General features: G+C 51.1%; 59 protein-coding genes, 7 long non-coding RNA genes and 4 other non-coding genes across 155 annotated transcripts in view; 30 read left to right on the top strand and 40 right to left on the bottom strand.

Moving 5' to 3' along the window:
- Positions 1 to 7,299, top strand: part of DPH1 (diphthamide biosynthesis 1) — a 17,198-nt gene extending 9,899 nt beyond the window's left edge. For both annotated transcript variants that reach the window (XM_064395118.1, XM_064395116.1), the window contains 9 exons: positions 405 to 526; positions 2,169 to 2,323; positions 2,935 to 3,056; positions 4,254 to 4,322; positions 5,032 to 5,188; positions 6,041 to 6,141; positions 6,371 to 6,449; positions 6,745 to 6,867; positions 7,162 to 7,299. In XM_064395118.1, coding sequence (XP_064251188.1) covers positions 405 to 526; positions 2,169 to 2,323; positions 2,935 to 3,056; positions 4,254 to 4,322; positions 5,032 to 5,188; positions 6,041 to 6,141; positions 6,371 to 6,449; positions 6,745 to 6,867; positions 7,162 to 7,236 — 1,003 coding nt within the window. In that variant the 3' untranslated portion in view covers positions 7,237 to 7,299. The remainder of the gene's footprint in view (positions 1 to 404; positions 527 to 2,168; positions 2,324 to 2,934; positions 3,057 to 4,253; positions 4,323 to 5,031; positions 5,189 to 6,040; positions 6,142 to 6,370; positions 6,450 to 6,744; positions 6,868 to 7,161) is intronic.
- A 271-nt stretch (positions 7,300 to 7,570) lies between these two features.
- OVCA2 (OVCA2 serine hydrolase domain containing) lies at positions 7,571 to 8,300 on the top strand. Its single transcript, XM_064395121.1, has one exon. The coding sequence runs from the start codon at positions 7,571 to 7,573 to the stop codon at positions 8,249 to 8,251; it is 681 nt and encodes a 226-aa protein (XP_064251191.1). The 3' UTR covers positions 8,252 to 8,300.
- A 1,413-nt stretch (positions 8,301 to 9,713) lies between these two features.
- LOC135283948 (collagen, type I, alpha 1b-like) lies at positions 9,714 to 13,554 on the bottom strand. The gene has a single exon (XM_064395119.1). The coding sequence runs from the start codon at positions 13,496 to 13,498 to the stop codon at positions 12,467 to 12,469; it is 1,032 nt and encodes a 343-aa protein (XP_064251189.1). The 5' UTR covers positions 13,499 to 13,554; the 3' UTR covers positions 9,714 to 12,466.
- A 5,703-nt stretch (positions 13,555 to 19,257) lies between these two features.
- On the top strand, positions 19,258 to 25,124 carry HIC1 (HIC ZBTB transcriptional repressor 1). Its single transcript, XM_064395112.1, has 2 exons — positions 19,258 to 21,008; positions 21,683 to 25,124. The coding sequence occupies exons 1-2, from the start codon at positions 20,957 to 20,959 to the stop codon at positions 23,626 to 23,628; spliced, it is 1,998 nt and encodes a 665-aa protein (XP_064251182.1). The 5' UTR covers positions 19,258 to 20,956; the 3' UTR covers positions 23,629 to 25,124.
- Positions 25,125 to 25,413: 289 nt separating this feature from the next.
- SMG6 (SMG6 nonsense mediated mRNA decay factor) lies at positions 25,414 to 132,586 on the bottom strand. Of its 5 annotated transcripts, none has more exons than XM_064394800.1 (19): positions 132,444 to 132,586; positions 127,294 to 129,034; positions 125,267 to 125,459; positions 124,535 to 124,645; positions 123,747 to 123,853; positions 123,034 to 123,112; positions 122,216 to 122,326; positions 121,459 to 121,671; positions 106,987 to 107,048; positions 103,308 to 103,453; positions 79,625 to 79,741; positions 78,939 to 79,107; positions 70,547 to 70,748; positions 42,623 to 42,799; positions 39,564 to 39,710; positions 32,651 to 32,804; positions 29,267 to 29,478; positions 28,934 to 29,015; positions 25,414 to 27,425 (listed from the first exon to the last, which is right to left on the bottom strand). In XM_064394800.1, the coding sequence occupies exons 1-19, from the start codon at positions 132,583 to 132,585 to the stop codon at positions 27,295 to 27,297; spliced, it is 4,296 nt and encodes a 1,431-aa protein (XP_064250870.1). In that variant the 5' UTR covers position 132,586; the 3' UTR covers positions 25,414 to 27,294. The 5 variants fall into 5 exon arrangements, with proteins under 5 accessions (XP_064250870.1, XP_064250871.1, XP_064250872.1 ...); XM_064394801.1 differs by lacking the exon at positions 132,444 to 132,586 and adding an exon at positions 129,840 to 129,963 and having other exon boundaries at positions 39,564 to 39,713; XM_064394802.1 differs by lacking the exon at positions 132,444 to 132,586 and adding an exon at positions 129,840 to 129,963.
- SRR (serine racemase) lies at positions 130,009 to 132,076 on the top strand. Its single transcript, XM_064394808.1, has 7 exons — positions 130,009 to 130,185; positions 130,364 to 130,499; positions 130,667 to 130,770; positions 130,843 to 130,962; positions 131,054 to 131,128; positions 131,335 to 131,544; positions 131,805 to 132,076. The coding sequence occupies exons 1-7, from the start codon at positions 130,015 to 130,017 to the stop codon at positions 132,000 to 132,002; spliced, it is 1,014 nt and encodes a 337-aa protein (XP_064250878.1). The 5' UTR covers positions 130,009 to 130,014; the 3' UTR covers positions 132,003 to 132,076.
- Positions 132,444 to 139,874, bottom strand: TSR1 (TSR1 ribosome maturation factor). Its single transcript, XM_064394806.1, has 15 exons — positions 138,217 to 139,874; positions 138,039 to 138,142; positions 137,532 to 137,748; positions 137,317 to 137,451; positions 136,587 to 137,014; positions 136,170 to 136,329; positions 135,710 to 135,873; positions 135,232 to 135,431; positions 134,660 to 134,822; positions 134,328 to 134,438; positions 133,902 to 134,034; positions 133,442 to 133,558; positions 133,035 to 133,175; positions 132,857 to 132,931; positions 132,444 to 132,760 (listed from the first exon to the last, which is right to left on the bottom strand). The coding sequence occupies exons 1-15, from the start codon at positions 138,320 to 138,322 to the stop codon at positions 132,582 to 132,584; spliced, it is 2,433 nt and encodes an 810-aa protein (XP_064250876.1). The 5' UTR covers positions 138,323 to 139,874; the 3' UTR covers positions 132,444 to 132,581.
- On the bottom strand, positions 133,762 to 133,854 carry LOC135283959 (small nucleolar RNA SNORD91 family). The gene has a single exon (XR_010349541.1). It is a non-coding gene; the product is annotated as a small nucleolar RNA SNORD91 family (small nucleolar RNA).
- LOC135283960 (small nucleolar RNA SNORD91 family) lies at positions 135,081 to 135,171 on the bottom strand. Its single transcript, XR_010349542.1, has one exon. It is a non-coding gene; the product is annotated as a small nucleolar RNA SNORD91 family (small nucleolar RNA).
- Positions 139,875 to 140,026: 152 nt separating the features above from the next.
- On the bottom strand, positions 140,027 to 147,464 carry POLDIP2 (DNA polymerase delta interacting protein 2). The gene is made up of 11 exons (XM_064394807.1): positions 147,261 to 147,464; positions 146,846 to 146,927; positions 146,175 to 146,272; positions 145,336 to 145,432; positions 144,817 to 144,892; positions 144,134 to 144,241; positions 143,775 to 143,911; positions 142,778 to 142,804; positions 142,473 to 142,598; positions 141,981 to 142,060; positions 140,027 to 140,507 (listed from the first exon to the last, which is right to left on the bottom strand). The coding sequence occupies exons 1-11, from the start codon at positions 147,437 to 147,439 to the stop codon at positions 140,393 to 140,395; spliced, it is 1,125 nt and encodes a 374-aa protein (XP_064250877.1). The 5' UTR covers positions 147,440 to 147,464; the 3' UTR covers positions 140,027 to 140,392.
- A 51-nt stretch (positions 147,465 to 147,515) lies between these two features.
- On the top strand, positions 147,516 to 149,869 carry TMEM199 (transmembrane protein 199). Of its 2 annotated transcripts, XM_064394810.1 has the most exons (6): positions 147,522 to 147,743; positions 147,820 to 147,893; positions 147,971 to 148,060; positions 148,959 to 148,995; positions 149,280 to 149,392; positions 149,476 to 149,711. In XM_064394810.1, the coding sequence occupies exons 1-6, from the start codon at positions 147,572 to 147,574 to the stop codon at positions 149,569 to 149,571; spliced, it is 582 nt and encodes a 193-aa protein (XP_064250880.1). In that variant the 5' UTR covers positions 147,522 to 147,571; the 3' UTR covers positions 149,572 to 149,711. The 2 variants fall into 2 exon arrangements, with proteins under 2 accessions (XP_064250879.1, XP_064250880.1); XM_064394809.1 differs by lacking the exon at positions 149,280 to 149,392 and having other exon boundaries at positions 147,516 to 147,743; positions 149,476 to 149,869.
- Positions 149,870 to 149,947: 78 nt separating this feature from the next.
- SEBOX (SEBOX homeobox) lies at positions 149,948 to 151,185 on the bottom strand. Its single transcript, XM_064395033.1, has 2 exons — positions 150,901 to 151,185; positions 149,948 to 150,788 (listed from the first exon to the last, which is right to left on the bottom strand). Exons 1-2 carry the CDS (start codon positions 151,183 to 151,185, stop codon positions 150,540 to 150,542), a joined length of 534 nt encoding a protein of 177 aa, XP_064251103.1. The 3' UTR covers positions 149,948 to 150,539.
- A 1,114-nt stretch (positions 151,186 to 152,299) lies between these two features.
- KIF12 (kinesin family member 12) lies at positions 152,300 to 156,391 on the top strand. The gene is made up of 14 exons (XM_064394906.1): positions 152,300 to 152,547; positions 152,688 to 152,763; positions 152,882 to 153,016; positions 153,518 to 153,653; positions 153,886 to 153,977; positions 154,204 to 154,339; positions 154,430 to 154,548; positions 154,660 to 154,764; positions 154,853 to 155,112; positions 155,288 to 155,459; positions 155,539 to 155,622; positions 155,698 to 155,819; positions 155,924 to 156,060; positions 156,192 to 156,391. Exons 1-14 carry the CDS (start codon positions 152,516 to 152,518, stop codon positions 156,254 to 156,256), a joined length of 1,671 nt encoding a protein of 556 aa, XP_064250976.1. The 5' UTR covers positions 152,300 to 152,515; the 3' UTR covers positions 156,257 to 156,391.
- Positions 156,392 to 156,417: 26 nt separating this feature from the next.
- VTN (vitronectin) lies at positions 156,418 to 161,882 on the bottom strand. Of its 2 annotated transcripts, none has more exons than XM_064394916.1 (10): positions 161,788 to 161,882; positions 161,611 to 161,712; positions 159,842 to 159,984; positions 159,278 to 159,397; positions 158,511 to 158,807; positions 158,265 to 158,404; positions 157,854 to 158,010; positions 157,596 to 157,745; positions 156,779 to 157,051; positions 156,418 to 156,597 (listed from the first exon to the last, which is right to left on the bottom strand). In XM_064394916.1, the coding sequence occupies exons 3-10, from the start codon at positions 159,900 to 159,902 to the stop codon at positions 156,482 to 156,484; spliced, it is 1,314 nt and encodes a 437-aa protein (XP_064250986.1). In that variant the 5' UTR covers positions 159,903 to 159,984; positions 161,611 to 161,712; positions 161,788 to 161,882; the 3' UTR covers positions 156,418 to 156,481. The 2 variants fall into 2 exon arrangements, with proteins under 2 accessions (XP_064250986.1, XP_064250987.1); XM_064394917.1 differs by having other exon boundaries at positions 161,799 to 161,817.
- Positions 161,883 to 162,876: 994 nt separating this feature from the next.
- Positions 162,877 to 173,339, top strand: SARM1 (sterile alpha and TIR motif containing 1). 2 transcript variants are annotated; one of them, XM_064394908.1, is made up of 9 exons: positions 162,877 to 163,478; positions 165,939 to 166,557; positions 167,611 to 167,823; positions 167,949 to 168,040; positions 169,055 to 169,290; positions 169,384 to 169,477; positions 170,260 to 170,449; positions 170,588 to 170,660; positions 171,146 to 173,339. In XM_064394908.1, the coding sequence occupies exons 1-8, from the start codon at positions 163,069 to 163,071 to the stop codon at positions 170,630 to 170,632; spliced, it is 1,899 nt and encodes a 632-aa protein (XP_064250978.1). In that variant the 5' UTR covers positions 162,877 to 163,068; the 3' UTR covers positions 170,633 to 170,660; positions 171,146 to 173,339. The 2 variants fall into 2 exon arrangements, with proteins under 2 accessions (XP_064250978.1, XP_064250977.1); XM_064394907.1 differs by having other exon boundaries at positions 162,879 to 163,478; positions 170,539 to 170,660.
- An 880-nt stretch (positions 173,340 to 174,219) lies between these two features.
- On the bottom strand, positions 174,220 to 179,349 carry SLC46A1 (solute carrier family 46 member 1). The gene is made up of 5 exons (XM_064394918.1): positions 178,793 to 179,349; positions 177,607 to 178,459; positions 177,164 to 177,247; positions 176,077 to 176,233; positions 174,220 to 175,543 (listed from the first exon to the last, which is right to left on the bottom strand). The coding sequence occupies exons 1-5, from the start codon at positions 179,024 to 179,026 to the stop codon at positions 175,468 to 175,470; spliced, it is 1,404 nt and encodes a 467-aa protein (XP_064250988.1). The 5' UTR covers positions 179,027 to 179,349; the 3' UTR covers positions 174,220 to 175,467.
- A 2,911-nt stretch (positions 179,350 to 182,260) lies between these two features.
- Positions 182,261 to 195,061, top strand: SLC13A2 (solute carrier family 13 member 2). Its single transcript, XM_064394912.1, has 12 exons — positions 182,261 to 182,409; positions 185,407 to 185,535; positions 185,867 to 186,003; positions 187,148 to 187,380; positions 188,281 to 188,458; positions 188,675 to 188,797; positions 189,741 to 189,962; positions 190,065 to 190,162; positions 191,118 to 191,239; positions 192,389 to 192,550; positions 193,390 to 193,527; positions 194,273 to 195,061. The coding sequence occupies exons 1-12, from the start codon at positions 182,308 to 182,310 to the stop codon at positions 194,402 to 194,404; spliced, it is 1,776 nt and encodes a 591-aa protein (XP_064250982.1). The 5' UTR covers positions 182,261 to 182,307; the 3' UTR covers positions 194,405 to 195,061.
- Positions 195,062 to 197,861: 2,800 nt separating this feature from the next.
- Positions 197,862 to 202,798, bottom strand: LOC135283822 (uncharacterized). The gene is made up of 3 exons (XR_010349439.1): positions 202,667 to 202,798; positions 200,412 to 200,479; positions 197,862 to 198,127 (listed from the first exon to the last, which is right to left on the bottom strand). It is a non-coding gene; the product is annotated as an uncharacterized LOC135283822 (long non-coding RNA).
- Positions 202,799 to 226,062: 23,264 nt separating this feature from the next.
- On the top strand, positions 226,063 to 247,496 carry FOXN1 (forkhead box N1). The gene is made up of 9 exons (XM_064394911.1): positions 226,063 to 226,151; positions 228,359 to 228,504; positions 231,125 to 231,625; positions 233,827 to 233,937; positions 237,767 to 237,894; positions 238,659 to 238,755; positions 243,373 to 243,580; positions 244,271 to 244,798; positions 246,891 to 247,496. The coding sequence occupies exons 2-9, from the start codon at positions 228,385 to 228,387 to the stop codon at positions 247,166 to 247,168; spliced, it is 1,971 nt and encodes a 656-aa protein (XP_064250981.1). The 5' UTR covers positions 226,063 to 226,151; positions 228,359 to 228,384; the 3' UTR covers positions 247,169 to 247,496.
- Positions 247,497 to 256,236: 8,740 nt separating this feature from the next.
- UNC119 (unc-119 lipid binding chaperone) lies at positions 256,237 to 274,954 on the bottom strand. Its single transcript, XM_064394926.1, has 5 exons — positions 274,766 to 274,954; positions 265,232 to 265,345; positions 264,240 to 264,342; positions 263,364 to 263,536; positions 256,237 to 261,971 (listed from the first exon to the last, which is right to left on the bottom strand). Exons 1-5 carry the CDS (start codon positions 274,881 to 274,883, stop codon positions 261,859 to 261,861), a joined length of 621 nt encoding a protein of 206 aa, XP_064250996.1. The 5' UTR covers positions 274,884 to 274,954; the 3' UTR covers positions 256,237 to 261,858.
- Positions 274,955 to 275,450: 496 nt separating this feature from the next.
- On the bottom strand, positions 275,451 to 279,424 carry PIGS (phosphatidylinositol glycan anchor biosynthesis class S). Its single transcript, XM_064394913.1, has 12 exons — positions 279,283 to 279,424; positions 279,043 to 279,182; positions 278,861 to 278,972; positions 278,338 to 278,427; positions 278,105 to 278,196; positions 277,792 to 277,990; positions 277,398 to 277,540; positions 277,191 to 277,305; positions 276,883 to 277,028; positions 276,672 to 276,772; positions 276,125 to 276,335; positions 275,451 to 276,043 (listed from the first exon to the last, which is right to left on the bottom strand). Exons 1-12 carry the CDS (start codon positions 279,320 to 279,322, stop codon positions 275,768 to 275,770), a joined length of 1,665 nt encoding a protein of 554 aa, XP_064250983.1. The 5' UTR covers positions 279,323 to 279,424; the 3' UTR covers positions 275,451 to 275,767.
- Positions 279,425 to 279,790: 366 nt separating this feature from the next.
- ALDOC (aldolase, fructose-bisphosphate C) lies at positions 279,791 to 283,627 on the bottom strand. The gene is made up of 9 exons (XM_064394919.1): positions 283,469 to 283,627; positions 282,420 to 282,542; positions 282,125 to 282,336; positions 281,978 to 282,032; positions 281,723 to 281,883; positions 281,172 to 281,255; positions 280,915 to 281,089; positions 280,635 to 280,834; positions 279,791 to 280,264 (listed from the first exon to the last, which is right to left on the bottom strand). The coding sequence occupies exons 2-9, from the start codon at positions 282,529 to 282,531 to the stop codon at positions 280,169 to 280,171; spliced, it is 1,095 nt and encodes a 364-aa protein (XP_064250989.1). The 5' UTR covers positions 282,532 to 282,542; positions 283,469 to 283,627; the 3' UTR covers positions 279,791 to 280,168.
- Positions 283,628 to 285,470: 1,843 nt separating this feature from the next.
- On the bottom strand, positions 285,471 to 295,770 carry SPAG5 (sperm associated antigen 5). The gene is made up of 27 exons (XM_064394903.1): positions 295,744 to 295,770; positions 295,559 to 295,648; positions 295,398 to 295,486; positions 295,218 to 295,328; positions 294,117 to 295,137; positions 293,890 to 293,991; positions 291,620 to 293,706; positions 291,344 to 291,536; positions 290,734 to 290,826; positions 290,494 to 290,628; positions 290,095 to 290,214; positions 289,768 to 289,860; positions 289,487 to 289,621; positions 289,270 to 289,363; positions 289,095 to 289,188; positions 288,927 to 289,008; positions 288,350 to 288,483; positions 287,891 to 288,056; positions 287,551 to 287,740; positions 287,367 to 287,438; positions 287,101 to 287,224; positions 286,722 to 286,833; positions 286,440 to 286,520; positions 286,212 to 286,355; positions 285,988 to 286,062; positions 285,727 to 285,807; positions 285,471 to 285,648 (listed from the first exon to the last, which is right to left on the bottom strand). Exons 3-27 carry the CDS (start codon positions 295,451 to 295,453, stop codon positions 285,541 to 285,543), a joined length of 5,703 nt encoding a protein of 1,900 aa, XP_064250973.1. The 5' UTR covers positions 295,454 to 295,486; positions 295,559 to 295,648; positions 295,744 to 295,770; the 3' UTR covers positions 285,471 to 285,540.
- A 3,051-nt stretch (positions 295,771 to 298,821) lies between these two features.
- Positions 298,822 to 312,564, bottom strand: BLTP2 (bridge-like lipid transfer protein family member 2). Of its 2 annotated transcripts, XM_064394901.1 has the most exons (39): positions 312,407 to 312,564; positions 311,595 to 311,724; positions 311,283 to 311,329; positions 310,843 to 311,005; positions 310,645 to 310,763; positions 310,239 to 310,299; positions 309,850 to 310,048; positions 309,565 to 309,688; positions 309,071 to 309,195; positions 308,918 to 308,985; positions 308,676 to 308,824; positions 308,319 to 308,437; positions 307,964 to 308,127; positions 307,573 to 307,837; positions 307,258 to 307,463; positions 306,007 to 307,102; positions 305,595 to 305,786; positions 305,314 to 305,516; positions 305,118 to 305,236; positions 304,823 to 305,043; positions 304,518 to 304,708; positions 304,333 to 304,432; positions 304,057 to 304,259; positions 303,473 to 303,767; positions 303,197 to 303,354; positions 302,900 to 303,106; positions 302,694 to 302,793; positions 302,322 to 302,504; positions 302,027 to 302,148; positions 301,794 to 301,949; positions 301,599 to 301,720; positions 301,143 to 301,323; positions 300,980 to 301,066; positions 300,778 to 300,888; positions 300,557 to 300,692; positions 300,216 to 300,340; positions 299,767 to 299,868; positions 299,552 to 299,686; positions 298,822 to 299,377 (listed from the first exon to the last, which is right to left on the bottom strand). In XM_064394901.1, exons 1-39 carry the CDS (start codon positions 312,475 to 312,477, stop codon positions 299,195 to 299,197), a joined length of 6,738 nt encoding a protein of 2,245 aa, XP_064250971.1. In that variant the 5' UTR covers positions 312,478 to 312,564; the 3' UTR covers positions 298,822 to 299,194. The 2 variants fall into 2 exon arrangements, with proteins under 2 accessions (XP_064250971.1, XP_064250972.1); XM_064394902.1 differs by lacking the exons at positions 311,283 to 311,329; positions 311,595 to 311,724; positions 312,407 to 312,564 and adding an exon at positions 311,135 to 311,268.
- A 1,079-nt stretch (positions 312,565 to 313,643) lies between these two features.
- SDF2 (stromal cell derived factor 2) lies at positions 313,644 to 315,507 on the bottom strand. The gene is made up of 3 exons (XM_064394925.1): positions 315,230 to 315,507; positions 314,957 to 315,153; positions 313,644 to 314,497 (listed from the first exon to the last, which is right to left on the bottom strand). The coding sequence occupies exons 1-3, from the start codon at positions 315,498 to 315,500 to the stop codon at positions 314,210 to 314,212; spliced, it is 756 nt and encodes a 251-aa protein (XP_064250995.1). The 5' UTR covers positions 315,501 to 315,507; the 3' UTR covers positions 313,644 to 314,209.
- Positions 315,508 to 315,512: 5 nt separating this feature from the next.
- On the top strand, positions 315,513 to 342,029 carry SUPT6H (SPT6 homolog, histone chaperone and transcription elongation factor). Of its 2 annotated transcripts, none has more exons than XM_064394904.1 (37): positions 315,513 to 315,651; positions 320,817 to 320,948; positions 321,401 to 321,553; positions 321,722 to 321,792; positions 322,312 to 322,507; positions 323,174 to 323,258; positions 323,678 to 323,951; positions 325,133 to 325,234; positions 325,480 to 325,593; positions 326,077 to 326,166; positions 326,637 to 326,779; positions 327,024 to 327,175; positions 327,650 to 327,748; positions 327,917 to 328,046; positions 328,147 to 328,297; positions 328,686 to 328,840; positions 329,293 to 329,488; positions 329,695 to 329,834; positions 329,913 to 330,030; positions 330,127 to 330,203; positions 330,332 to 330,467; positions 330,847 to 330,984; positions 331,919 to 332,086; positions 332,765 to 332,892; positions 333,897 to 334,104; positions 334,542 to 334,689; positions 334,924 to 335,066; positions 335,793 to 335,933; positions 337,004 to 337,199; positions 337,323 to 337,561; positions 337,786 to 337,899; positions 338,013 to 338,137; positions 338,607 to 338,719; positions 339,105 to 339,182; positions 339,270 to 339,436; positions 340,581 to 340,762; positions 340,919 to 342,029. In XM_064394904.1, exons 2-37 carry the CDS (start codon positions 320,840 to 320,842, stop codon positions 341,103 to 341,105), a joined length of 5,166 nt encoding a protein of 1,721 aa, XP_064250974.1. In that variant the 5' UTR covers positions 315,513 to 315,651; positions 320,817 to 320,839; the 3' UTR covers positions 341,106 to 342,029. The 2 variants fall into 2 exon arrangements, with proteins under 2 accessions (XP_064250974.1, XP_064250975.1); XM_064394905.1 differs by lacking the exon at positions 315,513 to 315,651 and adding an exon at positions 316,954 to 316,978.
- Positions 342,030 to 343,691: 1,662 nt separating this feature from the next.
- Positions 343,692 to 345,791, bottom strand: PROCA1 (protein interacting with cyclin A1). The gene is made up of 4 exons (XM_064394920.1): positions 345,413 to 345,791; positions 344,564 to 344,696; positions 344,325 to 344,459; positions 343,692 to 344,247 (listed from the first exon to the last, which is right to left on the bottom strand). Exons 1-4 carry the CDS (start codon positions 345,591 to 345,593, stop codon positions 343,764 to 343,766), a joined length of 933 nt encoding a protein of 310 aa, XP_064250990.1. The 5' UTR covers positions 345,594 to 345,791; the 3' UTR covers positions 343,692 to 343,763.
- An 832-nt stretch (positions 345,792 to 346,623) lies between these two features.
- On the top strand, positions 346,624 to 348,138 carry LOC135283821 (adenine phosphoribosyltransferase-like). Of its 2 annotated transcripts, XM_064394928.1 has the most exons (6): positions 346,634 to 346,932; positions 347,044 to 347,193; positions 347,296 to 347,389; positions 347,472 to 347,618; positions 347,697 to 347,792; positions 347,866 to 348,138. In XM_064394928.1, exons 2-6 carry the CDS (start codon positions 347,071 to 347,073, stop codon positions 347,991 to 347,993), a joined length of 588 nt encoding a protein of 195 aa, XP_064250998.1. In that variant the 5' UTR covers positions 346,634 to 346,932; positions 347,044 to 347,070; the 3' UTR covers positions 347,994 to 348,138. The 2 variants fall into 2 exon arrangements, with proteins under 2 accessions (XP_064250999.1, XP_064250998.1); XM_064394929.1 differs by lacking the exon at positions 347,697 to 347,792 and having other exon boundaries at positions 346,624 to 346,932.
- Positions 348,139 to 348,229: 91 nt separating this feature from the next.
- On the bottom strand, positions 348,230 to 351,114 carry RAB34 (RAB34, member RAS oncogene family). 3 transcript variants are annotated; one of them, XM_064394923.1, is made up of 10 exons: positions 351,045 to 351,114; positions 350,266 to 350,370; positions 350,092 to 350,183; positions 349,706 to 349,771; positions 349,447 to 349,548; positions 349,178 to 349,378; positions 348,986 to 349,067; positions 348,821 to 348,911; positions 348,617 to 348,727; positions 348,230 to 348,540 (listed from the first exon to the last, which is right to left on the bottom strand). In XM_064394923.1, the coding sequence occupies exons 2-10, from the start codon at positions 350,317 to 350,319 to the stop codon at positions 348,473 to 348,475; spliced, it is 867 nt and encodes a 288-aa protein (XP_064250993.1). In that variant the 5' UTR covers positions 350,320 to 350,370; positions 351,045 to 351,114; the 3' UTR covers positions 348,230 to 348,472. The 3 variants fall into 3 exon arrangements, with proteins under 3 accessions (XP_064250993.1, XP_064250994.1, XP_064250991.1); XM_064394924.1 differs by lacking the exon at positions 351,045 to 351,114 and having other exon boundaries at positions 349,178 to 349,229; positions 349,314 to 349,378; positions 350,266 to 350,745; XM_064394921.1 differs by lacking the exon at positions 351,045 to 351,114 and having other exon boundaries at positions 350,266 to 350,754.
- A 259-nt stretch (positions 351,115 to 351,373) lies between these two features.
- RPL23A (ribosomal protein L23a) lies at positions 351,374 to 353,441 on the top strand. Its single transcript, XM_064394927.1, has 5 exons — positions 351,374 to 351,529; positions 351,951 to 352,131; positions 352,365 to 352,541; positions 352,909 to 352,978; positions 353,380 to 353,441. Exons 1-5 carry the CDS (start codon positions 351,406 to 351,408, stop codon positions 353,392 to 353,394), a joined length of 567 nt encoding a protein of 188 aa, XP_064250997.1. The 5' UTR covers positions 351,374 to 351,405; the 3' UTR covers positions 353,395 to 353,441.
- LOC135283953 (small nucleolar RNA Z17) lies at positions 352,224 to 352,294 on the top strand. Its single transcript, XR_010349535.1, has one exon. It is a non-coding gene; the product is annotated as a small nucleolar RNA Z17 (small nucleolar RNA).
- On the top strand, positions 352,772 to 352,838 carry LOC135283965 (small nucleolar RNA SNORD42). Its single transcript, XR_010349547.1, has one exon. It is a non-coding gene; the product is annotated as a small nucleolar RNA SNORD42 (small nucleolar RNA).
- A 2,628-nt stretch (positions 353,442 to 356,069) lies between the features above and the next one.
- TLCD1 (TLC domain containing 1) lies at positions 356,070 to 359,004 on the bottom strand. The gene is made up of 4 exons (XM_064394914.1): positions 357,893 to 359,004; positions 357,667 to 357,749; positions 357,253 to 357,335; positions 356,070 to 356,832 (listed from the first exon to the last, which is right to left on the bottom strand). The coding sequence occupies exons 1-4, from the start codon at positions 358,876 to 358,878 to the stop codon at positions 356,437 to 356,439; spliced, it is 1,548 nt and encodes a 515-aa protein (XP_064250984.1). The 5' UTR covers positions 358,879 to 359,004; the 3' UTR covers positions 356,070 to 356,436.
- A 159-nt stretch (positions 359,005 to 359,163) lies between these two features.
- On the top strand, positions 359,164 to 370,034 carry NEK8 (NIMA related kinase 8). 2 transcript variants are annotated; one of them, XM_064394909.1, is made up of 15 exons: positions 359,164 to 359,348; positions 359,606 to 359,811; positions 360,735 to 360,967; positions 361,606 to 361,737; positions 361,923 to 362,131; positions 362,531 to 362,610; positions 362,880 to 363,061; positions 363,258 to 363,408; positions 364,764 to 364,840; positions 365,989 to 366,106; positions 366,344 to 366,494; positions 366,607 to 366,770; positions 366,975 to 367,133; positions 367,233 to 367,391; positions 368,956 to 370,034. In XM_064394909.1, exons 1-15 carry the CDS (start codon positions 359,302 to 359,304, stop codon positions 368,982 to 368,984), a joined length of 2,097 nt encoding a protein of 698 aa, XP_064250979.1. In that variant the 5' UTR covers positions 359,164 to 359,301; the 3' UTR covers positions 368,985 to 370,034. The 2 variants fall into 2 exon arrangements, with proteins under 2 accessions (XP_064250979.1, XP_064250980.1); XM_064394910.1 differs by lacking the exon at positions 359,164 to 359,348 and adding an exon at positions 359,471 to 359,489.
- A 3,779-nt stretch (positions 370,035 to 373,813) lies between these two features.
- TRAF4 (TNF receptor associated factor 4) lies at positions 373,814 to 379,367 on the top strand. Its single transcript, XM_064394915.1, has 7 exons — positions 373,814 to 374,008; positions 376,590 to 376,641; positions 376,934 to 377,038; positions 377,113 to 377,274; positions 377,583 to 377,744; positions 377,818 to 377,973; positions 378,336 to 379,367. Exons 1-7 carry the CDS (start codon positions 373,866 to 373,868, stop codon positions 378,966 to 378,968), a joined length of 1,413 nt encoding a protein of 470 aa, XP_064250985.1. The 5' UTR covers positions 373,814 to 373,865; the 3' UTR covers positions 378,969 to 379,367.
- Positions 379,368 to 385,533: 6,166 nt separating this feature from the next.
- Positions 385,534 to 421,729, bottom strand: FAM222B (family with sequence similarity 222 member B). 7 transcript variants are annotated; one of them, XM_064394363.1, is made up of 3 exons: positions 421,608 to 421,702; positions 395,790 to 395,917; positions 385,534 to 389,739 (listed from the first exon to the last, which is right to left on the bottom strand). In XM_064394363.1, exons 2-3 carry the CDS (start codon positions 395,869 to 395,871, stop codon positions 388,178 to 388,180), a joined length of 1,644 nt encoding a protein of 547 aa, XP_064250433.1. In that variant the 5' UTR covers positions 395,872 to 395,917; positions 421,608 to 421,702; the 3' UTR covers positions 385,534 to 388,177. The 7 variants fall into 7 exon arrangements, with proteins under 7 accessions (XP_064250433.1, XP_064250435.1, XP_064250438.1 ...); XM_064394365.1 differs by lacking the exon at positions 421,608 to 421,702 and adding an exon at positions 410,571 to 410,697; XM_064394368.1 differs by lacking the exon at positions 421,608 to 421,702 and adding an exon at positions 405,288 to 405,305.
- LOC135283491 (uncharacterized) lies at positions 405,424 to 407,030 on the top strand. Of its 2 annotated transcripts, none has more exons than XR_010349232.1 (3): positions 405,424 to 406,439; positions 406,535 to 406,568; positions 406,737 to 407,030. It is a non-coding gene; the product is annotated as an uncharacterized LOC135283491 (long non-coding RNA). The 2 variants fall into 2 exon arrangements; XR_010349231.1 differs by having other exon boundaries at positions 406,508 to 406,568.
- A 46-nt stretch (positions 421,730 to 421,775) lies between the features above and the next one.
- Positions 421,776 to 424,644, top strand: LOC135283637 (uncharacterized). 2 transcript variants are annotated; one of them, XR_010349322.1, is made up of 2 exons: positions 421,776 to 421,822; positions 422,740 to 424,644. It is a non-coding gene; the product is annotated as an uncharacterized LOC135283637 (long non-coding RNA). The 2 variants fall into 2 exon arrangements; XR_010349321.1 differs by lacking the exon at positions 421,776 to 421,822 and adding an exon at positions 421,871 to 421,915.
- Positions 423,209 to 428,455, bottom strand: ERAL1 (Era like 12S mitochondrial rRNA chaperone 1). The gene is made up of 11 exons (XM_064394643.1): positions 428,322 to 428,455; positions 427,872 to 428,147; positions 427,653 to 427,780; positions 427,501 to 427,578; positions 427,320 to 427,366; positions 426,905 to 426,966; positions 426,394 to 426,506; positions 425,630 to 425,998; positions 425,071 to 425,220; positions 424,745 to 424,825; positions 423,209 to 424,511 (listed from the first exon to the last, which is right to left on the bottom strand). Exons 1-11 carry the CDS (start codon positions 428,416 to 428,418, stop codon positions 424,389 to 424,391), a joined length of 1,524 nt encoding a protein of 507 aa, XP_064250713.1. The 5' UTR covers positions 428,419 to 428,455; the 3' UTR covers positions 423,209 to 424,388.
- A 5,354-nt stretch (positions 428,456 to 433,809) lies between these two features.
- On the bottom strand, positions 433,810 to 456,226 carry FLOT2 (flotillin 2). Of its 9 annotated transcripts, none has more exons than XM_064394853.1 (13): positions 456,070 to 456,226; positions 455,877 to 455,995; positions 455,168 to 455,291; positions 444,443 to 444,524; positions 442,378 to 442,468; positions 436,640 to 436,763; positions 436,111 to 436,229; positions 435,586 to 435,699; positions 435,374 to 435,493; positions 434,792 to 435,006; positions 434,494 to 434,677; positions 434,192 to 434,341; positions 433,810 to 434,014 (listed from the first exon to the last, which is right to left on the bottom strand). In XM_064394853.1, the coding sequence occupies exons 1-13, from the start codon at positions 456,194 to 456,196 to the stop codon at positions 433,976 to 433,978; spliced, it is 1,608 nt and encodes a 535-aa protein (XP_064250923.1). In that variant the 5' UTR covers positions 456,197 to 456,226; the 3' UTR covers positions 433,810 to 433,975. The 9 variants fall into 9 exon arrangements, with proteins under 9 accessions (XP_064250923.1, XP_064250922.1, XP_064250928.1 ...); XM_064394852.1 differs by lacking the exon at positions 442,378 to 442,468 and adding an exon at positions 440,566 to 440,656; XM_064394858.1 differs by lacking the exons at positions 455,168 to 455,291; positions 455,877 to 455,995; positions 456,070 to 456,226 and adding exons at positions 440,566 to 440,656; positions 448,105 to 448,235; positions 448,732 to 450,378.
- Positions 456,227 to 457,167: 941 nt separating this feature from the next.
- Positions 457,168 to 488,899, bottom strand: PHF12 (PHD finger protein 12). The gene is made up of 15 exons (XM_064394849.1): positions 488,523 to 488,899; positions 488,022 to 488,203; positions 473,897 to 473,969; positions 471,979 to 472,366; positions 471,320 to 471,440; positions 470,233 to 470,365; positions 469,370 to 469,534; positions 468,621 to 468,782; positions 466,724 to 467,540; positions 464,603 to 464,725; positions 463,502 to 463,645; positions 461,522 to 461,620; positions 460,888 to 460,970; positions 458,931 to 459,069; positions 457,168 to 458,331 (listed from the first exon to the last, which is right to left on the bottom strand). Exons 1-15 carry the CDS (start codon positions 488,586 to 488,588, stop codon positions 457,997 to 457,999), a joined length of 3,030 nt encoding a protein of 1,009 aa, XP_064250919.1. The 5' UTR covers positions 488,589 to 488,899; the 3' UTR covers positions 457,168 to 457,996.
- Positions 488,900 to 489,521: 622 nt separating this feature from the next.
- On the bottom strand, positions 489,522 to 504,567 carry SEZ6 (seizure related 6 homolog). 2 transcript variants are annotated; one of them, XM_064394956.1, is made up of 17 exons: positions 504,232 to 504,567; positions 496,207 to 496,776; positions 496,001 to 496,134; positions 494,943 to 495,135; positions 494,449 to 494,634; positions 494,206 to 494,374; positions 493,515 to 493,681; positions 493,237 to 493,431; positions 492,923 to 493,061; positions 492,650 to 492,846; positions 492,379 to 492,573; positions 492,108 to 492,299; positions 491,831 to 492,028; positions 491,696 to 491,734; positions 491,470 to 491,590; positions 491,290 to 491,392; positions 489,522 to 490,450 (listed from the first exon to the last, which is right to left on the bottom strand). In XM_064394956.1, the coding sequence occupies exons 1-17, from the start codon at positions 504,296 to 504,298 to the stop codon at positions 490,418 to 490,420; spliced, it is 2,898 nt and encodes a 965-aa protein (XP_064251026.1). In that variant the 5' UTR covers positions 504,299 to 504,567; the 3' UTR covers positions 489,522 to 490,417. The 2 variants fall into 2 exon arrangements, with proteins under 2 accessions (XP_064251026.1, XP_064251027.1); XM_064394957.1 differs by having other exon boundaries at positions 489,522 to 490,434; positions 504,232 to 504,564.
- Positions 504,568 to 504,823: 256 nt separating this feature from the next.
- PIPOX (pipecolic acid and sarcosine oxidase) lies at positions 504,824 to 510,948 on the top strand. Its single transcript, XM_064394958.1, has 8 exons — positions 504,824 to 507,964; positions 508,271 to 508,419; positions 508,843 to 509,044; positions 509,362 to 509,544; positions 509,607 to 509,759; positions 509,827 to 509,985; positions 510,094 to 510,169; positions 510,264 to 510,948. Exons 1-8 carry the CDS (start codon positions 507,839 to 507,841, stop codon positions 510,392 to 510,394), a joined length of 1,179 nt encoding a protein of 392 aa, XP_064251028.1. The 5' UTR covers positions 504,824 to 507,838; the 3' UTR covers positions 510,395 to 510,948.
- A 432-nt stretch (positions 510,949 to 511,380) lies between these two features.
- MYO18A (myosin XVIIIA) lies at positions 511,381 to 548,192 on the bottom strand. Of its 9 annotated transcripts, none has more exons than XM_064394948.1 (44): positions 548,122 to 548,192; positions 542,428 to 543,509; positions 534,804 to 534,944; positions 534,292 to 534,348; positions 533,659 to 533,746; positions 533,421 to 533,530; positions 533,166 to 533,342; positions 532,849 to 533,059; positions 532,480 to 532,622; positions 531,701 to 531,801; positions 531,549 to 531,612; positions 531,295 to 531,439; positions 529,857 to 529,868; positions 529,214 to 529,390; positions 529,045 to 529,135; positions 528,775 to 528,967; positions 528,280 to 528,366; positions 527,555 to 527,696; positions 527,187 to 527,346; positions 526,927 to 527,113; positions 526,591 to 526,825; positions 525,661 to 525,770; positions 525,507 to 525,572; positions 525,134 to 525,262; positions 524,539 to 524,682; positions 523,439 to 523,528; positions 523,234 to 523,353; positions 523,044 to 523,155; positions 522,814 to 522,941; positions 522,555 to 522,709; positions 521,296 to 521,419; positions 521,019 to 521,219; positions 520,613 to 520,723; positions 520,188 to 520,292; positions 519,930 to 520,076; positions 519,726 to 519,839; positions 519,466 to 519,582; positions 519,280 to 519,363; positions 518,933 to 519,070; positions 518,089 to 518,274; positions 517,867 to 518,006; positions 516,757 to 516,801; positions 515,113 to 515,235; positions 511,381 to 512,001 (listed from the first exon to the last, which is right to left on the bottom strand). In XM_064394948.1, the coding sequence occupies exons 2-44, from the start codon at positions 543,433 to 543,435 to the stop codon at positions 511,863 to 511,865; spliced, it is 6,357 nt and encodes a 2,118-aa protein (XP_064251018.1). In that variant the 5' UTR covers positions 543,436 to 543,509; positions 548,122 to 548,192; the 3' UTR covers positions 511,381 to 511,862. The 9 variants fall into 9 exon arrangements, with proteins under 9 accessions (XP_064251018.1, XP_064251021.1, XP_064251017.1 ...); XM_064394951.1 differs by having other exon boundaries at positions 534,909 to 534,944; XM_064394947.1 differs by having other exon boundaries at positions 529,045 to 529,390.
- On the bottom strand, positions 512,008 to 514,408 carry LOC135283680 (serine/arginine repetitive matrix protein 1-like; the record flags this gene model as incomplete). The annotated part of the gene is made up of 1 exon (XM_064394719.1): positions 512,008 to 514,408. A coding segment is annotated over one exon (1,356 nt), but the record flags the coding sequence as incomplete, so codon positions are not given.
- On the bottom strand, positions 534,951 to 539,176 carry LOC135283839 (neurofilament heavy polypeptide-like). The gene is made up of 6 exons (XM_064394959.1): positions 538,728 to 539,176; positions 537,818 to 537,883; positions 536,925 to 536,983; positions 535,892 to 536,548; positions 535,647 to 535,709; positions 534,951 to 535,443 (listed from the first exon to the last, which is right to left on the bottom strand). Exons 2-6 carry the CDS (start codon positions 537,852 to 537,854, stop codon positions 535,177 to 535,179), a joined length of 1,083 nt encoding a protein of 360 aa, XP_064251029.1. The 5' UTR covers positions 537,855 to 537,883; positions 538,728 to 539,176; the 3' UTR covers positions 534,951 to 535,176.
- A 3,845-nt stretch (positions 548,193 to 552,037) lies between the features above and the next one.
- CRYBA1 (crystallin beta A1) lies at positions 552,038 to 556,513 on the top strand. The gene is given in 7 exon segments (XM_064394540.1): positions 552,038 to 552,055; positions 552,057 to 552,069; positions 552,796 to 552,860; positions 553,758 to 553,876; positions 555,422 to 555,563; positions 555,945 to 556,087; positions 556,206 to 556,513. Coding segments are annotated over 7 exon segments (648 nt in total). The 3' UTR covers positions 556,354 to 556,513.
- A 4,247-nt stretch (positions 556,514 to 560,760) lies between these two features.
- NUFIP2 (nuclear FMR1 interacting protein 2) lies at positions 560,761 to 579,675 on the bottom strand. 3 transcript variants are annotated; one of them, XM_064395075.1, is made up of 5 exons: positions 579,399 to 579,675; positions 574,848 to 576,560; positions 567,291 to 567,323; positions 566,656 to 566,710; positions 560,761 to 566,351 (listed from the first exon to the last, which is right to left on the bottom strand). In XM_064395075.1, the coding sequence occupies exons 1-4, from the start codon at positions 579,580 to 579,582 to the stop codon at positions 566,658 to 566,660; spliced, it is 1,983 nt and encodes a 660-aa protein (XP_064251145.1). In that variant the 5' UTR covers positions 579,583 to 579,675; the 3' UTR covers positions 560,761 to 566,351; positions 566,656 to 566,657. The 3 variants fall into 3 exon arrangements, with proteins under 3 accessions (XP_064251145.1, XP_064251146.1, XP_064251144.1); XM_064395076.1 differs by having other exon boundaries at positions 560,761 to 566,036; XM_064395074.1 differs by having other exon boundaries at positions 560,761 to 566,710.
- Positions 579,676 to 583,381: 3,706 nt separating this feature from the next.
- LOC135283921 (uncharacterized) lies at positions 583,382 to 598,578 on the bottom strand. Of its 6 annotated transcripts, none has more exons than XR_010349514.1 (5): positions 598,019 to 598,578; positions 593,670 to 594,022; positions 592,702 to 593,022; positions 591,691 to 592,200; positions 583,382 to 584,142 (listed from the first exon to the last, which is right to left on the bottom strand). It is a non-coding gene; the product is annotated as an uncharacterized LOC135283921 (long non-coding RNA). The 6 variants fall into 6 exon arrangements; XR_010349515.1 differs by having other exon boundaries at positions 592,702 to 592,903; XR_010349512.1 differs by having other exon boundaries at positions 589,756 to 592,200; positions 592,702 to 594,022.
- On the top strand, positions 593,359 to 595,686 carry LOC135283922 (uncharacterized). Its single transcript, XR_010349517.1, has 2 exons — positions 593,359 to 593,442; positions 593,523 to 595,686. It is a non-coding gene; the product is annotated as an uncharacterized LOC135283922 (long non-coding RNA).
- Positions 598,579 to 599,731: 1,153 nt separating the features above from the next.
- On the top strand, positions 599,732 to 669,479 carry TAOK1 (TAO kinase 1). Its single transcript, XM_064395069.1, has 20 exons — positions 599,732 to 600,087; positions 628,780 to 629,006; positions 633,031 to 633,102; positions 635,951 to 636,052; positions 636,852 to 636,897; positions 637,798 to 637,894; positions 638,679 to 638,792; positions 639,556 to 639,647; positions 642,112 to 642,205; positions 642,850 to 642,931; positions 644,796 to 644,963; positions 645,830 to 646,033; positions 647,158 to 647,292; positions 647,876 to 648,112; positions 648,873 to 649,001; positions 650,553 to 650,756; positions 651,232 to 651,471; positions 655,427 to 655,639; positions 656,724 to 656,906; positions 660,330 to 669,479. Exons 2-20 carry the CDS (start codon positions 628,875 to 628,877, stop codon positions 660,789 to 660,791), a joined length of 3,006 nt encoding a protein of 1,001 aa, XP_064251139.1. The 5' UTR covers positions 599,732 to 600,087; positions 628,780 to 628,874; the 3' UTR covers positions 660,792 to 669,479.
- Positions 668,229 to 672,319, bottom strand: ABHD15 (abhydrolase domain containing 15). The gene is made up of 2 exons (XM_064395078.1): positions 671,225 to 672,319; positions 668,229 to 669,996 (listed from the first exon to the last, which is right to left on the bottom strand). The coding sequence occupies exons 1-2, from the start codon at positions 672,310 to 672,312 to the stop codon at positions 669,519 to 669,521; spliced, it is 1,566 nt and encodes a 521-aa protein (XP_064251148.1). The 5' UTR covers positions 672,313 to 672,319; the 3' UTR covers positions 668,229 to 669,518.
- A 16-nt stretch (positions 672,320 to 672,335) lies between these two features.
- On the bottom strand, positions 672,336 to 680,961 carry GIT1 (GIT ArfGAP 1). Of its 4 annotated transcripts, XM_064395070.1 has the most exons (22): positions 680,719 to 680,879; positions 677,726 to 677,859; positions 677,532 to 677,644; positions 677,341 to 677,446; positions 677,178 to 677,264; positions 676,938 to 677,068; positions 676,766 to 676,860; positions 676,643 to 676,685; positions 676,437 to 676,463; positions 676,107 to 676,155; positions 675,952 to 676,024; positions 675,243 to 675,340; positions 675,051 to 675,162; positions 674,843 to 674,970; positions 674,613 to 674,765; positions 674,303 to 674,530; positions 674,140 to 674,193; positions 673,783 to 673,869; positions 673,606 to 673,679; positions 673,330 to 673,512; positions 673,139 to 673,202; positions 672,336 to 673,038 (listed from the first exon to the last, which is right to left on the bottom strand). In XM_064395070.1, exons 1-22 carry the CDS (start codon positions 680,768 to 680,770, stop codon positions 672,826 to 672,828), a joined length of 2,304 nt encoding a protein of 767 aa, XP_064251140.1. In that variant the 5' UTR covers positions 680,771 to 680,879; the 3' UTR covers positions 672,336 to 672,825. The 4 variants fall into 4 exon arrangements, with proteins under 4 accessions (XP_064251140.1, XP_064251142.1, XP_064251141.1 ...); XM_064395072.1 differs by lacking the exon at positions 674,140 to 674,193; XM_064395071.1 differs by lacking the exon at positions 676,437 to 676,463.
- A 1,528-nt stretch (positions 680,962 to 682,489) lies between these two features.
- Positions 682,490 to 690,296, top strand: ANKRD13B (ankyrin repeat domain 13B). Its single transcript, XM_064395077.1, has 15 exons — positions 682,490 to 682,719; positions 686,000 to 686,135; positions 686,369 to 686,493; positions 686,562 to 686,607; positions 686,862 to 687,005; positions 687,096 to 687,285; positions 687,371 to 687,437; positions 687,527 to 687,608; positions 687,677 to 687,741; positions 687,822 to 687,952; positions 688,063 to 688,220; positions 688,297 to 688,449; positions 688,611 to 688,771; positions 688,970 to 689,046; positions 689,136 to 690,296. The coding sequence occupies exons 1-15, from the start codon at positions 682,609 to 682,611 to the stop codon at positions 689,344 to 689,346; spliced, it is 1,857 nt and encodes a 618-aa protein (XP_064251147.1). The 5' UTR covers positions 682,490 to 682,608; the 3' UTR covers positions 689,347 to 690,296.
- Positions 690,297 to 690,765: 469 nt separating this feature from the next.
- On the bottom strand, positions 690,766 to 697,059 carry CORO6 (coronin 6). Of its 3 annotated transcripts, XM_064395081.1 has the most exons (12): positions 696,827 to 697,059; positions 694,357 to 694,679; positions 693,635 to 693,757; positions 693,073 to 693,202; positions 692,810 to 692,991; positions 692,571 to 692,690; positions 692,242 to 692,361; positions 691,748 to 691,852; positions 691,515 to 691,660; positions 691,379 to 691,436; positions 691,064 to 691,294; positions 690,766 to 690,958 (listed from the first exon to the last, which is right to left on the bottom strand). In XM_064395081.1, exons 2-12 carry the CDS (start codon positions 694,552 to 694,554, stop codon positions 690,836 to 690,838), a joined length of 1,536 nt encoding a protein of 511 aa, XP_064251151.1. In that variant the 5' UTR covers positions 694,555 to 694,679; positions 696,827 to 697,059; the 3' UTR covers positions 690,766 to 690,835. The 3 variants fall into 3 exon arrangements, with proteins under 3 accessions (XP_064251151.1, XP_064251150.1, XP_064251149.1); XM_064395080.1 differs by lacking the exon at positions 692,242 to 692,361 and having other exon boundaries at positions 690,766 to 690,955; positions 696,827 to 697,057; XM_064395079.1 differs by lacking the exon at positions 692,242 to 692,361 and having other exon boundaries at positions 696,827 to 697,054.
- A 1,244-nt stretch (positions 697,060 to 698,303) lies between these two features.
- SSH2 (slingshot protein phosphatase 2) lies at positions 698,304 to 790,198 on the bottom strand. 5 transcript variants are annotated; one of them, XM_064394667.1, is made up of 16 exons: positions 789,958 to 790,198; positions 779,700 to 779,797; positions 761,237 to 761,280; positions 730,985 to 731,088; positions 726,314 to 726,378; positions 721,544 to 721,665; positions 719,104 to 719,172; positions 718,288 to 718,353; positions 717,072 to 717,266; positions 715,392 to 715,485; positions 715,137 to 715,265; positions 713,005 to 713,051; positions 711,490 to 711,636; positions 710,698 to 710,898; positions 705,743 to 706,586; positions 698,304 to 704,508 (listed from the first exon to the last, which is right to left on the bottom strand). In XM_064394667.1, exons 2-16 carry the CDS (start codon positions 779,709 to 779,711, stop codon positions 702,550 to 702,552), a joined length of 4,098 nt encoding a protein of 1,365 aa, XP_064250737.1. In that variant the 5' UTR covers positions 779,712 to 779,797; positions 789,958 to 790,198; the 3' UTR covers positions 698,304 to 702,549. The 5 variants fall into 5 exon arrangements, with proteins under 5 accessions (XP_064250737.1, XP_064250738.1, XP_064250739.1 ...); XM_064394668.1 differs by having other exon boundaries at positions 779,700 to 779,792; XM_064394666.1 differs by lacking the exon at positions 779,700 to 779,797 and having other exon boundaries at positions 698,305 to 704,508.
- Positions 781,072 to 784,340, bottom strand: LOC135283660 (uncharacterized). The gene is made up of 2 exons (XR_010349332.1): positions 781,582 to 784,340; positions 781,072 to 781,461 (listed from the first exon to the last, which is right to left on the bottom strand). It is a non-coding gene; the product is annotated as an uncharacterized LOC135283660 (long non-coding RNA).
- On the top strand, positions 784,401 to 787,321 carry LOC135283661 (uncharacterized). Its single transcript, XR_010349333.1, has 2 exons — positions 784,401 to 784,883; positions 787,072 to 787,321. It is a non-coding gene; the product is annotated as an uncharacterized LOC135283661 (long non-coding RNA).
- EFCAB5 (EF-hand calcium binding domain 5) lies at positions 789,888 to 825,862 on the top strand. Of its 10 annotated transcripts, XM_064394671.1 has the most exons (22): positions 789,906 to 789,988; positions 791,046 to 791,080; positions 793,538 to 793,623; positions 793,719 to 794,018; positions 796,997 to 797,572; positions 801,350 to 801,506; positions 801,773 to 801,836; positions 803,614 to 803,684; positions 807,148 to 807,303; positions 811,968 to 812,067; positions 812,755 to 813,639; positions 814,737 to 814,948; positions 816,176 to 816,332; positions 818,348 to 818,637; positions 819,241 to 819,413; positions 820,145 to 820,373; positions 821,079 to 821,231; positions 822,406 to 822,503; positions 823,261 to 823,514; positions 823,857 to 824,086; positions 824,274 to 824,370; positions 825,676 to 825,862. In XM_064394671.1, the coding sequence occupies exons 5-22, from the start codon at positions 797,007 to 797,009 to the stop codon at positions 825,801 to 825,803; spliced, it is 4,020 nt and encodes a 1,339-aa protein (XP_064250741.1). In that variant the 5' UTR covers positions 789,906 to 789,988; positions 791,046 to 791,080; positions 793,538 to 793,623; positions 793,719 to 794,018; positions 796,997 to 797,006; the 3' UTR covers positions 825,804 to 825,862. The 10 variants fall into 10 exon arrangements, with proteins under 10 accessions (XP_064250750.1, XP_064250742.1, XP_064250749.1 ...); XM_064394680.1 differs by lacking the exon at positions 793,538 to 793,623 and having other exon boundaries at positions 789,888 to 789,988; positions 793,719 to 793,891; positions 796,997 to 797,168; XM_064394672.1 differs by lacking the exon at positions 793,538 to 793,623 and having other exon boundaries at positions 789,888 to 789,988; positions 793,719 to 793,891.
- Positions 825,863 to 826,779: 917 nt separating this feature from the next.
- On the top strand, positions 826,780 to 838,120 carry NSRP1 (nuclear speckle splicing regulatory protein 1). Of its 3 annotated transcripts, none has more exons than XM_064394684.1 (7): positions 826,780 to 826,876; positions 827,870 to 827,957; positions 832,900 to 832,956; positions 833,116 to 833,247; positions 833,777 to 833,984; positions 834,563 to 834,671; positions 836,522 to 838,120. In XM_064394684.1, exons 1-7 carry the CDS (start codon positions 826,857 to 826,859, stop codon positions 837,546 to 837,548), a joined length of 1,641 nt encoding a protein of 546 aa, XP_064250754.1. In that variant the 5' UTR covers positions 826,780 to 826,856; the 3' UTR covers positions 837,549 to 838,120. The 3 variants fall into 3 exon arrangements, with proteins under 3 accessions (XP_064250754.1, XP_064250755.1, XP_064250756.1); XM_064394685.1 differs by lacking the exon at positions 826,780 to 826,876 and adding an exon at positions 827,274 to 827,383; XM_064394686.1 differs by lacking the exon at positions 826,780 to 826,876 and adding an exon at positions 827,415 to 827,791.
- Positions 838,121 to 838,818: 698 nt separating this feature from the next.
- On the bottom strand, positions 838,819 to 859,748 carry SLC6A4 (solute carrier family 6 member 4). 3 transcript variants are annotated; one of them, XM_064394682.1, is made up of 15 exons: positions 854,325 to 854,488; positions 852,812 to 853,019; positions 852,004 to 852,605; positions 851,179 to 851,313; positions 850,356 to 850,575; positions 849,820 to 849,958; positions 849,316 to 849,450; positions 847,521 to 847,624; positions 846,706 to 846,833; positions 846,283 to 846,395; positions 845,471 to 845,602; positions 844,423 to 844,522; positions 843,974 to 844,074; positions 842,468 to 842,635; positions 838,819 to 841,805 (listed from the first exon to the last, which is right to left on the bottom strand). In XM_064394682.1, the coding sequence occupies exons 3-15, from the start codon at positions 852,458 to 852,460 to the stop codon at positions 841,731 to 841,733; spliced, it is 2,007 nt and encodes a 668-aa protein (XP_064250752.1). In that variant the 5' UTR covers positions 852,461 to 852,605; positions 852,812 to 853,019; positions 854,325 to 854,488; the 3' UTR covers positions 838,819 to 841,730. The 3 variants fall into 3 exon arrangements, with proteins under 3 accessions (XP_064250752.1, XP_064250751.1, XP_064250753.1); XM_064394681.1 differs by lacking the exons at positions 852,812 to 853,019; positions 854,325 to 854,488 and adding an exon at positions 859,317 to 859,748; XM_064394683.1 differs by lacking the exon at positions 852,812 to 853,019.
- A 4,375-nt stretch (positions 859,749 to 864,123) lies between these two features.
- Positions 864,124 to 879,508, bottom strand: BLMH (bleomycin hydrolase). Its single transcript, XM_064394489.1, has 12 exons — positions 879,354 to 879,508; positions 878,784 to 878,981; positions 878,327 to 878,436; positions 877,551 to 877,692; positions 876,236 to 876,324; positions 874,851 to 874,943; positions 871,232 to 871,387; positions 870,567 to 870,725; positions 870,402 to 870,469; positions 869,884 to 870,001; positions 868,156 to 868,225; positions 864,124 to 864,605 (listed from the first exon to the last, which is right to left on the bottom strand). Exons 1-12 carry the CDS (start codon positions 879,364 to 879,366, stop codon positions 864,454 to 864,456), a joined length of 1,368 nt encoding a protein of 455 aa, XP_064250559.1. The 5' UTR covers positions 879,367 to 879,508; the 3' UTR covers positions 864,124 to 864,453.
- Positions 879,509 to 881,086: 1,578 nt separating this feature from the next.
- Positions 881,087 to 890,745, bottom strand: TMIGD1 (transmembrane and immunoglobulin domain containing 1). 3 transcript variants are annotated; one of them, XM_064394700.1, is made up of 7 exons: positions 885,423 to 890,744; positions 885,083 to 885,167; positions 883,889 to 884,167; positions 882,823 to 883,101; positions 882,127 to 882,230; positions 881,832 to 881,860; positions 881,087 to 881,503 (listed from the first exon to the last, which is right to left on the bottom strand). In XM_064394700.1, the coding sequence occupies exons 2-7, from the start codon at positions 885,147 to 885,149 to the stop codon at positions 881,497 to 881,499; spliced, it is 765 nt and encodes a 254-aa protein (XP_064250770.1). In that variant the 5' UTR covers positions 885,150 to 885,167; positions 885,423 to 890,744; the 3' UTR covers positions 881,087 to 881,496. The 3 variants fall into 3 exon arrangements, with proteins under 3 accessions (XP_064250770.1, XP_064250771.1, XP_064250772.1); XM_064394701.1 differs by having other exon boundaries at positions 881,087 to 881,465; positions 885,423 to 890,742; XM_064394702.1 differs by lacking the exon at positions 881,087 to 881,503 and having other exon boundaries at positions 881,828 to 881,860; positions 885,423 to 890,745.
- A 304-nt stretch (positions 890,746 to 891,049) lies between these two features.
- CPD (carboxypeptidase D) lies at positions 891,050 to 914,361 on the top strand. The gene is made up of 21 exons (XM_064394337.1): positions 891,050 to 891,755; positions 894,036 to 894,283; positions 900,831 to 900,973; positions 901,704 to 901,873; positions 902,438 to 902,805; positions 903,191 to 903,382; positions 904,237 to 904,404; positions 905,382 to 905,491; positions 905,933 to 906,035; positions 906,477 to 906,619; positions 907,124 to 907,293; positions 907,870 to 908,181; positions 909,334 to 909,529; positions 909,764 to 909,899; positions 910,590 to 910,739; positions 911,143 to 911,238; positions 911,331 to 911,395; positions 911,554 to 911,685; positions 912,014 to 912,199; positions 912,499 to 912,598; positions 913,638 to 914,361. Exons 1-21 carry the CDS (start codon positions 891,070 to 891,072, stop codon positions 913,862 to 913,864), a joined length of 4,101 nt encoding a protein of 1,366 aa, XP_064250407.1. The 5' UTR covers positions 891,050 to 891,069; the 3' UTR covers positions 913,865 to 914,361.
- A 3,125-nt stretch (positions 914,362 to 917,486) lies between these two features.
- GOSR1 (golgi SNAP receptor complex member 1) lies at positions 917,487 to 946,006 on the top strand. Of its 4 annotated transcripts, none has more exons than XM_064394378.1 (9): positions 917,487 to 917,552; positions 917,904 to 918,012; positions 919,606 to 919,693; positions 919,891 to 919,998; positions 921,079 to 921,170; positions 921,306 to 921,380; positions 935,242 to 935,271; positions 940,825 to 940,907; positions 942,106 to 946,006. In XM_064394378.1, exons 1-9 carry the CDS (start codon positions 917,522 to 917,524, stop codon positions 942,228 to 942,230), a joined length of 741 nt encoding a protein of 246 aa, XP_064250448.1. In that variant the 5' UTR covers positions 917,487 to 917,521; the 3' UTR covers positions 942,231 to 946,006. The 4 variants fall into 4 exon arrangements, with proteins under 4 accessions (XP_064250448.1, XP_064250447.1, XP_064250449.1 ...); XM_064394377.1 differs by having other exon boundaries at positions 917,904 to 918,018; XM_064394379.1 differs by having other exon boundaries at positions 917,904 to 918,018; positions 942,095 to 946,006.
- A 12,763-nt stretch (positions 946,007 to 958,769) lies between these two features.
- On the bottom strand, positions 958,770 to 965,672 carry TRARG1 (trafficking regulator of GLUT4 (SLC2A4) 1). The gene is made up of 3 exons (XM_064394415.1): positions 965,175 to 965,672; positions 959,974 to 960,106; positions 958,770 to 959,448 (listed from the first exon to the last, which is right to left on the bottom strand). The coding sequence occupies exons 1-3, from the start codon at positions 965,562 to 965,564 to the stop codon at positions 959,441 to 959,443; spliced, it is 531 nt and encodes a 176-aa protein (XP_064250485.1). The 5' UTR covers positions 965,565 to 965,672; the 3' UTR covers positions 958,770 to 959,440.
- A 2,012-nt stretch (positions 965,673 to 967,684) lies between these two features.
- On the bottom strand, positions 967,685 to 968,996 carry BHLHA9 (basic helix-loop-helix family member a9). Its single transcript, XM_064394798.1, has one exon. The coding sequence runs from the start codon at positions 968,872 to 968,874 to the stop codon at positions 968,164 to 968,166; it is 711 nt and encodes a 236-aa protein (XP_064250868.1). The 5' UTR covers positions 968,875 to 968,996; the 3' UTR covers positions 967,685 to 968,163.
- A 4,017-nt stretch (positions 968,997 to 973,013) lies between these two features.
- ABR (ABR activator of RhoGEF and GTPase) lies at positions 973,014 to 1,011,046 on the top strand. Of its 4 annotated transcripts, none has more exons than XM_064394585.1 (23): positions 973,014 to 973,334; positions 987,096 to 987,280; positions 991,879 to 991,983; positions 992,460 to 992,645; positions 993,051 to 993,158; positions 993,763 to 993,823; positions 995,872 to 995,924; positions 996,057 to 996,197; positions 996,510 to 996,631; positions 996,710 to 996,875; positions 996,971 to 997,093; positions 997,165 to 997,240; positions 997,371 to 997,475; positions 997,927 to 998,001; positions 998,146 to 998,243; positions 998,354 to 998,485; positions 1,005,302 to 1,005,361; positions 1,005,454 to 1,005,563; positions 1,005,798 to 1,005,937; positions 1,006,355 to 1,006,489; positions 1,006,746 to 1,006,851; positions 1,008,446 to 1,008,593; positions 1,008,725 to 1,011,046. In XM_064394585.1, exons 1-23 carry the CDS (start codon positions 973,028 to 973,030, stop codon positions 1,008,812 to 1,008,814), a joined length of 2,832 nt encoding a protein of 943 aa, XP_064250655.1. In that variant the 5' UTR covers positions 973,014 to 973,027; the 3' UTR covers positions 1,008,815 to 1,011,046. The 4 variants fall into 4 exon arrangements, with proteins under 4 accessions (XP_064250655.1, XP_064250656.1, XP_064250657.1 ...); XM_064394586.1 differs by lacking the exon at positions 973,014 to 973,334 and adding an exon at positions 982,328 to 982,598; XM_064394587.1 differs by lacking the exons at positions 973,014 to 973,334; positions 987,096 to 987,280 and adding an exon at positions 989,981 to 990,195.
- A 1,154-nt stretch (positions 1,011,047 to 1,012,200) lies between these two features.
- Positions 1,012,201 to 1,015,640, bottom strand: TIMM22 (translocase of inner mitochondrial membrane 22). The gene is given in 5 exon segments (XM_064394589.1): positions 1,012,201 to 1,012,779; positions 1,013,779 to 1,013,851; positions 1,014,832 to 1,015,028; positions 1,015,354 to 1,015,462; positions 1,015,464 to 1,015,640. Coding segments are annotated over 5 exon segments (579 nt in total). The 5' UTR covers positions 1,015,587 to 1,015,640; the 3' UTR covers positions 1,012,201 to 1,012,702.
- A 144-nt stretch (positions 1,015,641 to 1,015,784) lies between these two features.
- SPECC1 (sperm antigen with calponin homology and coiled-coil domains 1) lies at positions 1,015,785 to 1,103,898 on the top strand. Of its 10 annotated transcripts, none has more exons than XM_064394579.1 (17): positions 1,015,912 to 1,015,929; positions 1,033,855 to 1,033,976; positions 1,034,815 to 1,035,084; positions 1,036,400 to 1,036,576; positions 1,038,523 to 1,038,655; positions 1,067,021 to 1,068,579; positions 1,070,383 to 1,070,590; positions 1,071,215 to 1,071,288; positions 1,071,630 to 1,071,808; positions 1,079,210 to 1,079,355; positions 1,079,546 to 1,079,646; positions 1,080,418 to 1,080,499; positions 1,082,749 to 1,082,899; positions 1,083,859 to 1,083,961; positions 1,096,316 to 1,096,432; positions 1,096,948 to 1,097,007; positions 1,097,717 to 1,102,588. In XM_064394579.1, the coding sequence occupies exons 4-17, from the start codon at positions 1,036,430 to 1,036,432 to the stop codon at positions 1,097,804 to 1,097,806; spliced, it is 3,150 nt and encodes a 1,049-aa protein (XP_064250649.1). In that variant the 5' UTR covers positions 1,015,912 to 1,015,929; positions 1,033,855 to 1,033,976; positions 1,034,815 to 1,035,084; positions 1,036,400 to 1,036,429; the 3' UTR covers positions 1,097,807 to 1,102,588. The 10 variants fall into 10 exon arrangements, 9 of the variants coding, with proteins under 9 accessions (XP_064250648.1, XP_064250649.1, XP_064250651.1 ...); XM_064394577.1 differs by lacking the exon at positions 1,015,912 to 1,015,929 and adding an exon at positions 1,032,298 to 1,032,440; XM_064394581.1 differs by lacking the exon at positions 1,034,815 to 1,035,084.
- Positions 1,103,899 to 1,105,709: the final 1,811 nt, after the last annotated feature.

Below are 1,105,709 nucleotides of genomic sequence, written 5' to 3'. Positions count from 1 at the left end.
TCACACAGTGCCCAGCCACGGGGTGATGGTGGCTTGGCTGGCACCACAAGAGATGCCAGGACAGCTGTTCTGCCCATCCTGGTGGCTCCAGTCCCCAGGGCTGGCTGGTGGAAGCGGTGGCACCACGCTGTGCCGGGTCTCCCTCCGCTGCTCTCCCCGCTGGAGCATTAGGAATCTGGCAGCGTATTGTTTGATGAGTGGATAATCCGCTGAATTGCAAACAGCTTTACCCAATTGAAGAGGCGGATTACCGCTCTCCAGCTTAATCATGTTGACATCTCGGAGAGTAGCCAGTGCTTGTCCTCTTCGGCGCGTGGCTGGGTGGCAGCGCGGGGTCCCCCCATGGTGACATTCTGGGGCTGTGGTGACACGGCGGTGACCCTGAGTGCTGTGCCTCCCCACAGATTCACGGATGCAGAGGCAGTGGTGATGGGGGACGTGACCTACGGCGCCTGCTGCGTGGATGACTACACGGCCCGGGCCCTGGGCGCTGACTTCCTGGTGCACTATGGACACAGTTGCCTAAGTAGGTGACACCGAGTCCCGGGGTGCTGCTGGGGTGGCACCGTGGAGGATGTTCTGCTGCCACTGTGCCACACCAAGCAACTCTACACGCCTCTGGACGCCAGCTCGGAGACTTAGTGCCAGGGGCTAATCCCTTCCCAAAGGGCTTTCTGCTCTCTGGCTTTGGATGGGGCCAGGCTGGCTGGGTGGCTGCTCACGGGCAGGATTTTGGGTGCAGCAGGGCGTGCTCATCCTGCTGGGCTGCTGCAGCAGCACACGGATCCAGCCGTGTCCCTGGGAGCAGAGCAGCAAGGCCATGGCTTGGCAGGGCCCCGCTGGCCCAGGGGGTGAGGCTGCTGCTGCTCCCCACCTGGCCTCTGTGGAGTGATGACAAAGGGAATGGTGGCAGAGGAGAGCAAGGGCCTGGGGGTCCAGCTTGCCCCGGGGCCAGGAAAGGCAGCTTTGTGGGTACAGTGCAGGCTGGGCGGGGAAGGGAGGAGGAGGAGGAGGCTGTGTGCTCCCCAGGCGGACAGTACTCTGGATCCAGTTGCCATGGAAACTGCGCTGCTGTCCCAGATGCTGCTAACTTTGAAGTCCACCCAGGATGGAATCAGCCCAAAAATAACAATAAGACGTTCTGGGTTTTAAGGTGGATCTGCAGAATTGCCATAGTGAGTAGGAGGTGTGTGCATCCCTGCTGCTGCCACGCTCCCAGCACCTGGCAGCCCTCCTGGACGTTTATGGGGCCCTATAAATGGGTTTGAAGAATTGCATCAGGCTCTGTGTGAAATACTGACTCCCCAGTTGAGAACTCTGTCCTGAAAGCCACGTCGGTGTGAGCGTTCGTGGTGATAAATATGTGTGCTAGGTGCTTTGTTAAGGAAGGAGGGTTATGGGCACCACTGCAACAGGGAGTATAAAACTCCCGCTTTGTAGCCTGCTGCTCATGAATGAACAGCAGGAAGGGGAGGAAGGGGCTGTATCCATCAGGCTGCTCCAGGGAATGGGAGTCACATCAGCTGGAGCTGCTCCCTGCAGGGACAGGCAGGCACTGCCAGGCTGACTGTCACCAGAGCAGCTGCCATCTGCTGCCCGTGGCCTCGTGTCCCTTGCCTGCTGTGGGTTGGGTGGGTCACAGGGAACCCTGGGTTACCCACGGGCTGCTGTGGGGATGCTGAGCTCCTTTTGAGCTGCCCACAGTGGTGAGGCACACGATGCTTCCTGCTCCCTCCCAGCCCCACGTGCCCCGCAGGAGGGAGTAATTTGCACTTAATTGTGATCAGGCAAAGAGCACCAAAATGGGAAGTGAACATGGAGCTGTGGATCGATGTGGACTCTGTGTACTTTAATTATTCACTTAATCGTGGTGACAAAGGCTTCTTAGCACCAGGGGTAATTAGATTTGTGTTCATTGATTCCCCAGGCTGCCATTATCTGGAGAGAAACGAGCGGGTGCTCTCTGTGGCTCCCTTCTGCACCCCCTGCCCTGGGCACCAGCACAGGCAGAGGGGTGGCACAGCCCACCCTGCCTATGCCAGGGCAGTTTGGGGCACAGGGAGCCCCACCAACATGCTTCATCCCCCAGCTGCAGGCAGCAACAGCCTGGGACTCGCTGGAGCCCCGGGTGTGCCCCACACTCAGACCCTGTCTCTTCCTGTCACCAGTTCCCATCGACTCCACCCAGGGGCTGAAGATGCTCTATGTGTTCGTGGACATAAAGATCGATGCATCCCATTTTCTTGAGACCATTCGCTTCAACTTCGCAGCAGGCACCTCCCTGGCCCTGGTCAGCACCATCCAGTTCGTCTCCACGGTGCAGGTGAGATGGAAATCCCTGGCTTTTGTCTCCCCCTGAGTTTTCCTCTGGCTCAGCCCTTCCCCGTCCCAGCCCCACGGCGGGAGCGGCTGCCCCAGGGTGCTGGTGGAGCTGGTTCCCCTCTGACGAGTCGCTGCAATAATGTGGTGCTGCCATAACGTTGATCAAGTACTTTATAATAACTCTGATCAATGTTTCATGGCGGCACCCCTCCCCAGCTCCCCCGGGAGCTGCTCTGGAAATGTCAGGGCAGGCGGTGGAGCACTTGGCATTTTGATGCAGTGCTGGCAGCGGCCGGGGAAGCTCTGTCTGTCTGCCCCTGAACGGCCTGCTGGGCAGGAGGGGAGGAGATGAATGAGCCTCTTGAGCCGTGTCTATCAAAACACGGGGCTATCCAAGCGTTAAGCCTTTTCCCTTGTCTTTTAATTGATACGTTGGTCGAGCCTCGCTGAGCACCCCCGGCAGCGCGTGGCTGTTCCTGGTGCCACCCCCAGCGGGCTGGTTCCCCTCCACCGGGTCACGACAGCTGGGACTGCCAGGGTTGGGGTGTCCCCAGGGGTCCTCAGCCACCTTTGTGCCATGGCCTGTCCGTGCTGACCCCACGTCTCCCACAGGCAGTGGCACAGGAGCTGCGCTCCCAGTACAAGGTGTGTGTGCCCCAGTGTAAGCCACTGTCCCCAGGAGAGATCCTGGGCTGTACGTCACCCCGGCTCGCTCAGGACACGGATGCCATTGTGTAAGTACCAGGGTCCTTCAGCACCCTCCTGCCTGGCCCAGACTGGCCATCCTTCCTGCACCCCTTGCCTGGTTTTGTGCAGTTTTAGGGGGTGGTTAGGGCTATCCATGGGCTGGGATGGGCCCCCTTCAGCTCCTCACGCTGCTTTAAGTGGCGTGTGCTTGTAGCATGGAGGAAATAATTGAGTCGTATATCAGAATAGATAATAGATGGAAGGGCGGGTGGATAATTGGAAAAGACAAATGGCCGGGGCCCAACATCACAGCAACATTAATTTTATTTAAGGACAGCAAATTAGAGGGAGCACTTCGCTTCCTATCACCTAATTATTTTAGGTAATGGAAATGCTTAATGTACTGTGAATACAGTGTGCTGCAGAATAAATAAATACAAGGACCCCACCCTTGGGGGGAGCCGGGGAGCCCAGGTGTGGGTTTGGGCCCTGCTGAGCTCCTTCTTGCCCACGCTGCTGGGAGCCAACAGCACCAGTGCCTTTCCAAGCACAGCCGTGCAGGGAGCTGGGCTCCAGATTGCTGGACACAGGGGCAGTGAGAGCTCTGGGTTCATCCTGAGCCACTTTCTGTCTCTCCAAGGACATCAGGAGCGGGCAGGGGCAGCCAGGCTGGCACTGCATTGCTGAGCGTGGGTCCTTGCAGCTGGCACAGGAGCGGCAGTGCGGTACCAGCCCGCGCAGGTGCACTCGGCCTTACCTGCGTCCTCCCTGCATTATTATTTTCTTCTTTGCACCGTCTCTGGGGCTAACTTTTGCAGACAAATTAGCTTTGATCTCCCAAAATGTCATTCTCCAATTAAGGGCAAAATCTAGTCAAGTTTTACGTCTGAATTCATTTTCCAGGCCCTCACTCCATTAGGGCAGCTGAATGAAAGGCTTTGAAATGTAATTGCTGACTGGAAATCCGATTAGAAATGGAAGCAGCAACGTCTAGAACCAGCCATTGAGATGGAGCAGCTCCCAGCCACCCCGTGCTGGTGTGAGCACCCCTCCTTGCTCTGAGCATGGCTGCCTCTCCAGCCCTGCCATGCCAGGGAGCCCTGGCTGTGCCTGCTGCCCCTGGGTCCCAGCACAGGAGCTCGAATTCCTGGCATCTCCACTGTGCTGCAGTTTGGGAAACCAGTGGACACGTGGATGGGTGCTGCTGTTTCCCAGTGCCATAGCTCTCCCTTCCCTCTCGGCAGGTATTTGGGCGACGGGCGCTTCCACCTGGAGTCCATCATGATTGCCAACCCAGGGATACCTGCGTACAGGTACAGGCACCCACTCCAGTCCCATGGTGGGGACCACCCCATCTGTCCCCATGTGCCCCCCAGGGCTGGGCAGGCAGCTGCCAGCAGCGGGCATGGGCAGGTGAGAGGCCACGGGGTGGGTGAGGAGATGCTTGGGGGAGATGAACACCAGCCATTTACTCCGGCTGAATATAAACATTTTGACAAGTACCTGTGAAAGCTCGTGGAGGTGCAGCCATTAAAGCACGGCTGCTGCAGGCAGAGGCCATAAAGCGCGATGATGAGGCCGCTGAAAGCAGATGAAATATCAGGAGTGAAAGGCTGGGCCCATTTGGAGGAATCTGAATTTCCTAGTAGGTCGTTTGTTACAAACGGGAGGCGCACGTCAGGTTTATGGCGCTGGTGAAGCTGCCGAAACCCGAGTGGGATTTGATTAAAATTCTCCTCGTCAAACAAAGCAACAAATCAAAGAATTCTTCATAATTGATGAGCCGGGATGGGGGGGAGCTGAGTGTGAAGCCGAGCACGGAGCCGAGGCTCTGCTGGGTGTTGGGGTGCTGTGGTGGGACACTTGTCCCTATCCCTGTCCTTGTCCCCTAACGAGCCGGCTGGGTCCTACATCAGCCGGGAGGACAGATGCTGTGCGAGGCAATTAGCGCTAATGAGGGACGGGCATCGCTGGGAGGAGGGCAGGTGATGGAGCCCGTGTGAGCCTGGCTGTGCTTTGCAGGTACGATCCCTACAGCAAAGTGTTCTCGCAGGAGCACTACAGCCACGAGCGCCTGCACCGCGCCCGGCAGGACGCCATCCGCACCGCCAGCTCTGCCCGCTGCTGGGGACTCATCCTGGGCACGCTGGGACGCCAGGGCTCCCCCAGCATCCTGCAGGTACCTGCCCCCTCCCCAGTGGGTGGGGGAGAGGGGGTGAGGGATGGCACCGTGGCTGCCAGGGTGAGGGTGGATGTGGCACCGCTGGCAGCCCATCAGTGGCCACTGGCCCCGGTCTGCGTGGGCAATTAGCAGCAGATGAGGGAGGCTGGACAAGGGCTCATTAAACCCGTTCCTGGGGAGAGCTGGCCAGTCTTGGAGAACCTCCCCCCCCACCCAGACAGCTCGGCAATTAATTGGCTGGGTTTGTTTTAATTGGATGAACTTCCGATCAGGTTCAGCATCCCTGCTCAGCTGCCGTGCTGGCGCTGTCTGCGCCCCGGCTGCGAGAGGGGAGCAGGACTGCAGAGTTCTGCCCCCTGAGCATGGTGGCCCTGCTCACACCCAGGAATGCTGGGGTAGCCACAGGTGAGATTTGAAGCAGAGCAGAGCAGCGAGGTCCCAGCAGCTGCTCTTCCACAGCGAGCAGGGCACGGGCATGGCTGGGCTGGCTGGGCATGGGGGCGATTAGTGCTGGCTCTGGAGGACAAGGACATCTCTGGCCCCTCTCCTCCTCCTGCAAGCCCTGGCTGCAGCCAGCCCGTGACAGGCGGGTGTCCCAGGGCAGGCAGCCGCTAACGAGAACAGATTGTTGTCATTGAGCAGTAATTACTTCATTAGGCTGAGGCACGTGCTGGGGAGAGCTGGGCACAAGCCGGAGCCATGGCCACAGTCTGGCCTATGACTGCCAAGGGAACACGTGGGGCAGAGCAGGGAGCGACAGAGGGTTTGATGGCCAGGAAGGGGCTGTGGGCAGGGCTTGGGGTCTTGCTGGGGGACCCTAACCCTGCCAGGTGCCTTTTTCCCCTGCAGCACCTGGAGTCACGTCTCCGTGCACGGGGCCGGCCCTACGTGCGGGTGCTGCTGTCTGAGATCTTCCCCAGCAAGTTAAAGCTCTTCCCAGAGGTGGATGTGTGAGTGCTGCTGACCCCCTCCAGCCCCAGGGTGCCCCATCCCTGTGCAATTCCCGCTTGAAGCTGTCCCTGACACTCCTGTCCTGCTGTCACTGTCACTGCAGGGGCATGGCTGTCCTTACCAGGGTGGTGCTGGCACAGTAAGGACCTTCTGGGGTTCTGCTGAGGGGCTTCACTGTGCCTTGTTCTTCCCAAAATGCTCATCCCTACTGTGACATTTCCCTTCCAGGTGGGTGCAGGTAGCCTGTCCCCGGCTCTCCATTGACTGGGGAGAGGCCTTCAGCAAGCCACTGCTGACACCCTATGAGGTGAGCACCCCTTTCTGTTTTGGGGGGACAGTTCTGACTTGGGGTGATGTGCCAGAGCAGGCTTGGGGATGTCCCTGCACCCAGACAGTGTCCCCTCCTTCTGCATCTGTGCTCTGTGCACAATCCAGGCACGCTGCTGGGATATCCAGTCTTTTGTGAAACCAGTGGGATTCCCAGTGCCTCCAGCTTTACCCCAGCTTTGCCCTCCTCGGCACACCAAGCTGGATGCTGGGACCTCTCCCAGCTCCCCCTCTGGGGGCACCGCTTGGGGACTCATCCCTGCTTCTCTCCTCAGGCCGCGGTGGCTCTCCAGGACATCGAGTGGCAGCAGCCTTATCCCATGGACTTCTACGCCAGCCAGTCGCTGGGGCCGTGGACGGTGAACCACGGCGGCACACAGCGCGGGCGGCCGGCACAGGTGGGCAGCGGGGCGACAGCGGCTCCGCGCTCGCTCCCTCGGGCCGGTGAGAGCCCCGGGACGGGCTGAGCCCCCGGTGCCGCGTGCCGAAAGCGCCACCCCGTGGTGTGGTTGCCACCGAACAGTAGCGGGGACAGCGCCAGCCCGGCCCGGGCAGGGACACGCGGCTCCCCCGGTGTGGGTGAGCGCCTGCGGCCCGCGGCTCCCGGGAAAGGGGGGTTCCCTCGGGGGTGCTGCGGGCTGGGCACGGACTGGCTCCGGCTGGGACACCCCTGAGCCTGCCTCTCCCTGCAGGGGAAGCCACCCGCGCCCCCCGCCCCGCCCGAGCGTGGGGAGCAGCCGAGCACCGGGGAGCTCGCCGGTTCCTGAGTGTCACCGCTGCCCTGGCACCGGCATCGGCGCCGCCGCTGTGAGCGCCACCGGGACCCCCTCTAGGCAATGGACGGGGGTCTCACCCCGTAACTCGACACCACCGCTGCCCGCAAGGGCCGATCCCGGCTGCCGGCGGGGAGTTCCCCTTGCGAGGCCGGGTGGCACCGGGGGTCGCGTCCCGCCCGTCCCGCCGCGGCCGCCCGCCCTCACACCCCGCGGCCTCCCGCCGCCAGGGGGCGCGCGCCACCCCCGCCGAGGCGCTCCTCTCGCTCTCCTCTCTCCGGCCAATCAGCGCGCCGCGTTTCGGCGGGAAGGCGGAAGTGGCGGCGCCATGGCGGAGGCGCGGCCGCTGCGGCTGCTGGCGCTGCACGGCTACCGGCAGAGCGCCCGCCGCCTCCGCCAGCGCACCGGCGCGCTCCGCAAGGCCCTGCGCGGCCGCGCCGAGCTGGTGCCCATCGACGCGCCGCACCGCTTGCCCGCCGGCGCTGAGGACGACCCCGACGGGGACGACCCCCCCCGCGGCTGGTGGTTCTCCGGGCCCGGCACGTTCGAGGCGGGCGAAGCGGCCGCGGCTCCGGCGGGGCTGGAGGAGTCTCTGTCGGCCGTGGCGGCGGCCCTGAGGGAGCAGGGGCCCTTCGACGGGCTGCTGGGCTTCAGCCAGGGCGCGGCGCTGGCCGCCATGGTGTGCGCGCTGCGGGCCCGCGGCGACCCGCGCTTCCCGGTGGCCTTCGCCGTGCTGGTGGCCGCGTTCGCCAGCCGCGCCCCGGCGCACGGACACTTCTACCGGGAGCCCATCGCCCTGCCCACGCTGCACGTGGTGGGCGACACGGACGGCGTGATCGCCGCGGCCCTGAGCAGGGAGCTGGCGCAGTGCTTCGTGGAGCCCGTGGTGCTCACGCACCCCGGCGGGCACTTCATCCCCGCGGCTGCGGCGCAGAGGAAAGCCTACCTGGAGTTCCTGGAGCGCTTCTGCCCCCGGCAGGGCCAGGCCGATGAGGCTGGGGAGGTGTGAGAGCGGGCTCTGTAATAAAAAAAGGGCTCTGGTGAGCCACGAGCAGCCACCCATCCTGTGAAAGATCACTGTTTCCGTGCCTCCAGAGGGACCAGAGAACAGCTCACTGCACATTCTGCTCTTCGGTGTTCGTCCAGGCCAGGCTAAATGGTTCTTTATCTCCCTTTTTTTCAGCCTTGTTGCATACATCAGTATAAAATATATATATATGTGTCTATATATATATATATGTATATAAATTTGTATATGACATATAACACATGGGTGTGGGGGTGTGACAGTGAGGGGGTTGAGGGCAGGAGGGTGACACTGCTCTGTGGGAAAGGTGCTTTCAGAGACTCAAACACCTGCTCAGCCACAGGAAGTGTCTGCAGAGCTCAGAGCTCTTGCAGTTTGACACCCCAAAACCTCGTGGTTTTTAATATCTGCTAAGCCAAGCTTCCAGCTGGTCTGGGCCTGAAAACCCTCTCATCCTTGGCAGTGCCAGGGCTGGTGTTTGTTTCAGGAATGAAATGCCTGCTGGCTCGGTGTGCACGTGTTGAATATTCCTTGCACAAAGTGCCTCCATGAACAAGAAAAGCTTGTTTGTGCCTCTGTATTATCCAGAAGCACAGGAAAATCTTTATTGCTGTAACAGTTGCAGGTGTCCTGCCCAGCTCAGCACTGGGCACCAGTCTCAGGAGAGGAGTGCTAGCAGAGCTTCTCTAACCACGGCTTTCCTTGGGGGTGTAGAGCTGTTGAACGAGGGAAATGGGGTGAAAAAAGTGACTTTTCCCCCTGTTTGCGCAGCAGGGCAGCGCAGTGTCAGCTCACAGGACGCTGTGCTGCAGAGCCCTCCCTGTGCTGTGAGCTGGGAACGGGCCCGGCCGTGCCCGGGGTTACAGCAGCGCCGCAGGAGCGAGCAGCAGCTCTCAGCCCCATCGCGGCTTTGCAGCGCCGTGCTGGTGCTGGCAGGAGGCTCTGGCTGCTCCCCGCAGCCCAGAGCCGCTCTGCTCACTGCTGGCTGTCTGTGCCACCTCGCGTGGGCTGTGTCACGGCTGCCGCGGGGTCCCTGCGCCCCTCGGTGACACCACGGGCTGGCTTTGGGGGCTGCAGCTGTGACCAGCGTGACAACGCAGCACAGCCCGGGCAGGGACGGCAGCGGCGGCGCTCGCAGCCCCGGGAGCTGTTCGGTTGTCGCCGAGCTCCCGGTGCTTTCCCGGTGCGGGGGAGGCACCGCAGCCATGGCCTCCCTGTGCCCGCACTGCGGCCCCGCAGCCCCGGCAGCTCCCGGGCTCACGGAGAGGCACCGGCAGCTCCCGAGCTCACGGAAGGAAGGGGATGAAGCCCCGGGTGCGGTGAGTGACAGCCCGGTCCCGGCTCCGCAGGCAGCTCCCTGGGTGGCTCGGGGAGGGATGGGTGACCCGAGCTGCGGTTCCTGCCCCTTTCCCGGGGTCCGCATAAAGATGGCTCCCGCCGGGTGTCTGCTGTAGCGGTTTAAATAAATTAATAAACACAGATAAACGCGACCTTTGTCCGCAGGAGGTGCCTGTGCGAGCAGCGGAGGGAGGTCCTGCTTGCTGCCGGTGTGGTGGGAGGAGGGAAGCGGCTCGGAGGGGTTTGCCATGGGAATCCTCTCCCTCCTTTCCTGGCGAGGTGCCCTCGGCTGGCCCCTGCCTCTCTCGCAGATCCAGGTCTGTTGTTGGGATGCAGCCACAGAGCCTGGCTGCCCGCAGAGGTAACCTGGAGACAAGGCTGGCTGATGGCCTCCCACCCTCGCTCAGCTTCATGCAGGGGAGTTCCCTTTTCCATCACCCGCCATGGCCCAGGGGAGGTGTTTTTTCCCCCAAAACAGCGTGGGCCAGTTGCTGTGGCTGAACAGGGGGGTGATGGAGTGAGCCCGGGATCTGGGTGGCAGCTGTGTCACTTGCCTGGGACAAGAGGGCCCTGGGGACAGTCACGAGTGTCAGCAGCAGCAGCAGCAGGAGCCTGAGTGTTTCAGCAGGGGGATGTCACCCCTGTACCCAGATGTGCCTTTCCATACCCCAGTGCAGCCACTGGAGCCACCTGTGTGACCTCAGGGACAGGAAGGACCCTGGCTGGGGCCCTGCTTGTGAGGAGCCTGCTGTGGGCATGGAGTCCAGGGCTCGACCAGGCAGAGCTTTGCTGCCCCTTCCCTGGCTGAGCAGAGCCCCCAGCCCTGTCCCAGTGTCCCGGGGAGGGCAGGAAGAGCCCGGCAGGAGCAGAGACACTCCCGGTGCTGCCGCTGCTGCTGCTTCCCTGCAAACTCCCGGCTGTTCTCCCACCTCTCCCCAGCTCCCCTCACCCCTTCCCCCTGTGCCACTGCCACCTCGAGGTCACTGCCACTGCCAGCCACCCCCTTGAGCACACCAGGCACGGGTAGGGGTTGCTGTGGGCAGCACTGGAAAAAGCGACCTCAGGTGCGGCTCGTGCCAGGTTTGAGCCTTACTCATCTCACGCTCTTCCTCCTCAGTCCCTGCTGGCAGGGCCTGCCAGAGGTGTGGGGAGGGGGCTCTCCTGGAGGGTGATGTGTTTCCCAGATGGTTTTGCAGCAAGGCTTCCCCAAACCTGCCGAGGTCCTGCCTTTGAAGTGGCAGTGGCACGGGCAGGGGACAGCCGGGACCGTGCCTGGGCCCCGCTGCTGGAGCAGGACCAAGCCGTAGGGAACAGCCCCCCCTTCCCTGCTTCACTCGCAGAAGCTTCCAGTTGTGGCTGAGTCACTCCTGCTGTAGCTCCTTCTCTCTCCTTGTTTTGGATGGAAGTTTTCCATGGAAACCCACGCTGGGCCGGGCTGCAGGCTGGGATAAACACGGCTGAATCACAAAGGGCCGTTTGGCCAAGAGCTGTCAGATGGCAGCAGCAGCGTGTGGGGCCAGTGGGCACCTGCCTGGCCTTTGGGGGGGCAACAGCAGCACCTCTTCCTGCAGCCCCCCAGCTTTGCTGACTCAGCCCCCCCAGGCCCACCCTAAATTCCTACGGTTCCAGGATGCCACTTGGCAAAGCCAGGAGTGCGTGACAGGTTTCTCTAAGAAGTTTTCAGGGGCCATGTGCTTTCCCAGGGATGCACGGGGAAATCCCATCTGGGAGAGTCCCTTGGGACCTTCGCTGAGGCAGTGTCCACCCCTGTCCTCAGCTGCTGGGCTCTGTAGGGTCATGGCTTGCAGGTGCCATAAGACCCTTCCCACCCTCCTGGCCGTGCACAGGGACATGCTCCGAAGCCGCTGGGTGCGTTGGCGAGGTCAGGCAGTGCTTGTGCCATGCCTGTGCCCTGCAGAGCACCAATCCACCGTGGAAGAGGCCGTGGCAGGGGCTGTGATCCTCCTTGGCACCGCATTCCTTCCCGGCGATCTCTGTGCTGAGGAGGAGCACGGGAGCTGGACAGCCTCTGTCCCCTGGCGCTGGCGGCTGGCCCCGGGCCCGGCGGCTTGGAAGCGCCGTTGGAAGACAAGTCCTGGTGTCAGGAATCCAGGATATTTTTAAGGACTCTGGAAGAAAAACTGATTCCAGGGTGTCAGCGGGAGAGACTTGGCCTTCAAAACAACAATGCAGCTGGAATGTTCCCCGGCTGGAGAGTGGGGTCCAAGGGGCCACAGCACTGCCCACGGGACGTGTCCCCTCACCCGGGGTACCCTGGAAGGGACACTGATGTCACCGTGGCCTGGACCTCACTGTGGTGCTGTTGATGGGGTGTAAACAAGGAGGTGTTTCCCAGAGGATGGAGGGTGGGGTTTGTGGCAGTGGCAACTTTGCAGCATGGATGTGCTGGACGTAGCTGTGTTTACCTGAGTGCTGGTGGGACTGCCCAAAAATCCCATCCTGGGGGTGTGAGGCGCTTGTCCCATCACCAACAGCAGTGACGGGAAAAGCAGGAATCAAAGGGAGCAAGCAAGAAACACAGCAGGGCACAGCAGGGACCTGCTACCTCTGATCCTCCCCTGCCTGCAGCTCCTGTGTCCCACTGTGGCCCTGCTGGCCCCTGGGGACCTGCTGATGGCCATGCCTGTCTGGGTGAGGGCAGAGCTGCCAGGTGAGCAGCATGACCCCATGGATGGGTGAGGGATCCAAATGGGGCTGCTTTGGAGAGTGTGGCCAGGGGACCCTGAGTGACCCTTACTCGGTCTAGGTGGGACACCTGCAGGAGTCCTGTTCTGCAGCACCCCAGGACTGAAAGTTCTTGCTCAGGGACTCTTCCTGTCCCTCTTGCCACTGCCAGCCTCACCCTCTTGGGCCTGACCCTACATCCCCGTGTCCCCGTGGGATGAGGTACCTCCCTCCCCTCCTGTGGTCAGCACAGCCCTTCCAGCCCCCTCTCTCCGTCTCCAGGGCCGTGAGTCCCCGGTGCCCCCCACGAGGAGCCCTGCCCGGCCAGCACCGGTCGCCGCCGGCTGCTGAAGGCCCGGTGCCCGGTGCCGGGGCAGGCCGGGCCGCTCTGACTTCGCCGCTCAGGAATCTCCTGGCCGCGCCGGGCGGGTTGTGCAACCTGCGACCGCCCCCGGCCGCCCCCGCCCCGGCCCCGCCGGCCGCGCTCAGTCCCCGCCGCGCCGGCCCCGCCGCCAGCCCCGCTCCGCCGGCGGCCCCGCGGTCCCCCCGCGCACCGGCGGCGAGCCGGGGGGACACGGCACGGGGCACGGGACCCCGGCTGCCGAGCGGACAGATGCGGCGGGACGAGCCCGGCGGGGACGGTCCCCGAGGGGCTCCGTGTCCCCGCCGGGAGGGCAGGTGAGGGGCTGCGGGGCGGGGGCCAGGATGGGGGATCCGGGGAGGGGGGTCCCCACGGTTCCCGCTGCCCGAGGAGGAGCCGCTCGGCGCCCGCCCCCCCGAACAGTAAGAGTTGATGTGCGGTGAGCTGCATCCTGCATGTGAGCTCCTACTGCCCCGGGAGGCGGGCCGCCCCCGACGGGACCCCCCGCCTCCGCCGCCTCGGGGACCCCCGGGGGTGGGCGGGTGGGGGGAGCCGGTGCTGCCCGCGGTGCGAGTCCGCCTGTCCCGGCGACCATGGCTGTAGACTGTTACCCCCCCAGCGGCACAGTAACAATCTAAAGCCACGGTCGCCCGGGCGGCGTCGGAGTGGGGGGGGCCGGGAGGGCGGGTCGGGAGGGGGCAGCCGGTGCCTTGGCGACGGCGAGGAGGCGTCCCCGCCACCGCAGCGAGCGCGCCCGACCCCCACCGGCGGCGCGGGGGGGGCACTCCCGGTGCTTGGGGAGGGGGGGGGAGTGTCGGTAGCATCGGCAGCAGCATCGGTAGCATCCGCCCACCCCCCCTCCCCGCCCCCTGCCCTCCCACGCGTGTCCGCCCCGCCGGGAGTCCCCCCCTACCTGGGCTGCAGCGGGAGGGCGGGGGGGGGGCGTCCGCCGTGGGGGGGTCGGTGTCTGCGGGGGGGGAAAAAGAGAGCGGGGTCAGGCGGGCACCGGGACACCCCCCCATCCCCGCCCCTGCCCGCCTTCCCCCCGCCCCCGTCGGGGCGCGCTCCCCGACGGCTCAGCACCACGGACAGCGCCCGCCCCCCCGGCGCTGCGGCGGGGCCGGGGCCGGGGCCGGTGCCGGCGGTGGGTCATGCTTCAGTAGCCATGACTGTAGACTGTTACTGTCCTGTCCCTACGCAGCAGTAAGCAGTCTAGAGCCAAGGTGCCGACGCTCTGACTCGGGCTCTCCTCGACGGGCTCTCCGCGCTCTTTAGACGCAGAGGGGTGAAGGCGATGGACACCCCCCCCTCCCCGGGCTGCGGAGCCGGCAGCACCCGGGCTGGGGACACGGGGCTGCGGGGGAACCCGAGGGAGGTGGCGGTGGCGAGCGCCTGGCACGGCGGCACCGCCGGACGGGGCTGGGGGGTCCCGTCGGGGGTGGCTGCGGGGTGCCTCGGAGCGGGGGGGACAGCGGCCGCCGGTGTCACCGCGGAGCGGGACGCACACGCACGGCCCCACACACACATGGGATGCGCTTCCGCACCTCTCCCCGTTTGCCCCCTCCCCAAACCCCTGCAGGGTGCGGGCGGGCCGGTCCCCGCCGTGCGCCCCCCGGGGCGGCCCCGCGCTCAGCGCCCGCCCCCGCGCACCGCCCCCGCCGGCGCCGCCGCCCGGCCCCGCCGCCCCCGCCGCACGTGGGGCTGCGCCAGGCGGCTCCGCGCCGCCCCCGCCACCGCAGAGCTCCCCCCGCCCGGCCCCCCTGCCCTCCGCTCCGCCTCACCCCCGGCAGGTGCAGCGCCCGGGGCCGCGGGGCTCCGCTGCCCCCTCCCGCCCCCGCACCGGGCTCTCCGTCCCCGCTTACCTGCGGGCCAACGCGGCCGGTTCCTTACCTCCTGCGGGCCCCGCGGCTGCCGGGCCGGGCAGGGGCCCCGCGGCTCCCGGCGGGGCCGGCGCCGGTGTCGGTGCTGCGCTGTCCGCAGCGCGCGGGGCTTTTATAGGATCGGGCTCGTAGTAACGGGGATCTCGGCTCATTCATAGAAAAGCATCAACCTACACAATGACGTGAGCGCTACGTCAGCGAGGAAATTTAGGGAACGGGAAGACGCTACTATTTATATCGGCGCGGGGGGAGGACAGCGGGCCGGAGCCGGGCAGGGGGTCCGGGCTGCAACAGGACCCCGGCCCTCCCCCCGACCCCTCCGAGCCCCCCCGTTCCTGGCTGTTCGAGGAGCAGCACCCAGCACCCCACATCCTTCTGCACCTGCTGCCGGACCCAGGGCCGTGCACCCACTGGGACACAAACCGAGGGTCCTGTCCCCCTGGGAGTGTGGTGTGGGGCACCCCTGACCCACGAGGGGTCCATCCCGGAGCCCCCATCGCCCCTGGCCACCCTGCTGGGCCAGATCGTGGCCCCTTCTGGCCTCATGGGATCACCAGGGAGCTGCTGATTTGGGGCTGTCTGAGCCCCCCGTCACGGCAAGGGGTTGCACAGGGGTCCCAGACCCGGGCACCAGCCTGGGGGTGCCCCCTGCCCACCTGCATCCCTCACCCCAACAATGTCCTGAGCAGCACCTCCCCCGTGCCCCCTCATAAGCCCCCCTGTCCTTGCAGTGTCACGAGCACCCACGGGTGCCACCCCACATGCTGCGGGACAATGGGATGGCACAAGCAGGGCTGGGGGGTGAGTTTAGAATACATGGGGTGAGCAACCCACTGCAGTGCCGTGCTGCCCTGACCCTCCAGCCTCACAATGGGGCCTGGCCCTCACTCCCACCAGGGCTGTGTCCCCCAAAAACCATCAGTGCTACTGAAAAGGTTGTGGCTTCACGGGTGAGTTAATTTTGGCCCCTTGGATGCCAAAGTTTGGTCCCAAGTGCCAGCACCCCCCAAGATGGGCCTAGAGTCATATCCAGGGGGATTTGGGAGCATCCTTTCCCCCTTTTATGCACCTGTGCGTCCATCCATCCATCCATCCATCCATGCATCCCCCATTCCTGCTGGAGCCGTCTGACCTCACTCTGCTCTGGCGGAGCATCACACCGGTAACCACAGCAACAGCGGCGTTGTCATTGACAGCAGCATCCGCGCCCGCCAGCATCCGCCGCTGCGCAAGGCCGCGCTGCTGCAAGGCCACACGCTGCTACGGGGGCCTCAAGCCACGACCCCCCCACTCCCTTACCCCCCACACCCCCAAATACCCGCGGAGCGGCTCGGAGAATTAACCCCACCGGCACCTCCCCATCCTCCACCGACCGAGGAGCTGCCACCCCCCCAGAACTCCCCAAAACGCCTTCCCCACGCCCTGCTAGATGGGGGTGTCCCCCTCCTGTCCCCCCTTTTCTTTTTCCCCCACGCAGCACCGGCGCTCGCCCCGTCGGGGCTCTCCGGTTCGGGAAGGGGAGGTGGGGAATCGCTGCCGCAGCGCTCCCCGCCGCAACCGTGACTCAGCCCGGGATTAGTCAGCAACCGGGGCCGGCCCACCCGCAACCGGCTGCGCAGCTCCGCCGCTCCTCGGGGGCCGCGACCCCCCCCACTCCCCGTCCCGGTCCCACGACGAGCACAAGGTGCCGGGACGGGGAGTGGGGGTCGCGGCCCCCGAGGAGGGGGTGTCGCGTCCCGGAGCGCGGCCCGTTGCTGCCATCTCGTGGGCTTCCCACCGGTGACACAGCCGTGTCCCCGCCGTGGGAGGGGGTGAGAGGAGCCGCTGATGCGGGTGGGGAGGGGGAGGTCGCCTGAAGGGGGTGGTGGATGAGGGGGTTGAAGGAGGAGGGGAGAGGAAAGGAGGTCTCGTCGTGCCATCGTGACTCCGCAGGGGTGGGGTCTTCACCTGCTTGGACGTCACCCCACAAGGAGGGGATCCTGTTACCCCACGATGGATCACTTCAAAGGAAAGGGGTCTCATCGCCTCAAGCCCCCAAATGTCACCCTGCTGGAGGTGTTCCTCAGCCGATCTGAGCACGGTGCCACAAGGAAGGGGTCCCACTGCCCCATGAAGCATCACCCGTAAGGGAAAGGTCCCAGTGTTTCACCAAGCATCATCCCACAGGGGTGAGATCATCAGCTGCCTGCAGAGAAGGGGTTCCATCACCCCATCAAGTGTCATCCCACAGGGAAGGGGTGCCACTGCCCCAGGAAACAACACCTGGCAGGGACGGGTGCCCTTGTTTGACTGAAAATTGTCCCCAAGAAGCATCCCCTGTAAGGAAAGGGGTCCCATAATCTCACCAAACCCCAACCCACAGGGACAGGATCCTCATCTGCCTGCAGAGGATGGGTCCTGTCACCCCATCAGGCACCATCCCACAAGGAAGAGGTCCCATTGGTCCACAAAGCATCACCTCACAGGGATGGGTGCCCCTGTCTTCCCAAACACCCCCCATAAGGAAGGGATCCCACTGCCCCCAGTTCAACAAGGGGAATTGCAAATTCCTGCTCCTGGGAAGGAAGATCCCTGAGCTCTGGGACATCCCAGGGACTGTCCAGCTGGACAGCAGTTCCCTGGAAAGGACTTTGGAGGACGGGAAGTTGATCATGTGTCCTTGGGATGAAGAGGTGAATGGTGTCCTCCTCTGTGTTGGTTGGCAGCAGTGAGAGGCTCCTTCCCCCTGCTCAGCCTTGGAGTGCTGGGTCCAGTGCTGGGCTCCCAGCATGGAAACACTGCAGAGAGTGTAGGGAAGGGAAGGAGCACTAAGGAGAGCAAAAGGCTGGAGCATCTCCCCGATGAGGAGAGAGCTGGGAGAAGAGAAGGCTCCAGGGAGCTCCTGGGAGTCAGTGCATACCCAGCCCTGCAGGGAGGGCGTGGAGAGGGCAGAGCCACACTCAGCTCTGTGCTGCCCAGTGCAGGAGCAGGGGCAGGTGGCACAGACCGAGTCCCACGGCTTCCTCTGGCCACCAGGGAGCCCTTCCACCCTGGGAGGGGAGCGCTGGCCTGGGCTGCCCTGGGAGGGGCTGGAGTCACCAACCTTGGAGATACCCAAAACCACCTGGGCAAGGTCCTGTGCAGCCAGCCCTGGGTGGCCCTGCTGGGGCTGGGGGTGACTTCCTGAGGTCTCTCCTGATCTCAGCTCCCACTCTTTGACTCTGTCTCTTGTGCACCTGGGTAACAAGGAAGGGTTGTCCTGCCCCATGAAATATCACCTTGCAGGGATAGGTGCCCTTGTCTGACCAAGTATCTGCAAAAAAGGGTCCTCTCAGTGTCACCCCAAAAGAAAAGGGTCCCACTGCCCCATCAAGCCTTGGTCTACAGAGAAGGGACCCCTTGGGCATCACCCCCCAGGGTGATTGTCATTGTCACTGTCATTGTCCACCCCAGCAGTGCCACCCAGACAGCACAGCCGAGAGCAGCCACCCTGGCCCAGGGAAGCTCTGCCCTTCCTGCGCCTTTCAGGGATCCTTTCCTGATGGGGGGCACCCTGGGAGGACTCGGCAGGGTCCCGTGGCTGCCCCCAGCCTTGCTTTGCAGCAGGCAGGGCTTGGCACCGGGACAGCTCAGGAGATGGGCAGCGGTGACCCGGGGCTCAGCACTGTCACGGGTTTCACTGCCTCAGCCTGGTGCAGGCGGAGGGGACGGAGGGGACACACATCCCCCTGCACACACAGCGCGGGGGGCGCAGTTTCGGGGCCGCCGTACCCCGGCACCGCCGGGAAAACGGAGCTGGAGCTGCCAGCGGGGGCTGCAGGCTCCTGGCGCTGCCGGATGCGGCCCCGCTGGCCAGCGGCAGTAATGGAAGACATGTGTGTGGGCTTTGGGGAGAGGCTGCGCTGGGAAACAGGGCCCTGCAGAGACCGGGGGGCTGTATCCTGTCCAAAAGCCCAGGTCCCACATGAAGCCAGGCATGCGAACGCGATCCAAACCACAGCTGGATTTGAACCGAATCTCCCAGCATCTGGGCTAATTTGCTGCAACTTTGATTGATCGTGGGGAGGGGGCACAGGCGGGAAACGCTCCAGCTCAGACCTCCCAACAGAGCCAATGACTTAACCAGAGCTGGTTCCAATCTGCTCAGCACATTGAGGCGAAAATGCCCCTTTTTCTGCGCGCTGCCGCTCCCCGGCGCTGGCTGCTCCGCGGCCCCGCAGCCCGGCCGTCCCCGTCCCTCGGAGCGGGACACGGGCTGCAGCTCCCTGGGGACACCCGGCAGGTTCTGAGAGCTCTGGGTGCTGTGTTAGGATCCCTGCAGAAGGCTGAGCAGGACAGGACGGGGAATACTCGTGCAAGAAACCCCCCTCCACCTGCCCCAAACCCCTGCGGGCACCGATCCGCCCCTCCGCTCCTGGGAGAGGCCGGCAGTGGGAGAGGAGCTGCAAAGGAGAGTGGAAAAGGTGAAGGGTTTTTCCATCCCCTCCCTCGGCCGCTGCCCCCGGGGCTCGGCGTCACTCAGCAGGTAGCTGGGGCAGCCCGGGGTCCCGGCCGGCCCCGGGGGATGCAGCTGTCTGGGAGCCGCTCGCTGCCGTGATTTATGCAGCTCAGCCCCATAAATTACCGGGACGGAGCCCGCGGGAGCCATCGCTCACAGCGACGTCCAGAGCTCGCTGCCAGAACCTGAAACACTTCCAGCCGTTAATTGAAGAGGGGGGAGGAAAAAAAAAAAAAAAAAAAAAAAAAAAAAAAAAAAGGGAGAGGGGGGAGAAATTAGTGCCCGGGGAGTTGGGATTAAACCGCGGCTCTAAGGAGGGTCGCCCACGTCCCGCTCCCAGGATCCCGGCGCTTCCTGTGGGCAGGAGCCCAGCATGGGGAGCGAGGAGGGGAGTTTGTGAGCCTGGGATGAGCCCACGGGCGGTGACACCCCGTCCCGGTCCCCGGGGTGACGTCTCCGCAGTGACCTGGGACGCGCTGAATCTGAAAGGAATCTGAGGGTGAGTCGCAGGTGAGTGATGCTGAGCTGTGAGGGCAAGGGCTGCCACCAGCCTGCCCCCTCCCTGCCGGCACCCATCCCTTTGTGTCCCAAATTCAGGGCTGGCCAAACCCTGTCCCAGGCACCAGGGCCCCACATTGGCTCCCATTCACCCGGGGGATCAGGGTTATGGGGTGAAACCCCAAGAGCCCCAGTGATGACACTGCTCGGAGTGCCCTGCTCAGCTCAGGGGGTGCCAGCGGGACACCCCAGGATTAGCAGCCGGCCTGGGGAAGCCCATCACGATGCTCTGCTGTACCAGGAGGTTGTGCAAGAGGCTGCGGCTGTGAGAAAGGAGAAGTGAAAGTGTGAAGCGGGAGGCGGCTCCCCCCGCGCCCAGGGGGGTACCCCATGCTGCACCCCAAGCCCAGCAGCTTTTTCAGAGACGGCTGGAGGGATAAAGCCGGGGGAAACGTGGCTCTGCCTCCCCCTCCTCCTCCTCATCCCAAACCACCACAAGCCCCCAGCCCACCCCGAGCCACCGCCACCGCACATCTGGGCGCCAGCGCTGCGCCCCCCCCGCTCTCTGCTCTCCCCCCTCACCAGTAAATTGTGCCCGTCTGCCTTCCCTCCCTGCTCCCCAGAACCCTTTCCCCGCTCATCTCCGCTCATCGGACACGGCGTTCCACCCCCTGCACCCCAAAACCACGCCACCCCCTCCAGCCTTCCCAGCCCATGGGTGCCACCCCGCTCTGGGTATCAGCGTCCATCCCCCGGGTGGGGCGGCCGGCGAAACCCCTCCGCGCTACCGCTCCCCAGCCCCGTCCGCCCCGTCGGGTCCCACCTGCGCGGGGAGGAGCCGCCGCCGGTACCGGGCGGGTGGGGCGCACCGGGAGCCGCTAGATGGCGCCCTCCGAGCGGTACCGACGGGGGGGACACATCGCCCTTCGCCCGGGGACACCCCTGTCCCCCCCTCTGCGGGGCTCCCGGCCCCTCCCGGGCTGTCCCCGGGCAAGGAGCGATGTCCCAAGGACAGAGACCCCCGAGGGGGCGGTCGGGGCGCGGCAGGAGAAGACCGGGAGGAGGGAAAAACCGGGCTGGGAGGAGGAGGAGGAGACCGGGATGGGGAGGGAGGGGTGTGTAAAGGGGGGGGCCCGGCTTGTCGGTGCCCCGCCCGGGGATGGGAGGAGGAAAACCTCCCGCCGTCCCTTTAACAGCCAGCGGCGCTGCTCGGAGTTCAGGCCGGGGTCAGGGGGAGTTCGCAGCCCGGGTTTCACCTCCGAGCTGGCGGCGTCGGGAACCCCGAGGAACCGCTGCTGCTTCTTCCACAACCACCTCCTCCTCCTCTTCCTCCTCCTCCCGTTCCGTAGGACCGGCCGGGAGCGCGGGGTATGGAGGAAGAGAAGCAGCAGAGGAAGAGGAGGGTGGAGGGGAGCAGCAACCGGCGGCGGCCCCCCCGGGGCTGAGCCATGAGAGTTCACCGAGACCTCAGCTGGCTGGCGGAGGCCACCGGACGCCCAGGTAAAAGGAGGGGGGAGCACCCCGAGATACGGGGGAAATCAGCCGAAAAGCAGCTCCGCGGGCTCTTGGCTTCACGCACCTGGGCGGGGGGCACCGGCACCGGGACGGAGGCGGGGAGGGGAGGTCCCGCTCCCCCCCACACCCCCGACCGTCCCCCCGCTCACCTCGAGGGGGGGAGAGGAAACGGGGGCGGGGGGCGCCCGGGGGGTCCGGCCGGCCGCCTCCCGGGAGCGGGGCGCATAAGAAGCGGGGAGGCGCGGCGGGGAGCGGGACGGCGGCGGGGCGCGGGGACCGGCGGGCGAGTGGCGGGCACCGTGTCGGGGTGTCCCCCCCTGCCCTCCCCCGGCAGGTGGGCGCGGGATCCCACGGCTGGCGGGGCCGGGGCGCGGCACTGGCGGCGGCGGCGGGTGATGTCACTTTCTCCAAAACCCTCCGGGGGTTTTCGCCCCCCTCCCGCCCCCCCGAGCCGCCGAGAAACGAGCCCCCATATAAGCGGTGGCACGGGCCGGGCGGCCGCGCAGAGCGGCCGGGACTCAGCGGTGCGTGGGGCTGAGACCCGCCCCCCCCACGCCACCCGCCCCGCGCGTGGGTGAAACCCCGGGCGCGCACGTCGAGCCCCCCGCGTGTCCGGCGGGGCCGGGCACGGCGCTGACGGGGCGGCCGGTGTGTTGCAGGGCGGCGGGCGAGGAGCGGGATGCTGGACGCCATGGAGGTGCCGAGCCACTCGCGGCAGCTGCTGCTGCAGCTGAACACGCAGCGCACCAAGGGCTTCCTGTGCGACGTGATCATCGTGGTGCAGAACGCGCTTTTCCGCGCGCACAAGAACATCCTGGCCGCCAGCAGCGCCTACCTCAAGTCGCTGGTGGTCCACGACAACCTGCTCAACCTGGACCATGAGATGGTGAGCCCCGGCATCTTCCGCCTCATCCTCGACTTCATCTACACCGGCCGCCTGGCCGAGTGCGAGCCGGGCAGCGAGCAGAGCCTGGGTGCTGTGCTGGCTGCCGCCAGCTACCTCCAGATCCCCGGCTTGGTGGCCCTTTGCAAGAAGAAGCTGAAGCGCAGCGGCAAGTACTGCCACCTGCGCGGGGGCTACGCGCCCTACAAGCTGGGCCGCGGGCTGCGGGCCGCCACGCCGGTCATCCAGGCTTGCTACTCGGGGACGCCGCGGCCCGTGGACCTGCCGCCCGTGGAGCCGGCGGCGCCGCTCAACACCCAGTGCGGGGAGCTGTACGCCTCGGCCGCCCAGGGCGCCCCGCTGCACCCCCACGGGCTGTGCCCGCCCGAGCGCCACTGCTCGCCGCCCTGCGGCCTCGACCTGTCCAAGAAGAGCCCCACCGGCCCCTCCGCCCAGCTCCTGCCCACCGACCGCCTGCTGCCCAGCGAGCCCCGCGAGCCCTCGCTGCCCCCACGGCACGACAGCCCCCCCGTCAGCGCCGGCCTCCTGGGCAGCCACGCCGCTGCCTACAAGGACTCCCCGCCGGGCGGCGAGCCGGGGGGGCACCCCCACGCCCCCGACCCCTTCCGCAGCACGCCGCCCTGCGCCGAGCCCCCGCTGCCCCGCGCTGACGGGCGAGAGCTGATGTACCGCTGGATGAAGCACGAGCCCCTGGGCCCCTACCTGGACGAGGGGGAGGCGGAGAAGGAGCTGGAGCGGGAGGAGAAGGCCGAATCGCCGCCTGCGGCACCGCAGCCCCGCTACCCCAGCGTGGAGAGCAACGACCTGGAGCCTGATAACAGCACGAGCGAGGAGACGGGCAGCAGCGAGGGCCCCTCGCCCGGCGACGCGCTGGACCGCTACTGCAACCACCTGGGCTACGAGCCGGAGAGCCTGGGCGACAACCTGTACGTCTGCATCCCCTGCGGCAAGGGCTTCCCCAGCTCCGAGCAGCTCAACGCCCACGTGGAGGCCCACAACGAAGAGGAGCTCTATCACAAGGCAGCGGCCGAGCAGGCCGTGCCCTTCCTGGACAAAGGTGGCCCAGGGCTGGGTGACATCTTGCGGCCTTACCGCTGCTCCTCCTGCGACAAGTCCTACAAGGACCCGGCCACGCTGCGGCAGCACGAGAAGACGCACTGGCTGACGCGGCCCTACCCCTGCACCATCTGCGGCAAGAAGTTCACGCAGCGCGGCACCATGACCCGCCACATGCGCAGCCACCTCGGCCTGAAGCCCTTCGCCTGCGACGCCTGCGGGATGCGCTTCACCCGCCAGTACCGCCTGACCGAGCACATGCGCATCCACTCGGGCGAGAAGCCCTACGAGTGCCAGGTGTGCGGCGGCAAGTTCGCCCAGCAGCGCAACCTCATCAGCCACATGAAGATGCACGCGGCCGGCCCCGACGGCAAAGCCAAGCTGGACTTCCCCGACAGCGTCTACGCCATGGCCCGGCTCACCGCCGACCAGCTGGGGCTCAAGCAGGAGAAGGCGGCCGAGCTGCTGTCCCACACCTCGCACTTCCTCAGCGACCCCAAGGCCATGGAGAGCCTCTACCCCCTGGCCAAGTTCACGGCTGAGCACCTGGGGCTGAGCCAGGACAAGGCGGCCGAGGTGCTGGCGCAGGCTCCACACCTCCACACCGAGGCCGCCCGGACCATAGAGCGATACTCGCCCCCCTAGCACCGGCCTGGCCGGGGGGCTGGGGGGGCCGCTGGGCTCCCCTCGCTGCCCCGTGTGGAGCTGGGGGGGGCGAGAGGCGATGGGTGCTCGTCCCCAGGCGCTGCCGACGGTCCCGGAGAACTCGCTCGTAGCGAAGGTCCCATGCGAGCTGCTCCGGGATGGATGGACGGCGTGTCCCTCGACCAGCGCCCCGGCTTGCCCGGGAGAAGCCGATAAATCAGGGACTGACCCCGCGGCACCTCCGCCCCTTGCCGTGGGGGGCGCCGGGACCCCGGCACGGGGCGGCAGCGACGCACAAGCTGTGAGGCCGGGCTGCGGCCCGAGGCTTTGGAGGACATGAGCCCGCTCCTTACCTCAGGGCTGCCCCCGGCCGAGGGGACGCCCTCGGCAGCGCCGCGTGGCTCCGGCCCCACGGTGGGACCCGCCGGCGCTCGGCTTTGCCGCGACGGGACCCGGACTGTGCCGCGGCCGTGAGTAGCTCGTCCGTCGGGGCCGGAGCGACGGCTCCGTGCTGAGCGGGAGCGGCCGGCGCTGGGCCGGGGCTGTGCGCCCGAGCACGCCCCGGGGGCTCGGGGACGGACTGACGGAGGGGACGGTGGGATCTGAGCGGCAGCGCGGGACGGGGGAGCGGCGAGGCCGGGGAATCGCGATGCTCCTCGCCCCGGAGCAAGCACTGACCTCCCGTCCCGAGCGCAGGGGCTCGGCCGGCTGCTCCCCGTGGTCTTGGGAGGTGGGGCAGGGCCTGTCCCAGACTGAGCCCCTGGGCCCTGCCTCGCCATCAGGGATGCCCGGGGCACCCGGGCCAGCCCCGGGACCCGGCGGATTCGCCCTCGGGCGGCCACTCGCCTTGATTATTTTTTATTTTTTTATTTTTTGCCAAAGACGCCCGTCTCCAGCGCGGCCGGGCCGGGCCGGGGGGTCCACGACAAAGACAAAGCGGTCTCTGGTTTGTCAGCTACGGGAGGTGGGCAGGGGCTGCGGGAGGGGCCCGTGGGGCAGAGCCCGGGGGGTGCATGGCCGAGTCCCCCCCGGGCACCTCCTGCCACCACCGCAGCCCCTCTCCCACCTTCTGCTCGGTGTGGGCCAAGTCCCCCCAGCCTGGACCCCCCCGGCCCGTGCCCTGACCCCTCCGTTGGGGCTAATGTGAAGCTTCTCCCCCCTCCTGAGCCCCCTCCTCTCCTTTGCACACGAGGCTCCGGGCGGCCGCCAGCAGCGACTGCCCCCGGCCTCGCAGCCACTGTGCCTTAGCCTGAGCTGGCCGCTCCTGCCCGGCTGCCCCCGAGCCTCCCGGGGCTGGCCGGGTCCCCCGGGGCCGGCAGTGTCCCCCGGAGCTGCCGCGGGGTGACTGCTGGCGGTGGCAGCACCCAAAGCACAGCTGGCAGCGCCCAGCGGGGCCCCGGCCCCCCCTGTATCACGTCCAATTTGTACACGGGCTTCTCGCCCTTTTTTTTTTCTATAGTCGAAACGGAATGAGCAATAAAGTGACATTAACACGCGTGGCCTGGCGTTCTTCTCTGGGAAGGGGCCTGGCTGGTGCAGGGCTGAAGCTGAGCTGGGAGTGACCCCGGGGGTCGCCTGGGGGTGCAGAGCTGCAGGGAGGGGACCCGAGGGGCTTTGTTGTGCATCTGGTTAGCCCAGACCCGCTCAGCTGGGGGGCAGCAGCAGATGCAGGTGGGACAGAGCTGCTGTCACCCTTACAGTGTGTCCCACTGCTGTCCCTCCCTGGTGTCCCCCACCCCAACCTCAGCAGCAACTCACGGGCTGACAACAAATGACACACCACGCTGCACTGACACATGTTTAATGCTAAAAATTATTAAAACCAACTTAACATCCCGAACGCGGGCGCTGCCCCAAGACAAGGGCTCCCAGCAGCCTGGCAGGGATGGCTCCAGGCGCTCAGGCTCTGCTCACCGTTGTGCCACCTGGTCTGGTGGCACCAAAACTGTCCCATGGCCGAGCCTGTGACACACCTGGCAGAGCTGCAGGGCCCTCCAGGCTGGTGGTACCTCAGAAAGGGCTCGGAAAGCAGCGCTGGGGCAGCCGCAAGGAAACAAACACTGAAACACACCCGGCGTGGAGGAGAAGGCAAAGTCTCTGCAAAGCTGGCAGCCAGCACGGCTGTGGGCAAGGAATCGGGGCGTGGGTGCTGTGCCAAAGGCTCCCTGTGCCCCACAGCAGCCGTGGGCACCCCAAAGTCTCGATGCCCAGTGCCCGGGCTGGGCACTGCTCTGGCACAAGCCGCGTGTCCATCGCGCTGCCGAGGCTCTGACCCTGCTGCTGGCCCTGCCGTGGGGCTGGGGGCTGCCACAGGGGTAACTGGGCTTCCTGATGCAGACTCTGGGTCTGAGCCACCCACACAGGAAAGGAAAACGCGGGGCTCTGTCCTGCTGCTTCCTCTGCCACCTCTGACACTTCCCTCCCACGGCTGCGGCGCCCCAGCGGGGACCAGGGGTGGCCTTGGGGCTGCTCCCACCCTGGCTTATGGGACTGGGACTTGACAGAGCTCCAGGGGCTCTGGTTCAGGGGTTAATGCTCTCTCTTAGCTTCTGTATCTGCTGTGTCACTGGGGACACTTGGTGATGGGACAACGTGGGGCGTGGAAGGCTCAGCAGCACCCCAACCCCAACTCCAAGTGCAAAATGACCAAGGACGAGGCAATGGCTCCATCCATGGACCCTCTCAGCTAGCAAATAGTGGGGCTGAGCACTTCTGTGGGACTTTCTGACTCTGCAGCCATAGGCAGAAGCCAGATCCCACATGAAGAGGGGCCTGTGGCAATGTGAGGACACACAGTACCCATGGGACAGCCGGTCCTGGGGTCCCTGGAGAATTCTGTTAGCCTCACACTGAGCCTTAGGTCAAAAGCGTGCCTAAAGGTAGCAGGGTAGGAGTGAGGGGTTTGGGGGAGAAGGGAAGGGGCAAGTAACAGCTGGGGTGGGCAGGGGATCAGGACAAAGCAGCTGTGGGGGTTTTCAAAGCCTCCCCCAGCAAAGCAGGCAGGGCACACACCTGAAAACTAACCTACACTGAAAAAATGAAACTCAACAAGCAAACCCCACACCACGGAGAGGACAAACCCCTCTGCAAGCAGCGCTCCTGCATGGGGCAGCACACGGTGGGGAGGGCGATGGGGACCTGGGGCTGGCTGGCCATGCAGGACAAAACAGGCTGGGGCAGGGGGAAACCTGCCCTTGAAATCCATGGCCTCTCCAAGGGGTACAGGCTGGACTGAACAACCCCAAAGCCTGTGCCGGCGTGTCCCCAATCTCTGCCCTACGCAGCCTCCACACCCAAAGAGCCACCGAGGCGTGACTCGAGCTCTCTGCACCCAAGCAAACCAAGCAAAAGGCTGGTGATCCAGCACAGGGCTCACCCAAAGCTTCCCTCGCCAGCGGGGCTCTCCAGCCCCGCGCTGGCACCGCCCAAAGGCTGGCGGGACCCTCAAGGGCCCAGCCTCCACGTGAACCATCCACAGCAATGACCTTCCCAGCTGCTCTGCCCTCGGGGGGCCCTTCTCAGCACGGCCATTCTGGGGTGGGTTGAAGACGTGGCGTTTATTGTTCGTGGTGGGCTGGCGGCGTGGCGAGGCGGCCGCTGGAGCTGGGCTCCCACCGTCAGGGGCTGCGTGACTCGCTCAGGGGCCCTGGGCCCCCCATGGCCTCCTCAGCCCTCCTGAGCCCACTTGAGGAAGGTGGGGATGTCCCGCACCGGCACGTTGCGGGTCAGCGCTTTGACTCGCAGGTTCCGGTCGTCCGTCAGCAAAACCACTTCCCTGAGCAAACGGATGGGATCGTCTGCAAGGAGACACACACACGGGGCACCGTGAGGCTCAGAGCTGCCCCAGGCCTTCCACCCATCCCACGGTGTGCCCCCCTTCCCTCCCTGCTCCCGGCTCTCAGCGCCCTGCTCCCTGCCAAGCTTCCTGGTGGGCCTCACACACAGCCCTGCATCTGCTCCCCTCTCTGTGCTGCCCAGGGACGATTTGTGACCATTGCCCACTGCCCTCGGGGTGGTGGACAGGCCACAGGCTGGGAAGAGGAGGTCCCTGCCTGACCCAGGCCAGGAAGACGGCCTGAGACCCTGGCTCCAGCAGGAAGCTGGTGCTATTATTCTGTTGATCTCATTATAAGATCTAAAGCCCCCCTTATTTTTTGTGGAGCTTTTTTGGAGTCGCCACTGACACCGAGGCGTTTCTGGCTGGGGCTCAGACAGACACTGAGAGCTGATGCCTGAGAAAGAACCGAAGGGATCTTGCCCCCAGATGGATGAGCTGCCCCGCACGCAACGCGCCGGGCTGGGATGTGGGAGCCACGCTTACGTGTGTGAGAGGCAGGGGAAGCATATGGGGTATGTGTAAGCAGCTGGGTCCTGTGACCAGAGTACTGTTCCTATGAGCACAGGAAACACAGTGCCTCCGAGCCAGGACGGGAATGGAAAAAACAGAGTTTATGGGAGCCCAACATGGGCCCAGATTGGCTGCGCAGGGAGCAGCAGGACGAGGGGAAGGGGAGGGTGGCCAGGAACGCGGGCTATGGCCACGGTGTTGGGGCTGGGGATGGCGGGCTGGCCTGTGCTGGAGGGAAGGGAACTGGGGGCTCAGTGGGAAGGCAGGCCAGGGATTGAGAGCTGCCTCAAGTGGGAGCGGGAGGTTCTGCGCGGACACTTTAAGAAATGTGTAACAATAAACATCCTCTGCCCCGCGCTGGTGACGCGCCTCCTTGTTACAAACCAGAGGCTGTCAGCTTGTCAGGCCCCATTCCCCATAATCCACATGATTTCAAAATTCAGCATCATTTGCACATAAACATTTGGTGACGGTTTCTCTGTGAATCTGACAAGTTAAGCTGCTAAGAATTCGTGCTGACAAATGCGGGTTGATTTCTTGGGCAGCTGCTGATGTGATTCCCATCCCTGCCGCCCTGGCAACAGCCTGGAGGCTGTCTGGTCCCAGAACACATGGCTGATGCCAACCAGGCATCCAGAGGAAAGAGTCCTGGGCAGAAGGCATCAGGGGTCATGGGGAGGAGGCATTTTCTGGCCCTTTGTCACCACAAAAAAATGGATCTGTGGATGTTTATGGTGTGTTTGTCACAGGCCAGGGCATCCCCAAGGTGCCATGAGGTGACATTTGGCAACGAGGTGGGAGGGCCACAGCCTGGGGCTGACCGGAGGCAGGAGGTGGCACCTTGGTGTTGAAAGAGGCAAAATGCAGGAGGGAACAGATCCAAGGGCCATGAAAGAGAAACGAGAGGACCCTGGAATGCAACAGAGAAGGGACAAAGAGGGTGTGAGGATGTCCCACCTTTGTTGGAGGGCATGAAATCCTTGGCCTTGTCATTGCAATAGTGGAGGCAGCAGGACAGAATCAGGTCGTCATTGTTTCCCTGGAAAAGAAAGGGCAAGGTTACCCTTGGCAGGGAAAACTTTGCCCCCCCACCACCCTGACTGCTGCAGTGCCTGCAGACACCCCAACACAGCTCAGTGAGAGCAGGGCTGCCCCAGGCTGAGACACAAGGGTCTGCTCAGCCACCTGCAAAGTGGGGGCACAGAGCCACCCCCTGCCAGAGCTCACGGCCCTCAGGGTCCCTGGTTTTCCCTGAGGAGGTGGTGGCAAAGAGCTCCCCAGTGCCCTCACCTGCTGGCCAGTGGTGTCTTCGCTGCGGAAGGAGATGGACTCCAGCTCGTTGCCTCGGCTGGTCAGAGCCCTCAAACAGTTGTCCCGGCTCTCGAATCGCTCCTCCAGGAACTCGATGGACTTCCTGGCTCTCTCCTGCACTTGGCGGGCATAGCCTGCAGCCCGGTGCTCCATCTCTGGGCCCTTGGCCAGGCCATCCAGCTCGTTTATCACTTCAAACAGGAAGAGGAGGTACAGTTACTATGGGACAAGGTGCTCCCGTGACCTGCTGCTGGAGCACGCAAGTTGCCAAGGCCTCAGGGCCGGGGCACTGGGAGCTGGCTCAGGAAATCTGGGTTCAGCTGCTGCAGTGTCCCTGTGCTCCTGGACTTGGCTGCAGGTCTGGAAAAGCTTTGCTGCCTTCCACCTCCGTGGGTCACCTGGCTGGGCCCCGAGAGCGCAGGCACCTCACCCCCGCAGGGTGACTGGTGAGGGCAACTGGCCCTGCCTTGCCAAACACTGGGGAGCATGGCTGTGCCCCCCAGCCCACTCTGCTGCATCCTGCCAACAGCACGTCCGTGCCTGGGGGTGTCAGGAAGCCCTGAACTCCTGCATCCTGCTCCTCTATCTCCGAGCACAGCGATGGCACTGTGCCTCCTGCCCGTGTGGCACTGCCTGCCTCTGCACTGCCCGACTGCAGGGCTGCACATGGGAACAGGAAGCAGGCAGTTCCCACCCTGGCACTATTTCCCACACAAATCCCAGGCCTGTTTTCCCACTTGAAGCCACCACCCCGTGCTCCTGGCAGGGAACACTCTCCTTTCAACACCTCACCCATCTGGCTTTACGCATCTGTCCTGCCTCGAGACGAGCTTGGAATCCAGGTGGATTCCCAGCCTGTTCACCTTGACTGGAACCTCTTGTAGTGCTGCCAAGTGGTTGGGAACTCCAGCTGCTCCATCCTGACGAGCCCAAGGGACCCCAGAGCTCCAGGAGAGACTTGCCCTTGGGTGCTGGGGCTGCTGGAAGAGCTGTTATGTGTGTGTGAGCGACGCCGCTCGTGAGCACATCTGGACACACCCTTGTGTGCCTGGCCTCACAGCTGGCAGCAGGGCTGGGCACACAAATGTGCATCCAGATGTGCAAACAAGTGTCCCCTGGCTGTGCTGGTGTGCAGGGCTGCGTGTGCACAGAGCTGGTGTGCACGTGTGTGCGAGGGAGCCTCCGCGCGCTCTGTGTGTGTGTGTGTGTGTGTGTGTGTGTGTGTGTTTGAGCCATGGCTTCATTTCTGAAGATTGTTTCCGAGCTTGGAGCCAAGTCCTGAGTTCAAGTGGGAACTATGCATTCCTTGGGGGGTTCGGGGAGAGAGCTCGGGGTCTGAGGCCTCTCCCCAGTGCTGTGAATCACTGCCCGGGGAGCCTGCGTGATCGCTCTGTTCCATGGTGAGACTGGCACTCACTGTCTGGGTATTCCAATTAAATCTGCGTGGAGCTGCTTTGCTCTTCCCTGGCTGGAGACTCTTCTTGCTACCGACCTGATGCTGCCATTTCCACACAATGCACGGCTGGGCCCGGGGTGGGGGGAGCCGTGCAAGAACGGAACATCAAACAGGAAAAGCTGGTATTCCCTCCCGAAATCCGCCTTCCTGCTTCCAAGCTAAACAGGCTTCAAAGGGGAGGCTTGTTTGTGCTTCTGCACCAGGCCTGGCTTCTCCATGGCGGGGTCAGGCTCAAGGAGCACGGAGCAGGTTAAAGAGCAAGAGAAACAAACCCAACGAGAAGCCAAGCGCTTAACCCCTTGCTGCATCCCCGGGAAGAGCAGGGAGCAGTGCCGGGGGAAGGGCACCGGGGCTCTCTCCAGGGACATGGCACCAAGGCCTCTGTCCCCAGCAGCCACAGGCCCAGGGCACGGCTTCCTCCTGCCCATACTGATGGCTGTCCTGCGGGACAAGGGGAAATGAGACCAACAAGTGCATGGACAGAGAGTTGTTGGCTTTAGGGTGCTTCTGGGGGGCTTGTGGCAGCGGTGGGAGATGAGTTACTCAGTCCCCACATGAGAAGCAGCAGGACAGGAGAGCACTACAAGTGCTCAGTTGTGCCTGAGGCAGCACAGGGCAGGCTCCTTTTGCAGGCTGAGGGCAGCAGTCTCTTGCACAGGGGGACCAGAGTTTTCAGCTCTCCTGCTGCCCCTGGCTTGGAGAAGCCTCCCAGCAGCCACTGGAGTGCACCAGGAGGCAAAGCCATGGCTCCAGGGCAGGTCCCAGCTCTCCCAGGTGTTTACATGCCCCACAGCTCCCAGGGCTTCCCAGGCTCTGCTGGTGCTGCTCACTGCCTTCCCTTGGCTTCTGCAGTGCCAAGCCACAGAGCAACTTGGCAGCTCCTGTGCTGAGCTGGGCAGGCATCCAGCCCTGCTCTCCCCACCCAGGGGTGCCATCCCCAGCCCCAGGAATCCCTCCTGCTCAGTCTGTGGGGAAGGGCAGCAGCTGGATGTTGGCTCTGGGACAGGCAGAGCTGTCTGCTGGACACCACGAGTTGAGAAGGAACCCCACAATGGCTTGGAGGGCAGCACCCCCACATGCCACGGGGTGCACCTGTGCCACCTCACTGCCTGGACACCCCACTGGTCCCCAGCCTCTGGGGGCTGTGGATGGGATGTGGGCTCTGCAGCGCCCAGCCCCACTCCTGCCCCAGCCTCTCCTGCTGTCCCTGGGGATGCTGTGAGTGCCAGGCTGGCAGCGGGACGTGCCAGGCGCCGCAGTGGCACTGGCAGGAGGAGCGGCACCTCCGGCCCGGAGCGCGATCAAACATCCAGAGCAGAGGCACGGGCCCAAGGCTGCCGCCACCCCGGGAGACCACCCAGCAGCACAGCCGTTATCTGCCAGGGTGAGTGTTTACCAATAACGGGAACCAGCTTGCTGTTTTACTGCGAGCTTTATAAGGATAAAAAGAAGGGCTGGGCTTGAGCAGCTCCGAGACGCTGGGACACAGGCCGGCCATTTGCTCAGCCTGCCTAAGCCCCAGCTCAGCTGGGATAAGCTATCTGCTCTGATTGTTTAACAATTCCTCCTCCTTGCTCCCTTTGAAATTCCCTCCAAATCCCGTTTAACACCCATCTGCTTTGTGCCAGCCCCTGGCACCCCCAAATGCAGCACCAGGAGAAGTTTGCTGAGTGCTGTGGGCAGAAGGCTGGCAGGGAGGGAGCAGGGTGACAAGGGCTGAAGGAATGCCAGCAAGGACTGGGATGAGACAGGGCAGGATGAAGTCTAGTCCCACGGCACAAGCTGACCAGCTCCAGACCACACAGGCACTGAGGGCACGTGGGGCATGGAGAGAGGCAGCCAGCCTGGAGGAACAGACCACACCAGGGGAGAGGGGAAGCCCCCAGCACAGCACTGGCCCTACTCACCGATCAGGGGCACCACCAGGATGAACTTCCTGCAGTCCAGCAGCGTGACCAAACTGCCGAGGTGGTCGATGAAACCATTGGTGTCCGGGACCAGAAAGACAGGTCTGATCTCCAGCTCCATCTGCCTCATTTGGCTCTGGTCTTTCAGCACGGCCTGGAGGAGAAGGAAGGACACATGGTGAGTAAGGAGGATGTCAGTCCTATGACCTGTGGACCCTGAGAGCAGAAGATAAGCCTGGCTGGCACGTACAGATCCATGGGAAGGGTACTGGGAGGAGGCTGCATCCATCCCACCTGCACACCTCAAACATCAGCTCTTGCAGGCCCACAGTACACATGTGAGCAGGATGGCAAAAGCCTCCAAGAAAACATTCTCCTAGAAAAACAGCCCTGTCTGGGCTTTGGGAGAACTGGGACCAGCCTTGAAAATGGAGGTATTTTGGGAATTGTCCTATTTATGGGACTGGCAGCTGCCAGGATCATCTGCACTGGTGCCAAGGGGGAGGGAGGACAGGGGTTCTGGGGCTTCACAGAGGTCAAGGTGACAAGAGACAAAACAAACCAGTTTGGGATGCATAAGTCTTGCCAACAGCCTCCTAATACAGGGACCCCAAGCAGGCAGGCAGAGGTCTGTGGGGTTGGGATCCTTGGCTGAGTACCTCCTTCACTCTCCTACCACCTCCTGCCTTGCCTTTTCCGACTCCATCCAGCTGGGAAACCAGGTGGGTTCCAGCCCTGAAAACTCACAGCACTGTCCTTGGTCGAGCCCTTCACACCCACAGAGAGCAGAGGTGCTCACACTCACAGGGGGAGGGTCTGCTGGCTGCCCTCTGGGCTGCACCTGGACCTCTGGCCACAGTCAGCTGCCAAAACGGGACCCCAGCGCTCACGTATGACTTTCGAGGCTCTCGAAGGACTTGGGCTCTTCAGTAAGCCACAGGCTTAAAAAACTCAGGATGCTATTCTAGTGCTTCCTCTGCTTAAAAATAGCTTCCCTGGACTCGCTGATGTTTGTTGCCTCTAATAGGAACCGGTCACCCATGGAGCACAGCAGAGCTGCTGTGGAACACATCCACCATGCAAACCCTTCTGAGGCAGGGCTCGGACCCACCAGAGGTGCCCTGGGCACACGTGGTGACCACCAACCCTGTCCTGCCCAATGCTATGGGAGCTCCCCCTGCCCACAGTGAGGATCCCAACCCTCCCTCAGCCATGCCAAACCCTCGGAACAACGAGCTGCATGGGCCAGCAGTGGCCATGGAAAGAAGTGGTTTTTAATTCATTTCCAAGTGTTGTCATCTGGCTTTAAATCAAGGCGGCTTGATGCTGCCACCTCCCACAAGTGTCTCCAGGCAAGGCAGCAAGCAGAACCTCACCACGTGCCTCCCACCCTCCTTCTGGCAGTGCTGGTCCTGGGGATGTGGCTCCCACAAACCCTCAGGGGTGGCAGGCAGAGCAGGGAGCATGCCAGGTCCTGTCTGCTGCATGCCAGCGGGAGGACATGCCTTGCCCATCACACTGAGGACACAGCAGTGTCCCCAGGCTGCAGTTCTGTACCAGCCACGTGCTAGATGCCATCCCTGCCTGTGCTCTGCCTTGGCACTCCTGGTGGTACAGGAAGAGCTACAGACAGGGACAGCCTGGAAGCAACCCCAGCACGCAGCTGCTGCTGCCCCCTCACCACAAGAACAGCAGCTGGGGTGTCTCCACAGGGTTTTGGGGTGTGGGAGGAGCTGCTTGTCCCTGGGAGGCACTGGAGCCTGCTTCACCTGCCTTGGGGACATAGAGGAGGGCCCCAGAGACCAATGCAGAGACTCAGAGAGTGGCAAGTCCCTCCTGGGGCTGCCGTAGAGGTCAATGGCCCTGAAGCTGCAGGAAGTGGGGGTGAAACCACACAATCTCCACTGAACAGTGACAGTCCTATGTGAACAAGAGCTGGTGGCAGGAGGGGACCCTGCCTGTACCCCAACACAGTTCCTGAGCCTGTGCCTCACCCCAGCCCCTGCAGGTGAGCTCAGCAGTGTCAGCAGGACGCTCGCCGACCCCTCCGGCCGGGGCTGGCAGCAGAGAGGGCAGTACCCTTGTGTGTGGCATTTTGTGGCATTTGCCCCGTACCCGGGCGATTCCTGGCAGCCGCCAGCAACGCCTGTGCCGGCCGTCACGTCCCATTCCGCTCGCCGGGCCGCCCGGTGAGAGAAGGACACAGGATGCGCCGGGAGTGAAAGAGCGAGGTCGGCGGGGAGCGTGCCAAGTCCCCGCGCACAGCTCCGGGCCGCTCGGGGAGCCAGAGGGAAACTCGCCTTTGCAGAGTTCAGAGGCCGGCAGCGAGATTTATTTTTGTTTGTGTGAGTAAAAGGCTGCAGAAGCCTCCGGCCAAGGGGTTTGGGGGAGAGAGGAGTGGCCTGTGATTCATGCGGACGCTGGCTGGCCCCACGCCAGAGATGAAAGGGAGCCCATGTGCGGCAGAACCGGGGAGGCCAGTTCTGCCTTAACCCTTCTGCCGGTCAGTGGGGAGGAAGGGGGGCATGCGGGTGTGCATCGGGATGTCCATGGTTGGGACTCAGCTTCTGTGCTTTTAGGGCTGCCAGAAGCGAGCTGCTGGTCCCACCGTGCCTCAGGGTCCCTAAAACAAGGAGAGGGAGATGGTGGCCTGTGCGTCCTGCTGGGAGGTGGGGTTTGGAAACCACCCTGGGGAGCGCAGGGTGGAGGAACAGCAGAGGTACAGCCTCGCCCTGGCCCAAGTGTTTTGGGACAGCCGCATTTTAACTTTGGCTTATTTGGGTTAAACAAATAGGCTCGGCTGGGCTCCGCTAAGTGGCAGGGTGACCCCACAGTGCTGGACGTGGCAGTGGACCTCTGAGACCAGGGGCTCCTTGTCCTCTCCTGGGCTGCCAGCTCCATCCCCCTCGCCTCCTGCTTCCCCTGCAGCCCCCTCCCCATCCCACTGCTCCGGCCACGGGGGCTTCTCCCAGGAGCTGGGCCGAGCCGAGGCGGCTCCCCCGGCTGCCCCAGCTGGTGGCAGCACTGAGAGCAGACACTCCTGCACACACGGTCCCAAATTCCCAGCCCATCCATCAGCTGCGATCACCTGGGGAATTCCCCGGAAGTCGATGGCCGGGTGAAGGCTCCCAGCGTGGGCAGGGGACGGGTCCCCAAAAGCCAGGACTTTGTGCAGGGCGACAGGGGGGCGAACTGAGGCTCTCCACCAGCAGCACAAAAAAGGAGAAGGCTCCACACGGACCCTGGAGCTCCGCACACGGAGCCCAGAACTCCTCTGCCCGTGGTGCCAGGATGGCAGAGAGGCCGACGAGAAAAGCGACAGGTCACACGGGGTCACGCCGCTCTGCCAGGACGGAAGGGCCACCACCATCCTGCCACCACCTCTGTCCCGCCACCACCCTCTCCCCGACCGCGGCAAAGCCGGCGCCGCTGCCCCTTCCAACCCCGCGCTCTCCGCGGGGATCGGATTTTCCAGGGCCGAGAACAATGCCTCCTCCGAGCCTCTCTGCTCCAGGGCTTCCTCCTCCCAAGGCTCGTCCCCAGCGTCTTCCTCGGGAGTAAACGTGCCCCGTGGCTGGTAGCACACCGGGGCCGCCGCCGCGGCGGAGCCGCCGTGGGTGGGTGTGCGCCTTCCGCAGGCTGCAGCGCCCGCTCCCAGGCAGGTGCTGTGCGTGTGCGCCCGCGGCATTGTTCCTGCGGGCAGGGAGAGCGTGAATGGGACACGGCTAAATTTAGCCACTTACTCACACTACCGCCACAAAGGAGCGGCTGCATCTTAAGGGGGCGGCCGTTCCGTGGGCTCAGAAGGGACAGGAGAGAGGCTATTTTGGGAAGACATGTCATAATTGGCCGCCCCGGTTGAGCTGCTTCTGTAATGCTGAGCAAAACAATAGCAGCATCCAGAGGAAGAGCCTGTTATGTTTCAGGTGGGATGTTTTCAACCGGTCAGGAAACTCGACCGCTCCCAGCGCGCAGCGGCGGCACAAAGGACAGGGGACGCTGAACAGCATGGACCAAGGGCTGGCCAAGCTGCAGGACATGCTGTGGCTTGGGGACAGCCCTGCCTGAGAGCGCTGCCTGCCCCAGCAGTGTTGCTGCCACCTCTTCTTGTCCACCTGCCTGCCTGGTCTCTCCTCCCTGTAAACGCCTGAGCAGCACCCAGGGATGTGCCTGGTCTTTCACCTCGTGCTGATGCATCCCTGCTGTCAGCAGCTGTCAGCAGCTCTGTCACAGTGTGGGAATGTGGTGAGGGCAGTGGCAGGCTGGCAGTGGAGCCAGGGAGCTGCTGTGCATCTAGAGCTGATCAGGGACACAAGAAACCTGACCCTGCTCTGGTCTATCTTTCCTCTCAGAGTAATGGTTTTGGGATCTGTGCTTGTGTAGGGGAATAGAGCTGAGCTGAGTTCCTTGTAAAGCTGGTGCTGGCTGAGGGCCACCCCATTTGCCATTTATCCTGCCTGAATCTGTGCTTCCCCAGCAGCTCAAGCCACAGTCCTGCTGATAGCCAGGACAGGGACAGGGACCTAAGGAGAGCAGTGAAGCTCAAATCCCCCTCCAGGTGTCAATCAGCAGCACAGCTGGGCTGCCACAGACTGGGGAGCAGGGCAGGCAGGAAAACCTGCAGGGGAGAAGGCAGAGACTTGATCCATGAGAAATACAACTCTGCAAGTCCCAGGAGAGGCCGTGACACTGTGCTCTCCTTGGGCACAGAAAGAAACCACACAGCCAAGAGATAAAGGCTTTGCACCCTGGGGGACTGCACACACCATGACAGAGTCCACAGCACCTGGACCTGAGTCCCCACTGCTGTGTGGGGAGCTGAGTCCTGTGTGCTAAGCCAGGAGCCACATCTGCTGGACTCGGATGGAGCTGTGCCTTGTCCCCAGAAAAATGAAAGGGTGACTTGGAGAGCAGCTGACATTCCCTAGGTGGGCAGTGAATGAGAGGCTGTAACAGGGAAGGGAAAAGGTCCCCAGCTCCCATGAAACACTGAATCTGTTGGGAAGAGCAGAAAGGTCAAGGATCACAGGTTAAGAGGGAAAGTGGAGGGGGTGGATGCTGAGCTGGCTCCAACCTGGCCTCCCCCAGCTGCATTTTCCACCCGAGCTCCTCTGCTGCTCCAGCTGCGTGGTCAGTACCCGGGCAGGGAGAGCACTGGGGCAAGCACACATGTTCTGCTCCAGGCCATTCCCAGCCAGCTACAGCCTGGATGACTTTACTGAAGCCCCAAGGACGTCTCCTCCACCCCGCGCCTTCAGACTCCAAGTGCACCTCAGCTCTCAGCTGTGCAGCCCCTGAAGCTGCCCACACCCTCATTTTGACCTCTCTCTGCCTGCGAGCATCAGCCCCAGCACGGCTGAGGAGGAAGGGAGGAGCAGGCCGGGGGGAGAAAGCCCCTGACAACATCAGGCAGCCCCCATCTCCCTGCAGAATGGGCAGCGGCCGTCCCGGGGGGCCCCGCCGCAGCTGCGCCGCTCGCCGGGATCCGCTGCCCTCCCCGAACATGTGCAGTTCCTGTTTGCTGTGTCTCTACAAGGCAGTGGGAAGTGGGGAATTTACTTACACCTCCCGCTTAACAACCATGGGAGGCTGGAAAGGCTTCAGGCCGCTTTAATTTACAGCCCATCTCTCCAATCTCTCACTCGTTTTTCGTTGCTGCTTTCTTCCTCCTCTTATTAACGTGACCCAGGTACCTGCCAACAATAATGGACTGGCTTGTGGGGGCGGCCCCTCCCTCCCTGCACACAAACTTCTACCTTCGCCTTGATATGGATTGCTACGAATTCAAATGAAAAAAAAAAATAGGGAAAAAAAAAAGGAGAAAAAAGGCGAAATCTGAAAAGGTTGGGGTGGGTTTGGAAAAGCGAAGCGCAGTGGTTCTGGGCCCGGCGCCAGTAGCCCGAGGGTACACATGTGCAGGCTCTCCCAGTAGGGCCTTCAGCAGCCCTGTTTTACAACCACCTCGGCACACACTGCAGAGTTCACGCATATGGCCAGACAGATGTGTCTGGCTTACGTTCAAGGCTGGAAAATGAAGAATTATGGAAGTGAAGGGCCCTGGGCATTAGAGAGGGCGGAGGTGAGGGGGAGGGGAGCCAGGGAGAATTTTTCCTCTGCTGAGAAATCCTCATCTGGGCCGTGAGGCTGGAGGAAGAGGGGTTGCGAGCGAGGAGGCAGCCAACAGCCATCCATGCATGTGAGATTGCTCTTAAAGCAACAGGGTGCATTGCCAGGCATCTGCTCCCAGTTCAACCAGTTTACTTCACCAGCTCCCACTGGGAAACACGCTCTCATCAGGCCAGGGCCAGGCCAGGATCACCTGCATCCCGTCTGTTTGTCCCCATAACGATGGCAACGTCCTGGCTGCAGCAGCCCTTCGCAGACGATTTTTCCGCCGCTGGCTCCTGCATGAACTCTGCCGTTCACGTCCCACCCTCTCCCTTGTCTGCCTGTGCCCCATTGCACAGGAAGGCTGATTTCTCACCAAATCTCGCTGTCACGGAGCCTCTGCCCTGGGTGGGGGCACAGCTCACTGGCACACACGCAGAGGAGCCACTGCCCTGCCCTGGGGCACAGCTCGCTGCCTGGCACACACTGCACTGCAGCCAGCAGCCAAAGCACTGCCCTGCCACTCCTGGGTGTGTTGGCAGCTCCATAGGGCAGCTGTGTCTGGCTTCAAGAGGAGCTCCAAAACATTAATTTCAAGGTTGTGGAGGGCAGAAACCCACATTTCTTACCCAGGGTGAGGACAGCAACCCAGATTTGGACCTTCCAAAGGGCCAACGCTGTTTGCTGCTGGGTTTCACAGAGGCAGCATGTGGCATTACACCCAGGAAGGTTAAGGTGCCATGGGACATCCCAAGAGGCCTTTGAAGCACCACTGGCACAGCAAGGGGGGATCAGCCTGTCCTACCTGAATCTTGTCTTGACGGCGCTGCTGCTCAGCCACTTTCCTGGCCAGCGCTTGCTTTTTGGCTCTGAGCTCCTTGATGTCCATCTCTCCTCCACTGCCTTCAGTCTCAGAGTCATCTTCAAAGGCCTCAATCCTCACATCATCCTCCTTCTTCCAGGAAATGCAGAAAAGAAAAGAACAGGAGGGCAGTCACTGTAAGGGATGCTGGTGGCAGGGATCATTCTCGCTCTGCTCTTCCTTTTCCAGCAGACAAATCCCTGTCAGGCAGTCCATCACCCCTTGCTGATGGGTGACTGACTATTTCTAAACATCCAAATGAAGCTAAATAAATAGTAAACCTTCAGGAAATGACAAGGTGAGACAGGAGATAATTGGCAGGAAAGGCAGCAACCAGGCTGGGCAGGGGCAGCTCAGCTTTATGCTCTGTTCTAAAATCACACCCTCTTCCTCACCTTGGGAAACTCTTCCCACAGCCTTGGGTGAGTCACTGATGTTTTATTGCCTCCAGTTCTGTGAAATCATGGTATTTCCCCGTCTCTCTGCTTTGCCTGGCTGCTCAGGCTGCACATCCCTGTTCAGGCTGCTTCTTCCCACCTCCCTGCAGCAGGGCAGTACAAGGCTGCTCTAACACTGCTGCCTCATCCCACAGGGCACACGGGCTGCTCATCCTGACAGGAACCTCAGATACACTAACTCGGGTGCCCTACTCCATTCTGACCTCTGAATAGGCCAGAGAAATCCCTGCACCCACCCTAAAACTTCCAGCTGGTCTGGAACAGATGTTTCAGAAAGAGATGTTCAAAATCTTGATTTTAAAGCTCCACATGATGGAGCATCCACTGTGTCTCAAGGTCACTCATTTCAACAGTTAATGACTTCCTCTGTTAACATTTCCACCCTACTTCTAGTCAGCCTTTGCTGTGCTCCTGCTGTCCAGGAACCTTGTCTTTGCTGAATTCAAGGGTCCCTGGTTCTCCAACCTCCTTCCCACACATCCAGACCACACTGCATCTTCTCCTCTCCTAGAGACCCTTCCCCACCAGTTCTGCAGACCATTCCCAGTATGCCTGCACTGCCTGAACTGGAGACCCCAGAAGGAGCTGTGCTGCTCCTACCTTCTGTGGAGGCCACACTGGCCTTTCCCCACGTTCCCAAATCTCTGGGATACAGGAGGGTGGGAGATGGTGGCTGGTGCCTAACTGGCCATCACTCACAACCATGTTCTGCCCAACCTTTGCTGCTCTCCCCAGTCATTCTACACCCAAAGGGGAGCCCACAAGTCCCTGTTCCTCAACATGTGTCCCACATGTGCTGCCCAGGAGCCCAACTCTCCACTGCTGCCTGCAGACCCCTCACCTCATGCAGCCAACCTTGCTCCCCAGTGACTATGGGTGGCCTTCCCAAGCCCTGCCACTACCCATCCTCCCTTCTCTGCACAAAATCCAAGGGTTGTGATGGAGCTGGGTAGAATTTCCAGATGGCATCTGGCCAGAAAACCTACTCTGAGCCCCTGGAGGGCTGCAGGAGACAGACCCTGCACAGAGGGACAAGAGCAGGGCTACACTCCCTGCCCTGTGCAGGCTGCCACGACACGTGTCAGCAGAAGGGACTCGTGGTCTTAATTTAGAACAACCCCAATGTGCATAGTCGTGCACTCAATCATTTCACCCAGGCCACAGAACCACCTTCTCTTCTCTCCCTGTGACCTTTTAGCCATGGGAACGAGGAAGATGGGAGCCCTCAGGCTCACTTCCCTCTGCTGGGACAGCCTGGACCACAGGGGATGGGGAGATGCTGCCTCAGGGACAAGGCTCTGTCTGATGCAGATCTGCTGGGGGGGGTCAGGACCTGCTGCCCCACAGTGCTGCTGGTCACTCTGGTGAGCTGCAAGCTCCCTTGAGATCAGAGCCCAAGAGGGAAGCTCCAGGGTTGCACAATAAGCTCATGGAGAGATTCCCACAGCTGAGCAGAGACTGTGGGGACAGGGCAGGAGGGAGCTATCCTGGTACTGTGCTTGCTCACAGCAGGAACTGGAGGGACTGAGCCAACAAAAGGAGCCTTCTGAAGAACAGGACCATCCCTGTCATGACACTGGGAAGAACCTAAACACGCCCCACATGCCAGCTTGAAAACCTCCAGCACCTTCTCCAGAACAGGACAAAGATCCAGGTCTCCCACCTTACAGAGACAACTCTTGCCTGGGGATCTGCTGTCCCCTGCTCAGCTGGGACAAGGAGGGTGCTGAGAACAGCACTGCTCTGGGCTTCTCTGAGCCTTCTGACTTTCAGTTCCCATGGGACAGAGAGAAGGTGCTGTCCCTGCTCAGGGTGACATCCCTCTGGCTCTGAGTGGCCGGCCCCAGCACAGGGAGGGGAGCCAGAGGGAGCCTGGGCAGCACCAGGCCACCCAGCCTCCCGTTCCCAACGCCTCTGCTCCTCTCTCCTGTTTCCCTGGCCTTTCCAACTGCAAGATTAAACAGAAGAAAGGAGTCAACCTGCAGAGCAGCTGGCAGGGCCCTTAAACACACACACGGAGCCTGGAGTGAAGCAAGGCCTACAGGAACAAGCAAGGGCAGAAAAACAAGAGTTGAATTCCTTAATCACATCAGGATGTGAGAGGCAGGGGAGGGACGGGGCGCCAATGTCAGCTCTTCCTGTACGTGTGCTGGAGGCTGGAGCTCAGGCCTCTGCTCAACGAGCTCCACGGCTATAAACTTGATCCTGAAGCTGAACCCTGACACCCCCTCGCCCACCTCCTCTCCCGGGGCCGTGGTGCTGCACGTTATTAAAGCTGCCCCCACCCTGGGTATGAAAAAAGCAGCATCTGGAACTCATAGCGGCGTGCGAGATAGAGGCGGGCGGGCCGGGCTGGCAGGAAAGGGCACGAGCGAAGCACACTCAGGAGACAAGGGCTGTGCACCATTTGCCCCCCCGCCTCCCCCCATAAAATGCACACGCAGCTAGGCCAGCTATAAATAGCGGGAGCTGCAGGGCAGGCAGAGGCTGGGCCCCACAGGGGTGATTCTTCCTTCACCGAGGCGCGCTCTTCCCGCACGGTACCTGATCTTCCAGTTGTTTTCCCTCTTGGCTTCCCATTTCCTTTCCCATGGCGTCTGGGACGGGTGCCACTGACACATATTTTCCACCCTTGAATGCCAGCAAAGGCTCTTCTTGTCCACAAAGGGCTTCCAGGAAATACTTCAGAACTGTGACCCTCTTGCAGTCGGCTGCAATAACCTACGGGGTGAGGACGAGGGGGTTGGGGAGAGGGAAAGGAAAACAAAGTCAGTGCAAAGGGGAGCGGATGAGTAACGACCAGGGGGAAATGTTTGGGAGAGAAGACCCAGTGAGATGCAGGCAGCACCACAGGGATGTGAGGGGTGCCCCTTTTCTAAATGGCTGGAAGGGGTTTGCCTTGCTTCGTAGTCCCCAGGGAAAAGGAGGCAGGCAGAGTCAGGACATCCAGCACTGATCCTGTCCTGCCTCCTCTGAGCCCTCCAGGGCTGCAGGACTCCCAGGGCACAGCCAGCCCCCTGCCCAGCCCCAGCAAATAGAGGAAAATCCTGCTGAAGCATGACAGATCAATGATGTGGCCTATTCCTCTGCTTCCTTTTGGCTTCATTGCTGCATTTCCTCCTAAGAGCTGTGGAGGGATGCAGGTGTGAGAGTGAGAGGGTGGGGGCATTTGAGAAAACCTGAGCCCCATCTCACCTCCAGCCCGACCCCATCCCACGGGCCCATCTCACAGACCAACTGGGGAGCCCTGCTGGGGAGGCTGGGACGGATCTGGCCTGAAGGAAACTCAATAGCTTGGGTAATTATCCAATTTATGAGGCTCTCAAATGGAGTTTCCAGAGCAGGGGAGCCCGGTGCCTCCACAGCCCTGTCCCACGCGGCACAGCCTCAGCCGGCACCTCTGCCACGCCTGGCCTTGGCTCAGCCCTCGTCCCCTTGCAGCAGGGCTCTGCACCTGCACAGCTCTCCCCTGGTGCTTCCTGCTGACTGGTGTCACCCCCAGGGAGCTGCAGATTTATAGGGAGAAAGTCAGCAAATGAGATTAGAAGTGCTACACACTACAGACACAAAGTCTGTGCTGACGCCTGAGTTTCCCCTGCCCCAAACCACCCTGGGTTTGCTGTGCTCGTAGACCAAAGCAGTCCCAGAGACCCCCATCCCAAAAGGGTCTCTGCAGGCTGCCAGGACTGGGATTCTGAAGCTGAGGAGAGGGCTGGGTGCCAGGGACATACAGCATGTGATGCCAGGCCTGGTCCTGGTGTGGTGGACATCAGCTTGTGCCCGGTGGGGACGTGCCACGGTGAGCCAGGGCTGGCAGTGGCACCAACCCTGCTGCACCAGGCTGCTGTGAGAGGAAACTTCTGCTCTTCCACAGCACTGCCAGTTTCCTCTCTGCAGGCTAATTTTAACCACCGTGTCGCTGCCGTGCGTGTCAAAAACCTGACCCTCCCCTGACCTCCAACCTTCCACCTCGGCTACTGCCGGAGCGAGCCACCCTCGTGCACCCGCAGCTGGGGCTGCCTCTGTTGGTAGGTGTCCCCTGAAATCCTTCTGTCCCCCTGGACCTGCATGGGAGGAGAAGCCCTGTCCTCCCACAGAGGCAGCTGCTGCTGCAGGGAGGTGGTGTGAGCAGGGTGATCACAAGAATTAGTATTTTGAGGACCAACAGATTCATAACCCCTGATTCTGCAGCTATAAAATATGTCCTGTGGTACCAAGGGGAGCAAAGGACAAGGTGACACAAGCTCAGCAGCTCCAGGAGCTGCTGGGGACCCTCCTTCCCAGCCTTTTGCTGCTTGTGACATCCAGCCAGGAGAAATCCCTGCATGTGTCACCACAGGAACATTCCCAACCTCCTGGCTCTCCTTTAGGAACGATTGTGTGCAGGGGAAAGTCCAAAGGAAAGAGAACACGAGCGAAGTGGGAATGGCTGTCATGGGAAACATCCCTCCTGAGAGTTCCTGAGAGCTCTGGGCTGCAGCTGAGGGGAAGTGGTGGAAACCTCACCACTGGCTTCACCCCCAGCTCCATGGGCTAATGCCACAGAGACCCAGCCTGACTCACATGAGGTAACTTCTGCCCAGGGATTTTCCAGTCTGGGTATCTGCAGTTCTGTTGTGCCCAGGCTGCTGGGCAAGCAGAGTGCCCACCACCACCAGCCAGGTGCCAGGGGATGCCAGGATGGGCCAAGAACAGCAGCAGCAGGGAAGGGGATGTAGAAACTGCCTGTATAGGTGGGGAAGAGATGGATGCCCCACGCTGACCCCATTCCTGAAGGATTTCTCAAGACACCTCCAGAAATAAAAGCCACATCCATGAGGTTTTCAGGAGAGGCTGAGTGTTGGCACAGTTGCAGTGCAGCCATTGCTCCACAAAGGCTTAAATCGGAGCCTCTTGGATCAGGAATGATTGGGCAAAATGCAGAAGAGCTCCCTTCACCCTTGGCTGGGGCTGGGGCAAGGGCAGGTGGGATCACTCCTTCCTTCCCTGAAGAAGAAACCAGTAGGAAACACCAGATTTCCTGCCAAGCCAGCACAGCACATGCTTAAATCCAGCTCATCTGCTGGGGGGAAAAGAGCCCAACCAAAGGCCCATGACATAATGCCACAGCAACTCGTCTCATGAACACATTTTTCCAGCCCACATGAATGAAAAACAGGGAAGGAGCAAATGCTCTGCACATCCCCGTCACGTGCAGCCCCGCTCGGGGAGGACGCGGCACAGCCCCGGGCTGCCGGCAGCCGGGCTGGGAAAGAAGTGACCCGTGACTGGCACCCAGGGCTCTCTGGAACGGCAGAGAGGGACCTTGCGTGCCGCCGAGCAACCCGCCTGGCTCAGAAACTTCCTGTTTCAAGGTGGAAATGTGAGTGGCAGCGCCGGGATAACCGCGATGGTGAAGGTGCTCGCTGGTGCACATGGCAACGCCAGCGGGGCGTGGTGGGGACACCAGGAGCTGTGCCCACCTTCCCGAAGGAATGGCAGTGTGAAATGACACTGACACGGTGGGGATGTTTCTGGTGATGTGGCAGCAGACACCTCAGCCCCAGCAGGGACCAGAGCCCTTCCCCCTCTGTGCAGTGTGACAGCAGGAACCGAAAGCCTGGCTCCGAGTCACTGCTGGGTATGAAAATAGGCCTGACACGAACGCAGCCGCTCTCAAAGGAAAACCGAAAACGAGAATTGCTGAAGTGGTCTGGTGCCCCCGTCCGTGACCCGGGCTCAGTTCCCCAGAGCCACCCCAGAGCCCCTCGCCACCGCGGTGCCTCTCGGGGACACGTGGCTGGGGGCCAGGCGTGGGACTGAGGTGGCTTCGGCTGCAGCAGCCCTGATTGCCAGCCTGACCTCATATTTCCAATCTCCTGCTCCATCAGACAGGCTCACCACCAGCTCCAGCACCAGCCACCCACTGGGGGCCGGCGGCTGCTTGGCCACGCTGCCGAGGCTCATTAGCCAACTGCTAATTCATGGGTCACACATTAACATACTGATCATTGAGTAAGACACAGCGGGACACACATTAACACGCACTAACTGCCTGTTGAGACCCACAGGGCTGCGCATTAGCTGTACCAGCTGTTGTGTTCTCAAAGCCACTCTGCAGTGCCAGTGCCACCAGGACCTCACGAGTGTCACCTCCTGCCAGCAGTCAGTGAGGTTCCCCAGTCTAACCATGGGTAGCCAGATCTAATGAAGCTGAGCCCCTCTATGGTCTCAGCTGTATTTCCCCCCACTGATAAAACAGGCAGAAGGGAAAAGCTTCCCAGAGCACAAAGAGTGGAGGGCAAAGGACTCCCACACCACGGCACCACATGTCCTCCACAAGATTTAAGGCGAGGGAAAGGTTTGCTGTGCGAGCTGTGAGCTCTGTGCCTGAGGGGACACCTGCGGCTGGTGCTGGCGGGGTGACACCAGCAGAAAGCAGGCGGGCTCTCGTTGGGCCAGAGCAGCGCCTCTGCCCCCGGGCCGGCCCCGCTGCTCCGCACGCGGCTCTCCCGCAGCTCCGAAAGCGCTGTCACACCCTCCGCCGCCTTCAATCAACTTTTACAACTTGTTAATTTTACACAGCGTCCTAAAGAGCAAACAACTGGGAGGCAGGAATGCAGATTGCTCCAGCTAGTCCAAAGAGCCTGCGGCAGCCCAGCCAGCTGGCCAGGGGAGCCCTGCTCGGCCGCGGGGACATGCCACATCCCGGGGGACACGGTCTGGAGGGGCTGCCCCACGCCAGCTCCGGCCATGCCACACCGGAGGCAATGCTGGAGGTGTGTGCAGGGATCCTGGCAGCCTCTCCCTCGGCAAAACCTGCGGCTCCACAAGGAAACAGGAGGCAGCAGCTCTGGAGAAGCGATTGCTCAGAGGACAGGCTCTGCATTCCTGTGTGCGAGGGGGAGACACCAGCACATCCTGACAGCTGGATTCAGAAGGGGAAAAGGACATGAGAAGTTTGAGTCATAGCGTGGAGAGATCCCATCCCAGATTCGGAGATGGGAACGGGATAGGACAGGGACCCAGAGCCAAGCTCCAGCACGATCCAGAGTGGGGATAACGCTGCTTTCGCCACATCATTTTAAACATGTCTTAGCTGGAGGAGCTGAGCCCAAGTGAGCCCCAAACAATCTAAACCACGCAGCGACTGCACTGCCCAGCTGAAACGTTTGCACTGACCCTGCAAAACATCCAGGCAGGCCATGGCTCAGTGCCTCCCTGTGCCCTGGGCTGCCTCCTCCCATCCCTGGGGAGCCAGCTCGGAGGAGGAGCACAAAGGAAAGCGCCTGCCTCCTTCGGTCTCGGCCCTTCTGGCTTTGAATCTCACAGGCTTGCACAGAAGCTGGGCTGGGTTCAACCCTGGACTCATCACAGCCCAGCTCCTCTGGGCTCGTTCCCCACCCCCCTTGCCCTGCCCAGCCCCAAATACAGCTGGAGGGGTTTGGTTCCTGCCTAGGGAGGCCCAAGGTGTCCATCCCAGCTGGGCAGAGGCACTCACAGCTGGGTGTAACCCTGGTTTCGGCAGCTGAAAGCTGCCTGCAGGCACAGGTCCCTCTGAGCAGCTTTTAATTTTAACTAATCCCACAAGCAGGCTCTGTGGACATGGTTCCCATGTGTGAGACCTGAGAGAGCAAATGTGGCTGCAGCAGGGACCAAACCAAGGCACCTCTGGCTTGGATGGATCTCACTGCTGGATCCTGTGCACCAACCAGACAGCACATCTGGGGAAAGGATCTGCCACATCCATGCCAGGTGCTCCATCACAGAGAGGAGCATGAGAACACACCCAAGGAAGACAGAGAAGTCCAGAAGAACCATTCCAGTTGCTCTTCCCCGTGGCCACAGCTGGAGAACCACTCTCCAAAGAGAAAGTGTGGCCATGCCTTATCCCAAAGTCTCTCCCAGCATCCTGAGCCTCACTCAGGCACAGCTCCAGCCTCTGCACTGGGGCACAGAGTCTCAGACGAGTCATCACAGCAGATGTGCCGTGGCCTGGCAAACACCTCTGTCTTTCCAGCTTTAAAGGCCACACAGCTCAGCCAGGACTGGCCTTTGAAGCTGGAAAGCAGCACGGAAAGGGATCCAGCTGCCCACCATCCCCAGGGCTTGCTGGGCTTGCCTCATCCAGTGCAGTGATGCAGAGAATACAATGGGTGACATAAAGGTGCAAAGTGATGGGGTCAGTTTTTGGGGTCAGAGACCTGAAGAAGCCCTGAGTAGCCTGCACAGATCCCTGCCAAGGTTCTGGTACCTGTCACTGCTGGCAGCTGTGGGACATCAGGGTGAGACTCAGTGACGTGGGGGAAGCTGTGAGCAGCTCTGGGGCTTGGAGCCAAAACACCTCTGAGGGTCCTGCAGGAACCTTTAGTTAATTTTGTGGAAGAGTCAACATCAAAGCCAAAGCAGATGTTCCAGATGAAAAACCATCCTCCAGATCCACCTAAAGTTCCTGTGCCCAGGATGGCCTGGAGAGCTGACACAGCCCAGCCCAGGACCAACAGCTTCCCTGGAGCTAGAGCCTGGAGAGGAAAGTTCCTGCCGGATTCCAAACCAAGCTTTTGGCTTTCACTGATGCTTGGAAAGACTTGCCCTAATGTCTTACTCACCTGTTAAATGTGCTAAAGAACTTCATTGTCAGATCCAGGGAGCAGCAGCATTTGCAGCACGGAGCAGTTGGCTCCAGGCTGCATCCAGCACCTCGCAGGCAGGAGGTGGCTCTTCAGCTTGTTTAATTTTACCCCCACCAGAGCAGTCCCAGGGCAGATGATGGGATACAGGAAGCTTCCAGTGAGTGATGGGGATGTTTCATCTGGTTTGTGAGTGTCTGATTCTCCTCATGTCCTCAGGCACTGGTGCCAACAGCTCAGCAGAGGCTGTGGGCTCCTCCACAGAGCAAAATGGTGCCTCCAGTAAGTTACTGCAGGAATTTTTGAAGGAATTTTTCACTGGAGAAAGAATTTGCTTCCATCCACCACGGCCACATGTGCTGATCCCCACAGCAGTGACACAGCCAGGGCATTTCTGCTCTTCAAGGTGAAGCCTTGAGCCCAGGACCACACATTTAAATTGTCTGTCATGTGAACAAGGGGCTAAAAAATCACAGCTGTGAAAGAGGCAGATGACTCCTGGAGAAAGAGTGACTCACACGCAGGGACTCCCTGATACAGTCACCTCAGTGCCTTCCTGTCTCCCAGCCCAGCTCCCAGCACATCCCCAAACTTCCCAAGGAAAGAAAGAGAAAAACTCAGGCCACGAGTAAAGCCAAGTCCACAGGAGCCTGCTCTGCTCCTCCCTTGCAAATCCTACTGGAACACGAACCAGGGAAGACAAATCCCTGAAATCCTGCCCCTAACCCGTGGTCCCAGGCTGGGGAAGGAGGAAGACAAGCTCCTTATCCTCAGCAAAGCCAACATGGCACCACTGACAGCTTCCACAGGGCACGGCCGCTCTCCCTGCCGCAGGAGCCTCCAGTCTTTTCCTTTTCGGGGACTGGGGGAATTTATTTCCTCTGCCATTTCGGAGGATGCCTGCCTTGCCAGAGATTGTTTTGCAGAGTTCAGACAGATAAGAAAGTGGTTAGCAGGCTCTTCGGTGGAGGAAGGGAGGATTGCTTAGTAAGGGAAAGGCGACCGCTCTGCTCTCAGCAGCCGCACGCTGCCCTTCCTCTGAGGCCACCGCTCCAGAGGCGCTGGGGACACGGCAGGGCCACCCCCACACCTCTCCACCCCGGGGGTTTTTTGGGTGCATCTGCTCATGGGGCCACACTGGTGACCAGAGACTGTGTTGCTGTGCCAGGACTGGGATCTGTCTCTCCTGGAATTTGGGAAATGCGGCTGATGAATGTTCAATCCAACATTGCAAATCTCAGGGTGCTCTTGCGACAGTGCCCTGAGACAGAGCCCTTTCTGCAGGATGTGTGGAGGGAAAAAAAAGGGGCAGGAGCCCAGAGCAGGCTGCCCCATGCTGTGGGGACACTGCTGTGGTTATCTGGCACCCTCCCTGCTCTGGAATGCGTCTCTGGAGCAGTGGCAGGAGGGAGCTGGCTCTGCTGGGGGCTCACAAAGAGCAAACCCTGAAGATTCACCAACAGCACAAACTCTTTCCCAAGGATTCCCCATGGAGACAATGAGAAACTCCCCAATGATTTCACCCACTGAGTAACTCAGAGATTCCTGTCCCACAGGACAAAGCAGCAGTGTCACAGAGAGCTGTGACAGTGGGAAGGTGGGTGGTGGAAGGAAAAGCAGGACAACACAGGAACGGGGAAGCAGGGCTGGCAATCTATAACATAAAAATAGCATAAAAAAGGTGCAAACCAGAGCTCACCCTGACAGCCCCCACCTGCCCAGCCTGCACCACCCATCTCTTGCCCTTCCAGTGTCACCTCTGCTTCAGGCAGAGAGGCAAGAGCTGGAATATTCTGCCTGGTCCTGGCAGAGCTGGCTGGGAAGCCATTTCTGTGAGTTTACACAGCTTATACATTCTCCATGCAGTTCCTGGCTGCCTTCCATCGCAGATGAGAGTTTTATGTCGAATTTTAAGTTTGACCACAAATATTTAAACTTCCTTGGACCACAAATGCTGTATCTTCTTTGTGGTTTAGTTGGCACCAAATGAGTATTTACAGATCCCTATATGTCTGTCTGTCATTTAAATATCTCACGGAGGTGCCAAAGGCTTCCAAAGTAGAGGGGCTCCTCCAGCAGACCCCTGATTTCCCCCTCTCTGCCCTTCCTTACCCAGCACAGGCAAGGGAGAGGTGCAGGCACTGGCCAAGCCCTTGCAGAGGGCACAGCTGCTCTGGCCTGAGCATTTCATACTTGCACTCTATTAAGTTTTCTTTCCAGAGAATGTCATCTGAGATCCCACCGTAACTTCCACAGTTCCCTGCCCTGGTGGATACTTGAACTGGGATGAAAGCGTTTGGAATTTTCTCCTCTTCTTTTAGGAAACTGAGTCTACAGGAGACTGTTTTAATGAGAACCACTAAAACCTCCTAAAGCAGCAAAGCTCCCACCTGGCCACTGCTCGCAGCCTCCCCAGAGGGTTTTCACTTCCTCAAACACCAGCAATTCTCAGCGGGTGATAATCCCAACCTGCTGAACTGGGATCCCTCTCTAGGTAAACTGGTCAGAGTGGTTAGTGCCAGTGGCACAACGGTACTGAATTCAGGCAAGGCTGTTTGGCCAGGACAATGCAGCCAAAGAAATACCACAAAAGATCCCTCCTAAGCATTCAGTGCCAAAGGAATTTGGTGTTGCTGTTACGTGGAGCTGGATGTGGAGCAGAGAGCTGAGGGTCCTCGAGCTGACACCCAACAACAGCCCAAAATCTGAGTTAAAGTGCAGGCACTGGCTTGAGTCAAGGTGTGTGTGTATTTCATTTCCTTCAGACTTTTCAGTCTAGGACACAAACTGGATGCTCATCCCACCAGTTTTAGGGGAACTTTGGAACACAGAGATGATGCTCCTGCAACGCTGCTTTTCCCACCCCAGGGATCCACAGCACCAGCACTTGGGGAGCTCTCCCACAACTCCCACCACCCCTTGGGGGACACAAAACAACAGCATGCCCAGGGCAAAAGCTCCATCACTGCCCACATCAGAGGAAACAGATACCTGAGTCAGAGCCATGGGATGAGAAACCTCTGCTCCACAAACCAGAAGCCAGACGGAGCAACGTCAGTGCCGAGCTGCCCCGGTGCTGCTCGCACGCCTCACCAGCCCTGGATGCTGCTGGGAAGCTCAGGGCACTCTGCCTCTCCTCAGCTTTGCAAGGGGAAGGAGAAGCAGCTTTGCTTTGAACTCACAAAGCCCTGGTGAAAGGGCAGCTCACGGGGCTGCCATGTGCAGGGAGGAGCTCCTCCGACTGCTCTGTCGGGGCCAGCGTTGAATTCCCTTGAAAACAGAGGGTGGGGATACAGCAGGCAATGGAATAACACCAGAAAAATGCCACCACAGCTTGGCTGGCTGCAACACCACAGCCCCAGAGATATTACCAACACTGGCATTTCCCCCCGCCGCAAGAACCGTGCTGGCAGCACGCTCCGGCCCGGGGCAGGGCGGAGAGCAGCTCACACCATTTCCAGCAGCCACTTCAGGGAGGGACAAACGCTCTATTCTGCTTTACAGTGAAATGCTGCCACTTAGGGGACTCCCGATGACGTTCTTGTGCCTGAGAGCCCATGTCCTCTTCCAGGAGGGGCTGCTCCAAGCAGGACATGCTCCCTTAGCCTAGCAGAGAGGTGATTTTCAGCACTGGCCGTGAGCTCTGGCCCACGGAGATCCTACTCTGTTTTAAGGAAGCTGCAACCACAGCTCTGCTACTTATACCCAATACTCAGCTTTTCTGGCAAATGATTAATGGCCTGAGTCTTGTAGTTGCTTGCTTCCAGCTGGGCCAAGAGTTGCAAACACACCTAGGGAAGGGAAGGAGGAATTGGAACGTTGGCTCGGTGGGGAAAGGAAAGCTATTCGCTGTGTCTTTGTTTTCGGGAGAGCTCCTCCTCCCGGGAGTGGGATGCTGAGTGCAAGCAGGGCCCCTGCCCCGAAACGGAGGAGCTGAAGCAGAACAATAGGGTGGGGACTCTGGATGGGTCCCGACAAGTGGGGTGGGCTGGAGCGGGGGCACCAGTCCATACTTTTGACTTCATTCACACTTACAGCTGCATTAGAGACATTTCCTGAAAGCACAGTAGGAAGAGAGGGGTATTCACTCACTCCACCCTCCATCTAACACCATCCTCGCGATCCAGCCGCGCACCGAGAGCCAATTCTGGCCTCTGGCAGAGCTGCAGGCCAGACATTACAAGTGCTGGTGTGAGCAGCACAGGTCCCCACCCGATGAGCAGCAAGCAGACTTGGAGCACAAAGGAGGGGTGCAGCAGCCAGCAAAAAATAATAATAAAAAAAAAATCAACGCAGGGAAACGCAGAGCATTGTCCAAGGTGGAGAAGAAGGTGTCAAGAGTGAAATTTGGCTTCAGCACAAGGAAGGGTGCAGCCCTGTGGTGACATCAGATGAAAGGAGGGCAGCGAACGCCACACTGCACAGGGGCCTTGGGGCAGGAGCTGAGGCACAGGGCTGCCACCCGGGGTGAGCACACGGCTGTGTCCCCAGCACGTCACCTCCCGGCCGTGCCACGAGCTGCAGCAGGAGCAGGGGCTGGGAATGGTGTGGTGAGAGCCCTGGGCCTGACTCACCCGGCCCGGGAGCCTGCGCGGCATCGGCAGCCTGCATGTGGAGCCTGAAAAACAACTTTTTTTCCCCCTCTTTTCTAAAAAACAAAAAGCCAGACGCCCTCTTGCAGATCTGGAGTTACTCAGGCTGACTCACAGCAAGGCTCTCCTGGCTCTGCTGGCAGTGCCTGCAGGTACCTGGAGTGGGCTGAGCAGGCTGTGCTGGTGGTACCCACGGTGTCACACACCTGGAGCTGTGGCACTTCCCTGACTGCTGTCACAACAGCCTGCTGCAGCCAAGCTAATTATTTTCAGCTTCAAACTTCAACCATTTTTGGTGAATCCCCGAATGCAAAAAAAAAAACCAAAACCCAAATAAATGAAGACTATAATTTTTTTTTTTTGTAAATGGGAAAAGTATTTCTTTCATTCTCCCATAATACGAATCCAACAAACAGGAAAAACATGAACCCAAACCAAAGCTCAGACATCACATCTGGGGAGAGACCAAGCATGGAAAATTTTAATCCAAAGGTTAATGTTTGGGAAGCTCCGAGTGTGTGAAAAGAGGGGTTAGATGGGTGCTGCTCGAACAGTTATTGCCGCCAAGTGGCGGCTTTCAAACGGTGCCTGCCTGCCCCAGCCCAGGCACTCGGGGTCAGGAGCTAAAATAGAAAACAACTGAAATCACTGGAAGCAAACAAACACTCAGATCAGATGCTGGAAAAGCCAAGTGAGGAAGGAGCCAGCAGCAAGAAATGCAACTCGAGCCCTGTGACTGGGAACGGCCTCCTGACTCGCCCTGGGTGAATCGCACCAAAGCACATGGTGCTGGTGGCCCTTGTGACCCTCTCCTGCTCCCCCACCCCTCCTGTGCCACCTCCAAGGCCACTCGACAGCCCTGTGACACTCCTGTCCCAACTGTCACCTCCATCTCCTTTGCTCACCACTCTGCAGGGTGACACTCTAGTGGTTGTCACACCTTGGGGCTTTTTCCACCCCACTTTTCTCACCAGAACTATCATTTCCTGCCCAAGGACAGAGCACCCAACTCTTCCCCTTCCCCCTTCACCCCACCCCAGCAGAAACACCTCCCTGTACCTGCCCAGAGCAGCATCTCTGCTTCTCTCCTGCTCATTCCAGCCCTGCACCTCGAGCTGCTGGGCTCCTGCATCACCAATCCTGCAGAAACACCTCCCTGTACCTGCCCAGAGCAGCATCTCTGCTTCTCTCCTGCTCATTCCAGCCCTGCACCTCGAGCTGCTGGGCTCCTGCACCCCAAATCCTGCAGCAGCTCTGCCCTCTGAGCATCTCATGCCCCCATTTTCCCCACATCCTGCCTCCAAAATGCCTTTGTCTTCATCTTCTGCATTAGATTATGCCCTTTCCAGACTGCTCCTTCCAGCCACTAGAAACCTCTCATCCCCAAAGCTCCAACAGAATAGCATCCTAATTGCCTTTGTTAGGGATGGGGCCATGCCTGTAAAACTGCCACGGCTGCTGCAGGCCGGCTCGGCACTAACAATAGCTTAAAAAGCTCCAGGAGATCAGCGAGGAGCCCTCCCACACTAAAGCAAACACAAAGGGAAGGGACCATATGGCTGCAAAGGCGGTGTCAGGTGGGTCGGAGCCGCCCCCGGGGCTCCCCGGGGGTGGGAAGGGAAGGCACGGCCCCGGCAGGCGTGAGAGCATCCGGCAGAGCATCCCGGAGGCTTCCTGGGAGCAGCCAGGGCAGAGCTGCTCCCCGGGACTGCAGGCAGGCTCCAAGGAGCTGCAGCACCCGTGGGATGGGCTCTGCACTTGCCAGAAGGGCTGGGATGATTCTCTCCCAGCTCCTGCCCAGGCAGCTGCTCCTGGAGCCGTGCAAGGTTTGATTTTAGGCACATCCTTGAGAAAGAAAATGAGTGTGACCTGCTGCAGAGCAACCCCAAAGAGCTGGGGTGTCATACATTGCTGCCCCCACGGTGGTGGTGCTGACCAGAGAAGAGTAAGGATGGATGATGGAGTTCAGCTCCTAATATTTTAATTTTGAGGATGCTCAAGGTGTCAGGCTGCTAGAGGACACACAGACACTGGCCAGAGAGGAGGAGAAGGGTTCAGCTCCTAATATTCTAATTTTGAGGCTGCTCAAGGTGTCAGGCTGCTAGGGGACACACAGACACTGGCCACAGAGGAGGAGAATACGAACTGTCAGCTGTTAGCAGAGAATCTCTGCAAAAAAGGTGGGAAAAACATGAACTAGTGCACAAAAATGGAAATGATTCTTTAACAAACTGTTGGGTAAGGTAAACCCAGCTTGGGAGCAGTGCCTTGCTTGGCTGAGCTCAAAATCCAGGCACCTCTCACTCCCTGACCACACTCTGCAGGTAAAAACCTAAATCTGCTGACAACTAACTGCAGGAAGAGGGAGATAAAAATGAAAAGGAAACAGAAGCGAGGCTGAGGGAAAACACCAGGAACCTCTGTAGATACTGAATGTCTCTCTAAGCTTAGCCCAGAAAAAAGGCTCTAAAAGCACATGCAAAGCACCTCTGCCTGGGCAGGGGAAGGGAATGGAGATGCCAAGGGAAGACCCCGAGGAGCAGCTGGAGGGGAATTGTGGCAGGGCTCACCTGCAAAGGCAGGGGAAGTGTGTGCTGAGAAACGTGAGCAGCCCAGGCTGGCAAAGGCCTGGCTCAGGAGGGGCTCCCTCAGGGTCTGTGCTCAGGGAAGCATGTGCTAGCACGCTCACAGGAGTCCCAGCACAGGCCAGGCAGGCGTGCTCCAGCTGCCCGTGGACCATCACTCCTGCTCCTCATCCCGCCAGCCAAGGGGGAAAATGTAATCAGAGCAATTTCTATTAGCAAGAATATAAAGACTTGGAAGCTCTGGGCTGTCTCTTGACAGCTAATTAATTACCAGGTAGCATCCCATTGAAGCTGCCAACACAGCACACACAAGTTCCAGCATGATTTAAGGAGAGGGATGAACTTTACAATAAACTCTAGAATTTTACTTCATCTCCCGCCACCATCTGAGATCCTGGGGGAACAGGAAGGGGTGGCAAGAGGCAAAGTCTGAAGCCATCTGGGATCATCATTAACTCCTTCACTCGTGGCCTCTGAAACAAAAATGCCGACTTTGCTGTGAGCAGCAGCTTCCAGCCAGATGAGCTCCTTGGATACTCCATTTCTTAACTGCCCTCTGCCAGTTTCTGCCATTCCCAGAAGGAGGACACAAAGGGACAAAGGCTATTTGGGCTGCAGAGGCTGTCAGGGAGAGCAGTGGAAGCTGCTACCCGTTGTGATGTGTTGAGCTTTGTCAGGACATCTCATATAAAAAAAGAAAAAAAAAAAGGTAACAACAAGCTAGAGTTGAAGATCAGGATGTGTGATCTGTCAGAGAGCTGGGCTTGGGCAACCAGGACCAAAAATCTCAGAATGGTTTGGGTTGGAAGGGACCCTGAAGTTCCAACCCCTCTGCAACTGAACACTCCCATGATTCATTACAAACCTCATGGCAGCACTGTGAGGTCTGAACGAGGAGACAACACATGAAATCTGAGGATATTTAGGGGCAGTCATCCCAACATAATATTTCTCAGGGCTCTAGAGCCACAGGGAAAGATAGGAGAGGCTCTTCAGTGTGGCACAAATGGCCTGAACTACCCAGTTTTGTCTGCACCCAGGGTGGTATAAAATTGACCATCAGCAGCACCTTGATCAGCACAAGGGGACAGCGCTATGTCTGAGGATTGCTTTAGGGAGCTTTTTTACATGTATCAACTCTCCCACCACTTGAGAAAACCCAGGCAGCTTTTGGGAGCAGAAGCCTCCATCTCCCTGCTCCAGGCCACAGCTCTACTGGTGGCCACACATTTCAGCACAGCCACAGGTCATCTTGCTCAGGTGCAAATGTTTTGGGCTAAGCCAAAACATTTCTTTTCTTTTTTCGACTTACTTGATGTAAGTCCAAAAAGTGAGATGACATCAAAGAGCAGATCCCCTCCAGAAACACACGGGGACTTTACCTCGTTAGTACAAACACGGTTCCCCTGCAGACTTCCTGGGAACAGCTGAAGCAGCAGCGCACTTCAAAAACCAGCCTGCACATCACAGGGCTTGGGGAGGAGCTCAGTGCTGGCTCAGGATTGTTGTCAACCCTTTCAAAGCCCACGCAGGATCACACACAAGAATTGTCACAGCCCTGGGGGGAACAACTTTCTCTTTGTCCCCAGGATATGTCCCAGGATAAAGGCAATGGCAGGGCAGGAGCTGTCACAGGGAGCAATCAGGGAGGGCGCAAAGCCTGATGTGAAGGAGAGAAAGAGAAGACTTAGAGGACGGATTTACCCCTGCTGGGACTGGTCAGTGACTGTTTCCCATGAGCTAACAAGAGGAATGAGTGTCCCTTCAGGATTTCAAACCCGTGCCAAGAGCTCATCTTTCTCTGAGGGATGGCAACTGCCAGCAGTTCTGTCCCTGCTGCAGTCCCCAGCTCGGATCTGCTGCTGGCTGGGGTCTGAGGTCACTTCCAGAGGGACACAGGAGACCTGCAGGAGCCCAGGCTGAGCCGTGGCATGGAGTGACAATCAGGAGATATGCTGCTTCCTGGAAGAGTTGGAACTGATGTGCAAATAATGGCAGAAAAATGCGGGGCAAGGGAGGGTTAGCGAGAGATTAGTCTGGGGCACACTCTGGGAGATACACAATGTTAAGTATGAGGGCAAAGGAAATGAAAACTGGAAACTCAAACATAGTCAAGAATCCAATCCCAGCCTGGGCAGGAAGTTTACACTCTGCTTCTAAATATACATGTTTTTAAATCAACAAGCTTTCTTGTTCCTCAGCTCTACTGTACATCCACACGGGAGAACGAACCGGATGGAGGCACTGCCAAGCTCTCCTGGCGAGGTGTCCTGTCCACAAGGGACAAGGCAGGGCTGACACACGCCCCTGCCATGCCCCAGCAGGGAAGCAAAGGCTTCCCTGCTCCTGAAGATGCTCTGGGAGAGCACAATTCCCAGCTCCAAGCTGGCTGCTCAGCTCCAAGCTAGCAGTGCCTTGCAGGCAGACTGTCCTGGGCTCTCCAAGTGCCTGTGGACCATGAGGAGAGGGACACTGTGAGCAGGGCTCAGCTGTGGTTCCTCCCTGCTCTCTTCTCTGGCCATTGCATTCATGCTCAGCAGCCGGATAGTCACAGATTTTTTTTTAATTTGATATAATTATCTCCTAGAAATTACTGTACACAGCCTCTTGGGATCTAAAGCAATTAAGTGAAGATAAATTTCTTTCATGGAGCAAGCTGTCAAAGGATGAAGCAATTTCATTCCCCATTTGAAGTGGAAGCTTTGGGTCATGCATGGTTTATTTGAAACAATGCCATCACCTAAAGCTGCTGATCTTATCTGTCTCTCTCTGTCTCTCCATTTCAAACTGCTGAAGATGTGCAGCGTGGCACTGCCTGAAGTGATGACATCTGGCACCAGGCCAGCTACAGAAACAAGCTGCTCCTCCCCGAGCCCGAGTGCAAGAGGCCAAACATTCCTATTAAAAAGGGGGAAACCGAGGTGAAATCTGGGAAGAGCTGCAAAGTGGGAATCCTGCCTGAGGGAACAAGCTCTGGGAGGAGCGAGGTGCCAGCAGAAAGGGGTGGCACTGCCCAAGACAGGATGGGGCATCTCTGAGGGGTAGTGCTGCCAGGCTTCCTCTTCCTCACCAGGCTGCCCTGAAGCCATGTAAATCAGGCTTCCAGGATTTCATCACAAGGAGGAACAGCCCATGCCCTTCAGTCTGTATGAGGAGAGACACGGCAGGGTGGAAATTATATCCCATTAGCACACGCGTGCTAAGTCTCTCAGAATTTCCAGCAAATTCTCTCCTGTCCTCACACTTCACCATGCCAAGATGTTTCACTTTGCACAAAAAAAACCCACAAAAAAAAAATGAACTCGTTTAAATAAACCATTCTCCAAAGTGGTGGATTTTATCCTGGAAAGGGGAGGATGTTGTGGAGCAAAGCGTGGCTGTGGTGAGGGCTCTGCTACCTGCACAGGGTCAGAGATTCCAGAGATTCCCAGGAAGAAAGGCATGTTTAGCAGGTATTCCATACTTCCCAAATGAGACCTGGAGGATCTCTCCTTCCCCACATCAGGACAGTCACTAACTCAAGTCCCAGGGAAATTGGTGAGGATGCCCATGTCTAAATGGAAGTTTTATTTATGAGTGTGAAAACGGGCAAGTACTGAGCAAATTCGGCTCCCACGGCCTGGACTGACGAGAGCATTTCATCCACGAGGCTTCAGCAAAGCTCAGATCACTGCTGATTAAATCTTTACTCATTAAAACTAAAAAAAGTTACTGGTACTAGAGGGAGCTAATAATAAAAACTGGCAAGGGGTGCAAGTTCCAGAAGCATCTGGGTGACTTAAGAGCACAAAAATGATCTCCAGAGGTGACCTCAGCACCAGACATGTGGCACGTCACCTCGGCTGGGAGGTCACTGTATGAGCTCCAGAAATGCACAGCAGCAGGCACGTCCCTGACACACCCTGGGGAGCTGCTCCAGGGCCACTTTTCCATGGGAATCACACGTGGAACAGGTACCAGGTGAAGTGACACAGCTCTGGAAGGACGCAGCAAACATTCCTTCAATCACACGTGGAACTGGTATCAGGTGAAGTGACACAGCTCTGGAAGGATGTAGCAAACTCTGTCTTTTTCTGTGTGTGGATATAAATCTCTTTCCTTCCCTAATAATGGCTGCTGTAATAAACATCACATCGTTTATGCTTCAGATAAATACGGAACCAGAATGTAAATCTGCTCTGCTGTTCACAGAGCAGGCAGGCAGTGACTCCTCAGAAAACACATTTGTCTTCATACTGAGAGCTTGTGTTTATATGTGCATCTACCTATTCCAAGCACAATGAAGTTTTGGGAAAGTTTAAAAAAATAAATCAATGAAATGACTACAAATAAGAACCATAGTTGTCACTATTCAGAATATATAAACATATAGACAAATATTTGTTACATATGGTGGAGAAAATGCTTTATGTAAAATGCTGTATGTAAAAAGTTAAGGCAAATTTTGTTAATTTAAATAAATTATGGCTTTTACCTTATGTTTAAGGAAATATATGCAAATATGTTATGGGGGAAAATGCATTAAATTATCTGCTGGATTAAATATCCAACATTTTTCACGTCCCACCACAGACACAGCCAGGCCAGCAGCAGTCAAGCTGCTCATGTGGGGTCTGTGTTTGGGAAGAATTTGAATGCTTCCCAATGAACCTTCCCTTAGTACCCCCCTGTCTTCCTAAGGGACACGGGTGGCCTGGGGCTGAGGCACTGGCCTGAAATCCTGGGTATCAGGGGTTTGTTCTCATCCTGAAGCCAAGGCTTCCTGTGGGACCAGCTCGGTCCCTCAGCCCTGTGTACCTCTGCTGCCAATCCCTAACAAGGAAATTGCTTTTCCTTCTGTCACAACGTGTTGTGGAGATACGTTCATTAATGCCTGGGAAGCGCTTTGACTTCAATGACTTTGAGAAAAAAAAAATCAATAAATAAGATTATGGTGGTGTCTTCTTCTCTCTGGGGTTTGGAATGTGTCAGCAGGAGGGCACTGAGGGTGACAGCTCTGTCCTGCCACGGGAGCTGGGCTCTCCAACCTCGCCCAGCCCCAGCCCAGCGCTGGCAAACGGATTTGGCATCCACAAAAACAACACAGGCTTCAGCTGGGAGCAGAAACGTGGGGAGCAGACTCCAAGCTCAATGACAGAGGTCACCTTCCGTCTCCCATAGAGACAGAGTAGATCCCCATCTGTTATTTGGGCTGACCACTCCCTGCATTCCACCCCGTCCACTTCTTTGGCAAGCTGTGCAGGACGTGGATCTTTCTTATTCAGGATAACAATGAGGAGTTATTAATTGGGTCTTTTTTAGGGTTTCCTGAGGTCCTTCCCATAGCTGCCTTGGTGGAGACCACAGCCGTCCTCGCCTTCAGATGGGATTTAAGCATTTCAGTTGGGCAGAGACAAAACAGTGCCATAAAAGAGGGTCCCTCTAAAGCTGAGCCATGGGCAGAGGCCAAGAGTCAGGTCAAGGACTGAGTTTAGTACCAGAAAGAAGAGTCTGAGCAATGGCAGCTTATCCAGCTGGCAAAGTCGAGGCAAAGATGCAACCCTGAGTCCCAAGGACCTCTCATGTGATGCAAAGCACCACAATAACCTGAGCAGCACAAAGATTGTCTCAGGCCATGCTTCATGCCCAGGGACAGCTCAGCCAGCCAAAGCAGCCTTTCCATTTCCTCAGAGTTTCTCTGGGTAGCAATAAGAGATGGCTCATTGGGAGGGGATCCAGCATTAATGGTGTTTTAATGAGGCCTTTCAATACACTTATAGACTAATCAGCAAATTCCACGAGGTCTGGGCTCCAATATGTCATTCCAAGTACACTAAAGCTGTGGCAATACCTCTGCACAGGCAGAGCTGTGCACTCTCTGGGCCTGATGCCCTGCCAAGAGGTGACAGGTTTTGTGCTATCTGGGTGCTGGGCAGCAGAAACAAGGCCATTTCCCACTGCAAAATCCCAAGGGAAGTGAAGGGTGCACACAGAGTGCTCCAAGGAGGTGCTGCACATGGTCTGACTCTCCTTTCCTAGGTCACTCCACTATTCCCAAGGTCAGCGAGTTTCTTGAATAGGACATTTCCCGTTTCCCAAGAATCTGTGCTGAACCCCTGGAAGCAGCTTTTAGGACAGAAGGACAAAAACTTTTTAGTAAGTTTAGGACAAAAGGACTACACACAAGTAAGTTTCCCATCTCATGACACAAACCTGGCCTGACCACGGCACAAGTGAGGACGCTGGACAATGAGCGTCATCTGATCCGCATGGAAAGATCCAACCCCAGGCGTGGGACAGGGCTGATTTATCCTGTCAGTCTCTGCCTCGAGCTGATGATCCCATCCACTTCCAGAAAACACTTTAAAAGAGCCTTCAGCTGACAGCAGAGCCAAGCTGTGCAGGGCTGGCTGAGCACCCGACACGTGCTGGGGCACGTGCACAGCTCACACCCTGATTCACTTGGAGCTCACACTGTGGTTGAAGCTCCCTGTCCAAGATGAGCCTGGAGGAGAGGCAGAGGTGCATCCAAGGCTGGGGAGGAAGGCATGGAAACATCACAAGCCACTTGAGAAAACTCCCCACGCGCTGTGGTAGCACTCCTTCCCTCCCCAAGCCAGGAAAGAGGCATTTCAGGGACAGGGAAGGTTGTTTCCACCAGCTGCTGGTTCTTCCCCCCCCGCAGGAGATGGGGCTGCCTGGAAGGCAGCACCCTCTACTTCCCTGCAAGCTGTGCCCAGACCACAAAGCCACTCTGCCTCTCACTGACACAGAGGGTGAAGAGAACATGTGCAACTGGATCTTAACACGTTGGCAGGTGGTTCCTCACCTCGCAGTGCGACTGCAGTTCCCACACACAGCCCTCAGCCCCGGGCAAAGCAGCAGGACCCCGGCTCTGCACGGGGGGAGCTGCTGTTAGACCTGCTCCTCCTCACCACCCTGCCTGCCCAGGGCTAGGGGATGACCTGTTCACACTTGGCTGTGGCAAAGGGGCTGCAGGGCTTTGAGCTCCTGCTGCCCCAGAGCAGTTTCACAGCCCGATGCCACGGCCGCGCGTCAGCAGCCCCGAGCACGCGGCACGGCCGGGCCAGAGGATGTGAAAAGCTCCTATGCCCCAGAGACTGCAGTGCACAGGATACGGCCTGGATTAAAATCTGGTCAGCAGAGGTCTTAAAATGTCAGTGTAAACAGGAGGGCAGTGCTGGCGGGGCTGCAGGGAAGCTTGCTTGGGCTTATGCTGCTTAACAATAGGTTCAGTGACCTGGACAAAGAAAACCTCTCCTGATAAAGCCAGCAGATTAGACACTGACTCAAACCCTCCCGAGGTTTCAAGAGAGCAGCTCAGAAACAGGCAAAAACTTGGGATTGCTCATTACCACAGTTAATGCCAAATTGTGCCTGCAGGAAGGAGCAAAGGCTGCAGGACACTGGGAGTGTCCATGGGTATAGAGGACAGTGGGACAGCACAGTGTCACCTCCTCCTGAGGAATAACATGTGCAGCCTGGACAGTCACAGCTCAAACACACCAGGAGAGCAGCTCAGGGGATCCAAACCATGCCCCAGACTGTCCTGCCTCTCACTCCATCTATTCAGCTTATAAAAAACAGGATGGGATCTGGGGGGACTTTGGATACATTTACATACGAGAGTTAGAGCAGCACCCCATGACTTCCCAACCTACAGCAAAATTCAATTATTGGAAACTGAGACAAAACAAATTTTGCTGGGAAATAATGCATGTTTTTAACAGCAACTGAAACTGGGCCTGGTGACAATTTGCTGAGGATCCTGAAGGGTTCTCAGCCTTCCAGAATCGAGGGTTTGTGCTTTCTACAAGACCTGCTGTTGGAAATTTCCTTGTGGTTTCATGAGGCAGAAAAAACCAGTGGAGATGGCCACAGCTTCCCCAGCTGGCCAGCATCCGGGGCTCTCCCAGGCTGGATCCCCCATTTCCAGAACTGACACACACCACCCTGGGCTCCTCTTTGAAGAGGGGGTTTCTGACCTGTACATTCTTCCCAGAAGTTCCCTGATGTTCAAAGCACCTTGCTGACAGACAGGCAGGTGTGCCTGTGACAGTGACCACCTCCCCAAAGCCAGCGTGGGGGCGGAGGGGAGGGGGTGGCCCCCCAAACACAGCCCTGGGCAAGGCACGGGGGAGGGCTCCCAGCCCAGCTGTGACATTTCCTTTCACCTATACCTGTACAGCTGTTTCCTACAGGGCTGCAGCCTCGAGTGAGATGTGTGAGGCTTCTGTAGGTGCTTGGGAACAAGATGGAACAGAAACGCTTCACACCTGGCCCCAAAATTACAGCACGCTGGCAGGTGGCCAACATAAACTGGCAGAGTACCAGTTGCAATGGACATCAATTAAGCAGCCTGTCATCCTCAGACTGCAGGCTTTGCTTTTTGCGATCTGCATCGCTCCTTAAGCCTTCAGCAGCACCAGCACTGGAGTTTTCCAGATGGGATCATTTCCCGCAGATTCCACTCGCTAGATTTATTGCATTTTTTTTCCCTTTTTTTAACCCACCCCCCCCTTCAAGAGGCTGAACTATTATTCCACATTGCAGATTTCTCCAGTGTTGGATTCAGCCTCCCTGTGCTGTGCTAGTGCTTGTTTGCCATCAGCTCACTTCACCTTCAGCTGCAGAAACTCAATTTTAGGAATATCCTCAGAACTCTCCTGGCTTAAAAAGTGATTAAAAACTGAGGCCAAACAATAAGTGAACAGGACTCCTCTCTGGAAGATACCCTGCACAACCCTAGGAGATGTTGTAGGAGTCACTGGACAGAACTTGTGCCTGTTGCTACAATGCTGCATTTAAAACAGCACAACAGACACCAGCATTGCCTCCTCTGCCACCCAGACCTGGGGTGAGCCTGGCACTTCCCACTGAGCTAAAGGCACCTGGCAAAGGCAGAGAGAGGCTCCCACGGTGCCCACACAGGCCCTGGCACTCATGGCTCAAGGTGATGCCAAGGACAGCTGAGGAGTTCAAAGCAGGTGATATTCCCCACACTACCTTCATGGTGGCATAAAATCCAGCCTCTCCTCCATCACCCCGTGACATCATCTTCCAACATGGCCCATAATTTAGTTTAATTGCCTTTTACAATCCAAAGGCACCACATGAAAGGGAAGGTCGAGGCTGGGATGGAGTTCACATACTGGTCAGAAAATGTAAACATCTCTAACTCTGCTGCCTCGGGGCTGCCAGCTCCTGCCAAGTCCCAGCTCCGAGCAGGGCTGCCCGTGGCAGGGATCTTTCCCTGCTTGTTTGGAAACCAAGGCAGGCAGGAATGGAAGGAGTTTTTCAAGGATGACTCCTCATTGGACTCTCCTACTTGGGGCTCCGATCTCTGCTCACAGTTTCCCTTTTCCTCCCTGGACCAAACTCCAAGCTGGAAGCTCTCGCTCTCATGGGCTGAGAGCATTTGCCTGCCAGCTGGAGGGAGATGCTCCAAGGCTATGGAATGGGAATATGGAAAGGATGCTGAGAAAACAAGTTGCATTTGCTCACTGGGGTTTTCTCTCTGCTTACAAAGAGTTTGTGCTCTCAGAGCTCTGGTCTTGTTACCTTTTCTCTGATGCCTTGCAAAAAGTCCTCCCAAAATCACAACAGTGTGGCCACTCCAAGGTGGATTTAATCCCTGGCATTCCAGGAGTCATTAGGTCTCAGAAAGGACAAAAATTCTGGTGTTTAGAGGCATGACAAAGCCCAGTCACTCCAACAGCTACTCCTCCTGGGCTTTTAAACCTGGGGCTCCCTTTCCAAGAAGCATGAGACATGACTACAGGCTGCCAAGAGATCTCTGAGAGTCTTAGGAAGACTGAAATACCATAAATAAGTGAAGTGAATAACAAGACAAGACTAATTTTAGCCCAAGTCTAAATAATAATTAGCTCCTAAACAGCTAATCCAAAGGCTACTGCCCAATCTTGAGCATGTTGGGGCAACTAGAGAGAGGGTCACATTTGAACTATCCACCTGGGCTGGACAGTGCAGAGGGAGGAGACTTGGGATTTCTAAGGAGAATAAAGCTTGGGATTTAGGCTATCTGCACTGACAGGTGAGTGAAACAAGGAACAGCACCAAGTGTGGGAAGCTCACTGGCCACCCCAGAGCTGGAGGAGCCACGCAATACCCAGCTTGTAGGTCTGGCAGTAAAATATTGCTAATTAATTTTCAGAGCCTCGCGTTTTAGGGCTTTCATTTGCCTGGTGAGGTGAGACAGGGTTGAGACCAGTTGAGTGGTGAGTATCTGAGACAGTCCACTCCACACATGAGCATGCACATGAGGGAAAGGAAAAAAAGTGCCTTTCTGTTTGAGAGGAGGGAACCACGGTGACTGGCCCTATAAGCACATGTATTAATCATGCACCGTCTGGTTTTAATCCACACACTGCTGATCCTGCGTCTCACTGTATTGTTATCAGGGGAAGGAGTATTTCTCCTCAATCTTATTCACCAGCCAAAAGCCTGAAAATGCAAAAAACACATTTGTGAAGTGCCTTCCCAAGGACCCTGGGCCCCGGACCTGGTGAGCTGGGGCTGCTGCCTTTTTATTGGCGTTTAAAAACCTTTTATTAACGTGTGTCAGGGCTGGGGGAGGAGAGACAGGCTCGGGTTTCAGGACCCCCCATGCAGAGAGGTTTATTGTGGGAAGGGACATTAACACTTTCTCCTCCACATCTGCCCATGGCTGGGGCATGTGGCAGAGGGTGTGCTGGAGGAACAGACCTGGGGGATGCACATGCTGAGCCCATGAAGAGCTTGCAGGGATGTGGGCAATCCATGCCTGCAGAGAGGAGAACCTCCCTGCTCTGCTCCACATCAGGGATATCTGCAGCTCTCTTCCAGCTTTGCCACAAGCTCCATGGGGTCACTGCAGAGCAGAATGCTCCTGAGACATCCAGTGAGAGCTAAGGAATCCAGGACGTGCCCCAGGTTCCAGGGCTGCACCCACGCACCATCACCAGGACTCTCTTTAACCTCAACACGACCCAAGTGTTTTCCATTACCAGCACCACGACTCCACAGCTGCCACCTTCCCGACCTTAACTCAGCCATGCTGCTGCTCCCTGCTCTTGCCTGGGGTCCAAGGCTGGGTGAGGGAGGTCCTGGCAGTGTCTCCTGGGGCTGCAGAGGCTGCAGACACAGCTGACAGCTCAGGCACCAGGCTGCATAGTTTGCTGCTGACTGGTACGGTCGGTGGTGTTCCATCACACAAGCTGCAGTGGAGATGTGCCCAACACACACACCCAGGAAAACAAAACTCTGAGCTCTGCTCACCCCAGAGCCAGCTTTTGTTGGTTACAGCTCCAATGACAGTGCAAGAGACGATGGGAAGCTCTAAGTGTCCCACTGGCTCCAGCAGGAATTCGAACGCGCGGCTTCATGGCAGCGAACGGAGTCAGAACGTTTTCACTCAAAATAAGAGCCAGGCCAAATGCTCAAAAACTTACTGAGGAACTCTGGCTGAATTCTGCACTCCATCTGCTAAATGGGACGTGGAGAACAAAAAGGAGTGGGAAGCACAGTGCTTGTCCTATGCAGCTTACAAAACAACCACCCTCTTGGTAGAGCAAAGAGCCCAACACCATTTTAAGCCCAATTCCTTTTGGTTCTGCCTTTCAACAGATTCTTTTCCTCTGAAATGTTACGAATTAATTAAGAAGCTAGAGGGTAAAAAAATTGGGAAAGATTTTGGAGCATCAGCAAGCAAGGTGAGATATCCTTGTAGTAAAAGCCAACAGCCTCTTTCCAGTCATGCAAGTGGTAGAAAAAGGACCCAGAGTCACTCTGGCACACCAGAACCCACAAGATATTCACATTGTGCCATATAAAGAGCAGTACATTCTCATTGCCTCTCCAGCAAAGAATTTGGGCTGAAAACTGGGCCAAGACTGAGAACACAACAGAAAGAAATTTGGTGCAAAAAATAACTCCTGCTAAAAAGCAATGAAAAATCAGTATGGGAAAAAAAATCAGTGCCAGAGAGTTGCTCCGCTGCCATTGCCTGCTGGAGGCTCAGGGACACAGATCCCAAAATTCCACCATGCTCAGCACAGACCTTCCATGCAAACAGCCCAGAGAAGCATCCCACAGGCTCAGGATGGTTGGGGTTGGAATGGATCTTAAAGACCATCCAGCTCCAACCCCTTGCCATGGACCGGGACATCTCCTACTAATTGGAGCAGGCTGCTCCAAGCCCTGTCCAGCCTGGCCTTGAACTGATGAACTGCCAGGAGCTGGATTCACCTGGGCCCTGCATGGGAGGGCAAGGAGCAGATGGTGGAGTGGAGATGGCACACAAATTTAAGTTGGGCTGGGGGGGTTCTTTGCTAAAAAGTGCCTTTTTGTATTTTGCTCACAGTCACTCCCATGTGGATTTGTGCCTCAGGTCTGGCTGGCTCTGCAGTGACTTCTGCAGCCCAAAAGTCCTGCAGAGCCCAACAATTCCTCCATTAATGCTGCAGAGGAATAACATTTGTGGAACAGGGCAGTCACTTGACTGCACTGACGCAGCTGCCACTGCAGTCTCTTTCTAGAGCATTTCCAAATGGCAGAAAATGGGGTAGGATCACCCAAAGAGGTCACTTTGCCTCCTGTTCCAAGGTGTTTACCTCAACCCAAGCTGTATTTCAGAGAGTCACTCAGCTTGCTTTTAAAATCTCCAAGGCTGGAGAGTTCCTCAAGACTCACTAAGGAGGCTGCTTTCAAGTGCTGACTACCCAAAGGTATGAAACCTTTCCTGAAATTTCTTAATTTATTTTGCTACAATTTCTGCCTGTTCCTTCCTATGCTTTTCAGCATGAAGCTGGAGGACACCTTGTTCTCCTCTCTGCCTTTTCTCTGAATTTCCTTTAGACTAAAAAGCCTCAGTTCACCCAGGCTCTTCTTGGAAATCAGGCTTTCGAGCTCTCTTTGCTAACTCACTGTCCTCCCCTTCATCCCCCCAGGTGCCCTCTGCACAGTGAACATGCACACCTGCTGTTTCACCTGTCTGACCATTAACAAAAACACTGATCAGAAATAAATAAAGGGGTACAGGCACAGCCAGGCCTGGCTGCTTCCCTCTGGGATCAGTGCTGCTTTTCCAGCAGAACTGAGATAACACCATGCCTGATATTCCAGAGTTCCTGGGTGGCTCTGCTGAGCTGTGAGGGCACCAACTCCCACCTGTGGAGTTGTGCAGTTTCTTTACAAAGCACCAGAACCAAAGGGAGCTGGGACAGGGAGAACTCAGCTCGGTAGCTCAGGTGTAGCTACAGGACAAAGACACAAAGATGAGTGCAAGTGCCTGGCAGGGCAGGTAGATGGCACTCCAAATAAACTGGTGTGAGGTTGGAGGAGGCAGAGTTCAGGGAATACTGACCCCCTCCCACAAGTTAGAGGGCACCAGAGTTGCTCAGCCACCTCACCTGCCTGCTGGGGGCTCTGGTTTGTGGCTGCTGGGAAAAGAATCTCTGTATAGGGACACTTGGATTGTCCCCAGCAGAACACCCCTGAGGCCACCACACACACTGGGCAAACCTTAGGGCAGCAATGGCAACTGCACACTTCTTATTTTAACCCTGCCAAACAGAACCTTGAAAATTCATGCTTCCACAGACACTTCCTGGATGAAGCTGCTTCCCCAAACTGAGAGGGCTCCTGGTTTTACTGGAAGCCTGTGCTCCCGTGCTGCAGGCAGTGCTGTGAGCACAGGTTGGGGCAGACAGAGAAGTGAAACAGAAATTTGCACCTTTGGGTCCCTCTGTGAGAAAGGTCCTGAATTTCTCACTGTCATTTCAGGACAGTGTCATGAAGAAGAAGTGGCACAGGGAAAGGCACCTTGCCATTGTCACACGCAGGCTCTCCACAGAAACCTGCTCTGCATCCCCACTTCTCCTGGAGCATCAACCCCTCAGGGAGGGGACACTGCAGCTTCCCAGATGAGCCACGTTTTTGGAGCTGCAGTTCTGCCTCCGAGCAGGAAACTGTTGAGAGCCACTCTCATCCTGCCGTGCCTCCAAGGGCGTGCAAAACAAATGCCATTGTGCCTCCTCCATCCCCCACCAGGCTCTGACACATTCTCCAAGTGCAGCCCCCAGATCCCTCCTGGCCAGGTGGTGGCAGAGAGCAGACCCAAAACCCCACATCAACAAGGGAACTGATTTCATTATTCTAAAAACAAACAGCCAAAGGAAAGTTCAGCCTAGAATGGGCTCCTAGAGCAAAGAAAGGAAAATAGAGAGCGGGCAGTGGGGAATGCTTCATATTCCTAAAAGCCTTTTGTACGTTAACACATGGTGTCTGCTTCTCTCTAGTCACCTATTTATCACTCTCCTCTTTAGAGAAGGAAAAAAGTCCTGGCTGCCTTCCTAAGGCAGAGTTTTGTGGCCGGGGGGAGGGGGAGGGTGCTTTAAGCATGATGCAAACCATTTGGAGTGCACCGAGAGCTCTGCCAACACAAGCTGCACTATTTAAACAAGTGAGGAAATGATCGTATATACAACATGCCAGCGAGCACACACACACCAGAGGAAGTCGAGAGGGGTTTTCATGACACAGAGCTGGATGTCAGCGGCTGAAAGGTCGATATTTTCCCTTAACACCCTTCTCAATGACTTAATCGTGTTCCGTTTGCACAGAAAACTTCCCAAGAATAAAAGTCTGGAGGAATCGAGGGGGGATGTTTGGCCTACTGCTGACCTTGTCCGAGGTCCTCTCCACGTAGCAGGGCTCCTGGGGGGCGACCAGCAGGGGAACGAAGCCCGAGAGCAGCCGATCCTCTTCCAGGCTAAGCAGGGCAAGGTCGTCATCTGGGTCCTTGTACAAGGGCACCTCCGACTGATTCACTGTGGTCAGTATGTTACAGAAGTCAGCCAGCGTCGCCCACACATCTACTGAGACCCTGGGAGAACGAGGAGAGACGTGAGCAATTCAGGGCTGGAATGCGTTGGGAGTTGCCTGCAATGCTGCAGCGAATACCAGAGAGGTGAGGCCAGGCGAGGCCGGCACCGCCGCTGCCCTGCCCCGCTGCAGCTGCGCTGGCACCGACCCCACCAGCACTGTGACCCTCACCCGCCAGCTCCCTGCACGGGGACAGCTCCCGGGGTGTCCCCCTGCCCCTGCTCTGCCCACCTCTGCCCCAGGGGAGAGCTTCCCGGTGCAGAACCCAGCTCGTTCCAGATGATGTTACTCAATTTTAAAGGCTGCTGGAAGGACAGAGAGAACACCCGCGCTGCTGTCGGGGCTGAAGGGGCTCTTGGAGGGCTCCAATCCACCCTGGGGGGCTCCAGCCCAGCCCGGAGCATCCTCTCCTTCACACAGCTCCTATCTGCTGTGACCACAGAGATTTTCACAGCTGAACCCCTGCCATGGAGGGTTAAAGCCGTGTTTTGTTTCTCACGAGTGACCTGCAAAGCTGCCTCTGCCATGTCTCACGTTCCCAGAGTGGCAGTGATGTCCAGGGTGCAAACACAGGAGCCCTGGCCTGCTTTCCATGCGTTCCCATCACACATCCCCACGGCTGAGCACAACCCAGGGAAGGGCCAGCACCCAGAGACAGCCAGTGTGGAGAAAGCAGGGAAACAAGCAACAAGCATGGGGCTACTACAGCTGACCAGGCTGCCTCACACTGCATTTCCCCCTCCTGTTTCTACAAACACTCAGATTGGGTTTTTTTTAAGGATGTAAACTGGGATTTAAGTAGGAAATAGGGGAAACTGGGGCTGATGAGCTTCTGGTGGGCTGCTCCTCCAGCCCACACCTCTGGAGGAAAGCACAGGGAATCCAGCATCCCCGGGGGTGCAGCAGTGACCGGTGCGGGCCGAGGCAGCCCAGGGCTGGAGGGAGGCCCCCTGCTCTTTGAACTGCTCCAGGTGGACAGAGTCTGCACTCGGTTATTTACGGGAATCAATGTACCAGGAAAGCACACTGAAATGAAACATCTTGTTTTCAAGAGCGTCCTGGGAGCCAGGCAGAATGAGGAGCCATTAATCAAAGCCCGGCACGTAATCAGCACACATGTAAGGCAGAGTCGCCCACGTCCCTGAGCCAGCCCTAGCCCACGTCCTGCAAAGGAGGAGAGGTCCTTCAGAACCCTCTGCTCACAGACACCAGGAGCTGGGTTCATTCACAAAGCTCCATCGCTTGGCTCAGCCAGGTCTGGCTGTCAGAAATGTTTAAATATGGAAAAAAATAAACAGTTGCAACACGTTTTTCGGAGGGATCTGTCCGAGGCCCTTTGTGATGTAATGGGAAACGCTGCGTTTGTGCTACCAGCTGGAAAATAAACAGAGCTGCGAGGGTTAAAAGGAACTGAACTTTCCACGACCCCTATCTGCAAAAGAAGAAAATAATAAGAGGAATGATCCACTGCCCCACAGCCCTGATAGTTTATCCTCCGGCCCAGGCTGCAGAGACAAGCACCGGATGTGATAGGGCTGCTCTGGGCCACCTCCAAGGCGAGCTCTGCCCATGGGAGATGCACAGGGCTTGGGAGGCTCAGCCTCCCCCAGTGCCCTGCTGGCAACTGGGCTTGGCTGCCTGAGGCCAGTCACATAGCACTGGTGGGGCCCCACGGCCACGAGGGCTCGCTGGGATGAAGGAGGTGCAGAGGCATCAGCAGGGAGAGGAATGGGAAAAGTGCCCAAAACTGCTGGGGAATGAGAGCACTGGGGTGTTGGGGACAGGCAGAGATGCAGGGGACATTTCCAGGGGGCTGGGACAGCCAGGTGTATGGAGCCGTGGTAGAGGAGAGGGGAAAGGAACACATTGCAGAGAGTTTGCCCATATTCCCAAAAAGTAGAGCTGCAGGCAGGGGATGATGATGACAGCAGTGTGAGAGGAAGGCAGAGGGCAGTGGCAGGATGCTGGGCTGGACTGGGATTCACTGCAGGGCCAGGGTGGTGGTGGCAGGAGTATCAGCACAGATAAAGTACAGGGAGCAACTCCCTCCACAGGGCTTGGCATCCAAAGTCAGAAAAATACCACAGGAACAGTCACTGAGCTGGCACTGCTAATGCCCTTGCAGGCACCCAGCCCAGCAGCTCCCTTCCTCTCCCCCTCAGCAGCACTGCCAGGCAGGGCACCCCTCACCACCCCTGAGTGGGAGAGCAGCCCCTGTCACTTCATCCTTCACCTACAGCTTGACAGTGCCTTGCCACATCTCCCATTTGCCCTGGATGTGACAGATTCCCACCCTGGGCTCACTTCAGTCAAACCTCAGACTGCTGGCTCCCTGGGTAGCCAGCTCTCACTGCACTGCTACCCCAGCAGCACCCTGCAGAGCCTTCAGAAAGCCAAGAAAGAAGTAGTGCTGGCATTTTTCCATGGTTTCTCCTGTGATGGTAGAGCAGCACTGCAGAGATCAATTCTGACCATTTTCTGCCACCCTCTCGGGTGCAGCTCCTCCTCTGCAGCACAGCTCCCATCACTGCCACCACCAAGATCATTCACCAGCTGCTGCTGCTGGCAAAACCAGTGCGGACAAACGGCTCACACTGACACCTACAGCCCTGGGAATCTCCTGCTGGGACATGCACTTGCCCTGGAAAGGTCACACAACACTTGTGAGCCCTGTCAGCCTCCTTCTCCCCACTGCCTCTGCCCAGGACCACTTCATGGCCACCCCCAGGCTTTATTTCTGCCTTGTGTCACCCCACGGCACAGCAGTGCCGGAGCCTCTGTGCAGAGCCCAGGCAGCTCCAGGTGCCTGGAAGCTCTGTGCATGCACAGTGCCACGGCTTCACCGTCCCTCTGCGGAGGGAGGCCCCGAATTACTGACACGGAGCCCAGGCACGCAGCTCCCAGGTACAGGGACGAGGCTCCCAGAGCTTTTAACCGAGGAAGCGAGAAGGGGGTGAGCGCGAGGTCTTTCCTCGGAACGGGGGTTCATTCACTTCCCCACAGACACATTTACATTTGCTTATTCCACTAGGACAGGAAAAAAAAATAAGAGTTAATTTCTTTTTTATTGCCTCAGGATTCCAGGTTTAATGTAGCTGTCAGTGTGAGCGCAGCCCAGCTGCAACGCCGACGGACACGGCCCGGCCAGGCGAGAGCAAGTGTGCAGAGAGCTGGACTGCAGCCCCGGGGCTGAGAGCCACCCCGGCCAGGCTGGGCAGGGCTCCTGGCAGCGATGATGCCCATCTGGGCATCACCACAAGGCAAAAGGCACACAGTGAAGCATGGGGAGAGCAGAGGATGCCAGGGCGAGCCTGATGCTCACCGAATCCCCACCATCCTCACCGGGGGCGCGCGCTGCCTGGTGATTAATATCAAGCACAATGACCCCACGTTACAAGCCTGCGGGGGCCTGTGGAGGTGGCCATTTCCTGTGTAATACCAGCTTGTTTAAACACTAACATCCAAACTGCACAGCTGCAGCACAAACCCGGAAAGCGTGGCGCAGAAGAAGCCCTGCATTGTGTTGCCGGCGGCTGCCGAGCCGCGCTGCCGTGCAGATGGCAAACGCCTCAGGCTGCTGCTCCCGGGGCCGGGCACCGGCACTGCCAGCTCCCTGTGCCCGCCGGATGAGCTGCTCTGCATCTCCTCCTCCCGCCTGTCCTCCCTCCTGGACCACGGGAAGATGAACTGAAAGCGGCTCCTTTGCAAGGAGCAAAAAGGGTTGGCCATGGGAGCTCTTCCCAAAGGCCCTCAGCAGCCCTGGTCTGGGCTCAGAGCAGGATGAGGTGGTCACAGCCCTTCTGCATCAGGGATTTCCCCCACTCTGCCCTGCACACAGTCCCTTTGCCCAGCCAGGCACCCATAAACCCATAAACCCATTCCGCTCCCAGGAACCCACTCTGGAGCTGGGGATGTTCTTTACCCAGGAGAGGTGCAGTCTCTTCCCAGGCAGCCCCTGCTTTGCCACAGCCCCCTTCTCCACAGAGACTTTTGGCTTCTCTTTTGGTCGACTTTATCTCCAATCTCAGCCAGGTTTACACTGCTGAGACACCTCTGAACCCTGGCTTTGATGTCTTGATAGGGAAACTCTGGTGGCCAGAGTTACTGAGGATGGGATCTGCAAAAGGGATTTTCCATTTAGTCTCCAGCAAACTCCAGCAATGTCTTGGCACCTCTGTGCAAGACTCTGTCCATCCCTCCCAGTGGGAGCTGCCATCTCAGTGACACTTCTCCACAAGAGCGAAGTGATGAGAGCGATCTGGCACATCTCTCTGGGAAGGTAAGCTCTAGAATGTGCTCACAGCTTTTGGATTTAATTTAATACTTGGTTTAAATTAACCATTTTTAAATGCTTGCAGACAGTCTCCACAAACTGAGAGGCCCTTGGCCCCGTGTGGAAGGAGCATGCATTTGCCAGGGTCAGCCCTGCAGCAGTGTGTGTCTAGTCAGTGGCTTCCCCATCAGTCCTTCTGCTTCATTTAGCAGTGGATTAATTGTGGCAACAGAGCAGAGCAAGGAGCAGCTCTGTCCAGCCCTCTTCACCTTCCTCCCAGCCATATGTCCCAAAATGGGATAGAGTCACTTATACAGCAGCCTCCTTGGAGATCCACCTTCTGACCCGTCTGCTGCCAATATCTCTGACTTAGGGGAGCAACCCTGCTCCCTTTTTCCCTGAATCCCTGCTTTTACACCCCAATCTCTGCAATTCACTCCTGGGGACATTTGGTCTGAAAGTTGGTTCTCCAACTGCCTTAAATAACCACCTGCAGAGAACTCGACACAAGGTTTGCCATGAAACATGAAGACTGAAATTAATTTTAAGATACAGAAGTGACAGCTGCTTGCTGCTAGGAGACCTGGCAACACCTGGTTCAGACACACAATTCCTGAGGCACTGAAGCAGAGATGTCCAAGGTTAAGTTTAGCTCCTATTCTGGAAAGACATGAGGAAAGAGTCATGGAAAGCTCGCTGAGCACCTCTTCCAAAATAGGAAGGACACCTTTCACCTCTCAAATTCACACAGAGAGGTAGTTAGGAAGTCCAACAACTGAAAATCTGTTCCAGTGCATCCCCTGAGCAGTGATGACCATGCAGTGTGGCCAGGAGCTGCAGGAGTGCACCAGACCAAGAAGGGTGGATTTGGGGAAAGACGGAGCTTCTCACTTGGGTTCAATTCAAGACTGCTGTGCCCCCAGGTAGGGAGAGGCTGCCTGCCAGGAACCAGGGTTCATTCCTAAGCTCCCACCAAGAAAAAGGACTGTGAAGACACAGCCTCCTGAGGCTCTCATCCCACTCCACGAGCCCACTCCTGCATGGCTCACATCCATCTGCCGGCTTTCGGCAGCGCTCGCCCCTCACACCTTTCCCTCTGCCTCTGTCCAAGGGGGAAAGCAGCGAGCTGAGGAATTTGGTGTGGGGTTGGTTTTGCTTTTTTTTTCTTTTTTTTTTTTTTTTATTGTAAGGACTCAAATCCAGCAGTGTGATAAATGCATCCGAGCTACAATTAGGAAGATATATAGCATCAGAACGCGAAGGTCTGGGCAGCGTGGTGAAACGCGGGCTCTCCAGAGCCCCAGCTATGTTTCCCATTATGTAACCCTGGTCATGGGCAGACAGCCAGACTCCAAATGAAAAAGAGACTCTGGCTTGGCACCGTTTCTATTTTCCTATCCTCATTCGGGGTCAGCGCAGTGTCATACAGCTGCAGAGAAAGCTCCGGGGATTAAACCTGGGAAAGACTCCAAGACCAGGACCCGGGTTCAAGTACCAGCTGAAAGCAATAAACCAACTGCCACAGCTGGGCTGAGTTTAGACGTTCTCAAAGTCCCCCAGCTCTCTCCCATATGAAGAAGGAGCGATTGCAAACATGGCAAGAGAGGCCTTGGGACACACAGCCCCAGCCCAAAGCTCTGGCTGCGTCCTGCCAAGCTGCCCTGCTGGCCACGAGCCCAGCCCAGCATTCTGGCCCTGGATGAGCTGCTCTTTGATGAGAGCTCTGGGCTCTGAGTGGGCTTCCAGGTGGGTATGAGGCCTGTTTTTTCCAGAAGCTTTAGCACATTCATGGCATCTCTACAGGGCGCTGCTGTGCTTCAGGGGATTTCTACATCATTTTTCTGTGCCCATGCCATCACAAGAGGCAAGGAAAGTGGTTTAAGAGTATCCAACCATGTTCTCTGTTGGCAGTGGTGGATCTCACAGCATGTCCCAGCACTGGGAGCATGTGTGACACGGCCCAGGCCCCTCACTCAGCTCTGTAACTTGGCATCTGCACTTGCTCCTCACGTGCTCTCCCTGCTCCTGAGCTCACCCTGCCCAGAAACCTTGGCTTACTCCACCACGCCTGCTGCTCTGACCCATGTTTTACTTCTAAACTTCTTTGAAGCTGTTCCTATCTAAACCCTTGGACTCGGTGGCTCTACCTGGTTCCTGAAGAGCCCCAGGGCAGCCAGCAGGCTTGTGTCAATAGAGAGCTGAAACACTAACCCAGTGCTCTCCTTTCCTTTTCCTATCCCCAGGGCAAATGTTGCAAATTCCAGGTCATGCCCAAGAGCAGAGCTGGTTCCCTGCTGTTCATCACTACCTGCATCTCCATGGAAGCTCATCCACTGCTGTCCCAGAGTCCTGGGCCACCAACACCCATCCATACAAGAGATCTGGGCTGGAAGAGAAGCGTGGCTAAGGCAGATCCTCCATGAGAGCCAAAGAGTGGAGGAGCTGGGAGCCAACGTGGGGGACAGGAAGGGCACAGTGTGACAAGAGGGGACAAGAGGGACACCCTCCATGGAGACGCCAAGCAAGACAAGAGATACTTCCTCCACTGAACACATCAGGATCTTGGGGAGTAGAGCCCCCAGTCTATGCCCACCACTGCCCCAAGAGCTGGGGTGGGCTGCCACCACCACCACCACCACCACCAGCACCTTCTCCCACCCCAACGGGCGAGCAGGAGCTGGCACCTGCTCCATCACCCGGGGGGACAGAGCCCCGTGCCCCACAGGAGGGGGAGCGGCCGGTCCCAGGGCAGGCGCCGAGCGCTGGCTGCGTGAAGCCAATCAGAAATTCCATCTCGAGGCTGCCCGTGGCCAAGGGCTCGGCGGCTCCCTGCGCAGGCAGCGCGAGGGGAAGGGGGGATTGGTGCAGCCGGGCTCACGTGACGGATCCCAGTTTGAGTTCCTGCCCAAAGATGGGCAGCAGTTCACATGAGCAGGCAGCGGTCCCACACCGAGCAGCCGACAAACAGAAAACAGACTCCATCTCCACAAAATGAGGCCCAGAACTTCCTGTGTGAGATTTCCATTTCCTCAGCCAAATGAAAAAGAACTGGAGTAAGAGGCAATAAACCAGGAGAGCGGGACTGGACCTGACGCACGGAGCGGGGACCCATTAATGGTTAAGCCACTTTGCTGGATTACTCTTAATGCTCCTTCCCATCACCCAGGGTTCTGGCTCCTTTGGATTAACAATAAGACGTGATTTCAGGCTCTGGATCCGGAGTACCGGAGGCAGATGGAAAATCCTGCGGGAAAGCAGCTACGGAGCATGCTCAGATGCCGTTTCGCATACTCCATACTTGGCCCCTTCGCTCAATTTTCTGTCCAAAAATATGCAAATTGCCTAGTCCGCATTATGGACTAATGGGCTGAAATCGGCCAGTTTAAAAAATTAACCCTTTTGTGTGTTGTAGGGTAGGGACAAGCGGTTTCTGAAGCAGAGGGGAGGTGACTTTTGGAGCTCCAGGAACGGGCAAGCTGCTCCAGGCTAGCTGGCCCAACCAAGGTTAGTCTGACTCAGTCAAAATAAAGGCAACAAAACCCTTATGCTGGAGATGGAGTTCCCTCTGGTCCAGAGGAAGGCCCTGCCTGTCCAGCTGGCTGGGCCAGCAGAACACCTAAAGGAAGGGGATCCCAACAACACCAGATGCACATCCCAAACAGAAAGTAAAAATTCACCTCATAAGCCATCTTCTGACACATGGAGAAATAGGGCAGCTGCCAGGCACCCTCCAGCCCCACTCACACATCAATGAAGAAGTCACTGTGTCACCAAGGGTGACAAATTCCCAACATTCCCTGGGCAGGCCTTGCCTGGGTGCTCAGGTCACAGTGCCACAGCCAGCAGTAAAGCATGAGCAAGGGGGAAGGGTGGCACGAGGAGCTCAGGGAGGGAGCAGAAACCAGAGGGTGCACGTACTGTTTGGGGAGCTCAAGAGACGTTGGAGGAGGATTCCAGGTGTCCGGGTGGCCAAGCATCCAGTCCGACCAGACCTTCACACTGGGGAGCAGCTCCTTCAGGTCCTGGGGCAAGGCAGAGACCTTGATGTCGTCCTCCTCATCCTCCTGCTCCATCTCTTGTGGCTGAACTGCAAATAGAAGACGTGAGAGCTGAGGCAGCTCACCACAGCCAGGCTCAGGCAGGGACTGGGAAAGTATGACACAGATCCCAACATCCCAGCCTGGGACGCACAAGGGAACAGCCACAACCCACAGCAAGCACAAAGACAGATCTGTTCTCCCTCCGTGGACTGCCCTGCAGGGCAAGCCAGGGTGTTTGTGATCCCTTTTCTTGAGGGCAGCAGGGTGCCACTGCACCAATCTCAGAGACAGGATTCCCAGGTCCCAGTTTTAGGAAGTTTCCCAGTTGCTGGCAGAAAACATGGCCTCATTCTATCCCTTTCTTCCAAACACTTCTGTCTGCACACACCAGGGGCTTTCCTGAAGCTGATCTAGCTAAAACCTGGGCAGAGCTTGGGATGCTGGGGGAGAATCCTAAGGTCCCAAAAGAGGAGAAGGGATGTAAAAACCAGCAGGCAATGAAGGCCTGACCCCCACCAGGCTGCCTCGTGGGCCCCTGCACGGATCCTGCTGCTAAGCCCTTACCTGGCACACATTCCCTCAGCAGGCTGGTGCACCTCCTGACCAGGAGGGCAAACATGGAGAGCCCCAGGGCCGTGGCCTGTTCCTGGATGACGGAGCGGCAATCCTCAGAGATGCACTCTAGGAGACAGAGAGGGTTTGGGTCAGATCTGGTGTCACCTTCACAGCCTCCCTTTCTGCATCCCATGAGGGGCAGGGATGAGCAACTCCCTAATTTACACCTGTCCCAGACACAATTGTTCCATGCAGGGAGGACAAAGGTGGTGAGTAGCTGCTCTGGAGTGGGAAGAGGCTGCAGCCACCCTGCCCACACCATGCCCAGCCCCACGCCATGTGCTGAACCAGCCAGGACCACGCTGGCACTCAGGGCTCCCAGCACAGAAGCTGCTGCTGGGGTTGATGCCTTCCCCTGAGGAGGAGGGGATGTTTAAGTGTTAAAAGGGTAATTAGCTGCATGTTTGATCTCTGTCCCTGCTGGAGTTTTAACCTCAGCAGCTGAGGAGGGGGCTCCTCCCATTAGTTTCACAGTCACACAACAGCTTGTCAAGAGAGCTTAATTGGAACTGTTACTCAAGGAGATGCCACACAACCACAGCCCTTCCAAAGAGAGCTGGCTCAGAGTGAGAGCAATCCCCCCGGCACATCTACACCCAGCCAGAAACCACTTCTGAGGCTGCTGAGAGCAGCAGGGAGCTGGCTCGAGGGAACTGCCTGGAGCCAGCCCTGGGTTAGGCTGGGGAGGCCAGGGGTGCTGTGGGACATGCCAGCCTGCCCCAGAGCTCTCTGAAAGGGTTTAAGCCTTAAGGGAAGCCTCTGCCCTCCCAACTTCCTCTACTCCCCATTCACATCTTCCCAGGATGTGGGGGAGTGGCTGGCTGGGGTGAACCCACACATTTACTGGGCTCCTTCCCATCAGTGCTGTTTGCTCTGTGCAGGATGCTCCTCGCTGGCTTACTGCAGCATCAGAGCTTCCACCTGAGAACAGCTCCTCAAGGCAGGCAGAGGACTTCTACAAACTCACAGCTACTGACTCTGGATGGCTGAGTGAAGCCCCAGGGCTGAGACAGAGGCAGAGCCCCCAGAGCCCCCCAGCTCCCAGGCACCTCTGCTGGAGACATCAGCACTGGCCACACGTCAGCACGGAGGTGCTGGGAGCTGAACTGCCCAGATGAGGCAGAGCAGGGATTTTGAGCAAACAGCAAGAGGATTCGAGCAAGACACTGGGACCATGTTTAAGCCGGGGCTAGCAAAACACCTGAGGTGCACAGAATAAACAGTGGGGTTTTAAGGACAGATCATTTCAGAGGAGTGGGGTGGGACGTTAAAAACATCCAAAAAAAGACAAGAACACACCAAGAAAATACAGGAAAAATAGGGAGGAATATCTGAAGGCTTGATTGACAGTTCTTACAGCTGTCAAGGAGTTCAGCACCCAGTGTGGAGGGTAACCCAGGGCAGCACCAAGGCACCTGGTAGCTGAAAGAGGGTGCTTTGCTCGTGGAGCCAGGGCTGAGCTGATGCCGCAGAGCAATGGTAGGAGGAAGTGCTGTACTACAGGGGCCGTCAGCTTTTGGAGGAAACATAAAACTAAAGATGTGACCACTCTGGGACAGTAAATCTCTTTCATGAAGCCTTTCCCACAATTAAGAGTGTTAGTCCCAGTGCTCTGGCCACAGTCCAGTCCAAGAAACTACAGTCATCTTCCCCGCGCTCCCTCCCCTGCGCTCGGGTGAGATGCTGGACTGTCTTCCCTTCTTGTCTTAAATGGACACACAACAAGATCACGGTGGTCCAGCTGCCACATCTGAGTGTGGCAAGTCCCCTGGGTGGTGAAAATCTCTGGGCATTTCAGCATGGACCCCCACACTTTGAGTGGGCAGCCTCCAGGACTCCAGGCACTGCGCTCCAGCCAGACTCACAGTGACCCCCAAGCTGAGCTGGTGCAAAAGCTACATCCTGTCCCCCTCAAAACAGGCAAAGCTTAAAACATCTGCTTCAGTGTTTGTGATGGTGAAGGTGACGAGCACCCTTTATTTCAGGGTGTATTTCAGAGACTGGCTCCAAAAGCTCTGTGGTGGCTGTGGCCAGGCTTGGTCCCAGCCCTTCCCACTGCCACCAGCAGCTCTTGCTGCAGGCTACAAGTTCCCCACACAAAATTTAACAGCCAAAATACAGTAAAAAGTTTCCTGCACTTGAGCTGTGGCAGGTTCAGCTGTCCATCAAACATCCTGTGCTGCTGCAAACATGATCTGTGTGCCCACCAGCTCATAAAGCCACGCTGCTCTGATGTACCCCAACAATGCTCAGCCCTGGTACAGCCTGCAAAGCTGCCCACTCTGCAGGTAAGAGCATTAGCACACCCACACTTAAAGGGCTGCTGTCACACAGTTCCAGCTCAGCTACCATGGGTGTTGTCAGCTCATCATTAAACTCACAAAACGCACACAACTCCCCCAGTCCTGAAAGTTCATTCAGCGGATGAGCTCATCAGCCTCATTCCCAGGAGAATCCTCCAGCAGAGAAAGACAAACATCCAGGTGGGTGCTTGCTCAAGACCCCTGAACATGCACCAGCAAAGGCCTTTAAGAGCTTAATTATAGCAGAAAAGAGGAAAGCACCATAAATCAGGAGAAACTTTCTCTCTGTGCCTTCTCACCACTCTCCTCAGGAGGCTGGGAGCTGTGGCTTGCCCCAGCTGGGAGCCAGTGGCCAGGGCTAACAGAGGATGTGGGGACAAACCCAGGCCACCCCTGCCACAGGAGACAGACAAGGTAAGGGTATGAAGGGCAAAGCACTTGGGTGTTTAAACAGAAACTTGTAAAATGTTTTGAGTGATGGGCAATAAGGAAACCAACTCTCTGGACCTACTCAGTGTCTGAGCCTACCCCGGCACTAAGAGGAAAACATTTTGTAGAAAATATGCTGAAGTGAGGTTTGGAGCAACAAATCTGCTCTGGAGCCCACAGGGCATCATTACTTCTGACCTGAGCTGGTAATTACGTCTGTGCTGCTGGAAATGCACAGTAAGACACAAACTTATTGGAAAGCAATGTTTTTGGAGGATGGAGTGACACTTAGGTCACTTTGGTCCCTGCAGTTGCACAGCACTAGTAAAAATGGAGATACCAGCTGCCCCAAACCAACAAGCATGGGCAGAAGCATCCTGACTGCCCACGTCAGGGCAAACTGCAATTCCCAGATCTGTTTCCCCAGATCCCCAGTGGGTGCAGGTGAAGCAGAATGAGTGACAGGCAACCCTGCATCCCACCCCCGCAGGCTGTCACAAAGCTCGGTGACAGAGACTTCAAGTGGCATCAATGGCACCCCAACAGTTAAAGCTGCCACAAATCCACTCCACTTCCTCCCCTGAAACCCCAAATGGGGCTGTAATCAGATAACCCTCCCAATTCACACCCAGCCACGCTGCACAGCTGGGGCACACCGTGGAGGTGTCAGGCAACTGTGGAAAGAAATCACACACAAAGGAAGGGGCCACGAGGTTACAAGCTCTGAGGTAGCTGGAGCTGTGGCTCCTCTGTGCCACCAGCAGCCACAGCAGTGACACTCCACAGGAAATCATCCAACACCACCAACCACAACACGTTCCCCCTCCACCTTTCTCTCCTTGTAAGCCAGCAAACATCCCTGTTAATGCCAGCCCTGGATAAACAGCTCCTGTCACGTCACCTCTCAGCTCTCGCCTGCGCAGCCACCCTGAGAACACCAGTGCTCAGCAGGCTCACAAATGTCACCTCTCAGCTGTGCCACTGCCTTCAGAGGTGCTGCGTGGGTGCAGAGGCAGGTGGGCAAAGCTGGCACTGCTGCCTCAATAACTGCTTGTTAAACCACAACCTAAGGTCAGGGCTCCTGCACTCGCAGCCAAGACTGACTCAGGGTAAATGCACACCCTCATTTGTGCTGTTGTACCAACACACAGCCCCTGGAGCCAGCTGAGCTGGCCTAAAAAGCCTCCTCTGGGGAGCTTCCTTAGGCTGGAGCTGTTTCTGGACCACTGGTAGCCCCACATTAACATCAGCAACATTCCAGTCTGTGGAACCCTGCATGGGGCTAGGAAGGAGGAGGCAGAGCATTTTCAGTCACCAAACACTTTGAAATGACTGATTTGTACTACCCCACACTTCATAGGCTGAATCTGCCTCAAAGATCTGTCTTTCTGCACCAGAAAAATAAATGAGAGCCCTGCAGAGCCTTGCAGTGAATGTCAGGGCTCTGGAGGCCAGACTGGCAGCAGGACATGAGCTGCAACAGTGCTGAGCACCCTGCCTGACACTTGCCACTTGTCAGCCCCTTTTTCTAGCTGGCTCAGACTTTGCTGAAGTTTCCATGCTAGGTGCCTGTGTCAGCCTGAATTCTCCTGGAAATCTTCAGCCAAAACAGCTCAGCCACTTGTGAGAATGAGGCTAGGAACCAAGATAGTGGCTTACCCCTGTTTGTAAAAAAACACTTACAACCTTTTCCTTCAGCTAATCTAGCAACTGTAAATCCTGGAACAAGGATCTGAGATTTTGCTGCAGAATAACCTCTTTAACAGAGAGTTTTCCTGTCCTACTAGAAATCTGTCCACACTTAGCCAAGCTATAAACATCTGAAAGACAGCAGTTTTTCCATACTCGGTAGGAATTTGTTTCAACAGTTAAAACTTGTTAAGATTTCACCTCCCTGAGCAAGCTCCATCTTCCTACATCCCTTCACCTGTGTTACAGCAAGTGCCCTGCTCCCATCCAGCAGGTGGGGACTTTTGTAAAAATGTCCTTGTATGAGTGCCTGAGCTGGAGACTGGACCCAGGCTCCTCCAACTGGTGCCCAGGAGATCTGCTGTGAAGCAGAGCCCAAGGGTAAGAGAGGGATGGGATGACAAAAATGGGAGCTGATGAGCATCAGACTGCAAGAACAGAGCAAAACCAACTGGGAACCAGCGACGGGTGGTTTTTGTGAAGATCAAGAAGAGTCCTCCTGTTTCTTTGCGTGTAGGAAAGAGGGTTTTTTTCCCAGCTGAGGTCTGGGCTGCACAGAGAGTGCTGTTTTCCTAGCAGGAGGCAGTTTCCTGCAGGGATTGCAGGGAGCTGGGTGGATCAGCAGCTGCAGCGCCCTCTGCAAGCTCCTACCTGGATTCTCCAGGGGTCTGTGGGCTCTGCTCCCACCCAGCCTGCAGCAGAGCCCCAGCCAGGACTCCCGCAGCCATCAATCTACCTGCTCCACAGGGGAGAGGGTGACGGGCAGAGAGAAAGGGGACTTTTGTAGCGGGGAGAAATTTGTGCTTCTCTGAGAACGTTATATTCATGGAAAACATAAACCAACTGTCGTCAAAGTCGTCTGAGCTCAGGAAATGGAGCGGCCGGGAGAAGGCTGCCATGTGGCCGGATGTTATGTATTTCTAATTAGTGCTATACATCTTTCAGCAGCGAGTGTCCTTTTGCTGGGAAACACAACGCGCTGCCCTTGTTATTGTAACTGTCAGAGAGTGCTTAAACAGATAATCTCCAGGAAAAGTGATAAACACATCCCCTCTCCCACTAGGGTGTGCAAAACAGCAGTGCCAAACCTTTATTAGGGCAGCACAACCAACCACAGGAAATGGGAATGGGAAAAGAGCAAGGGGCAGCCGCCCACGAGGAGAGGGATTTGCTGGAGGAAGCTTCTCGTGGCTGCTCGAGTGCCATGTGCTGAAGGAAATCCTGCGAGGGACAATCGGGGCACAGCCAGCACAGGACACGTGGGCTGCTCACAGGGATGGGGCAGGGCTGGGAGTGAGGGCCCCCAGCTGTTCTGCTCTGAGTGTGCCCCCAGTTCGGGTGGAAAGGAGCCACAGCAACCCCCAAGCTTACAAGCAAGCAGAGGACATGCTCCCCCATCCACCCATCCCAGCTAACAAAACACAAGGAACGCTGAACCTTCCACAGTTAAAACAATCCCAGCCAACAAATCTCAAAGGAGAGCAGATTCCTTTGATTGGAGCAACCAAACTGCCTCAGCCGAGGGTCAGGAGGGCTCCAGGGGGGCAGTCTCCATGCTGGCCTATCTGTCCTCACCTGAGCTGTGGCTCCAGGTCTGGAAGCCCAGAGCAGTGCTGGCAGCAGGTGATCCCAGTGCTGGCAGAGCAGCAGGGATGTGCTCTGCTCCCAGGGAACAACAGCTGAAGCCACCTTTCCTGGTGACAGGGTGAAGGACTGTATGGGAAGGCACTCAAAAGAACGAACAGTTCTGTGGACACAGTCCCAAGGATGACATAACAGGCTGGCCAGGGGACACGGGAGCTGCAGGAGCTCGGCGAGCACAGGGCTGGGGGCGAAGGCACCCGCCTGATGTGTCAGCACATCAACTCTGGAGGCACAGACAACTGATTCACCAGCTGGCTGCTGCCCTGAGGGGAAGAGACCCGAGCTGGGGTCACCTCGGAGCTGACACCACCTGAAGGCAATTCCTCTGCTCCCTCACTCTCAGACACAGCTTTCCCCGTGAGTCACTCGCGCCAGACACAGCCCTGGCACAGCTACAGGGCAGCCCCCTGGGGTGGAGCTGTCTGCAGGAAATGGGTGAGGAGAGCCCTGCTGCCGGCCCAGCCTGGTGCAGACCGCACACAACCACGGGAATATCGAGCAGCAGAAGTGAGGGGGATGCTCACAGCTGTGGGGCATTTCCCCGCCACCCCCTCGAAGGGGAGCTGTGAGTCACTGGCACTCCCAGCTCTGGGAACTGCCGAGTCACACACGCACTCATCTGCCCCCGAGAGAGCCTGGGAACCTGCAGGCACTGCTCAGCCCTGGCTGATACCCTGGGAACGATGGGCAGCTTTCCTGGAAGGATGCTCCCAGATTCTGAGCAAACAGGATGCCCCGGTCCTTCCACCACCGTGGCCAAGCTGAACATCACCACCTGCAGCACACAGGGCTGGACCTCTCCCAAACCACCTCAGGATTTTAGTAACAACCTGGATGCCCCCAAACCACCTCCCTGTGCTGATGTCCCCCCGTGGAGAGGCAGGAAGGCCCTGGGAGGGTCTTGGTCACAGCAGCAGCACCGGGGAACTCGCTGCACGTGTTCCCAGAGCAGCTGGGGCCGCCCAGGAGCCTGCAGCTCCCTCTGCAACCCTGAACTTGTCCGAGGGAAGGAAGGAGGGAGGCCTAGGAGGTGAGGAATGCCGGGGGCCTGGGGAGGATGGAGCAGCTCTCCCTGTGGAAGCCATTAGATATTCAACACTTCATTTGTTTCCAGCCGTCCTGGACTGCAGCGCTGGGCTCTAGGATGGGAGGCTCTTCTCTGACGTAACCAGGAAGCAGCTGCAAAATTAAGGAATCCCTCATGACATCATAAAAAGGGTCGATGGTTTACAGGGGAAGGTATAAAAATTAATGACATATTCCCACCCGAAGCAGAGAGCCTGCCCAGGAGCCACAGGGGAAGCCATGCTCTGCCCAACACGAAGGGGCTGCCTGCCCCAGACAGCTCTGGGCTGCCAGCTCCCTTTGGCTGATCCAGGAGCTTGTGTCTGGCTCTGATTGTCCCTAAGCCCAGGCAGAGCTGGATCCTTGCACCTGGGGTGCGATAACCAGCTCAGTATATCCTTCCTGACCCTGATGAACAAAGCTTTAGGGAATGACTTTAGGGACAGCTTTCTTGTGTACTCGGGGCTGGCCAGGAGTCAACGACAAAAAAACATAATTGTGAAGTGACTATTAATAATACTAACTTAATAAGAAGTTATTAATTTCCACAGGGAAAGCAGACACATGCACAGAGTGCCCCAACACCCCAATTTCTGAAGCTCTGGGAGACCAACCCGACCTGCAAGAGGAGGCAATGGCAATGGCACAATGTCCCTCCCCACCACACAACCCAGGCTAGGTCAGAAAGAATGACATTAGCCTTGAGGACAAGCACAAAGCCATTTCCACTTGAAAAGGGAAAAGGATAGTGGTTTAAAATTAACTACAGCCTTTTCCAGGAAATATCAGTGGAAAGAAGCAGCCATTTTTAGAAATGTTATTCTCAGAAATTTCCTGAAAAGACCCATCAGTCAAAACACAGATTGAAGCCATTTCCACTTGCACTAAGCAGCACTTCGGAGCTCTCCCTACACGCTTGGGGTGCTTGACCCAGCCAGCAAGGGCAGGATCCTGCTCTGCCCCCCTGACCCCAGCGAGGCTGTGGGAGTCAGTTTGGGACGTGGAACAGCCCATACAGAGTCAGAAACACTCCCCCTGCCTGGGGAGGCACATCCATCCCAGTTGTCACTAGTCACACTTGCACTGAGACACGCCAGTCCCTGACCACCACAGCTGAAGCAAAAGCTCCTCCAGGCTCATCCATGCTGGCAAACCTGGAGAACTGCCAGAGAAACTCTCATTTCTCAGCACTGCCCTCACTGGAGCTGCTCTGACACTGGCATTGTGACACAGGCACAGCAAAGTGCCAGCAGTGTCACAGCAGATCCCCAGAGCCACAGGTTCTGCTGCCAACAAGTGACAGCAACGTGAATTTGACCCGTCTGGCAGCTAAAAGGCTGGCAAAGCTAAATGTATGTACCTCCTGGCTGGCTCATAAGGAAGTGTGTCCCCTCAAGCTGGCATGCCAGCTCATCAGCATATCTATAGCTCCAGACCAGCCTGGCACCAGCTGTCTCTTCCTGTGGAGGGAATATTTGCCATAAAATGCACAAGCAGGATGCGTTCAGATGAAACAGGGAATGCTGCATGAAAGGAGAAAAATCACGGATGACAGAAATGGAAAATGGTTTTAGGGGCACTGCAGTGATGCAGAATGAAAAAAGAAAAGCCCTGATGGCCCATCCTCTGTCTGCACAGATCTGTCAGCTCTTTTTGAAGATGCCAGAGCTATGAACCCCACCAAAAGAGCCAGCGAGGAGCTGGGGAGCCTGTCTAGGTTACACAGCAGCATGGCAAGAGCTGCCAGCATCCCCCCAGGAGCTGTGTGTGCCCAGCCATAAGTGTGTCAGATGTTATTTACAACAGGGAGGAGGTGTGAACAGGGCTTCCCAAGAGATTTCCTCCAGCCCTGAGGGAAGTTTACAAATAAGGACAAATAACAGGCAGCATTTTGCACCCCCCAAGCTCTTGCTGGGGGTGGGCATGTTCTTGACAGCAAAATGTGAGCAGACAGCCTAGAACTGGCTTCCTTGGGTGTGAACCTGGGTGAGCACTGAGCCTGCAGTTAAAGCTCATGAGAGCAAGTGCCTGCAGACAGGAGCATTCAGAGAAAGGAGCTTTTGATGGGGCAGGAACAGCAAAGTGTGGAGCTTCCTTTTCAGCACATTCCCTCCTTTGCTGCTAGTCTTAGGGCTTCCTGAGGGCCCAGTGTTTGCAAAGCAAATGCCAAAACATGAAGTGAAATCTGTGCCCTCCTCCCAGCTCTTGGGAAGCAGGAAATCCCAGGGTCTCTATCAAATGCTTGCAAGCCTGAACTGCCTCCTCACCTCCCACTCCAGCCCTGCTTGGTCCCTCCAGCCTCCCTGGCTGATAGCACTGGCAGCCCCAGCCCCAGGACACCCCACCAAGAGGGGCACAGCCCAGCCACTCTGCCTGCTGTGATGCTTACTTAACAATTTCCATTATAAGACCTTGGTTTCAGTTCCTAAGAACTTTGCCAAACTTTAACCATTTAGGCTGCAATCCTTCATGCCAAAAGCTTTCTTCGAGCTAAATTTATTGGGAAAATTTCAACTACAAAGGTTCAGCCATTTGCCAGAATGAGGTTAGGGAAAATATATTGTTCTTCTCAAGTTAAAAATTCTTTGACCATTTCAGCAAAATCCCTAGCACCTTCACACTTGGAGCAGGAACCAGAAGTTTGGCAGGGGACAGCAGAGGGGTCTGGGTGTGCCTTCTGCCATCTCCATCCAGCTTTGCCAAGGTGGGGGCCTATGGAAATCTGGGTGCTCACTATCAGACAGCTCTCTCACGCCACTCCAACCAAAGCTGGTTCACCTGCTTGGACAGAAGAATAAACCAAGCCAGGTGAGGCACTGGGCACAGCAGAGCAGCCCCTTCTCCAGCCCCCTCACTGCTCTGCTGGCACCATCAGTGGCTGCTCTCCCCAGAGGATCCCAGCCCCACACATGCAGCATTGCTGCCGTGGCAGAACCTGCTGTGGTGCATCCAGATTTACGTGCCAGCCAAGGATCCCAGATGAGGTCAGCCTGGTTCCACAGGGGAGCTCGCTTTTCTGAGAACTATGGAAACTACACATGCAAAAAAATCTCAGAACACCAGACTTGGAGGCATCTATGCAGCTTCAAGTCAGCTCCATCACACTCACTCACCATAAAGCCGTCCTAATGACACGTCACTTTTTCTCCCCTCAAGGTACCATTTTCAGTCAACACAGAAAATTAACAGGCAGCAGAGACCCTCCTGCGGAGTGTTCTGATGTGCTGAAATGTGCACGTGTTCAATGAGCCTCAGGGCTGCAGAACAAGGTCATGGTTTGGGGGATTAAGATGCAGAACTTGATTCTATTCCTCATATTGGTGCTGAACTTTCAGGGAGATCCAGAAGTCCCCTTAACTCCTCCCAATGCATGTGCTCAACTATTTTTGTGTCCCTCACTTGTTGGTGACACAGAGGAGATGGAATTTGCAGACACTGGGCAACACTGCTTTGATCAAAGGCAGCTCCTGAAGGATCATGTTTTTAGGAGAACTCTATCTCTTGCATCTCAAGGTGGGCAGACAAAGGACTAGAAAATCTGGCATTTTCCTTAAGCTCAGTTCTCCATCAGTACCATGAAAAAAGGCACCCAAACCCAAGCTTTGAGCACACACCAGTGAGTTTACACCATTATTTGGACCTGAATCTTGTAGATTTTCCTGCACTCCATGTGGCACCGAGCATGATGATAACACTTAATTAGTGGCTTCTCTGGAAAACTCCCATGAGAATGGAAAGAAATTTCACAAGCAAAAGGACAACAGGAAAATTGAGCCTGGGATCTCTTTGTCATCATCTTTTGTATCACGGGAGGCTTTGTGTGCCTTACACCACACCTGAAGTGCCACTGGGTGCAGCCTTCGAGGCTGGCTCTGTTTGGAACCAACCCCTCAAAACGCTTCTCATGAAGATGCAGCCAGATTCGCCCACCAGACCTCGGGTGGTGAACAGGGACTGTGGTCTTCTGTGGAAATTTGGAAGAAGTTCAGCTGCGGGCGGTGCCACGCAAAGGGAGGTCTCAGGTGTCGAGCGAGCGATTCCCTGCGGGAAGGGCCGTGACCACAGGCACAAACCCACAGCACGCAGAGAAACCACTCCAGGAAGTTTAACATCCGAGCCCCCCTGTCAGAAAATACGATCTCAGTGCTCCAACAACTCACACGGAGCCGGAGCCTCGGCTCCCAGCGCACGTGAGGGCTCACACAGGCGATGGAGCTAAAGAGCCTCAACCCTCCACATTCATTAACGAGCCTAAGACATCATGCTTTTACGCCAAATTCCTCTTTACCCCTGTGATTTGAGATAGGATTGGCACAACTGAGATATTCCCTGCAGCTACCGTTGCTGCAGCATTCCCAGCATGGCCATACAGAGGGAAAGGCTGTGCTGGGGGTTGGTGGGCTGGCCATGGGGTGCCCCAGCACCCCTTTTGTTTGCTGCTGTGTCTCCTGGCAGGAGGACACGAGGGAGCTGCAGGCTCCAGCGCCGTTTCCTGCAGAGATTTGAAAACCTGTTGCAGTTCCAAAGCGAGCTTCGATTTCACTGTGACCAGCAGCTCGGAGACTCATAGTTACTATACAGCCGAATAAAATATTTTTTCATAAATTTAACGCCAGCATGTCTGTGTTTGGAAACTTTGAAAATCCATGTTGTATGGTTTACTGCACTGGAAAAGGTGCCAACAGAGTTTCAAAGGAAGGGAAGTGTATAACTGTTTCCTTTCAAATGTATTTTCCAATGGGATCCATTGAGGGAAAAGGCTGGAACTAACTAAAACATTATTAAAAACTGTTATGAAAAGAGACAGAGAGATGGAAAAAGATAGACAAAAACTCCAATACACAGCCGAAAGGGAGGGAGGGAGACAGGCGGCAAGAAAGGGGATATGGGCAGAAAGACACTTTGGGTGGGGAAAATGGGGCGAGACGGGGAGTTTTAACTGGCAGTCACCCTTCGTGGTTTCATATTGTTGCAGATCAATTGATCAGGATTTCAAGTGCTGCTGGCCCGGTGGCACAAGGCGAACCACAGAGTTGGCTGCAAGCTCAGCCCTTGCGAACTGCTGACCTTCAGTTTTCAAACCAAAAATATTCCTTGGGAAACGGTTACACCAGGTCCCAGCCCCGAGGCTGCCAAGCGAAAAACAAGCACTACGGACCTGAAGGAACGCCCCGAGTAACTTACACCAAAGCAACAAGCAGGGCTAGTAGCCTGAAGTAACTCCCTGGTGTGATTCAAGCGGCAGTAACCGCGCGTGACATGTGTGCAGAGGGGCTTGGCTCTTCCGTCCTCCCGGAGCGGGGAGTTCTCCAATCACCCTCCGTCGGGATCAGCGTCGGCCCTCAAGCCGCTCCCGCTCCGTTGGCCACGCTCAAGCTGCTCCAACCAAGCCTATAAATACCAAAGCCATCGGGTCCATACAGTGCAGTCACAGCCCGATTCCAAACCACCGCTCCGGCTCCAGGCACAGCCCTGGGTTTGCTGCCCTGCGAGCGAAGGGGGAGCCAAAAGGGGCTGAGAACACACGTTTTGTCAAAGACTTCAGTGCCCTGGCCATCAGGAGGCTGCCAGGGTCGGGGCTGGATCTCTGTTGCTCTGCCAGGCTTCAAAGAGCCAGGCCGGGGGTGGGCAGAGCTCAGCGAGCGCCTGCAGAGCTCCAGGCCTGTGGTTCCACGGGGTGTAGTAACCCTGGGCTGTAGCACACATGTCGAGGGATGAGGGGAAAAAAATAAACAGACAGACAAAAGAATGAGGATGCTCTGCCAATTCCAATTGTGCAGCTTTTATTTTAAATGCTTATCAAGCTGAGAAAGAGCAGAGTTCTTGGAAAACAAGGTTTCCTTTCTTCCCATGCCAGTGTCAAACACCCTCAAGGACGGGTACAGCACAGGCGCTCGCTGCCGGCCGCCCTCTCCACAGCCGCCATCCCGTCCCGTCCCACCCGCCTCGGGAAGGGTTTCCAGCTCACAGCCCTGGTGTTTCTGGTAAAAAGATCTCTCTGTGATTTTTTTTTTAATACTATATATATATATATATGAATTTTTTTTTTTTATTAATCTCCAATCTGGCTGGGTTCAAATTATGGCCAATTACCCACCAACACTTCTCGCTAATAAAATAAATTTTTACGGGCCCTAATTACTGCTTTCGCTGAACTGCTCTACAGGAAGCAGAGAGGCTGTGGCTCTCCAGACAGCAGCAGCAGACAGGAAAGCTACGGCGAGCAAACGGAGGGGATGGAGGGGGAGCGCGGCGCGTGTGCCATGCGCACGGCGCTGGCCCGGCCGTCAGCCCCCGTCAGCCGCTGCACCCACCACCTGTGACGCAAGGCTGGCTGCTGGGGACAAGAGTGACGGCCGCAGCTCCACGCCGGCATCCGCGGACGCGAGCCGGAGGGGAAATCGTGCTTGGAAAGGGCTGCATCAATCACGCGTGACGGAGAGGCTGAGCCGCCTCCCAGCGCCGCACAGGGGTCCCCCCGCGAGCAGCGCACAGGGGAGGCGGCTTCTCAGCCCGGCGCCCACCTTTGGTTCTCTCTGTTCCAATCGCGGCTAATTGAAGGAGACACAAATAGCAGGAAGGCAGAAAATCCCTCTGAGAGCGCGAAGCATCCAGCCTGCTCCCTGCTACGCTCACACGCGCGGTGCTGCCTGCCAGCACAGCGCAGCCCCAAGGGGTGACAAACGAGCAGAACCCACCGGGTGACTGCAGCCCACAGCCCGTCCTGCCTGAGCCCCGCTGCTCCGGGGGAAGCAGGGAGAGCAGAGCCGCTGTTCTCCGTCAGGGAACACCCTCCGTGGCAGGAAAGCCGTGGCAAAACCACCGGCTGCTGGAGCCCTCCGGAGCGCGGCTGCCACGCAGGTATCCCGGCTCAGCTGGGGAAACGCTGCTCTGCGAGATTGATTGATTTTTTTTTTTCCCTCTTTCTTAACCAGGATTACACTAATTTCCAAGGCCTAATGGAGTCCAGCTGTGATGGGGAGGCAACGCTGCAGTAGTACAAAGACCTTTGCACGTTGGTGCAAACTTGTACAATGCTCAGCACACACACACAAAGCCCTATAAAAAGGATGCACTGCAGTGGGATATTTTTAGTCTTGACAATACGGCCCTAAAAATACGACTTTGCTAATACATCACTACAGAAATATTCCCAGTGTCCATTCAGGAACGGTTTAAAACATTTATTTTTGTTTCCTTTTGCAATGGTCAGAGAGGAGGGAGAAAATAGAAACTCATTGATAAGAGGAAACGAGAGAGACATGAAAAATTGAAAACTACCTAAAAGCTCATGGAGAGGTTTATTTTATTAGTTCTTAATAAATATCTTGCAGATTTCCTCAGGAAATACACCAGATCACATGTAAAATAGTTTGGTACTGATGTCAACTGTGTCAGCATATGAAATCTATTAGGGTGAAGCCACAGCAGGGTGATCAGCGTGCTGAAAAACTGCACGGCACTGAGGCGAGGGGGGGTGGGGGGAATCTCACGGCCCTTCCAAATTCTTCGAGAGGTAAAAAAGTCAGCCAAGACGCAGAGAGAGAGAAAAAAAGATCCCACATCCTGCTTTGCGCTGCCAGCAATGTGAAGTGCCCAGAGATTAATTCTATGTCTGGCCTGGAAATGTGACTTTAAAGCATTGGAGGGAGCGGGGAGGAGGAGGAGAGAGGAACGAGAAGGCCAGGAGAACCGGGACTGGCACCGTGCCACCGACCCCCCTCCCGTCCTTCCCAAGCCGTGTTTCAACGTAGACAGCAGTAAAGCCCAACAGACGGCAGCTCCCGGGGCTGCCAGGGCCTCGCACCAGCTGGGGCGCGTCTCCCGCTCCCCGTGCAGATGGCTCTGGGAGCATCACTTCCGCTGCGCCTGCTTGCCGAGCCACCCGCGCCCATGTGGCCGCCTTTGGCCGCTCTCCGCCGCGGCCCCGAGCGCGCTTGGGGCCCCCCGGGCGGGACGAGCTCGGCTCCCAGCACCAGGCACGAGGGTTGTCAGCCCTTGGCTCCTCGGGCTGAAGGGTTTATGCTGTTCCCAACCCGCCTTTGGCAGTCGGAGCCTCCTTCTCCAGCCCCGTGCCATTACCCGGGGAGCAGGCGCTGCTTTCGCAAGACGCCCCAGCTCCGCTCCTGGGGCCGAGGAGAGGCACCGGGAGGTCACTGAGCCAGGGTCAGGGGGCCAGATGATCCCAGGAGGGATGGGAGAAGGGGGAATGGAGAAACTCCACAGCCAAACTCATCCCCGTGGGGTAGCTCCTTCCCATTCCACAGAGACGTGCTCCTGTCTGCTTCTCTGGGGTGGGATCTGAGTGCTCCAGGGGCAGACAAATCATTTGTGCCCTCTGTGTGTCACCTACCAGCCAGCCCTAAGGCCACCACAGCCATCATCAGCCACACTGACCAGCATTAAAAATGACCCTTCCATTACAGATGGGCCATGTGCCTTCAGGGCTGTCACTCAGCTGGGGTTAAACTGTCCTGGTCAGTGAGGCTGGAGCGAGCATCACACAGCCAGGGTGGACACCTGAAGGTCACACCTTCTTCCTGACTGTCACTTAGCACAGGCAGAGCCAGCTCTGTGCTGCCAGGAACCTACTGCAGGGCACACACAGCCTAATTAGGGAAAATAAAAGATCTCCACACCTACACCTGCATGGGGTCACCTCCTCAGACACACTCAAGAGCAGAAACAGCCTCGGCTGTGCTGCCATTCCTGATCTGAAAACTAAGGCAAGAAGAGATCCCAACAAGCCCCCCAGCACTGGGCACAGCATTCCCAGAGGGACTGCAGCCTGTGAAAAGGGGAAGGCAGGATGGAGCTGGCAGGGGATGAGCCTGTGGGGCAGCCCCTGGGAAGGAACTGAGCTGGCAGGCTGCACCCAAACCTGCACAGGGTACAGGGCGGGCAGCCCTCCCTGCCTACACCTGCAAGGTTATAAAACAGCCCCTCAAGCTCAATCAGGAGTTTTACAACTTCACAAAGCGGCATAATTAGCCTAATTATACAGTGTTCTCTCAGAGAATTAAACAGAAATACAGTAATTGACTTGGTGCTACTTAAAAGCATGAGGAAATCAAAGGTGCAAGGCACATTAAAGAATCAGAAATATCTCTTCAAAAGCAAAAGGACTTCCTGTCACGCTGCAAACATCTAAAGCTTCACCAAAGCTGCTGCACCTGGTGCACCTCACTCTGACACCCTGGCACCCCTTTCTCCACCACCAAAGCTGGGGAGATGCAGAGACCTGGGACAGCTGCCTGAGCACCTCTTTTCTTCTTCCACAGCAGGACAGATGGACACAGTGTGCCACTGCTCCATTTCCTGCCTTTCATTTTACACAGCAACGCTGCTTCTTCATCCAAATAGTGGCTGGATTCAGTGTTTGCAGAGCTGGCCGTGCCTTGGAACCACAGCAAAGTCTCTCCAACCTCACCTCACCTGTCACTGATTGTCCTGATTTGCTGCTTGGGCTGCTGAAGCTTGGCTCTAAAGCAGACTCAGGCTTTGTGTTTACAAATCATTTCCCCTCAATTTGTTGCCCTGAAATGAGATCCTGCTATCACCTCGTGGAACAGCTTCAAGGGCAGATGTAAGGATGTGCTTGTGTGACAGGCAGAGCAGGCAGAAGCCCCCAGCAAGCTCATCTAACACCACTTGATGTGGACTTTGCTGCACTTGAGCTGGAGGGCAGGAGTGGAGAGTCTGACACACCAGCAAACACTCAATTTTGTTGGAAACCTTTCCCTTCCCTGCCACAAAGCCCTGCTCAATCTTTTGCCTCCCAAGCCAACGTCTAGATTTCAGAAACCTGAACTGCCAGTGGAAATTCCCTGCAGCGCGTTGATTATTGCATCTCCTGCTGGCACTTGTGGCAAGGGGAAAAAAAAGTCACATGGCTTTCTGGACACACGTTTCACTAAGGAGTCTTGCATCAGAGGGCAGAAGCCAGCAGCCAGGAAAATAACTCCAATTACGGTAAATAAATCCCCAAATATGTGACAATCTGCCTTTTAAACAGGAAACAGAGGGGAATAAGCAAAGGAAGGCTTTGGTCTAAACATTGCTGCCACCAGCCTCAAGAGCCCAAGAGCAAGACTCTGAAGACACGTCTGGGCCAGAATTATTTTACCTGAACTTTACTGATGTGTCTCAAGTCTGAGACAGCTTCCTTCCCTGAAGGGAAAGGCGCCGACAGTTCCCAGCAACTGTGCCAACCTCCAACACTCAGAGGAGAAACCCTGGAGGGTCAGCTGCCATCTCTGGACACGTACGTGTCCCTTAGGAGGCTCAGCACGGGAAGCTGTGTGGCTCCTGAGATGAGCAATGCAGGTAGCACTCCCTGCACCACTTCAACCCTTCCTCCTATTCACACATCTCGGGGTGTGGGTTGTGTCTGGACACAGGGAGTAGCAGATATCACTAAACAGCAGGTTCAGTGTAAAAGCTCTTTGCCAAGGCAGTGGCATCAAAGAGCCAGCTCGCTCAGGAGCCTCAGTGCAAGGCAGGCAGCAAGGGAAGGATGGACACCAGAATCATCCAGCCTTCCTCTGAGTTTCCTCTCCTAAATACCACTCAAATGCGAAGCAAATACAAGCAGCAATGTGGAAGGAGGGGAAGGATAAATTAAACATCCAGTTCCTCCAAACTTAAGGCCTTGGGAAGTGTTATGTCTTAACACCACCCCGCTAAAGACAGCACTGCCCAGTCTCAGAGGGAAAGTCACACAGCGACTCCAGGTGCAGCTGGAGACCTCAGTGCACACACCTCAGTCCAAAACTGCTGTACAACCAAAGCCCCAGCACCCAGAGAAAACCAGATGTCAAACTGCTCAACTCCAGCCTCCCTGCATCAAGTGGGCTTTGCACTACAAACCGAGCCCCCCGGGCAGGTGGAGGGACCTCAGGCTCTGCTCTCAGCGGAGCACAGGGCTGCAGATGCTCAGCGTCCCTCCAGCACAGCCCTGCAATGTGACATCTTCATCACCCTCCTGGCTGTTTAGCCCAAAGGTGTCACAGCCCACAGCAGAAGTGTGTATTTACCACACAAGGAGGGGATTTCAGAGAAAAGGACTCAGTTCTGCTCCCCAGACAGGGAAAGATCAAGTTGCTTCTGGTGCTATCTATAGCCTAAGGTTTATTAAGCTGTCTTTTGTGCCTAATTTTAAAACTCCACCAAACCAAGGCAGTTACCCACAACACTGCTTTATTTTTAAACTCGGGCAAATGCACTGGACTCTCTTGCATTCAACTGCCCCCACCTTTTGTCAGCTCCAACATGAAAGATGTGGTTAGAGCTTCACAAGAAGAGGTGGAGATGAGGCTGCCGCAGGTGATCAGAAGGTGCTTCCTCTGAGCCTCATCTGATGCTGCACTCAGCCCTTTGAGCAGAGCTGGTCCGAGCGGCAGAAACGAGCCCGTGGCAATGGTCAGAGCTGAGGCTCTGCTGAGGGCAGACACCACCAGCCTCTGCATCATCTCTAGGGATATTTTAAGGGCTCAGGCTGCAAGCCTGAGCAGGTGTGGTCAGCAAAGCGAGACCTGCCGTGTCCGGCACAGGGCTGTGAGCAGCGTGGAATGGCAGCAGGGCTGGCTGCTGGTTACCAGAGCACAGCCTCATCTCAGGGCTCTGACCTCTCCAACGAAAACAGAAAGTCCTGACCTGCTTAAGAGCTGCAGGAGATTTGCACTGACCTACAGATCTTTCCTCGTGTGTATCCAGATTTGGGCAAGATCTGCATCTCAAGCTGGTGTCGGTGTTCAAGGAGCAAGCAGGGCCACGTGCCTTAGCAAACTGCGCAGGCTGCAGTCACAGCTGTGTGACAGCAGCTCCTCTCTGAGCCCAGCAGTCTCTCCAACCCCTGCAGCACTGACCTGCTCGGCCCAGGTCTCAGAACAGCAGTGTGGCAAAAGCCGCAGATAGCGCCCTGAAGCTGCTGCTGTGAAACCGTCCGTTCTGCACGAGCCTTCAAGGTTTCCCAGCTAACACCACCTTGCACAGAGAACCCAACCTGTTCCACTCAAGAAGAGAGACTCAGTGTCTGCAGAGCAAAGCTCAGCCTGCCCCTGCCACACTGAGCCCTCCTCACAGCCCACATGAGCACAGTCCCTCTGCCAGGGCACAACTAGTAGGTTTTCTTCCTTGCCCATTGGCCTTGCCAGAGCAGATGCCCTGTGCACGGCTCACCCTGCCCAAACTGTCACTTTCCACTTTCCCAATCCTCAGCTAAAGCAACACACTTGGCCAGAACCTCCCTGTGCCTCTGTGCCCTGACTCTGCTCGGCCCTGGGGGATGCAACTTCATTCCCTACATGTGCTGAGGATGCACATATGGCAGCCCCCTCCCCTCTCCACTTCCACCTAAGCCCGACCTCCTAACAACCTCCACACGGCACAACGCGGCCGGCCCAGAGTGCCAGAAGGCATCCAGGTGCTGCAGCCTGATGCTTCACACCCACAGCCAGGCAAATTTGCTGGGATTTCCGGGAAGTGTCTCTAGGGTGCCCCGTGCTGCTGCACCCCCACCTTGGTGAGAGCTTGTTTGGAATGCGGGGCCATCGGGGGGGGGGGTTTGGGGGGAGAGGGGAAGTTATTCTGGTGGTGGCCTATGAATAACATCCAGTGATTTATAGGAAGTATAATCCAATAATACAGTAAAATAAAACAGTGTGTCTGAGATGGGTTTGATTCCAGGAATTATAAAACAAATTATTAAAGAGAGAGAGAAAGAAAAAAGCCTCAGAGAGGCCAGATCGGAGTAAATTGGGCACAGATGGGCTGGGAGGGGGTTCCTCTCTCTCCACTCACCGAGATGCCCCTGCCGCAAGCACGGCTTCAATTAGTCTTTTCAGAAACCAGAGTTTTATTTCCCCAAATTACAGAATTAAAAAAAAATTAAAATTCTTGGAGTGCTTGTGGTTGGGATAAAGGGATCCAAACTTCTCTGTGAGTTGGTTGTGCAGATGGCTACCAAACTGTTAAAACGGGCCACCCCACCACGGCCCCACCCCAGCCAGAGCCCAGGATGGCCCAAAACACTGGTTTAGTCACCTTTGTCCAATCCTGGGAAGCACTAGCAACTGCAAGTCTCCGCCATGTGGAGTGGCCACCTCTCTCTGCCTCTCTTCCCTAGGTGGGCACTCCTTGCCCCATGGGTTTGAGGTCTGCAAGAAGCTTTTTCACACCTGAAGTGCTCCTGACAGGAGGCAGCCGGGTCAGTGGGACCCTCAGTGGCTGCATGCCTCCCAGGACAAAGCAGGAACACACTGTTTGATGCTGAACAGCAGGGGATGCACTTCATGTGGGAATTCTTTGGCTTCCTCTGTCAGAGAAAACAACAGATCCAATTCATCTCCCAGGATCTTCCCAGTGCTGCCCGGCTGCACAGGCAGCTGAGACCAGCTCCAGCGTGCCTGGTGCTGTCCCTGGGGACAAGCACAGCTCAGCTGCACTGGGCACGGGCCACAGAGCCCTGCCTGTGCTCACCTGAGCCCTGGCACCCACTGCAGGGTTCAGGTAACCACAGCAGTGAGCTGCGTGGGAGGAGGATGTGAAATGCCACGTGCTGCTCACAGCTGGCTGGTTTTGAAACCAGTTTAAACACAGCACAAAAAAGTCACCCTGTCAGAAGTGCACACGGTGACCTTGTGGTTGGTTGGTTGGTTTATGAAAAGGTGGCAGTGTCTGGGAGAAGAGACACAGAGGACATATCACAAATCCCAGAGGGGACACGTGCCAGGACAGGGGCACCCCTGAAGGGTCATGGCCAACCCACACCACAGCAAAAGAATAGGAGTAAAAAAGCAAAGAGCAGCAGATATAAACTGTTCATGCATGAGCCCCAACCTCCTGTGCTGCCCATATCCTCACTGAAGGTCTGGGATAGAGCAAACACAACCCAAAAATGGGAGAAACTGAGGCTGAGATGGGGCAGGATTGTGTTTGGTACAAGGCTGAGGAAGAGGGAGGACAGGTGCTTAACACAGCATTTAATTGTTAAGTTCCCTTTTTCTTAATACCTGATTCTTAAAAGTTCTTATTCAGGGGTTAAGAATTTAATAGAATTCCCCACATTGTGACTGTCATGCCAGTGACACCACACCACAACTGCCAGTACCACTGGATCTTGGCACCAGGGATTTGTCACACACCAGACATGGAGCAACAAGCACGTTTACAAGTTTCTCAGGAGTAGCTGGGGCTCCAGAGACCTGGAAACACACAGCAGGGAAGGGAGGGAGCAGCTATCCCTGAAGAGAACAGCCCCGGGCAGCAGGGAAGAGGCTCAGACCTCCCTCCCAGCCCCAAACCCACGGATCTCCTCCTGCTACTGCAAACTGAGTGATGGGAAGGACACAGACACGCTCTGCTCCCAGATTTGCAGGAGGATTTCAGTAGGAGGAGATCTCCAGAGGCTGTTTGGTCCAACAGCAAAGTTGCATCCAGCTCTGCGGAGTGGACACAGCCAAGCTCTGACTACAGCCGGCTCCCCAGCAACGCTTCCTGGCAATTTGGGATGCAGGCAGGGTGGGACTGCTCCCTGAGTCCTGCCAGCCTCCCACAGGCCCACAGGGGCGGCTCGGCCCCCTGGCTGCCTGCTGCCCCTGCTGCTGCAGCACAGGGAGGTGACTCATGTGCTGGGAAATGCAAACCCGCACCTTCCCGACAGCGTTCCTGCCGCGCTCCCGCCAGGCCCCTGCCCACAGCAGCCCACACGCCGGGGAGAGAGCCAGCACCCTCGCTCCACGCAGGGGACTCTAATCATTCCAACATTCCTGCCTTCCTTCAAAACTCCAGACCCTTTGCTGTTCTGCTTTTGATTTCCATCTGCACCCAGCTCCTCCCAGGATGGCAGCGGCGGCAGCGAGCCCAACCTGCGCTGTGCCAGCGCTCCGAGACCACCGGGGCGTTTGCGCTGACAGCAGGGTTTGCTTTGCCAACAACACTCTCAGCGATATTTCAGGGTCACCAGAGCAAAGAGCCCTCAGGGAAATCCCTGAAGGGCCCTTGGCATCAGATGGCAGCCGTGGTGCCATCCGACCTGCGGGCATTCCAGGAGTGCTGCCACCTGCTCCGCACGCAGGCCCCGGCAGGAACGGGTTTGCTTTCTCCAGAGATCCGAAAGCTGGGAGCAGCTGGCAGCTACCCACACAGGAGGCAGAAAACTCTGAGAATACTTATTTTTCATGTGATAAAAAGCACTCCCTCCGTCACTCACACACATCCACAACTCGGCTGTGGAGGGACGAGCTCAGCCCAGTGGTTTGAGAGCTGGGATTGCTTCCAGCTCTGCCACAGGGGCTTGCCATCCACCCCAGACAAATCTCATCCTCTCCTTCCCACCCGCCCCTGTCTGTGGCACAGACACCACTATTAATTTACCTACCAGGGGTATTATTAATATTATGAATACAATAATTACTGTCACGCAGAGGCATTTGCTTATAATCACAAAGTACTTTGCAGCTCAAAGATAAACACGCCATCATTGGCTGGCATCTGGCAGGCAGGAGGGCATGGCTGTCTTGCCAGTGGGATTGACAGCTCCCCCCAGGAGAGGAGAGTGCCTGCAAGGCAGGCACAGCTACAGGAGCCACTTCCCAGCCCTCCAGCTGGTGCTGGTTTGCTCCATCAGCTGACCTTGGCCAGTGACCACCAGCCTGAGCAGTGGCCAACTGGCTCACGAGGGAGGGATCTTCCAGCAGCAGCTCTCTGGGGCTCAGCCTGATCACCCACATGCTAGCCTTAGCTGAAATCCATCAGCTGGAGGCCTTCATATTTGGGATCTAAATCCCAAGGCATCAGGATGTGCAATGCTGCTTCCTCCCACCCAGGGAGAGCAGCCCCATCCCTGCTCCCAGACTCACGGCTCAGGCAGACCTGGGTACCTGCTGCTGAGTGCGTGTTGGAGGGGACACAGGGAAAAGTACAATCCCTGGAAGCATCATTTTAAACTCAGTGAAGAGGTTCTGGTTTGGTGGCACCTCTGTTGCCCAGCACATTAAATTTGTCAGTGGTAGAGACCATCCAGGCTGCTGGGTGCATAGAGGAAGTGAGAGGAGGAGAGTAATTAACACTGGATCTGTGTTGTTCTCTGAATTACCCCGGGGGCACAGGCTCCAACCTGGTGTTTCAGAGAGTGGCATCACACCCCCACCCACCTGCATGGACACAGGCAGCCACAGCCAACAGCTGAGGCCTGAGACTGTCCCAGCCCTCCTGGTGCCAGCACAGGCACTGAGCAGGGCCCAGCCTGCACGCTGGGAAGGCAGAGCCATAAAGCAACGTTTTCCTTCTGTGCTGATGACTCAGGCTCCAGGGGGATGCGATGCCTCCTCACTCCTCAGACACCTCAGCCAGCTCCAAAGGCCCAGCCAAGGTCCCTTTGTGTTGACACCCACAGGCATCCAACCACCACTCCCACCTCCCCATCTGGTGTGTCCCCCACCCTTCTCCACATGGGGAATGGCTGATCCCCATCCAGTTTCCCCTCCAGCAGCACGTGGTACCTTTGGGCTGGGAGTTGTACACTGCAAACATGTTGATGGCCACGAGCTGGAGCATGCGGGTGCTTCCGATGGGAGGGGGGCTGTGCTGCAGCAGCACCTGGAACTCCCTCAGGACCTCCTCGGCCACGGCAGGGAAAGTCTCCATCCTGCAGACAGAGAGAGAGGCTGTCGAGAGCAGGCTGTGCTCCGAGATAAGGGCTGGGAGGTGGGCATGGCTCAGCCTGTGTCACATCTCCTGGGGAAGGGGAATCCCTGGGGTGCTGTCTCCCAGCCAGGAGCTGTAGGGAATGAAGGTGCAGGCAGCTTCCTTAGAGAGGGCAGTGAGGGATTGCTCTGTGACCGACAGGCAGCATTCTTTTGGCAGGAAAACACGGCCTTTATGAGTCATTTCTGACCAACCATTTTTTTCTACTGACTTCTACCAATCTGGGAGAGGTGCCAAGGGGCCAGCAGCTCACTTGGACCAGGAGCAGCCCATGGGACTCCCAAGGCTGCAGCAAAATGCACACACTGGTGCCACATTGCGGATGTGGCAATTCCAGTGCACTGAATGCCAGCCAGAGCGTGCTTCCTGCAGAACTCCGCTCTGCAACATCGGATCCCATGGCACAGAGCCCTGTCTCCCCCAGGCTACACACTCCCCAGCACTGTTACTGAGCCCCTAAACTTCATCACTTCGAGCCCCACAGGACAGGGACTCTGTGACTGGTGGAGCTGCTGACAGTGTCAAAGCTGGAGCGGGTCCCCACAGCCGCTGCCGCGCGTCAGGACACAGCCGCCCGCGGCTGCGGGGCCACGCCTGGGGATGGGGTGAGCTTTCAACACCACTCACAGGCGCCCACGGAAATCTGACACCTCTATCCTGCTCTTCATCGCTCAGGGAATGAGCTGAGGTCACTTATCAAAGTTGTTGGATCCCCAGCAACCTCCCAGAAATTATTGCAGAGAGCACGGTCAAACCCCAAAAATGACTGAGGTGTGGCTGCCCACAATGGTCCTCACCTGGTATCCCACGAAGATAATTTTATAACTAAGAAGCTTCCCAAAACCTTGGGAACTACTGAGGGGGGAGGTCCTCCTGTCCCACTGGCTCTTCTGTTGCTGTACTGATTGTTGTTCCTACACTAGAAAAAGCCACAGCCAGACCCAGCAGACTGAATATCTCCCAGAAAGTGCCCACACCAGTTATCAGTGACATTATCAAGTGCCCACATAGGAGTGAGGGAGCCAAAACCCACAGAGGGTGAGGCATCTGGAGCTGGGGCAGGCGACCTCAGGGGCCTCCATAGCAATTTCCTCTCTCTTCCCCCCAGGAGATTCAGATCTTGTGATATCACCACGGGCTGGATTAATGAGCCACTTCTGGTAACCCACATGGGCAATTCTGCTGGGCTTCCCCAACAGACTTCAGGACAGTGACAGCTTTATTTTTATAGACAGAAATGGCTTTCTTAGTCATATTTCATGGGTGCTTTTCATCACCTGGGTCTGCCTACCAGCAGGGTACCCTCTCCCTGGGCATTGTTTGCTGGAGCAGTTCAAAGCCTCTGTTACCCTCCCAAAAACACGGGCTGGAACAAACAGTCTCCTTGTACTTTGTAGCTGTGCAGAATGGAGCAGCTCTGTCAGTACAAATGCACTGCCTTCCCTGCAAAAGGCAACTTCCCTGGATTTGAGGCACAGCCAGAGAATTAGAGCAAACTGATTGCTTCTAAAGACTTCCTAATTTTGAGAAATCTCAGACCACATCCAGTGTATCCAGCAACATCCTCCTAGGGCAGACAGCACTCTGGGGATGGAGGAGCCCTTTGCAGGATGGGTTGTTACTGAGGAGATGAAGATTATTGCCAAGGAATAACAACGAGAAGGAGTGAGGGCTTCCTTAGCTCCACCACCTGTGCTTTGATACCACAGCACATCTGGAACAGCATGCAGTAACCCCACTGAGCTCAGAACCAGCAGGTCAGGAGCCGAGCGGAAGCTTTTAATAAATTGCTTACCTGTGGTTTTAGGAGCAAGAGCCCAATTAGGACAACATCATCTTTTCCATATTTTTTCCAGATAAATCACCAGAGATCCTGCCCAAAAAGGACTTGGCTATTCCTCACCTTTTACCTATTTTAAGCACGGAAGCTGTTTAGCAGGGCTGGACGATTTTCTCTTCCTGTGTCATGGTATTACTTTCTAGTTCCCTTCTAAGTACTTCAGGGCATATTGTACCATTAAACATACTTGGGTTTTCTAAATGACTGTCCTGGGAAGCAACTGCCTGAAACGCTGCATCTTAATTTCACAAAAGCCTCAGGAGCCAAATGTGCAACTGATCTCTGCTACATCCCCATTAATCCCCTGCTGGCATCCGTTCAACCGGAGCTCGACCGCGAGCGCGGCCCCACCGCGCTGGGACCAGCAGCTCCCCGGATGCTCTGCCCTCCAGCACAGACCCTGCACTTCCCGAACCTTCCCTGGGCTCTGGCAGCTCTCCTCCTCTTTTCCTGCAGGCAGGACAGCCAGCTGTGTCTCCCTGCTGCAGGCCAGCCCGGTGGCCCATGAGTGGATAATCAGTGCCTTATGAATCAGGAGAGGTCAACTTGGATTTCCAGCAAACCACCAGCCCCTGCTTCCCTGTTTTTTGTGAAGGGTCCAAAGTGCCCCTCCTGAGTGGTCACCCCTGTAAGCACTGCAGACAGCAAGTGCTGAGGTGCTGCTGTGTGGCAGGATCTGTTCCCAGCAGGGACAGGCTGTCACTTTGCACCCACACGGCCTGGAAAAGGCCTCTCAGCCCTGTGACCTACAGCCAGCAGTTCCACAGGAGAATGAAGGAGCCAAGAGAGCTCAGGAGACTCTGGTTGCTTCTGAGCTCCTGGCAGGCTCAAGCAGAGACCCACATGGGGTCTCTCCTCAGCAGCTGCTCCCACACAGCGAGGGCCAGTCCGGACCTGGAGCAGAGCAGCTCCATGGGAAGCCCATCAGCTGCGAGGCTGAGCTCTGCCCTCAGGGTCACAAGGGTGTCCCCTGGGCTGGGATCTCAGCCCAGGCTGGGATCAGGCTTGCTTTGCTTCAAGGGGAGCTGTTCAATTACTTGAAACCCATTTCTGACAGCCCCTGCCAAGGGCACTTTGTACAAATCAGTTCCCACAGCCAGGGCAGCTCTCAGCTATGGGGCTTTCACCAAAATGGCAGCGAGGAGATGAAGGGCAAGGCTTGTTTTGGCACGCTCTGGATGGCAGCTTTCAGCCAGCACATGGATTCAATGGCTTTGTGATCCTCACAGGCAACAGCTACTGAGACCCCCAGGAGCCACCTTTGTACTGGGTGAGGGCAATGGAAGAGAGGGGGTTAAACCCAGAAATTCAAGTGGAGGGAGCACAGTTAGGTGATGGGAGAGAGAAAACTGCCTCTAGTCCCCTCCTGTGTGTGTGAACCATCTGAGCTCAGCTTCTGCCAGAGGGTCCTGGGGCATGGGCAGGAATGGGCTTTGAGGTGGGGGAAAGGAAAAGCCCAAGCTCCAGCCAGTGTGGGTTGAAGGGCGGGTAAGGAGAATAAGAACCAGGAGGCCAGGCTTGCAAGAATTCACACCCTGTGCCCTCAGCTCCAAACACAGCTTAGTTGCTAACAATATTAAATTCCAAAAAGACTTGTAATGTAGGAAAATAAAATAAACATCCTGCACACTTACCCAATCCTGGTAAACAGCTTCCCATGGGCATGGAGAAAACTGAGGATGAACCTTTTGTTCAGCTGCATGGGAAAAAAAAAAAAAAGGAAAAAAAAAGAGAGAGAGAGGAGAAAACAATTAAACTCTCTCCTATTTCCTGTGAATTAAGAATGTCCCCAGTGACAGAAGAACCTGGCCTGGATGCTGGGGGTGGCACTGGAGATGGGAACCAAATGGACATGCCCAAACTCTTACAAACATCATGCACAGAGGCAGAGGCAAGTGCCAAACAGCTGGAGCTGGAAGTGGAGCTGGGAGAGGCGGTGGAGACACAGCACCCTCTGCCGGGTCCTGTGATCCTGCACAGGGCTGCTGCACCCCGGGAGCCCCAAACCCACCCCTGGGCACCCCAAACCCGCACCCTGAGCACCCCAAACCCCACACCTGCACCCCAGCAACCCAAAGCTGATACCTGCACACCAGGCACTGATAGGTAAAGCTCTCCTCCCCCATCTCATCAACTCAAAACTTAGCACAGCCTAAGGGGTTCTGGAAAAGGAGTCTCCAAAGGCAGCATTCCCCACCAGCATTCCCACCGATGGAAAAACACAACCCCACAAGCACCAGCAGCAGCCTGTTCCTTGCTCCCAGCTGTGTCAGAGGCAGAGCAGCAGCTGGGCAAGGCAGAGAGGGAGCAGAATGTCCTCCCCAGCACTTTTCTGCAGAGCAGCCAGCACAGAGAGCTCAGCAGCAGCACCCACACTTGTTTGTGCCCTGCCAGGAGCAGCTTCCAGAAGCCAGGGAGGATTGGGGTGATGCTGCACCCCCTCATTTATCTGGTGCTAGAGACAGTGTTCAGATGTGTCAGCAGAGCCTCTGAGACCCTGCCTTTTCAACAGCTACTGAGCTGCCCAGAGAAGCTGTGATGCCCCATTCTTGGAAGTGTTCCAGGCCAGGTTGGATGGGGCTCTGAGCAATCTGCTCTAGTGCAAGCTGTCCCTGCCCGTGGCAGGGGGGGTTGGAACAAGACAGCCTTTAAGGTCCCTTCCTACCCAAACCATTCCATGATTCTGTGGACATGGAGCTAAGGGGACACAGGGGAGCTGGCTGATAGCACATGGTGTGAAGGCAGCTTCCTGCCCTGCTTTGGTCCCCCTGACTCCAAAACCTGACTTGAATAATTACTAACTCCTGCTCCAGACCCCCTCTGCTCGCTCAGCACAGCTCTGGGCTTTCCCAGTCCTTATCTGCATGGCTCTGAGGACAGCTGTGGGTGGGTAAGCACTCCCTGAGCCTGGCCCTGGGGGTGGCTGTGTCACAGCAGGAGTGGACTGGCCTCACTTTTACCTTCCCCAGAGCAGGAGGTTTTCCTCTCTCGCCTGTGCCTGCACAGCCTCAGCGCGCTGAGAAAAGCCAGGCCCCGAGTGCTGCGAGGGAGACGCTGGCCAGGAGCGACCCAGAGCACCACCACGCTGCTCCAACCCACCCAGGGCTTTTACAGCCTCAACTCCCCCGCTTCCCCTCACAGGGGGAGGATAAGATCACCTGGCAGGCTGTGGCAGTGCCCAGCCAAGAGCTGGGCACACGCCAGAGAACGCAGGGCAGGCACTGACCAGTGCCTGCCGAGCTCTCTGCCAGGCCAGGCTGCAGGGGACAGCTGCCACTGGCATCCTAGCTCTGGTGCCACCTCCCAGCCCCATTTGCTGAGCCCCTGGGCTCAAGGCATGACTGATGCCAGCTGCTCTGAACCTTCAGTGAGGTGTAATTAACCCGGCTGCGTTCCCGGAGGATCCATGCAGGAGAATGATGCCCTGCTGCAGAGCTGCTCCTGGGCCATGTGCGAGTTTAGACATAAAACCTGTCTCATAAAACAAGCCAGACCAATTAAACTGGCCCCTGCAGCAAGGGGTTCTTGCTTACTCACTATTTTACTGCTGCCCTAAAGAGCCCTTTCCACTAGAACTCAACTTGATTTGCCACCATTTTATTAACTCTGCAGATGGAACCCAGAAGAGACTGGGGAATACTGGGACAGCACAGCAAAGCCCTTATTCATTCTGCCAGTGAAGTCTGGATATAGCTGATTCTTCACCTTAGGACACTATGGTAATTGAGAGCTTGAAGCCTTTAACAGGTCGGGTTTTTTTGGTTTTTTTTGTTGCAACAGCTTGTGGAAGCAAAAGTGCTGGTTTGTGACCAGCTCTGGCTGAAATCACAGACCCTGACACAGACACAGCCTAAGGAATTACAGCCCCCAGCTCAGTGCAAGAGCCTTGGAGGGGTGGTGGGGAATGCTCTGCCCCACAGCAAGACCCTGTGCAAGAGCTGGTAGAGGGGGTCCATGCTCTGCATCCTTTGAGGGGGAATATGGAAAAGAGAAGGAGCTCCTGGCCTGACCCATCTCTACTGGATAGCAACACTCACAGGCAGGCTGCAGGTGGGGGAAGGAAGAAATTGAGGCAGAAATTTTCCTCCAAGGCCCACATTCACCCACAGCCCCATCAGTGCTCTGCAATCCCCACACTTTACTGGCAGCAGGGGAAAACCAAAATTCCCCACCTTGAATGGAAAGTGACACCCAGCAGGGACATGCCCAGAGTGTATCCACAGACACCCAGCTCCAGGAGGGCTTGTCAGGACATTGGCTTCACCCCCATTTTCTCACAGCAAGTTTCACACTCAGCCTTTTCACTTGCAATCCTAAGGACTAACCAGTCACACTCCCCAGCATCCAGCACAGAACTGGGACAGAGATATGTGCTTACTTATAATTGTTTTTAGGAAATGTGATACCTGCCTCCAGGAATGAAGCATGTTTCATGCCTCTTGCCAGCTTAAATCACAACCCCAGCAAGCCCAGGCAGAGCCCTGTGTGCCCCAGCACTGTGGCATCTCAAGCAGGCACCTCACGCTTTTTTTCACCACTTTTTCTCTCACAGCCTCAAGGTTTTGACGAGCTCATCACTCAACTTTGGACCTTTCATCTTCGGGTTCATGCAGAGGCCATGGGGCTGCTTTGACTGGGCTTTTCTCTGGATGACTGTTTCTCTACTGACTCACCTGTCCCTCAGCCTCTGGGAGCCCTCCCAGCTCCTCCCATCACACTCAGCTTCTCACGGGGAGAGGAAACAGGGACCTCCATGAGCGGCCTGGCACAGAGGAGGAAGTTCTGTCACCTGCTGCTCTGCACTCACATGGTGGAGAGGAACACTTCCCAAAAGCACTGTCAGCATGCTCACTAACCTGACAGTGCTACCATGAGACCCACAACAACTTCTCACTGACAGTGCAGCCCAAAAGCAACCCCCTCCAAAGATTCCCCAAAAATGGTCCTCATGCCAATATCAGGATGCCAGACCAGGACTCCCAGCACACTGACACTGCTGCCCTTTGTGGGCAATGCTGCTCCTTGGCACAGGAAACCAAATTTGGACCATCCCAGTTGCTCACTTGGGAAAAGCCCATCAAGAAAAGCTTATACAACAACAAAACTATGTCAAAAACTGGATTTTGGCCCTTCCAGCTGAAAAGCGGGCATCACCAATATGGAAGTTATGAGCATATAGTGAAGGCATTAGTTACAAAAACAAACCAGCTGTCAAGAAGAAGAAGGGGTCCCTGCACACAGTAGTGCCTGAAGCTGAAAACAGCTGTTTCAGCTGTCATGAGTCAGCATGTGCAGACAGACTAAATCCACCTGGGAAGAGGCAACCTCACCAGAGGAAGCGGCCCAGTGCTGCTTGGGGAGCACTCACACACCTCGCCGCCAACCCAACTGGATTTGTTGCCATGGAAGGAATCAACAGTGACTAACAACTTCTTGTGGAGCAGCTAAAAGAGCAGAGATAGCAACAGGGCTGAACAGCCAGCTCAAATCTCCTCGAGGCCACGGGGAGCACGGCCTGACAGCAACACAGAACTGCTCGGGCAGCTTCAGGAAAGGTCTGCCTTGTCTCCAGCCAGCAGAGAAGAAAGCAACATTTAACCTCCAGATCCTGCACTGAAAATGGTGTCCCCCACCCCAGCAGAGCAATGCTGGAAATGCCACTGCAGGGCACAGGAAATGGAGTGCCATGATCAGGGCTGGGCAGCAGTGCTGCTGTGCTTGAACCCGTTTGTCTCCGGGCAAGGAGTGCACAGAGCTTTGGCACCTGAGCATCAGCCCCAGCTGGGAAGGAGGCACCAAATAAGGGAAAGATTCTGGAGAAGTGACTCCTGGGGAAAAAGCGTTTCAAGTTAAAAATTGTTACTTCAGGTTTGGAAGTAAATTCCAGGATCTGGTCTTTATCAAGCGAGGCAAACTTTCTTCAACATCAGCAAAGCATCTGTGGAGCAGAAAGCGGTGTCAGAGTCAAAATAGGCTGCAAGAGACAAGTCCATTAATCAAGAGACCAGATGCAAAACTGCCTGTAACAAATGCGCTGTCTCCACTGGAGTGGAAGGGCCTGGAGCACAGCAGGATGTTCTCCTGAGTCTGAGGGTCTCCTCAGTGACAAGGGGTTGGGATACAGACCACAGAGCCACACAGCTCTGCTCCAAAACACGTACCACACTCATCCCAAATATTTTCAGGGTTTCTTGGGCAGTCAGGCTTTTCCAGGCACAGCTTCCTTGCTGAGAACTGTGTGAAATAACATGCAGACACTCAAAACGTGCCATATTCTCACTCCCAGCTCAAGGGTTACATATACCACATTAAGATTATTCCTCTTTTTCCACAGGCAGCTCTCTCAGAGCATCCAGTCCAACACTGATACAGAGATTCCTGAAAAGCCCAGAATGCTGCAGTGGGCTCGACTGGCAGGATAGCAGAAGGAATTTTTACTGCTACAGGTGTAACCCCACCAAAGTGCTGGTGGAAAGGGTTTTGTGCAAATGGCTACCTACATAAAGGAGATGAGACAAAAGGGCTGTTAAAATTGTCTGGCATTTTTGCAGTGTTTACAAGGTACCCACAGAGCTGTGGGCAAATTCCAGCTGGGCTAATTACCATAATGACTTCTCTTCATATACCACCTGCAACCACAAATGGATACAGGGCTTGCCTTGGCTGCTTCGTGCCACGTGTTTGGTGCAGGTTTCTGCTTAGCAGAGCAATGTCCTGCCCTCAAATGGATTCATTTCTGTAGCAGTAAAAGCAATTCCAGTGAAAATCCTGCTACTTAACATCAGACACCGCACAAACATAAAATCCAATTTGCTGTGACATGGAAGAGAGAGGGAACCCTGATGCATCATGGCCTTGAGGCATAAAAAAAATTAATTTACAGGTACAGAGACACTGAGACACTCCTGCAGCTCCCTGGTCTTCTGCAGTGCAGCAGCTCCAGGACACATCTCATGGCTGTAAGAGTCACAAGCCATCAACCCAGGAAGAGAAAAAGAGGAATTTAAGAAGCTCCCTGGCAAAAGCAGTGAGCTTTTGAGTTCTTCCTTCATCCCAGCAGGGAGCAGGTGAAAGGAAAAATGTTAAGGAAGAAAATTATCTGCTTTAGTAACGTAAAGATCAAGCTATGGTAACTTCACTGGCTCCAGAACAAGTATCTGACTTCTAAATAAATTCTGCATAATTTAGTAACAGATTTACTAGCAGAACTCTCAACTTTATGAAAGCAGGTCAAATAGAATATTTATATGTGTGTTACTTCCTTTTCAACCAAGCTTGTATCTAAATTTGGTTTCCATGAATTAGTAATATGCAACATTCTTGAAAAAATATTATCATTAAACGAATAAACTGATTCAGTAACCTCTTAAAGAGAGGACTTCAGGGACCCTCACTGAACTGGATGGAAAGAGGATGGTAGAGACTGACTAGCAACATTTTTAATCAACAAAAGGAAATTCTGCTGTCAAACTGCCCGTTTGGAGCAGTAAGTAACGATGGCTACAGAACATTCACACAGGGTTTATTATAACAGCTTCAAAATCTGGGGGTTTCCAGCATCAAATGTCATGTTATTCATCTGGCACCACGTGGAAAATGAAGTCTCCAGGAGATCGTGCCCAAGGCAGCTTCTCCACAAAGCCTTTAGGGACCACAATGGCTGAATTCCCAATGCAATGTCCAGCAAAAAGGATTAAACACATCCCTTGGATGTGCAAGCAGAGCAGGGACTGGGCAGCACAATCTAAATACAGCACTGTGGGGGATGACACTGAAATACTGCACCCAGCTCTAGTGCCCTTATTTTTAAAAGGATGCTGAAAAATTGGTAAGGATCCAAAAAACCAGCCATAAAAGTGATTCAAAAGGCTAGAACTGATGCCTTGCAGTGAAAAATTTCAACAGCTCAATCTGTTCAGTGTTATCAAAATAAGACTGGGAGGCGATTGGATTGCTGGGTGTAAAGTGCCTCCGTGGTACTTAAGGGCTCTTTACACTTGCAGAAGAGCAAAGCATGGGAACAAACTGGGAACATTCACTCCGTAAATAAGGCAAAAGCGTCTCAAAACCAGTGCAATTATCACTGGAATGAACTCCCCAGGAAAAGGGTGGATTCTCAAGGCTGGATGTCATTCTGGAAGTACTGCTTTAGCCAAACACAACTTATTTGGCTTCATATAGGAGTAGCAGGGTGAAATTTAAGGACCTGTGATATACAGGAGATCAGACTAGATGATCTAATGGTCCCTGCTGACCATAAACTCTCTGAATCCATGCAAACACGCCAGAGAGTCCTCAGCTGAGATATCAAGTTTGCTTTTGACACAAAACTTTTCACAAATTGGCTCTGGTGCTGCAGGTCGTTTAGGATACAAGCTCAGCACTTCAAGGCTGCATCTGGTGGAGCACTGAAAGCCCAGGCAGAGCTTTCTGTGTCCAGCAGGTAAGGGGGAGGCCACATGTGCACTAAAGCAGCCCCAACCAAAAGCAGCTTATACTCAAACACTCACTGTTTGCCAGGAATAAACAGCATTCACCTTTCTGTGACAGAAAACTGACACAGAGAAATGTGTGATGAATTCTGGCCGTAAGAGATCAGCTGCTAAGGCAGCTCAGGGTGCTGTCAGCCTCCTTCACTACTCCAGAGTAGATTATCCATGGGGTTAAAGCACAAAGGAGGGAGATAATGTGAGAAATTAAGGGTGAAGACTGAAGAGATGAACCCTGAAAGGCTTAGCATGGAGTTGGGCCAAGAGAAGAGACATTTGGCCAACAGGCTGAGCAGAGGCAGAGCCTTCCAGAAGGATGACAGCATCATCTCACGCAACCTTCACATCCCCACTCTTCCAGCCACGCTCCCACCCGGGACAACAGGAGCTGCTCCCACAGGTAGCTGTCCACCCTGCTGCATCTCCCTCTCCACTTTGAATTATGCAGCAGTGAAATCTGCTGGGGAGGAAGAGTAGAGCCAAGGACAGAGGAAATGACACAGACTGCAGCAGGTTCCACTCCCTGATCCTCCGGAAGGAAGTTTCTTTCCTAGTACCCACCTCACAGTGGATAGAAGCCTGTCTGGAAATGGCTCATTCAACACTGAAGAGGAATAAACATTCCCCATGGCAGAATTAAGAGGTTTGGCTGTGGGTTACGAGGTGCCAATCTCAAAAAGTCTACAACAGACAGCAGGAAATGTTGGCCTGGGCCAACTTCAGACAAAGATCAAGGTTAGGCTAACAACAAAAAAAAATCTCAAGAGAAATCTGTGTCTACAGCCTTCACCCTGCTCTGGAAAATCTCCCAATCCTGCTATTAAGACATTTCACTTCCTTTACCAGTACTGCCAATTCTGGCAGCATTCTCACCTCAAGTGCAAACTCTCCCTCCCAACACCACTGTGCAGCCCCAGGATCATCAAACCCAGTGCTCTGAGACAGGCCTCGTGTGCAGCAGCAGCAGGAGGGGTTTGGTTACACACAAATCCCTGCCTGATCAGCACCAGCAGGAGAGGAAATGAGGAAAGAGTGACTGACAGGGAAAGGCGGTTTCTGGATGCTTGTACTTGGTTTTGGGCTATGAGAAGCTTGTTGGAACACGAAGCCTCTCTCTCCTCACCGCAGCTCTTTGAGCACAGGGATAGAGCAGAGCCCCTCACAAAGCACAGCTCATTGATGTCCTTGTAGAGCTCCCACCTCTGATCCACCACACACATTAGCACCAGATGCCAGAAGGAGAACATGCCAGGCTCTCTCCCATTCAGGCAACATTAGTCCCTGCCTTGTTCTTCACAGTTAAATAAAACCACCAACTAAAAACAAGAAGAGGGGGGGAAATTATCAACACAAACTTCTGGAAACTGTTACAAATAGCTCACTCTTCACTTTCTGGGTACTGACAAAAGGTCAAGTTGTGCTGGAAAGGATCATTTGGGTTCTACATGACATGAATGCACAGGCTGGATTGGGCCCTGGTGCACTGAGCATCCACAGAACATCACAAGCCCAGGCAAAGTGGAAACAGCATTTTCTGGTTGGATTGCTAACATAGGAATTGAAGCTGAGAAGGTTTTTATCAGCAATTTGAAGAGAAAACACAATTTATTAAAAAAAAAATGAAGTGCAAGCAGGGATGGTGCACAACTGGCAGGCAAAGAAAGCCAGGGCTGAACTGCATGGCTGAGTGTCACGTCTCAAACCCAGCGAGACCAGGAGTGTGGTTTTGGTGTTTAACCAGTTTCAACTGCAGCCTGGCACTCTTTTACTTCCTCTGCAGAGAACTCTTCTCACTGCTGAGGGAAAGAAAGCAACCTCATCACGCGAAACAAAACGGCTTGAGTAAAAATAAAGCCCCAAGGTGGTTTGGTGGCTGAGGTCATATCAGGAGGCAGAGGGGTTACAGGCAGGGGAAAGCACTCAGAAATGCTCATGCTGCCAACCAAGAAAGAGATTACAGAAAAGGAGGCAGGGCAGAGAATTAATGCAAGTCCAGCAGTAAAGAGGCTGACAAGCCTCTTTCACACGCCACCAGCTCCCCCGTGCTCAAAACAGTTTGTAAACTGTTTCCTAAACACAAAGGGAAAAAAAAACCCCAGACCTAGTCCTGACCTCCATGAATGAGTAACCAAACCCAACAGCTTCCTGCAAGCTCGTGGGGGTGAGGAAAATGAGGGCAGGACAGAGGGAACTCCACACTTCTCCCTCTCAAGTCTCGCTTTGGGCACAAAGATGAAGGATGCAACAGCTCTTGCTGTTCTCTCCTGTGGGTGCTGGATAAAGGCCAGAAATAAGGGAAGGCAGCCCTCAGCTGACTGCTGGTGCCTGGCATTCCCACCCCAGAGAGCATCTCTGCTTCCTGCTGCGCTGCAGGGGAGGCTCAGCAGAGCAGGGGCTGGCAGCTCTGCAGAGGTGTGGGTCAGGAGCAGGCTGGGGGGAAGCACTGCCACCCTCTGACAGCAAGGACAGCCCAGAACACAGCACACCTCAGACAGATCACTCACTTCAGTACTAGAGAGCATCTAACCAGAGAGGGGACAAACTTCCTGACAAAAGCCACCCTCCTGTGACAAAGTGCTGGCACTCTGAGAGCTTGTGTGTATTTCACTGGCTCCTTCCATGACAAAAACCCCAGGGGACACTCCCTCCCCTTGGGGACACACCTACACCACTGCTCTGGTGGGGCTCAGATGTTTAACTGCTGTGGGAACAGCTCCAGCAGCAGCACACAGGGATGTGCAGGCACTGCTGGGCTACTGGGTCCCACTCCCTCCACTCTCTGCACCAGCATCTCGTTTTGGGTTAAAAAAAAAACCCTAAAAGCATGCAAAAGTCAGCATGCATCACGTGCAGCCTGCAGGGTTACCTTTCTGGGGAGCCACGCCCCAGCAGTGGGGGGAAGGCAGCAAGGCTGTGTTTTCACCCTGCCCAGCTAAGCCACAGGCACAGCCCCAGCTGCCTGGGCTCATTTCCCAGATCACGAGATCCCAAAATGGAGCATTCTGAGGGCTTTGCCCACCTGACACCATGGAAGGATCAAATGAGAGAGCCCTGTAGGAGCCCTGCAGAGATTATTCATAGGAGTCTGCAAAGAAAAGATCAATCTTTCCCTGTCCTGAGTGAAACCACCCAACCATGCTGGCAGTGAGGAGAAATGCTCCCACCAGCCTGGCAGGGATGCACCAAAAATAATGAGTTCCCCAAGCAGCCCCTTCTCTGTGCATCTGTATGGAAGAACAACCATCATTACAGCAATACATCATTTCCACTTCTGCCTGTCACTTACCTCTAGCCATGCGTAATGGAACAGAGTAACAAGGTGAGGGGAAGAGCTGAGAGTGGAGGGGGAAGCTCTCAGAAACAGGGGTGTCTGTGGGGTGTATTTGCATGAGCAAAGTTTGGCCATGCTCAGAGACACCCAGCTCACACCACAACAGCCTCTGAACAAACCAGACACTCCCAGGGAGCAGGGGCAGTGACATCCAGGAAACCCCAGCTCTGAACTTGGGTCATTTCTGCTCCTGTGTGTGACTGGTCCAGGCTAAAGGAGCAGAATGGCCAAGAAACCCCCACCACAACTGCTACCAGATTAAAATGAGTTTTTATCCCTCCTGATGCAAAGCCCAAGCTCTACCAGATGAAAAACTGCATGGATTGAAATAAGGCAGGAGAAGGAGCCAGCCCAGTCACCCAAGTGGCTGCTGCCCAAGAGGAACAAGTGCAGAGAGCAGGAACAACAAACATCACCAAGGAAAAAGGGATGTGAAACACGCAGGAGCTGGCTGGGACAGGGACCCTTTAAGGACACAAGGTCTCTGTTGAGGAAGCAGCTTGGGCAGCCCCAAGCTCCTGCACAGGCGTTCCCAAAACTGCCTCATGGTGGTATTTACTGCTCACTCATGGAAGCCCTGGTGCAGTGTTCCACACTCCCTGCTGCTCAGGAGAAAGTCTGGGTAAAGAAATGGAAGTTAAAACCTGCTCTGAATTCCAGAGCTAATGATTCCACCCCAATTTCTCTGCCACTGCAAAGGGGCTGCTGCTCCAGGGGCACCCAGCACCAGGCAAATCCAAAACCTCTATCCCTGACCAGCTGGAGGAAAATGGGAATGTTCCTGCAGCTGATGCACAGGGCTGTGACAGCAGATCTTGACTCTGGCCTTTGCTTCCCCAAGAGCTTTTCTGGTGGCCCTACCAAACTTTTGATGGTTCTACAAGACTGACCTCTCACAAAGAGGCTAAGAGACTTAATTCTATAATGATGATGAAGTATTCAGCCATCTGGAGAGAAGTATTATTCAATTACTGGCTTGCCAAGGGAAAACCTCTCCTCCCTAATCTTAGCTGCAGCAATCTTTATTAGTGCCTGCATGCTGTGTGTAACACAAGGAAGTGTCTACTGCAGAGCACAGGCAGCAGGCAGCAGCAATTGTGAGAACCTTAACTCAGCATTTCCTGACAGGAGTGATTAAAATCTCAAACTCAGTGTAATATTAGCACTTTCTCAAGAGACTGACAGCCCGTTTGCCCTGTTTACTTTACCAATTCACAGCCTGCAGAGCAAACTGCTTATGGTACTATCAGATTTAAGATGAATACAGAGCCATGGCAAATGAAACCAGTGGCATAGAAGAAATGGCAGAGGTTCAGCTCTTCAGCTCACCAATAACTGCTCACTTGCTCAGCCTCCTTTTGTAGCATTTCTCATTGGAATTGCACATCAAGTGACCAGATATTGCCAGGCAAAGGGTCAGCCTGGGCCCTCCTGCCCCTGCACACCCAGAAACGTACAAGAGACCACAGAGAGCAGCTGTTCACAGAATGAAACCCCAAAAGGCTGTGGCTGAAACAGCCAAAACCCTGAGCACAAAACAGCCAGGCTGCAACTCAAACACCTCCTCAGCTCGCTCTGAAACCATCCCCTGTCCTGTGTGCCAGCAGTGCCAAATCCAGTGACAGGGGAAGGGGCCAAACACAGATTTACACCCCCTGGTGTGCACAGGTGGTGTGTTCCTCCAGTTCTGCATCTTCCTAGAAAAGGGGATGGAGCAAACTGTGAAACAGGCAGCTCTGCCAAGCCTCTACCTAAAAGCACAGTGCAAGGCAAACTGCCAGCCCCACATGCTTCCCTCATCCCAGAAATGGCTGTGGTTTGAGCTGGCCTTTTCACTCTTGCCATCCCATGTTACTAACTCCAATCTGTGGGCTCTTGACCCTGAAATAAAGCAATTTTGGGGTCTTTGTACAGAGCTGCATAAGGGAGAATGAAGTGAGTCCTGAGCAGAGACGTGCAAGCATGTGCTGACAGGGACAGCACACACACCAGCAGGTCCTGGGAGAGCAGTCGTGCAGCACCTCCCTGTCACATCACAGGACTGGCACCTCACCACCTGCACAGTGAAGGCAGTGACTACTGAGAACAGAAAACATCCCTAATCGATTTCTTGCCACCTGTAGAACAGCCAGCCTCCTCACAGTCAAACCACCTGTGGCTGGGCTTGAAAGAACAGCCTCTGGCTGAAGGGTGCAAGCAGCCTCTCTCCCACACCCTGCCCAGAGTGCATCCAGAGCTGTCACATCTCTACTTGCTGGCATCTGAACTTACCCAATCTGCCCTGCAAAATCCCCTTCTCTGGCCCAGAAACAGCTGCCACGAGGCTGAAGCCTGTGCTACCTGCAGAGCACAGCTATCAGGGCCAGCACACAGCACAGCCTGCCTCTGCCTTTTCGAGGGCTGCAGCTGGCAAGGAAGGGACTGGGCAGGCAATGACATATTTAGCCTCATTTCCCCAAAATGACACACAAACGCTGGCACACGTCCCCTGGGAGCAGAGCTGTTCCCTTCCTGCCGGGGATGTGGGGCAGAGGTGCTGCCAGCACCAGGGCTGCTCCTGCTCCTGTCGCGGCTCGCGGGGCCCTTCCGAGGCCAAACACTGCCACACAGTGGCAACTCGGGGCTGCTCGGCTCCTCTCCAGCCAAGCAGCTCCAAAACACCCGGGGATGGTGTGAGGAGCAGGCTGAGAGGCTACAGCTTCGATGAGGAAGGAGCCCAGAGCTTCCCCAAGAGCTGCTGAATTCATGCAGCCCACGGCTTCACAGCTCGGGAGTTTGGCAGCGATATGGATTTAAGGTTTCCTTTCTGTGTGGTTATTTTGGGTGCTATGGCCCCATAAGCAGTTGTGCCAACTCCAGTGCTGCCCCACAGTAGGCACAGGCAGCTTGAGAATAAATATCTTGGCTGCCAAAACCAACAGTGCCCAAACCCAGGCCCTCAGCTTGCTTTTGCAGTTCTATTTCTGATGGTGTGGCTCCTCCATGATCACAAAACTCCTCCTTTTCAGGAGCCAACGTTTCAAACAGAAACAAATCAAGACTAATGGTAAATATCAGACAGTGTGTACAGACAGTGCCAGCAAGCTGCACTTCAGAGAGCACAGACCCCCCTGAACAGAGCAAGGGGAAGCTCCAGCACAAAGTGCTGCACTACAAACACATCCCTGCCTCCCACTTTGCCAGCTGCTACTCTGCCTCCTGTGACAGCACTGGAAAAGAGAAACCCCCACCAGTGCCCCAAAAACACTGACTACATCTCGTGCCAAGCAGCTTCATCTGTGATTGATGGAGGAGCTAAAGCTTGGCACATTCCTTTCAGTGATGCTGAGGAAGCAAAAGTCCCCAGAAGAAAAGCTGAGGAGAGGGAAAATAACCAACAGCAGGAACATTTGAAATATGCTGCAGCAACGTGCCAGAGCTTATCTTTCAAAGCCCCAAGACTTCACCCCAGTTCCACCCAGCTGAAGTCACAAACTCGTTACAAAAGCACAAATCTGAGAAGCTTTGGGCCCCACAGTGTGCAGGGAAGATTTTCCCAGTTCTCCTAAACTCCCATCCTTAACAGCCATTTTAGGACAGGCAGCCCAGAGCTCCCTGGCAAGTTCTCTTGCAAGTCAAATGTGCCAGAGCAGAGCAAAGATTCCTGGAGGATGAGCTCCCAACCACCACTGCCTCTGCCCGCATTCCTGGGCCAGACAAACAGAGCTCACCCGTGCTCCTCCTGCAAGGTACAGCTGGACAGGCTCACAGGAGACACCACCACTTAATTATATTTTTGATTCTTGCAAAAGAAAGGTGCTGCTCTGGCCTCTCAGCAGAGCAAGCTATGCAAATGTAACACCTACACTGCAAATTGAAAGCAGTTTTCACATTCTCAGTGATCATCTGGCAATGGGACAAGTGACACGCTTCCAGAACAAGCCTCAGAACTGCCAGGGTCACTGTTAACCCTGGTCTCCAGCACCTGACCTCATTTCCCACCGGGAACCTCACCCAAGTTAGAGCCCTCAGAGCAGAAGCATTTTACAGCATCTTCTGTTTGTGCCTCTCTCTGTTCCACATCAGCCACGCCAGCGCGCGCTGCCAAGAAAGGGATGGTAACAACATGCCTTAAACACGAGAGGCACGAGGTCACCAGCTCCTCAGCCTGACCCAGGCACAGCTCCCACAGGGAAAGCCAAAACACTGGAAAATTTAGCAACAGGAAAGCAAAACAGATCCAGTGTCATTCCACTGCATTCCAAACACATGAGACTGAAGCCAACGCTGCCTCCTGCAGTACTCACGTCGCTGGGGCTGAGGTTCCCAAGCCCGTTGTCCTGCTCAGAATCCCGGCTGGACTCGTGGCCCTGGCAGGAGCGAGGGTGGGAGGGATGGATCCAGATCTCCAGCCTGGTGGCATCATCTCCCACTTGTCTCAGGGTGGATTTCTTGCCCTTGCCCCGGCGGTTGGGGCTCACATCCAGCACCTGGTGTTTCCTCTGCTCCATCTGCTCGGACTGGGCACACAGGACACATTCAGATCACCCAGGGATCAAGGCTCAGGGGAAGTGTATCAATGAGTATTCATGGAAAAATTAGCCCTTTCCCCTGCTTCACAACAACAGTAACTCATGGACACACCCAAAATTTGGTTCTGACTCTACAGGACAGTGCAGGTGAGCAGTTTTCAACTCCAGCTACCCCAGGACAAGAAAAGCTGTGTCCAGTCCCAGGAGCGTGTGGCAGCCCATGTGCTGTATTTGGGATGACTCCCTGGGACACAAAGGCACTGCAGCCTCCCTCATCCATCCCCACAGATGTGGGGCACCTGTGGAATAAAGCAATGATTGCATGCCAAGGCCATGCTGCAAACCACAGCAACCAACAGCCCTTGCTGAGCTCAGCTACATCAGACTGTGACCCAGAAACAAGAGATTCAGCTGCCCAAACCACCCCAAAACCATCATTCTGAAGGCTGCCTCGCTCATGAAAATCTCTTAGAAGTAGGAAAGGAGTGTCTTAAAGTCCAAAAGCACCCCACAGCCCAGCTCCCAGACTCACCTTGCGTTTTGTCTCCTCAAACAGACTCATGAGGCTCTCCTTGGCAGTGAGGATGGGGTTGCTGGCAGCCAGGCTGCGCATGTAGTAGTACACAGCATCCAGCTTCCTCCTCTGCAAAAAACACAACAAAACAAAAACAAGTGGCTCAGAGCTGCCACTCCTCTAGGGCATTCAAAGCCTCAGTGTTCTCATGTGTTTCCCTTTCTCTCTCCCTCAGTACTGCCTGGGACAGACAGACACAGTGAGAAAGGTCCTTCCCAGGCATGAAAGAAAGGTGCTTTTGAACTGCTCTGCTTTAAACCAGTATCTTCCAGTATTGGCAACTGGCAGATGCCTACCAGCCTCTGAGCCCCAGCATGATGCTTCCATTATCTGCTGCCACATGTTCCCTGAAGTCAGTTTTCCTGCATGGCTGGAGTAGCCAGCACAACTGAAACCCAGGGAAATCACGTGTGGATGTTGCTCAGACCAGTGCCCACAGGTTCAGTGATAAGACAGCAAACAGATGGCTCCGAGCACAAAAATCTCATGCAAAAAGTGAGCCGTGTTTCCAACTTAAAACAATTACACTCTCAACAGCCCACAAAACAGTCCCAAAATCCCTGAGGGAGTAGCGTGTATCTGACAAAGCTGCATGAAGCCACAGCAGCTGGAATCCACACAGCACATCCTGCCATCAGCCTTTTTTTTTGCTTAAGAAAAAACCCAAACCATCTGAGCACTGCCCTAAACAATGCCTTTTTCCACCAGATGGGATCTCCCAGCCATCCCAGAGGCTCTCCCTGTGCCTGCACATCCTTGCCTGAGGAGCATCTTACCGTGTAGATGGCCAGAAGTGCCAGCTGGTTGTACGGGCGGCCGTTTTTGGGAGCAATTTGCTGAGCCTTCAAGTACCAGCTGGGGAAGGGAAAAAACAGAGAGAAAAGGTCACTGAAAGGACATCAGGCTGCCTTCCTTGTTCTCAAGGGAGCAGAACTCCACGTGGAATTGGCATTTCTGCAGGGAACTGACCCTTCCCACAAGTGCCCTCTGCCTGCAGGAGTGAGCACAGACAGTGAGCTGTGCCCGTCCTGGGGAGGGATGGGGCACTGGGCAAGAGAAGGCAGATCCAGCTGTAGAAGGAAACACCCCTGGCTCACCCCACAGATGAGCAGGGAGCAACAAGTGCTGCTAAGTTTTGATGGAGTGAGAGCATATGGATGCAAAAGCCACCAGAAAATACAAGAGCAAATCTGCCAGGCTCAGTGGTCTAAACCCTCCCTCCCTCCCTCCCTACTGCAGGATCAGCACAGGACAATTTCCACCACCTCCACTTCTAGATGGAGGATGACTGGATCTGGCAGCTTGCTCTCTGGAACAGCAAAACCCAGCTACACCTTTCAGCTCTACAGGACTGCGATACAACAGAGGAGTGGAAAGACTTTAAAAAGGAAGACTTCTTTGGCTAGAGGCAAGTTCAGGGATGAAATTACATCCACCCCTGGTATCCAGAGGCAGAGCTGTGCTGAGGACACAGCAGCTGAGTGCTCACCTGCGGGCCTTGCCGTAGTTGGCCGTGTCGTTGGCCTGCTCCCTGTAGCGGCAAATGTCCCCCTGGCAGATCATGCACCTCTGGGCACTGATCAGGGCGTACTTCACCTGCAAAGGAGCAGCCATGGAGCACCTGGGACACAGCCCTGACTCACCTGCAGACCCAGCGAGCCCACAGGGGCTGTACAGAGCCAGCAGGAGGTCTCACAAAAGGACAGCAGGGTGAAATGACAAAGTTCCATTGCACCGGTTCAGCATTTGTAGGGGCAAGCCAATCCCCAAAACACCTCCTCTCTGACACAATATCCCACCTCTCTCCAGAAGGGGGTTGATCAGTCCGTGACCAATTTGAGGACAGCTGTTGGACAAACACATCTCTGTGGGAATGGAGCTGGGCTAAAATATCCTTTCCCAGCTGTCCCTGCACCTGCACTCACAGCTCAGGGCAACACGTCAGGCAGGCAGCACAACTGCCAGCTTTCCCTCGTTATTCTGGATTCCACGGCCAGGAAAAAAACATGTTCAATATCTCAGGAAAGGTCAGGGTGCCTTTGGACACTTCTTTGCTTTATTAGCTATGGCCACAGAGCTAGTACAAAACAAGTTCTTTGCAAAGGAAGCTAAGAAATGTTACTGCACCAGAGTGCAGAGTTCTCCAGCAGCTGAGAAAGATTCCCTGCAAACAAAGTGGCTCTGTCTGCAGTACAGCTGCCTGCCCTCAGCACACTGAGTGCAGCACCTTGCACAGGATTACCAGGATGAGAAGTCTCCAGGAGGAAGCCAACGTACCATTTTCCTGAGTGGTTTACTGCGGATGGCCATCCCATCCATGTAGTCCTCCAGCTTGAACTGGTAGGAGACCTGCAGCTTCTGGAGGAGGCTGTCAAAAAAAGAAGAGCCCTGCAAAACACACACACACATGTGGATGTTATGATCTTTCTAATGACAAGCACAAAATCACCATACCAGCCCTGCCATGTGCAAGAAAGGAGCTCCACCTCCCTGTGGTTTGGGCTGCTCCTCTTCAAAACACAACAAGGAGGTTGGGGGACCTCCAACTGCAGAGGTTTTTAAGACACAAAATCAGGACTGACTGGATTCCTTTTCTCACCCTAATTCTTTTAAACACATCTTCTCAGGTCTGTCAGCCTACCTGGTACAAAGACTAAACTGAGCTGCAATTTTACAGAATAACTTCCAAGCAAATCTGGTGAAGTTGCCACAGACACCTCCAGGAATGCTTCTGTTTAGCTTCACTTCAGGGCATTCATTTCATTTTAGCTTAAATCAATTTCTAATTAACACAAACACACCAAAACAAACTGGTTTAAATTGTAACAGATGTCTACCTCGACCTACACCTGCCCCACTAAACCATAATGTGCCTGAGCATCCTCTTTGCATAAGGATGACATGAATAAGATCAAGATGACCAGTTGTCTCATTACAGCATCCCTTTCTAAAAACCAGTCAATCCCACCCAAAGGTTAGTGGAATCTGGGGATGTTTCTCTCTTCTTACCTCATCTAGAAGCAAAAGCAGTTTGTTCCTAATCTCTTGGGCGTTTTCCCCCTGAGGGTCCTTGAGGAGCTGCCGGAATTTCTCAATCACCTGGTAAAAAGCATTTTTCCACAGCAACTGGTCCACGTTCTGGGTGTCAGAGAACTCAATATCCATGAGGATGCACCGTTCATAGAGCTGCAGCATCTCCACCCTACAGCAAAACACAGTCAGGAGGGGTCAATGCAACAGCGACTGCCCAGGAACACAGGAACAATGCTGAACCACCTGCTGCTCACATCCAGCTGCCAGCAGCACTCAGGGCTTCCACACACATCCCCCAGGGAGGTGGGAGCTGCTGCAGTCTAACACCCTTCCTGCTCCAAGAGGGCAAACCCAAAAGGAGCATCTCCCTTCTGCAGGTGACTCAGAACGGATCAAGGCTTGCAAAGAGCAAGGAGCAAGGCACAAGTGCCTCTTGATCTAACACACAGAACACACACAAGGCTCTGCTCCTTCTGAGCACAAGGTGTGGGCCAGGAACCAGAACACAAAGAACCACAGAGCAACAGAGATCTTGCCATTAAAATGATTCCCACCCCTCTCCCACCCAACCAAAATACACAGCAGAGACACAGACTCTGCTTCCTCAAAAATGAACGAGTTGGGAACAATGGAAATAAAGCCTCAGAGTCCCAGAAATCACATTCCCATTCTCAGCTGCCTACAGCCCTGCCTGGATGCTGCAGCAGAATTCCTCCCCCAAATTTAATAAAATAGCTGCAGGCTAGGAACAGCACTGAAACGTGGGGCAAGTTAATGGTAAAGGGGATCCTCAGCTGTTCCTGCCTTATTCTTACAATCTTTCAAGTCCTACAGAAACAGTAGGAGAGTGTGGATGGTAAAGCCTGGAGTGAAGCCAGATGGCAATGCCTGGAAGAGCCTGACAGGATAAGAGAAAAATGCTGGTGGGATCCTGCAGAAAGCACAGAGCCAGGATGGGCTGCCTGACCCCAAACCCTGCACACACACCTGGACAGCACAAACACCAAAGGAACTGGATGTTTCTGCAGATGGGTGTCAGGTAAGAGTCCCCACACAGCTGGGACTGTGTGCACTTAGACACAGGCAGGACACAAGGGGCACTGCCAGCAAGGACAGGGTCAACTGTGCCCACGTTCCCAGGGCAGGGTGGGCTTCCACAGGCCACAGCAGCACTCCAGTGTTCCCTCTCCCTCCACACAACAGCTCTGGGAGACCTCAGCTCCTTGAGGAAGAGCTGAAAACTCAAGTGCTGCTTCAATCACAGACATATTCCACCCTGTGGTTTATAGAGCAAGTGCCCAAAACACAGAACAAGCCCTGAAATGAGCTCAATTGCTAGATTTGCTGTCAGTCAGCTCTGAAAAACAGCCTCCAGAGAAGCCCTGCAGACACAGAGATCTCAAATAAACATGAAAGATGCCAAATAGAAATTTGTTACAGCCATATTAACCACCCCCCAGAGCAACAGTGTTACTTCTCTCCTGACAGACTGGCATCACCAGGCTACTCCCACTGGAGTGTCACCAGGCTGAGTGGCATCAAGAGCAAAACTACACAGCACTGGAAAGGCACTGCCACTGACAGCACCAGGAACACACAAAATGCTCCCTGAGCACACAGTAAGAATATGTAAGAAAGTAAAAGTCTGACAACAAACACTGAGAGTACTGGAACTGAGAAATGTCAGCTCCAGCAAGAGCCAGAAGAACCAAAAATCTTCAGCAGGTGCTTGTCCTGCTCCTTCCTCTGTGTCCCTGCAAGGCATTTACCAAGCACAAGAAGCCACGGCTCAGCTCCCAGCCCAGGGAAGTGACATCCATCCTCACCCCCAGTTTCCTTGCACCACCCACACACCGCTGGCACACAATAAACAAACCCAGCACATCAAAAACTGGCAACCCAGTGCCACATCTCCCAGCCACTGAGATCCCCAAGGAGACACATTTGTGCTGTATTTCACCCTGGAAATGACCCATTCCCCCCCTCTAAGCCCACCCACGAACCTCAGCTGGGCCATCTTCTCCAGCCCCTCGGGGCTGATGCGGTCTCTGGACAGGAGGTTGCTGAGCTGCTGCTCCTGGTTCCCAGCCTCACGCAGCAGTTTGCTGAGCTCCTGCTGCTGCATGTTCCTCATCTGCTGCTCCATCTCGGGGCTCAGAGGAGTAGGGGGGAGTGGGCCACACAGGTACTGCCCTGCCTGGCCAGGATACCCGGGGTAATAGGCTCCAGGGTACACCCCGTTGGTTGGACCCATAGGATACTGCAGGGAATATGCACTGTAGGGATACTGGGGGCCTTGCCCGGAGGCACGAGGGTAATAATAGGGGTTGTCAGAGTTTTGGAATTTATAGTAGGAGGGTTGGGCCTGGCGGGCTTCCCCCCAGGAGGTGGGGCTCACTTCATCATCCGTGTCTAGGAAGTGAAGCTGAGCAGTCTGGCTCTTCAGGGCGGGTTTTTGGTCCGGGTTGTTTGGGTCCCACAGGCGGCGGGCAGTGCCGCCCCGGCCCCGGCTCCGGGGCCCTTTGCTGCCAGCCCCGCCCAGCAGCAGCCTGGGCCCGGGGTGAGTGGCTTCAGGGACACCCACGGAGCTGGCAGAGAGGTCCGTGTTGGCAGGCAGGAACAGAATCCCACGGCCCCTCCCTTGGGGCTCCCTGCTCTGGCTCCTCGCCTCCGAAACCTCCGAGGCCTTCAGCGACTTTTTTTTATCTGTATCTGCCAGGCTGATGTCCCTGTTCATGGTCCTGCTGTCAAATGTCACTCGAAAGGGTCCCTTGACTTCCCTGCCATTGCTGCTCCATTCGCTCTCACTCCTGGAAGCTCGGCTCTGCTCCGAATGCCTTCTCCTGTCCGAATTCCTGCTGGGCACGTACACCTCAGCCTCATCGATCCTCTCATCGTCCAGGGAGTCTGTGGAGGACACAGACAGCTGCTTCCTGGGACGTATCCTCTCCCTGGCACGCTCCTGCCTCCTCTCCACGCCATCCACGAGCAGGGCCCCGTCCGTGCTGTTGTTGCTCCCAGCAGAGCTGGTGCTGCAGGTGCGGTAGCGGCTGCGCCGCTTGTCCGTGCGGGAATAGCGCTTGGTGGAGCCCGGCTTGCCGGGCAGCGCCTCGTCCCCCGCCCTCCTCACCCTGTCACCCCGCTCTGCTCGCCTCCCCTTATCCCCCCTGCAGCCTTTCACTGCCTCCCCCGCCTGGCTCCCCCCTCTGTCCTCCTTGCTGGGTTTAGTTTTCCTGTTGTTGTCTTTTCCAGCGCCTTTCTCAGGCTCCTCATCTCCCCCGACCTTCAGCTGCTCCATCCTCCCGCTGATCTCCTCGCTGGCCGACTGCAGGGAGGGCTCTTTAGCAGCACAGTGCAGGCGTTTCCCAGGCTGGTAGATCTGCTGGTCTGGCTTCTTGGTTCTCCTGGGGGTCTTTGGACACCACTCATCCACAGTGGGCTGCTTGGATGAGTTTTCCTGGCTTTGCAGGCCGCCTTTGGTCTCTGTTTCTTCCTTTTCCTGTGAAGGACCGTTCTGCTTGGGGCCATTGCTTTTGTCACAGTCCTCCACAGCTGGAGCTCCCACTCCCACAGAGTCCTTGTTCCCAGCACTCTCCTCAGCTCTGATCTTTTCCTTCTCTGAGGCCTCCTGCTTTGGTGACACAAGTTTGCTCCTCAGTCTGGAGAGGCCAGGCTTGTAAATCTCCTGGTCTGGGCGCCTGTTGTCCTTGCGGTGCCTGGGCTCCTTCACCTCCTTCATGTTTTCTGGGGAAAACAGACAGAAGAAAGTTACTCCCAGGGACCAAAAAATACCATGACAAACATTCAAGCAAAGGCAAAGAGCTTGCCCAATCTGAAAATCTACATCAATATTTATTAGAAATCACAGAGAAAGAGCAGAAAATGAGAAAGTCTAACGCAGCTAACCAAATCCTTGGCCTCGAGCCATTTACAAATCCCATCCTGCAACGGGTTTTTCCTCAAAGCACACCAGCAGGCTTGAGCACAAGCAGCAGGAGTAAAGTTGTATCACCGCAGGTTCAGCAACAGTCACCAGCCCGCCGTGGGCGCGGAGCTGCCATCCCCAGCAGCGCCCGCTCTGCCACGGGACCGTTTGAGTCAAAGACGCCTTTCCCCCTTGCTCACAATCCGGTAACGTCCCTCTCCTCCTCCTTTAACCGTATTTACAAAAAAAAAATCGTTACAGAGCCCAGGCCGGACGCCGCACGGTTAAACGAGCCACCCAAGGCGGGCTGCTCCCCGCTGGATCCCCTGAACTTTCTCCCTGCCCGTCCCGCAGCCCCGAAGCCCCGCCGGCACCGGGGGCTCGGCCCGGAGGACCCCGAGGGGCTGGCACCGACCGTCCCGGGGCAGAGCCGCTCCGGCTGCCGCCGCCGTTCCCGGTGCGGTGCGCTCCCAGCCCCGTGCCGGCGCCGGCGGGGCGGCAGCTCTGCCTCAAACCCTACCCAGGCGCGGCGCGGCCGCGGGGCCGTGCGCGGCCGCGGGCAGCCGCCCGTGCGCGGAAGGGACGGCGCAGCGGCGGGCCGCGAGTGCCCCCGGCGCCCCTCACCTCGGCCGCCGCCGGCCGCGCGGGCCTGCGCCGCCACCATGTCCCGCAGCTCGGCGGCCGAGACGCGGACGCGCTCCAGCCCCTCCGCCATCTTGGCAGCGCCGGGGGGCGGGCGGCGCCGACGGCGGCCGCGCAGGGACAAACCGCCGGCGCAGGCGCTCACGGGAGCGCGCACATGGCCGCGCACATGGCCGCGCTGGGGCTGGGCGAGGTGCGGGACGCGGAGCGGCGGCTGCGGGGCCGCGTCCACCGCACCCCGCTGCTCACCTGCGCCGCGCTGGACCGCATGGCCGGCAGGAGGCTGCTCTTCAAGTGCGAGCTCTTGCAGAAGACCGGATCCTTCAAGGTGCGCGGGGATGGCGGCGCTGCGAAGCCCCGGGGCAAAGTTCGCTTTTTGCCAGAGGGAAATTCGCGTTGCGCCGACATCCACCGGCTGCTGGGGGCTGCCCAGGGCTCGGGGAGCGGTGTGAGGAGGAGGCTGTAGTGTACAGAGCCCAGCACACACAGCCCCGCGCTCTCCGCAGATCCGCGGTGCCCTGAACGCGGTGCGAAGCCTGGTGGAGGAAAGGCAGCGCACGGGCCGGGAGCTGCCCCGCGCCGTGGTGACACACAGCAGCGGCAACCACGGCCAGGCGCTGGCCTGCGCTGCCCAGGCAGAAGGTAACCTGTACCCCCGAGAGGCGGGCACGGGGTCAGTGCAGAGCTGGTTCCACTGGAGAGGATGGAGATCCCTCTCCTGAACCCATGCAGCATTGCCTGCTCCTGCAGTTTGAACTGCCTGCTGTGGCTCTTGGGCTGTTGGATTGATTTCCCCTCTCATGCCACAGGGATTCCTGCCTACATCGTGGTGCCCCGCACGGCCCCGCAGTGCAAGCAGGATGCCATTCGTGCCTATGGTGCCACACTGGTGCCATGTGACCCCACGGACAAGGTAAGGCACAGGGAGATGGGCCAGGGACAATGCCCAGCCACAGTGAGAGGTGACTGCTGTGCTGTCCCCTAGTCCAGAGCTGAGACAGCAGCCAGTGTAGTCCAGGAGACAGGAGGAGTCCTGGTGCACCCCAACCAGGAGCTGGCAGTGATTGCAGGGCAAGGCACCATCGCCCTGGAGGTGCTGGAGCAGGTGAGGGAAATGCACAGCCCAGCTCCTGCAGGGGCACAGCAAAAAGGGGGGCACAAAGTGTCAGAAGCCCTCACACTTCCTTTCTGCACAGGCTCCCCAGGTAAATGCAGTGGTGGTTCCCGTTGGAGGTGGAGGAATGGTTGCAGGAATAGCAGTCGCCATCAAGGTAGGCAACAGCTCATCCAGGAATCTCCCTGTGGGAAGGGCAGGACTCTCAAGGCAGGCAGCAGCTTTTAACTTTAGAAACAGAAAGACCCTGCAGTGGAAGTCTGCATGGCAGCAGCAGCAGCAGGGCCTGCTTAACTGCACACACAAAAACAGGGGACAGGCACATACTGGTGTCACCCAAGTGGCTCCCCCTGCTCTCCCCAGGCTTTGAGGCCAGATGTGAAGGTGTTTGCTGCTGAGCCAAGCAACGTGGATGACTGTTACCAGTCCAAGCTCCGAGGGGAGCTGACCCCCAACGTCCACCCCCGGGACACCATCGCAGACGCAGTGAAAACCAGCATCGGGCCCAACACGTGGCCCATCATCAGGGATTTGGTTGATGATGTCCTGACAGTCTCAGAGGAAGAAATCAAGGTAAAGGCTCCCAGCTCCCTTCTCACGATAGCTGCCAGCAGGCAGCTGCCTCCACCCCTGCCTTGCCCCTGTGCTCTCACCCCGACACACTCCCAGAGCAGCACAAGTCCCTGTGCACCGCCGCAGCTGTGACACCCACGCTGTCTCCAGCTGGAAAGGGCTGTTGGGAGCTCTGCCCTCCCTTCCCAGAGTGCTGCAGGGATGCCCTGGAGCAGCCTGTGCTGGCTGCTGGGCTGACAGCTGCTGCCCTGTCCCGACAGCGAGCCACGTGGCTGGTGTGGGAAAGGATGAAGCTGCTGGCTGAGCCAACAGCAGGCGTGGGACTGGCGGCCGTGCTCTCGGAGCAGTTCCAGGCAGTCTCCCGGGACCTGCAGAACGTTTGCGTTGTGCTGTGTGGGGGAAATGTGGACCTGAGATCCCTGACCTGGCTCACAGACCTCTCTGGGAAAGCAGAATGAGGATGGAGTGGTGTTTCATGGAATGAAAACCTCACCCTGAATTTGTGCGCTATTAAAAACGGATCGAGTCTGAACGTTTGGGAGTTTTTGTGGAGGGGCAAGGGAAGCTGGCACTGGTCTCTGTGGGGGGCCTGGAAACAAAGCACTGCCTGTTCTCCCCTCCCCAGCTGCCTTGCTCTGGCCCAGGCCTCCAGAGAGCTGCACTCAGTCACCCTCCCCAGCTGCTACTTGGCTCTTCTTTCTCAGCATCACAGGAACTGCCAGCAAACTCCTTCACACAGCAAAATCCCACACACCCCACGTGGCAGGGCATGAGGGACTGGAACAATCCCAGTGGGCTCAGTGGACAAGGGGTGCACACAGCCTCCTGGCCACCACCACGACAGAGGCACTTAGGCATTTTTGACATTTTCCATTAAAATAAATAGCTATAGCTGGTACCTGAGCAGCAGCTGGCGATGCAGCTGCCCCTGTACAGACCCCAGCAGTAACACGTCCAAGGCATCAGTGCTGTCCTCACAGTGCACGGGCCAACAGCATCCAGGGAGCCAAGGCACAAACTCCAGCCATGCTGGACACTCATTCCATCTCCACCTCCTGCTCTGGCAGTGCACTCTCACTCCTCACCCACGGCACAGGCTCTGGGACATGAGGGTCATAAGTCCATTTGGGAAAAACACGCTTGTAGAGGTTCAGCAGCACCGTGTCCTGGGACTTGAGCTGCCCATCAAAGTGGCACTTCATATGCCCATGGGTCCCTAAGCAGAGGGCAGAAGAGGCCATTAGCAGTCTCTCAGGCACAGGAGGATCACACCATGCCAGCAACACAGAGATAAACACCAAATCTAACCTACCTAATGGCTCCTTGATGTGCCCCCTGCGTCCCCACTTTGTCCTCAGCTCCACGGGCTTGAACCACATCACATCCTCTGGAGATGGAAACACAACAGGCAGGTAAGGAACAGGCTGTGCTGCACCAAGCACAGGGACAGAACTTCCAGAGCCCCTGCTCCCAGCAGAGACCAGCTGTACCTCTGTTGAAGAACATGTATCGCACGACAGCCGTCTTGGTGAAGATCTTGAAGGGGTGGCCGCTGAGCACCAGGCGCTTGATGACAATCCTGTCGGGGTCCACGGAGAGCAGGGAGCCCGTGGCAATGAGGTCGTGCATTCCTGCCAGGCAGAGTCACCAATGCACCAGGGCAGGTGCCTCCATCACCCCCTCCCCACCACAAACCCCTTCCCCAAAGGGCTGCAGGCCCAGAGCAACCCCACAGCAGGGACAGACGAGTGACAACAGGGACGGAGATGAGCTCATCTCAAACAGCAGGAAGGGAACAGCTTTTTCAAATCTTGCTTTCTGGAGAGATGCACTTGTAAGCAGGGTATGGGGACAGTGTGTTTCCCAGGCATCACCCCCTCAGCATTTATCAACTCACCATTACTTCTCTGTTTGAAAAGCAGCACTGAGGCAGGAGGGAAAGTGATGGGAGCGTAGACAGTCACCACCAGGGCAGCATCTGGGCGCAGGAAACGCTCCAGCTTGTGCTTATCAGCTAGCACAGAACAGAAAGGTCAAGAGCAGCCCTCAGAGCTGTGGGAAGCCCCAGAGCTCATTCTTCCCTGTTCAACACACACCCCTCCTCTGCTGGCACTGAGTACCTGGGAATGAAGGTGATCCTCTGGCATGGAAGCTGGACCTTGCCTGGATCAGTGAACCACCCTTCCCAAGCCATTCTACTCCCCATGATTTAGTGCCTGCCCTGGAAGCCTCAGAGCCTAGGAGTGAGTCTTCACAAGAATCCTTCAGCCAGGTTCAGACACCATGGCTAAGACATCACAGGCTTCCTGCTCCACAATTCCCAGCCCCACTCCTGCTGCAGCCAGTCCCTGACAAACCTGAGGTGTGCTGGGAGAACAGGGGGGACGCTCGGAAGCGCCTGAACCCGCAGTGGAAGATCAGCTCCTCCTTGGCCCTCACTGGCTGGCTGTTGCCAGGATGCCGACGCACCAGGAAGTTCAACACAGACATCTGGAAGAGGCAGCACAGTCAGGGGCTGCTGGCAGGGGATGGTGGGCAGCAGAAAGCAACAGGACATTGCAGCAGGGATAAATGTCCTCAAAAATGGGATCCCAAAAGGTCACTGGTCACCAGTGCCAGGCTCAGACACTTTCTGCTAACCACCCCCAGCAGTTTCTGCGTGCTTCAACCTGCTCTGAACCAGGAGCAATGTGGGGAGATTTCAGCCCAAACCCTCCCCAAGCCATGCAGCCTGAAGGAACAGGGAGCTGCACATCCCTCCAAGGTATATCCCTTGTGTTCACCTTTTGTTCGTGGGGAAGCAGTGAGAACAGGACCAGGGGTTTCCCCTCCTTGAAGCTCTCCATCACTGAGACAGGGACATTGCAGACATGAAGTGTAACGTACCAGCCCACCTGCCAAGACAAAAACAGTGGTGAACACTTCTCTCAACAAAAAAAAGTGTCAGAAGATGTGTCTGGATTAGGGAGGGAATCCAGGAGAAAACTGTCTGAACTTAGGGCTTCATGCTAAGAACCAGCTGGCTGAAAGATCCACCCAACCACCTCCCTGAAAAGTCACTCCTGCTGGGAGCAAAGGAACACAACAGGGAAAGAGATCAGCAACAGGGAATTACCGAAGCTCCCTCAGTCTCCTCCTTCTCTATTTGCCTGAAGAGGTTCTTTCTGGTTCGGGAGAAGTCCTGGAACTGGAAGATCCTGGCATAATCCCTTGGAAGATTCTCTTTGGGGTCCCAAGGAGAAGTCCGGAAGCTTTTCAGCCCCCTGTACTTCTGGAACCTTGAGAACAGAGAGCAGGAAAGACAAATTACTTCACCAACTGAGATGAATCCCATCCTTCACCACCAGCTGTGGTCTGCAGGGCCTCACCCCTCAGGGAGGACAAAGGGTGCAAAGCAAACATTAGCCCTCAGGAAAGATGTTGGTGCAAAAAGAGCTAAAACCAGCAGCCAGATCCCCAAACAACCTCTCCTTGCCTCAGGGCCATCCTCTTCTCTCTCCCAGGTCAGGACCCAGCTCTCCCTGCCAACTAGTGTCTGCTCTGGAAGCCTCAGAGCCAAAAAGAATCTTCACAAGAGTCCTTCAGCCAGGTTCAGACACCACGGCTAAGACATCACAGGCTTCCTCACCAAATTAAACAGAAAGGCACCTTCCAGCTCCTCCCCCAGCAAAGCATCCCATTTCTTACCTGACTCTGGCAGGCACATCCCGTGGCGTGTCCACCTCATCTGGAAACATCTCATCCATTCTCTCCTGCTTGTATCTCTCCAGCATCTGCTCATCCTCCTCCATCTTCTCGTCGTACTGCTCATCCCGCAGGCACTCGGACACGGTCATGGTCTCGCTCTCCTCCTCCTCCCCAGCCTCCTCCTCACTGCTCTCCCCCTCCTGGCACAGGGCAGCACAGAGCGTGTGAGCACACAGAGCTGTGCCTGCAGCACTGGGTGTGCTCAGACTGTGGGATTTGGGACCCCAGCCCATCATTTTGGGGTCTAAAGGCCAAAGAAGCAATGTGATACATGCAGGGATTTAACAGTGGAGATCCAGGCAAGTCCTGGCTCTGCACCATGCCCTGGCATAGACAAAGCAAGCTGGAAGGACAGAATCTTTCCAGAACATGCAATAATGGCCTGGAGATCACCTGTACTATCAGCTCTTGGAGGTACCTGAGAAACTGCCTCTTCCATCATATCATCATCCATGTCATCATCTTCATCATCATCATCATCTTTCTCACTGCCTTCTTCTCCATCATCCACAATCCAGGCAGCCTGGTACTTGGATGTGCCTTTGGGGACCTTCACCACCCTCCTGTTTGCCTTCAGAGAATCTGTAGGATTCCCAGCAGTGGTTAGTACAGGAACAGTTCTCCTTCCCCTCAGCAACCTTTACACCAGGACAGCCAAAACCAGATCTAGACTAGAATTGCTTTTTTCCCAGCACAGACTTTGTCAGGACAGCCAAGATCTGCTAACTTGCCAGGCAAACCTGCTGGCCACCTGATGGGACTGGGGATGGGAGCCATGCCACCTAAGATGTTTCTTCACAGCCACCCTGATGACAGAAGTTTCCAACAACCCTCCTAAGAGGAACAAGGAAGAGATAACAACTATTGCTTCTGCTCACCCTCTGCTTCCTGCAGCTCTTCTTCAGTGGGCCACGTCTGCTCCCCTTCCATGGGATCAGGAACCACTTCTGACTGCAGAGACTCCTGCTTGCTTGGATGTGCCTTCATCAGCACCTTGACATCTTCCTCCATCTCAACAGCACCATTTCCAGAGTCCTCCTGAAGGGGAAAAGCAGAGCTCCTAGATCTGAACACACCTAAAAGCTTGCAGTCATTCTGAGGTGAAACTCCCTCCATGATGTTGTGATGTAACTTCCATGACACCCTGCAGGCACAGAACCCCAGCCCAGCAGCAGAGCACAGACAAAATTCCTTCTTCCCTCTCCTCACCCACACACCCCCAGCTGTATTTTCCCCAATGAGAGTTTAGAAACCTTGTGTTCTACAAGGACTGGCAGAGCTCTCACCCCACACACCTGCACCTCCATGTCCTGACTCCTCTTCTGTGCTTTAAGCACCCGTGGGTTCAAGGAGAGCGGGTCAGGGGGAGCATCCACCTGGCTCAGCTGGAAGTCCCCGTGGCCCACGATGTGCACCAGGCTGTTCACGCTGAGGGTGTGTCCCCGGACAAAGCCTGACACCTTCAGGGTGCCCAGCAGCTGGCTGTCCTGGCTGGGCACAAACTCAGCAGCACGGGCCAGCAGGTGAGCGCGGCGGGCACGGAACGCCAGGTGCCTCTGCTTCTGGGAGCTCAGGTGCCTCAGGAGCAGCGAGCATTCCTGCTCCGTGTTCAGGGGGAACAGCTTGGCCTCGGGAAAACGCTTCTCGATGCACTTGGAGAGCTTCTTCCTGGCATCTATCCTCTTCTTAGGGGGCAGGTCGGAGCCTCCCGGGACAGCCAGAGCTGGTGAGCAGAGAACAGAGCTCAGATAACATCCTAAACCTTCTGCTGTTCTTTGTACCAAACACAGGCAGATATTTGGATGGCAGCAGCCCAAATGGGCAGACTGGCACCACAGGTACAAAGGGACTTTCACTGGTCTCAGTGGTGCCCAACAGGGCAAGGAGCAATGGCCACAAACTGAAAGAACTTCCACCCCAACATAACAGAAAAATTCTTTTCCCTGAAGGTGGCAGAGCCCTGAAATTTAATTACTGTGATTCAATCTCAATTAAGCACCCCCAAAACCACAAAACACTTCTCACCATAACTGGGGAGCCCCTGTGCAAAGAGGCAGGAGAGGCAGTGTTCCCCTGCACTGTCCCAGCCATCCACAGGGTCCAGGAGGAACAGCAGCGAGTCAGCAACCTTGGCAAGGTCTAACACAGCGTGGAGATCCCCTGCACCCAAAACACCTCCATCAGCGGGGCTGCCAGAGGCACCAGAACCAAGAACCCAACCAAGAGCGGCTCCTCCTCACCTGGCTGGGCTGTGACAAAGCGCCAGCGCTGCTTGAGCCGGGGGCAGAGCAGGGCAAAGCCACCGGCTCCGCCCTCATCGGCGCGGACAGCGGCCGAGTCCTGCCCCTGCAGCAGCCGCAGCGAGTCCTGCGCCGCGGCCCGGCTGTGCAGCAGCACCACAACCACGAGGTGCGGGGGCCCGTCCCTGCTGCCCAGGCTGCGCTTCTCCGCCAGCACCTGCGGGGAGCGGGCAGCGCCTCAGTGCCGAGCCGGACCAAGGCCAGGCTCCCCTCACACCCCCAGACCAAGGCCAGGCTCCCCCACACCCCCAGACCAAGGCCAGGCTCCCCCACGCCGCAGCCCGAACGCTCCCGCTCCGTAAGGCTCCGTTTGACCCGAACCGGCCCGGCCCCGCTCGTTCCCATCGCCCCCACCCAGACCCAACTCAAGCCCCCTCCGGCAGAGACCCGAACCGAGCCGTTTCCCGCTCCCCCGCAACACCCGGCCCGGTTTCCCCGCTGTCTCACCGCCTCCTTGCGCTGCCGGCGGAGCTGCAGCGCCTGATGCCGCCGGTCCACCCTGCTCAGGTCGCGGAGCCGCCGGCGGGGCTGGGCCTTGACGGGGACGCGGCCTGGGGGGGGAATGAGAACGGTCAGGGCTGGCCGAGGGCGGCGGGGACCCCGCGGGGCGCCCGTCCCGCCTCACCTCCAGCGCGGCGCTGCGAGGAGCCGCTGTGCTTGCCGCCCTTGTGCGCCTTGTTCTGCTGCTTGAGCGGCCCGGGCCGGTGCGCGCCCGCCGCCGCCATCACCATGCTGCCGCCTCGCCGCCGCCGCCTCGGCGCGGCCGCCCTGCGTCACTTCCGGCGCGACCGGGACTGCGGGGATCCACGTGGGCAGCGAGAGGGACCGGACCGGACCGGGACCGGGACCAGAACCCCGGGAAAGGAGCCCCGGGAAAGGGCAGGGGGGTTGGCGGCCGTAGCGCCGCCGGGCAGTGAGAGGCGGGTGGCAGAGGCGTTCGTTCAGCGCTTTATTGGTTGGTTCTTTGTACAGGTATTTACAGAGAGCGGGACGGGGCGCGGCCGCGCTCCGGGAGGGACCGGCGGGATGAAGCGGTTGGGGAGAGGCCCTGCCGAGCCTCTGGCACCGCGCCCAGCCGCCAGGACAGGACGGCAAAGGCTGCCGGAGTGGAAACATTCCTCCCGCGGCCCGGTGTGTGACCTCGGCAATGATTGTCCAGCCGGGAATGCCCGTGCCCGGGCAGCCCCGACGGGACATCGCCCCAGGCCCGGCACAGCCCGCCCCGGCAGCGCTGCAGCCCTTCAGCGAGGCTGAACGTCCGCAGGGGTGTTGCAATGGCCAGGAAAGCTGGAGCAAGCCGCGGGAGGGGCAGGGCAGCTCGGGGAAGGGAGAAGCAGGTTCCTGCAGGTTCCTGCTGCCTCTCAACTCGAGGCGCCTTCCCGCCTCCTCCTCCCGAGAGGAAATCAGCCTGACAGCAGCAGTGTGGGGTTGTCAGCTGTGGATGGTCTTTAGGGATCCTTTCCTACCCCTAAAAGCAGACTGGCTGTTTAAATCTTTGAAATTCTAAATTGAAGCACGTTACTACCTGAGAGGAAGGAAGACAGGATTGAAGAGAGAGGTGAAGATGAACACTGCAGTGACTGAGCCTCTCTAAACAGGAATCCTCAGCTGTGGGACAGCACGAGAGCCTCCCCCCAAGGCTGCCCACAGCACTGCCAGCTCTGCCTTGCAGAGCCAAAGGCAAGCAGGCTGCTCACAGGGGGTTCCAGGGAACAGGGAATAACTTTAAATCAAGGAAAACCTCCCACGAGTTAGTTACACCTTGTCATTTAAGCAAGACTAGGGAAAGGAGGAAGGTTGGGAACTGTTCCTAGGATTATCACAAAGCCAAGTACTCCTGCCTCAGTCATGCACAAGTCTGGATGCCCAGAGGCTCCCACACCACGGGGCTGGTGATCTCTGCAATGCTCAGAGCTGCTCCCACACATCCAAACAGTGTCATCTCACAGGGATTTCACAGTCCTGCAGGGCCCATGCCACCAAAAAATCACAACCTGCCAAGCAGAGCAAGCAGGAGCAGCAAGCCAAGCACTGCCTCCCAGCATTCCAGGTGAAAACAAGCAGAAACTACCAAGGAAATATGGATGCAGCCACAGTGTGAGCAGCTGAGATGGAAATCCCTGCAAAGCAAAGCCCTGGCAGGGGAAGGGCTCCCCTCATACCTGTACTCTGCACACACTGTGACAGCACCATGACACCCACCTTGTCCCCTCTGCACCCTCTTCTCCAAAAAGAACAGGTTCTGTATCACAGCACAAAGCCCAGACAAGCTGTGCCATGAGTGGAGCTCACAGGTTTTCCAACCCTGGCTGAGTCCCAAAAAGCAGCTGCACTGCAGGAAAGCTGAGCTCACATTCCTGTTCCACACGGGGGGAGCAACAAGCTGGGACAGGCTGGATGCAAAGCCACGGCCTTGGCTGAGGAAGGAAGACTGGTTGCAACTGGAAGGGCCAGTTTATTAGAGAAACCTCACATTGCAGAGAAGTCACAACACATTGGAAAGGGTCCAGGCCTGCTGAGGGGGGCCAGTCTTCTGCAGCAGCACAGATCTACACCCCCAGCCCCAAAATCCCAGCAGGTGCCACAGAGGGAAGGGTTACCTGGAACACAGCTTATGTTTTACAAGCAGCCTGAGAGAAGAGCCAGTAGTAAAGTTCCAAAAAAAGCCTCCCTGGCAGACAACAGTTAAAACAAAAATGGTTTAAAATGTTTAAAAGCTCTGTGCTCTTGGCTGCAGCATAAAGGGGAGGCAAAGGTCTACAGCACACACAGGCCCCCGTGGCTCTGGGCACTCCTCTGATCTACCAGTGAAGGCCGGAGGGAGGGGTCTTCTCATCTTTGTTGCTCTCCAGGGAAAAGGGTGGGATTCGGACATCAAAGTGGGAGCCATCAGGCCTCTCAAAGCGAAAAGTGCCCCTGCAAAAGTAATGGCAGAGGTCACACTGAGGCCAGGGACAAACACACCTAGGGAGCAGCAGCAGAAAGGTAAGACCTGAGCTCTTCCACATCCTGGGGGTGCAACTGCAAGGCTGGTCCAGCAGCAAGGACACGGGCTCAGCTGCAAACATCTGCTGCTAAGGTAACTCATTGGTGGAGGACTCCTGGGCAGTTGTACAGCACAGCCCTAACACATCTCCTGCACAAAGCTGTGATGATTGCAGCCCACAGGAGCCCAGCACCCTGCATGCACCTGCAGTGGTGTTTACCCAGCTGCCACTCCCCAGCAGGCAGAGCCATCTGAGCTATTTTTACAGACTGGTTACACGTAAATTCAGATTTGTGTTTCTTGGCAGGAGCTCCACTGGTTGTCTATGACATTAAGAAATCCCATCACAGATGTAATTTGGAACAGCTTCAGCTTTGCATTTCAAAGCCTGTCCTGGTACAACCATTTGTTTACTGCTCTGAACTACAGACAACTGTCCTGCAGAACACAACAAGAGGGTTGTGGAGATAAAATAACAGGTTCTCAGGACAGAGAGGACACAAGTGAACACCAGAAGTCAAGCTGAGCAGCTTCTGAGCTGCAGAACCTTTGTCTCTGTCTTCAGGATGTATGCAGAGAGGAAAAAACTACTAGACCAGCTGGTTTTATTCCCCAGGGCATCCATTCAGGCAATTCAAAACACTTCACATGGCAAACAAGGTAAGCCCTATATGCAAAGAGCTTCTCTCTTGCTTTTCACAACTCAAATGCAATCAAACTTTGAAGGAGATTTCCTTAAAAAAAACGCAGAAGGACCTGTCATACAGAAGGCAAGAGGTGGCTGTGCAATCCCTGTCCACACAGAGGGGGCACCAAATGTGCCAACCCAGCCAAAAGGCAAATAAAGGGAAGCTGCTTTAACCCAAAAACACAGGAAAAGAACTCAGCTGGGCACTTCCCTCCCTGCACTTACAGAAGAAACTGAAACACCAGTCAGACTGAAGCCCTTACCTGGTCTAAACTGGGAAAACCCTTGCATGCCAATTCCTGACACAGAAGTGCACAGAGATGGAGTCAAAGCCCAATCCTCTCTCAAGAAAGGAGGTACCAGAGCACACACCCCTGCTGCTGAGGGAATCACCAGCACAAGGCCTTGGCTCTTGCACCAAGGACAAAAGGAAAAACTACTTCATGTCTTTAAATCCAGTCTAGCACAGACCACAGCAGGAGGAGAAATTATCCTGGAACCCCTCCTGGTGCAGAGAACCAACAGATCATTTTATCACTAACTAGGCTACAGCTAGAGAGAAGCTCATTAGATTTTAGCTACCAACTACGCCCTGTCCAGTCCAATTCCACCCAGCTTTCAGCCACAACCCCAGGCTGCAAACTGCACTGAAGCTCACTGCTGGGGGGTCCTACACCCAAAACACTGCTGCAGCAATAAGGGCTTCTTTTCTTACCACATGTGACCACTGGATGCCTGCAGGGAGACGTGGCTGCTGTACTGAAATGCTGGCTGTTCTTTGGACAAGACTGGCTCCTGAGGAAACAAGAGACCACTGGGCATCAGCAATTCTACCACAGACAGGCAACAACAGGAAATTTATATAGCATGAAACAAAATCAAGCAGAGACCTACACCCCAGCATTTCTCCCAATTACACAGCAAACAATTTGCCCACTGAGTAGCACCAGAATCCTGTTATTATTCCAGTTTTCCAACCACCAGTCATTTAGGATGATCCTCTAATACTCAGTGTGAAGTTTCAGTTCATGCAGACAAACAACAGATGAAAAGCTCACATGGCTTTTTTCACTGCCAGCTTCCCACTCCATCTATTTCAAGTGCCCACTGAGCAATGTACTGGCAAATCCACACAACCAAGTGAGAGAGCTCCAACAAAGAGCTGTGTTTCCCAAAAAAAAAAAGAAAAAGGCTGCATGGTACCTACCCTTCCTACAACGCCACGGCCCCGGACTGTCTCCAGGGTGCCAGACAAGCTGAATATCCTCCAGTGCCGCTCTCGCAGCTGCACCACCTCGCTGTCCAGGTTCTCCAGGCGAATGCAGTAGCGCCACTGGGCAGAAGAAAGACTCTCATCAAGAGCTGGAATCGGCTGCAACCAGTCGATAACCTACGGCTGGTACTGGGAAACAGTTGCCAGGCTACTCTCCCTCAAAGCTTATCAGGCTGCAGTGATGCCACAGCAAATTAACTCCTTCCCTTTAGCTGCTCCGTGATACAAAAGGCACTTACCCAGTAGACGTGGGAATTCTGGGCTTCCTGTCAAGAGAAACAAAAGACTTTAGCAGCTGCCCTTGGACACGTGGTGCCAAAAACCTCTTCAGCTGTCACCACAGCACCAGCACAGGGGCTCTCGCTCCGTGCCAGAGTGACGCAGACGGCTCACATGAGCACAGACAGCTGCTCTCTGAGGCCTTCCCTCAGCAGAGCCTGGCACTGGCTCTGCCCTACAGAAATCATGAGGTGGGAGATTTGCAAGGAGCTCGTGACAACCCCCAGGGTTCATCTCCATGTTAATTACACACTTTCTACAGATCTAAAGACACCCCTTTCCTTGCCTTTGGGCACCTGCTTTTCTGACAAACATCAGATGCACTCCACAAAAGCTGGAAATCCACACCAAAACGTGCACCTGCCACAGCTCAGGCTCCCCAAGAGCCGTGCTCAGAAATCACAAAGCGCTGAGGGAATTCCCAGCTCTCCCACTCAGGAGTCTGTTGGGGCCGCATTATTTTGGATGATCCACGTGAAGTTCTGTGCTATAAAGAGCACACGGTTATCAGCTAAATCCAGAAGGCTTTAGCCAAACCCTCTAAGCCAAACTAGAGGCAGGAAACAGGCAGGGAACTGCAGCCCATCACTGGGCAGGATAACAGCCGTGGCTGCTGTTACAGAGCAGATGGCCCCAGTGTCACCTCACGTGACTGAGGCAGTAACAGGACCAATTCAAAAGTCTTCCCAAATATCTTGCTAGCACTGTTGTGCAGAACATTACAGGTTATTTCTCATCCTACTGATAACCAGCAAAAGCCAATATGCAGGAGGTGTTCTCCAAAAATATATGACAACAGTTTCACGTTTATACCCATGAGAACAAAATTAACAAAATTTAACTGTGGTTAAATGTCACTTCTCCAGTAAGCAGAAGGTACCTTCAGGCAGCAAACCAGAGTTACAAAAACAAGGCAGTGAAACAAACGGCAGAGTTACCAGAGCAGCACAGACTCACCCTCATGCCCATGTAGAAGGGGATAACAGTGACACGGATGTTCTCCGTGGTTTCTCGGTGCACATCCGAGAGCTCCAGCCAGGGGTGGTTCTTCTCCTGCCACGCACACAGAGTGTCCCTTGCGACAAAAGGTGGCACTGTGGGGAGGGAAAGGTGAGAGGCAACACTGCAGCTGGAGTGCTCTCCCCTCAACACAATTCCTTTCACATAGTTAAAAAAATATTCAAAGGCAGCTTCACTGTAATAAACCCCAAGCCAGACACGATTTTTATACCATATCCAAGATGGTGGGGTTTGGGTATTTATAGAGCACTGCAAGCATCTGGCTCTGGAGAATTCCCTGTGCAGCCAGAATTTACCTTTTGTTTGGTCGTACATGAGGAACCTCTCAAAGAGCTCATGCTGGATGGGCACTTGATCAGTGGAGCTGTAGGGAAGGATGTCTTCATGGCTTACATAATCTAAACCTGAAAAAGAAACCCCAAAACCTATGGAACTTCCCCAACAAAGAGCAGCTCAGAGGTCTCCTGGCAGAAAAATTGATCACACTAGTGAGAAAAAAGGACTTTGGCAGCAGAAGTCAAAGCTAATATCACAACTGCAATGAAGAATGGAGGTGTGCCAGGAATAACTCTTGGCAGTGCTCTCCTGTGAGATTTTTCATGGAGTGACTCCTCTGATAAACACACACTGCCCTGCAAAGTGCCTGCACTGCCCCAAAAGCACTCTGGGCAGGAAATGCCCAGGACAGGAATAAATCCAGCTCTCCTGACCACAAAGTAGAACAGCCCATGTACAACATGGCATGGGATCTATGCCTCAAGAGCTCAAATCAGACATAGCTGTGTCTGATCACAGAGGGCCCAACCTGCAGCTGTCCAAAGGGCCTCCTGTACTTTCCTCACTCTGTTGTGTCCAGCACAGCCCTAAGCTATGGACAGATCCATGACAGAATGTCCTGCAGGAACTGCTGTTCACTGACCACTGATATTTTCTGACCCCACCTCACAAGGAGCAGAGGCTGCAGGAGGATTTCACTCACCTGGGATGGCATAGAGGGCTCTGCTGTCATCATGATTTGCCAGGAACGTCACTGCCTCTGTCTGTGATCTCTGGGACTGAGAAACAGGGAGGTTTATGTCTTTCTGTGTGCACTGCTGCACGACAGTTTCCAGTCATATTTCAGCTCATTAGTGTGGTTTATAAAGCACATAATGTGTATTTCATTTAACCAATTCACCTCAGAATTCTCTCCTGTAATTCCTCTGGGCTAACTCCCCACCCAAACAAGTGAGAAGCATTCTCAGTGCTGCAGCCCACACTCCTGGTGCTGGGAACAGCACCAGGAAGAGGAAAGGGGGTTGGAAAGGGGAAACATGATCCCCTGTATGACATTCCAGATGATCTCTCTCAGGGAAAACACGCCTTGAAGAACAAATTTATCCAAAAATCCTAACCAATCCAGTTAGCCACCAAAGTAATTTTCCTTCAGTGCCTGTCCCTCTGAACCACTCTTGTAGAAGATACTCAAGTTTCAATACCAAGATTACTCATTACTTACTATATGTGGACAATCCCGGGCATCTATTAACACCTGGTAGTAAGTGTGTGTTTTACCCTTGACCTCTTTGGAACCATGGCCTGCCACATTCTCGCTCCTAAAGAGAAAAGCAAAGCTCTGAGCTCAAGCCCAGCATGGCAGCAAATTCTTGTTACCAGCACCAAGCACTTATAAACAATGATTTTTTAAAAGACACATTTTGCAGCCTGTAATCATCTGGCTGCACCCAAACCAAAGCCCCACGAGGCACCCACAGAGTGACAGACGAGCTGAGATGACCATCAGTGGTGTCTGACACAGCTCACAGGTTTTTCCTGCTCAGTGTGGGCTCCCCTCTGGGGTGGATATTCCTACTGCCCTCTGGTTTTCTCTCTGATCCTCACTCCTTCCCAGCACAACTCAGCACAGGCCAAGGGAAACACAGATGCAAGAGGGGAGAGAAGTGAGCAGCAACTCCAGAAGGATGAACTTGGCTTAGTGGGCTGAAGTTCAGGAGGAAGCTGACAAACCCAACTCAATCTACAGCAGCCTCCAAAAGGTAACACAGGGGCCTGGATCTGACTCAAAAAGGGACTTTTTGTATAATACAAAATGCCATTAGCATAATTTTAAATTGAATTTTATTTCTTCCATACACACATTTTCATCTTTCATACTTCCATCATGTCTCTAATTTATAATACTCAATACTTAATAATTAAGTATCTCTTTAATGACCTCTAGTTTACACTCATGCAAACAGACCCATGCCATTGCCCCTCCTTAAAAACACTTGTTTACCCCAAATAAGAAACTCAGTACAAAATGCAAATTAACAGTCCAAACCCTCCAATCCTTACTTTTCTGTGACAGGAGAAGCCACATCCCGATCATAGAGCCTGGCTTGCCAGGGAAACAGGACTATCCCTCGATAGCCAAACACACTGTGAAGGAAGAGCTGGAAGGAACAAATAATTGCAGCTGAATTATTTTAAAAATCTGTTATCTGAGGTAAAACTGCAAACATTTGCAAAAGGTTTAATGTGTGGGGTGGGGATACAGGGAGAAACATCACTGTGATGACCCAGAGCAGAAAGAGGGAAACAGTCTGGGATGGGAGAAGAAATCCATGTCATCTCTATCCCATAAAAGGGAAGGGCTAAATGAGTAATGCAGTAATAGAGCAGCAGAAAGGAGAGACTGCTCACAAACAGATCTGAGAGTATTAATGACAGGAATTGCAAGTTTAGCTCTTATTTCTCAAATTCACTGACTGTCTCTTTGGATCCTTGAGGGAGAAAACCCCAAAGTAAGACAGTGGAGCAAACACCACTGTACCACGGCTGTGTTGTGCTGCAGATTCTTATCAAGCTGCTATTGTCAGATGACTGACAAACTGCAGACACAGCACAGACAAGCAGCACCCAGCTGTGAAACTCCCAGCCTCCTGCTGCTGGCTTTTCCTCCCAGGAAATCCCAATCCCTGCGGCAGCAGCCTGCAGGGCCAGCTGTGCCCCGCAGCACCCCTCACCTGGCCTGTCTCGTACTTCCCGTGCTGCTTCGGCGCCTCAAACACCCCCACGGTCTCCAGCACTTTGCCCTCGGGACGGTTCCTGCGAGCAGAGAGGCAGCTCGGAGGGTCTGCAGGGGCTGGAGCAGCCCCCAGCCCCGGGGGACACTGCTCCCCGCTCCGTGTGTCCCTGGGACACCCCACAAGAGCCCCACCATGAAGTGAGCACCCCAGCCCTTCCCTTTGCCACTGCCCTCGACACCCTCACCCAGTTATCCCTTTAGCCCAATCCCCTGTGTCCCATATCCGCACCCTGACAGCCCCCCAGCTCTCTCACAGCCTTCCCGCAGTGACTCAACACACCCCAGCTCCCCTCACCCCCTCCCAAACACCGCCAGGAGCCCCCCGCCCTCACGCAGCCCCCCACAGGCCTCACCGCGACGAGAGGTGCCGCCTCGGCGGCAGCAGCAGCGGCGACAGCGCCGCCGCCGCCCCGCCGGTGCCCAGAGCCCGCAGCTGGCGGGCGGGGGGCGGCTCCCAGAGCGGGGCCGGCCCGCGGGCCCGGGCCCGGCCCAGCGCCGCCGCCACGTACCGCCGCGCCGCGCCGCCCGACATCCCACCGCCCGCGGCCCACAGTGCCCCGCGCCGCCCCGCCCGCCGCGGCCGCGCCGCGCCGCCCCGCCCCGCCGTCTCTATGGTTCCCCCTCGCCCCTCCCGGTCGCCCCGGCAACGCCGGCCGGGCCCAGCATGGCGTCGGCGGTGCGGGCCGGGCCGCGGCTGCGGCGGGCGGTGCGGGACGGCGAGCTGGCGGCGCTGCCCGCCGGGCTGAGGGGTGAGCTGGAGGCGGCGCTGGCGGAGGAAGGAGGGCTGGTGCCTTTCAGCGCGCTGCGGAGGCTGCACGCCGCGCTGCGGGAGGCAGGTAGGCCGCGCCGCGCCGGGATGGCGCCGGGATGGCGCCGCGACCGCGCCGTGACCGCGCCGTGCCCCGCCCGCAGGGTCTCCGCTGCACCTGCACGAGCTGCTGGAGGGGTGCGAGATCCACCTGCCCGAGGTGCCGGTGCCGCCGCGGGTAAGTGAGGGCCGGCCCGGGGTCGCGGGAGGAGGCGGCGGCGGCCGGGCCTCACGGTGGGTCCGTGCCTCCCGCAGAACCCCGAGCTGGTGGCGCGGCTGGAGCGGATCAAGGCCAAGCTGGCACACGAGGAGTACCAGCGGATGACCCGCAACATCACCGGCCAGGTGAGGGGCTGCTGCAGCACCTGCTGCCGGGATTCATCCCTCAAACCCCTGGGAGCAAAGGAGGTTTTCCCCCTTGGAGTGAGTGCAGTGCACAGGGGATGTGGCAGGCACTGGAGGAGAGCACACTGTAAACACACCGGGAACAACAAGTCTGGTGTTGAGGGCAGAGGTAGGACAGGGTTAACAGGGTGGTGAATTACACATACTGACTTTTGGGAGCTGCTCACTGTGCCAAAGATCTCAGGTTCTGTTCTGGGAGACTGAGCACATGCCGTAAATGTTTGACTGGGAGCATCTGTGCTGATTACATTTTTGTCATAGTTTTAAAATTGCCTCATTCATATCAAGGTAAAAGCTGAAAATGCAAGATCATGTGTGGGCACTCCTTCTTTCCTGAGAGAGCTGAGATCTTCTGGCAGGGTGACTGTTCAGACAAGCCAGCATCCCTTCCAGCTGGCATTCCTTGGGATCCTATTTGCCCTTCCACACTGTACCTGGCATCCAGGTGCACATTAACTCTCGTGGGAAGATCTGGTTTGCTCTCTGCCAAGCTGGACCCCTCAAGTTTGACCTGGTTCAGTGAAAGTTGTCCCTGCTCATGGCAGGGAAACAAGATGGTCTTTAAGGTCCCCTTCCAAGCCAAGCCATGCTGTGGTCTATAATCCAGGGTGCTTTTAGCAGAGCTTGTGCAAAATTTCAGGGAAACAGGTCTGAGAAAATTTCAGAGAAATGGGTGTTGTGAAATTGTTACTCCCCCACAGCCCACCCACCCAAAACCTCCAAGGCTTGGGGACAGGACAGGGCATTGGCATTGCTTTTATTCTGCACACACAGTAACAACATTACTATGAACATGAAAACACAAGTGATCACAAGCTGTTTCAATCCCTTCTTTCAGGAGATGAACGGGCCGTTGGCTGAATTTGGGAGGCAAGGTGAGTGGCTCCCTGTCCTGTTGACATGTGGCAGGTCAGGCATGGGAACTGTTCCATCTCCAGCTGGGGACAGCCCTTCCCTCTCGGAATATCTCACCAGGAGGTTTCCATGCACTGAAGTGTTCCTTGAATGAAAGAGCCTCTTGGTCATTCTTACCAATATTTCTGGAGGCACCAAGCGTGTGACTCCCCACGATTACATCCCCCAGCTGAGGCAGCTGTGCATGGTTACACCTTGAGTCCAGCCTTACCTAAAGTCAGCTCCTTCACCCCTCTGTCCCCAGTTCGCTCCGTGAAAGCCGTTGTCATCACCATCTTCAACTTCATTGTCACCGTGGTGGCCGCCTTTGCCTGCACCTACCTGGGCAGCCAGTACGTCTTCGCAGAGACGGCGGCGGTGAGCGAGCCAGCCCCTGCCAGCCCCTCTGTGCCGGCCAGGCCGGACACCCAGGGTCACCTCTCTGTCTTTTGTGTCCCCAGCGTGTCCTGTCAGCTGTCATTGTGGCCTCGGTGGTGGGCTTGGCCGAGCTCTACGTGATGGTGCGGACCCTCGAAGGGGACCTGGGGAAGCTGTGACTGTGAACTGCAGGCTTCGTGCTGGAGGATTTTGTTCTCCTCAGGAGCTGCTAATTTGGGACAGATCTTGTCCTGTCCGTACCTGTTCCTGCTGTGGGAAGACTGCTGCACTCCTCAGGCTCGTCTTTTGCTTCCTGCTCCTGAAATGAATCATGGGTTGGAAATCCCAGAGCTGCAGAACGGGAGAGGGAATGGCTTTGGACTGACCACCCCCGCAGGGAGAGGGGCATCAGCTCCTGCCATCCCTGTTCTGGGAAATTCCTGTCCTTTATTCTGGGAATAAATAACACTGTGTGTTGCTGCGTGTCGGGAGATGTCTGTTGGTATGAGAAACATTGATGTGGCATCTAAGACACCACAGAGATGTGAATCTTCCCTCTCCCTCTGCATCTCCTGTCCAAACCTTCCTCTGCCTGCACAGTGAGGGATGCACGGTGCTCCCAGCCCCCTGCCAAAGGGTGCCCAGATTCTGGAGGCAGGGAGGGAGCACCCCTCAACACTGAGCCCAGGGGTTTCTCAGGTGCTGTGGGACAGAGAGCAGATGCACCCACAGCAGGGAGGGGACACCCACAGCAGGCCCTGGGGACCCGGACACCTGCTGGGTGGGCGCTGTGCCAGGGCCAGACACAGTGATTAATGCTCTGATGGCAGCTAAGCCCCCCTGGAAACACGGTTTAATATCCGATCCAGGGAGATCTGCCGGCACCTGCGAACGTGCCTGCGGATTAGGGGCGGCCGCGCCACAATCATCCGTGGACACGGCCTCAGATTAAGGTATTTTTTCCCAAAGATTAGTCGGTATTAGGGAGCTGTCCCTGCTGTGGCCGCACCGGCATTTAGGATATTGGATGACATCCTCGGAGCCTGTGGGACCGGCGGTAATTCCACACCCTAATGAAATCGTGGCGCTAATCCGGGGGGGCCGCGGTGCCCGGAGGGTCCCCAGAAGCCAGGGGTGCTTGCCACGGCTATGGCTCGCCCAGGTTGGTGATGGCCGCGCTGTAGATGAGGTCGGAGATGGAGCCCAGCGAGGTGGGGAGGCCCCGAGCGGGGCTGTGGGATCGCGGCGGCGGCAGGGCAGGCCCCGGGCACGGCGTGCTGCCGTCGGGAGGTGCCGCGGGGGGACCCCGCTCCCCGGGCGGCGGCAGCGGCGGCAGCGGTGGCGGCTCCGGCTTGGCGCTGCGGATCCTGCGGGCGCGGCGGTTCTGGAACCAGACCTGGGACGGGCGAGGGGAACAGTGAGACACAGACAGGGTGGCCTTGCAGAGGAGAGGATGCCCCGGGAGGGAAGGAGGAAGGGATGGAGGGGAAGGTCCCGCCTGCGCTCACCTGGATCTTGGCCTCGGGCAGCTGGGTCAGCTCGGCCAGGCGCTCCCGGGTGGCGATGTCCGGGTAGGGCACGGCGGCGAAGGCCCGCTCCAGCTCCGACAGCTGCCCCCGGCTGAACGTGGTCCGCCGCCGCTTCCGCGGCCCCCCCGGACAGGGACAGGGACAGGGGCACGGCCCCGGGGCGCCGCCCCCGCCCGCCGCCCGGCCGCCGCCCGGCCCGCCCGCCCCGTCGGGGAAGCGGAGCAGCGGCTGGGGGGCGCGGGAGGTGCCGGGGGCCGCGCTCATCCTGCCCGGCTCCCCCGGGCCCGCCGCCGCCCCGGCTTTTATCCCCCCCGGGTCCCCCCCGGCGTGCTGGGACCGCCCCGAGCGGGCGGTGCTGTCCCCCCCCAGCCCTTCCCAAGGGCTCCCGGGGCCGATCCCACTCCGCGCCCCCGATGGCAGAGCCCCGACTGACCCCCCAGCATCCCCGGGGACCCGTACCCCCGCCAGCTGCTCGTACAGCTTTCCCCGCGCCGCCGTCGGGGCACGGTGGGGCCCGTGAGGCTCCCAGGGCTCGGGGACCCCCCTGCCACCGGCCCCCTGCGCTCCCTCCCCGGCCTCCCCCGCTCGCCCCCCGCCGTGCGACCGCCGCTCTCCCGCAGGGCTGGCACCGGTCAATGTTTAACCGGAGCGGTGGTACCGGTTGTGCGGGGCAGCCGGGGCCGGCTGGGGGTGGCTCCCGCCGGGACCGGCCGGGCGCTGCGGGCACCCCGAGCGCCGGGTGCTGGGGGCCGCATGGAACCACAGGGGGAGCGGGGCGGGGACCCCCAGCCGGACCCCCGGCCCAGAGCGCTCCCACGGGGCCAGGACAGACCGTAAGTTGTCGGGGAGACGGAGGAGACAGAGACCACCCCGTCCTGGAGCAGCAGGACTTGGGCAGTGACTGCCCGGCTGATACAGACAGCGGGGGGTGGCATCCCAAAAAGGCTGGGGGGGGACAAGACTGTCCTGCGGCGACATGGCGGGGACAGTGAGCTCTGTCCCCTGCCAGGCCCCAGGGCACAGTGGAGGTGGGAGCACGCTGCGAGCACAGCACGACCGGGGGTCCCTCTACCCCGGTGCCCGCGGTGCCCGCGGGCAGAACCCCCCAGCTGGGGGGCACCCACCACCCTGCTGCCCTCTGTTCCCCAAAGGAGCCCTGGAGAGGAGCGGGGGGGGGCCGTGGAGGGCAGAGAGACGCGTCTGAGAGTGGTGCTCAGGTAAGGGGAGATGGAAGGACTCAGGGAGGCGACCGGAACCTCCCTGCCTGGGGCGAGCTCACAGCAGGGCTCCCCAGGGTCCCCGTGCAGCGACACCTCTGTGTCCCCGTCCACACCCCGCCCTTAGGGTCCGGCCACTGACCTGCACGGAGACGCGGCGAGGTGACCAGCAAGTCGTGCACAGCCTCGGTGACGGCGCCGTGCACGTAAGTGCCACCTCCCCGTGGGGGTGCCGGGCTCGGGGAGGGCTGCGGCACCCCCTGAGCCGCCGCTGTCCCCTCGGCCAGGTCAGCGCGGCCAGGCACGATGCCACCTTTGGCTTCAGCGCCGTGTTCGACGCCGGCGCCTCGCAGGAGGCTGTGTTCGAGGGCAGCGGGATGAGGCAGCTGGTGGAGCTGGCCATCGACGGGTGGGTCCCGGAGAGCCCCCCGGGGACCCCAGCCCTCCACCCACCCCACGCCGCGCGTGTGCGCTGCCCGGGCTGTGTCGGGAGGTGGCATCGCTGTGCCACCGCCTGCGGCCGTGCCTGACGCTCAGCATCTTCCACAGCTTCTCCTGCACCGTCTTTGCCTTCGGGCAGACCGGCTCGGGGAAGACCTACACCCTGATGGGACCCCTCGGGCAGGTACAACGCTGACATCTGACCTGATCCTGGTGGTGGGACGAGCCCTTCCCACCCGGGGCTGGGCTCTGAAGCGGGCAGGTGCCCGATGTGACCGCTCACCATCCTGGCATCTCTGCAGAGCGACACGCAGCCGGCGTCCCCTGCCCTGCTGGGGCTGATGCAGAGGTCCTTCACCTGCCTGCTGGAGCAGAGCAGGAGCCGTGGCTCTGACCTGGCTCTCAGCGCTTCCTACCTGGAGATCTACAACGAACAGGTGAGTGCCTGCCCAGCCGGCACCCTGTGCCCTGCTCTCCCGGTGCCTTCCTATTATATTTCTTTTTCTTGGGCCAGGTCTCATAAGCTCTCAAAAGAAATATAATACACCCAGCGATAGCTCAGCTATTATTTTGGGGGCATAAAGTAAGCAGGATGACTTCTGCTGCAGTGTTAGAAACAAAAAGGTTTAACAAAAAGCAAAATAACAAACAGAAAAACTCGAGCCAGGTGCAGAGGTCTGCTCTTGGTAAAAACACCTCACAAAAGCCCTTAGCTCTTTTGTTCTCTTCTTTTTCTACCTGATGGGTCAGGCGGGACTTTTTGGCTTCTATCCAATTAGCCGTCTTCAAATTTTTGGTGAAGTCCCTATGAGGTGGATTTTCACCTAATCATTGAGAGAAACGTCTGGGCTTCTTTCCTTTTTTGGGGGACAAAGGCTAGTTTTGCCACTCTGTCATTAGGGGACACACTCTTACACCTTCCCTCTGCCGTATCCCAGGTCCGGGACCTGCTGAGCCCGGGACCACCGCGCTCCCTGCCCCTGCGCTGGAGCAAAACCCGCGGCTTCTACGTGGAGAACCAGCTCAGCGTGGAATTCGAGAGCCTGGAGGCCATCGTCAGCCTGCTGCTGCAAGGTGCTGAGCCACAGGCACGGGGCTGGGACATGTTCAGGGCGCGCTAGACCCGGTGTGGGGGGATTCAGCCCCCCACAGGCTGTTCCAGGGCTGGTGGCACTGTGATGGCAGCCAAGAGGAGCGGCTCTCCGTACAGCTGCAGAGCCAAGGCAGCAGCGGCTGCTGGGCAGTGGGTGCTGTGGGGTTGTGGCAGGGATGTGGGGTGTCAGGCTGTCAATTCCTCCCCCGGCAGGATCCCAGAGGCGCCGGACCTCGGCACACGCCCTGAACAGGCACTCGAGCCGCAGCCACGCCCTTCTGACCATCCACGTCCGCAGCCGAGCCGTGAGCGAGCATCCTGCTCCTGGGCAGGGCTGGGGGGCTCAGGGCTCAGCGCGGGGGGGCAAACAGCCCCACGGTGAGGGGGTCACGCTCTCCTCAAGGATACCTGGGTGGGGCTGGAGTGGGCAGCCAGGAATCCTATCCAAGATCCAGGAGTCGGGACAGTGCTGTGGGACGTGGGGAAGGGATGATGGGGGCCAAAGCATCACCCCCCAACGTGGTTCTCCAGGCCAGCGCCTGCCCCAGCAAGCAGGGCACGCTGTGCTTCGTGGACCTGGCTGGCAGTGAGAGGGTGAAGGAGACTGGCTCCAGCGGGGAGCTTTCCGTGGAGGCCAACAGCATCAACCGCAGCCTCCTGGCGCTGGGTAAGGGCTGGGGAACCCACCCGCCCTGGGAGCACCCTGCTGGCCCCCACCAGAGCTTTGTCACGTCCTTTGTGGCTCATCCTCCGGCAGGACACTGCATCTCCCTGTTGGCCAAACCCCGAGGGAAGCGGACGCACATCCCCTACCGGGACAGCAAGCTCACCCGGCTGCTGGCTCGCTCCCTGGGCGGCTCGGGCATCACCCTGATGGTAAAACCATGGAGGACTCCGGGCAGGGGTCTCACCCCGTGGAAGGGAGGGCTGGAAAAGGACGGTGACCCTCTGGATGACAGTCCAGCAGCATGTCTTCCTCGTTGGCAGGTCGCCTGCATCTCCCCGTCCTCACGCTGCCTCTCAGAGACCCTGAGCACGCTGCACTACGCCAGCCGTGCCCGGAAGGTCACCACCAGACCCCTGGCCAACAGGGTATGACAGACAGGAACCCCCTCTGAGCTCCTGTCCCTGCTGCTGGGACCTGCCTGGACCCACCCCTTTATCCACCCACCCCTCCCAGGTGTCCCGGGAGAAGCTGCTGCAAACCTTGGAGCGAGAAATCCACGCCCTGCAGCTGGAAAACCTCTCCCTGCGGCAGCAGCTGTGCCTGCCCAGAGTGCCCGTGAGGAGCACGGAGGTCGCAGGGAACCCTCCAAAAGCATGGGCAGGCTCGGGAGACAGGTACGGCCCTGCGGGGCAGCTCCCACCAGAGGGAACCCCAGCCTGGCCCAGCCTCTACGGTCTCCTGCGGGACTTCGTGGTGGAGAACGAGCAGATGAGGTATGGGAGGCTTGTGTGGGACCCCTGAATAGGGGATCAAGGGGCTGCCAGGGCAGCCAGAGCCCCTGGCTGGCAGCACCCTGCACCAACCAGCCTCCCTCAGGGACTCCCCGGGGCTGGGCAGGGCTCTCTGGAGGCTGCCAATGCCCTGCTGGGCTTCCTCACTGCTCCCCAGGCAGCCCCGTCTGTCCCCACACCTCCCGGCTGGGCCATCCCACAGAGCCACCCGCAGCTCCTGTGCCAGCCAGCCCCTGCTGCGGAGTGCCTGCACCCTCCACGTCCCCCCCGGGCGCTCGGAGAGGCACCGGCGGCCCGACACCACACCCAGCTCTGTGCCCCGGCTGCCGGTGAGAGGGGGCTCTGCATGCTGCCCACGGCAGGGTGAGCGTGCACACACCACCCACCCACTGCTGTCCTCTCTTGCAGAGGCTCCCTCCTGCCTCCAGCCGCCCCGGCTGCCCAGGGTGCTCACAGTGCTGCCCTGGGCCAGTTGATGCCACCATGTTCCAGGTACAGCCCCAGGGGTCTCTTTGGAGGGTGGCACAGGGGTGGCACAGCCACCTTGACTGCTCTGCTCACCCCCAGGTGCTGCCAGTGCCCGCTGTGGCACAGCCAGTCCCTGCTGAGGGAAGTGCTGGACAGGAGGACATGGCTGTGCCTGGCTCCCATCACCCCCACGGGCACCCCCAGCCGCACCAGAGGCAGCGGTGAGAGCCACTCCTTGGGCATCAGCTGCAGCTCAGGAATTCCTTGGAGTTTCGGGGGGTGGTGGGGCAGTAGGTGAGGGCTGGTTTGTGTGTCCTCTTGGCAGGAGTCGTGGCAGGAGCAGGAGCTTGTCTCAGCAGCACCCGCTGCAGCGGGAGCTGCCAGGCCCCGAGCGCGTCCCCAGCCCCGAGGGAAGGGTCATCCCTTCAGCACCACCGTGGCCAGGGCTGCCAGAGCCCAGAGGTGAGCAGGGCAGTGCTGGGAGACCAGGCAGGGCCTTGATGGGCACCCATCCCTGCACAGCCTCTCACACCAGGGGCTGGGCACTGATCCTGGGGAGATGGAGACCTGACCCTGCTGCTCCCCGCTGGCAGCTGCTGGCACCGTCCCTCTCCTCCAGTGGGAAGAGGCACTGGACTGGCTGGCAGAGCAGATCTGAGCTGCCACAGGCACGCCAAGGATGGGGCCAGCATCAGGGATCTGGCACAGCCTGGGGTGGACAACCACAGCCCTCAGGGACATGGGACCTCGGACTGCAAGGACTGCACAAACCATGGCACGGACGGTTGGATGGATGGACAGACAGAGCTCTCCAGCCTGCAAGGCCCTCACAGTTTATTTCTGTCTAGCTGGGGCTGTGCTGCTGGTGGCTCCAGGGATCCCATCAGGTGCTCTCCGTGGGCTGGGGGCAGTCCAGCCAGTACTGGGCGATGGAGCGGGGGTAGCGCGGCCGCACCAGGTCCACGCGCTTGGTGCGCAGGTTGACACGGTAGTACTTGTCTGGGGAAGGGGACACGGCCGTCAGGACTGTCCCCAGCTCTGGGGAGCTGCCAGCCCTCACTGCCAGCACCTTCCCACTGCATCCCAAAGCCCTGAGCCATTGCAGAGAGAGAGGAGCCCTCCCCACGCCCCGGCAGCCCTGGTCCCGCATCATTCCCGGATCCTGCCAGACCAGACTCACCTCCTACAAAGAAATAAACACTCTGGAGCATCTCACACGTGGAGCCCGACAGCCCATCGCTTTCAACACCTGCTGAGTCGGGGTCATTTTGCAGCCAGCTCCAGAATCCCAGGTTCAGTGACCGGTGGTGGTTGTACCTCTTGCGCTGGCGGCGAGACTTCCTCCTGCGGGGCTGCTGGGAGGCCACGTAGATCCTGCCGGCCATGGCAGCGTCCAGCCGGCTGGGCACGCCCCGCCAGTCCCGGCTGATGTACCACGGGCCATTTGCCCCAGCTGCAAAAGGAGCAGAGGGTGAGTGAGAGGGGTGAGCTGAGCCCACGCCCACAGGCAGCACCCAGGAGTTGCTCCGAGACCCGCAGGAATGCTCCGAGGGATCCCAGCCTGGATGGGATGTGTGACAGTGACACAGGCCAGGCTGAGCCAGGAGTGGCCTCCCCATGGCTGGGATCTGCTGAGCCCCCTTCTCCTCCTCTCTTTCATTTCCCCTGCCCAGGGCTGGGTTTTTGCTGTGGCATCTCCAGCTCCAGTGACAATAAACAGTCCCCAGCAGTGACACTGTGGTGTGAGGCAGCTGGTGGTGGGTTTGGTAATGGGGGGCATAACGGCTGTGAGGGTGGGATTTGGGATGCTGTGGGAGGTGCATCTGAGGCCTGGGGGGTTCCTGTGCATGGCCTGGGCAGGATGTGATGGCTCATCCTGCCCACCCTTGCTTCCAGGCATCGCTCCCTCCTCCCTGGGTGTCTGATGCCTTGTGCCCTGTCAGTGCCCGCTGTTGGGAACTGCCAGCCCTTCCCCCCGGGGCTGGCCCAGCCCTTACGCATCCTGCCGCCAAAGAGGAGCTGGAAAACATCCTCCCAGCTGTCCCTGTTCATGAAGGCGTAGTGCTTGAACACCGTGGAGGGGGAGGACTTCTCGCAGTCGGCCTGCGTGGGCTGCTGGGCGAAGTCGTAGGACCAGTAGTACTTGTCTAGGAGAGGGTGAGCAGCGTGTTAGCAGGGAACAAGCACTGAAGGGGTGTCCAGCCTGTGCCCAGCAGTGCCAGGCTGTGCCAGGAGCAGGGGGCTGCCCCCCTTACCCTTGAAGAAATAGACTCTCTCATTGCCGTGGTAGCTGTGGGCGGGCAGGGCGAACGCTGCGTCCACGTTGTCGGGGATGCCCTCAAAGCCCTCGGAGATGTCCCGTGGGTACCCAGGGTCCAGGGCTCCGTCATCAAAGCGCCAGTACTGGGTGCCCTGGGGGGTGGGGGACAGAGAGGGGTCACAGGTGCAACATCCCCCAGCCACAGGTCTGCCAGGAGGAGCAAGGGGATGTTGGGGACCCCCATCACGGGGCTGTGGTTGCTTGGGGTCCCAGAACAACCACAGGGATTTGGGGTTTGTGGCAACCACTGTGTGTGTGAGTGTTTGGGAGGTGCCAGAAGGGGATATAGGGTGGGTTGTGGGGTTGTGCTGGCCACCCTGGGAGTACCCCCAGCCCTTCAGCCCACCTTGAAGAGGTAAGTCTTGCCCTGGCAGTTGATGCGTGTGAAGGCTGCATCGATGGGGCCCTCGATGCCCCAGACGTCACTGATGAGCTTGGGGTAGCCAGGCCTCACACTGGTCTTGTCCAGCTCATAGAAGTACTTCCCTGGGGAGAGAGGAGAGGTAGGGGCAGCAGGAGGGACTGCAGACACCAGCACAGGGTGACAGCTTGGCAGCATGTCCCACGTGCCTGGGGAAGGTCCCCAAAGTACCTCGGAAAGCGTAAAGGGAACCGTTCTTCAGGTCGGTGAAGGCATCGAAAGGTTTCCCGCTGCACAGCTCCTCAGGCTCCTCAGACACCCCGGGGGTGGTGTTGGGCACCTCTGGCAGTGTCTCCTCGGGGTTTGGCTTGCTCTCTGGTGTGGTCTCCACCAGCACTGGCTCTGTGGGCGGGTCTGTGGGCAGCTCTGTGGGGTCTGCCACGGGCGCCTCGTCCGTGACAAACTCGACAGGGAGGTTGTAGTCCAGGTAGTCATCCTCTGGCTGGGCAAAGACGTCTCCCCGGGTCACTGCAGGAGGGAGCAGGTTGGTTCCCCCTGGGTTTGGGTGCAGGAGATGCTCCCTCCCAAGAAATACAGATTTATAGAATCATGGAGTCGTTAAGGTTGGAAAAGCCCTCTAAGATCATCAAGTCCAATTTAACCTGGCACTGCCAACCACATCTCCAAGTGCCACAAGTACACATATTTTAGAGCACTTCCATGGATGGTGATTCCACCTGGGCAGCCTACTCCAATGCCTGAAACCCTTTCAGTGGAGCCCTAACCAATCTATCCAATTAGCACAGATCCCAGGCTCCAGATGGTGACGAGCCAGCTCTCAAAACCCCCCTGTGCTGCAGCAAATCCTGGTGCTGACTTCAGCCCTCAGCCACAGGTGGGTGCAGAGCTGGCCCAGCACAGACCCCACAGTGTGGAGCACCCAAAGCCACCCCGTTCCCCCTGTGCCCTGGCCAGGAGGGTGGCCATGGGGACAGTACCTTTGGCTTTGCAGACGGTGGAGTAGTCGCTGCAGCAGCTCTGGTAGTACACACAGAGGGTGTCACACTGGCACTTGTGCCCTGCATCGAAGCCTTCCTCACAGCGGCCCTCGCAGGAGTCTGCAAAAGCCACCCCACAGCTCAGGAGGGGTAATGTGGAGAGGGGCAGTGGGGCCCATGCCTCCCCTCCAGCCCAGCCCCATGGGGGAAAACAAACTTGGGGATATCTTGGTTGGGGGTACCCCACTCCTTCATGGTCAACTCCATCCCCAGGGGTGCATCAGCTCCTTGCCCTGCTCCCACTCAGGTCCTGCTGGGGTGGGAGCCACAGACTGGGCTGTGCCATGCTCCCAGTTCCATGCTGGCATGTGTGGGGCAGGGATTTGCCACGGCACCACTGACACCCATGTGCTGCCCACTTGCTTTCTCCCCATCCTGCAGGGTACAGCCAACGTGGCCATGGCCACATCCACTCCCTCCCTGCCCAGCCCCTCCATCAGCCCAGGAACCTCTCTTTCTCCATCCCCAAAGCACCTGGCAAGGTGTTGGCTGGCTAAAGCTCACCTTCTGCAGCACGGGTGGCGGCCAGCAGGGCCAGCACGAGGGCAGGGACGAGCAGCCTCATGCTGGGTGTCCGGGAGCGCAGCCCTCCTGCGACTGTGCGGGTTGGAGCACGGCAGAGCCCCAGCACCCAGTGTTTGCTCAGCCTGCCCCCGGGGAAAGCAAACAGCCCAAGGTCGGAACAGGGGACAGGGACAGAGATGATCTCCCACCCAGCTTCCCGCACAGCCCACGCTGAACTGGGAATGTCTGCAGGGGGACAGGGCTGCCACCAGGGTAAGCAGCTCCTCCCCAGCCCCGGTGCAGGTTGGGCACTGGTCAGAGAGAGTGGGGAGGAACAGCAGAAAGACAGAGCCAGGAACCAGTTTTGAGGTTGTGCCACACTCATTTCATAACATCCCTCATGCTGTAAAAGCAACCAGCTGTTTCCCAGCCTGGTTTTGGCAAAGCCAAAAACCCAAATGAGACTGGATGGGGGAGCAATGCTCAAAAGACAAAGGGAAAAGCCCTGGGTTTGTGCTTGGCCAAAATATCACCATTTTGGAGGGCTTATTCTTGGGATTTCAGCTTTCTCAATGTCAGGGCTGGGAACAGACCTGGGGAGCCCCAAGGCAGGGTGGCTTGGGATGGGGCAGGTGCCACCTCAGTGCCTGGGGACCAGAGGCCAGAGGTGAGTGGCCAGGGGCAGGAGCCCTCAGCACTTTCACTGCAGAAGGCAAACAAAAGCCTGTGTATTTTGCTCCCGTCATTCCCTTTCCAACCAATCTTTCAGTTACTAATTAATGTCGACTCAGCTCTTTTGGCAGCTCCTGATAACTCTGGGATGTTTATTGAATCGGGGCAAGGAGCAAATGCACACGAGGCTGCAGCAATCCTGCTCTTCTGCCTCTGCTGGGACAGGAGCTCCAAGGGATCTGTCCCAGCCCTGGGGCAGGAGTGGTGCAGCGTTGGGCCTTAAGTGATGCAAGATTTGGGGGGAGAGAAACTGGGGCAGGGTGCCTGCTTCTCCAGGGGTCTTTCAGACACAGGCAGTTCCTGGCATCTTGCTGGAAAGAGCTTTATTTGGTTTTGAGACAGGCATTTCCACCTGGAAGCCCTGGGGGGCTGAGGGCAGCTACCAGACATCAGCTTTTGGGACAGAACTTCTGCAGCACTCACCCCACTCTTTGTCTCCTGGCCTCAGCTATGGCAGGGCTGGCATTGTCCCCAAGTGCTGCACCAGGGCTTCATCCCCTCCCTGTGGAACCAGCCCTGGGGGGCAGCAGCCCTGCGAGGGTTCAGGCTTGTGGGAGAAGGGCTGGGCATTGTCTGAGCTGCTTTGGCTGATCAGCTAAGACAAAGCTCCCTCCTGCTGCTCCAGGCTCCCAACCACCAGCCACAGAGCCATGAAGGCTCAGCGAGCCCTTCCCTGCCAGGAGCAGATCCCAGGAGGGGTTGGTTGGATAAAGGGGCCCCGGGGAGCTCCTGCAGCCAAGGGCCGAGCAGAGCCAGTGAGGAGAACCCTGGAAATGGGGCTGATCCCCCAGGGCAAGGCTGGGAACGCTGCAGCTCCACAGCCCAGGCTGCTGGGTCTGAAATCTCTCCCCCCAAAAAAAGCAAAGCAAAGCAAAACTAAAAGCAAAACAAAGCGCAGCTCTCTGGGCTAGTCAGGACAAGCCTAAGGGAATGGTTTGAATTCTGCTGCCCCGGGCAGCAAACCCTCTGCTGCTCTACACTGCAACAACCCTTATGGTTACCCCTGATTAATAATAATTTATCAGGACATTCCTTACTGGTTCTGTGCCGAGCTTCTCCCGCAGTTTTGCGCTGCTCGGGGTGCCCCGTTCGCCGTCCTTCCTTGTGGGATGATGTCCCTTTCCTCTGTCTGTGCCTTCCTAGTGGATTCAGAGAGGATTAAGAGCGACTCTGTCACATCCAAACATCAACTCGAATTTAAGTCTCAGGCTGACCTGGCAACAACCTGGGTTTGGAGTCAAGGATTTAAGCTGCTCCTCCCAGCACATCCGAGAAATGCATTTCTGCCCTGAGCACGTCTGGCCTGGAAAAGAGAAAACAAAAGAGGCCCAGGCTGCCTCTGCTCTTTCTTTTATCATGCAAATCCCGAGCCCACCCAGAAGAGCAGCTCTGAATTTCCACCGAGCAATGGGTATTTGCCTCCTGCTGATACCGAACGGGTTCAGAACACCGTGCCAGGGTGGTCGCAGCCTCACCGTGACCACCACGGTGCTCGGTGGCCTTTACCTGCCCCCTGTGCCCCCTCGCTGGTCACAGAGGGTTCTGAAGAGATGTCCTGCCAAATCAGCGTGGGGGTCCCTGCCTGGCGTGGGGGTGACACCGCGGCAGCAGCTCGGGCACAGGGGGGATGTGGGCCATGGGGACAGCAGGACGAGCCCCAGCTCAGGCTGGACAGGGAGGGCTGTGGAATAGGATGGTTTGGGTTGAAAATGAAAAATTCTCTAGCTCCAAATCCTGCCACGTTCCCCTGTCCCAGGTTGCTCCAAGCCCTGTTAACCTGGCCTTGGACACTTTCAGGGTTGGGACATGCATAGCTTCCCTGGACAAGTACTTCACAAGTAGGAATTTTCTCCTAGAATCTAATTTAAAATCTCTCATAATTTATTTTAAAACCGTTCCCCCTTGTCCTATCAGTATCTATTCGTGTAAAAAGCCACTTCCCCTTTCATTAATGAGCCCTATTTAAAGCGCTGAAAGGCCACAATCACAGGACCTAAAATTCAGGATGGAAAACGTAAAATTCAGGATGGAAAACGTAAAATTAGGATGGAAAACGTAAAATTAGCATGGAAAACATAAAATTTAGGATGGAAAACATAAAATTTAGGATGGAAATGCCCTCTAAGACCGACTCCAGCCGCTATCCCGGCACTGCCAAGCCCACCCCTGAGCCACGTCCCCAAGTGCCACATCCACGATTCTGTTAAATCTGCCGGGGCTGGTGGCAGGAAGGCTCTGGGGGTCTCTGGGGGGCTCTGCAGCGGGAGGGGGCCCAGCTGCCGGCCCCGAGCCCCTCCTCGCAGAGGCGGCGCCTGCGCCCGGTGACATCAGCCGCGGGGACCGGGATGCTGAGCCCGGCCCGGGGAAGGCGGATCCCGCTCCGCATCCATCCCCGCACCCCCACGGGGCAGAGGGGGCAGCGGGACGCCTCCCCCCTCCCGTGCCGCCCGCCCGCAGGAGCGGGGGGCCGCGGGATGCCGCGGTAGCATCCTCCGATGCTCGCCCTGCTGCTGCCGCTGCACGCCCTGCGCCGGTGCCTGGCCATGGCGAGCGCGGAGCGGCTGGCGGTGCCCGGCGCTGAGGGCGGCGGGGTCTCCCCCGGGGTGGGCACCGAGGTGCGGGAGGCGCTGGAGCGGGTCCTGCCCGTCCTCCGCCGGGCCATCGCGCACGCCAGGCGGGCGGCCGGCCCCGAGGGGCTGCGGGCGGCTCTGTCCGAGGTGCTCCGGCTGGTGGAGGAGGCCTGGGGGATGCCCGCCGTGGGGAGGGACGTGGCCAAGGTGCTGTGCGATGTGATCCGCCTGGAGGGCGGCCTGGACCTGCTGCTCAACCTGCTCTACACCGCCGAGCTGGAGACCAAGTGCCAGGCAGGGAAACTCCTGGAGCAGATCCTGGTGGCGGAAAACAGGTGAGTGTGCAAGGAGCCCCTCGGACCTGCCAGGCACAGCCCTGCCAGCCCCAAAACCATGAGGGTTCAGAGACCTTAAAAACCTCATCTCACCCCCTGCCATAGGCAGGGACACCTTCCACAGACCAGGTTGCTTCAAATCAATCCAACCCGGCCTTGACCTACCTTCACCCATCCCCACACCCTCCAAATTTACCTGATGTTGGTGCTGTCTGTTGCACAAACCCCTCGGATCCCATCCCCCCCACATCCCCCCACAGCCAGTGCTTGTGCACAGGGTCCCTGGCTCGTGTCCAGGCAGTGCCCATGGGCTGCTCCCTTCCCCACAGCTGGAGGGAGGAGGACTAGGGGTGCTGGTGAGGACTGGGGTGTCCTCCTGAGCCCCCTCAGCCAGGCTGAGCTGAGTCAGAGCATCTGACCCAAAGGCCAAGCCGTGACTTTCCTTTAGCCATAACTGCAGCACGAGGAGGACAAAGCCACCTCCCAGAGCCTCCCTGCTGCTGAGCAGGGCTGGGATGGAGCCATAAGGAGGGGTCAGCTGGCCAGCAGCCCTGGCTCAGGTGTGTGTGCTGCTGCCCAGGACAGGTGAGAGGTGCTGGGATGTCTGTCAGAGCATGGGCACAGTGTGTGTGTGTGTGTGTGTGTGTACAAAGGTGCATGAGCACACCTCACACATTCAAACCACAGCACCCACACACAGCTCACCCTTCCCACACCCCAAATGCACTCTGCCAGCTCTGCTGTCCCTCAGAGCACCCCAACCCAGCCCAGCCAGGGCTCTGCAAAGGATGTGGAAGGAGCCTGGCCAAAGTGTTGCTCCAACTTTCTGGGGGATTGTCTCTTGCTGGAGGCTGTGGACTCGCAGCCTGGGCCTCACTTCATGCACTGGCAGGCAAAAATAAGCAGCAGCTAAATCAGGAAAGCCCATTAGGGTGGAATTTAATCCCAGGAATCATCACTGGCATGCTCTGCCTTCAGCACTCAGCTCCTCAGCAAGAGAAAGCATTTGCTGGAGCTGTTGTTTCTGCTCCAGTCCATGGGCTTGGAGCAGCCATGGCATTCCAGCCCCTCGCTTCCCACAGCTCCTGAGCCAGGGCAGGGAGGTGTGGGGCTCCCCTTCGGGCCCAAGCCTCTCACTTGCAGAACTCTCCCAGTCTGTGCCCAGCAGCAGAGGTGTTTAGCTGGGAGCTGGACAGGTCCTGGCTCCATCTGCAGCTGCAGGGAGTCAGGGACCTGTGTTTGTCATCCAGCTCCATGGCTGAGTCCGGGCTCACAGCCAGACCCGGCCTGAGGGCTTCTCTTTTTTTTTTTTTTCTTTCTTTTTTTTTTTTTTTTTTTCCCAGGGCTCTCCACAACATTTCCTGTCAAACCCACCCCAAGGTCAGTGAGAGCCCTGTGGGTCACAGGCTTCCCAGAAATGCTCTTCCTGCCTGCCAGCACAGAGGCTGGCGTGCCATCACCCCACCGTGGCTGGGGACTGAGTGTGCCACTGCCCTCCTGGGCAGCAGGGCGTGGGGCTCCAGTGCCAGTGCTGCCACGAGCAGAGCAGCTCCAGCACGGCACCACACGGCCTCTGCTGAGGGCAGGAATGGGGCTGCCACTTGCCCCAGGGAAGCTCATGGGAGCACAGCCAAGAGCTCATCTCAGAGTGGTGAGGCCCTGGCACAGGGTGCCCAGAGCAGCTGTGGCTGCCCCATCCCTGGAAGTGTCCAAGGCCAGGTTGGACAGGGCTTGGAGCAACCTGGTCTGGTGGAAGGGGTCCCTGCCCATGGCAGGGGCTTGGACCTGGATGAGTTTTCAGATCCTTTCCAACCCAAATCATTCTATGACCCTGATTTTTCCCTTCCTCACTGCACTTTCAAGGCACAGCCCCATTCAGGTGTCATTTTCAGCACAGGTCTCCCAAGACCAGCCATGGCTAAGCAGCAGCTGGTGGCCCTTAGCCAGCTACCCCTGGCTCTTGCTGTTCTCTTCCAGAAAAGTGCAGGGTGAGGAAATAAAGAGCTTCAGCTGCCATCCCAGGACAGACAGACCCCTGTGTCCCACTTGTGGACAGGGCTGCTTGGCTGCTTATCCAAGAGTGAAAGCTCTGTCCTGACAGCACTGACAGCAGTGCTTATGGAACAAACAAATTTCAGTCCCAAACACAAAACAGCTCCACCCCACAGCAGTGCTGGCCCAGCAGATCAATTTCCAGCCTGGCATTAACCCACCCTGCCTGTTAATTGCTATGAAGATCCTACCTCCAGCATGAGAGCACCCACCGAGGGGGTTCTGGGCTGTGCACACCATCACAAATTCTTCCATCAGACCCACACAGGTTTCTCCAACACCAGCCTGTTGCGCCTTGCTGCACTGCATATCTGGCAGCTGTGCCCTGCAGGGATAAATGTCACCAAGGCATGGGCCACGCCAGTCACTGCTGTCACCCCTTTCACATCCACCATCTCCTCCCCACAGGGACCGCATCGCTCGCATCGGCCTGGGCGTAATCCTGAACTTAGCCAAGGAGCGGGACATCCCCCAGCTGGCCCAGAGCGTCTCCGGCATCCTGGAGCACATGTTCAAGCACACGGAGGAGACCTGCTTCCAGCTCATCTCCGACGGAGGCCTGGACACCATCCTGTACTGGTGCCGCTGGACGGACCGCGCCGTGCTGCGCCACTGCGCCATGGCCTTGGCCAACTGCGCCATGTACGGGGGCCAGGCCAACCAGCGCCTCATGATCGAGAAGAAGGCGGCGGAGTGGCTCTTCCCGCTGGCCTTCTCCAAAGACGACGAGCTGATCCGGCTGCACGCCTGCCTGGCCATCACGGTGCTGGCCACCAACAAGGAGATCGAGAAGGAGGTGGAGCGCTCGGGGACGCTGGCGCTGGTGGAGCCCTTCATCGCCTCGCTGGACCCCGAGCAGTTCGCCCGGGAGATGCTGGGCAGCAGTGACAACGTGCAGGGGAGGACGGCGCAGGACCTGCAGCGCCTCGTGCCCCTGCTGGACAGCTCCCGGCTGGAGGCCCAGTGCATCGCCGCCTTCTACCTCTGCACCGAGGCTGCCATCAAGGCCCGGCAGAAGAAAACACAGGTAAAGGGTAGGTTGGCCTGGGGGAAGGTGATGACAAAGGGAAGGGGTGCCACAGCTGCCTTGTCACAGACGTGTTTTATGAAAAATCCTTTTGCCAGGATCTTTTCTCCTGAGAAGCTGGGAAGCTCCAGCTTCTCCATGTTTTGCTGCTTTGGGATGTGATTTTGAGAATTGTTCACTCAGCATGTGAAATTGTTTTTACTTGATGGCCAATGACAGCCACCTGTGTCGAGGCTGTGAGCAGTCACAAGATTTTATTATCATTCTATTCCATTCTTTTCCTTCCCAGCCTTCTGAAGGATCCTTTCTCTCTATTCTTTTTAGTATACTTTTAGTATAGTTTTATTATAGATATAATGTAATATAATATAATATAATATAATATAATATAATATAATATAATATAATATAATATAATATAATATATATCAACCTTCTGAAGCATGGAGTCCAGATTCTCATCTCTTCCCTCATCCTGGGACCCTCGAATACAACCACAGCTGCACCTCTGTGTCTTTTGCTCACCAAACACCTTGGTCCTCGCACAGCCCAGCACAGCTTGTTGGGAAGTGTGGCAGTCATATTTTCTGGAAAAATCCCTTTGCCCAGGATTCTTCTCATGGGAAGCTGAGAAGCATCAGAGAAAAAGGAAAACAATATTATCTCATTTGCTTCTCCTGTGTTTTGCTGCTTTGGAATGTGGTTGGAGATTGTTTATCCAACAGGTGATTGTTTCATTGGTTTCTGCTGTGAATTGTTTTGATTTATTGGCCAATCAGGGTCAAGTTGTGCTGGGGCTCTAGAAAGAGTCATGAGAATTCATTAGTATCTTTTAGCCTTCTGTAAGTATCCCTTCTGTACTCTTTAGTATAGTTTAGTATAGTTTTAGTTTAGTATTCTTTAATATAATATAGTGTCATAAAATAATAAATTAGCCTTCTAAGAACATGGAGGCAGATTTATCATTCCTTCCTTCATCTGGGAACCCCGCCAATACAACAGGGAAGAGGGTGAGGGGAAGCAAAGTGACATCTCCTCCCTTCGTGTCCCCAGATTTTCAGTGAGATCGGGGCTACGCAGAGCCTGAAGAGGATTGTGTGCTACTCCACCAGCAGCACCACCTCCTCCCTGGCCAAAAAGGTGCTGCGCATGATAGGGGAGGAGGTTCCCCGGCGCATCCTGCCCACGGTTCCCAGCTGGAAGTCCTGCGAGGTGCAGACGTGGCTGCAGCAGATCGGGTTCAACAAATACTGCCAGAGATTCCTGGTAGGGCTCTGTGCTGGGGGAGGGACACAGGGACGGACACTTCTGCCCCATCTCTTCAGCAGAGGTGTAAGCACCTCACCCAGCTTTTCCTGGGAGCTTTTTCCAGCCTGGATTTGTCTTGGCAGGATCACCAGGTGGATGGGGACATTCTCCTGAGGCTGACAGAGCAGGAGCTGCAGAAGGATTTGGGGATGGACTCCAGCATCACTCGGAAAAGGTAGGACCACCACCAGGGCACACTGGACTCCCTCAGGGCCATCAGCACAGTGGCAGAGCCAGGGACAAGGTCTCTGCCTTTCCCTTCTCACAAAAACAGGAATGGAGATCCTCCAAATGCAAAACCTGGACTGCCAGGGCTTTTCCACTGCACTTTTTGCAGTCCCAGAGAGATTTCTGTAGAGGGACCACTGCATGGCAGAGGTGTGGGTGGGGGAAAGACCACATATGGCACAGGGCAGGTGGGATCCTGTTACCCAGAAAGATGGGAACTTACCCCTAGCTGAGCTCCTCACACCTCAGTGTCCTGAGGACCAGCACTCCCATACAGCTGTTCCTCTGTTTCCTGTTCCTGGAGCTCGTCCTTCATCCCAGCATGGAGCTGCACTCCCTGCTGAGCAGGTAAAATGTTGGAATCTGAAAGGCAGGGGACTCTCAGAACTTGGGCCTGTAAGCCAAAGCTTAAAATTAAACATAGGATTTGATCTGAGACCTTGGCAAGAGCTTCCAAACTTAGGTGCTAGAAGTGAGAATGTGGAGTTATAGTTTAAAGTAGAGACACGTTAAGAAGAGGTAAGTTTAGACTTTCAGAGTTTAAGATATAGAAAAAATAAAAGTAGTTACAGAAGTAAACAAGAAATTTAGAATGCAGTACTGTAGGTTAGTGTGTTATAACATAACTGGTTAATAAAACTTACATTGTAGCATGAGTCCATGAGATAAAATATTTAAGGATTAAGTTAAAAGCATAAATGTCCTTGTTAGGAATGTTTTATTGGCCAATAAATCTTGTAACTACAAGCCTTGTGACCTTCTGAACCATGCGGTAAAGATGTGAGCCGAACTCACCCATCCTGCCTGTGCAGAAGATAAGAAAAACAAACCACATCCCCGAAAACAACTCAGAATTCCCATCTCTAACTCAATCTAAACTCCTTCCAAAACCCCCACAGTAAAAGACGCGGCACCACGTGTCTCCAAGCGCTGCCTGGCGCTCCCTTTGTCCCTCCACCAGGTTCTTCCGCGAGCTGACGGAGCTCAAGACCTTCGCCAACTACTCCACCTGTGACCGCAGCAACCTGGCCGACTGGCTGGGGGGCATCGACCCCAAATTCCGGCAGTACACCTACAACCTGCTCACCTGCGGCATCGACCGCAACCTCCTGCACCGCGTGACGGAGCAGCAGCTGCAGGAGGACTGCCACATCCATACCGGCTTCCACCGCGTCCGCATCCTCACCGCGGCCCGGGGTGCGCTCGCCTGGCGGGGAAGGGGGTGTTTGGGTGTTTGGGATGAGCTGGCGGGTGGTTTGTAACTGCTGGTGGTTGTTTTGTGCTGTCTAGAGACGCTGCACTCCCCCATCACGCTGCAAACCGCGTCCGACGGGACCGATGTGTTCATCAGCTACCGCAGGAGCACCGGCTCGCAGCTGGCCAGGTGAGCCCTGCAGGGAAGGGAGAAGCCCAGGGGAAGGTGGGTGGTCAGCTGTGGGATGGGGAGGAGGGAGAGGCTGCCAAAAGTGCAGAGCAAACGGGGACACGGCACACGTGGCGACCTGCACAGTGGACAGGCCAATTCCCAGTCCTGTCACCGCCACTTTGTGGCCTCAGCTCTCTTCACAGAGAGCAGCAAGCACAACCTTCTCAGGATTTCTCCTAGGGAAAGCCTGCGAGAAAGCTCAGACAAAGAAGAAAACAATTCTTATCTCTACTTGCTGCTCCTGTTGTTTAGCACATGTGGAATGTGTCACGGAGATTGTTTACCAAAAGGGATTTTTTAATTAGACTCTGGTGATGGTTGTTTTGATTGATTGACCAATTAGGTCAAAGCTGTGTCGTGACTGTCTGGAAGGGGTCATAGGTTTTTCTTTAATAATAGAATAGTATAATTGCTGTATGTAGTATAATATAGTATAACTTAATAAAGCAATTGTTCAGCCTTCTGAAATCACTGCAGTCAATGCACATTATTCCCTGGCTGGGGGTTGCCTTGCTACAATACCACTTTGGCACTGAGTGACCTTTTCCTCATGCTCCTAGAGCTCTAGGAGATCACAGCACGGAGTCAATGTCAGCTCCTGGTGTTCTCTGCATGTGCCCAGACAGCTGGGCTGGAGCTGGCACCTCATTCCCTGCTCCTCTGCCTCACCATGTCTCAGCCAACCTGGTGAGACAGCAAATGAAACCTCCCCTCATGGCGCTGTCCCCTCTTGCCACCAGCCTGCTGAAGGTCCACCTGCAGCTCCACGGCTTCAGCGTGTTCATCGACGTGGAGAAGCTGGAGGCAGGGAAGTTTGAGGATAAGCTGATCCAGAGCGTCCTGAGTGCCCGGAATTTTGTGCTGGTCCTCTCAGCAAACGCACTGGATAAATGCATGGAGGACCCCGAGTGCAAGGACTGGGTGCACAAGGTAAGAGATGCCCCCAGGTGGGAGCTGTGTGGACATTGGTGGGAGGCAGTTGGTGAGGGGCTGAGCACCTGCATGTTCTGTTCCTGCAGGAGATTGTGACAGCCCTAAACTCTGGCAAGAACATTGTACCCGTTACAGATAATTTTGAGTGGCCAGACCCAGAAACGCTTCCCAAGGACATGAGGGCTGTCCTGAAATTTAATGGTATCATGTAAGTAAAAGCCATCTGTGCCATGGGGTTCCTTGACACCTGGGGAGAACAGCTTGCATAAGGAGCAGCAAAGAGCCCAAGGACATTGGGACAAACAGGTGAGGGTGGCAGAACAGGTCAAAGGGATACTGAGTCACTCCAGGTGCTCCAGAGCTTGCAGGGAGCAAAGGTTCCCACCACATCCCTGCTGCTGGTGTTGTGCTGGGACTCCTCTGGGTGACAGAGGGGCCACTGCTGGGAGGACACACATCCTCAGGCAGCAGTGATGCTGGCAGGTTTTACAGCTCACCTGGGTTTCTTTCCCCCCTGCTTTCCCTTTGAGCATCCCAGCCTGGCAGGGATTCTGCAGCACCCATGGAATAAAGGGAGGTCCTTTGGGGTGGAGGAAAGGGGTCTCTGGCTCCTGGCCCAAATGAACTGAGCTATCTTGTGGCACCCCTCACACGGCAGGAAAAGTAAACATCCTGTTTTTCCCCTGGATACAGGTGGTCCCACGAGTACCAGGAGGCCACGATTGACAAAATCATCCGCTTTCTGCAGGGCCGCTCCTCGCGGGACTCCTCGGCTGGCTCGGACAACGGGCTGGACTGCCTGCACTCCCTGGGGCAGAGCTAGAGCCAGCACTGCAGCCTCAGAGACTCCCAGCTGACCCCTTTTTTTTGGTGTGGGTCCAAATTTATCCCTCCTGACTTTTCCCCACCTTTGAGAGAAAACCTGTGGCTCTTTCTCCCTCTACTCCCTCCAAATACAAGCCCCAGCCCCAGCACTCACTCCCCCAGAGCCTGGGGAGCCAAGGCAGGCTGGACTCTGGGATGGATTATGTCTTCCACGTCCTCCTGTGGGGTGACAGGACATGTGTGGGGTGTGAGGGAGACTGGCACCATCCAGGCCCCCACAAGCAGCTGCAGCTTCCCCCAGAAACATGTCCAAAGAGGGAGAATCTTTGGAGGACTGAAAATTGGAGAAGTGTCAAGAATCCGTCGTAAGAGGACACAAGGGAGAGAAGAGCAATTGAGAGGAAGGTGAGGCTCTGCTGTGTGCCCCAGGAATATTCCTGTGGTCAGAAACTGAGAGCAGGAAAGGGCAAATAAAAACTAAGCCCTAACAAAATCTTTGTGTTTGGGAAAGATAACCCACAGGGGCTTTCCAAAGTGCTTTATCTTTCCCAGCAATGTTCCTTTATCACAAGAGCTCCTTCCCTCCTCAAAAGACTTCCACCTCCCAGTGCTGCAAAACCACTTTGTGCTCTTACCTCTGGCAGTGGAAGTTTGGGGTTAGACCACGTGAAGCTTCTGCAGGATCCCTGCAAAAAAGTGCTTTTAAAATACCTTCCTTCCCTCCATCTGAAGTCTCAGCTTCACCACTTTATCAGGTCTGTATTTTCAGGGCACTGGAGGCTGGATTGTGACCCTGGAAAACTTGAAACCCATGCAGGGAAAATGCTAATTGCTGTGCTTGTGGAGTTGTTCTACACTGTGGCTGTATTTTATCCTGCTCCACAGCTGTGTTTTATCCTGCTCCTGTGGTCTGTGCCTTCAGCAGGAGCTGTGAATCTCTCTGCTGACCACCACACCCCTACAGCCCTGGCTGAGCTCCCTGGGGTTGTTCCTGCTCAATGCTGGATGCAATTCCAAGTAACACTTGTTTCTTCCTGTCAACCTCTTCTCAACACCAATCAGGGCTTTTTGCAGTTCCTCACATTAAAATATCAAGCAAAAGTGGAGTTTTTGCAAAGGGCTGGCAAAGGATGCTCCAGGACTATCAGTGCCTGCTGCCAACACTGCAGGTGAGGCACCATGGGCATCCTGGCACAAATCCCTGCTTTCCACACTCCAGGCTGCTGAATCACCTTGCAGAAGCAACAGGCTCCTCTTCCCATCCTTGCTCAAGAAGAACTCAACCTTTTCAGGAGGGAACAAAGAGTCTCAGCCACCTTGCCCTCCTCCTGGCTCTCCCTGGAGCCCTGCTTTAACTGTCAGGAACAAAAACACGTTCTTCTTTTGGCTTGGATCCACGAACATATCAGGGGAAAAAAAAATAAAGTTAATTCTGGTGCTTTATAGTTCTTATCAGCTCACAGTTAATGGCATCTTTACTCTCCAGTGAAAGGTTAATAGCCATATTTGCCCAGCCTTCATCAGAATTAGAATCCATCTAATCTCCAGAATACATAACAAGAAGGCAGCAGATGAGCCCAAAGGTGAATCTGCCCAAGGATAAAAGCCTCTTGTGAGCTGCTTCAGGGAAATGCCTTCAGTAACTGAATGTCAAGGCCTCCATGGCCACTGGAGTCCCACAAAAACAGTCCTAAGGATTTTTCCCCCTGCAATAATACCTGGTAAGATGATTGTGTCTTGTTTCCCGGAGCTCTGTAGCAATCAGCCTCACTGGAAATTTTCTTGCTCTCCACAGCTCAGGTGTCTCACCTGACATGAGATCCCATCTCCTTCTCCAGCTGCCTGGACTGTGACTCCTCCTGTTTCCCCATCATTATCTTCACCTTAATGAACTTGCCCTGCTTCTGGCAAAGCATCCCATACCCAGCCCTTCCAGCTGGAGCAGACCCAAGGAAATGAATTCCTCTGTCCTCACCCTCCCTCATTCCTTTGCTCTGCCACATCAAAAGTGTTTGGAGTTATTCAATCAGGCATTATTAATAAACCTGGTTTTTACTGTAAATCCCCTCCTCTTTGTCTGTATCACGTGCTTCTCTCCCTGCAGGCTTTTCACACTTGCTTTTCCTTGCCACCATGAAGCAGAACTGACATTGCCAAGCACCATTCCTGCAGGATCCCCTCACTTCCCACTCACCTCTGCATGGAATGATGCACTGCACCCCCAGGGACACTGCCTGCTGTCACCAGCCATGGCTCCACTGCTGCAACTCTTGGAGGACAGCCTAGAACAACTTTGGTCTAATTCTTTTAATGAGGCATAATAGCTGCCATTGAATCTGTCCCCATGCAGAGCCAGGTTTCACCTCACTGCACAACACTGAGCAGCTGCTTGAATTGGCACCCACAGGGTGGAGAGGGCTTCACTTCACAATCAGCTCACCCACAAACACCTACTGCAACATTCACAGCATGCCCTGTTCCTCAGGGAGGCCAGTGCCAGGCTGAGCCCAGCAACCTGACCTGTAACTCCTACCTTCCCTGGCAAAACTGCTTGGGACAAATGGCATAACACCAAGTTCTTAAAGCCTCCCTGCTTCTCTGCTCCCCAGTTCTGCTTTTACCACAAAGTCCCAATGGATAAGAACAAAGCTGGGTTAAAGCATTTCACTTTTTCTGCACTCTGAAGGACAGGTTTCAGGTGAAGCTCTCCTGAAAGCTTTACTCTGGTGGTCAGGAAAAGCAAGTTTTGGCTGCTTGCAAGTCCCAAACCTGCATTTTCCCTGACTTTTCACTTTCACACACTCATTCTCCATGAGACAGATAAATTCCTGCTGCTCCTTCTTTACTGCAGTCTTCAATAAAGGACTGAGAAATAAAATAATGGAGAGGAACCTCAGATGAGTCAAGGACAAATGATATCAACAGCTGCACAAGATATCCACAGTTTTATGAACCATAAAAGAGCATGGAGGTTTTATTCATTCTGAAAGTAACAGCAAAGTCATTACTGCATGTACCTGAACAGCATGTGCAATTAAGTGTACACAGAACTGCTGGTTTATGGCACATTGAAGAGAAAAAAAGGATTGCAGCAACACAGGTAATGCTTTAGAAAGAACAATTATAAGTACCATGGACATGGGGTTTGCTTGCTGGCATCAACAGATCCTAGGGTAAACAGCAGCACTCAGGTCATTAACACAAGATTATGTCACATACAACAAAAAAGATTAATCTTAAAGACACTAGTCCTATCCCAGCTTGCTGAGGAAGGCCTCTGGATAAGCACAGCAGGGATTCCACATGACTGGGGCACACCTGTCAAACTGGGGCTCAGATCTGCAGTGTAAGGGGGGAACAATTCTGACAATTTTCTCCTTAATTTCATAGCTTTTGGCGACTGTCAATTAAGGCACCTACAGGAGTTGCTCCAAGGATCCTCATGGGTCCCTCCCAACCCAGGATTTAATCTACTGGCCCTGCAGTACTCTCAGATGATCTGCTACTTCTCAAAACCACCTCTGAGATCCTGGGCTGAGCTGCAGACAAGGCAGGACATGCCACTGGCACTCCTACCAACACTTCATGAATTAGATCCTCTTCTTAGGACACCTCTGACTTGCAAAACTAAAGCTGGTTCAGTCAGTAAGGACAGCAATAGCACTCCTGTGCTAAACTACCCCTCTCCATAAGGAGTTTTGTGGTCTGGCATGTCACATTTGCTGGGTTTTTACTGGCAATGTGATGATCTGGAGCACAGATCTTCCCCTCCAGCAGGACACTGTTGGCTGCCTCTGCTTCACCCACACCAACAGCTCATCTGGAACACCCTGAGGGGAAAATGCTCAGCAGTTAAAGCAGAACTCAGTCCTCTCTCCCCACTAAAAGCATGGCAGAGCCTTCTGGCCCCGCCAAACCCCAAACCACGAGGCAGCCTTGCAAAAGGCCCACATCAGCTTGATTGGCTCTTGGGTCTCTTGGGTTTTATCTGACAGATGAGCCAACACAATACTGAGGAGGCATTCACAGCTCCAAATCAAGTTCCTCCTGTGATTTCCAATTATTTGGCATTTAAAAGTCAGTAAGGACAAGCAGAGTGTCCCTCCTGCACTGAGCAGTCCTTTGAGGGAAGAACAAAGTGCAGTCTTCAGGTGGACACTGCCATGCTGGCCAGTTCCTTGGTGTTAAACTCAGTCTTTTGTGGGGGACAGGGAAGACTCTTGGAAGTGGTTGTAGTCATGTTTTGAATCCCAGATTTGTATCCACCTAGGAAAGAATGAACAGTTTCAGCTTCCAAAGGCACATGGGGATCTTACTGAATTGAGCCTTAAAAGTTTCAGAGGAACAAACCAAAATGACCCTGGCAGGAGCTGCTGCACTTCTGCAAATCCAAATACACTTCCTCTCCCAGAAACTACCAGGAGACTTGTTTTCTATCACAACAAAACTTCTGCTTCAATTACTAAAGAAATTACAGGAAGAGAGACTGCTGAGAGAGCTCCATCTCTTCCATGAAGAACTTTCAAATTTAATTCCAGATTTTGGATTCCATTGAGGCTGGATTGAGGCTTTGAAGCACTTTGAATATTGGGAGCTATATTACTCAGGCTGCAGGTTTATCCCTAGGATTCAGATTCCAAAGGAAATGACCTGCACCTCTTTTTACTGGAGCACCAGACACCCTCTCACAACCAGAACTGAAAAATATGCCTTAAAAACTGCCAGCTTCTATCCTAAGAGTAAACAGTATTTTCCATATGACATTGCATGGCAAATTTTGAACATTTGAAGTAAATTACCCAAGGATAGCTGCTGGAATAAGGAGGATTATAGCCCCAAAGAGAAATGGGAATCCCCTCATGAAGTGCAAGGTGGCAGGGTAGAGAGAGTTGAACACTCCTGTAGCCACGAGTGAACACAGCCCTTCCACGCAGGCAACAGAAGCAAAGAGAGCACCTGGAAAAGAGATAAGAGGTTAATGGTGAGATAGGCAGGTGGTTATTGCCTGTGGACAGCTGTAACACATCACCCTCATTGCACTCTGCCAATCCTTCCAAGGGTTTGCACTCGCCATCAGAAAGGTGTGTGAATACCAAGTGTGGTAAGGTGCACCAGGACTGGCCTGGCACATCCAGCCTGTGGCCATGACCACCTCACCAACCCGCAGGATTTCTATCAGGAGAGGACCAGGATATTATCCATCAGCTGGATTGTAAATGCTCCAGGCCAGAGAACCTCTTATCACTTGTTAAACATTAAGTACAGCACAAGATTTAGCACCATAAATCCGCCATACGTGCCACCGCCGCTCTAAAATAAGAAACCTGAGTATTGCAAAATCACCTCTCCATCACTGCCACCTGGATTCCCTCCTCCCCTGTCTGCCCTGGAGACATTCCTGTGCTGTGTTTCACAGCAAGTGCAAACCCTCCAAATACAGAACTGGACAAAAGGCAAATATGCCCCTCCTATGGTTATCTGTGATCTTTCACCGTGGTCAATGATACAACCTTCCAACAACACCTGGTTGTCCCCACTGTTACTGATCTACAGAGGAAAGTTATGGTCAGGAGAATTACTCTTTTCTCCTTGTTATATAATCCATTTTAACTCTTGCACCTTGTAAAAGTTTTGGGAATGAACGTATGGATGAATGAACTATTCCTGCTTTTCTTCCCTTGCTCTCATCTCAGAAATGCAGCAAGTCTGAATCAAAGAATGACAATTATTTGGGAGGGAAAAAAATACCTTGGGCCTGAGGGTGAATGTAGGCACACAGGAGTCCAGAGGAGCCAGGGAAATCCTAACCTCCCCAGAGTCTGGTTTCAATATTCCAAGAAAAAAGTGTTTCAGGATCTGGCTTAAGCACTGTGGTTAATTCCTTACCTTGTTCTGTCTCACTGACCAGCTTGGAGAGCTTGGATCTGATGACTGGAGTGGCTGCCATGGAAAGGAACAGAATTCCGTAACCTGTGAGCAAGACACAGCAGATTAGGGAAAGCTCACCTGAAAAATAAAGCCTCCCAAGTCAGTCCCAGAAATCTGCAGCTGCTGGCAGTGTCTCCCTGCTATATTTAGACACAATTCACTCTCCTGGATCTCATAAGGCACTTCAGTCTGTGTCTGCAGTTCTGGGAAGCCTAATGTTCTAGGAATTACATGGATGCACTTCCAGCTTCAATGTTTGGCCAACACTACCCTTAGCAAGCCACAGTTTTGTTGGTGCACGAGGCAGAACTTCCCCAGGTGCCTGAACTCCCCCTGAAGCACACTACCAGCACCAATTCACCAAAACCCTGACAAACGGGGATTTAAGCCTTCAGCATCACCTGTAAACATCAGTGGCGTTGTGGTAGCGAGGGAAATCACCACCAGCCCAGCAATGTTGGAGATCAGTCCTATCTCTGCCACCCAGGTGTCCTCAAGGCAGAGCTGCAGCAGCCTCAGCCCCGCCAGGCTGCTCAGGTAAGCCAGGTAGCTGGCGGCCGAGCCGTACCCTATGAGATCAGAAGCCCAGCACAGGGGGAAGCCCAGCTCGTACAAAACATAGATGTCCTTGGCTCCGAAATGCACCGTGACAATCAGAAAGAAAGCCAGGGAGTACAGAGCCAGCTTCCACCTGGAGCTCAGGTGCTCGGGGGCCGTGTAGAGCCTGTACACAGCCTTGTAGTGGCTGAGCGTCAACAGCCTGGCTGCCTTCTTCTGCTTCACCGACTCCTGGAGGAGGAAAGCGGCGTAGAGAGTGGCAGCAAGGCTGGCAGCAAAGGCCAGCCAGAAGGGGTTGATGTAGCCCTGGGCCTTGCGCCACTGGCCCCCGCCGATGCTGGCCACCATGCCCGCGGTGCCCAGGCACGCCTCGAGGATGGCCACGCGGAACGTCCGCGCGCCGCGCTCGCTGGTGTCGGCCACGTAGGAGAAGCAGCTGGCCAGGATCAGGTTGTAGTCGCCCGTGAGGCCGCTCAGGATGCGTCCCAGGAGGAAGAAGGCGACGTGCAGCTCCAGGTACATGACCAGCAGGTAGATGGCTGTCTGCAGGGCCATGCCCGCCGCCGGCAGGATGAGCGCCGGGCGCCGGCCCACGCTGTCGCTCCATGCGCCGAAGAGGGTCACGGAGAACAGGCTGACGAAGAAACCGCCCAGGTTGATGTAGAGGTTCCAGTGGGACACCAGAGCTTCCACCTCCTGCAGGAGAAATGGGCGGCTGAGGAGCTCCAACAGCACCCACTGAGCTCCCCACTCCTCCTGGGGCTCCCTGCTGCTCGCCTTCCCCTCCGGGCTCCCCGCTCCCTTTGGGGGCTCACATTCCCTCCTGACTCTGCTTCCAGGGACTCCCAGCTCCTCTCAAGCTCCCTGTTCCCCCTGGGGCACCTCTCCTCCCCTGCTCCCCCAGAGCTCCCCTCTCCCCTGGGATCTCCTGTCACCGTGAGCCCCCCACTCCCTCCGGGGCTCCCCAGTTCCACGGACCCGCCTTTCCCCCCGGGTCCCCATCCATCCCGTTCCCCCCGGTGTCCCCACCTGCCGCAGGGGGTCGGCGCTGGCGTTGCCGTCCCCGCAGCCGGAGGACTCGGTGCTGTTGCGGTCGCTGTAGCCGTGCTCGGCTCCCAGCCGGTCCCACAGGTACTGGGTGGCCAGCGGGCCCTGCAGCCCCAGCGACACGGTGGCCAGGAACAGCAGCGGCTCCACGGCGAGCAGCGACGGGCGGCGCCGCCCGGGGGGCACCGGGGGCTCGGCGGGCGGCGGAGCGGCCATGGCGGCCTCGAGGGGCGGAGGCTCCGCCGGAACGGGACTGGCTCTGCTCCGCCCGGAACGGGACCGGCTCGGCTCTGCCCCTAACGGGACTGACACGGCTCCGCCCGGAACGGGACCGGCTCTGCTCCGCCCGGAACGGGACCGGCTCGGCTCTGCCCCTAACGGGACCGGCTCGGCTCCGCCCGGAACGGGACTGGTTCTGCTCCGCCCGAACGGGACTGACACGGCTCCGCCCGGAACGGGACTGGTTCTGCTCCGCTTGGGATGGGACCGGCTCGGCTCCGCCCGGAACGGGACTGACACGGCTCCGCTTGGGATGGCACTGACACGGCTCCGCCCGGAACGGGACTGGCTCAGCTCCGCCCGGAACGGGACTGGTTCTGCTCCGCCCGGAACGGGACCGGCTCAGCTCCGCCCGGAACGGGACTGGTTCTGCTCCGCCCGAACGGGTCTGACACGGCTCCGCCCGGAACGGGACCGGCTCGGCTACGCCCGGAACGGGACTGACACGGCTCCGCTTGGGATGACACTGACACGCCTCCGCTCGGGATGGGGCTGGCACGGCTCCGCTCAGCACGGTCCAGGCTCAGCTCTCCCGGGACCGGACCGGCTCGGCTCAGCACGGTCCAGGCTCAGCTCTCCCGGGACCGGACCGGCTCCGCTCAGCACGGTCCAGGCTCAGCTCTCCCGGCACCGGACCGGCTCGGCTCAGCACGGTCCAGGCTCAGCTCTCCCGGGACCGGACCAGCTCCGCTCCCTCCGCCGCCGGGGGTTCCCGAGACCCCTCGGCGCTGGCGCTGCAGCGAGCCCGGTGCTAAAGGTGCAGCTCTCAGGGGATGATGTTCCACAAAATCACGTCATTTCTGAGGCGAGAAAAGCCCTCTGAGAGCATCGAGTCCAAGGTTAACCCAGCCCGGCCAAAGCCACCGCTAAACCTTGTCCCCAAGTGCCACATCTTCAGAGTTAAATCCCGGCAGGGATGGGGCTGCACTTACCTGAGCAGCCTGTGCCAGTGCCCAAACACCCTCTGGGTGAAGAACCTGTGCCTAATATCCAGCCTAAACCCCTGACATGCTTTCATGCTGCTCCCTCGGGTCCTGTCACTGGTCACCAGAGAGGACAGAGCAGCCCCTGCCCCTCCAAGACCCTCCCGAGGAAGCTGCAGGATGAGATGAAGGCTCCCCTCAGTGTTCTGCAGGCTCAACAAACCAAGCAAAACAAAAATCAACATTTTGACTGCGCTAGGATCAGCAAAATATTGTATTTAGCAATATGTGGTCACATCTATTACTTCACAGCACGTTAGAAAATACTGCTTTTCATAAAGGACAAAATAACTTAGAAACTCAGTTAATAAAGAAGGTTTTGGCTGTGCTGTTTGGTTTCTTGTAATGTTTGGCTGCCTCAAAGAGCAGATCAGGAAGCAGACACCAAGTTGTCCTTTGAATTCAAAGCACGTGATTCAGAGTATTGTATTAACCTGTTTATTAGTTATTAACCTGTTATTAGTTTGGAGCAGCTCCAAACCAATGTAAATTGGCATCGCTCCTCTGACAGCACCGAGGTGCTCATGGGCCACAGGAAAAGCTTGGACAAGATATAAACCACTCATTTTGCAGTAAAGCACTTATATAAATCATTTTTAGTGTCTTTGAAAGTGTTGTGACTCACATGACAGTGGCAAACATCTCTGTGGAGGTGCTGCTTTTAAAGGACAGGCACAATTATTCAGCCGAGACCCTTCCCCACTGGTACTTACACTCCATAAATGAGGCTGCAGCTGGAGGCCAGCCTTTGTGTTGCAGAGATGCAAAAACGAGGTGTTCTTTTAGATTTCCATCGCAGCCTTAGGGCATAAGAGTAAAAAGCAGAAAAATGACCTTGCTGTTGGCTGCTGTCGCTGCACCTTGTCAGACAGTAATTAAACATTCAATGGATGCAAGATGTGGGGGAACAGAATTAATCTGAAAGCTCCTTCTCATGCTTTCTCTACCAAGGGTGAGATGCTGAGGCTCAGGGCTGGCACTGAGAAATGTGATGCTGTTGGTTGTGAGCAGTATGCCCAAGTCCAGCTTGCAAATCTGGCAGCTGATTTCCCATCATTAGCACATTCTTGAGAGAAAACAAGCCCTGGCAGAAAAGGGAGGAGAGGCAGAAACAGCAGAAGCTTTTTGTGGAGCTGACAGATGACCTAATGGCTGTGCTTCCCTTTGTCTCTCTCGAGTACCAGGATAATTTATAGCAATCAATGGAAATGTTATCATTATTAGCTGAGGGATGTACCTGGATGATCTAATAAAGCCATCAGCGTGGTATTAACAAGAAATTACCCTTTGTACTTATTTTATTTTATTTATTTTATTATTATTTTATTATTACTTTTATTAATTTATTACCCTCTGGACTTAAAATGTTTAGTACTATTCCTCCTAATGTATAGAATCTAGTTATTTGCAGCTTGTATTTTGGAAGTTGCCTGCAACTGGGACAAGAATCACTGCTAATTTCCCTGCAGCACCTTTTCTTCTTAATTTCTCCCTTGCCCCAATACACCCTGCAAGTTCCCAAAGCTGTGCCTATAAATCTGCAAGATCAAAAATGTGGGGAAAAAAATTAAAAATAGCTCAGTGATCTCCTGTAGCCAAGTGTTTCCCAATCCACTAAGACCTAAGGTAAGCACTGTCAGTCCCTTTTTGTTTGGGGACTTGTGGCACTGGTGACAGCAGCTCTGCCCAGTGGGTGTTGCTACCCAAAGTGAATGTCTCAGGGAAGAAACAGGAACATCATAAAAAATTATGTTTATATAACATTTTACACGGCTGTTTCTAATCCCTGTATTTGAGCATTACAGATGCCATTTTCAGTGTTCCCCCATATTTTTTGAAAATCGAAATTATTTTTTCAGCCTGTTTTGGAGGGAGCAGTTTCTCTTTTTTTAATAGGAGGAATAACAATACCTATTCAAAGAGGGCATTATGAGAGATTAAATCATTAATATTATGTTGTTAAAAGTGTAGGTCGTACTTTCAAAAACCTACTAGCTCCACAAGGAATTCATTCTCTGATGGATTTACCACCTTTCGAAAGATTATCTTAAGAAAGTTCCTGCTCTGACACTCTTTTACTGTCTCCTCCCTTCTTTGTTCCCTTCCTTCTTTCTCCGATTACAGTTCCAAAAACAACACCCAATCTCCCGAGGTCAATGGTTAATATTCCCTGGTGTTTATATAGCTCCAAGCAGCAGATTCCCGGCCCTTCAGCACTGGGCCAGCTCCAGCACCATGGCTTTCTCCTGGCAGGCAGTGCTGGCCTGCAGGAAATACCTCATCATCGTCCTGGTCCCCCTGGTGTTCCTCCCCCTGCCTCTGGTTCTGCCCACCAAGGTAAGGAATTTTTAAAATTCGGTTTAAAAGCCTCCACGTGTCAGAGCTGCTCTTTTTGAGGGTTCTTTTTGAGGCTCTTTCTCAGAGCACCTGCACCTGCTGCTTGGAGATCTCTTTTCTTTTTTTCCTGAGTGTATTGGGGCGATACAGCAGCAGTGAGGCATAGATGGAGATGAGGAGCTCCATCTGTGATTGCATCTTCTGGAGGAACACTCAGTGACTGAGAGAGATTTTGGGACTCAAGCTTTGCATCTGGCTGATTTAGAAAAGGACTTTCTATGCTGAAGAAAGTGTGGAGTTAAAGCTCAATTTTAATCCCCCTTTTCATTTTCTATCAATGTTCTGTCCACATCTTCTTTTATTTTTTTCCTTGTTGTCACTGCTGCTCAGAAGAAACATTTTTAGACAGACAAGGCATTCTGATACATAAGGGAAAACAACATGCATTTCAGTCTTGCTTTAACTTATTTATGTAAGAATCCTCCCAAACAAGGATTTTAAATTTAAAACACCAAGTCTGGAAGAGACCTGGCTTAGGGTTCCTTCAGGAGAAGTTGACTGAGGAGCTGCAGGGTCTGGTATTTCTGGGGTATTGATCATTTAAAGAGAGAGCTGTGGGCTGACAGACTCCCAGTCTTCTGCTGCTTCTTCACTGCTTCTTGCACTCCCAAGCTCTTCATGCAGAAAGATCTGATCTCTGATCTCTTATTACAGCCCCAGCACCACGAAATAGCTCATCCCAAACTGCCCCTCCTGTCACTTCTCCTTGGACACCAAATCCTCACTCTTCCCTCTGGTCTGTGCCTCCCAATCCCTGCTGGTTCCCAGTTTAGATTCCCTCTCCCAGTTCCACTCTCTACGTCCCTAACCCTTCCCTCCCTACCTCAGCTCTGAGTGTGGCAGCTGGTCAGCTCTCATTCCCTCACTAGGCAAATAAAATAGTTTAAATTATTACTTAAAAGCTTGCTAGGAAAGCAAAAAAAAAAAAAAAAAAAAAAAAAAAAGAAAGAAAGAAGGAAAAAGTACCTTTTTTTGCTAGTTAACATTCAGTGGGCAAAGGAGTCACTGAAGTGAAACAAGATCAGGATCAGGAAAGTTCTAAGGAGACAGAGTGATATTTTTTTTTTTTTTTTTTTTTTTTTTTTTTTTTTTTTTTTTTTTTTTTTGTGTCCTGAGGCCACGAGTTCAAACTCACTTACTGGAGGCATTGTTACATACAGTGAGTCCTTGGAGTTACCTGTGGAATGATTTGGCAGTCTTGGTTCAGTTGCTCTTTGAAAATGACTCTCTCTGGTTTCTAGGCAGTCAGCAACAAGACAAAAATTGAAAACGTCCTGGATTTTTCCCTTTGTGACTTAAGGAAACCTTTGAGAAGGGGTTTTTGGGGTTAAATTGTGCCACTGCTGAGCAGGAAAAGCTGGTGCCTCTGCACACAGTGCTGTGAGCCAGCAGCTACAGGGTGGAATTTCACATTTTTTCTATTCTGTTCATCTATTAACCTGCCCTAAAATGACATAGCACCAGACACTGAGATATTATAGTTGAGGGCAAACAATGCTAAAAATCTTGTTTAAAGGCAGACAAATGTCCTTACAGGATGGCTGGCTTTGGGAAAACCCTTTTTCCAGCTTTGTTCACAGCAGCATGGAAGACAATGGCACTGTGCCTATGAGATACATCCCAAAGCTCTGCTAGGGTCTCTCAAAAGGCACCATCTGGGTCTTTTAATAACAAAAATGGAGAAAAGGGATTGTCAAAAGGGCAAATTGCTCTCAGTGATCAGTGGGATGAATAATTAAGGTTCTCAATCCTCCAAAATAAGGCTCAAAAAGAAATATTTTTATATCTTTGGGAATCTCTCAGACTTACTTCCTCACACCTAGAGTGCTGTCTTCTACTTTCCTCTGGACTGCTCAGCTCCCTGCTCATCCTTTTCCAGCAGCTCTGTAACCTCCACACCATGTTCAGAATTCCTGAGCGTGTTCCCAAAAGTGTCGAAATCAATCCTGCCACCCATTATTCCAGCTCCTTGCTTTAATCCTCTGTAATCCAACCTCCAAAAGCATCACTACAGTTTCATTCATACTGAGCAGTAGGTTTTAGTGGACATCCTTTATCCAAGACCACACATTCATGGTTTTCTTCCTTTGGCTTTGGTGTCTCCCATAATCGTGCAAGTTCCAAAATGCAGAAGACACCAAAACCTCTTCTTACATTCTTTCTCAGCCCAACAAAATGCCACTGCTGTGACAAGTAATTTTGAACCTTTTCACTGTACAGGGACTGGCTTAAACATTTTTACATGGAATTTGGAGTGTCCAAAGCAGAACTAAATCAAGGTTTTCTCAGAAAAAGTGACATGAAATAGGGCATCTCACTTTCCTCAAACAAACAGCACAAAGTCAATGGAAGCTGAAATGATCTGTGACCAGTCTGTCAGTAAGCCTCCGAAGTCTTTACTAAGCTAAAAATCCAGTGAAAAGTTATAAAAGTATTTACAGTGCAAGGAGCCCAGGCTGTTGAATTAGCTGTGGCTCACCTGGGCCATGACCTGAAGCCTGTGCAAAAACAGGTGGAGAAGCCTTGACTGGATCAGCAACTGATTCTCCAACTCAAGGACATAAATACAGAATATAACACCATCAGCACAATCAGGATATCAGAATACAACACTATCAGCACAATCAAGAAGCCTATTCAGTGACTGCCAACCCCTTATCATGAAGGTCCAAAGTCATCCATGCTTCTTTTCCTCTGGCGCTGTTGTTTCCCCTCTGAAGGTCTCATCTGCTCCTCAGAGTTCTGATGAGATTGCTGCACAGTTTGGCATTTGATTAGGATCTGCACAGGTCAGAGCTAGATGGGAGAGGAGCACAGGAAATAACCTTCTCTCTAATCCCTTTATCAGGCAGTGAATGCACTTAAGAGGCCTTGGCTTTGGGAAAAGCCCTGGGCTCGATGTTCAGCGTGCTCTGACTGCCTGTCCCTTCCCTGCAGGAGGCAATGTGTGGCTATGTGATCATTGTGATGGCACTTTTCTGGTGCACAGAAGCCCTGCCTTTGGCTGTCACAGCTCTCCTGCCCGTCCTGCTGTTCCCACTCATGAATATCATGGATTCAACAACAGTAAGAGATCTTGTTCCATGTGTTAATCAGTCAGCTGCTTTTATTCTGGCATTATTCCCCAGGATTATATGATTACCATCATTATATTTATATTACTGATAGTATTATTATTTTATTTTAACTTATTTTTATTATTATTATTCTCTGTCTTCTCCATGAACTTGCATGAGTCCAGAGTGAGCTCTGGGTGGAGCTGCTAATCTGAACTCAAAGCAAATTCACATCCAGATACAACCCAGAGTTACTCCCTGCTAATGCCTTTGGAACAAACCCCCTCAGAAAATGTCCCCACCTCTTGTGACTCTTCCCTCTCCCCTGTCCCACCTCACAGGTCTGTCAGGAGTACTTGAAGGACACCAACATGCTCTTTTTGGGGGGCCTGGTGATGGCCATTGCCATCGAGACCTGGAACCTGCACAAGCGAGTGGCTCTGAGGGTCCTGCTGATCACTGGTGTCAGGCCAGCCCTGTGAGTGACAGGGGTGCACATGCTGTGGGATCGAGGATTTTATGGCATTACACCCCATCTCTGATGGGAATCTGCAAATCTTTCCCTGCAAATGCTTTCCTGCAGCCCAAGTGAGTTAGTGCCTGAGCAAGCCTTGCAAATGTTGAGGTGTTACACAGCCAGTGTGTCTTTATTTTATTTTATTTTATTTTATTTTATTTTATTTTATTTTATTTTATTTTATTTTATTTTATTTTATTTTATTTTATTTTATTTATTATTTTTTAATTCCAAAAGGCTTTTATGTGGAGAAATAGCAACAAGGCAGGCAATGCTGCAAAGAGAAGGGTGCTGCCAGGCTGGGCCAGGCCACAGCTTTGGACAGTCAGGAAAAACCACAGCTGGAGCACAGAGAACCTGGACTCTCTGCCTGCTGCTGATTGCACAGAGAAGAGAAAATATGAGGATGATATTTTGGAAAACAACAATTGTTTTCCAGACTAGAACTTTAAGCTATGCACAGGCTACACCACCCTGTTTAATCAGTTTCATCTCATAAGAAGAGGGAATACTGAAGGAAATTACAAAGCAATAGAATAAAAATGCATACAAGATAAACCCCTTTTCATCTTGTATATAATCTACATCTCATCTAAAGAATAATTTTGAGACAAATAACAGAGTAATACTGAAATGAGGATTAGAATTTTAGATGAGTAAGAAGAGAAACTTAAATAACAGAGGTGGGATAAAATAACATGAGAAAAAAAAAAGAGATCATCTTCCTTATGGCTTAAACTGATTGCCATTTGGGATCAAATTCAGCTCGCAATCCCTCTTCAAAATCTATTATAATGCATTAACATGTGCTATTGAGAAATGTCTTCCTCTGAAGGATGTGGGATAAGCAGGATCTGACTGGATAAACTGCTTGCTCCAAGCTACCAGCTCCCACTTTCTTAGCCACAGGAATGTCAAAAAATTGGTTGAAAAAGAGAAATTGATGTTAAATCTTAACTGGGTCACTCACAAAGCAAACCAGGGCAGGAGGAAATGCTGGGTGGGGATTGCTGAGCATTCTCCAAACCCAGCACTTGTAACAAAAAAATAAAGAGCGTTGAAAGGCTGAGTTCTGATGGAGCTTTTCCAACCCTTCTCCTTTCAGACTCCTGATGGGTTTCATGGTGGTGACAGCTTTCCTGTCCATGTGGATCAGCAACACAGCCACCACTGCCATGATGGTCCCCATCGCTCAGGCCGTGATGGAGCAGCTGCACAAGTCAGAAACACAGTCTGACACCTCTGCTCAAGGGTCTGAACACACCAACAAAGCCTTTGAGCTGCAGGAAAAGTCACCTGAGAGCCTCAAAGAGACAGAGGAAAAGCCAGAGGAAAAAGGTGAATGGGTTGGGGGTGGTTTTTCTTCAGGGTGATGGAGGATGACCTGTCTCCTGTTGTAGCAGCTCCTAGTAAATCCTAAAAGAAGACTGTCCCCAAAGCATCCTGACTGCACCACACAGCCCTGATGAGGCTCTTCCATGAACCAGACAAAACCACAATTTTTGTTATTGTTATTATTATTCTGACTTGGCTGAAGTTAAATCAAAAATACAAAAAGGTTATAACTACTCAACAAACTGACAAAAAGTACAAATTCTCCACTAGGGGAAGCCTTTATACCAGGCTTGCTATTTCCCTGCATATTTATGTTAGTTCAATTATTATCTACTGTGTAACTTATCATATAATAGGGGATTCCCAAGGCAAAATTTCTGGCCTATTTCCAGCTGGAAGGTTAGGGATTAAAATGATCTTTCTAATCCAAAGGTACACAATTAAACAACAATATCTCTGTACCAGCTGTCTTCCCCTCTCCCCATTTTTGAGGTGATTCCAGAGTTTCTGAACATAAATCTCAGTGCCAGGAGACAGGTGCTAGTACAGAAAAAGTTCTTTTTAGCCCAGCTCCTCCGGCTCTGTCACAATTCCCTGAATTCTTGCCTCACTCCCCTCCATGTGCAGTTCAGACATTACCCTCATGCACAAGGAAGTGTCAGCAGTGGGTTCAAACTTTAGCACACATTTCAAATTCCCCTCTGAAAAACTGCTGTGTCAAGACAACCAGTGAAAATGGAGAGAAGATCAAAGAATTAACTATTCCAGCCTTAAAAGGAGGAACTTTGGTTCCTTCAGCTTTGAATCCATCGTGTCCTAGCCTTGAAATATTAAATTATGCAGGCCCAAGGCCTTTTCCTGTCCAATACAGCTCCTGCACCTCTTTTGTTCCTTGGGATCTAGGTAATTCTCATGTCCTGGTAGTCGAGGAAGAGAGAAAGAGAAATGAAGAGATTGAGAAGAAACACTTGAAGCTGTCCAAGGGAATGTCCCTCTGTATTTGTTACTCCTCCAGCATTGGAGGGATCGCCACTCTGACTGGGACAACCCCAAATCTGGTGCTGCAAGGACAAGTTAATGAGTAAGTCTGGGATTACACACCCTCCAAACTGCAGCATTCTGCTCCAGCTGGCTCCCAGGCAGCACAGAGAAGGAAAATGTCAGTTTGGTCCCTTTCCTGGGAAGTGAGCTTCTCTTCCCTAATGGGCCCCACAGAACCTCCCCTTTCCTGGCTCATTAATGAAGGACAGAAGAGAGTGTGGAATTTTGGATGCTAACAGCCACCTGCATTTTCCAGCATCTATAAAGACAATGGTGGCATCATCAACTTTGCCTCCTGGTTCTCCTTCGCCTTCCCCACCATGGTGGTGCTGCTGATTTTGGCGTGGATTTGGCTGCAGATCCTCTACTTGGGCTTCAAGTGAGTACCCTGAGCCCCTGCCATGCACCCGGTGGGCTCTGACCAGGGCTTGTTCAACACCAGAGACCTTTTATTGATAAGAAAAACCACACAGCAGGTGGCCAAGTCCTGAGACACAACACAGACCAGAACAGCACTCGGTGCCTGTTAAAATTCTGCAATTTTCCTTTGAGGAACCTGGTCAAATCCCAGCTAAATGTACTCTGTGGGTGCAAACAGGGAGCTCTGAGTGCAGTGACCTGTTCTGCAGCATTGCTCTCGTGTCCTAGCAGATTGCTGTGCTCCAAAGCAGGAAATTGATTTCTACAGAGAGCTGTAAATGCCTTTGTGACCAGGGCTGCTCAGACCTAGAGGATTAGCTCTGGGCTGGTTCTGGAGCAGATCACACAACCAGCCTGCATTGCCTGCCTGCTTAATACTCAGCTTTTCATGTTTGTGTCATCCCAACTTCACTCATTCAGTGCTGTCACACCTGAAATGGTATTTTCACCTTCAAATTCCTCCTTTTAAATTTTTTGTCATTTTAAAAAAGCTTGGCAACTCTTTACTTCCTAGTGAAGTGATCAAACAGCCTTGTCAATCACATCAACATTGTCCTGGTCTAGTGGAAAGTGTCCCTGCCCATTCATTGGAATGAAATGGAATTTAGAGTCTCTTCCAACACAAACCATTCTGTGATTCTGTAATTTTTTTCCTCATATGCCCAGATATCTCACTTATTTACATTTAAGTAATGAGCTTTTAGGGGCAGGAGGCTTTTTTCTGATCATCTTGTTAAGACATGCAGCTCCTATTCATCATAGTTGGAAGTTACAATATATTTAATTTCAATATTAATATATAAATACATGTAAAGACATTATGATTGAGTATAAAATTTGTACTCTTAAATCTCTGGATACCTGGCAAATTTCTCTGACACTTCTCATCCATTTTCTTCCAGTTTTAAGAAGAATTTTGGTTGTGGTGCCAGTCCTGCTGCCAAGGCTAAGGAGAAACAGGCCTATGAAATCATCAAGGAAGAGAGCAAGAAACTGGGCAAAATGAGTTTTGCAGAAATAGAAGTTTTAATCCTCTTCATTCTCCTGGTGGTGTTGTGGTTCACAAGAGAACCTGGGTTCATCCCAGGCTGGGCAACAGTTCTTTTCAACAAAAATAATACAAGGTAGTGCCCCTTCTCTTCCTCACTTTGAATAAAAATGGAGCAGGCTGGATTTTATCCGGCTGAAATCACAGGTGACTAAATTCCTGACTGCCCTACCTGCAGCTATGTCACTGATGCCACAGTCGCCCTCTTCATCTCAGTGTTGCTCTTCATCCTCCCTTCTGGCTTTTCCAACCAGGACAGAGAGCCAGAGCAAACAGGTGAGTCACTGAGGCACCAAAAACCAAATGGGTGTGTGGGAAATGTTCACATTTTGGGTTTAAAAAGAAATTTCAAATATTAAATAACACTTCAAGCTGCTCTTCCAGCTGTGTACACAACTTAACAGAAACGCACAGAGTTGCTGCCACACCTTTAACTCGCCCTTCCCTGCCTCCTGCTGTGCTTCTTGGAGCAGCTGCAGATCATTCATTACAGCTTTTGCAAGTCAGGCTCTAAAACTATTGCTGCTGGTGCTCCCAGCTTCAGGAGGTAATTCCAGAGTTTGCTGACAGAGGGATTCCTGACATGTGGAAACCCAGAGCACTGAGAATATTTCTCTGTCTGCTTGGGGTGCCCTGACCCTCATTCATGGAGAAAGTTTCCTAGACTTCGAGATAGACCGGAATCCACAAAAGTGTGAAATAGATTATAGAGAGTAGTGTAGGTGAATCACTTGGTGGGAAATTTAGGGTTTGGGATTTTTAGTGTGTTGTGGATGGAGGGCACAGGGTGTTGTCCTGGGTTTCTTCTTCATGCTTCTTCTTCTTCCTTCTTCATGGGTTTGGGTGATGTTTTGTAAATGGGCAGAAAAGTCAGCATTGGGGCTCTTTGGGATCAGTTACTGGGTTAAAAGGGAAAATAATCCAGGTGTCAGTTCTTAACTGGAGAGTTTAGTCTTAAAAGACCTTGTGACAAAATATTGTTGGCCATTTTGTGCCTTGTGATGAAAAGCTGCAGAACTCATGGTTGTGAGGCTGCTTCACTGATAAGAAACAATAAACACCTGAGTCTGGACATGAACTACCACCTCCAGTGCCTTCAACCCAGACCCAGAGAAACCAACAGCTGGAACCCCTGCACTGACCTTCAGACCAAGCTCACCTCCCACCAAGAAGTTCTCCTTTCTTTGGGGAGTGCAGCTTCGTGGTTCACAAAATCTCTTTTGGGTTCCAGGGGGCAGGGCAAGGTTCCGGGCGCCTCCACCCCTCCTGGACTGGAAGGTTGTTCAGGAGAAGATGCCGTGGAACATCGTGTTCCTGCTGGGAGGTGGCTTTGCCTTGGCCAAAGGCAGCGAGGTAACATTCCCTGCTGTGTCCTCCTGGCTGGTTCCTCTTCCATCTTGCTCTCCCAGGACACAAGAGGGCACACCCGGAGCGTCAAATGCTCCTTTCCCCAGCTCCTGCAGCGGGGCATCCTTGGAGTGCTGGCATCAAACCCAATCAGGGCAGCACCATTAAATGTGTTTCTGGAAAACTGGCTGGTTAAGAAACTGCCCCAACACATTAAAGGTTGTTTTAAATAGAGTGTAATTGGTGCAGCCAGCATGATGAGATGGTTCACCCAGGAGGGGTCTCCAAAGTATTTCAAAGCAAGGATTTATGGAAATAGGATTTAAATTAAACTATTAGAAGAGAAATGTAGAGCTTGCTAGAGAAACTTCAGAAGCAGGTAAAAAACATCTGCAGGAACAAGTCCAGTGCTACACATTATTTTTCAGTAATGATTTAAGTGATGGAACAGACAATCCATTTATTAAATCTATAGGCAACAAAGAAAGTTTAAAAGGTTTCAAGTGCCTAGAAATATTAGTTAAAAATTCAAAGACCAACATTAAAATGGAAAAAGTACATGTTTGGAAAAGGAAATATTTAGGAAATCACTTTAGTTTATCCTAGAATAAATAACAAAATACATAAGAGCTGCTGCAGAAAGTCCAGAGTGACAGGGAGGATGCTGCTACTTCCCAGTGACTGACAAGGATGAAGGGTGTGAAAAGATTCAGACAGTTATCAAGATCTCAGACAATGTGATGAAATGACACTAAATCACTACAACATCTGATAAGATTTATATTGAAATATTTTAGGAAATTAATTCAAATATCTTCGCTTATATATTAAAAAACCACCTCAAATACTGGTCATGTACAAGTAATGATCTGAACAGAGAAATAATTATTTGCTGTCATTAATGCACTATAAATGCAGGATCTCCATGGGAAATAATGTTGATTTTGTTTTGTTTTGGGGTTTTTTTTGGGGAGGGGTTTGTTTTGTTTTGTTTAACTTCCTGACCAATCCTGTCTGTGAGCACTGGCTGTGTTTTCCTGCAGCTTGCATGAAAACTTTCTGAGAAGGGAGAGCTGAATTGGCATGAGAACTGCAACAGAACACTGATGTGGCTCTTCCCTCTCCAAGCTGGCATCTCTCTCTGCTCTCCTGCAGGAATCTGGTCTGTCTGCATGGCTGGGCACCAAACTGACCCCTCTGGAGAGCATCCCTCCCCCAGCCATTGCCTTCCTCCTCTGCCTCCTCATCGCCACCTTCACCGAGTGCACCAGCAACGTGGCCACCACCACCCTCTTCCTCCCCATTCTGGCTTCCATGGTGAGTCCCAGCATGTCAAAATGTTCCTTTAAGGACAGTTTTCAGCTCCTCAGTTGCCAAAACTATCTGGCTGGCAAAGCCAAGCACTGGTTCCTGTATCCCATCAGGGGTACCAGACCTGAAACAAAAATCTGTGTGGGCACATGGGAACACACACCGTGCTTAGTTCAACCTTTCTGAAATCATTGCTGGGGAAAAGCAAAGGGATAAAATTCATTGGCAAATGAAGGCTTTCCCTTCTGGCCTAAACATGAGGTCACTGCCAGCTGTACTTGTTTTTTCCAATTTGTTCTGCACGGAGACAGCAGCAGCAGCATTTCCTTGCCTGCAACATTCCATGACTGTATTTCACCCCCACCAAGGCCTTGCAGAGCCTCTGAAGGTGATAGCATGACCTAATTCAGACTTCTGCATTTCCACAGGAGATTCCTGTTGCTGGGCTAGACAGAGTTCTGCAAACTGAAAAGCTGGTTCCAGACAGAAACTGGAATGAGCTCCTCCAAAATATTTTTGCATAGGCCACAGACTCCAGCCAGCCCTTAAACCAAAGCTCTCACCTCCAGAGCTTCACCTGCCTCCCCTGAAAATTTAATTTTGTTCTTAACCAGGGTTTAGAGCTGAATATAAGCATTATTTTTCCATTTATACAAAGCCCTGACCACAAAATCAATTCTTGCATTTGCTGCGTAAAGATGCTGGAAGTGTCTGAAGCAGCACCAAAATATGAGTGGCTGCAGTGTTTGGGGAAGAATGAGCCTTCTGGCATGGACAAACACAACCAGATTCCTGTGCATTTCTGGGTGTCAAACCCATCACCTCTGCTCTCTTTTTGTGCACAGGCTGAAGCCATCTGCCTCAACCCTCTCTATGTCATGCTGCCCTGCACACTCTCTGCATCGCTGGCCTTCATGCTCCCCGTGGCAACTCCTCCCAATGCCATCGTCTTCTCCTATGGACAGCTCAGGGTTATTGATATGGTGAGGAAAAAAAACCAAAACAACATTTTCTTTCCAGAATTTTCACCCCTAGGTTTGATCTCTCCTTTTCCTAATGCTGGTTCTTCTTGGGGGAGCGTTAGAAAGTCAGCGTGCCAGGCTTATGTCAAGTGGAAAGAAGATGTGTGTGCATTAATAAAGGGTCACACTGTCTCTAATACACTCTGAGAATCTTAGAAAGGTGCTAATGAGCCTTTAAAGAACAGCCAGGGCCTCTTGAAGATTTTATAATAAGAGATTCCAATGTCTAACTGCTTGAAAAACCCATGTGTAGAGCATGAAGGTGTCGAAGGGCCCTGTCACCTGGGCAGTGCTTCTGCAGGGACAGGGAACAGCCTGGCACATCTCACTGGGTGCCCTGATGCCTCAAGAAGTCACTAGAGATGCAAGGACAGCAGTGCCACATCTCTTGATAACTTCCCTAACTTATAATTGATCCAAGAAGAAACCCAAAGTGACACTAGAGAGGAATAACAGGTCAGAAGAGAAGTGGATTAAAAGGGTTTGGGACTTCAAGTTTTAAGAGTTTTATCCAATTGAAGTCTTGTCCTTTATATGAATTATATATTATTGTGAAGGAATCCAACTTAAATATAATTTGGTGGAGAGAAAAGAAATTTTCTCTTTTTGGCCAAAGAGAAAATCAGAACATGCAAACCATCCTAACCATCAAGGAAGGAGAAAAGCGCTCAGGGCTGCTAACAACCCTTCTCTTTTGTAATTCTAGGCCAAAGCTGGGTTTGTACTCAACATCCTGGGAGTCCTGACCATAACTCTGGCCATCAACACCTGGGCTTCATCCTTGTTCCAGCTGCAGACCTTCCCATCGTGGGCAAACAGGACAGGGACCTGCCTGTGACCTGGGACAGACAGAGCCAGCACTGCCCCTGCCAGAGCTGCAAGGACAGCAGGGCTGTCACCCACAGAGCTTTAGGGAAAAGCCTGTTCTGGGGAAAAGGACAAGCAAAATCCTCCCAATGGAAGCAGCAGTAAAATTGCCCGGTTGCTGTTGGGTTTTGCCACCCCAGCAGGAGGATGAGGTGATTTTTGGCTTTCCAGCCCTCCCACCTTTAGGTTTTCTGCCTCTTCAGGGGTGTTTGCCCCCAGTGCTTTTCCAGTAAGTCTGAAATCTGCAGCGAGAAAAAAAGAGAGAGGTGTGAATAGAGAAAAGGAAGGAGAGAGACTCTGGGTTCCCGATTTTGTGCACAGACCTGTGCTGTCACAGCTCTCCTGTATATGTGTAAATGTTCAAGGTGTACATGATTGTTATACACTCTGTGGGCAAGCTGTGTGTTGTGTGAAAAATCACTGTCAGCCCCTCCCATTTTGAAATATATTTATTTGCAGTCCCCTTGTTAGGAATGTAAAAGATGAATTTTCTCCCAGAGCATCCACCCCTGGTGTTATTTATATCAGATTACAGCCTGCAAGTTCATGGTAAGACCTTTCCTTGAAAAGGAGAGAACCCGTGTCCTAAAATATGTATCATTGAATTAAAGATTTTTTTTTTAATGTACACCTGTGTTCTAGAGTTTGGGTTTTTTTAAATTATAAATCACTGCTTCTGTCCTCCAGGTATCAACTGCTTGTCCCTGTTCTCACTTACAATATCTTTAAATAATCAGAGAAATCAGCATAGTTGATTTTCTCTTATCTTTAAAGTAGCAATTATGTTGTTATTATTACTGAGTCAAATTTTCTTGGACTGTGCAGGCCAAGATCTTCCTTTGTAAAAGCCTATTATGTAATCCTGCTCCATATCTAATCCCTATTCTGCTGGAGCTGACTTTCAGTAGCAGATAAATTCCTAATGACCAAACTGCCAATATCCAAAAGCCCTTTGCCAGATCTCGCAGTGCCATAAATGAGGTTGGGTTCAGGCAGAGCAATTACTCAATTGTGCCCCTGAAGTTTGCTCTGAAACCTTTGTTCTGCTGTTACCTGCTTCAATTCTGCACAAAGTGCAGTTCTGAAATCCAGTCTGGTGGGATCTCCATACTGGTTCCATTAGAGTGAAAATGAGGGAATTTCACTCTAAAACAATATGTTCTCCTCAAAATCTTTCTTTTTTTCTTTCTCTGCCCTAATTATTAGGAGATGAGGGCACCGTGCAGTACATTTTTGATTAATAAAATGTCCATATTCATTGACTTGCTGCAGTTTTTTTTCCAGTTCCAAAGATCCAGATAATTCTGGTGTCTGCTGGTCATTAATTCCTCAGCACTGATGGTTCCAGTGGCTGTGGAAATCACTGTCTTGGAAAGAACAGCCTGGTTTAATCCTCCTGTGGCTTTGACGGAGTTTTAATTTGATGTGAGATAGAGATCCAGCAGAATATCCACAGCTCCAGAAGGAAAGGCATTTATTCTCTGTTGCTAATGAGCTCCTGGGTAACAGATTTCAATCACATAATGACTTGCTCAGGTCACTGCTACACCACTCTCCTTTCCCTTTGGGTTTACCTCTATTAAATAACACCCAAATCTCTCTAAATATTTTCATTACTCTGCTCACCCTCTGTCTGAGGACTTAAAAATGCCAAACTGGAGTAGATTATTTGCTGAGAGCCTCTCCCTTCTCGCTCTCTTTGTCTCCAGCATCAGGGCAGTGTGCTCTGCTTTTGTTTGCTTTTTGTTTTCTTTGAAATACTCCCGTAGACTTTACATGTCCTCCCAAATTACTGCTTAGCTAAGCAGGAAAGGTGGAATTCTTATAACATTTCCCATCTGCCTCTCCTTCCAGCCCTTTTAAAACTCTGTTATGGTTCTTTGAAGTCTTTTCTATTAGTCTACATTATTCAGAGGCTGTGGTGTGCATAAAGTACCTGCAGGAGCACAGGTGCAATCTTTATGCCAATCTCAAGAAGAAAGGAGGGAGACATCAAGTAGCACAGAGTGTCATGGGGCCAATGCATTAATGCTGGGTGCTCCACCTTCATTAACATGGGTGAGGAGAGATTTACCAGGGAATATCTGCAGTGGGAGTTACTCAGAGGGGGTAAAAATGCCCAAATTCCAGAAAAAATATAGGTGAAAATCGAGAGAAGAGAAGAGAAGAGAAGAGAAGAGAAGAGAAGAGAAGAGAAGAGAAGAGAAGAGAAGAGAAGAGAAGAGAAGAGAAGAGAAGAGAAGAGAAGAGAAGAGAAGAGAAGAGAAGAGAAGAGAAGAGAAGGAACAACAAACAGGACGCAAGAATTGAGAAGAGCAAATAGGACACAAGGAGAACTGAGAATTCCATGACCAGTTTCCACCTTGCAGTGGCACTGGGCAGTTCACTGCCTTGGGTGTGTCTGAGCTCAGGACCAGTCGAGGTACAGCTAAATATAGTGTGCTTGTGCAAAAACCAGTAACACTATTAAAAATTTTCATAATTTTCTAAGCAAAGCAGGTAGAAAGTGTTTTTAAGCCCCATTATTACCCGGATCACCTTTGAAGGGTGGTTCCCCATTATGTTTCCAGATATTGCCCTCAAGGAGTGGCTCCATTTCCCATTGTGAGATCAAATTTCACAATCTGCTGTGAAACTGCCAGCTCAGCACCTGCTGTGCTCAGCTGGGATTCCCACTGCAGCTCCTCATCTCCCAGCTGACACCGAGTTTGCTTTCCACAAGTGATAAATTTGGTAACGAGGAGGGGACCTGTGTCTCTTTTTTGCCTGCCTTGGCCTAAAAACTACTCTGCAAAACCACAAAATACAGGTTTCCAGCAGTGAGTAAGTGGGTGACTCGGAGTCACCTCCTCATTCTCCCTGCAGTTATGGAGCTGTCCTGCCTTGCCTTGCACACACACACGGAGTTTCTGCAGGCACACACATGCACTCTGAGGGAACAGGGAGGCCTTGCCCTGGTAAAAACACACCATTTCTGTGACCACACCATAAAAGCTGATGGTTTCTGGGCAGGAGCCTGAAAAATCGCTTACATTTGGGAAAGGCACCTGGCCATAAACACCTCGGCAGCAATTTGTAAAGTGGCATGGGAGTGATGCAAGGGTCACTGAAATCATAAACAGACTTAACAGGACACATGGCAATTTCAAAGCTGAACCAGGATGAAGCCAGCACATCTTTCTAATCCTCAAATTGCTTTGGAGAAACCAAAAATGTGCTCCCAGTCACTTAAGAGGTATTAAAATGAGCCTTGTTGCATAGCACTGACATCGTGAAATATGCCCAGGACATACAACTCAATTGCTAAACTTTCATTAAAAATAAAAGTAAATAAACAAAAAACTACTTGGAAGGGCTCCTTATCATAAAATGGACATTAAATAATTCTCAAAAAGGTGAAAATTATTTTCAGCAAAAAAACAGAAACGTGAGGTTCTGTGTTTTATTCAATAATTAGCAGCATGTGGGTAACTGTGGACCTTTCTCCAGGACCTGTAAAAGCTGTTCCTCTTGTGTCCTTGAGGAAATTCCTCCTTGGATAACTATGGCATGTTGGCAGCTCTGTGCATCTGCAGCCTCTCTCCATTTGGTTCATTTTATTTTAGGAATGCAACTCTCTGCTCTCAACTAGCCCACTGGATTTAGTGCTTGCCAAAGCAGAAACAGAGTTTAAACCCTCTGCAATGATGAATAACTAAAGAACAGAAAGCAGAAACACGAGGAGTTAAGAAATGCCTAACTTGAAATCATCCTGGAATTTCACAACCCTCCATTTTTTTTATTTTTTTTTTTTTCCAACATGGGACCAATAAAACTATTTACAACTTGATTCACTGAACTTTATGGCTTGAGTTAGTAATGAGCAAGGTGCCAAAGTCTGGAAATGAAGTGGTTTGGATGTACTAATCACCTGGTGTCCAAACTAACAACTGTTTAATGGAACTTAATCACTACTGTCAATGCTGGGTATTTTCTCCTATTAAGGAGACATTTAGTATTATTTATCCTTTAATCATATTAACACACCGAAACCATGCTGGTGCCATGCAGGAGGTGCAGGTTCCCTCCCCACGTGTCACCTCCTGGCTGCAGACACTGCACCAGGCCCAGGGTCCCCAAATCCAGGCCAAGCACCTGGGCTGGTGTTGATTTTCCTTGGAAAACTCCCTTAAAAAGGAATGGAACAAGGGAACACTTCTCAAAAGCAATGCAGGGCAGCAGAGTCACACATTTAATAACATTTATGAAAATTGTCCAAAGGGGGGAAAAAATCAAAGCAGCAAAACCAAATGAACTTGAAAATAGAGAAGAAACAGAATTATTAATTCAAGGGTTCAACACATTTGTTTTCATGAATCAGACCAGATTCAACTGCTTCAAGGCTCAGATGTTGGATGCCTGTGTGAGGTATTTGTGATCTAACAATGAATCACAATACTTTTAGTTGCCACTGCACCTGAAATATTAACTAGAATTAGTTAGACCATCAGAAACTTACTCTGCTTCCAATTCATACCATTCAGAGGACTTCAGGTCCTGCCCACCTGGCAGGAATTTCCTCACTTCCCTTGATCCCTGTCCAGCCCATGAGGAGTAGAGCAATTCCAATTTTCCCCCGTCTAGGAGTTATCATTCTTTGGAAGGGAATTTCAGTAATTTCCCAATTCAGAAACCCAATTTCATTAATTCTGCTGATTCTTGTTCCTTTCCATCAAGCAGAAGGAGATGTGGTCAGGGTTGCCCATGAAAATAAAGTGCACGAATAAGGAATTGCACAATGGGAGAGCAGCAGGGTGTGTGCAGGGTGCTCCAGTTAGCTGGACTGGCACCAGCATTCCCAGTTTCCTCTTGAGAGGACTCCAGTGAGCACTGGTTAGTCTGGGGCAGTTTGGTGACTGCAAAAGGAAAGCCACATTTCCCTTCTTTGCTCTGGGACTGTCCTGATGAGACTTGCCAGAAAGCTGAAAAAGGATCCTCTTTCTTTGGTCTGTCACCCGAAGGGAGCCTGAGCTTTCCTCCTTGCTCTTACCTCTGGCAATGTCACTGCTGCTACACGAAACCTGCAGTCATAAATCACTCGTGTGCCTCACAGATAACACAGCTGGACAGTGGCAGCCTCCTCACACCTGTGCTTTTGCTTTTCCCCTCAGCAAGGGCTCTTGTGGCACTGGGGGCTGCAGCTGGCACAGGAGAAATAGCAGCCCACAGGATTCCGTGGAAATAACCCAAAATAACCTTTGTGTCATGTTTTTATCACCCAGGCTCTGTGGCAGATACCAGCATCAGCAGGATTAGTTCTGAGGACTTTTAGGGTGCAGATAGGGCAGCTTTCCCCCCAGTTATTGGCAAAAATCAATGATGACAGCCAGAGCTACCTGGATAGTCACAACAGATTGGTGAATGGGGCACCAAAAACAGGCACCAATTTCATGCTCATGCACTATCTGTTAATTTAAGATTCCCTGACTGTTGGTGGATTACGTGGTGCATGGGTAAGACAAAAATAAATGTCTGAAATAAATTCAGAAAAGGCTGAGGCAGAGCTGCCAGAGGGGCAGGCTCTGACTGAATCCTGGCTCAGAAACCAAAGCCTTTCTCCCAAGTGAGCACAGGGGGTGTGGAAGTGCAGGAGTTCACACTCTAAGCTTTTGTAATTTGGCAGAGATACTGTAAGGAAAAAAAAAAAAAAAAACCAAACCAAAACATGCAGCTTATTAGCCTAGAAGAAAAATCTTTGCTCTGTTTACACAGTAACCACACACCTGTATCTCAGAAATATGAGACAAGTGGTGGGGAAAGGGGAGGGCACTGACATCTTTATTTCCCTCTACACCAGGTGCAGTCAGCTCTGTAATATCTTTGCAGCCTCTATTTTGACTCTGTGCCACTGTTGGCCTCCTGTACCTGCTGAACAGCCCCTGCAGGGAGTGACTCCAAAACATGCCCATGCTCCCTGCTCCAGCAGGATCTGCTCCTACCTGGAGCCCTGGCGGGTGCAGACACAAGTCAGCCAAATCCTGAACCCATCCCAGCACAGCTGCGGCTCCTGCAAGTCACACAAAGACAAAACCACTCAATTTTGTGCTAAATTGTTCTATTGGTTTGTTTTTCTTACAGGACATTCCTAATTTTCTGGCGCTGCAAGTTTATGTCCCATTTTTATGGGGCAAAAATGTGGCATTAAGGAAACTTCTCCTGTCACAATAAAACATCAGGGGAGGGACAGAGCTGAAGAGGTCCCACCTCTTTAACTCTTCAAACCAAAGCACAATTCAGTAAAACACATTTGCATTAATTATAGCAAATTTGTGTGTCTGGTTTTACTGAATAGGATTGTTTGATATTCCTGGGCAAATGGAGAAGAAAAGAGGGGCATATATGAAAAGAATAAATTAATTTTTTCACCAGAATACATTTATTTTTGTCATAAGAATAACAGAGAGTTGTTTTGTGTTTGTAAAGACAGCAGCCACGTGAGTAACAACAAGGTAGCTGCTGCTGCTGCAATGCTGATGGAATCCAAACATGGAATTGTTTAGGTTGGCAAAGAGCTTGAGGATCACCGAGTCCAACCGTTAGCCAAGCACTGCCAAAGCCACCACTCAGCCCTGTCCCCAAGTGCCACATCCACACTCTGGGATGGTGACTCCACCACGGGTGGCCCTTTCAGTGAAGGTGTTTTTCCTGAGATCCATCTGGCTGAGGCTGTCCCACCCTCCTCACCCAGCCCACTGATGAAGATGTGGAGATGTTCACCAGGACTGGCCGCAGTGCGAGCCTGGGGAGCAGCACAGGTGAGCAGCCCCAGGTGGCTGTGACCCCGTTCCCCACCCCTCCCTGGGCCCCAGCCAGTGCTCCTCCAGCAGTGCACCCTTCCAAGCCGTGAGTTCCCCCGGGAGAATCCTGTGGGCAGCGGTGTCAGAGCCTCTCCTGCCACCCTGACCCTGCCAGGAGGAGATCAGGTTGGTCAGGCAGGACCTGCCTTTGGTGGATCTCTGCCAGCTGTGCACCATCACCTGCCTGTCCCATCCCTGCCACGTGATGGCATTCCAGAGGGTCTGCCCCACAGCCTGTCCTGGCACCAAGGGCAGGTCTGGAATTCCCTGCATTCCCCTTCAGATTCTTTTTTTGGAGGTGGGTGTCACATTTGCTGACCTCCAGCGAGCTCCAGCCAGCCTGGGCTGCTGGGGAATGATGGAGAGGGGCTCAGGGAGCATTTCCAGCAGCTCCCTCAGTGTTCCTGGATGGATCCACCTTCCTCCTCATCTGTTGTCACTGGGCTTCCCTCTCCAAACAATAAAGGAGGGAGAATCTCCCTGGCTCTTGCTCTGTTACTGATGCATTTATAGGAACAGCTTTATTGCCTTTTACAGCAGTGGTCAGATTAAGTTCTAGCTGGACTTTGGCCCTTTTAATTATTGTCAGCTGGGCTGGTGAAACCATCAGTGAATAAATCAGTTTCATTTCTCTATTGCTTTTGAATTCACTTTTTCTCTTTAGTGAGAGTGTAACATGAAATCATCCAGGATTTACAGGATAAACAGTGTGAAACTGTTTTAAGAAAGTGTATTTTGCCACACATTACCAGGAGAGTGCAAAAGGCAAGAATGACAGAATTTATAATGGAATAATGGAGCGTTTGAGGCTAAAACCATTAAAAACCATCTCATTCCAACACCCTGCCATGGGCAGGGACACCTTTCACTAGATCAGCTTGCTCAGAGTTTATAAACTGCTCTGCACTGGGAGCAGTGGGTGGAACTGGACTGGGCTGCTCCAGAGGGATATTAAGGTGTTGCACCAGCACAGAGTATTTATATCATTTTTATGTCTTTAATCTGACTGCATGCAACCCCACAGAGCAGAGAAAGTCAAATCTCTATGTTCAGGAACCCAGATCTCCATTGGGAAAGGGGTATTTAATATTCTCAGGCAGTGATTAACGTGAACTCTGAGTTAGAGTTTATAAATATGATGAGTCTTTAATTTGCACAACAAGTAGAGTAATAAAGATTAGAGGAAAGAGTTTGAGAGGGAGGGAGGGAAGGAGAGAAATCTCCATATCTAACCTAGGCTGCTAACACACTCTAATTACAATTGGTCTCACAACAAAATCTTTCAGGAGTCAGGATGTTTCAGCTTGAGATTTGAAAATAACCAGTACACCACATTAGTGCAAAGAATTATCCAGCACATACAACAGCAGAGCACCTGGTTTTCCTTTAAATCTTACCCGGGTTATTTTTTCATCATGAAAGAAGTACCTGCATCTTTGGCAGTTGTAAAAATATCATGCATGGCACCACCTGCCAGACTAATAACAATAATTAGAAATGTAATAAACTGTTCATTGGCAAGGGAACAAATTGTCTTATCCTTTGAAAGTCACACTGGCCCGAGGCAATTCCTCACAGACATTCGCCACTGATGTCACAAGAGCCAGAGTGAAAAGCACACAGTGCAGAAAAACAACTGAGGAGGGCAATGAGAAAGGGAAAAAACCACTGACAAAGACATTTCAGCAGTGTGGAGAAGCTGCAGAGTGTTCCCATTTCACTGAATAAATCATTAAAAATTCAGGACTTACAGAGGGTTGGCAATGGGGGAAAACTGATCCTGTTCTTCCCAAGGAGCTGTATGGACTGCATGTATGGACTGTGGAGAATCACATGAACTCAAAACACTTGTTTTAAGCTGAAACATTTTAAACTGAATTTAGAATGGAAACCTCAGCGTTGCAATTACTTCCTTTTTATCCTCCTTGGGTCTTTTCATCTTTTGTACAACGATTTTTCTTAAAATAATTAGGATCTTTCACGGCACACTTTGCACTGAGTACCTTCTAGAGTGGATTACTCTGACTCTTGTATCTCACACACTTAATTTTAAATCTGGCAATCTGAGATCAATATTTCATTCTAACTGAAGCTCCTCTAAGTGCTGAAGCAATCTTGGTTTGGCTGCCAGAGAGGAATTAATGGCCTGCTGAGGATTTTTACCTGCCATTATAACTCTCCATTTGAACAGACAAGATTTCAATTTGCCTGTTTTCTAAGAGTGTGTTTAAAATCATCCTCAGCAATAAAAATGTGGTTTCATATTTTCATGACCTTATAATGTTTATGCCCCTTCCATGCAATGTTTTAGCTCTAAAAAACCCACTGTCAGCCTCTAAAATGTAAAAGGCATCCAGAATTCTGTGAGCATTAAATATTTGCCTTCCTCATCCATGTCCTGGACTAAACACAGTGAGAAGGTCCACGCTCACAGAGGACTGAAGAGAAGAAAATCAAGTTATAAACGCTGCCTAAGCACTTCTTTCTGAGGCTTCTGATGATTTCACAGTCCCAGTAAGTCATCTAGGAGGGGCCCATGCCAGGCAGCAGCCTGCTTTTGTTCTTTGCTTTGTACTCAGAAGGGAGGGACATTGCTGAGGTACAACACTCTGGGTATTTACGTGATTCACCCCTTCTTTCATTGAATCATTTTCTCATTTTTAAGATAATACCTCTGGGATGATTTCAGTGGCTGTTTGAGGAAGCACAAAGTTTTTGTGCTTTCTACTATTGGGGGTGAAGGTGAAGATGAAGATGGTCCAAGAAAGATGGGGAAATGGTTTGGGCAGGACTGGGGGAACCTGGGGATTCTGATTATTGACCTGATGGCTGCAAAGTCCTGAACACAGGAGCTGAGAGGTCAGCTCAAAGCCTGACTACAGACAGCTATAACTCCAAAACCTTCCTGCTGAACATGCTGCTTATTTCCCTAAACCCAGGCACTGCTCTAGTCTGGCTCAAATCATTCATCCCAGGCTGTGTTTGCATTATAATTGGTCAGGAAAACCCAAGTGTGTCAGTGCTTTCCAATGTCCCAGGCCAGCTCTTCCCAGGTCTCCTTTCTGTTTCAAAGTCAACGCAAGAACGGCTGGTAGGGTTTGAGAAAACACCTTGGAGGGCTGATATCACACACCTGTCAGTCCTGCAGGTATAACTGTGCTGTCTTCAGGAGCTCCCAAGAAATTCACATTTCAGCCTGGATAACTTTTAGTTAGGGCTTGGAATGGGATGATCTTTCAGGTCCCTTCCAACCCAAACCATGCTGGGACTCTGTGATTCAAGAGCTGAATTTGAGCTGTGCTCCTAAACCAGATTTTCTGCCATACAACCCTGATGGTTGGATGAAACCCAGTTCTGCTGATGCATCTGTATTTCTCCCATTGGTACTTTGGAAATCTTGGGAAAAACATTCCCCCAGATTCTGTGGAAGTGGAGAAACACAAAAAGGGTGTGCATGTGTTGGCACTGGCTGCTCATGGAGCAGTCAGGAACATCCAAGCACACACTCCAAGAAGGAAAGAAGACAGACCAGTTGTTCTGGTTATTAGACATGGTTAAGGGGCTAAAAAAAAAAAAAAAAAAGAAAAGAAAAGAAGTACCAAACCAACACACACACACACGTTTCTGCCAAGCCAGTTATAAGAAGATAATCATGTGCTAGCCTAAGCCTCTGGCAGGAGTAAAACACTGTTAGCTGTCTTCTAGCTGGCTAAATATTAATCATCCTGTTTAGAACCAATCATGTCACTAACTGGAGAGAAACTTGGTTAAAGGTTGTGGTGCCAAGAGGGTTTTGTGTTTTATCTCTAGCTGAATGATTCTCTGACTTCTACAGAAAATATACTGAGCAAGGCAAAATCCAGAGCAATATTCCTGAATTCATAATTTTTTTGAATGGATTTAGGAGGCTCTGCAAGCTGAGGATGTGGAGAGACACTCCAGCAATTCCAACAAGATTCTCTCCTGCTGCTGTACAGGAACAGTGCCAGAGCACAGTGTTTCACCTTGGGTTGTGAAGTGCAGTGAATTGCAAACATTTTCATCTGAACCACCAAGCAACATCTTATTCACAAACTAATTCTGCTTCTGAGCTCTGCCACAGCTCCAGAAATGATGGTGCACGTTCACCACAGAGCATCAGCAAGGAGGAACAGAAAAAAAAAAAAAAAAACAACACAAGAACAAAAAGTTGGGCATTACTAGAGGAAGGTGTGGGTTATTCCACACCTCTGAAATCACCACTCAGCCTAAAATAAATGGAAAATAAAAAGAGCAGGCAGCAAGCCTTAGAAACAACAGAATGAAGTCATGGATGAGTGATCATTTCCCTGCTCAGGCCTGGGCACTAAGTGGCCAAACCTGCATGACATATTCAGAGTCAGGAGTGTGACAGGATTGGGTTGGGAAGACTCATGTGGTTCAAAGGTCTCCCTTGGAGATCCACATGTTCTTGAAACTCCCACAGTCCCCCAGGGCCGTAAAACTAGGATGCAGCAGCATTCTGCCCTGAATCTGCTGGGTCTGACCTTCAGAAGGTCCTGCTCAGACGGAGGAGCTGACGGGACAGAGGAGCAGCCCCTCCAATATCAGCAGCACTGCTGGGACTCCATCCTTGTCTTGTGACATTGGCCACATTCCTCTACACCCCTGGCTTTGACATCCACCCAGTTCCCAAGCTCTGGAAGCTGGTGGAAGGCAGGATCTCCCCTTTCCTTGTCCTGTCACCAGGACTCCCCCGACAGCCTCGCTCCGCTCTGTGATGTTGGAAACAGCCTGGCAGCCAAAAATGCAGAAGCCATAAGACCAAACAAACAAAGACAGCCTGCCAAGCTACCACTTATCCAGCAGCTGCAGGCTAGGAAAGCCTGCTCCCTCTCTGTTAACCTTGTAGCAAAAAAAAAAAAAAAAAAAAAAAAAAAAAAAAAAAAAAAAAAAAAAAAAAAAAAAATCACAAAAGGCTTTTTGGCTTTTTCTGAAGTGCAGTGTCAACAAAAAAGGGAAAGTTGACAGAATGCTGCCAACTCTTCACTATGCTCTGTGAGGAGAGAAGAAGGTTTATGATCTGTTACAGGGCATTCCAACCTGGTTCTGAGGCCTGGAATTCTGTATTTCTACAGCGATCAGCTCCAAGGAGGAACAGGAATTCCTCCCTGAGGACAGGAGAAGGATCCAGCTCCAGCTACCCTGGAACAATGCAGGGTCCTGCTACTGAATACAGAAGGACTGAATAACTAAGCATGAGACAAAATAAACTGTGAGGCCAATCAGAGATTATTACTCCCAATTATTAGCCCAATCTCTGTCTCTAATTAATTGTCTCCCTTCTGCACTGAAAGCTGCACACTAAGAGCAGTCTTGTCAAAAATGCAAAGCAAAGCCCAGTGCTGGTGACACAATGGCTGGAACACGTGTCCAGATCACCTTCCTGAATTTCACCTAGAGCAGAAAGGCACAGAGTCAAGTCTAACACCATCTTGAGCTCAGCCTCATTTCCAAAATAACAAAATAACACCTTACAGTGGCTGCCACACTGCTCCTCATGCTGTGCTTTATGGGCAGCACGAAATCACTGGTCAGGAAATGATATTTCATGTGTAATGATGGTTCTTTGCATTTTAATTTAAGATTGAACAATTAGCAAGCTGAAAGTTCTGCAAATGCCAACAAAAGAGCATCTTCTGGGTGTGCCAGATTTGGAGGCTGTAATTCAGATCTCCCTGGTGAATTTTATCCTTCACTGTTCCTCTATAACAATAACAGGGCAAAAGACAGATAAATTTTGCCAAAAGAAGAGGGAATGAGAACTATACTCTCTTAAATCCTTGGAATTGTTCAAGTCAGGTTGGAACAACCTGGTTTAGTGGAAGGTGTCCCTGCTCATGACAGGGGGTGGAACAAAATGGTCTTCAAGGTCCCTTCCAGCCCAGAGCATTCTCTGGTTTGGTGAAATATTTGGGATGCTGACAGTGCCAAGCTCAGCTGAACCAATGTGTTTTTCTCCACACATCAAACTGCCAGATAAATGCACTTGTGATTACTTCTGAGGGACAGAAATGGACTGCAGTGTATGTAGGTTAAACCAAGGTGTGTATTCCCTAGGGATATCTCAGAAGATAAAAAGCAAGTCCTAACTACTATTTAAAGGCAGCCCAGCAGACGGGTAAAGTTACACCCAGGTGTGTCTCCCCTCAGGTGATCCCAAGGGAGAGATGCTGGGCCACTTTTCCTATTTAATGGTGGCAGAATAGCTGGTTAGATTACATCCTAAGTCATTTTGTAAGCTTATCATCCAAATGTTAGGATAGAAAAATTGTAAGCCTACAAAGCTATTTATGATAACAAATACTGCTGCCATCACTGCATAATAAAATATAAACAATGTATTAAAAATAAGCAATTATCCCACTGCTAAATTAAGCAGGAATATTGAATCAAAGGGATTAATTTATGTTTTGGCTGGGCAAAAAGTGAAGTTCATAGGGAGAACTACTGGTTGACAAATTTCCAGATCAACAAGACCGTTCTTGTCAATTATAAATAGCAGGAGGGGTTTATAATGAGGTCAGCAGTGCTTTTCCATGTCAAGGAATCGAAGAATATTTAATGTTAAAATTGATCAAACGCTCTGAATTGCACACAGGGTGTCATGCACAGCTTTGAGCTCAGCTTTTCCACTTTGGAAAGCAGAAAGCAGCAGTCCAGGGAAAACTTATGGGACAAGGATCAAACTGTGGAAAACAAGGAGCCCTCGGAAGTAGATAGGAACTATTTCCACCTGCCATTGTTACTTCAGTCTGCAGACACAGCCAGACAGCCCTGAATTGGTTCCACTGACTTGTTTTTGAATATTTATTTTACAACTTTGATGGCTGTAATTTTAATTCTTCCCCCCTAAAATTAAATATCAGATTAGGAAACAAAATTTAACAGTTTAGCATCACTGCCAGTACAGCAAATCAACAGCTCAGTCTTTCCATAAGAGCCCAGACCAAGGAGAGATATAAAGTTATCACATCACAGTAGTCTAGTCTGGATCTGACAAAACCAAGGTTGTTCTGATTTAAACATCTTGATCTCTCCTGTTGTTCTTCTGCATCTCCTGAAGAAAAAACTGCTTTAAACAAAAGTCTCTAAGGGGAAAAAATTGCTGGTTTTAAATGCCACAAAACTGTTTTGCCACTGGAAAGGAGAGACCCCATGAAGCAGTGCTGGGCTGTGCTCCTCACACCCACAAAAGTGGGAATTGACCCAGGGCTGTGACCCACGTTGGTAAGAAACAGGAAAATCTGCAGCAAATTCTGACACCCAGCTTTCCTCTGGGTATTTCCTCCTGAAGCTCATGCCAGGAATGAAGAGATAATGCTCTCCAGTCAGTGGCTCACTTCCATTCAGGCTCTTCTCTCTGCTCTGACCCCAGCTGGAGGGAGCACACCCACCAGGCTGGTGTTAAAACAGCAAATTTAGGGAGCAGCAGCTGCACCCCAGGAGCCTGGGGGGACACCCAGGCCAGGGGCTGCCTTTGCTTCTGGGCTGTCACCACACAAAAACCATCTCAGGTTTGTCTGTGCCAGCCATCACAGCGAGAACTGGAGATTAAAGGTGGTGCAGAATTTGGGAATAATGAAGTGGAGATGTGGAGTATCATCCCAGCCATCCCAGAGCCTTCCCTGGCAGCTTTAGACACACAGCTCTGAGGAACATCAAACGTGGAAGTCCTTGGGAGAGACAAGTCATTACCCAGCTCTATCTTTGGCATCTTCAGACAGGAGAGAGCATATCCACCAACACTGCACGTTATTAGAAGATCCAGCAGATAAATTGACAAAGTCTTCGTTTCTAGGATCAGAAGTCTCTGATAGATTTAATAAAATCAAACTGGCAAACTCGTGATAGGAAACAATTCATTACAGGTGAAAACATGGATTTTCCTGGTTTTGTGGCATGTGGTCGCCCTGGTAGATCTTTCTCATCACAGTTCAGTGTAAAATATTCTCCAACAGGCATCACAAAAAAAGCACTTCACAAATAGCATGGACTTAACATGAATTTAAAGACATCCTGCAGAGCAGAGAGGGAATTTTTATCAAAGTTTCAATGCCTTGTTCAGTATCTGACCATAATCATGGGAGATAAACATGAGTGTACCTATACAACGACCTGGGGGCCATGGAGATGTTTCTACTGTTTTGTGGAATGATGATAATTATATTTAGCACTCATTCAGGGCTTTTCATCTTCAAAGCACTTTACAAACATTAATTAATCCCCACAACACCCTATGAGGTAGGTGAGTATTATTACAGTAGGTGTGATCAGGGGATTGGAGAGTGTGCACAAAGCCAGGTAAGGGCAGCAGAACACACGTTCCTGCAACTGCACATTTCAATTCCTGCTCCTCTCTACGGATCTGCACACAAAAACACCTCTCCACAGAAATATTTGTACAAAATCAGGCCCACACTAACCTATTCCTGATTTAGTCCTGCGTAAGACACTCTGGTTTTGGGGAGGAATAAAATCCTGAGTGCCCTGGTTTTGTAGTGTTCCTCTGATGCTTTAAACAGTGCAAGAGGTTTTGGCATTCCAGCATGGAGCCACGGCTCCTTTCCATGCTGAGAGTTCAGGCTGAGCAAATGCAAGGAAGGCACCAGCTTCTGGGAGCTGGAGGCTTTGGGATCCTCTGGCAAACTCCATGCCAGAAATGAGTGTTTTTAATAACCACAGGTGGATAATAGGTTTGCAAAACACGGTACCAGATGGGTATTTTAAATCAAAAGGAAAACAGAGAGGTGGAGAGGGAGCACTCTCTTTCCAGACAGTTAGAGCTCCATACCTGCCCAACTTCTCTGAGGAATTACCAAGAGAACAAGGGGGAAAAAAAATGCAGCTTAGTCATATTTGTATTCTTATTAAATGCAGGAGTGCCTGAGGCGAACAAGAGCTGATATCATAATTATTGGCTTGCCCAGCCAGCTGCCTTCTCTCACCTGATGTAAGATCAGATCTTTCCAGCCTTTGGAGCCTCCGTCCCGCTGAGCTCCACTCTCTCTGCAGGGCTGTTTGAATGACCTAATCCTGTCCTGGAGCAGCACCACGCCGTTGTGCTTCAGTAACCAGGTAAGAGGAAACCTCTGACAGCTCCGTGCAGCTTTTTTAGAACTCAGCCGTGGAAGCCAAACAGAAGGGGGAGCAGAGCTCTCCTGCCTTGGCTCCTCTATTTAATGTGAAGTCCCTGGGGCTGGCTTTGAAGAACTCCAGGCTGAGGGAAGGGAAGGTCAGCACCTCCATCCTGTTCCTCGGCAGCTCCTGTAGGTGTTTACCAGCCAGCAGCACAGAGGAGCAGGAGCAGGAGCCGAGGAGATCCAGGTGAGTTCATGGATCCATTGGTGCTGGGAGAAAGGAAGATTGGAGGTGACTTCCCAAAGGAAAAAAAGTCGCTTTTCTCGTCTCGGGTGCAGCTTAATCCAATCCTTCTGCTCCATAATTGTAAAGAAAACTGGAAGTGTTTTCATTACTTGAAAGAAAAAAACAAACAGGGGGAATTAAACAACAAACCAAGAAAAGTATTGCTGAAAAAATTCAGGTAGCCCCATGTCTCACCAATTCTTGAAAGATTTGTATGAAACTTTTCCAGTGGTGAATCCAAACCTTGGGAAGTTCTGTGTTTTGAAACCAATCTTGTTTTTACTGCTGTTTTAAATCTGGTGCTTGTGCCTCGTGTGGTTTGTAGCAGAGGATGAAAACTTTGTTTGGATTTATTCCCATATGGAAGGGTGGCTGAAGTCACATCCAGAGAGAAGCCAGGAGGTGTTAAGGGCAGGAATGGCTGAATTTGAACATTGCCAGTAGAAACTGAATTCTCATTTATTTACATCGCTTTCTTTTCACTTTTTGGTTTCAGCCTGTTAGATTTCCAGCAAGAAAGGGACTGTTTGTGTTACAAACACAATAATTACCTAAACCTATAAATAACAACCATCTGTCATTCAACTCTTGACCCTCCTGCCTTCCTGGACAGCAGATTAAATCTTGGGGAATTAGACTTTATAAATGTTTCAGTTTGGTTTATCAGGATCATATGTTTCTAATTTGAATATTATATGAGATATGTTGAACAGGGTGAGGTGTAGGCTGAAGATGTATTTATTTTGTTAATAACTAATTATGGGCATAAAGAAAAAAAATATTGGATAGATAAAGTATATTTCTGAAGGAGCAAAGGATTGTGAAGTTTTCTGTCAGTTATGATACGTGCAGCCAAGAAAATAGACCATTAAAGCAGATTGTTTATCCTGCTAAGGGGAGATGGGCACTGGCAGAAGAAGGGTTAATGTAAATGAAATAATCCGAGCTTCAGACGTAAAAGCAGAGTGTGAGAAAGTCCTGGCTTGTAGGAGAGCACAGACTCTGGTGTGATGCTGCTGAGCTCCTGGGTGTCACTGCAGCCACGTGCCAGAGGCAGGAGCCAGTCCAGCACTCTGGGGAGTAAATGGAAATATCTGTAAAATGCCACTGTGGAAGGTGCAGCACAGGAACCTGCCAGGAGCACACAAAACACTTGATTTTAATGATCTGAAAGAGGAAAGTGTAGAGAGAGGGAAGATTCACCTACATGGAGTAAAATCCTTCAGATCCATCCCTGGTGACAACATGCTTTCCTTTTTTGCAGCTCAGGATAATGAGAAAAATACATTTAAAAAATCAGAAAATGTCCTTTCAATTCTCTGTCCTTTCAGAGTATCTGTGTTGTAAAACAGAAATTAAAAGAAAACGTAATTTTTTAGGATTTCTGGAAACTAAACATTAACAACAACGACAATATTCTGATATTTTTGGCCACTAAGTTCCAGATATTTCAGACAAGAAGTGGTGTCAGAACTACTTTCACTCATGAAATCACTCCCACAACCTGATTTCATGTGCTGGTAAATGACCAAGGACAGGGAGGAATTATGGCCTCCAAAAAAATCTGAAACAGAAATTTCCAAGCCCCTGCAGAAAATATTGCTAATTGATTCATGTTAGAAGCAAAGGGATCCTTTGCTTACAGCCCAAAGTGACCACGATGGGTTGAGAGGCAGAAGTCCTGCATTAGTCCATGCAAGACATTTTAAAAAACAAAAAATTTCAAATAAACCCAAACAAAATTTTAAAAAATCAAAACCACTACATGTATTTACCCTTTAAAAAGCAGAGACTCAAAGTACTGAGTGTCTCATGAAGGATTTTTACAGGTACTGCTTACAAACCAAACAATTACACATGCAAAGCACTCCAGCCTGGCTCCTGCTGCAGCTTTGGAGCTGGCTCCTGCTGCCTGTGCCCCGTGGAAAGTCAGGAAAATTTGGGTAGGATGTGAGGATGATTTGCTGAAACAGCAGTTGGGGCTCAGTCCCTCAGCCAAAGGAAATGTGGATTTTTCCAGCAGGGAGCATTTGCTGGTGGTGGCCTTGCCCTTTCTCATTCCTCAGACAGCCCCAGCTCTGAGATTTGGGTCAAACACACCTCCCTGCTCTCCTGCACCTCAAAAATCATTAGCTCCAAAGACAAAGAGATTAATTATGGAGATAATGCAGATTAGGAGGGAGCTACAAATGACATCCTCCTCTGCTGCCTCCGTGAGCACGGCCAGGGCTGCGACTTCCCAAGGAATCCTTCATGGTGGCACTGCTTGAGAGCAGGGTGGGAGCTGCCAGAATAAAGTGATTTACCCTGAGTAAATCACCACAACCTGCTCTGGTGGAAGGTTTAAGCTTTAAGGTCCTTCCCCACCCCAACAATTCCATGGATTTGTGGGTCAGGATCAGAGCTGTGAGGTGCTGCTCTCCCTCCTGAGTCACTCTGGCATCAGTGCCCTGATGTGCTGCCAGCCCCAGGATGCTGCTTGGAATATTGGAAACTGAAAGCAAAGTCTTGGCCAGTCCTATTGATCAGAGACACTTTGCCACTTCTGATAAGATGGGGGCAATAATTAACTCCTCTGCCACATTTCAGACAGAAATCCAAGTCATGACCTCATCAGCACATCCTCTGGTACTTCCCCAGCTGTCTCCTCACCCCATAGACAAACATCCTGTTGTTTTCTTTGACATCAATTAAGTCCTGTCCATGACATTGCCCATTTTGGGGGATTTTTCACCCATCTTGTGCACACAAGTCTCCTGGTCACACCTGAGGTACCAGCAGTGGTTTTTTCCATCATGCCAAGAGAGCTGAGACCTGGCTATGACCCAGAGCTCTGTGCTTGCTGGGCTCTTGCAAGGAAAAAGAACCTTTTTGGAAAAAAAAAAGAGTCCCCCTTCCCAGGGGAATATATGCCATTATTATTCCTTTAAAAATCAATTAAAAGAGCCCACACAGAACCATAAAATCACAGGATTGTTTGGATTGGAAGTGATCTTAAAGCTCATCTTGTTCCATGGGCAGGGACACCTTCCACTAGACCAGGCTGCTCCAAACAACTGTGCTAGAATGTATTATTCTTTATTTTATTCAGGCTTTGAGCTATCTGGCATGGTTCCTCTTTTTGCATTCTATGAACAAAATAATAACACATAAGGTCATTAAATGTCTTTTACCTAAATTCCCTCCATTTTCAAATCAAACCTGCATTCTCTGGGCCCTGAATGTTTGCTGGGTACTGGAGGCAGCTGCTAAACATGTGGTTAGCAAAGTGATTCCTGTGCAGCCTTTTGAGCAGTGCCTTTTGAGGCTCAGTAAATATATGTAAAATCATTTAAAGCTGTTTGGATGAGACAGGGCCACTGCAATGCAGAGCATTATTATCTTTCTGTTGGTGAAGTGCTCAGAAATGAATGAAGCATCGAGGGTGAGGTTCCATCAGAGTCATGTAATGAAGCTAAACATGCTGTCATTTTAACCCAATTTGTTTCCCTCTGTACTGCTGCCTCACCAGTTTGTTAGAGCCTCTCAAAGGAGCTCATCCAGTGTCAGCTTACAACTTCCACACCTATCCAGTACTTTACTCCTGGAATGGGTAGGTATCCCTGCCCTGCAAACTCCTAACTGCTGGTTCAACAGACCTGCCAGGACAGGTCCCTGCAACATTCCCCTCTGTGGGCAAATGGTAGGATGCCAGAAATATTAGACAGGAACCTGTTCTCCCAGGAATGCAAGTAATTCATAGAAGGAAATAATTTACTATTTTCCCAGCTGGAATAATTAAACAGCCAGGCACTGTCCTCCTGAGCTGCTGCAAGGAAGAGCGAGTAAGAGGTGGGGGGAAAAAAGCTGGAATGTCCCACAGTGTAAATTCTGCTCCAGATCAATTCTGTAAGTCTTTCCTCACAAGCCAGAATTCCCAGAATTCTCTGACCATCCTCCCTCACTTCAAACTGGAGAGCAACCTTCTGAAATGCTCTGACCAGAGCCCCAAACCTTCAGCTGACACTTGACCAGGAGGATTTCCCTTCCCAGGTCTCACAGACACATTTCTGCCAGCCTGGCTGCCTGTTCCCTTATGCCACAGTCTGGCTGATTTAGGCTCAGCTCACAAGCCTTGAAGCCCTCCAGATGTTCCCGTGCAGAATTGCTGCTTTCTCCTCACTCACTGTCTGCAGGGCTCCTTATTCCTGCCTGGATGCTGAGCTCAGTTATCACTGAACTGTATTTTGCTGTCTGCAGACTCTTCTTCCTGGCTCCTTTTGAATATTAATCCTGCCCTCCACCTAGAGAGGCAAAGCCTCCCATCCCCTGCTGTCTCCAAATCTGATTAGAGCTCCTCTCCAGCCTATCACTCAAGTCATTAGTGAAAATACCAAGTAGTGGCAGGCTCTTGAAGAAATCCACTCCAAATACCCTTTCATTGTGACAGCAGCCAGTCTCTAACTCCTCCTAATGCTCTGCTCCACCCAGCTTCACCTCCTCTCTTTGAGTTTTATCTCAAATACACTTTCTCAGCTTGCTTATGGGAACATCACAGGCAAAAGCAGAGCAGCCTCACTAACACCCAGCTGTATAATCTGAATTATTCTTTCCCTGCAAGGCCAAGATCCAGGGAAACTACACTGCCAGGACAATTCCTCCTTAGCAAATTCACAATAGCTTCTACTTTTGCCTTTTTTTATCCCCTTAGTTTGATAAGTTTAAAATCTTGTAGTTTTCTACTTTTGCCTTTTTTCCCCTCCCTCTTAGCTCAGTGGGTTTAAAATTTTGTCCTTTTCTGGGAAGTTAAAGTTAAATCTGCCACCTGTAATTCCCTTACCCTTCCTGCTTTGATGGCAGGGAGTGATTTTCCTCCTTTCAGCCCTGTAAATCCACTGGTAGCCAGCCAATTCTCAGACCTGCAGCTCTGCAGTAATTTCAGCTGATTCTCTAAAATTCACCTGAACTAAATTAATTGGGGCCACTGAACCTGGAGCCCTCACAAAGCCCCAGCCCTGTCCTCTGGGAGGTGAGAACACAGGTATTCTTCCACGGGTGAGATCACAGGCAAACATCATTAATATTCCAGAATTTCTCATCCTCTGACTTGGCAATGCCCCGTTAGTTTTCCACTGTGCTTTAAGGTCAGTAATTAATGTTTGCCCTACTTTTCCACCCAGGAATAGATTTGGGATGGGTTCTTTTCTTTCTTTTTTTTTTTTTTTTTCTTCTTTGAAATGCAGAGTGTCTAGAGAGCACCTGTTCTACCCTATGGGTTTGGGGTCAGCTTTGTGACACCTGGATTCTGTTTTGGGAACATGCAGCAAGTATTATTGTCCAACATCTTTTATAGGAACCTTTCAAAGGACTCAAAAATTATAAACCAGGACTAACTTACCCAAGATTAGCCACTCATGCAAAGTAATTTTTTTGGTTAGTCTGCACACAGTCTTGTGAGGTGTTGAGCAATAACACCACTTATTTAAATGTATGGAAATTTACTGTTCATGGGTATATACCACTTCAGCACACAGCAAAAAATACCTGTGTGGAAAAGCTCTTTGCCTCAAAAAAAAAAAATTAATGGTTAAAACACTCTAGAATTCTTCCTGAAAAAAGGTAAAATTTCCTAGATTTCTGCCCATCCTCACAGAGGTGAGAGTGCCCTGCAGCTCAGTTTTCAGCAAACTTAACAGCTAAAACTCAACATAATTCTGTCACCTGCTCCTTTTCCTCTCTGACTCTCCAAAAATACAGCAGGAAACTCTTTTCAACAGGCAAAATAAGTCAGATTTATCCATGCAGAAATGCTCAGCAGGACTGCAAAGGAGGCTGCAAAATTTGGCTTAAACTGATGGTGTTCTTCATTGTTGAAAGCCTCCACAGAAAAAGCCATTCATAAAAATCTGTTCAACAAAAATAGTAAAAGGTCAGGTACACATGAATAGAATACTTTCCCACATATAAAGGCACTGTTAAGGTTAAAAAAAATGAGAAAGAAAGGCAAAGTGGAATTTAAGAGAGAATGAAAATGTGGAATGTGTGAATACTGAAAGTGAAGGTGGGAAGTGTCAGGAGTGAACTCCATTAAATTAACAACATGGATTATAAAATTGAGCATCTTCAAATTCTGGAAAATAAGCATGTGATGTATCTATAATACTTACCTGTGTTTTACAAGAAACCTGTGAGAGTCAAGATTTTACTTTTATTTCTTAACTGCCAATGCAAACATCTGCATTCCTGATGAGATGAAAATTGCAATTCTTGCACACTCCCTATTCCAGCAGCATTGAATTTCCCCAAAAAAAAAAAAAACCAAGACACACCACAGATCACAATAAAAAAAGTGACAAGTGGCAAGTTTAATTTGGAGAGAGAGAAAAAGAAAGACTGTAAGAAAAGCAAATGAGAGAAGCCATAAGAATTCCTTTACCCTGGTGGAGCAAGTTTGATGCTGGGCTCATTAGGGGTGTTAATTCCCAAACATCAGGCACAGCTTTGGAGCAGACGCAGGCCTGGATTTCCCTGACAGGAGCAGCCAGGCACGTGCTTTTTATTTTTTAACTGTTTTCCTGCTCTTGTCTCCACTTTAACCCGGCTGAGCTGGCTCTGAGCAGGGAGGGCTGGACCTGATCACCTCCAGAAATCCCTCCCAGCCCAGTTTTCCTGAATTTCTCCAGGGAGATTTCTGCTCTGTAAATCTTGGCATGAATTGGAAACCAAGGCTTTGAAAACCAGACACTTTTTAGCTCTGCTCTAAAGACTCCAAACCATGGAGGAAAATGTTTTTTAACTGTGGAGTGAGATCTTCTGTCACAAAAATAAATGTGACAAGGGAAGCAAAGTATGAGGTTGTTTCCACACAGAAATTTGTGCCTTTTCACCAGCAAAGAGCAGCCAAAGCTGACAAAAACTCACCTATAAATTCCTTTACAACAAACTCAGATAAACTCACCCCAGGCACAAATCTCCTTGGCTATAAAACACATTTCCCACTTAATAACTGATAAGCTGCCACAATATAAAATTCTGGGTTTAAAAAGGAAAAAATGTTAAATCAGAGGGTTTAAATATGTGAATGCAAAAGGTCTTAAATAAAGACATGTTCTTTAATTTCAAGTTCATTCATTAATTTATGAATAAACATCTACAAAGTCTCTTTGTTCAGGTTTCTACTTTCCCATGTTGACATCTTTTTTCTCCTGCTAAATCCATGATTCCTTGTTCTGGTTTTGCACTACTCTTTACAATGCCCAAAATACCATAATATTATAAATTTAGTCCTATAGTTGTTTAGAAAATCCAAGAAAACAAAAACACTGGAACAAGTGAAAATTTGATTACGCACAGAGATCTTTAGGAGGAGGCAAAATGTTGAACTGTTGCCATTATCAAACTTGATACAGATCTGTGAGCAGATTTTCTTTATATTATTTAATAATATATTAAAATATCTTTTTTTTTCTCTCCTGAAATTGCTTGTCACAGGACCTCATCAGCAATAACACAAAACTGTATTTCTAGTCCCTTAATGAATATTCTTTATCAGCTGTGCTTTATGTGTTGAAAACAAACACCTATAAAAAGTTTAATTTGCATGATTTTTTTATGTATAAGAAAACAGAAGAGCTTTTGTAATAGGTTTAGTTTTCTGTCTCGGCCTTTAATGTGGTAATCCCCTTAGATCAGTTAATTTATGTTTTATGTATCACTGAAATTTAATATTTTAAGAGAAGAAATGAGCATAATTCCAACCTCTTTGGAGCCAGCTGCTCCCCAAAATTTAAGATTCTGTTACAATAAAGGAGTTAATTTTCACTCTAAGGAGAGAATGGACAAAATCCCTGTTCAGAGGGGGAATGAGGCTCCCAGGAAGAATCTCTTGGGCTTCATAAACTGCACAAGGACACAGGAAAATGCAGGACTTGGATGATTTTTAATTAATTTCAACCATTTTCTTGCCTCTCATTTTCATCTCTATGAAGAATTTTGTAACAGCTTCAAGGTCTTGTGCACAATTCAATATTCTTGCTTAAATTATGTTTCCTCAGCGAAACAGGGACAGTTTATTCAGAGTGTTTGTTGCAAAAATGTGTTTGCACACACAGTTTGGGGATGTTTGCTCTTTCTGTGAAATTCCTGTCCCTTATTTCAAGGTGTGATTACCTCAGGTTTTGTGGTGAAAGAAATCCCTAATTTTTTTTTGTTTTCCTGTAAGTGAGAAGTGTTCATAAAATCATAGAACCTAATCCCTCCTTTGCATTTTCTGTTTTTTTTAACCTAGATTTTATTTTTCTTTATTCATACTTTGCCATAAGATGTTTTCATTAACCATAATTTGGGATAGGAAAAAGTAAAAGCACATTTGTTGTCTCAGTTATCAGTACATGCTCAGCCTGGAGGGATTCACTGAGAACAGGGACACACAAAAAAGATTGAATTTGGAATTTGCTCAAAAACAGTGGAAAGCAGAGATGCTTTTTTGAACACCAGCAGAGCCCTTGAAGGAGGTTATTGCTTCAGATATTCTTTAAAAAGTTGAGAAATTTAAGCATGGAAAATACTTTTATCATGGTCTCCATTTCTTAGCTACTCTTGATAAATCCTTTCAAGACTGAGGCCCTGAAGAGGTTCATTTATCCCTCAAAAAATTCTGCACATCACAAATTTTGACATTTTCCCCGTGTGGTTTTGCTGAGCAAAAATTAAACTTAATATAAAAACCTCTAACATTTCACAAAGGCTGAAAAATTCCATCCTAGATAAACAAATTTTATAAAACTTTTGCTTGAAACATTTAAATGGAACAATCTGTTTCCAAACAGGAATGAAAAGAACTGGGGGGAAAAAACTTTGTTTTGCTTTCCTTTTGGGACAAACACCTTTCACAAAGAATTTTCCCAAAAGAGTTAAAGTAGATGAAGAATAGAATTAAGTTGTATTACAAACCAAGGGACAGGAATTTCTGCTCTTGGTGTTGTTGCTGTTGTGGTGAGGACCCAGGGTCTGTGAGACAGAAATAGGCTGGAGGAATAAATGAGGCACTGGGAAAAGAGGTGGGTGCAGCAGAGGTGGGAGTGCTGGGGAAGTGGGCAGGAAAAGGGAAGAACCAGCCCTGGACATTTGGCAGCAGAGGCAGAGAAGGGAAATTGGGGGCAGGAATGATGTGGCTGCAATTTACAGGTTTTAGATTCTCTGGTGCATCTCAGGGCTGTAAAACAGATGGGTTTAGCTGTGCCTGTTTCATATATTCCCTCTTTTTCAGATCTTGTCCTGGGAATTTCCTTTGTACTTATATTTACAGCAAACATTAAGTTTTCCAATGCTTACAAAACCCTTCCTGGGGAGTCTAATGCCTTTATGCATGACCTCTATTTTTAATATCACATTTGCATTTCCTTCCCCCTCCCCACTTCTTTTAGTCTTCCTCATTTCAACTTCTAGCTCATCTTCTTCCCAGCAGTTTTTCTTTCCCAAAGGATTAACATATTTCTATGTTATTCATTTTGCACAACAATATCAGGCTGTGTTTTCCCATAAGGTTTTTTCATCTCCAAACTGGCCCCCGTTTATCCCTCAGCCTGTCTGTCTCGTGCTTTTCCTGCAATCCCAAAGACAATGCTTTAAACTACAAACTGAGTTCTCAGCTGGATGCTGGGGTGGCAATGACTTTGTAATTTTGTGGGGGGAGGGAGACAAGAGTATTGGCATAATCAGGCATTTGCCTTTTTTTAATATATTTTTTCAGCCACAATTTTGTTCTGTCTCTCCCTTTTCCCTAAGCACTGTTTGCTCCAGCTGTAGCTGTAACTTCTGGAATTATGTCACTTTTTACACTGCAGAGAATTCATGGCACTGAAATGTGAAATATTCTGTAGGTTTATGTGTTTGGAAGAGTCCTCTCATATCAGAGCTGGTGCAGAACTGCAGCCCTGTTTTGGTTAACAATGTTTTTTCACTCCTCTTTAACCTGTCAGGTTCATGCCCCATCACTGAACCTCATCCTTTTTTCTTTTTTTTTTTTCTGTTCCTCCCACCTCATCTTCATCATAACTGTTCAGAACAAACCATCACCTGCAAATTCTCTCATGGGAGCTTTGCACCTCCTTTTCCCAGGTTGTTTGGGAATATTTTAAGACCCCTAAAGGTCACCCCAGCACATTTACCTTCTATTTTCTCTTTCAACCAAATATTCATCCATGCAAAGAGATTTTCTGTCTGTATTCAGGATTTCAGTGGAAATTTTTGTTCCTTTAAAACCTGGTGAGGAAGAATCTTGTCCAAAGCTCTTCCTGCTCACCCAAGCAAACCACCAGCCCAGTTTCCCCAGTAAACCTGAACATGAGAACCAGTATGGACCAGTGGGAGAAAACAGCACTGTAGCTTTGCAGACAGAGAGGTTCTTGCCAGGAGTGGAAGGTGAGGAACAAATGTCACTGTCCATGACCTGTTCCTCCATTTTTCCTGCTTTATATGCACCATTTCTCATGCATGCCTGGGAATAGGTGTCAGCAGGACACACCACCCCACATCAGCTGTGCTCCTGTCAGTGCCTGGATTAGCTGCTGCTTGTTACATGGATGCTGAAAGACCTTTGATCTTCTGAAGTCAGAGCAGGAGCTTTACTCTTGGGGTTTGGGTGGAATTATTTTCCCTCTTTTTTCAGAGTTTTCCCCCAAAATAAATGCTGCATAATTGGCTGCATAATTTTTTTTTTTTCTGAGAAGCTCAGAGGCTTGTGTAAACTACACTGTATAGCCCAGAGTAAACATGTAAAACATGAACAAGCTGGAGTCTGAGCTGATTCCATTTAATTCCATGTAAAACCAACACAATCTGTTCCAATCAAATCTCTAACTTAGGGCAGCTCAGCCTGCTGACTCTAGGAATTCAAAACAGGTGAAATTCTGCGTTTACACGTATTGTAGTCTGACATTTCCAAAGAAAAACTAAAGCAAACTGAAGTTAAGCAGGCCCTGAACTTGGTTTTTGGTGTCTCTGATGTTTCTACACTTAACACATCCCTGCTGTGAATCAGCCATCCAAAAGGGTTTTTTTTGTTGTTGGCTTTTTTTTCCTGTTTTGTTTTGTGTGTGGGTTTTTTTTTTTTGTTTTTTTAACATACTCAGCTTACGACTGTGCTGAGTAATAATAAGATTCCCAAATCCATTTCTCAGATCAAATAAAGGTAATTACAGAGCTTACTGTGGGCGATTCCCAGTGGGAGGGTGGGAGTGGCCACGGGTGGGGCTGTACATGCACAACAGAGAAAATGGGAATGTACCACACCCGTCATAAAACATGCTGCCACAGCCAGCAACAGAAACCATTAGGGTGGATCATCATCCACACCTTCTCATAAAGACAGAAGGATGGCATGAGATCCCAAGATGAACTCTCAAGTCCCAAGGAGATGAGTGTGACTCACCCGGGGAGAAAAAGGAACCTAAAACAAATTAGGAGGCTCCCAAAAGTCCTTCCCCTGTGTGTCCCCCCTACAAGGTCCCCAGAGAATTAATGAGGTGCATGGTGGCAGCCAGAGCCCTTGAGCTATCAATAGGTAATTCATGGGAACAGCTGCTCATTAATCATCTTTTATTACCCACAAGGAGCAGGGCCACAACTTGTTGTGTTTTGGGTCTGGAGCAGCTGACAATCCCTGACCCACATTATTTATTGGATCATTCAGTTCTCCTCACATTTTTGGAAATGTTAACCAATGTCCACTCTTAGCATCTGGTTTTAAAACCAACTGGTATTTGCCTTTTCATTCAAATGTAGTGGTGGACTCTAAAAAAATAACCTTATACAAAAATATTGTGGATATAGAAAATATTGTGGATATAGAAAACATTGTGGATAGCCCATAAACTGCTTTGGAAACCTGGAACCAAAATAGCCACAGAAAGGAAAGGGATACATTGGAATATATTAAAAGACTTTATAATGTGGTAGAAGAAAGTAAAGTGACCCAGACTGTCATTGCAGAGGAAAGGAAAGGAAAGGAAAGGAAAGGAAAGGAAAGGAAAGGAAAGGAAAGGAAAGGAAAGGAAAGGAAAGGAAAGGAAAGGAAAGGAAAGGAAAGGAAAGGAAAGGAAAGGAAAGGAAAGGAAAGGAAAGGAAAGGAAAGGAAAGGAAAGGAAAGGAAAGGAAAAAGATGAAGGAAGACATGGGAGACAGCACACATAATTATAGGAGAAAGGGACACTGAAGCTCACAAATGATGGTGTGAAACAGGGCTGTAAAAAAGGTAAGAGTGAAGCACAGGTGCAGGGGCTGTGAGGGATGCCTGGAGAAGGACCAAGTGCTCATTCCCTGCTGCATTCTCCCAGATTTCAGCAATCTGCAGGTGAATTTCTGAGCCTCCTTCTCCACCATCCCATTGCTTGGCTGTAGCTGCTTGTAGCCTTGCTTCTTCCTAGGAATTGTTTTTATAAACCACATGGTTGTGTTGATAGCTTTTCTCTGTTTCTGGTATCTCCTCACTGGCACTGCCCAGACCCAGAATAAAACTCTGAATTCAGCCCAGAGGACTCAGTTACAGATTTGCTGCCATCAGCCAGCGAACGCCGTTATCTCCTGTGCTGGTTTTTCCTGCCAACCCAGCTGGTTATTCATGACAGAATCACACAGTTTCTGTATCATATTAACTGCTCCCAGCCCCTGGAACCGTGACTGACTTCATGCTTAGATGTCTACAAGAAAGCAATGAAATTTCACACCCCTCCTTCAGGAAGCAGCAGAACCATTCACCCAGAAAACAGGACAGGGTATGCAAAGGATTGGGTTTGAAAATACTGCCAGAGTTGCAGGGCTGGCAGGGAGAGCTGACATCTATTTTACAGCCTAACTGGTGGAGTTGGAAAGGTGTTTTAGTGTTTAGGATGAGGAGGAAAAAGGTGAGGGGAAAACCAAGTGCACCTGATAAACTCATTCTCCTTCTCAGCTTCATTTCTCCATGCTTGGTTTCTGCTCAGTGCTGAGCTCCCTCTTTGCTGGGCTGATTATGCAAGTTCAGCACCTGAGAGGGACTTTTCTCTATTTGTAACTTCCCAGGTGATGAGTCTGCCCAGTCTACAAGAAACAGGGAAGTCCTTACACTGTTATTTCAGCCATAGTGTGAATTTGTGTCAGGCTTTCTACTTCTGCATAAATTAATACTTTAGAACTAGAGGTAAAATCTATTCCCAGAACAAACAGGACCTGCACTGAAGCTGAGAAGAAGCTCTATAGTCTGCTTTTCTCTGTTTTGAGGGAATTTCTGTGTGCTTGAAGAACAACCACCACGGTGTGCCTACATCTCAAACACCACAGGTGGTTTTGCTTTTCCATCCCAAAAAGGTGTCAGCAGAACTGGAAATTCTTCAGGAAAGGGCAGCAGTATAATCTAAGGTGTGCAATGGCTTCAGAATGAGAAATTACTACATTTCATCCAGGAAAAAAAGCAGGAAAATAAGAAAAAATTAAGAATTTACAAAGTTATCTGCAGGGACAAACCATCCTCACTGTTGGTGTCAGAAGTAAAAGATGCAGGACAAAATATAAGTGGAGAAGAAAAACTAAAATGCTGATGTAAGAATAGGGACTTGGACCAAACACCACAGTGAAACATCACCTGGATGTTTTCTGCAATCCAACAAATAATTCCTGGTTCTTCCTCAATTTTTCCCCCCATAAAATAGATTTGGGATAAATGCCTTTTGAGGGTTTATTTTTACAGAGAGTTACAGGTTTTTTTATAAATGTGTTCCTAGAGCAGATTAAAAACCTGCTTCAAACACTCTCCCCACCTCATCCAGGAGGCACCTGGATGTTCCAGGGCTCCCAACCCCTCCTGCTGGACAGCACACCTGGACGTGGTGGCAATTAGTCCACAGTGCTCACCTGGTATTCAGCCTTGCCTGCAGGTAGTCCTTAATGAACAAACCCTGATAATTCAGGAATGATTTCATTAAAAATGGCATCCTTCTCTTACAGGAATTCAGTACTTTACTACTTAGCAAACACATCCCATGTCACTGGATGCAGAAAGGGTATTTTAATTGCAGATTTTCTTCACTCATCCTTGATTTTGTCACATTAACCTTATTTTTCTCTAAATGTGCAAAAGGTAAATAAATATCTAAATATCCAGAGGTAGCCAATTATGGGCAGAAATCACAGCTAACTGTGAGAGAATTGAGCTCAGAACCTTTGAATAAGAAAGCAAAACCAGCACAGTTAAATTAAACAAATTCACAGGCAGATTTAAATCCAGAAGAAAAGAAATTACAGTCCTTAGAAGCTCTGCAAAGTTATTCAAGTATCCTGTAATCAAGGTCCCATGCATCCTGTAAAGAGGAGCAAGGAAGCAATGAGGAATTCATGTGGCCAAACCAGAGTTTAGTGCTGGGCTGTGCAGGTTCCAGTCCTGTTCCTGAAAATGTCTCCTAAAAACAGGGCAAGCCTTAGTGACAGGAATGTCAGGGATCAACAAAGCAGTGACAGCTTTGATGAGCCAGCACAGCCTCCAGTGTCAGCCTGGAACAGCCTTAGAAAAGTCTTGAATTCATTAAAATCCATTCCAAAAAAAGCTGATTCTTATTAATAAATCCTTTTTCTGAACTTTTCCATAATTAATTATGTGTAAAAAATTCCTGTCTCCATGACAAGTGTTAGTCAAAACATTCTGGGCACTTCTGTGATATTTGGCACACGACATCATTGACTGAGATGTGATGGATTTTTAACTGTAAGAGGAAAAATGTGATTCTGAAACCTCGTGGCATCATTGACTGACATGTGATGGATTTTTAACTGTAAGAGGAAAAATAGAATTCTGAAATCTTGTGGCTCCTTCATAAAGACTTGAGGGGGAAAAGAAGATCCCACAGAGTTATTTGGGAAACATCAGTGTGATGTGGAGAGGAAAATGATGATTTTGGGCTCTGGGCAGAGCTGTGAGCAGGTCACACAGGCACAGAGGATGGACTGGGAGCTGAGGAACATCCAAACTCCTCTTGTGGAAAGCAATCCCAGCCCCAGGGGCTGCAGAGGGCACTCACAGCAGCACCCCCAGCTCAGGAGGCTGCAGGAGGCAGAGGAGACACAACCCCAGGGATTGTTCAGGCCATGGATCCCTGCCACGGGCTCAGTCATGCAGAGCTAAGAGATCAGCTGCTGCTGCCTTGCTTACCCCAACACCAGCTGAGGTTACACTTTCTCACTCTTTTCTTATTTTCGAGGCAGTTATCTTATCACAGGAGCCTGCATGGTCACGCAACATTTACAGCAGCCAAAATGACATGAAATGGTTCCAGCTGCAGCTGGGATAATCAGATACCTCTCTCCAAATCAAAGCATCATTGTTTGCTTTAGCACATCCTACATCCAGGCAACCCACAACTTCCTTAAGCTCTGTCTCCCAGGAACAGTTTGTTGCAAATGATTTATTGTAATCCTGATTATTGGCAACCTCCCCTGGCTGTAATTTCTGCTCTTTAAGAAGATTTGTCAGTGAGTGTTGTGATTTCTCTTTGCTAAAGTCTATGTTAACAATGCAAAGCGGTTTTGAGTTGGTTTTTGTTTTGGTTTGGGGTTTTTTGTTGTTGTTTTTTTGTGGGTTTTGGTTTGTTGGTTGGTTTTTTTTTACGTGTTCTTTTAACAAAATAGAATGTCTCTAAGGGACATTAAAAAAATAATGAACAGTGACAGCAAAAAGATTTTTCAGTATGTTGATTTGGCAGTTTAAACTGATCTACATTTGCAACCTGCTGTGAGACACACCAGCAAGGCTAAAAATGGCTTTTGAAGTGAGAAGTTTGGACTCCAAGAATAAAATAAAAATCAGAAGTATATGGCCAGAGGTTTTTCTCTCCCAGCAAGACATTTCCACAACGTTCCAGGATGAGCAGAACCCGGAGCTGCTGCTTTTACTGAGGTGCCAGTGTGAGAACTGAAAGCAGCACTGGGATTGTACCTTGGGATTTATCCCCACATGGGAGATCCTCCAGGATGGGTTCCTGACAAAGACATTCCAAAACCACCCCTCAGTACAGATTGTCAGCCCAACACTGTTTAAGGCTGCTTCTTATTTAACAGTAAAAAAGGAAAAATACCTTCCCTGTGGCTGCTTCTTATTTAATAAATGAAAGTTTCCCTACACTGGGGGAAATTTTTATAGTGTAAAATGTGACTAAGACTCCTCCTTTCCTACCAAAATGCAATTTATCAACAGAACCTGGCAAAGGTGTCAGACTGATTTGGTTTTCTGGGCCTCTTGTATAGATTTTTCAAACAACCCTGACAAATTCCCTTTGCTTTCAGAAAGGATTTGGGAAAATTTCTCACAATGCAGAAGCCACCAGGCAAGAACTGTACTGTGCAAAAGCTTTTAATAAAACTCTAATGCTCCAGACCACAAATGAGGCAGCTGGGCTGAAAAATTGCAGTATAAAAGAGAGGTCAGAGACAGCTTTGTATAACCTGAAGATAAGTGGGGAAGCAGCACTGGGAGGGCAGCCAGTGTGGAGCACTCACAAATTACAAATTACAAATAGACACTCACATCTCTTTCCCAGCTGACAGTTTTCCCACCTGCCTCTTTCAAGATGAGGAATCTCTCTCCTCATCAGCCTCCAGTCAAGCCACTGGGAGAAGAGCCTGAGACGTTCTGAACTCTATCTCACATCATTTTTTTTTCCCTGATGTACTACTACAGGTCTCCTGCTTGATTTCCAAGCCCCATTGTGCTCCATCCCCCCGGGCAGTGCAGTTTTGCTCATCATAAATACAGATTTCTCTTTGAACTATAAAGGCAAAAAAGGGTTTCCACATTTTTAGGTGGTATATCTTTGTTAAGCAAACCTAACAAACCCCTTAGATATTTACCTAGCAGCTATTTCAACACGTGGCAAAGACCTGGCAGATTAACTCTTGAATTAAAGTGTTTTTTTCCTGATTTGTTCACCTGAAATTGAAATTATGAGCATGAACACCTTTATGTAGCTACAATACTTGGTGCATGGCATAAAAGGATGCATGTTCTACTTTTGTTTTACTCTAAGTTTACAGTGAGCAAGGAAAACAAAAGACCAGAAGATTAAATTTATTCCTTTTCATCCAAAGAACACCATCAGATATGGCTCCTACATCCAAAGATCAAAGATTGGGAACTTGAGAGGAGATCTAACTAACAACAACAGGGATGGAATGATGAAGTCATTTACATATCTCAGATACATTTAAGTCATGCAAACCAGAACAGAAAGGCTGAAGGGGTTGGGACTAATAAAAACCAAAATTAAAATATAAGTGTGTTGTAGCCATCAGTCTGAGTAATGATAGAAGAATATCCTTTTTTTTAGTATAGTCCCTCTGAAAACAACTGGGTGCATTTATATCCCAATCTCTCAATAAAGTGACACTGCTAAATTTTCATAACCCCAAACCAGTACATTTTCATAAATTTATGATCCTATAGAAACCAAAGTGTTTATTTTTATAAAAATTATGTGGTGAATCCACAGAAACCCCATATCACATCTTCACTGGAATTGCATTTACAGAACATTTCTTTAAGAGCTAAAAAACAATTCCACTGAATCAGGAATTCCTCAGGATGGCTCCAGCTGCACATCCCAGCCTGCGCACCCAACAAGGGGTTTGTCTCACAGTTCAAGTTTTAAAAAGTGCTCATTGTAATTTGATTTTTGCCCTCACAGGATTCCTGTCTGACGTGGGTTTGGTGATGGTTTCGCTACTCCAGGACCAGTCCAATATTAAATTTTCTCCCTCGGACACTCTGGAAAGGGACCAGCAGGACCTGATGAAGGCACAGGGGGATTCAATATCCCCAGTTCAGCAGAGCGTGAGTAAAACTGGCCCAGGCCTGTTCTCTTACTTTAAAGATCAAAATAAACATTCAGCTCTTGCTGAATCTCACCAAACCTACTAGTGACAGAGCAAATACTGGAAGTTTTATTCCTGAAGGGTAGAAACCTGAGTTGTGCTGCTCAGCTAATCTTAAACTCCAGCTGAATGTTCTGTTCCATTCCTTAAAATGACTGGGAAAGCTGTGCTGTGCTCCCCTGCAGAAAGAACTGGATTTATTCTGATTTTTCCTGTGAGATTTCTCAGATTTGGAGAAAGGGAGTGCTCATTAATCTGGCCTGCCTTTTTGTGGAGCACAGGACATTCCATTCCCTCTCCCTGGGCACATCCTCCTGCTCCTGCCTGCTGTGTGTCCTCTCAAAGTCCTCCTCCTTCCCAGTGTTTGCTCATCCCTGATGTCAGGGAAATATGCAGATTTTCAGTGCCAGGACCCAGCCTGCAGCCCTGCTCCAGCCTTTCTGCTCCAGATCAAAGAGCACTTCAGCAGCTGCTGTTTTCTGAGGAGCAGGAGGGAGGGGAGGAGATGACACAGGGAGGTTGGAGTGTCTGCCCAGGGCTGTCTTGTGTCTCCAAATGAGTGTGGCTGTCAGAAGCCAGGACATTCCTCTGCCTGCCCTGGGGGATTGGAGACCCTGGCAAGGGGCTCAGAGACCTTGGCATGGAGTCAAAAACACCTGTGCCTTCGATTTTAGCCCATGGAAAAAATTACCAACTTTGTGTGAAGATTTACAAGCCACAAGAGTTTGAGCAGAATGATAGGTAATTTGTCACGGGGTGAAAAAGTAGAATTTTGGGGATTTAGAATAGGGGTTCAAGAGGCAAGATAAAGGAATCTGGGCGTGTCGTGTCCTGTCCTTCTACTCCTTCTACTCCTTCTTCTCCTTCTACTCCTTCTACTCCTTCTACTCCTTCTACTCCTTCTTCTCCTTCTACTCCTTCTTCTCCTTCTTCTCCTTCTACTCCTTCTACTCCTTCTACTCCTTCTACTCCTTCTTCTCCTTCTACTCCTTCTACTCCTTCTTCTCCTTCTTCTCCTTCTTCTCCTTCTACTCCTTCTTCTCCTTCTTCTCCTTCTACTCCTTCTACTCCTTCTTCTCCTTCTACTCCTTCTACTCCTTCTTCTCCTTCTTCTCCTTCTACTCCTTCTTCTCCTTCTTCTCCTTCTTCCTGTCCTCCACCTTCTGCTGTGATGGTGACACTTTTGGATTGGTGTAAAGTAGACATAGACTGTCTAACATAGGTAAAATGTATTGGAAATTTATTGTAAATAAAGTAATATATAAATAAAGTAGTTCTTAGTATAAAAAGTTAACACCACCCCAAGGGCAGGCACTGTGCCACAACCCGACCTGCAGGACAGATCTCAGCAGGTCAGGGAAAGAATGTAATAAATAAGGAAAAATAAACAACCTTGAAAAGCAGAACTGACGAATCTCAACTTCTTCTTTGGTTGTGGGGCTGGGAAAAAGAATTTCTAACACCTCGGGGTCATCTCAACACAGAAACCCGAGATGTGGCCGCCTTAATGAGGGGAAGTGATGCAATGTTGAGATCTGGGAGCCCAGCAGGGGATGAGATCAAGCTGGTTTGACCAAACTTGCAGGCGACCTGCACTCATCACATTCCCGTCCTTTAATCTTTCATCACTGGATCTTCCTCAGCTTTTCCCTGAAATGCGCAGAGCGGAGTCGAGGTGTCCTTGTTTTTCAAGGACAGTTTGGTTTTATGAGTGGTTTGGGTTGGAAGGGACTTAAAGATCATCCAGTTCCATGCCACTGACCACACCAGGCTGCTCACAGCCCAGTCCAACCTGGTCTTGCTTTTATTAATTAATTGATGAAGAGTTTTGGATACCAAGCAACCAGAAAATCCTTGAGATTTTTTCTGGCATGCAGGTGGTGGTAATTTCATACTTACCATGAAAAATGCATTTTTAATGTAATTTAAATATGAATTTTATATTTTAAAATTTTCTATAAGTAAATAACTTAGACAATTACAATAACAAAATATTTGCTCAAACTTAAATATTAACCTTAAATAAATAAATGTCAACTTAAAAATTTCTATAAATAAATAACTTAAATAATGAAAATAATAACATATCTACTCAAACTTAAATACTAACCTTAAATAAATAAATGTCAATATTGCATCACGGCTTTTAATGTAATTAGAATATCAAGGTTATATTTTAAAATTTCTATAAATAAATAAAAATAATAGAATAACTTAGACAATGAAAATAACTTAGCCAATAATAACTTAGACAATGACAATAATAAAATATTTGCTCAAACTTCAATCCTAACCTTAAATAAATGTCAATATTCCATCAAAACTTTTAATGTAATTAAAATATAAATTTTATATTTTAAAATTTATATGAATAAATAACTTAGACAATTAAAATAATAAAATATTTGCTCAAACTTAAATAAATAAATGTCAACATTCCATCGCATCTTTTAATGCAAATAAAATAGAAATTTTATATTTTTAAATTTCTATAAATAATATAATAAAATAAATAATAAAATATTTGCTCAGACTTCAATCCTGACCTTACATAAACAAATATCAATATCCCACCCCAGGATAACCCCAGCTACAGCTGCCAACCCTACGAGCCGGACACCAGGACGGAAAGGACGAGCTCGGAATCCTCCTCCAGCCCCAGCCCTGCTTCCCCATGCCAGGACCCCATCCAGGGCAGGTTCCCTGCCAGCCAAGGAATCCCTTGTGGCAAGAACAAATTCCGGGCGTCCTTCAGCGCCGAGAAATTCCGGCGCTGCAGCTACGAGGAGAACACCAGCAGCTACGAGCGCTTCCTCAAGAGCAGCAGGAACCCCTTCCACCCTTACAAGAGGCAGATCAGCGAGGATGCTTTCCAGGAGGCTCACCAGGCCCTGCCACCAGAAGCTTCTGCCTTCAAAAGCCACAGGAGCATCGATGGCTTCGAGGCTCTGCCGGGCTCTGCGGGCGCGGAGGAGCCGGAGGTGTTTCCCACCCACATCCCAAATATCTCAGCGGAGCAGCCGTGGTGTAACAGCCTCCAGTACGGCACCACGGGGCAGGAGCACGGCTCCCAGGTCATGGTCAGTGGGGGTTTGCTGTTGTTTTCCCTGGTTTTGGTGGTACAAATGTGCTTTTGGAAGGTTTAACAGCCTCCAGTACGGCACCACGGGGCAGGAGCACGGCTCCCAGGTCATGGTCAGTGGGGGTTTGCTGTTGTGTTCCTTGGTTTTGGTGGTAAAAATGTGCTTTTGGAAGGATTAACAGCCTCCAGTACGGCACCACGGGGCAGGAGCACGGCTCCCAGGTCATGGTCAGTGGGGGTTTGCTGCTGTTTTCCCTGGTTTTGGTGGTACAAACGTGCTTTTGGAAGGATTTTTTTTTGTTGTGGTGGCTACGTTGGTGGTTGTTGCTCTGTCAGGCTACAGGGTAAAGCTCAGGAAAAGAAGATTTAGACATATCCGTGTTGATTTGGCCAAATTCTCTGTTTTTTGGGCTTTTCCTCAAACAATCCTCAGAAAGAGGCACAAGGACAAATGATTTTCCATCAGACAGGGTACACGAATCCTAAATGTCCAAATTTGTCATCGTCTGGTGTTTTCTAGAGACGGAACTTCACAAAACTTTTTTTTTTTTTCACAAAACATGCATTTTCAAGGATGAGGATGTGGAGCAGATTTAGTCCAACAGCTCACCTGCACTTTTCTCAGTGCAAATAAAAGAGAAACTCCAAGACATGAGTCCCACCAAAAATAAATATCAGCTCTGTTTATATGTGCAGTGCAAAGTTACCTGGGCTGATTTCAATACTAGATGGAGGCAGCTGCCTATTTAGGGCAGCAGAGATCCCTGAAAAGCAAATTAAATTACCCTCCAGTGTCTCCACAATATCTCTGCTGTGATCCAAGGTGCAAAGTGCATCTTGATCATCTCCTGCAGCCAGAAAGAACAACTCCACCTGCCAGAGGAGAGCCCTGAGCTGGTTCTGAATGGCTGGGAGAGGAGGAATTCAGGGCTACCAAATGAAAGAGGAGTTTAAAAAAAAAAAAAGCCTTAATTGGATTAAGACCAGGGGAATGGAGAGATGTTGTCAGGGAACATACCTGGGGATTGAAGCCATCCAGGTTAAGGAGGAAATTGATCTAAATCTCTTATTTCCTGGATAAACACTCATCTAGGTCAGAGGAGTTCAGTGCTGCAAAACCTGTGAGCAGCTGATGAAAAAAAAATAATTCCCATTTTCTTCCCAAATCCCTGGGCTGCAGGATGCAAAGGCAGCAGAGCAGGATCCCTTTACAAGCACGTTTAACCAGAACCCAACTTCCCACTTTTAAATCACTTCCATGCTGCAGGAAAATTGGGATTTCTGAAAATCTTCATCTGGTGGTCACCAAGATAACACTGATGTTTATTAGTAGTGGATGTCAAACGAAGTCTAATTTGTGCTTCTAATAATATAACATAAAAATACTGAATATTTTTATATTTATTAGATATACTACATGCCTGATATATAATATATATATAAGAAATAATGTGTATATATATTTATTTATTAATATTTTTAGACAGACTAAAATGTCATTAAAACTGGCAATATTTTAAAGCAGAAGGATAAGTGCTATTGGATTCCTGAAAACACAAGATTCTCACCGAATTCCTCAATTTTTACACATTTCCTGCATCTTGGTTGAACCCAGTAGCCAGCCCAGTGTGATTTTTTCTCTGCCACCTCTTTCCTGTGCATTACAGACCTCACCCTCCAGCTAATGCCAAAATTCCAGAGGCAGCTGAGGCACTGCCAGCCTGCAAGATAAAATCAGGGAGAATGAAAAACGAGGGAGACACTTGTGAGGAATGACAGCTGGAGTGTGTGGTTTGTGTGTGCAGGGAGAAAAAAATAAAAATATAAACAGGGCCTGACGTTTTCTGCATTGGAATGTGGGCTGGGATTTCCTTTTTTCGAGTTGTAGTTGTGGAAATACAGGAATTGGTTCGTGTCTTCATGGAATCACGGAGTGGCTTGGGTTGGAAGGGACCTTAAAGATGATCCAGTGTCACCTCCTGCCACTGTCCCAGGTGCTCCAACCTGGCCTTGGCCTTTCCCAGGGATGGCTCATCCCAGATCTGCCACTGAAACATGAACCAACTTCTGTTCACCCTTACCAAAACACAATTAAGCCCCCAAAACTCAACATAACGAAGGCAAATCCAGACGGGGGCTGATTATCCTGTTCCAAATCCAGCTGTTTTCTCTGATCACTCTTCCTTGGCTGTTTTGCAGCAGGACTCAGACATGAAGCTCAGGACATCCCCCCTGGAAGGGCAGCCTGGTTTGTATTGCTACCAGCCCCAGGTGCAGCAGATGTATTGCTCCTCTCACCCTTTCCATCAGGTCAGCACCAAAATCTCTCATCTTTCGCACTCAAATGGTACAAAAATTGTGGTAATCATATTTTTTTAAGGATTTAAAAATATCTTTCAATTTCTGGGTTTGCAGGGTTGTGTTTGTATGCCTACAGTCTGTTTATAAGATCTAAAAAGAACCACAGCTAAATGCACTTTAAAATGGTCATTAAGAAAAAGGAGGGGGGAAAAAAACAAACCAAAACTTGTAGAAGTGGAATCTTGGTACTGGGTATTTGTATTTTCACCATTACACTCAAGAAAATTTGCTTTGAAGCCAGATAAATTATTAATATAACTCTCGATATTTCAGGATCTTAATTAACTGTGTGTCCTAGAGTGACACACTAACTTCCTTTAACTTAAGTTCCTTTAATTTCAGGAAAAAAAACCTAAATAGATTGTTACAATTCAGACCAACCATAGAAAAAAATATTTTGAAGTAAAATTGGAATAGGAAAATTATGTTCACTTTCCTTGTGCTTGATAGCACACACATCTCTTTTGAAACATTTTGCCTCTTACATCACCCAAGAGAAAAATTATTCGCCTGAAGTATAACTGACAGTAATAAAAATAAAGATAATAAATTTTAAAAATTAAAATAAACTAAATATAAATATAAATATAAATATAAATATAAATATAAATATAAATATAAATATAAATATAAATATAAATATAAATATAAATATAAATATAAATACAAATACAAATATAAATATAAATACAAATACAAATACAAATATAAATATAAATATAATAAAATGTGACATTGCACTACCATCCTGACTTAGAAATCCTTTATTGTTAATTTAGAAGAAAATGGTCCCAAAATGTTGCCAAAAAAATTTCTGCTGCAAGTATAAACTATTGTGGGTATGTGACAGCTCCATATATCTCACTCACTGTAAAAACTCCATTTCTGTGTGCAGAAACCCCACTTATCTTGTGAATTCATGGAATATTCTTAATTTCTTTACCCATTCTGCAGCAGGCACCTTTCCCCTGTCCCTGCTGCTTTGACAGCAGTGCTGTTTCTGTACTGAGCACATTCCAAAAAACCTCCAGATTAAAAACTCCTGGGAGCTGCCAGGCAAGACCCAACAGGCACCAAGAGGAAAATCCTCCATCCACCTGCAGGCTGGCACTGGGACAAAATCTCTGAAGTGCAGCAGGTTTCTGTCAGACTTTTCAATACCTGTGCTTAATGTTAATGTAGAAAAAGTCTGGCAATGTGTTCTACTGCTCAGGAATAAAATAAAATTTAAAAAAAATAATAATTTAAAAAGCTGTAAGAGGTAAAAGAGGTAGAATTGCTACCCCTGTGCCATAATCACACGCTGGGAAATGAAAAGAGCTGAGATGCAGCTGAGAAAAGTGGAATAACCTCTCCTGCATGGAGCAGCCCCATTATTAACTCTTTACATTTCCAGCTGGAATGGGGCAGTGCAAGTTCAATCACTCCAAGGAAGTTCCACTCTGGAGAACGGGCCCTGGAGTGGAGGATGTTCCAGCTGAGCCCCAGTTTTCATTAGAGGGATGAGAGGGGTTCAGCCCCTTCATTAATTTTGTGCAGAAGATAAAACAGCCTCACCTTCCCCTTGGCTGGACACAGCAGAAGTGGTGACTCAGAAGAAAAATGAGTTATTATTGACCCGAGTGAGCAGCAGACACTGGCTGGAGTCACTCACCCACCCACCATAAAACACCTTTCATGCCAAGGGAGACTGTAAAACCAGCTCCAGCCTGTCATTCCAGCCCATTCCCCAGCCTCCCTTCCCTCAAAAAGGATTCACGGAACCAATAAAACAGAAATAATCCCTAAAACGCCCAGGTCTGGCCTTTCATGGTGACATCAAAAGCAGCCCTATCTTAGGGATGTTTCCTTTCAAAGAGCCACCAAAACCTGTAAAAATCAGAATTATTGTAGGAATTGCCCGGTTTTCTGCTCTTGGGGGGAAATCTGCAGCCAGTGCACAAGGCAGGGAGCACCACAGTGCACACAAAAATTAGTTCATGGCTGTTCTGGAGACTCTAATTGTGCCCAATATTTAGTTTAACAAGGCAGGACATGATTAATTATGTACATTTCATTTCTTTCACCATGCAAACAACTGAGTCTATTCAGTCTGGTTTTCCACATTCCATTTCAGGCAGTTCAGTGTTAGGAAGATAAAAGCAAACAGGCAAGAAAAACTCCAGCAGCCAGCATAAAATTACTGAGAAAATGACATCAATTATTCAGAGTACAGAATAAATAAATAAACTGAGAATATTTTGTTGTTTTAAGAACAAAGACCAAGAGCAATCAAAACTATCAATCCAAAAAAATAAAGGAATTAGAATTAGAAACTAAGGAGATGTCCAAGGGATTTTTCCCAATGAGTCTTGAGAGCTACATGATAATTTTCCAGAGGAACCACACAAACCTCATGGCACAGGACTGCTGGAGCTGAGCAGTGAAACACCAGGACAGGGCTCAGCAACCTTTGAGTACCAGGGAAGGCATCCAGGTAGATTTTTTAATAGTGTGTGACAGGACTTCTAATTCTGGCCATGTCCTCACCCCTGGCATCTGGAAAGATTCATCTGGAAGAGGCAGAAATTCCTCTCTCCCAGAGAGCCAGCTGATGTTATCTTATCTACACTGAGTCATGCTCCTTTGCTCCTGACAGTCTCTTTGCAGCAGGTTTAAATTGTAATTTGAGGGGTAATGTGGAATATTCAGAAAATAAAAAGACCAAGGGCCGTGTTTAAAAAATTGAGGACAAATCTATGGAAGCTTTGGTGCAATCCAGGCTGCCTGGGTGGTTCATTTCATCTTTCACCTGGTTTTTTATCCTGGTGATCCCATCACTTCAATGTGTCTTGGGACAGGCTTAGAGATCTCCTGGAGAGATAGGTCAGCATTCCTCAGGGAGCTTCTGTGGCTGATCCCAGGGCAAGAGTGGCATAAATGTTGTCTGATTTTAGGGGTCTTGGCTATTCTTTTCAGATTCCTGATTCAGAAAATGGAGTGGAAAAGTCACTTGAGGTGGTGGTTAACAGCACAAGAATTCCTGGCCCTGTGGAGAAGTGTTTTCCTTGGATTTGACTCTAGGGGAACAGACAGGGAGCAGCCCAACAGCTTCAGCACGAGACAGGCAGTGTGAAACCACCCCAAAAATGTCTCATATGCTGCTCTCCTGACCCCTGGAATGACATCACTGACTTATTCCATAATAATGCATTCATCTTAAATATATTCTGGTGCATCCATTAAAGTTCTTGTTGTTTGTTGGGTTTTTCCCTGCCTTGCACAGTAACAGTGATTTTAATAGAGGTTTTGGGATGCTATTCCCTTAGGAGCAGATATTATATGCTTTCAATTTTTGCCTTTCTGTACCCTCTCCACCTAAAGAAAAAGGCAAAAAAAACCCCAAAACAAACCACACAAACCCAAATAAGGCTCAGGCAAAACTTCCCTGTTTCTTCCTACATTTTAGCAGCTTTACTTCCTCAGCTGGTTTTTATAAGGTGAACATTGAAGCTTTTTACTCTGGTGGTTTTAATGTGAGTAAAATGACATCATTCATTATTTGTGTGCATGTTCAGGGGAGGCTGAAGTGCTTCAAAAGAGATGGCTGGAGGGAGATAAGCTTTAGGTCTATAAAATTAAGAATTATGTGGGGACAATTAATAGGACACAGCTCCTCATAGCAGGCAATAAAGAAAATACTTTTTCCCATACAGTATCCTCAGAAATAATGCAGTTATTAGGGAATAACTTGGGGGGTTTGTTGCTAAAGTAAATAACATTTCTGCTGTCCCCCCAGTACCCCTCAGGAGGCAGCTACCCCGTGACTTACATCGCTTCCTCGCACTACCCCTACCAAAGGATTGCTCCTCAGAGCAGCCAAGAATCTCAGCAGCCTCTGTTCCCCAAACCCATCTACTCCTACAGGTAATCCAATATTTTTCCAAGCCCTCACCTTACAGGAAATACCCTGTTCCCCCCTGGCCTCTTGCCAGCATCGTTTGCAACAACACGTCCGCTCTATTTGTCTTGTTCCCGGGGTGTGCTGTCCTGTCCCTGTGGATCACAAAACGTTCCAGGCTCTGGGGCCAGCCAAGGCACAGAGAAATTAAGTGTTGTAAAGCAGGGGAACAGTCCTGATCACTCCCCAAAGAAAAAAAATGTGAGACGTTTCTCTAATGCAAAATTTTAAGTGTTGCGAATTTCATCAGCACAAGACTGGTGCTACTTAGTTGTCTGTTGTATGAAAACTTATTTTTTCCCCAGTTACTGGAGCAAGGAAATGCCTTGAAAATGTATCAGCTATGGCAGTCACCACATGGGTTTAGCCCCTAAAGTAGATCAGACAATTAAATTTTAATTATCCCTCTGTCACTGTCAGTTTGCTTCTCTTTGTGGCCTTCACCAGTCAAACAAAACCTTCAATAACTACACACCAGCAGGATTTGAAGGTCTTGATTCTACTTTCCATATTCTTTTATTTTAAACCCAGGCTGGACCTTCTAGATGAGCTTGGAGAAGTTAGGAGATTGTTGTTAACAACTGAGTGGAAACATAAAATCATCTTTGTATTTGTGCTGTGACAGTGAAAGTCAGAATAATTACACACAGTGCAAAAAATCATCTATTTTTGGTTGTGAGGAGTCAGGCAGAAGAGGCTAAAATGCTTTTTTTTTTTTCTCTCCCTAAAGCATCCTGATCTTCATGGCTCTCAAAAACAGCAAGACAGGGAGTTTGCCAGTCAGTGAGATTTACAATTTCATGACGGAACACTTCCCTTACTTTAAGGTGAGTTCCACAGGGGTGGGGAGGGGAATCTCCCTCTAAGCTTATCTGTCAGCAGAGGGAGTAAGGGATGGGATTCCAGCTATGAAAAGAGATTATTTCTTTGGAGATTAATACCAAATCAATTACACACTACATCCTCCCATGATCACAAGCCACCCAGCCTTTTGCACCTAGGCAGAAATGTGAAATGTGGTAATATTTAACTCAAGAAGGTATTAAGAACTGTTCCAGCTGTGAGCTTGTGTGCATAACAGTGACCATTCCTCACGAGCAGCCCATAAAAAGGGTAAATAATTTAAAAAACACATTCACTGCTTCCACTCAGATCTCAAATACAGGCAGAACTGGTCTTGTAGCTTCCTCTGCCACCAGCAGCACCTTTGCACTGGTGTGGAAGCAGAGAATTCCAGGTTATTTCACTTCATCCTGGAGCTGGGATATTAATTCATCTTGGGCAACAGCATCCCCTGCATGCCCTGCACAAAGAAAAGTGTCAGGTGTGATAATGCACTAAGCTCATAATGACACGCTGAGCTGGGCAGGGAAAGGGTGGATGGTTTGCAGCAGCAGCACTGAAATTTGGATCCCTGCTAGGAGGGAATGGCTCCCCACTCTTGGAGTGGCAGTGGGAAATGCTCACTCAGCACAGGGAGCCAAGAGCAGGAGGATTAGTTAAGATTGGAATGGAATCATCAAGTGCTGCTCCACTCAGGGCTTTTTTTTTTTTCTGCTGATTCTTCAAAAGCACCTCACTGAAGTCCACAGTGGGTGAGCTCAGCTGTGAGCAAGGCCCAAAAATGAAAATAAAGCCAGTGAGTCTGTCCTGTTTCCTATTGCAAAGAGCCCTGCAGCAATCAAGGGAAATTTAAAACAGCCACAGCAAGGCAGTTCAAACATTTCTAATAAAGGAACACTGAGAATAATGAAAAATAAATGTTCCAATACAATTTTGCAGTGGTTTTGGACACTGAGGATAAATAGAGCACACACACACACACAAATAAGACTGAATATGTCAGTAAGCAAAGAAAAGTACACATTATCACAGAGGAAGAACTGGCAGGATCCATCACACTCCTGTACTCCCAGATTTCCTCCCAAAGGAATCACTAAGTACTCTATCATTTGTTACAAGCAAGAGAAGGGAGAAACAATAAATAAATCTACCATTAGAAATCCCAGGGGAATCCACAGGAAAATAGCAGGAGTTTCAAGCAGAGAGGTGGGAATATTAATAATTTTTACAGGCATGTGCATGTCCATTCACCAGATCAAACTGAAATTAATTCTCTCTCAATTAATAAAAATTGATTTTATAATCAATTGTGTTGTTGTCTTACAACACAATTGATTATAAAATTAATCAGCAGCTTTAAATCAAATAAAGCTGCTGGTGCCAGCATGGGCAGAATCCCTCGGACTCAGGACTGTGGCTCCTCCAGGTGTCACCATCCTGGTCCTTCCTGGTTTTTCAGAACCTCAGTCTTTTTTTAAAATTCATTTAAAAATTGATGAGAATTATGTTACTGCTGTAGGGAAAGAATAGAGCAGGGAGTACTACCCAAACATTCCCTATCTTGTAGTAGCTTTATTTTTGCATTTTACTTACAAGTGCAGCCAAATGTATTTGACTGTAACATCCTTAAAATAACCAGGGGAGAACGAGCAATCAGATATTACATTTACAGTCATCAATCTCTGTCTCCTCTGGTCTTTACAGCAGAGAATTACCAATACATGGCAAAAATTTATATCCTCCATCCTCCCTGCTTTTGGAGAGTCTTCAGCAAAATAAAACCACATAAAAATCAGCCAAGAACATTTTGCTGCTGCTTCCAGTGCTCACTAAAAAGCAGAATACAACAGGGAGAGGGGAAGCAATTTAGGTTGGAGAAAAAAAGAGAGCAAGTGCACACAGAGCCTTGCTGGAAGACATGGGATGATACAAGCCGAGTCAAATTAACTGGGATTCGCTGCCACAGCAAATTTAGTTTCTGTGATGCAACAATCTCATTTCTAGTTGAAACAGAGCAATCCAACTCCTACGTCCTAAAAAAAAAAAAAATCTACGCAGCTAAAGTTGAATTAGTCTTTGATGTACCTCTCCCTTCTCTTGAGACCTAGATTTAAAGAGAAAGGGTTTTGCAAGATCACTGAACTCTTTAAACTTCAAGAGCTGGTCAGGATCAGTGGGGCTGGACAATAATTTTCTCCTTTTTTTTCTAGTGATTAGTGAGTCTAACAGAAAGCTTTAATCTTTTTAATTGGAGTTGTTGCCAGTGGGCTGAGAGGGCAGAAAGGTCTGTGGTGTGATGGAAGGGCTCGGGGGTTGTAGATGTGGCACCTGGGGACATGGATTGGTGGTGGCCTTGGCAGTGTCAGTGGTTGGACTCGGTGACCTCAGAGGGCTTTTCCCACCTCGGTGATTCTGGGATTCCCCAGCAGATTTTGTGATTCTGCACTTTTATCCATGCTGAACACAACCATGGCCAAAATCAGCCACAGCATTCCATGAGATTCCAGCTACTCAAGAGCAGCCCCAGCAGCCAAATGGTTCATTTAACAATCACACCTGCTTTTAAAACTGGTGGTTTTTCTCTTAACACACTCAGGGTGTTAAGCCCTACCTGGGCAAACAAATTCTCACAGCTCAGCAATCCCAAATTTAATGCAAGAACCTGCTCAGCTCCTGGCAGCAGCCTCCAAAATCAATCCATGTACTTTTTGCTTGTACAGTTTCTAAAACCATCTCCTAATTTACACCCCCACACGTTCTGAAAGCCTCTGAGGAGCCCGTGCCGCTCCCATCTGAGCAGAAACACCAATTATCCTGTCTAGGTACACAGGGGGGTGTGGAGCCTCTGTGCAGGGCAAGAAACAGGAATATTCTTCCAGGTCAGCTTGTTCAGTAGCTAAATACGTCATTTATCTGGGAGGAACAGCTTTATTCACTTTTGGAACTGCCAGAAAGTTGCTTGAATATTATCTGGAAAGGAGAAAAAAATTTGATTTGTCATGTTTAGTATGACCCTGTGGCAGAAAAGGCTTTAAAGGTTTGGGGTCTTCTCTCTTCTCTTCTCTTCTCTTCTCTTCTCTTCTCTTCTCTTCTCTTCTCTTCTCTTCTCTTCTCTTCTCTTCTCTTCTCTTCTCTTCTCTTCTCTTCTCTTCTCTTCTCTCTTCTCTTCTCTTCTCTTCTCTTCTCTTCTCTTCTCTTCTCTTCTCTTCTCTTCTCTTCTCTTCTCTTCTCTTTTCTCTTCTCTTCCTCCTTTCTGTTTCAATTTGTGTTGTCTCACCCATGAGTCAGGATAGTGAAATGCTGACATCAGGTGGGCCAAAATGGAAGAAACTCTGCTGCTCTGAAGGGAAAATAGTTTCTCTTTTAGTAAATAGTATGTATTTCATTCCACACCTCTTTATTTTTTAATGAAGAAAGTGTGTGTTAAATTTGGTCCTCAACTCATCAATAAGGCTTTATCCACACAATAGTTCTTTACAAGCTACAAAACAAGAGGGTTTACATTCCTTATAAAGCATGTACAAAAAATTAAGTCCTGATAAAATAATTTCATCAAAGTATGTTCAAAATTCACAGTCTGCCTGGTGAAAGCCAAAATGGGCTCAGATCGATTTACAAAAGGTGGTCTGAGAGGAAGTCTGATGGACTAGACAATGATTAAAGAAATTATCAAACTATCAAAAATCTGGCTTTTTATGAGAGAAGGATCGTATTAATAAAAAAATTTAAATAAAAAAAAAAAACTTAATGAACCTAAGAGGGAAATTATAATTTTTAACATTTTAAAAAAGACTGTGGAAACCCACATTTATTTCTCATGCTCTCTGTTTAATAATTGTCTGCTTGATACAAACAGTTATGATAAATATTTGCATCCATGAATATGAATCAACAGCCACGGACAACATCATCAAATTTCAGAGAGCTGTTTCATTTCCTGCAATTCTTATGAGAAATTGAAAAGAAAATATGAGGATTTTTGGCAAACAAGGAAATAATCATTTGAATGATCAGGTTTCAAGAACCTTCCAGCTTCTGCTGCTGGAAATGCAAAGCACAGAGATGAGCGATCAGCTCTGGAAACCTGTATCTCATCTGGAGGGCTTGTGATTAAACCATTTGGTTATGTAATTGGCCAGCACAAAGTCACACCTACAGTAGCATGAGAAACCCCTTTGAAGTCTGCCTGGACACTGAATTTGAGCCCAGGGAGCACCCAGTTGGAAATATTTCTAGGTGTTCTAAAATAGATTCTGATCTATTTCTTGTTGGTTCTAGAACATGAATTGTTACACATTTAATTCTTGTGATGTACAAATTCACTCTTAAAGATCCAGCAGGTCTCTGACAACCTTTTTGCTTAGAAGATCAGTTACTATTTTATCTGATGCCTCTCTTCCCACACAACATGACTGTAACATTTTTGTGGCTTCCCTCTAACGTACAAGTTTCTCACTGCAGAAGGCACAAACTTAAACAGCATTTCTTGTAACCTCACCAGTCAAAACACAGTTATATATATATACACATACATTTTAATTTGTTTTTTTAGCTTTTAAATTTTTTTTTAGCTTGTTCTTACATTGGGTTTGTTTCTCCAGACAGCTCCAGATGGTTGGAAGAATTCCGTGCGCCACAATTTATCTTTGAACAAGTGCTTTGAGAAAGTTGAGAACAAGTCAGGGAATTCTTCTCGGAAGGGCTGTTTGTGGGCTCTGAACCCAGCCAAGATTGATAAGATGCAGGAAGAGCTTCAGAAATGGAAGAGGAAAGACCCAGTTGCTGTGAGGAAGAGTATGGCAAAGCCAGGTCAGTCATTTGTCGGTGTTTTAGCTCTCAAACAGCTCTCCCCAGAATTTTTCTTTTCACCAAGATCCGTAAGAGAATTTAAACATCATTTAGGAAATCATTTGAGGATTTTTCCTGATTGGCAAAACAATTTAAAAAATTAAAAAGCAGAATTATAGTAGGCCTGGCTTTGTAGATATTTACAGATAAGCACAAACAAGCTTCTCCAAGAAAATACTCTCTCTTGATATCTCACTAAACTTTAAGATAAAAAGCAAGGTTGGATGGGGATTGGAGCAACCTGGTGTGGTGGGAGGTGTCCCTGTCCATGGCAGGGGGGTGGAATGAGATGATTTTCAACATCCCTTCCAATCCAAACCACTCTGTGAGGAAAAGAACCCTGAAATACAAAATATCAAATAAAATCTGAGATTAACTGCTAAGTATTCAACATTTTAAAAGTGGAATTTATTACATACTCACTTGGCAATGATCATTTACAAGCAAACATTTCAGGCTTTGGATGTTTTAATACGTAAGAGCTAGCACTTCTGTTTGCTGTTTCCTGAGTAACACCACAATTCCTGCTGCAAGAAATGCAGGAATAAGCCAGCCATTGATTTTCCCTTGCCATTTCCTGAGTAACACCACAATTCCTGCTGCAAGAAATGCAGGAATAAGTCAACCACGGACTTTTCCCTTGTTTTCCAGAGGAGCTCGACACCCTGATAGGCGACAAGGGCGAGAAGCTGCGCTCGTCCCTGGTGTCGTGCAGCCCCCCGGGCGCTGCAGGTGCCTCCCTCTCCAGGCAGATGGCAGCGCACTCCCATCCCTTGTGCGAGCCCTCGCTCTCCTCGGGCATCCCGCAGGGATTTCACGGCATCCACGCCTCGGCAGCCCTGCAGGCCAAGAGCCCCCTGCCCGCCCTGCTCGGGGGGCAGCAGCCCGGCTGCTACGCGTCCCCCCAGGGCTTCCCCCAAATGCCCACGGCGCTGCTGCAGCACACGCCCGAGCCTCCGAGCCTGTTCCCTGCTGGGGAGGCTCAGAGCCAGCTCCGGACTCAGCCCAGCATCCCTCAGGATTCCCCAGTGCCGGCTCAGAGCCCCCCGAGCTGCGGGATGAAGATGCTGCCCGAGCATTCTCCGGCCAGGACGGTGCAGGACACGCTGCTGCAGGAGGGAGACCTCAGCAACGACATCGATGCTCTCAATCCGTCCCTCACTGATTTTGATCTCCAAGGTAGGTGTTGGAGGTGTTTTTATCTTGGAGAGTCAGGTTTGTTAGCTCCCACCCCATTCCATCCCATGGATCCCATCCCATCCCATGGATCCCATCCCATGGATCCCATCCCATGGATCCCATCCCATCCCATGGATCCCATCCCATCCCATCCCATGGATCCCATCCCATGGATCCCATCCCATGGATCCCATCCCATCCCATCCCACCCCATGGATCCCATCCCACCCCATGGATCCCATCCCATGGATCCCATCCCATCCCATCCCATCCCATCCCATCCCACCCCATGGATCCCATCCCATCCCATCCCATGGATCCCATCCCATGGATCCCATCCCATCCCATCCCATCCCATCCCATCCCATCCCATCCCATCCCATCCCATCCTCCACAAGATCCATTTCTCTCCCTTTTTTCACATCTCTGTTACAAACCCCACCTTCCTGGGTTACATTTTATATAAACGCAATGCAATTTTGTGTTAAAGCTTCAAAAAGTTTCCCAAGGAAGCGACAGATTTGCATTCAGGAATGTAAAAAACATTCCCGCTCCCCCCGCAGTTACAATTGCTGATATGAAATTCTGCAATACAGTTTTTAGAATGTGTTCTTTAAGTTCAGACCCATTTTCAACTGAAAGCTACTCAAGCACAACTATTTAGTGCCATTCTTACAGGAGAATTGTTGAGTGAAAGAAACCCAGACAAATAAATTTAACTGAATTAACATGTTAGCATTTATTTTTATCAATATTGATTCCACATCTCTGCTAAAAAGGATGCTCTTTCCCTCTTCCCAAGGCAGTAATAGCATCTACACCCCAAATAATTGTATTTTCTGAGGTGTTTTCATATATTCTTTGTAAATATACTTTGCTAGCAGAATTTTAGAAAGAATTTTCTTAAGTTAACACTGTTTTCTCCCAGATTTAAATTTAAGGAGACAGACAAATAACAACCATCTAAACAACCTCTCCCCTTCCTCAGTCACAAGAGATTAGGATCACCTCCACAAATGTTTAATAACCAACATCGCCTGCAACACAATGATTCAAAAAAACAAATATTAAAAAACATATGGAGAGAAAATATAAAGACATTTGAATCAATCTGTGTCAATTCTTTAATTTCTTTTCTGCCTCTGTCAAGGTCGGGATTGAAGATGGTATTTTGTGTTCAGGCTCAAATGTTTATTATTTCTTGTCTATACAAGTTGTGAGTTCTACAGCATTCTACTAACAAGCTACAAAATGGCTCACTCTCCTTCTCTACAAGGTCTTTTAAGGCTAAACTATCCAATTAAGAAATGACACCTAAATTATTTTTACTTTTAACCCAATAACCAACCACCCGAAGTCTGAGATGCAGAGACTTTTCTGTCCATTTACATTATACCACCCAAACCCATGGAGAAGGTGAAGAACAACGAGCCACCATCCTAAAACCTGCATCTTACCTTTTATATATATATATATATAATTATATATATAGCTATATTGCTATATATATATAATTATATATATAGCTATATTGCTATATATATATAATTATATATATAGCTATATTAATATATTGATATATTTTATATAGCAATATAGCAATATAGGTATATATATGTATATATAGCCATATTATAATACAATAGCTATATAATAAGCTATTTTATATATATATATATAGCTAGATAGATATAGATATAGATATAGATATAGATATAGATATAGATAGATAGATATAGATATAGATATAGATATATAGATAGATAGATATAGATATAGATATAGATATAGATATAGATATAGATAGATAGATAGATATATTAGATATAGATATATAGCTATATTATAAACCTTAAACTCTAAGTTTTCCACCCTGTGATATTACACACTTCTATTCAAGCTACACACCCATAACCTCAGTTCTGTAATTCAATTTTGGAAGCCTTTTCAGGTCAAACGCAGTGGGTTTTTTGTGGGTCTGTGCCTTTCAGCACGGAATTTCAATTTTCAGTTGAAAATTCTCAGCATCCAGGGTTCCAGCAATCCCGTTAACCAACACGGGGCTTTGTTTGTTGGTTTTTTTTAATTGTAGGGAATCTTTGGGAGGAGCTGAAAGACGACAGCCTGGCCGTGGATCCCCTTGTCCTCATTTCATCATCCCCGCAGTGTTTTCCCTCGCACTGCCAGCTGGAGAGCGGCGGCGGCGGCCCCGGCGCGCAGGGGAGCGCGCAGGGGAGCGCGCACGGGAGCGCGCACGGGAGCGCGCCGGAGCTGCAGCTCACCACGCTCTACTCCGCCTTCATGGAGCTGGACACGGTGTCCCCTTCCTACCTGAGCAACCCCGGCTCCAAACCCATCGCCCTGATGTGAACCACACCCCGAAAGCCTCGCCCGAGCCGCCCTGCCTCCCTGGTGGCAGGGTCCACGGGAATATGAATTTTATCTTTTTTTTTTTTTTTTTTTTTTTTTTTTTTTTTTTTTTTTTGTTTATTTTTTCCCAGAACTCACCTGCAGGATATGTAGCTTTACCACGATGATTTTCTACAGACTGATATTAAAACAAAAAAATAGGAAAAAAATGTAAAATATTATTTAAAGAGAATATGGTTAACAGCTGAACTTGTCAACACTATTTTATCAAGGCACTCATCTTCTTCGTCTTCCAGAAATAAGAGGAAAACAAATTCTTGACCTTTTTTTTTCCCCTTTCTTTTTTTTTTTTTTTTTTTTTTTTTTTTTTTTTTGTCTTTTTCTTTAACAAAAGCTGCTTGCAAATGAACACAGAACTCACAGCACACAACAATTTAACTTATTTCTTGGAGCCACTGATGGCAACAACATCCACCACAGACCACTCAAAATATAAAATCTACCTATTAAAACATTTATAATCCCCTTGAAAGAACTTCTGGGTTTTGGTAAACGTGAACAGAAAATTCTGCAAGTATTAGAAGATAGAGGACGAGCTGCTGACAGACTAAACCAAAGCAACAAATATACTTCAGTGGAAAATATCAAAGTTTTACTGTATTTAAAAAGAAATTTTAAACTCTGCTTTTTTAATAAAAAAGAACAAAACTATTTAGTAGAATTTTTACTTGGCTGGAAATTATTCCCATTCATTACTCCTATCTTTTGCCACATAAAATAAGCATTGACATGAATTATTAAGCCTCTTTTTCTAATGGTAATAAAAAAGAAGAGAGAAATTGCAGTTGGCCAAATCCAGAGAGCATCTGTGTTTTACTGATCCCTCCAGTGGGGTTTCTTGTGATGCTGAACCAAATCTTGCAGTAGGTTCCTACTGTCATCTAAACTTTAGGTCTGTTTTTCAGGAACAACCTTCTCCCTCTGATTTTCCACAAAGCTGGAATAAAAAAGTAGAAAAATAGAATAAAATAGAATAAAACAATTTTGGTTGAAGCGATGCAATATAAACCCAGAGCAAGCTGGAGAAGGAAGTTAACAGCACTATGGAAAATAGTCTAGAAATCAAAAAAAATCAGGTTTCCTGGAGATGCTGTGGCTGCCCCACCCCTGGAAGTGCCCAGGGCCAGGCTGGACAGGGCTTGGGACAATCTGGGACAGTGGAAGGGGACCCTGCCCATGGCAGGGGGTGGCACTGGGTGATCTTCAATGTCCTTTCCACCCCAACCCTTGTGGGATTCTCTGATCTCTATTCACAGGTGATGTAAACTCAGGCTAAACCAAGGAGGTTAAAACTTGAGTCAGCTTGGGTGATTTAGACCACGAAAAAGCAAGGATGGGACAAAGGAGATGGAATTGTTAATGAATAAATTAAAAAATAAAGACACGGGTTTAATTGGCCGCTGTCTGCCAGCAAGGTGGGAGCTCTGCCCAAACCAAGGCCTAAAGTTACACCCTCACCCTTTTTCTACTAGTCCAGGCTCAAAATCAGATTAGGGGCAGACGGATAAAGGCGACTCAGGAGGAGCACACGTGGTGCAGCTCGGTAATCCCTCACGCAACCACCAAGAAATCCTCACTTGACTCCAACTCCTCTGCTGCAAACAGAATAAGGAGCAGAAGAAATGCAGCCAGGAAAAAAAAAAGCCAGCAGGGTGAGAGTTATGCAAACATATTAGAGCTGGGGGAATCAGCTTTGGGCCATCTTAACGTTTGGATAAAGAAATGCAGTAAAAATTAAGTGTGACACATTATTAGAAATGTGAATATTATGGTAAGTCTAAAGCATGTAGTGGGTATAAAGCTGCTAAGCAGTATATAAATATAAATAAATATTAATATAACTATTAATATAACTATAAATCTATAGAAATAGAAATAGAAATAGAAATAGAAATAGAAATAGAAATAGAAATAGAAATATATAAAGATAACTATACACATAAATATACATATAACTATAACTATAACTATAACTATAACTATAAATATAAATATAAATATAAATATAAATATAAATATAAATATAAATATAAATATAAATATAACGTGTATATATTTGTGTGTAATATATATACAATGTATAAAAAGCACAGTATGTGTATATGAAACACTGTATAGGAACAGGAAATTATATGTACATATAACATTATATGTAAATATAAAATACTATTCATAAACAGTGTGCATGCATATATATATAAAACTAAATATATATTAAAAACACAGTAAAAATACATATATATATATATTCAGTGCAATTTAAGAATCACCAACTTACAATTAAACACACAGTATTTAGAGTAGATATTATTATAAGGATATTATTACCCTAAGTGCCTTTTTTAAAAAATATTCACATTTTAGTCAAATAAATACACATTTTCATACAGAGATGCACTGAGGAAAAGCAAAACCAAAGCAGCCCCTGCCCTGTGCTCAGGCACTGTCTCTGTACTCCTGTGGCTCTTGAGCACACTGCTACTCTGATGCCTTAAAATATGTCACCATCACTCTTAAGCCAAAAATAATAAGAATAATTGGTAAATATTGTTCTCTAAGAATACAGACCCAGGTCTAGCTCATGGGAGGGGTGGGTTCCCTCGGCTCTGTGTGTTTGTGAGCTCTGACTTCAACAAAAGATCCCAGTCTTGGACCAGGACTCCCAGTGCTGGCAGGACCAGGGTTCAGACCCTCCAAACCCCTCAAATTCAATTTTCAGCCTCTTCAGTCCCAGTGGGAATTCTGCACACCTCCATCCTCAAGGAATTTCCAGATAAAACTCTCCTTTTCAAAGCTTTTCTCTGCAAACAGCAAAGAGTTGGCACATGGATATTCTGAAACATTTTCAGCACCCAAGGGAGTGAGATGCTCAGTTCTCCGTGACTTTCAGTCACTATTTGCACCAAATTCTTGTTAAATCCTTTTAAAACTCCTTGCAAATTCCCCTCCTGAGTCACACACAGTGAACCACACCATGGCCAGAACACCACTGGCTTTTGCAAGATATTCCTGACAAATTGAGCAGCATTGCCAATGTTTTATATCTGATAGAGGGAGACAACAAAAAAAAAAGCATGAGAACACACCAGAGGAAGTGCAGCTCATCGCTCTGAAAACACAACAGAAATGTAATAAAATATTTATGATTAAAGCAAACCCATGGCATGTGAAAAATATCCATCAAAACTGACAGCAGGAATCTGGACAACCTTATCAAGCTGAGTTAAATATCTGTGAAACTCCACATTCACAGATTTGAAAGCGAGAAAAGCAAACTTGCTTTTTCTGGGTCAAAGATTTATAATTCATGGGCACAACATCCCATCCATGGTTTGTTAATTCCTGTGTCACTCGTGTCCTCTGTGGCCTCAGGCTCAGCCATTCCCTCAGAGGCACCAATATATTCCATGCTTGTGACCACACACATGATCACAAGCTGGAGGAGGAGGAAGAAATAGAGAAGAAATCAAACTGTCAGACTTTATTCTATTTTTTTTTTTTTTTTTTGGTAATGAGTCTTTGAAGCATGATCAGACATAAAGAACAAAAGGGAAAAAAACACTTTAACATGTTTTTTTCCACACCAGAGGTTTGTCCTCTCTTTATTAAGTTCTTTATTCAAAGCACCTGAAAGTATTTTTCCAATGCATTCCACACATAATGGAATAAAATTAATGGTTGGACATTTCACAGAAGTTATAAGAAAAGTCCTCTAATAACTTTTATTTAAAAGAGTTCTGATTAAGATAAACAAACAAACAATACTGCAAGTTATTAACTAATATAAATTGTCTGGGTTTGGGTTTCCCTTCCTGCTCCACTTCAGGCTCCTGCATCTGAAATTTTATTGTCTTGCTTCAGTTTAGCATTAGTGGTTCTGGTAGACACAAAACCAACTCATTGAAGTATGGGTTCATGACGAAAGAGTTACACCATAAATTGCAATTCCAGAATAATTACTAAAAAAAGTTTGAAATTTTGTTTATTTAACTACTTTTATAAAAGTTCATATACAAGAATAACCCTCAGCTTGTGCAATCCTTATTTTTGACTCTTGAAATAACTTGACATACTGATAGCACATAAACATTTCCTTAGAGCTGGTGACACCTTATCTTGTACCTACCATAAAATCAGTATTTTGCACACATTGCAAATCTATTTTAGATACATTAGCAATAAATTCCATTTTAATCAGGACTCTGAAAAAAAGGGGGAGAAAGAAAGGAAAGAATGAAGTTTTCCCAGTCCAAGGCTAATGCTGTCTGCTTAATCAGCCTCTTCCAAAGAGATTATGCAAACCTGTCTAGGAAAAAAATAACCTTAAGTGTAATTTCCATAAAAATATCTTATTACCAAACAGAAGAAAGTGCTCACAGCTGCCCTCTCCAACACATGATTAGGAAAAATTTGCACTCTAAAGTTTAGGATTTATTAGCTTAACCTTTTTTTTATTGCAGGTTTCATTTAAACTTCAAAACATTCAAATAACCATTTATATTGGAACTATGTTTTGAAGCTCTTTTCTCTTCTCATGGGGCCAAATTATTACAAGACTTCTGCCTCCCATATTTGCATGTTCTTGGTATAAAAGCATCGCCCCTGAACATTCACTTGCTTTTGTTAAGATAGGAACTGATCTGAGGAGAATTCTCTCTGCACAATCTTTCAAACCCCTGGCACAGCACTGAGCTATTTAAACCCAGCAGTGATTAACTGGAATTATGGAACAGATAAAACACTGAATATCACATCAGCTTTATTGTACACAAAGCTTCAGAAGTGCAACTGAGTTACTGGCACTTTCAAACCAATTTAAACCACTGGAATAAATATTTGGATTCCAGAATTTAGTTTACCAGGGCTGCTGCTCCATTTTTGTACTTGAGGCTTCCAGATTTATGTGTAAATGTTTGTGTTTAGGCTATTGAATATCAAAACCAGCAAACACTTTTACATGAGTTTTTCCTGACCTCCTAATTCATTTTCAGTCTTACACAAACAAACCCAAAACCCTCAGTAGTAGAATATTAACTCTCTGGTCCACTGTGCATTCCCTCCCTGCAATGATATAAATGGAAACTTTAAAGAAGAATTTTCCATCTGTGGTCACAGCAAAAATTGAATTGAGAACTACTAAAATAATGAATGATGGAGTTGTCATAAAACAGAATTTAAATGCAGTCTGTGTAGAAGCAGAAAAAGGTTATTTTTTTAGTTCAAAGAAATAAACACACACAAAGAATATTTGTTTGCATAGAAAACACTGAAATTACTGAAAATTGCAGCAGTGGGAAGATCATTAATGCACATGGCAATTATTTCACCCAGGGGCTCTTACTCAAGCAGCACATTGATGACAAATACCAGGTATTGAGAATAATCATAATAAATGCTGACTGAAGTATGAAACTGATGATTTTTAGGTCTTTTTTCAATCATAAAATCACAGAATTATTTGGGTAGGAAGGGACATTCAAGACCATTTTGTCCAACACCTTTTTCTGGGCCAGGTTGCTCCAAGACTGATGTTGAGCCACGACTTCCATGTGCTTCACCACCCTCACAGGCAAAAATTTTGCCCTCATATCCCACCTAGGCCAAAAATTCCTCCCTCATATCCCATCTAAACCTCTCCTCTCTCAGTTTGAAGCCATTTCCCCTTGTCCTGACTTCCCAAAATCCCATCCCAGACCTTTTGGAGGCCCTTTGGACACGTAAAGTCCCCAATAAATTCACTCCAGAACCATTTTGCTGCTTGGATGAATGGGGGAACCCTGCTCTGGATCGATCCAGCTGTGACCTGGGCACAGCAGAGGACAAAAAAAACATTAAAGATTTATTCCTGACAAAACCAATTAGGCCTGGCTGTGCAGCAAAAGCCCTCGTTAGTCACATGAATTAATTCCTTACTCATGCCATTGGCACCAGGAAATTCATTCCAGCAGCAGCGGCAGAGGCTGGGTGGGTGAGGGAAAAAAACACACTGAGAGCTCAGGCAGAAGCACATCTGCCCCAAAAAAACCACTGGAGAAGGGAATTCACATTATTTGAACACAGAATTCAAGATCTTGCTTGTCCAGGAAGCTGCTGGAATTTAATTTCAAGTAGATGAATAAGCCCAGCGTGTTCGGGCCTGCTGGAGGCACCAGGCCCGAACGATCTCTTAAGGCTTTTATTTTACTTGCCTTTCCCTCTATACTTGCCTTTTCCCCTAGAACAACTTCAGAACATTAAAAAAACTCCTAAAATATACAGAGCATACAGAAAAACATACAGAAAAATATTTTCTCCCAAATATCCAGTTGATCTAGTAGAAAACTGCAATGCTTAGTTGGTGTTAAAGGCATAAAAAAGTGCAAATTTTTGCTTTGGCTCAAAATGATCTTTCTCATCTTAATATATCTTACAGAAATTTAAACATTGGCTGAAATAACAGCTTTTGAAATTATCTGAGTGGTGACACTTGTGCTTGTTTTTCCTCCAAGCATCTCTTGCCACACAGCCACAGGAAGCACAGCCCTGTGTTTGTCAGCTGCAAGGAATATTTCTGCACTGTTATTTCAAATTTAGGTGATGAGCAATGCCAGGTGAAGAACTGCAGTGGGGAAATATCTCTAAAATCTGACATCTCAGTGCTGAAGAGCCTTGGTGTGTCTGGGGCAATGCTGTTCCTCTGAACTTGTGCTCAGGAATCTGTGCACACTTTAATTTTAAGGGTTACAGTGAACCCTCTGTTGTCCTGATTTAGGAGCCTGTTCAGACATCAAAGCAGGCAGCAGGTTTAATTAGACACTTAATTATAGATCAGGATGGCAAGGAATGCATTTGGGAAATAAAAACATGATTTTCAACCCCAGTCAAATGCCAGTGAACAGAGTAACACTGGCACAACACTGGTGCACTGTGCCCTTCATGTAACTCATGAAAAACAAAGTTTGAGTTGGAGTTTTGGGTTTGGTGTTTGGTTGTTGTTTGCTTTTTTTTTTTTACCAAAATAGAGTCTAAATATTTTTAGCTTTCAGGTCTGGCACATGTAGTTCTCTGGGCAACCTCTGCCAGGGACTCACCGCCCTCACAGGGAAGAATTTCTTCCTCATATCCAATTTAATCCCAGTTGTTATTCCCCTCACATGGATTCATCCTCTCATTCCACAGGAAAGGAAGAACTGAAGGTGTTTGGAACTCTTCTCTCCTGTCTGTGTTATCTCCCTTTCATAAAGTAAATTTAATTATGTGTTTTCTCTATTGCTGTTTGTAAATTCCCTGCCTGTTTTTATTTCTTGCTACAGATTACTTTCATATACAGCTTCATTAACATGGTTTATGCCCTCCACTAGAATAATTAAATTATTATTAAATAAAACAGGCCTTTGTTATATAAGGTCCCAAGTCAGTTTTCAAAATAATGGCTGGGAATCATCCAACTGCAATTATGTTCTACCTACCTAAATTCTCTTTGTAGTTTTAATTAAAATACATTATCCAGGATGATTTCACCTCCTATTTTAAGTTCTTCTACAGCACTGATGAAGGGGAAAAAAATCATCTCTGCAAAGGAATTGCTCTATTTTGTGGACTCAAATAAGGAGAATAAATGGTTTTGGGTTATCCTAGCATGCAATGAGATATTTCAGTAATCTCTAAAATTATCTTTGAAGTAAGATCTATTGTGTTAGAGGGGAAAGTTGGGAAATTTGGAGTACTTTATCACTGAGAAGTGTTCGTCCTACAAGTGAAAAATGTTAAGGGAATGCAAGTCAGAGATAGATGAATGCCCTTGAACAATGACAAATAAAATAGAAACATGGGGTGAACACATAAGATTTGCCACAATAACTCAGCAGCTGAGAAATGCCAAAGGAAATAAAAATCTGAGGAGAAGCAGAGAACATCTCCAGAATGATTAGGCATGTTCATTAATAAATGAGACTGACACACCAGCTAAAGTGGGGGAGAGCATTGGTAATGCAGGGTATTTTTGGCAGAAATTTAACACTGGAGTTTTCATGGGAATAATTTTTTTATGGTTCTTTGCAATCTCAGAAGATTTCTAAGCAAGTCTGGGTAATCAGAGAGACTCTTTAACCTCCTTTATTAGTCATTAGCACTGATTTTGGTCTTTTTTTTCTTTTTTTTTAATATTCTGTGAATCAGCATCCAGTCCTTGCAAGAATTCCAAGTCACAATCCAAAGGGTAACCCTTGTATTAATAAATTCCTCACTCACATTCCAGCACACAATGATGTCCCACAGGATATTGTGGCAGTGAGGAGTCCCCAGGAATTCTGTGGAATCAAGATGAGTTATAGAAGATATTTTCACACAAAACCCTCCTACTTCTCTTATTCTGAGAGTTGTTCTTCTCCCAGAGAAGCACAGAGGTATTCCCAGGAATTTCTGAATAAAATATCAAAGCCACCAAGATGGGATTACCACGGTAAAACTCAGCCTGAGCAGCTGGTTCAGCTTTAGTCAATAAGGCAGAGACAGCAATTTTCACACTAATTTCAAACCTTGATTCTCCAAAGTGCAGCCAGAAATTCTTCAGAAGCACAACCTGGTGCAGAAGAGTGATCCAGGAAACTTCAAGATTCTGTTAATGTACTTTGAAACTCGTTTATTTTTCAAATTTTTCATCTTTTTAAATTCACAAATTCACCTTTCAAACTTGCAAAATTTTTAAAATCAAAACCTGATACACAGCTGTGATCTGTGCAGCTCCAAAGTCCCATTAATGTAATTGACATCAGCTTATTTTAATTGCACCCCAAGACATTTTCCCAATCTGAAAGTTAAATCCCACTTGAACAGTTTTAATGTGATGGTTTTACCCACAGAACTTCCCAAACCACTGCAGAGTCTTTCCATCAATCACCACAAGATGAAGCTGCTCACACACATTTACACAAAAACTGAAGTTTGAATATTGATGGAAGAGACCTGAAATGAAAGTTTGAATGCTTTTTCACAGAAATATTGAAATAAAAGAGACAATCACCCTGGTGTCTAGGATCAATAATTTATTTATTTTATTTTTTCTTTTACATTTTGCAATTTGTTACAGGAGAAGAAACACTTGCTAATGGAAGTGACATGTTTTTGAACCATTTTCCAAGGTAATGGAAAAAGTTAAACATATTCCCTAGGATGTACATCAATGACTAAGCTGCCAATATTAAACCAATTGAAGCAAGTGCAGTCCCTATTTAAACCTTGTATAAATTAATTTAAGGACTCTCCTTCTCCTACAGGAAGACTAAATTGTAGCATCTAATTTTTTTATTTTTTTTTTCTTTTTTTAATCCTGAAGTCTCAATCTTTTCTCTCTCTCTACTTAATCTGCAAAAAGTCAAACAGGCTGAAGCCAAAGCCACAGAACGGATTCTGTGCCAAGGTTCCTTCTATTCCTGGTGATCTCCTCAGTTCCCTCCTGTCCCAAAAAGGAAACAAAGGACTCCCAGTTTTCTGAAAACCAGATTCTCTGCATGACAGTGCATTGCGTGGGCCACAGTGGATGTTCTCCTAGCAAACAAATCACTACCAAGGTACAAAGAATTAGAAATTAACTCAGTAAAAATGCTCCTAATGTTTTCCCAGTGGTATAGCAACCAGAATCCTACTTTCCTTCCACAAAAAATAGATTTTTTTTTATAAATACATTTTAATACAGACAATTCTGTTTCTATGCCAAGGAAAAAAAAAAAAAGTCACATTCAAACAGGTTTGCTGGGTGCATTCAGATACAAGCAGACACCAGAGCAGGCAGGAGCACAGGGGGTTTTTGGGGGGCTGCAGACAGACAAACACCATTTCACCCACTGACCAGTGATGGGGAGAACAACTGAGCTGCAAGGTGAGGCCTGGTGCATCCCAGCCCTCAAATAAATCAGCAATTTCCATGTGGATTAAATGATATGAACTCTCAGTGGTATTTAACATTAATAATGAAAATCCTCTATAAATTCAGGCAGTGCTTAGGCTGGGGGTAGAGAGAAGAACCACGAGCAGGAGCTCCCAGCTGCCTCAGACCCAGCAGAAAACTGAGTCACTCACCATGGCCTTGAAGCTCTTAGGTCCAAATAGCTGAAATTAATGCTTTTTTCTATCCTTGTCCTCCTTTTCCTCACCTTTCCCCCCCAAAATGCAGACAAACCTGCCCCAATTTTGTGCCACCAGCTGCTGCCCCGCAGCCCCAAACAACAGCAATGATTTCTGTGGTCTCCTTCCTAACCAGATCTAATTAAAACTGAGCTGTTAACCACCTTTTCCAGGTTATGAATAATTAATAGAGCATTTTTATAATACTTAACTAAATATGAGAGTTGGGTATTAGCATTTTCTTACCTTAAATAGCCCCCAATCTTTGCATGAATAAAAGTTCCCTTTAAATTTGCCATTAAGATTGGGGTTTATTTTTTATGGGTCAATACGTAGGATAATTCTCAATATACCTTAACAGTTTTTTCTCAGATTGAAGAGATTTTGGAAGTAGCCTGCATGTTTCACACACAGCCAGCCACCACTGAGACACTACACAAGATTTTGGAATAAAACTCAAGAGGACAGAGGTGGAAAATAGAGCATCTTACTGACCTGCTCAAAAAACAAGACACAGAGAGAGATTATGAGCAAGAACTAAACCCCAGCAGATTTTTTTCAACCCTGGGGAGACTTTCTACATTAAAATAAATAAATAAATAAACTCTTCTGAGTCAGGAAGGGTGGATCATTCAGTTATTTCAGAAATGTCACCACATAACGGATAATTCACAGAAACAATTTTGGCTTTTGCCACTGAACTGAGAGCAAAGTTTCTAGATTTTCAACCACAGCTGATGTGTTAATTATAAAAGAAAAAAAAAAAGGTTCTCTCCCTGCCACAGAAGTGTGAGTTATTAGAGCATGCAGCTCACCACCAGTGTATTGCTGCTTTTCTTAAAAACCCTGACTACGAAAGGAACCCAAGACTGACAAAGTGAAGAAAATATGTCAAATTATAATTTCCCTGAAAGAATGTGTTGAGCTGTAATTTCCCTGTCTCTCAGAAAAATTATGTCACTATTAGCACTCAGAGAGACTTAGTTTCTTTTTCCAAGATTAAGTCACTGTATAAAGCACACACTTAATCCTGTTTTATGACAGGAAACAGACGGGCATTATTAGCAGATAATCTTAGTTAGCTCTTGGATGTTTTCTTTCACTTTCAAAAAGTCAGATCCCAAATTGCCAGGCTGGCTTGTTAAAACAAAGCTGTGGTGCTAATTAAAGTCATGTTTAAAATGAGATCAAGGAAGAAAATACAACAATTCTTTTTTTCCCAGAGCCAATATTTGGTGATTTCGCAATGAACTTCTAAAGTAAACCCAATAATGATGAATGTTAAAATACAAAATAATAGCTAGTCAAGAAGATTAACAAATTCTTCTGTGAACAATGCTGCTAAGACTTCATTCTCAACTGGTTTATAATAAGAACCAGCTGCCAATTTAAGGGAAAAAATTGTGGGTTTCACAAGTGAGCTGCAAACTCAGCTCCCTCTCAGAAGGAAGTTGAAATTATTGGGTGCTGCACAAAGTCTGGTCTTTAACACTAAATTTTGAAGGTAATTTTTAAGCAAAACAAGGGCAGAAGTGGCTTTAAAAGAGCAACTCTACAGCCAAAGTTTTTGAAGAAACATTCTTTTAGTGCTGTTTATGTGCCTCATATCAACACCACACGTGATGCTGCTGCATGAGCAGGTGGGAAAGGCACAAAATCCCTCTCCTGGACAGTGATTCCCACGTGTTTGCAAAGATTGTGGATGTGGATGGCCTTGAGGAAATCCTAACAAATAATTTCCAAGTAAAACAGAGAGATAACAGTGATAACAGCTTCAGTGGGACACAGAAAAAAGCACTTTCATTGCACTTCCCACAGAAAGTTCTGTTATTTGCCTTGGTTTAGGAATCAGAATTTATTACTTGTGGCAAACTCTGGGGATTTTTAATAAGAGTAAAATTGTCCTAACTGAAAAGGTAGAGCTAAAATTGGTTGAAATTGATTTTATTGAAAATGTCCAATCTTTATTTCTGGTTTAAAATATTCCTAATAATATTTAGGCAACAAATCCACTCAGTGTAATATCTCCCATATGATTCACACTACATTTTCTGTGAGACTGGAATCATTGCATATGTAACCTGAATTATAAAAGATTTCAGAGGGGAGCACCTGATAATTCATCCTCTGGTGTTTAACCTCAAACCCACCCCAGAAAAATGTCAGAAATTCCATCCACACTCTGCACTCCTGGGAACACAGTGACTTTCTCTTGGTTCTTTGATAAGGGGCATGTCTAAGACTCAAATTTCCCTTGATTAGAGTAATATTTTTATGGAATCTCTCTTTTTTTTGTAAGTCTTGAAAGGCATAAAAAAGGAGCAGAACATGACTATTTCAGAGGAAACTCCATCAAATGACCCAAGAGACCACACCTGATCTCATCACAACATATTAAATAGATGACTGGCAATTCTGGGCAAATTCAATTCCTAAAAGTCTTTTAAAAATCTTATACACTTAAGTGACTATTATGAACAGCAGGTGAAAAATAAACCCCCAAAAAACCCTGTACAGGATGGTAATTATAAACATTCACTCTATTTTGTCTTTAAATTAACATTTTTCTCTCCTGTAAATTGAAACTAAGCTCAGAAATACTTAAAACTTGCAAAACGTCATTGGAGATATGATTTAACAGTCCTGTTTAAAAAAAAAAAAAAGCTGGGGGAGGAATGAAAACATTTTTGAAACTATTTCCATCCTTAGTAATTATTGTGCTATAAAATTAATGGTCAGTAGCTCAAAGTACTGCACAAATAATGAGGAAATCCTTTGTATCTCTCAAACTGATCAGTCAGCCGTAGGCTACTTGTATGATTTAACACACTAGAGACAAAAAATAGTGATAAATACAAGTCTCACTGTGATAAGAATTACTACAAGCTACTACTTGTGTAAAATCAGTGAACTGGACACACTTTTGTAGCTACCAAGCTTAATAAAAACTGTGCTGCAACCTAAAATCACTGTGTTGGTTTTTTTTTTAAAAACTGCTTCCTCTCTCAGCAGTCAAAAAAGCCAGGCCAAATACAAATGGTGACACACTGAAAAGTGACCACAACCCCAACAAGAGCACAAAAACCTCCCTGGCCTTAGGCTACACTTGGAATTGTTTTGTAGTCCTGTCTGACACAGGCTGCGACTACAGAGATGCTCATCACGACTGGAAATGGTATTTTAACAAAAATTATTACAATTATTACACCTATCAGAGGCTAACATAGAATGTTCCACTTCAACTCACAGAATTAGACATGGAGACATCAAGTATTTATAGAAATATCTACAGACTGCAACTGTCTTTTATTTTTGTTGATTTTTTCTTTTTTTTTTTGTTTTAAGTATCAGTGAACTGACCTTCAGAGTAAGGGTTTCATGACAACTAGATCACCCCACACTAGTTTATTCTTGGTGTTGCTATTTCTTGGGTTCAATTGGTGTTAAACTTCTTCCAGAAGAGAAGAGAGAACTCTTGCTAAATTTTTTTCCTGTGTGTTAAAGTTGTAGATTATTAGATTTAGCTTCACCTGTATTACTATCTGATGAGAAACGTTTTTAACAAAGGGAAAACGCTGTCTTAACCTCCTTTAAATGCAGATACACATAGAAAATTGGAAATTCCACACTCCCCAGCTGCCCTAGACAGTTAAAATGTTGCTCTAACAAGCAGTGCTGAAGTCCTTATCTTGGTATCGAGCAGAGATGAAAAAAATAGACATGGGAAATGTGTGGCATGAAAAGGTTGAATGTTAAATAAAGCAAAAATGTTAAATAAAACTAAAATCCTTCCGGTTTTCCTGATTATTCTGCAAAAAAACTGAAATCAATGGAAAGTACTTATGGAGGTTCATAGACCCACAATGGCATTTTACCTTCATCTGAAATGTAAAAGGAATGTAAATGTAAAAATACCCAATTAACACAGCTCTGTCACTGAACTATTGCTCTTCATTGCAGGTTTTGGTGTTTCCAAGGTTAAACAGAACCTTACACAGAAGGATTGACACTAAAGGATGAAATACTCGTGGAGAGAGCCAGTCTGAAGATGAAACTTGCCTTTGTGAGATGTTTTGCTCGATATTTTCAACAGGCTGGACAAGTTAAATTGGCCTTTGAAGCATTCACAAAGAGAAACAACCACTCAAACCTCTGCACCCATCCACTCCCATGGTTTCTCTGATTACATTCTTTGGGAAAGCAATCCTAAAAGATACTCAAGGGCAAGAACATAAAATTCACAGAATTAGGGCAAAACCCCTCAGGTCCCACAAGGCCATTTTCAAAGCAGACACTTAAAAGAACTTAGGGAAGTGGTATCCAAAGATCATTTTTAGCTTAAAACTTCTGAAGAACCGGGTCTGCTTCAAAGCTCAAAAGAGATGTCATGAAACTCCTACTGTGGCAAAGAGTCCTTGGTGGGTGGATCCTTGTCCAGGTGACACTGCAGGAGCTTGGAGGTGTTGGGATCCCTGACGACTTCCAGAGGGAAGGGGAGGCCAGCGCGGCTGGGGCCGTCCAGCCCACGCTCAAGGTCCTCCACTGTATGAATAATCTGCCTTGTTGTGCATCACCAGCTTGTTGTCCACAAAGTAGAAACTGTCCGACTGTGTCTCGTAGGGGTGCAGGATCATCTCTCGAACTGTCAGGGGGGAAAAATCCCAGTTAATGGGAGGTGTGGGAATGTTCCCCCTCTGGATGGAGTGACCAAACTGTCCTTTGTCTCCTCACAAAGGAAAAGAGCCCAGAACTTTCTCTCCTCAATTAGGTGAAAAGATATCTCATAGGACCTGGGGGACTTCACCTCAAACTTAAGGATAGCTAACTGGACAGGAGCCAAATGTCCCACCTGAGCAATTTACTGGAAAAAGAAGAGAACAAAGGAACTAATCACTTTTGTGAGGTGTTTTACCAGGCCACGGACCTCTTGCACCTGGCTGGGTTTTTCTCTGTAAAGAGTTTTGTTATTGTGCCTTTTATTAAAACTGTTTTGTTTCCAACACTACCACAGAAGCCATCCTGCTGATTTTATGCCTTCTAAGGTAGCTGAGCTATCTTGGGTGTGAAATACATTTCCAGGAGCTTATGAGACTTGGCTCGAGGAGACCCTTACTTCAGGGACGCTCATTTCAGGGCTCAAGCATTGTTCAGTGTCCCCCAAGCACCTGCAAAATCAGGTGAAAAACCAAAACCCAAATGGGAACTGCCCAAACCACTCCTTGTTGGTATCTTTTAAATAATTCAAGCGTAATCATGGAGTTTTTGTGTTGGAAAAGCCCCCAAAGGCCCTAAAATCCAACCTGAATTCACTAAACCCTTATGCCACATCCACACTTTCTTTGAACAATTTCAGGGATGAAAAGTGTTCATAATCCAAATATATTATGGCACCATATAAAGGGGACCTCAGAATAAGAACCTATTACATCTTGGGTTGGTGTTCTTTTTGTTTTGTTTTTAAAAACAGTGATAAAGCAGCAAACTCAAAGTAAATTTGTTCTGGCCTGACAGCAGGGCCTCACTGTATTTTCCACAGACTGCAATATTAGTGCTGACACACACAATTAGGGGTTGTAAAGAGGAAAATCACAGAGATTTAGTGCTTCTGCTATTGTGTCTTGGGAGAGAGAAGAGAAAATAAAAGTTATGTTCATACTAAAACCTCTCAAGCTCACAATATAGCACATCAAACATTAAAACAGATCATAACATTTAAGTTATCCATTTATTGGATGTCTTTTTAATCTTATTTTTGCTTCTTTTATAACACAATTATCTTTTTTCTCCCAGATACTGAAGCTTCCCTTTTATGAATTAAAAAAAAAAAAAACAAACCCAAGCAACTGCCTGGTGTGTGGTGAGGTACATCCTACTAGAAAACAAAATCAGTGTTAACACAGATATAAAAGGATGAATTATTCTGCCCCACCCACTCTCTAGAGACAGCTTTTAAGAAGAGGCTCCCCCCAAACCACCTCAGATGAACATCGTGGTGTGACAACCCAGAAATGAAAGTTTATAACAAAGAGCTTACTGAGATCCTCCGAGAGCTGGGGGAATTCATAGATGTGCTCACAAGTATTTTTACTGCTGGGGATGCAGAAGCCAAATTCAAAATCAAAACTTTTCAGCAGCTGGTCACGGAAGTAGTGCCGCTCAATCATACGGAAATTATTAATGGGTTTGTCCCCTACTGTGAATTCCACCCTGAAAAAGAAGGGTAAAACTGACGTGAGCTTTCATGCTTCAGTAAGATCTGCAATATTCCTGCAAGGCAGAAGAGAGCTCTGAAAAAAAAAGAAATTTAAAAAAGCCAAAAATACAAAGCAACAGCACTAATCAAATTATTGTTCCCTCTTTCACTTAAAGCATTCTGCGGGGACACACCACAGCACCAGATAAACATCTTAAAGCTGCCATGGGGAGGAACACCTTCCCCTATCCCAGGATGCTCCAAGGTCCATCCAAGCTGGCCTTGGGCACCTCCAGGGATGGAACAGCCACAGCTTCTCTGGGCAACCTGTGCCAGGGCTTCAGCACCCACAGGGAACAATTCCTTCCCAACATCCCATCCATCCCTGCCCTCTGGCACTGGGAAGCCATTCCCCCTTGTTCTGTCACTCCAAAAGTCCCTCTCCAGCTCTCCTGGATTCCCTTCAGGCACTGGAAGGTGCTCTAAGGTTTCCCCAGAGCCTTCCCACTTCATTTTGCCTCTTTTAGCACCAACCCCTTCAGCACCCCTGACTAAACCTAAAGCGACAGCGAAGGCAGGAGAACTGGAGAGCCTCATCATAAATGAAGCCCCCTGTTCAATCAACTTCCTGGCAGGATGAACATGGAAGAGAGGGTTTTTTTTCCCTGAGATTTCAGCTGCTCTCTGTGCCAGCCCAAGGAGCAGGGGGTTACTCACGTGGCTCCCACTTGCCGCAGCCTGAGGAAGGCCGGCGTGAACTGATAGCGCACGAAGCGTCCGGCGTTGGGGTCCACGTCCTTCCTGTCATTGTGCTCCCGCTCTGCAAAAGCCCAAGGAAAGCTCTGTCAGAGCTGCCTGAGAACCAGAAACTCAGGGGGAATACTTGGGGTGGTGTTGTTGTGCCACCTAAGCCAGGAAAAGCTCTGGTGCTGCGCTCTCCCCTCCTCCTGTCCTGAGGTGTCCACCCCTGGTCGCTCCGAGGTGGAATGTTGAGAGATTGGTTTGATAAACTTCTTATCTTCTGGACTTCTATTCCTCATCTACTGCCCCCACCTCACATCAGGATCACAGAGTGACTCTGGACAAGCCATTTCCCCTCAGCATGCTTGGTTTGCTGCCTATAAGCTACAGAAAACCTCCTCTCACCTGCAGGGAGGTGGGGAAGGGTTAAAAGTGCTTGGCCAGGGAAAGAACAGCTGCCCTGGGTTTTTATCACCACTGGCAACAGGCAACACTTGGATGCTTACAAGTAACACCTAAAAATTAATCAAACCAGAAAAAAAAGGCAAATGTTCAGTTTGTTTCATTTGCCTGTTGGCAGTTTCTCCCCTTTGGAAATACCAATTTTTCTGACTCCTCAGTCAGAGATGTTAAACTAACAGCTAAACTATGTGCAGGGGGCACAAGCTGAATAACAGCCAACAAAAAACCACCCAGTGATCTCCTCCTCCTCCTCTGCTCCTGTTTACAACATCCATCTGTCCCTTCCCATCACAGATGGCAACAGGAAGAGCACAGCAGCAGCCAGCTCTGCTCACCCTGTTAGTACAAAAAGACACCTGAAAAACATTCCTGCTGCAAGATGGGGCTCCAGCCCTCCTGCAGTGGAGCGATTCTGCCACTTTTGGGAAATGTATGGAGTAAAAGGAGTGGGGAAAGGCAAAAGAAAGCATTTGCTCATGGAAACCTTGTTTTGTGTGTGCACTCACCTGAAGCTGCTGGCTTGGTGATTTCAAACAAGACTGTGCCAGATTCCATGTCCCGGATTTTGAACCTGGTGAAGTCTATCTTGTAAACATTTTCCTCAGGAGTGCACAAATAATCTGCAGGGGGAAGCAAATTTAAATGATGGCTGTCCTGAAATACCAGGAATTTGTGGCTGCTCTCTGGAGGCCACACCAGCAGTGAGAGCAGCCCAAATCCACCTCCACTACTGCCTGTTTTAATTCCAAACTGGTGTCTCTGAAGACAGTCTCAGTTCTGGAGGCTCACACTGCCCTGCTCAGACAGGACAGGGGAAAGAATTCTCTCCCCCAACACACAGAGGTCACCACCTTTTCCCAACCCTGTGCCAGGAACCCCTGCATCCATTTCCTCCCAGACTAGTCAGCACCTCCATCAAATCCCAGCCTTTCCAGGGTTAAGAGGCTTTGCCTGTTTTAAAAACTGCCCTGTGGCAGAATGCGAGGGCTAAGCAGCTTTGGGAGCTAAGCTGACTGCACTTAACTGGAACAGGAGTGTCCTCCCCTGTGCCACCTCCCTGCTCCAGCCCTCTGCAGACAAAGGGTGGCCTCCTCTCCCCAACCAGGGCTTGTTTTCCTCAGCACTGAAAATGATGTTGAAGCCTTTCCCTGTGTCAGGAAAACAGGGAGCAGAGCCCTTCCCTGCTGTATCTTTGAGAGAATGTCATGGAATCACAGAATTGTTAAGGTTGGAAAAGCCCTCTAAGATCATCAAGTCCAACTTCTCACCCTGCACTGCTGTGTTCACCACTAAACCATGTCCCAGGTGCCACATCCACAGGCCTTTTGAACACTTCCAGGGATGAGGATTCCACTACTAACATCCCCACAGTTTTGGCCTTCAGCCTTGCTGTGCCCTGAGCCAGCTCCTGGCACAGGAATCATCTTCCTCCCTGGGGAAGGAGCACATAGAGCACAGATTGAATGTAGCTCCACTTTACCCTGACAAATCTAAAGAAACGCTCTGTGTAGACAAGCCAGGTCAGCTTTTAAGCAACAGCACCTTTGATTGATGTAGGAGACTGGTTCTGGAGGTTCCAAGGTAAAAATAATACTTTAACATTCTAATTCAAAACACTTTCTCAGCTACTAATTCCTGCTGTTAATCTGAGCTAATCACTTATTTCTGTCTGCTTTCCTATTTCTGAAACTCCAACAAATCCATCCACCTGAGACTTAGTCCCTGAATAAATAAAAACAAGTTACAAGGGCTCAGAGCTCAGACCTGCCCATGCCAACCCAACTTCAGCACAGGTCTAAGAAATCCAAGACCACTGTGAGAGACTTCTGAGCTCCTGGGCACAAACACCAGCATTTTCCTAGAAACCTTTTATTCCTTCCAAATCTCCACAACTTGGAGAACTGTCCAAATAAGCTCAGTACAAGGAACAGAGGTGTTAAATGTTCTCCCTGGCCAGTTTTACTGCTCTCCAACAACCCCATATGGTGAATACTCAAAGGAATGCCAGAGAATTTGTAGATGCCCCATCCCTGGAAGTGCTCAAGGAGAGGGTGGATGGGGCTTGGAGCAACCTGGTCTAGTGGGAGGTGTCCCTGCGTGGCAGAGGGGATGGAAGTGGATGATCTTTAAGGTCCTTCTTAAGCCAAAACACTGAGTTTCTACAATTCTATAAATGGGTGTTCAGGGAGAGGACAGTGTTCAAAGCATCCCTGGCATTTGGCAGGGATTTTCCCTTCCCTATCAACACAGCACAAGGAAAAACTGACACCAGCACGAAAACTGTCAGGAAGAACAAGCTAAAAGCTTGCCTTTTTTTACTACCACAAGAAAATACAAGCCTGTGTTAAGTCATATATCCCAAGAACTGCACAAAAATCTTCCTTTTGTGTCTTCAACAGCAGTCAAGAAGACAGGACAGGAATTTAAACCCAGCCCTTGCCTTAGGCCCTGATGTTTAGCATTCCTCAGGGAGATGTCCTGCAATTACACCGTGATTTTAGGCTCTGACACATCAGCCACCCCAGTTCCTAACCCGTCCCACAACTTCCCAGCTGGGAGCACCAGCATGCAAAACACAAACTGATGGAAGCAGGCACAGCTTCCCACAGCCCAGCTTCCCCTCCCCGGGCCCATGGCCACTGCTGTTCCCTGGGAAGGCTGTTGGCAACAGGCAGCAGTCGCCCGGGAGCCCAGGACACCTTCCCTGGAGCACGCTGGCAAATCTGAAGCCGCGTTTGTCTGCAAGTTAATTATTAAGTGTTTCTACTCCTGCAGAATTCCTGCCCATCCAGCACCATGGCAACAGCTTTATCCCCCTCCTTGGCAGCAGCGTTGCTGCAGTAACAGTGTCCATGACTCATCTGGAGCAGAGGAGAGCCAAGCAGAGCCTCCAAAGAGGAGTAAACCCCGGGTAGAATCCCCACCAGGCCCCTGCTCATTGATGCTTGCACCCCTACACTGTTATTTTCCAATTCTTTTTGCCCTGATAATATTTTAAACCCTTTTTTTGGTTGTTTTTTTTTTTAATCAGCATGCCAGTATACAACTGGATGCCATCCGGGAAGATCAGCTGCCAGAATACTGCAATCAAGTGGGTTTTTTCCCTCCTCTGGCAGTGCCCAGTCTCCTAGAAAGGAAAAAAAAAAAAGAGAAAAACCAGAGGAATATATATTCCTCTCAGTCTGTATTACATTTGCTTCTGCTATTCCTGGTCAAAAATCAATCAAAGTAGCCACGTGCTGGCTTGTTCCCCCAACACGTAACAGGAGCCTGGGGCTGCACTGGAAGGTCTTATTGGGAATGGGCTGCTTGCAATTGGCAGATCCTTCTGCTTAGCTGAGCACTGTCAGATCTGCTAATCTCATCCCATACACACTTATTTTTAAATTACTGTAGGGCCCAGTTGCCCACACTTCCGTGACTCACTTAAATGTATCATCTGCTTCCCTTATCCTAATTCACCGTCGCAGGATTTGGGGAAGGGAGGCAGCAGCCGTGGTTATTTTAGCTGGGAAGGAGGCAGATCAAACCTCCATGGAGGGGATTGTTACAGAGAATGGCGGGTTGGTCTCTCAGGACAGAATATTGTTTCTTCCTCCTCCCCTGAAGCAGGTTGTGCTGCTTCCCTGTTAATGACTGGACCATCACAGTGTGTCCCTGAGCTTTCAGTACTCACCTGATTTAGGGATGAAGGCATGGACACAGCAGCACTGCCATGGAAAACCCATCAGACTGGTTTTTATCCTTAAGAACCCACATTTAGTAGTGAAAAAAAAAATATCACAAAAGAGGAGTACTTCCTACCCTTTCCTAAAGCCCAGGGAATTGTCATATCCCAGACCTCCATCCCCAAACCCTTCCTGAAAACAATTCACCTGGTATTAGCAGCCACTTCTCACTCACACATCACCATTCCTGGTGGTGCCTCTCCAGCTTCTTTCCCATAGCCTCTGGATCACACCCAAAGATCTACAACTCCCCACTTTTAGAGACAATTTCTAACTTAAAAATAGAAATGAAGTTGTGAAGAATTTGGATCACAACCAACACCACTGTGGTGGTCTGAGAAAGCAGCAGAGGTGATTGGCTTCCTGAATCTGGCTCAATTAATTCCTTCACAAACTCTCTAATTTCCTTTGTAGGAAAAAGTGATTCCAAAGTGACCCCAAACCGTTCAGTGGTCTCTAGCTTTGCTCTCAGAATCAGCAGGTGCCCCTTCCCCTGGTACAGTTCTGAGGTGTTATCTCCACTGCCTAATCCAGGGAAGAGACAGTTTACATGCAGGAAACCATCCTGCCCTCCCAAACCCAACCAAAATTACAAAACAAAGCAGCAGAACAGCCTGGACAATGCCAGCAGGCACTGCCTGTGAACACTGGCACATCCTGAACCCTGGTGCAGAACTCCAGGTGTGTGTTTTAGCAGCTGGTGTTACAGAGGAGCACAAAAGGTGAGGGATAATGCAGAGCTAAATAACACAGGAAAGCAAACAAAGGCACTTTCTCCTCTGGACCTCTCCCTGTCATTTAAATGCATGAGATCAGGTTTGCTCCTCATCACAGAAAGCTAAAATTTAATCCTGTATTTCCAAATTTCCTTTGCAACCACCCCACCAGGCCCATTTTATCACAAGCTCCTGGGCAATAGGATTCACACTCTTTGTTGTGCTCCTTCCAAGATCCCTTCTCCATCTCTGCAATCAGCAGGAAGCACGTGTCCCCTCTCACAGACACCAGGGATATTTCTGTGCTCATCAGACTCTAATCTCAGATGGGGCAGCTCCTATTTTAAGGCCTTAAGAGCCCGCTAAGGAAAGCAGAGTGCACCCAGGGTAAGAAAGAACTGAAAATTTGGTCCTGGAAATGGGTGTAAATCAGGAAGATGCTGTACAAGAGACTGAGGCAAGAGCAGTGACTTGTAACATGAATTTCTCTCCCCAACACAAACAACAACAACAATTTAGGGAATGGATGAGAAGGCTCCTGTAGTTATGCAGGCCTATTTCCTAACATGCATTAACCAACAAGGTCAGGAGCTATTTTGAAGCCAACTCCCAAGACATAAGCCAGGTGTAAAGCCAAGACAACTGCAGAGGAATTGCCAGGAGCTGGAGATTAGGAGATTATCAGATTGAAGAGTCTCAGGAGGAAGCAAAAATAGCCCAGACCCCGTGCAGAGGCCGAGCAGTGACGCAGGACACGGAGCAGGACCTGAGGGCAAGGCAGGGCAGGTTTCAGGTGCTATTGATACACCTGCCCAGACAACCTGGGCTCAGTTAAAGAAAAAAATAAACCATTTCCCTGCCCTCTGCCTCAGCAGTTCAAGCCCTGTGACACCAAGCCAGCCAGGAAACAGGATCTACTCCTGTAAAATAAATCCCTCCAACCCAAACCATGGGGTTTGGAGAACCACAGACCAGGGGGGTTGGACAGGGAGGGGGCAGCTGTCCTCTGACCCAGCACTGGAATTAGGCTGCTGCAGTGTTCCAGAGGGAAAATCCTGCACCAGAAGGATCCCACAGGGGTTTTTCCACAGCAGCACATTTACTGTCAAGGAAGCAGAGGGATTTAGGGCAGGAGGCTCCAGGCTGAGGCACTTCCCAAGGTCCCCAGAGTCCCTCAGTTGCCAAATCCTACTGCACAGCTCACCAGGCTCTGATTTTTGTGGCAGCCTGCTCATCTCTTTTTTCTTCTTTTTTTTTTTTTTTTTATTTTAGCTAGAGCTTTCCAGACTTCACCCTCTCACAATTAATTTGATCACAGCCCTGCAGCCAGTGGATGGAGCTGCTCTTCCCCCATTTCCAAGGCACCCAAACACTTTCTCCTGCCCCCTTTTTCACGCTGATTGCATTCAAAGTCTGAAACCACGTGCACAACATCAACTAAATCAGCTATTTTTGGGTTGAGCCAAATCCAAGCTCTGCCCAGACCCTCAGGCTGAGTCCCTCAGCTTTCCTCTTACCTTTGCCACTTCTGCCAGGGATGGCCCAAACCCACAACCCTGGGAGATGGAGGAATCCCACAACCACACACACACCATGTGTGCTGCCCCTGGGAATCCTAACAGCTCACTGTGAGATTCTGGGAAACACAGAGCCCTGGAAAAGCTCACAGCCTGTGTGGGATGCTGTGGGAAGGGTCGTGGGGAGAGCAGCTTGGCACAGCTCTGGGAGATGGCTCTGCAGCAAGAAATCAGCCCATCAAAACACAGCCACACATCACAGCCCTGGACAAGGCAGAGCAGGGATTTATTAACCTCGCAGACACCCACAGCTCCTCAGAGCTCCTAATAAAATACATTCTCCCCATTAACTGGGGAGGGAAGTCATGGTCCAGGAGCAGCTTTGAAGATGGATTCATGCACATCTGCCTCACATTCCTGTTAGTGCCTCCCTCTCTCCTTGCCTATCAAAACCCCATGGATTTAGAAATGGATTTGAACATGGATCCTGGATGGTTTAGTATTACAGGACTTGAACTGCTGAGGCAGAGGGCAGGGAAATGGTTTATTTGGGGTTTTTTTTTTCCTTTAATTGACTGCAGGAAACTGGTATGGAAGTCCCTCAAGAAGGGTCTGGCCTGCCTAACCCACTGAGGCAGCCCTGTGCCAAGCTGGCCTTTAGCTAAAGCTGCCTAGAGAAGTCTCAGAGAAATCCCAAGTGACAGCTCAAGGAAGAGATTACTTTCAGAAATGATTACGTGTGTGCTCCTTATTTTTAGGGTTTGTTTTGAAACTGTTTCCAAGTATGTAATCAATTATTTAACCCCTTGGTTTCCTAGAATAAAATCAGCATTAGAATAAAAGTTATAATGTAAGATTTGATCTGGTATTCTGGGTAAAGTGTGCAGGTGCTAAACAGGGCAGCCTCAGAGGCTGGAGCTTGTCTTTTGTTACACATCTGACTCCTCTGATGCTCTGGCTGCCTCAGTAATTAATTGCAATTTGAACTGAGCTCTGCCCCACTCCTTTGCTAATCTTAAATTAATCACGTCATGAGCTTTTTCCGCTTTTCCCAACCACAGTTGTGTGAGCGAGTGACAAATCTCACTAATTGCAGAGGAAATGGTTCTCCAGCCTTACACCTGATCCAGCTGGAGCAGAGCCAGGACCAGCCTGGCCAGGAGGCCCAGATAATCCCAGGGCAGCATCCCAGATCCACCAGGCTGGACCCAGCGTGCCCAGAAACGTTGTGGGCCCGGAGCTGCCAGGGAATTTAACATTGGGAGGACACAGAACATGCAGGGCAGTTCACACAACTCCCCAGTTAAGCTTATTAGAAGCACATTAAGAGCAGAGCCCAGCTGGCTCCTGTGGCTGCCCACAGAGCCACATCCTGCCTCGCCACCCTGCCAGCCCAGCCACCTCACACTGGGTCAGCTGCACCCACTGGGAGAGCAAAGTCCAGCTGTGCTGCCTGATGGAAAGATGATTAGGGAGGAATTCTTCCCTCTCAGGCTGCTGAGGCACTGGCAGGGGTTGGGCAGAGAAGCTGTGGCTGCCCCATCCCTGGAAGTGTTCAAGGAAAGGTTGGGTGAGGCTTGGAGCAACCTCATCTAGTGGAAGGTTCCTGTTCTTGGAGAGGCACTTGGAACAAGGTGGTTTTTAAGGTCCCCTCCAACCCAAATCATTCTGTGCTACAGCCAGAATTCCACCTCTCCCTGGAAACCTGCTCAGAAACACAGAGCCTGCTCCTGGGGAGCATTCCTAAAACACACCTGCCTGTGGGACCAAGCCCTGCTGGGCTTTGGCTGATGGAGCAGCCCCAAAACACAGCCAGCCCTCCCCTGGTCCCAGGCAGGACACAGTTTAATGTGTGAGCTGAAGTGCTGCTGGCCCATGAGTTTGGATAAAGATGGATTATCCTCTCTCTGGAACAACAAAGGGCAGCCAGGGCACCAGGACATTTCTGCTGCAGCCCCACCACCAACTCCTCCTTCAACTCCAAACTGTCAAAGACAGAATTGCTGCAACAGGGTGTGGTGTCTGCCCTGACACCCAGCACGTACAAAAGGTTGGGGCAGCTGTGAACTTCTCTCCCACAGCCTGGTACTTCCTCCTCCCCTACCTGAAGCAGAAGAGTGGAACAGTTTCACATTGCTATTTTTGGCCATCTGTTTTTAAGGGTGTAAAAATGAGCAAAGGCCACAGAATGCCCCAAATAATCATTAGGTGTTAAAAATCTGAAAAATGTTCTTTGCTTTCTGTTAAACCCACCAGGACAAAAAGTGAGCTTGAGAAGGGGGGGTTGCAAAGGGTTCCTGGGTAAGATACAATATGCTCAACATGGATGTACTGTTTACCTGTATCCCCAAACTCACTGAGGGTTCCAGGTGTGGGGAGCATTTCCTGACTCCCACACATCCAGCAGGACAGGAAGCATTTCCCATGGCAAGCCTGGGACATCATCACAGTGCCTGGCTCTGACCCTGGCAGCAGCAAGTGTCACAGCAGGAGGGGAACACAACATTTTCATGCATTTCACATCCTCCCTGTGCTCCAGAGCACTCTGACCCAGGGCTGGAAGAGGCAGACAACAACCAGCTCTGCTCCAAGCCTGGCTCCCCAGCTTAGCAGTCCCTGCTCCCTGGGAAGGCAGGAGCTCACCAAGAGCGAGCACCATCCATCCCCACGGATGCCACAGGAGGTGACATCAGAGCTCCTCGAGCCCCTAAAAAAATACATTTTTGTAGCAAGGCTGTGGGGTGGCCCTGTCCCCTCCAGACAGCCCTGGCGAGGGCAGGGACACGGGGGCTGCCATGAAGTGAGCACACAGTGCTTCACACAGCCGTGGCTGGGACTCACCATCCCACTGAGGATGCTGGCAGGATGCTCCAGTGCCTGCTGCGTGCTCTCCCTGCTACAGGCAGGGGATTTCTGGGCACTGAATCACGCAGCTGCACCAGCAGAGCAGCTCAGCTCGAGAAGGGCACCCTCCCTGAGGGCTGACACGGGTCCCTGCCGGGCTGTCCTCCTCCCATCCTGCTCACACAGCAGCCCCACGGGGCTGCCTGCACGCAGCAGCACCCACAGCCACATCCTTCCTCTCCAGGCTCGTCACAGCCCAGCCTGTGACACAGAGCTGGCTTTGAGGGCAGAGTGCTGCGAGGCACAGGGAGCACAGCCAGGCCCCTGGCAGCCCAGAGACACAACCCAAAGGTCCTAGGAGATGGAAAAAGGACTTTTTGGGACAGCGGGATTGTCCCTGGGCATCGCTGGGCTGAGGCACACACAGTACCATGGAATGGTTTGGGTTGGAAGGGACCTTAAAGACCATCTGGTTCCAACCCCCTGCCAGGGGCAGGGACACCTTCCACCAGCCCAGGCTGCTCCAAGCCCCATCCAAGCTCATCTTGAGCACTTCCAGGGATAGAGCAGCCACTGCTTCTCTGTGCCAGGGCCCCACCACTCTCCCAGGGAGGAATTTCTCCCTAATATCTAATCTAAACCTGCTCTCCATCAGCGTGAAGCCATTCCCCCCTGTCCTGGCCTTTCCCCAGCCTCATGTGCTGCTGTCCCGAGCTCTTCCAGTCACACACTCCCACCCACCGCCTCCAAGATGCCCTCAGGACCACGGGTGCTACACTGGGGAGGGGCAAACCGGGTTGGGGGGCTGCTCTGAAGTCCCCCCCATGGCCAGGGATCCAGCCCGTCCCATTGCCATGGGCACAGGGTGGGAGCAGACACAGGGAATGGGGAGAGCAGCGAGGAGCATCCCAACACCGACCTTCCCGCAGAGTTGGGGGCTGCACGCCCAGCTCCGGGCACTCCCCCGCTCTCCCGATGGTCCCCAGCCCCCGGGCTGGCACATCCCGCTGCGGGCTCTGTCCCCGGCCGCGCTGCATCCCCGCTTCTCGTCCCCCGGGAAGGTGGCACCGCTTCCCCTTTCCCCGCTGGTTTAGCCCCCTTGAAAGGGGGAACGGCTCCTCTTCCCTCCCTGTTTAAACCCCTAGGAGAGGAGAACCGGCTGCCCTTTTTCCCCCGGGAAAAGCCCCAGGGGGACACGGTCCCCGTGCTCCCGCCGCGCCATGCCCGGCACGCACCGCTGGTGACCCGCTGCAGCCCCAGCACGTCGTCGGGCCCGATGAGCGCCTTTCGGCCCAGCTCCTCCTCGGTCCTGGCCGCCGCCGCCCCGGCCCCGCCGCTCTTCTTCACCTTCATGGCCCCGCCGCCGCCGCCGGTGTGAGCGGCCCCGGCCCCGCTGCGCGCCGCCGCACCGGGAGGGGCCTCGCCATCACCGCCCCCGGCCCGCCCCCGGCCCGCAGCGCCGCCCGAACCCGGCAAGGGGGAGGAACGCGGCCGGGGAGGAAAGCGGCCCCTCCACGCTGCTCCCAGGGGCTCAGGGTAAGCCCCTTCTGCTGGAGGAGACTGGGGTGTCCCCTCTGAACCCCCCGCCACGGGGGTCAGCCCCGCAGTGAGGTGGGGACAGAGCACACAGCTGGCCCAGAGCACGGGGACACCGGCCACGACCACCCGCTGACCGACACACGGTGGAGGAGCTGGATGCCGGGCTGCCCCCGGGGGCTCTACACCCATGGACGGGAAATGCCCCCCTAGAAACTGCCCCCCCAGGAACTGTCCCCCCTCCCCAGCCAAGTATTTTTGGCTAAATACCCATAAGACAGGAACCAGAGCCCATAAAGCAATGAATGGAGGGAGGAAAGCTGGGCCAGGGGAAGGCAGGGCAATACGTACCCCCCCCAGAAGGCTAAAGGAGATTCACACAGCCCCACATCAGCCCCCCACAGAACAGGGGGTTCTTTATTTACACAGCAGCAGCTTCTGAATACAGCACCAGGCTGGGGGTGCACAAAGGCAGCTCACTCCCTCCCCTCCCCACCTCTGTGGGTGCAGGAGGGCTCAGCACCCAAATTGAGACACCCTTCCCACCTCCCAAAGTAGCCTCTCTTCCCACTCCTGCATCCTGGCCCTGGCACTCCCAAGCCAAGCAGCCAGGCCTGGACCTGGGGTGCCTTTTTGGGCCACGAGCCTGTGACAACACCACCCCACGGGGTGGGGACAGCCCCAAGCCAGGGCACCGTGGCTCAGTCCATCTTGGTGGGCTCCTTCTTACGCAGCCTGGTCTCCCGCACAATCTTGACCAGGGACAGGAGAATTGGGACAGCCATGGGCAGGAAGAGCGGGATGTAGATGGCAAATTTCTGGTCGTCAGGGAAGTAGAGGAGATGGAGGAGAGATGGGTCAAAGAAGGCCCTCTCTGAGGAGGTGACAGCCTCCTTGCTGGCCTGGAAAGCTGCGAGCAGGTGGCCCAGAGACAGCTCGGTCACAGCGCTCTGGACTGAGGCCACTGCCCGGTACACCTGTGGGAACAGCACCAAGGGTCAGTCCCTGGCCAGGGAGGGCAAGAGGGACACTCAGCCCCCTCTGCTCCCCAGCCCTACCTCAGAGGCAACATCATCCTTGATGACGATGTTCCCGATCTTGTCCAGGAGCTGGGCCAGCGAGGTCAGCGTGGTGGACACGGTGGCGATGTTCTCCACAGTGTGGGCCCACAGCAGGTGGTCCAGCTCCCAGTCTGCCAGCCCCTCATTCCCTGGGCTTTCCAGCAGGAACTCTGGGGGCACCTCCTCCCGAGACAGCCCAAAGAGTAACCTGGGAGCAGAAGGGATGGTCCCAGCCCACATCAGCCCTCATTCCCATGAGCTCCCTGCTCTTCTTCCCTGTTGTGTTTAGTCCCAATCCTGCCTCATTGTCTCCTGGATGTGTGGCACGATAAGCCAAGCCTCCTATCTGAGGGAATGGGAGATGTGCCAGCATCCCTGGCCACAGAGCAGTGATGGCCAGTAGCCAGCACCTTGAAGGCCACAAAGAGCCACCCTCAGCCTCCCAGAGCCCACGGAGGGAGGAGTGAACAATGTGCTTGGGTACAGCCTGTTCTGACCCCACTGATTTCCACAGAGGCCTGGGGAGGGAAGAGCACATCCTCACCGGAGCTGGGCCAGGAAAACCTCCATCACTCGTGCCATGTCCACATCCACATGCAGAGGGAGGGAGGTTTGGGGGGAAGCAGGGGCTTCAACGTTGTAAACCTGTGGGAATGCATGTAAATGAGGCATAGCCAGGGCCTCAGGGTCACCAGCTGGGAAAGGGGAGCCACCACCTTGTCCCAGCACTGCCAGCACCCCCGTGGTCCCCATACCATGATGCCACCCCAGCGAGGGCTGTGGAAGGCGTTGGTGCTCACTGGGGCTCCATCCTTGTCCTGGATGTACAGAGGGGAGTGGGAGCGCTCTGGCACATACAGCAGGAAGTTCAGCACGGGGTAGAGCGAGGCAGCACTGGAGCCTGCAGTGGGACACAGTCACAGAACTCTTGTGGCTGGCAGGGACAGCAAGAGCAGCCCACAGCCCAGCTCCTCCTTCACAGCCACCCCAGCAGCTCCCACGTGGGCTGGGGGGAAAGGGAGCCATGAGGCAGATCCCAGTGAGCCACGAGCACAGAGCTCACCCAGCCGGGCCTCCACGGGGTTGATGACGTGTGGGAGGCTGTGAGCACTCAGGAGGAAGCTGGAGGACTCCTTGTCATAGCGTGGTGTCACTCCTAGGACAGCGTAGTACAGGATCTGCAGGCACACAAGGGACACGCTGCTGGCAGAGAAGTGCACCCCAGGGAGGTCAGGGCTGGGCTTTCCCCACCACCTCTCCCAGCCCTCACCTGTGAATCCACAGAAAAGTTGGCCACCAAGCTCAGTTTGTCCAGGACGGGCTTCACAAAGCGGTTCACAGCCCCCTCGATGTCCCAGTCCACGGTGTGGGACTTGGGGTCAGGGTTCAGCAGGCTGAAGGTGATCTCATACCCTGCAAGGACCCGCAGCCTGTGAGCCACCGAGGCCGTGACAGAGCTCCCAAGAGCAGCAAGACCTGTCCCCTCCTCCCTGGCCCACCCCAGTGTGAGGTGACACCAACAGAGCAACCACAGCACAACCCTGGCCCAGAACAACAGCTACAGGGATCATCCATCCAGGGATGCCACATGCAGAGCAGGAATGGCACTTCCCCAGGAGCAGAAGGCTTCCCGAGGCCAGGGAGCAGGCCTGGAGGATGCCTACCCAGGCTGGATTTCAGGTTGCGCCGTGCGTCGGGGCTGAGCCGCCCGTCGGGCCCGCGGTCCGAGAGCGCGGCGGCGATGGAGCTGGCCGTGAAGGACATCACCTGTGTCACCTCCCTCAGCCGGGCCCGCAGGGCAGCCAGGCTCCCCCCGGCCCTCACCAGGGCGCTGCGGTGCCTCCCCACGTAGACGCTGGTGCCCTGGGGACGGCACGGGGTGAGGGCTGGGTGCCACCCGTGACAGGCACCTGCGCACGTGCCACCTGCCAGGGGTGGGGCACGCAAGGGCTGGCACCACAGCGTGCTGCTCCCTACCTGAGGCAGCAGAGAGGAGGTTTCGGGGACCACGTACATGGTCAGGGAGCCCAGGGTGGTGTCCTGCAGCGGGTACAGAGCAGCGTCAGCCTCTGGGGAAGATGGAAGCACTGGCAGGGTTGGGAATTTCACTCCAATCCAATCCCTGTCTCACTCTGACACAAAGCCAAGGGTGTTCTCTGCTCTGCCAGCCTCAGCAAAAGGAGGTCCCCAGCAATTCCCTGCTCCAGTACCTGGTGCAGTCGCTGCAGCCAGTGCTGCCTCCTCCTGAGCCGTGGCGCGGCGATAGCGCAGCTCATAGCGGGACGTGACGCTGGTTCTCACTGGGGGCAGAAAACCTGAGTGAATCTGCTGATCCCAGGCCCCTCACAGGAGCCTGGTGCTCACGGGGACAAGGGACAACGCCAGGGGGACACATGGCACAAGGTCCTTTGGGTGCCAGTGGGGTGAACCACTATGGGATGTAGCACTGCACTGGTAGTGAGACAGCCCCACAGCAGCCAGACACACCCCACCTTCCAAGGCTCCATCATCCCCAGGCAATGGAGCTGGTCCCTTCCCTGCAGCACCCTGGGACCTCATTGTGCACCGCTGTTCCCTGCACTGCCAGCTCAGGGCAGGGTGATGCTGGTGAACGGAGCTCGGGGTCCCGGGAGCTCCGGGGGCTGAAGCCACGGGCAGGCTGGGACCCCCACGAAAGGACACGGCCACGCATGAGGAGCAGACGGGGCAGGGACAGACAAGGGGGTCTCTCACGGTTCACGGAAATCTCCATCTCCTGCACGTCCCGGAAGGGCAGCGGCCTGGGCAGGTCCCCGGGCACGGATCCCGGGGCGAAGACCACGGCCATGGGCACCACCAGCTGAACCTGCACAGGGGCAGCGTCAGCCCGGGCCGAGCCCCCCGAGCCGCCGCCCCCGGGCCCGCCCGGCGCTCACCGGCTGCTGGCCGAGCTCATCGATGTCCGCGTAGGGCAGCGCAGCGCGGTAGGTCTCGGTCGTCTTCCACCACAGCGGCAGTCCCAGCACCACAGCGATGGTCGCGAAGGACAGGGCGGCGCGCCGGCCCCGCGCCCGCTCTGCGGGGACAGCGCTCAGCACCAGCCCGGCTCCCCGGGGAGCGGGGTCGGGGAGCCGGGAGACAGCGAACAAGCACCGAGCATCCGCACCCGCCAGTACCTGCCTCATCCGCCGCCATCGCCGCCGCCGCCGCCACCATCTTCACTTCCTGGCCCAGCCGGGGGGCGTGCCCTGCGCCAGCCCAGCCAATCAGAGCTCAGAATTCCTACAGCGCCCAATGGGCGCGGCGTGCGCCGCGCGGCGGCACAGACGGGCGGGCAGCAGAACCAATCAGAGCACGTACCGGCCGTGAGGCGGTGAGCTTTGCCCTCTACGAGTGCCGCGGTGGGACAGATGGCGGCGCCTCCCGTGGGCACTGAGGCAGCGCCGAGTACCGGGAGCGGGGGAACAGGAGCGGGGGGACAGGAGCTCCTCACAGCCCTTAGGCGAGCCCACCCACGCCCCCCAAGCTCACGGAGCCTCACGATGCGTGCGGGCGGGCTGCCACCCAGCACAGCTCATTGCGTAAGTGAGCACAACACGCTGCCGGTGATGCCGGGAGGTGGCGGGGGGGGGGGATGACGAGAGCTCCCGGGTGCCCCGCGGCGAGCAAAGAGGCGGCACAGCGCTGTCTCTACCATTTATTCGTTGTTAGGCTATTTGGTACACGGGGTGCACACGGCGGACACAACACAGGCGCCCCAAGGGGCGGCAGCGACCAGGACTGCGAAGCTACGGCGGGGCAGGGGCACCCCCAGGCCTCCCCTCCTGCCCTCCTCCCCTCACGGCCCGGCCGGACCCCCGGCCACAGGGGCACCCGGGCGGCTCCCCCCAGAGCCCGGCGGAGCCGGACCCCTCCTTCCATCTGCGGAGGTCCCGCGGGGCGCTCCCCCTTCCCCTCCCCGCGTGGCGGCTCCCCTGGGTGGCTGGGGTGGAAGCGGGGTGTGAGCGGTGGCGGGGAGGGGCCGGGGCGGGGGCCGGGGCCGGTGGGGTGCCCGGCCGGGGCTCAGTACGCGTGGTTGGCCACGTAGAGGGACTGCCCGGCGGCGCCCGAGTTGTCCCCGCTGCCCTCGTACTTGCCCAGCGCTGCCAGCCCGTTCACCTGTGGGGGAAGGAAAGGTCAGTGGTTGTGCTGGGGTGGCGCTCAGGATCACCAAGTCACTGGGGACACAGCCTTCAGGGTGCCCCAGCTCATGGGGACACCTGAGGAGCAGAGCCCAGGGATGTGGCCATTGGCACCCCTCATTCCCCTACAGGAACACAGCTCTCACTGTCCCCCCACAGAGACACAACTGTGTCCCTTCCATGGGGACCATGCTCCTTGGCATCCTACGGGGCACAGCCCCTGGTGTTCTCTCTCAGCCTGGGGGACACAGCCCTCAGCCAGCCCTCCTCCCATGGGCACACAGTCCTCGGTGTCCCCAGCAGCCCAGCCCTTGGCAGTGCCCTCCCAGGAGGGCCACCCCCGTCACCTCTGCACGCTTGACAAACTCCTCGGTGGCAGCGTCGGCGTTGTCCTTCTGCCCGCGCCAGGCGCTGAGCGCCGACGCCTGCAGCGCCCGCCCGTAGGAGAAGGTGAGGGCCCATGGCCGCACCAGCGGGCACGTGTTGATGGCGTTGAGGTTGATGGAAGCCTCCTCCTCACTCTGACCCCCAGACAGGAAGGTGACACCTGTGGAGAGCAGGGTTACGGCACGGCAGGGGACAGAGGGTATGGCTCTCCTGGTCTCTGCCACGTGCCAGGGCTGGTACCTGGCACGGCTGGGGGCACGGTGCGGCGCAGGGCGGTGACGGTGGCCATGGCGATCTCCTCCGGGCTGTACTTGGTGGGGCAGGAGTGCCCAGGGGTCACCATGTTGGGCTTCAGCAGGGTCCCCTCCAGGTAGATGTGGTGGTCGCTCAGTGCCTTGTAGACAGCTGCCAGCACCTGGGGAGGACAGGCAGCGTGGAGTCCCCTGGCATGGCATGGCACGGCACGGTGCCCGCCCTGCTGCCACCCCAGCACTCACCTTCTCCGTGACGTACTGGCACCTCTTGAGATCATGGTCACCATCAGGCAGGATCTCCGGCTCCACAATGGGCACAATGCCGTTCTGCAAACAGCACCACAGCAGATGCCATCACAGTGATGTCCCTGGGCACCCCTCAGCCCCATGGCTACGTGGCACAACGCTCAGACCTGTGAGCACTGCTCAGCCTGGCAAGGCCCAGCCCCACGGGGGATGCCCAAGCTAGGAGTAATTTCTCAGCCCTATGGGGTAATGTCCAGGTTTGTGAGGTGCACACAGCAACACCTGGCCCCACGGATTGACACCTGACCCTATGGGTGATGCCCGTGCCACGGGGCAATGCCCCATGCCCACCCACGTGAGGTGTTACCCAACACGGGTTATGTCCAGCCGCTGGGGATGATCCCCAGGGATCATCAGCGCTGCACAGGCGCAGTGCTGAGCCTCACAGATGCGTGCCCACCCCCACGGGGCAATGCCTGCCCACACAAGTCAATACCCACCCTACAGGTCACAGCCCACCCTGCTGGGTGACAGCAGCAGGCACGTACCTGCTGGCAGATGCTGGCATAGCGGGCCAGGACGTTGGCGTTCTCCATGATGGCGAGCGAGGAGGGAGTGTGCTCGCTGATCTTCAGCACGCAGCGCCACTTGGCAAAGTCTGCCCCGTCCTTCTTGTACTGGGCACAGCGCTCCCACAGCCCATCCAGACCTGGGGGGCACCACGTCAGCCCCACAGCCACAAACCCCATGGACCCAAACCCTCCAGCCCCAAACCCCCTGGCTCCAAACCCCACAGCTCCTACCCTGCGTGGTGGTCTCGCCATCGGTCCCGGCCAGAGGCACAACACCCTTGTCCACCTGTGGAATGAGAGGAAGGCAGCGCTGAGTCTCACCAGCACCCCCCAAGCACTCTCAGCACCCCACAAACCCACCAGGACACCCCCCCACACCTTGATGCCCACAACGATGCCCTTGTCCTTGATCATCTGGACGAAGGGGGTGCCATCATCAGCCTTCTGGTACATGGTCTCGTGGAAGAAGATGACGCCCCCGATGCATTTCTTCACCCGGCTGTCGGCGCTGAAGAGGATCTGGCGGTACAGCCGGCGATTCTCCTCCGTGTTTTCCACCCCAATCTGGTTGAGGCGCTTGGCCATGCTCCCTGCAAGCACCCAGCACCCTCATTAGCCTCCATCTGGCAAGGGGAAAAGGGGTGGCAGGACAGATTCCCCCCCCCAAACTGACCTACGGACTCATCGGCTGCCAGGATGCCCTTCCCCGGGGCCACGATCCGCTGTGCGATGTCAGACAGCTCCTTCTTCTGCTCGGCCGTCAGCGCGGGGTGTTGGTGCGTCATGGTGGCGGTGGCTGCGAGCGGACGGGGACTGAGTCACGCACCAGCGGGGCGACACCCCGAAACCACACCGAGCCCCTTCCCCGGGGAGTGGGGACCCCCACGGGGCTGGCAGCCCGACCCCACCGGCCAGGGCACGTTGTGTAAGCCTCGTGGCAGGGATCGTGGAGGATGCCGGGCAGCTCCCAGCCATTTTGCTGCCTGCCAGCCCGCCCCCAGCCCAGCCATCTTGAGGGAGCGCGGCTCCGAGGGGACCCACGCAGGACACGAGGGGACCGGGATGGGGGTGCCCAGGGGATGGGAATACCCCGCGAGGAACGGAAACAGCCCGGGGATGGGGGTGCCGGGGGGGCGGAAATACTCCGGGAAAAGGGGAAAGAGAAACCCCAGGGAGGCACTACCTGAGTCTGGAGTTACCCGGACTTTGGGGTACCCCGGAGACGGACATACTCCATAGTCGGGAATAACCCGCGGGGAGGATACGCGGGCGATGACGATAACACGGGCGTGGGGATACCGGGGGGACGGAAATAGCCCGGGAATGGGGGACGGAGCCGCCCCAGGGCGGCACAACCCGGGGATGGAGGTACCCAAAGTTCGGGGTACTCCAAGGATGGCGATTCCCCGGGGCTGGCGCCGTCGAGGGGCCGGTGATGCCCCCAGGAGCCGGGGCGCTCGATCCCCCGGCCGGCACTGTAGAAACTCGAGCTCCGCCAGCGCAGCAGGAGTATCCTGGGTCCCCCCAAACCCCCAGTACCCCCATGCCCGGGGGTCTCTCTGCCCTGGAGCCCCCCCAGCGCGGACCGAGCCCCGGGATGCCGCACGGAGACACCCGGGAGGCTCGGCGGGGCTGCCGCCTCCCGCCGCCGGGCCCCCCCGCTGTCCCCCCAGCAGCTCCCCCCGGCCCCCCGGCTCTCCCCGACCCCCGGCTCCCCAGTACCGTGTCGGGCGGCGGCGACGGGTACGGACTGCGGGCTGCGCGCTCCGGCCCCGCGGTAAATGTGGCTGCGGTGCCGCAGAGCTACGTGACCGGCGGGGCGGCACCGGGCAGGACCGGCCCCATGCCCCGCCCCGGCCCGCCCCCGCCACCGCCCGCTCCCCCCGCCGGCCACAGCCCCCCCACCCACCGGGGTCGTGCCCCCCCGCAGGCGACAACCCCCGCGCTCATGGCGACCCTAAGGTGACAATCCCAGGCTGGGGACCCCACTGTGTCACCCCTTTGCAACGCCTTGCTGGTGATGGGGACCCCTCTGTGCCCCCCCTGCCACCGCCCAGGGACACAGCTGAGTCACCCCTTGTGGTGGGAAGGCCCCCTCATGCCACCCAGGCCACTCCGCTGTGCCATCTCCAGTTGCTGCTGGAGACCCCTCTGTCCCACCACCCCCGGGACCTCTGACACCCCCCCTGCTGCTGCTGGGGACCCTGCTGTGCCCCCCTATTGCTGCTGCCAACTAAGGACAGCGACCCGTCTGTGCCACCCCCAGGCTGTGGCCCCTGTTTCCACTATTATCTAAAAACAGAATTTCCTTTTATCACCCCTGGGCCAGGGACCCCCTTGTGCCACCCCCAGGCTGGGGTCACTGTTACTGTACAGGATACCACATCTAGGTCACCTCTGTGCCCAGGAGCCAGCAACACTGAGCCCCAGACCCTCCAGGATGGGGTGGGGACACTCAGAGGAGACAAACCCCCCTAAAAAACCACCCGCAGCCGGCACGGGGACAATACCAGTGTCCCCACTCGCCCCACGGGGACGGCTGCCAGGGCCCCGCCGTGCCGCATCCCGCCCTAAAAGGAGGCTCAGCCACCCTGCATGGCCCCGATCCAGGGAAGGGAGCGCATCTCCCCACATCCCAGAGCAGGGGCCCCCCACGGCCGGCCTTGCACCTCGGGTGGCTGTACCCGACCCCGCGGGGTCACAGGGCAGCGAGGAAGGCAGTGCCAGGGAGCAGAGGGCACTGCTTCCCCACGAGCCACCCACGCACCCAGGACATGGAGGCACAGCCCCAAACATTTCCCGGGTAGATAAATCGGTGCCAGCGCCCCACGTGTCACGGACCCCGCCCCACACAGAGCGGCAGGGCTGTGGCAGAGGGCAGGGGAAGGTGATTTCCATCCCCCTTGGGCAGGAGAAAGAGGCCATTAAAAACCAGAGCACTTGTTGGAGTGCTGCTATTTTGAGCCATGGCAGGGGAGGGAAGGTGCCGCGTGGTCCCCGTGGTGGTGGGGAGCATCCTTGGGGTCAGGAACACCGGGAGGGGGATCCCGCAGGAACTGCCCCAGCAGGGAAGAAGGGAGGTGAGGTTGGAGCTGTGCTGGGAGCTGGGGAGCCCCCTAAGGGAGCCCCCCCCCCCCCATGCAGCAGCGACCAAGGGGGGTTGGGAGCAGGAGCTGGCAGAGCTCCCGGCGCTGGCTCAGCCATGGGATGCTGCGTGCTGCAGCCAGGCTGGGAGGGGGAAACATCCCCGTGCAACAGGCATGTGCCCACAGCCCCGTGATAGGGGTGCAGGATCCAACCTCTGGAACCATCCCTGTGATAAGGTGAGGAATCCAACCTCTGGAACAAGTTCCACGCAACAGGCTCATGCCCGCAGCCCCAGGATGGGGTGCAGGGTCCAGACAAGCCCCTGCAGAGCAGGGCACGGAGGGAATCTAGGGCAGGAGGAGGAGCAGGGAGCAGGGGAGGGAAGCTAGCTCAGCCCGGGCCCTCTGGCTGCTGCCGGGGCCGCAGGGTGGGAGCCTGGGGAACACGGTGCCTTATTGAGAGCAAGCACTGGCAGAGAGGGGGGGATGTGTCCTCTGCCAAGAAGGAGAGGCCCTGGGGGTAGCAGGGAGCTGTGCCCACAGCCCCGTGAGGAACAGGAGCAACCGGCACAGGCTGGACAAGTTGTCCCCACCCACAGCACCAGGAGCTTCCTGAATGCACGCAGCAGCAGGCAGGGTAACAGCCAACACAACTTTATTCAATAAATAATTACAACATTAAAAACAGGAAAGGTTTCAGGCTACAGGCTATAGCGGCTCGGCAGCTTCCTTGCTGGCTGGCTTCAGGCCCAGGTAGTGCAGCAGGCTCTGGAGCTCCTGGCAACCCAGAGCCACCTCAGGGACAGCCGACAAGACCTGGGGACAGCAGCAGTAGTGTTTGAGTTGGTGTTGTTGCAGTCACAGCAAGGGTGAGAAATAAACTGTAAATCTCACCTCTTTTATCTTCTTCTGCATCTCCTCATGGGTCCTCAGCACTTTCTGGGTATGATGGAGCTTCATGTCCAGCCCTCGGACCTGTGGTGGTGGGAGACGCCCGTCAGGACTCTGCTCCAAACCGGGACCAGCCCAGAAGGGAGAGGGGACCCCTGCCCACGTCAGGAGGGTTAGAACTAGGTGACCTTTATGGTCCCTTCCAACCCAAACCATTCTGATTCTACGTCTGGAGCCAGGGCAGCCCCTTGAGGCTTCCCATACCTGTTCCTGGTAGTTGTCATTGAGCCGTATGTTCTCGTTCTCTTTTTCCACGAGCAGCAGCCGCAGTTTATCCACCTGCAAAAGGAGCAAGCCCTGCTGAAGATCCCTGTGGGGAAAAGCTCTGAAGTGGAGGACAGGGTGGGAAGAGCAAGGTCTGAAGAGCTCTCCTTGTCCATGGTGGGGTGACATGAGGAGCTCTCAGCCCTGCAGCTCCCCGGCCTCACCTCCCGCCGCAGCATGACCCGCTCCTGGATGTAGGCAGTGTCCACCTGGTGCTCCTTGCCCCTCATCTCCTCCCACAGCACCTTGGCCTCTGTCTCTGCACGCTGGAGCAGGCGCTTCAGGTCGGAGACTTCTGCCTTCAGCCTCTACAGGGGATACAGGGATGCTGGGAGGGGGCCTGTGCCCAGCAGCCCCCCAGGGTGCTGCCCTCCCATGCCCCCTTCACACACCATGACTTCCCCACTCTTGTCGATGAGTTGCAACATCTTCTCTTCCTGCTGTTTCACCACGTCCTGCAGCTCCTTCTCATTCTGACAGGGAGGAAGAAGCAGGATCAGGCAGTGCCCAGCCCTGGCCACCCCCAGCACCCAGAGCGGGTTTTCTCATGTTGGAGGAGGTCAGACAAGCCAGGAGCACCCATGGGGCATCACCAGATTTCTCCATGTCCTAGATCAGTGCCCGTCCCAGTTTGGCTCTGCCCTGGGGTGAGTGCTGGCCCACTTCTGCCTTACCTCAAGCTTGGTCCTCAGTGCCTTGTTCAGCTTGGCAATGGTGGCAGCTTGGGCATCCACCTTCTCCTGGCTCTCAGCTGTCAGTGTCTCCAGGCGGAGCTGCAGCTCAGAGCTGGGAGAGGACAGTGGTGGCTCAGGACCGCAGCCAAGCACAGCACCAGGTACCAAACCCCCTCCTGGGCATCCCCTGGGCCCATGGTGAGAGAAAACACCTGGTCCAGCCCAGCCAGCTGGAAAAAGCACATCTAGCCATGACAGGAGAGGTCTAATTCAGGGCTGAGGCAAGAGGCAGACCCAGGCAGGCTGCCTGCAGGAAAGGCCATGCCCAGGACAGTGATGCCCCTGCCCAGTCCTTGACATGAGCCTGCTCTGAACTCACATTTCTGTCTGCAGTGCCCTGAACTCGCTCTGCTCCAGTTCCTGGATGCGGGAGCTCAGCATGGTAAGGCTGGAGACCACAGCTCTCAGCTCCTTTACACTCTCCAGCAGAGTGTCCTCAGGATCTGCAGGCAGGGAAGAGCTTCATGAGCAACATAGGGAACATCAGCCGCAGGGCACACAAAGGAAGGCGTGCCTGCTCATCCCTCTGCACAGCAGCCCTGCAGCTTCAGAGCAGGGTCCCAGACAGGGTGACAGCCCCAATACCTATTGCCTTTGACATGGATGCAAGTTTGTCCTTGGCAACTTTACTCCCACTTCTGGTGGTTTCACTGGCATCTGCGAGAGGAGAAGACAGCAGCTGTGCCCAGCCCTGCACAATGCCCAGCACGGGAGGGAGCAATCCCCATCCTGGGACTCCCCAAAACCCAGAGAGGGGGTGCCAGCTCACCTTTCCCTGCCACAGCTTTCAGGACGCTGCCCACGAAGGAGCTGCCGGCGCGGTGTGGGGTGTGGAAGGCCGGGGTGTGGAAGGCCGGGGTGCGGATGGCCGGGGTCCAGGCACGGCGTGGGGTCTGCCAGCTCGAGGCCAGGGGACCCGGGGTCCAGGCTTTGCTTCTCGATGGAGCATCATCATCATCCTTCAGAGGGGAAGGAGAGTACAGCACAAGAGTGCAGCTTGTGACTGTCCCAGCAAGCACAGGGTCTCAAAGCCATGCCATGCAGAGCCACGAATGTGTGACCCTCCCCAGGCCATCCTGTTGTGCCTGTCCCCAGCACAGGGCTCCTACCTGCTCTTCCAGAGCAGCCTTGAGGCAGTCAGCGAGCTCCTGCAACCGCATCTTGCTCTCCATAATGTCCGTGGAGCACCAAGAAACTTTGTTCCTCTTTGTCTGCAAGCTGAGGAGCTCGGCCTTGGTGCTGTCCAGCTCCTTGCTGAGGGCAGCCTTCTCTTCCCTGTGGAATGGCATCAGCCTCAACAGGAGCAGCATTTCCCTTCCTCAGTGTGGGATGGGGATGTGCCTGCCTCTCACCATGAACCAGCAATGGTGCAAATCCCACAGATTTAGGCAGCTTCCCTCAAGATGGGATCTGCTGGCCTTCCCCACAGCATCTCCCACCCACCTGGACCACCACACCTGGCTGGAGCAGCAGTGACCATGGTCAAAATGTCCCCTCTGACACCCCAGGAAGGGCTTGATTTCCCAAAAATAGAGGGGTTTGAGTGGAGCTGGTGAGTGGGGCAGTACCGCAGGCGTTGGTGGGACTCCATCAGCTCGTCGTGCTGCAGGACACACTCCTGCAGCCGGGCCAGCGTGGAGTTCAGCCTGCCCTCCACCTCCAGCAGCTGCGTGCGGCACATTTGGTTCTCCTGATCCAGGAACTGTAAGAGGGTGGGGGGACACAGCCGTGAGCAGCCAACAGAGACCTGAGGGGGCTCATTTGGACCCCCAGCACAGACCCTCCCATGCCTCAGGGTGCTGTTTCTAATCAGGGTCAGCTTTATCCCAGCAGCCCAAACCCTAAAAACCAGTTTGCTGGGGACAAAGGACAGGCTGGGGGACAGCTCCATGCCTGCAGGGGAAATTTATCTCCAAGAAAACGATCTCCAAGAGCCGCCCTGCCCCCTCCCTGGGAATCCCTGCCGGGCAGGATGAAAAGCTGCACTACGTGCAGTATGTCAACTGCCCTCACGGGCTCATCCCCCGCCTTCACGAGCTCATCCCCCTCCGTAGGAGGGCTAATCCCACTCCTGGCCATCTGCCAGCTTTCCCAGAGAGGCCGGATGGGGGCAGGCAGCATGTGACAAGGTCAGGCAGCTCCTACCTCCCGGCACTCGGTGGCCTCCTGCAGCTCCTGGCACAGCCCCTTGCAATCCTGCTGCAGGGTGTTCCTCTCCTGTGCCAGCCTGAGGGAATGGGATGGGATCAGGGGATGCTGTGTTTTGGGGGCCAGAGGTGGGATGGGGCTCAGGACATCAGGGCTCAAACCCACTGGGCCATCTCCTCGCACTGCTTCTCATTCTCCTGCTGCAGTGCATCCCGTTCCTGCTCCATGCTGGCCAGATTTATCATCACGGAGCTCAGGTCTGCGAGGGACAGAGCTGTCAGCAAGGGGACAGGGGCAGTGGGCATGGGGCAGCTCCAGCCCCCACCTCTCATACCCCTACCTTTGCCCAGGCGGGAGTTGGCCACTGTCAGCTGCTCCAGCTGAGCCTCTGTGTCCTGCAGGGTCACCAAGGTCTCATGCAGCTGGCAGGATACCTGTGAAGACATGGTGCTTGCTCTGGGGTGCTCTTCCCCACGGGGTGTTCTCACACCAAGGGGTGCCCCAAATCATCCTGTGCCTCAGACACCTCACAGCACTGAGAGGAGGCACCCCTGTACCTCCTCCTTGGCTTGAAGAGCTTCCTCTGCTCGTTCCCGTGTGGCAGCCAGCTCCTCCAGGCAGCTCTGCAGCTTGCCAGGCACACGCTCCAACAGGGCACAGGACTGGGACACCAGGGCCCTCATCTGCTCCCGCTGGGAAGGGAGACAGCACCAGGCAGAGCTCAGTGTGGCACTGCCGTGGCACTGTCCTGCTGTGTGACATGGGATGGATCATGGCACCCAGGGCACAGAGCACTGGTAAGGCAGCGAGGGGCTGAGCCCCACGGGACACCCCTCACCTCCTCATCCAGGGCCCTCCTTTCCTTCTGCAGATTTTCAAAGGTGGCATCTAAGAATTCCCGGAAAGACTGTGTCTCAGCAGACAGGGATGCCTGTAGGGTAGGAGGAATGAGTCAGCACTGCCGTGGTAGAAAAGCCACATTTAATGGCCATAAAGAGAGGCAAGTACCAGCCCCGAGGCCAAATCTGCAGCAGCTTCCCAGCAGCAGCACCAGAAAACCTCTGGTGCACCCACTGCAGAGCATCACCCAAGCTCAGGACGTGGCAATGCCCTTCCAGCCCCTGATCCAGTGTGGAGTAGCTGGGGATAGCACCACACTCAGTACCTGCAGGTCAATGGCTTGGGCCAGCAGCATGCTCAGCTCTTGCTGGGAGGCCAGGCTCTGGTCACGGGCACTGATCTGGGCGCTGGCGTGGGCACAGAAAGCCTCCAGGAAGAGATATCCCTGCAGAGGAGAGGATGCTGCTCCAACCACACTGTCACACAAGGAAAAACTCCCAGGAGCCATCCCTGCACCAGCCTAGGACTCCTGCTCCCAGGGGGGCACAGCCCGTGCCAAAAATACATCCGGAGGGCTCCATCACACAGCACTTCTTGCCTTCCACACGGGGATTTTCTTCCTCTGGGATTCTCATCCCCAGAAATGGGTAAAGATGTTGGATGCCCTACCAAAGGCATGAGGACAGCTGAGACTGCCTCAATCCCACAACAATTGCCCACTTACCTGATCCTTGGCTCGTAGGGCTTCATCCACTCGCTGCCTGATGGCATCCCACTCTCCCAGGCAGCTCTGCACCTTGCTGGGAGCACTCTCAGGCACAGCCTGGCACTGGGACACCAGGGTCCTCTCCTGCTCCTGCTGTGGGAGGTGACAGCACCGTGAGGTACCAGGTACAGCTGCTGTGAGTGCCAACAGGTCTCCCAAAACCCAGGGGAAGGGGAAGCAGAGGGATGTGCAGCTCACCTCCTGCACAAGGGCTCCCCGCACATCCTGCAAGCTCCGAAAAGTGGCATCCGCGAGGCCCCGGAACAGGAGGCTCTGGCTGCTCCAGGTGCTCTGGGGAAGGCACAAGGACACTGGTCTTACAGCAGCTGGCATAGGCAGCACCAGGGGGATACGTGTGCCCTGTGTGGCTGAGATCTGGCACACTCATGGCCAGTGACAGCCACCAGGCACCCAGCTGCAGATCCTGCTCCACTCCCCACTGCCACTGCACAGCCTCTGCTTTCCTCTGCAGCTCGAGGCAGAGCTGCCAGTAGATCTCCTCCTCCCAAGGGCAGAGCAGAGGGCACTTCGCACCAGCCCCACTCCACCCTGGGGCCAGCAAGAGCTGGCCAGCCATGACACCTCCCCTCCTCCCGCCACGTGCACCAGGGATGTTTCCCCCCACGAGGGTTCAAACCCAGCAGACTCAGCGGGTTGATAATGCAGCGCCGGGCGCGTGATGCCGTGATGCAGCAGCCACGCTTTACTTCCACTCCACCAACCCAGACGGGGTCACTGTCTTGCCAGCGGCACAAGGACACCGAGGCTGCGGGGGACAGGGTGGCATCGCCTCAGAGAGGTCTCTTACCCCTTCGGGGTCGGTGGTGTCAGTCTGTGTGAGCACATCTCTCTGCCTGGCCGGCCCCACGCCAGGCCGTGGCCGCTGGCTCTCCTGCCAGTCACGCAGCTGCAGCGAGAGGGCTTCGATGATGATGAGGGTGCTCTCCAGCCTCCCCTCCAGCTCTGCCCGTGGCAGGGTCTTCAGCTGCTCCCGGGGACAGCTGGGGACAAAGAGAGGGGCTTAGGGCAAGGAGAGCCCACAGGTGCCACAGCCCCATCCAGGGGGGCATGTCCTCATACTTACTGCCAGAGCAGGGAGTCTGTTTCCGCAGCGCTGTCCTTGGCACAGGGGAGGCTTCCCCTGGATGTGTTCATGCTCCTCTCCCACACGTCCCGAGGTGTCATGAAGGTGCCGGTGGCCACGGAGAGCACCGGGGTCATGCTGGTGCCCGTGGCCATAGAGGGCACTGGGGTCATGCTGGTTCCAATGGCTGTGGTGGGCACTGGTGTCGTGCTGGTGCCAGCAACCACAGTTGGCACTGGGGTCATGCTGGTGCCAGTGACCACAGTTGGCACTGGGGTCGTGCTGGTGCCAGCGACCACAGTTGGCACTGGGGTCGTGCTGGTGCCAGTGACCACAGTTGGCACTGGGGTCGTGCTGGTGCCAGTGACCACAGTGGACACAGGGGTTATGCTGGTGCCAGCGACCACAGTTGGCACTGGGGTTGTGCTGGTGCTGGCGACTGCAGTGGGCACGGGGGTGACACTGCTGCTGGCATCCTGCTGTACCTTGCGGAGGGGCAGGCTGTGCCGCAGGGATTCCACCAGGAACGAGGTGTTGAGGGTCTTCTCCAGCCACACCAGTGGTAACATCCAGGACACAGCACCCAGGGTTGATTCAGGCGAGGTGACAGGGGTGACAGTGGCTTCTGACCCAGCAGGCTCCAACCCACTTGCCTCGATGGGAGGGAGGCCAGGTGGGCTCTGTTCTGGGGGGACAGGGACGGGGAACTCGGCTCCCTCAGGGGTGCCTTGGCAATGCAGATGATCAGCACTCCCATTTGCAGATGGGGGCTCAGAGGCCACAGAGCTGCAGGAGAAGTCTGGAGGTGCTGCTCGCCACCTACGGAAAGGAGTCTTCTGCGGAGTGGAGGTGGTGCCAGGGGGCCCTGGGGTGCAGGCGGCTGTGCTGGCATTGCCAGGGGACCCAGCACTGCAGGGGGGTAGAGCAGAGCTGCCTGGAGACTTTGGGTTGCAAGACACCGAGCTAATAATGCTGGGGAGCCCTGGGGTGGTGCTGCCAGGGGATTCCAGAGCGCAGGGCCCCAGGACAAGGCTGCACATGGTGCTGCCAGGGGACTCCAAGATACTGCCCACTGGGATGGAACTGCACGGGGACACTGGCACCGTGTGGCCAGGGCACTCTGGGGTGCTGGATCCTAGGATGGAGCTGCACAGGGGAACTGGAATGGTGCTGCTGGAGCGCTCTGGGGTGCTGGGCACAGGGATGGAACTGCACACAGAGGCTGGCACAGTGCTGCTGGAGGGCTCTGGGGTACTGGATCCTAGGATGGAGCTGCACAGGGGAACTGGAATGGTGCTGCTGGAGCGCTCTGGGGTGCTGGGCACAGGGATGGAGCTGCACAGGGAGACTGGCACGGTGCTGCTGGAGCACTCCGGGGTGCTGGATCCTAGGATGGAGCTGCACAGAGGAACTGGAATTGTGCTGCTGGAGGGCTCTGGGGTGCCAGGCACAGGGGTGCCAGACACAGGGATGGAACTGCACAGGGAGACTGGAATGGTGCTGCTAGAGGGCTCTGGGGTGCTGGGCACCGGGATGGAGCTGGAGCACTCTGGGATGCTGGGCAGAGGGATGGAACTGCACACAGAGACTGGCACAGTGCTGCTGGAGCACTCTGGGGTGCTGGGCACTGGGATGGAGCTGCACACAGAGGCTGGCACAGTGCTGCTAGAGGGTTCCTGTGTGCTGGGCACTGGGATGGAGCTGCACACAGAGGCTGGCACAGTGCTGCTAGAGGGTTCCTGTGTGCTGGGTCCCAGGACTGGACTGCTGACAGGGGCTGACACGGTGTCATCAGGGAGCTCTGGCATGCTGGACACTGGGACAGGACTGCCAGGGGCCTCTGGGCTGGTGCTGCTGGAGGTCTCCAAAGCACCAGGAACAAGGGTGGCGTTGCTGGGAGCCTCAGAGGCACCAGGCTTAAGGATGGGAGTCCCGAGGTCATGGGTGGAGGTCCTGGGGGACTCCACAGTGGTGCTGCTGGGGGGCTCCAGGGTGGCACTTCGCGGGGCTCCTGGGGCGCAAGGCACCGTGGTGATGCTGCTGCGGGGGCCCCGGGCACAGGACACTGGGGTGGCACAGTCATGGTCCTACAGGACATTTTAGGGGGAAAAGGGGGTCAGGACAGCCCTGCACCCAAAGCCATTTCCCCCATGCAGGACATACGCCCGCCCTCCCATTGCATCAGCACCATCTACCCGCCCAAAATTCCCGGTTCCGGTGCACCGCAGCCCTCCCCGTTACCGGTCCCGTTGGTTACCCCGCACACCGACCTTGAGCCGCAGCCGGCGGAGCAGGGGGGTCAGGCTGGTCCGGTCGGCGCCCGACTGCAGCTTCAGCTCCTGCAGCGGGGTGCGCCGGGGCTGCTTCTGCGCCTGGCGGGGAACCGGGGGTGGGGGTCACCGGGGCAGCACCGGCAGCTCCCCCCCACCACACACACCCACCGGACCCGCCGCCCCAGCGGAGCACCCAACCCGAGCCCCACGCGGCCCGCACTCACGGCGGGGGTCCTGGCGCGCTGCATGGCCCGGCAGCGCTCCCGGGCCCGGCCTCGACTACGGCTGCTCTCGGCCCCGCTCCCGTCTGCGCTCCGGGCCCGCCGGGTTCGGGCTGGTCTCGGTTCCCGGTCTCGGTTCCCGGTCCGGGCCCACTGGGTTGGGATCGGGCTGGTCTCGGTCTCGGGCCTGGTTCCCGGTCCGGCCCGCCGGGTTGGGGTCGGGGCTGTCGCGGTTCCCGGTCTCGGTCTCGGTTCCCGGTCCGGGCCCGCCGCCGCCCGCGCGCCGCCCGTTTGAAAACCACGCTCTGTTCTGATTGGCTGCGCCGCGCGCGCGTCACCCCGCGGGGCGACCGTTGGGGCGGGGGCACGGCCGGTGATGGGCGGGTGGGTGGGCGTGGTTTCATCCATTGACCACGCCCCAGTCGCGCCGGGGAACGGACAGACGGATGGACGGAGTGATGGACAGAAGGATGGGCAGGCGGACTCGGCTCCTCCCTCACCGCCTGCCCCGGGAAAACCACCCCACACAGCCCCCAGAGCTGCCCCGAGGGAGCGGGTCCAGCCCCGCGCCCCTGCCCCGCTGGTCCCGCTTTGCCCAGCACGAGTCAGGGCAGTGCCCGCAGCAGCGCCCGCAGCAGTGCCCGCGGCTCTCGGTTTATTGCTCCCGCGGGGAGAGGTACACAGTTGAGGTCCCCGGGGGGTACCCGGGTAACCCCTTGGGGACCCGGCCCAGCGCGGTCCGACCCGCTGCCGGGGTGGGGGGATGTCCCTGAGCGATGCCGAGGGTCCCAGCCGTGCTGGCTCAGCCGGGCCACGGCCGGTCCGGCGGGGCGGCGAGGTCGCAGTCAAAGTCGGCGAAAGTGGCGGGGTCGGGTGGGGGCTGCTCGGGGGGTCGCGGGGCCACTGCCACCACCACCGGGTCCTTCTGCAGCAGCTCAGCGTCGAAGGCCACCCCGCGGAAGAAGGGGTGGCCCTGAAAGTGGTGCAGGTAGCGCAGGCGGTACAGGGGGTTGTGGCACAGCAGCTGCGGGCAGAGAGGGGGCAGTGAGAGTGGCAATCTCGGCATCCAGCCCAGGGACCCCGAAATCCAGGCAGCAGGGTTACCTCGGCGAGCAGCCGGGCCAGCTCGGGGCTGAACTCGGGTGGGCTCTCGTAGCTGCTCTGTTTGACACGTTCCAGCATGGCCACGTGGTCCCCCGCTGGAGCCACAGGGAACTGGGGGAGCACAGAGTGAATTCGGGGTCTCCCTGAAGTGTCCCTGTCCCCCTCCCCTGTGGTCCTTACCTCCCCACTGGCCAGGGCGAAGAGCAGGACTCCCAAGGACCACCAGTCGGCTGCATGGCTGTAGGGCCCCCCGCTCAGCACCTCCGGGGCTGTGGGGAGGGTGGGTGAGCGCCTGGGGGTCTGTGCCCCCCAGCACAGCCCCCCAGCACAGCCCCCCTTACCCATGTACTGCAGGGTGCCACAGATGGTGTGGGCTCGCTCGCCCCACTGCAGGTACCGGGAGAGGCCGAAATCCGTCAGCTTGAGGTGCCCTGTGGGGCCAGACACCACGTGGGACCCATGGAGAGGCTGTCCCCACTGTCCCCACGGAGGGGGTGTCCCCGGGGCAGCGCCACCAGGCTCTTACCTCTCTCATCCAGGAGGATGTTCTCCATCTGAAATGAGACAGGCACTGAGGTGGCCTCTCCATGCTGGGGGTTCAGAGACCCCCCCCCCACCCCATCCTCCAGCCCCCAGCGCCACTGCCACCCACCTTGACATCTCTGTGCATGATGCCCAGGTCGTGGAGGTACACTGGGGACAAGAGAGAGCCATCAGTGCCGCGTGTCCCCTCCCGGCACAGCGCCCACTGCCACCCTGCAGGTGGCTGACCCTGCCTGCACACCGGTGGCTGTCCCCAGCGTGGAGGGTCACTCACCCAGCACCAGCACCAGCTCGGCGGCGAACAGGCGGACGGTGGCCTCGGCCAAGCAGCCGGCTGCACGCCACAGAGCGTGCAGGTCCCCGGTGCTGCAGTAGGGGCACACTGCGGGGACAGGTGACACACCTCACTGACAGGCTGGGCTGGCACGAGGGACGCTGGGGTGGCACGGGCACAGGGGTGCAGGGGGGGCACTGCGGCCATGCACTGAGGTAGTGGAAGCGCTGCTGGGGTTACAGAGGCAGCAAGGGGGCACAAGCGCCTGGAGCACGCTGGCAGCAAGGTGGCACAAGCACCAGGGCAACACGGGCACCAGGTGACATACTGAGGTGACACGGGGGATGAGTGAGGTGGCATGGGAACATACAGGTACCGGGGTGACATCAGCAGCAGAGCCCTGCGGGCACTGGGAACACACAAACACCTGGCACCACGCGAGGTACCAAAGCGACGCGGTCCTTGGGGGTCACAGGCACTGGGAGCACACAGACTGCAGGCGCTGAGGTGACACAGCCATCACTGGGGTGCTCTGTTCACCCCCACACTGATCCCTGCCCTGCCGTGGCTTGTCCCCATCCGTGTCCCCACCCGCGGGGCCGCGGTGGGCGCGGGCTGGGAGCCGGGATCAGGGATCCGGGAGCCCGGATGGCCCCGGGGCGGCGGGGGGAGCGCGGCCGTGCGGGGACACGTGTGCGGGCGGCGGGGACACGTGCGCGGGCAGGGGGGGCCGGGGCGAGCCCGCGGGCAGATGGTCACTCACTGATGAAGAGGTGGCGCTGGCCCTGCCAGCTGTCCCCCAGCCCGTGCACGAACGGGTGCCTGACCTGTCTCTGGGGACACAAAAGCGCAGAGAGTGAGCGGCCCCGGGGCAGGGGCTGCGAGGGGACCCCGGGGACCCCGCTTCTGCCGCCTTCCATCCGCAGCTCCCACGGGCTCCTGGCGTCCCTGCAGCCACCCTAAACCCCTGCACGGGCCGGGGTCCCTCTTGGGCCCCCCCTCACCTGGATGCTGACTTCTTCTTTGCACTGTTTGAGGGTGTCACGGCGCAGCACCTCCACTTTGGGCACAACCTGGGGGGCGAGGCACTGTCAAGGTGGGGGGCGACAAGGGCAGGTGGGGACACCCAGGGGCCAGCACCCACCTTCACGGCGCAGACCTTCTCCCTGCCACAGTCCAGCACTTTGAGGATGGTCCCGAAGGAGCCTTTGGCCACGAAGCCCAGGATCTGAGGAGAGGAGCGGGGGCTGAGCACGCCGTGGAGATGGATTTGGGGTGCTCGGGCTGGGGTGCTGCGTGCGGTAAGGTGAGGGGCACAGAGCACCCCGAGCAGACGCCGGGGACACATGGGGACCGGGAGGACCCAACAGAGACCCCAGCAGGATTCACGGGGACCCAGTGTGGGGCACAGGGACACGGGGGACTGGGACAAGGCGGCAGCGGTGGATTTTGACAGAATGCACCCGCGGGTACACGGGGGACCTCGGTGGGCTGCCACGCTGCGGCGGGGTGCGGAGGAACCCCGGTAGAACACACCGAGACCCGACACGGGCACCGGCGGCGGCGGGGATGGAAGGGGACCCGGCGGAACGGCCGGGGACGCCGGTAGGATGCGCAGGGAGCCGGCGGAGCGTGCGAGGGCAGCTCGGTAAGGCAGTCGGCGATGCCGGGATGGCGGCACGGGAGGCACGGACGGCGCGGGAGGATGCTCAGGGCGCTGGGGGACCCCGGTAGGGACGTGCAGGAACCCCGGTAGGACGAGCAGGGACACCGGTACAGGGTGCGAGGGGACCCGCTAGGGCGCCCGGGACTGCCGGGGAGGGATGCACGGGCAGGACGCGCCCGGGGGAGGACGATCGGGGATCCCGCTCGGATGCAGCGGGACCCCGTTCGGAGGGTGGGGACCCCAGGACGGCACCTTGAGCTGCTGCTGGCGGGCGGAGGGGCGGACGGGGAACTCCGGCAGGAACAACGAGACGAGCTGCGGCAGCGGCCACCCGGGCAGCGGCGGCTCCTCGGCGGGGCCCCGCGGGGCCAAGGCGAGCCCCGGTACCGGCACCGGCACCGATACCGGCACCGACCCCGCTCGGCTCAACAGCGCCCGCACCCACGACCCCACGGCGCGGCCCTGCGGAACCGGGGACAGCGTCAGCGGGGGGACCCCGGGGCGGGAGATGCCCGGGGGGTATCCCCGGGACTGATGCCGCCGCCGCACGCACCTGGGGGGGCCGCACCGGAGCCGAGGTCGGGGTCGGGCCGGGGCCGCTGCTCGTCGCTCCCATCGCGGCGCTGCCCGGCCGCGCCCCGGGCCCGGTCCCCGGTCATCGCCGCCTTACATAACCCCGCCGCCCCGCCCCGCCCCGCCCGCCGCGACCACCCCCCGCCCCGGGGCTCGGCGGCGGGGCTGCCCCTTGCGCGGTGACACCCACCCGTGACCGAGCCCTCCCGTCCGGGACCCCCACTACACACCTGGGGGTGCTCACCCACCCGTGACTGATCCCACTGCCCCCCAGGACTGATCCCAGCCCCTCCCCGGGACCCCCTCATTGCACACTCCGGGGCTCCCCCTTTCAACCTTTCCTTCTCTCTTTGCACCCCACGTGCTGCAGCCCTGAGGGGGTGCCTGCAGTGCCTGCTGAGCCCTGCAGAGGGGTACAGGCACAGGCTGAGCCCAGGGGTGCCCTGAGCAACTGCTGGGGAAGGGCAAGGGGTGAAGCCCCCAAGGATGGGGCATGGTGCTGAGCCCAGCACTGCAGGGTGAGGCAAGAAACAAGCCACTGGCCCGAGCCTGTTCCAAATTAAAAACTCTTTATTTAAACTCTCTCCCGTTCCCCTTTTTCCCAGCCCGGAGCGATCCTGCTGCTTCACCAGGCCCAGGGGCTGGGCCCAGCACCCGCACAGCAGGGGGGGGGGAAGCTCGCAGGGGCCCTTGGCACCAGGGTTCTGCACCCCACAAAGCAGCCCCGGAGCACCCTGTGCCCCACATCCCCGTGCTGCTCCACCCCTGCCCCACAACAACGGGGCTACCGAGGGCCTGCACGTGGCTGAGCCTTCCTCGGGCACCGCCGAGCAGCACAGCCCCCCTTCACCTTCGGGGTGCCCCCCCAAGGGGGGACCACGGGGCACCCCAAGTCCCTTCCCGGCCTGCCGGGTGCTGCCGTCATTTGCGCCTGCCGAAGATCGACTTCTTGCTGGGGTTCTTCTCGCCCACGCTCAGCCCGATCAGCAGCCGAGCCTTCTCGTCCTCCTCCTGCTGCTGGATGGTCCCGTCGGATTTGTTCTCCAGCTTCCCCCGGGCCTCCGCGCCCGCCGCCGGCTTCAGGCGCAGCTTCTCCTTGATCACCTGCCCCGGAGTCAGGGGGCTCAGCGACCCTGGGTGACAGCCTGAGCTGCTGAGCCACTGCAGCTGCCTGCCACGCTGGGGAACGTGCCACCCACCCCGGGGTTACCATCTCCATCCTGGGCAGAGCAGCTCTGGCAGCCTCCAGAGCAGGAAGAGGGATGTGGTGGCACGTACCTGTGCCACCAAGGCTTTGCGGCTGTCCCTCTTCACCGCCATGGCAAAGTCCAGCCATGTCCACGTGTTGTTGTGGTACTCCAGGCATGGCAGCACCAGGTTCAGGTCACCCCAGTCCACGCTGTTCTTCTCCCCCTGTGTGACAGAGGTGTCAGGCAGTGTGGGGACGATGGCCCACACCACCCCAAGCATGCCCTGTCCCGCTGGTCCCACACCTTGTAGCTGACACAGAGTGGCACCTGCGGGATCTTGATGTAGATGAAGGAGTTGTTCATGGCTGCACGCTCCTTCATCTTGTCGATGTCATCCACGGGATGCTGGGGACAGAGCAGAAGCCATGAGCAGAAGGGAAGGAGAAGGGACACAGCCAGGAAGCAGCAGGGAAGGGACAGCCAGGCACTAGGCCACAGCATTGCTTCATCAGGGAGAGGTGAGAGCTGCTCTGGCATGGTGTTGAAAAAATGAGATACAGGGATCACATCAAGCGTGCAAGTGCCTGGTTGTAAAAGATGCAAATCCTCATGGTGGGTGGGAGCAGGAGAAAGCAGACAAGCGTGGGAGGGAAGTGTGGGAGGACATGGCTACCCAGCCCTGCAGTGAAGGGAAAACAGACTGGCACCACAGCAGGGCTCTCAGATTCCCCCCTCAGGGCAGCAGGAGGTACCTCAGGTGCTTTTCGGAACGATCTTCTGACCCCTGAGGTCCGGTTCAGTCCCTGAGCAACTCCCTTCCCTGAGCCCAGCGAGTCATCGGCCCCGATCAGCTGCCGTGGCTTCACCACGGGGATCCCTGGGGCAAACAGGGTGTAAGGTGGTGGTGGTGATGTCCAGCCAGGGGTTAGCCATGACCCCAACCCTCCCACCATCTCCCTGTCCACAGAGAAAACCACAAATCCCTGTTCCTCAACTCAAGGCTGGACAGCAGCTGCCCACAAACACAATCCTGGACACGCAGCCAGAGCTGCTCAAGGACATCCAGAGAGGAGGGTGATCACGAGCCTCTCACCTGTTGTCACCAGCTTGGACTTATCTTCCTCATCCCCCACCTCCTCCTCCTCCACATTACGGCCAGGGAAGAAGAAACCCATCATTCTGTGGAAGAACTGGTGGGTGAGCTGGATGGTGAGAGGTACCACGTTCACCTGTGGGAAAGTGACATGTCAGAGCCAGGCACACATTGCCTGTGCCCCACAGAGACCCCAGCACCTCCCAGCCCAGCCCTGGCACCTCAAAATGCTCCTTGATGGAGATGCCTCCCACGGGAGGCCGGACCTTGCTGAAAATCCTCAGGGCCAGCTGCCGGCCGGACTGGCAGGAGCTCTGGGGACGCAGCACCACCTGCAGGGAAGAGGACGGGTGGCTGGGGTGAGGACAGGCCACACCACGTGGGTCCCCAGGGTGCAGAGCTGCTCCCCCAGCTGCCACTTGCCTTGTACACAGCGTTGGGCAGCAGGTTGTTCATGGTCACCCAGCCCAGTTCCAGCAGATGCTCGGCCGTGTCATCAGACTTGTTGACCTGTGCGGACAAAGCCATCAGCTCCCAGTGTCCCCATCCCCAGCTCAGGGGCTGAGGGCACTGTCCAGCTCCACACCTTGCTGTAGAGGAAGCGCTGGAGCTCCAGCTCAGCAATGCCCAGCTGCCCATCCTCCTCTGTCAGGCGCCAGCGCGCCTGGGCAAAGTAGAACTCGGTCCTCCGTGCCACGCTCACGTCCTCCGGCTGTTTTCGCAGCTCCATCTTGTTGGCTCGCTGCAGCTGGAAGTCCTTGAAGCACCTGCAGCACAGAGGACAGAGCTGGGATGTGGGAGTCCCAGAGCAAGGGGCACACAGTGCTGGGGAAGGCTGAGATCACAGAATCAGAATGGTTTGGGTTGGACCCACTGTCCCAGCTTGCTCCAAGCCCCATCCAGCCTATCCGTGAATACTTCCAGGGATGGGGCAGCCACAGCTTTTCCGGGCAACCTGTGCCAGTGCCTCACTGGGAAAAATTTCTCCCTAATATCCAATCCAAGCCTAGTCTCAGTTTAAAGCCATTCCCCCTTGTCCTACCTGATCAGTATGTTCAGCTCCTCGCTCTCCAGCTGCAGGTCAGCTTTTTCCTGGCTCAGCTGCTGCTGCAGCCGGTGGTTCAAGTCGAGCAGGACCTCGTTTTTGCTGTCATCCTTCAAGGACTGAAGGACAGACAACCCTCAGCACCCTCTGCCCTGGAGTGGGGACCCCAGGGAGCCAGGGATGTGGGCTCACCTTCATGTTGGAGTACATCTGCTTCTCCAGCTGGCGGATCTGGGCCACGTGCTGCCTCACAGCCTCCTGCAGGTGTAGGATACTGCTGCGCTGCTCCTCAGGGTTGCTGGAGATTTCCAGCTGGAAACGCACCCGCTGCTTCTTCTCACTGTGCTCCTGGAGCCAGGAACAGGGCAAGGTTAGGACTGCCTGGGCGCAGTGAGTGGCACAGACACCTGGAGCCCCGTGGGTACCTTGCGTTTGGGCTCGACGTGCAGCAGCAGGTTGTTGACTATGTCGAGGATCATGGCATACTGTGCAGGGTTGGTGGAGATCTCCAGGTCGTGGTGGATCAGGGTGAAGGTGTCCACAGCTCCTGCAGGGACACAAAGGGTAAGTGGGGCCTCAGCATGGCCAGAAATATGTTGGGGACCCCTCCTGTATGAAGCCCTCTGAACTCAGCAGGGCCAAAAGAGACCACCCCTGGAGTTAGCCATGGGTCAGCCCAGGGCTCTACCCCCCAACAGGACACTGCCTGGCTGCACCCACCCTCCTGCTTCTTCAGCAGATCCTCCTTCTCCTGGTTGGCAGGGGTCTCAGGGGGCTTTATCTGCGTGGCCAGCTCGGGGTCGATGTCGTGGCTGTAGCTGATGTAGTACATGCGGCAGCTGCAGCGAGAGATGATCCTCTGCACCTGCTGGGTCTGCTGGGCTTCCGAGGGCTGATTCCAGTCTGGGGACAGGCAGAGGGGCCACAGTCAGAGTGCCGTGACCCAGCACAGTGGGACTGCACAGAGCTTGCAGCATCAGCCACCTCCTGGAGCCTCTCAGGGACAGGACAGGTGCTCTCAGCTCTACAAGCCTTGGGGTTACACCCGAGTGGGGCTGGGGTAGGCACAGCAGCCAGGGCTGTGGGCAGTACCTGTGGTGGTGCTGACCATGCCCCCCACTGCCTGCCCGCTCTCCATCAGCTCCTGCACCGAGTCCAGGCTCCGCTGACGATGCTCCTCAATATTTTTCACCTGGGGAGGCAAGGAGGCACTGCTGGCTGTCCCCACTCTCCCTGGCCTGGCCAGGGCACTGACAGCATTGCCTGTCCCCCACATAGATCACCTACCACACGCTCACCTCCAGCCAGAGCTGGCCATGCTCCCCCTCAGAGGGGCTGCTCTCTGTCGTGGCAAAGTACTGCATGCCATCCAGCAAACACGTCCAGGATGTCTTCTGCTTCAGAGTGTCCCCGTACCAGGCGGGGTGGTGCTGGCACTGCAGCAGCTGTGCCTTCGCAGCAGACACAATCACACAGCCCTCTGTCTCTGCACCACGCAGAACCATCTGTGGGGGGAGAGACCCCAGGGGTCTGCTGGACCTTTCTGGGGCAGGCACAGCCCCTGTCACAGGTGGGCTGTGGGGACAGGCAGGTACCTGGCAGTTCACCAGCTCGATGAGGCAGTTGCGGTTGTAGATGTCGTCGGTCTGGCAGGCGGCGATGCCGCAGAGCTGCTCGCTGGCCCCCGACTCCTCTTCTGTGAAAACCACGAACTTGTCCGTCTCCTCAATGAGCTTCTGCAGCATGTAGGCCCCTGGGGAAGGAGAAAGGTCAGTGCAAAGCTGCGTGGGGATGTCACAAATGTACAGAATGAAAACAGGCACAGCTTTGAGCCGTGGGCTTCCCCTTGCTCCCCTCCCCGCTGTGCTCACCCCCTGAGGAGGCTCTCTCAGGCCGGCCGCTGGTGATGGGAGCGGTCACTCTGGCAGGGATGGAGTGAGCAGAGAGCGGGCCCCGCTTCAGCTTCTTGGCCTGCAGCTGTGTGTCAATCTTCAGCCCCTTCAGGGCCTCGGTGGACAGGTTACGCTTGAGCACAGCCGCTTTCTTGTAGCCATCGTAGAGGCCGAAGGCGATGTCCCGGTTCGTGGTGGTCCAGGACGCCCGCAGGTCCACCAAGTGCAGCTGATGCGTGTGGAAACCGTCATCCCCGTCACGCAGGGGCAGCTCCTGGGCACAGAGGGTCAGTGCCTCAGCACAGCAAAGCCACCCCTGGCCCTGCCCAGTGGCCTCATGCACTGGGACTAGGAGCCCTGCCAGCCCTTCAGGCAGAGCGTGGGGATTGGAGCCCAGACCACAGCATGGGCACAGAGTCAGGTGCTTGGCAGATTGGAGACCCTGAAGTTCTCTCTCTTCCCCAGCCAAATCCCTTCCCCACTGCATCCAACAACCAACATCCCCTTGTCCTGGAGTTGCCACCAGGCCAGCACAAGCTGCTGTGCCCTCTTTGCAGTGGTACCTCCTCAGCCGTGCGGTTGCTGTGCCGCTGGTAGGTGAGGGAGGACAGGCTCAGCAGGTGGGTTTTCTTCACCAGGGTGTCGAGCTGGTGGTCGGCGTTCTCATCACAGGTGGAGGCCATGAGGTGCACGGTGACCTGGCTCAGGTCACTCACCATCTGCGTGATGCTCCACTCCGAAATGAGGCGCCGCATCACCGTGCCAGCTGGGGGACAGGGACAGGGGTCAGCCAGGGCCCTGCTGGGCCTGCCAGTGCTGCTGGCAGGATTCCCACTCACCTTGTGGGATGAGCCGCTGTGTGCCCCGAGTGAAGATGTGTCCCTGGCAGCATTCCACCTGGATCCCCCGCTGCTGGGCAAAGGAGGCCCAGTAATGCACCTGAGAGGGAGCAGAGAGCAGGAGCTGAGAGTCCAGCAGAGGCAGAGCAGAGAGGAAACACTGGACTCCCAGCCCTGGGAATTACCTGCAGCCGGGGGAAGAGTGCAGTGTAGGACAACTGCTTGTAATGCTGCCCCAGCTTCTTCTTGCTGGGTTTCATGTTGTTGAAGAGCTTCCCACGGCAGATGGGCCGTGTCACGCTGGTCCACGTGGCCCAAAAATTCTGCATCCAGCGGAGGGTGCTGCTGTAGAGCAGGATCCGGGGCTGGGAGTACTCTGAGAATATACCCACCATCAGCCAGCACCATGGAGCCATGACCCAACCCACAACCAGCATGCCCTGCCCTGCTCCCCTTGTCCCCAAGGGGTCCCCAGGACGCTGTGAGCCACCTTTACTGGGTTGTGTCAGGTCCATCCGGATGGACAGGTTGAGGTTCTCGGAGCGGAAGGCACGGTAGGAGTCATACTGCTGCCCCACTGGCACCTCGGGCAGGAACTCGGGGGAGCGCAGCACCACGCCGTGATGGTCATGGGGGTTCCCATGGCACAGCCACTGCAGGTCCAGTGTCATGCACAGGTCAGGCAGGTGCAGGAAGCAGCAGTCGTCATATCTGAATGCAGAAAGAGAACCCAGTCACCCCCCAGAACTGGTGACGGCCTCCCATGCTCATGGCTCCACACTCACTTGGAGGCTGTCCTGACGTTGATATCCAGGTTGCCCTTGAAGACAAACTGCCCAGGCTTCCAGTGGAAGGAGAGCTGGCTCCACTCCCAGTGCATGTTCTCTGTAGTGTTGTAGGGGTCCTGCAAGGGCAGGCATGAGGAGAGGCAGGTGTGAGCTGACCCCACACCGTGTTGCTCCCCAGTCCAGCAGCACCCACCTCGGTGGCCAGCTGGTGCAGGTTGGCCTGTTCAATGTCCATGTGCCAGTCTCCATGGAAGAGAAGGCGGCTCTTGTCCCACCAGGGCAATGGGGCACTGGGGTCCTCTGAGGGCTTGGTGAGGAGATCCACACACTGCCCAATCAGGGTCCAGGCCGGGTCCCAGCAGGGCCCCCACACGATGGTGTACTGGGAGATCACAGCTGGGGACACAGAGGTTGGCTCAGCCATTTGCCCCGTCCCTACCCCACCACAGACCCCCCCATTCCTCCAGGCCTTACAGTGAAAGTCATGGTAGAACTTCAAGGGTGGCATGTTCCTCTCCACCGTGGCGTCGCCCCAGGGCAGCCCCAGCTTCAGGACCTGGCGGCGCCGGGAGCAGGCCTGGCCGCACTGCTCGGCTCCGAGCAGCCGGCCGGAGAGCTGCCAGTTCCGGATCTCAAACAGGTACCGGGGGTAGTCACGGATCCGCACTGCGGGACGAGGAAGGGCTGAGGGAGGGGCAGCAAAGAGACAGGCAATCCCCCACTCTGGGACACAGCAGGAGCCATTGTCCTGTCACATCTCTGCTTCCTTCCCACTCCCTTTGAGCCTCCAAAAATCGTCCTCCCTCCCTGGTTACACACCACGTGGTGCCAGGCCACACAGCCATCGTGCTGTCTTCCAAGGGCACCCTCCCACAAAGCAACTCACCAAAGAAGCTGCCAACTGTGCCCTTCATCATGCGGCACCACTGGGTGACCATCTCCAGACCCTCTGGGGGGAACGGGCTGACATCATCCATGTCCCTCATCTGCTCCAACACACGCTCAGTGCCATGGAAGGACTCATCGGCCATGGCCACCAGCTCCAGGTGGGCCAGGGTCCAGGTGAGGAGGGCCCTCCGCATGGGCGTGTTGGCGTAGAGGCGCCGCGAGCGCTGGATGTAGATCTCGATGTTCTTCTTCTCCAGCGAGGCGTAGAGCTCCTCGATCTTGCGGGCAGGCAGCAGCTCCCCGTGCTGCTTGCGCAGCGCAGCCACCTTGGCGTCCAGCAGCTGCAGGCGCTTGGCGCTCTCCTTGCTCTCGTCCTTCATCAGCTCGTAGTTGTCCCGCAACTTGACCTCGAAGACGTCATCCAGGAAGACCCAGGAGAAGTGGGCGACTTTGAGCAGGAGGTCGGGGGGCAGAGCCGTGCTGGCGGGGCGCCCGGGCCGGTGCAGGCCCTTCAGCCACTTCTGCACGCCCACGGCGGCGTCCAGCGTGCGGGAGAAGTCGTACTGGTAGGGGAACTCGATGGTCACGCTGGCGAAGGAGAAGGCCCAGCCGCGGTTGCGGAGCGTGCGCAGGGTGGGGAAGGCGTCGCGGTGCCGCACCACCTCCTCCAGCTCCGGCAGCAGCTTCACCTCCACCTCCTTGAAGCTGAAGATGCTGTGTCCGTCGAAGCCGGCGGCCAGCTCAGGGCAGTAGCCGTGCAGGGCACCGCCGTGCCAGCTGACCGAGGTCCGTTCCGCAGCCAGGCTGATGTAGTTGGCCTCAGACACAAAGGCTGTGAGCTTGGCAGAGCTCAGCTCCAGGGACAGCGACAGGAGTCTTTTGGGAGGGGGCCCTTTTGGCTGGAGGGGCGCCGGTGACTCAGTAGGGGTGGTTGGGTGGGACACGGGGCTCTCTGGGGGCAGGGAGGGAAGCGTCCTGTGGCCGAGGGCGCTCCGCAAGGCTTCGTGGCACTGCAGGGTGGCCAGGGTGTGATGGTACAGGTGCATGTGGTCAGGTGGGCTCCACAGCACTGCCAGCCCCTCGCCGCACTGAACCTGCACCGGAGAGAGCGAGCAGGGACCACGTCACTGCCAGGGCCAGCACAGCACAGCCCCGTGCTCCCCCCAGCACCTTTCGTGCCAGCCAATCCTCCCCTTGTCCCATCTATCCTCAGAACAGGACAAAGCAGTGGCCCAACAGCCAAACCAACCTCCAGGGAGCGGATGCTGCTGTGGTAGGTGACAGAGAGCACGGTGACATTGGCCACCGGGTTGGGGATGGCAGGAGCTTTGCAGCACGGCTGCATCTTCTCAGTGATGCTCTTCACCAAGGCCAGCACCATGCCCTGGACGCTGAGCGTGCAGCTCTCAGCACTTCCCAGGACAGTCAGCGTGTCCAGCCGCAGCTCCAGGGCACCTGGAGAGACAGCATGTCAGTGCTGGAGGCACAGCACAACATGCCAGGTTCCTCTGACTGTGAGGTTATTCCAGGACAGCCATCTGGGATCAGCTTGGATGCTACTTACCCACTACAGCCGAGAGCGTGAAAAGGTTCACATCCTCCACCTTCAGATCCACCTTCCAGAGCAGCCCCCAGGGCTCGCTGGAGGCAGATGGCGGCTGCTTGGCAAGTTCAGCCCCACCAGGCTGCGGGCAGAACAGGGGCAGGACCCTGGCCAGGCACTCAGTGCAGGTGTCAGACGACTCCACTTGCAGCCCCCGGATGGTGCAATCCAGGAAGAGCGTATCCGACTGGGCACTGGATGAGCCCAGGGGCTGGTTGTAGCTGCCCTGCAGGACAAGCAGGATGATCACTCTCAGGCTGCAGGACACCCCTGTGCCACCACACATCCCTGTGCCACCCACATGGAGTCTGAGACTGAAAGCCACCCCCTGGTCCCTCGGCTTGCCCCTCACCTGGAGGTTGAAGGAGTCGAGGATGAGGGCTTCTCCCCACACATGCATGTTGGGGGGATGTGGGGCACGCTGGATGTGGGAGTCGTTGCCCACTCGCCAGCACAGGTGGTCCACGGCCAGCACGGCTCGCTGGTGCACGCTCTGTGGCCGCAGGTGCTGGTAGTCTGTGGGCACAGAGCAGGGGGGAGTGCAGGCAAGGCTCACCCAAACATGGGCACCCCACACACAACCACGCAGGGATCCAAAGCCCCTGGCCACACACATACATGGCCAGCACAACCCTCTCCATTCCCACCCTGCTGCCTCTCTGGCAGACCCCAGGAAGAGCCCAGCACCTCCCTGATCCAGGCTGTACCTGCAGAGATGGAGTTGAAGCCCAAGGCGAAGGGTGGCGTGTCCCCCAGCTGCACGGACACATTGACATTGGACAGCGAGGCACACAGGATGATGGGCGCCAGGATTTGGGGATAGCTCCTGCACAGGACAAGAGGGATGGGCTGTTACTGGGAGCTGTGTGCCACACAGCCTGGCAGGGAGCACGCCCAGAGGGATGCCCTCCCTGCAGGGGCTCCCCTGATCACCTCCTGACCAGCCTCCCCAACCCACAGGTGGTGCACAGATAAGGTGCTGAGTGCCCAGGCACCATGCCAGAGAGTGGCCAGCAAGAGGAAACAAGCTGTGATACCAGCAGCTGCACTGAGGCCCAGTTTACCTTCCCTTGTGCCCTTGGCTGGGGACAGGCACGGCCTGGCACCTGTGTTCCTGTGCCAACAGGCCCAGCCAGTGTGAAAACTCTTGGTGACGGTAGTGGATGATGCAGGTGTTGAGCAGCACAGCAGCCGAGAGGTCAATGGCTGTGACCTAGAGCAGGGAAAGGGCCAGGTGGCAAAAAACTCATGCCAGGAGCCAAACCAGCCACCCCCAGGGGACAGAGTGTGCCCAGTGCTTGCCCACCTGCACACTGGTCTTCAGGGAGTTGAGGCACACGATGCGCTGGCGGCTCTGGGAGAGGAGAAGGCCATCTGGGGGGACAGAGGAGCACAAATGAGGGGTGGCAGAGGGCAGTGATGGCAGCCCTGTCCCATCGGTGCCCTCCTGGCTACTTGCCCTCCAGCTGGAGGTCTACACTCATTTGGTCCAGGTCTGAGGAGGGCGTGAAGTTGCGCAGTGGGATTTGCTCCTCTTCACGCTGATATAGAAACTGCAGCAGCTTCAGGCTCCAGGTGAGGTGCCTGGAAGACACAAGGAGTCACTGCCAGGGGGGAACTGCACTGTCATGTCCTCCATCTCCCTGTCTCTCATCACCAGCTGACCAGCATGCTGGCATGGACAAAGACAGCAGCCCAGCTGCAGCACAGCCCAGTGCTCTCATCCCATCGCCTGAGGATCCTGTCAGCTGTCCTACTGGACAAGCAGCTCACGTGCCTTCCTCCCTCCCCAAGAGCCCAGCCCCAGGCCCAGCTCAGTCCTTCCCACTGGAGTGGGCTCTAGGACTCACTCTCTGCAGTCTAGCAGAGCCAAGGGATGAGAAGGGAATGGCACAGCTGTCCCCAGGGCCATGTCCCCAGCATTACTTTGGACTCGGACAGCCTGCCCCTCACCTCTTCTGGCTGTTCATGGACAGCACCATGCTGGTGTTCTCCAGCTTCATCTCCACCCTCCTGGGGATGAGCTTCAGTGTGTCCCTGCTCAGCACAGACAGGGATTTCGAGGGCTCCCCTGGGCCTGGAGAAAGACAGAGAGAGTCACAGGAAGGACTTGCCCAAACCCCCACACTCAGGAGCAGGAGGGAGAGATCCCACAGCTAAATCCCTCTGGCTCCAGTGCAACTATGGGGGCCACCAGCCCCTGCCCTGCCCCAAGTGTGTTCCTGTCCTTGTCCTCACCTGTGCTGGGCTCTTCCCCCACGCTGCTGTGCTGGGCCCCAGCAGTGACGTGGTGCAGGAGGGGGCTGCAGAAGAGCCCCTCGTGCAGCTCTGCCTGCAGCGTGCGGACGCAGAGCCGGACGCCCGCCAGCCGCCGCTCGCTGCTGATCTCCAGGGACAGGGAGAGTGCCAGGGCCAGCTCTGCCAGGCACGTGTCATCCTGTGACAGGGGACACGGCAAGGAGCACACAGGGAGTCACACAGTGCCCTCCTCCCAGTGCGTGCTGCAGGTGGAGAGCAGGGCACAGCAGAGCCCAGCCTCAGGGACACCCTGGGACAGGTCCTCAGCGTGTCCCAGAGACCAGTGCCCCGGTTCCAAGTGGGGAATTTCTCCCTCCTCCAGCACTCACCAGCTGGCTGCTCCGGAGGACTTTGCTGTTCACCTTTGTCAGGCTCACCTCGCACGTCAGGCTGGGGAGAGCAGAGAACAGGAGGAGGATGTAGGTCTTGCTGCTGCCAAAACAAGTTCCTGCCCTCTTTCCTGTGGGACACAGGGACCCCCCAAGTCCCTGCTCCAAGTGCTCCCAAAAGCAGAGCATGCCCTAACTCCATGCACGCCACATTATTTAGAGAACACACAACTCAAGCTTCCTGTGACAGGAAAAGGAACCAGGCCAGCCTCAGAGGAGGTTAATGCGTCACACCACAGGTGACATGGGATGCTGCTGAGTGGGACAGAGAGAGGACACACACACGGCTGGGGTCAGAGGAGCTTCCCTGCCCTGGAAGCAGACAGGGGTACAAGCACAGCATTACCTCTTCCCATTGCCATTCAGGAGGAGACGGGTCTGGCTGGCCTGGATGTGCCAGAGGGACTCTGAGGTGGCCACGTGCAGAACCATGATGTTGATGGAATCCATGTGGATGGAAAAGAGCTGGGGGGAAGGTGCTGCTGTGAGGGATATCCAACAGCAGCGCAGCCCACAGCAGCCCCTCACCGAGCCAGTGCCTCACCTGGCTAAGGAGCCTCAGCAGGGAGGGTTTAAGGGTCAGGTCTGTCCTGCTTTCATTTCCATCAGCTTCTCTGGGAGCCTCTGGGACGGATGGCTGGAGCCCAGGGCCTTTCTGGAGATCCGTGCGGACTCGCACCTCGCCAAAACACAGCTCGAAGTAGCGCCTGGGGACAAACAGCACAGGCAGCTCTGACCAGAGCTTGAACTGGGCACACCTGGCCCTGGCACCAGGGATTTCCCCCACCCCAGGGACGAGCAGGACCAGCACAAGGGCACCCACAAGACACTGTCACCTCCAAGCGTGGGTCACTCCCTCACAGAGCTGACCACAGGGCAGTAAGGATGGCAGAAAGGAGTAAAGGCAGCAGGATGGCAAGCAGGGCGAGGGGTGAGCCAGACCCCCCAGGGGAGCAGGCAGGGAGCTGGGGTGGGGGCACGTACGGCAGCTCCCGGCTCAGTTTGCTGGAGATCCAGACGTTGTCGATCTCCTGTAAGGACACACAGGTAGGTCAGAGGAGAAACAACTTGGCTCTGCCTTGTGATGCTCATCTCAACAACCCCACTCCACTCCCAGTGCCTGGGATCATGCATGGAGCAGCCAAAACCCCAAGTCTGGCCATAGGAGGGACTGGCACCAGCCATGGGGGTGCTCAACAGGAGAGTGGCTCCACGGATTTGCTGCCAGCCTGGAAGTGACAGCAACCACACTCCCTGCCTTGTCAGGCAGCGACCACCCCTCGCCCAGGTACCCACCACAGTCTGCTGCTCCTGCTGGAACTTGAGGCTGATGTTCTGGGCCCAGAAGAAGCCAAAGGAGCCAATCTTCAGCTCTGCATGAAGCTTCTGCCGGCACCAGGTGACAGCCAGGCGACATGCCAGCCATCTGTGGGGACAGGAGGAAGGCCAGGGTCAGCCTCCCCACTGAGGTTGGGGTCTTGGGATGCTCTTTGTCCTTTGAGCACCAGCTCCAGCATGCACAGCTGGATAGGAGCTCCCAGGGACTCACGGTGGGGAACAGACCCTGCAGGACCACCCCCAACAATCCCTGACCGCCCCCTCCCATGACCAGAGGCCTCCACACCCCGCTGGCACCCGATGCCCACCCCTGTGAGCTCCTCTGAACCTTTCCAAGCCCCCAGGCCTCTGACACCAAGCTCTACAACCCCCAATCCCCTGCAGGTTCCTCCCCACAGCTGTCTCCCAGCCCTATGAGCCCCCAAATTCCTGACACCCCTCCAAGCCGTCCTTCTCCCCCTTACCCTCTGCTTCCCTCCTCCCAGACCCCCAACACCTCCCCTCAGCCCCGCGTGCCCCCCACACCCCTGACACCACCCCAACCCCCCTTGCCACCCCCAAAAACCCCCGTGGGCCCCCAAAACACCGGCGCCCCTCACTGCCAGCCCCTCGGGCCTCCCCTTCACCCTGGCGAGCTCCTCCCATCCCAGCGCAGCCCCACCCGCCCGCCGCCACCCCCCGGCCCGCGGCCGCCGCCGTGCCCCCCGCCCAGCCCCGCCACACCCCCCGAGCCCCCGCGGGGACCCCCAGACCGCCCGCCAGGCCCTGACCGCGCCAGCAGCCCGGCGAGCAGCGCGACGAGCACGGCGGCGAGGAGCGCGGCGGGCAGCGGCGGCGGCATGGCGGGCACGGCCCCGCTGCGGCCCCCGGCCCCGCTGAGAGCCCCTCCCGCCCCGGCCCCGGCGCCGCCGCCGCCGCCCGTGGGGCCGCCCGCGCACCCCGAGTGGCCGCTGGGAGGGGCGGGACCGGGCGGGGCCTGCCCGGGGACAGCGGCCGCCGCAGCGCCCCGCCAGGGCCGCGCCGGCAGCGGGACAGCGGCACGGGGACACGGGGCATGGGAACACGGGGACACAGCGACAGCGGCACGGGGCATGGGGACAGCAGCGGGGACACGGGGCACGGGGACAGCGGGGATACCGGCATGGGAACACGGGGACACAGCGACAGCGGCACGGGGCATGGGGACAGCGGGGACACGGGGGTGCGGACACAGCGACAATGGCACGGGGACACGGGGGCAGCGGGGATGGGGACACGGGGACAGCAGGGACACCGGCATGAGGACACGGGGACACAGCGGCACGGGGACACGGGGACAGCAGGGCATCGGCATGGGGACACGGGGACAGCGGGGATGGGGACACAGGGACAGTGGGGACACGGGGATGGGGACACGGGGACAGCAGGACACCAGGATGGGAACAGAGGGGACAGTGACATGGGGACACAGGAACAGTGGGGACACGGGGATGGGGACACAGGGACAGCGGGGACACAGGGATGGGGACACAGGGACACCAGGGACAGAGGGACAGCAGGGACACCGGGATGGGAACAGAGGAAGACCAGGGGATACAGGGATGGGGACACAGGGACAGCAGGACCACACCGGCATCAGGACAGCAGGGACACCGGGATGGGGACAGGGATGCACTGCAGTGGCACAAGCATGGAGACAGCAGAAACAACAGGATGGCATGGGCATGGGCAGAGGGGTGACACCAGGGCAACACCAGCGTGGGGACAGTGGGGACACTGGGGCAGCACTAGGATGGGGAGACAAATGACACCCGGGCAGCACCAGGATGGGGAGAGGAGTGACACTGGTTTGGCACTGGGATGGAGTGAGGTGGGTGACACAGCAGGTCCAGCACTGAAATGGAGTGAGGAGCAGAGGGTGTGACACCAGGTCTGGCACTGGGATGGGGCAAGTGCAGATGACACCAGGTCTGGCCCCCAGTGCCAGAAATCCCCTGCATCCCCCACACAAACAGCCACACCACAGGGCAGAGTTCAGCACTTTTATGGCCCCAGGTCCTTGCAGGGCACGAGGGGCAGTTTGGGGTACAGCCAGGGGTACAGCTCCCAGGGACAGCAGTCCTTTAAGGGCAAGGTCCTTGGACAGAATGGGCTGCAAAGGGACAGGGTGGGAGCTTGGGAATTTGTTCTGGATCAGGTTTGGATGCTGGGCTTGGCTTTGTGCTAGTTTGGGATGTTCGGACCTGCTTTGTGCCAATCTAGGATGTTTGGCTCTGTTGTGGGTACGTTGGGATCTGCTCTGTAGTGCTTTTAGGATGTTGGGAGTTGCTTTGGGTTTTTAGGATGTTGGGAGCCGCTTTGGGTCAGGTCTGGACGCTGGGGCTTGTTTAGTGTCAGATTTGGGACAATGGAATCTGCTCCAGTTTGAATTCAGGACATCGGGATCTGCTTTGTGCTGGGGCCCTGTGTCAGCAGTGTGTGTCAGTCCTGGGTGTGTGTCAGTCCAGGGTGGGGACAGGAGCCATCCCCTGGTCTCAGCAGTCCTGAACACAGCAGGGCAGCGCCCAGAAGCTCAGCATCAGTCTGTCTGTCCCTCACAACTCGGCGTGGTACTGCTCCATCTGGAAGGCCTCGCTGGGCTGCATGAAGATGCCCTCCATCACCTTCCAGTAGTTATTCTGGCTGGAGGCGGCCATGCCGTGCACCTCCTTCTGCCCGTGGATGGGCCGCCCGTACTGCTCGCCGGTCACCGAGAGGAAGACGTCGGTGGAGGCGTGCTGGAAGCGCACCTCGTCGTCCCGCACCCAGTAGGTCCCGCTGCACACCACTGTCCAGTCGTCCAGGTAGTCGCCCTCGCCGGCCTCGCCGAATGCACTCACCTCCTGGGGGTGAAGAACAGCTCGTTTGGGCCGGGATGAAAAAATTGAAGGGTTGAGGTGGGCAGAGGGACCTGGTTGTGACTGAGGCTCTGGCTGGGATTCAGGCACTGGGAGGGAGTGGGCAGGGACCCAGCTGGGACCAGGGAACGAGGCAGTGCTGGTGGGGACCCAGCCTGAGCTGGGGAACAAGATGAGACTGGTGGGGACATGGGGGACACATCTGGGGCCAGGAATTAGGAAACGCTAAGAGACATACAGGCGATCTGGTTGGGAGAACCCAGGAGACTGACTGGGGAATAAGGTGGGGCTGGCAGTAACATAAGGGACAGGGGGACCCCAGGCGGGATGGGCAGGGACAGGAACAACCCAGAAAGGAATGAGGGGAGTGACAAGGCAGGCCCCACCACGCCCAGGGAAGCACACCGAGCCCGGGCAGCCGGGCTGGCGGTCCCCGGGCGGTACCTGGTTCCCGGAGAGCGGCGAGGCGAAGCGGTGGCTGTGCAGGTTGCGGCCGGTGCCCAGGTGCGTGAGGCGGATGGCCTGCCCGCAGCGCACCGGCGTGCCCCGCCGGCACACGGCGGCCGTGCGGCCCCGCACCCGCCAGTAGCTGTTCCCGTCATCCGCCGCCGACACCCCGGTCACCGACTGCTGCCCGCTGCCTGCGGACGGGGGAGAACCACCATCGCACCCAGCTCAGCCCCCCGCGGGAGCCGGGGAGAGGGGCGCGCCCGTTACCGGAGCCGTAGCGCACATCGTGCGAGTGCAGCCGCACGTTGTGCCGCACGTTGAGCAGCTTCACCACGGAGCCGCAGGTGACGGGCCCGGGGTCGCCGCGCCCCGCCGCGCCCAGCGCCGCCGCCAGCAGCGGGAGCAGCAGCCGCAGGAGCGGCAGCGGCCGCCGCGCCGCCTCCATCCCGCAGGAAGCGGAAGCGCGGCCGCTCCGCCCGCCGGGAGGTCGCGGCTCGCCCGCTCCGCCCCCCGCGCTCGCCGCCGCCGCCGCCTCCATTTTCCCTCGGCCCCTCGGGTGAGGCCGCGCCGGGCCCGGCGGGGCGGCGGTGAACGGCGGTCCCTCACCGGGGGAAGGGCGAGCCCGCGTTCGTCCCGGCCCGGGCGTCGCACCCGACCCGGCGCCTGAAGGCGGCAGGGACGTGCCCGAGGTTGGTGTCGGGCTGCGCCGCGGGCCCCGCAGCGGGGATGGAGCGGCGGCGGCCGCCCCGGTGCGGCCCCGCTGGTGGCCGTGGGTGTTCCTGCGGCAGCAGGAGCCTCCCGGGGCGGCGGCGGGCAGGGCTCGGAGGAGGCCAGGCGGTGTCCGGGGCCGAGGGCGGCTCCCACGGGGCCGGGAGGTGCCGCAGCCCCCGCCCGCTGCTGCTGCGGCGGGGCCGGGCCGCGGGGCAGCGCTGGCTCGGTGTGAGGAGCTGTGGGTGTGAGGCGGTGGCACGGGGAGCATCGGGATGCTTTTCGCGGAGCGGGGAAAGGGGTCTGACCTTCGTTTCTCACCACGCTGGTGGTGCTGATCTCCCTGCGCTGTAGGTGTGATGCCCGGATCTCTGCTCCGCAGGTGTGATTCCCAGACCTCCGCGTTAGGCTTTCCAAACTCCTGGTGAAAAAGCCAAGGGCTTGGGAATGCTCTTTTGGGTTTAATATATGACTAAAAGGTGGCACACCTTTGATTGGTGCTCATAGGGGAGTGAGGTTATTGTGGAGCTTCATAGTCATCTCTGTTGCCTTTTTTTTTTTGGTTTTTTTTTTTTTTTGGTTTTTTTTTTTTTTTTTTTTTTTTTTTTTTTTCCCCCTGGACACGATGATGTGGAGAAGGAAGGTTGCTCCTAAATTATTTAGGATAGTTAAATTGTGAGGTTGCAGGGACCAGATAACACTGGGTGGGAGTCCTAGTGTGGTGAATGAGATATGGCAGAAGGTGTAAGGAAGGTAACAAACATCGTAAAACTGGCTCAGTGTCACCTCATATTCAAGGAAGAGCAGTAGGTGTCTCTACAATTGTTTCTTTTAAAATGACTTCAACACTCTGTTGTAGCCAAAGAGGGATATTTTGAAATTATTGTAAAGGAGGAGAGAATGAAATAGAAAACATTGTTATGCTGCTGAGTAAATGGTTGGCAGTTTGTGTCCTGGCAATTCTGGTTAGACCATCCCAAAAAGGGAGTGCTGGAATACACAGGGACAGGAGCAGAGCAGGTTTTTGAGCAAGCAAAGCCTTTGTGTCCTCACCTTAGGGGAGAAGCTTGCTGACAGGAGATATGATCCAGGTGCCTGAAGTCGTGGGCAGGTCAGAGAAAGCGAGGAGGGAGCATCAGTTTTCTGTTTCTGACCGGAAATTATGATGCAGCAGGGCTAAAATAAACAGGCGGAAGCGCTCTTTCACACAACGTGCCATTAAATGTGTCACCCTGCCACAGGACGTGCTGCCACCTGATAGCATCGGGGGCGGTGGGACCAGCAGCAGCATCAGAACCAACAAAGCAGGTACGGGAAGTTCCTGAGCTCTGGTGGCTGCCTGGGCTTTCCCATCATTGGTTCTCAATCATCACTTCCCCCTGTCTTCCTCCCGCTGAGCAGGGTGGGAGTGTCAGGTTCAGATGTAGGCTTCAGAAATGTGCAAAACAGCTGTAAAAGCTAAATATAAAATGATGTATTGCTGATGTCAGGGCTGGCGGGCCCCAGCGGCCATCAGAAGTCTGTGTAGATACCAAGAAATGCCTGTGAGGAGGAGCTCAGCATTGAGGTGCCTGTGAGGGTAATTTCTCATGGTGTGAGTGCTTGCAGTGCTTCACAGAGATGTTTCTGTTAGGCTCATAAGCTTCAAATCAAAAGATGCCAAAATGATTTTGTCTGAGTTCTGTGGTGGGACACAGCCTGAAGATCATTGCTTAGTTACTGGTGTTAAATCAACCATGGCTTGCTTTTTTTTTTTTTAATTTAAGAAAACTGATACTGATTTAACTGAGAAATTCACTGAGAGCTTCAGGGGGTGAAAGAGTGGTGTTATCTTTGCAGTTCATTTGGGTTTTTCCTGGTCAGATATTTGTTGTCAGTCTTGGACTCCTGTGAATGTGCTAAAATTAATTTCATGAGCATTTAATTGACAAAATTAATAGATTTGGCTTCCTTAGGCTCTACGTTTTGAGTCAAGTTCCCCAGCTCTCTTATTCTCACGGAGCTTTCTGAATTCTCTGCAGTTTGACCCTTTGAAATGTGGCCATGAGAGCTGGTGTTCAGTGGTGGCTTTGGCAGTGTGGTTCCCTGGATCTGTGTGATCATAAATGGACTGTGAGTTCAATCATGAAGTGGCAGAGGTTAGAGCCATCCCTGCCCAAGCACTCTCCACTCCAAAAAACCCCACAAAACAAGTGTTAATATGGGATTGATGTAGTTTCTTCCACAAAGGATGGGGAGAAGTCAAGGGCTGTCTTTGCTGCACCCATGCTGTCCTAAAGCCAAGGTGAGCACCTGGCTTTGTTGGTTTGTGTACTCACACTGCTATCCTGAGGTTAATTGCTGAATAATAAATATGTCTTGCTCTGAGGATGCTGCTTGGTTATTCTGTGAGCACCACTGAGGTCTCCTGCCTTGGGTGGCATCCCTATAGCTGGGACAGTGTCAGATGTTTCTGCTTTCCCTCACCCCACACCTGCTCAGGTGAAGCTCTTGAGGGACATTTCTATTCCAAATGTCCTGAGTAGCCAGCAGATAGCTGGATGTGTGAATGATTTCTGAAATCCTCAGGTTCTCACCAAGCAGCCCTTGTTCTGAAGGCCCTGCCTCACCTCACAGAGTCTGTGGCCATGTCCATCTTGGTCCTGCCCTGATCAGAACTCAATGGTCCCAGTCAGAAGGAGCTTGTGGACTCTGGATCAGTGCCACTGTGCCCTTGAGCTGAGCAAAGTGCAGACACTCCTGATCAAAACAGCTGGGCTGGCCCAACACTCCTTGGTCCAGAGTCTTTAAACCCTTCTCAGATGACTCCCTGTGTGACCACACCAAGTTCTGCCTCTGCACCTCTGCCCGCTTCCCTGGCTTGTGTTGTTTCAAGTTAAGGCCTCTCTGGCACAGAGGGTGGGAGAAGCACCTTTAATCAATATCTGATTTAATATCTTGCATCTCTTTGCCATGCTAAGTGACATCCCTGCTGTCCTGAGGTGAATTTTCCAGGAGCTGAAAGCACCTTGGTGGTTTGTGGGTGGTTGGCTCGTGTGGAACCTGCTTGGCTGGATCATTAACTAAGATGGTTTTCTCAAGTCCTGTTTGTTCCCCGTGTCCAGATAAATTTGAATTGACATGGAGTAAAATTGCCAGGAAATTTTAGAGCAAGCGATGAGAAAGGAAGTTGGAATCATGAGTTAAATACTTCACTGGTAGAGAATGGTGAAATTGGATGTGCTTTGACAAGGTGGGTTTGTGTATTGATCGTGGCCAGGAGATAAACAAGGTTATTAGGCTTGGAAGTACTCTAGGAAAAGCCACTCAGCCTGCAGGTTTGTGTATGTTAATACACCCTGGTGAATACCTGGAGCAGGAGGATTGGTGAGAAAGTGTGAAGTTGACAGAATATTCATACACAGGCTGGTAAACATAATCCCTGTTTCTGTGTTGTTCATGATTAATCAGTGCTATTTGCAGCAGGAACACGCATTTAACTGGCATCAGTGCTGCCCTCTGAGGTGGTATTTCTGAGAGGTTGCTTAAATGCAAGTGTTTAACTTCTAAAGTGTCCTCTTGAGGATGGGGATCCCACATGAACCAGAGCAGCCATGTCCTGGCTGGATGCAGAGCAGTAGCCTTGGCCTGCTGTGATTTCTGCTTGTCTGGAGCATCCTGCACGGAAGTTGGCCACAGCCACATATTCTGCAGCCAGGGAGTACGAGCTGCTCTCTCCACTCATGTCTGAAATCTGGCAGAGGTCTTCCCCTCATCTTTGTTGTGGGTTTTCTTTAATGAGATATGGATGACACGTTCCTTCGGAGCTGCTCGTATTTTAAGACTTAAAAGATCATCCAAGATCAGCCTTGGACCTTTTAACTCTAACTGAGCACTAAGTCCCTGTTTTTCTCCAAGTCGTTGTGTTTGTGCAGCAGATGTGTGGATCTCGGGGCAGAACAAGAAATCTGCACACGAGAAGTGTCATGGCAAAGCCTTGATCAGGTTGTTCTGTATGGGACTGATTTCCTTCAATGGTTGTTTGCAGTGGGGAAATGATTATGGGAATGTTTTAAAGCATATTTGTTTAGGTATCATTCCCTGCCGTGTGGAATTCTTTTCTCATCTTTTTTTCTCCCCTGTTGTTTTTGTGTGTTTGTGTGTTGAATTACATCAGATGTAATATAACATGGAGGTTTTGGCTTTGGATCTGACACCTCTGAACTGCTTTTTGTACTGCTCCTTCCCAAAGGCCTGTACTTCTTCCTGGGCTGGCGTTTTCATCCTCTCAGCCATTGAGGAGTTGATTTGGTTTTCCTCATAGCTGACTCTTGTAAGGTTCAGTTGTTTTGATGTATGTAAAAAGGAGGTTAAAAAAAAAAACTTCCTTTGAAAATTTCCAAAATATCAGTGAGTTTGTAACCACCAGAAGTGGAAGGCTCAGAGAGACAGAACTTGGCAAACACTTTCCTTTGTGCCAAGCTTGGTTTGTGTTGTGTCCAGAAACCCCAGTTGGGAAAAACATCAGACAAAAGATTCTGGATATAAAAAATTCACTGGTTTTGTAGTTTTCTTTTTGCTTCCTCAGCTGGATGGAGGCTCCTGGCATGGAACATCCTGGCTGTGGCTCTGGTTTGTGGGCAGCCACAAACCCCCTGCCCCAGCCCAGGACCCCCAGACCTCTCTCCAGTTTGCTCTGTGGGCTCTGCAGAGTCACAGCCAGCAACCACAGCTCAGTCGAGGCCCTTTTCAGGGTCACCTGCCTTCATTAACTGTGTGAGGATTAATCATATTAAGATCCTAATTAGCTGGGCTGTGTGCCTGACGCCGTGCAGCCTCAGTGGGAGCCTTCCCAGCGCGTGGGAGGGTGTGGGGGGGATGGAGGCTCTGGCTGTGTGCACGTTCCAGCCGCAGGAGCTTCCAGTGTTGCTGTGACAGCTCCTGCCCTCCTCACCCAGACACGGGCTGGCAGGAGCTGGCAGCTCTTGGCTGCTGCCTAATCTCTGGTGACAGGGATGTCCAGGCAAGGTGGACACTGGGTAATTCAGGGCCTCTAGCTAATTTGAAACCCTTCTTGCTTTAGCTGCCTTCTCTCCAAAACCTGAAGGGGGAAGTGCTTGTGTTCTGCTTGCTCAGCTGATGCCAGGGATGTTTCCTCTTTCCCCAGCTGCTGTGTGAGAGGTTGCAGCCATGTCTGACTTTGTGGAGAGCGAAGCAGAGGAGTCAGAGGAGGAGTACAACCAGGATGGGGAGGTTGTACCCAGAGTAACCAAGAAATTTGTAGAGGAAGATGAGGATGGTGAGTTTGCTGAATTGTCTGTGTTCATTGCTCTTCTATTCTGCATTCTGTGGCTCTGCAGATGGAGCAATAACTGTGCTGTAACAGCAGGGCCATCTGTAGTCAATAATCTCAGCTGTTTAAATGCTTCCTTTACTCCAAGTGCTCCAAGTGGTATTTATAATTGGCAATAAAAAATACTCTGCTTCACCCTCGTGGGGCTTGCAATTGCACGGTTTGATAGTAAATGGTAAAAGCAGAGGAATTCTCCCAGTGTGACCACTCCACCTGTTCCCTCTGCAGAGAGAGCACGAGACAAGAAGTGGGGATCTGGCAGGAGCAGCTGCCTGGGTTCTGTGTCAGTAAAAGTGTTCAGTTAAAACTCTCTGTGGATGGTGAGGAGGAAGGTGCTGCTTGCACAGGTCCCAGTGGATAACCAGTAAGTGTCTAACACGTGCTGCTCTTCATCCCAGATGAGGAAGAGGAGGAGCTGAACCTCGATGACCAGGATGAGCAGGGGAACCTGAAAGGATTCATTAATGATGATGATGATGAGGAAGAGGAGGAGGAAGCCAGTGACTCTGGAGACTCTGAGGATGACGTTGGCCACAAAAAGAGAAAGCGCAGTAAGTTTTGTGATGGTCGGTGCCATCACAGGCAGGGCAGGGTGTAATGCTGGCAGAGAGCACCCTCTGCCCTGGGCTGCATGGGCTGGGTAAGCTGTACCCTTTTGGGTGAGTGCATTCCCAGATTAGGAAAGGGAGAGTTTAACTTAGCTCTGATGTTTCCTCTAGCTTTTGATGACCGCCTGGAGGATGATGACTTTGACCTCATTGAAGAAAACTTGGGCGTTAAAGTCAAAAGAGTGAGTTGTGCTCCCATGCTGCTGTTAATGGTGTGGTGTGTTTTAGGACAGGGGAGGGTGGGCTCCAGCCTGGCATGGGCAGACAGTGCCTCCCATCAGCTCCTGCCCTCTTGGAAAGGAAGAGTTGAGTGCTTCAAGGAAGCAGGATCTCTCCCTACCCAAGCAACTAGGGCCTGGCTTCCCAGAGTTTGCAAAACACTTTTTTTTCTGGTTCCTGAAGTCTGCTGTGCTCCCTTTCCACATCTTCAGGACAGTCTCATCTTCCATCCCTGTGTGGTGCTAACCTCAAGGTCAGCACAGGCTGTTATGGGCTCTGAAGCTCTTTCTGAAACATTAGAGTCACATCAGCCAGGCCAGCACTGGTGGTGACAGCATGCAAGTGACACAGCTCCCAAGGGGAAGGCTCCCCTCCCCTGTGTGCCTGTGCTGGGCTCCATCCTGCTCCCTCCCAGGTGTCTGCAGGGGAAATGCAGTGCTGAGCCAGGGATTGTGAGAACTAACAAGGAATTGTCCTTGCAGCAAAAATTCAGACGTGTGCGGAAAATGTCCGATGATGAGGACGATGAAGCAGAAGATTATGGAAAGGAAGAACATGAGAAGGAAGCCATTGCTGAAGAAATCTTTCAGGATGGTGAAGGCGAGGAAGGAGGGGAAGCAGTGGAAGCTCCTGTTGCTCCACAGGAAGAGGAAGAGGAGGAGGAGGAAGATGAATCTGGTGAGTGTGGATGCTCAGTTATATCCAATGTTTATCCTAGAATTAAAGCACAGGAACAAAATTCAGTTTCTCTGAACTAGTAGTATCCAAAAGGCTGTGACCCTGTCATGGTGAAGCTCTTATTGTTCTGATTAGTACAGTCCTTAGAATTAAAAGTTTCTGGGTGACAGGTTTAGTTTGTCTGTCTGAACCACTTTGTGCAGGAGCATGTTATGTGTGCTGAAGTCTTGAACACCTCCCCTAAGCTGCCTCAAAAATGAAAATGCTTCAGAGGAAGGCACTCAAGGCAATAGCCTTGTACCTTTAGTACCTCACAGCACAGTGCATGCCTGCCCTACCTCTCTTCAGCATCAGCCTCTCACTGCTGCTACCTTACCAAAAAAGTTTAAAGAATTCTTTCTACTGTCCAAAGCAGCCAGGCCTTTCCTGACTGATTTTCAGTGCACTGAGCTCCAAATCAGTGCACTGAACTTTGTCTGGAAGCTTGTTCTGTGGTTCAGGCTCCTGGACTGTGTGAGATTGGTGTAGGAGATGCTGTGGGGAGCTGGGCAGACTGACAGCCAGCAGCAGCAGTCTGTGGTGGAGGGTCCTAGTTGCTGAGCTTTGTCAGAGGTACCAGTTCTATATGTGAGTTCCCTGACCACTAAATTGTTTCTCAACGTCCAGACATTGATGACTTCATTGTGGATGATGATGGACAACCTCTGAAGAAGCCAAAATGGAGAAAGAAGCTTCCAGGATACACAGACGCGTAAGTATTGATTGGAAGTTGGCTGGGAGCCTTGAAAATAGTGCTCAACTTATTTAGATCTTGCAACTGCAGAGTGATTCAGCTTGTGGTTGGGTACTGCTGGTCTTTTTCCCAGAAGAAACCTGGTAAATTTAGACACAGAGCTTTTAGTGTGTGATTTCTGAAATGTGTGGCTCCTTCCTTTTTCCCTTTTCCCCTGGATTTTTTTAAAGGGATACCAAAACCAGGCCCTGGAGAGAAATATTTGCAGTAAAGCTCAGAGTTTGTACTTGTCCATGATTTATTTTTTTTTTAGCCTAGGTGAAAAACTAAAGCTTAGACAGTGCCCCTGGCCTCCTCTGTGTGGCTGTAAAGATGTTCTGGGAACTGCACTGTGAGGCTGAACAATAGGGTTAAATTTTTTTTTTTTTGCTTTCCAGTGCTTTGCAGGAAGCCCAGGAAATCTTTGGCGTGGACTTTGACTACGATGAGTTTGAGAAGTACAACGAGTACGATGAGGAGCTGGAGGAGGAGTACGAGTACGAGGACGAGGAGGCGGAAGGGGAGACGCGCGTGCGGCCCAAGAAGGCGGCCAAGAAGCGCGTCAGCCGCCGCAGCATCTTCGAGATGTACGAGCCCAGTGAGCTGGAGAGCAGCCACCTCACGGACCAGGACAACGAGATCCGCATGACAGACATGCCTGAGAGGTTCCAGGTGAGGCAAGGGGCTGCAGCTCTCCTGGCAGGAAGCGTTTAGGCTCCCAGGCTTTCACCTACAGGCTGGATGGATTTTGGAATTTCTTTGTCCCTCTTTGATGGCCTTACCTGTCAAATGTACAGGCTAAAACTGCATTCAGGTGTATCAGTGACATGGGAGCTGTTGTACCTGTGTGAATCTGGGTTTAGCTCCAGTCACAGCTTCCCTGTGGCCACTGGGTGCCAGTGTTGTACTGCTGAAGTGCAGGGCTTGGGCTCTGCCGAGATGGCTTTGTGCTGAGTGATGTTAGGAATCCCTTGAGCTGGATATATGGAGAGCAGGGTGTAGTGCTAGAGAAGACATGGGAAGGTTTCTAGCTTACCTGTATGCCAGCCAACACATAACTGCTGTAACCAGCTTTACTCAAGGTGATGAGACTTGCACTTCTCTCAATACAAAGTGCTGTTTGTGCTGTGAGGAATCCTTCTAGTGTCTCATATTTTTGTCTTAATTTTACACTATATTCAGACTTCCACTGAAAAATCCATCTCCCTTTAGTGTAGGTTAGTGTAATTCCATGCAGAGGTTTATTACCCTTCTCTGTGAAATGGGGTGTGTGAAGCTGCCACTTTTCCAAAGGACCTTTTTTCCCCATGCCAGTCTGTGCCACAGAAGGAAATGCTGCCTGTGATGGTGGCTGTAGGTGGCCTGTTCACACATATTGTCATCTTCATGAGTGTCAGTGGTGATTAGAGCAGCACCTCTGAAAGAGAAGTGAGACTGAGTGCCCAGAGAGGCTTTGGAGCTGCTTTATCTTTTGTTACTCTGTGGCTGCAGCAACGAAAGTGGTAGCAGGGCACAAATAGATTGGAGCAGAGGATGTGACTGCAGAAAATTGGGGTGTCTGGTGGGAAGTGGAGATATCCTCACTTGATTTTCACAGCAGACTTTGCACCATTGCAGGCCTTTCCACAAGCCTTTGACAGGATTGTAGCTGCCTTTATCTAGTGTAAAGCTGATGCAGTTTCCTGTGTGCTCAGAAGGTGCAGACATTGAAGTGATATCCTTGGCACCCCGTAGGTGGGGGTCCCCAGAGGTAACCTGTAGCTCAAAACAATAATTTCCAGGCTTCTTGGAAACATGGCAGTGCAAGCCCTGGTGTTGCACGTGCCTGTGCTCATGGTGTTGTCTCTTCCCAGCTGAGATCCATCCCAGTGAAGAGTGCTGAAGATGATGAGCTGGAGGAAGAAGCTGACTGGATTTATAGGAATGCCTTTGCAACGCCCACCATCTCCTTGCAGGTAAAGGACTGTGCCTGGCACTTGTCCAGGGGTCTGCTGATAGGAATGGGGTGCCCAGTCCCACCTTCATTACTGGTTTTGAGCAGATCATTTGACGTGCGTGTCTTCATTTTTGCATCCACGAAACAGAGCAAAAAGGAACACAAAGAAGTTGAAAGAACCACACTTTCTCAGCCTTGACCTAGGGCTGCTCTTTTATGGGCTCAGCTCAGGAGCAGAGTGAACACAATGTGTTTCCTTTTCAGGAAACTTCTGACTACCTTGACCGTGGACAAGCCAGCAGCTTCGGCCGCAAGGGGCCCAGCACCATCCAGAAGATTAAAGAAGCCCTGAATTTTATGAGAAATCAGCATTTTGAGGTAATTTGCAACTTTTCTTCATTATCAAGGTCTGTCTCCTTTTCCTGACAAGATTAGCAGGGCTGCTGTAAACATTTAGGGCACATAGAAGGGGCTGAGATACCATCCCTGGTTGCCTCTCCTGTGATGAAATGATGCTGCATTGGGAACTGCAACTCATTTTATGTGAGCTGTGGCAATACAGGTTTTTAAGGCCTGTTTGACAGAGCTGCTGTCCTGATCTTTTCCTCATTGTGGCCAAATTGAGGCTGAATGAGGTGGGGGACTTTCTCTTGAGCCTTGCTTGGTCCATCCAGTCTGTTCTCTGCGGTGTTGCCTGGTGTTGCAGAAGTTTTCTTGCCTAGGTGGTATATTCTTTGGTGGAGTAAGAGTTGACTTATTAGTTTGTTGTTCCTTATGGAACAGGATCTCTGACTGGGCTCCTGGCTGCCAGGAACAGCCCAGTCTCCTGCTCAGGGCTGATGAGTCTCATTTCTGACCCAGGTCCCGTTCATCGCCTTCTACAGAAAGGAGTACGTGGAGCCAGAGCTGCACATCAACGACCTGTGGAGGGTCTGGCAGTGGGATGAGAAGGTGAGGAATATTTTCATTTCTGCTTCTCCCATCAACATTTATCCTCTTACCTAGCCTGATACTTTCAGCAGTTTGTTTTGGTCATGCTTGGGGTTTTTACCCTTTTTTTTTTTTTTTGCATTTTTGCTGTCCTATGGTGGTAAAGAGATATCTGACAAAATAGGATTCCAAAAAATCCTTCTCCTCTCTGGGTTCCTTTTGTGTAGTGACATTTCCTGCCAGCAGTGCAGGTTGCTTCTTTGCTATCAGATCCAAACCTGAGTTTTGGGTTTTTTTCTGTTATTATAATACATCTTTGAGATGAGGCCTGCCATATGTCACATTTGGTTTTGGCTGTGGATTAAGATTTTAATGATCATTTTGAGATGACAAATATCCCAAAATCCTGGAAGTCCCTGTTTGGGAAGGGAGGAGACAGGTAACACACTGCAGTGGGGTGTTTCACTGGAATTCTTTTGTTCCTGTGTCAGTGGACCCAACTGAAGATCCGCAAGCAGAACCTGACACGACTGTTTGAGAAGATGCAGGCCTACCAGTATGAGCAAATCTCTGCTGACCCAGACAAGCCCTTGGCTGATGGAATAAGGGCCCTGGATACTACTGACATGGAGAGGTAGGGTGCCAGGACTTGTATGTATCATTCCAAAATTCCTTAAAATGTCCATTGACTTGCCCAAACAGTGCAGAAAGTCTGACCACTGCAGAGCACCCACAAAGCCAATAATGAGAAATACTTAAAATTCTTTTGGGAGATAAATCCAAGGGCTCCTCTTCCTGGTCTGAGTCAGAGCAGGTTCCATGAGTGTTCTGAGCATGACCTAGCTGCAGGCAGGGTGTGACATGCTGGCTTTCTGCAGGCTGAAGGACGTGCAGTCCATGGACGAGCTGAAGGACGTGTACAATCACTTCCTGCTGTACTATGGCAGAGACATCCCCAAGATGCAGAATGCTGCCAAGGCTGCTCGCAAAAAGCAAAAGCGTATCCGGGAGGATGGTGAAGAAGAGGAAGGTTTGTCTCCCCACATTTGATAGTTTTCTCCTTGTGTGCTGTTTGAAAATCCTGGTTTGAAAGAATAGGAAGAAAGTTTGGTGAAAAGCCCATGTGTTTGCACAATGCATCTCTGCTGGTCATTCTATCTCAAGTTAGTTCCAGGTCTTTCAGGCACCTTTGAAAATGTTTAAGGTTTGCCATACAAGGTGTTTTCCAGTAGAATATGAACGCCACCCCTTGTGTCATCAGCAAACTTGATGTATGTTCTAATGTGCAACCTAGAGATGCTTCTGTTAGAACTGCAAGAGTGACAATGAAGATAGTGTTTCCAGGGTCTTTTTCCAACCCAGAATAATTTTAAGGCTACTGTTACCTTTGAGATGCCTTTGTGGGATTTAGGGACTCTGTTGCACAGTGTGTGTTTAATCTCTTTATTGTGCTTTTGACACTCTCCAGCTGTCTGAATGCCTCTCTAATGTATCCTTCCTCCAGGTGAAGGGGAGGATGCAGAGGATGATGAGCAGAAGGGGCCTGAGCTGAAGCAGGCTTCCCGAAGGGATATGTACACCATCTGCCAGGCAGCTGGGCTGGGTAAGGCTCTGCTCTGCCCTGCTGAGCATGCAGTGGCCTGGCCCACATGCTCTGCAGGGTGCTGTGACTCACCTGTGGAAGGAAGACTGGTGGCTTTCCTCACTGTTAGCTACAATACTCATGTCCTTGTTGTTTTTGTTTGTTTGTTTGTTTTTTCTTCTTTACCAGATGGCTTGGCTAAGAAATTTGGTCTGACACCTGAGCAGTTTGGAGAGAATCTCCGAGACAGTTACCAGCGTCACGAGACAGAGCAGTTCCCTGCAGAGCCCCTGGAGCTGGCCAAGGATTATGTGTGTAGGTCAGTGTGGGGGGTCTCTGTGGAGTTACTGTGGATGTAACGCGAGTGGGAGGATCTGGGGACATTCTTCTAAGGCTTCACATTGCCTTTTTGCCTGCAGTCAATTCCCAAGCCCAGAAGCAGTGCTGGAAGGAGCTCGGTACATGGTGGCTTTGCAGATCGCCAGGGAGCCCTTGGTCAGACAGGTGCTGAGACAGACTTTCCAAGAACGAGCTAAAATCAACATTTCACCAACCAAAAAGGGGAAGAAGGTAAGGAAGGGAGCTCTGACTCTGTGGGTCAGTTCAGGGAAGGATCTAAATAACATACAAATGCTTGTTCTCCCATGTCAGTGGCAACTCTGAATAAATCTCAGAGTAGCACTGAGCTGGGCTGTTGCAGAGCCCAGCACAGCAATGTGCTGCCTTTTTAGTCTCAGCATTTTACCAGATGAGATGTTGTCTTCAATTATGGAAACAGTCTCTGTTTCTCTGGGACTGGGAAGCAATTCCACTGTGTCCTGCTGGGGAAGGAAATGCAGACTGGCAGGCATAGGACTGAGGGGGTATTGAATAAAAACCATTGTCTGCTGTGGCATACAGAAGGATCTTTCTTCATGAATACCCTGTGTGCATGCTGACTGTCTCTCCTCTTTCCCAGGATATTGATGAAGCCCACTATGCCTATTCCTTTAAATACATGAAGAACAAGCCTGTAAAGGAGCTGAGAGATGACCAGTTCCTGAAAATGAGCCTGGCAGAGGACGAGGCACTGCTCACCATAGATATCAGCATTGACATGAAAGGAGTGGAGGGGTGAGTTCCCACTGGCATGGCAGAGTTCATTCATGCACCTCTGTAACCCAAATTACTTCTGAAAGTCATGGCCTGGTAGTTTCCTGCACCTCAAAGTCAAGCAGCCTCTCAGGGTCTTGCTCTTTTTGTCACCTTGTTGAGAACTTTAGCAGACATCTGTCCTACTCACTTGAAAGCAAACTCTGAAACCTTGGGATTTTTGCAGAAGATGATGCTTGTTTCCCAACCAGTTTAGTTCCTTCCCTGCTCATCTGAGTGGCCACACTGTGCAATGTGGGTGTGATCTGTCTACAGCATCACTTCAGCAGCTAAAGCAGCATTGGATGGAGGGTTGGCTCTTCCCTAGTTTTTCCAAGCAGCCACCTGAATCTGAGGTGTACAGGAATCTGCCAGTGATGGGTCCATGCAGGTATCTGGAGCCTTTCTGTATCTCCTCCTCTCCTTTGTTGCAGTTACGGCAGTGACCAGACGTACTTTGAGGAAATCAAGCAGTTCTATTACCGGGACGAGTTCAGTCACCAGGTGCAGGAGTGGAACCGGCAGCGCACCATGGCCATCGAGCGCTCCCTCAACCAGTTCCTCTACGTGCAGATGGCCAAAGAATTGAAGAACAAGCTCTTGGTGGAGGCCAAGGAGTATGTCCTCAAGGTGAGATGAGGCAGAGCTGGGCTTGCAAGCACTGGCAGCCCTGCGGTGTTCTGGGAATAGCTCCTGACACATCATACACAAGTTCTTGGGGAGGAGGCAGAGTTGGGGATTGAGTCTGGTTCAACTTCCCCTCCAGAGGAGGGTTATGCCAAGGCCCCCTGCAGTGGATTTTCTCACTCCTCTTTGTCCTTTCTCTGCTCTCCCAGGCTTGCAGCCGCAAACTTTACAACTGGCTGAAGGTGGCTGCATACAGACCAGATCAGCAGGTGGAGGAAGACGATGATTTCATGGATGAGAACCAAGGGAAGGGGATCCGGGTGCTGGGCATTGCCTTTTCATCAGCCAGGTAGGAGGGAGGGAATGGTGTCTGGGTGCATGCCCAGCTTTAGCAGCCCTCCATGTCTGAGTGATCTCTGTTTGACAGGGACCACCCTGTATTTTGTGCCCTCGTTAATGGAGAGGGTGAGGTGACAGATTTCCTCCGACTGCCACATTTCACAAAGAGAAGGAATGCCTGGCGTGAGGAGGAGAGGGAAAAGAAGGTGAGCCTTGGTGCAGCTGTCACTGAGATGAATGCAGGTAGCTCAGAACAGAAACCCTCTAGCTTTTCTACTCTGATTTTCTACTTTCCTTTCCAGGCCCAGGATATTGAAACATTGAAAAAATTCCTCCTGAACAAAAAGCCTCACGTGGTGACAATTGCAGGCGAGAACAGGTCAGTCTTTGTGCTCCTTCCACTTGCCAGTCTCTTTGCAGTCCTTTCCTTGTGCCTGTCTACATTTCACTGTTTCCAGGACCCAGCTCTGTGCTCTCCCCTCAGTCCCCTTGGTTGTGTCTCCCTAGGGATGCTCAGATGCTGATGGAGGATGTGAAGAGAATTGTTCATGAGCTGGACCAAGGGCAGCAGCTGTCCTCAATCGGAGTGGAGCTGGTGGACAATGAACTGGCCATCCTCTACATGAACAGCAAGAAGTCTGAGGTGAGCCCTCCCTTAGTCTGTTGCTCATTCGTGCTGTGTCATCCTCCATTTGTTGTGCTGGCCTTGCATCATCCTCTGTCTGATATGATCCATCTGGACAGTCACGTACTGATCTTTGGATCAAGGCAAAACATCTTAGGCTTCCCTGAAGAGATCAGCACCAGCAGATGCACAAAGTGGATATTGATGTAGTTGGAAATTAGTGAGATTGCTCCATTACTAATTGCATAAGAGCTCCTGGGAGCCTTTGACCTCAGCTTTCTTTGCCGTGAGCACCAAGTGCTGCCTTGCTGCAGTCCCTGTCTGCTGTGTGTTTGCTGCCTGTGGTACAGAGTGTGAAAGCCCACGAGGGTTTCCCTGGTTGTGTGTGCTGTTGCAGAACGAGTTCCGGGATTACCCCCCTCTGCTGCGCCAGGCCGTGTCCCTCGCTCGCCGCATCCAGGACCCCCTCATTGAGTTTGCCCAGGTCTGCAGCTCCGATGAGGATATTCTCTGCCTGAAACTCCACCCTCTGCAGGTAAATTTTCCGTGGGCAAGTCTCGGGTTCCCTAACGTCGGGATGACCCTGAGCCAGCCGGATGGTCCAAGAAAGAGTTGGAGTTCTTTGTTTGTGGTTCTCAAGGTCGTTTATTGGTGCTTATCTAAGATGTTTTTCCTCCAGCCCGCCACAGGCCTGTCTGGCAGGTCGGTTTGAGGCACACTACACACCTCCCAGGCTGGTGCTATCTTTTATACTAAAAACTACATATACTATGTTTACAGTTATTTTCCAATACCTATCACCTATGTTAGACAGTGACTTTCTACTCTAAACCAATCTGTGAGTGCCAACATCATCCTGAACATGGATGCCAGGGAGAAGAAAGAAGGACAGGGCACACCTAAATCCCTCCATCTTGGATCCCCCAACACCCATGTACAGAATCCCAAGCCCCTCTGTACAAGGTTCCAAAATTTTCCCTTCACCCCATGCTTACTACTACTATGCTACTTAAACTTTTGTGATCTGTGATTCTTCATACGAGGTTGGTAATTTCTCCCAGGAGCTAGGATCAAATCCCCAAGTGTTCTTGGCCTTCTGCCAGGGCTCATCAGCCCCCTGCCAGGGGCTCAAACTGTCCAGGTCACCCAGAGGGGTGTCCTGGGTTCCAACAGGCAAGAAAGGTCCTTCTCTGCAAGAGAAAGCAGCCTGTGAGGCTTTGCTTTCAAAGAAAAGGTTTCCAGGTTAAACTTGTGCAAGTTCTGCCTGTTCTGTGCCATATTCAGGCTACACAACACCTTCCTTTTTTTTTTTTTTTTTTTTTTGCTTCTTTCTCATATGCCTTTAGGCTGTTCTCAGGGGTAGCTGAGGTGCAACACAGCTCCTGGGCGCCAGTGTGTTGTGTTTGGCTCGTGGCAGAGGGTTGCACAGACCCATCTTTTCCAGGGCTAACACCTCTTCTCTCTGCCAGGAGCACGTGGTGAAGGAGGAGCTGCTGAACGCGCTCTACTGCGAATTCATCAACCGTGTGAACGAGGTGGGGGTGGATGTGAACAGGGCCATTGCTCACCCCCACAGCCAGGCTCTGCTGCAGTACGTGTGTGGCCTGGGACCACGCAAAGGCACTCACCTGCTGAAGGTAAGGAGGCTTCTGGGCCTGCCTACAAAAGCAGCACATCAGCAGCACTCTGAGTGCCCAGGAGGTGAGTCAGGACCCGTGTGCCAGCTGCAGCTGGCAGCTCTGATGTGTGTTTTTACCTCGCTGTGCCTCGCCCCGAAGCTACACGTGGACTTGTATCCTTGAGAGACACAAACAGCTCAGCAGATCCATCAATCCCAGCCAGCTCCCAAACCCACAGGAATGGATGTGCTGTCAGAGTGTCAAGACACCTCCACAGTGTAGAAAACACGAGGCAAGAAGCCAAGTCTTTTCCTGAGAGTTGGAGCCGTGATGATGTGGAATCATCATCTTTCACACAGTGTTGAGACACTGGCAGGGAGCAACAGCTTAGGAGTTGTGATGGGCGTGTGTCAGATGCTTTAAACACTGCAGTGTGCTGTGTGAATCCTCTGCTTTTTTCCCTGACAAAAACAATTTGGGTTGGAAAAGACCTTAAAGATCATCTAATTCCAACCCCTGGCCATGGCCACAGACATGTTCCACTAAAGCAGGTTCCTCAGAGCCCCAGCCAGCCTGGCCTTGAGCAGTTCCAGGGATAGGAAGCTCACAACCTCTGTGGGCAATCTTGTGTTTGAATAGCAGGGTTTATAAAACTCTTTCCTCTCTCAAGGCTTTTATTCTTGCCTCTCTCTGCAGATCTTAAAACAGAACAACACCCGTCTGGAGAACAGGACCCAGCTGGTCACGATGTGTCACATGGGACCCAAAGTGTTTATCAACTGTGCTGGCTTCATTAAAATTGACACAGCATCACTGGGTGATAGGTGGGTATTGGGTTGTATTTGATGTCCTGTGGTGTGTGGGGTCAGTGTGAGTGACAGGGTGACACAGTGACCTTCCCTGAGTCAGTGTTCCCCAGAGTTTCTGTGTGGTCCCTCTGACTTTAGGCCAAGTTCAGGTATTGCTGGTTATTAATCTGATTCTTACAGGCAGCTAAACTTGCACAGCAGCAGTGTGAACTGCAGAGAATTAATTATATGGCTTGTTCTGGTGTGAAGGACTCTTTGTGGTCAAGAGGAGCTAAACTGAAACCAGTTGTTCCCTAAAATAGTCGTCATGGAGTCGTCAGTAACCCATGGGCACTTCAGCTTAGTTTCTCCCTGGTCCTTCCAACAGTATTTTATTTTTCTAAAGTTTCAAACTTGAGAAACAACTCAGCAATTTGGCTTCCTCTTAAACCAGTAACAATACTGGGAAGTTTATAGAGCATTAAGTTACTTGTAACTGCACAAGAGGTGTTTTGAGGACAGCTGTAACTGTGTTTCTGAACCTGACTGCTTTGCATGAAGAGTCACTTACTAGAAACATGCTTTCTCCAGGGTTTTTTACCTTTGAAAAGCAATGTGAAAAAGAACACCTGGCTGAGTCCCTGCACTGAGTGATCCAACCCTGCTAGATCCCCTGATTCTTGCATGATACAAATCCCAGAGGTGCTGGGGGTAAAGTGTAGCCCATCCAAACAGCTCATGGGCAACACTGAATTTGTGTGAGGAGAGAAACTGCAGAGAGCTGTGTGCTCACAGAGCAGCTGTGGTATGCAGGGATCAAACCCACCCAGCATCCAAAATACCTGGCTGTGTCTTTGGAGCTGCAGGCTGGAGTTTGCCAGGTCTTGCCTTGGCTCCTATTGGTTTAGCAATGAATAATTCAGTGTCCTTTTTGGAGTACTTTGTTCCATGGAGGGCAGCAGTGGTGCTCAACAATGTGCTTGATCACTGAGCTGCAGGAACACCTCAGAGCCCTGATCTGAGCATTGGTTTTGTTTCAGCACTGATTCCTACATTGAAGTCCTAGATGGCTCTAGGGTCCATCCTGAAACCTATGAATGGGCCAGGAAAATGGCAGTGGATGCCCTGGAATACGATGAGTCAGCTGAGGATGCAAATCCTGCAGGAGCTCTGGAGGAGATCCTGGAAAACCCCGAGCGCCTGAAGGACCTGGATCTCGATGCCTTTGCTGAAGAACTGGAAAGACAGGTGCACTGGGGGTTCCTGGTGCTGAGAAACAGAGGGGAAGCTCTGCTGCCCAGCTGAGATTCTCATGTTTTATGGCTTTATCCTTTTTGGGAGCTGGGCATTAGCTGTGCTGTTATAAAATGTATAAATGGCCATGATAGAGCAGTCAGTGTCTGACAATGGTATGCAGTAAATGCTTGCAGAAAATACACTTGGGACAGGGAACAGTAATTAACCATTTAAGCTCTTTCCCCTGAAATTTTTTCTAAATACGTTTGTCCTTTTGACCTCCTCAGCATCCTGTAACCAAGTTTCACCATTTGTTGGTACCTGCTGCATTCCCTTTTTTTAAATTGGCTATTTCATAATTTGCTTGAGTTCTTCCAAAACTTATACTGGATTCTCTACTGACCTTCTTCCTGCTGCTCATGCCTTTCTAACCTCTGAATCCCACACAGGGCTATGGTGACAAGCACATCACTCTGTATGACATTCGAGCTGAGCTCAGCTGCAGATACAAGGACCTGAGGACCCCGTACCGTTCTCCCAACACAGAGGAGGTCTTCAATATGCTGACCAAAGAAACTCCAGAGACATTTTACATAGGTACACCCCTGTTCACATCCCTGCTTTCTGTCCTCCTGAGTTGACACAGGATGTGTGAAGGTGGGGCAAAGGGATCTTAGTGAGTGTGGTGCTGTGGTGGAGTATGAAGTAGCTTTTCATGTATTTGGGTGACTTCCTAACAAATTCATGCATGAATTATACCCTTAGATAGAGGGAACTGCCCAGCTGCACAGTTTTTTCATACTTTCCTTCCTCTCTCCCATCACCCCACAGGTAAAATGATCATCTGCAATGTGACTGGGATTGCCCACAGGCGCCCACAGGGAGAGAGCTACGACCAGGCGATACGGAATGATGAAACTGGCCTTTGGCAGTGCCCCTTCTGCCAGCAGGACAACTTCCCAGAGCTCAGCGAGGTGGGGCTGCTTCTGCCTTTGTCAGGGGCCTGCTGTCAGCAGGAGTGTTGTGTAGGGTTCTTAGGAGACAAGGAATCAGATTGTGTCTGCAGTGCCTCAGGATCCCAACCTGATGTGGCCTTTGGCTGTAAATAAAATCTGTTGCACTTCTGACTAATTGCTTTAGTATAGATTTGACAGGTCTTTTATGGCTACATTATGGCTTTTAGAGTGAAATGGACCTGGGGCTAAGCTGACCAATTCTCTGCATATAGAGCTTTCTTGTTTGTGGTCTGGGTTTGTGTTTTATGCAGAGAAATTGCCTGTGACACTGAGAACAGAAGGCTCTGCCACCTTCTCAATTTCAAGAACTTATCTGGACCACCTGCTGCTTAATGCAGCTGTACTTTAGGTCCTTTCTAAACACTGAATTCCAGCCTGGGTAATCCGTGACTTTAAACCCTTATAATGTTCATTAGAGACCAGCCCTGGCTACAGGCTGGTGTTCAGGGTCTAAAAATGTTCTGACCTTCCTGGCTGCAATGTCCCATAAGCTGAGCAGAACTGGAGGAGGAAGATTGCATTACTGCGTAGCATTTGTTGAAGGCTTCTGTCCCCTGCCCTTCCACAAGTCTCTGCTGGCTGCACCACTTTGCTGACACAGCTTTTGGACTTGTTTTCAGTATGAACTGCTGGGGCTATTTTGTTTCCATGCTGAATGATTTATTTTCTTTTGCTTTGCTCAAGGTTTGGAACCATTTTGACAGCGGTTCCTGCCCAGGTCAGGCCATTGGAGTGAAGACACGTCTGGATAATGGTGTTGCTGGCTTCATCCCAACAAAGTTTCTTAGTGACAAGGTGGTCAAGAGGCCAGAAGAAAGGGTGAAGGTATGAAAGCAGTGGATTTTCACACTCCCAGCAGAGCTGGAAGAACATGGAGCCAATACCAAAGACTCACAGTTTGGTTAATAACACTGTTCTTAAATGACTTTTCCAACCTTATTCTCGTGTAAGGACTTTAAATCAGCAGGAAGTTCAGGTTCTGGTTAGTGTCCTTGTCCCACTGTGCAAATCTCCCTTGGCAGCTGGTGGGACCCTGTTAATCAGTTAACACGTTGTGCTGCAGGAGGATTTATTGTTGTCTGGCTGGAGTCTGGGTTTAGGAGACCAGAAGGCATTCTAATGCAGAGCTGCCCTTTGTTTCTGCCTTTCTAAAGAGTTCACAGAACTGCTTTTGGACAGGCAAGGGTCATTTTCCCTCTTACAGCTTTTCTTCCCTCTCCATTAATTTGTGGAGGTCATCAGAGCTACTGGTCCTGCTCAGGACAGGGATTGGGGTTCTTAAAGAAATGGAGTAACACCTTTTTATCACATAATGAAACAGTGGTTTAACATCCTTGCTGTCTTTTGGAGTCCCTAACAGGCCATGCAGGTGATGGATAATCCTGTAAGCTCAGAGGTCTCAGCATTTCTTTAAAGAGTTATTAATTAACTTCATCATGGTTAATTGAACTAAGACATTGCAGTTTTTGTGGGGGGATTTTCTGCCTCACATTTTATTAGAGCAGTCCTTTGGATGTCTGCTTCTAAACACACATAACTGCTTTCTTGCACATCTTAAAGTCCAGTTTTGCTACTCCCATTGTGAAAGATATTTGAAATAGAAAATGTGATTGTCCTCACCCTCCAGACATGCAGCTTTCTGTGTGCTGTGGGTAATAGATGTGCTGGAGAACTGCCCATTTTTCCCTTAATCTCTTTTGATTCTGGTCATTTTTTGAATCCGTTGACTTCCAGTTTGTGTAGAAAGATCACATTTAAAGATTGTATCTGAAGCAGCTGAGGTGATTTGTAACCTCCTCAGTGTCAGCAGGATCCACATGGATTGTTCTGTAGCACAGGGAATCTGGTGTGTCAGCCAAACCTGCTGCTCAGCTTGGCCTGCACCTCCCCTGCAGGTGGGAATGACCGTCCACTGCCGCATCATGAAGATTGACATTGAGAAGTTCAGTGCAGACCTGACCTGCAGGACCTCAGACCTGATGGACAAGAACAACGAGTGGAAGCTGCCCAAAGACACCTACTACGACTTCGACTCCGAGGCAGCAGATCACAAACAGGAAGAAGACATGAAAAGAAAGCAGCAGAGGACAAGTGAGTTCTCCTAATTTCTCTCTCCCTTGTGATTCCAACCTTCCCAGGACAATCAGCACAATTAGATACAGTTACATTAAAGCAGTTCCTCTTGGAAGGCTGAACATTCCCTTTGCTCCCCAGCATACATCAAGAGGGTAATTGCTCACCCATCATTCCACAACATCAGCTTCAAGCAAGCAGAGAAGATGATGGAGACCATGGACCAAGGGGATGTGATTATTCGGCCGAGCAGCAAAGGGGAGAACCATCTGACTGTCACCTGGAAGGTCAACGATGGCATTTACCAGCACGTGGATGTCCGGGAGGAGGGCAAGGAGAATGCCTTCAGCCTGGGCTCCATGCTCTGGATTAACACAGAGGTAAAGCCCTGCAGAGCACCCCTGGGAAGGGGAAGGACTTATTTTACAGGTTGACACAGCCCTTCTGTCCTTGTAGTTGCTTCCACACTCTTGGAGAGTAACTTCCAACACACTCTCGGAATCCTTAGACAATACTTATCTCTTTTTTTTTTTCCCTCAAGCCTTGCTGTGCAGTGTATGACCAAATACATCCTAAATACCTCTTTAAATGTGTTTGTTCAAAGGAGTTTGAAGACCTGGATGAAATTGTTGCTCGTTATGTCCAGCCAATGGCCTCTTTTGCCAGAGACCTGTTGAACCACAAATACTATCAGGACTGCAATGGTGGAGACAAGAAGGTGAGACAATCCCAGGATGTGGTCTCTTCTTAGGAAGAGATCCATGGGCTCTGTGTGCTGCTGAAAATGTGGGCTGCCCCTGGAGCATTTATCTTCTTTCTCTCTCTAATTAGAAGCTGGAAGAGCTGCTGATAAAGACCAAGAAAGAGAAGCCAACATTTATTCCATACTTTATTAGTGCCTGTAAAGACCTACCTGGTAAATTCCTCTTGGGATATCAGCCTCGAGGCAAACCAAGGTAAGTGAGAGGCAAGCCCAGCATCTGCACTGAGTGCTGCCAGTACCCAACCTCAGCTGACTGCTGCCAGTATTTCTTCCAACTCTGTCAAAATCCCTGCAAATCACGCCTCCTCTTTGCCAGGATTTGGCCTCCTGACAGTGGAGGACCCAATTCTAGCAGTAAATCTCACCCAGGAGACTCCCATGTTTCTTAACCATCTGGCTGCCACGAGCAGCACTGCCCTGTGCTGTGGGTGTTGTGGGAGTGTAGGCATGGAAGGGGGTTTTTCATGGAAAGGCAGATTTTTCATGGAAAGGCAGGGTAGTTTGAAGCAGTTGTTTGAGGATAAAGTGCCTTGGGTGGATCTGTCTGTTCATTATCAGTGCAGCTGTTGCCTGTGGTTTTAGTCCATGCCTTTTCTGAGTGTGACCTGTCAGTGAGTGGCTGACACAGCCTGTGATGTCTCGTGCTGTCCCTGCTCTCCCAGGATAGAGTATGTGACAGTGACACCAGAGGGATTCCGCTACCGGGGCCAAGTCTTCCCTACTGTGAATGGACTTTTCAGATGGTTTAAGGATCATTATCAGGACCCTGTTCCAGGTGAGCAGCCTAAAACTTCAGTGCCTCAGCTGTTGGTTTATCACACAGTAGCAGGGACAGTTACTAAAGGACAGTTCCATCTTCCCTGTCCCAAAAATGTGTCCTAGGATTTTTCTATGTGTGGGAAGTTTCTGAGCAGTGCTTGAAATGTTTAGCTCCATGCACCAACCCACAGAGAGCTCTTCTGAGAGTTAATCTTTCATCAAGTGGGCTGTGCAGCAAAGTATGGACCAGTCCCTTTCCTCCCCTTTGTCTCCCCCACCATAAAATCCAGCACTCACCATTCCCTGGTAGCAAACCATCGTGCCGGAACTTCCAATCCTGAGTTTCAGACCAACGGCTGCTCTTCCAGGAGACTTAATCTACCTCTTGGTGTTCTACACAGGTATTACCCCCAGCAGCAGCAGTCGGACCAGGACTCCAGCCTCCATTAATGCTACTCCAGCTAACATCAACCTGGCAGGTCAGTGCAAGCCATTCCCGTTGGGATTGGGACGTGAGCTGCTCCTCCAGGCTCCACTTTTCCTAACACAGTGTGTCTCCCTTGCAGACCTGACACGTGCAGTGAATGCTCTACCACAGAACATGACCTCCCAGATGTTCAGTGCCATTGCTGCTGTGACAGGCCAGGGACAGAACCCAAATGCCACCCCAGCACAGTGGGGCTCCAGCCAGTATGGCTACGGGGGCAGCGGAGGCGGCAGCAGCGCGTACCACGTAGGTGTCACCTAAACTTCTGCTGGCTTCTCCTGGCTGCTAGAAACCACTGGGAGCCAAAGGAATCCCTCATTGCCTGGGGTCCCCAAGTCCTGGTGTTGTCCCTGTGGTGCTGCACAGGCTGGATTCTTGAACCAGGTTTCATTTTCTCCCGTGACTGGAGAAATGAGGCGCGTAACACAGCCCTGCTCGGGGGGAGTTGGAGCAAGGAGCAAACTGGTCTGGCCCCCAAGGAATGTGGCAGGGTGGAGAGGGGGGATCCAGCAGCGAGGGCACACAACCTTCTGATTGTGCCCCTGAAGTGGCAACGTGAGCTGCCAGTGGAGGAGATTAGCTGGGAAGGTATGCGCTGAGTTTGCAGGGCTTTTCAGCTCAGCACTAATCTCTGAGCTGCACCGGCGGGGAACACCTCAGCCTGACCCCACACCCAGGGGCTTTGCAGGGAGTAAGATGGAATTGGACAGCTTTGGCTCATGGTGAAGCCTTTCTTGATGTGTGCCTGCTTCCAGCCCACTCTGCAAGCTCCCAGCTGGCACCAAGGCAAATTCCAGCTGTGGAAGGACTGAGGAGCCTGGGTGCAAAAAACACACCCAGCACCCAAAGAAGAGATGCTGCAAGACAAGGCTTGCAGGGAGGAGTGATCCTCCTTTAGAGCACCTTGGGAGGCTTTCAGGAAGTTTGGCACAGTACATGCTGAGCTGAGGATAGGCAGGGACTGTGGATAACCCAGTATTAATCATCAAGACGTCTGAAAAAAAAAAGGGAGGTGAACACCAGGAGGCAAAGACACTAAGCTCTTCATGGGACAAGAAGCCAGCTGGCTTGGGTTGTGGGAGGGAGCCATCCTGGGAGCTGCTGCACCTTCTCTGCAGCCTGCAGAGAAGAATGTAGCTGTTCTTAGTGCCTACTGCAGGATGTCATTGCTGCTGGCTTACCCCAAGTGTCTCTTGTGCCCCTTGCCTCTGCTTGGCTCCAGTATCTCCCCTTGGGTGAGCAGGGAGGGCAGGCTGTGCTGGGAGCAAATGTGCCCTGCTCAGCAGGGCTGGGGGCATGCAGAATGAGGGTGGGCACCCTCCTGGGTGAGCAGGGCAGTGCAGAACCCCCCCAGCCTAGCAGGATCCCTGACAGCCTCTGCTCTCCACAGGTCTTCACAACTCCAGCACAGCAGCCCGTGGCCACCCCTCTGATGACCCCCAGCTACTCCTACACTACTCCCAGCCAGCCCATCACCACACCCCAGTACCAGCTCCAGGCCAACACCACACCCCAGTCCACCCAGTCCCAGGCACAGCCCTCATCCAGCTCCAGGCAGAGGCAGCAGCCAAAGTGAGTAGCTCTGAGTGCTCCCATCCCTGTCCTGTCTCCATTGCTTTTCTTGGTTTTTGTGGAAGCAGCATGATGGGATTGCTTCCCCCATGGGGAGGGAGGGCAGGGAATTTAATTTTTCCTGTCACATCTCACGTTGTCCCCCTGTCCTTGCAGGACCAACAGCCACGCTGCCATCGACTGGGGCAAGATGGCCGAGCAGTGGCTGCAGGAGAAGGAGGCTGAGCGGAGGAAACAGAAGCAGAGGTTGACCCCCCGGCCCTCTCCCAGCCCCATGATCGAGAGCACGCCCATGTCCATCGCCGGGGACGCCACGCCTCTCCTGGATGAGATGGATCGATAGGACCTGACACCCGACACCTCCCCTCTCTTCTCCCGGGAAGGGGGAAGGAGGGGGAACAATAGGAAGCGACTTCCCTTAGACACATAACTCCTGTTTTATACGTCGTGGGATGGTGGGAAATGACTCTTGGTGATGTGCACCTGAGCGAGAGAATAGACTTGGCAGGGCTGGTTTAAAAATATATGCTATATATAAGAAAAATATATCATAGAAAGGAACACTGCATCGGCCTCTGCGTTCTAGGCTCCGGTTTTGAGGCACCTTGGAAACTTAGCAAAGCAAACATGAGGTCAAAGGAGTCTGTCCTTGTACATGCACAGCACTCTGCTTCCACCCCAAAGACTGGGAAGCAAATGGAGCTGGAAGTGCATTGCCCTGGAGTGAGCCTGTTTCCTTTGGATTCTCCCAAACCCTGACTGTCACCTCCCCTCGTCCCGAGACCACAAAGCAAAGTCGTGGGGGTTGTGACAAACGAACCAGAGTTCTCACAAAGTTCCTGTTGTTGTTTGCTCCGTGTTTTCCTGTGTGACAGGCTCAGCAGAGCCTGTGCCAACCCCAGCTGTGGCTGGAGGGGTCCAGCACAGCAGCTCGGGGTCTTGCTGGAGATGCAGCTGTTGTACCAAAGGCTTGCTCTCTCCTCTGGCTTCTTTTGGAACAATATTTATTTAGTTTTGACTATTTTTTTTTTAATCAGACTGCGAAATAAAGCGCCAGCCTGCGGCAGCTTCCCTGGGACAGACACATGGGATGGAGCAGCCTGGAGTGCATGGCCTCCTCCTCTGTACCCGCTTCCCCTGCCAGCTGTAACCAAGAGGGGTCAATAAATAGAGTTTTTACTGAATGCTAGCTCAGAGGTTTTCTGCCTGCACCATGCCCTTCCCTTAGGATTTGCTCAGAGCAGAGTTGCTTGGTGGGAGTCGATGCTCCTCCTGCCTTTGTTGCTTGGTGTTGCCCTCTGTGTGCTGCAAGTTTTGCAGAGGAGCTGATTTCTGTTGTTAACAAATAAGGTTTTGTTATGGATGCACCACATGGAGACATCACACTGACATCGGGGGCACCTCCCTGGGGGTGTGGGATAGGGAGAGACACTGGGAGAGGGATAAAGTGGATAAAGAAGCATCCCAGTGTGCTGCTCCTGAGGGATTGCCCGCATGGGAGAGACATTTCTGAGAGGAAAAGTTCCTGCTGCACACACTCTCCCCTCTCCTGCTTTGTTAGTAGGGATTTTCTATGGAAGCAGAGCCTTTGTTCCTTCCCAGTGCTCCTGGTCAGCCTCCTTTGCTAGGAAATGAGCAGGAACAGCAGATCTTAGGAAACAAAGCTCTTCTTTGCATGTAAATGCTCCTGAAGAATGGCAGCGACCCGGGAGACAAAGCAGAGCTCTTTGCACAGAGAAATGCAGGTCCTGGCTTCAATGCCCTCCCCTCTGCAGTGCTGAGGGGGTGACGGGGTCCTGCTCCTCCCAAAGCCCCCCAGGCCCGTGGGGAGAAGCGTGGGCTGGGGCCCACAGCTCCGAGGTCTCGGGTGGATGAACCTGGCGCTATTTTCTTATTTCGTGAGACTGTACAATAGGAATTTGACTGGGAGCAGCTCCTTGCTGGTTGGACCTGAAAGGGGAGGCTAGTTGTGTGTTGTTGCCTCCTTTCTGGCTGTCTCTGTTTTTAGTTTTCCCTTGCTGTCAATAAAAGTTCTACTTTTGGGAAGCTGGTCCGCGTGCCCCCTGTCCGTGCTTCCTGCCAGGATGCTGGGGCTGCCACAGGGGCTTTGCACCCAGAGAGGAAGCAATGCCTTCCTCCACCCTCGGTATTCCCCCCCGGCCTCGTGTGATCCGCTTATTTCAGGGATTTGGGATTGCACTGCACGTGTGGGGTTTGCTGTCTGCTTGGCTTCTGGCATTCCATCTTTTTCCAAGGCTGGAATTTGGTGCTGCTGGAGGAAAATCTTTCCACCACCTCACCAGGACTCCGGGCTGAGCCACGCTCCACCCTTGAAAGCACCCTGGAGGAGTTGGTGGCCATGCCCTGCTCCTGCTCCTGGCTAAGGGGCCCAGACAGGATCCCACCCACCAGGAAGGGACCCAGGCAGCTCCCTGTGCCCCAGCTCTTCCCAGGCAGCTCTGCCTTTGTCCCAGGGCTGGAAAAGCGTCTGTTGTTCCACTCTGAGGAGCTCTGCTGGCATTTGAGGAGCCTTCAGGGAGGGCCAAGCCCCTGTTCCTCCCAAAGGAAGGGAGAAGGAGTTGATGCTGGTGTGGGAGCATGGGAAAGGCAAGGCATTAAGAGGATGAGAGAGCTTGGGTGGTGCAATTCAGAGAACTCCCAGAGAAAATTACATGCCTGAGGGGCTGGAATTTAACCCTCTAACAGGGGAGCTAAAACTGAGGCTCAGCCCTGCTGCCAGCATGTGGCCAAGAGCTGTGTCCCCAGTGCCAGGGCAATGACATGAACTGAGGGGAGCAGTGAGGCACAGCTCAAACCCCTGGATACCCACCCAGCTCTGGGTGTTCCCCTCCCAGGGATCAGCCCTGGGATTTCCCCTGGATACTGCCCCCAGTGCCATCCTTTCCCCCAGAGACAAAGCCAAGGATGCTCGAGCAGATGTAAATTTATTTCACAGCCAGGACCCGTGCAGGGCTCAGGGGGGGACTCAGAGCTGCAGCTCTCATGCAGGCTCAGCCTCGGTTTTACTTTTCAGCCTCTTCTTTCTGTTCCTCTCCTTCCTCCTCCTCTTCCCGCTGGTGGTGGGGACTGGGGAGGGAGTGGCTGGCACTGGCTCCCTGCCCCCTCCCTCCAGTGCCGGGGCATCGCTCAGGATGGTGTTGGATGCTTCCCCCAAGGATGGCAGCAGGGCCCAGGCATCAGCAGGGCCAGGATGGCTCCGTGCCCCCTTTTCAGAAGAGCCTTTCTTCTTCAGACCTTTCCCCTTTTTTTTCTTATCTTTCTTTCTCTTCCTCTCTTTCTTGCCTGCCTTGGGCGCTGTCCCGGTGTGCTGATCCCCTGGGAGGGCTCCTCCTCCTGTGCTGCCCCACGGGGGGCTCAGGGGGACTCCCCTGGGCCTGGCTGCCCTGTCGATGAGCTCTCCCCCAAATTCATACAGCACGGGCTCTCGGGGCACCGCCACGGCCACCGTGTTGTACGTCTTACACCTGCCAAAACCGAGGAGGCACCACAGGGTGGGACACGCCCGGGCAGGGGACGGTCCCCAGGGCAGGGGGGCACTCACCAGACATAGAGGTAGGGCTCCACACACTCCTCCCTGTAGGTGAACTCGAAGCAGGGCACCTGGATGACGTTGAAGAAGGCCTGGCCCACCACGCGCGAGGCCGTGTCGTTCACCCGCCGCAGGCACTCCTTCAACCTGCCGGGGCACAGCCGGGCTCAGGGGGCTGCCACGCCCCGGGGGGGTGCCAGGGAGCCCCGGGGGGGTTCCAGGGAGCCCCGGGGCAGTTTGGGGACCCTCACCTGTGGTCGCAGTCGCAGTGGCTGATGGTGTGCCAGCGCAGGTTGCGGTAGCCGTAGCGGGCCGTGAAGGGGTGGATGACGTGCTGGCAGTGGTCGTGCTCCCGGCAGCACCGGTCCGTGTCCCGGTGCTCCCCTGCGGGGAAACGGGGGCTGCAGGCAGGGCTGGGGGGCCCGCATGCAGGGATGGGGTTGAGCTGGGCTAGGGCTAGGGCCAGGATTGGATTGGACTGACACGTGCGTGGGGTAGGGGAGGATGGATGGGTTCAGCGCTTGGGTGGGGACAAGGCTGGCACTGGGCTGTGCCAGTCCCACACTGGGCATGAGACTGGGCTGGACTGGGGTCCTGGAGCAGGGCCACGAGAGGGTTTAGGGAGCAGGACAGCAACTGGGAGTGGAGCACTGTTGGGGTGGGGACTGGAATGGCAGCAGGGGGGATCACAGAGTAGGCTGGGGATGGGGGGTGAATCAAGAGTGGTCCAGCACCAGGAAGAATTGTGATAGGGACTAGGCAGAGGTGAACTGGGATTGGACTGGTGCTTGGGTGGGGGCTGAACTGGGATAGACGGGGATTGAACTAGCATGGGAAGAGGGGCTGGAATAGATCAGTACTGGGATGGACTGGATTAGGATTGGTGGGGACTGACCCAGCACTGGGCTGGGCTGGGATGGAGCAGCACTGGGTTGGGGATGGGATGGGATGGGATTTGAGGAACGGAATTGGAAGGGATGGAAGGGAGTGGGATGGGAGGGATGGGATGGGATTGGATGGGATGGGATGGGATGGGATGGGATGGGATGGGATGGGATGGGATGGGAAGACAGATGTAGCAGCATCCCTGCCGCCCTTACCCAGCTGCTCGTAGCTGTCCGCGTTGCTGCCCGCACCGCACCACAGCGTCCCGGGGTAGGTGAGCCCGCGGCGGGCGCGGGGCCGTCCCGGCGGGGCCGCTCCGGGGGCAGGTGGCAGCAGGAGCAGGAGGAAGAGGAGGAAGAGGAGGAGGAGGCGGCAGAGCAGCCCCGGGGCGCACATGGCACCGCGCCGCTCTCCGCCGTGGGGCCGCCTTATAGAGTGGCGCAGCCCGCCCTCGCGGGGCGGCCCGGCACGGCTTGGCACGGCCCGGCACGGCGCCGAGGGTCCCGCAGAGCCGGGCTGCTGCCGCCGCTCCCGCGGCCGCGGCACGTCCCGCGCCGGCAGCCCGCGGGGAAGGGGTCACCCCTCCCGGCGGGACCGGCCCCGTTGCTGTGGCAGCCGGTGGGGTGATGTGCCGGGGCCGGTAACGAGCCGGCCCCAAACCCCCGCCCCGTGACGCACCGGCCCCGCACAGCCCCCGGCCCCGAGCGGCCCCCGACGGGAGCACGATGCTCCCTGCATCCCTGTGGCTGGATGCCCTGTGAACCCCAGGATCCCAGCCCCAGATGCTCCCTGCATCCCTGTGGCTGGATGCCCTGTGAACCCCAGGATCCCAGCCCCAGGTGCTCCCTGCATCCCTGTGGGTGGATGCCCTGTGAACCCCAGGATCCCAGCCCCAGATGCTCCCTGCATCCCTGTGGCTGGATGCCCTGTGAACCCCAGGATCCCAGCCCCAGATGCTCCCTGCATCCCTGTGGATGGATGCCCTGTGAACCCCCAGGATCCCAGCCCCAGATGCTCCCTGTCCCTTCCCGCAGTGCTCCCCCCATCTGCACATCCCCCCCGATGGAAACACGATTCTTCACCCCCCCCATGAGTGTGTGCTGCATCCCCGTGTCCCAGCCCAGGGACGCTCCTGTGGCCCCACATCCCCTCCCGCAGTTGTGCCTTTCACAGGACTGGGCACAGCCCAGAGCCCGGTGCCCAGCCGGGCTGGCCGCCCACACCGGCACTCCCAGAGCGCTGCCAGGGCCGTCCCTCCCGGGCAGCTCCTGCCCCTGGAGCCCATTGGCAGTCAGGACACAGCCCTGGCTCACTGGGGTGCTGTGGCAGCCAGCTCTCAGCAGGGCAGGCTGCCTGGACACCCCAACGGGGACATGCGTGGCCTCAAAAAATCCCAGGAGCACCCAAAGCTGCAGGACATCCCCCTGGCTGGCTGACCTCTGCATCACGGGGTGCCACCCCACCGTGCCACCCACACTGGCACAGGCAGCTGCTGCTGGGGACACCCACGTGGGGTGCAAACATCGCTTCCCACCACAGCGCTGCCTGGCTGGGACAGCAGAGCCCGTGGGGACATCAGTGGCCCATGGGAAGGGTTCCTGCCTGGCACTGTCCCCGTGTCCAGCTGGCTGAGGGCGCTGGCCCCGTGCCACAGGGGCTGCCCCCGCTCAGCTGTCGCTGTCTGTGACGCTCCTGTGACGGCCCTGCTCGGCTCAGCCCCGCCACCAGCACCCAGGTATGGAGCCAGAACGGGAACCCTGGGCCCTGGGGTGCCACGTGTGGGTGTGGGTGGGGGGCACCGGGCTGTGGGGAGGTGGGGAAGTCTCACCCCCCCCTTCCTGCTCAGTGCTTGCAGCGCCTGCAGTCCCCACGCATGGACCTGTGCCACGTCCCTGCCACCCGGGAGAAGGGCTGGTACCTGGCACTGATGGCCCCCAACGTCAAAGGTCCCAACTATGCCTGGCTGGACCCCTCCCGGCTCTACTGCCACCCGCAAGTACCCAGTGCCCGGCGTGCCAGGGAGGGGGGCTGCTGGGGCACCCAGCTGTGGGTGCCCATGGTGGGCTGCGGGCACCCAGCCCCTCCACTCTCCCCCCAGGGCTTGCAGGACTGCGTGGCCGACCTGCTGCAGCCCTTCCAGGGAGACGCCATCGACATGGTGGCCGGCATCGACGCCATGGGCTTCATCCTGGGTGAGCAGGGCACAGGGACAGGCGAGTGCAGGGTCTCTGCCCCTCGTCCTGGGGGTCCTGACCGTGCCGTGCCCCCCTGCAGGCGCCGCAGCCGCTGCCACCCTGCGGAAAGGCTTCCTGGCCATCCGCAAGGCCGGGCACCTGTGCGTGCAGACGGAGGCACAGCCCTACAGCGACTACTCGGGCCGCCAGAAGCTGATGGAGCTGCGCACCGACGCCATCTCCCCCGGTGAGACAGAGGGGTGCTCCCTGCTGGGGGGCTGAGCGCGGGCACGGGGCACTCACCCGCAGCCTCTCCCCACCCCAGGTCTGCGCGTCCTCCTGGTGGACCAGTGGGTTGAAACTGGGGGCACCATGAGGGCGGCCATCGAGCTGGTGGAGCGGCTGGGGGGGGTCGTGGCAGGTAGGAGAGGGCACCCCAGGGTGGGAGCACAGCTCCCACAGACGGTGCTGAGCCCCCCCGTGTGTCCCCACAGGCGTCGCTGCCATCTGCATGGAGAGCAGCGAGGGAGGGAAGTGGATCCAGGAGCGCTACAAGTGCTCCCACTGTGTCCCCGCCCGCCTGCAGCCCCGCTTCGACCAGCACCAGCTGGGCTGGGACTGATGTGGGAGTGTCACCTCGTGTGGGACTGATGTGGGAGTGTCACCTCGTGTGTCCCCTGCAGCCCCCCGAGGGACACAGGGCTGCTGGCTCTGCAGGACAGGGATGCTCCTCGGTGGAAAAGGAACTCGTCCTCAGTGGCAGCCACCCATCCTCCTGCTTGCCTGTGAGCCTGGGGGCTGCACCAGGGACAGGGAGACCCCCAGCCACCCCCAGCCCCCAGCCCCCAGCCCCACGCCTTTCTTACAAAGCATAAAAAAGATTTTATTAAGACAAAAGGGAGCCTGAGGACATCCCTCCCTGCGAGCAGTACCTGGGTTTGCATAGCTGCAGGAGCCACCCGGGTGCTCCTGCCCGCCCCAGCCGGGGGTGCCCAGGCAGGCCGGGGGCTGGGGGGGCTGGGGGTGGCAGGGACGCCTCCTCGGGGCCGGCCGGGGTCGCCCCTCTTTGGTCCAGAGCACGGAGGGGGCTGGGGCTGCCCCTCACTGGCAGCACTTGGGTTTCTTGCGGGGCGTGGACAGGTACAGGTCGCTCTCCTTGCTGCTGATCCCTGAGGGACAGAAAAGCAGGGTGGGTGTGTGGGGGGACAAGGGGACCCCCAGGCAGGGCTGGGCAGGGCTACTCACGCACGGTGTCGCCGATCCTGCGGGCGCTGCTGCCGCGCTCCAGCTCGGCCAGCACGCTGCTCTCGAAGGTCAGCGCCGCCACCCGGAAGAAGAAATCCCGCACGTTCTCCCCTGCCCCGTGGGGAGAGACCCCCTGAGTGCCCCCCGGCCCGGCTGACGCTGGGGTCTGCAGATCTGCAGCCCCCCCACCCAGCTGGGGCTCACCGGTGAGCGAGGACACAGCCCAGTACTCTGCCTGCATCTCCTGGGCCACCTTGAGAGCGTCCTTCTCCATCAGGCTGTACTGTGCTGGGGTCTGCCGACCGAGCGTGGGTGGGTGATGGGGACAGCCAGGGCACAGCGTGCCCGCAGGGAGGGGGACACACTCACGCTCAGGTCCTTCTTGGAGCCCACCAGGAAGAGGATCACGTTGGATGGGTCGTTCTCCTTCAGAGCGTCAGCCAGCCACTGCCTGCGGGAGCCACTGTCACCAGCTGGTGGCCACACGCCACAGCAGCCCCCAACCCCGCTCTGTCCAGCCCTTGAGGCCCCCACTCCCACCCCAGGCCTCGTGTCACCCACCGAGTGTGCTCCAGGGACCCCACGTCGTTGACATCGAAGACAATCACGATGGCTGGGGAGGAAGGAGGGTGAGATGGGGACAGGGACAGGGACAGGGACAGGGACAGGGACAGGGGGGCTGCAGCGGGGAGCTCACCCTGTGCTCCTCGGTAGTAGGTGGAGGCGATGCACTTGAAACGCTCCTGGCCGGCCGTGTCCCACCTGGGGGGTGCGGGAGGTGAGGAGGGGGCTTTGCAGGGGTCTGTGGGGAGGGGGCTGCCAGCACTCACAGCTGCAGGCTGAAGGGCACGCCCAGCACCTCGAACCGCTCCATCTCGAAATCCACCCCGATGGTCGCCTTGTAGTTCTTATCAAAAGTGTCCTTGCAGAACCTGGGGGGGGAGCCAGGGGGGTATCAGGGTACCAACATCCCCTGAGCCCCCCGGGGGCTCGGTGCCCCCTCCCCGGGAGCGCCCAGCCCCGGAGCTGGGCCCTGCGGGGTCACTCCCCCTCTCCATCCCCCTCCGAGCCTCCCGGGGCTCCCGTTACCGGTTGATCAGGCACGTTTTCCCCACCGACAGGTCGCCCACCACGATGATCTTGGAGATCTTGAACCTGCGGCGAGGGGGAGGCGCTGCTCAGCGGGGTCGGGGGGCCCTGCTCACCCCCCGCCTGTCCCGGGAGGGGCACAGGGGCACCCGGGCTGGGCTGGCATCACCCCCCTGCCCCTCGCGTGCCCCGCCGCGGCTCTCCCCGTGTCCCCCCGGTGTCCCCGGTGTCCCCCCCGCTCCGCATTCCAGCGCCGTGACGCAGGGCTCGGCACGGGCAGCGCCCGCAGCCACGCGGCGCCCACGCTGGGGACCCCCCCCAACGGCTGGGGACCCTTGTCACCCCCCTCCCCGGCCCCTTGTCACCCCCAAAGGGGCGGCACCGACCCCACGGTGCCCGTGCGCTGCTCCCGGCAGGCGCTGGCCACGCCGGGGTGGAAGGCGGGGCGGGCGTGCAGGGCGGCCTCCTTCCGAAAGCACTGCGAGGGGACAAAGAGGGACACGGCGGTGACCGCGGGGCTCGGCGGGGTCACCCCCGCGCCGCCGCGTCCCCCCGCTCACCGCGGGCAGGTCGGCGATGACCCGGTCCCTGCGGACCGGAGCCAGCACGTTCATGGTCCGGGGGTGGCCGGGGCGGCGGGGACGGGGTGGCGGTCACCGCGAGCTCTGGGGACACGGAGAGCCGGGAGTGGCGATGTCCCCGTGTCGCTGTTGTCCCCCTATCACCGTTGCCCCCGTGTCGCTGTTGTCCCCGTGTCGCCGTTGCCCCCGTGTCGCCGGTGTCCCCACGAGCAGCGCTTTGCATGGTGGCTGTCCCCAGGCGGGGCTGTCCCCTCGTCCCAAGTCTCCGCTCTCCCAGGCTGTCCCCGTGTCCCGGCTCCCCGCGCCACCAAGGATGGCTGTCCCCGCATCCCCCGCCACCTCCAGCCCCCTGCCCGTGGCTGTCCTCCCAGCCCGTGTCCCCACACGCATCCCGAGTGTGCCATGCCGTGTGCCACCCCGGGGTGTCACTGTCCCCTGCCCCCGGGCGTGGCTGTCGCGCAGCTGTCCCCGTGTCCCACACCCACCCCCACATTCCTGCACACCCGGACACCACCATCCATCCATCCATCCATCCATCAATCCCCAGCTGTCCCCACGGTGTCGCTGTCCCCGCCCCGCACTCTGTCCGTCCCCAAGTGCCACCCACCCCCCTCTCCGTGTCCCCCCCCCGTCCCGTGTCCGCCGTGCACGGACCCCGCCGTCCCCTCGCCCCATCCCAGCCCAACATCAAGCTCTCCCCGCCTCGTCCCTGTCCCCACGGCGAGGGAACGGAGCGGGGTGTCCCCGTTATCTCCAACCTCCCAGCGCCGGTAGCGGTGCTCGGTGCTTCACGCCCAGTCCCGGAGTAACCGGCGTCCTGGCCCCTCCCACGCCCCCGAACGGGGGCGTGGGAGGGGCCAGGACGCCGGTTACTCCGGGACTGGGCCATTGCGCTGCTAGCACCGCGAAGGGACCCCGGTAATCGCCGCCACCCCGGGGCTCACCCCGGTCCCGCACCGCCACGACGGCGGGGAGCGACGGCGGCGTGCCAGACTACAACTCCCATGACGCCCTGCGGCGCGCGGGGAAAGGCCGCGCATGCGCACAGAAGACCGTTTAGTGAGTACTACCACGACCGGCATGCCCCGAAGGTGTCGCGAGACTTCGGGCGGCGGGGCGATGGGGATTCCCATCCCAATTCTTGCTCCCGCGAGATTTGGGGGTATAAGCCCGTGCAGCGCGGAGCGGGAGACCCCTTTCGGCTTCCGCCTGGCCAAGATGGCGCCCAAGGCGAAGAAGGAGGGTGAGGGCGCGGGGCGCCGGGTCCGTGCTGGGGGCGCGGGGCGGCGTGTGCGACCCCGCGAGGGGCTGCTGGATGTGTGGGGGTGACCGGGCTGAGCGAGGCGGGGAGTGGCGCGGGGTTCCAGGGCTGGGTTGAGCGCGGGCACGTGGAGGCGGCGGGAGAGGCCCGCCGGGTTGTGTGAGGGCGGTGCGGGATGTTCCCGTCTCGGTGCTGGGACTCGTGCGTGGCGGGAGGGAATAAGTGCCTCTTCCAGCACGGAAGCGGGAGATTTTTAACACAGATGGGCGTTTTGGGGCTCCTCTTGTTGGGATGAGGGAGCGGGGTGAAGTCTTTGCTCATTGAGCGGGGGAAGCCGCGCCCGGCCGGGGGGCACACCCCGACCCTGCCCATCCTTGTGCTGCTGACTGAGCTCTCCTCGCAGCCGTGCCTCCGAAGACAGAGGCGAAGGCAAAGGCGCTGAAGGCCAAGAAGGCCGTCCTGAAGGGGGTCCACAGCCACAAGAAGAAGAAGATCCGCACGTCGCCCACTTTCCGCAGGCCCAAGACGCTGCGGCTGCGGAGGCAGCCCAAATACCCCCGGAAGAGCGCCCCCCGGAGAAACAAGTGCGTGTGGGGCGTGGGACCCTGCCCTGCTGGGGGGTTTTGGGCTGGGAGCAGCCCCGTGGATGGGCTGCTGTGGGGACCTGGTGGTTTGGGATGCAGATGATGATTTTAAGCGACCAAAGCCTGAGAGTTTGTGATTGTAACCTTAGGTGGCTGATGCACCCCAAAGAAAGCCCCTGAAATTCAGAGGGGCACCTGCCTGCCCTCTGTTAATGGTAGGACCTCTCTTGCAGGCTGGACCATTATGCCATTATCAAGTTCCCTCTGACCACAGAATCAGCCATGAAGAAGATTGAGGATAACAACACCCTGGTGTTCATCGTGGACGTCAAGGCAAACAAGCACCAGATCAAACAGGCTGTCAAGAAGCTCTACGATATCGATGTGGCCAAGGTCAACACGTTGATCAGGTGAGGAGGGGAGGAGAACACGTCCCTGCAGGGTGTGAGGGGCTTCACTGTGGCAGGAAATGGGAATGAGTGTGAGATTGAGGAGATGTGGGATAAAGCTCCACAGCTAAGTGCAGCTGTTGGCTGAGCACGTCTTGGTGGGAGTGGGAAATGCTGGCAGACCTGAGGGTTGGTTTCCTCAGGGAGCTCTTTGCCTCTTCAAGGAGCACTTCTGACACCCAGGGAGTCCTGTGCAAATGATGTAAAACTTCGATTCCACTGAGTAAAGTGATGCTTCCAAAGGAACCACTGATGCACATGGGAGTTTTAGGAGTGTGGAGCAGGGGGGAGGAGTTGTCTCTGTCTGATGCCTCCTGTTCCTCTCCAGGCCTGATGGAGAGAAGAAGGCTTACGTCCGGCTGGCTCCTGATTATGATGCACTGGATGTGGCCAACAAGGTGAGGTGGCTTTGAAACTTGGGAGCTTTTTTTGCCCCTTGTCTCGTGTCTCCTCCGCTGATTGTTCCTCCTGAGTTTCTTCATGAGGTGCTTGTGTGGTGGAACCTCTGTGGCCCTGTAGGCAGACAGGATTGAGTGCTGAGGAGCCACGTCCTCAGTCAGTTCAGTCCCCAAGGTGGTTGAGGTAGGCAGAGGTGGCACAAAGTGGAGGAAGGGAATGTACAGCACAAGGATCACTGTGGAGTCAGTGTGCAGAGTGGATGTGTGAGGCTCTTGGGCAGCTCTGGGAGGAGGAAGCCTCAGAGGACAGGAATCCTGGGGAGATGCAGTGATGTCTGTGGTGGAGGCTCTGCCTTTCTGCCACCATACCATGTGTTTTAACATCCTTTGCTTCTTTCCAGATTGGAATCATCTAAACTGCATCTGCCGAGGACTGTACAGACTAATAAACATTGTGACACCACTGAGGGCTCTTGTGTTTTGTGGCAGCACAGCCCGTGTGAGAGACAGCACCCAGCAAACTCCTGGGCCTTCCCTTCTTCAGGGGGCTCCTCCTTCCCTTCCTGGCCCTGGGTGGGCAGGGCTGACTGCTCCACGAGAGGGCTGTGCAGGGCCAGAGGGTGTCTGGGATCCTGTCAGCATGAGGTGACACCTGAATCTCAAATATCTCTACATTTGCCCCCAGACCTCCTGTGTGTTGCATTTTCTTGCTCAGGGTGTTTGGGATGTGTTTGTGATCAGTGTTTTGGGTGTCCTGCGTCGCTTCCTTGTGGAGCAGAGCAGGGCTGGCCACAACAAAACCCTGTCAGTGGCTCTGTTGTGACACGGGTGACCTGTCACACCATTTCCCCAGCGTATCAGCTCCCTGCTTATGCTGCAGGTTCACTTGGAATCCTCCTGCTAATCCAGCAGTGGAGGCTTTGTGGGTTTTTCTGGCACAGTCTCCATGTGCTTGCAGCATGAGTTTCCCTGTTGCTGTTCCTCACAGGGTTCACTGTCCTCAGGGTTGTTTCCAAATGCTGTTGCTGCCTTTGCAACGTTTGGCTTTTAAGTCTCCAGATGAAACCAGCTTTTAGAGTGTTTGGAGTCAGGAGAATGTGGAGCACTGCCTGAGCAGGGAGTGGGGGAGTTACGAAAAGTCTTAAGGGTACTTGAGCCTAAGTACATACTTAAACTTGACTGAGAAAGATGATTAAAGCCGTGGCCAAATATTGATTGGGGTATTTGTGCTCTTGAATGGTGGGACACCGAGTTCCTTCAGGCCTCTTGTGGAGGGTGGCAGATTCCCAGGACGGTGCTGGATGGAAAGCAGGAGCTGCTCTTTGTGCGGGTTCTGTGGCTCTGGCTTGACACCCCTCGCTTGGGCTCGGGGGAGGTGGGCAGGAGGTGCTCCCTGCCTGCTGCAAGGGCTTAAAAACTGCCTGGAGGGTGGAGTGCTGCTTCCCTGGCACCACCAACCCTGCCTCCTCCCTGTGGACGAACAGCAGCAGGGTCCCCTGACCCCCAGCCACCTTTTTACACGCAAGAAAGATGTGGGAGTAGGTGCCTCTCTTGGAGCAAAGCTGCTGTGACAGGATTGGGTCTGGAGAGCCTGGATGTGCTGCAGCCAGAGGTTGGAGGGATTCCACATCAGCATGACTTGCAGTCAGCCCTGGCCTGAGCTCAGCCCAGCGGTGCTGCCCTGCTACTCCACTCCCCTGCTGCTCCTGGCTGCCAGCCTGCCTGATCCACAGCTGCACTGCTGGGGAGGCTCCTGCTGGAAGCCTGCAGGGGAAAGCAGGGAGCTGCCTCCTTTGGGAAGCTTTGTCATGCCTGGCTTTCCACGCTGGTTTAGGGGCAGGGGAAGTGTGGGCTGGTCTGAGCCTGTGACCTGCTGGGACAGAGCTGTGTCTGCTTCAAGTGGAGAGACAAGGGGGAATGTGCAGCAAGAGAGGTGAGGGGGAAATTAACATTTGAGCTTAGTTGTGACTGCAGATGCAGTCATCTAAACTGCAGAGAGTTTTTTAAACTGGAAGACACAGCTGAAGCTGTTGGGATGTGCTGCTGAGAGCAAGGCTGAGCCCTGCCAGAGCTGCTGAGCTCTGCTAGGAGGGACAAGGAGCAGGTTTGGAGCTGGCATCGATCCCTGCCCACACTGTCCCAGCTATCCAATGTCTGTTCCAGCTGCCAGGCTGTTCCTGGCACTGTGTCAGTGCACACCAGGGAGTCCCACCGGGATCCACATCCTGTGGGGTGTTTCCCAGCTCTGGTGGAAAGGTGATCCCCCACTGCCTCCCCTTCATCTCTGGCTTATTTCACCCGCAGCGCCTGTCTCTGCCTGAGCTGGGCAGGTGCTGGGGTGGCTGGGACAGATCGTGCCCAGAGCAGGGGCTGGGCAGGAGTCCCTCTAAGTCCTGCTGTTCCTGGAGCCGTCACATCAGCAGGATTTTCCTCTCTGGTGCTCCACAGGACCGGCTGGGCCAGTTCTAGCCCTGCTCTCCCAGGGAGCTGAACCCCCCTTCTGCTCCCACTGCTCTGGGAGAGCTGCTGGAACCATCCTGGTGCTGTGGCTGCAGGAGAGGGCCCAGCACGCTCACAGGGCTGCAGCTGCACTGCGCCAGTGAAGAACTGCTCCAGGGGGATGCAAGCATGCAGCAATCTTCCAGGAAGAGCCCTTGGCCTCACATGGCTTTTCCATGCCAGCTCCACTTCACGTGGCTGCCGGGTGAGTCACACAGCCCAGCCAGGCTGGAGACAAGCAGGTCAGGCACTGCCACAAGGCTTGGTACCTCTCCTGGCTCCCTTCAACTGTTCCCTTCACAGCCCTGGGTCTCTGGAATAGCAGAGGAATGAGGAAGAAGAGGGGAACCCATCCACACAAGAGACAGAGTTGTGCTCAAGGCTCAACTGGGTTGGCAGGACCCAGGACGCTGGAAGGTCCCTAGAACAAAGGGATGTGAACAAAGGTCCCTAGAGCAGCAGGAATGTGCCCTCTCCCTCCCTGAGAACTGCCAGCTCCCCTCTGGGAGTGGGGCACATCCTTTCCCACAGCCCTGGCCCAGGGGGAGTCCCCGACCTGCTCTGCCCCACAGAAGAGCCAGCCCAGGTGTGCTGCGGCAGCAGTAAATAGACCGATTTTAATGCACAGAACACCCGACATCACCACGGGAGGGACTCCTCCCCTCCCTCACAACCCTTCCAGGCATCAGCTGCAAGGCACAGCCACCCCTGGCCCTCCAGCTGCCTGCAGGGAAGCCGGCTTGGGCTGCTTCTCCATCGGCCGTGCCTCTGGCTTCAGCAGCATCCCCGCAGCTCGGCGAAGCTGTCGGGCTGGTCCAGCAGGGAAGCGCTTTTAGGCAGCAGAGCGGGTGAAGGCAGGGCCTGGGGCCAGGGAGAAAGCCCTAAGGCACATCAGAGCAGCTTTGGAGAGCCCAAAACTTCCAGGAGCCGGAGGCCGGGTCCCCCTCGGCGCGCACGTCTCAGTCTATCAGAAACTTCTCACCATCTACATCTCTCCCCGCAGAGCCTTTGCGCAGGGAGGGGAAAAAATCGGAGCGGAGGAGGCGGGAGAAGTACATGAGGATCATGGCGTCGAGCAGCAGGAGGTTGGCAGTGAGGAAGGCACCCTGGCCCTGCACCTCCACGTGGCGGAGGAAGTACCAGGTGAGGTAAGCCTGGGGCGCCAGGCGGAAGGCGAAGTACATCACCAGGTTGATGTATTTGTTGGCCTCGTAGAGCGCCGGGGAAGGCACGTTGCTCATCTTCAGCAGCATGCGCACTGTGAGGAAGATGTTGCTCACCTCCACCAGCAGCAGCAGCACCGCTGCCACCAGGAAGCGGCCTGTGATGATGAGTGAGACAAAGGCAGAGATGGCCTGGGAGACACACACAAACAGAGAACAGGGTCAGCTCGCCTTGCCCTGGGGAAAACGAGTCCTTCCTGCCCTCAGTGAGAGCACACAGTTCTGTTCCCCCCACCCAGAGATCCCAGCAGGCGCCTGAGCTTAGAGAAAACCAGTCTGGAAAGCCAGATCCCCCAGGACCAGTTACACCTCCCTGTGCTGGGACGAGCCTCCAGCTCTGCCCCCTCCCAGCTCGGCAGCCTGTCTGGCTCCAGGCGCTCGGAGCCGACGCTGGCAGGCGTCCTGCCCCGCCAGGCGCCCTCGCCTTGTTGCTGCAGAGCCTACCTGGCAGCCAGGGTGAGGCAGAGAGAAGGGCTCCAGCTTGCCCCACGAAACCTGGGTGGGCTGAGCCCCGGGGTGTGTGGTAGCCCCCCCCGTTCTGGCCATACTCACCATGGCATGGTGCACCAGGTACTCCCAAGAGGAGCGGGACTGATGGTTGAAGATGATGTCAAGGGTGTCGTGGATGAAGTAGCCTGTGGGATGAAGGAGAGCGCTCAGAAGGTCTGGCTTGTGCACTGTGACCCACTGTGGAAAGGAGGAGCAGCGAGGAGGAGGAGGAGGAGGGTGGTGTGACTGTTCTTCAGGTGTCAGAAACACCTCCACCCCGTCTGGGTATGGAGAGACGGCGATTCCCTGGGGGTTGGCAGCCTGTGGGCTCCACGCTGTGATTAAGGCAGGAGGCACGGAGCTGCCCAGCCCTTGAGCCAGGGGCTCGTCCCGAGCCAGCATGCCGGGCGAAGCTGAGCAGGGAGTGGGCGAAGTCCGGCGGGGCGGCTGCGGCCGCTGCCCCGCCTGGCTCCTTACCTGAGGAAAAGCAGACCAGCAGGTGCCCTGAGACGCTGTAGCCGTCCTGGATGTCGGAGAGCAGCTCCGGAGCGTGCCAGAGGCTGCGAGTGAGGAGAGGAGGAAGGGGGTCAGCCTGGGCTCCGGGACGGGGAACACAGAGACCCCCTACCCCCTGCCCACTCCCCAGGAGTGCCCAGCTCGCAGCGTGCGCCCCGTGCCCGCCGCTCCCCGCGCTGCCCGCTACCTGAAGAGGGCCCATAGCCCCGCCAGCACGGAGTGTGCGAAAGACACGAGGAGATTCCTCCAGCGCCAGACGCGGCCGGGACGGCTCCTTACGGCGGCGGGCTGCGGCACGGCCAGGGCCAGGCGGCGCAGAGCCCCGAAGATCGCCACGCTGCCGCCCACCAGCGCCGCCGAGGCCGCCCGCCAGCCCGGGCCCATCGCGCCCAGTCCGGCGGCGCGGGGCCGCGGGGCCACGCCCCACCCCGGCCACGCCCCCCTGCTTGCGCCGGCGGGGCCACGCCTTCCCATTGGGCACTCCCCCCGCTGGCCACGCCTCCCCCGCGCGCGCCTGCGCGGGGTTGGTGGGCGCTGAGGGGCGTGGCCGCGCCGTTCATTGATAAAGAGGCGCGCTGGCCACGCCCCCCCGGGCGGGTGTGTACGCGCGTACGCGCTCACGTGTGCGGAGCGTGGCGCGGGCGTGGGCACCTGTGCGGGGTGTGCGGGGTGTGCAGCTGTGCGGGTCGTGCAGCTGTGCGTGATGCCGGGCGCTGCTCCCGAGCCCGCCCGGAACTGCACGTGTGTGCCGGACACCGCAGGCGTGCCCGTCACACACCGCCCGTCCGCACCGGGCAGCGCGGGAGGCTGCGCGTGGCAGCCGCCGCACATCTGTGCAGGGCCCTGCACATCTGCCACACTGGTGCACAGCTGGCGTGGGCCTCGCACATCTGTTCCGCGCCGTGTGCATGCCCCCGGCACGGTGTGGGGGGGGCAGGATGCCCGGGAAAACATTTGGAAAAGTAGGAGCAGCCACAAACGCTCCCCTAATCGCTGCCCCACGCTCCAGTGGGGCTGACCCCCTCCCCGCTGAGCCGGGCTGGCTGTCGCTAGGTGGCAGCAGGGCCACGTGGCAGTGCCACCACTGCCGCTGCTGTCACTGTCCCCACTCCGGGACAGAGGCCGCCCCTCAGGGCTGCAGGGCAGGACCCGCTTCCACGCTGTAGCCGCCATCACGGCCGGCCCCGGCGCTGCTCGTGGTCCTGGGGGTCCAAAGCAGGTCCGGGGGCCGTGCAGGGGGCTCGTGTGCCGTGTGCTGGCCCTGTCGCAGCGCAGCCCCCGCAGTGGGTGTCCCTCGGGGCTGGGGGCTGCTGGGGACACCGCCGCTCTCTGGGGGTGCGGGGGGTCCTGCTGGCATCCCGCAGCCGGTCGGGCAGCCCGGCGCACCCCAGACCCCTCTCTCTGCTCTGTCTCTCTCAGACCCAAGCGGGTCCGGCTGCCGGTGGCACTGGGGTGTCACCACGCGGGGGGTGGCGTTGCCCCCCACAGAAAACATGGAGCCCCCGCGCCGTGCACGCGCGGCGCGGTTTGTCCGCCCGCGGACGCCGTAGCAGCGCGGAAGTGTCTCCATGGAGACGGGAGGAGCCGGGCCCGGCGATGGAGAAATACGAGCGGATCCGGGTGGTGGGGAGAGGGGCCTTCGGGTGAGGGGCGCCGGACACGGGCCATGGGGACGTCTCCAGGCTTTCTGCCTCCGGGCGGGACGTCTTTAAGCCGCGCCCCCGTGGCAGCGAGGCGCTTGCGGGGTCGGCCGGGGTGTGGCAGCCGGGGGGACGTGGCGCAAAGTGCGTGGCACCCGGGGCGCGGGGGTTGCGGGCGACCTGCGTGGCCCCAGGGCGGTGTCCAGGCCCTGTGCTGTGCCCCACCTCCCCGCGCTGAGGCCCCGTGCCTGTCCCCGCAGCATCGTGCACCTGTGCCTGCGCAAGGCCGACCAGAAGCTGGTGATCCTGAAGCAGATCCCGGTGGAGCAGATGAGCAAGGATGAGCGGCTGGCAGCGCAGAACGAGTGCCAGGTCCTCAAGCTGCTCAGCCACCCCAACGTCATCGAGTACTACGAGAACTTCCTGGAGGACAAGGCGCTCATGATCGCCATGGAGTACGCCCCAGGTGGGCCCTGCTGTCCCCCGGAGCCTGCAGCTGCTCCTTGGCACGGCCAGGGCATGCCAAGCACCTGGCTCAAGCTGCTGTGGTCTCACCTTGTGCTCCTGGTAACACTGGTTTTGCACCCCCAGCAGACCAAGCCTGTCTCTCTTGAGGAGACATTTTTTGTAGAAGAGTGTCTGTGGTTCTTGGTGGACACCAAATTGACAGTGAGCCAAGTGACCAGGCATTGATGCAGGTTGTGGAGTCATCCTTGGAGATACTCAAAAGATTCTGGTCCTGGACGAGCTCAGTGGCTCTCCTTGAGCAGTGACCTCACAAGGTCCCTTCCAACGTCCATGATTATGCCTTACACCTGCTAACCATATCCAGAACAAGGAGATTCAAACCTCTCTGTCCCTGATCAGCATGCTGCCATCTGCCCTGGCTCAGGCTTCAGGCACATTTCCCTGTGTCAACTCTGTTGGCCCCACGTTTCTAACAAGATTTCCTGTGGAGTTTCAGATGAACTCAACATTTGCATGAGGGTTTGCTAGAAGCTGTACGTGAGCCCTGAATCTGGACCTCCCCTTCCCAACAGGGGCCTCTCTGTGCCACGTGGCCTCTTGGACTGCAAGAATTCTGCTCTGCAGAACAGGCTGGTCTTGTTCTGCCGTGGAGGTTTATGTCCTCTCCCAAGAGCTGTAATTTTAGTGTTTCTTTTTCCTGCTTCTGATAACATGTCAACGATAACTTCTCTCTGGCTGCTTCTTCCTCCCACCAGCTGTGCTGCCATTGTTCAGGAGCATTGGAGGATGTGCTGCCTATCCCACCAGGATGTGTTTTTCCCACATGCTTGGCTTGTTAGGATGCCAAAATGGCAAAATCCCCCCAGTTTTTGGGCAGGTTTGTGCTGCCCTGTGCCCACAGCCCTTTGCTGTTCCTTGCAGGGGGCACTCTGGCAGAGTTCATCCACAAGCGCTGCAATTCCTTGCTGGATGAGGACACCATCCTGCACTTCTTCGTGCAGATCCTGCTGGCCCTGCACCACGTGCACACCAAGCAGATCCTGCACCGGGACCTGAAGACCCAGAACATCCTCCTGGACAAGCACCGCATGATCGTCAAGATCGGAGACTTCGGCATCTCCAAAATCCTCAGCAGCAAGAGCAAAGCCTACACGGTGAGGGGCAGGGCAGCTTCTTACCCCGTGGCAGCAGGCTGGAAACTCTGGATTTGGCTCACAGTCCTCTCTGGGAAGTGGCTTTAGGCAGTGCTGCTTTGTTTCTTGGCTGATGTCTTTGTGCCTGAGTCTGCTGTGGCTCTGTGGGCTGCAGAAAGGTGAGGAAGACCTGCCCAAAGCTGGGAGAGGGTGAGGTGTCTGGGCCCACTGGTGAGGGCAGGCAGGGTGGCTCCTGCTGGGGTGGTGTTTGCAGACTTGTCTGACACATCCTTAGCAAATAAATTCCTGCCTGTGCACTCCCACCCTGCCTTAATCTCCTTTCTCTGCTTGACATTTAGTGTCTTTCCCCACCTGGGCTAATCTGAGCAGACGTGTGTGTCACGCTCAGCGCTCTGGGCTCTGATTCTCTCAAGTGGATAGAAGCAAAATTAGAGGCAATCACTGTATGTGTCACTGGAAAGGCAAATCCTCTTGTTTTTCACTGAGATTTTCAGGCAGCTGTTGATGCCAAGGGAACAAAAGGCCAGCTCTGTGGAGCTTTGGCTGGTGGTGTTCCAGCCAGCTCTGCACCAAGCCTCCCCCTTTCCACCTCTCTGCCCCAGTTTCACTGCACTGTGGTAAATTTGTGTCTCTTGTAGGTGGTGGGAACTCCGTGCTACATCTCCCCGGAGCTCTGTGAAGGGAAGCCTTACAACCAGAAGAGTGACATCTGGGCCCTGGGCTGTGTGCTCTACGAGCTCGCCAGCCTCAAGAGGGCTTTCGAAGCTGCGGTAAGAGATGTGGTTTACACGTAGCACGGGGAGCCGTGGCCTCTCACAGAGGTGAAAATGTGTGCCGGGATCACTTCTCAGCGAGCCGGCAAGTGTGAAGGCAGAGGGCAGTGCTGAGAGCTCCTTCCTCCTTGGCCTCGCCCCTGGCTGCCCAGCCACTGTTTTGTCTCTCGTTTTCTCTCCAGAACCTTCCTGCCTTAGTGCTGAAGATCATGAGCGGGACGTTTGCCCCGATATCAGATCGATACAGCCCCGACCTGCGCCAGCTCATCCTCAGCATGCTCAACCTGGATCCTTCCAAACGGCCCCAGCTGAACGAGATCATGGCCCAGGCCATCTGCATCCGGCCCCTCCTGAACCTCTACACAGATGTGGGCAGCGTCAAAATGAGGAGGCAAGTGACACTGCCACCTCAGTGTCCCTTGGGAGGGGCTGCCACAGCCCACAGCATGGCTGGCCAGCTCACTGCCTCCCTTCTGAGCTCCAAAGGGAGCATTTTCCCAGTGCAGCTCTCCTCTGCTGCCTAACGTGCAGCTGCTGCTGGCAGGCTTGGCCCAGGGGCTCAGAGCCAGGCAGGTGCCATGGCAGGTGTTGGCTTGTCATCACAGTGACAGCAAACAGAGTTGTGAGCACAGGGGGAAGTGAGCTGGTGCCAGCTCCTCTCCCTCAGGTTGTTTAAAGCACAAAGCAGTGCTGGGAGTGATTTCACCCGTGGCTTCTGCTGTAGCTGTGCCCAGACATTGTGTGATCCAGGGCTCTGCAGGACATTAAAGGCTGGATTTTGGTTTGGCAGGCCTGAAAAACCCTTGGCTCCAGTGCCCACAGTGACCCACAGCCGGGCAGGGGGACGGGCGAGCAGTGCCAGGCAGAGGGGTGAGTTCTGGCATGGTGTGTTCAACTCAGCTCCGTTTGGAAGGACCCTTTCCTTTGGATGACACCAGGCAGAGAGGCACTCAGGGTTCTGGAGGGAGGAACTTAAGAGATGTCACCTTCCCTGAGCTCTGGAGGAGCCCTGCAGCCCCTTGGACCAGTACTGGACTGGCTCTGGCAGCTCTGCTGGCACCCAGACTGGCTGGTGCTGTCACTTTTCCTGTGGGAGCAGGGTCAGGGATCCACATTAAGGATTTCTCTGTGCCCCACAGGTGTCCGACGTGGTTCAGCCAGGACAGGAATCCCACCTCCACTGTCATCCATCTACACGTGGGGCAGTGGGATCAGCACCCCTCTGCGCCTGCCCATGCTCAACACCGAGGTGGTGCAGGTCTCTGCTGGCAGGACACAGAAGGCTGGGGTCACCAAATCTGGGAGGCTCATCCTGTGGGAGGTGAGTGACAGGGAAGGCCGTGGAGCCTTGGATGTGTGATCCCTGTGAAGGAGGCATTTCTGCTCCCTCACAGAGCCTGGCACTGCCTCCTCCAGGACTGCAGTCCCAGCCGGGGTGTGGGTAATGCTGATAAGCCTGTGGGAAGGGGTTCATCAGTGCTCTCCAGCCCAGCTCTTCCATGGTTTCTGTCTATCAGGCTCCTCCCATGGGTGCTGCTGGGGGTCCTTCTCTCCCAGGAGCCACTGAGCAGCTCCAGCCTCAGTTTGTGTCCCGCTTCCTGGAGGGCCAGTCTGGAGTGACCATCAAACACGTGTCCTGTGGTGATCTTTTCACAGCCTGCCTCACAGGTGAGCTGCTGCCTCCTGCCTCCACCTGCCTGGCTCCCAGAACCCTCTAAAACCCAGTGGGACTGCCTGGGGAGCCTGCTCAGAGTGGGACCAGAGAGATTCTCTGGGCTGGGGTGACCCAGAGGCCTCTGTGGCCTCTCATGTTGCTGCTCCTCTCATGTAGGAGTGAGAAATGACAGACATCCTGTGATGCCACACTGGTCACCTTGGTCCCAAACTGTTTGGTGTGGGGAGGGCCACAAACAGTTGGACTTAGGTGATCTTAAAGGTCTTTTCCAACCTAAATTACTCTATGATTCTATGAAATCTCCTGTGCTTGTTGTCTTGCTGGCATTGGTGTCACCTGAAACCAGAACTGACAGTGGGGACTGCAGTGTGAGGAGAATCTCTGTCACATACTCTGAGTGTGACAAGGGCACATGCAGTGACCAGCAATGCCTGGTGTGACAGTGAGGAGTCACTGCGAGCTGCTGCAGGGCTGGTTGTCCTCAAATTGCAGGAGAGCAGGGTTTGAAGCCCCCTCAGAGCAGCCCAGGAAGTGTTCTGGGTGGAAGTGGAGCACACACACACCAGTCCAAGGCCGTGTTTGTGAGCAAAGCCCTCCCAGTGGTCCTGTGGAAGCTCTGTTTGCTCTTCTCCTGGGGGTCAGAGCAGCAAACAACAGATACACAGTGGGCAAACTCCATGGGCACGTGTTTAATCTACCTCCCATGGCGTTTCCTGCCACCCCTCTGCTGGGCAGCTGCTCAGGGAGTGCCTCTGTGACCTTGACAGACCGTGGGGTCCTCAGCTCCTGCACACACAGCTGCAGCAATGTTATCTCAGCACTCTTATCAGGGCTGTTTGTTTGTCGAGCCGTTGCTCCCTGGGAGCTCCTGCAGCTCTCTGGAAGCTCCTGAAGCTCTCTGGGAGATCCTGCAGCTCTCTGGAAGCTCCTGGAGCTCCCTGGGAGCTCCTGCAGCTCTCTGGAAGCTCCTGAAGCTCTCTGGGAGATCCTGCAGCTCTCTGGAAGCTCCTGCAGCTCCGTGGGAGCTCCTGCAGCTCCCTGGAAGCTCCTGCAGTTCTCTGGAAGCTCCTGAAGCTCTCTGGGAGATCCTACAGCTCCCTGGAAGCTCCTGCAGCTCTCTGGGAGATCCTACAGCTCCCTGGAAGCTCCTGCAGCTCTCTGGGAGATCCTGCAGCTCCCTGGAAGCTCACTGAAGGCTTTGTGGCCCCTGCAGCTCGTTCTGAGTCAGAGTGGGTCCGATGTCCTGGGAGCCATGGCCACCCCTTGGCCGTGTCACCTCCCAGGACCTCGTGTGTGCCTTGCAGGGGCTCACGTGTGCCTCTGACAGGGCTCCTTTCTGCTCCTGCAGACAGGGGGATAATCATGACCTTCGGCAGCGGCAGCAATGGCTGTTTGGGGCACGGAAACTTCACGGATGTGAGCCAGGTTAGTGGAGAGGGTGCTGGGCGTGCTGCTCCCCCAGGGTAGAGGATGGATCCTGGCTTCTGCACCACGTGAGGGGGCTCATCCCAGCTCCAGGGATGTGCATCCCAGGCATGCTCTGGCATCTGACCCCCTCCCCCTCCTCTCCCTGTCACTGCGGGTTTTAAAAGAGCCAACCTGCCTCTCTCTTTCTCTCCCCCCTACACAAAGATCCCTTTGAGCGTGGGGGAAGTCAAGAGCTGCCTTGTGGTTGCTGTTGGCAGGCTCCCAGCTTGGAGCCTGCCTCCAATCACACACCTGCCTGCTTCACTCTTGGCCTGCAGCTGCCAGGGTTCACTGAGAAAAGTTATTTTTCAAAAGAGCCAGTATTTAAAGAAGAGCTGTGTGTTTCCGATTGGCTCGGAGCACTGGGGCTGAGGGCTCATTGCTCCCTTCCAGCTTCTTCCTCGCCTGCCCTCGGATGTGGCAGCAGCCGATGGCTCCCAGCCGAGCCCGGGGACTGGTGCCATTTGTCACTGTGGTCAGCTGGCCCGTTTGTTCCTGCTCCTCCCAGAGCTGAGCTGCTCCCTGCTTATGGCTGGGGAGGGGAGACCAGTTGGAAGCAGCAGCCAGATCCCAACAAACGGTGCTTTTCACTTGAGGACGATAATGAGTGTGAGGCGAGGTGTCAGATCTAACAGCAGGTCACAGCAGGGGCCGGTGAAATGTGGAGATCCTGCTCCCTCCACACCCTAATGAATCTGAGCCGTTAGCTCACAGCTCCTCTGCACAAGAGCCTTTGAGCCAACACATCCTGCACCAAGCCCCTGCCTGCTCAGAGCAGGCGTTCACAGCCCCTGGCACTCCCCACATGGGCAGGGGGGCGAATCCCAACCCTTGCTGAACCTCTTCCCTCTCCAAACTCTCGTGCTGGCTGCTTTCTTCCGCCCCAGAGATGTTTGCATTATCTTCTGTGCTGCGTGCACGTACTCTCTTATCCCTTTGAAGACTGTTTGGAACCAAAAAAAAAAAAAAAGAAATTTCTCTGTTGTTTGTGTTGGATGAAAACTGGGATGCTGCCAGTTGAGTCTGGGGGGGCCGGGTGGGAGGGATGGGAGCAGCCAGGCAGGCTGGGAGGTCTCGGCTGACGGCTGCTGCTCTTCCCCTGCCAGCCCAAGATTGTGGAGGCCCTGCTGGGCTACGAGATGGTGCAGGTGGCCTGTGGTGCATCTCACGTCCTGGCGGTCTCCAACGAACGGGAAGTGTTTGCCTGGGGCAGGGGGGATAACGGTAAGAGAAGTCTGTTTTGCAGAACAGGGTCTGTGCCTGTTCCCACTCCCTTTGCTGGCCCTGCTTGCCCGCAGTCCCCTCCAGATGTGCCAGAGTGGGTGGCTGTGGAAGAGCTGCAGCTGTTTTGCTGCATACCAGGGCCCCCATGCTTTAGGTTTCTCTGCTTTCTGGGATCCCTCAGCTGTGCTCAGGGTGTGTGTTGCCATCAGCTGTTCCCTGCTCTGTTCCTCTTTCCAGGTCGGCTTGGGCTGGGCACCCTGGAGTGCCACAACTGCCCCCAGCAGGTCACAGTCCCTCCAGAGCACGAGGCTCAGAGGGTCATCTGTGGCATCGATTCCTCCATGGTCCTCACAGTGAAGAACCAGATTCTTGCTTGTGGGAGCAACAGGTAAGAGGGGTGAGCATCTGTGGTCCACATTTTTCCTTCCTGAGTCTGTTTTGTGACCAAGAAGCTCCAGAAGACATTCCTGTGTGAGATTCTAGAGATTTTCCCTGTGCAGGTGTAACAAGCTGGGCCTAGACCGGATCAGCTCAGCAGAGGAGCCTTCCCCAGAGGACCAGGTGGAGGAGGCCACTGTGTTTGTGTGTGCCCAGTCAGCCCCCTTGAACCAAGAGCCCATTGTGTGTGCTGACATTGGAACAGCACATTCAGCTGCTGTCACAGGTGAGGGTGACAAATTCTGAGAGGGGGGACACCTGCATTTTCCCTGACTTCCTTCTGCCTGTTTCCCATGGGCAGTCTCTCAAGAGACACCCTGCTCCCAGTGTTGAAGCTCTGTGAAGCAGGATGTTCAGCCTGGAGACAGAAACAAGGGGTTTCAGTGTGTCCCAGGTGACACCCAGTTGTGTCTCTCCTCTCTGCTGTCAGCCTCTGGCCACTGTTACACCTTTGGGAGCAACCAGCACGGGCAGCTGGGCACCAACTCCTGCCGCAACAGCCGCGTGCCCCACCTGGTTGTGGGGCTGGAGACCATGAAGGTCACCGTGGTGGCTTGTGGAGATGCCTTCACTGTGGCCATCGGGGCAGGTGAGGCTGAAGCCCCCATGTCCTGGGCTGCAGCAGGCCCTGGCTGGCCTCTGCTGTGCCAAGGCAGGTGTGCAGTGAGGAGTTTCCATCCCTCTGCAGACGGCGAGGTGTGCACGTGGGGGAAAGGAGCCAGGGGACGCCTGGGCAGGAAGGATGAGGAAACAGGAGTGCCAAGGCCAGTGCAGCTGGAGGAGACACATCCATACCTGGTGACCTCCGTTGCCTGCTGCCACGGGAACACACTGCTGGCAGTAAAGCGTGAGTAAAGGCTTTGTTCCTGTGATTCCTGCCATGAGGACCCAGCCAGACACAGGGCCTTGTGACTGGAGCTGTGCTGAGTAACCCTGGCATGTAACTCACTGTTATTCTAGTCCTCCTTGAGCTGTAGATGAATAGAAATAACTTCAAGCCCAAAATAATTCCCCTGCTGCTCTTCAACTCTGTGACACTGCCTCTCCCACTGGGCAAGGGGAGCAAAGGGATGGCAGAGGCTGTCTGGTGCACTCCCAGACAGGTAGGCTGGCCAAGCCAGGGTGCCAGCAGTCCACTCAGTATCCAAAAAGAGCAGCTCTCTAATTGATGCTGCTGAAATAGAAGCTGAGATTTGAGGCGTCATTTTGGCTGCTGCCTTTCCATTGTGGTTTGGAAAAGATAGCAATGGTTTTGTGGTTCCTCTCTGCTCAGGCCAAAGGCAGCATGGTAGCTGGGTTAAAACGTGCCCGTGGCGTGACCTGCCCTTCCGTTGCCTGGGTGTACAACAGGAGCCTGGCCCAGACTGCTGCAGGGGCCTTTCTTCCTCCTGTGCTGGGCTGATTATGGCCTTGGCCTGGGCTGAGGGATTGCAGCCCCAGCCCACTTCAAGGAGGTTAATTACAGCCCGGAGGGGAGGAGGCCCGGCCCCATGGCCCTGGCTCTGCCTCCCCTGCAAGTGCCCAGCTCTCATGTGATGTGTGCTGCCACGTGAAGGGGACGGGGAATGGCCGAGTCCCCAGGCTCAGGAACAAGTAGGGCATTTGTCATGGGAGTAAAAGGTTTTTGTCTCTGCAGGAAGACTGCAGGCTGCTCTCCCCTTCCGCTGCTTGAGTTGCCCTGTGCTCTGTGGCAGCTGGTTTGTGGGCTCCCACCTGCAGCACTGTAACAGCAGGGACTGAGTGTGTAGCCCCACTGCTGTCCCTCTGCCCAAAACCTTGTCCTGTCCCAGTACCAGGAGTGCAAACTCAGCGGTGTGAGGGCAGCAGCCTTGCCTGCCCCAGCATCTCTCAGCAACCAGCATGCAAAAAAGCACTGAGAGCTCTGTAAAGAGCTGAGATTTGGGCTTTCACACAGCACAATCTGCCTGGAAATTTCTCCAGCGAGCACACGAGATCTGGTGACCCATGTGATGTCATTGCTGCTGTGATCTGGCCTGGGAGGGTGCTGGCACAGGCGAGCTGCACTCTACCTTTGGGGCGGCTGTTCTGCTCCTCCCATGGGGCCAGCTCCACTTTTGACTGGCTTGGGCTGCTGCCCAGGTTATCATGAGCTGCTGCTGCTCCCTTCTCTCAATCCCACTGCAAACAGAATAACTGGGAGAAGCCAGGCTGGAGAGGAGGAGAGCACAAACCTCAGGAGACTGCATTTCATCCTGCTTGGGCTCTGTCTGCTGGGCGTTGCCTCGCTTGTGCCACTACTGAGGCCTTGCAGGAGCTTCCTGTAGGGAAAGGGACAGGGATTTTGGTGCCCATCTGTTGGATATCATGCCTGTGTGGGGCAGAACACTTCTTGTAGCTTCATTAAGGTGGGGCCTCCAGCTAAATCTCAGTCTTTACTTTTTTTGTTTCAGCTGTCGTGGAGGAGTCGCCTTCCCAGTGAGTGAGAGCAGCCACATCCTGCTCTTCCTGCTGCCCACGGTGGCCTGGCTCAGACACACTCCAGGCTCCAGAGCTCCTCAGCTGCCCTCTGAAGGCTGCAGTCTGGAAACAGAGAGCTCCTAACGATGGTTCCCAAGGAACCAGAGCTGGTCTCACTTATTGAATTGTCACTGTGAACCTCCAGTGCCTGAGAGTCACGGCCCTGGATGTGCCCAGAGCTCTGGTGCTGCCTTCAGGGGGTCACACCGTGGCTCTTCCCCTCCCTGCTGGAAGTGCCTGTGTGGAAGAGTGAGGAGCACAGAGGTTGTTTTCCTCTGTGGAAGCTGTTTCTGGTTACAAAGCCCAGGCTGACAGCTCCGTGTCTGAGAGAGCTGTCAGCCTTTGCACAGCAGCGTCTGGAGTCAGGGCCCCAGGCGCTGTGCTGGGTGACTAAATGCAAACCTCTTTGCTAATTAGAGAAGTCTGTCCATTCCCATCCCCCCCTAAAACGTTTCACCCATTTATTGAGCACACTTTGGAGGGTCCTGCCTGCAGGGCTGGCCTCCCTGTGCTGCACAGCTCTCCCCAAATGCTGCCTGGAGCTTTCCAATTACAGCCTCCCCTGGCCCCAGGAGGTCGCTGGAGGATCCTCCAGCTGACATTTGTCCTCAGGCTCCTCAGTCCTGCTGCTGACCGGCTCACTGGCTCCCAGCTGAGCTAGGGAAGGCAGCAAAACACAGCCAGTGATCGTCAGTACTTAAAGTTTTTAACCCAGATTTGTCCAGTGAACTGATGAGTTTCCACCAGGGGTCTTTGTGGGCAGGAGAAGCACATCCGTGTCCTATGGACAGAAGTCACGTTTTTTGTCTCCAGAAGGGTCGTTTCCTTTCCTTTATTTTTTTCCTCTTCTTTTCTTTTTTTAACTTACATTTGCCCTGGGCCATTTTTTGATGAGCTTCTGTCTCTGATCTGTCTGACATTGCAAATGCTCTTGCCTTTCACATCCATCTTTGTGCTGTTGCCAATCTGTTGTGTATAAAGTCGGTGCTTTCATAAGCTGGCTGAGATGAAATCTCTCTAATTATTTTTGTGATTCTTTCCTGTTTTCAATGAGGGAAACCTCGACGGGCTCTGGTAAAAGCCAACTGATCCCTCTGTCATGTGGAAGGTAATGAATTTCTGCAGCTCCTGCCCGTGCTTCCCTCGCCTGCCAGGCTCCAGCTGGGAAGGGAGCAGGTCCCGTCCGGCCGGGAGAGGCGTGTGCAGCCCTGGCTGCAGACACAGCCTCCCTCTTTGGCTCCTGGCAGGGTGGGTGCATGGGTTTTTCCCTGCCTTTTTTGTTTCTGGTGGAGCTGCCTTTTCAGGCGGTTACACCCTGCTATCCCAGGAAGCCGGCTGGAATTCAAAGGTTCTGCCAGTCCTTTGGCACTTTCCTGTGCTGCAGGTTACGGAGACGGCTCGGCGTGGAAGGTGCTTCCCCTTCCCAGACCAACCTGGGCACCAGGGTGGCTGCAGGGCTGGGTTCAGTTGCCTCAAAGCCTCTCTGGGCCACTGCCTCTCCTCCCTGTGTGGTGCTGGCAGCAGCTCCAGCTCCTTTCCAATATCAGATTTCTCTTGCCTGTGTTGTGCAGAGCTCTCAGGGCTCCCCTTGTCCCACACCCCATTCAAACACACCCCATAGGAAGGGGCTGTGTTCCTCCTGCAGCCTTGCCAGGACAGCAGCAGGCAGGACAGAGGCCTAACACCCTTTGTCTTGTCAGTGGTGGCACCAGAATGCCACTGCTTCAGGAGCCAAGCTCTTCCTGCTCTGGCTGGGCTGCCAAATCCAGGGGTGCGGCCCCCCCGCCTGCTTCCTATCAGTGCACTGGTGTTAGGTGAATGGTTTTATGGCTTTATGACACCTTTGCACTGCAGTGCTGACACTGGAGGTGTCACCAGCTTGAATATTGGGCTCCTTTGCTCCAGACTGGGGAAACCAGTGTGGCCCAGTGCCCTTTGTGCTGGGCTGGGGGCTCCGGGGAGGGCAGGAGCCCCCGGGATTTCACAGCCCGGGCTCTCCACACAGGAGTTCAGCTGTGAAGCCCAGCGAGATCATTTGAATAATTTAATACCGGGCTGTGACCAAGCCTAGCGAAAGGGTAAAGGAAACAAAGAGGCCCCCAGCCCCGAGCAACAAAAGCTCCTGGAACGACAAGCCGAGGCATGTCCGTGCTGCCGCAGGCAGAGAGCAGCCCGGGCAAATAGGCCACTTGCATTCCTCACGTCGGCTGCTTTGTTTCCCTGCAGAAATCTGCAGGTCTCGGGGCTTCTCCCTTTATCCTTGTTTTGTTCTGGGCTGTGTGGAGCTGCTGGTGGATCGCTGTCCCCGCGGCTCTCCCTGCCCAGGGGAGGCAGGGCTGGAGGGGAAGGGGAGGTGATGCGGGATGAGGCTGCCTGGTCCCTCTGGTGCATCCTGGAGCGGGTCCCCTCTGGCCACTGTCACCCAGGGAAAGGCTGTCCCTGTTCCAAATGAGATCCTGCTGACTTGGGGCCATTACTGCAGCAGGAAGCTGCCTGCTGATCCCGCAGCTGATTTGTTTTGATTCCGGCACCTCTGTCGAGGTCGTATCCTCATTCCCACGAGGCTTAGGCAGGAGGTGCGGCTGCTGTCCCTCTGTCGGTCTGCCTGCATCCCCTGCCCTGCCCTCCCTGGGCACGAGGCCCCAGCAGCCGGGAGAGGACTCTCCCCACTCCTTTCCCTGCGGCCAAGGGCTCCACCTGAACTCGTTTGGGAGCCGCAGCGTCGGTTTTCTGTCCCTCCAGTTGAAGGTAAATAGAAGGCGGAGGGATGGAGTAGCAGGGAGAGGCTGGGGAAGAGGACAAGAGGCCTCTCCGAACTCAGCTGGTTTCAAGAAGTGACCCATCACGGGAGACAGGGAACATATCACCTCCACAAAGGGAATTGCCCTGAGTGTCGCCTTTGTGTGAGACAAATGCCTGGCTGTGATGTGGAGCGCGGGGAGGGCTTTGCTTGGGGAGAGGGGAAAAGGAGGGATCTTTGTTTGCAGGGTCTGACACCTCCCAGCCGCCCTGCCGGCACAGCCAGCACCTTCTGATGGCTTTGTCAGCTCCTGGCTAATTAGCAGAGATGCTCTTCGGTGAGGTTAGGGAAGAATAATTTTAAAACATCAAAGAGAAGCAGTAAATAATGATAAAAGTCGGCTGTTTCATGGTTGTCATCGGAGGCACAGGCTGCCTGTGTTTACAGGACTGATGTGTCCTGTCTTTGGAGTCCCATCAACCCCCAGGGTACCAAGGACTGTCCTTTTGGCCTGAACCTTGTCCCAGAGTCGTGTCCAGGGACAGTTTCCAGTCGGGGCCAGGTCACAGCGTGTCAGGGACAGTGTCTGGGTTGTGCCTATCTCTTGCTGGAGACAGCCTGGCTCCGGGCTCTGCTGGCACAGAGCGGCAGAACCAGCTGGACCGTGGGGCTGCTGCCCTGGGGGTGTCACAGCCCCGAGCAAACCCTGCTGGGGAGCACCTCAACCCCAGTTCTAGGTGGCTGTTGCACCCCACTGCTCCCTGTACAGCTGCCCACTGTCACTTGTTTTTACCTGTCGGGTTTCCAGTATCACTGGGAGCTGGTTAAAGTTTAGCTCAGTGCTCTCCATCATCTGAGCAGCAGCTCACGTCTCCTGGAAAATCCCCTGCTGATGGCAGCTCGTGCTCAGTGTACCCCAGTGCAAGGTTCCCTGATATTTGGGAGCCCCAGTGCAGCTCAGAACAACCTGCCATCCCTCAGGGTATCCCCAAAAATGAGCCACCCATCCTTCCCTGGCAGCTCTGGCAGCGAGCAGGCTGCCTCCCCCCGGGCTGCTGCAGGGTTTTATTTTAAGCAGAGCCTCTCGGGGAGAAGGGTAACGTGAGCTCCTTGAGTGACAAGTGATAGAGCTCGACTTGCTCAGCGTGTCCCCCAGGAATCCCTTTCCTCTGCCATTTGCTAATTGAAAACTGCTAACATTTGGGTCTGGAGCAACTGCCGCCCTTAATGGGAAGCTGGCTGGAGCGAGCGTTGGTGGGACTAACACATGCTCACAGCCTGTCATCTGCTCGGCTCCATCTCTGGGGAAAGGGGCAAATACTCCCATATGCTGCTCTGATTTCTCAAAGAGTGACGAGGGGGCTGGAGCCAGACAGATTTGCTTTTATTCTCCCTCCTCCAGGCTCTTGCTCAGTTACAAACCGTGGCTGGAGGGAGGCAGCCTGGGCTGAGAGTCCCCAGCAAGACAAAGCCACAGGAGCGTGTGTCCCCCTCGTTCCTGTGGCATGGAGGGCTCAGGGCAGCCCCTCCGTGTCCTGCTGCGGGTGGTGGCTGGGACAGGAGCTGCTCTGTGGCAGGAGCAGCCCTGGGAGCTGTATCCCACCCCCGGCCGTGCCTCGGGCTGCCCGCAGGAGTGTGGCACCCCTGGGACACCGCAGGGTCAGCGAGGACACCGAGGACACCGCAGTGCGTGCCCGCAGAGCCCAGGGGGGGCTGCAGGGGGCTAGGGGGCCGTGTGAGATGCGATGCTGATGCTCCCCAAACTCCTGCGGTGGCCGTTCCCAGTGCGGAGGGCACCGAACCCCCCAGAGGGCTGTGCCCGGTGGGGCGCTCCCCAAGCCCCCGGGGGGGCTGCACCCCAAACCCCTGGCAGGGGCTGTCCCCGTGCGGTGCCCCCCGAGCCCCCGGCAGCGCTGCATCCCCCCCGTGCGGCGGGGGCGGCCCGGGCGGGGGGCGGTGCCGGTGCCGTGCCGTTCCCCGTGGCGGGGCGGGCTCAGGCCGGTCCCACCGCCCCGTCCGGCCTCCGGGCGGAGCCGGGCACGGAGCGCGGAGCGCGGAGCCGAGCGGGCGCGGGGCGGCGGCGGCGGCGGCGGCGGGGTCGGGATGCCGGGCTACGACTACAAGCTGCTGGAGCGGCCGCGGCGCCGGGTGCTGTGCCCGCTCTGCGGGAAACCCATGCGGGAGCCCGTCCGCGTCTCCACCTGCGGCCACCGCTTCTGCGACACCTGCCTGCAGGAGTTCCTCAGGTGAGACCCCGCACCACCCCACGGGCGGCCCGAGCTGAGGTTGCTCCGCGCACCCCTTCCCCCGTGGGGCACCCCGCACCGCCCGATGCGGGGCTCCGCACCCCGGGCGGCAGCGGGGGCTCCTCGCCATCGCCACCCCCCGTCCGCCGCCGGGCCCGGGGTGCCCCGGAGAGGGGTGCGGTGTCCCGGGGGTGCCCCGGGCCGGTGCCGGAGTGCGGGGTGCTCCGGGGGTGCGGGTGCCCCGGGCCCGGGAGGGAATGCGGGATAATCCCGGGAAGGGGCGCGGGCTAACTGGGGGTGCGGGGAGAGATGCGGGGTGCCCGGGGGTGCTCCGGGCCGGGGAACGGCGAGGGTGTGCTGCGGGACAAGGCGCTGAGTGCCCCGGGAAAGCCGTGGAGTGCCCCGGGAAGGATGCGGGGTGCCCAGGGATGCCTCGGGCCAGGGAAAGGTGCGGGGTGCCCGGGGCGCCCCGGGGCAGGGAGGGGGTGCGGGGCGCGCCCAGCCCGTGACAGCCGCCCCGCGGGTGCAGCGGCCCGTGGCCCCTTTCGCTGAGGAGGAGGAAGAGGAGGGCCGGGTGAAGCCCGGAGCGGCGAGTTTCGAGAATCGAGCTTAACCCCTTCCTGCCCCGGCCCCGCCGGAGGAAGTGGCCGGGGGTGTTTTTGGGGAGGGGCGCACGGCCAGCCCAGGGTCCCCGCGCCCACGGGTGAGCGCGACCCGGCCGTGTGCGCTGGACGGCAGCGAGGAGCCGGGGCCTCCTCCGAGCCCTGCGTTTGGGACCCCCGGTACCGGCAGCGGGGGCACACGTGCGGGGCCGGTGCTGTCCCGGGGACAGCGGGGGTCCCGCGGGGCACTGCCCGTGCTCCCTCCGGGCGGTGACAATCCTCACCCCGGGCCTTTCCCAGCGACCTTCGCCCGGGGACAGCTCACGGGCACCACCGTCACCGGGGCCGGTTTCTGTGAAACCGGGCGTTCCCCGGGCACGTGTCAGAGCGCATCTGTCCCCCGCTCCCCCGCACCCCTCCCGCCGGCACCTCCGCTCTGCCGGGGGGAACGGCCCCGGGGCATCCCCCGAGCACAGCGTGTTTGCCCCGGCTCAGTTTGGGGCTCCCGTGGGCTGAGCCATCCAGCCCCACCGCGGTGCTGGGAGGGGGTGTCCGGGGGGTGTCGGGGGCGCCGGGGCTCCCCACACCTTCACCTCGCTGTGCCCCAACACGCCGTGAAGGTCAGAGGCAAGGACGGTCCCCCCGGGTGCTGCCTCAGCACATTCCCTGCCCGGCCAAGCGTGAGGAATGGGGAGGCTTTGTCGGGGATTAGGCGCTGGCTTCGGGTCATCGTCCCACTTCCCTGCCAGCCCCAGCACCCCAACACCGTGCACGGGGTGCAGGCACAGCTGGCAGCGTGGAAGGGCAGCAGAGTGATCCCGGGGCAGTGCCAGCCACGAGGCAGTGCCACGGGTGCCCGGCCCTGTCTGGCCCTTATCTCAGTGGATCCCTGATGACTCCCACAAAACCACCTGCGACAAACAGAGGGGGCACGTGGCAGAGCTGGCTGCAGCCCTTCCTCACGTGGGTCGCACCCCACGGGGTGTTCCTGGGGTTCACTTGCACTGCCAGCACGGCTTGGTGGCCGCAGGGGACACGGCCAGGCTGGCGCGTGCCCGGCGGCACTGCTGGCTCTGTCCTGGAGGCTCACATCCTCTTGGCAGCTCTAGTCGAGGCCACGCCAGTGCCTGCCAAGGGCTCGCGGTGATTAGACGGGCACAAGGGCTGTCCAGGCAGGACAGCCTTGTCCAGTGTCACCTCAAAGAACAGCAGAGGCGCAGGGTCCCTTTGTGTCCCTGCTGCGTGTCCTGTAGGCAGCACCTGTGGTCTCCCAGCCCAGTGTCCATCAGGGATGCTGCATGGACACTCTCTCCACACCCTGGGCACAGCGATGTGTGGGCCAGAGGTGATGGTGACTCCTGGCCAGCTTTGTCACAGGCCAGGCTGCCTTTTGGCTGGGTCCTTGTCTCCACTTCATGCTGCTCCTCTGCGTGGCAGGACTGAGCAGGGCCCTTCCCACCTCAGGGACAGCTCCTGGGGGCCCAGCAGGATGGGGACCCCTCCGGGGGGGCTGCCTGTCCCCCTGCCCTGACTCACCGTGGTGGCTGCTGGGGCCATTTCCTGTGGAGCAGGAGCCCCAGGGCTGCACATCTGGCGCCCAGCTGTTGCCCTCCCCCTCCTCCCCTGGGCCCCGGCACCTGGGGCTGCCCCTGCCGGCCCCCTCCTGGCCAGCACCCTGCTTAATCCCGGGGGACGGGGTGGGCGAGGGGCTGCCGGGGCTGCAGATGGTGCCAGGGGCTGGCCCGGGCCCTGGGGAGCGTGGCCAGGCGGAGGGGGCTGCCCGGGGGTGTCTGGCGGGGGCATTTCCCAGCTCAGACAGATGGAGCAGGATTAGAGCCGCGGCTCCCCCAGGGTGGCAGCTGGATTTGGTACGGGGTGAGCGCTCAGCAGCGCAGGGCCAGCAGCCGTGCCCTGGGGTGGGACACGGTGGCTGTGTCACTGGTGACCCCCAGCGATCCCGAGCCTTCTGTGTCTTGCAGCGAAGGCGTCTTCAAGTGTCCGGAGGACCAGCTGCCCCTGGACTACGCCAAGGTGAGCCTGGCACACGGATGGGTACCCTGCCCCACCACGGGGCCGTCCCCAGCTCTGCGCAGCGCCTGGCACAGCCACGCCGGCCTGGCACGGGCGCCCGGGCGGAAGCAAGAGCCCTTTGTGCCGCGGGCCGGGCAGCGGAAACCCGCTCCCGACAAAGGGCGCTTGTTGCTGTGCCCGGGGGGGATCCGGCCCCGGGCAGCGTGCCCAGGGCTCCCAGCCAGGCTGTGCCGGGGGCTGTGTGCCCCTCAGCCCGCTGCAGGGTGCTGATACCCCGCTGCTGCCCCTGCAGATCTACCCCGACCCCGAGCTGGAGGCGCAGGTGCTGAGCCTGGCCATCCGCTGCATCCACAGCGAGGAGGGCTGCCGCTGGAGCGGGCTCATCAAGCACCTCCAGGTAGGGCCTGGGAGGATGGGGACGGGCAGGGTTGTACCCCGTGGCCTTCCCGTCACCATGCCCGTGTCCCCCAGGCCCATCTCGGCACCTGTGGCTTCAACGTGATCCCCTGCCCCAACCGGTGCAGCGCCAAACTGAGCCGCCGCGACCTCCCCGAGCACGTCCAGCACGGCTGCCCCAAGCGCAGGGTCAAGTGCGAGTTCTGCGCCAGCGACTTCACTGGGGAGGCCTTCGAGGTGGGCACTGGGGGGGACACTGGGGGGGACACCGCTGGCCGGGGTGCCATGGTGGGTGTGGCTGTGCTGGGGGTGTAGCTGGGATGTGTGGGCACCCCTTGGGCTGCAGGGGCACTGTGGGGACACAGCCTGGGGATGGGGACAGGGCCTGGATGGGGACACTGTGATGACGGGGACAGCCTTGGGGGGGATGTGGACATGTGGGCTTCTGTGGGCACTGTGCCCTCTGGCTGTGGGGGTGTCCTCACCCCTGTCAGGGCTGGCTGGCGAGGGCAGGCAGAGGGTGATGACACTGTTGTGGTCCCCAGGGCCACCAGGGCACGTGTCCCCAGGAAAGTGTGTACTGTGAGAACAAGTGTGGGGCCCGCATGATGCGGCGCCTGCTGTCCCAGCACGCCCTGGCCGAGTGCCCCAAGCGCACCCAGCCCTGCACCTACTGCTCCAAGGAGTTCGTCTTCGACACCATCCAGGTGAGATGGAGCCCGTGGGGACCCTCACCCTGCCAGCTCCCAGCCCCAGCTGACAGCCTCTCTGCCTCCCCAGAACCACCAGTACCAGTGTCCCCGGTACCCCGTGCCGTGCCCCAACCAGTGCGGGACGCCCAGCATCGCCCGGGAGGATGTGCCCACCCACCTCAAGGAGAGCTGCAGCACTGCCATGCTGCTGTGCCCCTTCAAGGAAGCTGGCTGCAAGCACCGGGTGAGTGCTGTCCCTGAGACCAGCCTGCCCTGGCGTCCTTGGGCATGCGCTGCTGTCCCTGCTGTGTCACTGCTGTCCCCACAACATCTCCACACCGCTCCTGCCCCGACGTCTGTCCCATCCCTTGTGTTCAACCTCATCCATGTGGCTCCATGCCCTCACCCCCGTGTTTGCCCCCCAAGTGTCGCCCTACCACCCAACCAGGTGTCTCCGTGCCACCCCTGTGTCCCCATGACATCCCTGTGCCGGTACCCCGTGCTCCAATGGCATCTCCATGTTATCCCCACGGCACCTCCTCTCCTGTCCCGTGTCCCCCCGCTGTCCCTGCCACCCCGCTGCTGACAGTCCTGCTGTCCCCGCAGTGCCCCAAGCTGGCCATGGGCCGGCACCTGGAGGAGAGCACCAAGACCCACCTGGGCATGGTGTGTGCCCTGGTGAGCCGGCAGCGCCAGGAGATCCTGGAGCTGCGCCGGGACGTGGAGGAGCTGTCGGTGAGCAGCGACGGGATCCTCATCTGGAAAATCGCCGACTACGCCCGCAAGCTGCAGGAGGCCAAAGCCCGCAGCAACTACGAGTTCTTCAGCCCCCCGTTCTACACCCACAAGTACGGCTACAAGCTCCAGGTGTCGGCTTTCCTCAACGGCAACGGCAGCGGGGAGAGCAGCCACCTCTCCGTCTACATCCGCGTGCTGCCGGGCGAGTACGACAACCTGCTGGAGTGGCCCTTCTCCTACCGCGTCACCTTCTCCCTGCTGGACCAGAGCGACCCCTCGCTCTCCAAGCCCCAGCACATCACCGAGACCTTCCACCCCGACCCCAACTGGAAGAACTTCCAGAAGCCGGGAGCCTCGCGCAGCTCCCTGGACGAGAGCACCCTGGGCTTCGGCTACCCCAAGTTCATCTCCCACGAGGACATCAGGAAACGGAACTACGTGCGGGACAACGCCATCTTCATCAAGGCCTCGGTGGAGATCCCCCAGAAGATCCTGGCCTGAGCCCCGGAGGGGGACGGGATGTGAGCGGGGTGCCCGCCCAGGGGTGCCCCAGCTGGTGCTGAGCCCCTGCCCGCGGCCGCTGTCCCCGGCGTGGGGACGCCGCCGTGGCGCCGCGGTGGCTCTCAGGACACGCAGGGTCGGGGCTGCTCCCAGGTCCCTCCTGGGGCTGGGACTGTCCAGCAGCCCCGGCTGCCCCTGGGGCAGCCCCTCCTCAGGTGCCCGGGGGGCTGGGCCCCCTGAGCCCCTCCCCGAGGTGCCAGCAGCCCCCGCCAGCCTCGCTGGGGACCCCGCAGGACCCCGCTGGCAGAGCCATATTTTGTAAACCGGTGCTCCCCAGGTTGTTATTTATTACCCCGGGCTGGGGCTGCTGCCCCCTCCCCACATTTTTTTTTTCTTTTCAATAAACTTTTCTTGTATTTATTACGGCCGCCTGAACCTCCTTGCTCAGCCTGCCGGGATCGGGGTGGCGGGGCCGGGGGATGCTCCTGGGGGCTGGGGACAGGGAGAGCCGGGCCCGGGCAGGGGCACGGAGCGGGGTAATCCCTGACCCAATCCCGGCGGCAGACGGGCTCAGATGGAGCCGGTTAATTCGGTAATCACCGGCAGCGGCGGGGCTGGAGGAGCCGCCAGCCCCGGGGGGCTGTGTGCCTGCAGGGCCCCCTCGGCCCCATCAGCCCCTCGTTAGCGCCGGGGCAATTAACGCCCCGGGGAGGGGCATCCCCAGCAAACGGGGGTGGGCGATGGTGGGGGGCGCTGGGGCAGACTGGGAGGGGTCGGGCTGGATCTGGCCCCGTGTCCGTGTGTCTGGCCCCGCTCCCGCCACCCCGGCGGCGATGGGGCAGTCGCTGTCTCCGCAGGATAATCCCACAATTGCATTAGCGCCGCTCCGGTTTGATGCAATTAGCCCCTAATTAGCTGCACCCTGCGGCCCTGGCTGGGCTGGTGGGGGGCAGCACTCCGGGGGTGTCCCCGTACCCCGTTCCCCCCTCATCCCCCCAGGAATGTCCCTGAGCAGGTCCCAGCCCGGTGTGGCAGCCGGGGGAGCTGGGCAGTGCTCCTGTCCTTGCTGGTACCCAGTGCCAGCCTGCTCTGGTGCCCAGTTCCTGCCCGAACTGGTGCCCAGTGCAAGCCCACCCCTGTGCCCAGTGCCAGCCTGCTCTGGTGCCCAGTGCCGTTCCTGCAGTGGGGAGAAATGCAGGTCCATACTGGTGCCCAGTGCCAGCCCAGAGTGGTGTCCAGTCCATACTGGGCCACCAAACTGGGGTCTGATGCCAGCCCCTTCTGGTGCCCAGTGTCAGCCTGTACTGGTGTCCACACTGGCACCCAGTGTCACCCCACGCCCGTGCCCAGTGCCAGCCTCAAGCTGATTTGTGATGCCAGCCCCTACTGACGGACAGTTCTTGCCCATGCTGGTGCCTGGCATGCCCAGTATCAGCCTGTGCTGGTGCCCAGTGCCAGCCCAGAGTGGTGGCAGCTCCGACCCACGCTGGTGACCCATGCTAGCCCACACTGGTACCAGTGCCAGCCCAAACTGCTGCCCAGGGCCAGCCCACACTGGTACCAGTGCCACCCAAACTGGGGACTATTGCCAGTCCATTGCCAGCCCGTACTGGTGCCCAGTTTCAGCCCGTACTGGTGCCCAGTTTCAGCCCATACTGGTGCTCAGTGCCACCCGTGTGTTAATGTCCAGTGCCACCCCATACTGGTGACCCGTGTTGGCCCACACTGGTGACCAGTTCCAGCCCATCCCAGTGCCCGGTTCCAGCCCATCCCATTGCCAGTTCCAGTCCATCCCAGTGCCATTCCAGTCCATCCCAGTGCCAGTTCCAGCCCATCCCAGTGCCCAGTTCCTGTCCATCCCAGTGCCCAGTTCCAGCGCCCAGTTCCAGTCCATCCCAGTGCCCAGTTCCAGTCCATCCCAGTGCCAGTTCCAGCCCATCCCAGTGCCCAGTTCCAGCCCATCCCAGTGCCATTCCAGCCCATCCCAGTGCCATTCCAGCCCATCCCAGTGCCCGGTTCCAGCTCTTCCCAGTGCCAGCTCCAGTCCATCCCAGTGCCAGTTCCAGTGCCAGTTCCAGGCCCAGTTCCAGTCCATCCCAGTGCCAGTTCCAGTCCATCCCAGTGCCAGTTCCAGGCCCAGTCCCAGTCCATCCCAGTGCCAGTTCCAGTCCATCCCAGTGCCAGTTCCAGGCCCAGTTCCAGCCCATCCCAGTGCCATTCCAGTGCCAGTTCCAGTCCATCCCAGTGCCAGTTCCAGTGCCAGTTCCAGGCCCAGTTCCAGTCCATCCCAGTGCCAGTTCCAGGCCCAGTTCCAGTCCATCCCAGTGCCATTCCAGCCCATCCCAGTGCCCAGTTCCAGCCCATCCCAGTGCCCGGTTCCAGTCCATCCCAGTGCCAGTTCCAGTCCATCCCAGTGCCCAGTTCCAGTCCATCCCAGTGCCAGTTCCAGCCCATCCCAGCACCCAGTTCCAGTCCATCCCAGTGCCATTCCAGCCCATCCCAGTGCCCAGTTCCAGCCCATCCCAGTGCCCAGTTCCAGCCCATCCCAGTGCCATTCCAGCCCATCCCAGTGCCCAGTTCCAGTCCATCCCAGTGCCATTCCAGCCCATCCCAGTGCCCAGTTCCAGCCCATCCCAGTGCCCAGTCCCAGTCCATCCCAGTGCCTGGTTCCAGCCCATCCCAGTGCCCAATTCCAGCCCATCCCAGTGCCATTTCAGCCCATCCCAGTGCCCAATTCCAGCCCATCCCAGTGCCATTTCAGCCCATCCCGGTGTCCCCCTGTCCCCCTCCCCGCCCAGTGCTCGGCTCAGTGGCGCCGCCGCGTGGGCACCGAGGGGAGGGGAAGATGTTGATAGAAATTTATTGCCTTATAATTTATATAAATGAATAATAATTATCATCATTATTATCATTATAACTATTATGTTAACAAATTGTTATAATTTGTATTAAGTATACATTTTATACTTACACATTTTATGCTTATTTTAAAATTTTATAGTTAATATATATATTATGTAATAATTTAAAATATTTTAAATTTAATAATTAGTATATTATATACGTATATTTATATTATAATATAAAATTTCCTCTATCAATAGAATTGCATTGCATAATATTTTAGTATTTTATATTATAGAAATTTTATCTGTGTATTTACACACCTTCTATACTTCATATTTATCATACATTTAATTTCTATTTAATAGCCATTTATAGTTCTTGTTCTTATATTTTATATTTTTTATGTTTTATATTTATTATGTGTGTTTTATTTCTATATTTTTATTTGTGTGTGTATATACACACATACATACACAGAGTACAGGGACAGCCCTGTCCCTCTGACCAGGGTGTTGACAACCCTTTATGCCAACAAGTTGCTTTAAAAAATAAAAAAATAAAATAAAATCAAAATCCTTATATAATTTATGCACTAAAGTGGGAAACGGTGCTGGAGGAAGCCTGGGCAGCAGCTCCTGGATGAAAAAAACATCCCAGGGAGCTTGGAATTATCCCTGTCCCCACCTCAGGGAGCAACCCCAGCTCTGCTTTCCCTGCCCGGGTGGATTTTCCCTTTCCCTGCCCCTTTCCAGCCTCTCTGAGGATGTGCTGCTGGGTGCTGCACTCCAGCTCCGATCCCCGGGCACGTCTGGAAATGTCAGCGGGATCTTGGAGCACCTCTTAACCTTCAGCGTGGCAGGGCCTGGGCCAGGGAAAGGCAGGAGGGGGGATGCTCTCCATGCTCGGGGAGGAGAGGGAGACAAATCGATTCTTGCTGCTAAATTTAGCCTCAAATATCAAGATTAAAAATAAACTTGCTGGAAACTTGGTGGTTTGAGGGTTTGTTCTAAAGGTTTGTGCTGCCAGCTCACTCCCTGCTCCGCTGTCCCAACGTCGCTGAGGTGCTGGAAGGACCTCCAGAAGATGCTGAAATAGGGGAGGAAAATCTTATTAATTATCTGAAAAATTGAGAGAGACTCCACCTGGAGAGCCCTTTGCCTTTGTAAGACCCCCACCACAGTGGAGATGCCCTAAATAACCCCCAAACCTTTTTAACCTCTTTGGGATTGTAGACAGGGAGGATTTTTGGCAAAACCACTTCATCTGCTCACACCACAGAGCCCAAATTTGTGCTGATTCTTGATGCTTCATTTCCAAGGCAATGAAACCTGACATAGACACTGTATAGGGAGAAAAATGTGAGAAAAATTCCCTTTGCACATCCTTTATTAAAGACCTGTCTGGGTCCCCTCCCTCCCCATTTGCCCCAGGACTGAGGGGTTTGTGGCCAGTGAAAGCTGACAAGATTTCACAGCAGTTTTTTGGTGCTGTCTCCCTTCACTCTCTGTACATCTCTCAGGCTTGCAGCCACCCCAGCAGAATCAGCAGCCTGTACCCAACTGCTTTGAAATTAACTTAAACTAAGCAGATAAAGCACTCCAGTAATTTTATTGCAATTTGGCTCTGCGAACGTTGAAGAGCATCCCAAAGGCAGCTCTTGCTGGAGGGTGTCAGTGTGTGCTCCTCCAGCAGCTGACCACAGTGTGCCACTTTCCTTTGGCTCCTCCACCCTCTGGGCCCCCCAGGACCCCTCAAGGATTTTTTTTTCCAGGATTTTTTTTACCTCTGAATTTTTGCAGCATCCCCACTGTTGCTCCTCTCTGAACATCACAAGCTGCTGGAGCTGCTGGAGGTCACATCTGGGTGTTGCCTACCTTGGGTCAAAATCTTTGGAAGGAAAACCCACTTGGCCCTAAAGGAGAAGTTTTAAAATGTAGGATTTTACTCAAAGCCCTCAGCTTAGCTGTGGCTGCAGCTGCTCACACCAAGTCCCTGCTGGATTCTTTTCCACCAGATCCTTGCTCCAGGTCCAGCTGGCTGCAGAGATGATGGGAAAGTCTCCTGAAAACTCCTTGCAGAAGAGATTGTTCCTGTTGGGGGGATGGATGAAGAAACCAGATACCAAAGAAGCTTTGAGTCAAAGGAGAAGAGGATCCTGAAGCTCTGATGGATGGAATGGCTGCTGTTGGAATTTCTGGGTGCTGGAGAGGGATGCAGCAGTGCCTGTGGGCAAACAGCTCTTCCTGCCTAAGCTCAGCCTGGCTAAGCTGCCTGCTTTAGCCCAAATTCCAGGAAAACCATGTGGGAACCAAATGTCCCCAGCATTTGGGGAACAGTGGGAACAGTAGGAAGGAGGGATTTGGACGCTCAGGTTTGCAGTGCACAGGAGATGGAGTTTTGTCCTCCTGAGAGATGGAAGCAAAGATGAAATGAGATGTACAATCCTGGGAGAGGGGAGGAAACCCTGGCAGGTCCCATCTTCTGGAAGGTGATTGTGAATGTTACAAATTCCCTTCAAAATTTTGGCAGGACTCAAACCCCTCCTCCTATTTTTAACCATTATTTCAGCACCTTTCTCTCTGAGACTCTTTCTCTGTTTTTCCAAACCTTTCCTCTTATTGGAGCAGTCAGCCAGACTCTGCCTGATGCATTCCTACCCCAGAAACCCATGGAGACCCTTCCCCAAATTCCCTCTGGGACAAGCACCTAACCTGTGGCTCCACCTCACACTACAGAAAAACCAGCAGAAGGGACAGAGGTCTCTTTTTTATTTTTCCTGTGGACAATATAATAACAATAAAAAAATTCTAATTGGTACCCATAGCACAGAAGCAGCAGCCTTGATCATCAGTCTTGTGGCTTAATGAAACACAGCAGCAATTCCCAGTTCTGTCCCCAGTGATCCCCAGCAAACAGCTCTGGTTGGTTTCCACGGGAGCAGCCAAGGCCCCCGGAGACATCTGACATGGAAAGCTTAAAGAAAACTCACATGTCTTTTATAAATGTTCACTTTGGGCTGTAACAAACTGGGCTTGTGGCTGAACAGCTCCAAAGCTTCTGCTCCAAACCTGGGGCACAGATTCCCTGTGGAAGGGCTCACACCATGCTTATCTTTCCCAGGATCCTCCTAAGCTCCAGCTCGGGGTTCTGAAGTGGTGTGGGGATGGGGAGGAGGGAGCTGCTGCTGAGGAGCTCAGGAAACATCTGAGCTTTGCTCATTCCTCAAGGAGCAGAGCAGGCACCCAGGATCCAGCAGGGAGCAGAGCCTGGTGCTGGAGTCAGTGACCCACGGATGGACAGATGGACAGGAAGGCAAGAGGAGCTGCAGTGCGAGCCCCAAAGGTTGGTGAGCACCCACAAGAGGCTCCTGGAAGAGAAGGAACATTCCCAGCCTTTGGGTTCCTCTTAATTCTGCACTGGGCAAAGAGAAAAAACCACAGGAGGTTTTCCCATGTTTCGAGGAGAAAAGGAAACAGTTTCTACCACACAAGGCACCACAAGGCTCTTCCCTTCCTCACCCTGGTGACAGTGCCACAGCCAGACCCCCACCCTGGGCACCTACACCAACCTTTGCTCCCAAAATCCCCCCTGGGAATGAGGCAGGACAGTGCTTCTCCTTAGGGGTGAGCAGGGAAGGATGGAGAGCCCATCGCAACAGGGCTGCTGCAGAGGTGAAAAGGGTTGGTTCAAAGAAAAATCTCACTCCCAGACCAAAAGGAAAGGTTTCAGTATATTTTAATAGTAAAATGATTCTTATTTTTTTCAAGCAATGTCCCACCTGGATGAGTCTCAGCAGGAATTTTGCTTCCCGGTCCTGCTGTACCGGGGCAAAGCCTCCGAGGTCGTGGCTGTACCTGTGCAGAACAGTCCCCAAAAACTCACAGCGTGCTGCCAACACCACCAAAACCTCCCAGGCAACCACCACCACGGCACAGGACTCTGCTCAGGCTCTCGGGAGAAGAGCAGGAGTTAAAAATTAGCTTTTAGTAACAGTCTGGGTTACGATTTGGAGCAGGCTATGGAAGAGGGGAGAGGCCAAGGTTTTATTCAGTAAAAAGGTAGCAGAACACCTTACAGTGACTGACGGGCAGGGAGGGGTGAGGTCAGAGCACAGCCCTCGCTGGGGTGGGTTTGGGACGGGGAGGACGACGGGGTGACTGTAGGGGAAGCAGCTTCAGACTCGAACTCTGGCTCCAACAGAATGGATTCAGAAAAATATTGCATGAAAAGCCTCAGGATTTTCGTTCTTTCATAGATGTATATTTACCAGTTTTCACAAAGACTGCAGGAATACGATTATAAACAATAAATTAGGACTTCATGTTGCTATCATTTGGCATAACACAATCAGGCAATTTTTCCTTTTTTTAAATATAAGGCAACACAAGCCAACACATAATTTAATCCGTCTTTAGTCAAATTGCTTAACTTTGCTCAGGAGTTACCACTAAAAACGGGTTATAGTACACTTAAAAGAATTTAAATAATGACATGATATAAGTGTACTAACTTACGCAAGGAGTCAGAAATGTACTCTGCTAAGCTTTGAAACCTAAATATTTGTTACAGCCCAGGACTACACATTCTAAATTAAAAAAATACAAATAAATGTTTTCTAATTTTCCCATTTACGAAAAACTTTTAAGAATCTCTAGCCAACTATGACGTCACTTCAAAACTTTTTTTTTAATTTTTTTTTTTTTAAATTTTGTATGATGTCTTTAAGATTTTTTTTTTAAACCATGCTCATTAAGGAAAGTTCAAGGAGCAAATACTTAAGGCTTTGTTTTTCCAAGGGCTGTGAGGGAGGCCAGTGGATGGCAGAGGCCAGTGGGTTCACCCATACACAATGCTACTCAAACCCACACTACCAGGCGACATTCATACAGAAATATTACACTTAAAAGTTACAGTGTAGAGCAATATTTTTTAGCCAGTGTACATAGAAAGAATCAATGCATTTATTTTTTTAAACTTTTTCTTCTTCTTCTTTTTTTTTCTTTTTTTTTTTTTTAATTTCCAAACTTGATTGTGATCATTATGTTCAAGTATTAGTCTCGTTAACAGAGATGAGGAATTTTCTACTTACAATAAATCGGCTGTTAGAAAGGAAAGGGATGTTTTGGTACACAGAGGAGAACAAGATGCTGAGGTTACCCAGTAGTTAGTGTCCTACAGTCACTGACTCAACTGGCTGCTGGAAGTGACGTGGGGAAGGAACAGAAGGAGTTAGGCACCGAGACCCTGGGAAAAAGGGATGTTATAAATAGCTTCACTAATTCCCAGGGAGAAGAATTGTTCCATTAAATCCGCTGGGGTGTTTTGATGGAGAGGAAGAGGGGACTGTCAATCCCACAGTGGCTTTTGAGAGGAGCTTTGATTCAGACCAACAGCCTCCCACCCCACAGCGAGACCGCGCGCGCTGCGCCGGGCTGGGCTGAGCGGCATCTCCTCACCCTGACAGTAATTCCAGCTTCCACAGAAGTGGCTGAACCCTTTTTGGAGTTGTCAGTGGGTCTGGATTCCCTTCACATGAGGCTGGCCAGACTCCTAGCAGCAAGGGATTCAGACAACGTGAGCTTTGAGGCTGGTGGAAGGGCAGTGGGGAGGGGGAACACGAAGAAAGGCAGCTCCCCGTGGCTGCCTCCATCCCAAACCCGCTGTTCCCCTCCTCATACCCTGTCCAGAAAACAGAAAGCGTCAGAAAAATCTGCCAGAGACTTTTGACTTTGGACAAAATCTAAATTATAAACGTGGGCAAGAAACAGCTGAAAAGCTTCTCCCTCTATTAAAGCCTAAATACATACCCCTAGCAGGCTCTTTTCAAACGTAGGCTCTTTTTCAATTACACAGGCCTCTAGACAGTGCAAATGGTCAATGTTTAATGCATTAATGAAATGGGCTTTTGAGTTGAAAACAAGCCCTACTCCCTGACAAAATTCTGTTGCTCTTAATCTTGTGAGGAAATTGAGATGGAAATGGAAGCAGCTACACTACCTCGCTCTCGCCGGAGCACAGATGCGGCTGCAAAACCCTGCAGCAACCCAACCTCAGGCCAGCGAGGAGCTGCTCAGCAGAAGGCAAAAAAAAGCTGTACAAAGGGGGACTCTGCAGTGAGGAAACAGCTGTGGCGTGAAGTAGTGTAATGAAATTCTTTGACACAAAAGGCATGTTAAATATTTGATGCATAAAGGAGAGAGATAACATGTAAGCAAAGCTCTTTAGATATACAGTATGTCTTCTTCCAATGGGTACTATAATGATCACACAAGTTTGCAAGTTAAAAACGCCTTGCTTATTAATTAAAATTAAGACTAAAACCTATAATTTTTTTTTTTTTTGTCTGTGAAAGTGACTGCAGCCTATCTATACCCTGGGTGTTGAATATGAAGATTTCGACTATCGGTTGGTTCAGGTGCTCGGTTCATGGGAGGCCGATGGACTTTTCCCAGCACCATGCTCTGGTCTCGGAAGCAGGACTGCTGGAAGTCCCCACTTAGGTAATCCATGGTCTGCATCACATTATTCTGGCTGGATGGGCCAGCTCCAGCTCTGTAATGAGTTCCTCCTGCACAATCCAGCGTCGCTCCTGCTGGCTGTCCCCCATGGAAAGGCATGGTGAGGTCCTGGGACCCAGAGCTGTCACTGTTGGGCGTGGGCAGGATGTTATTCCAGAGGGGCTGGAAATAGTGCCCATTGGTATATGGCAAAGGTCCCTGCAACCCGTTCACAGGCGGAGAAGGCGTAGGCTTCTCGATGGGGGGCTTCAAGCTGAAGGACTGGCCCATGCACAGTTCTTGAGGGTAGTTGGAAGTTTTGCCAGGGAAACTCTGCCCTGCGATCTCTCTCTGAGGGTGCTTCCCTGCGAGTCCAGCAGGCCCAGCAGCATCCCCACACATTTGCTGCAGATGTGCAAGCTGGTGCTGGTTCCACGCAACCGATTTGATTTCGTTCTGGTAGGCGGGTGGCACCCTGTTAATATTGACCATGGGCACATTAACAGAGGCAGGAGGAATAGCAGCAGCAGCATGGTCGACAGGGTTTACTACACAGGAAGGCATGGGTGTAGGGACATTGTGAGTAGATACCCTGGTACTTGCATTGATAAGCAGGTTGCGACTTATAGGGCTGGGGTTTGCAATCTGTCCCTCACACACTGAGGTAGTGCTAATGCCAGCTCTGGCCTGGCAGAACTGGTTAATCTGGTGCACAATGCTGCTCAGGTCCGGTGGCTGGTTCTGCTGCAGGGTGGCAGCCATAGAGAGGGGAATGGTTGAGGTAGACACGGTCACATTCGGCGGCGCGTCTGCATCCGGCATCTTTCTGCCTCCATGTAAACCCGGCTGCAGCAGCGGGTTCTGGGGGTGCTGCAGGGTCTGGTGTGCCATGGGCTGCGGGTGCTGCAAGCCCTGCGGCTGCTGCATGTTCTGCGGGTGCGGCAGCGCCTGCGGGATCCCCTGAGGGTGCGGTAAGCTGGGTGGCTGTGGAATACCCTGAGGGTGCTGCGGGATGCTCTGGGGGTGCGGCAAAGTCTGTGCATGCTGGAGAGCCTGCTGGCGAGCGAGCGCCTGGGGGTGGGATAAAGTGCTTGGTGCAACGTAGGGCGTGGAGGGGGGGTTCATCATCGCCTCCGGCAGCAGGCGCGCGCGCGTCCCGTCAAAGTCCTTGATGATTCCTTTCGCTGGGGATTTGACTATGGCCAGCAGGCCCGTTTTTGTGGTGGCCTGAGATGGGTAGGGGCTGTACCTCTGGCCCGAAGTATCGAGTCCGTTCACAGTACGGCGAATGTGTTTCCTCTGGGGAACCTTGACGCTGTTCGGAAAGATTTTTATAGTCAGTGGATTGTTGGCGACCTTCTTAGCATAAGCATCCAATTCTGCTGGGGTAGGATACTGTGCAGATCTCATTTTCTGTGTAGTGTCCCCTGCGGAGAAAGGAAATTGGTCAGTTCTGGTAAGCAAGGGATCAAGCCCAGGGCAAGACAGTCACACAACAAGGGTAGAAAATCTCCAAGGATTCAAGAGGCAAGGAAACTTCATCCTGCCAGACCAGCGGGTCACGGAGCAGAAAGCAGATTCCCTTTATTACCTGGTGACCAATGCAAGCCCCAGTTCAGCTTAAGGCAAGACCTGCCCAGGGGAGCAAAACAAAACCGTGTTCTCATCAGAGTATGTTTGCAGTTGGACAAAAACAGGTGATGTGTTATAAACATCAGATTGTCTCCAGCTGAAATATTCCTCACAGCTTGCAGTGGTGGGCTGGATTTTATTCTCTTAATTTCACCTGCCTCTCCATTGCTCTTCAAACCATTCTCAGTATTTTCACCATGGAATTCCAAATCAGAAAGATATGAACTAAACATGAAGCCCCTGCAATCCTGAGGTGGGAACCATTCTATGGTGGGCTGACCCTGGCTGGGCACCAGGTGCCCTCAAAGCTGCTCTGTCACTCTCTTCCACTCTCTTCCTCAGCTGGGCATGGAAGAAAAAACACAGGGTCAGAATAAGGAAGGAGAGGTAGCACTCACCAACTACGGTCATGGGCAAAACAGATTTGGGGAAATTACTTTAATTTATTACCAATCCAATCAGAGTAGGGTAAGGAGAAATAAAAACCTCTTCCTTCCACCCCTCCCTTCTTCTCAAGTTCAACTTCACTCCTCACCCCTGACTTTCTCCACCTCCACAGCACAGGGAGATGGACACAGATGCCTCACCATGGGCTGCATGGGAATCTCTGCTCTGGTGCCTCCTCCTTCTCCCCTCCTTCTGCAGTGCCCTGGGGGTCTGTGCAGAGCTGTTCCTCTCACACATTCTCACTCCTCTCTCCAGCTGCAGCTGTGCAGGTTTTTTCCCCCTTCCCCCTGTGTGTGTCCATCCTGGAGCCAGCTGGAATTGGCTCCATCAGACATGGGGGAAGTTTCTGAGCAGCTCCTGCATCCCCCCACTACCAAACCCTCGCCCTGCAATCCCTATGCACATCAAAGCTTCAGCTCAAGCCTCCATTTACACCCCACTCCTTTCCTAGGTGCTGACATCTGAAAGCACTGAGTGTCTTTCTGTGCATTAGGAAGCTCTTGTCAGCCCAAACTCAGCAAATGGAAGGAGGCTGATTATTTTATGGCCTGCAATTATTTCTTCGGCTGACTTTTCAAGGTGGCACCTTGCTAAGGACAACATCCCCACATCACATGGCAAAATGATGTGATTACCTCACAGGATTAAAAACATGCTACTCCCCAGACAGAGACAAAAGCCTTCTGGAGACAGAGGTGTGGTTTCACTTCCTCTGATTTACCAGATACCTACCTGGCTCACAAGCTCCAATTGCTTCTGCAAAGAACTTCAGAAATCTAGGGAAATGCATGTGTGTCTCTTGCCATAATCACATTCCAAGCAGAGAGTTGGGCTGTTTCCCACCACAGCTCTGCTGCCTAACTCCTATGGGACTCCTGCTGATTTTATAATCTTCAAATAATGGCTTGCAGCTTGACAATCCAATTTAGCTTTTGCTTGATTTCCCCCCATCTCACCTTGCAAACAGTTCACTGGAAAAAAAGATCCCTCAATTTTCCTAAAATTTTCAGTATCCCTGTGCTATTTGCTGTGCTGAGAGGACAGGGAATGTGGCAGCCACCCAAGAATACCCCAGCCCCATATCTGGCCCTCTGACCCAAGGAAATTTAATGCTCCAGCAAAGAGCTTTCTGCTCTCAGGCAAACAGCCCTTCCTCTTGAAAATCCACCTCTGATTCTTTCAAGCAAATTGCCTCAAAAGATGAGTACCAGCCACTTCTCTCTTTGCATCCTGCAGCTTCCTGTTGTCACAGGTGAGGGAGAGCAGCTCTGCTCTAAGAGCTCTCACTTTCAGAAAAGAAAGGTCAGAAAATGGAAAATAGAACGGATACCAGAAGAAAGGTTAATTATGGAAGTATTAAAAATATCTTTTGTGAAATAAGAAGCTTTCCAAGCAGTTTGTCTCCCACCTCTAGCACAGCTCATACCACGGTTATACCTGCACTCCCTGTGCTGTCCAGACATGGCACACACCATCCCTTTCCCTTAATCAAAGGAAATATTAACCCAAACATCTCTCTGTGCACATCCCTGTACCTGTCTCTGCAGGCAGGTGGTTTGTGTCTGCCCTTTGAGCGAGCTGCTGTGCTCCTAAGGGAGAGGGGAGCCTCCGAATGGCATTTGCCAGTATCACCCTGCCTCAAAAGCCAAGGCCTTTGTGAACTCCCAACCTTTATTTTTAGCATTGCCCACGCTCATTAAGGTCTGTTTCTTCCCCAAGACACGACCCTGGCAACCCCCCATGAACCAGAGAAGAATCAAAGGACAAAGGACCCCATATCTGTCTGTGTTATGGTTTATGTTGTGCTTGCAGACACTGTCACATTCTATTTTCAGATGAAGAATTAAGGAGTTACTTTAAAGACACCTTTGCCATCAAAATTTCCCAGTCTGGTTTACATTTCTATAGGCAAATCAGCAAATTAAATATAAACAGTTAGCAGACATACTGAGTACTCTTTTATCCAATAATCTGATTTTCTGTTACACAGAAGTTTCAGGAAGCAGCTAAAACATGGATGTTTGAACAGGCTGCAGCCATCAGTCAGTCAGAGACACCTCTACTCCCAAACCTGGAAGAACTCCTTCCTCTGAGTGAAAACAACCCCTCAGTTAAACTTAAATGACATCCCAGCATCAAGTCTGGCATCCTAGCAAAGGCAAACCACCTCTTAAAGCCCTTGGGTGGGATCTTCTGAACCCAACCACCATTCCAAACAGCACCTGGTTTATGTACAGGTAAGATGATGCTCCTTTTACTCCAGGCTAACTCAGCCATGCTACTCAGGCCTGAAGGTGATGTATTTCTGAGTGCCCCAGAGTGCTTTGCTAGTAGTTCCACAGGCAAGATTCCATGACTGTAGTAATTAAGGCAGTAAAATGTTAGAAGAAAGGCATAACACGGTGAGCAAGAATCTGAATATCCCATACAAATACCCTACAAACCAATAAAGAACAATTAGTTCTGGTAACTAAGTGAATGAAAAGCCTGCTAAAATAGTCTGAAAGAAAATGCTGGTATTGGAATATCATCATTTGTGTGCAAGAGGAAGAATTCCAGATCAGGCCATAATAAAATGATGAGGCAACAGCAGAGGAAGAAGCTTCATTAGGAGAACAATGGGATGAGCTCCAGGAAGCTCCCTAATGGTGAAGGCAAGGCAGAACACTTTTATTGAAAAGTAATTATTTCATGTTTATTATAAGGCAAAGCTGTGCATATGAGCAATTACCCCAATAAACTGGTGAGCTGCAAGTTCACAACTCCTGCTAATCCCGTGGCAACCAACTCTGGTCACACTCCTGGTCTCACCACTGCAGCTATTTTTGTCATGGAATGAGACAGATTTCCCTGCCTCACCTCAGCACTAATGGAACATCTTTTAAGTGCATTTCACATTAAGACTTTAAAACCCACTGCTTTTTAAAAGCTGCCTATGGTTAAATTTTCATTATCATTAAACAAAATACAAACAGGCCTTCAGGACTGCTACCCTAATGAGAGCTCCTGTTCTGGGACAAGCCAGAACCAGCTGTGCCCACCTTCTGCATAAAACCCTCAATTTTAGCAGTTTCTCTAAAGGCTTTACAGAAAGAACCCTCCCCAAAAGACTCAGTTTAGTTGATGATCCCATATTCAGTCTAATCTCCTCTTCTCTGATGTCCCCTCCTAACTAAGCACTTCCTAAGGAGCACCGTTCACTTGATTTTGCACCATTGTCACAGAAAAATGACCTTTTTTTCTCCCCAGAAGGTCTGGTACTGCTGCTATGCCCAACAGCAGCTGTAGACACAGCCTGAACAATTTTACCTCAAATATCCCAACTGACCAGTCAGGTTTATACTGGACTCACTGGGAGGAGAGAATATCAATAGTGGGACAATGAGAAATGCCCTGTGTGGAAAAGGAATTCCAGGGTTAGCCTGAACTCAGGTTGGAATTTAACAAAAAATGCTGAAATTGGAAGTCCTTTAGTCACCAGTTTCTAAAGGAAAAAATATGTGCATATTAATCCACCAAACTCCTACTGCACAGACCACTTGTAAGAACAAGCCCCTTATTAGCGAGTGAATATGGAAAAAGAAGGTAATTGAGCTAATATGGATTTTTAAGCACTAATAAGAAGTATGATTCAGAAAACTACACTTAAAAATTATTAATACAAACACTGTAAGTCTGAAGAAAGGCACTCCTGTGGAATCCTGTACCTTTTATAAAAGCAACAGCACTATTATTACAGCTTGCCTCCACCCCCCACCAAAGTCTCAAGTCACTGTTCATTAAAAAATGCTCATTAACTCAGCTCTGCCCTGGCCAGGGGCTGGGCTACTCATGCATCTCCAGCAGAAGAGAAATGCACCAATTAATCCTGCCCACATCTGCAGCGGGGCTGAGCGAGGTCTGTACCAGCAGCCTCATCTTCCATAAAATCAGAACAAACCCAACAGCTGAGCATTGCCACTGCCAGCCCGTGCCTGCCAGCTACTTTATGTCCTAAATTCTTTGAAATGCAGTTCCCAAAGCTCTTCACTGAGCAGGACACAGCAATGCTTTCAGCACATGGATCTGCAAATCTCCAAGAAACAGCATAGGTACCATCAGGTGAGGAAAACTGCCCAAAATACCAGCATGTTGCCTTGTAAAGCTGTAATTAGCAAATACCTGATTTATGCACAGCTGCCCTCACATGAACCTCAACACTGTGCTTTCAGAACTAAGCTCTGACAAAGAAATCTCACGCAATGCACAGACATGGGCACAGCAATGCTCACACTGGAAACAGGAATGAGAAAGGAGGGGATGCCCAGTCTGATGCCATCACCAGTCCTTTGGTGAGTGAAGATTTTTATTGTTGTGGGTGATATTACAGTGACCAAGCCCATGGAGTCAGCAGAAGTGCTGTGGGGGAGCTCAGGTGTGTATGTGAACTGTGCCAGTCACTTCTGGCAGGACCATGAGCAGGTCACTCTTAAGTGCAAAATTATCTTCCCTATTTATTTCCTGTAGCATCACAAGCCTCACTGTATGAACAATTTAGCTCAAGTGGACTGTAAAGCACTTGGGTTTAAAAAGCAACGAGTGCATCAGCAAACTGAGATCTCCCAATGCACATTTCAAACACAAGAGACAGGTCACAGCCCTAAGAACAAATACACAGACCTTACATAGAAATCTTGGTATTTCTGAAATTTCAGCTGAACAATCAGTGCGCTACTTCAGTGATAAAGAGGACAGAGTAAGAGTTAAAAAAAGCTCTAGTCAATAAACTTACATTCCCAAGCACAAGTTGTTCTTGAAAATACCAGTACAACTATGAAAAAAATGATTGAAGTTATCAAAAAAGAATTATCAGAGCACTCTTCAGACATATTTTCAGAGGCACCAAAGAGACATCAGAAAGAAGACGAAAACTTTGAACTTTAGTAATTTGGGCTAGCTCACTAATATTTGCAGTATAAGCCCCAGGTATGTAGAGCAAGAGCTGCTGACCTCAAAAGGTTTGCATTAAACTGATCTAACTTTTATTGGTGTCTACGAGTAATTGCACGAAGGGAAGCGAAAAAGACTGGGGAAAAAGTTGTGCTGAGAAGCAAATCAGCTGGCACACTTTTAGCACAAAACCCTTTCAGCAGAGAGGCACGAATCTCACAGGAACCTCACTTGCTGCATCCTGCTGTGGTTAAATTAACCTTTTCAGAGCCAGGAACAGAGGAGCTGCACACGTGTGAACCTCTACAGCCATTTCTCAGAGCCTTTATTGACAGATGCCTTGAAGGCATAACAAAAGAAACACTCTACATTAAATAGTTTTTCCACTGTATCCTAAATGTTTATGTCACGGTGGTACCAGAGCCAGATTTAACAGTTAACCACATCCTGCAGACAAAACATCACTCACATTTCTGAAGTCCAGTGTTCATCTGCGTGTAAGAAAGAAGCTGAAAGGAGAGGTCGCCTGGTCCTGGCAGACAGGCCAGCATGGCAGACAGGCACTAACACAACATGGGGCATTCACTCCTCTGCACACTGCAACAACAGAGAGACAATTCAAAGTTATAATACAAGGAGGAACAGAGAAAAGAAAGAGGCAAAGAGCCATCCCTGGGTGAAGGCCTGACCAAGCACAGATGCGCAACCGCTGCCCCTGCATCTCCTAACGGCAGCGGAAATACTTCAAGAACTGGGTCATCTGCAGGGTTAAAACCAAAATAGCTGCTGTGCTCTCCTCTGCTGCTTGACACACACAGAATAACCCATAGCTCTGTCCTCACATTTCAAAGGTGGTTGCTATGAATGGTAAAGAAACCACCATCACTCATTTCGCTGTGTTGAAATGCACTGGTATCCACCAAGGCAACTTCTCTGGAGAAACCCTGTCAACTGCTTTTGCACTTAACAAAAAGGCATGGCATGCATAAATTGAAGGCAAAGTATGCAGCACTCTGCCTTGTGGCAAGATTAAGCTGCATGCTACAGCTTGTAATTTCTGTGGTCCATTAGGCTGGAAGATGAATGGCTACAACTTCCTTCATTTCAGCAAAGACTTGCTAACCCGAGCTGCTGTGGGGCAGTAACAGCAGGATGTGCACAAAGGGGCTGCAGAGGTCCCACCATCCTCTTCTGCTTGGTCCAGCATTTAAGAAATCAAACCATGAAATGGAGCACTAAAGCTCTTTGTACATAAACATGGCACAACTCTCCTCAAATCCCACCACTGCTGTGCAAAGGGGGAGCCCAATGAGGCTAACTGGGGCTCAAAGTGTCCCATGTTACTAGAATTACAGAGATTTAAGCTGGAACAAGATTTCTAGAGGCCATCTGGTCCAAGCCCCTGCTCAAATCCTCCTGACTACAGCACTTTAGAAAGTTCTGGGAAACAGGGTGACAGAACCAAGCTGGAGAAATCAGTAGATTTTTTTCTCCTTGTCCAGATGTCCATAAACAATCAGTACTGCTATACAGAGCAAAACACCTAAGGAGCAGCTAGAAAGGCTTTGGGACTTGTTATATAACCTCCAAAACATGGGAAGAGTTGAAGGATTCAAGACTTGTAAGCTGATTTAATTTTAGTCATTGTTTCACAAACCCCAATTAAAACAACTGAGAAGGCATTCAAAGATTAAAAGGGGGGAAGGAGAAAGCTCAAGCCCAGACATGAGAAGCCCCATCTGCCAAAACCTCTATGAGGCCACTTCTGAAAGAGTCTCACTGCTGAGACGACACAAACAATGCGGTGACAGCGATGTGACACTGTCAGCACTGCCACCTTCATGCTCCAGAAACCTCCCACAGCGGATTTCTGCAGGGACCTTTTAGAGATTTGAATGCAAAACCTCAGCTCAGACCACCAGCACAGGTCAGAGTGCCCACGGAACCTGGCACCAATGGAGTGAGCAGCGTGGACTGGAAGCTTTCCTGCAGCACAGCAATTACTCACTGTGTACAGCTCATTAGCTCCATGTTTATGCATCTCCTCAGCTCAACACGCAAAGGTTGATTAAACCAAAGGCCAAGAAATCTCATACAAATATTAATTTATGAGAGCTTCTGCATCTTCACTGAGCGAGTGCTGTCCAAGGCTGAGTGAGCCTGCTGGGTGCCACTGTGACTAACAAAAATACTTGTGGGCACTGAATGCCAGTCTGACAATGCAGGCTGCTGCCCATTCAGCCTTCCCACGCAGAGTAACACAGACCTGGTGCTGTGAGAACACACACAGCACCTCACCAAGGTGCAGGGCTGGCAGCACAGCCACCACCAAAACACGTTTGTACCGTTCTCCATTTCATTCCTAGGAGACAGCAACAACCTGCACTGCCCAACGTCCAAGATATGTAAAACCTGGTAAAATAAACCTAAACCTGGATTTTCTTCTGATTCTCTGAAGGAGATGGAATTCTTGGAGTCTTTCAGACATGATGACTGAAGACATGCCACATCCACAACATCAAGGAATTGCTTGAGGAGCTGAAAAGTTGCTCACCCTTTATAGATGAGATTCAGTCATGACTGTGGGTACACAACATTCAGTGAAACTTTGCAAACAGCCTGTGGGCAGCAGTTCCTCGTCCCAAATCATGCCCAGCAAGACCAAACAGACAAAACAAGAATCCAGCTCCTTTTAATCAGAAGACAAAACCACTGTGAGTTGTCAGAGCTTTACCTGAGTAAGCAACAGAAACACCCGCAGTCAGCAAGAAAAAAATAATAATTGTATTTTCCTTTTTTCCTCATTTCATCAACTTCAGAAATCTGGCACAAACAAGACCTATTTCTCAGTGAAAAGCAGACAAACAAAATTAAGAGCCTTCACTGTAGACAGAAAAACAGATCACACTATTCCCATATTCATCTGAGCATCCACTTTTTACTCCAATAACGTTTGACACCGACCAAGGATTCACTTCCCATCCCTGCAGGCCCAAAGGAGGTCGGTGTCTAAAACATTATTTAATTGATGGCAAGTTTGTGTGCAGCCCTGAAAGGGCAGAGCCGTGCTCTGACTGAGGGAGCAGCATTTCTGGCAGCAAGACGAGGGGAGGGTTTGCTCACCTGCTCCATCATTAACGCTCATTAGAGCCTGAACTGTGACGCTCTCAGAAAGCCTCTTGCTGAAGTGCCCCAGCGAGGTGCACACAGCAATAAACAGGATAATGGCACATTAGGAGAGAGAACAAGTGATTAGGAGTGGTCACAGCATTCACCTCAGAATAGCCAGGCTCCTGCTACAAGACAGCAGTGCCTCCTTGAAGGTCAAAACATGTATTTACAGAAGCTTTAGCTCCAGAATGGAGAGCAATGTTTTAGAGAGAGCTATAAAGGCAAGTTGTTCCCACAGGCAGATAATCGTTTTAGGTAATGCCAAAGGTTCACAAAAGACTGGGGTGGCAATAATAATTTTAAAGGAAATACTGGACTTACAAGAAATAATTTGAAGTAGAAGCCTAAAATCATTCTTTTAGCTTGATTTGCAGTAAACAAATTGGTGACATCTAGGTCACTGCTGAGCATTAGAAAAAGAAATTCAGACTTGTATGGAAGTGCTAACCATAACTCCATCGCTGAATTTATTATAATTAAAATCCTGCTTCAGTTTTTCTTCTCTATAAAATCAATACTGGTTTCCATAATCGAGATCTCAGTATTTGAAAACACATTTGAAATACCTTGACAAGCACCCCATTTATTTTTTTCTAGTTAGAAATTTAATTAACATCTATTCCCTTTGAGATACTCAGCACCTGACTACTACTTTCTGACCTGACTCTTGCCCAGCATGAGCTGGCATGGACAACTCCAAGTCAGCCCCAGCTGAACTGAAATCCCTGGCATGGGCTGTATTTGGGATTGAGGTGAGCACTTCTGGCTGTCCCAGGATTGGCAGCTGGGCCCATCAGCCCCTCCTGCTCGGGTTTATTCCTTCTAATTAGTCCAGAGCAGGAGATGAACTGAACTTGGCACATCAGGACTGCTCACCAGCAGATCTGGCTCCACGGTGGCGACTTGTGTGGGCACCAGCACCTGCAAAGCTCCAGCCTCCCCAAGAATGAACACTGTGCTACTGGGGGAACTGGAATGGAGAGGGTTTGCACTGTACCAGGCTCAGTCACACTGTCATCTGAACCAGTCAGCTGCAAACTGGAGAGTGATCTCACCAGTAGGCTGTGGCACCCAGCCATGGAGGGCTGTGAACCATGAAAACTTCAGTTTTTAAATTGCATTTTAAACAGATTCTCTACACTGGCAAAAGCAGCACAACGAGCTCTGTCTTGAAAAAATATATATAAAAAAAGATAAAGCATATCTCAGGAGGAAAACAATCATTAGATTGGAATAAATAAATAAATACCCCTCTTTGAAGTGATTTTAATCTAATCTGGCTGCGGGATATAATCTTAACAGCACACGTACTGCAGGATGCTCCACAAAATAGCAGGTTTAGACATGTGAACAGATTTTTTTTCTCCTAAGATTTATTAATAATTAAATCAAAGCATGTTAAGCTTAAGAGGGATTTGCAGTGCTTGGGATTTGGGGGTAACTGGCACATCTTCACAATGACTATTACCTTCAGCCTTATTTGCACATCAGGATGCTTTTTGGTTCAGGCAGCACAGTCACCACAAGGCTCACCAGGATGGAAAAACTCACATCCACCCACTGCCCAGGGACACCCCTGCAGAGCTAGGAATCAGTTCCAGTAGAAATTACCACAATATTGCCTTTCTTGACTTAAAAATTTATCATTTTCTGAATTATATTCAACATTTAGTATTTATTGCCTCTGTGCTTCTCAGACCAGGTGGTACTTTTACAACCTAGAGTAAAACCTAGATGTAAAGCAACTACTAGGAAATTTCTAACACAGTTTTATCATCACATAAATGGACCACATATACAGTTATTGCCAAGTTTTTAGATAACACCAGCCTCTGAAGCTCCTGAGAGGCTTTACAGGGTGAGAACACAAAGGAAACAACTCCCCACAAACCACCCCTAGCCACTGAAACATGGGAAACTGAGCTGGTTTAGAGGAAAGCAAGCTGCTAAAGTCTAAAGTTAGATTCCTGAAAGTAAACACACATGTTTGAAATTCCACTATTAACTGTGGGCTTGTTCACAAAGCCCGAGGCCAGGAGGAAGCAGGGGAGCATCCACCCACACACAAAAGAAAAAGCTCCAAACTATTCCAAGTTTCCAGCACCCTGGGGTCCCGAAAGCCTCTGTGTGAGGGTTGTTAAAGGCTTGTGGCTGTTGTGCTTTGCTCCTCCTCTGCTCTTCAGCCACAAGGCAGTTCCATGAAGTTCCACATCCTCCATGAAGTTCCACATCCACCGTGGAGTTCAGAGCCACCGGCGGGATTTACGGCAGTGCCCCGAGCGCACGCAGCACATGCCAAGCTCTGAGCACATCCATGCTGCAGGCAACAACAAAAACTAACCCGGGCTCTGAAGTTTCTTTGGTACAAATGTCTGCAAGAGCTTGCCAGGAAACGTAATTGAATCCGGGCCAATTTTCATGCTCCGAGGGAAACTCAGTGTCTCATTTACCCCCCGGCAGGCTGCTCAACACCAAGGAGAATAATTCCTTTTTCCTCTCCCAAAGTAACCTAAAATGCAGGGGTTTCAAAGACTTGTTCATGTCAACGGCAGACACTGAACCCTCCTGCCAACCTCAGCATTCAACACAACTCCTTCCAGGCAGCCATGCTTTGCTTGACAGTGTCTAGACCCATCCTGCAGGCTTCCTGCCTTTTCCAGCTCTAAAACTGCCCTTTATTCTTGGGCACTTACTAGAATGGTCCCTTCCCAGGACTGCTGAAGAGCCAGAGATAAATCTTAGCGTTTCCTGGAAGAAAATTACCAAACTAGCACTGTATTCATCACCGGCTGGTATCACATCCTCTTAATGCTTTATAAATGGAAAACTGCGAAACAGTGGGCAGAGAAGTTGCCCTCTGAAATGGCAATAAATCACAATAGCACGGAGTGGACTTGGGGATAAATAACTAGGAAACTGAACAATAGAAAGTCGCCTTTTGTAGCACAGGGAGTGCACTGTCAGCACCTGCCAGCACAGGACCTTTGGCTTTCTGCATTCTGGTGGACCTTTTGTGGAGCCCTTGCAACAGTTTCGATCAAAATCAATTTTTGCTTCTTGCCATTTAATTAACTATGATTTTGCTTGTAAACCAGGTCACCTTTTAGGCTGACCTCCATTTATAATGTTACTCAGGCAACAAAAAAAGTTTGGTGGGGAAGGCAGGGAGAATTTAAATGCTGCCATAGCACAGCTCTGCTTCTCTCTCCGAGCTGGGATGGCAACGCCCAACAGGGAAGAAAAGGAAGCAGCTTTGGGATAACAGCACTTAAATGGAATATTGCTCATATCACACTCCTCATGCCCAAGGGCTACTACTGAAGACTTCTAGGTGAGCAATTTGGAACAGGATGCAGTGCACTAAAAAAAGCCAAGGAGGAGGCTCTCAGCTTCAGGTATTGCCACGTGTGACATCAGCTCCATCAAATTCACTCCTCGGATAAAGCAGCAGCCAGCTCAAGGTTATGATCTTTGAGTTTAAAAAGCCTTTTTTTAGGTCTGTCCCAAGAGATTATTTTAAAACACAGCACTACGCATCTGCCAAGGAGTAGAACAGTTGGCTTTAATTGTAAGATGGATTTTTACATAGCTTCTGACCTTTCATCTAATTGAGGCCTGAAGAAGAAAAAACAGAGGAAAAGCTATACGTCACTTCAGTTATTAAAATCCATCAAGCTCAGACTTTAGCCTTGGGATAACCACAGCCAAAAAATTGACTTGCAAGTAATTATCACTGCTATCTGCAATAAAAGTTAATTGGACATAATTGAACTAAAGCCCTAATCTGAATGAAGCTGTTGCTGGCAAGAAGCCTGCTCCTGCCTGCACTCTGCAAATGGAACTGCTAGCAGGAAAATGGACAAACACGAGGCTGCTTTACAGTCTGCCCACTGCAAATCAGAGCAGTTCTACAAACAGCTCGTTAGCTGGGCCAAGATAAAGCCATTATGAGGGCCTGTCCTCACCAAACACACCCTTCAACTACACCCAAACAGGGCGATGGTGCAGAGTTTCAAAAAACAAGTTTCAGTTTTATAGACCTCTTAATTACAGGCACTGCAACACAAGATTCACGTCACCAGACTCCGGTTTTATCAGCCCCGAACGCTGTCAATACCAGTACAAATAATGTACTTTTTGAGCACGTAAAGATACCGACTCAAAAGGTTTTCAGTGCTGATAATTTACCACCTTCATGCAGTTCAATAGCCTTTCCTGTTGTAGGACCAGCTTCTTTCATCTCTGCAGCAGAGCAGACAATTAGCTGCTTTCTGTGCTCAGCCCATGCAGGTGGCTGGGGGAAGGGAGTGTTCAACTCAGTTCCTGCTGATTCGTCCATTTATATTTTGCATTTTTGTTAACTAACAGACCAGAAAGCGGTTGTCAAACCCCATGCTACTCCAGAACTTCTTTACAATTTTAATTATTAACACTCTGTCCTTCACCAAAGCATATCAAAGCACTTAACAAACATTACTGAAGCCACATAACCACTCTGACAGAGGCAAAAATTGCACACGACTCCTTTTACAGTTGGCTTCAGGTTTTTTTGCCATATTTATGTTAGAACAGTGGTCTCCTGATGATGAACTAGTCTATGACAGGAGAGATGGAGGGAAGTATCCGGCTCACCACAGGTTCCTGACATAATTTTGGATGAGGCATTTAATCACCTGATGCCACGGTCACTCTTTGTTTAAAGGACAGCAGTGGGTGACAGTTTTCTACCACTGAAGACTGTGAAGACAAATGAAACTGCAAAGCATTTAACACCACCTTGACTTCTCACATCAGGCTTACAAGGTCACAGTCTGGGCTGTCTGCTGAGGACAAATGGACACAGATCACCTTTCCCTGTCCTGAGCACCACTTGCTCACCCCTGCTCCTCTCCATCTTCACAGCTCAGAACTGAACTTCACAGATCAAGAAAGCTGCAAGGAAGAACCAGTGACATCAATTCCCTTTCATGACCCAAATCAGTGGCTTACTTTACTTTGCTCAAAGCCCTCACCTCTTTTTAAGAGTATTTTTAGATTTAACTCTGTATTCTGCAACGTGGCAGGAGCTGACAGACAACAGAGGAGTAAAGTAGGTCTTGCCAGGTGTTGCAGGCCACTCCTAAGGTGAAGGAAAGATGTAGAAAAGACAAGTCAGGACAACTGTAGGGCCTGGCCAAAGCTTCAAATGAGGATTTCTGGCTGTGCTTGAAACACAAATACTAGTGGTCAGTTGTGAGACAGATGAGATACTACTTTTACCATGGGAACATATGCAAGAAATAGGAAAATCGACCTGCCTGAAGTCAAAAGCAATTTGAATAACTTTGTATCTGCCTCCTCTCACTTTTCACTACACTAAAGCACTCTGACCTTTAATTAACTTTCTCCTTTTATATGGTAACTTCCAACTTAAATTTTTTTCATGCTGAACTGGTGGGAAACAGGGATGAGGACACAGCCTGGTATGTACCTTATGGGTGTATATGGCTCCGTGGATATTTGGGGAGGGAGCCAAGGATGCTACAGCTGAACCACAGCAGCTAAAAGCACAGGGCAGCATTGTCACCAAAATAACTTGCTCTGGATATCAGGCTTACATTTTTATTTTCAAAATGCAAAACAGACTCCCAACCCACCGCTGTAACATTCACAAAAGATCTCATTTTCCTCAACAAGATACTGTCAGGCACAAACAAATATTCCTTCCTCCAAAGCACCCATTATCCTCGGGGCAAACTAAACCCAACTCCTTCCTACATGCTCGAGCAGCATCTCCCACATCACAGCAGCTCTGAAATACAGAACAAGACTTACAGACACGAGCCTGCCTGTTCTCATGTGAACAAGAGGGAAAATTAAGGTTAGCTGAGATGAGTTCCATCCAAAGGAAACCCAGAACAGCCCAGCCTCTACCAAACTACAGGATGCAGCTCACACATACCCCAGTGGAGGTACCATGCATTCCCACCAACAGACATTCTCCATCCTTTATGCAACTTCCTTCTGCCTTCAAGTGATAAGAAACCAAAATACACACTGACCCCCTTCCCATAGGGGACAGCCTGCAGTTATAACCTCAACATCCTCAGCAGGAACAGGGTTATGTGCAGCTTTCCTACGTGTTCCATGTGTGGGAGAAGCACGGGGCTGTAATTCTGGGCTTTCCTTCACCACACAGGACACGCAAGAACTGTGAGCTTCCTCATGCCACTCTCGAGCAGAATTCCTCCCTCTCGGCTTTCTTGCTTTCCCAGACCTGAAAAGGAAGTTTTTCTTAGGTACAGCAAACAGCTGCCTAGGCAAAGGGGAAAGGAAACATGAAACAGTTCCCTCCCCTGTGGCTGCTTCACAAAGATCACCAGTTTCGTTATCTCTTCTCACTCCACACTTACTCTGTAAAAGCCCTGAATTAAAGACTTAATCATGACTTACAGAAATCCTTGTGGCTTCACATGACAGAAGGAAGACAGTTTTTCCTTCTAAAATATTGTTAGAAGTTACAGATTACGACAGTTCCTGGGTAGGAAAGCAGCTATCTTTCCCTGTTTATTCCAAGCTGATTATTTAAAAAAAAATCAGAGCTAACTTTGAACAAATTTTACCTCTATTCAACAGACAAACAACAGAGCAGACATTTGTTAGCTATTGAAAAATATGTTTTGAGTCCTGTTTTAAAAATAGATCCACTTGAAAATGAGAAATATTTGCAAATAAGATGAGGCAGAATGCATTATACTTCATAACAAAAGAAAAACTGAACTTGTATATAAAGGAATAAAAATAGGAAATGACTCACTTTTGGACCAGGTGTGCTGGTGGTGTGTGAACATGGGCTCACAGGGAGGATGGATTTTGGTTTGCATTGGTCATGCATGTGAACCATTGCGACCTGTACAATCACACTGACAGCTTGGTTTAGTATTCCTCTCTCTGGACACTGAATCATGGTCCCACACGTGGTGAAATTTTAACAGCCCATTTACAAAACCAGCAGTGAAAAATACATTTTTAAGATCATAAACTGGAGATTTCTGTCTGATTATGCACAGCAACAGAGCTTCCTGCTGGACCACAAACACATCAGCTCTTGGATACACATCTTATCATTTGTAAGGGCAAGATAAGACCTCCTTCTGTAGTTTGAGATACCGTGCAGCCAGCTGCAAAGATGAAAGGCATTTTAAGAACCTCAAACAGAAGCTGCAACACATGTACAAAACACCCACCAGCAGAAAATAGAAGCCATCAGGTGAATACCAAAGACACTTGGGGTGGTGTTTTCCTGTCAACCTTCACAACGAGGTGCTGGTGTCCTGCTGGCTTGTCCTGACACAGACCTAATGTCCTTATCAATCTCCCAGGAAACTCAAAAGGCCACCTTGTAACAACTCCATAGAGGAAAGGACAAGAAATAAATTAGTGGTGAGCTACTGTAAAAAGTCTCTGCTATTCTCACTGCTTTCCTGAGCATGAAAAACGGCCACTTGCACAGCTGGCAGTTCAAAACAGCCACAGGGAAAGCAACATGAACGTGCAAGGTGCCTTCAAAGCCTCTGCACACCACAAGCACCAAGGTTTTTGTCTGAAGACCTGATAAAACATTTCAGCACAATCTCACCTGACTCCCTCAGCAGCTGCCAACACACCACCTTCACCTGAAGTTTATATTCATGAAAGATTTATTTTTTCACAGAAAGTTTTACAGACTACAGGATGTTTTTGTTTGCTTTTGTGCATCTTTCCTCCTCTGCACTTGCCTTCTGCTTTAAAAAAACCAAACCAATACACACAGAGCAATAAATAAATTGTACAAAAAGGACAGAGGGAGCTGAAACTGTACCACAGGCAGGGAGATCCTCTGGCATGGCAAACACAACGTGGCTGTGTGGGAGAAGAGAACAAACACTGCTGCTGCAGCCTGCACCTCAACGGCAGACAGAGCACAAAGGTGAGCTCCTGGTAACCCATCTCCAGCCCAGACCTCCACTGTGCAGCTCCCACTAAAAGTACCCCCAGGTTTTAATTTCCAATTTGTCTTTCCAGCCACGGAATTGCTTCAGTCAACAAATTCAAAAAGGTAAATTTTTCTACCTTCAATTAACTGCATTAGTAGTGTTTATAACTACGTGATTGATAAATGCTCTACAGAAGCTGTAATTAATGTATTTTTTCCTTGGAACACACACCGAACCCCTTGGCGCTCAGACACTTAATGAAAAGCAATTTATCAACTTGCTTTGAACAGCTGAATGTGACTCCTTAATGCAGAGAAGTAACACACTTTGCTTTGAGCACCACCACTCCGAGAAAGGAACGAGCACCGCGACATTCCGAATGCCATCAGACACGGCTGGGATTTTGATCGGGATGACAGAGACCAGAGCACTCATCTCCCTGGGGATGATTCAGCCTGGCTTAACTGGGATCCTTTCCTCCCTGGATGCAGTGGAGCAGGAGATTTGTACAGAAGGGGGATCAGGAGTGCCTCTTCAGGACAAAGTTCCAAATTCTCCCATGCCTGGCACGCGCGCGCCGGGAAGCAGCAGCAGCTCTGAGTATTTCAGCCTGGACATGTGTTCAGCTGCTCACAAAGCAGACAAAAATAAAGTGCTTACAGAGGCTTTGAATGCTAATTTCTCAAATTGAGTGTTGCTTTGTATAGTTGACATATGCAAAAAAAAAAAAAAAGAAAGAAAAAGAGGGGAAAAAGAAGCATTTAGGAGGAAAAGTTTGACATCACAGAATATTTTATGTCGGTATTAACCACTGGAGGGGATTAACCAGCCTTCAAAGGCTAAAATCTAAACTCCCATTTCTGAGAGATTTCCAGTATAGGAACTGGTCTGTACTCCATGTGGCAGACTGAACGTAAGGATTACATATTTCCATTGCACATGTAAGGCTGTTTCCCATTCCTGCAGGGTCCTGCTCTCTTCCATTTGTCTTTTGATGCAGATAAAAGCTAATGCAGATTGCAACTGCTGATACAGAGAAAGGCACAAGACACAGCGAGCCTTTGGACTAAGGAAAAAAGGGACTCAGGTCCAGACTGCTCGAGCACGTCAAGAGATTGTCTTTGAAACTATAAAACTAGAAATGAAAGCACTGCGTTTTTATTTGATTTGATCAAAGAGACTAGAAAGAAGGGGGGAAAAAAAATCACATCTTATAGATGCAGGGTAGCATTTAACTACTTCACACACGATATGGGACCAGCTGATCTCATACAGATATGAATTTGGAGAAAAAACAAAGAGGTAAAGTCACTCCAGCTCTGCAGACACTGCCTGCACAGATCACTGCTCCAGGCTGTGCAGAGAGCAACAGGAACCTGTTTCAAAGCCAGAAAGCCACTGGAAGCACATAGCCAGCCCTATACCCAGCCCTTGCCACGGGCACAGGCTTCAGTCTGCAGTGCAGAGCAGAGGAGTGAGCTCCTGTCAAATCACAGAAAATAGACTCTGAATGTAGCAGCTACTTGAATAAATCACTGATGACTCCCTGTTGCAGTGCTCTGACTGTGGGATAGCAGCACACCGTGGCAATCTTCCTGAGGAGGGCTTTGGACTGCAAGCTGCAAAGGGACAAGAGCGAAATTCTTGAAGGCAGCATCTGCTCCAGCATGTGCTTGGCTCCAGGAGAACGAGGCTCTGCAGAAGTACAAATGGCACTACAGGTAGCAGCTCTGCAAATCCCAAATTGCAGCATGGAAAAAACAGATACCTATCACTGCCACATTCCCTAAGAGAACAGATTTTAAGTATCTGCTCATGGAAATTTCTAACTGCAGAAGGGGAAGCATTTAGATTGCCTCTGGGCTGAAACCATCTAGGTCTTTGCCTTTCACTAAAAATTAAGCAGAAGTCATTTTAACGAGGCAGGCAAACAACAGTCTTGCACAGGAGATCAAAAAGCTCTCCAGATGTTTATTTTAAATGAAATTCAGAAGCCAGTATAAACCAGATTTTAAACACTGAATAATCCTTACCATAATTTGCATGAGAAAAACAGGCAAAAGGTTCATCCTACTGCTCTGAAACTCTCCAGGAACATGCAGGGTTGGATTTTGCTCCTAGATTCTTCAGATAAGAATATGAAATATGAACAACTCCACACTGCAATCTGATGGCTGTTAAGAATGTTTTTCCCCTGTGCTGTACACTTGGATGCTCAACACATACACACAGGGGCATCCCATGTGAAGGAAGTCTCTGACCTTCCTCATCAAGACTATGCAAAATTGTGGATTGAAAAGTGTCTAAAAATGTCAGTCCTAAATCTTAAACTTCTTCTCCTCTTGCTACTTTCACTGAATGCCTCCTGATTGTGCAAAAGCAGAATATTCAGGCGTCAATCTAAGTAGTTTGGGTGTTACGCTGACAATGTCTCTGGAGAGGGGAAGAGAAGAGAGGACAGATTTCCAATAGCTCAGACACTTCCCTGGAAGCCAAGCTGCTACACAGAAAGGAGATAAATAAAGAGGGAAAGTAACACGCCAGAGAACTTTCACCAAGGTCATGTCAGGATGCTGAACGCTCCCCATCTGCAGGGAAGATTTAGATGCCTGCTCCACCACACATATCCACTCCCCTGTTGGCAACAACAGCCCTCATTAAACCAAACCGGTTCTAACCATGGAAGAAAGGACATGGGGAAGATGATATTAGCTAACAAATGCAAAAGGAAAACCCAGCAGAGGCCGTTCTGGATGGGTGCCTTCTGCAGCAACACACAGCCCCCATGGCAGGTGCAGAGAGCCCCTGCACGACCTGGGAATGGGCAATACAGGTTATCCCAGCCAAAAGGATGGACAGCTCGGCTCTGATCAATGCTAACAGCTCCTGGCTGGCAGCAGAGAGGAGATTCTGCACCCATTCACTCCGAGCAGAACAGGGATGCTGTCAGGAACAGGAGCTTTTAGGACTTTGCTGCTGCACGGGGTGACCTACAGGTTGCAGTTCCTCCTTGCTTTGCAGTCAGGGCTGTGGACATGTGGCAGAACCCTGCAGACAGACCCTACCAAGAAACAACAGCCCTATCCCCCAAATATTGTATCAGTTACTGCTGTGCCCTTAATAAGAGTGTTTCTTGCTCGTTTCAGCAATCTGAAAGACACGCTGGGCAAAATTTCAAGCTATGACAAAGTGATCTTATCACTTCTGTGCTGTTCTCGCTACACAAGCCCCTGATTCAGCAGCACGTAATAAAATCTTCATTTGCATGAAAAGCACTCTCTGATCACAAAGTCTTCTGTTCAACAGCCCTCTTCCCATCCATAGTGTAAAGATGCAAGCACCACTGTCATTTTGCCTGTGACTGAGGTGGAATATTTTATTTATGTTTTATTTGGAGAGGCTCTCAATGCTTTAATGCCATTTTTTCCTAAAAAAAATCCCCAGTATTTTTGAATAATACAAAAGCTGCACACAACCCAACTATGCAAGTACTTCAAAGTTCACTCAGTACACTCACACCTGGATTTTTAATAACTGTGTCATGTGAAGGACACTTCATATCAGCACAAGGTGACCACGAACAGTTGTAAAATACCTATTGTATTCAACAAGTCCAGCCTTTTCCAGTCTGCCTTTAGAGTGCTTAGTGTCTTGACACACAGCACTCAGAGGATGTATTTCAAAGGAAAGGAAGGTGTAGCCATGCAAAGAACAATGCACTGCCCGCAACAAGATTAATCGCTGTCATGGGAAACCAATAAAACCAGTATCTTGTTATCTTTCTTTACAAAGGGACTGTTAAAGCTTAACTATATTAGGAAACTTTTTCCTTTGGACTAAACCATGAGCCTAATGTATGTGGGCATCCCACATGCCAGCATATGCGATTAATTGGCTCTCGCCTGACGCCGCAGGAGAAAGTCCAACGTTCCAGAGGCAGCGTGGAGCTTTCACACAACCAGCCTGTGCCCTCTCCTCACTAGAGCTCTCTCACCAGGGCCAGCCCCAGCTCCCTGTCCCGTGCCAGGTGACACCACCTCCCATCCCCACCTGTTCACCGTGTCCCACGTACACACCCCAACATCACACCCGGCTCCGAGCGAGCTCAGCCAAAGCAGAAATACCTTTCATCACGTCAGCAGTGCGGTCCCCATTTAGCAACGCTTTCTTTCACGTTAATCCAGTGCCAAAACGTGGTGGTGTGGGCTGTGCTGCTCCAGAAACGGTGCTAAGGATGCTGCTGCCTCCTGTCTATCACCGCACGCCTCATCTCGCGCATGGCCAGGCGGTGACGGCCCTGCGACAACAGGCACTTTAAATTGGGCAGCTCAGCAGCACATGTACACTGAATTTTTGAACAAGCTATTCTAAGCTGCTTTGCTAGCAATTTCTGGCCTGTGCAGTTTGAAAGCGCACGGTTCTGGCCCTCACAAAGAGCAGACCTGTAAATGACATCTTGAGGATTAAGCTGATTGAGATGCAATTTGCCTAGCAACCATTCATTAAGCAGAGTTCAGAAACAGGCCAGCAATCTATTCCACCTCCTTATCTGAGCAGTAAACAGATAACAGTCTCTACTGTGTCCTCTATGCTCCAGTTCAGACACATTGTAAACAGATTTTTCAGAAGTTTAAACTCCTACAGTAAATCTCCGAGAACAATCCTGCTCTCCAAACACGAGGGATTCGCTTTTACCAAGTGTCTTACAAGCGAGAAACAGCTCTGGAAGGAGGGTAATGCAAATCAAATTGTGAATGCATTTGCAGTTCCTGTGCCTCCAATATTTTCTCACATCAAGCACTAAGAGCCCATCGCAGTCGTTAAAAAAAATGTTTAAAAAAATCTTAATCACACAAGCATTTGGCATTGCTATTCTGATCACTGAAAAAAACTCAATAAAAATCTTATTCCCTTCCTTCATCTTCTGCACAGAATCGATTGACACTTCCAAAGTCTTTGATAAAGGCTCCCCCGCTGCAGAGAAGAAAACAAAAGTCACGTCCTCCCTCCCATTAAGCATTTTTTCCTCATAAAATAAGCAAGACAACGCAAACGTCATCAGTAGAAATCAAACCAGCTATTTCAGCTCGAAAATTTCAGCTGAAAAGATTAAGCGAAATCATGATTTTGCATAATTGTTTCCCTGGAAGAAACATCTGATAACATCCCATTCTGCTCCAAAATTAAACAACAAAGATTAGCACGGACGTATCTAAGACTATATACCTGAATGGTTTGCCTTTGGTGTACAGTTCTTCTGGGAAATCACTGTGACATACAGCATGCTATTACAATTAAATATGCAAGAACGAAGAATTAAACTGACTATGAATAATTAATACCCTACAATACTACTTCATAAGGGAAAGTCTAGCTGAATATTCCCGCAGATAAGATATACCCAAACACAAGGCACAGCAGAGCTGGCAGCTTTACTTTTATGATGGGGTTTAAAACACCAAGTAACTTTATGGCTGCTACTCAATTCTAGAGAAGGTGCCAGCCATCCAAGCCTTCCCCTGCTGGATTCCCACCCAGCTTCTGAAAAATGGGATAAATGCAACTGTTGCAATAGTTGCAGCACCGCTCATCTATGTCCCGGAGGTAACAGGCTTCCCAAACACTTTCCATTAAAAGGTATAAAGCAATTATCTGGCATCCCAGCAGGGACAATAAAGCAAATATGATGCAACAATTACTTGGGTGATAAGATCAGGCTAAGGTTGTGAGAAAAAAACAATTAAAAAGGGTTGCAAGAGCTAAGGAATGCAGCTTACTTTCCCAGAATCTCTCTTAAGGACAAAGATACCATCAGCTCCAAGAGTCGACCTTCCTGTTTCGAGTTTACTGTTCTGGAGGCTGCAGAACATCAACTGTAGCAAAGCTGAAAATGGCAATTAAAAATATGCCCTTTTTTTGCACAACATCACCCCTAAGTTGCATAGATTAGTATTTACTGAAGTCCTTGTAAAATTTATATCCAACTGTTGCATTTTCCATCAGACTCCGGTCGGGTCAGCGCAGTGCTAATTGACACAAATACATTTGTTGCACATTTTTAGCTGGAAATGCCCAGTTCCTCTCAGTTTATCCATGCATGGCACACCCAACACCCCTTTTGGAGAGAGAGAGATTTGAAATCCGACCAACACTTGTGATCACTGAGGTGGAACATGGCACTGTTACTGTAATTGCTGGAGGTGACAGCATCCCTCTGCTCCCAGCCCCAAATTGCTCCAGGAGGGGCTTGTTCCTGCAGGATCCAACACTCCAAAGCAAACACGAGCTGAGGGTCTTTCTGAGCACAGGCAAAGCCATGTTCGAAGTATGCTGGCTTAATATTAATTTTCTATTAAAAATTAATAGGATTAAATGAAGCTTGCAAGCCTATGGGCACCAAGGCAGTTATTTTGCTGACGCACTCGTTGCCCAGAGGAGCAGGATGTGAGGGATGGGCTGCAGAGTTCCTGCAGGATCCATGTGGCTCCTGGGGGGAACAGGGGGCTCTTCCCCAAACCCCCAGAGGGATCCTGAGCTCCACCAGTGCTGTGTCACCCTGTCCTCCTGCCCAGAAACTGGTGGGGAAGATGAAACCCTGATGAGATCCTGGTGTCTTCCCACCTGAGATCCAGCCTTCTCTGGACACTGCCTCCAGCCCTCACCCATGTGCCCCTTTCCCACTTCCCAGAATTAATTCCCTTGCCAACAAGAACCCTGTAAATATCTGGAGTTTACGTAAGCTTAACCTTCAGTCCCTATTAATGTTAACGGAATAGGAAAAAATTAACCATGGTGCAAGTAAAAAGACTGTATCTGCATTTCTAATTATACAACAAAACACACCACGTGGCAGTATTTCCAAGCACCTTGCTGGGAATAAAATAGCCAATGGACTGAGGCTTCCATTTGGAGTGGTGGATGCAAAAGCAACCAGCACTGAGGCTGTCAGAGTTAAGGGATAAGGACACGAGAATTAAGGGAAATGAAGTGACATATGTGAACGATGATAACAAAAATGTTAATAATTAGAAAGACAGTCACCTTAAAAATTTAAAATTTCATGATCTCTCCTACTTTTTAATGGCTTAGCCTACTTTTTCCAACCTAATTTGCATGATCAAAATAGGCCTCCTGCCAGGAAGCATTAAAATGGCAGCCCCCCATCGAGACAAAACTCCCTTCACCATACGAGACTGAAAGACTAATAACTATTCCTAAAAACATTTTAAATCCATTAACGTTGTTTAGCAAACACTTATTTAGAATTAGTGCCGCTATCAGAATGTGACTGTGCTCTACTAAAGTGTTTTATAAAAGCCTTTGAGGGAGGAGTAGGTCCCTCCCAAACACCTGCGCTGCCTCCAACCCTCTCCAAAAAGCTGAGCACCTCACACTCCTGCATGCTTTCCATTCCAAAAGCCCAAAGCATTCTCCAAGATCAACCAGACAATTCCCACCAGCTCTGCAGAGTGCCAGGAAGAACCCTCCAAGATGCACAGGGCAGCCAGACCAGAGTACACCATCCCCACCAACCTCTACACTCAGCAAATACATCAATACACCAAAAAAAAAAACAACCAGGTTACAAAAATATAAACCTCAATATTACTGATGTACTGAAGATTTGGATTCTGGTAGAAATAGACGGTGGTTTATACAAATTTGTCCGAGCTGTGTTATCCTTTCAGTGCCATCTGGACAAAACCAGAGTTTTATCTGAGCACTGGATACTAAAATAAATCATTTTCTCCGTATCTATGATCTTGTTGGAGACAGACGCCACAAACCTGAGAGCTGGCTAGTGCAGGCTTGTCTAGTCACAAATAAAATTACATCCACATCAATATGATTTATTTTTAATAAAAAAATAAGGCAAACCAGGCTCTTCATATTGAAACAGGCTCAGCCAGCACCCTCCATGCCCACAGAAGATATCATGTACAGTGTGAAATTGTCAGAATAAAACTGGGATTTGCACTGTCATTTCCCTAGTAAGAAACACCACTACCAAGAGACACATTTTAATTGCCACACGTAATGAAAAGTAGCTGCTCATTCTCCACTTGCTGTATTTATTGCTATTTTAAATTCAGGACTACAAGTCTTGGCAGGATATTTTCTGGTGATTTCAGTACTTTGGAGTGTCCGTGCCCCAGCAGATTTTTAAGAGTGAATTTGGCTCTCCCATACAACACTTGTGACCCTTCTCTGTCCGTGCATGAATGAGGTTCTTGGGCTGCACTTCTCAAAGTGCAGCCCAAGAGTGTCCCCTGTGAGCAGGGACCTCACAGTAATTAGCACAATCTGATACTGGAAACTCAACTAATTCTAACATTGATCCCTCAGGACAGCACAGCCCGTGATTTGAGAAACGTTTGTCCCAAAAGACCCTTTGTTTCTACCTTTCAAAGCCACCAAAGGCTGGTAAATAAATTATATTCTCCAAAAGCTTTGAGAATTCCTCTCCCCTGGCTGGATACATTCTCCAACCAGCAGCCACAGCTAAAGGTTTATACAGGATCACTGAAAGTATTAAACCTGTTTTATTTTCAATATACAGAGCAACTTCTAACATCTGCAGTCACTGCTGTGAGATTGCACAGGATTTTATTTGCCAAGTCAAGCTGTTGAAAGGACAGATTATAAAAAATAAACACTAACCATTTTTAGATCTAACTTTCCCCCACAGACTGCGTTTTATGCCCTTTCACTGGAAATGTTACATCAGAATAAAATCAGATTTAATTGGCTTTTAAATAACTGAACAGCCACTTTAATTTTATTTCAATAGCAATAATTCATAAATCAAGCAGCTGAAATCCTAGCACGGAGTGACAAGTAAATAGAGCAGAACACAGTGAAGGAGAGCACGAACACCACATGGTGAAAGGTGATTTTTCTCAAACTTCACACGTCACCATTTTAAGGACATCACAAAGGTACCACCACATAAATACTCAGATCTCAAACCTGTCAGTTCATCAGCAGTAACTGCACAAAGACCAGTGGATGACGATCCTTGCCCAACTGGAACTGCTAGGAGAATGCCTGGGATTTTAGCCATGGATGCAATTTCCTCCATGCACACTAGATGGAAGTATGGAAAAATCTTAATTCTTTCCTGTCTCAACTTAAATTCAAGTGGCTGAGATGTTATGTTGGGCTGTCACATTCTGAGAAGAATTTTTTTTATGTTCTTCATCAGCAACTTCACTCATTTATAAGCTCTAAGTAAAAAGATGCCCTGAAATATTAAACTAAGCAGCGATGGAAATTAATAGTAAACATAAGAGAATATACAGCAGAAATACTAAATATATTATCCAGGCTAATTTCTAAAGCATACACATTCGATTTCTAGAGTATTTGAATAATAATCACTAATGAGATCTTTCAGAGACACTGGAGTTAGATTTTGAAACCTCCAGGTTATTATAAGAAACACCACCTTGCCAATGAATGGAAACAGGGAATAGAAAAGGTATAAAAGGATTCATAAATGTTGCTTCAGTTTTGACTGGAAAAAAAACTCCAACAGATTTGTACAATATAGTGGGAGAGGTACAGGGAAATAGAGAACCTGAAGTCTTGCAGAACAAGCAGATCAGAGAGCAGCAAACCTGAATGGGATTAAATTACACACAAATCTCCTGGAAACGATCTTAAAAGTGACTTGTTCCAAAACAATCCATTTCTAAATTTAAACACTAAAGAGTTCACAGACACAAAAACTAAATCAGGCAATGGTGTGACCAGGAAAAGGTGCTGGAAGAGCTCTTTTCCCTCCCCTACTCTGCCTTTTTCATATATTGATTTTCCTCCACACTCATTCACAAATGCTCAGCAGAGCTGTGAACAATTTAAAGTCAAGGGATGCACAAATTACCAGCTCCAGGAACACACCACCCATCTGAGGCAAAAGCTGAGGGCTTTGCTGTAGCTGAAGAAAATAAAACCCAACCCAGAATCAGAACACATTGATGAGCTGGAAGTGAAGGGCAAGCAAATCCCTAATTTTCCCTGTCCACAACAAAGCCAAAGCACATGACATTCCTTCAGCTTAGAAAACAACAAATTAAGCAAACCAGTGCCAGAACAGAAGGATGAATGAAGAACAATGCTGGATAAAAGAATATAAAGTAGGCATGAAGGGCTCCCCTTTCCAGATGTTAAGAAGACATTCTGTTTTTCATTCCAGGTTTAAAAAAAGATAAGCAGAGGAGGAAGTTTACTTCGGAGAGTGGGAGCATCTGCATAATTTTTTGAAAAAGGTTCATACAAAGATTTCCTTCCAACAGAATTTAAACTAGATCTATACATATATACAAAGATATATGTGGTGTTGGCTCAAGAGAGTCACCTTATTTTTCAGAGTGTTTTCCATGCAGCAACTGTCTGTGGAGAGGAAAGAAATGAGTGGCAAGGGACAGGCACAGGAAAGGGCAGGACTGTGAGACACACATCCTCCAACATGCACACTCCAAGTTTAACAACATGAAGGCAAGGAGAGGGACAGCAGGATACAGCAAAGGATATGCTGGGGCCAGGAAATGAGAAAATAATCCACAGCACTCAAACTGACTTATGGGATATTTTACCAACAAAAACATGCAGGAGTGTTTTTTGTTTTTTTGTTTTGTTTTTTTTTGCATGTGTGACTCCCACCTTAGCCAGGCCAGGGAGATTGTCCCAGTATGAGGAGGGAAATGACAGAGAAACTGGATGCTAGATCACTCTGAGGAGCAGAGCACGGCGTTTCACCTATTTCCATTGCTCTCGCATGGTTCCCAAATTAGAAACAATCAGAATCCTGCTGGAAACAATATATGGCACCTTAATTGGGTTGGCTGCACTACAGACGTCAGCAATGTATCACTTAGTAGATCATTTTCTGACTGCTTTTTTTTTTCTTTAAAACTAAAAATAGCTGCACTTTCATGGTTCACCTTTTCTACATCACCTTTACTACAGACACCACAAGAAATTAAATGTTAGCACCAAAGATCCTGCAGGACCCACACCTGCTGCAGGCAGGATCCGTCACCTAATTCAGCAGAATTGTACTTAAAGCTTTGTCTCAGTGTTGCTTTTACACAGAATCTCTTTTCTAAAACATTTCCCCCCCAGTACACCCATCAATGCATCTATCTGAAAGCCTGGAACAGTTCACTTATCTCTAAATACATCAACAACCCAGTGCTCCACACATTCCAAGCACTCCAGAATCCCTGCACGGGACTTGGGAACTCACAGGAAAAATCTTTCCCAGTTTTCATCCCCAAGTGTTACACCCCCACTATTCCCCACCAAATCCACACTGCAGCCAAACTGCATTCCTGAGAAATCATTCCAAGAATGAAATATCACCATTTTCCTCAGAAACCCTGCAAACTTGGACTAATCTTCACACACAGCATAAACAAGTTAAGCAATGGGAATACATAAATGTAGAATAATTCTTAAGCACGATGGGGGAATAATTATAGCACACACAGAACAAATACAAAACGAGTGGGGAGGCGTGGAGAGACACCCAGACAGAATGTGCTGAAATAAGGAAAAGGGACCTACAGGATCTGTGAGGTTGGATCAGCCATGACCTGCATCTGCTGGCTTTTTAAGTGTTCATTTAAATCAAATTACTTAAAACACAGGAACCAGCAGTAGATGAACACAGAGGTCTCTGTCAGCTCCTGGTGTAGGCCAAGCTGTGCCCTGCTTGGAAGTAAAATCAGCTTTTGAAAGATTATAACCCCTTGGAAAAATATCTTTGGGTAAAGTTCAGAACAACTTTTCTGGATGTCAGCCAGCAGAATGCCTGTTCAGGAGCTCTGTTCCTCAATCAGTATTTGGAAAGCATTTTATTTTTTGCAAGTGGAAAGATTAATAATGTGACAAAGTCATTTTAGCATTCACAGTCAAAGTAATAATCTGCAATTAAAAGAAAAAACTGCTCCAAGATCTGTGTGGTAAAGATTTCAACACGAGTCACAAAATACAATGGGAAAATGGGAATGTGGCATACCACACAAGGAATAAAAAATTCAATTACTCACTTCACTTCCTAGTTTGAGAGCATTTTAAATTGTTTAAACATCTCAAATGCTGAAAATTGGAAAGGGTGGGGTGATAGACTCATTACAAATGCAGAAAATTGTGAAACTTTTACTCATTCTCAGGAGCACCTTACCCCAAAAACAGCCTCTGAAGAGTGAGTACACTGCTACACAACAGTGACCTGTTACTCACCTGCTGGGTGTAGCATTTCAGTGAACTACATGCTCTTAAAGCAATTATTTAGAAGTGCTGATCATCTGTTAAATAACTCAAACAAATCAGGCTGTGGCTACCTTCTGGGTGGTGTATTTAGCAACTCCATAATCCCAGAATCCTGCAAGTCCCTTCATAAATCTGTGACTCTCCTCACTGTTGCCTCACCGAAGATGAGTGAGCCAGGAATATAAAGGATAGAAAATGTTTTGGTGATGGAGGTTTTTGGGGTGAGGCCAGCCAGGGCAAAACTTTCTACTTCCTCCTCTCCCCATCTCCGTGTGCTGTAACAAGTCATGGTCAAAAATGAAAAAGAGTAAAAATGAATGGACAAACCAATGTGAAAAAGTAAAATATTGCACTGGAAGCACTGATAAAAGTTTCTATCCCACATCCAGGCATTTCAGCAAGTGCACCAGAGGACACAAGCTGAGGCTCCTGCACATTGTCTGAGCTTCTGGGAAACAGAGATAGACACTTCAGTCCTTGACAAAAATCCTTACTTCTCTTGATCTGGTAACAGTTCCCAGAAGCAAGCACAGATACAAAAGCTTATCTATCAGAGGACAACTTGAAACAAATACAAATGAGGCTTAAATGAAGGCAAATATCCAAGCTGCAGGGAACACAACGGCTCCTTAATTTCACATTTGGAGAAAAAACAATACTATGTGGACATTCTCCAACATATTTTTAATGTTATTAACAGAAATAGCACCCCAGGCTGTGCTCAAGCTGAAAAAGTGTGAAACTGTTTGCAATGTGAAGTGAAAGGGGGATCAAAAATACCATCTTATTAAATGGCATTTATTTGGTGCTAAGTGAATTATTTATTCAATTGAGAAGTTCACAAAATGACAGGGGGGTAAATGCAAGCAAGGTCACTACTTCATGTCAGTATCAAAGCTGATCCTTAACAGAATTTAAGCACCTGCTTTTTCTTTTATCTCAGCACAAAATGAGATTTCTTTTTTTTTTTACACTTCAAAAGCCATGTAACACAACAGAATATATGCCAAGCATGCAAAAACAGAGCATGCCAGCATCTTTCAGCAATCAGCTTTCCCTTGTCATCCATTATGTCAGATTTATCTATTTTTGCTTAATTCTTGCTCCAGCAATACGCATCCTTCCTCTCTCCAGACTATCAGGCTGCTTGGGCTGGAATTCAATACAGCTTCTTAAAATAGTTGAGAAATATTGAAAATATTTGAAGCGATGCCTGCGAATTACAGCCAATTCATCAACTCCTCTTCCAGCTCCTGCTCGACCTCTGCTCCCCCCAGACAAGGGGCAATTCTCATTTCTTCACCTCAGAAATTCTACCCAGTGTAAATATCATCTGGGAAACAAATAGCCTTTCTTTCATGGAAGCATTTCTCCATGAAAGCTTAGATTCTGTGTTAATTGCAAACCTTACCCTCTGACTCTTGCTCGCTTTTGATCCAAGCATTCCTCTGCTGAAAATTAATAGTGAATGCATTTGCTTTAAGTTTGCTTTCTGTTATCGCTGCCTTTCCTCTCCAAGTTTCCAGACCCTCTGGACTGGCTGCACAGGACACCAGACCCACCTAAAAGCTGTCCCTGATTCCTTCACTCTGCTCTCCCCATCTCCAATACCCCTTGAACAGCATCTTTCCCCACTGCTTTATGCACCCACTCAAGTGAACAGACTCTAACAAGTGCAAATTCTTAAAAAGCCCTGATCAGAAATAAAAGGGCTGAAAGGAAAATGCAACTCTCATCACTCTATTCCCTCACTGCCTATGGAGCACAGAATTTTCTCAGCCGGCTGCTGAATCAGACGAAGTTTCCACAGTGCACACACACACACACAGTCACAAAGCCCCAACACGTCCAGGAGGATTTATTCCATCACAAAGTCACCACCATTGCTCCAGCACAAATGACATCACTTAGGAACTCAACCTTATCTCCTGAGAGCTCCCAGCTCCCTCCTCTCCCGCAGCAGCCGGAGCAACAAAGAACCGGGTTTGTGCAGTAAGGAGGAAAAAAGTATTGCTGCAAAAAGTTTTCCACAAAAACTTGTATTTTCTTGAGAATGCGACTAGGGAAAAATAAAGGACTGTAGTAAGAAGTGAGCAGAACAAATTCTGGTTGAACTAATCAAGCTGCACTGTGATTTACCCTGAACTTGTACCTAGAGCTACCAGGGGAGGGTGAGAGATGCCGGCGAGCCCTCGCAGGTGCTGTGGGGAGGTTCACACGCTGCACAGCCAAAACCATCTCAGCACTTTGCTGCACGAGCGCACTGAGAACCGGAGTCCAGCCCTGCAGTTTTCTTCTTCTTCTTCTTCAGACACTTGAACATCGGTCGGGGAATAAAAACCACGGATGATTTATTGGCGATACCTGCTCCCCGCCCGCGGCAAAGACGGGCTTCGAGGTCCCCTCCAGCCCACAGCAGCCTGCGAGCCTCTCGCAAAAAGACACTTTTCTTGGGGAAGAATCACACAAAGGACGTGCTCGCACTGCGGCCGCACTCCCCCTTCCCGCGGAGGGCCCTGCTGTCGCGGCGGCTGGCGCGCTATCGCGACCCGGGGCCGTGTGCGCGGGGCCCGGGGACAGCAGCGGGGGCTGCGGGGGGCCCCGGCCGCGGGGGAGACCGCGGCGAGGCGGGGCGGGCGCCGCTGTCGCGACATGCGGCGGGTGTCGCGACAGGGGGCGGGTGGGCACACGGTGCTGCCTCAGCGGGCGGGGGAGGGGACACCCGGGAAGGACAATGGTGAGGCGTGGGGGGGGGGGGGGGGTATGAACCGCGGCGGTCCCGCCGCGCTGCGAGCGGGACCCGGAGGATGGTGATGAGGAGGAGGAGGAGGTGGTGACGGCGGGGCCGCGCCCTCGCCGCCGCCGCCGCGCGCCGCACTTACTCTCGGTGCCCCTGCCCGGGCCTCATGGCGCCGCCGCCGCTGTGCCCGCCCGGCCCCGCCGCCGCCGCCGCCGCCCGCCCCGGCCGTGCTGGCTGCGCAGCCGCCCCCGCGCACGCGCGGCCCGCGCGCCGCCCGCCCCGCCCCGCGCACGCGCGGCCCCGCGGCCACGGGAGCGAGGGAGGGGACGGGGGGGGGAACAGCGCCGCCCCCTGCCGGTAACCGGGGGTGGTGCAGGGAACAGCGGGGGTGGGGGACATGAGGGGGGACACACGGGGGGACATGGGGAGACACTGTGGGGAAACTGTGGGGTATGAGGGGGGAAGACACTGGGGGATATGGGGGGACACTGGGGGACATGAGGGGGGAAGACACTGGGGGATATGGGGGACACTGGGGGACATGAGGGGGGAAGACACTGGGGGATATGGGGGGGACGTGGCAGGGACATGGGGAGGACACATTGGGGGGCATGTGGGGGACATTGGCGGGTATGAGGGGGAGAGACACTGGGGGACATGGGGGGACACTGGGGGTTATGAGGGAGGGACATGGCGGGGACACGGCAGGGACATTTGTGGGGTATGAGGGAAGGACACACTGAGGGACACTGGGAGGGCATGAGGGGGGGACATGGCAGGAACATGAGGGGGACACACTGGGGGACATGGGGGAACATTGGGGGGTATGAAGTGGGACACTGGGGGACATGGGGGGGAGACACTTAGGGACACGGGGGGACATTGGAGGGGTATGAGGGGGGACACACTGGGGGACATTGGGGGCACTGGGGGGGACATACTGGGGGACATTGTGGGTTATGAGGGAGGGACACGGTGGGGACAAACTCAGGGACATTGGGGGGTTTAAGAGGGGGACATGGTGGGGACACACTAAGGAACATGGGGGAGACATGAAGGGAGGGCATGGGGGGACACAGGGAGAGCGTGAAGGGGACATGTTGGGAACAGGGAGGGACACGGCAGGGACATAAGCAGGACATGGGATCACGGCAGGGACACAGGGAGGACATGAAGGAACACGGCGGGGGGACAGGGAGATGCAGGTGGCTCAGGATGGGGACACAGAGGGGGCTCTGCCACAGCTCCGGTGCTGCCCAGACACCTTCCCACAGCTGGGGTCAGCCCTTCGGGAAGGTTTTCCCCACAGGGAAGTGAGGATTTGCATCCCTGGGATGGGGCTGCCATGGGATAATTAACCTAATTCTCAAAGCTCGTTAAGGGGGGGTCAGGAAGGTGAGACACTTCACCCCCTCCCATGCCAAAGCATTTCCACTGTCCCCATCCCTGGAAGCAACCTGGCATGAAGCTCAGGGTGACCCTGAGCCCTGCCCTGACACAGCCACACAGAGGAGACACCTTCTCCCTGTACCCCACCCCATGAGACCCTCCAGCCCTGCCTGCCCAGCTCTTCCCCCCACAAGGTGCAGCCTTCAGAAGCCACAGCTCAGAAAATGGGATCTAAGCCCAGCTGGGAAGGAGGAATGACATGAAAGTGCCCTGGTTTGAGCTGGAATAAAACAAGGGGAAGGTGGTGGCTGTGAGGTCAGGCTGCCAGGGAGGAATAAAGGACAGAACAATCACTTGTGCTGGGACCTCATTTTATTGCAAGGGAAATACAAAAGTTGGACAGCAGCGTTCAAGGACCACAGCACCCCCTGCTCCTGGGAAACAAGGAAGGACACTCTGTGCAGGTTTCCCAACCCAGTTTTCAGCTGTCTCACATTCCAGACAGAATTCTTCAGCAGAAGGGTAAAACATCTCTTTCACAGTGCACCAGAGAGGGCTGAGCAGGTTTGGGCTCCAGACCCTTCCCCATCTCTTCGCTGCTGGGGTTTTGTTCCCTCAGGGACATTGATTTATAACTGCACGTGGAGATTTACCTGGATTTGTGGCAGGCAGGAATCCAGTGCTCCAAATGCCTGACAAAGAGACAAAACAAGCCCCAAACACCAGGCCCAGGCACACACACGTGGTGCCAGCTCCAGCATGCCAAGGGCTGTGCAGAGCCAGCCCTGCCCCTCCAGCCTGACCTCTGCCAGGTGCCTGTTACACCTGAGCTGCAGAACCTGCTGCTCTTCCCACTCTGGGGTTTTCTTCAGCTGCAAGTGTTTGTACCTGTGACCCTGCTGCAAAGAGTGAGGACTTGGAAGTGATGCAATAAACTCCTCAAATTCCTGAAGAGTGGGTCCTTGCTGGTCTGGCATGACAGACAAGCTAGTCAGGCATTACAGATGTTCCAGCTGCCAGCAAACCCCCAAAACCAACTCCCTGCACCCACCAGCTTCAACAGGGCAGGGAGCAAAGTCAACAAGAGACCATCAGCTGGGCTGGGGTGGCCTCGTCCTCCTGTGTGACCACAATTCAGCCTTCAGAAGAGATTACAAACGTGCTGATAATCCTTCACTGCCACCCTTTGCTTGCTACAAGGCAGGAGATGCTCCTGAACTCCCACGTACAAACACCTGAGAGCAGGGACATGAACACAGCCCAAAAGAAGTGGGTGGCAGCTCTGGAAATGCAGTACCAGAGTCATGGGTGCAGCTGATTCTTCAGTGTCTGCCCCCAGACCAGATGCCATAGAAGGTCTGGAGATTTTATTTCAGTTTGGGCCATTCTCCCAAAGAATAACACATTCCACTTCAGCCCACTGTAGTAACTCCATCATCCTCTATTTCTGCATTCAACAAAGGTGCCAGGATAACCCCAGGACTGGTTCCTCCACATGATCAGAGTTCAAGGGCTGTTAAAACACACCAAGTGCTCAACCCTTCACCTGCACCTGCAGCTTCAGGCGCACCTCACACAGGAAAGTGTTCATCAGGTCCTGGCCAGCCTCCCGAGCAATCCTGCTGATGACCTTTCCTCCTCTTCCAATCAACATCCTCTGTGTTCAAACCCAGAGAGAACATCATCAAACTCACCCTTGCACTGCCCAGGAGAAAGGTGCAGCCACAGAAGCAATGAGGGAAATTCTAGCATTAAACTGTGAGGCAACAGAGTTGCCAGTACTGGGTACAGGCTCTTCCCAAAAGAGAGGGAGAGGGAAGCACAGCAAGGATGGACGTGGGGAACCTCCCTTCACCCTCCCCAGCATCCCATCTTTCTTCCTTCACTCACCTTATGAGACTCCCTTGGCACCAGGAGGCTCTGCACGATGAGGAGCTCCCCACACTCTCCCTCCTCCCACACGTCTGTCACCTGCCATGGCAAGGGAGCACTCAGCAATCCTGGAAAACCCTCAGGAACCCCCAGCACCACCCCTTGGACACACAAGGGAGGCTCCTCCACACACAGAAAGGGGCTTAGCACACCTGAGTGCAAGTACTGAGTCACCCCACAGGGCCTGGCAGATCCCAGAGATCCAAACAAAGGTTCTCATCACACAGCCTGAAATTCCCAATAAAACAGCTCATGGACAATTCCTGCCCGGGCACACTTCCCACCTGAGTGACTCCATAAGGCACTTCCAGGGGCAGGTACTCCAGGACCTTCTCCCTGATGATATTATCACAGATCTCTCGAGGGGACTGGCTGGTCAGGACGTCGCTGTGGAATTCCCAAGGGCCTGGCTTGGCTTGCATCAGGAGGTAACTCTGTGGGCACAGCACACCCCCATCAGCTGCCACGTGCCACCCACACAGTGCCACCACCCCTGTGCTCCCCCTGCAGACAGGGCACTGCTGCTGGCCTGGCACCAGGGCTGTGCTGTGGTGTTTTGGGCAGGGAGAGGAGAGAGGGAAGCTCTGACACCCCCCCCAGGGCTGTGTGTATCCCACAGAAGCCCTGGAGCTGAGAGGCAGCAGTGGGAGGATTCCTTGTTGTGAACAAGCTGCTGTTTGGAGAGCCCCAGTGAGAGTTCTGTACAGAGAGCTCTGCAGATGCAGCAGGGACACATCCCACGGTGACATGTGACACTCTCCCCCCATGCCAGGCCAGGAGCAGAGGCTGAGGCTCTGTCCCACCCCAGTCCCCAGGTGTGACACGAGCTCAGGCTGGAGGTACCTTGAGTGTGTCCACCTCCTCCCCACGGAGAGCTGCCAGCATGAAGATCTCCTGGAAGTGTGGCCAGCCTTTCACATCTTTCAGGTCCTTGGGTCCATGGTGCTGGGGCCCTTCCCCCGTGCCAGCATCACTGCTCTTGTCCAAAGCAGAGCCCTCCTGGGCCTGGCTCTTTTCCTGCCCAAGGGGAGACCCTGGCACCTTGCTTTCAGGTGGAAAAGCCTCAGTGACACGAAGGGGAAACTTTGCTGAAGAACGGGAATCCTGCTTGAGTGGAGAAGATATCACTTCCAGTTTCTTTCCATTTACAATCCCCTCTGTCAGGTCAGTGGCTATTTCCAGCAGGAGAAACTTCTTCTTTAGCATATCCACCTGAAGGCAGAGAGAGACAGAGATGTCAGGATTTATCCTACATGAGGTGGGCAGCTGGGCCCTGGACCTGAAGGAGCCAGAGGAAACCAGCCAGGGCAGCAGCAGCTGCAGGACAGTTCAGTTTTGTGACCAGAGGCCAAACCAGAGTTTGCCCAAACCCTGAGAACCTGCCAGCTCTGCTGAATTCTCCCTGGCCAGCCTGGCTCCTCTTCCCAGATGGATTCAAACCCCAGACAGCAGCAGCACAGCTTCAGGGGTGCTTGCAATGGGTACACACCCCCCCCTCAATATTCTGGAGCAGAGGGGGGAGCCTTTGACACCCCAGGAACCCAAAACCCACCAGTGCTGATGGCAGGGGGTGCCTGAAGCAGGCAGGAAGAACGAGCAGGACTCACCTTGTTCAGGACCAGCACACTGGGGATGTGGGGGAACTGAGACAGGCACCTGAGCACCTCCTTGCTCAGAGAGTTCCTTGTCCAGTGATCTGACACGTCCACCAGAACCAGGACTGCCAGGAAAGAGGGAGGGAAAAAGGATGAATCCACTTTTTCCAGAAGGTTCACTTGAAGCTTTAGAGTCTATGGTCACTCCCCTCCTCAGGAGGGACACAAAAAGAAGAATTTTTTAAAAAACACTAAAAATGCAGCTTACCCATGTCACCCTAATGACATCACACGTGCCAAATCTCAACATCCAAGCCCAACTATTAACCCAAAGTGCCTCCCCTTGGCACCAGGCAGTTCTTATCCCCTCCTCAGCTCAATATTCCAGATCTTTTCCCTGCCCTCTTTCCTTGTTCACACTCCCTGGGCTGCCTGTGCTGCCAGCAAACACCCAGATACCACAGCTGGGAACTTGTGTGGCAGAGAAGGATTTGTTTGATCCAAAAAGGAGTTGAAAACCCACCTAAATCTGCATGTTTCATGCTGTCCCATGGGTCTGTCAGCATGGCTTCATCGAGATTATGCCTGAAAGACACAGACAAATGAGCAAAGCAAGCACACTTCATTATAATTGTGTTCCTTCCTCTCAAGCTAGAGGGAAACCAGTGTTTGCCCTCATTCCAGCTGCTTTAGGGGTTGTGACATCCCTTGCCATGTGCAGACACACAGAACCACACACAAAAAGGCTCAAGGGACATCACAGGCTCTGTGTGCTACTGAAATTGCAACAAAAAAAAAACATTGGAAAGCAAAATAAGGCTAAAAAAATGCATTCACCCCACTCCTGTTTTACAGACTTTGCACAGTGAAAATCACACCCCTGTTTTACCAACTCTTGCTGGGCAGCACACAGCCCCTCCCCTCCCCAGTGCTGGTACCTTTTGGCTTTTAAGGGATTTGTGAGGCCAGGTGTGTCCAGAATGATCTAGGAAAAGCAAAAACAAACGTTTCAAGTCTGCCAGCAGCGAGAGGTCAGGGCAAAAACCCCATCTTTGTGTGATGAGAGGTGACCCCAGAGGACAGAGATGACCACATGCTGCCCTTGGGCCCAGCACTCACCAGCTGCGTGTCCTGGTGGGTGATGACACCCCGGGCCTTGCAGCGGGTGGTGTGCACCTTCCTGGAGACTGGGAACACCTGCAGGAGACCAACCACCCGTGCTGCACAGCCAGGACAAACCAGGCAAACAGCCCCAGCTGCCCCGGGCTCACCTTCCTGCCCAGGAGCTGGTTGCAGAGCGTGGATTTCCCGGCGTTGGGAGCGCCGATGACGGCGACCCTCAGCGCCCGGGGCTGCCGCGGCTGGTCGGGACGGTTCTCCAGCAGCCGTTTCTGCTCCTCTGCCGGGGAAAGGAGGAGCTGGGACGCTGCCAAACCCTCCGCGGGGCAGGACAGCCCTGGGGCGGGGCAGGGCAGGGCAGTACCACTCACCTCCGTCGGTGGCCACGGGCGGCGGGTGCTGGCCCAGAGCGGCGGGCGGGGCCTCGGCGGGGATGCCCAGGAGGCTGCCCAGAGCCGAGCTGCTCCCGTTCCAGCGGCTGGGAACGCTCAGGATCCCGCCCAGAGCCGAGCTGCTCCCGTTCCAGCGGCTGGGAACGCTGAGGATCCCGCCCAGAGCCGAGCTGCTCCCGTTCCAGCGGCTGGGAACAATCAGGATCCCACCCAGAGCCGAGCTGCTCCCGTTCCGGCGGCTCCCCGCGAGGCGAGCTGGAAGAAAACACCGCATATACCGAGAAGGTTCCCAAAGCGCACCCAGCTCGCCTGGGCCCCCCCCACCTCCACACGCAGCGCTCACCCCACCACAAGGCCTCTCGGCCGGCCCCGCCACCGCCGCCTCCCGCATCCAGCCGGCCCCAGAGCGCCCCCGCGGCCCCAGCGCACCTGCTGGCAGGCGGAGCGGCCCCGCCGCGGCGGCACCGGCGGCACCGGCGGCCCGGAGCGCGGCCTGGGCGGCGGCCGCGGCCATGGGAGCCGCCATGTTGGCGCGCCGCGGGGCACGCCGGGAAGGCGAGCGGTGCCCGCTCCCATTGGCGGACGGCGCGGGGACATAGAGAGCGCGAGCGCGGGGCCGGAGCGCCGCTGTGCCGCGGGGGCTTGTGGGATGGAAACGGCCGGGGAGCCGGCGGGGCGGGGCGGGGACGCGGGAGCGCCCCCTGCCGGCGGCACCGCGAGGTGCAGCGCGGGGTCACCGGGGTCACCAGTGTCACCCCCAGTGTCACCAGTGCACCCCCGGTGTCACCAGTGCTCCCCAGTGTCACCAGTGTCACCCCAGCGTCACCAGTGCACCCCCGGTGTCACCAGTGTCACCCCAGTGTCACCAGTGCACCCCCAGTGTCACCAGTGCTCCCCAGTGTCACCAGTGCCCCCCCAGTGTCACCCGTGCCCCCCAGTGTCACCAGTGCCAGTTCCCCAGGCCCGGAGCCCCCAGGGGATGTGGTGAGGAAGGAGAGCCGGAGCCACGCTTCTGTAACTCGTTTTATTGTCCCGTGCCCGTCCCCAGGGCTCCATCACTGTGCCCTTGCCGTCCCATCCCGTGACATTCCTGTCCCACCCCGTGCCATTCCGTGCCATCCTGTTCCATTCTGTGTCATTCCTGTGCCATTCCTGTCCCATTCCATGCTATCCCGTCCCACCCCGTGCTATCCCATGCCATTACCAGGCCATTCCGTGCCATCCTGTGCCATTCCCATCCCACCCCGTCCCCTCCGTGCCATTCCATTCCGTTCCGTTCCGTTCCGTTCCGTGCCGTGCCGCGCTGCCGGCCGTCGGCAGAACCATTACCATTACTAAACTCAGTAATGGTAACGGTTTCCCCGCCGGCCGTGGGTCTGTGCTGTCCCGGGCTGTCCCGGGCTGTGCTGTCCCGGGCTGTCCCGGGCTGTGCTGTCCCGGGCTGTCCCGGGCTGTGCTGTCCCGGGCTGTCCCGGGCTGTCCCGGGCTGTCCCGGGCTGTGCTGTCCCGGGCTGTCCCGGGCTGTCCCGTCCCCGTGTCCCGGTGTCCCGTGGCGGTGTCGGGCGGCGCGGAGGCGCGGCCCGGGGAGTACATCATCTATACTGTAGTGTCTCATAGCCAACTTACAGTATACGATGATATCCTGCCCGGGGCAGCAGAGCCCGCGGGGCGCGTTGTTGTCACCTCGGTGCCACCCGCACCCCTCCCTGCGCCCCGGCCCTGTCCCCTCCGGAGGCTCCTGGAGGCCTCCCTGCCCCAGCAGCTCCCAGCTGCTCCTCGTCGCTCCCATTCCAGCCCGGAGCTCTCAGTGCCTCCCTACCCACGTGTCCCCCCCAGTCCCTCCTTGTCACCCCCTTCCCACCACCCTGGAGAGGGGCAGAGGTTCCCAGCTGTCCCCTCACCCCAAGACCCCCCTACCCCATCCTTGCCCCCCAGTCCTGCTGCCCCAGAGTGGGATTGAGGGCTCCCAGATTCCTCCCCACCTCAGCACCCCCCAATCCCTCCTTTTATCCCAGATCCCCAACTCAGAGCAGGACAGGGGATCCCAAAACCCCACCTTTGTCCTCCCCCAGTCCCACCCTCCCTGAGCAGGTTTTGGGGTCCCAAACCCCACCTTTGTCCCCCCCCAATCCCACCCTCCCTGAGCAGGTTTTGGGGTCCCAAACCCCACCTTTGTCCCCCCAATCCCCCAATTCCTGAGCAGGTTTTGGGGTTCCCAAACCCCACCTTTGTCCCCCCAATCCCACCCTCCCTGAGCAGGTTTTGGGGTCCCAAACCCCACCTTTGTCCCCCCAGTCCCACAATCCCTGAGCAGGTTTTGGGGTTCCCAAACCCCACCTTTGTCCCCCCAGTCCCACAATCCCTGGGCAGGTTTTTGGGTTCCCAAACCCCACTTTTGTCCCCCAGTCCCACCCTCCCCGAGCAGGACAGCAGCTCCCAGGTGGTGGCACCTACCTGTGGGGGTGGCACTGGGCCTTTGTGGGGTGCTGGGTCTGCACCCTCCTTATAAAACCTGCTCTGCCTCATCTGCATATCTCACATCTGCACTGCACAGCTGGACGGGCCCTTAACCCCTTCATGCCCGGGGGGCACCGCCCCAGCAGCTCCCCCACCCAGCCTGGCACTGTCCCTGGGGGGATTTGGGGATGTGGGGCTTGCAAGGGGCCACCCCCTGCATCTCCCACTCCAGGGTGGCCCCACAACTGCCCCATGCTCCTGTGGCCCCCAGGATTACCCATTCCCGTGCTTGTGGGGACCCTGAACTGGGAGCTCCCTGCTGCAAACTGGTTCCCAGCTGCTGGACGGTGGCGTGGGACAGGGAGGGGTGGCAGCCCGTGGGGAGGGGCCCAGCAGGGACACGGGGACACCTGGGAGTGGGGGTCACCCTACACTGGCACCCTCAGGTGAGGCACAGGGCACACGTGGTGCGGTGTCCCCTGGGGGGTGGCCTCTGCAGTGCTGTGCCCCGGCCATATTTGGTGTCCTGACCCCTAGCAGCGTGTCCCCAAAAAAAAGGATTTGCCCTCCTGACTTTAGGGACACCCTGGAGACACATTCCCCCTCGCAGGGGGACGTGATGCTTTGAGGGATGTCTCACCCAGTCAGGTGTCCCCAAAGGACACGCTCCCCTGGCCATCTGTGTCCCCTGGAGGGATGTAACCCCCAGCTGTGTCCCCCCAAGGGTCCCTCCTGACCACGTGTGTCCCCAAGAGGGCTGTGTCCCCTCCTGGCACGTGACCCTGGTCATACCTGTCCCCTGACCACGCGTGTCCCCAAACGGCTCCACCCCTGACCACGAGTGTCACCTGCCTGTGCATTTGTGTCCCCCCGGCCTGGCTGTCCCCACAGGGCCACATCCTGCAGCTGGCTGTCCCGTTGTGCCGTTGTTTGCGCCAGGACAGGCTGGCATTCCTGGAAGTCGGCTGGGGGGAGGTGATAATCCCCTGCGGGCTCCGTCCCGATAAGCAGCAGCCCCGGCTATCGGGGACCCTGCCCTGCCACACAAGGTGTCCCTGGGCCCACTGTCCCCTCCGGGCCACAGCCACGGGGGCAGCGTGGCACACACTCCCCTGGCAGGAGGGGGCACAGGGTCCAGCCCTGCTCTGAGCCTCTCCCAGGGCATGAGGCCCTGGGGACCTGTTTGGGGACCTGTTTGGGGACCTGGGGACCTGTTTTGGTCCCTCTTGTGACCCAGAGGTGTCCTGCAGCCTGTAGCGTACCCCAAACTGTGCCACAGGCACCCCAGCGTGCACAGCAGTGACACAGGCAGTGTCCCTGAGTCCCCCAAGCCCAGGTGAGCCCCAGGGGATTCTCCCCACGGATTCTCCCCATGGATTCTCCTCCATGCTGGTTCCTGCCAGCCCTGCTCCCTGCTCAGCGCTCGAGGGCAGCCCTGCCCCATGGCCTTGTACCCCACGGTGGCAGAAGGGGCCTGAGTGTCCCCCAGGCTGGTACCACAGCACCCCCCAGGTGCCACAGAGACCCCCGAGTGCCACAGCCCCCCCAGCAGCCGTGCAGCCCCAGGACAGCGTGGCTGGCTCCAGATAAGGAGCACCGGGAGCTGCAGAGCTGTCCCCACCCTGCCTATCTGCAGGGCCACCCTGCAGGACACAGGACAGGGCCTGTTGTCCTGCCCTGGGTTTGGGGGGACATGGAGAGTCACAGGGCACAAAGAAACCATTTTCCCCAGGGAGAGCAGCGCAGCCAAGCCCCCCATGCCAGCCCCATGCTGGCTGTCACTGTCCTGCTTGCAGGGTGACCCTGAGCAGGACAGGCACCCCCAGACCCACCCTGCTGTCACCAGGACAGGGAGGGCCGTGTGGGGCAGGGACAGGGCTCTGGTGGCAGGGCAAGGGACATGGCCTGCTGCCACCAGCCTGGCTGCTGTGACACGGCCCCTTCAGCACCTGCCAGCCCTTCTGCAGACCCCGGGGTGCCACTCTTTGGGGTGCCCCTGCAGAGGTCACCCCGGCCATGCAGTGGGGTTCACTCCTGGCTCCACACTCCTCCCTGGGGGAGCACCACAAGGCTCTCCCCAGGGAGGGCAGGGACACAGAGCCGTGGGGACACGGTGACCATGGGGAAGCCACCAGCTCCCAGAGCCTTGGAGGAGCAGCGTGAGCTGGGACCTCACCTCCCCGCGGGCCAGCAGCCCCCGGCCAGCCCAAAGCCACCCAGGGGAGCCGGGGCGGGACAGACGGACACGAGGGACGAGCCAGAGCCCAGCAGGAGGTGACAAGGGTTTATTATCTCTCAGCAGCGGGTGGCGGGCACATGCAGATAGGGCCCGGCCCGGCTCGGCACGGCCCGGCACGCCTGCCAGACCCGCGCCCGCCGCCCCCGGGCAGCGCAGGCCGGGGCTGACAACGCTGACAACGCTGATAACGCTGCTCCCCCTGCCCCGCAGGGCACGGGGGGCCCCAGCACCCCCCGGGGTCACTCCTGGCAAAGGACAGCGCCGGGAGGGACCTGCAGCCAGCCATGGCACGGGGTGGGGGCACTGAGCCGGGGGTGCAGGACGCTGCCAGCAGTGCCAGGCTGGATTCACTCACTGAGCTGTGAACACAGACTTGCTGGGGAGGGCAGGGCCAGCACAGGGCTCTGGTGGCACTGCGGGGAGGACGGGCACACACGGGGGACAATCTCCTTCACATTGTCACAAGGCAGCAAAGCCACTGGCCGTAAGAGGCAGGGGGAGGGAGGGAGGCAGGGGCAGCTGTACAGGCTGTGCTGGAGGGGCCTGTCCCCACCCCAGTGTCCTGCTGGTCCCCCACCCACCTCTGACCACCACTCTGCTTGAGCAGTTGTGGGGTCAGAAGTGTCACAGCACCTGGGGACAGCAGCCACAGTGGCTTCACTGCCCTCTCAGGGGATGGTGGCTTTGGCACAGTGCTACTTTTTGGTATTCGTGGTGGTGAGATCTCACCAGGGCTGAGGTGGGCTCCTTCTGTTCCCTGGAGCTCCCCCTGCTTCAGATCCTATGAGGAAAATTCCCCAAGCATGGGAGAGGGCAGCACCCACGGCTAGTGTTGGATTGTCACCCTCCTGGGGGGTTGACTGCCACCCAGCCAGCCTGGGCAGGGCTGCTGGCACTGCGGGGGCCCTGGGGGTGAGACACGGGGACAGGGAGAGCCAGCCACAGGGACAGCTGTGGGCAGAGGCAGGGCTGGGACAGGGCCCAGGAGGGTCACTGAGAGAGGGTGAGGAGCCCAGGGGATGGGGGTCCTGGTTCTCTTCCTAAAACTCCCCATCCCAAACCTCTGCTCCAAGTCCCAGGTGTTCACCCCAGGGCAGAGAACAGCAAGGCACAGGGACTGCAACACCAGACAAGCTGCCAGTCATAACTGGGGATGGGATTGGCCTGAGACAACACAAAGTTAATTAGAAAATAAATCCTCTCTCAGCATTGGAATAAAAAGAGCAGCAGACAGGACATGCATTTTTCTGGCCCTACAAAATAAGGCACCAGTTACAAACAAAACTCGGATTGTCTTTGATATAAAAGGAATTCCCATGTGTTGAAGGCAGCTGATGTCTGAGTGCATAACAGGGAGTGATCTTCACTAGCTTTGGGTTGGCCAACCTCATTCCTTGGCCTCGGTGGCTCTCTGGAACAGAGGAAGCTGCAGGAGGGGAAGAGAGAAGCTGTCAGGGCTGCAGGAGGGGGGGCAGGGCACTGCCTGCACTCTGTGGTGGTCAGGGCTGGGGAAGGAGAGGCTCCCTGGGAGGCTGAAAGCTTCCTGGCAAGTCCCTGTGCCCAAAGAGCAGCTGGCAGTGCCAGCTGCCAGTGCCCAGCTCACCTTTGTGAGATCCACACCAGTGATGGCACGCACGGAGTTGGGGATCTCAGCCAGGAGACGGTTCACATCAGACATGGTGCTGCCCTTCTCTCCGCTGAGAATAACGATCTCATCCACTTTGGAGAGGGGAGCAGACACTTTGGCAGCGATCTGGGGAAGCAGGGTGAACAAAGAGTCAAGGCACTGCTCAGCAGCTCACTGAGAAAGATCCCTACAGGGCCTTGCTGTGGCCCCAGGAGACCTAGCCCAGTCTGGGAGCCCCCCAGCCCACCTGGAGCAGGGGAAAGCTGCCCCCTCCTCACCTCAGGCAGTGCATCCAGCACTAGAGCCAGCTGGGCAGCTTCTCCGTACTTCTGGAGCGCTTCTGCTTTCAGCTTCAGCCCCTCAGCCTCCGCCATCCCCACGGCCTCGATCACGAAGGCCTCGGCCTCGCCGATCTTGCGGATCTTTTCTGCCTCCGCCTGAGCCAGGAGGATTTGCTTCACCCTGGCAAGGGAAAGGCAGCCCTGCAGCAGCCCGGACCCCTGCAGGGAGCCCAGGAGCTGGGGCTCAGGGCAGCACCGTGCTCCCCCTGCCCAGCGCAGGGCAGGGCTCACTCACTTCTCGCCCTCGGCGATCTGCTGGATGCGGTAGGCCTCGGCCTCGGCCGGCTGCTTCACGGTGGCCGTCAGCTCCTTCTCCATGCGCAGCACCTCCCTCTCCTCCACCTCGATCTGCTTCTTGCGCTCCACCACCTCGATCTCGATCTCCTCCTGACGGATCTTCTGCTGCTCCCGGGCGCTCTGGAGCTCGTAGGCCAGCTGGGCCTCTGCAGTCTGCACACAGCGGAGAGGAGAAGAGGGGTCAGAGGGGGCCATGAACTTGGGTACAGACATAAGGACCCCAAAATCTGACACAACTCCTGCTATTGAACCTGTTCCCAGTGGTGACATCCCAATCCTCAGTGTTGCTCTTCCCACAGCACTTAAGTCCAATCAGCTCCAGGCCCAACCGTCCCCATCCTTTCCTCTTCTCTAAGTCCCACCGAATCTGCTGCAAGGAGCTCACAGTGACCCACAGACCTAGGTTTTCTATCTCCAGCTCTCCTAACACATGCAGGAGGAGGAAGCTGACAAGTCCCAGAGCCACCAACACCATCACAGACCCTCCAGGGAACAGCAGTGGGCTGTGGGATACTCTCACCTTAATGTTGACCTCCTCAGTGAAGGAAGCTTTCTGCAACTCAAAAGCCCGTTTGGAATCTGCTATTTTGGTATCTGCCATGAACTTGACATCCAGCATTTCTTTCTTGCACTCTGCCTCCTGCAGAGAGGGAACAGAGAGCAGAGCTTCAGGGCATGCAGTTGGAGCAGAAAAGGCTGCTCCAGGGAAGCCCAGCACGTCTCCAGACTCACCCGAATGCCAGCATCCCGCTCGGCTTCTGCCACTCCAATGTCTGCATCCCTCTGGACAGCTGCAATCTGAGTCTTCCCCAGGGAGCTCAGGTAATCCACCTTATCATAGACATCCTGAGGAGGGGAGATAAGTCATAACCACTTCAAATGAGTGACTCCATCTTGCTCCCTTTCCCATTGAAGCTCAGTGTGGTCAGGCCAGGGTCAGAACGCATCACGTGAGCTGCTCCAAACAAACAGGGAGGGCAGGGAGAAGGAGGCCATCCCGTCATCTTCCCTCACTCCCAGGAGGCTGGGTTATCAGCCAGCTCTCTCCACGAGCCTGTTTACAGAGGCAGCTACCCGGGTGCTCTTGGCCCAGCTGCCTGGATACAGGACATGCTGTGGCAGCTGTCATGGAAACTCCCGGAGGGCTGGGGCAGGCTGTCAGCCCGAGCCTTCCAGCTGCAGCAGGGGGTCAGGGCCAGGCTCTCTCCTGCTGCTCCTACAGCTCTGCCTAGAGCAGGGCCCAGCATCTGGGAGTACCTTGATGGTGAAACTCAGGATCTCGATCCCCATGCGACCCACGTCGGGAGCTGCCACCTCCCGCACCAGCTTGGCAAACTGGTCCCTGTCCTGGTAGATCTGCTCCACTGTCAGGGTACCTGCAGAGGGGAGGAAGGTGAACCACTTTATTTGGAACAGGTAACACACAAAAATGTGGGACTAAGCTCAGCAACATCTTTGTTGTCCCTAATCTCTTCAGGCCTGGGCACAAGGGCGTAATCCTCTGCCACAGCAGTGACAGAACATCTCAGTCTCACAAGTGCAGCCACCACCCACATGTGCTACCTGTGGCCCCTGGGGACTCAGACATCTCTCACTGCAGGCACCGAAAACTCATTTATCACAAGGCCCAGCCACGCAGAGGGAGCTGCTGGAGGGGAGATGCCACCTCTGCAGGCAGCACAGGAAGGTCCCGTGTGACTGCGTGGTGGCAGCGATACTGCTGGGAGCAGCCAGCTGAGAAGGGACAAAGCCACTCGAGATGCCTCAGGGGTGAGCCCCTCCATACCCAGGATGGAGCGCAGGTGTCCCTCCAGAGTCTGCAGGACCACGTTCTTCACCTCCTGCACGTTCTTCCCCAGGAACTGCTCACAGGCCACAGCCAGGAGCTCCTTCTCGGTCATTATCTTCACCTAGAGACAGGAGACAGAACCACAGGGACTGCAGGTGCCTGTCCAGGAGGTGCAGGCACCCAGCAGCAGCAGCAGCAGAAGCAGCAGTACCACCACCAGGCTGCCAGGCCCCCGTGCTACAATGCTCCATGGGGACCATGCTGAGCTGTCCCCATGCTGAGCCAGGCCACTGGGCCAGCCAGAGAGCCCCTGCTCTCTGTGCTGCTGCCCAAACCCGACAGCAGCTCAGCGTGGAGCTGCTCAGCAGTGGGCACAGAGCCTGGCCCTGCCAGACCCAGCTTACAGAAACCCTACAAAAACCCCTGAAACAGCAGTTCAGCCACTGCACCACACCAGAGTCAGAAGAAAGCAGGGTATTGACCACCCCTGGCCAAAACTCATTTTGTTACCTTCCTCTTCCTCCTCTTTCACTAGAATTAATTTTTCTGACCCCGAAAAGACAGAGAATGAGAAAGAGTCTGACATGCCCAAGGAGCAGCTTGGGAACAGGGGTTCCATTCAGTGCTCCCTAGAAGGAGGGATGGGACAGTAAGGCCACTGGTTTGTCCTGCCTGTAGCTGGGAGCTCCCAGACATCCTTTGCAATGATCCCAATGTGCCATGGTCAGGACTTGGCTGTTCTGCTCCACATGGTCACTCTGGTGACAATCCCCAGAGCTGGGACACAGCCACCCCAGCAACGTCTTCACCTCCCTTACACCAGAGCCAGGGGTAAAAGTGCCCCCATTCCAGCCAAGCCAGGGTCTTGGGACGGTCCTGCTGGTCACAGGGCTGCTTTTTAAAGGCAAAGTGAATTACAAATCCCTGGGGGGTGTGTTAGGCAGTGCAGATCTGTGCCTACAGCACCCAGCTACAAGGAGTGCAACCCACCAAGACAACAGCTCCTGGTGGCCATGTCCAGTCTGAGGGCTGAGGCAAAGGCTGGGCACAGGGACATTCTGTGCCTGGCAGCACCAGGGAAGGAGCAGGTCCAGAGCAGCCACGCAGCTTTCTGGATCCAACAGCACCCTCTCATGGACACAGCTGGGCTGGGCAGTGCCTCCTGTCCCACAGGAGCTGGGGGCACCCTGAGTCCTGCCCCAAGGGCCTTGGCTGGACCTGCTTCTGAGATTTCCAAAGCACAGATGCTGTACAGGGGCCCTCTGAGGGTCCCGGTGCACACTATTGAGGGATTCCTCACATTACAGACCTCATCCTGATACCTTCTAGCACTTTCAGCTGCAAAAGCAACACAGCTCTTTCTTGAGAGTCTTGTCTGACAGCTCACACACACAAGATCATCCCTCCAGAGCCACCTGGCCCAGGCACTGCCAGAGAGCAGGACAGCTGGGGCTGACTCTCATCTTCTAAGGGGACAGGAGGTGGGCCATGCTAGACAGAGTGAGCTGGCCAAAACTCACCTGCCACAACCCTGCCCCTTGTAATGTTTAGAAACACCAACCCAGACTGAGCCTATTTCCTACTGCTGCTTCCCAGACTGGGTCTCCCAGTCAAAATGTCAAACAACCTCAGGCAAGCACAGCAATCCTCTTCTGCATTGTCTCCAAAGCCTCTTGGGATAATTTTGGGGCCAATTCCCTACACCCCAGGCCAGCAGTGTGCTCTTCCCACACAAGGGGGAGTTGGGAGAGCTGCTCTGGAGCTGCACCCAGCAGTGGGAGCCCTGCATGAGGCTCCTCTCACAGCAAACAGGAGATTTTTGCAAGTACCAAAAGCAATTAGACTCAGCAGCGACATTCATGGTGAGCATCTGCCAGCAATTCCACCTCTCCAAACAATCCCCACCCTCAGGAGCTGCGGGGAGGACAGAGCACAGGGCAGGATGCTCATTAGCAGAATCCCTGTGGTACTTAGGAGCAAGGAATGATTCAGCCTCTGGATAAAGCCAGCCAGCCTCCACTGCTGAGCCCTGGCCAGCCCACGGGAGCCTGGCTCTGCATGGAATACAGATCCCAACCTCCAAAGCAAAGGCTGCACAAAAGAAACCAGAGTGGAGCAATTTGTGCTCAGCGTGTTTTGCAGGGTTTCAGGCAGGGCACTGCAACACTCAAATGTCACTGCCATCAGAGGGAGAGCCCTGCAGGGGATCAGAGCCTCCATCCAGCAACCCCCTGTGCAGGATCCATGCCACCACACCCTGCTCCAGCCAGCTGCACTGGCAGTGAGGGGTGAGCACAGGGAATCCCATCAGCTGGAGGCTCAGGAAAATGCTACAGGAGGATGCAGAGCCCAGCAGGGCCTAAGGGAGCAGCATCCCAGCACATCCCAGCCAACACGGGAAGGAGGCTACTGGTGAGCACTCATTACATCCCTCAAGAAAAGAACAGCATCCTTATGCACATTAAGCACTTCTATCATTGCAGCAAACACTTTAAAAGCTGTTTCTCTAGGAATAATTTGTTTGGGTTTTTTTCCCTTTTTTTTCTCAAGCCCTTAACAGAGAAAGGTTTTCCTCAAAAAGTACTTCTGCAGAATTAAGGTAATCTCTGCTATGCACATCCCCAACAGCCTTGAGGCTGCTTTCTGTGTGGCAGTTCCTTGGATCACAGCTTTAAAATTAACTGTCAGTGGAAAAAATGAACAGTGAGAAGAGAGAATAACATGAATGAGATGAACTGGGGTCTGCATTTTAAAATCAAGGCACCTGGTGATCCAGCCCTCTGCTACCAGACCATTTTGCAGGAAGGATTTCCCAAAACTAGGACAAAAGGGAATTCTGGCTTCAGAGAAACACCAAATACAGAAGGAAAAGCCTACAGATTTAGGAGGGAGACATGGATGCACACATTTTTGCCAACCATGCAAAGACCACTGGGGTTATGTGACACCTTAGCAGCTAAATGGATATCAAAGACTGGAAACTAAGTGAAAGATGGATATAAAGTACTGAAAAATAGAAACCAAGGGTGCTGGGTCCATGAGGGATTTTCACTCAGCAGCTCCCCTTGGTTCCAGAGCTCCCCATGGGGAATGTGCAGCCACTTGTCCTGTGAAACACACCTGGACACACAGTGACCACAGCCCTGTGTGCACTGAGAGCCACTCCTGGTTTGTACACCCGATTGCAGAATGAGCTATCAGGAGTAATTTTCAATCACAGCATCCAGCAGCCTATTTGAGGAGCCAAATTCCCTCAAAAACTAACATTTCCCTCCCAGCATCCTCCCCAGGGCAGGGCCTGGCCCCAAGGACAGATTGTACCAGGACAGCAGACCTCAGACTCCAAGAAGTGCAGGGTTTTGGTGTGCTGCCACAAGCAGCAAAAGCAGGTTCTTACATTTGAAGAAAGCTGTAGAGAATAAAAATTCAATTCCAGCCAAAAATTTTACACGCCAGTTTTAGTGCCTGGAGGGACTAAATTCTTTTTTTCAAGCTTTAACTCACCATGAAGAATTACAAGGCCCATGTGCTAACAATAACAATCCAAAGGAATATAATGCTCAGTACCATCTCAGGAGGTTATGGGTCAGTCCTGTGGGGTCACACACAGCTCCAAGGGCACCACAGCACACCAGCATTCCACAAACACATCAAGTCACCCCCACACACCTCATTTGCCACGTGGACAAATGAGACACCAGAAAAAAAATTATTCTGGGGAGAAAAGGAGAAGTCATAACCCCTTTCACCACATGGAACATGCTGGAGCGTGTTTGTACCGACAAGGACAATGTGATTTGGTACAAAGACTTATTCCAGAGCAGCTGGCTTCTCTCCCTGGACAACAGCAACTTCTCCAGAGGGAAAACCAGATGTAAGTTAGAGACATGCATTCCTGAAATGATGTTTTGGAGTTACTGTACCTGTGCCACACCTGTGACAGTTATAGCTACCCCCTCCGCCGTCTCTACGTCCTCACACCTGGGCTGTAACGTCATTATCTCTAGGGAAATCCTGCCAAAAAACGTAAAATATTTGCACGTTTCCAGGTTACACACACTCAGCTCTTCCCTTTGCATCTCCTGCCCCGGGCTACCTGCTGCACTCATCACAGGTAATGCAAGGCAGGCACAGAATGCAGCCAAGGGACCACATCTGTGGCTGGAGACAGACAGGGCATTCTGGCCAAGATATAGATTTTCAGATAATGCTTAAAGGTAATTTATCAGCAAAGGCTGGAATCCAGACTGGAAATTACCCCGTGGCCCTTTCCCTGCTGCTGGGCTAGCGAGGAGCCAGAAGCTGCAGCACTGAGCCCCCAAAGGGCCCTCTGTCAGAGGCTCATTGTGCCATGCTGCCCAATGCCACGGCAGCATGGGGTGGTGTCACTGGTTTGAAAGCACAGCACAGAACTGGGATGCTCCCACCCACCTCACATGAGTGCTGGTGCTTGGCAGAACCTGCCACTGATGCTGAAGAAGCCCTGGGTTAGCCCTACCACACACCTACCCCTGACCTGGTTCACCTCTCTCTGTTTTTCCAGTGTCCCGTGACCCAAAGATGGAAATGAGTCTTTATGGGTACACCTGTAGAGCATCAGGCACCCAGGAACAGATCCTGCAGCTCCAGAGCTGTCTCAGTCACCCCAGGTGGGCTCGAGGTACTTTGGTCAGTCCCAGCAATCTGCTGACAGGTCACAATTTGGTAAAACAAGGGACATCTTTGCCTGTGGCAGGTTCTAGGAAGCCAAGCCTGGCTCCTGTATCAGCCATAACGAGCCAGAAAGACGTTGTGGGAGTCAGGACAAGGAGCCACAGGGCAGAGAGTTTGTGTCAGTGAACATCAGGTCAAACATCTGAACCATGAAGGGGCTGCCCTGGGCTGCTGTGTGCATGCTGAGTTGCTCCAGGATTGGCTGGAAGTGCTGAAACCTATCCCTGCAAGTTGTGCCTGCCTTGGCCACTGTCCTAATTAAACTGGCACACAAACTGGGAGCTGATAAAACACATCCCACTGTCCAGGACATGCACAGGCATTTTTTGCCATGTGTTCACAGCTTTAATCACATACTGCAGGATTTCAGCCTTCTGAAGGCCTAATCTAGACTTGGAATTTAATTTCCAAACCGTGCTGCTTCTTAGTTCTGTTCACTGGGATATTTAGTCATTGCTGGTTCATAATGCCAGTCCTGTGTGCTGCAACTCATCTGAGGTCTCTGTGCTGTATTTTCAAAGGTGACAACACCCAAAATGGGCAGTGTCTCCATGTGGAGGAAGAAGGGCTGAGTGGGAATCCATAGCCAACACTGCAGAGCCAGGCACAGCTGTAATTTTGAAATGGCACAAAACCTGCCTTCCCACCTGTCCCAAATCCTGTACGGAATCCAACCTGGCCTGCCTGTGCCTCCACACAAAAGTGTGCCTCCAGATGCCCTTCTGCTCTCCCCCAAGCCCCCAGTGGAGACAGTGCTGGCAAGGAAAGGGTTACAGCAGGAGCCAATGTTAGGTACAGCAATGCTGAATTTGGAATTTTCCAGGAATGCACCTGCCTGCATTACCTATGAACTGAGGAGTGCCACAGGGCGAGTGCTGGAGAAGGGGAAGGAGAGGAGAGTATGGAGATTTCAGCTGTCCCACTAGAAAGCCATTAGTTTTTATGTTATCCTGCTGCTGCTGCTGCTGAAACCAGAGGGATAAACAGTTAGACAGTGAGTTAGGAAGCTGGAGGATTATTACCTGTGCAACCCCTGTTACGTACAGGGGCACCCCCTCCGACGTCTCAACATTCTCGCAGCGACAGAGGATGGTCAAAACCTCCAAAGACACTCTGAGCAGGGAGGAGCAAGGGTAGGACAGCAAATACACACAGCAGTTACCAGAGAGTAAGACACTCCTTGCAAAGGACAGACGGGACTTTCAGGTTTCAGCTTTCCCCTGGTCAGTTTGCCTTTCTCCCACTCCCAGGGCTCCATAATCAGCTTCCCTGGTCATGGGAGGGAGTTTGCAGCATCCAGCAGTTCCTTTCAATGAGGATAAACAGGCTGGGGGCTTGTCCCCCCACCCTGCACATGAAACTGTGCCATCCTGGTGTCAGCTGGAGTTCTCTGTTGAAGTAATCTTTGCACACAGAAAAATTCCTTTTGGTAATAATTTAGATGCTTCTATGTCAGTATTTAAGAGAGGGCAGATAAAGGAAACCACCAGGGACCTGGCTACCCACCCCTGGTTAAGGCATTGAGGAGGGAAGCTGCTTCCAAGTGCTGTCCTGGGAAGCTGAATTAACACCATTTGGCTTCCCCAGAGGCATATTAGACCACACTGTCTCTCTCACTGCTTTTATTTCTGACCCCTAAACAGGGACAGCATTTTTTCCCCTTGTTTTTCCCCAGTGCTCAAGGTTGCAGCAGGATAAGTGCCCAGCACCCTGCCAGTCCTAAGTGTTCCTTTTGTTCCCAGGTTAATGCTACCTGGCGGGATGCCGCTGACAGCAACACAATTGCTCCTGTCTCTCTTGCTTGCAGCACTGGCAGTTCCAGAAAAAATGTCCTAATTTCAGAGAAGGAAATCTGTCTCACTCTTCAAGTTAATGCAGCGGGCTCCATCTGGGGCACAGCTTATGGCAGGCAAGAAAGGAGAATTAAGCACCACATCCCACGGCATGAAGTGGTATGGATTTTAAAGCAGAATGTTTCTTTGGATGCTGGAATTCCTGTCAAGAGCCCCACTTCCTAAATAATGCCCAGACCTCTATCATATAACAGCTCGTTCCTGGCAATCCAGTTCTTGGCCTTGGATTCAGCCTATCCTTAACTTAAATCAGCCTCCCAAATGTCTCCGATCTTGTGCCCGGGGCAGGTCAAGGTCCTGCACTGCTCTTTGTGCTTCTCAGAAGAAGAGGAGAAGCAAGAACCATTTGTTCAATTAACAGTTCTCCCAACAAGATGCCTCACAAAAATTTGGGAATGAAGCTTGTCTGGCTCAAACACAGCCGTTAAACACTGAGCACTGGGCTTTTCCTTCCTCTCCCACCTCCCATCATGTGCAGAGTGAGGGCAGCCACACGCTCACTTTGCTGGTGGCAACACAGGTACAGGGAAAAGAGGTTGGAAGAGGCTGTAAGGGTTAACTACAACCTCTGGCCATCACTCAGTGTAAAACTCAAAAGTCACGTCTTTGTCCTTTTCCCTGCTATTTTTTTTCACAGACAGAGGAAAGCTGTATCAGTGAGCATGAGGGATGTTTTGGGAGGGAGCATTCCTACACATCCTAGAGACAAAGAGCTCTATTAGCAGGACAGCAGCACTAGCACAGCATGTCAGCTCAGAGAGCAGACTGTAAGCAGCAGCAAGCAAAATCCACAGCTGAGGAAAGGGAGAGAAAGGAAATCCCGTGGTTTTAGACTGGAACAGTCTGCCCCCAAGGTGACAGCAGTCAGCAGATCTTTGCAAAGAGAGACTTGAGGAGCAGAGGGGGGCACTGGTGCACTGCAGGCCATGAACTGGTTTGTTACTGGGTGAGGGGTTGGGCCATACTGGGCAGAGCTTGGCTCCTCTTGTGGCCAGAGGCCTTTTGAAAAGCACTCCAGCTGAAAGCATGTGATTTCTTTTTTTGTGTGTGTCTTTTGCACTGTGGCACCCAGCTGTCCCCATGCCAACAGCCAGCAAAGAACTCCTGATGCTCATCCCTGGTTTCATACACAGTGCCTGATCCAGTGCTCCTAAAAATACTACTGACAGCCCCACTGGGATGGTTTTGCCAATTTCCCACTCTAAAAGCCCACAAATAACAGGGGTCTCCTTACCTTTGGGTGTCAGTAATGCACCACCAAGCCCAGGCCCAGCCTCCATACACATATTGCTTCTCATCAGAGCCACAGCAGCCACCTGCAGCACAGCAGAGAGCACAGACATCAGGATTACACACGTGCACGTGCTCTTGGACAGGGAGTAACTACAAGCAGAGGAGCTCCTACTCTTCCTCCTCTCCATGGGCATCACATGGCAGTTTTGCCAAGGCAACCTTCTTTGGAATTGTCTTATAAAGTTGGAAAATTGTATTTGTATAATTCACTATGACCAACAGTAACACAGAATATCTGCATGTCAAACCAGAGCTTTATTTTAGTTTTGTTAAGCCCTTTTAGCAACCAGAATCAATATCAGTATCTTCAACTGTGATGTTAATTGCTTTGGAAAGCCACATATGAAATCCACCTCCTTTCCCTCACACCATCCTTAAATTCCCACAGAAGCTCTCAAGGCAGCATTGGAAGAGAGAAGAACCTTTGAGCTCCCAAAAAACACCTCCTAATTCTGGCTTGTGCAAGTAGCACAGTGTCTGATGCTTTGATGGTCCATCTCAGAGCTGGATGTGCCCAAGATTCAGGCAGCCTCCAGAACTCTTCTGACACATCTAAGATTTGATCCCAGTGAAGCTGGAAGATGCTGTCTGGATTTTCGTATCTTTGATTTAAAGAACAAGACACCTGCTGCCTTTCAAGGGAGCACCCTGATCAGATTCATGGCTGGGAAGGGAGGAACTCTGCAGCTCCCTGGCTCAGAGCAGGGCAGGGAGCTGCTGACTCTCAGGCAGATCGAGCCAGAATTCCCTCTCTCAGCTGCTCTCCATAATCACTCTTACTACAGCAGTGCCCGAGGGCCTCAGCAAGGCCAGTGCTGTACAAACAGAGCAGCAGACAGCTCCAGCCCTGCGGGACAGATCTCTGCAGGCAAGACGGAGCCGGCAGGAATGCAGAAAACAGAGTGGCTCTGGGAGCTTTGGGATGTGGGAGGGGAAAGGGACAGGATGAAGCCAGCAGTCCTTCCAAGAGGAACGACGAGTATTGTTTGCATAGGTCAAAATGAAGAGCAGAAGCAGCACACATCCAGGCCAGCGTGCCTGCAGGGCCCTCCGACTGCAGGAGGGGACTCTGTCCTCCTTGTTCTCCTCCTCTTCTTGCTCCTCCTCCTGCTCCAGTTCCCTGTCATTTAGCCATCTTCTGCCGACTTCCAAACACTGTCTGCTTCCAGACACTGGCCACACACTGCCTGCTTTGCTGGCTTCCATGCAGTGCTTGACAAAGCAGCAGATCTGCCCCATCTACAATTCTTCACCCTTGCATTTCCGTAAGAATTAAACACAAACAGGAAGATGCTTTACACACTTTTTCAGATCTCCTGTGCTGCACAGCCTAGAGGAACATTCTCCTGTCACCTCTGAGCCAGCCTTTGGAAAGCTTTTTCACGTAGCTGGAAGGTTATTTCAGCCAGGCAAGCGTTACAGAGGCTGATGATACAACATCCTGCAGTAACCACAATGCCTTTAACATTTCTTGGAGGGCGTCAGCCTGGTTAGCTCAGCCTTTCAGCCAGGCCCTTGTTTTCCAAGAACAGGAAGGGAGGTGTTCCTGGCACTCAGGAAAAGCAGCACCACATGGAAAGGTATTTTATTTCCCAGGGTCTATGTGGTCTTTACTGAGCCTCTGTTAATTTTTTCTTAATAATATCCTGAGAAAGCTCTGCACCCTAAACCCACCATTGTACAGGAAAGTGCCTCTCCACACAGATGTTCCTCTTCTTCTGTAGGAAATGCAAGGAAACACCTTATTTAGTATCACACACAAAATGAGCTCCACATTTGCTTCCCGGTGCTGCACAACACAGCTGCAGAGCATGGTCTACTGAGCTAAATTATATGTCAAAAACTGTTCAAAGCCTAAAAAAAACCAGGGAAAACTAACACATTAAGGAGGAGTGGGATGCCAGCCAGCTGCTTTCACGCATGCTGGACGTCTGAGCGCAGCAGAGCTCCGTCCTGGCACGGCTGAGGAGCTGAGGGCTCATTTTCCATGGCAGTCCTGCCGCCTCTTTCTCAATTCTCAGGCAGCAAGTGAAAAAGGAACCAACAAAGCAAAATCTTTGCGAGGCTAAAGAATAAACCCTCTTGCACAATGAGATTTGGCAGAGAAATTGCCTTTCCCAGCTATAATACGCCCACTGTTCCAGCAGACTGGGTCTCACAGTGGCTTCCACAAACATCCACGGTGCCTCTTCCGGGGCAGTGTGCAGGGCCACAAATGGAGGATTCATAGCCAGGGAGCTGCCAGCCAGCTTGGCCTCTGCCCAATGAAGGGCTCCCATGTTCAAGCAAGAATTCCCAGAGCCAGGAGAAAGCACGTTGTCTGTTTGTTTGGGGGTTTTTTTATTATGAAATAAGATTAATCGCTTGGGGGTTGGTAGATAAAAGGAGCTCTCAGCAGATGCAGGAAGTGAGCAAGGAAGAACATGAGCCTCAACAGTTTTGGGGACACAGGGCTCAAAACATCAAAGCTGGGATGATCTGAACAGGCTCTGTGTTGTTTGCTCTCCCAGGTAACTCGGGCACTGAGTTACCTCTTTGGCAGGAAGTGGTGAGCTTTCCAAAATCAGGTCATGGTAAACAGGCTGCTGAGTGCAGACAGACCAGGAAAAAGTTGGTAATTGAAAACAGTTACTGACAAAAGATAATGCAGAGATAGAGGAAGGCAAAAGCATGCATAAAGAAAATCACATCCTAGAGCAGGGCCCAGACTAAAGTCAGTGTGTGGTTCTTAGGCCTCGCTGTGTGTATAAATTAGGCTTTGTTCACACACAGAAATGGTACAAGGTTAACAAAAATTAATTTAAAAAGATGCAAGGTTCTGAGCTGAATCCATAAAAGACTCTGATGGTCACTGCAGCAGATGAAAGCAGATTACATTGGCTATCTTGTTCTGGATGTAATTTATATGAAAATTACTTAATGAGTAACAATGCTATAGAGTGAGTTTAAAAACACATTTAATAACTCATAAACAGCAACTCAGAGAAGACAAACAACAATGAAGCTACACAACAAAATCACTGAGATACTATCCCAAAATTCCTTTTGGAAACCAAAAGGAAAGGTCTGAGGCTGTTGTCCACCTCCTCTTAACAGGCTTTCCAAAGAGTAGTTTGCAAGTCCTGGAGATTTAAGGGTAAGGGCCCTTCTGAGCACTCCTGACTTGAGACCAGCAGCAATGCTGCACTCTCAGCAACCCCTGAGCATCACAAGGAGTGAGAAACCAAGAGTGGGGAAAGAGTTTTGGCTTGCCAAAATGACAAACCAAAATCTGCAGGAGCACTCAGTTAAACCTAGCAGGTGATCACTAGTGGCACTGCAAGCTTCCTGCAGACCTTGCCTGGTGCAAGAGGTGGAACACCCCAACCACAACCCTGCAAAACAGTCTGAATTGAATTAACTGTATGAACAGAGGGCAGAACCTCCTGAGACCCAGCTGAAACTGCCTGCTCCTTCCCACAAGTTCCTATTCCTGCTGAGGCGAGGAACTGGAATTACACCATCAGTGTGAGGGTTCAGGTGGCTCTTGCTGCCCACCACATCTTTCCACAGGACATGGCCTGGACCTTCTTGTTCCATTTTCATGCAATAGACTCTTCTCACCTAAATGTAACTTCTACATTTCTCCTTCCAGAACTGCACTGGGTTTTGTTCAGCCCATTGGGTCAATTTCTAGAGCTTGTTTTGATCCTGATCCAGCTCTTCAAAGCTCTCGAATCCATTCCCAGCTCAGTCTGCAAATTCAATAAGCACATTCTCAATTCCATTATCCAAGCCAAAACAAGGAACTTACTTGATAAATTCTTTCAGCTGAACAGTGAGCTACTGTCAAGTTTCCTGGCAATGATCTTCCAGGCAGTTTCATATTAATTTCGTAATATCTGAGAAACCAGTTCCTTCTTGCACTTTGGACTTACATAGGTCTCTTACAGGAAGAGCTTCAATAACCTCAAGAAATCTTTATTTCAAGCTTTCAACTTGGAAAAGTAACATGAAAACAGCACAGGAGCAGTTCTTGAAGGGCTAGGAGGGATGCAGTAGCAGGATGGAAGAGCTTATGGCAGCCCTGGAAGGGTTACACACCCCTGACTGCTGGCATGCAGCAGGAAATAGAATTAACTGCTAGCTCTTTTACTCTGACAGACATCAAAGAGCCCCAAAGGGTGTTGCACCAAACTGAAATTTGAGAAACTGGGCTGGAGCATATTTCTCAAGGTGATTTCTGCTCACCTGAGGAGGAATCAGATTAGCTGAAGATGGCAAATACCTCTACTTGTCTTCTTGTAGGTGTTACAAGCAACATACTTGTCTCAGTAGTCTCCTAGGAGATAAAGTTGGCTTGACTGGGTTGCACTCCCCTGAATTTTTTCCTCCTTTCACTCCCTGAACTTTTGCTGAAGTAGCAGTTTGTTCTGACACAGGAACAGGGAGGGCTGTGCCCACTTTCCCCTCCTTCACATATTTCCAGGTGTTTCCCTCAGAGCTCCTCAGCTGCAGCCCTTGCCAGCCAGAAGGAAAATGCTTCAACTGTAGAGATTTAGGCAGCACTGTTTGGTAACTGTTAGATGGGTATGGCCACTGTAAATACAGATTTCCTTATTGTGGCACTGTGGAAATATTATAGTGCTGTATTTAAAATCAGCAGGTCCACCCTTAGCCACAAAAGCTGCATTAAACCAGAGTGTAACCCAAACCCAGCACTTCACAGCCTATAAACCAGACTGCAACCCAAACCCAGCGCTTCACAGCCTATTTGGCTGGTGGGAACATTCAGATACCGGGATGAACAGGTACTTTGTGTACCTCCCTGAGAACTCCACCAGCTCCAGCTGTGCTCAGAATGGGCTCAGTGATGTGCCAGGCTCCTGCCAAAGCCTCCTCAGTCCTTGCACCAAGGGAGTCTCCCAGAAAAGTCAGACTCACAATCTGGGGAGACTCAAGGCTCTTCCTTACAAATCCTGGGCTCCACAATTCACTGATGGATGGATCAGCAGTGCAGTTTCTTAGAAGGAGGTTGGTGCTGCTCAGCAGGGGAAGGACAGCAGTGAGCTGTGCTGAGCTGTGTCTGGGAAGCAGCTTCCCAAATAAGGCTGCAAAGCTCCACGTTCCCAAGGCACAGCTGGCTGCTTCTTGAGCACTGGAGGAACTTGAGTGTCTCACAAGAAAGTGAAAAGGAAGAACAACCCTCCTCAGAAAAACCCACATGCCAAGGGAGGCCCAGGACTAAAGGCCAAGGGGCACAGGCTGAGTGAAGAAAATAAAGAAAACCCTCCCACCAAGTGAAATATCTTTCAAATAACTACCACATGACAATTCAAGACTGCATGCCAAAAGCCTGCCTCTAATAATATTTGGTTTATTTAAACTAATTTAACTAAAATTTATTTAACATTATTTTGGCTTATTGGTAATTATTATTAGTTTCTCCTTCCCTTTCCCTCTCTCTCTAAATCCAGCTTAGTATCACACAAATTAATGCTGGCCCACGAGGTCCTCCCTGCTTTTCCCTGGAGGAATATGGCTCAAGTTCCTGGAATTTCAAGGGCTTGTAGCTACAAGCTCTCACTGATGCACAGGGGCACAGAGGAGCTGCAGGGCCAGCAGAGCTCCCAGTGGGTGCCCCCAGGACTCAGCAAGTATCTGCAGACTGTTGGGCAGCAGCTGAGGAAAACCAGCCTGGTGGCAGCTCCAAAGCCCATCCCAGCTGGGAGAGCCCGGGCTGATCTCTGCTCCCTTCCCAAAACACAGCTGCACTTACAGGAGTGCCCTGGGCTGTGGAAAAGCACCACGCCTGGAACTGCAAGCAGATGCCACAAATTCCTGCTGGCTCATCCTGGAAGCTGTGTTTGGTAAACTCCAGAGCTGAGCAGAGGCAAACCCGAGCTTTGAGAGTAAAGGACATCCCTTTAGTGCTCCAAAAGCTCCAAAGCACACGTGGAGCACAGCTTCCCATGGATGTGGCACTTCACCAAGCAGTGCCAGTTTTGACAGGGTTCCCTTTGGAGGGAAGCACAGCACCAGCTTTGGATCCCACTGGGAACTGCAGACCAGGAGAACTGCAAGGAATACTGCTGCTCTGGGCAGCTGCTGGGTGGGGTTTGTAACTCCTCAGAAGCCACCAGCAGAGTGGGCATATTTGTTTCCAGAACTGCAGCCTGCTCCTGGCATCTCCTCAAGAATTCCCGTAACAGGTCTGTCATCCAAGAGAGATGAACTGATAACAGACCAACCACAGCCTGCTGGAGGCTTTGGCTCCAAAATAACAGAGCTGCAAGCGTGGCAGAGCTGTGACCTGAGGCACAGCCTTGATGTTCCCATGCATTTCCTACCGGCGCTCATTACCTTGCAGCTGGCCTCAGTCTGTCACAGAGTGAAGCTCCCAGCCCTCGCACCACCTAACAATAATTAATTCACCTAATAATGATAATAATGAATGAATAATAATCCTGTCCACACCAAAGTGCAGCCTGGAGCTTCAGTAGACTACAGGTTGGATCAGACGTGGGGGATTTCACTGCTGGTTTGTTTAACCTAACTCAGCCACCTCAGTCAGCTGCTGGTGACATTCCACATGTCCAGCGGGCACCACCTGCACCCAGTGCCAGCAGCACTGGGAGTCCAGGTGATGTGCTGTGAGGAAGCTGCAGCGGGATGTGGTGGATGAAGATGGGCACTGCAGGGACACCCTGCAGCGCTCTGCCCCGGGGGATGCTCACCCCCAGCTCCCCTTCCCTGCCCCCGGGAACAGGATGGCTTCCTGGCAGTGCCAGCCAAAGCCTGTTTGAGCTGTGCTGGTGCCAGTGCCTGACATCACCTGGAATCAGCAGCATCCAGGGTGCTGCTGCTGTGGCTGGACCTCATCCACTGCTCTGCACTGCTGGGACCCCACCCCAGAGCCTCAGCTCCATTACAGCATCTCCCACCTCCCTGTCTATTCCCAAACCACTCAGGGCCCCCCTATGACAGGGACCCCTCCTAGAACCCCTCAGTGTGCCCTCACAGCCAGGACCCCTCAATTCCCCCCTCCTTGCACAGCCCATCACAGAGAACCCCCAGGCTCTCTCCATGACAGTGTCCCCCTCACAGGGACTCCCCCAGTCCCTGAGGGTCCCCTCACAGCCAGGACCCCTCAGTTCCCCCCTCCTTGCACACCCCATCACAGAGAACCCCCAGGCTCTCTCCATGACAGTGTCCCCCTCACAGGGACTCCCCTGAGGGTCCCCTCACAGCCAGGACCCTCCGATTTCCCTCTCCCATGGGCTCCATCACAGAGGTCCCCCCAGTGATCGAGACCCCTCAAATCGCTGAGAGCTCCCTCTCAGCCAGGACCCCCAAAGCCCCCTCCTGGCACACCCAGCCCCTCAGGATCCTCCCATGTCAGGGACCCCTCAAACCCCCGGCAGCCCCCTCACAGCCAATCCCCCAGCTCCCCCAGGGTGCCCTGCACGCCACCCCACCGTACCTGACACCACCAGCGCCTCGTTGGGCCCCACCGTGTGGCAGTTCCCCATGACGGCCCCGCCGCCGCCCGCCCCCACAATGCCCCGCGCCCCGCTCGGCGGGGGCGCGCCCCGCGGCCGCCGCCATCTTGGGGAGGTCGGCGCCACACCCCGGGGGCGGGGCCGGGCCGGGCGCGCCGCCATGTTGGGCGCCGCGCGCGCAGGGAGGGTAACATGGGGGGCGTGCGCATGCGCGGCGTGCAAGGGAGGGAGGTGAGGGGGCAAGGGAGCGAGTGTGACACTGCTGGGGTGTGCAAGGGACCGAGTGTGACACTGCAGGGGTGTGACTGGGATGGGGGTGACACTGCAGGGGTGTGACAGGGATGGGTGTGACACTGCAGGGGTGTGACTGGGATGGGGGTGTGTGACACTGCTGGGGTGTGCAAGGGACCGAGTGTGACACTGCAGGGGTGTGTGTGACTGAAGGGGTGTGTGTGTGACACTACATGGGTGTGTGACACTGCAGGGGTGTGCCAGGGATGGAGGTGTGACACTGCAGGGGTGTGCAAGGGATGGGGGTGTGTGTGACACTGCAGGGGTGTGCCAGGGATGTGTGTGTGACACTGCATGGGTGTGACAGGGATGTGTGTGACACCGTATGGGTGTGCCAGGCAGGATGTGTGTGACACCACATGGGTGTGTGTGACACTGCATGGGTGTACCAGGGATGGGTGTGTGTGTGACACTGCAGGGGTGGGCAAGGGCTGTGTGTGTGACACCGCATGGGTGTGTGTGACACCGCATGTGTGTGCCAGGCAGGCTGTGCCCTGCAGCGTGTACACAGAGCCGGGTGTGCCGCTCTGCACACCCACACCCCGTTGCACACTCGCTCGCCGTCCCCTCCCAGCCCCGCTGCACGCTCAGTCCGCGCCGGGCCCGCGAGGCCCCGTGGCTCATGGCCACCCCACACGCACACAGCACTGCAGGGCTCCCTCACCTCCTTTATTCCCGCGCCGTGCCAGCGGCAGGGCCCTCCCCGCGCTGCTCCCCGGCCGCCCGCAGCCCCAGCAGGCGCTCGCTGCCGTCCCACAGCGCCCGTGCCAGGCGGTCGTCGCGCCCCGCCGCCCAGGGCGCCCGCGGCCCGCGCGCCGTGAAGTAGCGGCCGCTGAGGGGCTCGAGGCCCGGCCGCGTGGCGCAGGCCAGCACCGCCCGCGCGCCCTCGGCCGCCTCCAGGAACAGCAGCCAGGCCAGCGGCAGCAGCAGCGGCTTCAGCCAGGCCGGAGCGTGCCGGAACAGGGAGGTGTTGACGAAACCTGCGGGAGTGTGGGGGGTGTGTGCCACCCTGCGTGCGTCCCAGTGGACGGGCAGGGGGTGTAACTGTGATGTTTTATGAAAAATGCTTTGCTGGGGTTTTTTTTTTTCTGCTGGGGAGCCTCAGGGAAGAAATGTAAACAATAAGTGTGTGCTGCTGTGGGGTGCAACAGGTGCAGCTGAGATTGGGGCATGTTGGTTGTTTCTAATTAATGGCCAGTCACAGTCAGCTGGCTCGGGCTCTCTGGGAGTCACGAGCCTTTGTTGTCATTCCATTCCTGTTCTTTCCAGCCTTCTGATGGATCCTTTTCTATTCTTTATAGTATAGCTTCAATATAGCATTTCAATATCATAGATATCATAATAAACCAGCCTTCTGAAACATGGAGTCAAGATTCTCGTCTCCTCACACAAAGCATCAACCATAAGGGTGGCCTTGGTGATTGTCCCCATGCTTGTCCTGGCTGTGCCAGGCTGGGGTGTGTGGGGTGTCCCAGGTGAGGACAGGTGCAAAGGGAAGGGAGAAGAGGAAGAAAAGGAAAGAGGGGAGAGGAACATGCAAAGGGACACATGAAAAAGGGCACGCTGTATGAACAGATGTGTTGTGCAAGGGGACACTGCAAAGGGAACACACTGTATGCGCAAGGGGACAAGGTCCAAAGGGATATGCCAAGATAAGGGACACTGTGCACAGGGACACATGCAAAGGGACATGCCATATAAAGGGACACATGTAGAGGGACACACCATGTAAAGGGACACATGCAAAGGGTCACACCATAAAAAGGGACACACCATGTAAAGGGACACACCATAAAAAGGGACACATGCTAAGGGATACACCATATAAAGGGGCACAAAATAAAGGACACACCATAAAAAGGGACACATGCAAAGGGCCACACTATAAAAAGGGACACATGCTAAGGGACACACCATTTAAAAGGACACATGAAAAAGGACACACCATATAAAGGGACACATGCTAAGGGACACATGCAAAGGGCCACACCATGTAAAGGGACACATGCTAAGGGACACACCATAAAAAGGGACACACCATATAAAGGGACACATGCTAAGGGCCACACCATATAAAGGGACACATGCTAAGGGCCACATGCAAAGGGCCACACCACGTAAAGGGACACATGCTAAGGGACACATCATATAAAGGGACACATGCAAAGGGCCACACCATATAAAGGGACATGTGCAAAGGGCCACGCCATATAAAGGGACACATGCAAAGGGCCACGCCGTATAAAGGAACACATGCTAAGGGACACACCATGTAAAGGGACACGTGCTAAGGGCCACACCATGTAAAGGGACACGTGCTAAGGGCCACACCATGCAAGGAAGAGACGCTCCCTTGCATGGTGTGTCCCTTAGCATGTGTCCCTTTATATGGCGCAGGAACTCCCTGTGAAAAGGCTGCAAAGAGGCCACCACCCCACAGAGGGCCCCCACGGACACGAGGGTGTGCAGATCGCAGCCCCCAGGGGAGAGCTGCCTCCTACCTGGGTGCACGGCGTAGCAGGTGACCCGCGTGCCCTGCTCGCGCGTGGCCAGCTCGCGGGCGTGCAGCACGTTGGCCAGCTTGCTGTCGCAGTAGTCCTGGAAGGCAGGGAAGGGCCCCGAGGGCGGCCGGCCCAGGCTCTCGGGGCGCAGGCGGCCGGCGCAGTGGGCGCTGGAGGCCACCATGACCACCCGGCTGGGAGCGCAGCTCCGCAGCCGCTCCAGCAGCAGCTGCGTCAGCAGGAAATGGCCCAGGTGGTTCACCTGGAAGGCCAGGCTGAAGCCATCCTCCGTGGTGCCCCCGGCGCTCACCCCTGCGCGGTGAGGAGGCGATGGCAGACTGTGGTGGTGCCCCGGGGGTGCTCAGGGGGTTTGGGGTCCCGGCACTCACTCACCCGCGTTGTTGATGAGGAGGTGCAGCTGGGGCTCCTGGCGCAGGAAGGTGCTGGCGAAGGCTCTCACCGAGCGCAGGCTGGCCAGGTCCAGGTGCATGAACAGCACCTCGTTGTTCCCACTCTCCTGTGGGCACAGCGGGGGCTGGGGCAGGGCCAGGGGCTGTGCCCTGCCCCGGGTGGGGGCTGGAGCCGGCCAGGGGCAGGGGGATGTTCTGGGGACTGGATCTTCCCAAGGGCTACAGTGTGCTGGGACCCCGCGGCGTGGGAGGCTGCAGTGGTACAGCGTGCCCCACCTCGGGGTGCCTGGGATGCGCTCTGGGGGTGTCCGAGGGGTTGTTCCTGGGGTGTGCCATGGATGTACCCGTGGGGGGTTTTTGGGGGTTTTTCATGTAATGCTTAGAGATGTCCTGTTGTGTGTCTTGGATGGTGTTCTGAGGGTGCCCAGGGATGTCCTGGGGGTGCCCAGGGCTGTCCTGGGGGACTCTTATGGGCATCCCTGCGTTGCTGAGGGGATGCCATGGCAGAGTCCTCAGGGTGCCCAGGTGGTATCTGGGGTTGTTCATGTGATACCCATGGATGCCTCACTGAGGGTATCCCGGGAGTGAACTGGACTTGCCCGCTGGGTGCCAGGGGTCCCCCGGGGGTGCCATGGGGCTCGGGGCTGCCCCGTGTGTGGGAATGCCGGGGGTTCCCGGGGCTGGGCGCTCACCCTGCGGATGCGGCTGGCGGCGGCCTCTCCGCGCCGGGCGCTGCGGGTGGCCAGGATAACGCGGGCCCCGCAGCGGGCGAGCTCCAGCGCCGTGGCCGCGCCGATGCCGCTGCTTCCCCCTGCAGCGGAGCGGAGCGCGGCGGTGAGCGGGGCCAGCGGGGCCCGGGGCCGCTCGCCGGGGCCCGGCGCTCACCGGTGACGATGGCGGTGCGGCCGCGCAGCTCGGGGCGGCCGAGGGGCCGCGGGGCTCCGCGCAGCCCGTGCCGGAGCAGCGTGTACACGGCCAGCAGCAGCCCCACCAGCAGCAGCGCCCACTCCATCCCGCCACGGCCGTTCCGGGCGGCCCCGGGCCCGCCCCGCCGCGCCGCGCCGGGCCCGCCCCGCTCCCGCCTCCCGCCCCGGCGGGACCGGGCGGAGGGCGGACGGGGCGAGGTCCGAGCGGCTCCGGGGAAAGGAGAGCTGGATTCGTGGCGCCGGTGGACAGAGGGTGAGTGCGGGCCCCAGCAATATCCCGGGAGAGCGGCCCTGCCCCGGGCGGTGGGAGGGAGGCACGGAACCTCGGGTGGTTCCGGTGGGAAGGGACCAGCGGAGATAACCTAGTCCAGCACCTCCATCTCGAGCAGCGTCCTCCAGAGCACTGAGAAGTGTGTCTGGACAGCTGAATACCTCCAGGGATAGGCAATCTGCCACCTTTTGGGGCAGCCTGTTCCAGTGCATGGTGAAGAAGGTCTTCCTCATGTTCAGGTGTAACTTCCCTTGCTCCTGTTTCTGCCCTTGCCTCTCCTTCTATTGCTCAGCAGCCCTGAGAAGAGCCCGGCTCCATCCCATCCCCTGACACATCCCCTTCACATCGCTGTATTTGAGAATAGGATCTCCTCAGTCTGCTCTTCTGCAGGCTAAACAGGCCCAGCTCCCTCAGCTTCCCTCACAAATGAGGTGTGCCAGTCCCTGATCTTCCAGGACACTTTCAGGCTATGTCTCTCCTGTCCTGAGGAGCCCAGAACTGGAAACATTTGAGGTGAGGTTGGGCCACAATGAGTTGAAGCTGTCCCAGCACATTGCAGGGGTTGGCCTTGATGACCTTCAAGAGTCCCTCCCCTACCTCAACCAATTCCATGATTCCATCATCTTCCAGTCCTCACCCTCTTCCCACATCCCAGGCAGGACCACCAGGGTCCTTCCATCCCACCCCAGCCCTGACTCCCAGCTCAGGCTCCTCTGCAGTCAGACACTCTGGGGAAGCTCCAGGTTGTGGTGACACGAGTGAAGACAGACAATCGAGAAAACAGAATGTGAAGTATTTTTTTTTTATATACAGAATACAGGAAAGTTTCTGTAAAGTCTAAAACGTTACAATTACTATGTACAGTGGAACTAGCTGTTCTGCTGCGGGGAGGTGGCAGAGAAACAAAAGAGACAGACAGGTTACGACAAAGGATCTGCTACAATAGACAATTTGAGGAACGTCATACCACATGTAGCACTGTACACAGCTTTAAAACATTGAAAAATGCCATCACTGATGTATTTACACAGAATCCAACACTTTTCCTTATCAGAAATAAAAAATAGGATGGACACCAGGAAAAGAACTCATTTCTCACTGCCCATAATACACAGTAGCTACTTGTAGTGCAACCATAGCAGGGAGGGATGGGAAAAATAACTGTGGGAAGAAGAGCGCTTCTTTACATTAAATAAAACAATGATATTGTATAGATTTGCTGTATGAAAACTGTATTTCTCTTTTAATATAAAACTATTGTCACTGGCACAAAATAGAACAAGTTTCTGATTATTTTACAACTGCATGGGAACTATCTGTCAGAGAGAGTCCTCGAGTCAGACAGCGGTCACCCCTCGCTCTGACGCGTCCTGCTCTCACTGCAGTTTTCCTTTTAAAATGAAATGTATAGTACAAATATATGTGCAAATGCCCCTAAAACTTGAGCAAAAAAGAAAAATTAAAAAAAGTTAAACGTTCTTCATTTCATGCAAACGGCGTGTGAACAGTCTCTGGGCCGACACAGAAAAATCCCACCTCGGTTTGTACATTTTTGCATTGTAAAGAGTCTGACGGCGTTTTTCCTTACTCCAAAAAGCTCTCTTCCTAAAAATTCCTAGGGAACTGAGTTGGACCGCAGCACGGGCACCTGGTGGGGTTTCAGAGAAAGCTTCTCCTCCAAGTCCATATCTTGTACTAAGGCAGTGTCCCCCTTGGGCTGTTTGGTCGCAAATTCGGTGATGCTGAAAACGAACTGCAGGCAGCCCAGCTTGATGTAACTGCCGTGGTGGAGCAGGGCCGTGCCCTCCCAGCCAGCCCCGCTGCCCCCGATCAAACTGGAGCTGCTGGCTTTGCAGTTACAGGGTTTTCGATGCTGCCCTTGTGCCTGTGAATTCATCACAGCAGCTTCTTCATGCGCCTCCTCTTCCTGTTTTCTGCTTTTATGTCGTTCTGGAAAAGAATAAAAAAAAATTGGTAAGGTTTGGGTAGGTCAGCAGCAGCTTGTTTTCATCAGCAGGGGTTACTGCTGAGGTGCCTCATGGGTAAGATCCTCCAGCCATGAGGGATTTCAGTCTGCAGTGAGCAGCTGATCAAAGGGAAACTGGAATCTCCTCACAGCCCTGGAGAGGTTGAGGCATTTACATATCTATTCTGGCAGCCCAAAAAGAGGAAGCTGATCAGGTGAAGAGCAGGAGTGAGACATGCAGGGACAGAATGCCTGCAGCACAGCCCAGATCTCCTCACAGCCTGGGAAGGGAGGACATGCATGGGGAAATGCCTCAGGCCTGCTCCAAACTGCCTGCTCATCGGGACCTGGAGCTTGGTAACTCCTGCCCTGGAGGCTGGAGTAGGGTTTAGGTCAGGGCACAGAGCTCCCCAGGCTGCAGAGGAAGGTCTTGTGTAACCCCAGCTGAGGGCTGTGGCAAGGCTCCCCTTTCTGCAAGGGGTGCACCAGCCTGTGCAGAACAAGGGGCACCAACAAGGAACTGGTTTCCACCTACTCCTGCCCCCTCTCAATTAACTCCCTGTGGTGGTGGTACAACACTCACTTATCACACTCTGCACTTTGGCAACAATACTGCTGGGAGGAGTGGGTGTCATCTTCTCCGAGAAGTCACACGAATACAGAACATTGTCCACGGTTGTCCCATGCTCACTGTAGTTCAACAGCTCGTAATGCTTTGTATTCTGGAAAGAAAGGGAGAGGGGGGAATCAAGACAGGAGGTCACAGAATGGTTTGGGTTGGAAGGGACCTGAAAGACCATCTTGTTTCAGCCCCATGCCATGGGAAGGGACAGCTTCCACTAGAGCAGGTTGCTCCAAGCCCCATCCAACCTGGCCTTGGACACTGGTTTGGGGCAGCCACAGCTTCTCTGAGCAACCCATGGCAGGACCTCACCAGCCTCACAGGGAAACATTTCTTCCTAATACCCAATCTAACTCCCCCTCTGTCAGTCAGAAGTCTGCCCACACACACCTCTTTGGAGCACTGAAACACAACCCCTTGTTGCCAGTAGTGGTCAAATAAGAGGTGGTAAATATCCTCCAGCTTCACAGACCACCAACCTGATCCCCCTGCTCCCAGAACAACCAGCCTTCCTGCAGGAGCTGCCTTCTGGCAGAGAAGGAGGGCCAAAGCAAAGTGGGTTTTACCTACTGCACTGGAACCAACACAACTTTTGGGAACAGGATATTCAAGCTGATGCTCACAAAAGCGAGCATTTTACAGGTGCACCTGATGCAAACTTGGCTCAGACCTGTGCCTAGCAGGACGAGATGAGCTTTGGAAAGCAGGCACAAGATGGCAAGAGGGATGCCACGTGCTGCAGCAGCCTCAGGACAGAGGCAGTCTGGGATTCATGGCCTTGTGCAGGCTGAAATGCCAGCAGACATTACGGTGACATGCAGCGTTACACAAGCGGCGTCACGCTCAGCTGAGCTTTGTGGAGGATGTTGACAGAGCAGAGAAGATTTCAGGTTAGCTCACAGAAATCATCTGAGAGCTCAAGACCTCATCCCTCAGGGACTACAAGGCTTTAATCAAGTTATAAAAACTCCATGTTCAAAACGGAGTAGGTTTTGAAGGAACCTGCAAAAGGAGAACCTGCAGAGAGAGCACCAGGAAGGGGAATTCTCCCTCTCCAGAGTGACCACAGCCATAGGAGGGTCAAAGGTCAGTGCCTGGGGCCTGATTTATGACTGACCACTGTGAGGAGATGCTTTCACTCAGATTTATGGTCAGGATCCCATTACTGAGTGTGTTTGGAAGCTTGCAGGGCACTGGAGGAATGGCCAAAGGTGGCTGTGGGTTAATCCTGGATCCTGCTCTGGAGCTGGTTGACAAATGGTGACATAAAAGACTCGATCTTGCTTCAAAGACTGTTTCCATGCTAAGAGACATCTCCAGCAGTGCTGTTAGTGGCAGGCCTGCTGGTCTGTTTACTTCAAGAACAAACTAATCTCTGGGCTGTAGCTAAGTAGAAACTGTAGGTTTCTGTTTATGCTGTGAGCTTAACTGAAGTTTTAGCTAAATAAATAATTTATAGAGAATTGCAGATGCTATGAATGCTTTGCTCCCCCATCACACTTGAAAACAAGAGACTCAGAGCAGTTCCCTGGTTTGTTCCAGCTGAGGTTTGATGTTGACACATGAAGTTTAGCTTTTATTAACAACACATTCAGATCAAGAAGTATCAGATCATGTGTATGTCCTTTTCTTTCCCTAGACAGCAGCAGTGACAGTGCTGACTTGTGGCTAGTCCTTGCCCACAGGCAGTCAGAGAAATCATGCTGGCAGAGCTCTGTGCTTCAGAAAAGGGTTTGACAGAAAATGCTGACACAGCCTCCACTGGAGTAAAACCCAGCTCTTACTTTGCAGTCCAAAAAAGGAGCACCACACAAAGACAACCTGCTGCCTGCATCTCCAGCTCCTACTGCCATGCACACCAAAAAATAAATAAATAATAATAATGAAAAAAAAAAAAAAAGATCACTCAGGCACTCACCTCATCATAGAATATGCAGGCATGTTTGCCAGACACATAGTTACAGTGACCATAGCTTGTAAGGCACACATCCATATCAGCTCCTGTCATGGGGGAGGACAAAACAGGCTCAGTTCATATTGGAAAAAAACCCCAAACTGTCAGCAGCAGAGAACAACAGACAGAATTAAACTTCAATTAGCAAAACAACAGGGGAGCAACTGCTTTTGTCCTGCTCCCAGGACTGCATGAATAATGCTTCGATAAGCCACCAACAAAGTTTCAGTGGGGGAAGGGAGCCAGCAGCTCCACAAAGGTTGAAGAGCATTTCACTGCTCCTGGGTCTACCCAGAGCACCAGAAGAATCTAAGCAACAAGAAACAAAACCTGCAAGCAAACCATAACTCTTCTCTCCATCAGTCAGGCATTACAACTCTAAGACAGCTGTTCTAGTTATGACAGCAGGTGACAGAGCTGCCACCCACACAGACTCAGGCAGATGGGGGATTTCCACACTTCTTGGTAGTGCAGAATCCCAGCACAAGCGGCCACAGTGAGTCTGTTTCCTTTGACACCCACTTGGCAGAGACCTCAGGGAGGGTTCAGGGAGAACCAGCCTGATCCTGAAAGGTCAGGGCAGGAAAAAGCTACTCACCTGTCCCAATGTAGAGGGTTCGATAGCACATATTGACTGCACCCCCCAAGCCCATCAGAGGATAGAACACCGCCCGGGCTTGCACTTCCTTTCTTTGCGCTGCAAGATAAAAAGAAATTACTTGAACAATGTTATCAGCTGGGAAAGCTGCTTGACCCCAGTGTCCCTAGCTTAGAAAGCACAGACCCTAAGGAGGATGCAGTCAGATTTGGCCTAAGCACCAGTTCCCAACCCTCTAGGAATGTTTGTGCATTAAATGTATTTTTGTCAGTCAAAGAAAATGGCTTTCTCATAACCCACACAAGCCATGCAAATGGGGAGCATTAACACTGAGTGTGCACAATGGAGCCACGCTGAGGAACACACAAGCCTTCTACTCCTGGCTTCTTTCTTAATCTCTTCTACTCTAGGTAATCAAAGAGCTCAGTCTTTGCTCTCAAAGTGCCACTTAAAAAGAATTGGTGCTGGTGAATTCACCAAATTAACAGCAGCGATTTCATTTCTAGTGAAGCTGCAGGAAAAACACCTGGGCTGAATGGGGCTTGGCAGGGACAAACCCAGCCCCCAAGACAAGATGATTGACTGAGTGGACTCTTTTGCTCTCAGGCCAGTCCCTGTGGCACGCTTGACAATGGCTGGTCCAGGGCTGAGCCTCCAGAGCAGCTCCAAGTTCAAATCACACACTCCCATGTCCACATTAACTGGACAGAAAATCTTCTGTGGAACAGATATTGAACTCCACTGGGCCACACAGGCCTAGCCAGGATTTCAGCACGGTCTTTGGGAGGAAAACCCCTTATACACAGAGTTTAAGCCTCTCCTGATACCACATCTGCAGGACAGCGTTACACCGAGAGGGTGAAATCAAAGAACAGAACACGAGGATTATGAAAGACTGCAGAGTCTACAGCAAGAACAGTGGCCACACCAAGTGGCATCACAAGTTCCACCTCTGCCTGGCTGCCCTGCATGGATCCTTTCAGCTGCCTGGCTCTGCAGGGCTCACTAAAGGCTTTGGATCTAACATTTCATCAGCAATGCTAAGCAGCCAGTTGGATGCATCATTCCTGCCCAAAAAGGGTGATGGGTTAAGACAGCACCAATCTGCCTCGAGAAAGGCAGACTGCTGAAGAATTCCAGACCAGGAAGGCAGCTCATACCACAGTCCTGCAGCAGCCATCCCAAGAAGACTGACAAAGCATTTAGGGAATGCTGTGATGCTAAAGGAGGCAAGCACAGAGCTTCAGAAAAAGATTACTGACTGACTTCCAAAGATCTTATCTGGGATATTTACCCCCAGGCCTAGCAGAGGGTGAGCAGAGAACTGCTTCCACAGCAAGGCTCTGCAGTTAGTGCTTGAAAGCAGATTAAACTGACTGGCTGTATGCAGAGGAACACGTTCACCCTGCAGCTTTAGGTGATACCAGGGATAATAAACAAAGCCAAACTCGGGAATCTGGAGATGCCAAGAGAAACTCCAGTTGTTTTCCATTACTGGCATTTGTAGTGGTTTCAGCTTGACAGTGACATTCTGAACAAGCAATGACAATGTCACACATATATTCTGTGCTCCAGTTCCTCCTGTTCTTGTACTTGTATCTCTCCAGAAAGAGAGAGCAGGAATTTACAGATTTCTCTGGCCCATCTCAAAGGTGAAAGTGTAAAGAAAAGCCACCAGGCACCTGAGATGAACCTTCCTGTCTCTTGCTAATTCTAAGATGAATAAAACACAACTTCACTAGACATTTCCAGCAGAAAATCTGAAGGTACTGAAAGTATTCACACTGCTCAAATTTGTAAATAATTAAGCAGATGATCCTGATGGAGTTTCTGGTCAGTGGATTTCCAGAGCAGGGGGATGAGAAGAAAGAAAAGTGAAAGGCAGCATCAGATACCAGAAGAAGAGGGAAATATCCTTCAAGGAACAACAGTGGCAAATCTATGGCTCAATGTAACCCAGCTATTCTAGGCTGCTCTTACCTTCAATGTGGTTTCCCACAGGAGATTGCTGATGGGAATTGACACTGCTTGCTAGAGACTGAGCTTTGGGAGGAAAGAGCTGATGTATTCTCTGCAAGGCCAGAAACTTGATCAGCTGCTCATCCAGCATATTTATCTCAATCTCTGTTAATAAACAAAAAGCAATTAGTAAGTTATTCAGGGAAAGAGTGCAATCTGAGCTGCAGTGGATTTAGCTGTCCCACTTACAAACCTGCTGTTTGCTTCAACAGCAAAGACTTGACCAATTCTGCAATATCAAGACTCCTACACACAGGTGAGCTATTATTTCACATCACCTCTTGTGAGAAGAGTGTGAGGACAGTGCCAGCCACAGCGGGAGAGCTCCAACTGAGGCAACAAGCAGAGGTTTGGGGCAACTAGGGTTGAAAAAAGCTGAAAATCTGCTGTTTTGGCCCAGAATCAACAGGTCAATAGAGATGGCCATTGCACCCCTTTGGACACTATGTTGGGTCCTTCCTCTGAAGCTCTCCTACCTGGTTAGAAAGCCCAGCCTTGCATCACAGAGACCTGTAACCCCTTTTGAAGCTGCTGCAGGCTCAGCAATTTCCTCCTGAAGGCACTTTGCTAACGTTTGCCATCTCTTGTTGCCAAATGCAACAAAAGGAAATAAAAACCAGGCCAGTCTAGGAGACTGACAGAAGCAGAAATAAATGCTAAAATTAACAGACCCACTGGAGCATCACCACTCAGGTGACTGCTCTACAACAAGATCTATTGCTGCTGGACTTTACATCTGCCAGGAGCAGCTCTGGATTGCAGCTAGCACCACAACATGGCAGGGCTGCAGGTTTCTGCATGTGAATTCCACCTGGAAAGCAGCCCAGTTGTGATTCTTCCCCAGAAAAGCTTCAGGCAGAAACACTTCATTGGCCTTGCTGCCTTGGCAACACTAGGAGCAGGGAAGCATGTGACATATTTAAGGTAATGCACACCCAGCCCCTCCCTCACCTGACTGCAACCCTTCTTTATCTCTGGAACTTTCCCTCAAGCAGAGATGGAATGCTTTAGGGAAGCAAACACACAGGGCTAGCAGAGACTGCTGATGAATTAAATACTCACCCCCGTCCATAAATGCTTTCAGGGAACCAGTGAAGTCCAACATAGCTGCAGAGTTTGAAGTGAGTGATGAGGGTAGAGTTAAAGCGCTTCCTATGGCTAAGGTGCTGGGACTGACCTTACCATCTACAGAGAGAGGTGATGGAGAGAAGAGATGTCACTGTGACGTTCACCAGACATGCACCCAGCCCTCAGGCTGCCCTTGGCAGCCAAGCTGCTCCAAAATGACTCATTTTGCTCATAGTCATGCTTTGAAAAAGGCCTGAACTAGAGGCCAGGAGCTTTCTTCTGCTCACAGAAAGGCTTCTGTGTGCCTCCAACACAGAGCCAAACGTGGCTTCTGCCTCGTCTCCAGCTGCTGGAGGAATTCTTGACCTATACATTTAATCTCCTGCTCCCTGTGGTGACACTGGAAAGATGAGCACCAACTCCCCAGGAGCTTGAAGAATTTATTAAACCTAAGAGACATTTGCCAAATAGCTTGTCTAGGTTTTAACACGAATAAAAAGCAAAACTGCCCTGGTTTTATTTCTACACTGTTAAAAAGTCTGGGGTGCACATCATTGTCCAGAAGGAATGTGACAGTCAAAAGCAGATTCTATTATTTACAAAATAAAATCCTCCTGCTTTGGAAGTGACCATGCAGCTGAAAGAGGCAGGGGCCAATGCCAAGAAACAAAACCCCTGCAATGTGTTGTCAATACCAGATTTTGAGCTGGTTTGCATATAACTACTGAAATTTATGGCAAAAAAGTCATGAGCAATTTGCATTTTTGTACTCAGCAGTAAAATTTGCACACCACAATTTTTATTATAAATATATAATCCATCCTGTTTGATGGAAAATTTAAATGTTTACACCTTTCCCAAGAGACACTGCAGCAAGTAATGATTTTGTAGAACACAAGCTTTGCACCAGATGCAATTATTTAACATCTTAAGTAACTGCAAAATTATGTAGGGTTTGCAGTGCTCTTCAAACCACAAGCAAGAAGTTTTCTGTAATACAGTCTCATTTCCTCTACCAGAACTTCTCCCAGCCTTGCATTTCTAAGCAGGGCATGGTCAATTCAGCAGCCTCAGAGTAACCAAGTTTATTCAGGAGGAGGCCAAGTACCCTGGGGACTGCTTCCAAAGGCGAGGCAAAGCTTAGAAGTTACTCATTGAGGAATTTTAGAAAGGATTATAAAAATATGTTGCTCTGTTGCTTTACAACCACCAGACCTGAGCCACTCCACACAAGCCTGACAGTGAGCAGGCTGGAACTGCATGAGAAGTGACACACAGCTCTGTCACGTGCTCTTCAGTGACTGCTCCCACCCAACCTGCACAAAGGCTTTGCTGGTGTGAGCCTTGAGCTGGCGTGGGGAGGGAAAAGGAAGAGAATGCCATATGTGAACGTTTATTCTAGCAACATTTGAGCTGTGGGCAGTTACTCCAGCATCTACCAACATTTCTGACTTTATGTTTCTACACTAAAAGTGGTTATATAACTCTATTATATACCTTGCTATAATTTAGCAAGTTTTTTGGGTACAGCTCAGGATCCCTGGCATATCCAAGTCTGTAACTATCCTGTGTCAGACCAACAGATCCTAAGCAGATTCACCTTCCCAAGCCCACATTTCTCCAACATCAAGGCTGTGCAGCTGAAGACTCCAACACCTGCAGTAGGGGACACAGCCACTGCCTGTTACTCTGGATTAGATCCCAGAGAGCTGCTCTTGTGAGAAGGACTGACTACCTTGCAATCCAAATGGCCATTTGAAACAAACCAGTGGTTTTACAGCAGCACTGGGGTTTTAAAGCAGCAGCTGTTGAAACAGCGAGGCAGCAGCCAAGTGATATAAAGCTACTGTTGCTTTCAAGAATTCAACTGACCTACTATCCTGCTTGTCAGGACAGAGTTCCCCACTCAAGCATAGGCAGACAGCAAAAATACATCCCATGGCTCCTATAAAGAGACCTGAGACAGAGGAGACCTGAGAAACTTCTGCTGGCTCTCCACAGAGAGCCCAATTCCCAGTCAAACGAGGGCACACTGCTACAGCCTTGAGATTTCGAATGAGGTTTAACCTGAGCTTTTCTCAGCCCCGGGGCCAAGGTCAGTGGCTCAGCACGTACCTGAAGGTGGTGCTGGTGAACAGAATCTGTTTGTGGACCCAACAGCTGAGATGCCATCTCCTGCAGCCTGGGGAGGGGTGAGAGCCCGGGTGGCACTGAGCGGGGAGCCCCCGGCCCGCAGCTCCGCCGTCAGCGGCGGCCCGATCTGCGTCTGCACATTCTTCCTTTGCAAAGTGCTGGTGGTCTCCAGGCTGCCACAGGAGCTCGATATGGACGTAGGCAAACTCGTGACCGGCGCGGATCCCCTTTGTGCACAAGAAACAGGTCCTGCTACGTTCTCTGTTTTGACAATGGTTCCAATGGTGTGATTCACAAGTCCGCAACTCGCCGGGGGCGTGAGGGGCCGAGGCCACGTTTGCCGGTGAGACAAAACAGGTATTGTGTTCCCAGAGCCCGTGAGCCTCTGGGAGTCAGTCAACTGTGCTGAGGATTCGGATGAGACGCCATAGAAATGAGGCCCGTTCACTTTAATGTCAGAGGCTGTCGGCCCGTTCGAAGTCCCGCAAGAAGACGCCTTCTTGGATTTATCTATACAAGAGCTGCAGTTAACATCTTCCTGTGACAAAGTCTGCTGGGATTGCGAGGAGCTCAAGGAATTCTGGGTGGTAATCCCTGAGGTGCAGGATGACATGGAATAGAGGGAAGGTGTGGGTGCCTTGTCAGCTGCCTGGTAAGGGTTGGCGAGTGAGCCATCTGCCACAATAACAGGCTTAATATCAGCCTTCTCTGTTTGTTCAGAGTCCCAAAGTGAAGTCATCTGCTTAGCAGATAAATGTTTCAATATGCTGCACTGGAGCGCAACAACACTACAGAGCCACTGGAAGGGAGAAAAAAATAAATATGCAGGTTAGCTCTGGAGGCAGCAGTGCTCCAACCTCTACAGTTGCTCCATCATTCACCCAGCTAGAGGAAATTCAGCTGCTGACTGCTTAGATGCAGTGTGGAACTACAGCATCTGCTCTGGAGCTCATCTACAATTAGGAGAAAATTTTGTCCAGAGGTATAAAAGCGTAATCAAAATTATGTAATGTTTATCTCCATGCTGGAGGTAGAACAGAGAGGGGCTGAGATTTAAGGAGGGAGAAGGCAGCATTTCCTCACTTCCAAACTTCTCCTTCTCTTCACTTGTTAAATGCTGCAAGTCTTCAGCCTCAGGTTACAAACACACCTTCACTAATTTGGGCTTCTAGCCAAACACAACCCTCCAACTTACTCTACAGCATGTTGGAAGGAAATGCTGCTCTACCTCAGGTATAGGGAGTAGAAAGCTGGGGTGGAGAGCACTTTCCTTTTACACAAAGTGGAGGAAGACCAAAAGATTTATTCTAAGTTTTAGGCTCCATGGTGGATGTGCACCTGTCACATAAAAGAAGCTTGTCTGTGCTAAAAGAAGGACTTGATTTCTCCACTGATAGCAACTTAACATGCCTTTACACTGTGGAATCTGGCCAGAAGTTTCATACAAGATTTAAACACTCATTTGACCTTGATTTACATGCCCAATTCCATCTGCAATAAAAAGCGACCCAGAAAAGGGACGTTAACTTATAAATAAACGTGTCAGAGAGCAGCCTTACATAATCAAAGTGCAAAGTATTTCCCCTCAGCCACGAAATAAAGATGACGTCTAGACAGAAGGCCCTCGACTCCACTCTTAAGGCCAGAGGACTATTGCACCACTTCCCTGAAGTGTCAAATGAGGAATTTTACATCTCACCTGGAAAGTCAAAGTGAAGTTTTAATGCACAAAGGTGTCAGAGACAAGACAAGCTATCACCTTCACACACGAGCTTGAGATTGGTTTCCTAGACAACTGCTCCATCACGACTGAAGTGGAAGGGGATCTTTGTACCAAAGCAACTACACGCACAGAGTCCAAGCATTTGACTTAATTTACCTCCTGTTGTTCTGTCTGGCTGGCTAAGTGCTCAGTGTTCAAAAGGTGCTTCTGCAAGGGTTCCTCAGGGATCCCGTTACAGATCAGCTCGCCATCTCTGATTGCTGCAGGCGCGAGTAACGGGGGTGGAAGCCGGTACTGGGACTTTATAGCATCAGGAACCTGCATTGTGGAGAAAGAAGATCACACATGAGAACAATTATTTAAGAATGACTAGTTAAACCAAGTGCTTGATCAGCACTAAACTTTGCATTTGCTGCTTTCTCACCCAAAGGAACCCTGCAGATACATTGGAAGTATCAAGGACTGAGTACTTTAAATTGATGTAGCCATGCTGAAATTAATAGGTTTTATTCCCTTAGGTCAGGCATGACTTTGGTACAACATGGTGGCTACAGCATAAGAGAAGTCATGAAAAAACAGCCAAGGGAAGTCTGTATGGCAGTTTTCAGGCATCCTACAAACAAACAGAGCCCCAAATCTGACTGTAGGGCCACCTTCAGGAAATTTTGTGTTGTACTTTTTATGCTTGTGCTAGATTTAAGTGCTTACTTGTACCAATTGAGCCTTATAGTTGAAGGAAAGAAATCATATTCCTACAGGTAGTGAGTGCTGACTCCCAGATCTCTCACCAACACAATCACTCAGACTCTGTCTTCTTCCTCCTGCCCCAAGGATTATACTGGTTTCCCTTCCAAACTAAAACACATACACAGGGGTTTTCACCCACCACTACTTGTTACACATACCTTCAGACCTTTCCTCTTCACTGACTGAAGAACTCTGCGATTCGGAGGGTGTTTCTTATGGATTCGGTTTAAGAAATCCACTTTGACAACATGCTGAGATATGGTGTCCTGGAACCGGTCAAATACTCGGCACCGATTACTCAGGGTCAAGTTCTTCTGGTTCAGCTGGGTGATCAGATAATGCCACAGGAGTTAGGGATCTGCAGGTCACTCTAAGGCACCCTAAGACTTTCATAATGCCTCGTAGCACTGGCAGTACAGCATCAGCTCAGCTTTAGACTATTTGTTTCCTGCAGCACTAACCATTTCTGTTAAAGGGCACATTGCTGGAGATGAATACAAAAGCATTTAGAGGCCGACTAAGAAGTATCAATGCTCTCAGAAGCAGTTTGTCTGGGAAAAAGCTCTTTGTTTCAGCCCCCTGTTTCCTGAGTATTTAAGTCTCAAGTACACTGCTTTTCCAAAAATGAAAACTCCCTCTTGGAATGAAACTTTTTTGGGTTAAGCATGCAAAGAATTACTTCCCCTATTTGTAGCACTGTGCTGCTTTGTATCCCAGTTCTGGAAGCTCATCTAGATCTTAAAGAGTCCAGTCAAAAACTAGACATGCTGTCAGTGAGCCACAATCTGAGCTGTCAGCTTCAGTTACAGGAAGGAGTTCCCCCATCTTTATATCTTATTGCAGAGAGCAGCATCACATTCCTTTGGAGAGTGCGTTGCTTGCAGCAGGAGCTTTACAAGCGTTACAGGGAGCAATAAGAGCTCAGAAGCTGTTTTACATTTGTTGTGCTTTGTCCTTTAATGGACCTGCCAGGTTCCACTCCAGCATCCGGTTACCATACTGCAATCATAGTCCTGCTTACCACCACGTGTTCTATGTGATTTGGGCACATCCATCTACCCAGAGGCATGGCAGTAAGCGGTGGCTCCAGACAATCCATGTGGAACAGGAGTGGGCAATAATCACACTGGATTAGAGGTGCCACTCTGCAGCTCCTGAGAAGAGAGAGCCAAATCTTATTCCCTGTACAGAGTATAAATAGAACATTTGGGCAAGCTTGGCTGACCACTTCAGTTTATCTTCTACACTGTTGTTTGCAACAAAAAGTAGGATTTCTGATTTGTAACTTGATTCTTTAAGATCCACTCGAGGCAAAAGCCTTTATTTGAAGGAAAATTCAGAGATCAAAAGGAAATCTCAGATTTAGGTAATTTCAAGTTTCCTTAGAGGAATTATGTGTGATGCTGGGACATGTACATCAACAAGATGTTCTCAGAACAAGTCTCAAATACCAGAAAAACAACTACACCTGAATCCCCAGGCTTTAACAAAGCCTTTGCTCTATGACAAAGTCATCAGTTGTTCTCCACAAAAGCCCACCTGAATCTCCATTCCACTTTGAGAAATTCACTCTGACTGGGTTTCTGAAATAAAGGTTTCATTTTCACTGACATTTTCAATTGGGATTGATCTATGCATTTTTTTATGCAGTGTTACAAAACCCATCAGTATTTTGTACTGGTTTTCAGATTTACAATTTCAGCACAATATTCCTATTTGCCTTGGGCTTATAAATCTCTCAGTACATTTCTATTTCCTAAAGGTCACCTCCTTACACACTTCCTTCACAAACCATAAACAAACATCACCATTTACTAAACCACCATTACTTCAGAATATTTCTTTGCAGAAAAACACTGAAGACAAGATGGCTCAATCTTGTCAATCTTCAGGCTACATTTCAGAGCCCTTTACAGCTGGACCTACACTTGCTGTGGTGAACACCTGTTATTTAGCAAAGATGAATATTCTCCCAGTTGTTTAGAGGACTGTAAGTAAGTGATGTAGGAGAATGGAAAAGGAAACAGGTAATCTACTTTTTTAAGCAAGAACTTTGCTCCTGTGAAGGCTGAAGCCACACTGAACAGCTTCCCTGGAAGGACAAGTACCTGTTGCATGTGAAGCAGACCTTCACCGGCAAGGGAACCAAACCATTGTGGTCTAACTCGTGTTGTGCTTTCTTGACATTCTTTCCTGTGGTTTCTTCCTTTCTCCTCCTCTTACTAGTACCTGAAAAGGAAATTTTAAAAAGCTTTGTGTTATCCACATAGCAGAGGTTTGCCTTCTGGTAGATACATATAATCATCTCAGAAAAGTCAAAGATTGCTGCTTAAGGAACCTCTATCAACCACTAAATCTAGCCTTAAGTGACAGAGACTGTCTTTAAAGGCAGATATATTTCACACTTAGTACTTTCAGTGACACCCTATACATTTAGTCACTACTTTGTTACTATATTACTGCATCATAAATCAAAATCAAGTATTTTGACAACTGATTTTTTTTTCATATTGATGATCTAGTCTAAGGTGAGATCAACAAGCATCTATCACAAGTTCTGATGGACATGATGTGTAGTTGCAGTGTCCCCACAGATTTGGAAAGCACCTGCTGCTAGGCAGCTGGAGGAGAGCCAGAGGTACCTCTGCTTTCACCAGCGAGCACCACTGGAGCCACAACTGTCACAGAGTCAGGAGGGAAAAGAGGAAAGATGGCAGCAGGATGCAACTGCAGACATCTTCACTACAGCAGACAAGGCCCTGCTCACCTGGAAGTGCTGTGGTGCAGGTCAGTTCATTCGGCAGCTGGAACTGCGTTGGGTTCCTTTCCATGGCAGCAGCAATAAGAAGCTCAAAGGGTCGCTTCAGCTGGGGCTGCCCACAGTCCATTTCTGCAATGGCAGAGTCATCATCCACGTCAATTATGTCCTCATCGACATCATTCTGCTCTGAGTTGGGGGTCTCGGTGCTGGCATTGGATGTGGGAGTGCCAGGCCGGCTCGCTCTCCTTTCCAAGATCCTGGCATGCGCATTAGCCCTGATGCTGCTGCTAGACCTGTCCAACAGGTCTGCGTCACTGGTGGGGGAGGTGGTCCTTTTCCCAGATTTGTCCACCAATCCATTTACCTGCCCCAGCTCTTTCTTCTGTTCTCGCTTCTGCACGACATGAATAGGCAGGCTTATCATGGAGGCCACAAACAAAGCACATCAACCTTGACAAAAATGTGATTGAAGACAAACAGCATCTGAAAACGCTTGAGCCACGCACTACAACTTCCCCCTTGCAGTCATTAGAGCCTCGATCAAGAACAGTCTGATGGCAGCTAAGGTACAGGTGACAGAACAGCTGAGGAGAACCAAGCGTGGGGAAGAACATTACCATGTGTCTCTCCTTTCAGGGCAGCTATACTTGAGTCCAGATCAGGACAACATTTCACAGCATCTAGTCCTAAACATCTGAAAATCAGACAAGTGTTTACTTTGCTACCAACACTGAGAAACTCGACAGCAAACTGTTCACTGTTGATGCACTTTACTAACCCTGGCACTGCATACAAACCCATCAGAGGCTGAGAAGGTCAGCTTGAGAATACAAGCACAACATACAAACAAAACTCTGCTATCTCCTGATGACAGGAATCTTGAACAAGGTGCAGCAGAGGAAAACTACAGATTGCCATCACCACAAGATCCATTTTGCAACAGAGGAGACGTTGTATGGCCTGGGATGGGCAACTGTGCACTGTTCCAGCATCACCCATATGGAGGAACCAATCTACTCCATCACTAACACGGTCTGCAAAGGGAGCAAAGTGTTTTCAGGCAATTTTTAATATAGAAAAGTTGGGTATATTCTCCTTTTCTCTCTCTTTTTACTTTATTATTTGTTTTTTGAGTTGTGACCTTCATTTCTATTGTTGGCAGATGGCTGAACAGTGCCCTGGAAACATAACAAGGCAATCACTTCATGAACAAAAGGCTGAGCACACAGTTTTCTTCCAATCTGTTTTGGGTGTCACTTCAAGGGAACAGTTGCTAGATAGCTTGGTGCAGTTTCTAAACCCTCTGCTATGCAGCCCTACGTGGTCACAGCAATAAGATGTTTACATTGTGCAAGACAGCTTCCTGGAGAAAGAGCATCAAGGCAAAAAAATAAAAGACAAGCTACAATATTGCCCAATCATCTCCTTCCCATCCTGTTCAACAGCCCAGGAAATCATAACTCACTGTGATTTCACCCTCTGCTGATGTACAACTGCTGTGAAGTCAATCTTCTAAAAAACACATATTAAGTAGAATCAGAGCCCTGATGGCAAAGCTGTATTAACGTGACTGCCATTCTGCCTGTAGACAGCTCACCTCCTCAAGCACAGGAGCCATTCCCATTTCCTCTGTGCCTCAGCTCTCCCTCCTTTCCAGAAATGGGGGAAAGGAAAACAGTTTAAAAGGTACAGATTGACAAGAAGGTATCAGGCACTTCAGTTTTACTTCCTAGTAGTGAGGTTAAAATATCCTTAGGTTTCTTTAAGCCCTTTCCTAACAAAGCCCTTTGCAAACATGAGCACAAAGAAGCAGCTCTGGTTGTCTAAGCACACACGAAGGGAGAGGCAGGTATAAACCACAGGATTCAGGTTTCAGAGGGCCATTTGGAAGGGCAGGGATTGTGTCTGTCCCGAGAGGCTTTACCTTGCGGCGCACGGTGCAGCGGTGGCACATCCACTCCCCCGGCGGCAGCATCTCCTCGCTGAGCGGAGGGTTGCTACAAGAGAAACACAAAGCAAAGCTTTACTGTTATTTACTGTCATTTCTGGAACTCTTCTCACGTACACAGCCAGAGTCAGGGCAGCTCTGCAGTTCCACTCCCAGGCACTTCCTTTAATTTATGGTGAAGCTCCCTGGATTCGCTCTCCCATACATCCACTTAGCCAGACACCTCCAAGAAGCCAGTCTTCCATGACACCCATCTCAGCTCCACGGTTTCAGAGCACTCTCAGACTTGAACAGCAAAGATAAGTGGAAGATTCACTGGTGTGCCACACACATACCTCCCCCCCAAACACCACACCTCCTTAAATAACTTGGTTACTCCATGTGAGACTACACAGATTCCAGTGCAGCAAGCACAGTCATACATCCAGGCATTTCCATCCCTTGAATTTGCAGTGAGTCCAACTGAACGAGCTGCCATGAGGTTTACCCACCACCTCCCATGTACTCCATCCCTGGGCACACTTACTTAATGGTAGAAACCACCTTCTATCTTAAGACAACCCAAATACTCTTACAAGTGTCACCATATCCAGCTTGCCTTGGCTACGAAGCACAGGATACATCCTACTCACATGGATCTGCACTTACTATAAAAGCTGTATCACACTGAAATGACATTCTCATTTTGATGCTAGAAATAAACCAAAGCAAATTAGACTAAGGAGTAAGGAGGACTATTTTGAGAAACACTTTTCCTCAGTAAAAGGCAGAGCAGCATATGTTAGATGATACATTTTCCTTACAGATCCTACTACTAACTCAAGTACTTTCCAACACCTCTTTATCATTAAGATTTGTTATTTGAGCAAACTGCTGAGTGTGGCAGGGAAAATGTACCTGCTGGCAAAACCCAGCCATTTACCATGCAGTGTGGCTTAACATAATACTTCTCAAAGTTCTCCTGAGTTTTGCTAGAGGCAGCTCTTAGCAAGTCTGCTCTCTTGTGCTGAACACATGGATGCACTACCACAGGATCTGGAAGCTCCATTTCCCACTGACTGGGAAACATATTTCAAGGATCCACTGGGACTGACTGGGTTACAAGGGGATCAAGAAGTACAGTAGCTTATAAGGCTGGCCCAAGAAAGCCACACAAGCATGGGAAGCTAGATGTTGGTTCATGGCAGGAATCTCTACACTGTTTATTGCACCTACAAATACCAAACCAAATCTCAGTTAAGCTTTCCAGTCTCCAGCCCTGACAAGCCAGGGAGGATAAGATGCACACTTGCTGGCCAGGAAGAGCTGTGCTTTGCAGCAAAGGGAGAGTCTGTCTTCCTCCAGAATCTTGCTCCTAGCACAGGGAAATGGCACAGGATCCCAGCCCAGGCTCCCAAGCCCGGACTGTGAAAACAAACACACTTCCTTTGTTTAAACAGAGTCCCGGCGAGCCTTGCCCCGAGCTGGCCCGTGTGCCAGCGACTGCCTCTGCAGGTACTGCAGCCATCCGGGGTCACACTCCCTCTTGCAACACTGTGCCTGGAAGACTGAAGAAGAACACAGCAAGAGCCAAGCTGGTAATAACCTCAGCATTTCTGGTGTCAGGCTCCGGGGAATTCAGTAGAGCCAACACATCTGGCAGCCATTTTGAGGAGGAGTGCAGGGTTTCAGAGGCCTCCGTGTTCCAGGCGCTCCAGAAACGCAGCGCTCTGCATATATGCACTGACATACCTGCAGCTTATGTTTCTCATTTCCTGGAGGGCTTGGATGAACAAGAGATCAGGCTCTAGATGAGAGCACCAAAGCCTCCACTGCTGGCTGCTTCACCTCAAATGTTTGGATGAAGCAGTAGCTCCCTGCCCCAAACGAATCTTTTGCTAACAGAAGCAGGGAAGGGGGGTGGAAGGAGGAGAGTAACAAATGATCCCCGTGTGCTTGCTGCAGCATAAATCCAAGCTGAATCCTAAGGTGCATCCTGCAACAGCTCAGGTTTTACTCTTGCTAGAAAACAAGCTCTTAGATCTGCATCTGCAGCAAGTATGGATTCATGTGGCCCATTCCCCTCTCCCCTCCCAACACCCCAGGGCAAAAAAACCACAGACTTTGATTTGTTCCTAGTGAAATTTCACCCTCTGAAGCTCCCGACGAGCGTGCCTGGACTGCTGGGAACACGTCTGCCCCATTCCGCCGCGGCGTGCCAGGGATCCACACGCTGCCAGATGCCTCTGGTTATTTGTTTTAACTGTTACCTCAATCTTACGCATTTTACAATGAAACAATTAATACCACAGTGAGCCTTGAGAGGTGCCTGGAAGAGTCAGAACAGGTTTCTTCTGCAAGTGTGTATGTTATTGTCCCATTTGCTGGGTTTGAACCATGAAATCCTACATACGCCGTACTATTAAAGAAGCATTTTAATGAATGCTGCTACTCAAAGGCCTGTGGAAGGAGGGGAAAAGATTCGTTTCAGAGCAGCAGAAAGGTTTTAGTGCTCAGACAAGCCTCCTGAGGTTTTCTGCTCACTGTCAGGGCCAAGCTGCGATAGCAAGTGTATTAAAAGACTGATTCTGCCTCTCCTGGTTAATGAACTGTTCATCAACGCAGCTCACCATGCTAACAAAGACTGATGAAGCCTGCTCCTGCACTGCTGGCCTCGCAGCAAGCAGAGAGCACTGCCTGGGTCTCAGCAGAAAGCCAGGGAAGAGCTAAAGAATGCTGTTTTAATTGACTAGGTATGACCACATTCTTCAACCTTTTACTGTAAGCATAAAAGAAACGGATTTTTAAATCTGAGCAAGATACTTGATCTTCATAAGCAAGGTAAGAATTAGCACTTTGGCAGGAGCACCACGGCCCTTTTCTCCCTATCTTTCATGGGTTCATTAGCATGCACAGCTCCAGCCGCCAGTGTTTGCTGCCAACAGGACCTGGAATTGTACAGCTCCCACTTTATCTTCGGTTACAGCACATCTCCTTTCAACTACACACCAGTCAGTTGCACTTTTCAGTACATTTTCACTAATCCTTCATTTCAGAAAGTTTCCCCTTCTGTCATCACAGACAAGAGTGGTGGCCTCTGCTGTTTACCTGGGGGGTTTGGTGTGACCCAAATCAAACCTGCTCAGCAGAATGTGTTTCTGCATTTAAAACAAAGACAGCTCTGAAAAACACAGGCTGACTTAAAAACACCTGGAAGACTAACTCATACAAAGCCTCTGAAAATTAAAGGAGATGTTTATCACTGTCTAGTCAAAAACCACCACACTGCCTACGAAGTCACTTGCCATATAATATCTGTCTCATGCCTTTTCTCAGAAAGTTAACTATCTCCTGAAATTCCTATCAGATGCATTGTCAAGCATTGCTCTGCCATGGCCAGAATGCAATGCTCTATCCCTTAAATAAAACTTAAATGGCTATGACAAAATAAAAAAATCTTCAAGAGCATATTAGGAGTTTTTATCAAGCAAACAATAGCACCAAGCCACTTAGCTTTTCAATTTCACACTCTGGGGCTCTCATACATCAGAAGCCTGTTGTCAAGTCTAAATCCTGTAATTACTCCTCACTTTGCTGACCTCAATAAATAGGTAAACAAGTGCTCCAAGGAATGGCACCTTCTCCAATACAAACTGGGCCGTAGCTCTCAAAGGAACCAGTTATAAGCAGACCTGAGGTTATTTACACACTGCATTCCTGGCCATCTTGCGTCAAAGGCACGTTGACACTACTTTTGGACCCACCAGGATACAGCCAGCTACCAGCTGGGATAATGGTGGCAGGAAAACAAACCAGTGCCTGCTGAAGCTTTCTTCAATAACTCCTCTTTCACGTCAGTTGTTTTCAACAATTGGACATAAAATATTTTTTTTTCCTATGCGGAGGAAAAATAGTAACACCATGAAAAAATGTAGGCAAACACATTTTTTCCTTCTCAGGAAACTTGATTAACTGACCAAGACTCAGTGACAGGATGATAATGAAGGATGCTAGATATGTTTGCCAGATAAGGGAAGAAGGCTTTCAACTCTTCTATGGGACTCCTATTTATCCCTATGATGGATAGAGCTACAGCTGTTCTAGCAGCTTCATAAAGAACAAGGCTCCCTGGCTTCCTACAGCAGGGCCTCAATGGCAGCTAAAACAAACCAGGAAACCAACCTCACTGTCAGGGCATTACAAGAGCCCCATTGAGAACAGGGAAAGTTGCATCATTTACAAATTCAGCTTTTTGGAACATTTTTACTGCGCCCAAGTTACATACTTCTGCTCACAGCTGCTCCCAAACCCCGCTGGAGGAGGACACCTGGAACCCTGAGCCTCTACCTTAGACAGAAGAAAACCACACCAAACAAGACAACAGCTGCAGCCTGCAGCAAGTTCCTCCCCATTGCAACTCCCTCACCTTCCTCTTTTACTATTGCATCAACACAAAGCTCCTGAAGACAGAAGTCAGATTTCAATTACCTCAGAGGTGGTTATTAGGAAAACTATCAGCTCCCTCCTTTCCTCCACTGTTATTCCTCAAATTATTCAGTGAAGTCTCCAAGTTCTGCTCATTAACATGGATAAATTGTGACACTCAGCTGTACAACAAGAATCTTACTGGAAAAGCCAAAGATTTCTCAAGCACCAACGCAGAGACCACCAAACTTCAGAAAAGCCCAGCATAATTTTTGTTCTTTACAGACCTCTAAGCATGACCTGATCACATTAAAAATAACAGTTTCAGCAACTTTCTGGCCTCAGTTAGGCTCACACTGTTTATAAGTTATACCTATTTTAAGCCAGCAGCACAATTCACATTAACTACAGAGCATCACCCACTATACTTCTACCTGTGGTGCAACAACTCCTGAGGGAACCTGTGAAAAAAGCTTCACAGCACACAGCATAACTTTGTTTACACTGAAGTGAAAGTCTTGAGCATGGACATAAGTTCTAAATTAGCAACATCCAGCAAGGACTCCTGGACACCCCCAAACAGGTCAGGACATGATTATTTTGGCTGCCACTATGCAAGGAAGGGACCCCAAGTGACTGTTTCACAGGTCACCAATTATCCCATCATCTGGAACGCTGCGTGTGCTTAGTGTGCATCTTTCCAACAGCATGGCCAGAGCTGGAAATAAGGGTTCAGCAACAGACAGAAAACAGAAGCAGGATTAAAACACCATTATATGGCAGACAGCAAAGAATAAGATGTATCCAATGAAAAAATAAAGCTACACTACATTATCTACATGATGCTACAAGAGTGGAGGAAGACTAACTCTTCAAGGTTTAAGTAGCAGCTTTGCTGGGTATGCCAGATCCCAAAATTCCCTTCAGTGTGTGCTGATTTTTACTATCCAGACCTGCCAGTGTGTTCAACATTTCAAGGGCTTGGCCAGCAATCCCAGCCTCTGGCAGCAGCACCACCCTGCTCCTAAGAACCAGGTACCATTTCACACGTGTATCATAAATTTTGTGAGTATTCTGTGAATTTCAATGCCAATGAAATTATTTACTTGAATCCATCAAACCACTCCTGCTACTCCCATCCTGGGAAGAGAACCTCATGGAAGCAGGGTGTTTATCTACCTTACCTCAGCTCCCTTCCTGCCTCCTCCTGTGCCCTCGTGCACAGGCAATCCTGAAGTTCATGGGCAATCAGGGAAGATTCTCCAGGACACGAAGCAGAACTTTTTTGCCTCCAACCTGATGAGCAGGAGGGCCCAATAAACTGGATAAGCTGCATGTAAACATGTGATCACCTGATGTAATTAGTTACCTCTATTTATAGAAAGAACCTGGCCCACAGAGACCATTCCCTAGACAACCTGTTAGTTATTACCCTCATTAATGTCCAGCTGACAAAAAATTAAAGGAAGTATTGTTTTCTAAGATACCAAATTTCCACACATAGGTAAACACATACATATATAAAAACAAATATGTATTAAAGAGTGTATAGTGCCACTAGAACACCAGTGAAGGCTTTTGATTATTATTTTTTAATTAGTTTGACTGGTTATGAACTCTGATATTTGAGACATATTTGCCCAGGGAACCATCCAGCTTTGTATTTATAAGTAGAAACCATGGAAGTTGACAGAAGAATTGTTGACTTTGAAAAATGTGGGTCAGACACAGAAATTCAGACATTTTGCACATCCTGACTCCTGTTTCTTTCCCAGGCATCACTCATGCCTGTGCAGCAGACAATAGTAACAATAGCCTGAATTCAATGTCCAGGTTCATTATTAAGTGTTCAGGTCTTTGCAGCACCATCTTCTTAACAGATTAGAAGTCATCTTCTCAAAGCAGGATGACACATAGGGCAGCATCAGGGAAAAGAAAGGAGGCTGAGGAACAACACAGCCCTGGTGAGAATCACTTCATCCAATTCTGTCTTTAAAGAACAATAAATGAAGAGACATCTCTGGTGGGAAAAAAAATAATCAAAACACAGGTCTGAGAGGTTTCTGAGAAGTGAACACATTCAGCCCCAGCCATACAGAACGTGTTCAAAGGAGACAGGGGTGAAAGGACAGCAGCAATAAGGTGGAAAAAAGGAAAGAAGCACATCAGAAGAGGATGAAGGGCAGGCCCATAAAAGCAAAAGCATGAATTTGTCTTCACACAGGCACAAGCGAAGTGTAATTCTGACATCTACATGTGGACTAGGCTTTCCCAAGAACGCTGGGGAAGAGAGAAAAAAGAACAGAGACAGAAATATCCACCAAAAAAAAAAACCAACAAAAAATCCTTAGAGCAGGGCATACATTCTTTTCTGCCTTTTCCAGATCACCTTCATATCTTGCTCCTGTTGCTATTCTAGACAGAGATCACTGGGAAGTTCACATGATGTCGTGCCCAAAGTCAGAAGCTGTACAGGCAGGTGTTTCACACCAATCACTAGTGCTTGCCAGAAATTCAGCATGGGGTTTTCAGCCTGCTAAATTGTATCCTCAGGCCAGTGCTTTCTGCAGGGTTCAAAGTCAGTAATCTCCAGCTCCATCTAGTTTGCTTCCAGTGATCGTGCAGAGCAGACGTCAGCAGAAATGGGTTAGAGTTGGGTTCAGCACTCGATTCCCCCCAGCTGGCTGAGATGCTCTTTGCCTTTTGTGCTCAAGATCTGATACACCAACAGGAAGAATGATTTATACAACCATTTTTTTTCTCTTTTCCCCCTTCATTTTTGGCTACAGGGAACATTTACTCCATATCCTAAAAAGGTATGTGATTGCATTACAACTGGTATCTGTCAACCCCTTTATTAAAGGGAAGCTACAACACTATTTTTACTCAGCTTACAGAGTTACTGGATACTGCAGTGTTCCTTCGAGGAAGCTGGGCAGACATCTAGTGAGCAGTGGAGCTGGAGACAGCACAAATCGATTACTATAAGAAGGAAAAGCCAGCTCTGACAATCTGTGTCACAAAAATCACAAGTCTAGCCAGTAACCTGACGTGGCAAGATGCTTTTTGCTTACACTCACTTCTTTCATACCCCTGTAACAAAGCCATGTTATATCCCCAGATACATTTGCATTTTCACAAGTCCAAGAGAACTTCCTGACTGGTTTAAAAAAACAAAACGGGTACATCCTTCTCACATGATTTATATTCCAACAGACAGCACTTCCTAAACATTCAGACTGTCACACTTGCTTTCAGGGAGATACACCTCCTTCCTACTCTGCTCCCTTTCTCCACAGCAGATTCCTGCAATTTGCTACTGACTCAAGGATTAAGAAAGGCTGCAGAGCACAGGAAAAACTCAAGAACCTGACACGTACCAGGGTGTCAGTCTAGCAACAAAAGCAGTTTAACATCCACTGGTGTGGGTCAATAAACGGAAGAATTTATGTTAGTGTTGAAAAACTGTTTCAGTATCGATGTTACAACTGAAATTTCAAATTGACTCTGTCTTACACGGGGAAACACAGGAGCCCTGCTCTCCTGCAGGTGTTCCTCACACCACCACAACAGCACCTACAACCCAAAAAAGGCCCTTTTGGGGGGGGGCGAGGGGTGGAATTCCTGTTTGGTCCTGATTCTTACTAAAAATACACAGTTCTGTCACTGACAACTGCACAGAGGCACTCCCCACCCGGGGTGTCCTTCACACCCGTGGTAAGAGAAGTACAGCCGGATGTCAGACATGCCAATTACCACTGCTTCCCTTTCACCACCCCACCTAAACAACACGGAGAAATGGAGAGAGAGAGAGGAAAGAATTATGAGCTTTATAAGATCTTGTGTAATAAACACAGTAGTCCCCCATTCCCAACTATCAGATCTGCTGGCGGCAGTACAATCTTAACAACACTGAGCTTGTATGTGATAAAAAGACATAAGGCAGCTAAAGGAAGGTGAATATATTTACAAGATAGTGCCAAGATCTCCATAACAAACAGTCATTAGCAGATTAGTATTATGAATCTAATCCAATTAAGAATTTCCTTTGCAAATGCCTGGAGGAGCTGGAATTCCTCTGGGAAGACCTTTCCATGTTGTGAAAGGCTCCCATGAGTCATGCCTGCAGGCTGACATACCAGGAAAGACCAGCTCTGGAGCAGCAGGAACAAAGCAGTGAACCCCACCTCGCTGCAGCCTCCCGCTCCTGAGGAGTCAACTCAAAAATGGACCTCACAGCAGCACAAAAAAAGGATTTCTCAGTTCCACAAGTCGTGGTCAACATAAAACTGGCACTTTCTTAAGCCAAGGGACGAAACCAGGGAGAATTCTCCTTGTTCACCGTCTCCCACTGTGCCATTTTAAACAGCTGTGGAACAATGCAGGTGTTTGATGTAACACCAGTCCAAGCAGCAGCCATGGCTTCAAGGCAAAGCCTAAGCTAAGTAGATAAACATCCTCCTCCTCAACTTCGAATCCTGGATTTTAGAATCCCAAAGCCATGCTCCTACCACTGCACACTGACGTTGGGAACTGCACAGAGACCCACGGCTCAATCCAAATCCCCAGTTCTTGCCCACAGTGCAAAATCTGCTCACGCACAGTTTAACACAAGCAACATCCACACACACAGGTGAGAGCGGTGGTTTGCAAGTCACCCCACCACGAGTTCCTCCAATTCTTACTGTGAATGATTTGCTGAAACCCTCAGCTGAAGTCCATAGATTTAGGCTGACCTTATCTGCCTTTGCACGGAAAGATTTAGGACAAAATAAGGAGAGTGAAAAATCTCATTGGTACAACTTTGCTGAGCAGAGCTGCCAAGACTGATCATGTTACCACATCTGCAGGCGCACACGCAGTGACCCTCTGCTGCCAGAAACCCAGTCAGGGCAATCACTTCCTCCTGCCTCAGGATCCAGCCCGGGCTGGCCCCAAGGCTCCCAAAATATCAGAACCAGAGATACATAAAAACAAAAGTTGGTGTTTTTTTAAAAGCACATACTTAAACCAATATTGTTTTAACAAAGTATCGGTTAAGATGGATACATTTAAATGTTGGGAACAGAACAGCTTCCTCTGACCTTCAGTATGCAATTACATAAACATTAAAGTAGGGGTTTGCCAGTCATTTACTGTTAAAAAACCCAAACAAACAGAAAGCCTCACAATAAAAACTTCCTTCACCTAAAACTACAAGCTTTTTTGAAGCTGTGAGGTAATTCAATGTACTGAAACCCTGTTCCTAGCCACTATTAGGTAGGAAGTTTGGCTCTCTAACACCTTCCTGGACATCTCACGACTCCTTGCAGCAGGAGATGCCTCAGACCATTCTAAGATTCACCTGAAACACCCGAGGCAGCCCAAGATGACCATTAAGAGAAGGATTAACTGAGACAATAGACTGACCATTGTTTTTCTCCCCTCACAGAGGGCATATTCATGTAAAAACCCAAAACTAGAACAAATGCCAAAGATAAAGCAAGGCATTTTAGACTGAATAAGGTGGGGAAAGAGTTATCGATGTCCTACCAGCCAAACACAACTTTTTTCCATTCTTTGTTCGAAGCACTAAAACAATGTGACTCATAGAAAATACCAAAACTCTAGTTTAACTTCCTCTGCTGCACTTTGCAGCTCTGTCACTCCTGTTCTTCGACACCAGCACTTGGGTGAAGACTGCCAAACCGGAGGGGAAATGAGCCAAACACTGCAAATATAAACACAAGGAGGTGTTGCAAAAAGTTTGATGGAGGTAGCAGGCCCTGGTATGGACACGACACACTTCTCCCAGCACAGCAGTGAGGAAGCCCAGCTACCAGGAACCTTTTTGCTGAGCAGGGCCACAAAAGTGGCACTGTCGTTTATGTAACTGGTCAGCTTGAAGGGACTGAGGTCACTCTGCCATGCCAGCAGAGCTGCACAGCCAGCGGCATGAGATTTTACAAGAGGGACTTGAACCGCAGCATTCAGCGAGGTTTGTGCTTTTGGGCTCCTCCAACCAGAAACTCGGGCAGGGAGACTTTTTAAAAAAACAAAAAGAGGGAGAAAAAAAACAAACACAAAACTGTTCTGTGTTGGTTCTCCCTCCTGTTGTCACTCCCCTCCCCCAGCTTGTTAACTAAACTTTTCCTCTCCCGGGGATCTTTCTAATCCTTCGTAATGAATTTGCAACATCAGTCACTTTGCAAACCCGCTTCAATGTGAATCAAGTTTACTACAAGCTCAAGAAAACACAGGGAATTCTAACAATCACATTGCCAGGAGGAGGATATAAATGGGAAAGAATAGAAGTAGCACTGGAAAATTGGTTTTCAATCATGTAAAGAAGGAGTGTGCACCATCCCTGGGGGCCTGGGCTGAGGCAGAACATCAGGATGGAAATGCACTCTGCACAGTTACCCAAAGCAGCAGATTGTGGGCAAACAGCAGAACCAGACACCAACTTCAGAGCTAAAAATCCCATGTCCTGCTTTCAAGAATGACTAGGGACACAAAGAACCTCTCTCTGTAAATTCAGACCTGAAGAGAGTCACCTGACCCTGATATTAATCCAAGTATGTTGAAACTAAGTATCTGGCAGGGATTTCACACTTTGCTGTATCCCTCCCACCAGGCCAGTTTATCTGCAGCCAGGCTGGAATCCTCTGGCCTCTCAGAGCACCCATAGCAGCTTTACACTGAACTAGTGACTCCAAAATGGAGTTGTGGGGAAAGCTGACACCCCAACAGGTGAATTGGGAAGTCACTTCCACCCACATTAATTCAGGAGAGCAGTTGTTCCACAGTGTACCAACAAAACTTGTTATTTACCACCTCAGATGTGTAACACTATCAGACTCTGAAAGTTTTGGGAGTTTTGGCCAAGTGCCTTCTGTTTTCCACACAGGACAAGGGGTTTAAGTGCAAACTGAAGTTAAGGCAAACCGCTGAAGTTTGAGGGTCACACACCTAGCAAAGCCAACTTCCTCCCTACAGGCTTAAACAACTTGATACAGAAGAACCTTCTCTACACAGGAAGGAGCAACATGAGTTCCTGGGAAGCTGAGCTGGGTTTGTCTCCAGCTGACTGCTTGACTTGTGCCAATCACACCCCTGAAAATCCTTTTCTTTTATAATATGGCCTCTCCCATACAGCTGTATGGGAGCTGATTACAGCTGTAATCAACAGATCACAAACCCTAGACCAATTAAAAGCTACTTTTTTTGTTATGCTATACTGATAATAAATTCAACCTGGTACTAAAGCTCACAATGAATATTCAGAGAAAAGGTAAGCTGTTGACACAAATCAGAGTGCTCCAGCAGGACTATTCAAGCGACTTAAACCAAGCCTTGCATTACAGCTACTATTCTTTAAATAAAAAAAAAAAGAGGCAGAAAGGAAGTTGCAAGTGCTGCCTTTATGCCTAAGTTTATATCCAGAACGGACGTTGACTTTCAGCAAAACATAGGAGGTAATGGGAAGACACACGAAAACAAAACCTGAGCATCCCTTTGAGACAACCTAGGTCACCTGAAGGCCATAGCCAAGGGTCCAACAAAGGTCCAGGAGGAAGGAGGCAGAACCTGGCCCAAGCTGGAGGCCTTGAGACAAAGCCTTTCCACACTGCACCACCTCCCACAGCAGGGTCTGGGCTGCTGTCAAAGGATCGCTTGAGACACCCCAGAAGAGGCAGCAAATGGGGTGAAAGAGAATATTTAGAATTGCTCTTTCATTTCTATTCTGAAGAGTAACTAGTCAACCAAAGATACATATATATTTTTCTATAAAATTTTTATACAAATTCTTGTACAATTATAATGCAGCTAATTCAGGTACAGCGAAAGCTTTACAGGTATCTGATTTACCTGGTTATTTCCCACTCACTAACTACAATAACATCACCAGATTAAGCCATGAAATTTAGGCATGCACAAAGTGGTCTCAGACTTAACTAGGATTCAGAGTTAACTCTGCAGCCTTAGGCACAGCTCTTGCATTCCAAAATGTGAAGTTCTAGCCATCGCTCCAGCCTCGCTGGGAGAACGCTCAGGATGCATCCAAAAGCAACCATGCCCAGCAGAAGGAAAAAACCACCCTCAAATTAAAGCTCATCAAGGACACTGGATGAAAAATAATGCTAATTACTATCCTGCTAGTAAATATTAGAGGATCTGCACTACCACCAGTAGCACTTCCTCAGGGTAGGAGGGATGATGTCATGGCTGCATGCTACAGCATTGTCGGGTTTGCCTGGCTACACGCTGCTAACGGGACACTCCCTACAGGACTGTGACCGCACGCTCAGCTTCCCTGCTATCAGCAACCACTTTCATAAGTGCTCTGAGACCCTCAATTAGCATAGAAATGCAGAATAGCCAGCAAGCAAATGAAAATCAGAAAAAAGCAAGGAAAAAAAAAAAAAAAACAACAGAGGGAGGGAAAAAAAGCGCAGAGGAGACAGCTGTAACAGGGTGGCAAACAAAGCTCCAAAGCATGAAAGAGAGAAAGGAATGTGGTTAAAAAATCTCCCCTAAGGAAGAATACTCTGTACTCCCAAGCTCCAGCTGTTTGACTTGCCCCGCTCCCTCCTCCACTCCATTATCCACTCTGGCTGTGCTAATTTAACACAAACCGCCCGCCTGTGTCAACTGTTGAAAGGGGGGATTTCAGGATGCATCCCAGCTCCGGGTGCAGAAAAAGGAAAAACTTTGGGGCGGAAAGTTGAGGCGCTTTTGGCGTGGCGTCGCTTTGTGCCCGGAGAGCTTGGGAAGCTGTGAGGGAAGGCAGCAAGAGCCCATCCTGCTGCAGCCCTCCGCCACCGCTTCCACACGCACCTCGATTCCCAGCCGGCAGCCGGATCTGCATGCAGAAAGCTCTGCCTTCATCAACAAAGCCACACAACTCCCAGCAAAAGCACCCAGCAGCCCCCCAGCTCACGGCAGACACCCCCACGGAGGAGACAAGCAGGTCGGAAGAGCAAGGAGGAAGGGAAAAAAGGAGGGAAAGGAATAAACCCGGCCAGCGTTAAAGTCTGGAGGCCTGGATTTTCCACGGGGAAGGTATTTTCACGTTTGAGATACTGTGGGGAGCGTCGCGAGGGTTTGGAAGTCATATATGCAGCCAAAATGGCGCTGAGAATAAAAATATAATTTAAAGGAAGGTCGCCATATTGTAAACAGTGAGGCAGGGAGACACAGAGACAGCAACCTCCATTATTCCCAGCAGCTGCAGCAGCACGGAAGCGCTGGGAACGTCAGGCCTGGTGCAGAGACGCCACCAGGGCTTCCCCCTCTCCAGCCAGGGCCCCCCGGAGGGTCCCCCACAAGCCAGGCACCCCTGGAGAGGGGTGAGGTGGAGAAGTTTCCCGCTGGGGAGGGCGAAAGGCCGGGCAGGGGCAGCAGCAAGGCAGGCAGGCCGCGCAGCCAGCGGCCTCGCTCCTCCTCCAGGCCTCTCGCCCGCTGCTCAGCACAAAAAGAAAGGAGGAGGGTGGACCCCCAGCCCTGCAGAAAGCAGCCGGGGGAGGGTTCACCTCGGCCGCTGTGGATTAGTCTGAGGAGGGATGGACCCCAGCGGGGTTTGCACCTCCTTTTTGTTCCTGTCTGCTCCAGCCGGCCCCGCGTCCCCCCCCTCCCCGGGACCTAACGGGAAGCGGGAGCGGCCGGAGGGAAGGTGCTGTGGGCAGATCCGGAGGGAGAGAGCGCCAAGCCTTACCAGCACTGGAGGTGGAAAGCGGCGGGGCAGTGATCGCAGCAGAGCAGATCCCCTCCTTCCTTGCAGCTATCGCAGCTATCGTGGTTAGTGGCCCTGCCACTTCGCCTGGGCTCCTTCTCGGGCCTCCTGCTCTTCTTCTCCCCATCTTCGCTCTTGGGGGGAGCCAGGAGGGCCTGGATTTGCTGCACATGCACACACAGACAGAGCGGGCTCTGAGGGGCTGCACGGACCCGGACCCAGCGCCCTTCTCCCCGCGCCCGCCGGGGGGACAGCGGCCCCGGCTCCTCCGGCAGGGGATCGCGGGGGGCACAGCGCCCCGGCCGAGCCCGCCCCGCCCGCCCCGTGTCCGGCAGGGCCTCTCCGGGGGCCGGGCGAGCTGCCTCCATCCCTCCGCACTTCCTTGTAAGGCCACGGGGCTCGGGGCTGGGGGGGTTCCCTCGCCATCTTGCAGCCCCGCCGCCCCCCCGGCCCGGCCCCCCCCCGCCGCGTCCCGGGCCTCACCTCCATCAGCCCCCCGGAGGTGTCCAGGTCGTAGACGATCGTCTTGGTCTCCATCTTCTCCCACATTCATCCAGCCCAGAGAGCGGCCCCGAGAGCCCCCCCCCGGCGAAGGGGAGCGAGGCGGGGACGTGCGGCGGCCCCTCAGCGGCGGCTCCGCGTCGAGGCGGCGGGGAGGGGAGCGGGGGGGGGGGGCGCGGCGCGGCGGGGGCGGGCGGGCGGCGGGGCCTATCCCACGGGCCGCTGCGGCTTGCGCGTCGTCCTCCTCCTCCTCCAGCCGTGCCCGGGGGCGGCCGCGGGGGGCCCGGCGCCCGCTGCCATTGCCGCGCAGGGGGTGGGTGTGTGGGTGGGTGGGTGTGTGGGTGGGTGAGGGAGGGGGCGGCGGCCCCGCGCCCGCCGCGGCCGCTCACGCACCGCGCACGCCCCGCGCACAGGCGGCGCCGACGCTCCGGGCCCCGCGCGCACGCGCGCCCCCGCGCCCCCGCCCCGCCCGCCCCGCGCGCATGCGCGCCCCCCGCGCCGCCTCCCGCGCGCGGACCTGGCGCGGCGGCGGCGGCGGCGGCGGCGTGGGGGGGGGGGGGGAGGGCGGGGCGGCGGGACGCACGCGGGGCCACTGCGCGTGCGCGGGGCGCCTCCCCGCGCGGCCCCGCCCCTTCCCCGCCCTCTTCTCGCGCAGGCGCGTGGCGGCCGTCACGTTCCAGCGAGCGGGCGGGGCGGCGGGGACGTCAGTGACGTCGCGGCGCGGGGCGGGGCGGCGGGGCGCGCGCGCGCCGGCAGGGGGCGCGCCGGGGTGGCGGGGGCGCGGTCTGTGCCTGTGACGTCACCCCGGCGGAGGCCACGCCTCTTAAAGCGGCAGTGTCCCCCCCCGGGAGAGCACGGGCGGGGGGCTCGGATGTCGGCGGGGCCGCGGTGAGGCGGGCTCAGGGCCCACGCTGGGGGGGGTGTGTGTGTGTGGGGGTGTGCCCCCATGCTGCCCGGCCCCGCTGAGGAAGACGCCATCGCTTCTTCTAAAACACCAGTTTTTATTAATGAAACAACCAAAAGATGGGGAGGGGGGCGGTGTCCCCTCCAGATCGAGGGGGCGGCGGGGGCCGGGGTCACCAGCCCGGGCGGGACGCGGCGGTGGGGGGGGCACAGCCATGCCCGGTGCCCCTGCCCACGCCGCCGCTGCGGGTCTGGCCGCGCTGGGGTGCCGGGACGCGCGCTGGGGACACGCTGGTGGCGGAAGGGACCCCCCCGGTGAGGGCGAAGCAAGCGGGGGCCGGGGGGACACGCAGCATGCTGGGGACACGGGAGGGACACGTCCCTGCGTGGCGGCGGGGGGAGACACAGGGTTGCGGGGGGACCAGCCCTGTGCTGGGCGGGGGGCGAGGGCGGGGGGCGCACCCGCATGGCCACCCAAGCCCCTCGCCCACCCCCCCCCCGGGGCTTTGTCCCCTCCCCGCTGCAGCTCCGGGGAGCCCTGTCCTTACCTGGGGGTCCCCGGAGCGCTGCTCCCCCTGCCCGTGTCACTCCTCCGTGGCAGGGACTGTGGGGGCTGCTGCTTTCCCCCTGCGGGGGCTGGGGGAAGGATGGAGCCCGAAGGGCAGGGGAGGGTCCGGGGAGCCCCAGTGGCTCAGGGCTGGGGGCAGGATGGGGTCCGGGGACCCCCAGTGGCTCAGCCTCTCATGAGCCCAGTGCGGGGGGCTGGGTGACAGCGGGGCTCGGGCAGACCCCACGGGGGTCCGGGTGGATTGGGGGTGGCAGGGGGGTGGCCGGTGCCCAGGTGGGTCCTGCCAAGCGCTCGGCTTGAGTCTCCTTGGGAGAGGTGCTCCCAGCCCGTGCCGGGGGGCACGGGGGGGGCCGGGAGGGGTGGCTGCAGCGCCCAGCTCCACGCTGCCCACACCTAGATGGACACCTCATATTCCCTCGTGTCCTGCAAAGGAAACAGACTGCAAGGGGTTGGACACCCGGCAGTGCAGCGGGGTGCCTGGGACAGGGATAGGGCATCTCCCATCCCGTGAGGACCTGGGGATGTGTGTCCCATCCCAAACACGGGTCCTGGAGCAGTGTCCATCCTGTACATCGCCCCTGGATATCCCAGAGAGTGTGTGTGGCCCCTGGGTTGATTGATTAGTTCATCCCTGAACGGATGTGTGGTGCCTAGATGGATATCCCACCCCACGTGTTGTCCCTGGATCGATGTTCCATCCTGTGTGTGGTCCCTAACTGCATGTCCATCCTGTGATCAGTCCCTGGATAGATACATCACCCCATGGGTGGTCTCTGGGTGCGTGTCCCCTCCCCTGTGTGGCTCCTGGATCCATGTCCCATGCCCTTGGGTGCGTGTCCCATCCCCTGTGTTGTTCCTGGATCCATGTCCCATCCCCTGTGTGGCTCCTGGATCCATGTCCCATCCCCTGTGTTGTTCCTGGATCCGTGTCCCATCCCCTGGGTGCATGTCCCATCCCCTGTGTTGTTCCTGGATGCGTGTCCCCTCCCCTGGATCCATGTCCCATCCCCTGTGTGGCTCCTGGATCCGTGTCCCATCCCCTGTGTTGCTCCTGGATCCGTGTCCCCTCCCCTGGATCCGTGTCCCCTCCCCTGGATCCATGTCCCATCCCCTGTGTGGCTCCTGGATCCGTGTCCCATCCCGTGTGTGGCTCCTGGAACAACGACCCCACCCCACACCCATCCCAGCCCCTGCACAGCCCCTGGCACAGGTGGCCCGTGCCATGCAGGGTCCCCAGGGTGCCCGGCCCCAGTGGGGGGTGTGGGGGCCAGTACTTACTCCTGTCTCATAGGTGGGATTGTCAAAAGCCGACTCCACGGTGATGTGGTCGTAGGGGTGGGAGCCAGCAAGGGGCAGCTGCAGGGCCGGCTTCCCCTGGAGCCTGTGGGGAGAGGGCAGCTGGGGGGCACTGGGGGGACACGGGGGGACATGGGGTGACGGGGCCAGCGGGCCACTCACTTGGAGAAGTAGAGATAGATGCCCCCGATGAGCAGGGCCACCACCAGCACGGGCAGGAAGACAGCGATGGCGACGTTGGTGCCCTCCAGCGTTGTCCCCGAGGGCACAGCCTTGGCCACAGCTGTCCGGGAGCAGAGTTGGGGGGCTCACCCAGGGGACACCCCACATCGGCCGCACCCCGCGTACCCCTCCACGCTGTGGCACCCCAAAACACCCCCGCCCTTACCATCCAGGTTGCGGTTGCTGTAAAACTCATCGTAGGAGGCTGGAGGAGGCGGGGGAAAGAAACCAACAGCGGGGGTGAGAAGTGGGGTGCTGAGCGCTGCCGGCGGGGTGCTGGGGTGGGGGCTGCTCGTCTCACCCGCCTTGCAGATGGGAGGGGAGCCGCTCCAGCGGGAGGGGTGCCCCGGCAGGCAGCGCAGGCTGCTGTCGCCCAGCAGCGCCCGGCCGGCCGTGCAGGAGAAGTGCAGCGTGGCTCCCGCCGGGTACAGCCGCCGCTCGGGGCTCTGCCGCCCGCCCGCCGGCACGCCGGGGTTGTGGCACGGCTCGTACGTCTCCGCTGCGGGGCAGGGGCACGGTGGGGTCAGCGCTCGCCATCGGCTCGGGGGATATGCCCGAGGAGGGGGCGCCCAACTCACGGATGCACTTGGGGAGGCGGTCGCTCCACTTGGGTCCCCCCGCGGCGCGGTCGTGGCAGGTGAGGGTCCCGGCGCCAGCCAGGACGTAGCCCTTGTCGCAGACGTACTGCACGGTGGCTCCCACCGGGAATTTAGGGTTGGAGACCACCCTGCGGCTGTGCTCAGCGTCCCCAGGGTCCCGGCAGGTTGTCACTGCGGGCGGGAGTGACCGGTGGTGACGGTGGCTGGGGATGCGCCGCAGGGCAGGGGGTCACCGGTGGGCACCACTCACCCCGCTCGCAGGAGGGCAGGTCACCGCTCCACGTCAGGTCCCAGTGACACATCAGGAGGTCAGTGCCAGTCAGCTGGAAGCCGGGGTAGCAGTGGAATGTGACCACAGTGCCGTGGAGAAGCTCTGGCTGTGAGGAGGTCTTCCAGCCATTGGCAATGTCCGGCAGCTCAGGGCAGGTGTCATTACGGGGAACCTCTGTGGGCATGCGAGGCTGAGCAGGGCAGTGGGGACACTGCGGACACCAGGGGCACTGTCCCGCCAGGGGCCTCACCGGAGAAGTGGATGACAAAGCCCTGCCGATAGGCAAAGGCGCCGGCACCAGGGTCGGACTGGAACTGCACGGTGACATCGGCAGTGGACGCGTAGAGCTTGAAGCGGCCGCGGGCGCCCGTGTACTGGCCCAGGATGCGCGCCGTCAGGTCGTCCCCATCGTAGAAGGTCAGCATGTCCCCCGAGCCCAGCCGCAGCCTGGGGCAGAGGGGCCGTGAGGGCAGGGAGGGCACGGATCCACCAGCCCACCATCCCCGTCCCATCCCGCACTCACACACGGACGTCCAGCATGATGCGCTTGTCCTCCTCCACGTGCAGCCCCCAGATGCAGTCCTGGCCTTTGCCGTACGCCTCTGGCCAGTTGGGTGACAGCACCACGCCGGCTGTGTCCGTCAGCTCCCCGCTGCACACCGCTGTGGGCACACGCCGGGATTGGCACTGCCACGGGGCACCCCCACAGCACCCGCTCCAGCGCCCCACATCCAGCACACACCGTGCCCCTCACCACACTCAGCACTGTCTCTGGCTGCAGGATCTCTCCTGCCCCATCCACAGCCACCCCCAGCAACCTCCAGCACCAGCACCCACCACGGCACGCTGGCTCTGTCTCATTCCACTGCGGGTCACTGGGGTCGACGCACTCGATGATGGTGGAGCCCTGCTCCAGCGTGTAGCCAGGGTCGCAGCTGAACTCCACCGTGGTGCCCACGGGGTACCGGGGGTCACTGGCCGTGAAGTTCCCGTACTTGACGAAGGGCTCGTAGCAATGGCCCTGCTCGAAGGCTGCGGGCACAGGGGCAAAGGTCTGCAGGGGCCAGGTGGGCACGGGGACGTTTGGGTCACCCGCTGCGCCCTCGGCCCCATACCCTCGTAGCGCAGCGCCATGCCCGCGGCGGCCCCGCTGCTGTCGGTGGTGAGCTCCACGAAGAAGTGGCGCCCGGTGCTGAGCAGCCCCTCGATGGGCAGGTACTCCACCTCGTAGGAGTCGTACACCGGCGGTGCCTCCACGTTGTTGCCGTTGCGGATGATGAGCCTGCCAAGGCATGACAAGGGCAGGGTGCACTGCTGGCCATGGCCAACAGCAGCCAGGCTTGGGCATGGATGGCAGCCTCTAACCCCAGCCATTTCCAACAGCACCATCCTTGGGGGTGGCAGCCTCTATCCCCAGCCATTTCCAACAGCATCGTCCTTGGGCATGGATGGCAGCCTCTATCCCCAGCCATTTCCAACAGCAGCCAGGCTTGGGCATGGATGGCAGCCTCTATCCCCAGCCATTTCCAACAGCACCATTCTTGGGCATGGCAAGAGGTTATCTTCCTTGAATATGGCCAACAGCACCTGTCCTTGACCATGGCCAATGGCCAAAGGTAGCCACACTTGGCCATGGCGAGCAACACCCATCCTTAAATATGACTAAGGACACCCATCCATGGCAGATCCCGTCCTTGGATGTGGCCAGTGGCACCCATCCTTGGATATAGCCAAGAGCACTCATCCTTGAACACAGTCCCTGAAGGGCTGCCCCAGGGTGCCCCTGTCCCCCAGTGTGAGCCAAACCTGTCATCGTCCTCTGCCAGTGACACCTTCTCGAAGTGGAGGTGCAGGCGGTGGCCATCGGGCGCTTCCAGCAGCCAGTGGCACGTCAGGTTGTTGCTGTAGTTCCCGGGGAAGCCCGGCGAGACGATGCGTCCCACCGTGGCGTTCCGGACCACGCCGCCACACGCCGCTGTGGGAGAGGGACCCTCAGCGGGCGACTGTGCCACGCCAGCTGTCCCGTGTGCCCGCGCTGCCGCGGCTTACCCAGGCAGAGGGGCTCGCGGGCGCTCCAGAAGGGGCGCGTGGCGTTGCGGCAGACCAGCCGGCGGGCGCCCTGCAGCTGGTATCCCGTGGAGCAGCGGAACCGGGCGTCCCCACCGGGGTGCAGGCTGCTGACCGAGACCTCCCCGAAAGCCGGCCGTGCCGGGAAGGGGCAGCTCAGCAGGTAGGCTGGGGGCAGGTGGTGCTGTTAGCAAGGCTGAGGAGAAATGGACCTACCCCAGAACCCAAAAACTGCCTCTCCGCACCCCTGGAAATGGCTGAGTGTGGCAGAGCTCGAGTGACACAGTGCCTAGTCTGCTGAGAATTATGCTCAATGAATCCATAGCTGCTAAGCTCAATTAGCTCTCCATGAGCGATCCTCACCTAGTCAGTGCCAGCTTAAAACACAGATAAACTCTGGTGCATCACCACAACCCAAATAGCACCACGCTGGCCGGGAAGCTCCCAGAGGGTACAGAGGGGTCTGAGCCCCATACCTTGGTAGTGAAAGTGGTAGGAGCCGGGGCTGGGGGGCCGGGGGCTCTGGAAGCGGAGGGTGAGGAAGTTGGCTGGGCTGCGGATGACCTGGCCCCGCAGCAGGAAGGACTCGTTGGCCAGGAGGTTGGGCTCCAGGCCTCCCGCGCTCTCCACCGTCAGTGTCTCCCCTTCCGCCAGGCTGATGTTCTCCACCTGCAGGGGACACAAGTGTCACTGCAGCAGCATCACCCGGCACCTGGCTGGGAGCTGGTCCTTGAGTGGCTTCTCTGCGGTCGATAGCCCGCTGGAGCTTGTCTGTGCAGGGCAGCACCTTTCAAACATGGTTAGCAGGGCCATAAATCATCCCCCACCAGGCCAAGAGCAGCAGGGCCCAGCCGGGGCTCTGCCGGAGCACCACAGCACAGCCAGGCCCACGCTGGCAGCCTTGCAGACAGCCAGCCTCGCCCTCTGGAGCAATTTGCTATTAATGATGCTAATTAAGCCGTGCTGCACGGTGAGGAGCAGCAGCACCGGTGAGTGTGGGCTGGAGCAGGGCTGGTGGTGGAGTTGCTGCCTCTGGCTCACCGCTGGCTTTCCACAAGTCATGGCACTGCCCTGTGGTGGCCTCAGCAGAGATGGGGACACATGGCCACGTGCCACTGATGGGAGCAGCACCAGGCCTCAGCACAGCAGGGTTTGCTGGCAGATGGGTGCTGCTGCTGGCCCTGCAGCACAGCACGGCACCTGCTGGCACTGCTCACACCTTCTCCATTAGGGCTTCGTTAATTAAATCTCACAGCACTTCTTTGTGATGGGTGCCAGGCACAGCAGCTGGTGGGCACAGAGCATCCTGGGCCATCCCACCAGCTCGTGTACCCACATCCCTCTGCCAGGGCCTGAGGATAGGCAGTGCCCTGAGCCAGCTCTCTCAGAGACACAGGAATGGGGACAAGGACAGGAACAAGACCACGTGTTTGCTGCACCCTGCACAGACACACAGCCGTGGCACAGAGTAGGGGACACACCACACCTGTCTGCAGGCAATTGCCACCCTGGCCCCCCTCAGCCCTCAGCTCACCTTGAGCTCCACACCATAGCCAGGGTAGACAGAGATGGTGTAGGTGCAGTCCAGGCTGCCATCATAGGGGACACCAGCTGGCTCTGGGGACACCAGCCAACCCTCGGGACCCGCCAGCGTCCGGTTGCAGGGAGCTGGTGACAGAAGAGACCCCAGCTTAGCCTCGCCTCACCCTAGCTCCACCTGACTCCCTCCCTGGCGCTCACCTGGCCCCTGCAGCGTGGTGACAGTGGTGGTGGTGATGGTGGAGGTGGTGGTGGTCCCCTCCTCGTCCCCAGGCACCGCAGTGGCCCTGGCGCGGGGTGCCAGCCACGTGCCAGCCGTGCTGGGTGCCTGGCTGGGGGCTGCAGTGCTCGACTCCGGCACCCCAGAGGGGGACCACGAGGGGTCTGCAGCTGGCACAGCCCCCCACGCCTCCCCCCAGGGCCCGGGGCGCCCCGCTGGCGTGGTCAGCGGGTCGGTGGGGAAGGCGGGCCGGGGCAGGGCAGGGGTGCGGGGTGAGGGCTCGGGTTCTGGGGGGCCGGGGGCCGGCTGCAGGGCACCGGCAGGGAGGAGGGGGCCGGCGGCAGCGGGCAGGAACGGCGCCTGGGCCAGGTAGTCCTTCTTCAGGAAGGCCTCGTGCAGCAGGTCCTCCAGCAGCGGGTGGTGGTTGAGGATCTTGAGCGTGGGCGCCGTGCTCACAAAGCGAGCCTCAGCCTCCCGCTCCGCCGGCGTGGGCAGCGCCGTCGGCTCCACCTCAGCGCTCTCCCCAGCCTTCCTCGCCAGCCCGTTGAAGCCTGGAGGGAGGGAGGGAGGGAGGAAAGAGTGTGGGATGCTGGGGAACCTGTGGGCTGATGCTGTGTTGGGGACTGAGGGGATGGGGCACTGGTGATGGATGCTTCACCGCAGACCAGCACTGCGCCCTCAGTGGCACCTGGGACAGAGCCTGGGCGTGGGCTGTGCTGGATCAGGTGTGGATGCAGCTCTGGGAGTGGTGCTGGTGCAGTGCCACAGACCTGTGCTGCACTGGGGACCAGCACATCCCATGCATGACCCTGCACCACGGACCAGGGCTGCTCCAAGGGCTAAAGCTTCCCTGCACACCAATATTCCCCCAAAACCAGGACAGCAAACAAGCACATCAGCCACACGCAGCAGGACTGGGACACCCTCTCCCCAGCATACCCTTCACTGGGGGAGCCCTAGCAATTAAGCCCTGGCTAATTAATGCACATCTGCAGCTTGTACCACGTGGAGGGGTGCCCACTCCTCCTGTGAGCCAGCCTGGATGGGGACAGCCCTGGGGCTGGGTATCCCTGATCTCAGATTATCCTTCACCACAGAGGTGGCCATCCCGTGCCAAGCTCCTCCTGGGGCTGCATTTTCCTGGGGTGCAGACATGCAGGTGATTACCATGGCTGCCATGACCAGCTGTGCCAGGAATGCCACGGGAGCCTGGACACTTTCCTTCTCCAGGCTGCCAGAGAGCTCAGCTTCTTTCCAGCCCTGTCCCTGAGCAGTGTGAGTCTGTGGGAACCCCCATCCCATCCTTGCTCCCCCCTGTCCCACCCACAGCCACAGGGATTCCCCTGTCACAGCCCCTGCCCCTCCCAGGCATTAGCCCCTGAACAAATCCCCAGCATGCCCAGCCCAGCAGCTTACGGCCTTTAGACCAAAAATAAAAGAATTTAATCAGCCCTAATGAGTCACCCAGCCTCTCCCGCTCCTGGATCTGGCGCGGCACCGTCCCCTCTCCCGCTGGGCACAGCTCAGTGCCACGGCAGAGGGGGTGCCATGGTGACACCCAGCATCCCTCCGAGGCCACGGTGGCGCGTGGGCACGTCTCGCCGTGCGCAGGCACTGATGACACGATACTGCCAATTACCGGCTAATTATCCCTATCCTTAGCAGGGCAGGGCCCCGCGAAGATTAATTACTCTGCGACTGCTGCTTTTAAGGGACTATTAAGAGACATTATCTTGGGTGTGCAGCGTAGTGGGGAGCTGCTGGGTGCTGGCAGGCGTCCTCACACCGCTGCTACCCACCCCTTGTCCCCACCACCCCCCTGCCACCGCCAGGGACGGTGACAATGCCCTGGGCACAGAGGCACAGCAGGGACACCTGCCAGCACCAGCTCCAAGGGGTTTGCTTGCCCCCCAGCAAGGCCAGAATTATATTTTAATGGGATCCGTTTATTAGAACATAAAAGTTAATGAGTTTATACTGAAGGGCGCCAAACTCTCCGTTGGGCTTTAATAGCAGATTAGCACTCAGGGCTGGGCCCTGCACCACCAGCACTGCCCTGTGTGGTGAAAGCTGGGCTGGAGATGCCCCTGTCCATGAGCATCCCACCTGCCCGGGGTGCTGGGGGGCACAGGGGTCCCCATGGAGGCTGCCAGGCCTCACAGCAAGGATCCTCCAGCAGCCTGGGCTGGGCACTCCTGGCACCAGGCACTGCCCTGCACTCTTTGTGGCGCTCTGGGTACCACAGGATGCTCTGGCACCAGGGCATGCTTGCCACTCCTGGCCCTCTGGGGATGCAGGACGCTCAGGACACCGTGGGAGGGCAGGGGGTGCCCAGCTGCTGCCACCCTTGCCCCGTGAACACCCCAGCATGAGATCCTCCACCTCCACACATGCCTCTAAGCAGCTTATCTCCAGTGCCACAGCCATGTCCCTCCCGTGTCCCCAAGGTGACCGGGCACTGCTGACGAGGGTGGCTCCCCAGCACACCCCCTGGCAGCCAGCACCACCCCCTGAACTCGGGGTGGGCAAAGGGGCTGCCAAGCCCCCAGCAGCCGCGTGCCCAACTCCTGTTGGGGTCCCTCGGCAGGCTGGGATGGGCTCCTAATCCCTGCCATTGGCTTTGTCGGGTGGGAGTTTATTAACAGCAGCCGGGAGATGCCAGAGACTAATCCGGCGGCGGCGGGCGGGGCCCCCCGGCGGGGATCGATGCCGCCTGCTGTCACAAATAAATAAATAAGGCGGCACGCGGCCGCCCAGAGAGCCCCGATCGATGCTGCCCGCCAAGACAGCAATAACAGAGCGCCCGACGCAGGGAGGGGACAGGGCAGGGCCCTCGGTGGCCCCAGGAGCAGCGCAGCGCCGTGGCACAGCGGTGTTCCGTGCCTCAGTTTCCCCACCCGGAGGAGGGGGGCAGCGGGAGGTGCAGGCGAGCGGGTGCCTGGCGCAGGGTGAGGGCAGGGGCTGGGCCTCACAAGGTTCTAGGTTTATTTTCTAATTTAAAATCCAATCTGGCTTTGCCCCCACGGTCAGGGCCTGCAGCTGTGATGAATGAGCTGTCAGGCAGCCCACACCGTGCTCCCCCACCCACAGCCCCCCTGTCCCACGGCCTGCAGCCCCCTGGAGCACCCCCAGCCCCCACAACAGGCACAGGAGGGGGAACACACCTCACTGATGTCACATCCCTGCCCTGGTGGCCCTGAGGACCTCGGGCAGGGAGCAGGGCTTGCTTCCAGGGGTGAAGGCAGCGTGGGCAGGAGCAGGCAGGGAATGCAGGTGGGTGCAGGGGGTGGGTGGGCAGGGGTAGGCAGTGCGGGAATTCAGGCATTGTCTGGGTGCAGGAAGGGTGGGAGGGTGCAGGCAGGGTGGGAGGGTGCAGGCGGGGGTGGGTGGGTGCAGGCAGGGGTTGGGGGATGCAGGCAGGGGTGGGAGGATGCAGGCAGTGGTGGGTGGGTGCAGGCAGGGGTGGGAGGGTGCAGGCGGGGTGGGAGGATGCAGGCGGGGTGAGAGGGTGCAGGCGGGGTGGGAGGATGCAGGCGGGGTGAGAGGGTGCAGGCGGGGTGGGAGGGTGCAGGAAGGGTGGGTGGGTGCAGGCAGGGGTGGGAGGATGCAGGCAGGGGTGGGAGGGTGCAGGCAGGGGCACACAGATGGTGTGAGGGTGATGGGGCAGGTGGGCATGGGCAGGACTGAGCAGCCAGCTCCTCTGCCACCCAGCTGTCACCGCAGACAAACCACTGGCACCCAGCATGGCAAGCTGGCATCCATGTCCTGCCACCCCACGGGCACCTCCACGCTGGCACCGCCAGTGACCCCCGGTGCCCACGGCCGGGCTGAGCCTGTCAGGGCAGCTGGAGCGGGGTCCCTCGGGGCTGCCCCGGTGCCCCGGTGCCCGGGGACGCTGCTGGCGGGTGCGGCCGCCGGCCCTGGCAGCTATCGGAGGAGCTCGGCTTTAATATTCATGGCAGCGCTGGCGGGGAAGCGTTTGACCTTGTATGTTTTGCGATTCTCCTTGAATTGAACAGTCATTTACCCGCTGACACATGTCACATCACCGCAGCCCGTTCCCTGGAGCACCGCGGCGGCCGAGCTCCGGCTGGCACACGGAGCAGCCCCGACACCGGGCGGGCACCGGGGCACAGCCCAGCGGGCAGCTGCGTGCCCATCCCCGGGGCTCCCCTCCCTCCGCACCTGGTGGGTGCCAGCGATGCCCTTGTGCCCTGCTGTGCCCATGAAATCCCCCTTCCCCGCTCTCCCCGCGGAGCTAATGGGTTTCTACAGCAATTTCCCTGCGTGGCAGCAGCGGTGATAAATTGTATGTCTGCTGCTATTTCAGACCCAAGCGCTGTGCGGTGCCATGTCCCCCCTCCCTGGGCTCACAGCACCTAAATCAGCCCCTCCAGCCCCTCCCGCAGGGTTTCCTGAGATGGATCCGCCACTGCTGGGCAGTGCCACCCCGCAGTGGCCGTGATGTAGGTGCCAGGCCTCCATGGGGCTCTGTGCAAGCTCTGGTTTCCCCCAGAACCCAGCACAGCTCACCCCTCTGGGCGGCAGAGGGGCACCCAGCCCTCGGGGCACCCCTGGGTGCTGGGGGTGCGTGCCCAGCGTGGGCAGGAGTCAGGCAGGGCGAGCAGAGCCCCGCTGCCCACCCAGCTCCCTTCCCTCCGCCCACTGCCAGAGACAGTAATTGAAATCGGTTGCGGGAGGCGAGCGAGAGCTGCTCGCCGGGCTCGGCGTTGGGCTGCTCAGCCATGTCATCCTTCCTGCAGACACCATCCCCTCCCATCGCCGCCTGCTCCTGCCAGAGCCGGCGTTCCAGCTGCCCCCAGCGCTCTGTCTCACAGCCAGCCCCACACCCTGCTTTTCCTAGAGGGTTAACCAGCCAGCTCTGGAAGACACTCAGGGCTGATCTCACAGCCAGCATTGTCCCTTGCTGCCACCCCCCCACCCAGGGTATCTGGGGACCACCGGAGCCTGCCCTGCCCAAGCATCACCTCGCTCATCGCCCACCACTGGCTGATCTGGCATTTCAAGCACCTCTCTCCATTTTCACAGGGTCAGAGCAGCGCTCTTGCAGCTGATTAATATTTGATCCCTTCAGCACAGCTCGTTACTGCATTTAAATTATATATGTAATAATTCCTACTGGCACGGCGAGCGTGCGGGCTGCCTCCTGCCACCTCTCCCGCAGGCTGGGGGCCCAGCAGACCCCGAGCCTTGGCCAATGGGTCCCCCTGGCACCTCGGAGGATGTGATGAGCAGTGCCAGGTCTCAGCACAGGGCAGGCTGGCAGCGAGCCAGGCAGATAGAGGCATCCCCAGCTGCCTCTGAGGGGTCCAGGCAGCCCCTTCACCCACCCGAGGTTGCTCATGGTGGGAGCAGTGCTGGTCCTCCAGTTGTCCCCATGTCCCCAGCAGCAGGAAGAAGGGATGCTGCCACTCCCGAGCTCCTGCCTGTGCCTGGAGGGAATCCATTACCTCCCTGGTTATAGGCAGCTTTCAGAGGCAATCTTTCAATTGTGCGCATTTAAAGAATTGATTGGAGGCGAAATTATCCTCTCCCGTCAGAGCCGCTGGAGACACAACTTCATCCACCTCCCCCGGGGGCTCTTGGTGTTCCCAGGGGACCCCACAGCCGGGGTCAGCCTCAGCCCCCACCCCGGCAGGGAGTGCCAGCCTGGGGGTCCCTCCAGCAGCACAGAGAGGGGTGGGAGCTCTGCTGCTCCAAACCAGGCCTGGGGGTGCCCTTGCCATGTCCTTGCCCAAGCTTCTTTGCACCCCATTTCCCCCACACGCCCACAGCTCTGGCTCTGCCTGGCCCAGCACCCTGCGCTGAGTTCATCCCCCCAGCTGCAAAGCCAGGGACGATCCCTGCGGCAGTCAGGCTCCGGGGCCGTGGCGGGGCTGCTCGGCTCAGCCTGCGCCCCCCATCCCCGCGGGACAGCCCTGCCCTCCCGCTCCCTGGCTTAAGAGCATTATCCAGATAATCCTGGCCTGGCGGCACGGCAGCGTGGCGGTGACGAACTCCTCCGAGGCACGCAGGGCACGAGCACACGCGCCGGTAATTGCTGGAAGCTGCCTCCTTCCCCAGCCCCCTCCTCACGCCGAGACCCCTGCCAGCAGCCACACCCCCGGGGGCACCCTGTCCCCCAAATACATCACCCCTGCGGGCACAGTGCATCTGGCTGATGCTGGATGCCGTGGCACAGCTCATGGGGGCACGGCCAGGCCCTGTGCCCCCTGCCACAGCCTGTGCTGCTTCCTAATGCCCCAGGCTGCCAGGACCCCAAATTACAAGGGGCCCCCTCCAGCATGGCTAAGATAAGCACCACAAAAAATTCCTGGCCTGCTATGGCTTTGGAGAGCTGGGGAGAGGGGCTGCAGTGGGGCAGGGCTGATGGAGCTGTGCCTGGCACTGTACCCCTCGGCTTCACCAGTGCCACGGGGTCCAGACCCCATTTTCTACTGGGGCAAATCCCTGTGGACGCCAGGGGCTGGTGGTGTCCCACAGCAGGGGCAGGAGGGAGACAGGATCAGACCCTGCATTGCCACCACTCAGACCACACCACAAAGCTCCCCAACCTGGATGAGGGGTCCAAGACTCCCTGACCCCACGTCCCTCTGACCCACAGCTCATCCCCATCATGCACCAGCCCATCGATGCCACGTCAAGGCCACAGTGACACTGAGCTTGGCACTGCTGCATGGAGCCCCTGGGAGCCCTGCCTGGTGGAGGATGGGGAGTTTGAGGCACGAGCCACACAGGCAGCTCCCAGTACATGATGAGGGGATACAGGGTGGACAGGACCCCAGGGTCCCAGCCCTGGAAAAGCTCAGCACCTCCCAGGGCATGCCTACTTTTAAGACTCCGGGAAATGCACATGCAGTGTTTAATTAACTTTATTGATATTCAGAAATTAGGGGACTGACTAGAGGTAATTGCTCATTAGAAATCATTAAACTGACACAGTAAGCACCAGCCTCCCTTGGGGGAAATCTGCCCTGCTCAGCGCCCTGCTCCCAGGACAGAACCAGTGATATGGACCCCCCACTCCAGTCTGCTGCCCCCCCAGCGGGGCAGGAGATGGGGATGCCATGGCATTCCCTCAGTTTCTCTCCCCATCCACTGCCTTTCCCGAGAAAGAAGGCTGTGGCAGCAGCCCCAGGCGGCGGGGCGAGCTGGGAATAGCAGCGGGCGCGGGGCCACGGCGCCCTTCCCCGCCTGGGCTCGGCTGCCAGATGGGGAGTTTATGTAACTCCCCGCACGGCTGCTGCCTGCAGCCCGTGCCCACATCCCGCATCCCACCGGGGCCACCAGGGCTGGACCACCGCCCGCCCATCGCCCCGTGCACGGCCACAGTGCTCCAGGCCACCCCAATCCCCGACAGATCTCCCCAAGCCTTGGAAGGTCCCCAGTGCTATTTTTGGGGCAGCGGAGCCACGAGGCACCGAGCCTGCCGGTGCCCCACGGGTGGCAGAGACACGGAGCCGAGCTGGGTGTTGGCTGCTCTCCCTGGCAAAGCGGCACCCGCCAGCCCCGCGTCCCCCGCGGAGCTGGAGGGGTCACCCCAACAGGGAAAAGAGGGGGAAAGAAAAAAATGCCCCCAACGCCCCCCACCCGGCAGTGGGACCGGCTCACGGCATGGCCAGCCCGAGGGCGGCTCGAAGGGCTCGGTGACCGCGGGAGCGGCTCCGCCGTGCCTGCCCAGCCCCCGGTAACACCGGCAGAGGGGCGGCCGCCGGAGCCTGCCGGGGGCGGCGTTGCACCAGCCCGGCTGCAAAGCGCTGTGCGCGTCCCCGGAGGGGGCGGCGGATAACGGGGAGGGGGGATTCTCGGTTCACCGGTGGGGAAAAACGGGGGAGCGTCCCCTCCGCACCGGGGGGGCGAGCGCGAGTTGGCAAAGTTTGACGGCGACCGCGGCGGGTTGAGGCCACCCGGTAGCGACGGGCGGTCGGTGTGCGCGGCGGGGGTGACCCGCGGGGTGCCGCTCGGTGTGCCGGGGGATGCCTTACCGTGTGCCGGGGCGCGGAGCAGCGCGGCGAGGAGCGGCAGCAGCAGCAGCGCGGGCGGCGGGCCCATGGCCGGCGGCGGTCAGCACCGCGGACAGCTCCGCTGCGGGCGCGGCGGCGGCGGCGCCCCGAGCGGCGCCCGCCGGTACCGGGGACGGCGGAGGGGGGGGCCCGTAATGCTCCGAGCGCGGCGCACACCAATCCAAGGATCGGGGAGGGGGGCTCTCCCCGCCTCCCTCTCAGCCCCCCCTCGCCGTAATGCTCCGAGCGCGGCGCACACCCGGTGCCGGGGGTGTGCGGAGGGGGGGCTCCGCTCGCTTCCCCCTGAATCCCCCCGTCCGTGATGCTCCGAGCGCCGATGCCAGGGACAGGGAGGGGGGCCGGCGGTGATGCTCCAAGTGGGGCGCTCGCTAATTCCAGGGAGGAAGGGGGGGCTGCCCCCACCCACCCCTCGCCGTAACTCTCCGAGCGAGGCGCCCTCCAATCCCGCAGGCTGGGAGGGGGGGGCTCCTCCCTGCTACCCCACCCCCACGCCGTAACTCTTCGAGTGCGGCGCCCGCTGAAGCTGGAGATGAAGGCTGGGGGAGGGGGATCGCCTAAGCCCCCCTTCCTCCCCGAATCCCGGCAGCCCTTCGGGGTGGGAGCCAGCGAGGGGCTGTGGGAAAGGTGCTCGGTGCCCACCTCGCCATATCCTGCCTCCCCACCCTCCTCACCACAGCCGCGTCCCTTCCCCCAGTCTCCTCTTCCCCATCCCTAAACAGCCCAAATTAGGGCTGGGCTCATCCTCCTCCATGCAGAGACACCTGGACACGGAGCAGCACAGAGTGGGGCTGGTATTCTTTATGGTGGGCTTCCAAGAGCCCCTCCCCGGCCCCCTGCCTCGGGGTCCCGCAGGGCAGCCAGCCCTGCAGTGGGCAGATGGTGCTGGCACCGGCACCGAGCAGCTCCATGTTGGCTGATGGACGGCTCTTGAGGGTGTTAAAAATATATTTTAAAAAAACCTCTTTGTTTAATAACCCCCTCCCCATCGCTCCAAAAGCCCAGATGGCTTCGCCTCGCCGGCTCCCCCGCAGCCCGGCCAGCCCCGCTGCACACACAGCCCACGCAGCCAGCGCCGCTGGGGGTTTAATTTTAATCCCGGGTCCTGCTCTGCCGACATGCCTGCCGTGGAGAATGGCATGGCTTGGCACGGGGAGCCGAGAGCAGGGCAGCAGCCGGTCCCACGTCATGGGCTGTGTGCCACCAGCCCCGTGGCACTGTCTGGTGTGGCACCAGCCCCACGGCTGCGGCGGGAGCGGGGCTGGAAGTGATGCCAGGATCCTCATCCCGGGGGTGCTGCCGGCTCTTCTGCAAAGCACTTTCAGCTCTAAACCCAAAACTTTGATCCGCCAGTAACGCCATCAATGTTTAATGCAGCAAAGCCCTGGTAGGGCTCGGAAGATGAGCATTTTGAGGCCAAATTGAAGTTTCTAATATTATGATATTCAAATAATTTTAATCTGCCTGATGCATCCCCAGGCATGTACCTGGACTGCTAATGAGGGGCTGCCTTCAGCCGCTGTTGCTTTTGACAGAAAACAAACAATTCTTTGCAGGTGCCATCAAAGGGTTGGGAATGGAGAGGTCTGGGGAGGGAAATGGGGGCGAGCACGCATGGAGCCAGCGTTGCAGCTGGGAGAGAAGGGTGCCGTGTTTGCCTCAGCTCCCTGGGGAACAGCATTGCTCCCTAATTCTTTTTTAAGTGTTGGTTTGTGCTTGGTGAAAAATGAGGCTGGTATGGATGGATGGTGGGATTTCGGGAAACTTCTGTCCCACTGTAGAGTGGACAAAAAGGTGGAGAGTCCAGCACCCATCAAATTGCATCTGATGCTTGCCCAGCCTTGGCCAAAGCTCCTTGTTCCCCACTTCCCCAGTGCCACGTGGATCTGAGCTAGGGCAGCTCCACAGCCTGTGCCAGGCAGTTCCCCAAGCCCCCATTTTCCCCTCCCCATGCTGTTGCCAGCCCCGAGTTTTCCCACCCATCCACCCAACCCACACAGGGAATATTTCATTTTTACCGAGCTCTCCTGACCCACAGCAGCTGCTTAGGGAAATGGATTTCCTGCTGACACAAGCATTGCTTCCAGTCAGTATAAACCCAGGTGAAGGGGGCATGGCAGGGGTGATGGAGACCTTGGCACAGGGCTGAGGGGACCCCAAAAAAATTCATCCTAAGGCACGTTGGGGTCCTGCAGCTGCTTTTTGGGCTTTGGGGGTGCAGACCTCCCTGATGCCTGCATTCAGCCCTGGTTGGGGTCACCTGCAGGACAAAAGCAATGGCTTGAGGGACCTAACAGAGCCCTGGGGATGGTGATTTGCATCCCACCAAAGGTCTCACCCTCTCTGTAACCTCACAAGCAAGGCTTTTCCAGCCGTTCTATTACCACACTGCTAACGGGAGAGGAGTTCATTTTTACCATTTAACGTTTCACGGATAATTAATTATTCTTCATCTTTCCAGCAAAAAAAGGAAGAGCAAGTACAGGGGCTATTCAAAGCAAAAAAAAAAAAAAAAAAAGTCAGCTGAAACCCAGGGAAATTGCTGAATTATTTGTAACATCAAAGGCAGGCAAGGATGTGCTGATTTAACGGGGCCCGTGCGACGCAGAGCCCTGGGCATGGTGGTGATGCTGGGACTGGATGCACTCATTGCAGCAGTGGTCATGGGCACTGGGGGGGATGAGGGGTCTGGGGGGCACCCCAATCTCTGCCTGTGCTGCCCATCCTCCTCCTCTCACCTCCCCATGGCTGCGAGCTGCCAGTTCTGCCTTTGCGCGATGTTGGGGTCCCCGTGACCTGGTGGGAGCCTCCAGTGCTCCCCAGTGATTCATTCATCACCAGAGGCAAGTGGCAAAATAAATAATGATATTTAACATTTCGTAATAACGACAATTAACCAGTAAATAATGCCTTTTACACCGCAGAAGCCAGAGTAAATTAATTCCCCTAATTAGCTGTCAGGCAGCATGGGACAGTGGTGGCAGTGGGCAAAACTGGCAGCCCCTGCCTGTGTTATCCCCCACTCTGAGGCATTGTCCCCAAACCCCAGTCACACCCCAACATTTTACAGACTTGCAAAATCCACCATGCTGCATCCTGGCAGCTCTGGTGAGCCCTAAATCACCCCTATCTCCTGTTAAAAAAATAACAACAAAAAGATGGTGACAAAGTGGTTTATGGCTGCAATAAATTGTGCTGGAGGAAAAAAAGCCTTGTTTGCCTGGAAGCAAGGGGGGGTTTCCCACTGGCACACAAATGGAAGCCCTGTGTCCCACCAGAGCTGGAGCCAGCAGTGCCCAGTGGAAAGGGGGAATTCTTGGAAGTGTTTTCCTTCACATCTGTGCCACCCTGAGCTGCCTGCCCTGGTGGGACCAGGCGTTGGAATGAGAATATTCGTGCCTGGCCGGCCGCAAGGGGCAGGAAGAGTGTGGCCCCGGTGTCCCCGTGTCCCCACAGAGCTGGAGGGTGGCCAGGGCTCCCCCACCCGCTGCGCTCGGCTGGACTCTGCCCCGTTCCTCCCCTTGGCCTCCTCCCAGCGGCCACAGAGGCAGCAGCAGGGACGGGCACAGCCATGGCTGCCCCCAGCCAGCCCCACAAGTCCACCTACGATGTCATTGTCGTCGGGGCCGGCATCCAGGGCTCTTTCACTGCCTACCACCTGGCCCAGCGCCACAAGGACACTCTGCTGCTGGAGCAGGTATGGTGACCCCATTCTGCCACGTCCCCGTTCCCGACGGGCTGGGGAGGGTGCCTGCAGACCTGGCTGCCCTCCACCGTGGCACGGAGCAGAGCTGCTGCTGGCACTGCAGTCCCCAGCGCCAGGACACCCTGTCCCTAGTGCCAACACCCTCGTGTCCCCAGCGCCAGGACCCCCATGTCCTGCTGTTTCCCTGCCGTGGGGGACAGGACAGGCTGTGTCCCCAAGGTGCCCTCTGCCACTCGGCGCTGGTGGCACTGAGGGTGGCAGTGTCTGTGGTCACCCCCTGTGCTCTCTGCCCCGCAGTTCCTCCTGCCCCACTCTCGGGGCAGCTCTCACGGGCAGAGCCGCATCATCCGCAGCGCCTACCCCCAGCAGCACTATTCCCGCATGATGCCCGACTGCTTCCGCCTCTGGCAGCAGCTGGAGGCCGAGACCGGCGCCACCCTCTACAGGTGATGGGGACAGGGACGCAGCCACCGCCGGGCACCGTCCCCTCCCCGCGGGACAGGGGGCGGTGAGCTTTGGGTGGGATGCGGCTTCCTTGGCAGGCAGCTGCCGGTTCCTGGTGATTTATGGGGCCCCAAGAGGGAAATGTCATTAAGGAAATGAGCATCTAAATGATCCTCCGGTGCCGTGCCGGGGTCAGGGCTGGTGGTCCTTGCTGTATTTAGGAGGGAGAGTGTGATGTAGGTGTCCAGACCCTCCCCATGCATCTCACTCTGCCCTTGTCCTGTGCAGTGCCCCAGCACCAGGGTGTAGCACACCCCAAGCATCGCTGCTGTCACCGTGCCTCAGTTTCCCCCAGGGGCAAAGCAAGCTGGGGGTCCATGCAGGGAGGGGGAGCAGGGCGAGCTGACGGGGCTGGTGGGATGCAGGCAGACGGGACTGCTGGTGCTGGGGCCGCCGGGAGAGCCGGAGCTGGAGGCCTGCAGGAGGAGCCTGGGCGTCCACGAGCTCCTCGACGCCGCGGCGCTGGCCCAGCGCTTCCCTGGCTTCCAGCTGCCAGCTGGCCAGGTGGCCGTGCTGGACAGCACTGCCGGGGTGCTCTTCGCTGACCGGGCACTGCGGGCAGTGCAGGTGGGCGCTGCTGAGGGGATGGAGAGCTTTGGGATGGGATGGGTGGGATGGGAGGGGAGGGGATGGGATGGGATGGGATGGGATGGGATGGGATGGGATGGGATGGGATGGGATGGGATGGGATGGGATGGGATGGGATGGGATGGCATGGGATGGCATGGGATGGGATGGGATGGTATGGTATGGTATGGTATGGTATGGTATGGTATGGTATGGTATGGTATGGGTGGGATGGGATGGGATGGTTTGGGATGGAATGGGATAGGGGTCCCCTGGCTCTATCCACGCAGACACCCCCTGTCACCCTCCCCTCCCAGGAGGTTTTTCGCCGGCACGGGGGCACCCTGCGGGACGGGGAGAAGGTGCTGCGCATCAAACCCGGGGCCACAGTCACTGTCACCACCCCTGCGGGGGTGTACAGAGCCCCCCGGCTCGTCATCACGGCTGGAGCCTGGACCGGTGCCTTCGTGGAACAGCTGGGTCTGTCACTGCCACTGCAGGTAAAGGTTGGTGGCACGGGGGGGTGGCACAGGCACGGCCAGAGCTAATGGAGTGATTGCAGCCCCTGCGCATCGATGTCTGCTACTGGAGGGAGAAGCAGCCTGGGAGTGCTGCCTTGGGCAGTGTCAGTCCCTGCTTCTTGACCCTGGGGCTGAGCCAAGCCCCCCACGGCATCTACGGGCTGCCCTCCATTGAGTACCCAGGTCTGATGAAGGTGAGCAGGGCACAGCTGAAGGTGGGGGGATTCCCTAACCAGCCCAGCCTGACCAGCTGTGCTCCAGGTGTGCCACCACCACGGCAGCCCCACTGACCCAGAGAAGCGGGACCAGGTCCCCTCGAGTGCCCCCTGCTCTGACATTGCCATTCTGAGCAGCTTCATCAGCAGCTATCTGCCCGGGCTGGAGACCCAGCCCGCAGTGAGGGAGACCTGCCTCTACACGGTGAGACCCTCCCCAGGGCACTGATCCAGGCATCCGGGGTCCTGAGCCTTCCCCCACCCCAAGGTGGACCCCAGCCTGTCCCCTCACCTTCACACCCTGGCTCCCCAGAACACTCCAGATGGAGATTTCATCCTGGACCGGCACCCCAAGTTCAGCAACGTCATCATTGGTGCTGGCTTCTCAGGTAGGCAAGGGCAGCCACCCCCCATCCCAGCACCCCAGAGCTGTGCAGGGTTGTGGGGATGGTTGTGTCCCCACCTTCCCTCTCCTTTCCACAGGCCATGGGTTCAAGCTGGCGCCAGTGGTGGGGAAGTTGCTGTGTGAGCTGAGCCTGGGCGAGGAGCCATCCTACGACGTGGCCCACTTTGCCATCACTCGTTTCCCCGGTGTGCTTGGGGCTGCACAGTAGGTGTGGGGCTCCAGAAGTGCCCTCATGGCATCGCGCTGGCCTGCAGCTGTGTCCCTGCATCGCAGTGTCCTCACACCCACACCTCCATCTCCTGCATTTCCACCTCCCTGCACCCTGGGGACTCCCAGCATGCTGCATTCCTCCAACCCTACCCCCCAGATACCCTGCACTGCCGTGTCCCCACATTCCAGCATCCCAGCACCTCTGCATCCTTGCTTCCCCACATCCCTGCATCCTGGCACCCTGCCTCCCCACATCGCAGCACCCCAGCATCCCCCGTGCCATGCGGTGCCAGGCCACCTCTACCCAGCACCCACTCCTGGGGAACAAATTAAGAAGCTTTGTCAGCCTCATGAAGATGGAGCAGGAGCAGCGCGGAGAGACACACTCGCTTAGGAGTCAAGTTAAATGTTTTAATGTTAAATGTGCCATTTTATTATCATTAGATCGCTCCCACTTAATGAAAGCGCATTAGCGCAGCGTGGCTTTATGGCAGCGAGCACCGAGCTCGGCCTGTGTGCTTCCAGGAGACACTGGGGAAAGGGAAACAACCTGCCAAGGAGCCAGGGGGGTCCCCAGGGTGCCGGCTGTCCCAGGTGCAGGGCACAGCACATGGCACGGGGACAGCACAGGGCCAGGGCTGAGGCTGAGCCGTGCAGGCAGCCAGCAACGCACATCATCATCTCCTCTGTGTTAATTATTTAACGCCAGCAGGCAGAGGCTCTGTCCCGCTGCTCATCTGCATATTTATGAAGATTGATAAATGATTCAGCACTGGCACCCACGAGGGCTTCCCCCCCCCCTCCCACTCCCCTCCCCAGCACCCATGGGTGCAGCAGGCTCAGGGAAGGGCCGGACTTGGCCTTTCCATGAAGCCCTGAATCCTTGCTGGGGTTGGATGTATTCCATCAGACCCTTCCACCGTGAAAACACCCCCCCCAAAATGGGGAGACCCCCCAGGCACATGGAGCAGGCAGCAGCCAGCATCACCAGCCAGAAATGACGTTTATTTTCATACTGAAAGTAAAGGGGGTGGGGGAAGATGCACAGCTGGGCTAGTGCAAAACAGCCAGGCAGAGGTGGGGGGCTGGGGAGGGGTCACAAAAACCCAGGTGGGCACACGGGACCCTCTCCCCATGTCCCCTTCCCGGCTGCTCCCCAGGGCCCGGCCAGCGAGAGACGTCTTTGGCTCAACTAAAAGGGGTGTAAGAGGACGGCAGGGTGCCGAGGGGGGGAGTTTAAGTTACAAAACAAGGTGCCAGCAGGCACTGAGGAACAAATCCCGGGTGCCGGAGCAGCCGACTCCGCCGCCAAGGACAGACAGGAGGTGGGAGGGCGGGGGGTGCAGCCAGCGAGCCGGCCGGGCTGCTCCTCCCGTGGCTGGAGCCGGGGGGCGGCTGCGTGTGTCCCCCCAAAACCCGTGCAGAAGAAATACCGGCTGCCCGGGCGGCCCCGGGGCGGCGGGGGGCTAGGCGGGGGTCTCGGCAGCCCGGCTCTCCGCCTCGCTGGCACTGGGGGAGCTGCGGGAGGAGCGACGTGTGCTGTCCCCGGCGTCCTGCTCATCGTCCCATCTGTCGTAGGTGAAGGTGTGCCGGGAGCTCGTGGGGCTGCGGGAGAGAGCGGGGTTAGGGGGGTGAAAAGCCCAGCATGTCCCCAGCATGGCTTGGCTGCTGAGCTCAGCTCCCCTCCGGCTGCAGCGGGAGCTGCGGTGAGCCAGCACGCTGGCAGCCAGCTGGATGGAGCCTTGATTGCCTCCTTTTTTATTCTTTCCGAGATATTTGGGACATGCCTCACTGCAAACAACTCCTCGCTGCGCCGAGCTGAGCCCCTGCTCTGCAGTGGGGCCGAGCTGAGCCTGCCCAGGAAAAGGCTCGTGGCCCTGAATGCCAACACCAGGGTCCCCAGACACCCTGAGGGTCCTGGTTGTACCCGAGCCCAGGGCTGGTGCTGGGGTTGTTGCTCCCCGGTACCCCATGATGCCTTCCCTTCCTCTGGGATAGACAGCTCAAGGGAAGCACATTTCCAAAAGGCTTCTTTCCCCTCCTCCAGCCACTCTCCTATTCAGCCATCAGAAAGGATGAAGCCTGCTCTGAAATTGCTGCCAGCGAGCCCAAACACACCCTCTCTGCATCAAACAGCATGCAGAGCTCCAGAGTCCTGCAGGCTGATGCCATTCACACCCCGAATTCCCATCACAGGCACCCAACAGGGCACAGCCCAACCTGGGTCCCCCCCGCCATGGGTGCAGCCTCCCCCCATGCTCACACACTGCAGTGAGTGGGTGTTAGTACCCATCCCACTCCCCTCTGCTTCTGGGGGCTGTGCTGCCCACCAAAGCCTGAACAATTTCCTGAAGGAATACATCCAGATGTGTCCCGGCCGATGGCTGGGGAGCCAGGAAGGGATTAGCGCTTCCTGGTGTCCCGCAGCTAATCCTGGCAGCACGGGCAGCGCCGGTCCCGCTGTGGCCATGCCGGGGATCTCCCCAGCGATGGAGATGCCCGCAGCAGGGCTGCTGCAGGCACAGAGGGCTGCCCCATCCCGGGCTGCCCACGCCGGCGGAGGAGAGCTCCGGAGTCAGGAGAGGGTTAGGGCGAGCGGTTAGTGGCACACGGGGAGGTTCATGCTGCACGGCACACACCGCTCCCACCTCCTGCCTCAGTCGCTCTCGGGACGGTACAGGTACTTCATCATCAGGTTGTCCACCTGCTTTTTCCGCTGCTTCTCCTCCTTCTTGGCCCGGGCAGGACGTGTCGGCTCCTCGCTCCCCGCTCCCCGCGGGCCCTTCTTGACACTGGAGGTGCTGCGGTAGGAGCTGGTGGAGCCAGAGGAGGACTCGGAGGAGGAACTGGACTCGGACGACGACTGCTGCTTCTTCTTCTTCTTCTTGGACTTCTTCTTGCTTTTCTTGGCGCGCTTCTTGGAGCTCTTCTTCTTCTGCTCCTCCTCTTCCTCGGAGGAGCCCGAGCTGCTGCGGCAGCGGCAAGTGTGCCGGGAGAAGTCGAGGGCGGATGCGGAGCGGCGCAGGCTGCCGGAGGGGCGGTCAGCGGCGCCCAGGGGGGCCGCGCTCCGGACACTGCGGACACTCCGGACACTGCGGACACTGCGGCCGTCGTCCCCCGAGTCGGGGCTGGAGTAGCCCCTGGCCGGCAGCGGGCGGTAGCTCAGCACCTCTTGGATGGCGGCTTCCAGGTCGGGGTCGAGGTAGGAGCGGTGCCGCCCGGGGCGGGCGTCCCCGGGAGCCTCCTCCTCGGAGGCCGCGCTGCGGGGCCGCGGGGGCACGGAGAAGCTGCGCCCCAAGAGGGGCTGCCCGCGGGACCCCTCGTCCGCCTCATCCAGCCGGCTGCGGGCCAGGGAGAGCCGCGACTCGGGGCGGCCCTCGGGGCCCCCGCGCCGGCTCCGCAAGCTGCCGGGGCTGGAGAGGGCGAAGCTCAGCACCGAGCATCCCTCATCCCCATCGTCGCCGTCCTCCAGCCCGCGCCAGGAGGCGGAGGAGACGCGGCTCACTGGGGCGGAGGCGACAGACGCTTTCTCTACGTCGGTGGCCGAGAGGGACCACCGCTTGTCCAGCCCTTGGCGAGCCCGGCCGCTGGCGTCGGCGAAGGCGCGGGCGATGACGGCCGCCCGGTCCTGGGGCTCGCCGCCGCGGGCCGCCCGGCGCGGAGGGCGCTCGGGGGAAGGCGGCCGCTCGCCCAGGGCGCTGAACAGCGTCTGCTCATCCCCGAGGCCGCCTATGGAGTCCTTGAGGCCCGGCCGCTTCCTGTAGCTGAGGGAGCTCAGCACCGACACCGGCCGCTCGTCGGGCTCGGGGCCGTCCGGCGGGGCTGACCTGCGGCGCGGCACCGCGGCCCCGCACGCACCGGGGAGACAAGAGAGACACGGAGATGAGCGCGAGAAGGAGGCGGCCCCGGCGGTTTGCGTCAGCGGGAAATGGCATCGTGGAAAAATGTCATGTAAATGGGGGAATTGTTCTAGCCCAGCACTTTGATCCCCCTTTAAAGTGTTGCCTTCAATTTATTTCATTGTCGGCTACCTGGAGCCGCAGCGTTTGATTCCCGACTTCAGAAAAGGTGGAATTATCTCCAATAACAAAATGTTTTACATCTGCACCGCTGAATAAATTAAACCAATTAACAGAAACCAGCTCAGATCTTTCCCCCCTGCTCGGCAGAGGGAGGGAGTCCCCTGGGACTCCTGGAGCCCTGCTAGGAAATTGGGTTTGGATAAAAGCAATCTGCGCTCAGCAGGCAAGCGTTTTCCAAGGGGGAGTGGGGCTGCGTGCCTCAGCCCCATGCCGTGGGTGCACCTGGGCACGTTCCCCACCTCTGCCAACATTTTCTGAGAGGTGTGGGGAGAGATGGGGTGGGGCTGCAGATGGAGCAAGGAATCAGTCCTGGAGAGATGGATTGCTGCACAGAGCTAAAGCCCAGCACTGCAAGCCCTGGGAGGCAGATGGGGTGTGGGCTGTGGATGCCCCATAGGCCTGCATGGTGGGATGAGGGAAGGGGGACCAGGGAGCTCCCTCTGGGTGGGGGGATGTGTGTCCCCAGTGAAGACTGAGCTGCTCACCAGCATTAATCCTTCCCTGGCCATCCACACAAGCACCAAACACAGCACCAAATGCCACATCCCACGGGCACCCACCCAGCCCTGTCCGTGTCCCAGCACAGCTCAGCCCGTCCTCTGCCCGCCAGCCCCATGCCCAGCCCTGCACCCACCTGCTGCCTTTCAGGCTGCCATCATCAGAGAGCGCTTTGGAGGAGCCTTTGTTCTTGGAGAGCCAAGACTTCACCCCATCCACACGCTCCTCCAGCTCCGAGTCCACATCTGAGTCACCGTCGCTGCCGGAGGAGCGGGTCAGGGTGGAAGAAAGCAAGAGGTCAGCAAGAGGCAGTGAGTTTTTGGGTGCTGGAGAGATGGAAGTGCATTGGAAGGCACTGAACCCCTCCAGCACCCACTGCCTGTGTACCCTGGCATGGGTGAAACCCCATCCTATGGTTCTGCTCCATCTCGGGGACATAATCTGCCCACACATAGTTCAACCTGCAAGCCAGGGGCTCCCTGAAGCACCCCCAAACCCCTGTGGCTGCCCAAGGGGCTCCTGCACCCTCTGCCCAACATCTCCCTGCCACTGCCTGGCTCCAGAGCTGGAGACAGCAAGGCCTGGCTTTGGGGCAGCAGGCAGGGCACAGCTCCAGAAACACAGGAGATTTCCAGCTCCAGGATTGGGAAGGAAATAAGTGGGTTCATTTTACAGGCTGCCGTTGAGCGCAGAATTACAGCGAGGAAGAGCAGTGCTGATGGCCCCGGGTAAACAGGAGTTTAGCAGGCGGAACAGAAGCGGCTCTGGCACGGCGGGCGCGGGAGCACAGCGGGCAGATTTACAGCCCTGCCGTGCCCGAGAGCCCCTGATTTACGTCCTGGAGTAAAAAAAGTCCTATCTGGCTTAAACCATCTAATTTATAACGGCCGTTCGTAACCATATTGATTGCCTTGAGAAAGAAGGTGCTGTCTGCATTGCAAAATCCATTCCTCCACGTTAAAAGCATCCCTGAATAAATCTCTCTTAATACCTCAGTGCTTACTGCTTTCATTAGGGCCACGGCAGCACCGCCGGGATCTATACGGAAATTGAAGCGGCGTGGTCCCCTCTTGCCACCCCGCTCCCACCAGGCCACTCCAAAAAGGGATGGGATGTATCACAGGATCTTAAATGGCCTCTTATCCGCCTGGTTTTGGGCTTATTCCCTGCCTGGGAATGAAGCAAACAGCACAAGGGACAGGCCTGGATAGACCCTGTATATGAATCCTTCTCTTTTTGAATTCAGAGCAACGAGCTGCTCTCCATCCTGCGCATCTCCCTCCCCTGCAATACATCCAGGCAACGCTGGGCTTGGGGAAAAGAAAAAAACCACCAACAAAAAACCACAGAATGACACCAAAAAAAACCCCAACGAGCCCCAAAACCAAGCACTGGGGGCAGCTAAGGTTTCCTGACCGATGGAATTAAGCTCCACATCAAACACAGTTTATGTCCAGGCAAACGTGCCGTTAGTTAAGCAGGACCAGGGTCGTGGGAGTGACCATGGATTGGGCATTAATTAGTGGCAGCAGGGCTCCATTGCTGCCCCATGCTGACACATTTGCCATCAGCCACGGCAGAGCATCACCCCCCACCCCATCCCAGGGGCTCATCCCACCCCCATGTACGGGATGTGGTTATGTGCTGTGCTGTGCCGTGCCGGGCCATGCCGTGGGTGCTGTTAGGGCATGCAGAGTTGGGCCAGTGGCATGCAGGACCCCGGCCCCTGGGGGTGAGGTGGGGGTTAGGGGAGGGGAGGAAGGAAAGAGATGCTCCTCACATTTTACTCTTTCTTTTCTGATACTTTGCCACCATGTCCTGCAAACTGGGAGGGGTTGGAGGGGGCAGGGTGGGAGGGGTGAGAAACACAACAGAAAAGAAATTAAATAAATTAAAAATAAATTAAAAAAAAAGACCAAGTGGGTGGGAAAATTAAATTATGGGGAAGGGTCAGGAGAAGGAGGTGAGGCTGCCCTGTGCCCCTGGAGTGGGGCTGCACCCAGCTGGATCCCAGCATCCCAGGTTGGGTGCTGGAGTGTATCCAAAGAAAGGCAACAGAGCTGAGGAAGGCTCTGGAACACAAATCTGATGAGGAGCAACTGAGGGAGCTGGAGGGGCTCAGCTTGGAGGAAAGGAGGATCAGGGGGGACTTTTTCACTCCCTACAACTTCCTGAAAGGAGGTTGTAGCCGGGGGGGGGGTCAGGTGCTGCTCCCAAGAAAAAGCAGTAAGACGAGGACATGGCCTCAAGTTGTGCCATGGGAGGCTTAGGTTGGATATTAGGGAAAATTTCTTCACCAAAAGGGTGGTCAGGCATTTTAACAGGTTGTCCAGGGAAGTGGTGGAGTCACTGCCTGGAAACATTAAAAAAATGTGTGGATATGGCACTTGGGGACATGATTTAGTGCTAACATGGCAGTGCTGAGTTAACGGCTGGAGTCGATTATCTCAGAGGTCTTTCCCAACCTAAACAATTGTATGATTCTATAATTCTATCCTGGGCTGGGCTGGATCCCAGCATCCCAAACCTCCTGCCAGCTTGTACTGCCCTGGCTCCTGGGGCTCCCTGGGCTGTTTCCAGCCAGCTGGCAGGATCCTGGATGCATTTCAGGCACCTCCACAAGTGGTTGAAGCTCGTGGGGGCTGCGGGTGGACGGAGGGATGGATGCACAGATGCATGGACTGATGCCTGTGTGCACAGGTGCCCGATGCATGGACGGACAGACACGGGTGCATGGACAGATGCACGCGTGCACGATGCACGGATGGATGCACAGACAGCATCCTGCCAGGGCCAGGCAGAGCCAAGGGGTCCCTGTGACATTTCTGAAGTGGCAAGGGGAAGCAGTGACCCCCAGGGATGCAGGGGAGCTGGGCCCAGGTGCTGTTACCTGTTGATGAGGTCCTCATTGCTGTCACTCTCCATCTCATCCTCGATGGCCGCCTGCAGGTCCCCGATGCGCTTGAAGGCCAGCTTCAGGTCTGACTGCAGGCTCTGGTTGGCAGCTTCCAGGCTCTCCAGGTCCATCTCCTGCGGGGAGGGAGTGGGATGAGCCCCATTCCTCAGGGAACAGCCCCTTGTGCCCCGCCTGGCCCTGCCACGGGCTCCTCACCAGCTCGTGCTTCTTGCGGCTGGCTTCTGCCTCCTTCTTGGCCAGCTCGCCCATCTCCTCCTTGACATCACGGAGCTGCCGCTGCAGCCGCTTGTTCTGCTCCTTCTCCCGGTTCTCGGCGGCCGCGCGCTGATCCCGCTCCTCCGTCAGCTTCTCCATGTTCTCCTTCAGCCGCGTGGCCAGGCTCTGCCGAGCAGCGGGGTCACCCCAAATCCCCCCACCTCTCACCTCTCACCCTCACCCCGATACCCACCGGCCAATGATGCGAGGATGGATCCCCCTCCCATCAATTTACACAAGGAGATGGAGGAGAAACCACCCCCTCCCAGGGCCAGGGAAAGGGCAGAACAACAGCAAGGGCTTTGTTGAATTGGAAAAATAGATTTAACTGTGTGTGAAGTAATTAAAACATGTAACGTAGGGGAAAAAATAGCTCCCGTTCTCCCCCAGCCACTGAGCCAGCCGCTGCATATTTATGGCCTAGAGAGTGGAGAAGGAAATAATAGCTTGGAAAATATGAAGAGGAGAGCTAAGCTGCCGCGCTCCCCGGCAGAGCTGCGGAGGCAGAATATAAAACAGGCTGCGTTCGCGGGACTGGGGAGTCTATAATTTCCCTAAGTCGATGCAGGGAAAGAGCAGCACTTTGCCGGGCTGGGCGGTGGATTACTGTTATCAGTGCTTGCAGGGAGCCTTCCCTGTGGAGACAGGGATGGGCTGCCAGAGGGGGAGGGCTGCAGCATGGGGGGTCGTGGGGAGGGGAGGCGCTCAGAAAACTCTCAGGCAGCTTCATGATGGTCCTGTTGCACCCATCCCAGCTGGAGCAGAGGGAAAGCCCTGTGACTACCTCCAGGCGCTTGACTTGTGTCCTCTCGAACTCCAGCCTGGTCTCCAGCTCACGGATTTTGGCCTCCTGCCGGCTCACCAGCGACTTGTCCACCATGGATTGCTCCAGGAACTCCAGCTGGCTCTGCAGACCTTGCAGCTGCGGGAAAGGGCACAGCCTCAGCCACGACCACAATCACCCTGCCCCCGCTGCCACGCTGTCCTGGAGGAGAGCTGCTGGCCATGCTGCTCCCATCCTGATGGAGAGCTTCCCACCAGACTGCTCTGCACCCCCATGGAGCAGGGCAGTCCTGCATGGTGTGGGCAGCAGGTTCCCATTGTCCTGTCTTCACTCAGGTGCATCCTCACCTTCTCCTGCAGCTCCTGCTTCTCCTTGCTGACCTCCTCCAGCTGTGCCTGGAGGTCATTCATCTGCGCCAGGTCCCGGGATGCCTGCAGGACACACCAGGGCCATCAGTGGCAATCCCACTGCACTGGCTCCAAGAGGGACATCTTGAGGGGGTGGGGTGGGTGCAGCTGCTCCTCCCACTTCACCTGGGCCACAGCTGCCTTGTGCTTCTTCATCAGCTCATTCATGTCCTCCTGGTCCTCCTCCAGCCGGCTCTGCACTTCATTCTTTTCCCGCTGCAGACGGCTCAGCTGCTCCTCCAGCTGCAGGGAGACACACGTGTCTCCCACTGCATCCCAAGAACGGGACACTCACCCCCCAAACCCCCTCCAAACAGCGTGGGGCCACCCTGGGTGCAAATGGGGCATGGCCCCACCATGGTTCATCACAACCCAAACCCACTCACCACTGCCTTGGCCTTGGCAAGGTCATCAATCTGCAGGTGGAGGTCCTCAATCTCCACTTCCATGGATTTGCGGGCCTTGACAGCGGCTGCACAGGTGAACTCCGACTCTTCCAGCTGCAGGGATATAGCTCAGTGCCTGGCCAGGGAACAGGGACACCCTGTGTCCCTTGAAGCCTGCAGTGTGAGGAATGTCTAGATGCACACCTGATTCTTGAGCTGGGTGATCTCCCTCTTGCTGGGTGCGTTGTTTTTCAGGTGGTCCAGCATGATCTGAGCATCAGCCAGCAGCGCCTTTGTTCTCTTCAGGTCCCGGCGCAGGCGCTTTTCCGTCTCAAAGTCCCGCTGGTTGGCCTGTGGCAGGGGAAACTTTGCCACAGTTCCATGCCAGAGGGGTGTCCACCCCACCACGGCCACCTCAGGGTCCCCAAAGCAAGGCAGGTGCCCAGCTGCCCTTCACCCCACCTGCTCGCTGACAGCAGATAACTTGCTCTCCAGCTCCCGCTTCTCTCTCAGCACCTTCTGCTTGTCCTCATACTCCTCCTCCAGCTGCACCTCCATCTGCTTCAGCTGGGGGACAGACAGGGGACAGCCAGTCAGGGCGGCGGGGAGGGGTCATGACCCCTCCTCACGTGTCCCCAGAGCCTGGAGACACTGTGTGACCCCACCGCCGGGTGATTGTGCAACCAGAGGCACAAAGCCCGGCGTGCGCTGGCCCGGGCAGCAGAAGGACTGGTCGGACCCGCCGGGCCGGTGGAGCCGGGCTGTGGTCGCTGCGTGGGAGCCGGGTGCTGCATGACGGTGCCCAGCTGGCAGCTCCCAGTAGCTAGCCAGGGCATGGGGATGCATCCCAGGCCCTCCTGGGCAGAGAGGACACAGCTGAGCCCTACCTTCTTCTGGCAGGACTGCCGGATCTCCTCCACCTCCTCGTCACGGCTCTCCACCTCCTTGGCGTGGGTCTGCCGCAGCCGCTCCATCTCCATCTCCAGCCGCAGCTTCGCCTGCAAATGGTGGGGATGTGGTCAGAGTGAAGGGGACGTGGGGACCCCTCCACACCACTCTGCAGTCACCACTCACCCTGAAAACCCCCCGGTCTGAGGCCAGCTGAGCTGCCCGCCCCATGGTGACCTGCCGGGCCATGGCACGGAGGGCCGGGAGCCGTGTCGGCCGCGGCGATGCCTGGCGTGCCGCCGGGCTCGGGGCGACCGCCTCCTCTTCCCAGGCAAGCCCGGCCCAGGTAATAACAGCCCTGCATGAAACCACCCCACCCAGAAACCTCGCCCCTCCCCGCTGTACCTGCTCCAGCATCTGGATGGTCCCAGCCTGCTCATCCAGTTCCTCCTCCTGGTCTTTGACCTTCGCCTCCAGGTCCCTCAGCTGCTTCTTCACCTTGGCCAGGGAGGCTTCATCCTTTGACTCCTGGGAGGAGATGTCCTGCAGCTCTGCCTCCAGCGCCTCCACCTTCTGTGTCAGCCCTGCGATGTCCGAGTCCCTGTCCTGCGAGAGACAGGGTCACCATCAGCGCGGGGCACCCGCTGACTGGGAGGCTGGGGAGGGTCTGGGGGCTACTCACCTCCAGCAGCTGCTTGAGGCCAAAGACCTCGGCCACCAGCACATCCTTCTCTCGGCTCAGCTTCTCCCGCTGCAGCCGTTCCCGCTGCGCCTCCTCATGCGCCTGCGAGAGCTCGCTGTCAAACCTGCAAGGGAGAGTGGGGTGAGCACCCCAGGGACTGATCCTCAGCCCTGTGCCAGGGGCACTGCACCGAGCAACCCCTTCTCTCAGCAGCAAGCACTGGGAAGGGTGGTGTGCTGCTGAGTGCTTGTTTGGAACACACTGTTGATGAGTCTTTAATTGCCAGCACGGTGGCACGGAGTCACTCAGACACTCCTCCTGACGCCTTCACTCCATGCTAAAGGGGTGTGCAGCACCTGCAGCACCAAGCCCAGCAGCACCTGAGCTGTTCTCCAGGGCCAGCATGTGCCTGTGGGACCGTGCCTGCCAATGGCAGGGGCTTGGCTACTCCAAAGCAGCCGGGGACACCAAACCTGCCAAGCAGGACATGGAGGGGTCTCTAGGAGAGATGGGCTCTTGTGGTACCTCGGCTCCCACAGATGCATCCCAGTGTGGGAGCTTCACATGACATGGCACCAGTCCCATCCCCAGAGGGGACACACGATCCCCTGGATGGGACACAAGTCCCTGCTGAAGGAGTGCTCAGCACAGCCTGTAGCCAGGCAGCAATGTGGCAATCTCTTCCAGTGCCCCTGGGATGGGATCAGCTGGGTTTGCTCCAAAATCACTGCCTCTGGGGCTTGGAAAACAACCCTGTACTTGAGTTTGTGACCTGCGTTAAACACCTCGGCAGCTAATCCCCATTTTTCCTTGCGCTGGGTAATAAACAGCTGCATTAGCACAGACTCCAATCCGCGGAAATTGAAATTAATTAGATTGGATTCTCTCGCTGTATTTGTGTGTGCGATCATTACCATAATGAGATGAAAGCGTCCCTGCTGCTTAATAACGTTAGCAAACTTTGGGGCTGGGAGAGGGGACGGGATGGCAGCGCGTGCCGAGTGGAGGCGCAGGGCACCAGCAGCCTCCACCATGGGGCATGACCCCACAAGGATGGGATCACCCTGGTCTGCGCCCCCCAAAAGGGCATGGGGACACCCCCACAACAAACACATCCAACTTTGGCAGCCCCATCCCGCTGGAGACACCTCGGCCAAGTAGGAGCTGGTGAAGTGCCCAAATCCTTGCTAAAATGGTAATGCCACTTCGCCAGAGGCGTGTCCCCCATGTCCCCCCCACTGCCAGCGCACGGTCCCCACCTCCGTTGCTTCTTCTCCAGGTCATGGTTTCGTCCCTGCTGTCCCTCAAGGTGCAGCTTGGTGTCCTGCAGCTCGGCAGCCAGGCGCTGGCACTTCTTCTTCAGCTGCTGCAGCGCCCGCTGGCTCTCCTCGCTGTCCGCCTGCAGATCCGCCAGCTGCGGGCAGAGGCGGGCAGGCAGTGAGGGCTCTGGGATGCCACCCTGCTGTCCTTGCCATGCTGAGGGGACCAGGGAGGCCCCAGAGCTGAGCCCCCACTCACCTTGCGCTCCAGCTGCCTCTTGCCCTGCTGCTCCACCTCCAGCTTGTCCTCCAGCTCCTGCTGCAGCCGTTTCTTGGTGAAGTCGATCTCCCGCACTGCTCGCTCGTATTTCAGCCGCCACTCGCCACCTGTGTGGGGAAATGTGGTCACCAAGGGGCTGTGGGGGTGGCACAGGGAGAAGGGGACACTGCAGGGCGTGCCAGCAGCCAGCACTGGAGGCAGGACAGTACCTGAATCATCATCATCGAGCTCCCCATTGAGCTCGGCCGCCCGGATGAGCCGAGCCTCCATCACCTCCATCTCCATCGACTCCATCTGCTTCTTCAGGGCATCGTACTTGGCCTGCGAGGGGACATGGCCATGGTGAGCACTTGAGGGGGACAGGAGACACTGGGGAAGTCTGGGGAAGGGCACGCTTACCTGCAGGTCCTTCATCTCCTTCTCAGCGCGCAGCCTCTCGGCTGTCTCAGCGTCCAGCAGCTGGGAGGCCGACTCGCCGGTGTTGCGCTCGTCCGTCAGCTCCGATGTCAGTTCTGTGATCTGGGGGTGGCAGGCAGAATGGGACCCTGGGCTGGGGCAGGCTGGCACGGCACCATACCCCACCCTGGCAGAGGCAAAGACCTACCCTGCTCTCCAGGCGGTCGCTGTTGAGCCGCAGCTCGTTACGCTCCTTCTCCACCTTCTCAAGTTTGCTCTTCAGCTGCTGGATCTCTTCCTGCAACAGAGCGGGCGGTGAGGGAGGGGGCAGGCGCAGGGAAGAGGCTGGCGGGTAGGAGGCTGGCAGCTCTTTGCCCCTCCCCAGCACCCCCCCTGCACAGGATGAGCAGGGTGGGGGCTCCCCGGGGCTGCTCTCCCCTGCCAAGGGCTGGGCAGGGACTTTCCCCAACCCGCTCTGCCGTCGTGCCGACTCCAACCCCATAAATGGTGTCGAAATGCCAGGCAGTCCCAGAAAAGCTGCAGAGGGGTACCCACATCCCTCGTGAGAGGAGGTGGGAGCAAATCCACACACCAGCAGCTTGCTGAAGGGTTTGGGTGCACCCAGCCCAGGTGGGGAGGGAGGGGGCCCGCCAGAATGCCCAGGAACCACCAGGCAGTGCTGTGGAAGCACGTCTGGCTGGTAACATCTTCCTCTGGTCCCAGCACAGGCTGGAGGTGCAGCAAGGGGCCCAGGTGCCCCGCCCAGGTGCCCCCACCCAGGTGCCTGTCCCCAGCAGGTCAGGGTGAAAGCTGAGCCAGGCAGCAGCTCGTGCTCGCCGGGTGCACCAGTGTCTGGTTGCCGGTGCGAGCGGAGCCCTCACATTTGCCTCTCGGCGCACGGTTTCATTTCCATTCTCCACGCTTGTAATTGGGCTCAAGCAACAGCCGGCTCTCGGGATGCTAATGACATGCTGATTCGCAAATTAGGGAGCAATTCGAGCCTGGCGCTGATGGGGCGCAGGCAGACGTGGTCCTGCATCTCACCCCATCATGGGCACCCCATCATGGGCATCCCAACCCACTGTGGGATCCTGTATCCTAATCCACCACAGGATCCTGCATCCCACCCTTCCCTGGGTTTTGCTTCCCACCCCACTTCAGGATCCTGCATCTCACCCCACCATTAGCTTCTGCATGTGACCCCACCATGGAGTCCTGCATCCCACCCCACTGTGGGGTCCTGCCCAGGGCCAACGCTCCCCCAAGCCCTCCCTGCTCCATCCAGCATCCCCCAGCATGGATACCCACGTCTTTGCCGCGGATCTGGTCCTCAGTGAGCTGCACCTCGATGAGGGGCCGCACCGTGGTGAAGAGCTTCCACCAGGGCCAATCCTTCACCCCTTTGTTCTTCTTGATGTTCTTCTGCACGCACCGGATGGCCAAATCCTGGATCTGTGCAGGGCACGGGGTCAGCACGGGGTATGGGGTCAGTACAGGGCCGCCAGCAGGGCAAAGCGGGGAGTGTGGGTGCTCAGCACCCCTGCCAGCACCCCGGCATGCTTCCCTTCATCAGCATTTTGCTAATTGCACCAGCAAATCTGCTTTTTGATCCTCTCCAGCCCCTCTAAATGCTAATCCCGGGAGGATGAGGCACTGTAAGATGCCTATTTTACACCTCTCTAATGATAAAAGTAGGAGCTGAAGCGTGGCTTCATCCTTCGGCGGCGATGCCCAGCAGCCTCCCTGCCGGTTCCCCCTGGCCCCCCGGTTCCCCCTGGCCCCCCACGGCTCCGGGGGAGGCGGGAGGAGGAGGTGCTGGCCCAGGAGGCGCAGAAAGGCTGCACTGCCCATTTTAGGCGAAATTGTGCAGCAGAGCGGGGAGGGGAGAGTCGCTGGGACGAACCTTTCTCTTCTTGAAGTGCTGCCGTGCCAGGAAGCCCCTGCACGCCGCCTGGAAAAGGGTGATGTTCCTGCTGGTCTGCGTGTCCCGCTGCTCCTCCAGCCTGGCCAGAGATCCAGCTCGGAAAAACACCTGTGGGAGGGGAGCAGGACAGAGATGGGTGCTGGCATCCCTCCGGCCACGCCGTGCCGCCCTCCCACTGCTGGGGATGTCTCTCCCCTCTGCAGGCACTGGCCCTGTCCCACCGTGGCGTTTTATTCCCCAGGCATGAGGAATGCCGTGGGTGGGAGTGAACAGTGCTGCCCTTTTGCTGTCCCACCGTGCCATGACGCACAGCCCTGCCCACACCCACACCCGGGGGTGTCGGGCACCATACCCGGCTCAAGCCCATGTGGTAGCTGCTCTTCTCCAGGTCCAGTGATTCCAGGAGCTCCTCCACTGCCTGCAGGGAGGGAAAGGTGTCAGGGCCAAGCCCTCTGAGGTGCAGAGCACCCTGGACCACAGCAGTGACTCTGACACGGGGCACGTACCCGCTTCTCATCCACCACGATGTAGTTGCGCCCATGCTTTTTGGTCAGGTGTGGGGCCAGGACATCAAAGCGCCGCCTGAACTCCGCAAACACCATGTGGTCAGGGTAGCCTGGGGAGACAAGAGAGAGGGAGCTGTGTGGATGCCCAGGGGATGGCCAGGGACAGCCCCACGTGCCCTGACATGCTGGGCTCATGTTTTGGGTGAGCTGACGGGGTCACCCCACGTGACACAAACTCCCCATGGGGTCAGGCATAGCTGGAATGCCCTCAGCCTCCTTGGGAGGTTTTCCTTGGCTGCGTCCTCCAGCAGTTTTGGCTGGGATCTGAGGAGAAAGCGGCCAGATCCCTCCTCGGGGGGAGAACAGCGACACATGTTGCCTGTGCAAGTCCTGCTCTGGCTCCACTCTGAGCCACAGCCAGCTCCTGCATCAGGCTCCAGCACTGAGCCTCCATATCTTAATTAACGATGAGGTATTGATGGGAACGTTGACCCCGGCACGGGCGGCTGGCCACGGCCATCGATCCAGGAGGTGTGCAGGTGGCATTGATTTCCAATCATGGCAGGAAGGGTCCGGCCTCCAAGCAATAAACCCTGGGCCGGGTGGCTGCCCAGCCAATGTATCGATAAATGCTTTGCTGAGCACAGCCCAGAGGCTCTCGTTCCAGCGGGACAGGGGCTGGATGCCAATGGGATTTCTGCCAGGAACCAGCGGCGCCAGGAGAGACACCCAATTAAGGCCATGCCTGTCCCCAGTGCAGATAACAGCCCAGCAGGGGAGGGGGGACAGGGACGGGACCACCCTGGGGAGAGGCTCCAGAGCTCAGAGCAAAGTGCTGAAGGGACTCCTGGGGGTCTTTGGCTGTCTAGTGAGAAGACGCAGCCGGGACCTGGGCGTCGTCCATCCCCTGGTGCTGCTGCCAGGGCTCACCTTGGCGGTACATGCGGAGGGCGTCGAGCAGGCGGGAGCCGCGGAGCTGCGCGCGCAGGAGGGGCACGTCCAGCTGCATCAGCCCGGCCTCGCAGTGCTCCGCCGGCAGCTCCAGCTCGCTGCCGCTCACCCGCCGGCACGGCACCGCCTGGGGGTCCCCGCTGCCCCCCGCCTTGGGCAGGAAGCAGTGCACAAAGTGCAGCTTGGACTTCTTGATGCTGTCGATGAGGGCGTCCTGTGAGTGCAGCAGAGCAGGATGAGTGGCGATGTGCGGTGGTGCCCCAGCCAGACGCCCCAGGCAGATGCAGGGATTCCCTTTGGCACGCCCTCACTCACCACTTGCAGCTTGATCTGGATGCAGAGGGATTTCTTCTTGACGGCAGCCACGCCGGTGGTGAAGGTCTTGCGCATGCTGGTGGCCCGGCGCAGGGCCAGCTGGGAGCCCCCCTCCAGCCCCGCCACCGAGCCCGACAGCACCAGCGCCGAGCCGCCGCGCCCGGCAAACAGGCTGCTGATCACCTTCCTGCAGGGCACAGGGGACACGTCACCCCCCACGTCACCTCTCTGCCATGCCCCCACCCCAGCACCCCGCTCACTTTTGGGACTCCTGCAGCAGGACTGAGGCGTTTTGGGAGGCCGGGTTGTGCTTGACGTAGTTGAGCCATCCCGTAGCGTCGTACTCCACCCAGTTGGTCCCTGAGCTGTGTCCCAGGAGGAAGTGTCGGGGTTTGTCACTGGGGAGCAGCGGGTTGTGCCCTGCAGGGAAACACAGCAACAGTGGGAACAGCTCTGGGCAACAGTGTTTCACTGGGGCATTCACAGAATCCCAGAATGGCTTGGGTTGGAAGACACCCTAAAGATCATCTCATTCCAACCCCCTGCCATGGGCAGGGACATCTTCCACTAAAGAGATTGTTTCTGGTCCAGTGGACACATCCCCATGGTTCCAAGGCCCCCTCCATACCTTTTTTGCCCCCTTCCTGGGGGCCGTAGTAGGAGAAGAGCCTCTCCAGCAAGGTGTCCTCGTTGCCGCCCGGCTGCAGAGCCTCCTCCTCCAGAAGCCACAGCAGCCCCCGCGCCTCGTCCGTGCGGGCCAGAGACCGGACCTGCAGGGTCACCACGCTGGCAGCCACCCCAGCACACCAGGGTGCCCCAGGGCAGGGGCATGGGGTGGCACAGGGCAGCCAGGCCACCCAGGGAGCACCCAACCTCACACCGTGTGAGAGGGCTCCTGATTAGGGGAGACCCAGAAGGGAAAGGGTCCATATGGGACACTCTGGCAGCACGTCTCACTGAGGTGGGAAATGCAGTGCTGGGCTGAAACTCAGCACGGGGATGGTGCCAACAGCCTCCTCCAACAGGGACTAGAGGACCCCAGGGACTGGAGAACCTTGGGGAACCATGGAGACTAGGAACCTGAGCACCCTGGGGACAGAGAATCCTGGGGACCAGAGCACTTTGAAAACTGGAGCACCCCAGAAATCTTCAGGCCCCCTGCCCACAGCACAGGCAGCTCCCAGGACAAGAGGGGAAAACCATGCTGTGGGATAAGTATGTGGGCTGCACACACACTTGCACCCATGCTCTCATGGCCAACAGCCCCTTTCCTTCCCCTCTACCACCACAATGCCAAAAAGCTGCCCATCTGCAGCCATGATGTGGCTGGAAGGAAGAGTGGAAAGTGCTTACCAGTGCCTGGTGTGAAGACTGGTCCACAGCAGCTATGGAGCCGGAGGAGCTGGGCTCAGCATCAGCCAGGGCGAGCTCTATGTTCTCCTGGTCAGGGGGAACAGAGGAACAGAGGCAGGTGAGTACCCACACTGCAGAGTAGCAGTGATAGGGAGTGTGAGCCCATCAGGGTGTTGGTCTTGATGGGGCTCAGAGTGATGCAGAGTGCTGAGGGAGGACCAGGACATGTGGAAGGGTCCCCACGGGCTGTCAGTGCTGAGATGGAGAAGAAGCAGTGATCATCATCATCACCACCCACAGCCCAGCCCTCCTGTGCTGTGCTCCACAGCCAGCACAGCAACCCTGGGCACTGAGCATCGTGTCAGAGCTGCTTTGGCTGGACTGGTCCACAGTGACCACTGCATAAGAAATCAGGGGGGCACGGAGGAGACGTTCACGTGGGTATGGGAGGGCAGGAGTGGAGGAGGCAACGGCAGCCCTGGGAGTGCCTGGTACCTCCTTGTATCGCTCCAGCTCGCGGGCAAAGGTGCGCTGGTGGAAGAGCTGCTGCAGGCGCTCCTGGGCGTAGTTGTGGCAGAGCTCCTCGAACGTGGCCCCCCGGCTTTGCCCCGCCAGCTTGGGGTTCTGTGCCCCAGGGGTGTCCACCACTGTCACGGAGCACACCGAGTGCTGGCTGGACTTCAGCGCCCTGGAGGGAGCACAAAGAAGGGATCAGTGGGTGCAGCCAGGCACCCCCCGCTCTCCTGCTGGCCCCCCAGCACGTACCTGTTGAGGAGGGAGATGAGGAGTGTGAAGAGCTCGGAGTACAAGCCAGCTGCCATGCCCTCCAGGCACTCCAGCGCCGTCAGCTTGGGACCTGGCCAAAGCAAGCCTGAGTGTCCCCAACCCCGCACCCCCTGGGGCCACCCGCTGTCCCCTCCATACCTCACCCTACCTGTGCCACTGTCCCCCAGGGGAGACTCATCGGGGCCCTGCCGGAAGGAGGTGGAGCGCTGCAGGGTGCCCTTGGGCTGGTGCTTGAAGATGGCAGAGGAGAGCTCCTCCAGGCTGCAGCCCAGCAGGTACGCGGCTTTCTGAGCCCACTCGTGCCGTGCAAACTGCTTCCTCCCAGCTGCAGGGTGGACAAGGGGGTTCAGGGCCAGGAAGGGCACCCCTAAAAATGGGGAGCATTTCCAAACAGGCCTGGGATGATCTTAGGGAGCCACAGAGTAGGTTAGGGATGATGGGTGCAGTGGGAGCACGTTTTGGGGTTTGAGGAGGCACAGATGTTTGGGGTCTAAGAGGAGCTAGGGGTGAATGGCTTGGTGCTGCTGCAGGGCTGAGCCTGGAGCCACACTGGTGTGGAGCACAGACCCCCTGCCACCAGTCCCCAGGGACCTCTGAGGCTCTGAGCCACCCCACACGGGGACATGTCCCTGCTTGGTGACACAGCTGCACTGCAGCCAGACAGACACAGAGACACGGATGCTGGGGGCGGTGGGAGCAGGTTAATGGTGACACACAGGGACAAGGAAATAGGATGAGGGTGGCACGGGGGAGGGGGAAGCCAGAGACACACACGGAGAACGGGACTTTACCTTCGTCGGCGTCTGCATTGCAAAGGGCAGCATGCACCATGCGAACAGAGACACGGGTTAGAAACAACGGCACAGACGGCACGGGGACGCCCTCCTGCCACCGCGCCACCGCACATGCCACGCCTGCCCCTCCCCGGGCACTGCTGCAGTGACAAACCGTGACCAGCACGTGGGGCCCCTTCCCTTTGAGCCCCCCGAACCATGGGCACCGCTGGGGAGCAGCTCGGCTCTGCCCCAGCACATGGGGAGCCACTTCTGGATCCAGCCCGGGTCCAGGGAAATTGTGGGGCTGCTGCAGCTCAGCTCTGAGCACTCCCAGCATCCACGAGGTGCAGGGGAGGCTTCAGCAGCAGCAGCAGCACAGAGCCGGGGGTGGGATGCCCACCCCGAGCAGGATGTAGCAATGCTCCCCCCCAGCAGGATCTGGGATCCCCCCACACCAGGCTCCCATGGAGAGGCTCCTGAGTCGCCTGAGCATCCCGCTGTGGTGGCTGCAGCAGGGCCCTGCTGCCCTCTAGTGCCCTGAGAGCACCCCCTGGGCCAGCACTGCACCCCAAGAACACCCCACAGGCCAGCCCTCCACCCCAGTGTGCATCCAGACCCCTCTGATCTCTCCTTCTTCATCCCCAGATCATCTTTTTCCACCAGAGCTGCAAATTCCCTGGGTGCAGCCACCAGCTCCAGGTGCCCATTTTGGGGGTGACATGCCCAGCTCTCCCACCAGCGTGCAGCACCACAGGGACATCCAGCACAACAGGCAGAAAGAGAAAGCCACGGGGAGAAGAGCAGCCCCCAAAGCCAAATTTGCCATCCCCAGGAAAGGAGAGCAAAGCTGGTGCTGTGGGAGACTCACACCCATGGTGAGTGCTGTGTGCCAGGGCTGCCCTGACCCCCACCACCAACAGTGCTGACAGGACTGGCATGGGACTCCTCACGAGCAGCAGGCAAATTTGGGGCTGCCAAGACCCAACCAGGGTCAGGGTTGATCCCAGCACACCAGCAGCACCCCAAGCCCCCATTGCAGCCCCCAAATCTGCATTGCACGGCACCCCCCAGAGCAGAGCCCTCCCCACTCCCATTACCAGCTCCATCTGCCAGTGGGTCTGCAAGGAGGATGAGGGAAAGTGTTACACTGGGAATGGGGGACACCCCCCAACTGCCTCAGCCCCACCCAGGCCCCCACTCCCCAAGTTGGCAGGGGCCAGCCCAGGGTCTGGCAATGTTCAATTCCCACCAGTTAATGAGACCACCCCACCATGGGGACAAAGCTGGGTGCCCCAGAGCACTCAGGGTGGTGGGGCACTGTCCCTCAGCTGACACAGCCTCCCACCCTCTCCCCCAGGGCTTGGCTGCACTGCAGGCTGTTTGCACGGTCTCTGGAACCCCTCACATCCACCAGTCTCAAATCTCCCCTCATTAATGGCTCCCAGCTTGGTACCTTTGGTTGCCCCAGCGGCTCCCAGGTGGTAGATGGCCCCCAGGATGAGCCAGAAGGCTTTCTGCTCATCTCCTGAGATGCCCATCACCTTCATGGCTGTCAGGAGCTTGCTGAACTGCTGGGCTGCCTTCTGCTTTTCCTCTGGCTGTGGAAAACAACAGGAGCCATTAGCCTGGGAGCCCAGCTCTGCCTTCCCCTGCACTGAAATGGGCCAGAGACCCCCATCTTCCCCTACAGCCCCCCATGGCAACAACCTTGGAGGGGGGCACGATGCCGAAGACATTGTTCTCTGCCAGGTGGTTGAAGTGAAGCTCAGTCCTGCAGGGATAAACACCACGATTGGCCCCGTGGGGCAGGTCCCAGAGACTCCCCCCACGATGGAGGCCATGGCCTCCCCCCAGCTCACCGCAGGGTGCTGTCAGAGCAGGCCAGCAGGTAGTAGAAGACATTGAAGGTGGCCTCGTTGGCCGGGTGCCGGGCCGCGCGCAGCTTCTCCAGCAGCAGTGTCTGGCAGAGGTGGGACAATTGGGAACTGTCCCCAAGTGCCCCACTGAGACCCCCCAACCCACCCAGCCTCATCCTTGCTGCCTGTCCAGGGAACCCAGGGAGTTGTGAGGGTCTCCCTCCCCCTGCAGGGCACCATGTGAGTGCAAACATCACCCAACAGCTCATGAGCATCTCTCCTTGGTGAATGCTACTAGAAGAGCATGGAGTACACCTCCTGCATTTTAAGGGTTCTGCTGTTATCACAGCAGGGAGGTGTCTGGAAGACACATTCCCTGATTTTGGGACTAACTCAGCAAGGACTGGGAACCCATCTGATCTGGATGTGAACAAGGAGAAGAACAGGATGCCAGGCTGCTGAGTGCTGCGAGCATGGCTGGGGATCTGTGGCAGAGTTTGTAGTGTAGGAAACAGCAGAAGGATCATGGAATGGTTTGGACTGGAAGGGACCTGAAAGATCAGTGAGTTCCAAACCTCTGCCATGGACAAAGACACTTTCCCCTATCCCAGGTTGCTCCAAGTCCTGTCCAACCTGGCCTTGAACACTGCCACAGGGGATGGGGCAGTTACAGCTTCTCTGGACAACACTCCCATGAGGATGGGCTGGCTCCCACACCGTGGGGAGCCACGCTGGCAAGGATGGACCAGCTCCCATGCTGGGGGGCCACCTGGTCCCCTCACCTGTACAGAGGCAGACGCCACCTGCCCAGCCTGGTCGAAGTCCAGGGAGATGATCTGGGAGAAGCGGGTGGCGTTGCCGTTCATGCCGGTGCTGCTATTGCCAAAAGCCTCCAGGATGGTGTAGAGAGCCTGCCACTTCTCCACTGCAGGAAGACAAGCAGGGCAGTGCAGGGGCTGTGCAGGGGGCCAGAGCTGGCTGGGCAGGTGCTGCTGCTCCCTTGCACCACAGCACGGCAAAGGCACGGTGTGACACAGTGACAGCCCGCTTGGCGCGTGTCCAGCCTCTGCCACGTGCGTGGGGCTGTGACTGCAAAGCGAGGGGCGTGTGCAGGCAGGCCAAAGGGACTCCACACCCACACAGGCACTCACCAGAGAAGACCTTGCCGGTGCTGCCGGCGATGGTGGCGAGGTACTGCACCAGGTGCTGGCAGTTGGTGGTTTTGCCGCTGCCGCTGGCGCCCAGCAGGACGATGGCCTGGTCCTGGCGGCTCATCAGCATGCTGCGGTACGCGGCCTGCGCCACCGCGTAGACGTGCGGGGACGTGTCCTCCCTGCGGCACCCCTTGAACATGTGCATGACCTGACGGGGACAGGGAGGGGAAGCGGGCAAGGGTCAGCACCCTGCCGCCCCCACCACGCGCTGCCAGCTGCGTGTCCCCTCCGGTGTCCCCCCACCGCGGCGTCACCTTCTCAGAGTACATGGAGGGGGAGCTCAGCGGGTTGATGATGACCATGGCGGGCCCGGCGTAGGTGTGCAGCAGGTTGCCGCCGTAGCGCTGGCGCAGCGTGTGCAGCGTGCTGGACTCGTTGAGGTAGAGGAGGCTGGCGAGGTCCTCCACGCGGTCGTAGGATGGGGGGTTTGCCTGGCAGCGAGGTTGAGATGGGGCGGGTCAGGCTGGGAATGGGGATCTGCCCTGCCAGCCCACGCCCCGCAGCCCTACCTTCTCCACATCATCCTCCTCCACCTCCAGGATGGCTCCATCGTGGTCCAGTTTCACCTTCACTTTGCCCTCGGGCAGGGGACTGCCTGCCTCTGGCCGCAGCTGGCTGCCTGTGAGGGGCACAGGGCACTCAGAGGGGCCGTGCTGGCAGCCCCCAGGGACACCTCAGAGGGGTCAGGGGGCTCACTGTGCCACAGGAAGGACGGGGTGCTGTGTCCCAGCAGTGCCCCTGGCTCACCCAAGGAGAAGCCATCCCTGTGCACCAGCCACACCTTCTCAGTCTCGTACCAGGCCTCCTCGGCTGCTATCTGCTCCTCCGTCTTGGCCTGTGGGACAGCACGTGTGGAGAGGCTGTGGTCACCTGCCCCCTGGCCTGCCCCACCCCCTCCCCTCATCCCTGGGGCTGGAGGAAGCAGGGCTCATGTGCTGGATAGCCAGGCCACCTCCACAAGCCACAAACCCTCCCAGCACATGTCCCCAGTTTGCCCGCTGGGGACCCCAGTGGGTGCAGGGCTGCAAAGACCACCAGGGCCCTGCCACAGCTTGGGGCAGACATAGAGACACAGTGGCCCACAGGCACATTCACTACGGCCACCTCGGGCCAGCCTGGAGGAGCCAAGCTCCCAAACCACAGCCCTGAGAGCAGGCACCCATGGCGGCCACGTGTCAGGATGCAGGGACACCAGACATGCTATGGGGACATGGGACATGCTGCAGGGACATGCTGTGGGGACACAGGACACACTGAGGCACGTAATGGAGGGATACAGGACACGGCCCATGACTCTGACAGGGGAAATGCCAGGCTGGTGGCCAGCACAGCGGGGATGTCCCTGGCACAAGGAGAGCAGGACGAGCTCCAAAGCCAAACCTGAGCTGCAGCAGGGACGGGGCCGAGGGGAGCTGCCGGCGCATCGTCCGCTGGACCCTGGCGAGGCCGAGAGACGGCGGTGAAGGCGAGAAGGGCTCAGCCCTGCCCCACACACAGCACAGCAAGAGGGGAGGGGGAGCGAGCCGGGGCAAAGCACCGCTGTGCCAAACCCTGCGGGCGCTCCTCGTGCCACGGCCACCACTGTGGGGTGGCAAGTCCAGTGCGGTGCTGGGCAGACACAGAGCTGGGAAGGACACTGCTGCCAAAGCCTGGGGGTCACTCCACTGACCCCGCTCTGAGCTCTGCCAGCACCACGTGCCACAGCTGCTTCCACAAGAGCCATGCATCCTGCCTGTGCCAGCACTCTGCCCCTTCACACCCCTGCCCACCCCAGCTGTGCCACCTCCACCGAGGGCACCCTCCTGGGACGCGTGGCTTCCTGGCATGACCTCGCTGGGGAGGGGACAGCGCCCAGCCCCGGCTGCCCCAGGGTGGGATGGGGAAAGCCTTACGCTCCAGCAGGAGGCGCGGGCGCAGACGCCAGCCCAGCGGCACACAGAGGATGGCGGGGGCTCGCTGGTGGAGGCAGAGGGCTCCTGAGGACGGGGGTACAGTACCTGGCTGGGTGCCGAGGCGGAGGCGGCGGGGTCCAGCTAGCGGCAGCAAGGAAGGAGGAGAGAAAGAAGAGAGGGGGTGAGAGGCAGAGAGCAGAAGCAGCACCCTGACAAGCCACAGGGCCCCGGCACGGCCATGATTGCACAGCACCACCAGGACATCGTCCATCCCAGCCACCACAGTGTGCCTGGGTCCCTATGGGAATCAGGCAGCCCCCATCCCCAGCACACCAGTCTGGGCAATGATCCCCAAACCCACCAACAGCCCTGGTCATCCATTCCCTGCTGCCAGTGTCACCCACAGATGGACCATGGGGTTGGCAGCCAGACACAGGGGTACAGTCACTGTGTGCAGAGCACATGGCAATCTGGGGCAGCCACACGCTGCCCATGCCTCCCCATCCCTGGGAAGGCGACACGCAAGCACCAACACCTCTGGAATTACAGAAGTGGTGAAGATCCTCTCCAGCCGGAGCTGCGCCTCCTCAGACGGGCTCAGCACGTGTGTGGGGCCAGGGGAAGCAGGGCCAGGGGCAGCCTAGGGGCAGAGCACCATCAGCTCCAGGCCAGCTGTCCCACAGCCCTCACAGCCCTGGCACATGGGCACCAGCAGGGCCATTGCCAAGGCTTTCCCAGCCCTGCAGCCCATCACTGCTTGGGGCAGGTCCCAGGGTGAAGGCACAGCTGGGTATCAGTGTGCACCCACAGTGTCCAGGGACCTGGGTCCCCACTCCTACACACCTGCTGGGGGGCAGCTGGGGCATTTTTCACAGGGGTCGGCCGCTTCTCGCTGGTCTGCAGCTTCTTCTCCACATGAAATGGAGGGGAGACAAGGGGCAGCATGATGGACTGGCCACAGCACACACAACCGCCCCAAAAAAGTGACTCCCACCCACACCACGCCTCTCAAAACCACTGCAAACCATGCAGGTGAGCTCACACCATGCTGCACTGGGGGCACAACCCCACTGTGCACACACTGGTACCTTGTGCCTCTCCAGGGCCGTGGGTTTCAGAGCAGACGCCTTTGCCGGCTCCGCTTTCCCTCCTGAAACTGGTGGCTCTGGTTTGGCTTCAGCGCCCGGGGACGGGGACAGCTTTGTGTCCCCAGCAGCGGGCTCAGGGGACTTCTGCCTGTCCCCCGGCCGGAGCCGCGGCCGGTGCTCCTTGGATTTGCCCTTTGCCATGAGGGTTTTGAGCCCCTCTGAGATCTCATCCTTGGGTTCCGGCTTGGCAGGGGCTGAAGGCACCACGGAGGGGGGAGGTGGCGGGGCTGGGGGGGCTGGGACAGCAGCACGGCCTGCTTCCTCCTTCCTCGGGGGTGGCACCGGCTCAGGAGACTTGGCATCTCGGCCTGGCTCCTTGGCACTGCCAGCGTCCTCCCCTGGCAGCACTTTGCGGACCACCTTGCGCACCACGCGGACCACCTTGCGGCGGGACAGCCCCTGGCCGTCATCTCCCTGTGCCTCGGGGGCTGCGCCCTCCAGCCCGTTCTCAGCTGCCCCGTTCAGCACCGGCTCTGGGCTCTTCCCTCTCCCAGGAGGTGGCTCGGGGCTCTTTGCAGGTTCGGGGCTCTTCACAGGCTCAGGTTTTGGGGGCTCAGCTTTCGGGGGCGCAGACGCTGCATCCTTCGGGCTCTCTGACTGCAGCCACAATGACAGAGGTGTGAGTGGAGGTGCAGCCTCCACTGCTGTTTGGGACATGATGGTGCCCAGGGTCTGCCCTGCCATGGAGCACAGCTCCTGGCCAGACCCAGCACTGGGGACACAGCACTCTTCCCCACCAAGCTACAGCCCCACAGTGGATCCCAGGGCAGGGAGCAGTGGTGATCTCCCTGCCCCACAAACAGTGACCATTCAACCCTCAGGCTGCCAGCACAGGGGTAAAACTCAGTGCTCAGGGCACCACTAAGCCCATGACCCTGCGTGGTGTCCCCAGGCCCTGTCACAGGGGCTGTTCTCACCAAGGACAAGCCCCATCCCCAAAAGCTTCACCCTGCCCGTGCCCTGTGACACTTACAGCCCCATCCTCCTTCACGGGTCTTTTCACAGCTAAAGATTTGTCCTCGTCCTTGACCTGAGGGTCAGACAAAGAAGAGGAGCACGTTTCAGCCCACTGTGGGGCCTTGCTGCCAGAAAGCCTCCTGGGACCATCACTCCATGCCAACCCAAATTTGCAGCCCACTGCAGAGACAAGGACCTGTGTCCTCCCAGGCTTCCCATCAACCAAAAAAACAGGGGTGAAGCACAGACATGTACCCTAGTTATAGCAAACCCCAAAGGCGGGAGAGGTAAGTGCTCTGCCCACCTGGCCTGGGCCCTCTCATCACGTACAGCCAGTGAGGGAGGTGGTTCAGAGTCCCACCACCCCTCCTGCAGGATTCTGTCATTCTACACGTCACCCCCCAGCCGGTGTCACAGCACGTTTTAAGTGTCACCAGCTAATCTCTGCAGCAGCCACACGTGGGACATGCCAGATCCCTGCTGACCCGGGGAAACCAGGGGCCTCTGAGGGGGTGGGCAGCCAAACCCTGCCCTGAGCTGTGCCTCTGAGTGCCAGGACTCGGCTGTGACACTGCAGTGGTGCATCCTGTGGGCAACACACCCCGACTCGCCACCACACAGCAGCTCCTGGGTGGCAGGTGGCACTGGGGTGGCTCACACTGTGTTAGGGGCTGCTCCAGGCACTCACAAAGCCGTTAGTGATGGTGTTAGTGATCACATGCATGGCTGTGCTGGTGACACCAGCCCTGGCCAAGCTCCCAGCTGCCCAGCACAGCCCCTGTCACAGCAGCACAGTGAGGCCAAGAGTGCTGCTCCAAACATGGTGCCAGCACTGGGTAAACTGGGGGAGCTGGTCAGCAGCGTGACCCAAACGTGGGGTGCAGGCAAACATGCAAGAGAGACTTCCCTTCTGCTCCCAGAACGCAAACCGGGATGAGAACGCCATGGTGATGTCTCATGGAGCTGCTGCCCTGGCTGGGGAGAGAGGGAGAGGTGAGACCACTGGGACAGCACACAGGATGCCAAACCACACCACAGGGTACAGGCACGTGCCCTCCCCCACCTGGGATCCTCAGGAATGGGGGTCTGAGCCCACCTGGACCTGCTCAGCATACAAACAGTGCCCGCAGGAGGGGCTCTGGTGACAGAGAGGTGACCAGTCTGAGACCCAGCAAAACTCACTGTGTAAAAAAACCCCTTTAGTCAGGCTGCAGGACTGTGGCCCCATTCCCCTGAGCAGGCCAGCCCGCTGTGGTAAGCAAATGCCAGGGTGAGGGAAGGGATATTTTCTGCCCCAGCTCCCTGCTTGCCCTGACAGCCTGGGTTTATTCTGAGCCTGACCCCATGCCAGCAGCCAGGCAGCTCTAGTGGGACCTGCTGGCCTGGATGGCACCCACTCTCCAACCCCAGGCTGTGCCACTGGGGAGAAGCCCCCTCTGAGGGCCAGGCGTGGCACAGGGGAGCACCTGGCACAAAAGCAACCCAGCAGGCTGGGAGCACATCCCTGTCCCCCCCAAACTGTCACCACGGTGTGAAATACCAGTGCCTGGAGCACAGGCTGAGCTTGGGGGGGTCTGGAGACAAACCCACCTGTGGGTTAGAACCCCCAAACCCTCTGCCCACAGCACTCCCACCTCCAAGCAGCCTGGCACTGCCACAAAGGTCTCCAGAGAGCACCGGCCATGAGGTCCCCACAACAAACAACCCCAAAGAGCCCCAGGGGTGGGTTCAGCCTCACAATCCCCGATCCCAGCACCGGGTCCATCTCCTACATAACCCCCTCGTGCTCCCCAAGCCGTTCTGGGGGTCCCCAGCTTACCAGAGGGAGCCAGGAGAAGGGCTTCCGCCGGGGCGAGCGCGGCACCGCACGGGAGAGGCACCAGTGGGGAGGCAGCCGGCAGCGGGGACAGCTGGGCTGATAGGGCCACCCTAAAAATAGCCCAGGAATGCGAGGGCCCCGCCGGCGCAGCAGCAGCCGGAGGGAGAGCTGGGGGGGGACAGGCGGGCAGGGGGCCTGGCCGCCACCGCCGCCACCGTCACCGCTGCCAGAGGAAGTGATGTGGGCTCCGCCGCGCCGCGGGGGGAACTGCCCGGCCGCCCTGCACCTTCCGAGCGGGAGAGGCACCCCCGGGCGAGTGCAGCTGGGGGGCCGGGGGGGCTCCGTGCCTCAGAGGAGGGGGTTGCACAATCCGCACCCCCGGGTGCCCGGCGTCGTGCCAGGCGGTGCAACCCTGGCGCTCCTCGCTCCTCCTCTGGCTTTCCCACGAACACCAGGTCCCCCCCAAAGTGTTCTTGGGGACAGACAGCACCCCAGCAGCCCATAGTGAGGATGTTTTCATGGCAAAGCTGCCTCTGGAAGTTCAAGGTGTCCCTGGACAAGGGGCTGAGGGTCAGGGGCCTCCCCATGCAGGGGCTGCTGACAGGAGCTGGTGGCAGGGAGCCAGGCACGTGGCAATGGTGGAGCTGTGGCATGGAGGAGCAGTGGTGGCATGGAGGAGCAGTGGTGACACAGGCATGGCACACTGGGACCCCAGCTGGCAGCTGAGCACGTCCCTGCCCAACCTAAGTGAGACAGATGTGCCCTGAGCAAAAAAAAATCATTCCCAGAGGAAGCAGGGGGTCCCAGCCTGGCACACCCCACTGAACAAAGGACAGGCCACATCAAACACCCTTGGCAGGGCTGGCATAACACAGCAGAGAGTGTCTGCAGTGACACGGGTGTCCCCAGGTAGCACAGGCATGCAGCCACCTCCACTGGGATGCCCGGCCCAGCTGTTTGGTGACAGCAGCATTTCTGCCTGGCCAGCATATTTCTCTCATTCCTGAGCCAGAAAATTCAGTAGACACACACTGGCCCACGGCTGAGCCCACTGGATACCAGCCCCCTCCCAAGACACCCCACACTGGGACACTGCAGCAGCACCAACCCCTCAGTGAGAGCACAAAAAGAGCCAAACCAAGCACAGAAAAATGATAAAAGTGCCTCTGACACGATGAGAGTCCCACACTCCCACCCTGGTGGGACACGGGGAACCCGCCATGCCACGGCACAGTGCCTTGCACCCTGGGGACAGCGACCTGCAGGGGCCCGTGTGCCCGTGGGCAGTGGCACACCAGGTCAGCCAGCACGGCCAGCGGGTGCCTGCGGCCCTGCTGAAGCACTGCAGTGGTCAGAGGCGTTTCTGGAATATTTCTGCCGGGCCGGCGCACGCCGGGGCCCTGCCTGAGGAATTTCGCCGGTAAATAAATAAATACGAGAGTGGAGCCGAGCCAGCCCAGCTGCCCCACGCCGGGAGCAAGGCTGGGACACGGAGGGGCTTTCACCCCAGCCCCAGTGCCACCAGCTGTCCCCTGTCACCCCACAGCACTGCCAGCCCCCCGAGAGGCAGCGGGTGCTGCCACTGCCCAGCCGGGTCCGTGGGGACAAGGGTGACACAGCACAGACCCCATGAGGGGGTTAAACCCCCCGTGGTGCACAGGGAGACCAGCACCAGCCCTCTCCAGCCAGGGAGGGGCTTCCAGAGCAACAGCCCAAAATATGTCTATAATTTCCTGTTTCAAAAAGGATCATTTTTATTTAAATTAGGACCAGAAACATTCCAGGGAGCTTAGTGGGGCCTGGGGGAGAGCCAGGCCTCCCTGTGTGCCAGCACCTTGTGTGACGGGACCCACAGATGCACCCAGCACCCCAGTCTGGGCTCCCTGGCACCAGCAAAGCCACAGCGTGTCACTCTGGTGCACCATGCAGGAGGCATCCTGTGCTGCTGCTGTGGTGGCCACCCCACGGCACAGTCACTGCCAGCCCTCTGACCAGCTCCCAGCTGATGCCGTCAAACCACACCATGTTCTGGCACACGGCTGCACATTGCAGCCTCTCCCATGCAGCCCCAAGGGCACCAGCGTCTTCTCTCCCCCTTTCCAGCTCCTGGAAGGCACAAGCACCTCACTGGCCTCCTGTGTGCTGACAGCCAACACAGACCTGTGTCTGTGACAAGGAGCTCGACACGGTCACAGCAGTGTCCCGTGTCCACACAGGGCTATCCCTCCAGGGGTTATCCAGGTGTCCACACAGGGCTATCCCTCCAGGGGTTATCCAGGTGTTCACACAGGGTTATCCCTCCAGGGGTTATCCAGGTGAACACACAGTGCTATCCCACCATGGTTTATCCAGGTGAACACTCAGGGCTACCCCTCCACGGGTTATCCAGGTGCCCACATAGAGCCATCCCACCAGGGGTTATCCAGGTGCCCACACAGGGTTATCCCTCCAGGGTTTATCCAGGTGTCACATAGAGCTAACCCACCAGGGGTTATCCAGGTGCCCACACAGGATTATCCCACCAGGGTTTATCCAGGTGCCCACACAGGGTTATCCCTCCAGGAGTTATCCAGGTGCCCACACAAGGTTATCCCTCCAGGGGTTATGCAGGTGGCAGTGCCCAGTGTCCACACAGGGTTATCACACCAGGGGTTATCCAGGTGCCCACACAGGACTATCCCTCTAGGGTTTATCCAGGCAGCAGTGCCCGGTGGCGCCGGCAGGGCTCCGGGAGGAGCTGCGGGAAAGGCACGGCTCTGGCTTGGCGCAGACTCCACCCCGCAGTGCCGGCATCTGCTCCAGGAGCACATGGAGCCCCGTGGTCACCCTCACTCCATCCTGGCCACCAACCCGCAGGCACAGGGCCTCGCCATGCACGCTGTGGCTCTCCCCAGTGCAGGCAACCTGCTCTGCAGGCACAGGCACCCTCCTTCCCCAAGGAAGATTTAAAATACACTAAAAAAGTCCAGTTATACGCTAAACAACCACTATGCTGCACCCCCTGCCACCACAGAGGGGGTCCGGCCCTGCAGGATGCTGGCGTTTGGGGGGCTCTGCTGGGGTGCCAGCTGGCCAGGACACTGGTTAGCCTGCGGCAGGGTCAGCAGTGCCGGGCAGCAGGCGTGAGGGATGTGGGTCACCCAGCCATTAAGTTTCTATTTATACAGCAGCAGCAGCAGCCATGTACGCAGGGCTGCGCACGCCGGCAGCAGCTCCCGGCCCCTGGCACACTCTGTGCCTGCCCCAGTCCCCGGGGAGGATCCCTGCGGGGGACGCCAGCGTGGGCAGTGGAGCAAGCAGTGTCCTTCTGCAAAGTAGCCTTTGGAATTTCCTGGCAGTGAGGAGCAGAGCTCCCTTCTCAGCTGGATTGTGCTCCGTCAGCAAAGAGACGGGGACAGACTTCCCGCAGGCAACGCAGAGCTGGGCTGTCCTCTAGCAGGAGGAAAACCCAACCCAAGAGCACCCTGAGCACCTTGGGCAGCAAAACCCACCAGTGATGATTTGCAAGACCTGATGCATCACCGCTGCATCCCAGGCACAGCCTCCCACTCCTCCCTGTGCATCGCTCCTGGCTGGAGCAGCCCCAGCACCCGGTGCTTCCCACGGCCCCTGCCAACCCAAACACCCCCGCGAGGAGAGGACGCTGGCACTGGCAGAACCCAGGCCTGGCAGTGCCTATGGCAAGGACAGCGTTACTCACATCCCAGGCAGCGCGGCGTGTCCCCTGGCCGCCCCGCAGCCAGCAGCGGCTCAGCTCGCTCAGCTCCAGGATGGGCTGCACCTTCAGCTGCACCGTCTCCCCCGACTGCCGGATCATCTCCACGATCTCATCCCGGGATTTGTTCTCCACGTTCCGCCCGTTGATCTCCACCAGCCGGTCGCCCGGCACCAAGCCCAAGGCCAAGTCTTTGGTGCCGGCCCCGGGCTCGGCGAAGTGCACCACGCGCCGGTACACCTGCCCGTCGGGGCCCCGGTCCAGCATGGTGGTGCGGCGCAGGGAGAAGCCGAAATCGCCGGTGTTGCGCCTCTGCAGCTCCAGCTGCCGTGGGCTGGGGGGCTGGGGGGGCACCAGGGCGGGCAGCCGCAGCTCGGCGGGGAACCTCTTGCCCACGAGCTCCGGCACCCTGGCACGCAGGGAGGCGGCAGGAGGGGTGCAGGGCTGTCCAGAGGGAACCCCCTGCTTGTCCAGCGGGGTCTCCAGCATGCGCACCTCCACCTGGGGAGAGGGGGCTGCCGAGTGCTCAGAGGGCGTGGAGGTCTCTGAGGTGCTCTCATCCCGGCTTTTCTGGGAGAAGGAGAAGCGTTTGACAATCACCTGCGAGTTCTGCTTGGCCAGGGAGCCAAACTTGGCTGCCCGCTGCAGCACCGAGCCCTTGAAGTTGGTATCGTCCGCCTTGAGGTCGTCGCTGGAGCTGGCCGTGCTCAGGTGGCCTGAGTCCAAGATGACGCTGCCCCGGTTGCTGTCAGAGTCAATATCCGTGAGGTGCAGCTCAGAGCCACTGGCCACTTTAATGGGGATGGGGTTGGAGATCTCCAGGCGGGTCTTGGAGTCCCGCTTGGAGGCACGGTTGAGGTTGAAGAAGCCCCGGCGCATGCTCATCTCCTCTAGGCTCTTGAGTTCAGCTGCTGACATTCGCTCCTTTTTCTCCTTCTTCTTCTCCTTCCGGGCCCCATCCTTCTCTTTGTCCTTCTTCATCAGGTTGAACATGGTGGAGGGGGCTCGGGGCACTCTTGCCCCCACAGCAGGGCACTGGGCTGGGGCGCCAGTCACGGCACAGCCGCCTGTGCAGAAGGACAGACAGGAAAGGTGCCATCAGAGAGCAGCACGGCCAACACCACCCACCACCCCTCCATCCACCCGCAGCTGCCACCCCCAGCCCCTGAGCCATGTTCCAGTATTCCCACCCTCCCTGGGGACTGCAACATCACAGGGCTGAGACTGCCCCAGTTGATGTGTCCTCAACCTGGCTGGGCATCAAGCCCCAGGCATGCAACAAGGATGGCTCTGTACCCCCAGGGCTGCCCCAAAAGAAGCCCAGAAGCCTGGCAGTGCCTGGCACTAGGGCTGACTGCATGCAAGACCCTCAGCAGCTCTGGAGCCGTTTTGGAGCAGCATGGGTGGGCAGGGAAGAAAATATCCTGGTGGCTTTTGCAGCAGTTACTGCCGGCAGGGACAATCCCCAGGGCAAAACCCCCATCCCATCCAGCCACCAACGTCCTGCCTGCTGTTCAAAAGCCCCTTGTTGAGGAAACAGAGGCCTTTCTGCTGCTCATCCTGGCTCTGGCCACCACAAACCACAGGGGCTGCCGTGGGCAGGGTCCCCACCAGGGAGGAGCCGGAAATACAGCCTGGAGCGAAGGTTGCTCTAATAAACAGGAACCTGTAAAATCACATCCCTCCCAACACTGATAAGTGTCTAATTTTAGCCAGGGCGACGCAGAGGCTCGTGACGCTGCCGGCGACCTCCAGGAACAGTGGCTCTTTCATTTGGGCATCCCACAGAGCGGGGGGAGCACCCAGTGCCAGTGGGAAAACCACGGCTGGGCAGAAAACCCAGCTCCCTCCTGGAAAACCCCATGTGCACCCAGTGCCTGGGGACACCCAGTGCCTGGGGGCACCCTCAGGCTCACCCTGCATGGGGTGCTGTGGCACTCCTGTGCCCCTGGGGTAACTGGCAGCCCCCCCCAGCCTCCATCGAGCGCTTGGGCTGTGGATAAACAACTCCAAAGTGGAGCAGGCGGCTGGCAGCGCCCGCAGGACGGGCTGACAGCTATATATAACAGGGCAGGAAACTGCACAGGAACTTAACCTCAGCACAAAGGACAACAGGAAAGCTCCCCACGTTTGAAGCATCTGCTTTAGAGCTCTCCGACGGGTGTGGGGATGAGGTTTGGGCAGCCACAGGGATGGGTAGCGCTGCCCACGGTGGCAGTGCAGGCTCTGCCCGGGGTGCATGGATGTGCTGTGCTGTGCCAAGCTGCACCTTGGCTCCAGCACAGCATCAGCACTGCATCACCATCACTGCCTGGACCATCTCCCTGCAAGGGTACATGGTCTGCACTGCCCTTGAACGCACCCAGTGGGACAAGGGAAACCCGTTTTCCCCCTGACAAAGCCATACAGGGATGGCAGGGAACTCCCTGAACCTCGCTGCCCCTCGGGGCTGGGACAGGAGCACACGTGCCCAGGAGAGGCCTGGCCACAGGGCAGGTGAGGACAGAGCCCTGCAAGCCATGGCACAGTGCTGGCTCTGGGTGTGTGATACCTCTGAGGCAGTGAGAGGAAGCAGCCTGAGGGACAAGGTCAGCCTCGCAGCTGCAAGGCTCCTGGCCATGGCCAGAAGAGCTGCCACAGTTGTGCCCACACCTAACCCAGCCTCAGGGCTCTGGCTGCTCTGCCTTCCCTGCAGCAACTGGGGCTTTACCAAACCCACAGCAGGACCTGGGCAAGGCCCTAAAACACATGAAAACAACCCACCTCCTTTCTCCTCTCCCAGAACTGCTGGCTGTGGGGTGATCCCTGACCCGAACCAGGGCACAGCACAGCTCCTTCTCGTGACCCACAGCAGGTGCTGCCACAAAGGGCACCACAGCCATGCCATCCTGGGGGCTGCTCCCCTGTGCCAGGGCCTCAGCACAGACAATGGCAGGGAGAGAACCTGCACCTGCTCCTGTCCCCACTGTGTGACATGTGCCACCGCTACCACAGCTGCCTGGGCATCCCTGAAACTGTACAAAAAGGCTGCACCCCTGGGAGCACCCGGTGCTCACCCCATGGCAGGGAGGGGGCTGCTGGGATCCTTTCGGGGGTCCCCTGGGAGCAGAGCCACTCGCCAGGCAGGTGCTGGTGAGAGCCACATTGCCAGGAGACAGGCAGCCAGCTCGCTCTTTGTCCTCGGTGGTTTCTCTCCCGGCACACAGGCTGCCTCCCAGCCTTTGTACGCTCAACAAAAAGGGGGAACAGCGTTCCCAGCCGCATGGCTAATCAGGCAGCGCTGGCGGCCACTGCCGCAGCCACGTGTGCCCCACTCAGGGCCACAATAGGCAGCAGTGGGGCAGGGAGACAGGGCTTTTGTGGGCTGGGGAAAGGACCGCAGCGTCTGCCCTGCACCGATGTCCCCAGCGCGTGTGTTGTGCCATTGTGGTTTGCTCCCTTTTCCCCAAGAAGCCTCCAGCCACGGATGGGTGCAGCCCGATGCCGTGAGCAGGAGGTGGCTGCTGAGTCTCCTCGCTTCTGATTCAGACCCAGCGTGCCCTCCCTCGGCCCGGGCTTGCTCTGGGACTCCCCTTGGCCAGGCGTGTTTGGGGCAGCGGCGTGCACGAGCCCTGACAGGGAAGGGAGAGGCACCCGCTGGCGCCGGCTGCGCTCTGGGATCGCATGCGAGGATGCTGCTGTGACACTGGGCTGGCAAAGATGAGGACATCACCTTGGAAGGGCCGGATGGCAGAAAGGGAGACGAATCTCAACACTCCCCAAGCCAAAATCCTCTCTGAGCCACCCAAGCAGGAGCTGGAGGCACCTTCCCCCGTGTTCCCCCACACGGCCATGAGTCCCTGTGTCCCTGCCAGGGCGCCGGGGAGTTCCAGGCAGGGAGGAAGGCGTTCACTGAAACTCCCAGCCACTCCTTCCCTCCTCGAGACGCAATCTCGTCCGACACGCTCCCGCGCAGGGACCTGCACGGCAAGTTTCACGGTCGCCTGCCCTCCCTGCTCTGCTCCCTGATGCCGGCAGTAGGGCTGTGCTCCCACAGTACTTTGGCACAGCAGCTGGTGGCTGTCCCCTCCTTGGGCACACCATGCTGGGGGAGCTCATGCCCTGGCTGTGCCCAGCCAGGAAGTGATGATGCCGTGCCAGGGAACGGGAGCTGCTGGCAGCGATTCCGAGCAGCCAGGCCAGCTCCCATGCAGGGCAAATGGGAGCTGACCTGCGTGATGGCTGCTTGCTGGACACGAGTTTTCCACAGAACAAGGAAATTTAGGGGGTTTCCAAATCCCTCTGCAGTGCCTTCCCTTATGGACAATGCTGGAATGTGTCAAGAGGAAAACAAGCCCGGATCTACCTGAGTCACAGCCAGGATATGCCATCAGGCTCTCCCCAGAGCAGGATTTCAGGCCCTCCTGCTGCAGGAACCCCATGTCCAACAGCAAAGAGGACCCAGACTGGTTACGAGGGGTCACCCCAGGCCATGAGGGTGCATGGGGTTCAAGCACGTGCCTCGCCTCAAAGCTGGGGAATGACACAGCTCAAGAGGTCTTACAGGGCAGACCCAGAGGTGGTGGGGCAGGATCTTGGCAGGGCTGCCAGGTGGGACATGGTTCCATGACCAGCTGGAGGGGTCAGGCGGGTTGCACCCCCTCAGCACAGGGCACACAGCTCCCTCATCACCCTTATCTGGCCCCAAATTCACAGCCTGGAGCTCTGCATGGCCCAGCCCACAGCAAAGGTGAAGGGCCGAGCCACAGCTCATCAGAGGGCAAAGTCCAGGGCTGATGCAGGTGCTGTGGGAACACCCAGATCCCGACGGGAGCTGGGATGGGGCAGTGGGCAGGGGTCCCCCAGTGCCAGAGTGCCAGGGCCAGCCTTGGGGTGTAGGAACACACTGCCATGTGCCCACACTCTCCTGTAATTGCCCTAAGTTTAGCTCTGGCGCTCGCTGACCAGACAATTTGCATCTCACGGGCCGGCTGGAAACCACACGATTTAGGGACGCGCGTTCCAGCCCTCGCCCGGTGCTCCACATATTCCTCTCTGGGAAAATTAACAGGCACGGGGCTGGCCACGGCCCTGCGAGCCCCCAGCCCAGCAGCTCGCTGAGTGCCACCCACCCCTGTCACTCTGAAAAGGCGGCTCAGGTGCCAGGGGCACCGGCCCCAGCAGCGATGTGGTTAGCGGCGAGCCAGGCTAATGGCTTGGGATGCAATTCCCGGGTGGTGTGGGAAAGGCCCAGGCCAGCGGGTTCTCCCGGGAAGCAGGGCTGGCCCCGGGAGCCCTGCAGCGGGTGCTGGGGTACCCAACACGGAGCACCTGCCACGGGGCATCCTGCAGGGGGGACACCGCGCGCAGAAACACACCCGCACAAGGTGACACACGCATGCAAACACGCGCACGAGTGGCACCGGGGGCTGCACAGGCGCTGCCAGACAAGAGCGGGCCATGCGCGCTCCCGCACCCCGCACCCGGGGGGCGGCACCGCGGGGTCCGCACCCACCCACCCACCTCCAGCGGCCGTGCGGCGCCGCGGGGGCACCGGCACGGGCACGGCTGAGCCCGGCTCGGCCCGGCCCGGCCCGCCGGGGGGGCGATGCAGCCGCGGCCCGCCCCGCGCCGGGCGGTGCGTGCCGGTGCCGCGGCCGCGGTGCGGACGGTCCCGGTGGGATGGCGGCGGGTACTCACCCGGCGGCGGCGGCGGAGCGGGGCCCGGTGGCGGCGGCGGCGGTGCCGGGCCCCGGCGGCGGCGCGGGGCGGGGCGGGCGGGGCGGGGCGGCCCCGCACCGGGGCGGGCACTGCCGGCTCTGCGCGCGCCGCCCGCCGCGCCGGGCGCGGCTCCGCTCGGCACGGAACGGAGCAGAACGGAGAGGCGGTGCTGCCCGCCCGAGGAGCCCGCGGAACCCGCAACCCTGCGGCTGTAATCACCGCACGGACCCGCGGCCGCAGCCGGTGTGGGCGCAGCCGCCCCCGCGCACCCGCGGACCGGGGTGACCCCGCACCCCCGCAGGCGCACACACGGTGTGTGCACACCCCCGGTGTGGCACGGTGACACGCCGTCCGTCCGGCACTCCCCGCACGCACACACCCCCGATCCTCACATACACTCACGCGCTGTGAGCTCGCAGTGCTGCACACACGCAGCGCCGTGCATCGCACAATGCACACACGCACTCCCGGGGTTCTCCTTTTCGGAAGAATCCCATGAGGAACAGCACTGGATGCAGGCAGGGAAGGCTCTAGGCTGCCGGCTGGAGCAGGGTGACGGGTGCCTGGTGGCCCCAGTGCAGGGCTAACAAAGCTGGCCATGGCAGGGCTGCCTGTGGAGCTGTTCTGCAGCTTGTCCCACAGCACCTGTGCCCAGCGAGGGCTGGCAGCCTGGCAGTCAGGGACTGACTGTGAGGACAGTGGCTGCTCTGCCCAGGAGACGCCCAGAGTTAACAGTGAGCATCTCCCAGCACACCCAGCAGCGAGAGCGGCACAGTCTTTGTTACACCCCTTCCACTGGTGTCCACTGGGGTTGGTCACACACAGTGAGAATCCTGGGACAGATGGTTTCAGGATAAGCCCGGCCATATCAGTGTTGGGACAACCTCCCTTCCTATAGGGTGTGGGAGCAACTGGGCCCCGTGAAGCTGCAGAGTGGCTTTGGGAACAGGGAACCCTGAGAGAGGCATCCACAAGCTCTTTCCAAGAGCACTTTCCAGGCAGTGCTCAATTTCTGATTGGGAAGCTCAGAGAGATGACAGGGACAGTCCCCTGCCCAAGGGGCCTCTCCAATCCCTTGCTGCCATCCTACCATTGCTGGCTGAGTCGTGTGGTCCTGGCTCTCCTGCCATCAGGCTTTGAACCTCTCTTGGGACACAGCGGTCTGGGTGTCACAAGCCCCACTCCACAGTGCAAAAGCTGGCTGTGATTTGCAGCCCACAGCCTGTGCCCAGGACACTGCCCAGCAGCAGCAGAGCAGGACACATGGGGCATGGCAGAGCAAGCTGGCAGCTGAGCAAGGAGCCCTGTGCCGGGCCCTGGCCCGAGGGATGCAATGGTGGAGGAGATGCAGCCCGTGCAGGGCGGAGGACGGCGGCAGTGAGCTCAGCCGCCTGCTTTTGTCACACTGTCCTTTGTCCCAGGCACGTGGCACCAAGTGCAGGGAGCCGCAGCCATCCGGAGAGCGGGGATGGGGTCGAGTGATCTGGAAAGGCAGCAGAGCCTGTCTGAGCTTCCAGGAGGGTTTTCCAGCTGCAGTGGCGAGGGGGACACGCTGTGTGGCTGCAGCTCTGCCCTGCTGAGGCGGGTGAGCAGCCAGTTACAGCCCGAGGCAGCTCCTCTTCCTTATCACACTGGGCAGGTGGTGATGGGCTGATGCCGGTTGGAACTGCCGAGCTGTGGGACAGCACAGGGTCCCCAGTGCCACACAGCTCTGCCACCCTCAGCCACCCACTGGGGCCACTCTCGTGCCGCATCCCCAGAGCTAATCACCCTGTGTTTTCCAGCAAACTGGCCAGCTGTTCCTGTCCATGTGATCCCATCTGGCTTTGCCAGAAACAGGTTGGGTTGCCCTGAGCAGCTCTCCTGGCAGAGGGTTCCCCAGGCACCAGCAATTCCCTCACCCAAGGAAACTCTCTGTGTTGCCCAGGGTTTTCTATGCAGAAGCAGGACAGAGCTCTGGTGCCAGTGGCATTTTGTGTGCCCCTGGCAGGAGCACATGGCTGGCCAGGACAAGGGCCCGGAGCCGGGCTGGGAGGGGAAGCATCTGTTTTGCAGCACCGCGGGGTTCCCTAAATAGGTCACTGCATTTTTATAGTCTCTTGGATCTAGAAAAACCAGTTGTTCTGGACAACCTGTGGACCCGCTAGCATCACTGGCTCCCCAGGCACTTGCTGCTGTGTTCCCTTGGTGGGGGACACCTGCCTCACCAGCAGGGTGAGGGGTTGGGGGGTCCACAGCAGCCTGGGCCATACTGGGGTCCTGTTATCTGCTGAGAGTGATCCATCCCTGGCCATGACCAGAGTGGGCTGTGCAGACTGCTTCTCCCCACCTTGCCCCTGGCCTGGGGTGGCTGCCAGCTCCAGGCTTTGCTCTGGGGTGGTTTTCTGCCAGAGACAGCAAGGGGAGGCAGGTGCCCGTGTGGGGTGCAGAGGGGTGTGCAGTGCCACGCACCCGCATGCGCCGATGCTGTCCCATCCTGCTCGGGCTGAGCTCTCCCTCTAGTGGCTCCAGGCTCCTGGCAAAGCCTCCGCACTCGGGGGTGGCCGCAGCCGTGACCAGGGCATGTCCGAGGGGCTGGAGGGCGAGCTCCGAGCTGACCTCCCCCCTCAGCCGGGATGCCCAGCAGGTGCACAGGGAGTGTGCTGGCTCGGTTTCCCAGGAGCATCCCACCACCAGCCCCATATTGCCACCTTGCAGAGGACAGGTGGTCGTGCCCTTCCCCTTCCCTGACCCAAATCTGGGATGCGGTGCTACTGCCAGCTGTCGCGCCAGGCCTTGGGGGCGCAGCCCTGCGTCACAGTGATCCCCGCGGTGACACCGATCCCACCCCTACCCCATCCCTCACCAGCCAGCAAGGGGAAAAACCCCCACAAACCCCATCTTCCCCCACCGGGGCAGCGCCCTGCCCGCAGCAGGGCTCCCCAGGACCCCGCCGAGCCCCACCAGGCCTGTCTGGCCGGGAGCCACCCCGCCGCGCGTCCCCGCAGGGTCCCCCGGGCCGGGCGCCAGGCCGTGCCGCAGGCAGCGCTGACGGGGCGCTTTGTTTTGTGCGGCCGCGCCTGCCCAGCGGGGAGACAAAAGGGGCAGTCAGACGCGGGCGAGCATTGTGCTGGCAGCCATGCGCTGAGGCAGCAGCCCGCGCCGCCACGCTCGCCTCATGACCCCCGACGGCCCGCGCTGTGCCCGCCATGGTGCCCCAGGGCCTGCGGCGTCCGCCCCACGGGACAAGGGGGCTGTGGGGCCGGTGGATGTGGGGACTGCAGGGCCGAGGCCTCCCCAAGGCCATGGTAGGGGTCTCGGGTGTGGGGTTGTGGTGGTGGCAGCGCTGTGGGGAGTGTTGGGGCTTGGTGTGGTTGTGGGGACATGTCTGCCAGGGCCACGCCAGTTCTCACCTCCAGGCTTCCTCGCCCGTGATGGGAGGAGGGTGTCCACGCCAACACTGCGACAGGGAACACGCCTCAGGTGGTGAAGCGAAGGGACAGTGCCTGGTAGACACCCTGCCGAGCCCACCACCCGCGGGGTCTCACGGGGAGGTGTCCCTGCTGTCCCCACGGTGCCAACCAGCGCCAGGGCCAGGCCAGCCCCCGGGCTCACCCCGTGACGGCGCGGTGCATTGCCCCTGGAAAATGCCAGCTCGGTCAAATCGTTGAGTCATTTGTGCCCAAGATTATCTGTGCAAACAGCCGCCCTGATTATTTTTTTTTTTATTATCAATTTTTTTTTCTTTTTCCCTAAGAATGTGGCTCAGACCATGGGGATGAGCAGCTGAAATCTCCGGGGATCAGCAGGACAATGCCAGAGCAAGCATTGTGCTGACGGCTCTGCAAACGCTGGCACCGGTTCCCGGCCAGCAGTACCCTATAAAAGCTGAGCCGCTGAAGTAGGCAAACATTACATGGGCGAAGCAGCAGTAACCGCCTGAGCTAGGTGAGTCCTGGACCCATGCGCACCTCTCCCACCTCACCCCTCTGCTGCCAGCCGGCTGGGCAGACACCCTTCCTCCTGCCTGGTGGCAAAAGACACCCAGAGGGACTGTCGCTGTTTTCCGTGGCATAAGACAGGCTCACACGTCCCTGCTGGCAGCCGGGGGGGCTGAGAGCCCCTCTGCAGCAGGGCACCCCACTGCTGGCACCCACCGGCACGGCACGCTGGCATCTCCCACCATTAGCCAGGGCTGTCTGTGGGAGCCCACCGTGCCTCCCAGGGGACACCGGGCAGGGAGAGGGGATCAGGCAGGTCTGCTGGACACTGCACAGGGCAGCCCGTGCCCACTGAAGACCCTGCTCTGGCTCAGGGGTGTTTTTCCTAGCGGTAGTCTGGCCTCGGGGAAGGAGAAAGGAGGATTGGGCACTATGCCCCAGTGGGTGTGCAGGCTCCATGCAGTGGCAGGGAGGAGGGAAGGGGCTCTGCAGCAGTGAGAAGGGAGCACCTTGCTTTGGATGTGTCCCACAGCCCCCTACTGTGTCCTGTTCCCCATCCTGGGGCTGGAAAGAGGGTCTTGCTGCAACTGGTGTGGCTTGTCCCCAGCAGTGGGGCAGCTGTCCTTGAACAGGCGCTGTGGGTGGTGGGCACAGAGCTGTCCCAGCCTCGTGAGGGGGGGATGCACAGGGACATGCTGCAGTAAAAATGGCTTTTCCTTCCTTCCTTCTCCAGACACCGATCCAGCAGCAAAGATGGCTCAGACGAACCCTCTGCCTGTTCCCATGGGCCCGTGGAAGGTACGTCCTCACATTCCCTGTATTCCACCTCTCCCTGTGTGCAGGTAGAAAACAGGGAAGGGCAAACCCCATCCTCTGGGGCCAGGAAAGCTGCACAGTGGGCAGAAAGGCAGGAATGAGCACAGTAAACAGGCACCCCTGTCCTCTGCCATTGGGAACGTGCCTCCTGCCTGCTCAAATACCTCCCGGGTGTTTTTCATGAGGCTCTTACAGCACCCCGGGCCAGCTGCGCCCTGCTCTTACCAGCCACCCCATGACAGGCAGTTACAGAGTCCCCAAAAGCCACCGGCTGTAGTTCACCCTCCCCTGTCCATGCAGACAGGGTGAGCATGGGCAGTGGGCACTGTGGAGCAAGGTGGGAAGCAGCCCCAAGGGGTCTGGCAATAGCCCTGGGGCCAAGATGGAGAGAAGAAACACGTGCACGAGTGAGGAGCATCCCGTCGAAGCCTGGAGCTGTCGCGGGAGAGGAAAGCGTCAGCCGCAGCCCCCAGGGAGGTGCCCCTCGCCCCTTCCCCCGTTAATCCTCTTTGCCCTAGAGCGTTCGGAGCAGAGGCCGGGAGAACCGCCAGCCACAGCCCTGCCACCCGCCCGTCCCAGAACGGCTCCGCTCCTCTCTCCGGACGGCAGCGCTGCCCCGGGAACTGATCTCGGCAGGGGTGAGCAGGAGAGCGGAGCGGGGGCCGGCCTGCGGCTCCCCCGACACCAAGGCAGGGCGTCGCGGGGCCAGCAGTGCAGGGACGCGGAGGCGTGCGGGGCTGTGCCCAGCCCGGAGGGTGCCCGCTGCAGCCTCGGCTGGCTCTCTCCCCGACGGAGCCACCCTCCGTCTCCAAGAGGCGCTGGATTGCCCGGGGCCACTGCTGGGCAGTTTCCAACTCGGCAGCTCGCTCTCCGTTCCAGATCACCGTGTACGACCAAGAAAACTTCCAGGGCAAGAGGATGGAGTTCACTTCGGCCTGTCCAAACATCATGGAATGTGGCTTCGACAACATCCGCTCGCTGAAGGTGGAATGTGGCGCGTGAGTACCCAGCTGCCAGAGGAGGGGATGTTTTCCCAGTCGGGGTGGCTGGGAGAGGGGTGCCCAAGCGTGGAGTGGGACCTGCTGTCCCCACTCTGCTTGGCTGGAGACAAGCACCGCAGCCAAGGGAAGCCAGGCATGGGGGAATCCCATCTTTCCAGGGTGGAGCAGCCTGCCCCTGGGTAGCACTGATACAGAGAGAGGGCCAGGGGACAGTGGCAACACCTGGCATTACCCAAAACTGCCCCCTGCAGTGCTGGACCAGTCAGGTTTGCAGCAGGGCTGCTGCCCAAGGATGCAGAGAGGGTCAGTGCTCAGTGAGTGGCCTGGCTTAGCCTGGTCCCTGTCCTGAAGCACCAGCCCTAGAGAATCACTTGGCCAGGGCCCAGCCCTGCTGTGCCCTGGGCTTTCTCTGCCACTGCAGAGCTTCCTAGAGCAGGGCAGAACTTTCCCGCAGCTTCTCCAGTCCTGAAAGGGGTAGGGAGCAGAACTGGGCTTCTCCCTGTGCTTGGGAATCTTCCCTGGCACAGGCAAGGCACCTCCCGAGCAGCTCAGAGGGGCGGGGTGCTGGGAGAGCTCCCCGGGTGTGCATCCCGCCGGGGCAGGGAGCAGACAGACAGATTTGTGCTGCTATCTTTAGGACGTGTAATGCTAATGGGATTACAGCAGCGTGCGTGCTCACGCTGTAATCAGCTCCCTGCTCCAGTTGATGTGCTCCTAATCAGGCTGTTCACCTTGCACAGGGCGGGCTAGCTGCAGGACGTGGCACTGGAGCTCAGTTTGGGTCAGTGGCAGGAAACCCTCGACCCCCTCAGCACCCTTTGTACCCCACCAGCAGGGGATCCATGCACTGCACAGCCCGTGCCACCCACCTTCCAGCCCCCAGCCCAGGCTCTGTCTCCCTGCTCTGCCTGTGGCTCTGTCCCCAGCCTCCTTAAGGGGACATCTCCACCCTGGGGACAGGCAGGTGCTGTGTGGGCAGCACCAGGGCTTGCAAAATGTGTCCTGCAGGGTGGAGGCATCCCAGCTCACCTCTCCTTGTTTGTTTTCAGCAAGAGTGGGAGGCAGAAAGGGGAAAGGCCATAGGTCCCTGCTCTCTGCTCAGAGCCAGATGGGCTCTGCCTGCAGTGGGCATCAGGAATTCAGGTCTTTCCAGCAGTGTCAGGTTGTAATTGAGAAACAAGTGAGAAATTAGGCTTTTGGGAGAGAAGGTCAGCTGGGGCATTCTGAAGTGATGCTGGTCTGCATAAATGATGACAGAGCAGCCAGGGGGAAGAGCCACCTGTGCAGGATGGACCCCAGGATCTCCCCACCTCCCACTGCAGCCAGGGATCTGTGTGGGTGCCCCTGCAGCACCAGATGCAGTTTCACACTCCCTGGGTTCTCTGCCCACATCCAGCACCGCTTCCTCTCCTCCCAACCTGTGTGCAGAGGCCAGACCCCAACCTCCTCCTTGCCCCTACATCCTGCCCCTAATGCCAGCTCCCAGCAGGATGCCCCGAGCTGCTGCAGGAAGCCCTGGCAGCCCTGGCTCTGTTTTTGCAGCTGGGTGGGTTACGAGCACACCGGCTTCTGCGGGCAGCAGTTCATCCTGGAGAGGGGAGAGTACCCGCGCTGGGACGCCTGGAGCGGCAGCAACGCCTACCACATCGAGCGCCTGATGTCCTTCCGCCCCGTCTGCTCCGCCGTGAGTGTCCCTCGCAGCTCCGGTCCCGCTGAAATGCCCCAGGCCACAGCAGGGAGGTTAGGAAGGGAAAACACAGCTATGCCGGGGCAGGCTCAGCGCTTCCCCCCACAGTCCCAGCAGGATTTGCTCTTTCTGTCCTGTTTTTTAAAGATTTGGAGGGAATTTCTGGGCAAGCTGTACATGACCCAGTCAGCCTGAGACAGTAGCTGTGGCATAGCTGACACCTCCCAGCCACCCAGAAAACTCCAACCAACCAGGGTCTGAACACCTCCCTCTGCAGGAACCCTCCGAGTAATGCCACAGGGAGTGACAGCCCTGCCGTTCCCACCCACGCTGGGGAGGGAGCACCACCTCCCCCTCACCCCCTGCTCTCCCCCACAGAATCACAAGGAATCCAAGATCACCATTTTTGAGAAAGACAACTTCATCGGCCGCCAGTGGGAGATTGCTGATGACTACCCCTCGCTGCAGGCCATGGGCTGGGCCAACAACGAAGTGGGCTCCATGAAGATCCAGTGTGGCGCGTAAGTGACAGCCCAGGACAGGAGCAGCAGGGACAATCCCCTGCCATCCCTGCGCCACCACGGCGGGAGGGGGACATCCTGTAACTCCCCCGCTTACCTCTTTGTCCTTTTCTTCCAGCTGGGTGTGCTACCAGTATCCCGGGTACCGTGGCTACCAGTACGTGCTGGAGTTTGACCACCACGGTGGAGACTACAAGCACTGGAGAGAGTGGGGCTCGCACGCCCAGACCTCCCAGATCCAATCCATCAGGCGTGTCCAGCAGTAGCTCCCCACTTTGCCAGTACATCTCTGCAAGGTTTCGAAGGCTCACCAGCTCCCTCTTGGTGCTAATACTCCCCTCCCGAAATAACCACCCCCTCTCGTTCTGCCACTGCTTATGGAACAACACTCCCAAAACGGTACCGACTGCCACAATTGCCAATAAATGTGACTGAAAGAAAAAGATAAATCAGCTTGGTGTGTGTTTGCTGGTGTGTGTTTGGGAGTAAGGTAGCACATCCCCAACCCAGGAGCAGGGACCAGACTCTTTCCTACTTATTTTAAGCTGGGCTAAAGTGCAGTGGGGCTCACACTGAGGGAGGTTCAGACCCCTACTGCTGCACAAACCCTTGTTTATTATTATCCCTGCCCTCTCCTTCCCCTGACAAAGGACACCTGGATCCACCCCACCTGTGTACACACAGCTCATGGGCTCTATGGCCAGCACTGCCAGACCTCTGGGATCCAAACCCAGGCTGCCCCTTGAAAACGCAAAAAAGAAAGTCACACTGACACGCACAAACTTTAAAATTTTTATTCAACAATTTACATCACTTATTGTCTGTCTTAACGTATTCGATCTACACAAATTTCTTTTTTTTTCCTGATAAAATAATAAAATTTGGATAAATTTTGAAGACCTGTTGGTGCAGAATAAACAAAATTTCAGGTAAGGTTGTTTTTTTTTTCTTTTTTCTTTTTTTTTTAAACATTTAGTGTGAAGTATGACATCATTGGTAAAGATACATCATGCCATTACAGCTCATGGACATTACCTATCCTTACAATCCGTGACATCACCCACACCAGCGCAAGGGGCTGCGCCAGACACAGCTACAGCAGGTTTTACACTAAACTCCTCTAGCCACCCTCTCACCACTGGGAAAACGCCTACGCTTTTCCAGCTGGGCACACAGAGTGCATTAACCTAATCTGAAATCACCGGGGAGGGGAGAAGGAAACAAAGACTACCTTTACTGATCCGTGTGGTCGCACACTACAACATCGACACCAAAGAGGGGCTGCCCCTCTCTGCAGGTCAGAGGTAATTCAGCTCCTGAGCAGGTAGAGCACAACCCCTCGCAGCGATTTGAATACAAACCAGGAACGAAATGAGAACTTATCGACGGGGAAGGGGGGCAGGAGAGGAGACAGACCCTGCCCGGCTCTGCCTGCAGGGATCCCTCCAGCCCCAGCTCGCAGTCGAAGCACGCGGTTGTGTTTTGCACCGCCCTTAACACTGAAATATTCAGGGAAGGGGGAGAGAGGGGCGTCAGTCCCCCCAGTAAACAAGTTGAGGACCTTCAGAGGCTGGGAAGCCGCTGAAGGTGTGTAAGTACACGTGTGTGATGGTAGATAGAAAAGCAGCCCTGTTCTGTATGAAAAAAAGCTGTCAAGTTAGTACAAATTTCTGCCATGGCGAAGGGAAGAGGAGGAGAAAGCTGTCAGGGTCCTTCTCCCGTCACAAAACCCCGACTCTCCCGCACACAGGCTCTGGGCTAAGCAACATGTTTCCAAAGGTGGTACCTGCAACCCAATGCACCTAACTCATGAAAACAAAACCAAAATAAAGCTCTCACCCCTGAGGCTGGAGGGAACCCCGTCTCCACTCCAGCCTCGCAGCGGGATAGCGAGGAACCCTGTCCCTCCTGCCTCACAGTGGGAACACACAGCAGCAGGATTCCTCTTGGGTCATTTTGTCACTAGAAGCCTCGAGTTTGCCCACGCCACCGGCCTGCAGCGCAGTGGACTGGTCTCCATCCCCTCCCCAAAGCTGCTTTGCGTGGGGGCATCCCTGTCCCCATGGGGACACCGGTGGGTGCCACCAGCACACCCTCCCCGGAGACAAAAAGGGCACTGGTTCATCCGACAGCACAAAGTGTATCTGAAACACAAGCCAGCACACCCCGCTCCCTCCGATTCAATTACTAAAGTAGGCTCTTTAAAATAAAAAAATAATATATATATTTATATAGCTATACAGAGAGATACAGAGAAAGCAAAGGAGAGAGAAAGGCTACTAAAAAAATCAAGAAGCGCCAGTTTTCTGCTACAGCTGTCAGCAAAGAACTGTCACCTTACATCATACCCTCCGAGATGGTAAAGAGAATGGAGGCAATGACAGCACAGGAATGCAAAAGAGGGCAGATAAGTCACTTCTGGTAATGAGACACAAATTAAACTTTCAAAACATGTGCATAGCTTTATTCATCTGCTTCAAACTAACCTTTTCACGGAGCTTCAGCGAAACCCGAGTGTGCAAAATGCATTTCTAAAAAATAATGCAAGCAAGCTTTCACATTTACTGTGGCAGAAGTACAGAAAGACTCGGACAGAATCATCACACGCTGGGGCGGGAGATGGAGAACCCAGAATTGCACAGCTTGGAGTTCTGAGTCACTGACTGCAAACACAAGCGTTTGGATTTCGTTAACTTCAAGCAAGGCGTGTTGACTTCTCCTTTACAAAAAAAATCTTGTAAACCCCACAGAAACAAGAACCACAACCTGGCAGGGAATAAATCCCCTGGATAATGGGATCATGGTGCCACAGAGAGCCTGAACTCCAGCAAAGCCGGTTCCAGACTTCGATTTGTTTTGGCTCTGCAGGTGAACCGTGGCGATTTTTTGTCTGCAGAAGAGCAAAGCAGCTTTTCCTTCTCTCTCTCCCACTCCCCTCCAAAGCCACAGGTGCCACTGCACAGGACATCATCCCCAAACCAAGACAGCCACTACACAGGCTGGAGCCCAGGTCTCATTTTGATCCCAAGGGTCACTGGGACACTAAGGAACCCTTGTGGATGGGGAGTGGCCCTCAAGGCCACGTCCCCAGCTCACACCCCAGCACCTCTCTCCAGAAAGACTAAGCACACATGCAAGGCACATTGAGTCAGATGTACACACACACCTCGGTGTGCAAAAGAGCAAACGCTGTCTGAAAAAGAAATCAATTGATGCTGAAAAAACTAACTAAACAGGCAGAAAGCTCTGGCCTATGTATTTGTCGACTATTTTCCAGGCAGTTGTAATCCCCAAGTGTTTTTCCTACACGACTTTAGACCTTCCTTACTCTTCCCCCACTTTGCAGAGAGGTACTTTGTATTCCTAAAGGATCTTCTATAAATAGTCAAGTAAAATCCCTTTTTGCCCTCCAGTAAACTCCTCCCCCAGGGTACACATCTCCCACCATGGTCCAGGTGTGACCCACGAAGAGAAGAGGTTCTGGACCTGCCTGTGCCTCAAGGCAGTGAGACCTCCCTCCACTGCTCCCTAAGCCTTTTACTGGCAGGTTTTGGCTGGGTGGATGGCTTCACCTCACTTTTTTCTTGGAAAACATCCAAGCCCAGGCACCGAGAGCTCCCCAGGTGGAGAAGGAGCAGCACTGGGATAAGGGCAGGACGGAGGCCATGCAATCCTTAATACTGCTGGTTAACTTCACATTGAGATAAAGCATTCAAAAGATCTTTTTTTAGAGATGAGCAATTTCCTTCTATGGATAAATTCAAATAGAAAACAAATATTTTAAAACCAGAGACGAGACAAGAGCTGACTGAGGTTTTTCTACCTTACAAGTTACTCAGGCACCTTTCCTGCACCACCAGCCATGGAGGAAGGAGAAGTTGAAAACCTTAGGGATTTGCACTACCCTTCCAATAGCAGCTTGAGAAAAGGAAGGAGAGAAAAAGAAATAATAAAAAATAAAAAAGCACAGTGTTCTCTCAAGTTAAAGAGTTCTCCTTTGCTTGCGTTTGCATAGAAATTCCCATAGGTCAGCACCAAAATCAGGTCCACCCCTGTCCTACACCCCAGCTCCCCCAGTTCCTACACTCCCCCAGTTAGTGGCTGTGTTACAGGAGGGTTCAGCTATCTGCAGAGGAACTACATGGTCACGTTAAAAAAACAAAACAACACAAACGAAAAACAAAAGTGCATCACACATTCTTGATTTTCAGGGTTACTTATAGCAGCAGCATCAGCATTAATCCAAGACAATGAACAGTTGTAGATTCGTTCTTAAATGCAGCAACACTTAATGAAATGTCTTCGGGGAAGGGCATAAGAGGGTCCTTCTCAAAAATGAAAATTAGACTATTCAATATGGACAAAAAGGAGATAAAACAAAAATTAAAGACACAATCTTATTTACATTAAAAAAAAAACATTCTTGTTAAAATATCTTTACAACACCTAAGCAAAAAAATATGTATTTTAAGAATAAAGCAGAAACTCCTAAAGCAGTATCCATTTTTGGAACCCTTATTTAGCACCTGAGGAAAGACCGTATGGAAAGCAGACAGGCCAGGGATTTTTTTTGTCTTTTTTTTTTTTTTTTAAGAAAACTGTAAGTTGTATTTTTGCTAAATGTTCAGAAGTTCGCAGTACACAAGTTTCATACCACAGAAAGAAATGAGCAATTCTTTTTTTTGTTGTTTTTTTTTGTTTTCTTCTTTTTAAAGATCTTCTACTCATTAATAAGGCTGTAGAAAAGGGACACTGCTATCTTACAAAATGGCTTTAGAGCTCTGGACACGTTATATGAAGCTTTCTGATTAACAGTCAAGATAAATCCAGCTCAGCATCCCCTGGTGAGGCACAGGCAGGACTCCTGCTCCAGTCCAGCACAGGGAGAGGGCTCATGCCCAGGACATGAGGCCACCACAGGGCTCTTTTACCTCCCCAGACATCCACAGCTCCACCCTCCTGTTGCTTTAGAGGATCTTGGGCAGGACAGAGGAGCCAGCCTGACCTGGGGTATAACATGTACTGGGCAAACCTCTAAAGCTCTGTAATCCCTGGGAGGCAGCACATTGAGATCTCCTTCCCACCAGCCCTGCTCCTGCTTCCCAGCTCTGTGCACTAGGGTCTTCCCACATGGAAAAACACTCTGGTGGTGGCCACAGCCAGAATCACTCTGGCTTTCTTGGCTACTCCACCACCCCAGCCCCTCTCCTGCCTTACACACCAGTGTGAAAACGTGCAGCAGCTTTAAAGTGGGTGAATCCTTGTTCTCTCCCCTCCCACCCTCAACCAGCTCCCTTGTAAACAGCCTCTCTAAGAAAAATCACAACGCATGGACGGACAGAAAGTCTTCTAGGGATGAGAGGGCAAGACTCCTGAAAGCTTGGGACACCATAGCAATTTACTGAATCAAGATCAAAACCTGGACACACAGGAAAACGGCTGGCAGTTCTGGCTGGGAATGCCACCACTGCCAGATGTCCCTGAGGTCACTCACTGGCCACTTGGGAAAGGACACTATGGTGTTATTGTAACACTCCCTTGAAGGTGAAAGCACTAATTACACACACAACTGGGAGCACAATTTCCAGCTTTTTTTCCTATATTTTTCCTAGCAGGAAGCAATTTTCCTTTCCATTTAGCTAGCTGGCTCACCCATCACCCACTCCCAGCCACCCCACTCACAACCTAGTGAGAATTGGGTTTCTTTCCACATTTCAAAGAAGTTCACAGCAGCTATGAAAGGCAAAAAGTGGGATTTACTAGCTCAGAAAGGTTTGAAGTGGGTTAGTGACAGAATCCACGCCCTGGAGGTACCCACTGGTCAAAGAGACAGGAGATTTCTACCAGGTTTCAAGGAGGATCAAGGTGGGTTTAAACTAAAACCAAACTCCAAGCAAAGCTTGAAAGCCATTGCTTTGCCAATCCACCAAAGGGGTGGAGTGGGAGAGAGCAGAGACTGAAGGCCCCAAACCACTGTCATGGAGCAGTTGTTAAAGCACCTCTTGGAGCACACAAACACTCCATGATCCACCAAAAGCAAGCAGGTCCCAAGCTGGATCTGGCTGGCACCACATGCTCCAGTCTCTTACACAAGACCCACACACCCAAAAGAACCTGCTGGAAGAGAAGGAGAGGTGGGGAATGACCAGAGGAGAAAGGAGACAGCCCCTCACTCCAATACAGACAGCTTGGAAAGGGAACCAGAGGAAAGGAACTCAACAATGGCAACAGAAACGAGAGAGAAGCCTTAACCTGAATCAGTATCTTCATAGCTAATAAAAAAATAGGCCATGATCTCACCCTTAGTGCTGCTTTCCGATACTAGACATACTGCAGGGGTTTTGTTTTAAAACTTTCTTTACTCAGTGTAATGCAAACAATGGCACAAATAAATACACGCTCGCTCTCCTCACAAGTCAGATGCTCGCACACGCACCGCCGGCTCCTCGCCCCCAGACACCCTCGGGTGCACACCCAGGACAGGAGGCTGCTGCTCCCCTTCCCAGGCTGTATTTGGTTTATGCTACAGTACTAATACTCTGAGTCAAACAAAACAAAACAAAACATGAGACTTATCAGTAACACCTTATCGTTATTTCAATGTGCTAAATTAGTCACAGCTCAATTTCAGTTTGTTTTTTTTTTTTCCTTTTTTTTTTTTTATAAGTTTACACAAAAATAATCAGAAAACAGATTAAATCTTAAGATACTTTTAATAAGTGCTCAGTTAAGAATTGTGTGAGGACTTGGGGAGGACTGCAGACAGCGACAGGGTGAGTTACACGACAGCACAAGGAAGTTCCTCCCATGGTCCTGCCTGGCTCTAGGCAATAGTCTATCCCAGAAACAGCAGGGAGCTACAGGAGCTCAGAGAGAGGAATTCCTAACTGCTTAGCGCTGAGCACACGCCGTGGAGCTCATGGAGACAGACAGACAGACAGACATCTGAACAGAGGATGGTCAGAAATACAGCAGAGAAGGTGCTGCCCAGGGTGTTTCTGGATGGGTCCCGCTGGCGAGGCAAAGCCACAGAGATGAGCATCAGGGGGAATCCAGCCCAACCCAGCTTGAACCGAGCTCCTCTCAGCATTTCTTTGCTATTCAGGTGACAGACTGGACTAGGCCAAGATGAGAGTCCTCAAATATTCAGCAAGACTCAGACCCTTCTAGAGGTGCAGGGTCAGTGCTGCTCAACTCCTGCATCGCCCCAAGCATGGACCAGGGGCAGGGTACAGGACAGCACAGACCCCAGGGAAGCAAAACAGGGTTTTGTATTTTTTTTTCTTTTTTTTTTTTTTTTTTAATGGAACCCAGCCCTTAAGGCGACAAGTGACTACACAAGGCAAATAAATACACAGCAGAGCCTTAAAGCCAGTAAAACAAACTGGAAACTTTGCTATTAGCCTTCAACTTTTTGAAAATAATAATAATAATAAAGGACAAAGAACATTTCTTCCACCTTCATTTTCCCAGCCCCACTATCCAGTTTGTTCAACACTTTAAAGCTCAGGAACACCCCAGCTCTTCAGCAGTGGAGCTGGAGGCAATTCCAACTTTTGGCAAGCAGTTGGGAGACTCAACAGAATTAAAAATAGGAACGTTGGAGGACTAGATGTTGGGCACATCTGTAAACATGTTATGCATCTCAAAAGTTATTACACACACCTGCAGAGGTGGTACAAGTTTATAGGTGAAACAGAACTATTTGCGACTGGCCAACCACACATTTCTGAACCTGGACTGATACAATACATGATGACTATATAGTATCACACTCAGTATTATACTATATAGCTTTGGATACATCAAATGGAGTAGGCAATCCATAGTCAAATGTTTAAGCGTGGCAGAAAGCGAGCGTCTTACACAAGGTACAGAATTCAGTTTCATTGTCCCACCATGAACTCAAGTGTCTCATTCAGGAACAATCTTATTGAAAGTATAAAAACAATTAAAAAAAACACCACATGCTACATACTCCTACTAAAACAAAAGAAGAAAAAAAAAGAGAAAGCAATAGAATCATAGAATATTCTGAGTTGGAAGAGACCCATCAGGATCAAGTCCAACTGCTGGCCCTGTGCAGGACACCCCAATCCCACCCTGTGCCTGAAAGCATTGTCCAAATTTTTCATGAACTCGGACAAGTTTGGTGCTGTGACCACTTCCTGGGGGGGCCTGTTCCAGTGCTCAACCTCCCTGTGGGTGAAGAACCTTTTCCTGGTATCCAACCCAACCCTCCCCTGACTCAGCTTCAGGCTGTTCCCTGTCACTGGTCATGAGAGTGAAGAGATTGGTACCTGCCCTCCCTGCTGCCCCTTGGGAGGATGCTGGAGTCTCCTCTCCTCAGTCTGCTTTTCTCCAGCTGAACAAACCAAGCGATCATCAGGCTTCCCCTCCAGACCCCTCCCCATCCTCATGGCCTCCTTGGGATGCTCTTTTTTATGTTGTGGTGCCCAGAACTGCCCCTAGAACTCGAGCAGAGCAGGACAGGTCATGCTGGGCCTGGTGCCCCCAGGACACTGTTGAGCCCCAGCTCCCTTTCCATGGTGCTGCTCTCCAGCCTCCCAGGCTATCCAGGTCCAGAATCCAACACCTGCCCTTGTTTAAACTTCACACAGTTGGTGACTGCCCATCTCTAATTTGTTGAGGGCTCTCTGCCCTTGAGGGTGTCAAGAGTTCCAGTTTAGTGTGTCAGCAAAATTATTCTCTTTGAGTCCTGAACCCAGGTTGTTAATGGGATGTTGGAGAGAAATGGGCTGAGGATGGAGCCCTGTGGGACCCTCTGGTGACTGGACAGCAGCCCAATGGCCTGAGGGACAGATCTAAGCACAAAGGGTACTCCAAAGTTTTGTATTTCTACTCCTCCTCATGCCCCAGAGGGTCCAGTCCCATTTTAGGAGACACCAACTGCTGCTGATCTGGAGAGCCAGGATTAGGCCACCAACACCCACGAGGAGCACTGGGTACATGGGGAGCTGGGGCTGGTCAACAAACCCATTTCTGCTTTATTCATTTCTCACTCTTGCACTGGACCCTGTGAACTTTCCACCTTTTAAAAAAACCCAGAAAACCTACCTGACCCCCAGATAATTGGGACACATTACACAAACTGCAATGGGACAGAGGGGTTACACAGCTGGAGCCTGCACTCTGCTCAGCCTTCCCTACCACTGCTAGGAAGCTTTCCTTTCCCTGGGATTTTTTTTTTTTTAATTTTTTAAAATTATTATTTTCATTCCTAAGTCCTCCATTTTTTTTGTAATAAAATATATTTTTATTAAGAGATAATTAGAAGCAGAGCCCGGAAATACACAGACTGCATTAAAATATAAAAGAGCATTTCCAAGGGGCAGGAAGCCCAGCCATTGGCATTCTATGGACAAATTGAAAAGGATTCAAATTCCCATTTTTTTCTTTTTTTTAAACTTTTTTGGTTTTTTTTGTTATTTTGAATTTTTTTTAAGAGAAAAAAATAATTCAAGAAGGGTGAAAGTTAGCAGAACTCAATTCCTCTTCAGTTTTCCAATGAAAATGGGAAAAAAATCCAGCACATTTAGTGTTAGGAGACAGACAGAGCAAATATGAAGCACCTACAGTTGAAAGCAGAAGATACTTTTTTTTTTTGTCTTTTTTTTTTTTTCTTGCTCCCAGTAATACAATGGCATTAAACTGTGGGAACAGTGGGGTTTTTTTTGTTGGTTTTTTTCCTCCATATTAAATGCCTAAACAGATTGCTTATTTTTTCATGTTGTCTTTTAAAATGAAGTAACTCTTCAGTTGCAATAGTCCAACGTGTAACAGGAGCCAGGTCAACTGTGTGACTTCACCATGCATCCTAGAACTGCAGTATTACCATCTTTCCCTCAGCAGAATGATCCTTTTAAGACAATATCACCAGCATAGGATTGCTGCTTTACTCCTGGCAAAACATGCGGATTATAATTCTCTGGAAACAAAAAAAAAATGAAACTCTGCAAACTTCAAGGCGTTTCTCCAGCATTCAATGGAAAACAAATCAGAAAAAAAAAAAAAAAGAAGAAACCAAACAGGGGAGGTGGAAGGGAAAGAGGAGATGAAGGATGGTGATTCATCCTGATTTCCCTGTGATTAGTGTGTCACTACAGTCACAGAACGAGAAACAGAAACCTTGTCAAGTGGAAATGCCTCTCCAGTGGGTTGCTGTTGCCCATGCAGACGACAGCAGGAACTTTGAAACCGGGCTTGTAATTGAGTCTGTATTCCTTAATCACTTGCATTCACTCTTTAAACAAAAACAAAACAAAACAAAAATGGAAAAAAAAAGAAAAAATCTATTCAGTACCGGAGATTAAATAATCACGTGTGTAGTCTCGTTGAAATAAATTTTCAGATTCCTTAAGAAGTCTAATTACTTTCAGTTGCCATTTTTAAATAACTATATATATATTTGTATATATTATCCTGTGATTCTAGTTATGGTTCCTCTGCTGCACTGAAGATTTAGAAGGAGCATAAAAGCCTTTTTGTCCCCCACGAACAGCACAAATGCTGCAGAAAGGTTATAACAGGCAGTCTTGTCTTGCTACCTTCATTGATCCGGGCGATCCATGGCTTCATCATAAGTGATTATCCTTTTGGGATCTGGAAAGAAAGCAGAATCCTAAGTTTTGGATGAGCTACTTTCAGGGCCTGTGGCTGAAAATAAACAGAGTACTTGGATGTTAACAGACTTTTCCTTTGGATGCCCCCCTCCTGCCAAGCCACCCCAAGGCCAGGCTGGCTCCCCCAGGGCAGAGCCTGCTCCCCACAGCAGCACACAGGTCTCCACATACAAAATCACATACAGGCTCTTCCCACACAAAATCTCCTCTCAGGTGACTTGTGGGGACACACCAGAATTTAAAACTTATTATTGGATGTGACACCCGATGCCAGAAATAGAAAGCAATTTTGTATACACATAAGGAAGAGTCATTAAATCTAATTTGACAGTGGGTTTATTGCTTTTAGAGACTCTGCTCCATGCCAAGCAGCTCACCATTATAGCAAAGCTTTTTGTCCCGACTTTCAGCGATCTGAAACAGAGATAAATCCAGACTACAAACCACAGGGGCTGAAGAAATGAACCCAGGCATCTCCAGACACAGACAATCCACTCTCGTTCATCCCCCTCCCAACAGACAGAGCAATTTGGTTCACTTATTCCTTCCAACATCCTTACCTTGCTTCTGCAAATTCCAAACCGCTTCCATTTCTGTGGAGGCAAAAGGAGACCACTGTTATTATGCAGATTGATGCTGCCATTAGAGACCACTCCAAACACACTTTCATTTTCCAAGTGTGGCAGTTGTGCTGGGGCTTTCAAATAGAGCCAAACCCCTCCCACCCAGCAGCACAGCCCCAGCCCACAGGACTACACAGATCTGACATGAATAATCCAGCAATAAAAGGCAAAGGGATAGCTGTAACATGGTCTTAAGGGTCAGAGAGCCAAGCTGAGCATCAGAAATGTCATCACCATTCACCAGTCCTACATATCACAATCTAACTGCAGGCTTTACTACTCTGACTCCAACGCTGCTTTGCACATTACAGCCTCAACAAGGAGCCTGGAGAGATGATTTTTACAAGTTGATGCTTAGTGAGTGTGAAATGAGAAGTGCTGGACACAGCGAGCTGCACATGGCTCACAGCAGGCATGTGCTGCTGTGAGAACATCTCTGCAGAGCTGCTGCCAGTGCACTGTCCAGGAGCAAGGGGTGATGCTCCACACACCTGCCTTGCAGTTCTTCCCACAGTTCACCTCTACAACACGTTTGTAGGCTAAAGGCAAACCCTTCCCAGTTCTCCCTGGACATGCACATGCTTTTGTTTATCTAAGAAATAACAGCTAAGTTAAATGTTCTTTTCATTAACACTGAGAAACAGAAGGCTCTTCCCTTTAAAATATCCCCCAAACAAGATGCATCTTTAGAGAACCATTCAAAAGAACTACTTTGAGCAGCTATCACGTTGGAATTTCATGAGCTAGAATATTTTTTAAGATTCTGACTGTACCCTGTGCCCAAGTTCAATAGACAAAATTATAGAAAATGAGTATTAGTCGGAACACAATCTTCCAAGAACCACTTTCAAGTCTCTTTTCTGCCAGAAAGGGTGACAGGACCTTGGTAGGGGCTAGGAAAAGGGAATGGCAAGAGATTATCAGGCCACATGGGATATGCAGTAAAGCACAAAACCAGGCAGTGAGTAAGCTAACCAGCATGGGAAAGGAAGAAGAAAAAGCCCTACAAAACCCACGGTCTCAGCACGATGTGTGCCAAGTGTCACCTCCATCAATCGCCTCCCTTCTCCAACCCTTCATCTGTCCTTTGTCCCCTACAATCTCCAGCTCCCTGGGGCAGGAAATTGCATGCAAATAAATATTGCCAGCCCTCCTTGCACAATTAAGCCTTTTGTAAGGAAAGCCCTGACAAAATTTTACGAGGTCTGTTATTTTTGCTCCAGGATAGTAACAGCAACACTTTGCACTTCTATTGGGGAGCCCTAAGTGCTCTGGGAACAGTAGCCAGCCTCTAACACCCCAGGGACAGAAGCAGGCTGGCGAGGGACTGCCTCCCTCATCTGCCAGATGCAGATTCCCCTGAAGTAAAATGAACCAGCTACTAAAATTACCTCCTGTGGAGTGAGTTTTCCATTCAGCGCAGTTTGATGCATCATTTCCTAACAGCTAAAGAACATCTCCCATTTAACAGCTTTCCCCAAAGGCCTGGGACAGAAAACTACTCTCAAGTTGTTGGTTTCTGCATATTAGAGCAATGCTCGAGCATGAAATACAAGGCAGAGCTGAAGCACCAGCCACCACCACATCCCCATGCACAGACCATGGTCCTGTGCACCTCATTTGGCCTTAACTGCTCTGGACACCACAAGAATGTGACCTCCATGTATTAAGAGTATCTGACAATAAGACAAACAGATATACAGACATACAAACAGAGATACTGTTAAGAACACACTAAAAAACTACTAAGTTGACAAAACTCTGTTGCAAAAAAATCTAACAAACCTAAGTCTTTTCAGATTTCCATCTCCCTTCTCCTCCTTCAGAAAGGGAGGGTGGTGTAAAGTGTCCTGGACATCCCAGACACCTGAACACCCTGGCTGGCAGATGCTCAGCAGGACCAAGCTAGAAAACCAAAGACCATCAGCAAACAATGCAATAACAGCTCTTACTAAATATCACCTGCCATCAGCAGAGCAAGGTCCTCCCCTCCACCAGGCAGCACAGGGACAGGGGACAGCACAGGTTCAGCACACTGACCAAGTGAAACAACTTTACAAAGGAAAAGAAAGTAAGTCCCAAGCTAACTGCAACACAAAACTAAGGACAAAAGGAATTTCTGCAATCTCAAAATGGAATTGTATGATTTATTCTGCTTTACTTGGTAATACAGTTAAGTTTTCCTGCCAGCTTGAGGCTGTGATCACCTGTGACTGACTAAAGGCACTGTGACAAATGCCACTGTCACAGGGTGACTTGGTGACTGACCTGGTGGACAGGCAGCTCAGCAGAGCCACTGCTCCCCCAAGAAAGGACATGGAAAGACAGCCCCCAAGAACTGGACATGCAAGAGGCCCCAAGCCTGCTTTCAGCCCTCCTTCTCTGAGCTCAGAGCTCTTTTCTTGAGCCTCTTTCTCCTGGATAAAGCTTCAGAGTGAGTTTAAGCAAAGGACTCCTACAGCTGCTCACCCTGCATGATAACAGGGGTATCCTCACCATCAGCCCAAGTCCAGGCTCTCAGATACTGCCCCAAAACTGCTGCTTTCCAAAGACCTGCCCAACAGGAGCCACTGTTCCCAAAACCAGACATGGGGCTGGGGCAACAGCAAACTTTCTTCTCAAGTGGATTCCAACCCAGCTGCAGAAAATGCCATCAACAAATCCTTGCACAACCCAGCATCAAAGCCAGCCCTGCTCCAAGCCAGGGGCAGAACTAGGTCACCTCCTGTGCCCCTTCCAACCTCTCGTTTTCCAGGATATTTTTTTACAATTAGCTGGCTTCTCCACAGCCCTCAGGCTAGTGGTTTGCTGAGGAACTGCCTGGGGCAGACAGTCCCAGCCACATCCACCTAAACCACTTTTTCTGGGACTCACTGAAACAAAGGGTCACTGGAGGAAAGCTTTGATGTCAGGAACAGACCAAGGCACACTCTGCTGAATTGTGCTGGGATTCCTCATAGGTCAATAAACTTTACAGCAGGACTGGTACATAACCTTGGAGGGGAAAGAAGTGTTTCTGTAATGACTTGCTAAGACAGGCACTTTTACACACGTTTTCCTTGCTAGAGAGGCAGCAAGTGTCTGCACAATGCCATGCTACTATTTCACTGTCCTTACAAATCCCAAAACTGTCCCTAACACTGGAGAAATAACAAGAAGGGACCATTCTTGTCTGATGTTTGCTGTTTGTATCTGCAGGACAATGATTAAGTATAGGGATTGCCCTGGAAACAAGGCAAAGAATAAATATTCCATGCTGTGGAGACTCATGGCTGTACAGCATACACTGCACTCATCCTGACAACTGGAAAGAGCAGGGACTGGAAGGAGAATTAAATCAGCTTTTGCCCCACAGCTCCAGCCCCAAAAGGCCATAACCAACAGAGCAAGCTCTAACCCCTTCCCACCTCAGGGGGATGGGAAAGCAAGGCTTTTTTTTCTCCCCTCTCCTGATGTAAAGGATGAAAATTGCTGAATTCACAGCTCTGCTATTTCTTCTGACCCAGTTCACCATTCCAGCAAATGCCACTCCTGGCTGGCCCACGCTGCCTTGCTCTATTTTCCATGCTGCTCTCCTGCTTCTTCACTCAAGCAGAGATGCTGCTGCTGCAACCAAGGTGCTGAGAAGGAACAAAGCAGCAGCACAGGCAGAAATTCAGGGGCAAGAACAAGGGAAACCCTGCAGTTCCCTCTCCTCCACCCATGTGGTCTTTGCTGCTGTGCAGCTGAGCTGGAGGCCTCAATTATTTGCTTTTTAGCTCAGGACAAGCAAATTATTGAGCTTCCTACCACAAAGCTTGCCATCTAGAGCTCAGTGTTAGTGACAGCCTGGCCTGGAAGACTGCAATTGCCTGAACATGACAAAATTCTCCAAAGTGCTGACAATTATTCTGATATGAAGTGTTTCATCCAGCTGTCTTTAAAAGAAGGACTAAAGCAGTAAGAAGATGCTGGTTTTGATGCCAGTAAAGCTGATATACACTCAGCCTCTTTATGTGAAGGACCAAAATATCTACAAGAATCAGTTTTACCTCAAAAAGATAAGCATTTTGGCAATGCCACACCAAGGCAGAAGTTCAATTTTAACCTAGATAGGGGACAATGACTTGAATGAGAGCACTACTCCTTCCGGGGCCTTCCAGTCTCCCATGTGAAGCCCACCCCTGTCTCCAAGCACATCCAGAGCAGGCCCACCAGTGCTGAGCTAAATCAGATCTCCCTTGGTAAATCAGATCTGTCACTCCTGAGCGTTTCAAGGCACCACCACAAACTCCGAGCAGCACGGGCTGTCAGTGAAGGCAGCCACATTGAAGGATTGTGTTTTACACTCAGGCAGATCAGATGATCAAGGGAGTCTTTCTGCCCTTTGAACAGAGTGGGAAAAAAAGAAAGACGCAAGGCATGAAGCAGGGGTACAAGGAAACCAAGAGGAAAAGCTTCCCAGAAGAACAAGAGAGTGCATCATCATCCTTGCCTAAATGTTCCTAGTGCTCTGATTTCTGGAGAAAAAGCAGTCAGGGTACAGGCAAAGGAACACAGGAATCCTCCAGCAGGACCTCACTGTGCCCTGCAGCCACCCAGCCTCGCCTGCACTCAGGGACACCGTGGTGAGTTACAGGAGCACTGTACCACAGCCAGCTCTCTCTGGGTGCCACCTCCTCTCTCCATCTTTCCACAGGGAAGCTGTGAAGCAATTACAGTTTATAATGTCCTGTGCAGTTGCTGGGCAAACCACGCACAGGAAAGCCTGGTTTGCTGGAACAAAGCGACTGACTAAGCTGGAGGCTTTCCCAGAGAAACTTAACAGTCCAGGATGAGGATCCACACAACCTGGTCACAATTGCAGGCACAAACAGTGCAAATTTGTGACATTCAAAGCACTGCAACCACTCATGTTACAGCTCATTCCTCTCTGCAAGCCCCAGAGCTTCATCCTTGCATTAAAACAGCGCACATGGAGCTCAGGGTAGGGAACACACCAGGACCCCAGAGTGCTCCACACTCACCTCTGTCCTTGTCCTGTGATCGTTTCTCTTTGTGTTCATAACCCCAAGGGCAGGGCAGATGCAAAGATCAAACTACTGAGACTTTGCCCAACAGCAAACAGATCAATCTGAGAGGGAGAAGTTCACGAGATTCTCAAAATCAAAACCCGGAATGCCCTAACACCGACCCAGGCAAAGCCATAGGCCCTCCCGAGCAAGGAGGAAAAGGCAGCTTGTGAAAAGGAACCGAGTGAAATCGCTCTTTTCCTACTGCAGGCTTGGAGCTGGACCTCAGGAAAAGAGCCCAAGATAAACGGAGAGCACAGTGTGGGAATTAACCCCCGCACTGCTGTCCTGCAAACACACCCCTCGTTTTTGAGGCATTTCACAGCACACCGTGGGCTCTGGTGAGGACCAGAAGAGAGGACAGGAGGCACCCTTCCTCCAAAAATCCCTTAACCCAACTCACCCCAAGGATGAAATGCAACACCCACCATCATTATACTAAGGCCTGGACTGATGTCTTGCTTTGTAAAGCTTTTGATCACTAAACAGGAGAAAGACAAGCCCAAGGTGGTTGGAGCATCCCATCACTGCAATAATGACAATGCTGATTAGAAACAATCATCTTTTACCCCTAAGTAACATCTCGAAGATGGCACATACATAACGTGAAAAAGAAATTAGCAGAGATGAGTGCTGGGGCAGGATCAGGTATCCCCAGGCTATCCTGAGGGTGTTTGCTCTGGATGCTCAAAGCAAGACCATTCACATGCAGAAGAAGAGCAGAGAACAGTATTTTAACGGGTACTTTAAGTGGCCATTCTTGCCAACAAATGTAATTAACTCCTGTGTTTAGAAGAGCTCAACGCAGCCAGGCTTTGAAGTTAACACCTCCTCGAGAGGACAGGGGATGGGAGTGTTCTTTATTTTCCTGTTGTTCCTATTGTTTCACTGAGGTCTGCCTTTCACAGCAAGTGAGAATGGGAGAGCTGATGAGCCTTGCTGGCAGCACAATTGCTTCTCCACAAGTTCAGGCTGACAACAGAGAGGCAAACAGAAGTCTAGGGAATATTTGCAAAATTAAGAAAAAGATCACCAAAGATTTTCTTCCATGTTATGCTTTCTGATGGGAAGCTGGGATTTAAGCTCCAAGCAGACACAAAAAAAAAAAAACGAGACTAGAAAGCCTGTTTTAATGCTGGAATAAACTGAGCAGAAGGGAGAGGACCCAGGTAAAATCAATTGATGAATACTGTTCTCAAGAATACCAGAGCATGAAATGTTAACATCTTGAGAGAGAGATGACCTGGAAAAAATACTTGGAGTTATTATTTTTAAATGACTGGACTTGTTATTATTACAGGAAGGCATCTGAGTTTATGCCATACAGAGTTTGTGAAGTGGTAATTCAAGAACTTTGCAGTGGATGAAAACAGCAAATTTGCCAAAGCCAAGTAGCCACCCTCTGCAGAGGGGAGCAAGACATTATCCCTATCTGCATGTGGAATGCTAAACGAAAAAAGCATGATCGCCTTGTTCTCTTCAGGGTAGAGGGGTGCAGGGAGAGGGAAGGGGGTCAGAAAAAGGAACTGCCCCAGTGTTGGTCAAGAGTGAGTAAATAACACTGTGACAAAAGGGAACACCCAACCAGGCTCCTGCTAACACCGAGCCAGCAGCAAAAGCCAAAAACTGCCTCAACCCCTCAGAGCTGCTGGGGCTGAGGCTAAAGCAGAAAGCAAGCCATGCCACAGGCTTCCCTCTCTTCGTTCCCATTTTAAAGTGTCTGTATCGTGTTTGAGTCATTTCAATCTCAAAAAAAAAAAAAAAAACAGGAAAAAAAAGGGAGCTGGACTACAAAGGACTCCATGAAAGCAGTAAAATCATCTGAAAGATGTGGCCTACAAAGACAAGGAGAAAATTCAATCTGCAGCTCACAGAGGAGCTGATAAGAAAAGATTGGTCTTGCTGTTGCCATAATACTCAAGGGCAGGGAAAAAGTGTGTGTGGGGCACACTTAAAAAAATAAATCACACCTACAGTTGTAGGAATAATTTTTTCTTCCTTCAAAGCCATGATTTCATGGTCTGATCTGCCCAGGGGAGAAGCTGCAACACTTTGGTGGCAGAGGTGTGAGTACAGACTATGAAGCCTTCACAGTGACAAAATATCACCTGGTGCAGCTGGAACTCAGCAGCTGAATCTACACATTTAACTCCTTCCAATGCCGAGTGGCTTCCGAGGACCTGCTAAGTATCATCTCTCTCAACATCACTCATGCTTGTCCGCGGGAACAGGGAAACAAATACCTCTTAACATTAATTAAACAACCCTTTGAGTAACTTCCCCCGACCGTTATTGCCACGAGAGGATATGCAAGCAAAGAAAAGGGTCATTTTTAAAACAATTAGAATTGCTGGAAGGAACATACCATGTTAGAATATTGCACTTCTAAAAATAAAAGAAAAAAATTAAAAGAATGCCCTTAGGCAGCAAGTTAAGCCATTACCTTTAGTGTGATATAGAATAGCAGCCCTCAGGTCAAAAGAACCCCAGCTATCTTTCCTTTCTAGGCCTCTCTGGTACCTCTGTTCTTTGGCGGAGGCTAGCAAATTGTTCGTAGGAGAGGCCAGAGGATTCTCTACTTCATAGTCTTTTGAAAGAAACACTAAAGCACCTTGGCTACCGGTGTCTGCCTTTTGTAGGTCACCTGTGTGATGCGACTCCAAAGCTAAGACACCACCCTCAACAGCAGTCCCAGGCTTAAGAACAGCACTAAGAATTTGAGGGCTAGTCCGTTTATCCAGCTCATAAGCCTTAGGAAACACAGGTTGTTCAGTTCCTGAGGGAATGATTTCAGGACACTGTGAAACCAAAGTGGCAGGATATTCCCCTTGAAATGTCACTTCCATTAACTGATTATCCGCAGATTTCCCCACAACGGTTTCAGGTCCAGCACTGGGCTCGTTTATGAAAGACAAGCCCCACTGATTCTGGAAGATATCCCCCAGGTTCTGCTGATTCGTCTGTGAAGGGAAATCGACTTGCGCTGTCCCCAGGAGCACAGTTTGCATATTTGAAGGGTAGATAAAAAGGCCAGATTTCTTTTGTTCGAGGGCTGTCGAAGTTGTACTCACGTCCTGGGGTACAGACTCGGAGGAGGAGGTCGATGGTACAGTACTAGCAGCAGTGGAGAGCAGTGGCTGGGCTCCTGGGGAATACACACTGCCATCGGTCCCAGCGAGGATCGGCCCGTTGGAGAAGCTGGCAGAAGTGACAGATTTCATAGCAGACATGGGGACTTGGGACAGTCGACTTGATGTTTGGGCCTGAGTTTCCCCAGTGGATGATGAAGACGATGAGGATGACGTGGATGGGGTTTGAGCTGCTTTGTTGAGGTTTTCTTTAACTTTACTTGCATAACTAATTTTGGGAACAATTTTAGCACTGCTATTGTCCACTGGAAAAACTGGGGGTGGTTTAAATAAGGTCCATGAGTCCTCTTTAGACGCAGCCGACGATGCGTGCTTCCCTTTGGGCCGGTCATCAAACTTCTTGCTGCTAATCCCAGGTTTGGCATCCGAGTTTTTCCGCGGTACCTCCCCGAGCCCAGGCTTTCCCCGGCCTGCTCCACCAGCCCCAGCCTCATATTTCCAAACAGGCTTAGTATTTTCAATTCGATTCCCCTTTTGTTCACTATAATCAGGCTTGAAGCTCTCAAGTTCCTGTTTCAAGGTTGGTGCGCTGACCTCCTGCTGCATTATTTTGTCCTGTACTAGATTCAAGTTCTCACAACCCTTGGCACTGTTGCGCCTGCCTTTCCGTTTTTTAGGTGTAGTATATCCACTCTCGGAGCCACTACCATCGTTATCGGCCCCTTTGCCTACGTAGCCATTTGTGATGTAGCTGGAATTATTGGTCACCACGCCGTTTGGAATAGACACTCCCTCTGGCTTGTCTGAGGACTGGCTTTCTCTGTGTTTGTTTTCGTAGGACTTCTCATTCTTTTTGTCCATGCTGTTTTTCTGAATGAAGTTCTTGGTTTTGATTCCAGCTTTCCCCAAAGCACTGGCCTTCACAGTCTGCTTTGGGGTGACATTAGGATCTGCGAGCTGCTGGCTGCCATTGGGTACCCTGGATCCTGGGGCGGTGGCTTCATCAGAGCACAGGCCCTTTAGTGACACTTCTCGTTCTCCTGCGTTACCATTTAGCTCTCCGTAGCCTAGAGGGAAGCCAAAAACAGCAAAAGGCAAAAATTAGAATGTGAAATGTTAGACTTGTCATTGCAGAAAGCTGTAGTCAGCCCCAAACATATCCAGTTTCCTCATGCAGACATTTTAAAATAGGAAAATATCTAGTCTCTGAGGTAAAGCTGCATAAATTTATTTGCTGGAACCCACAGCAAGAAGGGTTAAGCAGGAAGGACCAGCCAAGACTGACTCTCGCATAACTGAGTGACAGACAGATAACATAACAAAGCAAAAGAAAATACAGATACTATGCCAGGAAAATACACTGTACTCAGGATCACTGGCAAGCTAGAAAGCTATTTCATCAGCTACTATTTCCAGGTCACAGAGAGGAAAAAATTAATTCCCAGGATGCTTCAAGACAGCGGGATCCACTGCCTTTGTGACAAGATCTGTGGAGGTTCAGGACACACACTGTGAACAAGGGACAACTCCTACCATCTCCATCAGCTCCTGGGCCTGCAACACCAGCAGTCCTCCTTCCCACCCTCCTCCCAAATGCCATGTCACTTAAGGGATGGGGAAAAAAAAAAGCACAGTATTTCCAAAAGGACATGTGGAAGTCCAGCTGGAAGATGGAGGGAAGAAAATGTGGCCACATCTCCTCACTGCATTTCAGGATAGCAACCAGCACCTCCCTACACGTGCTCTTTAGCAGTGGAAAGGTGACAGAGCTAAGAAATGCATCCCTGCAAGTGCCCTTCTGCTGCCACCAGCAACGGGTCTCTTGACCACTGGAAAACTTGTATTTCAGAGCCCCCAGGAGAGCTGAGACCCAAGAAATAAAGTACTTGCTGAGGGCTCCAACTCCTAAAACCGTAAGACTGTGCTGTAAACTGAGCTTTCCTCTTTCCTTCTGAAGTTCACTCCCAGGCCTTACGGTTCTGGGAGCGCAATTCAGAGCTGGGAGCCCAGGACAGTCCACACTGAACCACCCCAACTTCCTCTTTGCTTTTTCCTTTTTAAACACCTCTGGCCAGAGGCCTGCTGCTTTCGAGGACCCTGGCTAAAGCCCCTGGAGCCCCAGTGGAGATGGGGAGAGCTCACTGTGCCCTGCTCAGCAAACACTCCAGCTGCAGAGGGATCCCTCCTCTGACTCATCCGTCCTCCTCGCTGGAGAGCCTCACATCCCCCACAGCCACTGACCCACCTCAGGCTCCATCTGCAGCCACGGTGGCACGGAGTCAGCGCTGAGAGGGACTCCCTCAACGACTGGAGCGGGCAAAACTCCAGCTTGGAAGAAGAATGTTTTTGTTGTTGCTGATGTTGTTGAAATTAACTGCTGTAACTAAAAATCATTGTTGCTCTCACATCCTGGAGCCTCAGATGTCTGGCAGATGTAACAGCTCAAGTTCTGTGCAAGTCAGGAACACAAGAATCCTTGTAGGAATCTTTACAGAAATTCCACAACCGAGTTTGCCGAGGGGGATCAAAAAGGATTTTACTACATGCAAGGATCTGTAACCACCACAACTTCCACTATAACTTTCAAATATGTTGTTAAGAAAATTAACCATAAATACTTCACCCCAGAGAGAACTAGAACGGTGGGATCCTCTAAAATTAAGTATTTCAGAATAGTATGAGGAGGAAGCCCTCTCAAGAGCAGTGTTACAGCTGACCTTGTATGACTCAAGACTTCTAACACCACTTGTTAATGAAACAAAACAATAAGAGTGGTCATAAGACCATTGCAGATGAGGAGTGAAAGAATAAAATGAAGAACAAAATCCATTTCAGTAAGTCAGTGTGTCAGCAGTTTCTAGTTCCAATTCTCAAGCATTCACAGCTCAGCTGCCTGAGTTTTCTCCAAATCAACATTTGGCACAGCTGGCCTTGGCCTGGACACGGAGGTGCAGCAACCAAAATTTAGGGGAGAGGAAAAAGCCCAGGACGGTAAGAAGAACAGGTGAAGAGGCTCTGGCAAGCTCACAAACCGTTTCAGAGCTGGGAAGGGAGGGGTGCCAGCCTGGGCACATATTAAAACCCTGGGCTCGCCGCAAACAGTGAAATGACTTCTCAACTTATTTTTGCTCGGTAACTTATTTTAGCGTGTGCCCGATCAGGTCCCCCCGCTGCCTGCCCAGGCTGCACATGGGGCACTGCCGACCCCGCTCTGCTGCCACCAGGCCCCCTCCCACCTCCCGCCTCGTTATGTAAAAGGAAAATTCAAGGGAAAGAAAAAAAAAAAAAAAAGTACGCGGCACTCGGGCCGGCTGGCGGCCCCGCACTGGCCTTGACCCCGCACAAATCCCCCCCAGAGGCACTGCTGGAGCCGGGGAGCCCCTCAGGAACGCGGCGGGAGCTCGGGCCCTGCCCGGGATCGGCTCCCCCCGCGCCGCTAGCCGGCCACCGCCTCTGCGGCGCTGCCGCCCGGCCAGCGGCGGCTCGGCCCGGCCCGGGGGCCGCAGCCCCGGCCCCGGCGGGGAGGAGGCGGCCGAGCGCCCTGGGCCGGGCAGGGCCGCGCCGCCTCCCGCCGCCGCCGCCGGCGGGGCCGGCCCGGGCCCTCCGCCTGCTCTGACTCATTGATCCTGGCGCTCACCGGCCGCCCGGCCGCCCCCCGCGGCCCCCCGCGCCCCCGGGGCCCGGCCGGCGGGGGCAGCGCGGCCCGGCCCCACGTGCCGGCGGGCGGCGGTGCCGGCGGGCCCGCGGCTCCCGCAGCCCCAACATGGCGGACAGGAAGCGGCCCCAGCGCGGCGGAGAAGCTTCGAGCCGGGCCGGGGGAGGCGGCGGCGGAGGAGGAGGAAGAGAGGGGGGCCCCGCCGCCGCCCCGCGAAGGTCACAGGCCCCGTCCCGCCGCCCGCTCCAACCTGGTCTCCGCTTCGGCGCCTCCGTGTGCTGCGGGCCGCCGTGCTTGTGCTCGTGGCGGAGCGGCGGCTTAGGCTGGGCTCGGCCGTCGGGCGGCGGCAGGTAGGCGCTCTGCGGGTGGTGGTGGTGGTGCCCGTAGTAGTAATAGTGGTGGTGGTGATGGTGGTGGTGGGGCTGCTCCTCCATGGGGGGCGGCTGGCGGGGCCGGGCCGGGCTGGGCGCTCGCTGCTGGGCCGTGCGGCTCCGGCGCGGGGACGCGGCTGGCGCGGGGGAGGCGGCGGACTGGCAGCGCCCGCCCTGCAATCAGCGAGCGGCGCCGCCGCGCCCGCCCCCCGCCCCGCCCCGCCGCACCGCGGCCCGGGGAGAGCCGGCCCGGCCGGCGCGGACCCGCCCGGCCGCCCCCTCCCCGGGCCGGCGGCAGGTGAGGCTGCCGGGGCCGGGCGCGCTTCGCCCCCTCCCCGCGCTAGCTCCGGCCCCGGCCCTCGCCGTTGGAGCGTTCCGTAACCGGCGGGGAGCGGCGTGCGGCCCCGGGGGGGTTTCACCGCAGGGTCACCGGGAGGAGGGCGGCCCGGGATGCCGCAAAGCCGCGTTTTGCCGTCATGAAGCGGGTGAACCGCGCCCCGGGGCAGGCGGAGAGGGTTGGAACAGCCCCAGCGGAGGGGATGTGGGCAGGCATGTGAACGCGGTGAGCGGCCGGGCTCCCAGCGGCGGCAGCAGCGCCCCGAGTCGCTGCCGGGCCGAGCTGCAGCGCTCCCGGAGCTCAGCCGGCTCCAGGGCTCCACCCGCAGCCGCTCCCCGCACGGACCCGCCACCGGCCGTGCTCGGCGCCCAGCCGGCCCGGGAAAGGGGGCTCGACAAAGGCACCTGTCCAGCTCCGGGAGAAGCACCGGAGATTTAACTGATGCTTAACAAAAATCAAAGGTTGATGGGAAAGCCTGAGAGTATCAGGAGGAGAACTCTTGAAACTTGACAGAATCTGCAACAGATTTCAACCATTTCAATCTCTGATTATCCCCACTTGAGCATGTTCCACCGGGGGTGGTGGCAGCTGAATGACCGGCACTCCTGCCTCTGCTCCAGCCAGCCTCCACTGCAGGAGGGCAAGACATTCAACTGCTGTTTTGGGATTCCTCCTCAAAACCAAGGCCCAGTTCTCCAGACAGCTCTGGACAAGGGGTTCTGGGCTGTATGGATCAGTGAGGAACTGAGGCAGGAGTTTTTAGGAATGTAGGAAAAGGGCAGAGAGAATGGGGAGACCCACGACTGACACAGACTGGAGACAGAGGCAAAGTCCTGCTCCAAGTTATTTGCTGCTCTGGCGTGATTAATTGCCTCCAAATAGTCCCAACAGCGTGCACTGCAGCAAACAGGGAGGAAAAGTGACAAAATAAAATGTGTTCATGTAATTAAAGACTGTTACAATTAATGTGTGTAATATAAACGGGCTCCACAGATGGTCCTGAAAATAGTATGGACTCACTTCTCATGGCTTTTCCTTGCAGCTTAATGCTCTGTTCTATTTTTTCACTATTTCAATGAACAAAATTAATGAAGTTCATGTGTCTAGAGAGCCCTATCAGACTTTGGCACTGTACAAGAGCCCTTGTCTGGAGATTTTACAGTTCCCAAGCTTTATTTTTAAGAGAACACAGTTGAAAGTTTATGCCTCAGACAGAGCTTCCCACTTCACCCTCCTCTTTACTACACAGGAGGTAAAGCTTTTCCTTACCAGAAATACCAACTTGAACATTAATACAGAGGGTTTTTTCAAGATTTGAGGTGCCTGAAATATCACAAGTTCTCTGCCAAATCATTCCTGCAGTTTACATTTCTTTCAGCACAATGCAAAGCCATTTAGAAGGTGATGAAACCATTTAAGCAAGCAATGATGAACTTTGGGCTTTACCCAAATAACGGTCCTGGTCCTTTCAAACGCTGACTCACTGGGTGACCTCACAGTGCTTAGGAGACAAATCTTAAAATGAGGAGTCGGGCTTTAATCACAGCTGACATTTTATTGGTGGCTTGGAAGAATTTATTTTTAATATAGGGAGCTGGCTTGAAGATTTAAACTTCAAAAGACTCTGAAGAAAGCAAACAATTATAGACAAATCGTCTCCACACACATAACAGAAGTCTGAATACAGAGGAAGGTGGGCTGTCTCTGTGAAAGACAAATCAACTATGCCACTGCTATAATCAGTATTATATTATCTAAAGCTTGCAAAATAGAGGGAAAAAATTCCAAAATAACACAGCCTGGGCTTCATGAAGCATGAGCATGCCACCCCAACATGGTGTGTCCACACACAGTGGGCTTTCCCCACTCCCAGGGATTCCATGTTGCATCCTCAGGGATGCATTTTAAAGGAAAGAGTAGTTCCAGCAGGCAGTGCTGCCCGTGGCCACGCTGGGACACGTCCCCTCCAGAAGCAGGAGTTTCTGTTAATGCCAGAGTTTGCCCAGTGTGGCACCAGTTATAATGTGTATTAATATTCATCCGTTCTTCAGGATGTGTTCTCTGGAAAGGGAAGCTGGAGATTTCCGTGTCTGCTCATCTGCAGCAGTTTTCCTTCTTCCTGCTCTTTGGCAAGCCAGCAAAGAGGCAATTTTCCTTGGAATTCCACACCCAGTGCCAAGTATTCCCACATCCAGGCACAAAGCTGGGCACAGCCAGTATAATTTCTAACTCAATAATTTATTCAAAGCTCTGTTTTATGAAGCTTTGAAGTAGATGGCTTTGCAGAGAACCTGCCCTTTAAAGCTGCAAAATTAAGGCAGCATGGAATGAATCAACTGCTACAGGAATCATGAGAAAGTTTTCCTGGAGAGTGACCCGGGATGAGTTTTGTGTTCATATTAAAATGCAGTTAAACTGAGAAGCTATTGAAGTTATTTTTTTCAAGAACAAATTATTTCCTTTCAAAGGCAATCCTCTTTAAAACACTACATTTAGTTTCCATTAGTTGTTTTCAGGTAAAATAAAAGTGAAATTATAAAATTAATCCATGAAAAAAAAAAAAAGCTTGCTTTGTGATATTTTATGTGTCTGTCTCCTGTTTAAAACTCAAAACTGGGAAACACCAAAATTACCATATTTATAGATATTGGGAAGGTGTCTTACACAAAATATGTGTGGCATTTATTTACATTTTTTTGCCACAGTGTTTTCATTTATAGCAGAGGTTCAGACTTGAGAAATTCTCCATATTCCAACACTTAACAAAGCACTCCAGCAGACCTTTAGTTCCAAGGGGGATTATAACCACACTGTTCAAAACCTTGCCACGTTTGGCTGCTGGCATCTAATGTGTTTCAGTACAAGGCAGTTGGGGTTTACCAGTTGATATTCAGGTGTTGGAATCTCAGAATTAGTTCCCAGAAGCAGTTTAGTCAAGATGGATGACAGGGTATGAGTGCTGCTCACAGCCTGACCACAGCTATTCTCACACAGCTGCTGCAGTTACATTCAGGTAAGGAGGAGCTTCTCCTTGACTCCATTTTTGTACTCTGCTGTGTACATTATTTATAGGTACAAAGCTGGTCTCTTTAAAGACTTCTCTCTCTAGAGGCAGCTGGATAGTAGACATTGGGTTAGAGGTCTTAAAAAGCAGCAAAACCAAAAAAACTTAAAAAGGATTTAACCCCCTAGCTGAATCATAAAAATTGTAAAAAATTCATGTTTTACCCATCTTTGCCATCCCTAGTAATTTAAGCATTTCCACCACAGCACATGCTGAATTATGATTTTTTTTCTGAGAGCTTAGTTTCCAAATGTCATAAGCACACTATGCTAATCCTTCATTCACTCTCCAGAAAATTAAGGCAGTCCAGCACCAAAAATAACCATAGGGTATAGTTTTGTGAGGCAGCAAAACTGACGTAATGGCTGCTCCCAAAAGGGAAGGTCATCTCTCTCTGCCCTGCCCTCACAGCAACGCTGCTGCTTCTCAGAGCCCATTTGAGAAATTAAACTAAAAACTAATTCTTCAGATGGAAAAGTGCACATTTTTATTCTGGTTAAGCTTCCTAAACTGTTTCACAGAGGAGCCAGACAAATATTAACACCCTGAAGAATGGGCTGTCACTACAGCAGCTCAGGAGTTGCCTTGCACAGCCAGGCTGGCTGCAGGGATGAGCTTCTGGGAATTGGGCAGTGGGGACACAGCTGGGGTTGCAGCCACTTAAGCCATCTAATTTTATTTTGCTCATATTTGTGAGTCAATCCCCTTGAGTGGCCAAAGAAGGATGGCGTGACCATCCTTCAAAGTGTTTTGTGCAAACTGTAACAGAATGGCTGTGACCAGTGGGACTTCTGGTGGGTACATCCATTGTTCAACAGGACTCAATCTGAGGATCATCCCTGCTGGAAAAACACTGAAGTGTTCACACAGGCATGAGTAACATCTGCTGCCCATATCAGCATGCAAAATTGTTTACTAGAGTGCAATTGTATAAACTGGAGCTTCTTGGGCACATACAAGAAGCAGAATGGGAAGCAGGCTGGCCTCAGCCACAACTCTCATCATTACTTCTCTGGGATTTCAAAGAATCCTGTCTTTCAGACAGTTCTGGATCTCCTCCTGCTTCCTAGGATCATCACAGGGACCACAGAGAAATCCAGACAAACACCTATCAAGGTGCTCTTGTACAAACTCCCCTGCTGTTAGAACCTGAGGCACAGGCAGTCCAGCCTGACTTACACAGGGAATTCTATCAGTCACTGCTTGCAGTGGACTTTGACCTCTGGAAGACAAATGAAAAAAAGCTCAATCCACAAATTCCAAGTACTTTTTATCTTGTTATACAACACAACAGTCACAAGGCTGCTAGTCACATTTCATTCTCATTTCATTTGGATACCAAGCAGTTATTTTGAAACAGGAAATGTAAAAAAAAAATTATTAGTTTTTAAACGTGGGTTGGGTATGTCTGCATTTGGCACATGGGGACTCCTCTGCCTGTGTTTGCACTCAGGATCTCCAACTTAACAATGGCCAACACTGACAGAACACCAGATCTGGAGGGGTTATTGTTTGAGTTATTACTGTGACTGCTGCTTCATTATGTGACACCGGGCAATGATGGCTGACTACAAGATTAGGGATTGGGAAGAACCCTTGTCTGAAGGAAATTTAAAAGACTGGGACCATTCACCTTGGAGGGAGTAAATCAGAAAAAACACAGTGAAGGTATTGCAGAATGCATAGCTTAGAGATAGCAGTTGGAGAACTTTTGTTCACCTTATCTCAAAACATAGGAATGCAGGAACATGAAGGGGAAAAAAAAGGTAAATTAAAAGATAAGCAACCACCTTTTAATGTTTTGCATAAAATATATATCAGGATTCACTGATAAGCTATATTGTGAAGAGCAAAGTATTATTAGTTTTCTCAATGGATGGGCATAATTCAGCTAAAAGTAAATATTTGACATCTAAAATAGAGATTTTGTTAGAATTACTATTCTTTGGAGCACAAGTGAGCTTATACCTCTTGGGATTTATGAGGCTATTTCTGCCAGATATCCAGGGCCTGGGGAGCTCAAATAGAAGCAGGGTGAAGAACTGACTTTTGAAAACCCATCTCCTCTTAAGAACGCATGGACTGCATACAAACGAGACAGCTGATGGCTCTGGCTAGGGAGGAAAACAGACTCACTGGCAGGGCAGGCAATGGGCACTGAGCAGCAGATGCCTGTTAACATCCAGATTCCACAGAGGAGTTCCTGCATCCTCAACTTACTGGATCTGTGCTCTATTTTGTACAACTCAGGTATTTTTGTTACTAAGTGAGGACACTGCAGGAGCCAAAGGCTAACCCTTGCCTGTATTTAGTCCAACTTCCTTATCTTGGAATCTGGTCCACAGTGCCACTCTCGTTCTCCCACACAGTTTCTGTTCCTCACTGCTTACCTACTCATGAGGACTGAATTCCAGGACAAAGGCTGTTGTTCACAGCAAAGGGTTTATGGAACAGCTATTCTGGCAGAGCTCCCCAGGTGGAGATACAGTTCATATAGGCAAAAGAACTCACTAAATCATCTCCTTAAAAGGCAAGCTACACCATCAGAATAAATAATCTCCACATCTTTGTTTTTTGCATGCCATTACTGCTGCAGGGTTAAATCTGGGATTTTTACATTCCAGCCTGCATAACTGTTCTGGCAAAACTGGTTGTTCCTTGACCAGGAAAGGCCAGATGCACCAGGAAACAAAATAAAACAACAACAACAACCAAACCACACCAATAAAAAAATATATTGCCTTATTTTCTTAACTTCATGTTTTTGTAGGTATTGAAAAGAAGAATGAAGAAATGAGCCACAAGCACTAGCTCTGTTAACAATGGGAAGGGGAACTGTGTCCAAAAGTCACCTCTGGGGTGGAGAAAAGCAGTGGAACAGCACTGCACAGCAACCCTTACAAAAGACTTTACTTAATACATGTATGAAACAAAAATATGATGTCCTAATGAAACTATAGTGGAACCCAAGTGAAATCTAATGCCATATAACTGAACCAGAATTCTAGACGTAAGACCCCCCCCACTACTAATTCATTCAAGTCCAATTAATAATATTCACTCTTCATTATCATCTTTTCACTGCAATAGACCTCATGTGAGCCCCAGGAAAGGATATGAGTCAATTCTTAACTAAATGCTTCTGATTCACTAAGGAACCAACACATATAAAATCACTTAAGATTAAAAAATGCTAAGGTTTGCCTCACTGATAATTTATCTAATGGCTGCTAAGATTGGGTTAATGGAAGAAAGATGAGAGAGAACAGCACTACATTGCTATGGAAACCAGAATTTTCAAAATAAACACCTTAGCAGAACTGAGGTTGCAGATCTAAAATATCTTGGTTTTGATGTCAACTCCCTTTACCATGAGATCCAGCCAGGCTGACCAGTCAGGCATAGGGAAAAAGCTGCCATGTGGTGACAGAAGATATCCCATGGCTGATGTTCCCTATTCCAGCGTAGGTAGGGGCTCTGAATGAAAACTTCAGTGATTGATGTTACCTGTACTCTTTTGGGGGTCTTTCTGCCCCACAGCCTCTCAGGCCAGGCCAATGCAAAATGAATCCATACCACTTCAGATGGGAAGTGTTACCTTTATCCCACTATACTGATAATCCTAAGTATTTGCAGACTTTTTTTTTTTTAATATGTAGATATATACATATCAAGTGAATATGACAACACAATGTTTACAGCTTTATGAAGTTCAATTCCCTTACTCACACTAGGAAACTCCTTACCCTGGAAATGGCTCCACTGCAGTTACTGTTTAGGGTATCCAGTCCCTTGCTTCCTGTTACTCACAAATGGAAAATACAGTTGGTAACTTCTCCACTTGTGCCTGGGCAAAGGGTTTCTCCTTTTAGGCACAAACATACCTCCACACCCCACCTACCTTATACCATCTCACTGATTGCTGCTGTAAACAAGTTAAGGCTCTAGAAATGCTGACTCACAGTGCTAAGACTATGGAAAATATTTAGAGCTGTGAAGAAGCAAAGCCCAGCATGTTTCCTGCCCTTCCTCCTTATCTGCAAGCCCCTTGCCATGACAGGCTGTAATGAAGGACCTTGCTTCCTGAAAGGAGGCAGAGTAGGTACTTGCTTCCTAAAGACAGCCCAGATTCCTTTGAATTCCCAGTTGTTAGCTAGTAACTGCAGGCAGGGGAAGAGAACCCCCAGTGCTTACAACCACAGGGCTACAGATGTTGAGAGATTAATGGCTCCTGGGTAGGCTTTCTTGCCCAATGCAGCATTGCTCACTTCAGTGCACTTCCTGGGACAGAGTCAAGTTCCTTCAAAATGCCTCAGTATCTGCTACAGAAGGCTGTTCCTTACCTATGGACTTTACTGAACTGGATTTATTACTGATTCCTGCCTTCAGCACAGCTGAGTCAGAGCAGACAGGCAAATCACTGTTTGCTTTGGGAGGGCTGGTACCGATCAGGACACGGGCAAGCAGCATGGGGTGCAAATTCTGCTTCCTTGTGGGCGTGCCAGCACAGGCAGGGAGAGGGACAGGGACCGGTGCTCACACTGAGCCAGGGGCCGTGGACAGAGGTGGGGACAGCGGAGAGATTGGGGCTATCTCGGCAGGAGCCAGTCTGGGTGCATTCTGCCTGTGTTAGCACACTGCTGCGCCCAAACTAATCGCCTCTGGATCTTATCCAAAGGACAAGCTGAGTGCCTACCACATCAACAGCCTGTTTTCCCCCCTGGGAAATGACCTGTTGCAAAAGGCAGGGCATTTAAGGAAACAACAAAGTTTCATACCCACACGGTTCATGGGGAAAATAACTTCAGAAAGCCAAAGGAGCACGGAGCCTTTATGACCAGCTGGAGATGGGCAGGTTGCAGTGCTGCTGCCTCCTCCTCCTCCCATTACCTACACAGCTCATTTGCAAAGAAGCAGAGACTGATGAGATACATTTACAAGCTGGGCAGGGCAGACCAAGGAATAGCTCTCACTGAAGGGAAGGAGCAGGCTGTGGTGAGAAATTGCAGTGCTCAGAAATGACTGTACTAGCTGGTCATCATGATGGTATTGAGTTGATTTTACCTATAACCTGGTCTAACTGCAGTCTGCAATTAATGTGGCCTGTAGCATCTAAATGCACTAGAAGCACACAAGTAGGGATGCAGAGCTCCCTTTTCTATTGGCAGCTGACTTCCAGCTGCACATCAAATGAAATTCTTGCAAGCTGATCATGCGCAAAATTCTCTCTATACTTGTCAATATAGAGATGTATTTGGCTGAAGACTCCCTCTTGTGAGGCAACAGGAGCCATTTTAAATAGGTGGGGACAGAGGCCAGTCCTATAAGTTTAAGAGAACGGTAACTATAGTGCTTTTGCCCTATTTATAGTGCTTACTCAAAGCAAACCTGAGGTATTATCAGTCCTTCTGATAGTGGCAGTGAAGGTGGCTCAGTGTGAAGATGGCCCTGTATGAAGAATAGATTGGATCATAAATGCAGAACAGCTGCTTAAGCAGAACACCAGGAAAAGCAGCAATGATGTTGCTGGGCAGAGAAAAGCATTGCAAGAGCACACACATAGCCTCCTTCCTCCAAAGGCACATGCGCACTGCTGTCACTCAGTCACATTTCTCAAGCTTCCTGGTAGCAGCATCAGCAAGTGCATTCTGTCACATCTGACTGGCTACAGGACTCTGTCCTCATCTGACAGTAATGACCTGCCCTCGATTTTTCACATTTTTGTTGTCTCCTTCCCCTCTTTCAGCACTATGAAAGCACCAGGCATGAAACCTGCAGCACAAAGGAAATTCTCACTAGCACAGCCTGCTGCAGTACACTTACCTCAGCAGCACAGGAGCTGCAGGCATGGCAAACCTCACATAACCTACATTAGATTCCCATAACGTTCCAAATCAGGCACTTACAGACTTGGCTGAGAATCATCTCCATGGCCAGACTTAGTATACACAACAGAGACTAAAACTCTGAGGATCATGGTGTGCAGCTTTGCTCCTTTGGTAAAACGTAATGCTCTACAAAAACAGACAGTTTGACCCCATAAAAACAGCCTACTTTTGGCCCAAGAACAAATACTGAAATCCCCCTAGAACTAAGGGCCATCCAGATTTCTCCACATGCAAATTACACTGTAAAAGATCAGCTCTCTGGTTGAATGGCCACAGCAAAACACACTTGACATTGCCATGGCCTAGCCTCTGATGTGCCGCTGGCCAGAGGTGATGTCATGGGCTGTGTTCACTGTCTGGAAATGAGGAGCAAGAAATGCTGCACTGGCTGGCCAGCCCATCCAGTGACACATCCTGACATGGGCCACAAGGAGACAGGAACAGACTGATAACTCAAACATCATGGAAACAAAACCCCAGGGAGAAGTTGGGTATGAGCACACTAACTTGGCCAGCAGCAGTGGGTCCACCCACGCCTTTGACACTTCAGCCCATCTCTCCCAGTCCTTTTCCATCCCTTATCACCTCTCTTTCCTCAAGGCTTTTCAGCCAAACTGCTGCTGTCCCCGCTTTGTTTATCCAGTTCTACCTGCACTGAACAGGAGCAAGAGTGCTCTCCCCCTGATGTCACCACCACCTTTGAGAAAAAAGCTGACCTGCAAGCTATTTTTAGCCACATTGTAAAGTTGTGGAGCTATTTTGGTCACATCTCTGTATGAAAGCTGCAGGACGCTGACAGGCTCAATGATTGCCTAGGGCAACAGGGGCTTTAACTGGGAACGGGCACAGCTTGCAACTTTGCATTAAAACTTCTGTGCCCTTCCCATGCCATACGAGTCTTTAGACCAAGATTTGACTTCCATTCCTTTTAAGAAAGGGTAACACACCTTCCTGAATTCTGCTGGATACCACAGGCTCTGCAAGACCTTTGCAGTGATGGCCTCCAGCTTGCACTATCTCCAGTTCTGCAGAAGGTACTATTTATTCTGTGGGCTCCCTCAGTCCCATTTGCCTCATTCCCTAGGAGGAGGCAGGTGCAATTATGTGTTCACAAAAACACCGGACAAGATTTTATCAATCTTCCTTTGAATCAGACCTCTGTAAAAGATCAATAAACATTAGACTAGTGCCTGCTGAGAAGTCGGGGGCATGTAACTCTGTGTAGGTAAGAGGAAGAACAGAAAGGAATAATTTGCATAGCAACATGTTGTTCTGAATACAGAGTAATGCCTGGGAGCTCTGGGGTACATCCAGGGCATCGGGCAGGAGGTGCCTGGTCTAGACAGTTGTTTTCTCTGGAGTGCCCAAGGATTGGCTGCCAAGTTTGTTGGGCTCTGCAGCAAGTGCAAAGCACAGGCAAAGTAAAAGTCAAAGGAACTGGATTTAATAGAATTAAGCCCAGAGATACAAAAGGAATCTTGAAGGATATGAGATATGAGGTAAATGAGTGGAGAGGGGAAAAAAAACCAAACAAACTCATGTGTTTAGGACAGGGAGAGATGAGTCAGATCTATAAAGAAGGAACAAGAGAGTAACTATATGAAAGTTTATGAACAGCTGTCATCCAACCCTCCCCAGAAAACGTGCCTTAGGACTACTGCTGTCTGCAGCTACAGTGCATGTTTTCCCAAGACACCTCAGTGGTGTTAACAATTCCACACCTTCCCCCTTTGGAACAAGCCCCTGATGCAGCAAGAAGAAAAACAATTTATCAAGTCAGATTTCAAAGTGGCCCTCCTGTATTTCCTCCCCGCCAACTTTCTTCTAAAGGTGGTTTGTGAACAGTTCTTACACTAAAACCTACATCCTGCCTCTAAGGTGAGCCACTCCTTACTTCTCTGATGCAACTTGCACCTGATTTCTTGAGTCAGCACAAGCCACATATCTCCTCCATAGCCAGATCAGTGCCTGCTAACAGGATGAACTGTCCCAGGCAAACACTGGTGACCTGTTGCAAACAGATTTGCTATGCAGACCCTCACTGTATTTCACTGGGTATTTCAGCAGAAGGAGCTGGTTTAACTCATTTGGTCCCACACAAGCACTACTCAGTGTTATACACTTTGCAATCTTCATGCCAGGAAAATCAGCTGACCATTAACTAATAGCTTATGACATGTAAATTAAAACTAGCTTAATAAGAATTTAACTTTTTAGTCAATAGGTGGAAATGGCATGGACAGAATAGTATTGTTTAATATGCTGTTATTTTAGCAGGACAGAATGGAACTGTCACAGTTCACACCAGACACAGAGATGTGTCCAGCAGCAATATGTCAAGACCTGTTGGATCAAAAAGCTCAATGAAGTGTTTTGTGTTTCAGCTTCCCCCAGAGCTATGCACAAGACTAGCAGCAAGCATTACACAGTGAAAATGTTTTGGTCAGATGAAATAACACAGCAACATGTTGCATAATTCCCCTGCTGAGCTTAAGCAGCCTTTCTTTGGGACACTGCACAAGCAGGATAACAAACACAGCACAAAAGTGTCTGACACAACAGATAATCTATCAGCTCCTGCATGGTGGACTCATGCTCCTGGTAGCAGAATTTGTAGGGAGTAACTACTTCACCTTTCATCATCTCTCTAGATTCTTAGTTTTCATCCATTATCACACAATCTTATTGTGAGATAGCACTACTGGTATCATTACTTGTCTCAACTGATTATTTAATGGAGATATCCTATCATCATCTCTACAATGCAGATATTTTTATAGTAAATATGAAGAAACTGATTTTTTTGAAAAATATTCCTACACCTGTTCTATTTTCCGGTGTGGAAACACCAGGCATACAGCAACAAATCACATGCAGCTCACCCCATAGACGTAGACAGGGGTTGTCCACCAATTGTGTGGATCCCGGCAAGCGCACACACCACGCTGGAGCTGACGACTGCAGTTGTTCCCAATCTCCTCTAGGGAGTGCAGTCGGAAAGGAAGAGACGGAACTGCAGTGCACATGCCAGCTGGGAATCGGTGACTCAGGATATTCAGTCACAAATGGTGTCTGTCCATTTCTAGCTGAAGGCAGGGAGGAGCAATGATGTTTGATCTTGACCTAAGAGCAGAATTCTACTAGAACCCCAGGTATGCCTTACTGTGTGAGAGAAATGTCTGCCAAGATACTGAAAATCGAGATGTAAATGAAGCAATAGGACTTCAAATACTAGATCAATCATTTAAGCCAACATCCCACAGCTGAATGCAGCATGGACAACACTTTTATGGGGCTTCCATCTCTTATGCCCTGGTACACCACGGTGTGCATCCATCAGATCATCCAGCAAAGGTATGCCTAGTCTCCAAACATCATCCAGGCCTTGGTCCCTGCACAAAGAACATCAGACATTATTTTTTAGAACTAGATCTATTTTGTGTGGACAGTGCACAGTGCTTAGTACTAGAAACTGGTCAGACCCATCTACTTATTTCACCATGGATGTACAAAACAGCTAAGGAGACATAGCACCTGTCTGACCTCTGTGGTAAAGAATCATGGATAAAAAGGCCTAAGGTCACCTATTTTTTCCTTACAAATGATATGTATGCACTGATTCTGTGACCTGCTACACCTTCCTTAAAGAATGACCAGAATGTAACATATTTCTACTCAGGATTTTTGCCCTCTTCCCCTATCCCAAAATAATAACAATCCATGTTCCAAGATAAAAAACAATCCATAATAAGAATCCATGTCTCAAGATAAAAAAAAACTGTTAAGAAATACAATAAGTCATACTACCATCTATCTAAGGCAAAGGGTATGAACAAAGTCACCAGGTAAGAGTCTGGATAGGAAAAGCAGATCTGCAGGAGGGACATACATACATTCAGACAGATGCCAGAGTTGATCCCAAGCACAGCAGAGGATGCAGTGACTTCTGCAAAGTTACTGACACTCTGTGACAAAGCAGGCCTGTGGAACCAGTGAGGAGCTGCAGCTTTGAGAAACCAAGAGACAGGAACTGTTGCTGCTCATGGACAAAGCTTCCAGGCTGGCACACACAACTTTGCCACATACAGAAATTACCTACAGCAAAACAGGAGCAGACATTCACGTGTCCTAAAGACAGCAACCAGACCAACAGCCAGGGATTTCACTTTCGGTTTGAGTAGCAGCAGATTATCTGTGTACCAGAAGCCCCCTTACTGACATAGGAAAAAAAATAAAGAAAAGTCTGTAGATGCTGTGATAAATAAAAAGGGACCATCAGCTCTTTCTTGTCCTTGCAAATAACAGAGCATCTCCTCCCTGACATGTCCCATTCACTCTTAAATTTTGCCACCAGCATTGATTTCTGTTGCTGTGTTGAATAGTACAGGTGTTTTTTTTAATAAAAGCAGGGAAAGGCAGGCTTACCACCAAGAGATCCTCAGAAATCTTAAGAGTATTCCTGGTGAGGGCATAATTGATTTCCGGGGAGATGTTTCTGATGCATGCATTATCACAATCTCAGAACTTCATTCCCCACCTATTTAGGATTCCCACACTGGATTACAACCTGCCTTCACATAAGAGATGTTGAAGCTTTCAATGAGGTCACGCCAGACTCTGACAAGCACTGATGGGTGAGTCATGCTGCAGTAGCCAGAGATACTAGCAACACATTTGTTAATCTGTATGCAGTCTAACTCTTTTTTTGGTCTAGAATCTTATTCAAGGGTGAAATACAATGTCTCAGAGATAGGTGACTGCAGAATTGCTGAAGAGCAAGGCCACAGTTTCACAACTGTTTTATGGATTATAAGAATAGTGCCTGGAAGCAAGTTTACAACAATGTAAGATGTTGTTTTACCTATAAAATCTATAAAACAGGAGATCAAGATCCAGATAAGGTCAACAGCAGAGCTGTTCATTGCAGATCACTGGAAAAGCCACCATACTAATATGGAATCTAGGGATGCTCAAAGAGTTCCCCAGCTGTTGTCCAGCACTTCCAGTCATCCTCTCCAGCACACTCTTCCAGAGGCTACATCCCTGTAGCACGGTCAGCTGGTGTCAATACACATCCCCACAGCAGCCAGTCCAGGACAAAGGCCAGGGCAGTCACAGCACTGTCAGGCTGGGGTCTGAGCTGAGGTGGCCAGCACTAACCCAGCAGGGTCAGGCACAGAACACTCTTCTGCTGACTCAGCTATGAGGGAAAACCTGTGGAGAAGGATTAGATCAGACAACAGCAACTTCTTGAACCACCACGGTGAAATTCTCCATGGAAGCTTTGGAAATGTGGCAAAAAGGACACAGAAAACCATGGAACAAGTGAGGTATGGGGAATAAGTGCATGATAGCAGAAAAAAAGTTTCTTCATCTTGGCTAAACTACTGGACAGCCAGGAAAAAGAAACAATAATAAAGGGAAGAGACAAAGTAAATCTAAAAGAAATCCTGCAGATGGAGAACAAAGAAATTAAATGCTGCTGTATTTTCATTGCTGTGAAGCTAAATTAAGCTTCCTAAGTCAAGCAGAGAAATAATTGGTTTAGATTTCTATTCAGAAGACAGCATGAGCAGCAAGTGCCAGTGGAACAACTAACAAAAGGTATCTTCCCTCAGAAAAAGCAAGCCAGCAGATTGCATAACTGAAATGAGTTTCCTCCCAGTTTCACATTATTAGTCACCTTTCTCCCTTCTCTGCCAAAGGCCTCCTCTTACCCATCCATCCAAGGACCAGATCCAAGGCCTTTCCTGTGCTGCTTCTTTCCATCAGTCACTCTTCAAGATCAAGGACCCCATAACAGTGGTCCTTGTATCCACTGCAGGGATTCTGAACCAATGACAGAGTAAAACCCCTTCAGTTCTACTGTTGGGAAAAAGTCTGAGATACTTGAACAGACTCTCCTTGTACTCAGCTGTCACGGCCTAAAAAAACAGTTAGTTCCAAAATTCTGAAAAGATTTCAAAGGAAATTTATTGCAAAGACCCATCGAGGAGCCCTGACTAGCAGAAGACATGGTACCTAGAGTCCCTTGGAAACCTGTTTGACTCAGGTGGAAATGACCTACTGGCATTTATTTGTAATTGCCCAGCATGGCAGTGGTTGGGGAAGGAAAAGCTGTTGAGTCACACTGCAAGCCACTTTTCCACTTTTGTCTGGTTTCCCAGAGGGCAGAGTCAGAAGGCTGAGATTCTGCCTCTGACATTTGCTTCCCACATGACCTTGGCAAGTACTTCTTCTTGTGCCACCATTTCCTAATAGCTAAAACCACTCAACTCATGGAACAATCATAAGTACACAGCAAGGAGCATCTAATAAAAGGTAAGAGAAGAGTGAAGTATTATAATTGTTGTCATAGAATACAAAAGCAGTTACGTAATAATGTCAGTATTGCTTCATTTTTGTCCTTACAACATGAACTGTCAGAGGGACACTGCCTGACACGGTCTCTTCATCCCAGTGGATGTACCCAAGCATTTACATCACTGATACAAAACCAGATTGCTGTAATCTGGAAGACTCTACCTTGTTTATTTTGACCAGCCTTTCTCTAGAACATGTTTTTCCTGTATAACCTCATAACCCATAATAATGGCCCAAACTGCACTATAGGAATGATGGCAGGTTTCATGTGCCAGTAAAATCAAAACAATTCCTCACTTGTGCATTGCACAACTAGTCACCCACTAAAACACACAAGTGCTTATCTTCTCTGCAAGCAGAAAACAGGCTGAAAGTTAGTTCCTAAATTAGTACATCATACATACAAAGAACACTTTCTAAAAATCTCAATGGCATGAAAGAATTAAACTGGATAAATTACATTCTGCTTGTATGATAACAAGTTTCTAAGAAAAAGCACTGATAACTGCTGTTCACAGCTGCTATATAATTAATAACCAAATTTCTCTGCTTCAAGTTTGACAATTTCTTCTAAAATTTACAACTGTTTGCTTAAAAATGGTCAGATTCTAGCAGCATTTGGACTGAAGGCTGAGGAAGGTATGGCTGTAATTACAGCACCTGAAACTGTGCCCTAATCACACTCTTATCTTCCTTATCTACTGCAAGTATTTATAAAGCAATGATTACTGTACTAGGCCCAATCACTGCTCTGAGTTAGTTCTGAACCAGCACCTTCACATTGCTGTAAGAAGTTTACACTGCTTGAACTGGTGTCATTCTGCTGAGACAGAAAGCCAAGCTTCTCATCACTTCAAGTCATTAAAAAAATAAACTGTGACACCTCTACAGGAGCAGGGGTGTTAACCCCAATGTCCTGGCCAAACTCCCTGCCTCAGTAATTACAATGTGCCTTGAATAAATTCTTGCCACAGCTTCCTTGGGACTTAGTATTGTTCTGTACTTCCTCTCCTACAATATCATGGAGACCTGGTGCACATTCTTAAAGGTCCTGTCCATGTTGGAATGTTGTGTGGGTCTACTCCAGGGCCAGCTCTGCAGCAGCACATTGGGAGCAATGTGTTGAAACCAGTTCTGCCTGTCAGCTGAACCGCTAGGCAATTTGTAATATTTATTTATTGATGTTCTGGCACCTCCTTCAGACAGAATTAACTTTGGGTATAGCTATCTGACAGATAGACTGGTGCAAATCCCAGATGCAGACATATATAAACCTGTTTAGTTCTTTTCTTAAGTGGACTAAATTTGCATCAGGAAATTAGCAAATGAAGCTGAACTAACTTTCTAGATGCTTACTATGGTCTTTTGAGAAGGCAGCAATGGACTAGGAAAGCTAAATGTGCTGTTTAGTTCAGCTGGCGACAATAAACATAATTTTCACACTGGCTGTTCCTTCAGAATTTCAGTGAACTTTTTCTAAACAGTCTGTTCACAGACTACACTGTATATTTTTGAAGCAGTCATTGAATACATATCAAATGCAGATCTAGCATTTCAAGTAAAATACTTGATAGTTAAGGACAAAGCATTATTCACATTTTTCCACAGCCACTGTTAAGAGACTCTAAGGATTTTTACCTAGACCTCTCATTATCTTTCACGTGTGTAACACTAAGAGCTGTGGCCCAGACTCTCTGCTGGCATTTGCTGGGTTACCTCCATGGACCTCACTAGCTCTCATAATTCATGAGCTTTACAGGCAATTTGTCTGCAGGAAGAAGTACAAGATCAAGATTCAGAAGAACCTGATTCTTAATTCCACCTTTTGACCCCGTGGGCGGATCACTCTCTCTTACTGCTCCACTTTGTTCTCCCATCTCCAAAAGCAAATGATACCCACTAATTCGACAAAACAAGTACAAAACCAAATTAATATCAATAGGCTACGCTGAGCAGATTCCCATTAAACACCATTCTTCCAACATTTGAAAACACAAATGTTTACCTTTCAAACATGCCCTTAATTTCCCCAGAAGCGCGCCTCCCATATTATTTCAGAAGACAGAAACTGTAGTTTCAGAAAGCGGATGGTTTTATTTTTGTGTCATTACAAAAATGCCTTTTAACTTGTCAAATGATACACTACAAATATCTTTGGCAGATGAATGAAACCAAGTTTCCTGTCAAAGCTGCCAACTTCAAGGTTGAGATCATCAGATAAACCTTTAGTTTGCCTCTCCCAATACCCACAACAACATATGTTTGAAGTGATCCACGTTTGTCTCACTTTTCCTATAGGGATTTGAAAAAGCGAAGTATCAGACCACTTTGGGACAAGTTCACAAAACTCCAGATGTGGTCCACAATTGTTATGGAAAATAACATTCCTCAGGTGTCTCCCCATCCCAGATTAAAGTCCCCACTAACTCTGCCTGTCTAAAGGTAAATGCAAAATTCACCTAAACCGTATCCAGGATCACCTCAACACCTGCTGGATACAAAGCCTTCTGTTAGATTATGTGGAAAATAGGAAGTTTGTTTTATCCATTTTATTTCAGCAGTAGCAGTAACACTGGATTTACAGAGTTGTATAATTTCATACTGGGGACATCTCAACATTGAGTATTTGCAGGGTACTTTATAACAGAGCACAGTGTGCCTGCAGTGTAATTCTGAAGTCAAAAAACGGAAGCCATCCCTACAAACACACCTTTGACAAACTTTGTGTCTTATGTAACTGTTTCTATTAATTTATTATCAGGATGTCAGTACAAATTGTTATTTTGATGATTCCTTGCCCCCATACTCCTGAAAGGGAAAGCAACGATAAACACAAGGGAGACTGACCTCAGTGATTTCCTCTGTTCAGACAGGAGCACAATGCGCTCAAACACCATGACAAGGAGAAGTGGACTGTTTAGAATTCCTCCAGCTGTAATCTATAGTAAAAACAAATAAACAAATACGTGACTACAAGATGCGATAATTAATCCCTGCATGAAGCCAACTGTTATCTCTGCTTCGTAGATGGAGATACCAAAGCACACAAAGGCTCAACAACCTACCAAGTTCAACACCCACCACTGAGAGCCAAGAGTACAGTTTAGGAGGCCATGTGCTCAACCCATGAGATTTTTTTTTTTCCCCTCTTCTGGCCACAACCCATATACAGCTTGGCCAAGGGCAGGCTGAAATACACCCATCTGGTGAGGGCAGCTGCACTAGAGCAGTCACCCACCATTTCCTAGGGTTGTCACTGCCTGTAGATGAGCTGCTCCTAGCCAGAGAGGCAGCTCACTTGGCTCCATGTCCTCACCACAGCCAGCCTACCCCAAAACCACTGTCCTCTGCCACACTGCCCCCAAAAAGTTCCCACCCGTGCCAGGCCTCTCCCCTACACCTCTCCTCCCTACCCATGTCCAGGCCTCATGTACCCCCTTTGCTGAGCTCCTCATGTGTCTGTCCCTCCCAACATATTTTTCCTCATTCTCCCTCAGGCCTGCTGCCCCTCAAAATGCTATCTGAGCTCAAATGGCCTCAGCAGCAGCCCTCACCATCTTCTCCCTCAGGCCCCTCTCACCCCTCAGTGTCCCCACACGGGGCTTCCACAAACCCCCTTTCCCAAACTCCCCTCAGCACCCCCACATGCCAGCTCTCCCCTGTACTCCTACCTGTCCCCTCATGCCAAAACCCCTCCTCACACAACCCCTCACACCTGGTTACCCTCTCCTCACACCAACGAGCCTCCCCAAAAGCCCCTCACACCAAGGGCTCCTCCTCACAAAACCCCTCACACCAAGGACCCCTCCCCAAGAGCCCCCTCACACCGGGGGCTCCTCCTCACACAACCCCTCACACCTGGTTACCCTCTCCTCACACCAACCCCTCCCCAAAAGCCCCTCACACCCAGTTACCCTCTCACACCACTGACCCCTCCCCAAGAGCCCCCTCACTCCAGGGGTTCCTCCTCACACCTGGTTACCCTCTCCTCACACCAACGAGCCTCCCCAAAAGCCCCTCACACCAAGGGCTCCTCCTCACAAAACCCCTCACACCAAGGACCCCTCCCCAAGAGCCCCCTCACACCGGGGGCTCCTCCTCACACAACCCCTCACACCTGGTTACCCTCTCCTCACACCAGGGGCTCCTCCTCACACAACCCCTCACAGCCGGCTGCCCCCTCCTCAAAAGAGCCCACCAGACCAACGCCCTCTCCCCACAGCGACCCTGGCACTAAACCCCCTCCTCGGATAGCCCCTCACGCCCGGGACCCCTCGGCCCGCTCCCCCCAGCCCCTCCGCCGCCCCCTCGCGGCCCCGCCCCTGCTCCCCCCGCCGCCCCCAGCCCCTCCCGCCGGCCGCGGAGCTGGGGGGGGAGGGAGAGGGCGGCGAAGTCTCGCGAGAGGGGCGGGCGGGGGCCGCTGGCTGCGGGCAGCGCGGAGCGGCGGCGGCGGCGCAGCCGGAGCCCGGGCGGCGCTGAGGGGAGGTGGCGGCGGGGCGGCGGCAGCGATCGCGGCCCGGCACACGGACCCGCTCCGCCGCGGCGGCACGGCCGGCGCCGCCCGCCCTCCCGCACGCCGCGCCTCCGCGGCGCGGCCTGGCCGCGGCTCGGCGAGCGGGGCCCAGGCAGCGGCGGCGGCGGTAGTGGCGGCGGCGGTGGCGGCGGCTGAGCGCTCCGCCGCGCCCGCCCTGCCATCTTAGGTGCCGTGCCCCGCCGCCTTTGTGCCCGCCGCGCCCGGGCACCCGCGGGGGCCGGGCCCGACGCCCCTCCGGGGGCGCCTCCCCCCGCGGGGCCGCCGCCCCTTGCCCCGCTCCTCCTCCTCCTCCTTCTCCTCCTCCTCCTCCTCCTCCTCCTCCTCCTCCTCCTCCTCCTCCGCGGGGGGCCGACCGGCGCTCCCAGCCCGGCTGCGGCGGAGGGTAAGGCAGGCAGCGCGGCGGGGGGCTCGGCCGGGGCGGCCCCGGGAGGGTGCGGGAGGCGGTGGGTGGGGGGGGCGGCCCGGTGGGGCCGGCGCCTCCCCCGCCGCGCTCTGCGGCAGTGCCGCAGGGTCGGGGCCGCCGCCACCGAGCACCGGCGGGGGAGCGGGCGGCGAAATGGCGCTTCCCGCGGAGGGGCGGCCGCGGGCGGAGGGGTGTTCCCCGCTGTCAGGGGCCGCCGGAGGCCCAGGGCTGGGGCCGGGGCCGGCCCCGCGGCCAGGCGTGCCCAGCGCCGCGGCCCTTTTTGTCTGCGGCTCCCCCGGGGGCTCCGCCGGCCGAGCCCCGGCCCCCGGAGGGGGTTTGGGGTCCCTCGGAGACCCGCGCGGATTTATGCCCTTTTATTTTTTTCACCTTTTTTTTTTTCCTTTTTTTTTTTTTTTTCCTCCATGCCCCTCGCTCCTCCCCAAGCGGTGAGTTTTCAGTGTATATACCATTTTGTTCGGTGCTGGTGTGGGATTTGGCTGAAAGTGACCTATTTTAAAGACCTTTTATTGCTCCCCCCCTCAGCAATGCATGTGGCGGCCGATTCCGTTACCCAAATAGCGTTTCCCAACCATTTTAATTTGTCAGATTAAAACATCTCATGGAGGCTGGATTTCTGTAACCCGCGTGTGGGTATGTCGTTAGAAATATCTCTCACCCAGCTTTGCTGCAAGCATCTTTGGAGCATTAGAGTTGACCTTTGTCACTGTGAAAGCAGAAATAAATACCAAGGCGATACCTGGGAGATGCAGTTGTACCATTGTGTTGGGCGCGGTACAAGAAATGAGGTGGGGGGGGGGGGAGAGAGAACCAGAGATTAAAATGGTTGTTGTCAAATGTAGATCTTTTACATGCCTTCGGAAAAAAAATATGACAGATCGGTAACAGCCCTGAGGACTTCTAATATATTTTCTTAGAAAAACGTTTCATGTTTATCGTGCTTGTCTCTGCTGCTTATCATGGTATGGAGTATTTCATTAGGTGGCATTTTAGTGGCTCTGTTGGTTAAATAGCAGTTGCATTAACTAGTTGAACAAATTGTGTCCTTCACCTTTGACTATTGCATTTTGAGAGCCGTTACAGCAGTGTGCCCATGCATGCCAAGGGCGGATTAATAAGATGTTACCTAAAGGTTTGGATGTTATTGATTCCTTACTATTAATGCTATTTATAGTGTGTTTGACATGGCTCTTGCTTTATGTATTTGGATAAAGGTTATCAGCTTGGAGTGCTTCAGATGGAATGTTTCAAAAATACCACCTTAAATACAAATATAGATATATATAAAATTGAACAATATAGTTTGAATCCTCAGTGTCTGAAAAACAGCTTTAGCAGATAGCACATAATAGTGAAAACCGTGGAAAACTGATACATTTTGACACTAGGGAAGGCTTGTTTTCATGTTTCAGGATTACAGAATAGCAACTTGTGTTGCAATAAATACAGTTTTTGGTATGCTTTTCTTGAGCCTATATTTTCCTTGCCTTTGTGCCTTGCCTCCTCATAGTGTGCCATAGTTTTTGCTACTTATGTCCAAGGACAAACCTAATCAACGATTGGCTTGAGCCTTCATATTAGATTCTCCACAACACTGGCCTAGTTCTGACTGGTATGTTTGCCATTTTTAGGACTCCTCTTCCTTTTATCCATGGGCTGAAATACATTGATAAACTTGAACCTCAGTTTGTCCTTTGAACTTGACAGAAGGTTTTTCTTCTCTGTTAACAATATCTCAGTGAAGAGAAGGTGGTTTTGATAGGACAGCCTAATTTTAAGTTCATTCCTGTTGAAATACAACTGCCTGAAGTAAAAACTCTTTGGATAGTTGGATATTATTTTTCTTTTTAAGTAGACTGAATTAAGTGTTGCCTGTACAGGACCAGATGTTGGCATTAAAATTATGTACAGATAAAATGGCTTAGGCCTCAAGTTAGACTATTTGAAAAAGTTATCTATGTCCTGCTGTTAAAATCTGGTGTAAGCTAAACTGAAGAACTTTAAATGTTTACTTCCAGCTAAATAACATTTCCAATTGTGCAGTTTTTATCTCTAGCTCTATTAACCATTTTTGTCTCCAGAATAACATGTTTTTAATAAGTAGTAGGACTGTCTCAGGTTTTATGTTTGGTGAGATTCATTAGAAGAGAAACAAATATCACACTAATAATTACATCTTCAGATGTATCCTAGTAGTGGATTTCCTGTAATGAGGACGTTTTGTAGAGAACAATAGATATGGCAGCAATTTCAGAGATTTGTTTTAAAGATGTTGTAGGTAGCTGACTCTGCAGTAGTGAGTTCCACTTTGACACAACCCCTGCATACTCAACAGAACGTTAGGTGGTTTCCAGGTACTTGGTTTTCAGATGTAATTTTCTTTCTAGCAAAGACAGACAGGATATACTGCTGCTGTTGTCTCCCATGTCTGTCACTTCTGCAAGGATATATTTCTGATCTAACTTAGTAGGGAGTGAAGTCATTTGCAGAACATGCCTCATAGAAGTTTATTTTGTCAGTATAGGTATTTTGTCAAGTAAGAAGATAATTAGGGTGGATCTGGCTCTCATTGTGATCCAGAAGTGGTGAGGAAGCTATGGTAAATACCACTTGTCTTATTCCATTCTCACTGTGTTTTGAAGAACACTCCCATAATCACTAAGATCCTATCTTAGAAGCATTTTCTGTTGTGTTCCTGTTCATATTAAAATCATGTAAACAGCATACTGTTAGATTGAAGTGCATACTAGAAATTATAAAAATCTTTGGTGTTACCAGGGGTGAGCCACCCTCGTGTCTTCTGAATGGCAGTGGTGCTGGGTGGCCATTACCTTTTTCCTGTTCAAGTGTGCTGTGTAGTGTCAAGGATTTTACTTTTATTTCCCTTTTGTGAGCCTGGACAAAGGGAAGAGCTGAGCTTCAACCCTGGACTGGAGTCACGTCTGAACTGGAAAGTTTCCTGGGTCTGACAGCAAGCTTTCAGTTCTGTCCTCTCCTGGTTAACCATGCTTGGGACAAGCTTGCCTGTAACAGCACAGAGCAGGATGATTTAATATTTCTGAGACCCACATCTGTCTTTTTTTCTATAATACTGAAGAGCGTGTCCTACTCTTCTCCACAAAGTGCTCGTTCTGGATGGACACAGTGCAGGATGAAGCCCTGGTGTGTGCAGCCTGGTGCTCTCTGGCAAGTTCCCCTGACTGGGGTGTGCTGTCCTGTCCCCCACCTGCTTCTCCATGTGTCATTCCATTGGCTCTGGTCTTTGATCCTGCACCAGCAGAAAGCTAATCTAAGGAAAAACACAGTTTTGTGTCAGCTTGGTGATCTGAAATGGCTCAGTGCACTGTGAGGTGAGGTTAGAGACCACCCCAGGATTGGGCTGCACCACCACAGCCAGCAATGAGATTTAAAGATAGAGGTGGCTGGTGGCACTTTCTGCTAAACTTGTAGGGGTTCTGTGTCAGGATTCTTTGTTTTTATTGTCCTTTAACATGCTGAGGCATTGCTGATTATACATTGATTTATCTGTGGAGAAGACTGAAAAAAATTCAATGGACAAAGGGTCAGAAAATCACTAATCCCCTCATGTGAAGTTCCAGAGGGAGAGTCCTTCCTGTGAAAAAAATTAAAATATAAAAACATGAAATCAGATGTGGAATTCAAAGTGTCTGAGGGGAAGAAGTGTGCAGAAAATAGTAGGAAAAGATAGAGAGCTGTTTAAAAGCAGAGTTGGCTTTTACACACTATTCCTTCCTCTTTGCCTAAGTGCTCATTTACAGTACAGAACATGGAGGAGGGAATACTTTCTGAAGGCCCTTAGAAACACAGTGGACATTAGCCAGCACAGTGGGGGCTCCAAACGTGGTTTTTAAAGCAATTTTTGATGATCACTGGAATTACAGTATTTTTTTAAATTGTGAAAGGGAAGCCATTAGGAACTTCTAACACTTGATGGGAAGTCAGTGCATTATTACTCTTGGATTTTTTTTTTCCGACATTCTGCTAAATCTTTGTTTCTTTGCCAGAAGAAAAGGCAAGGTAGCCACTGTAAACAAAACATGAAATTGCCAAAGCAGCAATAAGTTTTGTCTAAACAGAGGAGTTTCTCCAGTTTAATCAGAGCTTGCTGAGGACAGATCTACAGCTTTAGTTACACACCTATAGCTTGGAGGTGAGGTTTGCTTTCTCTTAGGGGTTGGTGAGGACAGTCCAACATGAGTTAAGAGTGATGATGGCTTCTTAATACAACTGGGCAGTAGCTCATAGTTTTGCTTGCTGTATTGCTTGGCTGGAAACAGTTTTGATTTTTCTTTAGGGGTCAGAATGGGGTGACAGCATGAGATTTACATATTGAGTATTGTCTGTAGGATGGAAAAGGCTTGAAATGTTTTGTTTGGGGGGGAAAAGTTAGATCTTGAGGAAAAAAAGTAAAAGTCACAAAACTCTAAAGCTGGCAGGCTCTTCAGTTTTCTGTGCCTGTGATCTTCCAATGACCCTTGTTACACTCCTGGCTACAGCCATACAAATATTTTCTTTAGAGTGAGATGTAATTTTATAAAAACAGTTTTCTCCTACACTCATTGAGTTCAGCATTTTTACAGGACAGCCTCCTATCAGAATGTGGGGGAACAGTGCCTGTGAGTTTCATTGGAAGCTTTTATTGCATGTCAGCTTTATCAATCCGTATTTGAAAGGAAAATTTTTGATGTTTACTATTAATCTCAGAGATTTTTGCTATAGCTTTAGACTGAAAGTCAATATGTATTACATTTGATTTCTTAAAATGTGAATAAAGTTGCTTTCAGCCTTTCACTTAGCTCACCTAAACTTTAAAACTTCTTTTACTTCCCTTTAGCCCTCTGCCATTAGTTGAGCACTGCTAGACACAGATTTTGAGGGGTTAGGTCCTTAGGATCAGTCCTTCCTTTGCATTGCTGGTTCAGCTTCAGTTCACTCTGCTCTGGCTAATTTCTAATGTCTAGAAAGCTTTGGGGTCCAGGAGAATATGCAAGTGCAAGTATGTTGAAAGCGTAGGGAGCATTTCTTGTAACACTTTTGGCTTGCTCCCCATCCATGTGTTCAGTCTGTTTTCAAGCACCCAGCAATCCTTCCTCTTCCCTGACATTCCACTGCTCAAGGGCAGTAACAGAGCCATGAGCCCATGCCCAGAGAAATGTTGTACTGAGATTTCTTGGAAAGAATCTCATGTGCTGTTGCACATGTTTGTTATTTTTGCCTCCTTCACCGTTCTTAATATGCAATTCTCATTTCCCACCTCAGTCCCCTTTTAATTGGTGACTGTCCCTCCCTCCCCAGCTGAGATGAGAGGTTATTTTTGCTAGTGCTGTTTCTCAAATAGGCCACGGGTATCCAGTAAGTAGTGCAGTAACTTTCTCCATCAGTTTTTAGGATTTCTCAAGCTGTGTCCCAGTGGCAGTGCAACATGTTTCTCCTTTAGTTCTGGCTTGCAGTTGTCACTAACATTAACTCCTCCCAGTTCCCACTTCCTTGTAACCCAATCTGAATAAAGATCATGGGATTTGAATGTGCCTTGCTTTGCTGCTGCTGCTCTGGATGTTTGGGTTGTCTCTGTGCTCTTTGTAAACTGTGTGCTGTGATCTTCCTTTTGGCTTTGCCTGTTTCAAGGAGCAGTTGACAGTTGTTAAAATCAGTTCTGGGCCAGCTGTGATTTGATGCGATTAAACTGTGTTAAATGTGTTCCAGAACTGTTTCCTGGCCTAGATAGCAAACTAGTTAAACCCTGGGTTTGGAATCTATTTTGGTATGATTTCGCCCTGTACCCCTAGGTAAGCTGTGTCCCTCTTTGAGGGTCAAACAGAACACAGGGTCTGTGCACAGCACAGTATCTTCTGCCCTTAATCCATCACTTTCCTCTGTCTCCTTGGGCTTTTTAAATTAGCCTTTGCATATTGAAGTCTTGTCTTGAGAATTATGTGCTGGACTGACTGCAGTAATGTGGTTTTGCCACCCATAAAGACTAAGGTGCAGTGATCTGATTTTCGCTGGCATCAGCTGAGCTGTACAAACCCCCCTTTATACTTGCTTGGTGTGGCCGGGTGTGCAGCCAGGCTCTTAGATTGGGGTTTTTATGAAGGCTTGCAACTTCACTTAAAAAAGAGGGTAACCTTGGCCTTGACAAAAATTCCTGCTGTCTCCTAAAAGTGCATGTCAGAGGAAATAATGATACATTTCAGAGGCAGTGCCTTGCAAAGAATGCCAGGCTCCATTTTTATTATGGGTTAATTGCCATATAGGCAAACCCTGAACTCTTACCTGTGTTTTTGGCTTAATTTTCCTTCTTCCCTTTCCACACAAACCCCCCTCTAACACATGCTTTGAAGTGTTTAAAACTAGGTTAGTCTCTGGCTGGAGGTGTGTGGTAGAACCTCCTTTTAATTCTTGCTGGGACCTGCCCGTTTTGCAGCAAGAATGCAGGCAAACCCATCTGAATGCTGATCATCAGTCCTTTGTAAGTGATGGAAGGTTATTTTCCCCTTCATTTGCCACAATACATGGGCAAGGAAATCCTAGAGCATCTCCATTCCAGAAGCCACCTTGAGTGGCCGGATCTGTACAGATTGGAGTGCTCATGGAGGTGGGAGAAGAGGGCTTAGTGAGGATGCTGGGGCTGAATTTAGTTGGTTGCATGACAATCACTGGAGATATTTCCTTCTGCTCTCAGGAGATGTTGCTGTCAGCTGCTAGCTCAGTAGTTGACCACATTCTTAGCAGATCAACCTACACAGATGTCCTGAACTGACCAGAGAATTCAACATTTCTATTGCTGACTGGAAGGACAGAGCACAGGGAACCAAACACTAAGATAACCTGTACTTAAGAAATCATCTGAATACATGGTTTTTTATTTTAAAAAAATGTGATGGAAGAAGGAAGTCTTCATCCTCACCTTTGCTTTGATTTCATTACAATACTGATGATGTAAATTTATTTGCAAAAACAAGACTGGGCAAAAGATTTGTTCCTGATTTGACAATAACATGCAGAGTGCTTTGAATACTAGACTAACGTGAAAATAGTTTACTTATAAAGTACATGATTTACCTTCACTAGCTCATAGTTAGTCATAAAACCATAAAGAACATTTAAAGAATTATTTGCTAGTTTATTGCATAAAAATTTGACATGAAATTTTTGATGCAAAATATTTTAAAAAAATATTTTGGAAAAGCCTCTAAATTTTCCCAATTATTTTAGTGCTTTTTCTTGAATGGCCCTTATATATTGAAACTACTAATTAGCACATTATTTTAAGTCTCTTATGTTTTCCTCTGTTGTTGGAATTGGTAATTGTGGACCACTGTGCAGGTGGGCCATCACATTGGGCTCTGGCATTTCTCCACAGTGGCTGATCCAGCACCAGGGTGTGTGATCCTCATTTGAATAGTCTTCCCATTGCTGTGGGAATCTCTGGTACTGAAAATTAATTACTCTAGTGACTATAAATTGGTGTAATCACAATGTTTTTCTGTAGGTATTACAAATATTTTATGTTTAAACAGAAATAATTATAATTACTATTAATAAAAGAAATGAAATATTAATACACAAATAGAAATTTAAGCTATAGCAAAGAAATATTATCTTACATATGTGATGGTTTTATACTTTTCTCTGAATTAGCAGGATAATAATAGTAATTCCGTGCTCTGAATTTCACCCACAAATCTCAAGGTATCTCAAATGGATGATAAAGGCATATTTATTTTCCACATTCATGAGGTGGGGATACTGAAGTACAGGTGGAGAAGTGAGTAATTTGCTCAGGATGGCTGGTGGTGGTGGGGTAGAAGAATTTGTCTCCTTGGTTCCCAGCTTGCATCAGCTCCTCCCAGGCTGTAAGGTGGAAGCAGAAGTGTAGGAGATGCTGCTTTGCCTTGGGGAGTGGTGGAGCAACACAGACCTCAGAGTTCAGCAGCAGCACCGTCCCAGATCTCCCTCTGAAAGTCTGCCTGACCTGCTGAGAATGCAGGGATGGGGTTTCTTCTTTCATCATAGGAGCAATATGGAGATTTTTCTTGCCATAATGGCAATTTAATGCTGGTCATGAATAAGCTGGCTAAGTCTTGAAAATTTTAATATTTTTTGTTATTATTATGTGACTTTTTGCTGATTTTTATCTTTACATAAATCTGAAAAGGGCTTTTAATGCATTGTAAATCAGTCCCTGAACTTGATGAACAACAAACTAAGTTTTTTTCATTTTTTAAGTCAGTCATGCACAGGGATAACTGGGGGCTGCCCATCTAAGTAAAAATATTCCTGTGCATATAAAATTGAAAGACTTGAGTATTGTCTGGACATTTTTATGGAGATCTGTGAGGGCAGTGTATCTTTTCACCCTCTTTGTGCAGTCTCTGCCACAACTGAATCTCACCTTTTCTTCAGGGTCTGGTTATTGTGTAATGCAAATGCACACTGCTGTAAAAAGCTGAAAGGATTCTCACCTGGTGCCCTGGGAAGGAAGAGGAGCTTCCAGCCCCTGTGCCTGTTGGGAATCCATAAACATTGCAGAATGAGCCATTGCTCAGCTCATCACCAGTAACTTTCATCTGTTCTAGATTCTGCTGTACCTGTCTCTGCAGTGTGGGGATTCATTTAAGACAACTATGCAGTGAAATAGCTGGGGCTTACCTGGACAGACAAAATTAAGAATTTTGTTGCTTCAGTCATCCTTTTAAACTAGAATAACTTCAAAAAGCATTAAAACCTTGGAATCTGAGCACCCGTGTGAAAGTGCTCAGTATTTTGGGACCTTGTTTGTCTGAGGGATTTTTTCCCATGCTGCCACAGACATGGAGTTTGAAATTTAGCAAGCTTTCTCCAAAAGCTGCTTTCAGCTTTAAAACTAATGTTACCTGTGTTGGTTTGAAGTAGTTCATACTTGTTTATTATGCCTGTTGCAAAATCTACCTACCTATTTACATAGGTGTTGGGGAAGCATGGGTGATATGGAGCAGCATGAGTGGAAGGAGAGGATGGTGTGAGTTGTGATTCTACTTGTCTGCTTATTTTCTGGTTTGGAGGCAGTGAGCACCTGCTGATTTAGGGGTTTTCTGTATGTGATTTCATGCCTGTGATTAGCATTTCTAAGGCCATGACACATACGGTCTCACCACTTAAATACATTCTGTAAATATGTAAACAGAAAATTACAGAGATGGTCATTGTCCGACTGTCCTGACTGGTCTCCAGAGTCAACCCAGCAGGACTCAGCACGCTCCACTGGGCCCATCCAACACAACTGAGCTCACACTTCAAACTTAGAAGCAGAATTCCATCTTGGATTGGAGTTACCACCTGTTTTTGATGCTTCCTTAAAGGCAATTGCTTGTTTCATTTTCCTTCCTTTTAATTGCTGGGACAGGAGATTGAGATCTTGAGATAGATCTGGAATGCACTTACTGTTTTACCATTGGAAGTCAAATTCTATAGAAAACATCAGCTGCTTTACAGAAGTCTGTAATTGAATTTGATCTGAAATCAGCCATTTGTTAATCTGAAATCAGTCATTGTTATGAGAGGATTTCTCAGAGTAGTTGATCACAGAATATTCTGAGTTGAAAGGGATCACAAGGATCATCAAAGTCCAACTCCTGTGCCCCAAGAATCCCACCACGTGTCTGAGATCTTTGTATAAACACTTCTTGAACTCTCTGCCTGTGAGTGCTTCCCTGGAGAGCTTGTTCCAGTGCCCAACACCCTCTGGATGAAGAACCTTTTCTCTAGAGTGATAACAAGACATTTGAGTTCTGTGGAGGAATGTGAGATCCTCTGTGAGGGCATATTTAAAAAATATAAATATTTTTGGGGACAAAATCTGAGAATAACCCCTGGTTAGCTGATGGTCCTGGTGGAGCATTGTCCCTAAGTTAATAGCAAGTCTGGGTTTGTTTTGCTGCTTTGAGGAATTATTAGTGTTCTGTCTGAATTGAGCTTGTACATAAGGTAGAGATGGCAGTCTTCTTAGTTTCATGTTCAATACCAAAAAATCACAGCAAAATCAGTCAAATGCTTTGTCACCATTGTGCTGTTCAGTAGATATAAGTGGAACCATGTGACCACTGAATATGTAGTAACTTCCACTTCTGTAATTGTCTTTGTTTCTTTCCTGCTTTTTTTTTGTTTGTTTCTTTTTGTTGTTGTGAAAATGAAGTCATAAATTGTTAGAAGCAAGGAGACTGGTCATGTGCTATTTAGTTTGATGTCTTAAATGGAGATTTTCTTCCAAGATTTGGCAGGTATTTCTCATATGAAACCTGTTATTTTTGAGCTTGCCAATCATGTCAGTGTGTTGGGTTCAGGTATTACATGAAGGGTAAATCTCCTTGTGACGTGGAGCAGTGGGTACACATGTTCTGGCAAGGGCCTTTCCTGAGTTTTAATAAATACAGAGAAGGAATGAACACCTTTTCACCACAAGAGGTGTGTTTTTATCCTGTGCAGGTGCTGCACTCTGCATGCATGCACACCTAGCAGTTCCTCTGTTCCTGGTGCAGCATGGCTCCTTGCTCTGCAGGAAGGATGCTGCTCGGAATGCCTGCCTCAAACAGAAAAAATAACTTCATAAAGCATTTCACAAAGAGCAGCTTCCAATTTACTGAGCAATTTAAACATGCTGTACTTTGCTTTGTTTCATCATGGTAGAAGCCACTTGCCTGTGTAACTCCTAACCAACAATAAAACAGGTATAAACAGGCAGAAAACAATGTAGTGTTCAAGGTATCTCTAGAGGGGAACAGTAGCTAAACACTTTTTAATTTGATTTTGCCTGGTCTGGAAAGGAGCAGGACTGTCCCCTTCCCCATTTTCATGGGCTGCTTACTTGGGCCAGGGGTCTGAAGGGAATATTTGGTTACCCTCAGACCCACTGAGTTTTGAATTATCCAGAAGGCAGCTGCCAGAAGCAGAGCTGGTGTTCTGAGCTCGTTTGAGGGAGAGCTGCTTCCCTCCTGTTTGGGTTTTGCTTTTTTGGTAGGTGTGATGTCATCATTCTGCGAGGTCTGCGCCGCCGCGTCCTCCAGGAAAACAAAACAGGGTGACGAGACCTGAATGTCAAATGCAAAAAACAAGCAGATCTGATTCTTCCTATCCTCCCTCCCCCTTTTTCTTTGAAAGGAGCTTTCAAGCTGACTTTATACAACGGGAATTAGCTTAATAGAAAGAAAGAGCTAGAGAAGCAGAGTTATTTCTTTTCAGTTCTTACTATCAAGTTCTCAAAAATAACTCCTTGCTGCCTTGCTGGAGGATGGGATGCATGTTTTGTGCCAGATGCAAATATAGAGGGGCACTTTATGGGTATCCAAATATTCCTTGTTTCTGAGATCTTTTATCTTTTAATATAATCTTTCTCTGGTTTTGATTATTTTGGAGATATTTAAATGAGCACTGCACAGTGTCTTCTTGCCATGCTTATGTGAATTTCTACCAGGGAACTGTCCCATACATTTCAGGTGTTTGTACAGATATCAAGGTAGTACTTGCAGCAGCCTTCCACCAAGATTACTTTTGGGCCCTGGCCAGAGTCAGGGGAGCAGCCAAAACCAACTGCTGGGCTGATATAACCAGGATGATTTTTGTTCAAGCCTTTGGAATTATATTAATATAAGAATGTATTGGAATTTTTCCTTCTTTCTGGGAGCCCTTTTGTGGCCTGGCAGCAGTTGGCTCTCATGCAGCTTGTTAGCTATACTGAGCAATACAGCTCCTGTAAACAGGGATAGGTTTATTCTTTTTCAGGCTAGAGCTTTAGATATTTCCTTATTCAGTATGACTTTACAAAATAATCTGCAGAGAGGCATTTTGAGGCTTTTGGAGGCTCTAAAGTGAATATTGATAGCGAGAGGATGGGCTGGTGGTCTCTGAGAAGCTGTCCAGCTGTATTAAAAACTTCTGGCCAGTGAGCAGCACTGGAGCTGATATTTTTTGCCCTGTTATGTTCAAGAACCTTAATTACATCTTGGTTGCTCTTTATAGTTAGTGTCCAAAAAGTAAATAGTGTTTTCTGGCATGGCCTGTTGAGCTCTCAGTAGCTCCCTGTCCAGCTGGGCTGCTCGGGTGAGCTGCATGCATGATGAGGGAGCAGTTCTTGCTTTTTGCTGGTTGGTTGTTAGGGATATATCTGCCCAAGGTATCAGGAGGTTGTCCTACTTTCCCAGTTCAAAAATCCCAGATCCTTAGAATTTATAAAATGGACACCTGATGTTCCCTTTGTTTATTAGCCAACAGGAACAGTCAGAAAATAGCTCTTCTTGTAATACAGGAATTGTTGCTTGAAACTTTGCAGTTGTTTTTTTTCCTCTTATTTGTCTGTTCCTACTGACAAACAAAAGGCATAATCCATTATTCCAAACTGCTGAAAGAGGCTTCAAATTGCCAGGTATGAAATTATGCTGCTTGTTCTGTTACCAGTAGGAAACGGCATGTGAGATGTTTCAAAACCTACAAAGGAGAAAGTTCTTTGTATGTGTGAATTTAGTATTCACAAAAGGTGTCAGATTGACAGCCATGGAGATTGTGGAGATCGGAATTTTATTTATCCCTGGAGAAGGTGCAGTGCAGACTGCAGTAGTGCAAAAATTTCCTGTATTTTTCTGCTGTTACACCATACCTGTGCCCTTCACAGGCAGCCTCTTGGGGTGAGGAGCTCCTCCTTTCTCTGCCCCTTCAGGGAGCTGGCTGACAAAAAGATGTGAGGGTGGTTTTTTTGTGTGTGATGTGGGTGCTTGTCTCCTGAAATCTAAAGAGATGTGGAAGGAATTTGATAACATCTACCTCTAAACATCCACTGGAGCAGAGACAGCCTTTGGCCCCCGTGTTCTCTGACTGGAGGCAGGCTGAGATCTCAAGGCAGAAGATGCTAGTGGTCATGATTCTGTTATTCACCAACTTAGCTGCTTTTCTGCAAAGATTTACCACTCCAGTATTGAAACTCTAATGCAGCCAACTTCTTCTGCTTTGTTTAAAAATGTTTGATTAATTCTCCAGGGGAATGGGAGGTTCTCTAGGAGGTGTCATGTAAGAGGAGTGTGATGTGAGTTATCCATTTGCCAAAATGGAGAAAGAATATCAAGCTCTTTTTCTGAGGGGAAAAAAAAACCAAAAAAAAACAAAAACCCAAACAAACACAAACCCAATACCAAAACAGACCAGCAGGTGACTGATTTTCAGAAATTTCTAGCACCTCTCTGGTAAGATCCCTTGTGCCCCTGCTCTCTTGGAGCTGTTCTTGTGACTGTCCTTGTTCCCTGATGCTTTGCTTCTTCATGTCTTGCTAGAGCCAGGCCTCTCCTGTCACATATTTGCAGACCATTTTAAGGAGGCCCTTAAACCACAGAGCTCAGTCCTGCTCCAGCTGTGCTGTGTGGTTATTGCTCTGGGTAGGAGCTTTAATCTTCTGCAGCTCCCATCCTTCATTAGATGGCACAATTGTGTGGCTCTGAGCAGCGTGGCTTAGCTTGGACCAGATCACTGATTGCCTTCAGATCAGCCAGCATGGCCCAGGCCAGGCCACAGCCTTCCAGCCCAGCGAGGCCTAAGGAGAAAAATGAGATCAGTTTAATTGGCTTTTTGTTTGCAGCACTACTCCTTTATGGCTCCTGAAGATCAGTTCAGTCTTGGAAAAGTCACCTGTTGGAAGCTTCCTGCCTCACTTCCTGAAAAAGTTGAGGCCAAAGTCCTTGAAACAGGCAGGACAACCTTGTTTTCAGGAAGTCCGAGTGTGAGAGCTGGTTCCACCATATCTCAATTAACCTTCTGTTCAAATGCACAGAAAATAAGTTTTGTCCATTGACTGAAGCAGTCAAATTATTGTTCCCCTCAGTTAAAGGGTAGGAGTGGAAATGGTTGCTAATTATTTCTTTTTCATTCATTTGCTTTTGTGAATGATTGCTGAGAACAGCTGGATTAAGTGGCTTTATGTGTGAGCACACAAAGAACCTGTGAAATACAGAGGTGTTTGGATTTGTGCTGTTGAAATAGACCAATTTCTGATTACAGTTGTTCTGTCAAATTTAGGATGGGTGTGTTTCTACGTGAGCTGAAATTGCCATTCCAGCCTTAAAATGTTGTAGCACTTGGTAGATACATACAAGTGGCTTAAGGTCTCTCCTCCTCTCTTCAGACCAGAAAAAAGTGCTGCATTTCTTACTTGAGAGCTGAAGAGTTGGTGTACCAGAGAAAATTTTTTAAAAATACTTAGATTCATTCTACCTGGGTTAACTCTTGGGCATTAAACCTGCTTTGTGGGCCTTGTTTATGAATTGTTGTTCCAGGTATTTGCTTCAGGTCCAGATGTTGACCTACCTCTTTCATCCCTCATGTTCAGGACAATTAATAACACTGCCAAACCAGAAAATATACAGATAATTTTTTTAAAGCAAATTCTTGGAGAAAAGGTGTAGTCATTTACCTTCTGTGTGTGCAGAATGATACATCCACTCAACCTTTTTCTCTAGTGGAGAGGCAGTTCATGCACAAAGATGTCTGAGTCCATGGTTTGATGGACTTCTTAGGAAACTTGTAAGGAGAGACGTGCTGAATGTTCTAGGTGTGTTCCACTGCAGTGGATTCAACTCCTGACTCCACAGTGCTTGCAGGTGCTGGTGTTCAGGGAAAACACAGCACTTCAGCATTCCGTGCATGTGTCTTCCTCCTAGCAATATATTCATGTGTATAAATAATGCTACAGGCAGGTCAAGTATAAAGGTTAATTTGTTGATGTTAAGTTCCATCAAGATGGAGACTGTATTTGCCAAGCACTTCCTTCAGTGGGGGCATATTCCCCAGTGGGACCCACCTTTGCAGTGCAGTGGCAGTAAGAGGGTGAAGCAGCACTGAGTGTTGCTGAGGCATTTTGCAGCTCCTAGTGCTGGAGCAGGCAGTTATCCCTGGAGAGCAGCAGAAGATGCTTCAGCCCTGGACTAGGAGAGATCAGAAGGACTTTTTCCTGCAGGAGAGGCTCCTCTTGTTTCCAGTTCCTGGACTGTCAGGAATATGTCCTGTGTTCAGTGAATCATTCCTGGAGAGCACTCAGGCAGTGTGGAGGAGGAAAATGCCTGGTGTGAATGCAGGAGGTATAAAAGTCAGATGAGAGGGGAGAGATAAGAATATGTCAGGACAGAGTGCAGTGAAACTGGGACTGCAGAGGGGTCGGAGAGAAAGGAGCTGGAGCTGATGGAGAACTGGATCTGGGGGTTTGCAGGAGAGGTGACTTGGGAGCCTGGGAGATGGGGAGGGAGGCAGCAAAAGAAGATGGGTTGGCAAGGGAGATGGCAGTCTGAATTCTGACACTTTCTAATTTTGGAATGCTTGCCTTTGTAACCTTAATAATTTTGTTCTAATACACCAGATACAAAAATTGCATTATATGTTCTGAGGAATTTGGTTACTATGGTAATGGGTATATAAGTACATAAGAGATGAGATGTCAGCAATCAGAACAGCTGTAATGTAGCACGCAAACCTGTGACTACCAGAATTTGGGAAGCAGGCCCTTAGAAACTTCTCCTGCTTCAGTCTCATTTCCCACTGCCAGGATGTGTGTTCCTGTGTGAAAGCGACATCAGAGCTTCTGCAACAAATCTTCCGGGGTTTTGGAATTTCAGCAAACATGCCCAAAAATTCTGGGTAAACAGACCATGTACCTCCCTTCTGTGCCAGGATGGGGAGGTCTCTGTTCCCACCCAGCTGCTGGAGTGCAGGACAGATGCTGGCTGGACAGACCAGAGCATGTGGGGTGGGAGCAGGCTGCTGCTGCCCTCTGCTCTGCCTCCTGCCTCCCTCCTTGCTCAAAGGCCAGGGCTGGCTGAGCCTTGGATGTAGAACTCATTCCCAGTGTCACACAACCAATTTTCCCCTCCCCACTGTTGGTGCTTTGTCTAGGTGGATTTGGGGCAGTGCTGGTGCCTGGTAAAGTCTGTGCCAGAAGCTGCTGTGTTTATTGCCACAGTTTGGTGATGGTGAGGTCTTGCCCAGCCATAGCAGCTGGGGAAGATGATGAGGGAGCAAGAGCATCCTTGGGAGTGTCAGGCAGGAATGGGGGCAGCTGTTGACATAGGAGTGGAAAGGATTGTGGTTCTTGCACACTTCTGATCTTCTCCTCCTCCATCTGCAGCAAGGGTATGTTTCTCTACCCACATGTCTGATTTGAAAACCATTTCTGCAGTGTTTCCCATGGCTGGGGACAGGTGGGTTCTGAGGATTATCCTCAGCAGGGCATGGTTGCTGGAGAGCTGATGGAGCAAGCACTGTCCAGGTTGGGTACTGCAAGTACAGGGTCAGGACACCACAGGGCACAGCAGCATGGTGGAGATTTCTGAAGGCCAAGCATCGTGTAATGGTGTAAGGATGACTTGGTCCTAGTGAGGAAACTGGGCTGGAGGGAAGCTGCTGCTAACTCTTCAAGGTCCAGTCGTCAGACGGTTTTAAGTGGTGTTTTAGTCTTGATGTACATGTGAAAGGACTGTGTTAATGGAATTTGCTGTGCAGAGATAGGAGGCATTTTCAATCCAGAGGAGGACTGGAGTCTCTGGCAGGACTGAATGAGCTGGAGGATTTGCAGTATGGGGACCTAAATGGAATAGTGCAAAGTGAATGGTCATGCAATAGCAAGTATATAATAACATACTGAATATAGAAAGATACATTATTATATATAAAGATATGAAATAGAAAAATATGGCTTATTGGTTAGAAATGGAACAATGCAAAAGACTTGAATATATCCCTTGATGCCATGGTGATTTTTAAAATTTAGTGCTACATATCTAGGAAATAAGCAGATGTGGAAAATGGTGATGGAGGATTTAAAGAAAAGAAAAGCTTCATTTGGGACAGATGTGAGGAAGGGCTGCTAGCATGGTCTGGGAAGTCAGTGCTCTCTCCTGCGTCATAAAGGGAGACAAAACTGGCTTTTTTCAGCTAACAGACTTAAGGGGACAGTGTTCTATATCTCTTTGTGCTTAGCTCCCAGTATTGAAAAGAGAACTCTTTAATGCTGGTGTGGGAAAAAGAGTAAGGCAGTGTAAACTTACAGTAATAAATCTGTAAATCAGTCTTAATCAGTTCTTAATCTTAAATTGGTTCCTAATCAAAATAGGAGTGGGGTTCTGGAGCAGCCTTGTAATCAGAGTAGTGGTTTCAAGAAGTTCTGAGGAGTTGGTTATTATTTGATGATTGGATTCTATTATAAAGTTGCTTAAAATAGCAGGAGCAGGACTTAATTGGACCTTCAGTCCTGTGATCTTAACAATTCCATTGAGCCATACTCTGTATACCTGAGCCACAAATTTTAGTTGAAATGAGCGTTTTCCCCGTGAAAGCATAAAACTCATCAAATTAAAAGGTTATGCTTGTTATCTTAATACATACTGAGAACTATTTTTTTGTTTTAAGTGAAAAGCATAAAGAGAAGGGATTCAGACCTTGCAGAAACCAGTGGAGAGGCATTTCGTCTAGTAGGCAGAACAGTAAAAAAGGGGGATTTAAAATTTTTGGTTTTGTTTGGTTTTGGCTGTTTGCCTCTTCCCCTTGTTGTATGTTTTGTAGGAAATGGTTCTGCTTAGTCACGTGAAGACTGGAAAAAAAATAACCTGAGCTGGAGTAAAACAAATTGCTGTGACTTTGGGGAATTCCAGCAGGAAAGGAGGTGCTCACGGGCTCTAGAAACGTGTGACATAATTGCTCATTAAAGCTACCCCATTTATGGGTACAGATAATCTGGTAGCACAGATTTAACAGCTATGAAAGGTTTTAAATCTTTTTGAAGCTGAAATATGTTTGAACCCCTTTTTGAATGTGCTTCAAGTTACAGACATAGTAAGAGCTATAAATCCTTGTTGCACTGCCAGTGTCTTTGTGCTGCAGTGGGTTGGTCATTCCTAAAGAACAGAATAATCTTTCACTGGTCATCTGTTCTGACAGGGCTTCTCTGCCTGTGCCCAGTGCTGAAGGGCCATCACACACATGCGCCTTCCTAGAACCTCTCCTTATTTCCCTGCAGCTTTCAATAAACCTTTTTTCTATTTATGATAGTAATCCTGGATTTTATAAAATCCTGTGTTAAGAGAATTTGACCTTTTTCATAGCAAGGTGTGTTTTGATGGTGCTTGTTTGACCCTAGAAGAATAGCAGCATAAAAATTGTCATCCAGGTTCTGGTCCCTCGCCTGTCTGGTCCTATCTGCTGTCTCTGGCAGTGGTGACAACTTCAAAAGTAGTGCCAGGAGCATCCAGGAATACCTTACCTGACCTGGCTGTGGGTGTTCTTACTCTTGTAAAAGTCTAGTTTAAAAAGCAGTGTTTCTGTTTCTTGGGCTCAATGCCTCACAGTCATTTCTGCAGGTTCGTTTTGCTGTTTACACCTTGATTGGTTGAATTCCTTTGCTCTGTTATAAACATATTGCTCTTATAGTTTATGGCTTCTCCCTTTGTTTTTGAAGTCTGAGCACTTATCATGACCTTATTTATGATTTTTAACTACTCTTACACCTTTTCTGCTCAAGCTCAGTTTGTCTTTTTAGGTATTTGCAACTTCCCATTTCTAATGCTTTTTTACCATACTTCAATTTTACTGCTATATGTGAATGAAGAATAATCTCCAGCCATGGAAGAGACTTCTTCAAGTACTGTCAGAAATTCTGTATTATTTTTCTGATTGATTAATCTTGTTTTTTTAAAAAAAAACCCAGTCTGACATTGTCTTTGGCATTATCGTGCAATAATTTCTGCTGAGTTTTCTGCAGCAGGCTCAGCTCCTGAGTTATGTTTAGTTTAAGAGTAGATGTTTGCTTTATGGTTCTTTACTTTTTGACCTTTCATCTCTGTCTTGTTACTCATTCATACTCTTTTTAAAGGTTCCTGTGTACTTTCTGATGCTGTCAGCTGCCCTAAATAAAACATGTCATGTACCTTTCCCTCCCATCCAGATCTTAAGTGCAGATATTATGCAGGATTCACACATGATCTGTGGTCACTCTGGTTGCAAGAGCCTTTTCTCTTGTTCAAAATGTAATGTAATTATTATCTGACCTCTTGCTTTTTTTAGTTTTGTATCAATTCAGAGGTGATGATTCTGTTCTCCACCTATGACTAATTCTCACAGTAATTTTGTGTACTTTTTCCACTTCTTTTTGAATATCCTTTTGAGTTGTTCTGTTCTTTTAATGACATGTAGTCTAGTGCATAAATGGTTCGTTTTCTGCTTCTTAGTGCAGCACAGTCACCAAGTGATTAGCATGTTGCTCCCACTAATTAATAGTTCAGTTAATTCTTCTGTTCAGTTTGGTTGCAGCCGTTGTTGGGAGCTTCTGGAGCAGCAGCAGCTGCTGCAAGGGGACAGCAGCTGTGACAAAAGCTGTACGTCACTCTGGAGCTACGTCAGACTTCAGGGCAGCTGCTTACCCATCCCCATAGGTCAGTAATGTTTAAGTGTTTGTGGAAGGACCAGCTGTCTTGGTCTGTGACAGCACCTTACCTTGTACCCAGTTATCTTCTTTGTGCAGGTTATTTACTTTCTCTCCTCTTTCCTTGTTCTCCTGTGTGGCTTTTTGTCAGACTGGGTGACTGCCTGAGGCTTCTTGCTGTTGGTTTGTAAGATTGTTCCTGCAGAATCTCACAGAGTTCTCCTGGATTTTTCTGTTTGTGTTTGGCTTTATTTTCGTCCTCAATTTCTTCCTACTGCCATCAGTTTTGCCAGGTTTATACTTGTTCAAATAAGAATCTGACCTGTGGACTGGAGGGTTGGACACAGCTTCTTGCAGGAGTGGGAGTGTTCTGCACTCCAGGGAATTCATTTGCAAGCTCAATTTAAACATTTTTTCTTTTTTATTTTTTTTTACTGATTGACCAGAAAGACTTTGAATTGCTTTCTTTCAGGCCTCTTTTCAAAAACTATGGTGATACTGCCACTTTTTAATTACTTCTTTTCTCAAGGGTAATTATCTATGTTGTGAGCTTTAGTAGCTTATTTCTGAGTTATTTATGCTGAATCCAAAATAGCTAATTTGCTTACGTTTACTCTATTTATTGTTCTGGGACAGAATTGCTTAGGGGTCAAGAAGAGGTTTCTTTAAACTCAAGTCCCATTAGGATATCTGACTAATTTTTTTTATGGACAGCTGGAGTTTCCCAGTATTTTTGCCTCTAGACTTAATTGACTCTCATCAACTGGCCTCTTGCTAACCTCTTCCTGGCCAGTGTGCTGCCAGCACAGCATCTCCCACACTGGGTCCCTTATAACTTGTGCTCCTTGGTTGGAGAGACATGGCCATGGAGAGCTGTAGGTGATGCACTCACAGAATGATTATTAATGTGATGCTTTACATTAATAAAGGAAAAGAGTTGGCAGTGACTGTGGACTTACTGAATTGCAAAAGAAGGGGAACAGAAGATTTCATTTTTTCCAGTTGCCTTCCTCATAGCTTTGCTGGCCTAAGGAATCACTAAATTTAGAGCTGACCTTCTTAATAAATGTAGCAGAGCTATCACAAGCAAAGACATCCAGGAGATGTTAGTGTTGAACATGTCAAGGAATGGTGAGCACTTCTTGATCTTATGGGATATTCTGCTTTAAATAGTAGGGGTTAAAAAAGCAAGATTTGCTTTTATTTTTCTCAACTGCGTCAGTATTGTCTTTTATATATGTTGTTTAAGTGGTAGAGTCAGTTGTAGATTTGGTGTGAGTGACATTGTAAAATTGTCATTTAACAAAACTAGTATTTTCAGGCGTATAGGTAGTGTTAGGAATGTTTGTGTTTGCTTATAACTGACATAGGAAACCTGTCAAAAGAGATTTGTTTGTTCAGAATATCTTGTCTTTAATGCAAGAACACACTTACCCAGTTAGTTATTTTTAAGTTCTTAGAAAACTTGAAAGATTGTAGAAATAATTAAAAATAAATATTTACACTCAGCCCAGAAACACAGATCCTGTGCTTGTCAGAGAAGGTTTGGGAAATACAACTTTCTGACCCTTTTGTTAGTGACATTCCTGGAAAGTAAACACCCAAGCAGAACAGCTCAGCTGGATCAGAAAGTGTGCTGGGGTAAGTAATTCAAGAGTTGATGATGGACATTTTAGTGTCAGAATCTTGAGAGGAAATCAAAGTAAGGCACAGAGTCTACAAGTACATGTATAAGAGAAATGCAAGCAGTGCTCCAACATAAAAGTGTCTTCCTGAGGCTATTCTGTGAAAAAGTATAATGAAAGAAAAAAACAGAGGTAGAAAAGCAGAGAGAGAAAGAAAAAAAAAAACCTGCAAAGAGGTTTTTTCAGGATAGAACTATTCCTCAGAAATCTTTCAAAAATAAATTGAAAAGGGAATCTTATAGGAATGGTAGGCTTGTTCCTTGTCAGATGAAGAAAGAAGGACTGAGTGGGGAAGAAAAGCCTGTTTGAGCATAGATGCTCACACAGACAAAAAATTGCAAGAATTCACTGTAATATCCAGGTGCAGATTCATCTTATCCTTCTAATCTATTCCTTCTAGAAATACCTAGGTGAGGGGATGTGAAAGATGAAGGGGACAGCATTTCATGCCTGTTCTTTGCTGGACTCCTGTGGAGAAGGTTCTCTGTTCCTGTGCTGGAAGCAGAACAGAGGTGTACGTGGGGATAGAGACCATGTGAAATGCCCTTGCTGCTGTAAGGCAAGTGATGGAAGTGTCCAGCATGGCTCTAAGATCTCACCTGCTTCAGGCTTTGGCAGCAGAAGGGTCTCCTCACCTGGAGATGAAATGATTCTGTCTTTTCCCTTCCCCTGGAGACTGGCAGAAAGCAAAGGAGAATCTCATGTACATGAGCTTGGTGTGAAAAGTAATGTGGAAAAAGAATCTCAGTGGTGCTTCCCATGCTCCACAGGTACCTTCTACAATCCACTTTGCTCATCCCATTCCAGGTGGTTTTGTTCTGCTTGTAGTTGGCATTATTTTAGGATGATCAGTTTGGTGACAGCTTTTTGGATATTTTTCTAACAGTTTCGTGTAGAATGCCATTCATCTGCACCTCCCTTTTCCTTAATGACTGACAGCCCTGGTGGATCCAGTGTGGAGAACAAATGTACTGAAAAGAATGATATTAAGAGAAAGGCAAGTTCATTACTTTGTCAGCATTTTTTTGTTTGAGCTGCAGCTCACGACTAAATGGTAAAAGTAAGTTAGCAGAATCCCAAGGGGGGGTGTTCCTGAGTGCCCTTTGTCCCCTTTGCAGGGCATGGGAGAAGTTAAATGCCCCTTGCTGCTTCTCCAACCTTTTCTTGTTTCATTTCTGGGAGGTTTTTTTTTGTTTTGTTGGTTTTTTTTTTTCCTTAATTGTCACTCTAGGAAGAATTCCAAATTGCAGAACTAGGAGGAGAAAAAAATAACATGTTGTTAGCTTGGTGGGAGAGGCTTAGCCAAGTGCACAAGAGTCTGGGATATGGGGTTTTGCATGAGTCAGGGCATTGCAATTCCTGTCTGTTCTGAGAGGTTTGAGGTGCTGATGGACCTTCCATTGTGACAGTCACTGGAACACATCTGTCTTGATGCCATCTGCCTGGGGTCACTGAGGGTGGACAGGAAGCTGATTTTTAACTATTCAAGGAAACAGCCACCTTCTGCTGTGAGCAGAGTAACTCCTCTTCCATGTGTTCAGAGCATGTCAAGGCCCTTGAGAATCACTCTGCTTTTGTCAGAACAGGAAAAAAAAAAGGCTGACTGGGTGGAGCAGAGCCTGGGTTAAAAGAGGTTTGAAAAAATGCAAAGCAATAAAAACCAGTGTGTATGGTTTTGACAAGCTTGCTGAAGGAGGAGTGTGGTGCAGTGATCAGGAATGTGCTTTCCCAGGAACCATGAGGGACCTGATGGACGTGAGTCCCTCTGTGTTTGCTGAGCTGTGCAGAAGGATGGGCACAGTCTTGGCTCTGACAGTATCACACTGGCTGTAGATTCCCTGAATTTCAGAGGAGCCAACAGAACTCCTTCTGTCTGTGCCCTTGTGGAGAGGCCCCACCACTGGCTGGCACCTGGCTTTTGGGAACAGTAAATAAAGTGATAGGACCTCTAGTGGATAATTCCTGCCCTTTATCGTTCTGGGTAAGGTAACTCTATGCATAGAATTTGTCAGGCTAAAATTTTAAAGGCTGATTTAAATGCAGACAATAAAAATTAAGTCTAGGGTAAGTGGCATCATTCCTAAAGTCACATATATCAGCACTGCCTGATGGTTGTTCAAGTCTTCTGATGCTGGACCTTCATCATCTTTTCTGCTGTGTTCCCATGAACTATACAGCTCTTCCACTTCCCATTCCAGGTTAAATTCTTACTTTTCCTAGACTGCTTTAATCTTTTTTTATCTTGCAAGCTTTTATTCTGAGTTTATAGAAATGGGGAATGATTTGTCTGCTGCTTCCAAAAGAATTTGTGCTTTCAGGTCAAGTATTCAATATTGCAGAGAAACTTTTAAAATTCATTATTTTAAGCATTCTTATAATCTAATCATTCTTTAAGCATTCTTACCATCTAGCTGTTATTTCAGGCGTAATTGCAAGTAAAAGAAAAAAAAAATTGAAAGTCAGTTCTTTCAATAGTTTCAGTTTATCATATTTAGGATAGTTGTGGAAATTTTCAGTGTCAGCTGGAACCCATTCAGGAAATTTTTAATAGTGTGTTGAGAGGATAATTTAATCTCAGCTTCATACACTCCCTGGATCTGACCCACATGCAAGTAACAGAAAATCCCTTTTCCCATTTTTGATAGTTCTATGATGACACTCATTCTCCATCTTATTTGATGCTTGATCATGCCAGAGAAAATTACACAAAGATTTAGCAACTGTTTGCACCACCAGCAGTGCAGATTATTTAAGAAAAAATTAAATATCAGCTTCTAAAGTTATGTTGTGGTAGGGAGTTGTTTTTTAGTGGTGTGAGGGGTGTTTTTGTTGATTGTTTTATTACTTTGAGTAAGAAGATCTGCAAAGAACCAGTAGTTTTTTGTGTTGAATATTCACTTTTTAGTCTTTGCTGTTATTGTCAGCTGTGAAGATCATAGGGGCTGTAACTGGTCTCCTGCTTGGTTTGTTTGTTTTTAAAGTGTCATATATATTCTGTGAGGGAAAAACACAGTGTAGCTATGTTTGACGGCAAAGAGAAGTTTTTATAGATGTTACTGTGCTAAGTGTATGGGATACCAGATGACTATAACATAAAACAAGATTTATGTCTCAAATTGTAAATAACTTTGTTTATAGTTCAGTAATAGAGGACAGCTTTCCTGTTGGCCTCTGCAGCCATTGTGGAAATCTGTGTGGCTCTTGTTCCCAGTGAAATGGGGAGACACGGGATGATGGATGCAGAAATCTGTTTGTTGTTTCCATTTTGTGCTCACATGGTATTTGTTTAGCTCTGGTTCTCATATTCTTCTTGGATGTGTTAGTTCCTTCAAATGTCATTTGTTGGGATAAAGCGTGCTGCTCTTTGGTGCTAATCATCTAGAAGCAAGCGTGTGGTGAAATTCGGTTTCTGCAAACTTTTGAACCCTCTCAAGGAACTAAAAATGCTTTACTGTATCTCATGGTTAGTGTAACCAAGTACCTTCTAGTCACTGTCATTCACTGAGTTGGTCTGAATGGGAACTTGAGAAATAATATGGACAGGTGATAGTCTTAGTGTGTGATTGCCTTCTCTTCTGCAGGGAAGGCCGAGCACATTCTCTTTGTGCATTGGTGTGTATTACCTGAAAATGGTTATCTGTGACACTGACAGCTGTCAGAGAGTTTAGTGCAGTGTGGACAAATTTTAATTTCTCTGAGGTCTGTGTAGCATAGGACTGAAATATGCGCTTTAATTATGGCAACTGACCATTTTGAGCTTTGCTTGTTCTACTCTGCAGCATCCCAGGGGATGTTAGTCACAGGGGTGGGTCTTAACTTGAGCTTGAGATGACATGGCAGGAGGCAGAAAACTCCAAAGAGAACAGGTCTTATCCCGTCCTCATCTTCAGTTTTCTTGTGTCAGAGGTTCAAGGGGTGTGTGTGTGTACCTTTAATATAGCCATAATTACAGGGATGTAACATCTTATCGATTCATAGACTTTTGTGGATGTGTGCATGCGGTTTCTGCTAACTGATAGTTGTTCAGATGAAAGTAATTTGATAAAACATTTTGGCCTGTAGTCAGTGTCATTTACACCAGTAATGGTAACCACTAAGTGTAGTGAGTTCAGACTATGTGGAAATAGAGCTGGGCCAGTCCTGTGCCTTGGTCATTCCCTGGTTTGCTTTGAATCTTTCTCGTGTTCCTACACCACCCGATTGGTTAGGAGTGAAGTCCTGGTAGTTGTGTTTATGCAGTGCAATATTTTCTTTTCGTATGAGTGGCACTTAGGGAAAAATGTGGGTTTATTTTTTCTAATTTTAGCAGCCTGCAAGGTGGCATGCAGGTAGTCACACAAAGTCGGAGGGTGCCATATCCTGTTTGCAGTGCCTGTCCCTTGGCCAGAGCCAGGATCCAGCCACCTGATCTGATCTAAAGTGAGATGATCAGTCCCATCCACTGGGAACAATTGTATTTAACAGTATAGCTGCACCAATCAAAAAATCCTGTAGTGAATAGACTTCACTGGTGGAAGAATGTAAAATACCCAAGTGCAACTTGACTGTACTTCAGAAAACCGGCTGCCTACTGGTATGTGATTTAATTTTCAGGGCAGTTTAGTTGTAGGGCTGATTTTTTTTGTATTAATCCTAAGTCTCGCCTGTATTTTTAATACACTTAAAATAATGCAATGGCTGCTTTGTGTGCCACTTCTCCTGCTTTCCATTTCCCCACAGCATTCAGGTGTCATTACTGCAAGGCAGGAGGCAGAGCTCTGCTGCTGGCACTGCTGGGCTTTGGCAGGCAGTGCCTGTTGTCTGAGTAAAAAGAAGAGGGAATTTAATATTGTAGCATCCATAAAAATGGGAGCACTTCATTAAGCGAGACTGTGTAAAGCTTTCTTATGGATGGAATTTACATTAATGCATTTTTACTGCTCCATCTGAGGAGATCAAATGATAAGCACAGTGTCATGTACACGTTTGCGACTGTTCTGTTAAATAGATTTTAATACTTAATAGTTTTTTTTCTCATGCACTTCAAAGCAGCAATTATTTCCAAGGATAAAGATAATGAAATTTTCCTTGATGTTCTCAAGAATAAAGGGGGAAAAGTGTATTTTAAGGTGTATCACGGTAGGTGAGGAGTTCTGCTCTGTCCCATCCCACGCCTGTGTGTGTTGTCAATGGGCCTGGTAGGAGTTTCAGCTGCAGGAAGAAATGTTCCTGTTGATGACATTTCAGAGGCATGCTCAGAAAGGACGCCAAGAGCGAGTCTGGTGGCTGGTTTGGCATGGGGGGTCGCTGGGGAGGGGGAGAAGGCTGTAATCCATCTCAGGGTTTTCCCCTCGCGGGCTCTCACACGCACGCTCGCTCACGGGGACATGTGACTTTTGGCCATATTAGCAGGTTTATCCAAGCCTAGCCCCTCTGACTAACAGATGTAGGGAAAAGGGCATTCTGGGATTGCAGCAGTTGCTTTTGAACAACAATGTCCTTTTTGTAAGAATCTGATGCTTCTTAAAAGATGGAACATGACATCATTACCGTCGATCCAAGAAACATTCCTTCAATAATACTGAGTGTGCTCTGGTTATCAGCTCCCTTCCCCCAGCTCCTTTCTCTTGCTTTTCTGACATGCTTTTTGTCTATTGTTTTGTTGGGGGCTGTAAATGTGAAACAGTTGTCTTTCAGTGTTATGTGGCTTGCTAGAGCTGGAATCAAGTGGAATATTGTTGATATGTGAAAAAGAAGGGAAAATAACAAAACCCCACTTTTCCTCCAGCTTTCATAAATGTAGTGTGCTTCAGGTATGGGCTGAGCTAGAGCTAATTATTTCCCTTCCCACACGGTATTAGTTAGGGTGTTACGCAAGGGAAGGTGGGGATATCACAGTCCCGTTCCTGTGCATCCCACTCGGCCTCCCTGGCAGCTGTGTGCAGATGCTGGCTCTTCCAAGGCTCCTGCAGTGATCCTGCATCAGAGGAAATGTGTGAGTGCTCAGCAGTGCAGTGTGGCAGAGCTGTGAGCAGCTGCATATTTTCTGTATGTGTGTATATGTTCTTCTGCTTGGTCCACCACTGGGATTTCAGTGTCAGCTTTTCCTTATCCCCCGAGAGCAGGCTATCGTGGAAACACATTCTGGGTTGCATTATAAATCTCTGAATGCTGACTGCTTGGAGGAAAATACTGGATTTTGCTTCCCTTCTGTGCTTTCTCTCTCCCTTGCATGTCTTCCTCAGAAAAACTGGAGACTCCTGTGGAGTTTACAGCCAGGTACATCTCAGTTGTGTTTGGGAGGTCTCTAACAAGAGCAGGCAGGCTGTGGGACTTGCACATGCTGCAACTCTCCAGAGAAGAGAACCTCTGAGCACAAACATGCAGGAATATGTCTTTTTCCATCCTTGCAGGAACTGCTCTGCAGGGACTGGAAAACAAATGATTCATTGATGGTCTAGAGGCTTGGAAAAAGGTGGAGTTTGTAGTGTCCAGAAAGGGAGGAGAAGTGGACAGGGCCTTCTGATGTGTTGTTTAAACTCAGGCTTGTTGTCTTTCACAATTTCATAATGGAAATAAACCTCCAACTTAAAAAAAAAATAAAATTGAGATATCAAATGGAAATAAAAAAAGCACAAATCTTGCCCAGACAGATTTTTTTGGAAAGAAGCGAGATGTGTGATTAACTGTTTGCCAGTGACAGAATTGTTTTTATTAGTGATAATTTTCAGGGACTTGATAGGAAATCCTAATACCTCCCTTTAAGAGGAAAATAAAAGGGCTTTTTATTTGTAGTGTTTTTTTGGCATCACGTGTTATAAAGATATAGTAAGATTTTAGCACAACTTAACAGTATACTTTTATTTTGGATAGATTCCAAGACACAAAGCTTGTAGTAAATGAAAGTGAACTCATGGTGCAGACAGAAAGAATTTTATACATTCCCAGTTGTGTCTGAAGTTGCAAGTTCCTCTGAAGAAAGTGTTTGCCAATGGCCTATTGTCCATTGTCTCATGTGCCAATCACAGTTTCAGTGTGTGTGCCTCTGCTGAAGCAGAGCAGAAGGAGGAGCAGCGGGTGTGGAATCGGGTGTCTCCTGTCCTGGAAGCTGTTTCTCTGAAGAAAGGGATGGCAAGTAAACCTCTGAGGAACAGGCACTTTGTGGTAGATATCACAAAATCCAAACAATTTTTTTAGGACAGTGGGTGTAACTCTTCAGAGGGAGGGTGTCAGGGTAATGTGGACTCACCGGTGATGAACTGGTTGTCGCTGTAGGTCAGAGATTCTCTGACTGCTCTGCAGGTGATCGAGCAGATGCTGGAGCATGGAATGCGCCTCATTTTGTGTTTTGATTTTGGTTTCTGTCCTAGATGAAGTGCTTGACTGGTGTCACAGTGGGGCTGTGACATTATCCCAGCACACAGGGTGTGTTGCTTCACGCACCAGGGCTGCTTGCTCTGGAGGAAGTGGAAGCTGCTTTGCTGTGGCTTGTTTGGGGCTCTTTGAGCAGAGGATAATCAGTGAAGGACTGCAATCTTTTCCTTGCAGTAATCCATGCTGAAGAGGCTCCATTCATACAGATGAGCCAAGGGTTGAAGCAGCACTTTAAACCCAGATAGTCGGTCGGCTGACTGCCCAGCAGGATGCCATCAACCAGCCGAGCGGGCAGCCTGAAGGACCCCGAAATTGCAGAGCTCTTCTTCAAAGAAGATCCAGAAAAGCTCTTCACAGATCTCCGAGAGATTGGCCATGGAAGCTTCGGAGCAGTTTATTTTGTAAGTAGCACCGTGACTTGTGAACTTTAGCTGTGTTTCTTTTTAAACTGTGGGTGTAGACTTTTTTGAGCATAATGAGGAAAAGAAACTACTATGACTTTTTTTTGTGTGTGGTGTTTGGGGCAGAGGTGTTATCTTGTGTCTGTATGGTCTCAGTCCTTTCACAGTCTTGCAGTCTCTGCAAGATGTTTGCATACAAAAAAACCCCTGGAAACTTGGTCCTTGCCCTTTAGGTGCATCATTATGTTGCAAGCAGGGATTTATGTGCAAATTGAAACGTGGACTTCTGCTCCATCAGTTCTGACTGGCAGTCACTTGGTCTTGATCAGACCACTTCTCTTGGTCTGATCATCTCCTTATCACCTCTTGTTCCTTGAGAGAAATTGAGTTCTCTTCCCCTTTGTGCATACCCCGAGGCTCCCTTAAAGCCATTCTTTATGTTTGACACCTGATTGTTGGTGCTTTTCTTGTCATTTGTCCTGTCACATCTATTCCTACTGCAGGCAAGAATCCCAGTATCCATCTGCATAATACTTACCTGACATGAACAGGATCCTCATGGCAACCTCAGTGCTGCTTGCTGTGTGTTAACCAAATATTGTGGGGCCTTCATTAAAAAACACTTTCCTCAAAAAACCTTTTCACGTTTATAATTATAGGAGGTGTGGCCAAACCTGCCAATTTTCCTTCAGAAAGCCATTTGTGTCACTATTTTATGAGATGCCTATTCAGTGTTAATAATTGCAGCAGACCATGTTGGGAACCTTCCAGCACAAATTTAATGCAGCACAGATGAACTAATTAGGAAAAGCTTCTTAATTTTGTTCCTTGCTTAAAACTATGAGCCACCACTGTCTGGGAACAGATCTGGGGGAGGAAATGTTTTCTAACGAAACAATACTCACCTGTGGCCTTAAGTTCACCTCATTTACTCACTTCGGTTAAAGAATATCAAGGCAGGGAAGTGACAAATCTGTCTTCCTGCTATGTGAAATATTATTGAAGAAATATTATGGAATTTTTTTGGAACACTATCTTTCAGAGGCATGCGTGGACCACACAGCTGTGGAAAGCCATACTGCAGCTGCAGATAGCCTGTGAGCTGGAAGCAAACAGCATTCCCAAACTCCAGCAGCAAGCTGCCATGGGGTGTTTGTAGCCTGCCTGAACTTTGTCCTTGTGGTAAGGGCTGATGGCCCATTACCAGCTCCATCTCCAAAGCAATTGCAACTCGCAGGCCATTAATTTCTAGACATTCTTTCTCTTTTTCCCCCCACCATTTTAAATCACCAGTTCATTATAGATCGGTATTTACTCACTATAGAGTGCAATTACTTGCTGGCATTTGGATTGTGTTTCTTTGTCAGAAAGTACCTCTGATTTGGCACTTGCATAGAGCCAAGTCTAAGCAGTGCATCACACCACCCCAGCCCATGTAGGGGTTTCATTTCTGTCAAGAGAGGGTTTCTGATAAGACACTCCATTGCTGTTTCTGTGTTAGGAAGTTTAAACCTGTAAGTTTTGTGTTGTGTCTTTTTTACTACTAATGGTTCTGAGATGTTGAAGCTGAAATTGTTCCATGCAACGTGCCCCATCCTTCAAACAGAAGCCCAAAAAATCAGAGAGACAACAGAGAGAGGGAAATTTAGTTCTTCATGCTTATTTAATTAATATTAAAACATAGGGGAGTCTCTCTTGGATACTTTATTCCTCTGTAAAGCTAGAAACAAAACTTCTTAACTTAACAAAATTTTGATTCTGCTACTGCAAACAATTCAACTTTCTCTGATTAACATAATATTGGATTGTAGTTAATAACTGCTTTAAGTGATATTACTGAACCCAGTGACATATCCACTTCTTTGTGCATCCTTTGCCTGTATCAATGCTGAAGCTACTCTAGTCCTCAGATGTTGATCCTTTGTGTGGAGTTTTTGGAGGAAAGCAGGATATATGTGCATACATGTCTGCCATGAAACAAGCCTTGCTCATTTGGGTGGTTAGAGGGAGCTGGCCTTGCACATCCTCCTGGCTTTTGTGTGGGAGCTGTTTTTCAACTATCCAAGATCACAGAGAAACTAAAAAAGCAAATGCAGCTCTGTGATTTTAATATTTCTGGGGTGTCAGCCAGGACAGTTCTCCCTCTCTAGGACTGTAGGTGTTCAGCACACTCTGTCAGGTGTTGTTTGCTTGGGTTTTCTGATGCCAGGCATCCTCTCTGCAGGCAGCTTTCATGGCATACAGCCTGCACCCAAAAATGTGGTTGATAAATAAATGTGGGGGTAATTACCCAACAGAAAATCCATATAATCCTGAAATCTCCCCTACCTTATTTAAAATAGTTTCATGTTTCACTGATAGTTGTACCCATCTTCCTTCCCTTTTAGCAGTGATCCCACCAATGGGTGATAATATATTCATCTTACTCCTGTCTCTTTGTTTCTGTAGCATCCTTCATAGCAGAAAGTTCCTTTTATTTTTTTTTCCTTTTATAATTGATACGAATTTTGCTGGTTCACCTCATGGTTTTAGTTTCTTAGAAACTGCAAGTCTGGCACCTCTGAATCATTTTTGGTATTATCCTTACCCTACTCCCTGCTCTGCAGTGTAATAATAGCTTTTGCTTGACACAGGAAACCTACTACACTGGAACACTGCAGATGGAGCAGAAGAATAACCCACTCTCTTTTGTTAGAGCTGGGTTCCTTCTGCTTTACTGTAGTATTTTGCTTCCCTGCTTTATTGGCAGTTCTTCACACAGTTGAATGTTTCAGAGATTGTCTTTAGTCAGTAAAGATCTAGCAGTCAGAATTTTATTCTAACTTTTTTGTCTCAAACAACAAAAATAATCACCCCCCCCAACTTTACGGGTACTAACAGTGAGAGGATCCTCTCAAGCAGAAAGAAAAGTAAAAATAGTATTGGTTCAAGCTTATCATAGCCAGTTGAAATAAAGACTGACAGGGAGTTCTGGGAATCTCTTTAATGAACAGCAGAATTAAAACATGACTGAAAAACCTTTTTACAAAAGGCAGAGCCCTAGTTCTTCATTAATCCATGTTCTGGTAGGCTGTGCTTGATAGTACAAATATATTCAAAATCAGCATTTTCATCAGTCATCTGTGAGTGCTGTGGTGCACATTATTCTGATTTATATCATTTGGCTTCATGTCCAAGTTGATTATTATTATCAGAGAGACTCAGAGGTCTTTTCCTCCACCACCCTCCTGTGCTGCTGAAATCTCTAACAGAGGAAATCTGGGGTCTTATTTGGAGCCATCCTTCCTGCAAGGTGCTGCCTCTTCTCCTGCTGTGGAGAATGAGCCCTTGCTTTGGTGCTGAATTAAACAAAGCTTCTTGTCTAGTCCTTGCCTTGCATTGTTGCTGTCTGAAGTCAGGAAGTTTGCCTTTGAAGTGTGAAAAACTATGTACATTTATGGTGCAGTGTAAATAACAATACTATGAAACTGAGAAGTCTCATCTGAAGAAGGGTCACTTGGATTGCTGCCATGTCTCTCTGTATCATCTGCCTTCCTTTAAGAGACAAAAGCTAATTTTTGGGAGCACTGGGGAGAAACCTGCTCCAGACCCTGGTGGCTGTCTCCAGTGCATCATGGGACATCTTTCCATATGGTTTCAGTGGAACTGGGTGGCTGAGCCTTGCTTCTGTTTCATGTGGAATGGACCTGGGTAGGGAGAGGAGTTGATTTAGGGAAGGAAAATCCCTTCTACTTGAATCAGAGCTGCTTTTATTAGCTGTGATTTTTGGTTTAGGTCACAATGCTTGACTCCTGCAGAGACTTGGTAGATGCTGAGCCTGGAAAAATGTCACACCTTGTCTTCCTTTCACTTTGGAAGGAAATTTCTAATTCTTGCAGCAGTCACACCTCTTGGAAGATACTTTAAGTTAGTTAACTTTAAAAAGTTAACTAAGAATGGAGATTATTTGATGATTATGTGTGGTTTGCATCTTGTGGAAAGCTGGGGCCTGAAGGAACTGATGGATTGTGTTCTCCTGTTGCAGGCACGTGATGTGCGCACCAATGAAGTGGTGGCCATCAAGAAAATGTCATATAGTGGGAAGCAGTCCAATGAGGTATGTAGAACATGTTGTATATTAAACCTTGATCATTGCAAGTAATTACTATATTGGGATGATTTTAGTTAGCTTGGGTTCCTGCAGGAGAAATGTTTTATATAAAAGGTGAATAAGAGTGTTGTATAAACAAAATGAATCAGTTTACTGTTCAGTGTATTTCTGTGTAATCTGCTCCTGAGAAAGGAGAGGTGGAACTCTCTTCTTTCAGATACAAAGGGCTCTTTTTGGGACCACAGAAATATATAGACAGAAAAAAAATTAAAATTATGGATTTATATGTTGGTGTCTTACTGCCCTTAAATGTTCCATTTTAAATACCTTTCCAAAAAACCAAGACAAAGGAATGATAAGAAAGGATGCAGTAGTGAGAGCTTCCAAGGGAGCCTTGCTTGTACCAAGTAGTGAGGCAGAACCTATCCCTCCCTGGAATGACTGTGCTCATGAGCAGCTGAAACAAAGGCAAAGGAGTGGTGAATGAATGAGTGTGAAAATCTGAACAGAAGCATAATTCCAGAAGAATTGCCAGAGCCAGGGATTAAGGCAGTCTTTGCAGAAGGGTCTGTAGAAGTGGGCCTCTGAGATTTAGACATTAAGTGTTTTCATGGCCACCCCAGATGTGTTTCCTTTCCCTGGGATGCTTAACAGCACGAGCTGATTTTTTACTTGAAACGTTTAAGTGCTAATACAGATTCTTGAAAAGCCTAAAAAGACAGGAGCAGCTAATTTGATGTTTTTTCTGGTAAATAACATCTATCAAATCATGGCATGATTTTTCAGCAGAAGCATTTCTCATAAGCATGTTGTCCAGAGCATTTATGGTTCCCTCCCTCCAGTCTCAGCAGCAGTCTTGCTCTGATGAGTTCGACTAACAGCTCATTGCTTTCTGTGCCTGCCTTTTGTGTATTGATCATCTGCACTCCAAGGAGCTGAACTATTCCTTCCTCTCTGTGTGTGTGTGTCTGTGTAGGAGGTAGAGGTGGCAGTGTCTCTCCAGCAGTCCTGAATTCTAGCTTCAGAGTTAAATTTGCTATGCCTGTTTCTGTTTTGTCGCTGCGGTGACTTGTTTAACTGTGTACTGATGAAAGAATAATTTGTACTTGCTACTTGTCCTACTGTTTTAATTACTGTGAGCTATAAATACTCTATTCACATGAATGAAACAAACTGTGCATGCTTCAGAAATAGCTTTTGTTTGTCTTCAATACGTATGTTTCTTTATTTTGAAGAAAGTAATAAGACCAGGATTAAAACACTTTCTATTTTATGTCCATATTTATTTGTTTTGTTCAGAAGTTCACTGGAGTTATGATTGAGCCTATGTAAAGAAAATTGATTAAGGGCATTCTGGTATCATTTGGTTTCATAAGATTTTATCATTGGTGGGAACAATTATTCTCTCAAATAAGGTCATATTTTATACTAAGAATAGGTTTAAAACCTTTCAAAAATGTAGTACTGTGCTTTTAATGTGATCTTGGAGCTTTTTTAATGCAGGAAATCATGAATACTTCTTGAATAATACATCACTTCTCTCTTCCCAGTGTAGAAGTTTAGCATGGTTCTTTCTTGGATTGGCTTTTATTGCTTCAGCCTTTGAGGCTGAAGGTAAAAGGGCAACTAAGTCACTCCAGTGTCTGTGAGAGAGTTTATGTTATAGCTGCACTGTGTCACTCTATAGCAATTCTGGTGTTGAGAAATGCTTAATGTAGTCAATCAGCTGCCTCAGTTGTGGGCTTCTGTGTTCCCTGGTTTCATGTGCTTCTCTAATCCTAAAGTTGTTACTGAGGTTTGGCACATGCTTTCCAAAGCCTTGGGGTAGATGGGCCCTTTGTCCCTCTGTGAGTACTACCCACATACCAACATGTGAGGAAGAGTGTGCTGAGAGATTAACAGGACCTGGAAACCAGCTTTGAGCCTCTTGGTGTTGGGTTCCTCTCCCTCTGGTTAACTTCAGAACTGATACTCTTGCTCAAAAACATTTGCAGTGTCAACACTCTTACATTTATGGCTGCATACTTAAATGGTTTCAGCTACTGCACTTGGTTTTGAAGGTACTTTCTGTAGTTGTAGTTTTGCTGTTGCACTCTCAGACTCTTGCCTTTCCTGCCTGAGGAGATGTGGATGTGCAGCACATGGGGGGACTTGGAGATCTCCAAGGGAAGCAATGTCAGTGTCTAGGCACACACTGGAACTTTTAAAGTTGCACTAACAGAGCTCCCCTTAATATAAACCTGGCTTTGTTTATCTGCTTATATTTTTTCTCCAGTAGAACCATTCCTTTTATCTAGTAGGTAACTCGTTTTAAATTAGCCCTTGTAAAGATTAAACTAGTAATAGAGAAACATTATCAAGAATATACTCAGTTAGTTGGCAGCTGATAAAGGGAGCCTTATCCAGTGTAATACAGTGACTAGTGGGGATAGGTCTTTATAGTAACAGGAGTTGAGAGAGGCAGCTGATCCTGCTGAAGGACACTTATCACCCACATCTCTTTCAGATTGGGGTGTGTGTTTGATTTGACAACAGAATTGGTATCCCTTAGTAAAGGATCACTTCTTTTTTGATGACTTGCTCAGATAATGTTTATCAGTATATCCTGTGCACACATATAAATATAAACCATTACATTGATGAGAGATCCTTGCATACAGCCTAATTGATCAGCAACTTATTTTGTAGGTCTGCTGAGGAGTTAAACAGTGAATATCATAGTGGTGATACAAACTTATTTTGATTTGAACCTTGAGATAGTTTTGCCTCTTAAAATAATTAAACTACATAGTAACAACAACAACAAAAAGGTAACAGTTCTGAAAAGTCTTTCTGTTGCTTTTATTCCCTACAGAAATGGCAGGATATTATTAAGGAAGTCAAGTTCCTCCAAAGAATAAAACACCCTAACAGTATAGAATACAAAGGCTGCTATCTGCGGGAGCATACAGCATGGGTAAGCATCTGCTGCTCTGCTCTTCTCTTGCCTTGGTTCAAGGTGCATTTGAAATCTCTCAGGCTGGATTTTGGGAGGCACCTGAGCACTGGTGTTGTACAGACTGAGATGAGCATAGCCAGGAGCCTTACAGGTGCTCAACAAACTGAATGTACTTTCTGGAACCAAGATTTAAGGAAATTCTCCCTTGTGCTGAGATTAAGTGTTGCTGTTCTAGTGTATTTAGCTTGATAAACTGAGTATTTGAAATAATGTACGCCCATCACTAATAAAGTTTTGTAGTGCAATATACTAAAGAAATAATGTTATTGAACTAATAGTTTAAGTTTTAAGTACTGTGTTGTGAATTAGCTTCAATAAATCTATAGGGCAGAGTTTTAGTTTCTCTGTTTGAAATCTGGCTGGGACAGAATCTTAAGTAAATCCCTAAATAGCCCTTTAATACTCTGATAAGCTTGTTAAGTGCAGTTTAACATTCCTGTTAAGTATGTGCATATAAAATATGATATGTAATACAATGCCTAACTGGTTATGAATGTGCTTTGGCCTTCCTTACAAGTGGTGTTGCTTGGTATCTTACACAGGAGGGTTATGCTTAATTCCAGTTAGATCTGTACTTGTGGGAGGGGTCAGTGTGGCAGTGCTGGGATGGAGTTTATGGTACAAGCAATACTTGCTTTGTTATGGCAACCTGCACTCTGTGCTCCAGGAATTAGTTCTAGATTTCTCCATACAAGTCTAAAAAACATGTATTTACTATTACAGATTTTCTAACTACTTTGATTTCTTCCTATAACAGCTTGTTATGGAATATTGTTTAGGATCAGCATCAGACTTACTAGAAGGTAAGTGAGTCACACATGTTTATTTGATGAAAAGTCAGAAGCAGAGTACTGAACTAGGAGATTACAGCATCACAGAATTTTCCTTGAGTTTATAGTTTTGTTTGGGACCAGAGTGTGTATGAGTAGGAGCAGTGTATCAAATTCTTGCATAGTTGTAGTGGTTTTTCTGTAGAATATTGGCTTTTCCAGGTGCTTAGTTTCTCCTTGGTTCATATTATTTTAAAGTTGTCATTCAACTATTTATTTGCTTCTGAGTTTTAGGTTCTCCTGCCATGACAGTTCAAGATTTACTTCTGAAAGCCCTTGCTGTTGATCTTAATGCTTACTAACAACTGTAGGCCTGTTGACTAGAATAGCAGTACAGCAGTGTTAGGGTTGTGCTTGATGAGGGTTTTCATTAAATGGTCATTTTTCTATCAGGCTTTTTATAGTGAACTGGCTTTGAAGAGATATGTGTGGCCAGTAAGTTGTTCCTTTCCTTGCCAGAAGCATTTCAGGACCAAAAGCTGAGCTGCCAGAATCTCATCTGTGTTGCTACAATTTATTTGTGTGTGAATTGCTGTAAATTTCTGAGGTTTGGGGTTTCACTTCATTAATGGAAAACTGGATATTGAGTCTCAAGTAGTTTCTTGGGAGACTGGTCCCATAACTGACAGGAATGTAGTTTATGGTTGGAGAGTGGTCTCTTTGGTAGTAAATAGCTGCTGGTTTACAGTTAGAAGATTACATTTGATTATAGAATGTACTCTGTGAACTATTTTTACATTTGCTTCTCATAGTGAACCTAGTGAAAATTAACTTCTAGTGTTTCTGTTTACAATTGCTAACAGTACTGGCTTGCATGCTGCAAACTGTATTGTTTTCTGTAATATTGAATTTCACATAAATTCTTTCCTTAAGTTCATAAAAAGCCATTGCAAGAAGTGGAAATAGCAGCAATTACCCATGGTGCTCTCCAGGGATTAGCATACTTGCATTCTCACAATATGATCCATAGGTAAGTAGTTACATTTTGCTGTCTCATACACACTTACATGTAATTTGTTTTGTTGATTGTATCCCCTCCATCCCAAATTCAACATTGTATGCAGAGATTTTCTTTTCACAGTATCCATATGCTCCCAAACAAGTGATTTATAGTAGTCTAAACACTAGCAAGCTCTGTATCTGTACATGAACTGTCTCTTACAGCTGGTGTTCATAATTTCTGCAGAATTCCTTCAAATCTGCTAAGCTTTTCAGTGCTGATTGTCCCTGAAGCTGTGAATAGCAAGTGCACCCAGAGAGTTTGTAGGAATTGCAAGGCCAAGAATACTGGGGAAGGGAGAGCACTAATTCTTGAAAAATCAGTTTTACACAAACACGCATGTTGAAAAGCACACAGTAAATTTGGGATGCAAATGTTCTTTGTGTTTAAAGTAGCTTCTGCCTTTTAGTAGGATGAAGAATTTGAATAGTTACATTATTAAGTAATTTTAAAAAACTTTGATAAAGGGAGTACTTGATTCAGAAGGTTTTGCTGAACTGTATGTGAAGTTTATCCTGTTGTGCCATTTAAAGTTCATTTTTAAGACAGACATTAAGACTAACATGTAAGACAAAAGAATCCAGAATCAAGGGCCACTTTAAGAATTAGTCTAATGGCTAAAGAGTTTGTGTTTGGAGGAAATGTGCATATTTTGCAGCTTGAACATGTGAATATTGGTGTGTTTCATAGTCTGTCCAATAGAGAGTTTTCTTCTTTTAGAGGAGTAACACTGACACTTGTGTTCTATCACCAGAGATATCAAGGCAGGGAACATCCTGCTGACAGAGCCAGGACAGGTGAAACTTGCTGACTTTGGGTCTGCTTCCATAGCATCTCCTGCCAACTCATTTGTGGGGACGCCATATTGGTAAGCCAAGAGTTTCACTCATTTCTGGCTTTGTGAAATGAAAGGATCATGTATTGGCTATTTAATATACTTGGGCTTATTGGAGCTAGTTTTGTAATCTTCCAATTGTGGTGATGATAAAATGGACTTTGTTAGGAAAAAAAGTTTCAATAGTAAGCAGGCTCTGAGTTCCAAGAAATTGTGTATCCCTGTGTTTGCAGCTCACAAAAAGTAATAAAAATAATTTGCTGTTCTGCTTAGGCTGACCTAAAGTGGTAGAGGTAGGATTGAATCATCTGTAGTATATTTTAATCACTCCCCCCAGTGGTTTAAACAATTCATGTATTCTCACCACCTCTGGTTGTTGAAATAACTGAAGTGTTTCTTCTTTCATAGGAAAGGCCAGGTTCACTGACCAACCCCTTTGCAGATCCCTTGTGTGCTTTTGATGTCTTGCACCTAATCTGTGGTGTTTACTCAACTGCATGTTATAATTATTTCACCACAGTTGGTCAGCCAGCTAAACTATTGGAAATGTGGGAGGGTGAGAAGGTGGTGATACTCACAAATGGAAAGCTGGGCAAAGCACAGGAGAACATCACACAGCCTCTGCAGGCCTGCACCAGTGTGGTGCCTGGTCTTTGTTCGCAGTATCCCATGGTCATGCCTGATAGCTTGGGGAACGATTTGTTTATGGTAGCTGAAATCAGGGAAACGGCCTCTTTAATACTGATGAAGATAATGTGTTCAACTGCCTATTTTGAGTACCAGTTTCTTTTTTTAGGATGGCCCCAGAAGTGATTTTAGCCATGGATGAAGGGCAGTATGATGGCAAAGTAGATGTTTGGTCTCTTGGAATTACCTGTATTGAGTTAGGTAAGTTATTTCCTTTGAAAAAAAATGAAATGTTGTTATTTAATGCCTGGAACTTATTCAGTTGAATCACAGTGCAGACCTGTGCTCCCTTTCTTGTCCTGGTTTCTCTGGGCCCTGAGTTTTAGAGAAAAGAGTGAAATGTGCTTTCTAGAATTCCAGGCCAAGTCTCCTGTTTGATGTTTATGGAAGTGGTGTTTTCATTACCTGAAGAAAAAGAGTTATATAGACAAAGAGAGTGGCCAAGTGATATCACTAAGGGTGTTCACATTCTGTGGGAGAGGCAGTTAACTTCTGAGCTGAAAAACAGTGAATTGCTGAAGAGCTTTAGAAGTGAACTATTAATGGTTCACTTCTAAATGAAGTGGAGATTCATTTAGTGCTGTAAGTTAATATTGTTTCTGTGAAAATTTAACATACATTAACAAATTCTGCAGTGATGAAGTTCTGGAGAAGTTGACAACTTCAAAGCTGTATTCAGAGTGTGTTGTCACTTCGGAATAGATTTTTCTTTTTCCTTAAACAAAAAGATATGAAAAATCCAATTTTGAGGTGGTAACCTGAAACTCAAAGCCTAAGGAAATGATAGTGTTACCATTAGAACAGACCCTTTAAAGCAGGATGTGAGTTTGAAGGGACAGTGTTAGTATGGCATTCTGTTTAAATTTAACACGTTGTGTTTTCTTGGAACAAAATCTCCCTGGCTGAAGCACACCATGCACGCCACTGCTCCATGCACCTGAGGCTGTCCTCCCATCCTTGTCAGATCTGATTGCTCGTGCTCCAACCCAGCCTCCATGGAGGAGCAGCCCAGCCAGGCAGTGAGAGCTCTCAGGAACACACTAATCCATGTGAACTGCACAGTTTAGCTAAAAATGCTGTCTGGCATTCCAAACTGTCAACTTCATTTTCTTCCAGGACGTGAAATAGATCCTTTCTTCAGAGCAGAGATTTTGTTTGTTAGATTTTTTTTTTCTTTTTGGTTGCCAATATAAAGCAAGTTGGAGGGGTGTGACTGTCATGACAGAATCCTGCTCTGAGTGGAGTAAGGAGACTTGGCTGGCTGCAGGGCTGCAGGAATGCAGTGAGCTCATGGCCACCACACCCCCGGGAGTCCTGCACGCCGCGTTCTTGCAGGATGAAGCGTGTTGGGCTTCGTCTACGGCTGCTGGCGTGGTGGGAGGTGAGACTAGGTCAGGACAGCAGAGCAGTGTGGGCTGGGTCCGTGTGCCTGCCTCATTTGTGTTGCTTTGAGTAAGCATGGGAAGACAGCAGGGAAATGAGATGTCTGGTAGTCTTCTCAAATTATTACTTAGTCTTAGAAATGGTCTTATTGAGGGCTCAGTTTCAGGGTTTCCAGAAGATTTCTGTTTTATTCAGGTGAGCTAAGAAGAAAAAAAGGTAGAACAGTCAGTTAAAATAGTTTAATGAATAATCTGTCTGATCCTTGATAGCAGCAACAAGTTATCTGACAGATTAGAGGAGGTGAAGTGCTGAATTTGAGGGAAGACTTAAGTCCTCAGTCTACCCATTCTGAGGAATTTGTAGGGCTTAGTCCATCCTGCCATAGCCATGAGTGAACTATGATCTCTGATCCATAGTTCAGTGCTACTATTCAACTCAGAACTGAGCAGACTAAGAAAAGTAGCAATATTTTTTTCCTTGTTTATTTTTCTTGAGGAAGGAAAGTTTTCTGTTGCATTTTCAGTAGTGTAGGAACATCCTCGTGGCCTGACCAGCTTCTCTGGAATGTCTATGGCGAGGCTGAGCTTTATAAAGTTTGCCCCATAAACATTCTGATGAAGCTTCAATTTTGTTGTTACAGTGAGATCATCTCCTTCCTCATTAAGCTTTCATGCTGTGTCAGTCTATAAGAGTAATACAAGCTTGAAAGAGAGAAGAGCCAAAGAGAGAAGGCAACTCTCAAAATAGTATAAAGAGTTGGCCTGTTGCTGACTTCCTGCCCATGTGCTTAGTCAGTTAAGTGTGATTTGATGGTTCTTGTAACCAGCTTTTTCTTCATCACTGCTGTCCTGCTAGAAATAAATATTTCTTACCTTTTTAGCAACTGTAGATTAAAAAAAAACAAAGGGGGGGTGTATGAAGCCAAGAATGCTTTGTGGCTAAACACCCAGTATAGAGCTTACTGTTAACTTACTCCTATTTTAGTACATTACAATGAGTCAGAGAACTCAACTATGATAAACCACGTAATTTAAAAGCTTGAGAGGACAAGGCATTTGATCTTCAAAGGGCTTTCATCTTCTGCAATGGCACAGGACGTATGCCAACATATCTGTCTGATTGCAGGGTAGGGTTGGTTTGGGGTTCCATGTTCAGGCAGTAGGGATTTTGCTGATGTGGTTTTCTTTATAAAGGGATGTAAACTGTAAAAAAAAAATAAATAAAAAGAGCAACAACATGAGACTATCTCCCCATATAAAAACTTCTTTTCTCTTGTGTGCAGCGGAAAGGAAGCCTCCTTTGTTTAACATGAACGCAATGAGTGCCTTATATCACATAGCGCAGAATGAATCCCCTACACTACAGTCTAATGAATGGTGAGTATTGCTGAGGGAGGAATGTTGGAGGGGATCGCTCTAAATGGACTGCTTTGTCATGCTGAGTTCTTGAAATGGCTGGAGCCCTGTTGGGAGGATGCGAGCTGGAAGGTTCTCATTAGATTCACTATACATTTTGTACACAAAATTGACCAATTACTAAGTATATGTTTGAGACTTCACTGTAGTAGGAACAGGACAGGCTGCTGGAAGAACTCAAGATCCTGTAAAAAAATCCATTCATGGGTCAGTAAACTTTTGAAGCTCCCAAGCTAGCCAAAACCATGGGGTTTAGTGTTTTTTTATCACAAACCACACTGTCAATTTCTAAATCTTGTTTTGTTGAAGTATTGCTTTGCAAGATGAAGACACAGCTTGTGTGTGGCAAGTGTCTGTTGCATAAACTTCAGAAGAATAAAGGACAGTAGTAACATTTTGTGCCTCCCAGCCTCAACAACTGTCTTTTGAAAACAGCAAATACAGTAAACTAATTTCAAAAGTTAAAAACTTCCTAATTGTGGTTTACTGAACCGTAGTTCTTGGCCTAGGAGCTACAAGCATCCAGATGTGAGGAACTTGACTCCTTAATGAATTAAACTGGGTCGTTAACTTAGGTGGATTTTTTTTTCCTCTCCTTGAAACAGGTCTGATTATTTTCGAAACTTCGTAGATTCTTGCCTCCAGAAAATTCCTCAAGACAGGCCTACATCAGAGGAGCTTCTGAAGGTTGGCTTGCTTGTCCTTTCTGTTTTCCATGTGGTATTAAAAGGGGCTGTGCCCTGTGATGATCTGTCTCACCTACTGTACAAGGTTATGGTTAATGATGCTCAAACACCTTGGAGCTGCGAGTGCTGTGGGCTGTCCTGAGCTGGCAGCCCTGGCTTTACTGCCTGTCTGCAGTGTCTCAGAGTGTTCCCCAGGTGACTTTCCAAGCCAGCCTTGGAGTTCTCAGCATAAAAGGTCACTCCACCAAGTAACACTGGATGACCATTGACTTGTCAAGAGATTTAGTTTGTAAACTCAATCATTGCAGTGATTATAATTAATCCTGACAGAGCTGCCACGCATTACCTAGCAAGTACCTTTTGTTACTTCCCTCTGTGTTCTGTGCTATAGAACACTCCAGTGTACTTTATGCAGTACCTGAAATCCACTGCTGGGGAAAAGAAGGCAAAAGAAAGCAGTTTTTCCTCCCTGTATTTTTTCTTGGCATGAAAAAGTCTCAGCAGTCTGCAGAATAAAGCAAGAAAAAGCTTTATTTCTTAGCTTCTTTTTTAATTCTTCATTTGTGCTCCTGAGTGCTGCAGGTACTTGGCTTTGGCTTATTGTAGTCTGGAGACAAAGCCAGTGGGGTAGATTGTTGCAAAAGGCTGACATGTGAACAGAACTCCCAGAGAAGTTGGGTGTTGGAGTGGTTTTTTTGTGTGACTTTGATGGATTTCCTTTGTGGCATCAGGTGGCATTCAGAATTTTGCTAACTTGTCATTCTCTTTACAGAGCTTCTGACATTTTGGGTTTCTTTTTATCCTGGCCCTGCTTCTGCAAACAGTGTTTTTCCAAATTTTTTGCATTGCAGGGAAATGGATGCTATTTATGAAGGTTTTATGAGCACCTTTTTGCATGGTTTTACCTAAAAATGGCTCTGAGGACTTGTGCCTCTTTGAAAACTGTCTATTCAGAAAGTAAATGCAATTATCCAGGAAAGGTTTCGGTGTGGGTGTGTAGTCCTGCCATTTCAGAATTCTACAGATTGGTTTTATTTTGAGCAATGTGCTGCAATTAAAAAGAACATTGATGGAAATGAAACATTTGGGAACAAATTCCTTCCATAACTATAGTCTGAAACAGCTGCATGCCACTTTTCAGGGACAGGTAGGGAATGTGCCATGTTGGAAACAGCACTGCAGTTCTCCAAAGGAACAAAATGAAAGTAGTGGTGGTGTTAATAATGACTCATGCTTCCACAGCACATTGCATCTGGAGACTGCAAAAGCTGCTTCTGACATACATAGACAGCTCTTGCTTTACCTATGGGCAAAATATAGCCACCTTTGCATAGAAATGTGGTGAATATCTCCAAGAGAAGAGCAGAACATGGGGAACTGTTCCAGGACCAAGCTCTAAGGTTCACAGCCTATTTTATGACTCAGAGCTGTATGATGAATATTTGATTCCCAGGCTTTTCTAAACAAGGAAAAGGGATTTATTCTGAGAGTTAGCTGATGAGTTAATTAACATTTGGTTAAAGATACTAGCCAGTCTAGCATCTTCAGCTTCTATTTGGTGTTTGTTGCTCTTCCCTCACTAAACCACTAGTAGATAATGTCTCTGAAGTCTAGGTTTATAGTGAGCAAGTTTTCATGGCATGTAAAATGCTATTTCTGGGGTTTTACACCTTTATTTTTTGGTACAGTCATTCAGAAATCTGTCTGGATTGCAAAGTCTAAAAATAATGCCAGTGTTAGCTGTGAAGGTGTTCTCCTCCTGTGCAGGGAAGAGGGCTAATAAACCCAACTAGAGCTCATCACTGTGTTCTCAAAGCATGAGCATTGGAGGCACGAGAGGCCACTCACCTGTTTGTGTTCTGCAGCACATGTTTGTTCTTCGAGAGAGGCCCGAAACAGTGTTAATAGACCTGATTCAGAGAACAAAGGATGCAGTGAGAGAGCTGGACAACCTGCAGTATCGTAAAATGAAGAAGCTCCTCTTCCAGGAGGCCCACAATGGCCCTGCAGTGGAAACACAGGAGGAGGAGGAGGTGAGAGAAATGCTGGATTTCATCACTGAACCAGAGAGAATGAGACTGTCATTTAAATAACCACACTTCAGATATTGCTGAAACGAAGGGAGGCTGTTTACACACCTGGCTGTAAACACTGTCTCCCTCTCTGTGCTTGGAATAAAGCTACCTCAAGGCACAAACAAGGACAAACAGGGTAGATGCCTAGTGCTGGCAAGAAGCTGTGCCATGTGTTCATGCTTGAACAGTCAGCTTCCAGTCCTGTAAATCCTCGCTTTCTTTGCCTGTTTATGAGGCTTCATGAGGACTCTAGCAACTACATTTAATCTCTGTTTTGACCATATGTACTGAGCATGTTATTCTAAATCTAAGGCATTGAGATTTTTACTTCATTTGTTTAAAAAAAAAAAAAAAAGAAGAAAAGAAAAACAGGTCACCAGGGAAATTGATTTCTCTTTTTTGGGTTGAGTGCTGCAGTCACCATGCAGAGAAGGAGACTCTGAATTCCAGTTCTCCTGGAAAGGAGAAAGGAGTCTGCAAGGTGCAAGGTCCCAGCTGAACAGGGATTCACCAGAATCAGGTGATTCTGGTGTCACAGCAGTTTCTGGTGACACGCTGTGGCTGATACATGATAGAGTTCAGCTTGTTAACGGGCTTGCTGCTGAAAAGAATCTGACATCAGCCAGTTAATCTTGACAGGGCTGACTCTCTCTCCCCAGCATCCCACAAGAAAAACATTTCATGGCAATGCCTGGAGGGTGGAAAATACCATGATGTGGCAGGTGGATGCCTTTAGAGAGAAACTGAATGAATGTTCCATTTGGTAATGTCCACAGGTACCACTGGGATGGGTTTGAATTTTCTTTCTAATTCCTTTCTCCTAGGAACAAGATCATGGTGTGGGCAGGACGGGAACAGTGAACAGTGTGGGAAGTAATCAGTCCATTCCTAGTATGTCTATCAGTGCCAGTAGCCAAAGCAGTAGTGTTAACAGTCTTCCAGATGCCTCGGATGATAAGAGCGAGCTGGATATGATGGAGGGGGACCACACCGTGATGTCAAATAGCTCTGTCATTCATCTAAAGCCGGTAAGCACTGGATTCTTACTGGAGAACTTCGAAGGTGTAAAGTGGGAGAGAATTTGTTTGGCACAAAGTCAGCTGTTCCCATTCCCAAGTCATTATCTGCAGTTTATATTATTGTGCCCCAAATATATATGTATATGAGTGTGTACTGGAGACTTGGGAAAGTGATTGTGAAGATTTCTTTTTGTTAATTCACTAAAAATTCTTTTACTAATGGAATTGTTTCAAAAACAGTTTGCTTTATCAGCAGGAATGGAATGGGAGGTTGTGAATAGGTGCCTTGTGGGACAACAGGATGTGTGACTTCCCCTTTTTACCTCCTCATTAGATAACTCTTAAAGTCAGGACCTGCAGTAGAAGCTGAAATCAGTTCTGCAGCACCCAGCTTCCCAGCACTTGATTTGAATATTTTGTTAATGAATAAAGTGTAGGGAAAAAAATGCAGCAGAAACCACTTCCCTGCTTTCCCTCTGCCAGATGAAGGGTGGGCTGGGCAGTGCCCTCTGAGCTGGGCTGCTCTTGCCATGGAGGGATTATCACTCAAAGCACTGCTGATTCCGTGGCTAATGATAGGTGTGGCTAGAATGTCTTGTTCTTTGCCCAGATAGGCAACAAAGACACAGGTTTTTCCTCAGGGAGTTAATTAGTGTATCATATCTAACTAGTAATCGCTCTGTGATGAATGACAAACTCAAAATAAGAATGTGGAATACACCATGACAAATTTTAAAATTTGCTTTGAGGTATTTCTGCAGTGGGTGTAATGAAAATCTTCCTCTGTCTTTCAGAGCTACAAAGATATTTTTTTGTCTTTCAGACTTGATAAAATCTACTTTATAGCTTTTATGTTTTGTTGCAGTAAACTGTTTAACTCACCTTTCAGTTTTCCATTATTTTTCCTCATATCCAGCTTTGGTTAGTAATAAAAATTCAGTATGAAATTTCTGAAAGCAAATGTTGTAGGTCAGAACTCCTTTTGCAGTATATACCTTCATCAGCAGGAAGATCTTTCAGGGCTGATGAATGTAAAACGCTTTTTTTCTTCCTTTCAAATAAAAAGACCAAAATTAAAAATCTTTAGTAACACAGTTTCTCTTTATTCTCTGACATTAACATTTGCTGATAAGGAGGAAGAGAACTACAGAGAGGAGTCGGATCCTCGGACAAGGGCATCAGAACCCCAGTCTCCTCCCCAAGTATCTCGCCACAAGTCTCATTATCGCAACCGAGAGCACTTTGCTACCATACGCACAGCGTCGCTGGTACGTGGAGGGCTGGTCTGGGGAGAGCTCTGCACGAGGGGATGCTCTGAGCACAGCTCTGTGCAACTTCTCAGAGCTTTCAGAATATCGCCACAGTATGAGCTGTCTTCATTGACTGAGATGCTGTCACTGAAATAATTTAGCGTCAGTTAATAAAAGCTTCAGTGAGATACCTGGGCAAATGTAATTTGTGTATATTAAATATTTTAGGTCTCAAATCCAATGTGCCCTGTAGAATATAGGAAACCATTTATAGTAATAAGCTGGTTTTTATTTTCATATGCATATTATGAATATTTGTGGGTGCGTGTATGTATCCACCCTCATTGTATTAGGCTAAAAGGCCGTTATTTAGTACCAGCTTTATAACAATTGTACTGTTTTTCTGCTGGAGCCCATGTGAGCTTATCTCCTACAGCAGAATTGAGTTTTTAATCTGCTCTGCTGCCATTAGGATGTGTGCTTTTCTTCACAACAAAATCATATTTCTTAACTGAATCGTTTTCTTTTGTGGTTTGAAGACTGCTGAAAAGCAGATTAAGCAGCATTAACTTCCTCTGGCCCGGTGTGGTTATCTTCCTAGGTGACAAGGCAAATGCAAGAACATGAGCAAGACTCTGAGCTCCGAGAGCAGATGTCTGGCTATAAACGTATGAGAAGGCAGCACCAGAAGCAACTGATGGCATTAGAGAATAAACTGAAGGCAGAGATGGACGAGCACCGCCTCAGGTTGGACAAAGATCTTGAAACGCAGCGTAACAATTTTGCTGCAGAAATGGAAAAGCTAATTAAAAAGCATCAAGCAGCCATGGAAAAAGAGGTAGGAGGTTATGGTTTATCAGACCAACCCATGTTTGTTAATTACATTGAATTGTCCACTTCCCCTCACTGGTGCAGAGATGACAGTGTGGACTCTGAGATGTCTTGTTTTCAGGAGCCAAGCAAATTGCTAATTAGAAAAAGGTTAATACATCACCTCCTTACACTAAGGGTTATGTAACTAGAGAAAAGGTATGTCCTTCACGGCAGTGGGTTGTACTGAATGTTAGAATCCTGACCCCAGAAAAAACACGGAGGGTTTTCCTCTCTCTTGCCATGTCTGTGCTGTCAATAATTGCCTGCCATTGAGTGTTGTGGAGGCAGATTAGCCTGCGGAGAAATGTGCCAGCTACACTTAAATGTTCACTGTCCAGTTGTGTATGGATATGGGGGGGGCTATGCTTTTAAATAATTGATAATGAAGTGGTGCTGCCTACAGCAGTTATTATAGATTTTTGTTCATCTCTGATCTCTCAGTGGAAGGCTGAGGATATAGTTTATCATAAGGTTTTGACTTTTTTAGGCAAGATTAGCTGAACAATAGTGCTGAGGGAATGTGGCACTGGAGGAGGACTCTGCTGGGTGCCTTGTTGGGATGGGGAGTGAGGAGAGAGTGAGGACAAGCTCCTCTGACTTGGACTTGTCCAGAGACGTGGTGAATGTTGTGGTGACTACCATGAATTCTGGGTCTTGAGGCTGAAATTGGACATGAGCTATAATCCATTGGGACTCAGACTGACTTGCTGCTGGATTTGCTGTAGGCTAAAGTGATGGCCAATGAAGAGAAGAAGTTCCAACAGCATATTCAGGCCCAACAGAAAAAAGAATTGAACAGTTTCCTGGAGTCCCAGAAGAGAGAATATAAACTCCGTAAAGAGCAGCTGAAAGAGGTAATTCATCTCCAGTGAGAAATGTGTGATACAATGTGAGAGTGAAAATAAAAGTGGCACTGCACCACAGAGCTTCCACAGGATTGCAGCGAGTTCTGCATTTCATGAGCAGAGTCCTGTGTGTACTATATTTGTTCCATCTCTTTGACCTTTGATTAAGAGAATTTATTTTTTTAGTTAGTTGTTGGTAACTGTATGTTTATCTTATGAAAGTACAAACCTCTCCATTGTTTAATGCTGCTTTTTAGCCAGAAACATGCAAAGTTGGCCATCCTAAGGAATGAAAAACGTTTATGAAAGGTCATGAAGATTTTTCTCACACATTGTTGTTGCAGGTAGTGGCCATTCCCTGTAGCAGTTAGTGAAGTTTCTTATCACTTAATGACATTCCTGCACAGGAGCAAGAGAACAGAGCAGTAAAGATGATCTGCATTTTTTGTAGGGAAAATACCTGTAAAGCACTATTCATTTTAATGGAGAAAGCTGTGTAATTACTTATTAGTCACTGCATTTTAGTGAAAATCAAGATCTCTGTGAAATGCAGAGAAACTGTAGAATCAAACTTCCTGATTCTTTTTGTGGAGTGACTGAAACCGTAAGCACTATAAATAATTTTTTTGAAAGAGCCATTTAATGCTCAACCATCAACTTGTATGACACAACTTTGGAACTAGCTCTAAAGGGAAATATTCCCAAACATAGGCATTTCCCAGGAGAAAAAAAAGGCTAAAGAGCAGCAGAGCCAAGAAAGATCTAACAAAAACTACAGTAGCGTGGGCTCTTTATAATAACATAGAATCTTTTCCTAAGTGGGCAGTAGATCACAGAGCACCAAGAAACACTGATGAAATACAGAGGAGTTCTGTCTCATACTTCAGTTGAAATGTATCACAAGTCTTAATTACTGCATGGGCATCTCTAGTATGCAATTCAAGCAAGCAGAGTCTTTTACCAAAGATACTTTAAGCTATGTAGTACAAATGTGGAAACTCTGTAAGTTTTACCTGTGAACTTCTTTACATTGTTTTTGTGTGTTGTGGCATCTCAATGAGCAGCTCTGCCTTGATGAGTTACTGTAAAATGAGTATGTGCTCTCATCAAGCAAGACACAAAAAATTTTCTGATGTGCTTCATGTGGTTGGAGTTCTGTTTGAACAACAGGACATGAACACTTCACTTCTCTCAGTCCTTTGGAAGTCTGTAAAAATGTTTACCAGGCAGTATGGCAGTACCTCCAAGTGTTTTCAGTGGCAACCCCTCATTTTGACATTTTCAGCTGATACATAGGTCTGGAAACTGTGGACATAAACCAGTATTTTGGCCAGTGGGGGAAAAAAAGCTGTATTTGAATCTGTTCCACTGTGATTTGTCTCCTGGTATTTCCTTAGTGTTCCTTATGTGATGTGATGCATTTTGAAGAGGCTGAGATGGCACCAAACTTGAGAAGAGAGAGTAGAACATAGTTCAGTAGTTTATTAGTCAGGTCAGTCCAGTTCATGGCCAAAAATCTTAATGTAACTATTCCACAATTAATCGCCTTGCGATTATCAGGAGCTGAATGAAAACCAGAGCACTCCAAAGAAGGAGAAGCAGGAGTGGCTCTCTAAGCAGAAGGAGAACATCCAGCATTTCCAGGCAGAAGAAGAGGCCAACTTACTGAGGCGTCAGAGGCAGTACTTGGAGCTGGAGTGTCGCCGCTTCAAGAGACGGATGCTCCTGGGCCGCCACAACCTGGAGCAGGACCTGGTGCGGGAGGTAAGGGAACAGGCACAGATGGGACCTGGATGCACCTCTGTGAAGTGCATCTCACCTGCAGTCCACTCAAATCAAACAGAAGGGTTTGTTACCACATCCAAAGTGTTGTGGTAGAACAATGGTTGGATGTTTTGCAGTGCCATCTGGTAATCCCTGTGGCATCCAGTGTACAGGTTAATGCCCTATTGCAGGAGAATTGTTAGGTCCAAAAAGTCATCAGACACAACAGTTAACAGAAAATGCTTACTGTGAATCCTGTTGAGCATCTAGAACAGGAAGAAGAAAAGTGAAATGAGGAAGGAAAAATTACCGGTGGCGTTGCTGTCTGCTGCTGATAAGACCAAGAAACTCTGTGGTCTGTCCTCAGATGCCTTGGGAAGAGAAATGCCCTTGTGAACAAAGTGAAATGTCACTTTGTCAACGGAAATCCAAGTAAGTACAAAGAACCTAATAATTCCCTCTGTCCTCCTGCTAGGAGCTAAACAAAAGGCAGACACAGAAGGACCTGGAGCACGCCATGCTGCTGCGTCAGCACGAGTCCATGCAGGAGCTGGAGTTCCGCCATCTCAGCACCATCCAGAAGATGCGCTGCGAGCTGATCCGGCTCCAGCACCAGACCGAGCTCACCAACCAGCTGGAGTACAACAAGCGCCGGGAGCGGGAGCTGCGGCGCAAGCACGTCATGGAGGTCCGGCAGCAGCCCAAGAGCCTGAAGGTACTCAGTGCTGCAGGAGCTCTGCAGGTGCTCAGTGCTGCAGGAGCTCTGCAGGTGCTCAGTGCTGCAGGAGCTCTGCAGGTGCTCAGTGCTGTAGGAGCTCTGCAGGTGCTCGGTGGTGCAGGAGCTCTGCAGGTACTCAGTGGTGCAGGAGCTCTGCAGGTACTCAGTGGTGCAGGAGCTCTGAAGGTGCTCAGTGCTGTAGGAGCTCTGCAGGTGCTCGGTGGTGTAGGAGCTCTGCAGGTGCTCGGTGGTGTAGGAGCTCTGCAGGTGCTCGGTGGTGTAGGAGCTCTGCAGGTGCTCGGTGGTGTAGGAGCTCTGCAGGTGCTCGGTGGTGTAGGAGCTCTGCAGGTGCTCGGTGGTGTAGGAGCTCTGAAGGTGCTCAGTGGTGCAGGAGCTCTGCAGGTGCTCAGTGCTGTAGGAGCTCTGCAGGTGCTCAGTGCTGTAGGAGCTCTGAAGGTACTATGTGGTGTAGGAATGCCAGTGGGAGCTGGTGTTAATGGAAAAGTGGTCCATGGAAGAGTGGTCCATTACAGCCCTTTTACAGTACAGGCAAGGCCAAGGTGATTTGAAGCTCATTAACTTGAAGAGCACCATAGTGGTGCTCAGCATTACAGGGTATTGCAGGAAGGCCACAGCAGCACTAGTCCCTCCTCTTCTTTGAAAAGCTCTTCTCAGCAATGTCCCTCCTTTCTGGGGTAGTTTTAAATGCATTTAATGTTCACGGTATTCTTTTTTTTCCACCTCCTACACCATTTTCTGATCCTTGTCTCTCCCATGTACAAAAATAAAATCAGTATTTCTGTAATGAAGCAGTCTCATTTAAAAACAAAACCCAAAAGCTTTTTGTTGCTGTGTGCATCAAAATGAACTTCACTCAGTCTTGGGTAACTCACCTGGTTAGTGTTTTTGTATTAAAGCTGGCATGGTGGCAAGTGGGGAGGGGAAAGAGAGAGACACCAGCCAAGTGCAGTGTCCTCAGGAAGCGCCTGGCACTGACCTTTGCTGTTTGTCTCTTCTGGGTTTCTCATGCTGCCCTTGTAGCTCTGGTGGCTGACCAGAATTATAGGGCCTCTGTGATTGAGGCTTTTAGTGTTTTTGTTTAAGCCTTCACTTCATCCGAAGAAGTCCAGTGGTTTATTTTGAAGTGTCTGAGAAGGGTGTATAAGGCCTTTCACAAAGCTGCCTGGTACATTTCCTTTGAGGAGGCAGACTTCTTCTCTCCACCCAGTGTTCAGCTGTGCCAGTAACAAAACGAGTGTATGGCATACTGAGCATGGGGTTTCTTTGTTGTTCTACATTTTTCCTCCTCATGATATTCTCCATCTGACTTAGTTTTCACCACCTGCAAGTTATCTTCTTAAAGAGAAAATAACCAACTTGAAAACATAACTTCAGAAAAGAAAGAATTGTACCTGAATTGTCAATATTAGAATAATATTAAATAGTGAAAACCTGGCTTGTGAGAACAAGGGACCATCTGATCACTGTTGAGAATCTCCAAGGATATAGTGTATAAATAGCAGATGACTTCACAGGGAAGCTGTGCTGCACTCTGAGCTGAATAAAACTGAAGCAGCTGTATTAGGTTGATCCTTCTGAGATTAGCATGAATGAGTTCTGCCTCCCCAAGGTGATGTGGTGCAAACACGAGTGGGCAGCATGTCCGTTCTCCTTCCCTGGCTGCTGTCAGGGCAGCAGGATCTGTGGTACTTCTGTGCTGCAGGGGCTTGGCTGCCTTCACACCTCTGCAGGCTCTGCAGCCCCTTCCCTTTTCCAGGGAGGACAGGGCTGGAGCGTTTTGCAGGGAGCATGGAAAGCTTGCACTTTGCTTTGCATGGCTGTTCTGTGATTAGTGAAGGATTTCAGGCTTGAGCTGTCAATCCTGCACCTTTGCATACAGGCAGTGCTAACAGCAGAGCCCTGGACAACCGTTGGGTTTGTAGCACAATCCCCTCTTTATCGAGGCTGTTCTCTAGCATTAACTCCTTCTCCTGCCTCTGACTAATGCAGGCAAGTATTCTTAATTGAATAGATAATTTGACCATTTGTTCAGTTTCTCTCCCCAGCAACGTTTTCCCTCAAGGGCACATTTCAGGCTTTCCCTTTGTTATTTAGTGAGGCTCTTTGTCCTAGAAGCAGGTTTTTAACGGTCAGTGTCTGTTCTATGACAGCACCAGAAGGACCCATAACTAGAATTCACCCTTCAGTGAAAACGGCTGTTATTATTTCGAGTGTGTTAATTGTGATGCAAATACCCTCTTGCTGGTATTTCACAATACTAGGTCAAAATGATCTTGTCAGAAGTCTGACTGGAAATCTTACTCCTCCCTTCTGTTTCCTGTTGTTAAAGCCTTTGGATTGGGAGCCTGTAAACAGTTTGGTGTCCCAGCAAGACTTCACAAAAAATGAGGACAAAATAGGTTGATAGTGTTTTGCTGTGACCAGGTCCCTGATGGGAATGTGTAACCTGCTGACACTTCCCTTAAGGGCAGTGAGAAACAACCTTAAAGGTTTCCTGGAAGGAAATAACTTTCTGTGAAATTTAGAAAGGTTAAAAGTGATGCATTCCTCTTCATGATACATGTTTTGATTTGAATGAAACCCATCTTTGTCCTGTTCTCTGCATCAGGTTAGCAAAGTGTTTTTGTTCTTTTATGCAGCAAAGTGTGCTTGGGCTGGGGGTGTTGTTTGATCCCACTGCACCTTTTGAGGTGGCTGCAAGTGCTGTGCTTTTCACATGCCCTGCTGAGCCCTGAGTTAGTGCCAGGAGCAGGCAGTGGAGGGGCTGATTTGGCCATGCACAGAGATCTGCCTCACTGGTTCACATCCCAGAGCTCTTCCAACATGCTCAGACAGGAGTCTGGTCCTGTGCTCTGTGCCTCTAGTGCTTCAGGATTTGGCATGGTGCCTAACAGTGGGAAGGCCCTTGTGTATGATTTTAGTGATTTGTGTTTATTTATTTGTTTATTCTTACCATGGTGAACTTGACCATCTGTCAATTAACCGTCATCACTCATCACTTCTGGGTTTTGCTTTGTGAGTAGTATCCCTGCCATAGAAGGATACAGAGAACTCCGGAATACCCTTCTTTTCAGGATCTTGAAACACTTAGTACAAGTTAAACTTCACAGGCTGCTCTGAAGGCAGGTAAAAAATAATTTCTTCAAGGTCATACAGCAAACCTGGATCCCAATACCTTTTCCAGGATTGGTGTCCCCCAACCCTATGTGCAATCACAGCTGTCTTTCTAAACAATACAGAGATGTTAGCAAGTGCAAAGGGAGGAAAACTCCATTTCCAGTAAGCCTCCAGTGGGACTGGGGAATTGTTTTGTTTGCTAGACTGACACAGTACTGCTGTTTTGTGGTGTGCATTTTATAACATCTAGTCTTTTTTGGGTTTCTTTATGAAAACCAGGCTCATAATATCAAGGGTTAGAATACATCTTATATTCATCAAACCCTCGATGGAAAAAGCATTGCTCTTTTTTCCTGTCCTTTCCCATGCACCAGATCTGCTTCTTTTCATAACATTAAGTGCTGTTCGTATATATGTGCCATACAAGCACAGTCGTGTAAGTATGGCTTTTGGTGCTAATAAATATTAGTCCTGTCCCTCAAGAACTTTTCTTGAAAAGCAACACCCAGGACTGGATTCAGTCCAGTGACAAATGTGAGGCTCTTTGTGCAGAGACAGCTGTATTTAGGCTGGAGCTTTGTTATAAAAGTGTCTGTATTCTAATTGTTTTGCACAGTAGCAGTGTCAAAGCAGCTGCAGCAATAGTCATTGCCTCTTGTGTATTTTGCTTCCCTCCTTGCACTGTAGATGTTAATATACATTTGTGGATTCTTGAACTCATATCCTTAATGTAATCCTAAATATCCATTTGAATGGATATTTCGCTCATTTGAAACATGCTGGTTTTTTCTTTGTGTCCCCTCCATCTTTCCAGTCAAAAGAACTACAGATAAAGAAGCAGTTTCAGGATACATGCAAGATCCAAACCAGACAGTACAAAGCACTGAGAAACCATCTGCTGGAGACCACGCCAAAGAGTGAACATAAAGCTGTCCTCAAACGGCTCAAGGAGGAGCAGACCCGGAAGCTGGCTATCCTGGCTGAGCAGTATGATCACAGCATTAATGAAATGCTCTCTACACAAGCTGTGAGTCGCCTCCAAGGGACCCAGGGTTCCTCAGCCAAAGAGGGATGTTTGCATTTTAACCGCTCTGTATCCTGACAGCAGGCTTTCTGCTTCCTTGCTGCACACGCCATTCCCTGCACAGTCCTTCCTCTGTGTTTAGAAAGCAGAGTTCAAACCCAGAGGAAAGACCTACCACCCCCTCCAGGCAGGCTGAAGCTGAAGCTGCTGTTGTAGAGATGCAAAGTGATGCATCTGTGTGACCAGTGGACTGCTTTTGCATGAAATGTGGCAACATAAACATCCCTGTTAGAGCATCATTACATAGCATGCAACTGGCTATCTTTAACTCATTTAGATTTTGATTTGTTGGTGATACCAACCCAAGCATGTGCCACCAGTGGAAGATGCTCATTGAGTCATGGAGGAGTCCACAGTTTTGACCGTAAATCTGAGGTCAAAGTGTTGTAAAAGTTCTGTGGTTCCTTCTTTAAGAGATTCCTTTAAGGAATGACCATATGAGCAATGCTTCAAATCCTTGCTACAGCTTAATGTGCACTTTTCTTTGCAATTCTTGCATATTGCATCCTGCTCACATCACTTTGTACACAAATTTAACACTGTGAGGCAGGGTAGCTGGCTTCATTTATGATGGGAAGATTAAAAGTTCACTATCATGTTGCTTTTAGGTTTATTTCATTATATCCTTCTGCCCAAAGTCCTGCATTGACAGGGCTCTGGACTTAAGTCTCCTGGGTAGAGGTAATTGGTTAATCCAGTTGAATAGAGCAAGAGAGCTTCTCTTTGCCTCTAGCAAAAGGAGAGCTGAGGATGTTTGCACCTCCAGCAGTCTGGTATCTGCAGTGTGGATCGTGGTTCCTGAGGCGCCACTGCTCATCAGCATCACTTGCATCAGTGCTGTGGGCTCACTGTCACCAGTCTTTGTCACTATAGATCCTCTGTTCAGCCAAGCCAAGTACAATAGAGACCAATTGTATTGCTAAGAAAACAATGTCCCAGCCCATTCTCCCCCTCCCCTCGGTCCTCCCCTGGAGTGTCAGCAGTGGTTACCCCATGGTGAAACGTCTCTATTGTCTGTCTTTCCCAGCTGCGTTTGGATGAGGCACAGGAAGCAGAGTGCCAGGTTTTGAAGATGCAGCTGCAGCAAGAATTGGAGCTGCTGAACGCATATCAGAGTAAAATCAAGATGCAGGCAGAAGCCCAGCATGATCGGGAGCTGCGTGATCTTGAGCAGAGGGTGTCCCTCCGCCGGGCCCTCCTGGAGCAGAAGGTAAAGTGGGCATGTGAGCATCCTAAGCACACTCCATATTTCAGATCTTAAATTCCATGTATCAGTGAAAGATAAACTGCTCTTACTTTGCTGTATATAGTAGCACAGATCATTTGGGTGTTTGTCTCTCTGGGGTTGAAAGCTCAGTGACACACAGACTAAACTTTCTGCCAGCTCGGGCCTCCTGTGTGAGCAGCTTCTGGCTGGGATAGAGCTGCCTGAATTGTGCCAGAGGGGGATGTGCCTCTCTGGGCAGAAGGGGGAGAGAACTGTACTGTCTGCCTCTGAGCTGGAGATTGGCTGTCCTGGCCTCTCACAGAGCAGACAGTAACAACATAAGGCTGGGGGCTGCAGTGTCCCTATGAAATTGTGTCTTATGAGCAAACTCAAGTAGCCAAAGCTACAGCTATGGTGCATCTGCTGGTCCCCAGATCTCAGCTTTAGTTGGCTATGTGTATTCAGGTGCTTCTTGTTGAAGTTTGCTTCAGCTGCAATGCTAGATATGTGTGCAGAATTGTGAGTGGCCTACACAGACCAAGGGAAAGGAAATGCACCAAAAACTGGTGAGAGGAAATAAACTGTCAGCCTTCCTCCTGCAGTTGTTTTCCCTTTGGACTTGCCCTGTAGATGTCAGCCATTGCCATTCATACAACATTTCCCAATTTTGTTCATCAGTGTGTAATAAATTAGGTGATTACTCTGTGGCGTCGAGGTTCTTTACACTGAAATTCTTCCAGGGGCTGATGGATGGATGCTGGGATAGTCCACAGAGCACTGCTCCACCTCACGGCCAGGCAAGGGAGCACCCCCAAGGAGGCAGCACAGTCCTGTTGGGCTTTGGTCTCTGCAAGGAGGCAGTTGCTCTCAGAAAGTAGATGAATTTGTGAAAGCAGAGTTCCTGAGTGTCATTCATGTGCAGTAGCTGTCTTTAGACACCACTGCTAGTTATTTTGGTCGCAGCTCCCGTTACAGCCTGGCACGAGCATGGATTTATCTGGAGGTGCATTGCCCTCTGGTGGCATGAGCAGCTCGGGGAGGAAGTGCCACAGTGAGCCAGTGCTCCCTGCTCTGTGGGAGCAGCAAATAGTGTTAGAAGCTGCAGTGAGACCAGCGAGTCAAAGAAACCCACATCAACCAATAATGTTGTAGAGTCTTCCTCTGTGTACCAGGATTGAAGTCTCTGTGCATGGACAACCCCTGTGCAGGGGATAAGAAGCTTAGCAATACTAAATTTCACAGGGAGAAAAACAGATAAAAATATCATCTAACATGATTTTCTGTATGTTTGTGTCCCTATATTGCCTTAGAATAGCAAAAAAATTGATGGTGCTTCAGCTTTCCTAGGTTCCTGTAGCAATATGTGCAGTTTTGGCACATGAAAATCACAGGTCATGCACCAGCAGTGAGACCTTGGTGGGGTTCCAATCACTTGGCAGTGACTCAAGGGCAAACACGTGGGTCCAGAGGCAGACACATCATTGTTTTGCAGGGGTATTTTTTGGAAGGAGAGGTGACGTTCTGTTTTTGTAAGAACTAAGAGTTGTGAGTTTTCTGGTGTGGGTCCCTCAGCGATGTCACCTGGTGTTTGCTGGCATGTTCTAACTGAAGCTGGCAACCAGAGAAAGGGCAGGTATGTGCACAAGATGAATGTCTGCATTTATATGCACAAATAAATGTGTAGCCTGTGGCAAAGTCAGTCCCTGGTGTTCAGTAATAAACCAGATTCCAGAAGTTAGTGTATGCATAGAAATCTGCTTCCTTTTCAGCAGGCTGCCCTTTACTTCTGGTGGTGCCCATCACCATAACTCACCAGAGCCTGTGTGTCATGTCCAACCCTGGAGTAAGGAGGGAGTAGCCAAACCCCATTGATGTGAAATGTTGTTTGTATTGCACCAGCATGAGCATGTCCCAAGAGTGTCTTTAAGAGAGTTCAGATTTAGTCATTTCCTTCCCACATGCCTCAGACACTTCGTTTCAGAGTGGTTTGAGTGATGTCACTTTAACAAAGTGTCAGGCCTTTCAGTGAAGTTCAGTTGCACCAAGTCCTCTGTGTTGCACTGTCACTGAAAATGGTGACATGCTGAAGACATTGAGAAAGGAGGATTCTACTGAGATAGCAGGACAGGAAAAAACAAGCAGAGCATTTTAAAGAGCTAATGTTAGAGAAGGTACCTTCTTCTTCCACTGCCTTTGTGGCTTTCAGCAGGAATAGTGAGCAGGGCTGCTCAGTGCACAGCCTGTCACTCACCTAGAGTAACAGGCAAGTGGAGAAGGAGTTTCTGAAAGCCCCAAATGGCTCAGGAGATGACTCATGCTGGAGCAGATTGTTTCCTCAATTCCAGATGAAATTGCTTTGCATATTCCCTGACTCAGGCAGGAGAGTGCTTACAAGTACAAGGCTCTGCCTGGTGCCTTCAGCACAGACCCAGATAACACCTCTTGGCCATGTTGCTGCTGACAGCAGGGAGATGCCAGTGAGCTGTGCTGTAAGTCTTGGCTCCTGCTTTTTCCCCATTTGGTCTTTTTCACTGAGGCCAAAAGAAGCTTTTTCAGTGCTGGCAAGAAGATAATGGGTTTTGGTTCTCCACCTGACTGCAAAGATTTCAATAAGAAAGGCTTTCATCCCTGTCTGATGGGTGTCAGGAGGCCATAGTCCTGTGTTTTCAGTACTTATAGTGCTGATCCCAGTGCCTCTACCAAAGTAGTCTTGGAAACCAATTTGGAACAGTCTTATGGGGGGAAAATTGGACTTGCCAGCTTGCATATGATGTAGCTAATAATCTGCCACACAACTCAAACAGCACTGCCTGTGTCCTTCAGCCACACACCCTGGAAAAAGTATCAGGGCAGTGAAATATGAGAAAACCAAATTAGGAAAGGGCTAGATAGGAGGTGATAAATACATGAGCTAAGAAAATCTGGCCAGTGAACATTAGAGAGGAAGCTGAATGTGGGCTTGTGCATTGAATCCTAGAGAAAACAGCAGTCATCATGATAATCATCATTAGATTCAGCTACAGACACTGAAGGTCACCATGAGCTGTGTTGGCAGGCTGTACCTGAAGGTGCTTTCCCAGTAGGCATCTATGGAAGCTGAAGACTTTGCTGTATCTCAGAAGATTAACCTGTGTCAGGCTGCTGTTATCAGATTCGCATCCCTCAAATTTCACGTATTCACCAGGGAACAGGGACCAACACCCTCCAACTGGTGTTCACCATGCTTCGGCCTGTGTGGGTCCTTGAGACTTAACCCTTAAAAAATTCACCCTTTTGTGTTCAGAACAGACTGCATGTCCATGGACATCTGATCTAGAGCCAGTTTCCTGCACAAACACAGGAACAAGTCCCTCAGTAGCTGTTACAGGTCCTCCAGAGGCTGTGCCAGTCCTGCTGCTACAGACTGTCTCTTTTTTTTGTTCCTAGATTGAGGAGGAGATGCTGGCGTTGCAGAACGAGCGCACCGAGCGGATACGAAGCCTGCTGGAGCGTCAAGCTCGCGAGATCGAAGCCTTTGACTCAGAAAGCATGAGGCTAGGTTTTAGTAATATGGTTCTTTCTAATCTCTCCCCCGAGGCGTTCAGCCACAGCTACCCGGGAGCTTCTGGCTGGTCCCACAATCCTACTGGGGGTGCAGGACCTCACTGGGGTCATCCCATGGGTGGCCCACCACAAGCTTGGGGCCATCCAATGCAAGGTGGACCTCAGCCATGGGGTCACCCCTCGGGGCCCATGCAGGGGGTACCTCGAAGTAGTGCTATAGGGGTCCGCAACAGCCCCCAGGCTCTGAGGCGGACAGCTTCTGGGGGACGGACGGAGCAGGGCATGAGCAGGAGCACAAGTGTTACTTCACAAATATCCAATGGTTCACACATGTCTTATACATAACTTAAACAATAACTGAGGGTGGCAATTCCACTGGAGCTGTCTGCCAACAGAAACTGCCTACAGACACCAGCCCAGCAGCCTCCTCAGTGCGGTGCTGACGTGTGGAAGCTGGGTGCACATGGAATATTGTATTCATTTTGTAAAGCGTTACGTTTTGTGTTTACTAACTGGGATGTCATAGTATTTGGCTGCAGGGTTTTGGGGGGTGGTTTTTGGTTTTTTGTTTTGTTGTTGGGTTTTTTTTGTTTTTGTTTTTGGGTTTTTTTTACTTTTTGGAGGGGTCTTGGGAGGGCATCTGAGAAATATATGCAATTAGTCAGAAGAGTTGGCTGGTGGTCATCATACTGACAGGACAGAAGGGCCTCAGACTGCCCTCATCATGCCATCCATGTAGGAAGTCTGAGGGAGAATGGAGACCTCTTCCCATGTCCATGAATTTCGATCTGCCACCCTGCAAAAACCAGGCAAGCTGCCTTTAAACCAACATCCAGGGGAGGAACAGCTGGATCTTCTGTTCCATTTTTATTTGTCATTAAATTGGATACATTTCTAGGGTATTGCCTCTGCCAAGAGGCATTTTTAATGAGCTGTATGTGAGGAAGAAGGTGAGAAGAGAGGCCAAGAGACACCAGGGCTCACTCAACAGGGCCCTTCTACCCAAGTGCGCGCTCCGTGTCGTGTGACTTTCTCTCAGAAGGCACTGGTCAGCTTCCTTAGAACTCTGTAGGTAAACCTGTCTGGGGGGAACAGGCTAGGAATGTTTGAAATGGTCTGTCTGCTTTGGCACTCCCTGACTGTGCTGCTGGTAGCTCAGATGAGGTTGGGCAGAGGAGCGTAAGTAATGCACTTGTACAGCTAATACTGTGACATCTCATTTTAGCTAAGCATCAGAATAATTCTTGGAGCCCAGCGTAGTACTTTTTGCTCCATTCAGAAATGTTTAGACTTTTCAGCCAATCAGTCTCAAATGCCAGAGGTGTTTTGAAGGATGCCATAGTCACAAAATGCCATTGATCGGGTTTTTCATTATTACACTACATCCACCAATTTATTACCTTTTTGGCTTGTTGCAATTTCCTGTTTACATGTAGCGTGTAGCCAACTGTTGAAATGTTTAGTTGCCATGGTGTACCAGGAGGAGCTGAGCCAATGACTCTTTCCCAGCTGATGACTAACCCACATCACCACTGTAGATCTTGCTGCATGTGAGGCTCCTTTTTTATTATTTTCATTGCTGCAATACTTCACAACTTTTACAGTCCCTAGAGATGCTGTGATATTTTGGCAGCATATCACACCATGTGAGAAGGCACTACTTCCAGAGGGCTCATTGGAGCTGCTGTACTACTGAAAGGAAGCAAAGGAGGTTATGAAATCCATACAGTGATAAAAGGTCAGGGAGTCTTATAACTGAATGACTTTGTTGGCATCTTGTCATCCCTTAATGCTGGGAACCAGAGATGCCCTCATGCTCTCGTGCCAGTGCCAGGACGATCTCGGTCAGCCAGGACTGTGGGAAGAGCAGGTAGATGAAGTTTGGTTTGAGGCAAAGGTTTCTGTCTTGGGGACTGACCAGCCAGAGTTCTTTGTAAATGTTTTTCCTTGCACACTAATCATCTTGAAGAAAACACTAGCTGCTAACTCTAGGATTTGCCTTTACTATGTTTATAGGGCTCAAAAGCGAGGTTTTCCGAATGTGTTTGTCCACGTGACATATTTATATAGTAAATAGTGTCTCGCTGCTGTTCAGTATCGACAGGGCAGCGTTCTTCATTAGCTAAATTAACATCCACTCCCAATCCTTAACTCTCTGCCAGTGTCCAGTGAGTACAGCTGGGATTTCTAGCATTGTGATGTAGCGTGTCACTCTAATAGAAGATGGAAACTCTACCAAAACATGTTTGAGCAGCCCCTTTGTAAGGAGTTTTGTTGTACTAACAGTTGACAGAAGCCTGGGAGGAGGTGTGGGTCCCATGGAGGTGCCTCTGGATGCTCCTGGGGGCAAGTGGTGACTGTGAATTGTCCTGTCCTTTCCTCTGCTATGTTTTTATGTGGAATTGGATGTTTTGGGGTCACTCTTTTGCATTGCAGTGTTGTTGAAATGAAGCGAAACTCATTTAGCAAAGGTACCTGTGTTTTCTTAGGTTTGGAAGGAGAGACAAAACCAAAATGAAAGGCCAAAATTGTACTGGGGTTCACCATGTGATTGTGGAGGGTGTGCCCAGAGCATGGTGCTAACACAGCATTTTGAGTTCAGCTCCTCTATCCCAAACAGCAGCAGCTACAGTGGGGACAGGCTATACCTGCAAGTTCAGTGGGTTCATTCTTCTGCTTCTGTTATGGTTTGAATTTGGTCAAAGTCTCTGGCTTAAATTGAGCTACTTCAACAGAATTCTCTCAACACATCTATTTGTGTAATGTCAAGCATGACTGAATGCTGAATCCAAATGATGGCTATCCCATATTGGCTTTTTTGTATTCAAAAAGAATTGTGTAGTAACCATTTTTACATGTATATCATGTGCAGACCTGGACTATTCCAACAAGTTAATATTTTAATTAAAATAGTTTGCAAAAACTGATTCAGATCAACTGGTCTAAATGTGTGTGTCCCTGTGTGTACGTGGGGGAAGAAAAGCTGTCCCAAAACTGCCTGATCTCAAGAGGAAGCACCTCATACACAGCTGTAGCCGGAGGAACTCAGGGTCAGGCTGTGCCTTGGAGGTGTTTGAGGAGGCCCTTGGTGTTGAGAATTTTAATGTATCTCAGGTTTATTTCTGAGATACATGAACAACTGTGCACTAGAGAGATGCAAACACTCTCTGAATCAGTTTGCAAACTCTTATTTTTAAAAGTAAAGCATTTTAAAAAGTAAGGCCAATTGCTCCGTGTTGTGCTCATTGCAGTCATGCCCTAACTTCGGTTTTTAAATTACTGTAATCTGTAAATTGTGGAAACTACTCCAGTACCTCAGCAAAGATGTTCTCTTGCATCTCTTACGTTCATATTTAACACTGGGGAACTCTTCTGTGTGGACTACTTGCAAACTTTATTGCGGTATTTCTAAATCACCAGCTTGACCCCTGAAATCTCTTTTCTGTGGTTATTTTTCTCTCCCCTCTGCAAAGACCTAAAGTTCTGGTGTAGCTTAGCCCAGAGATGGAAAAAAACCCAGAGTAGCCAGCATTTTTACCTCTTTCTGATTCAAATTTCCTTTGATTTTATTTAAAATGAGTAAAAGGGACCACATTTTCTTTGTTTTCCATGGTCCCAGGGAGCCAGCAGCCACCTCTCCCTTCCATGTTGAACATTACGTGCATTCTTCCTTGGATGCAGCACTGAAATGGAGGCCACAGCTCTGTTTCACCTGCATTCCCTCCAAGCCTGTGAACTTCAAAGAGGTTGAACAACTAAATACGTGGTGTGATACCAAACTTTCCACAGAAAAATTCCCTGCAGCCATTACTTGCCTGGCTTGGGGCCAGGCTGGCATCGCTCTGTGTCCCACCCAGCCCTCCTGCGCCGGAAGAACGGGCACTGCACACTCTCTGTGACCTGCACGGGGGTGCAGCCAGGGCAGTCCTGGGGCTGTGCTGTTGTTTAAAGCCCCAGGACCCCTCGCCTCCAGGCTCCCAGCCCCTCAACCCTGCTTACGTGCCATTTCTTGAGAGGCAATAAATCCTATCGTACCACTGTCTACCATTACTCTGTTGAATACGCACATCTCTCTGGATATATATATGGTATCTCATTTGTATATATTTATATACTCTGTATGTACGTGTGTGTGTGGGTATAGGTGCACACACACCTCATGCTGTGCATTTCTGTCAGGGCACTTCAGTTCTGCTGTTCTTTAGCGCTCCTGTTTGTGAGCAAAAGCAACCCCTCAGCAGGGCTCTCGGGGCGAGGGCACAGGCTGTGCTAGGGCTGAACCCTCGCTGAAGTGCAGCCCTGGTAATTGCAGCTTGCTTTTTCTGGGGCATGTGAGGGTAGGTAGCTGCTGCGGGTGTGCTTTGAAGAAGAGAAGGGAGCTTCCTGAGGGTACCAGAAAGTCACAAGGCAGCAGAGAAGCAAACAAGATGGTTTAGCGATAGGCAAGCAGTGGAGGCAATGTAGGGATCTGCTGGGGAGGCGGCGAGTGGGCCGGTGAAGTGCTCAGCAGGCTGAGCTCAGAGTCCCCAGCTGCATCTCACCACGAAAGTTCACAAGCCCGGCACGGTCTCTGCTCACTGCACTGGCACTGGCTTTTGGCAGTCCTGAGGTGGAGCCGCCGCTAGCTCTGAACACCGACCGCCTTGGCGTGTGTCTGATACCTGGAGGTTCTTAGGTTGTGTGGAGGGGCAAAAGAGAAGCTAAGTTGGAAGATTTTTAAGTACATGTGTGTGTACTTACAGGCTTACGGTCTGTACATCCATATACACACACAGAGATGCTCGTGGTTCATTCTTTATCCTGCTTAGGCCTGTGTGCTTTGTTACTCAAGTCCAGCCAGCAGCGGACAGCCTCGTTCCTCTCCTGGGTGCTTGCTCTGCAGTTCTAGTAAATCTTGCCCTGGTCTTTCTCATAGTAGAGGGGTGAGTGCCATGCTGGACACCACCAGCTCCTCAAGCTGTGAAGACCCTTCTGACCTTCTCCTTTGTCCTCTACAGACCCCATCTTAGGGAGGCATTTGACAGTTCAGGGGATAAGCAGTTCTCACATGTGTCAGGTCATGCATTTCCCCCAAGGACGCCCCACCAGCTCAGCAGAATGCCAACCCTGGGCTCTCTTTGTGCTGCTGGAGAATTCAGAGGCAACATTCCCCGTCCCTTCTGGAAGGACTCTTGCAAGATTTTTAGGAGAGACTCAAGTTTGATTGGGTCATTCTTACCCTTTCCCAAGGAGTAGTGTTGTCTTTACCTGTGCTCCTGCCTGTAGGATGTTCCCACCCCAGTGCTGGCCCGCAGTGAGCCCAGAACCACATGCCAGGGGCAGAGGAGCAGTGGATATCCAGGCAGGGATGCTGGTCACTGTCCCTCTGCTGTGGTTGTTTGAGTTTGCACTTTTACAAATCGATTGAGCCGAAGTCTTTTGATGAATATATGTCAGGCGCTTTGGAGGATTGGGGCTTGCTGTTTACAGCCAGAAAATAAGAAAACCTGATAGATCTAGTGGTTTTAGTAAACATCACCCCACCAGGGAGCAGTGGCAGCAGGTAACCCAGGTTCCTGTTGCACAATGAAGTTCAGCCAGCTGGGGCTGTGATGCTGCCTGCTGCATCCCTGCCCCCTTCTCCGGGGGAAGGAGAGCCCTTTGTCAGCTAGAGAGGGACTTAGTAAATCGGATTTGCCAGCAAACAAGCACCTTAACCATTGAGCTGTGGGTCTCAATACTTGCACTTCACCTGAAGGCTCCCTGGCGGGGAGAAGGCAGTTTGGTTCATGACCATTGGCTCTGCACCTGCCTGGCATCCTCAAAACATCCTTAAGCCATGTCCTAGGGAAAATAAGACCCCAGAATCAGCTCCCACTCTCTTTGCTTTCTCTGAGTGCACACAGTGAGACCAGGAACCAGGAGGGCCGAGCCTTGCCCCCACGGATGTGAACAAACCCTGGAGGAGAAACTTCTCCCCACCTTGCCCCTCCGGCCCCCTGCCCCGCTCCCCACCCTTGAGTACGGGTACCTCAGAACATGCACAGTTTGAATTTTCACTGACAATTAGTTTAATTATTGTCAGTGAAAAGAATTGTAATTATCTGTAAATATGTAGTTAACAAATTGACCTAGTTTCTGTATTTTTTAAGTTTTTGTACTAAAATTTATAGATACAGTATGTGCCAGCTAGCAAAAAGCTACTGTAATTGCCAGTCGTAGTTCAGCATGCACCTAATCCCTGAGACTTGTCCAGTGATGCTGTAAGGAATTTGTGCTTAAATATTGCGAGCTGGGGAGGCCAACAGCCACTGGCCTGGGGCTTTTGGCTTCCAGCCTCTGGCTGGGTTTTCCCTGCTGGCTGTGTGGAACCTCCTTCCCTTGGGCGTGTGTACCGCACGGAGGGCAGTGCGAGGGACAGAGCGGTGGCTTTGGGCTTGCTCTGGAGCTGAACTCAACGGGAACCAAGTTCAGGTTCTTTGCTGCAGTTTAATACCGGCTTGTGACTATGTTTTTCAATCTCTAGAAATGATCTGTTTTTCCCCTTCCAACTGTTTTTGTCTTAAGCCCGAGTTCATCTAAATCTACTGGAGGAAAACAAAAATAAAAACAACAACAAAACAAAAAAAGACTTTGATTTGAGGTCGTTGCCTGCTTTTAGTGCCAGGATCACACATTTCTATGGCAACTCTGAGCTCAGCAGAGTGCAGAAATCAGTGCAGGGTTGTTGACAAGCTGAAGTCGGCGGCCGCTGCCTCTGCACAGCTCTGGCAGAGCCTGACTGTGGCTGGTGGCAGCTGCCAAGGGCGAGTTTGGGGGTGCAGCGTGGTGGCTTGTGGGGGTCCCGGTGTCCCTGCCCCACTGCAGCTGGCTTGCCCTGCAAGACCTGCTGAGTGAGGGGTGGGCTCCTAGGAATGGTCAGGGTCAGTGCTCCGTGTCCTGTGGCAGAGGCAAGCCTGTGAGTCAGTAGCTGTGCTGAGCATCCCGGGAAGCTGCGAGCAGAGGAGTCTGAGCACCAGTGAGGCCGAGCTCTCCGGGTCTGGTTGTCCTGGAGGTTGTAGGGAATGGGAGCTTTTAAGGATTCGAGGATTAGAGAAGGAGAGGCAGACGTGCGTGTACGGGTTTGGCTTTTAGCAAGCAAACCACCCGCTTCCTTTCTTCAGCTTTTCTTCCCTCCTAACCCCCCTGCAGCTCTTCCCCCTGCTTGCTTGGAACAGGAACATTTTTTTTACCTGCCTAGAAACAGCTAAAAGATTGGGGGGGGGGGGCAGCCCTGATGTAAATAATTAACGTTGCAAAGTGAAGTGTGTATAACATAAAAGGCTACAGCCCTTTGGTGACTTGTAAATGCTTTGAGAAGGTTGTGGCATGACGTGGAGGGGCCAAGCGACCTGCCCGGCCCCGCAGCCATCGCTGCCCCACCGCCACCGCGGGGCCGGGGGGTCGGCATGGGACGGGGGACACCCCAGGCCCCTCGGCCGTGGGACCCCCCCTCTGTGTAGTGGATGGGAGGGTAGCGTAACGTGTGTAATACGGATAGGAGAAGCTGTGTGAGGTGTGTATAGTGTATATTTTTTAAAAATAGCTTGCTTGTGTTGTGAAGATTTTAAAGACAAACTTGAGAATTCTAGCCTAACTATTAACACAAGTTTAACATCAGTTACCCCACTGGGTTCAGAGCCTCTTGAATGTATATTCCTTTTTGTAACCTAAATGACCTATTCTTCTACCAGTCAGCCAGACATCCTATTTATATTTTTAATTTTATATATTACTTTCCATTTGTTTTCATTATTTCCAGCATGTTTCTGGGTTTGGGTTTTTTGTTTGTTTGGGGGGGGGGGTTGTTTCTTTTTGCACAAGAACTGTGTGAAGTCAAGGAAATGTTAACTCAAACCTGGTATTTTCCAACCTGTTCCCCCTCCCCTTCCTCTCCTCCACCCCTGTTGTGGTTTTTTTTTTCTTTCTTCCGCCAACAGTTTGGGATTTTTCTGGGCTGGGATGCAGCGGGTGGGAGGAGGGGATGGCTCTTTTCCATTTGCAGCTTTTGTGCAAATGCCAGGTCTTTTTGCCAGTCAACTAAAAAAATGCTTCACTTGCTGGTTGCTTTAAAAAGGAAAAAAAAAATTAAATAAAAAAACAAAAATGTAACCTTATCAGTGCGATGTAGACCCCGGCGGGAGGAGGGGAAGTGCACACCTGTAGCCACACACCTCTAGCTTTGGCTGCAAAACAAAAGCAAACCTTTCCTGGCGAGGAGGTGAGCACAGGGCAGCTGCTGCCCGACCCCGAGCAGGGTTTGTGGGGCACGAGCTCCGTGCGCGGCCGGGCTCGGAGCCGTGCGGGAGCGCCGTGCCTTGGCCTTGCTCTTCCTGCCTCTTCACGTGCACAAACCCAAGAGCTGCCTGCTGATGACAGCGAAGCTGTTGCTGCTTTTCCTCTCCTCCTTCTCCTCCTCTTCCTCCTCTCCCCCTCCCCAAGGAGGTCCAGCTCCCCAGCAAGAGCTCACCCAGCGCCATGGCCGTTTGCTCTGGGGCATCATCCAGGTACGGCCAAGCCCGGCCGGCCCCGTGCTGTGCCACAGAGCATTAGATAGAAAAAAACACACACATATCTGCTGTTTTACTATGAACACTGGTCTGAGGTTTCCAGGCTCAGCACCACGGTGATGGGCCATGAAGGATTTAACCAGGGGAATTAAACTCCTTCTTGCTTCCGTGTCTGGTAGCACCAGCTGGTATGAGTGAATCTACAGGTGTGCGTTTTCCTTCTTGTAGAAAATGCCACGAGCACTAACTGGTAAGGCTTAATGTACAGTATATTGTCAGTATTCTGGTATTCTTCTGGTTCAACATACATTATAGCTCATATATAACCTGTATTAATTGTATAGATTGTGCATTTAAAGCTGTTACCAAGTTGTCAGAAAATAAGAGAAGAGAAAAAAAAAATAAGGTCATATGTAATATTTTGTTTGTAAGTATCCTTTGTATCATAGCAAAGGAAATGTTAAAAAAAAAAATCAACTGTAATAAAGTAATTTTAGTACACGGAGTGTCTGCCTGCCTTTGTGAGACCCTGCCCCAGGGGGGGCTACCGCGTGTAGGACCTCTGCCAGGTGAACAGGGGGGGCTCAGCCGGGGGACCCCCCCACCTGCGGGGCCGCGGCAGCCCCTTCCTCCTCTCCTCCGTCCGCAGGAACTCGGCCATGGCCCTGAAATATTCCAGCACGGCCTCGTGGGCCCAGCAGCGCCCGGGCCCCCGGCGGGGGAAGCCGCAGTGCCCCCCGTGCGGGGTCAGCAGCAGGAAGAAGTAGGGGCTGCTGCGGAAGAGCTCCGTGGGCAGGCTGCGGGCCGGGGGGCCGCGCACGGGGTCATCGGCGCTGCAGAGGCACAGCACCGGCACCGCCGCCTCGTCCGCGTCGCGCAGGGGCTCGTTCCGCTCCCAGTAGCTCTCCCAGCTGGTGGGGCGGCTCCGAGTCCGGCAGAAGAGGGTTTCCTCCAGCTCCCGCAGCGAGCGGCTGCCCAGGAGCCTGTCCATGTCCACCACCTCGGCCAGGGCCCCCGCGTACCTGCGGGGATGGGGCGGCCGCCGTGGGCTTGGAGGTGCAGGGATGCTGCCGGGGGCTGGGGGCAGTGGGGACACTGCTGGGGACTTGGGGGTGTTGCCATGGGTGGGGGGATATGGGGATGCTGGCTGGGATGGGAGCCACAGAGAATGTTGGCCAGGGCTGGGGCATGCTGCTGTGGTGGTGGAGGGTCACAGGGATGCTGCCATGGGGGTGTCACCAGCTTGTGTGCCCATGGGCTGCTCCACAGTCCTGGCCCTGCACACAGAGGAACAGGGGTGACCTCGGCTGCCCCAGCCCTCCAGAGTGGCTTAGGAGACTCATCCCAGCCCCTTGCCAGGGATCCTGGAGGGTCCCCACAGCGCAGCCTGGGTGCCATGACAACGGGAGGCCAGCACTCCTGCTTTGTTACCGTGACAGCAGCATTTGCAGTGGGAATCAGGAAATAGGGAGGGGGGAGACTCTCTGCTGCCCACCCCCCAATACCCCATCCCTGCAGTAAGCACTGGACCTTGCTGTACCCATCTGGGGTTTGCTGCAGCGTCACCTGTCACCTGTTTGTCCCTATGTTTTGGGGTTTACCCGCAATTTTTGGCTCCCATCTGCCCTCCTGCAAGATCTCTTTGCCCCCACAAGCTCTCATCACCCCCCAGGGAAGTGCCCACTTGCTCAAGGCCTTGGCCCAGGGCAGTTTGTCTCCTGTCTCAGCCAGTGCAATCCACTTGAGCCTGGCTGTGTTGGGCAATAGAGAACCCAGACTCCTTGGGAAGGGACAGCAGCAGTCGCAGCCCCCAGCCCAGCTGTGGGGTGGCATCACAGTCCCCCCCCCCAGGGCCAACAGGAGGGTCAGGTGTTGGGGACAAGGGGCACTGCAGGGAGAGGGGCCAGCCCCACTCACCCCTCAGGGTCCAAAACTAAACAGGAGCTTCACCAACTCCTCCCAGGAAGATTGTGAGACCCTGCCCCAGATCTCCCAGCTCAGGAACCCCAAGATGCTGCCGCAGCCCCAGCCAGGCTGGGGACACCTGTGGTGGCCCAGCTGGCCCCATGGCAGCCGGCTCCAGGCTGGTGTTCATTAACCAGCACATTTTGCTGCCCTCAGCACCTCTGCCCCTGCACTGGGGCTCCCGGTGTCAACAGCAGCACCCACCCCATGCACACCCCCAGGGATGACTGAGGGGCTCCCGGGGTACCCCCATCCACCTCCCCAAGCCCAAGCGACTGCACTGACCTGCTCAATCCCTGCTTGAGGTGGAGGAGCAGCGGCCACTCGTAAAGCCAGGGCATCCTGGCCTCAAACCAGTCCCGGCCACGGAAGATGGGGGAGAGGCAGGCGGCGGCGGCCAGGCGGCTGGAGGAGCCGCTCTCGCCCAGGTAGGCGAGCAGCAGCCCCGAGCCCGAGCCCTCGCTGACGGCCAGCAGAGAGGCAGACGGGTGCCGGCACCGCAGGTAGGTCACAGCCTCCCGCAGGTCCCCGGGGTCCCCGAAGGGCTGGAGCCGGGGGGTGGTGAGGGGGCAGCCGTTGTGGCCCCGGCGGTTGAAGATGACGGGGATGAAGCCCCGCTCCAGCGCCCGCAGCCCCAGCTGCAGCAGCCCCCCCGTCACCTTCCCGGCAGCGTTGGGAATGAGCAGCAGCACTGGGCTGGAGACCCCCCCGCCGCCACCCACAGCCCCCCACGGCCCCACCAACCAGTCCAGGGCCACCAGCCCAGCGTCAGAGAGCTGCAGGAGCTCACGGGCCACCAGCGGCTCCGGCTCAGGTGGCTGCAGGAGCTGCCACAGCATCTGGAGCTGGGGCCAGCACGGCCACGGCCAGCGTCCCCCCCGCAGCGCCGCTGACCGCCCCAAGCTCCGCACCAGGTGCTGGGCCAGAGCCGAGGGCTTGCACAGCAGCCGGCAGTGCCCCGAGCCCTCCTCGGCCATGAAGGGGATCCCCTCCTCCTCCTCCTCCTCCTCCTCATCGTCCTCGTCCTCCTCTCCCACGTCTCCAGGCACCTCCAGCCTCCCTGCCCAAAGGCGCCAAGCCAGGAGGCCCAGCCCCATGAGCACGGCGGCTGCGGCCACCAAAGCCTCCGGGGACAGCATGGAGGCGGCAGGAGCCTCCGCCGGCAGCCCCGATGGTCGGCGGCTCGCAGAGCGACGGCGGGGCCGTGCTGGGAAAGCCCGGCCCCGGGGCTGGGCAAACAGCAGGGCTGTGCCGGGGATGGCGTGAGCGGCCGCCAGCAGGGCCAAGGGGACTGGGTGAAACGGGAGGGACACGTGGCCAAGCCCTGCCTGGCGCCGCAGGGGTTGAAGCCCCTGCAGCCACAGACCCTCCATGGGCGCAGGAGCCGGGGCCCGTGCAATGCTCACACCTTTATTGATACAAATGTACAAGGACACATCTTACAGTGGGGAGTGCGGCCCCGGCACGGGGCAGGACGCCCGGGGAGGGGTTCAGGACGCCCGGGGAGGGGGGGCCCGCGGGCGCCCCAGTCCAGTGTAATGCCGTGGGTGGCCTCGGGGGTACCGGCCACCCAGAGAGGGGTTTTGTGGGGAGTGGGGGTACGAGGCCACCGCCGCCACAGAGAGCTACAGAGGCTATGTACAGGATAAGTTAGGCGCGCGCCGCGGGGTGGGCAGGGGGCTGTACAGGGGGATGGATGCAGGCACCTACCCCGCAGGCTGAACACCAGCTCCTTGATGGCCCGGGGGTACGAGGAACCCCGCACCTCGGCTCCCCAAAAAGGCCACTTGCAGCCATGCTCGCCCCAGGTGCCGGCTGCTGCCGGAGGGAAGGGAGACATGGAGAGTGCGGGGGCCTGGGGACATGGGGGGGACGCGGGCCGGCGCTCACTGCTTCTTCTCACGAGTGGTGATGGTGACCAGCTGCTTGGCGGCCTTGGCGATGTCGTAGGCACACTGGATGACCTGCTGGGTCAGCAGCTGGTAGTCCACGGTGGCGCCGGGCTCGGGGGGCACGGTCTTGCGGCACTCGCTCTGCAGCCGGTAGGCGCTGGCGTTGAGCAGCCGCAGGGAGCTCCGCACCGTCTCCAGTGCTGGTTTCTGTGGCAGGGCACAGGACCGGCATCAGAACCTGTGCTCAGGGGGCTGACAGTGTCTGGTGGGGACCACAGCTGCCCCAGGGACACACCGCTCCTCCTACCTTAGGGAAGAGTGATGCCATCTCTGTCACAGCCGAGTGGATCTTCTCTGAGCAGGGCACGAAGCTGGGGGCAAGGACAAAGGATGATCAACACGGAGGACAGCAGCTTCCAGCCATGGAGGGTGACAAGACATGGCTCCACCCCTGGTCTGGGTGTCCAGAAGGACCCTGAGGCTGTGCCTCAGTCCTACCTATCATGCTTGGACTCTTGTGCTGCCCGCAGCAGCTCCTGGATGTTCTTGGTGACCTGCTCAGTTTTGAGGATGACATCCTCCGTGCTGGGCAGGCCAGGGTCCAGCTCCCCGTCCAGCGGGTCCAGCTCGTGGGGGAAATCCTCATCCTTGCTCAGCTCCACATACCGCTTCCCCTCCATGCTGCAGGGACCAACCAACCGCCCTGGGTCAGAATCAGCCCCCTGTCCCTGTGTCCCCACATACCCTGCTGCAGCCCCCAGCCCCACCACTCACCTGATCAGAACCTCACCGGCCTGTGTGTTGTCATAGTCACTGTCAGTGCCGCTGCCATGCCGGTCCAGCTTGCTCTGGAGAGGAGAGGAGCAGTGTCAAGGCCTGCCCAGCCCCATCCCCACACAGGGTCTGGAGTCTCCCCACCCCAAGGGTTGCTCCCGGTCCCTGATACGTCACCATGTGTCGGGCACCATCAGGCGGGCAGGTCAGCAGCGGGGAGGATGGAGGGAAGGGCACCGAGGAGGCAGATGGACCTTTCCGGATCTGGAGGGGGAAAAGAGGGGAAGCCCATGCTGAACAGGGTGCAGAAGGGTGTGGAGCCGACCCCGGTGACGTGCAGGGGAGGACGAGCACAGGGGACACCGCCACCCTGCATGCAGGAACATTCCGCAGCTGCCATCCCTTGGGGAGGTCCCCGGCCTGACCCGGGGGGGTGCAGGGCGGTGGGGGACAGGACATCCCAAAGGCCACATCCTGGGCAGGCGACAGCCACCATGTCCCATGCAGGAGCCGCCCCCGCTGCGGCCCCCTTACCCGGTACACGCTGGCCGGGATGTGCATGGAGTACAGAGCCTCGTCCTCCACCTCCTGGCGACACACGAAAGGTTACGGCCCCGCGGGAACGGGACCCAGCACCCCACGGGGCTGGGGGGACTGCTGCACCCCAAAACCCTCCCACCCACCCCAGCACACTCACGCCGGGGCTGAAGGGCTGGAGCCGGGTCACCAGCTCCTCCACTGGCTGCCCAAAGGGTTTCAGTGCCGAGCCCGGCTCGTACATGGAGAAGGCCTGGCGGTCCCGGCGGTGTGGGGGGGCCGTGCCCGGGGGGTGCCCGTGCTCTGGCCGCTCGCTGGGGGCCGGGGTTGGATGTGCAGGACCAGTCTGCTGCCGGATCTGCGTGTTCTCTGCCTGCAGCTTGTGGATCTGCAGCCAGGAGGAGGGGGAAGGCATCAGCTAGGAGAGAGGGGGACGCTGAGGAGGGGAGTCCCGCTGGCCCCGCACCCACCTCGCGCTGCAGCCGGCGCAGCTCATCGCTCAGGCTGTTGTTCACCTTCATCAGCTGCTGCACCTTGGCCTCAGAGGCAGCCAGGGCCTTCTTCACCTCCAGGTACTCCTGCAGCGTGATGGGGCCATCTGACAGGTCGGAGGAGTCCATGCTCTGCAGGGAGAGGAGCTCAGCGCCAGGATCCCAGAGGCGGGGGTCTGGGTGGGGGTCCAGCCGGGGCCCGGGCTCACCCTGGCGCGGTTGTTGCGGGAGGCGTTGCGCAGCAGCTCCTGGTCCGTGTCCTCGTCAGAGGCCACGCTGTCGTAGTCGTGCTGGTCGTCCAGGTCACTCTGGCTCCGCAGCGAGTAGTCAAGGGCGTCTGGGGAGAGAACAGGGTGGGTGCTGAGCACAGGGCAGGGGGAAGTGCTCAGCCCCACCTTGCTGCCCTCCGTGCCTCACCTGTGGGGCTGAGCAGACTCTTCCCTTGCTGCCGGCGCTTGGCTTCCCCGAGGATGTCGATGAGCAAAGTGGCAAACTCCCTGGCGTTGAACCTGGCCAGTTTTTGCCGGCCCTGGGGGCAGGAGTGGGAAAAAGGGGGTGAGCAGAGGTCTGGGTGCACAGGGGGGCTGTGGGGCCTGGAGGGGGCCTCACCTGGTTGCGCGTGGCTGAGTACTCGGGGTTGACAGGGAGGAAGGGGACGGCGCTGCGCTCTGTCACCAGCGTGCTGTGGTTCTGCGTTGTCAGCCAGACTGCAGGAAGGCACCTGGTGTCAGACCCCGGGGGACACAGGGGCTGGGCCCCCCCGGACAAGCAGGCTGCAGGGCCCGCAGCCGGCAGGACGCAGGCGCGGGCGCAGGGCCAGCCTGCTGGGGTTGGGAGCGGAGCCTGGCCAGGCTGACGGGAATCGCCTCCCCCAGCCACCCAGCAGGGCTGGGGTCCCCCCATAACCCACTAACAGGACCCTCCCCAATGCTCTTCACCCTTTCAGGCACCAGCTCAGCACCCCCCAGCCGGCGGGAAGATGATTTGACACGTCTGTTGGCACCCACCCTGCTACAGAAATGGGAAACCCCCACCCTGCCACCCCCCAGATCAGGGGCACCACTGCAGGCTGAGCCCCAATCCCTGGGGGATCCCGGCACCCACCTCGGCAGCACCCCAGCCCTGGCACCCAGCGGCGGCCCCTCGCGCTGAGCAAACCTTCCCGGCCGGAGGAATGAGGAAGGAGGGGCCTGCGGTCCCGGCGGACGCGTCCGGATCGGGGGGAGCGCGGGGCTCAGCCGGCCCCGCCGGCCGCTCCTCCCCTGCGCCGAGACGCCCGCCCCGGCCCCGGGGGGCTGCACCCCGCGCCCCCGCTCACCCGCGTCGTTCTCCCGACGGTCCACCTCGTCGTACACGTCCATGGCCAGCTCCTCGAAGAGGCGGTTGCTGAGCTGCAGCAGCACAGGGGACAGTGTCAGGCAGGATGAGAGGGGCAGGCGGGACGCCCCCCAGCCCTGCCCTGGCCCCACTCACCGCCTGCAGCTTCTTCTTGGCTGCCTTGGCCAGTTCAGAGAGGTCCAGGCTGGGGGGTACGGGGAGGGGGGAAACAAAAAGTGCGGGTTATTCCTGGCCTGTTCTCACCAACACAGACCCCAGCTGCACCCCACCGAGACAGGGACCCCCCCTCAGGCATTGGGGGCTTCACCGAGCAGGGCTGGCAGGCAGGCACAGGGGGATGAAGTGGCAGGGGCGGGACCCCCCTCCCCGAGTGCCCCCCGGGTGCTGGGCTGGGCCGAGCGGCCAGGGCTGCAGGGGGGGCCCATGCCAGCAGCATGGGGGCCCCCGGAGCCGAGCGGACAATACCTCTGTGCCATGCACTTTGGGCGCACCCTGCGCTCCGGAGAAGGCAGCGGAGGGAAGAACAGGATAAAGGCGGATGTTAAACGCGCGGGCACGACGACCCCCCACCCCCAGGGATGCTCCAGTGACCGGGGTCCCCCCTCAGCCCAGCGGGGACGCTGGGGGGGACATGGGACAGGGCAGCGGGGCCACGGGCGCCAGGCACTCACCTGTCAGCCATCTGCGGGATGATGTAGTGCCCATTCTTGTGGTCTGCACAAAGACAGGGGTGGTGAGCAGGGCCACGTGCTCCCTCCAGGGCACCCCCCTCACCCCAGGACCCCCTCGCTCACCCGGCTTCCTGCCGCAGAGGTAGAAGGCCAGCCGGTCGGTCAGCTCATACTGGCACTCCACCAGCCGCTCTGCCAGCTCGTGCTGGGCTGCCTGCCTGTGGGAGGGCCAGCAGGGGTGATGCCCACCCTAGGCGGGGGTGCAGGCAGGGGTGACCCCCTTCCCTGCCCTCACCTGGCATAGTCAATGGGGGTCCGGCCGTTCACATCGGGTGCCCCGGGGTCAGCACCGTAGACCACCAGCAGCTCTGCCTGCAGGATCTGCCCGGCCTTGGCGGCCACGTGCAGTGGTGTGGTGCCCTTCTCCTGCGGGCATGGGCAGCCTCAGCCTTGCAGCCTGCATGTGCCATGAGGCTCCAGGACCCCCCAGGGCCCCACTCCACCTCTGGGGTCCCTGAGCCCCACCAGAGCTCACCGGGTGGAAGAAGTTGGCCTGGGCACCCAGCGAGAGCAGGCGCAGGCAGGTCTCCAGGTTGCCCGTCCGCACGCTCGAGTGCAATTGCTGCAGAGGAGAGAGAGCTGGTAACGGGGGGATCTGTCCCCACTGCCACAGGGGGGTCCCTGAGCCCCCACCCCACCTTGCTGAGGTCCTTGGCAGTGACGCCGTCATCATCCCGGCAGGGCAGCTTGTGGACGAAGGCCAGCATCTGGTACTTGGCACGGATGAACTCCGACTTGGTGGGGCTGGAGGGTGGCCAGTGGGTTTTGGGGTGAGGAGGGGGCTGCCAGCCAGAGCTGACCCCCTCCCCACAGCACAGGGGGCACTTACTGCACTTTGTCCTGGGGGTTTGCCTTCCGGCGCCCGCTCTGCACCTGCGCTGGATCCAGCAGCGAGTGCTCCCAGATGGAGTTGGCCCCGTTGCTCGCCAAGGTGTGCACCATCTGCAGGGGACAGGCAGGGCCCAGTGGGCACGGGGGGTCCCAGTGTGCGTGTCCCCACATTCCAGCGTCCCCAGCACCCACCTGGAGCAGGGTGGCGGGCCAGGGGCTGTGGCGCAGGTGCTTGACGATGGAGATGTGGCGGCCCAGGCTGCGGTGCACGCTGCAGCACTCGTCGCAGATGAGCACCCCGCGGTTGATCGACGCCCAGCCAGGGTCTGGGGGTGGCATGGGGGTGTCAGCGGGTGTCCCCTCCCCATGCCGTCCCCTCCTCATGCATCCATCCAGCAGGGGGGATGCGTTGCCACGGCAACCATTTCCCGAGAGATGGAGAGGGGCTCAGCCCATCACCAGGGGAAACCCACGGGTTTCCCATAGCAACCACCAGCCAAAAGGGGGGCAGGGTTTGGCCCCCCACCATCAGGAGGACAGCTGGTGGCAGGGATGATGCCAGCACACTCCAATCAGGGGCACTCTGGCTCACTGCGAGGTCACTCACCCCCAGAGCCCCCGGCTGGGTGTTTGGGGGGTCCTGGATGGGGGCAGTGTGCCCCACAATGGGTGGGCACCCCCAGTCCATGGGCTCCTATGTAGGGTGGTCACCAGCTCTGCACCCTCAGCACCCCAGCCCAGCCAGCCCCCGGGACACCCCAGCTCCGGGGCAGGTGCCATGGCCCCCCACGCTGCCCTGCCCCTCCAGCCCCGCCGCTGGCCCCGGCCAGCCGGACTGGAGCCCTTTGTGTCCCCGCCGGGAACAAAGGATCGTTTGAGCAGCCGCGCTGGCCCCGCGCTGGCACCAGCCCCGGCACCCGCGGGGTGGCACTCCGGGCCAGGCAGCAGCTCCCCACGCCTGCACCCCAAAAACGGGGCTGGGGACGAGGGGGTCTGGCCCCGTGGTGCGGCCGCTGAGCTGCAGCTGTTCACAGCAGCATGAGGACAGGATTTGCGGACCCCCGCTGGGTCACAGCCACCTCCCCCCCTCCCGGGAAACGCAGCCAGGCACGGGTGACGATGCTGAATGGTTCCCAGGTGTCCCCTCTGCCGGGCACCACGGCGGAGCCCTGCCACCCTCTGCCCAGCCCCACCCCCTCCCCTTGTTTCTGCAGGTCCTAAACAAACACCACACTGTCCCACGGAGGGGACAGCCCCAAGCCCGGGCATACAGGGCCTGGGGAGGTGGCCGCACTGGCCTGCCCGATGGCCCTGAGGGGGGACAGTGGCCTCACGACCTCACAGAGGGAGGAAGGCAGGCAGGCAGCCAAGCCTCCCCCACTTCCTTCCTCCCTGCAGGGTCCCGGACCCCTCCCCAGGCAGCCCCCAGGGCACCGTGCTGGGGGGCTCGGCATCCTGGCGTGCTGCAGCGCCCCGGGGCCGGGGTGGGGTGGCCGGGGGCAGCGCTGGCCCCCCCAGCCTGGCAGCCCCGCGCACGCAGATGGCAGCGCCTTGGCAGGCGGTGCGGCGGCATCTGTGCCTTCGCACCCGCTGCCCACGGCCACCGCCGGGAACAGGACGCTCCGTGCGGGGGGAGCCGGCCCCCCAAAGCGGGTGGATCCCGAGTATCCCTGGGGCAACAGCCCCTCCCGCCCCAGGACCGCTGGGATGAGGCGGGATGCGGGCGGGCACTGCAGCAGATCGCGGAGTGCTTGCACAGGGACACTCCAAACCCTGGGAGGATCCCGGAGTCCGAGGGAGCTCGCAGCACCTCAATCCTTGCACCGGGACGTGGGCTGACACCGGGACCCCCAGCACTCGGCCCCGCACGGGTGATGGCAGGGCTGGGGCAGCCGGCATCCCTGCGTGGGGCCGAGGGAGGCCGGGCAGAGGGATCAGGGCACCCCCGGGCACCTCCCCACGCAGGGCCAGGCAGCGCATCCCCGGCAGCGACAGCGGGTGCTCCCAGCGCGCTAGGAAACGGCCTCTGGACTTTATAACTCATTTCCTCCCATGGCTGCCAGGCGATAAGAGATTGGAAGAAACTGGTCTCCATTTCCCCTGGCCGCAGCAGGGAGCCCCGGCACCGCCCCGGGAACCCCTGGCCCCCCGCTTGCCCGCCGGCACGGGGGATGCCTGGAGGCAGGGCAGCCTTTCGCCCACGCGTGCCGGCAGCTCTCCTGGCAGGATCCGGCCATTGGCACGTGGCCGGAATAATTTCGGCACAGCCTTGGCCCGCGGGCAGCTTTCCGGGGCCGGCTCCGAGCCCCGTTCATTCATTGCCGTGGGGCCACCTGCACCGGCCGCGGGCAGCTTTGGGGTCCGGCCCTACCGTGGGCAGGGTTTGGGGGGCCAAACCCTCCGCGACGCCCACGGGCGCGTCCCCAGCGTGGGGGCTGCGGGCACCGGCACCGCCGGGGATGGGAATGGTCTTGCCCAGGCTCGGCTCTGGCTTGCAGCGCGGCGGTGCCCGGCTCGCCCAAGCGGCACCGCCGAGCCCGGATCCGGCTGGGGTGGGTGCCGCCTGTGGGGCGCAGGACGGTGTCCCCCATCATCCTGTCAGGGTCACCAGCGCTGCTGGCACCGACCGGCGCGTCCCCAGCCTGTGCCAGCAGCCCCCGCGCTGGGTGAGAAAGGGGTGGGAGGTGCAGGGGGGCGTGGGGACACGCGGGGTGCGCTGGAGCGGCTCGGAGGAGGGCATGCGGGGGGATCGCGGCTGTGTCCCGGGTGCATGAGGGTGTTCCAGGAGGCTAAAAGGGGCTGCAGCAAGGGGGTCATGAGTTCCATCAAAGCGTTTCACTGGGGGCACATCGGAGGGTTCCTGGGGGGCAGGCGGGGGGCTCAGTGAGGTGTGCAGAGGTGGGGGGCAGAAAGGAACCACCAGGGCGATCCTGGGGGCACCCAGGGAGCTGCAGAGGGGTCTCGGTGTGGGGGGTAGAAGGAGATGCGAAAGGGGTCACGGGGAGCGCTCCGGGGGCAAACACCCCGGGGTACAGCGGGGGTGCGGGACGCGCACCGGGGGTGCCACGGGGCGCCGAGGGGGCTCTCGGTGGCGCGGGGGGGGCGCAGGGCAGGCTCCGGGGCGCAGCCGGGGGCGCGGGGGGGCCGGCGGGGCCGTGCCGGTGCCGATGCGGGGGGGCCCTTACCTGGGGCGCTGCAGTCGGCGCACACCTCTGCCCGCGGCGCCTTCCGGGACATCCTCAGCGGCGAGGCGGGCCCGGGCCCGGGCCTCTGCGCCAGCGTGGGGCGGCGGCGGCGCCCCCGGGCCCGCCGGGGGAGCGGCGGCGGGGAAGGGGAGGGGGGGGCCGGGCGGCGGGGCGGGGGCGGCGGGGCCCGGGGCGGCGGGGCCGGGGGCTGCCGGCTGCTCGCAGCGCCCGGCGGCTCCGCAGGAAGCGGCGCAGGCCCGGCCCCGGCGGAGGAGGGGCCGCACCGCCCCCGCCCCGCCACCGGCAGCGCTGCCGCGGCCGCCCCGCACCGGCACCGGCACCGCCCCGCACTCGCAGCCGCACCCGAACCCGGACCCGCACCGGCGCCGCCCCGCACCGGGACCCGCACCGGGAGCGGCCCCGCCCCGCACACGGAGCGGGAGCCGCACGCGAATTCGGACGGGCACCGGCACCGCTCCACAGCCGCACCGGCGCCGCCCCCGACCCGCAGCCGCACCTGCAAACGCCCCCCGGGCAGCCCCGGACCCGCGCACCGCATCTGCTGCCGGGCATCAGCCCGGCCCTGGCTCTGCTCCTGATCCTGGGCATCCCCCGGGCCTGACCCCCGTGCCCGTCCTCGGGACTCCCGGCCCCCTTTTCAGCCCAGAGCACTGTCCTGCTCCTGCTCCCAGCCCTTGTCCTGTTTATCCTGGAGGGGTGGCACTGCTCCCATTCCTATTCCGCGTCCTGTGTAACCCGGTCCCAGCCCAGGGCACCCTCAAATTGCTTCAGTCCTGCCTTGGACACTTGTTCTGAATCCAGCCGAGCCCTGGGGCAGCCCCAGCCCTGTTCCCAAAGCCACCTCTGACACTGTGCCCCCACTCCCGGACACACCCCTTGTCCAGGACACTGGGCTGGGCCACGCACCCTTTAGGGTGCTCAACAGGGGATTTTGGGGGTGGGTAGGGGTACTGCACAGGGTCTGCTCCTCACTGCGACCCTTTAAGTACTTGGACCAGAGGGGACACCCTGTGGGGGACAGCTGGAGGGGGGTTAAACCCCAGCGGGAGCCGGGGGAGCGGGGCCGCACGGTGTCCCCAGCACCGTGGGACAGGCGGGGTGACTCTCCCGGGTGACCTCACCGCGGCTGCTGAGGAGGTGGCTCATGACGTCATGGGGCAGCGGGGCTGGCAGGGGGATGGGGGATGCTGTGCGGGGACGGGGGATGCGACCACCGCCACCGCCACGGCCGAGCGGAGAACAACACCGGGGGGTTCCTCCCGGGGAGGGGGGAGCAGCGGGTGCGGGGCAGGAGCGCGGCGCCGGCGGAGGCCGGGGCGGCCGCAGAGGCCCAGCCTTGCATTGTTCTCGGGCGGCAGCCGGAAAACGCGACGCCCGCCCGGGAGAGACGCAGGCGGAAAAGGAAACGGGGCTGGGGGCCCGTGCCTGGTGCTGCGGGGGCGGGAGTCGGGGTCCCCCCACCTGGTCCCCACCTGCGCCGTCACCCCTGCCCCACCATATGCTCGAGCCGCTGCCCCGCTGGGGGAGCGGAGGTCAGCTGGGAAGGGGAAGATCAGCTGGGAAAGGGGGGAATCTGGGGAGGATGCTGATCGCCAATGGGGTGCCCCTTTGCAGGCCCCCCCCGCGGGATCGCAGGCTGCGGTGATGGGCTGAGCGGTGCGGGAGGGGGGCGAGGACAGAGGAGGATGAAGATGAGGAAGAAGAAGGGGGCGATGCCGGGCAGGGCAACTACAAGTCCCATGAGGCCGGGCGGTGCGGGGGGGGCCGGGGAAGCACCGGGCGGGAGGTGGCGGCCCGCCCCGCCCCGCGCCCCCCCGCCCCGCGCCGCCCCGCGCCGCGCCCGCCGCGCCGCTCCAGCATGCACGGAGGATGCTCGCGTCTTGCTCGGGCAGGAAGGGGCCGGAGGGCAGGTACCCGCTGCACTACCTCGTCTGGCACAACCGCGCCCGTGACCTGGACCGGGAGCTCAGCGCCAAGCAGGTGGGGCGGCGCGGGGACGCTCCCGGCACGGCCCGGCCCGGCCCGGCTCCGCTCGGGCTGATGCAATGCTCGGGGCCGGGGTGAGGACGAGGATGGAGATGAGGGGGGTGATAAGGATGGGGTCGCTCTGTGCGCTGGCGGGGCTCGGGGGGTGTGCTGTGTGTCCCCAGCTGCACCCCTGGGCTGTGCCTGCTGCCCCCGGGCTGCCGCGGAGCGCTGGGTGCCACCCGCGGGTCCCCTGCATCCTCCAGCACACGCACCCCGAGCATCCCCCCGCACGTGTCCCCAGCTCCCTGCTAGGCCTCTGCAGACCCCCGGCCGCCCCCCGCGTCTCAGGGTATTGCCGGCCCCCCTGGGGGTGCAGCATTCAGCTCCCCACTCTCTGAGCCCCTCTGGGCCGGGGGGACAAGGGCCCTGGTGCTGTCGGGGCGCAGCCCCCCAGCCTCAAAGGGTTCTTCTCAGGGTGAGGGGACCCACTTTGTCCCTGAGCCCGGGAACCTCCCAGCCGCCCGGTGATGGAGCGGGGTGTGGGTGCTTCCCCGGCGGGTTCCCAGCCTCCCTCTCCCCCGTGGCGATGCAATTCAGGTAATTAAAACCCAACCCCGAAGACGCAGGAAACCGCAGGCGCTGGAGGGAGGCTGGCGGGGATGCTGTGCTGAGCATCCCCAGCCTCTCGGCCCGGCTCCTCAAACCCCAAGGCACCGAGGCCATGCTGGATGGACCCTGCTGGTGCGTGGAGCGGGGGTCATTGTGCCGCGAAGCTCCCGCCGGGATGCGGGCGATGGCTCCCGCCACACCCGTCTCCATTGTGGGGTCCAGCCGGAGGCTGCGCCAGCATCGCCCCGGTCTCCCGCCCCATGGAGAGTGTTTTTATTTTCCTGCTCATTTGGGGTCAGCCTTCCCAGGAGCTCAGCGCGGCGGAGATCAAAGCCGGGCTCGGCAGACGTGGGGAGGTGGGGGGGCTGCGGGGGGGTCGGACCCGCTTGCCTGCGGAGAGGCTCCAACGCCCGAGCCCGGGAAGTGCGGGGGCTCTGCCCTGGCCCCCCTGGCATTTGCAGGGTGAGGGCAAAGCCTGCCATGTGTGCACCCCAGGGGTGCAGGGGGGGCATGGGTGCTGCAGGCCAGACTCAGGGGCAGGTGAGGGCTTGGGGGAAGGAGGTGAGGGCCAGCCCAGGCTCCCTGCTCTGTCCAGGGCATCCAGGGACACGGCTCAGCCCTTCTCCCTGCCAGAGCATCCCCTGGGAAAGGGGCTGGGGCTGCTGCTGTGTAAATGCTGGAGGCTGGGTGCCCCCCTGCCCAGGGCTCTGCCCTCCCTCTGCCTTGGTGACCCCCACAGGGCAGTGGCTCCACGTGCTGCCCCTTCCCAGTGTGGGTGTTTGGGGTTGGGAAGCACTGGGGCAGCTGAGAGCATTGCTCCTCTCCATGTCCTTGTAAGGGCTCTGTGTCTGTCACCCCCAAACTGTCACCATGGGCTCCCATCCACACTTGCCTCCACAAGGGAGCGAGGGTCAGTGGGTCCCCTTGACAGGGACATCACGAGGATGTGGCAGGCAGTGACGTGGAGCCTGTTGTGCCAGGACACCCCTCACCACAGCCTGCCCCCTGAGGCGTGGCAGGGACCCGGGGCTGCACGGGGACAGCAGTGCCTGGCACCATCTTCCCGTGCTGGCTCATGTCCCCTGTTGCTACCCAGGAGCAGGAGCTGGGGTTCTCCAGCCCAGGGACAGCCCCAGTGGAGGGGCGTGCTGTGCCACGTGCCCGGCTGGCACAGGAGGAGCGACTGAGCTGCGGTTCTGCACTGCACCGCTGCCACCCCAAAGCCACCCCGGCCCTGTCCTCGTCCCCAGTGGGTGTCACGGCCCCGGGATGGGCAGCGCCTGGAGGTCTGTGCTGTGGTCCCCAAGCTGGAGCCAACCCAACCCCAGGGCTCGGGACTGAGCTCCTGCTGGCACAATCTGGGTCACGTCACGTCCCCTGGGGTGGCTCCAGCACCGTGTCCCCTCACTGGGGACCCTCCTCCTGCCCAGTGCTGGGGCAAGGCTGCAGCTGGGGACCCCCACTGAGCCTGCTGCACCCGCCCCCAGCTAGGGGGTGATTGCCTTAATTAGAGCAGTTTCATTAGTGCAATTAAGAAGCAGCAGCCGCCTGGAGAGCGTTGCAGCGACACACTGGCTCCCAGGGAACTGGGGGGCTGTTTTGCTGCCGTGGTGTGGGCAGACTGGGGGGGTCCCCCTGCCTGGTGCGTCCCTGGGGATGAGGGACACGGGAATACACAGCCTGGGCAGGGGCAGGGACATCCCTGGGGCAGCAGCAGTGCAGGGCATGCCCAGAGCAAGGCAGGTGAGACTCTGGGCACCAGGGAGCCCACGCTCCACCTCTGCCCATGCCCAAACCCCTCTGGCTGCCCAGTCCCAGCTGGCACCTTTGGCTCCTGCACCCCAGGTTTGTTCTCCTGAGGGTGGCTTCCCCAAAAACAATCATTTGGGCACTGCCCCACTGCCTCCTGCCCTGGCAGCATCTGAGTGCCCCTCTCTGAGCACTCCTACCCCAGCTGGCTGCTGGGGGCACAGAGGGTGCCCCCCCTTCCCCGAGCCACCTCCCCAGCTGGGCACGGGTGTGACGCTGCCTCCCACACGGGGAGCAGGGCCCGTGGGTGCCGGGGGTGCCCACCCGCCACCGCACCGGGGATTCCTCGGGGCTGGCTGCGTGCCAGGCTCCGGGCTTGGCACAAACAACGGCAGCCCCGGCGACGGCTCCCCAGGGCCGCGGGGATCCTCGGAGCACCGCTGGGCTCCCACAGCCGCCCGCCCCCGGCTCAGGCAGGGGAACACGTGCGCCCGCCGCAGCCCGGCGCCGGCCCTGGCACAGGGGGCTGCCGGCAGCTGCTGCCTGGCAACTGGGCACAGCCCCCTCCAAATCCCAGAGGTGGGGGCTCTTCTGGAGCTTGCAGCTGCATCGTGGCGTGCAGAGCTCCGTGCGCTGTGCCAGGGGAGTCCGTGCCCCCCACTGCCACACTGTGCCCCTGCTCTGTGCCTGCCTGGCTGTGAAGAGGTGTGCTGGGTGCTGGCAGCAACCACCGGGCTCTCCATGGGTCTGGCGGTGGCAGCAGGGAGAGGCTTTGAGGTGCCTCTCCTGGGGGAGGTCGGGGTGGGGATGCTCTGCCAGATACTGTCAAATGTTGGCTGCTCTTTGTGTCTGGGAGCTGCACATCTGTGGGAGAGCCCTGGGGAGCAAGGGCTGGCCACCCCAGGGATCTCAGAGCCTCATTCCTTCCTGGCAGGCCGACATCGAGCAGCTGGACCCCCGAGGACGCACTCCGCTGCACCTGGCCACCACGCTGGGCCACCTGGAGTGTGCCAGGGTGCTGCTGAAGCATGGCGCCGACGTGGGCAAGGAGAACCGCAGCGGGTGGACAGGTGAGTGGGTGCCCTCCATCCTCCTTCAAGCTGCCCTGATGGAGATGGGCATGGGCGTGGGCATGAGCGTGGACACAGATGTGGGCATGGGCATGGACACAGGCCCAGGCTCACCCTGGTGCTGCAGACACTGCTCATGTGGTGCTCGGTGCCTGTGGCTCCTGTGCAGCGCCCAGCTCTGCAGTGCCACGCCGTGCCACGGCCCTGGACACGGCCCCTTTGCCCCTTTGCAGTCCTGCAGGAGGCTGTGAGCACCCGTGACCTGGAGCTGGTGCAGCTGGTCCTGCGCTACCGCGACTACCAGAGAGCCATCAAGCGCCTGGCGGGGATCCCCGTCCTGCTGGAGAAGCTGCGCAAGGTACCTCCCTCTGCAGGGGCTGGGCCAGCGGCCTCGGGGCTCCCCTGACTCCTCCGTGCTCCCCACAGGCACAGGACTTCTACGTGGAGATGAAGTGGGAGTTCACCAGCTGGGGTGAGCTCGGGGCACAGCGTGGCTGTGGGGGGAGCAGGAGTTTCCCAGCAGAGTCCCCCAGCCCCAGAATCCATCCCCCTGCCCAGGTTGGGGGTCACTGCCCCCTTGCCCCCCGACACCCCAAGCTTGCAGACCCCCATCCTGCCAAGGCATTGCGTTCCCCAGGTGTGTCCCCCACCCAGCCCAGTGCTGGCAGCCCCCTCGGGGGTGCAGGTGTCCCCATCCCCGGCTGGGCTATCGGCATCTCTCCCCAGTGCCCCTGGTGTCCAAGATCTGCCCCAGCGACACCTACAAGGTGTGGAAGAGTGGCCAGAACCTGCGGGTGGACACCACGCTGCTGGGCTTCGACCACATGACCTGGCAGCGGGGCAACCGCAGCTTCGTCTTCCGGGGACAAGGTGAGGTGACACCGCCGTGTCCCCCTCGCTGGGGAGTGGTGCCGGGGGACACAGTGGGGACCATGGCTGTCCTGACCCCATTCCCTGCAGACAGCAGTGCGGTGGTGATGGAGATTGACCACGACAGGCGGGTGGTCTACTCGGAGACGCTGGCCCTGGCCGGCCACGACCAGGAGGTGCTGCTGGCTGCTGTGCAGCCCACGGAGGAGCAGGTGATGGGGCGGCTCACGGCCCCCGTGGTCACCACCCAGCTCGACACCAAGAACATCGCCTTCGAGAGGTGGGCTGGGGTGGCACCGAGCCCACCCCGGGGGTGCTGGCATCCCGGGCTGTCCAAGCAAGTTCACGGTGCCGTGTCACCCTAGGAACAAGTCCGGGATCCTGGGCTGGAGGAGCGAGAAGACGGAAATGGTGAATGGGTATGAGGCGAAGGTGAGGGGCAGGGAGTTGAGCTGCCCAGGGGGGCTGTGGTTGGTTGCAGCTGTGAGGTGCCCACCTCTGCATTCCCCCTCCTCGGCCAGGTCTATGGCGCTTCCAACGTGGAGCTGATCACACGGACACGGACCGAGCACCTCTCAGACCAGCACAAGGGCAAGAGCAAAGGTGGAGCCAGCACGGGCTGGGCGGGCAGGGCACCCCCGGCCCTGCCCTCACCCCCTGCTCTCCCGCAGGCTGTAAGACCCCCCTGCAATCCTTCCTGGGCATCGCTGAGCAGCACGTGGGGCCCAACAATGGGGTGAGTGTCTCAGGGGTTGGAAGGGGTGGCCCAGCAGTCAGACCTCCCCTCTGACCCCACGGGGCTGTGCCCCCATGCAGACGCTGATCACGCAGACGCTGAGCCACGCCAACCCCACTGCCATCACCCCTGAGGAGTACTTCAACCCCAACTTCGAACTGGGCAACCGGGACATGGGACGGCCCATGGAGCTCACCACCAAGACACAGAAGTGAGAGGGGCAGGAGCAGGCAGGGGCTCCCTGCGTCCCCACCTCCACTGCTGCAGAGCTCGAGGTGGGGACGGGTGGGTGTTCCCCAGCCCAACGCCTGTCCCTGGCAGGTTCAAGGCGAAGCTGTGGCTGTGTGAGGACCACCCGCTGTCCCTGTGTGAGCAGGTTGCCCCCATCATCGACCTCATGGCAATAAGCAATGCGCTCTTCGCCAAACTGCGGGACTTCATCACCCTGCGCCTCCCACCCGGCTTCCCCGTCAAGATTGGTATGGACTGGGCACTGCTGCTGACCCGGCTGGCACAGCCAGCTTCCCTCCTCGCCTTTTTTCCCTTTTCCTGCAGAAATCCCCATCTTCCATATCCTCAACGCCCGAATAACCTTCGGCAACCTCAATGGGTGTGACGAGCCAGTCAGCTCCCTGCGGCACAGCCCCAGCAGCGAGGCACCCTCACCCAGCAGCGACTCCTCCAGCGTCAGCAGCTCCAGCTCCCTCAGTATGTGGGGGGACACGGGGAGGTGGGATGGGAAGGGGTCCCATGGGGGTACAGCTGCTGGCAGTGGGTCACAGCAGGGTAAGGGACACACAGCTGGTGGGGTGGAGTAGGAGGGGCACCCCCACGGGTGCCCAGCCAGGCCAGCTGTGCTCTCCCCGCAGCCTCATGCCGAGCGTGTGAGATGGACCCGGCGCTGTTCGAGGTGCCGCGGGGGTACAGCGTGGTGGGCACCCACCAGGACGCCCTGCGGGAGGACGAGGATGACCTGCTGCAGTTTGCCATCCAGCAGAGCCTGCTGGAAGCGGGCAGCGAGTACGACCAGGTGGGCACTGCCACCCCTTCACCTCCTCCTGGCTGAGAGACCCTGCTGCCCACCCCATCCCGACCCACCTGGGATCCTCACTCACCCCACCTCTCTCCATCCCTGCACCCCACGGTGGCGGGTCAGAATTCATGCTGGGGTGGGGAGCTGATTTTTGGGATGCCACCCTCCAAGCCCCCCCTCTTTCACCGGCCACAGGTGACCATTTGGGAAGCACTGACCAACAGCAAGCCGGGCACCCACCCCATGTCGCACGAGGGCCGCCGGGGAGACAGGTTGGTAAGGTCTGGCCAGCCCCGCTGGGGGGAGCGGGTGTGGGGTGCCGGCCCCTCGGGGACCCCGCTGAGCCGCTGCTGCCCGCCAGGACTCCCCAGCACACGGCATCCCCGCGTCCCCCCGCGGCCCCGGCGGCGGGGGGCGGCCGGGGGCCCGGGGCGCTGTTCCCCAGCTACGCGGAGCAGCTGCGCCTGGCCATGGCGCTGTCGGCGCGGGAGCAGGAGGAAGCGGAGCGCCGGACGCGCCAGGAGGAGGAGGATCTGCAGCGCATCCTGCAGCTCTCCCTGACCGAGAAGTGACCCCGCGCCCCCACTGAGCCCCTCGCCCACCCCGGTGGGGATGGGGATGTGTCTGGGGATACAGAGGGGGAGAGGTGTGGGGGGAGCCAGTCCAAGAACTGCGGAGGGTAAATGGGGAACGGGGGAGCGGGATTTGGCACTGGGAGAACGTCCCCAGAGCTGGGGCAGTATTGGGGTGAGGTGGGGGCACCCCACAGCAGCACAGGGTTGGGGTGGGTGTTAAGCCTGCACCTGGGGTGGCAGGGAGCAGGGAGGGTACCCCACGGACTGTACCCCTTCTCCAGGACACCCCATCTCCCCCAGCTGCCCCACGGGGTGCTGCTCAGCCCCTCACCCCAGGAAGGCGGTGGGGGGCACATCCTGCCCCGGATGGGTGGGCTGCCAGTTGCGTGGGGTCCCGGGGTGCCCCCAGAGCCAGGGGGCTCTGCCCAGCTCCCTCTTCCCCCCCCTGCCCAGGCGCTACCAAGTGCACTTACCCGGGAGCTGCTCTGCCTGCCAACAGGGGTGGGGGCTCAGCCCTATTGTGCCCCACAGCCAGCGAGGGGCTGCTCAGCCAGCCCCCCATGGCACGGGGACTGCTGGGGCAGCTGAAGGGGTGCCTGTGGAGGGCAGCCCGGTGTCACCCCCCCTTACCCCTGCTCGCACCCCTCCACCCTGCTCGGATGCCCCCCTTGACAGCGCTGCACCCCCTCGTCCAGGGCACTGACCCCGAGAGAAACCTTACGTCAAATGGTGCTAACCCCGGCCCCCTGCCCCGGCTGCTCCCCCTTTGCACACGGGGGGCCGGGGGCTGCGGGGTGGGGGGGCTGGGCTCGCTCCCCTGGGACTTTTCATAGCTGGTGCCCCTCCCTCCACCCACCCGTGCACCCCACAGCAACATCTGGGCCAGGGCCGGGGGAGCCCGAGCAGCTCCGACCGCGGCCAACACCAATAAATGCTCTTTAATGTTCTCTCTCTGCCTCCCTCTGCCTGGGCCGGGGGTTCACAGGCAGCAGGGGCTGGCAGAGGGGTGCTGGCAGCACCCCTGGCACGGTGGTCCCTCGTCCCTGGGTACTGTCACGCAGCCAAGGGTGGCTGAGCCCTTTATTAAAGGGGTGCAGGAGCAAAGAGCCGGTTGGGAGCAGCCGCCGAGGGGCCGATGGGGCAGGGGGAGCTGAGGGGGTGATGGGGTGGGGGTGTAGCACCGTGCACAAGCACATCCTGGCCCTGTCCTGGGAGGCTGCTGGTGCCCAGCGTGCAGGTCCCCGTGCTGGGGTGCTCGGCAGCCCCAGCCTGCGGGCACTGAAGCGGGGCCCCCTCGGGTGCTGCAGGGGGGTGCCCGTGTGCCAGGATGCGGCTGATGCCAGTGGAGGAGGGGTCAGGTCCGAGCCCTCCCTGCCCCCTCGGCTCCTGGGGAAAGAACACGGCTCCGGGCTCCTGCCCAAGGTGGGGACTCGGCTTTAATCCCCGGGAGGCCGGGGCAGTCCTGGCCCTGCCCGTGGCCACCGCGCTAGTCCGTGCCGTTGGTGAACTGGCCGAGTTTGTTCTCCAGGTCGGAGATGCGCTTCTCCTGCGCTTGCACCGTCTCCTTCAGGGCACGGATCTCCTCCAGCACCTCCTCCAAGGCTGGCTGCTGCAGGGAGGGGGGACACAGGGTCACTGACGAGTCTGGCCTCTCCCATGCCACCCCAGGGCGGGGTACAGCCCTGCTGCCACGTCCCTATCCCCAGACACTCACAGAGAAGTCGGAGTCGCAGGTGGAGTGTCTGCGTCGGGGGCCTGGCGGGGGTTTGCTGTCCAGGATGTTCTTCTTGACCACCTTCAGCTCCCGGTTCTTGATGGGGACGTACCCATCCCGCAGCGAGATGAGGATGGGCTCTGCGTCCTTCCCCGACAGCCACTCATCTGCCTCCAGGGCCGGCTCGGGGCCCGGCGTGTCAGGGTAAAGGTCATCCTGGAAGAGGTCTGACTGCGGGGGGAGAGAGCCCACGGTGAGATGTGGGGTGTGTCCCCCCCCAGGCCCCCATCTCCCCTGGGACGCCCCCAGGCTCACCTTGCGTGGCACCGTCATGACAATGGGCTCGCACTTGCGCTCGTGCAGCTTGAAGAACCTGCGTGGGGCACAGGCAGTCAGGCCCCAGCTGACCCCCCTGACCCCTCTGGCTCCCCCCAGCCCCCCTGGCTCTCACCTGGCGATCTCACACTTGCTGACATCCAGCCCACGCTTGGGCATGAAGCCCATGCCCCGCTGGGGCTCCTTGCTGCTGTAGGTGTTCAGGTAGTGCACGTAGGGAGCCTCGTCCGTGATCTCGAAGTACCGGATGCTGCTGTCACCCTGCCGGGGTGGGGACAGGTGTTAGCCAGCCCTGGCACCCTCAGGGACAGGGTGGCACTTGGGGTGCACCCCGGGGAAGGGGGTTACCTTCCCGCAGAGGTAGACGATGCTGGAGTCGGCGTCGTAGAAGGGCAGCAGGACCCCGTTGCTCGTGTCCATCTCTTGCAGGGCAATGGGCTCCTCAAAGTTGTTCTGGGGGGCCGAAGCAGTGGTGGAGGGGTGTGAGCAGTGACCCCAAAACCCCCACCCTGGTTAGTCACACTCATTAGCCACGGCACACTGGGGGACAGGGCTTGTCCCCTCTGGGGTACACAACCCCCCAGGCAGGCAGCTTGGCATGCCCCCCCAGCCCCACTCCTGTTTACCTGCATGGCCGGGTACCCCCAGCCTGGCTGTACCCCCCTTCCCCAGCACTCCCTGCCTCCCAGCCCCCTCCCCACCCCAGCACTGCACGGCACACTCGGGAACTTGGCATCTTTTGGGAGGGGGATGCAGCAGACACAGCATCCTCGGGCAGGGGGGGTTAGCAAGGGGTCTGGGGGGCCAAGTTCCCAGGGCAGCACTCCATGCGGCCTCGTTACCGGGTCCCACAAGCCCAGCTCCCGCTGGCTCATTCTGGTAAAGCCCGTGGTAAAGATGTGTCCTTCCCGTGTGAAGATGGCCCGCACGGGCCTCAGCCCTTCGTGGGGGGCAAACCTCTCCTGGGGGGAGGGGGAGACAGTCAGCACGGGGCATGGGAAGGAGGGAACATGGAGGGGGTCCGGATCTGTCCCCCAAAACCGCCGTTGAGTCCTATTCCACGATGCTCCCTAAGCACGCGCGTTGCCAGGGAATATCCCCGGCACCCAGAGCGCTCCTGGCTGAGATCGGTGGGGTCGGCGCTGGCCAGGCTGGAGCCGCCGTCTCGTACCAGGTCCCAGAGGCCCAGCTGCCGCTCGCTCATCCTGCTGAAGCCCGTGGTGAAGATCTTGCCATCGGCCACAAAGATGGCGCGGATGGGGCGCGTGCCGTCGTGCGGTTTGGTTTTCTCCTGCGCCGGCGTTAGCGGGTTAAATCAAACACAGAGACGCGTGGTGCGGGGTTAGTAGGGTCAGGCAGGCGCTGGGGGGACCCCGGGGTGGGATGGGGGGGCACAGCAGGGGCACTCACCGCTATGATCTGCTGCTTGCGGGGGTCGATGACACGGACCTTCTTGTCCTTGCAGGTGGTGACGAGCAGGCTGCCGTTGCGGTTCCAGCCCACGTTGTAGATGAGGTCGGTGTGCATGTCGTCCAGAGCCAGCAGCATCTCCCCAGTCCCCACATTCCAGAGGATCACCAGGTTGTCACAGCCTGCAGAGGACCCAGGGGGCAGATGCTGTCACGCCATGGATCTCCTGTGACCCCGGGGAGGGTGACCCGGGACCCCCTTACCTGCGCTGAGCAGGACGTTGCGGGCGGTGGGGTGCCAGGAGATGATGCTCACCCGCTTGGAGTGTCCCTCCAGTGTCACCACGGGCTCCGTGATGTTGCGCACGGGGACATAGTCGGGGATCTGCCACACCTGGGGGGGACAGAGAGTGGGGCGTTGGGGATCACCCTGTGTGTGAGCACTAAGAGGATGAGGGCCTCGGAGCCAATTAACCTCATCAGTAATCCCCGCTCAGCCTGCGGGGAGGGTGGCGAGGGGACGCCAGAAGCGCCTCCATCCTGGGGTGCACCCGCAGCACTGGGGGTGCTGGTGGGCACAGGGAGGGGGGCACGGCCGGGGTGCAGCCCCCAGCCCCCCCCAGCTATTCCTGCATGCTGAGTCGCCAGGGAGGGTAAATTTAGCACAAACTGCTGCATCATGGAGCGAGCAGCCGCCGCCAGCGCGAACGCATGGCACCGCGGCTAAAAATAGGCCAGTGACACTTCACAGGCAGCGAGGGGGGGGGATGCTCTGCACCGCTCCCCCAGCACCCGCCACCCCCTCCCACGGCGTCCAGCCCCTCACCATGACAGTGGTGTCCTCCGAGGCGCTGGCGATGACGTTGTCGTTGTGGGGACACCAGTCGATGTCCAGCACGGGCGCCGTGTGTCCCGTGACCAGCGGGTGGTTCTTGTCCACCCGTCCTGTCTGCAACGGTGAGGGACCGGGGTGAGTCCCCTCAGAGAGACCCTGCCAGGTACCCCCCAAAGCCCAGCCTGGCCACCACGTGGGTTGTGGCACAAATGGGGACATGCAGGGGATTCTGGCAGTGGCCAGAGGTTTGTACCTGCCTTGAAGGGGGAAACTGAGGCACATGGGGCAAATGGGGCTCACCTGGCACAAGGCCTCGTAGGGACACAGAGGAGAATCATGGGACCCATGAGAGGCTGTTTTGTGTCTGCTCTGATGGCAAGGAGGGGTTGGGGACCCTCTCCCAGTCTCTGCCAGGGTTGGCAGGGCAGACCCCCTCTCCACTGGGTGCTGCTCCCTGGGCGTGCTGTGTCCCCAGGGAATTGGGGCTGGGGGAAGGCAGCTGGGGGTTTTCCAGATCACCTCGCTTGCCCCGGGATGTCACCTTTGGCAGGTGCTCATGATCCTCCAGGCTGTTCCTGCCCTGAGCCCCCACTTGAGGAGGGGGTGCTGGGGCAAAGCTGGGGGCTCCGGGGCCACAGCAGGTCCCCAAAAGCAAAACCCCTCAGCATGTTCCCCCCAACACATGACCCAACCCCAGCATCCTCCCCACTCACCTTGGCAAGGGGCAGGACAATGAAGGCCCCGCCGCCGCCGGACTCCACAATGATGGCCACAAACTTGGGGTTGACAGCGCAGAAGGAGCTGTCACATGTCACCTTGGAGACACGGATGTCCTCGTACATCTGGTCTGCCTTCACCGGCTGCCCGAACACGTGCCGGAACTTGCTCTGGCGCACCACGCGGCGGCTCATGGCTGGGGGACACGCTCAGGCCACCACCTCCCCACCCGGCACGGCTTGGAGGGGTTTGGGTCCCCTCAGGCCTCGTGCTCCGAGAGACTCGTCCTACTCTGGGCACAGCGGGAAGCCTGGGAACACTGAGGTGGTGGGGAATGAGGGTGTGAGATGGTGCTGCCCTGACCCCACGTCAGGGAGCAGGGGCAGCCCTTGTGCAGGGATGTGGGGATGCTGGGGGCTGTCAGCTGGTGGCCAGAGCCACTTGACACTGGGCAGGGACATGGCCATGCCATAACACACAGCTGTGCCATGCCCTGTGCCTGTGCCATGTCCCACAGCTGTGCCATGCCCTGTGGCTGTGCTGTACCCCACAGCTGTGCCATAGCCCACGGCTGTGCCATAGCCCATGGCTGTGCCATACACCACAGATGTGCCATGTCCCACAGATGTGCCATGTCCCAAAGCTGTGCCATGTCCCACAGATGTGCCATGTCCCAAAGCTGTGCCATGCCCCACAGCTCTGCCATTTCCCACAGCTGTGCCATGCCCTGTGGCTGTGCTGTACCCCACAACTGTGCCATACCCCATGGCTGTGACGTGTCCCAGTGCTGAGCTATGCCCTGTGGCTGTACCATTTCCCACAGCCGTGCCATGCCCTGTGGCTGTGCCATTTCCCACAGCTGTGCCATGCCCTGTGGCTGTGCCATTTCCCACAGCTGTGCCATGCCCTGTGGCTGTGCTGTACCCCACAGCCGTGCCATGCCCTGTGGCTGTGCCATTTCCCACAGCTGTGCCATGCCCCGTGGCTGGCACTAGGGTTGGCACATCAGCTGCTGCAGCAGAGTAGCAGCGTGGAGGGGACTTTGGAGTGGACATAAAGGTGCCGTGCACCAGGTCACAGCTTGTCCCCTTGTATCCCATCCTGCATCAGCAGCCTGAGGTTGCCTGGCTGGACCCAGCACCCAGGAGGAAGCTGTGCCTCCAGAGCTGCCTGCTGGGGGCTCACGCCTCCCTCCATGGATCCCTGTCCCGTGCCACAGATCCCTGGCACCCACTCTGCACCCCTACCTGGGTAGGGGCTGGAGCTGGCACAGACACAGCCCCATGGGCACACTGGGGTGCGGAGGAGCCCCCCCAGGGGCCTCAGTGGGGTCTCCAGCCCTCAGCCACAGCTGGGCACGATGCCCACAGTCACCCATCTCAGCCCCCAGCCTGTGCTGCTCCTGGGACCTGCCCCAGGGCGAGACTGAGACACTCAGGAGCACAAAACCCTTGGAGCTGGGGCTCTGCAGCACCCACGAGCCACTGGCTACCCCTGTGCTCTTCTGGGCACACAGCCATGGTCAGGAGCCACATCCAGCCACCAAACCATGGCCAGGCACCCCTGTCCCCAGCCCACAGAGCTGGTGTGGGCAGAGGCAGGAGCAGATCTGCTCCTCCATGCCCCCCAGCTGGTGGATTTTGCACAGGGCACATGCAGTGCCCTGCCAAACCACATCTGCCCCGTCCCCGAGTGTCCCCGGAGTCCCCAGGGCACTTCAGCATCATCTCTGGCTTGGCTGAACGGCTCTGGGTGCTGAGGGGCCCAGAGCCCGGCCACCTAGCAGGGCTGGACCACGGCACTGCTGGTGTCACCCCCCGGGCTCAAGCACGGTCCCAAACCCGGGGAGGAGCGAGCAGGCTCCGTGGGGACGCTGTCCCTGCACCTCCAGCCCTGCCAGGGGAGCGGAGTCCGGGGTGTCAGCACGCAGGGAAGGAAGGGACGGCCTGGCTGTCCGGGCAGGGTGCAGGCAGCGGGGGGGTGCAGCTGGGGGGCAGATGTGGTGCAGGTGGAGTTGAGCAGGGTGCAGACAACGTGTAGGGCGCAGTAAAGGCTGGCGGGAGCAGGTGGGGGGCTGGCGCGGTGCAGGCAGGGCTGGGCAGGGTGCAGGTGTGGGGTGCAGGCGTGAGAGCTGGGTGGGGTGCAGGCGGCGCGCAAGCGGGGTCGGGTGGGATGCTGGCGAAGAGAGGTGGGGTGCAGGTGGGGTGCAGGGGGATACGGGCAAGGTGCGGGCAGGATACGGGCAGGACAGCCCCGCTCCCCGCTCCCCCGGCCGTGCCATTACGTTGCCACAATTGAATCCGCAGCGACTGCTCGGGAACGACCAGAGGTCACTGTCCAAATATAGCCATCTCCGCCGGCGGGCGGCGAGGGGCCGGGGCCCGGGGGGCTCAGCCCCGCTGCCCGCGTCCCCCCCGGCCCTCCCCACCGCGCTCCCGCCGCCCCCGCCCCGCGCCCGGCTCCCACCTGCGCTCGGCGGCTGCTCCGCGCCCGGCTCCGCGCTGCGCCCCGCTCGGCTCCGCTCCGCCCGCTCCGGCCGCGCTCAGCCCCGCTCAGCCCCGCTCCCCCCGGCCCGGCCCCGCTCGGCTCCGCTCCGCCCGGCTGGGCTCGGCTGGGCTCGGCTCGGCTCGGCCCCGCGCGGTGCCGCTGCCGCAGAGAACAGCTGAGCCGAGCCGGGCGCCGGGGCCGGCACAGCCCCCCCGCGGCGGGCACCGGAGGGAGGGGAGGGGGGGCCCGGCCCGGCCCCGCCTGCCCCCGCACCCTGCCCGGCCCCCCGCTCTGCCCGCGGGGTCGGGGGCAGCCCCGGCACGGCCGCCCCCCGCTCCCAGCCTAAAAGCGGGGGGGTCCCGAGGGTGCCCCCGGTGCGGTGCGTGGAGCCCCTCGGGCGGGGAGATGGGGGCAGGAGAAGCCCCCTGAGCCTTTCTGAAGTGCTGGGAGAAAGCAAGGGGCGGAGCATCACCCCGGGGGTCACTTCTGCACAGGGCTGTGACCCTGCGGTGGGTGCCCCCCCAGCCCCACGGGGACCGTGGCCATGGGCTGCCCCTGTGGCCCCCAACACTCACGGGGGCATCCCACGGGTCCCCACCTCCCCCAGGACAAAAGGGTCTGCAAGCCCACCTCGGCCCCAGCCCAGCAGGATGGTTACAGGCACAGCCAGAAACCAGATTTGGGATTTAGTGAAGCCCAGCCCTGCAGGGATGCCCTCGTCCAAGGGGATTAAGGGATTGTAGGGCTCAGGGACCGGAGGGAGGGGAGCGGTGGTTCCTGGAAAGGCAGCAAAGCCCTGGACCCTACAAGGGCACCATGTGGAGCTGGACGAGCATTGGCTGAGCGGGCAGGAGGGGGCTGCTGGCAAAAAGGCAGGGAAGAGGTGACATCCTTGTTTTCCTGGCCAAAGGGGTGGCAGGGAGGGAGGGAGGGAGGGGGCTGCAGAGGCACCCCTTGCTCACCCTGTCCCACCACAGCCCTGGCTCACTCTGTGTCTTTAGCTCCAAGACACATCCCCAGCAAGTGAAGGAAAGGCCCTGGGAAGCCTTTCCCCAGCTGGTGCTGCGGGGAGGAAGGGATGGGGGACCCCAGAGACACTGCCAGACCCGCAGTGACAGCCCTGCAGTGACACCCTGCTGCCCACTCAGGTCTGGCCTGGTGGGAAGCTCCTGCATGGATGGTGAGGCTGAGCCCAGGGAATTTGGCTTTCTCAAGTCCCTTGTTCACAGGAAGGCCACAGAGACCCTTCCACTGTCTTTCTTGCCACAAGGGAGCAAAATCAGACAGGTTGTCCAGTGTCCAGCTAAAACATCACATCCCCCTTGGAGCTTAAGCCCAGAACCCTCCCCACAGATCCTGTGTCTGCAGCAGTGCAAGGAGGGCACCTGCAGCATCCTGACAGTTTTAAATACATGACCCCTGGAATCTTCTTTGCAACTGCAGTGTGGGCTGGAAGTACCTCTTGCTTGGAAGCATGGCCCCATCGCTTGGGACAGGACAGGACCATCCACGAGAGGGAACAACCCTGCTCTGGCTTTCCAGAGCACTGCCACTCCGTGCTCTGAGAGCAGCACAGATCACTCCCTCACCCCCAGCACCGACCCCAAACAGGAAGCCACACACCCTTGTCATCTTCAAAATAAAACTTTTATTCATTCGGTAACAAGAACATTGAATCTGCACGTCAGTGCACAAGTTCACATTTAAAAACAGCTGAGCACATCGGTCATAAAGTCTTTAGGGGGAAAGGGGACGATCCCAGCCACCAAGGAAGATGCAGGAGGGGCAGACAGAAGCGCTCCCCTCCCTGATTCACAACCCCACCGCCAGCTGCTCGGCCCTGGACAATCCCTACAAACCAGCGCACGGACGTCACATCTCCAGAAAGGAAAATAAAAGGCACTGGCACCTTCTCTCGTGCCAACAGAGATGTCTGCAGCGTGGGCGGGCTGTTAGCACCTCTGGCAGCACTGCTGGACAGGCACCGAGCCCTGCACCAGCCCGGGCCCCCCGCGCCAGGCCAGCCCCTGCCTCTGCCCCACACCAAGGGCCCGGGGCCCCTCCCCGGGGGAGAACCGGGGGAGTTTGTGTGGAGCCAGGACCAAATTAAGGCAGGACGCGCCGTGCGGGGAGCAGGGCCCTGTGGTGGGTATGGCTTCCTCCTGCCAGGGAGCTGTGAGTCTCCTGCAGGTGCAGGGCCCCTGCGGCCACTCGGGGCTCCCAGGAGGTCCCCGAGCAGCCGGCGGTGAGGCAGGATCCCTTCCACCAGGCCTTGGCTGGCAGAGGGACACTGAGCTAATCCCTGCTCAGCCTGAACACCCCAGTGACCCAGAAGGGCGTCACCTCCTGCCACCCGCTGGGACTGTGCCCCCAGGAAAGGGCCGAGAGGGGAGAGATTTGTACAGGTCACAACTCCTCAAGCAGACCGGACACACGCTCGAACACGCACACAGCACCCACACACACCACCGAGTGCAACAGAACGCAGTGTAAAACCAGTTTCACGCACACGCAGTCCGTCTGTGCAAGGCTCACACGTTACAGTACGGCCGGGACGGGGCAGCGATGGCTGGGATATTGTACAGGAGTCATGTAAACAATAAAGCGTCCTCCGAGAGGCTTCGCCAGAGACCAAAGAACAGTTGCTTTGTACAAAAATGCCCTTAAAACAAACACGTTTCTCCCAAACCCCTTCTACCCGCGAGGCTTGTCAGCTGCTGAGCACCCTGCAGGTGCTGCTGCTCCCTGGGGTGCTCAGCAGGCCACAAGAAGCTCTTGTGGGGTGGCTACAGGAACCAGGAGAGATTCATCACCTCCCACGAGCCACCAGCATGGAAAAGGGACAATTGTCCCCAGCAGAGACCTCTGATGCCAGGGGCTTGGTGGCTTCATTGCCCAGACACTGGAAAAGGAGGTCCATCCCCCCAGTCCATCCCCTTCCTGCCATCCTGCTCAGAGCCTCCAGACCTTCAAGGCCTTCATCACTCTGCAAGAGAATCACCTTCCCCAACTCCCTCTGCCTGCCCACAGCCTCCTCAGAGAAAAACCAGTTGTGCTGGGCCAGAGCCAAGGACAAGGGGACAGCAAAGCACCTCCCTGCAGGGGCCTCTGCCCCTCTGCTGCTCTCCCCAGCTGAAGCACCCGCAGAGCAGCCGAGTATTGGAAGGAAGCAGCATTTCTGGCCTGCATTGAAGACCCTTCCCAGAGGGCATTTCTCCTGAGATCAAGCTGGGCAAAGAAATCTGATCCTTTTCCTCCTCCTGCCTTCTCAAGGGAAAAAATTCTACACAGGGCTTTTCCCTCCTGAGCAGATCCTGTCACCAGGACATGCTGCCAGCCAAGCACACGCCCTCCAATGCAAGGCAGGCTGGTGGCAAGCAGTCCCTTCCACCCCTGGAGGGGCAGGCAGGAATGTCCTTGGGGTTAGAATGGTGGGCAGTGGGGCCTGGTGAAGCTTGTGGGGGAGGCAGGGACTGAACCTGTCCTTCTCCAGATGACATGAGCCACTTGGCCTTTCCACAGTGCCTGCCCTGCTCCGGAGCCAGCTGGAGCGGGCTAGGAGAAGCCACATGTCTTTCAGTGTCCCAGAGAAATATCTGGCCTCCTGGGCCAGGGGCTGGGTGACTTCTAGCGACTGAAATGGCCTGGGAAGACGTGCTGATTGACCCAGGACAGGGCTGTGCTCCAGCAGGGTAACAGCCCCCTGCCAGAGCTGAGGAAAGGGAGGGACAGTGCTCACGGCTGCTGGAGCACAGACAGACTCACAGACCTTGCCCAGGCTGCAAGGCAGCACAGGAGGGTCCTGAGGGCTACAGGAGGGCAGCAAGGTGGCATTACCCTGCCAGCCAGCTGTGGGCTGAGGATACCCCACACCCCTTCCCCAGGGCAGGCAGATGCTGCTTCCCAATACTCCAGCACGCTCCAGTGTGCTCCTCTCCAGCTCAAGGGGGGCTTGTCCCATCTGAGCCCGCAAGGCTCTGCAGCTTTAGGGCTGCTTTCTAGGCACGGGCTTGGCTGCTGCTCCTCCCACACCATGTCCTCTCCATGCTGGGCTTGAGCAGCCTGAGCCATTCTGCATCTTCTCTTTGCTTTGCTCCTCCCCAGAGGGCAGGTCTGGGCCCCAGCCAAGCAGCAGGACCTGCCACGGGACTGTGGACAGGACCCAGAGCTCCCCTTGGCCTTTCCCTCTGCTCTGCAGCACAGGATCAACTTGCTGATGCACACAGCTGGAAATGAGGAGCTTTGATTTAGCCAAACTGCTCAGAAACCACGAAATAATTTGCTGAAATTTGGAGCAGAGCCTTCACACAGAGTTTCTCCAGGGAAGCAAGAACCTGCAGAATGGCTTTCCATGTCCAACTGGTACCCCTGGAACCCAGCTTCCAGCAGGAAGGAGATGGGCAGACACACAGTGCCCCTCCCACAGTGGGACAACGAGGGTTCACACAGGACTGGAAGAGAAGGGACACATTTGGCATCCAGGCTCACTTTTGGAAAGGGAAGACAGCTTATAATGTCAAATCCACTCCCATGTCTGTGCAGATCACAAAGAACAGCACTGAGTTGGAGTAACGTGGGTTTGTTTTCCAGTTTACAGAATGCAGTCTTGCCCTTCTTTAAAAAAAAAAAAACATAGAAAAGACAAAAAAAATTCATATAAATATCATATATACAATTTAGGCAAAAAATAATGAAAAAAAAAAAAGAAAAAACTTCCAGAAAATATTTTCCCTCTGGGTCTAGAGTTAGGAGTGACAGCAGAGAGGACAAAGCTATGCATTAAGGGCAGTATGTCATGTAACAAAATAGCTCAAGTTTTGGGAGCCACCAGAAACACCCGTGAGCATGGCAGGGGGGAGAGGAAAACTCAGGCAGCACACAAACAGCTTTGGGGCAGAGGACAGATGATATGGCCATGAACTTGGAAGGCCCACAGCAGTATTCAAGTAATGGGAGGGTTAAAACCCTAATGAGGCGTTTGTTTTAAAAGAACACTGGCTTTGGGGCTAGAGGTGAATGTGGCTCCTGGAGGAGCTCTGTCCCACCTCAGCACAGAGCAGAGAGCTCTGTGTGCCCCATGGCAGATGGGAGAGCTGGTCTTGGTGCTGCCCAGGATTATTGGAGCCCATCCATTGGGAAGATTTACCCCTGTGTGCTCCTTATAGGGAAGCACGAGCTGAACTAAGCCCAGGGTGTTTGTCCTGAAGCAGCTTTGTGAGGGATCTGCCAGCATGGTGGAGTTCCAGTTTGCAGAATAAAAGAAAGGCCAAACAAAGGGACCTTGGCACAACCTTCACATTTACAGGGGCTCTCACCCCACCAACTGCCCAGCACCATTTCAAGGCATGGGGAAAATTCAAGTTAGGAACTAGGATCTGGTTCAAAACTCCAAACTCCACCTTGCCAAAGCAAGCCAACATCAATTTTCTCATGATAAAGGTGTTCTTTTAAAACAAACTATCAACAACAAAAAAAAAGAACATTTGAGGTTATCTGAGTTAAACTTAAAAAAAACCCAAACAGTCCTGCAGTCAGAGTCACACACAGAAGAACCAACCCACACCTACATGCGCCAGGAACAGTAAAATGACAATATATATAAAATTAACCAATAAAGTGCATGTTCCTTATATTACACCTGCCCCTTGCGTGAAAGCAACACCACGGGTTCTGGGTAAGAAATCACAGCCAAGGGCCCAGGATCACATCGTGTTGTAGAGGGGATTGGTTGTCCGCTTTTTGTCATTGGTCTTTTTGAGCCTCCTCAGAGGGTGAGTTCTCCCGTGCTGCTGCCGTGGGGCAACAGCCAGAGCTTGAGATGGAGACAAGGAGTCCAGGACCTGCACCTGGAGCAGCGGAGGGCGCTCCCCGGAGCTAGTCCATGTGGGATCTGCACTGGAACACAAACTCTGCTGGCTGGAGCTGCACTCTTTGGCGTACTGAGCCAGCGGCCTCTCCACCGGCATGCTCTGGGCAATGCACTCGGCTGTTCTGAGCTGCTCCACAAAATGCTTTGTGGGCTCTGGGGAGGACAGGCGATGCTTCCCACACGCGCTCTCCGAGCCCCTCTCCAACCTCCCCCCACAAAAGCCTCGACCGAGGGCAACGCAGGTGAGAAGCACCGGGTTGGCATTGCAAGAGGCCGACTCCCTGTCGTGTAAGTCGTCCTTGGAGAGCTCCAGGCAGTCCAGTTTGGCCAGGGATGCCGAGCGCTTCATGTGGGATGGTCTGGTGAGCCCCGCGTGCCGGATCCGAGCCTCGATTTCCTTCGCCTGCTGCTTGACCGGCCCGGGGCTGCTGGAGCGCTCCTCCACGCTGAGGCTGCTGGAGCTGTGAGGCAGGCTGTAACACAGGAACGAGATGTCCAGAAGGTCCATGTTTTCAGCACGCTGCCTGGTGGAGTCCTCGCTGCTCAGCTGCCTCGAGATGCCAGCACTGCCCCCGCAGGGAGGTTTGGGACCGTCCCTGAACAGCAGAGTCCCATCTCCCTTGGTGCCACACGGCGTGACCGGCTCATCCTCTGTAGCCGTGCTCTGCTCGGTGACACCTTCCAGGTGGATGATGCAGGGGTAAGGAGAGCGCTCGAGGCTGGCTGAAGGTGGACAGGTCACCTGGGCAGAGGGAGAAGCAGCAGGGAGGTGAGCAGATATCCCACTGCCTTCCTCGCCGGGGCTGCCCACGGCAAAGGCAGCCTGCTTGTGTACCGCGTGCTCTGGGGTCAAGGGATCCACCAGAGCCTTCTCCAAGCACATCGAGGGGTTCAAGTTTTCATCCAAAGACGGGGTGGCCGCAGCCAGCCCGCCCTGCTCACAGCTTGTACTGGGGGGCTGCTCTGCAGGCTTGACCGTGAGGGTGTATTCGATGATTTCGATTCTCTTTGGGAGGAGGGAGGGCAGGGATGGCTCCTCCATCCCATCAAACGAGACCACTGTCCTGCGCTCCTGTGCCGCTCCCTCCTGCCCCGGGCCGGGCTCTGCGGGCAGGGGCTCCTGGGCAGGGGGCCCGAGGGGTGCAGGCAGCTGTCTGCCCGCAGGCTGCTCTGTCCCGGGAGGCAGCGGCGGCTCCCCAGCGCCCGGACCCTGCGCCCTGTCCCGCTCCGGGGGCGGCTCCTCGCTCTTCCCCCGCGGCAGGAGCTCGGCAGCAGCAGCAGAGTCGTTCCTGGAGTTCTTGCGGGTGGGTAACGCGCAGGCTGGGGCCGTGTGCTGGTGCTCCTGCTCCTGCCTCAAGCGCTCCTCGAACTCCAGCGTGGCTCGCCGGACGGAGCCGGGGCACCACTTGGGCTCGGGCTTGGTGGAGCCGCGAGGCTCCTGCTGCTCCCCACCAGAGCTGCTTTCCTCCAGGTCTGATCTACCAGAAGCCAGCTGCAGAGATGGGGCTTCTTCCTGCTCAGTTGGCAGAGGGTCCTTCTCCTTCTCCTGCTGTCCAGCACAGGCTCCTTCACTCTGTTCCAACTTTTCTGATGCCCAAATCACCTCCACTGGCAGGTCATGCACCGTGTTCCTCTTTGGTGTCTGGCTGAGGTTGGCTGAACCCTCTTTCTGCTGGGCAGGTCCTGCTCCCTGGTTGATTGACTCAATCTCTGTGATAATTTCCTTCACAGAAATGGCATTTTCCGAGTGGGATCTCGTGAGATGACCTGCACCAGGCAGCTCAGGGACCTCCTGCAACACACAAACAGGAGAATTACAAAGTGCATCAGCTGTGCTGACATGGAGCAAACAGCAGCAGGTTAGAGAAAATAGGGGTGCACACAAAGGAGCAAAAAAGCACGTGGCAGTGATCACTTATGTAGGTTTTTTACTGTCTCTGAGACTGAATTTAACACACTCTGGGCTGGATTGTCACTTAGCTTAAGATCTAAGAACCTTAATTGCAACAAACTCCAAGGAAAAGGTAGCTTTTTTGTTTTTCTAAATGAAGAAAAGTCCAACAAATAAAAAGAATCCTAATACTGTTAAAAGTACCCTTTTGAACTGAAAACATGAAAAATTCTGCTCATGTATGGAGCAGACAGGAGTACAGCAAGAAGAATGACCAAGCTTTGAAATGCTCTGGTTTCCCAGAGGAAAATAGCCTGGGGGACTCCCAGTCCCCACAGACACTCTCTGCCAAATCACAGGAGAGAGCATTGGCCTATTATATTTGGAAGAGCCTTACTGCCTCACATGAAGATGGAAAAGATTCAAGCAATGCAGGATGGAATTTAAATAAGAGAAGCTCCCAGAAAATGATGGCCCCGGACATCATCAATCCCTGTGAGAGTCCTGGAGGCTGAAAAGCAATTACAAGAAAAAGGTACCTAAATTTAGAGGTTACTAAATTTTGTCAAGACCATCTCTCTACCCAGGAGAAGTGAGCCATGACGTGCCCAATCCCATCACTCCAGACCTGGACAGGTTAATTTCTTCCTCCAGCAGTGGAAGCTCTACACCTGCCTTGATTTACTACCTCAATGCTGGTGCTTCCCAGCCAGGGAAAAAGGCCAGTTTTGCCCCATTATTTGGTGGATTTCCCAAGTCAGACAAATATCTGCGCAGATTTGGGATGTTGGCTGGGCTCAGGGTCTGGCTATATTAGTGGGTCAAGTCCCACCTTTCTGCTCTCCTGATGCAAAACTCAAAAATAAGTTTCTCATGAGAACAGCACAGCAGGTCAGGTCAAGGTCGGCTCATGGCCTTGCCAATGCCAGCAAACTGATGTTTAAGGAAAAAGTGTAGAAAAGGTCAAGTATCTAAAAGTGAAGGAAGGGAGAAGCATCTAGCAATCCCTGCCCAAACACTGTGTCCAGTGAAAGTAGGGCTAGAAAATGCCATCTACAGCCAACCCACAGCAGAAAACAGCCCAGAGATAGGGCCGAGCAGCAGTTCCAAAAAAACCTGAGCAAGTTATTTTAACCTTTTGTTGCTCTTCATCTGTGGAAGAGTCATCGGAGGGCTGAGGAGAGTTTCCAGGGCTGCTCCTCCGAGCATCTGCACCCCCATCTGCAGCAGGTGGCACTTCCAGCACGGGCACCCTGGAGACCCCATTCCTCCCAGTCCCTTGCTCCTCTGGCCTGGAATGGGAGCAGGTTCGTGACCGGCTCTCCTGGGAGAGCTCCACAAATTTCTCCAAAGCGCTGAAGAAATCAATCCTGTCTGTGCTGAGGTCTGTCACTTCGGGCTGAGGGTTCTGTTGGAGGCCTAGGGAATTCTGGTTTGGGGATTGGGGGAAGTCTTTTAAGCATGAAGTGAATTCTTCCATGGGAACCAAGTGCACGTTCATATCAGGCTTAAGGGCATCTTTTTCTAGATCATCCACTGTCAGATCAGGAAACTCTGTTATTTCCAAGGGGTGCTGGAGCTGCATTAAGGCCTCGGAAGCACGGCAGTTGTCAGGGGGGACAGAGTCTACACAACACCCTGCTGTACAGCCATTGATATTGTTCAGGTTCAGCTTGTCCTCCATCTGCTCAGTGTGGAAGTCTCTGCAAGTAAACTCTAAGTGGATCCTTCTCTCCTTCACACACACATCCTCGATCATGTTTGTGTCCTCTGGGAGCTGCTGCTCCTTGTCCAGCTCAGCTGAGTAGATGGGAGACATGGGCTGCTGGTTGTCATTGGTCTTGGCCTCTGAGATCTGGTCAGCTGAGGTGGTGATCTCCTTTTTGTTCAGCTCCAGCCCAGCCTTGCAGATGGGCTCGTGGTGATCCGAGAGGTCGCTGTCCGAGTGCGAGCGCCACAGTTTGTTGTGCCGCTGCTTGCTGCAGGGAAGGAGAGCAAAGGAAAACAGTGAGTAATTTCTATGTACCACAGCCAGATCCACCTTGCTCTAAGAGGACACAACCTACAACAGAAACTGTGCCAAATGCTGGAGTCACTGACCACAGCTGCGGCTTCACCTGAACAGCTCAGGGCCAGACCTGCTGCTGGAGAATTGACCCAGTAATGAGCCACCTTCCAGGAGCTAAATTCCATGGCACCAATCTGCTCCACACAGCAGTGTGCTGTTTCTCAGCAGTGTTACATCTGTCCACTCAACAAATGCAGTGTTTAATTGACTGCAGGATTTGGTCCTCTTTTCTCAGCCAGCACTTTTCCATTTGCCAGCAGGTGAGTGGTGATCAGAAGAGAGAGAACCCCTTGTGCTGGACACAAGCAAGGGGTGGACACTGAATAAAGTCCAATTTCCCTTGTGGTTTCTTCTCTGAATAGCTTCAGTTATCAATATCTGGCTCTTGTAACCAAGGGATAGGGTGGGATGCGTAGAGGTGGGTGTGTGCAAAAACACACAAGACATCCTTAACAGTAAACACACAGCCCAAATTACCACCCACCTTCCACAGGAAGGAAGCTCAGAACTCCTCCAGCTCCTGGAAAGCCCCTTTAGGAAATTCTGAGCCATCAAAAGGCCAAATAACTGCCAGTGGCATTGCATCACCTTCCTCAACTCCACCTGCCAAAAACCCCAACCCATGCACCTGGGCTTACAGAGAGCACTGCAGGCAACTTCTTGCCATGAAATGCCAGAGCTAGCCCGGGCTGCCAGGGTTTGCTGAGTGGCCACGGCCACAGGGATGTGTTTCCACCCATTGCCCCTAGGAGGAACACAGAAACCACAGAAACCTCCTTGGAGCTGCAGATCTTGCAGTCCCTCGCTAGCAAGGGCAGGCACTCCCAGACACATCCAGTGGCCACGGTAAGTTAATTAACAGATGGTACTGAGCTAATTACAATGTGCCAGTTCAGTTGTGGGTGCCCAACAGCTAAGGAAAATAATCCATTGCAGATTTAGCTTTCCAACCCTATAATCAGCGACAACCTTCCCGTGTGACACAGGGCAGAATCAGGTCCTGCCACAGGAGAGGAGGGTCAAGATCAGAGGCCAAAGACACTGTCCTGGGGTGCACATGCTCCATCTACAGAGGGTTTTGGACACTGGCAGCACAAACAGGCTTGTCCCTGAGGCAGGTTCTTGCTTGGGCTCTGTATGGAATCTGACATCTCTGCTCATACAGCCTGGGGAGCTGCTGGTGTTTTCTGAGGGCACTTCAGTGCTCAGATCCAGCTCTCTGCTGCACATTTGATTTTGAAAGTAAAAACTACCCTCCAGTGTGAGCAACTGGCACAGATCTGAGGACCAAACCAGATGTCAAGCATTACTGGCAGAGGTGTGCTGTGCTATCTTCCAGTCTGACACTTCCCCAGTTTGAGAAGCTGCATGAGGTGCAGGTCAGAGAACAGGAGCCCACTTCCCTTCCCAGAGCCCACAGCCCCCTCTTGACCTTCCTGGGAAACATTCCTGGTGCTTGTACCCACACCAGCTTTGGACCAGGAGCCCCCCACACCTCCCACCAGCTCTCCAGGCTTGGGTATAAAAATGCTGTTGATTCACAAGCTGCACAAGGCACAGGAGATCCCAAACACTGGTTTCCTGTAACTTATCTATAACTAATAACAGAAACAGGCCTGGCTCAGCCTTGCTGTGTTTATCAACAGAGGGAGGGGACAGTTTAACTAACCCCAGGAAGTATGACAGTCCCAAAGAGCAAAACACACTTGTTGTTGTGACTAAAAGCAGGCAGGGGGTTTTCATTTTACAGCTGGAAAACATATCCCAGTTGCTATAACCCTAGCACAAAACCGTAACTGGATAGTGTGAGCACATGGCTGCCCTCACATACCTTCCCCCTGAAACTGGAGCAGTCACATGAGTGTCAATCTGTTGGGGCTTTTTTTTTGTTTTTGTTTTTTTTTTACCTGTCCTGGAATACTGCAGCAATAAACAATGCAGCCAGAGGGAAAAGCTAAATAACACCAAAAAAAAAAAAAAGGGGAAGAAAAGCAGTTTGGAGCTGAGAGAGGAAGTGGATAAAGAGGGACAGTCTCTGCAGCATGGAGGGGCCACTCCTTGCTTCAGTGAAGCTTCATTTACTGCAGGCTTTTTCATCCTACACAGATGTAACACACTGCTCTTGCATTTTTTAAAGCCTCACAAGTCATCCTGTTTGTGCCATTGTACAGGGACTTGCAGAGCAGGGTAGGGCTTCAGTAGAAGGGAGGCCACATGCTATAAATGGTGGCAGCAGGAAAGATATACCTCCAAAAAATAAATTACTTAAAGACAGGGAAAAATAATCCTTAACCAAAATGTTTGTACAGGGTGGCTTTGCAGGCATGTCACCAGCTACCAGACTGGCAGATTACCCAAACCTGAGCTGGGCTCAGGGCTGGAAGGTGTGAGATACCAGCTGCTCCCACACCAGAGCTCCTCACAGGTGCTCACCAATCTGTGTGGTTTTCACACCTAAAAACTTCTTTTTTTCTCCATCCAATCTACACCAATGAGACATGATTTCCTAGTCTGCTCAATGCACACTACACTGGTCAGGTCATCTCTGGCCCAGAGTTAAGCACTGACCTTTACAAACTGGTGCCAGCAGCTTGTTTGGTGTCACATGAGGCACCCAAGGCAGGTGTGGTGTCTGCCTCAAAGGATTTCAGTCCAGCAGGGCACTATTTTTTAAAATTGTCTATTCCACATGATCTGTCTTGAGACTTGATACTACTTGGCTGCTTTTTAGAAAGAAAGAGGGTCACTATGGCAGGCAGGGCTTGGGGAGCAGGGGAGAGGAAGGATGGGAAGAGCTGGTGGATGAAGATCCTGTGGGTGCACCTGGTCAGGGAATAAGCTGGGAGGAGCCCTGAGGTTGTTCACTTGTGCAGAGAGGGAAAGAGGAAGCACACTCCAGTGACAGGGGAGCTCAGACCAAGGGTTTGGTGTAAAAACTGGGAATCCAATCCTGGCCCAGCAACAAACACAGTCAGGCTGATGGGAACAGGTGGAGAGCAAAGGAAGAAGAAATATTTATTACAATTAAAGGGAATGGAGGTCTTTGCAAGTGGATAGAACAGACATGAAGGGACAGAATCAAGCAGGGGACACAGGTAAGAAGTGTGCCCTAAAGACAGTAAACAAGTGACACAGCTGCTCTAAATAATAGCATATAAAACAATGGCTGGACTCTACCTTAAAGCATTTTCCAAACAAAATGATTTTACAAAAAGCAGGCATCTCTCAGTTGCACCAAAAAGCTTTGAAATTTATTATTTACTTTGGTCCAAACCTGCTAAGATTACCTCCTGTAGCAGGAGGCTCAGATTGGGTAACTCTGTTTGCTGCAGATCTGCTCCCAGGCAAAGCACACCAGGATCCCAAACAAAATACCATAACCCGGCAAAACAGAGTATCACTACCTCCTTCCTGCTGGTCACGTGAAGACATTGCTTAACACAGCCTAGAAACATGCAATATTTATGTCTTTTTGCTAGTCAGGTGATTGGCTTGGGATTACAACACACTTGCCCATACCCAGGCCCAGCTCCAGACCAGCCTCAGGACTCCAGGCAGGAATAAACACCACTGTTGCAATGCACAGAACATCCTGTCCCCTCCCCTCACACCAACACTTACCAAAGGGATCTAAATAAAACCAGACCAGCTGCTGAGGAGGGGCATGTTCAACAGGGAACTGTGAGGAGACAAAGCGAGTTCCCTGCCAAGTGATGTTACAAGCAACAGGGACATCATTTATCTCTGCTGGAGCCTGCATAGCTCTGAATGCTGCACTCAGATAACACATCATGGGATGCTACTTTCCAAAAACCAAACATCCTAGAAGTCAAACAGCTTCCTGACAGCTCCTGCTTACACCCACTTTCCCAGGCTGAGCTAACCCTGAACGCAGAGCGTTACCTTTCCCGAGAACCCGAGCTTGCACAACACAGTGACACAAGCTCTGACTAAAAGAATGCAGTCAACCACTGAAGTGGGACACCTCAACGGGGATAACCAGGATGAATCCTTCCACCCACCTGGCCAGCAGGATCCCTTGGTACTCCTCCAGCTGCCGCATGAAGCTGGGGTTGGGCTTGGTGACGGTGCGCCGCTCCTTCACGTAGTCGTAGGCCCTGTCCAGGTTCCAGCCATATTCCTTCATGGCATAGGCAATCACTGTGGATGCTGAGCGGCTCACCCCCATCTTGCAGTGCACCAGGCACTTAGAACCATTTTTCCTGAAGTGGGAGAAAGGACAAAAGAGGATCGCTAAACAGAAAACATCTGACAAGCTTAAGAAAACAGTAACTTCTTTGCCAGAGAATTATCAAATATATTTTCAACACTGTGGCCACAGCTGGAGTCTGGGATGTGATCTGATAATCCAATTTACAAACTGGAGCAAGACACACAAAGAAACTGAAGAACAAGGTCTTATTAATATTCCTAGGAGATTTTGTTACAACAGCTCTTCTGAAGCTGTTATTGCAAAGTGGAAAAACACAGAGAAACAGGAAAACCTCTGAAGACTAGTGTGGCACCCTTGAGCTCAGCCCAAATGGCCCACTGGCATCAAGCCATATTCCAAGTGAAAACAGAACCTGTACCACAAGCGTGGTGTCACAATTTAGAAACACATCCCAGAAAGATAGGAAGCAGCTCAGAGCAGCCTCTAGCACAGAGATGTTCTTCTACTGCAAACCACAAAATGAAAATGCTGTGATGTTAGGTGGGTAAGGAGGAAAATCAGTTAAGAAAATCAGCAGGAAAACAAAATGCTTAGTATATATCTTCTAAATGGGTGTGTTGTGTTTTCTGAAAAGACTTACTTTGCCTTGGAGATGAATTTGTAGGTATCATTCCAGTAAGCCAGAAGATCTGTAGCTTCTTCATCATATACCCTGATATTGTGATATTCAAAGAGCCCAGGGAAGAAATTGTCTATTTCTCGAGTCACATTCAAAATGTACCGTACCCTGCATGGGAACAGCAGAGACAAACACAGCCAGTTCAAAGAGATGTCCCACTGCTACACTGCAGCCTTGCCTTGCTTTGCCAAGGGCATTTGGAAAGGCACTCTTGAACAAAATTCCAGGGAAACCAGGAATTAATGCAAGGAAGCAGCAGCTAACACAGACAATAGGTTTTACTGGGCACTTTAGAGCCTGATAACAGAGATCCATGGATAGAAACTTCTCTGCACAATGTCAGGTCACACTGCCCACCACCTCTGGTCTACATGTCAGCAACACTTGTGCCACAGGGGCTCCTGCAATTAATGTTTGCCTTCTCCAAGCCCCTCTGTGAATCTCTTCTCCTGCTGCACCAAAACCACAGGAAGACTAAGCCTCCCAATAACACCAGAGCTAAACAAACACATAAAACAACTACAGAGAGATGTAAGAGACAATGAGCCACTGGGGAGGATTTATTTCTTATCCCTAAATTTTCTGGAAAGGAAACTGCTAGAGAAAGCGTGTGGTATTTATGTACACAGCACTCAGTATTTTTAGCCCTGAGGGTTACTCGTAAGATGCTTATGAAATGCACTCATGCTGGGATATCAGGCAGAACAAGGGAACTGCAAGAGGGTGACATCCCTTTTCCCAAGCAGGTATGAGATCATTGGCAGTCAAGTAGGACCTGTTGGACTCGAGGAAATCACAGCAGACCCTGAGCTCACCAAGAAGAGTCAATTTTGCCTTCAGTCAACTGAATTTCTGAGGTACAGAATTACACTATCAGTTCACCAGCAGGATTAGTTTTTTCCACTGGTTTGACACAAATAAGCCATATCCATAAATAATTATTTAATTGCACAATCTTGGTGCTTACAACCACCTGGTCTAGAGAAAGGGCAATCTAAATTTGAAAAGTAGAAAGGGCAGGAAACAGAGGAACCCATTGGTGGGGTTCCTACAGGACTTCACTTCCTACTGGGCCCCACTCAGAGGAACAAATGCTCTTCTCCACATTTTCCTTCCTGCACAGCCTGGAGGTCTGAAGTGCCTCTGTAATCAGTCCAGAACTATGGGCTGGGGCCGAGGGCATGGAGCCAACTATGCAGCATCCAGTTCAGTAATTGCAGCTTTTTACTACTTATAGCTATGAGCTTGCTGCCTTCCTTTGTTTGCCTTGGGGACATTAGTCAAGGTCAGGGTGAGATCCTTTTACATTAAGGTGCCTCTTTGTGGGACAAGGAGTTTGGAGGAAGCAAGAGCTTGTATGGATTTGCAATCCCTTAAATAAGACTCAGGTTACACAGCAGGTATGGAATAGAGTTTGTTGCACAGAAAAGTGTGGCCAGGCTCTTGCTTTTAAGCTGATGGCCTGAAGCTACTCACCCTCTGTTCTGCAAATCTTCCAAATTGGAGGCATTCCATTCTGAGCCCTGCAGGGAAAACATGCAAAGGGACACATCAGGCAAAAGGAAGGCAAGGCCAGGCACCTGACGGAGGGAGGAACAGTCACCAGTGAACCAGAGGAGGAAGCTGACCAGCCAAGGGTTGGAGAGCTGGGGGTCCTCTGAGCACAGGGGCACACAAGTGGTAACCAGGACTGATGCTCAGCACCTTCTCTCACCCCATTAATCACATCCCTTCTGAAACAAGAAGCAGCTCTGCCAACAAGAGCCCAGCACTGTGTTGGCACTTCCTGCAAACTGCTGACAAATCAACCTCAGCAAGACAGGACCACTCCACCCTTTCCCTGGAGGCTGCTGCCAGTTCTGCCCCACAGAGGAGAAACTGCCTGCATTTAAGAACCATCCAGGTGCTGTTTATACACCAAACACCCATCTCGAACATCAAAGGCAGCAACACCTAAGCTCACTTGGGTTACACCTCTTCTCCCCATGTTCAAAGCCTGTGTGAGCAGAGAAATGAAGACATTTACCTAACCCTGGCCAGGTAACCCTCTCCTCTGAAGCACACACAAGCTGCTTGCTTCCTGCTCAAATACAAACCTGACTGAGGACAAAACCACTCAAAGGTTTCCTTCAAAATTTAGGGTGCACAAGCTCTCTGCTTCCCTGCCCTAAAATGGCTCCCAAATGGAAAGATGATCCAGATGAAGATGACTGATTGCATTTACCAAGGCCCAGACTCAGTTTAACTTTGTCTCTTTCTGTCAAGGAAGAATAATTTAATTCAGGCCTGGGAACCATTAGTTCCCACAGGTAGGGAGAACAACGCTGCAGGGGTAAAAGCCTTTTCTCCTGTCCTTTTATCCACAATTACCAACATCTTCAGTTCTCTTATTTCCTGCTTAGTTCTTTTAGCACTCCTTAAATGGGATCCCACAGGGCTCTTGCCTCCACCTGGAAGGAAACAGCTCCTTGTCCTTCTGAGCTCTCACAACACAACCCTGCCTTGCAGCACACACGCTCCTGGGTGAAGCTGGTGCCCAGCCCCAGCAGCACTGCTCCTCACCATAGCAGCTGCTCTGCAAACACTTTTATTCCAAAAATTAACCACAGTTCTTCTTGGTGCTGCCTGTAAGTCTTGTTTGAAAGTCTTCTCCCCATTAAATGAACTCAGAGCCAAGACTCCAAGCCCTGCAGTGCATCCAGCTGCCTATAACAGCTTTTGGCCAACACCATAAGCCTGTAACAGGTCCCTCTCTCTCCTTATAACACATAATCTGCAAAAAAAAAAAAAATCCATTACATTGTGGGTACTTCCAAGTTTCCTGGCTCTACCCCAACATGATATCCTGGGAGTGCTCACATTAACAGAGACCATCCCTTCTGAGCCGGAGACTGGGAGAGGCCCTCTCCATTTGGAAGGACCAGCTGGTCCAAGAGGAATGGCTTTGTTTAAAGTTGAGCCAACCTCACAGGCTAGACAGCCCAACCAAACCTTGTCCATGGCTCCGGGGCTGGGAAATCCAGCGGAGCGCTGACTCACCAGAAGGAGCTGCAGTAATTAAGACAGGCCCCAGCAGCAACTAAGCAAGCAAAACGTTAAACAGCAAAATGTTTATGTTTCCTTAAGTGACTTATCTCCAGGATTCTTTGTTACGTTACTCTCTTCCTCCTGGATCACACAAACTTATGAGTTTTCCATGTTAAAAGAGCCTCATTCCACCTGGATGTCACACAGCTCCCCTCCCTCTTTGCTATGTTATGTCTTCCCCAAACACAAGAACTTGGCATGTGGTTATCCTGGACAGTTAAAGCCACAAAACTGGTCTTACATCAATGGCAACAGCCCTGAGAAACTGTTAGACGTAAGATCTTGTCCCTTCCATCCACTAGGTACAGGGTCTACAGCTTGGTGCTACACAGCAAAGTTTAGTACAGCCAAAAAACCAAGCTGTTCTTGTACATTACTGTCTTGCCTAAGAGTATGGGATCCCAGGATCAACCAACCTTTCCTTCAGAATTCCTTTAACTTCCTCCAGAGGCCCCTGTGTCAACCAACTCATAGTGAAAAGTGTTAGGAGCGTTTACTTTTGTATTCATTGTTAGACTCACCAAAAAGACATGATCAAATATCTGTGTGGGGCTGTCCATCTGCCCCAGGATCACTATCATTTCATTGTCAATGAATTCCTTGAACTCCCGCAGGTTACACACCATCTGCATCTCCAGCTCCGTGCGTATCTGCATGGGTACGAGGGACACAAGAAGTCATGTGAAGCTTTTGTTCTGGCCTTTCTCCACAGCATGAAGCACAGAGCTCTTTAGATTGCTCAACAGCATTTCCAGTGCTGCAGCCTCACCACTCACCTCTTTTGAGGTGATGTTCTCCAAATCTTTCTGCATCATGATCTCCCTTAATTTGGTCTTAATCAGCCGTTCCGTGCGTTCCCGCTCAGTTGGGCTGTCAGAAGAAAGCAACAGAGTCACTGGGAGGGAAAACAAACGGGATTCACGACACTTTTAAAATACTTATAGACTGTATACTCTGTAGAGTCTCAGACTCTCACACTACTTCCCCCAGGCATGTCCTCTGGAGGGAATTCAGGTGACAGTAAAGCCCAGTTTAGATTCACAGTTGTATATGAAAGCCACCAACTGAATGCTCCTAATCCATTGTAGTCATCCAGAGAACCCCTGGTATTTGGTAAAATTTAAATTGGGAAGGCTGCATTATACCCTCTGGAGCAATATCTAAGCCTCTCCCTACCTTTCTTGGAAAGGTAACAGCTCCAAAACTCCCTATATGGAGAGACGAGGGCAGCTAAGCCTCTGCATTCCTCCCGCCTCTGCTGCCAGGGGCCTTATCACCAGCTGCAAAAATAGCCTGAGTAACACCAGGGGAAGCTGCAGCAGAGCAGCAGCTCAGAGCTGGCTCACCCAGCATCTTTACAAGGGACCCAGCAGTGACATGTCCCACCACCTTTCTCTGGAAGGCTGCCAGGCTGGGGAGGGCATGGACGTTACAAGTGTTCAACTGGTGGCTCACAAATAAAAATCATGGAAGTTCCTGGTTCTTTTAACCTCATGCATTATTTCAGGAATGCATTAAGAGAATGCTGTTTAAGTGTCCCAAGGAAATCATTCAATTTCAAGGTGCCACCAGGGAAAGGGTGGGTTAGATAAAATTTATATATGAAAAGCTACAATAAAATATTAATCTGTCAGCCTGCCAAACTTTTCAGCCACCCGCCTTGTACATTAAAAAACAATCAAGTGTGAAGACTTGTTCACAGCTGAACAACTGCTCAGCATCATTATTCACTCACTAGACTCCAGCAACAGGAAATATCTGGAAGCATAAATCAACCAAAGGCACTATTATTCTGGGAAAGCAGTTGGAGCATGTGAAGTAATTACAAAATGGGCAAGTGAAAACCCTCACACTTGGCACCACATCTGGTCACAGACTACCTTTCAGGTTACATGGTATCAGTACCATCAGCAGTTACTAAGGACAGGGATGGTAAACCCTGAATGTTGATACAGCCTGTAAATTTTGCCTTTCTGAACTGTCTGCCCATTTACCTGAAGTCCATACATAAACACTTCACTTTAGAGCAAAATGAACTGGGTAAGGATAAAAAGACCATGTTAGCCTAAACATGTGCTCAGACACGTGCCAGTGTAAGAGCAAAGTCCAGAGAAACCTGTTCCTTCCAGGCCTGGAACAAGAGTTCAAAACCAGCAGAGACAAGGCTGAGGTGCACCACACCTCTCTCACCAGTAACATGGGACTTGCAGAAGCAAAGGTCTGCAAGCAAAGCCCAAGGTAAACAACTAAACTGAAAACAGAGGCTGGAGGAGATGCAAGGGAGCCCCAGGAGGGCTAAACTTCCACTGCTGGTGTTTACCTAACCAGGGGTCCACTTATTACATGGAACAGGAATCCCCTCCTTATTAATACCTAATTAAGAGCAATCTCTTGTGGAAACTCTCTCCTCGTTTGGGGACAGTCAAACACTGCTCAGCAGAGCCAGCCCAACTTACACATCTGTGAAGAGGGCGGGCGAGTCGGGCCGGTGGGACTGCACATCTTGCATGGCATTCCACTCGTTGACTGACGACTGGTCAGAGTTGATGTGGCTCTCATAGTAACTGACCCACGTGAGGAAGAGGCTCCCTGGATAGTAATTGTTGCTCCGTGCCACTTCACAAGCCTTATGCAAACTCTGCAGAGCAGACCTAGCGAGGGAACAACACTTGTAGGTTTATCATTTTTTCCTCAGGCTGGTATCAAGCACTAAGCAGCAGCCAAACCCAGGATGCTGCTCATGTCCCATCAGTTGGTACAAACCCCTGGCACTGTGCACGAGGCTGTCCTGCAAGGCTGTGGATTCCCACACGCTGCCAGAGCTTGCATGTCTTAATTGGAGCATGCCAGAACAAGCCTGGATAGCAGTGAAGGTGCCCACAATTCAGAAGGCAGAGGCACCCGTGTCACTGGTTCCAAAATCTGCTACAAATACCCAAGCCCTAAATAAGATGCACAGAGTTTGTATCCAAGACAGGGTGCTGACAGCTCCTACTGTGCCATCAGCTGTCCTGTGTGCAGGGCAGGGACACCCAGCAATCACACATGCACAACCAAGGGCTCAGGACTGCACTGAGATGTTTAGGTGTCTGCCCTCTCTCGCTGCACGAGGGATGTCAGAAGTTTCTTCAGCTGCTGCTGGGAAACAAATCCCCCTCTCCTATTTTTAGCTTATTTTAAATCTTTGACTGGGATCAGAAGGATCCAGGTCAAAATCACTGGGGTGACAGCAGCATCGCTGACAGGCGATGTATTTTTGCAATGCAAAGAAGCTCGAGCCAGAAATACTTTCATGATCACTACATGAACCACCCTAAAAGGAAAGAAAAATGCAAGCAGCTTCTCTTTCCTCTATCACAATGAACATATCTCAAAATATTTCAAACATATACTCAAAGCAATGTGACTTTGGGCTCAAAGCAGCAGCCCTTTGCAAGGAAAATTACCCTATTCCTTCCTGCCCTCAGCTGAGACAAAGCTGCTGTACACCAGCACTTACATCTCTTTTTTCCTTTGGTACCAAACTTCCTTCCCTGTCTCTGAAGGAAACTTCTGGCTGCTCAAGTAGATCTCAAGATCACAGTAACGTAAAGCAGCACCTGGTTTTTAAGAGTTTAGCAGCCAAAACATCTGGAAAAAGGATGAGTAGGACAGCTTGTAGTAAGTACTTACCACATTGCCTGTACAGACACGGGCTTGAATATGTGCACCCTGTTATCTGTTGATACGCTGAACCCTCTGGTGAGAAGAAAAAAGGCAAAGTAAAAATGTCTCCCAAAAGTCCCTTTTTAGTTAATAACTGACGGTCTTAGCACATTAGAACAGCAAAGTCTAGCCCTATGCATACACTGCTGAGTTCAGCTAGCAAACAGATCAAAATAGCACACTAAAAGCTCTAAGATAACTTCTTTAAGCAGCTGCTGTTTGGGAATGAAACTAAGATAGTGGGACAGTGCTGGGCTGTGCTGTTTACCTTGGCAACACAAATTCAGTGCCACAGCTGGGAGCAAGAGTCCAGCTAAAGAGATCCTGGGACAGCTACCAAGGAAAGAAAAGTCATTCCATGCACTGCACTGGACAGCCTGAGTAACTGGCACAAACAGGAGTCTGCAAGTCAGGTGTCTATTTGGCAGAGAAACATCATTCTTGCTTTATGTTGGGCTGCCTGCTGCAAGCATGATGGAGGAACACATAATAGGATCCCTTTAAGGAGCTTTCACTACACACCCACTCTCCAGTAAAAGCTCCTTTACTCCAGCTTAAACACACACATAAGCCACTGTCTCAGTGCGTGTTTATTCACAGATAAGTCAATTACTGGTGTTCCCTGCCACAACCACTGTGACTGAGGGCCTTTGAGCCTCCTAACCCGATACAGGTCAACAGAGGAGGGCTGCTGCACCTGTGAGAGCTCTGCAAGCACTGGAATCTTTCCCCACACACCTTGTTCTAAGTTGCATTAACACAGAACACACAAAAGGCACTCACCCATCCCCATCCAGGTGGATCAAGGTGTCACTCCAGAGAGGCAGCACCAAGCCCATTGTACAAGTGCTACTGCAGTGAGAAAGAGAAAGTCAGTCAGTCTATCTACTACAGCACCATGTTATTATTCCAATTTCATGGCAATAGTTGCGTATTTTTGTATTCATTAGGAAAAAGAAAAATCCCGTTGTTGCTTCAGAGACAAACAGGGCCAGTGTTGCTCTACAGGGGCCTGGCAAGGATCACTAACCAGATTCAGGGCACAGCACTATCCTTTCAAGCAAGCTTGAAGGGTTAACACACCCAGGAGAAGAGCAAACAGGATCCAAAACCACTGAACTTTGTCCAGAAGGTCAGAAGGGGCTCACAGTCTTTGGTTAGCTCAAGGCTTTTTTTACAGATTAATCCCTCTCAGGCTCAAGAGGTTTGGTTCTAGCTCTGATTTTGCAATCCACAGCTTTATTTTCTTGTTTGCCCCTCAGCCACAGCTGCTGGGGACTGGGAGCAGAGCAGTGCAATAGCAGGATGACTGGCAGCATGGCAAGTTGGCAATCTCAGCCTATCACCTGTGGCTGACTCCTGACCCTTCTTTGCCCTCAAGAATGAGCACAACAGCCATCCCATACAGACACCTCCTGGCAATCCCACTCCTCTCTCAGCTGCTTTGCTCTCTTTGCCCTCACAGTCCCCCAAGATTTCTGTAAGGCTGAGCAAAAAGCCAAGTTAAAAGCAGAAATCAAGTGATGGAAAAAAGGCAGGGGCAGGGGAACCCTACACAACCTCCTCCATGCTGTTAAATGAAGAGCTGAATGTCATAAAGCTGCAAAACTGCTCCATAACCAAAGCAGCATCTTGAAGAACTGAGTTCAGCTGCCTCCTGCTCTCATGTTTTGCATGGTGCTCCCAGATTTCCACCAGTTCCAGCACACCTGCCAGTCACCAGCTTAAGAGAAGAGTGGGAAGAGGGAGAGACCAGGCTTTGGAGGGTCAGACATGGAGCCCTGGAAATGCACATGCCTGGTGCCCAGCACCAGGAGACACTGCAGCTATTTCTGTTGACAACATGAGATGAGCTCATGGAAAGATGTGTTTTTAAAAGGCTTCCCAAGGTGGCAGGGGTATTTTTAGTGATACTGTTCAGCGAGCGCTTATCAGAGACCATAGCAACAAGTCTACATGGAGTTATAAATACCCAGTGGGCTCGGGGAGGGCAGATCACAGTGACCATCCAGAACCCCAGGAACTCCAGCAGAGTTTTAGCAGAAAGCTAAAACGACCCTGCTATGTTATTAGAGACTGAATACCAGTGAGCTCTCAGTTATCAAAGGTGCCTGCGCTGGTACATCACAGCCAAGTCCCAAGCTCACAGCAACCTGTGCAAGGACAAGTTATTCTTGCCCCAAGGCAAGAGCATCTCTGAGTCACAGCTGTGCACACATGTGCAGAGACAGGAGCTGGGGCAGCATCAAGCTGGTCCCCCATTTTAGCAGGCATCACCCAAGCTCAGCCTCCAAACCAAGCAGGGTGGCTGCTGTGACTAGCAGGCAGTATTTAGAAGGCAATTTCTTAGCCAAATAGTTCAAAAATATTTTCTAGTGATCCTACTAACTACCTGGAAGTAATTTATTCCAACTAGTGTCAAAAGCAAGACTCATTCCTGCAGCAGCTGTGCTGGAAGTAAGCATGAGTATGAAACCTTCCAAAACTGAATATTGATTGTCTTCTGATAGAGGCCAAGATTTACTTAAAACTCTTTTTAAGAGAGTCATGTGCCTCTATGCCCTCTCCAAAGTGCCCACTGTGCCCTTCTAAAGTGGAAGCTGCTAGGTTGCTGTCACCTGGCTTACAACCCCTCCTGCAGTAAAAGCTGCTTCCCAGCCACTTTCTGCAGCCTTGTGGAAAGGTCAGCAGGAATTTAAATGAATGAAGCAGAAGCACTAAACCCTGATGACACACTGCTGCCTGGGGACAGCACGTGGTGTGCAAGACCTGCCATCACCAACCCTGACACTGCCATCAGGCCTTTGTGCCATGACCTTGGCAAGGGACTGCCTGACAGTCCCTTTCTCATTACCTGCTCTCCTGAATGCTGAGGTCCAGCTCCCCTAATTGCAACTATTTGTTTCTTGGCATGAAGATTGTCCCTGTCTCTGGTGAGCAGATGCAGGACTTGGGGATCTTATCATTCAGAGGCACTGAACATCCTCACAGAAGCCTGATGCTTGGAGGAATGAGGGAAATGCTGACCTGCACTGTTGCCTTCACATTTACCACCTCCTCTCAGAAATAAAAAAAAGGCAATTCTGGATGTCAAGAAAAATGTTAGGCTAGAAAAGCTGAAGCAGCTTATCCCCAGAAAACAGAGGACTCCAGACAGTGAATTCTACAGTTAACCTGCGTGGGGGTGAGCACAAGGACTTCCCCACCTGGACACTCTGAGTACCTGTCATTGGAAGAGAAATCCATTCCTAGGACGATGCTCTCCTCCGTGTCCTGTCTGCCATTGGTGGACACCACCACCATGTATCTAGTGCGGTTCTGGTAGGTACTTTCCAGTCTTACAGCCTGAAGAAAAGAAGGGGAAGACATCAGCAGTGCAGTCAGCAAAACACACATTATGACCTTTAGAGGCCACTTTTTCATGCTGAGTGACAGGCGCAGAAGCAGTGATGCAGTCTGGACTGGTACGGATGTCCCACGCTCCTCAGCTGGGTAAGAAGTGCTTTGCTCCCACACAGTGCCCTCCTCAACAGCTGGCACGTTCCTGGTGCACTCTGAACACCTGGTTGCAGGCCCTGCTCTGTCTCACCAAGGCTGATTTTGAACAAGCTACACCCCTCTGACTGGTCCCAGCCCCATGAGCTTTGTGGACCATCAGTGAGACAGATGGGTGTTGAACCTTCACCTGCAGAGGGCTTTGCCCCAAGAACCAGAGCTTTCCTTCAAACTACAGTGTGCTACAACACCTCCAACAAGTCTCTTTCCACCAGCTTCCCAGGCAGCTGGACAGACAACCAGGACCTAATTCATACGTGGTTTCCTGCTGGCCCTTTGAATTCTTCTGGCAACTTCCCCAGTGCAGAAGCAATCGTACTGCCTTACACCTGGCAGGAAAAGATATCCCTATGACTAAGCTGTATCCTTCACTGGTTCAGACTGCCCAGGAGAGGTGAAAGTCATTGTGCCTCGTTGCTCCTGCCACGTTCACTTGTACCCCAGTGCCAAAAGAGCTCTAGGAGGACTGGTGTTCAGCCCAAAACCCCCCAAATCAAATATTAAACTGTGAATGTCAGACCAATTCTGAAGCTCCTGGAAGGCTGCACTGAGGTGAGCTGCTCCTCCAGAAGCCACAAGGAAGTGAGAACTGAAGGGACTCCAGGAAGTCTTGCAGACAGACTGCTGGTTAATGAGGAGCCTGGGGAAGGGAGCCCAGCACTGAAAGTTTTGCTTATCAACACTTGCAGCAAGCAGCCTTTACTTGCAACACTTTTTGGACTCCGTTCCAAGCTGTTTGCAGCTATTTTAGTCCCAGGATCCCAACCAGAGAAACTAGGACATCCCTAGAAAGGAAGTGTCTTAATTCTGTACACTTAAACCTTAACTTTGGATGGCCCAATCCAACCCCAAGACTCTGTCTGGTCTCAGTGTTTACCATATTGTTCAACTGCTGCTTGAACTTTGAGCAGGGCCAGCAGAGAGCAAACGGGGAGAAGGAGCCATCCCAGCTCAGCCTTGCACTGTGCTGTGGACACATCCCTGCCTGCTGCAACAGGACTTGGTTCCTGAATTCCTTGCAACCCAGCGGCTGAAGTCTGAAGTGGTGTTTGACATCCTCAACAAACTGAACCCAAATTCCTCAAACTCCCAAGCCACAGCTTGTGTAGACGCCTCTTGGTGGCTCTCACAGAGGTCCTGGCTCAGAGACCCCAGTTGAAACAGTCATCCTTAAAAAGCTGAGAAATTAACTATTGTGTGAGATCTCTCAGGAGCAGGCTGCTTTTCCCAATATGCTCCTTTAGTTGTTCACAACTTGGTCTTGAGGTCAGAGCAGCACCTCCCAGCTTAGAGGAAGCCCCCTCTGATCTCAGAGCTCTCCTGTCCACCACCAGCTGGGAAATCTTCACCACAACACGTGGTGGAGTCTATGACAGAGGTTAAACCGGTGCCTGGCAGCTGAACAGAGCTCACCATCCCAGTGGAGTGCTCTGTGGCAGGGAATGTTGAGCGCAGCAGGGAAAGCTTCCCAGTGGCATTGCAGGAGCAGCAGCTCTGGTGATGGGGTGGGATAGCAAGTGCAGGCAGGAGACGGTGTTGACAGAGTCTTCCAGACTTGCCCAGTTGGACCAAAGACCAACAGAAACTACCCAAATGCTGATGCCAGCAGACAGCCGTGCTCTGTACAGCCAGAGACTGTGCCCCACCCATCTCCTTAGGATAAGTCATGCTAAAACCAGCCTTATTTTCCTTCTTGCTTCTTGAGTCACTGGGATTCCTTTGGAAACACGGAGGATCAAAGTGGCCAGTCCTTCAAGGTGCGAATTCTCCCCAAGATGGTTGTTTCTAGAACTAACCATTTGTGGGAAAACAGAAAGGTGCTCTTCCAACCTAGAAGAGCAAGTAATCACCAAGGTCTTGGTGGTTAAAGTAATTACCTACATTGGGAACCAAACCTCAGCAATCAGCACAGACTTGCCTAAAATGGGAGCAGACAGACACAGCTGCCCCATGTCTGGGGCATCCACACAGGAGTTTCTGTTCTGCTTCTCTTGAGGACAGTCCAGCAGCAAGATGATTAACAAAATCTAACTTACTTTGCTGAACCAATTTGGCCAGCAGTAATGGGAAGTCTTGATGCAAGACCCTTTAGAACAGGGTAAGACAAACAGCGAGCAAAGGTCACACAGCTACACGCTGGTAGGATGGGATTTTCAGAGGCCAGTTAAGAGAAACAAGGGCATGGCTTAGTGTGAATCTCTGGGTTCAACACTCACACCCTTAGAACAAAGTGCTAAGAACCACGATTGGGCAGATAACACGTTTTGCTAAATTTACTGGAGTATTAAAACAGCAGAATTGACATTGTAAACCAGCCAACTTCCACAGTTACTATTAGAGCCCCAATGTGTCTATCAAACCACAAATGAAGCTCTAACCTTTCCATGAAGTGTCAGTTCACATGCTCACCTGCCAGCAGGAGCACACCAACTGCTCTGATGCCTTTTAAATGAAGACATTTGAAATCCCAGTTACTCTAGGGAGGATGGCCTGGCTTCAGGGACTGTGATGAGATGGAAAGTTTTTCTCAACCAGCTCATCTGTACAGACCTTTCTCCTCAATTTGGGAAGGTTCTTTGTAGTCTGGTCAAAACAAGTCATCCCCTGTAGTCTTTTCAGGGCCAGCTACATTCTTCTTAAGTTTTAGGCTCACCTGAACACAAGCCAATTTTATCTTCTGCTGCATTCTTTTATCATCAGAAGTATGATGTGATATTTCACCAGCCCTTATGAACAGCACATTCCAAGAAGTTCATACTGACCTTTCACGCTCCGCAGTAGTAGGTGTTTCATACAAGAACACATTTCTCATGGAGATAAATGATTTGAAGACAAAAAAAGTGTGTGTCCAACTTTCAAGTTCCCAGCTCTGCTAAGCTACAGGAACATATTCAATCACTGTGCATTCTTAACTCCTTTTCCTCCTTCCTAGTGATCTTACATTAGTACCATGGCTCTAATCCTGCTCTCACGGAAGGCTAAAAACCTCTGCCAACAGCTCCAAGAAACAAGAGTTGTTCCAAATTTCAAGTGTAGGTTTTTAGAGGATTAGATTCCTCTGCTGGCCCCTGAGCTGTGAAGCCAGCCCTCTGAATGACAGCAGCCAAGAAAATGAGAAGAATGCATTTCTCTCAGTACTGTTTATATTTCAAATCTCATTTGTATCTGCAGTTTTATGAGAGAGTCCTTTGCAGCCCTGCACACCCTTCGTTCGTCAAGAATCAATTAAATTCAAGTAGACTATCGAACTTAACCTCATGCAAGATTTCAGCATTCCAAATGTAGCTCTGGACAAAAGGGTTTATGTCTCAGCCCACAAAGTCCTTATTCAGCTGTTAAGGCTAATTTGTCCCAAATCACACAATGTAGCCAGTGATACTGCTGAACAATGCTCTGTTCAATAGTTTCCAATGTTCTAACCCTGGCTCAGATTCTGAAAAGCATTGAGAACCCCCATTCCCATCACCTCCACTGAAATTTTAGTGACAGCAAGGTGTGCCTGGCAAAATTTAGGGGAGTAGGTCCTTTGGCTTGCTTTTGGCAAAGTATTTTTGGTGGTCATTCGGGAAGCTAAAGCATTCCATAGTAACCTTGGCTGTTTCCTAGCTATCCTCATCCAATCAGCCCATCTCCAGCACAGCTCAGGAGGATTCAGCAAACCAGAGGTGCTGGAATAACACTTGGGATGCTGGCAGTCCTTCTTTGGGCAGACGTTGCTAAGATGCACCAAGAAAACACAGGAAACAAACTTCAGGCTGCTGAGTGCTGAAAGGTGCAGACTCACTGCAGTCATGCCTGGCCTTGTAGAGCACTTCAACATGTCCCAGGCAAATTCCTCACTGCTCACATTTGGCTTCTGGAGCTCTTCAGGATTGTGCATCAATGTTGTGAACAGCAATGACTCATTTTACATCATTATAGGAAGCACCAGCCCAGGAAAGCAGAAGGCCAAGGTACAGTGCAGGTGCATGGCTACATGGGGATCCTACATGCTCCCACCTGTTCAGCCATGGCCTTTTGGGATGCCACAAGTCAGGACAGCAGAGTGAGGAACACAACTGAGCTCTCACAGAAGGGCAGACTCACTCACACTGGTCAGACACAAGTCACCTACTCTTGATTTAAACAGGACACCAAGATAATTTACCTATCCTCTCTGGCACTTGTTACAGTATTTTTTGGGAGCACAGATACTCAATATCTGGGTTCAAAGTACAGCCTTCTAGCCATACAATTTGTCTCACTGAACAACCAAAGCAGGCCTTTCACAACTAGCTGCTTTCCTACCTTCGTGGTTGCAAAGACTCCCCAAACCTGCTGATGAAACCACTCCAACACACACACACACCACTGCTTCCCTGAGTTACACAGGTGTGTTTGTCAAGTGGTGCTTAACCTTTGCATTGGCTCACAGGAGATAAGCAGAAAGCCAACCTACCAGTCTGATGTTGTCTTCTGGGCGGAGCAGGATGAACATGGCCTGCAGGTGCTGCTGGAGATCCCCTGCGGGCAAGAGAGCAAGGTGAATGCACAAAAATAGTTTGAAATCACATGCAAGTTCCTGGCTCTCCAGCCAGAGCAAATGTCCACTGAGAAACCTGACACGTCACCAGGAGTGTCGTCACTGTCACTCCCACCTACTCAGAGATGGGAGTTTTGTCATCTCTTAGTCAGCTGCTCTTTGCTCTGTGTGCTCACCTGTTCCTGTGCTACCATGCTCTCTCCTGCTAAATTCTGTTATCTTTTTTTACAGAAATAAACAGCGTTTCGGTACTCTTTGTTCCTTTGACAGACAAGTCAACCTAGTTAGAAATGGGCCCCACCCTGTGGTTCAACACCTCATTCTACCATGAGCTCCAAACCAGAAATTTGCCATTTCTTTTAGACCAGCTTATTACTTAGTGCAGAAATACTACCCAGGCTAAAGTATACTCTCCTTGGAGTGAGATTTGGTCCTGTTTTAGAGCAGCATGTGCCTACCTATGGTCGTGTACCAACCCCACCCTAAAGCAGCTAAGAACTGCCACCTGAAAAATCAAACACGTATAATTTTTTCCTAGAAAACACTTGCAACACCTTTCCTGGTGAAGCTGAGGAAAAACAAAAGGAAAATTAAATTTAGTGCACGACCGTAATTTTAAGTCTTATTAAGAAGAGACAAGTGTCACAGCTTCCCAAAACATCAAGCATTTCAAACACAAGTGAGATGATTTTCTGTCAGCACTGCTGCACTGACTTCTCAGCACTACTCGTGGCATGTAGAGAGCCAACATCACACCCTGAGTACCAGCCAGCAGCAACAGCTCCTGCAAGGGGCTGGTTTTTCAATCATTACGTGGAAAATTAATCTGCATTCCCACAAAGGAGAGTGCAGGGCTGCCAGGTGGGTGGCACAGATCAGCAAGAAGAGAAGCCTTTACTCTTCCATTCTCTCCCACTCCCCCACAGCCAGGAAGCTGAGTTTAGGCAACACTGCAAGGAGCAAATATTCAGCAGGATCAGCTACAAGAACCTCTTCTAGGAAGGTTGGTTAATCCCCCTGTCCTCCCTTTCTGATTCACCAGTGGTGCCAGAATCCATGTTATTTCACAGACTCTGAGAAATAAGGAAAACTTGAACATGGAGCAGCACCCAGAAATACCAAAAAAGGGAAGGAGAAGAAAGGAAAGGCTGCCCACTGAGAGTACCTGGTTTCCAAATGATTTTTATAGCTGGTGGAAGAGCAAGGCTGAAGGGCTGTGCAGCCCCTCTCTGGATGGGACAACCTCGCATGGAGTAGGTTACACAGGACACTGCAATCCCTGCTCTCCTCTTCCTTCCTCCTTGAGCTGCATTTCAGCATATGGAGAATGAGTCAAAGCTCTGGGAATGCTCTTTTAACTGGGGGTGGGAAAACTGAGGCGGGGAAATCACAAAGTATCACCTGCAACAAGCACCTGAAGCTGCTTCCTGCCCATGGACATTGTTCCCAGCACGGGAGTGGCTGGCACGAGCCTCCCTAAATAGAAATTATTTATGGAGATATGGTACTCAGGAAGGCCAAGTCATCCATCAGGTGCTTGTTCTGCCAGGAGTGCCATGACAGGATCTCCCCACGTCAACACCAGTGCAAAATCCTGACAACACTGCTCAGTTCCAGCAAGTTCCAGCTAATAATACAGTGAGAATTGCTGAGAACTGTCAGTCAACATGCAAAGGTCCCCCTGCAACTCCTGCCCACAGCCTGGAAGAGCTCAGCAAGTATTTGACTCATGAAGCTTTCACATGTCTTAGTCTGAAATGAAAGATGCTTCAGCTCAGCTTTTTCTCTCTCCAAAATGTAGCAGTTTCCACTTACTGCTGCCAGTAATTCAGGGACCTCTTAAGAGCCAAAATTTCCAGAGTTAAAAAAAAAAAAATCACCTGAACTACTGGATTATCTCAACACTTAAAGAGAGGAAGTTTCTACGACAACCCTTTCTGCAAGGTTCAGCCAAGGAGCTCCATTATCCTTCATCCTCAGAAAGTTTACCACACTCCTCCCTGTTCCCCTGCCAGCCTCAGGATCTCCAGAGCTGGAAAGTAAAAGATTGCTTCCTTGGCCAGCTTTAATCAACTTGCAGGGTTTTCAGCCCCAAACACACAAGGCATTTTGTAAACTTCCTGGATTAAGAAAAACCAAAGGAAAGGCTTTAACATGCCAGAATCAGCACAAAGATATCACATCCTGCCCTGTGAAGAGCTGGCTTTGCTGGCAGTCATGGCAGGGCTGCTGCTTCCTATCACATTGTCCTGTGCTGAGCAGATGCTTTTGTTTCCTCGAGCTGGCAGGCAAGGTGCAAAGCATGGGCAAGGGTGGGATCTGAAAAGTGATTCACAGTATTCCAGAGATGGCAAAAGCCCCAGGGAAGTTACATCCCTTTCTGGCCTGCTCTGGCGTTGTTTGTTGTGGAAAAGCAAGCCCACCATCCCACAGAAGTTTGCCAGGTGGCACAGGACCACCCAGGGAGAGGAATATGGACAGCTGGTACCATATCTAGCCAATCTGCCAATGATTCCCATCGATGGAGGTGTGATTAGAGAACTGGGTGTGAGCATTAATTATTTCCTGTTACCCATTCACTCTTCACGCTGGATTCTAGCGCCTCTAATGAATTAAAAAGGCAGGTCAGGAAGGTCAGTCAGCCTTCCTAGAAAATGCTCTTGGAGCCACTTGAAATACTATTGCATCTATAGGCAGCAATTCCATACTGGAAAGTTATGTCTGCTCTCTACCCCCCTCTAATTTTGTGTGCCAGAGATAAGTCACGACACACATGGGGATGGAAGCTGAGCACGGATTATCGGTGTCCCAGAAAGGAGGCAGCTGCACACACCGTGCCAGCCACGCTCTCCACATCACTGCTTTAATTCTGGTGGCACAGATGTTTTGCTCAGGAAGGTGACACACACACTGATCACCCGGTGCCTTGGTCTGCTGATACTAGAAAAATTCACAGAAAATTGGTGCACACTCAGACAAGGGACTCTCTTCAGTGAAACCTCCAAGCACCATAAAAAAACCACTAGAGCATTCCCATCACTTGACAGACAGGGAAACTGAGGAAAGGACAAGCACTGATGCCTCATTAAATCTCACCCTGTAAACTGAAGAGACAGGAATAAAATAAGTCTTCTAAGAACAAAAAATCCCACCCCTTAGGCAAGCCAGCCTTGGCAATACCAAACATCTCGCTGTAAGCAATTACAACACACCGGATTTGCTTCCTTGGCAATCTGGCTTCCAAGAGCTCTGGGCCGATTAGACAAGCAATTATTTTCCACCAAGGTCTCCAGACCTCATGCAAATCAGCTGGAGCAAGTAGATGAGGCAAGCAGAGACACTCAACAGCTGTTTGTGCTGCCTTGCAGAGGTTCTGCAGGGAAATCTGTGGGTTTCCTCAGCTGGCAAAGCCAAGGCAGCAGTGCCACGGGGAGACCTGGGCTTCAGCAATGGACTTGGGAGAGATTAAAAACCAAGACAGGCCAAGAGAAACTTTTTAAAGACTGCTGACTCTACTTTCACACTAAAGGACATCTCACTTCATTCTTGACCAGAAAGGCCAGCTTTAATTTAAGTTTCAGAACATTCCTTTTGACAACTGGTAATTAATGCATCTCACCAAAGCAATTTGGGTACTGCTTGTGCTATGTTTGAGTGGAAGTATATAATTAAATGCCTTCTGACTTAAACTTTTTCTATAAATATGTTTGCAAACAGATTTTGAGGTGGCCACTCATCACATACATAACTCTGACAAATGCAGAGGTGGATGACAGTCTGATGGTGTCAAAGTACAAAAGGATATACACCTGGAACCAAACCAAGTCACATTTTTCCTGGTCACCTTCTAGCAAAGCACGTTGACTCCTGTCTCTGTTTCTATCTCTGTCCCATTTGCAAACATCTGAAGGTCTCAATTTATTTTTGTTTCCTGCCAATTGCTTTATGGAAGGGAAAAATCCCCACACTATCTAATTCCTGTAAAACACCACCAGTGATTAAGCACCATATAGCCAATGAAAGAAACCCTACCCTGAAATGTTTGAGTTATGATATTCAGAGCAACTTCTCAAAGAGAGTCAAAGCAAAAACACAAATCAAACTTTCAGCAGATAAAGGAGGTGGAATTATAACTGACTCTGTATTACTCACTCTGCTCACACCTCTGAGAAGTCACACTGACTTTGCTCAGAGGTTTCCTCATCCCCACGTGGAGGTAAGTCTGCTAAGCCTCCTGCCTCTCCTCCATCACAACTGGTTCCTTTCAGATTAGGAAGGACCATTTTTCACCCTGTATCACAAACTCAGGCTTCCCACTGCAGTGCACAAAGGTTTTGGAAGGCAATCCTCCCCTCCCTCTCATACTGAAATTACAGGATGGTACTGCTGCCCTGATGTCACTCATTTGATGATTCTGTTTGAACAGCAGTTTTGAAAACTTCCCTATCAGCACTGAGACTGGCAGGTGAGGCTTTAATACACACGTGGGCCAGACAAACGTGTGTCATCAGGTGAGAATGAGCTCGAGAAAGGTGGACTCTGAAACAGGAGGGACAGACAAGCCCCAGCCATGGATACCACACTCACCTGCATGTTTGTTGCGCCTGTGACTGATCCTGGGAGTGGATGAGCCATTTCCTCGTGGCAGGAAGAGAGCTGCACCTTTCACAGTGAGGAAGCTTTCGCTGATGCTGCAAGGGAAAAGACAAAGAGGGAGTGAGGATAAGTGTCTTGCCTTCAAAAAGGAAAAAAGCAATGAACAAGACAGGTTAAAAGCACTGAATGTATGCTCTGTACTTTTGCAATGAAGTGATTTAGATCAAATCATTCTGCTGGTAAAGAACTTTTCCCCCCATGTAAGTACTGCAAACATTCAAAGCATAACTGAGAACAACACAAACAGAGAAACACTGAAAAGCAGAACATATGCTGGTGCCACTCTGCCTGCAGAGGTGCAACCTGAGCAGGCAGAGGGGATTAACCTATGGCTACATTTTCGATTTGAAAGTCAAGATGACAGATCCACATTTCTAAATGGTGATGAACAGAACAAGCCCACGCATCTGGGTAATTATGGACTCTCTTAACCCTGAGCTTTGTGGTTCAGACACAGCTGATGCCCTGCAGAAACAAATGTCTCCCTTCAGCAGTTAGCCAAAAGAAAATTAGTGTACACAAAAGATTAAGAAATCATAAAACTACCCTCTATGAGTTGCATGATGATTAACTCTCAAAGACCTATAAATCACGAAAGCAAGAAACTGTAATGCTGTTGAAATCAACCATCACTTCATGCCTTGATTTTACCCTTTCTGGAGTCACATGAGAAGTTTGTAAAAAGGGGCAATAAAGAATTTCCAAGTACTGAGGAACAGCTGGTGTTTTAAGCACATCCTCCAGCCCTTTTCTTGCAGATGCTGTGGTTCGTGGAAAAAGCAAGACACACTCCAGATTCTGCAATGCAGCCATCCTGTTGCATACTCGAGGGTTCCTGCTTTTCTCAGAATTGATAAGACAGTCCTAGAGGCTTTGAAGAAAGCCAGAAACAATTCTCTAGTCAACAGGATGGTTGATGAATATGATAAGACAGGATGGGAGAGTCTCTGGCATCGTGCATCCCAACAGCTCCATGCTTTGAAAAGATGTTGGCTTGTCCTTCAAGACAATTCATGTCCTGAGCAAGAGGTTAGGAATTTATTTTTCCTTTCTCCACTTAAGCAAATATCAAACACAGTTAGTTATTCCCTTCCTCTAAGGGATGAGCACTGGGAAATTAACAGAGTAAAAAACTCTGCATTATTTGGGGTAGACTGCTTTAGCAAAGGATTTTCTGACTACATTTTTAGAAGTAAAAGAATTAGCAGAGCTTGTGTTGAAGTTGGATTTCCCCCTAAGCTCGAGCACATTTCTGGGCACCTCTCCATTTTGCTGCCAGGGATATAAAAAAAAGAAGTTTTCCAAGCTCCAGAAAAGCAGATGCACAGAGTCAGAAAGACTTTTCTCAAGGCTGCAGCACATCTCAATGTTTAGACTGTGCTGTCATACCCTCAGCACTCCTGAGTGACAAAGTTTCTCCCAGAACTTTCTTCCTAAAATTGAACCAGATGTCAAACATGCTCTGGATGCTTCAATAAAAACAGAGTTTTGAAAAGGAAAAAAACACTCATCCTAAATTAAAATGGATCAGAGAGTTCTCTACTTGTATTAAAGCTAAAACCAAAAAATAGTAAGTTCATTTGAATAATAAGTTCAGATTTTGACTGAGCCTTTCTAGTTTTTGTTGACAAAAAAAATCCTCTCCAAGTTCTCAAGCTACATAGTTTCTTACAGCCTGAACTAGAGAAACACCAAGGTATCTTAAGGACACTTAAAAAATAATAATAGTACTATTAATGATAAAAATTAATTCTCCTCCTCCCATTATAATCTCACCACAGAAAAAAACTGTTAAAATATGTTAGACTGCAGAGGAGGAGAAAGAATTCAGCACTCACAGACAGCTTTCACACTGTTCATTTTATCAGCAAAGCCAACCACTAATATTAGCAATCCTTTAGCCTGTGCCTGAGGTTCCCCCAGAAGGTGGAATTAGCAACTATTTTTAGTGGATAATGTAGCATGTAGCTAAGAGGGCCAGGAGGTTAAAAATCTTCTCAATTCCATCACTTTCCCTTATCAGCAGCTCTCAGCCACCAGCCTGGAAAGGAAAGAGCAGCAGAACTAAAGAGATTCCCATCAGGTGCATCCTTCCAGGAGGCCACCTTCTCTGCCGAGGCCAGGGGAGCCTTGCTTTGGGCCATTAACCACAGGCTCTAAGTGTAACTTGGTAGGACTAGGGAAAGGGAAAGTAATTTCCCATACAAAGGGCTGAAGAATGTGGCAAAGCAGATCATTCTTGTGGAACAAGGAGGTCAGGCAGGGAGGGCAGCAGCTCCCGCAGGGCAGGAGATGGCCATCAGCACTGCTGGGAGAACAGCAGCCCATGGAGACAAGAGCTCATGCCAAATCCAGCTGTGGGGACACTCCCTGTGCTGCCAAGGCACACCACTGGCACCCCTGGCATCACCTGCCTTAAATTCTAACCCCAGATACATCAGTGTCCAGAAAAAAACCCATAATACACACACACAACAAAGGTCTTGCTTTGACATTCAAGCAATAAAGAAACTCTTGGGAGGAAAGGCAACAAATTCATGGGAAAGTCCAAGTAGCTCTGTTGCTAAATTCAGCAGATGCTGATTTTGGTGCCTGTGATGCACTGCATGGACAAAAAAAAGAGCAATCACTGGCCTGGCATCCTCTGTGCCACACTCAGATGGCTGCTCCATTTGGGTCCACCCTGTTTGGACAGTCCCTGGCATGATCTTCGCCTAAAGCATCCTATTTCAGGGCAAGATCACCTCTGGATACTGTCCCTGATATATAAAGAATAAGGATTCCTCAGGTGGGACACCAACAGCAGGCCCCAGTCTGAGACACTTCAAAACCACAAAAGGTAACAAAGACGTCTGTGAAAAGGGCAATTAAGGCTCTAAACAAGTGTTGCTATCCACTACTGATTTCACCCTGCTGACAGCTGATGGCTTCCAAGCATAACGTGGGCTTTGAAATACTTCACAAAATCTGGCTTGCCAGAGCTAGGGGAGCTTCAGGGCTCTTTGAAACACTCTCCTGGAACAGACTGGTGTTAAAAGACACTCAACGTGGTTAGGGGAGAAGTTGAGTCCAGGACAGCAGAAGACAAGAAGCCAACTTGGCACAGGTAACAAAGCTGAGCTGTGTTTTATCAGCACCCCAGGCTTGTCATCAGTTGTCTGTACTGCACAGCAGGTTTTTTCAGGAGAAGACTTACTCAGGACATACTTATGAAAGAGCTCACAATCCTCAGCACTACAGCTGGGGGAAAACCCCTTCTGTTCCATGTTCACCTCTGCAGTGAAGCAGCAGCCTCAAGGCCACCAGTGATGTGCTATTTGTAATTCCCTGCTCACTGGGAAGAGAACCAGTGCAAGAAGAGGACTTAAGCAACTCCTACAGAAATCACTACTTGTACCAATTTTGCTCCCAGGCAGAAAAGATTTTGTAGAAATTGTACAAGTCACATCAGAACTATTTAAAGCACAGACACTGCCCTCAGAAGGCTCTGTTTCCAACCAGCAGTAAGAGCAGGAAACAGAAGTGATTCCTGTGCTCCCTGATGTGCTGCCCAGGGCTGAGCTCCTCCTGCACAAGGAAATCACTGCATGGTTCAAACTAAATTCTCACTATGCTACAAAATGAGATCCACACACCTTACAGATGACAAACAAATAATAAATGCCTTCCCAGATGTTACCCTGCACAGCTCCATTCATAAACTGCAAGCACAAACACCAAATACACTGGTTTGAGGACACAAAAGAGAAAGTGTTACTGGTTATGGGGCTGTGCCAAAGAGATGTGATAAATCACTGGATGCATTGTCACGACCCCCTGGACAATGCCTTCCAGCTCCCAGCCAGGAGCCAGGTGAATCTGCACCACCCTTCAATTTCAATGAGAAACCCTCAGTCCTCAGCGTAAAATACTCAAAAAGGAACCTTGCTGTTTTCTCTTGAAACTGCTTCACAGTGAAAGGAGAGAAAACCTTTTTAGGAATAAGGCAAGGAGGCACCTGAACGGCTGCTGGCAATGTTTTATCCTAATAAACACTTAATTAAGTTGTTGTGAGCCTGAGGATGACTTTCCAGAAGTCGGCTCTCCTCACTCATGGGAGCAGCTCCTTTACAGCAGGCTCTGTCCTGTCCAGCCCAGCCCTTGGTCGGGCACTTGCCAAGTAGCACAAGCAGAAAGTTGGCACCATTCCCTGACAGGCTCAGCAGGAGAAGTCCTTCCATGCACAGCCTCCCACACCACGTACAGGACAGGTCAGTGTGGCAAAGGCCAAAACCTCCTGGTGCTGTCACCTCCTCACAGCCGTGCCCAAACCACACGGGCTCTGCCTGGGGTCACATCCTCCCACCCTGCTCACCCTAATCCTTAGATGAAATGGGAGATTGAAAAGTGGTGGCTGGGGAAATGAGGATATCAAGGTACTTCAGATTTGAATGAAAGTCCACTGCCTTTATGATTTACAGAAATACAATTTCTCTTAGTGGGTGTTTATTAACCAGAGCCCTAGAAAAGAGTTCTGAAGCAACCACAATGGGATTTCAATTCCAAGCCTGGCTCCAGCTGTAGCTCCCCATGACAAGAGAGCTGTGCAGTCCCTCAACAGCCCCCCAGATTTTGCCCCAACATGAGCAGCCAATACTGCCTTGCACACCTCAGCTGCAGCTCAGCTCCACCATCTTCCCTTAAAGCAGCGGCTGCAAAACTCAAACCAAACAAAAAGACCGAAATTCCGAGGCTGGCAGGAGTGGCACAGCAGGCACCAATACTTAGCTCATTCCCGAGGTGTGGAAGGAGGGAGAGGGCAGCTGGGGACATGTGAGCGAGCTCAGGAGCAGCCAGGAGTGCAAGAGCAGCAATTCCCCCGCAGCCTGCTGGGCCTGGCATGAGAGCAGCAACAGGAGGGCGGGCACAGCAGCCTGCGGATTTTTCAGCACCTCAAGCCACTTCCCTCCCTCTTCCTGCCCCAAATTCCCAAACTGGCTGTTTCCCCTTCTCCACAGGCAGGCCCCAGGGCCATCACACCTGCTCCAGGGTGGCTCTCCAGCCTCCCACTCCTTCAGCTGCCCACAAGAAAATCCTGGTTAATAAAGCATCCCACAGCCAAGGGTGCACCAGCAGCTGGGTGCACAGCTGGATTATGTGCAGCATGGCAGCCCAGGGCACTTCTCCCTCAAGTACCAGATAAAAGCATTGCATTCCTCCAGCATCCCTCCCCAGGGAAGTGTCTCTTTCACCTTCACTGTTGTTTGTTTTTCAATAAACAACATCCCTACTTCCCTTGTTTACTTTTTAAAGCACCTAGTTTAATAACTGCCTACAGTATTAATGAATTAAATAGAGGGAAGCAACGTTTGGCTTCCAGTTTAAACCTTTGCTCCTAGGCAAGGGATTAAGGTGCTTGATTTTCTTCACACAGAGGGCAGATCTCAGAGCTGTGTAAAGCACAATAGCAGGTACTAATAAAGAAATCCCACCAAAACCCTGCAGGGAAAATGAAAAGGCAAGGATAACTCAGGATTGCCCTGCACTGACATTTGTATTAACAGGGTCAGCCGGCAGCAAACACAGACAAGCACAGGCTTCTGATACCCAAAACAGAAACAAACTCAGTGCTGAGCAAAAAAGGGCCACAGCTTACCGAAAAGGGGTCAGTCACAGTGTCAGCAGAGGCGACACCACCGAGGGCAGGGAGAGAAAAGGGAAGTGGTTCTCCACCAAAGGCCATCTCTCACCACTCAGCACTTTTGCAACTTAAAGAGAAAAACAAACTGAGCGTGGGAACCCACTTGGGCTCAGAGGTTTGACGCAAACTGCATTTTTAGCAACATCTGCATTTGTGCCTTTTTTTTTTTTTAAAAAGGAACTGTCTGCAGGCACTTCCTCTGCTCCAAGGTGGGGCTCCCTGGAGAGAGAGCTCAGCTTCCATGACACAGACAGGCATCATCACAGGGAGCTCTACAATGCCAGTTATTACTCATCCATATGAACTTACCTACTGATCCCTTCTCACTAGCACCAGGTCACCTTTTCCCTTGTTTTGGGTTCCAATATGGAACCCAAAACAACTTCTGAAACCAAACTAAGACAACAGTTTGCTGGAAGACAGTCAAAGGTGAGGGTGGATGGGTGTCAATCTGAATTCCAAAGCACTAATTCCTTTACCTTGCTCCAAGCAAGGAGAGAATTTCTGCTGAATTCAGAGAGGGTACAACTTGCCAAAGGGAACTCTGATGACCACAGCTGTCTGTGCAAGTGAAGAACAACTGCTTCAGGTGCACGAAACAACCACACTCAGACACAGTTTCAGAGACAGGATCAAACCAGCTCAGGTCATCCCACCAGGCTGTGGGAAGCTTTGATACCACTCAACACCCAAGTGAGTTACCAGCCTGCAAGTCACACCCACTGCTGGCACCAACCATGACATGCCATTAGAGCTCCTCTGCCACCAGACCATTTGAACTGAGCTCAGAAATAACTCTGCAAACTTGGGCAGCCTGGGTATGCAGGAGAGAGCAGCGGCATCCTTTGGAGACTGCATGGAAAACAACAGCTCTGGGCTGAGAAACTTATCCCTGCCAGAAACTCATCCCTGCCGGCGAAGGGAGCAGCAACAGCTGCTGTTTGCAGCCCAAGCTTGCAGCCCACGCAGCTGTGACAGGGCTGCACTGTGCCGAGACAGCCCCAAGCACCTGCAGCATTCCTCTGCCTCCCCATGCCCCGAGCCTTGCTCTGCAGGGCTGAGTTTCACACTCCCATCTGATGTATTTCCTCACAGGCACGGCTGGGATTTGTTCCTTGCAGGCGAAGGAAAGCAGGCTGGGTTTTGTTTTAAGCTGGACAGCATTTTATGGTGTCTGATGGAAGTGAAAGTCCATGCGGGTTTCCTGTTCCCCTCACATACTCTTGGCCTACAGATGAACCAGCTCAACAAACTGCTAAAGCCCAGGCAATGCAGGCAGAGCCCTGGCAGGGGCATCAGCTGCCTCCTCGCCACCCAGCCCTGTGCCCAGCCTGCTGCTGGCAGCTCCAGATTGGGTTTCACTGGGCTGCTGCTGAGCGCGTGCTCCCACAGCAGCCCTGACACAGCCCTGCCTGTGCCACCTCGCTGCCCAGCCTGTCCCCATGCTTCTGCCAGCCCTTGGCAGGGAGGGAATGTCCTGGTGCTGAGGCTGGGCAGAGGGAGACGAGCTGAGCTGAGCTGTGGCTGCTGTCACCACCGAAGAACAGTGCAGACTGGGGGGACACCCTGCTGATGACAGATCATCAGGTAAGGGTTTATTTCAAGGAATACAAACCTGGGCACAGGTTGTAGGATTACCGTGGCAGTGAAGAAGGGAATAGAGCAGGGATGATTTAAGTTATCAGAGTGAAAAGGACCCATTTTCCAGGCAGCACAAATAGCAAAAAGCTTTACTGCCCATCTCTCTGGCAATGCAGCAGAGAGGGAGTTCCAGCAAGGCACGCGTTGGTGGCCCATGTTCAGCCTCCGAGGCAGCTTCAGAGAATCCACCCAGAGAGAAAAAGATTCCAAAAAGCAACAACAAAACAAGTTGTGCAAACAAAGCCCTGATGTCTCTGGAATTTGAGACTGAAGATATGCACAAAATTGTTCTTCCTGCAGTCTGAGCACGGCAGTTCATGGACTAGGAAGGGGGTGGCTAACACAATTAGGATGCTGATTAAGAAATCCGGGCACTTGGTGTTTACAGAAGAAATTTGATTCTTTGCACTTTTTAAAGCAAAAGACCCAGACCGGAAGAGAGACCATGAAAGGAATTTGTTTTACATGATGGTCCCCAAAGGGTTCCAGGTCTCCAAGTCAAGACATTCCCAGATGAAAGCTCTACATGACATTCTTCTTGTGCCATATACTGTTTAAACATCCTTGGGCATTTTTAATGCATACCACTGGGTTCATGGAGCAGGACAGCAATACCCAGGAGAACACTTTACAGTGTTTTACCACCACATGCCGTGCTCCTACCAGCCCAGCCTGCCCAAAGTGAGCCAGCTGCTGTGGTACCAACAAAATGCTTCCACAAATATGTTCTTAGAAACACTTTAATCAACATGAGAAAACTTCCTAAGGATAATCTATTGCATCAAGGAACAGAGAAAAATTATCACCAGCTTTTTGATTAGTTAATCCTCAGGAAGAACACCCCTCTGATTGACACATACTTATCTTTTTTCTCTCCTAATTAACACAGTGCATGTTGATTATCTTTAAACCACACAATAATCTCCTCTGCCACCAGAGTTTGAAAGCATTGCCTTCATACACAGCACGTTTCTTTTTAAGCCTTAAATGACAGCTGACAGACCCTCCAGCAGTTAATTACCAACCTGGTCTCTCCCCACTAAGATTAAATGCATTTAAGATGAGATATTTTATACTAATTTTTTATGCCAATCTCCCTACATGTCACTGTCACAGACCTGACCATGTTTGGCCTGACTGGCAGTGTCCCACAAGAAGGACCCATCTGCTTTAAATACAACTGTAACACAAGTGACAGGAGACACACCGAGGTCAACTTACTGTCCCTCCCTGCCACAGCCAACTCCAGGGTCCCCTATATTTAGACAAAGAATGTCCAGCACTTCACAGATGGAAGGAGATCACTGACTTGCTGAAGCGTGGCCAGTGCTGGCCGCCTCCCCGAGATGGGTGTGACCAGGAGGTGACAAGTCCCCAGCACCCGCTCAAGGCAGGGCACCGTGTCCCCACTCCCTCCCCAGCAGCCACAGCTCCCCAGGCACAGGCCCAGGATGGGACTGGTCCAGGAGGACACTGCTCTGTCTTTTTCTGGTCTCAGTGGATGTGGCCAGCACCGAGCATGGCTGTGGTCAGCCAGGGAGCAGAGCTCCAGTGGTCAGCCAGGGAGCAGAGCTCCTGCTGCCTTGAGAAGCAGAACTGTGCCAGGACTTGGCTCTGCAACCACCCCAACCAGGGCATGGCATGGGGGAATTACACTGGGGAAGCTGCCTGGCTCTGATCACAGCCTTGTTGGCTGCCCTCAGTAAATACATTAACAGACCCCTGTAAATAGAGCACCAAAACAAGGACCACTCTGTCTCTACACAAAGAAATCAGTGCTGAATAATAAGCCTTTTCCTCTTGCTAAGAAGAAGCAGATGCTTGTTTACCAAAAGCATCAAAAATCATCAAGAGGCTGTTGGATTTGACTCATAAAAATATAGAAGGAAGTTATTTGTTCAGTATTTTAACTTCTGCAGCACTCAGCATTTTCAATTTTCTCTCATTCTCACTGCATCCTCCCCATGCAATGGTATTTGATCCCTGAATGACAGTTTCCAGCAGGAACAGTAAAATAGGTTTAGGAACGACTGTCCCTTTAGATTAGCAAAAAGGACAGTCAGCAGTAGCCAGTGATGTGAGATGGTTTGTGGGCTGTTTCACAGAGAACTGCCACGTGCCAGGTTTCTTTCAATAGGTTTTGATTTGAAACTGGAAGTCACAGGGAGCTTTACCTGTTGTGATGATACAGCCAGTAATTGGGCCATTGATCTGCTGCCCCTTGCAAACACTCCAGGGACTTTATTTTAGGGAACAGGGAAGCTACAATTAAGGGAATAAAATCTTAAATGTGGCTGCAACTAATAACTTGAAATTTTAATCAGCTAGAAGTAAGGAATCATCAAAGACAAAGTATCAGAAACGTTTTATAGCTGGAATAGTTTAATGGATTCTGTGCCTTCAAACCAGGGCACACTTAGAAGGACAGTTCCTTGCACAAAGCAAGGTCAATACAAACTTCAGATTCGATTTAAAGCTGCAAACCAAAGAAGAAACACAGCTTCACTTTGGGTTCAGTGACCCAGCACTGAGAGAATGGGGTAACAAGGCTGCTTGTCCTCAGGAGCTCAGAGCAGCACCCCCAGCACAGCACACCTACCCTGACAGCAGCCACAAAAACCACTCCAGCATCCTGCTGGTGTAAGTGACAATCAGCCTCTGGAGCCATCAGGAAAAGCTCTCCAAATCAGACCATGAGATATAATTATGATCCATTTCAAAATGCAAGCTCAGCATCACTTTCCAATCCAACTCTTCCCCCTGCGGATGTTACAAGTTCTTCCTGGAGACAACATCCCTTGTGACTCTGCTTTTTCTTTTGGTGCTCTGAATAGGGATCAGCTTACCAGGAGTCCTTTATTCCCGAAATAATTTCCATTAATCACTCACCATACCCCACTTTAAACAGAAGCTGACACACTGTGGGATGTCTAACACCAGCACAGCATCTCCCAACTTAAATAAAAGCTGAAACGAAGGGCACCCTAAGAGGCAAAAAGAACTGGGAGACTTCTAAATAGGAGACAAGAAAACTTCTTCAAAATGTTCCTAAGAATTGAAATGTTTTTATACAGCTACTTTAAACACAAGTAGGGAAGCAATATTGTAAACCATCCACTCTTCATGGTATCTGCTCACAAAAAAAGTAAATTAAAGGAAAAACATTAAAGTGCTTCATTCCGAAGCATCACCCTGCAGTTTTGCATTTGTGATTTCTCAGCACAGCTGCAAATTAACCAATTCTTTTAGCACCTTCATACGACTTTCAGGGGGATGTCAATGCTTTACTTCAAAATGCATATAAAGGAGTTTTTAACTCAACATAAAAGCCTTGCAAAGTTTTGCTGACTAAGACTCAGACTGGAAACACATTAAATAAAAGTTTTATTTTACAGGAGTTTGAACTCAGAAGAGTAGAGATTCCAGATGTGTTTATCCCTGCAAAAGTCAGGTGCTAAATTTCAGCAGAATTAGCACTTTAAGCAGTTTGGCAGCCAATTTTCTGTGGTTAACTCAGGTCTTCGTATTTCCTAAAAGCATAGAAACCCCTTTAAAAACCACACATTAAAGTAGAAAGACCATCAGAATACTAAACACTGCTATGTACCACAGAACCAGCAAAGTCTCTAACAAGAACACAGTGTACTTTAGGGAAAAGGCTCTTAAACAGCTTTTAAAAAGGCTCCAGAATAGATATTTGCTTAATTTCAAGCTAGAGAGCCTCTCATAGAACATTTCATTATGTACTTGAAGGAACTAAGGACAAAAGAGTCAGGAAGATTACAGCAGTGTCAAGGTTTTGCTGGGGACTGTGCTGGGAATCTGGGTGATGTCCTGGTGCATCTGCTGACCCCACTCCCCAAAATGCAGCTCCTGGGCTGGCCCAGCACCCCCACCCTGTTCACACACGGACACAGCACCACCCACCTCTGGGGTGGCTATTTGTGTCACTCCCACTTGCCATCAAGGCACATGGATATTCCTATTTTTGCTTTCTTGCAGTTTTCTCAGCATGGCAAACCAAGAGGAGGGCCAGAAATGGTGCTGACAAACTGTTTGTTTTTATTTAGACTAACTGTCTTTCAGTCTTTGCGCCACAGAGGAATGCGGCTGTTCCACTTTGCATTTGTTTTTTGATTTCTCCATCTCTTTTACAAAGCAAATAAAGGGAAAAAAAACAACAAACCAAACCTAACAATAACAACAACAAAGCCAGTGACAAGCTCTTCACACACCACCATGCAATGAGCCCTTAAAAAACCCAAACAAACTAAACAAACAAAAAACCCTAATAAAACTCCTCCCACAATTTGGGTTCATTTTAATTCAGTATCGAGTTGCAGAAAGCAGGCAGGGAACCAACATGAGGACAAAGGTAAAACTAATGATAGCTTTTTACACCTTTGTGCAAACGGGATTCCCCCTTACACTGTAACCTGACCAAGGTAAATTTATCATTTGCTAATCAAAATGACCCTACTCCAGTCCCACCTGCCACTTGGACTCTCACAAAACAGCAATACAGCCAGAGCAGAGCTGCCCGTGCCTGTCTGTCAGCTACAGGTGCCTGAGCCAAGCCACAGGTAACAGCCCTCTCCAAAGCATCCAGCTGGGACTCTGTACCAAAAGAGGCTGCAGGGCAACAAGAGCCTCAGAGAAGCAAATTTATTCTCTTCATGCTGGCAAACAAAACACAAGGAGTGAGGAAATCCAGCACAGTACACACAACAACACCACAGTACAGACAATTCCAAGCTCAGCTCAACAGGGGTCCCAATCCACCCTGGGCACCTCCAGACAGCTCTGGACCTTGGGATGAACTGACTCTGATCCACCTGGGTGCCTAAACTAAACCACACTGCAGCAGTCAGATGTCACAGAAAATCTGGAAGTTAGCAGTGCAACCCAGACCCTGACCTGTGGCATTCCCAAGGAGATCCCGGGCAGGAGCCAGCCCTGCCTGGTGGGACAGCATGGAGCTCATTAAGCCATTGTGAGAAGTGTGTGAACAAATGAAAGAGTTCGCTAATAAGTGACAAAGATCATTTGTTTGAAAGAAAGGACTAAATCATTTCTGGTTCAGCAGTCTGGATTTAGCCTGCTTGTAACAAAGGTGTTTTGAGGAAAAGCATTCTGCTTAAATGGCTTATTGCAAGTAAATCAGAGAGCCCAAAGAGCTGAACACGATGTTGATGAGGGGCAGATAAGTACTGGATAAACAGGAATATGCACTGAACAAGGACCCTGTCACCTCAATATAAAAGAAGTGCCCAAATTTATCAAGTTGCCAACACCAAAAATTGCCAATCCACATTGAGATTTTCCAGGTTGGATTTCTGTCACTCCCAGCCTTCAGCAACTCTGGGACTTGTCTTTTAAGTTTACCTTTACAGGCTTTTCTTCTCCCCATCCTCCCTCATCCACAGGCTGATGTCCTTGAACCAGAAAGCTGCTGTCTGTCACAAAACACTTGGTTAATCCCACACAGCCCAGCAATAGGTGGCTGCAGAACAGCTCTTGCCAGTCTGCAGTTCCTTCCCAAACTGCTGGATTCAAGCTCTGGCCAAGCTGCACATGGAAAGCAAAGGGGTGGCTTTGGAATACTTCAGCAAAAGCACAAGTGTTTACTATTAAGGACAGGAGTGAGTTTTGGTCCATGTGTTTGTGAAAATTTCAGTCTTCAAGCAGCTGCTATGAAACACCGTGGCTGGAAACTCAAATTGCAGATTTGCTCTGTACACATTGCATATGTTACACTGGAGAAAAATATTTGCTGAACTAGTTTTAAGCCCATACAGGCTGATAATTTAAATGCTGTTTGTCAGACCAATACAGGGGAGACAGCAGCTCTTCAGAGCCTACTACAGAATGGGATGCAGAATTTTAAACTTTTTCTGACCCTACAAACACTAGTCAGAAGCAACTGTCAAGAAAGTTAGCTTGAAGTTGTTTTAAAAACAATGAAGCAATATTTTAACCAGGGGCTCTGTGATAAAGGTGCAAGGACATAAGAGTCCTGGAAAAAAAAATTCCAGCCAGATATTAACTGGCCCCAAAAGGTCTTTTTCTGCTGATAATCTCACTGGGGTCCTTCTGCTTTGTGGTCTTTAGAAAAATCCCAAGCATTTCCAGAGACAGGAACATCTGCAGATGTTTCAAGACAACACAATCTCAGAGTCAACTCTACCATTTAAATCCTTTTAAAACATTAATTTGGCAGCCCAGCAGTGTGGGCTTCCTAACTAAAACATATTGCTCAAAAAGAGTGGTGGTGTGGGGGGGGGTTGTCCTTGAAACACTGGTTTGTGGCTCAGGTTTTAATTTTGATGTCTGATAACCATCTCTGTGTCTCTTCCAGCCCTTGCCAGGAAGGATCGGTGAGACAAATACTCACAGCTTCCAGGGGAATAAAAGGAAAAGCCAAACAGGAAAAGTAGTTATGAACAATACAGCCCTGGCTTGGTTAATGATCAACCCTGCACAGACCATACTACTTTTATGCAAATACCACAACCTATTTGAACAGTTTTCAGTAATCACTGGGTAGTAAGAGGCCTTAAGCATGGCATTTGTTTCATCAAAAGCAGCAAAGAAATAAAAAAGATGAGAAATCCCCGAGGACTCTGCTCTGTCAACAGGAAGCCCATGCAGTGTGCAGGGTGAGCTCAGCTGCGTGGAGGGGTGGGCAGGAAGGGTAAGGGGTCAGGTTCCCCTGCTGCACATTCCCATCACATCCCTGATGGAGAAGGAGGCTGTCTTCTGCAGCCCCACAAACCCAGAGCACACAATGCACACTTGAATGGAGAAAACAACTGCTGCAGCCTGCCCTGATCCTACCAGGCTCTACAAGACATGAAGGGCTCATCAAGCACTTTCTCTATTTCAAGCACTTCCAACCAGAGCAACCCTCAGCTCACAAGGCAACTCCAGTCAGAGTTGATAGCAGTAACTGGAATGACTCTGCTGATCTTCCAGGCTTTTTGCAGCAGTTTCCAAGCATCTCCTCCTTGGCTCTTAAATATCATTGACTCTCAGCACAATGGTAAAATACTCACAAAGCTACAGTGCTTTACAATGGCACAGAAGCAATTAAAGATTTCCAATAACATGCTGCTCAGAGGATTGCAGTCTAATTGCTGAACGGTCAAGGGTTTTGGCAGCAATAATATTGTAAGGAGATAAAAAGGTTGTAAGGCTTCCCATACAAGAAATAAATAAATAAGCAGCCCTCCAAAGAATGGCAACAGCAGCCACACACCTATCCAAGTTCCTGACTTGGCACTTGGCGCAATTCAAGATTAGGTGGTCATGAAATTTCCCACCATAAAGGCCATGGCCGTGTGACAGAGGAAAATGAAAGGGGTGGGGGAGGACAAAGGGCCAAGCAGGTTACAGCACAGAGGTGGCAACACAATGAGCCTGAATTACCCACTGCTGTCATTTACTGTACAGCTTGTAATTACCTGCACAGCCTCAGAACTTCCTCTTACACTGTGAAGTGTTGTTTCTTCACACTCTGCACACAAGGGCTATCACTTAGAAGAAAACTGATTACAGGAGAGAGCAACAAGCTGCTAAGCAGGGTCTGAAAGGACATTTTGTATCTACCTATCACTGAAAATAATTCAGTTTAACTTCTTGGTTTATTTTTTTCCCCGCTAAATGCTCCACCACGAACTCACAATGCTGTGAAGAAAGTGTCTACTCCTGCTCCTTCTTTTCCCCCCGCACTCAAAGTTTAAAATACATTTAAAAACTGAGTTAACATCTTATAATAGAAAATAGACTGGTATGATGCAAGCACAAGAACTACAGAAAGCAGTGAACCTATCTGTGCCTTTAGGTCCATCTGGTTTTGAGTTTTGGAGGATGAAGGAGTAAACAGGGCAGGAGTGCTTCAACATGTGCTCAGCTGTGCCCAGGGAGCACTCCCACTGCTGCCTGGCAGAAAGGAAGCCAAGGCAGAGTCAAAAGTATTTAAACACAACAAAAAATACTTCAAAATGCCAGAGGGATGGGGGCACCAAAGGGAGTGGTCAATCCTGAGGTTCTGCACAAAGGCTGAGCATCCCTCTGCACCTTCCTGCCCCGCTGAACACAGCCTGGAAAGACTCCACAGGAAGGATGTGGCTCAGTGAAAACAAGAGCTGGGTTTTCTCAAACACCAAGCGAGTGCCCTGATGGCTGGGTTATCCTGCTTTGTCACTGAGACAGAAAGCAAAACTGGGTGGCAGAGGAATCTGGCATTATCAGAGAAACTTGGAAAAGCCACTTCAGGGACACCAGCAATGAACTGAATAACTCAAACTTGGCCAGAGGCAAAGGAAGCGACTGCAGGCAGGAAGAACTGATCCATGGCAATTCCTCCAGGTTTCTTGTTAAAAACTCTTTGATATTTGCAGACTCTCTGAAGCTTTGCTTTTTTTCTTTCTATCTTTCCTATCAGCTGCCTTAGAGTTTTAATAGACCAAAGTAAATTTTGAATCCTACACACAAATAAACTAGTAAATCAGCAGAATTCCCCCTAGGTTCAGTGAGAGTAGCAATACTTTCTGGAACAAGTTACAACTATAAATTCTGAGCATTATTGATAAACACAAGTCTCCCGGACATTATTTGAATCCTTGTGAACCTGAAATGAATTAGACCCAGACCAGCTGACTACATTACTGACCAAAAGCGTCAACACAAGAGTAATTTCTGCTGATCTCTGAAAGTCAGAGCTGATCAGCCAAATACATCTACTAAAGAATACACTGAAACAGAAGTTTCTGATAATGTTTGGGTCGCCAATGTCCTTCCCATCCCACAGAGAACACATTTTTAGCACAGCAAACAACTAAATCTGGATTTTTAGGTCTTGCCCACGACAAAATAAGGACAGCCAATATTAATCAGCCTTTGTGAAATTGTAATTAGGAGCACAAACTTTAAATCTTGGCCTTTACCAGGCCAGCCCAGGAGCTACAGCATCATCCTGATTGAGAACACTAGCAAAATATTAATCCAGCACTCAGCCCTGTGAGAACACTTCTGCGTGGCCCAAAAGCTCTGTCGTTCTCATGCTTATTAATCTTCCCTCACAGGAGGCAAAGGACAGCGTAAGCTCACTCTGATAACTCTGTTATCTCTCTCCCCAGAAAAGGAAAGGGTGGTCCTTCCAACCAAGTGGCCATTTAAACCACCACGAGCACTGCAGGGATCCCTGTGACATGTGACAGAGGGAGCAGAGACGAGGAGCAGCATTTCCCCTTTCTTTTGATCCCTTTCTGTACAGTCTCCAACCCTGGGTTAAGTGTTTGAGCAGTGGATAAAACAAACACCTTAAAAGCACTTAAATTGTTACCTGGCTACCTACTCTAGCTCGGTAAATCATCTGGAGCTCTAAGGAAATGTTTCAGCCCACAGAATGTTAGGTTTTCACCACAGCTCCAGAATTACTGCAACTTCCCAAAGCCCAGGGCATATCCAGTTTGCATCACTGCTTTGGAAGAACAGTTTAGGTACATCTCTGTTAAACCTACATTATCAGCAACCGCAGGGAAAGCCCTGATGTTTACAGGCAACACTGTGAACGGAAAAAATTACTAATTACAAACATTTTGGGTTGAGTATGAATGGCTCACAGAGACTTAGCTGAACTGATTACCAACTGCAGCAGCGATTGCTAGCGCTCACAAAAGAAGGCACAGAGTCCGGGGACTCATTTCCATATGAAGCATAAGCAGAGATATCTACTAAGGACTTCCAGCTGCAGTTCTAGCAGGAGCTTCTTGCGACAAGAACACAGTTCCAGGTGGGACTTTATCTGTAAGCCTTTCATGATGCTTTCAAGAGATAAAACAATCTGTTGGCTTCTTTAAAGAAGTATCAAGCATGGCTAGACCACAGCGACTATCTCTCTGAACGCCTTATCTACCACCCCATAGCTGCCACTTCCCTCCTTAATCCTTCCAGCCAAACCCCACGACTCAGGCAGTGGCTGTTAATTGTTTATAAATTAAATGATTATTCCTATCTGCATATCAAAGGCGGGGGGTGCAGCTGGAGAGACGGATTCTCCATGCGGTTTAGTTTGGGACACGGAGACACTCTGCACTTTAGAGCCGCCCAAGACTGACAGCGCCGAACAACTGCAGCAGCGCACGTCTCTGCCGTGTGACCCGCAGGTGCTGGGTGCCATGCCTCAGACCTGCGACACCCAGCCCGGCAGTGCCCCTCTGCCGCTTCAGAGATTAGATAGAGGGGCTGATCTCTGCCTGGAGCCCAAAACACGGCCAGAGGAAGCGGGCCGGGGATCTGCAGCCCGCTGTCAGCGCCCGGCCCGCCGGGTCCCGCACGGCTCCGGCGGAGCAGCTCCCGTGCAGCTCCGAGAGAAGCGCTCGGACGGGACTCGCAGCACTCGCAGTGAGCAAAAAGAACAATCAGGGAAGCGAGCGGCGAGCGAGCAGCAGCCGCCGGGCGCTGCCGGCGCTTATCAGCACTTCCACGCTGCGTGCCGGCCAGGGGAAAGTTTGCCCGGAGGCAATCGGCGGCGGAGCGAACTACGGGGAACGGGGCGGGCGAGGAGAGCGGGATGGGGGGACAGCGGAGTGAGCGCGGCGCACGCCCGGGCAGGGGGAGCCGCCGGGAGCCGGGGCGGGCGGAGCGGCAGCGCGAAGGGGAGTCTCGGCGGCGTGTACCGGTACTCACAGCTGGGCGATGGCGCCCTGGGAGATGACGGCGTTGTCGGAGAAGTAGGGGATCATCGCTCCCCGCCGCGGCGGCCGCCCTGCCCCGCGGCATCGGCACCGCCGCTCTGCCCCGCGCCCGCCGCGCCGCCCCGCCGCGCAGGCGCGGCACGAGGGCGGGGCCACGAGAGCCCCACCCCTGCCCCGCCCACACCGCACGTGGCGGCGCGGGGCTGCGGGGAAGGGAGGGGACACGCGGGACCGGGACACGCGGGATGGGGACAGGCGGCACCGGGATGGATCAGAGACACGTGGGACCGGGACACGCGGGATGGGGACAGGCGGCACCGGGACAGACGGAACAGAGACAGACGGGATAGGGACAGACAGGACAGGGACACGGGGGACCGCGACACGCGGGATGGGGACAGGCGGGATGGGGACAGGCGGCACCGGGATGGATCAGAGACACGCGGGACCGGGACACGCGGGATGGGGACAGGCGGCACCGGGACAAACGGAACAGAGACAGACGGGATAGGGACAGGCGGGACCGGGACACGCGGGACCGGGACACGCGGGATGGGGACAGGCGGCACCGGGATGGATCAGAGACACGCGGGACCGGGACACGCGGGATGGGGACAGGCGGCACCGGGATGGAGCAGAGACACGCGGGACCGGGACACGCGGGACAGAGACAGGCGGGACCGGACACACGGATCAGCGACAGGCGGGATGGGGACAGACGGGACCGGACACACTGATCAGGGACACGCGGGACCGGGACACGCGGGACAGAGACAGGCGGGATAGGGACAGACGGAACAGAGACAGACGGGATAGGGACACGCGGGACAGGGACAGACGGGATGGGGACAAACGGGACCGGACACACGGATCAGGGACACGCGGGACCGGGACAGACGGGACCGAACACACGGAACAGAGACAGGCGGGATAGGGACAGACGGGACCGGACACACGGATTAGGGACAGGCGGGACCGGGACAGACGGGACCGGGACAAACGGGACCCGGGCACACGGAACAGGGACAGGCGGGATGGGGACAGACGGGACCGGGACACGCGGGACAGGGACAGACGGGACCGGGATGGATCAGGGACAGACGGGACCGGGACAGGCGGACGGTCCGCCCCGCTCACGGGCCGGGGTTCAGCTGCCGGCTCCCCCGGCGGGCGGCAGCGAGGGCCAGGGCACAGCACCGCGCGGGTGCGCCCAGCTTTTCCTTTCCCTTCCCTTTTCACTTCCCTTTTCCCTTCCTCTCCTTTTTCCTCCCTCAGATCTAGCCAGCGAGGCTGCACGCCCTGCAGCCGGGTTTGATGCAGCACATCAAACGATGTTTTGCAAAATGCAGGCAGCGACAACTCGGGCGCTTAGGAAACGACCTTAATTTCTCTCCTGCAGGAGACGGGGGGAAGAGTTCTTGGCAGTAACTTTCATATGCAGAGACGCGACAACTTGCTTTCTGCCAAAGCAGAGGAGAAGCAGCTGCCTTTCAGTGCTGTTTAATCTTTAGCTCCACCGCCCCTCGAGAAAAGGAAGAAAGGAAGTTATTTAAAACAAAAGTCTTGTCGTTTGGCTGCTGGGAATTCAGAGGGAAACTTAGTACGGTTTTCCACTGGGGAGAGCCGGGGGCAGCTCGATCCCACCCTGCACTGCCCATCCCGGAGCGGCATTTCCAGCCCTTACACCCAGCAACCAAGGAGCCCTGCACTGGAAGCAAGCTCAGTTTTGTGTTTCCCACAGGAATGCATGACAGCCCAGCACGGAGGAACATGATACAGTCTTAAGTCATCTGCTCTAGGTGGCACATGCCCAGCAAGGAGGCACGAGTGGGTTGGCAGGGGAAGACGTGAGCTTAAACACAACTACTTGTTAATGACATCTACTCAAGAGCAAAAAATACCAAGGCATCAACTACAGAGCTGCCCCTGTGATCTGGCAGCAGAGCTGGAAGCCAAAAAACTTCATCAGCTTTATTTCCAATTATTAACTAAAAGTTTCAGAGAACCAGAGAGAGGTTGGAAAAAAACCAACACAGTGTGATGGCAGCTGGCTCAGGTCTTGATAGAGACTTGACATGAACAAGAAGAGACTTGTCTGAAAGGTGTTGACCATCTCCACTTCAGGGATGAGCAGAGAAAAGGGCAAAGCAGTGGAATTTGTGATTCTGCAAGTTTTGCTAGGGTATTGTTTGCTTGCAATAGTTTAAGCAATGTCATCCTATATAGCCAAGAGCACAGCTCTGGTAATGGTGCCTCACAGCTGTAAAGAAAATGCAGTGCCAGCTTGCTGCAATGCCAAAAAAAAGTCATTTTGTTAGGCAGAAATGAAGTTAGTTGCACGAAGCAATGGAAAAATCAGGACTGAGAAATGGAGGGTAACTCAATCCTTCCAGAGGTCAAGAGACTGGCAAGAACCTCATATTCAGTAGTAACACATACCACACATTCACAGACTGAAAAACAAGCCCAGAACTTCTGTTCTATTCTAATTAATAACTTAAGGGCTTTATTCAAGCATTGTAGAAGACTAAATGTACTTAGATACTGTCCAGACACGTCAGATTTCTTACACATAACCACCATTACAAGGCAAGCCCCTAAAACCTGCTGAAAACAAGTGCAGTGATTAACTACAAGCAGCTACTCATAACATATGGATAATAGATTTGTAAATGAGTTAGATCTGGATTAATACAATCATGCACTGCATCTCCATATGCCAGGGAACCAAGTGATGACAGAAATAACCCATTTGTTTTCTTTTCGAACCTTTAGAGAACAGAAATAGGAAATCCTCAAGTAAGTTCACATCTTGAAATCTGCACTAATAAAAGCTATTTGAACTTGGGTTTGTTGCCATAAAGATTGAAACCCCAGCCTGAAAGTGGCACAGCTTTCAGGTACATGTTAGTGAGATTAGCATTTCAGTTCCCACTGTCCATCTGTGGATACTCAGAGAATCATTAAGGTTGGAAAAGACCTCCAGGATCAAATCAAATCTCTGACCCATCACCATGCTGTCAACTTGACAGCAGCAATAAATGCTGTGTTATTTTCATACTTTGTTTTTAACATCAGACTTAAGGAGCAACTCTATTTATTTGTCAAAGTTGCTCTTATGTTTAGACATGAGTAAAAGTTTAGACCCAGTAAACTGATCTCTCAGCGTGCAGGAGCAAGGAGCAGGCAGAAAGAAAGGGATGCACGAGATGGAGTTTAGGCAGCAAGTCACAAGACAGCCAAGAAACTGCTCCTGGCTGGAAGCAGGTGCACTCTGCTGGGACAAATACACGAAGAATTTAAAGTGCACAAAATTGCAGTGATGACAGGTAGCAGCCTAAATCACCCCGTGCTGCAACAGAGCATGTGAGCAGAGCCATTAATCACGGCATGACAAGATGTAAATACGCCTGTCTGGGGTCTCAAGGGCTGCCCAGCCCAGTGCACCAAATGACACTTTGCTGCAGGGCAAAGGGCACTGCTTGTCTGAGTTCTGCTCAGCATTTCCCACTCCCCAGGAGGCCCCGGGACCAGGGGGCAGGCAGCAAACCCCGCAAGGCACCACGACACCACAAGCAGCAGGATCCCATTTAACCTTTGAACACCACACAAACGAATAAACTGGGGTTATATACAGACACATTGTAAAAACACCCATCCCCAAAGCTTTGCTACACTAAGGCAGCAGCTAGAACCAGTTATGGAAGCACAATGGAAAAAAAAAAAAAAACAAAGAGTGAGGGATGTCTGAGCAAGCACTTCAGGAGGGGGGAGCAGAGGCAATGCTACCAGAGCTGCCTCTGGAAAGAAGTTTCAGGGGCTGGAAGGAGAACATGCATGCACAAATCTCCCATATTGACTTGTAGTGTTTGGTCTGGCAGACGAGGCTGACAACATATTGTTTATTCATACAGTCATCATTCTCCCCGGTGTCTGCATTGCAAAACTCCACAATGACAGCAGCTTGCACAGTACCTTTGGCTGTGTCACTTTCTTGGTGCATTTCAGCAGTTTTTGATCTCACAGTGGTGTAACAGAGTAATCCTGTGTCCCACAAAGGACTAGCACTTGTTAATGGGCTTCTCCTAGTCCAGCCCAGGCCCGGGTGCAGGTCAGGCTTGGCACTGGCATGCCCAGATTTGACACTTGCAGGAGGCATGCTCAGAGCTGGACACCCAGTCGTGTCAGTGCACATAGTCCACATGCAAACAGGGCATTCATCAAGCTTCTGTTTCCATCCAAGATCAACAGCTTCAGGCTGAATTGCTGCTTCTTGTCAGACCACACAAAGGTGTGGGTGTCATGGTGTTCCACCCACTCCTATCCCACAGCGCCTTGCTAAGTGTCTGCTCACGTGTTAACATGATTAAATCTGCAGCAGCATTGTTTCATTAGGCATCTTCAGTTTTTAGTCTACACTAAGGGGGACCTGATGACCTCTTTCCATTTTATAGTACACCTACCAGTGAGATGTCCTCTGGTCCCCTCAGTTCTCTCTTTTTGAAGAACCCTGATGAACACAACATACTGTCATAGTCTTTCTGACTGCAGTGGGTGTCAAGGGTTGGGTGTTATTAAGCCTGTTTGGAATGAAGTCCAGGTACTCTCTGCAAAATCAAGGAATGTTCTGTTCCTACAAACACGGAAAGTACTACAGCTGTAACACTGGTCATGTTCAAGGTAGAGGGGACAGTGGGAGGCTATCACACACAGGGAATTTTGCCCTCAATCATTATTATCAGCATCACAGATAAGGCAATGCAGAACCCAGATCCATGTTTTCAGGGGATTATGAAAAAAACTTGTGAAGCTGCTGTGTTAGACAAACAAACTCCCCCTCACCCCCAGCACATCCTCTCCCTGCCGAGCGATGTGCCACGGCCGTGTCTGCTCAGCCACCTTTACTGCACATGTGGAAAGTTTATTCTGTACTGTTCAACAGCTGCTTCCGGTGATATTTATGAAAAGGCACCGAGTTTTAAAAACAACACGTCCCTGCCCACGGCCGAGCACGGGAGCCTTGCACAGGCACCGCTGGGGAACAGGCAGCAAGTTCATTTCCGTGTGCAGAGGTGGGGCCAAGTCCTTTTTTGTTCTCACCGGCAGCTACACTCAGTCTTTGTCCATAAAGGCAGCTGTCTCTGCATCAGCTCTGGTGGGAAAACGGTCCTAAGGGGTAGCCTTGAAAAATTTGCTGCCACACTGAGCTCTTTGAGGGTCAAAGGACCTGATGACCCTGCATTTCTGGTGGGAAGTCAGTTAAGTCATCCTTTTACTGTGAGGATACGTGGCTTTAGGCACTGAACAGAGTCGACAGATGAGTGTGAGTGGATTAAGGGTCCAAACAGATGATTTATTTGGGAAGAGCCTTAAATTAGTGCAGCAAACCTGTATATAGGTAGAGACCACCTGGCTGAGAGCAGCACCTCGTGCACTCATCTCCTGCTGCTGCCTCCGCACCTCGGAGGAGAAGCTGATCTGCCAGAGGCCTCTGGATGCTTCTGGCATGGGAGACAAAACCCTCTGCATTCTGCAGTCCAATTTATCAGGAAAACATGAACGATTTCAGTAGCAGCCATCATAAACAAGCCAATGCACGCAGGGCAGAAGGAGATGGAGCACAGCACAGACACACAGCTTTCCCAGTGATAACAGACATACCACCCACCAAGGCAGGGCTTACACACTCCAGCTGCATTACACACAGCCAGGGGAACTTCACCAAGTAATTATAAAGGGGCCCATATCTAGTTAAAACAAAACCAAACCAAACAAAAACTAAAAAAGAAAAAAAAAAGATTAAAAAAAAAAGGCAGGGGGAGGCAGGAACAGGGAAAGCACGCAAAACTGTACTTTAATCCTGAAGAACCAGTCAGAACAGGAAGCCACATTCTAAATTTGGTTATTTAAGCTGTCAAAGAGTATTTCTGTTTCCAGTTCTTGAGCAAAGAAATCAGCCAAGTACAGGGGTAGGGAGATAAGCATCACTGAAAGAACAAACCCCTGCTTTTAAAGCCCTTTGGTCAGCTGCCCATCATGATCGATGATTAGGCTGCCTAGTTGAGAATTCAACACCTATTTTGCAATATTATCAGTTCATTAAACCCTTCCCTCACCAGCCCCACATCCAATCACTGTACAGTTTACTTATCATTAAATCTTCGAGGGTCTGACACAGAGAGGTCAATGCTCAATTACACCTTTTTTACAGAGCCTGAGCCTCAGATGACTGAAGGGACCTGAGCAGGAAAAGGGACACAAGCAGCAATGTCTGCTCCCAACAAGCAACACCACTGTAGGTAATGTATTATTTTAGTGACCTGTGGAAAAGAAAGATCTAAATCCTCCCAACTGTCAAACCATCCACTCACCGAATTTTATAAAGGAATGTTTTTAATGCAAAGACACCAAAGAGCTGAATGGCAATGAATCCAGAAACCCTGGCTCAGATTATCAAAATACATTTAAGCGTCTGAAAATCCACAAAATGCTGAAAACTGAAGATTCATGTTTAACTTTGAATCTTGTGAAGGTGTCTCACCAGGAAAGGGAATTTCAGAGTTTCTATTCTGAAGGAATAGAAATCCTTTAGCTCAGAGCACCTGGTTCATGCTCAGCAGGAGGCAGAAGCATGTATGGAATCCTTAAGGCACTCCTGGTCAGCCCCTCCTCTGTGACCCTCCGAAGGAGCACAAGTGTGTGGGAGCAGCTGTTCTGGACTCTGGACCCTTTTAGTAGCTGAAGGATCTGACCCACTTTCATTCCTTTTACTTCCCAGCTTGTCCTTGCCCTGTTCCTCATTCTCCTCTGTTCACACACTTAGAATGACAAATTCAAAACCACTTTTCATATGCATTCAGATTTTCAGCTAGCTCCCTGTGTTTACCTGGTTAATTTGGCAACGATATTACTCTGCTTGATCCTTCAGCCTGAAGATCACAGCTGAAATCATCTCACACATTATTGTGATCCACAGGTATGTCATCGGACTGGACTGAACACGTTGCAACCACAAACAGACCTTGCAGTGAACCAGCCCTGCAGATACCTGTTACTAATCTAACAAACCCAAATTTTACTGCCAGTTCAATACCTTTGCTCACAGTTTGGTGATAAAAGAAGTGGTATTCCAAAATGAAGGCCACCGTAATGAATCGTGGCCCACAGAACTTTTTCTGGTGGTCAGCAGAGCTGGCAAATGACCAGAACTGTTCTTTATCTCGGCATTACACTCTCCCCAAGCAGCTGTAGTAAATGCCAGAGAGAGGCTGAGCTGTCACTGAAAGGAAAGACAGAAAGATGAATTCAGGAAACACATTCTAAAGATAAGGCTCATACTACAAGAGCTTAGTAATCTCCAGCACGGATAAACACACGTTTTCCTGTACAGCACACACAGAGCCCCATCTTCCTCAAGATGGAGTTAACAAACTGTCTTGCACACCCAATAAAGATCCAGCTACTGTTCAAATACCAACAAAGTAATTGTTTGGCAGCTACAGCAGTGAGCAAAGGCAGCACAAGGAAGGTTTAGTTGCCAGAACTCTCAGCACATGGCTTTTGGAAGTGTCTCCTGTAACACCAGAGAGGTTTTAAGGATAACCAGGAGCCTGCCACAGGAGCACCAAATGGTGATGACACACATCTCCAAAAGTCACAGCAGTCACAGGATGCTGCAGACCCACAAATCTCCGTGTGGAGTGTGAATGAGCCTTTGGAAGTGCAGTCAATTCAGTATCACATGATCAGCCCCCATTTCTTGCACATATTGTACAACAGGTCTCAGTTTAAAAATCAAACACCTTGGCTTACAGTTTATTGAGCTGCTGCCCTGCAGAAAAAAGCACCTATTTAACTTAGTCTTTGAAAAGCAACTTTTATACTGCTATAAACCATCAGCTCCTGCATCAGACTGTCTTCTGCTCCTAAAACAAAGGTATTTACTCACAGCTTGAGACCTTGAGGCAACTTGGCACATCCAACTGTTATCATGGCAATAATCTGATTTGCTTTCCTTCCCAGTTCACTCCTGGAAGGAACTATTTTGACTAAAAAAAAAACAAACCAGAAGGTAACCATACTTGTGCTGCAGAAGGTGTGGGGTTTTTTTTTCTTTTTAAATTATAATTTAACACCACACTCTTGCCTCCACTTGAAGAGGGGAGGACAAGCACTTTCTGAGAACATTTTCAGGTAACAAGCTGCAGATTTCAAGCCGGATGTAATCACTTTCTGTGGCACCTGAAGGGAACTACAGGCTCCTCAGCTTTACCTGAGCAAATGGACTTTAGTCTGACCCACTGCCAGGCTATAAAAGTTCAAAGAATCCCTCTGAAGTCCCTGGCAGCCTCACTAGGCAATACAGCTCACCCCATTTTATATGCTCAGTTACTGAGCATATAAATGCTGCATTTCAGCAACCAGAGCAGTTTCAAGGCACACAGAAGTGGTAAAATCATGATGGTGTGGAAATAGAGGCACCATTTAAAACATAAAACCCAAAAAGCAAGCAGCAGATCCTGACAGCAAACCCAGTGCAGCTGCAGCACCGCTGCTGCCCCGGCCCCCGAGATGTCGTTTGTCAGCAAAACAAAGATGCTGAATCCTTGCAACCTTGGCACAGAGCACACAAAACCTGAATGTCAATACCTCAGCGGGTGTAAACACAGCTCACAGCTCAATACATGTGTGTTTTAGGTAAATTTTAACAACCTGGGGATGCTGCAAAGAGCTCGTTAACACAGATGCTCCATTAAGAGTGTATTCAGTGTGGCAGCAGTGTGTGTGGGGACAGGAGGGATGTGCAGGCCAGCTTAGCTCCACAGCCTCCAGACAGCCTAATAAAAATGTCAGAACATAGCGAGGAAGGTAATAAATGTAATAAATAGATTGTTCAGGACATCTGCTTATGCAGCACTGCCTTGGTTCCCTAGGCAAGAGTGACAGGGACTGGCTGATCAGGGACTGCAGAGCAAGAACCTGGATCTGTGTCAGGGCTTTGGGGATCTCACCCATAAACTGCATGAATGGCCACTGCTACAGCTGGACACAGAGGAGGGCTTGGGGTGAGAAAAAATGTTGCAGAAGCCAAGCTGGTTTCACCTATTTGTTCAGCTTCAGGTATTGGCAGCATTAACTTGCTGGGGTTTCTAATAATGGATAGAAATATTTGTAGAAGTCAGATCTATGTTCACTGTCCCCAAGTACTTTCCTCAGTAGGAAAACAAATCATTCCTCTTTGCATCAACACAAAAGAGTTCGACAGGAAATGCCATTTCAAGCACCTTCCAAAGATGACTGCAGAGCACACAGGAACTCTCTTTCTGCACTCTGATAGCTCTTTCCATCTTTTGGACAAAAGTTTAACCAGATTCTGCTAATTCCCAAAGCAGAAAGCTCCTCAGTGCACGATGGTGCTGTCGAGTGCAGACTTGTCAGGTCATTTGAATGCTCTGTAGAGCAGGTTTATGTTTAAACAGCATTTTCACACACTTCTCCCTTCTCTGTGGGACCCAGTCCAGGCAATCACAGGCCTCTGTGGTGTTAGATTTAAAAAGCACAGGTCAGCAAACAGACAGATAATTTTGTTTAAGTATGGTGATCACCTACATGTTTGTAACTTATTTCTCTGCCTGTCTGGATGACATTTTAGTCTCTGCTCAACAAACACTGTCCCTCCTCTGTCCTGCTGCCAGGCTTTCCTGCATGTTCCCCTCACCTCAATATATATCCCATACCTCATCAGGGAGGGAAGATAAACAGCAGAAACCTAACACAAGAAGTTATCTAGATTTTGCTAACCACAGGATTAGCAGTGCTGTGGAGCTGGATCTGAGTGTAACATTTCTTCTGAGACAGCAATCCCCAGGCTGTGCAGAGACATGGGGACACTGGAATGGAAATGAAGGCTCTACCCAATGACTGTCAAGACTGAACACTGCCAAAATCTGACACCAAACAAGTCCATGTGCTTATGCTCAGGTCTTCACTAACTCCCTTGCAAGCATTAACACCTTTGTGCACTAGGATCCTATTTAATAACCTTTGAAAAGTTATTTTATTTATGCAAACATGCATTTAGTCCTACCACAGCAGTACTCCTGGCTTCAGTGTCCAGTTACCAGGATGAGTTTGGACATGCCTGATGCCTGACACGCTGAGGTAGCACATGAACACATTTTCCATGACCGCAGGAGACAAAAGGTCTCCACACCAGAAGAATTTTATAAACAGAAAAAAAAAAAAAAAATCCCACCCCAAACACTGACCACTGCCTGGAGCTGCAGCCAGGTCACCTGAATGAAGCCTCAGGAGAAGTGGGCTGTGCCCAGGCAGGCAGTGAGCAATGTCGGGTTACTGCAGAGCACTACCTGAGTGACACTGCAGCTGGAAACACACTTTTCCTTTTAAGCCAAACTCAATCTGTAGCCTTTTTACTGCCTGCATTTTTAATAGCTGCTACTTGCTATGTTCTTGTGAAAACTGGGGATTAGATATACTCAGGAACTGTTTATGGACATCTGCTGCTCCTCCACAGCAGGACTCCAGGTTCACTACTTACCCCATTTGACTCTATTATTTTTATCCTACTGTAATCAAACACATTTAACACCCACCGCCTTGTTTTTCCCCAGAAGGAGTTTGGTTTTAGTTAGCTCTGTGACCCCAGTAACAGGAGTCACAGAGCTCAGATCACCACATCAACAGCAGGTTGTCATTTCCTACCCCAGGAAGTTATTTCAAATATATTTTAAAAATGCTCATTTCAGACCTAACCTACAATGGTTGCTAAGTGCCCACAACAATTAAATACCTCCCATCCCTTCCAATACATTATGTATACTGAGATCAAGTCATGAGCTGATCTTGTGACTGCTGGAAGGCCAAGAGTAAAATGAAAAATTGGAGTTTAGCTGAGTTCAATTTGAGCCTTCGGGAATTGTGCTTTCCAGCTTTCCTCTCACTCATGAAAGCTGTAAAATGAAGAAACAGCAATTCTTAAATCATCATTTAGGGCTGGAAGACTGAAGTAAACAGGGCAGTCACCTTCCCTGAGCCACAGAATCACAGAACTACAGTGAAATCATGGGAATGTGCAACCAGGACAGTGTTTTCTTTTGCAGATTTATCCAAGTTGGCCCCAAAACACAAAGCCCAGATCTTGCTCAAGTATTTTAAATGCTAGATATTATGGCTTCTGTTGCTACCTACTCACTCAAACACCATTAAGCAAAGAACCATAGCAGCCAGAGAGCTCATAAAGGGAGAACCATTTCACCTTCACTTCCTCTTTGCTCCCTCTGGAGGGAATCTGAAGCCTTTCACAAAATCTGGCTGCAACATTTTAAGCCACAAAAGTGTTACTGCCATTGGAAAAGTCACCTGATATATACAATTTTTGCTTTTATTAGGTTCAGCTGAAATAATTTTTTGATGGTTTACAGGAAAGGAAATAAAGCTTACAACACCCCAAGAAGTCTTACCCTGCAGACTACACCTACATTATAAAAATCACCATTCAATCAGCTGAGTTTCAATGTTTCTTTTTTACCAAATAACATTTACAAAAAAAAGGTCTTCCTGAAGCAACTGAAATCAGCATTTACAAGAGGTGAGCACCTCCTGCAAAACAATCCAAATTAAACAAAAAAACCCCTGCAAATTCTCAGTGTCTCCTAATTTTGGAGCATAAATTTGACTGCATCAGCAGCAAGTATCCACAAATCCTGAATGTGCTATTTAAGCAGCAGGTGCCTGTATGGATCAGGATCACCCTTGATGGCAACAGGGACTTTTTAACCAGAGAACAAGAGTTTATTAGTCTGGTTACCTCTCAGAATACTCTGCTGGTGGACTAAATCCTGAGAAGCAACACAGGACACTGGAGGGAGCTACAGAAACAGCAGTCTGGAGAATATATTCCCTGACATCTTTGCCAACTGTTCCCCATATTTATTTTTTAGTGTGCAGTCTGACTTTTCCCATTTCCTGCTGCAGCAAACCCATTACTAGAACCCATTTTTCAGTAAGGCTCATTTAAGACGGTTGTGCAACATCAACAACAGGCAGAAGGTGATGTGTGTTTGCAGGACATGCCAGAGGAACATTCCACACAGGCAGGCATCCTCGAGGACTCCTGTGAGCCTCGAGTGACAGTCTTACCTTCTGGGCTGGGACCGGCATTCTTCTTCCCCGCTGTCTGCCTCCTGCATGCATAAGGAAAGGAGAAAAACATTAAAATCTTTTAAAACATGCAGAAAGCAAAGGCTTGCATTTCACTGGTTTGATTGTGTAAGGCAAGGGGAACTCTTCCTGCTCCTGCATGCAGCTGTCACTAGAGAGGAACTCACTTTCTGCTCAGCTGTCACTTCATGTTCTCTCAAAAGCCTTTTAAAAACTCAACTTTACAGGAATTTTTGCCCCTGCAGGATTTTGCATGCTTTTGCACTGACTTCCAGTGACCCCTGCCAAATATGGCAGGCCAAGAGCCAAACACATAGTTCACTTGTAGGCAAAAATCTCTGAGTTTTTATTACCTTATGGAGATCATATTAATTCATAGTCTAGTCAAGTGTAAAAATCCACAAAACCAGCACGTAATAAACCTGACAAATCAAACTGAGTGAGCACAGATATGACCAGAAAGGAGAAATCTGACATATTAGGCTGCTTTAGATGAGATATTAATATGCACAATCTCTAATGTGCTGTGGAATTTCACTAGGCCTACCTACTACAGCCCAAAGCAATACCTCAGCAGAGAGATCTCAGCAATTAATTCTGCTTCACAGAATTAATTTACATGCACCCTGCCAGGCACTGGAGATAGGGTACAGGATCTGTTGTATTAGTGAGAACTTACTATGTTCATACAGGTCCACAAGGAAAAAGCATTTTAAAACATACCAAGGGTTTTGTCAGGACAGGGGCATTCCATGAAAAACAGATTTCAGACAGAGAAAGGAAAAGATAATTTTGTTCTTGGTTGCTCTAGGCTTCCCTCCTGCAGGTCTCCTTTGGCAATCCTGCCAGAACATAAGTTCCAATTGAGTTCCCTGTGGGTTTACAAGAAGTTGACTTGAGGGAGCAAGAGAAAGAGGTCAGAAGGGAGGGGAAGATGTTTCATTACATGTAGAATTGCTAAAGACATGATGGGGTTTTTGAATAAGAAGTGTGTATTTAGCTGGAGAACAAGTTCCTCAAACTCCACAGTAAGGCAAAACAACTGAAAGAGCCCTTGAAGTCTCGTTTGTACTGCTCAGGAACTCAAGCTATGCAAACATTTTTAGTATTATAATGAACAGTTATTTCTACCTGCCAAGAAAAATCCTTGTCACAGCAATTGGCAAGCCTGGTGTGCCATAGCCAAAAGTCCCACAAATGACAGGAGGAGATCCTGAAATATGAGGATCATTATCTTAGCTCCCCTCAAAACTCAACCCTAAGGAGCTCAGTGTGGAGGAGGCCAGACATGGCCCAATTAATCACCATCTGTCTCTGCTGAAACTCTTACATCTCTCTGATAGCAGACATAAATGTAGCAGGTTTGTGTGAGGAGCGCATTCACTCAGAATATAACTGGCTACGAAAACAGAACTGTAGACAAGTGTGATTTGAGCAAGAGACCCATTGCCAGTACCTGGGATGCTGTCTGGAACAAAACTAACCTTCAGCAGCCTCCTTCTCATCAGCAACTCTGACCTGCCTGCAGCCTACTCCTTCCCTGCACCTCAAGTTTTGTCCTGGATTTACAGAGTGGTCAGATCCAGGTATCGGAACCACCTTTACCCCATCCTTCTGCAAATGCATCCAAGGACAGGGCGTCCAAGAAGATCCAGCCAATGCTCCCGCATTTCACACATTCCACTCCAAGGGGCTGCTGCCGCTCCCGCTGCGCTGTGGTCGCTGTGAAACCCTGCAGCCGCAGAGCATCCCCCAGTGCCCGTGGGGAGCCCAGGCGGCTGCAGGGACGCTTCTCCCCGCTAGAGGGGAGGGCAGGACAGCGATGTGCCCGCCCAGGGGCCGCTCCCGGGAGAACGGGCTCCGAGGGGACACGGCCCCAGCAGTGACACGGCTCCAGCCGTGACACGGCTCGAGCACTGACACGGCTCAGCACTGACACGGCTCCAGGGCTGACACGGCCCCAGCACTGACACGGCTCCAGCAGTGACACGGCTCAGCACTGACACAGCTCTGCACTGACACGGCTCAGCACTGACACGGCTCCAGGGCTGACACGGCCCCAGCAGTGACACGGCCCAGCAGTGACACGGCTCTGCACTGACACGGCTCAGCACTGACACGGCTCCAGCACTGACACGGCCCCAGCACTGACACGGCTCAGCACTGACACGGCTCTGCACTGACACGGCTGAGCACTGACACGGCTCCAGCACTGACACGGCCCCAGCACTGACACGGCTGAGCACTGACACGGCTCAGCTCTGACACGGCTCTGCACTGACACGGCTCCAGCACTGACACGGCCCCAGCAGTGACACGGCTGAGCACTGACACGGCTCAGCTCTGACACGGCTCTGCACTGACACGGCTCCAGCACTGACACGGCTCAGCACTGACACGGCTCAGCTCTGACACGGCCCCAGCACTGACACGGCTCAGCTCTGACACGGCTCAGCACTGACACGGCTCAGCACTGACACGGCTCTGCAATGACACGGCCCCAGCACTGACACGGCCCCAGCAGTGACACGGCTCCAGCACTGACACGGCTCTGCACTGACACGGCCCCAGCAGTGACACGGCTCTGCAATGACACGGCTCAGCACTGACACGGCTGAGCACTGACACGGCTCTGCACTGACACGGCTCTGCACTGACACAGCTCTGCACTGACACGGCTCTGCACTGACACAGCTCTGCACTGACACGGCTCTGCAATGACACGGCTCTGCACTGACACGGCTCTGCACTGACACGGCTCTGCAATGACACGGCTCTGCACTGACACGGCTCTGCAATGACACGGCTCTGCACTGACACGGCTCAGCACTGACACGGCTCTGCACTGACACGGCTCAGCACTGACAAGGCCCCAGAACTGACACGGCCCCAGCACTGACACGGCTCTGCACTGACACGGCTCTGCACTGACACGGCTCCAGCACTGACACGGCTCAGCACTGACACAGCTCAGCACTGACACGGCTCAGCACTGACACGGCTCCAGCACTGACACGGCTCAGCACTGACACGGCTCAGCACTGACACGGCTCAGCACTGACACGGCTCCAGCAATGACACGGCTCAGCACTGACAGGGCCCCTAAACCAGAACCTCCACGTTTTCTCGCCATTTCCAGCCTATTTCCAAAGGTAAAGAAGTATTGCTGCCAGTACAATTCATCAGCTGAGACGCGGCTCAAACGTTCTTTTCCGAGGACATCTTTTGGAAGGAACATGCTCGGACAGCATCCTTGGAAAGTGAAAGCAGCTATTCGAAGGTGTGACCTGTGACACCACTCCAGCTTTCACAGCTGCCTTTGCACAGGTGCTGACAAGAAGTTTGGATGCTGCCCCAGCTCTGGGTTCCCTGCAGCACCCCTGATGTGACCACAGCGACAGATCCAAGAATGGCAGCTGCCACAAATGCTCCTTGGAGATCCCTGATGCTGGATTGCTCCAGCCTCAAGCCAGGCTCTCCACCAGCCTGCACGTTGGAGGAAGCTGAGCAGCACTGATGAGCTCCAGAGGGAGTCATGCCCTGCTTTCCTTGACCAGAAACAGCGGCCTCAGGGGAAATGGAAGGAATGAGTCGCATAGCTCTAAACTAGGCCACGATATTAAATGCAGTTTAAAGTGAAAGATGAAAAATTCCATCTCTGCTCCTTTCAGGCCATGTAGGACAGAATATGCAAAACATTAATCCTGTTTGTGCTTTGATCCACTGCCAACTATCTGTCATCAAAAGGGCAAGGGAGAGGAGAGAAATTTTGGAGAGCTGTTCTGTTCTATACAATGGGAGTCACTCCATGTCACGCAAACAATTCTGCTCTTATAAATCTCCTTTTTGCAGACTGATGTAATGATAAACAAGATTCAATCTCCACTCTTACGTACGGGGACTGGAGCTGTCTGCCTGGATTTAACATAAGGAACATCACAGCAAGTTCCTGCGCTGCAAGATACGATTATTAGCCTAAGTCATGCGCCTAATAATCACTACATTTCTATTAACCAAGGAACATTTCACACAGACTACACCCTAAAAAAAACATCTTTCAAAGCTTAAAAGGATTCCCATTTAATAACTGCTGGCTATGTATGATTTTATGCCAACATACCTGACTGTATAGACAACACTTGGGAAGTGTTTTTATCAGGAGTGGTCACAGCCAGCAAGTATCAAAAGAGCACCAATAATTTAGAGAGTTTTCACCCCTTAAGTCAACATCTCACTTGTAGCTGTGAGGTGAACACTTCAGACACTACAGAAAATTAGTTAATATAGATTGCCCCCAAACAAAGCAACAGTCAGATGTATCCATGCCATCAGAGGGGCTTTTCACTTAACATGGTCAAACGTCCACCATGGGGACAGCTTTGGGCTCATCTCAAAGGAGGAACTACAAAGCAAAGGACTGTAATTAAGTGAGCAGTCTCCTAGCTCCCTGCCCACTCTTTCCCTGCCTACATCCCATCCAGGTGTTCAGACACACACTAAGTGTCTCTGAGCTGAACATGACCTTTCCTGGGAAGAAGGCAGCTGCTTCAGTCAAATCAGAGGCTGTGCAACCAGGCACTGATCCAGTGGTTAAACCATGCACATGCTCCTTTCACAGCATCCACCAGTGTCCCAGTGTCCCTTGGTTTGGGCTGCAGCCACACAGAGCACTGCACACTTCTCTATACGGGAGCTCTCCTCATGTGCCAGCAAATATTAAGCAAGTCAGTACAAAAGCCACCCTCCCACAACTATTTCCCAACACATGGATAACCCAGTCTGGTCAAGTCTTGCAGAGGGTGCCACTGCTGCAGCCACAGCCTCTCCTCTAAAGCAACACAAGGCACACAGAGATAAGAGCATCCACTGGACAATCAGATTCCTTAGGGCTCAACTCCTGACACAGACACGTGGTGACAGTGGAGATGCCCTGGGGTACCCAACATCTGCATGGAACTGGCACCAGATGCCCAAAGAAGCAACTCAGTGCAGGCTTATGAAGTCCAAGGGAAGAGGATCTGTGCGTGGACATCCCACAGAACTGAAGTTCAGTGCCTTCCAAGATGAAATATTTGATAGATTCCTGTTCAACAGCACAACGTGCACAAAGCTGGTCCTATCAATAATCTCAAATCATCTGCTGGAACAAAGCAAGACAAATGTTTGAGTCGCACTGCCAAATATCTATTACACATTTCTGTAGCAGAGGGACTTTTCTGCAGTAGTCTGAGTTGTATCAATCTCTTAAATAAACTGTGTGAGCAAAAAGCCCACACATGCTGCATTTGCAGTATGGCTGAAGTGCCAGCAACAACACTGCCTGGGAAAACGAAATAAGGGCTGACTCCAAAACTTGGGTTGATAAAAGGTTCCCTTTTTCTTGCAAGAAGCCCAAGACTACACACAAATTCACTGGGGTTTGAGGGCAGATACAGAACTGTACCAGGTACCACTTCCAGTCCAACCATGTCTAGAAGCAGTTTGGCACTAAAAAGGGTCCCTTGCCACCAAAAAAATGGGCATCCAGAGTCTGCAAATTCCACAGCTGCAAGAGAACCAGAAATCTGTGGCAGTTTGTGTGAACCAATTTACTCAGTGTATTTTGGAAACCATCAGTGTGGTTGCAATGTGCAAGTACTCACTAACAGAGGATAGGTCTCAAAGCTGAACTGAAAACCAGTTCACTTCAGACTCCATCGGTCTCTGGAGGTGGTTAACCTTAATCATGAATAAAAATTATGAAACTAATTAATAAAGTCACCTAGCATGCTCTAGAGAGGAAGCTTACTGCTACTTTTCAAAATACTTCTATCTGCCATCAAACACATTTTAAAGGAGAAGCTGCTACCAGGAAGCCTTTAAGTTTGACATAAAAGTTCTTCAAAAAGCTGAGCAAACCAGGCCACAAACAAGAAAGGGGAGAACTGCACTGTGTTTTGCATAGAGCTTTTACCTCTCCTGAGCCATAGGGATAAGGGTTAAGAAGCATTTCTCCAGCTGTTGCTCTCTCATCCCTCACTATTTGCATGAAATGTTTTGAATGAATGCTGTTTTCCTCCTCACATGTCTTCTGGATTTGAGGTTCCACATAACCAGTAGCTTTCTGCAGCCAAGTGTTCATTCAGAGGTTGGCATTCCTTCTGGATTGTTTTCTGTATCACTTTGCTATGTCAGTAATTGGTATATTTAGGTCAAAGACATTGTGCTCCTGCTCGGGAGAGAGAAAAGAATAAGTTCCTTATCAAAGCTTTCATCTTCCCGCTGGAGCAAAAAGATTTATGCAAACCTTGTTTAGATTAGCACTCACTAAAAACTGCAGAACTAAAACTCAGACACTTCAAGACAAAAATTACAAGCCTTCAACTGGTACAACAAGAGTTAGGATGAGAAATACAGTGTGACACAGCCTGCTACACTACACCACAAGAACAGATTAAAAAGCAGATTACTGTCAACTGAATTTCTACAGTAAAATCAGCCTGCCTGATGAGGAGTATAACAGCTTTTGCCTTAATCAGAGACCCATCTAAGGGGAAGAAAAAACCCCCCATGCATTGCAGATATATATTCACTTTAAATAACCCTACATCAAATGTGTGTTAATATAGTTTCTCTCTCTAAAACTGTGTAGTAGCACATCATCTCTAGTCACGTACAGACACTAAGGAAAAAAACCCAGCAGAACTATTGTCTCCCTGAATAGATCTTCCCCCTGACTTTCAGAAGGCCCTTCAGCACCCTGCAAGTACGACAGAAAAGACAGGTATTTAATGTAATTATGATGCTTTGCTGGATTTAATGTCTACTAGAACCCTAAAGGTACCTGCTTAATCTCCTTTTAGGCAAAGCTAACGACATTGTCAACTGGAAATCTTACAATCTAGGAGCATTTGTTTCCCTAGAACAGTAACAAATGCTTATGGTAATGGGCCAAGTGTGAGAAGACTCAGAGCTGTACAAACACAGGCACTGGAACTCCAGTTTTCATACTGGAAACTGTTGCTGACGTCAAGGGTATAGTTTGACTAAGACCAAGTCAAAGATATGCATGTGTACACTGGTGAATCTCAGGGCAGGGCTTCTACACAGCCAGCAGTCTGTGATTAAAATGAAATCCCAGCTCCACAGGTTACCACAACGAGCAGCGCTCATTAACCACTCATGCAGGCTGACACATTTACATGCATGAAATTGTCCCTCTGCAATTAAGCACGATGGACATTGACACCTCAGACCCTCTCCAGTCACTCACTGCCTGTTAAAACACAGACCTTACTCAACCTCCCAGTGCCCTCCAGAGCTCCCAGAGCAGCCCTGGCCATGCACCTCCTCACCCACAGGGCTGACACCTTCACCTCAGAAGCTGGGCCTGTTTCCAGCTGGACAGAGAGAGACTCTCCTCAACTGCTGCATTAAAAACGTGGCAGCTAGAATGAAACAAGACTGAAGGAGCCTGAAAAGCAAACTGGCTAATGAGCCATATGCAGGGAAGTTAGAGACCTGGAACTGCAGCTGATTCTCTTTTACCATCCATGAGCAATAGGAAAGCATTATAAGGAATAAGGACATAGATCAGACACAGCAGATGCACAATACCAGCTTCTGGGTTAAATTACTTTCCCATTGACACAAACAAGCATTTAAAAGTGTTTTTAAGAGAGGAAAATATTTGGTTTTCACTCATGCTGAAAGGCTATTTTAGGAGGAGGAGGGTGGAAGGAAGGGAGGTACACGGCAAAGGGAAGGGTCTTTGTCTTGCAATCAGCCATCTTCCTGTTAGCATCTAGTTTACCTTGGTGCACGCTCATTTGTATCCCTGCAGGAGTTATCTCAATTAGAAATCAGGGAGTTATTCTAGGGCTCTGATCAAGTTGTAACTCCAGAGCTTTGACTCTTCCAGAATGTACAGTAGGGTCACTAAAACAATGCTGATCCACCTGCACCATACAGGAAATATATTATTCCTATAATGGAACAAGAATGGAGCTATTTGGATACCACTCCTACTTATGTCATAGCTATGTCCACAAAATGAAGCTGTGCCAGCACAGCCCTCTTGCTAAAAGTCTAATTCCTGGTCAGCAGCAGCATAACCAGGCAGTGTTTTTTCATTTTGCCTCAAATTCCACAGATTGAAGCACACGCAGCCATCCCTGAGACGTGTTTCAGCTGCACCCTCACTCCACACCAGCTCGTAGAGCCCAGGGGCTGCCTGTAACACAAAGGCATCCTTCTCCCTGCCAGAATGCTACAGGAGACTCTCACCCACACAGCTCCTCTGAGATCCAATCCCTGCAAGTCCCTGTCAAATCTCCTCTTGACGTAAGGAACACACAACACAGAGAATTAGGAGCAGCGCAGAAATCTTCGTGACCTACCCAAAATAAAAGCACCAGCAGCCAGGCCACTCAGGGATCTTGGCATATTGCATCAATAATTAAGAGATGATTTTCTGGATGAAAGATATTCTCAAAGGGGGAAGTTATTTAACACTTATGAAGATGAAATAAAGACTCTGAAAAGAGAACAGAGCAACACTCAATCTTTACAAATTCCACAATGTTCAATCTTTAAAAAGCAGGGAGGAAATCATTAATATTTCTAATTCTTTACATTGCTTAACCTGAATCTGTGTTCAACGTTATAATTACGAGTTGCAAATTGTTACCTAGCATTTGTGAGAAAAATAACAAAAAAAAGGGGTATCCAAGCAACTACATTGTACAGCGTGTCTGGATGCAGCAGCATCTGCGTTGGCACTCGCAGGCTGCTATTGCATAACCCTGGATTCAAGCAGGAGCACAGCCGGGGAGGCTCTGCTCTATTGCAGTGACATATCTAGAACAGAAGTGGCTGGTAGAGCTGTAACAGCAGCAGTTTAGACTCTAGATCAGAACAGGAATTGGCAGCAAAGTCCCTTCACCTCTAGCCTCCGTTTGGGTAAGGAAAAACCCCCAAGTGCTTCAGGCAAAACTTCAAAAGGAATTGCTGGGACAGCTTTCTGTGCATGCAGGACACAAAGCAGAGTCTGTGGAGAGCAGAGGGAAAGGAAGGCCTGAAGATATTCCCTGGCAAGACACTGCAGAGAGAATCACAAGGTACAGAGTGTACTCCTTGTTCACATCCGTCATCCCCGGGGTGCACAGCAGCCTCCACCTGCCCCACTTCTGGCAGGGGACTAGTGCTGCTAGAACTGGGACATAACACTTATAAACTACCCAGATTCCCTCACTTCTTCACAAATTACACCCAGGTATTAGTCTCATGTGGTTGGAATTAAAGCCAGAGCAATTTTCTTGCCTGACCCAAGCTGGTTTATAGGGTCTCACACGCTATTTCTCTGCAGTAGGGTTCTGCCCACACTCTTCCAGCACTCCATGCCTACAGCAACTGGAGATCCAAGGGTATAGGGAGTTTCTGAGGGACCAAAAGCAAGGCAGCAAATATAACACCTCCTCAACAGAGGCTGAAGAAAAAAAAATAAAAAGGAAAATGAAGCTAGGGAGTAGAACAGGGTTTTCTGGATGAGTCAAATACTAGCAGAACAATGTTGCATAACGAGTGCCCCTTGACTTTTGTTATTTCTCCCAGTCAGCTCCTCCAAAAATCTATTTGTTATTGTTTATTTGGGTATCAGTCCAAATTGCTGTGGGAGGAGAGGAGAAGAGGATATGCTGTCAAGCTATTAATTCTAGCACTGTAGTCATTTAGCACTCTCCTACTATTAACGAATCAGTGTCCTGTTTACTGCAACACTCTCTACAGCCAGCCTGAAAGTTAAATACAAAACCAGATGTTAATTAGCCTCTTGCAAAAGCGACTCCGGCATTATTTCTCCTCAGCCAGGATGAATTCTGCCTTTGCTTATTTACCCACTGCTCTGTCCAGACCAGCAGTGCCGTGTCACGTCTCTCTGGAGCAGGCAGGAGCTGGGGAAGCAGGAGCCCAGCAAGCAGCACACAGCTGGGAGCATCACTCTTGAAATTCAAGCCTCTGTGAAACATTATATTGTAATAAAGGCCAGGCTGTGTCACAAGCCAGGAGCGACTGTGGCCACCATCCATCCTCCCATTCTCCCAGGACAGAAGTCACTTTTCTACATGAGTGCACCAGTAAGAGGAGAAAAGCTGTACTCAAGCAGAATGCAGGGTTGTGTTGGGTTATTTCCCCCTCTCAGGAAGGGAGAGCCACTGGCAGCAGGTACAGCTTGACCTGTCAGAAGGGACACACTTCCCTACAGCCACCTGCCCTCACTCTGTGCCAAACCTCGCTGCTCCCTGGGGCAGGGATGTTTGAGGCAGAAGCCCACTGTCCAGAACAGCCTTTAACAGAAGGACACAAACACGATGCCAAAGGCAAAGGAACCACATTAGTCCTGGCACAAGGCTGGATTTGCCTGACCCCAGGAAGTTCAATGGATGTATCAGATTTGCAGCCCTGTGGTAGTTGTCTGTATAATCCCAGCCTCCTTTGTGCCATCTGTTTCCCCTTCGGCAGACTGGCCATTAGAGACTCAATGCTAAAACTCGTGTCTCCTTAGTAACAGGTTTTTGTTGATCTCCCCCGCGCCTCCAAATCTTTCTATCAATCCGGTAATCTAGCAGGATTTTCCCTGCAGGGGATACATAACAGCATCAGTGGAAAAAAAAATATATGGGACGACAGAAACACTTTAAAGGCAAGCGTAGAAGGTGTAAAAGGGGAGTGCATGAAGTTACAAGAGTTACAAGTCTATGGAAACCAGATGTTCTCATTATATTGGAGCAAGCCACCAACATACCTTCCCAGTGCCAGGTTTGAGATCTCATCTGAGCACTCAGTCCTTAACTAGTTTTTTTCTTAAAGAGTTGCCAATTGTGAATAATTTCCCATCAATACACAAGTCTTCAGAGAAAACACCCTACACAAACCCTGCATCCTTAAGACCATCCTCTCCAAGATCTCAAAGGTAAAAACACTGCTAATCTCAATGCTGTGCAGGTAAGGACTGTATTCCCTGTCTGTAGAGACTGGCTCTCTTACTGCAGATTTTAAGTCACTGATTGCTGGCTGCTTTTGGTTCCTTAATCCCTAAATCCCCACACTCTCTTCTTGAGGTTAATCCAGTTAAAACTCTCCTTTCCCTTTGGCTAGTGCCTTGCATAAATAACCACCTGAAGAGCAGAGCTGCAGAAGCCAGTGCTCAGAGTATGGCACTTCCCAGAACTCTGTCCCACTGCAAGAGACAGCGTAAAGTTCTTGTTGCTGCCTATGCCGGAAAAGGAAATTAAGATTAGCTAGATAAGGGCAAAAGGCAGTCCTTATGGATTGCTTAAATCAGCAGGAATCAATCATCCAGTCCAATCCAAATCCTCTAGTTGCTTTCTGCCTTAAGATAACTAGAAACAGGTTTATGTTATACTAAGATAAAGCAGCCTTAAACCAGAGTAAGCCCTTATGTGAAAACCTCTCCTTTTTGGGAAGAAAGGAGAACTTGCCTTTGAGGTCAGCTCTAAATGAGCTACAATTACAGCCATATAGGCCATATGGGATTTGGAAAAGCAACACAGATCAGCGAAAGAAAATCACCTCTGTAGACTCTGCCTGGCTGGTCTGGCCCAGGCAGCTCCCTTGGCACTGAGCCCACGGGCAGGAGAGTGAAAGCAGCACTAGGACAGGGAGCCAGCCCTCACCCTCAGCCTGCCACGAGAGGCCAGTGCCATACACAGTCCAGCACATGCAGACCATGAGGACAATCTTACTACGCACAAAACATCAACAGTCTGAGCCAGCAATGATGTGCATTTGCCCAGCAGAAAACAAAATACACCCAGTGAAGGCACAGAGGAATTTGACTCCTACAGTGCAGAGAAAGCCAGGACAAGTGGTAAATAAAAGTGTGCCCTTTTCTGACAGGTGAGACCCTACCCACTTGTCCCCTGGGAGAGAGCTCTGCCTGGCACCATCCTCCGGGCAGGCAGTGAGTGGGTGCAAGAGAAGTCCTTAAGCTGGGACAGGTTTTAGGTCAGTGACACAACTGACCACATGGATCCTGTCCCCACAGCCCCCACGTGTATCTGTGTGTCTTACTCTCATTGTGAAGCTGGGGCAGCAGGCCCTGCCTGCCAGAGTCAAAACACTGCACATGGGCTCCCTGGTGCGTGCCAAGCTCTCCAAGGCATGCACTGGAGCCAGGACTCGGACCATAAGCTCTTTGTGTTCCTGGTCATTCACAACCAAGAGAAAGAGAAATCTGGTTTTGAGGACTGTTTATCAGCCTAGTGCTTCCAAGATCCTCAGTCTGAGAGTAGAGAAAATGAACAGCCCCCTCAGCTGCTGCCTAACCAAAGAGACAGCAAGTAGGGCATGCATTCTGCCTCCCAGGGTAGAGCAGTCACACTGAGTGAGGAGTGTGGGGTAGGAGGACAAAGCAAGGAGCCTGCACAGCTCTGCAGTGCAGCACATTTCCAGCTCCATTCACGCGGATATGGAAAGCCGCCGCTCAGTCTCTGGTGCATATTTAAATGCTCATTCTGAATGGCCAATTAGACAGAAGTGGAATGTTTCTGCATTCACGGAGGAGCTATTTTAAGATTACATTATGCTCTCTGCTTCCATTAATAGGTACAAATAAAAAAAAGGAAAGGCGTTACACCCAGCAATGCATTTGTCTCAGACTTGAGTGCTGCGTGTCCAAAATCCCAGTGCCAGCACAGGAAAGTTGATGAGTTCTGTTATTGACAGGCCACATTCCTCTTCACGGCTCCAGAGATCACTCAGTCATCAGGCTTGCCAAGTCTTGATGGAACAAGTCAAATCTCTGTGTTCACTGGCCACCTCTGCTGCAGGCCTGTCAACCTGCATCTTCTAGAGCTGTGTTAAACCTCCGTGGAAGTCGCCAAACTGAAAGAAGTTAAAGCAGACTAGAGCAGCATCTCACATGTCCTGCAGCCTCGGAGGAGGCTGACCCAGATACTCTCATTCCAGACACCACTTTCCCTGCTCATGTTGTTCCCCAGTGCTGCCTTCACTCAGCCATAACCAGTGCACTTCTATACCCCTCCAGTGCCTCTGGATCCCCTTCCAGGCCCTGTAGGACCACAAATATTTGACAAGCTGAAAGTTCACAGAAACTCATTTTGGAGCAATTGAGAACTCTCAGGTTCTTTAAGCTAACAAAACTCAAATCACTAAATGCTGTTGAGCTTTCATGAAAAGCAAGGCAGTTTTAAGAAAAATACACATTTACATTTGGCCAAGACCGACCCCTCCCAATCTCTGTGTTAGGAATGCAGCTGTATCCATAACATCCACACACAATCATCCATCAACTCCTACATCCAGATTTGTTTCTTCCACCCTCTCCAAGCCTGGACTGCAATATCAGGGTTTGATCAGTGTGGTTTTCTGAGAGGGGGATTGGAGGAGTTGAGAAGGGAAGCATGGATACAAGCATTTTGCCAAACATCTCACAGAAGATCCATGCCAATGCCACAATGGACATTATTTTAATTCCAAAGATCAATAATCTTAACACGGGGCAGATTGAGTAAAGTCAGTTTTCTGTCAACAGTTTGCTTTCACTAACAGGTTTATTCAGATCATTTTGAAGATCAAAACCACAGAATCCAACAGGTACAGGTATAATAAATCTCATTAAAACCAGAGCAGGTCATCCCTCTGATGAACTTAAGCTGTAGATCCTTCTAATACTCTTGAAGAAAGCTTGGGTGACCAGCCAAACGAGGATTCCCTCAGCTCACAAATCCACATCTTCTGAGCCAAGTGGAAATACTGTATGAGCTAAGGAAAACAGAGTTTTGTGTGTGGGTTGATTTTTTTTTTTTAAATAATGTGAAGAGCAAGCAAAAAGTCTCAAATTATGCAGCAAAAATAAGAGAGTCAGAGCTGAAAATAAAATCCAACTTGGAGGAAAAAAGGTGATATAAAAACATTGTATTAAACCAATGTTACTTTGATGTTGGATTCAAATCTAAAGAAATGCTTAGCCCACGCAGACATAAAAACTACCAAAAAACCCTCATAGTATGGGATCTGTATAAGGTACAGCTCTGCAGAAACCTGATTTACACAAATGCAGAGGGGGAAATGCAGAGGATTGAACAGCAGTAGCAGCACATATACATAAATGTATGTGTATGTATGTGTATATATAAATGAGAAACAGCATTACATGGTATTAGGAAAATAAACAGAAGGATGCCCAATGCTGGAAAGTGCTGCTTAAACCTAAAATAAACCTTGTGAGTTCTCAGTCCTGGCAGGGCTCTGCTTCCCCTGGACACAGACATCAGAGGCAGGCAGTGGGACAAGGAGCTGGAGACTCACTGGTAGCACTCACAGTGCTCCAAAACTTTGGCCATTGTGGAGAAACCAAAAATTCTTGGCACAGATGCAGTCATTTCAACTTTGTTCATTTTACTGCAGTAATAAAGATATTGCTTTACAGATGCCACAGTTGATATATGCAAAAAAAATGTGGATCAGAAAGACAGTTTCTAACTTTCTCAGTTAAGGCACACCCACCCACCAAGGATTAAAAAAATCTTTTCTCCCAAGATGTCAAGGTATTTCTTTTACCAAAGCATTGGGTTTTCCTGGTTTTTAACAAGGGTAGTAAGATAAAAACTCAGCTTTTAATGCAGAAAACACTTCTGTGAAACTATGGAAGAGGCAGAAAATCCTGGGTTGCATTTAACTAGGGAACAAGGTCACAAATTAAGCAGTCTGAGAATTTCTGGTAGCTTAGCCCTGAATCAGTTCCCCCCAACTTTTTTTTTTTTCTCCCAACCCCCTCCACTACTTAGCTCAAATGCAAGACCAACAAGAACACATGATACAGCCTGCACTGGTACAGGCAAATACATGGCTAAGTCACAGGAGCACATTCTTGAGAGCTCATAAACCATCACATGACAAACATCACAAGAAGTCAATTTGCTAAACTCAATTTAAACCTGAAGAAGTTAATAATAATAAAAGCCACAATGGGAATGTCTCTTAGAAAAGGAGAAGCTGCACTTGAAAAGACAGCAACAAACAACAAAGCCAAGATCAGTTCTCATGTTATTTGAAACTTTTGATTTCTAGTGCTACACGTGCAAGCCAGTATTGCTTACAGGTCCCTGATAAATACTTGTAGTTACACAGCTTACAGCAAAAGCTGACCAGCAGCCAGTGAAGATCTTATCAATAAGCCTCTCACAAACAGACAAATATTGAATTTTACTGCAAGCACTTGAGCTAAATCTTTCCTGATTCCACATGTCTGAAAACCAGCAGCCTGTGCATTTGCTGTAAAGCTGGTAGCTATGAGCGACTTCTTTTTCAACAGGAGGACATGCAAGGCACAATCCTCCTTAGCTGTCACAAAGTACTGACAGCTATTCAGAACACACACAAGCTCTGCTTCCAGCTCCAAGAACACAAATGGAAATAAAAGCAGAACTGCCTCTTAACAAGATGTCATTGTACAAATTGATGTTCATGCTTTACCTGTATTGATTTCTGTACTAGGACAAAGGAACTTGTTTTTTAATTTCAAGAGCCATTTTCATTGGAAAGGTCTCAAAGCTATACAAACATTTTATCCTGACAATTTAATTAGGGATTGGTCCAATTCTACTGCTCAGCATCCAGGGATCCTGAAGGCTCTCAACTGTTTAAAAAGGTTGCAGTGATCTGCAGGCCTACCATCAAACAGATCACTGTAGACTCATCCTTGTGATTAAGTCATCTCTATTTGTGAGCCCTTATGTGATGATCTGTTACAGAGCGTAAGTACTGCATGAAAGCCTCTTCAAGGCCCTCACCACCATCTGTGAATTACATTATTAACAATGGTATGAACTTCCTAAGAGCATCTGGTTCTCTCCCCACCCCCTTCTCAGATCACTGGGAAGAGCTCTTCAGTATCAAAACAGGCGGAGGCAAAGCTGTTTTCCTCTTTTCCATGCTCCCCTACCTCCTCCCACCCCTCAGCAGCAGAGGATAGATGGGGCTCAGCTCTCCATTTCCATGCCCTGCATGTTTTCTGCACAACCCTTGTTATTGTTAAATAAGGATGGACAAAAACAACTCCATGATGTACCACAGGCATTTTACTGGGAAAAGAGGAAGTTTATTTCATCATTTTGCAGAGGCAGCATCTGAAGTATGCTGAGAACTGTGCTGAGGCACAAGGGGGACTTCACAGTCCCAGCCCAGGACTCACTTCCCACCAGCACAATTCCTGACATTAACCAAAACCAGGCAGCAGCCAGCTTCAACAGCTACTGCTGTAGCAATAACTTTCTAGATGCATTTTGTGATCTCAATTCTTCTCCCACCAAGGATGTTTTAGTAGTTGATTCTGAAATCATGCCAGCTTCTTGTAAACAAGAAAGAGGAAGAAGCAGCATCGCCTGGGACACTGGAGCCCACTCTCCACTGAACTTTGCACAGAGTTCACATCAAACAGCCTCCTTGGCTGCTCTGAGGGATCATTTACTCTTGCAGGAATGGAGCCTTCCTATCTTGTTTTCTACTGCTTGTTCTTCAAACCCAGCTTCTCCTCTTGCCCTCTAAGTAGGGCTTCTCGTTGCCTCAACTCTCTGTGCTCATCAGCAGCCGTTTTTCCACTCTGTTTTGCACAATACCATTCTTTAGTTGCACAACAGTTTGCAATTCAGGCTTCGTTACAGCATCTTCCTCTGTCTTAAGTTAGCAGCAGTGTTTCTTGAAAGAAAAGAGCAACATTATGGGCAGCTCCATAAAGGCTTGTATTCAGAGGGAAACAGAATCCAAAACTAACAATCCTGCAATGTGCAGTAACAGGCAGAAAATACTGGGTGGAGGGAGGAAGACAAAACTGTTTCTGCACAAATGCACATGAACCCTTCTAACAAACTGTTTCTCCCATGCCCATGTTTCAAATAAATAATCAAACACATGTGGATATGCTTGGACAGTTGCATCTAAAATATGCTACAACTATAATTAAAGGAAAATACAAAATTTCTTCAAGTTTATAAAATAATAGGCAAGTATTTGGGGTCACCATGAGTCCAGTGTTGCCTGAACCCATGGTCTTTGTGTGGGCTGTAAGAGGAAGTCTGCAGTTACTGCAGCTGACCTCAAGCTACAGGAGGGGAGGAAGCCTCCAGGGCACTTCTGCCAGGGTTTAATCTCATTATGGTCACTCAGCTTCGGCATCAGGCAGGTCAAGATGAAGACAGACCACTACCCAAACTTCTGGGAAAGCACATGGCTGTGTTTTCACACAGGCATTTAAAAAAGTCAGAGGAGCCACAAGAAAATCAAGCAAGTTTTATGGGGGCTTTAGACGGATGGCTTGACAACAGAATCTTGTTTTATTCCCTGCAGCATATTGGGAGGGATGCAGGGAGAAGAAAAGTCAAGAAACTGGCAAGTCTTAGAGCAAATTAGTGGCAATTAGAGATAGGCTCTGCCAAGCCCAGGTCCCAGCATACAGTGGGAGCAGGGTGTCCTACCAACAGGATCTTTGTAACACTGGTATCTGGAACAGTAGCAACTAAAATTGGAAAGAATTCCTATCTTTCAAGCAGTATGTACAGGTGACCATGTAATCAAATTAATTAATATTTTGCTAAATCAGTGCATTGAATATTACCCGATGAGCTCATTTTTGGAGGCAGTTCAACGCCTCACTTCTAGGACTGATGTCAGTGTCACATGCTTGGAGAGGATCAGTCTGCAGCTGGATATTTTAAAGCCTTCTATTAGGAGCATAGAAAAGTCAGCGGATTTCAACAGCATCAACCAATGAATTTTTGTTTTATCACAACAATTTAGTCACCAGACTCCACTGTCAATATCTCTGTGAGAATATCAGGCCATTTCAGACACTTCAAGGCACTAGACAGAAACTGAAGAACGCAGCAACTGAGTTGTTTCAACAGAGAAAGTTGTGTTCCAACAGGAAAGGAAATCAACAGAAAGACAAGGAAACAGGAAACTCCAATTCTGACTGGCTCCTGATAAAATAATTAACCTTTGAGAAACTAAACTCAGCAACTGTAAAAACACATAAACAAACAAACAGTAGCAGAGCAAAGGGTGTTGAGCATCAGCAGCACAAATGCTCCAGGCAGCAACATTCAACCCTGAGTTCAAATCCCATTCACTCACAGACCAACTGTGATGTCATCTTTTATTCTGACATAATGCAGGATGTCACTGAAGTTCAGTGGCAAGTGTTCATGCAGATCTGTGAAGTCTCCGCACTTTGATGCTCGCTGCTTGCACTTTGTACCAACAAGCAGGAACAGATTTGCATTACACAAATAAGCCGTGTCTTTATTGTGCAACCGCATGCGACTTTTTTGGAGAAAAACAATGCTCAAATACAAGGAGTGCTGTGTGCATCAGGCTGCAGAGTGGGTGGCAGTGATGTTGTCAGAAAGCGCTCGGCACCGCTTACCTCCACACCCATTGACTTCAGCAGAAGGCTACATACGAAAAGTCTCTGAAGATGAAGCTGAAGTGTTCCCTAACCCATGGCGCTGTCCATACACTATACTTAAGAAAGAGACAAAACAAAAACCACACAAGTGAAGCAGCATGAAATTGCAGGGTTTGGGGTTTTTAGTTTTTAGACTCTTGCAGTCTGTGTTCCAGTTAAGAAATCCAACTGTAAACCCATCAGTTGTGAGCAAGCCCTTCCCCACACTGCCTGAGCTTTTGCCTTGTCTGGGGTGCAGGATGAGAACCATGGTGTTTAATGCATGCTTAGAGTGCTCCCAGAAGACCTTGGATGAAGATGTGTTAAAGCTTCACGGTCAACTCAGCTGTTAAATTGTTCAGTGAGAGTGCCTAGGTCAGGGGCTGTACCAAACCCCACAGCCCTCACATGCAGCACAGGGCACAGCCCATTTTAAAGATCCCTGGGAGCTTCTGTCCATAAAGTTCACAAACTCTGCATGGACAGGTCAGTTCACCCTCACCCAGGCTACTGATTTAATCTGTAACAGTTTTAAGAGCAGGAGAGTCAAAGGCAGGACGCCCTAAACCTCCGTGAACATGAAGCCCCATACACAGGACTGCAGAGCAAGGAGCAGCTCAGGTCTCTCCAGAGGAGCTGGCAGAGAGCAGGTATTTGAACTTCAGCGTGTGACAGACCCTCCTTGCACTCTGGGAACTTATGGGATAAATATGTTTGGTGCACAGGCTGCAGATGGGGTCAGGGAAGGTTTCTATAACCAAGACAAGCTCCCAGTATTCCCAGCAGTTAACTCCAGAGGCATGTGACTGTTTTCAGATTGTAGCTTTTATCCTGGTCACAGAAAGACAAGACTAAAGGAAATAACAACAACCTTACATGTCCAAGCTCTCATTTAGCTGCTTGTGGTTCAGCAAAGCATTCCCTCTCATTTTAAGATAAGGTTTATAAATTCAGTGTATCCCAAAGATTTCAAAGTGAGCAGAATGAATCCTTCATTTCAAACTAACTCATCTCAGCCAGAATTCCTCTGTACAAAATTCCAATTTTTTTTCCAGAGGTTTGGAGCTATTTGGCAGTTGTATGACACTCAGACCAGCCTGCACATTTCTCTTTTTTTTTTTTTTAAAATTTTAGACTTAATGTAGCATGTACTCTCAGAAAGGTTTACAATGCAGCCTTTTGTAGTTAACTTGCTCCAAGCTGGGCCACTGCCAGGTTGTTATCAATGACATTTTAAGGCAGATGAATGAAGTTCTTATTACGGTGACAAGCAGAATTGTGATATGGCACATGCATACACTGAAAGAAGAGAGCTTGCTATTAGTTTGTCAGGTTAATAAATAAATAGCGATTTAATGAATAAAAGCCTTTTATTAGGAAACAAATGAACAAAATTAATATTTATAAAGCTTTAGTGGTATAGAGCACCCTTTAAAATAAGATTATTCGTTTCAGTCACAGCCACCATCATGGATTAGAGATTCTTGAACACAGCTTCCCCTCCTAATTCTCTTATCATAGCAGTGCAAGGCAAAAAGCAAAGCTCTCCCTTCTGAACTGTTCAGGCCAGACTCAGTTTGAGATTGACAATACCAGAGGCCCATGACAGCAAACATTTCTGTTACATCTTCAGGACTGCAGCTAAAGACTGCACCTGTTGGAAGAACTGTTGGCTCCTTATCACAGCAGGAAGTTCTCACGTTTTACACAGTGTGCTTCCACACCACACAGAGCACTGAACCTGTGCCAAGCCACAAAGAGCAACGCTGCACGTCAGACAAACTATCAGCACTCAGCCAGGAAATCGCTCCCCATCTGCCCCCAAAAGAGTCTGCACTAAAACCCTGCTGGTATCTCTCACCCTTCAGGGTCCTTCAGCATCTCCCACAGCATATGCAGAGAATTTCCACCATCAAAATGAAGTTTAAGGAGGCTGGAGTATGTCCAGGATGTCCCACTTCCCAGCAAGCAAATGAAATTCTGACACACACAGATTGCTTCTCACCTCAAGCTGTCTCTGTCTTGTACTCTTTCAGCTCAAGGTGTTCTGTGCTCACCTGTCCTAAAATCAAACTTGCAAGTTTAAATTTTAAACAAGCTGAGTAATTTTGGGTTGGGTTTTGTGGGGCTGTTTGTAGGGAGGGGGCTGTTTAGTTTTGGTTCTGTTGGGTTTTTTATTACTTTACTTTTTAAATGGGGCACTTCTCAAATTCAGGACCAAGATGTGAGCAAGTGCTCAAGCTTAAAAATTTATTTTGGCTCATGCCATCTTCTCCTCAAATACTAAAAAAAAAACGTTCTCAAAGTTTTCCCTTCTCCTCAAGGCAAAGTTTGAACTTTCTCAGTCATATGAGAAGCAGATAGAAACTGCCCCAAAATAACCATCTCAGCCATGTATGGTCAACATGAACAGATCTAAGTTAAACAGAGCTTCCTCCCCAACGGAGCAGTTTCTGGTTTATGTGTAAAGGAGAAAAATTCCACTTCAAGGACCAGAAGTGTGGGTTGCAGAAGCGTGTGGCACAGTTGTTATCTTTGCAGCATGATGCACAAGATGAAACCAGGGATCTGTAAAGTCTATGTGAAAAATATTCCTTTCACCCACTGAGACTGTGCAAACTCTATTCCAGTCATACTACAAATGTTAACTAGTAATAACTCCCTTGCCTTAAAGTATCCTACAACTATGCCCAGCTTTTGGGAAGGGGGTTGAAAATATGCTCTGCTCATATTGGTTTTCCCTGAAAATCTCTTATTTGAGATTCAGGAGCAGAGCAGAAGCTGCACTGAAGGACAATTCCCTCCCAGCACCAAGGCAGCCACACAGAAAAGTCTGAGGGATGCAATGGCAGGCAAACACTAAAAGCAAGAGATAATATATTAATATTTGATTCCAATCTGCAACTGTACTGACAAGTTTATGCAATATTAAACTCGACCCACACTACAGGGGTAGCTACTGTCTTAAGATTCATTGAGAGGTGGAATTCAGACTTACACATTCTAACAACTGCTGCTGAACCAAAATACTACCAAGGAGGAAGAAACACCACAAAGAACAAAAAGGTCTAAGTTGTCCTGTTTCACTTCACTTTTTGAAGTCACAAGCTTGCTCCCCCACGCAAGCACAACTCAGCTGAAAAAAAACCCAGAGCAAACTCCCAATAATCAAACTCACTAGATGCTACATAAGAAAAATATTTGGTTAAGAGAGTGAATTAAGTCGTTGTTAACCATTCTGCAATGTGAAAGGGCAAAGAGGAGGGCTGTCATTTCGAGGTTTGCACTTCACTCAGGAAGACAATACAGCACTGAGGTAGCTGTTTCCTACCACATCTTGAAGCAGTGTATTTAAATGCAGTGGTTACAGCACCTCTGAAGAACGTGCCCAGAGCTGTTTGTCTTTAAACTATTTTAAACTGTTGAGGAGGACCGTGGAAAGGAAAACAAAAAAGAAAGACAACAACAGAAACAAAGAAGAACAAAAAAAGAATCACCCCTTATTCCAGAAACACCTTTATCTCATCACCTAGCACTTCCTCTTGTACCTAGGTTTAGCTCTGGTCTGTAGGTCAGGGAGCTGAGTCACTTCCCTGCCTGCCCCACAGCAACTCATCAGCTAAATTTCCAGTGTGACACCCTGTTTCCTACTGAAGATGCTCCAGAACTCAGAACTACTGCAAGGGAACAGCAGGCTCCAAAGGATACCTGCTACTACACAAGAAGCTCACAGACATCAGCTGACTCTCTGCAGTCCATTCAGGAGCTTCAGAGATCTGTGGGAAACTCAATTTTCAGATGGACTGAGTGAAAGGATTGGTTCTGCACCACTCAGAAGAGTCAGACTACCTCTAACTACCAACCAGCTCTCCTTTGGAAAGCAAAGCACTTTACACATGCAAGGCACATGCCCTATCCCTCCCTCTCATCATCCTGTAAAATGAAAAGATGAAAAGCATGACATGTTTTGTTTCAGGGTTTTTTCTGAAGAATCCTAATGTACACAATTCTCAGATGTCAGCTGTTGAAGCTAAACCAAGCCAGTTGAACAAGTCTTAAAAGTTCTTGCTGCAATTTTAAATATGATAGTTCTGTTCATCAAAACAGAAAGGACATGGTAGCAGCCAATGAGAATAGGACAGCCACAGTTCCCTGGGACAGGACTGGATTTCCACATTAAAATTCCCTTTTCGGATATTTAATTCAGTTACAAGTTGCAGTCCAACTCCTGAGACAACATCTCTGGAATTTATTTCTCCAAGATCTCCTGTGTTTCTCTACTGGCAGAGCAGTGGAAGCTCAAGCTTCAAAGCCACCTCCTGAGCTCTGGTATGAGCTCAGTACAGGGACAGTATGATCTCTGATAAAACACTTCTTTCAAAACAGCTCAGATGAAATACTCTAATTTAGTCTTTGATTACTTCAATACAAGAAGTTTACACTGTGGCCTTAAGTTCCCCAGAATTTCACCCTGAAACAACCCCCATCAATGCAGTAACTTCATTATTTCCATGAAGCCTCAGTTTAGGAGTCTCTTGGGAGGAAGAGGAGGAGGAGGAGCAGTGCACCCAAGAGCAGCGAGGAGCCACAAGCACAAGGCGTTTCAGTGCCAGGGGCGTTCCATTTACCGGGGCCAGAAGGAGTTCACGTCACAGGGCATTTGCAGGAGTTCCATGAGCACTGGCATGCTCAGCAAGGGTGCGTCTCACCATGGAAGCAACAAGCTGTTAAACGCTGTGACTCATCTCACAGCAACGCTCTGCCTTCCGAGAGGAGAGCAGCCTGCCATGAGCAACGCTGATAAGATGCATATTCAGAGGAATTCTATTTGGGCAAAAAGCTATTGACACATTCAAACCCCTAGATACAGAAGCCTCCTCAAATGCTGACTAAAACACATGAACACACATGTTGGAGTATTGTGATAAGACATTTTGTAGATGGTTGGGTTGACAGTAATTTAATCAATTAATACGGCCCAACTCAGAAATGCAAAAATGGCTTTTAGCCCTCATAATTTTTTACCCCTTTAAACAGAGTGCTGCAGAGGAAGAGCTCCAGCCAAAAGGAAAGAAACAATATGTGCCTTGCTTAAATCACTGACTACTCCCCATAGGTATCACCTCTTTCTTCTGCTTCCAAGATTCCCCTTTTATGCAAAAGGTATGAGCTTCATTGTCACCACTTAATAATCAAATTAAAAGGATGCTCAGGCAAATCAATGGCACAGAGTGGAGATATGTTTAATCCAGAGCCTCAACTAAACAACTGGAACACCTGGAGCAGGCAGGTGACCAGCCTAAGTGCTCTTGAGTGGCAGAGCACTGGTCACAAACCAGCAGCTCCATTTTGCTTTTTGCTAATGGCACCAGCAAAAGTCAGACGTGAAGACTGCAAAGCCTGCCCCTCGCTTCAGCTGCTCCTGGGAGGATGTGGCTTGTTGTGACTGAAGAATGAAACCTTGAGCTGCAGGCTGTGATCAGGGAGCAGCTTCACTGAGCTAAGCTGCCCAAAGGCTATTTCTCTCTTTTTCTTTTTTTTTTTTTTTTTTTTGTTCATTTCCCAAGACAGAAGAGTTGCAGCTTTAGATCTTTCAGGATTTTTTCCAGTAACTGGAAATCCTCAGGCATTACCCCTGCATAAAGGCAGCTCTCTTACACTAAAATATTTCCAGCAGACTGCTTTGTGGATGGCAGTCTCTGCTCAAAGTAGCATTTTCCACTTAAATAAACACGTCATTGGCTCCCAGAATGACTGTAGATGCTACTGTACCCTGCCCTTTTCAACTTATTTTCATTTCTTAAACAGCAAGAATCAATACTGGTTAGATTATGACTACAGCATCACAAGCTATTTGCATTTTCAAATTACAAGCTCCTTTTAAAACACAAGAATAAGAATTCATGTGCCACTGGAACTCAAGAGGTGAAAACTGAAATCAAGCTATCATTGAGATATGCTACAAAAGAGTTAGATCTCTTAAAAAAGATGAAGATTTTTTCATGCACTCTGCAAGTTTTAAGAATGTTTCTCTGTGGGTCTCAGTGAGGCTCCAATTCCACCATCATCATCTTCCTTCTCAGCTGTAAATACTGTTCTCACCTCTAAGGGGACATTGCATCTCATGCAGATCCTAGAGGAAACCTGCTAAGTGTGTATACAAGAGGCAGCAGATATTTCCACAGTTCAACCATCAAACTGCTTTAGGAACAGGAGAGTCTCATCACACATGAATGCATTTACACACACAGAAATTATCTGTGCTCCAACAGCCTGGTCTTGTCCAGCTGGACAGAAATCATCTTTTACCAACAGCATCACACCAAGCAAGAGGTGGAGGCCTCCTGGTTCTCTCACAGGGCTTTCAGCAGAAATTTAAAAGGGAAGTTACAGATCAGATCACTGAAACAGTTTTATGTCCCAAATGGTGACAGCTGGCACCAGAGGAAACAGGTACCTGTGGGGCACTGCAAGGTTTGCCTAAAGCAGGAATCAGCTCATTCTTCTGGGCCACTGCCTCCAAAAACTTCAGTTTTCAGAATGAGCTCTGGCTATACCTGAAAGACATCAGCTGGAGAAAACCAAGAAACAACAAATGATCTTTACTGGTCAGAGCATCTTCAAATATTAGGCATTCCTAACTTTACTAAGTATTTCATAAGAAGCTTCTGCTCGCCCAGCTACGTTGTAGTTCCTCCAAAAATCAACTCTCCATAACCTTATCCATGCAACAGCAATCAAGATCTTAGTTTATTTATTTTAAAAAATGAAAATAGAAAAATAAGTTCTATGTGAAGTAGACTGGACTTATCAATGATTAAGTAAACTCACCACATTGTTTAACAGCAATTACAGGACCAGGGGTAGAGAAATGTTATATTTAGCTTCCTCATAAAGAAGTGGGGAAAATATTTCCTGCATGTTCTACCAGCAAGGAGCTTCCAAGCACAACATGACAGACACTCCCAAACACATTTGCAGGACTCGACTTCCTGCTCAAGCTGTTCTCCTGGGATTAAGGAGGGGAAGTCCAATGATTTAGGTTTTAATTTGCTTTAGAGTATTTTTTTCCCAAACTGTGCATTTTAGAACAATATATACCCAGCACATCCTCTCTTTTTGGGTCAGTCGGTCCCTTCCAATAAAAGCATATTGTCTCCCTCAGGGTAGGGAAGACAAGTGAACTGTGAGAGCAGCCAGGGCCAGATTGCCTGCCCAGCTTCTTCACTTCTCAGGAAAGAGATACAATAAACAGAAGGAAAACAGCACTTTCCAGAAATTGCAATTTTTTTTAACTGTGCATCAAAAATACTTTAAAAGGCCAAGTATCAATAGATTATTTTCAATACAGGTAATTATCAGCCAAGAACTGCATTGAACACTCCATCAGCATTAGCACCAAGGACCTCATGGCATCTTTGTATTTTACTGCAGCATGGCCCTGGCTGCCACCACTTTTTCTAACATGGTACATCAGAAGACAACTGCTCTGCTGTAAGGACTGAAGATTGCAGTCTTATTTCTCAAGAGTGACTGCATAACCAAAGGCCAAAACAAACAGCAAAAGTCTGGACAGACAATTAAAGGAATTTTACAAGTCATCAAGCAACCAGAAGGCTGTAAATGTATAATCAACACTTTGCATGAACTACCCTGAAATGAATGCTCATGAGATGCTCTGTGGCAATGAGAACAAGATAAAAACCTATAAATAAAAGCTGTCCAATTTCAGAGTGATTCAGATCAGCTATTCCCCTGAATCTGTAAGAGCCAATTATAACAGTTTATAGGGCACACTTAATGCAAAAAATCCAGTTTGAGGACACCAATTTCACCCTTTCTCCTTGTCTGAGAAGTTTATCTCTGAAGCAAAGAGACATCAAGCAATTTAAAAGGAGAATCCAGTTCTGTCCTCAAAATTCTTAGTGACCTGGAAACAGAATTAGACATAGCCATATGCTTGCACACTGACATGCTTCTCCCTTGCCCACAAGTTGAAGCAGCTAAGTTCCAGCAGTTACCAGATAATCTTTGCTCAGAAACAGCAAGAACAGACCCTTATCCTACTGATAAAATTATTGAGCAAGATGAGCTTTCATTTAAAGAGGTAACCTGGAGACAGTCAAAGGAAGCTACCATCAGTTTACTACAGATTGGTTGAAACAATTTGACTTAGTTTGAGTCAAGTCCTCCTGCTGCAGCTGACAGGGATCCAAGTGAATGGCAAGGGTGGCAGGCTTAGGACCAAAGCCTTCCTCAGGACTGAAAATGTGCCCGCCCTGCTCACAAACCCTCACCAGATGAGGAAGGAGAATCATCTGAAATGGTAAAGTTTTGATTAAGAAACAAGAAGTTTGTGGCAAAGGAGGAACACACACGAGCACTAAGAGAAGGAGGGAGAAACAACCCACCCCAGATATCTAAGAGGCCAAAAGGGCAGCCCAGTCCTGAAGTGCGGTTAGGAAGCTGCAAGAGGAAATGCAGAAGTGTTCAAACAATAGCAGTTAAGATCGTGATGAAAATCAAGTTCACTTTACACTGCAAGAGAAGTCTGAGAAAGCAGAAGTAATTACGAAGCCCAAAACCAGGCCAGGAATATGCCACACACTTATTTCTGGTACAGAATACACCTCCATACCATGTCATGGGAGAAGGAGAATATAGACACATAAACCCAAGGCTGCATCCTCTGCATTTGTCAGGCTCCACAGGGAGTTGTTTTTATATTTAACAACTAAGTAGTATCCAAATATCAGCACGATTTCAATTTAATTTAATTGGTTGGGAAACAGCCTGGCTGTTGCAGATGGAAAAGCTTTAGAGAATACAACTAATTGTCCATATATATATAAAATATTTAACAAAGGGAGGGTCTATGCATCCAAGTGGGAGAAAGAAGGAAGATCCATCCAAATGGGAGAAAGAAGGAAGATGCCAAGAGAGACCTATCTATTCTCACTAGATGCATTCAGTGCTATAAATGTATGGGAAAAGGAATAGTGGAAAGGGTAAAGAAGTCAGAAGGGGAAGAAATCTCTGAAGTAATGCAGCACATTAATATTTATAACAGGTAAGTATAAGCGAAATTAATCTGTGTTGCTAAGTAAACATACCTTAGGAGAGACATGGGAATGAAAGAGGGGGAAAAAAAAGAGGTAAGTGTTCTGACAGCTAAAATGCCATTGGGGCAGGCAGGACCTGTCAAGCAGCTGATCTAGTTTCAGAAGAGGTTACCTAACACAACAAGAAATATTTTCAGAGTAGTTGGCTTTTTCACTCCCCCCCACTGAGGATGGAAGCAACTGGGATTTCAACTATTCTCTTCCTCCAAACATTCGCAAATCAGGCATAACAGCAGTGTGATAATGCATGAGGTTTTTTAAGGATAAATGCTAACTTAGAACCAAGAGTACAGAAGCGAAAGCAAAGCTATTTTAATTCTCATCCTTGACTACATCAGAAACGGCACATGGTGGGTAGGGAGCAGCTTAAAGGGTTAACATGCAGGCGTTTATAATAGGGAAGAACAAACAACAAACACAACAACAGCCTGTCCCAAGTTTAAAGAGCGTGGAAAGGCAGAAGCCTTGGGAGCCCCTGCCCAACCCGGGGCAGCGATGGGAACATCTGTCCTGCCGCACATCTCACTCAGGGATTCGGAATCCGGCCCTTCTGTGTCTCTCCTGGGCTGTGAAGATTACTACATGCATCGTTGTAGAAAAAGGGGGCAGAAACCACCTTAGCTGCCCGCGCAGGCAGAGCGGGCACCGGGGATACCCAGAGGCTGCTGTCAGATGAGATCAGCTGAGCACGGCCGGAGCCCCAAGCATGTCAGCTCGCTTCCACACACGCTTCCCGCCTCTCCCACCGCATACAATGAACACAGAATAACCCGGGCGGATTTATGTTAGCCGCCGCATCCTTCACAGAGGGGCTGGGTATGACCGGGACCCTGCGATACCATGAGGGCCGGGAGGGAGCTGCCCTGCCCCAGCCCGGGCCTGCTGAGGGGCACCGGGACCCCCGCCCGTCCCCTCGGCTGCCAGCAGGCCACGGCCCGGGGGTGTGCGAGCCCCGTCCCCGGGCACCGCGGGCCCGCATCGCCCCCGGCCCGGGGCCCGGACACCGGCGGCACCGGGGGCTGAGGCGGAGGGGCCGCGGCGCATGCGCAGCGCCGCGCGCCGGACCCCAACGGCCGCCGAGCGCCGCGCTGCCCTCAGTGCCCGCCGGGACTCACCGAGGCGCAGGGGCTGGAAGTGGCGCTGGGGGTAGGCGAGCGCTGCACCGTGACCAGAGCCATCGAGGCGCGGCGGGGCCCCCCCGTCCGGCCGTCCGGCGGGGGCCTCACTCCATGGCGGGGACAGGGGAGGGGAGCAGAGGGGAGGCGGCGCGGCGGCCGCAGGGGGCGGCAGCGGCTGCAGCTCCGCGCGCGCCCGCGGCCTCTCGCCGACTGAGGCGCGGCGGGGCCGGGCCGGCCGGGCACAATGAGGCGCCAGCGCGCACGCGCCGGCTGTCGGCGCGCGCGCGGCGCCGCCCCCTGGCGGCCGTGCCGCGTTAACCCCCGAGGCGCCGGCGGCTCCTGAGGGGTGCCGGCACTCCCAGCCCCGGTCCCTGAGGGGGCGGCGATGGCCTGGGGGCCCCGACATCATCACCCTGGTTGAGGGGGCGGCGATGGCCTGGGGGCTTCAGGATCCTCACCCCGGTCCGTGAGAGGGCTGCGATGGCCTAGGGGCCTCAGGATCCTCACCCCGGTCCGTGAGGGGGCTGCGATGGCCTGGGGGCCTCAGGATCCTCACCCCGGTCTGTGAGAGGGTTGCGATGCGCTCAAGGGGCTCGACATCCTCACCCCGGTCCGTGAGGGCTGCGATGGACAATGGGACCCCGGCATCCCCACCCCGTTCCTGAGGGAGCTGGGGTGCGCCGGCATTCTCTCCCCAGTTGCTGAAGGGGTTTTGGCATCGCCCCGGGTCCCTCAGCCTCATAGGTGGCTTTTATTAATTTATGTCAGCAGGGCCTCCTGGCTGGTGATGGTTTGTGGAATCCCATCCCACCGGGAGCCGTGATGGTGGGTATAGCAACCCCTGGTGAAAATTTGCATTAATGGTCACATAACGGAGCTTTTCCTTGGATTAGGCAGCAATAGTAACTCCACAGTGAAAGCAGCATATAACACCTCTTCATACATCAATGCACACTCCCAAACACCAAAACCCGAGTCTAATGATTACATTTTAAGCATTCAGACATTCCCAGATGCAGAACTGTTGGGCGTTTGGGGGTCTGAAACAAAGGGTCAAGTGCTATTAAACTTCATTTGCTTTGCAGTTTCAGCCTGGTGCCACCGAATTCATCAGGAGGAGGTAATTTGGATCAAGAATCTACAAAATTCATGGGAAGGAGGTGACTGGGATCAAGAATTGTCTCTGGGGCACCGAATGACAACATTACATATGATAACCAGAAACTGTTCTAAACATTAAACAGAGCAAACTCTTTGTCAGGAGTGTGAATCAACCCATAGATTCCATTTGAGCACATGGCTGATGCTGCTTCGATCTGTTCTCAGGCTGACAGCACTTTTTCCCTGTAAATTTAAGAACTGGAGAAGCCACATGGTCTCTCTTTAGGTTATTCCCCAGTTAAAATAATGATCAGGGAGGCTCCTGTGGCTGGGTTTGCCTGCAGTGGAGAAGTCAGGCTTGCTAATGGAGCATTTTGCCTCCTGGTGGACGGGTGAGGGTGGAGGATAAGGGATGGAGCACAGGCTCCCTAAACGGGACTAAACTGAGTTTAGAGTGGGCTGCACAGCAAGCCAGGGTCTTGAGCATGCAAATACTGGGCTGCTTTCAGGCCCACAGCTCATGTTCAGGTACGTCTGAGTTGATAGAATTGATAGAAGACTAAAGTTCCCAGAGTATTGTAGCAGTTCCCTCACCTGAGACTGGTGTTTCATTCTGGATTTTGATCAAGTCATGCAGGGATAACTGTCAACAAATTATTATTTAAACCAGGTTCCAAAGTAGACTTTTGTGTAATTTTCATATACCCTGTAGATCTTCCAGGTATTTGAACAGCAAACACTTTTTAAAAACATTTACCACAGGTAAACAATGGAGTTGCTATCTACAGTTCACTAAAAGTCCAACATATCAGTTATTAGCTACAACAACCACAAATTGTGACAGTTCTCCAGTCTCTAGGAAGGTGTAATTTGCATGTGCAATGTTATTTTTTTTCAGCAGCAGGATTTAAATGTGGAGGAGGAAGCTATAAGGCAGATGTATTGGGATTGAAAAGAGCAATTAGAGGGCAGGCTGTGGTCGCAGCATCGGGGTTGGTACAAAAAACAGACTGGAAGCTTGTGGCCTTATTCCTTCCTGTGCTGGCAGCACTGTGGTCAGCACCTGCTGCTTCAGCCCAGAGTAGCATTTCAAAGAAGTGGAGCTGTACATGAGCTGGTTTTGTACACATTTCCAAAACTGACTATTTAATACACTGCAAACATGTCCCTGGCTAACACAACTTATTATTACTACATGTTAGGGCTTTTATTGCATAATCTTGGCATCAGCTGCAAAAGACAACAGAGTGCTCCCAAAATGTATCTTACAGAGAAAAACAAAACAAAAAAAAAAAAAGAGGTAGAAGAGGCAATTCCAGCAAAACATCTGTGATGACATATTCAGCCCATTATTTTGTCAACAGAGCAAGTATTTGGTGGCATAATAAAAGGATACACTTTGCTTAGCAAAAACATTAAGGGATAACAGCCAAGTTAGATAGGGTACAATTAAAGGTTTGCTTAACCCACGGGATTCCACTTCCAGAAAAATAAAAATACAGCTGGTTTGATCCGTCCTTCTAAGTTCTATTTGTATATTCTTGTTTGGGGATTGAAAAAAAAAAATTTAAAAAAAAAAATTTGTGTTTCATTCTCCAGAAGTTTTGTAAGTTAATCATAATAGCAACAGAATTCTGAATTGCAAAGGGGAAAACCAAGCCCACCTGGGAGAAGAGATAACAGGAATTAATCATGTGCAAACTGCTTTGAGGAAAAAGTGCACAATCCAGTTTAAAGCCTCATTTTAAATTACTCCTGAGCACTAATTTTCTGCTTCATTTTGTTAACATAATTGATGCTAGACTTCAACACATCTTGGAAATACACTGCATATTTCCTTCTGATACATTTCTCCAAATAAATAGCAAAGAAATGCTAATTTATTTCAGTGTATTTTTCACATGAAAGTTGACCTCCTCTATTTCAAGGTTTCCTACAGGCTATCCCATGAAATGGAAACTAATAGAGGGCAGGGCACCTTGCAGCTGTTCCAATGACAAATACCAGAGATAAAGTCACAGTTCAGTTTTCCTGCAGGCAGGCAATCCAAAAGTTTTGCCACTTGCAGTATAAAATACAAAGAAAGAAACAGCATTAGATAAACCTCATTTCCTGGCAGAAATTGCCATAAGTTTTTTGGTTGGAAGTCATGCCTAACCCAAGGGAACTGCTGAACAGGCATCTGATTTACATTCGTGTAAATGAGTGCAGAATGCCTGCTGTAGATGTGTTTGTCTTTTGCCTTCTCCTTTCCCTGTCATATTATTCCTCAAAGAATATAGGAGAGATTATGAAAGGGGATTCATCAAATTCCTTTAGGTTCAGGTTTAAAAGCAGCCTGACAAAATGGCACCGTGCTCTCCCCCCTCGTTAATGCTTGTGTGCCTTTCCTGCAAGGCTGCTTCAAAGCAACACAAGAAAGAAAGCCTACAAATGTTTAAATTGAGTTTGTAATTAATTTCTTTTTATGTCTGAGATCCTCACCTCTGGTTAACACAGTCCTCCCTTCAGCTGGTAATGGGCTTGAGACAGTTCTGGACTTTGTGAACCTTGAATCTGAAGGCAACCTGTCACTGGCACCTGCAGATTCTCTATTTGTGCCCTTAATGTTCTCTGTTGCTATTCATAGTCCTTTCTTGATTTTATTTTATTTTCAGTCATGTGATGCCATGTTCTAAGTTCAGTACAGAAGAGTCTGTTGGGCTGTGCCAAAGCCAAAAGACAACCTACAGCAATTTTGAACGTGGAAAGGCATAGCAACCTTTGGGATTATTGCTTAGCAACTGCAAACACACAGAGGAGTAAAACTCACAGCCCAGCTCCACAGCAGGTCTGAGAAATCCCTAATTCACTTCAAGATTTTTAATGGTTGATGGGCATATATTAAATCCCTGTTGATTTGCAAAGCCACTTTGAATGAAGGAGGAATAACATCTATTTTGATACCTGCTCCAAAGGTAAGAAAAACAGTTCTTCAAAGCTTCAGAAAACAAAGGAGAAAATGTTTTTAAATTTTAATTGTATTGAAAAGATCATGTATGAAAAGGGTATTGGGCTTTTTGTGATGAGATAAATATGCTCTATGAAACACATGAGGGAAAGGCAAAATAATTTCTGAGCAATAGAATGTCAAAGAGATTGAACTTTGTTTTTGAAAGGACTTTTATAACTCAAACATCTAGAAAATATTTACCTAAACAAACTTTAGTCATTCCTGGCTTTACCCCACCCATCAAAATTCTCTAACAGAATAAAAATGAAACAAGAATATTGTTTATGGGCACATTTGGGTTTTCTACAGAAAACACTGGGATAATCTTTTTATGCCTGCAGGGATTCTAGCAAGAATATTTTTCTTACAGAAAAGGAGCCAGGGAAGTGGCATCCTACTAAATAATGGAAAGCTTATCTTGCCTTCAGCTTGAACAAAGGCTGACAGGAAACTTTATATCACACTTCAAATTTCCTGGGTGTTTCTAGAGCTTGCCTCTGTGCTTCATGCTCACTGTTATTTGGGCTCCATTTGGGAGTGCCAGAGACCCTGAGAGCTCTCAAATATTATTGTAAAATCATAAATTCATAGAATCATTAACTTTGGAAAAGACTCCAAGATCATTGAATCCATAATTTGACCAAGCACCACATTGTCAATGTGAGCATGGCACTGAGTGCCAGGTCCAGTTGTTTCTTGAGCACTTCCAGGGATGGTGGCTCCCTCCTTTCCAGTGCCTGACCACCCTTTCAGTGGAGAAATCCTTCCTTTTGGCCCAAATTCTCAACTCATGAAGATCACTGAAGGTTATGAGCCAATGGAGTCTTGCCCATTGTCTGTTTCTGTAATCCTCCACTAATCCCAAATTTCATGACCTGATTGTAGCATTCCTCTGTTGTTTATTTTTTTTGTTTGTTCTTCCATGCCCTCTTAGTCTTCTTCATCTGTACTGCATTAAAGCAGTGGGCACAGTTCTCCATGCTCTGCTTCCATTCCTGGAGTTACGTGGATGCCATGGAATTGAGACAGAACAGTCACACTGCTTGTCTCATGTTTTGTTTTGGTCAGAGACATGGAGATCCTTTATAAACATTTACCAATCCTCAAAACCATCCTAACAAAAGGTTGAGAACAGTGTAGAAAACATATTCATCATCTTTCAGAATCAGCCACCTCATAAAGCAGAGTGCAGTTGTCACTTTAACATTGCACAGAAACTGCAGAGTGTTTCATAAAGGATGTTTAAGAAATAACATAAGTATTTGAAACTACAAGAATAGTTTATTTTGGCACAACAAAACCAGCTGATTTGGAATGTGACCAGAGCATTTGGTTAACACCCTGCTTTGAACCAAGGAGTCTGGTTTTACAGCTTGTTGAAAGGAACTCACCTAAGCAAGGAACAATTCCACAGGGTGGACAGGTTTTCCTTTCTGCAGTTGTAAATCCAGACTCCTTTCCAGCTCATGTCCTTTGGTGGCAAAACCAACTACCAACCCAAAAACCCTCTCTGTGGGTCAGGTAGGCAGCTTGAGCCATCGCATTCCCAGCAGGAATGCACCTTTGGAAAAAAATTACTAGAAGATGCCAACAAGCCCATTGAGAAAACAAACCTAGAAATTTAACTCTGTGACACATCCCCCCCATCCAGGCAGTATTTGTACTCCAACAGTGTTAATGAACCAGAAGGTCAACATATTCATAATTAAATTTGTGTGCCAGGAGGGCTGTAGATCACATCTATGCATTTCCTGGAAGGCTGAACGGCTTCAGAACAGCTACAAATGCTTAAACAGGAGGAGCAATGCATATCAACAGCAGTGTTATTGCTATGGATACTGAAAGGCCTCAGTGAAAAGCACTTTTAAATAAAAACTTGAAGAGGGTAGAGTGGTAACAAGTTCAGAGTGGAGTTTCATCTCTAATTTGGTGTTAGATTATTTCTTAATATCACCCTTCCCTTGCTGTTGTTTCACACTGAGCTGGGGGATTTGCAGCATGCTGCTGATTTTTCATGCTTTGAATCAAGTAGTAACCAGTCTTTTGCTCCATTCTGTGTGTGTTAATCCCATTCCAGATGCAGACACTTATGCATGGAGATATATAGGGACATTTTTCAAATTGTGCCTTCTGAGCAGCTCAGTTTCTTCCTGATATTTCACAGAATGAACATTTTAAGCCATGAAGTTCTTGAAATTGTAAAGGGATTATTACTTTACAGAGTGATCTACAACATAAAATGCTTGTCAGCAACTTAATCACAGAATTCATGGTAGAGGTTCCTCTTTTCTGTAGAAGCTCTGCTGACCCATGCACCTGTGTCCTTGTTACCTTAAAATGTCCAGAGCAAAAAATAATTGCCACTGTTGAAGCAGTTTGTGGGACAAGCTTCCTCACTGTTCTTCACAGCCTCAGAAAAGCTGAAGCAGAGGAAGCATGTAGAGGAATCTTGCTCCTGGGTATCTGGAATTTTCCATTACTTGCTTCCTTTGTCTCATATCCACTGGATTTCCTGGAGGCAGGGAATGGACCTAAACAGAAATTATGTGCTGGGAGTAAGAGGATTCCACTGGTTGGAACTGGGGGGACAAGTTCCAATCACTGTTCACTGCTTGGTTTCTGAGTGTCTAAGTGACCTGGAATTAATCATTCCCCTTTTGTGTCTCAGTTTCTTCTGCCCTAAGAAAGGAACACATTAATTTAGTTGCTCTGTCTCCAAGGGCTGTTGTGATACATAATTAATCTTTATAAATCATTTACTGATCTTTGAAGTAAAGGGTCTGTATTTATTTAAGAGTACAAAGCAGCAGTAACAGAATAAAAAACTAACATAGAAAAAATATTAGTTAATGCCTAACAATATGCTCTATTCCTGTGTCACCTGTTAGGGCTCTGGTGCATCTTTTGGCATTATATAACAGCTCATTTTTTTCTGTGTCACAGTGATTGAGGTATGGCTGCTCAGCCAGAAGAATCAGCCCAATCTGCTGATCTACAAGATCCAGAACTTGGACATAAGGACAGGACTGCAGCAGAGATGGAAAGCAATCAGGGGGGTGATGAACTGCCATGTTCCAGTACTTACACTTCGTGGGAAGAGTGTTTTCATGAAAAGGTACAACAAAGGTGTCTGAGTTTGCAGGAGACAAAGATAAGGCTGGTTCAAGCACAAAAGGCAGAAGAAGCAAAGGTGAGGAGGAGAGAACCCGGGGACAGGCTGGCCAGAGAGTGGTACAATGAGGACAAGGAGACACTCGATACTCGCATCTATTTGCTCGACAACCTCCTCCCTACATTAATCCCAGGAACAGAAAGTTTGTTAATGGCAGTGGAAAGAAACCATGTGCTTGTATCAGACCAAGAACCAACCAGATTTAAGCCCGTTAATTATCTTGCAGAATACCTGATGAGGCACAACCCTCAGTATAGTGTTCCTGCAAAACCAGGACCATACCTGACAGAAATGAAGGTGGTCTCAGAGGAGCTCAAATCTTTGAGGCAAGGTACACCATCACAGAGGTGAGAGCACTGACAGTGTGGCTGGTCACAGGGCCAGAGCTGGTGTCTTGGTCTCTGTTTTATAAAAGGAATGGTGTCCCTTCAGCCTGGCTGGCAGAATCTTGAGCAAAATACATCTTGTGGAGTGCAGTGCCAGGGATGGTATTTGTCTCATAAAAACTTGAGAAGCAGGACAAATACCAGAACATGGCACACAAAATTAAACACTGGTTATTCTTGTTTAAGGCAATATTCTGCCCTTCACAAGGATATAATTCCTCTTTAGACTCTATCTTAATAACACATGAGCAATGCAAACTGCGTCCAAACTGGTCTAACTTAGTGACAGCAGCTCTTTGGGACGGGTGTTGGTATGAAAGTTCTGGAGACTCTTCAGATAGTTGCTTCTCTAGTCTTCCAAACTTAATAAAAACATAAACTTTTTTTCCTCCTTCAGGATGATTTCTCTTGACCAAGCCAACAACATTGTCCTGGCACATTGTAGAAACTGCTTCACCCAGGATTTTTATTTAGGCTTTCCTTTTATATTCTATTTTTCCTTTTAAAGTAGAAACTGTTTTGTATTTTGTTCTGTTGCTTATTTTTGGGCTATACTTAATGTATAAGTATAGTATAATACTTAATGAATATTGGAACAGAGTTCCATGGCACCTTACACAATGCTAAGGTTAAAATGTGAGAGCATTAGATGAACAATAATGCTTTTTTTCATTGCTCTCTTCAGGAAAATATAGATGTGAACTTTTCAGTTCATAGATGATCCAGAGGTGATTGTGATTAATGTCAAAATTACTCATTCACTACTAGATCACTTTATTCTGTATCTGTGTTTGTAGAATAATGACTTCTGTTTGAATGACTCTATTTGCATAAATAGTGCATACACCTTGAAAATTGGTTTCAGTGTCAGGAATTAGGGAAGTAAAATGTTGACATGTCTTATGCATAAACCCTAAATGAAGATAATTGAAGTTCCCAGTATTATAATGCTTAAAAGGATATGTTAAGTCTATCTGAGCTTCTGTCTCCACATTTCCATTAAACATACTGCTGCAGTTTGTAGGAACATGCCTGATGTGAACACAACAAAGCAGCGTGAGAAATGAATTCCATACAGTCACTGATAAAAGAATTCCGGTTTTCTTTTCTATTTTTTAAATGTTGGTCCACTGAAACAAATGAGCTGGGGAAATATGTCTTTCACTGAGTTTTCACACAAGCACAGGCTGTTCTGGAGGGATGTTTAGGATGTCAGCCTTGCCACACCTTTACTTTGGGATTTATCATTCCTGTTGCTTTACAGAGGGACACCTGGATATATCTCTTTTATTTTGAAAAAGTAATTGAACTAAAATACATACAATTGCCTGGGGTTTTGGATTGGGCTTTTGTGGAATACAAAGTGTTGGCTACCCATGGCCTCTTATCTTGCCCTTGGCTGTTAAGCCCATCTTTACATTTGGAGACAGGTTCCCCATTTGTAGCTCTCAGAGCTGAGTCAAAGGAAGTGACTATCAAGACTTACAGAAATAAATTTCTCCATAGACAGCATTGCCAGGGGGGTTCTGTAATCATGGCTGTAGCAGGTTTTGCATATCCACTGGTAGTAGTATCATGGGATTTGCATTCACAGCAGCTCAGGATTTACATATCTGTGATGACTGTATTGTGGGATTTGCATAGGATTCTTAAATCACAGCAACACAGGATTTTAACAACACCACACAGCAGTGAGACTCCTCATGCGAGTCGCTGGATTTCAAACAGGCTGGAATTGTTACAAGAGCAATGCCAGTCTGTGCTTCACACCTCTCACATAAGCACCAGAAAGGTGAGGAATGAAATTCTGGCCCAAATGAAGGCCCTGGCAGCCTTGGCATTACCTTCAGGCAAGGCAGGATTCATCACAGGTTCCCATCTAACACTTTTCTATCCTCAGTGAGCTCTCTTGGACTTCCTCCAGTTTCTCCTTAACTGCCACCTGACTGGGAGTCAAGGCAGGAAGGAGAACAGATGGGAGAAATTCCTTATGCACATGGACTGATACCTGAAACAGAGCCTTTGTCCAGGGATGGGAGTCCTTCAGGCTGAGTCACCCATCCCTGTGTGGGAGGCAGGCAGCTCTCTTCCTGAGGAAACATGTTTGGTTCTGCAGGGAGAAGTCACCTCGCTGCCATCTCATCTTTTCTGGAAATGTCTGCTCCAAAACAAGCTCACTTTGCAATGGGTAGTGCCTAGTACTGTTACCCCTGATTTGCCATTATTGTCTGAGGGACACCAGGCAGAGGATGCAGCTGCCCAGTTTTAGGACCCTAGAAATGAATGCAAAACTGCAGCCCAGTGCAGGTGCAGCACAGAATGTAACTTGTGCTGGACACTGCCCAAATTAATCACCAGAGCACTTTGGCAGCTCTGAGCACAGCCCAGGCTCTACTTCCAGTTTGCAGACAGCTCCAGAGGAGGAGTTACCTCTACAAATGGTCTTGTTTTTTCTTTTTGCTGCAGCATACATTGGAGAAAAATCTGTTTGTCCATTTAGGTTGGTACCTGCTGCATTCTTTCTCTTCTCCAGCTCTGGGAAGGAGTCAGAAGTTGGGAAAATATTTTACCCTCTCCCTGCTATCAAAGTGCCCGAGGTTGAGCTGCCTCAGCAGCACTTGTGCAATGCCCACCATCGATTAAGGAGCCAAATGATTCATTAAGAAACCTCTGTGATAAATGGCCATGAAGAACAAGGACCTTGTGATAAAACTGACTGTGATCAAAGTGTATTGCTGTGCCATGTAAAACAGGTCTTTCTGTTCATTAAAGAAAATATTGATGGGTTATAATTTGTAGGATGACCCCAGAGGAACAGAAGAGGGCAGGGACAGGACCAGCCCATTTCACAGCATGTGAAACACGGGGAAGAAGGAGCAGGAATCGTTACCTAAAATATAATTTTTGGAGTTGTCAGGTACAAAAGAGGAGCAATTCACCTCTGTGAATAGCTACAGAGGGTGTGAAGGCCTCGAAGATGAGCAGCTGCCTCAGTGCAGAGAGATTCCAGCAGCCTCCATGAACAGGAGCTGTTCTCTCCATATGAACTGATCATTTGGCTTTAAGAATTTTGACCTTCCTAAAGGGTTTTTCCCCCATTTCATAAATTAACAAAGTCAAAATCAAAGCAGATGAGTTCAGGATCAATTTTATTCACTTCTTTTGTTGTGTGAAATGGAGAATTGAGAAAAACATGGCTGGGTGTTTAAAGGAAAAAAAAAGCAGGAAGAAAGGGAGCTGACTGGCAGTCCAAACCTGCAAACTCCATGTGTTGAAAATGATGGAGAGGCTGAGGTATTATCCCTGTCCTAAGGCAATGAGGGCTCTATTGTGTGAGGCTGCTTCAGAAATTTTATTGAACATTGTTCTTTGCCAGTGAAGTGCTTGTGTGAAAAGGTACTTGAGTTTGGAGACAATGAAGACTGATGCAATTTTGTTGGTAAATCAACTGTAGCAAAATTATGCACCTGTCTCCCTGCTAAAATTGAAAGGAAATTGAAGGACATCTACACAATAAATGATAAATGTCATTATAAATGTGAAGGTAAAATGTATTGCTGTTGAAATGACACAGAACTAGGAGAGCTGCACAGATGATTTTCCATTAAATGTCTTCCACACAGACAGGAATTTCAGCAAAGAGTTGCTTCCTTTTGTTTTGTTCTTTAGGGTAGGCTTAATCAATCTTAAGTATGTCTGTGATGGTCTCTTTCTAATCCGTGTTCCCATGTCCTACAGGCTGGTCCAGATGAAGGCTGAGGCAAAGAAAAAACATGAGGAAATGGAGGAGATAGAAAGACAGAAGAATGAGGAGACAGAGAGGAGAAAGGAGGTGTTGGCAGTTCTGATCAAGGAGTGGACAGTGGATGGCCATGAAAAAATCCCAGCAGCACTGGTAACGAGGGGAGATCCTGCTGTGGTTGTTGCAGACAGGATGAAAAGGACATTTGTGTTAGTGCCATGTACCCTGGCATGGCAGCATGGGGCACAAGCATGGGTGATGGCTCTGCCACCACAGGATCAGGGGACAGGGCATTGTTCACAAATCTTAACTATGTGTAAGACCCATGACTAGCCCATATGTCTGATTATTCAGGGAGATTTATTTTAGTAATTGTCTACTGTTGTCTGCATGACACAGGCTATGACTTTGAATTTTAGGTTCAGAGTGCCTTGAGGTCTTTTCCAGATGTCACTGATTCTATTCCTGAAGATATGAGAAAAGGCAAGTTTTCAATGTGTCTTCCTTAGTTTTATTGCTGTGATCTGAATTCTGATGTGAACTGTGAGCAAACAGCAAATGGATTTGATAACAGAGAAAGAATCTCTAAGGGTAGTTATATCAGAATATCAGTCACAAATCTTCAAATGGATTGGAAAGAAACTGAACCACCATGTAATTCATTCATATGATCTTGAAAAGTATGGAAAAATGTTTAAAAAAATCTTTCAGGGAGATAGAAAGACCTGATGCAGACCTTTTCCACTTACATCCCTTATTAGCCACACATTGCCATGTGCTTATTGCTATTTTTAAGAATCACTGTTCCAACCTCCTCCTTTTTGAGTTTGTCCATGGGAGGTCTTGGCAGTACTGGCATACTGGGAGATATGGAACAAAGGTGGGATCAACAAGATTAAAGCCTGACAGTGTTGTTACCTGTTGTGGTTTCAAGGGAATTACTGAGGCTTACCTAATGCTCCACCCAATAGCTCATCTCATCAAGCCATTCCCTTGGCCAGTCCCTGGCATGCAGTGGCACACAGCCCAGGGCCTCTGTACCAGAGCACTCAGCTCAGAGATTTCCATAATTCCTGTCCATTGTCTATAGCTCACACTTGCCCTCCCCAGATGATGATAATTGAGTAGAACCAGGAACACTGAAGTGGCAACTCCAGCCTGCTGCCAGCCCTTATACTGAGAGCCTGTAATGATCATGAATGATAACAAATGTGTCTTTGCTGATTTGGGATGGTAAACAGGACACTCCAGAGTGTTTCTGTTGCTGCTGGAGTCACCTCTGCCTGGAGGTCACCCTTGGTCAGCCCTGTCTGTATTACAGAATTGTTCCTCTGAGTAATCATCCAGTATAGGTGGGATGTTGTGTGACTGCCAAACACAGCCCCTGTGCTCCTGCTGTGGAGCTGTGGCTCCCCAGTGCAAACAGACCCTGGGACATGAGACTGTGGAGGGATTTCCTGCCCAGTATTTGCTCTCCAGATGCTGGGGGTGCTCTCTGTACTACTTCTCTAATGGGCTCCATTTCTTAATTTATTTCACTTAATAGCATTCAATGTACATTAACAGAATATTACACTCTGTTTTATAGTTCAATAAAGATAATGTACAGTTTAGGAACATTAACCAACAAGAGATAAATGCATTCTATGATGAATTTTCTCATTATTCCTGATATATTTAGAAGAAAGAACAGAAAAATAATGCCAACAGAAATAGCATGTCTGTTCTCAAAGAACTCATTCAGAAACCTATATAGATATTTGATGTCTCTTCTCAGTTCCATTATAGCAGCCCAGAAGCTGACCAAAACATACTTTTGAATATCATCATCAGTAAAAATATTCCCATATTCTTGAGAAAATTACTATGATTTTCAGATTCTTCTCTTGCAAAGCAGAATCCATGTCTCCAGAGTCTAAGGCAGTTTTATCTGTTTGTTAAATCAAAAATCATTTCCTCCCTCACATAATTAGTTCTAAGTACTGTTAAAATCATCCCAATTTGCACCAACTTATGTCAAGAATAAATATAACTCTACAGTTCTGAATAGCTAAATGGAGATTCTCAGCAAGAGAAATGCAAGCAGATTTAGATGGTCTGGGTACAGACAGATGCTTCAGCTACTGTGGGATAACCTCAAATAAATGTCATCCAACATGAGAAGAAAGTTAATGTAACAGCACATTGTGCAAAAATATGTGTACAATATGCAAAATCACAACTGTTGCTTTCTAAACAATTTTTTTTTTTTTTTTACCAGCAACCCATGACAGGAAGCTGAAAATCTTAAACACATTGGAAAAAATAGTATACCTAGATGAGTTCACAAAGGTGAGAAATGAAATAAGAGCGTTTGGTTCAGAATGTGGTGTTTGTCATGAAGTGTCAGCATTTCCTTGGGGACAGCCCAGAGGAGTAAGTGAAGGGCTTCCCTTCTCCAGCACTCCAGGTAACTGGCTGTGTCTGGACATTTCACATTCCATCTCCATCCTCTGCTCTCACCACACTTCCACTCTGGCCAGCTGGAGGGAACTGTTTTGCTTTCCTCAGAGCTGCAGCCTTGCTGCTCTTTGGGAAGTGACTCCTGGAGCGGTGGTTTTTAGGACACCCCTCCCCATCCCTTTCTAAAATGTCAAAGCCCTGAATCACTTGTGGATTCCGACTTTGACTGGCTGCTCACAGGAGGTTTGGTGTCCCACTACAACCATTAGCCTGGGGTAATTAGTAATATCCTCACAGTATTGTTATTTCTGACTAAGTTCCATTAACCAGGATGAACCAAGCCATGAAGGCCAGGGATGAGAAGCCTTTGTCCTGAACTGTCACTGGTCTGAACCATAAACAAACTGCAACAAGTCTCATAAATATTCATGAAGCATAACCAAGTAGTTTTAAACTCAAAAGCTGTCATTGGGAAGTATCAGAATTGTGGTTTCCACTCATCAAAATCATAAATGTAGTTGGAAGTTTCACCCCATTACTCTGCTGTTCCTCAAGCTGAAACAACCAAATTGTTTCAAACTATATTTATTGAAAGCTCTCCAGGCCAAGGCTTTACCAGCAAATTTTACCTGCAACAGAGCTGTATTTTATGGCTGGGTAATTAAACCTGTAAAAAGGGGTGTTCAGAATAGGAATAATGGCAGACCCTCATTGCAGCAGTGCTAGTGCGTGCTGTTGTAATAATTAAAACCAGAGTATAAAGCAGCTGTGCAGAGACTAATTCCAAGCAACCATGTGTGATTTTTTTGTGCCTTCTTCCCTCTCAGGAGACTCACATGTTTGGTATTTTGCACAGGGATGCATTTTTATGGTAACTTGTTGAAGGTTTTTTTAAGCATGAAATGAGATATTTTTGAATTTAACCTCAGAATTATTGCATCTAATTAAGAAGACTATTGTGGATAATGAGAGCCCAGAGAATTGCTTTTGTCACTGCAATGAAGCATCAGTCCATAACCCCTATGGTACATATATATAATCACTGAATGAATTCATGCTCCATTAGCATTAGAAAACTGTTTAAAATATACTTTGTGTACTCTTTGTTTTAACTCAATTAAAGATATGACAACAGAGATCAGAAGCATGAAAGACATGGATTATCAGGCTGTCTGATTTGCCAGGAATGTTCTCTCAGAACATATTCTCTGATTCTTTTTCCAGTCTGGTTTTAATTGAATCAATTGATGAGGCTTTCATCACTTCCCTTGGGAACTGTTCCATCATCAGGACAGGGCTGCTTCTAATCCTCAGCTACAATTTACCTTTGTTCACCCCCTTCCATCACCCACCAAACCCAGAAAGAGATGATCTTCCTCCACGCTGGTGACGGCCCTCTGCCATGTGGAAAGCATTGCTTTTAATGGACCTTAAAATTAAAAGGCCCTTTTTTTTTTTCCTTGAATTTAGTGTGGCTTTGGGTTACTTAAAGGCTATTAGAAACTCAGTAGAGAGACCTCACATATCATTGTTTTTCAGGTTTGGGTTTTTTTTGTTCTTTTTTCAAAAATGCAGAACATTGGCTGTTGTATTCTTACATCCTTTGTGGCAGCCTCGTGGGGTCTTTTATATGAAAAGCATTTAAATCCCAGGGACCAGCCCTTAATGGTTTATTTCACAAGCTTTGTGCTCTAACACACAGAACCCCCAGCAGTCTGGCACAAAGCTATTGACACCAAGGGAAATGCTCACATTGTCTTTGCAGGGTCAGATTCAGGCTTTAAAGGTGAGATTATTTTCCACGATTGTATTAGGCTTTCTCCATTTCTAGTGAGATCAGTAGGAACAAGAACAGATCCATTGTTTTTGATGATAATGTGGTCCCAAACTATACCAAAAACTCTGGGTAGCAAGAAGGAGGCGTGGCAGCTTTCCTCAGAGAGGTGTCAAAATCTCTCAGTTAATAACAAATTAATGTACGTTAATTATGTGTACAGTAATTTACACATCAGCTTAAGCCTGTGATGGTGCCTCCTGCCCACATGGTGCTTGTAAACAGTGTCCTGTGAAGAGTTAGACACAGTATTAGTGCAGGAGCCTTTGGATGTGTCATCAAGGTGACATCCAGAATAACAAACTGCTTGTCCAACCTGCCTGATCCCAACAGCCTCACCTTTAAGGTTCCTCTGTCACAGGGCTCTGGGTTCTAATAACCCCAAGAAGCTGGTGGATACCCGTAGCCCCAGATGTGCCACCTTCTCTCCAACCTACATACTTTTCTAATGCTGAAATGAAGAAAAAACCCACATTGCCTTAGGAGCTCTTCTTTCCTACCAGCCACCCCTCAGGTCATTGCTTTTTTTCTGCTCTTCGTCTCTTTTCCACTTGTCCCATATATTTGGAAATTACACAATATAGACATGAATAATAATAACATATATTAATATTTCAGCTGGTTATTGCCTGTGTGGCATTTCAACAAGCCCAAGATATTTTAGCACTTATGTCAGGTATCCATACTCTCAAAATGGGATAATGGGAAACATTCTGTGCTTTGGAAATTCCTCCTTTTAACTGTATGAGCTCCCTGTTAGTGTGGCTGGCTCAAGAAACCTACTGTAATAATTCAGCCCAGGCTCTGGGATTGTGGTTTGTTCTGATGGCCATTATTATTTATGTCATGCACACCACATTTTTAGAACCATATTGCTTTTGCTCATAAAAGCCACATGACTATAAATCCAAAGTGTTAAGGTGTCTCCAAGGCTGGAACATAAAATCAATCTCAAGTCAGTAGTATTCCCAGTGTCAGAGGACTTGGGTGACAGCAGGCTCATTTTCAAAAGGATCTTCCATTTTTTTATTGTATCCAACTGCTCCTCTAGACACTGAAATTGTAGGCAATGCTCCTTTTGTGGCATTTGAGAGTTGAGTGACTGTCACTCCTGCAGAATGTAATGGCTCAAAATGCCTCCTGGGGGATGAAGTCAAGAATACTAAATGCTGCAGCAAACCATGGGGAACTTAAATCCTCCACAAGAAAATCGAGCTGAAGCCACAACTTTTCATAGGAGGGATCTGATCCAGCATCTCTGCTTGAGCTTGATAAGTGACCTCTGGACCAGGAAAGGAACTGTTCAGGACACATTTCTGCAGTGTGCCAGGCTTGTTTGGAGAATATTGGTTCTTCTGAAGGGGAGAATGAAGTAGGCACCAAGTCTGTGTTGTGTTGGCAGATTAAATTACAAATTCCTAAATATTTGATTGCACATAATAGATTTTTAGGAATTCAACTAAAGGTGAATATGCTTGAAGAAAGATAACCATGTCCACTGCTGCTTTCTCTCTGTAGCTTATCTTTCCCTACACTGAACGTGTGTCAAGTGACAAGTTCCAAGAAATCATGGAATATCTCCATAAGTGTGCTGAGGACTTCCAAGAAGCAACAAAACATGACACACGGAGGCAAATTTTTATTGACCTCTTCCAAGCTTGTGATTATGGAAAGGTAGGCAAAGCAGCTCTCAGCCTGATTTCAATGTGGGCATGCTCCCAGTTTGGTATTTCTCTGGGTCACTGCTTGCTTTTTCTTTTCCTCAACTCTAGATCCTCTCTTTGTGCTTATTCAGCAGTGTTTTAGAGAACAATAGCTGCTGCACTGTTGTTAAATTCATAGTTCTTAGACACAGAAACATCCAATAGCCTATTACCTGATGGCTAATTAGAAACTGAATTACCTAAACTGATGATTTGGGACTGAAGTTTGGCGATTCTTGAGAAGAAATTAACTGTGGCCTTTAATTCTAAAAAATTACCTGCTTCCACAGCATGTTCAGAATATTTGAGTGCTAATTTATCTATTCAGCCACATTTCAGCAAAGCTAATCTGATGTAGATTGACTTTAACAAATGTGCACATTATTTCAATAATTACGTATATTGCATTAATTATGTTGCACTGCTTTATAGATCTGAAGGGCTTCTATCAATAAATCTCATAGTTAAAATCTAGAATGCAAAATAATCCACTTTTACAGCCTCTCTGAGAACAGTACTGTGAACTTCAGCCACAGTTTATGGACAGGAAATTAAAATACAGTAAGTCAGTTACAGAGCTGGAAATGAAACTCAAAAGCCATAATTTGGTTTTCATCAGCTTTAAACTCTATCTATCATCCTCTCAGTACACCTGCATCTCCATTAAAAAGCAAACAAAAAAAGTGCTAGACTCATTAGAAAACCAGTAAATAGTAGAAACTAAAGAGTCAATGGCATAAGCTATTGCTAAAAACTTGGGCTTCATCCAAAAAGTGTGGTACTTGTTATGAGTACCCTCACTTTGGCAGTTGCTGGCTACTACAGAGCAAGCAGTTGCCCTAACCCTAGTTTTCCCCCTACATAAATTTTATATTCCACCCAGCACTCCTCCAGCTATGCCTGCAGAGCCTACCCAGAGTGAGCTGTGCTCTACAATGTCATGCTAATAATGTCATTACAGCCCAGAGAAAGGAATTACAGGGCTCATTTCAACACCAATAGTGTGTTCTAGAGAATAGCAGGCAAGCTGCTGTTTCAGGGATGAGGGAAGAAATGTGTCTGCTCCCCAGCTAGGAGGCATTTGAGTTTCCTAAGGCTTTGTCAAGAAGGGCTGTGATGGATCCTCCTGGCTACAAGGACATAGAAACCTGAGTCCTGTCTTTGCCATGGATTTCCAAAGGATCCCTTCTTTCCTTTCATATTTTAAGGCGACTTTCTTCCTATTATTTCTGTGGCAGTAATCACTATCTCCATGCTGCTAATCCCAGTGGAATCTCAGAGGCAAAGAGCCAAAAATACTAACACAACAGGAGGGAGCAGCTATCAGCAGTGACGCCACTGCTGCCGAAAAAAACCTGATCAGAGCACAGAGTTGTGGTTTCCAGGCTCCGAGGTAGCCCTGCCCTGCAAATTGAGATCACTAAAGTGTCGTGTGGGCCACGCAGCTCTTTTCAACTTGGCCTGGTTTCTTTTGTAAAGTTCTACTGTACCCACAGGGGAGATAAAATGCAAAGTATCCCAAGGACTTCTACCACTTGAATGTGATCCATTACCTGTAGAGCCCATTCTGCAAAGCACAGCAAAGCAGTTGTTTCAGTTCCTAATTTCCATTTGTTTGGGAGCAGGCAGTTATTCCAGTCTGCATGGTGAGTGTGGCTGGCTGCCTCAATGAGCTGCAATTAGGGCCAGGGAGCTGAGAAAGCAGTGTTTAAATTACAGTCAAATTAGAAGGTATCCACATGATCATTATTATGATTTCAAATGCATGCATCCAGAAGGATGGCAGCTCAGAAGGACAGCCTGGACTATCCACTGCAGCAGAAACTTCCCAAGACAATCCCAAAACACAGCTGGATCACTGCTATAATACCCCAAAAGGCAATGGCTCTGTGAATTTTTAGCTATTGTCCCTGTGCTCGCTTGTATCAGTTTATTTTATAACTCATCATTAATTTCCAGGGATGTTTTAAACAAGGGATTTTAAAATGAAATTTAATTTAGTCAGAGATTAGTTTTCAAGCCAATGTAGTTTGAGACTGATTATCTTTCTTGCTGTACAGCAACAACAAAGTCTGCTTTCTCATGACCTTTTCTAAGAGTCTGTTCTACCCCCTTGCTCACTAACAAGCTCATTGTAGGGTTCAGGATACACACATCACCTTTCCAGAAAAACAATCAAGTGTTCAAACACTGACCTATCCCTGATTAAATGGCAAGTCTGGTTTAGTCTGTGTTGCCAAAGGAATTACTCACAGGTCACAGAACATTGCTGAAAACAGCTGAGAATCATCACCTGCCAATATCTAGGTGACAAAAAAATTAGGTCAACGTGCTTCAACTCCCTGGGCCCTAAAGCTGCCATGAGTTTTGGGCAGCTGTGCAAGCACAGGTGGTTTTCTGTTGTGGAGAGGAGAGGCTGTACCTGTCCTGCTCACAAGGTGCAGCACGAAGGGCAGGTGGGCAGGAATCTGTCATCAGCCTCCTTAGTCACACACCAAGTGCAAAGAAAAGTCACCTTTTCTACTAAATTTAGGAACTGGGAAAAATAGCACAGCTGGGGAGAGGAGTTGGAAATGGTTTCTTCTTGTAGTGCTCCTCTCTTTTATATTTGGCTGTACTGTAACATGTTTCTCCCAGGGTAAGTTGTAAGGAAAAGTGTCTTGAAATAACAGGAACCCCTGCTAAAATGGCAAATCTGTGTAAATTGGAAATGTTTAAATAAGTAAATAAATCCCTATTAATATTTGACAATTTCAGCTATTACATATTTTTATATTTATCTATATTTATATAAAATAAAATTATTGGATCCAAAGAACAAAAATCTCTTCAAGAATTTGAGTTTCCTAAATGCATTTATATTATTTTAATATGACAAAATGGTAACCAAATCCCAAAACAATATACTTATTTTCTTTTTAATAATACTTCATTAATATATTCCCATTTTAATGAAGTAAAATTATGCAGTAGTACTGCAAAGTTCAGGGCAACCAGCAGATGATTGTGACAAGTAACAGCTGAGGAAATTTGAATGGAAGATTAAGTGTGTGTAATGGAATTACTGAATGGAGGATCCAAATATTCCACAGTGATCTGGGAATGCCTTTAAAACGTTGTGTGTTTGTGCATCTCCTGAAAGGATCAGAGCACAGTCTGATATATTCAAGTGAAAGAGAAATAACAAGAAGAAATGTTTGCACAGGGGTGTGCAAGGTGTCTGTATGTTAATGTAAGACCCTGGGAATCAGGGCCTACATCTTGTGAGTTTAGGGACAGAATTCTGTGATGACATTTGTTGTTCCAAACCCACCCATAGCTGAAATTCAACCCTGGCTTCCAGCATTTTTTTCACCAGCTGGAATTAAATTACCAGATACTGAAGCACTAAAATTGTACCAGATGGCTTCTTACATTTCAGTTCTGGTCCTTTCTGCAGAACTGGCAAAACCCCTTCCCTGTAGAGGAAGGTGCTGCAGTACCAGCAAATGTGATGTGTTCACTTATTCCAGCATTAAATTCACCAGTAGGTGAGATGTGTATCTCTGGGTTGTTTCCATATCCTCTGTTTTTAACTATTGCTGCCAATAATTACAGTTTCAGGTTATAAACAATGCAGTCATCTTGAGCTAATTTCCAGAAAAGAACAGCAAACTTCTTCCTTTATTTCTTTAGTCTAAGGGTAGGCAAAGTTCACAAGGAATTAAAAGGCTGGTGAAATTTACATTTTGCAGTTTTTAATCTCAGAACAAAATGTGAAAAGGAAATCAATAATTCAGATGGAAAGCTACTCACTACAAATAATGAACTTAAGTAAATCTGTTTCCTAATTAACTACTTTATTTCAATAATGGGAGGGAGATTACAAAGGTGACAGGACTTAAATAATGACAGCAGGAATACATCATAAAATGGAAAACTTGCAATCGTTTAGGTTTGCTTTACTTTTTAAACCCACAATTTCCTGATTGGAAATGACCCATTTCATTGCCTTTTCCTGGGTTTATCGTCTGTGTACACTCACCCTGAGCAACAAGGATTTAATAAACTCTGCACCTTCCTCTGCACTGGAACTGCTGGTACCTCTCTCACCTCTGTGGTCAAATGTCTATGAATTTTTAAAGGAAATTAGGGAGGTTGTCATAATAGCTCAGATTTTTGGACTAATTATGTTTCCAGGCCAATACATCACACTTCAAAGGAGATGATGGGGCACAAAAGCAAACTACAATGTGCAGTCACTAAGGTAACACAGCACAGCCCATAATAGATGGAAATTCTTCCATGGTACTGTCAGGCAATCAATATCTGTCCTGAGAGTATGAAGTGTTGAAGCTTTGATCTTTACACGAAGAACTCCTTTGGCAGAACAGTTACAATTATCTCACTGTAATTTGTCAAGGATATGGAAAAGGAAGAGCCTGCAAGGTAATATGTGTGGAGAGTTCCAGTTCAGCCCAGAAGAAATTTTTGCCTCTATGAAATAAATTAACTTCTTTGGAATTTGTAGTGATGTTCTGGTAATTATCAGCCACAGGTAATTCTTGGCTGATGGTGCCTTTGTAGTGCTGCAGATGTTGATGTAAGTCACAAGAACCACAAGAAAAACACAATAATTGTAATCTTTTTGTCTAGGTTGGTGTCTTGGATAGACAAAAAATACTGGTCCTGCTGAGACACTTCTATGACAGAAGGCCCATGACTGATGAGTGGGAACTCTGCAACCCCAGAGAATGTGAGCACATGGGGTGTTTCAGTTGTGGTTAAAATGCTGGGAGTGTTTAAGGCTGGATGGTTCAGATATGTTTTATAAGTGTTACCAAAAAAGGGACCCAAATGATTGCTGTGACCTGTACAGCAGAATTTGCAAGCACCTTTGGCAAACTGTGATGCAATGTTCAGAAATGCTTCAGCATCCAAAAGTTCTCCTGGCTACAAAATTCTGAAGTATTTTTGGGAAATAGAATTAAAGAAAGACTCTTTTTGAAACAATTTTTCTTTCTTACTGGGCAATATAAGAAGTTAATTTTGTGTTTGTACTAAAATACCTCCAGAAAGAAAGAGAAAAAATGGAGGGAATCATCTGTATGAAAGTAAAATATTTTAAAGATATTGGACATTAATTAATTGCTGAGATCAAATGCAAGGCAAATTACATGTCTCCTTCTTAGTGTAGACAATGATGAAATATTTATTTCAAAGGAAAAGTGGTGTAATACGTAGCCAGAAGAGCAGATCTCTGCAGGTAAAGATATTATTCTGAAGTTTTGTGCTCCTGAGATGTGTCTTTGCAGAAGATACTTTCTGGTAGTTTGTATTTACTTGGCATTACCTTTCTTTTTAAAATTTCCTTTTGCAATACTGGAGAACATAAAACCAGTGGACACTATCAGCTTACACTTTTTGGTTTTTTTTGTTTTAGGGCCAATAATTGAGCTGCAAGATATTAATCTTATGGATTTCTGGGGAAGCCTTGGTGACCAGGAAGTTTGTGAGGAACTCAGTGAAAATTTGGTCTTGTCTGAAATGGAAATTTCTGAGGTAGAGATTTTAGGAAGTGAACCTGTAGATGATGACAGGCAAGAGACTGACAGAATGAGCACCAGCGTTGCAGAAGAAGTTGTTGAAGAAATGGGCACGAGTGAAACTGAGACTGGAGGAATTTCCAGGGAGGAAAATGAAGCAGAAGAGCCAAGTGCTTCTGAAGTGGGCAAGGAAGGTGAGGATGCCATGTCAGCAGAGGAAAGCACTGGCCTTGAAGCTGCTGATTTGGATGGAGAACCTGGATCTGGAGAACCAGAGGAACCCATCCTGGATGGTGAGCCTGAGACAGAAACAAAACCAGAAGAAGATTATACTTCAGCTGGAGAGCTTGGATCAGAAGGGCAAGTTAGTGAAGAGGACAATGAAGTTACAGAGACAACACCTGAAGGTACAAGCAGTGGCCTTGAAGCTGCTGATTTGGATGGAGAACCTGGATCTGGAGAACCAGAGGAATCCATCCTGGATAGTGAGCCTGAGACAGAAACTAAACCAGAAGAAGATTATACTTCAGCTGGAGAGCTTGGATCAGAAGGGCAAGTTAGTGAAGAGGACAATGAAGTTACAGAGACAACACCTGAAGGTACAAGCACGGCCTCAGGAGATGGAGCTGTGACAGACACAGATGTCACTGATTCCCAACAGGACACTCCAGCTGCAGAGGCTGTGAAAGAAACCTCTGCAAGCAACGAGAGCCAGTCTGACCAACAGACAAGCTCAGAGGCAAGACTGCAGGATGAGAGCCTTCTGCATGACCAGGGTAAAGGTAAAGTGTTTTCTGTTTTCTGACAGACCTTAATCATTTTCTATGTATATGATTAGATTGGTTTAACTACAGGGTGTTTTAAATCCATTTCAAAACCATGTGAGTGATTTCTGAGTAGAGAAGACCATAAGCTTTGCTATCTTCTCAGCATGGTGTTTTCTGCCAAGGCTTCAGAGTTTATTCCTCTCACAGGATGGCAGGTGAGTCACTTTGCTGGTGATCTGTATTCAAGGCCCTGAGCAGACACTTTAATTCAAGTAGGGACTTTGTGAAGCAGGAGCATTTTTATAATAAGGAGAAACTTTATGTTCTGTTTCACTCTGTAATATTACCATAGCAAGATAGGAACCTGAGCACATTAAATCTAGAAATTACTTAAATAACTTTTAGACTGTGACTGCCTATAGGGAGATGTGCTATGAGATCATCTAGCAGGAACCTTTTCTTTTAATCTCTCACTGTGTTTCCAAAGGATGATCCTACTTCATTGTCTACAAAGCCTTTGTTCTAGGAAGGCTGTGATCAGACAACTGTGTTTCAAAGAGGTATTTTCTTAAACATCCTAGAAGCACCAACCTCCTTGTTAGCACTCTGTGAATACTCTTGTGTCTCACGGTTTAGAGCACTGCAAGGACTGGGTCTGCATTGTCTGAACAATCCAGTGACAGGTCCATTATGTAAAGCTGATGGTACAGCCCCCTGGTAACTACAGCTTTCTGTGGTAACTTCCAGTGCACAGCACTACCCTGTCCTTAGTCAGTCCTTGGATGTGCATCCTGTCTGTCTGGGACAGCAGTCCCTCAATGAGGTCTTTGTCTCAGACAGCCCCCTGCTGAGTAACAGCAATTCCAGCTCACCTGTAGTCAGGGTTTGACCTGGCTGTGGGATGGCATCCATGCCAGACTGGATCTGCAGAGCTACTATTAGAACAGCATAAGCAGATTAAGGCCTTTACTCAGCATGGAGTCAGTCTGTATTCAGCCATAATTTCCCTGGATAGGAAGTGCAGGATTGAGGGCTGTGCTGATAGCTGCCACGTGGTTGGCTTTAGGGCAGCATTTGGCTTCCTGTGACACACTGTGCTTTCTGCCTTTCAGACTCAGGTCCCAGCGTGGCAGAGATTCAGAACAGTCAGGATTCTTGTACTAAGATCTCTGCTGCAAGCTGCCTCACCCCGCCACAGTTTGTACAGCTCATGGACAATTTTGTTGGTGAAGACATTCCTCTGCCTATTGTGAAGAGGCTTACTGTATTTATCAAAGCAGAATATGAACAGACAGAAGAGGAAAAAGTGAAACAACGAGAAAAAGTAAATATTGATAAGTTTTGCTGATCCCATGTCCAAACAAAAACCAAGCAAATGCCCACAAACACTTTGCAAAGTCAACTGTTAATCTGATGCTGGCACAGCTCTCCACTTGCAGCCTTGCATCCCCTGTTCCTTCAGGAGACCTTTTACCCCTTTGTTGTCCTACAGATCTCCCTCCCTAGCCCTCAGCTCTGGAAGTGATGACAGACTCATCCTGTTAGAGGTTGTCTGTCTGTCCTAGAGCCGAGCTCAGTGAGACAACAGTTGATAGTTAATTGTGAAAGAGCCCAAAACATTCCATTCTGCTTATTCACCTTTACAATAGCCAAGAACCTGATCTCTGACCTACTGCACTGGCATGTACATAGGAGGTTGTGGATGTTTGGGGAGGATTTTAAAACAAGTGTGTTTGGGTTTGCTATGTGCATGGCTGGATGTGAATGTGCACAGGCTTATTTGGTTTTAAGTTACAAGTTGCTCTTGCCATGTGTTGAAAAAAAAAAAATTCTCCTTCCTCATGCCCAGCATCAGTGTGCCTCATATCACTTCAGGTCTGTTTTGTGGTGCATTTCCCAAGCTGTGTTTTCCTCAGATCTCCTTCTGGTTTCCCTCTGTGCTGCTGACCTAATTTGAATGAGATATTGGACCTGACGGCTCCACAGTCCTCACTGAACACAGCACACACTGCCAGTGTTTTGGCTTTTGAGAGAATTCCACTCCAGCCAGTTATGCTTCTATGCTGGGTTTAGAGGACAAATGGTAACATGTATTTGCTTGTAGCCTACACACTTCAGGGCAGCACCAGCAAAATAACAGTGTACAGAAATAGGAACTGTCATGTCTCTGGATGTCACTGACAAGGCTGTGGTTAGCTCTTGCTGAGGAGACATTTGTGTTCTGGGAAACTTGCACTTACCTGAGCTGACATCACCTTAAATCCAGCACAGGCTTCATTTGTTCACTGTGAAATAACTCTGCAGTGCTGGTCCTGCCTGGTAAACTGAACTGTCCCCTGTGTTTAGTGTTTCTAAGTTATCTCCCAGGTTTAATGATTCATCTCTAGGTCTGAGCTGTGTATGTACAGATTCAGCCTGGCCCATAGGAATGATGTGATTGGCACAACCACTGCAGAGTGTGTCCACACTTGTGTAGTGTCCCCATTTGTGTAGTGTCCCCATTTGTGTAGTGTCCAGGAGTTACCAAACAGCAGCTGTTCCTCTGTTGCAGGTTCAGCGCACGTCTCACCTGGCCCAAAGGAAACAGCTTTTGGAGGCACTGTTTGAAAAGTGGGACAGCAAAGCATGTGGGTTTCTGGAACTGGAAGAGGTGATTGCTGTTCTGAGCACATTCAAGGGACACATGGGAAAAGAGGCCTTGATGAAGGGTAAGGAAAAAATCTCTGCTCTGTGAGAGCAACACAGGAGGCCTTCAACCATTCAGTGACAGGGCTAATGAGGCTGTTGCAAGCACCAGTTTGGTTTTGCAAGCAGTCATAAGCATACACAGTATGAGGTGTAAAATGGAAAGGAACAGTTACCCAGACCTATTTGTTAATGCATTGCTCCATCCCCTCCTCCTGTGCAAGATTCCCAGGCAAAGAAGTCGCCCAATGTTTTAATGACACTATGAGTTGAAAAATTATTTCAGCTGTAACATGCAATGTATACATGTGATATGGCAGTGAAAAAGCACACATAAAGCCTGAGGACATGTTTGCACTTTTAGTCCAGTCCATCTGTGTTATCTAGCTATTTTTAATAGATACATTTTGCTGTGCTTCCAGCAGGAATGTACCTCACAGGAGAGAACAGCTTTCCTTATAGATCTCAAATAGCCTGTAGTTATCCACACTGTCACACAGCTCTTATGAATTACAAAGCAGCTTTGAGTATCACTTCTCTGTTGGTTATTTCACTGCATAAACTTAGCAAATTTGGTCCTTGATAGAAAAGGCTTTAGTCCAGCAGAAGTGTTGCAGGTTCACCTGAACTGTCTGGCAGCCTCGTGCATATTAACTTGTGGGCATAAGGTGCCCTGAAACACTGTATTGGCAATTAAGAATATGTCTGCATGTGTGCTTGGGTGGAAGTGTCTGTTTTTTTAATCTCCATGCTCGTCTTCATGTTGCTTGTTCTGCTGCAAATCACTAAAAATGGCTCACTTTGGCAACCACCAAAATCCCTTTATCCTTTAGCTCACTGAAGGCAGCTGGTGGGGTGGGGAGCACACCAGTGTGTCACTGTTAATCATCTCCAGGCTGTCCAGCCAGGAGAAACTGGCAGTTCACTGCTCTCTTGCATTCAAAGCATGCCAGAACATACCATGGAAATATGGAAGGACACAGTCCCTTCCATGAAGGGCTCATAAACTAAAGGACAAATAAATAGAAAGGGAGAATAGCAAAATCAATACCACCTACCAGCAGCATGAATTATTTCTAGCAGCCTCAACCTAATCTCTCAAGGATGTGGGACAAGCAGGTTTGGGGGAAGGGTTCACAGACATTGCACTTCTCCTGGATGGAAACACAGAGTAAAAAGTGAGTAGAATTATTTGATTGTCCTTGCAAGTGAAAAGTGCAACATTAGATATAAAGAGGAAAATAATTCATTATGCTGTGGCTCAGTAGTGAAGGAAGTGATCATAGCACATTCAACCTCATGTCTATTTATTTCTGCATCCCTTTCTTCAAAGTGAGGAGAAAGTGGAGGTAAAAATCAAAATATTTTATATGATCAAAAAAATTCTCCATCCTAGTTCTGTCAGAAAATCAGAAATTAAATTAGAATAGTGAATGTTCCTTAGATGATGGGCTGGATAAGACAGCATTAAGCGTCATGGCCCCACCATGATTGAGGCCAAGTTAGTACTTGCTACTTCTTCAGCTACAATCTGTGATAATGATGATAAAATGGTTTGGATTGGAAGGCACCTGTAAAGATCATCTAGTCCAACACCCTGCCATGAGCAGGGACATCTTCCCTGATTTGAAAACAGGATGCAGAAAGAATGATGGAAGCATCATCAGTGAACCCCGGGCTCCGGGAGCCAGCAGCGCCTGCACGTTGCTCAGGCTGTGCAAGAGCACCCCCGTGAGCCCAGAGCCGGGGCTGGGCAGAGCCCTGACAGACCGGCTGCGGAGCTCAGCAGCAGCAGGACAGAAGCCAGGGCTGTGCGGGATTCCTGCTCACGGGAGGGAAGCAGGCATCTAGAGAAAAGCATGCGTCCAGTCTGGAAACTGGAGATTGCCTGCTAGTGTGCCCATTTCCATGTAGGAGACAGCTAAAAAGAAACCTAGAAGTATGGGCTGGAACCTGTTTAGGTCTTGTTTTGAATTTTGCAAAACTGATGAATCAACTAAATTTTCCCTGCCTTATTTTCTATTTTATTTTTTACTAGCAAAGGAAGAGCTTTGCTCCCAATACCCACAAATCAGTAAAGTGGGCAAGCTGTCCCCAAAGGCATTCCAGATTTTCCTTGAATTAATTGCTTCCAAGTTCACTGGCAATGAGGATGAAACTATGGATAACTTGGTGAGATTCCTGACCACAAGTGTGGAACAAAGTCACACCACAAGCTTGCAAAGCTCAGCCAGGAGGAAATGGCTGCAGGATATCCAGAAAGCAGCTGAGACCAGTGGAACAAGCATGGAACCAGTGTACAAAGCAGTGATGAAGGCCCTGTCCCAGGTAGCATCCTTGCTCTGCCAGTACTGAAGGAATCTCAGGAATGATTTTGTCTCACTTATGGAAGAGCTGGCTCAGGGCAGCTGTAGTTTTGGAGCTTCTGAAATGAAACACACCAGAGTTGGTTTGGGACAAAGATAGTTAATTTTACAGCTGCAACTTTAGCTGTTTTTCTCACCATTAAAGCCCTCCTCAAAGCCAAACTTCTGTCAGTGTAGCTGAAGTGTTATTGCAGTATTGTCTAGGTTTGTCAATGTGGCAACTCTGGTACTTGTTTGGTTTTTTCTTAAGGGAATCTCCTATTGGAGAAGAAATCCATAGGACTTTTTCTTAGGCACAGATTATAGTTAGGGATTATTTTTCTATTTACTCCTCCCCATCAGCAACAGGAAAAAGGAAATCAGTTTCCCTTGCCAATCAAAACACCGAGTGTTTGTGTTTGTCACAGAGTGCACCTGCAGAGACACAGCCACATCATGGGGTTGGTGACACACAAACTCGGTGATCCAGAGCAGCATCTCAGCAAAAATTAAACGAGTGCTAAGTGCATTAATTAAGTGCCAGTGGCTAATGTACAGACTGTAATGGGAAACATTTGGTTGCTAGGACATGGAAGCCCATGGGGATAACAAGAAGATCAGTGCATATATTGCCCTTTTGGAAGAGGACCAGCTCTCCCCAGAGCAGGGACAGGTTCTGCTGCGCTACGTGGCCTGCACTGCAGATCATGCTCCCTACCTACTAAACCAAGCACTGCACAGAGACATGAAAGGAGTCAGGTAAGAAAAGCTGCAAATACCTGTTCCTTTTCCTCTAAACTGTTTGGGATGTATGGGGCAGTGTTTGGGGTGCTCTGGGAACTGACACTGATGGAGTACTCCAGAGAGGAAATCTTCCAAGAGATGTTGTGAAATTATCCAATATCCTATACGTGTCCCTATACTCCGCATGGTCTGCTTAGAACTGCTCTGTTTGGGATTTCACTCCTTTCCTTGGGGAGATTAGCTCACAGTCTAATAAATCTCACCCTTTAGCAAATGTCTGTGGCATTGGGCCTACATTCTCTTCTTTAAAAATTAATTCCCTTATGCCAGTTTATATCCACAGGATATTTTTGAGAACAATGCCTTTCCTTCCCTAGTGTTTATGCTATAAACAGCTTTCATGCTTCTTCACTTGTCATTTGTAAAAGCCAGACATATTTGTCTCTTTAAACATTGCTGCCTCTAACCTATTAAATGTAACTGCTGCTTGCTTCTGTGTTCCTTTTCATTCCATTCATTAGCTGATGTTTTTAAAATGTCCTAATGATGAAAGGTGCCTCTTTATTACCACTGCCTTTGGGATGCAAGTGGTAAATGTGGTATTGCTGAGTGTGGTCAGGGTATGGGGCTCACACCTTCCTTCTCTGATGCCAGAAAACAGGGAGAGATCAAAGCTGCAGTATTTACTGTTTCACTAAAGGTTTTCTGCTCCTCCTGACAAACCTCATCATAAATTTATATTTCAGCTTTGCAGCCATTGACCAGGGAAAGCCAATCTATGTTCCAAAAGTCCAGCACCATGGAAACATTCAATTCTGGAACTCTGACCTCCCTGAGGAGAAGAGGAAAGGTTCACTCCTGGTGCTGCCCCTGTATGATGCTCATTGGAGAGTTTTTGGCATTCTAGGACTTGACACTCTTCAGGACCAGTGTCATAAATCCATCTTTCTGACCCATGAGATCACTTTCTATGAGGTGGGCACCATCAGAAAGCAGTTTGTTACTCCAACCTGCAAAAAAACTTGTGAATTTTACATGTTTGTTCTGAGTAAATGTAAGATGTACAATTAAAAAAAAATATCTGTGGGTCCCTTTCTGCAGCATATGGTGAAAGTGGTGTAAGGAGAGCACCGTATCAATATCCTGCTGATTAGCATCTTATCTGAAATTTATTATGAGGTATCACTTCATCAATAATTTATTTAATCTTCTCCTGACTAGGATGTTAATTGACCTTTTTTGCAAGTCCAAAGGTAGCAGCTTTTATTTCCTGAAGCTCTCAATCACATATTTGTGTTCATTTCTATAAAATTACACTAAACCTTACCTTTTATGTGGTGGAATAATCAAAAGTGACAGCTCTCCGGATTTCTTTGGGATGCTCTTTGGGATCAGCCTCACTGTGGATGCCTCATGTGGGCAGCAGGGAGCGCAGCAAGCCAACCTTACCGGTCCGTTTGGCTATTTCCACTAAAAATCAGCTCTGTCTGCTTGAGGACTTGGCCGTGACCGGGTACTGAGTACCTCGGGGCATTATTTGATAAGGGACATTTCACAGTCACTTTTCCGCTTTACAAATTCTGATTAAAGCAATTTGTTACAACATGAACATTTCCCCAGCTTTTTTCTCCAAAATTGTGTGAAATTGTCTGGCTCACTTGGAGGATTCTGCTTTCACAGGGAGTTTGTCATGCATTCAGCAAAGCCTACCACCACATCTGCATGCGGGAAAATATCCTACAAGTGGCTGTCACTGCTCTGGACTGGTTGTATCCCAGGACACCCAGCATCCACGCTGTCACAACCTATCTGGTGGAACCTGGCACAGACAAGGTACTGCAGAGAAAAGGTCTGTAAGCATCAGGGGCTCAAAGGCTGCTTTAGAGAGGAAGTGCCATCTCTAGCTGCCTGTGTTTTTCCAGTGGTTTTATCATTAAAGCTGAAGCCTGCACAAGATTCTTGTGCCTGCTCATGCAACAAAAGGCCTACAAAGATAAAGATGGAAGATTCCCTCTGTAAAGGAGATCCCTCTTCATTCTTTTCGTCCTCCCAAGTAAAAGAATTCAAGAGCACTGCTAGTATGGCCCTTTCTCCATATGAAAAGGGTGTGTTCTCCTACTTCAGTGCTTGCTGCTGCATAGCAACCAATAGAGCAGAGCTCTACACCCATCCATCCCTCCATACATCCATCTATAGCTTTGCTGTCTGAGGCTTCCACTAAGGGAAATGCTTCTCTCTGGAGATCCTCTGCATGTCAAAATTATGGTATTTTATAGGGACAAGAGAATGCTCTAGCTAATATATTAGCTCTTTGTTCTGAACTTATGTCAGCAGCCAAATGTAAATACAGCTCAGGAAGTGACTGGTTCCCAATTAGCCAGCCTGTAAAAGCAGCCCCACGCCATGCAGGTCATATTCCAGTTGTTCAGCAGCCACTCGGGCCCTGGGAAGCTTGTCACTTCATGTACCAGTGAGTTAGGAAGACAAAAAGTATATGCAATATTTAGGACTGATCCCGTGTCATCCCAAAGTCTGTATGACATCTGCTGCAGTCATAATTCAGCTGCTTCCTCTGATAAGCATGGTTTATGTTGGCAGTGTTCTGTTGTCATTCCAGGCTCAGCACTGTTCCCTTGTTAGCTGCCTGATAGCCAGGTCACTCACTCTCCTCTGTGCTTTTCATGTGTCAAGACACAGTGACACAAACATGACATGAGAATGGACTGCAAGAAGATGGGAAAAAGACTGGAAACCTCTAGGCCTGTGGGTGTTCCTCAGTGTGGAGTCTGGGGTGGATTAAACAGTCTGGCTGAGGGAGGTGCAGGGCACATTCTTCACTCATCTCTGGGAATAAAGCTAAGCAGTGTTGGGAGATGTCTTTAAACAATCCCATTGCTCTTGAATGTACATGGGAGTTTCCTATAAGAAACCATTTCCTCCTTCTCCAAGCTTCAAAATATCTGTTCCTTTCTTGGATGCAGCTAAATCTTTCTTTTCTCTCTGGCAGAACTATGCTCTGTGCAAGATGATCACTACAGATAACGCAGGACAAAAGGAAATCCACAGGTCTCCTGTGGTTCTCCTCAGAGAGGAAAACCTCCTCAGGTAGGCTCCAGCACCTCCAAAGGGTCTGGTCCCCTCTCTCTTTGACTTAACCTGCACCAGGCTGACCCACATTACACGAAGCCCCTGGTAGAGCAGCCCTGAGTGTCTGCCTGCAGCTCTCTCAGTATCAAGACTTCTGGTGTGTATGCACAGGGCACTGAACTGTGAAGGCTGAGGAGTATTTTCAATTTGACTTTAGGCTGAAAAAACTTCTGACTTAATACTTACCAGCTGAGCTGCCAAGGTTTGCAGGATTGCAGCCTACACTGAACCATTTGCTCTTTAGAATAATCTGTATTTTTTCCTGGCCATATTAGTCTCATTTCCTTCAATTCTCTGTTTCCTTCCACTGCCAAGATCCTCAGACTTGTCTTTTAAGCATATCATCCTTGTTGTCAAAGTTGCTTGAACAGCCATTTGCTGTTCCAGCAGCTGTTTTTACTTTCTGTAAAACTGTTGAGAAAAAATGTCAGTGCAGTTAGAAACAGCAAACTGCTTTTAAAGCAAGATTTGTTAAATTCTCATGATTTTCAGCAATCACCTTGATTAAGCAATATTGTGTTCCCAGTGCTATTTTTTCCTTTGTGTACATGCCTTGAATGATACTTAGAGCTGTGCAAATTTCAGTTCAAGGAAAAAGCTATGATTTAGTAATGTAATACCTTTATTTTAACAAAGAGATGAATGGCATCTTAAATATGCTAAGTAAATCACCAAAGCAAACGAGGATTGTAAATCCTAGCACATTTCATTCCAGAGATTACCTGTTCAAGTGCACAGACAGTTCAGAGGTCACTCTCACTTCTGTCTATGGAGAACACCACATCACAGTACCTCTCCATGACCTATCAAGACAAACTCTTGGCATATTTGATATCAGCATTGGACAGCACAAGAAATTACCACCTCAGGAACAGAAAGACCTGCAGAAAATGCTAAAGATGGCCCAAGCTGCCTGCTCAGAGATCCTGGAGAGGTTTCTACAGGAAAGAGAACCAACACAAGTGCTGGGTATTGTGCATACAGATGTGAGATAGTTTTTGGGGGTGAAATTAGGAATCTCAGTAAAACTATATTGAAAGTATCCTTCCTACAAGTATGGAAAGAGAAATACAAATCCTTGGTATATACAAACTACTCCTGAGCAAGCCTCAGAGCTTAGCAGAGTGGAGTTAAACAGAATGGGCAGATTTTAACTCTGGCTCAGAGGGCACTTGGTGCTGAAATCAAAGGTGTGAAGCAGACACCTTGTTGCCCTCAGGGATCTAGCACATAGACTGTCAGTCAGTAATGTAACTCCTGAGTAGCAGATGTTTCTGAGCAGCTTCTTGAGAGGTTTGTTTTTGACTGCAGAGGCAGAACGTGTGGCAACTCTGAGGCACGCAGGGATTCTGTTCCACCGGTTCATGCTGCAGGAGCTGCGTGAGTGTGTCCAGAAACTCAGTGCTGAGAGCTTTGCTAGAATGAAGAGCTGTGCAGAGCCCCCAGCTCTGGTACACGATGTGGTTAAGGCTGTGCTGCTGCTTTTGCATCCAGACTGGAAGGGCTCAGAGGAGATTGAGAGCTGGAGTCAGTGTAAACTGGTGAGAATTCAAATTCTTTAGAGTTTGCTTTGTATTATTCCTCCTCCAAGAAGATGCAGTGGAATTTGCCAAGGGGGAAATGGCAGGGAAATAATTAATTGCCTATAGATTTCCTATATTTTTCATCTATCTTTTATTCTGTAAGCTTTTCACAAACACCCTAATCTTTTTGTTCTCTGCATTGCAGAAACTCGATGACAATTTGATTCAGGAGATTTATTGCTTTGATCCAACTGCTTCATCTGTGCAAGTTCAAGCAGAGCTGCTGCTGGATCTCATCACTGGTAAATATCATAAACTCATTGGGAGGTTACCAGGCACAGTTCAACAATGAAACCGTGTCAATGGCAACATTCAGCTGAGTGCTTTTAGGGGCCTTACTTCAGAAATTAACTTTGATTTCACAATAGATGAAACAATATGTAACGGGTCCTCAATATCAGCAGTCTTTTTTGGTCAATAGAAATGAACCTGTTAAATTTACACTCAAAATTCACTGCCTTCAGGAAAGGGGAGCAATCAGCTTTGAAACCTTCCAGAACAAGTGATCTCATTGTAAACCTCCCGATAAGCATGAAGAATGAGGGTTCTTTTGGCAAGTAGTGTGTAAAGACATATGAAGAATGATGGTTCTTTTGGCAAGCAAGTCTGCTTCAGACCTCTGTGCCCTGCCCTAGGGACTGACCCATCTCCAAACAGGAGCACACAGTGTGATCCCTCCTCTTCATAAACACCATCTGCCAAGTGCTCAGTGTACTCATGGGCCACAGACAGGAGCTCTTTGTCAGTCTGTCTTTTTCTCCTTTAATGAACCTGAGCTTTTTTTGGTGCCAGAGCAGTCAAGAGGCAGTTATTATTATTATTTGCAATATCTCTGTAAGAGAAATTACTTGTTCTTGTTGAGATCTCTCTCTTCATGATCTAATACCAGTCTGAGAGGCCTGTTAAAAGCCAAATGTGGACAAGAGTTATTGCTTTAGCTGGGGATATTTATCAACAGTACCCTGCCTGCTGATAAAGAGTAAACACTTGAGGCAGTGATAGTTCCTTCTCATGTGTTCTACTCATATATATTAAACTAATTCACTGGAAAGAACAAAACAGGCCTAGAGCATCCAGTTTTGTGACAGTTAGGGGTGCTGATGTAATTAGATTAAAGAATGTAGCTTTGGAAACTGCAGATGTGCTAGGAGAGGTTGGTTTCCCAGGATGGAACCTATTCTGAGAGAGCAGTGTCAGATCAGGGGTGTGAATGCAGGTATAACTCACGCTTATGGGAATTCCTTTAAAATGAACATCAGATAATGTCCATATGTTCCAAATATAAACCTGCAGGTTTAGCATTAAAATATAGCAGAGCACTTTGTACAAGAGTCTACCCACCACAAAATAAGATAAATTATAGTGGAAAGTCAGCACTGGACAGGTCACTGTCACAAGATAGCTGTGTGCTTTTCAAAGCATCACCAGTCCTGGGATTACTGGATTCAGGATAAACTCTGTTGAGGGGATGACCTTCTGTTCTTGTGGCAACACTGCTCATGGTTTTGGCTTTCCCTGTTGTATTTCCAGCTGTTTTTTTGTTGCAGGTGTCCCTCAAGCAGCAGTGTGGCAGCAGGACTCTGCTCCAGTCCAGTACCTGTGCCAGTGGCTTCACACCTGCCTGGCGCTTGTGGAGATCACAAAGAGCCAACACACTGAAAAAACACATCCTTAGCCCCTTTTGGCATCCAGTTCTACTGTGCCTTCAATTAAATCTCTTAATTTCTCATCTAACTCTTGTGATTCTGGTGTTTCACATATTTTATTAAATTAACTGTTGATTTTCTATTTTTTATGCATAGGCACTAGTATTTGTTGTTAAAATGGCTTAAATCTGTTTGGGGTTATTAGTTAAGATGACAGGGCGTCTGTTAAGGATTACCAAGAAAAAGCAATAGAAACATTAAAGGGAAGAATTTTGCCAGTATAGCTACCAAATTTTAAAGCCTTAATAAAAGTTTTATGGGATTTTAAAATTAATTCTGATGGGAAAACAAGAGGCAGGGACATCTTTATGGCTCCCAAGTTACAAGGCTCATAAATGACACAGCATTAATTTTCAAGGTTCAGTCTCCTTAAAGGACCTTTTAGGAATAACTTTAAATAAAGGTTGTTAATCAGCATTTTGTAATGTTCATCTGAACACGTTGCAGAAAAGCCCAATACTATTATTAAAACACGAAAAGCTTTCTTATTGGGATAAAGCTTAAGATTACAGCAACTGCACTGTCTACAGTGAGATTTAATCTTTCCAATAACGTCCCTTTTGGCACAATCACTTTTTTAATAACATTTTGGGAAATTAAACTCCTCTTTCAGTCTTTAGCGGGAAACAAACGACAGGTCAGTGATGGGGGGAGGTACCAGCGAGGCTCCTCAGCCTCGGCCCGGGAGCGTCTCGGGGGCTTTTCCCCCTCAGGGCTTCTCCCTCCTCCGGGACCTTTCCCGCCGCTGCCCTGAGGCGCCCCCGGCTCCCCGCGCTGCTCCCTCAGGGAGCGCCCGCCATCTCCCTTCCCCGATCAGCACTTTCGCCCCTCCACAACGAGCTGTTAAAAAAAAAAAATCCCCCGCCGCCTCCAGCCCCCTCCACCCGCTCTCCGCTTCCCTCCCGGAGCGGGACCGCGGCACGGTGCCGTGAGGGTCCCCGGGGCGGGCGGGGAGGACTCGGCCGCGAGGAATCTGTGGCCGCGGAACGGCAGCGGCTGCGCGGGGGAGGCGGCCCGACAAGATGGCGGCGCTGGGCAAGCAGTGAGTGCCGGCTGGGCCGGGGCGGGCGGGCCCCGCCGGGCCGCGGGCAGCGCTCGGGGGGGATCTGGGGCCGCGCTGAGGGCAGGGGCGAGCGCTGCAAAACTCTCGCGCAGGGACTCGCTTGTCCCAGGTGTCCGCCGCGCGGCCTTGCTGTGTTGGCCTGGCTTTAAAACTGTGTTTATTAAAAACAAGCAGACCTCAGCGGGCAGGCGCGGGAGGGTGCGGGGGTGTTTTTCACTCGTGCGGAGGAGAATCCCCTCAGTGTTCCCTCACACCTCGGGCACCTAGCGGCTCTGCTCGGCCTCCGCGGCCGGGTCGGACGGAGCTGAGGGCGGGCTCCGGGCTCGCGGGGCAAACGGCGGGCACAGCCATGGGCTGGTACCCCACAATGGTCGGTGTGGGTTCGGCCATGCGCCCTGCGGCGAGCTGTTGACTCAGTGATGCACTCCGGGAAACGCAGCTGGGCGAGGAACCCCCGAGTTAGAGGTTGCTCAGCGCCGAAAGGAAGTGGGTTTAGCACAGAGGTGGACTTTGTCAGCAGGAGGGTTGTTTGTGTGTGGTTAATTAATCTCAGTGCGACATAATCTGACTTGTCCTTTGCCGTAGCACCTGTGGTGACATTGCCAGCAAAACATGAAATTACAGCACTGCAAACATAGGCATGGAACAGTGCTTGGTATAGACTGAGACTAAATCACTTCAGATTAAACAGCTGGCATTTAAAACAAATTCTTGCTTGTCTGAGAGAGAAAAGAAAATTAATTGGATAACTCTGGACAAGAGGGATTTGTGTCCCAATTTAGGACAATCATTGCATCCAGAAACTTTTCCTGGGAAGCTGGCTGGTGTGCTCTGCTGCAAAGGCTGCTCACATATAACTTCCATACATTATGCTGACCTTTTACTTCTCAAATGGTAAATGGCAGAATTTTTGTTTGGAATGTGCTATGTTGTAAGTGATGCTAAAGGTAACTTTTTTTTTTTTCCCTCTAGATATGGGCTTATTATGCCCAAAAAGTTGCCACAGAAAAATCTTGTTTCAAAGAAGCTCTCAGTGTTTGCAGATGAGTCAGATGAAGAGGTCAGTTCAACAATTTTCTTCTGAAATTTGTGTTCTGCAAATTTATTTGTGTCCAACCCTTAATGGCTGCATCAGGTTTTGGCAGTGTCATTAGTATGTGTGTCATCAGTTTGGATTTGAGTGTGAAACATGATCTGTATTTTCTTTAGTACACATTTCATGGAAGTAGTGAGTTTTTGTTACTTTCTGTCAACTCTTCCAGAAATTCAAAATCTCTTTGCCAGAATTAACTGTAACTTTTAAAGAGATTTGTTGGCTGTCACTGGTGAATGCCTGCAAATAGAAAGACCAGTAATAATCAACAGGTCTCACTCAAATACTAAGTGTGGTAGTTATGTGTGTTTTATCCTTTAGCTCATTCCACCCAAATTTGATGTAATTGATTTTATACTGTTCATACTGGGAGCAAAAGCAAAGCTGTGCAGCCCAAAAGTTCTACAGCAAGAGAAGATGTATGATATTGTGTGAGAGTGTTCTTTTCTGTAATCCTTAATTTTTAATTTTTTAAAGTATTAGGCTCTCTCTGTACCTGCCCCAGCAGAGGGCACTGTGTGCTGTGTGAATCCCACCTGGATGTGCTGCTGGAAGCAGGGGAAGTGCCCAGGAACAGGCTGGGCTATGGCCTGGGGCCCTTTCAGAACCTGTGCTCCAAACACGTTCTTTCCTCCCTAGAGCTTCACTCCAGGCTTGCTCTCTTGGGTGGTGGAGAAAAACAATGCTAATAAAGCATCAAATAATTTTGGTCGGTTTCTGACTCACCAAAATACTTACTTTTAAAATCTGTTTTTATTTTAATGAACTAGCAGTTGTTAATTTTATGTCACAGAACGCCTGAATTTAGCAATTCCCAGCCTGTGTGTACCTGGTTCCATTAGAAAATCTGGAATGTTGCTGTTGAAGGTGTCTGAGCTCCTTTTTTACAGGGCAGGAGAGGACTGAGATCCTTTCTAGTGATGTCCACTTAGCCCTCAACATGAAACTGCCTCAGTGCAGCTTGCAGGAAACAAATGTGTTTTAAATCTGATCTCTTCCCTCACTTAGCTGTGATCCTCAGAGGTGCATCCCTCCACTGTGGCTGTAAAGAGAGGCTTTCCTTTAGCTACAGCTGCTGGAGGTGGTGATGGAGCACTTCCCCTCTTAGATGGGTTTTGGTGTCTTTCTCTGCATTGAGGATCTGACCCCACATTTTCCACATCCCAGGAATAAACTTCATTTAATCTGTTGTCATTAAATGTTGTGTGGCAGGTTTGGGAACCTCCCTTAGGGGATGTCTTGGCTTTTTTCACTTCTTCATTTTCTCTTGATATCTAAACATTGAAACAAAAGAATGAATGTTAGTCATTCTAGTAAAAAAAAAAATATATGATGCTGTCTGCCAGCTTTTGGCTTAACATCTCAAGTATCCTCCCTTTCAGAAAAGCTGACAGATTCACTGTCAGAGTCTGTTACAAAAGCTCTTAAAAGTTGTTGTGCTCATCAGTATGGTACATACCCAGCAAAAAGTAATAATCTCATAACTGCCTTTATCAAAGAAGATTGTTGTTTTTTTTAAAAAAATCAGAATTACTTTATTAGTTCAGTAATGATTTCAGAGCTTTTCAAGATAAGGAGCAGCATTTGGGAGGGGTTTCATTTCCTGTCTGCTACTTTATCAGTCAGAACTACATCTCAAATGTCTGGAGATTATGTATTTTTAACTGAACTCTAATAAAGTTTGTGCTGGGAAATCTGCAGACCTGACTTGTGTGTGATTATATATTAGATACCAAACTTCTGCTCCCTTTTTTTTAACGTTACTATGCATTTTTCACTCAGATTTTGCCTCAACTCTTGCTGAAGGAATTTGGATTTTTTTTCCTTGTGGTTAAGTACATTAATGGCTGTTGGTTGCTGAAGGTGGTCTTTGTGTTAGTTCATAAGAAACAGAGCATCTGGGAAGGAAATTTTCTGGAAATACAGTGTTGACTGGGAAAAAGTGGCTTTTCAGGTGGCTTGTGTGATGTTCATTGTTTGTTTTTACCTTTGGAGTTTAGTTGAAGTTATCTCTGTGGTACAGCAGATAAAATTTCTGGTTTGTGATTGTACCAGTATTACCCTGTGTATGTGCCTGTACTGTACCAGTCTTTCAAAACTGATTTGTTAATACAGGATGAAAAAAATAACTGTAAATAGACCTCATTAGGTGCTAAATTCGGGAGGGAAGTTGTGAGGCCAGTGTGAGCAGTTCTGTGAATGCATCAGCTGGATTTGGTGGGGTTTTTAGTGACCACCTGAAAGATAAATGGAGTGTTTAAGCAGGCAGAAGCTGAAAAGAAGCAGAAAACTTATCTTCTTGTAGGCTCAGATTGTTGATTTTGCTTCCATTCCTTTGCAACTTTTCAAAGGAAAAGTGTGATTAAAAGGATTTGCTGAGTAATTGATGGTGCTGACCAGAGATTTTGCAACAGCTTGCATGCAAAGTAAGACTGGGTAGAGTAAAAAGGGGCTCCTATAAAAGTTTTCTGAGAAGGAGGAAGTGGAAAAGAATCAAGATGATGTGTGTAAAATCGAGGATGATTCAGAGAAGTAAGGTGATGTTGCCATTTTTCATAGTATGAGCAGTAGGTTGTGTTATGGAATTACCAAGTAACTGGTTTAATATAAACAAGAGGAAGTTGTCTAGTTAAGGTGTGGAACTCCTTGCCCCAGGATACTGTGGCATGGCCAGAAATATAAATGGATTCAGAAATGGATTAGTGAAATCAAGGGAGGCTCTTGGTGTCAAACAATGGTTCAGGTGCATCCTTCAGTTCAGGAAGTCCTTGGTCTGGTTTCTGGGAACTAGGATGGAATGCTGAGAAAAGCTAATTCTGTATACATTACTTGTTTTTCATGTTCATTCTCTTGGTCTTCTGCTAGTAGCCATGACTCATGCTGTGTGTGAATTGAGAGGAATCTGTTGCCTGATGTGATTTTTGTTTTTTAACTCCATGAAGGCTGGAGTCTCACGTGCAGGTTGTGCTTGCATTGTACAGTTCTCTGTGAGGGTGGGCCATAAGGATTCACTCCTAAATCCATGTACATGAGGGTGTGAGTAGCTCATTTTAGAGTGAGAAGGAGCTAAGAAATGGAAAGAACGATGAGAAATGTTAGCAGATTGGGGTAATTCATTGTTTGGGGTTTTTTTAATAACCTTTCAGTTGTGTACAAGCTGTCTTCCATGGTCTGGTAGCAGTGGTGGACTGGAGAGCCTCATTTCTCAGAGTTCCTTGGTTTGCATGGATTCTATGTCCTTTCACAGGATAGGGTTAAAACATTTTCTCCTTTCAGAAAATATTGAACTATAAGCTTTGTGCTTCAGAAGAATAGCTTGGCTAGAGGGAGGGAAAAAGTATGAGACAGATTGCTGGGCTTAAAGGGCCTTTAATAAATGGGCAGTTGATAAGTAAAACAATACAAAAGGACGGGAAGTTCTCATCTATCAGAGCTCACAGCACAACAGGAAATTGTCCACCATAAACCATTGGGGAAGATGTTTGTTTTCTGTAAACTTACTGCCAGTCTGGAGAAATGGCAGATGGACTTCTTTACCATCATATGTCCCATAATGAGGATTATGTATTATGTTAGTGTTTACCTAATCTTTGTAGATCAGTGCATTTATTCCATGTAGGCAGACAAAGAAAACATTCTAAGCAGGTTTTCAAATGTTTTGGTGGAATGGAGCTTGTTCTGTAAATGTAACTGCAGAATCTGTTTTGTTTTTCACTGAGCCCCTGCTTTCTGGAATAGTGCAGGGGAGATTCTTCACTGTCGAGGTACCTTTTGTTAAACCAGTGTAAGAGTTTGCCACAGAGGAAACCTTCAGGGTGGCCCTCAGTGTGTCAAACAAAGGACCATCTTCTTTCTCAAGAACCAGGAGGAAATTGAGGTTTTCTGTGTAATGCTGATGTGTGTTCTATGTTAATTTAAAATGGCTGTTTATGGTTTGTACTGACTCATTTATAGCCTTTTCAGAAGAAGGTGTATGTTGTAAAATTAAGTACAGCATTGTAAACTATTCCTAGAACATTAGTTCTTCAAAAATTAAGAGTTCTTCAGTGTTGAAAGCAGAGGTAAACATGAGATGAATGAAGCCAGAATTCTTGTAGGTTTTAAACTAAATAATCCACTATCTACTTCCCCCAGTCAACCAACCAACCAGCTGCATAAATAAATAAATAAGGGACTGTATCCAATTCTAGTCCAAATAATCAGCAACAACAAATTACAGAATCTCTGCCTTTTTTAAATGTGACACAGAGCATGTATTAGTCAAAGTTGCAAAACTTGGGAAGCTGCCAAAATGCAAAAGGATTTTTCCTTCCTATTTCTGCTTTTTAAGATTAAGAGATATTTAATTACATAAACAAGGATACAAGTCCTGCCATTATGGTGGATCTGTTTAATAAACACTATTATCTATTGGTTGAGGAAAGATAGATATGTAGTTTAGGTCAAAACTAATTAAAAGAAAAAAGTAAATAAAATTCAAAGCTTTTTTTGTAAAAGACAGTATGACTATAAAGCATATTTTCAACAGGGATCTGTTTCTTCATGGGAAAGATTCATATTGCTATTTTGTAGCATGCTTATCTTGAGAAATTAGACAGTAACATTTGAAGTACATGCTGTTTAGCTGTGTTCTTATTTCTGAAAATACACAACTAATGAAACAAATGAGACTTGAACTAAATACCAAATCCTTGCAGAATTTTGTATTTAACTATGAATTTTTTCATGTAATTGTCAGTATCTCTGCTTGTGACTGCTACATCTCTGCTGGATATGCAGGAAGAATTCAGTATTTTCTGAATCACACCTGTCTGTAATTGGACTGTTATATAGTTGTTTATTAGAATGGTAGAAAAAGAACCTGTGTCAATGTAATTAATTTTGTTTCTGCAATGTGTCCTTCCTACAGCCAACTGTTGGGGAAAGTCTTCAGAAAGAGGCACTGAAAAAGCAAGCAATGAAACAGGTAAGAGACTATTTTTAATTTATTCTCAATGTCCTGATGGGTAGGTTTATATTAGAGATCTGTTTGAATTATAATATGGGAACCAAATATTTGAAAATAGTAAAGATTTCATTATTATTTTCATATCTTTTCTTCTCCTCCTCCCTGTTTTTGTTTTAGACTAAATTGGAGATTCAGAAGGCTTTAGAAGAAGATGCTACAGTATATGAATATGACAGTATTTATGATGAAATGCAGCAGAAGAAGAAAGAAAGCAGTGCCAAAATGTTAGCTGGAAATGATGACAAAAGGGTCAGTACCTGAGAATGTATCCTGTCTGTTCAACTCTCTCTGCTTGGGGTAACCATGACTGGTTAATTTGTAAACGTCAAAGCATTGCTGGCTTATCCTGGCCAGTGATACTTTCATTGCTACTTATTCTAGTTCATTTAAAGGCCCTTGTCAGGTTCTGGGGATCAAAGGAAGCCTCCCACTCCTTAAAAGAAGGGCAAGGCTGTTACAGCTAGGAAGACAGAGGGATGAAAAATGAAGAAAACATTTATTTTCATTTAGAGTGAAAATCCTCCTAGTCAAAGAGGGATGACTGTTTTGAATGAATACAGCAGCCTCTCTTGGTGCTGTGAAATGTGCTGTGTTAGGGGTCTGAGAGGAATGGCAGTTTGTTTAGGATAGCTGTCAGTCAGAGGGAGAACACATTAGAGCAGCTCCTGACAGTTTTCTTCCATTACCAACTTAATTCAACATCATCAATCCCAATTTGTGTTTTATCAGCCACCACAATTACTTCTCAGCATGGTAACTTTTTGCCCTTCTACCTCAGCCCAGATACATCCACAATATCCTCAAAGCAGCTGAGATTAGGAAGAAGGAACAAGAAAGGCGAATGGAAAGAAAAATTCAGAAAGAGCGTGAAATGGAAGGAGGAGAGTTTGCAGACAAAGAGGCCTTTGTGACTTCAGCCTATAAGAAGAAGCTGCAAGAAAGAGCTGAGGAGGAGGAGAGAGAAAGAAGAGAATCAGCTCTCGAGGGTGAGATTCATAGTGAAATAATTGTCCTGAAAAAGAAGTAGGGCCTTGTTCATTATGTACAATATATTCATCTGGTGGTCTCCATGTGATGCTTGAGATAATTAAAATCAAAGAGGACCAGATTAGCTGATCCTGAATCAGATCAACCTTGGTCTGTTACTTTCCTCTGCACGTGTTACAGATGGAACAGAGGAAGCTCCTCTGTTTGTGTGTCAGTACTGTTTGGGTGGGTGCTTTAATTTTTGAGGGAGGGTCAGTTGTTGAAGGAAGACTCTTAAGCCTGGGGTACAATGATGTTTCCAGTCCTTACCTCAGACATTCTGGTCAGGATCAGGAGTAGATGTGAAGCACAGGATGTAGGATCATTAGCTAATGATGGAAGGGATCTCTGAAGGTCCAGCTGCCTGCTCCAAGCATGGCCTGCTGTGAGGCCAAATCAGGTCACTCTGAGCTTTTTCCACTTTGGATTTGAAACCTCCAGGATGGAAATTGCAGTTGTGGTGGTGTGTACCAGTTGTGAGTTGTGTGTGACGAGTATTTGTGGCACAGTAAACCCAACCTCCCTTCCTTTCTCTCAGCATACCTGGATGTGACCAAACAGAAGGATCTCAGTGGATTCTACAGACATCTTTTAAACCAGCGTGTGGGGGAAGAAGAGATGCCTAAATGCAGCTTCCGTGAAGCCAGGTAGGATGTGATTCCAGCAGGGTTTCAGGTATGGAAACCAGCACCTGGCTGTTTGTGCTTCTGTATTCACTGGAAGATTAGACAGAGCCCTAAAACAGTGATAAGGTAAACTGGAAATTTCATACAGCTGATTAACTGAATTATTTGGTAAATAACTAATGATCATCAGTGACACAGAAATGAAACAAGCAGGGTAGTGATGCTGTCTGAAAGGTATCAAGAGGACAGTTATGATTGTAATCCTGCTTGGTATTATTCTAACCTACATTTTCTTTGGTTTACATAATATTTAGCAATCTGTATAAGTTACACATTTTTAATCATGAGGAAGACAGAAGGTAAAATAGTGAACATAGCAGTAAGTCATAGGAAATGAATATGCTCTGAATTTCCTGTAAAGAATGTGTCTCTTCACTTTGTACTTACTCCACATTTAGTTGCATAAAACTGAGTGTTGATACTGTGGTAAAAGGATATGAATCAAATATATACGAAATCCAGTGGGAGTCTTTTGCATATGTGAACATTCCAAAGCAAAGTAATGAGATGAGACTGAATTATTTAGGTGTTTAAAATGGTAACATTCTGCCCTGTGGGTAAATGTGATGAAGGGGATATTTTTTGTATGCAGCAATTGATAATTTGAGACAATTAACTCAGGTTAAACCTCGTTTCATAGAAGTTTAAAGCATGGATGTCACTAGTTAAGTGTTTGCTATCACAAATAAAATGCAGCTTTCATCAAGAGATCTTCTAGATCTAAGATTGTATTGTTAGAAAGCAAATTCTTAGCCCAAGTGGAGAAAGTGATCACTGAAGTTTCTCAGCTGCCTGAAAGAAAGGAGTTCTCCATGAAGTCTTCAGGATGATGTGATTTTGTACTGTATAGAGAGCATTTGAAATGATGTTGTTTAATCTTACAAATTAAGGAAACTTCCTTTAGTGACACATACAATTAATTCAGGGGAAACAAATAGTCCTGTAGATGGTGTTTCCAGCAAGGCTTTCAAAAGCCTTATATTAATTTTGTTCTTATTCATGGTGATGCAGCAGGATACAGAGAGGAAACAGTTCCATTTTTAGATCTCAGAAGTGTCCCTAAAGTGAGTCCCACCTTTGAGTTGGATTACTAGGTAAATTACCAAGCTTTTCAGTGTAGTTTTTAGTTGTTGTTCATAGGCTGTCCATACCTTCGAGCATTCAGCAGACACAGAGTCTCACTGGGGGTGTGCTGACTCATGAGAGCCCCACAGGCTGTTCTGGAGCTCTGTGATTAAATGGAAGAGACGTGGCTTGTGTGAGTGAACATGGATTTCCTCATCAGTCAGAAGAGAGTGGCAAAGCATAACTCCCTCCATGGGTCAGCATTTTGCATGTAAGAATATTTGAGCTGTAAAAAGTTACTAATTTCTGTCTAGCCACAAGTGAGATCTTCAGAAATACTGGATCAAAAGAACACGTTCCTCTCTCTGTCCACAAAACACACAACCTGCTTCTTCCCTGGATAATTATTTGATGTGAACAGAGGACCAAACACATAGGAAAACCTGTAACTTGCCAGCAGGCTTACACAGGAACACAAATCAGTGGTTTTTTTCCTCAGATGGAGGCTGCACATACTTTACCATAGCCAGACTCTTTTAGATAAATTCCTCAGGTCACATTCACCAGTGAGCCAGGTATGGATACTTTGTGCTGGAATCCTGGAACCTGAGCCACAGACAGATTTGCTTTCTTAGACTTTTCAGCAGCATCTTTTGCCTAAGTCCTGACCAGAAGTCAGTTTGTAGAAAAGTCCAAGATTTCAGGCTTTTTAATGTTGTTATTCTTTTCTAATGTCAAAAATGTAGGATAAAGGAAGAAAAACCTGACAGCCAGGATGAAGCCAACGAAAGGAACAAATGCCCGTTGGAAAGTCAAAGAGTGAAGCCCTCTAAGAAAGAAAATAATCCAGATGCTGATACCGACCTAGGAACTGATAGTAGTGATGATGACAAGAGACACAAGCATAGTAAAGTGAATTTGAAAAAGAAGAAAAGAAGGGAGAACTCTGTGAGCAGTGAAGAGGAGGTTAAACATCACAAAAGCCAGAGGCATTCCAGGTCACCAAGCTCATCCAGTGGGGAGGAAGAGCCACGCACCAAAGCCCAAACAAGTCACCAGAGGGGAGAGAGCAGGCCAGGCAGAAGGGGGAGTGATGAACAGAACAGGGAAAAGGATTATGAGAGAAGTAGAACCCATGAAAAGGATCACCAGAGGGAAAGGGAAGAGCGACACAGGCATGGGGATCACACTAGTAGAGATCACTACAGGAGGAGGGAAGATCAAGATGATAAACAAAGGGGGAAGGAAAGAAAAGAGAGAGAGGGGCATAGCAGAGAATGGAGGAGGGCAAAGGAGAGAGAGGAGAAGGGCTCAGAGAAGGAGCGAGAGAGAGAAAGAACCAGAAATGATAAAGATAGATATAATGACAGAGAGAAGGAGAGAGGAGAGAAATACAGGGAAAGGGAAGATCATGCAAAGGAAAGGAGAGAGAAGTATGGCAGTGAGGAAAAGAAATACAGAGAGAGGAGAGAAGGTAGTCCTGCATCTTTGGAAAAAGATGGAGAGAGTGATCTGGGAAAAGAGAGAAAGGGAAAAGACAGAGAGGTGGATGAGAAGGGAAGCCTCAGCTCTGGAATGTCTGAGCAGAAACGTAAAGCTGGAGAAGAAGGGGAGAAAGATGAGAAAGAACAAGCGCAGAAAGCACCTGAGACCCTGAGCAAATTTGCCAAAAGGAGCAACGAGGAGACAGTGATGTCAGCACGGGACCGGTACCTGGCCCGGCAGATGGCCCGGGTCAGCAGCAAGCCCTACATCGAGAAGGAGGAGGATTGATGGCCCTGGGCTGTCAGGCAAGAGCCACTGCTGTGCAGATCCTTGTACAGAAAAGGTTATCCTACCTATTATTCCTGGCTTTCCTTTGAGAAGTTGTGTGTCCCTTAAGAGAACAACGTTTGGAATGGATCAGTGGGTCTCTTGACACACACCCTTTGCACAGCTGAAATGTTAAATGTGGCTGACTGTCCACCCTGCTCTTCAGTACATGTCCTTGGTACATGAAGATTTTGGACAGACCTGGGAGTGTTAAACAGTGTAAAGTGAGAATGCATCCCCCTGCTCCTTTCAGCAGCCAAAACAGTGAGCTCTGCTGAAACAAAGGTGTTCTCAGCCCCTAGGAGGACTCATTGCCCTTACTGCTCTCAAAAATGGGGAGCAAACTCATAAAAGTGTGTGAAAAAGCAAGAAAACCAACCTGAATAATGACCTAGGAGAGTTCTGTTTGTAGAGTGGAGTTCTGTAAGATATATGCATATTGAGGTATAAATTTTGTATTATGTGTGGGTTTTGGTCTGGGGACCTGATGTACAGAAACAGTCAATAAAGTGTAAGATCCATATTGGATCAAATGTGTGGGTCTTTTTTTTGTGTGTAGGTTATTTTACTGCATCTTTTTTGCATGGAATAAGGTAGATGAGTCTGTTTTCATATATTACAGTTTAAGTGATAGATTTGTCGTATAAACCTTCTGTCCAAAGGTTCGTATTCAAGAATAAAATTATCTTCCAGCTAGGTAAGTAGGATGTCTGGCAGTGGTCATAGCTTTTAGAATACGTTTTCAACACCTTTTTAATTGTCCCTTTCACTTTTTTTCTGTTGCAAGTTTATCACATGCTAGAGTAAGGTGTACTTCTAGATAAAAAAAAAAAAAAGGTTTTGAGATTGGTGTTTCCCTAATGATTTTTTTCAGCAGACTGAGCAATGAAACAAAGTGTGAGCAAAATTAAATGTAAATTATGCCACTTTATAAAGGCTTGGAATGAGTTTTATATATCAGCTAATCAAGTAGTTAAGCACAAACTCCAGTGTAGAGCAGTTTGGTTTTGCTGTTCTGTGTAAACAACTGTAATGAGCTTTGGTTCTTCTGTTGGAATGGAATGAAAGTGTTTAGCAGTGGGCCAGGGTTCAAAAATGAGGGAAATCCTCTGCTTTTTGTCAGAGGCCTTGCTGGCATTGTAAACTGGACAAGATATTCTGCTGTTACTTAGAACTGAGATTTTTATCTTTGCTCTTCCCAGAAGAGAGAGGCACAAGAGACATCTGCAGATGATTTATGAATATTAAATTTATTACAGTAACAGTTTACAGTACAAGGCACATACTGATGACTTACAATCAGCTTGCAACACTTGTAACTAAACAGCTGCATAAATTAATACAGGTGCATCATGTACAAGTTGGAGGGAATACTTCGTTCTGTACAGCTAAAACTCCAGTTTAATTCTCTTTAAAAGGCAAAGATGGTCCTAATTTACCAGTTTCATTACTTCCTTTTCACTGTTCAGAACAGAGGGTAGGATATACTCGCGGTAGATGAGTGGAAGGTGAGCTGAAGAGAAGGAATTTTTTTGCCTCAAAACACTTTGTAACTGCAGTGCAGTTCATTTGGTATCAATATAAGTAATTTTTGTACAAAACCAGTGTTTAAGGTATGGCTGCTTGCTGAGCTACCTGATAAATATTGGTTGCTTTACATGTTTTCAGATGGGTGTGTTAAAAAAACGTGTATAAATAAATCAATTTCTCAATATTTCAACCACTCAGCTAAATAGAAATACCAAAAAATGAACTTACCATAATATTTGAACCAGTACACCCTGTAACAAAAAATGAGAACTAAATTGCCTTTCAAGTTCAGCATTTATAGAATGAAAACATGGATGCATTTTATCTTCGTATTATTCAGGAAGAGGAAAGCCTTTTTAATCTACATTGCTTTTTGTATCTTCAAATAATTCTAAGAGTTTTCATCCTCACTCACTGTCTCAGGACTCAGAGCACGTTAGTCTGACATTTCAGCTGTTGCAGGGCTTGTGTTTCTGTCAGGGCTTCCTGGCTGACTTAATTCACTAGAAAATGTGACATTTCTTGGGAAATCTCTCTGCAACTCCCAGAGAGCCAATGCCTATCCTGTGTCAGTGTCTTAAGAATTGCAAGGTTTTTTTGTTAGCTGAACTGCTGTCTGAAGAGGAAAGAAACAGGCTAGGGTTTTCTCCTTTATTTCCCACACTTTGCTGTTGGATGTGTACAAATACCTCATTCATCTTACACTGACATTTCATGTGTATTTTTTCAGTTAACGAACTCAGAAAATTTAACTTTTGGAAGGAGATTTCAAATACACTTGAGGCCTAAGCTACAAAACTTTCACATGAGTAGCTGTCCAGTAAGACAGATTTATTGTGTTTTTCTAGTGGCAATTACAAACATATTCCCTTTTCAAAAATAGTTCAGGAGTCTAGTTCTGAAAGAACACTCCTTGTCCCTCTTCGGTTATTTCCTCATTGGAAGTTGGGATTGAGACTTAGATGAACTCAAAAGTCATTATCCAGAGTGGAAGAGGAAGTGGCAGAGGCCTTTCTCCAGGTACACAAAGGGGGAAAGCTTTGGCAGAGGGGATGGAAATGTTTTCAGAAGGCAAACACAGCATCCCTGCTTTCCTCTCACCTGGCAAGTGCTTCATACCCAGGTCATTCCAGCATGTTCCTTAATGCCCCCTGCTCTGCCTGCACAGGGAGCCTTGGCAACATTAGCAAAGGGATACAAAAGAGCCTTTTATCCTCTATTTTATTTTACTGTCATCATAGTCTGTGTGCCAGAGTAAAAATACAATGCAAGTTTGTACAGGAATGATGCTTTCCTGGGTTTGTCTGCACTCCCACTGCAGCAGAACTCGTGTCCTCCAGGGCCAGGGCAGCTGCATTTGGGGAGCACCTGTGTGCATGTCATGTAAAGAGCTTTGTATGGGTGTTAATTTGTGTGTCAGTACCTCGAAATTTAATATAAAGTGTTCTGATGAGAATCAATCCTGCTGAACTTTACTCAGCTTCTTGCTAAGAAAAAAAAAATTCCTCTCTTTTTTCTTCTTCAGCTTGAAAACTTAATGCAGTCACATCAGAGTATGAGCTACTAAACCTTCAAAGTGGGTTTGGATAGTTGTAAATGTACTTTTGTCAGCCAGCCAAAAGGAGTATTCTAAATTTTACTTCTGTACTAGGAAAGAGGAGGAAAACCCTACAGGCTCCAGCAAATTTTAGCTGTGAAATTAACTGTAAAAAAAAAAAGGGAAGTGAAGCAGAGAAAGAGATCTTTAAGATTGCACTTTTTGGCATGAGAACTCAAAAAGATTCATTGTTGGTTCGTAGTTTCTGTAGCTCTGCCAGGACAATGACTGGTTATGGAAACAGTACAGTAAGTGCTGGCAACTTAAGTGCTTGTCAAGAAACTCACGATAAGTTTTTGTGGCTTGATTGTGTCTAAAGGAAAGTGAATTCTCAAACATCACAGAAAATAATCTTTGTAATTTTTTTTTTATGCAAGAAACAGTAGAAATTGTTACCACCTACAAACCAGAGGAAATGCACACGAGGCCGGTGCTGTGTGTGCTGATGTGTGCAGAGCTGTGCTGCTCAGCATTTTTCCTCTCCCTCTGCCTCCTCCACCACAAGCCTAGGGAACTTCCTATTTTTGTTTTCCTCGTTTATAAACCCCTGCTTTACTCGAGTAATGTATGGCTATCAGAAATATTTGTGCATTTTCCCACGTAGTTGAAGCAAGTAGAGAACCTTAGAAGCGAATACGACATTGCCCGGTACGAACGATCACACGGAGGGAGGAGATACAGGAGCACTGCCACACACTGGGGGTCTACACCTAATCCTGCCGTGCCTTGCTCGTCCTGGAGGGCTGCTGCAGGCACTCGGTGCCACTCCCGGAGCAGGGATGTTCCCTGGAGTTCCACAGTGAGTGCTCAGTCCAGCCTGCTTGGAAGTGCACAGTAGATGTCATTGAATTGCTTGGATAAATGTGCTGGAGGCATCACCTTTCCCAAAGGTGCCAGTGGTGCAGCCTCCGTGGAAAATCTGTTTGTTGTCTCAGCTGGAAAGGAGGTTCTTTGCGGGGAGAGGAGGGGAAAAGTGACATTTTGTGCTCCTCTTCCCTCCCCAGAACCAGGTCAGCTTATACTGCGTTCATGCGGATGTCTCCAAAGGGAATTTCTGTCGCTGTTTCTGGAGTAATGCTTTTCAGAATACGCTGTTGGAAAGACATCAGAAATTTATTTTAGGGGCAATGTATAACATGTCAGCCGTTTAGAAAGAGATTAATAATATAGCATGACTTTGAGTTACACCTCTTGAGCTACTTAAGAGTGTTTCAGGCCTCTGTTAGCACTATGAAGATGGAAAGTGCTGTAGAAGTACACAGCAGTATTTTAAATATTATTTGTAGCATAATTGGAATCAAAGCTTGGCAGATGTCATATTAATGCTTTAGGACTTTGCAGTTTACTGGGATACCCTGAGCCAACTAAGTATATTCTTTATGAACTGGTATTTATTTAAACTTAGAAGAAATCTCAGTGTTGTCATTTCAGATTTATGGCAGAGAACTCTTACTTAATATGTGAGAGAAAAGCAAGCTTTTCTTTACAGATACATGCCATGAAACCAGCCTTTCACTGCCTCATTTGCTTGACTGGGGGATTTTGAGTGTCTGAAGTGAATTTTAGGAAGACTCTCCAGTTCATCAGACCTCAAAAAATTACTTGATATAACATTTCATAAGAAATTGTCAGCAGCCTCGGTAAGAACCGGGGAGATTTGTGAGAATTTGGGAACAGAGCAGCCAGTCATGATAGTTTTAGGAATCACCTCCTTCCTAACAGTCAAACAGAAGCAAGAGAGCATCAGGGATACCTCCTTTAGTGTCCCTGGGGTGATGACCAGGCGATAGATCATGTAGATGGGAATGAAGATGATGGAGGAGGTTCCTATGCAGTAACCCACAACTGTGGTCCAGTAGGGATAGTCATAATCAAAAAGCCTCAGCTCAGGAGGGCTGGACAGGAAGCTGCAAGTGACAAACTGAAAGAGAAAAAGGGCAAAGTGTGAATATGTGGATTTTCATGGCACGCGTTTTGTGTTCCAGCATAGCACTGAAATAAACAAAAAATGAGTAGGACTCAAGATTAAAAATATGTTGACACTGAAAAAAAATCCTAAATTACATGAGTATAGATTTAAAACAAATCAACAACAAATCATGAAGCAAAGACCAAGAGGATCCTTCCCAAAGCAGATGCTCTCCACTCTACACTGCTCTCTGTCAGAATAGGAAAAGGAAAAAAAGTCAGCTCAGTTACTGCTGTTGGATCATTTTCCTGAGCATATCATTCATGACTGAAAAATTCCTTAGGAAACAACAAATACTTTTAGTTGAATATTACAGGAATAATATTTGTGACTGTCCCAGGAAGGATCTCTGACTGTTTTTTTTTCCAGAGTATCATCAGAAGCTCAGGATTTACCAGAAAAACTTCTGTACAGAAATTACATCCTACATCCTGAGCTTTCCTTATTTTAGGTGGGTTTCCACAGGGAATACAAATAGCTCTGCCTGGTAACCACATCCCCAGAGCTCTGTGCCTCTCTGTTTTGCTGGTTTAGGAGTACAAAGAGGACAGAAGTGTAAAAATTGCTGTGGTGTGACATTTGAATTTATAGTTTTCTCTTTCTAGGGGTAATAACATCAAAGTCTGTTAATTATGCCTTGATCATTACAATTGTTTTGAATTCACTCTGTAGGTCTTAAATCCACATTCTGTGCTTCATAAACTCCATCTTGACCTCTCTGCTCCCACTAAAGCCAGTCAGAATAAAAGATAGCATGGGCTAATTTTGAATCAGGAAATGAACACTTTATGTTCAAATGTTATTAATAACACTGCCAAGCCAAACACTGGGACAGTATTTCCAATTTTGAATTATAGATTTATAGTGGTTGTAATTAACTGCTGGAAATTTTAAGTGGAATATTCTAAAGTTGTCCATCAGCAGTTGCTGAGACAGTGTATTTACTTATCTTGGTGTTCCTCCTCTGACAGTATGTTTCATCAGCTTTTATTGCTACATTTTGCTGAGGTAAACATAAGGCAACAAAACAAAGTAAATTTGTTTAGCAGAGGGCAGGGGGGGAGTTATTCAGAATCCAGACTTATTCAGCTAATTCAACTACAAAAATCCTTAAAACTGTGATTTGGTAACAAGACCTTGCAGGATTGTATTGGGTTTTTTTACTAATTGAGCCTTTTTTGTTTAACAAAAATTGTTACTAAGAACTGGAATTATGCTTTTAGAAGGAGCTGCATTGTTCAGTGGTGATTTTCTTGGTGCTGGAAATAAAAAGCTCTAAAGAAAACTCACCAGAAGGAAAAGGGGACTAATTGCAACCCAGCAAACTCGCCAGTACCAGCCTGGGGCAGAGCCCAGCATTTCTTTCACATCGTTGCAAAACTGGGTGATGCCTGTGGGGACAAGTGGAGGAGAGGGATGACAGCAGGTCTAAGATTTTCAAAAGGAGATGCTCAACACTTTTTTATGCCCAGCAAGTAAATTCAGAATCTATCCCAGAAGACCATTTTGTTCCTATAACTCTTAATTTTACTAAACCGTTAATTACTCTGAATTACACCTCCTGTTACTTTTAGCTGTCTGTGCACTTCTGTCAGAGAGCAATTAACACTAATTCTCACTGCTTTAGTTATCAGTGAGTCTGTAAAAAGCTTTAGTAAACTTTTTTCTGGAGACATGGGTGATCTTGTGTGCAGAAACCGAGGCAATGCAGGAGTTTGGGGTGGGATGTTTGGAGGTACCATAGAACCAGGACACAGCCACTGCCTCCAGGAACACGACGGTCAGCACAGCTGGGCCCGTGGCATATTCCTCAAACAGCTTCACCACATATGCTCCTCCCTGGAAAAGAGATCAAGCTGTCAGTGTGCCCTGCTGCTGGTTGGTGCTGCCTTTGGCTGGAGCAGAATGTTCACAAGTGGGGGATTCACCCAGTTCTGTCACTTCACCCTATTTCTGCCAGGGAAGCCCTGGGGAGCTGCTCACCCCTCACCTGGGGGCTGCCACGCAGAGAAGCTAAAAACTGCTGGCTGGGTTTTAGTGAACAAAGGGATGGCTTTTTGCACGCCCTCTTCTTTCTCCACCAAGGATCATAGCTGCTGAACAGCAAATAAATAAAGTGTTACTTTGCTTTCTTTCCATTTGGGATCTAGAACCACAAAGGAGGAGAGCTCTTGCAGAGGAACTCGGCATCCTTGTACAGCAAATACTTCACATAAGAAGGAAGTTACACATACATGAGCAAGTGGAGTGAAACATGACAGGAAAGCCAAGTATTTCTTTCTATTTCCCTTGTGATTCTTACACTCATTATTCAAAAATTGCTTGTTGTGGGAATGAAATCCACAAGCCCCACAGGAACAATTTGATTTGACTAATGATGATTTCTGCCTTGAAACAGTGAGGAAATCCATTACTAGATTTTTTTTTTAAATTCAAAATACATTTTATACATTGTGAAGATTATAATAACTGTTCATGTTATTTTTAAACACGGAGCTTTTGGGAATAAGAAATAAACCACATAAAATGTGGCTGGTTGTCTGCTGACTGATGAGCAGCACCATTTATGATGTGTAGCACATCATGAGTTGCAGTAGGATTATTTTGCAACATATTTCCTAGTGAAATATCACATTTATTCCAAGTAATAGATTTCTAATGCATAGAAAAAACAGCCTGGAGGTTCAATCTGATTTCTTGAAACTCTCTTCAAAAAATTACCCTCTCCAAGGTGTCATTGGCAGGAAAGTGCCCGAGAGGGAGGCTGAGGGTGGCTGAGATACTCACAAATGTCAGGGTTGCCAGCGACCCCAAAAAGCAAACGATGGTCAGACCAAGGACAAACAATTCCCTGCGTTTGCCCCAGACGTGAGGGAATTCATCCAGGACTCCAGTAATCACCCCCTCCAGTCCTGCAAACTGAAAAGCATGGAAAAATCACTGGAAAATAGAGGGCAGTGTTGCCTGCTTAAAAGTAAGTTTGAGTGCATTGAAGCATTGGTGCTTTGTTCTTCTCTAGAGTTGGTGTGAGGTTTTTAGACAAGTCTTTCCTCCTAACTTTTTAAAACTGTTCAGGGTGGGGATTTAGTGTTCAGGTATCTGTGGGAATGCATTTTCATCCAAAAGCAGTCCTGTGCTGCAGGCAGCAGGATGTGGAGAGATGAGAGGTGGTTCAGTAGGACCACGACTGTGAAATCAGCTGAGTTCAGCCCTGCTTCAAGGAGCTGATTCTCCACCTGTACCACACTCACATGATAATTTTTTAGTGTATCTCCAGTTCTCACCTTTTAAATCCAAATTGTGGGAAAAAATTCCAGATTTTCATAATTGCTTTGTAAGTTTACAAGCAAGAAGGGAGCCTGGAAGGCTGCAGTCAACTAGGAGTGTATAAATCAATTCGCTTGTATTTCAGTGTCTTGTTAATTGTCACAGCATGACAGTGACAAATAATTGATTATATTCAAACCTATTCAGATGAAAATTGGAGCAACAGTTGCTGTCTTACAGAAGGCAGCTGGCACTGCCAGTCCTGCTGCAAACCCCTCAGTGCCAGGGCAGTGTTTGTAGTTCTGTTTCTGTGTCCCCTGCTGCCTACTCACCGTGCTGTCCAAGCCCAGCGTGAGCAGCATCAGGAAGAAGATGATGGCAAAGAAGGTGGAAGCTGGCATGTTTGCAATGGCCTCTGCATAGGTGATGAAGAGCAGGCTGGGTCCTGGAGCAGAGTTGGGATCACTGTTAGGACAGGCTGTGCACAGTGTCTCCCAGGGGAAAACTTCTCCCCCCAGGCTGCTTTGCCATGTGCAGTTACCACCACGTCTGTGAAACTGCAGTCTGGCTTTTAGATGTGGTATTTATAGGCTGATTTTTTTTAGCTGTACTGTGTAACAGTGCCCAATAAAGTCAGCATCCTGAATAATATACTAAATATTTCTCATCACCCGTGCTGCCCTCGATCTAGAAGTACATATACAAATACATTCTATCTTAGAAGCAGTTTGAGATGTGTATGGAACAGAACCTACCGGTGTCTTTGGCAACCTCTGAGACATCTTCATTCCTCATCTCAGCCATGTAGCCCAGCACGGTGAAGATGACAAACCCAGACACAAAGCTGGTCAAGCAGTTCACGGTGCTGGTGACCAGAGCATCTCTGCAACAGAAGACCTAACTCTCATCAGGGACCTAACTCATCTGCACCTGCTAGAAAGGGTTACAACTCTTGGTTTACAATCTGGACAGACTCATAGAAAAAACTAGGGGAATACAAGGAAAAAACGAGCAGCAGATTTGAAAGAAAGAGGGGGAAAAAACCCAACCCATTACTGCTTTTTCTTCTCAAATCCATACAGGTGCTGTGAAATCAGTCTGCCACTGGATTGAATGTTGGCTGTATCCTGCTGTTTTAAAATACTAGGAATTACTACTTGAATATTAAAGAATTGAGGATTTTGTAAGTTAGAAATAGATTTTTTTCAAGTAACAAGGAAAAAACATAAATTGCCTTTCTGCTCAAGACTATGAACCTATTTTTTAACTGACTACTGAGATTAAATAACTACAATGTGATGGTTTGGCAGGGGTTTATTCCATTTTCTTGTGGCAAGTTTCTACATTTTAGACCTCTTGCTGTAAAATTAGTAAAAATTATCTTACTTCAAGGTAGGTAACAGAGGAGAAATGCTTGAGATTGCAGGTTCTCTGTTACACTTACTCCTGATTTCTATGTACACAGGTCTGACAATTTAGTGCCTTTCACCAACACCCTGTTTCTTTTTCATAAATACCCACAGTTATATTTTTAAACTCGATTTTGCTTATAGAATAAGGTAGAACTCACTGGTAGCAGTTGTTGTGGAATTTGTTGTAGCTGGAATAAGCCAACAGGACCCCAAAACCTGGTCCCAGGGAGAAAAAAATCTGAGCTGCTGCATCCACCCAAACCTGAAAAATAATGAAGGCCAAGAAAAAAAATGCCATGAAACAGATTGAATGAGTTTGGTATATTCAGAATATCACTTAGGTCTGCAAAAGGGTATTTCACTGGTCTGCCTGTGTCCTGGTCCTGGTCTAAGAGACACTCTGTTGAGAGAGCTGTTGGAATATGAATGTTTGTTGTAGAACTGTTGTGGCTGTTGCACTTCTACCATCATCCTAGATAATTCAGTGAATTACCTGTAATCAGTTTAACACAAGTTTTGCAGTGTATAGAGAACTTTATACCCCTGATTTTGAAGTCTTGCAAATCTTCCTCCAAACTCTGTGTGCTGTGGAATAGCCCTGTGCTTGGCAATGTGTCCCCCAGGCTATGTCGACTTTTCCTGGATTTATGGAAATCCATTGACTGTGTGGATGCAGTTCTGGTTCTTGGGGCTCAATTCAGCTTTGTTGTAGCTGTGACAGATGCAAGTGTGATGATCTTGTTATGAAAAGCTTGTTGTACTTGAAAAGTGGCCACAGCCCTAATGAGTAATGTTCTAAAGTACAATATCAGCTCTCTTTCTGAAGGTGAAAGTCCTCATTCATTTATTCTCTTTTGATTGAAACATGGAGTTCATTACAACTCATTTCTAATATTCTCTCCCATGGTGTGAGGCCATCCTGTATCACCCAGACAGAGCTCTGTCATCACCCAGCACACAGATTGCAATCTGCTCTCCTCACTCCAGATACATCCAATACAATATCAATGCCCTTTATTGCTTTTTCAGAAGATGTGGCTCCTTATTGGAGATGCTGCTTTATCAGAGACTGGTGTCTTTTCATTTCCTCTTCATTCAAAACTCTCCATATCAGCTGGGCAGCAGCAGACTCGCAAACATTGGAAATTTTTAATCTTCATGTTTGTAGTATTTATTGCTTTGGGGTTTTTCCATCACCCTCCTCAGCAGACACTTTCACAGGCAGTGGAGTGAGCACAGCCTTGAGCCTGATGGATTGCTTGTCATCCCCAAAGTTCAAGGCTGGATCAGACACTGGAGGGCCTGGGGTTTGTTGGTTAGCTCAGTTTGTCCTCACTCCTGCTTTCCTCTCAAATTTTGGTGGTGTCTGCAGGCCTGACTGATTTATTCCTCCTCCACAGGCACTTACATGAGTTACTGGGCCAGGGTTTAGTTGGTGTCTGTGGGCTCATCTGCCAAAGCTTGTTACAGGCTGGAGACAGGAGTTTCTGCTCCAGTAACCTGCACTATTTAAACAGGGGCAGCTGTGGACTCTGTAGGGCTGTACTCATCCCCTTAAGCCAAAAATCTGCAGCTCCACCACTTGTTAGGGTTTAATAAATTCAGTTTGCTCAGTGTGACTCTCACAGGGGAAGGATTTTGTTGCAGTGTAGGAGCACTCACAGCTTCTCACTCAGTGTCAGCCTGGTCACCATTTTCCCAGTGAAAAAGGATTTGGTCACTTGCTTTCTTCTAATCAGATCACTCATTCTGTTCAACCACTGTGTGGGAGCTCTGCCTGTAGTTCAGGCTAAATTGAGGGTGGACTCTAAAATTATTTATAATTATGGAAATAGCATGGACTCAGGCTTTTAAGTCCATGTTAAGACATTTGTTCAGTCATGCTCTCTGCATCTATGGTGATACACACACAGACAGGCTGAAAGCAAATCTCCCTTTTATAAAGCTCTTTACCTCAGTGGCCAGGAGTTTCTGCCAGTCAGGTTTCAGGTAGTAGAGGACACCTCTCCAAGCCCCAGGCAAAGTTGCACCTCTCACGAGCAGGATGAAGAGGATGATGTAAGGGAACGTGGCAGTCACCCAAACCACCTGTGAGGGAACATGGTGAGAGCGTTTGCCATGGGGAGAAAGTTAGCAGGGATAATAATTAATTAATCATGTTATATGTCTCAGCATTTATAGCATCTTCACATGAGCTTCTCTGCAGGTCTGTGAACAGGCAGTTTGCACATCTGAGCCCTTTCCCTGGCAGGGTTGGTCCTGCCCAGAGAACAGTGTCACTTATTTTTGTTCTTTATTGCTTGGACACGAGCAGCAGCCACCGTACAGCGAGTGCTCCCCAAATACATCAGCCCACAATCCCTGTCATGGAAACAACCTGAGCTGACCTCCTGACAGTTCATTGGCTCAGGTAGAGCTGCCTCAAGACAAGTTGATGTGTCTTGCTCTTGCATTCACCTTGCCAGATGTTTTGACCCCTTTCCAGATGCTGAAGTACACAATGGTGAAGATCAGCAGCAAGCAGAGGGTCAGCTGCCAGCTAATGCCCCCCAGGTCATCCAGCCCATTGGACCTGTGCACCTGCAGAACCTGGCGGCTGCAAGAGGCAAGAAAAACACAGCAGAGATACTTTTTAAACAAATGCTTACATTAAACTTGCATTTAACAGTCCCATACTGTGGTCTGAGCATTACAAGGAATCTTGAGATCTTGATAAGCAGCCTTCAAAGTCATGACATTTGGGATTCGTTTTATTTTACTTAAAAGATTGGTTTTAACAGCACACTAGTGATGATAAGTGACAGCAGACAGCAACTGGGAAACTCCTAAAACACAGACCAACCCCCATGCACCCTAAGATTACATCCCCCTACAAAAATCCAGTGATTTGAAGGGGATGCCATCAGCAATCAGCCCTGCTGCCCTCTGAGGAAAACCTTGCTGGTGTTCCAGCAGTCTGGCTGCCACCACCATCCTCACTTACATGCACTTACGTATAAAATTCTTCTGCAGGAGAGATGGAGTGCAGGGACCAGCTGACGTTGTCCTTGCTGAAGTAGTTGGTGCAGTTTCCTGTGTTCCAGGGGTTTGTGCAGCTGGTCCAGGGCAGCTCCGCCGTGAAGGAGGAGATGAGGTAGTAAAAAGCCCAAGCCATGATGGTGTTGTAGTAGGAGGCTACGTAAAGATCTATGATACAGATGGCAAAGCCAATTCCTGGAGAGGCAGGAAATCATTGCATTTAGTCAGTGTAAGTTTTAGGCAAAAAAAAGAAAAAAAGGATTGGTTATCACATCAATAACTGTTTGTCTAAGGCAGCTCTGCAGGAGGAACACACACCCTCCCAGCTCTTTACAGCACTGGCATTTCTTGTGACTTCAGAAACACTCTGATTACAGCAAAGCATCCTCAATCAAGACAGAACATTTTTTTTAAATAGATATTTTCTATGTGTTCCTAAATGTCTGCAATTTAGAAATAGGCATCTTGCAGTCTCAGTAAATAAAAAGACAGGATCAGAGCTACAGCACTGGGAACAAGAGTAAATGAGGATATAGAACAGTTCCTTTTATTCTTTATCATTTTAGGCTTGGTCAGCCTCTCTCTAATCAATTTGAGTTCCATACTGTATGTGTATACAAGAGTACACACACATGTGCAAGTGCACCTGGAGGTTTAGGAAAGCTTTCTTTGTAAAGCCAAAATCTTGTGTAGAACAAGTCTTACTTGACTTTATGAGATTTTCTTTTTGCCCCCCAAAATGCCACCTTTATAGGAATATTTTCCAGTTATTCAGAAAGTTCCATTTCCCTTTGTTACCTTTGAATATAGGACATATTTTTCTCCAGATGGAAATGCAGCCATTCCTGTGGTACTGTCCTAGTGCTAATTCCATATAGAAGAGAGGAATCCCTCCAAAGAGGGCCATGATTGTGTAAGGAATGAGGAATGCTCCTGCAAGAGAGAAAGCAGATGATTGTAACTCTTCACAGACTTATCTTCCAACAGTACCAGCACTCCATAAACAGGAGTTCCTTTTATCCCACAGGGAAAATGCAGATCCCCTCCCTTGCCAGCACACCTCTGAATTACTGTGGGATTCCTCATGACAGTAACTACCCAGCGGTGTGAACAAGAAGCAACACCCAGGCCAAACTTCTCACATTTCTGCAACACAGGATTCACCAAGACTCCACTGACTCTCACAGCTGTGAGATGGGCTACAGATAAAATTATTAATTTCTCCAATAAAATGCCTTTGTTACATCAGAGAGACGAAAATCCTTTCTGAGATCTCCTTGATTAGATTTTGGATTTGTATTTTGTCTCTTATGTCAGTGAGTCAGAAACCCAGCCTTCCTCATGAGTTGGTTTAGACATGTTGGTTTATCAGATTTTAAAATGCTCCTTGGGAAAGGGATTGAGGTGTTGGAGTGTGGGTCTGCACCTACCTGGTTCTCAGCTTCTAGTTGTGCTGTGCTAAACAGCTTTTCTGTGATTATCCTATCTCAATATTTAGGATTTTCAGTGAATAATTTCTCCTTGATCATTTGTTACACATGATATTTTAAAAACCACTAAACCATCCATTTATAAACCGAGAAATTCAGCACTAAGGAGCAATGAACACGAGTGGGCACTGACCTCCTCCATTCTGATAGCAGATATAAGGAAATCTCCACACATTTCCCAGATCCACTGCGTATCCAATGACAGAGAGGAGAAAGTCAATTTTTTTACTCCAGGTCTCCCTGTCCTCCAGCTCCATCAGCTGCTGCTGAGCCTCGGCCCCGCAGGTGGTGGACGTGGTGGTGGTGGTGGTGGTGGTGGCTGCTGGGGCCGTGCCCTGGGCATCCTCCACCTCTGCATGGCAGGGAGCTGAGCTCTGGACCCCTGAAAAGCCATTGGAGATCTGAGCTGCCTCCCCTTTGTCCCCCTGGCTCGGGTGGACTTTGCTGCCATCCTCCACCAGCCGTAGGGCAGATTTAGGGTTCCTGACCAGAAGTCCGTTCTCTTTGCAGTCTTCTCCTTTGCTACAGTCTGAGGCATCTTTCTTGGAAGTCAGGGGCTCTGTCTCATTGCTTGTGGGCTTTTTTTCCATTTTTGCTGAGATTTGTGCTGGTCACTTGCAGGCAGGCAGCAGCACAGGGTCCCTTCGGGGTTTGTCTTCCCACACCTTTGTTCCCAGCACTTTTAGAATTCCTCTTCCATACTTAAATCCATCAGATTGAAGGCACAAGCACCATCTAAGAAATGAAAAAGAGTTGAAAATCCATTACAAGCTTTACTGGTGCTGGAAATTTTCAAGTTACAGCCAGCAGATTCTGTGATTAAAATACAGAGGTAATTAACCATCACAGCATGCAAAGTGAATCACAGAGCAGATAATCTGGGATTTTGCCCAGAGAAAGGCAGGAAGAAATCATCTCTTTGACAGCAGAACCTGGTGTACCTGGATCACACCCTCTCAGGAGGATCTGCTGGACTTTGTGCATTGCTGGACACCTCACAGCCAGTCACAGTCCTGCTGTCTGCTGGTATCACCTTCTCTGAACACTGCTGGGCTCCCAGTTGGCAAACTGAGGGCAGAGCTTAGTGGGACTTTTATTTTCATTTCCCAAGTTCATCCTGCAACTCATCCACTCATCTTGTGGCAATTTCTAGATTCACCCAGTATGAAGGGAAAAGAGTTAATTACACAAATATGAGCTAACCATGATATGAAAATTACATTTCATGACCACCTTTCTTCAGAAATCCCACAATGTCTGCTCTGTTTAGCAGCAGATGTGGAAGGCTTAAATGAAATTTTAGAAAATATTTAAATATCAGTGGTTTTGCATCAACTAACTTTTGAGGCTCAGTCAACACCAATAACAAGAAGAAGAGGTCAGAAACTTATTTGATTTTTTGATTTGATTTTTTCTCATTAAGAACTAACATGTGAGTCTAAAGGACAAGACTTGTCCCTGGTTTTATAAGACTCCCTGGGCAAATAAAAGCATCTTTCATTCAGTTGGGGTCTGCTGACACTGTGGTCCCAGCCCTGGGAAGGGTGGTGGGCACTGCTCCTGTGCTCCTGCCCACTGCCAGCAAAAAAAAACAGGCACTGGGAGGATCCCTGGCTTCTGTGCCCTCTTCTGATGTGCTAAAAACAGAATCCAAGGGAAATAAACCACCCTGAAATAAAGTATAACACAATCAGCTTTTCCTGCAGAACAAAGATAACAGAGGAGTTGTGATGCTGTGAGCAGGTCAAGTTTTTTTTTCTGCTGATTTGTTCAGGTAAACACCCAGCTGCCTTTACCCAAGGAAACCTTGGAACAGGAGCTGATCCCCTGTGCTGTAAATTCCCCAGGGCAGTAACCCTGCTTTATTGCTAGCAAAGAGTCACACAATCTACGCCATGCCAAGATTAAATGATTGCAATTACATCTAATTTTTCCCTTTCAAAACATTTTGTCATGGTAGTAAATGTCATTGTCACATCCTAGCAGAAAAAAAAGAGCATTATTTCACTTATAACTGCAGGAAAAAACTAAGAGAAGTGATATGATTTGCTTATTTCTAGAATTTGCTGATTATCAGAGCTATTAAAACTCAAGTTTTTCCTGGCTTTCCACCTTCTGCAAAGACAGTTTGTTAAACCTTTTATAAACATTTCTCGGTGCAAGCAGAAAGAGAAGGAAAGTCATTGAGCTGCAGAGCAAACAGGAGGATGGTTTAGAGATAAAATTCACTTGAAAATATTGCTTATAACTTTCAGAAATCTTTAGTTCTTCAGGTTTACATTCTGTCTCTACCCAAACAGTCTCTTTTTTGTCATACAGCAAGCAGTGCATCATTAATTTGAATTCTTACAAGAGCAAGTGCTTTGCTGCTGTTAATTAACCATCCACAAAGATTGAAACATCTTCAGATTGAGAGAAAAACACCAGGGCAAAGAACAGGAGGTTCTCTTTTACCTGCAGGACTATAAAACCTGAATGCCTTTGGAGTCCAAAACCTTCAAATGTCCCAAAAGAGGTTCTGGAGATGGAAACAGCCCTGGTGGCCACACAAATCCAGGGGAAGGCCACAGCCAATCCTCCCCTTGTACAGAGCATGGTAAATAGCAGGTGGGAATATGGAAAAGTAACCTGAGCCCTTCTGGACTTTACTCCTCTCACCCATAAATGGGAACACTGTAAAGGATGTTGATTTAACTGCATTATCTCATGGGGTTGATTTTGCCTTACCTGAGGCTTAAACTGTCAGTGTGTTTGTAAAACTCTTTATTTCTGCACATTTTTAATGCTTTATTTACTAAGGGGAGGTCAAGGAGTGTATTGTTGATATCCAGGATTTGTGACAACCAGGATTGTTGTCCGTCCAGACCTAAACTCCTTCTCCTGTTCTTCTGCACACCACAGGAAAAAAAAAATCACATTAATTGAAATACTTTGGCTGAATTTTCAGTAGTTCGAGCCTCAAATATGCAAAATTACATGTGAATTTTCAGGGGATCCAGCTGAAATCAGAGCTATTTCTTTCTGAAAAAGGAATGACAGCTTGTCAGCTGTCCTGGGGAATCTCTGGAGTGATGAAGTCCACGGCTCCACAGTGGAGTTCACAGGGGCATAGTTGGCACATGCAAGCAGAACAGTTTCAGATTATTTCATTACACCATAAAAAACTGTGGGAGAATGTACATTTTTCTTTGCTTTCCTACAAATCAAGAAAAAAAAAATTGAAGGCACTGTGAGCACTACAAAGGTGTAAAGAGCTGCAGAGAGAGCTCTTGGGGTGGGAAACGTGCTCGGACACCAGGGAAGATATCCAGGGGAAAAGGAGCCCAAAAGTGAAGGATTTTGCCCACCTCAGCCTCCTCTCCTCCCTGCACAGACCCCCAGTTCAGGTGAATGATGACAGCAGTGATCTCAGCAATATCAGTTTATTACTGTTTTCAGTCTGAGCTGTCCCAAAGGTTGCTGTTACATAACTGCACCGTGGCTCCTTATCAGCCCCAATTAGCAGCAGGAGAAAAAGGAGATAAAAAGGGGAAGAAGACAGAGCTGTGTGCTTTCCTTCCCTTTTGATCTGTGCTTGGCAGACGTGACTTTGTTCCTCCGGGCGGCCCTGGTGCCGAGCTGGGGTTGTTCTGCAGGGCAGCTCCCTCCAGGAGCACGTGGAAGGTGCCAGCCCTGGGAATGCCACCCTCCCTTGGCAAAGAGTGACTACAGAGGAGTGACCCTGGAGTCCTCCACAGCTCTCCCAGCTTTGCTGAAAACATTTGGGTGGGTAACTGAAGGCTTGTGTTTGCACACGTGGTGCTGCAGCCACCAACGCTGTTCACATCAAACATTAATTAAATTATATTTATTTACCTCCCGCACGGAGATGAACTCGAACAAACACTGCAGGAATAAAACCCCTGCCTATTCCCTGATGCACAAATGCGGCTCTTGTGCCTGTACCAGAGCAGCCCTCGAGGAGCATCCCTGGCCTGGAGCCCGGCTCCTGCTGCTCGAGTGTTGGAGCATCTCCTGTTTATTCTGGGGGCTCGCAGTGACCTCTCCTGGCAGTGCGGGAATCCCTCGCCTTTCAGAGTAAACAACCCTTCCCAGCACCACAACAACGGGATTTTCCTGCTCTCGGCACTCTTTAGGGGAGGAATTGGCGTTTCGTGTGTCTGGGGGAGCAAAGCGGTGGGGCTGAGGGGCAGCAAGGAGCAGATGTGCAAGGGAGGCAAACCCGGGGTCCCCGGGAGCTGCCGGGTTGGAGCCGGGGCTGCAGAGCCTCCCCCAGCCCCTGTGCCCCCCATTTCAACCCCCACAGCTGCAAAATGTATGGGTTTGTATGAATATCACTTCGCACAAATGTGAATATTTCATATTTCGTGTCCTGGTTCCGCGGATGTGGGGAAGCAGCACTCGCTGGGCTGCAGGAAAACTCATCCCCACCTTCCCTCCCCTGCTCCTCCATCCTCCTGCCTGAAGAGCTCTGAAACTCGAGAAGAGCCAGCCCAGGGTGTTGGCAAACAGAATCAAAGCCGGGATGGTTCCTGTTCACTTGACCGAAATCTCACATTTATCCCAGAGAACTGGAGATGGTTGAAGTTGCAGCTCCTGACTCACCTTGCAGCTCACCCAGGCAGTTGTGCAGAAATGGAAAGAGTCCAAGGACGTTACTTTTATCTCAAATATCAAGCAAGAAGTTTGTATGAGCAGATAGAATCGCTCACCCCAGGCAGGAGAGGGCTGTGCTGCTTGCCTGGACCTGTTCTCACCTCTCAGCCACAAATGAGCCAGACAGGTTTCATGATTTTCCTCTGAGTTTGCAGAGGTCAGCAGCAACCCTTAATTCAAAGTATCATGGAATATATTTCCCCATACTGTGAGGGCTTGTTAAAAAATTTAAAATTTCAGCCAATTAAATTGCATTGCTCTCAATTATGGTGAATTTTGCCTGCTGTGTGTCATACACAAGTCATATTTGGGTTCATAATGCTAAAAAGAATTGGTGCCTTTTGATGTTGAACGTGTTCACTTTTACTGATTTCTTTAAAAAATGAGTACCCAGAATGTCCTCTCCTGTTAGCTCATTAGCAAGTGTGACAGTCTGTATTTCAGATTTCAAAACCTGATAATCAAAACTACTTGGGAGCCACAGAATTGGGGCATTGGGTGTAAAGCAGATCCAAGCTGATATCTAGACCATCCCTCCACAACTGAAAATGGATTTGTTCAGGGGATTTTTTTTTTAGAAATTCTTTTCTAGGTGAAGAGAATCAAAATAAAGAGTGATCAAAACCCACTGAAATTAATGGTGCAGCGAATTGTAACAGGTTTGATCCCACTGCCAATGATTTTAAATGCTACAAAAGTTGTGCTTTGGCACAGCACTGTGACCTGGGAGTATTTTAAGAGGAATTTTGAGCGTGCAGGTGACAAAACGGATGAAATATCCTTTGTATGGATATTCGAGTGTTCCAGGGGCTCCCTCACGTTCCTGCTAAAGCAGAGTGAGCTCAGCAAGTCCTGCTGGTGGGACAATGGCCCTGGAAGCCCTCACAGGCTGCTTCCCCAAGAGTGCCACCAGGAGAGGTTAACTCCTGTCCTCCCAGAGAGGGGGAGGTGGGAAAAGGCTCCTCTGAAAGCAGCACTTTGGGGGAAACAGAAACTGCCCTGGGAGTTCTACATCACAGCCTTGTCCCTGTCTCAGCCTGAAATTAAAAAGTCATCAGGAAAATAGAGATTTCTACCTTTAACATTCTGTACAGAAGGCAGGCTGTAGTGGGAATGCTGCCAGGCTGGTGTCAGTCATTTAAAGAGCAGCGAGGAGGGGAAATGCATTTTTTTGGCTTGAGGGTGTCTGTGTGTAGTGCAAGGAAACAGATAAGCTTGGGGGGATGATACTGCTTCTGTATGCTTCCTCCAATTATTTATACACCCTTGAGGAAGGGTCCTCACACACCACTAGATAAATGGAGCACCACCCCTTGGTAACAGATGATGTTTCTCTGAAGGGGATTTGTTAATGGCTGTCTCCAAATTACAGCCCTGAATTCAGGCTCCAAGTTCCACTCAAGTTCTGTATGAAACATTTATCCCACAGGCAGGCTCATTGTGCTCTGTCAGACACAGAGCTGCAAACACACAGCCTGGGAAAAGAGTTCTAACATGAGCATCAGGAAGGAGAACAAGACACAGAATTAATATTTCTTTAGGCTCTTACTAATGAAAACTCAGCAATTTATATTTCCATGGAGGAAAGCAGGAAAGAACTTAAACACACTGCACATTTCCATGTGTGGGAATAACTTGGTGTTGTTATTAAATTCTAGTTTTGAGGTAGTTTTTATGAAATTCATCACATCCTGTCCAATTAGAAAATGGTCACAACAGTCACTTCTTGTATGAGAAGTTTGCAAAGTATTCTCCAAGAAAATTACGGTTAATTTACCATCAAAATCACCAGAAAATGCAGCCCAAGTGTTTGAGCCCTTCCCTGGTAAATGTCTGACAACCCACATTAAAAAAATGCCACAACATTTTCAAGAATCCAAATCCATGAAATGCCTGATCCCTTTTCCCCCAGGCTCTCTTAACATATCAAAACATGTTTTCCTTGCCTATTTATATATTCAGTTGCATTACATTCCTTAATTAAACTCCATATTTCTTACTGAACTAACCCAGCAAGCCAGTTGGTTTCAGTAAACGTGATTGACTATAAATATATAGGACATGCTCTTCAGATTTATTACTTGCAATAAATCTGTCCCATTGAGTTCAATAATTTACTGTGCTGGAACCATTTACCTTTTAAAATATAACTTAATACAGTTAATAAAGCTCACTTCACCCTTTCAAAATAAATAACAGCTTAAATTGCCTATTTTCTCTTATTTTTCCTTCAAATTCTGCTGCTTTCCTTCATTTTTCCTTATAGTTTAATGCCTTTTTGAAAGCTTTAAATAACTTTACATCTGTAATGCAGTTATGTGGACTGCCAAAACTCTTAAGTTTAGATTGTCAGAACATGTTCTGCTGCAGGCATTTGACTCCCAACATTCACAACTGCTGGACAAGTGCCTGGAAATGACAGAGCAGAGCATGGAGCAGCAGCAAAGAAATAAAAGGCACTAAAAGTTTTAAAAACTCAAGGAAAACTAAAACTAAAATCCATGTATCTTTTTTTGCCCCCGAAGCTTTGTTAGATGAAAAACGTTTTAGAAATTGTCAAGAAAAATGTTTTAGAAATTGCCAAAGACCTTAAAGCAGCTTTTAAAGCAAACAAACCCTAGAGTAGAGATTTCAGCTCGTATTTCAGATTTTATAACTGAAATGCAACGAGGAGGGAAAGTTAATGAAACTCTGCTGCTGCAGGGGGGCAGCTCCGAGGAGTCTCTGTGCCTGCCTGAATTTCATCAAGTGCTTCAGGCAGGGCTGAGTAAAGACAAAATGATGAAGTACCTGTGTGCGGGGTCGGTCCGGAGCGCTGCCCTTGCTCGAGTCCCCTTCAGCCACATTTACCTCAGCCTGTGGCCAGCTCAGCATCCTGGGGAGCTTTTTGTACCCCAGTCCCCCTCACATGGTCTGATTTGCAGATAATCTGCTGCCAAAGAGCTCTTTAAGAATTTTTTGCGTCACTTTAGTCAAATCAACTTCATGTTTCACCAGGGCTGCAGCTCGGTTTTCCTCCTAGAGGTGGGTGGCTACATTTGCCTGCTCTGATCTGTTCAGCAGGATCCAATGGAGGCACAGGCAGAAGGAAGGGGAGCTTTCCTGGGAAGGGACAGCTTTGCTGGGTGTTGTTATAAATATAAATTACAGGATGGGGGTGAGGATGGACACAAGGAAGTTTTGAGGGAGGCAGTGAATTAGAAATTTCTGTAGATTACAGGAGGATAGGAAGGACTGGGATATTATCACAATAAAAGAGCTTGAAAAGAATAATTTCTTTTCAATAAACCTAAATAGTTGCATTATTTTAATAAAGAAATAAGGTTCAGTTTGGTTTTAAAGCTTGAAGCACAAGTTCTTTACAAGCCTTTTGCTGCCTCAATAAGCTCAACAAGTAATTTCCTTTCTTCCTACCACTACTCCAAATACCTCACTCCACTTCTAACACGTTTTCATCTCCAGTGCTTTTCGTCCAGAATTTCTTCATTCCTGCACATGACTTGTTTATGAAAGGTCATAAATCACAGGTCAATGCCATAGTTTAGGGGGCAAATTTAGGAAAAAAAAAAGGTGGAAAAGCAGAATAGGGGCAAGTAAGAGTAGCTGATTGTTGGGGCAGCAGCAGCTTTGCTGTAAGCAGTTGCCAGTTTTCAGAGACTTCTTCCAAACAATTGTAAAGAAAATAAACTGGAAACTGAGAGCTGTAATTTGCATTTCCTCTGCTGTCCCTGGGCGAGGCTCCTGCACCATCTCAAGGAGAGCTCGGGCACTGCAGCTCCACACGAGGGACGCACTGAAATCAGCTTTGTTTCCCATTATCTTGGGGGCATTTCATCAAATTGAGCTTTTTCCCTTCACTTGCTGTAGAAGTTCATTGATCTTTTCGTGCAAACAGCAATACTCACCTCCTCTGCTGGGCTGGATTTCCCTGCTTTCCAAAATAATCAGGATTGGTGCTCACCTCCCCTTGGCTGCAGGCAGGAACCCCCCAGTCCTTGCCTGTGATATTCCTCCACCACCTTCCCTCTGTTTTGTCCTATTCCAGACAGATCCTGCCGTTCCTCACCCACCAAACCTTCCTGGAGGTCGCAGCAGTGTTTAATGTGCAAATATCCAGCTGTGGGTCAGACCCCAGGCTCTGCAGAGAGCATTTTTGTTTCTTGGGAGGATGGGTGCCACAAGGAATCTGCACCTTTACTTTCCTAGCAACTTTACTTTCCACTGCTGGGACACTGGAAGGGATTTTCCAAACTCACTTTTTCTATCTCTTACGAGAAATAAATTCTCTCTACTGGAAGCCCTTCTGCTCATTACATAATTATACCTTCGGTTTTAAAAAATTTTAGAGGGATTGAGACCTTTGAGGTTTTTCTCCATCTCAGTCTCTGCTTGGAGTAGGTTCTTTTATGCTTTATCCAGGCCTTTTGGTTCAGGTGTTTTTTTCATTATCTTCTGCAGCAGTTATTTGGTTTAGTTTTGCTGTGTGGGTTTTTTCATTTTGAATTTCTTGCCAAACAGTCTGGAGCCTTTGGGACATAATAGAAATAACAGACTGGAGATTTCAGGCAAAACACCTTAACCTTGCAACACCTTATTTATCTCATGAGTGAAAAACTTTCAGGGGCTGTAACTGAGCCAGCTCCAGAATCTCATGAAATCTGGGCATTGGTGGGTGAAATTCTGATGATTTAGGGGAAGTATGAAAAAAAAAAAAAAAGACAAAGAAAATGGACTTTATACAAGAGACAGATAAAGCAGCTGCAGATTCCAGCACAAGGATGGGAATCATCACCCAAATGACCTCATAAAAGTAGTACCAACTGTACTGTGAGATCAGCAATGGCTCTGCAAGTGGCTCTGATTCACTGCCAATAAAAGGGTTGGAGCAATTTTCCAAATAACACAGAGCAAACAAATCCTGCAATATTTGTTTGTTCCCATCTTTCCTTAGTTAGCAATCAGACTACATTTAGAAGATATTACAATTGGCTTTGGGATAAAAGAAATTCTGATTGCTCTTCCCTGCTATTCTCCACACTGCTGGGATGCACATCTGGCAGTTGGATGAGTTTTGGAGAGGTTTTGTTATTTCCACTACAACTTCTTTAAGAGCACATTCCAGTGGGGAAATCTGATTCCTAGAACCCACAAACCACCACTACACATAACCTCTCCTCAGTTCCTTCATCAGGAATTGTTGTTATTTTCTGCCACTCGATTAAATCTGAGAGAGTTGACTTTCATAACATTATCTGTCAATATTTGTCACCTGTCAGGGGAACTGTCCTTGAATTCTCACATGAAAACTGCATGGTTTTGTTGACAAACTGGAAAAGGAAACTGTTAAGTCAGCTGGTTCCTCAGCAAGATCAAGCTTTGCAAAGGATATATATATATATACACATATATGTGTGTGTGTGTGTGTGTGTGTAAACTAAGGAAGGAATCAGCATTGAAATACAATGGGCACTAATTGTTTGGTTTTGTTTTTTTTTTTTTTCCCTAACCAATTGTTTTTATTCTGACCAAAGCATCTTTTTAGCAGTTCTATGTTAACCTTTTCAGTCTGGATTTACAGCTCACAGATCTTTCTTTGCTGAGTGACAACAAAGCAGCAAGCCAGGCTTATTCCCACATTATTTCCATTCCATCCCTTGGAAAGTTTAATTTTTTATCCTCTCTGAACCATCTCCTGTGAACTGACAGGGGTTAAGTGGCTTGTTCCTCCAGCACACCCTCAGGAGAATGAACAATTCCTCGGGAACAATCCCTGGCTGTGAAGTCTCTCCCACACACCTGGGGAGAGCCTGAGGCTGTGCTTGGATCCAGCTGTGTTTGGATCCAGCTGTGCAGGACCCTGAGGATTCCTCAGGCTCAGGAGGGAGCACAGGCAGCTCCATCACCACTCTGCTGTCTCAAGCTTATCTCAGGGCTGCTGATCTCATCAGAGCTCTCCCTCAGGGCAAAAGGGCAGTGACCCCGTGAAAGCCACATCAGCAGGGAATCAGTTCATGGGCAATCATTTCACCCACATTTCAAACTACAGCTTCAAAACAGCCACCTGCAAGGGTTTATGGATAACAAGAGCCTGCAGGCACCAATCCATACAAGGTTTTCATGGCTGTCCTCCCCCAGGCAGAGGAATATCCTTGACTTCTTGGCACCAGCACAAACCTCAAAATACTTTGTTCAACTGCCCCCAGAGGAAAAACCACAGCTCTCACTTTGGCATCTGCATTTCCTCCTTCCCTTCCCAATTCCACCATGGAAAGAAGTTATAAAATTGCAGGGCATGAAGGCAGAAGTGCTGCTGCCAGATTGGCTTCGTTCCCCATAACACGTTTCAGCCATGTGGATTTTCTGGGCTTATTTGAAGGAAAGGAAAAAAACCACAGTGCTATTGTATAAAGTGTACAGGGAAATATCTGGGCAAGAACTGGGGAGATAAGCACAGGCTGGACAATACTTTAAAATACTGAAACCAACAAAAACTGGCTTGGAGTCAGCTTTGAGTTTATCAAGCTCAATCCTCATCAGTGCTACCACCAGCAACAAAAATGTCAGTTAAACTCTGGAGAAAAAGTTAGTTCTCTTTGTTTGATATCATACTCATAGATAGCACAGAGGAAACAGAAGAACTGGTGTTAAAGTCATAAGTAGAAAGATCTTGAAGGACTAAAATTGCTGACCTTTTGGGGGAGGAAAAAGCCCCCAAAACAACCCATGCATTAGTCATAACGAAAATATTGTGCACAGCACAGCTTTCCAAGAGATCTGGCTCTGTGTCAGAGCCACCAGGGAGTACAAGAACTCCTTGCTTGCCTTCACTCCAGTGACAGCACAAAGTGGAGAGTGTGCACGAGACCCCAAAAGGGTCCCTGGAGGATCATCTGCTGCAGCCCCCTGCCCAAAGGAGGATCAGCTCCACCAGTGCCATTTCTGACATTTCTGTGCCCATTTCTGACATTTCTGTGCCCATTTCTGCAGCAGGTCTGTGATGGACACACCACACCCTCACTGCAGCTCACCAACATCTTCCCATTCCATCAGCTCCACGCACCTCTTTAAAAAAAGAAACCAGAACTGTCCCAGTCACTTTAGAAAGTGTTTATTCAAAAGCTTCATAGCACCATCTTGTTTTTTAAAACAACCAAATAAAATGCAGCAATTAAAACGTTGGTTTTTCTGTTGAGCATGACACTAACTCCACCTGTGAACATATTTATGGTTGTTCTTGCTAAAATAACTGAAAAATAGCGCTCCTGTGCACACAGACATAGCACTGGCCCCTGGGGGGGTTATCCAGTCCCAGCTCAATAATGGAAGAATAAAACCAAGTGGAACTGGATACCTCAAGGAAACCATTCCCCTTCCCCAATTCTGCTAGAAGAGAAAATTTTCTAAAGGTCATTTTTAGCAGTTTCAATTCATATGTCCCCTCAAAACTTGAGCAAAACTAAAACTGTAAATATATAAAATTTATTTGAGGAGCTCTTTTATAGGACAAGCCAGACCATAATTTGTTAATTATCTCAATATGTTTGCTCTAGCAATCACCTAACTATTAATTCTAAAGGGCCTTTAATGCCCATTTTTTCTAGGGAAAGCATCAGTCAAGATAATTTTACTACATTACTACGCTGATTCGCATTAAAAATTTAAGGTAAAATCAAACTGCCATTGACAGCACTTATCATCTGCTTTCATTCTGAGGTTTGTTTTCCTTTTCCCTTTTGAGTTGTGGAGCAGCCTGTCTGAGAGCTGGCACCAGTGAAGCGCTATTTCCCAAGGATCCCTAACTTACATTTCAGGAACAGGGACCAGGCCGAGGGCTCGGTCTCGTTATCGTTTGGCTATGGCTTCCAACTGCTGGAATTCTCTATTGCAGCTACTTCTGATGGCCATGGGGAGGCAAATGCTCCGTGCTTCACTTGGCCAAAGCCCCCATGGGGTCCCAGGCTGGCAGCACGATGGGCTCCTGCTGCATCACGGCCAGGATCTCCTCGGGCACGTGCTTCTTGTCCACCACCACCTCGTAGACGTACTCGGAGAACCAGTCATCGGTCATGATCAGGTAACCTGGGGGGAAAAGAGCACCACAGCACTGAGCCACTGCAGGAAGGCAGCCACAGACAGGCCTCACCTGTGAGGGGTGCATTGCACAGGGCCTGGTCATGCTGGTTATCTCTCAGAACACAGCAAAAAATATCTCGAGGAAGTTAACATACAGGATGTACTCTGTGTGTGCACTGAAAGGTCAGGCAAGAAGCCCACCAGGAAAAACAAGAGCCAGAACATCCATAATTTATGTTTGCTCTGTTAAAATGGGCATTGAGAATATTCAAGGGAATTGCAAAGCCTTTAAGACAGAATGTAACATTTTAATCTATTTGAGGCTTTAGAACTTTTCAGGTGAATATCAAGCTGTTCTAAGAAAACATTCTTGGTTTAGTTTTTGCAGTAAGAGGCAGCCACTGCTTTCCTCAAAGCCATTTAAATCACAAATCCTCATTGTCTCCCTTAATATGAAAATGGCAGTGAACACCCCTTGAACTGGGAGTGAGGGAAGTCACTTCAGAGGTTTTAGCAGAGCTACCACTGGAAACGAGGTATTCCAGGTGAAATGGGAGTAAGAGTGGCTGTGAGAAAGGAAGCATTTAGGAGAGAGATGAGAAGGCTTTATGTAATAAAGTTCCTCGTGTCCTTATATTGTATCATCACACAATCAAATGAAACAAGAAAATGTCCAAAGAATATGGACAATAAATGCATCTATCTCCACCATCTTGTTTCTAAAGCAAGAGATCAGATAATCCCATAAATTAAAACCCCTATCAACTGTAACCCGAGCTAGAAGCCATTTTGGAAACACTGCCAAAGGGAGCTGCCTTGATTATCCTCTCTTCAGGATATGAGTTCTTGGGACACACAAAAACCTCTCACTCCCAAGAGCCAACAAGTAATTGCACCCCGAGAGGATTAATGAGCTCTGCCTCTGACATCCTGTCCCTGGGAGCCGATTGGGATCGCGGCGTCTGAGCGGGGAGGAAGCGCCGAGCACGACTCCAGAACATGCAAATACCCCAGGCCTGGGGGGGCCAGGGCACTGCAGACCCACACACATCCCACACACACCTGGGACGCCTCCCCAGAGGGTCCTGGAGGAGCCACACTGTGCCTGTGCTGTAACTCCTGCCCAGGGAGAGCAAACAAACAGTCCCAGGGCACTTTTGGGATGAGGGATGCACAGACAGACACAGGGTGCCTACAGTTAAATCCTTGAAATGCCCTCAGGCAGGAGAGCAACAGCCAATACAAGACAGGAAAAGCCCAAAGGGAGCTGACTTCTAGCTGGAGATGCATCCTAAAAAAGCTCCTTTCATGCCAAAACAAGCAGATGGACCCCTCTCCATAGTGTGATTTAGTACTCCCCTCTTCCTTGTTTTTAAAAAAAGATATCCGATGGGATAAGCTGGGTTCAAAGTTAGGTAAAAACGTCCTGTGTGTCTGCAGAACAAAAGACTACTCAGAATAATTAAATTTGCCTGTGTGGCTGAAAAAGAGCCAATGAAACAGAAAGGAAATATTTGATTGGGAAGTGGCTTTTTTTACCTCAGAAAACAAGCAATGTTTGTCAGCAGCTGTGTTCATTCCTCGAGGAAAAACACACAGGGATCCAGAAACACTTATATAACAGATATAAATGTAATTACTAAATATTTAGGAGAGGCAAAGCTGGGCTGGTTCACAGGGGTTCCCTTTCTCCAGGACAAGGCACAAGATTTCAGTTCTGCCCACTCTGGAGTGTGAATATAAAATTGACTCCATCCCATAATTCCCAAACCAGCTATTCCCAAACCAAATCTTTCCAGTCTTGCACCATTCCTGTCAGGGGAAACAGGTGGCACCTGGCACCCTGGAAAAAGAGGGAACCCCACATGAAAAAAGCCTGCTCTTTCCTCACAAAAAAAGTCATTTCTTTGCTCATTGTTTAATGGCTCAATGCAGTCCCTGGTGCTCTGTTGCAGGCTGGACCCTTGGTCACCCTGTCCAAGAAATCCTGGGAGCTGGGGCTCACTCCTATCCCACACCCAGCTGGGATGTGCCAAGGTTAGCATCATTCTTGGCTGGCTCTTCACTGATGTGGACTCTGGTTTCTTGTGCTGGACTTACCCAAGCACAGCTTCCCAATTCCTTAACAAGGCAGATAAGATAAAAATCTTAACTCTTATCACAGTGAGACACAGACTCCACTGCAAGACAGCTCAGGCAAACTCTGAGTCCTCACCCTCCTACACAGCTACTGCTGGACACTGCAGTGGAAAATCAGGGCAGGAAGGAGAAGAAACCCCATCAGGTTGAGTCACAGTCCCTGAAGGGATTTAAATGTGTAGATGTGACATTTGGGGACCATGGTGCAGTGGGGACTTGGCAGTGCTGGGTGGACAGTTGGACTCTTTTGGACCTTAAAAGGGTTTTTCCATCCTACATGGTTCTGTGACCCTCAGTTACCTCCCCCAGGGTTCCCTCCAGGGAAGGAGCCCTGGAGGACATGTCCCACTGCCTTTTGCCCCAGAACAGCTCATTTGGTCATACCCAAGAAAATCATTCAGGCATTCAGCTCCCTGAAAAAAACCCAGTCTGAAATAGAGGCAAGCTTCCCAATTCTGATGGGATTTCTTGTCTTTTCCAGGGAACTCCCAGAACAAAACAAAGCCCAGTCAGGGAGCAAGATTTTCCAGAGACCAGGGTGTCCCCTGGTACCAGGCAGATAAGGGACAGTGACTCACCCTGCAAAGCCCACACAGATGCCATGGGGACAAGACAGGGCAGGGTTTGCTCAAGTCTCTCTGGCCTCCTGTTTTATTTCAAAGCTCCTCTTACACAGCTCTGGACCTCTCTCCTGAGAGGTGAGTGTGGATTTGGGTGCTGCAGCACCCCAGTGCCACAGCTCAGTCCCAGCAGGCACCACTTGTAGCAGTGTCAGGGCTCAGCTGCTGCCCTGTGCCACTGATGTTACCTCAGCATTGATCTGGCTTCTTTAATTAATCCAACATTCCAAAGAACATTTCACTGCTGTCATTGCTGAGCCTTGAAGGCTCAACATCAACAGTTTCATTGGTTTGTCAAGTTTGAAGATTTTCATTGCTGTGAATGGATACAGTTAACTCAGAACAGAAACTACTGCAAGACCAAGAGGGCACAAGATAAATTAACACACTTCCAAGAATATTCTATGTTTTCCTCTGAGTTGTTCATGTTATTGAAAAGCTTATAAATAAGACCACATCCTAAAACAGAGTTCTCCAAAAATAGTCTATTCCCAGAAGAAAACCAAGACATCCTGGGAAAGTTCTGCCACACCAAATCTTACAAGCACAACATTTGGGATTAATGTGCAGCAGAAAAATGTGGCCAGCAGTGACTTATTCCTGGGGACAGAGTCTGGCCTGGCACACTCACCACTGAGGCTGTGCCGTGGCTGAGCCCACATCTGGCCTTTCTCACTCAGGAGATAATAAAAATCATGGAGTTCTCCTCCACTCCACGTAGGAAAAGCTGCCTGGTTGTCCTTGCCACATCCTTATTTCCAAACATTCAGCTTCCTGCTCTCATGACTATAAATTACCTTTATTGCCACGGTCTTCACCCCAGGAGTTTTCCACTCTCCATTTTTCAAAGGCATCTTCTTGCCCATCCTGTGCCAAAACAAGCCCATGACAGTGGTGAAGGAGAGGCCACAGCTGAGCAGGCAACCCCCTCACATCCAAATCCAGCACCAGGAACACACAGAGCTCCACTCCTCACAGTCCCAATGGTTTCTTGCTAATGGCTGGAGAAATTCCATTTTATAAAATACTCATCTACCTACTTAGATAAAATGTGGTGAAGAGAGTCTGCAATCAATATTGATTTCATCAGGCAGTCAAAATTTAACTAAATTCTAGTTTGGACTTAACTGACTGACAGAATTTAAGCTGCTGTCCCTGTCCCCCATCAGGGAGTGAGGGAAATTAAACACAGGATGCACAACTTGCCTGAACTGGGAATCAGAGGAAAGGAAGAAGGAACTGTCAGAATTCAGACCAGCATTGGTAAGAGCAAGTGCAAACCCTTGAAGAATCCAGCTGAGGGACACAGCTCCAAGTCTGGTGCTGTGCAATTAAAATATTTTAATACAAAAAACTAACCTGAAAATCACCTCATAAATCCATTTTTAATATTGAATGTATTACTGTTGTAATGCTTCTATACTCCCTTGAAAAAAGAGAACAGTTCTTAAGATGGGACACTCGAGAGCTCCCAGACCAAGGATGTCAACTCTGGATGCTCTTAGAGAACAATTGGGAAGAGCAGTTATGTACAGTAACTTTTTAACCAAAAGGTGCATTTAACCCACATCAATTACTCATGTCGTAAAATTATAATATGATTTTTTTTAAAATCTTCAAAGCCTTTTTATAAAAAAACAAGTAAATCCAAAATATTGTATTTTACAACTCAGTTTCACAAAGCACCTTCAGTTTAAGGTTTTTAAGTACCAACTACGAAGTTTTCCTTGTTTTTCAGTTAGATATTTACAGGAGTATTTGTGCAATCTGATACACAATGGAAGCGTTAAGAGCTCAGAATGCAGAAAACAGGAAAAATTATACTGAGCTGTAAAAAGTAACTTGGAACATTCTTATGACTCAGCAGTTCCATCTCAAGTCTCAAAACTCCACAGCTCAGGCAAACTTGTTCAGTGCTATGCAAGCTGTTATTTCTCAAGCCAAGGTCAAGCTGGACAGGAAGAGATCACTTCAAAGAAACTTTAATAATGACAGCTTCTGGAAATAAATGGAAACATCAACTTTGCAGATAACCCCGAGTTGTAAGTTTTTGTATGCTGCTTTTGACTTCCTTAGGTGCTTTGTTATGGTGCCAGGAGCAGATCTAGCTGTGGATTCATCTCAGCCTGCTGTTTGCCACAGAGCTGAGCTGGACACCATTTCCCTTCCCTAATTAGAGGTCAGAGATCACATGCCAGGGAGCTGCAGGGGTTAACCCTGCTGCAAAGTGCCTCCTGGCAGCATTTTAACAGGAGCTTCAGGCTCTAAACCAGACTGGGCTGGCCATGCAGTGATTGTCCAATCCAAGTTTGTAAAAGGAAAGAAGTCCTTTGACAAGTCTAAAATTCTTCCCTCCTTGTTAAATATTTATAGCTCTGAACACTCAGACACAAAGGGAATAAACAACCAGGCCTTGTGCACCACGGGGTTGTGGCACACTCTGAGTGAGCCCAGGACACAAAGAAGCTCCCAGGATATTCCAACACATCCCTGCCAGCACCAGAACTCCAGGAGAGAGACTCTACCTTCTCAGTGACAGCTGTCAGGACCATGGCATGGGTCATCAGGGATTCCCCAAAGATCAATCGTTCTGCTTTGTTCATGTTCTTGACGGAGACACCAAACACCAGCTCATGATTAAATCTAGCAGAAAGACACATAAGCCACATGAGAAAGTCAGAAATCTCCCTGCATCCTAAGTCAGAGAATCAGGAGACTGCCCTGTGCCAGGAGCCACTGCACAGGCCAGTTCACAAGTTCAACCAATTTTAATGTCAGAATAAATGCAAAACCCTGAGCCCTTTAGGAGTTTCTCTCACCATGTATTAGACATTTAAATAAGTAAAAATATTTAACAACTACTCATAGTGCATCTTTGAAGGATTCAGATTAAATTAACAAGTAAAAAAAATTCTTCTGCTGCTGAATTACTTAAATATACTCTTTTGGGGTATAAAATCCAATGTATGTAGAAAGGACTAAAGAACTGTTCATGTCCGCACTGAGTATCCCAAATGACAGTCTGGGTTGATTCTCTACTCACATATTCAGGTCATTGATTCCCAGCTTGCCATAGAAGTGCTTTGCCACATCACAGCCAAACCACACAGCCTGCAAAGAGAAGGAAGGGTCATGGCTGGGCCAAATCCCAGGAGTTTTACGTGGCACGGGCTGCACTGTGCCATCCACAAAGAGAAACCAAACCCACCTCGCCATCCTTAATAGATGCTGCAGCCAACTTCTTCAGGACCTCCACAGGCTGGTTGTTGTAGAGAGTTTTCCTCCCTCCAGCCATGTTGCCAAGGTACTCCACTGTGTAGAGCCTGTTGTAGGGATTCTGGGGTCGAGGATCATTCACTAGACAAATCTGCCAAAAAACCATATGTCATAAAATAGGGTGCAACATAACTAAAATCCTTGAAGACTGAATCTAGAAGGATTTCGGGAATGGCTTTTGTCCCAGCCAGCTGTCTGCCCCATTAGCAAACGAGCCACTTGGCTGAAATAAGAGGTTTCTTAAGGTTGTGTTTGTTGAGGTTTTTTTTGCTGTGTTTCCCAAGTTCACCTCGTAACTGTGGCAGAGCAGCTCTGCGTGATATTCCTTCTCTAATGTCTGCCTTATGACCTATTACAACTGATTAGATCATTGCATATTTTATCATTACAAAACCATCGTGGACTGCAACACAAGATCCCAGATAATTGAAGGGTAGAGCACAAACAGCACAACAGGGAGAATAAACACACTGACTTGGGCAAGCAGTGCCCATCCCAGCTGCTGCAGCTACAGGGGGGACACACACTGGAAACAGTGGAAAATAAATGGCTTAGCAGCAAAAAAGGAGGCCCTGGAAAGTTTTCAGCATCCCCAACCTTGTCCTCCATGTTGAAGTAAGGCTTCACATGCTCGTTGTAGAACTGCACCGGGGTCATGGGGCCGTACTTGTGGTAGTTCTTCTCCTTATCCCGGAACTCCCAGCAGAAAGTCTCGGGAGGGCTGCCCAGGCAAGTGCTCACTATTCTGAATACCTGCAGGAGAAGCAAACAGCTGTGAGCCTGCTGGAACATGCAGCTGTGCCTCTCCTACCACAGCAATGCCACCGGAGCAGGGATTCCTCCATGTGAGAAATGAGATCTTAACGGAGCGCACGCACACACATCAATTATCTGCATTCAGCCCCTGAAATCTTGGTGTTTCAGCAGCTCAAAACCAGCCTGAAAGGCCTCAGGAAAATCAACGCTTTCTCCACCCTCACACTCCATGTTCTCAGGCAAACCACCAGGCAAAACAGAGGCTTACTGATTCCAGGTTATCCTAGGAATGCAGCAGCCCAAAGCAAAAAACAGGGCACTTCCCAGCCTTGTTACAACATGTCTAAAGGAATTCTGAAGCTCCTCCTACACTGCCAGAGAAACTTGAGCAAATTGATTCTTAAAGGCTTGATCATTCAGCATCACCTGTTCCACCAGAACCCCATGGAGAGACAAACCAGACCTTTTCATGTGGACATTTTATCCCAGTGTTTCCCCTGTACTAATTCATTTTCTACTGTAATGTTCATTTGGATTTCAAAGATGGGCCTTTGCTTCTTCTCAAAACTCCAGAATAATCTCATCTCTTTTAATACATTTAACAAGATCTGTTTAGGCCTGAGCTGGCAGGTTATGCAATTTAATTCCATTTCCCTGCCTGTGACATCCTTTGCAGCTGGCAGCTATTTTTGGATTTTTAGCACAAAAAGTTGACCAGATTTCAAGTCATCAGTCTCCCTGTAAATCAGAATATAAAGCTGCACTTCAGAACCACTACTGTACTTTCTCACAGGGCTTATCAGAAAATGTGCCAACACTGGCAGTGTAACCACACAAGTGTCTGTGAAGATACAGAGCAGGAGGTGCCACAGGTGCTCTGGGGACAGGGAATTTGATCACAGTTAAACAGGTTTGAATCTGTTTTATTTCAGCTGACACTGATCTTCAGCTCTGTCCATGTCCTGAGCACAAGTCTCTTCCTTGCAAGGATCCATCAGGTTATTCTAAATAAGAGGAAAGGGAGTCAAATCTCAGCTGCACCTTCTGCTCTGGGATCCAGCTCCTGTGGTCTGTGCCAGCCTTCCCAGCCTGGCAGTCTTTGCTCTTACACAGCAGAATAGACACAACACCTTTCCAAAGCTGATTTAACTCTTTCTGCAGCTGATCCATAAGAACTGGCTGTATGTTGATGTGCTCTTTGTGCTGGCTGCAAAAGCAGTGCAATGCTCCTGCTAAATAAAGGTGTTCTTGCTCTGAGCAATTTAAGAAAACAAGTGAAAAGATTAATTACGGGTTGAAACAAGGGTGTGGGCATAAGGCTTCTACTGCAGGAACTCACACATTTCTCAATAAATATGGTAAAGAGCAAATATAAACCCCTGAACTACTATAAATATTTAATTTTGCACAGACTGCACAAAAGGTACCATTTGCTGTGGCTACACCCACATTACCTCAGATAACCACAAGCACTGAGAGATGAGGCATGAACACAAAATAAGCAAGAAAAATGCATAAAAGGAGAGCAGCAACCAAATGGGCTCCAGCCAGAGGAAGGAAAATGATGGAGACAGAAAACTCCAGTGAACAGAGGCACTGCAGCCTGGAATGGCCTCCCTCAATTGTTTTGCTACCACACCCAACATAGGCCCTCTCTTCATATCTCACAAGCTTCCTCTACCAATAAATAAAATAAGCATATTTAAACTAAAAGGTGACTTGCATTGCCCTAGTGACAACTAGAAACAAGATAAGGCAAAGATAGAGTGGCTTGGGCTAAACCCCAAAACAAATGAGGAGGGGGAAAGGAGGACACTCCTGATAAGGAAGAGTCTCCAAAGAGAACAGCAGAGAATGAAAAATCTCATGAACTGCACTGATTTCAGCTGCTGACCCGCTGTGCACCGGTTTGATAAGAATGTTTATACAGTTCTGGAGTGAATATTTAATCCCATGTTCCACAGCAATTGCCCCATTTCAGCTGAGTGCTGCTCCCAGCAGGACTAAACCAAGATTTGCTACGCAAATAGAACCTCCCAAAACAAAACCAAGCTCTGCTTTGCCACACAAATACAGAGGCAACACCACTCATACACAGCTAAACACATGCAAACCACCTTCACTACTGCAGAAAAAATGCCTTGTTAGCCTCAGAGAATTAAGCACAACCATTTACAGAACAGACAAACTGCAATCGGTTCAGAACCTTTCATGTCGGCTCCAGGATCTCTGGTCAGAGGGCAAGAAGCTCTAAATAAATGAGAAACATTTAGCAGTGAACTCTTTGTCCCTGCCCTAAGAATGACCATCTCTAGGAAGCTTTTGATGTTTGCTGAAGAATCCCCCAAGGGCTTTTGGACACACACTGCATGTAAATTACATTAATTCACCTTTGAACTAAGTGCAGATTGGCAACATTCTGGGGTAGGCTCAAAGCACAGCATTCTTAAGGCAATTTCACAACAGTTTTGATGATACCCAAGGAACACAGATCAGTTTTCTTCTTTTACCCTAACCTTAAAATTAGATTAAAAGAAGCTACAGAATTTTACATGAAGTGTGAAAATGAATTTCCAAAACCCAAACCAACACATTAATATGGAACTAAAGCTCTACAGAGATAGCCCAAGGTAGGGTCTGCCTAACAGTGATGTTCAGTGGATTGCAGAAAAAGCTAACACACAACACCAAAACACTTGACTTCTTGATTCATCTAAAGACATACATTTAACCACTGGGTCACTTGGCATTGTATGTTTGAGAAATAAATTAAATACATACTTTTTTAAAGTGCATGGACTCAGTCACACTAGAACAGCCCCAAGTTGAAGCTATTTTTGGCAGTTTAAGAATCCGAGTATGAGCAGCACAGAATGAGATAAATGATGTGGGTTTGTGTGAGCAGGAGGAGGTTCAGGCACTGCAGACACTGACAGTGGAGTCAGTTCACAGCCAAAACCACGCTGCAATTCATTCCTCTGCTGCCCCCAGGACGAGCCCTCGGCTGGGCTCAGCCCTGTGCAGGCACCTCCCTTTTGTGGTTCTTTTCTGCTCTCTTGTGGGGAATCCTTGCACAACACTTGTGCTACAAGATTTGCATTCAAAGCCATCAGAATGCAAATTTCAACCTTTCCTGTTATTTCTAAGAGCCTGACAGGCCACTCTTTTGATCTCTCAAGGGACAAAATGCTGCTTTTCCTACAGCAAGGGGCAGATGGCTGTAAAATATTATTCTGAAACCTATGGATTCAAAATATTTGTCTGGAAGGATTAGAAAAACTCAAAATTAAGTAAGAAACAAACCACTGCAAAACGAATTCACTTGAACAGCTCCAAGAACATTTTGTTAAGCAACAAGAGGCACTTGTTTTGGCTGATCCAACAGCTACACAACAAAAGTAAGGAATCTCACCCATTCCAGCCCTGTGTTCCAAGATTCATATCACACCAGTTTATTTACCTCTTCTATCATCATGTCCATGGCAGCACAAATTTCTCCTTTGCTTCCTCCACTTTCCACCATATTTCTTAGCCTCAAACAGTATTCTCTCATCTGTTTAAAGAGAAAATCACTTTGTTATAAAGGGTGTGAAAGGTGTCACCTGATCCTTTTCAGGACTTCCCATCTGCTTGTTTCCAGCACCTATTTTACATGTATGTTATTTTCATACACAACATGTATGAAAATACCTTTCAGAAGTGTCATTAGAGATTAATTCATTACAAAATAACAAGATAATTGAATGCTGTTGAAGTAAAATACAACCAAAAAATTAACAAATAGTCACAATTCAATTACCATTTGCAATCACTGATGTGAAGCTTGCAGCCATTAAGCTCTTAAAGCTTGATTTCCCTCAGTCCCATAAGTGATGCCACAACATCCACACACACCAGCACGTCTGTGACTCACAGAACACACTTTCTTCACACTGTCACATTTATTTTGCAATTCTAATGCATAATTGATCTCTTGGCTGATGAAAAGGGGCATTTCCCCACTGCATGCACAGCTGCAGTCAGAGCAGCACAAGCTTGCCATTAGTGTCACCATCCATAAGGGCAGGAATGGTGATGGGGCTCCCTCGGGACCAGCTGCTTTGCCATGCTCAGGATTAGAACAACATTAACAACATTTAAAATGTCCAAGCTCATTCCACCACGTATTTTGCATTTTTTATGTGGATTTCAGCAGGCAGTTCTCCCTGAGTATGCAGCATATGAACTGGAAAAAATGTAGCAAACTGTAAAAAATGTTTTAATTGCCTTTTTCATCTAGCTACCTACACCAGCCTCTTCCCAGGCTAATTCATTTCTGCAGTTCAGGGAGTGAGTTAACACCTTCCTTCAGACAAAGCTGTGCACTTCTATACTGAAAGCTGATTTTTAACATGCAGTGTTTTTAAAATACTTTTTTTTCCCCTCCATCTTTTTCACCACATTTGGCAGTCATTTCTAGAAGCCTTGGCACACAGGGAGATGAGATACTGAAAGGGTGGGAAAGAGACACTTAGATACCATGTGCTGGTTTTGCAGAAACAGATTTTAGCAGCCACATGTCAAGAAATCTTTGAAAATCTGAGGATTAAGAATAAGTGCTACTAAAATCACAAAAGGTACTTTGAAACTAGTGAAGCCTGACAATGGACATCTTCCATGACCTCACCTTCCTGCTCCACGTTTCAAGATTAACATCAGACTTTGCTGAGACTTTAGGCTGCTCATAAATAAATTTAAGTTGCTGAGATGCACTGAACACTTTGGTCAGTAAGGATAAGGTGGTTAGGAGCATTTGGAGCAGGTTCATTCCCCTCCCCTAAGTTTTATCATCTAAATCAATTTTACCTTATGATTCAAGATCTCGTTCATCCTTCTGGTAGCCTCTGTGGTGTGAGACTCTGGGAAGTATTTCTTGGGGACAACACCATACTTCTCTAAAAGAAATAAAACTAGAGGTTAACAATTGGCTTTTTCACACAATAGATGCTCCTACTGCTCATACCTATATGAAAGATAAAGAGAGTTTGGGTTTGTGCACAGATTATAACAGAAAGGCTCTTATTTAAAGGTTACAAGTACCCAAAGTTTACTTTTTAATTTGTGGCTGAATTTTGACCTCTGATCTGCATATTCCACAAGGATCCCAGAACATGTAATCCCTGGGCTACTCAGAATTATTTAACTCAACATTAAAAGTTCTGAATTAATTAGTGCTTTAGGAAGTCCTGTTCACCATGAAAAAATCTTGATTACTTTAAAATTCATCTCCTGAAATACCTTCTAAAGAACTGGGCCTCCTGTGAATCCTCCATGTAAATTATCTAAGGTTAAAACTGACTTCCCAGTCTCCTTTCCTCCCCAACATTTACAAAACACCAGCAGCAGCTCATGGCTTCCTACGTTAGAGTACCACTCACAGATCTCACCATGCAAGGCTCTGGATGTAACAGCAGCAGCCAAAATCTCTGCCCTGATTAAGTATTTACAGCAATGGGATGAGGAAAAAAGGAACCTCCAGGCTTCAAAGAAACAAATTCCTTTTGTGATTCTAAATTTGTATTATTGCCTTGTTGATTTACAAAGGTGTCACATTGTTTCACAACACAAATGAGAGCAAGTGCTGCTGTAATTAAGTATCTCCAGCAGCGCAGGATCCTGTTCCTGCTGGAGCTTTGTAAGACCAGCAGTGCCACATTCCACATCCATTCCCTCTCACTGATCTTTACACCAACTTCAGGCTGCAGTTCCAAGTAGTTTTGCTTTTTGTAAACATATCCAGGTCCAGCAGGGGCTTCTCCCTCACCATGTGCCCTAAAGACTGTACATGGCTAGAAATAAATGATGTTGAATTGATGACTGGAGGGAAAGGGGATTGAATCCTTTCATTAAGCTAAAAATCAGGGCTACCTAATTATTTGTTGATCATCTGAGCTTTTATCATCAACAGGGCTATGCAGAAGTGATGCCAGACAAGATTTAAGCCCAATATTTATCATCTGGCCACAAAAAAGTCTTTCATAAAAAAAATACAATGGTTAATGGCATCATGTGCCTTAGCCAATTCCCAGGTCTCAAGCTCAATTTTTCATTCTGTTCCATTCCCCATTTCCCAAAGCAGGCTGCAGTTTCAGCAGGGGCTCCTTGTGAGCAGTTCTCTCACCAATAATGTTGACCAGCATATCCCACTGTCCACCATCATTTGTGGGGTTGGAGAGCAGGAACTGCACCAGTCTCCCTTCCACTGGCTCCTTGTTCTGAGCTGTTTCCACAAAGGCATTTAAAAAGTAGTAACAACGCTCAACCTGAAACACACAGATAAAAAAAAACCTCAACCCTTTCAAGTCTGATATATTATGCATTAATTAATTGCTGAGTATTCAGTTCTTTGCAAGTACAGAATAGATGAAGCAACTTTCTGCTCATCCAATGAAATCCTCATTTTCCCCTCCAGCATTCCAGGGGCTACCCTGTAAAATTCTTTGTTAGAGCAAATATTTAGGAGTGACTTCACAGACAGCTTGATGATAGGGGAACAGGAAATGGGGAGCAGAAGTTATGCAATGAAGCCTAACCCAAACTAGCACTAGATTTGCTTCATTTCCCATAGTGGGGAGAAGCAGGCACACAGCTCACCCATCAGGTCACGAGCACAACTGAAACCTCAGAGCTACAGTCACATTTCCCCTGACCACCAACAAGTAACTTCTGAAACACACAGAAGTCCTGAAAAAAAAATTCTACTACTCCAAAACATCAACATCTTGACAACTTTCTTCTCAAGTCCCACTTTGCTTGACCACCTGCATTTAAAACACATTTTTAAGGAACTTTTGAAGCTTCTTCTCATAATGCTAAAACAATGCAGGCTGAAAAGTTCTGTCCCAACACTAACACCTGATTGCATAAGCAATCCTACAACAACCTACACGACTGTACCTTATCCCAGAAAAAGAGATAGGACTGGCTGAACTCAAACTCTTCAATGTTGTACTTCTTCATGAAAGGAAGACGCATTGCGTTGAGGCAGGAAAAGATCCAGCATCTCCCTGAGAGATCAAAGGAACACGAATTAAACTGGAACACCTGAGCTCAGGAGCTGCACAGCCATTTCTTTCACCACGAGATTCATGACACAGTTCTGCCTCGAGCCTTTGGCTGGGCTTCAGCAACGCCACAAAGCTCTGAAGGTGCTCAGAAATCTTTCATTGCAAGCACATCTCTCAGTCACGCCACGCAGAAGGGAAAAGAGGCAAACGCTGAAAGGGTAACGTGTGTTGTTAACTCAGGGGGATGCTGCAGGAACTCGACTTTCCCCCGAAGCCCAGACAAAGGGCTCTGGAGCAGCAGCCCGCAATCAGCGTTAGGAGCCAGCCCCAGCCCTGACCGCCCTTACCGGAGTTCTTCTGGTTGGTGACGGGCTTGCCCTCGGCGGGCACGGCGTGCTGGAACACCTGCACCGTGTCCTGCACCACCTGCCGCTGCAGGCACACCTCCAGCGGGTCGTTGCATGTGGCCACGTTCTGGGCCAGCAGGAACTGCGGCTCGGCCCGCAGCCGCCGCGTGAAGGCGACGGCCTTCTCCGTGCTCAGCCCTGCGGGACAGCGGGGCAGGGTCAGCGCCGGGGAACACACACACACACACACAGAGCCGCGGTGTAAGTAACGGCGAGGCTCCCGTCCCTGCCCACAGCCCCGGTGAGGTCCCGGAACGCCTCGCTCCCCCCCGGTAATCCCCCCCCGCCCGATGTATTGCTGAGGTATCCGCGAGTCTCCCACCCCCCCGCGGCGTACATCCCGCGGTAAGGACCGGTAACCCCCTCCCCACCCCGGGAATTTCCGCCCCGCTGCTGAGGTACCGATGAGCTCCCCCCGCCATGGTCAAGATCGCCCCCTCTCCGGTAGCCGCCCCCCATCGCTGAGGCACGGCTGTACCCCTCACGGCCGGACCCCCGGCCCCCCCTCACCGCGGGCGTTCATGGCGGCACCGGCAGCACGATCCCGAGGCGGAAGCGGCTCTTATAGCGCCGGCACCGGAAGCCGGAAGAGGGGCCCGGGGCCGCGGCCGGGGGCGCGGGGGGGAGCGGCGGCGGCGGGAGGGCGGATGGCGAGAGGCGAGGGACACGCTTAGTGCGGGGGAGCGGGTGGGGCGGTCCCTCGCAGAGACTCGTCGTTCTGGCACCTCACACTGGTGCCTGGCAGCTATCCCTGACAGCGACCCCTCACACGGAGCCCTCTCGGCGGCCCCTGGCACCAACCTCTTCACATGGACCCCTCACATGGACCCCTTACACCGGCCCCTCACAGGGATCCCCTCACAGGGACCCTTCACAGGGACCCCCTCACAGGGACCCCTTACACCGACCCTTCACAGGGACCCTTCATAGGGACCCCTCACAGGGATCCCTCACACTGACCCCTCACACTGACCCCTCACAGGGACCCCTCACATGGACCCCTCACAGGGACCCCTTACACTGACCCCTCACAGGAACCCTCTCACAGGGATCCCCTCACACGGACCCCTTACACCAGCCCCTCACACTGACCCCTCACAGGGATCCCTCACACTGACCCCTCACACTGACCCCTCACAGGGACCCCTCACATGGACCCCTCACAGGGACCCCTTACACTGACCCCTCACAGGAACCCTCTCACAGGGATCCCCTCACACGGACCCCTTACACCAGCCCCTCACACTGACCCCTCACAGGGATCCCCTCACATGGACCCCTTACACCAGCCCCTCACAGGGATCCCCTCACAGGGACCCCTTACACCAGCCCCTCACAGGGACCCCTCGCACAGATTGCTCACACCAGCCCCTCACACGGACCCCTCACCAGCCCCTCTTGCCACCCCCTCACAGGGACCCCTCAGCCCCACACAGCCCCGGCTCCAGACCCTTCCACGCTGCCTGCAGTCCGTGGCCTCCCCGCCCGAGGAGGGTCGGTGCTGGGGGCTGTTTGTGGCACCAGCTCGTGTCAGTGCCAGGGGCACAGGCTGGGCTCTGCAGCGCTGCTGTCACCCTGGGTGAGTGGCACCCATCTGGAGCACCCCCATTCCACTGTCCCCAGCTCTGTCCGCTCGGTGTCACCCCCTGCGCTGTGGCAGATCAACAGGAGGGTTTGGGACAGCTCTCCTCAGCTGGTGGTGCTGAGGCCAAGTGCCCAGGAACATGAAGTGGCACCACTATGGCACCTTGAGGGACCTTCCTGAGTCAAAGACATGCTCTGGATCACACTCCAGATCAAGCTGCTGAATTTTCCTCTTGAGGAACTGCCTGCTCCTCTGAGAAGAGCGCTGGTGCTTCACTGTCTCGCATTGATTTACAGCATGCAGTGTTTATTGACAGTATTAGTAATGGATTATTCCAACGCATGATGAGGCCTTGCCAGGACCTTGAGAAAAGTGCTTGAGTGGCACATTTGTTGGGGGCAGGGATGGATGGAGATGTTTTCCACCCATCGTGGCGCTGGAGCAATCACACTGAAACTTCACTGTGTGTCATCGAGCACCTGGGCTGCCCCAAGCCCTGGTGAGCCACGGAGACGGGAGGTGCAGCAGCAGTGCTCAGTGCCAGGCAGCTTTTGGCCTGGCAGGAGAAGCTGAGATGCCCACAGGATCTGGGAAGGGGCAGAGGGTTGGGTGGCCACCACCCCAACACCCTGTGGAATGGCACTGCAGGACAGAAAGCTGTCAGCCCCACACCTCACTTTATTTGTGAGCATCAGCATCATAATGCAGAAGAGATTGCTCTGTAGACTGATCCACAACCCACATGCCTGACTGCACATGCATTCATTGTTGGAATAAGCAAGGAGGGCAAGAGCTGGCATCATCTCATGCAGCCCACCTGCCTGAATGGTGCTCCAAGGAAAGGTTCCCAGTGACCAGTTCTAACAGTTCTGACTCTCTAAGCAGCAGCTTAGAATCAACAGATGCAAAGAACGACTTGTATTTTGAAAAAACATATAAACTTGATCCCAAAAAAAACAGTTTCAGTGCTTTATCTCATCATCTCACAGAATGGCTTTGGTTGACCATAGAAATGATGTTTTCTGGGTGTTCTTTACCTGCAGCAAAATGAACAGAAGAAACGAAAAATCACCTCCTAGAAAAAGAAAACACCACAAGTGAGTTGAATTCATCTGGGCTGTGTTCAGCTCCAGAAAGCTGCCAGCAGGCTGAGGATATGACGTTAGGGTTTTTTCCCTTCCAGTGGTTACACACAGGGGTAGCCAGAGCCCTGGGATGGCCAGGGAAGGGCAGGATTTGTTTGTGTCCTGTCATGTTCCCAGTGACCCCTCTCTGCTGGGATGTTCACCAGCCAGAGCAAGAGCTGGGTGAGTTTATTATGCTGAGTGAACTTTTTCAGGTTCTGCCAATTTTAAAGAAGGAATTCATTTGGAATAAGTGTGGCTAAGCAGTCAAATACTTACAGAGCTGTTTCTTTTGGTTTCTTGAAGCACTGGAAAGAAAAGAAAAAAGCAGTCCTGTTATCATTCACATTTCCTGGCCGTGGGGATATTGTTACAAATATTGCAAGTACATAATGCCTTCCACATGAAATATATTTGATTTATCTACTGGTAATTCTAAAGCAGGAGGTAGTTTGTATCAGTTTTTTAACAGTGAAAAGCAACATTGCAAAATAGAATAGAAAAGGTAGAAAAAACCCCAGGACACTGCAGCAAACAATACTATTTTTTCCTATGAAACTAGAGCTTTCCATACCTTTAAAAACGTATCTCTTCGAGCCACAATTCCAAAAAGTATTGTGATTGTAACCACCACGACAGCAGCAATAACAGCCTCCTTGGGAAAAACGGGTTTTTTATCTGTCAGGAAAGAAGGAATTGGATATATGAGAAATTCCTGCAGTCACATAACCCAGAACATTTCACAGGACTGTGGAAAGACATTTCTTTTCCCACAGTTGTCACTGCTGAATTAACTGTTGCTCTCCCTGCAGTCTACAGACTGACTCTGTGTGTTAGTCCCCTGGAGAGAAGGGAGCTGAGCCTGTGTTTTAGTGAACTGAAGCACAACTTCTCTCGCCTTAAGCAGCTCTTTGGACATGACAGAATCCTGTGGTCACAGTAAGATGCTTCAAGCAAGACCTGAGGTTCTTTAAACCACACTTGAGAGTGCCCTGTCAGCGTGGCAAGAGCAGCAGTGGGATGAGCCTGCCGCGGGTCACGCTTGCCAAATGCTTTTGAGCAACAGGTAGAGCAGGAGAGGCCCTTGCTGGTGCTGTGGTCCCAGGCACAGGTGCAGGGAGAGCTCCTTGCTCTTGCTGTGCCCTCAGAAATCCATGCAGGGAATTTACCACACTCCACTTACCCTTTGTAATATAAATGGATTGCTGACATTATAAAAAAGAACAGAGAGTTATCTGTAATGCTTATTACTCAGCAGCAGCCTTGTTACCTTCAACTATGAGGTGGAAATCCCTTGTCCCACTTCCCAGGCGTGATTCCACCATGCAGGTGTAGGTACCATTGTCAGATTTCTGCACTTTGCTGATGGAGAGCTGAAAGACCTCACTGGTCTGGTACAGCTTGTGGCGACTTTGCTGCAGGGTCAGGATCTGGTTGTCCTTTAACCAGATGCTCTGGGCTTGAGGGTTGGATTTGGAGTTGCAGGTCAGAGTAACATCTTTCTCTTCTTCCACATGGAGGGTCTCCTCTCCACTCAGCTGGGGAGGGACTGTTCACAGGAATGCAGTTCAACGGGTCATTAATAATGCTGCTCATAGAATCACAGAACCATTTAGGTTGGAAAAGGCTTCTCAAATTGAGTCCAGCCATTAACCCAGCACGGCCAGGGCCACCACAAAACCATGTCCCTGTGTGCCACATCTACACATCGTTTAGATCCCTCCAGGGATGGTGTCTGCACTGCTGCCCTGGGCAGCCTGTGCCTGGCCTTGATGACTCTTTCAGTAAAGGAATTTTCCTTAGTACCCAATCTAAGCCTCCTCTGGCACAACTTGAGGCTATTTCCTTTTATCACTTTTTGCTTGGGAGAAGAGACTGACTCCACGTTGCGCCAACCTCGCAGAATGCCCACATTTAACACAAAATAAGTTCCCTTCACACATCCCTCATGCTTGTTCAGTGTTCTAACAGATCACAGTACTGCAGCCTTTCCTGATCCCTGGGAATGAGGAGGGCAGCCAGTGGCAAAGACTGTCACTCCAGTATTTCCTCTGCCCTGACTTGTATCCTTGGGAAATAATCTAGGTGGAGGCAGGGACATGTCCCGAGTATCCTTCTTAAGGGCCCACCCACTCCTATAAAAGAGCCCTTAGATCAGCCATAAGCACCACTGTGGGAAGGGAGTGTCTTATCACGTGAGTTATCTCCTCCTAAACGCATTTTTTCTCGGTGAAGACAGCGTTCAAGGGTGCAAAACACCGCCCAGGCAGAGCTGCTCAGCCCACGGTCCATCCCACCCCAGCCATTCCACACAGGAATCCACCACGGCCACTCACACTGCACATCCAGAGTCACAGACACCTGCACAGACTTGTCCCGTGCCAGCCTGCACGTGAAGGTGACTCCGTTGTCAGACTCGTTGACCGGGGATATGCAGATGTTGCTGATGTTCACTTTATTGCCATCCTTCAGATCCACTTGCCCAGTTCCGCGGTACCAGAGCAGCTCCTCGGCCTGGCTGCTGTTGTGCACCAGGCACGAGAGGGAGATGGCAGGGCTCAGCCCTGTAGACAGGGTGAAGTCAGCAGCGTGGTTATTTACAGACAGTTCCAAACCTGCAGAAGAAGGAGGACAAGGACATTTAAGCATCTCAAGCCACACTCTTCCCACAAAAGCTGCCACGCTCACTTCTCCAGGCCTCGCCCTTGGAGAAGCGATGAAACTTTCAGGCTTCAATCTAACAGCTGTTTTCAGGTGGAATGTCAGTTTTGAGGCAAGAAGCTGTCTTCATCACAAAGCTCCCTCCACAGTTATTTAAAATACAAATCAGCCTTTTGCAGACCTGTGACAAGACAATGTCTGAAGCCAGAACTGACCATTTGACACCCAGCAAAAGGTCATTCCCATCCCATCACCCTCCTGCTGCCAGTCACTGCCGCAGCACCACGGTGCTCACTGTTTGAAACTCTGTTTTTCAGTTGGAGCAGGATGCCCTTGGGAGAATAAATGAGTTAATCAGCCCCTCAGCTGTATCCTGGCTGTTGCAGAGCTGCAATTTATCAAAGGTACAAACCTCAGGACATACTAAATGAACAACCAGTATGGGAAATAAATTATTGTAATGGGATGAAACTCACTACTGCAGCCTGGGCCATAGAATAATGAATAAAAAATATAGCTCAGATTGTAAAGATATTAAGGTCCTCTGAATATAAAGAAGTCTGAAGGTCTCTGTCTGAAGGTGTTCCCAGGTGGCCAAACCTATCACAATTCTCACTGCTTAGAGCAGGTTTGGAAACTGTGGCCTCACCATCCCTGCTGCAATAATGCTGGAAAACACTGACATTTCCCCATTCCCTTCTCTGCTACTCCCAAAGCAGAGGTCAGTTTTCAGACAGTCCTCTGGGGATGACCTCCAGAACACCCAAAATCTGGGATGCTGCTGTGCCACATCACCCAGCCCTGGGCAGTTTCAATAATTGGTGAGATGGGGCTTGGACAAAGCCGGGGTGGATTTTTCCATTGCTTACCTGTGGCCACACATGCCAAGAAGGAAACAGCAAGGACGGGCACGGCGAGGCTGCGTCTCCGCGCCATCTCGGAGCAGAGCTGGCTCTGTTGGAGAGAGGATCACAGCACTGCTGCCTCTGCCCAGGGCTCGCAGGGGTTAATCCCTGCAGCCATCAGGCATCCCGGGGAGAGCCCCCACAGCAGGCACAGGGTCACCAGGGAATAAACAGAGTCCATTGTTGCAGGGCATTTTCCAGTTCAGAGCAGATTCAAGGGGGTTTTATGTCTCTAATCTCCATTACATGAGTTTGTTGTCCCTGATCACCTGTCAGTCTCTGGATCAGGTAGCACTGGACTTACCTTGGGAAGAGTCTCTGGAGAGGCTGCTTCTGCTGGGAAGTGCACAGTTCTTTCCCCTCCTTATTTATAGGGTCTGAATTTTAATATTTTATGGTTGTTCAGTAAGAAGTAGGTCTATAAAATGGGTTCAAGGCCTCGTTCAATTCCTGGATTTCTGAGCTCCCACAAGACTAAAGTATTTGCTGGGCTCCACTGGCTGTTTTATGAGACTTTCTGAGGCAATGAGTAACTAATGAGAGAGTTCCTGCATCAGCCATAAAGATTTTCAGCCAAAAATAATACCTTTTTTCCCCCAGCTTTCTGTGTGTTCACACCACTATTTGAAGCCACGGGGATTTTATCCTAGATTATTCTAGAGCAGGAGTAGACTCTGATTTGTCCCTTTCTGCCCAAAGCTCCATGTCCTCCTTTGAGTGGAAAATGAGACAATTCACTGATTCAGACTTTGAACTGGATGTTGGCAGAGGAGAGAGCAGACACTGTCCTGCTCAGCACTGTGTCCCCCAGGCTGCTCTTGTGCTTAGCTCAGCCCTGGGCACCCCCCAGCACAGAGCAAGGGGCTCTGTCCCAGCTGTCCCCTCTGCTGGGACAGCTGTGCCTGGCCTGTGTGTCCAGGGCACAGCTGAAGCACTTGGCTATGTGGAAATCTGTCTGAGGTTGCTGTTTGCATCTCAGAGGGTGATGGTGACATGGTCACAAAGCACGGGGTCCTCAGAGCTTTCAAACGTGTTGTCACTGCTGCCAGTGTCCTTGCAGGCACATCACTCATCAGGAATGGGCTCAGCAGAGCCATAAAGTGCATTTCATGAGCAGGAGGAGCCTGGGATGTGTCCTTGGTGTTTTCTTGGCCTGTGGACACCGTGTCCCAGCTCAGTGACACAGAAATGGGCAGGGAGAGCTCCTGCTCTGGGGCTGCTGCCTGCACACAGCACAGGAGCACACAGCACTGCTTATTTGTGGGGCTGTTGCAAACAAGGGTCACCTTTCAGTGCTTCTTAATAGAATTATTTCTGTGTTTATGGGTTCACCCTTAAAACCTACAGGGAATCATTCTTGGTTTAAAAAGTATATGTGTACAAAAGTCCCTTGAAGAGAGAGTTCTCAGTCCCCCTTCTAAAAAATTGTCCTGTCCTTGTAGAATTCAACAAAACATTGGCTTATGATTCATTACAAATTTTAATCTAAATGCTCTTCCTAGGAGTAAAGTGATCTCTGTGGTTTGGAATGAAGTTGAGTTGAAATAGAGAGGGATTCAAAGGAATAGACTGGGAAATGGTTCATGTGTTCCCACCACAATATGAGCCAAAGGCAGGAAAGTGAAGTCCGTGCTCCCTCTGGTCACTGCACTGCACTGAGTGACACTCTGGAGAAGAAGGAGATGGTTTGGAGTAAGTGAGGATATATAGAAGGAAAAGGTGGATTTTGGGAGTATTTCTTTTAATGTAGAAATGACAGTAGGGAAAAAGATTGTCAGACAACAGTGTTCTGAGGGGGCTTTGTTATGATGTGAGACCCAGCACCAACTGGGACCTGGGTCAGATTCTGTTCCAGCAGGTCCATGACAGGCAGTGAGGTGAGCTGAGGTTCATCTGGAGCAAGGACAGTGTCCTCTTTTGCAATGGGCTCAGGATCTGCTGAAGGAAGAGGGACTAGAAAATCAAGGTGTTACCTGGCCACAGGCACTGAAAGGCAGCTGTTTAGATCAGGTAACAATTACTTTCGCAATGGCTTTTTACACTTTTGTTTTTACACAAGGTGTAATTAATCTTGTGGGTGTCTAATTACTGAGATCTAGAGTTTTGTGGGTTGTGTTCTCCACCTTTCCATTACGTTTTGGAGGGACATAAACCTCACGTTCCAGAACGCAGAGCAGCCATTAATGACTCAGACTGGGAGGAACCTCTTCAGGGAGGCAAGAACTCCATAACTCTGCACAGCAAAGGATCCAACCCTCACATTTGAGGTACTCAGATCTGCACTGCCAAGGCTGGATTAGACAGTGTCAGCAATCCACCACACCAGTTCCTGCTTGTCATCCTTATGGCAACGCTGCACCAACAAACCCAGAATAAGACTGTTGTTAAATATGTCTCTGAACAGCCTCAAAGGAATTAATTAATAAGGACCAGTCTATTCCTGGGTGTAATCCAAGCCTTAGAAACCTGAGAGGAGAAGATTTAGAACATGATAGAGATTGAACAGAAGTTTTATTTTTTTCCATCAGGTCTCTTCAACTCCAACTCCAAACTTCCCAGCAGTTCTCAGCAGTTGTTTTGTTCCAGCAGGTTCCTGATGTCAGTTTGCAGGAGGCACTTGGCACTGTCAAACCAGCCACACTTGCCTGTGGTGGCACCTTGCATCTGGGAAGCATCCAGAGATGGGAATTTCAACCGGCAGCCAGCCACTCTGGGCCACTGGCCCCTGGACACGAATGCTGGCCCTTTTCCCTGGAAACAAAACTCACCAGGTTCTGTGTGACTCTCCTCAGTGCCTGCAGGAGCAGGAAGCACAATTCCTAATCCTCCACCCTCTCACTGGCAGATGAGATCTTGATTTACACTCAGCAGTTGTGAGGGTTGATGGTTGCTCCTGGAGTCGGGGGCATGGCAGACGTGTGGAAACCCAGGATTGTATCTATGGTTTTGTCAAGCAAACAAAGGCTGTAATCCTGCTCCAGAAAACATGTTTCTGCAACAGTGCCTGAGGCTCTGCTCTAAGGCTGCTCCTGTATTCCTACTCCTCGTGGTTCCCCACTTCTAATCCCTTCTTAATATGTGGTGCTACATATTTTGCAACACTTCCATTGTTGGAGGATGACTGTAACACCAAATCCAGTGCCTCTCCTTGCCAGATAACTGGGCTGGAAATTGAGGCTGTCCGGGAATGCTGCTTGAACTTACTCAGCACTCCTCTTCCCTCCCACAAAACCCATTTTTCCAATGCTTTTTAAAAACATTATGGAGGTGTGATGTGTCCTGATTTCTTCCAGCCTAGATCCAGCATATTTCTCACTGGTGAGATGGACAGATCACAAGTATTTTTTTCATAAATTTGTTAGTAAATCTATTTTCTGATGATCTTTATATAAAGGTTCACATGCCATGCCGCTGAACACAGAGGGATGATGAGTGAACTTTATCCTTGGGAAGGAGTAAGAATAGTTAAAGAAGCACTAAACCAGTGAACATTGTGACATTTTAAAATAAATTCAAATGGAAAATAGGCATTAATGGAGAAGCAGATCCTGGGATCTGGAATAATGAAGTGGAAGAGAAGCCCTCAGGAAGGTGAGGCTCCAGCACAAGTGTTGGACGTGGATGCCACCTGCTGGGTACCCACCCATGGATGTTGATGGGGAGCAAAGTCACCTGGGAGAGCTGGAAACCAGCTGAGATCCCTGGGATCACCTTGGCAGGAGCTCCAAGGCAGAAAATCCTGCAGAAAGCTGAAGCCACACTCATGGCTGGGGAGGATGCTAAACCTGGTGCCTGCTTCATGCTGATGGCAAGTACAGGACATTCCCAAGCAGAATTCCCAGAGCTGCCTCTCTTTCAAGGCTCTATTCTGCTGTGGCTGCTCTACAGCCTGGACCTCAGATATTTTTGTCTACCTAGGAACTTTCACCACCAGTGGGATTTCTTGGAAGTGCTCTCTGCTGGAAAACCAAGTGGTGATTTGATCTTGTGAAGTGCTGCCAAACAGTATTAGCAGTTTTAACTTCCCTGCTGTGGGGTCATCCCTCGCTCCCTCTGCGAGGAATCTGCAAGGACTGAGCTGCTCCATCTTTCCAGTTCATGGGGGACCATTTGCTGCTGATCTTCAGGAGAAAAAATCACATTCCTGCTCCACGGTTGGAAGCCCTGTGGAGTGTGGTGAGGCAAAAGCCCCAGCTCCTGAGTAATCACCTTTCTGAGTGCCACAGCTCTGGCACGAGGCAGAGATGAGGAGGAGGAGGAGGAAGAGGAGGGAGAGGAAGAGGAAAGGGAGGAGGAAGAGAAGGAGGAGGCAGATCAGTCCCATACTGCGTATTTGCTCACTCAGGGATGTGCAAGAGCTCTCCTGGGCTGGCCCAAGGAAATGTGAAAAGTTTGTTGTTGCTGGCTGCTGAGCAAATGAGCTGGTGACTCATCAGCCCTTGCCACATGCTGCTTTTACAATTGGCCTGCTGGAGTTCCAGACAACTGGGCTTTTATCAGCTAAAAAGGGAAATGAGCTCAGTTACTCTGGGTAAATCCAGAGCAATCCATTTGTAGACTGAGGACTTAAAGCTATAATGGTGATCACTTCCTAGAGAGCCACATTCTCTCTTGACATTCCTTCTGCTTTTGGGTTTAAGAACATCCTGATGACCAAGGTCTTTTGGCTTTTCCAGTTTAATTTTTTCTGGGGTATCTTTTTGATGGATAACCCCTATTTCCTGCTTGCTCCTCTCCTAATGGTTGTGCAGAGCAGATAAACCCCAAGAAAGAGAAGCCAAGAGAAGTCCCTTTCCTCGGGGCCCTTCTGATCCTGTACCATGCTTGGATCACTCACAAGTTTGCATCATCTGATCTCTTGCACAAAGGATGCTGGAATGCCGTGAGATGGAGGAGTCATTCCACTGATGGTTCTCCTGAAAATCAGTTTTATGTGCTAGGCTTGGGGCTTGTGTCTCCAACAGGAAATGCCAGAGCTGGGAAGCAGATGTGTACATGAGATGCTACTGGAAAGTTAAACAGGAATTGGCAGGAAACTGCTGTTGGAGATGGACACTTCCATTGTTATATGAACTGCAAAGTGATGTTTGCAGAGTAAGGTGTCCTGCCTTTAGTCCTTATCATCTCACCTGCCTCACAATGGCAAATTTGATGGAGGAAACCCCAAAATACTGTCTGTATCTCCTCTGAGGCTCATGGCTGTGCAGTCACAGCCACATGCAATGTAGCATCACAGTGTTAGAATGCCTTTAATCCCAGAGGTCCGATCTGAGCGGGCAGCTCGCTCAGGGCTGGAGAAGACAGCGGCACCAGGAGCAACACCTTGTGCCCCGTGAGCCACAGCGTGTCACCTGCCAGGCAAAGGCCACCCATCCTTCCTGCCCAGCTCCTGCTTTGTGTTCCGGCTTTATCCCTGGACGGGTGGGGCCTTCGTGACCCCTCCAAGGCACCGGGGCATCGCCCGGTGCTGCTGTTCGTGCTCCTGAGCGCACCAGCTCCGTGCCGGGTGATCCGCGTCTCCCGCCGCGGTGAGCGCCGTGCAACAGCCAAGCAGGGGCGTTCGTGAGGAAAAACAGCGAGCGCGAAGAGCGAGAGGCCGCATTGTCCTGAGGGAGGGCAGAACCCGCTGCCCTCGGGACACCCGGAGCCCCCCGGAGCGCCCCGGAGCCCGAGCGGCTCCGCTCCCGCGGAGCTCCGCGCCTGGGCCGGCCCGGGGCCCGCAGGGGGCGCCGCCTCGCACGGTAACACCCCCCCCCGTGACGTAACTCCCCAACAGCTTCTCATTGGCCCCTCACCGCCTTGCCCATGCGGCTCCTCCCCTGGAACCGCCGCTGATTGGCCAGCGTGGGGACAGGTCCCGCCCCCAGGGCAGCGCCTCCGCCCCCTCGGCCCGGAGCCGGAGCGGCGCCGCGGGGCCGGGGCGTGCGCGGGGCCGGGGCGTGCGCGGGGCCATGGCGAGCGCGGCGCGGGGGCTGCGGGCGATGCCGCGGCTGCTGCCGCTCCTCTGCGCGCTGCTGCTGCCGCCGCCCTCGCTGCAGAGCCCGGCCCGCTCCCCCCACATCAAGAAAGCGGAGGCGGCGGCGGCGGCGCCCGGCGAGGCGCTGCGGTACCTGCACTCGGCCGAGCTGGGCGAGGCGCTGCGGGCGCTGGAGGCCACGGCCCCGCCGGGCCTGGTGCGGCTCTTCAGCATCGGGCAGTCGGTGGAGAAGCGGCCGCTGTGGGTGCTGCGCCTCACGGCCGGGCTGGGCCCCGAGCGGCCCGAGGAGCCGGCCGGCGGCGCGGCCCTGCCCGGGCGGCCGCAGGTGAAGCTCGTGGGGAACATGCACGGGGACGAGCCGCTGGCGCGGCCGCTGCTGCTGCGCCTGGCCTGGGAGCTGCTGCTGGGCTGGGCCGGCGGCGACGAGCGCATCGTGCGCCTGCTCAACACCACCGACCTGTACCTGCTGCCCAGCCTCAACCCCGACGGCTTCGAGCGCGCCCGGGAGGGCGACTGCGGCGGCGGCGCCGAGGGCGGGCGGGAGAACAGCCGCGGCCGCGACCTCAACCGCAGCTTCCCCGACCAGTTCGGGGACGCCGAGCCCAACCTGGAGCCCGTGCCCGAGGTGAAGGCGCTCATCGAGTGGATGCGCCGCAACAGGTGAGTGCTGCCCGGTGCCCCTCTCTGCCCGGTGCCCACTGCCCGCTCCTCCTCCTCCCGGTGCCCCTCTCTGCCCGGTGCCCCTCTCTGCCCGGTGCCCCTCTCTGCCCGGTGCCCTCTCTGCCCGGTGCCCCCCTCTGCCCGGTGCCCCCCTCTGCCCGGTGCCCCCCTCTGCCCGGTGCCCCCCTCTGCCCGCTCCCCCCTCTGCCCGGTGCCCCTCTCTGCCCGGTGCCCCTCTCTGCCCGGTGCCCCTCTCTGCCCGGTGCCCCTCTCTTCCCGGTGCCCCTCTCTGCCCGCTCCTCTCTCCCTGCCCATGGGAGACCCTCGGGTTCACTCCCCCCAGGCTCTCAGCCAGCTTCCAGCCCTTCTCTCTGCTTCCCAGCAAGGCCTGTGGGGAAGGAGAAGTAATTTCCTCCCCCCACCTGTTTATCCCCAGCCCGCCTCCCTGCGCTGGGGAGGGCGTTTGGTGGCCCCGGTTTTTGTGGAGCTGCAGCAGTCTGCACCCACGCAGGTGTTCTGGGCTCCATGGTTATCTGTGTGTCTCCCATCTCCCCGAGGTTGTGGCTGGAAACTTCTCAGCTGCTTCGCTGTGAGCTTGTCGAAGGGTTTTGCTCCTAGGGCCAATAATGCTTACTGCACAAGCTGTGGGATGCTGGAAATATTTGGGGTTAAGCATCTGTGTGCGACCATGTTGACAAAGTTGTGGTTGGACAGGGCTTCTTCCCCTCATCTTTGTGTTGCATGGGAAATTCCCCAAGTTTAGCAATAATGTTCTGTGCAGCAGCATTTCCAAAGACAGGCCCTGTCTTTGGAACACATATTTCCCCATGTGTTTAGTTGAGGCACGTGGGGCTGAGCCTCGAGCATCCCTGCTGACCCGTTTGTCTGTCCATCCTAAGGGGCAGCCCAGGGGGAAGCTGCTGTGCCTGGAGAGCAGCAGCCCGGGAGGGGAGATGGTGCCTTCCAAGGCCAGCTCTGCTGTGAGGCTCTGGGGCAGCCCCAGAAAATGCAGTGGCCAGGCTGGGCACTGATTCTTTATTTGCCATGTGTTCTTCAGAGATCCAGACTACAAAGGTCAGTGCAGCCAGCTGTGGGAAATTGTGCAGAGAGAGCAGCAGTGCACTGCAGCAAACTGTGGCCCTCTCCCCAAAGCAGGGATAGAAAGAGATGAAGAAGGGGTGGCAATGCACTCTAGGGCTGTTGGCTGACTCCAGCCAACACACAGAACTTTCAGCATTCTATAGTATTTGCTCATGCTTAGGAAACAAAATTTACGTGAGCAAATGATCTTCATTAAAACTTGGTGGATGGTAGTGCCCATGGGGATGGTGCTGCAGAGGAATTGCAGAAACTTCAGATGTAACTCTTGTCCTAAGAATCCTTTAGGACAGCTCTGGTGCAGCACTTTGCACTAAAATCCCTCCAGAGTTGGTTCAGCTCACAATTAGTTACTGGGGAAACTCATATGCATTCTTTATATAATTTTGAAAACTCCTTGAGCTTTTAATTTTTTTTTTCCCTTAGTAAATGTGAGGTGGGATTTGCTATCAGCCAGGGTGAAACAGGAAGAACGTGGGGCTTTGTGTGTCCCTCTGCCTGGCAGCACCAGTTAATACTGGTGTAATTGTTAGACTAACATAACTGCTGATAGAAAAATGAATGGGTAAACAGAACTGTTTGATTAAAAAGGGAGATAGTGGGTGTAATGCAATTTGTGTGCACTGTTTTAAGGAAGGTAGAGGTATTGGTCACATTACCTCTGCTTGGAAACCAAATCCCATTTGAGCAAATGCACAGGAGAGTTCTTTTTCCCCTTCAGTGTTGTGTTTGGTGGGAGAGGAGAACAGAGAAAATCACCTTTGGGATTCATTGAAGTTCTTGTGCAGCCTGTGATCAGACTGAAGGGGGATATGGGGCATGCCCTGCTATATTTTCTGACTTGAGATTTTAAAAACTCTGTCTCACATCCAGATTTTATTTGTGAGTTAATTCTGTTGCATGTACCAGGTGTACTCAGAGCTTGACAAGAGTACATTGCTGTGTCTGTCTCTGAATTTTGGGACTTGGTGTTAGGCTGCAGAAAAAACCTGTTCCATCTCCAGAACTGATTCCACTTCCAGTGTGTGCATTTTGCCTCATTAATCCCAAAACAGAGTTTGGGGGCTCCAGAGAGCGTGATTTGGGTGGGGAAGCAGCAGAATAACTGGTTGGGTGGCTGTAACCAACTTCCTGTTGCAATGTTTGCAGTCTGATTTTTCTCCCTCTCCTTCCCATGCCCAGGTTTCTGCTCTCTGGCAATCTCCACGGTGGCTCTGTGGTGGCAAGCTACCCCTACGATGACTCGCCCACACACAGCCTCACAGGAGTTTACAGTAAATCAGCTGATGATGAAGTCTTCAAATATTTGGCAAAAGCTTACGCCTCACATCACCCCATCATGAGAACTGGCAAACCCAACTGCCCTGGAGAGGAGTCAGAGACCTTCCCAGATGGCATCACAAATGGTGCCCAGTGGTATGATGTGGAAGGTAAGCTCTGCTCACCTGAGGACTCACATCCACCACCCAGAGGAAAGGACTGGGGCTTAAGTGATATTTTTAGCTTTGAATGTGTTCTAGCAGCTTGAAATGAGGAGAGGTGGCATTGTGGGAGCAGCAGCTGGTGAGTAACAGCTTGGGAGGTGTTTGCAGGGAAGAGATCACAGCAAACTGAAGGGTTCTTCCTGACCCCCTTATGTAGTGGAGAGTTGTCCTGCACGTGGCAGGCTTCATTTGCCAAATGAATTCTTGTAGGTCTCTTGACAGTTGCTAAATTTTGATACAGGAAAGAGGAAATTATTCTCAACGGTATTGAACCAATACCAATGTTCTGTGAGGTCTTTTAACCTCTGAGCTTGTAATTTTGTGATTGTAGAATAACCTGCTGTAAAACTGTGTAAAGTTTAGATTTTACTCCTGAGCTAACCAAGGAGCTCTTGCTGGAAATGGGGTTTGCAGCTTTTCCATGGGCTGCTCTACTCCTGTGTGGGAGGTGACAGCCTGCATGACCTGTTCTTATCCACCAGTGTGGGAGATCTAGAAGGGATCTGAGATTTGCCCTGCAGGGGCCTCCAGGAGAGCTCCTGATCCCTCCATTCTGCAGCTGCACATGGAAGTGAGCTGAACAGGAGCAGATGACCTCCTGGTGCCACCACTCTGCCTGTGCAGGTAGAGGTTGCTGGCCTGGCTCAGCCATGCAGTGGGTTGCTGTGTGTGTGTTGGTTTGGTTGAAAATTTAAATAATAATTCATGTGAGGAGGAGCTCTCATGGGAGAGAGAGCTCCCAGGTTACCCCATTTGTGTGGCTCCTTGGTGGATGTTGTACAGCCACGGCCCTGCCAGCAGGGCAGGAACTTCTGTGGTGAGAACACAGCAAAAAAGTTGCAGAAATGATCTCACAAAGTTGTGTTGCTATGCTGCTCTGCTTTTTTTCCCCTTCTGCTGTGACTGAGGGATGATGGCAGAAGTGCTGAGCAAGTATTACAGGCAATGCTGTTTATCCTTCAGAGCTTACAGCTTAATGATTTCTGGTAAGACAGTGTCTTTCTGGAACGTGGGCTTTGCAGCAGAGTCCTGTGGTAATTCTGCATCCAGCTTGCTTGGGAAGGCTGGAGAGGGATCCATTGTAGGGCCTGAGCACATCATCTCTGAGCTGGAAGAGGAAGGCTTGATTTTTAGCAGTGGTTGAATCATCCCCCAGGATTTCACTGGGCTAATAAGATGTCGTGTTCAAATAAGATGTGGTTTGATCTCTCTGTCTACCAGCTGTCTCCTTCCCTCTACCCTGCTGAGCACACTAGCCCTGCTGTTTGCAGGCTCAAGGTTCATTCTGCTGCTGTGAGAAGTCCAGCAGGAGGAAAGTTTGTGTAATCTGGTGACTTGGCTTGTGAGGGAACAGGATATCCTGGATGATCTGTGCTGCCTTGTTGTGGCTGTTATGGGCAAACACCTCGGATGGGAAGTTTCTTTACTGCAGATCTGAAATCTTCTGTCCTTGTAATGAAGTGGGGTGGGTGTGCTCTGAAAGGAAAGTTATTCCAGAGCTTTGTGTCTGTGTTATCCTGACCCCAAAGAACTGCATTTCCCACTGCAGGGATGACTTTTTCATCCTCCTGCTTGGCTGTGAGGCTGGTTGGTGACTGTGGCACTGATGTGTGAACCTTGCAGGCTGCCTTGCTTTGCCATCAGTACAAAGAAATAGCATCATTTTCCTTTCACAGGAAATAAAAGGTGTGAACTGCAGACCAGATTGCTCTGTGCTGCTGTCACTGTGGTTTATATCTATCCAATAGCCTCCAGCACCCAGCCTCTGCAGAAATAAACCCTTTCTCTGTGACAAGCCACAGGCTGGGGCTCAGCACTGATGGCTGTAGGCCAGTCACGGGCAGAGATTGCAGGGAGGATGCTCTGACGTGAGAGTGGAACATTGCCCAGGGTGGCAGCAGCAGTTCCCCCAGAGCCAAGGAGTTCATGTAAAATGTAACCTGGGGAGAGCATGGGGAGCTGACCAATACCATGCATGTAATTTGATGTTGTGTCAGTTCACCCCTTCGGGGCTGTAGGTTTTAATGTTTATTTTTAGTGGAGGATAAAGAGCAGGCAGAGGGGAGTCAGTTGTAAGTGGTGTGACAGAAGCAGCAGAACCATCAGAGAGGCTCTTTGGAGTCATCTGAGTTGCTCAGCTCTGTGCCAAGGACTGCAGAGGCTCGTGCTTGGATCAGGAGGCCTTTCCCAGGGATTGCAGAATTGAAATGTGTGGTGAAATGAGGCTGGGGAAGCCCCAGTCTCTGAGCTGAGCTCTGGAGGTAGATAACCAGAGCTCCTGGTTCTGTGAGCCGTGCAGGGCACGTGCTTGAGGCCTCCAGATCAGGTTGTGCCAGGAGAGACTCCTGCAAGCTCCAAGTGAACTAAAGCCAGGAAAAACAAAGAAATGAGAACATAGTGTTTCAACAGGTGGAAATTTTCCTGCCACATTTTATCATGTGAAATCAAACATGCTGGAGAGCAAACTGCCACGGGATTCATTGTCCCAGAGTTACCAGGTCAATTTTATGCTGGTGCCAGACTCCATTAACTTCCATTTGAGTTTGCAAACAGCCTGTTACATGTGTCAGATCGAGGTGGCAAGTACAAACCAGGAGAGTAATTGCTAAGGTCAAGTGTGCACAGAGGGAGATGGATCTCTGCCAGACAGCTGAATTTGGCTCCTGCATTCCAGCTGCTGTAGATAAGCACATTGGTGGCTGGGATGCTTTTAGAGGCTATCTCTGGTGTGCATGCTCTTTCTCTTCCTTTTTAACCTCTGAGGGTTTAAACTATCAAGTGGCTGGTTCAGATCAAGGGACTACATGCAAAGTTGGGCTGGGGTATGAAGAGCAGTTGAGAAACCACTCTCAGCTGTGGGCAGGATGTGCTTTGCCTTTGTGTTGTTCAGAGATTCAGATCAGAAACTAAATTCAGCATGAGCATATTTTGTGAGCAGCCTTGGGAGGTTTGTTTTTACACGCAGTCCTTTCCCAAAATGTATTTTCTTGCTGGTTTGACTCCCTCATGTCCATGTGTTTGAGATGTTTCTGGTGTCTACTGGAAGGCACTTCTCAGGTTGAAAGTGGATTTTGGTTACCTGTGTGCTTACTGGGTTGTTTTGATTGTGGTTACCAGCCACACTGAGCTTCCAACCAGCTTTTAGTGGCATCCAGCTCAGTGCAGTTAAAATAAGTGCTGAGAACAGTGTGGCATCACTGTGGTGGCCTCTGTTTCCTGGGCATGGCAGAGGGCACTTGACTTGCACAGAGTGAGCTCTTGTAGAAGCTCTCAGCCATGTCTTTCTGCACAATTTGCTGCACTTATGTGCTTGTATTTTCATGAAGGTCTTTCTGCAGTTCTTTTTATTCTTGAGAGAAGTATTGGCTTGATGGTTGGAATGTCTTAAGGCCTCTTTTCACATCTGTCATGAGCTGCTGGGCAGTGCTGTACTGGGCAGCACTTTCTCTTTGAGAAAAGGCTGCTGGGCTGGGCTGCTCTGGCTCATGCAGCTGCTGCAGTTGGAGGCCCAAACCTCACCTCCTCTGAGTTTTAATGCTTGCAGACTAATGGGCCAGAACATTCTTCTGCCTGCTTGGTGCTGCTGCTGGTGCTCACTCAGTCCCATGCTATGAGACAATCAGTCCTGAGCAGAGTCAGCAACTTGTGCCACGTATTGAATCGTGTCTCCAGCTTGCTTGGTGCCATCTGCTCTCTCTGCAGAGCAGACATGACTGCTTCTCTGCTGTAACTGAGCTGCAGGTTCCTTATCTGCTGATGTCTGTTCCAGTGAGAGCTGGAATTAGTTTTCTGCATAGTGCAGTTTGAAAAAAGAGTTCTTGGCTGGCCTGGCAGGCTTCTCCTGGCACGTGGAGTATTTATGGTATCTGGATCCTCAGGGTTGACTCTAGAGAGCTGCATTCTCCTGGTTTGAGCTTGGCAGGGAGCAGAGGCCCCCCTGTCAGTGTGAGCTCTGCAGTGTTTGTGCTGCTGGAGCCCTGGGATCCCTGCCTGAAGCACAGTCCTGATGCTCAGGGGGTAGGTCAGAGCAGGAGAGAGGTTTGTTCTGAGCATTTCTGTGACCTGCTGCCAGCCAGGGGCTGACTTGCTATGCCACTAAGCTGCTCACTGATGAAAAGGGGAATGGTGCTTCATGGGGAGGCTGAAACTCTTCACAGTGTGGGCTAAAAGACACCCCGTGATTAAAATGCTGAAGTGAATCCAAGGGGTTATCCCAGATATTACCCAAACAGAGTAGAAGCACTGTAGTCTGGCAGTTTTCTCCCTCAGGTGTGTATTTTGTGCTCTGCTCATGGCAGGCTGAGTTCAGCTCTCTCTTGACCCCTCTGGGTCTCTGCATAGTCAGGGGAGGCTGTGCAGATGGTATGTGGGAAAATACGTAACTCCACAGGCTGTAAAAATAACTGTCCTGCTCTGCAACACAGCCCTGTGAAGGCCAAATATGTGCAGTGGATACAATCCAAATTTTCAAGAATGCAGTGTACTACTTTCTCCAAGAGACAGTTTTACCAGAATTGATGTAGCAAGCTCCAATTTAGTCCGTTGCTGCTCTATTATGGGTGAGCATCTGTCCTAAATTTGCTTGAATGGCAGATGAAGCACTAAATATGTTTCATAATGGCTCTGGTTTACGTTTTGGAGGTTTTCAAATGCATTAACGTCCTGCTAGGAGCAGATGGTTATGGGCTGGCAAATCGTTGTGCTCGGCGTGGTGTTTGCTGGCGAGAGAGCAGCCTGCTGTGCCTGCCTGTTCTGAGCCTGGTAACAGGAGCTGAATGAAGCTGAGGGTGGATCAGACCCACAGCTCTTGTTTCTCTAACCCCTTGAACTGAGTTTTAGAGTTAGAAAGTCCTCCAGCACGTCGTGGCCCCCTGTGCTGGACAGGAAAGTCTCTTTCCTGTTTTGATGTCAGCCCGTGCACAAGCTGCAGTGCTCTCCTGGCTGCAAGGGACATTTGATTTGTTACAATGAAAGCTCCGTGTTCCCTCAGCAGCACACTCCCAGGAGGACTGAGAGGAACTGGGACATCTTGTTGTGGTCCCATCCCACACATCTTCCCAGGGGCCTGTTCTAAATCCTGCTTTATGCTGTTAGTCCATCCCTGCTTTACCCAGCTGCAGTGGGGCTGTTGAATTCTGAGCAGTGGACTGTGACCTTCTGGGCCACCACCTGTGGTAGGAGCCTCCTCTGCTTGGTCAGGTGCTGCTGGTTTTCCCCTGTTCCTGCCCAGGCATTAACACAGCCCCTGCCAGTGCCAGGCAGTGCATTTGCATCAGGATATTGATCCATTCTGGCTGGTTAATTGGCCAGTGCCATGGAGGGTCCCTCACTTCAGGGGGCTTGTGAATGATTAGGAAACTGCTCAAAGGAAATTAGGTCTTCTGGCAGAGCACTGATGCAGTGCTTCAGTGGGTCAAGCAAAGGATGGGTGCACAAAATCTGCATTTCTAACACACCTTCCTGCTGGGGCTCTGCAGGCTGGTGCCATATCTGCCACAGCTCTCTGCTTTCCTTCTCCTGGACTTGACATCTTCCTCCTGTGGAGAAAATGCATTGCTGTTCCCTGAGAGAGGGGCTTCTGAGAGTCAGTTCAACTCCCTCAACTCATCCAGAAGAGACTCTGGCCCCTGTCCAGGTGACCCTGGTAGGAGTCACTCTGTTGGTGTGGAGGTTGCAGATGCTGCTGTACAGGTTGGAGCTGTCTAGGAAGAGGTGGCCAAGGCTGTGACCCATCAGTCTGCCTGTGTTATAACTAAATAAATTTGTGTAAGCCAGAAAACTTTGTCAGCGTGCAAAAAACAGTGTGGTGTATCTTCCTTACTGACACAACTGCCTGATTGGGTGGTGGGAGCAATCCTTTCATGTGGTCATGTGGTGGGGTTTAGCAGGGTGATTCTCACACCTGTTTCACAGACGTGTGGTTTTGCTAAGAGGCTTTTGGGAGAGCAGTTGTCCTTGAAACTGATTCCAGTGTGCAGATTTGAGCTGCCAGCTCCCAAGTTGATAGTCTTGGTATTCTTTTCTATCAAAGGCCTCAAACTCATTTTGTGTGAAGTAACCTGTCTTGCAGGCAGACCTCACAAATCTTGAGGTAGCTTAGAATGCTCAGGGAAGGGCTTGGCAGCTGGAATGCTCAGAATCTGGTGTGCCTGCCCTGGCACACTGGGTTTGTTGTGTCTGGAAATGTAAACTGAACCTGTATGAATTCCCAAGAGCTGTGCTGATGAGTTCAGCTGGTGGAGCAGTGAGACAAAAGGACTGTAAGGACTGTCACTCTGAGCTGGCTGTGGCTGATTTGAATGGCCCAGTGTTCCAGTTACAGCACAGGGTGTCATGATAATGTGACCTGGCTTTTCTCCTTAGGCTGCTCACTCTGGAGCTGGGGCAGCATCCTGGGGAGATGCTGTGTGGGGCTGAAGGACAAGGAGAAACAGCATCCTGTGGTGGGATGTGTGTGCATTGCTCTTGGGACATCTCTGCCTCCTTTCCTCAGGTGGGATGCAGGATTACAACTACGTGTGGGCCAACTGCTTTGAGATCACACTGGAGCTGTCCTGCTGCAAATACCCACCGACCTCTGAGCTTCCAAAGGAGTGGGAGAACAACCGGGAGTCTCTCCTGGCTTTCATTGAGAAGGTATTGAGGGCTGGGCTGGGTGTGGGGGTGGCAGCTGTGAGACCTGTGTGTCCATCCTGGGCTGAGAGCACCACGTTCAGGTGCCCTTGTGGCTTTGTGTGCTGTGTGAGGTAATGCAGGTGCTGCAGCTTTGTTTGGAGGTCGGTGGCTACAAAGCTGCTGTTTCTCTGGTTCTGCCACAGCTGCCACATGCTGCAATGGCAGAGCTTTGCTCTTGTGGGGTGCAGTGTTAGAGGGACTGATTGGTGCAGGTCTCCCTATGACATGCAAAGTACTGGCTGGTCTCTGCCATGAATCTGCAGTGATGTTCACAAGCATCCACACTGCTGAGACCCTGGCGTGCAGAGCCCTCTGCCAGGCTGTCTCCAGATGCTGAGAGATGTGTATGAGATGTGTATGAGCTGAGTAGGTGGCAGTTTAGGCTGGGCTCAGAGGCAGCTGAATTTGGCCTGTAACGCTGCTGTGTTCATATTGCAGTTTGCCCATGTTGGTGAATTAGAGAGTTTGCTAGGAAGGTAAATTCTGAGATCCTGCTGCCTTCCTAGTCCATGCTGGGGTTCCTGTCCTTGCTGTCTGGCTGAACACTGAGTCCTGAGCCCTGGGGTGCCTTTGCCTGGCAGCTGCCCTGCTCTGCTGCATTTGGGGAAGGGTGAGGGGGTATTGCTGCCTTAGGACACAGTTCCCCTGATGTTGCCTGTCTTCAGCAAGGCCCTTGCTTTGTTTTCCTCAGGTGCACATTGGTGTGAAGGGCTTTGTGAGGGATGCAGTCACAGGAGCTGGCCTGGACAATGCGACCATCGCTGTTGCTGGTATTGCTCATAACATCACAGCAGGGAGATTTGGTGACTACCACCGGCTGCTGGTGCCTGGGACCTACAATGTGACTGCTTTTGTCATGGGGTAATGTCTCTGTGGCAGCCTGTGCCCACACTGCCAGCTGCTGCTGTTCCTTCTCTTGATTTCCCCTCCAAAACACCTTATGTATTTAAAGGGCTTGGCTGGAAGCTGCAGCAGTAAATGGTTCCAGCTCAGAGCTGCAGCTGTGTTTGCTCCTGCAGCAGGGTGCTGTCGAGTGCACAGAATTTCTGTGTCAACTTCTGTTTGACAGCTGGTATCAAATTGCTACTTCAGTGCAAAGGGAGGAAGTGGAGTAGGGTCACCCCAGCAGGAGTTTGTGTTGTCCCAAGCCTGGGTGTGAATGTGTAACTTGCCCCTTGGCACTTTCTGTGATACACCTGGGGCTTTTCCCTGTTGAGCCTGTGGATTCTTTCAAGGACAGCAGTGGAGCTGGGTTTGGTGGCAGTGGGATGAGTCCCATCAGCTTTGTCCTGTGAATCTCTCAGTCATGAACATCCCAGTGCATTTGGGCTGGGAGGAGTAGGCTGGAGTGATGGAGGGACTGCAGGGTGTTTTGGCCTCTTCTCTGCAGAGCCTCCTTGCTGAAGCCAGTTGTTTATTCCACAGTTACACACCAGTGACCAAAGAGAACATCGAGGTGAAGGAGGGAGACGCCACAGAAGTGAACTTCTCCTTGCAGCCCACTGCGATGCCACCAGCTCCTAACGTCACCCAGCTCACGGCAGCGCCCGCCGCTGTCACTGCCATCACCCCCACCCCCGTGCAGGCTGAGGCCCCAAAGCCAAGCCCTGTCCACGAGCCCATCCAGCCCGTGGACTTCCGCCACCACCACTTCTCGGACATGGAGATCTTCCTGCGGCGCTACGCCAACGAGTACCCCAACATCACCCGCCTCTACTCCGTGGGCAAGTCCGTGGAGCTGCGCGAGCTCTACGTCATGGAGATCTCTGACAACCCTGGTGTCCACGAAGCAGGTGATGGGGGAATCCTCTATGGCAAGGCACAAATGCGAGTGACAGAGCTTTACGCTGGGAGAGGCAAAGTGAAAAGGAGAGTGGAGCTGGCGCCTCTCCTGAGAGACTGAGCTGCTCCTTGTAGTATTCTTTATAAAAAGTGTGAGTGCAGTGGGTGTTAGAGCATTGCTGGGGACATCTCTGCTGGTCATGGAGCTCTGGGGAAGAAGGACAAAGAGACTTCCATGAGACATTGTTCTTTTTGGGGTTGTGGGCGCAGAAATGTGAGTCTTAGGTAAATGCCCTCCAGCAAAGCTTGCAAGAGCAATGCTCAGGGTGGTGAGGTGTCTCCAAGCTGTAACATAGTGGTTATAATTGTTTCTGTGGTGTAACCCTGTGTCTGCAGGTGAGCCAGAGTTCAAGTACATCGGTAACATGCACGGGAATGAAGTTGTGGGGCGAGAGCTTCTCCTGAACCTCATCGAGTACCTCTGCAAGAACTTTGGCACAGATCCTGAAGTGACTGACTTGGTCCAGAGCACACGGATCCACATCATGCCCTCCATGAACCCTGATGGCTATGAGAAGTCCCAGGAAGGTATTGCTGCCTGTGCCAAAATCTATGGGGTTCCTAGCTCTCAGAGCAATAAGTCTTTGGGATCATGGAGTCCCTGGGAAATCTGGAAGCCTCACTGGAGCAGGAGTGCTCTCCATACAGGGAGGCTGGGAAGGGGCTCGGTGTGTGCTGTGGGATGAGTGGGTGGACCCTGATTGATGGATGCTGGAAGCTGTTGGGGAGAGCTCTTACACTTCAGCAGTGCTGTGAGCTGCCCCTGTTTGGGTCCCCTGATGGTTTGTGGCTAATCCAGGGCTTTTTTTGAAAAAAGACATTTCTTTGATACAGCTCTTGCTTGCTGTGCTTTGGTCCATTCTCTCAGTAAATGCAGTGTGGGAGCCAGGCTGTCTGCAGAGCACTTGTCCAAGGATAACACAGATTTTTACCATGAGGCTGAAACTGGCAAAAACATCCTTCAGGGAAGTCTTAGAACTACGTGGCTCTTGCAGATTGGCAGAACAGAGCCTGTCCAGAATCACTTTCTGGAAGCAGAGCTCTGCTTGGGTTTGACAAAGAACTTGTCTGGCTGGTTTGGGAAGGTGAGCTCTGAGGTTTCTGTGGTCGTGACATCCGGCTGCAGAGATTGTTCATGGTTCAGTGCCCTTCTGCTGGTCTGACTGCCCTGAGGGCCTGAGCAAACACCCACTGGAAGGGCCCCCAGGCATTGCTGCACAGAGCAGGCCACTTGCTGGGAAGGGCCTGGGTGCCCTGCCTGGGTGCAAGGGACCAGCACTGCTGTGCTCTGATCTCTTCATTAACTACTACTTGTAAACTCTGTAGTAAGAGATTGAAGCCTCTTCACAGGACATGAGCTTGAACTTGTGCTTCATTTTCAGGAGACAAAGCAGGTACCGTTGGCAGAAACAACAGCAACAACTACGACCTGAACAGGAACTTTCCAGATCAGTTTGTCCACGTGACAGACCCTCCCCAGCCAGAAACTCGTGCTGTCATGGCCTGGCTCCAGTCTTACCCGTTTGTGCTCTCAGCAAACCTGCACGGAGGTACCACATCCAAACCAAGCTCCTTCCTCTCTGCTGGCCTCTGTGGGGTGGGAGTTTGCTGGGATGTCTCCAGGGTGTTCCAGGTGTGCACTGGGGAGCTCTCGTGCTGCAATATGGAAAGAGAGAGTGAACCAAACATATTTGTAGGGAGTTGAGGCGGCTGCTGGGAAGATCCCAACCACTTCTCTGAAGGGAGCATCTGGGAGATGGGGATGGAGTCCCTTGTCAGCAATTGCTCAGCAGATGGTCTGGGAATGGGATATAGAGCTGTGGCTGTTAAGGGCTTTACAGCATTCATAGAGTGAATGCAGTCCTGAGGGTTCCCTGCCTTGAATCGCATGGCGGAACTATGAAATTTGCAGTAATTTAATTATCCTTTTGGAGTGTTCTAAATTAAGTCTCTGTGTATTAGAGCTTACTCCCTAGACAGTTTGTCTGCTGGCTTGTAGCTGTGGTAACTTGCAGGTGGATGCTTTGTTGCCCTTGTGTTTGGTTTGTAGTGCAGAAGTGTCATGTGTGGGCGTGAGGGGGCTGGCAGGTCTCCAGCTGCAGTGGTGTCTGGGGTTTTGTGGTGCTATTAGTACAGCTTCCTTGGGGGAACCTTCAGCAGTAAACTCCAGAAAGCTGAAAAACTGCATCATCTGTGTCAAAAGCACCATGCATGTTCTGGGAAATTCTTCCCCTTGCTTCCACTTCTCTGTGAAAGCAATTATTATTATGTGGTTGTGTTCAGCCCTCCTTCATGTAAGAGCCAAAGCTTTGATGTTGTTGTGGCTTTGGTTCTCCTTCCTGACTAGGTGTGGTGTTATCTCTTCCTGTGCTTCTGTCTCGTCTATCCACTGGGCTTAATGCTTTGTTTAATGCCAAGTCTTGAGAAACAGGAGGCTTGGCACTTGCTGGAGAAAAATTTCCACTGTTGTGCTGAGAGATCACTGGGCAAGCACCCAAGTATGAGCCAAAGCTTGCTTTGCCTGCAGGTTCCCTGGTGGTTAATTACCCCTTCGATGACGATGAGCAAGGAATAGCCATATACAGTAAATCCCCAGATGATGCTGTGTTCCAGAAGCTGGCACTTGCCTACGCCAAGGTAAAGCTCTAACAGGAAAACGGGCACATCCTGCTAGGTTGACTTCTGGGAAACTCCTTTTCAGCTTCCAGGGAAGCTCCTGAGCAGCTGGCAGAGGTGGGTGCAGGCGCTGTGGCTGAGCCCCTGGTGTTGCAGGCACAGCAGGAGGATCCTACAGGAGGCTCCCATTCCATGAGTGGTGCCCAGCATGCTCTGTCTGCAGGCACTGAAGGACAAGAGCTCTGTGCAGGCACTTTGAAGGGTGCTGGAAAATGCTGCTCATGGGCTGGGAGGAGGGAGCAAGGATATCTGGGCTGGGTTTGGGTGTGGGTGCAGTCAGTGCTGCAGTGGTGGACACACATCTGTGTTTGGTAACCCTGAATGTGTGACTAAGGCTAGAACAAGAGTGCCCGTGGCTGTGCAGTGCAGGCTCACCTTCAAATGTTGCATCTTGTTTTATAGGAAAATGCAAAGATGTACCAGGGAAGCCCTTGTAAGGATATGTACCCCACTGAGTACTTCCCACATGGCATCACTAACGGGGCTCAGTGGTACAACGTTCCAGGTAAAGTACACCTGAAATCTCCTGCACTGTTTGTCTTCAATTTAATGCATGTGCAGCTTAAATAATTTAGTCTGATCAGTCAGGAACTCTGCACTGGTCAGCTCAGATTAATGGCACTCAGGTTGCTTTTATAACCTCTTGTATAATGTACCCTAATAAAGTTATTCCCGGGGGAAGGAATTTATAGTGTAGTTTCTCTGGCTATTAGCAAAACGGTTTCATAAAATTTTACAGCACTTTATTAGCATGAAAGGTATTTACAAGAAGGAAGGTTATTTGTCTGCTCTTTTGGCATCCCTTTGAAGCTTGAATCCTGCCCTGTGTAAAAGTCTTTTCCCTTCAAGCCTGTACTTCATCTTTCTCTGGTATCTGACTTGTAATTTTTTTTTTTGAGCTGTGGTACTTCAGAAGTCAAAGCTTCTTTTTACATTCTTGTTGTAGGTGGGATGCAAGACTGGAATTACTTACATACAAACTGCTTTGAAGTGACCATTGAGCTGGGCTGTGTGAAATACCCCAAGGCTGAGGAGCTGCCAAAGTACTGGGCGCAGAACCGGCGCTCTCTGCTGCAGTTCATGAAACAGGTGAGGTGCCTTGACCTCAGGCCAGCTCAGCTCCCTCTGGGGCTTGCTTTGGGCAAGTCAGAATGAGCAGGGTGATCTGGCCAGCCTGGCTACCTGCTCTACAGAAATCACCCCCATCAGAGCCTGTCTCAGCTACTCTCCCTTCTCAGCATAGCAAAAATCTGTATGGAAATAGCATCCAGAGGATGCAGGTGGGAGCTTTTTATGTACCACTACCTTGGGTTTCCTGAGGCTGGAATGTCCCTTACATTCTCTTCCTATCTAAGTGGGGCTGGTGCTGCACACCTGGGGTGTGCAAACAAAGGTGTGGAGCAGAGAGTGCCATGCTGACTCCCTGAGCCAAACAATTGCTCATTGTATTCATCAGGTGATCTTTGTCCAGGCCAGCTGCTGGCCAGTCCAACCTGAACCCTTTTGGAACATCTTGCTCCTCTGGGAATGCTGAAAATGTGAGGGGTGGGAGGCAGAGCTGGGGCTGGCACTCAGCAGAGCTCCTTTGTGCAGGTTCACCAGGGTGTCTGGGGCTTTGTGCTGGATGCTGTGGACAAGAGGGGCATCCTCAACGCCACCATCAGCGTGGCTGACATCAACCACCCAGTGACCACCTACAAGGATGGAGACTTCTGGCGCCTGCTGGTCCCAGGGACCTACAAAATCACAGCATCTGCCCGAGGGTGAGCAAGCCCCAGACCAGGAGCAAACAGCTGCAGGACTGACTTCCCACTCAGGAGCATTCCAGCACCTCTGCCTGCCTACAGCACACGTAGGCATGGGTGTTTCTCCTGCCCTCTAGCCTGTGCAGAGATAGCAGTGTGAGACTGCCGTGGTGTCAGACTGCTCACCTGGCACTGGGGTGCAATCCCAATCTTCCCTTGTTAGAGTGGATAGCTTGATGTCTTTAGGGGAAATTCTTTTCCAGGCAGCTGCCCACAGAAGTGACTCCATCGCTTCAATGCTGCCAAAATTCTGTGTTAAAGCAGCCTGACTTGTTGTCTTGCCAGTCTGCCATGTAACCCTGCAACACCTGAGCCAAAAGCAGCTCAGTGCCATGTTGGGGCCTGAGTTGTTCCCTGTCCTCCTGCCATTCCCACATCCCTTTGAGCTGTTCTTGCTCCTCATTTCTGTGCCTCTCACTGTGGGCAGGGGAGCAGTCCCAGTCCCCTGTGGGTGTGTAGTCAGGAATGGGACTGGCTTGTTGTCCAAGGTTTCAAATGCCTGATGTTTTCTTGTGCCTTCTCTTCCCTGGGCAGGTATGATCCACTCAGTAAGATGGTGGAAGTTGACAGCAAAGGTGGGGTGCAGGTCAACTTCACTCTTTCGCGGACAGACAGCAAAGTGGAAGAGGGGAAGGTGCTGGTCTTGAACACCCCAGACACCAGCAACCCCAACGAGAAGGAGTTTGAGACCCTGATCAAAGATCTCTCTGCTGAGAATGGTCTGGAGCGGCTCCTGCTCACCTCCTCCAGGGATGTGACTCCCTACAGATACCGGCCCTACAAGGACCTCTCCGAGTTCCTCCGAGGCCTCTACCTCAACTACCCACACATCACAAATCTCACCAGGTGAAAACAGAGCAGCAGCCTGAGCCGGGGATATTGTGAAGTTGTTGTGAAGTCATGAACACAGAGATGGGGAGCTCACCCCTCCCTTTGCTGTGCTCTCTGAGGTGTTGGGACCCCCATGTGTAAGGACGTGGTAGCAGAGCAATGGCTGCAGGGCCTATAGGTGCATTAATGTGCTTTTCCCTGACTTAGTTCCCCAGGGATGCTTGGGACTGGCTATATTCCCAACACTGATATCCCAGATTTCTGCAATTATCTCTGTTTCTTACTATTTTGTCTGTTCTTTAAATCCTTTCTGACATCCACCTCGTTGAAAAGTCCCCGGTAAAAACGACCAGATTTGACTTACAAATCTTAGATGGCTCTTTTTTCATTGTCTGCCTCCAGATTTTATTTCAGTAGTGCAAGACACTTTTGTGTGAGCTTGCCCTGGGCCAAGGTCTGTGCCCTCCAGCAGAAGACCAGCTGCTGCCATCCTCTGCTTTCCTTTGTGACCTGTAACGCTTACCCTCTGTCAGCTTTAGAAAGCACAAATCCCTTTGTCCCAGGGCCTCATTTGCTTGTTGTAACCAGGCACAATGTGCTCATGTGCTGTCCCTGCTGGTGCCAAGGCTGCCTTGCTGATCTGTAGCCTCTATTGTCCCTGCAGTTGCATCAGCCCTGAGCCTGTTCCCTGCTTTGCCTGCACTCAGTTTGCCAACTTAACAGCATGGCTGTAGCAACAGCTCCTGCATTACTGGGAACAGGCCTCTTTTGTCCTGCTTTATAAATTAGTTTGATGTCCAGATGTATCCTGCTCTGAAGGGAAAAAAGAAACAAAACAAAACCCACCACTGGCAGCGCAGAGGATCCAGCAGTTCCACATTTATCATGATCTCTGTATGGAGACATATAGAGCTTTGGATTTTCTGTGCATCTGGACCTGGATACACCCTTACCCAGATGCTGGTGTTCAAACTGATGTTCAGAGTGAATTCTGTTCAGTGCTGCTGCAAATCTGCCCCCCTGCTCTGGTGGTGTTTCTCTTGCTTGTGTGGCCTCTCACTGGAGGCTGGCAGCACTTCCTTTCCACACTGGGATTTCTCCATGAGGTCAGGCTGGAGTTGCAGCTCCCTTGCTGAGCTGACACTCCCATTTCCCATCTCTTGGCAGTTTGGGTCAGAGTGTGGAGTTCCGCCAGATCTGGTCCCTTGAAATCTCCAACAAGCCCAACGAGTCCGAGCCTGAGGAGCCCAAGATCCGCTTTGTTGCCGGCATTCACGGAAACGCTCCCGTTGGGACAGAGCTGCTCCTGACACTGGCAGAGTTTCTTTGCATGAACTACAAGAAGAATGATGCTATCACAAAGGTGAGAGGCCAATCCAAAGACCTGCTTGGAGCCTTCCAGCTGTAGCCTGAGATGACAGTGCTCACTGGGGGAGACTCCTTCTGCCAAAACTGGTGTGGGGCTTATGATGGTTCCATGTGTAACAGGGAGGTGTTCAATCCACAGGATGAGAACCTCAAACTGCAGCTCCTGGCTTAAGATCCAGGGAAATGAACCCTTCTAATTGCACTTTGTGCTGTTTCTCCTTTTGCTCAGCTGATTGACCGGACACGGATTGTGATTGTGCCTTCCCTGAACCCGGACGGACGCGAGATCGCCCAGGAGAGAGGCTGCACCTCCAAGATAGGCCAGACCAACGCTCATGGCAGAGACCTGGACACAGATTTCACAAGTAAAACAACTGACCCGTGGTTGGGTGGAGTCGTTGGGTTGCAGGGTCTGCCTGTAGAGAAGACAGTTCTCCAGGCAGCACAGCTGATAGAAAGCTTCCAGAGCTTGGATCTTTTTTACAGACAGCAATTTGCAGTCTCTTATGTGCAAGAGACAAAGCAGAGTTATTTAGGAATAGGAGAGGTCAGATAATACCTGATGTATTCTTACTCTTAATGGATTTCTTTCATCTCTGAAAAAATGCCCTCTGTTCATGCTCCCCAGAAGGAGTCTCCTTTTTTCATGTTTTTCTGGTTTCCATGTAACTGTATCCATAGCACTGTATCAGCCCACCCTTCCTGAGGAGGAAATGTTCTCTGCCCAAGTTTGGCTGGGATCATCCTAACTCCTTAAGAAAATGTCAATTCTGTGACATTGTTGTGAGCAAACACACATGAAATACCTTCTGCAACACGAAAGGAAATAGCTTGGGGAAATTGTGATGTTGCACATTTCTTTAGCTTTGCAGATGAATCCCCCCCGTGCATAATGTGGACTGGGTGCTTTACTTGATCTCTGCTGAGATCTAACAGAGGCCTTTTCATACCTGCAGCAGACCTAATTTCAGACATAAAGGTTGTACTTCTGGCCTCTCAAAGAGCAGAGGAAACTGTTCTTAGTTCCCTTTTCTATTTGTTGTTCTGATTTATAGGCAATTACACCCGGTACTCAGCGGCACGAGAGCCTGAGACCAAAGCCATCGTGGAGAACTTGATACTGAAGCATGATTTCAGCCTCTCTGTCGCTCTGGATGGAGGATCTCTGCTTGTCACTTACCCCTATGACAAGCCAACACAGTCAGGTGTGATCAGCTGCCTGGTTCTCCCCAGGCTGTCTCTGCAGAGGTTCATGTGACCATGTGCTGTAAGGGCTTTTTGTGCTCGTGGTGTTCTGTAGCCTCCTTTGTGTTCAGCCCTTTGTGTGTGCAGTTGACAGTCTGTAAGTAAATCTATAAAACCTCACAGGGTTCAGCTAGGGATCAGAACATTTACAATTCCTATGCCTACAGCAGTATTTCAACCTTTCCTCTGCCAGAACCAGTATAAAGTCTGCTTTTGATACTGCCCCTTATTGTTAGAAGAAATAGAAATGCTCTGAAACAATATGTGTTTCTGTTTAGTACAGGATCATGGGGTTAAAATGGGAATCTTCCCCATGCAGGGAATGAGAGTTGCATGCTCAAAGTCTCACTTTTCCTGTTGCAGTGGAGAACAAAGAAACACTAAAGCATTTGGCATCTGTGTATGCAAACAACCACCCAGTGATGCATTTGGGCCAGCCAGGCTGTCCAAATAAGTCAGGTATGTTTGGTTGAGTCCTTTAACCCCCTGTCAGCTTGTGGCAGACTCTGCTGGGCAGGCTCTGGCTGACAGCTGTGTTTTTGCTCTCACAGATGAGACTATTCCTGGTGGAGTGATCCGTGGCTCGGAATGGCACAGTCACCTGGGAAGTATGAAGGTACTGCTGCATGGCACAGGGCTTCTCATTTCTGCTAAACAACCAGTAAAAAGCATATTTGTCCTGATGTCTGGGCAAAGTTTCTCCCCCTCCAGCTGCACTTTGCAAAGCTTTTTTTATTACCTCTTTCCTTGTAACTGTGGTTTTGTTTTTTGCAGGATTTCAGCGTGACATTTGGTCAGTGTCCTGAGATCACTGTTTATACCGGCTGCTGCTACTTCCCCAGTGCTGGACAGCTTCCTAGCCTGTGGGCAGACCACAGGAAATCTCTCCTTAGCATGCTTGTGGAGGTGAGCTGCACTCTGTGGGAGGAAGTTCTGGCAGGGAGTGAAGTGGTGGGGAGGGGGAGAGGAAGAGAACAGCACGGAGAGTCTTTGTGGTTTGGTTGGTGCTGTGTAATTACAGATGTTCATGGCTTAGGCTCTGTGAGGAAGGCAGCAAGTGAGCAGGGCAGGTGTTGACACAAGAGTTAAACATCTGTGCTGTGTTGCCTTGCACTGTTATTTATTGTGAGGGTCAGGGATGGTAAGTGGGCTGTATTTTAGAGATCTCATTTTAGTTACAAATGCACTGTAAGCTTGGATCTGGAAGTGAAGTGTTTGAAATGTTTTGTTTCAGGTCCACAAGGGAGTGCATGGCATTGTCCAAGACAAGAGTGGCAGGGCAATTTCTAAAGCTGCCATTGTTCTGAATGAAGGCTTGAGGGTGTACACTAAAGAAGGTGGCTATTTCCATGTGCTCCTGGCTCCAGGTTTTCACAGCATTGATGCAACAGCCAGTGGCTACCAGCAGAAACATGTCAAGGTATGTGAATGTCCATGTTGGAGATGTTCCTTCATTTCCTTTCACATAAAATCTTCCCTGTTTGGGCTCTGCCTGGTTGTGCCTGTGTTTAGCTGCTGATTAGGTGCCATCAGGAGCTGTTTTCTGCCTTGACAGAATGGGTGAGAACAACTTCCCAGCACAGCAGGGTGGTTTTGGGAGTGCCTTTTCTTTGCATGGCACTTTTCTTTGATCAGGGCAGGACCAGGCAGATGACAAATGTCTCTCTTGTCTGGATCCCCAAGCTCATAGATGATCTAACCTCTCATGTCTTTCTGCAGGTCTTTGTACGTGATGATGCACCCAGCTCTGTGTTCATTGTATTTGACACAGAAAACAGGATTTTTGGGCTGCCAAGAGAGCTGGTTATAACTGTGGCAGGTACAGTGATATTTTTTATCAAAGCTTTGAGCTTTGCTTTCTGTACCAGTTCGTGCTGACAGAGACCCTCCACTGAACTGGGAAAGCAGCCTGCAGGCTTAAGCCATCTCCTGCTTTCCCTTCTGAACAGACTCTTATCCTTGCAAACTCATCCAACAGCCCTTGGTTCTGCTTGGTAGGAGGGAAGGAGGGAGGAAGTAGAATGTTTTGCAGGGATTTGGAGGGTCCAAATTATACTTTGAGGTATCTGGAATGGGGAGAGCTTGTGTGCATAGGAGATCTTGCTCCTTCAAGGCTTTTTTAGGTGTTGTGACATCAGGTAAGCCTGAAGTGATTATTTTCTTAAGGTGGCAGCTGCTGGGGAGTGGTGTGTGGGAGTTTAGACCCAGTGGTCTGTAGTGGAGCTTGGTGATAATCTCCTGGATTTCAAACAGAAAATGGAGTGTGTCCTGTTCTGGGAGCAGCTCTCTTGTCCTCCGTGGCCTAGGAGGAAGGAGCAGGGTCACAGTGAAGTGAAGAAAGTGGTTATAACTGCAGGAGGGGGAGGAGAGGTGCTGGCAAGCCTGGGAGCCTCTGGCATAGTATTGTAATTAAAGAGCCCTAACGAAGGCAGGAATGATGCATCTGACTGTGTTCTCAGAAGGCTAATTTATTACTTATTATACTATATTATATTAAAGAATACTATACTATACTAAAGAATACAGAAAAGATACTTAATGCTAAAAAGATAATGATGAAAACTCATGACTCTTTCCAGAGTCCCAACACAGCTTGGCCATAATTGGCCAATGAGTTAATTAACACCAGAATCCAATCAGGCAATCACCTTTGGGTAAACAATTTCTAAACACATTTTACATGAGCACAGCACAGGAGAAGCAAATGAGATAAGAATTGCTTTCCTTTTCTCTGAGGCCTCTCTAGCTGCCTTTCAGCTTCTCAGGAGAAAAACTCTGGGCAAAGGAATTTTTCAGAGAATGTGAACGCTACATCATGGGGCAGCGTGGCATTAACTTTGGTGTCCTCTCTCTGGCAGGTGCCAGCATGTCTGCCCTGGTGCTCACTGCCTGTATCATCTGGTGTGTGTGCTCCATCAAGTCCAACAGGCACAAGGATGGCTTCCACCGCCTGCGGCAGCACCACGACGACTACGAGGACGAAATCCGCATGATGTCCACTGGCTCCAAGAAATCCCTCCTCAGCCACGAGTTCCAGGATGAAACAGACACTGAGGAAGAAACACTGTACTCCAGCAAGCACTGACACCTCCAGGGCAGGAGAGGAGGTTCCCATGGACCAGAGCTGGTGGTGGGGGGCGATCCCTGGGGTTCAGTTTTGAAATGTTGGCTTTGGGATGTGTCCTCCAGAGGGGTGGGTGGCAGCTCCCAGCTCCCCTCTGTCTGCTCTGTTCCTGTGTACAGGCACTCAGTGGGTGTTGGAGGCTGTTTCTGACATAGGGACGTGGTTTGTTACATTTTTGGGTCAAGATCTGGAGGTTTCTATGATGTGGTTTGAAAGGCAGCTTTAATAGGGTGGCCAGCAGAGCTCTGAGCATTTCCCCAGCATCTCAGCACAGGGAGCAGATGGTGGGGAAGTGCCCCAAGACCTGCACAGGGTCATGGTCACAACACTCCAAAAAAGGTCTCTCTACCTGTTTTGATTTCATGTTTTCCACTACATGCTTGGGGGAAGCCAGGTCCTTCAAGTGACTGCACATTCTGCAGAGCAGCCCTCAGAAAAAACCCAAAAAAAAAAAGAAAAAAAGCCTTTGATTCTCAGCTCTTCCCTTAGACCTTTCCTACTGTGGGTTGCTGTGACCTGCAGTGGTTGTGGAGCACCTCTAATGTGTCACTGCTTTCAGGGAGTGACTTGGTCTCCTGAAGGCTGGGGAGATGACATTGCTCTTGATGTGAGCTGGAGAGTCAGAGCTCCCTCTGACAGAGCTCCACTGCCTGCCAGCTCTGCCATGCTGCTGTTCCTCCCTTCTGGGGAGCAAAGAAACGTTATTCCCATCACCCTGGTTGTGTTTTGTTTGTGTCATAGGCTTGGCTTTGGGGTCTCATGTTCATTTTCCAATAGCTCAGTGCCTGAAAGAGCAGCTGGAAGGTTGTTCTAAGCAAATTGATTCACTGATCTGTAGAAAACCTGATCAATTTTGCTCAAATCCACCACTATTCAGGAGGAAACAGTGAAATCTGACCACTGCTTTATATTTGAGCACTACTGGAGCAGCAGGGAGAGGTCATGGGAGTATCCATGGCCCAACTTTGGTGCTAAATTCTGAAGAAAACCTGCACCATTTGCCACTGTCCACCTAGCACCATTTAACCACCGAGCTCTGGTGATGGCAGGCAGCAAATTTTCTGCTGGCTTGGCTCTGTTCTTCTCCTGCAGCACCCCTGGAGTGTGGAGCAGGAGCTCCACCTGTGTGTGTGGCTGCAGCTGTGGTGCAGGGAGTGGGGAAGGGCTGAACTGTGCTCAGGGGGAAGGGAAAAGCAGCCAGATTCTCTTGTGTTGCACTTGGCAGGAGGTTGGAAAGAGGAGCTGCAGCACATCCCCAAGAAACGTGGGGTTTGTGGGGAATAGAAGGGATGTCCAGAAGGAAAGAATGGTTGAAATGTTTGATTTCCACAGCCTTTATGTTATCTCTGATGTTCCTGTGCTTTCTGCAGAACCAGAAGGCTGGGGTTAGAATAGGCACTTACTTTCTTGCTCATTTTCTTTTTCAATTCTTGCCCCACTGAGCTGATTTCTGGCGTGCAGGAGCCTTAGGCCTTGAGTTTGCCCTGAGCTGCTCTGTCCTCCAGAGTCCTGGGGATGTCCACTGGTGAAACCTGCACATGGTGTCTGTGGGTGGAGGGATTGCACCCAAAAATCTAATGGGGTCTGGCTGGTCTCCTCTGGGGGAACAGCCCCACTGAAGTCCTGTGGGCCGTGTCACTGGGGCTGAAGCTGTTCTTCACCCCTGCCTGTGGAAATGCCCTTCCAGAGCCCTTCCATGCTGCCATGGCCATCATCTCATCTGGTTCTGTGCAGGGACAGAGAGAACCCTCGGACACCTTCCCTGTTCCACAGGGAATTCCACTGCAGGAAGCACAAGGTGTGGCTGGGGAGGTGTTCTGGGAACAGGGAGAAGATGCTGAGCGCTCCCTGTGCTCCTGTCCCACATCTGCTGTGACAGAACTGCTCTGCTCGCCTTGTGCAGGAGCCTGAACATCTCTGTGCCCGTTCCCAGCTCATTGTGCTGAGCAAGGAATGGGGTTTGGTCCCTTTTTTTTGTCCCTTTTCCACCTGTAATGGGCTGCAGGACACCAGCACACAGTAGCATTAATCCTGCCTCATCTCTGAACTGTTCCTCCTTTAACAAGAGACATTATTTCAAGTCGGGTTTGCAAATGGCTCTTAGGGCTGTGTTTGGGCTCTGTTTGCTCTGGCAGCAGGAAATGGACAGAGCTGGCCCTGCTTTGTCCCTGTAGCAATAAGTCCTGTTAGGAACTGGCCCTTTCCCTCAGATCGCATTTCGGAATTAGCTGTGGGATAGGTGTGTATATTTAAGGTGAGTGGATTTGAGATATTTTGCAAACGTGTGAGACTTTTCTACGCAGCAGGACCAAGGGAAGGGCCCGGCTTTTGCTCCAGATCCGTGCTTGGAGCTTGGCCGGCCCTGAGGGCACTTTGGGAAGGCAGGATCGGCTCCCGTGCCCTCGGTCCGTCCGTCTGTCCGTCCGTCCAGCCGTGCCCCGGGCCGAGAGGAGCCGGTCCCCGCGGGCCCCGTCCCTGCCGCTGTCGCTCCGTGCACTTGTGCCTTCAAATAAATGAAATAAATGTACATTTTGCAAGGGACTCGAGTCGGCGTTTCCGGGCCGCGGGAGCGGGGCTGGGCCTGGCTCTGCCCTCAGCCGCCGCCGCCTGTTTTTTACCTGTATACCGAGATCAATAATCTGTATAAAACTATTTTGATGTCCACGTGCTTTCTCTCGTTCTTCCTTACAAGGGGACGGGGGAGCGGGATTGGGATGGGGTTGGGACTGGGGGGAGCGGGATTGGGATGTCGGGGTTGGAGGAACGGGATGGGGATGGGGATCAGGCTGGAGGAGCAGGACTGGGATGGGGATGGGGGTAGGGGAGCGGGATTGGGATGGGATTGGGATGAGGATCGGGCTGGAGGAGTGGCATTGGGATGGGGATCCCGGTCGGGGCTGGAGGAGCGGGATTGGGACGGGGTCTGGACTGGGGGAGCGAGATTGGGATGGGGCTAGGGGAGCGGGATTGGGATAGGATTGGGATGAGGATCGGTCTGGAGGAGTGGCATTGGGATGGGGGATCGCAGTGGGGGCTGGAGGTGGGGGGGATTGGGATGGGGATTGGGGTCGGGGTCGGGGCTGGAGGAACGGGATTGGGATGGGGATCAGGGCTGGATGAGCCGTGTTGGGACAGGGATCGGGGTTGTAGGAGCGGCATTGGGATGGGGCTGGGGCTGGAGGAGCGGCTTTGGGATGGGGATTGGGGTAGGGGTGGTGGCTGGAGGAGCGGCATTGGGGTGGAGATCCGGCTGGGGGAGCGGCATTGGGATGGGGGTCGGGGCTGGGGGAGCGGGATTAGGATGGGGATCGCGGTCGGGGCTGGGGGAACGGCATTGGGATGGGGATCACGGTCGGGGCCGGAGGAGTGGAATTGACACGGGGATTGGGCTGGGGCTGGAAGAACGGCATTGGGACGGGGATCGGGGCTGGGGTAGCGGGAGTGGGAGTGGCATGGGGGTCGGGGCTGGGGGAGCGGGATTGGGACGGGCACAGGCAGCGGCGTTTCCCCGCCCGGCCGCTGCGCGGCGCTGCCGCGGGAGGCCCGCCCGGCCCGGCCCGCCCCGCTGCCCCCGGCCGCTCTGCCCCGCCCGGCCCGCGCTGACGTTGGACAACAAAGATGGCGGCGGGGAGCAGCAACTACTGGGAAGGCGAGTGGGGCGGGGGGCGCGGGGCGGCTGCGGGACCCCCGGGGCACGGCCCGGGCCCGGCGGGGCTGAACCACCGCCGGGGCCCCTCTGCTCTCTGCCGTGCGGCCGGCGGGCGCGGGCGGTGCCGGCCTGTCAGCCATGAGGCGCCGGTGCCTGCTGAATGAACCCCGGGCCCCGCCGGACCCTCCCTGGGCTGAGGGTGAGGGGCTGCGGGTGCGCTCCCATCAGCGTGAGGGCTTCCCCAGCCACGAGGGTCCCCTCTCCCCTGTGGGTTTCTCTTGCTGGGGGAAGGGGAGCCGCGGAGGTGCGCGGTGCCCGGGCGGCTCCGTGACTGTGGCCCGGCCCGTGCAGATCTCAGGAAGCAGGCGAGGCAGCTGGAGAACGAGCTGGACCTGAAGCTGGTCTCCTTCAGCAAGCTCTGCACCAGCTACAGCAGCTCCCGGGACGGAAGACGCGACAGGTATAGGTACTAGCCCGTTTCTTTATGTTTTAAACGCTGCCTGCGGTGCTCGGTGGGGTTTTATCCTTTGCTGAGTGCTGGTCCCACCTGTGGCTCTTAAGCCTTGGCTTCTTGCTGCTGGTGTTGCTCTTGGTGTGATGTTGGTGTGTGAGTCAGGCTGTGGGTGGCAGGTCACTGGTGAAAGCTGGATCTAAACTTTGTTCTGTGGGTGATCAGTGAGCTTTTTAATGCTTGTTATGCTGGCTTGATTCCGAATTTTTCGTGTATTAAACTAACAGGAGGTTTTCAGGGACTTCAGGGTTAGGGGAATTTAGCTTTACACCTCCCAGGTGGGCTGGTGTGCTGTTTGTGATCCCAGTTTTAAGGGAACTGGAGCACTGAGCAGCTGTGCAGGGAACAAGCCCTCTCTTCAAAACCAGTGGCTGTTTCTTCTTATCTTTCTGCTGAGGTGAGTAATAATCACAGAACAGCTTGGGTTGGAAGGGACCTCAAAGATGATTTTGTTCCAACCCCTCTGCCATGGACGAGTGTTAATGAGAATAATAAGAGCTGCACATGTGTTTTTAGATGTGTGTATATACGTGGTCTCTGTGGATATACAGGGATGGTTTCTGTGTGCTTTAATTATATTTATGTTTGACTTAATTAATGTGGTAAAACTCTTCAAGTGTATCTTGTGAGCCAGAGGTGAGCTCTTCCCTGCAGTTCCACACCAGGAATTATCAACCTCTCTGTCCATTTGCAACCTTTTCTTTGCTTATTAACTATATCCATTGTGGGTGTTGCTGCTTTAGGTATGTGTGTTGATATTTTTATATTTTATTTTATTTAATTTAATAACTGAAACCATTTTGTACCTCTCCCTCAATTTACAGTTCTGGAAGCCTGAGAGCACCTCAGCAATGATGATGTTACTCTTGAACAGCCCTAGTTTCACTTTTGTTTCTTCCTCTGTGCTGTTACTTGCCATGTAAACTAATTGCTTTCATTATTTTTGCTGTCTTGTGGAAACTTCTCTTACTGAAGGCACATTACCAGAGCCATGAGTAGTCTCTGAGGGGTGTTAGTTGCCACAGCTCTGCAGGCTGGTCTGAGATGTGACTTTTGTGGTTTCAGTTTACAAGCAAGCAGGGAAGGTGTGTAAAGCTGATTGTGATAAGTGGTGTGGTCTGTGTTGCTCTGTAGGGCAGTGATTGCTTCATAGGTCACAGGGTTGTCCTAATACTGTTATTAAGGTGTGATTGTGTTGCTGGAGTAACATGCTAAGAGTGCAGTGCTCTCTCCTGCCAGTAAATGAATAAATCAAGATTAAAAGTGGCGGGAGGAGGACACTGGTACCAGACAGCTGTGTGGTGTCAGGCATTTCTTCCCAGGAGAGGTGGTGTTTATTTCCTGCAGGTGATACTGTGTCATCTGTTCAGATAAGAGTTAAAGCCATGCAGAATAAGATAATGTAATTTTTCAGAGCTTATTTAATCTCTAGCAAACCTGGGCATAGTGGAGCTTTCCAACCCCTGTCACTGGAGTTTCCTTATTTCTGGCACTCATGAAATGATGCAACTTTTCAGTAACTGCTCCTCCTCTTCTCCTTAGCTCTGACACAACTCCTCTATTGAATGGATCAAGCCAGGACAGAATGTTTGAGACCATGGCTGTGGAGATTGAGCAACTTCTGGGAAAGGTAACTGGAGTTACTTTGGGTGTATTTCAGCATTTAGGCAGTATCCCACTCCGGATTTCTGTGACGGATGTTAGGAAATCCTCGTGAGGCTGTTAGACAAGGTGTGCATGTCTGGCTGCCTCCTTCAGCTTGTGCATTGTAGTTTTCTTACAAGAATAAGCCACTTCACATTTTCTGGGGTGTCTTTCCTCCTGCAGCTGACTGGGATAAATGACAAGATGGCAGAGTACACCAACAGTGCGGGCGTGCCGTCGCTGAACGCGGCGCTGATGCACACGCTGCAGCGCCACAGGGACATCCTGCAGGTAACACAGGGCCCTCCTCCCTGCCTTTGTGCTCTTCCTTTGGCTGAAATAATGATTATTATCTATGCTGCTATCACAGCGTGCTGGAGTGTCTCACCAGGAGGTGTGAATGCCACTGATTCCATCTCGATTTCCTTCTCTCCAGGCACTGCTGAACTCCAAATTGAAGAAAATTGTGCTTTTTGTGTCATATTGGTGACTAGAACTTAGCTGAGAAAGAACAATAAAGGGTGCTGCCTTATGTGGGTGGGTTTTATATAGCAAAAGGGGAAGTGTAATGAATTACCTTGTCTGTGTGGTTTGTCATATAACAATGTGCAAAGGAACATCACACTTCAGAAAACATGATTGTAAAAGCTCCTAAGCTTCTCAAGGGAGATGAAGGAAATGTGATGGTTGAAGCTACCAGTCAGTGCTATAAATTAACCATGTTTTCATGGTATAATCCTGTTAAAATGCATATTTTATTTGGCTGGTTGTGTACAGTTTGATTTTTGTTTGGTATCTGTGCAATCCATACACAGTGTGAAAAGCAGTACCATTTTTGTGAATGGTTGCAGTGGTTTTGGTGCACACCAGCTGCCAGTTAAATTGTGTTTTGAGAAGTACCACCTGCCTGAAATGGTTTAAAATGTTAAATTGCATCTTAAAAATAGCAGTCATCTTTATTGTTCATAAAAGATTTTTTTAAATTAATCTGGTGTAACAGCAGAATAAACTCAAGAGCGTCTTCACCACACCAAAGGAGTAGGTTTTGTTAGGGCTTCTCATGGGAAATTTCAACACAAACCAATTCATCAGAAAGGTGAGGATATCTGAAACTGGGAGAAGGAATTACAGTGGATTTCCCTGCACAGCTGTAGCTGCAGCCATCAAATTTAGCAACTCTAAAAGTAGTGAGTTTTAAGACTACTTTGGATTCACTTCCAGCATTTTTGCTGTTAAATTCCTGAGTTGGTCTTGCACTTTGTATTAGAGAACAACTGACAGTTTTAAAGGTGGCTGGATCTCCTGTGGGTATATTTTGTTGCTCAGCTGACCTCAGGACTCTAATTTTGGGATAACTGCTTGTTATTACAGGATTACACACACGAGTTCCACAAAACCAAAGCAAACTTCTTGGCAATACGAGAAAGGGAGAATCTGTTGGGATCAGTACGGAAAGACATCGAGTAAGTCGTGTTTGCCACAGCAAAGGTGGGAGCAGAGAATGCTTGGCATATCCCACGTGTCTGTGCTCTGAATAAAGCAAAAGAAGTTCCTTGAATTCCCAGTTCTCACTGAGGTTCTGTTCTGTTGGATTTTAGGTCGTACAAAAGCGGCTCTGGTGTGAACAACAGGAGAACAGAACTGTTCCTGAAGGAGCACGAGCACCTTCGCAAGTAGGTCTTGTTTCCTCTCCACTGCTCTTGCAGCTGCCTGCCCTCTCTGGGGTGAAACATCTGAATTTCACACAGCTGTTAAACATTTATGGCTTGTGCTGAGTGTGAGCTGTGTGGGGTGGGTGATAGTCATGGTGGTGGCAGTGATTTGGGCTTTAGGATCTTGTCAGTGCCAGTTTTGTGTTGTCTTCAGGGGCTTTTGCAAGTGACTTGTGACTCAGACCTCCTCCTCCCAAGGGAGTGGATGCCTTTCAGTCTGACTGGGGTAAAGCTTAAGAAACTAAACAGAAACTCCCATGATTTGGCTGAGTTTCCCTCTCCTTTTTTTTTTCCTCAGTCAGACAGAGAAAAACCTTTTTTCTTTGTGTCTCTACTGATTGTGGACAAAAAGTGACGGAAGAGATTAATTCCTAAATTACCTATGCACTTAAATTTATTTGCAGATTGATTCTAGGTTAGCAGATTATAAGCCAAATTGAAAGCACTTTGTTGTTATTCCTGTTGCAGAGAGGGCATTGAGTTATGAGTAGATGCTTTGTGTGTCCTTGTTCAGCAAAAACAGCACAGGTGAGAGCAGAGAACTGGAGGGTTTGTGGTTTTTAGAGAGTCAGGAGATAGTTCTGGTCTTCCTGGCTCTCTCCTTGCCTGTAGTTGTGCTAAATCTCTGGCTTACACGAGAGGGCAGGCTTGCATTTAAAAAAACAAATAAATAAATAATTACATGTGGTTGTCTTATGTTTAAATTTATAGCCAAAACAGCACAAGAAACTTCTACAGGAAATCAAATCTTTTTTTTTTCAGTTGTGGCTTATCACCACTTCATCCTCAGTTTTTTGTAATGTATTTAAAACTTGATTGATTGAAAGCTTGAATTAGGACTTCTATTAAGCATAATCTTCAAAGAGAATGGTTAAATATTTCTGGGGTTGTAGAATACCTTTCTAAGAAACTGATACTGCCCTGAGTCCATTGCTTTGAAAAGTTTGCAAAAATTAAGAGCAGAAAACTTACAGCATTTTGTGAATGTTTTCTGGCAGATATCTTCAGAATTTGAGCCTAACATTTATTGAGGCATTGGTTTTTTGGTTTTTTAAATATCTTAAACTCTGCAGTATGTTTACAGGATTAAAATGCATGAAAAATAAAGTTAAGGCAGTTTTAGAAATAGTTTAAAACCATCTGGGTGATTATTTGGAAATGTTAAGACTTGAAAAAAAACCACCACAACACTGAGGAAAAGAAAACCAGAAATAAGTGTGAGTTGGGGATCTTTAGTAAACAGGGCCAAAACTAATTATGGACTACTCTGCAAGGTGGAGATAACTGTAAGGACTGTGAAGAAATCCAGTGTAAAAGAAGAAGACAACATTGGCAAGAAATCAAAGCTTGCAAAACTTTTAATTTGAGAATCAGTAAGCTCAGAAAAAGATACTGGCAGAGGAAATTATTAGAGAATTTCAACATATTTGTCTTCAGAGAAAGCAGTTAATGATCTATTCATGCCAAAATGCTGTAAAAGCTAAGAAAACAACCAAAGAAATCACCAGGAGCTGGCAAATTACACCAAACATGCTCCTAGGATAAATTGACAAGCTTTGTGTGAGTCATGATGCTGAATATTTGTAGTGCAGTAAATCCTGGTGCCAGACTAATTGACAGAAGTAGATGATGAATATATTTACATGAAGACACAGGAGTAAAAATCCAAATGTTTTCAGTGGAGTGAAATCTATGAAAAGAGCTTGAAAAACAGACACAGAAATATAAACTTTACAATGTATTATTATATTCTCCAAAGCAGTGTAATAATGCCACAGAAATTACATATTCATGTCAGATATTGGAGCATTCACTTGGTCTTGACCCTGCTTAATTTATTATATTAAGTACTTCAACCTATTACATATTTATTACATGATCTGATAACAGAATGTGTGAGCTGCTGCCCCAGTGCTGAGTGCCAGACTCTTCTGTCAGCCTTTTCCTTCATGCACAGCAGGATAAACACAAACAGGGCTTTGCTCTGGGCTGTGCTTTCCATGAATGCTCTTCAAAAAGCTGCAGGCTGGGATTGTTTTTGGGGTGTCTCACTGGGGAGCAACAGGAGAGACAAGGAACTCCTGCTTTTTGGCTAAATCTGCCTCTTTCATTTCTGTGTCACATTGTGAGCACCACAAAGAAGACCCTCTTAATGATTACATGTAGGTAATCCTAAAAAAAGGGAGGAAATGAAAAATCTGAGTACCAGATGCTGATGAATCAAAGGTTCCAACACACATTAGGCAGAAGGGAATGACAGAGAGCACTGTGCAAACCCTGCCAGTGCCTGGCTGTGCATTAAGCCATGAGGAGCCTGGATCCATTTGGCCTCCCTTTCCCAGGGTGGGGCTGGCTGCTGTGTCAGGGCTGCTGGCAGCACTGGGCATTTCCACCTTGGAGTCCCACTGGAGCTGGGGCAGCCCTTGGGCAGGGGTCCCCAGGGAGGGTGAGACAAAACCCCTTGTGCTCTTCTCCCTTTAAAAGCTTCACTGCTGCTCAGTCCACTTTAAAGTCAGCTCTTTGCTGGGAAAGGAGATTTGTCTGGGAGTTCTGCTGGCTGGGGACAGGAGGCATGAAGTTTCCAAGTCACTCAGTTTCCTGTCTGAGTTCTAGACTGGTAATTCAAGAATAGCTTTAGCAACCACTAGAGATGAACAATAACACCTAATTTTTTAAATAAAAAATTATTAAAATAAGGTTGTCAGACAGATGTTGGTGAGTATTGATAGCCTGTTGGTATTTTTACCTGATACCTCAGATTTCCTGGCATGTCAGATGCTTAAAGAAATACCCAATCTAGAGTGGTCATATTTGCTGTTCATTTTTGAAATCCTGTTTTCTTGGGTCTGTGCCATTCCCTAAAGGTATTTCATCTTCTCTGTTTGTGTGTTTTTGGCCAGGGGCACAAACAAGTCATCCTTTTTCTTCTAATGCTGTTTTCCATCTAAAGAAAACAATTTTGATGAATAGATCTAGCTTAGCATTTTAAAAACTGCTCTGAAAAGTGCTGCCTCAGAGGAAACAATTCTGTTAACTTAGAGTCTGTCCTGAGAAATTCTGCAGTTATTGATGAGTTATAGTCTAAGTCAGCAAAGAAGAACTAATGTCCTTGATTAAATTTGCAATATTGTGTATGTATGCAAGTGAAAATCTCCCTTGTGTTGTAGGTGAGTGATACCAGGGGGTACTGATGAGTTTGTGTAAAAATTGATTAAATCTTCAGAAGTTTAGATTGAAATTACAGATTTCATTACCCGTGATGAATTCCTTGTAAAACTAGGTGAAAACACACCAATTCTGTCATTGTGGGACAACTGTGTGATTATTACTTTATTACTCAGCTCCAGCACTCAAAAATTAGTCATTTATCCCTTTCTAAAAGAAGTGGCTGGTGATGAAGCAAGTGCCTGTGTGGTGCAGATATCATTAGCTGTGTTTTTAATTGTTGTCAGGTGACTGCATGTTTCTGCTGAGTGTTGCTATGCAGCCTGTGAATCTATCCAGTAAAAATTTTTATAAATCCTCTTAGTTGGAGTCTCGTGTGTGAGTGGTGCAGGTAGGAGAGATGAACCTGCTGCAAGTGTTGAGACACCCCTGTGTGTGTTAAAATGTTCAAAACTGGCACAGAGAGGGCCAGGGTGCCAGAGGAGGTGGGTAAGGAACTTATTTTGAAGGAGGAAAAAGGAGAGCAAACAAATCAGAGGGACATGTGCTGCATGGGAAAGAGAAAAGAGGAATAAGAGAAGTGAGCAAAAGAAATAACAGGAACCTGCAGCGGTTGTGTAATGGTGCTAATTAATAATACATACCTGAGATGATGAGGAGAAATTAGTGTTTGTGCAGTGCTTCATGTGTGTGGAGTACTCTGGAGTAGTAAACATTTTTATTGCTTTCATCATGGCATTTTGTTATCAGCAGAACTATTTCAAATTTCCTGCTGTTGTTTGGGCAGAAATGGGCACATTGAGTGGAGAATAATCCCCAGGAAAACTGCTTCCAAACTTTGTTGGTGGTACAGGCAAGATCTTAATGGAGGGAGTGACTTAGTGATTGTTTTTCCTCTAAATATTGTCTTTCCTGACAAATTTTCACTTCAGCACTGATCTGCAGAGAGAAATCAGCTCAACGAAATGCAGAGGCACCTTGCAGGGCTTTTGATTACAGGTGGTTTGATCTTTTGGGAGAAAGCTGCCAGTTTCCTACCTTCATAGGATTTCTTTTTCTTTTGTTGTCCCTGTTCTCTGTTCTGCATGCCCTGGTTTCCATTCACTGTGCTGTTCCTGCTCAGGTTCCTGTGGATTTAGTGGAACTTCAGGGTTGGATTAAGATCAGAGAGCTGTGGTTGCCTCCTTTCCCATCCCCTCCCTAATTTCCAGTTGCAGAGGACACACAGATGCCTGGGCAGTGCCTGCTCCAGCTGACACACACTTCAGCACTGCATCTCCTTCATCTTCTCTTGGGAACAGAGAATGGAGGAAAACCAGCTAATTCACCAATTCCTTTTTCCATCCCAAGGTGCTTGGGGAAGCAGCAGGGAGGGAGGAATGTGATGAGCTCTTCCCTGGCTGCCTGCTTGCTCTGCAGCCTCAGAACTGCTGAGCTCCACTTTAGTCGGGCCCAGTAAGGACTTTCTTTGCTTTTTTTTTTATTTTTTTTTAATTTTAATTACCAAACTTGCCTCTTAATTAAACTGGTTTTTTTTGTTCATGTCAGAGCAGAATGCAGTGTTCTTGTGGTTCCATTCTCTTAATTTGAATGCAGATTTAACTGAAGCAGCACTTGGGAATGAATAATCTTTGCTCTGTAGCAGTTATGATAAAAACCCAACCAGCTCTGCCCTGGGAGGACAGAGGAGCTCTGCATGGCCCTGCTTTGGAGGGTTTGGCTCTGGTGCTGTTTGGTGCAGCCCTGCTGGGGAAGGGCTGCAGCACTTTGTCCATTGAACTGGAAGTTACAGTGCAAGGAGGGATTGGGGAATCTGGGTTAAAACATCTCTCTGTGCTGGCCATTAATTGCAAGAGCTCTGGCAGTGGTGTGCTGCTGTTTTCCCATACACTGTTGGCTTGTTTTCTTTCTTTCTGGAATAAGGAAGTTTGAGAAATTGCTGCATTAGAAGTGTGTGCCAGTGCTGGATGGCTGTGGTAATCACCTCACTGCCTTACCACTGAGTATCTCAGGCTGTTGGGGCAGGGCTCTGTGCTCTGTCTGAGCAGCAGCACAAAGAAAATGCTTTTCAAAGAAGGGATTTGAGCAAAGGAGGATTTTTGGTGTTGCAAAGGCTTACTTAAGGATGCACAACAGTTTGTCCTGTAATCCTGTTTCAAAATACAATTCTAGTCTGTCATTCTGCTCTGTCTCCTGTTCTATTGCTGCAGAGTTTTCTTGATTGCATCAGTGATTCTTTCCTTTAGCCTTATCTCTGTCTGGGCTTGAATGGGTTTTATCTCCCAGGCTGCTGGCAGAACCTCTGTCTCCTCAAGACTCCTGGCAGAGGGACACGAGGCCACTCTGGATCAGCTTCCCCTGCCACAGTCCCAGACTGGGTATGGCACTTGGGCACATCATCTACTCAACTGCAGCAGCAGACTGAGAATCATTTGCTGTTTTCTTATTTAATTGTAAATAATGTTCAGAGAGGGAGACAGTTCAGGTCTTCTGGGAAAGGAGAAACTTCACTATATGTAATTATATGACTGTGAGCAAGTTAGTGAAGTAGTTTAATGAGAATTTTGGGAGGTTCAAAGCTTCCAGGCAATGAAGGAAGAGGCTCTCTTGGGTATTATTATTATTTATAAATAACTTAATAAAAGATCATGAAAATCAGCCAAGCAATTCAGGTTTTAAGAGGTTTTTCCCTCTAAAAATAGTTTGAGCTTCATTAGGGTAAAATCAACTATTTCTTTTAATCTTCCTGTGCTGTATTTAGGACCTATAAAAAACCTCTACCCCAAACCACTAAACCAAAGCTTCTCTGTCTCAGTGTTTATTTGCATGCTTTCCTGGTAGTTGGATTGCTTTAACAATACTGTAATCAGTAATTTCCCTGACACTGATGACTGTTGTGACATTTTTATACCTCAATATGTCTAAAGTGATGGGGACACCAAACAAGAAAAAAAGAAATCAAACCCACCAGATTCAGCACAAAACTGAGTTTGGGAATTTCCTGTGTAACTGGCAGTACAAAACTGAATTATCCAGGTGACAAAGGATGTAGCCACATTGACATTAAGAGCTTCAGGCTCATTGTTTGCTTTTTATCTGTATAATGAGTGAAGGTTTATGGATCAAATTCCATGTACCCCAGGGAAAGTGGCTGTGTAAACTCTTGTGGGTCTTCATGAATGTCTGCAGGAGCTAAAGAGCAAACCCTCACAGAGTGAAAGATTACCTGAATATATAATGGGGGAAAAATAGTGGCTGGGAAAAAAACTCCGCTCTGGTTCTTGATTCTGGGCTTCCCCTTAGAAACAGCCCTTTGGTCTTAATCTGGGGAAGGGGAAGGATACAAAACCACACTTCAAACTTCACGGCTCTGTGGTTTCTTCTGAAGTTTTTTTGCTCCTTTCAGAAATAAACAAGTCTCTGATGCATGTTTTATTTGTTTTTAGCTTTCCTTTCAACGTTGTTTCTTAACTAGGACAGCTTCCCCCCCTCCAAGGTCTGTATTGAAATTAGGGCTTTCACAAGTGCTGAAATCCTTCCTGCATGGGCTGGTTCTGAAAAGCAGGTGCAGCTTTTCAACAGAATCAACAATTGTGGAGTTTTGTAGAATTCCTTTTGTGCAATCTCAGAATCACTTTTATATTCTAATGCAGCATGTCATTTTTTTGTCAGTGTGGCTGTGCACTTCATTATTCTTTAGGGCCAGAAGTGCTTGCTCATTATTTGCTATTGGATCCTCCAGTAAAAACAAGCTGTTGAACTCAATTTGCTGTCTATGGATATGTTAAATAGTGATTATTTCCATTTTCTCTTATACAGAGTGTATCTCTGGAAAGTTACCACACTACTGCATAAATGTCATTCTTGAGTTTTTATTTAATTTCAGCCTCTCCTAATGCATCAGAATTAGGTTCTCGTTCTTGGCTGCTGAATGATTGCTGTGCAGATTCCTTTGTGTTCTATCAAATCCATGATGCTAAGCAGAACTAGATCCAAATTACCCTTAAAGCATCCCTATTTTATCCTAATAATAGAGTTCTGTTTAGAACTTCTCAAGGACCTTAGTTCAGTTGTGATTTGAAAGATGCAGAGTGTTTTCCTCTCACTTGAGAGACTTGTTTATATCAAGTCTAGTTGCACTTCTGGAAGAATGCATCTTGTTCAGTCTCAAATAAAAAGCCCTGAGAACCCTGGGAAATTGGGTCAGGAGAAAAATGCTGAGATCTTTACCCATTAATAAATTGCATCCTGGGTTTGGCTTGTGGATGGTTTAAATGTAGTGTGCACTTTACATTTTGAACCACAAGTGTTTGTTATGTTGCATGGTTAACTATGCAGCTTTAAGAATCATTTTCTGCAGCTTAATTAACAGACAGGTAGAGAGCTGTAAATCAGGTACCTCAGCCAAGTCCTGCATGAAAGCCACAGAGCTTCTCCCAAAAACCCTCAAAACCACAGCAGGTGGAAATGCAGTTAGGGAGCAGAACACGGGCCGGTCAGTGTGGATTTTAGGGTTTCATACCACATTAAAGTTGGGTTGTCATGCTAAGGATAACTCTCACTTCATTTCTATGTTAGCTGGACTAGAAATTAAAAGGATATTAATTGTGAAGGTTTTTCTGTGATGGGGCTCACATTCCCTTTTGTGTTCTCCTGGTTATTTAGGAATGTGTGAATACTAGAATGGTTCTTTAGCTTTGCCAAGCTTTAGTCAAAAAACACTGAGCTAGAAAAGTGATACAATCTATTTTGTTACAGCACAGATTACAAACAGCTTGTGTTTGTTGTAAGCTGAGCATCTCCTGTGTGTGTGCCCAACAAATCAGCCGTGACAGGTTATCCTGGGAGAGCTCCATTTCAGTCAGGTCAGTGTCAGGTAGCAGAGCCTGGGTTGCTTGCTTTTGAGGTGTTTTCCCTTTAGTTAAAGGTCCCATCCAAATTCCATGCTGTAAACCAGGGGAAATAATGCAGGCAGCCCTGCCCTGGCTGCTGGCAGAGCATGCAGATGTAGAATCTGAGGAAATGCCTATGGAGTCCATTAGGAAGTTACTGGAATTGTTCTGACAGTTGTGGTTGCTGATAATGACTTACAGTAAGGCCTGCCCTGCTCAGTTCATTTCACTTTGTTCCTATGGGTAATATGGAGCAATTACATGGGAGGGTCAGGCTCTCCAAGAACTTCTCCCAAGCATGGCTCCAGGCCTGGTGGTGCCATCCTGGCACTGGTTTGTGCTCAACCAGTGCCCCTCGTGTGCACAGCAGGAGCTGGTCTCATTTTTAAAGTTTTTACCTGAGTTCTTGGGGTAAACTGAACCCTGCAGGTTATTGAGAAGCTCTTAATCCCTTATAGATTTGCTCTGAGGGAAGAAGTATTGCTGCTGCTCACCCTCCTGGGGCTCTCAGGCACTTTCCCAGTCGTCTGCATGCCAAAGAGCTTTCTTGGCTAACTCCTCTTCTAGAGAAACACTTCTTCCACTCTGATAATTCCCAGACAACTCCATGGGGTTCAGGCTACACCCTTTGGAAATCCAGGAGAAACAGCTGTTGTTGTCAGACCTGTGAAGGTGGATCCCTGTTTTAAGGGAGAGAATCCCTTGGTACTTGTTTGCCTCCTTTAAACTGAGTTAGAACAACTAATCTTTTTCTTGGTTGTGTGTTTACAGGTGTTAGATTTAAAGAAAGTGCTTTTCTTAGTGTGTCTAAAGTCCAAATTGCTGGAATTGATGAGCTGTTGAGGTATTTACTTAGTGATGTAGCTATAAGTCAAATTTCTAGCTGAATTTGTGTTACAGGATTGCAGTTGGAGGGAGGAGGTTTCACCAGATTATTTTCCTGGAAATCCTTTGGCAGATTCTTCCCTGCAGTGAAAAGAGAAGCCTTCTGTGTATTTTTTGCCCTCATGTACAATTTCTTTCCATCTGGAAAGAAATTCAGCACCAGACAGTGTTGGTTTACTCTTGCCTAGAGCAATGGCTTCTGTTCCAGAGCTTTCATTCTAGATTTAACAAATTGTTTGCATTGATAAAAAGCAACGTGATATTGTGCTTTTTTCTTTTCCAATTTTGCAACTATTCCTCATTCTTACTGAAAGGGATTTCTGAGATGTGCAGAAATAAGTTTACTGAGGTGTTCAGAGATTGTAGGTGTGATGATGTTGAGCAAATTTATACATTGATTAATGCTCACATTTGTGCTGGGTTTTGTGTTTGATTGTTGCCTTCTGCAACACACAATGTGACAAAATTGCATTTCCTTAGCATCCTGATTTGTGCTTGAATTAACACCCAAAGAAAACCAACAAAAGAGAGCAGTTTGGGTCAGTATTTGAGCCTTTCTTTGCTTTTAGAGTGGTTTCTGTGGGGAAACTGTTCATCCCTGAAAATGCCCCATGCCTTTGTTTTTGGCCTGCCAGGTTTTCTCATGCTGGAAGTGGAAGATGTATGCCTCATGGTCAAATATATTGGTCTTAGTCAATAAATACACTTCTACACCAGTTCTTTGAAACTAAATTGGATCAAACTTGGGACAAGTCTTATAAAATCTGGAATATCTTGTTATCATAGGGAGGGGGGAAAAAAAGTGTTCTGCTTTACGTTCTTCTACTTAAGTTTTTAAAGAGCTTAATGATTTTATGAATTTTTAATATGATAAGGAATGTTGATGGCAAGCAGAAAAAATGAGTTGGAGATGGGGTTTTGTGTGTGTGCACAGCGTTTTTTCATTATTATTCTGTTATTATGATGATGGAAATAACTGAGTGTATAAATCAGATTTACCTCATACCTGTATATTTGCATTAGAGTGTGTTTTACAGGATTTGCATTCCTGGAAGCTCCACATTGCCTGATTATCCAGGACTGTGAAAATCTGAAAGATTTATTGGAGGCAGTTTGAGAGAGCAGAGACTTGGTGATTTATCTTGCAGTTGGAGAAAGGACAAAGTAAAATCATTATTTCTGTAGTTATTCTTTCTGAAAGGAAGAAAATAGTTATTAAGTGCTATATTAGTTTATTCTACAGGGGTTTCCCTATCCCTTTTTAATTATTCTATGTGATAATATTGCCCTTAATTTCATCTGAAGGGTTTAAAGCATGTTGTGAGATGAGCTGTGTGCAGATGAGTTTTACTGCTCTGCACTATTCCTCTGACTTGGTTAGGGTATGAGCAGCAAAATCTATGGATATGGGAGGAGCCCAGTCCTCAGCTAATTATTCATCTCTATTAATGAATTTTATTTAAGTACAAACACAGAGATTTGCCTTACAAACAACATTAAATGCTTTTTTTGGTTCTAAAAGCCTGATGTGGCGAGCAGGACTCTTTTCTATCATGGGGGCATATTTCACTTCATTTTTCCCTCAGATTAATTTACCTGTCTGCATATTCAAAGGACAGGCTGTGCCATGTTCTGCAGACAGCAGTTGCACAGAGGCCTGGGTGTTTCATATGCAGGGCTGCTGCTGCTGGGCTTGTGCCATTCCTTACAGGAGCTGATTGCCTCAGCAGCTCCCAGCCTTTCTCTCCTGTAGTATTTTTAAAAGGCTTTGTCTGTCTGGACAGGTGAAAATGCAGTTTATTGAAACAGATGGCAAGTCAGATTAATAATGCCCAGAACCATTTTTGCTTGGATGTTCACAAGGAAATGTCCACTGGGTTTGTTGTCTTTGCTTGGACAGCAGAACAACAAAGTCAATAGATTTTAATTTAAGAGCTTCTTTTTGTAGTGTTTTGAATATGTAAGTTAAGCACAATTGCCTCGTTCAATGTTATTTTTTTATTCTGGGAAACAATTGAAATGAACATTATTTTTAATTGTGAGAACAGCTTCTATTTGTGGAGAACAGGTTATTAATAGTCAGAGATCTGCAAACTTCCCTTGTGTCTCTGGGCCCTGTTGTACTTTGTGTTCTCTATCTTCCTTAAATCTGACTTATTTTTATGGTTATGAGCTGTAAAGTGAATGAAACAGATGCTTCTGTTTGGGTGTCACTGTGAGTGAACTTTACAATCTGTATTTGCCAAGGAATCCAGGCCTGCACAGCAGAATCCCTGAAGTGTTCCTGCTCACACTGCCTGCCTTTGCCAGTGTCAGGGACTGTCGTGGCCATTCCTGTGCAGTTTTTCACCTTGCAAGGAGGGATGAGTTTGGAAATCCTCTCAAGAGCTGATTTTTCTTGTGCTGGGAAGAACACACTGCTAATAAATCTGCTTCTTTTAGTCTGCCCTCACCTACACATCTTCATTCTGAAGAAAATTCCTGTGTGTCTCATCCTTTTAAATATTTGGGGTGACTCCATATAAGTTGAGAAACATTTGATCCTGAGGTTTCAGATGCCCTGTGTTGGCATTTGCAGCTCGTGCCTCTGTGTGTTGGTGTTCAGAACTGGTTTTTACTGGTTTAGACATTTTTATGACCTTCTGTCATCGTTCTACAGGTAGCCACATTCCCAGAGTTTATTTTTGTGTGGGTATAAACACACATACACATAGAAAAATAAAGCAGTGTCATGTAATCTGAAGCTTTTAAGTCACCTTTTGTGTGTATGGCTAAGGAATAAAACTGCCCATCTACAGCTTTCTCTGACGTAAACAGCAGTGATGTCCCTGCTGCAGACTGGCAAGCCTAATTTGGGTGCTCTAAAAGCCTTGGAGGACATCCTAGTTCACTTGAGGTCTGTAAAAGTGTTCAGCTTCTCTGTCATCTTCAGTTCATCAGCATAAAAATTCTATAATCTCATCAGTTGAATGGGCAAAGAACTGGTAATGATTTTTCTAAGGCAGGTTTTTTAATAGGGCTCTTCTAACATTTTCTTCCACAGAATTTTTTTAAGTGTAACCTGTTACCAGCAAGGTTTTTAATACCTTTTCATTGATAAATTTTTTTAAAAATAATTGAACCTTTTCTAAAATGATTCATTCTTGTGCACTGCTCTTGCTTTTGAGGCTGTTTTCTAATGGTTTTGCAGTTTATTCTGATTATGCCCTGCCCACATAACACACTTGTCTGTTAGAGACTGTCTATGAAAGGCACATTCTCAGCTGGATTGTGTCTCTTGGAGACTCAGCACTTACAGAAATCTTTAATGCATTGCTTTCCTCTTCTGCCTGCCTTGGGGACGTTGGGAGATGCTGTGAGCCTGCTCTGTGTGCACAGCCAGGCTGTTTCCCTACTCTGTGCCAGTGTAATAAACACCACACAGTGAATAAAACTGCTTTTATTTGCTTAATCCAACGTGCTCACAGCTGATGTGAATCTGAGAGAGTGTGGCTCTGTTTGCTGCCCCAGTCAAGTCCCTGGCAGCTTAAAATTGAGCAAAATATTTTTAGTGCTCTGTTCTGTGTCTGTATTTCAAGCCGTGGACAGCCTGAAATAGCAGCCCTGGTGTTTTCAGTTCTCTTCACAGAGAAATAAAGTCATTGTGTTTGCCTGTCCCCCTCCCCAGCAGGTCACACACGTGGCCCAGCACGCTCCTCCAGCTGGAGCTGTGGGGGGATCTCCAGAATTCCTGTGGGAAGGAGAAAAGTTCCAAATCAGGCAGCTCAGGCTGAGTCAGAGGCAGAGCTGTGCTGCTCTGGGGGCTGGCAAAACACTTGGGATGAGGAGGGAGGAGGATGGAGATGGCCATGCCCTCTTGGCATCTTTGAGTTTGGAAGCAATAAATTTTGATTTAATACTGAAAGCGGTACCCAGTACAACATGAAACTACTTTTCTGTCAGGTTGATTTCCTCTTCAAACTGCAAACTCAATATTTTTTACCTTTATTCTCCAAGAATTTGTGTGGATCTGTGGGATAAACAGAGCAGTTGGAGGGGTGCACTGTTGTTTCTGCACTGTGGGAATGATGCAGGCACCAGTTCCATGTCAGGGTTACACTGGAGATATTGATTGCTCTAACAAGAGGAGTTTTTGTGACATTCCACAACTGCCTGCAAAGCAGTGATGAAAACCCTGTGTGAAAGTTGAGTGCAGGAAAGGAGAAATAGTTTTCACTCTTCCAAGGATCTCGTTACTCTCTTTAATGGTGTGTGCTGGGTTTTTAAATGAAATGTCCTTTCTGGGCTGTGCTGGAGGCTGCCCTTTCCCAGGGATGCTGCTCAGGGCTGGATCAATGTGTGGCAGGCAGGGCAGGGCCATGTGTCACAGGGCTGTGAGTGACAAATGTGTGTGCTGTGCTCCATCAGCTCAGCTGCTGTGGCCACAGAAAGATTCTGCCAGCAGGAACCAGTGTTTGGGAGCTAATCCTAAAATGCACCCAATCTCAGTTTCTTAATCTTTAATGGCATTTTTTGAAGGGGTGGGTAGGATTAAAAAACAATAAAATTGGCTGCTCCTTCCTCTGATACCCCTTTGCAAGCAGCCCTCCATAAATCACAGTGCCAATTCCCCTTTCTTGTCCTCTCAGTGTTTTGTGTGTTCTCCTGAGCAGCTGCATTGGGAAATGCTGCTCCAGAGGAGACTCCAGTGCATCTTCTCCAAAGTCCATGCAAACCAAACCTGGGTGGTAGCAAAATATGACAACATCCAGAAATAAAACATTCTAAGAGCAAATTTATTAGGATGATGATGGGGGTCATTGATTAGTGATCTAAAGTAGTACTTAGTGCTTGTTACTTTCTTTAACTTGTTTTTTTTTTTTTTTTCTTTTGGCTTTCAGCTCAGATCGACTGATAGAAGAAACAATAAGGTAGGAATGAATGTAAAAATTCTCATTATTTTCCATACAATCAGCATTTCCATTAAATTGTGTCTAAATATATCAGTCACTCTATTTATACAGTAACTGTATTGTTTCCAGCTCCTTGGCAGTATTACAGTGAATTGCTGGTGGGTTTGATCTGAGTTTTTTCTATTCAATATTGACATAAGAATGTTGCTTAAATATTTTATTCATCCTAGCTTAGAAAATTTGGGTTTCTGCTTAAAGGTGAATCAGCTTTGGAGCAGAGTGAATCTCAGGCTGAGCTGCTGGGGGGTATTCCAGTAGTCAAGATGTTTCTTCTCACAGTGACACTCCTCTAAAACCTGATTTCTGTAACCTTGCAATGTATTCAGAATATTCAGCAGCTGATATAGCTAAGGGCTTTTATCACAACTGCCTGAGAGGTTGTTGCTGTTGTACATTTATCTTTTGGGGTTCTTACATTGTTTGGTTACTTAAATGATACCTTCTCTAACTGATCTAGACATTTGAGAACTGTAGCAACACAAATTTTATTATCTGTGCCCTTTCCAAGCCAACCTTTTGCAGACCAATAACTCAAACTGTAATAATGCCCAATTTAATGGTTTTAAATTTTAGATTATTGCTTTAAAACAAAAAAAAGAAAAAAAAAAGGGTAAGAAAGCAAGTAAGATATGCTTTCAGACAATGCATGTACTGACAAAAATGACCAAGAAGAGCAATTAGAGGTGCAGCAAAGCTGTGTCCATTAAGGGCTGGCTGCTTAAGTACTCACAGTGGGCTCAGCATAATTAACATGGAGGAAGAATGTGTTAAACCACACCAGTGTGCAGTGATGAGCCAGAAGTGATCAGTGCAATAATACCTGAAAATGTGATGCAATGTCACCACAGCCTCACAGAAATATTTCTTCAGCTTAGCCCAGCTGTATTTGTTTTGGGTTCTAGTCCTTTCCTCAGGAAAAACCTCTCCTTTATTGCCATGCTTGTAACCCTGCTTTTCCATCTCAAAAATGCTCAGTGCTTGGTGGATTTCTTCTTTGCTGCCACTCCAAGTAAGCAGAACATTAAGCAGCATATGGTGATTTATTACTCTTAATATCCTGCAAAATTACATGTAATTACTTATAATTGTGTCATTGGCCTGGCTTCTGGGTTCTGTGTCAGAGGAGCTCAGAGCTCTCAACCTTGCACAATTTGTTAGCTGTAGTAAATTCTTGCTCTTGAGTTGTTGCCAAAGATGTTCTACAGTTTTTTGGTACAAAAAGAGCTGGTTTGGTAATGACATGGAGTAGGAATTGTAATTCCATTTATATCTGAGTTGAATTCTGCCTCTGTTAAAACCAGGGGGAATTTTTGTTGAGCTCATTTTTCTTGTGGTCCCCAGTAATGGCAAGTGTTTGGGTGTGACATTAATTGGTGGTAAATCCTGCTGCCTTCCAAGTGAATTTACCAGATGGGAGTTTACCCAACTCACCAATTGTTTTATCTATTGGAACCCAAATAAAAGAGAGAACTGTGCAGAAGAAGCTGTTTGAGGACAGATTCCTTGAGATGTAATTAGCTTATTCTGGCTACTGCTCTGTCTTCAAGGTTTACATCTGCTGCAGTTCATTACTCATTTTTTAATTAGGCAAGTCAGGGAATCACGTTTTATTTCCTTCACACTTTTATTTCCTTAGGCTTTGTTACTAAGCACTGATCCCAAACACTGGAAAGCACATTTTTGTGTGTGCAGAGGCTTTTGTTGACGAGCTTCAGCCACTAATTGTGAGCCTTGCTCTGATTTTCTGTCAGCAGGAGAAGTGAGGAGTCTCATTCTTGCTCTCCACGGAGCAAACATCCCTGCCAGGGAATGCCTGGGCACCTGAGCTGAAATGATTCAGTAACCAAAGCTCTGAGCAGGGCTGTCACTCCAGATGTGTCATTATTACTAAACTTTTAATCAATTTTTAAATGAATTACGTGCCATGGGTTCTTACTGCAGCATATTTCTCTCCAGAAGCGAGTGGGATGTGATACTTTGTACTGCAGTTCTTTTGGAACAGCCTTCCCTTCTCTTGGCCAGATTTAAATATAAGCAGAGATTTTGCTTAATATGTTTGGAGTTCTCAGGTTTTCATTTTCAAACATTATCGCTTCTCCAAAATAGCAGACCATTTATTTCTTGTTTTCTAACAACTTGTGTTTTTATGTTGGCTCAGTTGAAATATTTTTTATAGTTTTGTCTGTACAGTGTGACAAGTTCTTAGGATTTTATTGTAATTCTGTTTCTGAGGCCTGATCCATCAGTGTTTGTATATTAGCAGATTGGACTGAAGCCAGACCAAAGCAAAAAACTTCCTTTTTAAAAAATGGTCTCCTTATGTACTTGATCTATCTCTTTAGGTAATAATTAGGATTTAATAAAAGGGGAAAGCTCAGCTGCACTGAGTGTTGACTTTTTAAAGACATCAGTCACTTTTTGAGAATTCTCTCATTTCACAACCACCTTGCCAGAAATGTCCAGGCAAAATCACTTGCAGTCCTGGGGAAATGTTTCTTGTGTTTTCATCTTAGGCTTCATCAAAGGAAACAATGGAATAAATAAAGGAATAAAGGAATATATAAAGGAATTTGCCAGGCTGGGAGTGTAGGTGTGCATTGATGCACGCATATATGTGTATATTTAGAGATATAAATCTAGAAATGTATCTCCAGACAAAGAATAAGTGATGCAATCAGAATTTTTACCAATTTAAACGTAGAGCTTTCATTTCTATGCACAGTCACAGAGTCCATTCCCTAATCATAGACCTTGTCATGAATTTCAATGAGCAAGTATGATTCATGGCATGCAAAATGAAGCAGGAGTTCCAGTGATACGTGAATTATTTGATTTTTAATAACACAACTTCTTTCTTTAGAGTTTTGTTTCAGTTCTCCAGCAGTGTAGATTTGACTGATGTGTCTCAGTGGGTGAAGCCAGGAGTTGATTTTTTGGTACATTTCCCTCAGTGACACTGGATGGATGTGGCTGCAGTGTGGGGTGAAATAACAGCTTAAACATTTATTTAAGTCAAAACCCTTTGCTTCCAAGCCAGGCAGCATTAAAAGTGTGCTTCTGCATGTTAGACTTGTCCATCTGGGATAATGCCTGGAAGTGTTTATTACCCTGAGGGTTTTATGCCAGTGAAAAGAGCAAACCAAGTACAAATATCAGTTGGGTTTGCTTTGGAGGGAGCTTTGGCCGCTCGCATACCCACGGCACTGCTGAACAACCAAGGGCAAACTTGGAATGTGGCAGAACTTTTGAGGGAAATATGGCTGCAAGCACAGGAATTTGAGGTTCTCCTGCTGCTCTGGGGAAGAGCTAGGTGGGTGTTTTATGGCTGTGACCTCGGGAGAGGTTTCTCCAGCAGTGCAGCAATGCTGAGCATTGTGCTTGAGCAGGGCTTTAATATTAAACATAGAGAGCAGGCCAGATACCATCTGGTTTTAGAAACTTGGTTTACACCCAGCTCTGGTACTTCCAGCCAGTGCAGCACTGAGAATAGTTCCTGCTGGCTTCCAAGGGAAATGCTGAATTGGGGTCAGCTCCATCCCTGCAAGAAATGGTTCAGCTTTGGATGGGAGAGGTCGTGTGTGTTCCAGAGCAGAGGAGCAGCTCTGGAGAGCTGGGCTTGGCTGGGGAGGGGTTAATGGGGCCACTCTTGTCAGTGGCAAGAATGGCATTCATTTTTTAAAATATGCATTTGTCAGTGAGGCAATGGCAGCAGCAAGTCAATGAACATATGTCAGGGGTGGGAATGAAACCAAGATTGTCTGATGGAGGATATGAGGAAGCTGCAGTGCTCAGGATGCAAAACCAATCCCTGGACTGGTCCCCAGGAACTCTCTTTCTGCTGCTTCTTAAATTGAATAATCTCCTTTACAGATCTGAAGGCTCAGATAAACCAGCTCAAGGGTTGAATAATCAAATTATACGTGAACAGCATTGCTTTTTGCTTGAATTTTGATTTGTTAATAGTAGCTGGAATCCAGTTAAACTCTTGTTCATGAATATCACAATTACATTTCATTACTAGACCGTATCATATTAAAAATTATAATTACCCCAGGTTTTTTTCCTTCAGAGCTCTCCAGTAAAACCCAGCCCTTTCAGCTAAATTCTTGAAAATACTGGATAAAAAAAATTAAATTTTTTTCAATCTCTTAACCCTTTACATCCTGCCTTTTTATATGAAATGGACAGTTTCACTCCCCAGATGTTAAAGCAGGAACCTTGTGTTCTGTGAATAATTATTTCTAAAGGCAATTTTGGAGGTGGCTCAGGAGCACTTTATATACTGGCAATCATTTTGTGTTTTCACTTCTGTAAATGAATGGATGTTTTAATGAGTCATTGGATGCATCTTACAAAAATATGGGGCTTAATTCAGAAGTGCATTGAGAGACACTGTATTAAAAACTCATCTGGACAAATATCAAGTCAGTGTGGGGGTGGGAGGTGGAATCTGTAGGTTACTGAACAAACTTTCCTGTGTGCAGATAGGAAATTTTTTTTTCTAACTTGATTCTTAGTAATTCAAAATTCCCTGAGAGCTCTTCTTAACAGCAAGTTTTTAGTGGTTTTGTGAGTTTGTTGTTTTTTACCTTAGATGACTAAAATACCTGCATTGAAAAATTGTATGTTTGTATCAGGTAAAAGCAGCATTTCACATTTTCCTGCCTCTGAAATGACAGCTTTAGTTTCCTTTTATATTTTTCTGTTGTGTTTTTCCACTTAACTTTTACTCCTCCAGAACATTTCCCCTCCATATTTAAGGCTCATAAACTCATCCAAGAACTTATTTTAATCATTGTTATTCCTGTAGATGAAGTCAACAGCAGTAGAGGTGACTTTTTTGAGTAATTATGAAGCCTTGTTGTATTTCTGTCCTGCTTTATGTGTTTTTGAAGCACATGCCAGCAAGGAGAGCAGCATTTGCCATATTTTTCTTTCTCAGGCACTGTGTCTTCAAGCTTTGTCAACTGAGCAATTCTTTATAATCTTCATTTAATATCTTGTTTTTAAGAGCAGAGTTGCTTTTTTTTTGTGACCTCCAAAACATTTTAAATTTGAAATGGGAAATTCAGTTTTGTATTGGTAAAGAAACAGAGAAAATGAAAACTTATATACCATGGGGGATATTCTTAATTAGGAGCTGATCTCAGAAATGGATTTTTTTCTGTGCTGGGATAGAAGCATCATTTGGGATGAAACAAACTTCTAAATTTAAAGCTTAAGCCACGAGAGCATAATTCTTATGTTGCTTGTAAGGTAATACCAGTTTTCATTGAGGCTGGAGGAGAAAAGTCAAACCTGCCTGTTTCAAGAAATCTCAGTGTTTCTGTTTATATAAAACTGAAATCATTTAACTGTAAGAGAGAGAGATTAATGGAAAAATTGTGGTTTCATTCATGTTGCTTCACCCCATTCATTGTCCTCTGAAGAAACATTGCCTGCTTGTTCTCCTCTTGTGTGAGCTGTGGATTATTCTTAGCACCAACAACTTGATCCTCTTTCTTTCCCCAGCATTGCCATGGCAACAAAAGAAAATATGACTTCTCAGAGAGGGATGTTGAAGTCAATACAAAGCAAGATGAATACCTTGGCAAGTATCCTTTTTCCTAAAAATTGGGGCTGCCTGTGCCTAAGAAGAGTCGTGGTCCAATTTTTCACTCTGTCATCAGCAGTGTCAGTGGCTCTGTGACCTGCACTGTCAGCAGTGGCAAACAGGCCAGGTTTTTATCAGGCTCTCCTGATAACCTGGCTGAAGCATCTTGATGGTAAATGTGGTGAATAAGTTGGTTTGGGTCAAATTTGGGCACTGCATATCAATTAACAGAATTTAATTTTCAGGTACAGGTCTGCAACAGCATTTCATGGCCTTCCCTGCTGTATGCTTTTCCAGAAGTACAGTTTCATTTCAGGTCCTGCTTTTTGCTTTCAAAAAAGCTGAAGCTTGGTGTTCATCACTGCTTGCTGTGGTTTACAGCTAAGAGTAGTCAGGGCCTGAGCATCCTCTTGACTGTCACACTCTTGTAAGATTTTGGCTTGTTGGTTTCTGTGCATATTCTGTCTCAGGCTGAAGATTGTGCCACGTTGCCAAGTCAGGCACGTTTGTGGTTTTCCCACTTTATTCCTTCCCTGCTGTCAATGGACAATGTCTGCACTGTTTGACCAGACACATGACATCCTGGAAAGGTGCATCTTGCTAACCCAGAAATTTCATTACAGTTCTTAGCAGCTGGCAAGAACATTCCAGTAAAATCTCAATAAGCTTTGGCCTTAAAAAGATTCTCGCTTCCAAAGGCATGAAGCTCTGATTGTCTTGTTGGCAGTTGTATTTTGTACATTAAGAGATAGATTTACACCCTCGTGGTTTTACAGAGCTTGCACACTGTGTGGGTCATGCAGTGTGCAGGATTTTCCCAGTCAAATGCCTTTGGTTGTTCTCTTCACCAGTAACAGAATCCCACTGAAGAAACTCCACAGATGTTTTATATAACCACCCCATTTTTTTTTTTTCATTCTCATTTAAACACAATTAATAAAAGTAACTAAGCCTCACATAGTGGAGATTAAAATGCTGGTAATTGAGGTGATCAGGTGGTGAGTTCTGTCTGGGCTGTTCCCTTTTCTCTGCTGCTCTGCAGTCGGTGAAGTGCAGTTGTCACCCTGCTCCCTTCCACCAGCATTTCCTGCTTCCTCCAGCCTGGGAGCAGTTCCACTGTTGGCATTTCCCCATCCAGGCTTTGGGGCTTGTTGGTGAATCCCTGTTTGTGCTGTGACCTTGACTCAGAGCCCTCCAAGACCGTTTTCCAGCAGTGAACAGCCTGATCCAAAGGATCAACCTCCGCAAGCGACGGGATTCCCTCATTCTGGGCGTCGTCGTCGGCGTCTGCACCATCCTGCTGCTCCTCTACGCCTTCCATTGATGGATGCTGCCCCCCTGGACTCTGCCAAACCTCATCACCACCTTCCCTCCTCCCAGCCAAGGAAAAGTGACTGGGGGAAGCAGCAGACTTCCACAGCCTGCTCGTGGCTGGGCTGTCAGCGTGATGTCTGATGGTAGACACTGGCACTGGGCTTGGGCTGAAGCTGCACTGTTTCTCCTCCCCTGCTGTTCACCTGCCTTTGGGTTAAATTTGGTGGGATTTGTTTGTCTTTAATTCCCTTTCTCAAGGTAAGTGCCCATGGGATGTTTAACCAGAACTGGGGGAACAGTTCCAGTGCTCAGCAGTGCTGGGGAGGTTTGGTGCTGGCTGGGGAGTGGGGGAGGATTAAGTTTGCCTTGTGTGGAAGCTCAGCAGGAAGGCTTTTCCCTCTAATCCCAGCCCAGTACTGAATTTCACCCTGAGAGATGAATATTGCAGCTTTAAGCCTTCAGGTTGCTTTACTACTAAATACATGTTCTTTAATTCTTCTTAACTCCTGGTTGAGATTCTAGTTATTTCTGCATAATTCATGCTGTGAAAACTGTGCTTCACACAAATTCCTCAAAGTTAACAAAAAAAGGGGGTTTCTGTTCACTTTTTGCACAGAACATGAATATTAAAATACCCTCTGAGGGGCATCATAAGATTTCTTGTGGCTTTAAAGGGACTGACAAAGCCCCACTGTGTAAAAAGGGAGCACAGTGTCCCAGCAGCTGTTTACTCAAGGTTCAGTCATCTGAAAAGTGACCAAACATGAGTTCACCTGAAGCAATCTTTTGGGTGCAAATACTTTCATTTTGGCTGGCATCATAAAGAACTTTATAAAGACACAATTAGCAGTTTACAAAGCCTATACTGTAATTTAGGTGAGGTTACTCTGATAGTGCAGGTAAGAAGGATATGATCTAAACTCTTGATTGGCAATGAAAATGATGATGGTTATAGCTGAGGCAAAGGTGTCTGTGAGCAAAGGTTTGGACATAACTCCTCCTGGCAAAGAGCTGACTGTATGAATAGTGAAACAAGTGTTATTTACCGTTATCTGGGGAGGAAAACTTTTTCTTGGTCTGGACAAGCAAGAAGCCTGTTCTTTGTCTGTAAACAAAGCTGACATCTGCAGTGGCTTTGATACTGCAGCTTCCCAGATTACAGATTTTTTTGCTCTTTCAGCAACACTTTTCCATCTGTCATATCATAACCCAATAAATTCAAGCCTTGGCACTGAAATGCCTGACTCCTTCCACAATCCACTTAGACTGCTCCTAACAGATTCCATGTATTCCATCACCCACAGATGTCACACAGTCCCCAGGTTCTCCTCTGCAACAGAGTCCAGTGGGACAAACACAAGTTTTTACTTCATTTTATAGTGCCTGTGAGTTGGAGGGAACAGGGACTTGTGTAGTGTGCAAACCCACACTGTTACACCCAAAATGTCTGGATTTAAAGGCTTCTTTGCAGACTTAATAACCCTGTGCTAAAAAGTCAACAAGGGCTTCTAATCAGCCATCCTGCCATTGGGATTTGGAAGAATTTGGAATTGAGATGGGTAAAACTGTGGGGCTTGTGTCTGAAATAAAGGGTGATTATTTGGTTGATTTGGGAATGTTCCCATTTGGAGATGAAGTGTTTATTAAGGGGGTTTATGAAAGAGCTTGATGGATAAAGGAGGGTTATTAATGGATCTGTGTGTTGGGAGATCAAACTTCTCCCTGTTGCCTTTTCTTTGATTCCTCCTCCACCCTAAGGGACCCTGATCAGCACTTGTGCATCTGTTTAGGATTTATAGGATTTGGTTGCTCTATAGTTGGCAATATAAGATCTGCAGTACCATAAATAAATTCATTTATTTAATCTTATAACAAGTCTTTTTATTGGACTTAACTGATTATTTGGTGCATATATTTAATCTTATTGTGAAAAAGCTGCTATGGAAAATATGTAGATTATAATAAATATGTAAACATAATTGATTTTTCATGTTATGAAAATGTTATGGAGGAACTGATATATTTTAGTATAAAATAATGGAAATATGCTGAATTATCTCTGATAAAGCTTTACTGGAAACGGTTTCAGTGTTGGCAGCCCCTCCATGGATTTTGTTTGTGCTGGTTTTGAGTCAGTTTTGTGTTGAAAAATACATTTAATTATCTTTGGAGTTTTCCCTTCATCATCATCTGGCAGAGTGAGCGGGTGTTGTGCTGTGCTCCCTGGAGGGATGTGTTTGCATCTGGCCCAGGGAAAGGCTTCCAAATTCAGGAGAATCAGCCTCATAATTCATCTCTAACAGCCTGGACCTGTGGTCAGAACAATGGACTGGAAAATGAACACAGTGGATTGTAGCATTCTGCCTCAAATCCCAAAATACAGGTTTGTGTGTCTCCTGGTGCTAAATGTGTTCTTGGAGTTCTTCATTCTGTGTGGTTCCTCCTGCTCTGAGGAAAAAAGATGTGGTTAAAGAATTCTCATTCCTGCAATTCCTGCCAAAGTGGCAGTTTCCTAACTCAACCCAACCCAAGTGTGATAGGAAAACCATTGCTGAGCACTGGAATGAAGGGGAAAATCCAGGGTATTATTTCTACAGGACGTGTTTCACACACACAGACACTCTTTTCCAATTTCTGCTTCATTCTTCCTAGCAGATAAGCAGCTTCTTCAGACCTGGCCAGGCACTGGAGCACAAAGGATTGTGTTGGTGACGTTGATGGCACACTTCACACGGGTGGGAATATTCTTATCCCTGTTCTTTAGGTTGTTTTTTACCTGTTCATCAGATCTTCAGTCTCTGGTTGCTGCAGCAGAGCAGTGACATTTGGGCAACACCCAGAACTGTGTCCACAGCTGTAGCTTCTCCCCAGGGCAACATTTTTTTCTTAACCAGTATTGATTTCAGGAGTTTTGCATATCAAAGTGAGGTATAAATTACTGCTGGGTTACTGAGTAATCAACAAGAATTTTCATCTGTAGTTCAGAAGTCCTTTTGTTGCATTAAGATTAATGTGAGAAGAGTCAGTTCCTTGGTGGATGTTGAAAATGAAAGAGCAAAAGTAGATTTTTGGGTGATGTGAAATGGTCACTGCTGTCCTGCTGTGTCCCCTGAGGTGCTGCTTTCCCAGAGCTGCTGCACAGGGAGCTGAGGCTGCTCCCCCCCTTCTGATGGTGCAGCTCATTTAGTCCCAACTAAATGAGAGTTTTAACTCTCTAAATGTAGCAACTTGTTTCCCAGGATCACTTGAGGCATAACCTTTTCCTGTTTTTACTGGTTTTGTCCCAAAGCTTTCATTTGAGAAGGAAGGAGAGGGTGACAGCTGTCAGTGCTGAAGGAGGGAATGTTCTGAAATTCCTTCTAACAGGGTTGGATGGTGGAATGTGCAGGACAGGAGACTGCAGTGGGACCACAACTGAGCCACGTTCCAGGTCCCATCTGCCAGTGCCCTCTGTGCCCTGCAGCTCTCCTGGCACTGCACATTTCAACCAGGGAGATGTTTTAGTTGTGAGTACAGAAGCAGCTGTTGGTCTGCGTGGTGCTGAGTGAGGAAAGCAGTCAAATAAACACTTTACACCCAAAACAAAGCCCTTTCTCACAAAACATCCCATACCTTGTAAATGAGTTTCTGATTGCACTTTCTGAATTTTTTTTTTCTTTTCATACATGTTCTTGAAACTTCTATTGTAACTGTAATTATTTTTGTTCTCACCTATTGTGCATTCTCTGTATGTATTAAATAAAAAAAGGCTTTGATATGTAATTTAATAATAAATTAGAATTCTAAGCAAGGTGCTTGGTTCTTTCTCCCCTTGACAATCTGTGCCTACCTAAACTTCAGGGAAGATGCGGAGGGGCTTCATCCCACCCCTTTGGAATTATTCCTGGACATACAAATCAGAGTGTTCTCAGGTTTTATGTCAAATACCAGACGTGATGGAACCTTTCCTGTCCCAAAATGGTTTGGGGGGCTGTGTTCCTCCTGCCTGCGTGTGCAGTCCTGGACTCATCCCCTGCCTGCGAGGGGGCTGATTGTACTCGGGGTGGTTTTCCCTGCTGTTCTTCACCAGGGGGAACAGGGATGGTTTTCTTTAGAGCTAAATGTTAAAAGGAAAATACCTCTCTCTCTGAATTGCTGTTTTCAGGACAGAGGGGACTGTGTTACCCTGAGGTTTTCCAGCACCCCTGTGCTCTGTTCCACTCACTCCGTGTTCCAGCTGGGCAGTGTTGTGCCTCAAGGATCCTGTGCCTGCTGCTTTTGCAATCCATGCTGAATCTTTCAGTGCCACTCCACATTTGTATTCTCAGAGCAGCAGAGCTGCCTGGTGTTGTACCTGGGAGTGAAGAGGGATTTCTCCTTGCAGAGCTGTCGTGCTGTGCCTGTAAACGCTGCCTTAAAGCAGGGATCCATCTCTATCCTTAATGCCTGCTAAATATTCAGGAGTGACCAGATGCTCTCCCGAGGGAAGGCTTTCACTGTATGTCTCAAGCTAAAGGAGAAACTTCAAAAAAAACTTTGGGAAATGGAAAGGCAGTGGTGCTTCCAGACAGTGGGAAGTGCAGGGAGTTTCTCCAGTTGCGGCGCTGGTAATAAGTGGTGCATAAAATTCCATCTTCGTTTGGATTAGAAAATAAATTATTAATGGCGCTGAATCCTTTTTTCCTGCTCCCTGTACAGTCAATAATTCATAGTGGCACAGGCATAGGATATATATTTTTAACCATCCGCCTCCCAGAGCAGTGTTGTTCCTATTGAGAAGCGCTGTCCTTCCTGGCGGGCTGGGCTGTTCCTGCATTATGGATGAGCCCTCTGCCATTCCCCCAGCAGCTTTCCCCTGAAAGGGAGCCGAGCCCTCCATCAGAAATTCACACCAGTGCCTTTGTTTCCTCCCTTTCACCCAGCGTGGGCGGCGTGCAGCGCCGCGAACCCGATTTTGGAGCGTTTTAATAGAAAACCTCAATGTTTGCAGTTGGCGTTGCCTTTCCCTGAATGCCAGCCTTTCATGCAGCATCTCCAGGTAGAGGAGCTGTGCTGCCAGCTGGGCTGTGCTCGTTAACACTCGGAGCCTGCTGCCGCCCTCATTCCCCCCGTGCTGCCAGGCTGCAGCTCTTCCCTGCTCCATCCCCGCCTGGCGCAGCCCTTCCCTGCTCTTTGTTCCTAATGGGACCCTGAGGCTTTGCTAACCCAGATTCCGGAGTGAGGCAGGAGGAGCCTGGCTGGAAAGCAGAGCCTCTGCCCCGCTGAAGCAGCGCTTGCCATCCTCTCACCGCGGGTTGTGTTCTGGTTGTCTTGATTTTGGCACCCTGTGGGTTTGGAGAGGTCTCCTGCCGTCGTGGCTGCTCAGATCTTACATCTTGTGTTGCTTTGTCTGCTCGCTGCACTGCCCAGCCAGTTCTCCTCCCTTCATTCCCGGGTGTTCAGCTTCACGTAGACATTTCAAACACATGCATTTATTTTTTTCGTTGCATAATTTTCGTTTCTTTCATAAAAATGCATCCTTTGAACTCCAGAAGGGTTGTCTGGGGTGATTGGAGCTTATCAATCAAAGGCAAACCTGAAGGAAATTCACTGATAACCACTGAGGTTCACAAGCTCAGCATGGGGCTCTCCCAAAAACGCTGCAAACAGGGAGGGTTTCAATGCTTTATTTCTTTTCTTATCTCCCTTGCCCATACCCATCCATCTGATGCGGGGTTCTTGGAAGTGGGGACAATATTCTTCATCCTTTGTCTTTCTAAAGCTGCACTGAAAATAGAAGCTCCTCTCTGCAGGTTGCAAAGCCCCATTGAGCTGCCAGCTGTACAGTGGAAACTTCCCCAAGATGTTCGTGGTGCCTGTGCCTGGGCTTGTCACCTGCTCCAGAGCCCTCCTGCTCCATCCCTGTGCTGAGCTGGCTTCTTCCAGGGTGAAATGCTGCTGAAACGTCAGCTTTTTAAAGGCAGCCTTTTCTAAAGACTCTGCAGGATGCTCAGGAATGTTGCAGGTGTAAAAAGAAATTGTGAGTTGCTGGGAAAGTGCTGAGCAGGTGGCCCTGGCAGGTCCAGCTTTAACACACAAACCATAATTTATTACTTTAAAAAGTGACTGGACCCTGGAAGGACCTTGTCCCCACTGGAAATTGGTGGGAGCCTGGTGGAATCCTTTGAGTGTCCCCCACTTTCAGTGTCGGGGGAGGCTGGGATGATCCTGGGCTTGGCCAGGCTCGATGTGGGACAGCACCCAAGTGCAGGAGGGGGGACATGTGGATATTTCCCTGCTGTGCTATAAATGCAGCTCCCTCTAGGTCAGGCATGTATCACCAGGGCTAAATTTACTTCAAAATATTACTGAGGTGGGGAGGTTTGTGACTCAGGTCTATAAAAGCATGCAGTGCTTATGTAAAGAAATGAGTTTGGAAAGAGGCAGGAGGGGGCTCGGGCTCCAGCAGGGACCATTCCTGGTGTGTGTCTGCCCTCTCTGCATGAATAAGTCTTTGTTCTGGGAGCAACTGCACCTCCAGGTTGTGTGTTCCTTACAGCAGGATCTGCTGGCCAGCTCTTCCTGTGTTTCCAAACATTTCAGCAAATGTCAATAATTTCCAAGCCTGCACTTTGGCTTAGATGAGATTGTTTTGTAATAAAAACCAACAAACACAGTGGGATGATCAGTTCTTGTAATAGTTCAGGGTGATTTCAGATTGAGTTGTGCCACCCTGGGAGGGCAAAGGAGGGATTCTGCTGTGGGGATTTTGGAATTTGGATCCTTTCCATTCACTCAGGTGTGTCTGTGTGTTTGCTCTTGGAAAACCTGAGTTCCTGGAGCCAGCTTTGCCATGGCAGGCAGGCAGGGCTGGCCATGCTGCAGCACCAGCAGCATCCTCAGGTCCAGCCACAGCCACATCCCAGGGGAATGAGCCTGTCCCACTCCTCCTCAGGAAATGGGGCTCCTTAACTGGGCAGCCAAGCTCCTTCTGAGTGCTGGTGGTCCGGGGGTTCTGGGCAGGGGAAGAAGAGCTGCTAACTCATTTTTTAGGACAGTTCACCTCATACCCGTTCTGTTTTGCAGTCAAAAATCAAGGTAAAATAGAGCATTGCTTCAAAGACAGGAGCTCCTTTTTGTTTTACTGCTGTTTGCTGCATACCTGGGCCAGCTGCCCCAGACCAGGGAGGAATTACAGCCCAGGGTGTCAGGCACTGGCTTATTTTTCTGCCCATCTGGAGTTGACTAAATGATCCACCTGCATTGATCCTTGCTGGGAAGGAGGATAGAACACGGATTTTATGAAATTGTACCTGAGATCAAATAACTGGAAGAAAACACTTTGGAATCCACAGCCTGTAATTAAACATTTCCAGGAGGCAGCGAGGTGCAGCGAGCTCAGCAGAAGGAGCATTTTGCTGGGAAGTCTTTGCTTTGCTTCGTGCTGTGTGCTATTAAAGCAAACAACTTCACAAGCTTCAGAAGCACTGGCAGCTCTTGACCAAGAATAGCTTCTCACATCACAGCTAAGCTGGAAACAATGAGGGCCAGCAGTTGTCAGTTGGTTGGGCTTTTTTAGCCCATAAACGAGGTAGCTGAGCTCATGGAGAAATCCCCATTTCTCTATTTTGGGTGTTCTAAGATGTTTCATCTTCTGAAGGATCCAGCAACAACCACCATGAAGCAGAAGTCCTCATTTAAAGCAGATCTGCTGGTGCAATTCCCACCTACCTGGGCACGCCAGGCTCTCCTCCAACACATAAATCCTAAATCCTCAGCACCTAAGCTTGTGCAAAGTCTACCAAACTTGTCTGACTTAAAAATCCCTCTGAGATGTGACATCCACCACGTGGATCCTGTAGAATCCCCATCCCTGGGAGGCTCAAAGGGACATGGATGTGGCACCTGGGGCATGGTTTGGTGGTGGGCATGGCAGTGCTGGGCTGGATGATCTCAGAGGGGTTTTCCAGCCCTCCTGATTCCATGCTGAGCTGGATCCTGGCCCAGGGGCTCTGGGGGGATGTGGAGCTGTGGCTGTGTCACTCCCCCTGTGCTTGCAGGGGAGCAGAGACAGCTTTGGGCTGGATGGAAGGTGCAGAGCTGCAGAACAGCTCCTGTCTGCAGAGGGGAGGCTGGATCTGGGTAGGGGATGGGAGATGGAGCCTTTCAGCACCCTCACCAAAATTCATTTTTTCTTTGCTCTTTTGTTGTTTGGTGAGCTGCTTCAAATATTGAAGATGTCCACAATACATCCAAATTTCATCTTTTTCAAATCTCTGCAGCTAAGAAGCTGCTCTGTGAGCAGGGAGAATTTGGGTGCAATCTGTTCCTTTTGGCCCCATGCTGGGGGCTGCACCTCTCACACCAGAGCCAGGATGTTCCTGTGCTGCTCTCACAAAGTCTCTCTGCAGCCCTGAGCTCTCCTGCAGCGGCTGCTGAGCCCAGGGCTCCATCACCTCCCAAATGACTTCCTGAGAGGCTTTGGGAGAGCCCCAGGAATCCCTGAGCTGCTCATTCTCAACAGCAGCCAGCATTAGGAGCCAGAGAGAAAATGGAAATGTTCTCCCTGTGTTTTTAATTCCTAGCTGCTGACTGGGACAAAGTCATGGAAACCAGTTGAGGAACTGGTGGCCAACTTTGTGTCCTCTGCCTGAACCCCAAATTCATGCAAATTCATCAGTGAACAGAAACACTGGGAGTGAAGGGAGAGCCCAGAGTGCTCAGCAGAGAACGTATGCAACGTGGAAATTGGACATGAACCCCTTGCTGTTCCTGGGTGAATCTATTATACATGAGCCCATCAGAGCAGGGTATTAATAAAACAGGAGCTGAAGAGCTCAGCACTGCCTTGCTCCAGTGAAACATCAGAGCCTGGGCTGGCACAGCAGCCTTTGAAGTCTGGGGCTGCAGCTGTGACATGGCCAGGATGCTGGGGGGGAATCTCTGCACACCCTGGGGGTTTCTGTGTGATCCAAACCCTCCTCCTCTTCCCCCTCCAGGACAAAACCATTGCTTTTTTTTTTTTTTTTTTTTTTCCTTGCTCACTCTTCTGGCTTGCTGAATTCTTTCAGCAGTGCACAGAGAAGGCTGAAGATGGTTTAAAGCAGCCTCAGACCTCCTGTGCTGGGATGCAAGTTGCATCTCTTCCTCCAAAATTCTCCCCACCAAGACCCCTCTGTGCCTTTTGTTGCTCACTGGCACCACCAACCCAAACCCTTTTTGCTGAATCACGGGGAGTAACTTACACTGGGCTTTGCAAACATCTACACTTTGTGTCTCCTCAGGGCACATAAATGTGGCTCTTCAGAGCTGCCCTGTAACCCCAGCTGGGCAGGCAGGGACGCCTCTGGGGTGGGCAGAGGCACTGGGAGGTGCTGGGGCTTTGTGCAAAGCCAGCCTTGGTGTAAAAGGGGAGCAGCTGAAGTGTGGTGGCACCATGATATTTTATGAAACATCCTTTGCTAGGATTTTCCTCTCCTGAGGAGCTGAGGAGCCTCGGGAAAGAAATGTAAACAATAACTCTCTGCTGCTGCGGGATGCAGCAGGTACAGCTGTGATTGGTGCATGTTGATTGTTTCTAATTAAGAGCCAATCACAGATGCAGCTGCATCAAACTCTGAGAGTCACAAGATTTTGTTATTCTTGTTCTTTCAGGCCTTCTGATGATCTTTTTGTCTCTGTTCTTTTAGTATAGTTTTAATGTAGTATTTTAATATATATTATATATATCATAATATATATAATAATAATTTTTTCCTCTCTTCTTTTAGTATAGTTTTAATGTAGTATTTTAATATAATATGTATCATAATGTAATATGTATCATAATATATATAATAATAATTTTTTCTCTCTGTTCTTTTAGTATAGTTTTAATGTAGTATTTTAATATAATATATATAATATATATCATAATATATATAATAATAATTTTTTCTCTCTGTTCTTTTAGTATAGTTTTAATGTAGTATTTTAATGTAATATATATAATATATATCATAATATATATCATAATAAATTTTTTCTCTCTTCTTTTAGTATAGTTTTAATGTAGTATTTTAATATAATATGTATAATAATGTAATATATATCATAATATATATAATAATAATATTTTTCTCTCTGTTCTTTTAGTATAGTTTTAATGTAGTATTTTAATATAATATATATTATATATATCATAATATATATAAGAGTAATTTTTTCTCTCTGTTCTTTTAGTATAGTTTTAATATAGTATTTTAATATAATATATATCATAATATAATAAACCAGCCTGCTGAGAAAAATGGAGTCAAGCCTCATGTCTCCACACACGGGGAGTCCTCAACAGTGTGGTGTCAGCTTGGAGCTGCGTGGCTGTGGGTAATTAACCCTGGCTGATGGCCCTGAGAGGTTTGAGCAGCTGCTCTCTGAGCCCTGGGATGTGAAGCTGAACATCAAGAGCCCTGGTTTGGGTGCTGTGACAAGGGGAGGGTGTTTAGGAGTGAGAACCAGCAGATCTAATTGGACTGGCAGTTTTTAAATCAATGGGGAATTGATGCACTAAAGAAAGTGGTTTAATTTGTTCCAAGTGGCCCAGTGAGCTGCAGAGCTGGGAAGGGGAGGATGCAGTGTGGAGAAGGGCAGTGGGGGAGCAGGGAGGCTGAGCACAGTGCTGGGGCTGGGCAGCAGCTCTGTCTCCCTGGGCAGTGCTTGGTGCCGCAGGAGACCTCAGGGACAGAGCCACTGTTGAGCCTGACTCACAGAGGCTGGGCTTTGTGCTGTGGGCAGCCCTGACCTGGAAGAACTGATTCCTGTTCCTTGGGTGGGTGTCTGAGGTGCTCATGAGGATAGCAGCTCTGTTTTCCATGAGCTCACAAACATTTAATCTCCTTCCTGTCTGCCTTTGGGCACCTGTGGGGTTTTAGTGTTCATTCATTTTCCAGTGCCCCAAAACCCCACAGCTTGCATCCTCAGGGAAGGGCAAGAGGTGAAGAGGACGTCAGGCCACAGATGGTCCCAGCAGAGGGGTGTGGATCACAGGGTGGGTCTGTTCACCCTCCTGCTGTAAGCATTTCCTAAAGGTGCCCACAGCAAGAACAGCCCTGGATCTGCTCCACTGCAGCGTTTCTGATCAGATATTGGGTGGCTCTGCCAGGGGGGAGAGACCCAGACCCCGCAGCTGGACCTGCCCTGCCTGAGGGAATCCCAGCAGGACGAGCTCCAGGCAGGGCCATTAATTCCACTTGCTGCTGAATCACACTGCAGGATTCACCTCTGCCTTCAGGATTCACCTCTGCCTGCAGGATTTACCTGTCTGTAGGATTCACCTGTCTGCAGAATTCACCTCTGCAAAATTCACCTCTGAGAATTCACTTCCGCAGAATTCACCTTTGCAGGATTCACCTCTGCTTGAGAATTCACCTCTGCCTGCAGGATTTACCTGTCTGCAGGATTCACCTCTGTCTGAGAATTCACCTCTGCAGGATTCACCTGTGCAGGATTCAGCTCTGCAGGATTCAGCTCTGCAGGATTCACCTGTGCAGGTTTCACCTCTGCAGGATTCAGCTCTGCAGGTTTCACCTGTGCAGGTTTCACCTGTGCCTTCCCCTGGCAGACAGGGTGCCAGGGATGCTGTGTCTGTCAGCAGGGCCCTGCAAGCCTCGTTTTCCATCCTTGCTGCTGCTGGTGGCACTGCCCTGGCTGGGAGAGGCAGGAGCTGTCCTGGGGCACCTGAGGGGCTGTGCCCCTCCTCAGGCCCTGCACAGAGCAGGGATTGCAGCGTGGGACAGGCTCCCTTCCTGCAGGCTGGGCTGGCACTGGGCTGCCTCTCCTTCCCAGGGAATGCAGGGATGAGCAGGGAGGGGAGAGCTCTGGGATGCAGCTGGGTGAAGTTGTGCAGCTCAGCTCCAGTGAGGATCAGCCACCCTGACTGCCAGTTAACACAAATAAACCCTGCTGGTGGCTGTGACAGTCAGCAGAGCCTGCCAGTCTGGTTGGGAATACTCCTGGGAAGTGTTTTTGGTTAAAACCAGCACGAGGCTGCTCTGTCTGCACCTCTCCCTGCTCTGACTTGTGCTGTTTTCTTTACTCTTTGCCTGTACATATTATTTGCAACCCACTGCACCCAAAATACCAACTGGTTGCTCTCAGAGTGTGAAGCAATCACTGAATGAGTAGCTTGGACAATTTTTTTTTTCTCATTTAGACAGAAGAAACCAGTTCAGCTTTGACCATGCATGTTACATTTTAATTTTTTTTCTCATGCCAAGAAATACAAAGAAAGTATATAAGATATACCATACCATCCTGCAGAAAAAGAAACATTTGTCAGCAAAGAGAAGCACCCAGCTGCAATTCCTGGTGTGTTCATGCTGTGTGTGAGCTGTGGCTCTCCCAGTGGGGGGAAGGACCCTGCACTTCCATGCCAAGGATCAAGCCCTGGCACCTTCCAAGGGCTCCCAGGTGGCAGCAGGGCTGCCTTGGTGAATCCTGCACACGCTCCCTTTCTGACGTTTCTTATCCTGGATGGGTATTTATAGGTTGGAATTTTGCTACCTACTGGTGTCAGCAAATGCTTTACAAATATTCCCACTTTGAAAAGGCTCCTGTCCCCCCGCACCCCTCGGACTGTGCCCAAGCAGGGGAGTTTTTCAGTCCAAACCTGACTGGATTTTGCCAAAATTAAAGGCAAGGCAAGGAAAACGAGCTTAAATGGGGATAATTTCAGCTGAAAGGGCAGCCCTGGCTGTGGTTTGTGACAAAGGGACAGGGTGAGCCCAGCCTGGGGGTGCTTCCTGCAGCTCCCGGGGCTCAGGTGAGCAGAAACGGGGATTCCATTTCCCAGAACAGGCAGGAGCTGCTCCCTCTGTCTACATGGAGAATTCTGTGTGGGGCTGGGGCTGGCTCAGAGCTGCCTGAGCCCCGAGCTGAGATCTCAGCACAGCCAGAGCTGTCCTGGAGAAAGGAGGGACACGGGGAGGGAGGAGAAGCTGTGGGACCAGGAGAGCTCTGGGGGCACCAAAACCAGCACAGAGCAGGGACACAGCAGGGAACTGGAACAGGAAAACCAAACCCATCCTGAACACAGCAAACTTTGGTGGGTTTTCTCCCCCTGATGCTGCTCAGATCCCTTTGGGGTCTGACCTCACCCTTCCCTGGCCCTGGCTCACTGCATCCCACCAGGGCTGCTCCAAAACCAAGCCAAGGTTGCTGCTGGTTCAGCTTGAAGCTTCAATCCAGCAGCCAGCAGCCCTTCTGGGGCACCCCACAGAGCCCAGCTCTGCCCCAAACCCTGGCAAAGAATCCAGGACGGCAGTGCCAGGGAGGTGCCAGCAGCCCCAGCTCTGCTGGGAGAATCCTTCCCGTGGATTTCCATCCCACCAGGACCTGACACACTTGTGGATGGGAACTCCCACTCCAGCTTGCATTTGGAGACATCCCCACCTTCTCCATCCTCTCAGAGCTCTCCTCCCACCAGCTCAGCTTCCCTGGAAGGTTGGGCTGGATTGTCACCATGCCCTCACCTTTCCTTCACCAGGGGAGAGAGGCTGGCCAGGATTTTGTGCCTGTTTTAGCTGCAAACACGGAGAATTCTGATGTGTGTGCTCAGAGGAGGCTGCAGCAGGTGGCAAAGAGCTGGGGGATGAGAAACTGGGCTGCTGGGTGGGGCTGGGGGGGAAAGGGCTCGTGGCACGGCTTTGGTGGCTGCCCTGCCGTGTGCTGAAAGCTGAGATAAGGAGAGTTCCCTTAAGGGGGGTGTTCTCAAGGGGTGACTGTGCCTGGTGGCCTCGGGGTGAAGTTCTGCCCTCATCACCCTCACTGTAACCCTGCCCAGGCGAGTGTGTGCCAAGGGCTGGGGGCTCTGCAGCCTCCTCCTTCACAAATATCAGCAAAGTCCACCCAAAAAGAGCCAAAGAGGGGATAAAACTGTGGGGGATGGGGCGAGCAAAGTGGCAAAAACTTTGCAAAACAGGCTGCAAAATGTGTGGAGAAGTTGGTGGGGGAGCAGAGAGAGAAAGGGACTCTCTGGGTGTCCCTGGAGAGTTAATTCCTCCAGCACTGCAGAGGCAGGTTACATGCAGAGTAAATATTTTGTCAGGGATAACTGACAGAGGCTTTCCTCTGGATTTAAATGCAGGATAAGAGAAAAAAAAAATCTGAGTTCAAGGGTGCAGTACAATTGTATCTAGTCAGGAAGATTTTAGAATTAAAGGGATTAAAGTGTCTTAGTTCTTCTCTTTTGTTAGATTTAATAGTGAGGTGAGAAGCATCACCCGAGCCTTCCAAGGAGACAGGATGCACAAATAAATCATCATCCTGGGGTTTTTGGGGAAATCTTCTGCCTTCTCCTGCATCCAGGGGAATCCTGGTGCCTGCACTGCCCAGTGCTGCCCTGGCCTGGGACTTCTCCTGGCAGGAGCACTGCAGCTGCCTCACAAAGCCCCCTCCTCCTCTGGCTGCAGGAATCCCACCTGGAACCACAGTGGGGCACAGGTTGTTTAGATCCCACTGAAAAAAACCCAAAAAAATCCCAATATTCCAAGGAAATCTGTGCTCATAGATGGATCTCCAAGGAGGAGGAAGGAAAGGGGGTTGGTTTGGGAGTGCCTGAGCATTTGCCATCCCTGCAATTAGAGCAGTAATGTGAACCCACCTCGTGGGGGGTGGCAGGGTTTAATCCTTTGGATGCAGAGAAGCACTTTAGATGAAAGGCTTTATATAATGATAAAAGAGCATTTAAATCCTTACTTAATAAACGCTCAGTGCTCTCAAGTCCTAGAACTGCCTCCAGCACTTTTCCCTGAAAAAGGGCCCTTCCTGCCCAAGGAGGAGCCTGGGCTCTTCCCATCAGCTGAATTCCAGCAGCTCCAAGAGCAAAGGGCAGGAAATCAGGGACAGGCAGCACTGCCCTTATGTAGCTCCAAAAAAAACCCCCACGTGCTCCCCAGCAAGCAGCTTTTGAGTCCAAGAGTTAAAGAGGGAAACATTTGGGGCATTTGATGGGATTTCAGTAGCCATAAGATGAAAGTTTGAACATCCAGGGGAGGGTTTCTGAAGGGCTCAGGAGGAAAAGAGGCAGTTCCTGGACAGAGGATGGAGGAGGGAGCTCCCACCCAGCAATGCTCAGCAGTCCCTGTTTGCTGAACTCACAAAAAAGATAAATTGCAAAAGAAAAGTTGCAGATTTGGTCCATTTTAGCTGCCAGCAGTTTGTGATGGAGTGCTGGCAAAGGGCTGGATGGGAATGGAGCCTGAGAAAGTGCTGTAGTGGTGTGCTATTGCTGTGAGCCCCTGGCATCCCTCTGGGGGAGAGAAAAACGTTGACAGAGTGTCTGGGGGATTTGGCTCTCACCCCCTGGATTCAAACATCTAGAGAAAAAAAACCACTTGAAAGAGGAGCAATCAAGAAGGTGACAGGAGAATTTTCACAGAGATGCCCGTGGCTTTGCACATTAGTTACTACAGAGTAACTACAGCGTGGATTTACACCCCACCCCTACCCTGGGCTAAGCCATGTGCCCACTCAGAGCCCAGGAGTCAGTGCCAAGCAGTTCCCATGCTGTGAGGTTTCTTTTGGTGCATTCTCCATGTAGACAAGCCCTGGGAAGCACTGAATTTGCTCTAAATTTGGGGTGTTTTTCAGGAGATTGGGGTCAGGGAGCAGAAGTGCCCTGCAGGACAACATTTCTCAGCCAGTCCATGCTTTCAGGCCACAGGGTGTCAGCTGGAGAGCACAGAAAGGTCGGGCAGTGCAGCTCTTGGTGCTGCGTCCCCAAAGTTTGGATCAAAGAGACTCAGGGAGCCAATGGACGTGGCCACAAGTGACAAAGCCTGGCTGAAACAACAGGCAGTGAGATTTGCATAGTCTGGGAGGGTGGGTAGAGGGCCAAGCCCAGAGAGTCCCCCCAGCAATGAGGGCAGAGTGGGGAGGAGAAGGGCTGGGGCTGCTGGAGCCTCCAGGGGATTGGGTCCCACGGGATGGGCTGAGGGATCTGTGGGCTGTGGAAGACATGGCAGGGCCTGTGGTACCTACAGACACAGCGGGAGGAGCAGAGTCTGTTTTCTTGTTGTGTTACATACAAAACATTAAAAAATAATACAACGACTCACAGAACTGACACCCCAGGCAGCTCCGGGGATTTTCAGAGCTGCAGAAGAGCCGTGTGAGGGGTGCAAGGAGAGGAGCAGGAGCCTAAAACTCCTCCATGCCCCTGGAAATCTCCTGGAAGGCCCTAAGCTGAAGCCCCAGAGGGTCGGGGGGATGAGCACTGGCAGTGGTGGGGGCTGGACCACGCTGAAGCCTCTGCGTGCCGTGACATCGGGGGGTGAGTGGGCAGAAAGGGCTCTCCGTGCCCTGGTGCTGCTGCTGGGCATTAACCAGGCTCTTGTCTCAGTGCCAGGGGTGCTAACCTCCTTTTGGGTGCACAGGGAACGCCTGATTTTGCCTTCCTTTAAAAAGCCCACCACGGGATGGGGGTGAGGAGGAGTCCGGGGTACTCATGCAGCAACATCCTCCTCTGCCAGCTCTGAGATCTGCCCTAAGTGATAAAAGAGCTCGTAGGAACAGACATGGAGAACATTCCCAAAGGCATGCAAATGGTCATTGTCTCTTTTTTTTCTCTTTTTTTTTTTTTTCTTTTTTTTTTTTCATCAAAAATACAAAAGCACCCACCACGTCCTCCAGCTCTGGCGGCTGCGTTTCGCCGGGAGCAGAGCCGTGCTCCTGCTGCAGCTCTGCTCTCCCTCCTCCTCCGTGGAACAGCTCTCAGCTCCCGATGGCAGTTTGAGCTTTGTTTTGTTGTAGAGACAGAGAATTCGGCGATTTAAAAACCAACAACCCCCCAAAAATCCAGCGACTTGTGCCAAAATAATTCTCAGGAGGACTCCTCAAAAACGTCCCGTTCTCGCCTTGTGGTTTCCTTCCAAAGCCAGCTTCCTTCTGGAGACTCTCTCCTCCTCTTGCACTTTAGTTGTCTCCCCACTCCGTGAGTTCTGCTGGAGGGGAATGAGGTAGTGGATTTCCCCTTTCTCCTCTCCTCAGTGGCCTCTCCCATTGCTCCCCAGGGTGGTTTTTATCCCGTCCCTCGGCCAGGCTCATTCCCCAGAGGCGGTGAATCGAAGCATGCGTTCCCTCCAACGGCGCTCAGAGCAGCCTGTCTAGGGCTGCCCACCTACACTCTGACAATTTTTTTTGTTTTGTTGCAAGGCTGAAAGTAAAAACCCCAAAAGGAAAGTTGTCTTCCTCCTCTTCAAGGTATTTGCATGCTGAAACGTTCTTCTAGGAACCTGTAATAGAAAGAGTGGCTTAGGGCAGCTTCCAGCAGCCAGCAGATGTTCCCCTTCCCCTCCTTTGGGTGTTTCTGAGGTCCCTCTTTGCCTGGGCTGTGCTGATCATGCTGGTTTGGCAGGTGGGGCTGTGCTTGGGAGGTTCCCAAGACATTTTGGGATTGTATTTCTGATTTGTGCCCTGAAACCTTTCTGTTTTTACAGCACTCTTCTAAACCCAACCACAGGCTTTGCCAGGGTGGGACCTTTCACCAGGGAGACCTTGTGTGGTCACCAGGCCACTTTGGCCAGCACAGGGAGGGCTTTCCACGCTGGCCATTTGGGCAGTGTGTGTTTCCATTCTCTGAGGTGTTTTTCACTTGTGTGTGTGCAGCTGGTGATGCTCAACCCAAGCTGGAGGCAGCGCCCTCCCGCTGCCCTCAGGCTGGGAATGGGAGCAGGTCTATCCCAGCCCCTGGGCTGGAGCTGGGAGCCAGGTGAGGCTCCTGCTGGAGCTGGGCTGAGGGCAGGAGAAGGAAGGGTTACCTCTGACGCTGAGTGAAATGTAGAGCACGATGATGATGGTCCCCAGCACGATGGAGACGATGCTGAGCAGCCTGGCCATGCGCCCCAGCCGCCGGGCGCCGTCCGTGTCCCCTTGCTGGCCACTGTTCCTCGACTGGGGAGACACAAAAGCAGTCCCTTGAGAGGGGTGGCAGCTCTAGGGGTGACTCCCTGGCTGTAGAACCCCAAACTGAGCCCCGTTTTTCTTTCCTGCTCCTTTAATTGGCGATCACTTGGTTCCCGAACAAAAAATGAGGATTCCTGGTGAGGGAGAAGCATCACTGCTGGGGGCAGGGCTCCTGATCCTGCTGGAAAGGAGCTCCTGGGCATCCTGCCCTTGGCTGGGGCAGCACCCAGCACTCAGCAGAATGGGGAGGCAGCTGTGAGAGGACTTGGGGTGGAATTACTCACCGTGTGTCAGCACTTGCTGCCAGCCCAGCCCTTGGGACCAAAATCCTCCCCAGGTTTGTGCAGTGCCCTTCTGCCACCCCCAAAACCCATTGGGAAGGGGTTCTGGGGGAGGAAAAGTGGGTGAGGGGTTTTAAGGCCTGTTGGTGACATTTCAGGTGGTTGGGAAAGCTTGGAGTGAGGGGAAAGGGAAGCCCAGGGACAGGGGGAGAAGGGAGCCCAGCATCCTTGATCCAATAGAGGATTTGGGCAAAACCCCCCTAAACTTCACTGGGAGTGGGGTTTTACTGATGATTTATCTGCTTTGAAGCAGAAATTCCTCCTTTGGGGCTGCTTTCATGTATTTAACACTTTAACATGGGTTAAAGGCTCCTTCCCCTGGCCAGTCCATCCCCAGCCAAGCTGCCTTGGAGGAGAAGAGGGGATCTGGGGCAAGCTGTGGGGCCAGCAGCTCCCACAGCCCTGTGCTGTGTGCCAGCTCCTCCCTTTGGAGCACGGCTGCTAAACTGGGAAATTCTCAGTTTAAAAACAAAACAAAAAAAAAAAAAAAAAAAAACAAAAAACAAAAAACAAACAAGTGGACTAGTTAAAATGAGTTAAAGGTGGAAGTGGATTAAAGCAATCCCAGTTTCCTTTCAAAAAATGTGTATCTCGGAAATAGCTGTGATGGAAAGGATCCCATTCCTCATGTTAAAAAAAAAAGGTTAAAATTTATATTTAACATGTTCTTCATGTTAAAAAGAAAAATTAAAAAATTAAGATCAGGGAGGTCTAGGCCAGCTCCAGCAATAATCATGAAACATCACAGAGAATCTGCACCAACACTTGATGTTCCTGCCCCGTTTCCCATTCATCCTGCTTTAATTCCACCTCCTCTTGGCAGCACCAAAACATCCCCAGCCCAGGCTGTGCATGGGCAGCAGCTCCGCAGGAAAAACACAGCTTTGGAGGTTTCCATGGGCTCCTTTGAGCTTGTGTCACCAGGAAAATAACACAGCAGAGCCTCAAAGAGACGGGTGGCTGCTTCCTCTGCCCCCTGCCAGCACCCTGCCCCACTCGGGGCATCGCTGGCCCCAGCAGCAGTGGCACAGGAGGGCTCAGGACCCTGCTCCTCCTGCTCTCAGCAGCTTTGCCAGACCCACTCTGGAAGCAAGGGGATGCAGCCAAGAGCTATTTTCATCCCAGAACAGGAGGTGACAGAATGAAGCCTCATGGGTTGGTGGTGAGAGAAGGGGAGGATGCAGAGCCCAGGATCCCTGCCCTGCTCGCTGACAGCTCCAGCTCTGGGGATTTGGTCTCTCTGGTTTTTGTAACAAGTGTAATGTTTTGGCAGGGTGGGGGTTAGATTGCAGTGAAATATGCAGTTTTAGCTGTCTTCCAGGCGAAATACATAGGCTGAGGGATTCAACATATTTATCACTACAGCTTCTGAAGTGTTTGCTGCTCGTTTACCCTCAACAATTATGAGAAACACATCAGCATTGGCATGGGGTGTTTAGCAAGAATTTGGTACTGTACATATATTATTAATCAGCATGAAACAGTTTGATTATAGCTCTCTAGTATCACTAACTCCCTGTTTTGCTCTCCACATAAAAACATTAACATCTTGTTTATTAATCGAGGCTCACCAAGGCAGAACATCTCCGAAAGGCTCGAGGGCTCAGGGGGACTGAGTCACTGTGTGAGTGCCAAGGGACTCCCTGCTCCAGCCCAGAGCTGGAAAATCTGCAGGGCCTGGGGAGTGGGTGCTGCTCTGCAGCCCCCCTGGGCCAGGTAAGGCTGGGTGACTCAGGAGTTATTCATTTTACCTGTTTCCCACTGCTATCTCCTCCAGTTACTGCTCAAAATGGTTTTTTTTTTTTTTTTTCCCTAAGTGGCCTTGTTGCAAATGAAGGAAATTACTTTCCTGTGCTGGTCCCAGGGATGGGGAAGACAAATCACCCCATCCTCTTTCCTGCAATCTTTCCCAGCTGATGGACTGGCTCTGGATGCTCCCTGCTGCTGTCCACCAATTACCCAGAATAAATCATTAACCCCGGACACTTCTGTTCTTGTTGAAGGAAATATTCCAAGAGAGGCATCACTCAGCTCCAGAGTGAGACAGAGGACTGTGATGGGTGAGGACAGTCTGACTTCTCCCACATGTTCTGGCAATGACAGAATTTATTTTGGATACCAAGTGCTGTGCAGAAGTGCCCTTGATGTAACTGTGTGGTGGTTCTGGCTGGATTTTTTCATTTCCCTTCATTTATTTGGAGTCTTTTGTACTCTGGGACGTGCTTTGGTGGGCAGAGGAAAGGATTCACAGCAGGAATGTAGGGCGGGTATGTGGCAGCCAGCCCTGCCCTGCACTCCTGGGAGATGGATCCCAGGGGATGGACACATCCTTGTCCCCCAGCCCCACTCCCTCTCCTGGGGAGTGACCTGAGCCCTTTAGAGCAGCCAGATCATCACTTGGTGAGAACAACACATCCAAGAGTCCGTGGAGAAGCCTCCAGGTAATTAATTTCCATGAAAGCAGTGTTAGCAGGAGCAGGCTGGGGGGGCTAGAGCAGGGTTTTTTCCACCTCTGGCCATAGGCCCTGTTGGGATGTGAGAGCAGCTTTTGTAAAATGATTTATGAGACACTAAGCTCAAAAGCATTCATTTACTTTCCTCTGTGGATGCTGCTTATTACCCAGGAAAAAAAGAAAAGCTTTCATGTGCAAAAGCTTTGACTCAGGAAAGAAAAGCACAATTGCAGAGCTAAAGGGATGTCAGCACATTGTGGAAAGGTCCTCCTGTTTCCCCAGGCGATGGGAATCACAAAATCCTGGTTCCTGCTCACATCTGTGCATGATCAGGGCTTTACTCTGAGAGAAGATCTGGGGCTGGGGGAGCCTTGGGGTCACTGGGAGCTCAGTTCCCCCCTGCTGTAAGCAGGTGAAACATCAACCCGTGCCCTGAGAGCTGCTCCTGCTGGCAGAGGACCCAGCCAGATGTTCCCTGGTTCCTCAGGGAGGGTGGATCACTCCTCATCCTGCTCTGCTGGTGCCTGTGGAGGTCCCTGTGTGTGGAGGAGGTGATGGTGCAGGCAGGGCCAGGACTAGAAAGGGCTGTAATAATTAATTAAAGCACAGGACAGAGAGTGCAGGGGCGACTGTGCAGGGGCCAGAGGAGGTGCACTGGCCACTAAAGAGCTGTGTGTGCCATTAACCTTGTCCTGGAGAACAAGCTCAGCTGAAAGCACCTCCTGCCCCCCTTGCCCAGCTCTGGATGAGCCCTGGGCAGTGCTGCCCCTGGCCTTGGAAGCAGAGGGCAGCCCAGTACTCTCATTGCCTTGCTGCTCCTGCCTCCCCTTGGGTGTGACAGTCACCACACCCCTGTCCCTCTCAGCCTGGCAGCCAGAACCAGCTCCTGCTGTTTTCCCACTGTTAACTCTTCTCCCTCACGGGGCTGGTGTGGCCCAAGGCACTCCCCCACCCCCCTGGAGGCTCTGACAGCTGCAAGGGACAGTGTGAGGATCTGTTGTGCATGGAGGCTAATGTGGCTGGCAAATCCCCGTGAGAGCCCTTGCTGATTACCATGGATCTGCACTAGCCAGCTGCTTTCCCTCTCTTGCAGTGCAAAGCCAGACAGGGCTGGCTGGCTTCCCTGGCTGCTGCCTAAACAGCCTGTGCCACACAACTGTGCTACGCAGATGACAGCTGGCACTGGCAGAAACCATGATTCCTCCTCAAAATGGAAATTGGTCTCCCTAGAGGGCTTTTTGTGGCAAGTGCCCGTGCCTGCCTTCAAGTTGTTGGTGGTTTTGGGGGGAAGTGCTGGCGGCAGGTGCCCCTCAGTGTGTTTCTGCGTGGTGGGCAGGTAATGGAGCTGATCTTCAAAGAAAAGATTTGCCTTTGTTGCAAATCAAAGGCACGGAGGGTGCTGGGTGTGTACAAGAGAGCAGCATCTGCTGGGGAAGGGGGTGGCTCTGCTCGTAGGGCTGTGCTGCCTGAGCCACCTGTACCCGAGATGGGTGGGAGGCCGGGCTGGCTTCCTTCTCCCCTGCTCGGCTCTCGGTGTGTTTGCTGGGGTGTGGGGGATGTTCAATGGAGGAAAATTCCTTCTCCAGGGCTCCTAAAGGAGCTGCAGGTGCAGCCTATCCCTTTGAAGTGCCTGAGGCCGGGCACCAGCCTCCAGCCAGGGTCTGCCCAGCGCTGCAGGGCTGGGCTCGGAGGGGCGGAGGGAGATCCCTGCTCAGTGCTTCTCCCCGCGGCTCCTTACCGGGGAAGCCCGCCGAGCGGCTCTGGACCGCTGCCTGGCGGCAGGGACCGCGCTTCCCGGAGCCACGGCTCTTCCCGGAGCCCTGCCCTGAATCCCACCCCCTCTCCATCTCCATCCCGCCGCCTCCTTCTCCATCTCCATCTCCATCCCGCCGCCTCCTTTTCCATCTCCATCTCCATCTCCATCTCCATCTCCATCATCTCCATCTCCATCATCTCCATCCCGCCGCCTCCCCGCGCTGCCCCGGGCTCGGTGCCGCTCCCCGCCCTCCTCCGCCCGCCCGCGCCCCGCGGACCCGCACAGAGCGCGCTGCGGGAGCCGAGCAGGGCGGCTCAGCCCCCCGAGCCCCGCCGGGCGCTGCGGGAGCCGAGCAGGGCGGCTCAGCCCCCCGAGCCCCGCCGGGCGCTGCGGGAGCCCAGCGGCTCCTCCCGGTGCCGGTGCCGGTGCCGGGGTGCAGCACCGCGGACAGCTCCGGGGCGGCGGCGGGGGAAGCCGGGGGCGAACCGGGCGGGTGCCGCACTCACCATGATGGAGAAGACGAGAGCCACGATGTTGATGGGCCAGACGGGGCAGAAGCAGGAGAAGATGGCGAGCACCAGGTAGTCCCGAGGGCGGCCCTGCTCCGGGGCCGCCGTGCTGGTGGCCGTGGACGAGGCTCTGCCCAGGCTCAGCCGGGACGGCGACAGCGGCGGCGCCTCCAGGTGCCCGACCGACACCGACTTGTAGCCGAGCCCGTGCCCGTTGCGCTCCGTCTCGCCGGGCAAGGCTGCCGTGAAGGATTTGGAGCCGCGGAGGCCCTTCTCCTCCCGGCCCTCCGTGGCCGACAGCAGCTTCTCGGTCTCCTGGAAGCGGGTGGGCAGCGCCGTGCCCGAGCCCGGGCCGGCGCTGCCGGGCGCGGAGCCGGTGCTGGCCATGGCCCGGCGGAGCGGGCTCCGGCAGCGCCCCGCCGCTCTGCGCTGGGGCCCGCCGCCCCGCCGGAGGCCGAGCCGGGCTGGCCCCTCCTCCGGCTCGGCCCCCGGGGCAGGATCGGGGCCGCGGACCGCCCCCGGGGTGTCCCCGGCCCCCGCTCTCCTCGCCCCCTCACCGCGCCCGGCCTCCGCCCGCCCCGCTGCGTGCGGCGCCGCGGCCCCCGGGGATGCTGCGGGGCGGAGCGGAGACACCGGGAGTCCCCGCCGCCTTCAGCCCGGCCCGGCCCAAGGCTCTGTCCCGCCCCACCGACCCCCAGCTCTTCCCGGGGGCTCCCACGGGCTCTGCTCCGCTGCAGCGCTACGTGAGAGCCCAGCCCCGAGCGGGCTCCGCCCGCGCCGCCGGGGCTCGGGGCCGCCTCCAGCCCCGGAGGAGCGGGGGATGCCGAGGGCACACACAGCCCTGCTGGCTGCCAGCCTTTCCCCGGGCAGGCGGGGGACATGCGGCACGGAGCCGAGCCACGAGCCCCTCATGGCTGCGGAGAGGGGCTGGAGCTGCGCTGGGTCTGGGCAGGGCTGGAGCTGCTCTGGGTCTGGGCAGGGCTGCACCGAGGGGTCTGGGCACTGTGTGGGTGCCCGTGGCACCTCTGGCTCCAGCCGCTCTGGGAAAGCATCATTCCCCGGGCACAGGGTTGGGCACGCCGTGCTGAGCTCGCCCTGCGCGTGGGTGACCGTGGTGACACCACAGCTGGGGACAGGGACACCAGATCAGTGGCATACACAGGACCTGCAGAGCAGAAAGGGTGCTGGTGCAGTGTGAGTTCCATCTTCTCCATCCTCGGGAGCAGGGATGTTGTGAGGGAAGGCTAAAACAACCCTCAGAGCCTGAATTCCCGGAAAAAAAAGAAAAGAAAAGAAAAAAAGATGTTTTCCACACATTGTGTATTATGCTTCAGTTCCAAATTTGCCAGGGGTTTCCCTGGCAGTGAGTGCCATCTACGGGGCACACCCAGCACCTTCTGCCTCCCCGAGAGGTGCCCGGAGAGCCCTCTGCCAGCCGGGACCTGCTGCCCAGTCCTGCCCGGAGCCTTGTCCCATCCCGCAGCCTCCAAAGAGAATTAGGAGCCGCAGTTTGTGAATGTGGATCTGAGAGCAGCGGGTGACCCTGCTCGGGGGGGTCTCACGGGGTTTTGCTTCCCTTCCACTCCTGCCTCTGGGACCATCTGCTTCCATCTGCCTCGCTTGGGCTGACCACCAAGGCTGGTGTGGGAAAAACAGGGAGATGCAAATTCGGGAGGGGGAGGAGGGTTCCTTCCTCAGTTAGGGTGTCACTGAAACATTCTTTGCGTGCTGCTGTTGCTGGGCTCTCACTCCCCGTGTGATGGCTGCTGACAGGGCAGGGCAGGGCCATGCTCTGCTCCAGGGAGAGCCCGAGCAGGGAGAGGCACCCAGAGCTGGAGGAGAAGCAGGATTCCTTCAGAGGATGTGGCTGCAGGCCTTCCCCTGGCGAGGGGAGCACCTGTGAGAGGCTGAAGCCAGTGCCTCATGCCATCAGCACTTTAAAGAGGCTCCTTTGCTGAGCAAAGAGCTCTCTCTCCTGGCTGCCACCAGTTTTCCTCTGCTCCTGGACCCGCTCCCCTGTCCCAGCGGGGATTAAGGAAGGAGGAGGAGATCCAGGTGCTCAACAGCAGGAGGCTGGGATGGTTCTTCCAGCACGTGTCCCAGGCAGGGAGAGAGCTCAGAGTGCCACTGGAATGTTGGCAGCTCTGGGGTGGGAGCAGAGGGGCTGGAGGAGCTCTGCAGGGCTCAGCACTGTGGGAATCACACGGTGCAAAACGTCCTGTCCAAAAACCTGCCAGCTGTGGTGTGTGGGCTGTAAATCCCTGCCTGATTCCTGCAGCAATTCCAGTTTGCTGAGCCTTGGGCAGGAGGGAGCCCTCGCAGCTGGTCCAGGCTCTCCAAGCCAGAGGGAAGGCACAAAAGGGACCTTTTCCAGTAAAATTCCCCCTTCCTCCCCTCCACGGGACTCGGCCGGAGCGCGCTATTGGCCCGTCCCAACAGAGCCACTTCCCGGGGATCAGAAGGGAGCCGCAATTGGATGGGTGGGTTTATGAAAGCCGACATCTGTCTCCCCTCCCGGCCTCGCAAATCTGCCAGGCACAAACGTCTGTACCAATGAGCTTAGCGTCAAAAGTGCCAGGGCAGTAACCTTTCCCTGCTCCTGCTCCCCTCCTTCACCGGCGGCACCCGCCAGCCGGGGGCTTTAGCGTGATCCCCACGGCCCATCTGTCCATCCCACACACATCAACAGCCACTGCCCTGCTGCTGGCTTTGGAACTCGTGTTTTCTCGCAGAGCAAGCAAGAGAGAATAAATAACAGCGGAGATCAGCAGCAGCAGCGAGACCTCGCGGCAAGGAACCGAGTTGGCGCTTCCAGAGGATTTCCCACCTTCCCGCAGTTCTCCCGCAGAGGGGAGGCACGCAGCAGGGTCCTGTACAGCGTGTCGGGGGCTCTCTGAGCCCGAGCTGCACATCCAGCAGCGCTCCCCTCCCTCGCCCAGCTCCCCCCGTGTGTCCCACGGCTCCGTCCCCTTCCCGGCCCCGCCGCTCAGTGCGTGGGGAGGCTGCGCTGCTGTCCCCAGCCCTGGCAGCAGCCCGGCTGCCAGGGCACAGCCCCGGCCAGGGGCTCTGCCAGGCTGCCCGTGGATCGCTGCTGGAGCCCGCCGGAGCAGCAGGCGCGGCTGGGCACGGGGGGATTCTCCTGCGGGCTCTCGTAGGGATGGAGCTGCCTCTGCGGGGGAAACGCCGCGCACGGAGGGGACGGAGGGCGCCGTGTCCCGGCAGAAAGGGGCTCCCAGGGCAGCGGGGGGCGGCTGCTCCTCAGCCCCGGCTCCTGCGCTGGGACCCCGGCCCGGGCGCGGCATTCGGAGTGGGCACAGGGCCAGCAGCGCCCGCGCAGGGACAGCGACAGCGCCGCGATCCTGTTGATGGCTCGCCGGAGGGTGGCGATTTTGGAAAGCCTTTTGCCGCCGAGGTCGTGCCTGAGGGCCAGCCGCAGGGCGTTGAAGGCTTGGTTGTAGTCCAGAATCCTCTTTCGCTCTCTGACGTTGGCAGCCATCCTCCTGGCCTTGGAGCGCACCGGCCTGCTCCTCTTCCTCACCTTCATCCCTTCCGTGTCCCCCTGGCTGCCGCCTGCTTCCCTGCCTTGGGACACCCACAAACCTTGCCTGTAGCACTCCTGGGGTGCATCCCTCGCTTCCAGCTCCTCCTCGGAGCTGTCGGGCTCCGGCCCCGCTTTCCCCACGGCTGCTCCGGCCATGGCAGCGGCGAGGGGCAGCGGGAGAGGCGCTGCTGTGCTCCTGCCTCCCGGGAGGCGTGGGTGACACTCCTCCGGGGACAGGCAACCTCCTCTAAAAGCCTTCAGCAGGGCTCGTCACGTGTCTGCCCGACCCTCCTCACCTGCCGCAGGTGAGGCACAGGTACAGAGCCCTGCCTGCCCCTCTCTGAGCGTGGGGCACCAGTGCCGGGCTGCCCAGAGGGTGGTGGGATGCTCACAGGTCTTCGTGGAAAGCACCTCCACCAAGCTCACGTTCTTTGGTGTCTGCTGAGGGTTTGGGCACTGCAGGAGCTGCCCCGTGCTGCTCTGCCCTCTCCTCTGCAGGGCTGGCTGGTGGCTCACCCTGGGACAAGGTTATCCCAGGGCTCTGCTGAGAAACCCTGAGGGGCATCACCAGCCTGGCTCTTCCTTCCCCCTGCTCGCGGGCCCTGAGCACCTCTGGTACTTCTCACCTGAGAGGAACTGAAGCACGAAATGGTGCCATTGCTGAGGAAAGAGGAAGACACAGCCCTGGTGAGCTGAGAGCATCCGTGGGGACAGGGGGAGGTGGGTCCCGAGCGGGAGCAGACCCCGCAGGAATGTGCAGGGCTTGGCACGCCTCTGCCCCGCGGAGCAGGAAGCAGGAATGTGGCAGGGGGGACAGGGCAGGTGATAAAAGAGCTAAAGTGCTACCTGCCTCCAGAGCCTTCCTGTCCCATCCCAGCAGCCTGGGGGCAGAGCTGTCTGGGCTGGCGCTCCCGGACCTGCCCAGCACTTAATTTGGGGAAGACTGCAGCAGCTCCTTGTTCCCTGCATCCTCGAGCTGGTGGGATGAGGGCTGGCCAGGTGCAGCAGGTCCGGAGGCCATGGGCAGGGCCAGTCCCCAACCTCTGAACAGGGGGGACAGCCACGTGTGTTTGCACATCATCTCATTAGCGAGCAGCTGCTAAATGCCTTCCTGTGCCAGGGGTAATGCTCTGAAAAATGGCCCAGGAGTGCTTCTGACAAATTGTTGGGGTGCAAAAGCAGAGCCCTGGGAGAACATGCCCCTCCCTCCTTGATCCATCCCTTCCTATCTGATCATCCCAGCTCGTGTTTGATCAATAGCCACAATTAGTGGGGGGTTATTTGTCTATTGTCCTTCTCCTCTCCTGGCTCTTTGAAGCTGGAGCTAATTTAGGTGCCTCTGCTCCAGGAACCCAATAAATCAGGAGCCAGGGCCTCAGGGATGGGGAGGATGAGGCAGCAGGACTTCAAAGGCAGGTGAGGCTTGCAAATATCTTTGAGCACTCACCTGTGCTCACTGTGAGCCCCTTGTTCTCCCCAGCATCCCTCTCACCTCCCAGACTTTCTCTGCCAGGAATGGAGGCTCCCCAGCCACAGACTTCCCCAGCGAGCTCAGCTCAGGAGCCAGGAACGCTGGAGTGCCAGCAGGACACAGATGTCAGACCCACCTAGAGATGTGCCTGTCTAAACCCAGCCAGGCAGGACAGATCCCTGCCACGGGGATGTTTTTGCTGGTGCTGGAGCTCGGGAGGTGCAGTCCAGGGCAGACACAGGGGTGGCTGAGCTGGGCACAAAGCCAGTCCCAGCTGGGTTGTGCTGGGCAGAAGGAACAGTCCCAGAGCTGTCCCCATCCTGCCTACAGCCCCTGGGACATCCTTGGGAAGCACTGCCAGGGCTTCTGGGTCTGTGGGCAGCCCTGGCTGCAGGGATGCAGCCCCAGCTCTCTGAAGGGGCGAGGCCAGACCATAAATCACAGGGCATCTGATGACACCTGCCACCTGTAATTATCACATCCTGCTGGGCCATCCCCACCTCGTCCTGGGCACTTCCGACCCAGGGGCCCATTACAGGTTGGGAGGTCAGCAGGAACACCCACCCAGCCCTGCTCCCCCGGCCCCTGCTGATTTATCACCGTGTGCTGGAGAGATTTATGGGCTGAGATGGGGAGCCAGAAACGCGTTGTGAGGCTCTGCTGGGCCCATCTGCCTGACAGATGATGAAAGAGCCGTAATTATCTGTCGCCACACATACTTCAGGCCACTCATGGCGCTCCCCAGCCTGCAAGCAGGGGCTTGGCCCTCGGGGACTCCCAGCCTGTGTCACTCTGGGCTGGAGCTATGCTGAGTGCTGGCACCTGCCCCTGGTCACAGCTCTCGTGGGTCCCACAGCCCAAAGGTGTGGTTTGGATGTGCACCCTTAACATTCCTGCTGAGCCAGACCTCACCTCCTGCAGAGAGCCCTGGACTGGCTGCCCCATCCATCCAGCACCCCCAAACTGCTGCTGCTTCCAGGAGAGAGCTGCTGGAGCCGTCTGGGAGCACAGCCCTCACTGGAGGGCAAACCCTGATGGCCTGGGGGGGCTGCCAGCTCCTGGCACTGTCCCAGCACCGTCCATCCTCCTTGGGAAGGCTGCACAGGGAGGCATGGATGTGCCGGAGCAAAGCAAGGGAAGGATGGGAGGCGGGACAGGCTGCAGGGAGTGCCCATTCCTGGTGACAGGGGAAGGAGGAGGCGGCTGTTGCAACACTGCCTGGGCCCGAGGGTAAATAAATAAACAGAGTGCTTTGTTCCTGCTGGGGCACGGCCAGGTGGCACAGGGCTGGTGAGTCAGCCATGCCATTCAGCCACCCTGCGGGGCACAGGAGGAGGCAGGAACTGGCACTGAGAGGCCTGGAGGTGCCTGTGGGTGAGATTCCTGCTCCAGGAACAGCCCTGCCCTGGCACAGGTCAGAAAGTCACATCCTGTGGAGCAGGAGTGAGCCATGGGCACGTGCTCAAACACAGCACATGTGGCAGGCAGTGGGCAAAAGGCTTACTCGGGCCTTCACTGAATCCCAAAATCATTCCAGGTGGAAAAGCCCCCTAATTGAATCCAAATGTTAACCCAGCACTGCTTTGTTACCATTAAACCACTAAATGCCACATCCATGTTTTTTGAGTACTTCCATCACTTTCCTGAGCAGCCTGTTCCAAGTCCAACCATCCTTTTAGTGAAGACACTTTTCCTAATATCCAGTTTAAGCCTTGAGGCCATTTCCTCTTGTCCTGTACCTTGTTTTGGGAGTAGAGACAAACCCCTGCCAGGTTTCACACTCCTTTCAGGGAGCTGTAGGCCTTCATTGCCCACCACAGGAGCTGTGCCTGCTGCTCCATGTGCCAGGAATGGCTCATCCATCCCAAAACCAGCAGGGCTGGCAGAGTTTCACTGGCCAGAGGATGAGGAGGGGACACACAGAGCTCTGCAGTGAAGGCCAGGGCACGTGGCAGCTGTGGCAGGCACAGGAGCCACTCCATGTCACAGGAATCTTTAAGGCTCAGTTGTTCCCAGCTCGGGGATCTCCCAAGCACGTGGGATGGATTCTGGCATTGGTTATCATCTTGTCACTGCCCTGAGCTGCCGGCACCGGGCACTCCCTCACCCACATCCCCGTGCCCTCAGCTCCCCAGGGAGACCCGGGGAGGGCACTGGGAGTCTGTGAGCTGCAGGAGAGCAGCACCTACACCCCGCTGGTGTCTCCATTCCATTCCATTCCATTCCATTCCATTCCATTCCATTCCATTCCATTCCATTCCATTCCATTCCATTCCATTCCTGTCCATTCCAGCCCATTCCATTTTGTCCCATTCCATTCCATTCCATTCCATTCCATTCCATTCCATTCCAGTCCATTCCATTCCAGTCCATTCCGTTTTGTCCTGTCCCATTCCATTCCATTCCATTCCATTCCATTCCATTCCATTCCATTCCATTCCATCCCATCCCGTCCCACCCCACGCCATTCCATTCCATTCCATTCCATTCCATTCCATTCCATTCCATTCCATTCCATTCCATTCCATTCCGTTCCATCCCACCCCATTCAGTTCCATTCCGCTCCGTTCCGCTCCGTTCCGTTCCGTTCCGTTCCGTTCCATCCCACTCCATCCCCTCCCCTCCGCCGCTCCCCTCCCTCTCCCTCCTCGGGCCGCAGCCGGGGCCGAGCCGGGGGGCGGCGGCAGCGCTGCCCCCGCCCCGGCGGGGCCGTGCCGAGCCGAGCCGAGGCGGGGCGGGCCGGGGGCGGGCACGGCCGTCAGGCCCCGCGGCGGGCGGGGGGCGGAAGGCGGCGGTGCCGGGGGGTGCGGGGGGGAGAGCCCGGCTTTGGGGCGGGGGATGGCGGCGGGCGAGGCGGCCCGGGCGGACTTCGCTCGGCACTGGCAGGCGCAGTTCCCGGGGGAGCCGGCGCCCCGCATGGAGCTGGGCTCGGTGCGGGCCATGGAGCGGGAGCTGGAGCGCTGCCGCCGCCACCTGCGCCGCCTGCAGCGGGCGCTGGCCGAGGAGCGCTTCAAGGTGGGATACCTGGAGGCGGCGCTGGCCCGGGCCCCGCCGCCGCCGCCGCCCGCCGCGCCCCGGCCCGCGGGCAGCTCCCCGGAGGGCGGCAGCGCCGGCAGCTCCGACGCGGAGGACGCTTCCTCGGCAGGTGGGTGAGGGGGAGCCGTGCCCAGCCCGCGCCCCCAAGGGCACCAGGGTGTCCCCAGCCGTCCCCGCCGCCGCACGGTCAAGGGCGAATGTGCACGGCCGAGGGCATCCCCGGTTCTGCGCTCCCGCGCCGTGCCGTGCCGTGCCGTGCCGCGGGTGGAGGCAACCCCGAGCCCCTGTGCCATCCTGGTGCTGTGACTCGGCACGGCAGCCCCAGCGTGTGCCCAGCACGCAGCCAGGAGCGCCCCGTGCCGAAACATCGTAGGGAATGCCCAAAGTCCTTTTGCCGTCCCCATCGGGCAGCTGATGCCAGCCCTTGTGCAGTGCCTGGCCAAGCACTAAGGTCACCCCAAGCCCTGTGTCCTCCCTGTCCCACTCCCAGCGACATCCCGTGCCCAGGCCCCATCCTTGGGTGCGCAGGGACGGAGGGTGGCTGGCAGTGCCCTGAGCTGGCTCTCGGTGACGGGCCGGTGGCCCACGAGCCCCCCTGGGGCTGGGACACAGCACAGGAGTCACTTCCTCCCGGCGGCGTGACCTGGCTGCCGGGAACACCTCTGCTCAGGTGACACCCGTGACCTCCGGGGGGAAGTCCTGGAGGCCCTAAAGCAGAAGCATGCCGGGGTGGTGACATGTCCCGGGGCGTTTTCCTAGGTGGATTGAGGACAGTGTTATATCGCAAGTGCCTGGCTGTGTGGTGGCACTGGAGGCACAGGCAGCTAGCGCTGTCTGCCGTCACACTGTCCTACTTCCAGCGGCCTGGAAGTTGTTATTGCATCAGCATTAAACCCGGTTCAAACACAGTCCTGGCAGCTAGGGAATGTCACTTTTAATGCTGCTAATTCCACAGCTGACTTGAGTTAATTTTGTTCTTGATTGTTTGGGGTGGTGGTTCCCCCTCAAGGCTGTATGGTGCTGGTTTAAGATTGCCTGGAGAGCAAGTGCTCTGATGTCAAATTATGCTTAATATTTAGTTCATTTGTATTTATTGCATTAGTCTGCAGCGCTGGAGGAAGTTTCCACTTCACCTTCCTGAGCTGCCTGGAGGTGAAATGTCCAAAGTACGTGGCTGCTCTCGGTGCTGTCACTGTGCTGTGCCAGGCTGCACGTGTGAGTGCTTGTCCTGCTCTCCAGCCAGCCCTGAGAGCCTGTGCCCAGCCCTGCAGCCAGGAACAAGGAGCTGGGGAATGCTGGTGGATTGAGGATAGTGTTATTTGCCCCAAGCCCCTCTCCAGCTCCCAGCAGCAGGCACGGGCTGTGGTTCTTGGAGAGCTGCTCTGTGCCTGAAGTGGCTCAAGTGCATCAGAGTGACCAAGCACAAATCTTTCTGATTTACACTCAAACCTGTGTTTGGTTTGTGTCTGGGTTATGCTCCTGGATGTTTCCAAAGCCAGGATGGTGCAAGGCTGCTCTCAGCTTGGTGGGTGATGTTAAAGGGGCTTTCCTGAAGCACAGCACAAGCCCCTGAGGGGCCTGGCTTCACCACTTGGAGGGGTCCAGCCCTGCACCACCCTTTGCAGCTGGGGGGGTGAGACTTTTGGCAAGACTTTGAAGTCCAAGGTTGCATCAGCTGTGGTTGAATGTGGCCTCTTCCTCCTCCTCCTCCTCCTCTTCCTCCTCCCCTAAATGGATCTTCCTCAGGGTCAGCAGCTCCATCACTCATCAGAGGAGGAAGCATCCCCTCTGCTGAGTGTCTGGCTCCTTGCCCCGTGACACGGCTGGGCTCAGCCCTCCCCAGCCCTGTCCTGAGCCTGTCCTGAGCCTTTCCCAGGCATCAGCATTTTCTTTGTTGGGCGTTATAAGGGCCCCTGTGTGCACTGCCTGGGCTGACATTTAAGAGCACAATTTGAGAGTGCAGTAAGAGGTGTGTGGTTGTTCCTGGATCCCCCTTTCATGGACAGTGGTTTACCCGGTGCTCCTGTTGTTTTCCTCTCACTTCTCTATGTTTCAGATGCAGTTGAAAATTCATGATTGTGGTGCTGTTTGCTTCTCCTGCCAGCACTCTGGTGGTGTGTAACCCGTTTAGTGCTGCTCTGCCTGGGTCCCTCAGGATTTTAATGTGAATTTTGGAGCTTAGTGGTGCTGTGGCTGTGGCTGAATGCAGTCAGTCCCCAGCTGTATCAACTTTGAGAAACACCCTCTGGACAGCAAGAGGAGTGTTGAATACCATCTTTATGGGAATTACCAGGGAAACACAGTGTTTTCCTTTAAGTAGCTTGTGATTAATCAGATTTAAAGGGAGGAAATCTGCAAGATGCCCGTCTGCGGCTATCGCGCGGGAGCGGCACGTGTGGCAGCCAGACACACGATCCTGGCATCTGAGATAACGCCCGTGCCAGCTCTCCTGGGACCAACAGAATCTGAGCGTCAGCGAGCAGATGGCTCAAAACGAAGCGTGGAAAGGGCTGAAATTCCCCTCATCTGGGCTGTCACCTGTCCCTGTGGCTACACACCCAGCTGGCCTCGCGGCCGAGCGCGCGGTGCCGGGTGCAGCGGCGCTGGGGCTGGCTGCTGCTTCCACCTCCTCCTGTTTGCCAGGGAAGGGATGGAGGGCTGTGGGTTGGTGCCAGCCTGGAGAGGGTGAGCTGAGCAGGAGGTGGTGCTGGTGGCTGAGGAGGACGTGGTGAGGAATGGTGGAGATGCTTTGTGCCCGGCAGCCGGGTAGCGCAGAGCTGGAAGCAACTCAGTGCTGGGTTTCCTTGCTTTGAACTTGGGAAGCAGAGAAAGAGGCAGGCTTTGCCATGGAGCTGAAGCTCCTCTGGAAGGCTGTGGGGTTTGGGAGCCTCTGAGCTGCCCTATGCAGCGCCCTACACCCCAGAAATGTGAGCTCTGGGGGGGGGAGTGTTGGCATAGCTGGAGTGGTCCACGGTGGCGTGAGCTGGCAGGATGCTGCGGCTGTGAGATGTGCTGTAAGTGAATCCCCAGGCCTCTGTTTAGCTGGAATTACAGTTTCTCTCAAGGAAAGATTCTGGAGTCACGTGGGCTCTTCTCCTCACTCCTCTGCACTGCCTTCACTGGTACCTTGGGAATGGGGAGGAGCTGCTGGCAGCAGCAGGGTCCTGCCTCCGAGGGTGGTGAGCACAGAAGGGCGGCGGTGTCAGGGTGTGCAGCAGAGGGCTGAAGTGGGGAGGGGACCCTGGGGCATCTGGAGTTCTGGAGCATTGGCCACCTCACCCCTGCATGCCCAGATGGGGGCTGGATTGGCATGGATGTCGTGCTGGGGGCTCCTGACATGATTTGGGTAAAGTCAGGGCTTGTTCTTGTTACTCCATCCCTGCTTCCATCTTCTGCTGCTGCTGCTGCAAAAGTGGCACCTCTGTCTGTCCCAGAAAAACTCCCTGCAGCTGTGGACGTGATGGGCCAGCTCTGTCCTGCTGTCCCAAGCTGCACTTGGACCCTGCTGCTTCCTTGTCCCTTTCTTGGAATATTCTGCAGAAGCAGAACGGAAAATAGTGAGCAAAGTCTGGAGTTTGTCCTGGTGCATCTCACTCTGCCTGGGGCAGGTCATGGTGTGCAGGAGGGGAGGGAATGGTGATTCCACAGCCCAGGGAAGGAGAAATGTTGCATGGTCTGTGCATCCACCTCCCCTCCTTTAGCACCTGGATGGGATCTTGGCGCCAAACCAGGGAGGTGCAGTGGGGGCAGTTGTGTCTCCCCGAGAGCCCACCTACCACCTCTGTATCCTTGTATTTCGTTTCTAAATTTTTACTTTGTTATATTTCCCCATTGTTAGAAAGTGCTTCTTTGGCTCTGAAGCGCCTGGAAGTTCCTCCTCTGGCCAGGCAGAGTCTCAGTGTTTAATTTTAACTGCTCAGGCAAGGGCAAAACCACTGTGTGTGTGTGTGTGTGTGTTTTCGTGCCTGCTGGGGACCTTTGAACTGTCTCCATCTGCTCTGGGGCCCGACAGCATTTGGGGAGGTGATTTCTCTGCACAAACCCCCCTGGTGGCACTGTGACAGCAGCCCCTGAGTGATGGCAGGCTGCTTCCTCAGAGAGCAATGCTGCCTGAGATGGGGACTGCAGGGTTAACTCTCGAACAGGTTGTCACTGTTAAAGAAGATCATAAATAAATGTAAAGTTTATGAGGCTGAAAAGCCTTTGAGCAGAAGAGTTGGAGTTTAAAGCTTTAAGTGAGAGCAGTAAGTGCTGCTTGTTGGAGTTTGCCCTGTGATGGGCAAGTAGTGAAGGGCTTGTAAGGAGCTGCAAGAGCAGAGGGGAAAATGTGATCAGCTCTGCCTGTGGGCACCACCATGGCAGCAGCTGCATCTTCTGGATGAGGAAGCAGCCCTTCCAGGTGCCAGGGCCCTGCAGAGAAGCAGGGTGGGTGCACAGAGGGCTGGGAGTCCCTGTGTGTGTCTCTGGGCAGGGGTACTCCCCTGGCACAGAGTGGTGCTGCTCTCATCAGCACAGGGATGCCAACATCCCCCCTGCAGGAGGAGGAGGTCTGGGTGCAGCACCCTGTGTTCTGCCAGCTGGGCACAGTCCCACTGGCTGGGTTTTGGCCCCCACAGTTTGGGGCAGAGCCGATGCTGAGCTCCCCCAGCTCCCCCAGGGCTGGGTGGTGGTGCTGGGGATGGAGTTTGCCCTTCAGTGCCAGCAGTGCCACGGGCTGTGCCACCATGGGGACGAGCACTGCAGCAGGGAGCTGGCCCCCAGGCTCACAGTGCCTGGTTGTGGGTGATCCCCAGGCAGAAGCAATGGCAGCAGCAGGGCAGGCAAGAAATCCTCATTAGGTGTCTGGATAGAGCCAGAAGCGCCCTGCGGGGCCTGAATACATTTGCATTGTAAAGCTACTGAAATCTGGTTGGGGTTTGTTTTCTTTCTGTTTCCCTGGGAAGACACTTCTGTGCAGCGGGGCTCTTTGTTCCTCGGGTTCCTCCTCCCCTCCTGCCCTCAGCTGGGATCCCAGTGGATGGCTCTGCTCTGTCTTCTGCTGGGTGCTGTCTGCTGTGGCCAGCCCTGCAGTGGTGATCACAGGGAGAGGCTTTGCTCTGTGCTGGCAGGGAATTCATACTCTCCTGGGTTAGAGAAAGGAGCCTGGGCTGGCCAGGGCAGCTCACTCGGTGTCCATCCACCCCAGAATGTGTCACCTGTGTCCCCTTGGTTCGTGGCATTGCTGGATTTTCCTCCCACTGAGGTCACCTGGAGCAGTGGCCAGGAGCCAGCCCGAGGGAACACACAGAACTCACCCCATCCCCAAGAGACCTCTTGGAGCAGGCTTGGCTTTCCCACCCCACATGACTTGGTCAGTGTTTGCTAAGCAGGATAACTGGCTGTGTGGATCAGCAGCAGCTCTCCTTGGCTCCCTTGGCTGCAGCCTGAGCGAGCCTGGCCAGCCCAAGCAGAATCCCAGAGCACTCCTGCAGATCTGCCTCCAGATAAGTCCCAGCTGCAAAGTTCAGGAATTGTTTGGAGATCTGGCAGATAGGAAGACCTTTGTGCTGGGATGGGGCTTTCTGCCACGGACAGTTTTTGTTCCACGGGTGATTTTTTTTGTTCCAAGGCTGTGAACCAACACCTCCTCCTCTTCCTCCTCCTCCTCCTCCTCAGCTCCTGTGCTGGGGAGCAGACCTGGCCCAGCCAGCTCAGCACCAGGGCTGGGGGGAAGGAGCAGTGGGGGCTGTGGCACACACAGCCACAGCTGCCTCCCTCCAGAGAGAACCACAGTGCCAAACTGGCCCAGGCTACCTGAAGTGAAAGGTTTTTTCTGACCACCCTCCACCTTTCATTCCTTCTCCATCTGGTATTTTGAGAGGCTGGGGCAGTGCTGCTTTGCCAGGTTTCTGCCCTCCTCTGGCACCCTGCCTGGCACTGCCCTGGGGGCAGGATGCTCCCAGTGACCTCCCTGTTCCCCAGGCCCCTCTGAGCTGTGCCCCAGCGAGTGCAGCACAGACCTCAGGGTTTCAGTTCCACTGGGAAGCAATACTGGAAGAGAAGTTCAGTGCTGGACTGAGGGCCTGCTGTGCTCCTTGGCAGCGAGGCTGGAAACATTTTCATTTATTCCTCTCTTCCCTCTCTGCAACCTCTGGCAAGGGGAGAGCCTGGACCTCCTGAGAGCCCAGCAGAGCAGGCATGGAGGAGCTGGGGAAGCCAGGCTCTCCTCTGGCATCTCCCACCTCAGCCCCAGGCTCTGCAGGTGTTCCTGCCATGGCTCCAGGTTTTCCCTCTCCCAAACCAAAGCTCTCTGGCTGCTCTTCCAGCCCTTGGCTTCTTTAACCACTTGCATGGTGCTCCCCATCCTCACTCTCCCAATTCCACCCTTCCTGTGGGAAAACACCCCCAGTGCTGGAGCTGCAGGTGGCTCTGGAGCTGTTCTCTGGGTGCCCAGCAGCAGCCCTGGGTGCCCAGCAGCAGCCCTGGGTGCCCAGCAGCAGCCCTGGGTGCCCAGCAGCAGCCCTTGCCCAGCTCTGGCAAGCCCAGGGGCTGCTGCAGCTCCTGTGGCTGCGACTGGAGGACTCTTGCACAAGAGCCCAGAAATAGCGACGCGTGGGCTGGCGGGCAGGGGCTGGGCAGATGCCAGGCAGACAGCCAGACACCAGGCAGGCTGTGCAGGGCTGGCTGCTGCTGGGGAGGGATGGTGGAGCTCGGCTCTTGCCGCAGGGATGCTCCCAGCTGGAGCTGGGGGCGGGTGGCGGGCGTTGGGAACGTGGTTGGCAGCATCTCCTCACCCAGGACTGGTCTCTGTCACCCATGGGTGCCAGGGTGGGGGTGGGTGCTCCCCCCCAGCCACAGGGAGAGGAGGGAGGTTCAGCTGCTGTGCTGGTTTTGAGGTTTTGTTGTTGTTGTTTTTTTTGTGAAGGTGAAAAGAATATGAAAACCAAACTAAAAATATCACCCAGGAGTTTGGTGGGGCTGGTTAGTGTGGGCTGTGCGAGGCCACCCCCCTGGGTTAGGGGTGCAGCACAGGGTGGGCCTGGCTTGGCCTTCCCAGGACGCTCACCCAGCTGTGGTGAACTTGCCTGCCTGGTCCTCCTGGCCGTGGCACTGCCAGGACCTGCCGTGTGGTGTCAGCCCGGGGAAGGCTCCAGGAGGTCTGGCAGCTCATCCAAGCGCTCAGCTCATGCCCTGTGTTGGATAAAGATGTGCAAAGGGGGCATGGAGAGGCTGGTGCCGCGGGCGGGAGTGGCCAGGAAGTGTGTCTGGCTGAGGGAAAAATGTGGAAAAATGTGCCTGCATGCAGGGAGCTGTGCATGGAAACACAGCTGCCTGCTGCCCCCGCGGCTCTGCAGCCACCGTGCTGAGGGTGAGCAGCTGCATTTGTGCTGGTGCTGCTGCAGGGCTCCCCAGGGCATCAGCAGACTGTGGTTTCCTGCCATGAGCAAGGCTGATGCTCTCAGCTGAACCACCATCACCTTCCTGGCTCAGCCTCGGGCTCTGGGGGCTGCAGGGGTGTGGGGTTTGCTGCGGAGAGTGGAGGAAGCTCTCCATCCATGAAGGGGCAAAGTGAGGACATGCTCAGCTGGAGCCAAAGCAGGAGTGGATGGGGGAGTCGGCGGGGGAGGGACAGCAGCAAAGGCTGTGACAGCGTGGCCACCCTTGGGCACTGCCTGTGCTAATGTCTTGGGAGTCTCAGCTCCCCGAAGTACCTGGGATGGGGCAGGGGGAGGTGGGAGATGGCAGCTGTAGGGCTGCACCCTGTGCCCCTGACTCACAGGGTGCAGGGTGTCCTTGCCATGCCAGGGCTGCATGCAGCCCCAGGCAGGCAGGGCTGTGCTGGGGGCAGCAGCGGCTCCTCATCCTGGGTGCCAGGTGCCAGTGGCTCCCTGTGCTCCAGCCATGCTGAACCACAGCTCTGGCATTGCTGTGCTCCCCAAAACGCTGCATCCCAGCCTGTCATGGGCATCCCTGTGAGCGGCAATCAGGTGGTGGCAGTGCCCGGCAGGGTCCCCTCTGGTCTCCCACCCCCATCCTGGCACTTGATACTCTGTCTTCCCCGTGTACCCGGCAGAGCATCATCCCTCCTGCCCGGCTCCCACTGGCCGCGGTGCCCGCTCTGGTTCTTGGCCACACCGAGCCCCGGGGGCAGGACGGGGCCGGGGGATGGTGTCTCACTGCCCGGGGGATGGTGCCCGCACTGCCCGGGGATGGTGTCTCACTGCCCGGGGGATGGTGCCCGCACTGCCCGGGGATGGTGTCTCACTGCCCGGGGATGGTGCCCGCACTGCCCGGGGATGGTGCCCGCACTGCCCGGGGATGGTGTCTCACTGCCGGGGGATGGTGCCCGCACTGCCCGGGGATGGTGCCCTCACTGCCCGGAGATGGTGCCCGCACTGCCCGGGGATGGTGTCTCACTGCCGGGGGATGGTGCCCACACTGCCCGGGGATGGTGCCCGCACTGCCCGGGGATGGTGTCTCACTGCCGGGGGATGGTGTCTCACTGCCCGGGGATGGTGCCCGCACTGCCCGGGGATGGTGCCCGCACTGCCCGGGGATGGTGCCCGCACTGCCCGGACGGGGCAGCGGTGCCGGCACAGGCTGAACCAGGGCACTCTTTGCACTTGAACGCTTGGCTGGCGCCCTGACATATTGGGGTTGATGACTCTGGCACTTCGTGTTTCCTTTGGCTACATGCAGCTGGGGAGGGCGGTTTAACCCCTGCTTGCCCACGTCCTGCTCTGCCAGCCGCGGTTGCGTGGGGCAGAGCTGCTCCCGGCTCCTGCAGGCCTTGGTTCCCAGAACCAGGGGGAGCAGGGCTCAGAAGAGCCCGTGTCCTTCAGCCGTAGCGACTTGAGGGGCTGGGGAGGTTTTGCTGTGAAGCGGGCACAGCATCCCCAGGTCACACAAGGAGGTGAGGCTGTGCTGGAGGGGGTGATGGAGCCAGCTCCCCCCTTTCCCCCCGCTCTCCTTGGGGTGGCCGTGGGGGGAAGCCACACATGCTGCTGTGCCACCGCCATCCCCTCCTTGTCCTCCTCCTCCTCGCCAGTGCCCAGACCCCTGCGGAGGGTCGGCGTGGCTGCGTGCGGGGGGACGCCGAGCTCGGCTCCCCCCGGCGAGGCAGGGGCGGGAGGCGGGACGCGCTGCCATTGCCAGGCGGCACCTCCTTCCCCGGGCACCCTTGGCAGAAGCGCGGCCGTGTGCCCGGGCAGGAGCCGTGTCCGGCTCTGCCATCCAGCCCCCGCCCGGGCCCGCGGCCCCCGCCTCCCGCCCGCGCCCGCCGCCTTTGTTGTGAGATGAGAGCGGGCTGAGCGCCGGCACAGCCCTGCGAGCATGGAGCCGCTGAGCCACCGCGGCCTGCCTCGCCTCTCCTGGATCGACACTCTCTACAGCAGTACGTGGCCCGGGCTGGCGGGGGGGCGAGCGGGGCGAGGGGCTGGGTCGCCCCTACCTGTTGTGTAACGCTGCGTCGCGCTGGGCAGGGATGCTGTGGGATCGGGAATGCTGTGGGATCGGGGATGCTGTGGGATCAGGGATGCTGTGGGATCGGGGATGCTGTGGGATCGGGGATGCTGTGGGATCAGGGATGCTGTGGGATCGGGGATGCTGTGGGATCAGGGATGCTGTGGGATCAGGGATGCTGTGGGATCAGGGATGCTGTGCGGACAGCCCGGGCAGGGGCTGGCGATGCAGGGGCTGGTGCTCCCCACCGTGAGCATCCCACCTGCCCTGGTGGCATGCCGAGCCCGGGCGGGGGCTGGCGGTGCTGGCAGGGGGTTGTGCTCCCCTCCGTGAGCATCCCGCCTGCCCTGGTGGCAGCACGGCGCTGGCCGGGGTCGGTCCGGCATCCGCCAGGCTCCGGGGACCCGCTGTCTGCTCCGGGGGTGGCGGCGGCCCCGGCGCGGGGGGCTCGCTGGGGCTGGAGCGGATCATTCCCGACAGCCGGCGCTGCCCGCGGGGGGCTTTGGGCACGGGGGTGGTTTTTGGCCACGGGTCCCATCGCACCTCTCCCTGCCCGCCTCCCTCCGCGGGGCTCGCAGCGCTCCAGGCGCGGTGCCGGTGCTGTGGCAACGCGCTGCCGGTACCGGGGGCTGGCAGCCGGCGGGGCCGGGGGCGTCCTGCGGCAGCCGGGGCTGCGAACCCCCCGATGCACGGACGGGTGGCAGCGAGGAGTGAGCCCGGAGCCGCTCCTGGTCCAGTGGCAGATGTCTCGGCTCGGCTGCGTGGCCAGGGGATGCGGGGTGTCGGTGACAGGGTCCCCGTTGTTATTTTGGGGCAGCGCTGAGCTGCGTGGGCAGCTCGGGGTGGGGTTTGGGGGCAGCGTTGGGCTCGGAGCCTGGTGCTGGTGGGGCAGCGAGGTTTGCACGGCTGCGTGGGAAGGTGGGATGCTCCCGAGCATGCTCCATGCATGGATCTGGCATCTGGCATGCCCTAGAGGGAGCAGGGGCCGCCAAGGGGCACGTTGTGTAGGGCTGAGCCCCTTCCCCAGGTTTTCCAGCCCGAAGCCTCTGATGTCCACAGCCAGAGGCCACCTCCAGCCCCGGGGGCTGTGCAGGTGTTTGTGCTGGAGCCCAGGGGCCACATCCAGCCCCAGCCTCTGCACCCTCCTTCCCACCACAGCATCTCTGCAAAGCCTTGGCTCTGCCATCCCAAATCCTGCTCCAGCTGCCCTCCCCAGGGCGTGGGGGAGGCTGCTTGGCATGCCCACGTTTTGGGGGATGCAGGGCAGGGTCCAGCCTCCATCATCACACTGGGCAAGGCAGTGGTGGTGTGGAGGAGATGCTGTTGGTTGAGCCACCCCTTTAGCAGAGGCCCACGGAGCAGGTCCGAGGCCAGCTCACACATCTGTGTTGTCATGGTGAATTCTCACCCAGGCACAGGGAAACCGTGGCGTTTCCCCAAAATCTCACAGGCTCTGTGTGGATGCTGGGCTTTTCTTGGAAGTGGGATGGAATGGGTGAGCATTGGGCCGTGCCCACACAGTGCCAGGGTGTCAGGGAACAGCACGTGTCCAGCTGGAATTGCCACCCTGAGCTGCTGTGACTGTGCTGTTGCCCTTGGCTGAGCTCCCCAAGGGGGACCATCGTGCTGGCAGTAGCCTGGGTCAGCCTGGGAAGAGCAAAAAACATTTTCCTCATGGGGATGTGTTCCTGGCCCTGTCGCCCTGCTGGGGCCATGTGCCAGCTCACAGGGCCTCTGCCCTGATGGTGACAGCATCCCTTGGTGCAGCGTGGGCTTGGGTCCAGCTCTGGGGCTGTCTGTGGGGTTGGGGCTACAAGGCTGATTCAGGCTGGGGTGTCCTTGCCCCCCAGAGTGGCTCCCCTGGGCCAGGCTTCCTCCCTGCCCTCCATCTCCATGCCTGGGGTGCAGCAGGAGGATTTCCACTGCTGCTAAAAATCGGGAGCAAAAATAGCACTGGGTTTTGGCACGGGCACAGAACAGGCTGCAGGGGCAATGCAGCTGTGGGGGAGGAGGGAGGGAGACGCTGGGTTTGGGCTGCCTGGGTGGCACAAGCACTCCACAGGCAGGGAGACGCAGGGGACAACCTCTCTGTGTCCCCTTGCCCATCAGTGTCTCCCTTGCCTGTCCTGGCTGCTTGGTGGTGCTTGGTCCCCTCCCTGTAGCAGTTCCTGGGGTTGCTGGGGAGGTTCCTGTGCCCAGGCTCCCCGGGTGAGGCCCCTCAAATGCTGCACAGCCTCGGGGGGCACAGCTGGAGCCGTGGGGACATGGCTCTGTCCTGGGGCCAGTGCAGGGTCCCTCTCCTTGGGGGCTGCCTGTAGATCCCATCCCCAGGTCTGGGCTGGGATGTAGATCTGCTCCAACTGCTACCAGCAGAGCCAGGCCATCCCTGCATCCCTGCATCCCTTCCCTCTCCAGGCCACCTTCCCTGCGCTGCTGCAGGTGTCACCTCCCAGCGTCCCCAGCTGCCTCATTAACGCTGTGCTCCTCATTACTCAGATGCTGAGCCAGCCCCCCGGGGTTGCCAGCACTGCCACAGTGACAGTGCCACTCTGGGTGTCCCTGTGGTTAAGCCTGGAGCTGCAGACCTTGGCTGTGGTGGCCTCTGAGCTGCTGGGGACCATCAGCTCTGGCTCCTCTCTGCTGCCTTGGCTCCCCCTTAGACCCCACCTGGGAAAAGGAGCTTGGGGAGAGTCTGGGGTTGCTCTGGGGACAGTCCCTGGTTGAGGGGGCTCAGGGGGGTTCAGTGGGGTGGGTGTCCTGGGGAGTGGCCACCATGGGGGACACCAGTGCTGATGAACCTTCTGCTGCCATGCTCCTGGATGGTTCTGGAAGCATCACAGCTGGGACCTGTCCAGGGCAGGAGAGACGATGGACACCCCACCATGAGGAATAGGGGCAGGTTAGAGCCAGGGATCCTTTTTTCCTGCAAGCTGAGGACCAAGGGGTGTTATGGGGGGGCAATCCAGTCAGCTCCTGGGTTGAAGGTGGCTGTGGTGTCCCACTGATGGTGACCCCACAGCCTCTGAGGGACTGTTATCAGCTAATTGCTGAAGAAGTAAGGTCTTGGTGGAGCTGTGGTGTCCTGGCAGAGATGGGGTGCATCTGGCCATGTCACAGCTCTCCTCCAAGCCCCCTCAGGTGCAGGTTGGGACTCCCCATCCCTCCCCACTGGCCTGGCAGGGCTCCTGGCCTGAGCATGCTTTACAATGCTCTTTGATTTAAAGATTTATCCACTTTCCCTAGGAAGCAGGATGTAATATTAATGTGCTGAGCGGTGTTGGTGGGAGCCAGGGGAGTCCTTGTCCAGGATGGGCAGGGCCGTGGGGACATGGAGTGGCAGCGGTGTGGGGGTGGCTGCTCTGACCCCAGTGCACCCCGTTGTGGCCAGCTTGTCAGCTGGGGTCTCAGCCGGGGTCTCCCCAGTGCCTGTGCCCAGGAAGCCTGTGGGGATGTGGTTTGCAGGCATCCATGGGGCTGCTGGAAGGGAGGGGAGCGAGGTGGGGGTGTTGGATGAGCCCCCGGCCCCTCTGGGCGCTGCCGAGGGGCTCCTGGCCGCAAACACGGGCTGGGGGGAGCTGGGTGCACCCCACGGCCGGCCCTGCCGCAGCCGGGCTCCCTTCCCCCTCCCCTTTGTCAGCATCTCGGGGCTGCTGCAGCCACCTCTTCCCGCCGCCGCCGAGCCGCTGCCGTTCCCATGGTAACGGGTTGGGATGTACCCCGGATCCCGCTGCGCCCCAGGGCCCCGCTGCAGACCCCCCCCGCCTCCCTCCTGGGGCTCTGTCTCCCCAAAATGCCTTCCCCCCAGCCTTGGGTGATGGGGGGCTGTGGGTCAGCGTGGGGCACCAAAAATGGGTGATGTTCTGGGGAGTGGGGGCCTCATCCTGCGCTGGGAATGCAGCCCCCCTCCGTCCCCATCGGGGAGGGAACGGAGCCCTTCTGCCGGGGGGGTGGCACTGCCCTCCGTGCTGTGATCCTGGCACGCATTTCCAGCTCTCAGAGTGTGGGCATGGGCAAGCAGGGAGGACGGCGGCCGTGGCTGCCAGCCCAGCTCGCCTGTCCCCGGGGATGGCACAGGGATGGTGGCCCAGGCAGGGCACAGCCACTTGCATGGGGCTGGAGCGTCTGGCAGAGCAGCTGTCCCTGCGCAGACGAGCCCGCCGGGCCCCTCGGTCCCGTTAATTATTCAAATATAGGGAAGTGTGTCGAGCGGAGGGTGCCCGCGGGGCCGGGGATGCTCGGTGTGATGCGCGATGTCTCCTCGCCTGCTCGGCGGAGCAGGCAGCGCGGCGGGGCTGGGCTGGGCTGTCCGGGAGTGGCCCTGGCCCTGGGGTCAGCTGCCCACCACAGGCCGGGCCGGGTGGCCTCGGTGCCACGCGGTGTCCCCGAGCCGTGCCGGGATGCTCACGGCCACCCTCTCTCGCCCCGGCAGACTTCAACTATGGCGCGGACGAGTACGACGCCGAGGGCAACGAGGAGCCCAAGGCGCTGCCGGAGGGCTCGGAAACCATGCCCTACATCGATGAGTCGCCCACTATGTCCCCCCAGCTCAGCGCCCGCGGCCAGGAGAGCGGGGACGGTGTGTCACCCACGCCCGCCGATGGCCTCGGCACAGGGGTAGGTGCGGGGGTCGGGGCTCTGCGTGTCCGGCTCGGCTGCCAGCGGGGTTTGTGGGGCTCTGCAGCCGCTGTCACCCGGGGGACTGTGCCCGGCAGCCCCATTTCTGCAGTCTGGGCTCCGGGGAGCGGCAGCTCGGGGGTGCTGTGCCCGTGGGACAGAGCCGGGAGGGGATGGGCTGTCCCGGGAGTGCTGGAAGTGCGGAGTTGCCGGGTCCCCAGCCCCGGGAGCCCTTGGGGACAGGGCGCAGCGGCTCCGCCGGGCTGCCGGCTCCATCTAGTGGCACTCGGGGACCAGCCACCAGCAGGGGTGGGGACACAAGGTGCCCCCCCTCGCTTAAATGTAACCCCTGCTGTTCGCAGCGCGCCCTTGGGAAGCGCTCTGGTTTTCCCAAAGAGGAGGAATGCCCGGAGAGCTGCGGGGTAGGATCCAAAGGGGAAAAAGTGGATTTTTTTCCAGATTGGAAGTTTCCATAAAGCCCGGGAGCGGTGGGGGCCGGGCAGGCCCCTTGGCCCCTCGGGGTTAGTGCGGGGAGAACCGCACGGGCTGCGGGATCCCTCGGCGCTGCCGCTGCCCGGGCCGGGAAGAGTGAAGTTTTATTTTTGTCATGGAAAGAGTTAAGCTCCTGACCCGGATGCTGAGGCAGAAGAGAGAGAGGTGTGGCTTCCTCCCCAGGGTCGCCCTGCGCAGCATCGTCCCAGCGCCCCTGGGGAGGGAGAGCAGGGTGCTGCCCTCTGCCACCGCCTCCCGGTGTCCCAAACCCCTCGGGCTTCGGGGTCCCTGTCCCCCCAGCACAGCCCTTCCACCCCAGCCCTGACACTCGGTGTGGGGCTCCGACCCCGGGGGCAGCAGGGACAGCAGAGGGTGGCTCTGGGGGACAGGAGATGCTGGCAGAGGGGTGTCCCTGAGGGCTGGGGGGGCACGCTGGGTCTGGGCCCAGGCAGGGACGATGACTTGGTTGTGACAAACAGGATTGGGAAGTGTTGGAGCCCGGTGCCAGCTCTGCCTCCCTCTCTTTATCTGGAGCTGCTTGTGCTGGGGCTTGGCAGAGCTCCCTCCAATACCAGCACAGTGTGTCCAGCCCTGCGAGGGGCACGGGCTTGAGCTTGTGTGGCTGGTGGCACAGGGTGCCAGGTTCAGCCCATTGCTCTCCTCCAGTGAGGCAGGACTGGTGGCACTGCCTTTGAGAGGGCTGGTTTGAGGAGCTTTCTGGTGGGACAGCTCATCTTGCAGGCTCCTGGGGCAGCTGTATCCATGTCTGGGGCTGTGACTGCTGCGTGCAGACACATCTCACCCCTCCCCATCCCACAGTGGGATGTGGTCGTGGTGTGGAGTTGGTTTCCCAGCCCCTGCTTGGCTACTGCTGGGTTTGGCACTGTGGACATTCCCCTGCACAGGGACCATTCCCCACTCTGGGGACCTGGCCATGCTGGGCAGGGTTGTGGTGCAAAGGCTGAGCTGTGGCATGGACACAGAGCTGGACACGGCTCTGGAAAGTCCCTGTGTCCCTGCCCACATCTCACAGCAGGAGTTTGTTGCAGGCTCAGATGGGTGCAGGGAGAAGAGATGGCTCCTGCGGGCAGAGCACATGCAGCCACTGGTTCCCCTTTTGCTTCTGAGGAGCCCTGGGGAAACTGCTGAAACAGCTCTTGCATTGCTGTCCCCTCCTCCAGCCTGCTCTTGCCTGCTTTCCCAAGGCCCACAGTGTCCCTCCCCAGCATGGCAGCAGTGCTGCTGTCCCCATGTCCCGGGGAGGTGCCGCTGGTCCCTGCGGGATGTGCGGCGGGTTTGTGTGTGCTCAGCTCTGTGACACTGCCACCAGTCCCCTCTGGGGCAGGGGGAGCTCTGGTACCTTCGGGGGGCGCACAGCCAGGTGCCCGTGTGGCACCTGGGGATGCTGCTGCCCTCCGGGGTCACTGCACAGCCGGGTCCCCCTGTGGCCCCTGGTGATGCTGCTGCCATCCAGGGTCACTGCACAGCCGGGTGTCCCTGTGGCACCTGGTGATGCTGCTGCCCTGCAGGGTCACTGCACAGCCGAGTCCCTCTGTGGCACCTGGTGATGCTGCTGCCCTGCAGAGTCACTGCACAGCCGGGTGTCCCTGTGGCACCTGGTGATGCTGCTGCCCTGCAGGGTCACTTCTCGCTGGTGGCCATCCCCGTGGTCCGGCCGTGCCTTCCCACGGGTCACGGGGGTCCAGAGGGCTACAACAGAAGGGATGCTCTCCCACTGCCGGCGGGGCTGGCAGGGGACCCCTCCCCGCAGCTCTTGCCGGACCCACCTTGGGAAAGCCAGCCGGGGAAGGCGGCTGCCGCTCGCCCCAGCCCTGACCAGGGGCGGCTGCGGCGGCGGAGCAGCCCCACCTCCATCGCCGGCCGAGCATTTCCTGTGGAGCGCAGGGCGGAGCGGCGGGGCCGGCTGGGGCCGGGGCTGAGCCGGGGCTGAGCTGGGGCTGGGGCTGGGCTGGGGCTGGGCTGGGGCCGGGCAGCGGCCCCTGCAGCGCCCGCGGCCCCGGGGCCGAGCGGAGCCGGCCGGGAGCGGGGCTGGCGCCGCGCTCGCAGCGCTGCCGAGCCCGGAGCCGCTCGCAGGCGGCTCAGCAGCCGCGCCGGGGGCGCCCGGGCCGCCGGGGACCGGGAGGCCGGAGCTGGGTCAGGCTGGAGCAGCGGGGATCCCATAATGGCTCCTTTCATCCCGCGCTGGTGGCCGGCGTCCAGAGCTGAGTCAGGCTGGGACGGCCCGGCCGCCTGAGCCCCTCGCCCGGAGCCTTGCGGGGTCCCCTCTGCCCCCCGCTGCCCGGCCGGCCATGGAGGAGGAAGAGGAGGCCATAGGGTACCTGGATAAAGTGCTGGAGGATGAAGATGACTCTGAGCCAGGAACCCCCACCAGCCCCGTGTCTCCGTTTTCGGCCGGCGACAAGGTGGGCAGCGGGGGGACCCTGCTCCCGTGCTGGGCAGTGGGTGTGGGGACAGGGGGCTGGTGCTGGTGATGCCCAGCTGTTGGAACAGCTCCTGGGGTGGGTGCTGGCGGGAGGCAGAGCTGGGAGCAGCGGGAGCATCACTGCGGCCCCACCACCCCCCAGGACTGCCTGTGCCAGGGCTGTGCCAGGCTCCAGGTGTGGAGGGCTCAGAGTGGGGTCACCCCCAGCTGTCCTTCCAGGGGGGAGCAGAGCCCCACGTGCTGCGGGGTGGGAGCTGCAGGGCTCAGCAGAGCTGGCACCGGATGCTCAGGAAGGGGCTTGTTTTACACTCTGACCACACTCAGCCACCAGAAACCCCTAAACAGTCCCAAAACAGAGCTGGGGGGTGGCCCAGGGGAGACCCCTGTGCTGGCAGGTGCAGCTCAACCTCCTTCTCACGCCCACCCTGCCAGGGTGCCTGGGTGCTGGAAGAGGGCTCTGGCCCTGCTCCTCCTGGGGTCTCCTGCGTGGGGCAGCCACAAGAGTCACTGCTCTGGGTCACGGGGGTCCAGCTGACATCGTTCCCGTGGGCTGCGTGGGCCCCGAGCGTGGGTGGGCCCCTTATCTCCTGAGCTCCTGCGCAGGGCCCAGGCTGGGGAAGCAGGAAGAGCCCGTGACTAATCTGTGGCAAAGAGCCCACGAGCTCCTAGTGAATAAAAGTGGCCCCCCCGCGCACCCTCCTGCTGCGCTGGTCACCGTGGGCCAGCCTGAGTGGGGCAGCCTGGCAGGGTGCACACTCTGCTTGTCACAGCAGCGCCCAGGGCTGGCTGATGGACACCAGAGTGGGGCAGAGAGATGCTGATCCTCAGCCATGATCCTCACCTTGGGGCTGTGCCCCCCAGGTATTTGCTGCATTTGCAGCACAATGGCTATTGTTGTGCTATTGTCCCCTGGCACAACAGCCAGGGCTGGCATGGGCAGAGGTGAGACACGACCAATGTCCCCCACAAACCATCCTGAGTGGCCCAGAGTGTTGCCCCCATGGCCCTGCTTGGCCCCTGTCTGGGTAGCAAAGCCTGGTCCTCAAGTGTGATTTTTAAGAGGAGAGGCCAAGGTGTGACCAAGGATGGTCCAGGGGCTGGGGTGTCCTTGCCTGGGCACTGGCAGAGCCTCGCTGAGGGTCCCAGAGCCCCCCCAGCCCGGCCATCTCCCTGCCATGAGGGTCACACCACAGGAACACCAGTGCTGCAGCAGACCTGGGTGCTGGGACGTGCCCCAGTGCCAGTGGGCAGTGCCCGCTGGGGTGGCACTTCCCAAGGGAAGCCTCAGCCGAGGGAAAGGGTGGTGCTGCATCACGTGGGAGCCCATGCAGCGCCAAGCATGACTTCACTGGGCGTCTCTGGACTCTGCCCTGGGAGAGTCCTGCCATGCCGTGCGCCATCCTGGAGCGCTGCCAGCGGCACCGGGCTCGTGGCCAGCCCGGAGCAGGGAGGGGAGAGGAGCCAGAGCAGCTCGTGGCTTTCCCAGCTGGCTCCAGACGGGCTCTGCTGCCCATCGGGCACATGCCCACGCCTTGCCACGGAGCTTCCCCGGCACTGGCAGGGATATGAGCCCATGTGGGGATGCCAGGAATGGGCTGGTGGGTGAGGGGTCTCCTCCTGTGCCGCTCTCTGGCTCAGCCAGGCTCCTTGCTGTGTTCCTCAGGGCGAGCGGGAGGCTGGCAAAGGCCTGGAGATGCGGAAGTTGGTGCTCTCTGGTTTCCTGGCCAGCGAGGAGATCTACATCAACCAGCTGGAGGCCCTCCTGTTGGTGAGCACAGCCCCTCCAGGGATGGATGCATGGATGGATGGATGGAGGGATGGATGGATGGATGGATGGATGGATGGATGGATGGATGGATGGATGGATGGAGTAATTTTTCCTGGGTGGCTTCCCCCAGCCACGTCAGCCTGAGTGGCAGCAAAGCTCCAGAAGCCACACCAGGGCCAGCTTTGCTCTGGCTACCCCCATCTCACCTCCCCTGCTGCCCATGTCCCTGCTGGGGACATATTTATAGCCCTGCTTCCTGCTGTGGACTCGCTGACCTTCACGGCGAGACGCTGTTGCACAACACGGGGTCACCGCCGCTGCGGGGAAGTCCGAGGATGCACGAGCCTGGAGTGCCCCTGGTGCAGCTGCCAGCCTTGACCCATCTGTCCCAGGCAGCCCTCACTGCCAGCTCAGATCCTGCTCATCCCCAGCGTTCTCCTCTTGGCCCTCATCTCAAACTCTCCCTTCTCTGGCAGCCCATGAAGCCACTGAAGGCCACGGCCACCACGTCGCAGCCTGTCCTCACCCTCCAGCAGATCGAGACCATTTTCTACAAAATCCAGGATATCTATGAGATCCACAAGGAGTTCTACGACAGCCTGTGCCCGAAGGTGCAGCAGTGGGACAGCAATGTCACCATGGGCCACCTCTTCCAGAAGCTGGTATGCACCTTCCCTGGGTCTTGCTCCACTTGGAAGAGGAGAAGGGCTGGAGTTGTGATGAGTTTGGAGTTGTGATGCCCACAGGGGCTGTGCCCATGGATGCCATGACCGTGCAGGGGAGAGGAGAAGGAGAGGCCAGGTTGAAGGGCTGTAGCTTCAGCTTCTGCTGTCCAGGCACTTGTTATCTCTCAGCTGGATTTTGGAGGTTTATGGAAGCACGGGCTGGGCAGGAGCTCCACCATCCTGCCCTGAGCAGGAGCCAAGCACGTGACCCCCAGCTGGCTGAGTGTCCTGCCAGGAGGGGACAGCTCTGGGCAGTGTCACCTCAAGGGCTGCCTGACCCCTTGGGTGCTGTGGGGGGCTTCAGCACCCTGCTGGTGCCTGGCTAACCCCCACTCCCCACAGGCCAGCCAGCTGGGGGTCTACAAGGCCTTTGTGGATAACTACAAAATCGCATTGGAGACAGCAGAGAAGTGCAGCCAGAGCAACTACCAGTTCCAGAAGATCTCGGAGGTAAGCTGGCATGGGGCTGTGCCAGGGCGGCAGGGCTGTGCCCGGGCTGTGTCCTGCACAGGGCAGAGAACACTGTCCTGGTGGCTGAGCTGACAGTGTCTGCCCCGTGGAGATGCTCTCCCTGCCCTGGGGACTTTCAGGGACTGTCCCCAAGGGCTGGGCCACTGGGGGCTCTGCTGGAGGGCTGTGGTTTTTGGGCATTGCAAGATTGTCCCCACCATGTGCAAGCTCAGGCTGGGCTCAGCCTGTGCTGTCACCACCCCGTGCAGTGTTGGTGGGCACCTGTGGCTCATCTCCTGCTGCCTGGAGCTCCGTGCCTGGATCCCCTTCAGAAACGGGGACCTCCATGGCTACAGCCTGGGCCCCCTGCTCCTGTCCAGCTCGGTGGCATCACCACCATGTCCCAGCTGCTGGGCACAGCCAGAGCTGCTCCCAGCCGGGCAGGAGCCCACACTCCTTCACCCAGCACCCGTGTGTGGCCTCCAGCCCGGCCAGGCTGGGGCAGGGGGTGCAGGAAGGGTGGGGGGGACCCCATGACCTTGAGCCTTGACCTTCCCCCCACCCCAGCCCCGCGGGCTGTGCTGATGGCCCTTTCCCTCCCTAGGAGCTGAAGGTGAAGGGCCCCAAGGACTCCAAGGAGAGCCACACGTCCGTCACCATGGAGGGTACGGCGGGCGCGGGGAGGGGGACGCAGCCTTTTGTGTGCGGGGGACCGGCGTGGGTGAATTACCGAGCCCTTTGTGCGCCTGGAGCCGGCGGGGACGGGGGGAATCGCGGCTCTTTGGGATGCGGGGGGCGTGCGGCAGCCCCCCAGCCCCTGCCCAGCGCTCCTCCCCGCCCGCGGCGGTGCCGGGAGCCGTGCGGGGCGGCAGCGATGGCTGCGCGCAGACGGGGCTGCCATGGAAATCCTCGTCATCGTCCGGCTCTGCTGTAACTGCACCTACGGTGAGGCGAGGGGGGCTGGGGGTGCCGCTGGGCAGCGGGGTCCGTGCCGGGGGCGGGGGTGTGGAGGCTGCGTCGTGCTCTGCAGGCTGAAGTTGGGAGCGTCTTTGTTCCAGGCTCGGTTGAATCATCTTGGCTCCGGCGCACGCAGCCACGCGCTCGCTGTCCCCGCCGGGCACGGGCTCGTGCCGGTGATGGGACAGAGGGAGCCGGGCTGGGCAGGGGGATCCTGGGCTGGGGGACCCCCTCGTGCCGGGCTGCGCTGTGTGGGTGGTGATGGGGAGGGGTCCCCGTTTGCCCCAGCGTCGTGGGGCTGCAGTGTCCAGCTCTGCGTGGCTGGGAGGAGAGGCACTGGGCATCCCTGCCTGTGCTGCCCGTGGGTGCCAAGCTGGCAGGATTGTGGGCACAAGGAGCCCCTTGCTCCCCTGTTGTGCTGGGAACCCCCCCCCCCACACTCCAGGGGCTCCCCTCTGCGTGTGCCTGTGGTGATGGCAGTAGGAGGATCCATCCTTCCTGTGGGTCTAGGATGGTGGAAAAGGGGGGGCACCCTGCCTGTCACCTTTATCCCAGAGCAGGGTTCTTGCTGGCTGTCACAGGGAGCAGGGCTCTTGTTTTAGCCTCTGGCATGGAGCCGTGGGGGTGCAGCCTCTGTTTGGGGTTCAGCCTGGCATTGTCACCTCCTGAACAGAGACCCCCTGCTCACCCTGTCTCAGGACTGGGTGCCATGGGGCAGCACCTCTGGGATCCCAGGGATGGGAACCCCCACGAGTCAGCCCAGCGTGAGGAGGTGGCAGCTTTTCCTTCTCTCCCATGGCATGAAATCTGTCTGCTCTCAGCCCTGGCAGTTTGGGGAAGTGCTCCAAAGTGGAGGGAAACCCCAGAGGCTGGAAGCAGCCTGGGGAGACATGAATGTGGCCAGGCACGGGGAGCAGCACTGTGAGTGGGCTCTGTGCCTTTGCCTGCCCAAAGAGGTGGGGAGGAGGAGAAGGGTCTGTCTGCTTCCACTGAAATGTGCCTCTGAAGAGCCTCTGGGGCTGTTTCCTGCTGGGAGGGTGTGTGGCAGGAGAAGGGGCTGTCTGTACCCCCTGTGTGTGGTTGTGTGTGGGTTGCTCTGCTCTCTGCCCTGGGTGGAGCCTCACAGGCAGTCAGTGGGGGCTGCAGGCAGGGCCATGGGGCAGGGGTGTGGGGCTGAAGCCTTGGACCCCGTGTTCTCTGTAGGTTTTGCTGCTGCTGGAGCAGCCTGGGCCCCCTTTGCACCCAGGGCTGGCTGGGGTGGTGCAGAGAGGTGGGTACAGGGGTGGCAGAGCTTGGTGAGGGACGGGACCCAGCGCTGAGCCAAAAGGGAAACTGAAAAAGCTGCTGAGGGTGAGGAACGGCTCTTCCGCTCCACAGCCACAGCAAGAGTGGCTGCAGCCCTCGGGGGAGGCCCTGCCCTCCAGAGGGCTGTCCCAGTCCTGTGCTGCCACAGGTGTGGTGGGACATGCTGTCCCCAGGGCCCATGGCCGCACACCAGCCTGGCTGTGGCTCCTGATGTCCCCAGCACAGCAGGACACGGGGCTGTGGCAGTGCTGGCTCCCCCCTGCTCCTGCCACTACCACGGTTGTCCAGCTGTGCAGGACAGATCTCAGATGGTCACCCAGGGCTCTGTGCAGACCAGGGGGGCTCTCTGGGCATCTGGGCTCCCCTCCTTGCCCCTGTGCTGTCTGTGAAGGTGGGAGAGGGGCCAGGGCTCCAGCCACAGGTGGCTGCTGACACTTTGTCTCTCCCTCAGCGCTGCTGTACAAACCCATCGACCGGGTGACACGGAGCACCCTCGTCCTGCACGTGAGTGTCACACCAGTCCCCCAGGGGTGGTGGGGGGCTCTGTCTCTGCTGCCCTACAGCTGTGGGAGTGCTGATGAGGGGTCTCCAGGCTGGCTGATTTCGAGCTGCTAACCTGTGCCCGTCTCCCTCCAGGACCTCCTCAAGCACACCCCCGCTGACCACCCTGACTACCCCCTGCTCCAGGACGCCCTCCGCATCTCCCAGAACTTCCTCTCCAGCATCAATGAGGACATCGACCCCCGGAGGACAGCGGTCACCACCCCCAAGGGCGAGGTGAGCCTGTGGGGTGGGCACAGGGTGAGGGCTGAGCCCTCTGCCAGCCCCTGGCTGGTGTCTCTGCCCTGAAGAGCTCTTTAGTGCCTGGGTAGGAGTTGGAGAAGCTCCTCCAGATACAGTTCCAGGTACAAGATTAGGGCTCTACCTGGTCCTTGCTGCTTGCTGGTGCTTTATTAAGCATAGAGGACATGGACCTTCCCATGCTCCTGGTGGCTGAGGCACAGAGAGGGACAGGATTGTCGGCCTTTCCCCATGGATTGCTGGCCTTTGCTCCCTGCCTGCCCTCATGGCAGCCCCTCTGGCCCACAGACCCGGCAGCTTATCAAGGATGGCTTCCTGGTGGAGCTGTCGGAGGGCTCGCGGAAGCTGCGGCACGTGTTCCTCTTCACCGACGTGCTGCTCTGTGCCAAGCTGAAGAAGACAGCCGTGGGGTAAGGAGGGCGCTGGGCACGGGGGGAATGTGCCAGGGAGGGGGTCAGGCGTCAGTCAGCAGCCATGCCCTCCTGCAGGAAGCACCAGCAGTACGACTGCAAGTGGTACGTGCCCCTGGCCGACCTGGTGTTCCCCTCGCCGGAGGAGTCGGAGCACTGCCCGCAGGTGCACGTCATCCCCGACCACGAGCTGGAGGACATGAAGATGAAGATCTCAGCCATCAAGAGCGAGGTGCAGAAGGAGGTGAGAGAAGGGTGTGGGGCTTGCTCTTGGGGTCAGGGATGGGTCTTGGGGGACAGGGACACCTCTGAAAAGTTCTCTCTGCTCCCCGTCGGCAGAAAGCCAACAAGGGGCAGAGCCGCGCCATCGAGCGCCTCAAGAAGAAGATGTTTGAGAACGAATTCTGGCTGCTCCTCAACTCACCTGCCATTCCCTTCCGCATCCACAACCGCAACGGGAAGGTGAGGAGGGCGGGCTGGGGCCGGGCTCAGCCCTGCCTGCACGCAGCCTGCCACATCTCCCTCTCTTACAGAGCTACCTCTTCCTGCTCTCCTCTGACTACGAGCGGTCCGAGTGGAGGGAGGCCATCCAGAAACTGCAGAAAAAGGGTGAGTCTGGGGCTGCCAAGGCCCTTTTGGGGCTCCTGGTAACCCCAGAAGCCACAGGGAAGTCCTATAGGATCCCAGTCTCTATGACCAGCACCGATTGTGTCCCTCTGAAGCTTCTGTTCTCTCCCAGACCTCCAGGCCTTTGTCCTGAGCTCAGTGGAGCTGCAGGTGCTCACAGGATCCTGCTTCAAGCTACGCACTGTCCACAACATCCCAGTCACCAGCAACAAGGACGGTGAGTGGCCGCTGGGTCCTGCTTTGCTCGGGATGATCCCGGGCAGGAGCTGTGGGGTCCCTGAGCTGGAGCAGGGACTCTGCTGTGCAGGGGACAGATTCCCACCAGGTGGCACTGCTGGAGCAGTGTTGGGCTCCCGGGCAGCGCAGTCCTGGCTGCAGCAGGGGCTGCTCCCGGGCTCTCTGCAGCCCATGCCATGTGCTGGGCAGGAGCACCGTGCCCAGGCTGAGACCCAGCCAGCCCCACTGGGAACCTCCCCCAGGGCTGTCCAGCAGCAGGAGAGCTTGGGATGTCGTCAGTGGGGGATACAGGACTTAAGGGTGTCCCTCCAGGGGCTTGGGGGATTTGGGTGTCACTGCAGGGGCTGTGATTGCTGTGGCAAGGGTGGCAAAGGCTGCCTTGGGGACGGCCAGCCCCAGGCCCTGACACAGCCTCTGCTCTCCTGCCACAGATGACGAGTCCCCAGGGCTTTATGGGTTCCTGCACGTCATCGTCCACTCTGCCAAGGGCTTCCAGCAGTCAGCCAGTAAGTGTGGGTGCCCACCCTGCCTGGAGGGGCCGTGGGCTCAGAAGAGTTGGGGTCCAGCACGTGGCCCTGCTCTGCTCCCAGTGGTCCCCTGGGAGATGGTGAGGGTGTCCCTGGGGTGCTGAGCCATGTCTGCTCCCCCAGATCTCTACTGCACACTGGAGGTGGACTCCTTTGGCTACTTTGTCAGCAAAGCCAAGACCAGGGTGTTCCGGGACACCACGGAGCCGCAGTGGAATGAGGTGAGGGAGGGGCGCGTGCACGAGGGGCTGTGCTCCCCATTTCCCTTCAGCCCCAGTTTTGGAGCTGCTCTGGGGTGCTGGGGTTGAGCCACCCTCCCTCCACACCCCAGGAGTTTGAGATTGAGCTGGAGGGCTCCCAGTCCCTGCGCATCCTCTGCTACGAGAAGTGCTATGACAAGACCAAACTCAACAAGGACAACAACGAAATTGTGGACAAGATCATGGGCAAGGGGCAGATCCAGGTATGCACTAGGGCTTTTGGGCATCCTCTCGACCAAAGGGAGACTCCTTAGGGCCTGGCACCTGGGCTGGGAGGGTTGTCCTGGAGCGATGCCTGGGGTGGGCAGCTCTGCTTTTGGGAGTGAGGTACAGCAGTTGTGGGGTGGGTGGGCTTCAGGCATGGGGCGTGATGGTCCTGGGGCACAGGAGAAGGTGGGACAAAGTGAGGGGGGCCTTTGTGGAGGTGGCAAAGCCAGACCTTCCCTGCAGAGGTGCATCCAGCCCCGGCTGGGCTGGAAGTGTTTCTGTTCTGCTCTCTGTGCTGTGGCCCTGGGGGCTGCGGGGAGGGGTTGGCAGCTGCCATAGGGAGGGCTCTGCATGTGCAGCCCCCCGTCCCTCCTGTGTCCCCCTCTGCCACCATCTGCCTTCCCTGTGCCTCCATCAGCTGCTGTTATGGCAACGGGGGTTTCCAGGGCAATGGCTGAGCCGCCTCTGATTGGTGGTTGCCAGGCAGGGAGGATGGAAGCCTGGGCTGCCCTGAGATGCTCCCAGGTGAGCAGGACCAGGAGGATGGAGTGGAGGGCAGGCAACCCCCAGACCTCCCATTCCCCCTGCAGCCACCTTGGCCAGGCTGCAGGGAAGCCCAGGGCAGGGGGACACACTTTGGGCAGGGGGGGTCACTGTGTTTTCCTGGTGGGCAGCCCAGCCTGGCTGCCTTCCTGGCTGTGCTGGGGACAGGGTCACGCCTGGGACACAGCCCTGGACCCAGGGCCACTTCAAAGGGCCCCTCATGGCTGCCTGCTCCGTGGGAAAGCAACTGAGGGCAGGTCCCAGGGGAGCAGAGAGCAGCAGGGAAGTGCTGCTGGGAAGGGGATGCTGTGGGGAAACAGCACTGGAGGGGACACGGGGTGGGAGGTGGGGGCTCAGCTTCACCAGTGGCTTGTCCATACCTGAAATCACCCCTGTGCTGCCCTCTCCCCCAGGCAGCAGTGCTGTGGGGGTGGCACTGGGCCAAGTGGGAAGGCCAGGGCAGGGAAGGGGCTCGGTGTCCCGCGGGGATCAGTCCAGCTGCGCTCTCGGAAATAGCCTGGATCAACAAACATGAGTCATGCTGGGAGATGCGGGGGTCGGGACAGGGACAGCACAGCCCGTACCCGCTGTGCAAAAGCTGTGGGGGAAGAGCAGGAAAGAGAGAAGGCCCTGGGGCTGCTTATCCCAAGGATGGAAGAGTAACAGTGTTAGGGCTGTCCTGCCATCACCCAGAGCCACAGCTCGGCCTCTGCCCCGGGGCTGGGCTTGGTGACAGGGCAGGACAGCTGTGAGCAGGATGGGCAGTGCTGCTTCTGGGGCTGTGGGCTGCAGCCAAACCCCAGAGCTGCCCCCCTGCCTTCTCCCTGAGCCCTTCAGGCAGAGATGCTGCCCTGGATGTTCCTCAGGCTGGCTGGTCCCTGGGCTCATCATGAGCTGCTGCTGGTTCCACATAGCAGCCCTGGGTGCTCAGTGGAAAGGTGTGACTCCTGGTCGGCATTAACCCTGTTTTGTTGTTATTAACCCCATTTTTAAAGCTGGAATATGCTGTGGTTGGGGTAAGGCTGCCCTGTTTGGCTCGTGTCCCCATGAGGGTCTTGTGTCCCCTGCACTGCAGGGCTCAGCCCTGCTCTGAGCTGTCCCAGTTGCTCCCAGCATCTGGGCTGTGTCTGCTGGGTGCTGGCAGGGCTGTGTGGTGCTGTGCCAGGATGGCAGACGGATGTTGTGGTGGGCAAAGCAGGCCGTGGGTGCTTGTGCCCACATTGCAGAGGACAGAGGCTGGATGTGGCCCCCAGGCCCTGGAGGAGACAGGCAGGGGGTGCATGAGGGGGGTCTCAGGACCCCCTTCCTCAGCCCATTTGATGCCCGGGGGGATTTGGCTGTTGAAGCAGAGCCTGTGTTGTCATGGGCACAGTGCCTGCTGTGCCCTCAGGGAATAGCTGCCTGTCTGTCTGTCTGTCTGTCTGTCTGTCCCCTTCCCTGGGCTGGCAGAGGCTCTGGGGGGGGAGATTTCTGATGCTGGGGCACCCCAGACCTGCAGGGAGCCCCTCAGCAGCCCCTCAGCTCCAGGGGCTGCTGAGGGATGGGCTGGGGGGCAATGCAAGTCCCCCCAAGCCTGCACTCAGCAGGCAGAGACCCTTCCAGGGCTTCCCTGCCCCCCTGGCAGCGGGGCTGACAGGGGCCAGGGTGCACAGAGGGGACATGGGGGTGCCCAGCTGTCCCTAGGCGTGACAACAAACCCCAAAAGCCTCAGCAAGAGCCGGAGAGCCAGCCTGGCTCCTGCGGGGAGCCGGGGATGCTGCAGCCGCCAGCGGCGGTGCCTCGGGGGCCGCGGCTGCCGCTGGCGCTGCGAGGCGGGGAAGGGCAGAGGGAGAAGGGCAGAGGGAGAAGGGCAGAGGGAGAGCGGCAGAGGGATGACGAGAGCGGATAACGGCGGATAACGGCGGCGGGCAGCCCGGGCAGCCCCCCCGGCGCTGCCGAGCGGCAGGGCGAGAGTTAAACGCGTGGGGGCCGCCTTTGAGTCACTTCCTCGCAGGGGGAGGGAGGTTTTTGGGGCTGCCTCGCCAGGCTGGCTCACACCCTGAAGATGAGCCCTGGCCGCCCCGGCAGGGCTGCCCCGGCCGGCCGCCGCTGAGCTCTCGCCGCCGGCAGCAGCGATGCGGATGCTGCGCTGACCCAGCCGCTCCCGGCCGCCCTCGTGTCGCCTGCCCGGAGCCGAAGCGGTGGTGGCGATGACGGAGGTGCTGGTACAGCCGGAGGACGGCCCCGGCAGCGTGGAGGAGCCCGAGGGGAAGCGAGCCCCCAACACGGGCGCCCGGCTCTGGGGAAGGGTGCGCAGCAAGCTGCTCCGGCAGAAGGTGCTCGGGGTGTGGGGGGCGGCTGCGGGGAACGGTGCTGGGCTCCGGGATGGCTCTGCCGGGTCTGCTCTGCGTGGTGGCCGTGGCCTTTTTGGCCGGTGGTTTTGTGGGGTGGGGGGCTGTGTTGTTTGTGCGGAGGATGAGTCTGTGCATGGAGCAGGGAGGTGTTTGGGTGCTTTGGGAGCTCTTAGATGCAGTTGGCAGCCTGTGAGGTGTTTGTTTTCCTCCGTCCCTCTCCCTCTGTGTGCTGGCAGGCTCCCTGAGGCTGAGCTGTTTGCAGCGGGGGGTTCTGCAGAGGCAGGGCAGGGAATCCCTGCCCGGCCCTGGAGCTTGCCCGGGAGGCAGCGATGCTTCTGGGCTGGCTGGGGCCGGCTTCCCGGGGTGCCACAGCACCCGGTGCCTTTGTCCCCCCTCTTGCAACCCGGGTCGATCCAGGCTTTCCCAGATTGCAGCTGTGTCGCAGCCACATCAGCCAGCGCTGCTGTCTTTGTGGGAACACAGAGCGCAGGGATGTGCGACAGAGGTGACAAAAGGAGGGGGACACCCTGGCAGGCTGTCCCGAAAGCCCCACGGGGGTTTCCCTCGGTGGGGTGCTCCTGCCCGGGGAGCTGCGGGCCGGGGGGGCTCGGTTTGGCAGCGCGGGGCCGCGTGTGACGCAGCGGCATTAACCTCGATTCTGAGCCGAGCCCAGGGGATTAAGGGGCAGCAGGGCTCCGTGAGGAGGCTGCCCGGAGGCTGTTGCTGGGTCAAAACATGAAGGGGTTTCATTTCCCGTGCCCGTCTTGGCTGCTGGCAGGATGTGGCCCCGGCGGGTCCGTGCAGGGTCCTGGTGGGTTTGTGGGTGCTGCTGCTGCTCCTCGGGTCACTCTCAGTCCGGGCTGTGAATTGTTGCTCTTTTGGGGGGCTGTGCTTTGCCCCTGGCAGCGTTTGCTGGTGTGGGGGCTGCTCTGCCCCACGGTGCTGGGGGCTCAGGGACTGTCTGCTCCCTGGCATGGAGGGCTGGTGAGGGATCTGCTTGCCAGGGTAGCCACGGGGGGCCAGGCTGGGGAATCTGTGGGTGCCACGCTGATGGGAAGCCACGCTGGCTGCAGCAGCTCCTCTGGGATCCCGCTCCCCAGGGCCCTGGCAGGGATGACCTCAAAGACTGAGTCACCGGTTTGCTCCCAATTGCTTCACCCAAGGCTGAGCTGGGGTGACCTCATGGGCCTGAGATGTGAGATGGGGACATGCCCAGCCTGACAGTCCCTGCCCCACCACAGCATCCTGGTGTTTGGGGCCCTGGGGAACCACCCTGAGGATTTGGAGTCCTGCCAGCTCCTCACCTTGGAGCTCTGTGAACCCAACCCTGCCTGGATCTGTCACAATGCCATGACCTGGAAGTGTCTTGAGGACAAGATTCCAGGATGTGGCCTCATCACCTCAAGTCTGGAGCTGTCCCATGGACAAGACAAGCAGTAGGAGAGGAGGGTCAGTGCCAGCAGAACCCCCCCAGAACACACAAAGTGCTGCAGGATTGCCAGGATGCTCATCGCCTGTTCCTCCACAACTTGGGGCCTTGTCCTACAAACAAACAGCTTTGGATAATTTTGGAAACCAGGATGATGGCACATCCCTGTGGCAACAAACAGAGGGTGTTTCACCTCGCTGTGGATGAGAGCGGCACCACAGCGAATGCTGACCTGGGCATGGATACCACCATGGCTGAGAGCCCCTGAGATGCAGGAGGGAGCAGCCTGGAGACGTGCTGGTGACCTGCCTGAGATGTTTCCCCAGGCACAGAGGGGTGTTTGAAGCTGTCTGATCTTCCAAAGAGGAGCTGACATCTCATCCTGCACATCGCTGGCTCGAAGGCTGTTCCCCAGGGCTCCTAGCCCAGGAGTTCCCCATCGACCTGGGATGTCCCTGCATCCTACTGGAGCAAGGCAGCTCCCTTCGGAGGAGAAGGAGATGGTGGTGGGAGCTGGGGCAGGGTGTTTGCCAGCACTGTGTGGGCAGAGCTCTGGCTCTGTGGGTGGATGCTCCCATCCATCCTCCCACGCCTGGAGATGAAGCGTTGGACGTGGCTTTGCTTGAATTGGGGAGAGGCAGCATCGTGTGCTGCTGCTGCTGCTGCACGGAGTGCTGGCCAGGAGGGTTGGAGAGCACCAGGGCTAGGCCACAGTGGTGCACAGGGAGCTGCAAGGGGGCTCAGGCCCATGGTGCCAGCAGAACTAGCCCAAATTTGGGCCCTGCTGGCTGTTGTGGGTTGATTGTGCCCATGCATGGGGAAGGGGCTGCAGGGAAGTGATGTGCTCAGGGTAAGGTCTGCAGCATGGCAGCAGCCAACCTGGCTTTAATAAAAGATTTCTTCAGAGCTCTCTAAAGCCCTTCCAGATGTGGCTGCCAGGGCCATCAGAGCCAGAGGGACCTGAGGGGTGGGGAGGGGAAGGCATGCATGGTGGCTGCAGTTAAAATTGCATCACAGAGCAGATAGGCTCCTGACCTGGCTGGGGGATGAAGGGACTTCACTGCCATGAGTGGGACAGGGATGTGTGGGGAAAAGGGTGAAAGTGCCTGGGGCAGTGGCATTGGCTGTGGTGGCTTTGTGGCAGCGCGTGGGGGATGCAGCCCTGCGGGGGAGCACAGAGGAGCTGGAGCAGCAGGACTGGGGTTGGCTGTGGTCTGGCTGCAGTCTCGTGATCCCAGTGTCCAGACCTGCTGCAGGGTCCCATGGGAGCCCAGGGCAGCTGCAGCTTTCCCTCTCCTCCTCGCGCTCTCCAGCAGCCGCAGGGCTGGCACAGAGGAAGCAGCGTGGCACTCACTGGGCTCTTCCTTGTGCTGGGCTGGAGCACCAGGGAGGGCTCCCTGCCAGGAGCCATTCCTGGGAGGCAGCAGCATTTCTACCTTGCTGGGGACCACAGTTTTCCCATGGCTGAGGAGCTGCTCGGGCTCACAGGGCTGGGCATGTGGCAATGCCACTGTGCTGGGTCTGTGCCAAGAGCCAGGGCAGCTTGAGCCTGTCCTTGGGACTGTGGGGTCTTGGTGTGCAAGAAGGGACATGAGGGACCCCACAGTGCCCCCCCATCATGACATGCAGTGACTTTATGGGCAGAGGAACAGCAGCTCCGTGGCTGGAGCAGCAGCTCTGAACATCTTTACACTTGCCCAGAGCATCTCCTGACCCAGCAGCTGCAGGAAGCTCCTGTGTCCTTGCAGAGTGACCCCACGTGCCTGGTGCAAGTGTGGCCTGGCAGCTGCATGTCCCCAGCCCTGGGAGCCCCCACCAGCTCCCATGTCCCATCCCCTTCCCCAAGGGGACATTAGGGCTGGGCTGCCTGCCCTGTGCATTACAGGGATCGATGGGGCTGGATCAATACCACCAGCTGGGGACCAAAAAGCTCCAAAAGGCAACTGCAGCCACCTCTGCCCAGCCCTGGGGCTCAGAACCCACCACGGCACGTGCCAGGGCCTTGGGAATGCCAGCACCTTTCTCTGCACCCGGGCGCCAGGGCAGTGTCACCGAGTCCCCCGCTAGCCCCAAAGCCAGAAATAGCAGAGCCTGTCATTCCCAGGGGTTATAAATAGCCTTGGCTATGGGGAGATGTTGTTTTTCTGCATGGAAAACGCTGCCCTAGTTCTGTTTCATCAATCTGCCGCCAGAAATAGTCCTAATTTCTTGGAAGTTTCTTGCTTCTTGGGTGTGGGTTAAAGCACTGCCTTGCAGGGGCTCTGGGGAGAGGGCAGGGTGGGGGTGCTGAGCCCACCTGGCTCCAGGGCACAGCCAGAGGGACCCCAGACCCCAAAGGGGAACCTCTCCATCCTCCAGCCATGAGCAGCATGTTGCAGAGGGAAAGCATACCCTGTGCTTTACACCATCTGCAGATCAGGGGCTTTGGGGGCCACCAGGTTGGGATGACAGCAGGGCTGGCACGAGGCTGTGTCCCCACAGAACTCACAGACCATCTCTCCCCACAGCTGGACCCACAGGCCGTGCAGACAAAGAACTGGCACATGGATGTGATTGAGATGAACGGAGTAAGTGGGGTGGGGGACCCACAGCCCCTCGCTGTGAATGCAGCCCCTTCTTGCCTTCAGGCCAGCCAGGACTCACCCCCTGTCTCCCACAGATCAAGGTGGAGTTCTCCATGAAGTTCACAAGCAGGGACATGAGCCTGAAGAGGACCCCGTCCAAAAAGCAGACTGGTGTCTTCGGGGTGAAAATCAGTGTTGTGACAAAGTAAATGCAGGGCTGTGGGGCTGATCTCGGGGTGTGGGGTTGCACTGTGTCCCCTTGCTCCCACCAGCACTGGCGAGCTTGGCCTTTGCTCTCTGCGGGGGACTTTCCTTGTTCCCTTAGCCATTCCCATCCTCCCCTGTGCATGCCCATCCTGCCCTGGCGGGGTTTGCAGGCTGGGCTGGCTGCCACGGGTTCCCCTGGGAATCTTTGCTGAGTCTCCTCTTGCCGAGCCAGGCGCGAGCGCTCCAAGGTGCCTTACATCGTGCGCCAGTGCGTCGAGGAGGTGGAGAAGAGGGGCATCGACGAGGTTGGCATCTACAGGATCTCTGGAGTCGCCACTGACATCCAGGCATTGAAAGCTGTCTTTGATGCAAGTGAGTGTCCTGGGGGAGCTTGGTGTTCCGAGACCCCCCCAGCCCTCTGCAAGCCTGGGTTTGGTTATTGCACTGCACATGTGGCAGATACACCACTCTGCACAGGAAGGGGCTGGGGGTGAGGAGGGACAAAAACACCCAGAGATCCCAGCTCGTTTGTGCCTCTGAGCTGCTGCCACTCCTGGCTGGCTCCTGGGAGACACTGAGTCAGGGAAATGTTGCAAATGGATTTGCAAATCGTTGTGTGTCCTGTTGCCCAGCCAGGCGGGAGCCACCGGGCTTTTCCCAGCCTCAGCCTGGCTAATGGGGCTGTGAACCCAGCAGTGCTGTCCCTGCCCTGCAGCTGGGTGGCTGGAGGGACACACAGGGTGGGGTCAGGAGGGCAGGAGGTGTCACGTGTGGGTGCTCTCTGGACAGATAACAAGGACATCCTGGTGATGCTGAGTGACATGGACATCAACGCCATCGCTGGCACGCTGAAGCTGTACTTCCGTGAGCTGCCCGAGCCCCTCCTCACTGACAGACTCTACCCCGCCTTCATGGAGGGGATCGGTAAGGGCTCGGGGATGGGAAGGGGATGAGGCACAAATCCTGTTTGGCATTGCTTGCTCTGGGATGGGACACTCCCAAGGGTCCTTCCCAGCTCGGCCCACTTGGTCCTGGCTGTTTTTGCTGGTTCCAAGCCAGCTCAGGGCTCGTGGTGCTGCTCCCCAGTGCTCACACACTGGCTGCTGGGAGGTGTCTGGCTGTGGAGGGTCCTGCTGCTGCAGCAGACCCTGTCCTGAGCCCTCTCCCTCTTTGCCTCCAGCCCTCTCGGATCCTGCTGCCAAGGAGAACTGCATGATGCACCTTCTCCGCTCGCTGCCTGACCCCAACCTCATCACCTTCCTCTTCCTGCTGGAGCACTTGAAAAGGTAATGCCTCAGGGGCTGCCTGGGATGGGTGGGAGGTGCAGGATGGGTCTGTCTCACTGCTTTGCCATGGGGATGGGACATGAACAGAGTCAGAGCTGCTGTTTGATTCCTGTGGTGCCTGCACGGCTCCAGGCTGACCCCAGACTGGAGGGAGATGGTGCTGTGCTGGTGCAGAGCAGGGCCAGCAACAGCAGCTTGGGGCAGGCATGGAGTGGTCTTTTCCCAGCCCTTCTAAGAGGGTACAGCTCCAGGTGTGTCCCACCTGCCCTGTCTCTCTGGGCTCTGGCAAATTCCCCAGGCTGCAGCTTGTTCAAACCCTTCTCTGATATCGGTGTTGGCTTTCCACATCTCCTCTCCTGGGTCCTGTAGGATGATGGGGGGTCCTGGAGCCATTCTGCCCCTCCAGAGCAGCCCCTGGTGTCCCAGGACCACCAGCTGTGGTGCCAGCAGGGCCTGGGCTGTGCCTGGCCAGTGATCCAGGTCAGCTCTGCAGGGAGCACACGGCCTCTGCAAACACGGAACACTTGGCTGCTGCAGCCGGCGTGCAGCTGCTTGGATGAGCTCTGCAGGGAGCAGCTGGCCTCAGCACAGTACAGGAATCAGCTGGGAGCTCTGCAGTGTCCCCTTTAGCAGGAAAACAGCTCTGTGTCCCTTCCCATCAGTCCAGCAGTAGTCCTTGCAAAACAAGATGCAGCAATCCCTGTCACCTGTCAGCAGCGGGTGGCCAAGAACCAAGGACAGTCAGCTCTGTGGAAATGTCCCAGAACTGCAGGTGACACCTCATGTCAGCTATCCCAGGGTGAGTGCAGCAGTTTGTGGTTTGACAGGCTTTGTCTTGGTCCAGATGAGGTGCATCCAAACCTAGGAACTCAGGGACTGGGGCTCCCTGGGGACCTAAAAACCCAGGGAAGGTACAGGGCAGCAGAGCAGAATGCAGAGCCTGGCCACAGCTTGGGACTGGGGCTCACAGCTCATGTTACTTGCATCATTAAAGTTTTTTTTTTTTTGTTCCTTTGGTTTGGCTAAAACCAAACAGAAAAAGTGATTGATGCTGGGGGATGGAGAAGGAAAAATCCATTTCCATCCTGAGAACCGGGCACAGCCAGTTCCCACATCTGCTCCCCTGGCCGGGGCTCAAGCGAGCAGCCTGTGCCGGGGAGCACAGCTGCCTCCTAACATGGCAATGTTGTGGTCCTGCTTCCCTCCGTGCTGGCAGGGCTCCCACAGGGTCGTTGGGGCAGGGAGCCTCGAGGGGAGTGGGTGCAGGGGGCACGGGCTGGTGCAGGGCTCCCCGGACCCTGCGGGCTCGGGAAGGGAGGAGGCCCTGCAGTGCAAAGTGAGGGCTTGGTTGCTGCCACATCACACCCAGGGCTCCCAGCCAGGCCCAGCAGCTCCAGCAGAGGCCGTGAAGGGGGCAGAGCTCCCTGCCCTGCACCTGGGTTTTCTGAGGGCTACAGAGGGCAGTGGAAAGCTGGAGGTGCCCCACTGCTGCTGGGAGCAGGGAGAGCAGCCCTCTGCCTCCACATCACCCCATGGCTCCCCACTCCTGAACATCACTAGGGGCTGACACTGCCTCTCTCCCTGTTCCCCACAGGGTGGCTGAAAAGGAACCTATCAACAAAATGTCTCTCCACAATCTGGCCACGGTTTTTGGGCCGACACTTCTGAGACCCTCAGAGGGGGAGAGCAAGGCACACCTCACCTTGGCCTCTGACATCTGGTCCCACGATGTGATGGCCCAGGTAAGGGCTGGGTACTGGAGGGGTTCACCTGCCTGTCTGGGTAGATTTGTTACTTTCTGCTGGATGGGACAAGCTGGCAGGTGGCAGCTCTTTCCCCTTCTGTAGTAACACCCCCTATTTACCTTCTACAGGTCCAGGTCCTTCTCTACTACCTGCAGCATCCTCCCATCTCCTTCAGCGAGCTCAAACGCAACACACTTTACTTCTCCACGGACGTGTAGCCTGCAGGCAGAAGGCACCAGCTGCAAACACTCCAGCTCCCTGCTGGGGGACACGGACTGGACCACAGCCCCCAAGGGAGACCAGCCCAGACCCAGGCCGGTGCTGCCTGCAGCTCCTGTACAATCACGTTCCAGTGGCCCGGTCCCACCAGGTGCCAGGCCCTCTCTGTAAAGTAGTCGTGTCTTATGTCCCTTCTTGTGTTCAAGGATTGTTTTTATGTATATTTGCTCAACGGAAGAGGTAGTGACTGACAAGGGCTGTGGACACAGGCTTCCCCCTTGGCTAGTTTTCTCCTGGACTCCTTCCCGCCCGCTCACTCCTACCAGGCACCCCTTGCCTGAAGCCTGCAGTGCCCCACGAGTGCCTGTTTGCTGCCCAGCTCCCTGCCCACGCCTGCATGTGCAGCACTGGCTCGCTCCGAGGCCGGGAGCTCACGGGCCTCCCTCCCTGGTGACAGTGACAACCAGCTCTGCTTTGGCTTCACCTGCCTGCGCAAACGTTGGACCCTGTGCCTGGATCCCGCTCCGCTCTGAGCAAACCTGCGACCACCAGAGCAGAGGAGCAGGGTGCTGCTTCCTCCCTGCCACGGCTCCTCTGGGTGTTTTCAGGCCAGTCCCCTCTGCAGCCCCAGCCCTGTGCTTTGCCTGTGTGTGTGTGGTGTGGTGGTTCCTGCCCTGGCTGGATTTCGCCTCTGAGCAGCGTTATGGGGTAACCTCTCACACAAGGCTGGAGCCAGAGGTGCTGTGCTGGTCTCAATCCACAGCAGGCTGAAAGGATGGCCAGCCAGAGGCAGGTTTGCTTTCTGCACCACGGGCTGACCCCACGTCTGCTCTGGCACTGATGTGGTCACATATTTCCCCAGTTTGGAAATTTGGTGGGGAACAGGGTATCTGCTGTACAGTTCTGTCTCTGCCATAGCGAGGCACTCACGCCCCTGCCAGCCCAGCACTGCCATGAGCACTGCATGCACCCTGTGGCACAGCCTGCTGGGGCACCAGCATTCCTCCCATGGCCATGGGGACAAGGAGATTCTTATCCCTTCCTTGGCTTCCCTGCTGCACTGGGCACATGGCAGCACACGGCCCTGCCTCGGTGGCAGCCTGGCTGCCAGAGGAAAGTGTTCTGCAGCAGCTGGATGGTCACCCAGCCTGGGAACCAGCACAGAAGGATGGGAGGAGGAAAGCCTTCATGGCCCTCGTGACTGAAGGCAGAAATGCTTCACTCTGTCTTTCTCCCAAAGTGGTTGCTGCTGGATTAGCTGTGCCAGCCAGCTCAGGTCTGTTTGTTAGTGGCGCCAGTGACTCCTCCCAAGCTGATGGCTGGAGCTGTTAAGCCTTGTCCCAGTGGCTGCCCCAGTGCCCAGCTCCTGGGATGTCCCCCACGCTCCCATGTAGGTGTTGGTACCTGTTGGGACACAAAACCTTTCGCTCTGTGAGCTGAGTCCGTGTTCTTGTGGGAAAAGCCCCCCCATGTCCCCGACTGTGTTGGCCCTGTGCTCTCCTGTGCCAAATGGAGATGGATGAGAAGTGACCAAGCCTGTCCCCCACAGCAGCGTTGCCTTTGCCCTCCCAACTAATGGACTGTTCCAGGCAGAGCCCAGCCACCGATGCACCAGGTATGTCCTCAGCCACCTCCCTGGGGAAGGCAGCACCTGCCAGCCCTGCACCAGCAAAGCAAGGAGGGGAGGTCTCAGTCCCCCTCCAAAGGGCTCACACTCCAGACCCTGCTCCTCTTGACTACCAGCTAAACAGAAGGGAAACAGCATTGCAGAAAATAACCAGGCGTCTGTCTTGGCCCTGGACCCAGTAAGGAGGCCGAGCTTTAGCTCTGACTGCACAACGGATCCCTGCGTGTGTCTGATTTGTTACATGTGTCCAAGTCTCTGTCCACGGCACTGTCATTCCAGATGGAGACTCTGTACAGCCAGATCTCCCCCTGTGACAGTGGCTGGAGGCCTGGTCCCTACAGCCCAGCACAACAGGCTGTGGCTGTCCCCATGACTGGCTTTTGCTTGTCCCTTCAGGAAGGAAAAGAGGGGGGTGGACTCTTGCAGCTACAGGTAGAATAGAACTGTTAATTAATATTTGACTTTCAAAAGTTGTTAAGGATATATTTTTGTTTGTGTTCTGTTTCAATTTCTGTAGATTATAAACTTTAAATGGCTGTAAAACCTCGTGAGGAGAAAAAAAATGTTAATAAAAATGCAAAGCCCTGATATTTGCACAAAAGAAGCCCTGTGGTGTTGCTGTTTGCACTAACTGATCACTTTGGCATCACAGCTTCTTCTTTCTGTCATGGAATGCTTGCTAGTTGCACTTCAAGCCAGTGGTATAAGCACAGGCATTGTGCTAGGCAATCTTTGAAGAGACTTCTTATGGTTTGGGCTACATCCTTGCATTTTGGAGGAAAAAAAAACTGGACTGTCTGGAGCCAGGCTGTTTAATCAGACTAGAATTACTCAAGCTTAAAATTCAGCTGACTTGCACAGCTTCTGGCCTGAGGATACTGAACAGGCACAGCAAGGGACATCAGGAGATCTGGAAACCTCATCTGATAGATCACATGGTGCTTGCTGTCTCCCCACTTCTTTCCATGTGGGAATGGGAGCCAGTGTGCCTCCAAACTGACCACTGACCACTGTACCAGCCAAAACACACTGCTGGTCTTCCAGGTCAACAAGGGCTGTCACTGTTCTGGGATGTCCAACTGTGGGTGCAAAGGAGGGGAAGTGGGGGGGAGAATCCCTATTAGTTGTGTGCACTGCATCTGAAATGCCACTGCCTCCAAAAGATTAGAGGGAGTGTTTGCCTTTATGGAGTGGCTCAATAAGGGTTAAAAATGACCCTCTGAGGTCTGAGAACAGCTTGGTCAGAACAGCAGGAGGACAGATAGAACACCAATCAAAGAGGCAGCAGCTCCTTGAGCTAACAAACAGATGTTTTGATTTCAGCACCAATTTTGGGCAGAAAAAACACTCACTTCCCCCTGTGTAACACTGGGGCACTTGGAGGTGGCACAGGGATGTGATGGGAAGCAGGCTGTGTGCTGAGTGAGTGCCCAGCTATCTGTCAAACACTGGTTTATTCTCACAGCTCTGCTTTCTAAGTCTCACTATCAAATTGCTGGAACTAATGGGGTGAGCCTGGGGCAGTTAAAGCAGTAGCAAGATTGTACTCCCACAGTGAGGTTAAATCAGGCTAGCCAAGTGGCTACAGAGAATTATACTTCAGCAACAACCTCTTTTTTTCCTTTAAACTGTTTTGTTCATCTGCCAGTAACCACACAGCTCTAAGGCTAAGGATTCCTTTCTGCTTTTCCCTTTAAAACATGGTAAAGAAATCTGGCGCTCATCTCTGTACTTGAAATAAGACAAGTTGTACAGATGGTGGTTTGTCTTCAGATGGTATTTTAAGAAAAGCCTGGAACAAACTTATTTCTCCACAGGATCTTACCTCTCCCCAACAGAGTAGCAAGCTGCAAACTGGTGACTCTTAAAACACTTGCAGCACCTTCAAATGTGTGGTAACCTAAATCACTGCATTTCTCCTCAGAGATTGTCCTCCTGCCTTCTTTTGATGCCAGCAACAGACTTAATCAAAATCAGCCCCAAAGGATCAGAGTCCAGGCATGTTTCCTGGAAACTGACAGTCAGCTGATCTGTCCTGGAGATGCTGCTCTGTGTCTGGCTCCATCCTCCCATGCTCCCGCAAGCCTGCCCGGAGCAGCTCGCCAGGGCTCGCAGCCAGGTTGCTGTTAGTCATTCAGAAAGTGGCCAGCGCCACCCCGACTCCAGAGGCAGTGGAAAGGTAAGCCTGATGGTTGTGCCGTGGTGCAGGCTCTCAGCAGCAGCACTGGAACAGGGACTGTTGCTCTGAGGGACCCGGCTGTTACCGGAGGTAGTAATCGACCGCAGCGGAGAAAGCGGCGAATCCCCCGCAGCCGATCACCCCGGCCTTCAGCCCAGCTGCAAGGCAAGGAAACCATCAGGCAAAGTAGGGGAAATACTCTTATTCCCATTAACTTGTGCTGGCTCAGAGCTCGCAGCAGCAGGAAGCCAGCAGTGCCCTGCCAGGGGACACTGGCACTGCCTGTACAACCCCTCGGGGCCAGCAGGATTTGCTCTCAGTGCTGAGTCCTCAGGCTCACCCAGGGGACTGAGAGAAGCCTCCAGTGGCCACTGCTGACTGCACTGTGCTCTCATCTGAGCCCTGCACGTGGCTTGGTGGGGCTAGGGAGGGAGAGGAAGAGCAGCCACTGCTCTGACAGCTCTAAGAGGATTAGGTCTAGGACAAACACAACTTAACAAGCTCAGTTAGAAGCACTTTCAAGAGCTTTTTTTTCAATTATGCTTCATAAAAGAGGACTGTTTTTTTTTTCTTAAGGAGAGTGAGAGAAGTTTGATATTTCTGATGAGCAGAACAGCTCTCTCCTACTTGGGCATTTTCCCAGATGTTACCACTAAAGGAAAGTCTCCACTAGTGCTGCTGGACTAAAACCCCACTTCTCGTTCACACATAAGTAGAACTGCCTTTTGAACTGATACATGAGAAAGGAGAAAAGCATTTTACACATGGTACAAAAGAAAAGAGTTCTTTAGTTCTAATTTCAAAGGAGAGTAGCAGAGACAGTGAAATGGCAGATGTATAGAGCTCAGTTAACACAAGAGCTTCTGTATGTATTTTTGGCTCTCTCCCATGACACATAGAAGAGTGTGGACAGCCACCACCATCTCCTGACTTTTCTTTCAAGTGAATTTTGTTGGTTTTCCTCTATGACAACCCTTCCTTATCCACACTTATTCTTGGAGCTGACAGCTCTGCTAGTCCAGAGCACACTCTCACACTGGCCTCACCACAGCCCATGCACAGAGGTTTGTGGTGTGTGTGTTGCACTGAGAACATCGTGTGCTGCATGACCAAATTCAATCTTATGACAGAAACAGCTCCCAGCAGGCAGCACCAACCTCTGAAGCCGATGGCTCCTCCCGTGATGCAGCCACTGATAACGCTGTTCTTCCAGTCTGACTTCCCACGATACTGTGGAATTACAAATCAGAGCCAACAGGTAAATATGGAATAAACACCCAGCATCTGTGCCAGCAGCTGGAAAGGTTAAACGACTTTCCATCCCCTTCTCAGCTGAGGATGTTTTTCCCTCTGCTCTCAGCAGATGGCCCTGCACTCCCAGACTTGGGCAGGGAAGGGAGGAAGGAGAAGGTAACTGGGAGAGGTGAGACAAATCCATGTGGTGCAATGCAGTGCTGTGGGAAGGATCCTCAGGTGAGCCAGGGCAGAACACAGCCCTGAGTCTAGAAGTGCAATAACCACATGAGAGAGCCCTGAGGTGGCCATGCAGCTGGTCCTTGGCACAGGTAACAGTCACAGCACCTGTGGACTATTTCCATAGCCAGGACATGCTGGATTTTCACCAGTGCAGAGATCTCTTTGATGTGTTCCATTGTGTAAGCAGATACACTACTCTTCTAGATGAGTTAAGAAGTAATTGTGCCTTTCAATTAAAAGGCAGGGCTTAAATTCATAAGAGGGCAATTTTCCTATTTAAAAAAAACTGATGATAGATTTACAACTGAGCTGCACAAGGTCTGACTGTAGGGGCCAGAGGAAAATCGGCCTGTTACTCAAGAACCTTCTTCAAATGATCCCTTTCTGCATATGGAATTTTAGACACTCAAATTACCATGTTGCAACGCACCGTTTGACATTTTACACAAGCACTTGTAGCTAGGGTTTTAAAAAGTAATAGCTATGCTTGCCAACACATTTAGGACTTTAACTGAAAAGGACTTTGCCATTGCAAAAGAGTTCTTCATTCTGTGAGAGAACAGCAGCTCTGAAGACAGATCTCAAAGCTGAAAAGCTCTGCTGGCCAAGGTAGAACAAAGCAGCCTATTCCATTGCCCTAATGCAAAAAGAATATATGTACTTATTTGGATCTAGAAAAAGATTTTAAAGGGTACCAGAAAACATTTGTTAATGGTTGAGAGGCTCCTACTCACAGATTCCACCACGCATTCCGTGCAGGAGAACATGGCACCCACGATGGCAAAGTTCTTGGCGTAGGAGATGCCTCGCTGCCCCATGTCCTTGAGCACCTCTTTGGCCGTGGGCGTGCGATAGGGATCCTTGGGATCAAACCCCACGTTGGTGTCGATGCCAGCTGTGAAGATACCAAACGCACCTCCCAGAACAAACCCTGTGAAGGATAAACAACGAAATTAACTTGGCTGCGTTGGAGCAGCACACTCCCTGCGGGCAATGAAGCGGCGCTGTGACAGGGCAGGGATCTCTTGCTGCTGCGGACACCTGTGACAGCCGTGCTGTGTGAGGAGAGGCCACGAGCACCTCTGCAAGAAGGCAGACACAGATCCCCCCTAGGGCATGTGACAGGCACTGGAGGAGGCTTGAGAGGAAAAGCAAACACGGGGGGAAAATCAGACACGGGAGGAAAATCAAACACCTCCATGCGCCCCTCTCCCGAAGCCACAGGGACCCCTCTCCCGACCCCACAGCCGCCGCACCTCCCACGCAGGCCAGCGCCGCCTTGAAGGGGCAGCTCTCCATGACCCGCTCCACCATCTTCTGCTCCTCGCTCTTGGGCGGGCAGGGGATCCCGCCGAGGACGGCGGGGGTCCCAGACGCGGGGCTGCCGCTTGTCGCCCACGAGGTACCGCAGCAGCAGGCTGTACTGCAGCGGCTGCGGCGGCGGCGGCGGCGCCGGCTCTCCCGGCGCTGAGGGCGGCCCGGCCGCCATGATGGGCTCGCACACCCGCGGGAGCTCGGCGCCGCGGCCCGGCCCGCTCGAGCCGCCGCGGCGGGGGCGCACGGGAGTTGTAGTTCCGCAGCGGGGAGAAGCCGGCTGCGCACCCCCGCATTTTGACTACACCTCCCAGTCTGCCCCGCGCTGCCGCCTCCGGGAAGAACTACCACTCCCGGCACGTTCCGCGCTGCGGGGATTGGCCGTGCCGGGCAGCCAGGGGACTACATTACCCGGAGTGCCGCACAGCAGCCCCCTGGTGGCCGGTGCGGCCGGTGCAGGTGAGGTGAGAGCTCCGGCTGCGGAGCATCCCCGAGCGCGGCGGCGGCGGCGGCTGCAGGTGAGCGCGGGGAGGTGAGGGCAGCGCGGGGGCACCGGCTGGCCGGGGCTGGGGAGAACGGCCAGCCTCGCGGCGGGCACCCCCGTGCTGGGGCAGCGCTGAGGTGCCGCACTGCGGGACCCTGTCCTTGCGCCCTGGCTGAGGTGCGGGGAGCGGGTGAGGTGTCGCGGTGCCGCCGCCGTGTCCCCGCATCCTCCGCGCCGGTGTCTGAGGGCAACAGGTCCCGCACGGGGCGGGCGCTGCTCGTGCCCGCAGCGTCCCGGCGGAGCCGAGACGGGGCTCTGAGGGCAGCGGGGCTCCCGCGGCCCCCGGGGGGCTCTGAGGGGCAGCGGTGCTCTGAGGGCTCCCGCAGCCCCCGGGGGGCTCTGAGGGCAGTGGGGCTCCCGCAGCCCCCGGGGGGCTCTGAGGGCAGCGGGGCTCCTGCGACCCCCGCAGAGCTCTGAGGGCTCCCGCGGCCCCCGGGGGGCTCTGAGAGCAGCGGGGCTCCTGCGGTCCCCGGGGGGCTCTGAGGGGCAGAGGTGCTCTGAGGGCTCCCGCAGCCCCCGGGGGGCTCTGAGGGCAGCGGGGCTCCCGCAGCCCCCGGGGGGCCCTCAGGGCTCCCGCAGAGCTCTGAGGGCTCCCGCGGAGCTCTGGGGGCGCTCAGGGCTCCCGCGGCCCCCGGGGGGCTCTGAGAGCAGCGGGGCTCCCGCGGAGCTCCGGGGGTGCTCTGAGGGCTCCCGCGGAGCTCCGGGGGTGCTCTGAGGGCTCCCGCGGAGCTCCGGGGGTGCTCTGAGGGCTCCCGCGGAGCTCTGGGGGCTCTGAGGGCTCCCGCGGTCCCCAGGGCTGCTCTGAGGGCTCCCGCGGAGCTCTGAGAGCTCCCGCAGCCCGGGGGTGCCCGCGGCTCCGGCGGGGCTGCACGGCCCAGGGCACCTGAGCCTGGCGGAGGCGTCCCCGCTGTGCCACGGGCACCGGGACATCCCCGGCTGCTCCCTGGGGACAGCTCGGTCCCCTCTGGCGTGGGGCAGCGGTGTTGTTTCAGGGCATGTGTAGCTCAAAGCGGGTCTGAAAATATCCACAGTGTTCCGTCACAAAATGCGAACTGGGCTCGTTCAAATCATGGACGAGCCTTAGCTCTGGGGAGCTGTTCTGTTTGGTGATAAGGTGAGAAGTGTTGTTTTTCCTTTTAGTGAATAAGGTGCATTTAAAAAAAAAAAAAATCTGTATTTCCTGCTTTTGTTGCTCTTTCTTCACCTGTTTTACTTTCTTGTTCCTGCGGATTAGAACCAGTTTTCATCTTCACAAGTGAAAATAGGTGTGCCTTAAAAATACCTTTCTTCTTATTTGATGTTTTTCTATTTTAAGTTACCCATAGGTTTTAAAATCTATGATAAATAGTTGTCTTGGTCTCAATAGGATGCACGGAATTATTGTATTTCAGTAACTGAAAATTACTTTCAAAATCAAGTAAATGATGCATTAGTGTGAAATCTTCCTGATACCCTGAAACACGACTTTTTAGAGGTCCTAAAGTAATAAAATTTCTTTTCTATACTGGTCCTTTTTTCTCTGTCCTGCTTATATCTTAGTGTAGGTAGGTTCAAATAACGATTTAAATGGATAATTTTATCACTTCAAATACTTCATTAGACGAAGTTCCACAACTTTCCTCTAAATCCCACTGCCCTCTACTGGCTGCACCAGCAGGGCCCACCTGCACGCTGCTATTCCCTCTCTTTTTTTTTTTTCGTCCTTGGGGTTTTTTAAATTATGATTTTTTTGTTTGTTTGTTTGGGAATTTTGTTTGTTTGTTTGCGGGTATCCCCCCCCAATGTTTTTTTTTAAGGTCAAATCTCATGAGAGAGCACGTGGTTAAATTCTACTACAGCAGGATCTTGACAAAGTAGGGGAGGTTGCTGGCAGGATGATCTCCCTAAGGAACCCTCAACTTAAGATTTCAATCTTCTTGAGCCAAAATAACCTTGCTGGGCTGATCTCGAAGTCACAGAGCAAAGCCTAATTTCCAAAGGCCTAAAGGGAAAACAACCATATATGTTGGACTGGGAATTTCAGCACTGAGAGTTTATATGTATAGCTGAAATATTGCTTTGACTTTCTTCCCCCTTTCCCTGAGTTTTGGAGCAAGTGCTGGGTTACTATTTGTAAATAAAATATTTGTAAATAAATATATGTAAATAAAATATTTAAGCAGGAATTTTGTAAATATGATTCTATAAAATACACTTATTTATGGATATTAATGTGTAATTAGATGCTGCTTTCCCCTTGGATATTTAATAGTTTTCTCCTCTTCCCATTCTGTTCTACCTACGGACAAATTCCGGTGCCTGGGTATTTGAATAATCTCATCTGCCGGAACAGATTTTTCGTGTGGGTGAAATCAGATGGAGGATTAAGGATTTGAGAGGGACTATGAGAGTTCAACATCTTTGATAAACAAGTTGTTTAAATGAAACTTTCAGCTGTTTCTTTTTTCCAAGCCTGTGAACCTCCACCGCTGCAGAGTGATGGATCATTGGACCCTCTTCTTCTCACCCACTGCTGTCCCTAAGCCACTCCTCTATCCTGGGGCTGTTCAGTCCAGTGCAAGATACCCATGAATTTATTTCAGGTTATTTTTAACCTTGCCTAGTCCCACGAAATGAAACATTCTGAATTCGGGCGAGTGTGACGGCAGCGGCGGGCGCAGATGATCCCGAGCTTTTGTGCTCGGTGTGTTTCAGCAGAGGGCAGCACACGGTGACACCGAATCAATCGCGTTTCACTTGACCTTTGCAGTGACTCAGTGGCTCCCACGCTGCAGTCTTCTCCAGACAGGGTAGATCTTGGAAATAATGAGGAGTTTGTCAGAAATCCTGGTTTTGCATATGTCTTGGTTGTAGAGTTCCCAGGTTTTGAGTAGACTCTAGCAGTGCTATTAAAAAAATGAAAATAAGTTTTCACAGTCCTCAACTTTTATTTTGTCAAAATGCCAGTTCCAGAGTGCTTTCTGAAGTTACTCAGCTGGGCAAGAAGTGACTGAAGGTGAAGTCAACAAGAATTAGTTCAAATCCATTCTTTTTCATTCATTCCTACCTGTGGGCACTTTTTCTTTCCTTATCAGAACTGTCATGTAAGGGTGAATGAGAAGAAGAGGAGATAAATTAATGGGTATTTTAATGAAAAAAGGAAAAGCTTTTAATCACCACAAGCAGAAGAAAGTGGGGCTGACCTCACCTGTTGTGTACAAGAGGTTTCCAGTGGCTGCAAAAGGGAAGGTGCTGGGACCTGCTGGGCTTTGTTTCCATCCTGTGGTATCCTCATCTCTACATTAAATTTATCCTTTCTTACTTCTCATTTGCCTTGTGAATGTAGTGTTTTGTTGTTTTTTTTTTAATTTAAAAGACTTTAAGTTTGAAAGTGCATTGGAGAAGTGAAGTGCTTTCTGAAATAGATCTAATTTCAGTGAAGGAAAGCTGCTTCAGCTTCTGTACTTTCCTTGGCTTATGAGTTTAGCAAATTTCTTTGGTTGAGAGTGCAGCTGTTTGGTTTTTTTCCTCCTAAAGTAGCTTTCAGTGTTGGAGAATTGTGTCACTACCATGGCAAACAGCTAAAGTACTAAGAAAAATGTTAGATTATATGTAGGTGGCAGGTATGTTGGAGTTAAAACTCAAAAGCTATCTTGACTCCCTGATTTTCCAATTTTTTTTTCCTTTAAGTCAATATAAAATAGGCTGCAGAGAGAGATCTTGGACAAAAATCTCCTTTTAGGATCAGCAGACTTGTTCCTTGTGACTGTGCTCTGTAACTCAGAGAGAAGGAACAGGATGTGGCTTTTCAAGATGAGTGTTTGATCCTGTCTGCTCTCCCTAACGTTTTAGATTTCAAAGTCTGCACCCCTTTTGAAAGTAAGGTTTCTTTGTGTTTGTTCCACTTCAGCAAGGTACTCCTTCTCCTCTTCACAGTTTGCCCAATATTACACATATTTTTGTTTTCACCTATAAAATTTAAAACACATTTGTGTGGTCTAAAAAAAGTTTCAGCATCATCATCTCCCAGGGCTTTCAGCTGTTGCTATAGAAGCCTAAATTCTCTTTGAGAGACCTTTGCAATAGAAAGAAGTTGATACTGCAGGAAAGTTGTCATGGAAATATGCAGCAAAAAGAGAAAGGAAATCTCAGTTTGCTGACTGTTCCACAGGCTTAGCCAGCCTGGTGAAGTGGCTCCTATCTGGAGATCTGCTGCTGCAGATTCTCTGGGTTGTGTTCCAGTGCGTTGGAAAGCTGTGGACTTAAACCTAAAGAAATAAATTATTTAACATTTGTATAACCAAAATACCTCTTCAACTCAGAGAGCTTTATCCAGATTTGAGTTTCCAGGTGCTGGCAGACCAGGAGATTCCCAGCAGCCTGGCCCTAACAGGGGATGGAGCTGTGGCACAGCTATTTCTTATATTTCTGGTAGTGCCCACTCTGAAAGGATTTATTGAAGTACCACGATTGAAATGAGGCTTTCAGAACCAATTTTTAAATTGACAAACTAAAAATAGTTTATTCTGCAAGCTTCAGTGCCATTCTAGATTGGAACAGGAGCCCTTTGTGTCCAGCTAAATGATGGGATAAGCAGATCCCTCCCCATAAATTTCTTATACCATCACCAAGCCTGGTTGGCTCCCTGGTTTCAAGCTTTTTGTGCCTCTCTTACTAAAGCCTCCTGATATCTAATGAATGTGATTATGAGTGAGCTGCCTTTAAATATCTATTACCAGAGTCACCATGGTAACTGCTGTAAGAATTTCTTGCTGGTAAAAGGTTTCCAGCTCCCCGAGATACGGCAGGGCAAAATGCTTAGGCTGTTGTTTTCACGGCTTGAATGAGATCAAAGAGGACAAACTAACATATTCCTGATTTTTGATAGCAGTGCAGCTGGAAGGAATAAGATTTATTCTGGAGCCTGTCCTCAGATCAGGGAATAGAAGACAGTTCCACAGGCAGGGACAGCCCAGGCTTTCCTTGGACAGCAGGCTCCTGCAGGAATCGAAGATGTCACTCCCTCTGGCTGAGCCAACACTTGGCCTTTCTTTCAACACTGTCAGCAAATGAACTAATTAACCCTAATGAAGGATGCAAAATGGTGCTATTCCACCTGCCACAGGAGCAGGAAGAGTTGCTGAGTGATTCAGTGTGGAGTAGAAAAAATTTACCTGGCTGTTCTCTCTTCATTTCATGGTGTTCTCAAACTGCTCCATTTTCCTCTTGGCATTCAGCTGCTGTGTGCCAGGGCAGTGGTGTTAGTTGGGCAATATTCAGAGTGACTTCCCTGCTGTCCTCATTTCCAAATCTTCCTCTTCCCTTCTTTCACATCTGCTTTCCCTCCCGAGTTCCTGTTGTGTGGCAAATCAATCCCTTGCTCTGTAATGACAGTTGTTTCTATAGGCTTCCACATGACAGAGTCACTAATGTCCCTCATGCAAACTGTCACCTCAGGGGGTTGTTTTGCTTTCATTTATTTATTTACTTATGGTAAACAGGTCACAAACTCCATAGGGCACTTCTTCCTTTTCATGCAATCTGTTCTCTGCTTCATTGCCCTCCTACTATAGAATCTGCTGGAGATTTTAAATTATCACTTGCTTTTATAGGAACATGGAAAACTGGGCACCTATTCCTGCTGCTTCCCCGCTTCATTGCCTGTGCCTCCTGCTTCTGGGCATTTAGGGCTTTTGGTAAGGGAGGCTTCTGCTCTGCTCTGAGCTGTTTGGTGTGGCTTTGCTGCACGACAAAATGAGACCTTGAGGAGAGGAGCAGTTTGCATCCACCTTGTGTGGGGGGGACAACTGGCACAGCAGAGCCAGCACGAGTGGCACTGAGCACGTTTGATGGGAAGATTGTGCCTGCAGGATGAGCTCATGCTGGTGAAGTGTTGATATTTGTCCTTACCTGCCCCGTAGGCAACGTGAGCCACATGCCAAGATCTTTTTTGCTGAGTTTGTTTGCTTCTAATTCATTTTAGTTAAAAGGTTTATTGAGTGCCAGATTTGCACCGAGGATTTAAAGTCTGAAGTGATTATGTTCGCCAGCCAAGAGATCCAAGGAAATAATTTTGTCAGAAGTCTTGAAAGCAGAACCTGGCTCTCAGAATGGAATTTGCCTGCATTATACCACAACTTGTTTCTTAATGGTTCTTCTGTAGCATTGTGGTTAATGCTGGGAGGGTCTCAGTGTTTGGGCACTTCAAATTTCAGCTGCTTGGTTCAATTTCTCAAGCCTGCTAAACTGATTTAAAAGTTCAAGCAGTAGCAAACATGTTTGTTCCTACAAGCTGTCTAGAAGAAAGGAATTGTTGAACTTTAATTTAGATTCTCCCTTTTTTCTGAATTTGATTGCATCATCAAAGCCAAATTTCTATGCTGAATTTCTGGGTGCCTCTGTATAACAGTGTGCATACCTGTCAAAGCTGCTGATTTATACAGGAGTTAAAATCCATAAGCACTGTAGACCCTTGCTAATTTGTAATATTTACTCAGTAATTTAGGTGCTTTAATTTCCTCATCTGTAAAATAGATGAGTTAAGCTACTGCAATGATCAGCCAACACTGATCGAGCGTCTGTAAAAGACGCAGAGAGGAAACACGAGGTGGGCGCTCCAAGGCATCGCTGTGTGGGGAATCAGATCTTGCCGAGAGCCTTTTTTCTGCAATCCTGACCTGCATTCGAGGGCTCGTTCCTCTCCTGGGATTCAGCTCCTCGTGTTCCGAGTTCCCTCTGTGGGTTTGTCCCGCTTTGGTTCCCGCTGGGCTCCCCGTGGCTCGGGGGGATCCCACAGCACTTCCAGCGGGAATCCCTCGGACACAGCGCCGGTACCTCCGCTCTCTCATTTGCACCCCCTGGAACGCACCCAGAAGTTCAGAGCGGTGGGACACTGCTCCAGAATCCCGTCGGGGTTTTTAATTCCAAGGCAGCCTCCAGCACACATCTGCAGAGCTTCGTTTTGCTGCGCAGCTCTGCACTGTCAGTGATTTCATGGCATGGTTTTGTGTTCCGGGCTCCTTGGCGTTTCTAACCTGTTGGAATTCCTCTCCCGTTAGGTGATAAAATGTCAGCTCTTCCAGCAGGAGATCCCTCTGGGACAATAAGTAAAGGGAGCAAGTAGGGTTGTGCAGGATTTTGCCTGGGTAGGTAGTAAAAACTTGCTGTGCTACTTGAATATGGTAATTAGCTATGAATTGTTAATGAGTGCCACATTATAACCTATATAGCAGAAAACTAACAGCGAGGAATAATAAAATAGAAAGTTACTCCCTTTCCCTTAAGCCTTTCTTGCTTTTAATTATTGAAATTTAGAAAAAAAAATCAGTAAAAAAAGAACAGTGCAAGTCTTATCCTCCTCTTTCAGGGAAGAACACTCAGTATTGCCTTTTTTGCATGTTCAGATTTATCCACATTTTGAATAACAGGCTGACTGCAGGAAAGCTGTCCTTGGTTGTTGATGATGCCTAAGGAAGTAGAGATGTTTGAAAATTGCAAAGAACAATAAACTTTGCATAAATGTGTGCAAAAGTGATCAGTGATTTTTATTTTAAGTATATGAAATATGATGAGTGTTTCTTTGCTACATAGATTTCCTTTCTCATTTTGCCTTTTTCTGTGGGTTGGCTTTTTTTCTGGGTAGATAAATGAGTGTTAACTCTTGAGTGTTCTACTCAGAAATTACAGAAATACTGAAAAATGCTGGCACATCTTACAGACTTACTTTTGAAACAGGCAATTTCCTAATTCTATTTTTGACTGACTCAGTGGCTGTTCCCTTGGAAATTCTCAAGTTGTTGTCTGGTCTTCTGAAATTTTGGCAATAGGCACCAGAGGAAGTTGTTTTTCTTGTCTCCTATGGCACTCCATGTTCCATAAAACATGCCTTTTTCCACCCAATTTAATTATTCTAGTCTCTTCCAGCAACAAACATTCTCCCCACTTGCAGGTCAAAGCTGGTAGCCCCAGGCTGAGCCCCTCAGGTGTTGGGTAGGAACACAAAACTGTGAGTAGTCTCTTAAGAACAGAGAAGGAAAAATCAATCCCAGTTCTCCAAGCCAGCTCACACAGCTTGCTTGTGCTGGTGGAGCCTTTTTGGCAGCAGTTGCAGGAGTTCCATCCACCCATTTGACCAGCAGCATCTTGTTGACTGAGCAGCAGTTGTTTTTGTCAAAATGGAAAGTGGTGCCCCATGATTCACTCTGCAAACGTCCAGCAGCAGCGTGAACTTCCTGACATCTGCACTGCAACTGAGAAAATAAAGAAGTTTGGATCAGTTATGTCCAAAAGGGAAAAAGCACAGAGTAAATGCTGTCCCAAAGCCATGGCCTGACTCCACTAATATCCACTGTCTGATGCAGGCTTGCCTTTGTAATTGCTTTTGGTTTTCCAACTCCAGACAGCAATGTCCCAAGCCTTACAGCTGAATTAGAGGCTTGCTTTAAAAAGACATTGTTATTGCCATAATAGCCTTGTTTATGGAATTTCTCTCCTTTGTAATTAAGATTGTTTCATGCACAAAAGCAGTTAAATATGGCATAAATATCTGTAAATGCAAAGATATTTTAAACCTTGTTCCTTGTGTAAGCTTTTTTTCCACACGATGCATTTGCTTCTCAAATGAGCTGTGCCACCCAAAATTCTGCCCTTTGCCCATTTCATTAAGTTCTCATCCATACTTGTTCTTGTAGAATTGTTCCATTAATGCAGCATAAAGCTTTTAAATTCCTCAAATGCAGTGTTTTAAAGGTGTATTAATGGTGAGGTTTGATCTTATTCTCTCATACCTTGTAGGGAAGTTGTGGGAGCAAGTGCATTGAGCAGAATGCAGGCAATATGTTGAGTGTTATTTTGTCTGTCAACCAATTTTACCAGCTGGGTGAGAACCTGGCAGATACTTGAAAAAAAGTTTATATTGCTACTTGAAATTGTTTTCTCACCCTGGCTGTGTGAAAGTAATTATGGTTAAGGCCCTGGCTTTCTTTCAGCCTGGCCAACTCATTTGAGCTGTTTGTTTCTGGGCTGTTTTTTCATTTAACAGAAAGGCAGTTTATCAATTCAGAAAGTTTTATGCTGAATAACTCTTTGGTCTAAGTAAAGAGATCAGGTAATTATAGCCATAAAGGCTACCAGAAAACCTCTAAATAAACAAATATACTGTCTGGTCTCCTTGGGTTTGGGGAAATTCTCCACCACTATTCCAGGCTGTCTCCCCAAGCTGAAGTATGTAAATGTTGTGACTGTCTCCTTATAGCCAAGCACTTCATTTTTAGGTTTTGGTCAAGTTATATTTATCAAATGTATCCCAAAGATATTTTAGAGTGCAATACAGGAGCTCATCTTGCCTCCCCACTCCCTCATCTCACTTCTGTATTTCTCTTGGCTGGAGGATAGGAAAACCTATCAAGCTGCCAACACTGCTCTCCCTCTGAGCCCAAACAAACTCACCAGCAGTGGCAGAGGGGCAGAACGCTGCTCTCCAAAAAGGGTTTGGTTCCTTCAGCCAAAGAATCTTCTCAGCAAGGTGTCTGCACCTGATGTCCCCTCATTGGTGAGCTCAGGGTCCAGGTACCTGTTGCCCTGAGCTGGTGTTTTTGAGCTGCATCTGTTCAGTTTGAAGGTGCTCCATGAGCAGAGTCCCTCCCCTGGGAACCCCAGTGACCTCATTGCCCCTGCCTGCATCACATGTGGGGTCGCTTCCTCAGGGAGGAGGAACTCTGCATTCAGATCAAGTATCTGCAGCAACTTCCTCCTCATCTGAGCTGTGAATAATCTCAAAAATCTGAATGTTCTCTGAAAATACAGAATGGCTAAGTCGTAGCTGTTGTCACAAAGCCTGATCTTGGGTATTCAAGAAGCTGTCAAAATGGGCTGGATGGAAGGATTGGTATACATTGTGGATGTTGGCAAAGCTGGAATAGCTCCTGACTGAATTTAGGGACTTAGAACTAATGTCTGTTTGAGATCTGCCAAACACAGAACTTTATCCTGTGCCAAATAAGTCATGGTGTGCTCTTTCGTCTTGTTCTGGCCTTTTAGGATAACGCAAGAGCTCCTTACTCTTAAGAATATCAGAAAGTTGGATCCCAAATCTTTAATCTTCAGAGGAGATTTGGCTTGGACGCAATCTGTTTTTAAGGTTTGGTTACTCTATGATAACAGTAGTGGTGCCAACACTGAGCTAAAACATAAATTTACTCTTGGCATAACCTCAGCTTCCTTCAGGCCCCTTTGGCACCTCAGGTAAGGAGCGTGCAATGAGGTTGGACTATTCAGATCCATCAACATCTACTAGAAACATCTACTCTAGTATCAACATTACTTAAATACCAGGCTCACACAGTTGAGAGAGAGAATTCCTGATCTGTAGGAATTCTTTGGTCAGGGAGACCAGAAGGTGGTCAGACCCTCTCTGGACAGAATTGGACAAAAACCCCTGTTTTAAACATGTTAGTTTTCTGTTTGAAATTTGGATTTGATGTCTTTTCATCTCCTCTGTCTCCTTCAACTTGATAGTATCTCTGCTTGCTTTAACTCTGTTTTAAGACCTCTGGCCTTTTTCTTCCTGTTTTCAATCATGAAATTCTTTTCAAAAATCTTAAGGAAGAGGAACGTTCTCAAGCACTTGTTCGCTCTTGTCCTTTATTTGCTCTTTTCTAAATAAAGAACAGATTGACCCTTCTTGGGCAGCTCAAGTCACTCAGGACTGATTCTGGTTAGTTTTGTAAAAGCTTCTGGCTTAGTGCACCTTCCTTCCCTACACCCACTTTTCTCTTTGTTGAAGCAATGATGGAGGCAAGGGAAATGTCATAAGGTGTCCTGGCTGAGATTGCTGGCACTCTGGGGGATGTATTCTTGTGGAATAGAAAAGCTTCTGAAAGCTGCTTCTGTGTTTTCCTCTGAAAATGCCTTTTTCTGTGCCACCACCTTGCCCTTTCTCTGTGGTTTGTGCTGTGTGTTTTTGCGTAATTGGATCATCCAGACCAGTTTGTGGTTTATGCTCTGCCCAGTGTCCAGTCCTGCAGCTGGGGATGATGGGACCCTGAAAGAAACTCTTCATCTGCTTTAAGGATTGAAGCATCTCACTGTTTTGGACCTAGGCTACAAATTGCTTTCTTGCATAAATCCTCCTTGCTTTGATGAAAATGTAATATTTGTCATTCCCCTGAGTAAGCGAGTGCCTGTGTGTGCTGAATGCCGAGGCGCCGGTGGAGCCAGCTCGCTTCCGTGTGTGAATCATTTCTCAAGCAGCTCTCTGTGTCTCTCTGCAATGTGGTTTTCCTCTCAGGGAAGCACTCAAGCCCTGAATTTTCAGTCTGGTTTGCACATGCTGTCAGAAGCTAGTGGGAGACACTTTTCTTTTTAATGCAGAAAAGAGGACAAGCTTTTACTGTAAGTATTTTATTGTCTTTTATTTCTTTTATGATGGGAACTGTATTATCTCTAGAAGGATTCTTGGGCCAGTAATGTATTTGTAGAGTGAATGAACATGCTTTGCTCAACAACACTTTTTTCATAGTATCTCAATGTAAAACTAAATTGAATTAATCAAAAATAGGGTAAACACGGCTGTGTTAGCTGAAAATGGGCTGGGGGTGGTCTAAAAGCCATTACAACCACAGAAAAAAATCCCCTCATGAGCGCTGGCTACTGTATTTTCCTGCTGCTCAGCTACATTGATTTAGTGACAGAAGGGGTGAAGCTGTTTCTGTTCCTGCTTTTTCCTCTGGCAATTTACGGTTGTTCCCCGGCAGTGAACCGAAGCAGGAGCACGAGCAGAGTTTGCTCTGCTGCTGCATGTGCCCACAGTCCAGAGAAGGAAGGGCAGAAGGGAACGGGCTGCTGAGCCAGGAGCTTTGGCAGCTCGTGTCCGTGGGAGCAGGGAGAGCACTGGGGGCACTCCAGCAGGTACCTCTGCCAGCCAGGGCTGGCCAGGCTCTCAGCAGGACCTGTCATTACAACACCTCGACTGTTGTCTTTAAAATTGTACTGGGGATGAAGATTGGTCATCGAGACAATTGTAATAATAACAGCATTTATAGAGCAGGTAATATGGCCAGGTTGTAGAGATGTTAATTAAGCCCTGTGTGTGTAGCAGTGAAGGATTAGTGGTAGAACTGGTTTGAAAACAGGGATTTTCTACCTTTTTTCTCTTGTGTACAGTTCTAGAAATCCCCTACTGATCCTTTCTGGTTCGCATGTTTCTTTCTAAATTCAAGTGTTCTTTGCCCCTGTAACCTCGGCAGGAGAGAGGATACCTGATTTGCTCAGTGTTTTTTCTGCACAATTTCTGTAACTACCACAGAAATTCCTCACCCTAACATGCACATGGCTGTGCTACCCCTTCCATTTCTTGTGCAGCTCTAAATTTAATTTCATTTAATTTCATTGTGTAGCCCTCCAAGGAGGATCATTCAGTCCATCAGTGGCCCCCAGCCACAGCTGCAAACTGTTGCTTAGGTCTGTTGTGTTGCTGTTTGTTATGAATATTTTTAAAATGCAGAAGTCCTCTGGTTTCTCCTGCAGCTTTGGCGTTGTGTCCTCATCTTTGCAAAGAGCCCTTTCTGTCAGAAGTTCACGCTGGCTCTCATAAACGCTCAGAAGTTCCCAGTTTATGAACTTCAAGTAAGCAATTTTGCTCTTTAATGGGAGATAAATATCTCCTTAAGGGATAGCTTCCAGATCTCAATTATTTCTCTGCGCTGTGATGGATGGAAAACAGGAGTCAGGGAAACATCCCAGCATGTGGCAATCTGAGAGGCTGCTTGCTTGCGTGCTGCGTGACAGATGTTGATTTGTCTAATTTTTGCTTTTTTTTTTCCTGTGGGGTTCCTTTCCAAGGCAAACGAATGAGTCCATCTTCATAAATCTCCTATTTAGCAAGTAATTATTATCCCATTTTTACAAATGGAAAAACGAAGGCATGGGAAGATTGCATGGCTGAGGGGATATGATGATTCTGTGCTGAAGCTGAGGGTGGAATCAGGTGGAATTCCATGGAATGCATTGCCTCTGGTATCATCCTTCCATGCTCTGAGGGACAGGGGAGCTGTCACTCTCTGTACCAGGCAGAATGACCATGTAGCCACATGCTGGGCATCTCTGCTGCTCCAAAAAAAATCATTCCTTTTCTTTCTTGTAGTTGTGTCTACCCTCTATGCTACAGAAAAATGTAATGGCAGGTAATTATCAGGCAAACCACTTGTAATTATTCTTAATTTCTTCAGCAATTATATAGCTCTTGCTCTATCTGAAATGAAACCTTCTTCTCTTCCTTCTTGTGGGTTGGCAAAACATGAAGTGGCCGAATGTGTCACTTGCTTTGTGCTGTATTCACTGGGACAGTAGTTCAAAGAACGTGGATTAATGAGCAATAGCTGCCTTGAAATGTCTTGAAAACATTTTTGTTCTCAACCTGAATGTACTGAACATGAATTAAACCCATCTATTGAGGACAGAGTCATATTGGGGAAAGCCCAGAGTGACCTAATTCTTCACGATTATAACATGGTTGTAACTTCAAAAAGGGAGTTTGGAGTCAATGCATCATTTTTAGCCTTCCTGAATCCTCCTGTGCATCCTTCAGTAACATGATGTTTGTGATTCAGAATTGCCACATCATGTAGAAAATTACAGCTGGGTTGGGGTTTTTGTTTTTATCCTCTCACTTGTAAGATCAGGGGTCATAAGGAGGTAGCAGCATTTCTTCTGTGTAATGGTGACTGGTTAGATAATCAGTGTGAGGAAGGAGGAGGAGATGGAGAATCCGTGTACAAACAGTGCCATTCAAACACAGGACAAGCATGTTCCCAGGCATCTCCCAGTACAGCTTTGGCTCAGCTTGCCAGCATCAGTCACTGTGCTGGATGACAGCAAAGATATCTGTATTTTCCTGTCTCATAAATGGCCAGCAGCATGGAACAAGGACAAGGGAAATGCAGCTGAACCAACTCCTTATCCATGTGCACACATGAGGATTTTATTGTGATTTCTGCATTTTTCTCATGTGATCTAATGATGAGTGAAAGGCTGACAAATCCAAAACTCCAGGGAGAGCTTCTGTGGAGGAGGGTGGGCAGAAGGTTTTGCAGTGCTCTCCACGCCTGAAAAAGTCATCAATGACTCTAATGGTTGCTGTGGGAAGAGGATTTTATTTTGAGTGGTGCTGAGACATGGAGTTCTGCAGTTGCTGGCCTGGCCTCTGGAGCCTTTTTGGGATGGTTTTGGAGGCTGAGCTGTTGGCTGGAAAGCTGTCACGTGTGGCTGCCTGGACCTGTCCTTGCCTGGGCCATCTCTGATCTTTGGACATCCTTGGAACCTTTCAGTACATTTGTGTGCTGCTTAATAAATACCAATTGTAAGGAATTCCTGAAAACACACGAAGGAAATAAGCAAGAAAAGCCTTAACACAAAAATGTGAGCTGCTCACTTACCACTGTGACCACAGATAAACTTTGTCTTTGGGAAGTTCAAGGGAGTTTCCATTATCTGATTGCATCTGACACCATGGGGGGAAGGAAAGGAACTGGCTCTGCAATGCTGCTCGTAGAGGAGAGGTAGAGCTGTATCCCCTGGAAAGAAATTTCTCATCTGATGCCACACTGAAAGTGCTCTTTTGATGTTGAAGAGTTCTACAGAAGAATCATTAAAACAAAAATGCAAAGCAAGCTACAACCCAACAGAGTGACTGGATGGGTGACCTTGGGAATGTCTGTATCCTCATTTCTGTGTAGTTCTGTGTCTAAAATTTAACAGCATTTTTAACTCCTTGCAAGATCACTTCCATTCTACAGCTGCCTAGCTGTTTTTTTATACTACCATTTTCTTCACTATTTAAAGTTGAAAAATAATAATAGCACTAAACCCATCTTTCTTGAGGCATGAATAAAACCAGCAGAATCTGCCCTGCTGTCTGGACATGCAAATTTCCAAGTGATGTCTTGTCTCCTGGTCCTCTCCCAGCAAACCACGAAAATTCAGCTGCAAATGAGATTGGAAAGAGTTGCTGGGGTAGACCAGAGGAAACTCTGAAGTGTCTGGGGTCAGGTTTATCATTGATTCTTTTTGGGCAGCAAAAGCAAGAGGAGCCTTAGAGATGAGGTTTTGGGAAATGGGTATTTTTTTTTTGTCCAAGTTGTGTTTGGGTGGAAGCAGGTGGTCTGGCTTGGGGTTTTTTTTGTGGGCTTTTTCATCCCATTCTAATTAAAGCTAAGCTTTGTACCAGCAAGAATCCAGCGAGTGACTGCTTGGAGTGATGGAGGAAGGTTGCACTGAGAGCCTCAAATACACCAACCCCAAGGTAATAGGAATTAAAGCAAAGAGAATGGGTAGATACAGAAATTCTACTGAGATAAAAGGAGCAGATGCCTGAGGAAAGCTGTTAAAGGTGACCAAAAGATTAATACTTTGTTTTTATTTTTTAGCCTGATCTTATTTCCAGATGGATTTTTCTCTATGCCATCTATCTCCACATTACCAATTACTGTATTTGGACTATCAGCTTCCCTGGTTTGATTCCTAATATCAGTTAAGAAATCAAGATGAGTCATATGGAAGCATCTGTCAGGCCTAAAAATTGTTGTTTAAAGTTAATTGATGTGAAAGGCAGAAAAGAATTCTATTTTAGCCCAGCTGTCTATCCTGCCATACAGCTTCCTACGTGCCACTAGAAAATGCTTTACAGTTTACTGAACTTGTTAGATATTTCTATGTTCCAGTTGATAGTTTGTCTGAAAATAGCAGAAGTTGATTAGAAGGAAAATAGTAGAAGCATGATGCAGATTTTACATAAAAAAAAGAGAAGGAAAATCGTGCTTTGAATTCATGAGTGTGTGTAACAAAGCTTCTGGAATAGTCTGACCTTTGGATGTACTGAGAAGTAACTGAATTACAGGAAAATGGCACTGGGGACTGTGGGGTTTGACCCACCAAAGTCACACCTGTGTCCTGTGGGGGCCTTAGCTGCAGAGTTGGGACTTTGGCCTCATCCTCCAGGACTGCTGGGCACTCCCAGGTCCTGCTGAAGCTGCCATCTGGCACATTGCTATCCAGATTCACTAATGAGTTTTTGTAATTCTTTACTTCATTTCTTTTCCCAAAGCATCTTGTGCATGACTCTGCTTTAATCTGAGTGTCCTGCTGAGTCCTGACGCACAGACTTGTGCACCAAAACCTAAATTGTATAACAATTACATGTGGGGTACAGGTGCTCTCCATCCCCCAACAGGGATTTTCCTGTGTAATTTTGTTTCTGCAGATATCCTAATAATTTTTATTTATTTAGTAGTGCAACTCCTGGGTTTCTTGACTGTGAAATAGTATTGTTCATCATTGCTCAAATCAATCTATCTATTTTTTTAGTTCTTCAGAATCAAATAGCCTTTCATGGTCAGCAGAATGTGTGTCCTAGAAGTTTATTCCACAGAACTGGTGAATTCCTCTTTTGATCCACAGCTGAGTCTAAAGATCCTGAATTCCTGGTGTTGTTTCTGCTGATGCTAACTGCATGTGAGTTAGGATAAATTCTTAATCCAGTTTTTCTAGCCATAAAATGGGAATCATTCTAGACTGGTTCTAAAGATTTTTATTAATAAATGCATGTGGACTGACTAATAAAGAAATGTCTGGGTTCTCAGCCTTTAATAAAACAGTAAAATTTCAAGTGAAATGGACTGCAGAACTTCTGCCAACTGCCAAAATAGTCCTCATCAACATATTCCAAATACCCTTTAAAAACAGCAGTAAGAAAGGATGACCTGTATAGCATGGCCTGAATTCTTAAAGGCTGATGGCTGCAGGGATTCTGAGGATTACTGAGAGAAGAAGCTCTGTCAGGACCAGCTTTACATTTTTGGTAAACCTGATTATCCTCTGCAGTACCTGTTTCAGAGGAGGAGTGTGTTCAGACACCACTTTTGGGTGTAAAAGATTTTAAAAAACCCAACCCCAAACCCCTGCAGTCTGGAAGTGCCTGGCAGTAGAACCAATTTTGCCGAAGTTAAATCTTGCTGAGTCCTCATTTATTTCAGCATGGGGTTGCTTCCTCATTTGCAGAGTCCAGCTCCAAGCAGGGCATGCTGCAGGGATTTAATCTGGCCAGCTGAGTGCCCTGCTCTGGCTGGTGCCAAAGAAGGACTTTGAATTTCAGGATGGCAGTAATTGTGTTTGCTTCCTTCCTAAGGAAACTTCCCTGTGAAATGTGCAAAAATGAAAAATAAAACCACAGAGCTCCAGGCATTGCTTACAGCAAGTAATTTTCCCATGAGAATCAGCTCTCATCTGAAATTTATTGACACAGAATGGGTATAAAACAAGTGATTTTTTTTGTCCCTGTGTTTGCAGGAACAGCTTGGTTGTGTCCCTTGTGGAAAGAAGCTTCTTTTTCAAGTCTCCCTGGGGGTAACCTAGGGATCAAATCAATCTCTCTGGGGTCCTTGTGGAAGGCTGATATTTAGTGAAAATACAGCAGAGTTACTTCTAAGACAAGTAGATAAGAGCTGGATTTGATGTTTTTAGTAAATGTGCTGTTTCTGCAGCAGGATAAGAGAAACCTCCTTGCCAGTGCTGGGTGTCCTGATTGCTGCCTGGCTGCAGACACTCGGGGTAGCTGAGTTAATATTTGGGTTCACTGCTGCCACGAGCTCCTTCCATGAGCAGTTTCATGATGCTGAACTCCAGGGTTTTCCATTGTCCCCACTGCTCACATCTTCCATGGAGCTTTTTTGTTTTGCTTATTTCATTGTAATGCAATAAATTGCATTTGGAGGAGGGGGAAAGGTGATGGTGACTCTGAGAATGGATTTTCTGCTCTCATCAAAGAACAGCAGGACTTTTTTTTTTTTCCCACTTTTTTTTTAAGTACCTTTATTTTGCACTACTGAAGCAGTACTTCTAATAACTCAAATATGTGTCACCTACTTAGGAATGAAAGCAGCTTAGGATGTGTGCAACCTGCCTTGATGCTTTGAAGTACATATAAGGCTTGTGGAAAGTCCTGGAATCCCACTTCAGAGATGGAAATCTTTATCTACAAGGCAAATTCAGGTTAGCCAATACCTGAGAAGTCTTAACTCCATCTTTTACAAATGCCAGTTCTCCTATAAATACATGGAAAACTAATAATAAACACTAATAAATCCAGGTATTTCTTCTCAATTTTAGTTTCATCTGCTTGGTGCAGTAAAATGTTATTGAATCCGCATGGCAAATAATTCAGCTCTCTTTACATGAAGAAGCCAGTTTGCCTTAGGCTACTGGCTGGATTTCTTGAGTTGTGGTTTGGGCTTTTTTTGTTTAAGTACCTCTTCCTTTTACTCCTAACATCATGGTCTAATGAGCATATCACTCCACTGCAACTTGAAAATGTCGTGGATGACTCAAAATTAAATTCCTTTGGATATCAAGAAAGCATCTGTAGAGCTTAAGGCAGGAAAATAGGAGGTACAGTTACGAAGAAAACCAGAGGGTATAATAAAGCAGTGTATGTGCAACCACTGGATCTGCAAAAAACCAAAATCTGCATAATTTGGAGATCTAATCAGCAAGAGAGTTTGCATGTGTAGTTGCCTGCTCACCCATATAAATACAGTGAATGTTAAAAGCCCATTAAAAGGATTAAGAGCCTGTTAAAAGATAGGTTTTTAAATATTGTAAGCACCAAAGCTTGCTAAGGTGGATCATGAGCTGTGGGAATGCTAAGTAATATCATCTATTGTAATATAGTTTACATATCTGTCAGGGCTTTAAAGCAGTGATCAGCATAATCATCACCAAAGGCTCTTAATGAGATCAGGGGATGGCTGCTCACTGGATGTGCTAAGAATTTTAATGGGGTAATGCCTATACTTAGTAACAACTACTAACTTTTAATTCCTTTATTTAGGAGCTGGTAGGGAACTGCTGTGGAGAGAGCAGACAGCCCCCCCTGCAAGAGGCAGCAAGGACAAATAGAGGGGATGTCACTTGCTGGCTTTGTTCTCTGTGGAGCAGCAGCTGAGCACTTGGCATTGCCTTCACCTCCGTGCAGCAGCACTCCCTGAACAGGCTGAGGTGGCACCTGCAAGGTGCTGTCACTGTCAAACCCACCTTGGCCCCAGACAGAGCAGTGTCCTGGGAGTTCAGTCAATGCTCTCGTTTATGAATGTGAAATCAGGTACAGGGCAAATTATGAGATGTAAAATGTGACCAGAGCCCCTCCTGACTCAGCCAGGAATAAATTGCTTCAGTGTCTGTCAAAGTGTTGCTGTCCAAGCTCACTCGTCCTCTGGGCACATTGCCAGGCTCTGGGCACTCTGTGGGTGAGGGAATTGCCTAAACTTTGGAGATGAAGAAAAACAAATGGCCAATTCTTCATTAGCTGATAGTTACACATGTAAAGAAATTCAGAGATTTATTAGTGAATTTCCAGCATTCTATCCTGTGCCTGTGGATATTCTGGTTACCTGTTCAACAGACAAGTTACCCTCTGCCCACACAAGGCTGAGCCACAGCTACATCCTGTGTCTGTTTTGGAAAATGAAGAAAAATATTCTTCATATGAAGAGGGGGAGGACAGGAGATATCAGACCACCTCCCCTCCCTCACATTCCCAGCCCAGCAGGCTGGTGAGACTTGGAAAAAATATCCAAATAATGCTTTTACTCTGCTCATGGTGTGGATTGGGCAATGGCTGGTGAAAATGTATGGGTTTAGATCTCCAGGAGTGGAGGGAGCTGTTTAACTGGCAGCTGTCAGCCTGCTGAGGGAAACAGGCTAGTTGTTCCTGCTGGCAGCTGAAATGTCTTCAGCTACGTCCACAAAAAGGAAATCACGTCTGTTTGCTGGTTCCTGGCAGGATTTCTCTCTTGCATAAGCTTTTCTCTGAGGAACAGTGGGTCTGGATCTTTGTTTGCAAGGAAGTTGATTTTTCTTTTTACTGTTTTGTGAGTATTGGTATTGTGGAACAACTTTTTATCACTTGTGGCAAGATCGAATGCTGCTCCTCTAGAAGACTCTGATAAGTTAAAGATATATTTTCCACCCATCTGAGGAAACTTGCTTCTCATGTGACTTTGTAAAAGTGAGTGTTATTTCAGTTGAAGGTGCTGGATCTAATGGTAAAATAAGTAATTTTCCTTTTATCCCAAAGTTGCTTTAAATTGCTGTGGGCTTCAATGTTCTCACTCTTTCATTGTGCTTCAGTATTCACGGGTGTTCTGCTGTGCCTGAGAGAGGTTTTGGGACTTAAACAGTCCCCAAAAAAGTTCATGTTCCTTCTGTGGTTGGTATGAAAAGTAAAAGTGGCTGTGGCCTTCTCTGAAGGTTTCTCTGGGCTCAGTGTTGTTTGTGAGAGAGAGGATCAAGTTTAGCATGGCCTTTTCAGCCCTTTAAACTTATGCCAGATATCTCTCTTGCCTTTCAGGTCACATAAAGATAAGTTATATTTTTGTATGAGTGCATAAATACATATAAACTTCTTTTTTTTTTAGAGTCTATAGACTGAATTACTTGGGAAGAAAATGAAGAGTAGTGCCAGGCCTTGGAGTGCAATAGCAAAGCAAGGGAGCCATGGGGTTGACAGAGGAAAACCTCTTTCCACCACCTCCACAGGAATGAAGACATCCAAATCCTCCACTTCCCTTGCCTTTGAATCCCGGCTCAGCAAGGTACTAATCCTTGGTGACTGTTCTAGCATTCCAGTCCTGATCCAGGTTAAAGCTCTGTTTAGTCCTCAAACTACTACACCCACTGTGTTAAGTGTAGGGAGATTTATGTTTTGTTGTCTATTAGATTAATACACATTTCTCAAAGTATTTTGCATGTACTGAATCTGTACACTCTGTGTGTGAGGGAATTGGCTAAACTTTGAAGATGGAGGAAAACAAATGGCAAATTCTTACTTCAGCTGATAGTTACACATGTAAAGGAATTCAAAGAGATTTATTAATGAATTTCCAGCATTCCTAAAATCCTGTGCCTCTCCCTTCAAGGCAAAATATCTTAACAGAAGACATTGCAATATAACAAATGCCTTTTATGAATCCTATTTTTTTTTTTATACAGATATGTTTAAAAAATAACAGAAACTTCTGTCCAAGTAATGTTTTTAAGAAAATGGAGTAATACACCTGAAATGCTGCTGCATCTACACCCTTGCAGCCAGCAAACAGAAATGACCTGGTCATCCAAATCCAGACCAAGGTTGTAACTTTCCAGTAATAAAGTTTAATGAACAGTACATAGCAGGGTACAGTATTTAGATCTCCTCTTGATTAAAACTTCATTAACTATCACAATTTTTCAAGGAAGGGATTCATTTATTGACCTTGCTGTGCAGACTCCTAGTTGCACTTCCCAATAAGGTATTTTAGTGCTGCAGGCAGGTTGTGCTGTGTGGTTGAAGCAGCATCTCTGAAGGAATGCTAATATTGAGCACACTAATCAGGAAATCTGATATGATTGATTTGTTAAATTTAGTGTTAATTGTGGAGAGATTTCTTCCTAATGACAGCTAATGCCTTCAAATTGTCACCCAGCTGCAAATGCAAAATCATCAAAGTGGCTTCCTTGAAGAAAGGGAGTAGAAAGAGAGTAGAGTTGCTGCTGTAGGAAAGAACACATTGAAGAAATTACTTCAGAGAAACTGCAGAACTCTGTAAAGGTCATAAAGTCAGGTTGTTCCATTCTCCTCCTAAGAGTGAGCTGACAAAACCTCTGCCAGAAGGCAAAACGTTCGTTGTTTGGTATCCTGGAGCACCATCAACACTTCAGCTATTGAAACTTATGGGCTCACAGGGTCCAGGAAACCACAGACTCTGAGTCAGAGGAGGAGATGAAAGGGAGAAGGAATTAGAGTTGAAAGATTTCATTTTGCTTAAATGTTTCACATTCGGGAACTACTAAATAGGGGCAGTGCTTGTTCTGTGCTCCCTTTTTCAGCCTGTGCTTCAGGGACCCCCTGGTGGCCCTGGACAACTTCAAAGGAAGTGGATTCTCATTTGAGAAAACACTTTAGGTGTCCACAAACTTAAAAGTATAGGAAAACTACTGCTCCAGGGAGACTCTCCAAAGCTTTGGTCTTAAAATACTTAAAGTATTTTTCCTGAAATTAATTAGAGACTGTTACTAGAGGCACACAAATGTGAAATCAGCTGACCAAAGTTCTGAGATAAACTGTAACTTCTGCTTGCTGAAGCAAGGTAATTTCAGTGTTTCTCTTTGAATCTTACCTTGTGTTTGTGTTCCATGGGTTTCTTGGGTAGGCACTTGGAGAGTCTTGTGTCACCAGAGATTCCTTCCCAAAAAGTTGCCAGAGTGCCAGTAGATCACTCCTGTGAACTGTTTTCTCCTTGTCTTTCAATTATTTGCCTTTTTGAACAGTGTTTCGTATTTTCATTCTTCATTGTTGGAACAGTGCTTTATCCCTTAATCCATTTCACAAAACCCTAGAATGGAACACAAATACAAAAATTATGTACTGCAGTTATCAAGGCAATATTCCCATGGGGTTACTTTATGGAAATGTTAATTTTTTCCCCCAAAGAATCTTGCATTTTGAACTAACTGATGGGAATACTCAGGGTCCTGACCTGTTCCTCCCTGTATGTCACAGCTGAAGAGGGCGAGCAGCGAGGACATGCTCACCAAACCTGGGCCAGCAGCAGCTTCAGGGGTCTCCAGGCTGAAGAAGACAATCACAGCAGGAGCCATTTCAGAGCTGGCTGAGAGTCGGCTGAAGCCCACAGGTAGGCACAAAGATGCTGGGAGTGTCACTCGCTTTGCCAAGGTCCCAGCAGAGTGTCCCCTGTCCCCCTTGCAGCACAGCCGTGTGGCAGTCACAGGACACTGCACCTTGCATCCCACACCCCAGGAGCCAGGACACGAGGTGGAAAGGGATGCGCTGGATGGTTTTAGGAGCCGGGGCAGCCCCGGGCTAGCTCAGGAGCAGCCCCAGCAGCCAGGCGGTGGCGCCGGTGGCCCGCGGCTCCGGGGACCCAGCCCCGGTCTCCAGAGCAGGACAGCAGCAGAGAGCTCGCTGTCCGAAGTTCTCCCCATTTATCAATAGCAATCTCTCTTCTCTCTCTACTGAGTGAGGAGAGCTGTTTCCCCGCTGCTCCTGGGACACGGCAGAGGCGGGAGAACAAAGAGGCAGCCCTGGGCATCCTCATGGGCAGCCTGTGCTGCTCTTGAGCTAGCCCGGGGCGCGCTCTCCGCAGCAGCCTCAGCCCCAGCAGTTGTTCCCATCGGTTTCGAACCTCAGCCTGTTTCCAAAGGCAGCGACGCCATCTGCATACCAAGGGCTTCGGTGCAAACGCTCTGCTTTCCCCCAGGAGCTCAGCAAATGCTTGCTTTTGTCTGCTCCCTGGTGGCATTTCCAAGGGAATGTGAGCTCTTATTAAATTTGACCATGACCTCCCTATTTGTCACAGCCTCTGCAGGTTTTGATTGTGTGACAGAACAATGTTACTAACCAGAGAGAAAATTCTGCTTTTAAAAGATGAAATATAAAAACCTTTATATACCCCTGGAAGAAAATTATGTGCCTTGTAACAGCACAAATGTTTCATTGTAACCCAAAGACAGATCCAATTCTGCTGTTAATCAGTGTGTAAATCCTCAAATTTAATAGTGACTAGCTGTATCCAGAGGAATTTGGGATTCACAAGCCAGTAAAGAGGCATGATGCTTGGGAGGAGCCAAGCAGGGAGAAGAAAACCTGTACAGATGATGCAGCACAGGATCCTGGGAATGCAGCCAGGGAAACAGCACTGCAGGGAGTCCAGAATGGAATGTGTCTGTCAGATACCAAAACACAAGCGTGGAATAGAGAGCCCTCTTCTGCATGCAGCTATAATAACTGGGATTGGAGGAGGGAGATTGTGATGATGACTGCTTTAAATACAAAGGCTGAAATGGTTTATGGGGGTCAAGTTACATCTGGTATTGCTTTGCCACTTTAAATCACAGCATTGGATATAACCTCATATATTTTGTAGAGGCATGAATGGGAATATTAATGCCAAATGAAAAGAGAACAAGTGTACAGATAAACACTAAGAATATATGTGCTACCCCTCTAAAATGGTTTTTAACCTAGAGAGAACTGTCCCAGCTCTTACAGGGACTATTTTAAGTGTGTATACAGTGTCTTGCACGTCTGTTTTTACAGTGGTTCCATAACACAAAAGGGTGTTTGGAAATGCAGCTGTATTCTGAGAAGGTTTCATTGTCAGGGCCACGGGAAGGTGCTTGATCTTACTGAGCAAGGTTACAGCTTTGTCACACTGAAAAAAACCATACCAATAGTCCCACTAAAATGGTGTATTGTCGCTAAGAGAACTATCAGTGAGCATGACAGAGGGCACAGCATGTTCTAGGGAACATAAGTGGGAAAGGAGAGAACGTTTTCAGCTGCTGTATTTTATTGCAATGGCATCCAAACAGTCTGATTGTGATCAAGATGCAAAGCTGACTGTGGAGCTAATCCAAGTGAGAACATTCCAGTAGCTGGAAATGCAGATGTTTGTGGACATAGCCAAATGTGTAAATCTAGAACTTTTTTCTGAAATCACTCTTTTGTTTCTTTGATGGTCTTCATCTGTTCTGTGTTTTCCTTTCGTGTCTTGACTGCAGGCATTATCTCTCCCCCTTGTTTGGGCTTTTTTTGTCTTACTCAAGTGAGTGGTTTGAGTATTTTACTGAAATGATATTCTATAAGCTCCAGCCACACTCTGGTGGTACTCAGTTGGTATAATAGTCCTGTGTGAGAGAATTTAAAGAGAAAAAGGTATGGAAACACAACATTGTGTTTCTTTCCTCTTTGGGTGTGACTGTCCACCATTTGTGTGTTGACCTTGAGCAGTAAGACATGTTCCAAATGCTGCAGATAATAAATAATTGACCTCAAAATTGGTGGTTTAAATAGGGTTGTTTCTATGGTGCCCTTGGTGGAGTTTCAGTTATTTATTCCAGCCTTTTAATGATGGAACTACCCCTGCCTGCCCTGTTGGGAGCTGACACAGTAAATCATAAACAGCTTAAAGGGGGATGAGGCCAAGCCCATGTATCCATCCTTGGCAAGTGGAGTTGAGCAAATGGAGCTGGAGACTGATGCTGGCTGGAAGTTCTGAGCTGTGCTGTTTGGTTTTGTAACTCCTTGGCAGTTTCGAAATCCCAGGCAGTGGGAAATGACGCACAGGGAGAAATAAATGTCTTGTATTCAGCTTCCTTATCCACAGTGTGATGTCTTCCCATGCGCTGTCCTGAAGTGGCTGTTTGGGTTTGGTAAAACCAAGCCTACAGAACTCTGGCATTGTTTTTAATGTCTCAGTAGATGAAAAAGAGCTGGAAAATTGTAAAACATGAGGAAGAGTTCACTAATCTTGGAAAACATTGATTTTAATGTGTGTACTTATAAAGCCATCCAGTCTATGAAGCCATATAGCAAAAAAATTATTGTAAAATGTATAAATAGAGAAGTTTGTGTATTAATGAGAAACTAGGACTCTCTTCCCCTAAGGTTCAGGGTTGTAGGAAATCAATGACTTCAGATTCTGCTCCTTTGAGGTCTGCAAGCCAAATAACCTTAAAAAAATGCAATTTCACAGAGAATTTCAAAGCTTCTTATGTGATCATATACCTCTGAGGAAGAGCATTGCATGGCAGGACTGGTATGCAAATGGAAAATTTGAGGTTCAGGCAGATGAAATTACTTTCTCAATGGAGCCTGGAAGTCATTCCAAATCCTTGCTCTGAGTTCTGTCATTCAGTCCATACAAACTCCCAGTTCAAGCACTTTCTGAGAACTTCTCTGGAGGCTGTCTGGTTTAATCATGCTCCTGTGCTGCTTTGATGTGATTTCAGTGGCAGCTGCTATTATCTGTCAGGTTGGACAGGAACCAAAAAGAGTCTGGACATCAGAAAGGAGAGAGAACCAGGATGTGGGATGGCACAGTCCAGTCACACATCATGCAAAGGCATCGAGACTATTTCAGCCATTCCCATTTCTCACAAATATATTGATTTTTATATCAAGTGCTGCCAGCTCCAGTATGAAGTATCAGTTATCCCTGAAATGTAATTAAGAGATAGCTGTACTTTTTCTCAGGCTGCTTCATCAGCTTGTTTTTTATAGCTAAATAAAGGCTAAATCTCTCTAGACATGATTTGCCTCAGAAACAATAGGAAACTATCAATAACAATGCCATTATCACCTACCTGAGCATTTATAGAAATTCTGGTTGTTTTACTGACAAGCTCAAGTTCTCTCTAAAGGCCAAAGCAGGAGACAGGTGCTACATCTTTGGAGGCTGGGAGAAGCCAAGATGCCAGCAGGACTGTGAGGGGTGGCCTGCTGTGCCACCCCCTGCTCCATCAGAAATTACCATTTATTATTATGCATAAAATGGGAAAGTCAGTACTTGGCCTGAATTTTCAGCCAAAGTAACAAATCCTGTTGCTTTCTGTGTGTTCCTGCTGAGTTGATCCACATCCAAGGCTGGAGATGGTGCCAATCCAGGAGCACAGAGGAGGCAAGCTCAAGGATATTAAGAGTTTCAATTATCTCCTCAGCATCTCGTGTCGAGGCTCTGAACTCTGCAGGTTACCTGGACAAAAGCTGCTAATCCCAGAATGGAACATTGCCAGCATTGGAAATGAAGCTGCTCTGCAACACAGGCTGTTGTAATAAACCCAGCAAATTAAACAGGGAAACAAAAATACCAAGAGATTTGGCATAATCAGGGAAAACTATAGAAGGGCCTGAGGCTTATATTCTGCTGTGGCACAGTTTGGGTTGAACAGTCTTCAGCTCCAGTAAGGAGGGGCTCTGTTTTGATGAATTTTTCTGTGATTTGTCATTCACATTCCTGCCCAATAATCAGAGTTAATGTCCCAGTGACTAAATATGATACCTGTGTATCTTCAATTCCTTCCTAGTGCTGCTAGAGCACATACCATTACTCCATTTGTCCATCATTGTTTTTTCATGTAGTTTATGTGAAAAGTCTTGATTTCACTCTGAAACAGCTGCTTGCAGCTTTTCTGTGTAGATAGTGCTGATATTCAGAAAAGAAAGGCTTTAACTAAATGAGGCCAACTGGTCCCTGCCAGTTCTGGTGTTAGTGCTGGGAAAGCTTGAATATCACTGGTGAGACTTGTTCACCTGTGGCTGATTCCAGAGGGGAGACTGTGTGGTTTTATTGCACATAGCACTCATTAGATATGCTTCTTTCCCAGCAAAATTGAAAATGTGCCGTGCTACAGATTTCAGAGCTTCCTGCATGTTCATAGAATTGTCATTTTCAGATTGCTATTTGGTAATTATATATGGACTCTTTCAAATTTGCTGTCTTCTCTCAGCTGACTGCTCTGCTTGCTGTTTGCTACTTTCTGATGTGGGGTAAAAATTTAGGTTAATGTGTAGCTAATCCAGACCAGAAGCTGTTCCTCCATGGTTAGAAAATTCAAGAAAGTATCTTTCAAATAACAGCTTTCTTTAAAAAAAGAAAAATCCTTGGAAAAAAAAAATCTATCTGACAATTTAGCAGTTCATAAGATGCTAATGCACCCCAATTAGGACAGGAAAAAGGAAAGTGATTTCTGTTGAAGGACAGCTCTCTGACCTTGGGGCCCTTTTACTCTGCCATACATCAGCTTCTGACAGCGCCTGCTTTTTGTGATCTGTCACATCAAAGCACTGCTATAGGTTTGGGAGAGGTTGCTGCACTTTGCATTCAGGCTCGTTACTGTCTCATTTTTCTTGTGAACGATAGTGCCAAGTGTGAGGGACACTAATGAGATCGGTATGTTCTGTTCCACCAGGCTCCACTGCAACCAAATGGCTGAGCTCATCTGGGCTTTCCCAGCAGCTCTAAATGAGCTTCACAACCTGAAAGCTACTTGCATTTTGCCCCCCCTTCCAGGTACAAGACACAGCTCTTGCATAATTATTCTTTCCTACAAAGAGATTCTAGCCCCAAAAGTGGTATAAAAGGAAAGGAAGACTCAAGGCATTGCTTTGTCAGGCTGTCATTCAAATTGGCAAGAAGTACTGCAGGAATTTATCATGCAAAGCAGTGGAAATGTGTCTGCATTTACATGCAGAGCTCTACATGCAGCTGGATATGCACATTGACATCTACACACATCTATAAATATCTGCAAGGATGTTTAACATATTGCTACAAATCTGAACCTCCCTGGCATTCCTTAGCAAAATGTTTCCTCTGAGTGTGATTTCCCCAGGTGTCAAGTAGTCAGGCTGAGTTTCAGCACCAGTTTAGAAGATTTCACCCACTGTCCTCTGAAGGGAAAGCTCAAGATTTGAGGTAGATCAAATTTGGCATTCCAGATTTAGGTTATGGCTGCTACTTGTCAAGTTTCTCTTTCTGCTTCTTACAAGGATTTTTTTTTCTTGGCACAGCCTGCAAATACAGTTGTTGATTGATGGCTTTGCTGAAAATATTCTTGTATTATATTTATTGCTGTGTTGTTTTACATGCTCTTTGAAGCTTTGCTCTTTCCCTCTGTGAGCCATGGGCAGTTGTGCAGCCTGGAATGGGGGCTGTTTCACATGACTGTTCTCCAGGCATCATTTTCCTCTGTGATAACTGGCAGTGTAGTGAGACCAATGCATTCAGAGGCTGTCTGGTAGGATTTCTGATACCTGATCCTGTTATGGATAACAGGCTTTTTGAGAGGCATTCACAGGCTGGCTGCAGTCATCTTGCATTATTAAACAAGTAGGAATTAACTTCTGCTGACAACGCTGTCTGCAGAATGTACCTTTTTCAAGCTTTCTTGCTGTCTTAATCTACTGCAGAATTTACCTTTCCTGTGCTGAATCTCTGTTAACACATTCTGAGATTCTGCATGCAGAATTCTTGTTAAAACCACCTGTGAAAGAGACCCTTTTCTCTGGGTGTTCCCCTGAGAATGACTTTGTTGGCACACATGAGCCCCTCTGGGAGCTGAGCCAGCTCAGAGGATTCAGTGTGTGGTTGGGATACTGAAATGCTGAGTCTTGAAGGCTGCGCTGACTTAACTCATTAAATTGTTGACAGTTAATTGGCTCAAGGTATCATGTATAGGAAGGATTCATTACAGCTGTAAGGGAACTGTGGTGATTCCAAAAGCCTTCCTAGGGACACCTAAACAGAGAGGGGAGCATGCCTGGGTGCTCCAGGAATAGCACAAATCTGGGATCTCCCAGCTTGCTTTCATTTCTTTCCAGGCTTCTTCCCTGAAGTTGTTCAGCAAAGTCAACACAACCCTGCTCTGTCTACCTGCCCTGGGTTAATTATCAGCTTTCCTTCAGCTGGTCTGAAGAGAAATGATCCTTAACACAAATTCTCTGGGCCTAAATCTATTGCAGCCAGAATGCCTTGGCAGAGGGCCATTGTGTTTGCACTTAAAGAATGGGAGGGAGAAGGAAAGGAACGCAAAGCTGGCCTGGTCCGACAAGTATGCAGATCAGGGGAGGGCTTGGCATTCCTTGTAGTATTTTTTTCCACTGTTTTTTTTTTTTCAGCAGCTTTTGGCTTACAGTAGATTTTAATACTGTAGAGCAAGGGGGGAGGGATTGACAGCTCCATCTCAGATGGGTTCATGGAAGGCTGTGGTTCTGTGCCATGAACCGTGACCTTACCAAGTGTCTTAACTACAAAAAACTTGTTTCTATCATGGATAAAAAAAGCTTTTGTTCATCTGGGGTTCAGCTCTAGATGTTATATTCCTAATCCTTTGAGGTCCATTACTGGGAATGATACACAGATTCTGAAGATTTATTTTCCCTGCTACTTATGTACTTGGTGCTGATAAAATCTTCAGCATTAATGGAAGAGGAGAGTGTGACAGTGTGAACTCTGGTGTTCATGATGTCCACACTTAGGGTCCATTCAGTTCAGTCCAGCATCAGTATCTGTAACTTCTTTAGACCTCAGCTGTCTGGAGAGACTGTCAGCTGCCTGGCCACTGCAAATCTGAGATTTGGTGGCATCTTCACACTCGTTCTCATGAGTATGGATTACAATTTGAACACAAATTACACTCGTTCATTTGCTGTGTTGTGAGTAGGATGCAAAGAAAGTTATGCCTGGCAAGCAAGTCCTGTCATTTGACTAGGGAGTTGAAAGAATTATGTACATCACACCTTCACTAATTAATTCCCATTCTCACTATATAGGAAAGGAGTGTTTGTGAAGTTTTATTGGCAGTTCAACAAAGAGCAAGGGGATGAGTCAAGCTTCATGCTTAGGAAGAGACCAGCTAATCTGCTTTGGAGAACTGAAATCCATTAATTTATTTTTATACCTTTATTACTGAAGAGGAAGGGAAAGGAATGTAAAATGTTCAGATAACAAATAGTTGCCTAAAGATTTAGCCATGCATCTGTTGTGATTGGTTACCTGGTCCCCATGTCATGCTGCTGTTACTCCTTTTTCCTCAGCTTGAGCTGCAAGCTCCATAAGCAGTAATCTCTTATCTATACCTTCTGCTCAGGCTGTAGCTGTATTTAAAAATTTGTGCTTTACCTTTCATTGTGGACCTGGGCTTAGAAGTCTTTGGCCTGACATCATTCTCCTTATCATGGTGTTAGCGTTCTGACTTATGTTTCGTGCCACTGTCAAAAGTAACAGATTGGTTCTTCCAGTCCTGACTCTTCTACAGTGCTCAGATTTCAGGTGTTTGCTCTGAGTCAGTGATTACATTTTATAATTGCTCCAGGCTTGCACCACTGCTGCACTGGGACTTTGTTACACTATTCCCTTTTGTGATTACAGAAATAGAAAGCGGGTGATGAAGTAATAAATGCTCAGCTTCAGGATTTATCAGCCCAACAGACTCTCACAGCTAATGCAGCCCCTCAGGTGAGTCCTGCTGAAGGAAAGCAGAAGTCACTCTTTAGTCTGTAAAGGAAGAAAATCTCTGTGGGAGATACATTCCAACAGCAGCTGGAGGATGTTGCATCTGTACCTTGGAAAGGGCAGGCTGAGTACCCACCATAGTAAGATACAAGAGATCATAAGATGACTTTTAGAGAAAGAATGCACCATCACTGATTCCTTTTTGTGGAACTTTGATGGCTTATTCATTAAACAAAGCGTTTTGTCTGACATGTCATGAGACAGAAGTAGACAGGAGTTGTTTAATGTCATCCCGATATTATAGACAGCTGTATGAAAACTTTTCACTTCATCTATAAAGTGTCAGAGGAGGAACAATGGAGAGCTGAATACTGACAATGAACTCATCCTATTGTACTGAAATATTAGCAAAATTCTGCTTCTATCATATTGAATGGTCTCCAGATACTTCAGCTGAAGCAGTGGATTCACAACTAGATAGATTAATTCTTCATGCTTTATTTTTAAGCTGTTTTGAGCCTAGGAGACACACTGGTTTATTATTTCTGAATTTGTTTTTAACCCTCTTGTTGAAACCAAGACTCAAGAGGATTCTGTTCATTATCCACATAACAGAAACTGATCACTGGAGTCATTCAGTATCTTTGTTTCCCATGTACGTCAGGGCTCCAATGAGTGTGGAGCATCTTGATTTTTTGGGAAGCTGTGCTGTTAGCCAGGCTCTGGGTGGGCCTGGCCTATGCAGCTGCTCTTGCAGTGCCAGTCACAGGCAAAAATATTGATGATAGAGAAATGGTGTGAAATCTCTGCAGTTTGTGGCTGCAGGTCTAGATATGCTAGTGGCTGTCAGGTTTGATTGTTGTTCTATTAGCATAAGGGGAAATTTGGAAATCACTGTAATAGACTTTTAGGAATAAAATGCCATATCCTTACCTCAATAAAGAGAAATAGATTTTAATGGTATTCATTGAATGCTGTATAATGTTTAACATAATAGGGATGTGAGCCTGCTGTGCTGCTCTCAGCACCAGTGGAGGCTGAGAGCAGCTGGGGGTGCTCGGCTGACCCAGGAATAGCCCCAGAGGATATCAGAGGAGATCTGATGGATGGCACTTGTCAGAAAGGGCTCATGCTCACAGTCACAGTCAGGTTTTCAGAGGAGTCCAGTCTCCATTTCAGCATCCCTTGGGTATCTATGTTTTCACGAGACACTGAGCATTTCTGAAATTGGGTCCCCTCGTTTTTGTGACGGTTTGGAGCTGCCCTTGCCCAGACATGTCAGTGCTCTGCTCAGCAGTGTGGGTAGATCTGTAGGCAGGGTCTGTTTGCTCCACGGGAAGCGTGCTTGGAGTGGTGGAACTGGGGAAAAATTAATGTTGGCTTTGCTTTGGAGGCATTTGGCTGCTGAGGGTCTCTGTCCTCCTTCGCCTCTAGCCACGTTGCAGCTTTAGCTTAGAAACACCGTGGTGCGCCGCCCGGATCGGTCTCTCTGCTGTTCCCCGGCCGTTCCGGGGCAGGGAGGCTCCGCTCGAGGCGGTGCTGGAGCACGGCTCCCGGCCGGAGCTGCAGCTGCCGCGGCGGCCGCTGGGTGTCCCCCGGCGCTGCCCCGCTCGCTGCCGCCCAGCCCGGCCGGAGCGGGGCTGGCTGAGCGAGGAGGCGGCGCCGCAGCCGCCTCGGCGGGGCCGCAGCGCGGCTCGGCCGCCAGCAGCTCGGGGCGCGCTGCTGCCGCTCCCCGCCGGGGCTGCCCCAGCCGGGCACGGCCACAGCGGCTCCGCGCCGGCCCCGGGCATGAGCGGGGCACCGGCGGCCTGAGGGAGCTCGGCGGGAGCCGGGCGGCCGGAGGAGATGGGCAACCAGCCGGGCAGAGCGGAGGAGCACGAGCAAGGTGTGTGCGAGCGGCGGGGCGGCGGCACCGCGGGGATGGCGTTTTGTTCTCGGGGCTGTCACAGCCAGTGCTGCTGGCTTCCAGCCTGCCGGGGACACTGCTGCTGTTCGCCTTGGAAATGCGCTTTATTGCCGTTCTGTACCTGTGATCACAGCACGGTCCTTACGGGAGCTTTTCTGAAAGGAATTCTTTGGAGCAGAATGCCTGCAAGGGAGGCACCCTGCTCGCTGACAGATTTTTTTTCTTTTTCTTGGCATATTCTGCATGATGCAGCTAAAAAGTTACAAAGCCCGTGCAGTGATGTACATAGAACTTGTCAGGATCTGCAGCTTGGCTGTGTTAGCCTTCACCATTGTTCGTGGCCTGAGGCCTGAAATTTTCCAGGCCTTAGAATTTAAAATGATGCCTTTGTGGAAGGTCTCCCACCATTGTCCTTTCAGAAGTGTAGTGCTCTGCATGTTAATCAGGAGCAGATTTCATAGAAAGCTGAGAGCTGCTATCAGGTAGATCGCATTCCCCGTGTGCCAAATGTCTGCACCGTACACCAGCACTGCTGCTAATTTGTTCCTGATGCCGTAGCGCTGCTTCGGTTGCCTTCTGATTTATTTTACTTGTTTCTCAAATGCTGAGTGAAACCCTGAGGTCCACTATTTTCTACTGCTTATTTCTCAGTTTCTTTCCGAATTTAGAGCCCTCTAACACACATAAAACCGCAATCGGTTGTATTTCTTGGCACTCTGTTTCTTGCTGTTGCCATGGGAATTTCATTCACAAAATCCCATTAAAGTTGTTATTGCTCGAGCAGGGGTTTCTATGACTTCGGGTCGATATGTAGGTATTGTTCTAAGAGCAAACACAAATGTATCTGATCTGTGGAATTGTTAGCCAGGGCTCGGGGATCTCGCAACAGATCTGATCTGCCAGCGAGTGCTGGAGCAGCAGTGAGGTGTAGTGAGAACTCTCTAGCACTATGTTAATCACCGGGCTAATGAAGAACACAAAAGCTGCCAGTATCCAGTCACCAGAAGAAATGCTGCCCTAAGGGAAAGTTAAACTTTAGGCTGGAGAATGTGGCTGCCTACATCCCCAGCCCCTGAAATCCGCTGGCCAGTGCCAGCCAGCGAAGTTTTGCTGGAGCTAAAAGTGTAATTTAGGAGGGGTAGTACTGATAATAAACTAAGGGAGAACTGGATAATGGCCTGGGGAGACACACTGCTGACTTCGGATCAGTTGGAGTCTTGATTTTGCAGGGCCATTTTGAACAGCTTACTGCTGTTAACTCAGATGATAAATGAGTGTGCAGACCCCTTGTGGGTTTGAAAAATCTCTTTCATCCTTTGTTTTCAGTTGATTTCTTTTTTTATTGAAGAGGAAAGAGTTATACTTCTGTTGCACCTAAGCAGTTTTTAAACTATTCTCAGTTTTTAAGTGTAGGCTGTACTAGGTCTTGTTTGAAAGTCCTCACTGTTCATAAGGTATGAGTAGGACTGAAAAACAGTGTTTTGTATTGAACTATGTGCTCAAAACTCCAATGTTTAACCATGAAAAAGAGTCAGGAGCATTCCTGCTGACAAAAAGGAAAAAATCTGACAAACATAGTCCTTATTGTGTGTGAGAGCTCTGGCTTTGGAGCTCAGAGTTTGTGTTTTTGACAGCTGGGATGCAAAAACCTGCTTCTCACATCAGAATGTGATACATTGTAGTATCTGAGTTCTGTTTCTGCTCGGGTGTACTTAATTCAGTCTCATTCAGGAACACCAACATCTTGAACAACTGTGGTACTTGTAAGCTTGTGTTTGGAATGACCAGACTAAACCCCAGGAATGGGTTGCTTTATTGATTTAGCTCATGAGCCAGCTTTAGTGACAGACAACCCATTTGACCTGTTTCCCTGATCATGACATTCAGGGTCATCTTGTCTGTCTTCTTAGGAAACTTTATGGACATTTTATGGCTCATCTCTAAGTCTTTCACCCCCAAACTTACCATCTTGGGGTGCTGGGAGCAGCTTTGTTCTTCCTCTTGGTGTCAGTGGGCACTGAAGCCTTTAAAAATCTGATCCTGTTATGATATAGGTTATCATTTCAAGTAAAATATTTATTTTCATATGTTTATGAGAGTATTATGTACTTTAATGGGTTTTCCTATTAAGTGTAAATTCTGGTGGGCTGCTCATTGCTGTCCAGAACAGGAAGGAAATGATTGTCTCCAAGCTGAGCAGGTGAAAGTTAACACATTAATACAGGAGACTCAAAGAACTGGGACTGACTGAGCAAAGGACTGTGGCAAGGAGAAGACAGGAAAGAAAATCCACTGCTGGTGTCTGCTGGGAGTGTTTTGAACAGAAGACAAGACTGACAGCCCAGTATCATCTCAAATTAATCTCCATCTTCCTAAGAGTGTCTAACAAGGATTTGAGAGGATTACTTGTCATAGCATTAAATTCTGTAGGCATTTCCTAGCTTCTAATTAAAAACTTACTTTAAACAGCTTTTACAGTCATTGGTGAGAACTTTGTGGCTTTGTGGTGTGTGACCCAAATTTGCATCACTTCTTTGCCAAAACTCTGCTCCTTACAAGTCATTGGTTATCCCAGTGCTCTGAATATTCATATTTTTAAAACCAGTAGAGGTTTTAGAATGAAAACACCTATAAAGTAGTACAGAAAATTATGTGAAAAACGAGTGAATATTGCAGCAGTTTGTCAGCAGAATTAGTTTTCTCCTTTTGAAACTGGCTACCCAAGCTGAAGGAAACAGTGTATACAAACAGAGGCCAGAGCACCTGTGGAATAGCTGGAACATTTCCTGGGAGCTGTTGGAAGAATCCAGAATTATCCAGTGCACGGTATTTACTGGGAGAAAGCCTTTCAAACATAGTTTGCCTTGGAAACAGGGAGGCCTCCTGTTATTTCTGCACAGGAGCACTGATGTTCTTTGACACTGGTTGACACGGTGATGGGGGGGTTGTTTATCCTCTAAACATCTGCAGGTGATGGATGATGAATATCTTTGGGAAGAGGTGGGAAAAAAATGACTCAATACCCACAAAAACTTTCCTGAAAGAATCGCTTGAATGGGAAATGTTAACTTCTCTTGTTGGAACAAGGTGACGGGTGGGGTTATCCAAGGGTTAGGCTTTTTTTGGGATTGTGTTTATTTGTAAAACATGCTTACATGGCTTGGATGAGAATATCAAGTGTCAGTGCATGCACTGAGTCAGTATTGATCTGTTTTCTTGTGTCTGTTTTGTCCTGGCCCAGGGGTGGCTTCATTTGAGTTCAAGGAAGGGGTTTTTCAGTGTAAAACATAGGAGACTTTCAAGATAAATGCTTTTGTATAAATACATGTTCTTGTCATTTCTGTTCTTTGTTTTCAGGGTGTGTAGTCAGATCTTTTCTGGGTGCTCTCTTTTTTTTCTCCCAAACATGGGAGCCGTTCATTTTAACTCTGTTGGATGCCAGAACACCATTTCTGCCAAGCAAGAGCTCAAGAGACCAGATGAGTTTAATGATGGTGTGGGGGGAAGGGAGGGAGGAGAGAGGGGCCAGCAAAGCTAATGAATCACATAACAGCTTTCATGGAAATACCGACTGCAAGTCATGTCCTCTTGGAGCTCGGGCAGCGAGCCACAGACCTTTTGTTCCCAGTGGAGCCAACAAACCACAATTTGCTCTCCACTGGATAGTTTAATTCCTTAGTCACCTCTTCCTCCCACAAGTCATTCTTGCATGGGGGGTTTACAAATGCTCTCATTTTTCAGAGTAGTAACACAATGCTGATTAAACTGGTATTGAAAAACTTTATTTTCCCCTGGAGAGTAATTTTTACTCGACTTAAGTTTTTCTTCCAAGGCCAGTGAAGGCCAGCTCTGTTGATGGGTCTCGTGAGGTGACTTGACAGGACTGACATGATGAAATCATTTCAGAAGGACTGACAAACTCGTCAGTCAGTGGCAGTGTCCCCTCTGCTGCCAGGCCAGTGAAACAAGAACAGCCACTGCCACAGACTGACCTCCTAGAGGAATGTAGTCATGAGTGTACCAGCCATAACTTACCTCTGGAATGATCTGAGTGATAATCTGAGGTGCCCTGATTCCAAGTTGAAAGGCTAATGAAGGCTAAATTAGTGGAAAAGATCATCAATAAACTCTCCTACACTGCAGGGCCTTCCCAGCAGTTTTCTGCCCTGGCTGGGAGGATGTGCTGAGTGGGAGTGCTTTCTCCATGGGCAGGATGACAGCTTTTACAAGAAGAACTTTTAGGGCATGGCAGGCAGCAGGATGTGGTTTATGCATTTTGTGTGAGATTAATTTCCATCAGCAAAACAAAGCCATTTTTGGATAAAGGAGGGACCTTCTGGGAATCCTGCTGAATGAGCTGGTCAGCAAGAACTTGTCCTTGGGTCAGAGTGGGTCCAGAGTTCTGCATTGTGCTTTTGCCCCAGGGCTGGTGGTGTTTCAGGACCTACCAGTGATAGATCTAATATGATAGTAAATGTAAAAGCTAATTTTCTTGATGATTTTTTCATTAGTTTAGCTAATGTGCTTGACAGCTGCAGAGTGACAAGGAAACAGCCAGGGGATGGTTGTGGTTGTGTTGGGTCTGACACAGCATTAAACTGCTTGCAAGAGGGAAAGGGGTGGAAGGAGAAGGGAATAATGCTGGCCTTGGAGAAAGAGAAGTTTGCTTCTTTTTGCTTGGGATATGTTTGGCTCCTCAAGATCTTGAAGATGTAAAGCTGGCCAAAGAAATCTGAGCATGTATTGCCCCTTGGTCTTCCCACTGAGAGCTGCCAGAGCCCTGGAGGTACTGAGCAGTTTATTTGGAAGCAGTCCTGTGTTCTGGAGCTTCTACCAGTATTTCAGCAAAATAATCTGTCTTATTTTTTTCTCTTTTCAATTCCTCCGCAATTTTACTAATTTACTTTTCATAAAATCTGATTTCCACAGGGAATGTAGCTTTCAAAACAACATGAGACTGTAAAACTGAGGCAAGAGTACTTCTCTGATTTTGTTTGTACTGCATTGCTTGAGGAGAACTTAATTGGATTTTTCTGTGATTCTCACAGACTGACAGTAGAAGATGGACAAATATTTGATATTTTCATTATTTTCTATTACTTTTCCATTCTGTATCTCCAAGCAATTTGAGCATGATGATTGAAGATGATCTAAAACTGAGATCTCTGATGATGTTAATAGACACTGTTAGATTTTCCATGCATCAACATTTTTCTTCCTGTAATCCAAAGCAGGCATGTGTTCACAGATCTCTTTGGAATGTTCCATCTATTATAGTTCATGAAATGTTTTTCCACAAGCATCAATAGGTATGGATTGCATGTTCTGAGGCAGAGCACTCTGCCCTTGTGTGCTGTGTGATCATGGCTTGGCTCTCTCAGGCTATAAATTAGAGCTGCAGCTTCCTGCCCTTTTCATCAGGCTCTGGAGCACACAGCTAACAAGCTCTATATTTTTATCAGCAGCAAAATTTACATTTGAAGGTCTTACAGGCAAATTTTATATTCATCACTGGAAAAATACACTCTTGGGAAAGCACAGGGCTAACATGAGTTTGCATGGTTCAGTTCTGAGCATGTGTAAGGGATGTGTTGGCTACAACAGGGACATATATTTTCCATTTGTTACCAGCTCTGTGGGTTTTGTATCTTGGTTGGAATTTATTCAGTTGCTTAGGAAAAATGTTAGGAGAAAAGCAAATGTGTCCATATCCCATGAGCAGAATTCTGTTCCTCTCACATTCCTGTCCTGATGGATGCTTTGGTGCTAAGTGTTAAAAATCATTGCTACTCAGGCAAGTAAGAATTTTAGCAGCAACTTCAATGAAATCATATTTATTACTGTATGGAATGAAAATGGCTTTAGGGGCAGGGTGCAGTTAATCCTCTGACACGTTTTACTTATGTTGGATGACTTTTCTTTCTTTCTTTCCCCAGCTGAATTAAGAAATCCCCTCCTATACTAAGGATAAAAATCTGTTTTAATTAGTCTGGAATATGTAGAATGTAAAGGTGGCTTCTTCCCTGCATCTGGAGGATATTCTTTTGTATTTTTCACACCCTAAAGGTCTCCTGCATTTTGCCATTGCAGTGTTTATACTGAAGATGTGGAAATCCTTGTGATACCAAATAATTATGCTCATATAATCCCTTTTATAGGGATTGTTTCCACAAGGGTGTGGAAAATTATAAATTTGTTGGCAGGAACCAAGTTCTCTGCAATACAGGAAAGGCCTTCAAAAGTATAACTGAATACTTACTGTCATAGTCAAAAATACTTATGATTCCTGAAATAAACCAGAGGTAATTCCCTGTGCTTGTGCAGAACAGAACCAACTCAGCATGAGGTTCATTAGTCATAATTAACAGCTGGTAAGAGGGGATGAGATTCCATGAACAGGAGTCATTCCAGGACTGGAATTCTCTGCTGGGAAAGCTCCTCCAGAGTGCAACAGCCCTGATGTTGTCTCTGCAATAATGTGAAATAGTTGCTAAATTGCAGGCTGTAGAGTGTTGCATTTTTCTTATTTAAGGCTAAATTCTCAAAATCCTGGTTTGTTTGTTGTTGTTGTTTTCAGGAAAGAAAAAGCATTTAAAAATTCGTTGACCAAAGGGAAGTGGTTCAAAGTCTTGTTCCCCAGAGCATGTAGTGGCAGCTGTAATGTTGGGAGGGGATAAGGTGGTGGTGTCACAGTCCATCCCAGTCTGGAGACATTCCTTGAATGGAAAGAGTGTTCCAGAGAAGTGGTGCAATTCATTCAAACCTTCAAAGGCTTTTAAACCTTGGTCTAATGGAAGGCTGTGTGCTAGCTGACCAGAGCAATGCACAGAAATATTCCACGTCAGGCCTCCTGAAGGCCATGGCAGTAACTTTGTTTAACCCAAAGCCATGGCTCCTAGGATTACAATCTATTTTGCCACGAGGTGGGAGGCACAGAGCTCTGAACATGCTTTTCCAGAGCAAAAGCTGATCAGGATGGAGGTGTCAGAAGGGAAGAGCCCCTCTTTGAGGGGCTGAGGATATTTCCACAGTCCTTATCTCCTAGATCTTGAGAAATGATTTCATAAAACCTTGTTGAGTTTGAAGAATGGACTAATCATGTTAAGAATTACTCTCAGCCTCCTCCACACATAGTTTCTTTGAGGCTGCTTGACTGTGGAAAATCTTTGACTGCTCTTTTAATTAAAAGCTTTTTTTTTTTTTTAACCAAAGAGTTAAAGCTCTTCCTGCTTTGAAGTGGGCAGTGTTTTATAGATAAATATCTCATTATGTTATGAGCTTTCTCCTCTCCCCTTCTGTCTCATTTCTTTTCCTGATGTGTCTCATCCTGTGTTGATAGTTCTGATGCTCTGGATGAGCTGTGGAGCCTACACTGGAGTCCTTTCCCCACCCCCTCACAGAAGCAGGCTGGAAGTGACAATAAAACTGGGTTTATTATGTGGCCATCACATTTCAGTAAACAAAGGGCAGTTGTAACACCAGTGCAATGCAAACTGGCTATTAAGCATTAAGCAAACAATTTAAAAAAATAAGCTCTCAGCTTTTAAGTTCTGCCCTTTTAGGGAAGGAAGAGGAACCTCCTTTCATGTTTCCATTTGTGATCCCTTTCCCCCCTGTCTTTCTGGATTAGCAGGGTTTGGGAATTCATGAGGAAAGAAGTTCTTTTGGCTCGGTCAGTGCTCATCTTTTGGCTGAGTGTGGGGCAGCATTCCTGAACTGGAGGGTTGGGATCCTGGATTCCTGACCCAGAGCCCTCCACAGCAGTGCTTGGAGAGGCATTTTCAGCTTCTTTTCCTCTGTGATGGCTCTGCACCCTCAGTGGGAAGGACAAGGAATTAGAGCATTCTTTACAAGGGTGACGAAGCCCCATGCAGGTATCTTTGTCAGTTCCATGGTTCAGTCCATAGCATGGCCTCCTGAACAGCCAAACATTCTTTACAAGGAAAGACAAGTGTGATGGAGCCCCATGCAGGTATCTCTGTCAGTTCCATGGTTCAGTCCATAGCATGGCCTCCTGAACAGCCAAACATTCTTTACAAGGAAAGAGAAGGGTGATGGAGCCCCATGCAGGTATCTCTGTCAGTTCCATGGTTCAATCCATAGCATGGCCTCCTGGACAGCCAAACATTCTTTACAAGGAAAGAGAAGGGTGATGGAGCCCCATGCAGGTATCTCTGTCAGTTCCATGGTTCAGTCCATAGCACGGCCTCCTGGACAGCCAAACAGGCTGAGTAAATTACCCTGATAATTGTGAAAATGTCAGATATTAAGCATTTCCCCTCTTATAATATTTGGTTATCTTTTGTGCTTGTGGAGAGATCAGATTTTGATGCTTAGAGTGATCCACAGCACCTGACTTGTCTGGAGGGAGCAGGGTTCTCACTGTTCCTTCCAATTGAATTCTTGGACCAGGAGATTTTAGGAAAGTCCTTCATTAACTTGAGTCAGAGATCACATCCAGTTGTGACAACCACTGTGCATGGGGGAGCACATCTACTGACAGCCACTGTTTAGTGAGTTGGTATGGTTAGATTTAGGGTTGGTTAGTTTTGTTTGCTTTTTAATTTCCTGTACTTCTCAAAACTCTCAGCGCTGGTATTTTATCCATTATAATTGTATTTTCCAGAAATGGAAGTACAGCTGTTTTATCACCACTGTTAACCCAGCAATGGCTGAGTGGAGGACTTCTGGGCTGGATTAGCTGGGAAGCTGCTTTCTGAGCTGAGGAGAATTACCTCCTTGTCTGCAAGCTAGAATCAAGGAAAACTCTGGGATTCTTAGTGCAGCTAGTGGTCATTTATCTCAGGAATATTCCTCGTACAGCCATAGGAGGTGACAGATTATTTCTCTGCTTTATCTTGAAGCAAATCTCTGCTTTATCTGAACAGCACGTTCTGGGGGATGTTATTAACTCCAAGGATGTTCCCCACAGCAGTTGCTAAAAGCCTTCTGGAAAGCAGAAGCTTCAGATCTAAGAGGTAGAAAAACAAACTCCAAACTTACCAACCAGATCAAACAAAAAATCCCTTATTTCAGTGAAACAGCAGTGATTTTGTCCCTCTTCACAGAAAAAGTCATATTTATGGATTTTCTTTTTTTTTACAGTTGTCTAAAAAACTACTAGAATTGAGTTTGTCTTAATATTGATTTAGCTGTAGGTATGAGATGATTATACCTGATCCTATCTTGTTTTTACAGGTGCACAGGCAGGAAGTGTTCCAGAATAAACAAAATCAGGAAGTGTCGTAGTACACAGAAATCCCAATAATTTTGCTGTGCTAGTGTCACAAGTATAGAGTCAAGTTCCCCTTAAGGAATACAAAAATTATGTATTTTTTAAATAATGAGCTGTGATGGTTGTGGAAATTACAAATTTGCATTAAAACCAGCAAGTAGGGGTACTTCATTTTAAAAAGGGAGAATTATCTATTTCTGTAACTTTCACCAGATTAATTTTGAGGTAATGCTACACATTGAAAGTTGTAGTCATTCTTTTGTGGGGGCTACACAAGGGGTATAACTTGGAGGTGACTAAAGTTTTTGGCAGGCCCAGTGGTATTAACAGTTCCAAAAAAAGTAGTGTTGAGTTTACCATAGGGATATTCCAGCAAGTGTAGGATATAGAGTTTCCCTGAACATTTGCTTTGGATGGCTCAGTGTTTGTTATGCCAGGTTGCTGGGTACTCCAGAAATCCAAAGCAGCTCGGGGGTAGATTCCACCCCACTTGTGACCTGCACCAATGTTGGCAATTCCATGGGGTTTGTGTCCCTCTTTTTGGGGTGAGCACAGCAGCACCTCGTGACTCTCTTGGTGCCTTATGGAGCAGTGGAGCCCCTTGGGTGCTCCTGGACTCTGGAGCAGATTAGAAAGAGAAGTTTGTGTTTGTGGGAGCAAAGGCTGGGCATGCACAGAGCAGTTCTTGTCTCGACTCAGCCAATTCACTTTCCTGATGGATCTTGGGTCATGAGATTTGGGAGCAAAAGTTGCCTCTTACAGTAGAGCCTGCACTGCTTTTGTACTTCTGTACTTTTGTACTTTTACTCAAAGCAGGGATAGCCAAGCTTGAGTTTTTATTTTTAGTTTAAAAACTTTCAGGAAATTCAAGTAAACAGCATCAAAAATATTAAGAGGGACTCTTTGTTGGACACTGGCACGTCTCTCAGGGTAAAGAGATTTTAACTACTCTTGCTGTTATTCAGAGAGGAATTGTCTGTGAGCAGGCCCATAAAGAGCAGAAAAAGTCAGCTGAAATTCACAATGCGACTTTGTGAACAGGGTTTTGATCAGATCTCCTCTCATTTACCTTCTGAATGCGACCTTGTTTCCACTGTAATGGAATTGAGCTGTGACAAAGTGAACTTGAAATTCAGTTCTTGTGGCTGTGCTGAGCTTGGAACCACCAGATACTGAGTAGAGTTGATCTTTTTAACACTTTTCTGAAGGAATTAAATGTGACTTTCTCTGTAAGGAGAAAACAACAGAGCTATTGATCAGGTGAATCCAACAAGCTGAAAATAAAATGTGTGTGATCATTTCTTAATTGTGCAGCAGACATTTTTCTCTTTTAAAACCACTACAAAACTTACTGGGGCCTTTCCTGGATTTTTAGCACTTGTTTAGATGCTAAAATTTGAACTAAATGATGATGCTTCAAACTATAAGGTCGTCTCTACTATTGGGTTACATTCCTGCCATGGGAGAGTCTCTTCTGGGGGCCACCCTTGAAAAGAATGTCTAACCAATAGTTCATCTGCAGATTTAAACCACTGGCAAGTAATTATGTCAAGACTGTCTTTAAGTTACCAAATGTGTGTTTTCTTGGGTGCTTTTTGCACTCCAGATCTCTAGACTAGTATTTATAACTAAAAAAATCAGCCAACCTTTACCAAGCGTTCAGCTCAAATGTCAGGGGGTCTCTGTAGTCTTAAATTAGGAATTACTCAGATCAAGATGCTTATTGCTGCTTTTCCTTCTTCTTTGCTAGTGTAGCTTTTTCAGTACAGACATCTGTTGTTCCCTGGTACTTTGTAATTTTTATTTCTCTTTGGTCTTACTCTTATCCTCCATCTCAAATATCAGTACCTGAGTTGCTTTCCTACACTCTCCACGATGATTACATAGATCAAAATCTTTGCATTAAACCTTTTAGCTCTTTCCTCCTGTTGCATGTTGTGCCTGTTCCACAGACAATGCAATCAGGGAGGCCAGACAGTCCAACAGGCCCTTAATGATTCAGAAAAAAAGCTAACATTTTAATTACTCTTAGTCTGCATTTGCTAAGTGAGTAAAGGGCCTTATTGGAACAGAAGCTTCTGTATATAATTAGTGCTGGATTATCAAAACCACATTTGTTGTTCTGGAGCCATCTCCTTGTCTTTTTGTAAAGCTAGGTGGAGTACAAGTGAACCTTCCCAAGGAGGTGCTGACCTGTGAAGGTGTTGGCTCTATGACTAACACTCTGCAAACAGACTGATTAATTCAGAAGAACCACGACTGGCCAAGCCTTGCTTTGCTTTGTTTGCTGCTGCATAAAGACCAGGTAGCAGAGAGCACTGTCTTTCTGTAGGACTGCCCTGAAAGAGATGGAAAATGGTGTGCTCCTCTTGAGTTTTTGAGGATTATTCAAAGGAGTATCCAGTGCTGTTGTCATGGAAGAGTGGAGCTTGTTCAGCTCATTCCCTTTGTACCGAGCAGATCAAGCCATGACACTTTGCACAGTACAATAGTGTCATTCTTTATCCTGACTTTTGCCGAAGCTGGTGGTGGAGCAGAAGTTTCAGCCATTTCTCTCTCAAATATGAAGTTCAAAACAGCTCAAGCAGTTTTAAAGATATCAGTAGGTGCTGGGTGGTGTCTCTTGCCACTGCATCTCTTCGAAATTCCAGCCTTTTACATCCAGTCTCACTCACATTTCAGCTCCCAAGAAGCTCTCAGGATTGATTCAAATCTTCCTCATGGCTTGATTTACGTGTGTGCATCCCTTCAGTATTTGTTACTGAGCTGTCCTACCATTCCCAGAGGTTTGGGGATAGGGGGATCAAGCAGTGTGGCAGAATGTGCAGGGATTTTGTCTCTAGGTGTTGTATGAAGTAGCCCAGCAGTGCAGGTAAGGGCTGCTGTTCTGTCTGCCCTACTGCTCAATGTTTGCTTTTCCTCATGCCACCTGAAATGTGTCAGCATGTTTCCTGTTCATTTGGATATCAGAAGATCTCTGGTCAGCAGGGAAGTTGTTTTTTAACTGTTTCATTTGCTTTAAACAAAGTGGGGGTGGGGGGGGGGGGAAAGCAGGAGAAAATAGTGATTCAATAGAACAGATGTGTACTAAAACCTTTTAATGAAAAAGTACTTTAAAGGAGTCAATTGTACAGGAATCCTTCCTCTGTGCTGTACAGTCTCCATTTCCCAAAGGACATCCCTCACTGACTCTTAATCAGCCTCAGCATCAATCTCAGGATCAATGCTGGAACAGGGTGAAAGGGATCTGCCAAGTCCCCTGGGCTTTCAGTTAAGCTTTGAGGTCTTAGTGGCTTATCTGCTTTTGAAAAATGGATTTTAAACACCAAGTTAATTAGGTTCTTGAAAACTTTGCTCTGAGTTGATAAAAGAAGTCAGAAAACACATCCAGGCTCCCTGTAACATGTTCTGGTTTATCACAGTGAGTCACTGGAGAGTGTGGTTGGTGACTCCAAGCTAATGCCATCTTTTGTGACTTGGCTGTGACTAAATTCACAGCAATGATGTCATGAATCCCATATTAATCCATTGTGTTAAATCATTCATTGTGTGGCTGGAAATCTGCTAAGGGGTACTAGGGTGCTGGAGGAATTCTGAATGTAGCGCAAAAAAGCTGCTCTTATCTGCCTTCTAAAATTGGTTTGTAAATCTGTGAAGAAAGTCTGACTGTTAGTTCAATGTCTGGTGGCACTTCAGGTCTCTTCAGACATCCCAGTTGCTCTGTCTGCCTCTGCAGCAAGGGACAAATCTCCTACAGGTGCTGCCAAATCTTAGAGTGCAGTGAAGGTATTTTAAATATTTGAAATGGCACTAGACAGCTGTGTTGTGGTGTCCTAGACCAGGTGTCATAAACCTGGTGAAATAAAGATACTCCTGTGAGCCAGGTTTGTTTTACTGAGAAACTGAAAGTGGTGCCAGGACCTTTCCCAGGCATGGCTGAGCACAGGGTACCTGCCTGCCTTGCCTGGCTGTTGCTGTGTGTTCCTGGAGCTGCTCTGGATCCTCAGCCCATCCTGGCAAAGCCTGAGGAAGTGCTCTGAGTCCAGGATCTACTGAAGTCACAGCCAGAGGATGAGCTGAAAGCCAGAATTGATAAGAAGGACATATTTCAGCTAAACCACAAGTGCTAGAGCACAGTAAAATTGTGTGGGGTGGTTTAATAATTCTTTTTATTTGCTGTACAAGTGTGGGCTGTTAATATTCCCTTTACTTAGCCATGGTGCTAAATGCTTCCAGCCCATTTGATTTATACTGACCTTTCCCTCAAGGAACCACTTTTCTATCTGAGGCTCAGGAGTTCTGTTCAGATGGGAAATTTTATTAAAACATCCTGGCAGGTGAGGACAGAATTCTGGAATGACAGAACCACCTCTGTCTTCTGTTTCCAGGGAGGCTTTGAATAGTTAGGCCTTAATTTCTTTTTGTAATCTCTTGTTGCACTGTCCTTTCTGAGGAGGATTTAGGGATGACAGACACGGGACAGTGAAATTGCTGATCTGTTGCAAAAGCAGGAGCTGGAATGAGAGAGCTTTAGCATCCCTCGTGAGAGGACAAACTTGTCTGCAGGCAACAGTTTGCCTTTCTGAAATGTATGAGTGGAACATTGCAGCGTGCTATGAATAGCTTTCTTTTAGTTCTTGTTAGTTATCCTGCCCTTGCAATTCAAATAAGGTATCCATTGTTTAGAAACATCACACCAAAGCTGCATCTGTCTCCATGCTTTAGCCTTACATGACTGAAATGCTTTGTGAGATGACTTGGTGATCAGTGCTTAAGTTACATCGATGGTGCAGGAGGCTTAGTACCTACTGAAATATGGAACAGTGAATTACTGATGTGGAATCTTGAACATGTTGAAGGAAACAATGTGTTTTTGTTGTTGTTTGCTTAAGAGATGACAGGATTAAAATTGAGGAATAAGGTACTAAATGGAACATTCCCTGTTAGCTCCACTGTGGAACAGCAGAAGGCCATGGCATTAACCTTTGGGATATTAATATGTTGATGGAGGGAGGGATTAAGAAAAGGGCAGGTTGTGGGACACAAATGGGACAAAGGCCAGAGGCAAATAATTTTGTATTGACTCTGGTTCTAATTTCTGCCTTGAATTTATTTTTTAGAACATTTTCAAAGGTGATTATGTAGTCAAATGCTGTCACTTCCCAAGTGAGATGATTCCTCTGCTCTGGGACTGGGGAAGCAGGTGTTTGAACTGTTAGTATAATTAAGGGTCAAGTAAAATAAATGTAAATTCAAGGCTGCTGCTTTACTGCAGTGATATGTGCTATCTCAGAGCACATGGAATGTAAAGGCAGATAAATGTATTGAATCTTCATTCCACAATGTCACACATGTCCCCCTGTGACTGATAAAATGTTTGCCTCCTACATCCCCTTAGCCTGCTACCACTGTAATTACATTGGATGTCACTTCTGAGCAACAATCCTCTGTGCTTCACCTTGGAGGATTGGGAAATGTTTTCCTCCATTCCATAGTCCATTTTCTCCTGGTTATGGATGTCCCTGTGGAAGGTGCTGAGAGCTCAGATCAGAAATGGATCATGGTGTGGAAAAACTGAGGAGTAATCCTGATGCTTCAGCAAGAAACATTGTGTTGAAAATGGGATTAAAATGTCAAAAGATCATCTCAAGGGGCCAACTTTTATCTCATTAAAGTGATACTTTGCCTTTTGACACCAGTGGGAAGTCAGGGAATGTTCCCTGGCAGCAAGTGGTGCATGGAAAGCTCCACAGCAGGGTACAAACGCTGGTCCTAATCCTGATTTACTGTGACCTTGGGTGAGGTGTTTCATTGCTCTCTGCTTCCCTGTCCTGTAGCTTAAACTTAATTAATTATGTGTTTCAGAGGATTTGAGTTAAATAGCTGTTAATTGTAAAGCACTTGGAGAATTTTGAGTTTTATCAATTGATATGGTTTAATGCCTCACCCCTGGAAAGTACATCTGAAAATGGAGAAGTTTCTTACTGGGCACCCAGGTGAGGAACACAGCATGAGGTGACCTCCACTGAGATTCAGGGCTGGCTGTTTTTCTCTCCCCTGCTCAAAACCAGCAGCCCTGGCCGGGCAGTGAAGTTCTGTGTGATTCCAGCCACTGAAAGCAGCAGCATAAATCAGGGCTGTGCTGGATGCAGCAGCCTGGGAGGCACGAGTCTGTCTGGAGTCTGCCCCAGCCCATCACCACACTGGGGGCCAGTTAATCAGGTCACCAGGGGCACTTGCACAGCCCTCAGTGCAAGTGGAGCCTGGGGCTGTGGCTTGGCAGTCACTGGCAACCACTACACTGCTCAGTTCCAAGGTCATTCCGAGGGGGCTTGCCCATAAAATAGACTTTAAAGTAGTGTTTATACTTGATTTGGTGTTCTGTGATCAACATATGCACTTAGAAGTTTTTTTTTTTTTTGGCTCCTTGTGACTTTTTAGTATCATGTGGTGCTTGTGGAGACTGGAGTGAGGAAAATATGTAAGTCTTTCTACGTTGTAAAAAACCCAAGTTGGTTAATGGTTATTGATGGATAGCAAATGCCTTGTGATTTATGACAGAGCAAGTCAGCAGAGCGTGGAGTCTTGCAAAACACATGGGGCACATTGAGTAAGCTCAAAGCCTGCACAGGTTGGCAGGAGGTGGTGCAGTACAGATAATCGCAGTTAAATATCATTAATTGTTATCCTTATGTATATGCCTTCCATTGCTCAGGATCATGTTGCAGTTGTCATCTGGTGGTGATTACAAGTGCAGCATATCTCCTAGGAAAAGGTGGTTTCCTTAGTGCCAAGCAATTTGTACTAATGTCTAATTGCCTCATTATTTGTTGCAATGTACAGAATGCCACCCACTATTTATAGAATACTGCTTAGTCATGTACTGACCAGTTGACAGTCATGTTATTGAACTGGTTTGGGCATTAAAAAAGTTTTTCAGAGAACTTGCTTTTGTCATAAAATTTTGTGTGAGAGGTGGAAAACCCTTTCAGATCAAATAAAATCCCAGGACACACAGAAGGCTTTAAATCACCCCTTAGGCTCCATTCAAGAACATCTCTGATGATTTGTAATGTGAATTTTACATCTTAAAACTGTAGGATGGTTGCAGTTTGTGTGAAAACTGCTTCTGTATGGTGGGCACTCGTCCTTCTCAATGGTTGGGATGCATTCAAGGGTTTTCCCACCTGGGCTTCACCTGTGCCTCTCTCTGAGCAGGGAGGGCTGTGCTGAGCTGGGGTTTCTCTGTTGGCATCACATCACATCGTGGTCCTTTCGGTTCTCCTCCTGTCCTTCATCTCCTGGTGTTGGCTGCATGGACACCACGAGCTTTGCTCATGTGCTGAGCTCACTCCAGTAGGTTTTACAGGTGCCAGTCCCTGGTGGTTGGGCTGGGAATGGGATGATCCATGAGCCAGGGCCTGGGCTCTGGCAAGGAGAATTCCCATCTTCGTTTCGTGGTGCTTCCCACCGGAGATCCCAGAGCTGTGCTGTCCCCTCCAGCTGTAGGTGACTGAATGAAGCTGTGTGGGCCTGGCTGTCCCTGTATCTCTTCCCAAAAACACTGGAGCCTTTGTCTCTGGCCTCACCGTGCCCCTGCCATGACAGAGGCTCTCTGTGCTCTCCTGCCAGCGCTGCTCCGGCTTCAGGGGGCTTTTCTTCAGCTGCTCTTTGTCTCGGGGTGTTTATTGTGCTGCTGCAGAGTGTGTGTGTTTGGGGGGAGAGGAGGGGCTCCTGTTTGTGTGGGCTTTATAAACCCAGTGCATTCTTCAAAAGAGATGCTGAGCAAACGGGGTGGTGTTAATGTTAACCCTTCCGTGCCCTGCTCTGCTGTGGGAGGGTGATGAGGCTGCTGTGTAAGGCAAGGAGTCTGCCCTCCTTTGCTCTTAATGCTCTTTGATTTTCTGTGGATGCTGCACATGTGTGTCAGCAAAGAGTCTCCCAAATGTGGGGAGATGGAATTCCTTATAGGATTTCCCCCCAGAGTCCTTCTGGAAGTTGTTTTTATTGCAAACACTGGCTCACTAGCCCTTTCTGTTTGCATAACTCGTTCTTGCATCCTGTTTATGTGGCTGCATTGGACAACATCTCCTCATTGTGCTCTATCCCCACACTTTGTGGTCCTGTACTTTAGGGCTTTTCCTTTTGAATAAGGTCCTGAATTTTCAGGAAGATTTTCTTAAGTTCACGCTGTTTTCAGTTACAGTGCCATGTCATACCTGCCCTTTGAATCAGCTTCTTTTCTTTAACCAGCTTGTTACAGCTTCCGTGGTTCAGATGGCTCTTATTGTTTCTTCATTGCCTGGGGTCCTGTATTTCAAGAGAGCTTTGAAAGATGAAAATCAACAACTCATAAACTTCATTTCCCTTGTAGTCACATAATGCTTTGCATTGTTGGTTGGTGGGGAAAAAACCCAACCAACAACTGAACAGATCAGCATCAACTCTCTAAGCTCCTTTTGCTCTCCTTCCATAAGAGGATGGGAATTTAGAACATGGAAAATCTCTCATCCATCTCTGCAAGAAGCTGCAGCAACACAATTGTCTTAGTGTTGGAAGTGCCAATAGAGTTTTATATTTCACTGAATCTGTGCTCAGCATAAATGTTTCAGTCTTCCTTTTTGTGATGATCTGCTTAAATAGAGTATAATGCAAATAGTTTTGTGTGTGATAAAAATACTTTTTTTTCAAAGGCAGTATCTTTTCTTAAGTTACTGAACATTTCCTCAGAAATTAAGATTAGATCCAGAATTTTACAAAGTAGTGTGAAGAACTTTTACTTTCAAATAATTAATATCCTTATATCTTTACATCAATACAATTAATAGGGGCTTGTAGCTCGTGTATTGCAGCATTTACATATTATATTACCACACTGGGAAAAAGTTTACCAGGCTGTGTTCCTTTGCAGGGGATGGGAAAGGAAGAAATGCAGAATAATACAAGCCTTTGAAACATGAATCCACACAGTCAGTCATGACTAAACCTATTCAAACTCTCAGGTGGTTTTTTTCCAGGACTGCTCTAGGCTCCAGCATTGTTGTTGTGAAACTTGTTTTCTTCAGGCACTAACTCAAATTTCCTTCATGCCTTGTTCCTCCAGGAGCGGTTTCGGCTGCGAAGCGCACGGGGATCCCAGCGCCCCGGGAATTGTCCTCATCCGTGTCCAGGGAGAGAGCTGTGCTGCGTGCTCAGGCCAACACCAGGAAAACACAGCCCAGCCCCACCTCTTCTGGTGCACCAACTCCTACCAAACACGTGCGCCCCACCAGCAAGTCCAAGCAAGAGAATGAAACTGGTGACAAGGCTGTTCTGGAATCTCAGGTTAAAGAGCTCCTGGCAGAGGCAAAGACAAAAGATTCGGAAATTACCAAACTTCGTTGTGAGCTGAAGAAATGCAAAGAGAAAGGGTCACTCAACGCTGAAGGAATGGGGGCTTCCAACCAAAATTTAGAAACAGTATCACCTGTTGACATAGATCCGTTGATAAGGACCCTTCAGGAGAAAAACAGGACTTTCCAAAAAGAGCTTGCTAGCCTGGGAGAAGAAAACCGTGCTTTGAAAGAGAAATTGCTTTATCTGGAGAACTCCCCTCTCTCAGACACGACCACGAGCAGCGGAGGCGACAGCAGCCTGCCAACCCCAACTACCCAAGAGTCGAGCTTTGGGAGCCCATCCAAGAGCGCGTCGAGGGCTGAAGCGGAGGAGCACAGGCAGCGCGTGAGCGGCGCTGCCCTGCGCAACTCCGGCTCGTCCAGCAGCGATGTCACCAAGGCCTCCCTGTCCCCCGATGCCTCCGACTTCGAGCACATTGCAGATGTGCCTTCCAGGCCAGCATCTGCCAGCAGCAACCACTTCAAAGGCTCCAAGTGCTCCACTGCAGGAAGTTCTCCAAACAATATTAGCGACCTCTCTGTGGCATCTCTTACAGAGAGAATACAAAAGATGGAGGAGAATCACCACAGCACAGCAGAAGAGCTGCAGGCCACTTTGCAGGAGCTGTCGGATCAGCAGCAAATGGTGCAGGAGCTGACAACAGAAAATGAGAAGCTGGTGGAAGAGAAAGCTCTCCTGGAGACTTCCTTCCGTCAGCACAGGGATAGAGCCGAGCAGCTGAGCCAGGAAAATGAGAAGCTCATGACTCTCCTCCAAGAGCGCTCCAAGACTGAAGCTCAAGAGGAGAAGGTCCTTGAACTGGAACAGAAATGTGCAGAAGTTCTTGAAAAAGCACAGTTTGAGAGAGAGAAATTGCTCAACATTCAGCAGCAGTTAACCAGCAGCCTGCGAAGCTTAGAAAGGGAGCACCAGGATGCCCAGCAGGTGATAAAAAGCCTGAGAGAAGAAAATGAGAAGCTGCTTAAACTTCTAGAAGTGGAACAGCAGAGCAACAGCACAGTGACAAAAAGTCTGGAGGACTGTAAAATTGCTTTGGAAGGTCTGAAAATTGAGAATGGCTCTCTCAAAACTCAGCTGGAGAATGAGAAACAAAAGGCTGCAGAAATCAACGTGATGGGCTGCACCTCTGACAACTCTGAGGTGCAGGAGATGCTCAAAGTCGCCCATGCAGAAAAGGCCCAGTTAGAAGCCTCTTGCACTGAGCTGAAACAAGAGCTGCTGAAGGCAAACAGTGAACTGAAGCACATTCAGGGGCTGCTGTCTAAGGTAAAACAGTAACAGCTCTAAAATAAAGTGGTTGTTTCTGTCCTTTCTCAAATAGGTCGGTCTTTACATTGTTATTGAGCCACTGGTTGTAAGTTTCCAGGATTTAAATTGTATGATTAGTTCTTAGTAGAAGCTGGGATTATATGATATTGTCTCAGTTTCTGTGCTCTACCCATATTTTCTCAGAAATAACTATTGGCATATCTGTATTTATAAATTCCTAACTATTTTGTCCTAATACCTTCTGTAGAATTTACTCTTTCAGTAAATAGAATTGTGTCTATCAGAATTGGAGCAAAGAGCAGATCAATGAAAAAGCACTTTGATATGCTGTGAACAAATAGTGTAAATCACTTGCTAATCAGATGAAGAGAAGGGCATAAATAGTTAGCTGTGAATATTCAATTCTGAATAATGAATCACAGTTAATTAGGAGTGAAGTATAGGTGTCATTGATCATGAGATCACAAGGACATAAATTAATGCTCAGGGAAGCTGATGGGGCAGCAACAAGTCACAGCACAGTCAAGCTCCAGATGAGATAATTTTCATAAAACAAATATTTTTACAAAAAGAAAAAGAAATGCTCTGTTTTGGGATAGGTAAAGTAACATAAAAATATTTTAGAATAATTTACCTCATTTGTGAGCTTTGCTCCAAACAAAGTTAAGCAAGTTAGTGTCCCTGTTTTCTGTGTGATCCTGGCTGTTCAGAGGAGCTGCAGCCTGAGCCATCATTCAACAAGTGTTAATAAAGCACCAGCAGTGATCATGTCCCAGTGCTGCAGGAGGAGTGAGAGTGTGCAGCCTTTCCTGTATGGGGAAGGGAGCATGAGAGGAATGATAAAATTGGCTGCAGAGGAAGGGAGCATTGCCAAAAAGCACCTCCATGGTTTGAGCGATTTAGAAAATGCAGATGTCCTTTCAGCTAAAATAGGTGACCACAGCAAATGGAGTTAGTACAGGAAGCTTTCCTCCACTTTTCCCACGTGCTTTCTGGAGCTGCAGGTCATGAAGAATAAATGAAAAACTGCTGAGTGCTCAGACTCTGTACCAAACTTTTTATTGCTTGGTTTGGAAACCACAGATTTCCCTTCTTTTACTCTTCCCTTCCCTCGAATTAAGCTGTTTTGAATCATTGGCTATTTGTGACACCCAAACAAGACCACAGGCTTCTGTAAGGCTGCCCTGCAGTGAGGCTGTGCCAGTGCTGCTCACTGAATTGGCAGCCTGCACCTTTTCCATAACTTCTGCCTGGTTAGAGAGCTCCCCCCAAACCTGGAAGCATTGATCAGTGGGCTGAGCCAACAAACTGAAGTGCAGCAGATTCCCCTTTCAGTAATTCCAGATGTCCCATATCCAGAATACACTTATCTGCAGTAGCTGGCTCTGCTATGTGTGTTTTCACAGTCCATTGAAAATGCACATGGTAAAAGCAGCAAATTGTTAATGGGGATGAACTGATCATCAGCCTGGCCCTAAGGCAGTGATATCACTTTCATAATGTTCTACAGAAATAGAAGTGGAGATTTCCGGGAATATAATTCCTCTCCCTTCATTAACTGCAGAGATTGGTTTGGAATTGTGGTCATCATATAGAAAATTTCATTTCCTTTGCAGCATCTTGTATTATCTTTATTGCCAGGAAAGAAAACTGACATTCATCTCTCATCCCTGCTTCTTGAGACTCTCATTTTCATTGAAACTGGGTGTACACAGTGCTTAAATCCACAAGTAAAGTCTCTAATGAGCGAGATCTCCTAAGAAATGTGGACAGACTTGCAGCTTTTTTCTTCCCTCCCAGGCTGAGAATGAGTATGGTCAGCTGAAGGAGGTGTGTGACCGACAGGCTGAGCAACTGAGCAGGACCAGCCAGAAGCTGCAGGAGAAGACATCAGAGAATGAAGCAGATATCAAAAACCTGAAGGAGACCATTTTCGAGTTGGAAGACCAGGTGGAACAACATCGTGCTATAAAACTCCACAATAACCAGCTCATCAGTGACCTAGAAAGTAGGTGGAGCTGGAAAAAAGCATTGAAGCGAGCTTATTTGGGGGGCTCAGTTGTGGCTGCAGCAGGGAGGAGGAGGTCTGACCTTTACAAATATTCCAGTTTTGGATATTCCCTTCTGTTCATGCATAGAAGTACTAATTTAACAGAGAGTGCTATAGATGGGACATTAGAGACAGTTTCCAAACCTCATTCTTCAGTGAAGGAAGTATTACCCATTCCAGAAATTGGAATTACTGGATTTCTGTTACAGAGTTTTTAGGGCAGAGCAGTGAAGTTGAGGTTGCTCTGGACAGGGAGCTGCCACCTGGTGGAACCAGTGGCTGTTCCTCACATCAGTGATCCCTTGGGATGTGTGTGCTGAGCAAGTGAATGCATATGGATTCACGTGCTTAAATGTCAGTCTGGTTTAATACCTGAAAGTAATGGCATATTTTAGAGATGTTTGAGTACCAGATCTACTGTTGGTTCTATTCCTGATCGTTGACAGTGTCTTTATTCAGTTTACTCTATATTAGTGGCATTACCAGAAGCAAAAACAAATCAGCTGTTCTGCCCTCCCATTCTCATTTTCACTGTTGCCTTTATGTGTTTAATAATCTTTTCACGTTTTTTATCATTCCTAGGTAAAGCAATGAAGCTGGAAGAGCAAAAACAAGATACAGAGAGGCAGCTGAAAGCTCTGACTAAGCAGATGAAGGTAAGGTTTAAGCTCCAAGACAAAGCTAAGCTGAGCTTTTATTGCAATACTGGCATTGTGTTTTCCTAGAACAAGAGCAGAAATTCTTTCTGCACTCTTGAAGTCTTCATTCTCTTCACTGTGAGCTTCTTGGCAATATCAGAGTGGAAAGCTTAGCATGAGTTTCTTTGGCCATATTTTTGGTAGCATAAAGAGGCAAGTGTTCAGTTTGACCCAGCACCACCTTAAAATTGTGGGAAAACCCTGGTTGCTTGCAATCCCTGCAATAGAGACCAATAACTGAGTGCTCAGCTCGAGTGGGTGCATTTTTCAGCAATTTGGGGTTCTAATTGCTTTTCCAGGAGGACACAGAGGAGTGGAGGCGTTTCCAGGCTGACCTGCAGACTGCCGTGGTTGTAGCCAATGACATTAAGTGTGAAGCTCAGCAGGAGCTCCGTGTGGTGAAGAGGAAGCTGCAGGAGGAGGAGGAGAAGAGTGCCAGACTGCAGAAGGAGCTGGATGAAGTGAAGGGCAGCAGCAGGTTGGTTGTTTACTATTTAGCAGGGCCAGGATTTGCTCTGTGTGCCTGCTAACACGCATGCAAACAGTGCTTTGTCAGTAACTATTTGCTGGCTTGGATGTGCATCTCGTCTGTTTCTAACTCTTCTGGCAGATTTTGTTGTCTCTTATACTAAGATGTTTCTGTTCTTTTTCTTTTGGGCAGTCTAGTTCTGTCAACTAAGCCATGAAGGTTTTAATCAGCAAATATTAAGTAGTAACAATTGCCAATATCCTCTGATAGCTTTGCTCTCAACGTGGTGATGCCTTTATAACTCTGTGCAGCTGCATTAAACCATCTGTGGGAGGATTGGCTGGGTACAGCTATTCCAGAAGAGAACTTCTTAACCTGAGGGAAGTCAATGAAGAAAGACAAAGTAACACAAGCAGTCATCTGTTCATCAGAAATATGTGTCAAATTAATTTTACTCCTCTAGATTTCATGTTTTAATCTCTCTCCTGGTAAATTCGTGGCCATTGATGGAATGGCCACAGGAAGAGGGTGAATCCTCTCATTTCTTTCAGGTGAAGTAACAGTCCAGCTCTACATTGCACTTATTTGCTCACTGTTTTCCATTCAGGAGTTTCCACAGCAGCTGTACAGTAGATGGGACTGAAAACATGGGAGAGGTTTTTTGTGGAGGTGTAGGGATCAGAATGCCTGGATTGAGCAAACAGAAAAACTTATTTTCAGAAAATAAAGGAATGTTTTTAGGCTCCAGTTTCATTAGCAGAGTCCCAAGTGGATGCAAAGAAAAGCTGTTACAGACCATGTACTCAGACAAAATGATTACCAGACAGTACTTAAGGTTCTGGGCTCTGTTTCCATTTCTAATTTGTTCTTAATGAAATTTCTCTTGTTGAAAGCAGGGTTCCTATATGAGGGTGGGGAATCATATTCTCATAGCTTCCCCTCTGTATTATTTTGGCTTTTAAGATATATTTGATAGTACTTAAAATGAATAGAAGATGACCTGCTAATTTGCAAACTGGAATATTTATCTTTCATCTATAAGGAACATGATCAGCTCTTTGGTATAAGCCTGAGCTGGAAATATTCCTTTTTAAATTGGAACCCCAGAATCCATACAGCTGTAGTTCCAGGAGGAAGTGTTCAGACATGTATGTAATGAAGTCAGTTTTGGCTTTTGTGTCTCCCTCTGTGTCACACACACATGGATGTGTCTGTCTCTGTCATGTTGACTCTGTGTAGCTTGCTTTGAGTATTGCCTTGGTCATGGAGCCAGATGTGATGTCTGCAGTGGGAAAAATGATTCTCTTTCAAAAGCAGGTAATGAAACCAAATTTTGCATCAATCAGGATAATTAATTTGTCTCTCAGAGTGTGCAAAATGTCTGTACTGAGTGGTATGGGGAACATAATGGAGCCTGTGGAAGTTCCTGTCCAAACAAACCAGTGATCAGCAGCTAAACACAGCAACTTCAAAGCTCTACTGACCCATGAAACAAATTCCTGAAGTCACCAAAGCTCCTGCTGACAGCCAGTTCTACACTTCCAGATATTTTTCCATTCCTGAGGTCTCTGTCTCCCCCAGCACCTCGGCTTCTTTCACCCAGGAAGTTCTGGGAGCGTTCTCATCCTCACAAATGCCACTGCTCAGAATCAGCAGTGGATTCTGGTGCCTGTGGGGATTTTGATGTGTGCTCAGCACTGGTGGAAGCAGTTTGTAGCATGATACTTTAACAGAGCCTATAAAGTATTCCTCATGTTTGCTAATGCTGAGCAGCTGCACGCTCAGCTGAATGTCTGACAGTCCCTAGTGAAAGTTTGTCTGATTTTTAAGCTCTTATTGGAAAATGTACCTTCCAAAGAGCTTGCTACTCCAAGGTTTTTGGCAAAATCTCAGCCATCTCTTGAGGGTCATTAGACTCCACCTCATAAATTCATCTTGAGGCCAATTTATCTCCTACAACATCCTGCCATTTTAATGTTTGCCTGTGGCTGCCTGAGTTCCTGCCTCCAAGTTTGATTTCACCGTTACGTTCTTCTAATCAGACAAAAAGTCATTTTTGGTTTAGGAACAGCCCAAGAACTTGCAGAAAAAATCCTGATGAGGTCATCAGAGTTCAGCTGAATGAAGGTAAGAGCCTCCCAAGGGCATCTTTAACACAGATTAAATGTCTTAATTCTATGACTGAGAATGTTGGGGGGAGGTTGGACAAGCATTGACCAAATGGAATACGGGAAAAAGGAGTTAACTTCTCCCAAGTTAGTATTGGGTGAAACTACAAATTGATTAACCCATGCTTCAGGCAGTCTTTATGATATTTTACATCCCAATTAATGTTATTTCTCTGCAGTAAAATGCAGAAGCTTACAGTCCATTGTTGTGTAGCTGTCTCCTCACAGGTAGTGGGAATTGAAGTTAAATAATCTCCATCCTTGAAAATTTTCGAGACCAGACAGGACAAGATCCTGAGTAAAAGTTTCAGAGTCTTGCTTTGACTCTCTGGCTTCGAATTGTCAAAATTATTTTGGCACTACAGCATTTTTTGCCTTGAACTAAGAACATGGAGGGAAGACAGTTGGGCCAGGAGTAGTACTTAGAGAAATTAAATCTGTAATTAAATGAGCAACTTCATAGAATAATGAAAAAATTAACCAGATCTTCAAACGGAAGCCTAAACTGAAGATTGTGATGCATCCCACTAATTTGCTTCTGTTTTTCCTCCTAAAGTCTCCAATGCCACAGCATGGCAGTGTCACATGCTTTTCTCCTGGAAATGAGCTCGTACTCTGTGTATTAAACCCTGTCAGTCTGTTTGTGCTGATGTGCTGCTCATTTGTGCCTGTGTTTGCAGCTGTTCTGTCTCACAGAGGTTTGAGAGTTCACTCTGCTCTCACAGCAAGCAAAGGAGGGTGGCAGAGCAGGGCTCTCAAAGCAATGTTTGTTTGCTCCTCAGAGTTGTTTGGTGTGGGGGTTTGGGTTTGTTAGGAAGCTCCTGGTGGGTTTTTTATACATTGGGTGAGGTTATTCCATCCCCTTTAGTGCAACTCTGGCTGAGGTAGAGCAGCTCAGCTGCCTGGATGGGTCCCTGTACCCCCTTTGAAATGAATAGTCTGAAGTGAGCAGAGGAGAGGAAAACACCACCATCCTTGTCCTACACTGATTCCCTGGCTGTAAATATTGAATTTCTTCCTATCTGAGCAACACAGACTTATTCTGTGTTTTGTACTCTTGTTGCTCAAAGCCAAATTAGTGGAGTGTTAAGGTGCTCCTTTGCCTGTCCCAGCCACACCACTGGTGTTTCCCTGGCTCCCCCTAATTTAGAGATGAGGGGATGATGTAAAACAGAGGGTTGTACCTCGGGGTGGGCATGATGTGGCTTTCCATAACATCCCCACCTGCTGTGTGTCTCCACAGGTGCCTGATCTCTGCCAGCTAACACAGCCCTGAAAGGAGGCACAGCCAGGCCTGTGAGACACTGCAGGACTTGCCTTCAACTCCCAGCTGAAAAAGGGAAGTTTCAATACAAGAAAACACCTCTGTTTTTTTATTACCCTGCGAAATTCAAGTGTATTGCAAAGTGTGAATGCTCAGGTCCACCTCTTCCCCATGGGCAAGAGCCTCTCTCTCTGTTTCAGAAGGCTTCTTTCTTCAGAGGACACCAGGAGGCAGAAGAAGTTCTGAATTACTCTAAAGCCAGCTAAGCCATAAGAAGTAATCACAGAGATTTGGGGATCTGAAATAACTGAAAGCTTTTTTTTGGAGGGATGGGGCTATTTTCCTCAAAACAGGCATTCAAACATGCCATTTTAACCTTAAGCAAAAATCACCCTGTGTATGTCTGATTTGTAAAATTTAATGGCATATACATAAATTCTCCATGTAATATTATATTCTATGGTCTATCTTTGTGTGTCTAAATACATATAAGAGAACAGATGGTTTATAGAGACACACAAACCTGGGGATAGGTCACTGAAATCCAGCAGCAAAACCGAGTGGAAGCACGGCTTTACTCACTCATTCTCAGCTGCTCTGCTGGTTTGATTTCCACTCCTGCATTGACAAGGCACTCGCCACTGGGTGGCACGGCCGACCCGGTGCTGCTGGGAAGGGACAACCACGGAGCATGTCCTGCTGTGACCTTCCCAGGGAAAGTTCCCTGCGAGCTTTGTCCTCCTGTAAGAACTGCAGATGGAGAGAGCAGAAGGAAAAGAAACGAACATATCAAGCCCCTAGTAAACACCCTCTCAGAAAGGAGTCGTTCTCATGCCTTTAACTCAGGTGAAGTATATGATGATCAGGGAGAACTTGAAGTTCAGCTCTGCAGCTGGAGACACCTGGAGAGAGCTTTCCATGGATGCTGAGGAGAAACTCAGAGATCACCATCTCTGCCAGGAGATTCTCACTATTTGTTCCAGGACTGGAATTCCGTGTTTTGGCTATGGGATTTCTGTCCTTCTCTTCTGGATGTGAAGATCTAGCAAGGGCCTGGTGTGGGAGCAGGCTGAGCTAGTGGAGAATTCCACAGGATGTCCTGGCTTTGGCATGGCCCCCACCTTTGTGCCGTGCTACTGGAGTGTTTGCCTATATGCACACTTGTGTTGCCTTTCTCTGCTGTGCTGACAGCTCTTGAATGTTGGTTTTTATGTTTAAGAAATATACATTGAAGTGCCAAATAAATGTTTAAGTGTTTGGAATTGTCTGCTGCCTGCCCTTGGCCTCTCTTCTATTCTGTGCAGCAGTAGCTGTGTGTCTCTTCTTTGTGTGCCTTGGAGTTCAGGAGGAGTCACAATGACAGGAACTGTCAAAGATGAGATTCTGAAAATATGGTCCTGTGCTCTTAAGCCTCCTGTAACAGTCATCAGAGCAGTTTAGAAATTTTACAAACATGAGAAGGCTGAGTTTGCCAAAAATCTGTACAATAAGCCCTGAAAGACTTGCACATTGTTGTCAGTCAGTTGTCCACATATTTCAAACCTAGAAAACGAGACTCACTCTTGCTGTTAGAGAAAAGCTCTCTGCATCTTTTTCTCTCACCAGTGAATGAATGAAACTCAGCAGTGGTTTTGTGAAAGGGACTGCACGTTTTAATTCCTTTGTGGCTCCAGTGCTCTGCTTCCTCCTGGAGCTGCTCCACTTCAGCCAGCTGCACGTGCAGCATTTATCTGTGTGAACCATTCATTCTTGTTTCCAGGAAAGCATACTGCACTTGCTGACATTTTGTTCAAATCCCTCATTTTTGTAGCAGAACTTATGTAGTCTCTTGGATGGCCTAAGATGTGCTAAGCTGAAGAAATTCTGTGCATGAGGAGGAGTCATTTTGGGTTTGAAGTTATGGCTTATCATTAATCTTTCTAGTTTGTGCTCTGTACTGTCCTCCTGAATTAGCTGCTGCAAGTTGAGCTCCTGCTGTTCTGCTTCTCTCTCAAGAATCCCATCTCTGTACACACATGTGCATCTCCCTATCATACAGATTTTTCTTTTTAAGGTTAAGTGCTCACCAATTTAATCTCTCCATTGCTTGTTGGCTGGTATGTGTTGTTTTAGTTGAAGCAAGTGGCTCTCAGGACTGTTGTTCTTACCTTTCTGCCAAGGTTTGCAGCAAGGGAGGCCTTAGTTTTCTGTTGTGATTGTGTTTAATCAAGGAGGTTGTTTCAGGCTGCCTATTACAAATACTGATGGAAGATTACAGGAAGCATCCTAAAAAAAAAAAAAAAAAGGAAATGGATTGTAACTCCAGCACTTAAATCCTCATAACGACAGAATAATGGCACCTGAATTCTCAGTTGAGTCTTCTGTGGCACTGGGGCTGGTCTGGTTACTCTGTTTAACATGTTTGCATCCTTCTGCAGTCAAAGGCCAGACTGAAAGTGTAATAGGTTGAACTGGGTGGTTTGGGGTCTTGAGGCAGAAATTTATCCTTCCTCCCTGCTTTACAGACTCTTTTAGCTTTTGTGGTTTGTGTAACTCAGGTGCAGATTCTGTCACGTGCTGATTTGCTGTTCATGCTTTATGAACCACAGAAGAAGTGAAGGCTGGAGCTTAAGGCTAGCAAAACACTGCTCCCTCAGAGCTCAGTGAATCTTATCCAATCTGCCTTTCCTCCTTATTGGATTAAAGGAGAATGGAACTGAAATGGCTTTTTCTCCAGCCATCTGCCTCTGCAGGCTCCTCTGGCACACAAGGAGCTTCACTGAATTAAAGAAATAGCAAAAGTCTGCTTAAAGACAGCACCTCCTTAAGCCCTGCCAGAAATAGAAACTTGAGTCACTCTTATTCTCTTATTCACTGGCACCCTTTAGCCTTTTTCATTTTCTGATGGCTAAAGGGTAAGGAAAAGGCTCTGAGTTCTATTTTTGGCTCACAGAAGTTGTTCAACCCCATGGGCACTTCCTGGATGGAGTCCTCCAGGCACCTTATGAAATAATTTCTGGTTTTGTGTTCATGTAGCTCTTGGTGTGTATCAAACACTGCAAATGCAGGGAGAAGTGGTGATAGCTCAGAAGCTGCTGCTCAGCAGCTCATGTGTAGGTTCTGAGCAGGTGGAAGAGGTACAAATAATCTCTTTTTACATGAGTAGACTTTATTTGCTTGCAGCTTTCCTAAACTAAAGCTAGATAATTGCACACCAAGTCTACCTGAGAAATGCAGGTAAGTCACTAAGCAATATCATGTAAAATACTTGACTCGATGCAACTTTCACTGTGTGATTATATTTTATGTTTAACACAGCTCTGGGCCTTCCTATATGAACTCCTGTAAGTCCAGCACCTGATATTGACTTCAGAATTTATTTTCAAAGGATTAACTTCTTTATCCTTCCTGCTGAAATATGAACCACTTTCTATTTGCTTCGTCTGTCTTCATTCTAGCCATTGGATTTTGGTCTTCCTGTGTCTGCTAGGATGAAACATTTAAGAGTTTATTCCCTGTATAAGTGCTTATGAATTGTGACTGAGGGTTCATTTATTTAGCAGATGTCTCTGTTGATAAGTTTTAAGTGTTGAGTTTTTACTCTGAAGTGTATTTGTCTTTTGGTTACTTTCCTCACTATAAACTGAGAGCCACAGCAGCCCCTTGGCACCTGTGCTCTATTGAAAGCCTATCTTCAGGTAATTATTAATTACTCAAAAGTCTCATCAAACTGCTTTTTTTTTTTTCCTATGAATATCCTCCTTCCTGTGTGAGGCTTGGGAATGGGGGTGAAATGGTTAACAATGCAGAAAAATTTGTTAGACTCAGTGATGTAGTGTTTGCCAGGCACTGCAAGAAAAGGACCTGAATATTCTTAGAGTGGTCCATGTTCTGGGCACGCAGTAAAACCTGCTCATTGTTGGAGCAGTCAATGAAGACCTTTAATCAGTGCTTGCACTTCCTGTTGGCCCTGACTTTGCTGTGGTTTGTGCCTTGCAGGCTGGCAGCTGAAGAGGTGGATTCTCTGGAGTCAGACACAGCCAGCCGCTGGCAAGGGGTCTGCCTCAGCAGAGCATCCCCCACGCCTCCAGAATCTGCAGCCACTGTGAAGTCACTGATAAAGTCCTTTGACTTGGGATGCTCAGGTATTGGACACTGTACTTTGTAGGAAAAAAATTTCTAGCAGTGAGCAGGATCTGCTTCTTGCTTCTGGATGGGTGTTTTCTGTCAGTGCTTGGTGCATAAATATGGAATGTCACTGCACAGTGGTTCCCTGATATGAAAAAAAGATAGTTTCATTTGAAATCCAGATGTTTCCATGGTTTTTCCTTGCAGGTAGCAGTGGACAAAATATCCCAGTTCACAAGGTGCCCAGGAGCCCTCTCAGTGGAATCCCAGTGAGGACAGCCCCAGCAGCTGCTGTTTCCCCAATGCAGGTACCAGGAGCTCTTCTGTCCTTGTAGACTCAAAAGAGGTGGACACAGTGCTGGCTCCAGCATCTGCTGACAGGGGGAAGGGGAAACCCATCTGTTTGTTTGCTGTGGAACATCAAATGCTGTGGTCCTAGCAAAAAGGATCAAAGTGAGTTCGTCTGGACTTCAGCTTAGAGGTCTTGGTGGACAGATGTGAACTCTGGAGTACACTTCTGAGCTTTTATCACCATGGGCCAGAAAAGAGCTTTCAGTTATTGGGAATGAGATAGAAGAAACATCACACTGAACTAGGGAGCTAATGAGTTGGGAGACAAGGGATTGAGGTTTCCAAGATGTGTGCTCCCAGTTATCCAGTGAGGTCTGGGAACTTGTGTTAATGCCTGATGATGATGGGGTATTCATTGAAACTGGTGCTGGGGCTGCAGAGACAAGAATCCTCCTGACATATGACTCAGGGTGTTGGGAGCAGAGTCAGGGTTGGGAACAGGCATACTTCCTTTTGGTTTGTGATTCTAAATTGTGTTTGGCAAGAGAAAAATCATACAAATGGAAGTGTGAAGTAGTTCAGGAACCAGTGTATTACCAGATAAAATATTGTCCCTTTGTCCTTCTGTTTTTCACAGTTACTTACCCAACTCTAGGTGCAGCTAGAAAGGTTTCTGTATCCCTCCACATGCTTTGTGCTCTTGAGATGGCAGAAACTTCTTTCTGCTCACCTATTTAAGCAAGATGGCAAATTTTTCTTCAACTACCTTTTGCACCTTTGTTTCACAGAGACATTCTGTGTATAACAATGCCAAGCCAGCCAGCAAGGGCATTGCCAGACATGCAGATCTGTCAGACCTCCCTCTGGCAGGTAAGTTGTGATAAATGTACAGATACTGCCTCTTTCTGTTAACCAAACTTGTTATTGACTGTTGGCCTCAGCCTGAGCCATTTTTCCTCTTTCTACATGGTCAGAGGAAACATGGCAAGTACCTCCAGTGTCTTTGTTTTACAGAGCTTATTAATTTTGATGTGCTTCTATTCCCATCTTGACCATAACTAAAAAATAGCTGATTTATTGTGGTTTGCCAACACAAACTCCCCTTTTTTTATTCTGAAGGATCCATGGCACCTCTCTAATCCACACTGTGGAACTGGAGAGGGTTGGATTTTGTTCAACATGTATGTCTCTGGAACAAGCCCAAAGCACTGTCTTCTGAGGGTTTATTTGTTTTTAAATTGAGCTTCATTTGAAATACATCAAACATTTCAGATACTGATGTGACTGTTCTAGGAGCAGTCATATTTGGGCTGGAAATAGTTTGTTTTGAGAGTTCTCAAGAGATGAGTTTGTTTTCATTTCACACTTTGCTTTTGTTCTCTTTTCATTTAATATTCTTTCCTACCAGTGTTTGTTTCCCATTTTCCCTAGGCCCTTTATTTTGGTTATCTGGTCCTGAATGTAGTTGTTGCATTGTAATCAAAGTTAGTAACAACAGATTCTTGAATTTTTAAGGGCAGATGAAATGTTACATTCTTGTAGTGAAACTGCAGGGAGGGACAAAAAAACCCCCAACAATCAGTCACAACTTCTTGATGGCTAGGCTGGATTTTCTGCAATAGTTTGCTAATACAGGAGAGAAATTAGAACCTGGCTAAGCAAGCAGAAGTGTCTGCTTCTGTCTAGGGAAATGGACAGGGTTTATTTACTTGTATCAGTTGGATTCCAGGAAGTCTTGCCTGAGTGTGTAGATCCCAAACACAACATGAGACCTTTTTAATCTCTACCAGTTTACTGTAGAGTGAAATAATCTATCAGCTATGTAATATGATGCCAGTCCTTAACAATAAATCTCTCACTCTTGGCCATGGATAATTTCTATTATTACCCAGGGACAGTTCTGTGAAAATATGTTAAAATCAACAGATATTTTATAAGCCATTGTATGGTAAAAATTTATGGCTGCTTATCTAACAAGCAGTATTTACAGCTTCTCTTTGTACCTGGATTTAATTTAGTTCCAATAATCCATAGCAAAGGCTTACTCACTGTAAGGTTGTAACAACTCTGGTTCCAATCTAAATAATCCTAGAAGGCAGTTGATCCAAGCCCTATGCAAACAACACTGAATCAAAAATTATCCCCAAGGAAATTCAGAGTGAAGTAGTCTCCATAATAAAAATCTTCTGGCTGATTCCATCTGACCAGTGTCACAGCAGGGTTCTGTGATGTCCCTAATGTGACCCAAATGTTACATAGGTGGAGAGGAGCATGGGTTACTTCACCCAGAGCTGTGATTTCTGAGAGTCGGAGGTTTACTGGCTCCATCTGGACTTTCTAGCACCCAGAAATAAGTTAAAGGGAGCTGAAGCTGAGATAAGAAGGAATTCACACCTCTGTGATTGGCATTAATTGGTAATTATCATAGGGATGTGACTGAAAAAGAGGTGGAGAAGTTGTGTTCCACATCCAGTAATTTCTGATAACATGATGTGCAGTCCTGGCTTGTTACATCACCTCTTGTATTGATATGCAGTGATTTTCTTTTGACTATATAGCTATATATATAATAAATACAGTATATAAATTACATCATATGTGTAAGAAAAACACAGATGCATATGCTGTGAATATATTGAGCCTTCTCCAAGTTATGTCAGAGTGGATCTCAGACCATCATGAGGAGTAAGTGCCTTTCCTGGGCTGTGCTCAGGAGACAAGAGGCTTTCTTGTTACAAGTTTGCTAATGGCAGAAAAGAAATCATTGTACTAGGGCTGCTCAGTCGTCTGGTGAAGATATCTGGTGCTCAGCTTTTGAACCTTTGAGACTGTAGATTTTGGTATTTCCCTTCATTCACCTGAGGCCCCTACCCCCCAGCAGGAGTATCAATCACAGGAAACCAGGCAGCCTGTACTGCTGAAATCATCAAAGCCATTCCTTGCTGTGGTCACCTCTAATCTGCTCAAGGTTTCCTAGCCCCATGTGTGTTTAATGAACAAATGAGTACATTTGTTTAGAATCAAAACAACAGACTACATATTGTGTGCTGGGGTGGCAGGACAGTGATTAATCAAATTCTTCAGGCTGCAAACTGACAGCTTTTTTTGATTTCCCACAGACCTTCTGAAGGGGAGGAATGAAGAGCTGAAACCAGACCATTACCTCCGCAAAAGCCCCTCCCTGGAATCCCTGAGCAAACCCCCAATGGCCTTCAGCAGCAGGATGCTTTCCTCTACCCCCAGCTGCTTGAAACCCCAAAGCAAACTCAGGTATCAGCCCAATTTCCTGGGAAAAACAGGACAGTCCAACAGCATTACCTGGAACCAAGATAAATGTTTTAATCTGGAGGATTTAATCTGGATGTTTCAGTCTGGAGGATTTAATCTGGAGGATCTCTTGTCTCCAGAGCAGACTCTGCTGGCTGGTCTTTGGGAATTACCAGGCTCTGTTACATCCAGATATGAAAACTCAGATGGTAATCCTCACAGTTATCTGTAAAATGGGAAAAGAGGACAGCAAGCTTTCAGGAGCCACTGAGTTGTACACAAGAATTCCATCATAAGTACATGTGGTCAGCCCTCATTATCTTACTGTCATTTTGCATGTTGTGGTGAGCTAAAAACCAGAGGCTCTGAGGGCTGAAGGAAATTGGACACATAATTTTCTTCTCTCTTGAGAAAAAACATATATTTTCCTCTGATCTCCACCATTATTTCCACCAGTAGAAGCTGTAGAGTGGAGACAATGTGGGTGTTTTGATTGTTGGCCTTTAAATGTCCTTAGCTGTCACATCTTTCATTTTATTCAAGAACTTGTTTTGCAGCAGCTCAACTGGGTGTGAATTTACTGTTACAGATTCCTTAGGCATGTTTCTTTCAATTTTACACCTAAATCCTAGTTTTCAATGTATAAAATAAAGAGGTTACTTGAAAACTGTAGTAAATGTGATGAAAATAATAGCAGAAATGTTTTGTTAACACACACCCCTGGATATCCACAGCTTCTGGTTTTTCAGCTCTTCATGTGCAGTGACACCACTTTGTGTAAAGGAAAATACTAATTGCAAGCTCCAAAACTGAAGTCAGTTTGGTTTATGTTCATGTTCTGTGCTGCTTCTGTTTATGTAAAAGTTCTGCTTTGTCATACAGATATGAAAGAGATTTTAAAAAGTAAATATTAAAGAGATTCCAAGTGTATTTATTGTCTTCTCCCTTCTTCCCTGGTTTAGTGTGGAGAGGAAGGACCCCCTGGCAGCCCTGGCCCGGGAGTATGGGGGTTCCAAGAGGAATGCTTTGTTGAAATGGTGCCAAAAGAAGACTGAAGGTTACCAGGTAAGAGAGTAGGTACCTTCTTACTTTAATCACTTTCCTGTAGTCTGCAGTTAGCAGTCACTTCAAAACAATATGAATAATGTTGTGTGTTGGTTTTTGCATGTTTATTTTATGGGCTGTTTCCTCTTCATTCAGATTTCTTTAACACTGCATTCCCCAATACTGCATTGTCAAAAGTAATTTGTACACAAACCCCAAAATATTTACTGCACTGAGGCTTGCTGATGATGAGAAACAGAGTGTATATGTGCAGCAGCCTCAATTTAACATCAGTTTTTGAAAGTACATTCTAATATTTTTTTTCCATAGGCTTCTGTGGGCAGTACATTATTGTGTTAATTTTTCTTTAGTCCTGGCTACAAAGCCAAAGAAATATTTTATTGTGTGGCCTTGACCAAATGAAGCTTGATTTTACAAAGACTGTCTGATTTCTTTGCAGAGTGGTTTTCACTGTTAATCAGGGATAATGGTTTCTCCAGGTCTTGCATGGCCATTGCTGTGCTTTCCTGGCTGGTGTGGTGTGCAGTTGAGTTAAGCCTTGGGTTCTGGAGGGGAGGAAGTTACAGGCAATATTTCATCCTGTGGTAGATGCTGGATGTGCAGGAAGGTTTTGGTTTGGTAAAATGTTGGAAGTTTTCTTTCTTAGGAATAATATTGTTTGTTACTTGGAGCAGAAGAGAAAAGCAGTTATCACCACATGATGTGCACCCTGGAGCAAGTCTCTAATAAAAGCAGACTCCATCTTTAAAAGTCAATAATATTTTTTTTTCTTCCTGAGCATTTCTTTATGAAGCATTAGCTGCAGGGTGCAGGAGTTTGGAAGAGAGGACAGGAGCTTTCCTTTCAGTTGTTTCTTAGCACTGGTGTGTTCATCTGCTTGCAGCAATTTCCCAGAAGGAAGGTGCTGGGCACAGCTCTGACTTCAGACACAGCTTAGAAAGAATAAGGCCATGGTTAGTGTTTAGCCTCCAGTTCTGTGATGCTGCCTCAAAGGCTACAGTGCTGTCCCCTGAAATTTGTATTCTGTGCTGTGTTGATTTATTTTCTATCTCCTCTACTAAAATTCTCCTGGGCTTGAATTTGAAAGTATGTGGGAACATTCCCATGCAGTCCTCAGAAAACAACTAACAAAATACAACTTTTCCAAGTCTAACTTCTGCTAAGCCAGCAAACCCATCTCAAAAGTAATGCTTTCTCCTGGCAGTGTTGCCCTTTTCACTGGTAGAAGTGTTCTCTGAGCATCAGCCTGTAGGTTTCTTTCTCTGATTTACACCCAAGTTGAACTACATGTATTGCTTTTAGAAAAAAAAAATAATGTGACTCTGCAAATATAGAAGCCTGTGTGACATCTCAGGGTAGATATTAAAGTCAGAAGAACCAAAGCACAATCACAATATTGATTTATGGTGAGAATTTTGCCTCTCTATCTTCACTGGTTTGTTTAGAGGAATTCTCTCTTGGACATTCTTCCTCAGCCTCTCATTCCCATTGCACTATCTGCTGTGCATTCACTAACTCATCAGGAACTTGCTTTTCCCAGCCCCTTGCACTCCCGTGGTGAGGCTGATGTGAAGCTCCTCAGGGAGTTTTTATCATTCTTGAGTGCAAGAAATGGAGTCAAGAACGTCATCCTCCTTCCTGCCTCAGCCGTGCAGGGGTGGAGTGAGGTAATGAGCTGCACAGGGCAGAGCCCTGGTGACGTGCAGGACTTTTTCCAGGGATAACAGCCCTGCCTGTGAGGCATCATCTGTGCAAATTCCAGCATCATCTGTCATGTCATTCCTCACATGAAGCCCAGAACCAGGGGGAAGTTGGGATGCACACTCTTTGCAGCCCTGTGACACAGCAGAATGAGAGCATTAAAAACTTGCTGCTTGGCTGCCTCACTTCTCTTTTTGGTGACAGAATGTGTGGTAGCAATTCCTCATCTGAGCTGGGGGGGAAGAAGGGATTTCTTTGTGTTTAAATTATGATTTCATTAAGCAGTATGGGCAGAATGGATTAGAATAATTAATACTCAATAGCAGCTACTCCCCATGTCCTAGATTCCCCAAGGAAAGCTGGATGAGTGACCTAGGAAGGTGTCTGGGGATGAGACCTAGGGACCAGCACACAAGATTCCACTTTTTAAATGCTTTAATTCATACAAAACTTATGCTATAGATAGAAATTTTCATCCTGCCCCTGGCAAATATAGACTCATTTAGTTTAAGATCAAGTCCAGCCATAAACTCTTCTTGCATGGACTACAGTGGGAACATTCCCTGGCCTTGAACTTCAGCATGTTCCCCAGGAGGCAATCTCATAAAATAAACCAGGGACACTGAGGGGAGTTGGGGGAAGTGCAACACAAATTAGCAGTGGCCTGGAGGGTTTTGTTTGCTTTTTAAAAAAAGAAATTGCATGAGTTTACAGTAACTGAAGGGAAACATGAAAGCATCTATGTTTCTGTAATTGGCTATGTCAATTCTAAGATCCTTATTTAAACAGTGATTTGATATCAGAAAGATAGGCATGCTAAGTAAAAATATTGAGAACATGAAAACAGAGTCACTGAAGTGAAAATAAAGTGGGAGTTCAGTTTAAGGACTAGGAGAAAAGCATATGAAAATGGGATTGCATAAACTGTGACACGATAGATCATGTTATTTCAATTGTCATGTTTTGGTGCCCAGATGAATATTATCTGGCATTTTGGCCATTGATTCTGAATAACTATGCAGGGGAGGTGCAAACAATCTCAGTAGTAACAAGAATTGTGGTGAAATCAGGCTTTGGACTCAGTGTCTTTGTGCAAAACTTTGGTGGAAAATCTCCACCTTAAAACCCAAATCTAATGTATGGTTCTCTATAAGAACTGTGCAGTGGCACAGGCTCTGTCTGCCAGACACACAATTCTGCTTTCCTTCTGCCTCTCCAAGTTCGTTGACATCATGGTGTGTAATGTAGGGCCATGAGGTGACCAGGCTTGAGAAATGCTTTTGTGGCTCTGAAACTCATTTACCACAAATACTTCAAACCACAAAGCCTGCTGAGAGTAAGCTATTTGTGTTAAAATAGCTTTTTCTCTGTTGTCTTGTGGCTTTTTTCCATCTATTTAAAAAGATGATACATCCTAGCAGCAGTGTGAAGCAGGAATTGGGTGCCTCTTTTCTAACAGGCTGGGCTCCTGTGAGCTGGAACTCCTGGAAGCTGCTGAGAGTCATTCTTGTTGCATTATCACCTTCCATAATCATGTCATTAGTGACTGTGGTGTCATTTAAGTGCCCTGATTCTCTTTGCTCTCTGTGGAGACCATTTGTCAAGGGGCCAAACCTCTCTAGATTAAAGTCTATTGCTATTCACAGATGTATTGTGAAAACACAGAACTTTAAGAGGCACTTAACCCATGATCATTAGAATTGAGGATTATTGTTTCTGCCACACATGCTCTCTTTGGAGTGGAGAAGGAACTGCCACCATGTTAATGAATATGGAACTATTTTCATGCTCTTTTCAACCACTACACACCCTTCCTATGGCCCAGAGGAAAAGAGGATCTGAGACTGGCTCTTTCCTCCAATACATTTCATACTTATGCTTTTGTTGAAAGTGATGTTTGGTTTAACAGGACCTATTTTGCATCCACCACTTGTTGAAGATCCACCATCTCTTACAGTAAAGCTCTGTGGTTGTTTTAAACAGAAGAATGCTAAATAGGAGCAGGCAGGGAATGTCCTAGAGCTGATCAAGGGAAATGGCAGCTGTACCTCTGGAAATGTTTGTATTTCATGCATTCTTGATCTGTGCTTTCAAGCCATTGCATGGTGTCACCCCCCTGACCATGGCAGTGTCAGTGCATCAGCTGTGGATCAAGGCAGCTCTTCATGGAGCACAGATACAAAAGCTTAGGGAGAAAAATAAAGCTGTTGCAGTATTTGCTGCTTGTCAAGTAATTCTAGCAAGAGACTGCTCCACTGGTGGCTTGGCAGTGGATGTAATATAAAGCTCTTTATCCTTTTGTGTTCAATTTAAACTCAGACTAATACCAGCTTTTTGTTTACGTATTTGTGGCTTTCTTTTTCTCACAAGAATTTGCATTTCATTTCTTGTTGTGCTAGGCAGTATTTCCTCCAAATCCTCCTTGTTCTCAAGCCCTATTCCATGCTGTTAGCCCCTGCTTTTTCTGATGCTTTTTTTGCCTGCTTTGCTGGCTGGATGAGATCCAGCATGGATTAAGTGTGACCCAAAGATGGACATAACGAATTCCCTTTGGTCAGGTGGTCATGGGACCATTCTCCTTTGGGAGATGGACTCTGCTGGGACACACTGCCAGGATGGCAATTTTTGGACTGCTGATGCATCAAGCAGGAGCATTCCTGGAGCTGCACTTTGTGAGGACCTGCTTTATAGGACATCCCAAAGCTCCTTCGTGGGCAGTTGTACTTTAACACACTCGGGTGGACAATGACACGTGTCCTGAAGTTCCAGCACCAGCCCTTCTGTTCTGAGGGGCTGCACAAGCTTACACAGCTCTGTGTCCACAGCACTTGTTGCATTTTGATATTTAGAAGCAGGATATATGAGCAGGGAGTATTTCCTAGGGAGTTAGTAGTATATTCTGTGAGCTTCTGAGGAGTAGATGAAATTTCTGTCTATCTCTGTGTTTCTCTGATCTTTGATGAAGAGGAGGATGTTGTTGACTTTTCCTATCTGTACAAAAGTTGAAAGGGGTTTTGCTAATAGCCCTTGAGATAGGAGAGATTTTCCTGTATTTAAATTAAAATTGACAATATGTTGGTCAGGAATTTTGCTTCCAAGTCTGGACCATCTTTGTGACCAGTCTTACATTATAGCATTGCCTTGATCTTCCTAGCAGTTAAAATAGAGATCACAGAATTGTATAAGCTTCAGTAATATTTGGAAAGATGCTTTGATAAAAAGGGCGATCTTGAGAGATTTTAATTCATGAAAACACAGGCTGAAAATGTCAACATAACCCCAATTTACTTTGCAGAATCAGAGGCTGCTGGCCAGAGCCTGCTATGCAAGCAGGAAAAAGCATTATTTTCCTAAATAGAAATACTTATGGTTGAATGTGTACATGCAGCTTGTCTGTATGTCCCAGCTGGACCCAGGATTGGTGTCTGGAATTAAAATGCAGCAGCCAAATCATGGCATGTGAGGAATAACCAGGCTGATTACCAATGTAATCACCCCTTCTCAGTGATGCCAGTGCACAAACGTGCTTCCCCAGTGGAGCCAAATAACTTGAGCCAAGCTCTACCTTTTTTCACATAGAGGGCTTTATCCTTTAAACAAACACGAGTCTCTTGATCGGAGGGATAAAATAAATGCAGCTCTCTCATGCGTAACTTTCTATCCTGCTGGGTCATTTTAAAAATAGCATTTACATTCTGTCCATCCCAAAGTCCAAGACACTTCCCTTGTGTTGCCTGGATGCACTGACAATCAGTGAAAACACTGAATTGATTGGTCACCAGCTGGAACAGCTCCAAACTGGGAATTTAACTGCCAGGGAGCTGGGCCCTGCTGCTGGTCCACCAGTCACCTTTGCTGGTGGGACCTCTGCCCACCTTGTTTCCATCCTCCACCCTGAGCCTGCTGCAGTCTGCAGCCTGCCCCTCTGCCCACGAATTCCAGGGCATGCCTAATCTCTGAATTCTCAATACAGATAATTAGAAAGAGCTGTGGGAGCAGCCAGTGTGGTCATTAGCCATTCTGCACCAGGGCTCCAGGGAGGAAGTAGCTGTGCTGCTGTCTTGGACACAGAGTGGAGCTAATTCCTCCCCTCTCTCCTTCCCCTCCTCCCCAGAGTATCTGTGTGGTCCTTGGGCTGTGCTGCTGCATCTTCACTGCTGCAGCCTTGGGAATGAAGGGACACAGCCCAGTCTGTTTCTTCTCTGTGGCATTCAGGACTGGTGTCACTTAGAGGAGCTGCTGAAAAAACTGATGGAAGTGGCATTTGTGTGGCAAGCAGGGAGTTGCCTTTCAGCAAGGGAGAATTCAGGCTGAAAAGTGACATGCAGAGCAAAACCCAGAGCTGATCAGTGTCTAATTGGATTATTACAAGAGGGAGAGCTCCTTAGTCCCTGGTTTTGGTGTGTAATCTACCTCTGCCTCTGCAGACAGAAGTGACTCCTGCTCTGCCCTCTCACAGAATCTGACTGGTGGAAATTACAGAAATACCACTCACCCTTGATAAATACCTCTTGTCACCATTACCTCATCTCTGAAATGACCCAGACACATCCATAAAATTGCTTCTGCCTAGACCAGCTCTCATTTAGTCCTGTATGTTTAACAACCAACCAGCTCCTTGTGAACTTGATTTATACATTTTCTGTCTCTCTTGTGCATAGCAGTAAATTAAGACCCAAACTGAGGAATATGTACAAACCCCTGTAACTTTACTAACCTTTAGTGAGACCTTTGAAGTAGGTGACATTTAGTAATGAGGATGCTGTCATGGGGTTATTTGCATTCAAAACAACTCAGATTATTTGCTAGGAAAGGTTCAAATTCATCCACTGTGTGTTATATGCTGTGCCAGCAGCTACTCTCAGCCCGTGTTCACTAGAACTTGTTTTGATTATAAAAAGTCAGTCTTTATGTATAAAAATGCAAACAAAAGGAGCAGTAAAAGGCACCAACAGAGCAGCTTGGCTCCTTAGGCAGGTTGGTTGCTCACTGCATGGCTGCAGGGATGGTTTCAGTGTCACTAGAATCTTGCCTTGCAAGCAAAGGAAATAGGAGGCTACATAATTACTTTATCACTATTACTTTAACTGTCTCCCATTTGCTGCTACTTTCATTTTTTATTGTCATGAAAACTTCAGCCATTTCAGCACCACCTCTCCCTTGTAACCACAATATCAGAACTAAGCTGCCTTGAAGAGGTCCTGAACCACAGGGAGAAGGGGCTGAGTTTGAAGAGTGCACAGGTTGTTTAAGAATGGCTTTACAATTTACTCTGAACAATGTCTGTAGGACACCTCCTGTCCAGATGAGCTTGTTTTAAACACTGAATTTTAAAGAGCATCGTTCTACCTATTCTTGCCAGTCTGCCTCAGATAGGAAAGTTAATATTTAAGAAAATTGGATCTGCCTGACTTTTTGGTGTCTTCTCTGGTTTTTGAGATGGAAATAGTTGGGAGCTGAAACATCTTTGTGTAGGATGCATAATATCCTTTTTAAATTTCCTCTTATTTAAATGTTTCTGCTCTGTGTAAATTCTATAGCAAATTGATGCTTTTGCAAAAAAAAAAAATACAGCCATATATCCTCTAATATCTTGTCTTTGCTAAAGGGCTCATTAATTCACATTTACTGAAGCAAATGGTGAATGATAAACCCAAAGCAGCACCTGTGGCAGCAGTGGAAAAAGGAGCAAACAGAGCCTAAAAATGTGATGGGAAGCAGGGATTCTTTATAAAAAGAAATGCAGTAAATGGCATGACTTTAAAAGAGCTGGCATCAGTTCCTTTTCAGTTCATAGTGCTGTTATGACATGATTTAACTGCATTTTCAGAGAGCATTTTGTGATCTGAGCTCTGCTGTTCCGTGCATGTGTAATCAGCAATAAGATGCATGGCTATCTGACATGCTGAGAGAAGCATTAGAAATATGGATTATGGGATAAAAACACAACGTTTGAAAGAAATTTAAAGCAATTCTTATGGAGACTGCAGTTGGCTGGACCATTTGAACCAGGGATATTAATACAGGCTGGAGGATAGGAGGTCACCTGGCTTCCTTCCCAGTCCTGGCTACCCGCTTAATCTCTCTGCAATACATTGCTGGTTTCATTTCTTTTAATCACAAGGCATTACTTTATTTTGTATTCCATTTAAGAGAAAAAGATTGGTAAGAGAATTCAGAAAGCTTCCTGGTAGTAGATGGGCTAAATGTGATGTACAAATCACTTCAGACTTGCAGCTCCCCATTGAAAATAGCTGTGTGCAGTTGTCATCTGGGTGTACCCTGCAATTACAGAAGAATCCAGGCAGCCTCTAATTTCAGGCATTCATGCCTTTCATCCCTGTTAACTGGACCTGACCACACTTCTCATTCACCCATAGTTCCAGTAGATTGCCCAGATGTTTCATATCTTTGCTGGAGCATTTCAGATGAACTGGAGTGCTTTGCTTTGTTTAGAAGGCTGAAAGGAGCCATCCTTTCAGCCTCCTCATGTTGCTTCTTAGGAAGTGTTCAGAAGTTGCCCAGTGAGAGCCTGAAGATTCCTTTGAATAAAACCCTTTGGCTGAACCCTGTTAACCTGGCCCCAGCCAGTTAAGAGTGTAATAAATCAAATTAGAGCTGCAGTTCCATGCAGCTGTTGTTAAAGATGGGTAGGTTTGGGTGCTCTTTGGAAGTTGTCTGTAAAGTTACCTTGATCCATTTTGCTTTAGAAAGGTCAGAATTCAAATATGCAAAAATTGACTTCTGTTCAAGCATGTGAATATATAAATGTTAAATATATTGTAAATTGACATGTAAATATATCCACATAAAACCACTGAGCTGTTCAAGAGGAGCTGTGGGACCTGGGGAGTGATGAGCTGGGGGAAGCTGAGCCACTTGAGGGAAGCTGCTATTAAAAACAAGGCAATTGAATAGATTCAATAAATTGAATCTATTTACTCAATAGATTTCTTTTCAAGTATTTAATTTGATATTCTGCATGGGCTGAACCTCCATGATCAGCCACTCTGGCAGGTTCCTGGTGTGCCATTCCATACCAATAACTTGGGAGAGGCAGGAAGGGATGCTGGATGCTGAGAGAATGGAATAATGATGCTCAGACTGGATTTCTTGCAGGCTTTCTTCCTCAGAGTTCCAGGCTAGCTTCAAGCTGATTCATGTCTATAATTGATAATTCTGCCTCTCAGGGAGAAAATTATGACTCAGAGCCACTGCTGTGGGCACAGTAACACGTGCATAGTGGGAATATCTTGTATCAGGATTTTAACCTACTCAGACTGCAATGAAGAGTGCATGATGTCATTGTTGCTTTTTGCTTGGAGTCAAAGATCGAGTGAAATCTAATGGGGTGGTGTTTTTTTCCTCAGACAAACAAAGAACTGTTTTTAGTGAGAACAGATCACACAGATTTCCCTGGGTGTCTTTAGCAGGGCTCTCCAAGGGCTCTGTTATCTGCAGGAAAGATCCTGTTCCTGGAATGGGGGGGCTAAGGTCAATCACTTCCAGGTGTTTTGTGTCTTTTAGGCTTGACCTGGCACTAATATCCTAGATTGTACATTTGTTATCCAAATAACATTGCCTGGATATTTCTCTTTTTTAAAATTTTACTTTAATGTGCATAGAAACAGACCCTTCTGGGCACTTTGGTACTTTGATAGCTGTGCTCCCTGGTGTGCTTACAGACTCCAGTCTCTGAACATTCCCAGTGCATGTAGAGGAGTTCACTTGTGAGCTTGAAGAGAATTAAGTGTTTCCACTGATTGGTGTCACTGCAGGATGCTGAGGATAGACCCTGGGCTACCCCTGACCACAGGATGTACTGTGGCCATATGACAGCAAATTTTCCCCCCTTCCTGGTGAATGCTGCAGCTCAGTTTGATCTGAATCCCTTCTCCATTTTCCCATTTCTCCCTGCTCTCATTCTGGTGGTTCAGAATGTTTGCTCTCCTTTCTGGGTGTCTCATGAGAAGCCCCATGCAGTTTTTCAGAGCTTGGGGTGGGGGTTCTGCAGTGAGCACAGTGGGACACAGAAATCACCCTCCTGCAGCTTGGGGTTGTGCATTAACAACCAGCATGGACACAAATAGCACAAATACAAAATAGCTCCCATATATTCAGGGACTGAATAGGGAGAGAGGTGTGGCAGCAAGACTGAGACGAGCTCTGCTGCCAAAATAATCAAGAGAAGGGAATAGTTTCCGAGGTGTTCATTCCCTAAATTGTTTTCCTTTTTTTTTTTTTTAATGGCTTCAGGGGAGCCAGAGATCTTCCGAGAAATCAGAGTTGTCTCTATTTTGACTTAATTCTTCTTGGTGTGGTGGAGTGGGGAAGTACTACAAATAAAGCTGCAGTGTAGCAAAACACAGATCACTTTTCATTTACCATGTCCTTATATCCCAAACTGAAAAGTATCTAACACAGAAGCCAAGATGAAGTGCCAGGGAGAGGGGTTTGTACTGTGTATGAAATGGAAATGCATTTGTTAAAGAAAAAAAAAACCAAAATTCATTGATTCTTGTTACGTGTAAAAATGGAACTGGGTGGGCTTGAGTATGCCTAGGTATTTTTTATTGTCCTTTGAACTGAACAGTTGAGTTGAACCTTTGAATGTTCGTTTTGGGTTTGCATTTAGGACAAAAATTCAGATTTGAGTTGGTTCTGGCTGTTGATTGTGGCAAACCACTTTGCAGCAGATTTCATCTGTGGTTCAAGCATGGTCAGCAGAACCCCATCCTTGAACTTTGGCTTGTTTGTAAGACTTAGATCCAAAAGTTACTGAGAATGACTGGCTGGACAACACTGTTGGGGAGGGGAGGATTTTTGGGACCTAGTTTTGGTGCAGATATGAGCACTTCTTATGTGTAGATACTGTGATTTGGGAAGAGGAGAAGAGCTTTAGGTGTATTTAAAATTACAAAGGTAAGTAAAATTATTAAACTGATTCTAGGATAGTGAAATACTGTGCGAAGGAGCAGTTTTGTATCTCACATATCTCATAGTAGCATCATGAAAAATGAGATGGATACAACGTTCCTACACAAACAAGCTTTGCCTTTTTGTCTAGTCCTGTTGCATAACTAAGGCTCTGTTTGTTCCTGTTTCCATGGCCTTTGGGAAACGGGAGGAACAACCTCCATTTTCCATTTCTATCCTACAGTATGAAATGAGAATATTGGCATTTGCTGATAAGCTATTTGCTGATAAAACATATTGGCCTCAGTAAAAACACTTCTGTAACTTGGCAGTCACTCCTTTCCCACTAACTGCAGATTGATAAGTAGAAAGGAACTTGTTTGTCTGAAGCTTCAAGAAAGCAGAATAATCCAGCTCAGCCAATTCCATACACACAGAGTTGGACTTCCAACTAAAAAGTTGCAACTTTATGGAATAGGCAATGCCAAACCGACGTTAAAAGCTAATTTTTTTTTTTTTTTCTTGTGACAGTGTTCAGCCATTGCCTCATTTTTGTGTTGTCTCCTCTGACAGATGTTAATAGAGCCCAGTACAACGTGGTGGCTGGTGCAGTGTGGGCATGTCAGCTGCTTTCTGAACCCATTAGAGTTGTAGATTTATTACAAAGTATTTTAACCTGAAATATTCTCTACTGCTTAAATTTGAGTCATGTTTGGTTATGGACATTTATTACTAACTGGAAATCCTGTCTGTCTGGACCAAGTCCAGGTTGGATAACTTATCAGTGAGGCATCAGAAGCAAGGAGCACATGCTGAAATAATTCATGTCTGGGTTTTAATGTCTGCATCAGCTGTTGTATGAGAGATACAGTAAAAGCCTTGTCTTTGGGGGAGTCTTGAAAGAAAGGAGAAAATAGGTAACTGAAGAAAATGCAGGGGTGGGGAGTGTGAACTGAAGCTGAGCACAGAGGAGGATGTGGCTGCTGAGGAGGGTTGGAGGTGACTCCACAGCTGCAGGAGTGTGGGAGAGGGTGCAGCTCCATCGTGGCCCAGAGCCTCCCTGCTCCAGCAGCTCTTGCTCTGTATCAGTTCTGTTCTGTTTTTAGCTGCTGTTTGCAACTCCAGCTGCAAGACTTGGCCATGGGAATTCCTGAGTGTGCTGGTGTGGCCAGGCAGTGCAAACAGGAGCATCAGAAAGGTCACCTTGTTCACAGGAGCAGAACTGGGCCATGGGCCTGCTTCAACTGCAGCTGTGCCCTGTGAGAGCATCCAGGGAAGAGCCCCAAATGCACTCTGTATCCCCAGAAATCTTGTGCTTTAAAGGAGTTCTCTGCAGATGGGCTGACTTTGAAATACCATTTTCTGTTTCTGTAGTCACTGCAGCCCCCATGGTTCTGGACCTCAGCTGTCATGAACAGGGAAACTGGGCTTGCTCTGTGCACCTGAGTGCAGCCTTGTAGTAAGAGATGGGGCTGGCAAAGAACAATCCAAGTGTCTAGAAACAAGGGAAGATGGGTTTTGTCCATATAAACTCCCAACTCTATTAGACTATTTCTTTCCAAATTTTTCTTCTTCACCTCCCTCCTTTTGGAGGTGGCAGTGGTGGGAGTGTCACCACAGATATTTCTAGCTCAGCTCTGGGGTTTTTGTTCCATGGCTGCATAAAAACTATTGTTTGGAGATTTTTTTTGTTGTTGTGTAGCACTGTTCAAGGATGGCTCATGTTTTCTCTTACAGAATATTGATATTACCAACTTCAGCAGCAGCTGGAGTGATGGGCTGGCCTTCTGTGCTCTCCTGCACACATATTTGCCTGCACATATTCCTTACCAGGAGCTCAACAGCCAGGACAAAGTAAGTTGTGTTGTACATTTGCAGAATTCACAGTGAACAGAATGGATGAAAAGGGGAAGGAAACCCACAGTAAATTCCCAGAGAGAAATGCAGGGACTGCTGGGTGAAGTCAGTGACAGGTTGGGTGAGTCCAGTGAGTGCTGCAAATAAACACAAAAACAGTGTCTATCACAGTAAGAATTACATTATGTACAAGAATATTAATTAAAACCTCTGCAGAAACCTTTCACTCATAGTAAAGACAGAACTTCAGTGGGTTTTCCCCCAGTTGTAACCAGTTTCACAACAACCTGTTTGTCAAAAGCAGAGGGTGTCAGTCAGGCAGAAGTAAATGAGCCGTTCAGAGACAAAGAACTTGTGAGTGAATAAGACTCAGAAAAGACTCTGCAGGCAAGTATGGAATCCAGGGGTTCAGTTTTCAAATACACCTGCTCATTTAAACTTACTGGGTAACCAGATGCAAGGAAAGGTTCAGGGTGTTTGATGTTAATCCTTTTGAACTTTTATTTTTACAGAAGAGAAATCTGCTGTTGGCATTTCAAGCTGCTGAAAGTGTGGGCATCAAACCCAGTCTGGTGAGTAACCTTTGAGCAAGGGGACATTTGCTGCAAACACCATTCCAACACCTTTCCTTGTTGCCATGTGGCCAGTCAGTGACCTTGCACTCAAAATGTCACACAGTGCTGGGGAGGGCTGCACCACCATCAGGATGGTGTTAGGAGAACTTCCAGAAAGACTCTGTAGAATCACAGAATAAATATAATTTGAAGAAGCTGCTGAAGGTCATCCAGTATGGAAAGAAGGAATGGATTATGTCCTTCTTTTGGATGTCAGCTGCAGATTATTCATAATTTTATGGACAGACTTGCCATATTACATCATTACATTAATGGTTGCACCATTTTGTTTCCTTTTGTTTTAGTGCTTTAAGAAACAGAAAGATGTTAAGCTGTTCAAAACAACTTTTCCAAAATTAACTATATAACAAGGGAGGTAGAAGTTTAATATGAAGGGAAGACTATTATGGGGTTCATGAGCTAGATTCAGAAGCAAAGAAGCATCAGCTTAAATTAAGTTGTATAGAGAGCTGATCTTTGATTGCAGATGGAAGAAATATTTTAGATTGTAGAACAATAACACATTAAGAGATTTCAGATTTGCACTTGGCCAATGGATCATTCCAATGGCTGATGGCTGTAAGGGGCTCTGGAGTGGAAGCAGGAGTGTTGAGGGGGCTCAGGAGCCGTGCTGGGGCTGCCTGAGCGTGGTGCTGTGTCTGTGCAGGAGCTCAGCGAGATGATGTACACGGACCGGCCCGACTGGCAGAGCGTCATGCAGTACGTGGCCCAGATCTACAAATACTTTGAGACCTGAGCTGCAGAGCAAGAGGTGGACACAAGTGGGGAAGAGAACAAAGAATGCTACAGATGCACTCGATCACTTTAAAAACCTGCTTGCTCCTCTTCCACAACCAACTGAAGCTCTTAGCGAGAAAGGAAGCTCTTCCGTAGTTTTGATTCCATCTGGGACTGCAACCAAATAATTCCCTGTTGTCCACCTTTGCAAACCAAATCCATTGGTAAGTTTACTCCCACATGGAAATTGCAAAGCGTTTTCAAGCACACATGGGATATTTCTGAAGAGGATCCCTTGGGCTGACGACATTTGCCTTGACAGGAGACCTGCTACGCAATGAAGTTTCGAGTCAATGTGGACTATGCTGGCACTCAAGGGAGGCTGGGAGATTAATATTAAATACAAAAGCTCACAAAAATGCTCTTCTTGCCAAAACATGCTTAACTCATCCCAAGCACATGTTGTTTTCTTTGCCTCCATGTGTTTTATAAAACACCTTGACAGATGCACTTAAGCTGTAGAACCTTAACCTGAGTTACTCTCACCCAATAACTGCACTAATTTACTATAGCATAACCAGCAGTATGGTAACAGGATCATTTGTAACTCAGAAACAACCCTCTGCTCATCACCAGTTAGTGAAATAACTCTAAAAATCCTGTTAGGTGCTGAGACTTCATTTCATCTCAAACAGAGGTAATCTCTTTGAGGAAAAATAGGTTTATTACTCCAACTTCATTGCTTGATTACTCCGGGAAGCCAGAGCTTGGTTTCCTGGCTGACTGTGCAGGCACAGTTATCACAGGAACATTGAAATGCAATTCAGTACCTTTAGCTTGAAAGGTGCCAGTAGTCAGGTGAGCAATACAGTGACATCTCATATTTTTTGTGGATTGAGTGGAGTAACTTCTTCCTTCTGTGTTGCTCCTGTCTGGTCAGCACAGCTATGTCATTGCTGCCTAGAGGCAGGAATCTGGAGACAGCCTGTGCCCTGGGCCATGAAATACAGCCCATGGGGCACTGGAACATGCTTGGAAATGATGTCATGCTGAAAAGGAACACAGTCATATATCAGCACCAGTGGAAGGTGCAGCTTCACTCCACAGATGACAAACAGTGTAACTGGAACCCGTCTGTGCCGCGGAGATCAGGCGCCAGGGAGCAGCTCCCACCTCAGTAACACTGCTAGGAAAATGCCTGATGGACACTGCTAAGTGTCCATTATCCTGTTTCTCTCATTTCACCTGATGAAGTTAATTTTTGTGTTTGTCTCCAAGGATGGAAGCATCCAACAGGCTGCTGGATTAGTTCTAGGAGCAGGTCTTGAGAGCGTGTAAAGGCTGCCTGGCTGCTTCAGGGCATGATGGCAGGAGAAAGTTGGGGTTTAGTTACTGTGTTTAACCCCAAGCTTTGTGGACATTAGTCCTAGGGAGCTAGGGATCATTTCTGTCTTGCAAAAGATACTAGTGCTCACTGCTCCTGCCTCCTGGGAAAAGACTCATGAAATGGAAACAAGAAATTTCACGGAACAAAATTGGTTGCAGGCTTTCAAGGGCTTTGCAAGTGGCTGATTTCAGCCTCTGGTTCCCCTTAGTGCTTTGTTGTTTGATTTGATTTTACTTTGTAATGCTATTTAATTAATAAACAACATATTTCAGACTTGGTGTTCTCACAGCAGAATACAGGATTCAGGAATAGATGGTAGAGCCCAGGGCCAGGGAGTGCTTTGAACAAAGAGGATACTGGAGGAAGGCAGTGCCTGTTCTGGGGGAGGGAAAAATCATCTCTTGCTCTTGGTTTCAGTCTGAAATTTATTTTAATCCATTCTTTTCCTCTGGGAAAGTCCAGTTCCAATCTTTGGAGACGCTGTGTGATAAAAATGGCCAGGGGAGAGCACTGACAGTGCCCCTGCACACTGGCTGTCATCCTGCCCTGTGAGAAAGCAGCCGAGTGCTGCCACAGGCAGTTCCACAGGGGAGCCCTTTCTGGGTGGAATTCACTCTCCAGGATTTCTCAGCACACCCTGCTGTCCATAGAGAACCCAAGATGAGTTGCTCTAAAATACAGGATAAGATGGAAGAGGAAAACTGTGCTGAGCAGAGTTCCATGAGGCAATTGCACTGCAGAGCCCCATTGCCTGGGGGATGCAGCAGCTCTTTTCCCTGGAGGTGTCCCTTGGCAGGGATCCCAATTCTCTCCAGCGGGCTGGAGTTCAAAGCTGGAGTGAAGTCAGCACAGAAAATTCCATATTCCTCAGTGGGCTTTGGATTGGGCACTTGCAGGGATGAGAAAAACACTTCTAATTCCCAGTGTGTGGTAAACAACATCTCAAAGTCAGAGTAAATGATGTAAAAAAAGGGAATTTTAACCCTGTGGTCACTGGAAGGATGTCCAGTGTGGCTCAGTGTCCACAGGGTGTGTGTTACCTCCTGTGTGAGCATCCTCTGCTCCCAGGGCTCTTCTGACACTGCTCTGTGTCTCAGGGCTCACTTTACCCTTACAGACCATTCTGTGGGATCCAGCACCTTTTTTTTTTTTTTCCCCAAATGATTTGTGCAGAGCAATGTTTCTGTCATCTCTTTGCTGCTTCCTCTCCTATGCCCCTCCCAGCAGCATAGACCAAACACTAATTCTCCCCAATTCTAGTGGTGTATTCCTAAATTTTTTTACTTAGCTAGGAGTTACAACACAGAGTTGAAGTAGGGAAGAAGATACTTGATTTTATCTTTTCTTCAATGTTACTGTTCTGTCCTCAAACCTACAAAACATCTTATTTTGATACTTTGAGAGATGGTTTTCCAGATTATTTTTTTAAATTAAGGGTACTGTTTATTTGTTCATTTAACTGTTATTGGGGGGGTTCTTCCTTTTAAACCTTGCACAGTTACATTTCTAGACCTTGATTTTCACAAGTTGCTGTTGTTTTTTTCACACTGCCTTAAAATTTCAATATGAATTTAAATTTATCCAATATGAGATGCTGCAGGCCTGGTTTTCAGAGACTCTACAGGCTCTTGTGAGACATCTCAGATTGTAGCTGCAAAATTAGAGTTCCAGCTGCCTTTAAAGTTAGAGAATTTAATTAAGTTAAGCAAGAGGGTATGTGGATAGTCTTTACAGAAGTTCTGAGAATTCTCTGAAAATGTCCTGGATGTGATGATATGACAGGGATGGTGTTGAGCAGTAGGTTTGCCTGAACTGCCTAAATCCTTTCTGACTTTGCCTCTTAGGAGTAATGGATCTTTCCCTGGTGTGCAGGCAGAAAAATCTTGTCCCTTTCTCCCTGAATTGTGACATGGAAACATGTGGGGTACCTGGGGAGTCTGTGGGTCTGCAGGGAAGCAAACAGCTGGTTTGGGGTGAGCAGGTGAGCAGAAGGGTTAGGAAGGGGTTCCAGTGACATTCCATGGAGGGATGTGGCAGCGTGTTGTACTGTAGTGTAGGAGAGGAAGGGAGATTGGAGAGTGGGAGGTGCAGTCCTGCTCCTGGGATTTTGGGTGAGACAGAGAAGGTACAAATTGTTTAGTGGCTTGGGAAGGTACAGAGGTGTGAGGAGTGAGCCTGGAGTCAGCCCTGTGGGGAGGTTTTCTAGAAGGGCTGAGGAGCTTTTTCTGAAAGTTCCTGGTGAGACTGAGGGAGAGCCCAGAGTGTGAGGAGAGGGACAGGGGACAGACACACCTGGGGCTCTTTGGCACAAAGGACATCAGAGAGTGTGTGTGGGCTGCCAGCTTGAGGGGCATTCCTGCTAAGAGTGCAGCCTGGGGGTCTCAGCAGGTGAGGAGAGGGCACAGCACAGCTGGCTGCCTTTGCCAGGCTCCCCTTCCCGTGCCAGTCGTGGCAACACGAAGGGGACAAAGACCTCCTGTTCTTCCTGCACTGCAGCAAGGCAGCTGTGCTAAGCAGAGGGATTTGGGGCTCATGCAGGGTCCCTTTGAGGTTTGGCAGTTTTCTTTCTGTGGTTGGAAGTTGTTTTTTTACAGGTTTTCTCTCTTGTTTTGTACGTGCAACCAGTTCTGTGAAAGTTTTCTATCCAAACCAAGTGCACGCTGGCAGAATGATTGGTTCTTCCCAGTTTGATTCCTGACCTGGAACTCTTCAAAAATCCACCTTTTGGCTTCCCTGACTTTCCCCCTTCCTTGGCAATGACCACACGAGCCTGGGCTTGTTGGTTTGTTCATCCCTCCCTCATCCTGCTGTGCTGGGGGCACCAGCAGCAAGGATCTGACTGGGCCAGCTCTTGGCAAAGCTGAGCCTTGTGCATCTGATCACTGGCAGGGGCTGTATGGGATGAGATTATGCATTTTCCTGTCACAAGAGGGCTTTTTGCCTAAAAAGACTCAGGGCATGGAGCATTAAGACATTTTTAAACCCAGCAATAAGTTCTGCCATGCTCAGCTGTGTTGGTTTGTACCAGCTGCAGTGCCATCGACGCTCGCTCACCGACACGGTGCAGAACCAGCTTCTCACTGAACTGCAACCAACTTTTTTTCTCAACTGATGGTCTCTCCATTTTTGACTTGTACGTGTGCCAAGTCCCATTGGGCAGTGCTGGACACAATGTTTTTATTGACTGTTGGTCCAGGCTTGAGTTTGTCATATGGGATGATCACCTCTGACAGTTTTAGCTTTCCCTGTTGGGTACAGATGTTACATCGTAATCTAATTTATACAAAGAGCACATTAGATTGTACATACTAAGCATTGCAGATTTGGACATGCTAATATTTAAATATTAACATTATTAAAATGTCTGATGCAAAATCTGTGTAATATTTCTAATAAATCTTTTTCTGTTTCTGAGGTTTGTTGAAATGTTTCGGTTATCTACATACAATACAAAATCCAAAGTATCTCCCATGCCTGGAAGTGTTCAAGGCCAGTTTGGATGGCAGTCTGGAAGGTGAGGTGACAGCTCCCAGAGCTCAAAGCAGCTGTGAGGCAGTGACAGAACATGGCAGAGGGTGAGCAGTGTGTGCACAGTGCCAGAAACATCCCTTGGAGTCTTCTGCAGCCACCATCCCCTCCACCCACAGAGCTTTCAAAGGTGCTGGGATCAAATTCCAGAACTTTCACAGAGGCTGCTTTTGTCTCACGAAGGTGGTGGCAGCAGTACCAGAGCAATCCAGCTGCCAAGTAAGCAAAGAAAACTGAGATGATAAAATAAGTGGGCATTTAAAGCTCTTCAGGCCTCTCAGGTGTGTTTGTGTCCAGCTGGGCAGGTGAAACCCTATGGGAAAAGTTGTTATTTGCATAAACCCAAGCTACTTTGCCTTTCCCCACCTAAGTATTGTGTTTCAGCCCTGGATTTTTAATGCTGGGCCTTAAATGATGCTCCCAGGCTCTGCTGTCTCCTTTGAGAGCACACTCCTGGTGCTTTGATTCATTTGTGGGGAAAGCTGGATTCTCTGTGGACAGGGCCAGTGAGTGAGAGCCATGGATGGGCTTGGTTCAGCAAGAGACTGAAATCTAAAACCAGTATTCTCCCGGGGTGATTTGTGGGTGGTTGTAGGTGGGGTGAGAGGACAAGATCCAGGGCTGCTCTGTGGCTCAGTGTGCTTTCAGTGCCAAGTGACTCCTGGTGCTTGGAGAACGTGGATTGGTGTGAAAAGAAGAATTCCCTTCCTGGCTGGTGAAAGGTGGAAGCCAGAACAGATGGAAGAGAAGCATAAGCAATGTGAGTAGAATAAAGAGTCTTCCAGATGGGTTGCAAAGGTCAGAAGCAGGTGGTTGAAGGCTCACAGAATTATCCAGTTTAATACTGGAGGACTCTGGAGTAAATGTCACCCAGGAGAGTCAGGTGGTGGGGGAGTCACTGGTTTTATTGAGCATAAGAGGGAGAAAATGAGGCTGTAAAATGTCAGCGTGGGTAAATATTATTCACACATCCAGAAAGTGAACTGCTTTCCTTTCTTACATACACAGCAGTGACCGAGGCTTCATCCTCAGCCCCTCTGCAAGAGTTTAAGCTGGTTAAAGAGAAAGTAACAAGATTAAGAGAATTAACATGGGAGCAAATGCCTTTCTTAACCTTCACACAGCTGCACCTTCTGTGCAAAGCTCCCGTTAAAACTTCTCTTTGCTTTAAAAAAAAAAAGAACTTATAGTAGTTCAAACCTTTGTTCCACCTTGATGTGCTGTAACTTTTGCCTCCTCGGTCAGCTCATCCTTTGTCTCACAGGAAGCCACTCCCAGGCTCTAATCATGGAGACAAAGGAGCTCCCCAGGTGAGCGATTCCTCAGGACATTCCCAACATTCTCCCAACGGGATGAAATTCCTGGGAAGTGAGGCTGCAACCATGACTCGTGGGTTTTTTTTCAGTTATAGAACTTTTGTTACTTTCCTTACTCGAATTTGAACTACAATAACTACAACCAGGGCAGGTTCAGTGAAAGCCATGAATGAAAGTATTCAGCCCAAGCAACCCGAATGTGTCTGAATAAAAAGAATTTATTCATAAATAATAACCTCAGCCCTGGAGAGCCCTTCTGGGAAGAGAGAGTTCTGTCTGAGGCTTGCAGAGGGGTTAATAATGTTAATAATAATAATATACCATGGGATAGTGCAAACCAGTTCTTCCCTTCAGCTGTGATTAGACATTGCTTTCAGAGGGGTTTTGGTAGAGCCTTGCAAGGATGGAATCCACATTAACCAAATTCTTGGGCTTTAACAGCACCAGGTTTCCTTTTGCCAGTGGTTGTGGATGAAGCAAAACCCTCATCTCAGATGGAGCAATCCAGCAGGGCTGTGCAATAACGACCTTGGGGTTCACACAGCCTTTGAGTGCAGGTTCAGTGTTTGCTGGCAGCTGCCTGTGCACAGGAAGGTTGGTCCTGCCCCTGCATTTGCTCATTTGTATTTTCGTGGGTATTCTGCATTTCCCTTCACCACAGCTAAGCTGCTCTTTAACCCCTGGGTGACCTGCCTGGCCCTGCCTGTGAAAGGAGCCTGATTTTTGGGGATCAAAAGTGGTTTTGAGCCCTGGCTGGGACCTGGAACACCAGCGGTTTCTAAGTCCTCTGACAGCCACAGATAATAATAATAATAATAACAGATACTTATAAATCATGAGCTCATCTTGCACAGAGAAGCCAGCTGAAGGGTTTGAACTAAATCTTGCTTTTCTCTAGTATTTGAGCATAATTCCATATTCAGAGCAGTTGTGTTGCAGCCATTCACTGCATTCATTTGGAGCTCCAAATGTCACATCTGTACGTGAACCTGAATTGCTTTAAAGGCTGGGGCTGAGGACTCATTTCCCTGATGTCAGAGAGCAGAACCACTTCTCCTTTTGCTGTGAAGAGCTGATTGGGAGTGAAGAGGACACTCAGCAAGTTCTGGGCGTTTGAACTCGTGGAGGTTCTGCCCAGGAAGCAGCTCAGCTCTGAATGAAGCAATCCCAGGTTGTTTGAATTGCAAAGGGCATCAGTGCCTGTCCAGCTTCTCCGGAGCTGGTGTTGGCCTGGAAACACAACGCTTCCCATCGATTTCTGGGGAGATTGGCTGCACCAGCTACACCAGCATGAAGGAGACACTGGGCCCAGTACCCGCTGGGAGCCCCGTGCAGGGCTCAGCCCTGCTGGGCTTCTGTTTCACAAGTCCTGCTGCAAGAGGCACTTGGCTTTCCACCCCAGAAGCTGGTTAGTACACAAAAGCAAACACAGAGAAAAAAAAATGAAAAGTTTCTTCAAAATGATGTTCTCATACCTTGGACTCTGCTCAGCCAAAATCCTTCCTTTTTAATTCAACTGCTTTGGTGGAGCCGTTTATGGTTTATTTTTTTTTTCAGTCCTGTGGTGACTTCTGTGTTTTCTAATGAAACAATTTCTAAAGAATTCACACACCTGCATTGTTGTGAGATGAGTTCTTGCAGATAATTTAAAGCACCGGTTTGAGATTCCAGAATAATATCGCTTGTTATCT

Source organism: Passer domesticus, chromosome 19 (assembly GCF_036417665.1).
Source record: "Passer domesticus isolate bPasDom1 chromosome 19, bPasDom1.hap1, whole genome shotgun sequence".
NCBI lineage: Eukaryota > Metazoa > Chordata > Aves > Passeriformes > Passeridae > Passer > Passer domesticus.
Note: the sequence above shows the minus strand (reverse complement) of the source record. Positions and strands in the feature narration are given on the sequence as shown.

Coding starts and splice junctions, on each gene's coding strand:
- OVCA2 (XM_064395121.1), top strand. CDS start 7,571: ATGGCGGAGGCGCGGCCGCTGCGGCTGCTGGCGCTGCACGGCTACCGG.
- LOC135283948 (XM_064395119.1), bottom strand. CDS start 13,498: ATGCTACCGATGCTGCTGCCGATGCTACCGACACTCCCCCCCCCTCCC.
- HIC1 (XM_064395112.1), top strand. CDS start 20,957: ATGAGAGTTCACCGAGACCTCAGCTGGCTGGCGGAGGCCACCGGACGC. Junction 21,009..21,682: donor GGAGGCCACCGGACGCCCAG/GTAAAAGGAGGG, acceptor GGTGTGTTGCAG/GGCGGCGGGCGAGGAGCGGG.
- SRR (XM_064394808.1), top strand. CDS start 130,015: ATGGCCGCGCACATGGCCGCGCTGGGGCTGGGCGAGGTGCGGGACGCG. Junction 130,963..131,053: donor CCCTGGAGGTGCTGGAGCAG/GTGAGGGAAATG, acceptor CTTTCTGCACAG/GCTCCCCAGGTAAATGCAGT. Junction 131,129..131,334: donor GAATAGCAGTCGCCATCAAG/GTAGGCAACAGC, acceptor TGCTCTCCCCAG/GCTTTGAGGCCAGATGTGAA.
- SMG6 (XM_064394800.1), bottom strand. CDS start 132,585: ATGAGTGTCCAGCATGGCTGGAGTTTGTGCCTTGGCTCCCTGGATGCT. Junction 123,113..123,746: donor AACTACGGCAAGGCCCGCAG/GTGAGCACTCAG, acceptor TCCCTTCCCCAG/CTGGTACTTGAAGGCTCAGC. Junction 79,742..103,307: donor GTACAACTCCCAGCCCAAAG/GTACCACGTGCT, acceptor TCTGTCTCCTAG/AGTGCATCTCTGAGGATTGC.
- TSR1 (XM_064394806.1), bottom strand. CDS start 138,322: ATGGTGATGGCGGCGGCGGGCGCGCACCGGCCCGGGCCGCTCAAGCAG. Junction 138,143..138,216: donor CTCGCAGCGCCGCGCTGGAG/GTGAGGCGGGAC, acceptor TTCCCCCCCCAG/GCCGCGTCCCCGTCAAGGCC. Junction 134,439..134,659: donor AGGAGACTGAGGGAGCTTCG/GTAATTCCCTGT, acceptor TTGTCTTGGCAG/GTGGGCTGGTACGTTACACT.
- POLDIP2 (XM_064394807.1), bottom strand. CDS start 147,439: ATGTCGGGCGGCGCGGCGCGGCGGTACGTGGCGGCGGCGCTGGGCCGG. Junction 142,805..143,774: donor CCTTCTACATGGGCATGAGG/GTGAGTCTGTGC, acceptor TTCTCTTGACAG/GAAGCCCAGAATTCCCACGT. Junction 142,599..142,777: donor AGAATTCCCACGTCTACTGG/GTAAGTGCCTTT, acceptor TCTTCTGCCCAG/TGGCGCTACTGCATTCGCCT.
- TMEM199 (XM_064394809.1), top strand. CDS start 147,572: ATGGCGTCGGCGGTGCGGGCCGGGCCGCGGCTGCGGCGGGCGGTGCGG. Junction 147,894..147,970: donor AGGTGCCGGTGCCGCCGCGG/GTAAGTGAGGGC, acceptor TGCCTCCCGCAG/AACCCCGAGCTGGTGGCGCG. Junction 148,061..148,958: donor CCCGCAACATCACCGGCCAG/GTGAGGGGCTGC, acceptor CCCTTCTTTCAG/GAGATGAACGGGCCGTTGGC.
- SEBOX (XM_064395033.1), bottom strand. CDS start 151,185: ATGAGCGCGGCCCCCGGCACCTCCCGCGCCCCCCAGCCGCTGCTCCGC. Junction 150,789..150,900: donor TGCCCGAGGCCAAGATCCAG/GTGAGCGCAGGC, acceptor CGCCCGTCCCAG/GTCTGGTTCCAGAACCGCCG.
- KIF12 (XM_064394906.1), top strand. CDS start 152,516: ATGAGGCAGCTGGTGGAGCTGGCCATCGACGG. Junction 154,549..154,659: donor GCTCGGGCATCACCCTGATG/GTAAAACCATGG, acceptor CCTCGTTGGCAG/GTCGCCTGCATCTCCCCGTC. Junction 155,113..155,287: donor GTGGAGAACGAGCAGATGAG/GTATGGGAGGCT, acceptor ACTGCTCCCCAG/GCAGCCCCGTCTGTCCCCAC.
- VTN (XM_064394916.1), bottom strand. CDS start 159,902: ATGAGGCTGCTCGTCCCTGCCCTCGTGCTGGCCCTGCTGGCCGCCACC. Junction 158,011..158,264: donor GCAAGACTTACCTCTTCAAG/GTGGGCTGAAGG, acceptor CCCACCCCCCAG/GGCACCCAGTACTGGCGCTT. Junction 156,598..156,778: donor TGTTTATTTCTTTGTAGGAG/GTGAGTCTGGTC, acceptor CCCCTTCCCCAG/ACAAGTACTACCGTGTCAAC.
- SARM1 (XM_064394907.1), top strand. CDS start 163,069: ATGCTCGCCCTGCTGCTGCCGCTGCACGCCCTGCGCCGGTGCCTGGCC. Junction 169,478..170,259: donor ACCGGCTCGCAGCTGGCCAG/GTGAGCCCTGCA, acceptor TCTTGCCACCAG/CCTGCTGAAGGTCCACCTGC. Junction 170,450..170,538: donor GCAAGGACTGGGTGCACAAG/GTAAGAGATGCC, acceptor CTGTTCCTGCAG/GAGATTGTGACAGCCCTAAA.
- SLC46A1 (XM_064394918.1), bottom strand. CDS start 179,026: ATGGCCGCTCCGCCGCCCGCCGAGCCCCCGGTGCCCCCCGGGCGGCGC. Junction 177,248..177,606: donor AACGCCACTGATGTTTACAG/GTGATGCTGAAG, acceptor TCTTGCTCACAG/GTTACGGAATTCTGTTCCTT. Junction 175,544..176,076: donor ATTCCAGCAGCTATCCTTGG/GTAATTTACTTC, acceptor ATTCTTTCCTAG/GTGGATACAAATCTGGGATT.
- SLC13A2 (XM_064394912.1), top strand. CDS start 182,308: ATGGCTTTCTCCTGGCAGGCAGTGCTGGCCTGCAGGAAATACCTCATC. Junction 189,963..190,064: donor TTCAACAAAAATAATACAAG/GTAGTGCCCCTT, acceptor CCCTACCTGCAG/CTATGTCACTGATGCCACAG. Junction 190,163..191,117: donor CAGAGAGCCAGAGCAAACAG/GTGAGTCACTGA, acceptor TTTGGGTTCCAG/GGGGCAGGGCAAGGTTCCGG.
- FOXN1 (XM_064394911.1), top strand. CDS start 228,385: ATGGTTTCGCTACTCCAGGACCAGTCCAATATTAAATTTTCTCCCTCG. Junction 228,505..231,124: donor TATCCCCAGTTCAGCAGAGC/GTGAGTAAAACT, acceptor ATCCCACCCCAG/GATAACCCCAGCTACAGCTG. Junction 244,799..246,890: donor CACTGATTTTGATCTCCAAG/GTAGGTGTTGGA, acceptor TTTTAATTGTAG/GGAATCTTTGGGAGGAGCTG.
- UNC119 (XM_064394926.1), bottom strand. CDS start 274,883: ATGAAGGTGAAGAAGAGCGGCGGGGCCGGGGCGGCGGCGGCCAGGACC. Junction 265,346..274,765: donor GCTGCAGCGGGTCACCAGCG/GTGCGTGCCGGG, acceptor TTCCCCCTGCAG/ATTATTTGTGCACTCCTGAG. Junction 263,537..264,239: donor CTGCGGCAAGTGGGAGCCAC/GTGAGTAACCCC, acceptor CTTCTTTTTCAG/GGTGGAATTCACAGTAGGGG.
- PIGS (XM_064394913.1), bottom strand. CDS start 279,322: ATGGTGGCGGCGGCGGCGGCGATGGCGGCGGATGAGGCAG. Junction 278,973..279,042: donor ATGAGCTCGGCCAGCAGCCG/GTGAGCGCCGGG, acceptor GCCCCTGTGCAG/GTTCAGCTGGTGGTGCCCAT. Junction 276,336..276,671: donor GTTTTCCTGGCCCAGCTCCG/GTGAGGATGTGC, acceptor TTCTGCTCCCAG/GTTACTCTTTGGGCTGTCTC.
- ALDOC (XM_064394919.1), bottom strand. CDS start 282,531: ATGACGCACCAACACCCCGCGCTGACGGCCGAGCAGAAGAAGGAGCTG. Junction 281,884..281,977: donor TGGCGAGACCACCACGCAGG/GTAGGAGCTGTG, acceptor GGTGCCCCCCAG/GTCTGGATGGGCTGTGGGAG. Junction 280,265..280,634: donor AGTTTGTCAAGCGTGCAGAG/GTGACGGGGGTG, acceptor CTTCCCCCACAG/GTGAACGGGCTGGCAGCGCT.
- SPAG5 (XM_064394903.1), bottom strand. CDS start 295,453: ATGCAGCCGACTGGTGGTCCTTGGGAGTCCTGCTCTTCGCCCTGGCCA. Junction 289,189..289,269: donor CAACTCCCGCCTGGGCAAAG/GTAGGGGTATGA, acceptor TGTCCCTCGCAG/ACCTGAGCTCCGTGATGATA. Junction 287,439..287,550: donor GAAAGCTGTGGCAGGGAAAG/GTGAGCTGGCAC, acceptor CTCCTCTCGCAG/ATGCCAGTGAAACCACCAGA.
- BLTP2 (XM_064394901.1), bottom strand. CDS start 312,477: ATGCCGCCGCCGCTGCCCGCCGCGCTCCTCGCCGCCGTGCTCGTCGCG. Junction 305,787..306,006: donor CACAGTTGGCAGCTTCTTTG/GTGAGTTGCTTT, acceptor CTCGTCCCGCAG/TGCGGATCCGTGACTACCCC. Junction 305,517..305,594: donor GTTCTACCATGACTTTCACT/GTAAGGCCTGGA, acceptor CTGTGTCCCCAG/CTGTGATCTCCCAGTACACC.
- SDF2 (XM_064394925.1), bottom strand. CDS start 315,500: ATGGAGGCGGCGGCGGCGGCGAGCGCGGGGGGCGGAGCGGGCGAGCCG. Junction 315,154..315,229: donor CGATGTGCGCTACGGCTCCG/GTAACGGGCGCG, acceptor CCCCGTCCGCAG/GCAGCGGGCAGCAGTCGGTG. Junction 314,498..314,956: donor CGCCGCTCTCCGGGAACCAG/GTACCGCCCGGG, acceptor CTTCACCCCCAG/GAGGTGAGTGCATTCGGCGA.
- SUPT6H (XM_064394904.1), top strand. CDS start 320,840: ATGTCTGACTTTGTGGAGAGCGAAGCAGAGGAGTCAGAGGAGGAGTAC. Junction 323,952..325,132: donor ACATGCCTGAGAGGTTCCAG/GTGAGGCAAGGG, acceptor GTCTCTTCCCAG/CTGAGATCCATCCCAGTGAA. Junction 330,468..330,846: donor TGAACAGCAAGAAGTCTGAG/GTGAGCCCTCCC, acceptor GTGCTGTTGCAG/AACGAGTTCCGGGATTACCC.
- PROCA1 (XM_064394920.1), bottom strand. CDS start 345,593: ATGTGCGCCCCGGGGCTGCTCTGCCGCCTCCTCCTCCTCTTCCTCCTC. Junction 344,697..345,412: donor GGACAGCTACGAGCAGCTGG/GTAAGGGCGGCA, acceptor GTTTCCCCGCAG/GGGAGCACCGGGACACGGAC. Junction 344,460..344,563: donor CACTGCGACTGCGACCACAG/GTGAGGGTCCCC, acceptor GTGCCCCGGCAG/GTTGAAGGAGTGCCTGCGGC.
- LOC135283821 (XM_064394928.1), top strand. CDS start 347,071: ATGGACCTGTGCCACGTCCCTGCCACCCGGGAGAAGGGCTGGTACCTG. Junction 347,390..347,471: donor CGCCATGGGCTTCATCCTGG/GTGAGCAGGGCA, acceptor GCCCCCCTGCAG/GCGCCGCAGCCGCTGCCACC. Junction 347,793..347,865: donor GCTGGGGGGGGTCGTGGCAG/GTAGGAGAGGGC, acceptor GTGTCCCCACAG/GCGTCGCTGCCATCTGCATG.
- RAB34 (XM_064394923.1), bottom strand. CDS start 350,319: ATGAACGTGCTGGCTCCGGTCCGCAGGGACCGGGTCATCGCCGACCTG. Junction 349,772..350,091: donor CAGCGCACGGGCACCGTGGG/GTCGGTGCCGCC, acceptor CCCTCGCCGCAG/GTTCAAGATCTCCAAGATCA. Junction 348,728..348,820: donor GGCTGTGTCCTCGCTCACCG/GTGAGCCCCAGC, acceptor CCCACGGGGCAG/GGGAGAACGTGCGGGATTTC.
- RPL23A (XM_064394927.1), top strand. CDS start 351,406: ATGGGGATTCCCATCCCAATTCTTGCTCCCGCGAGATTTGGGGGTATA. Junction 351,530..351,950: donor GCCCAAGGCGAAGAAGGAGG/GTGAGGGCGCGG, acceptor CTCTCCTCGCAG/CCGTGCCTCCGAAGACAGAG. Junction 352,542..352,908: donor AAGGTCAACACGTTGATCAG/GTGAGGAGGGGA, acceptor GTTCCTCTCCAG/GCCTGATGGAGAGAAGAAGG.
- TLCD1 (XM_064394914.1), bottom strand. CDS start 358,878: ATGGCGGCTACAGCGTGGAAGCGGGTCCTGCCCTGCAGCCCTGAGGGG. Junction 357,336..357,666: donor GCTGGTCTGCTTTTCCTCAG/GTAAGGAGCCAG, acceptor TTCATCCCACAG/GCTACTTCATCCACGACACC. Junction 356,833..357,252: donor ACCTGGTGCACCATGCCATG/GTGAGTATGGCC, acceptor TGTGTCTCCCAG/GCCATCTCTGCCTTTGTCTC.
- NEK8 (XM_064394909.1), top strand. CDS start 359,302: ATGGAGAAATACGAGCGGATCCGGGTGGTGGGGAGAGGGGCCTTCGG. Junction 359,349..359,605: donor GTGGGGAGAGGGGCCTTCGG/GTGAGGGGCGCC, acceptor CTGTCCCCGCAG/CATCGTGCACCTGTGCCTGC. Junction 362,611..362,879: donor GAGCAGTGCCAGGCAGAGGG/GTGAGTTCTGGC, acceptor TGTGCCCCACAG/GTGTCCGACGTGGTTCAGCC.
- TRAF4 (XM_064394915.1), top strand. CDS start 373,866: ATGCCGGGCTACGACTACAAGCTGCTGGAGCGGCCGCGGCGCCGGGTG. Junction 374,009..376,589: donor TGCCTGCAGGAGTTCCTCAG/GTGAGACCCCGC, acceptor TGTGTCTTGCAG/CGAAGGCGTCTTCAAGTGTC. Junction 377,745..377,817: donor TCGTCTTCGACACCATCCAG/GTGAGATGGAGC, acceptor CTGCCTCCCCAG/AACCACCAGTACCAGTGTCC.
- FAM222B (XM_064394363.1), bottom strand. CDS start 395,871: ATGCTGGCCTGTCTGCCAGGACCAGGCGACCTCTCCTTTCAGCTTCTT. Junction 389,740..395,789: donor GAACACTGGACTTCAGAAAT/GTGAGTGATGTT, acceptor CTTTCTCCGCAG/GGGACACTACACAGAAAATG.
- ERAL1 (XM_064394643.1), bottom strand. CDS start 428,418: ATGGCGGCTCCCATGGCCGCGGCCGCCGCCCAGGCCGCGCTCCGGGCC. Junction 425,999..426,393: donor GTGTGCTGGTCCTGAACAAG/GTGAGTCCTGCT, acceptor CTCTGCCTTCAG/GTGGATATGCTAAAGAAGAA. Junction 424,512..424,744: donor TGCCAAGGGAGTCTCATAAG/GTGAGTGAAGGA, acceptor GTTTGAACACAG/AGGATGTTGATTGGAAGAGG.
- FLOT2 (XM_064394853.1), bottom strand. CDS start 456,196: ATGGAGTGGGCGCTGCTGCTGGTGGGGCTGCTGCTGGCCGTGTACACG. Junction 455,292..455,876: donor CCGCCAGCCGCATCCGCAGG/GTGAGCGCCCAG, acceptor CTGTGCCCACAG/GAGAGTGGGAACAACGAGGT. Junction 435,494..435,585: donor AGCGGGATGCTGGCATTCGG/GTGAGTCTGGAG, acceptor CCCTCTCTGCAG/GAGGCAGAGTGCAAGAAAGA.
- PHF12 (XM_064394849.1), bottom strand. CDS start 488,588: ATGTGGGAGAAGATGGAGACCAAGACGATCGTCTACGACCTGGACACC. Junction 470,366..471,319: donor GTCTGCTTCACATGCAACAG/GTACTTGTCCTT, acceptor CTCTCTTCTCAG/GAGCTGCAGAGTGGCACCTC. Junction 467,541..468,620: donor GCCAGACAGAACAACAGGAG/GTAAATTAAGTC, acceptor TCTCCCTTCCAG/TGGCTCTGTAGTGTTGTTGC.
- SEZ6 (XM_064394956.1), bottom strand. CDS start 504,298: ATGGGCCCGCCGCCCGCGCTGCTGCTGCTGCCGCTCCTCGCCGCGCTG. Junction 492,029..492,107: donor CCGCCTCCCCAAGTGCATCC/GTGAGTTGGGCG, acceptor CCTGCCCCGCAG/CGGAGACGTACGAGCCGTGC. Junction 491,735..491,830: donor CCCTCCCATCTGCAAGGCGG/GTGAGACGAGCA, acceptor CGCCTCCTCCAG/CCTCCTACGATGAGTTTTAC.
- PIPOX (XM_064394958.1), top strand. CDS start 507,839: ATGGCTGCCCCCAGCCAGCCCCACAAGTCCACCTACGATGTCATTGTC. Junction 509,986..510,093: donor GGGAGACCTGCCTCTACACG/GTGAGACCCTCC, acceptor CTGGCTCCCCAG/AACACTCCAGATGGAGATTT. Junction 510,170..510,263: donor CATTGGTGCTGGCTTCTCAG/GTAGGCAAGGGC, acceptor TCCTTTCCACAG/GCCATGGGTTCAAGCTGGCG.
- LOC135283839 (XM_064394959.1), bottom strand. CDS start 537,854: ATGGCGTTCTCATCCCGGTTTGCGTTCTGGGAGCAGA. Junction 535,710..535,891: donor CGGCCCTGGAGAGGCACAAG/GTACCAGTGTGT, acceptor CATGTGGAGAAG/AAGCTGCAGACCAGCGAGAA. Junction 535,444..535,646: donor CCCCAGCTGCCCCCCAGCAG/GTGTGTAGGAGT, acceptor CTCTGCCCCTAG/GCTGCCCCTGGCCCTGCTTC.
- MYO18A (XM_064394947.1), bottom strand. CDS start 543,435: ATGTTCAACCTGATGAAGAAGGACAAAGAGAAGGATGGGGCCCGGAAG. Junction 527,697..528,279: donor AGTCTTCACACCAGGCACTG/GTAAGCACTTTC, acceptor GTGACCCTGCAG/GTCCGGTCTCTGGCCCGCAC. Junction 518,007..518,088: donor GCCGCAAGAAGCACGAGCTG/GTGAGGAGCCCG, acceptor CCCTCCCCGCAG/GAGATGGACCTGGAGAGCCT.
- NUFIP2 (XM_064395074.1), bottom strand. CDS start 579,582: ATGGAGGAGCAGCCCCACCACCACCATCACCACCACCACTATTACTAC. Junction 576,561..579,398: donor GGCGCCGAAGCGGAGACCAG/GTTGGAGCGGGC, acceptor GCTTCCCTCTAG/GCTACGGAGAGCTAAATGGT. Junction 566,711..567,290: donor TTGGAATTTGCAGAAGCAAG/GTAAGGATGTTG, acceptor CTTTCTTTCCAG/ATCCCAAAAGGATAATCACT.
- TAOK1 (XM_064395069.1), top strand. CDS start 628,875: ATGCCATCAACCAGCCGAGCGGGCAGCCTGAAGGACCCCGAAATTGCA. Junction 629,007..633,030: donor GCTTCGGAGCAGTTTATTTT/GTAAGTAGCACC, acceptor CTCCTGTTGCAG/GCACGTGATGTGCGCACCAA. Junction 638,793..639,555: donor TTTGTGGGGACGCCATATTG/GTAAGCCAAGAG, acceptor TTCTTTTTTTAG/GATGGCCCCAGAAGTGATTT.
- ABHD15 (XM_064395078.1), bottom strand. CDS start 672,312: ATGGAGGGTCTGTGGCTGCAGGGGCTTCAACCCCTGCGGCGCCAGGCA. Junction 669,997..671,224: donor CTCAAGCAGGGATTGAGCAG/GTCAGTGCAGTC, acceptor CCATCCCCGCAG/GTACGCGGGGGCCCTGGCCG.
- GIT1 (XM_064395070.1), bottom strand. CDS start 680,770: ATGTCCCGGAAGGCGCCGCGGGCAGAGGTGTGCGCCGACTGCAGCGCC. Junction 676,156..676,436: donor CCAAAGTGCATGGCACAGAG/GTATTGTCCGCT, acceptor CGTACCCCCCAG/CCTGGACCTCTCTGAACTGG. Junction 673,039..673,138: donor TGGCATCACTCTTCCCTAAG/GTAGGAGGAGCG, acceptor GCCCTGCCACAG/AAACCAGCACTGGAGACGGT.
- ANKRD13B (XM_064395077.1), top strand. CDS start 682,609: ATGCTCGCGTCTTGCTCGGGCAGGAAGGGGCCGGAGGGCAGGTACCCG. Junction 686,136..686,368: donor GAACCGCAGCGGGTGGACAG/GTGAGTGGGTGC, acceptor GCCCCTTTGCAG/TCCTGCAGGAGGCTGTGAGC. Junction 687,006..687,095: donor CTTCGTCTTCCGGGGACAAG/GTGAGGTGACAC, acceptor CATTCCCTGCAG/ACAGCAGTGCGGTGGTGATG.
- CORO6 (XM_064395081.1), bottom strand. CDS start 694,554: ATGAGCCGCCGCGTGGTGCGCCAGAGCAAGTTCCGGCACGTGTTCGGG. Junction 693,758..694,356: donor TTGTCCTGCCCCTTGCCAAG/GTGAGTGGGGAG, acceptor TCACCGTTGCAG/ACAGGACGGGTGGACAAGAA. Junction 691,661..691,747: donor TCGTCTACCTCTGCGGGAAG/GTAACCCCCTTC, acceptor CCACCCCGGCAG/GGTGACAGCAGCATCCGGTA.
- SSH2 (XM_064394666.1), bottom strand. CDS start 790,020: ATGGCTCTGGTCACGGTGCAGCGCTCGCCTACCCCCAGCGCCACTTCC. Junction 761,281..789,957: donor CTTCCAGCCCCTGCGCCTCG/GTGAGTCCCGGC, acceptor TTATGCATGCAG/GAGGCAGACAGCGGGGAAGA. Junction 719,173..721,543: donor GATTTCTCTTCCAATGACAG/GTACTCAGAGTG, acceptor TTCTCACTGCAG/TAGCACTTGTACAATGGGCT.
- EFCAB5 (XM_064394672.1), top strand. CDS start 797,007: ATGGCTGCTCAGCCAGAAGAATCAGCCCAATCTGCTGATCTACAAGAT. Junction 803,685..807,147: donor ACCTAGATGAGTTCACAAAG/GTGAGAAATGAA, acceptor TTCTCTCTGTAG/CTTATCTTTCCCTACACTGA. Junction 822,504..823,260: donor AGAGAGGAAAACCTCCTCAG/GTAGGCTCCAGC, acceptor ATTTCATTCCAG/AGATTACCTGTTCAAGTGCA.
- NSRP1 (XM_064394684.1), top strand. CDS start 826,857: ATGGCGGCGCTGGGCAAGCA. Junction 826,877..827,869: donor ATGGCGGCGCTGGGCAAGCA/GTGAGTGCCGGC, acceptor TTTTCCCTCTAG/ATATGGGCTTATTATGCCCA. Junction 832,957..833,115: donor AAAAGCAAGCAATGAAACAG/GTAAGAGACTAT, acceptor TTTTTGTTTTAG/ACTAAATTGGAGATTCAGAA.
- SLC6A4 (XM_064394681.1), bottom strand. CDS start 852,460: ATGGAAAAAAAGCCCACAAGCAATGAGACAGAGCCCCTGACTTCCAAG. Junction 851,314..852,003: donor CTGCTATCAGAATGGAGGAG/GTCAGTGCCCAC, acceptor TCTCTCTTGCAG/GAGCATTCCTCATTCCTTAC. Junction 844,075..844,422: donor GGCTGTGTCCTGGTTCTATG/GTACCTCCAAAC, acceptor TTGTCCCCACAG/GCATCACCCAGTTTTGCAAC.
- BLMH (XM_064394489.1), bottom strand. Junction 871,388..874,850: donor TGGACATGATGATAGAAGAG/GTAAATAAACTG, acceptor CTTCTCCTGCAG/GTATTCAGAATAGTGAGCAC. Junction 870,726..871,231: donor ACTTCAACATGGAGGACAAG/GTTGGGGATGCT, acceptor GTTTTTTGGCAG/ATTTGTCTAGTGAATGATCC.
- TMIGD1 (XM_064394700.1), bottom strand. CDS start 885,149: ATGGCGCGGAGACGCAGCCTCGCCGTGCCCGTCCTTGCTGTTTCCTTC. Junction 883,102..883,888: donor TGTGACTCTGGATGTGCAGT/GTGAGTGGCCGT, acceptor TCCTGTGAACAG/TCCCTCCCCAGCTGAGTGGA. Junction 882,231..882,822: donor TTTCCACCTCATAGTTGAAG/GTAACAAGGCTG, acceptor CTTTCCTGACAG/ATAAAAAACCCGTTTTTCCC.
- CPD (XM_064394337.1), top strand. CDS start 891,070: ATGGCGAGCGCGGCGCGGGGGCTGCGGGCGATGCCGCGGCTGCTGCCG. Junction 901,874..902,437: donor GTGACTGCTTTTGTCATGGG/GTAATGTCTCTG, acceptor TTTATTCCACAG/TTACACACCAGTGACCAAAG. Junction 904,405..905,381: donor CTCAGCAAACCTGCACGGAG/GTACCACATCCA, acceptor CTTTGCCTGCAG/GTTCCCTGGTGGTTAATTAC.
- GOSR1 (XM_064394377.1), top strand. CDS start 917,522: ATGGCGGCGGGGAGCAGCAACTACTGGGAAG. Junction 921,171..921,305: donor TCAGTACGGAAAGACATCGA/GTAAGTCGTGTT, acceptor GTTGGATTTTAG/GTCGTACAAAAGCGGCTCTG. Junction 940,908..942,105: donor CAAGATGAATACCTTGGCAA/GTATCCTTTTTC, acceptor GAGCCCTCCAAG/ACCGTTTTCCAGCAGTGAAC.
- TRARG1 (XM_064394415.1), bottom strand. CDS start 965,564: ATGGCCAGCACCGGCTCCGCGCCCGGCAGCGCCGGCCCGGGCTCGGGC. Junction 960,107..965,174: donor CTCTCGTCTTCTCCATCATG/GTGAGTGCGGCA, acceptor GTGTCTCCCCAG/TCGAGGAACAGTGGCCAGCA.
- BHLHA9 (XM_064394798.1), bottom strand. CDS start 968,874: ATGGCCGGAGCAGCCGTGGGGAAAGCGGGGCCGGAGCCCGACAGCTCC.
- ABR (XM_064394585.1), top strand. CDS start 973,028: ATGGCGGCGGGCGAGGCGGCCCGGGCGGACTTCGCTCGGCACTGGCAG. Junction 991,984..992,459: donor AGCTGGAGGCCCTCCTGTTG/GTGAGCACAGCC, acceptor CTTCTCTGGCAG/CCCATGAAGCCACTGAAGGC. Junction 998,486..1,005,301: donor TGGGCAAGGGGCAGATCCAG/GTATGCACTAGG, acceptor CTCTCCCCACAG/CTGGACCCACAGGCCGTGCA.
- SPECC1 (XM_064394578.1), top strand. CDS start 1,036,430: ATGAAGAGTAGTGCCAGGCCTTGGAGTGCAATAGCAAAGCAAGGGAGC. Junction 1,036,577..1,038,522: donor TTGAATCCCGGCTCAGCAAG/GTACTAATCCTT, acceptor TGTATGTCACAG/CTGAAGAGGGCGAGCAGCGA. Junction 1,071,809..1,079,209: donor GAAGTGAAGGGCAGCAGCAG/GTTGGTTGTTTA, acceptor TGTGCCTTGCAG/GCTGGCAGCTGAAGAGGTGG.